Source organism: Vulpes vulpes, chromosome 8 (genome assembly GCF_048418805.1).
Source record: "Vulpes vulpes isolate BD-2025 chromosome 8, VulVul3, whole genome shotgun sequence".
NCBI lineage: Eukaryota > Metazoa > Chordata > Mammalia > Carnivora > Canidae > Vulpes > Vulpes vulpes.
In genome coordinates, this window is record NC_132787.1 from 25737989 (window position 1) to 26617487 (window position 879499).

General features: G+C 36.5%; 6 protein-coding genes, 2 long non-coding RNA genes, 2 other non-coding genes and 5 pseudogenes across 40 annotated transcripts; 7 read left to right on the forward strand and 8 right to left on the reverse strand.

Annotated features, from left to right (window-relative positions):
* Positions 1–7988: 7988 nt before the first annotated feature.
* LOC112917540 (cationic amino acid transporter 3 pseudogene) lies at positions 7989–9767 on the forward strand (annotated as a pseudogene).
* A 10254-nt stretch (positions 9768–20021) lies between these two features.
* On the forward strand, positions 20022–21806 carry LOC112917541 (cationic amino acid transporter 3 pseudogene; annotated as a pseudogene).
* A 32045-nt stretch (positions 21807–53851) lies between these two features.
* Positions 53852–55648, forward strand: LOC112917481 (cationic amino acid transporter 3 pseudogene; annotated as a pseudogene).
* Positions 55649–82452: 26804 nt separating this feature from the next.
* LOC112917228 (pyridine nucleotide-disulfide oxidoreductase domain-containing protein 1) lies at positions 82453–109489 on the reverse strand. 4 transcript variants are annotated; one of them, XM_025995128.2, is made up of 12 exons: positions 108978–109489; positions 104335–104415; positions 98864–98983; positions 96135–96263; positions 93552–93625; positions 90566–90726; positions 88514–88614; positions 87356–87491; positions 86355–86467; positions 85645–85767; positions 83843–83980; positions 82453–83173 (listed from the first exon to the last, which is right to left on the reverse strand). In XM_025995128.2, exons 1-12 carry the CDS (start codon positions 109059–109061, stop codon positions 82925–82927), a joined length of 1509 nt encoding a protein of 502 aa, XP_025850913.1. In that variant the 5' UTR covers positions 109062–109489; the 3' UTR covers positions 82453–82924. The 4 variants fall into 4 exon arrangements, with proteins under 4 accessions (XP_025850913.1, XP_072621964.1, XP_072621963.1 ...); XM_072765863.1 differs by lacking the exon at positions 108978–109489 and adding an exon at positions 107641–107790; XM_072765862.1 differs by lacking the exon at positions 108978–109489 and adding an exon at positions 104539–104665.
* Positions 109490–123255: 13766 nt separating this feature from the next.
* SLCO1A2 (solute carrier organic anion transporter family member 1A2) lies at positions 123256–235772 on the forward strand. Of its 15 annotated transcripts, none has more exons than XM_025995131.2 (19): positions 123406–123531; positions 124210–124514; positions 163842–163945; positions 165940–165984; positions 186580–186770; positions 187116–187237; positions 192283–192424; positions 196801–196933; positions 200761–200867; positions 202939–203085; positions 205975–206073; positions 206691–206912; positions 209924–210088; positions 211055–211250; positions 217815–217980; positions 218958–219130; positions 225607–225671; positions 226241–226358; positions 234512–235772. In XM_025995131.2, the coding sequence occupies exons 6-19, from the start codon at positions 187178–187180 to the stop codon at positions 234729–234731; spliced, it is 2013 nt and encodes a 670-aa protein (XP_025850916.2). In that variant the 5' UTR covers positions 123406–123531; positions 124210–124514; positions 163842–163945; positions 165940–165984; positions 186580–186770; positions 187116–187177; the 3' UTR covers positions 234732–235772. The 15 variants fall into 15 exon arrangements, with proteins under 15 accessions (XP_072621976.1, XP_072621986.1, XP_072621983.1 ...); XM_072765879.1 differs by having other exon boundaries at positions 187121–187237; XM_072765875.1 differs by lacking the exon at positions 124210–124514 and having other exon boundaries at positions 123256–123531.
* Positions 138135–174753, reverse strand: IAPP (islet amyloid polypeptide). Its single transcript, XM_025995132.2, has 8 exons — positions 174655–174753; positions 162533–162601; positions 160986–161057; positions 160807–160883; positions 149097–149168; positions 143406–143600; positions 142983–143077; positions 138135–139501 (listed from the first exon to the last, which is right to left on the reverse strand). The coding sequence occupies exons 7-8, from the start codon at positions 143060–143062 to the stop codon at positions 139312–139314; spliced, it is 270 nt and encodes an 89-aa protein (XP_025850917.1). The 5' UTR covers positions 143063–143077; positions 143406–143600; positions 149097–149168; positions 160807–160883; positions 160986–161057; positions 162533–162601; positions 174655–174753; the 3' UTR covers positions 138135–139311.
* LOC140599900 (uncharacterized) lies at positions 195445–228658 on the reverse strand. Its single transcript, XR_012002931.1, has 5 exons — positions 228551–228658; positions 223864–224028; positions 211070–211262; positions 204254–204373; positions 195445–195653 (listed from the first exon to the last, which is right to left on the reverse strand). It is a non-coding gene; the product is annotated as an uncharacterized lncRNA (long non-coding RNA).
* A 13455-nt stretch (positions 235773–249227) lies between the features above and the next one.
* On the reverse strand, positions 249228–335550 carry SLCO1B3 (solute carrier organic anion transporter family member 1B3). Of its 7 annotated transcripts, none has more exons than XM_072765868.1 (17): positions 335412–335544; positions 311344–311475; positions 310526–310591; positions 306210–306356; positions 280600–280741; positions 276943–277075; positions 273196–273317; positions 271985–272131; positions 271693–271791; positions 271179–271421; positions 269943–270107; positions 268945–269140; positions 265575–265740; positions 263226–263410; positions 257194–257258; positions 254250–254367; positions 249228–250866 (listed from the first exon to the last, which is right to left on the reverse strand). In XM_072765868.1, exons 4-17 carry the CDS (start codon positions 306294–306296, stop codon positions 250653–250655), a joined length of 2082 nt encoding a protein of 693 aa, XP_072621969.1. In that variant the 5' UTR covers positions 306297–306356; positions 310526–310591; positions 311344–311475; positions 335412–335544; the 3' UTR covers positions 249228–250652. The 7 variants fall into 7 exon arrangements, with proteins under 7 accessions (XP_072621969.1, XP_025850921.1, XP_072621967.1 ...); XM_025995136.2 differs by lacking the exon at positions 310526–310591 and adding an exon at positions 322468–322525 and having other exon boundaries at positions 335412–335538; XM_072765866.1 differs by lacking the exon at positions 335412–335544 and adding an exon at positions 309599–309766 and having other exon boundaries at positions 311344–311381.
* Positions 279475–279849, forward strand: LOC112917234 (prefoldin subunit 4 pseudogene; annotated as a pseudogene).
* A 1444-nt stretch (positions 335551–336994) lies between the features above and the next one.
* On the reverse strand, positions 336995–394698 carry SLCO1C1 (solute carrier organic anion transporter family member 1C1). 5 transcript variants are annotated; one of them, XM_072765872.1, is made up of 16 exons: positions 394671–394698; positions 394244–394378; positions 389939–390093; positions 388399–388540; positions 378630–378762; positions 369464–369588; positions 366112–366258; positions 364255–364353; positions 362237–362482; positions 361051–361215; positions 353138–353333; positions 348570–348735; positions 345673–345857; positions 343039–343103; positions 339383–339497; positions 336995–337871 (listed from the first exon to the last, which is right to left on the reverse strand). In XM_072765872.1, the coding sequence occupies exons 3-16, from the start codon at positions 390065–390067 to the stop codon at positions 337649–337651; spliced, it is 2136 nt and encodes a 711-aa protein (XP_072621973.1). In that variant the 5' UTR covers positions 390068–390093; positions 394244–394378; positions 394671–394698; the 3' UTR covers positions 336995–337648. The 5 variants fall into 5 exon arrangements, with proteins under 5 accessions (XP_072621973.1, XP_072621972.1, XP_025850918.1 ...); XM_072765871.1 differs by having other exon boundaries at positions 394244–394314; positions 394438–394682; XM_025995133.2 differs by having other exon boundaries at positions 339383–339500; positions 394244–394314; positions 394438–394682.
* Positions 394699–395728: 1030 nt separating this feature from the next.
* PDE3A (phosphodiesterase 3A) lies at positions 395729–718140 on the reverse strand. 3 transcript variants are annotated; one of them, XM_072765864.1, is made up of 17 exons: positions 717282–718140; positions 527492–527542; positions 466821–467078; positions 464577–464731; positions 458572–458696; positions 445371–445590; positions 441765–441850; positions 438253–438407; positions 436741–436878; positions 429843–429954; positions 424835–424948; positions 424494–424693; positions 422266–422469; positions 421432–421587; positions 418852–419107; positions 396129–396316; positions 395729–395955 (listed from the first exon to the last, which is right to left on the reverse strand). In XM_072765864.1, the coding sequence occupies exons 1-17, from the start codon at positions 718125–718127 to the stop codon at positions 395917–395919; spliced, it is 3303 nt and encodes a 1100-aa protein (XP_072621965.1). In that variant the 5' UTR covers positions 718128–718140; the 3' UTR covers positions 395729–395916. The 3 variants fall into 3 exon arrangements, with proteins under 3 accessions (XP_072621965.1, XP_072621966.1, XP_025851324.2); XM_072765865.1 differs by lacking the exon at positions 395729–395955 and having other exon boundaries at positions 396148–396311; XM_025995539.2 differs by lacking the exons at positions 395729–395955; positions 396129–396316 and adding an exon at positions 406864–410902.
* Positions 718141–757485: 39345 nt separating this feature from the next.
* Positions 757486–790076, reverse strand: LOC140599901 (uncharacterized). 2 transcript variants are annotated; one of them, XR_012002933.1, is made up of 6 exons: positions 789970–790076; positions 786341–786472; positions 783186–783337; positions 758624–758839; positions 758109–758270; positions 757486–757641 (listed from the first exon to the last, which is right to left on the reverse strand). It is a non-coding gene; the product is annotated as an uncharacterized lncRNA (long non-coding RNA). The 2 variants fall into 2 exon arrangements; XR_012002932.1 differs by lacking the exons at positions 757486–757641; positions 758109–758270; positions 789970–790076 and adding an exon at positions 788553–788730 and having other exon boundaries at positions 758329–758839.
* A 44122-nt stretch (positions 790077–834198) lies between these two features.
* On the reverse strand, positions 834199–835453 carry LOC112917236 (RNA-binding motif protein, X chromosome-like; annotated as a pseudogene).
* A 305-nt stretch (positions 835454–835758) lies between these two features.
* LOC112917640 (small Cajal body-specific RNA 11) lies at positions 835759–835865 on the forward strand. Its single transcript, XR_003234502.2, has one exon.
* Positions 835866–856950: 21085 nt separating this feature from the next.
* Positions 856951–857053, forward strand: LOC112917622 (U6 spliceosomal RNA). The gene has a single exon (XR_003234488.1). It is a non-coding gene; the product is annotated as a U6 spliceosomal RNA (small nuclear RNA).
* Positions 857054–879499: the final 22446 nt, after the last annotated feature.

An 879499-nucleotide genomic window follows, 5' to 3' on the forward strand; every position in this document is an offset into this window, starting at 1 on the left:
CAAAGCTTAACTAAAAGCTTTATACTTGTATGCTTGGGAGCCACTGGTTTGATTTGGTCTAGAGTTTTCATTGTCTGGAAATTTTAAGAAGGACAAAAGAATTTATATATAAATTTTTTTTATTTTTTTATTTATTTATGATAGTCACAGAGAGAGAGAGAGAGAGAGAGAGAGGCAGAGACACAGGCAGAGGGAGAAGCAGGCTCCATGCACCGGGAGCCTGATGTGGGATTCGATCCCGGGTCTCCAGGATCGCGCCCTGGGCCAAAGGCAGGCGTCAAACTGCTGCGCCACCCAGGGATCCCCAAAAGAATTTATATAATTTGAAATTGTGAAAGAGCTGTGTGTGAACACAAAGGGATTGCTGTAATCTCTAGAGATGTTGCATTTAAGGTCCACCTTGAGAACTTAAAATAACTTTTAACAGCTTCATTAGCCTTTCTTTCATATCTATAGCAAACTTCTAGCAAAGTAACTGGCATCCAAACTATCTTTGAAACAATTCAGGAGGAGCAACAAGGCTGACTTCCTGATTGGCAGGAGTGTTAACACCCAACTACAGGAACCAATGGAATTTATTGCCTTGGAAAAATATTTTGAAAAGGAAAGGTCCAAAATGAGGGTACCCTTCTCAAGATAGAGGAATGAACACAATGACCACCAGTGCCAAGGAGAGTAGGTTGAGCTGGCTGGGAAAGCAAGACTATCTGCAATTTAGTGGATTTGACAGAAGATCTTCTGGTAGACTTGGTTTGGAACTTTGCTTTAGAATTTGGAAGGATCTCAGAGAAACAGAGGCAAGAGAGGGAGAAAAGTGGTGCCACAAGCATCAGGGAATTCATACAAGCTGGCTACATGTCCCCAGGCCCCCTCTGTATTTCTTTTAGCACCTCGCCTAAGTAGCATCTCCTTTGGAAGAGACTGTTTCCTAATTAACCTGATATTCATAGACCTAGGGTCCACATTGGGAAATGTTTTAAGGAAAGTCTTAAAATAAATAATGGGGCATGTTCTAATCTCCTGTTTTTATCTGGGATTGGCCCTTTCTTTCTTCCAAAGGAAAAAAAAACTAGGAATCTCAAGATATAGAAGTCATTCAATACATCTATATATTCATTTCTCTGTCCTAAATGCCACTTATGGTTGCTTGGTACAATTATGAGCCTATCTCTGTCCTGAGTAGTGAGGGTTAGTGTGGAAGTATGGAAATCAGAAGGAGGAGGTACATGAAGTCTGGTCCTGCTCTCTGGAAGCTTTTAGATTATGAAAGAATTTAAATGATAAACACAGGACACCAGCAGACAGAAAGGGAAAATTATTTCAGCTCAACACCAGGAAGGCTTATAAGTCCAGAAAGGTAGGGGAAGAAGGTTAGAGATAGGGATCAGTCAGAAAGGCTTAGGAAAGTCTTCCTAGATCATGTGAAAAGGTTGTAGAATAGGATTGAGAAAAAGCTAGAGGGTCAAGACTGGACAGAAAGGAGTAAGGAGGGCGTCCCTGGCAGGGCAGGTAACTTATCCAGGCCACAGACTCATCCCAGGAAGGGTGAATCAGGATGTGAGAAGCTGAGTTAGGAAGGAGGTGATGGGCCTGAAGGCAGGGGGAGTTTTGGGGGCAGGGCTCTGATAGCTGGGTCAGAGATCTGGACTGAAGGGAAACCATTGGAAGAATCACATATTACTGCACAGAGAGAGGGCATTTCTGAACGTGGTGTTTGAGGATGATGTTTCTCTGTATGGTTACAAGTTGATTTTGGGATAGCCTCTGTCAGGATTCCCAATTAGGTATTAGGTCTCTCTTCTTTAAGTTTGCTTGTTCATTGTTTGTTCTGCTTGCTTCTGTTGGAGTCATAAAATATGATTATTTAATCCCAAGATATTTTGTTCTTTAAGTGGCTTCTCTGGTATCTTCACACTTTGTGGGCTCATTGTCCCACATCTTCAGTAAAAGTGGGAAAAGCTCAAGGACCACCCTGAACGCAACAGAGGAAATAGAAATTATCAAGCATTACCCATCTCTGACCCTGCCATTCATATGGTCCTCCTCTGAGATTCCTGCTTGGGGTCCATGGATAGAGTTCAGAAGAGTGAATGACATTTTCTTTGGTTGGTCACCTCAGAGGGGCCTGTGATTCAATAAATGTGAAGAACCACTGGTGTGTCTTTGTTGGGAGGTAGGTGGCTGTGGACAGTTTCCCAAAGAGAGAAACATGGTACAAGCATCCTTAGTGCCAACATTAGGAGACTCCAAGGACAGTTGAAGGAGCTGAAGGAGAAAGAGGAATTGGGAAAAGGGAAATGGGTTCAGAGGGAACTAGTAGGGGAATGCCCCGTCTTCCCTGTTCTTCACCCTCTTTCTAGCACATATTCTTTCTTTGTATTCTCCATGTTCTGGTAGTCACAGGATTCCGGTTCCCCTTCTATTTAAATCTACTGAATGTCTGCCATTTATCAGGCCCTTTACCAGGTCCTCTCACAACATTATCTCCTGCAATTCCTGTGTGGAACCTGCCATGCACAGAGTGAGGTCAGTCTCTCTCCCAGTCATGGTGTGTTAGCATCATCACTTCCTGTCAGGCCCATTTCAATGCATTTTATTTTCCCCTTTCATCCTTATTTTTTAAAAAGATTTTCTTTATTTATTCATGAGAGACAGAAAGAAGGCAGAGACAGACTGAGAGAGAAGCAGGCTCCCCACAGGGAGCCCGATGTGAGACTCAATCCTGGAACCCCAGGATCACACCCTGAGCCGAAGGCAGACACTCAACCACTGAGCCACCCAGGCGTCCCTCATCCTTATTTTTATTCTCATTTCCCCTCCTCACTGGAGGTGCTTGCTTTAGTGTATTTAACAAATGCTCTTCCAGTCCATGCTCTACATATGCATTTAGATAAATTAATCAACAAATACAGTGCTGACTCCGTCAGGTACAGATGTAAGTGCAGAGAATACAACCAGGAGAAAAACAGTTTTAAAAATCTGGCTTTCATGGGGCTTACATTCTATTGGAGTGAGACATAGTGAACAAATAAGTAAAACATGTAGTGATCATTGCTACAGAAAAGAGGTCTGTCTGTTGTGGATGCTTAGGAGGGGACTGCAGTTGTATGTGGGGTAATTTAGGAAGGCTGTGCTACAAACGTGCTATTTCACCAAAGGTAGTGAAGGAAGCTGCCATGTGGATATCTGGGCTAGAAGTGGTGCTGTTATAGGGGACAGCCAGTACCAAGGCCCTGAGGTAGGATCTGGACTGGTATATTAGAAGGTCTGAAAGCTTAGAAGGCCAGTGGCTAGAGAGAGATGAGTGGGAAGAGAGAAAGAAAAAGTTGAGAGGTAGCTGAGTCAGTGACTAATACTGTAGAACTCTGTAAGCTATTGCAAATGAAAACTTTGGCTTCTACTCTGACTAAAAAAGGAAACTAGAGGAAGGTTTCCATGAGAGGAATGGTGTGACCTTTTAAACAGATGCATGTGGATCGTTGACAAATATATAGCATTTTTTGGATATTTTTAAATTGTATATGAATGGCATTTTGTGTATACCTCACCTGCTTTTACTTTTGCTCCCTAATGTTGATTCTGAGATATACCCAAATTGGTATCTGTAAATCTATTGTATTATTTCTGACTGCTGTGTCATATTTTATTGTGCATACAGCACATTTTACTTATGTATTTCTCTAGGCACAGACATTGGCACAGTCCCCACTTCCTGCCACAAACAGTCCTCTGATGAACGTGTTCACATGGGCTCCTTATGGACTCAGAAAATTGTTTCCTAGGGGTGTACACCTGGCACCCTATGGGGTGGGAAGGTATGTGCATTCTCAATTCCAATGGGATTGTGCTTCAGGATGGTGACCCAGTGATACTCCCTCCAGCAGTACATGATGGTTTGTATCTTCTCACTGAATTCTCATGCTTACCCAGTGAGGGAGGTCAGGTGAGGGCCCTTGTGGCTAAGGAGACTGAGGCTTAGAGAGAGTGAGGAAATTCCCCAAGTTCATGTGGTCACACAGAAGAGCCAGGGTTCACATGCAGCATTTCTGACATAGTATTCACTGTTCTTAACACTGTAGTACCCGGCACTGCTTTTCCCAGAAATAAGATGAGGCATCCATAGGCCAATTTATCATCATCATCATCATCATCATCATCATTATCATTGAATTTGACTCTTATATTTTTCAGTTTTTGGCCTAACTCACTGAGCCTAGGACCCCCTACATGCTTAGCACCAGCATGGATGAGGATGTCTAATTAGAGACTTAGAATCCTTAGAGTTTCAAGACAAATTATACAGAAAATGAGGGCACACAGGCTGTAGTTTTAGTGAATAATTTTGTAACTAAACACTTATAAAGACTAATTGATTTTCAATTTGGGGATTTGGATATTAAGTCCATATTGTTTGCTAAGCACTGAGTTAAGTAATTTCCAGGCAGGCATCATTTCACTTAGTCCTTACAACTACACTAGGAGGAATTTACTTTTATTCCCATTTGACTATTGTGGAAACTAAAGCCCCAAGAAGTGAACTAATTTGTACAGAGTCAACATCTGTGAAGTTTAATTGTTATTTGAACATGAACCATCTACCTGCAGAACCATACTCTTTACTAATAAATTGTGCTGCCCTTCTGTGAATTTTGCAATTTCTTCTCTTTGAACTTCAGGACAGTTTCTACTCAGGTGAGATGGTTTAGAGCAGTCATGGGAAGTCCAGGGCTAGTGGACAAGAATCTCCAGAGGAAGAGGATCTGAAGTTTGAGTATGTCCCCAGGTGTCTTCACTAGGCCTCCTTTTGTCCCTGAAGTGAGAACCTCTTCTTAAGACATCCTACCTGGATTATGGCACTTGAGCATGATGCCTTCAAAATAGTAGGAATTCTCTAACTGAATGGTTGGTTGCCTATAACCCCAGGAAGCCTCATATTTTTAAACAAGCTTCTTCAGAGGCAAACAATTCTTTATCATCCTATGTGGCTCATAACTGACACACAGTTATGGATAATGTGTGAATAATGGGCAGTCAAGGTTTTATTGCAATTGGTTTTCCCTCCACACTTTTCTTTTGCTTGCCCTCTACAAGGAAGGTGATAGCATTTATATCTTTACTTGATCCAGGTATATAAAGCTTGTCTGGCTAAAAGTATGTATCTCAAAGTCAGGTAGATAGGATTATGTGCTCTCTCAGGTTACTCTTCACAGTGTGGTCATTTGGTTAACAACTACTTACTGAGCACTTAACTTACAGTCTGAAGGAGGAGACAGGCAAGATGACTAGGATTTGGATACATTAGGATAAATGGCACATGGGGGAAGCCCAGGTGCTCTGAGAGCACATAGGAAGGGCAGCATAATGGTCTGAGGAGGCTTCCTGAAGAAGCACTCTTGAGCTGGTAACTGAAAGAGAAGTGGAGATTAGCTAAGTGAAGGGGCTAGGAAGGCATTAGAGGCAAGGGAACAGAATGAGTATAGAATTTAGCAGCTGGAGCAGGAACTGGGCAGGGGATGAGGCTGGAGGAATGAGCACAGTTCAGATGATGAAGGAAGGAAGGACTATGAGGGAAGGGCAGTGGGAACCACAGAAGGGTCTGAAGCCTGGGGGGGGGGGAGCACCTCAGTCACATATATAGTGTAGAAGGTTTCCATGAGCTAAGAAATGTGCCTTCTTATATATCTTGGGTGTTTGTTGGTAAATCATAACATTGGAACTGGTGAGTGGCAAATAAGGAGTCTAGATGGATTTGTAGACATCTTATGGGGCTGACCCATAAACCAAGAGTTCCTTTTAAGGAGACAGAACATGAAAGACTCCTAACTCTGGGAAACGAACTAGGGGTGGTGGAAGGGGAGGTGGGCGGGGGGTGGGGGTGACTGGGTGGCGGGCACTGAGGTGGGCACTTGGGATGAGCCCTGGGTGTTATTCTGCATGTTGACAAATTGAACACCAATAAAAAATAAATTTATTTTTTTAAAAAAATAAGTCAATCAGAGAAGGACAAACATTATATGTTCTCATTCATTTGGGGAATATAAATAATAGTGAAAGGGAATATAAGGGAAGGGAGAAGAAATGTGTGGGAAATATCAGAAAGGGAGACAGAACATAAAGACTCCTAACTCTGGGAAACGAACTAGGAGTGGTGGAAGGGGAGGAGGGCGGGGGGTGGGGGTGAATGGGTGACGGGCACTGAGGGGAGCACTTGATGGGATGAGCGCTGGGTGTTATTCTGTATGTTGGCAATTGAACACCAATAAAAAATAAAGTTATTATTAAAAAAATAAAAAGAGTCCCTTTTAATTATCTATGGAGAAGATCTCTCAATTTCAACTTGATCTTTCAGTCTTTTAAAACCTTTTAATTATCTATGGAGAAGATCTCTCAATTTCAACTTGATCTTTCAGTCTTTTAAAACCTCAGACAACATTCTTGTGATTCTCTCAAAACCAAAGCCTAAGCACAGAGGAGAGTTGGGGTTCTCTGTTCTCCATTTCTGGGGCTTTGCAGTGAATTATTCATCCAAAGCCTTTCTCAAATGGAGGGGACAATTTGAATAGCAGCAGGTGGGGGAGGGAGTAGGAAGAAAAACATGCAGGGTCTCCAGGCCCCTGGCAGCTGACATCACAGATGGCACAGGGTGTGTAGAGAGCACAGTGTGGCCAGTGAGGAGACTGTTTGCGGAAGTGAGCTCACCTTTTCTCCTGGAACCCAGAGAGAGAGGAGACAGAAGGAAGAATTGTTTAGGTTGTGAGCTACTGAATGAGGTGACTCATTTATTTTCTCTCTACACATCACACTCTTATAACTGTGTACATAAAAACTATAACAAACTTTGCCTGGTTGCTTAGGGTGAGATGTATTGAATGCCAGAATTCACAAAACTGTCTTCCTGGCTTTTTTCCCTTCTCAGTCCTGGATCCTGGGGTGGCTGATGCTCCCATTTCTGCAGTATTTACCTCCCAGGCAGCCTGGTCCTCTCCTTCTTGCAGGTGGTTATGAAGGCCCTGCCCCTTTATCCCTTCTCCTTTCTGTTCACAGCAGAGCCTAGGTGGATAAAGGGAAGGGGTGGACTGTACACTCTTGGCCATCAGTAGAGCTGAATGCATGAGGCTGAATGAGGAGAAAGGGGGGGAAGTGCCATTTGACCTTGGATAGCTGATATAGAGGCTAAGGGTTTTTCGGTTTGTTTTTTTAAGATTTTATTTATTTGTTCATGAGAGACAGAGTGAGGCAGAGACACAGGCAGAGAGAGAAGCAGGCTCTCTGCAGAAGCCCAAAGTGGGACTCAATCCTGGACCCCAGGATCACGCCCTGAGTCAAAGGCAGACACTCAAACTCTGAGCCACCCAGGCATCCCAAGGCTAAGAGTTTTAAGATTGAAGGATCAATATTTGTATGTTAAAGCTAGATGATATTTTTAAATGAATTCATAATTGCAAAGAGGCATCTAGCTGATTAATTAATGTGTCATAACTCACACTCAAGCACCATGCATATTCCTATATGTGAACTCCTGCACTATACATTCATTTCATGTTAAGTCTTAAAGTTTAATTAGTACATGAAGCTACAGGAATTAGATGAACGCAACGGGATGATACATGTGTGGTGTGTAAAAATGGCAAATGTTGGAAAGTATTTGGACCTTTTTTCTGGGGGAAAAGCAGTGTTGATATTTCAATGAAGTCTTTGGTGTCCGCTTATATGCTATTTGGGTTGCAACAGGTGACATGGCACTTCTGAGTTTGGTTGGTGAGCCGAATAATGGGCTCAGTAAATATTGATTTGCTACCATGTCTTAGGCATCATGGAGAGGCAGCACAAGAAAAATATGAAGCAGCAGCTTTGAAGCCTGAACAACAGAACTCACCATCCTCAACCCAACTGAGCTTAACTCAGCCTCACTGAACCCAATCTGAGTCTCTCCGAACCCTGCACTTGCTACAACTCTGATCCTACAATCCTCTTCAGTTCCAGCTAGGATGCTGTGTGAGACACTTCGCAGATTGGGTCAAAAGCTGGTACAGAAACGTAAACTGGAGAAGCCGGAGGCTACAAATAAGCACTCCAGAAGCCCGAACACTGTGGAATTAATGGTCCTGGGTTTGGACTACATACTGGATATAAGTGTATATTTCCTGGCTGGTGAGGTAGCTAGAGATATAGCAGGACCATCTACTGTGATCTGCTTTTTGGTGGCCGGCCTAGCTTCAGTGTTGGCTGGACTGTGCTATGCAGAGTTTAGTGCCCAGGTTCCACACTCTGGCTTTTCATATCTCCACACTTATGTCACTGTAGGTGAACTTGGGGCTTTTGTCACTGGTTGGAACCTCATCCTCTCCTTTGTTGCCTATACAGCCCTCGTGATCCAGGCCTGGACCTTAGCTTTGGACAATCTGTTTGGGAAACAAATCTCTCAGGCCCTGACTGAGAGCATTTCATTGCATGTTTACCGTGTTTTTGCAAAAATTCTAGGCTTCTTTGCCATGGGCCTGGTGTTGTTGCTAATAGAATTGCTGACTCTGAACATTAGGCAGCTTTTTTTGGTTTCTAAAGTGGTCACAGTGGTGAACCTTTTGGTTGTCAGTTTTTTCATCATCTCTGGCTTCATGAAGGGGGACCTGCACAACTGGAAGCTCACAGAAGAGGACTACATAAAGGCTGGACTCAATGAGACATCTAGCCTGGGTTCTCTGGGCTCCGGAGGATTCATGCCTTTTGGCTTCCAGGGGATTCTCCGTGGATCAGCTACCTGCTTCTATGTATTTATAGGTTTTGGATATATTGTTGACACAGCAAAAAGAACCCAGAATCCCAAGCGTTCCATCTCCATGGGTATTGTGATTTCATTGCTAATCTGTTTTTTGGTGTATTTTGGTGTCTCTGTGGCACTGACTCTTATGGTGCCTTACTACCAGCTCCGACCTGGAAGCACCTTGCCTGAGGTATTTGTTCATATAGGATGGGCCCCTGCTTACTATGCTGTAGCTTTTGGATTCCTCTGTAGTCTTTCTGCGAGCTTCTTGGGCTATATGTTCCCCATAAGTCAGGCTATATATGTGATGGCACAGGATGGCCTCCTCTTTCCTGTCCTTGCCAGAATCAAAACTGGCACATGTGCCCCCATCATGGGTACCATGATCTTTGGCATTACTGTAGCAATCATGACATTCTTCTTTGGACTCACTGAACTTGTGGACCTCATGTCACTTGGGGCCCTGCTAGATTACTCCCTGGTGGCTTTTTATGTTCTCATCCTCAGATATCAGCCTGAGATGGAGAGTGGAGGAAATGAAGCACTGGTGCAGGAGGAGAATGGATCTGCAACAGAGAAGCCCACTCTACACCGAATATTTTTTCCAGGCAGCCCCACCCCCACTCCACTCTCTGGCCAGGTTGTCTCTGTTTGCTCCTCACTGCTTGCTCTACTGCTGACTCTGCTCTGCCTGGTCCTGGTGCAGACCCAGTGGCCAGGTCTGCTTTCTGGAGACCCAGTGTGGATCACAGTGGTTGTGCTGCTCCTGGTGCTCATCACTGGGATCACTGGGGTCATCTGGAGACAGCCACAGAGCTCCTCTCCCCTTCACTTTAAGGTACCTGGTCTGCCTCTCCTCCCACTCCTGAGCATCTTTGTGAATGTTTGTCTTATGATGCAGATGACAGCTGTCACCTGGGCCCTACTTGGTGTATGGATGCTGATTGGGTTTGCTCTCTACTTTGCCTACGGGATCCAGTATAGCCTGGTCTCTAACCATACTTAAGTTAGGGCCAAAATTGTAGACCTGAACTCAGCAGTACCAGTACATATTTGGTTGGACATTATCATACCTGAATGCAATCTGATTCCCCTGCACAACAATGGGGAGAACTCTTGAGCTGATGGAATGTGGGGCTTCCGATGGATAATTGGTAGGAAAATACTAATAGAGCTCTGCTTGTGTTGTGGAGTGAAGGATTTTTTTTTTTTTTGGTTGCTTTTCTTTTTTTACTAGTCTGCTTTTCAATTGTGTCTGTAGCTTCTTGCTGCCTTTAAAACAATTATTATTAAAAGAAACTAGACAAAGTGTTTTTGTTTTCCTTGGGTAAATACACAAGAGGGGAAATACTGGGTCATATAGTTATTCTATTTTGAATTTGTTAAGGAACAAGCATACTCCTTTCCATAGTTGGTACACAAATTTACATTTCCATTGTGTATATTGTGTATATATATACACACATATATATATATATCTTATATATATAGATGTATCTATATACATCTTCTTTATCTATTCATCTTTCGATGGACACTGAAATGATGAATACCCACCAATTGCTTCAATGTGGATAGAACTGGGGGGCATTATGCTGAGTGAAGTAAGTCAATTGGAGAAGGACAAACATTATATGGTTTCATTCATACAGGGACTATAAAACATAGTGAAAGGGATTATAGGGGAAAGAAGAGCAAATGAGTGGGAAATATCAGAGAGGGTGACAGAACATGAGGGACTCCTAACTCTGGGAAACGAACAAGGGGTAGTGGAAGGGGAGATGGGCCGGGGGATGGGGTGACTGGGTGATGGGCACTGAGGGGGGGCACTTGACAGGATGAGCACTGGGTGTTATACTATATGTTGGCAAATCGAACTCCAATAAAAAATATACAAAAAAAAAGGAAAATTTATCATTGTGACATTGTTCAAATTAGGACATCAAGGAAGAGTCTTTCATGATATTCTTATTAAAAATATTATCTTAAAAAATATTATCTTGATTGTAAAAAAAGTTTTCACTAATCGTGCATCAGCATTGCTTTTTCCTCAGGTGTTCACCAACACTCATTCTTTCTTGTTTTTAGTTTCAATCATTCTGATTGATGTAAAATGGTATCTCATCATGGTTTTAATTTGCATTTCCATGATGTTTAGGAATGCTGACCATCTTTTCATGTGTCTGTTGGCCAGCTGTATGTCTTCTTAGGAACAATATTTATTCAGGTCCTGTGCCCATTTTTAAATTGGATTATTTAGGGATTTTTGGTATTGAGTTGTATAAGTTCTTTATGTATTTTAGATATTAACCCCTTTATCAGACGTATCATTTGCAAGTATTTTATATCATTCAGTAGGTTGCCTTTTTGTTTTGTTGGTTTCCTTTTCTGTGCAAAACCTTAGTCACATGAGTTAGAAAAGATGTGTCAACTCCTATGTTTATTGCAGCATTATTCACAGTAGCCAGGAAATGGAAGCAGCCCAAGTGTTCATCAATAGATTAATGGAAAAAATAGATGAATGGATAAAAAAGATGTGATACACATACAAACACAACCCTTCCCACACACACACTGGAATATTACTGAGACATAAATAAGAATGACATTTTGCTATTTGTAATGAAAAGATTGGACCAAGAAGTTATGATACTAATTTTAAAAAGTCAATCTAAGAAAGGCAAATATCCTATGTTTTCACTCATATATGAGACTTAGGAAATTTTTTAAAATGAGCAAACAAGAAAAAAAAGAGACAATGAAAACCACCTCTGACTCCCAAATATAGGGAATAAATGAGTGACTGTGAAAGATGAGGTGGGTGTGAGGATGAGTGAAATAGAGAAAGGAAATAAAGAGTGCACTTATCATGATGAGCACCGAGAAATGTGTGGAATCGTTGAGTCATTATATTTTACAGCTGAGAATAATTGTATATTAATTATACTGCAATAAAAAATGAAAGAAATTAGAAAAAGGCAAAAAAAGGATGAAATATGAACCCCCCTGCCTTTAAGAAGCTTATATTCTAACACAATGGGTAAAGCATAGCTGTAACACAAAGTAGACAGTGTTTTCATAAGTAATATACAAATAAAGTGTCTTGGGAATTCAGAGTGGAGGATGATTATGGCTGGCACAGTGGTGAGGGTTGATTGGTGAAATCAGAGAAGATTTTGTAGAGGATTGGCATTTGAGTTGGCTCTCTCCAGGGACAGATAGGATTTTCCACATATGGGTGGCAGGAAGCAACTGCAGGCAGTGAGAACACCAGGAGGAAAAGCACAGGAAAACGAAGCAGTGTTCAGAGCACACTGAGCAGGTTGTGTAGTTTGAACCTTGGCTATGTGAAGGGGCAACAGAGCATGCACAGGTGTCTTGCAGCCAGAGCTTTCCTCTGAGCACAAAGCACTCTGGCTTTGAACCTACAGCCCATGCTGAAAATCCCTAAGGCTGGTTCTTCTACTTAGCGACATCAGCATTCTTGGATTTTCAAGTTTCTCTACTGTTGTCTGCTTTGGTCCACCTGCTCAGAAAATGCACATCTGAGAGCCATGTGTTATGGATCCTGATCTTGTTTCCACCGTTAACCAGCAATGTGAGCTTGGACAAGCCACTCAGTGCCTTCCATGATCTTCTTTTTTATCTATAACATGTGAAGTTAGAACCAAGCATTTGTAAAGTTGTGTGTCCTTAAAAAAAAAAATCCTATGATTTCCTCTGGCTCTTCTGACCTGTTATTCTCTCAAGTATGTCCCTTTACTGCACGTGATCTGAACCTGCATCCTGCCCACTTATCACTAGAACTCATTGTTGGAGCTTTAGAGGTACAATAAATAAGATCCTATTTTTCCCTTCTATGTTTGGAATAAACTGATAATCAAGGACATAGAGACAGATAATCAAACTATCAGCTTTAGATCCACAGCTTAAATTGGCTTGCTAATCCTACATCACTCAGACAGACTGACTTACCCCTCATAACAACTGACTTACTCCTCATAACAAGTAGTACTGAGCAACCTCTGCCTCCCAATACAGGAGCCTACTTTTATTAGAATTTCTCCTGTATGATCAAGTTGGAATGCATGTGTTTTTTGGGCAGGTTGGCTCTGGACAAAAAAACAAAAAAACTGGAAAAGGCTAAGCTGGGTATGCTCAGTTCTTTTTTTTTTTTTTTTAAAGATTTTATTTATTTATTCATGATAGACATAGAGAGAGAAAGGCAGAGACACAGGCAGAGGGAGAAGCAGGCACCCTGCAGGGAGCCCGATGTGGGACTTGATCCCGGGTCTCCAGAATCGCGCTCTGGGCCAAAGGCAGACGGAAAACCACTGCGCCACCCAGGGATCCCCTGCTCAGTTCTATTTATACAACTCACTAATCAAAGTTACAGTGAAGAGGGATGGAGAAAGGCCAGGATTAGTACTCTGCTCAGTGATGCTCAAACTTCAGCAGGGGTCACCTCACCTGAAGGGCTTGTGAAAACAGATTACTGGGACTCCATCACCAACATTCAGAATTCAGTAGGTCTGGGTGGAGCCCAGAACTTGTACTTCTAACAAGTTCACAGGTGATGCTGATGCTGCTGGTCCAGGGGCCACACTTTAAAGACTCAAAGCTCCATCTGAAGGCCTTGATGATGTAAAAATTAAGTGAGGGAAACAAAGGTGCACTTTCATTGTCTGGAAATTTTAAGGAGGAGGAGAGTATTTATACATTTTGGGATCAGGATGGAGCTGTGCTTGGATACAAAGGGATTGATAAAATTTCTAGGGATGTTACATTTAAAGTCCACTTCTGTGAAATGTTGAGAACTTAAAAATAATTATTAAACAGTCTCATTAGCCTTCCTCTCCAGTATTTATCAGACTTTTAGTGAAGCAACTGGTATCTAAACTATCTTTGAAGCTACTCAGGAGGAGCCGCAAGGCCAACTTCTTGATTGGCAGGAGTGTTAACACCCAACCAGGAACCAAAGCTTAACTGCCTTGGAAAAATGTTTTGAAAGGAAAGGTCCAGAGTGAGGGCACTACCCATCTCAGAGACAGAAAAGTGAACACCATGACCTCCAGGACAAAAGAGATTGAGTAGAGCTATCTAGGAAAGCAAGACTACCTGCAATTTCATGGGTGGATTGTTGGATTTGACAAGAGTTCTTTTTTAGGAACTTGGGATGGAACTTTTGTTTGGAGTTAGGAAGGAGCTCAGAGACTGAGAGAAACACAGGGAGGAGAAGGGAGGGAAGGGGGAACCAGGGCCATTATGGAATCCATACAAACTGGCTTCATGTACCCTGCCCCTCTCTGCATTTCTTGAAGCACCTCTCCTGGGCCAAGGACATCCTTTGGGAGAAACTATTTCCTACTTAAACTGAGATTCACAGACTCAGGCCTCTCATTAGGAAATATCCTCAGAACACTCTTGAAATAGATGCTGATGTATGTTCTAGTCTCCTGTTTATTGCACCTCTATTTGGACCTTTCACTATTTTTAGAAATAAATAAATAAGTATTCTAAAAAGTCTTCTAGGAATCTCAGGATATAGTGGTCAGTCAATACAGCTCTATTTTAATTGCCTCTGTTCTAAATGCCACTTATGGCTGCTTGGTACAATTACAAGCAGACCCTTGTCCCAAGTAGTGAGGGTTGAAAGTGTAAATATAGAAGTCAGAAAGAGGAGGGCATACAGGGATCCTGATGCTTCCATATGCTCTTAGACTGTAAAGGAACTTAAGGGACACACCCAGGATACCACCAGATTAAATGGGAAAATTAGTTTCAGCTGACCATCAGGACGGGCTATAAGAGCTGGAAGGAAGGGGAGGAAGGTCGGAGATGGAGATCAGTCAGGAATGGATTAAGAAAGGTTCCTCAATGTAGTGGAAAGGCTGTAGAATAGAATTGAGAGGAGGTATAGGATCAAGACTGGACAGAAGGAGTAAGGAAGGCCTCCCTGAAACTGTAAACAACTTACCCAAGCCCAAGGCTCATCCCAGAAAAAGTATGTCATCATGTGAAGAGCTGAAGTGAGGAAGGAGGTGATGGGCCTAAGGGTAGGGGGAGTGTTAGGGTGGAGCTCTGGTAGCTGGATCAGAGTTTCTGGACTGAATAGAAACCATTGGAATAATGCAAGAGTATTGCTCAGAGAAAGGGAATTTATGACCATGGTGTTTCAGGATGATCTTTCTCTTGAGGATGTATGGTTATAAGCTGGATTGGTGGACTCTCTCAGGATTCCCAATCATGGGTTTGCTTTCTCTACTGTAGAGTGGCTTGTTCATTGTTTGTTTTTCCTGCTTCTATTGGAGTCATAAAATGTGATTCTTTAATTCCCAGATATTTTGTTCTTTGGGTTGCTTCTCTGGGATCTTCATACTGTGTCTGGGGGCCCACTTTCCCTCATCGTCAGTAAAAGTGGGAAGAGCACAAGGACCACCCTGAACAACATAGCTGGGGGAAACAGAAATTATCAAAAACACTAGCCCTCTCTGCCCCTGCCATTCAGATGGTCTTCTTTGGGAATCCTGCTCAGGATCCATGAATGGACTTCAGAAGAATGAATGACATTTTTTTGAGGTGACCAACCTGAAAGGTGTCTATGATTCAACAAATGTGAAGAACCACTATTGTGACTTTGTTGAGGGTAGGTGGCTGGGGGCAGTCCCCCAAAGAGAGAAACATGGTACAAGCATCCTTAGTGCTAACTACAGAAGTCTCCAAGGGCAGCTGAAAGAGCTGAAGGAGAAAGAATTGGGAAAAGGGAAATGGATTCAGAGGGAGCTAGTAGGAGGGGTGTCTCATCTTCCCTGTTCTCACCCTCTTTCTAGCAGGTCCTCCTTCTTTGTATTCTGAATATCCTGAAGATTACAGGATTCTGATTCCCCTTCAATTTAAATCTATTGAGTGCCTGTAATTTTTTTATAATAAATTTATTTTTTATTGGTGTTCACTTTGCCAACATACAGAACACCCAGTGCTCATCCCCTCAAGTGCTCCCCTCAGTGCCCGTCACCCATTCACCCCCACCCCCCGCCCTCCTCCCCTTCCACCACCCCTAGTTCGTTTCCCAGAGTTAGGAGTCTCTATGTTCTGTCTCCCTTTCTGATATTTCCCACACATTTCTTCTCCCTTCCCTTATATTCCCTTTCACTATTATTTATATTCCCCAAATGAATGAGAACATATAATGTTTGTCCTTCTCCGATTGACTTACTTCACTCAGCATAATACCCTCCAGTTCCATCCACATCGAAGCAAATGGTGGGTATTTGTCGTTTCTAATGGCTGAGGAATATTCCATTGTATACATAGACCACATCTTCTTTATCCATTCATCTTTCGATGGACACCGAGGCTCCTTCCACAGTTATTGAGTGCCTGTAATTTATTGGGCTCTAGGTCCTCTCACAACATTATCTCTTGCCATTCCCATGTCTAACCTGCTGTGGAGTCAATCCCTCCCTCAGTAATGACATGTTCAGGCCCCTTTCAATGCATTTTATTTTCCCCATTCATTCTTTTTTTTTTAAGATTTTATTGATTTATGCATGAGAGACAGACAGAGAGAGAGAGAGAAAGAGAGGCAGAGACACAGGCAGAGGGAGAAGCAGGCTCCATGCAGGGGGCCTGATGTGGGACTCAATCCTAGGTCTCCAGGATCACGCCCTGGGCTGAAGGCGGCGCTAAACCACTGAGCCACCAGGGCTGCCCTTCCCTGTTCATTCTTACCTCTATTCTCATTTCCCCTCCTCACTGGAAGCACTTGCTGTAGTCTATATAACAAATGCTTTCCAACCCATGCTTTACATGTGTATTTAGATATAGTCAATTATTTACCAAATATAGTCCTGCTTGTGTTAGGCACAGATATAGATGTGGGGAATACAGCCAGGAGCAAAATAACTTTAAAAATGTCCTGCTTTCATGTAGCTTACACTTTTATGGAGTGAGACAAATTATGAAAAAATAAATGAGTAAAACATATACTATCTTAAATAGTGACAAGTACTATGGAAAAATGAAGGGTAGGGAGATGCCATCTGTCTGTGGTTAGGAACAAGCCACAGTTGTATGTGGGGTGATTCAGGAAGGCAGTGTTACAAACTTGCTATTTCACCAAATGCAGTGAATATCTGGGCTAGAAGTGGTGCAGTAATAGTGGACGGCAACAAAGGCCCTGAAGTAGGGTCTTACCTGGTATGTTAGGAGGCCAGTGACTAGAGAAAAATGAGTGGGAAGAGAGAAAAACAGAAGGTGAAAGTAGCTGGGTCAGTGACAAATACTGTAGGACTTTGTAGGTCATTATAAATGCAGACTCTGGATTCTATTCTGAATAAAAAGAGAAACCAGTGGAAGGTTTTGAGCACAAGAATAATATGACATTTGACAATTTTAATAGGCATATTTGTCTTCTTGACAAATATCCAGCAGTTGTTGATTGTTTTTATGCTGACATAAATGGCTTTGTACTATACACATCATCCAGCTTTTACTTTTGCTACCTAATGCTGTTTCTGAGATCTACCCAAGTTGCTGTCTATAAATCTACTTTATTATCTCTGACTTCTGTGTAATATTTTATTGTGCACACATGGCACATTTTACTTATTATATATTCCTCTAGGAACAGACACTGGCACAGGTCCTACTTCCTGCCACAAATAGTCCTGTGATGAACATGCTTAATGGGCTCCTTATGGACTAAGGAGAGAGTTTCCCAGAGGTGTGCACCTGGGAGAGGGGTTGTGGGATGGGAGGGTATATGTGCATCCTTAATTCCACTAGAATTGTGCTTCAGGATGGTGACCCAGTGATGCTCCGCCAGTGGTGTGTGATGGTTTGCATCTTCTCCCTGAATTCTCATGCAGATCCAGTGAGGAAGGTCAGGTGAGGTCCCTTGTGGATGAGGAGACTGAGGCTTAGAGAGAGTGAGGAAATTCCCGGAGTCCATGTGGTCTGTGGAAGGGCCAAGTCTCATAGCCAGCCTTTCCTCCATAATGGTCATTGCTCTTACCTCCATAGTACCCAGCACTACCCCCTCCAGAAATAAAATGAGGCATCCACAGGCAAAGAGGCTATTATTACCATTATTATAAATATTGCATTTTTTGATGTCTGGTCTAACTCAGTAAGCCTAGGACCCCCCAAGTGTTTAGCACCATGGGATGACACGAGAGGGACAAGCACAGGTCAGATGATGAAGGAAGGAAGGAGATGAAGGAAGAGCAGTAGGAACCACAGAAGGGTTTGAAGCCTGGGGGTGGGTGGAGGATATCTCATCAAACTTGTTATGTAGAAAAGGTCCATGAGATAAGAACCAATCCTCCTTGTCTATCTCATGTACTTCTTGGTTAATCATAATACTGGAGCTGGTGAGTGGCAAAAAGGAGTCTAGATGGATTAGTGGACAGAAAATCTGTCCCATAACCCAAAGATTTCTTTTAACAATGTATAGAGAAGAGTTTTCAATTATTTTCTTGTGTTTTTTTTTTTTTTAGATTTTTTATTTAAATTCTACCCAGTTAAAATATATGGTAATATTGATTTCAGGAGTCGAATTTAGTGATTGATTATTTACATTTAATACCCACTTGTCATCAAGTACAATCCTTAATACCCATTACCCTTTTAGCCCATCCCTGTCCATCTCCTTCAATCAACCTTCAGTGTGTTCTATATTAGACTTTTCAAATTTGACTTGATTTTTTTGCCTTTAGAAACCTCTACAAACATTTCCTAAAATTCTCTCAAAATCGAACTCTGAGTAAGGAAGAGAGTGGGGACTGCATCACTTAGTTTTCTCTGTTCTCCAGAGTCCTTTTTGGGGCATTGCTGTGAATTGTCCATCCAAAGCCTTGATCTCCTTGTGGAGCTGATCATTTAAATAGCAGCAGAGTAGGAGAAGGTAGGAGGAACCACATGGAAGGTATGTTCATTAAAAAAAAAAAAAATATATATATATATATATATATATATATATATTCAGACAATGGTTTGAATGAATTAAAAATAATTCTTTTTGAAAAATTAGCATGGAGTTATGATTCAGTATTTTGACACAAGTTCACAGAGCAGAGCAGGGTCTCCAGGCCCCTGACAGCTGACATCACAGATGGCACAGGGTGTGTATAGAGCACAGTGTGGCCAGTAAGGAGACTGTCTGCAGAAGCGAGCTCACCTTCTCTCCTGGAGCCCGGAGAAGGAGGAGACTCTCCCTCACTAGGTTGTGGGTTACTGAGCTAGGTGACTTATTTTTCTCCCTACCCATCACATTCTCATGACTATGGATATGAAAACTGTGAATTTTGCCTGATTGCTTTGGGTGAGGTATATTGAATGTCAGAATTCACAAAACCACCTTCCTGGCTCCTCTCCCTCCTCAGTACTGGACTCTGGAGTGGCTGCTGCCCCCATTTCTGCAGTATTTCCTTCCCAGGCAGCCTGGCCCTCTCCTCCTTGCAGGTGGTTATGAAGGCCCTGCCCCTTTCTCCCTCCTCCTCTCTGTTCACAGCACCCTTGTGGTCCTACGTGGGTAAAGGGAAGGGGTGGTCTGTACATTCTTGGCCACCAGGACAGCTGAATGGATAATGCAAAACGAGGGGAGCCAAAGTCCATCTGACCTTGGCTAGCTGATGTAGGGGCTAAGGGTTTATGAATGGGGAACCAAATTTGTATTTTAACCTCAGATGATATTTTTAGAATGGGTCTATAATTGCAATGAGGCCGTCCAGTCTGTGAATTTTATGTCAGCTCATGCTCAAGCACTGCACATACATCCCATGTGAGAACTACTGTATGATACCTTTATGCCCTGTTGTGTCTCAGAGCTTAATTAGTACATAAGGCTACATGAGTTAGATGAACCTAAGTGGGAATGTATCATGTGATGTGTTATAAAGCAGAATGTTGGGAGCCATTGGCCCTTTTTCTGGGGGGAAAGCAGGGTTGCTTTTTCTATGATGTCTTTTGGTCATCAAAGTGATATTTGTGCTGCAGTAAGTGACATGGTACTTCTGAGCTTTAGCTGGTTGGTTGAACACCATTTTTCAATAAATATGTATTGTTTACTTAGGCACTATGGAGGGATAGCACATAACAGGAAAAATTTGAAGCCGTAGCTTTGAAGCCTGAGCAATGGGCCTTCGCAGCCCCAACCCAACTCAGCTTAACTCAGCCTCATCGAACCTGATCCCAGACTCTCCACTCCTGGACTTGCTCCAGCTCTCTGATCCTAGAATCCTCTTCAATTCCAGCTAGAATGCCGTGTCAGGTACTTCGCAGAATTGGCCAAAAGCTGGTACACAGACGTATACTGGAAGAAGATGTGAATGGGTTGGCCCCTGCCAGAAGACTGAGCACTCTGGATTTAGTGGCACTGGGTGTGGGCTGCACAGTGGGGGTAGGTGTGTATGTCCTGGCTGGTGAAGTGGTTCGAGATCAAACAGGACCATCCATACTGATCTGCATGTTGGTAGCCAGCCTATCTTCAGTGTTGGCTGGTCTGTGCTATGCAGAGTTTGGTGTCCGGGTTCCTTACGCTGGCTCTGCATATCTCTACACCTATATCACTGTAGGTGAACTCTGGGCTTTCATCACTGGCTGGAACCTTATTGTGTTCTTTGCTGCTCATACAGTTACTGTGGCCCAGGCCTGGACCTTAGCTTTTGACAATTTGCTTGGAAACCACATTTCTCAGACCCGGCATGAGAGTATTTCACCGAATGTTCCCCAAGTCCTTGGAGAAATTTTAGGCTTCATTGTTGTGGGCCTTGTGTTGTTGCTCATGGAATTGCTGACTCTGAGGAATAGGTGGATTTTTCTACTTTCCAAAGTGGTCACATTAGTGAAACTTTTGGTTCTCAGTTTTGTCATCATCTCTGGCTTCATGAAGGGGGACCTGCACAACTGGGAGCTCACAGAAGAGGACTACAAAAAGGCCAGACTCAATGACACCTCTAGCTTGGGCCCTCTGGGCTCCGGAGGATTCGTTCCATTTGGCTTCCAGGGGATTCTCCGTGGATCACCTACCTGTTTCTATGCATTTATAGGTTTCAGCATTATTATTTCCAGAGTTGAAGAAGCCCAGAATCCTGAGCGTTCCATCCCCATGGCCATTGTGATTTCATTGCTCATCTGTATTTTGGTGTATTTTGGTGTCTCTGCATCACTTACACTTATGGTGCCTTACTACCAGCTCCGACCTGGGAGCACCTTGCCTGAGGCATTTCTCCATATTGGCTGGGCCCCTGCTTACTATGCTGTAACTTTTGCATTCCTCTGTAGTCTTTCTGTCAGCCTCTTTGGCTTTATGCTTCCCATACGTAATCTGATATACATGATGGCACAGGATGGCCTCCTCTTTCCTGTACTTGCCAGCATCCAAACTGGCACATACACCCCCAATGTGGCCACTGTGATCTTTGGCATTATTGCAGCAATCATGGCATTCTTCTTTGAACTCACTGATCTTCTGGACCTCATGTCAGTTGGGGCCCTACTAGCTTACTCCCTGGTGGCTCTTTGTGTTCTTATCCTCAGATATCAGCCTGAGATGAGGTATGAGAGAAATGGAGTGCAGGTGCAGGATGAGAATGAACCTGCAGCAGAGAAGCTGACTCTACAGGGACTGTTTTTTCCAGGCAGCCCCACCCCTACTCCACTGTCTGGCCAGGTTGTCTCTGTTTGCTCCTCACTGCTTGCTCTACTTCTGACTCTGCTTTGCCTGGTGCTGGCCCGGTGGCCAGGTCTGCTTTCTGGAGACCCAGTGTGGATCACAGTGGTTGTGCTGCTCCTGGTGCTCATCACTGGGATCACTGGAGTCATCTGGAGACAACCACAGAGCTCCTCTCCCCTTCACTTTAAGGTACCTGGTCTGCCTCTCCTCCCACTCCTGAGCATCTTTCTGAATGTTTGTCTTATGATGCAGGTGACAGCTGGCACCTGGGCCCTACTTGGTGTTTGGATGCTGATTGGGCTTGCTATCTACTTCAGCTATGGGATCCAGCACACCTGGTCCCTTAACCCCACTTCGCTTAGGGCCTAAACTGTAGACCTTGAACTCAGCAGTGCCAGTACATATGTGGTTTGATATTATCACACCTGAATGCTGTCTGGTCCCCCTGCACAGTAATGGAGAGTACTTTTGAGCATATGAAAAGCCAGGCCTCCCATGGGTAGTTGGTAAAAGAACACTAATACAGCTCTGTATTTATTGTGAAATGAACGATGTGTTTATGTTCTTTCTCCTTTTTTTTTTTTTTGTTTTGATATACTTTTCAATTGTGCCTGTACTGCATACTGGATTTTATAAGGTTATTATTAAAAGAAACTAGACAAAATATTTTTGTTTTCTTTGGGTTAATATTCAGTAGTGGAAATACTGCATAATATGGTAGTTTTATTTTTAATTTTCTGAAGAACTTCCAGAATGATCTCCATAATGGCAGCAACAATTTACATTCACGCTGACAGTTCATAAGGGCTCCTTTTTCTCCACATCCTTGCCAACACTTGCTATTTCTTGCCTTTTTAATTTTACCTATTCTGTGTAAAGTGATACCTCAGTATAGTTCTAATATACATTCCCCGATGATTAGTGATGCTGAGCATTTTCCATGTGCCTGTTATCCATCTGGTGTGTCTTCTTTGGAAAATGTTTATTCAGGCCCTCTGTCCATTTTCTATTGGATTAGTTGTTGTTTTTTGGTGTTGATCTGTATAAGTTCTTGGATGTTAACATGTTACTGGATATATCATGTGTCCTGTGGGTAAGTTGATTCTGGATAAAAAGAGAAACCCAACAAAAAAGTGAACATGGCTGAGCTGGGCACGTTCAGTGCTCTCTTCAATTCACTAATCAAAGTCACAGTAATAGAAGGGGTAGAGAGAAGCCAGGAATAGTACTCTGTTCAGTGATCCCTAAACTTCAGCAAGTGTCACCTTACCTGGAGGGCTTGTGAAAACAAAAGACTGCTGTGACTAATCCCCAGGCTTGGGAATTCAGTAGGTCTGGGAGAGACCTAGAACTTGTCCTAATAAGTTCCCAGGTAATGCTGATGCTCCTGGTCCAGGGACCACATTTTGAAAACCAGAGCTATAGCTGAAGACTTTCCACATGTAAAGATGAAGGGAGGGAAACAATGGTATACTTTGAACATTTACCATCATTTAATTAAACATTTAGATTAAAATATGATTTTAATCCTTTCACAGTGGGGAAATCAGTGAATCGTTTTACAATGTATATGTATACCAAATCACCACAATGTACTCATAAAATATCTTACAATTTTATGTCAATTATACCACAATAAAGCTGAAATTTTAAAAATGAAATACCACAGTTATCTATGTATCTTTATTTTCTTTATGATTGTAAATGATAGGTAAGGAAGGTATCTTGTTTACTGCTGAGAGCATCCAGCTGGGGGACAGGCACATAATGAGCATTTAATAAGTTCATCTTAAATTTAATTGAGCCTTACACACTTTGGTACAGAGAAGTCTCCTTCCTTTTAGGCTAGCACTGTGCTATTCCTTTAAAGCTATCTTCTGGGAGACTTCCTTGACAAACAGCATTTCCCTCCATCCAGAACTATATCTGGAAGTGCCCCTAGACTTGTACTAAGCATCTAGAACTGTACCCAGGCATTTCTTTTTTTTTTTTTCAGGCATTTCTAATTTTGCCTTTGTGTGGCTGGCCTTGAGTTCTTGTCACTATCTTGTCTGTTCCATCAGAGTGGATCCTTTCTCAAAGCAAGGAATAGGTTCTTGCCTTCCTCTAGATCCAACATTAAGAACAGTGTTGTTTATTCAAAGAGCAACAGGAAAAATATAACCATGGGGCAGGATACCTGACATGACTCCACCTGCTCCTGCTCCATCTGTTCCTATGGAATATGAGGAGGCACTGGAAGCAATGAAATTTATAGAAGCTGTAACCAGCTCTACCTGACTCCAGGGAATCCCTGAAGATGAGACTGGCTCCAGTGTGGGCCAAGAGGCATCTTTCTTCATGCAGAGTTTTATGGTTCACATAGAAGGGCCAGTGTTTTTCTATTGTATTGATATTTGAGGTCTGCCCTGAGAGGGAGGTACTTTCTTACTTGTGGAATTTCTCATTCCACAATTTCTCACTCCCCAACAGGGAGTAGGTGACTCCAGACCTGCTAGAGGTAGGATTACTTATATATTTACTTGCTTATTTAAGATTCTTCTTTGAGGTACTGGTTCTAAAACTTTGTGAGAGCATCTAAGATATCTCAGTGAGAGAGAATGTACACCCCCAATGCGGAATAAAATGGACTGACACAGGAGGAATTAATAACAGGATAGGGATTGAGTCATCATTACTTTGGAGGGGAAGGTATTAGTAGAAACTGAAAGACAGGTTTTGGTCAAGAGTTACTTCCTGGAGGAGGATGCTAATGGGGCAATTTGATAAATAAAAGAGGGATAGATGAGTTGAAAAGGAAATAGGACAGTAATTCTAGGCTACATGGACCTTTAAGAGTAATGAAGGAATGAGAGTCTTGTGAGGGATATGTTTTCACATTTGAAAAGAATTTATAAGCCAGGTTTGTATTGTCTATTGTGCCATGGAGCAAAATTTCTGAATCAGGAAGGGATGAGATATGATTCTCATAGCCACCTAAAGAATAGACAGAAGTATGTGGACAGATAGACTCTTTCTGGGAGACAATTGTAGCAACTGCTACAGTCATGTAGATCCTGCTCTTCTAATGTGGTCCATGAACCAACAGCATGGGTGTCACCTGGGAGCTTGCTAGAAATGCAGCATCTTAGGCCCCAACCCAGACCTACTGAATCAGAAGCTGCATTTTCAAAAGGCTCCCAAGTGATTTGTATGCTCATTTACGTTTGAGAAGCACTGGCCCAAGATGATTGATGATATCTGGGCTCAGATGAGCACTATAGAAGGTCTGACAACTTCAGAATTGGGAGCACAGAGGAGGGTCCTAGGCTGGGGAAATTGAATTTGGGGAAGAGAAAGAAGTGTGGGCCCTGGCTGCCCTCCTGTCTCCAGGCTTCCCACACCAGTCACTATGGCAGGGTTCGGCATTCTGCCCACTTTGGAACAATGCCTGTTGTGCCCTCGCAGGAGTCTACTTGGTCTTCAGGGGCTCTCCTGGGGCAAACATTGCATGAGTCGGGACTGCTGCCCATTCTCTTACCCCTTCTTCATATGATGGCCTGAAAGGGACTGGGGAGGTCATTTTAGTCATGCCCACCTCAGGTTTGTGCTGAGGAGACTATGGAGGTTGTAGGGATGAAATAGGAGTTCTTAACTCCCTGTCCTGGAAATTAATATACTTTCATCTTTCAAAAGCTTTAAGGAGACATCAGATGACTGCATGAGGAATTATATCCTGGTAGGGACAAAAGTAATGCTTTTTAAGGGATTTTTTATTATTCTTAGTGGATTAATAATAAGGTACATGAGACCTATAATTCCAGAGACGTAATGAGAGGCAATGGAACAATGTTACCAAGTGGGCATTTGAGAATTTTCCTAGGCTTTTAAGGGCTTGTTTACTTTATCCCTAATCAGAATGCGTGATTAAAGACAGGCCAATATTGAAGGAAAACAGATTGAGATTGAATATAAGGAAGAATATTCTGAGATTAGCAAGGTGAGGGTGCAGGCTATCTGGCCATGTGCATGGCTGTCTCACTTGGGTTTGGAATGTTTCGGATGAGCTCCTGTCCAGAAACAGCAAAATGTACAAAATGAACTCTCAAAATAGTTTTTTTTTTTATCCCAAGAAATCTCCAGTCAACTTGTCAAGTGAAAGAGTGGGGTGGATGTGTGGTATATATAAAGTGGTAAGGAATGGGGATAATGAATGACAAAAGAGAAAGAACATTAGTGCATTGAAATCTGTCAAAAATTGTGATCAGGTCTTAGATTTAGGAGAATAAGTTGCATGTTAGAGCTCATATAAAAGTTTTAGGTTTCCACATTCTTCCTCTCACCATGTATTTGTATTACCTCATTGATGCGATTTGAAAACCTCCTAAGGGAATCAGAACATCTCTGTTATGTATTACTTCTTTATACCTCCAGAACCCACAGAGTGATGATGATAATAGCTACTATTACTGAGTAGTCTACCCATGCACTTTGCATAATCACCTATTTGATACAAAATCTGTAGGAGTTGAGTATTACTATGTTCACTTTACAAAAGATGAAACTAAAGCTAAGGAGGTGCAAAGTACAGTGAAGTAATTTGTGCAAAATGAGTAATGAAGCTAGGATTTGTACCAAGCTTGAGCAAAGCTCCTGCTGCTAACCCTTGAGCTATACTGTGCAAGGAGTAGTAGCTCAGTAAGGGGCAGATGATACTGAGACCTGATGGCATAGAGGCAATTAAAATACAGGGGATAATTCCAAATAATGAATAATGAAAAATCAATTTCTATTTGTGGCATGTAGTCAGAGACACAATGACACATGCAGCTCATACCCAGATACTCTCTCCTTCACCTTCACTGTGCACCACCCTGCAGTCAGGAGCTTGGAAAGGGCAAGAGCCTATCTAGTATATTGATAATTGAAAGTCCCGTGTGTGTGCTAGGTATATGGGCATATGTTATTGAATTTGAGCGGGAATAAACACCAAGGAACGGGGTACATTTTTCTCGGTAGGCCTAGTATGTTTAGCTGTAGTATGTGTGCCTGTGTGTGGTGTGCATGTGTGTGTGCACATGTGCACAATTCCTGAAGGAGTTCAACCAGCTATAAGGAACTAGCTGCCTTCCCTCCTGTTGCTTCCAAGTCTGGCTTGGAAGGTTCAGGAACTGAAAGCGCAATGTGCGCAAGGAACGAGAGAAGAGACAGACACAAACTACTGTGGGGATCAGGGGACCAACGCAAAGCCCGCCAAAGTTCCAAGCTCATAGAGGCTGCTGCTTTTATTAGGTGCATTGCTGAACACTGCGGGTTTGAAAGAGAGATCTCTACATTAGATAAGTCGGGTAATACAAAGAGGCAGGCTGGAAATAACTTCTAAAAAACATCCCTCCCACAGAGAGTGCACAAGGAAGTTTCAAGAATGATGAACAGTCCAGTCTGGTGTTCCAGTTGGTTGCATCCTGCGTTCAGGATTTACTTTTCTTTTCTAGGTACAAACCTCTCTTTTTCAGGCCATGGGGTGTATTTCTCAGGATTACATATTAAAAGCCTCTTTTCTTGGATCTATTTATGATACAGCAGGCCTGTTTCCCACACCTTCCCTGGCCCTGGTTTGTGTGTTTGTACCAAATCCTGATAGTAACATTTCATCTACTTTCAAGGGAACCTCAATGAGTTTTCTTTCCGGGAAGTTTATGGCTAAGATTCTGGGCTGCTTTGGAGCCTCTATAAGTCAGCTACTATCTGGAGAGGTTTGCAGAGAAAGAGAAACAGCAGCCACAAGTCAATCCCCTCTTGACTTTTCTTTCTAGCCTAATACACAGTCGTCCTTGAATGTTCACCACGCATGTAACCACTTCTCTCCTAGAACCCCTTCATATAAGGTACTAAGAGAAGTTATTTTATTTACATCTTTGCTTCCAAGTGAGACTATTTCATCCATCCCAAAAAGAGGAGAATTAAAAATTATATTAATTAAGGAACCTAGAGTTGAGATTGTGAGAAATTGGTCACTTGTGAAACTAACTGCATAGAAAGCAATGAGCTTTGGCAGAAGCAAGGATGGTAAAAGGAGTTGAATGTCTCTGTTACTTCTTTAGAAAACCTGAAGCCAAGCTCCTGGAAGCGGGAGACAGGATGACCTATATACATGGTTTGAAGGCAGATACAGCACAGGAACCACCTCTCCTCCACCTTCCAATGCCAGTGCTGGGGAGACTGTTTTATGAGGGATTTCTATAACAAACTACTTTACCTCTGACATTTCACAACATTTCTTGTCCAGAGAAAGAGGAAATATAGATATATATTGGTACATTGTCTCTACAGATCAGATAGAGGAAAGTTGACTATGGAGATGGAAGAAGGAGAGGTTTCTCCCTTTTACTCTCTCATGATGAACAGTTCAACATCAAATAATGCCCAAAGTCAAGAAGTCCTTCCCAGTTAGCTAGATCTTTTCCTTTGGAGTTCCATCCTTTCCATCTCTGACTACTGAAACCCTACACAATCATCATAGTCCAATTTAAATGTTACTTCTTGTATACACCTTTCTGGGTAATTCCACATCAGAAGCAATTTATTCCCTTTGATCTCCTTTAGCCCTTTGTGTCAATCTACCATGGCTGTCTCCACACACTGTCTTCAGTTGTAGTCACTCTGTGTCTGTCTTCCCCATGTCCTTTACTCAACTGTAAGCTTTTGGAGTGGGGAGACTATGCCCTGTATATTTTTATATTCTCTCCAAAGGGCTTAACACAGAGCTAAAGAATTGTTAAATAACTTTCATGTGTGGTATATAGTTGTAGGAAAAGAGGCTATGGGTAGAGATGTAGAAATAGAGGCTCATGAATATTGATTAAGGATATTGTTAATATAGGTCTGGACATGATACTTTCAGGTATAGATCAAATTACAAGGAAATTTTAATTCATCCGGTGGATTTATTCCCATATATTTATTCATCATTCTATCTATTATTCAAATATAGAACTTTTCATACTGGGAAATAGACAATAAGGAAAAAAAAGAGTTCAAATAATTACAGAGTATGAGGAGCACCAGAAGAAAATAAACAGAGTCTTGTGATAAAGAATGACAGGGAATTTTCTTTAGATAGGGAGGATAGGAAAGGCTTTTATGGTCACTTTCATATATTTACCCTACTATGATTATGACTTAATTCAATTTCTAATATGAAGAGCAATAATAATAAAATCAGTAACAGAATGAGGAAAACAGCCTTCCCTTCGGGGGGCATGTTTTGTCAACCCAACCTTAGGTTTGGTTCTATCTTTGGTTCAAGTTCCTAACCTCCCCACTGGCTTGGGAAAAGGATAAATCAGGGCCCTCCCTTACCCCAGAAAAGACCCTGCCCCATCTTCTCCAGTTTAGGATTCAAGAAACAAAGCAGGAGTTAAAAGCTTTAATCTTGCTAGGGACTTGGAGACAGATCAAGGCAGAAGCCTCTGAAGTAAAGCCCCAGGATATGAGGAGCTGGGGAAGAGATGGAGACAGAAGTTCACAGAGAGACTAACTGCTGTCACAGAGACTCCCTCTCACCTCCCACTTCAGTCTCAGTCGGCTCTGGGCTCTATATTTCCTGGGGGAGCTGCTCAGGGTTTGGGGCTTTTGTAGGGGAGATATCCCCTGAGTGACTTTAGAGCCCCCCCGCCACCTGCCATCTGCATCATTCCTGGATCCCTGCTCTAAGGCTGAAGACAACCCAAGCTGTGAGGAGCAGGCAGTCTGCCAGTATCCCAGCTGCCTCAGCCAGCTCTGTCATTACCAGGGCCTTCTTTTGACTACTTTCCTGCCTCCTTCTTCTGGCACAAGTTGGTAGCATTAGTTTTTGTCTCTTGCAGAGCAAGGGTCACATTAGAAAAGGCTTGGGAGAGTTTACAGGAATCTAAGACTGGTAACTGGAGCTATTACACCCATAACCCTTTCCTGAGCCCTGCCTCCTGTTGGTATAACATGTTTTGGTCCATAGTTCAAGACAAATGGTTCACCTTCTCACAAGGGCCTTGGCCTCGGTGGAGTTGGGGACAATGTTCTACACATTCACTCCCTCTACTCTTCCTTCTTCAGTCTTTTGATTCTCTGCCTGCAACCTCTCCCTCCCTCCCTTCCTCCCTCCTTGTCACTCCTCTCCACCTCATGCCTGCTCAGCTCTTCCTGCCTTCTATCTGTGTCATACTGCTTCTCTTTTTCCTCTCAACCTTCTTCATCTATAATTCCAATTTTGAAGAGATGGGGAGATGAGTTTTAAGGGCAGTATCTGTGAGTGTGCTTTGGACACAGCAAGAGGCATGGTGGTCAGACATCAGGAAAAACCTGATAGGTACTAACAAAGTGTCCTAAGTGCCTCCTGACCCATCTTCCCTATTATATGGGGCTGAGGTGCAAAGCACAGACTTAAATAAAATTGGTTAGGGATCCCTGGGTGTCTCAGCGGTTTGTCGCCTGCCTTTGGCCCAGGGCGCGATCCTGGAGTCTCGGGATCGAGTCCCGTATCAGGCTCCCGGCATGGAGTCTTCTTCTCCCTCTGCCTGTGTCTCTGCCTCTCTCTCTCTCTCTCTCTTTCTCTCTCTCTCTCTCTCTCTCTGTGTGTGTGTGTGTGTCTATCATGAATAAATAAATAAATCTTTAAAATAAAATAAAATAAAATAAAATAGGTTAGATTAAGGGTCAAGAAGCCCTCTTTGCCTGATGTCTAGCCTTAGCAATATCCTAAGTATGAGAAATCACTGGCAAGTGGGAGAAGATCCATCTGGGGACTGGGTGTCCTCAAGTTCATCCTCTCTTCAGTCATAAGAAAAGTGGAGCCGTCCACTACTTCCACAAGTTCACAGTTAACCTCATGAGTTAACTTGGCTTTTAAGAAGCAATTTCGTTATACCAGCCACATAGAACTATAGAACTGTTAAAGGTGATAGTTAAATTAATGATTACCTACGAGTCCAACTTATTTTTATGTTGTTCAAGTAATCATATGTCCCTAGGCTCCCATTATTATCCCAACTGAGCGAATAAAGATTGTGTACACGTGAGCTATCGTAGCAATTTCTCTGAAATTTACCTCAAGTTGTCCAGCTTAGGCAAACAGCAAATATTCAAAAACAGTTCATTGGAACTACAATTTAACATCCACGAAGGTGTGTTACTGAAGCATAATTTTTCTCTCTAAAATCATCCTCATTTCCAAAGAGAGCCAGATTCAGACTACCTCATTTGAAAAATAGGTCCAGTTTTAACAAAGCTGGCCTAATTATTTACATAAGCTCAGCAAGAATCGTGATTGACCTTATAAATTCTTTCAAACTTGCTTTGCTGGAACCCTTCAGAAGGAATCTCTAGATTGAACCTCTTAAGGCTAGAAGCCAAGCCTGCCATCAGACTTAACTGCAATACTTGTAGATTTGGGTGAATTCCCCTTCCCCAGGTCCCCCCAATATCCTGAGGTTTCCTGTACCTGCCAGCAAGTGACATTCTTTCCTCACGTCATAAGACTTCTGGGAACTCTGTAAGCCAACATTTCCAAGGGGCTTTATTGACTCTGAAAAATAACCTTAGCCCCTTAAAGCTATCTGGTTTTATCTGAATCTATGTATGTCTCTCTCAAACATGACATTCCAGTCAAATCCTTGGTAAAGTAACCAGTGTTTCCAGTGGTGTCCTTTTACAAGAAAAATTCTTATTGAACTTCTGCAAACAACTGTAATTGTCATAAAAGAAAGAATACAAGAGTTTCTGAACTCTGGAGGGTTCAGGTGGAGAGAAATGTTAAAGGTTTCAATTTGTTCACAAAGGAATATTTTTATCATGTTTCTGTAACCCATAGATATCTTAAGAGAAAGTCTCTTTAAATCTGACAGAGCCAGCATAGAAAACCGGCAATGTTTCAGAGTCACAAAAACCATAAGCATCTTCCTCAATTCATTCATCCCCATGTTACTAATTGTTGTTCTGTTTGAATGCAGCTTTTGCATTAGTTGCAGAAAACTTTACCTGGTTTAGTTTTATGATTTTAAAGATAAAAAAAAATTCTGTATTTGTCAAAAGTCCTTTCCGTGAATCTCCTTCAAGAGGAAATTCATTTTGCAAAAGTGTTAGAATAATAAATGTAAGAAACAGAAGACTCAAAAATGGACATGATTCAAGATCTGATGACAGTTCACTATAATGCAGTTGATGAGGAAATCTGGTTATTTCCGTGACATTCAACATTTCATAATTAGAATGTCAAGTGAGGACAGCCCCAGTGGCGCAGCGGTTTGGCGCCGCCTGCAGCCTGGGGTGTGATCCTGGAGACCCGAGATCGAGTCCCACACGGGCTCCCTGCATGGAGCCTGCTTCTCCCTCTGCCTGTGTCTCTGCCTCTCTCTCTCTGTGTCAATGAATAAATAAATAAAATCTTTAAAAAAATAGAATGTCAAGTGATAAACCTATACCAGGACATACCAAAATCCAATTTCAGTTGCCCATTGCTCCAAAGCCAATACTCAAGAGAGAAATTTCGATCGGAAAGGAGTATGAGCTTTATTCAGAAGCCTGGCCTCCTGGGAGGAAGGAGGACTCTTGCCCAAAGGCCAACTCTGAGTTTTCTGTCTGACCCATGGGTTATTAAAGGAGCTGAGGGCAGTTAATCAGTAAAGGGAATACAGTGGTCCATAACATTTATTGATTACATGCACTTGATGGTATCAGCTACAAATATTATCTCAGCACTGGGAGGTTGTACAGGGGGGTCTGGTTCTCAGGTGCATGTGAGGCTGTCAGGTGGGGGTGTTATGCAATAGTCTCTGGGTTCTTTTTCATGAATGCAAAAGGGCTCTGCTATTTTCTGGGAGAGGATGTATGATCTACAAGGATACAGAGAAAGGTTAATTAATCAATCATGGGGGCTCAGGGTGCTGGCTAAAGCTTGAAGAATAGGAGGATGATTGTCTCTGACAGGGCTCCACCAGGGGTAATTAGCACTTCATGTCCTTTTGATGCAAGGGCTCAGTGCTCCATTGTGACCATTTGGGCCGTGGTCAGCTATATTAAATGTTACTATGGAAAACTCAAACTGCAAATAGGTAAGAGACATGATGGACCAGGAAGGGTGGGGGCAGGGTTGAGGCAGAGGATTCGTCTGGAGCCAGCCAAGCCAGATTCAAGTTTCCTGGGGTGTGCACAACTGGAGGCCTGAGGCTGAAGGAGACTGGGTTTCTGTTTCAGCGACAGCAGGACCAGAAGAGTGTTGGGGAGACACTCACCACAGGGGCTGGGTAATGGAATGGAGTAGATTTCCACAGGTGGACATATTGATGATGGAAAGTTTTCCTGCCTTCTAACCCCCACAAAATTACTAGGTAAATTTTATTAAGTTCTCCCTACAGCTGAAAGAATTGAGGCTCAGAGATGTTATATCAAGTGCCCAGGGTAACACAGCATAATAAAAGGCAAAGACAGGACTTGAACTCAGGTCCCTGGCTCCTGAGCTCTTGCTCTTCCCACCTCACCACTGTGCAGAGGTCATTTTTTTGTAATGTGTCTGCCTCACTTCAGGCCTGGGGGTGGAGGGTGAGGTGGGGGTGTGGCATGTAGGTGCTCAAAAATGTGTGTTGTATAAAAAAATGAGTTATCTCTGCAAGTTGTACTTCCATAGTGTGGGCCACAGTCCTAGAGACTCAGGAGGCAGGAAGGGGAGAGAGCAGAGGAGCTCCAGTGTGGGCCTAGAAACTTGAAATAGGTGTTCTGTGGATTTCCCTGCTTCCCCCTGGACTTTCTAGCCCTCTAGACTCTAGAGGTCTGGGCTCTGGGTCCTTAGAAGGAAGGAATAGAGTGATATGTGTGCACAGGTGTGTTTGATGAGTGTATGAGAGTGTGTAAATCTGGGTGTGCAGGACTGCATGTAAATGTGAGAGTTTGTGAGGATGTGTCTTTGTGTTGCACACATGTGAGAATGTGACATATGGGTGTGTATATGTGTGTATTTTGAGGGTATGTGTCTGTGTGCATATATGAGTGTGAGCATCTGTGTGTGTGAATCTGCATGTGTGCATGTATGTGTGTGCTGTCCCAGGGGAGCCTGAAGATTCAGAACTGAAGATGTCTTTGATTTGATTTGTGCCCATTTCCCCCAGGTTTGAGGCTATGTTAGGGTGGGGGGAGGGGGAGCCAGAAGAGGGAGGCTGTGAGTCCTGGGGGTGGGGATGGGAGCCTGAGCAGGGGGTGCCTCTGCCCTGCCAGGCACAGGGGGAGGGCATCAGGGTCCCGGGTCTGAGGCTGGGTGCAGACTGGGGCCTGAGGCCTACACTCAGGGCTGCATGGGAAGGGCTCAGAGGCCCTGCTCTGACCATAAAAAGGGGGGGGGGGGGGGCTAGGGTGGGAAGGAGGCCAGACAGTGGGGGTTCAGGCCTGCTCTCTCCCTGCCCCTACAACCAGGATCTGGGGATGAGGGCACCGGGCTGCAAGTCCTAACTCTAGGCTCCCCTCATTTAGCCTGAGGGCCTCAGGGTCCCCAGAAGTCCTCATGTGCCACCTTCTGAGGCTGGGATGACCTGAATCAGAGTGGAAACTTCTGTCTCAAGTCAGTACTACCCAGACAGGTCCAGAACAAGTCCTTGTTTCCTGGAGGCCTCTGGTGAGGCCATGTATGGATCTTTACTGAATTTCACACAAGCTGAGGCTGTCAGACCTCTTATGCTGGGAAGTTCTTACTGAGTCTAACTCAAATAATCTTGTTGTACTTTGTGCCCATTAAGGCCAGGGTCAGTTTGTGAAGTCAGGACCAGAATCATTAGCCCCCGCATGGGAGTAGTTTCATCTGGATAGGGAAGTGGATCCGAGTATAGGGACCCTGACAGGATGTAGGGGTAAAGCCTGGTGAGTCGCATGGGTCAGACCTTTCCTGGGCAGGAGGGTGGTGATCAGCAGGGCAGATCCAGAGCTCAGAGCTCAGAGACCAGCAGCTTTCCCTCTGTTCCCCTGTCTCCACAGCCAGTGCCAGGGAACAACACAGAGGCTGTGGTGGGAGGGACCCGATTAGAGCAGGGAAAGTGCTTCCCTGTGTGCAGCTTCCAGGAGCCCCTGGGCACACAGGGCACAGAGCAGATGAGGGATGGAGAGAAGCTCCTCTGGCAGCTCAGGAAGGAGGAGCACAGGGCAGGGCTGGGGGAGTCTGAGGAGCAGAGGGTGTGGGTGCTGAGGCCGGGGTGTGCACAGCAGGTGTGTGTGGCCCGCAGGTCTGTGCTGCGGGGTTCTCAGTCCTTGTGCCCAGGTCTGTGTGTGAGCAGGTATCACCCGGGAAGGGGTGGCTGTGACATCAGGTCATTGAAGCCCAGGGCTTCGAGCTGCCTTCCCACTGGGCCTACAGAGTGTGCTTTGCTTTTAGGAGCAGCTGTGGGCACCCAGGGAAGACCCCTGGATTGGGAATGGAGCCCACGTGGGCTCCAGGGCTGGCTCTAGTTGTCAGCTGGGCCCCTGGAGGCCTCACCTCTGGGAGCTGCGCTGCCACCTGCTGCCCAAGCATAAAGGAACAGCCAGGTGGCCTTTGTGTGCCAGCAGCCCCAGGGCTGGGGCCAGGAAGGGAAGGGGCTGCCGCGGGGATCAGGGACGCCGGTGGGGAGGGCGGCAGGAGGCTTCCCTGAGCTCGGAAATTCCCGGGTTCTCGCTGGAGCCCCGACTCCCCAGGCTGGGCGCCCCCCCTCTCTCAGCGCCCAGGGCCCAGGGCGGGCTGTGCGGGGAGCGCCCCTCTCTGCCGCCCTCTGGTGGCCGCGGAGCGCGTCGCAGGCCGCTGCGGAGAAGGTTCCGATCGCGCCCCCAGGGTCTCGTCCCCTCGCCCCCTGGTGGAAGCTCCGTGTATGACAAGAAGCATTCTGTGATCCTCCAACCTCCTTTTCCCCCTGGCTTCTGGAAGCACTCACCACCTCCTTAAGGCTGCGATAGTCTTCCTGAGATTTAATCCTGTTTGCCCTTGCCTGAGGTTTGCTCTTGGGGATGTGTGGTGGAGACCAGGGGCTGAAATAAAGATATTGAGCAGAGAGAGCAATTTGTCTTCCTCCTTGGGTCCCATCTTCAATTTTAGCTTCCAAGAGTCTTTAGGAAGTTTCAAAGAAAGATGGCAGGGCTAGTGACATTCCTGGAGAACATGGGTCTGGAGCCGACCAGGCAGGATGAGTCTGGGCTTCTGTGCATTTGCCCCTAAGCTCAGCCCATCAGCCTCAGCCGGGAGATGGATGGGCAGGAGCCAGGAGGCGGGAGACAGGGATGCTGGAGGAGATGGCAGATGGACAGATGCTGTCAGGACTCCTTATCTCTAGCTCAGGGATCCGCTCTTTGGGGATCATCTTTACAATGTGCAGTGCAACTATCCACATACTTACCAGAGGCACATTTTTGTCCTTTAGGGTGGATCTAATTTTGGAAAATTGCCAAAGTTTTTCTGAGGCTGCTGAGGACGCAAGAGGGAAGGTGTCCTGCCCCCCAGAAAAAAAAGCTCTCTTCCCTGAGAGCTGGGAAGAGCAGGCTGACAGCCAGGGAAGAGAGGCACAGGGCTCTAGGAACTCCTTCAGCAACTATGTGTGAGTGGAGTGAGTCAAGGGCAACTGGACCAGGAAGACACAGAGGTCTAGAAGGTTTCCAAGGAGACAAGGAGATTGATACTCTAGCAAGGAGCAGGAACATGGAGAGGAGAGGATCAGAGAAGTCAGAGCTCTCAGGAAGTGCATGACCTTGGGGGAGGGAATGTGAGCCTTGGAAAGAGTTGAGCAGGAAATGTGTGTGTGTGTGTGTGTGTGTGTGTGTGTGTGTGTTTCTCCTTCTAGTATTTACCAACCCTAGCTCTAAGGAAATCCTTTCCAAATCTATCCTGAATTGCTTTTGCTGTAACTAAGCCCATCTCTCTAGTGGGGGTAGTTTCTGAAGTCTAGGATCTAGTTCAGTGTGTTCCATCAGATGTATGTCCATGGGGAAGGTGGTGGGTAAAGGGTAGAACTTAGAGAAGAAATGTGATTACCCAGTTCCTGGCTTTAATTACATGGAAGCACTGGACATTCAGAACTTTATTATACTTCTAACTGTTCATTGGGTTTTGGATGGATCTGGTGGATTTACTCCCTGGTCTTCTCTGCAGGACTTCTCTAGAAGGTTCCCTCCGCACCCTGCCTCCTGCTGCTACAGAGACTCCCTGGGCTCCAGCTGTAACCACACATCTGGGTCTTGGACCTTCACATGTGGCTGACAGAGCAGAGGGCAGGGAGAACAATTCTCCTTTAGGTTTCTTGGGTTAATATTCTCAGGGTCTCCCCTGGCTCTGAGGGGAGCTGGGGGAGCTGTTCTCTGCAGAGCCCCAAGAAAGCCTGGGTAAGAGGTGGGGGCCAGCTTGCCATGCTGTCTTAGGTCTTCACATACTTGTGTGGTGGTTGCTTCATCACTGGTCCCTTGTAACCTAGATTCAAGCATGTACACTGGCCTCCACGTCTCTAGTCTCTGCCTCAGTTTCTCCTTTTGTGGGTTTCATTAGTGTATTACTGGGGCCTTTAGTGAGGAGCTGCTTGAAGGCATTGATGCCGACTGCTCAGAGGTTGTCTACACTGAATCCAAAATAATGGACAGTAGTAGGTTATTTTGCTCCCACTGTGCAGTGGGCTTCCTTAGCTCTCAATGCAGACAGCCCCAGGCCTTCCCTCCCCTCCCTCTCCGCCATGGGATCCCTAACCAGGCTGTCCCACACCTTCCCCAGAGCTGGTCAGCCTCCCTTGCCTGCCTGCCTCAGTTTCTCTTTCTCCTTATCCCCCACACCCCATCACTGGGTGTGCCAGGCTGCATGAACTCAGACATTAGGGCTGAGTTCAGGCCTCCTTGATGGCAGCATCATCGGGGGGGGGGGAGCGCAGGGGAGGCCGTGTCCATATCCACGTAGGGCCCCTGGGACCCCCAGGTGGGCACAGGAGGGAGCCTGGGGCAGCCCTGGCAGCTGCCTGGCCCTGTCAGCTCTCTGGGCCCATCCAGCAGCAGCAGGTCCTGAGAGGGGCCCGGGCTCAGCAGCAGCCAGGAGGGAGGGCAGAGGCTCCTGGAGCCACTCTGCAGCCCCCTCCCTGGCCTGGCTCCCCCTCCTGCTGCACACCTGCCTCCTCTCTCCCTGTCTGCTCCCCCACCTCCTCCCTGCAGCCCTGGCTTCTTCCTTCCATCGTAGCCTCCTTCACCTTCACCTCTGTCAGCAGATATGTCTGCCTCATGGCCTGTCTGTCTGACTCCAGATGTTCTGTGATCTGAGGTTTCCCAGGACTGGGTCTGCCCTCAGCTCCTCCTTCTGGCTGTCCCCCTACCTGTGTCCCTCCCTCGGGGACTGAGGGTCTCTCTTCCCCTCACACCAGTGTGAGTCTCACCCTGGGAGCCTGTCAGTGTCTCCCCCTACATGTCCTGCTGCCTGTGTCCTGTGCTGCCTCCTTCATTCCTGGTCCCTCTCTGCCCTCCCTTCCATCTCTCTTCCTTGCTTCTCTTATCTCTGTCTCTTTTGGCCTCTTCCCCTGTCTCTGTCCCACACCATTGCCTCCTCTCCTCTTCTTCCTCCCACTCCTCTAGGTTCAGACACTTCATGTGACATCAGCTGGGGGAGGGAATTCTAACTGCCAGTTTCTGTACTCCTCCAGGAGACCCTTATGCCACAACCTTGCATCTTTTCCATTCCCTCAACTCAGGACCAGTTGTCTTCCTTACCTGGTGATAGTCTAGGGGCCCTGGCCTGTCCCCCAGCCTCCCACCCTCTCCCCAGCAGGCAGTAAGTAGCACAGGGAGAAGGGGAAGGGATTGCTCTGGGGACCAGATGCAGGACACACAGACCCTCCCCTGCACCTGCCCTTCTTTCCCTCAAGCAGAGGCACATCTGGGACAATCCAAGCTTGAGGCAGGGAAGACCGCCTAGGACCCTGGGAACAGGCACAGATCACACACCCAGATGCCCTCCCCTACTGTCCTGTCATCACAGCCCTCCTGCCAATCCTGCCAGGCTCCTTTGCCTCTAGGAATCCTGGCTCTGTGGTCTGGGCTGGGCCAATCCTGGCTCCGTGGTCAGGGCCCCTGGTCCCTGCATCCTGGAGATGTGTTAGGGTGGGGGCAGTGGGATCTGTAGGTTTCCTCAGGTGGAGGTTCTCCCTGAGATCTGGGGAACTTCTTTCTGTTCCAAGATCAATGCTATCTCTTTGTATAGTTAATATAGATTCTGTCTCTTTAAGGATCTACTGCTACCCTTCTCTCCCGCCCTCTGCTTCCACCCCAGTCTTAAAGCACATAATTTAGGGTTTAGTAGAATCTCAACCACAGTATCAAGTAGAGGCAGTGGTGCCCCCTTTCCTTGAGACCCATGGCTTCTTGGGCCCATCACATGTGCATTCAGCTCTGGGTGTCTAAGTAGAAACTACCTTCTCCATCTCTGAGAAGTCTTTCCTCTCTTTCAAAATTAATGTTCCAGAAAGGAGCAGCACCTTCTTTTGGTCGCTGTTTCAGGGTCTTGAGAGCCCTACATTTGAATATCTAGAGCAGGATGTTCTCTAGGCAGGGATTATATCTCTTTCATTATTTCCACTAGCACAATGTTCAATGCATATTTAATTAGGGTATACTCCGAACGCTGAATGACTGTCTCAGGAAATCCATCCTGGTGAAGTTTAAGATCTCTTTTGGTTTCATTCCTGGAGTGATAGGAAACATGGGTGAGGAGGCTGGGATGGATGGTGCTGGTAGAGAAACCTGTCTGAGATTCTGGGAGGGGCAACTGGGGTGAGGAGGGTTCTCCTGTCCTTGTTTATAGGACTGCTAAGTGGGCTCTTCAGCTGGATCTGGGACTGGCCTCCCAATCTCCACAGGCTGGGCTCCACCTGGCTCCCTATTTTCTCCTTCTGCCAACCAGGACCTCCTCCATACCCAGGACTCTGGCAAAGCTTGTTTACTCCTAAGATCACATCTTAAATCCAATGTCTCCAGGAAATCCCCATTTAAACCCTCAGTCCACCTCCTCACCCAGCAGGGGCCCACTCGTCTTCCATTCCCACTTCTAGCCTTCCTCCAGGATTCCAACTAAGACACTTCCTTCACCCTTTTCTACCCTTCCCTTGTACCTGCCTCCCAATGTCCCAAACTTCCTAAGATTCTGTCTTGCTAGGGCCCTGCCTTCTAAGGGCCCCGCCTCCCAAAGGGCTCCGCCTCTCAAAGGGCTGGCCTTTGAAGAGCCCCAATTACTTGAGTGCCCAGCTAAGCTTCAGTCCAAGTCCAACACTCTTTGCAAGCTCCCTACCTATCCCTAACTTTCTTCTTAAGTCTTTCTCCTCTGAGACAAGAGAAGCCCATGGGTAAGTCATTTCTTGTGTTTATAGAGTTGGCAAGAACTAAGACAGAGCCAGAGAGGAAAAAGGCTTGGCTGCTACTTGGTGAAGCCCTTGGGGTTTGAGCAGATGGTATTACTTAGAACCAGAGCTAGACTTTAGACTGGGGGGATGCAGAGCAGAAGCCTTGTGAATTTAGGAAGGGCAGATAAACTTATCTGTGGGAGTTAGAGTGATTTGGAGGCCTACACTCCGTTCTCCTCCAGACCAGAAAAGTTCTCAACTCTGCTGGTGAAAATACGATTTAGGGGAGGTTATTCCTTGGTGCTTCTCCTCCGGCATCCTGCCACCTGTTTGCCCTGCCCTCCTTCCTGCCCTTTCCTTTATGACCTGGTGGACAGTTTGCTTTCTTCATCTCTGTCTCTCCCCCAGGGCCCAGCACACAGTGTGCTTAGACATGTTCTTTGAAGGAATGAGGGTTCCCCCACCTGGCTCTGCTGCCTCCTTCATGTTTTGCCTCACTGTCTCACTGGAGATTCTGAAAGTTTCTGTATCATAACTTCTTAGGGAGGACATCGTTGTAGACTTTGCCAAACAGCAGATCCAGTTTAATAACATGGTCCCTCATCACCAGAAAGGATTTGAGGTCATCTTCCTCCATGCTTAAGGAGCTAGCTATCTACTTTTACAGCTGCAAAGCTATCTGCGTATCTTTATTATCTAATTTAAAATACTTGTGTTGGGGATTGATTTTTAGGCCAGGTCAGGCTGTAAGAGGAAGATTACCAAGTTCCCCTGAGGTGTGGCTGCCTAGTGGTCTTTAAAACACTATCTATAAGAAGGCTTCTCAAAAAAAAAAAAAAAAAAAAAAAAAAGGAAGGCTTCTTTGAGGTTCCAAGTATATTATAAATGAGCCAGTACAATAAATAAATAAATGAAAAAAACCCTTGAGTTTTGATGCCTCTGTTCTTTCTCTTATAATCTATCAATTTTATGTATATAATAGGCATATGTATTGATCCAGAAAGTCTTGGAAGAGAAGCTGGAAATAGGACTGGCTTTCTGTGTCTTCTAGAAGCAGTTTGCTGTTACCGCAAAACATATTTGCAACTCTTTCATTTCAAAGGCCCTTAGGGTCTTAAACTGTTCTCCCCCGCCCTTCTTCCCACTGCCATGTACACTATGGGCAGTACCCCAAAACCAGAAGCCCACACCACACTTATCCATATACAACACCTGTTTTATTGATCAGATGTGGCAAACGTTGATGTCTAGGTTGTCTTTCTCTTGCCCTCTAGCAGTCATTGGGCAACTTCTCTCCACTATCAATTGATACCTGTTACGTACTTCCAGAAGGCAGATTCGTTTTAACCTAGTTTAAACAAAATCTGTGGAAAGGTCAATATCCTTCAACAAGTATATTCCAAATTGATACATATGATTTATGCATTATATTCTTTTGGTATACCTTCATCCCCTTTTTATTATCACAGAAATTATAAAGGGGATTAGAAAGATCTAGGGAAGAGGGATAAAGCATCTCCCTGAAAAAGTGGTGGCAGAGGTTATAGATTATGTTGCCTGATCTGGGGTGAGGCAGACAGGTTTTGGTGGAGAAGTCATATGGATCTATATTTGATTAGGAACTCAGGACTTTCTGGATATTTATTTATTCTGTTTAGTTTACATTTTTATTGTGAATATAGTCTTTTACTAATAAATTTCTGTGTATTTCTCAAAAAAAAAAAAAAGAACTCAGGACTTTGAGGCACAATACAACTTTCATATGACTCAAATGATCTTGTGACTTTCCTATAATAAAACAAAGCAAAATGAATTTACTTTCCAAGGAAGCAGATGGCAGTGTGTAGCAGCTACCTAGGCCTAGGAGAGGACCAAGTACGTTGTGATGAGAGAGGTCAGAGAGACAGAGATAGCTGAGTCCCAGAGGACAGAAGGACACATTTAAAGATATTAAAGAAGATAACCAGAGAGATAGTCAGCCTTTCCTAAGCCACACTGTGTGCAGTGTGTTACTGAGCGTATTCATTGGGAGGAGGTACATGGAAGAAGGAGCCATGGATTCACAACTGCTAGTCTAAACGAGGAGACAGAGTACATTGATGGATGAGACCACTGGATGGATTTCTAGATTCTGTGCTTACAAGGAAGGAAGGGTTTTAGAGGATAAAAAACAAAGCTGTTTAAGTAAAAATTCTTAGAGATAGTGGGTACGGATCAGTGCTCATTTTAGATAAAGGCCATCCTACATCATAGTTGTAATTTGGAAAATAAGGTGGGAAGGCAGATGGATTTTCTTCTACTGCTTTATCCTGAGGAGATATATATGAGAGAGAGAGAGAGAGAGAGAGCGCACAGGCAAGTGGGGGAGAGGGGAGAGGCTGAGGGAAAAAGAGAAAATCTTAAGCAAGTTCCATGACTAGTGTGGAGCCTGACTCAGGGCTCCATCTCATGACCCTGAGATTGTGACATGAGCCAAAACCAAGAGTCAGATGCTTAACTAGCTAAGCCATCCAGGCACCCATCTCCTGAGGACTTTTCTTAGGTGTTCTGTAGTGACAGGATTCAGGGTTGAGTAGAGGAGAGAATCATATGGGGAAGTAGAAAAGAAACCACTCTTCAGGGCAGCCCAGGTGGCTCAGCGGTTTAGTGCCGCCTTCAGCCCAGGGCCTGATCCTGGAGACCCGGGATCAAGTCCCACATCGGGCTTCCTGCATGGAGCCTGTTTCTCCCTCTGCCTGTGTCTCTGACTCTCTGTCTCTCTCTGTGTCTCTCATAAATAAAATCTTTAAAAAAAAAACCCACTCTTCACTATTGACATCATTGTATCATATCACTTTCTAATTCCTTACCTGCAAACTTTTCCTGGCTTTTTCAAGCTCTCTTTCTTATTCCTGTTTGGAATATCTTACTCTGATTCTTCCTAGTAGTCTGTCTAATTTCCAAAGACCTCTAAAAGCAGAAGCTCAGGCTTTTCTGATTTGTCAAGTTGATCCTCTTGTTTTGTGTGATAGAAATGTTAAGAATTTCCAAAACTAGAATCTGACTGAAACTAAACCTATAAATGTGTCAAATCATGAACAAGGATCATTGCATTTAACTCTCTTTCTGCAGTTATCCCAGAGGGACTGAGAAAATCTCACCTTGTTCACAAATGTCCCAGTATGACACTAGATAATATGGTTTCTACATAGTCTTTAGAGAAGCTCTGGCTATCTGCTTGTTTACCCAAATAATGGTGCAATTTTACTAGTGTAGTGTGTGCATGTTGCTGGGACTCTATAGATATTGTGGGAAGGAAGCAAAATAGTTTTGGTCTCCATCTACATGATTTTAGTCTGTATTTGACTATTTAAATTTGGTCTACATGCCGTTGGTCTGGGGTGTGTTAGTCTGCACTAGGATGAGTTTTATATATTGACATGGAACTCAGCCTCTGCCAGACTAGGATGGGATTTGAGAGGCATAGCGCCAGGGGTGGTAGGGTAGATAGGTGAGTAGAAAGTGGTGGCTGTGTTTCCTCTGGATCTAACGAGCAAACAGTTCGGGAACTGCCATGCCTTCAAGTTCAAGTCTTAGTTGCACCTAGTAATAGCTACTTACAGAATTAGGGTTTTTAGCTTCATGGAGAAACCACAAAGAAGGTTCTACCTTAAGGAGTTTTTACTTTAGAAGGGAGACAAAAGTTTGTTCCAAGTCACATGCAAACAGAATACAGTACAAAGTAAGATCATAGGTGGAGGTTGCCTGGTAAGTGATCTATTTGGTGAGGTTGTTCTCAGAAGACTTCTGGGAGATAAGTTTGGATATTTATTTTCTTTAGTATCACCTGAATTTGGTTACTTCGGCTTTCTTTCCAACCTTTCAGGAAAGCTATCTGATTTTTACTTCTCTTTCTCTCCAGGGGAGAAGTTACACATTTATTACTTCTGCAGCACTTTCTCTTTTTCTTTCCTGCATGGACCAAGACTGAGAATTATTGTTATTATTATTAATATTATATCTTAATATCTAGGTCTGTATCAATATCTCTAGCATACATTTACCTGGATCTGTGTAGCTGGGCAAACTGGATTTATTGGTTCAAGGCGTGGTGGAATTTGTGTTTTTGATAGGGAGCATGGAAGAAAGGCGTAAAAGAGGCCCAAGCTGAAAATGTAGCTTGAACTTATATTTCCTAGGAATAGCTCCAGGATACAATAGTTCCAGGAACAATTCCAGGATAAGGTTGCTCTTTCATGCAACCTTCTCGGGTTAACCCACAGTGCACAGAAGATACTCACTAGTCTCACCAACACTGGAATATGAGTTGCTTAACTACTCTTAACTTCCATTAACTAGGAAGCCATCTGGGATCTTGACATGCCTTTGCGTTGGCTGTTCATTTCTGATTGAGGAATACCATCCCTGGTTCATAGTTTATGTATCTTTTACTCAGTTTGGCATTTGCAGAGGTGTTCATGAAATGCCCTTAATTCTAAGTTCCACCTAGGATAATTCTCTATTTGCCACCATTCTCTTGCACTGTGTGTAAATGAGTACATGATGATTTTAGGGTAATAGTGGTGATGTTGATAATTTAGGGGAAATCTGAAAGTGTTGCTTTTGGTTGAGTTCTTATGCACAAAGAATCACTATAGTGCCTGAATTTTCTAATTTAGAATTTGTCTTTGTATTCATTTATGCTTAGTTGAAATCTGATTTTTTTTATAGACTGAATCCAGTCTTTCTCACTTAGAAACTTTTATGCCTTCTACTTGAGGGACCATCCAATTTCTCACTTCAGATACAACCCAAAGCACACCGAAGCCATCTATCTAGGTATCTACAGACAGTAAGAAAAAATGGTAACAATTTTTTTTCCTCTGGGAACTTATCATATAAGGACATTTCTCTTCTTTTTTAAGAGTTTGTTAAAAAAAAGAGTTTGTTTATGAAAGAGAGAGAGAGAAAGCATGAGTTGGGAAAGGGGTAGAGGGAGAGGAAGAGAGTCTCAAGCAGACCCCATGCTGAGTGGGGAGCCAACTTGGGGCTCAATTCCATTATCCCAAGATCTGCAGCCAAAATTAAGAGTCAACTGAGTCACACAGGTGCCCATATTAAGAATATTTCATGGACACTTCCTCATCTCCTGAAACAAGTGAAATCCTATTCTATCCACCATCAATCAGTTGACTATTGTACATTCTTGCCTTCTGTAGGCTAGCCTTAAATGTAGTCATGTTGCCTGATGCCAAAACATGAAGTGACTTGTTTTCCAAATAAAGTAAAGCAGAGGAAATAATAAAACTCTGTGTTGTGTGTATGTTCAGTAGTTGCACATCAAGAGGATGACACTGGAACAATCATAAATATCACAGATAATGCGTTTTGTCTAGCTGACTTACTTCCTTTGTACTTCTGCTTTGTTGTGGTGGAAGAGACTTGAACCTCAGTTCTTGTATCAGATCTCTAACCTCACCAAAGAGGGCTGTAGAGTCTGGTGTACTTCCTTGGCTGTGGCCAGTCAACTCTTTCTACCTCAGGCCTTAGCTGGGGTAGGAACAAAGTAAAGGCAAGCTGAAAGCATTGTTAAGCAGAAGCTCTGCTCCTGGGGTCCACCTCACCACCTACTATATCTACCCACTTCCCTAAAAGGGCAAAGCTCTAGGCCAATGAGTTATACCATTGGACATTAATGAGGGGAGAGTAGGGGGCAAGGAGAGCATACTGGACAGATATCTCTATGTAGGTGTGGGCTTAGATGCTTGGGGAAGGAGAGTCAAACAAACTTAGTTGTTTATTGTTTGCTTCCTACTGCAAGAATTTAAGTAACTGGAGTGGAGGGATGTTTGTGTTTTTCCTTGCTTATCTTCAGTGCTGAATAAATGGGCAACAGTATATTTATTGAATAAATAAATGAATGACCATGATTGGACACAGACTTTGAGAGAAGGCACAAACAGGAAGAGAAAATGGGAAGAATTTATTTCTCATTTGCTTTTAACTAATTCTTTTCTACTCTTGTGTATGAGACTTGCCCCATTGTTCATGGTGGTTTCTATTCTGTGTACCTTTTCATATGTAGGCTGACCGGTTTCCACTTTGGAAGTATTGGTGTACACATACTCCACTTACTATAATTAAAATTCTTGGCTTGAACTCAAAGCCCTACTCTTGTATTCCTGACTGCCCTCTACCAGAGTCCAGGGCTGCTGACTTAGAAGTCCAGAAACTCTGGAGAAGCCCAGCTATCCAAAAAAAAAAAAATCATTCTTATTTGTTTGGGAGGCACTGGTTTGATTGGCTCCAGAGTTTTCACTGTTTAGAAATTTTAGAAGAAAGAGAGAATTTGTATACTCTGGGATCAGGAGGACCTGTGCTTGGATACAAAGGGATTGTTTTAATCTATGGACATGTTATGTTTATAGTCTACTTCTCTGAAACTTTAAGAACTTGAAGATCATTATTGAACAGCCTTATTAGCCTTCTTCTCAAGTCTTTATTAAACTTCTAGCAAAGCAACTGGCATCCAAACTATCTTTGAAGCTCTTCAGGAGGAGCTACAAGGCCAAATTCCTGATGGACAGGAGTGTTAACTCCCTACCATGGAAACTGTGAAATTTACTGCCTTGGAAAAATGCTTTGAAAGCTAAGGTCCAGAGTGAGGGCAGTACTCCTCTGAAACAGAGGAGTGAACACAATGACCTCCAGGACAAAAGAGAGTGGGGCGAGGGCTGGCTGGGAGAACAAGACAGCCTGTAATTTGGTGGGTAGAGTGTTGGGTTTGACAGGAGATTTTCTTGGAGACTAGGGACAGAACTTTTGTTTGGAGTTTGAAAGGACCTCAGAGACTGAGAGAAACATAGGGAAGAGGAAGAAAGGTAGGGGGAGCTGAGAGCATTATGGAATTCATACATGTTGGCTTCATGTTCCCAGGCCCTTCTTTGCATTTCTTGAAGTACATCCCCTGAGGAAGCACCTCCTTTGGGAGAGACTGTTTCCTAATAGAACTGAGATTCACAGGCCCAGGGCCCTCATTAGGAAATGTTCTTGGGAATGCTCTTGAAATTCATGATGGTGAATGTTCTCATCTCCTGTTTACATCTGTCTGGTCCTTTCATAAATAAATAAATAAATAAATAAATAAATAAATAAATAAATAAATAAATAACCAACCAACCAACCAACCAACCAACCAACTGATCCTTCTAGGACTTTCAAGACATATTAGTGTATTAATACATATATATATCCATTTTCTCTGTCCTAAATGGGTTGCTTGCTACTGTTATGAGTAGATCCTTGTCCATGGTAGTGAGGGTTGGAGATGGGAGTGTGGAATGCAGAAGGAAGAGGAGGTATATGGATCCTGACCCTGACCTCTGGAAGCTTTTAGACTATAAAGGAATTTAAGTGACACACCCAGGACACCAACAGACAGAAAGGGAAAATTTTTCAACTGAGCATCAATTATGTGCTGTAATTGCTAGAGATGCAGAGCAGTCAGGATGCCTTAGGAAAATCTTCCTAGGTACAGGATGGGGAAAGTTTGTAGAATAGGGCTAAAGAGAGGGTCAGGACTGGACAGAAGGAGTGAGGACGGCATCCCTGGCAGGGCAAGTAACTTACTCAGGACACAGGCTCATCCTAGGAAAGGTAAGTCAGGATGTGAGGAGTTGAGTAAGGAAAGAGGCAATGGGGCTGAAGTTAGGGGGAGATAGGACAGGGCTTTGACAGCTGGGTCAGAAGGTCTGGACTGATTATACGCCATTGGAATAATTGCAGATTATTGCACAAGAGCAGGCATTTCTGAAAATGGCATTTGATGATGATGTTTCTCTGTGTTGTTTTAAGCTGGATTTGTGGTAGGCTCTCTGAAGATTTGCAATCATGGGTTTACTTTCTCTTCTATAAGTTTACTTCGTTTGTTTGTTCTGCTTGCTTTTATTTTGTCATAAAATATGGTTATTTAATTCCCAGATGTTTTGTTCTTTGGATTGTTTCTCTGGGATCTTCATACTGTATCTTTGGCCCACGTTCCCTCATCTTAAGTAAAAGTGAGAAGAACTCAAGGACCACATTGCACAACACAGTGGTAAACAGAAATTATTAAAAACATTACCAGTCTCTCTGACCCACCATTCAGATTGTCCTCCTTTGGGATCCTGCTCAAGGTCCAAGGATGGACTTCAGAAGAGTGTATGATATTTTTTTTTAGGTAACTAACGTCAGTGTATAATTTTTTTTTTTTAGATAACTAACCTCAGAGTAGTCTGTGGATCAACAAGTGTGAAGAACCACTGTTCTTTGTTGAAAAGTAGGTTGCTGGGGACAGTTCCCAGAGAAGGAAAGATGGTACAAGCATCCTTAGTGCCATCCACAGGAGCCTCCAAAGAGAGTTGAAGGAGCTGAAGGAGAAAGAGGAATTGGGAAAAGGGAAATGGGTTCAGAGGGAATTAGCAGGAGGGGTGCCCCATCTTCCCTTATTCTTCACCATCTTTCTAGCAGGTGTTCCTTCTTTGCATCCTCCATATCCTGGTGATTACAGGATTCTGGTTCTCCTTCAATTTAAATCTACTGAGTGCCTGTCATTTATCAGGCTCTGTACCAGATCCTCTCACAACATTATCTCCTGAAATCCCTGTGTGGAACCTGCCATGCACAGAATGGGGTCAGTCCCTCCCTCAATCACGGCATGTTCACACCATCGCTTCCTGTCAGGCCCCTTTTCCATTCATTTTATTTTCCCCTTTCACCCTTATTTCTATTCTCATTTCTCCTCCTCAGTGGGGGCACTTGCTTTAGTGTATGTAACAAGTGCTCTTCTAGTCTATGCTCTGTATGTGTAGTTAGATATATTCAACCATTCATCAAATACAGTGCCAACTCTGTCAGGCACAGTTGTAGATGCAGGGAGTCCAGCCAGAAGCAAAACAATTTTTAAAAGTCCTGCTTTCATGGAGCTTATATTCTAATGGAGTGAGAAAAATCATGAAGAAATAAATAAGTAAAACATTCAGTACCTTAAATAGTGACAAATGCTAAGAGAAAAAAAAGAAGGGATAGGTAGGTTGTGGGTGATTAGGAGCAGATTGCAGTTGTCTCTGTGGTGATTCAGGAAGGCCATGCCAACAATCCTGCTATTTCACCAAATGCAGTTTGGAGAGCAGCCGTATGGATATCTGGGCTAGAAGGGATGCAGGTATAGGGGACAGCAAGTACAAAGGCCTTGAGGTAGGTTCTCACATGGTATGTTAGGAGGCCTGCATGGTTAGGAGGCCAGTAGCTAGAGAAACAAGTGGGAAGAGAGAGAAACAGAAGGCTGAGAGGTAGCTGGGTCAGTGGCAAATACTGTAGGACTTTGTAGGTCAATGTAAATGCAGACTTTGGCTTTACTCTGAATGGAAAGGAAAACCAGTAGAAGATTGTGAGCAGAGGAAGGTTGTGACATTTTAAGCAGATATATTTGCATCCTTGACAAATATACAATGTTTTTTGGCTGTCTTTTAAATGAACATAAAAAGCATTGTGCTAGGAGTACCTGGGTGTCTCAGTCCATTAAGCATCTGCCTTCAAATTAGGTTATGATCCCAGGGCCCTGGGATTGAGCTCTAAGTGTCCACTGGGGTCCCTGCTTAGTGGGGAGTCTACTTCTCCCTCTGCCCCTCCCCACTCTCGTGCTCTCTCAAATAAATAAATAAATAAATAAATAAATAAATAAATAAAGTCTAAAAAATAAAGGCATTGTGCTGTATACCTCATTCTGCTTTTACTTTTGCCACCTAACATTGTTTTTGAGATCTACCCAAGTTGCTGCCTATAAATCTACTTTATTCTTTCTGACTCTGTGTAATATTTCATTGTTCACACAAAGCACATTTTACCTAAATATTCCTCTAGCAACAGATGCTGGCACAACTCCCACTTCCTGTCACCACAAATAGTCCTGTGATTAACATGCTCACATGGGCTCCTTATGGACTTTAGGAGAGAGTTTCCTGGGAGTGCACACCCAGGAGAGAGATTGTGGAGTGGGAAGGGGTATGTGTTCTCAATTCCACTGGGATTGTACTTCAGATAGTGTTCCTAGTGTTGCTCCCACCAGCAGTGTGTGATGGTTTGTATCTTCTCACTGAATTCTCATGCTGATCCAGTGAGGACCCTTGTAGATGAGGAGACTGAGCCTAAAGAGAGTGAGCAAATTCCCTGAGTTCATGTGGTCACAGGGAAGGGCCAGGGCTCACATCCAGTATTTCTGACATAATGATCGTTGCTTTTTCCTCTATAGTACCCAGCACTGCCTCTTCCATAAATAAGATGAGGCAACCATAGGAAAAAAAAAACATTATTATTATTATTATTATTATTATTATTTTCCTGGTCCAACCCAGTGAGCCTAGGATCCTCACATGTTTAGCACCAGCATATTATGAGGGTGTGTAGTTAGAGTCCTTGGAGTTTAAGGGCAAATTATATAGAATAAAACTAATTTCATTGTCTCATGAGGGCTAGCTAACAGGCTTGAGGTTTTAGTGGACGATTTTGAAACTAGATGTTTATAAAGACTAAGTATCAACGTTTGAGGATTTTATTTTATTTTATTAAAGATTTTATTTATTTAATCATGAGAGACAGACAGAGAGAGAGAGAGAGAGAAGCAGAGACACAGGCAGAGGGAGAAGCAGGCTCCATTCAGGGAGCCTGATGTGGGACTTGATCCTGGGACTCCAGGATCACGCCCTGAGCTGAAGGCAGATGCTTAACCACTGAGCCACCCGGGCATCCCACATGTGGGCATTTTAGATCAGATTTCAATATTAAATATTAGGTAGATTACATTAAGTGCAAAAAAAGAGATGATATTAAGTCCATATTGTTAGGCACTGAGCTATGTACTTACAGGCATCATTTCACTTACTCCTCATAACTACACTAGGAGGGATTTACTTTTACTCCCACTTGACTATTGTGGAATCTAAAGTTCTGAGAGGTTAACTAACTTGTCCAGAGTCACCAGCTATAGGTTGAGTTGAGATTTGAACCTGAATCATCTACCTGCAGAGCCTTACTCCTAACTACTCAGCTGTGCTGCCTCTCTGTGAAGGAAGCTTTTAGAAACTCTTCCCTTTGAATTTGAGGACAATGTCTTATCAGTTGGGTGGTTTAGAGCAGCCATGCAAAGTACAAGGTTAATAGACAAGAATCTCCAGAGGGAGAGGATAGGAAGTTTGAAAATGTTCCCCAGGCATCTTTATTATGCCTGACTCTGTTCCCCAAAGTGGGAACCTCTGCATTAGGACATCCTACCTGGATTATAGGGCCTGAGCATGATGCCTTCAAACAGTAGAAATTCTCTAACTGGGCATGAATGATTGATTGCCTATAACCCAAGACATCCTGATATTTTTAAAACAGGTGTCCTCAAAGGCAAACAATTTTTTATCACCTTTGTATGGCTTATAGCTGCCATGAGTGATGTATGTTCAAGGTTTCATCATAGTTGGTTTTTTCCCTTCATATTTTTCATTTTTCTTGCCTTCTAAAGGAAGGAAATACCATCTATATATTTACCTGATCCAGGTTTATAAAGGTTTCCTGGCTACAAAGTATGTATCTCAAATTCAAGTAGATAGAAATTCTGGATTTCTATCCAGAATCCGAAAGAGCTTTCGGGTTTCTCTTCTCGGTTTTGATCATTTATCAACAAATATTTTTGAGCACCTAACTCAGTCTGATGGAGGAGACAGGCAGCTGACCTGGAGTTTGAATACATTAGGATAAACGGCACATGTGGGAGGTGCAGGTGCTATGAGAGCACATAGGAAGGGCAGCCTAAGGGTCAGGGGAGGCTTCCTGAGGAAGCACTCTTGAACTGGGAACTGAAAGAGAAGTGGGGACAGGGTAGGTAAGTAAAGTGGTCAAGAGGGCAGTAGAGGCAAGGGAACAGGGTGAGTGCTGAATTTCACAGCTGGAGCAGGAACTGAGCAGAAGGTGAGGCTGGAAGAATGAGCACAGGTCAGATGATGAAGGAAGGAAGGACTATGAAGGAAAAGCAGTGGGAACCACGGAAGGGTCTGAAGCCTGGGGGTCCGTGGGGGACACTTCAATCACATTTATAGTGTAGAAAGATTCCCTGAGTTAAGAACTGACCCTCCTTATCCATTTCACATTTGTTGGTAAATTGTAATATGAGAACTGGTGAATGGCAAATAAAGAGTCTAGATGGATTTGAATTTGTAGACAGAAGGGCTGATCCATAACCCAAGTCTTCCTTTTGATCATCTATAGAAAATATTTTTCAGTGTTTTTTTTTTTCAGTTTTGACTTGATTTCTGTCTTTAGAAACCTCTGACAGCATTTCCTAAAATTATCTCAAACCAAAGCCTAAGCAGGGAGGTGAGTTGGGGTTACATGACTTTGTTTTCTCTGTTCTCCACTACTCATTTCTGGGGCATCACTCTGATTTGTTCTTCTAGAGCCTTTCTTCCCTGAGGAGGGAACCATTTCAGTAGTAGCAGGGGAGTAGGGAGAAGGTGGAACCTCATGCCAGTTCCTTCACTAAGAAAACATTTGGCATATTGAAAGCATGGTTTGAACGAGTTAAAAATAACTCCACATGAATTTTTTTATTATGTTCCATTTATTATTAGAACCAACAGTCAACAGTGAATGACGGGCTAACTGCTCTCTCTGTTCACCTGGGACATTAAAGACTGGAATAGGAACACAGTACTGCTCTTCCACTATGGGGGTTACACCTGGACTCTGACCCTCCAGCAGCCGGCGGATGCAGGAATTCATGGCAGTGACAGTGGCCATCACAGGACAAGCCTTCCCTTCTCTCCAGGGTTTTCTGCAGGGGAAGGGTGCATCCACGCTGGGCTAATAGGGAGTTACAAGTGCACGTTTTAATATAGGCTCACAGAGCAGGGAAGATTCTCCAGGCCTGTGGTAGCTGACATCACAGATGGCACAGGGTGTGTATAGAGCATAGTGTGGCCAGTAAGGAGACTGTCTGCAGAAGTGAGCTCACCTTCTCTCCTGTAGCCCAGAGAGGGAGGAGACAGAAGGTACTGTTTAGGTTGTGAGCTACTGAGCTAGATCACTTATTTCTTTCTCCCTATGGTTCACATACTCATAACTGTAAACATAACTATGGTGAATTTTTGTCTGGGTGCTTTGGGTGAGGTGTTTTGAATGTCAGAATTCAAAAAACCACCTTCTTGGCACCTCTCTCTTTTCATCCATAGACCCTGGGTCAGCTGCTACCCCCATTTCTCCAGGGTTTCCTTCCCAGGCAGCCCGGTCTTCTCCTTCTTGCAGGTGGTTATGAAGGCCCTGTCCCCTTTTCCCTCCTCCTCTATGTTCACAGCACCCCTATGGGTCTAGGTGAGTAAAGGGAAGGGGTGGTCTGTACATTCTTGGCCATCAGTACAGCTGAATGGCTGAGGCAAAATGCAGAGAAAGGGGGACAAATTTCCATATGACTTTGGCTAACTGATATCATGGCTAAGAGTTTTAAGACCGAGATACCAATATTTGTATTTTTACCCTCAGATGATATTTTGAAAAAGATTCTGCAATTGCAACCATGCCTGTTAGCCCATGAATTAGTGTGTCATTACTCATGCTCAAGCACACCACTGTGCATGTGAATTCTTGCACAATACATTCATGTCCTGTTGTATCTTACAGCTTAATTAGTACATGAAGGTATAGGAGTTGGACGAACTCAAATAGGATTATGTCATGTAGTATGCAAAACAGGAGAATGTAGGAAAGTATCTGACACTTTTCTGGGCGAAAGCCAGTTAATTTCTCTATGATGTCTCTTGGTGTCAGTTTCTGTGATATTTGGGCTGCAACATATGGCTTGTGACTTCTGAGCATTGGTTGACCACAACTGTTCAGTAAATATTTATTGTTTACTTAGGCATTATGGAGAGACAGCACATGCCAGATGGAATATGAAGCAGCAGATGTGAAGCCTGAGCAGTGGAACTCAGCGACCCAACCCAACTCCGCTTAACTCAGCCTCACTGAACCTGATCTGAGACTCTCCACTCCTCCACTTGCTACAGCTCCCTGACCCTGGAATCCTCTTCAATTCCAGCTAGAATGTTGTGTCAGGCCCTTCGCAGATTTGGTCAAAAACTAGTACGCAGACTTACAATGAAGAAAGAGAGGGCTGAGACTGCCCCCGCTGGAAGACTGACCACACTGGATTTAGTGGCCCTTGGTGTGTGCTGCACAATCGGTGTAGTTGCGTATGTCATAGCTAGTGAGGTGGCTCGAGATCAAGCAGGACCATCCATTGTGATCTGCTTTTTGGTGGCAGGCCTATCTTCTATGTTGACTGGGCTGTGCTATGCAGAGTTTGGTGTTCGGGTTCCTCATGCTGGCTCCGCATATCTCTACACCTATATCACTATAGGTGAACTCTGGGCTTTCATCATTGGCTGGATCTTCATCTTCTCCAATGTTGCTGGTACAGCCACTGTGCTCTTTGCCTGGCTCTTAACTTTTGACAACCTCTTTGGGAACCAGATCTCTCAGACCCTGCGTGAAAGCATCTTACTGCATATTCCTCAGGTGCTTGCAGAGATTCTAGGCTTCTTTGTTGTGGGCCTTTTGTTGTTACTTGTCAGATTGCTGACCTTGAGGGCTAGGGAGTTGGTAATGTTTACCAAAGTGGTCACATTGGTGAACCTTTTGGTTCTCGGTTTTTTCATCCTCTCTGGTTTCATTAAGGGGGACCTGCACAACTGGAAGCTCACAGAAGAGGACTACATAAAGGCTGGACTCAATGACACCTCTAGCTCGGGCCCTCTGGGCTCTGGAGGATTCATGCCTTTTGGCTTCCAGGGGATTCTCCTTGGATCAGCTAACTGTTTCTATGCTTTTATAGGTTTTGACAACATTGTTACCAGAGTTAAAGAAGCACAGAATCCCCAGCGTTCTATCCCCATGAGCATTGTGATTTCATTGCTCATCTGCATTTTGGTGTATTTTGGTGTCTCTGCATCACTTACACTTATGGTGCCTTACTACCAGCTCCGACCTGGGAGCACCTTGCCTGAGGCATTTTTCTATATTGGCTGGGCCCCTGCCTACTATGTTGTAGCTTTTGGATTCCTATGTAATCTTTCTGCTAGTCTCTTGGGCTATATGTTTCCCATAAGCCAGCTGATATACACGATGGCACAGGATGGCCTCCTCTTCCCTGTCCTTGCCAGGATCCAAACTGGCACATATGTTCCCATCATGGCCCCTGTGATCTTTGGCATTATTGCAGCAATCATGGCATTCTTTTTGGGACTCACTGATCTTCTACACCTCAAGTCAATCGGGACCCTGCTAGCTTACTCCCTAGTGGCTTTTTGTGTTCTTATAGTCAGGTATCAGCCTGAGAGGAAGAATGGGGGAAGTGAAGATCAGATGAAGGAAGAGCATGATGGAAATGGAGCACAGATGCAGGAGGAGAATGGACCTACAGCAGAGAAGCTGACTCTATACCAATTATTTTCTCCAGGCAGCTCCACCCCCACTGCACTTTCTGGGTGGGTTGTCTCTGTTTGCTCCTCACTGCTTGCTCTACTGCTGACTCTGCTCTGCCTGGTGCTGACCCAGTGGCCAGGTCTGCTTTCTCGAGACCCAATGTGGATCACAGTGGTTGTGCTGCTCCTGGTGCTCATCACTGGGATCACTGGGGTCATCTGGAGACAACCACAGAGCCCCTCTCCCCTTCACTTTAAGGTACCTGGTCTGCCTCTCCTCCCACTCCTGAGCATCTTTCTGAATGTTTACCTTATGATACAGATGAGAGCTAGCACCTGGGCCCTACTTGGTGGCTGGATGCTGATTGGGTTTGTTATCTACTTCACATATGGGATCCATCACAGCCTGGTTGCATAGCCCCGCTGAAATTAGGGCCCAAACTGTAGACCTTGAACTCAGCAGTGTCGGGACATCTTTGGTTTGGCATCATTACTCCTGAAGCACTCTGGTCCCCCTGCACATTAATGGAAAGTACTCTTCAGCAAATGGAAAGCTAAGGCTCTCATGGCATGTTGATGCAGGAACACTAATAGAGCTCTGTATTTATTGTGGAGTGAAGGATGTATTTTAATTTCCTTCTTTTTTTTTCTGTCTCCTTTCAATTCTGTCTGTAGCTGCTTACTGGCTTTACAACATTATTATTCAAATAAATTAGAAAAATTATTTTTGTTTTCTTTGGATAAATAGTAGTGAAAATACTGGATCATATGGTAATCTTATTTTTAATATTTTGTGGAAACTTGATACTCTTTTCACAGTGGCTGCACCAATTCACATTCCCAACAATTGTACATACACAAGGGTTCCTTTTTTATCTTTTTAATTTTAGACATTCTGTCAGGTAATAAGTGGTATCTCATTATAGTTTTAATTTAGATTTTCTTGAAATTTAGTGATGCTGAGCATCTTTTCATGTATCTGTCAGCCATCTGTTTGTCTTTGGAAAAAATGTCTATTTAGGTCTTCTGCCTATTTTTAAATTGGATTTGTTTTTCTCAAGTGTTGTGTAAGTTCTTTATATCTTTTGGATGTTTACCCCTTATTGTATATATTATTTGCCAATATCTTCTCCCATTCTATAGGTTCCCTTTGTGTTTTGTTGATGGTTTCCTTTGCTGTGCTAAAGTACTTACACAAATTCAAAAACATATATGCACTTTATATTTATTGTAGAATTATTTACAATTAGAGCTAGAAGCAACCCAAGTGTCTATTGACAGATGAATGGATAAAGAACACAAACATACACACACACACACACATACAATGGAATACTACCTAGGCATAAAAAAGAATGAAATCTTACCATTTATAACACAGAGAGACATAGACAGTATATGTGAAGTGAAATAGATCATACTGAGAAAGACAAATGCCATATGATTTCACTCTTATATAAAAAATAAACAAAGAAGAGAGACAAACAAATAAAAAAAACCACACCAGACTCCTAAACACAAGGAACAAACTGGTGGTTGCCAAAGTGGAGGTGGGTAAGGGGATGGGTGAAACAGATTAAGAGAAGTAAGAGTAAACTTATCCCAATGAACTCTGAGAAACGCGTGGAATTGTTGAATCATCATATTGTACACATTAACACTATGTTAATTATATCTCAATGAAAAATAAAGACAAAAAAGAGAAAAAGACAAAAAAAAGGTGAAATATGGCCTCTATCATTAAGGGGTTTATATTCTAATACAATGGGTAAAGCATAGAGTAGCAGAAAGTAGAAAGTGCTTTCATAAGTAATATACAAATAAAGTGTCTTGGGAATTCAAAGTGGAGGATGATCATTTGCTGCTGGCACAGTGGTAAGAGTTGGCTGGTGAAATCAGAGAAGACTTTGTAAAGGAACAGCATTTGAGTTGGCAGTCTCCATAGATAGATAGGATTTTGCCACATGTGGGCAGGAGGGAGAGATTATTGGCAGAGAGAAAATCACTACAAAAAGCACAGGAAAAAGAAGCAGTGTTCAGAACATACCTAGCAGGCTGTGTAGACTGAGAAATGGCTGTGTGAGGGGACAACAGAACATGCACATGTAGATTGGAGCAGAACTTTCCTTTGGACACAAAGCACTTTGGCCTTGAACCCACTACCGGTGCTGAAAACCTAGGGTTCTTTCTCCTTCTTAGCCATATTTGCATTTTTGGATTTTCAAATTTCTCTGCGGTTGTCTACTTTGGTCCAACTGCTCAGAAAGTGCACAGCTGAAAGCCAGGTGTCCTGGGTTCTGCTCTGGTTTCCACTGTTAACTAGGATTGTGAACTTGAGCAAGCCCCTCAGTTCCTTCCATACTTCGCTTACTTACCTGTAACATGAGAAGTCAGAATTGATTTCTAAAGTTCCATTTACTTGAAAAATTCTGGGAATTCCTCTGGTTCTTCTGTCCTGTTATTCTCTCAACTAGGTCTCTCTACTGTAAGTGATCTGAACCTACATTGTGTCCATTTTTCCCTACAACCCATTGTCAGAGCTGTAGAGGTACAGTAAATAGCACCCATTCCTCCCTCCTATGTTTGGAACAAATTGATATAACCCAGACGTTGAGACAGATGACTAAACCATCAGCTTTAGATATGCATGCAGCCTAATTGGCTTGCTAATCCCACATCACTAAATTAGACACTTAATCCTCATCACAAGTAGTGCTGACCACCCCTGCCCCCCATCACAGGAGAGTCTGCTTTTATTAGATTTTCTCATAAAATTAGATTTAAAAAGGAATCCAACAATAAACTAGAAGGGGCTGAGCTGGGCATGTCTCTTCAATTCACTAATCAAAGTCACAGAAAGGGGTGGGTGGAAAGAGGCCAGGAATAGTACTCAATCCAGTGGTGCCCACACTTTAGCAAGTGCCACGTCACCTGGAGGACTTGTGAGACCACAGATTGCTGGTCCTCAGCATTTGGAATTCAGTAGGTCTGGGTGGGGCCCAGAACTTGTCCTTCTAACAAGTTGCCAGGTGATGCTAATACCTGGTCATGCTCCCTAAGAGTCCAGGGATCCCACTTTGAAAACCAAAGCTCTAGCTAAAGCCCCTCCACATGTAAAGATGAAGGGAGGGAAACAAAAGGTACCTTTTGTACACTTACCTTCATTTAATGAAACACTTAGATAAAGATATCATCGTTAATCCTTTTACAGTGGGGAAATCATAATGAATCATTTCACAATGTATATGTATATCTTCATGTACACTTCAAATACCTTAAAATTTTATATGTCAAGTGTACCTCAATAAAGCTGAAATTTAAAAAATAAAATACCACAGTTACCTCTGCATCTTTGTTTTCTGTATTTTGTTCCCTGATTGTAGACATTAGGTAAGGAATGTATCTTGTTCACTCTCCCAGAGCATCCAGCTGGGAGCCAGGTACGTAATGAACATTTAATAAATTCATATTTAGTTGAATTGAGCCTTACGCATTTTTTTTTTTTGTACAGAAAATTCTCCTTCTAGCACAGTGCTACTCTTACCTTCTGGGAGACTTTCTTGACAAACAGCATTTCTCTCCACCCAGAACACAGAGTACTGGGTCCTGTCCCCAGGTTCTAGAATTCATCAGGTCTGGTTGGGGCCCAGAGCTTGTCCTTGTAACAAATTCCCAGGTGATGCCAAATACTGCTGGTATCTAGAACTGTATCTAAGTCTGTACCCAGCATCTAGCACTATACCCAAGCACTTCTAGTTTTACCTTTGTGTGGCTACACCTGAATTCTGGTGTGTTCCATCAGACAAGAATCTTGCTCAGGGCAAAGAGTACATTCTCCTCTTCCTCTAGACTCCACAGTAAGAACAGCATTGTTATTCAATGAGCAACAGGGAAAATACAGCCCTGGGGCAGGAGAATGCCTGAAATGACCTCCCCTGGTTCAGCTCCATCTATTCCTATGGGATTTGGGGAGGGGCCAGAAGTATTGAAATTGATAGAAGGCCCAGCCTGTTCTGATTCCAGGGAATCCTTGAAGATGAGACTGACTCCTGTGTGGGCAAAACAGGCATTCTTCTTCTTCTTCTTCTTCTTCTTCTTCTTCTTCTTCTTCTTCTTCTTCTTCTTCTTCTTCTTCTTCTTCTTCTTTCTTCTTCTTTTTAATTTCTCTCTTTAAGACTTTATTTATATATTTATATGAGAGAGAGAGTGCACACTCCTGTGCCCAGGAGCTGGGGGGGGGGGAGGGTCAGAGGGAGAATGAGGGAGGAAGAATCCCAAGCAGACTCCAAAAAAATTCTGGGAATTCCTCTGGTTCCCAGTGAGGAGCCCAATACAGGGCTAAATCTTATGACCCTGAGATCATGACCTGAGCCCAAAACCAAGAGTCAGATGATTAATGAACTGAGCCACCAAGGCACCTTAACCAGCATTTTTCTTGATACACTCAGAGTCTTATGCTTTGGTATAGATCTGCCAGTGTTTTTCTATTTTGTTTATGTAGTCCTCTCTAGGGCAGGCCCCTAGGAGGGAAAGGATAGGAAGCTACTTTTTTACTTTTGGAATTTCTCATCTTCTCAACAGGGAGTGTGTGACTCCAGGGAAGCCTGCTAGAGGTAAGATTACCCATAATGTTCTGACTCCCTTAGACACTCTTTGAGTGACTGGGGCAAAAATTTTGTGAAAGCATCTAAGATTATTTAGGGAGAGAGAATTTATACCCCAAATAGGGAGGAAAATGGATGGACATAGTAGTAATTAATAACTGGATATAGATTGAGGCCTTATTTCTTTGGAAGGGAAGATATGAGTAGAAAGTGAGAAAGAGGTATGGGTTGAGAGACACTTCATGGAGGATGCCTATGGAGCAATTTGGGAAATACAAGAAGGACAGGTGAGTTGGAAAATAAACGAGACAGTAATTTTAGGTTACAGGGACCTTTAAGAGTCATGAAAGACGAGACTCTTGTGAGGGATATGTTTGCACATTTGAAGGGAATTTATAATCCAGGTTTGTATTGTGTATTGTGCCATGAAGTAAGATTCCTAAATCAGGAATATGATTCTCACAGCCATCTGAAGGATAGACAGAAGGATGTGGACAGATAGACTGTTTCTGGGAGACACTTGTAGCAACTGTTACAGTTATGTAGATCCTGCTCTTCAAAGTGTGGTCCATGGATCAGCAGTGTGAGTATCACTTTGGGAGCTTGTTAGAAATGCAGTATCTCATGCTCCAACTTAGACCTGTTGATATAGAATCTGCATTTTTAACAGTCTCCCAAATGATTTGTTTGGTCTTTCAAGTTTAAGAAGCACCAGCCTTAGGTGATCCATGATAGGTGTCTGACCTCAGATAAGCACTATGGAAGGTCTGACAACTTTGGAATTCAGAGCACAAGAGGAAGAGCCCAGGCTGGAAATCTAAATTTGGGAAGAGGGAAAAGTGTGGGCTATGGTTGCCCTCTTGTCTCCAAGCTTCTCATGCCAGTCACTATGCCAGGGTTTGACATCAGCCCACTTTGGGAAAATGCCTGTTGTGCTCACACTGGAGTCTGATTTATCCTCAGGGGCTCTCTTGCTACAAGTATTGCATGGATCATGACTGCTGCCCATTCTCTTACCCCTTCTTCATATGATTGCTTGAAAGGAACTGGGGAGGTCATGTTAGTCATGTTCCACCTCAGGGTTGTACTGTCCCTTAATCAAATGAATGATAATACTAATTGAGGAGACTATAGAAGTTGGGGGGATTGAAATAGGAGTACTTAACTATCTGTCCTGGAAATTAGGATACTTTCATCTTTCAAAAGCTTTAAGGAGAGACCAGATAAGTGCATAAGGGGTTATACTCTAGTAGGGACTAAATTAATGCTCTTAAGGGATCTTTTGATTATTTTCAATGGGTTAATAATGGAATATATGAATCCTGTAATTCCACAGATCTAGAGTGATAGGCAATGAAATAATATTACCAGGTGAGAATTTTGAAATTTTTGAGAATTTTCTTAAGGTTTTGAGGGTTTGGGTACTTCATTCCCAATCAAAATGACTGATGAAGAGAGGCAATACTGAAAGAAAACATATAGACATTAAACAAAAGGAGGAATTTTCTGAGATTAGAGGGAGACAAGGGAGATGGGAGCGTGTGGGATCTCTGGCTATGTGCATGGCTGCATATATCTCTTTCAGGGGAATGCCTTTCAGCATCAAGTCCCTTCCAGAATAGGCTCTGCCACAGCAAAGCAGCGTGTGTTCTGGGGATTTCTCCCTCACACCTGAACTCCTGTTGCTTTCTTACAGAAAAGCTGTCTGCCTCCCTCCCCATTCCTCTCCCTTCTTCCTCTTTTCCCTCCTCACCAGGCCTGTTTCTTTCTATAACCACTTAGTGGAATTGAGGATAATGTTTTATACATTTCACTCTCTCTACTCTTGCTTCTTCAGTCTTTTGATTCTCCCTCTGTGAACTCTCCCTTCCTCCCTCCCATCCTTGTTACTCCTCTCCAAACACAGCCTAGTGAGTTCTTCTTGCTTTCTTTGTGCATCATTTCACTTCTCATTTTTCTCTCAACCTTCTTCATTTATGATTCCAACTTTGAAGAGATGGGAAGAGGGATTTTAAGAGAAGCATCTGGGAGAGAGTGGGCTTTGGACCCAGCAAGAGGCATGGTAGTCAGACATCAGGAAGAACCTGAAAGCACTGATCAAGTGGCCAAAGTGCCACTTGACCTATCTTCCCTAATAGATGGGGCTGAGATGCAAGTGACAGAGACTTCAATAAAATTGGTTAGTTCAAGGGGTAAAGGAAAAGGGAACTCTTTGGTCCTACAGAACATTTTTTTTCCCCTTCATCTATATGTGGAGTTTTTTCATCTATGGATGATTTTGCCTCTTACTATCTTCCTATCTGCACAGTCAACAAATCATTTCTGATATCAAAGTTCACCTCATTCTACTGAAATTAAAACATTTGATTAGTTATTCAATGCTTTATTCCTTAGTGTTTACTGAGCACCAGCTATGTGCCAGACTCAGGAGCACCATCTATTTATGATACAGGGTTTAACTATTATGCACAGAGAGTGGAATAGAAATTAAATAGGGAGTGCTGGTCTCAAATGAGAACAGATATATGAGATATATGAGAGTGCTTTGAAAATTGTGAAGTATGTCATAGTTGTAAGGGCTATTGATAAACAGACTTCAGGACTTGAGATCCTGTATTCCACTAGGGAGAAAAAGGGGTCCTGGAGGGTGGAACCTATTCAAAGCAGGCCATTCCTATTGGGAACAGTGCTCTATTCCAGGGAGCTATGCAGGTCATAGGATTATAGTGGGGACTGGTAGAAGATTGAGATGGGAGCAGAACACCTACCCCTACCGCACTCCACAGCCTCAGGCCTATCTGCTATGCATCTCTTCTATCTGTCTGCTTTCTACTTTCTCTCAAACAGAAGATTTGCTCTTTAGCAAGCCATCTGTCCTATCCTCCAAAGCATTCCTAAGGTTCTTTCATTTCAGGATGTCTTCCAGAATTAGGGGAGAACTAGTGATTTTCTTGGGCTCACTAAGGCAGAATTAGACTCCTGCCTCCAGCCTCATACTACATCCCTCCCCCACTCCATTTTTCAGACTCTGCCCTCCTCTCTCATTTTGCACACATTTTGGTCTCTATTCTCAGTGACACTTCTGATTTCTGTGAGATATTATTTAATATTTCAGTCTTCTGATCTTCTCTTTTTGATTCATTGGGTCATCTTCCCTTCATTTATTATATCATTGTGACCATATTATGAGACTTTAACATGCAGTAAGACCATCTGTGTAATTTCTTTTTGTATAACTTAGCCCAGAAGTATGTGTAGATAGATGATGAAGAAAAGCTTAATGACTATTCTCTTGTGTCAGGTGACTTCTTAGATCTCAATATCCCATATCCCACCTCCATGATCTTCTACCCATTACTGCTTCTCCCTCCCCAGGTTTCCTACTCTGTTTTTTATAACTCTGTAGCTTCAACTCTTTTTATGCTTCATTCTGAACATAAAACTCTCAAAATTTTTTAAGGGGGAGGAGGCATATCAGAATTCTGAGAAAGGAGGAATTGTGATAGGGAAAGCTTCAGGGAATTGGTAGGATTTTAAGGAAAATTTTAAGGGTAGACAGAATATTCTACATAAATGGAATGGCACAAAGTCATGGGAGCAGGAAAGCAAAAAATATATTCTAGGGATACTAAACAGCTTTCTCTTTGCTTCCTAAGCTCAAGGGTGATATATATTCACATTTGCTTTCTCAACATGACAAAAATACAGTAGCTAGATGTTAAATTCATATTTGTCAAATAAACAAATGAATGAATGATCTATTTATCTGGCACAGAACATTCATGTGCAGATCTTTTAAGACCTATGAATAGTACTGTAGGCTGTAGTGGAGGAGATGAAGTGAAATGCAAAGAGGTTTAAATGAGATTATTCTTGAGACAGTAGGAAGTAAATTTTGAGAATAGACAGAGACTGGTAGACCAGTTAGGATGCTTAATGTGGAAGATGAGATGAGAGGGGATCCCTGTGTGGCTCAGTGGTTTAGCGCCTGCCTTCAGCCCAGGGCGTGATCCTGGAGTCCCAGGATGGAGTCCCACATCGGGCTCCCCTGGGGGAGCCTGCTTCTCCCTCTGCATGTGTCTCTGCCTCTCTCTCTGTGTGTGTGTGTGTCTGTGTGTGTGTGTCTCATGAATAAATGAATGAAATTAAAAAAAAATAAAGAAGATGACGAGAGGAGAGATACCACAAGACTAAGACAATGGAATGGGAATAGACACGAAAGGGTGGAGGTCCATCATTGTGAAAGCATGATGAACAGACCCCAGTCACCAAGGGATTTTGATGGGCTAGTGGTGGTGGTGGGGTGGGTAAGATGGGAAAGGAGGGAAAAAGAAAGAAGAGTCAAAGAAGAAGCTGGAGATTCTCATATCTTGTGATTAGTAGAATAGTGGTGCCTCCGAAAGAAAAAGAACAAGTTAGAAGAGGCTGATTTTGGAGGGAATATGAACTACATTTTAGATTAAATTGGTGGTAGAGCCTCCCACCCTCAGGAAAATTCATCATGTATTAGAAGTGGAAGAGTAGAGAAAGTGTGGTCATGTCTGGAAGGACAGATGCAGAATTCACCCATATATAAATAATCATTGAAGCTATGAAAATGGATGACATAATTAAGAACTAAGGAATCCACAGGGAAAACTAGAAGGTTGGAAGTTTCTTTGAAAGGAGAGAGTACATTATAGGGCTACTTCTAATGTATTCTGGTGTTGCCATGAGCTCTTTACTTGTCTTGTTCTTGAGAGGTGAGGTTAAGTAACTCTCCAGAAACAGAAGATCCTATGCTTTCCCTAAGAGATTTTTTCTCCACTGAATTTTGGATCTTGACCAGGATAGCAATAAGCTGGATGTTCCCAGACATTTTTAGCCCACCTGGCTAAAACAGACAAGAGTCTATCCTAAATACATGTGTCTGTTTTCTCGATTTTCAACTCCCTAGAGAAGTAAATCCTTGGGCAATTCTGTTCAGGCTAGCTTGAAGTGCTTATGCTTCAATGCAAAACTCTTTTACATCCATTTATTAAAAGACTAAGCAACTTAGACTGGGAAGTGGCGGGGGGGGAGTAGACAGAGATTTGCTCCTGAGCCCCAGATGCTTCAGCTGAGTTTTTCACAATACCCCACTTTTTTTTTGTTTTGTTTTGATCCAGAGATCTCAAAGCTCTAAACAAGCCTTGATCCTCTCTGACCCCGTGAGTCATTTTCTACTTCCATTTTCCTCGGTGGGGGTAGGGATGGTGGGATGCCATGTTTGGAGATGGGTGCTTGGTGGGTGAGTGGGGGAGGTGTGGGAACAGTAGTGCCAATCGAGGTGCCCTTCTCAAACACACAGTGGGGCTAGGGGCAGGCTTCAAGGAGATTTTATGTAGTTTAGTTTCAGTTTATCCTTCGGAGGTTGCTTTATGACTGAAGAGATTCATATAAAAATCTGAGCTGGAGAAACTGAAGAACAAATGAAGCCATAAAAGATGTCGATCAAATCCCTGACAACTCAGAATAGTCTTTGGAGACTCTCTGAAGAACCTCAGGGCAATCTAGAAGGCTAACTAAGTCTCATAGCCCCCATTGGGGACCAGGGCTGGACCAAGGCAGCACCAAGATTAGAAGGGAGCACCGAGAGAATTCCCTTCTCTCCTTCTTCTCTCAAGGGGTTCTGGTGATCAAACATCCAGGTTGAAGACTGAATGACGACTGAGAGGGAAAAGGGGAATGGATAATGGGAAATATTGATATTTTGTAAGTACCCTTTTCATTAGGGAGTGTTTGAGAACCTGGGGGCAGGATAAGTGATAAAGAATCCGAATTGGAGGACATGAAGAATGGAAGCTCAGGAACATGAAAATAGGGGCTACTACCCATAAGGGTAGTATGAAGAATGGGTCTAGATAGGGGTGAAGGCACCTGGCCTCAGAGGACGGCCACCAGATGGTGAGCAGATCTGCACTGGGGGCTTACAAAGCTAAGGATCTGTATTTGGAAGCAGAACAGGAGTTCTGGATGGGGGAATTGTGTGGGAATAGGGAAAAGGGATCAGAGGGCTAGTGAGGTTGGATGGTGATATGGGACAGTACCTCAACTGAGGCCAGTGGTTAGAAATTCCCTCCCCCCCCCCCCCCCCCGCAAACCAGCAATTCTTCTGTTGCTTTGTTCCAAATGAATTGGTGTATTGGCCGTAAAGAAATCTTATGAGCTGATGTGACTTAAAGGTCAAAGGAAGGGAAGTGATGAGAGGAATGTGAGGGGAAGCTAGAAAGACAGCCGGTTTCCATAGTGATGGCCCAAATCTTCATTTCTGTTCTGATTTGTGCAGCAGGTCAGGAGTAGTTGTAAGGGAGAACTGCTACCTTTTCATCTCCTTAAAAGAATCAAGATCTGGGTTGGGCCGGAGAGGTTGGTGAGAGGCTCCCACCAGGGGTCTTGGGTCGGAGTAGAGTCTCTAGTTCTATGATTAGGTTATTTCTTCTGATATCTCTAATTACATTTAAGAAGTATGTGGATGGAAAGATGCCGCAGAAGCAAGAGACTGTTCTTACCAGTGGAGTGGTCTGGGGTTTCAGGGAGTCCTTCAAGAAGTGCCATCCTGATCTGCATAAAGCCTGATGGGCCTCTCCTCTGACACTAGCAACTACGTTTGGGTAGCTACAGTCCAACGTTCCTTCCTGAAATTGCCCTTGCAGCAGTAGAGACCTATTTCTGAGTCTCTCCAGCTCTTCAGGGAGCCTCACAACAGTCTGGCTGCTGTTGGGCCCTGGGCATTTAATCATGGGAAAAGAAGTTGATGACAGTAGGTGGGTGGGAAAGGCCAGCGAAGAAGCTGTTGCTTCTATGGCTCAAGTTTCATATGTGTAACACCTGGATATCGTAAAACTCCTGGCTGCACAACATTGCTCACTTTCCCTGGAAGATAATGAGATAACTTGAGTGACTTACTGAAAGACACTTAGCATGTCAAGGATTCAAACTTGCCTTCTTTACCAGAATACCTTGACTTTTGTTCCCATCATACCCCTTTATAATCAGCTCTGAGTTGAAGTGGGTGCCCAAGTCCCCAGTATAATGAGATCATGTCTTAGGCACAGAAGCTTCCGTGTGCTCCCCATCCTTCCACTTGCCTGACTTGTTTAGGGACTTCAGAGTAAGGCAGCTGTCAAAGCTGGCTCCTTCATCCTCAGGAATTTGGATTTCAAACATTTTTCAGATGTTTGCTGAATAAACATCTGTCTCCTGCCTGTCCGTCCTGTACTCAGTTTTTCTTAGTCACCATATCCTTAGCACCTAACTTAGCTCCTGACTTACAGGATCCCTGAGAAGGTACCTCCTTCAGTAGTAGGCACCAACTGTGAGGCTATAAGGCAATGCCTCTTGTGCAGAAATTTCCTCATACCTTCTCTACTCCCTACGACCCTGCCCCCATTCTGGTTCTACTGGTATCCTGGTGGCCCAGAGTTCATTCTCTCTCCTATGTCCCCCAATGCCTGTTTCTTCTCTGCAGGTATAGTGTAGCTCCTGCACCTTTTCCTGTGTCTCCTGTACTGTCTCCCTACAATATCCTCAGCCCTGCTTAGGCTCCTTTTCTCTGTCCACCCCCCTTCCATCATCAAATATTGATGGAGTACCTATTATGTCCCATGTCCTCTGGATGGTTCTAAGGGCACAAAGGCTCTAAGTGATTTGAGGAAGCAGGAAGCACTCCACCAATTTTGATATAATGTAACAGGTGAAGCCCCTAGGCTTTCTTCCAGAGTCCTCTTTTGTCAGTTACAAGTTGGATTGACTCACATCCCTTAGTAGTACATTCCAATGCTTCACAATTCCTACAGATGGTAAATTCTTCCCAATGCCCAGCCTCAGTTATTCTGTAGGTAAGATCATTCCCTGGGCTTCCAATTACTCACTTATACATTTTTTTTTAATGAGCATCATAATACCAATGCCTACTTTCCCCATCCCCATACAGATCTTTATAAAGACTGGTTGAAATAAGGGTAGTATAAGTTCTCTAAATAAGTTTTGTGAATGTTAGTGATTCCCTCCTAACTTCTCAGTAGAAAGACAGCCTTTTCTCCCTACAAATAGTATAGCTCAAAGATAATTTTAAATAATTATGAGGTGTATCAAACTTTAATCTTTTCTATTTACTCACTTGCAAATGGCAATTCTTTGACCTTTGTTGCCAGTGAGACCCATGTCTCTTTAAAAAATTTCCTTGAAGAAATCAAATTCTTTTCAATGTAGTAATAGGCATTGAAGGCAGACTTTAAAAAGAAAGTCCACTATCATTACCTTGATCTGAGGACATATATAATAGAAGAATTCCTCCCCAGTCACAACGGAATTCCTTGCATTTCATTGGAGACCAGGGTATTGCTATGATGGCTGGGGAAGAGCCCAAGGAATACATGGGGTGCTATAAAACTTGATCCCAGATGATGGACTTCCAAAAAGAAATTAAGAGCCAGTCTAGGCTGCCCTGAGTCAGAAAATATCATCAAGCTCTGCTCCTATTACTGACTTAAGAACAGCTGCTGGATTCACCATCACCTACAGAGGGTGGAGGCAGACAGCAGGGGCAGAAGCTGATCAGGGGCAGAGAGCTTCCCTGGATCCTAGGATGGGAAGCCAACTTCTTCTCAGCTCATTGGAGCCCTTGCTGTCTGGGCTTATCCTTATGGATAGGTTGCAATGGGGTAATACTCTGGTGCTTTCCCATTGGATGGATTGGTGTAACCTGTTTCAGGCAACTGCCTGACTTCTACAAGATTTCCTTTCTCCTCTATCTGCCTCCAGACTGACCCAAAGAAATGTTTTTGATTTTCCCTCTCCCCCAACACACACCCCATAATCCTGTCAGGAATTTCTTCCATTTGACTAGCTTGAGGCTCATCCTTTATTTACAGGCAAGTCTACTTCATAGCCTACGCCTGGTAGAAATGTTTGCACATTGCACTGGTGTTTTGTTGTGTAGCCCCTTCTCTTAGCCAAAGCTATACGCTTCGCCCCCTCCACCCCGCCCCAACACACACACTTTTGGTCTGTGTCTTCCATGCCTCTGACTTTAGGCAGAGTGGTTTCTTTGCTTCTCCGGCCTCTTTTGATAGCAACCACAATTTTCTTCTTGGGAATGTTTCCAATTTTAATGGCTGGTAGGTTCTTTTCACAGTTGTTTCATTCTCTACTAGTTCAGCTCATCCCTTTTCTCCCCCCCCCCCCCATCCCTTTCCCTTGTGGAAACAAAAAGCACCCCTGTATCCCGTAGGACTCTGAGCCTGGGCATTTTTAGGGCTCTCCTTTCCTCATCGTTGGCCTGGTTCTTTCATGCTAGTTGCAGAGCAAGGGGATCCACATATGGCACCTACAGAGCGGGCCCTGGTGACTCAAGCTGAGTGCTTGAGCTCAAAAGCACAACAGAAATCCATCTGTAATGTGGCTGTTTTTCTTTCAAATCCTTAAGAACATAAGTGACCTATCGTATGGTAGAAAAGTGAAATGTGGGGTAGAGGGTTGGGGCTGACAGGTGGTTCCAAATTTTATTTCTTACTTCGGGAGGCCCATTTTTTCAGCATCTCCTCAGCCTAGAGTGGGCTTGGATCTTAGTCATTTTTAGATAGTAGCACCAGCTTGCTTGTTATGGCCTCCGCCTCCACTGTGATTTTTTGTTGTGGTGGTGGAATATACATGACCATGCTAACCATTTTTAGATATCCAGTTCACTGGCACGGAGTACATTCACACTGTTGTGCAACTGTCCTCACCATCCATCTCCAGAATGTTCTTATCTTCCTAAATTCAAACTCTGTCCCTCTAAAACAGTAACTCCCCATTCCTCCGTTGCCCCCAGCCCTGGCATACTATCACTATAATTTTACTTTGTTTCTTAAAGCACCTTTCTGACGGAGGCTCCATTTCTTCCATGAAATACCAGCAACTCAGACTGAATTTTAAGACCCTTCTCTACTGGCACTGACAGACTCACTCCAATGAGCTCCTATCATTTCTTGTCCCAGAATCCTGCTCTGAGAGGTGAATCTGGGCTTATGCCCTTTTGTGAATATCCTTCTTTCCCACCTGATCCTCCACATGTGTTGACCGTCTTTCCCTCAGTTCAGTGGGCCCTTACCTTCATATTGTTCGTAACGCCCCTGTTTTAAGACACCTGCCTGGATGTCCTAAGATGGCCCAGGCTCCATGATAGGACTCCTCTTTGCAATCTCCATAGTTTTCTGCCTGGTTGCTTTTACCGTGTCTTGGTTCCTTCTGAGACTGGAGGCCACCTCAAGGCAGGAGGTGAAATCCATTCTGGGTTCATATACTCTGTTCTAGGTCTTCAACACTCACAGCGTGGTCTGGGTTCTAGGGCATCAGCCTCACTCCAGAGCTTGCTAAAAATGCAGAATCTCAGGCTCCATCCCAGACCTACTGAGTCAGAATCCTCATTTTAACAAGATCCAAAGATTGCTGACATGCACATAAAGTGAGAGAAGCACTACTGGAGGAGGGGTGATGAACAATTTATATTGTAGCAGCTGGAGGTGAAGCTGCAAGGGCGGGCTCAGCTGCTGGCTTGTGACCACTAACTGCGGGTACTGCCCTGCTGGCTGGACACCCAGCGGGCCTGCTGCCTGCAGCTCTGGGAGCACAGGACTCCCCACACCTGCTGGGAGGAGCAGCTAGCACTGCCGCCACTGGGGGCCCTGCGGGAGCTGAGCCAGAAGGCAGAGCCAGCCCCCAAGGCTGAAGGGCCTTCACGCAGCTGGAGATCCAGCATCATAGGCTCCTGGCCTTCTTGGAGTACCTGCTCACCGGCCACCTACCATGTGCTGGTCACCCACCATGACTCCTTCCGGCAGCAGCGGCAGCTCACGCTGGCCATGCACAACACCTTTATGCTCCACTGGACTCACAAGGTGAGCGGCGACCCTGGGAGGGGGGAGTGTCCACAGGAGTCCAGTCTCCCCAAGCATCTGCTGGCAGAGGCACAGGAGGTCTGAGTAGCGATTGGATGTGAACCCTTGTCTTTCTGCTTGTGACTGTGTTAACGGTTGTCTTAGGCTCATCAAGTGTAAATCACAGGTAGCCCTTCCTCCCAGGCCTTCATCCCTGTTGCCCTGCTTCAGGTCAACAGGTTCCAGGGCCAAGTGTCATTATGGCATCTCTCACTGCATCAACTTCCAGCATTTTTTTTTAAAGATTTTATTTATTTATTCATGAGAGACACAGAGAGGCAGAGACACAGGCAGAGGGAGAAGCAGGCTCCATGCAGGGAGCCCAATGTAGGACTCGATCCCTGGTCTCCTGGATCGCGTCCTGGGCTGAAGGCAGTGCTAAACCACTGAGCCACCGGGGCTGCCCTCAACTTCCAGAGTTGACTGGATAGGAGTCTCTACCTCCCTCTCCCTTTCATGTCTGTCCCACTTATAGCAGATTATTGGAGAAAACAAAAATTGGGAAGTATTTTTCTTTGTTTCTTTGGTTAAAAATGCTTTCTTTGGTTAGACAAGAGCAGTCTTCCCTGTCAAGCTTCCAAACAATCTCCCTTGTTTTTGTTTCTTTGTTTTGCTTTTTAAAATTAATTAATATACTTTAGAGAACAAGCGAGGGAGTAGGCAGAAAGGCAGAGAATCAATCCCAGACTCAACTTGAATCCAAGCCTTAAGACTACACTTTACAATAGGACATTCTAAATGAGCTTGTTTTCCATAGCTGTTTAATTCTTGAAATCTTAAAAATCAAAGTATGTTAAGCAGAGTAAGCATGGCAGATAAAGCGAAGACAAAAAGACTATCACAACCATTAAGAAGGATAGGACCCACATGGTTGGGTGGATACGTAAATACAAAAATTCTTAAGATTGACAGAATGGTAGAAAAGTAGAAGTGTGTGTTGTTGTTTTTATAAGATTTATTTATTTATTCATGAGAGACACACAGAGAGAGGCAGAGACACAGGCAGAGGGAGAAGCAGGCTTCCCCAGGGGAGCCCTATGTGGGACTCGATCCCAGGACTCGGGATCATGACCTGAGCCAAAGGCAGATGCTCAACCGCTGAGCCAGCCACCCAGGGGTCCCAATGTAGAAGATATATTTAGAGTATAAAGCATTGCCAGGTGATTTTATATATATTGTTTTTGCATATTTTAAAATTTTCAAGTAATCATGCAATCTCAAGATTTCTCATACTACAGGTTGAGATAACATGAAAGTGGGCTGTATTTTGTATTGTGGCTTTGGAGATATATCCAGAATAATTTCAGTGGTGGTGATGGAAAATGTGAGACAACAGAAGCTTTACTAGATGGTGTCATACTGTCAAAATATAAGCAAGTAAGCCACATACCTTTTTACACCTTGTCATTTAAATATAAGCACAATATGAAACTCTATGAAATTACTTTGAGTACTTGCTGAGTAAGTAAATACACTTGGTAGAGTATCAAGTACAAACCTGTAAAAGTAAATGTCAGTACATGAACCCTCAGAATCTGCCTAAATTCAAGAAGAGAGATTCTCTCTCTCTCTGATAATCCTCCAAAATTATTTTTATTAGTTTTTTTTATTTAAGTAAAACAAATATATTGAGATGATTTATTTTAATTGAAGAATAACTGACATACAATATTGTATTGGTTTCAGGTGTATGACAGTAAATCAGTATTTATATACATCACCATAATAAGCCAAGTGACCCTCTATCACTCTAGATTTGTTAAAATATGATGGCTCTAATGCCTCTACTGCATATTACATGCCCCAGTCATCTTTATTTTATAACTGGATGATTGTATTTCTAATCCCCTTCAGCTATTTCATCCATCCTCCTTTTATTGAAAGTTTTGATATAAATTGACAGTGAGTCCAAGCCTTTTCTCTCTTGGCACTGACATACAGCTATGCTTTACTAATTTGGGAAGATATGGTAGGAATTTTGAGAGCTGAGCTCAGTAACAGGTACCATTTCATCAGCTCATGGGTTGATGAAATAGTTGAAAGCAGGGTTATGTTTCTCCTTAAGAAATAAATTTAAGGGGATCCCTGGGTGGCTCAGCGGTTTGGCACCTGCGGTTTGGCACCTGCCTTTGGCCCGGGGCGCAATCGTGGGGTCCCGTGATTGAGTCCCACGTCGGGCTCCCGGCGTGGAGCCTGCTTCTCCCTCTGCCTGTGTCTCTGTCTCTCTCTCTCTATCATGAATAGATAAATAAAATCTTTATTTAAAAAAAAAAAGAAATAAATTTAAGGGCACCTGGATGGCTTATTTGGTTAAGTGCCTATCTTTGGCTCAGGTCATGATCCCAGGGTCCTGTGATCGAGATCCGGGTTGGGCTTCCTGCTCAATGGGGAGTCTGCCTCTTTCCTACTCCCTGCTCAAGGTCTCTTTCTCTTTCTCTCTCAAATAAAATCTTAAAAAAAAAATTTTCCATCTGTTTAGGGTGGTTTTAGTTAGACCAATAGGTCCCTGATGGCTTTTCAGTATTAGTCATCTTTATACTCTTACTGCCCATCCTAAAAAGAACTCAAAAATTTTGAACTGATAAGCAATTATTGGACAATGACAGAAATTGTAATTTCTTTTTTATATTTGGTACAACAATCTAGGTAAAGAAATAAGAAAATGAAGATTTAGTTTGATATCGAATAGACTCCAAAGAAGCATATTTTGGGGTTTTGAGTCAAACTGATGCTGTAAAATACAAGAAAATGCTTTGGTATCAGGTATATTTTCTTAATAGTTGCAAAATATTGAATCTCAAAGTGAATCTCAGACAACTTCTAAAAGCAATGTCTATTAGGTACATAGGGAAAAAATTGTATGTGGTAGACAGAAGAATAGTCCCCCCAAAGCTGTCTATATCCAAATTCCTAGAAACTGTAAGTTACCTTCCATGGCAAAAGGGAATTACGACTGCAAATGGAATTAAGGTTTCTAATCAGTTGACCTTAAAATCAGGATATAACCCAGGTTGTTTGGGTGGGTCCAGTTTATATTAGGGTCCTTAAATGTGGAAGGAAGCAGGAAAGGTCAGAATGATACTTCTTGGCTTTGAGGATGGAGGAAAGGGAAGATGAGCCAAGGAATTCAGGCAGTCTCTAGAAACTGAAAAGGACAAGGAAACAGATCTCCCCTTGAGCCTCCAGAAGAAATCCATCCCTGCTGATACCTATTTTAAGCCAGGGAGACCCATGTCAGATTTCTAACCTATAGAAATTTAAGATAATAAATTTGTGTTGTGTTAAACCACTAAGCTTGTGGTGATGTTATGACAGCAATAGAAAATTAATCTGCAACTCTGTTTTTTGAAATAGGGATTCTTAAAACTTATTAGGTCATTTAATGATTTGTATCTCTAAATGTGTTTACAGTTATCACTGCATATTGATCGCTCAACATTTTGATGATGTATGGAATTCAGAAGCATGCAACAGAATGCATGATAATTATAAACACTTTTGTGAGTTTACTTTTCTTCTAATTGAAGTATAATTGACACATATTAGTTTCAGGTATACAACATAGTGATTCCATAAGTCTGTTCACTGTGGTGTGCCCACTATAGGTGTAGCTACCATCTATCACCACGTAGTGCTGTTACAGTACTGTTGACTACATATCCCTGTGCTGTGCCTTTCATCCCCATTACTTTATTCCATAACTTTTTTCCTGTATTCCCACTCTGCTTCATCATTTTACCCTTCCCCCATCACTCTCCCTTCTGGCAAATATCAGTTTGTTTTCTGTATTTATGAGTCAGTTTCTGTTCTTTGTTTATTCCTTTGTTTTTTAGGTTCTACATACAAGTGAAATCCTATGCTGTTTGTCTTTAACTTATTTCACTTAGCATAATACCTTCTAGACCCATTCATATTGTTGTAAATGGCAATATCTGTTTTCTTTATGGCTGAGTAACATTCCATTGTGTATATACCACATCTTCTGTATCTATTCATCTATCAGTGGACACTTGGGTTGCTTCCATATCTTGGCTATAAACATAGGGTTGCATACATCTTTTCAAATTAGTGTTTTTTATTTCTTTGGGTTAATACCCCATTGCAGAATTACTGGATCATATGGTAATTAGATTTTTCATTTTTTGAGGAACATTCATACTGTTTTCCAAAGTTGGCTGTACTAATTACATTCCTACCAATGCTGCATAAAGGTTCCCTTTTCTATCCATTCACATCAACACTTGTTTCTTGTCTTTTTGATTTTAATCTTTCTAACAGGTGTGAAATGGTATCTCATTGTGGTTTTCATTTGCATTTCCCAATGTTTAGTGATGGTAAGCATCTTTTCATGCATCTGTTGGCTATTTGTCTTCTTTGGAAAAATGTCTACTTAGGTACTTTGACCATTTTTTAACTGGATTATTTCGATTTTTTTTTGTGTCGAGTTATATAAGTTCTTTATATATTTTGGATACTAACCCTGTATTGGATATGTGATTTGCAAATATCTTCTCCCATTCAGTAGGTTATCTTTTAGTTTTGTTGATGATTTTCTTCACTGTGCAAAAGCTTTTTATTTTGGTGTGATCCTAATGATTTATTTTTGCTTTTGTTTCTCTTGTGTTAGGAGACATTGAAAAAAATGTTGCTATGGACAATGTCAAAGAAATTACTGTCTATGTTCTTTTCTGGCATTGTGTGGTTTCAGGTCTCACCTTTAGGCCTTTAATCCATTCGGAGTTTGGGCTTGTGCGTGGTGTAAGAAAGTGGTCTAGTTTCATTCTTTTGCATGTAGCTGCCCAGTCTTCCAGTACCATTTATTGAAGAGACTTCTTTATTACATTTTCTTGCATTGTTTGTCATAGATTACTTGACCATATATGTGTGTGGGTTTATTTCTGGGCCCTCTATTCTGTTCCACTGATCTGTGTCTATTTTTGTGCCAGTAACATAGTGTTTTGATTATTACACTAGCACATCTTGAAATCTGGGATTTGGGATTTCAAATCCAATTGTTCTTTCTCACAATTTCTTTGGCTCTTTGAGGTCTTTTCTGGTTCCACAAAAATTTTAGGATTATTTGCCCTAGAACATTCTATGAAAAATGTTGTTGGTATTTTGATAGATATTGCATTGTATCTGTAGATTGCTTTGTGTAGTAGGCATTTTACCAGTATTCTTCCAATCCATGAGCATTGACTATCTTTCCATTTTCTTGTGTATTCTTCAATTTCTTTCATCAGAGTTTTACAGTTTTCAGAGCATAGGTTCTTTTGTCTCCTTGGTTAAGTTTATGGAATTCAGAAGCATGTTTGGCAAAACTGTAAATGAAATTGTTTTTATTTTTCTGCTACTTCATTATTAGTGTATAGAAACATAGCTGACTTTTGTGTATTAACTTTGTATCCTAAAACTTTACTGACTTCATTTATTCTAATACTTTTTGGTGGAGTCTTTAGGGTTTTCTTTGTATAGTATCATATCACCTACCAATATTGGCATTTTAACTTCTTCCTTAGCAATATGGGTTTCTTTCATTTCTTTTTCTTGTCTGATTGCTGTGGCTAATACTTATAGTACTATGCTGAATAAAAGTGGATGACAGTGGATATGCTTATCTTGCTCCTGATTGAAGAGCAAAAGCTCCCAGGTTTTCACCACTGGGTATAAGCTGTGAATTCTTCAGGTATGGCCTTTATTATGTTGAGGCATGTTCCCTCTAAACTCTGGTTTTTATCATGAACAGATATTGAATTTTGTCAAATGCTTTTTCTGCATCTATTGAGATCATATGGTTTTTACCCTATTATAAATGTGTGAGTGATTTGCAAATATTGAACTATTCACGTATCTGCAGAATCAATTCCACTTGATTGTGGTGAATAATCCTTTTAATGTATTGTTGAAAGTGATTTGCTAATATTTTGTTGAGGATTTTTGCATTTATGTGCATCAGGGATATTGGCTTGTAGTTTTCTTTTTGTCTGGCTTTGCTCTCAGGTTAAGTCTGGCTTCGTGGAATGTATTTGGAAGCCTTACTTTCCTGGGTTTTTTTTGTTTTTGTTTTTGTTTTTGTTTTTTTTTTTTTTTGCTAAAGTTTGAGGAGAATAGGTTTTTTTTTTTTTTTTTTTTTTTTTTTTTGAGGAGAATAGGTATTAACTCTTTTTTGAGTGTTTGGTAGCATGTGCCTATGAATCCATCTGGTCTTGGACCTTTGTTTATTGGTAGTTTTTGATTATCAATTTCGTTTTGATACTAGTAATTGGTCTATTCAGACTTCTATTTCTCCCTTAATCAGTTTTGGAAAATTATGTTTCTAGGAATTTGTCCATTCTAGGTTGTCCAGTTTGTTGGCATATGATTTTTCATTAAAACTCTTAAAATCCTTTGTATTTCTGTGATGTCAGTTGTTACTTCTTTTTAATTTCTGATTTTATTTGGTTCCTCTCATTTTTTTCTTGGTGAGTCTGGGTAAAGGTTTATCAATTTCATTCATCTTTTCAAAGATCCAGCTCTTGGTTTCCTTGATCACCTTTTTTCTTTAGTCTCTATTTTATTTTCTCCAGATTTGGTCTTCATTATATCCTTCTTCCTACATTGGGTTTTGTTCTTTTTCTAGTTTCTTTGGGTATAAGGTTAGATTGTTTATTTGAGATTTTTCTTGTTGCTTGAGGTAAGTTTATATTGCCATAAATTTACCTGTTATAGAACTGCTTCTACTGTGTCCCAAGGATTTTGGATCATTGTGTTTTCATTTTCATTTGTCTCCATATACATATTTTTTTATTTCTTTGTTGACCCATTGGTTTTATAGTAGCATGTTGTTTAGCCTCCATGTATTTGTGTTTTTTCCAGTTTTTTTCTTGTGATTGATTTCTAGTTTCATATTGTCGTGGTTGGAAAAGGTACATAATATGATCAGTCTTAAATTTATTGAGACTTCTTTTGTCTCTTAATGTGATCTCTTCTAGAGAATGTTCCATGTGTGCTTGAAAAGAATGTAGATTCTGCTACTTTTGGATGGAATATTCTGTATATCTGTGTTGATGTCCATTTTGTCAAATGTGTCATTCAAAGACAGTTTCCTTTATGACTTTCTGCCTGGTTCATGTATCCACTGATGTAAGTGAGGTATTAGAGTTCCCTATCATTATTGTATTGCCATCAATTTCTCCCTTTATCTGGTTATGTTTACTTTATATATTTTTTCCTTATCATTTTTAAAAGTTTTTATTTAAGTAATCTCAGCACCCAATGTGGTGCTCAAATTCATGACCCTGAGATCAAGATTCACATATTCTTCCTACTGAGCCAGTCCGGCACCTCTGCTTTATGTATTTAGGTGCTCCTGTGTTGGGTGCATAGATGTTTACAATTGTTATATCCTCTTATTGGATTGGTACTTTTATCATTGTTCTTCTTTGATTCTTGTTACAGTCTTTGTTTTAAAGTCTTTTTTGTTGTTGTTTTGATGTATGTACTGTTACATACATCCAGCTTTTCTTTTTGCTTCCATTTGTTTTTCTATCCCTTCACTTTCAGTCTGTAATGTGTCTTTAGGCCTGAAGTAAGTCTCTTACTGGCAGCATATACATGGTCTTGTTTTTTAAATCCATTCTACAACCCTATGTCTTTTGAGTGGAACATTTTAGACCATTTACATTTAAAGTAAATATTGACAGCTACATACTTACTGCCATGTTGTTGACTGTTTTCTAGTTGGTTTTATAGTTCTTCACCATTCCTTACCTTGCTCTTTTTCCGTCTGCTGAAAAATCAGCTGATATAGCCTTATGGAGTTTCTCTTGTACAGAACTTTTTGCTTCATTCTCGCTGTTTTTACAATTATTCTTCTTCAGCCTTTGACGTTTTTAATTATATTTTGTGGTGTGGACCTTCTTGAGTTCATCTTATTAAGGAGTTGGGCTCTATATGCTTCATGAATCTGAATGTCTATTTCCTTCTGTATGTTAAGGAAGTTTCCAGCTGTAATTCTTCAAATAAATTTTCTGCCTCCTTCTCTCTTTATTCTTCTGGGACCCCTATCATATGAATGTTTGTTCATTTGATGTTGTCCAACTGATTCCTTATCTTCATTTTTTTTTTAAGATTTTATTTATTTATTCATGAGAGACACAGAGGTAGAGACGCACAGGCAAAGGGAGAAGCAGGCTCCCTGCAGAGAGCCCAATGTGGGACTCGATCCCAGGACCCTGGGATCATGCCCTGAGCCGAAGGCAGATGTTCAACTGCTGAGCCACCCAGTTGTCCCCTATTTTCATTTTTTTTTTTTTAATTCTTTTATTTTTGGGTGGCGCCTGGCTGGCTCAGTTGATGGAGCATGTAACTCTTGATCTCAGGGTTGTGAGTTCAAGCCTCATGTTGGGCACAACATGGGACTTTAAGAAAAATAAAAATTTAAGAAAAATAAAAATTGAAATAAAATAATCTTTATTTTTACTGTTCAGCTTGGGTCCTTTCCATTACCCCATCTTTCATTCTTCTGTATCCATTAATCTTGTGATTTCAGCTGTATTCTTCAACTCTGGTTCTTTATATTTTCCACGTTTTTGTGAAGTTCTTACTGAGTTCTACTCTTCTCTCCAGCCCATTGCCCATCTTTACAATCATTTAAAATTTTTCATTTAAATAATGAAGAAATGCCTTCATTTAAAGGCAAGTTGCGTATCTCCAGTTCATTAATTTCTTTTTATGTAGTTTTGTATTGTTCTTTTATTTGGGGCACATTCCTGTCTCCCCATTTTGCTTGACACTGTATTTCTATGAATTAGGCAGTTCAGCTACTTCTCCTAAACTTGAAGGAATGGTCTTGGTGTGTGGTTGTCCCCTATGTAAACTATATATACCTGGTGACTTTTACTAGCTGGGTGGAGCTATGGCTGGCATGGGTTGGGGATTGTAGGGTACCCCATGCTGGGGCTGCCCTGGTGAAATGGTTGGAGATTAGGTGGGTATGAGGCCAGGGGTGGGTCCTGAGGTTTTTTGCAGGGGTGCCTTGGCAGGAGAGCTGGAGGTTAACTGTGTTCAAGCTGGCGGCTCTCCACACAGGGGATGCTCTGGCTGGCGGGACAGCTAATGCTGAACTGGGTGCCAGCTAGTGTGATTCCTGGGCTCTATACATATTGGGTACCCTGAAGCTGAAGTAGATGCAAGCAGTGGGTAGTCCCAGGATTCTCTGCAGAGGGTACCCTTGCAGGATGGCTGGAATTCAAGTGAATATAAGCTGGGGTATTCAGGAATGTGTGGAAGGAAGGTACCCTGGTGGAGGCAGCCATAGCCAAGGTGGGTTGTTGGCTGGGTGGGTCCCTGGGTACTTTGTGTTGAGCACAATTGGGAAGAACAGTTATAGCTGAAATGGGCATGGGCTGGGATTGCTCCAGGGCTCTCTGCATAGATGGTGCCCTCAAAGGACAGCTGGAGTGGGTATAAGCCAGGGTTTCCTGGTAGGGCAGCTGGAGCTGAAAAAAGGCGTCAGCTGGGGGTGCCCTAGAAAGCCATCTGAAGCTAAAGCAGTGCAGGTTTGGAGTGTTCTGAGAGGCTTTGTGCCTGCCTCAGTGTGGTGAGAGAGCCGAGGCTGCAGTGAGCACTGACCAGGGGCTGTCCTCACGTGCCCCACGGTGGGGCTACACTGGTGGGACAGTGAGGGCTGGTGTGGTTTGGGGGCCTACAGGGCTCGTCGTGTTGGTAGGCTGGTTAGGGCGCGGACCCGCTCTCCTCTATGCTGTCAAGGTGGTGGGGGAACATAAACTGTGGCACTCACTGGACCCTCCGACCCAGAGCTAGTTGCAGCAGCTCCCCTGCCAATTAGCAGGGTTCAGGAGCTATTTCCTTTAAATTTTGGTTGTTCTTTTAAGCCATAGCTTTTATTTTCTGTGGCCCAGGGTAGACGAATCTGCTCTGGGTACCTCATTACTATCCTTCCCCTGCAGTTTGCAGCATCAGGGGTGGGGGCACCCTTTGTTACCATGGCTCAGTCTCTCCTGCTATTTTCTGTGTGATCTATCTTATACAGAAGCTGTTCAGTCAGCCCTCAGTATCTCTTCAGGAGGAACTGCCTGTAAATAGGTGTAGATTTGGTGTGCCCACGGAGGGGAGGTCAGGATCTTCCTGTGCCACCATCTTGGACTCAAACACTCCCTAGTTGTTTATAAATCTTTATAGGCTAATATATACACAGCTAGGACTACACGGGGCAATATTAGATCCCAAAGTGGATTTAACAAGCTGTGAAGCACATTTTCTAGATTGAAAATTAACTCAAAGTTTTAAAATAAGGTAAGTAAAAGTGATATGTATATGCATCTATTTTATACTGCTATCCTAAGGGCATGTTAGGGAAGGGGTTTAAATTCCTCTGAATGGAAATGCTACTTATTTATATAAGAAAAGGCTAATTTAGAATACTTCAAAGTCACTGATAGGGAAAAGAAATTTAATGCAAAAGATTATAGTCATTTTTGAACCATATAATGGGTAACTACTCATAAGACACTAATTTAGCAGTGTTTTGGTGCTGCATTTTAACTTTTTTCATCCTGTGTCTGTGGTATCCGAAGAGCTGGACTAACCAGTTTCCCCTCAGAGTTCTGATGCCGTGGTGGGTGAGGAAGGTCAGTATAATTTTAACTTCGCAGCTAGAGAAACTTGTATATAAGTTTATTATACTGCATTTTACTGACCACATTAACAAGAATCTGATACATATATATAAATCAGGGTGATAGAATCAATAATTAGGAATATCTGACCAGGACATTCTTGTCTCTAAATCAGAGTACTGAGGAAGCCACAGGTTTCAAAATATTGCTCAATGAGTAAAAATCAGGTAAATATGAAGAATAGACTGATTCTCTTATAAGTCTCTCTCAGTCATGTCTGGCAGACACTCTCTGCCTCCTAGAGTACCCAAAGGCCTTCTGCTAACCAGCTTATTTCCTTTACATCACTATGAATTCAACAATGTCTTACAGAGACCATAATCTTTGTTTTCTGTAGAGGTATTAAGTAACAGAATTTAGCCTACCTTTTTAAAATATAGACTAGGGTTTCCAACTTTCATTTTAATTTGTCTAATTTGTGATGCACCCTGCCCTCACAGCGTTGGTTCTGATGAACACTGGTTGAGAAATTGGCCTGTGTAGCAGAGGTCAAGAAACCAGTGACTCTCACACTAAATACTCTCAAGCCTGTGAAAGCATGCCATCCATATACCGCTGTGTTTCTGACAGTATTCTCTTTTGGGATAGGGCTCATATTTGAGTGAAGATAAAAAAAACCACACCACTAGACACTTAACTAATGAGCTGATATGGAAGGACCAATGGGATTATAATGGAACTCCTGAGTTTTGACCAGAGTGTGTGTTTTTAGTTGTAGACTGAATCATCTCAGACTTATCATTCTGAGAAGGCTGATAAAGAGAGGGAAGAAAAAATTCAGGTAACTTTTAGAGGTCTACAAACATGCTTCAGCAATCTAAGAAATTGATGATGTATGAGATGAGTTTCTATATTTTCCAAGAAAAGTTAATTTTTGTGATTACAGGCTTCAGACAAGTTCAATATGTATGAAATATTAATAAAATTATCTCTGAAGTATTATAGACTTGAAAATTTCAGATCATGATTTATAAAAACAGTATGAAATGAGAAGAATACTTAAGTTCACATAACTTTTTATTTTTTTTTAATATAACCAACTTTTGATAGCAGTGTTTTATCAGACATAGGCCTATTACAGAAAAGGAGTGATTTCAGCTCATAACAGCTGTAGAAACGTAAACAAAGTATTAATACAAATGATATTAGCAAATAAGATATTGCTATATCTCTCTGTAAAACTATAAACCTCTTGAAACCATATCCCTCTGACATACCAGACCAAGTTGTTGGCTAAGTAGATAACAACCTAGCTAAATCTGCTCCAAAGCTAAATCAGAAAGAGTAACTTAAATCTCTACGTTTACATAAGCGGTCAGTTTTGTGTTGTAAAGATCAAACGATTTACGTATCTTTTTCCAATATTCTATTTTAATACTTCCTCCTGAAATCATTATTAAATTAGTGCAGTCATTTACCTTATTGTGACTTTTGGTATTTGGAATTTTATGTTGTTCTAGAAATGCCTTTTTTAATCAAAATAATCTTCTAAATCAATATTTGGATCTAGTAGGTCTTCTCCATATGATGAAAGATCCGTCTGATTTAAAATTAAGTTTTCAAACGTTTCTTCTAAGTCTGTTTCACCAATTAAGACAGCTCCCATCATTTGCCCATTCTGCATGACAACTTTGACATATTCTTGTCCTTTGGTACATCTCAGCATTAATTCATGATCTGAACCTAAACCTTGGGCATTGTATTTTCCCAGCAACACAACCTAAACGTAGGAATAAAAACATAAAGGAAACACTGTATGTAGTTAAACTGTGTTATGCTAGAGTGGCCAGCAGGAAAATCTATTCATGAAAATTGGGGAGTGTCTCAAAGAAAACATTTGAATGGCACTGCATTTATGTATGGATGACACCACCACACAATCTCCATGAACATTAAAAACATCTAGTGAATTAAATATGTAGGATCTGGACTACATCAGCTTAGAATCATGAAGAAAAAACTTGCCTCAGAGTAAAGAGGAGTAAATAGTACGTATGGCAAAGCAGGTGGTTCATAAATAATAAACAAACATATATTTCTTTATTTTTAGAGAACAGGGTAGAGGACCAGAGTCCCAAGCAAACTCCATGCTAAGTACACAGCCTGATGTGGGGCTCAATCTCATATCTCTGAGATCAGGACCTGAGCTGAAACCAAGAGTAAGTCACTTAACTGAGTGAACCACCCGGGCACTCCACACCGGATTCATCCTTGAGTGCTATGGGTACAATAGCTTTTGGTTCCTCTCACAAAGCAAGACTGAATCTCAGAATGTACCAGCAGAGAATAAGCCTGGAAGAGACATCTAATTTTCTCATTTGAGTAAGTATTTACATGGTTTTACTTACAAGACTTAATAAAAAGACACTAATTTGCTTATCTTGCTTACCTTATAGTTAAAAAATTTTGTTACATGAGCAAAAAGTTCAAAGCTGAAGTCCAGGTCAATAGGTTCTCCTAAACTAGCTGCGGCCATGCATTTCGCTGCATACCATCCCATCTGTCTAGCCTGGGTCCACAACCTCATCTGGAAAAAAAACATGAGATAAAATTTTTCATTGACCTTGTTTTAAAAATGCTAGCACCTTAACGAACCCTGACAGTCCTCGAGACTGGCTAGGTCTAGCAAGTTTGATGACTAGTTGGGATTTTCTTTGCCATAGAAGCAGTCATCAATCCACACTAACTGAACGATTTTGCTGTTTCATAATTCTATCCAAATTACTGCCTTTAAAATTAAAGGATGCTACCAAATCTGTATGTTTCAATAAACTATTACAAATAACTAAAACACTTCAGGAAGTATATCAGGTAAGAATACTACTAATTAACCAGTCTCCTTTTTCAGAATAAATTCATCAATGGCATAAGTAGAGATGACGAATTATCACTGGAAATTCATTTCTAATCCTTCGGTAAGCAATATATTAGTTGGCATCCAGCCCTAGGAATTTGTTTTAAATTCTTCCATTATTAATTTCTTCTTTACTGTATGTTTATTTCTACAAAGTTTTAGGAATACATGATAGAACACTGGCCTTGAAACTCAAGAGATTTAAATATCAAATCTTCTATATATTTAACTTTTCATTTTTATTTAACTAATAGCCTTCATTTCTTTACCTGAAATGTGTATTACCTATTCCATGGCTATTGAGAGACTTAAATAAACTAGCCTATGCCCTGGTAACTAAATTTGTCTTAAAACAAGCTGGCACTTTAGAAACAAGCTGAAAGCACTCTTCCTATGATTGTTATCTCTGCTGTATGTAAAAACAAAGAACTGAAGCCGCCTCTTAAAATACATCTAGCTCTTCTGCTACTTCACACTCCGTAGTTAATCTGAGGAACTAAAACCCCCACCTGTGGAGCTGGTCTCTCACCGAGTGTTGTGTAGTTCTTTTATCTGTAATGTCTACCTGTGTGTCTACTCCTAAGACCACCTCACCTATGGTCATAGTCTGAGTATTGTCCTCAAGGACTTCTGCTCTGCCATGGAGAGGCCAGCAGCACTGAGGGCAGGAGGAAGTGGCCACCCAGTTGGACGGAGCTGTTCAGCGGAGGAAGGGTGTTCACTCTGGGAAGTTTTTTCAGTCATAATTCCCACAGGAACAGAACTGGGTCCTCAGGATCCCATAAGGTCATCATCTATACAGTCAGTTATTCATCTAAAGCTGCTCTGTTCGGTCTGGTAGCCACTAAACACATGGAGCTATTGAAACTTACATGTAAATAGAATTCAGTTTCTCAGTCATACTCAGCACATTTTAAGTGCTCAATAGAGATATGTAACTAGTGGCTACCTAACTAGACAGTGCTGATCAAAGTATTTAAAGATGAAAAACAAAGTAATAGCCCATAATTCTTTTTAAATCACAAGACCTTCCAGTCTGTTCCATCACTATAATATCTTACCAAAGCGGAAATTTTTTTTTTTTTAAATGTCACAAAAAACTCTGTGATAGTTTCCTACTTAAAGTAGCAAAGTGGGGGCACCTGGGTGGCTCAGTGGTTGAGTGTCTGCCTTCAGCTCAGCATGTGATCCTGGAGTTCTGGGATCAAGTCCCAAATTGGGATCCCTGCATGGAGCCTGCTTCTCCCTCTGCCTATGTCTCTGCTTCTCTCTGTCTCTCATGAATAAATAAAGTCTTAAAGAAAAATAAAAAGGTATGATCATGGATGCTGGCTCACCTGCTGCCAGAATGGGCTGGGTGGCCAGGACGCGGTACAGATATCACCCGCAGCATAGACATCAGAGACAGACGTGTGCATGTGAGCATCCACTTTCAGGCCACCATCTTCTCCTAGATCAAACTAAACAATGTTCCTGATAAGCATATGTGGGAAGAAAAATGAAAGATGTCGTCTTCATTCTCAAGTAAAAGAACAAGTCAAATTTTTACACCTTGGTATGCTGATGTGTAGGGAGAAAGTAAAAAACAGTTGCAAAGTTAAGACCTCTCAGCTGAATCTTCAGGGAACCAAAATCCTACTAGGACAGATCAAGTCAAAAATTCTTACATTTGCATCAAAAACACTCAGTAACCATGTGACTACCCCACTCATAATAATAATAATCCTCAATTAGGTAAGCTTCAAGTGCTAGATAGTTTCTCTAAAGGAATCATTTGTAAGAAGTCGTAGGTATCTGTCTCATCAACCTTTAGACAAATGAGTTGTGCATTATGTCCCATTAATGAGGACCCTTATGCTGGGATGTTAACTGCTTAAGGACTGTAGGCAATACGAAATACTGCAAATCAAAACATGAATGTAAATAAATTGTTTTCAGCTTCCTTAAAACAGTTTTACACTAAAACAATGAATGGTTATTTAGGCTTGAGAATTAGATATCTCATACTACTTTAAAAATATTCATAGGACAAAAAATTTCACCTTACATTGTTGCCACAGAGAAAAGGTTCTGTATTTGGTATAACTCCTGTAGCACTGACAATGAAATCACAGCCGTATGTCTTTTCATTAGTCAATTCCACATATACAGGCCAGGCTTCTTTAAAAGAAACAAAAAAAAACTTTATTTTCAAATGAAATCACCACCAGCTATCATTAGCATTATGTGTAATGTCTAGAACAAAGAGTGAAAGAAAAAGGCAGGAGAGGACTTTAAAACATACACCTTGATAATTCTTATAAAGTACACATTTGCTTAAGCAATTATAAAGCAATCCACACTGCCTCCATATTTTGGGTGTACTTAACACAATTATGGTATTCTAAACATTTTCCTTCAAATTCAAAGAACTTCTAACAAAATGAATTTTTAAACTGGTAATCACTTTATAAATTATTTCTTTAAAAGTATTGAACTATTTACTTCACTGAGAGTTTAGTCCAAATAGATTACTTACTTTTCAATCTTTTCCTACATTCATATTCAAACTGTTAACACTACTTTTTTCCATGGAAAAATTCAAAGAATTCAAAAACAGTGGACTATCTCATATGCTAGTTCAGCTGAGTGTATTTCTTCAAATGGTGGTAATTCTCACAGGAAGTGTGGAATAGGGATTAGATTGTCTCTAACTCCCAAATTTATAGGTTTTTACTCTGTTTGATTTGGGGAAGTCACTTCACCTCTGAGATCATAAAGGATTTTTTTTAGTTTGTATTTGTTTTGATCTGCAAGATATTCTGATTGACTCACAGAACTGTGGTGGTCATTTGCACCACGAAGTCCCATGTAAAATGTAAAACTAAATACAAATTATCAGGAAACTTGAAGACTAAGCAATAAAAATGAAATGACTTATATTAAGTAATGGCTTCATTTTTACTTTTTATGTTTAAATTTCATATGGAAATTAAAAGTTTTTAATACAGTGAGATTAAGTTTTCTTTTTAAATTAGTGGTTATTATAGTTTTTATTTTATTACTTACCTTTATCAGTTGTGACTGACTGATTACAATGGTCTCTGGGAAAAGGTAAGGACTTTTTCTTAGAAATTCTAAATTCTTCTTGAAGGTAAATATTCTTTACTTCACACATAGTTTCAATGTGGACCTTATGAGAAAACTAAAAGAAATACTGGTCACCATAACAATTCCCCAAAAAATGATATGGGTTACTAATGAAAAAAAAATTACAATACCTGTAGAAACATAAAGAAAAAAAATCTTACAATATAAATGGAAACACACCAGATGTCCCAAAATAAACCTCGATTTCTGTGCGCGAAGGGAGTGAGCAGGAATCCATTCAGAACTCAAAAGAACTAGTTCCATTGGGAAGTGACATCAAGTGCACAATTTTTAATATAAGCCTCAATGATAATTATAAATACAGTTTTTAAAAATTAACAACTGCTAGAGACGATAAGCCCATGCCCAATTACTGTTATATCCCAGAACCTTAGTAAAGTGCCAAGTATGTAGGAGATAATATTTACTGAACCAAACTGCTGAAGTTCTCAGGTTAAAAATACTATTAATCTCAGGATCTGAAGGTGCAGGAAGAAATGATTTTGTATAATTTCTATCACAAAAGTCAGATTTATCATGAAGCCAGCTCCCCTCTAAACTACTCAAGGCTGAAAAGAAATGATACACAGTAATAAGGACTCCATGTATGCTCCCTACATGTAGCATCTCCAATGCTCCTTACAGTATTTAAATATCATAGCCTCTTAACTATTTAAAAACAGAAACATCTAATAAATAAAATGAGTAACAGCAAGTCATCTGCTTATCCAATTAGGGTGTTAAATATATATTTTATTTAGAATTTGTCTAATAACCTTTCAAATATTATATATCAAGTGACCTTTAAGAAAAGATTAATTTAAAACAGGATAGCTATGCTCACTGTAGTCTAGGCCTGGAAATCTCTAGCTGAGGAATTAAAAAGAAGGGCAAGAGTTAGATGAATGAGATACTCACTTATCTTTAATAAGGAATTGGGCCAAGTGCCACTGGTTCTGTCTGTCCTAGAGCTTTGGACCTAGCAGTTGTCTGACTTACTTGTAATCAGTCTTTATGAATGGTTCAAGAATTTGAAATTGTATCTTAGGCATATTTAATTAGTATATGAATACATACCTCTTTTGTACCTTTAAGATGCAAGCCTTCATGCCAATCAGGTCCCAAAGCACTGCCCAAATTACCAGCACCAGATTTGGTTTGTGCTTCCTTTTTCCTTCCTAAAAAGATAAACTCAATTAAAGATTCAAATGATCTAAGAATTGCCAGGCAGAAAAGTATACTTGTGTTCTCAAGCTTTTAGGCAATATTAGGATTCTCATACATACAGCATGACTAAACTAAGTTACCTGAATTGATCATTATTTTAATGTTTTGTGATATAGAGCTATGAAATGAATTATCTTTCAATCAAGTGTTGAGTATAAACACAATGTGTTTGGGGGATGTTATGTACATGGTTAATATGAAGGGTAGGATCTATGTGATAAGAGGTTGATGATATCCAAAATATATAAAGAACTACAACTTGGTAACAAAAATACAACCAAAATAAAAATGGGCAGAGGACCTGAACAGACAGCTGTTTCCAAAGACATACAGCTGGTTAACAGGGACATGAAATGATCCTTAACATCACTAACCATGAGAGAAGTACAAATCAAAACCACAATGAGTTATCACCCTACACTCGTAGAATGGCTAGAATCAAAAAGATAAGAACAAGTAAGTCTTGGTGAGGGTGCGGAGAAACAAGATCCCTCATGCACTGTTGATGGGAATGCAAATTGGTACAGCCATTGTTTAAAAAAAAAAGTGTGGAGGTTCCTCAAAAAATTAAAAATAGAATTACAAATAAATGAATAGATACACAGAATTACCATATGATCCAGGAAATGAAACACTAATTCAAAAAGATGTACCCCTATGTTAACTGCAGCATTATTTGGAAACAAGCTATGGAAGCAATCCAAGTGTCCATCAACTGATGAATGGATAAAGAAGATGTGGGGTATATATGCAATGGAATATTTTTCGGCCATTAAAAAGGAATGAGATCTTGCCATGTACAACATGGATGGAGCTAGAGGGTATTATGCTAAATGAAGTCAGACAGAGAAGACAAGCTCCATGATTTCACTCAGGTGGAATTTAAGAAACAAAAAACAAACTAAGAACCAGCCTCCCGTACAGAAAACTGGTGGTTGTCAGTGGAGAGGTGGGTGGGTGGAAGGGTGAAATAAAGGGGATTAGGAATACGCTTATCATGAGGAGCACTGAATAATGTACAAAATTGCTGAACCATTTTATTGTATACCTGAAACTAACATTTTATGTTAACTAAACTTAAGTAAAATTGTTTTAAATAAATGCATGCAAATTAAACTAGAAAAAATATTGTAAAACAACAAAATAAAGCAGAAACAGGCTCAGGTATAGAGAACTGGTGGTTGCCACAAGGGAGGCACTGGTGCGCAGGCAAAACAGGTGAACAAGAGTAAGAAGTACGAACTTCCAGTTATGAATAAATCACAGGGCTGTAAAGTGCAGCGCAGGAAATACAGTCAAAACTGTAATAACTTTGCACCGTGATGGAGGGTAATAAGTAAGCCTACTGAGGTGACCATATCGTAATGTATAAAAATACTGAATCACTATTCTTGAACACCCGAAACTAATATATTGTAGTTATAATTCAATAAAATATCAGCCAGTTTTTAAACATTTTGTCAACTTTTAGCACCCTCAAAATTTATAAATTCTTTTTGATCTGTATAAACCAAAAGTTAAAAAAAAAAAAAAAGATCTTATAATAAAAAAACTAGGTTTGTATCAATGCTTTTTTAACTCACTGCATTTTTTTGTAAAATTACTTGAGGTGCTATCCAGTTGTACCATCTGTCTGCAAAGATGCAGATGAGCTGGTTCATTTATTTCATTTATATTTCCAGTTTTAATTATATATATTTGTCATTAAAAAAATGCTGGAAAATCTGTCATATAAGATACAGAAATAAATATTACCTATATTTCTATTCCCAACTATAATACTTTGCTCAATATTCTTATAGCCTTTTTCTATATAGCTAAGAAACTAGATAGTTTCATCTGTGAATCAATGAATTATTATTTTTTTTTTTTTTGAATCAATGAATTAGATGCTAGATTTACCTTCAGTTGTATATCTGGCTCTTTTATGTGCAATTCTAGCCTCTGGTTTTTCAGCAATGAGCTTTGAAGTCAAGAATTCAGCTGCTCCTGCATCGAAGAAAGTATTCCCAATAGCTTTATCTTTAATGGCCCAAATGACTTCACAGCCTTCAATTTCATACCTAAACGGAATATTAAAATTATTCGGACCAATTTCAAAAGTCTGAGAAGAAATCTCTGTATTTGCAAATAATAATTATCTCTGAAGACAAAAGAAAGTAATTTAAGGCGAACTGAGCAAGAATGATTATAACTAGGAATGTAATACTCTTTCAGGATAAAAAGAGTTAAAGTAAAATAAAGAAATTTAATCAGTTCATTGAAAGAACATAAAAATAACAAACATATGTAACTGAGTATCAGATAAAATTTCATTGCAATGACCATCACTTCTAGAGTTCCAGTTTCCCCAACACAGTTATTATATGGATATTCCCCAGGGTTCCATGAGTGAGCAGTGCTTTGTTGATATGGTTATAGTGTAATCAATAATGGGTGGATGGATGGCATACAGTTACAATACTGAGAATACCTCACTTTTGTAACAAGTCGTATATTCAACTTGTTGTATACTCAAAGCACAATATTATAGAAGGAGATATAAAAAGGAGAGAATAAGAGTCATTAACTAAAATTTTAACTTTGTTATAAAGGAACCATTACCCTGCAATCCTTTCCCTTTGCCCCAGAAATTTCCAGCCATCCAGCCAAAGAAAGATCAGTTCACAGAAAAATCAAGAAAGAAAGGAATGGCCTTGGTGTACATAGGCCATCAGAACTCATGAGATGGCTAGAGTTCCTGCACATCTGCTTTATCTCTAGTTTTGGTCATAGAGAATGTGGTTTGCCTAGTATTTATTTCACCAAGTCCCTGAAGTCCATTAGATTTTTCTGCTATTAATACTTGTTTTGGTATAACTGATGAACTGGGACAACAGGATACATGGTCATTTTAAATATACTAAGATTTTACTTGAACCCGTAGTGGTACTAAGAGTATCATATGTTAAGAACTTTTAATGCTGACTTCTGGTCAAAGTATTGTCTTCATGTCACAGACGCTATAACATAACACATGGACTTTTCAAGGCTAATCGATAAGCAGATGATACAAAAAAGAAGGTCTGGTACATCTGACTTCAGGTCACCTGACAATCCTGCTTTCTGACAATATGGTAAAGGATCTCCCTGCCACATCTAATGAGTCTTTATTTTTCCTGCTCCCCTATGGCAGAAATAAGTATTTACAGTTACTCAATTTCAGATTCTTTGGAGAATATTCTATTTTATGGTGCCCAGGTCATACAGGATTACTGATGAGCAGAAAACAAAATATACAAATATTCAGTAATATTTTAATTTACATACAGGCACATCATTATTATGAAATACTTTCTTTACCTTTTATAAATTAGAAATTCTACCATTTTCTAAAAATTTTAAAATAATGTAATAGTATAACACATTATCAGTATAGCTTAAAATACCAATGCTTGACTTATAGGCCACAGTAATAAGTAACAAATCCCGTACATGCCCTACCTCACAGGACCTTGTGTACTCCCCTTAGTCTATAAACTATGCCCTCAGAAAGGCATAATCACAGAGATATCACGCAAAACAGAAACAATTTCATTTTTAAAACCAGTCTTAAAAAAATAAAGTGAGGTACAGTTTTGTGAAATTATTTTTTTAAAAAGTCTGTTTGAAATGGGAAGGATTAACCTACACTAGTAAAGAAGAAAACTACACTGAAGAAAGTCAGCATTAGCCTCAGGGGAACACGAGGGCTACTGAAAAACACAACGTGTTTGTGTATGTCATTTGTCGTCATGAGATGACAAACACTTGATCATCACTGGACCTAAGCTGAGACAACAGCACTATATATGGCTTTTCTTTAGGAATTTTATTTAATTATATAGTCTATCTCCAACCTAAAGAAAATGAGGAACAGAAAGTTGTAAGACTTTGAACATTTCTGAATGTAGGAAAATTTGCCAATATAAACAGTAATAGTATTAAGTTATACTTCTGGTCATCACTGATGGGAGAAGTTTGTCATGTGCCTCCCTCCTTTGGCCCTGTTTGGGTTTGACTTAGTTTTCTTCTCTGCAGTTCCCCATACAATGCCACACACTTCACAGTTACAAGAATGACTGACATTGCTAGTATTCAGGCAATTTAGGACTCGTTTACAAGCTTCCACTGGGATTCACCATCCTGTAAAAAAAAGGAGCAAAAACCTAGTCCGAGAATTAGAATGGACAGGGCTTTGGCAAATTCATCATTTTGATACAAATTTGTCCTCTTTGTAGTTGGAGTCAACTTTCTAGTCTGAAAATATCTAGACTATTCCAGGTCAGCCATCCATCAGAAGATAAAATCACAAAGAGAATCAATGCTCTATATATCATAGCAGGATATTTACTCCTCAATGTTCTTTGATCTTGAAATATCATCTTAAAATAGTATTTTATATTAATTTACGTGTTCACATTTTCTAACTTTCAAAAACCCAAGAGCTGGAATACCACGTATCTTGAAATAGGAGTCATGGGCCAGATGGGTAACCATATGAGTGAAGCAGGGTGAGTATAAATAAAAAGTGGTGGGGGCTGTGGCTAGAAATCTCTAAAAGTGAGCACATTTGAACTGTTTTTCAGTACACTACATGCTTACCATCTATGGGTCGTATCTATGTAGTCACCTGTGTGTGACACCTTGAGACATAAAACATTTCCTGAAGTCATGTTTTACAATGACACTTCTGCAACTATAAATTCCATGTAAAACTAAAAAGATAAAGTCGATATTTTCCTTGAAAATATATGAAAAACAATTACATTTATCTTTGAATTTCAAAATACCGAGATGTTTTCCAGTCTGTCAATAATCACATGAATCATCGAACAGTGTTTAAATAGTATTTTAAAATAATACTTACACTAGTTCAAGTGCAATGCCGCCATTCCCTATAATCATTATTCTTTTAGCTTTAGTAAGCTGTTTCTGAAATTCCTGTTTTAAAAACAAAATGAGACAATGTTTCACTAATAGTGGGCAAACCTTGAAGCAAGAGGCTTTGCTGATATTTTTTAAATATAAGAATTTTATCCAATTTACAAAGGAACAGAATAAACCTCACTTTCCAACTCTGCAGGACACATCTTCCCAATATTACAAGTGCTGTTTCACCCAAGCTGCCTTCAGAGCGATGCCTCTGACTTTTCTTGCCTCTTAGGTCATTACATTTAGAATAGTTCCAAATTTCAGCAACAGGCATGACCTCTAGTCCGTCACATTCCCAACTACTTGATCAGATCAATTTACTAACAGGACTGATTTGTATCCTGCATACGGGATTATTCTTTTTCATCTAGTTCTTCAGTTGACACTTTCTGTGGAGTCACTCAACACTAAAAACTTGCAGGAAGAGTCCCTGCTCTAGGAGTTAGTAACTTGGGCAAGTTGCCTTGGATTCTTCAACTATAAATGAAAAAAAAAAAAACGACTCAATCTCATTAGGTCTCTGTAAGCATTAAGATAATATAAATAGGGCAGCCTAGGTGGCTCAGCGGTTTAGTGCCACCTTCTGCCCAGGGCACGATCCTGGGGACTTGGTATCGAGTCCCACATGGGGCTCCCCAGAGGGAGCCTGCCTATGTCTTTGCCTCTCTGTGTCTCTCATGAATACATAAAATCTTTAAAAAAAATTAAGATAATATAAATAAAGCTATTAGAAGAGGGCACAATAATGTCTAACATTTATCAGAAAAAAAATGTTATGTTCTTATAAGACAACTAATTGATGTCTCTCCCACCCTGCTTTTCTGCCCTCTAAAAAAGATCACAATGTGCTTAGGGAAGCCATGGTCATTTTTATGGCACTTCCAAAAGTACAGAATAGTCCCACTGTTTCACGGTGACACCTGAATAGCTAAATTCCTCTTCCTACAATGTCAAGTTACCATTTCTATTAAATTCATCCAAAAACTTACTGTAATAGTCAGTAACCACTGCAACTGACTTGTTTAAAATTCTACAAAAAAAAAAAAAAAAAAGCCTGAAGTTAATTTTAGCTTGTGCTACACTGAGCAAAGTAAATAATTTAAGATCCATTAAAAAAACTGGATGTGGAGATGAATGGCATGAGTTTAAACTGTACTTCTGATAACTTTTACTATACGTAAATAACCTCTCCATCAGAGTTTTCTATTTGTAAAGTGGGAGTAATACTGTTACAGGATTATCATAAGCAGCCAGTGAGTTCATGTATGTGGAGGAACACAGTTATGAACTCAATCTCTGGTAACAGGAACTTGAAATGTCTACAAGAAGATAATAAAGTTTTTCTAGTAGTCTCAAAATCCCTATTTAATTAAGAACAAGCTGAAAGAAAACATCAGTTTTCAAGAATATAAAACATTATTAATAAATGTAAATTATCACCCTGTGAACAGAACACAACAATGAGCTTGAGTTGTAAGATAGAATTTTTTTTAAAAAAGATTTTATTTATTTATTCATGAGAGACACAGAGAGAGAGAGAGAGAGAGAGAGGGGGGCAGAGACACAGGCATAGGGAGAAGCAGGCTCCATGCAGGGAGCCCAATGCAGGACTTGATCCCGGGACCCTGGGATCATGCCCTAAGTCAAAGGCAGACACTCAACCACTGAACCACCCAGGCGTCCCAGTCCCGGTAAGATAGAATATTATGACTGGTGGGGGCAGCCCGGGTGACTCAGCGGTTTGGCACGACCTTCGGCCTGGGGCCTGATCCTGGAGACTCGGGATCGAGTCCCACATTGGGCTCCCTGCATGGAGCCTGCTTCTCCCTCTGCCTGTGTCTCTGCCTCTCTCTCTCTCTCTCTTATGAATAAATAAATGAAATCTTTAAACAAACAAACAAAAAGAATATTATGACTGGCAACCAGAAAGAGCTTCTTGGCAAGAAGGGTCAATGAAGCCAGAAGCCCTGAAATCCGTTACCAGAAGCTGTGGAAGGTTCCACCGAGTTTTACCTTTTTGGGATAATTTATTATGGTTCCTAAGCAGAATAATAACCAAATGAATTTTTCCGTTCTGGGATTCCGTCATGATTCTGTACCTCAAATCTTCTGAGCGTTAACTTCTTTGCTAAGGGATAAGTTCAGTAAGTTTGGGATATGCTTTATGTTTTTGGAAAAAGACCATTATTTAGGTTGCAAATCACATATTCCCAAAGTACAATAATAAACGTATGCATAATGTAAGTTAAAACCTTTAGCTTAGTTTTTATATCTGGGACACATCGGACAATGGAAAGAACAAAGAGCATCAGCATGAACTAAAAAACAGGGAAAATTATCAGCTACAACCTATTTGAAATTGGCAATAATAAAACATTGTAATTATTTTCTGGTTTATGGATCATTAAAAAACTCTTCCAAGATTTAGGAATTTACACTGTGAGTACTTTGATTCAAATACAGAAAAATCTAAGAAATATTCATGTTCCTTTCCTATGACCCAACCCCAGAATGTTACCTGAGCACTGTCTGTATCACGGATTCCTAATACATAAGGATTTCCTTCACATATCAACTTTGGTTTAGCTCCAGCACACAGACAGAGTTTCTTATACACGTGCTGACTGCCATCTCCTGTTAAAATGCACTGTAAAAACACAGAGCAAGGAAGGGGAGGGGAGAAACATTTATCCATGGGTAGGTACAATTTCATTTCAAATAAAAAATTCAAGAAAGCAAAACACACATTAATGTTGCCTCTTGGTGGCACTCAATACTGTGTTACAGTGATTGTTAATCAAAGTAAACTTAAGAATGCAGTCTCCCATCCAGTCAGTGATCTGCCATCATTTTGGGGTCATGAACCATTCTGGGAATCTGGTGAAAACTATTTTTCTCCCTGAAAGGTACATTCACACCAGAATTTTGCATAAAACTTAATCTCATGATATTCGGGGAGGTATGTTGACCTCATGTTAGAAACTAAACATTTAGAATTTTTTAAATTGAACATTCTGATGTTATACCCAGGGCAGGCCTTAATGTACATTTCTGATCTCAGTGGAAATTACTGTAGGAAGATCTAGTAATTCTAATGGTTTTAAGCCTTAAAACTGGTATGGGTACAGGGGAGTACAATGTGGCAGAAAAGGTTACAATGTATGTCTTCTTAATCTAAAAACATCAGAAGTGCTCAAAAAGAAAAAAAAAAAAAAAAGAAAAAGAAACCAGTATAGTCTTCTTAGGTACAAATAACAATCACTTTACCAGCAAATAAATGCTCTTTGGGGATATTTTCATATTAAGTGAAAAATATATTAACCTTAAATCTGAACATGTACTAGCTTTAAAGTTATTTATATTAATTTTTGATTGAGTCTGAATTTGAACCTAAAATATATATTTGAAATCCATTGTTTTTGTTCTGTAATATCAAACAAAAACCTACATATAAGTAAGTAGTAGCCCTTCGTAAGCATACACACACACACACACACACACACACGACTATGAGATACCAGACTTTTTTAGAGTGGTTTAGAGATTAAGATTGTGTCCTGTGTGTGATTTATAAAACATGGCAAATCGTAACTATAGCACTTGATAGCTACTGAGACTTTGTTACCCATTGTAACTCTCCAACTGCATAGCAAATACATAAAGCTAATATTTCAACACAATATAATGGGTATACAAATTCTGTACAAGTCTTCCTGCAGATAATATAGTTAGAATTTTATCCAACAAACAGCAGTTATACACATTGAGCAAATTTAAAAAATAATTTGCACTTAGCTACTGTAAAAACAAACACATAAACTCTTCATTGGCTACTGTTAAATTTTTGGAAGTAGACATGAAGATAAAACACAATCTGTAATTCATTAAAGAATATAAAGGATAAGAGAATACAAACATGATCTCATTTAGGACACTTTCAACAGTAATGGGAAGCACTCTGATTTATTCACATGCCCAAATATAAATTCCCTCACAATTTATTAGTATACCTTTGAGCACACGTCTATTTGCAAATTAACAGACACAGATGTTATATGGGATATATACTACTGTAAATATTAGGATTCATTCTAGTTTTGGGATTCAGATTTCTTATTTTTTTCTCATAAAATTCAGTACTTTTTCTTATTTATTTTTTTCTATTTGTTTTGAATGTGTCATATGTGTATTTTCTCCCTAAGGAAGAACTCACGAATTAGAGCTGCTTTAGAGAAACAACTGCAAACTCTACTGCCCATCTTGCCTGAAGCTCATCTGAGGATACTGCTGATCACCTGGCAACACCCTTTCCTGAGCCTGCTGTCTGCATTCCCACGTGCAGTGGGTTACTGGGTCCTGCTGAGTTTATAGCGGAAATGTCACTCATATCTGGGCTGTTCTTTCCCATTACACTGTCCCTGTCTTAGTTCAGGCCTTCTACCATCCTGGATCACTGCAGCCACCTTCTGATCTGGTTGCTGGCCACAAGCCACTCACACCACCTTATCCTTAATACTGCTATCAGATCTGCCTTTCTAGGACAGTATATCATCACTCTGCCTCCACTGATGATAAGTGAATTTCCTGGCATGATGCAAACAGCTCTTTGCAGCCCTATTTGTTTGGCCTCATCTGCCCATCTCCTTTCCTTGTCCCCACCTAGAGTCCTCTGACAGCGTCACTCTTCCATATGCCCCCTTCCTTTGCTTTCAGCCTATGAATAAGCAACCTCCTTTTCTTTCCTACAATGCCCCTAATTAAGAACTCTTACTTCACTCACCTTTTAAACCTGTTCAAACATTACTCCCTCTGTGAAGTCCTCCCAAATCCCTCATATCAGCCCTTTGATAAGAGTTCAGTGACTGTGCTTTGCACGTCCCTAGCATCATATGCGTGCACGTGTATATTCCCCACAACACTGGGAGCTCCCAGGGCAGGTTCACTGTAATGTTCCTGTCATATCCCAGCACTTAACATGGTGCCCAGAACAAAGTAGACACCATACAAACGTTAATGCTCATGTAAAATGTAAAACCTAAAATGCTAAATCAAACTAATTATATAATCCCAATAAACTCACAAGAAGTATAAGTTTTCCCAGTAATAATACAAATCAATGTTACTAAACTTTATATGCTAGGGCCCTTGGCCATGGTGGGGGTACAGATGGGGTCAAAAGAAAGCAGGCGAAAACTTATCAAGATTGAACAATGGATAGTCATTAAGGGAAAAAAAAAATCCTCTTACGTGTTCTTTACTTTTCAGTTGCTTTACTTCGGATTGTATAACCTTAATGTTGGGAAAGCGATTTTCTAACATGGTTTTCGGTTGCTCTTCAACATCAAACTCCTCTAATACTTTAGAAACCTGTGTTAAATCCGAAAGGTAAAAATGTATGTTTTTAATGTTTCCTTTTAAAAAATTTAAACAATAAAAATACTGTCACTTCTTCTTATACACTACTTACTTCATGTACTTACTTTCATAAAAGAAAGTCGGCCAGTCACATCACATACAGCATAAAGAGGGCCAATTCCGCATTTTAAGACCTGAACTCAAGTATTAGTCCTACCACTCAGGCAGGGCAGCCAGGTCACTGCACCTTAGTCTCCTAGCCTGCAAAATGAGGGCTGACTCTACTTACTTCTGCATACTTTCACCACACAGCTTGTCGATTTCCTTATCCTTACAGTTTTCTCTGTCCACTCATTAGCTAACTTTATTGTGATCTGGCCTTCAGACTCTTTCTTATTGTCCACACCTAGTAGCATCCTCTTGGACTCACTTTTCTTCCAGTGCAGCTGTGACTCCACTGTAGATCATAGCATGTTTTGCCCAAACTCTACTTCCTTGCTCTCTTATCTTTAACCATTACCCTGCAAAGCTGCAACCACAGATCCAACTACTGCTTTCTCCAGTCCTATACCTGGTCTGTCGTGGAAGGACCACACCTTGCAGATAGCATGTGACCTCAGCTGCCCCTTAAATACTACTTGGAAATCCTACTACACAGCCCTAGTAGTTTGCAAAACTTTTAGTCTCAAGACTCCTTTACAACACTCCTACAGATAACTGAGGACTCCAAAGACCTATTGTCCATGTGAGTTAAACCCAGTGATATCTGCTATATTACATAAGAAAACTGAGAAAAATTTAAAATACTTAATTCAATTAGAATAAAAAATCCAAAACATGTTAAACATTTTATAATATCCTTTTAATAAAAAATAACAATTTTTCCAAAAGAAATTAAGAAGAATGGTACTGTTTTATGTTTTTGCAAATTTCTTTAATGTCTGACCTTAATAAAAGATCTGCTTCTGCATTCAAACTATTGCAGTATGTTAATTTGACTGAAGTATATGAAGACGGTTCAGCCTCACAGATATGCAGCCTTTTCAGGCAACTGTTAATTCTTTGATGTTACACTAAAACCCAACAAGCATGGTTTCTTAAAGATTAGTTGCAATGTAGAATTTGAAACCATATCAAAATAATCTTTCATACTCTGTTACCGTGAAGTCCACTGGTCTATCTTGCACTTTGAATGGATCTTGTAACATCACACTCATAATCTGGACAATAGTGGTTTCCTAAGTTATAGAAATCTTCCCAACATTAACACATTTCAAATCACTACAATATCAAAAAATCATTATTATCACCAACAATATCACCAGAGAAGTCTTTAAGTACTATAAGACTCACAGTGAAGACATAAGTTTTCCAAAATTCTAATTCTGGCTTGAAAGCTCTAATTGGCAACAAATACTGTCACTTGTTTTCCTTGAAGGGATAGGCTCACTTCACTCATTTTCCAAATATGAATTACTTTAGTTTGTCAGTTGTTCTTTCAAGTAAAGTTGGTGTTCATAAAAGAGGAATTAGCTCCTCTTGCAACTTGGCAACTGCACAACTGCTTTTCCTTGAGACACTACCACTCCTATGCATAGAACAAGTGCCTATGCCTACATCCCATTCCATCATACATGGTATTAAAAAGATGTGCAGTTAAGAGTCAGGATTTAATAAAGTTAGCATTTTTTTTACTGACTTTAATTCATTTAACTGAGTTTGTGGCAGAGAATAGAGGGACCCCTAGTACACTTTAGCCATGGTTGTTCTTATACAATCGGTGTTTAAGGGTCAATATAGTGAGAAGAGTAACATCTTCCATCCCTCAGTAATTTTTCCAAATGTTCATTGTTCTGTTTCCCAAACACATTCTATCCTCCTCTGCATTCCCAGCAAATAATTTTACTTCTATGTTCAAGGAGACTAAAAACTCTTAGTACTTCTTTCCATCATCTATACATTTCTCCCCTTAGTCTGCCTTCCAATGACCGGTTTTTACCTTTTCAAGGTGAATCCAGCAATCTGTGCTCTATATCCCACTGTCTCTCACCTCCTCAGAACTCTTTCCTTATTCTGTATTCCTTATTTTCCTTTATCTACGGCCTTTCCTACTGATTTCTTAATATCAACAGGTAAACAAACTAAAGTATCTTTCATCTTAAAAGAATAAAACTCAACTTAATGCTAATCCTCATGTCCTCTATTTGTTGCCACCCGTCTTTTCTACCTTTCCAATTAAATTTCAAAAAAGAAAAGTTATGGTGACTTCATGTTAGAGTTACCTTCACTAACTTCTGAAAACAGTGTAAACTGCCTCAAAGTCACCAAGATTTTACTAGATATAGGCACTTTTTTGAGTCATTGTCTGACCTTACTATTCCTGTAGATCTGACACCACTGACCTCTTTTTTTTTTTTTTTAATCAACATGAGACAGATTAAGGGGGCACCTTAATCTTTTTTTTTTTTTTTTAAAGATTTTATTTATTTATTCATGAGAGGCACAGAGAGAAAGAGGCAGAGACACAGGCAGAGGGAGAAGCAGGCTCCATGCAGGGAGCCCAATGTGGGACTCGATCCTGGATCTCCAGGATCGCACCCTGGGCCGAAGGCGGCACTAAATCACTGAGCCACCACGGCTGTCCCTGACCACTTCTCTTAATTAAATTTTTGCCTTCCATGTCTTCAGAGATACTCCTCTTTCATAGTTCTTCTCCTCAATCTAGACTAATAAGAGTGGCTGTTTTCAGGTCTTCCTTTCTCTGTGATCTTCCTTTAAATGTCAGTGTTCCACAGGACCCTGCTGCTGGGCTCTTTCATTGTATAAATTGCATCCCATGCCTATGGCTCAGCTGACACTGAGACAATGATGAATACTAAGTTATCATCTCCAGTGTTCTCACCTACTGAAAATCCTCCAAAAGTTTGGCATCATCTAAATCTGGATAAAATAGAATTCTGTACATAGCATACAAGCCCATAATGGTCTGGTCCCTGCCTACTGGTTCCACCTCACACTTTATACTCTAGCAGCACTGAATTAGTACCTCTTACAGCATATTGCACAGCCACATACTTTCATGCACCTGGCACTTGCCTGCCTCCATTTACCTCTTACAGACATGGGAAAACCTACTACTCTTTCAGTCTCAGTTTCAATGTACCCTTGTAAAGCCTTTCTGGATCCCCAAAAGCAGGCTTTGGCACTCATTCATAATACATTTATAAAAATGATTATGCACATATTGCAATATGACCTCAACTGTTTTTGTTTTTTGCCACAATCAGGACAATTCCCATATTGTATGATAACTATGTCTCACAGATTTGTTGCCCCAATAGAAAGGAATCATTCTGAGAAAGGTCTACTCATTAACCATGAGGGCCATGGAGCCAAAGGACCTGTATTCAAAACCTATCTATATACACCTCAGAAACATTTACCCAACCTCACTATGACTCATTTATCTCATCTGTAAGTAGGGTAATAAAAGAACTTACTTCAGAGAGTTACTTAAGGATTAAACTAATACATTTAAAACATTTAGAAGAGTGTTTGGTGCATAGTATATGTTCTAGAAGTAATGTGAGTTATTATTAATAATCTTTTTTCTCCTTTAGAAGTTACACATGCCATGAAAGCAAACAGTACTTAATATAAAATAAAATGTGCTCTTTATCATTCTCTGAATCTCACACTACCCCACCACTACTGCTGTCCCTTGATTCCAGAGATAATCAGTAGTGACTTTTTGTTGTATGTTCTATACTTTCTATCTCTATATTCTGGGTGCCTAGCACACTGGTTGATACATTGTATAAATGCTCAAAAAAATGAGAAAAAAGGATGCAATTTCCTACTCCTGAATATTAAGACTAGCTGATATTTGCATGTTTGTTATTCCAATGCACTTTCACATGTCAGTATATCTTAAACTCTCAACCTTGTTAAGTAAGCAAGGAAGGTATTATCCTAATATTATAAGTGAAGCAACTGAGATAGAGATTAGCCAAGGCTAACGAAGCAGCCAGTAAATAAGTTAGGCCTAAAACCTAAGATTTTTTCTCCTTCTACTGTACAAAATTTACAAAATTAGCAAAAATTGAACTCAAGTCTTATAACTACGTAAGAGTTACACCAAATTCATTCTGGAAAACACTTGTAAGGCCCAGCAATACATTCTGATCCTTTAAATGAATATATATGCTTTCTCTTTTAAGAGATTGATAGCCATAATTTATTCTCTTGTTCTCTCAATCCTGCCGTAAGTCCTTTGGCCGTACCTAGGTAGTAAGATCTCTTACATACCTCCAAGCAGGTTATAAAGGATCAACATACTGTATTAAATTACCTTTGGTCTTAGGGGTTTACAACATGAGAAAGTTTTATTATCAGAATATAAGGGAAAACTTATATTAAAGACTATGGTAGGATTCTTCCCTGAATCATGGGAGCAAAAGATTTACTTATGTAATTTTTTTGCATAGGCATTATGACACTTCAGTATATGCATAATTTATAAATATGTAAATATACGTATATTAGGACATCAGTCAAAACTTTTTTGATGTGAGGTACACCATATCAAAAATGTTTAGAGATCACTATTCTATGATATCATGATCCAAATGATTTCAGACTCCTAATGTAATGATATGATGCATGCAATGTGAATTCATGGAACTACTAAGTGTTTTGAGATGCTTATTACACATCTGAAACATTATCTGCAAGTGTAAACTTGCCTAGGAAGCACTTTTCTGATTTGCGAAGGCACACATTTATACACATACACTATATACATATGTATATATACAACTGCACATAAATCTGATATCCAAATGTATTTGTATTCATAGGTACATTTGCATAGCATTTTTCCTCAAAATAGCTTTATTTAAAATTTTCTGAAAAGTAATTCTGAGTGGGAGGAAAAGATGGGAAGAAAAAAAAGGACTACAAATCCAAATCATTTGAGTACTTTTCGTATTCAATTTAATTCTAACCTGAGCTTTGATTTTAAAATGACTATTAAAAGAACATTTGTCTTTTTAAACATCTGAAAACTGTAATTACACTACTATCAAAGTCACTGAAACTTAAAAACATTAATACTGAGATGCCTGGGGTGGCTCAGTGGTTGAGTGTCTGCCTTTGTCTCAGGTCCTGATCCCAGAGTCCTGGGATCGAGTCCTGCATCAGGCTCATTGCAGGAGCCTGTTTCTCCTTCTGCTTATGTCTCTGCCTCTCTCTCTCTCTCTCTCTCTCTCTCTCTGTCTCTCATGAATAAATAAATATTTTTAAAATAAAATAAATAAAAACTAAAAACATGAATACTAAGAAAGTTATAAATAGATTCTTACCTGCTTGAAATTTGTAACCGCTTTAATAACAGGGTGAGCTGTTATCAGGAGGATATCTTCTGATGGAAACTGAATAGCCAACTTATAAAAAAAAAATTTTTGGGAGAAAATATATGGTAAATAAGATTAAGTGTTAATATATATATACCATGGGGGATAATGCAACTTTAATAATGTTACTAACCTGGGAAACTATAAACTCACTTTTCAACATCTAATGGTCTCCATTACTCTGGGGCTTGTTCCTATTTATGGGGTGGTGGTGAGTAATGCTCAACTCTGATATTGACAAAACGAAGGATATATTTATACTAAACACAACAAAGACCTGCTGAACAAGAAACATGATGCAAAGAGGTATTCCTTATTTACTTAAACTACTTTACATACCAATTTAAAGTCATGCAGAGGAAAATATTTTCCTAATTAACAGTTAAACCAGCTTCTATTTATTTTAAAATAATATTTTCACTTCCTTGCACAAGTATAATATTACAGCAAATCCTTACTAATAATAAAAATTCAGACTCTTAGCCTGACTTTTCCCAAATGCTTTGGCATCACTATTCTGCCTCTTCCAAATGTCGAACCAGTATACACCCTGGGAAAACAGAACCATTTTAGTATTAGCTTCAACAGAATTGGGCTCAGCGGTTTAGTGCTGCCTTCAGCCCGGGGTGTGATCCTGGAGACCCAGGATCGAGTCCCACGTCGGGCTCCTGGCATGGAGCCTGCTTCTCCCTCTGCCTGTGTCTCTGCTCCTCCCTCCCTCCCTCTCTCTCGAATAAATAAAATCTTAAAAAAAAAAAAAAAAAAAAAAAAGAACAGAATTTAGAGGCTTAACTTGCCATTTTTTCATCATTTTCTTCTGGCTACAACCTCTCTCTTTCCCACTTTAAGCTTCTTGAAAGAATCTTCCTAAACTATACTCCGGTTCCTCAACTCCACCAAGTGGAGAAATAGTTCACTGCAGAAATAGTTCTTTACCTTCTATAACACTGTAACTGAGCATGTTCAACCAAAAAACTATTAGAATAAAATAAATTCAGTAAAATTTCAGGATACAAAATTGATACGCAGAAGTGGTCAAATTTTTATACACTAATAATGATCTATCAGGAAGAGAAATTAAGAAAACAATCCCATTTACAACTGCATCAACAACTGCATCCCATTTGCAACTGCATCAACTAGGAGTAAATTTAAACAAAGAAGTGAAAGACCTATATTTTGAAAAGAAATTTAGGAAGACAAAAATAAATGGAATGATCTACCATGCTCATGGATTAGAAGACTTATGACTTAGTGTTGTTAAAATGTCCATACTACCCAAAGCAATCTACAGATTCAATGCAATTCCCATCAAAATACCAATGGCATTTTTCACAGAACTGGAAAAAGAATCCTAAAATTTGTATGAAACTGCAGAAAATCCCAAATAGCAAGGCAATCTTGAGAAAGCAGAACGAAGCTAGAAGTATTATGCTCCCTGATTGCAAACCATACTACAAAGCTGTATTAACCAAAGTAGAATGGTACTGGCACAAAAATGGACACACAGATCAATGGAATGGAACACATAGCTCAGAAAGAAGCCCATAGATGGTCAATTAATCTCTGATAAAGGAGGCAAGAATGTACAATAGGGGAAAAAGTCTCTTCATAAATAATATTGTGAAAACTGGACAGCTTACATGCCAAAGAATAAAACTGGACCACTACCTTACATCATGTATGAACATACATTCAAAAGGGATTAACGACCTGAATATAAGACTTGAAACCATAACACTAAAAGAAAACACAGGTAATAAGCTCTTTGACACCAGTCTTCGCAATATTTTTTGAACTATTTTCCTCAGGCAAGGTAAAACAAAAAGCTAAAAAGCTAACACAAGCAAATGAAATTAAATCAAATTAAAAAACTTTTGCAAAGAGAAGGAAACCATCAACAAAACAAAAAGACAACCTAATGAATGGGAGAGGATATCATACATCTAATTGAGGTTAATAAAATATTACACAATATTAAATTTCTTTTTAAATGGGGAGAACCTGAATAGACATTTTCCCAAAGAAGACATGCAGATGGTCAACACCCTTGAAAACATGCTCAACATCACTAATCAGGGAAACGCAAATCAAAACCACAGTGAGACATCACCTAATACCTGTCCCTCTGGCTATTATCAAAGAGAAAAGAAATGACAAGAGTTGGTGAGGATACAGAGAAAAGGGAACCATTGTATACTGCTATTGGGAATGTAAACTGGTGCAGCTCCTATGGAAAACAGTATGGAGGCGCCTCAAAAAATTAAAAACAGAACTACCATATGACCCAGCAATTCTACTTCTGGATACTTACCTGAAGAAAACAAAAACAGCAATTCAAAGAGATTACAGGCACTCCTATGCTCACTGCAGCATTATTTACAATAGCCAAGCTAGGGAAGCAACCTAAGCATCCACCGATAGACGAATGGATTAAAAAGATGTGGTATGAAATATTATTATTCAACTATAAGATAAATGAAATCTTGTCATTTGTGACAACATGAATGACCCAGGGAGTATTATGTTGAGTGAAATAAGTCAGAGAAGATAAATACCATATAATTTCACTTATTTGTGGAAACTAAAAAAAACAAACAAAACAGATTCATAGATACGAGAAACAGACTGTTGATTACCAGACTGGAAAGAGGTTGGGGGTGGGGGAGGCAGGCAAATTAGGTTAAAGGGATTAAGAAGAACAAACTTCCAGTTATAAAACAAGCCATAGGGATGTAATGTACAGCATACAGAACATAACCAACAATATCGTAATAACTTTCTATAGTGATAGAGAGTAACTAGACCTACTGAGGTGATCACTTCATAATGTATGAAAATATCCAATCACTATGAGAGACAGACACCTATAGGATACTGTACGTCAATACTTCAATAAAGAAAAAAAAGAGCATCTTCAATTCACCTATACATCCTTAAATTCCACCAATTCTTTTTAATATCACTCTATTTGAACTTTCTATAATAACTTGATAATATTACCACTCTCTTTACCTTTCTTTTCTTTGTATTTCTATGATTTATTTCCCTACTTTGTTTTCATTGCTACACCTGGCCCTCAAAATTTCTTTATACTACTAAATTCGCCTTCCAATTGGCCTACCAGTCTCATTTTAACCAGCTGCCCCTGCCCCAAACACACTGGAACTAATCACCTCTCAAAATTTTTCATTTGACCACATTAGGCCACAGCTCCCACTTGCAAGTTCTTATTAAATTCTTAGCAAGACTTACATGATCTGGTCTCTGCCAACCTTTCTGGCTTCATCTCCGCTTCCCTCCCCTCAACACCATGTACTTTGAACTTTGCTGCTCTCAGGTAGTGCCATGCTTTTCCACCTGACATTATATCCTAGCCTCCCTTCGGACCATCTGATTGTTCATGTCTACTTGGTGAACTTCTGCCCACTGTTCTATACTGAAACGAAAGGATCCCATCAATTCATGCCCTACCAACTACTTCAGGCACCCTAAATTGGAACGATTTATCCACATGTCTCTTCTACTAGACTGTGAGTCCTAAAAAGGAAGTAGCATGCTTTGTTTATAAATAACTAATCAGCTCTTAGTACAGTGTCTAGATCTTAAGTGTTTACTTGGTGGGGGAAAAAAAAAAAAAAGGAAAATACAGACCTGGAGATTAAAAGTTTGCAAACAACTCGAATTTCTTGCACTACTTCTGTGACTTCAAAAATTGCTTATATTTACTTAAAATGTTTACTTAACGACAAAAAAAAAATCTAGTCCTTTTTATTTTTATTTATTTTTTTTTCTAGTCCTTTTTAAACTAAATATCTATCTATCTATCTATCTAGTCTGATTAGTCACTATAATCAGAAAAGCACTCCCCAGCTACATTTAATCCCTTGCTGGTTGTTTTACAAAACATTACTAAAGATGAAATCTCTTTTAATCTTGGGAGTTCAAAGTATAGGAAACAACGTTAAGGGTTTAATCAGTTATTGACGATGAACTAAGGACCTGGAGTTTACTTGGAAGCTGGAATTCAATCAACTAACTAAGAAAGGAGGCTGAATTTTCTGACCAAGTACTTCTTAGTTTTTTTTTTTTTTTAAAGATTCTATTTATTTATTTATGATAGTCATCAGAGAGAGAGAGAGAGGCAGAGACATAGGCAGAGGGAGAAGCAGGCTCCATGCACCGGGAGCCCGACGTGGGATTCGATCCCGGGTCTCCAAGATCGCGCCCTGGGCCAAAGGCAGGCGCCAAACCGCTGCGCCACCCAGGGATCCCTACTTCTTAGTTTTAAGGCCTCGTGCTGCTCTGGCATAACTAGGCCCAGAGTCTGATTCCGACGGCTTCGGGGTCCCCTTCCGAAATACCCGCTCCCCACTCTTCCCTGCGGCTGAGCGAAACGAGAGGTACTAAGAACCTCGTCGAAGGGCCACCTCACAGTCTCTAATACCTGGAGAGCAAGAAGGAGTGGGGGAGGGGGGGAAGGAAGCGGCTAACAGGGACCTAGAAGAAGAACGTTGGGAGAGACGGGAGAGCGCCCTGAGCGCCACCGCCCCCAGGCCGGGAAGAGGCGGAACTCTGAGGGCCCAGCTTACCTGCTCAGCACAGGTGACACCCGCGATGCCTCCGCCGACCACCACGAACCTCCCCGCCGTCGAGGGAGGGCGCGCGGCCTCCATGCTCTCAAACTCCGCGGTGGTTCACTAACACCCAGCACGCGAGTCCCGGGAGCGAGTGCTTTGGAGCGGAAGTCAAGCTGGGCGGCCACTTCCGGTGCCCGCGTAGGAGCCTGGGAATCTGAGCTACGGGTGCCCAGCGGCTCACACTTAGTGTCCTTGCGTTTGCGCTGCGGGTTGATGGGGGATCCCGAGGATGTCTCTTTGACTTCAGGGCTTTGTTGTCCTGTCTCTACCCCTGGATGTGGGTTTTTCCACGCAGATTTGCTAACGAGAAGACACGAAACAAAAGGAAAGGGAATGGGTCTCCACGAGGAACGTGGCAAATTGGCTAAGCCCAGACCAGGGTTCTCACCGGGCGGCGCGTTCTCGGATGCACGAGCTGCCCCGAGCTTTCACTGCTGCTTCTTGCGAGGACTTAGGCGTGGGCTGAGCCTGCAGACTCTGATGCCGCAGACCGCCCCGTCCTCCCTGCCTTTCGCCCGGCAACCCAGGGGTTTATGTTTGGGACGCGCGTTCTTCGTGGTGTATTAAAGCGAAGCAACACTGCTGAATTGTTCTCCAAGAAGTTATTTCCATTTGCAATTTTGACCCCAGCTGAAATTCCTAGTAATAGAGTTGTTCGCCATTTTGTCAAAAATGAATGAACATTCTTCCCAAATTTCTGGTAAATAGCATGTGTGAAGGCTGAATTAAATATCCCCAATCTTAATTTTACTGCTAATATGTTTTTGTGGTATTCATTCTTCTGGGAGGAATGGCTATTTTCTTTTTACTTTTTTTTTTTTTTACTATATTCACGTTATTACAGTATTTACTATTTTCATTTTTTTTTTTTGCTATTTACTATTGTCTCCTATAATATTTTCCTTAAGTGTTGTACTATAATATTAAGAAAGTACAATTTCTCTAAGTGGCTCACTCTAAAACTAGTAATTACAATGCCCCCCCCCCCCTTAATTCTTTAAACTCCGGAAATAATCATTCTGTATAAATAGAAAAACCTACCGTGTAATTACAGCTATTTACTGATATCCGTAGTAATTATTGTGTTTTGATTTAATAAATTAAATGGTAAGGAGTACAACAGTGATTCTAATTCGTGTTACTAGCTTAGACAAGAAAACAAAACATTCTAGGAGGAAATAGTACTTTAAACCCATTGAAATCTAGTCCTGTTTTCTTCTGTAGCCTCTTATTTTCCCATGATCTCACTCACAATGTGCTCCATCTACATTGAAATACACTGGCAGCATCCAGATTACAGCATGCTCTTTCTTTTCTGAACATTTGCACCTAACTTTTTCTATAATGCTCTTCCTCCAACTGATTTTCCATAGTGCAATTCTCACTAATCTTTGGTTTCAGCCAGCCATCACCTTCCTTAAGAAGCTTTATTGGGGGGATCCCTGGGTGGCTCAGGGGCTTAGCGCCTGCCTTCAGCCCAGGGCATGATCCTAGAGTCCTGGGATCGAGTCCCACGTTGGACTCCCTGCATGGAGCTTGCCTCTCCCTCTGCCTGTGTCTCTGCCTCTCTCTCTCCCTGTCTCTCATGAATAAATAAATAAGTAAAATCTTTTTTTAAAAAAAGAAGCTTTATTGAATGTCCTTAAAACTGAGCTAAGTGTCCTCTCTATATGTTTCAATAGCACCTTGTCATTCCCTGAAGTTAGCCTTATATGGCCTTATTTTATTTTATTTTTTAAATTTTTATTTATTTATGATAGTCACAGAAAGAGAGAGAGAGAGGCAGAGACACAGCAGCAGAGGGAGAAGCAGGCTCCATGCAGGGAGCCTGACATGAGGTTTGATCCCCAGCAGGGCTGCCCTCAATGCTCCATTTCAAAAGTAATAGTAATGTCAATTATCAGATAGCTATGACATATGGAATCATAATATAATGATTTAAAAGTAATTTAGTAATGTGTCATAACAGTATACAAACCTAATAATTTTTGCAAAACTTAGATAAGTCTTTCAACAATATTCTATTTTCCTTTTAAATCTCTAGGCCCTTTTGCTCTCTGTCCTATGATGATCCATTTTCTTTCACCTGCCCCTAAATGTACCTGTTTCTCAAAGTTCTATTCTCTGTTAAATTCTCTTCTCTTTCTTTACTGCCTTTATAATACATCCGCTTTTTGTTGGTTACTGAATATGCATTCTTCACCTCTTCCTTACTAAACAGTATCCCAATTTTGACAGTGTGCTACCTAAAAATATTTGTCTTTCCATACCTTTGGCGGCAGAGGTGGCCATGAGACATAGTTCTGGCCACTGAGTAAGTTCAAGTCAGCCAGGAATTTAGGAAACCTTTGTTCTCCTGACACAGGTACTGCTAGTTCCTCCTTTTCTCTTTCTCCTTCTTCCTGTGTGGAATGTGGATCTGAGATTAGGGGTAGAACAACCATCTTGCAACCATGAGATCAGAAGTTTGAAAATGAAGATATATTTGCTAATGATGCGCAGGGGAGAAATGGAAAAACCCCTCTCTAAGGCTTAATTAAGCCTCTTTTAAAACTCTGGATGGCGAATCTCCAGGCGTCTTGTTGCCTGAGATAATCTCTCTATATTTAAACCCTTATGAGTTTTCTTTTTTTTTAAAGATTTTATTTATTTATTTATGATAGAGAGAGAGAGAGAGAGAGAGAGAGAGAGAGAGGTAGAGACACAGGAGGAGGGAGAAGCAGGCTCCATGCACTGGGAGCCCGACGTGGGATTTGATCCCCGGTCTCCAGGATCGTGCCCTGGGCCAAAGGCAGGCGCCAAACCACTGCGCCACCCAGGGATCCCCCTTATGAGTTTTCTATTCTTATTGCTGAGCATAATCCTAACCTAGCACACTTTTATTTAGTTAACTGAAGACAAAAGCATTTGGTTCACTCTTGTTTTATCTTGAAAAGCATGTCTTCAAGTTAGATTTATTCATACTACTCATCTCTGATTTCCCTTCAGTGTGGTATTTGAAAATGTACTGAATTGAAGGCAGTATTTTATATTATTTGCAAAGTCAGACAAATTGCTTTTAGCTCAAAGGAGTTCGATGATTTATTGTGGTATTTCTCGCTATGATTTATCTACAACATTTTGCTGTAGGTATGACATGATTTGGGGACTCTGCTGATGGTTTTATTTCCTATGCTATTCCTGACCACAGCTGATGTCAATTCATGTTAAACATTCCTACAAATCCAGTCCAAATTAATCTGTCTGTAAATTTACTTTGTGAAAAGGCATGTCATATTTTACTAGACACAGTTTTTAATTTCCTACCCTTCCTATATTGAGGTTGCTTAGCAGTGAGCAAGCAGTAGGTCACTGTGCAAATTTATAATTAATAATTGCACATATCTATATGAATGTTCACATCTAGATCTATATTTGCATATATATATTTAAGTTTGCATATATATATTTAAGATTTATTTATTTGAGAGAGAGAGAGAGAAAGAGAGAATGAGTGGGGGAAGACAGAGGGAGAGAATCTCTAGGCAGCCTCCCCATTGAGCATGCAGTGAGGTAGGGGACTCAGTCCCATGACCCATGAGATCATGACCTGAACCCAAATCAAGAGTCAGATGCTTAACTGATTGAGCCACCCAGGCACCCCTGTATATCTATAATTATGTCTAGATCTGAGGTATCAGGTATGTACTTAAATACGTTTTCCAAGGCAATGCCTTTGTTTTCCTCCCAATCATCATGGATTCTATTTAATGTAGTAAATTTCTAAATTTGAATATATTTCTTCAGTTTTGTAAAAGTTTGTATTAATCAAAATTAGACAAATATGCTCAATAAGGTCAATAAATTTCACTTTTGTAATGAAGAAAATAATAAAATGAATTAGCAGGTGAGCATGTGGGTTATGCAAATACAAACCAACACAATCATTCTAATGTTATTTAAAAGATTAAAAATCATTACATTTTTTTACTGATTTATTCATTCAACAAATATTTCCTGAGCATCTGCTATGAGCCAGGCATTGTTCCAGACACTTGGAATATATCTGTGAATTAAGCAGAACTTTCTGCCCTACCAGGGAAAGACATACTAAAATAAATAAAATATGTAGGGTTGTATGTTTGAAAAATGCTAAATGTATGGAAAATAATTAGAAAAAAGTGGGGTCAATAATACATGTGGAGGTGTGCTATTTACAATTTTCATCAAAGTCAATAGTCATTAAAAAGGTGGTGTTTGAGCTAAGATTTGAAGGCAGTGAAAAAGTCATACCAATGTCTGGGAGAAGAGCATTATAAGTGGTGGAGCAAGGACAATATGGTGGGCAGTAAGTGCAAAGGCCCCTACATGGGAACATATCTGTCATGAACAAGGCATTGCTAAGAAGCCAATCTGGCTGGAGCAGAGCTCTGAGGAAGAAAGAGTAAGATATGAGGTGAGAAACGATCAGGAAAGAGGTAGATTAAGTAGAGCTTTGTAGGCCATGTGAGAACTTTGGCACTTGTTTAATGAAATGAGGGGTCATTGCAGGGCTTCGAACATGAGTGACATGCTCTGAAGGCAAGGTCAAAATCAGAGACAAAATGCACCAGATAAGAGGAGATGGTGGTTTGCATCAGAAAGAAGCATTTGGATTCTGGGTATATTTTGAAGGAAGAATTAACAGGATTTGGGGAGGTTAATCATATATTATTTGTTATGTATGCTAGACATTTCTAAAACTGAAAAATAATGCCATGAAGTATTCTCCCAGGACAAGTGACATAAAAGTGTCCTGTTCTGGACAAAACTGGACATAAAATCACTAGTCATTAGTGACCTTGAAAGAGCTTCCTCTCCCCTCATCCCATCCCCACTTTGCTGAACAACTTCTCTTTTTTTTCCTTTCTAGTCAAATTTTGCCCCATAATCCACAAAAATTGATCCATTTTGCAATTGTTTATCCTGGTCAGACCAAATGTCCTCTGCGCAAAATCAGCATTGAATTCTGAAAGATAAAGAAAAGCAAATATTGCTCCAGAGTTTTTGGCGTAAGTGGCCAGAGGATGATGGGATGATATGTCATCTACTGAGATGGAGAAACCTGAAGGTGGACTAGGGTCTTTCTTTTTTAAAGTGACAGAAGGGAGAAGGGGAAGATCTATTCTATTTTGTGCATGTTAAGTTTGATATGTCCATTAGAGATCCAGTAGAAATGATGAGTAGACATATGTTTGAAGTTTGGTAGTAATAGACAGGTTGGATATATCTGTTTGTGAATGATCAGCCTGTAGGGAGTGTTTATAAGCTTTTAAACTAGACAAGATCACTGAGGAAGTAAACATATATGAAATAGTCAAGACAACTAAGAACTGAGCCATGAGGTATTCCAGTGTTAGAAGATCATGCAGAAGGGGGTCCATCAGAGGAGACAGAAGTAAATCACCCATAGGTTAGGAGGAAAACCAACAAATGTGTCCTGAAAGCCAAGTGAAGAGAGTTTTCAGGAGAAAGGAATGCTAGACTTGTCAAATGCCACTGATAAGTTAAATAAAAGAAGACTGAAAAATGTCCATTAGATATTGCAATGGAAGGTCTTCAGTAGGTTAACCATATAAATTATCATTCAGACTTGACTTTTCAAAAACCAAAAACATTGTACTTTTCTAAAATGTGTGTGCTTCCATTATCCTCCCAAACAATTCAGGAAATTTAGCATGATTTAACTTCTCTTTGATATACACCAGTTCCCATCTTTACATATTATTTTTACCCAGTTTTTTTTCTGGCATCATTTCTTTTTTTTGACTAAGTTACTGGCCTTATACTTTTTATCTATTTCTTCCTATGGAAGATGTAACTCTCAAATAATCCATTATACATACAACTACACATACAATACTGCTTTTGATAGCATCCCAGTATCATTAATTATAATGCTGATTAAATACATATTCAATGTTTATATAGTTATGACTGTAGAAATATTATTCACAGCTGCTATTACACTATAATTACACTTCTTGTCTTGTACAACCTTTTTGTTTTTCCTGGAGTTAATAGTTGCCTTGCTTTTTTATTTGTTTAGTTTTCTTTGTTCCTATCTCTACTTTCTTCACAAACTATCCAAAAAAATGAAGATACTACAGGAATATAGCAAATCAGTATACTGACAGAAAACTATAGAACACTGATGAAAGAAACTGAGGAAGACACAAAGAAATGGAAAAATGTTCCATGCTCATGGATTGAAAGGACAAATACTGTTAAAATGTCTATGCTACCTAGAGCAATTTATACATTCAATGAAATCCCTATCAAAATTCTAACAATTTACTTCACAGAATTGGAACAAATAATCCTAAAATTTGTATTGAACCAAAAAAGACCCTGAATAGCCAAAGGAATGTTGGAAAGAAAATCAAAACTGGGGGGATCCCTGGGTGGCGCAGCGGTTTGGCGCCTGCCTTTGGCCCAGGGCGCGATCCTGGAGACCCAGGATCGAATCCCACGTCGGGCTCCCGGTGCATGGAGCCTGCTTCTCCCTCTGCCTGTGTCTCTGCCTCTCTCTCTCTCTCTGTGACTATCATAAATAAGTAAATAAAGTTATTTAAAAAAAAGATATTTAAAAAAAGAAAAAATCAAAACTGGGTTCATCACAATTCTAGACTTTAAGCTCTATTACAAAGCTGTACTCATCAAGACAGTATGGCACTAGCACAAAAACAGACACATAGATTAGTAGAACAGAATAAAGAACCCAGAAATGGACCCTCAACTCTATGGTAATCTTTAACAAGTCAGGAAAGAGTACTCAATGGAAAAAAGACAATCTCTTCAACAAATGCTGTTGGGAAAACTGGACAGCCACATGCAGAAGAATGAAACTGGACCATTTCTCACTCCATACATAAAAATAAACTCAAAATAAATGAAAGACTAAATCTGAGACAGGAATCCATCAAATTCCTAGAGAAGAACACAAGCAGCAGTGAACTTGTGACCTCGGCTGCAACAACTTCTTACTAGACATGTCTCCAAAAACAAAGGAAACAAAAGCAAAAATGAACTATTGGGATTTTATCAATATAAAAACTTTTACATAGCAAAGGAAACAGTCAACAAAATCAAAAGGCAAACTACAGAATAGGAGAAGATATTTGCAAGTGTCTTATCAGATAAAGAGCTAATATCCAAGATTTATAAAGACCTTAACAAACTCAATGCCCCAAAACCAAATGATCCAGTTAAGAAATGGGCAGAAGATATGAACAGATATTTTTCCAAAGAAGATATACAAATGGCCAACAGACACACAAAAAATGATAACATCACTTGACATCAGGTAAATTCAAATCAAAACCACAATGAGAGAGATGCCTAGGTGGCTGAGCAGTTGAGCATCTGCCTTCAGCTCAAGGCATAACCCCAGGATCCCGGGATCAAGTCCCTCATCGGGCTCCCTGCATGGAGCCTGCTTCTCCCTCTTCCTGTGTCAAGCACTTTATTTTTGGATTGGTTTTATCCTTGCCTCTCTCTCTGTGACTCTTATGAATAAATTAATAAAATATTTTTTTAAAAAAACACAATGAGCTACTACCTCACACCAATCAGAATGACTAAAATTAACAAGACAGGAAACAACAAATGGCGAAGATGTGGGGAAAAAAAGAAACTCTTGTACACTGCTGGTGGGAATGCAAGGTGGTACAACCACTCTTGAAAACAGTGTGGGAGTATCTCAGAAAGTTGAAAATAGAGTCACTCTATGACCCAGCAATTGCACTACTAGGTATTTACCCAGAGGATACAAACATAGTGATCTGAAGGGGCACCTGTATCCCTATATTTATAGCAGCAATGTCCACTATAGCCAAACTATGGAAAGAGCCCAGATATCCATTGACAGATTAATGGATAAAGAAGAAGTGATATATATATATATATATATATATATATATATATATATATATATGAATATTACTCAGTCATTGGAAAAATGAACTCTTACTATTTGCAAGAGTAGAACTAGATGGTATTTCGCTAAGTGAAATAATTCAATCAGAGAAAGACAACTATTATGATTTCACTCATATGTGGAATTTAAGAAACAAAACAGAGGATCATAAGGGAAGGGAGGGGAAAATAAAATAAGACAAAATCAGAGAGGGAGACAGTCCATATGAGACCCTTAATCATAGGAAACAAATAGGATTGCTGGAGGGGAAGTGGGTGGGAAGATGGTATATCTGGGTGATGGACATTAAGAAGAGCATGTGATGTAATGAACACTGGGCATTATATGCAACTGATAAATCACTGAACTTTATTTCTGAAACTAATAATACATGTTATGTTAATTAATTAAATTTAAATAAAAAAAGTTTTGGACAGTTTTCTTGTTACAAATAGGCATTGGCAATATATTTTTAAAAATTGAAAAATCTGACTATACTAAGAGTAAGAATTTTTGTTCATCAAAAGCCAACATAAAGAATGAAATGACAAGTATGACGAGTAACAAAGTGAGAGAAAATATTTACAATGCCTACAGCTAACAAATTAGAATCAGTAATATAAGAGAACACTTCCTCATGAATAAAAGCACAAACAGCCAAATAGAAAAATAGACCAGAGAAATGAACAGGCATACCACAGGATAAACTCATAGTGCCAATAAACGTATTAAGAAAATGTCTAATCTTTTTTTAAATCAAGGAATTACACATCATATCAAGGAATTACACATCATTATCATGAAATATAATTTTATATCCATCCTTCTGAGAAAAATGAAAAAGTCTGAAAATACCAAGTCTGTATTTCAATGGCATCTTCCATGCATTGCTGCTGAGTATAAAGTAACATAATTACCAGCAAAGAGTTTGGATATACCTCCTAAAGTTGAACATTCACATCCCCTCAGTTGCATCCTCCCACAGGTAAGTCTATTTTCTTTTTTAAAAAAATTTTATTTATTTATTTGTGATAGTCACACAGAGAGAGAGAGAAAGGCAGAGACATAGGCAGAGGGAAAAGCAGGCTCCATGCACCAGGAGCCTGACATGGGACTCGATCCCGGGTCTCCAGGATCGCGCCCTGGGCCAAAGGCAGGCACCAAACCGCTGTGCCACCCAGGGATCCGGTAAGTCTATTTTCAAAAGAAGTTTTTGCACTTGTACAACAAGAGGTCTTCTTAATAGCAAAATCCAGAGAAGCATTTCTGTGTTTGAAAATTACAGTTCTCCCTTTTGCATAGGGAAAAAAAATCCAATTCTTTCCTCCTATCTTTTTCTTCTGTATATCTTTACTTTGACACCACTACCACATTCATACAGGGCACTTGACTTCTGACACTTGTGATTACCAGATGTGTGTGAGGTTTTCCCCATATCAAGCAATTCTCTGCAACAGTAGCTGGGTGTCCTACAATTGTACTTAATTCCAACACTATCTACTTAGAGAGAGAGTCAGATCTCACAAGGCCTCTGATCCAGAAGACTGCCCCCAACTTCAGATGCCAATTACAAATAGTACATCTCCCAGGTTACCCACAACTTCTATTCAATTTGGCTACAAATCACAGGTTCACATTATCCTTCCTCAGGCTTGATTAATTTGCTGGAGTAGCTCACAGAACTCAAGGAAACAGTTATATTTACCAGTTTGTTAAATATACGATAAAGAACAAAGATGAACAGCCAGGTGGGGATATACATATAGCAAGGTCCAAGAGGGTCTTAAGTTCAGGCCCTTCTGTCTCCATGGAATTGTGGTATGTCACCCTTCTGGTACAGGGTTGTATTCTCCAAACTGGAAGCTCTCTGAACCCCCTACTATTGGGATTGTATAGAGTCTTTCTTACATAGACATGATCAATATTTGAGTCCATTTCCAGCATCTCTCCTCAGATTGTAAGATGGGGGGGGGGGTGAAACTGAAAATTCGAAGCTTTTAATCATAGTTTGGTCTTTCTGTGATCAGCCCACATGCAGGAACCCTCCCAGGATCCCATCTAGAGTTCTCTCAATAGAATATCCAGGAACCCTGTGTCAGGGGTGGGGTCAAAAACAAATATTAGAAGAAGATACCCTTAGTGCTCATATCACTTTAGAAATTAAAAGGGTTTGGGGAGCTCTGTACCAGGAACAAGAAGCAGAGACAAATACATATTTTCTGTAATCTCACAAATCCACATGTCCTCAAAGGCAGAGTGATAACTTAACTGTGGTAAATTTACCCAGTGGAGTTTTATTTGGCAATAAAAATAAATAACTACAATGATATAATATCCACCAAAATAAATGAATCACAGCAATAGGTAAAAAATTTGAGTACCCTCAAATTACACACAGCCTGAAACTTTCTTTATAAAGTTTAAAACAATTAAATACATACATGTATGCATGGGTGCACACACACACACACACACACACACTCCAGGAATATGCATAAATGCAAAGCTACATAAAAATGAAAGCAAAGAAATGATGAACGAAAGATTCACAATGAACACAAGATTCAGGTGGATGGTTACCTTGAGCTGTGTGAGACAGGAGGTGGGTTGAGGAAAATTAGACAGTTAGATGCAGTTTATTGATAAGGTCTAGGCTTTGCAAATAAAAGCATCCATGCATGGACAAAGATGGGAACAAGTAAACCAAGAAGTATGTATGATCAAACTAATTTTGTGTTCCTGAAGCCCCATAAAATATGTTTGTGTCTAAATTAAGGATTTCCTAAAAAGGTAACTTTCCACATTTTAAAAACAGAGTACAGAAAAAAAAATTATGAGGGATGCATGTCTCCCTTTGAATTAGTGAGGTGTTTTTTTGTATTATTTTGAATAATTACTAATAGTGCAATTGCTGTATCATAAGATAGTTCTATTTTTAACTTTTTGAGGAATCTCTATGTTTTTCAGAGTGGTTTCATCAGTTCGCATTGCCAAAAACAGTGCAAGAGGGTTCTCCTTTCTCCATAACCTGGTTGACACCTGTTTTTTTTTGTTTTTGTTTTTGTTTTTTTAACTGCTGATTTTAGCCGTTCTAACAGGTGTGAAGTTATATTTCATTGTGGTTTTTATTTATATTTCCCTGATGATAAATGATATTTAGTATCTTTTCATGTGTCTGTTGGCCATCTGTATATCTTCTTCAGAAAATGTCTATTCATGTGTTCTGCCCTTTTTAAAATTGGATTATTTGGGCTTTGGGTGTTGAATTGTATAAGTCTTTTTAAATATATTTTGGATTCTAACCCTTTATCAGAGAAGTGATTTGCAAATATCTCCTCCCATTCCTAAAACCTTTCAGTTTTATTGATTGTTTTCTTCACTGTGCAGAAAATTTTTATTTTAATGAATCCCCAATAGTTTATTTTTGCCTTTGTTTTCCTTACCTCAGGGAGACATACCTAATAAGTTGCTATGGCCCTGAATGGATAAAGAAGATATAGCATATACATGCAATGGAATATTACTTGGCCATAAGAAAGAATGAAGTCTTGCCATTTGCAATGATGCAGATGGAGCTAGAGAGTATAATGTTAAGTGAAGTAAGTCAGTGAGAGAAAGACAAATACCATGTGATTTCACTTATATGTGGAATTTAAAAAATAAAATAATCATAGAGGAAAAAAAGAAAGAGGCAAACCAAAACAAACAAACAAACAAACAAAAACAAAAAAGATAAAGAAAAGACTCTTAACTATCGAGAACAAACTGATGGTTACCAGAGGGGAGGTGGGTGGGAGGATGGGGTAAATACATGATGATGATTAAGGAGGGCACTTGTGATGAGCACTTGGTGTTGTATATAAGTGTTGAATCACTAAGTTGTATACCTGAAACTAATATTACACTGTTGGTTAACTAACTGGAATTTAAATAAAACTTGAAAAAATAAATACTATAAATATATTTTTAAAAAGTTATGAGGGAACTCCCTAACAAGTGCTGAGAGGAAAGAATGTGTGTAATGGAGTGAAGGGAACACACATAGGTGTTTGAAGTTCAGAGAGAGGTAAGCCGGATGTGCAGACTCGGAACGAAGCTTCTGAACCACACTACTCAGTGATAAAACCACAATTCAAAGATTATGTGAGGCAAGGATGGTAGTGGGTCACTAGCCACACATAGATTCTTTCCAGCACTTCACATTGATGTCTGAATAGCCATAATTCCCAATTTTCATCAGAACTTCAGCTGACATGACTTCACACTGACATTGCTACTACTAAAAGCATTATTCTATACTAGGGGTCAGCAAACTTTTTCTGTAAAGGATTAAATAGTAAAAATTTAGGTTTTGTAGGCTATAAGATCACTGTCACAACTATTCGATGCTTTCATTGATAGCAGCCAGAGACAAAATTTAAATGGTTGAGTGTGGCTGTGTTCCAATAAAACTTTGATTACAAAAGTAAATAGCAGGCCAGATTTAGCCCCAAAGCATAGTTTTCTGAACCCTCTTTAATCTTATCCACCCAATGGTTCATCTGTATATTGTATGGTTTTAGAACGAGCATCAATCCAGCATGCTTGCCAGTGTGGTGAGATGATATTTCGGCCAGAACTTAGGGTTTAATGAGTTATCCCTCAATAGTTGCCACATCTTCCAATGTGGCAAGAAACTCAATCCTATGATCCAGACTATCAGAATCTTTATGGTGGAATTATTACCAAAGAACACTACATCCGGGGTGCAAATTTGAGATGAGGACTTGAGGGAAGCAAACAGTAAAAGGAGTTTAAAGAAGGCTTCTGTTATTTTTGGATGCCTCTTCTTTGAATAAATATATTTTATTGAAAATGTTCAGTACTACATAACCATATTCTGCGTTGTACCTAAAGATCTGTGTGTGTGTTCCTTTGCACTTGGCTGGTGAGTCCACTGGAAAAGCTGTTCACTAAAGGTGTATCCCAGTCCCTTCTTTGCAGATAAAAATCCAGCATGGTCAGTATCAAGTCGAAAATCCTGGTTCTGTAAGTTGCCAAATAAAAGTCCAAGGCAGACAGGCATGTGAGTCAGTAAAGCAGGCTACCCCCTTTTAGTGTGTGTGTGTGTGTGTGTGTGTGTGTGTGTGTGTGTGTGTGATTGGGGCAGGGCTTACAGACAAGATAGAACACAGTCACTCAAAAAGCGAGTTTGTTATTCACTTTAAAAATAAGAATTGAAAAAATATGTTCAAAGATCCCCATGACTATCTTAAAACAATTTCTGAATGGTTGGTAGAATAAAGCTTTCTTTTGTTTCTAAACAGCTTCAAACCTAAAAGTACACAGGAAATGAAATTATAGACAGAGTTGGTAGATTGGCCTCAGGAACACATCTCAGTTCTGAAAACATTAATAAGTCCCATCATAATCCTGCCTCTCTCCCAGCCCCTTAGAGTTTTTAAAATATATTTATTAAATAGGCCTAGTGAGGGGAAGAGATTCCCTCTTAATCTTATTATGTTGACTTGTTTATTGTCTTCCTATTATCAGAACAAAAACATCTATAAAGTAGAGATCTACACTTCTTACCACCCATGATAGTATTTGGCATGAATAGGCATTTGGCAAATATTTGTTGAATGAAAGAAAGATAATCTCTGCTGTTATTTGATGTAGGTGCCATAATTACCCTCTAGCATGGGTTAAAAAACTGAAGCTAATGAGCATGTCCAAGACCACAACTCAGCTCTAGAGCTGGTTTAGCCAGCGCTTGTAAGCATCCCATAGCATTTGTAGCATATTAATCTAACCATCCTTTCATCTTTCATCCATTTTACCTGGATATGACCGCCTGAACACATGACATAGCCCCTAATCTTTCACTCATCCAATCTGTGTAGCAAGTTACCAATAAAATAATTGGTAAACATTGATTTTCTCCCATCAGTCTACTGTTCAGAAATGGTGGTGCCCTATAGAAGTGAACGTTCCTGTCTACAGCAGTGTTCCAAGTTTATTGCTTCCAAGCTTATTCTTATTTTGGCATCATCTTTTCTTAGGTTATCCAGTCACTCAGAAAATTAAACTAATGTTTACTATATTAGCCTTTTGTTTAATAAATGAGAAACCAGTAAGTAATTCCTTGACTTATGAAAGACTTGTTAAGGCACAAAAGAAAAATACTGAAGGCTTTGCAAGTTAAATACTTCTTAATTTACTACTTCCTCACTAACTGATTTTTTTCTTTACTCTTTTAACACGATGTTATAGTCAGAGCCACAGCCATGTAAGGGTTAACAGTTAAGTAAAAACAGCAAGGGAGGAGCCTCTGGTTCCAAGTGACTAATCTTTTCTATAACCTGTTTTACATAACCTTCAAAGCCAAAGAAACTTTATCAAAGGATTAAAACTTATATAAACAAAGATTCCTTTATTTATAACTGATTCTCTGCAGGACAAGAAGCTCCACTTACATTACACATGTGCAGAGATTTATACATATTGGTTACTCAATGTGTAATTTTTAAAAAATCTGATGATCTTACAGTATAGAAGCAGCAGTGAATGAAGAGGATGGTGAATGATAAGGTAAAGGGAGTTCATTTATTTGGGTTGTTGTGAGTTTCAATTCAGTTATTTTTGCTTTTAAAAAATGTAATGAAAATGTCTTACTCAGAAATATGACTCCTTGGGTTTTCTAATTACTTTGTCTATAATTTCCTGGTACTGACAAAAATTCTGTGTAATGCTGGACTACGTAATTGTAATAATATTGCTTGTTCACACACACACACACACACACACACACACGGATATATACTTTGATTTTTTTCAAATACGTAGTTACGAGTGGTTTAGAGCATTTGAAATGAGTTAAAGTGATTCCAGATAGTATTTCTTTTCTCTTGCTTTGCCCATGGTCTTTTAGACTGCTCCTTGTTTATTTAATTCCTCCAAACCCATCCTTCTCATTCTGATCAAGCCCCATGTTCCTCTCTTTCTCCCCTGAAATACTATATATGCACACACACACACACACACACACACACACACACATGCACACACACCATTTATTGCTGTTTTCTTTCAAAGTTCAAAAATAAGAGGGGCACCTTGGTGGCTCAGTTGGTTAAGAATTCAACTCTTGGTTTCAGCTAAAGGTCATGATCTTGCAATCATCAGATCAAGCCCTGCATGGGCTCCCTTTACCCCTTCCCCACTGCTTGTGCAGGTTTGCTCAAAGGGCTTTATATTTGTCCTCTGCAGTTTGGAGGACACAGGGACTGGTGTCTGACTCATGCTAAAAAGTCTAGAAGGCAAAGCTGTGGGTGAAGCCTCCTGCCAGGAGGTGGAAGGAAGCAAGAACTACATTTGAAAAGGAGCAATATCCAGTCAGTGGTGGGTCAACCATCACTAGTTTGGGTCGGTCTTCCACCTGGACTGATTGGATTATATGGAGCAGTGATGAGACCTCAGCAGAGAGGCTCAAAGTGCGTGATGCATGCAAAAATTTGAAGAACTTGTGTGTGACTGCCAGAGGAAGTGCATGTACCCTGCCGAGGACACTGCAGGTTAGTGATCATGAATGAAGGGGGAGCATATCCAAAGACCCATAGAAGGGCCAAGAGAGTCTGTTTTAAATAACTTTCAAGGCCATAGAAAGCAAGGATGACATTTCCTGCCCTGTTAACATCCCTCATATAAGTTTCAACTCTGGAGGACACAGAAACATATTTCTCCAACTGTGAGGGGAGGCCTGAAGTGGGGCTGAGGAAAGAGGCCAGAAGAAGCTGACCCAGAACATAGAGAAACCAGGATCCTTTTCCCAACCGTACAGCTTGGATATGTTGTAGTGGGAGGAAAGAAGCTGCAATTTAAATGAAGTTCAAATACCTTTTTGCAGGACTAATTTAACCAAATGGCTTTTTTTTTTTTCTTTTGAAATTCAACAGAAAGTAGAGTGATTCCTGTCTGTGATTCCATTTAGTATCAGGAAAAGAACTGGCCCCATAAAGTAAATTTTATAGGAAGTGTAGGGAAAAGAGTAAGGCTTTTTCTCTGATATAAAAAATCCCACTTGTTCAAAGGGCCTGTACTGTGATCTATTTCTGTATGTAAATACTGTTCAGGAACACAAAGGTGAATTATTTACACTTTAAAGTCTTTTTTCAATAACTTATCCTTTACAATAAACATGGGACTTCTTAGAAATCCACAGGATTTCTTAGGATTATATATTTGCCTTCCTTCAATCCTCCCTTTACTTCAATATACTGTGGCTGGTTGTTCTACCTAAGTATTTTCTACACATATATAATGTTTTACCATTTAGTCTGAAGACTTCTTTATGAATTATGGTAATAGATTTAGATTTAAAAAAAAAGATTTAGATTTAAAAGCATGTCATCTATGTCAGGATAGAGGTGGGTTAGGACAGTCAAAGCAAGTGAATCAAATTTGAGCTACTTTATAAAGAGAGATTTTTTAAGTAGAATCTATTATTATTTTTTTGAATTTATTTTTCATAATGATGTTAATTTCAATAATTTATATAGTATTTTAAATCTTCAAAATAGCCATTTATTTCTCAAAAGACAAGATATAAATAAGATTACATGTCCCATTGAAATGAGGACAGAAAGTAGAAAATGTCTTAAGAGTTACTTAACACGGGGATGCCTGGCATAGCTTAGTCAGAAGAGCATGGGACTCTTGATTTCAGGATCATGAGTTTGAGCCCCATGTTGGGTGTAGAGATTACTTAAAGAAAAAAAAAAGAATTACTTAATATAGCTATTTAGAGGGAGAACAAGGATAAGATGATGTTCAAGCTTGTCAAATTTTTAATTATTTTGGCTAGCAATAGAGGCAGCAGGAATTACCAATTATTGAAACTTTTGTCAGGTTTTCTCATAGGTATTTTACGTCATTTATCATTTTTCATTACATGCCTGTGGAGTCCAATCTTTTTAGGATCCAGCAAAAAGATTTAGAAATCTCCAATTTGAGTCAATTCTAGAAATCCTGACAAGATCCTTAATCCCTCATGGTCCCTTGGTAGTCCCGAAAAATCAAAGGTATTTGGGCTCCCTGGGTTTGAAAGTTAGAATTAGGGATGCCTGGGTGGCTCAGCGGTTGAGCGTCTGCCTTCGGCTCAGGGTATGACCCTGCGGTCCTGGGATAGAGTCCTGCATCAGGCTCCCCGGAGGGAGCCTTGCTGCTTCTCCCTCTGCCTCTGTGTGTGTGTGTGTGTGTGTGTGTGTGTGTGTGTCTCATAAATAAATTAAATAAATAAATAAATAAATAAATAAATAAATAAATAAAATCTTTAAAAAAATTTAGAATTAATTCATATGTGGCAGCAGGATCCTGGGTGTTTCAAATGTCATCTAAATATATGCTGTAAACTGTATTGTGTTGCTAATGCAGGAAAAGCACGAGAGAATGTAGATTGGGTTTGACATTGGTTTGGTTCACTACGATTTTTGTATTACAAATCAGAAATCTTTCTGGTGGTAATAATCTGTGATTTAATTTACTTTAGGGAAATATAATATGGTCATCCAGTGAAATTGTATAATTTTATTTGCATTCTCAAATGGAAAAACAGCCACTGAGCTAGGACTATGAAAAACCCACTAGAGGCACCTCATTTTGACGGCATCCTGGTTTCTTTTCCTATTCATCTTCTTTTATTTGGATGTGGTTTTTTTTTCCTTCATCTGCTAGTGACACATATCATTTGTGGTTTATGCACTCCTATTCTCCATGCTGTGAAACTTGGTGTTAAAATCCATGGTAAATGGGGCTAATTGGTAGTACTACTCAATATTTTAATATCTAAAGTTGATATGAACTACAATGTCAGAAATATACATTTGAGTGGTGAATATTTTTTGATTTTGCTATATCATCTTTTGCCTTTACCTGAGAGAATAAATTGCTTATATACAGAAGGAAAGGGCAGAAAATAGACTGTATTCCACATTTCTGTTTCCCATTTGGGGCACTGATCATTTGCTAACCCTGTACAAATGGATCTTAACTTATTAATAATCTCATTTGCATCTGGAACTCGTGGATACACTTGAGTATATTTATATAGATTAAATTATTTTTAAATATTTATTTATTTATTTGAGAGAGAGAAAGAACAGGAGCAGGGTGGAGAGGAGCAGAGGGAGAGAGCATTCTCAAGTAGACTCCCTGCTGAGCATGGAACCTGACGTAGGGCTCAATCTAATGACCCTGAGATCATGCCTGGAGCTGAAATCAAGAGTCAGATGTTTAACTGGCTGAGTCACCCAGGTGCCCCAAAGTGGCTAATTAAGTTGTAAATATGCATTCCTAGAACAGGCTGAAAAGAAAGGTGTATAGGTGATAGTAATACTTAAGCTTTGCTGAGGCAAAGTTCCCAATATAAACTTATAGTAAAGGGGATCCCTGGGTGGCTCAGTGGTTTAATGCCTGCCTTTGGCCCAGGGCATGATTCTGGAGGCCTGGGATTGAGTCCCACATTGGGCTCCCTGCATGGAGCCTGCTTCTTTCTCCCTCTGCCTGTGTCTCTGCCTCTCTCTCTCTTCCTCTTCCCCTTCCTCTCCCTCTCTCTCTCTCTCTCTCTCTGTGTCTCTCATGAAAACAAAACAAAACAAAAAAACAAAAACAAAAACAAAAAACTTGTAGTAAAATGTAATTGTATGGTTATTTTTAAGATATGTAAACATTATATCCTGATGCTTTCCTGTATTATAGATGGAAAAAAATTTACTTCAGATTACTGGTCACAGTGACCAAGCTCATTTTTGGTGGTAAAGCAACACATTATCCATTGTAGGTGATTCAGTTCCTAAACTCAAATATACCAAAAGAGCAGCATGTACTAGAGATATGTGAGACTTAGGATAGTGAAGAGCCTCAGCACATTATATCTAAAATAGACACATTTAAGCTTTCATTAGATTGTTATATAAAGGTATTCAGAATCAAGGTGCAGCCAAATGTGAAAGTAGAGAGGTTGTTTAAATTCTTAATACCTCATGCTCTGGTCAAAGCTGCACCCTAGAACTGAGTTAATAATAATTACAGGAGCACCTAGGTGGTTCAGTCAGTTAATCCTCTAACCTTGGCTCAGGTCATTATCTCAGGGTACTGGGATCAAGCCTCATGCCTGGCTCCATGCTCAGTAGAGTGTCTGCTTGAGATTCTCCCCCTCCCCTCTCTCCCTCCCTGCCCCTCCCCTCACTCATGCTCACTCTTTCAAATAAATATAGTCTTAAAAAAATAAAAGTTGCTAAATGTAGTATAGCCAAGTATAATTGCATACTAAATGCTTTTCATGCATTATCTCTATACTTTTATCTCTGCAGAATAGATATTATATTTTGCATATGTAAATGAGGAAATTAAGGCCAAAGAAATTAAGAAATGTTTATAAAGTTTTGAAAAAGAGCTAGATCCTAACAAAAGTTAGCCTGATTCTAAAACCCATCCTTTGGGACGCCTGGATGGCTCAGTGGGTGAGCATCTGCCTTTGGCTCAGGTAGTGAGCCTGGGGTCCTGGGATCGAGTCCCACATCGGGCTCCCTGCATGGAGCCTGCTTCTCCCTCTGCCTGTGTCTCTGCCTCTCTCTGTGTGTCTCTCATGAATAAATAAATAAAATCTTAAAAAATAAAATAAAAAAATAAAAATAAAACCCATCCTTCCCATTACACCAGCAGCCTTACTATAGTAGCTTCCAGTATCCTGTTGATTTTTTGCTCTTCACCCTGACAACAGGACATCCTCAAATTCTTTGATTTTTACTTTTCTATTATGGAAGTTGAGCACACTTAAACAATATCTCCTGGGTATAGACAGATACTAATTATAAACTTAAATTCAAGGAAAGCTCCAGAAACTGACTTTGAATGTCAGGATACACAAAGACTGTGGTTCTGTTTCAGAGTCTCTTTCCAGTTCCATCTCTGTAGGTGGAGGACTCTGAACAAAAGTGTTCCTAAGGATCCAATACTGTCTCAGGAAGCCCGAGGAAGTTTCAGGGAAACAAATGGTTTCCATTGTCCCCTTGTTTTCCCTGTTTTGTCTTGCCGTCCTTCTGTACCCTACTGACCCAGGCTACATTTAGAATCTTTATAACCGGGGATCCTTGGGTGGCTTGGTGGTTTAGCGCCTGCCTTCAGCCAGGGCATGATACTAGAGTCCCAGGATTGAGTCCCGCATCTGGTTCCCTGCATGGAGCCTGCTTCTCCCAGTGCCTGTGTCTCTGCCTCTCTTTCTCTGTGTCTCTTATGAATGAATTAAGTTAAATTAAATTAAATTAAATTAAATATTAAATTAAATTAAAAAAAAATCTTTGTAACCAGGGTAGAACTGGTGCTTTCAACAATGATCATGCCTAACCGTGTGCAACAAATGGTTACAAATGAAGGTAGGCCCCAAAGCCTGATCTGAGAAACTATAAGGTAACCAGGACCTTTTATGTCTTTAACCCCTACCCTTCTCCTTTCTCTTCCTTGCAGCTGGAGTCCTACCCCCACCCACCCACCTCTTTTCTTGTCTTCAGGTACCTATTCCATTCTCCAAGGGTTTGTTCTTAGGTAGCCGTTAACATACTTCAACCAGGGTATTAGTTGATAGTAAAGATTTCCCCATCAAGAGTGAATTGTCTTTTACTGAGGGACTTTTGAACCAAAAAGACTTAAAAGGAAAATTATAGATTTCAAATCATAGAAAGTTATGGGGGTTAATTTGGATTGGAGTTTTGCTCAAGCAAGACTTGTTGGCTTATTCAGATCACTCATATTTCTGGAAGTGGAGGCATGTATTTAATAAAATAAAGTCAATTATTGTAAACAGTTTTATCACAACTATATGTGTGTAGGGCCACAGGATCCTAACCTTCAGGTGGGATCTCACACTAAGTATTTCAGCATGTCAGTTACATAGGCCCCATGTTAACATGTTTAAAGGATAATTAAAAGGAAGATGAAAAAGAGATTTTTTTTAAGTCTACAATTTTTTGATAAAATTACTTTTCCTTTTTATAATGCTTATCCTTGATTTCAATTTTAAAAGTATTAAATTTATTAATATATAGTTTGTTATATATGTAGTAATATTTCTGGCCACTTAAATTCCATCCTTTAAAAATTTTAGAATTTGCTCTTATTCTTCTAATCTACTTCCAACCCAGGTAAACTCAACCGGATTTGCTTTTTCTATAATGTCTCTGATTTCCTTGTAAGGATTTGTGTGCCACTTCTTACTGATCATGACCTTGGTTCTACCTAACTAAAGGAATGTTTTTTTACAGCAAAGAGGGTGGACTTTTAGAACCTACATCTTTTATGGCTCTGTAAAATTTTGTAATTCTAGACATGTTGTGCAGGACAAGTGCCTTTGCATCATTGGTTATTGGAGCAGGAAAAGTGTCTTGTGATACAAATCCTATTTAGGATTTGAGTAGATTATTGTCATTATTCTATTTCCCTTTTGTCTCCTTGAACACTTCTCCTTATTGTTTTGAGCCCACTTTTGTTACCTACCTTTATCTTTTTTCTCTCTCCCTCCCCTTTTTTCTTTTTAAATCTTTTTTGTTTGCTATCAATAACAAAAGCACCTACTTTAATACCATATTGTTCCTTTCTTTGTGTATAGTTACCATGGCTATAATAGCTATCATTCACTGATTGAACACCCAAGATGGGTGAGGTGCATTGCATATTTTATTCCTACTCTTTAATAAAACCCTACAATTATTATCACCTGTTTACAAAAGGTGTAATTTTTCATATTCTATCAAATTTATCACAAATATCATAAATTTATATTATTTTTGCTCATTCATTTGCTCATTTTTCAGAGTACGTTTGTTTAAACAATATATATTGAGTGCCTGCTATATTTGAGTAATGGGCTTAAATACTATGGGGATTACAGAGATGACTCATACATCCTTGTTCCCAGGTAGTTTACAGGCTACATGAAGAAATAACACTTGTGCATATATAACCAAAGTACAAGATAGAAACTATGAACATCATCACAATATTATCAAAATTCTGACTAGTAAGTATTATCAAATACCAAAGTGAGCTGAATAAAAATTTATTGAGTGATTGAGTAAATGTTTGAATAAACTGATATTAGAAGAGTAATACAAGTAAGAGTCTCGGTAAATCCAGAGAAGAGCTAAAAGGATCATGAGAGGTTCCCTGGAAAATGTGGTATTTGAGAAGAACCTGGAGGTAGATTCCTAGAGGATGAAGGGAGAATACTGCAAGATAAGCAAATCATATGACCACAGTTGTGGAGCATAATGTGTGAAGTACATAGAAGTTAACACACAAGAGAAGTGCTATAGCAATGCAGATAAAAATGAGTTCTGAACTCTCATGGGAAAGACCTGAATGGAATAACTCCAAAGAGAGGGCCCATTCACTCAGCAGAGTTTTTGTTAAACCACAAGAGAAAATTTTCTTAGTTGTATACAGAACAAAGAAATCAAAGTCTCAATAGAAAACTCAATATGAAAATGCAAGTTGAATTTGGTGAAGGATAGGAACCAAGATAAGCTACAAGGAATCTTTCAGTATGAAAAATATTCAATAAGTATATTCAATTTTTCAAACTTTCAGTTGAAACTATAAAGAACAAAATAAAACAAGGCAAAACTATCTCATACTGAGTAAAGATTGTTATTCTCAACATCAAACAAGTTCTTCATATTTTGAGAAGATATTTTTGTCCCATTATTCTTTTGCCTGACCTGTTTATCCAGTTCCAAGACAAACTAATTTGGCAGGGTTCTACATAAAATAAACCACAGGACATAGTGGAAGTAGAATAAAAATATTTTTCTTTGAACATGATGTAGAGAAATTGTCTGGACTTTGATAAACCTGAGTTCCACTATTGGAATGATTATATTAACTGTGTGATGTTGGACAAGTTTTCTTTTAAAGATATAATCCCTGTATTTTGAAATATGCAATTGTTTTAAGACAGTAAGGAAATCCCTATCATTATTCTCTACTTTTGCAGAATGAAATTTTTATGTCAGCTCATTGTTTTGCTCCTTAGTTCTTATCAGTAAATGGTTTAAAATACCAGCCTCATAGAGTTTTGTGAAAATCAGCAATAACATATACATAAAATGTACAAATGTATATAAAGTGTATGTAGACAGTACTTTAAAAATAGACTTTTTTCTCCTAATTCCGTCTGATCAGAATTTTGGTTTCCTCAAAATTTTTATGATTTAGTCTATTAAGCTATGAAAGGAAAATGAAAGATTTTACAAATTAGGAAATTAGGGAGAATTGAAGTTGGGGGAAGCAGTATACCATAGTGGCTAAGGGCACAGCTCTTGAACCCGTAACCCCCAAAACTAGGATGCAAATTCCATGCAGATAGAGGTTCTGTATGTCTGGATTATTGATGCATCCCATGCACTTTGAAGAGTGCCTGGAATATAATAGGTGCTCAGCAAACATGAGGAATGGTGAATATTTAGGGTAATATCTTGGCTCTGCCATGGGAGCTGTATTATACTTGGTACAAACTGAAGCAGAAGAAAGTGAAATGACCCTCAAGGTCAAACAGCCTCAGTTTTTTCATTTGCAAAGAGGGATAATAATTATACTTTTATTGGACATTATTGACATATAACATTATTTCAGATGTACACTATAATGATGAACATATGTATATACTGGAAATGATAACCACAATATGTCTAGTTGATAGCTATCACCCACACTTGGTCATGAATGTTTTTTCCTATGATAAGAACTTTTAGGGGATCCCTGGGTGGCTCAGCAGTTTGGCGCCTGCCTTCTGCCCAGGGCGTAATCCTGGAGTCCCAGGATCAAATCCCACATCGGGCTCCCTGCATGGAGCCTGCTTCTCCCTCTGCCTGTGTCTTTGCCTCTCTCTCTCTCTCTCTCTCTGTGTGTGTGTCTCTCAAGAGTAAATAAAATCTTTAAAAAACAAACAAAAAGAATTTTTAAGATCTACTCTCTTAGCACCTTTCAAACATACAAAACAGTATTCTTAACTATAGTCACCATATGGTACAAAAAATATCCAGAAGTTATCTACTTTACAACTGGAAATAACAGTATTTATTTCATAGGATTTATGAGGATTAAATCAGATAATACACCTGAATAAACCTAAAATAGTATCTGGTACATACTGAGCATGCCATAAATGGAGCTCTAAATTGGAAGACAACGAGTGCTTAGCAATTAATGGGTACCAATTAAATTGTACCGAGCACAAGATGAGATGGATAAACAGATATGCATATTCAGATATAGAATAGAGTAAAAGCATGTTATATGCTTCCTCAAGCACCATCCTTAGCTCTACAGTGGTCAGGTACCTCCCCCTTTCAAAGTGTAGCCCAATTCATTCTGCTGTGGAAAGCTTGCTTTTGTGGGAAATGCTTTATTTTTTTTTTTAAAGATTTTATTTATTTATTCATGATAGACACACACAGAGAGGCAGAGACACAGGCAAAGGGAGAAGCAGGCTCCATGCAGGGAGCCCGATGTGGGACTCCATCCCAGGACTCCAGGATCACACCCTGGGCATGAAGGCAGGCGCTGAACCACTGAGCCACCCAGGGATCCAAAGAAATGCTTTAGAGGGAGAGAGGAAAATTCTTCTCCAAAGGGAAAGGGAGAGAACCAGCATTTATTGTAGGACAGATTTATAGTCAAAATCTTAACTATTTTCATCAGTGACTTTTCATCTTCATAGTCAATCTCTGAATTAATTATTATTCTTTTCACGTCACATATGAAGAAAGAGAGGTTCAGAGTAACTTAATCATGGTCACCCGAGTCTAAATGACTCTAGTCTGCATAGCTTTCCTATTGTAAGGTACACATGAGGACATGCACTGATCAGCTCTCCCTTAGTCATTCCAAAGAGTGTTGCTCTGGAACAAATGTAAATCTCCCATCTTCATCTCCATGGCGACCAGAAGCAAAATGGTAGTTCCCTCCTCTGAGAAAGACAAGGCCTTCCTACACCCTGTGGTAAGAGGAATGTGTATTCTTAACTTTTCTGAGACCTACACAAAAGACCTACATTTTCAGGTCAATAATGATACATCAAAATTCAGATATCTGGTCTATACTCTAGTTTATTTTTTCACTTCATAAGCATTTCTACACTATCATTGTGAAGAAATATCAAGTCCAAAATCACCAGGGATGCTACTGATATTTCCTATGTAACTAAGAAAAAGTGAAGAATTTGACAGCAATTTTTAAAGAATCTGCCATTACTTACCCAACATAGGTGTATTTCTCACCATTTGTAGATGACCAAGAGACCTTGGAAACATCATAGACTTTTCCACTGGAACTTGTTACTCAGTGATTTCTTTAGCAATAGAAAGGTGATACTGTATTATATAGCTTTCCTTCCTAGGTATATAAGCCCATTTAAATAATTATCACATAAACAGTATTTTGCAGATGTCCAAAAGCATAAATTGGCTTTTCCCCAAAACTGTGCTATGGAGTTTTAATACTAGATTTGCCTTTTTAGATTATTTCAATTACTTTAACTAAAGAGAATACCTGATCCCACCCACCACAAAAAGCTTGTGATCTACCTTGTGATCTGTAAAGCATGTATTTGTATTCTTATTGTTACAGGATCTTATAGAATCCTAACTGAAAGTGTTTAGGTATTAGAGCATGGCAGCCACTATGCAGAAAAGGTCTCTGAATCCCCAGAAGAAAAATATTAGCTGCAATAGGAGTAACTGCTATGGTATGATTTAGTTTTTAAAGAAATCATTGAGAGTTGCCCTAATCCCTGACAATATAAAGTATGATGATTAATACCCTTAAGGATATTAATTATAGGCCAAATGAATGATATAGCTATTTTACTAATTCATGTGTTGACTCATCCACAAAAACTTGGCTGTTACTATGTAAATTTTTGGTTTCTGTTTGGCTTCTAAATTGATAAATCTTAGCACAAATATTTAATCCATTTCTTCCTGATTGACTAAATTATCAAGGAATGTCTGAGCATCATGGATGGATTTCCAATATGCTTAGTGTCTTAATTTCTTCTGTTGGAAATGCTATAGGACTATGACTCACTGTGTTCTTTGGTATCTCATTATGCACTCTCAAAAAATGTTTCAAAGTAGAGATGTTTCAGCTACAATAAATATTTTCCAAATAACATAGGTTAAAGAGACAAGTGAATAGAAATGACCAATCTACACTATGTTCTGACAAAAGCAATAAAAAATTAAATAATTTTCAAAGTTTAAGCAATAGGCCAAAATTTAAATTTTATGAAATTTGTTTATAAATTTAATGTATAGTCTAAATGAATAGCAATAGGAAAGGTAAAGATGCTAGCATATTTCATCATGTTTCAAATGAAAGGGCATTTTTCTTACAAAGAGTTGTGAAATATGACTATTTGCTTCTGTCTCACTCCACTAGGAAGCCCATTTACTCTGGAAGTTACTTAATCCCACTTAATATGGAAATTTAGGATTGTATTTCAATTATTTTATGGAATTTAAATATTTAATTGTGTTATACTATGTTTATCTTATTGGGTGATGGAATTAATTTCCTAAAGGTTTAGTAACTCAAGGCAAGAAAACCATAATTAATATGTTCTGGCATATGTAAATTACATTCCATACCAAAAGATCCTGGTGGTAAATGTTAAGTCATTTTCAGAAGACAAAAACTGTTAAGCTCTATGCCAGTACAGTATCAAGGACAGAAAATGGAAACTGCTCAAGTAGCTTACTTTTCTCCAGAATGTGTAAATAGGCTTAAGCTCCTTAGTTATAAAAAGAAAATTTGTGGAATGGAGAATAATTAAGTCTGGGTTGCTGCCCTTAGGAACATAGCAGTGTGGGAGAAAAATGTGTCAGTCACACAAATAATACAGAAACAACATAGCAATGCGGTATTTTTAACACAAAGTAGCAATAATATAATTACTCAAATTACATATTTCTTTTGAATCTAAAAGGTATCCTCAAGGTGTGGTGACAGCTCAGTGGGTGGAGAAGTCATATTCAAGAAGGGAATGATGATAGATCTTGACTTTGTCATTAAAATATTTAAAAAGGTTGCACTAGGGAAAGTTGTTCAGCTTAGAGGGAATGGAAGGAAAAGGTAGAGACTGGAAAAGAAGAGGACATGTGATGATAGAACAGAAACAACCAAAACAACCAAAGAATTTAGCAGGGAATAAATGTATAAAGTGAGATGATGTCCAATAAAGCTGGAAAAGATTAGGATTAATTTATAGTGGGACTTGAATGTTAGGATAAAGAATTTGATGAATTTTAGGTTAAGAATAAGTCTTTTAAAAATTCTGTGTAGAAGACTGATGTAGTAAGAAACATGCATTAGGAAACTACAGTAGGTTACTGTAGGGTTCTGGCTTACAATAGATTGGAGTTACACTGGTTGCAACAGAAGAAGAAAGAAGAAACATACCTAATAGCAAAGACGCTTTCAAGTACATGTGTCTTGGTAACTGACTTGAGCATGTGGAATGTGGAATTTGAGCATCTGGTGATAATTCCAAGATATCAAGACTGATATTAGTGACTAGTGACTCCCACTATAGTGGGAGCATAGTATGCTATTATTAAATTCAGTGGAGTTGAATGCAGAAAAGGTCTGCATGCAGCTTTGTTAGGGTGACAGTCTGACTTTGGTTATTATATTATGCTAGGTTGTAGAGAAGAGTCACAAAAGCTTATTTCTTGATCCTACTCCTTGTCCAAGACAGATTAGTGTGAATGTTCACCATGAAGTCACTCAGGGCTCCAGCCTGATAAGAGGCCTCCTCATCAGGAAGTGCTGCAGCGAAAGAAAGAGAAAGATAGGCTTTTCACCTAGTAGACCACCCTGAAAATGACACACATCACTTCTGCTAATATTTCACTTGCCAGAATCAGCCACATGGCCTCACCTGAATGCAAAAGGGCTAAGACTACAATCTCTTATATTCTCAAGAAAGAGGATATTGGTGAGCACTAATAATGCCTCCTGCAAATGCATTGAGTGGAAAATGAATCTTTCCATAGCTTTGAGTAGTGGGTGTGTGAAAAGGAAAATAATTGGTAGAAAAAGAATAATTTCTCCTACTTTATATAGAAAGCCTGTTTTGTACTCAAAGGAGATTTGGACCCACGGACTTTTCTACTCTTGACCAAAAGGTATTCTGCATAATATTGCTAGGTAATGATATTCAGGCTTCAGAGAAGTGAGAGTCTCATTGCATAATGTTCTCTCAACGTGCTCAAGAGAATTTCCAGTTTTAAACATAGCATTACTAAATAAATTCTATGTCTGACTCTGTACTGCAACATGGAAGATAGAGGAATCATTTGTATTTTTAGTTGTCTAGTGAAATATCACTTGTGGCATGCATATTAGTATTTGGAGGATTAACCCACTTCTAGATTATTCAAGAGTACCTGTGAATTCAGGTATCATAGACATAATGAGAAAAGTTGGGACAAACATAAACATCAAAACTTACTGTTGATATCTCCAATTACATCAATTGAATTTTACTAATTATTTCCACAAGTAATTATAAAAAATCTGGAAAAGTATTTGGTAAGCCTCATGCAATAAAGCATTCCCAACTTTTATATATTTAAATTCCTACTGCCTGCCAGCTAAGAAAACACTATGGAATTTGTTCAAATGTTTTACTTTGATAATAAATTTAATGAATAAACTTTAGAGTGTTTACTATTAATATCTCTCATATCAATATAGTGACCTCTTTTCTTCTCCAAAATCTTCCAGCTGGAATAAGTTACATAGCCACCCTAACTACATTTTACTCCTTAGCACCAAAGGTTGTTAGGTCACTATAACTACACATAATTCTTCTCATCATATTCCTGATATTTATCTGCTACTATATACATTGTCCTTGAATATCATATACACTCATTACATTTTTTTAACTCTTCAAAGATAGATTGGAAAGTTGATATAGACGTGATATGCAACAGAGTTTTATTTAAAGCAGACTATTATAGGAAAATTTTAAATAAGGAAGTTTAAGAAATTGTAACTTAATCACACCTTACTCAATTTAAAATGTTGAACTCAAATCTACTTTGAAAGAAAGGCTGACAGTCGAATATCACAAATAGGAATTTATACATTCATTTATTTTAATGTGCAACTTATGACATAAAATCATTATAAATATCATCTGTTGCTATACACTCATACACACACAACTAAAATATGGTAATCTAAGGCACACTTCATAAGGGGAAATTTTAGTGTATAAGTCAAGTTAACAAGTTAGATTCCCATTAAAAATGAGATTTTTTTCTATTTTTTTTAATACAAGTTTAGTGTCTTTAGGAATGGCATAACACAACATGATAGCAGTTTTTCTGGGTTAATGCTACTTCCACAGGTGACTAAATCATGGTCAGGATAAAACAAGAACCCCCGTAAGAATGAGAATTAGAGGAAACATTACATTTCATGTCCAATTCAACAGTTTTCTTCAAGAAAAGTGTATCACACACATGTAACCTCTGCCAGAAATGTCCAATTAGTTTAACAAACAAAATAAGTTACCATAAAATATATAACTCTGTGGTCTTTTAACTGAAGACATACATGATTAAGAGGAACACAAGTTGCCTTTGCAATATCCTGCATCAGAATATGACCGAGGTTTGCTGTAAGCCACTTGAACAGAAAAAAAGGGCATTTATGTTTAATAAAAGGTCATCAAATGACAACACACAATGAAACCCTCATAAACACAAATTGCCTTTATATTCTTAAATAACCTCTAATACCAACAATACAGCAAAGAATATAATTTAAAAAAATATTTTGACCGAGTCAGGAGCAAAAATTAATTATTTTTTAAATAGCATTTTATCTAAACATTTGAGAAATCCAATGCAAAAAAGAATTGCTTAACAAGGGTCCTTATAATTGTTGACTTTTAATGTGCTTAACTTCACTCTCCACTGTTTACAATTTACCAAGTTTCCAAATACTATTTTCTCTTTTGTTCTCAAACTCAGATCATAAAGATATAGGCAAAAGAATGACTTTTTAATATGTTTTCAAAATAAATATCTATAGCAAGAACATTTCATTTTTAAAGACATTGACTTTTTATGATGGGGTCTTAATTAGCATTAAATTTAAAACAATTCTTACCATAACAATTCATATGTACTGCTAACAAACATAGTACATAAAAACTTATGTTCATGCTAATGTTAACTTACACAGGAAATCACTAGAACATTTTAATACATGAAAGTAAGAATGATAGGGGTGCGTTGACCTCTAAAGTGGTAAGTAATTCAATGGTCCCCTGTTTAAAATCTCAATTGTGTTTCTCTTGCCATATGTATTGGATCCCACATTGGTAGGTGAGAGAATGGCACCAAGATTATTGCTAGTACGAACCAAGAAATTTGCCAGGCGTTGAGTCGCACACGTGGCAGTGTTGCATTTCCGCTTTTCCATCTGGTGACTGACAATATAGAACAAATATGGAAGGTTAGAGACTTAGACTCAGGTTTGGGTATATTTATAGGACAACAAATAGCTCATATTGATGAAAATATTTTCATGTAAGTAACTCAACATTTTGTTTTGGAAACATCTAGATGACTGAAATTTTTTGACACCTTGAACATGCAGCAGAAGCAATTTTTGACAAGGAAATCATATAACAAAACTTCCATTATAGTCAATGTTAAATTTCTCAATATAATCCTTTGAAATTTCAGAATATATTCCAGATAGTAATCATAATAAAAAGGGGTATCTTTGTCTTACAGTCCTCTACACTCTTTTTTTTATTCTTCTAAATCTTGGTGAATCTAGTTCTTAATATATAAAAAGGATTTGGAATATAAAATTTATATGTAATCTGGAGTATGTGGTACTAAATATGTATATTCATTTCCCACATCTTTCCAAAGAAAATTAAGCAGTATAAGATATTTTTGTTAAGTTCCCTGAGATCATTAAATCAGGATATTAAGGGAGAAATGTCAGGTATCTGTTGAGTATAAGTGTATGCTGACAAATCTATTATTTAGGCAAAGAAAACCCACTTTGGGACTTAAATACCTAGTCTATATGTTAATGTTAGTCATATTATGTATTTAATTATTTCAATTTGCATGTGTAGTAAGCATGGCCAATGTGCATTTCCAATGAATGATTTAACGCTTTTTAAGAATTAAACCAATGATTCATAACATCAGATGTTTAATTCTAAAAGAGAAGAAAATTGTCTTGAAAAAAGCAGGAATTGTATTTTGATCAAATATTTCAAACTAATAAATTTAAAGCAATAAAGGAAATAATGGGTCAAACTGGAAAGGTTCAAAGTGATATGTGTCCTAAAATGTTTGGCAAATGCCTGGAGCAGAGTGTAAACTAATCTATGTGCTAAATGTCTGAGTGGTACTTTGATGATTGGTCTTAAGGTCTGTAACAGACTTGAAATTACTCCAACTAAAATTTTACCTTATTTGAGTTAGCTATAAGAGCCACCATTCTACTTTAAAGAAATAATAAGACCTTTTAAGTTGATTTGTTTCATTATTACGAAGCTGCTTTTCCAAACAAGACTTTTCATGTAAATATAGCATCAGTATGTATAAGATTCTACCCCAAACTGCCATTAAGATAGAAAAAGATGGCTGAAATGGTTAGAAAAAAAGGCAACACACCCCTACTTTCAGGCATTTTTTTTCTCTTTAACTACTTGGGCAGACTAGGCCTGCCTAGTATCTAGTAACAGACACTAGTTCAAACCTATTGACCATTTACACACTGTGCAAATTCCTAACTTTAAGAATTTATACAGTGATGACTACAGACTGAAGTATCACTCTTATGTTGTTTCTCTTTACAAACCCCTCAGTTTCAAGAGTCTTCAAAGATTCATTTCAGACAGAGAGAAAGAGAGAGAGAAAATGAGTAGAAGGGGCAGAGGGAGAGGGAGAGAGAATCTTAAGCAGACTCTGCACTGAGCACCGAGCCCATTGAGGGGCTTGATCTCATGACACTGAGATCATGACCTGAGCTGAAGAAACCAAGAGTTGGATGCTTAACTGCCTGAAACACCCAAGTACCCCTCAAAGATTTTCAAAACCATTTTAAACTATCCTTGCTCCAGTTCTCAATTTGTAGAAGTAATTATACTGTTGGCTAACCTCTGATTATCTGCTAGGCAGGTACTTATAACTGAGTGTTTAAAAGTTGGTGGGCAAGTGTGTGATCCTTTTCCCTCAGTCAAGAGTATAAAATATCTTTTGGTATGGCTTATGTAATCAGTTTGTTTCCTCTTAATCTCATGTCATACATGTACAAAAGTTAAAAAAGATCTCAAATGAGACTATTAAATTTTATAAGAAAAATGACCTTGATAAATCTACATCAGCTTTGTCTTTTAAAGTTGTATGAGATTTGAGTCATTTTCTACACAGGCTTTCTTAGTATTTTATGAAATGTATAGACTATTACATGGATGAAGAGCTCAGGATGATAAATTCTTCCCCTTTAAAAAAAATGACCAGACATCCTGATTTCTGGAAACTCATTAAAGAGCAATCTGAAGAATGCCTTGGAAGTATTTCTAATAACAATTCAAATTAAGAGATTGTGAGGCTAGCATGAAAATAACTTGGTAATAAATAATGTTATATAGTATTTTATTTGTGAGTGAAGTTCACTTCATAATAAACTCATATCCATAATGACAAACTGGATAAAGGTGCTTATCTAGTGAAAGAAAAGATCAAGATATGAACAGAAATACTGTGTAATGCTGCTAATTTTCCTGTTATTCTATTGTTCTCCTGGTTTACCAGAAACATCATGTCAGTTTCAGTTATTTTTATCTAAAAATCCAATTGAAAATCAGAGCCAATTCTGAGAAGAACATCCTCTAAACTTGGTAAACTTGAAGGGACAAAGGAAATCTGATGATTCCTACTATTTACTACATGTGGGTGCTGTAGAACTCTTTACATATCACCACAGATTGCCACCTCAACAAAAAACAACCCAAAGGAAAATAGACAAGGTGCTAATAATTCTATGAGAAAAGTTTTAATATTACTTCCAAAGCAAACTTTTCAAAAGTAATCTTAGTACTCCTTGGTCTTAAAGAGTGTGTAGTTTCAGTTCTACAAAACTATAAGGAGCCAACTGATTTAGGCACAAATTATCATTGTATTGTTTATGATATATGCATGAATTGGCCTTGAGAATCTTTTAAATAAAGGGAGAATTACAGTTCTTTCCCCCTGAAAGTTATAATTACAGCTAACATTTCACCTTACAGAGTTTTTAGACTTCCTTAATATTACCACTTAAACGACATGACACCTTCCAAAATAAGTCTTCTTAGGAAATCCTGATGCACATATTACCTATTGAAAACATTTTTAAGAGTATTAATTTACATTTAGAGTAGCTCAGAATTAATCTGATGAATAACATATTTTTTATAATTCTATTTCATTAATATGAGTTAACAATATAGAAAGAATCCCCTAAGAGCAAATGGCTTTTTAACTAGTTCTTAACATTTTAATTTGCCCCCTGATTATTTCTATGTATTTCTTTCCAGAAGGAGATGAAAAGTTTTGGACATTGCCAAGAGCCCTCTGAGGAAAAAAAATCTATGTAAATATGCAGTAAAATCCCACCTAATATAAAATATATGTTTCAAGCTTCTCTAGTTTATTTGAGAACCAGGTTAATATAGTGGAAATTACTACCCTTTGGCTTTTCCTGCTTCCTGATTTGGTTTTGCCCCTCTAGGTTTCAACAACATATTTCTTGACAAAACTGGAACTATCCATTCCTGTCTGTCAGAAGTTCTGTCAGAAAGATACATCTTAATGGCATAAGGGCTGTTAGTTATATAGCAGTTTTTAATTCTAATTTTCCCACATTTTACAAAGAAACAGGATTTTTAAAATACTAACCTTTTAATGGGAGTAGCCTTCAGATGGTTTAATGCAACCGAGATTATGATGAGAACTACTGGCAGCTTCAGGAGGCACATTGTTTCTCAAATTTACTGGAAAAGAATAATGCAGCATTGAAATCAAGACATTTTTTATAGCTCTGATTGATGGAATTTGAGACTAGAACTTACTGTAAAAAAATCTCATTTTAAACATAATCTCCAAAGATTATACTGATATAGTCCCTTGATACTGTTCAAACAATTTTTGAATATTTTCAAAACTTTCCCCTTCTGAATTTCCATCTCTGAACAATCTAGAAAGTTGATATTATGGCACATTACCCCTTTAGCTTTTTCTTTGAAACAAGCAATATATTTAATCCCAAATCTGCTCTTCCTTAAACAAATAATATTTTCCCATAAACAAAAAACTCTTTACCTTTTAATGTTTCAGTGTCAGTATATCAGAGAATGCCTCTGATGGTAAGAAAGCTTCATGAACAATCCCAAGCTTGCATCCACTGGAGTATTTGTCCTCCACTTGCCAATGAGTAACCCAGCTTTTATATATACTTCACACCTTTCCCAGCTCTGACATCAGGCAGTTCAAAGAGACTGTCATAAATTTCTATCCCTGTAGATAGAAAGTGCCTCATTAGACAGCAGAAGCAGATGGGTCATAATTACATTAACCCATCAGTAAATACTAACATAGCAGATACAGAGTGTCTTTGTGCAGTTAATGATGTGTCACACACAGCAGAAGTTTGAATTTTCCATTTTTATAAAATACAAGTGTGGTTTTTCAAAGATTAATCAGTATGCTCCAGTCAGGGATTGATAAAAGGAAGTGATTAAGAATAACAAATGTGTTTATATGCAGAGAGTGAAGCTGAGGACACTGAGGAATATAATGAGGAAGCTAAAGCCAAATGACCCCAAAGGCTTACTTCCATGAACATTTAGTAGGAGTTTAAAGTATGAGGGAAGAGTGGATAAAAAGAACACTAAAAAAAAAGAGAAATGAGAAGCCCTTTATAATGAAGTGGGAGGTGGAAGATTAAAGGCAGCAAAAAAATAATTTTCAATCCCCAAATTCATTTGTCAACATTTAAGTAGTGACACGTATCTATGTAGTTAAATTTTTTTTGCTAATTTTCTCTGTTATTGCATAAAAACATTGCAATTATCTTTGAAAGAATAGATTTAATTTGTTACTTTTTATTTTCTCTACATTGTCCTTTTTTCTTATATTTCCAAGTTATATTTAAATTAATATTCCAAGCTATGACAATTTAATATCATATATAGCAAGTAAAACAAATTCCAATTCCAACTGCTAGTGAAAGCATGTATATTTATGTAATTTTAAAAAGACAGAAGTTCTCCAAGTAAAAAAATTAAGTTCACTGAGTCCATATACTTATTTAAAGCTTAGTAATATGGCTGGAGGGTGTTTAGTAAAAATTTCAGAAAGAAAGAAAAAAACCTTTTTTTCCAATCATTTTTCTAATTATCCAATGATTAAAATTATCCAATTTTAATATTTCTGTAAAATTTACTGCTATCCCAAAAGGAAAAAAAATAAAAATCAAATGATTTGGAAGAATGATGGTTTCCTATAAGATAATTAATGTATTTAACTATGTACAATGATTTAGAAAGGATACAGAGGCCCAGAGATATTAAATAACTTGTTCAACATTATACCTCTAATTCATGTTGAAATCTTGAACCAAAGCTTAGTTTTTCTGATTTACAGCCTAGTGTTCATTTAAACCAAAATACCTGCTGTTCACCTACATATTTATTTTATTTTCCTAGTATTATTTGTTTTTTTTCCCCTGTGAGATGTTAAAGGTCTCATTCAAAAAATGATACTCACTTGTCCTCTGGGAAATTGATGTTATAAGGAAAATGTTCTACCTAAGAAAGTAACAGAAGGACTTGATTTTTTTTTTTAAGGGCTACCTTATGCCAGGTACAGTATTTAATTGATATGTGATACCTCACTTATCATGCCTCTAAGTTTTTATCATCATCAGCTGATACGAAAATTCAGAGAATTTAAGTGGCTGCTAAAATTACACACCTACTCAGGGGCAAACTGAAATTCAAATTCTCATCCCTCTGTTCCACGATATTTATTTCTTTGTTAAAAAGGATCTCTGTTCTTCTCTGTTCTCATATACTGAATTGCCAATTGCTTCCTTTAAATTTTGCAACTTATTATAACACTTTAAATGATTTGGTCACAGTCAGATATGGCCTTAGGGGGTCTTGTATAATGTTTGGTAAAGTCAACATCCATCCCAATCTCAAACAGCCTTAAGCTTTTTATGCTTTATACATCAATGAAAGTGAAGGTGATAGGTGATGATTTAGATTGTGTTTATGAGGCAAGTCCATTACCAGATCATAAACTCCTTCCTACAGGACAAACATTACTATCACTCATCTTTGTACCTGCTTTAGCCTTTCTAGTCAAAGTGTAATTAAGGCCCTGGCAGCTTTTGTCTCACAGGAAGCCTGTTAGAATTTCAGTCCCCACCCCAGAGCTACTGAATCAGAATGTGCCTTTAAAAAAGGATCTCCCCTCAGTGATTGTATGCACATGAAAGCTTGAGAAAATCTGGTCTACTGTACATTCCATTTATTCACTGATTCAATAAATATTGATTAAGGACCCACTCTATGACAGGGTATGTTTTAGGTACTAGAGATACAACAATGAGCAAAACAAAATCCTTGCTCTCATGGAGCTTAGAGCTGGTGGAGGAAACAAAGTCAAAGCAAGTAAGTATATATGTAATTACAAGTGGCAAGTGCTGTGGAGAACATTAATATGGTGGTAAGAGAAAGAAAAGTAGTGATATTTAAGTTGAATCTTAGACCATTAGAGATGACCAAGGAAAGAGTGATGGGGATGTGTTTAAGATCTGAGAAACAGCATGTGGAAATTCAGGTGAATGAAGGAGAAAGTGCTGTAAAGATGCTGCTGGAGACATAAGCAGCAGTCTGAGAGTGCAGGGCTCAGAGGCCATGTTAAAAATCTTGGATGTATTCAGAGGATAGTATAGAGCTATTGAAGGGATCTCAGCAGGGGTGTGACATGTTCAGGTTTGCAACTTGAAGACATCAATCTGATAATGCATACCTGAAACTAATACAACATTGCATGTCAACTACAATCAAATGAAAAAAAAAAACAATAAAAATAAGTAAGTAAGAAAACATCAATCTGACTAGTATGCATGGACTGGATCAGAGGGGAGCAAGAGTAAAAACAGGAAATCTGGTAGTAGACTATGGCAGTGTCCAGATGTGAAACATTGATGCCACACCTAAGGTGATGGCAGAGAAGTTAGAAAAGTAGATGAGTTCAAATCATATTCTGGATCCTTACATGATTTGGCAGTAGATTAGGTACAGGGAACAAGTGAGTAGGATACAGAGCATAAAAATGAGAGCCCGGTTAGGATATAGTTAATAATACACATTAATGGGCTTCTTCTGATCAAATTTTTATTTTTGTATTTTATTTTTTATGATCAAATTTTTAAAAGGAAAAGATATTTTATATATCTTTTAGAAAATAATTTCTATTTTTATCAAGTTTGCGTGTGTTTACAATTTTAAAAAATTAAAATGCTATCCCAAGTCTAATAATTAAAACAGCAGTCATCTCTGTCTTCCTTCTGCCTACTTTTTGAATTTTGCTCTCCATTAAGTAATCAATTTTGGCTGTTTTTTCCATATTTCAAAAATAATTGCTTCTCAGGGTGCCTGGGTGGCTCAGTCGGTTAAGGGTCTGTCTTTGGCTCAGGTCATGATCTCAAGGTCCAGGAATTGAGCCCCACATCAGGCTCCCAGCTCAGCAGAGAGTCTGCTTCTCTCTCTCTTTCTTCCCCTCTCTCTCACCTCCACTTGTGTTTTTCTCTCTGTCTCAAATAAGTAAATAAAATCTTTAAAAAATTATTATTTTTGGGCAGCCCCGGTGGCACAGCGGTTTAGCGCCGCCTGCAGCCCAGGGCGTGATCTGGAGACCCTGGATCGAGTCCCACGTCAGGCTTTCTGCGTGGAGCCTGCTTCTCCCTCTGCCTGTGTCTCTGCCTCTCTCTCTCTCTCTCTCTCTCTCTCTCTCTCTCTCTGCATCTCTATGAATAAATAAATAAAATCTTTTAAAAAATTATTATTTTTCTGGACGTTCTTGATTTATCAATTTTAGATGTTTTATGTTGGTATCCTAGTCTGAAAGATAAAGAGATAGCATTTACATTCTTTTGTTTATTTTTAAGTAATCTCTATACCCAAAATAGGGCAGCTTGAACTCACAATCCTGAGATCAAGAGTCATATGCTCTACTGACTGAGTGAGCTAGGCACCCCAAGAGTTGGCATTTAACAACGCATTTACTTTTCTCCTTTACTCCATTCCTAAAATATTTTAATAAAACATTCGGATTATATCAATATTAGATGGATATTTTTGTATTTATATTTTAAACTTTCTGTTATGAAAACTTTTATATGTATATAAAATTTCAGTAACTATCAACACATGATCTATCTTATTTCTTCTACATTCCTCCTTCTTCCTTCCATTCCATACTAAATTGTTAAAAACAAATCCTAGACATTACACAATTTTTTTTTAAAGATTCTATTAATTCATTCATGAGAGACACACACACAAAGAGAGAGAGAGGCAGAGACACAGGCAGAGGGAGAAGCAGGCCCCATGCAGGGAGCCCGACGTGGGACTCGATCTTCGGTCTCCAGGATCATGCCCTGGGCTGAAGGCAGCATTAAACCGCGGAGCCACCCGCGCTGCCATTTTAGTGTTATATTCATAAAAGATAAGGGCACTTTATGCAACATAGCTACAAAATTGTTGTCCTAACTAAAAAAGAAAATTTACAGTAATTTCCTAATATAATTAAACAATCCATTCAGTGTTCACATTTTCCAATTGTCTAGAAAAAAATATTTTTAATTGGCTTGTTTGAATCAATCTAAACAAGATTATATTTGTTTCTCCATCACTCATGACTCTTTTAATATATAATTTTCCCTCCTTTTTCTTACATTAGCTTATTAAAGAAATTAGATTATTTATTGTATAGAATTCCCCACATCCCATATTTTGCTGATGGCATACATGTTGGATCATTTAATGTGTTCCTTTCTCACTTTTATTTCCTCTCTATTGGTTGTTTGGTCCAGAGGCTTGATTCCATTCAGGTAAGAATCCTTTGCATGTGATACTGTTTATTTCCTATTGCATCACAACATCTGGCTGAATTTCTTTTGTGGTGTTAAGATGGATCAGTGAGGTCAGATTTTGTCAGCCACATTGCCCAATTCTCAGTTCTCTGTTAGGTCTTCAGTCACTGATTTTAGCAACTATTGCTGATAATTGGCTAGAAGCATTGTTTTATTATAGGCTGCAAGTGATAGTCTAATTCTATTATTTCCTCTACATTCATTAGCTGAAATTCCCCGATAAAGGAGACCATTCCTCATTAACTATTTGGCTACCTTGAGGCACAATTTTAAAGGAAAGGCAAGATATATGCTTTATTCTTTCCTTTTATTTACCAGTTTTCTGCACATGGTAATGAATTGGTTCTCTAGCTTCCTCCAAAAATGACCAAAGAGTTTTTTGGGGGGTTCTCATTGTGAACCCACATATTTTAGCATATATGTATTTTTATCCCCTTTTTAAAAAGTTTTTAATGATTTTATTTATTCATTTGAGAGAGAAAGAGAGAGAGAGAGAGAGAGAGAGAGAGAATGAGCAGGAGAGAGAGGCAGAGAGAGAAGCAGACTCCCTGCTGAGATGGGACCCCCCCCCGCCCCCACCAATGTGCGGCTTGATCCTCAGATCTGAGATCATGACCTGAGCTGAAGGCAGATGCTTAACCATCTGAGCCATCCAGGTGCCCTGATCCCCCCTTTTTTGCTGCTCAAATTATCCCATGTTGGAACCCTTGCGCAACATTGGAAGAAATGTAAAATTAATTCAGTCACAATGGAAAACAATATTGCTTGAGAAATTAAAAATGGAACTACCATATGATCCAGCAATTCCACTTCTGGTTATATATCCAAGAAAACAAAATCATTACCTTGAAGAGATATCTGCACATGTTCATTGCAGCATAGTCACAATAACCAATGCAGGGAAACACCCTAAATTCCTGTTGACAGATGATTAAAGAAAATAATATTTTTAGAGATAAAATATGATACAAAAATGTCTATTTCTTTTAATTTTTATTTATTTATGATAGTCACAGAGAGAGAGAGAGGCAGAGACACAGGCGGAGGGAGAAGCAGGCTCCATGCACCGGGAGCCTGATGTGGGATTCGATCCCGGGTCTCCAGGATCGCGCCCTGGGCCAAAGGCAGGAGCCAAACTGCTGCGCCACCCAGGGATCCCTACAAAAATGTCTGTATTCAATGCCTAAACTATACAGAACATATACAATATTTTACATATAAAAATAGAAAACATAAAAATAGTGATAGTTTGAAGCTGATTTTTATGTAAACATTTTGTTGTTGTTGTTGCTACATAGTTTTAAAACTATCTTGGGGACTTCTAGGGAAGATGGTGGAGTAGGAGGATCCTAAACTCACCTTATTCCATGGATAAATCTACATAATACCAACATTAGTGTAAATAACCAAAAAATGACCTGAAGACTGGAAGAACAGACTACAACTGAACATGAAGAAGAGACCACATCAAAAATGATAGGAAGGACAGAGACTCAGTTGGGAAATAAGCCCACCCATAGTACTGTCCCCAGGAGGGAGGGACTCTGTAAGCACAGAGAAAGGAGAGGAATAGACCCCATACCAGGCACTGGAGGCAAGGAGAACCCACTCAGGGAAGACAAATACCCATAATTTTTGACTTTGAGAACCAGAGGGGCTTAACATCATTAAATTTTACAGTCAGCAGGGCTTAACACCTGGAACTTTTAAAAATAGATGATTGGCTCTGGGAGAGCTAAAGGATGATAGGAAACTGAGTCCCCACCTTTAAAGAGAAAACATAACTAACAGTCCCTCTGAGATATAGCCTGGAAGTAGCAGTTTGAAAAATGCCTGCAGTATATAGGAAAGAGATTGATTTACTACTTTCAGAGCATATGCAGGAGGGGCAGGGATCTTTTCCAAGAACAAAGGAGCTGGCACGTGCCATTCCCTTCTTCTACCACCCAGACTGGTCACATGGACACCCATGGGAAACAGCTCAGCATGAATATTCTCAACTGGCTTGTTGACAACATGTCCTGCCTCCGTGCTCTTCTGGAGACTCACCTCCTCCAACTTAGCCTCTGTAGCACGGAGGTCTCCTCCCATAGCAGACTTGTGCAAAATTTTCTATTACCTCTTGCCCTCCCCCTTGCTCTTCTGTGGACTCAATCTCTCCAACTTGTCCTCTACAGGAGTCCATCCAAAGTGGATGGACAAGTGTGCAATATGCAAGCAGCCCTAACAGGAGCTAGTATCACCACAAAGTGACCCCTATCTTGGGAAGAAAGGAAGATAACCACACCAGTTTGACTATAGTCTCAGGAGTGGTCTGAGGACATATATCTGGTCTGACCTCAGGTCTTGCCCACCAACAGATTTTCTAATGGGACAGCACAGGGAGAGTACCCTGAACTTTGATGGGACCACACCTCTGTCAAAGGCCTAGTCTGACTGAATTCATGCTCAAGGTGGCCTAAGACTAGGCCACTAACAACACAGGGACCAAACCGTGGTCACTACAGGCAAAGAGAGTCATTGCAGATGACTGGACTAAAAGCAAATGCAGCTCAGCCACAACAGTAGGGTGCACACAACAAATAGGTTCTGATGAGTAGGGAACATTGCACCACAGGGCACTACACGACCTTTTTTTTTTTATTGGAGTTCAATTTGCCAACATATAGCATAACACCCAGTGCTCAGCCCCCTCAGTGCCCATCACCCAGTCACCCCACCCCTACCTCCCTTTCCACCACCCATTGTTCAAGACCTCTTTTTCATAAAACCACTACTTTCAAGAACAGGAGATGTAGCTGACTTTCTTAATACATAGAAACAGACACAGAGAGTTAGACAGAATGAAGAGATAGAGGAATATGTTCCAAATGAAAGGACAGGACAAAATCACAGCAAGAGAGCCAAACAAAACACAGATAAGTAATATGTCTGCTACAGAATTCAAAGTCATGGTCATAAAGGTATTCCCTGGAATTGAGAAAAGAGTGGAGACCTCAGTAATATCCTCGACAAAGAGACAGAATATGAAAAGAAGAGCCAATAAGAGATGAAGAACTCAGTAACTGAAATAAAAATACACTTAGAAATATTAAATAGTAGACAAGATGAAGTAGAATGGATCAATGACCTAGATGGCAGAATAATAGAAAGCAATCAGGCTGAACAGGAGAAGGGAAAAAGATTAATGAAAAAGTTAGACTAGATTAAGGGAACTCAGTGACACCATCAAGCATAGTAACATTTGCATTATAAAGATACCAGAAGAAGACGAGAGAGAAAAGAAGGCAGAATTTTATTTGAAGAAATAATAACTGAAAACTTCCTGAATCTAGGGAAGGAAACAGAAATCTAGAACCAATATGCATAGAGAGCTTCCAACAAAATCAACCCAAGAAAGTCCACACCAAGACACACAGCAATCAAAATGGAAAAAAAAAAAAAGTAGTGATAATAAGAATTTTTAAAGTAGCAAGAGAAAACAGTTACATGCAAGGAAAATCCCATGAGGCTCTCAGTTAATTATTCAGCCAAAACCTCTGTAATCCAAATAGGTTGGCATGATATATTCAAAGTGCTGAAAAGAAAAAACCTGCGGCAAGAATACTCTCTCCAACAAGACCATCAATCAGAATGGAAAGAGAGATAAAGTTTCCCAAACAAAAGTTAAAGGAATTCATCACTGCTAAACCAGACTTACAAGAAATGTTAAAGGGGATTCTTTGAGTGGAAAGGAAAGACCATAAGTAGGAGTAAGAAAAATTGGAAGTACAAAAGCAGCAATATCTATAAAAATTAGTCAAAGGAGTCACAAAATAAAAAGATATAAGGTATGATATTATATACCTAAAACATGGGAAGAAGGAGAGAACGATTAAACTTCAGTGCCTTTAGAATGTGTTTGAACTTAAGTGACCATCAATGCAAAATAGACTATTATATGCCTAAGATGTTATACACCTATATCACTAAAGAAAGCCAGCAAAACATGAGAGAAGAAAGCAAAAGGAGAAAGGAACAGAGAACTACAAACACAACCATAAAACGAGTTATAAAATAGCAATAAATACATAGCTGTCAATAATTACCTTGAATATAAATGGATTAAACTCTCCAATCAAAAGACTAGGGTGACAGAGTGGATACAAAAGCAAGACCTATCTATATGCTGCCTACAAGAGAGTAATTTCAGACCTAAAGACACATGCAGATTGAGAGTGAAGAGATATTAAGATATTTATCATGCAAATGGAAGTGAAAAAAAGCCAGAGGTGCAATACTTATGTAAGACAAAATAGACTTCAAAACAAATATTGTAACGAGAGAAAAAGAAGGACACTATATAATCATAAAGGGTACAATCCAACAAGAAATTATAACAATTGTAAATATTTATGCACCCAACATGAGAATACCAAAATACATAAAGCAGCTATTAGCAAACATAAAGGAAGTAACTGATAGTAATACAGTAATGATAGTGGACTTTAACTCTACTTTCATCAATGAATAGACAATCCAAACAGAAAATCAATAAGTCAATGGGGACTTAAATAACACATTGGACCAGATGTATCTAACCAATATATTCAGAACATTCCAACCTAAAATAGTGAAATACCATTCTTTTCAAGTGAACATGGAACATTCTCTAGGATACATCACATATTAGGTCACAAAACTAATCTCAACAGATTCAAAAAGATTGAAATCATATCATGTATCTTTTCTGACCATAACACTATGAAACTAGAAATCAAGCACTGGAAAAAAATCTGGAAAGAACACAAATATATGGAGGTTAAATAACATGTTAATAAATAATAAGTGGTCAATCAAGAAATTGAAGAGGAAATAAAAAATACATGGAGCCATATGAAAATGAGAGCACAACAGTCCAAAATCTTTGGGTACAGTAAAAGCTATTTTAAAAGGGAAGTTTATAGTAATACAGGCTTACCTCAATAAGCAAGAAAAATCTCAAATAAGAACCCTAGCCTTACATCTGAAGAAGCGAGAAAGAAAAAAGCAAACAAAATACTGAACCAGCAGAAGCAAGGAAATAGTAAAGATTAGAGTAGAGATAAATGATATAGAAACTAAAAAACAATAGAACAGATCAATGAAGCCAGGAGCTAGTTCTTTGAAAGATCAAAAAAATTGATAAACCTCTAGTCAGACTCATTAGAAAGAGAGAGACAGAGAGAAACAGGGAGAATGAGAGAGAGGATTCAAATAAATGAAATCACAAATAAAAGAGGAGAAATCAAAACCAACACCACAGACATGCAAACAGTTGTAAGAGAATATTATGAAAAATTATATGCTAACAAATTGGATACCTAGAAGAAATGGGTAAATTCCTAGAAACATGTTACCAAAACTAAAATAGGAAAAAAATATATATATAACTTGAATAGACTGATAACCAGCAATGAAATTGAATCAGTAATCAAATAACTCCCAACAAACAAAAGTCCAGGACCAGATGGCTTCACTGGTGAATTCCATCAAGAGTTAATATCTGTTCTCAAACTATTCCAAAACATAGAAGAGAAAGGAAAATTTTAAGTTTATTCTATGAGGCCACATTAACCTGACACTAAAACTACATAAAAACACCACCAAAAGGGAACTACATGTCAATATCTCTGATGGAATAGATGCAAACGTCCTCAACAAAATCCTAGACAACTGAATGTAATAATACGTAAAAAAATCATTCACTTAATCAAATGGGCTTTATTTCTGGAATGCAAGGTGGTTTAATATTCACAAATAAAACAACATGATGTATCACATAAGCAATGGAAATAATAAGAACCATATGATCATTTCAGTAGATGCAGAAAAAGCATTTTACAAAGTACAGCATCCATTTATGATACAAACTTTCAGCAAAGTAGGTTTGGAAGGAACACACCTTAACAAAATAAAGGCCATATATGAAAAACCCACAGCTAACATCATGCTCAATGGTGAAAAATTAAAAGCTTTTCACCTAAAATCAGGAACAAGACAAGGATGTCCTCTCTCACCACTTTTATTTAGCATAAAACTGAAGTCCTAGCCATAGCAATCAGATAATAAAAAAAAAAATAGAAGGCATCCAGATTGGTAAGGAATAAGTAATACTCTTGGTACTTGCAAATAACATGAAACTGTATATAGAAAACCGTAAGGACTCCACTAAAAAGCTTCTAGAACTGATAAGTGATTTAGTAAATTCACAGGATACAAAATTAATAAACAGTAATCTATTGCATTTCTATGCACTAATAATGAAGCAGCAGAAAGAAAAGGTAAGAAAACAATGCTATTTACAACTGTACCACAAGGAATAAAACACCTACGAATAAACTAAACCAGAGATGAAAGACCTATACTCTGAAAACTATAAAACATCGATGAAAAGAATTGAAGATAACACAAAGAAATGGAGAGATGCCTGGGTGGCTCAGTGGTTGGGAGCCTGCTTTCGGTTCAGGTCATGATCCCTGGATCCAGGATTGAGTGCCACATCGGGCTCCCTGCAAGGAGCCTGCTTTTCCATTTGCCTATGTCTCTGTCTCTCTCAGTCTGTGTCTCTCATGAATAAATAAATAAATAAATCTTTAAAAAAAGACAAACAAATGAAAAGATATTTCATGGTCATGGATTAGGAGAAAAAATACTGTTAAAATATTGATACTACATAAAGCAATATATACATTAATGCAATCCCTATAAAAACATCAAAGCATTATTCATAGAACTAGAATAATCCTAAAATCTGTATACAACCACAAAAGGCCCCGAATAGCCAAATAAATCTTGAAAAACTGGAGGCATCACAATCCAGATTTCAAGCTATACTACAAAATTATAGTAATCAAAATAGTATGACACTGGCACAAAAAAAAAAGATATATAGATCAGTAGAATAGAATAGAAAGCCCACCTATAAATCTGAATTTATATGGTCAATTAATCTTTAACAAAGGAGGCAAGAGTATACAATATGGAAAAAGTCTCTTCAACAAATGGCACTGGGAAAACTTGACAGCAATATGTGAAAGAATGAAACTAGACCACTTTCTTACACCATACACACACACACACACACACACACACACACACACACACAAACCTCAAAAAGGATTAAAGGTAAATGTGAGACTTGAAACCAAACAAGTCCTAGAAAAGAGCACCGGCAGTAATTTCTATGACACTGGCAATAGCAGCATTTTTTTAAATATTATTTCCCGAGGCAAAGGAAACAAGACAAAAATAAACTATTGGGACTAAATCCAAATAAAAAGCTTCTGCACAGAAAAGGAAACAATGAACAAGACGAACAAAACAATCTACTGATAGGGAAAAGATATTTGCAAATGATATATTTGATAAGAGGTTGGTTCTCAAATATATAAAGAACTTACACAAATCAATACCAAAAAAAAAAAATCACCAAATAATCCGATTAAAAATGGGCAGAAGACATGAACAGACATTTCTCCAAAAAAGATATACAGATGGTCAACAGACACATGAGAAGATGCTCAACATCATTCATCATCATGTAAATGCAAATCAAAACCACCATAAGATATCACCTCACATGTGTCAGAATAGTTAGAATAAAAAATAGAATAAACAACAGGTGTGGATGAAGATGTGTAAAAAATGGAATCCCCATGTACTGTTGCTGGGAATGCAAACTGGTGCAGCTACTCTGGAAAATAGTATGGAAGTTCCTCAAAAAAGTTAAATAGAACTACTCTACAATCCAGCAATTGCTCTACTAGGTATTTACCCAAAGAATGCAAAAACACTAATTTAAAAAGATATATGCACTGCTGTATTTATTGCAGCATCATTTACATAGCCAAAATATGGAAGCAACTCAAGTGTCCATAAATAGATGAATGGATAAAGAAGAGGTGGTATATATAGATATATATACATAATGGAATATTACTCAGCTAAGAAAATGAAATTATACCATTTGCAATAACATGGATGGATCTAGAGGGTATAATGTTAAGTGAAATAAGTCAGAGAAAGACAAATACCATACGATTTCAATCCTATGTGGGATTTGAGAAACAAAACAAATGAACAAAGAAAAACCAAAATCAAACAGAAAAATAGACTCTTAAGTGTAGGGAATAAGTTGTTTATTACCAGAAGGGAGGTCGGTGAGGGTAAGGTGAAATAGATGAAGGGAAATAAGAGTACAATTATGATGATGAGCGCTGAGTAATGTATAGAATTGTTGAATCACTATGTTGTACACCTGAAACTAATATGTATGTTAACTATACCAGAATTAAGAAGATAAATAAATTAATTAAAAGCTATCTTGTTAATGAATTGCCACACATAATGTGAAAGTGGTATCATTGTTCTTTTTTTTTTTGTATCATTGTTCTAAACATTTTCAGAGGAAAAAATATTTTTAAATCTGTGCCACTTGCACTCAAATAATGTTATTTTCTATTCCACTCCACTGTAGTGACTTAAATAAGATTATTTTCTATGCAAAAAGCTACAAATTAACACATACTTTCACTTCTTTGTATCATAGAAACACTTTGCTGGAAAGCAATCCAGACTTGCCATTGCTTTCACTCCACATCTAGTCATTCTTTCCTGCCACCCTTTAAAATGCAGCACAGAAAATTTTAAGTCCCTATATTTGTATGCTCTTGTGGAAAAAGGGAAATATCCTTACTCAGGTATGTAATGGTTTGCATCTTTACATTTTAAAAGTTTCTCAAGAAGTGATTTTAACTGGGACACCTGGATGGTTCAGTGGTTGATGGTTTGCCTTTGGCTCAGGTCGTGATCCCGGTATCCTGGGATCAAGTCCCTCATCAGGCTCCCTGTGGATATCCTGCTTCTCCCTCTGCCTATGTCTCTGCCTCTCTTTCTGTGTCTGTCATGAATAGATAAATAAAATCTTTTTTTTAAAAAAAGAAGTGCTCTTAACACATACATGTTATTTCTATGCCATTTTAGCATTTTGAAAAATAATGTAGAAGCCTTTTCAATGACTTCTAAGATCCTGTTACTTCAGACATACAAATTAGGAGCTTTTGAAAGGCCTACTGTTCCCCTAAAATCAAAACAAAATAAGCACACAAATAAATAGACAACAATCTTTGAGTTAAAAGAGACTGTAAGGAGAATTTAATTTACTCCCTTTAAATGCTTATTTGTTCAATGATAAATACGGTCTAATTGGAGATTTGGGCAACTAAGCAGAAAATAGGAGTAAAGTTTTCAGACTTTTGGACAAAGCACTATCAATTTAGTGACTTAAAAATCGAATGCATGGTCTTTGTTCTGGAGGCTGGAGGTCTGAGATCAAGATGTGAGCAGCATTGCTTCCTTTTGAGGGCTGCTCTATGCCTCTCCACTAGCTTCTGGTGGTTGCCTGGCAATCTCTGTTGTTTGCTAGTTTGAATTAGCATTACCCTCATCTCTGTCTTCATTTCCATGTGGCATTCTGTGTGTGTGTATGTCTCAGTGCCCCATTTCCCCCTTTTTTTTTTCAGACCCCAGACATATTGGATTAGGGGCCCAAACTTCTCCAGTTGGCCACATCTTAACCAATTATATCTGCAATGACTTTATTTACAAATATGGTTACATTCTCAGGTATTGTTAGGACTTCCACATGTGAATTTAGGGGAAGTACAATCAACCTGTAACAGTCATTTTCTAGAAATTCTGCAACTTTTGCTTGTTTTTACCCTCTTCTTTAAATCAACAAGTTTGTTTTTAAATCTTTCTTAGTGGAGGAGTTTTCTTTTATTGTTTTGTGGTCAAGCAATGCTTTCTGTAGTGATTCTACTTTAGACTTCGATAAATCTCTCTTTGTGACCTAATAAATGATCAGTTTTAATAAAGGTTCCATAAGGACTTTTTTTTTTTAAAGCTGTAATTTCCACTTCAGGTACAAAAGTTCAATATATGTGCATATCATCTATTTTATTGAAAATGTTATTTAAGTTTTCTAAATCTTTTCTTATGCTTTTCATCTTGTTACATCTTGCACTGGGATGAGAATTAAGCCTGATTACTGTTTCTGCTGATTTATCTTTGTACTTCTTGCATTTTCTGCTGTATGAAATCACCTTATTGTCACTGGGTGAAAAAAAAATGTATAACACTTACATCTTCACTGTGAATTGCCCCCTTTTGTACCTTTAATCTACCTTTCTATGTCTTTTCTAATACTCTGAATTCTACCTTGTTAGATGCTATCATGACTTGTGTTTTTTCTTTTTCTCTTTTTTCTTTTGGCAGGGCAGTTAAGCCACATGTTTCTTGATATAATATATATTTTGGGATTACTTCTGTCAAATTAATAACATTTATTCTATATGCTTAATATTATCAGCTTTGGTCTAAGCATTCATCCTTACACAAATTCCAATTTTTTTAACGAATGATAAAACTGAAGTACAGAGAGGACAGTAACATGCCCAAGGTCACAGAGCCAATTAGTGATCAAGCTGGAATTCAAAGTTAGTCTGGTTCCTGAATCTTTTCTCTATTATATCATGCAGTCTCTTTATTTTGTGCCATCTATGTTTGCTAATTCTGAGTGTTCTCCTGATATCTCTTCTCCAGTTCATGAATTATCTCTTTCATCTCTATCTGATATGACTCAATGAGTTTTAATATCAATGATTACATTGTTTTAAATACTTCTTGGTCATTTTTAATAGTTTTTGGTTGATTTTAAGATAAGCTATCTTTAAATTTTTATCACTTCACATATATTTACTTAATGTTGTGTTTCTGATAATTTCATCATATGAATTTCCTTAGACATTGAATCTGTATTTTGTTTCTGATAACTCTCTCACAATGACTTAATTTGTATTTATAAGATCATAAGTTCTTAAATTCAATCTGTAGGAATTGTAGGGGCCCTTTCTGGGATGTTCCCTTAGAAAGGATATCTATGGTTACATCTGCCAATATCAGAATTTGCCAATATCTGGGATCACTTCAGCTCCATGGAGGGTCCAGAGTAACATAAGAGATTCACAGTAGCTCTCCAACCCTGAGACAAACCTAAAGGTTAGGACGTTAGGGTTTTAGGATTTCTGTCAGTATTTGCTTCCAGGGCAACCTTCTTTTGCTGTCTGCTTATTTGTGGGTCTTCTCAAATTTTAGTTCATTACTTCCCCCTTAATACTTTGAGATTTCTTTTTCTTCTTATGAGCTTAACCATGCCTTAAAAATATCTTAATTCAAAAAAAAATATCTTAATTCATCTAAGTTCTAGTTGTCTTAATGGGAAGGCCCTTTGGTATAATTTCATATTACAGAAACAGAACTATATATGCATATTCTAAAAAATTCTGAGCTACAGAGCCAAATTCCTCTGTATGAAGGTTGTAACAATCTACTCTTCTTTGGAAATGCATTAGTGTATCTGTTTATCCTTGAATTTTTCATCACGGTATATTTAGAAAAAAAATACCCATGAGTCATATGGTAAAGGAAAGGAACACTTTTATAATAACTTGAATTTCTTTTATTATTAGTGAAGCTTAAAACTTTAGTATACTTCTGGACTTTTGTGAAATTTTTTTTAATCACCTGGAAATATGAATGTGGATATCAGGATAGGTCTGATATAGAGATGTGGGATTTTTTTGGACATGAATTATATAATCCATAAAAAGCATGTACAACAAGAATAAGAGAAAGTGTATGTTGGTAAATATCAAAATTTAGGACTCATATTGATGAGTAGGAAAAGAGAAAGAAATGGGAGTGCACAAACATGACTTATTGGGAGACGAAAGTAATCTCAGAAGTGAAGTGACAAGAAATTTCCAAGAAGAAAAGCTTGGGTTGAACATCATATGATGCTGATAGATTACACAAGATGAAGACTAAAAATAAAAATTAGAATTTGGCAAGTAAAAGTTTACTGATGACAAAAGCTAGAATACTTCAGTACATATTACAGAGAAGAGCAGGTATGAAGGGATAGTGTAACAGTCCTAAAATGTCACTGACTTCGATCAGTGGATCTTAACATACTGAGAATCAGGATTCTTTTAAGAAGATGATGTGGAAAACAGACTTTTGTGTCTATTTAGGTGGCACTCGAACATGCCACCTAAATTTTGTTTTTTTTTCTCTTTTTCTAAAGATTTTATTTATTTATTTATTTATTTATTTATTTATTTATTATTTATTTATTTATTCAGAGAGAGAGAGAGAGAGAGAAAGAGAGGCAGAGACACAGGCAGAGGGAGAAGCAGGCTCCCTGCAGGAAGCCGGACGTGAGACTGGATCCCAGGTCTCCAGGATCTCGCCCGGGGCTGAAGGCTGTGCTAAACTGCTGCACCACCAGGGCTGCCCACCACCTAAATTTTGAGCACAATATCTAGACATCCGTATTTCCTCTGACAGTATTCCTTATACAGATTCTTCTACTGTAGCCTCTTTGAAGAGGTTTCATCATAAAGAGAAGAAGAAAGAAAGACCAATAACTTCAGGAGAGGTTAGCGTTAGGTTAAGATAACATGTGAAAAATACCTGGCACTTAGTAAGTACACATTCAATAAATGCTTGTTGATCTTTCAGGAGCCAGCAGGAAAGCGGAGTTTGGTGAGCTGGGAGAAAGAAAAGATCATTGTTGGCATAGGGTTCCCAAAGAGCTGGAAGGCAATGTCTTATGCAGGGGAGAGAGGTAGACATTATAACTGTTTGCTTACCCAGAATCAGCTCTATGTCCGGCATTTTCTTAGGACGTTTTGTATAATATCTCATTTGATGTTCAAACAACCCTGTGAAGTAGGAAATATAAATTCTACAGATGAGCATTTGAATGCTTTGAGTGACAATATAACTTTTCAAATTCACTTTAGAGAATGGCAAGAAGAGTCTAACCTCCATGTGCCATACATCAAAATTGCCACACAATTGGAACATTATACATAGGTTAAGAGATTAATTCTTATAACTGAGATTGGAGTTCAAAGGAAGGTAAATTTGGGAAATTTGAACCTCTATTTTCACTATCAAATGCCAGAAAATGACCAGCTGAGAATGACTCTTAGCTTAGTCTTCTCCTTTCTAATGAGTGGTCAGTTTCTTAAAGGGACATCTACACCTCATAACTCAGCTTCTTTCCCGTGCTTTATCCTCCACTAGATCTGACAGCAATGGAACCTAGATTTGGGCTAAACCTCTGAGAAAGAGCCAAATTGTCTATAGGAGATTTTCAAATATGAGTTAAATGAAAAGGAAGAAAACAAGAATACAATAGGCCCATAAGAGCAATCATACATTATCTCCTACCACAGCCATTGAGTTTTGACTTTTGTTACTATTGTTGTTTTCTCTGAGCACAATCCAGAAAGTACAGGAAGGGGCTATCAACCTTCCATGTTCTAAGTCTTGGAATTAACTTCTTTTTCCTCTATACAATATTACTGTCCATGAGGTTCAGAAGTTCATTAGCTCTTTGAAACTTCGTTCGTTTTTTGTTTGTTTTATATTTAGAAACACTTTATAAATAATATTACTTCCTGTTGTTTATATTTGAGTTTTACTGCAATTTTATCTAATGCTAAGTAACTTCCAATCTAAATAGATATGCAATGAAATTAACTGGCTCCAAATTCATTTCTTTTAGTTATGAATGCTGTTGTTGAATCTAATTACAGAGATGAATTTTAACTGACATTGCGTATAGTCAAAAGAACTCCGATTAGGATTTGATTATTTAAACAGGTCCTACAATAATTTAAGAGGGATATTCTATGATTATGTTATAACACTGTTCAGAGTAGCATATAATTTAGGTTGAAATCTACCTGTTTTATATCCACTGTTAAGAAGTTTAAATAACTTATGCCAAAAATTGCTTTAAAAATTAGTGGTTTCATTTTAATAATAATTTATTGGGTGACAAAATTGCCAAGCTCACAGATACTTTTGCTTATTGTCACTCATACTCCCTCCATCTCCCACTCCCATAGAAATGGTTAACTAACCAATGAACCAACCAGATTTGTAGAGTAACAGGGAAAGAGTATTTTTATTTCAATGTGTTTCAGATGGATTGATGATATTTGGTGTAACACACTGTTCGCTGTGGGTGGAAAGAGTCAACACCTATGTATTCTGAATGAATATTTTCAGTTCAGAGGCCCACAGTAACAAATTTTATCTATAAACAGATGACAGGCACAAAGGAGTATTTATATGTGGGCAGCCTTAAAGAACTCAAAATGATGACTGGTGTTCTCAGACATACCTACACATAGCTGTTAGCACCCTTACTGAGAGGACCCAATCAATATAGAGATTCCTGCAGTCAGATGACCTGTTGAAATAGGTAAAGGTGGAGAAAGAGCGTCATGACCCAGTTACTGGGAAAATAAAGTAAGATTACTTGTAATTTTACTGACTGTATGGAATTGGAGCTATTGAACTAAAGCCCTCTTAGCTTTTAATAGCTTGAGCCTCTTAGGATCTTAGCTAATTGCTACTATTTACCCATTTTAGTCTTTCCTCTCTTTGCATTTCCAGTGATAAATTCAGTTTTGGGGATGTAGGTCTGCATTAAAGTGATTCAGTAAAGTGCATTTCTAACTGGTCAATCTATTAAATAAAACAGAATACCTTCCTTTTTAAAGGCTATTGTTAAATGCAAAGGGAGGGAAGACCAAGAGAGGTGGTTGGTAGCAATTAAACAAATTCTAAAAGATTTGATCCAGTAAAAACCATAAGAGCTTTAGTTTGTTAGCTCCATAGATGACAATGTGGACGAACCGGAAGACATTATGCTATGTCACAAATACTGTATGATTTTCCTCTTATATGAGGTATCTAAAATAGTTAAACTAATACAAACAGAGTAAATTGTGTTTGCCAGAGGCTGAAAGAAGGGGGAAATAGAGATTTGCTGTTCACCTGATATAAAGTTTCAGTTATATAAGATGAAAACATTCTACAGATCTGCTGCACAATATTGTTCTTATAATTAACAATACTATATTGTGTACTTAGAAATTTAAGAGGGTAAGGCTCATATTAAATGTTCTTACCACAGTAAGAAATAAAAGTGTCATTGAGTAAAAGCAAGACAAGACAAAACAAAACAAAACAAAAAATCCTAGCAGAACTTTTAAGGTAGTAACCAAGAGGCTGATGCAATAGGACTCCTAACATTTTCCATAAGAATATAGGCAAATGGAGGCATTTTGAATCCATTTCAATCTGTACCTCAAACATGTCCCAAGATTTTGTTTGAAACCCAGGAGAAAACTTCCTAGGGCCAATTTCAAATCAGTATAAACTAAGACCCAAAGGCCTAGGGTATGTTGGTGGGCTTACATTGCATTTGTCTGACCTCAGGTATTCGGGGATACAATACAGCCTGGTGTTGGTGCACCTCATATATTCCCTTAATCAATTCCCTTATTCTCAAGATTTTAGATTACATTGTTAGTAATGTTTAGGAGGATTGGAAAGCATTTTAAAAATGCAAGACATAAATGTATGATGCTCATGGAGATAATCTGAATTCTCCCAAATTGAGAGGGATCTTTTTTTCTCTTGAGGTGGGCCCTGATGGACTGAAGGCCACATTTTGAGAAACTGTACTAATTACTACAACGTGAGGTGCTTGTTATTCACAACACATCCTGAATTTTGTGACCTCCAGGTTTGTACCTCTCATGATTCAAAACACGTTTTCCCATGCCATGTAATCATCTACATGTCTTATTTATTGACTTGTAAGCTGCTTGAAAGTAAGGGTGACCTAATTGCTGACTTATTTACCAAATACCTCTTTAGCAGAGTGCCTGGTACACATTAAGGTACCTTGCTATTATAGTATAATGATTAAAAGTTAGAGCTTTGGAGAGGCACCCAGGCAGCTCAGTTGGTTAAGCGTGTGACTTTTGGTTTTGGCTCAGGTCATGATCTTTGGGTCATGAAATTCAGCCCAGCCTAGGACTGTGCGCTGACTCTGCTTGAGATTTTCTTCCTCTCCCTCTTCCTCCCACTCCCTCCTTCCTTCGCTGGCTCTCAGCTCCTTCTCCAGCTTTTGTGCATGCACACATGTTCTCTTAAATAAATAAATAAATAAATAAATAAATAAATAAATAAATAAAGTCTTCATTTAAAAAAAAAAGGAAGAGGGGAACCCCGGGTGGCTCAGCGGTTTAGCGCTGCCTCAGTCCAGGGCTTGATCCTGCAGAACCAGGATCGAGTCCCACATCCGGCTCCTGGTATGGAGCCTGCTTCTCCCTCTGCCTGTGTCTCTGCCTCTCTCTCTCTCTCTCTCTCTTTCTCTGTCTCTCATAAATAAATAAATAAAATCTTTAAAAAAATAATAAAAAAAAAAAGAAGAGCTAGGGCTTTGGAGGTTGACAAATTTGGATTGGAATCCAGTGTGACCTGGAGCAAATTAATATTTCTAAATCTCTAGTTCTTCATTTTTAATACTGAATAACAGAAGCAATTATTTGATAATTAAATGATAATGCATATGAAGCATTTTGCATAGAGCCTGCAAGATTATAAACTCTTCATATATGGTAGCAAATTATGAGAAAAATTTTAAATCATCCAGTATTTGCTCATTAAAGAGATATAGAAAATACAGATAAGCAAAAATATTAAAGTAAAACCAACTTAGTCTCACCTTTGAAAGATAATAAAATATAGCATTTTGGTGAATTTTCTCCCAACATTGATTTGTAATCTCTATATATCTGTGTGTTGACTTAAAGTGACATCATACCATTCATATCATTCTCTAATATGCCTTTTGTTATTTTTTTAAATATTTTATTTTGTTTATTCATTCATGAGAGACACAGAGAGAGAGGTAGAGACACAAGCAGAGGGAGAAGCAGGCTCCATGCAGGGAGCCCGATGCGGGACTGGATCCTGAGACTCGACCCTGGGACTCCAGGATGACACCCTGGGCAGAAGGCAGGCGCTAAACCACTGAGCCACCCAGGGATCCCCTGCCTCTTGTTATTTAAAAACATGTTAGGAATATTTTCCCATGTGAGTAATAACCTTGTAACATTAAATAGCCACATTTTATTCTAGTGTATATGTAGAAAATAAACAATCCCTGTTGTTGGACATTCGGGCTTTTTTTCCCGTAATTTACAATAATTTATTGAAACAAAGCTGTGGTAAATTTCCTTGGCACATTATTTTGCCTAGAATTACGTTCTTCTTAATCTTTTCAGAAGTAAAATTGTCAGGTCAAGGACTACATTTTTATTTTTTTATTTTATCTTTTTAAGATTATTTATTTATTTTTTATTTCACAGAGAGAGAGCACAAGCAGGTGGAGAGGGAGAAGCTGGCTGCCAACTGAGCAGGGAGTCCAATGAGGGGCTAGATCCCAGTACCCTAGGATCATGACCTGAGCGGAAGTCAGATGCTTAACGGACTAAGCCACCCAGGTGTCTAAGGACTGTATTTTTAAATAATTGATACCTACTGCTCAGTTACTATTACAATACCATATCATTAATATTTTCATCATCAGTGAGTGAAAGATCTTTGTCAATGTTGAGTATTATAATAAAAAACCTTTGATGGCAGTTTGATAAAAAAATGGCAGCTCATTTGTATTTTAAAATTAATTCTCAATTCATCAAATACTAATAGGCATTTCTTCTGTTGCAGGCACTGAATTGGGTGATGGTGGGAAGTGGGGGAGATGATTCAGAGGTAAGCAAGACAGATCAGGTTCATACATTGATGGAACTTAAAGTTTAGTAGGTTTAAAGGTATGAATGAAATGACGTCACTCTAAATCTATGTTAAATGTGTAGCAATTAAAGGTGTGATAAAGAAGAACATATCTAAAGGAGTTTTAACTTAGGCCAAGGCCCTTGAAATGTACTTATAGATGAGCAGAAGTTGACCTAGCTGGGAAGGGAAGGAAGTGCAGGGAAATACAGAAGTAAGAGCTTTTCAGACTGATTGATGCTTGAGGAACTGAAGTGAAATATAGTATGGCTAGTACATGGATCACAATAGAATAATTCAAGATGTGATGTGAGAAGTAGTAAGAGATCAGATCACATAAAGGCCTTAGAAGCCATGTTAAGATTGAGGACTCTATTTTAAGGACAGAAATTTTGATTTTCAAACGATAACTTAGTTGCATTTTGGCGATGGATTATCAGCGAGCAAGGGTGCATATGGGGAGATTTGGTAGGAGGTGACTGTGGACTGGAGTGGCTTACCATATCTATTACAATTCTTTGGTTACAAGTGATTCAAATCTAACCCAAACCAAGGGCTAAAGGAAGAATTTGTTGACTCATTATCAAAACATTAAAGTAAAAATTTCATCTGGGTTGGACAAAGGAAACTCAAAATTCCAGCAGTCTCTTCCTCATTCCCTCTCCTTTTCTTTGTCATCCCCCTTGCTGTCATTACCTGTCTTTTTTATATACTTTCTACTTTTCAAACTTATTCTCTCATACTGGCTTCCTCCACATGACTAAAAACAAGGCCACGGGTTGCTTTTGTAATGCAACTATTACTGCTTCACCATCTAGAAAAGGACAGACTCATATTTTCAATAAGTTAAAAATAAATCCAACAGAGGTCTTCTGGCAACAGAAAGAAGTGGAAAGGGTGCTAGAAAGTCAAAACAACAGATGTCCATTACAGAGTAGGGATAAATGGATGGACTCAGCAGATATTTATAAAGCAGAGTCAACAGGACTCAGCAACTCAGAAGTGAGGGAGAGAATGGAATCTAGAAGGACTCCAATATTTGTCCAGTATGGTACCAATAAATTTGAAATGTTTGCAAAACATCCAAGCTGAGATGTTCAACAGGCAACTGTTTAAAAGAGTTTGATGTTTGTATCTTTATAGATAGTAGTGGAGACAATAGGAATGGGTAGACTCCACAGGGTTAAGATAGATAGGTAAGGAAAGAATAATAACAGAGCCTTGAAAATTGCCAGCATTTATGGAGTGGGGAGAAGAGGAGCATCCAAAGAAGACTAAGAAGGAGTACAAAAGAAGGAAATCCATGAAAGAGAGTATCACTACTAATACAAATGCTGAATTAAATTAATATTAATTCAAGTAATAAAATGTGTTCTGGCTTTGACCTCTGGTCATCAGTAATGATTCAAAGTGCATAGGGTGGGGGTAAGAGGTGATACAGAATGTGGTGTCATGAAGCCAAGGAAAGATAATTTTTTAAAAAAGAGAATGGTCTTCAGTGTTCAATATTGTTAAAAGATGAAGAAAAAGACTAAAAGATAGATGTTGAATTTAGCAAGACTAAGTTCACTGGTGAAGGATTTTAGTGCAATGGTTTGGTTGGAAGCCACAGTGGATGAGAAATGAGGTCAAGAAATAAAGATGCTGATTATAGGTGATTCATTAAACAGTGGTTTAATGTGTATGGCTTGCTAGCTCATCTTGTTTCCAGATAAAGTGCACTGGAAAATGTGGGTGTCTCTTTTTCATTGTGAAGTAGAGCACACAGCCTTGATTATATCTTTGCAAATTCAGTATATACAGTATTTGATGATATTGGAGGGTGGGTCACCAAAGAGGCCAAATTCATCACATGACAATAAGCCATTAATAAAAGATAGCTTGTGTTTGCAGTAATTTCCAATGTAAATACACCTATGTAAGGTAAAACATTTGCTTCACTCCTTGCAGGAAGCTCTTAGTAACATGACTGATTACAAGTTCAGACTTGTTTCAAACTACGGAAAAGAAAAAAAAAAAACAGCTATAGATAGCCTGTCAAGACTGTATTATTTTGAAAGATGAGGAATGTTTTTTTAACATATATAGGAGTTGTCATTGTTTTGCTAACCCGAAATGGAAATTGTTGAAAGTGAAACTTGAAAGAAAACTTGCTTAAAACATCGTCAGTGGTGCATAAATGAGCACAAGTTGATCTACTTCCTTAAGTACAATTTATTTGTTATGTAACGGTACAAAGTAGCATACTGGATGTTGGAGTTGAGTGGTCAAGTGGACCACTATAAGTTGTGCTTCTATGAGGCCAAGTACGGGGTACACTGTCAGTTTTAGTGGATAAGGGGAAAGAGAATATTACTTGGATTATATATTCTCCAAGGTTTTTTATAATGCTAAAATTTTATGGATCTCTTATTTAGTAGTTTTGATAGGCAGCACATATACTTATGATAGGCAGCACATATACTTACTTAACCCCTAACATCAATACTACATGCAAATAGTCACTCAGTAAATGAGATTTATCTGATTTTTGAAGATCTATCGATTTGGTTATGAAAGTGCTAGTTTTCACTGTTCCACAGTAATTTTATTGGGGTTAAAGAACATTATCCAGCAGGCAAAAGAAAGTTTGACTCATATTATTCCTTTGCTTTTTTTTTTTCAGCCAATACTCACACCTTATATGTGAGAACTGGTCTATATGTAGATAGAACAAAATATATATTACTAACATATACATTCGCATATGTAAATGGCCACCTAACATATGTGATTTAAAAGCTATTGCAAAATTTTGTGCTATTCTCTCCTGTGTCTCTGCCAATGGAAATGTACAATATTGAAATTTCTCCCTTGCATGACATACTCAAGGTGAGGGCTCTCTTCTTTATTTTACAAACATATGCATTTTTTTTCCTGGTAAGGAGGAAGAGGATGTTACCTTTTAATGAGAAAGATACCTTTAGTTAGCTGGTATCACATTGGAAAGGAACAAAATGAGATCCCTGAGGGTCATACCTGAAAAGTTAAAGGAAAGGGAGAAGAACAAGAGGGACTGAAAAAATATTTTCTCATAGAAGTTAGTCTTTGATTTAGCCTGTCATTTTTCATATAGACTAAGGAGGGAAATAAGTGACATTGATAATTTGACCTTCAAGATGACAGATGTGTATCACTTGGGTGTGTACACGTGTTTGGGTTTCTCACAGTATATACAGGTGTTTTAGCCTGACTGGATACATGTGGCAGACCTTCATATGTGATCAGATATATCTATTGACCACGCATTTCACTGCACACAAGGCAATCTGATAGTGACTGATGTACTATTAGCTGATTTACACATATTGACTGAGCCTCTTTTATACATGGAAGTACATTTTTAACAGGAACTCTGTAATACCTTATTAAGAAGAAGTATAGGAAATTTTTAACTTTTCGAGGTTGATTAGTCTGGAATTAGTTTACTTAAAATCCCATTGGTAGACAACTATTTATTCTGGGCTAACCTTAAGGAAAGAGTTAATGGGCCACCAACAGTATTTAATTAAAATTTCTCTATATTGGTAGGGCCGATGATGTTTTAAACAAAAGTGTTTTAGGAAATTACATCTATTAGCTATTTTGCTAATCAAGAACCTTTTGCCATTGTATGATGAATTCGAAGACAGTCACATTTCCACAGAATCAGAATTATGGCTTGGTGAGTAATGAATGTAAAATGTTATCTAGTTCCATAAGCCAGTGACTGATGAATCATAATTAATGACCTTTTTTTTGAAAAACTTGAGAAAACATGAAGTCTTTGAGCTACAGTAAACTTACATCATATTTCTTTCTTTAGGTTGTATTAATCAAAGCCCTTTGTGAAAGATAGTTAACTTGTAAACAATTAAGATGATTTATATGAACTTTGAAGTATTTCAAGTTATGTTTTTAACATGTCTATCTATCCTAAATGACATCATTAGGGGAACTGCTTAAAAAATTGGTTGGCTAACTTGAGATAATATTTTGACTGCTTGGGATACTGATGTCAATCACATGCAGTTTCAAGTAAACAGCAAAGTTGGCAAGAATCTATTAACTTAAAATGCAGAGAGCCAGTGTGACTATTTCCTAAGTAATTTTTTTTAAATTACTTTTATTCAGCTTTCTCTAGTATTAAGTAATGGTTTTTGTGCTTGCCTTATTCACATCATTTGGGGGGCGGGAGAAGATCAGATTTTCATCAGCTCCACTTTCTCCTTCATGCCCAATAAAGTGAGCTCTAACTGGTTTGCATGAAATTTTTTGTGGTTCTGCTTACTCAGAAATGTCCTAAACAGCAGACTACAGGGCTACTTTCTTCTTCCCCTTTGTCTTGAAACCAGTCACCACTTTGGGTTAACAGAGACAACACTGAAATTATTTCCTCTAAGTGTTCACACTAGAATGTACATTTGTCTACTTGTAGACAGATGGAAAATAAGATGCATGTGTGTGCATGCCTGGGTGTTTGTGTACATGTGTGTGCTCATATGCCTCTCTATTTGCATGTGGGCACACGTGCACATGTGTGTTGGGGGTTTAGGAGGACAGGGTTGGGGAGAGACCAAAGGCCTGCTGATGAGGGACTGCTTTGGGGGCTGGGGAGGTGATGGCTTGCTCCTACAAACAATCTAGTATGTGACTTTCAACCAATCCCATAATGATTTGGGGTTTCCCATTCAGGAAATTAATATAATCATCTAATCCATCCCTGACTATTACACACAGAGAAAACATCACGTTAGAAACAGCAGGAGAGGGAAGGACTGAGAAGAGAAGCAACCATGGGCCATTTTGTCTCACTCATTACCAAAACCCTCTTTCAGGTGGTGGCCCCAGCTCCCATACACTGGTGTATGCAGAAATGCAGAGCTTCTTGGAGAAGTCTGCTTATTTCATGCCAGACTTTGACTCTTTTAGTCTTCTGTCTGGAATGCCTTCTCGCCTCCCTTGATCTGTCTAACCTCTACCTTTCAAGTGCAGTTTGAGTGGTTCCTAATTTATGAAATTTCTTGTGATTCCCTAAGTTAAGAGTGTTCTTTTCCTCCTTAAATAAGTAATAATAATAATAACTAATATTTTTTAGCACTTTCTGTGTTACAGGCATGATGCTCATATCTCTGCACATAGTAACTCATAGTAGCTCACAACAAACCTCTGAGGTAGGTACTCTTATTCAGTAGATTTTACTGATAATGAAACAAGTTGGATACTTTTGCCAAGGCCACATAGCTAGAAAGTTGTGAGTCAGGGCTGGAGTCAATCTGGCTCCAGAATGGACATTCTTGTTCCTTAGCCTATGCATTGGTGGGACATAGCTTGAATTATAGTTGCTGCAATTAGATGTCTTATTTATCAAGCCATAGGCCTTCTATAGAAAGAGACCACATATTTTTTTCTTTTTAAGATTTTTATTTACTTATTTGATAAAGAGAGTGAGAGCACAAGTAGGGAGAGCAGTTCCTCTGCTGAGCAGGGGCTCGATCCCAGGACCCCAGCATCATGATCTGAGCTAAAGGCCGACACTTAACCAACTGAGCTACCCAGGTGCCCCAAAACGACATCTTCTAAAGCTACTCATCCTCCAAGCATCTAGAAGACCATCTGTATATATTAGGTATACATGGTATGTTTATTGACCAAAACTATACAAAGCAGGATAGTGAGAGTTATGTAATCAAATAAAGGAAAAAGAATTATTTTGCCTTACTAAATCAAAGTGCTAACATTGAGAACATATTAGACAAGCTGGCAAATTGGACAAAGGTGTAGCAAAGGAGATAAGAAAACAAAATTGATTCAAGGACACTTAGAAGGGCAACAGGTGGGATTAAATAAAGCTTTAATTATAAAGCTTTTAACAATCTCCTCTGCCACGGTGGCAGATCTCCAAAGGAAGTGCCCAGTTATTTTTATCCACCTCATTTGCATTGGCATAAGTATCAGGAAGATAAAATAGGATGGAGACAGCTCTCTAGTACCAGATACAAAGGACGAGACACAGCCCACCCTTTAGTTTTCATTGTATTTTCTGAGTTCTGGCCATGTAGGAAAGAAAATCAGATCAGCCAAGATTCTGATGTAGATAAAATGGACACACAGAAATTACTTTGTGTCATAACTGACCTTGGCATGTTTTCATTAGCCCAGAAATATAATTTTCTCCTGACCAGAAGAAATGTGCTGAACATTCTTTCTCAGGCAAACTTCTGTTTATTATTATCTGATTGATTCATATTGGTTGGACTTCAGTATACTTGAGAAAGAAAAGACCTAGTTAATGGTGCCTTTATTCAATCATATAGTTTTAATGTAATTTGCACAACCGTATTTTTCTATGTATTAACATCATAATTAAGAAAGTCTATGACAGTTTGATTTCTGCACCCTGAACTTCAAGAAATCATGCGATTCACACTGACCTATAGTATTATGAACTTACAATATTTGCTTCAAGGAGTGTGTAGGTGGTTAAGTGCCTAAGTCTGTTAAGCATCTGCCGTGGGCTCAGGTCATGATCACAGGGTCCTGGGATCAAGCCCTGCGTCAGGCTCCCTGCTCCCTCTTCTTTTGCCTCTCCTCCTGTACATGCTTACTCTCTCTCTCTCTCTCTTTCTCTCTCCTCTCAAATAAATAAATATTCTTTTTTAAAAAGAATATTTGCTTCAAAATACATGATTTGGAAGTGACAATTTATAGAAAGGATTTATAGACTGTTAACTTATTCAGCGGGTATTTATGAGCTATTGATTAACAGAACAACAATTTTCTAGGTGCCTTAGAACTTTTTCTATGGCACACATAAAAAATAACTATATGTGTTGCAGACCAGTGCAAACAAAAGTGTATGCTCCCAGCTGGAGGTGACTAGTCTTAGGGACTCTGGTTGCCCCAAAGCCAGACTGGCCATCTTTTGGCTAAGCTATTAATATCTCACCACACCTTTAACCTGTTAACTATATAAGTGGCACATAGTTTGGGATGCTTTTTTGTAGAAGAAGCTCTTTTTTATGAGTAAAATATCATATTTTCATTTAAAGAGATGATAGTCTATTTGGAGATACAGATACCTATATGTTTATAATGAAGAAGCAGTGATACAATGAAAAATAACACATTGTATGAAGGCAGATTAAGATGGGTTCGGGGAGACCTCAAACGGTGGCACCTCAGTGGGTGTGACCTTGAAGAATAAGTGGAATTAGCAGAGAAAGCAGAAACATTTTCTACTAAAAGGGAAAAGCATAATGGTGGGTGTAATTGAAAATGTAACTAGCACATACAGGTAGTTGGAGCATAGGGTGAGTGTATAAATGAATATGGATCTTATAGTTAGGGCCATGGGATTTTCCAGATCCTCTGGCTCTGAGTGGATATACTCTGCCCTCCCCTCGCATTGGCTTGGTCATTTGGCATGTTCTGGTCAGTAGAAAGCAGCCAGGATGATACTGTGTAAATTCAGCAGGAAGCACTCAGGAGCACTGCAATTGCATCTCTACTTACTTCACTTGCACTCTTGTCATCTGACATGAGAAGAATATGCTTCAGGCAACCTGTGTTTTTAAATGAAAACATGTGGAATGGAAGGAAACCATAATTGAAGTCTAGGATCCAGCCTGACTCAGCTAAGTACATACACCCTGACCCACAGCCAAACAGAGTTGTAAATGTGAAAATACTTGTTTTAATGCCATAGAGGTTTTTGAGGTTGTTCTGCGACATTATTGCACAAAACCTTATAAATCCAGAAATTGGTTCTAGAAATAGAGTTCTTCTGTAACAAAAACATGAAGTATGCAGCACTAGTCTTAGAATCCGATGGCAAAAAGACCTCTAATATGATCTAGGAAAATAGTGACTTATGTTACATGGTGAAACATTTCGTCAAACAGTTTTCTGCAGTAGCCTAGAAAATTTAGATAAGGAAGTTCTGTGGGAGATATGTTAATGGCATGAGCTGGTCATTGCTAAGTACAATAAAAGACACTACAAAAGAGATGTGTTCAGAAAATTAGATGTTCTCAAGAAGAATTGAAAAGGATTATAGAGAACTTAGAAATCCATGATTGCAAAATAAAATTGTTTCCTATCACAATGATGATGTCTCGGCCATTAGGGCATGTCCTCAAGGGCAAAACTTTATCTAATAACTGTTCTTTAGGGACAACTGCATAACACACACATATTGAGATCACCCATCTGTGAACTGAGCTCATAATTTTTTTTATCTCCTATTAGATGATATTAAGGGATAGTGTAGATATGATAGTGAAGATATGATCTGATGGAGAGATGCAATTGCATTACCTGCTGGATGACGCTGAGTCTGGTCTATCTGCTATGCAGCTTACAAAGGCCCTCTAAACTTGCTTGCACCTCATACTGAAGGCATCACTTTTATCTTTTTTTAAAATTGTTTTATTTATTTATTTATTCATGAGAGACACAGAGAGAGAAAGAGAGGTACAGAGACACAGGCAGAGGGAAAAGCAGGGTCCATACAGGGTGTCCGACGTGGGACTTGATCGCGGGTCCTCAGGCTGAAGGCTGCACTAAACCGCTGAGCCACCCAGGCTGCCCACATCACTTTTATCTTATGATTGATTGCTTGGCACCCACCTCACTTTCTGACTTGCTGAGTCTGACCGAATGCAGCTCATTCTGGCAGTTCTGGTCACATGGTCACTTTATCTAGGCAGTCAGTCACTCCATCCTTTCCAGGGCCCAGTAGCTGCAGAGTGCATGGCCTTGATTTGGAAATTTGGGGAGGGGGGTGTCTCTGTCGTGATTCTCACACTGGGGCTTGCCATAACCTCCACATGTTGTCTTCCCCCCTGATAGCTATCTCTGTAAATGTATACCATCTTTTCTCCCACACAAATATAAGCAACTTCTGGTTCTTTTTTCTGATAAAGATAGAAAAGAATATATTTTAGATCAAAGGTTGCATAACATACAGGTATAACGTGTTCCTGAGACCGTGTTAATCTTCCTAGAAAAGAGAACATGTCTTGCATAGCAACTACAAATGGGATCACTGCTAGTTTGAGTTTGTGATAAACTATTGTCATCCTCCAGCATTTTCTAATTATTGCAGGGGCCAGAGTGGTGTGTTAAATGGGGGATAGGAAAGGAATCCTGCATTTTTGATCATTTAGTGTAGCATTAATTTCTGCTGTTCTCCCTACCCAGATCACTGTGAAAGATCTTACCCCACAAGCCAAGGAACAAATATGGGGGTTCCACCATTTACTAAGAATAACCATTCTAATTATTGCTGATAAAAAAAAATGACCATGAGTGTGTCTGTTGACCCTCTGCAAGCTAGACCTGGACTAAGACTCCGTTTATTGTCTGCCCACTAACAGAAGGTCTGTAATGACTATTATTGTCTTTAGATATCAATGTCAACTCAGACCCTACATACTGAAATGTTTGAATATATGCCTTTCCCCAGCATAAGAGTACTCTAGTAAATGGCTATATAGCTCACTGAGGACAGACGGGAGGAAACCATATATACTAGTTGAGATGTCATGGTCCTTTCCTCTTAGGGACCTGGTCTCTACTCAGTCAATTGGTTTTAATCTAAAAATGACTCATATCAGGAAATTGAACAAGATACTGTAACATTTTATTAGGGATGGGTGCTCTCAGTCTTCTTATAATCCATTTTTGATTTCGTATGATTGTCTTTACAGCTTCTTGGGTAATATTCTTGTTGGTTACTCATCTATCTTGTACCTCTGGCTGTCATGTTGTATTAATGATGCCCATAACTTTCTGAAGTTCAGATCCCGCTGATTACTACCCCAACCGTAATACTACTTGGAATAATTATACCCACTTTCCTTCTGATATTTAAATACTATCACCTGGCCTCTATTGTTTTGTGATATTATCATCCTCTTTGCTCTTAGAGAGCTCTATTCTATAACAGCATCTCTTAATGTTATCCCTGGCTTACCACCCTGAAATCTCAAAAAATGCTTACCAATGAATTCCATCTTGCTTGGGCAAATGGAATATCCTTTGGAGTCTTCTGTGAAACACAGATGATTGGTGGTGGGGCTTTGGGCCTTATGTGACATCTACTTTAGCATGCTTCCTTCTTTGAGCTTATTATCCCTTCTCCTACCATCTCCCATGGATATTTTGGAATTTCTATTTCACTTAGTGTGGGCTGTCACTTTTCTAAGCTTCTAAGAGACATTACAGAAGCATGCTAGCTTAACCTTTGCCAAATATTAAAACTTGATAAAACCTTATATGTAAGGGATGATATCAGTAAAGGGGAAAATAGATATAGATTGTTTTTAAATGTTGTCCAGGATAACTTTTTAAAAGATTTTATTCATTTATTTATTTGAGTGAGAGAGAGAAGAGTGAGAGCGCTCCAGTGGAGTGGTGGTGGGGCAGGGGGAGAGAATTTCAAGCAGACTCCCCACTGAATTCAGAGCACCACATGGGGCTTGATCTCATGACCCTAAGATCACGACCTGAGCTGAAATCAAGAATCAGATGCTTAACTGACTGAACCACCCAGGTGCACCCAGGAGTATTTTTTAAAGAAAATATCAGAAGAACTTACAACCTCACCAGATACTAGATATAAATTGTATCAAAATTTTTAGAAACAATGCATTTGAAAACTTCTTTGATGCATTTGAGAACCTGGCACATTTCATATCCTTGTATTTCAACTATTCAGACCTGGGCATTGCTTTTCCGTTTCACTTACTTTCATTTCCACTCTTCAATCAACAGCCCACATGTCTCATTGTCCTGTGATCCTGTGACCTCAAAAAACTGTTCCTCATCTGATATCTTGCACCAGGAAATGCATCTGGATATTTTTTTCTTTAACCATAATGTTTTATTTATCTAACTCTCTCACCTTTTTGGTTAATTAACTTTTCATCTCTCTCATATTACTCATAACAGCCCTCCTTGTGGTTTCAGTCTGCCACTTCCTTAATTCTTCCCTTCCTTCTGCACTCAAATTTGACTTTATGGTCCATAATTCAATTCTATACTTACCGGCTTCTTAGATTCCTTTACTGCCTGAACCCACTGGCAGGTCGAAATTGCCAATTCCAAATTCTAGATGAACATATACTTCTATTTATCTCCTTTTTCTCTATTGAATATTTCTGACACAAATTACACAATGGTATTTATGATCTTCCATAAAATCATATCATCCAATCTGACTCAGTCTAGCAATCAAGGTCTTTTCAACTTTTTTCACTAAGTACCTAAGTCTTTATTATACTTGTTTTGTTGATGTTTTTACTTTATTTGTTTTTAGATTTTTTGTATTTCTCTTATTTTCTAATTTTTTTGAATTTTCCTATTTGCTTTTTGCTAGAAGTTTAAATTCCATATTGAGCCCAAGACAAGCACATCCTCCCTCCATCCTGCAGATGCAGGGAATCTGTTATAATTCTCCCTACCACTATTAAACAGTATTTCCATAGAAGTTACTTATGAATTACAAAGAGAAAATAATAACTATACAGAAAGAAAACTGGCAGATATACTTTCACCACTGTGATCAAAGCTAACACTTGCAAAACTGAACAAACTGACATCATGTGTCTTCAGATCACATGCCCTGAGGAGGACATACTGCTTCAGTAGTATTCCTGTTCAAATGTGTAACTAAAAGTTAATCATGAAGAAACATCAGACAAACTCAAATTGAGAAACATTTTGCAAAGCAACTAACCTACACTCAAAAAATTTTCAAGGTCAAGAAACACCAAAAAGAAAAAGGAAAAAAAAAAAAGGAAAGTAAAAGAAAAAAAAAAGGTTGAATAACTGTTCCTGATCAAAATAAACTAAGATATAACAATGAAATACAGTGCACAGTGCTGAATTGAATCCAGGGTCATTAAAACAGAAAAGCTAGGGGCATCTAGGTACTAATTCAGTTAAACCTCTGAATTCAGCTCAGGTCATGATCTGGGGGGATTGAGTCCGATATGTGGCTCCCTGCTCAGCAGAGAGTCTGCTTGTCTCTCTCCCTCCCCAGCCTTCCCTGCCTTTCCTCCACCACCCAACTTGTACTCCTCTCTCTCTCTCTCTCAAATAAATAAATAAATAAAATCTTAAAAAAAAAAAAAGCAAAATCCAGAAAAGCTGTAACATTATTAGGACAATTGGCACAATTTGAATACAAACCACGGATTAGATAAGAATACTTAACTAATATTAAATTCTCAGGCTTTGAAAATTGTGTTCTGATTATATAAAAGAATGTCCGTTTTTTAAAAAATACACACAGAAATAGTTAGTTAGAAAGGACCACAATATCTCCAGTGCATTCAAATGGCTTAGTAGTGGGGAAGACAGTACATATATGCAAAGAGAATCAGAGAGAAGGAGGGAGGGATGGACAAGGGAGGGAACAGGGAAGCAAACGATGCAAAAGGTAACTAATTGATGAATCTGAGTAAAGAGTATATAGAAATTCTGAACAAATATTACACTGTATGTTAACTAACTAGAATTTAAATAACCTGATACAAAAAATAGAGCATATGGAAATTCTGTATATTCTTGCAACTTTTCTCTATGTTTGAAGCTCTACCAAAATAAACATTGCTAAAACAATACTGCTGCTTAAAGAAGCAGATCCAATAAATGAAACTCTTCATTTATACTCTAATAAGATTCAGTTCTGGTGGGGAGTGTTATATCATAGGAATAGGTAGAAAGATAGGCCAGCAGGCCAACAATTAAAATATATTCTGGCTAAGAATCATGGACTTCAGTGATATTTTAGATATTAGTCAAAACAAAAGTGTATAAAGGTGCTTTACAGTGTTTTGTGTGCATACATATATATTATGGCTGTTTCCATATTTGCCACTGAGAACTCGACTGGACCAGTGTTACCAATTTCTTTGGGCTTGTACAAGAGTCTTATTCTCCCTCATGGTAAAGCACAATCTTTTGAAAATTTTCATAAATTAAAACAAAGTTTATTTAAAAAGTAGTTGATTCTACCTAAGTGTTTGTAGGCAATTATTAGCTTTATTTAATTAAAATATTTGTTAATATTAAGAATGAAAGCAACTTTCTTGTCATGTGTATCATATTATTTAACATAGCTATACACTTCCTTATTTTAAATTAGTGTTGTGAGAAAAATGCGTGACCCGTTAAGAAACAAATTTTAAAATGATGTTATTTTGTATTTGGCTGCAGGGAATAATATATAAAAGTGTAGGTTGGTACTTAATTATAAAGGTGTTAAAAAAGCTGATATGATGTTAGAAATTTTTACATTTAGAGTGTTTAAAAAGTTTTAAAAATCAGTAAGCTGTTTTATAATGTTTGAATTTTTTTCAAATTGAGGAAATAAAAGAATGGCTTTTATGTTATTATTTGCAGATATTTCTCTGAGTATGAAAAGACATCTGCATTCAATTTTCCATGTCTTATTCCTTTTCAAAAATTGTTTAGGAACAATGGGACCATAAAAGAAGGTACTAGGTAAAAATTTTGGTTAGGTAAAAATTTTGGTTACATGAATGAAGCTTAATGATCCAATGAAGATAACCTTGAGGAAAATTTATAAAATTATTATTTTTTAATGTTCCCCCTTAGGTTATATCTTAACATCAATGCCCTTCAAACTTATCATCTTTATTCAGTGGCCCATTAGAGGTAAAATAAAGTAGCTTATGACTGTGAATAGAGACAATTTAAAATTGTCTAATGATCCAAGCTGCCATGCTGACAAATTCATCTGAGGATTAACTTGAAGGAGAGGCCAGTCATGTGCCTAATCATGTGATTAATGCTAGTCCCTGAGCCTCTTGCTTGATATGTATTCATTCAAAACTGTTCCCTTTATATAATTTAAAAAACTGTTTTATGTACTAATCCCAAAGTAAAAATTGGAATGGATACCTTTATGGCCTGTAACCACATCCAATAGAAAGTTCTTCATAGAAACTCCAGGTGCCTTCCAGCTCTTTCAGTGGCTCCAGTAAGGAAAATCATGGGTGCCTTGGGTTGTTTAGCTAAATTAAAGCCCAAGTAATCAAAGAGAAGAGAAAGAAAAAGGAGACAAAGAAAAGTTCTTAGTGATAGCAAGATAGAGTAACAAGAAAAAATAGAAGTAGTTAAGAATATAACATTAACAAGGATTAGAAATGTGATATGGTCTTATTACATTAGAAAATAATCAATTCCAATGGTGGGCATTCTTTTCCTTTATGTTTTTAAAGTTCAATAAAAATAGTATAAGTACTCTTGTGGAAAACAGCAAAAACTTTTTTGGGGTATTCATTTGAATACAGCACCATAGTTCAAGTACTTGGATTTTTAAATGAAACACAACTGGTCTAAAAAAGCTTGTTGTTAAACTAGCTGTGTGGTTTTGTACGAGTCACCTTATTCTATCCACACAATGAAGACAGTCTCTACCTTTGTATCAGCCAACGTCCAGACAGGATAATAGAACTCATGACAAGTAGTTCAGTAAAGGAATTTAATATGGAAAACCAGTTATAAAAGTATAATAAGAGTTTAAAAGCCAAACTAGGCAAATGGTGTGCAATCTAGAGATTTATACCAGTGAGAAGTCACTCCCATGCCTATGACTGTATCAAAAAGGAAAAGACTTGATCTGTAGGAGCAGGAGTCCCCAAGGTTGGGGAGGCACTACTACCTCTGAAGTTGTCAGAGGCACCACCTGTCAGATGTTGGACATGTCCTGGCTTTTCTTCTCTTTACAACCTTGTCAAAACTTCAGAAAGAATCACTGAAGTAGTAATTAGTAAACTTCTACTGTGCACACACCAAAAAAGATACTTTTCAAAACCAGGAGCACTCAAACCCAATCATGGAATGAGGCTCAGGAGTATATTATTAGAAAGAATCTTATGTAGTAAGAGAATAGTGTCTGTTTCATTTTTGCAGTAGTTGGTCAGAATATTAGAATTTTCTCAAATGATAGTGAATTGTTCAGTGGTTACTTCATACCAACCTTGAGAAATAGTTTAAGTTTTGTTTACAATTTCCAGAAGCATAAGCAAGAAATAACCCACGTTTCCAGTTAGTCTTGCAAAAATAAGCTTAGGTAAGCTTTGTATGGGTAAACTAGTTTTGTCTGCTCCAGGAATTTCCAAGATTGATCTTGTCTGTTTTAATTTTAACAACTCCAGTCTCACACCAATACTGCCATCAACAACCTAACAGGAAATCAGATGCTAGACAGCCTGAGAAATTTTTCAGAAGTCAGTGTCCTGGGATACAAAGAGGATGAGAAGATAGGAGGCAGAAAAACAAATACTCAATACAACCACAGTTGCATAGGATTAAGATAATATGTAATAAACGTGTAACATGATGCCAGCACACAGTCAACACTCAGTGAAGGGTAGCTATTTGTATTACTGGATAATATACATTCAATCATTAATGCTCTAAATTCTCGGTAATAGACTCAAGCTATTTGATTGGTCACATAATTGGCCAACTCCTAACATTACATATACAGACATTTCAGTCTCCATATAATACCCAATAAGACGTGAGACTTTGCACCAGATGAACTGATTTTCAACTGATTCACACATTAATAAATTACTTTTACATCATGTAAACACAATTGTAGTCACCAAATCTTCACACAACAAGGCATATCTGGGATTCTTTTTTCAAGTTACATATGGGGAAAATGTCCAAGGAGATCTGAGATACACAGTCTTAGTTACCCCTAAGTGCTTTGTGAGACTGCTTCAACAGCCAAGTTTTTAAAGAACATCACAGTCAGAAGGAAAACCTTCCCATAGTGGGAGAAGAAAAGGGGGAAAAATAAAATTCTTATTCCTTATTCTTACTATTTCCTTTTATATGAATAGCATTCTATTGGCATGACATGCCTTTACTTTCTCTGTAACCTCACTTACTCCATGTGAGATGGCTGATATGACCCCCTGACTTCTTGGAGAAGCCTATGTATTTGGAAGTCAACTGTAAGGAAGCATGCTTGCCAGCAGGAGTAAGCCACATTCCCTCATATCAGCTTGTTAAGTACTAACAGTGATATTTTGGATGTTCCGTGTTATACTTCTCTGTTTTATTTTTCTATGGACTCAGGTAGGATGGGAGCAAAGCTGGTATTAATCGATATCCATTTATTGGACACTGTTAAAGACCCCAAATACAAGGAAAGCACAAATAGCAGATTTTCCTGAAGGGAATTGTCTATCTCTCTCAATAGCTTATGAACAGGCACATATGTTATTATTCATCTTTGTATCCCTAGCACCAACTACTGTGCTTGGACATAGTAAAGTCTTCATAAATATTTGGGGAATGAATGAATAATCATCAATATAATAACTATTAATAGAATTAACCATTAATAAAATAACTACTTTATTCCAACAACCCCACAGGGATATTATGTAAATTTCATAACAATCTTCATTAACAATCTTAAAAGGTAGGCATAAACATATAGCTATCCCACATCATAGGTAAGAAAATATAGGCTAAAAGATTTAAACAACTCACAGCAGGCTAAAAGATTTAAACAACTCACAGCTGAACTAGAATTCACTAACTGGGCTTCAAGTTCTGACATTTTTATTATATCTGGCTGCCTCCAAATGAACAAATAATGGGTTTGGGGGAAATGTAAACATTTTATTGGATTTTCAGTTATTTGGGGAGCTTTATAAACATAAAAGCTTATCTCTATGAGAAAAAGGAGCAATTCAGTATCTATGTGCCATAATTAAATTAAGGAATATGTTTTTCTATCCAAAATTAGGTCTATACAGGCAAAAGGAAGGAAAAAATGGGATAATAATCTGAAGAAATGAAAGAGATTATAAATTGCAAGTGTGGAAGGGGTGCCTCAGTTGATTGAGCCTCTGACTCTTGGTTTCAAGCTCAGGTCATAATCTCAGGGTCATGAGATCAAGCTAGGGCCAGGCTCTGAACTCAGCAGGGAATCTGCTTGAGTTTCTCTCCTTCTGCTCTCCACCCCACTTGTGCTCTTGTCCTCTCTCTCAAAAATAAATAAATCTTTTTTTAAAAATTGCAAATGTGGAAAACAATGGTTATTCCCATAATTATTTGACCATTCTCTAGCATGACTTGGCATGGGATATAATACTGATGATATTTACAGCCAGTTCTCCTAAAGATTTAGAGCAGGTTTCACGTTTACTTTTCCACATTTTGGTCTGTTGTCTGGAGTTAGATGGTATGTTATCCAAAGTAACAGGTTAGGTATTTTTATTACTGGATTGCTGCTGATGGCAGGTTTTCCTTGTGTTATTGTGTGTTCCATACTTTGCTTTCCATGGTAGAATCAGTGTCTGAGTCTATGACCCAGTTAAATTTCACCTCTATTTTTGCCTGGAGTCATGCATTCCTGGTACCTCCTCTGAATGTAGGAACTAAAATAATACTTAATACTTGTAAGGCTGATTTACAGAATCCATTATCTTATTTTTTTAAAGATATTATTTATTTATTCATAGAGACAGAGAGAGAGGCAGAGACACAGGCAGAGGGAAAAGCAGGCTCCACGCAGAGAGCCTGAGGTGGGACTCGATCCAGGGTCTCCAGGATCACGCCCTGGGCTGCAGACCGCGCTAAACCGCTGCGCCACCAGGGCTACCCACATTATCTTATTTTTTGATTTCAGATGAAAATGAACTAATAAAAGACAAATAATGTGGAAGGCACCACACAAAGTATTATTATTGCTTCTATACATGCCTTATTGGCGCTGAACTTGATTTGGTATTGGCTGAAATTATTTCAGCTGGATACCACCAAGAGGTGGTTCTTCTCTTGCAGAACTAGGAGTGACTTGAAGACTCTGGAAATAAACAACTTTCATAAGGTTTTTGCTGGGGCAGCCCTCTCTTTTCTTCCTGGGGGAAGGATGTTCTCTTAAGTCTTCTTTGTGTTATGTACTACCAGTTTTGCCATGATAAAGGAAAATCTTCATTTTATTCATTCAATGGTATAGAGTAATGCAAAATTAAACATACACATTTTCCTCTGGTTATTTATAGTAATAAAGAACAATGTATAGATACTTAACACTGGGGAGAAAGCACAAAGGACCATTTATTTGCTTTGTTAAATGTTGTATTCTTTTGTGATTGAGACATACCATTAAGGGCTGACAACCCAAGGTGCCAACACTCCCTTCCAACCCACTACCCTCCTGTGTTGCTATTCAATGATTACAGAGTTTCAATCATGCAAGATGAAATAGCTCTAAGGTCCAAAGACCTAAAATATGAATTTAGTTAACAATTCTATAATGTGTTTTTACCACAACTAAAAACAAAAACAAAAACAAAGAATCTCAACAGGATTGTGACCAGGAGGCCTGGAAGAAACTCAATCACTTTTGTAGAGAATGCATACTAAAGAATTACTTGCCTTCATTTGAATGCTGAGAAGAGTTAAAGAAAAAAAATGCTTCTCCATTTAATAAAAATTGAGCAAGTTGTTTTCATTAACAGTAATGATTGATGGGGATTCATTGGTGACACTGTGGTTCCAGGAGCAGAAGTCACCGTATAAACAACATTGTGCTAACAAAAGGAGTCTGTTCACATGGCTGGCACTTGCAAGGACACAAGGATATGGAGAAACAACACGTGCATTCCCTGATTTGGAGCCAAAGTGCTCAACAGTGATTGTGACATTAACTATTGGATTTCATGGATTTTATTAAATAAAGAGAATAGATTTTATCCATTCATTCATTCATTTTCCCCCATTAAAAATTTTTAAATGTGTCTGAAAAGCTAAAATGTTTTGGGGGAATGCTCAGTGTTAACTCAATCACATTGAATTCCTTCCAAGTGCTTAGCTTCAAACACAACCTCTTATCCCAGTCAAGACAACTGTTTATAAAACTTCTCTCAAGACAGTAAACACATTTTAAACAAATCTTTGAGGCCAGGTAACAAAAACTGCTCAAGGTGGGTACATCGTATCATAATGCAGGGATGGAACTAGAGAATTCCCCTTTGTAGTGATTTTCTATGTCACTAACTCCACTTCCTGTGGCTGCATGGGAAAAACAGGTATTCAGAATAGTCATGACTTTACCCACTAAAAAGAGTGAAGCCAACTTTGATATGGAAGAGGAAAAAGTTTTCTCCCTCTTATTGTTTGATTGGGTGACCATAATTGGGTTCAGATATTGTCAAGAAGAATAGAAAGAAAAAAAGAGAGAGGAGGAAGACTGGATTCTAAATCAAAGAAAGAAGAATGAGGGCAGTTGAGAGGTTTCTGGTAAAAGCTGATATTACAAACGAGGACCAAAAAATAGCAGTTCCTATTCTTTTAAAAAATTAATTCCATCTGTTGGTCTTTCCAAAACTAGTGCCATGTACTTGATCCATAATTAAGGTGATTTGGCATTTTATGTGGGGGACTTCAGCATGAGTTCATTTGTATGCTATTCAGATTTGCCAAGCTTCTAATCATTTTCATTTATGATCTATGAAACTTTCACCACTTATGTACCAATTTGTATTCGACCATATGCTGTTCAGTTCTATTCTAAAGTGTTTTATTTAAAAGTTTCACCCTTTTCAATAAAAATATAAGTTCCTTGGGATCTGAGTCCAAGTACATTTCACAGAGGCCTACACCTTTCTAACTAGTTTATATTATCTATAAGAGAACTTATCTGTCTTGTTCACTGCTAAAATCCTGTGCTTAGCGCTATAATTGCTACATAGCAGTCTTCCAATAAATGTTTGTTACATCTGTGAGGGAATGAGTAGAGAGATTTAAAATCATATGTAACAGCTCAGTGGCTGTTGCCTTCAGAAAATGTATAGAGGGGGCAGCCCTGGTGGCTCAGCGGTTTAGTGCCGCCTTCAGCCCAGGATGTGATCCTGGAGACCCGGGATCGAGTCCCACATCGGGCTCCCTGCATGGAGCCTGCTTCTCCCTCTGCCTGTGTCTCTGCCTCTCTCTCTCTCTTTCTCTCTCTCTGTTTCTCATGAATAAATAAATAAAATCTTAAAGAAAAAAGAAAATGTATAGAGGTAAAGCAATTAGGTTTTAGAAAGTTAATATCATTGAGGATCACTTGTTAAAATGGATATTGTTCAGAGGATTTTAATAAATTAATGCTGGGGATACTAGTAAAGTATCATTCTGGCAACTTGAAATGGATTTACTAGAATAAGTGTTGCCAGCGTGAAACACTTTGGTTTTGGTACAAAATAATCCCCTTCTTTCAAGACATAGTAGACAAAATCTTTGACAAGGAGTTAGTAGAATGTAATAGAGTTTAAGTCATCCTTTTGTTTTACATATAAAAATGCGTGCCTACATATCATACATACGAAAATGCACATATATCTGTATTTATGAAATGTGTAAGTATAGAGATCTCCACTTATATGTTTGGTCTTCTAAACCTCACATTCTACCTTCAAACTGTAGGATTCTTTTCCAGATCATAGAATTATTTGTTATTTTTACTTAGGCTATTTCCATGATTAAAATTCCATATCTCCCCAGGTTTCTGTGAATCAGCAGTGCCTCAGAAAGCGTTTCCCTTCCTGAGACTCCAGGGAAGTCTTGGAACGCAAAGAACTTGAAGAGGGAGCCTGGCCAAATAGAGATTTTTGAGCCTTGGTAGGCTTGCTGAAGCAGATTTTTAGCACAAACACAAATCAAAGTCTTTGTGTTCTTAAAAGGAGCATTTTTATGTAAGTCCAAAAACCTCACTTTGGTTCTATTTGTTTTGGCTAAAGAAATGAAACATGGTTTGTTTTAACCACGTGGTTATTATTTTGCAAGGAGACCGTAGCAAATTATTCTAATATCTTTAATCTCACTAAAGAGTAACTGAAGTTATTTGATGTAACTTTCTCAATGGAAAATTAGCAACTAAATTTTCTCTAACGTCATTATTTTCTTCTAGATCTGAATCAAAGCTTCTCAGGTATTTTTGTAATACAATGGATTCTGATTGTTACTCAGATTCCATGTTTTCTTCAAAAGAATGACGACTTACGATTTTGCCAATTAATAGGTTTTTGTCTTCTTAAAAGGATAGAAATAAGAAATATCAAGATTTAATACCTAAATATCTTGAAACACTCAGAAGAGCAACATGGCAGAAATTGAGAAAAGACTTGAAACTCATAGAATAAGATGTCTTTCCAAGCTGAAGGTATGGACTTGTGTGTGTGTGTGTGTATGTATATGTACTATTTTTTAACTTAGAGCTTGTAAAGTTTTTCACATGAAATGATTTAGTTTTAATGTCACATTATCTGATAAATTGATAATTTCTTGCTTTGCTGAAGTTAGTTTTATAACTGAGGGTTAAATTAAGGGCTATGGATTCAGACAATTTAATCAGAAATAGTTTTGAGGAACTTAAATGGAAGACAAGGTCTTAAAGTTTTCAGGTACATAATATGTTACAGGAAGAATTGATTTCTTGGATCAAAAGGTCATTTTAATGCTCACACTTGTGGGGGTTATAGTCCAGAAGAGTATGGGGGTCTCTCCTAGAAAATGGTTCATTGGACAGAAATGCTTTGTTGATCTGCATGCAATTATTACTTCACAATGACCCAGTAAAACAAATGTTTACTTCAAGCTTTGGCAACATATCAATCATTCTCTATAAGAATAATGCCCATTTGTTAGCTGTTTCCGGTATTCTTGCCTGTTTCAGAGCAAATTATTTTTGTATAGCTTCAAAGCCATTTGCCTTCAAAGAAAATTTGAATTTGTTTTAAACCAAAGGATCTGGAATTTGTCTCAATTCTGCAGCTAGTGCCTTCAAGTGGTTTTCAGACTAAAACTGTCACCAAAATTCTCCCTATCAAAGTTTGCTATCTCTTCACACACGTAGAGAAAATCTACTCATGTGCATAAAAGTGGTGAATTATGATCTAGAACTAGAACACTACTTTTGCCTAAAATGCCATATTAATTATTTATTTTAAAAATTCCTCTTAAATTGTCCCTCTATTCTCATATCCTTCTCCTAAAATTGAGTGGTTAAAAATAAGAATCTAGGCTTAGGCTCCCTGTATTCATACATGGGCTCAACTGTGTACTTGCCATTTGACCTTGGACAAGTTTCTTTTTTTTTTTCTTTTTTTTCTTTTATTATAAATTTACTTTTTATTGGTGTTCAATTTACCAACATACAGAATAACACCCAGTGCTCATCTGTCAAGTGCTCCCCTCAGTGCCTGTCACCCATTCACCCCCACCCCCCACCTTCCTCCCCTTCCACCACCCCTAGTTTGTTTCCCAGGGACAAGTTTCTTAACCTCTTTCTACTTCAATTTTCTTACTTGAAAAAGCTAATAACAATACTATTTTGTAGGATTTTTTCCTTTTCATATACTTGGAAAAATGACTAAAATATTGTAAACATTTAATAATCATTAACTATTATTATTGATAGCATTAGATGTTAACTAACTGGAATTTAAATAAAAACTTGGAAGAAAAAATTAATATTAAAAGCATTTGTGTATAAAAGTCAAGTCAGTTGTTATTTATAAATAATTGCTCTTAATTTCATATTGCATGCTACTTTGGAGTTTGGCAATATTAAATATCGATGTTCATGCTATGGCAAAATATTGAGAGGACAAATTTATCAGGTAAAATTGGGCACCAACTGCTTAATAGCCAGATTTTTTTTTCTTCTTTGATTCTCTGAATATAGAAATATGCATATTGAGCAAAATTCTTTAGAAAGCATCAGAGGACTGTCCTCAGTAAGTTTGCTTCAAACTGTGGGCTGTTAAAAGCTATTAGGACTAGCTTCATAAATATAAATGTTATTTTGCACCAGACACCAGTCAAAACAGCCACTGGTTGCTTTCACTTTGTGACTAGAACAAAACAGTTTAGGCAGCCTACCTAGGTGTCTTAGAAAAGAATACTGGGGTCATGATTCATCTAGTTTCTACTCTTAAAATGTAAAATAAAATAAATTATTCTCCCAAATATGATTTGTATGTTATTTGGTAGACCTTGCTTTTAAAATAAAACCTGAATTATAAAACCATATGAAAATTTTTTACTCTCAATCAAGTGCTCCGCAAAGATTTATAGTGTAGAGACAGTTTCTACAAATGACATTTACTGTGAAAGAATAAACAACTAGAGATACAGCTATATTATCTTCTCAGCCATATAATGGATTTGACCCATATTAAGCTTGATATTTAAATTTCACATGTCTTTTTCACATACATTTCTATTCAGATTTCTCCAAATGAATTGATACAGGCAGCTTAGCTTAGGAACATTTAATCCTGTTACATTTCCTCTTATATTCAGCTTACTTTCAGCTCTGACCACTTCCTCAGGATGTTTTTGAATACTTATTCTGTCATTAATTCAGCAGACTTGTATTGAGTGCCTACTATTCTTGAGGCATTTACTAGACACCAAAGATACAGAGGTAAATAATATATGGATCCTATATTTTGAATTATTCATAGAATAGTGAGGGAGGAGGTTATAGGCATCCAAGCAAATACATAAAATGAATTATGGTCAGAGCTGTAATAGAGACAGTACACGGTAAGATGGGAAGGTAACAAGTGCGTAGTCAAGGCTACCTGGAGAGCAGAGAGGCAAGGAAGTTTCCACAATAGAAAGGATGGTAGAGCCGACCTTATTATATATAGAGATAGAGGATATATTTATTTGATGCATAAGAGGAAGAAAAGCATTCCAAGAGGAATCCCATCCTATAAAATGCACTGAGATGTAAAAATAGCATGGTGAATTAAGAAACTGTAAGTAGAACATTATGTCCAGGGACAAGTAGCAGGAGATGATACTGAGATATAGATGAGACATTGTTTGCCATCTAAAAAGGTAGAGATTTTTTGTTTTAAGAAGTGAGACTGCTTGCTAGTTATACATTTTATTAATTCATTTCACAGATATTTACTAACCTCCAAATTAGTGGTAGTGGCAAGTGGGGAGAGTTTAAGTATGTACAAGACCAGAGGCAACTAAGGAATGCTGGCAATTGTCTCAGCTACATTGTGTGTCCATTTGAGAGACTTCAGCATATGGGTGATAGGGAAAGTCATTAGTGATATTTCTTAGGGGGAGCACATATAGCACAAAGAGTAGAGGGTACAAGACAAATCCTGAAAGGGTTGGCCAAAGAGAAGACTGAATAGAGTCTAGAAAGTAGGTAACATACAGGTATGCATGGGGGGAGAGAATTTCAAAAAGAAAAGAGAGATTAGCAGAGTTAGATGAATCAGAGACATCAGGTTAGTTGAGGACTGAGAAGTATCTATTGAACTTAGAAATCAGGAAGTTGTTTTTGACCTTCTTTGGAATCACTTCAGGAGAGGCCAGACAGTAGTAAACTAAAAGGTGAATGGAAGGTTAAAAAGTCTAGGCAATAAACCAAGACTGTTCTTATAAACAGCCTGATGGTAGCTGGAGTAGCAACTATCAGGGGTTGGGAGGAAAAAGCAAAGAAACAAACTCTCTCGATATAGATATAGATTATAGATAGATATAGATATAGATATAGATATAGATATAGATATAGATATAGATAGATATACATCATATACACATACAAAAAAACAAACTATATATCTAGATATATATCCATGATATCTATAGATATAAGGTATCTTATATCTATAAGATATTTCTGTCATGTATATAAATATAGACATATCCATATAGATATATGTATATCTGAATATATATGTATATAAATATATATGACATAAATATCTTGAAAATATATATAAATTAGTGGGAAGAGAGGCAGGAAAGAGTATGAGGTTGAAAATAGAAGAGAGAATACTAACTGATAAATCAAAATTTCAAATGGGAAGAATGGATTCAAAGTATGGGTGGAGGGATTTTATTGTACTGGAGAAGGGACACCTATCTTTCAAATGCAGGAGGGAAATTAGAGAGGCAGAGATGGAGGGAAGTTTGAGGGTGGCATTCCTGAGATCATTTGCTGGTCATGAAAAGCACCTGACTGGTTTGAAGACTGAGAAATAGAAAAGACTGTGAATAATTTTGAAGGAAATATATAAGGTGCAATATAAATTGTGGGGTTGGTTGAAAATTGGGAATGTGGAAGGTAGTGGGGTAAGGATTTTAGGGATTTGGGTATGCTGGCTAGAATAGACTTACTAATCTCCCAGGATGGAAGTGCATAAGGAAGCATCTTTAAGTGGGACCAAGGAAAAAGCCTTATGGCATAGGGCTGGAAGTCACCATTCAGGATGACCTAAATCTATCCAATCTAATGGGAAAGATTTTGTTGGTTTTGAAGCAGTGTATAAATTACCTGACTATACTATTACCCAGTATACAGCACTCCTTTGCCAAATCCTTTACTGAAATCTAAGTCTGTTTCTTTCTAACTTAATAAACCTATCAAAATTTTGATTTTTCCACTTTTTTTAGTGAAACCATACTAGCTGTTGGTGATCACAATGGTTCTATTTCTTAAGCTGCCCTTGATTTTTGTTATGGATCACATTAACCTGACTGTCCTCTGAAACTGTATCAGTATACAAGAAATGTGATTCAAGACACAGAAATTTATTATATTCATATTTGTTTCTTATAGTAAGTACTTGTTCAGTTTAGAAACATATTTATAATGGTTTAAAATTACTATACTATATTATAATATGAATAAATATATAACACTGCTTTAAATAAATAAACAGAGTGAGCAGCAATCTAATGTTACCTAATTTTATTACTTTGGAGAGACCTTGAGCGAATTTGCTATAGAAATAACATCTGTGTGATGCTTTGTTCTTTTTTTATTATCATATATGTATTCTTTATACTACAGAGAGCATTATAGTGCTGAGGAGCTATTTAAACTATTAGCTATATCTTATTTAAAATGACTATTTCTGTGTATGTACAGGATGTGCCTACAAAATAATGAGACTCTAACCTACAAAATTCAATATTACTAATCAATCCCACTTTGAGTTTTCAAAGAGCTAACATGACATGACAGACCTGAAGAACAGACCACATTAAAAGTTTCTTCAAACTCAAAAAAAAAAACCCCAAAAAACAAAAAGGTTTCTTCAAATTCAAGGGTTACTGGCATTGGAGACAATCAGTCTTGTGGTAGAAGATATTTTGTCAACAGGTGGCAAATATATGGTAAAAAATAAATTTTTTCTGTGTTTTCTCATATTCCTTTCTCCCTAGATGTTTCTGTTGGCTATAACATGTGCATTTGTATCCAAAACACTCTCTGGATCTTATATGAATTCCATGCTCACACAAATAGAGAGACAATTCAACATCCCTACATCTCTAGTCGGATTTATTAATGGGAGCTTTGAGATTGGTAATGAATTACTACTTCTTTTTATATTGCACTACTTATTTGTATATTTATCTATATAGCTAGTCTGAATTTTTTTCTCCTTATTTGCAATTTTAGGACATCTAATCTGACAGAATAACACGTTTTCCAAAATGGATGAATAGCCTTGCTAACTTTGGAATATTCTTAAAAACAATTCATTTAAATATTATCCCCCAAATAACACTTAAATATTGCCACATATCCCATCATTGGGCTTTTTATGCTAATAGTTTTTTGGCTGTCTAGCATGAGTAGCAGAGTATTTAGAATTTTTGTAATCTATCGTTTGACAATTCTTAAGAGCTCTATCTTCCTATTTAGAAGATATATATCATGGAAAACAAAGGAATCTTATTTCCCAAGGAAAACATGAATATTTTTCTTCTCCTGCTGTTTCTGGGAGACTAACAATTCTTCTTTCTAAGTGCAGAGGGAAGAAGAAACTGTTTTCCCATCTCCCTGAATTTATTTCAGAAACAGACTTTAGGAAAGAATGAAGTCTATTCTTACTGTCTGATTTTTGTGGAAGACTGGGAAGATTTGAAGACAGGGAAAGAATAAGGAAGAGAAAGGTTTCCCCTGTAAACTATGCTACATAGAAATATGAATGCCATTCTTTCACAGTTTTAGAGTAGCTTCTCCTTCCTCCATGGTGAGAGTTGTCTTTAATATACTTAATCAATATCTGGAAGAAAAATTGGGACTGAGGAGACAAAACTGAAACAGGTGATGCTTGATCTTGTCTCCTAGTGTTTAATTCCCTCAGACTCAGCTCTGCACCACTAGTGTGCTGGATCTGGGTGATGGAGCTAAAAATAACTCATTGTATAGTCTTGCCTGGACTCAGCTCACAGTCTAATGGAGGACATCGATGTACAATAGTAATTTTAATAGAAGGTAGTAAATTTGGTGACATAGGCAGATGCAAAGTCCCATAGAAACATACATCAGGGACACAGTCTTACTTAGGGAAGATGTTGAAGGATGAGTAAAGAGTTTTCTAGGTGAATAGACAGGGTCTAATGAGTATGAAGGGAATTCCAATAGAAGAAGAAGCATAGGGTGAGGTAGCATAGTAGTGTGTATGTGCAGAGTAACATTCAGCCCAATATTATTGACTTGCAAAGTTTATGTGGGAATTATTAAGATATAAGTCTGGGGTGAGAAATAGACTATAGAGAACCTTGCATGCTTCCTATGGAACTTGCACAAAGCAAAAATTATAAAAGTAAAAAGAAACCTGGTTTTATATGAATAAAGTTATTATCAAAATATTAAAATGACTTTTCATATAGTAATATTTGTGCTTACCAACACACTAAACATAATATCTACACTAATTTTCAAGTAATAAGTAGGATCAATATTTTGAGGTATCTGCAACAATTATAATATCACATACAAATATCTGTAACTTCTACTGGTGACAATCTGTGTCAAAATCATAAGTACTGTTAATGCCACCATACTTTGTACCTATTCTCACTATCAAAGAAAATGCTAGTATTAATTTTAATTAAAACTTAATGAAAATAAAGATAAAATTTCTTTTCTCATTTAAGTTCATGGAACTCTTGATTTCTATCCATGGATCCTTGAAGGTTTATTTATATACTGCAGGTTAAGATCGCCTATTTAAAATGATAGAGTTATTTTTAAGCAGGGCCATGCTTGTGGCTATGTTGGAAACACATTTGAAGGTGGCCAGCCAACCAGAGAGGATCCTAGCAGGCCAACACAAAAGCACAAGAGAGAGCTATGTGGGTCTAAGTCAAGATTATACTGGTAGAAATACAGAGAAGAGAGTGACCTACAAAATATTAGGAGTTAATCTTCTGAGAACTTAATGGTAGATTAGTTGTGGTGGATGAGAAAAGTAGATGCCCCCAGGTTTACAGCAGTGGAATGGATAGTGGTGCTGAGACAGAGAACAGAGGAAGGAGGACAAGATTGTGGTAGCAGCTATGGGTTGATGATATGCTCTGTTTAGGCAAATTATTTGTGGTAGTAGCAGTGAGACCTTTGAGTAATGATGTCTGAGTGGCAGTTATATGAGCTGGAAGCATTGGAGGAACCATCTAGGCTGGAGCTACTGATTGGTGAATAAACAGGTGGTTGTTAAAATTAAAGGTTATTTAGGGAAAGGGTACCGGGTGATAAGTCCAATGGACAAAGGGTGGATCCCTGAAGTGTACCAATACTTAAGGAACAAGTGGAAGAAAGGAGCCCACAAAAGTGTTAAGGAATCAAGAGGGAAACAGGAGAGAATGTTATGATAGATACCAAGGAGTAGAAGTTTCCAAAATAAAAATTTGTCAGCAGTCTCAAAAGCATTAGTATATACAGTTAGAAAATAGGATAGAAAATTATTCCCTGGGTTTTATAATGCAATAATTGATGATCTTGTCCAGAGCACTTTTAGCTAAAGAGTAGATAGAGAAACTAGAAGGTAGAAAGAGAGCAGTGACTTTGGGAAAGAATGGAAAGGGAAGAAGTGGAATCTCTGACTATAGGTAATTGTCAGTTTGGAGAGAAACTAGAGAATATCTGTAATTAAAATGCAGCTGAGAGGGAGAGACTTAAAATATATGAGGGATATTTTAATTATTAGAGTAAGTATCTGGAGAAAATGGAAGTGCCCAGGTGGGGTGTTAGACCTTGGATGGTCAGATGGGCACCACTACCTCTGTAATTGAAGGAAGGTGGTAAGGCCATAAGGTGGGAAACTTGACTGCCCTAAATTTCATGACAAAGTATAAACTATCAAAAGTGAGTGGCAATAGGTGGCTTGAGAATGATGAAAATCTGAAATAATCGCTGAAGGGAAGGGGAGAGGTAATTTATAGATACCAATCAATGTTTTAGTTTGCTTACCTTTCCTCAGGAATTTTTATAGACTGTTCCTCACACCTTTAATAAAATCTTATCTATCCTTTCCTATTCCCTCTCATGGTGATTGTTTTACTAACAGAGAAAGGCAATTTGAAAGATAAGCTTACCCTTATGTGTAGAGAAGTCTCTTCCTTTCTTCTTTCAAAAATGGAAGTGGATTTCAAACGGTGGCTTTTTAGAGATAATACCTTCAACATGGATGGCTTTGGTGATGGGGATTTTAGAAACCTAGAGAGGCCAGTGTGGTTGTACTTGGTGGGGCACTGTCCATATGAAACAATGTAGGTGCTGACATCTCTTCTACTTACAAGGTAGACTAGAGAGAAACATATAAGGAAAGAAAAGTCTTCAAAATATATACCACCACTTAGAAAATTATTAACAACTTGAGAGAGAGTTTAAAAATTTTTTATAGTTCTCAAGTTCATCATAGAAGTTTTCCTTACGCATAGTAGGATTAGGGAAAATATTGATTACTGAATTTAAAATGTATGATATAAGAACTTCCTCATGTATTTGGTTCTTTCTTTTTGTTAATTTAAATTCAATTAGCCAAAATACAATACATCATTAGATTCAGATGTAGTTTCCAATAATTTATCAGTTGCGTAAAACACCCAGTGCTCATCATATCAGGTGCCCTCCTTAATGCCCATCACCCAATTACCCCCCTCAGTTTGTTTCCCAGTTAAAGAGTCTCTCATGTTTTTTCTCCCGCTCTGATGACTTCTCATTCAGTTTTCCCTCCCTTTCCCTATGATCCTTTTTTCAGCCCTGTATGCCATTCTTGTCAAGGGCTTGTCCGTTGGAATGGGGCCTCCTCAATTACTTTCTTCATCTTGAAACTTCATCCTAAGATGTGGATAAATATTTCACTGAATTATTTACCCCTCAAAGCAAGTCTTCCTTCTAAGATCCAACTGGAAATGTGGGGACCTACTATTTTTTACTTCTAAGGAGAGAAGTAAAAATAAAAATCTCTGGCTTGCTTATATTCACCAACACAAAGTTATATTTAAATCATAAGTTGTACAACATATATCTATCTGAATTTGACTTTGGCTTCCTTTTCAAGCATGAAGCAGGCATGGAAGGAAAGGCCAGAGGTGACATACAGTCTAACACCTACTTTGGCATCCCATTTTCCTAAGGCTACATAATCATACACAGAGTTCTTAACATCTCTCAGAACTATTCCCCAGTCTCTTCTACTGACTTCTCTTCTTCTGCCCTCTTTAAATATTGGTATTCCACAGAGATCTGTTTACATATTTGTCGACATTGTGAAACAAAATTCTTCTTCAAGGCAGTTTTGTCTTATTTATTGTTTCATGTGTCCCTAGTACCAGTCCTAGTATTTGAAATAGTTTTTATACAACAAATATTAAATAGTAAATGATTGGATGAGGATAAGGTATTTATTCTTATTGAAATATTCATTTTTCATCTTAATTTTTTCCTAGGAAATCTTTTGTTGATTATATTTGTGAGTTATTTCGGAACCAAATTACATAGACCTATACTGATTGGTGTTGGATGTGTGGTTATGGGCCTAGGGTGTTTCTTACAATCTCTACCTCATTTCCTCATGGGCCGGTAAGTATTCCATTTCTGATGACTTTTTAGGTTCAACTTTTGACCGCATGAAATTAAACTTGAAATCTCCTTTCTAGGAACAATACTTCCTAAAAGCATAGAGCACTGCAATGGGAGCCAGAAGATGCAGATCCTGTTCCACCAGTCCGGTGTGCTCTGGGCACCTCACTTCACTTACATAGTCACATTTTGTCCATCTATGAAATAGATATTTAGGATTTTATGGAGTGGAGTCTGATGAAAAGATTTTTAGCCCTGGCAAAATGTGGGATTATTCTTTTCCGGGTATTATTTAGAGACTTCTAATTATAATGACATTCAGTTTACTTGTATGGAGGTCACTAAAAGGCCAGTCTGGTTGATTTTTATTTTAATTTTTACCAAAGTAATATGTGCACCAACTTGTAAAAGTAAAATTATAGTGGAAAAAAAAGAGTTGTCCCCTGCCCCTTCAACATTGTCCATATTACAGCTTTCCAGGAATAGCCACTTGCAACTCTTTCAGTTCTTTCTTCTATTTGCCTTGATAGTTCTAAGTAAATATTTATACTTTTAGTTGTTAATGTTACATAATATATATTGATTTCCTGCTATAAAATTATATTCACTATTTCCATGTGTATGACTATGTATCTTTTACTACGGAACCATGCTGCTATTCCTTTCTTATATCATTTTTATTTTCCTTGGATTTAATAATTGTTCCTTTTTTATTTGATTCATTTTCTTTTTATATCTCACTAATCATCACCAAACTCTCCACTGGTAGGGGAACATCTCAAAATACTCATACATATCATAGGCTTCATTTTTGTCTTAGAGATACCTCTATGTCACCATCAATTCTCTGTCTGCATTCTGAACTAGAATCTCCCTTGGCTTGGTGCATGGCTCCTTCCTTGACATTCTCCTTCACTGTTATCCTTGGGAATTAGATTTACCTCTTTTCTCCATTCAGTTAACTTTTATCCTGGATATCATATCTTTTGCTTTCCTTTTTACTCTCATTCCTTTTTGTGGAAAACATGATCTAATAGATTTCTGAAAAAGCGTGTAAGGTAAGTAAAAAAATTTAAGACCTTGAATATCTGAAAATAAACAAATAAAACAAAATAAATAATAAATAAAATTTATTTATTTAAAATTTAATAATAAAATAAAATTCTTGGTTGGAAATATTTTCCTATGGATTTTGAAGACATCATTCCAAAGTTTTCTAGTTTCCAGTGTTACTATTGAGAATCTTATGCCATTCTAATCCCTGTGACTAGTTTCTTTTCTCTGTGAGCTATTGGGATTTTCTTTTAAACTCTTGAGTCTGGATTCATTGTAACTGTCTTGGTATAAATCCCTTTCTTCCTTTGTGCTAGGTATCTGCAATATGGGCATTTGGAGAAGTTACATGTATTACTTCTTTGATGATACACCCCCTCCTTTTTTCTCTTTCTAGAATCTCTATTCATTGAATTCTGTACATCCTGGATTAAGGCTATATATTTCTCATCTTTTTCCTCCAATGTTCTATATCCTTGTCTTCTTGTTACTCTTTGGGAGACATCTTTATCTTCCAAAGCTCTGAATGAACTTCCTACTTTGCTATCACATTTTTAATTTTCAAAAACTCTTTTGTTCTTTGAATATATCTTTTTAAGAAACATTTTGTTCATCTTTCAAAAATTCAATGTCTTTTTTCTATCTAAATTTTCTTCATCTATCTTCATTGTCTCTTTTTCCTCTGAGTACACAGTTTTCATTTGTTTTTTGTCTTTGTCTTTACTGTTACAGGCTTTCTCCATATATCTGGTGGGTTTTTGCTATCTATTCATATTTAAGAGAGAGGAATAACAACAATAAGCTAACTTGAATTTTTTTGTATGTGTATAAGGCTTAATTAAATGGAGGACTTCTTTGTAGGGTGATTGTACAGGAACTGGCTATTTTTAGGTGATTCATAACTGCCCATAAACTGAGTTATATAAGGCAGGGATTCTCTAATGTGTTTCTTGGGAGGTGGAAACTTGGCTACCAGCATGTGGGAGTGGGAATTGCACTTTTCGGCATGTATATTTCTTTTAACCTAATAATATCTGCAATTTTTAATATGCCTCAGTGTCTATTTAGTTCCCTGAGCCAAAGGCCATATTCAATTGCAATGGCAGAGGATATCTATAAGGACTTAACTGCTCCTTACATATGCTTTAAATAAGTCCTCTTCTGGGACCATGCATATTCTCAGTTTAGAAGTATCTTGTTTCTTGCCTGAAGTCTTTCAGCTATGTATGGCATGTGTTTAGTTGCTCCCCTACAGGCACTTAATCAGGATTGTGTTTTTTATATCTATGAATTCAGTGATCACTCTGATTTTCACTTTCAAAATCCTATTAAACTCTCTCTTCTTGGCAAATCTTCCCTTTTCTTTACCCACATGGCATTATGCCTTTCCTTTCTTATTTTAAAATCCATTTACTACCATCTTGCTGATGTGGGGGAATCAATGGACATGGACTGAGTTATTGGGTTTTTAGTAGGTGATTTAAATGAAAAAGATATTTTAATTCTCAGATATTTCTGAAAGGATAAGAGGTTTCAAGGCAAGGAACTTCTACTGTTTTTCTTCTCCTTTCTTTCCCTATCCTATCTTATCCTATTCTATCCTATTCAAGACAATGTCAAGTAACATTCAGCTATTATTGTCATTTCTTTCTACACTCTGCCAAAGGTATTATTCTTTTTTTTTTTCTTTCTGAAGCTTCCATATCTCATGGGATCATGGGTGTGGAGACAGAAGCCTATATCCACGGTTCACAGTCAAATTCTATGGATATGACTGAGAAGTTATTCAAGGGGGAATGTATTTTAATCATTTTTATTATGTCCTATAACATAGTAATTAGGACTGGTGATATCCAAGCATAACACTCTTTAGCTCATTTGAAACTCAAAAGGGCAAGTTTTTTTTTCACTTTCTCTTGCATAATAAAAATATAGAAACCAACCCAATGTAATTCCTCAAAGACAGTTGGACATATTTTCATCCATTGTTGCAGCATATAATATTCTTTCTGAGAAAGGGCATGTGGAGCTTGTGGTAATTTGCCTATGATAAATGGTCACAGTTTATTAACACTTTTGTCTTCATGAGAAAAGAAAAAGTCTTTACATTGTGCTGTCATAATGTTTGATATTCTCCTAAGGTCTTTCATTATGATGGGTACATGTTTTGTTTCTCTGAGGGAGTTAATGAACATGTGAAGGAATTATTGTTTGGATTCTTGGAAAGTGGGAGACTGGAGACTTGTTGTGTTGTTTTTTTCCCCCAAAAAAATATTTAATTATGTTTTGTTGAATCTATTATTGTTCTTGTGTTTTGTTCCTTATTCCACAGTAATTATTTCCAGGAAATGATCACCTAATTCTTGGAAAGTGGGAGACTTGTTGTGTTGTTTTTTTCCCCCAAAAAAATATTTAATTATGTTTTGTTGAATCTATTATTTTTCTTGAGTTTTGTTCCTTATTCCACAGTAATTATTTCCAGGAAATGATCACCTAAAAAACACTGAAGTTTGATGTCAGATGATTTAAAAGGTAGATCATCCACATACAGATAATTGAAAACTAGCTATTAAGGAATTGTACACTGACAGTGAGTGGCAAGTTCTTTTTGATGATACTAATTTATGATGATTAGGTGTCAAGATGAAAAGAAATGTCCTTTCCTGGATTCGGAAGTTAGATCTTAATTGAAGTAGGAGTTAATAATCTACACAATGCTCACGTTGTCTTCACTGGCTCCTTAACATCACCATGTTTTCCCTGTGTTCATACAGATATGAATATGAATCTACAGTTTCAGTTTCAGGCAATTTGTCCTCAAACAGTTTCTTGTGTATGGAAAATGGAACCCAGACATTCAGACCAACAGAAGATCCATCAGGTTGTCTACTTCATTGTATTGCTTTCTGTTCAGTGACTTTGTAAATGAACACTTTTTGCTTGGGGCTTTGAATGTTATTAAGTTTGGTTAAGTGTATAAGGTAAATGAACACAAAAAAATTTTTTTCCAGAGATTTTGGAGGAGATCATGGAGGGAAATAGAAATGGCTTATAATTTAAGTGTTATTCCTCTTATATTTGAATATACTTAATAAGATTGCCTTATCTATTCTTTGAAATGGTTGTTTAAAAATAAGTCAAAGACATCCATCCAAGAACCACTTAGAGTTAATTCCACAGAGGAAAACATCTTAGAAAGATAGATTTATGCTGATGATTTGTAAATAAGATATAAATAGAAACCAAAATATTTGTGTTATAACACTGATCTTCTATAGCAGAGAAAGCAGGAAAGTATGCTGTAACTCTGGTTTACTCTATTCTCTTTCTGCTGAACTAGGAACTGGTCTTTCTGCCTTATTTCTTCCTCTTTACCAGAGACACTAATTTATAGTCTGACACAATAGTAGTGCCTCTTTTGGCTTCCTGCAGTCCCGGCACCAACATGACAGCTTTTGGTCCTTCATATGCTTAAGGGACCTATATAATCTTCTAGTGATGTTTAGTCTGGAAGTGACCCATTGATTTACCTAAGGCCAGAACTTCTCTTCCTCTGAGGGGGACATTTTTATGCTGAATTCGTATCAGTGGGAGTTACACCAGTCCCCAAGGCTAGGAATTTCACTGCTGGCATTGAATCAGAGGAAATCATCAGTTTCAAGGAGTGTAAGAAGAGCTGTCTCAGAAACTTTAAGCCAAAGCAACTTCCTGGGGAAACAAACAAACAAACAAAAAAACCCAGTAACATCAATGGTGGCCTATATTTTCTTCTTGAGCTGACTTTTTCCAAAGACTGACTAAAGGTTTTATTTTCTATTTTCTGTTTAATCTGCATTGTAGTAGATAAATCAAGACTTTCCCAGTCTAGTGATTCTCCTGGATAGTATATTAATTCTTTGATCTCTTGACATTTTAAAGTTTGTTCTGGAATAGGCCTAGAAATTGCCTATGATCTCTTGACACAAATCACTGTGCTCACCATAGAAAAAAAAATGAATACCCAGAAATGGACATTATGATTTTCTAGATGGGAATGACTGAGAGACAGACCTCATAAGATATTCTAGGCCCAGTTGTGCTCAGGAACCTCATATTTGTGGGTACCTGGCAAGATTATGGAGATGAAAATAAGTTGTCACTCACTTTCCTGAAAGCATAACTCCAGAGTGTCTTCCTGGATTGATAGCTATTTAGGCTTAGAACAGAATTGGCTGTTTTCAGACGTCAGCCTATTTTTCACCCTGTCAATTTCCTTTGGCCTAGTCTTTTTTATTCTACTAAGAGTGCTGCTCCAAGGATTGGGGTGGATTTCTCTGTTAAAAATTATTTGGTGGTTATAGTATACAGTATGTTCTATGGAGAAAATATGGTTACTACCCAGTTAAATATTTTTATTTTCTATAAAGTGATTAGAGCTATAGAGAATTCAAACATCTTCAGTGAGATTCTTATTTTAATATTACATTATCAATTCTAAGAAGAGATATTTATGTTTGTTTGTTTTTTTTCTCCTCCCTAAATAAGTATAAAAGTGGGATACCTCTCATAGCAGATAGCTGGGTCCAGTAGTTGCTGGTAAACTATCTCTCTGGAGGGAAAAAGTTCTGGTTTTAGTGTTTGTCAATTTCTGTAGTATAAATACTGCCGTCAAACTACCAATGTGTTGCCATTAAGCACTAAATTGAAAAGAGATGTGTATACTGCACATCTATCCCAACCCAGTATATAAATAGCTCCAGCATACCACTTATATTTGGCCATATCTAAGTACTCTGTCAGAAAATACAAATGAGATGTCTCAATGATTTATTGCTAACATAGTAGTACAAATCATTGACACACACCATGCCACATAAGAACTGTGAAATGTGTACAAAAAAATCTAGAATTAAGTATTACTGATACTTTACTACCAAACCACTAATACAATATCTTTTTTTCTTTTAATACAGAGTGTGTGAAAGAAGTTAAATCATTAATGTGGATATATGTACTAGTAGGAAATATTATACGTGGAATTGGTGAAACTCCCATCATGCCTTTGGGGATTTCCTACATAGAAGATTTTGCCAAATCTGAAAACTCTCCTTTATATATTGGTGAGTTTGAAAATATGCTTTAGCCTCTTTTCAGGAAAGAAAGTTCCCTAAGGATGGATATCAATTATTTGGACTCCATGTTTTCTAGAATGATGAGCAGAGTACCTTGGCACAGATGGCCATCAATAAAAGTTTACTGAATTGAGCTAAATCCAAATAAGCCACTTTGTTAACTCTGCATTTTGCTATTAAAGATACCACCAATATAGCACCTCCAGAGTTCTCATGAGTCATCCATTTCTTTGGCACCACTCTATGTCAAGTCTATTAAATGATTTCCAATGTTTTCTTTAAACTGTCCCTTATAGAATATAAAGGAAGGGAAAAGAACTGTTGGGAAATATCAGGAAGGGAGACAGAACATAAAGACTCCTAACTCTGGGAAACGAACTAGGGGTGGTGGAAGGGGAGGAGGGCGGGTGTTGGAGGGGAATGGGTGACGGGCACTGAGGTGGACACTTGACGGGATGAGCACTGGGTGTTTTTTTGTATGTTGGTAAATTGAACACCAATAAAAATTAATTTAAAAAAACTGTCCCTTATATTCAAAATCTTTCTCATCATTCTCGTTACTTCTATTTTTGTTCATATCTTTATTACTTCATCTGTAGATTATTATGACATCTTCATTGGTCATAATATTACTAGCATTTTCTTTCAATTTCTTATAAACATTCTTGCAGTATAATTTTTCTCAAACATTGTATTAATCATGTCCTCTCTACCATATCAATAAAATATACTAGCTCTTTCTTTACTAAATCTGGTCTCTCCACTTATTACTCAATCTATATAGTTTCTTCACAATCTCTCCATGATAGTCAAGCTTTTCCAGATTCTTCGCTAGTATCTGGTTTGTACTTTATGTTTTTTGAAATTTCCTTTTCTAAAATCCATCATTGTCACATCCCACAATAACTAACTTCAGATTCACCTTCTTATGTTATCTTCCAATCTCCTAAGCATTCTTAATTTATTATGAATAACTTATTTATATTCTTTACTTGTTCCATCTTTTGTTATTTATAAGCATATAACTTTTAGTTCAGGACATTTTGCTATTAATGTAGATATATCTTTTAAGAACCAGAAATGTCAAAGAGAGTGAAAGAAGATCTGAATACAGTTACACATAATCATGATAGATCAAATGTTTAGAGATTCTTACCCCATGTAACCTTTGGCACTTTTGATGACTCAGACTTCGCAATAAGCCTTTTTGGTGTTTTCCTTTTTGGTCCTTTCAAATCCTTTCACATATTTATCTCGAAAGAATACAAATGCTTGCCTGAAATACGTCAGTGAACATCTTGTTATAATCTGTATTTCTTTATTCAATATATACTAAGGTATATAAAATATGGAAATAACAATGTTAATCTCTTTACATACCAAGAGAAATTAGACAGCCCATGTAAGGTTTAGTATATAAATAGCTACATAATTATAAATGAACCAAATTTGATAAATACTTGTTTGTAATTAAATTTGAAAAGAATTAGACTTAAAAAATGAAATAAAAAATTGTAAATGTGTATATAATTAAATAACTATAAATCAATAATCTATACAATGAAAGAAAATAGTTCCATGTATGGCTTTGAAGTTTAGGAGAGAACATAAAACCTAGAAGTGAATTTTGAGAATCACATATAGCGAAAAAAAAAGAAATTTAAAGGGTGAAAGGAGTTTGCGAGGGGAAGCTATGTATATAGTGAGAGATCTTAGGTTAAAATACTAGGGAATACTTTTAGTTATGGAGTAGAATTGGAAGAAGAAAAGTCAAAGGAGTAGTCACAAGGGGAAACTTAAACAATAAATGCATAATTTTGTGAAAGTATTAGAAGAAAATGTCAAAAGAAGAGCTAGCCCGCAATTTCAAAAAACATAGAGTTAGGAGAATGGAGGCTGGAAAAGGACACCAATTAAGTGGCAAAAAGAATACTGGTGTTACTTGCAAATGGTTTGAGAAGAATTGGGTAGATTTGAGTAGATTCAGGAAGTAGTGAGGGTGTAAATGCAGAGTGGAGGGAAAGGAAAGAAAGCAGGGGTAGATGAGAGATATTGTGATCAGTGATTAGGGGAGACTGAACAAGCACAAGAAAAGGCAAGTTAGTAAGATCTCAGAGAAGATAGAAAGGGTTGAGGTCAAGAAGTCAGGTGTGTGTATGGGTGGTGGCTAGCCTATGAAACTGTAGAATACATATTTTGAAGTAAGGAGGAACAAGCTGAAAGAGCTCATGTCTGGGTTTTCAGCAGCGGGGACAGCTCACTTCCAATTCACAGTTGTAGATAAGCCATGAGCTCACTGATAATGAAATTACAGATGAGTAAGAAGCTGTGAGGGCAGAGGGGATTGATGAGGATGGAAGACAAGAATGTGGAGGATAAGAAAGGAAATCATAATGAAAGAAGACAAGTATCAGTAACAGTGAGGACTAAGCCAGAGGAGGTTTTGAGTCAGAGATGTGGGAGTGAAGGCTTTCTGAGGAATGTGCCATGGGAAATTTATCATAACCTAGTGTTGCTTTAGAACTCCTCCAAAAATGTGCCTATGGAAAACAGCAAAAGAATCTTGCTCTGTGTTGTAGTTTTGTCAACAGCATGATCCCTGCCTATGCTGCTACAGCAGATTTTACCTCTGATTCATCATACAAGAGAATTTGAAGGCCCAGAGAAACTGGTTTTATATTTTGAGGTTCTTTTTCCACGTTAACAGAAACAAACTTGCTACTTATATGTATGTCAGCTTAATTTTCTTACAAATTGAAAATTTAAGGCAATGAGATCTGAGGCAAAAACAATGCAGTCTTCAGACTCTTCTGGAATTAGGACACTTTATGTGGGTATATAACTATACTATAACTTTATATCTTCATTTATTTTTAGGGTTTGTAGAAACAGGAGCTATCATTGGTCCTTTGATTGGACTTCTGTTAGCGTCATTCTGTGCAAATGTTTATGTTGATACTGGATCTGTGAACACAGGTAATTCAATAAAATTTATTTACAGTGTCTAGAATACACAAAGTACTTTCATTTATGTTACCACAATTAGTTCTTGCCTTTTTGCCCTTCAGTGGATAGGCTAATTCCAGTTTTCAGGTGTACAAACTGAAGTAAAGAAGTTTAGATAATTTTTCAAATATTTCACACCAGTGAGCAGGAAAACAAGTTAAAATGCTGATCTTTTGACTCAAAATTCAGTGCTCTTTCTTTTTCCTTTTTTTCTTAAGATTTTATTTATTCATGAGAGACACAGGCAGAGGGAGAAGCAGGCTCCATGCAGGGAGCCTGACGTGGGACTCGATTCCGGGTCTCCAGGATCACACCCTGGGCTGAAAGAGGCACTAAACCTCTGAGCCCCCTGGCTGCCCAATAAATATCTATTTATAAATTCATTACAAGATAGGATGGATAACCAAAATAATTTATTGGTAGGCGATATTGTAATATCACATATTGTCAGGCAAATTTTATGAATGTCTAAATTGTATATAAATTTGGTACTTGGATAAAACCTGAGAACTGTAATATTAATAATTTTCTATAGTTAATGCAGGAAATAGTGGCAAGCTAATAAAAATGTGTATATTTCTTTACAGATGATCTGACCATAACTCCCACTGATACTCGTTGGGTTGGTGCATGGTGGTTTGGCTTTTTGATTTGTGCAGGAGTGAATGTGCTCACTGCCATTCCTTTTTTCTTTTTGCCCAAAACGCTTCCAAAGGAAGGACTAAAGAATAATGCAGACATCATTAAAAATGACAAAGAAGAGAAACAAAGAGAAGCGGTCAAGAAGGAAAAGGATGGAATCACTAAAGGCAAATATAAGAATTCTAAATGCTATATAATTTGCCTTTTGTTTTTTATAGATATGTCTATATTTTAGTTAACACTATATCATGCTAGGGTGCATTAAGACAGTCAGTAGTCAATAATGTCAGTAGTCCATAGTGCCTAGCCCAAGTCTTCCTGTGCTACTATTGAAATAAGTGATACAATAGCCAAACTGTGGAAGGAGCCTCTGTGTCCATCGAAAGATGAATGGATAAAGAAGATGTGGTCTATGTATACAATGGAATATTACTCAGCCATTAGAAACGACAAATACCCACCATTTGCTTTGACATGGATGGAACTGGAGGGTATTATGCTGAGTGAAATAAGTCAATCGGAGAAGGACAAACATTATATGGTCTCATTCATTTGGGGAATATAAAAATTAGTGAAAGGGAATAAAGGGAAAGGAGAGAAAATGAGTGAAAATATTAGTGAGGGTGACAAAACATGAGAGACACCCAACTCTGGGAAATGAACAAGGGGTAGTGGAAGGGGAGGTGGGCAGGGGGTTGAGGTGACTGGGTGATGGGCACCGAGGGGGGCACTTGACGGGATGAGCACTGGGTGTTATGCTATATGTTGGCAAATTGAAATCCAGTAAAAATTTTAAAAAAATAAACCCAAACATAAACAAGAAACTAAATAAATAAATAAATAAATAAATAAATAAATAAATAAATAAATATTTAATGCAATGCCTATCAAAAAAAGAAAAAGAAAAGAAGTGATATAATTTGGAAGCCAAATTATCTGTGATCAATGTGTATATAAAGTTTTATGTCAATTCAGACACTAAATAAATAAATTCCCCTTTGCCTTAAAAAAAAATCTGTTTTATAGAGAACATAAATCTAATTTTAAAAAACCCAAACCAAGAACAAAAGAAGGAAAAATATACACTATTTCAAATAAATGGATAGTTCTGAAACAAACAAAAAAAAATGTTAGCTTAACTGTGAGCTTCCTGGAAGTTAAGGCAGAAAAAGAAAACATGATAGGTCACATAAATCTCTATATTTGATAGAGAGAAGAATAATAATTCTTTTTTTAAGAATAATAATTCTTTTTTAAGAATAATAATTCTTTTTTTAAGAATAATAATTCTTAAAGAGAAAATGTTCTCCAAGTAACACATTGTGAAAAAAAGAAAAATTCATCATATGATGTATAATGCAGGCAATATTGAATCACACAGTAGTTTCCCAGCAAGTGCTAGTGAATATTTTCTAGAACAAGGCTGTTTTTTTTTTCTTTTGGATACACCTTCAGTAAAAGCTAAAAGAATAATTTACAGAAAGTGTTTCTGTACTAAGCTAAGAGAGTCTATTTAATGTTCAAGAACACTGATTCTCAAACTTGGCCATATATTGGAGTTCCTGGGAAATTTAAAAAATTACCAATGCCCAGAAACTCTGTAGTATTCGCAGGAGGTCTGATTTAATTAATATGAGGTATGGCCTGGTCCTTGGAATTCTTAAAGAGTATTCATTTACTAGGTGAAGAGGGTTTCAGTCTCCTTATCTGTAAAATGAGGAAATAATAGTAGTAATTGTTATAGAGTTGTTTTGTGAGGATAAAAGGAGTTCCGGCACATATTAACTATTAGTACTGCTATTGGTATTGCTGTTATTATTGTTGATATTGATACTTCTACCATTGTTCATAAATTATAATACCAGTTTGCACAGAATTTTTATAGTGGTTGAAGTGGATGTGTACACGTTCACTTAAACTACTATTAAATATAATAATTCTCAGATCATTAGAAGCTAATTCAGAACCTTTAAAATTCTCAGTAGTTGTGATTATAGTAACAATTCTTTTTGAAAGATTGATATGGACTTATAGAAGATTTTAACATATAATATTGTTTGTGTTCTGCAAGATCAATTTTCAAGACTAGGAAAGAGCAGAGCTTAGTATGAGACATACAGAAAAGAGATTTGAATTACTGAGACTCATCTACTAGAACAGAGATGTCAACAAACATGGACAACCTGAAAAGATCCAAAGTGGTCTAAACAACTTTCTTCCTGCCATGTACTTTATTTGTAAATATGAATTTTATAGCTAAAATAGGTTTCCTTGCATTAAGCTATGCTTCTTTCTCTCTCAATTTGTTCATTTATGATTCTTTGGATTTTAGGCAGTTTATTGAGCAAAAAGTACAAATAAGTAAGGAAATCAAGACACAAAATGTGAAGATAGGAAAAATGAAAAGTAATTATAAATGAGACTTTGACCCCAAAACGGCAGCAGGGTGACCTGGAACATTTGCAAGAGATGGGACACAAATTTGGCTCTGAGCTGTGTCAGTCCACATCAACAGAGGAAAGTTTGCATTATATAATTTATGTAGCCTTTAGTATGTACCAAAAAAATCAAGATCTCAGAGAGTAGAACCTGGGGTTTCATTGTGTATCTAGTGTGAACCATTGACAGGACCTAAACTATTGTTCTAAAGAAGTAAAATATACCCAGTACTTGAGAAAGTTATATACCATGAATTCCCACATATATCTTCATTTTAAATAGTCAAGAATGATAATATCAATATTTGAGTGTGAACTTTATCAAGTAGATCTCCTTCTAAACTTTAAAAAACAGAACAAGCATCTTTCATTCTATTTGATCTCTAGAGAAGAGAGGATGTTAATGGAAGGAAAAAGAGAAGGAAAAAAAGGAACTGGTGTGAATAGACAGACAATATTTTGGTCATATTATAATTTTTCCTTAAAACACAATAACAACTTAGTGATGGTAAGACTATTGTGCTCTGCTCCCTACCCAGTCAGCTGCATTACTGGCTTGCAGAAGGTACAAAAACGGTATAACTTTAGCTTTCAAGAGGTAACACAGCAAAGCAAAGCAAAAACCAGTATGTGTAGGATAAACAGAAAAAATATAATTTGCAGAGGAGGTTGATGTTTTAGAAAAAGTTGATCTTAAAATGCAAAACCAAGCTAGTTTAACACACACTTTTTCATTTCAGATTTTTTACCGTTCATGAAAAGTCTTTTATGCAACCCAATTTACATGCTTTTCATACTAATAAGCATTGTACAGTTTAATGCATTTGTTAATATGTTCACCTTCATGCCTAAGTATCTGGAACAGCAATATGGAAAATCAGCTTCAGAGGCAATCTTTCTAATTGGTATGTTTATTCTTCTCTATATAGTAGTCCACTTTTTTTTAACCATGAAATAGTGAACAGTGTGATGATGGGTCTAGGAAGTTCTTAAATTGAAATATGTGGAGATGTTTCTGTCTCTGGTACATTTCCGCCTTCCATTCTCCAGGGAAATCAGCAAAGGGTAGGGAAGGAAAGAGGCCAGGAAATCCTGGCTTTTTTTTCTCTTCTGCTCTCTCTCTACTCAAAATATTTGTGGAAATCTTGAGGAATGTAAAAATTAGAGATAATTTTCAGATAGGCAACCCGTTAATGTAAAAAGGGAAACAAGGATAACTCATTAGTAGGAGTCTGAGTTTTACTCATTTAACTCCAGTTTATGAATTCAGTGTCTCTCCTAAGTTCCTTGGGCCCCCTGGTGGTTTGAGGTGTCTTTGCAGCCCAAGCATTCTGATTTTCCTGTGAACACATTGACTACAGAGGTGCTCTTCCTCCTTGGGTTTCTACTGAGATCTTTTTACGGCTTTGAAAAGTGAATATCCCAGACTGTCTGCAACCACATCACCTAGAGTGCTTGTTGAAAGTTCAGATACCTGATACTCATTTCAGAATTCTTAATAACTAGAGTGGGTATAAACAACTGCAAAATCATATTAATCATAAACTACTGGTCAACTTTGGCTTGTCACTCCTACCTGAACAATTAGAAAAAGATACATATCACAAATCTCTGCATACAAGAAATTTACGACCTACTACAACTAATTAAATGAAGGATAGTGATAACAGTCTTCAAAATATACTTGACATTGAGAGGCATTTAAAAATCTCTCTGTAGTAATATATAACTCAGCAGAGATAAAATTCACCTTTCTTCACTGTGCGTTAGACCTAAATGATTTCTTATGTAAGACATATTAAATAAAGTTAAGATCATATTTGTTCTTTTGCTAAACCACTTTGTAAACAACATTTCATTTATATTTCTAGGTATTTATAACTTACCTCCAATATGCATTGGATATATAGCTGGTGGTTTAATTATGAAGAAGTTCAAGATTACTGTCAAACAAGCTGCCCACATAGGATGCTGGTTATCTTTAATTGAATATCTTCTCCATTTTTTGTGTTTTCTCATGATCTGTGATAATACTTCAGTTGCTGGCATAACCACCACTTATAAAGGGTAGGTTGTTTCCTAATGAATGTCATACATTTAGAACAGTTAATAACATATCTTATTCAAAGGTTACCCATGACCAGATCATTTGCTAATTGGAATTAATAACAACAATCCATGGTCTTTCTTTATCTTTCCTCCATCTGTCAGTTATAAGCCTATCCCTACCGGCTCTAGGCTTATTAAAGAGATTCGTAACATATCATAGGGTTAGTGAGTTTATGACTGCACGTGTGTGTGTGTGTGTGTGTGTGTGTATTTGTCTTTGTAATATCCTAGTGGATATTAAAATGGACATCAAAGAAACTACTGATAGTTTTAGGTTGTATCGGGATATGTTATCCATATATTTTGGACTCTCATAAATGGGTGAAATTAATTAACTATATAGTCTCAATCATCTTTATATGTTTCCACAATGGGCCTAAGCCCAGCATAACTGAATCCTAGCATACAATATGTTAATTCACATGTAAATTCATACATTTCATTTGTCTAGTTAGGTCTCTATCATTAAATAGTTTTAGATTTGTATTTGAGGGTTATCTGAATTTATAGAAAGATTATGCATAGTAACATTTTCTCTTGACTTGATAATACACATCCTAACAGATGTGAGGTGATATCTCATTGTGGCTTTGATTTTTATTTCTCTGATCGGTGAAATTGAGAAACTTTTAATTTACTTATTGGCCATTTGTATGTCTTCTTTGGAAAATTATCTATTTAGTTCCTCTGCCCATTTTAACACTTGATCTTAGCCAAAAGGCTGAAAAATTATCCTCTGCCCATTTAAAAATCAGATTGTTTGCTTTTTTGTTATTGAGTTTTATTCATTTTTTATTTATTTTGGGTATTAATTCCTTATCATATATATGATTTGTAGATATTTGCTCCCATCCCATAGGGTGTATTTTCATTTTGTTCATGATTTCCATTGCTGTCCAGAAGCTTTTTAGTTCATGTAGTTCCATTTGTTTATGTTTGCTTTTGTTATTTGTGATTTTTGGTGTCCAATCCAAAAAATCCTTGCCAAGACTAATAAGGAACTCACCCGCTATATTTTCTTCTAGGAATTTTGTGGTTTCAGGTCTTTTTTTTTTTAAGATTTATTTATTTATTTATGATAGACATAGAGAGGCAGAGACACAGGCAGAGGGAGAAGCAGGCTCCACGCCGGGAACCTGATGTGGGACTCAATCTCACGACTACAGAATCACGCCTTGGACCAAAGGCAGGCGCTAAACCGCTGAGCCACCCAGGGATCCTGTGGTTTCAGGTCTTAAATTTAAGTCTTTAATCCATCTGACTTTATTTTTTTGTGTAAGATGTAAGATAGGAGTCTAGTTTCATTCTTTTGCATGTGGCTGTCCAATTTCCCAACACCATTTACGAAAAGATATCCTTTCCCCACAGTAAATTCTTAGCTGGTTTATTGTAAATTAATTCACCATACATACATGGTTTATCTGGGTTCTCTATTCTCTTCCATAATCTTGGTGACTCTTTTTTATGCTAATACTATACTGTTTTGATTACTATTGTTTTGTAAAATAGTTTGAAATCAGGAAGAGTGATACCTCCTGCTTTGCTCTTAAGATTGCTTTGCTATTTTTTTGTGGTTCCATGCACATTTTAGACTTGTTTTTCTACGTCTATGAAAAATGCCATTGGAATCTGTTTAGCAAATTCAATAAATCTGTAGATTGCCTTGGGTACCAAGGAAATTTTAGCAATATTAATTCTTCCAATCCTTGAGCATGCAATATCTTTCTATTTATTTGTGACCTCTTCGATTTCTTTCACCAATATCTTACAGTTTTCAGTGTATATATTTGCACATCCTTGGCTAAATTTATTTATTTTTATTCTTTTGATGCAATTATCAAAAATTTCTCTTCTAATAGTTTGTTGTTAGTGTGTAGAAACAGAATTGATTTTTGTATACTGATTTTCTATCCTGCAACTTTACTGGATTATAATTCTAACCATTTTTTGTGGAGTCTTTAGGGTTTTCTATACATATTTATGTCACCTAAAAATAGAGGTAATTTCACTTCTTCATTTCTGCTTCAAATGCCTTTTATTTTTTTGTCTTGCCTAATAGCTCTGGCTAGGACTTCTTGAATAAAAGTGGATAGAGTAGATATTCTTATGCTGTTCCTGATCTTAGAGGAAAGTTTCTCAGCATTGAGAATGATGTTAGCTGTGGGCTTGTCGTAAATGTCCTTTTTATATGTTGTTACATTTTTTCTGTATCTAATTTGTTGAGAGTTTCTTTTTTATCATGAATAGATGTTGAATTTTGTCAAATGCCTTTTTGCATTGATTGAGATGATCATATGATTTTTATCCTTCAATTTGTTAATGTGCTGTATCACATGGATTGGTTTGTATATCTAGAAATGTCCTTGTGTCCCTGGAATAAATCCCACTTGATCTTGACATGTGATTTTTTTGATGTGCTGTTGAATTCATTTCACCAGTATTTCTTTTTTCGGAAGATTTTATTTATTTATTCACGAAAGACACAGAGAAAGAGGCAGAGACATAGGCAGAGGGAGAAGCAGGCTTTTAGCAGGGAGCCCAGTGCGGGACTTGATCCCCAGACCGGGATCATGCCCTGAGCTGAAGGCAGGTGCTCTTTGGCTGAGCTACCCAAGCATCCCATTTGCCAGTATTTTGTTGATAATTTTTGTGTCTATATCCATCAGGGATTTGTCCTGTGGTTTTCTTTTCTTGTAGTTTTCACATCCGACTTTGGTCAGATTATACTGATGTATAATTCTGGCTTCACAAATGAGTTTGGGGACGTTTCCCCCTTCAATTTTTTGGAAGACTTTAGAAGGATTAGTGTTAATTCTTCTTTAAATGTTTGATAGAATTTACTAAGGAAACCATCTGATGCTGGGCTGTTCTTAGTTGGGACATTTGTGATTTTGATGCTCTCCTTACCAGTAATTGATCTGTTCAGATTTTCTATTTCTTCATGTTTTTAGAAATTTATCCACTTTTTCTAAGTTGTCCAATTTATTGGTGTATAATTTATAGTTTTGTCTTATGATCCTTCACATTATGTGGTGTTGGTTGTAATATTTTCTCTTTAAATTATAATTTTATTTATTTAGATTGTCTCTCTTTTTGTTTTTCTATTCCTTGATGTGTAAAGTTAGGTTTTTACTTGAGATTTTTTTTTCTTAATGTATGTTTTCATTGCTATAAACTTTCTTCCTAGAAATTCTTTTGTTGCATCTTATAAATTTTGATATGCTGTGGTTACATTTTTGTTTGTGTCAAAATATTTTTTTTTTCCCTTTTGATTTCTTCTATGATCCAGTGGTCATTTAGGAGTGTGTTGTTTAAATTCCATATATTTGTGAACTTTCCAAATTTTTTCCTGTTAATTGATTTCTATTTTCATATCACTGTGGTCAGAAAAAATACTTAATGTAATTCCTATCTTCCTGAATTTCTTGAGAATGGTTTTGTGGCTTAACACATGATATATCCTAGAAATGTTTTCTGTGCTTTTAAAAGGAATGTATATTCTGCTGCTATTGGATGGAATATGTTGCATTTGTATATGTCTTTTAGGTTGGTCTACAGTCTCGTTCAAGTCTGCTATTTCCTTATTAATTCTCTGTCTAGATTATCTATCCATTGTTAATAGTGGAGTATTAAAGTCTTTATTATTGTATTGCTGTTTATTTCTCCTTTTAGTTATTTGTTTTACATATTTAGGTACTTTAATTTTGGGTGCATAAATATTTACAACTGTTGTATCTTCTTGATGAATGCATTTCATTTGTGATTTGACAACTTTCTCTGGTGTATACTTTGACAAATTTAGCACAATATTTCGTATACTACTATAGCTCTTTCTTTTGTATGAGGCATACATTAAAATATATTTATAGCATCCTATTTTATGTTACCATCTTGACTTTGATAGCATATGGAAATTATATTTGTACTTCTCCTCCCCTGTATCTTAGATTAATGTTAAAATTTACATTTGTTTATACTGTGTATTCAATATGTTACTGTAATTATGGTTATTTATAATACATTTGTTTTTCAACTTTAAACTAGAGCTTTATACATTCACACGTTTTTGTGATGTTAATTACCATCCTTTTATTTCAGCTTCAAGAATTTCCTCTAGCATTTCTTGTAATTCAGGTTTAGTAATGATGTACTTCCTCAGTTTTTGTTTGTTTGGGGAAATCTTTGTTTCTTTCATTTCTGAAGGACAGCTTTGCCAGGTATAGTATTCTTGATTGAGGGGTTTTTTTCTTCCTATATGTTGAATATATTATCCCACTCTCTCCTGACCTGCAAAGTTTTTGTTGAGAAATCTGCTTATAGTCTTATGCAAATACCCTTAAAGTGACAAATCATTTTTGTCTTGTTGATTTCAAAATTTTCTCTTCATCTTTTACTTTTGTCAGTTTAATTATTATGTGTTTTGGTATACTTTCTTTTTGGATTCAACCTATTTGGGATTCTTGGCTGTGTTGCACATTCAAATGGGACTACTGGGTGGGCTTTCTGATTGGGAAGGGCTTCTGGCTGTGCTTCACAGTCAGAAGGGACCACTAGTAGGTTGTAGACTATATTCCCTGTCAGGATGATGCCACTGGTCAGGGATATAGGTTGGGCTCACAATTGTTCCTGATCAGCTAAGGTCTCATGCTGTGCTCTATGATCAGGAAGGTGACAAGCTGTGCCTTGAAGTTAGGTGGGGCCACAGGGCGAGCTTCACAAGGGAGTTACTGGACTTTACTGTTGAACAAGGTTGCCAGCCACGCTCTCTGGAGGAGAGAGGCCTCTAATATCCCAGAGCTAGGTGGTGCTAGAAACTGCATCCTCTGCTTGGGCAGGATCACTGTCCAAATTTTCTCATCAGGTAAGGCTGCAACCTCTGCTCCATTATTGGGCATAGTCACTGACTAGGTTCCCTGCCTAAATAAGGCTTCAGGCTGTATTCAGCAATTGGGTAGGGCCAAAGGCTGGGCTCTGTGCCTGGGTGATGCTGTAGTCTGGGCTCTGAGGCTGCCCAGGGTTATTGTTCAGCCTCCTTGGTTAGGTGGGGCCAGAGGTTATGCTTAGGGCAGGGCTATTAGCTTGACTCCCAAGTGGAGCAGGGCTGTAGGATAGACTCTATGGCTGCCTACATTCTCTGGCCAGGCTTTCCAAATCAGTGAGACTGGAGGCTATACTCACTAGTTAGGCAGGGCTGTGAATTTTCTTCCTTTCCCAGATAAGGGAGTTGAACAAGCTCCAATGCCAGTATGCCCTGTTGACTGGTAACCCAAGTCAAGCAGAATTGCCAACTGAGATTCTTGGTCAATAGGAGCCACCATTCAGCTCTGTAGAATGAGCAGAACTACAGGTTGGGTCTGTACTTGGACAAGGTTGCAAGTGAGAAAACAGTCCACCAAGATCTGAGTGCTGGTTGCTGTAATCCCTGTCTTCCTTCTTCTTCCTTATCTAATTCTTAATAAGGGAGGCCTACAGATTTTCCCAGTGATGCTCATGAGGTGACACCTGAATAGGCCTTCTGGGAAATATCCCACAATGCTGAGGAAACTTAATGTCTACCTTGGGCTCTCTTTTCCCTTTGGAGAAACAGTAGGACCAGGGGGGACTTCTCTGTGTGCCATTGTGCTGACCTGGGGGAGGGGCAATTTGATTACAGTGTAACTATTCCTCTTACTCTTCCAATGTGATCCTTCTAGGTCTCCATGGTCCAGAGGGATGCTTTAGCCTCACCCCAGTGCTGGGATTTTAACAATGGTATCTAGTCTGGATAGCTGTTATTTGGTCTCCTTGGGAGGGAGACTGGTCAACAACAACTTATGCTGCCATTTTTTTAAAAAGATTTTACTTATTTATTCATGAGAGACACAAAGACAGAGGTAGAGACAGGCAGAGGGGGAAGCAAGCTCCCTGGTGGAAGCCTAATGTAGGACTTGATCCCACTACACCAGGATCACAACCTGAGCCAAAGGCAGATGCTCAATCACTGAGCCACCCACACGCCCATATGTTGCCAATTTTATGACTACTGGACATTATACTAGAAGGAGGTATTTTTTACTCTAGTAGTTAGATTTCTGAAGCTAAATATACTGTCTACATTACAAATTGAACTTACATTAAAGAAAACAAATTGAACTTACAGATTTTGAACTTCAAGATTGCTTTCATAACACAAGATCTCTCATTACTAACTACCATATGGATCAACCACAGGGATTAGGTCATCTTCATTTTTGTGTTCTAATAATACCTAGAAAAACCTCTTCTATATGCTAGGCACTTAGTTAATGCCTGTTTATTGGCCACTTGCTTATCTGAAGTAAATCGAAAAGTTGCTATGTGGTCACCAAAGCACATGTTTTTTATGCTAGAGCTACAGTTCTGAGGCCAGACATTGAAGGTGGGAAGATTTCTGCTTCTATTTTGGGGGTCAGAATAAATATAATTTTGGATTAAGATGAAAAAATAATAAGGAAATGTTCTAATAGTCTTTCAATATCCATGCATTATTTTAAAACATTTCAGAATACAACAAGATTTATATGTGGAAAATACCATCCTTGCGGACTGTAACAAGGATTGCAACTGTCCAATTAAAATGTGGGACCCTGTGTGTGGAAACAATGGTGTGTCATATATGTCAGCTTGTCTTGCTGGTTGTGAGACATCCGTTGGAACAGGAATAAACATGGTAACACATTCTGTCGGTCTCTTTTACAAAACTTTGGTTTTATGCATTGCATTGGAACTTTCCAACATGAAATGGGTCCACATTTCATAAAAGTAAAATTAAAGTCTTTCTGTATGTTCATTTGATTTACCTTTTATTTCATAAATCTTATTTTAAACCTGCACAGTGTCTGACCACTGTTCTTTTCCTTTAATTAATTATTTTTATTTGAGTATACTGGACACCAACCACTGATCTTTAATTCCATAGCAGTTGATATTATTATTTAACTCATTTTAAAAATATTCTGGACTGAAATATTTTTATCATTGAGATGGAGTTGGTTGTTTTGATCTCAGCTACCCAGCTAATTGGTTTGCCATTTTTTTTCTCTTTTTTCCCCTTTTCTAAATATATATATGCATGTGCTTTCTGTGTTTTTCACATTCTGACAGCTTTTTGAGAGGATAGAATTAGGCTGCTTTTTTCTCCTGAAAATTTTACAATATTTAAAAATTTGTTGGTAATAAAGTAAAATATAACTTTTGATTCTTATGAAAACCTGAAAAAAAAAAAAAGAAAAAAGAAAACCTGGAAATAGGAGTTTTTAAAGGATTGACTCTACTCCAGTTTTGAAATAAACTATACTTTTTGAAACAAAGCTTTATTCATAAAGCTAAATATTTCAGCTGAATATTTGAAAACAAATTTTGTTTCTCATACTTCATGTTGTAGCAAAACACTATGCGTCTTTAACAGACATGACGTTAGGATAGCTGAGTGATTGCAAATTTACTCCATATTTTAGAAAGAAATACCATTTTTCTAAAACCACACTTCCATGTTTTGTTTAAGCTATAATCCTGAGAAGCACCATAATAGAGATGAGAATAAAGGGAATAAATAGTCTCCATCTTGATCCAGTTGGCTATGTAGAAAATATTTGTGATGTGTGTTCAAAGTTTTACTTTCTTAAATAGGATATTATTTTTTGATAGGTGTTCCAAAATTGTAGCTGCATTCAAACCTCAGGAAATTCATCTGCAGTTCTTGGGCTGTGTGACAAAGGATATGACTGTTCCATGATGCTCCAGTACTTTTTAATCTTGTCAGCAATTGGCAGTTTCATTTATTCTTTATCTGCGATCCCTGGATATATGGTTCTTCTAAGGTACAAAAATTTTCTTTATTTGGATTCCTTCTTGGTCCTTTACTAAGGTACCTTTTTCTAAAAAAGCCACTTAAAGCCTATATTATCTAAGAATTCAGTGCTCTTTTATATCATGTATTAAGAATTTTATATTAGGTATTGTTGAATTTTATAAAATTTTGATGTTTAGGGATATGAATATTCATCTTTTAGCATTTCCCTCTTTATCTTTCCTGCCTTATTTTTTGCAACTAAATTATGTGAACCTCTCATTGTTGACACAAGAAGAATCATTAAATTTTATTGTAACCCATATGAAATGGTCATTTTGATAGATAAAGAGTGGTTACCTAGCAGTCATTTCATACGGTTCAAGCTACAGGACAGCAGAGTGTAAAGCTGTCAGAAACCTTGGTGTCACCACTTACTATCTACAGGGCATAAACAGGTCACTTGATTTTTCTTAGCTTCATTTTTTAAAAAACAAAAATAGGCATAATAATAAATACTCAACTTTTTTTACAAGGCTATCAGGAGATACAAAAGATGAAGGACTTTCTAAAACTAGTAAACTGCAGAGCTAGAATTCAGACTTGGTGTAGTACACATGTGTGCATTCAATTTCAGCATTTTGCATGCCTAGAAAACAATCATAAACATTCCTACTAAGCAAAATGTGCATTTTTATCTCTTCTTCATATTTTATTGGAACTTTGAAGCAGAGTTAAGATAATTGCAATTCTCAGTCCATAGCACATTATCCTTATAGGCAAGGATAAGTTTTCATTCTTGTTTTATTTTTGCTTTTTTCATTCTATTTTTCACTCCCTCTTATCATAGTCACCCACATTAAAATGATAAATATGGATTATCCTCTGTGAAATGCTAATATTTTTTGTGAGTTTGTGTTTTTATATTCACACAAGGAGGTATTGTGCTATAAATCTTGCTTTGGTTCATAAGGTATAGGCATAGATAAACTCACCAAGTACTACTAGTACTTGTGAGCTATCTCACACCTTCACTACATGGGAGTTCCTACCTCCTTACAGCCTCACTAACACTTGGAATTATCTTACTTTCTGATGTTGACTACTCCAACACGTGTAAAATGGTAGCTCACTGATGTTTTAATATGCGATTTCCTAATTCATTATATTTAAGTATCTCTTCAAACTTTTAGTAGCTATTTAGGCTTCTGATTCAAGATGTTTATTGACTTTCTTTGCCCATTTTGTATTATATTTCTTATATTTTTCTTGGTGATTTTGCTGATTGCTGTCTAAATTATAAATATTAAGTTTTTAAATATTTCATTTATTTATTTGAGATAGACCAAAAGAGAGCATGAGCAGGTGGTAGGGGTAGAGGGAGAGGAAGAAGCAGACTCCCCACTGAGTGGGGAGCCAGATGTGGGGCTTGATCCCAAGGCCCTAAGATCATGACCTGAGCAAAGGCAGACACCAAACTAGCGAAGGCACCCAGGCACCACTAAATTATAAATATTAATGTAATATTTGTTTACATGATACAATTATCTCCTCCTCTCTCATCGTTTTAAAATTTCTCCAAAGCATCTTTTATGAACTTAAATCTTAAATTTTATTGTACTGAAATCTAATAATTTTCTTACTTTAGGGTTTATGTATTGGAGAGTCACATTTTAAAAGTGTTTTTATGCTCCTAATTTATAAAAATATTCACCTAAATTTTATCTAATAGCTTTACAGCTTCACCTTTTACATATGGTTCTTTAAACCATCTCAAGTCTATCTTTATGTATGATGCAAGGGAGATAGTTATTCAGTGTTATTTTTTTCCATATAATAAAGCAGTTTTTCCAGCATCAATATAAATAAGAGGTCCCTTCTCTGTTGATTTGTGGTGCTACCTTTACCATAGCTCCAGTTTTAATATTACATGGTCAATTTTCACTTTTATTCTTATTCTACAGTTTTGTTTGTTTTCATACAGTACCATATTGATTTTATTACTTTGACATGGTATCTGTTAATATCTCATATGGTAAACTCTTCTTTACCCACCCACCCCTAACACCTTTACTCTTTCTTTATTCTTTTCTTCACAAATTGATTTAGCTACTGATGTATGGATCTTTATGCTCACATAGGAATTTTGATGGAGTTTGTGTGGATTCCATAGATTATTTGGAGAAAATCTGGCATCAAATATTTGTGAAAATCAAATCTTTCCATTTATTTAACTTTTCTTCTATAGATAATATACACATGTATATACAAATGTATACATACATATAAAATTATGTCATTTATAATAATAAATATATTCATATCCACATATATCAGTCCACACAGAGATATGGATATATTTTTATGGATACATACAGGTATGTAAGTATTTGTGATTATAAGTGGTACTATTTTATATTTTCTAGTTGATTATTGTTGATTTAGAGGAATGTTGTTAATTTTTTAAAGTTTATAATCCAGCAACTTTTCTTATTCTAGTAGTTTGTTTATTTTGTTAGGCTTTTTATATATAAATATGTGCAAATATGGAGAGTTTTATCTCTTCACTTCTAAACCTTACACATCTTAGACTTTTGAAATTTTCTTATAGCATCAACTTAGACCAAAACTCTATTAAACAATAGTGGTGATAGTGAGTATTCTTGTACTTTTCAAATCTTAATGGAAGCCATACAACTTTTTCCATTATGAGACTTGCTATAGATTTTCAGTATATAGTTTTCATCTAGTTTCTAAGTCTTTACTAATGAAATATGTATTAAACTTTATTAAATGTATTTTTCTGCATCTATGATTTTGTAACTTTTCTGCGTAGTGTTTTTAGTGTAGTAAAATTAAGTGGTAGCTTTTTTATTTTGAACTGTTTGCATGGATGAGAAAAACCATAGTTATGGTATATTTTTAAAAGATTTTATTTATTTATTTGAAGAGGAGAGGGGCAGGGAGAGAGGGAGAGAGATAATCTCAAGCAGACTCCCTGCTGAGCATGGAGCCTGATGAGGGGCCCAATCTCACAATCCTGAGACCATGACCCAAGCTAAAATCAGAAGAAGGATGCTTAACCTACTGAGCTACCTCGGTGCCCCAGTTACAGTATGTTTCATATATGATTTGGTTGTTTAAATAATACTTTATTTAAATTGTTATATCTATGTTGATAAGCAATAAAGACCTATGTTTTATTCTTTTTTTTATTTGGAATCATTTGAGGCCCCCAAAAATGAATTGATAAATTTTCTATATTTTAATTTCTGAAACTATTTATATTAAATATCTGGCCATTAAAAGTTATATAAATGCACCTGTAAAAGTGTTTACATGTTGGGCTCATTGGACAGTGATATTTCATTATTATTTCCATTTATTCACTGTTAGTGCCTATTCACACTTTCAATTTCTACTTATACCTGTTGTATGCTGGTTAGTACATAGATAATTATAATATTATTTTATCATTCTGATACTCTGATGTATCTGAAAGGTTTTCCCTGTCTTATTAGGTGTTTTGCTTATTTCCTCTTTTTTATTTTTTCTTGATCATTGTTGCAGAGGCTTGTCTATTTTTCTTCTTTTGAAGAATCAGGTTTTAGGGAAGCCTGGGTGGCTCAATGGTTGAGCATCTGCCTTTGGCTCAAGCTGTGACCCTCGAGTCCTGGGATCGAGTTCCACACTGGGTTTCCTGCATGAAGCCTGCTTCTCCTCTGCCCATGTCTCTGCCTCTCTCTCTTTCTGTGTCTCTCATGAATAAATAAATAAAATATTTTAAATATGATCAGGTTTTAGTTTTGTTAATTTTTATTTCATGTATTTCTGCTCTTCTTATTTTTTTTTTTGCTTTTAGACTTGCTCTGTAGTTCTTTATCCAATGATTTGAGTTTAATACTTAGATCATTATTTTCATTCTGACTACTGTGTATAAGGCTGTACATTTCGTTTCAAGTATTACTTTAGCTATGCCTCAACTAGCATTTTCTGTGAGGTTTATTTCTAACGATTTTGTGGTTTCTTTTATTATTTGCCCCACTAGACCAAAGTTTATTTATTAATGTGTTATATAATATATATTTATATATCACATCTATAAGAACTTTCTATACTTATTCTTTTATTATTGATTTTTATATTCAGAGAACATGATATGAAAGATAACAGGTTGGGGAGGTAGGATATTGAAGCTTTCATTGGGGTCTAGTGCATTTTTTAAGTATTTCATGAGTTTCTGAAAAGAATGGGTTACTTCTGCATTTGGGGTTTACAGTTCCCATATCTCTTGGATTGCAGTAAAGCATTGTGTTACCAAAATTTTGTAAATGTAACTCATCAGTTTTTCAGAGATAGGTGTTAAAATCTTTAAATATTGTTGATGCATTTCCCCCTATAATACTGTCAGTTTTTAAATTTATGTATTTGGAGACTATATTATAGGATGCAAATGTGCTTTTGATCATTATACTTCTGTTATTAGCATCACTTAATTCTCTTATCTTTTAGTTATTTCTTTCAAGGAATTATATTTCATTTCTTAGTTCTGAAACTAGGGATAGTACCAAACCCTACACATATTATATTTTTTCCTATATATACATAGCTATGATATAGTCTAATTTACAAATGTGACACAGCAACAGATTAACAACAATAACTAATAATAAAATGGAACAATTGAAACAATATACTTTAATGAAAGTTAAGTGCATGTGGTCTCTCTCACTCTATAAAAATATCTCATTGCACTATACTTACCCTTTTTCTTCTTGTAATGATATGAGATGATAAAATGCCTACATGATGAGATGAAAGAAGTTGAATGAAGTAGGCATTGTGATACAGGGATTGTAGTATTCAGCTGCTTTTGATCTTCCGATGATATGCCAGCAGATGGACCATCTGCTTCTGGACTCTAGTTGACTGTGGGTTAACGCAAAGCATAGAAAGTGAAACCACAGATAAGGGGGAACTACTGTATATATTGGATGTTCTGCTGCTTTGAAAGCTGTATCTTTCAAATAGTTAACCTGATTATTGAAATTCTTAACCACATTAATGTTTTACTTTCAAAACTTTTCAGTATTAATATCTACCCCCTAATAAAATAAGTATCTAATCAGGCTCTCTTCACATCTCTATTATCTTCCCCCATCTCTTGCCAGGGTCATATGGTAGACGTTAACCACTGGATTTTTATTAGTATTACTTGTGTTTCTATTTTTGCGGAATCTCCCCGGATCTCCTACCATGATGGTAGAGGGTGAAACATCAATGCTATTCTGCCAATCTGAAAAACGATTTCAATTTTTCTCAGCATTTTCTCATGATTTGTATGCTAATTTTTCTGATTCTTGGATTCTAGACATTGACATTATTATCAATGACAATCAATGATAAAGTTCATAGAACAGTTTAAACTGCTTAAACAGTTAAATAATTTCTTCACTATAGTATTTCATGCTTCTGTGAGAGATAAAGGGGAAAGAAAAAAATCTTCAGTAAAATTGAAATGCCCTATTCTCTGTATTAAATGGAAACCATGGGACCAAGAGGATCATGATAGGTCTTTCTGGCTTTTCTTAACTTCTAAGTAAAATCATTGATGTTGTCTAAATAACCTATGCATCAGGAAGATAATGTATAGATCAACTTACGAGATTTTTTCAAATTTTATACTAAAACACTTACATTGAGAAAATGTACTATCATTTTATTGACATGCTAAAAATGTATTGCATGCTTTTGTGAAGAAAGCTACTTTTATTTTCTCAGCTTTGAATTAATCAGGGAAGGGAAGGGAATATAGTGAATCAAAGTGAATCCTTTGGGGAGCTAATCATGCTGATGCTGGAGTGGGACACAAAAAAGTCCAGTGGGGAATTATAGTCTTCATTTCTATAGGAATTTCAAGCAACAGTGCAAAAGTGGGGGAATTTTTGGAGAGAATTGAGATTTCTGTGTGACTCTTGAAATGATACCAAATCATTTAAAATATATTTGCTTTGGATTTCTTGATCACATCCCTTTGAAAATTTTTAGTCTTTCTTTCTGCCTTAAATTTACTTATATACATTCTCAGCTTTTCTGTATTTTGTCAACATAAATAAGCTAAATACAGCTAGGGTTACATCATTTTTGTTTTAAGCTAAAGATTTAATCAAGAACTACCACTTCAATACGTGGATATTGGGGTAAAAATTGATATGACATACTTTCTTCTTTGATAACTCTCTGATAGAAATGAATGAGCAAAAATGATGGGTAAATGCCAAGAACCAGAAGTAGAGGTCCTGTGTAGGCTGTAAGCTGAATAATTAGACCTTGGATAACCAAGACCTGAGCATGCAAAAAAAAAAAAAAAAAAAAAAAGAAAAGAAAAGAAAAGAAAAAGAAAAAAAATCTGGTCCCCAGTGTGTTACTTGCATATAGTTTAAAGAAACTATGACAAAGTTTAAAGCTCTACTTTTATTTTATTTATGAATTTACCTTTTTTTTTAGGTGTATCAAGCCTGAAGAGAAGTCTCTTGGTGTGGGGTTACATACATTTTGCACAAGAGTATTTGGTAAAAATAGTAATTTTTCCAACATCATATCAAAACATTATTAAATGCTAAGAAAATTAAATCATTCTCTTGAAGTAACAGTCTAGCAAATATCCCTTCTGCTTATAGCACTTTGTAATTTGTATGAGAATGAGGTACAAGAAGACATAGAGAACTTCCCCTTTTTATTTAAAAAAGATCTATCTGAACTTAATTCTACTTTTTATCTATTAGAAGGTTTGAAAAGCAAATGAACAACAACAACAAAATGCTTTGTTAAAGTAAAATGTACATGTGATTGGTCCAGAAAATTGCAGGAAAAATATAAAGAATCATTAACTCAATGTTTTTCTATATCAATAATGTTTATGTTGCATTTATCCATCACATTACTTATCCTTTATAATTTGGAAACTTTATAGTAAAAGTAACTTCTGATTTCTAAAAATAAATTTAAATCATTTTATTCATATTTTGTTAAACTTTATTTGTTCTACAAATAGAGAAAATTAAAATGTTTTCAAACAGAATAATGTGCTTTAATTCTTACCTTGTTGATGGATTTTTCTTTCTCCCTTCTTTAATTGTAGCTGGAATTCCTGCACCTATTTATTTTGGAGCTTTAGTGGATTCTACATGTTTACATTGGGGAATGTTGAAATGTGGTGAGTCAGGGGCATGCAGGATATATGATTCTACCAACTTCAGGTAAAGATAATAAATTTTTTAAAGAATTACTTTCTAAGCACAGCCTGTACATAAAGTGGCACTATTCATGTATAGCATTTTCTTTGTCAGGTACACAGACTACCTTTGACTGTGTTTCCAGAATATATGCTAATACTATATATTTATTCCTCATTTATATATAGAATCTTATATTCTCACTATACTCAAAGTACTTGTTAAATATAAGCATGGATGACTTGCCTTTTTAAGTGATCTTTGCTAAATTGGTTGCAATCAATACATTATTGAAAGTAATAGCTGTACATAAACTACCTATCTAAATTAAATTACTCTCTAAAGTATTCCCATTTCATCTTACTTCATTTTTATACCTTACTAGCCTGAATCTTTACTTCCTTTCACATCTGCCTCTATTTTTCAAAATGGTATTTTTCCTCCATTAAATTTTGACACAATAGTCAAAGTCTTCACTAACACAATAGTCTTCATAAAGGCTTATTCTTTTGTTAATATAAGTCTGATTTTAAACAAAACTCAAGATAATGTGTTTTTTAATGAAATGCTTCCATTTTGCTCTATTTTCATATTCTTTTTCATTTGGAAACCTGAATTTTGTTTAAATTTGTATTAATTTCTCTTGAAGCAGTACAAAAATTCATTTACTAAAAACAATTTAGCATTGTTTAAAACATTCTAAGGTCTTATCTTTTTTTTTTAATAAATTAATGTTTTATTGGTGTTCAATTTACCAACATACAGAATAACACCCAGTGCTCATCCCGTCAAGTGCCCCCCTCAGTGCCCGTCACCCATTCACCCCCACGCCCCGCCTTCCTCCCCTTCCACCACCCCTAGTTCGTTTCCCAGAGTTAGGAGTCTTTATGTTGTCTCCCTTTCTGATATTTCCCACACATTTCTTATCTTGATTAGTAAAATGATATATGTGGAGAACAGACAACATGAGATTCATGTTTTCATCAGTTCTCTGTTCCCCTATAGCTCTACAGGGGTAATGTGAAGGTGGGCCCAGGCACATACTGTGTATGCAATGGGTTTGATTCACAGTTGAGAAACCCCGAGGATCACTAGTGTAGATTGGCCTCAACCTGCTGCCAAGATTCATTTTGATAGTAGCCTTAATTAAATGCTATTTCAGACAAAATAATTATATTTGGTACCATCCTCTATCAGTCAGATTAATTGGAGTGGCCGATAAAGTAGTGTACTCATGAGAAAATTCACCACATATTAATATTGTGTAGAAACAGGAGGTGGATATTGTTGGTGGACAGTTCTACATGGGTCTCTTACATTTCTGCATACCTTGTTAGCAGAGGCTTTTTTTGTGAACTATCTTTTCAAGGACGTTTGAAGAGTAAATGACCTTGGAAGATACAGATGATGTTTTCCTATGGAGCAGAGTTTGCTGTCTAGGATGATAAAAATAATAACTCTCACTAGGTCAAAGGTTGGCAGATTTGCTTGTAGACCATTTAAAAGAATGGGATCTCCTAAACTCAGGATTTCTCAGCTGTGACCCAAACCCATTGTGTGCACAAGGTCCACATAGGTCTTTCACCATGGGATTCCTTTGGGACTTGAAGATTAAGGAAAACCAGCCTGAACTCGCAGCTTTTGCTGATTTCTGTACTGTGAGTAAAAAAGTCCTTTGTCTCTGACATGGAAGTCTTGTATCTTGAACCAGTATCCATGCAACTGTGGCAGGCTAGCCTGTTAGCTTACAATCCAGGTAAAATTTAGGAGTCTTTTATAGTTCTTAAGAACAGAAATGCTGATTAACTTTAAATTTTGCCAAAAATGTAAGGCTAAAAGGATGGCCACTTATATTTACTTGACGCCAATAGAAAAGAAGAAAAAGATTAAGGAAAATTAAATGGAAGTAAGAAATAGGAAAATAAAAACACACAAAATAATTTGAAAATATAAGCCTAAGTATACCAAGTTTCACAATAAATGTAAGGCAAATGAATTTGCTTCTTAAAAAGATAATGACTTCACATGAATTTCAATGTTTTCAAAATTCTAGCTATATGCTATTTGTAAGACACTGCCTACAAAATATAATATGAAGAAAGGCTAAAGATGAAGGTCAGAAAAGATATACCAGGCATATATTAAAATCAAATTTCTGTGGTTATATTAGTGACTGTGAGACAAAATAGAATTTAAATTGAAAAGGATTGGGGCACCTGGTTGGCTCAGTCAGTTAAGTTCCAATTCTTGATTTCAGCTCAGGTCTTGTTCTCAGGGTTGTGAGTTCAAACCCTGCATTGGGTTCCATTCTGGGCATGGATCCTACTTTAAAAATAAATAAATAAATAAATAAATAAATAAATAAATAAATAAATAAACAAATAAATAAATAAAGTGAAAAATGATTAATAAAGAAGAATGTAACTTAGTAATCAAAGAAACATTTTATCAATAATATGTAACAGCCATCAACCCATGTATATCTATTAACATAATCTTGAATATATAAAACAAAAAATTTACAAAATTACAAGAAATCTAAATCAGAGTGGAAAATTTCAACACACTTTCCAAACAGGTGAATAGAAAATATAGACAAAAAAAAAATCATTGATGATAGAGAAAATTTTGAACCACCAAATTGTACAAGAGTTATCTAATAAATATATAACAATTTTAAAAAGCCCAACCAAGAGAATATATATTTTTCTCAGGCCTAAAATAAGCATTTATTACAACTAAGTCCAATGCCACAAAGTTAAAAAAAAAAGTGTTGATAATATATAACCACTATTTTCTGTCCATAATGCAATGCAGTTAGAAACCCATGATAAAATTTTGCCAAAGCCTCACATTTGAAATTACTCATAGGTCAAAGAATAAGTTCTAATACAAATAATAAAATGACTAGAACTCTGTGTCGGTGAAAGCACTGAATAGGAAAACTTGTCGGACAAAGCTAAGCCAGTACTCAAATGTGTATTTAGGCCTTTAAATGTATATATGTTTTTAAAAAGACTGAAAATTAGTGAACTCAGAATTAAGAAAAAGGACAATGTAACTTCAAATAAAGTAAATAAAACCCTGATAAATAATTCGATAAGTTATGTACTGATATATTTCCTATTTCAAATAAGAACAGTAGATACAATATATTTTTTATATTCCGAAGGGATATATCTGGGTTCAAAGATAATAAAAACGTTATCTAGCATATCTAGTTTTCCTGAACTAGAAATTGAACAGAAACATAAAGAATAAACATAAAGAAATAAACAGAGCTGAGAGCAAAGCCTAAATGCAAAGCCTTTAAACCTAGAAGTGTGCAGTGGTTTCTAGGTGATCAGCTTCCAAAAAGAAAATAAAATACTTTTAGGAAGTCAAGAGATCAGATCCAGATTGAATGCTTTAATTCATGAGGTGGTATTCATCACTCTTGGACTGAATTGAATGGTGTCCATCAAAATTTCACATCTACCCATGATCTCAGCATATGATTTTATTTGGAAATAAGTCTTTGAATTAGTGAAATTAAGATGAGGTCATACTGGATTATGTGGGCTGTAAATCCAATCACCCGTGTCCTTATAAGAGAAAAAGATGCACAGGGACACATACACAGGAAGATGCTACATAGAGACAGAGGTAGAGATTGCAGTATTGCATCTACAAATCAAGGAATGCTAAGGATTGCTGGCAATTACCAGCAGCTAGGAAGCGTCAAGGAAGGATTCTTTCCTGGAGCCTACAGAAGAAGCCTAGCCATGCTAACATCTTGACTTCAGGTTTCTAGCCTCCAGAATTGTGAGAACAACTTTATTTTGTTTTAAGCCATCAGTTTTGTGGTGCTTTGTTATAGCAGCCCTAGAAAACAAATACAAACGTCATTGTAAAAGAGGTTTTGAAAGAATAAATACAGAGAAAGAAAGCCAGAACAATAAGCAACAACAACAAAATACTCAAAATTGTTTAGTTTTGCAAGCTAAAACTTAAAAACACTTGAATAATTCTACTGGCAAAAAAAGATAAGCACTTAAATTACCAATTGAAACATGACTTAATTCCAGATCAAATTTAATATAATGTAGGAGTTTGACAAAGACTTTAAAATAAGTGTGCTTAATCAGCTCAAAAAGATTAAGAATAATAAGTAAATGGCATAATATCCATTAAAAATGAACCAGAAATTGTAAGAAAAAGCAAGCAGAAATAAGAATATCAAAAAGAACTCTTGTGATCTTGGGAAGATTAGAGATTAAATGTATATCATTGAGATAACAAAAGGAATCTTAAATATGTAATACATTTCAAGTTAATATAGTTAACATGAGAATTAGTGAACTGAGAGCACAGAAGAATTTATCTAGAAAAAATCTAAATCAATAGATTTAAAAATCTATCAATAAATCAATAATCAATAATCTGAAGTGATTAAATCAATAATCTGAAGTGATTCAACAAAAATGAATGCCTAGATAATATTAAAGATCAGTTAACAATTAAAGCATACACTACAAAAAAATTCTAGAAAGAGAATTGAGGAAATGTCAGATGTAAATTAAAGAATTAATGGCATAAAATTTCTTAGAATTTGAGACATAAATTTTCATATCAAAGGTGAACTTTTTATATTTTTTAAGATTTTATTTACTCATGAGAGACAGAGAGAGAAAGTTAGAGACATAAGCAGAGAGAGAAGCAGACTCCATGCAGGGAGCCCAATGTGGGACTCAATCCCAGGACTCCAGGATCACTCCCTGAGCTAAAGGCAGATGCTCAACCTCTGAGCCACCTAGGCATCCCCACAGGTGAACTTAAAATGTATAGTAGAATAGATATAAATGGACATATAAGAGCAAAATTACAAATATTCAAGGTAAAGGAAAAAAAAACCATAAATTACAGAGAAATAAATATGTGGCTTACAAAGAAATGACAATTAGATCAATAGCAGATAGGTCACCAGCAACAATAGAACATAATATCTCTGATCCTTATTGCTTTGTGTTTGAGTTAAAACAAAACCACAGGAGATCCCTGGGTGGCGCAGTGGTTTAGCGCCTGCCTTTGGCCCAGGGCGCGATCCTGGAGACCCGGGATCGAATCCCATATCAGGCTCCCGGTGCATGGAGCCTGCTTCTCCCTCTGCCTGTGTCTCTGCCTCTCTCTCTCTCTCACTGTGTGCCTATCATAAATAAATAAAATAAAATAAAAAGTTTAAAACAAAACCACAAACCATATAGCAAGAAATGAGCAAATGTGGGCAGCCCGGGTGGCTCAGCGGTTTAGCGCCGCCTTCAGCCCAGAGTGTGATCCTGGAGGCCCGGGATCAAGTCCCACGTCTGGCTCCCTGCATGGAGCCTGCTTCTCTCTCTGCCTCTCTCTCTCTCTCTCAAGAGTAAATTTTTTAAAAAATGAGCAAATGTGACTATAAACTTTTAAATTTTCTTGATAACAGAAGACACTGTAAACAATAAAGAATGTTGTTAATATCTAAAAACTAATGAAAACTTTTGGGCAATATCTATTAAGTTGTGTACTCTACAACCCTGAGACATATTTTAGAGAAACTCTTGCTTACATTAAAAGGAGACTTATTGCAGTATTATTGATATTAGAAAATGTTAAAACAAGTGTCCAATAAGGAATTGATTAATAAATTGTGGTATATTCACACGTTGAAGTGTGGTGCAACAGTTAAAAATAAATAAAGTAGGGATGCCTGGGTGGCTCAGCGGTTGAGCATCTGCCTTTGGCTCAGGGCATAATCCTGGGATCTGGAATTGAGTCCAAATCAGGCCCCTTGCAGGGAGCCAACTTCTCCCTTTGCCTATGTCTCTGCCTCTCTCTCTCTGTGTCTGTCATGAATACATAAATGAAATCTTAAAAGAAGAAGAAAGAAAGAGGAAGAAAGAAAGGAAGAAAGAAAGAAAGAAAGAAAGAAAGAAAGAGAGAAAGAAAGAATAAAGGAAGAAAGAGAAAAAGAAGAACTGTATGAGCATAATTTTATTTTTTTTTTGTATGAGCATAGTTATAAAATGAAGGGCTAACAAACACTTTTTCAGAATAAAATATATAGTGCTATTCCAATTATTTTAAATGTAAAAACGTATAAAGTAATTGTATATGTTATGAATATAAACATACACACCTTGTAAAACTATAAAAATAAACTAGGAAAAAAATCCATAACATTCAACATAGTCTTACATCTAGAAAGGGCTAAAAGGTTATATCATAGGGGTATACAGGGAATTTCAATGTATTAGTATTTTCTTTTGAATTGGACTCAAAAATGGCAAAATTTAATCATTTTGAAGTACAAACCTATTAGTTAACTTTTATTCTGTATTTTTTTTTTAATTTTTCTTTATTTATGATAGTCACACAGGGAGAGAGAGAGAGGCAGAGACACAGGCAGAGGGAGAAGCAGGCTCCATGCACCGGGAGCCCGATGTGGGATTCGATCCCGGGTCTCCAGGATCGCGCCCTGGGCCAAAGGCAGGCGCCAAACCGCTGCGCCACCCAGGGATCCCTTATTCTGTATTTTAAAAGTGTTTCATAATAAAATTTTAGAAGTAAAAAATTTAAAAAGATGCAGAAATTAATAAATGGACTATACATCATAGAGGTACAATAAAAATAAAACACGATTTTTTGAAAAGATTATTAATAATAATAACAATAATCTGAAAAGGCAAATAGAGAGGAGGTACAAATAAATACTATTGAGAATAAACAAGGAAATGTAAGTACAAATACTTAGGGATTTTAGGCACACAATTCAGAAACATTAAATAGATGGTTTTCAAGATGAGTGTATATTACCAAATTTTACTATAAATACATAGAAAACATGAATATTTCCATAGCTATTTAAAAATGTGAATCAGTCAAAAGTTCCCATCCCTAAAGGCACCACGTCCAGATTCTTTTTTTTTTTTTTTTTAAGATTTATTTATTCATGAGCAACACAGAGAGACAGAGGCAGACACCGGCAGAGGGAGAAGCAGGCTCCCCATAGGGAGCCAGATACGGACCAATGGAGATCCCGTGATCACACCCTGAGCTGAAGGCAGATGCCCAACCACTGAGCCACCAAGGCATCCCTAAGACAAGTTTTATAAACCTTCAATGAACTAATGATTTCTAGATAATACAAGTCATTCCAAGAAATGGGAAAAAAGGGGAAAATTTCTTGATTTACAAAACTAGTACAATCTTGATATTTGCATTAGACAACTTCAGTAGAAGGAAAAAATACAGGCTGATTTTTACTTATAAATATGCATGCAAAAATTCTAAATAAAAAATTAGCAAATCAAATCTAATATATAAAAACTCACTCATTGAATTTATATTAGGCATGCAAGGATGGTTCAGTATGAGAAAAATTTATCAATCTAATATACCTTATTAGCACAATAAAGGGGGTAAAATCTTGAATATTCTGCTATGCAGAAAAATAATTTGGTGATACTTTACTTATTCATATTTAAACTTCGAGCAAGCTCAGGATAGAAGAAGAGTTTTCTTAAAGTAATTAAGGTTATCAAAAAAAAAAAAAAAAAAAAACCCACAGAGTAGAAATCACAATTGATGGGGATTTCTTTGAAAGTATTTTTATTAGATACTAGAAAAAACCTGCTATCACTATCAATATTATATATATATATTTAAAGATTTTATTTATTTGAGAGCATGAGAGTGTGCATGCTTGAGCATGAGCTGGAGAGGGGCAGAGGGAGAAGCAGGCTCCCCACTGAGCAGGAAGCCAGATGTGGGATGCAATCCCACAACTCCAGAATCCTGACCTGAGCAGAAGGCAGGAAGCAGTCCCTTAACCAACTGAGGCACCCAGATGTCCCTCAGCATTACACTTAGAGGTTTAATTCAATGTAAAAAGATTTTAAAAACCCAAAAGATTAGAAGAAAAGAAAAGAAGAGTGAGTTTTCTCGATGAAAAATTCCAAACAACATTTAACAAACATTAGAATTAATAAGTGAGTTCACTTATATAAAATTGACATGAAAAACAATTATCTGCTATAATCTTCATGGGAATGAAATACTAAAAATTAAAGATATGCAAAACTAGCTTGTACTCACTACACTTTATTATTTAATATATTTTAATTATTATATAGATTTAATATATTTTAACATTTTTTTGATAGATACATCTACCTTGGCTTGCCAGCAGCTCTAAGAGGAACAAGCTATATTCCAGCCTTTTTAATCCTAATTATGTTGAAGAAGCGTCTTCTACCTGGTGAAAATGTCTCTTCAGGAACTGTGCTTATAGAGGCAAAGGTTACAGGAAAGGAAAATGATTGCAAAGATATGCACCAAAATTCCAAAGTTTTGAATGATGGTGAATTAAAAACTAAACTGTAATGCTTTATTATATCATGCTTCCCAGAGTTGGAGAATACACTACAACTTAATTGTTTTTAAAATCAATAGGGATACAGGGGGTAACTTTTTCTTGTTTATGAACCTCAAATTTTGGTGTTGTTTTGTTTTGTTTTTTACTCAAGATAAAGAAATGTTCATTGATGGTATTTCTGAGACATCAATGGCACTTTAGATATTCCTCAGAGGGACATTTATAACAACCTTCAAAACAAGAGATTAGAACCAGCTTTATTTTTATGTGGAAATAACAATTTCTCTTTTAAGTCATGTGAAATGAGGGTATATTTCCCACATTTCCTTTTCCAAATGATTCTAAAAATTTCCTATTATGAAAATCTATTTAATTCCATTGAATTTCTGTTTTGATGTTGGGGTTATTTAGAGAATGAAATTCTTACCTGGCTTACATGAATATTTAAGTATTTTATTCAAATTTATCACTTTTATGTGAGAGAGGCCCACATTTCCTAATTCTAGGAATTGTTCTTTAACTTCTCCTATTCCTTCCAGACATGATTGTTTTAAAATAGATTACTCATTAATATGCCATCACTTTCTCTCATCCTGTTCCCAGCTTTATTACTCAAGTCATATATTTGCTCATTTTGTTCAGAACACTGAGAAACTGAGTCAGGTTATTAAAAATCATGTAGCAAAGATTGTTGGATTTTTTTTTTTTTTAGCAATTCAAACCTGGTGACTAAACTCTCTGTGAAAAACAAGTGTTCAGTCAAAGGATGAAAGGATAATATTAGAAAAATACTAGTCCTTAAGGCTGTAGTGTCAGATATTGTCAAAGGAACATTGTCCCAAATTCAGGAGACCTTCTGAGATCAATGTTTATCTTACTTATGATGTCCAAAGTTAGAACACAAATACTAATTTTCCATAAGTCATCTTAAAGAATGATGCTTTAAAAAAGTAGCTTCTGTTTTGAAACTGGGTTAATAAAATTCAACATACACATTTAAAACTAAATCTACTAAAAAAAAATAAAAAAAATAAAAATAAATCTACTCATATTATTATTTTGTCATTTATGATTACAATAAAAGGATGAAAGAATTTAAAAGACAAGAGACCCTATTGATGATGTGGGGTTTCTGGTTCAAGGGAGCAGAATAAGCAACCATATTTACCTAATCCTTATTTTCTCTCCTTATTCTCCATTCCACTTAAATAATAGTCAATACATAAAACATAATATATTTACATAATGGTGAGGAGATTACAAGGAGGGAGGGTGGAAAAAGTGGATGTCAATATACTATGGTTATATATGTGTAATATAAAGGGAATGTGAATTCCTCCAAGATAAAAGAGCAGAAGAGGTCATAATCTAGAATGCAGTCACAAGGAGCCTGGAATATAGGTAGGAGCCTCTGAGTTGCAAATTCAAATACCACCAAAAAAATTAGTAGCTGCACAGAAAATAAATCAGTTAATTGAAAGACTGCCTAAAGATATTTTGAAGACTAATATGATTTCCTGAATGATTATATGTGTCATATGAGAAGAAAGCAACTGAGATGAGAAGACTGGGTAAGTCAGTCTTTAAGAGTTAAATTTTGGACTTGTGGAGTTTGAAATTTCATTTTTGGTTTTATTAAATATAACCATGATTCAAGACAGGAGTGTTGTTGAAATGTGAGAGAAGAACTACTCATTGGAAATGAGGAATGTAATTCACGGTAGGTATGATTGCAGCAGTGAAGTAAAGTTGAGTGTTTACAGTTGAGGGCTAGGGTCTAATGACAAGAAATTTGGAGTTGGTGGGGAGGATGTGGCAAGAATCACTTGGAAGCTAAAAGGAGGAAAAAGGACTTATTCTAATTCCAGAGATTCATGAGAAAAAGGACACAGCACCACATAAGAAGTTTTTGGGGGGAGGAGAGGAAGATGGTGGCAGAAGAGGAAACCCTTGGTTCATCTCATTCCATGAATCCAACTACTAGATAACTATCAAACATTCTAAATACTCCCCCAAAAATGGCCTGAAGACTAACAGAGCACACTCCACAACTAAAGGGAGAGAAGAGGTCACATCAAAGAAGGAAGAAGTGCAGAGATGGGGTTTAGGGGAGAAAAAGGTCCCAGGTGTTGTGGAGAGGCAGGAGCCATGGTCATGGAGAAAGGCAAGATTGAGAGGAGTGCACAGGGGGGTGTACAAGGAGAATGTTTTCAAGAATGTTTTCTTGAAACCAGTAGTGCTTGAAGACTGAGGTTTAAAGGTCAGCGGGTTTGACTGGGATAGAGCCCTGAGGGCATTGAATTGTTGAGAGAGAGAGAGAGAGAGAGAGAGAGAGAGAGTAGGCAAATGATAACTGGGGCAGTGTGGAATCAGTGACTGACAGAGCACCTGAGGCACACAATGGGGAGATTATTTGCTCTTCTCAGAGGGTGTTCCTGAGAGGCAGCATTCAAGGAGTGAACAAATCGTGCTGGCTGGCACCATTTCCCTCCTCCACCCCTCAGCATAAACACAGAACAACCTGCAGGGAATCAGCTCAGCCCAAACACTGGCTGCCTGACTTGCTTACACCAAGCTCCACTCCCTTGCATTCTGGCAGGACTGTCCTTCTCAGTCAGACTTGCCTCAGTGTAGCAGACCCCTTACTCCCCAGAAGGTAAGCACAACCCCTGCCCACATCGTATCCCCTGACCAGAAAGTTCTGCAGGGCCTCAGTTCTGGTGGAGTTACTGTCAGTTTTTTTTTTTTTGTTTAATAGTTGTTTTTTTTTTTTTAAGATTTTATTTATTTATTCATAGAGAGAGAGACAGAGAGGCAGAGACACAGGCAGAGGAAGAAGCAGGCTCCATGCAGGGAGCCCAATGTGGGGTGGGACTTGATCCCAGGTCTCCAGGATCACACCCTGGGCTGCAGGCAGTGCTAAATGGCTGCGCCACCGGGGCTGCCCTACTATCAGGTTTTATTTCACAAGCAGAACAGAATACACTTAGTTAAAATTTGCCAAATTCTGGCCAGGGACAAAAATTGTCCACAACAGATAAGGAGAGCTTCTGTAGACAACTGGCCTAAAGGATAGAGCAGCCAAAACATAAGAGTAGAGCAGAAGCAACACATACCTAGGACACTCCCCAAAGCATCAGGCTCTGGCACCTCATGATCTCTTCCTTAGGCCATTACTTCTAGAAGCTGGTGACTTAACTGACTTTTTAAATGCAGAAAAGTAGACAGAGACTTAGACAATGCAAAGGTGGAGGAATTTATCTCAAATGAAAGAACAAGATAAGGCCGTGGTGAAAGATCTATGTGAAACAGATATAAGCAACATGTCTGATGGAGAATTTAAAGCAATAATCATAAGTATACTAATTGGGTTTGAGAAAAGAAAACATCAGTAAGACCCCTACAACAGAGATAAAAGAGTTAAAAAAGAATCAGAGATGAAAAATGCAATAAACAAGATTGGAAACAGGCTTGATACAATGAACAGCAGGCTGGCAGAAATGGAGAAACAAATTAGAGACCTAGAAGGCAAAATAATGGGAAATCTGAATCTGAACAAGAGAGAGAAAGAAGTACTATGGAGCACAAGAACACACTTAGGGAACTCAGAGACTCCATCAAACATAAAAACATTCATATTATATGAGTCCCAGAAGAAGCAGAGAAAGAAAAGGCAACAGAAAATTTATTTGAGGAAATAATAGCTGAAAACTTCTGTAACCTTGGGAAGAAAACAGACATCCAGATCCAGGAAGCACAGAGAATTCCTATCCAAATCAACAAAAGCAGGCCAAAACCAAAATGTATCACAATTAAATTTGCTAAATATAATGATAATGAAATAATCTTAAAGACCAGAATTAAAATAAGTAACTTACAAGGGAAATCTATAAAGTTAGCAGGAGATTGCTCAGCAGAAACTTAGCAAGCCAGAAGAAAGTTGCATGACATTCAACATGCTGAATGGGAAAAATCTGCAGCCAAGAATAGTCTATCCAGCAAGGCTATCATCATGAGAAAAGGAGAGATAAAGAATTTCCCAAACAAAAACTAAAGGAGTTCATGACCACTAATCTAGCTCTGCAAGAAATATCAATGGGGACTCTTAGGGTGCAAAGGAGAAATCAAAAGTGACAAAGACAGAAGAGGATCAGAGAAATCTCCAGAAACAATGACAAAACAAGTAATAATATGTTAATGAATATATATTTATCAATAATTACTTTCAATGTAAATGTACTAAATGCTCCAATTAAAAGATACAGGGTGTATTGGGTGATAGGCATTAAGGAGGGTAGTCGATGTAATGAGCACTGGGTGTTATATGCAACTGATGTCACTAAATTCTACCCCTGAAACTAATAATACACTATATGTTAACTAAATTGAATTTAAATAAAGATTTTTTTTTAAAAGATATAGGGTGTCAGAGTGGATAAAAAAAACAAGACTAATCTACATGCTATCTGCAAGAGATTGATTTAAGACCTAAAGACTTCTGTAGACTGAAAGTGAGGGGATAGACAAACATTTATCATGCAAATAGATGTCAAAAGAAAGCTTGAGTGGCAAAATTTATATTGGACAAACTAGACTTTAAAACAAGACTGTAATAAGAGAGAAGAAGGGCACTATATCATAATAAAGGGGCCTATTCAACAAGAAGACCTACTATTGTAAATATTTATGCACCTAATATGGGAACAGGCAGATATAAATAACAATTAATACCAAACATTAAGGAATTAGTTGATAATAATACAATAATAGTAGGGGACTGTAATACACTTACATCAATGGACAGATCATCTAACATCAACAAGGAAACAATGGCTTTGAATGACACCCTGCACCATATGGACTTAACAAACATATTCAGAACATTTGATCCTAAAACAGCAGACTGCACATTCTTTTCAAGTGCACATGGAACACTCTCTAGAATAGATCACATATGGGTCACAGATCAGGTCTCAATCAGTACTAGAAGATTGGGATTATTCCTTGCATATTTTCAGGCCACAGTGCTTTGAAACTTGAACTCAAATACACGAGGAAATTTGGAAAGGACTCAAATACTTGGAGGTTAAAGAGCATCCTACTAAAGAATGAATGGGTCAACCTTCAGGATATTAAAGAAGAATGAAAAAAAAATACAAGGAAACAAAAGAAAATAAAAACAGTGGTTCAAAACCTTTGGGATACGGCAAAAGTGGTCCTAAGAGGGAAGTATATAGCAAGGAAAATCTTAAACTATCCAACCTTATATCCAAAGAAATAGAAAAAGAACAAAGTCTAAAGGCAGAAGAAGGAAGGAAATGATAAAGATTAGAGCAGAAACAATAGATATAGAAACAAAACAAAACAAAAAACAAAACCCAGTAGAATAGATAGATGAAACCAGGAGCTGGTTCTTTGAAAAAATTAATATTATTGATAAACCTATAGCCAAACTTATCCAAAAGAAAAGAGAAAGGACCCAAATAATTAAAATCACAAATGAGAGAGCAGAAATAACAACCAATACCACAGAAATACAAACAATTATAAGAGAATATTATGAAAAACTATATGCCAACAATTTGGACAATCTAGAAAAACAGACATGAATTTGGACCCAGTGCATCAGGCTCACTTTTACCCCCTCCTGGGGCAGATGGCATTTTACTCTGAGAAGATCAGGTTCTCTCTTGACACTTCTTGATGGAGGAAGAAGATTAGAAAAGTTGAATGAATGCTTTGTGGTCTATGACCTCTGTTGTTGGAACCCATGAGGTCTGAGAGGTTAGTTCTTATTCTGAACACACTTTCCATGACAGCATAGAGGTAATGGCATAGCAGATAGAAATGGAAGAGAGAAACAGGAGAAGACCAGAAGTGGGAGGTCTAGGATCACTTACTTTCTTAATTAATATTGTGGGGAAGCTCCATTAATGGTAAAAGAAATAGTGACTTAATGTATTATTTACAGTTCTAACTATAACTGGTATTTACAGGAACCAAAAATAAAGGAATATAAAAATTAGGAAAAGATAGATAAAGGGGAGGAGAGGGAATAATCATTCTTCATATTTTATAACAGAACTAAAATATATTTTAAGCATGATGAATTAAGATAGAACTGACATACACTTAGTAAAACTCTACGGAGAGCCTGGATGGCTCAATTGGTTAAGCCTGTGACTCTTGAGTCTGCCTTAGGTCATGATCTCAGAGTTGTGAGATCAAGCCCCCAGTCAGGCTCTAAATTCAGGGGGAGTCTGAGACTCTCTCTCTCTCTCTGTCTCTCTTTGTGCCCCTCTTCCTGCTTGCTCTCACTCTCTCAAAAATAAATAAATAAATCTTTAAAAAAAAGTGATTGCCTCTGCTGCCCTGGACTATCATGAGAAAAAAAAATAATACGTTTGTCCTTCATTTTAGGTTTATTACACTCTGATTTTTTCCCATACACGAAAAACAAGGTTAAAACATAGTATTTCATAAAGAATAACACATCAGCAAAAACAATAATAACAAAGAAATGAGATCATGCATTTTATAGAAAGGGAAAAACTGAGCCTTCCAGTTTTTAAGAGTTGTTGAGGTCCTCCAATGAGTGCTTATTGAATAATTGCACTTATTCACATTTCTGTGATTGGTCCTAGAGGATATGTGTGTTGGTGTGTGTACCTGATGGGGGTGTTAACTAAGCATAGTCTGTAGAATTTAAGTAGAATTCAAATTGGCATCATTTCATTAGGGTGAATAAATATACACACAGAAACAATTACAGAACAACAAATAATAGCACAGTGTAATTTCCAACACTATGGATATATAATAGGTCACTGAGTAATCAGAGTTTTTACAAAAGCTTCCCATTCAGATCTGGTGGGAAATGATGCCTTCAGATTGATAAAGAGAAAGAAAGAAAAAAAAAACAGTCCTAATTGAGGGAAGAATAGAAGCAAATAATGTGGTAATTTGTCCTTTATTGTTAACTACAGATATATTGGCAGATATAATTGGTAATCTCTTTCCAACAATAACAACAACAACAATAGCAGCAACAACGAAAGAAAAGCTTTCTGAGGATATAATTTGTGCTCTTTTTTTTCTTTTTTCGTCCTTCCTGAATGAGGGATATTAGACCTTGAGGAGCAGCAGCCATCCTACAACCAAAAGGCAAAAGGCAGAAGAATGCGGACACCTGGGTGGCTCAGTGGTTGAGCGTCTGTTTTTGGCTCAGGGCATGGTTCCAGAGTCCTAGAATCGAGTCCCTCATCGGCCCCACCTCGAGGAACCTTCTCCTGTCTCTGCCTCTCTCTGTGTATCTCTCATGAATAAATGAATAAAATCTTTTTTAAAAAGGCAGAGGAATGAAGACATTTGAGGAAGGTGGAACAGGAAGACAGCTAGAACCTGACTACCTGATACAGTGCTGAACACCTGCACTAGCAGAATCAGGGCTAAGTTTTATGGAGTATTAAGCTTCTAAAACAAGAGGATAGCTTATGTAAGAAAAAAATCAAAATTATTAATACAAAACGAGGTCAAAAGGAATATTTTAGAATGAAAACAAATACAACAAATTTGATGTAATATGCTCTAGGCCGTAATCGTGATTAAAAAGAAACCTGCAAACATTATAGTTAAATAATAAATATTAAAAGCTTTCCTGGTAAGGTTGGGAGTGAGGAGATAATGTTTGTTATAATCATTTCTACTTAATGTTATACTCAATGTCCTCATCATTGGATGAGGAGAAACAGGGAAACAGGAGGGGGCAAAAAAGAATCAAAATTTGTAAGGATAAGAAAAGAAAAAGTAGGGACACCTGGGTGGCTCAGTGGTTGAGTGTCTGTCTTTGGCTAAGGGTGTGATCCTGGGATGCTGGGATCAAGTCCTACATTGGGCTCCCCACAGAGAGCCTGCTTCTCCCTCTGCCCATGTCTCTGACTCTGTGTGTGTGTGTGTGTGTGTGTGTGTGTGTGTGTGTCTCATGAATAAATAAATAAAATCCTTAGAAAAAAGAAAGCAAAAAAAAAAAAAAAGTAAAATCACCAGTGACAAGTTGTGTAAGCAGAAAATACAACAGTTACTACAGATAAACTGTCCAAATTAATAAGTGTATTATAACTGATATCTGGATACACAAAATCAAATGTAGTTTTTCATATATCAATTGCAGCTAGGAAATTATGTTAGTAAAACATACCATGTAGGGTAGCATCCCAAAAAACCACACACTGAAATCATAGAAATAAATCTCACAGCAAGTATCCATCCAAGACATCTATCCTCAAAACCACAGGGGAGTACCCAGAGAAATAAAGACCTGTATCATGCTTGTTGACTAAAAGATCTAATATTGTAAGGATGTCAGTTCTTCTGAAATTTATCTACAGATTTAGTGAAATCTCAAACAAAATCCCAGTACTTTTTGAAATGAGAACATTGACAAGATATTTTGTCCTTTACATGGAAATATAAAGGGCCAATGCAATTTTGAAGATAAAGGAAGAAGCCAACCACCGGATATTAAAATCTATACAATTATATTAATTAAGGCAATGTGGCATGGGCCACCTGTCTCCCATTCTAGGTGCCACCCACTCTTCCTGGTGCCTGCTGGTGCCACTCTCTCTCTCTCTCTCTCTCTTGCCATCTTCATACAGAATCCAACACTATGTACTGCATTGCTCTCCTACCTGGAAACCCTTCTGAAGTTCCAACACCTCACATCAGACCTCTGTCCTGCTTCCTCCCCAGGGATATCTTCTCCCTATTCAGGTTCTGACACCCATGCCAGGTTGCCCCGTGTGTTCTTGTCCTCTTTACCCCTGTGATGGCTAATGTTACATGTCAACTTCACTAGGCCAGAGTATCCATCTAGATGTTTCTCTAAAGGTTTTTTTTTTTTTTTTTTTTTTTTTTTTTTTTTTTTTTATGAGATCAACATTTAAACCATAGACTTTGAGTTAAGTAGATTTTCTTCCATGGTGTGGGTGAGCCTCAACCTATCAGTTGAATATAAAAAGACTAACTTCTTTTTAGTCTTAATTTTTAGAAGAGGAAATACTGCCAGCAGACTGTCTCTGGACTTAAACTGCAGCATAAACCCTTTCCTGGGTCTCAAAATTGCTTGCGTAACATCTACGTATATTCTGTTGATTTTGTTCCTTTGGAGAACACTGACCAATAATCTTTCCTTGGATTCCAGCACCCATGCTGATCTATCCCGCTTCTGGATACTCTCTAACACTGCTTGAGCTCTTGGGCTTCCCCATGTCACTCAGTTCCCTGTAGTTCCTCTCAACAGCTAACCTTTTCTCCCATCTACCCACATACCTACTTGCTTGGCCACATCTAACGGCTCAGGATTGAATTATTCAGTTAGAAAAAAGAAAGACAAGACCACAGGAAGAAAAGAGAAGGGAAGGAAAGGGAAAGGGAGAAGGGGAAAGACACAATTGAAAATTTGATAAATCTTGGAAAATGAATATTATATTGGACAACATATATCTATTGTTGTAGAGTAAACGCATATTGCCAATTATATTTTCACACTAAATTTACTTATGTCTAGGGTTAGATTAATAAATGCTATTACAGAACATTTTGGCCTTGAAACTTAAGTTGACTTCATATTATCTGCTCTAGATAGAGACAAAGAGTATTTTATTGACTAAATATCTAAAATGTTTTTTGGTTTGTTCAACCATGTAGTGAATGCAGGAAATCCTGAAAGTGATTTTAAAATGTATGATTTCTGTGTCTAATTTTTAAATTTACTATTCAATTTGTGAATCCAACAAACAACTGTCTGAATTGGTTATTTTCGTTGGTTTTTAAACGACACATTTACTTTACTTTTGCTTTTTCTCAATGTTACAGCCTGGTTAATATATGTATATACACAACTCATACAAGACAAAAATTACAGAAATGGCCCAAGTAGTGCCCAGAGCTCTGTTAGAAATAGTGCTACTGAACTAAAACCTGGTGAGTGATAAAAGCTAGGCAGGAAATCTTTTTGCAATTGGCCCTAAGAAAAATTTAAACAAATATTACTTAAAAACAAAATAAAAAAATCACAAGACTCTTGTAGCACTGAGGTGTTTAATTTCTGTTAAAGTCAACTTCCAGGGATCCCTGGGTGGCACAGCGGTTTGGCGCCTGCCTTTGGCCCAGGGCGCGACCCTGGAGACCCGGGATCGAATCCCACGTCGGGCTCCCGGTGCAAGGAGCTTGTTTCTCCCTCTGCCTGTGTCTCTGCCTCTCTCTCTCTCTCTCTGTGACTATCATAAATAAATTTAAAAAAAAAAAATTAAAGTCAACTTCCACATAAAATTATAATCTAATCCCAATGATATGTCAAGCTTGCTAAATTCAAAAGATATCTTTCACCAATATCATTTTTGAGAAGTAAATGACAATGATATAAGTTACTTGAAGGGGAGGAAAGATGGGGTGGGGAGGAGAAAGTGAGAGAAAGACATCCTTGCCATCAGTAAAGATATACCTTTTTTAGAATAGGCTAATATGTGGAAAAGATACTTATGTGGCTTTCTCATGAGTGGAAAAACACATTGTTTTCATAATTTTGTATGTTTCTTTAGGACATGGAAGAAAAATCACTTGCAGACCTAATGTATTAGACACCTAATAACTTCTAACAAGTTCACTACATTGGATATGTTTATGCGGTCACTCAAAATATCAGGTGTATTTGCAAGGTTACACCTTTTCTTCCACCTTCATCTTTAATGGCATTATTTGTTATTTGCCCAATCAATTGTTGAGAACTCATATCATAAAAGATCATATTAAAAATATGGGAGATATTGCTAGGACAACATCACTAGAACTCTTTATGCAAAGGTGCTAAGGATAAATATTTTATATCAAAGGAATAAAAGTGAGACTTCTAGTGTCAGTTCAGGCATGCACAGAACAGGAAAGGTGTCACACCCACAACCTCACAATTAGAGAATGCAACTTAAAACTTTTCTCAAAGTGATCAATGAACCAATATTAATGGGCAAGCAGCTAACTGGAAACCTGGAGAAGGAAAAGCTCCTTCAGAGAGAAAAAAGAACTTGGATATTTACTCCCATGGGGCAGAAGCCACTCAATGCCATATAAGTTTGTAAAACGATTTAGGTAGAAATATTTAACAGGTAGCTAAAGATCAAGCATGGGTTGGCATGTGAAACTTCTGAAGGTGGCAGACAGAAGGGAGTTTACACTGCTTGCAGCCCCACCAGGCAGTCTTAGGGAAGATTAGAGAGAATCTTGAAAAAGCATGATTGGTGCTGGCTGTAGGAAAACAGAAACCACTGCTCAAATTCTACTCAGATCAGTACCTCTCTCTCCCCCTAAGTAACAACAGCCTTTCTTTTCAGTGGGGAAGGGTAACAAAAACTGTAGCTTAGGGGTATTGATGAAAACTCTTGCAATTGAGAAGGGAAGCAAGAAAGAAAAGCTTCACTCCTGTGGGAGGGGCAGGTCACCCCCAAGACCCAGGTTCAGAGAGCCTATCTCAGTTTCTTGTTACCATGGTAACAAGCATCTGGTAAAAATTAGAGTGGAATATATTTGGGAGAACTGCAAGAGACTGATTGTTTCTGGGTAACAGGCAAAAGGAAGAACCAAATCCATGTAGGGAGTAGACCTCCAAACACAGGTTGTCTAGAGGAATTTGAACCCCTTTGTACATTGAGGGTTAACTATAGCAACAACAAACTTCAAACCTACCTCTACTCTTGATACAAACCCCATGCTACAGTCCTAGCAGAAGGAAAGATGCACTCATCTACAAATGTAGAAAATATTTACCTCAGAGTTGACTGTCCTATAATACATTTATGGCCTTCAATAAAAAATTAGGACACAACAAAACCAATAAAACACACAGTCTGAATAAATAAATCAGTCTCAGAACCAAACTCAATATTACACAGATTATTAGACAAATTATTAGACAGGATTATTAAACAAATGAAGACATTTTTTAGGGGCACCTGGGTTGCTCAGTCAGTTAAGCATCCAACTCTTTATTTGGGCTCAGGTCATGACGTCAGGGTCATGAGATCTAGACCTGCTTCAGGCACTGTGCTCAATGGGGAGTCTGCTAGGGATTCTCTCTCCTTTTTCCCTTTGCCCCATGCTCTCTCTCTTAAAGAAAAAAAAAACATTTTTAAAATAAATGTGACTCAAAGGAAATTTTTTGCAGAAGGTTTAAATGTATAGAACCATTATTAATATCAATCCTCCACATAGACCAAAGATATTTTGGTGTTTATAATCTTGTTTTTCTGTGACCTTTTTCTCTTATTCTCTGAATATCCTTGTTCTTCATTTCCACTATCAAACACTTGCTTTTCAAAAAAAGATTGGGATTTCACTCACACTGTAAAATGAATGATAATATGTGATCTCTTCCAATTGGAAAGAAGATCAATTCTTAACTCAAAAGAATAAGCTTCTGGGATACCTGGGTGGTTCAGCGGTTGAGCGTCTGCCTTTGGCTCAGAGCATGATCCCGAGGTCCAGGGATTGAGTCCCGCATTGGGCCTGCTTCTCCCTCTGCCTATGTCTCTGCCTCTCTTTCTCTGTTTCTCATCAATAAATAAATAAATAAAATCTTTAAAAAAAAAAAGAATAAACTCCTAATGACAGAACTTGGGGCAACCTCAATTTTAACAGTGGAGATTGGTTTAAAGTAAAAGATCTATCCATAGGTTAGTGGTCAGGAATGCTTCACAGTGTTGCGGCTTTCATAATGTCTTCAAATCGTTTGTTTGTTGTAATTAATTCTCAAAAATTTTGTTTTGGTAAAATCTCCAGAAATATGGATGTTGAAATTGAAGCAAAGAGATGAAAATAGTCCCTGTAAATGAGAGACATTCTTATTCTATAGTAGTATTAATTAGAGTGTATGTGTTTAAATGCCTATCTCTCCACCACTTAGGAGGGCTCCCAAAGGGCAAAGACTCTGTTTCATAAATGTTTTTATTTTCTGTGCTTAACACATAGATGGCACTCAAAAGACACTTTTTAACATTTTAAAATGTACTTTTTATTTTAAAATATAAAAAAAAACTTCAAAACATCTGAAGCCCTCACTCCTTATCCAATGACCTTAATGAAGCTTTTAAAAATTTTGCATTCATGTTGTTTTCAGTTCTTATTTATAACTTTCACGTTTTTATGAATGGAATTTTTTGGAGTTCTTTTATTCATTTACTCATTCATTCATTCAAAAATAATTGCTAAAGCACCTACTTTGTGTCAGGCACCAGCCAACTGCTGGGAATAAAATAGATAGGTAAAATGAATTCAATTCCTACTTTCCTAGAGCTTATGACTGGTGGGGGAGACTGATTTTTAACAAGTAATCACAAATAAATGTAAAATTACTCTTTTGCTAAGTGCTATGTTGCTACAAATATAATTGGAGGGTTTTTAAGCAGTGAAGAAGTCGGAGACATTAAAGGAATGGCAATTGAGCCTAGAACTGAATGCGGAGAAGCAGTTAATTTAGTGGGAAAAAGACGATTTTCAGAAGAAGAAAGAACTATCATAGTCCAAGGTTCACTTCATGAAAATGGATGGGAACATGAAGACATGGTGCAAATAAAGAATCTTCAGTCCTTATACTCAAATTTTTCTTCATAGCAGGAAGCCATTCTGCCACTAAATCTCTAATGCTTCTTTTCTAAGTCTGATTTCCTGTTCAAAAATATCAGATTTCCTACATTGGTGCTTTAGTTTGTCTTTCAATCATCTACCTTTTTTCATAATTTGCTTCTTTGTCTTTTTCCTCCACATATTCACAGATTCTAAAATGTAACTTCTTTATTATTGATTTGGTTTTTTTGTCACTGTCCTCCCTTAACCTTATGCAATATATGTTTTAATTATACTCTTGCTTTATTTTGCATCTTTGCAAACTTTCCTTATCTTATTCGTGTATCTGCTGAATTCCCACCCCTTTGCTTCCTCCTAGGATTTATATTCCTGTTTATAAATGCCATTGAATTAAGGATTAATATTTTTTCTGTATTCTTGCATTCTGAAGTAGATCAAATAATCTGAGGCATATTAATGTTCTTTTCCTTCACTATCCATATCACATTTATAAGTATAAATTTGGGACCCCTGGGTGGCGCAGCGGTTTGGCCCCTGCCTTTGGCCCAGGGCGCGATCCTGGAGACCCGGGATCGAATCCCACGTCGGGCTCCCGGTGCATGGAGCCTGCTTCTCCCTCCGCCTGTGTCTCTGCCTCTCTCTCTCTCTCTCTCTCTGTGACTATCATAAATAAATAAAAATTAAAAAAAAATTTATAAGTATAAATTTATTCTTTTATTTTATATTACTTTATAACATTCAATAATTTAATGTAATGCTCTTTTCCTGTAAAGTGTAAGCTCTGTGAGATAATGCCCTTTGTTTTCTTTGCTATATTTCATTTTGCCTGAAAGATATTTGACACCCAATAATTGTTGAAAAAATAAATATTCAAGACATAGCCTTTATTTTTTTACAATGTTTTAAAAATAGCTTTATAATTTTCTCTACTTTTTGAGACAAGATTCCATCAAACTTGTAATATAGTAACCTAGCATGTTGGTGTTTTTTCCAAATATCTGCTCGTGGGAGTAACGAATCCTTTTTCAGGGCTACAGCTTGAGAATAGTTTAATGTATAATGCCTAGGCTAATTTTCAGATTCTCGCAAGCATTCATATTACATGACTTTGCTATACTCAGGAATATCTTCTCCTATCCTGTATGTCTTTAGCAGGGGCTCTATACAGATATTTTTTTAAGATGTCCAGTTTGCACAACAAATGTTTTGAATCATAATCTCTGGGGCGGGTGGACTATTGGTTTCTTTCAAAACAAGAAGTTTCATAGGTTATTCTAATGCCAGAAAGTATCTTTTAGCCTATTGAGTTTAAAAACTACAAGTTTTAGCAGTCAGTATAAAAGCCGTTGTCATTTAACAAATAAAATATTCAAATATTTGTTCTTATCCATTCCCCTCTTGTCCTATTTGTGGGGATGTGAAAGCTGTCTCTTGGTGCACCAAAAACAAACACACACACACACACACACACGCACACAAATATGCAATTGAGAAACAACAGTTGGTAAATTATCTGGTACAGACTCCATGTCTTCCAGGGAGCAGACAAATGGAATAAAGACATATCTTTTAAATAGACTTTGCTTTCTTAAGTTAATGTCAGTTTTCTTAATCCACTTCCATGGGCCTGAAAGAAACTTAACACATTCCTTAATATGTTGTTTGACAATCATAGCCTTGCAAATTCTGAATTATGTCTATTTTTTCACTAGTATTTTAAGGAAAGGTTGGAAGAAGATTCATCATGGATTCCTTGTCAAACACAATTTCAAATTAAAAATTAATAAGGTCTGACTTAATACATGACTTGACTTAATGACTTAATACATGAATAACAGATATCATGTTAGTATAAAGATCCCATCATACTGACTTCATGCTTGGGCCAAACTGGCTTTAAGAAAAGGTATTAGGCTTTTCTCCTTATTTAGGTTATAAATTTCTCTCCTCCCTTTTTTTCCTTCTGTCCATTTTCTAGTCACTGGTTTTATTCAGGTAACTGAGCAAATATTTTTTTCTTTTATTATATAATGACCATACCTCTCACTTTAAATTTGTATGGATCATGTGTCCTAATTTTCACGTCAAAGGCAGAGCCATACCGTAAGCAATGCATACTGTCATTCCTTTTCATTTATAGTCTGTTTCATTACCTCAAATTTATAGTGATTCACTGTACCATCATAAGGGCGGGGGAACTGTTAATGAAGGACCAAGAGCTGCTCAAAATACCATCCTACTAAATTAATATAATGTTGGTTTGAAACATGGCAACCTAATTGTATTTTCTCCCCTTACATATGTGTCTCATTGTCTTCTCTGGCAGAAGGTACAAAATATCCATCGTTATTTAAGGATTCTAAATTTGCTTCATTCGTATCTTTTCTTCCATTTTCTGATGCCTTGGTATCTTTTCCTTGATATATTTTCTTCATAGTGATAATTAATACAGCATGTAAAGTAAGTGAGGCAAATTTTAAGCTACCAATCAAGCTCAAGTAGGTATTTCTGTGAAAAGAGAAAAAAGTCAATTTTCATTTTAAAGTATTTAGAACAATATACACTGTTATTCTCCAGTATGCAGATCTTAAAAGAAAAAAAATGATGTTTGAAATTATACATAAAAATAGTAAGGCAGCAATTCTAGTGATTCTTTTTATTGACACAGATGGAACTTTTGAATTATTTTAAAAGGAATATTAAGCCACAGAAACTAAGGGTAATTAATGATCTACCCTAAAAAGTAAGTAAGTATAAAAAAAAGGTATATTTTTTTTAAAAGTGGGTATATTTGGTAAATATAAAAAAGTAAGTATAAAAGTAAGGTATATTTGGGATGCTTAACTTTCTCAAAGACAGATTAGTTTATGTGTAACGGAAACAGATTATTTTTTTTCTTTTTAAATTTTTTTAATTTAAATTCAATTTGCAACATATAGTTTAACACCTAGTGCTCATCCCATCAAGTGCCCTCCTTATGCCCGTTACCCAGTCACCCCATTCCTCCACTCTCCTCCCCTTCTGCAACCGTTTGTTTGTTTCCCAGAGTTTGGAGTCTTTCATGGTTTGCCTTCCTCTCTATTTTTTCCCCACTCCGTTTTTCTCCTTTTTCTTATAGTCCCTTTCACTATTTCTTATATTCCACATATGAGTGAAACCATATGATTGTCTTTCTCTGATTGACTTATTTCACTCAGCCTAATACCCTCCAGTTCCATGCACGCCAAAGCAAATGGTGGGTATTTATCCCTTCTGATGGTTGAGTAATATTCCATATTCCATATATGGAAATATATATATATATATATATACCACATCTTCTTTACCCATTCATCTGTTGAAGGACATTGTGGCTCCTTCCACAGTATGGCTATTGTAGACATTGCTACTATGAATATTGGGGTGCAGGTGTCCCGGTGTCTCACTACATCATTATTTTTGGAGCAGATACCTAGTATTGCTATTGCTGGGTCATATGGTAGCTCTATTTTTAGCTTCTTGAGGAGCCTCCACACTGCTTTCCGGATTGGTTGTACCAGCTTGCATTCCCATCAACAGTGCAAAAGGATTCCCCTTTCCCCACATCCTCTCCAATATTCGTGGTTAATGGAAACCAATTATAAAGGAAATGAATTGACTGTAAGATCATCAAACTAAATCTATTTAGATAGGAGCCGAAGTTTAGCTTATAGGCTAAATGCAGTCCAAACAACTGCTGCCATGTGATCTACTGGAAGTTTTTAATGAAACTGTATTAAGTTACCTAGCACACATGGTCAATTCTTGTGATTCTCAGCTTTGGTTTCACATTAGAATCATCCAAGGAGATTTTAAAAATCCTGTGCCCAGGCCACCTCTGAACAATTAAATAAAAAATTCTGGGGATCCCTGGGTGGCGCAGCGGTTTGGCGCCTGCCTTTGGCCCAGGGCGCAATCCTGGACACCCAGGATCGAATCCCACATCGGGCTCCCGGTGCATGGAGCCTGCTTCTCCCTCTGCCTGTGTCTCTGCCTCTCTCTCTCTCTCTCTCTCTGCGTGACTATCGTAAAAAAAAAAAAAAAAAATTCTGAAGATGGGATGCAGAAATTTGTATTTTTTAAAGCTCCTCAGATGATTATAATGAGCAAGAAAGATTGATAATCACTGACCTAGGGGCTTAGGAAGCACTTACTCATCTAATGACACAGTTAACTAAATGTTGAAAAGCTTTATGCAAAAAAAAAAAAAAAAAAAAAAAAAAAAACCATGATGTTGTAGTGTAGCAAAAATAATGAAAGAAGTATTTTAAAACTTCAAATATATTGGTCTCATCCTTGAGTTATGTCAAATAGTTCTACCCCAATGTTAAACTTTTCAGAATTTCTATTGAAAATAGGGAAACTACTATGCACTTCGGTTATGTGACTATTGCTTAGAGGTGGTTGGAATGGCACAAACAAAGACAGAAGGTCATCTGGTTGGGATCATATAGCATGTAGCTTTTGCAGACTGCCTTCTTGTACTTAGTAATATACATTTGGATTTTTGTCTTGTCTTTCTGTAGCTTGACAGCTCAATTCTTTTCTTTGCTGGAAAGTATTGTGTTGTGTTAATATACCACAGTTTGTTTACCCACTTACCACGGAAGAACATCTCAGTTGCTTGATTTATCTGACAATTATGAAGAAAGCTGCTATAGACATTTATGGGCAGATTTTTGCGTGGGCATAAGTTTTCAGCTTATTTGGGTAAATACCTAGGAGCGATTACTTGACTATATCATCAGCCTATGTTTAGCTTTATAAAAAACTGTCAGACTCTTCCAAAGTGACTGAATCATTTTGCATGCCCACCAGCAATGAAAATGATTTCCTGTTGTACCACATCTTGCCAGCATTGGTAGTTTTTTTTAAGAGCTCTTTATATATTCAGGACACTTGTGTTTTGTTATAAGTTACAAGTTCTTTTCTAATTTATCTTTTCCCTTTGAACTTGCTTAAGTTTTATGACACAGAGTTTTAAAAATATTTAATCAATTTTTTCTACTGTGGTTTTAGGAGTTTGGGTCGTACTGAGAAACACATTCCCACTTCCTAGATAATTAAATGTATTTCTACCACAATTTTTCCTAATACTTGTAGTTTCATATTGTAAATTTATGTGTTTGATTAATCTTCAATTAAGTTTTTTAAGGTTAAGATACCTTTGCAACTTTTTTTCCCATATAACCATCCAGTTATTTCTCTATGAACAGAAGAATATAGAAACAATGTTTTTTTTTTCCCCATTGGCCTATATCCAGATCCCCAGCATCATTTTGTGTCTTCTTAGAGAAGCCAGAAGCTCTTTGAATATAGTTTGAATATAGTTTTTTTTTTTAGTATTAGAAGAGATTTTAGAAACAACAAAAAAAATTTTAGTACAAATCCCAGATTTTTTTGTTATTCGCTGTATGATTTTCGACAAGTTGAAAGACTCTTTGAGCCTTTGAGTCTTTGTTTCTTCATATTTAAGGAAAAAGGAGAAAACTGTCCATCTCCTGCAGTTCCTAAGACTTTTGAAATGAGATACCATGTTGCCTGGTACAACATTAAATGCAAAGTTCATTAAATGGTGGCTATAATAATTATTATTTTTTTAAAAGATTTTATTTATTTATTCATGAGAGAACAGAGAGAGAGAGAGGCAGAGACACAGGCAGAGGGAGAAGTAGGATCCATGCAGGGAGCCCGACATGGGACTCGATCCCGGGACCCCAGGATCACGCCCTGGGCTGAAGCCAGGCACTTTAACTGCTGAGCCACCTTGGTGTCCCCATAATTATTATTAAACTGAAAATGACATTTCACTTTTTAGGAATTAATATAGTCAAAGGAAAAATCAATTAATAAATATATTTATGACAACTTACCCATATAATGTAGAATTATACATCCTGCAAAACCCTGGCTTCCCACAGCTGCTGGTCGACCACTTCATACATGCTCTATCAATCAGAGCCCCAAAATATATAGGAGCTGGAATTCCTCCTACAACATGAGTTGGAAAAAGGTTGATCCAAGGAAGAGGTTGCAAACATAACTGGGTGATATTCGATATTGATACATTTTAGATTAAGTAAAAGAAAATTTGGAACATGCTTCCATTGTTTCAACCTACATTTACTCCAGAATCAAGTCTGTTAGGAATCTCAAAGGCTCAAATCACATACAATATAGATACCTGCTACCTAACTCAACCTGCCAACACATATAGAAAAGAGAAGAGGGACCATTAAATGCCTATACACTCTGTTCTTATAATTACCAAGCAACTTAAGTGTAACTGGTGAAAAGGAGAATGTTGTCAGGAAAACATGGAAGTTATGTTGGTTCATAAGTAATTTTTCTAGGTGAGGAGAGCTGAAAGAGTGGGAGTAGAATTACTTCACAGAGAAAGGAAAAACCTCTCAGCGCAAATACTGCAAAGTCAGAAGAGTTTCCAACCCCGTTTTAAAGAAAATTAGAAAGTGAATGCCAGCCAACACTAGCACTGCTTCCCTGGAGAAGTACAGGCCCAGCCTCACAGAATACTAGGTTCTTAGCAGGTTGTCCTTCTTTTTTGTCTCAGAGCTCCACTTCCACCTTCTTGGTGTCATCAGAGCCCACAATCCTGCATTTTCTCCCCATGGATTGTGCACATTTTTAAAACTTCCCTAAAGCAGTGTGTGTTAGGGCCTGTGGCTGAATTTTGTTTCTGTTAATATTCTAATCATAATGTTGCCTGGGTGTCTAGTAGTCTGTGCCTAACACAATTTTTATCTGTAGTTTATGATTTTTCAAAATGCAAAACTTTTTAAAAACACGTATATTGCCTTATAGCAGAAGTACATATCTGCTCTTACTGTTATTTTAATAAACTCTTTGATAAACTCCTAGCTCTAAGCATTGGTAATTTGACCAAAATTTCAGAGACATGCTAGTAGAGATCTATATTGCATATGGTAGAACTGAAGTGTCATGATTTTACTTTGTTCTTTTTGCATTTTATTGAATGCCTTTCAATTTTTATTTTGTTACATAAAAAATGGTGGTGTTTCATATTTTGAAATTTTATTGATTCCATTTACTTTTAATTAGTCTTAATTTTTTGAGAGTGAGAAATCTGAAATGACAAAAAAAAAACTGGTGTCTGGGGCCACACATATCTGAGGAAGACTGGTACTGAGAAAATGGGTGAGAAATTTGCAGCTTTCCACCCTTTGAAAAATGAAAAATATATGCCAATAATTTGTTTTCCCCATATAATACCGTTGGTTTGGCCAAACTTAATGCATTAAATGCTATAGGTAACCAACTTGGTCTTAAGTCATTGCTAGAATTTTAAAACTTCAAATACTCTATTTTCCAAATATCCTTTTCGGTTTAATATAGGCTTCCCACAATTTATGCATGTGTTGTATTCAAGACAACTATTTGTAAATTGAAAGTTTGCTAGACAGCATGTATTTTTTCCAAAGAGCAATTAGGTTCTACTGTGGCATATATATTGGACGTATCAAAATAGTAAGCTCACATTTAGGATGGCAAATTCCTTTCTTTCTCTTTTATGTCACTAGGAGAATTTCTTTTAGTCTCAGTTTTATTTCAGCATCTAAGGGGGAGTTCTAGTTCCCCCACATTCTATTTTCATCTGCTAGCTTCTGTGGCCTAGCTTATAGGATACAATCTCCATTGTATCTGGAAGCAAGGAATTGCCAGGACAGACAGAGCTGCCAGGTTAAAGAAGGACAAAAAAGAAAGCTGGTATGAGAACTGGAGTGGAATCGTGCAGCACCTCCATCTTCTTCTCTCCAAATTCTTTATATTTCCTCTTTTTACCTTTGAGGATCTGTGGCCTTCCCCCCAAATATACTTCTTGGACAACTTCTCCATTGCAATAAGCCATAGAGTTATGCTTCTTTCTTTTGCTTCTAAGGATCCCAGGGATTGATCCCTCCCACTTCCTTTTCCTTCTTCCATCAGTGGTTGCCTCCAAACCATGGTCAATCTTCCACCCCAATCCCTAGATGAATGATACTCTTTTCTTACTTCCCAGGAATAAGCATATTATGTGAATATGTCTTACAAAGGAGCATAGGAGTTAGGCTAGAAGTTGTCGAGCTAACAACAGAAATCTCTGTGGTATAAATGGCAAATAACAATGAAAAAAGGATGATTTCCTAAATCTTGTACTAATCACCTCATTTGAATATTTAGAAATAGTACTCTTACCTCTGGAGTCTACAGCCCTACTCTTTAGCAATAAAAAGCACAATTTCCTGAGCTTGCTTTCATTCGGAACACTTCCTTAGTCTAAGATGCTCAGTGCTACACTTTAGTTCTCATTTCCTCTTGCATTTTTAACTTCTCGTAAAGGTTAGCTTCCCCAACCCTAGAGAAGTGGGCAGAGGGAAATAGGGCAGCACAAAGTCCACTTATTTCACACAATCTCAGCCTGACTAGATTCCCAGGCCTTCCAAGCTATTTTGGGCATTACCTTCTTAATCTAGAAGGAAGGCCCTTCACTCTGCCTATGGGAAGTAAAATTCCTAAGTCTGAAAGTAGAAAAACTTTGGATATAACCTATGTTTGTGTTAGAAAGAGAGTAAAACAAATATGATGACTTCTTATTCAAGACTGACTTTAACCAGAATTAATGATCAAATTCTCTTTTTAGTTTTTCTCTCTTATTTTTTTTATTTATCACAAAATAACAATTCTTGTTAATTATACCTTTTAAAAAATTTCTTGTGATTGGAAGTTAATTACATTCAGTCTGTGAGCTTTGATATGAAAATTTATATCTTAAATTTTTAATCTGTATATTTAGCATACCTAATGCTCGTATAGTTAGTGAATGGAAACCCACCGCAAGGGATTTCAGTTCAGGTTGAACATTTCTGAAATAAGATAAAGGTGAAGACACATTAAACATCTCCAAAATCCCAAACCAAGTTCAATATTAAAACACTTCTCAGTGGCATTGTCCTTCATGATCAGATGAAAACCCTCAACTGAATGGCTGACATTATTTCAAGTTATATTTTCAGTTGTTTTAAAAGGCAAATAGCTGAGTGATAAGTTATTCTTCTCTTATTATTCAATATGTTGAAATTTCAAGATGGTTTAACATTTTCACATTTGATACTTTGAAATCCTATGAGTTTGTGGTTGGAACAGACTGTATCATGCCTATCAAGAAACAGATCTCATGTGACCCATTCAGTTGACATAGGCCATATGATACAGCGGATACCTTTATTGACGTCTTGGTATGAGAGCTCTTTTACTGTCTTATTTCTGCCATTGCTGCTAACAACAAAGTTCACTACTATGATTCATAAATTGTCAAAAGATACTTGTATTCTAGTGTCTAGTGTATTTAAATATCATTTTAAAGGAAGTAAGCACATTTGTATACTTTCTTAGAAATTAACTCACTCTTGCATTTAGAAATTTGTCTCCATAATTCCTTTTTTCTTTGTTCAAGAAGACAATGACACTACCACATCCTTCTGTGATATCCCTGTGATAGCCTAATACATATCACGTGAAATGAGTTATCCAGTAGCAGTGGCAGGATGGGGAGGAGGTAACTGAGACTCAATAATTCTATCTTTCTGGAAATATTTGATTAAGTGATACAGAGGTTGTTGTTTTTCTTGAGCTAGTTGAATGACTGTATTTGTTCATATAAATGAGTGGAATTAGTCATTCAACAAACATTTACTAAGTGTCCCTAGGATATTTTATGTTGGATCTTGTTCTTGATAAATGACGTTATTTTTAAAAAAGATTTTATTTATTCATGAGAGACAGAGAGAGGCAGAGACACAGGCAGAGGGAGGAGAAACAGGCAATATAAATGGTGTTTTATATTGACTAAGTGACTTAGAGAAATCATATAACCTCTTTTAGCATTAGTTTCCTGGGTGTTTGGCTATCACTTCCACATGGTTCAGATCATTATAAAAAAAAAAAAAAAAAAAAGATTTTATTTATTTATTTGAGAGAGAGAGAGTACAATCTGGGGGGTGGGGAGCTACAGGCAGAGGGAGAAGGAGAAGCAGGCTCCCCGCTGAGCAGAGAGACCAATGCGGGATTCTATCCCAGGACCCCAGATCCTGATCTGAGCTGAAGGCACATGCTTAACTGATGGAGCCACCTAGGCACCCTGGTTTAGAAAATTCTTTAATCACATCCAGTGTCTTGCTCCTTTTACATCACTCAAACTCTTCCATTGTGTGCCCTATTCCAGCAAAATCCTTAGATCTTATGTTAGGAATCCCTTCACTTTCTTATTTTTAACAAAGCCTCGCTGCTCCCTGATTGTTGTCTTTCCATGCAACTCTTCCAGTGAGGGCTCTTTTCCTCCCACAGCCTGTACTCTTACTGGGCCTCCCTGTAGGTATCCTTCTTCCTCCTTTTTTTTTTAAGCACCTCCAGACCTTAGTGCCTCTGAACAACCTCTAACTCTCCTCAGGACGTGTGCCATCCTAATGTACCATTCTCTAACTTCCTTGCTGCAGTATCTACAGATACTAGTATCTTGATCTCCACCCCACTCATTCCTTGGAGATTTTAGTACTATGCTCTCTGTCATTTTTTTCCCAAAACCATATCTGCCACTTTTTCTTAGTTATTACAGTATAATAATCCATATGGACCACCATTCAATGCTCTGGCCTCCAGGTTTCTTGACCTCTACACTCCTTTTGTCTTACCTCACCCACTCCATGGTCATGCCAATCAGTACATACTTCCCTAATTCTCAATTTGAGTACTCCTTCATCATAAGCACTTCTTAACTTTTAAATTCACCCTCTCCAATAAATCAACTCTATCAAGCCTCAGCCTTGCAGGGCTCTCAAGACCCTTGACACCCTCCACCTTATCCCAGGTCATCTCCAGTTTTATGTTCTCACTTATTTCTCACCATATTCTCTCATTATGATCCCTCCTTTCAAAGACCCTGGGCTTTCTTGTCCTTCTCATTCTTTATTGTCCCAGGTACCAAAAAATGCTTTTATGCAATGCCTGCCTTTTTTGTACCTGTACTTAAAAAAGTGTTGGCTGGAGAAAATCACTCAAATATTCTGACTAATCTCATTTTAAATTAATAAGAACAAACTCTCAGGGCCTGCAATACAATCTGCTCTATTTTACTAGTCCATTTTCCCAGTGTATTTTCCCAGCCTTTGAGTTCCCATTTCTTGATATCACCTCAAACCTCTTCTTTTCCCTCCTCCTTCTTAGGTGATTACCTTGCTTTTTATTGAACAGAAAAAGTAGAAGCAATTAGAATGGAATTTCAATACCCTCATGTATCATTTTTTTACCCACATAAAAGACATTCCCTTCTATTACAGAGTAAATTCTGTGTACTTGTTCATATCACTTTCCATCTTTCCCTTTAATTGTTCCTCCTCTTTCCTGCACTATTAGTTTCCTTCATCTCTACTGAACAATTCTCATCAGCATACAAGTATGCTATAATATGTAGTATAAACAGAAATCATGAAGTCATACCCCTGCTAACTTACTGTACCTTTTCTCTGCCTTTTTTTTTCTAACACTACAGCACTAATATAAAGAACTTTTTCCTACTGGGTATCTGCACTTCCCCTTCTTGCATTTTTTTCTTGATTCTTTGCAAAGTAGCCTTTCTTTCCTCCCATCTTTATGCATTATTTTTGTTAAGACTAGTGGTGACTAGTACATAATGAAATCCAATTCCTAACTTCCTGACTCTTAACTTTAATGACTCACCCTCTTGGTTTTTCTCCAACCTCATGTTTCCTCATTCTCAGTTTTCTTCAATGGATTATCCTCCTATTCTTGGTTTCTGAAGTTATACTGCTAGATCTTGGTTCTATAATCTTATTTCTATCTGTACCCAATCTTCTAAAGATCTCAACAGTACCATGGAATTAAACAACATCTGTATGTTCCTGATTCCAAAATTTATATCTCCAGCTCCAATAGGAGACATCTCAGACTTATAGGGATAGAACAAAGTCTTGCTTCTCCACTTTCTCCAACATACCCTTCCCCAGTCCTCACAGTTTGTTCAACCGTACCACCATCTTCTCAGAGCTGGGCTAGAACCTTGGGATGATCCTTAAATTTTCTTTCCTACATCCCACATTCAATCCATCAGCAAATCCTATTTTGCCTTAAAAGCAGAAGACTGAGGGACACCTGGGTGGCTCAACTGTTAAGCATCTGCCCTTGGCTCAGGGCATGATCCTGGAGTTCCTGGATAGAGTCCCACATCAGGCTCTCTGCATGGAGCCCGCTTCTCCCTCTGCCTATGTCTCTGCCTTCTTTCTGTATCTCTCATGAATAAATAAAATCTTAAAAAAAAAACTCAGAAGACTGAGACTCATATCACTTTCTACTTCCTTTACCATCACCATCCTTAATTAAACTCCCATCCTGTGAAGAACTATCAGAGTCTTCTGCTCTCCCTGATTCCATTCTTGCATCCCAAAAACTTGTTCACCACTCAAAAGCCAGTGATCTTCTAATTGGATAGTCAGTTGTATAATTCTAATGCTCAAATGTCTCTGCCAGCTTCTCAATACAATTAGAATAAACTTCAAAGTTGTGACCGTGACCCACAGGATGTGTATTTTCTGGACCATACTCTTTATCTGTCCCCAAATCAGCATAGCTTGCATACTCATTTTTTTTTTCAGCTTTCTTAGCAAATGACTTTCAATGCACAATATTTGGATTAGTACCGTTTACTTGTCCCCTTTTATATTCTTATGCTGATTTATTTTTATTCCTAATGTTTAACACTTATATTTTATATATTTACTTGCTTATTTATTTATTGTTTCTTCTCTTAGACCCATCCAGTCCCCCATCCCTCACTGCCACTGGAAGCTAGTGAAAGCAGGACCTTTATTGTTTCTGTTCACAGTTTTATCATTAGCACCTATAATTGGGCCTGCCACACAAAATGAATATATTGAATGAGTGCATATCATCACTCCTGCTTAGTCTAGTTTTAATAACAGCCTTATGATGTAAATAACGGAAAATCATTAACAGACTGAGGTTTATATTTTTACTCTACAGTCTGCTTCACAAAAGTTTTCTTTCAACAAAATCAAAGGCTGGTGGTGAAAGATAAGTAAATATTTTTGACAAGTGGTTATGTCTATCTTAACCAGTTAATAAGATAAAATATAGATGTCATTAATGATGAAACAATGATCTCCAAACCCTCTTTCACCCTGCAAAAGATTTAAATTAAAAAGCTAAGACTTATTGAGATAAAGCTAATACAGTTTTGAGAGAGGATTTTTCTGATAGCTAGTGAACCTGTAATCTGGCAATTATAGAAGACCTCTTTTTCAGTAGACATTTTATATTAAGGTGGAGATAAAGCTGTGGAATAAATCAGTAAACATAATTTAACAAGATTTGGGGTCAGAGTAGAATTAAACAACTATATACTCAGTTTACTCATGTATATTCATTTTTAACAAAGTTTAATGCACTTGTTTTCTTTCCCTTCCAAGTCATGCTGTTGGCTGACAGTGAAATTGTGGTCAACTACATAGGTCTTAAAAGTATAATTTAGATATTAACCCAGGCTATCATATTTATACATGTATATCTTTAAGACCTACATGCAAGTTTTTATATATTTTCATTTTTCGGTAACAAAATAATTAATGTCACCAACAGGGCTTGTGTTATCTACTCCCTTCCTAACTCTCTAATCTTATGTTATAGCCCCCTCATTCTGTATGTTCCAACCAACCAGCTTCTTTTCATTTCTCAAACATTCCATCTCTTTCTGGGCCTCTCAAAGCATTGGCACCTAAACCTTTTTTTCTGTACATTTCTTCATTTGGCTACTGTTAACTTATTCTCTAGACTTTTCGATTAAATGTGGCTTTTTTTTTTTTTTTTGAGAAGTCTCTGAGTCATCTTCCTTAAGGATCCTCACCTAAATCCTAAACTAGGCTTTCCTCTTTATTTTTTTGAAGATTTTATTTATTTATTTATTCATGAGAGACACACAGAGAGAGGCAGAGACATAGAGGGAGAAGCAAGCTCCTCATGGGGAGCCTGATGTGGAACTCTGACCCCAGACCAAGATCACACCCTGAGCCAAAGGCAGATGCTCAACTGCTGAGCCACCCAGGCAGATCTCTCTTTACTCTCTTTAATATCATTTTTTCCTCATTGATACTAATGATGTTTGTAATTATGAGTTTACTTTTAAGCTTATTTTTCTTACACTGTCTTTCCTGTCATACTCTAAACTGTATCAGAACAACTACTTTATCTGTTTTATTTACCATGGAATATTCTTCAAGCATGGTCTAAGTATTTGTTCAATGAGTGAAGAAAGGAGTGAATTCTTTTTTTTTTTTTTTTTCTTGTCTATGAGAGTATTTGAAAGACCAGGTCAAAAGCTATTTTGAGAGTATATTACAAGTTTCAGAATATTGTAGACTGGTTATATTATACAGTCTGGTTCCTAAATTTTCTTTCAGTGAAATCAATAGTTGATTCATTCTGACAGGCCCATCCTGGTATAAGGTATCTCAAAATTAAAAGTTCTTTTAGAATCACAAAAAGGGATTTTTTTCACAATTGAAGCAATTGTAAATCAGTCTATGTCACAAAATTCTTAGTAAAAGGAGTGAGCATAAAATCTTTTTATCATTAATTATGGCATTGTGGTATCACAGTAACCCCAAGTAAATGCATTCTTAGAAAATTAAAATGTAAAAAAAATACAAATTTGTGTTCCAAATATATAATGGAAAATATGTACATTATTAGGTATGTTTACAGTCTAATATACATAAAAATGCTTTTTAAAAGATCATACTTACTTAAAAACCAGCATGATAGTTGGGGTGCTTCCCAATGAAGAGAAAAAATAATTCAAGACTTGCACCAGTGCATAAATATAAAATTTTTTTCTACATTGACTATCTCTTGGGCATTCACCTAAGTGCACCGAATTATTTTTGTTCTGGACACCTGTTACTTCCACACAACTACAGTTATGAAACACCTAAAAAATAGTTTTGAAATATTATAGAACATAATTAGAAAAATATGATTCAGTTATAAATACACTTAATTATATTTAAAGAAGTCTCATCTATTCAAGATAAAATATTTACCATGTTTAAAGAAAACATTCTGAAAATACACTTGTTTAATAGTTAAAGGCTAAATAGTTTCCTGGATTACTCTCTAGACCAAAACTATAATTCACGATTAGCATCTAGTTCATTCCTAATTTGAAAAGTATGAAAGGATAGAAAAATTAATGTTTGAAACTCTGTATATAATTTCTCATTAATATAGATTCTTTTTTTCTTATTTAAATTCAATTTGCCAACATGTAGTATAACACCCAGTGCTCATCCCTAATGTAAATTCTTTTTAACATTTTCCTCTCTCATTTTTACTTCCTATAAAATACCTAGTTACTCTCTTTAACAATCCTACTTGCACAGGGATGGAAAAGGAAGGGCTACTCAGAGAATCCAGAAAAAATAGTTTTGTCAGTGGCAAAACCTGGCACTAGAGCCACCCATTAGAATGGGGCAGAGTCTAGGGAAATAGGAGCTAGACAGGGGGTCCTGGAATTCTACTTTGGTCCACAAACATAACATCCAAAAGCATAATGACAGATTATAGAATAGATGATGTTATTACCAGAGAAGTTCAACGCAACAGAATATCCCAATGGGTAGACCACAGGAGAAGACAACTTAGGAACAAGTGATTTTAGAGATTTAATTTGGCAAGTTGTTTATTTAGAGATGTGGTTTTAATAAATTCTGTTTTGCATCTAGGCTAAACTATTAAGAGAATCTTAAAACTATTAGTGCTCTACTGAAGGATGACTTGGAGAAGACTTTGAATCCACACTTATCTGATAATTAAGGTTTGCTTTTCCACTAGGAATAATATGGATGAATCCTTTATGTACCAAGCCTATTGATCAATAGAATCAAGGAGATTATTCTGAGTAATTAAAAAGGGATGATTTATTACTAAGGATTTTGGTAAAAAGAACTCTGCAGTAATCCCCAAATGGTATAGTCATTGCCAGTATTAAGAAAATATCTCCATAGTACACAGATCTCTCTTTAGCATTCTAATATCATGTCTCTTCCAGGCCTTCACTAATAGGCCAAATGGAACCAAGGATTAAATGGAGCACTATCATTGAAAGGCACTAGAGCCATGAATATGAAATATGGGTTTTTAAGTACAGTGCATAAATTTATAAAAATTTATGGCCTGGCATCAATGAATCCAGGTGCTTTATTCATCAAAGTTCTCAGTGCCCTTCAATAAATACAACTAGTAGGATTATGAACAAGAAAAAAATGGAAAAAGTTTAAAAATCAAAGACATTTGTGTGTAGTAGATAGTAATGATCATAGCTGATTATACTGCTAATGTTGGTGAAAGGAAAATGGCTCCCCAACTTTGTGAGATATTCGGTAGATTGAAGTGGAATAGAGAACATTATACCTGATTCTCAATTACTGGAAATGAACTCAGGGAATTAGGGAGAACCCATAGTTTACACGGAAGGGAATATTTTGAATGAAGAAGGAAATGGCATTTCTGTGGAAGATGTTAGAAATAGGTAGGGAAAAGACTTAAGTTATCCTGGATAGAAGTGCCACCCTTGGGGAAATCAAAATCAGAAGCCAAGAATTGGACAAGTGAGTGTGGAGCCTTGATTAATTTTTTTGCAAACTCAAAAGGATAGTCTAAAGATAAACTTGTATTGCATATAGATTGTTGTCTTGTAAAGGAAGAGAGTTCTGGATAGTGGTTGGGTCTGGATTTTCCCCTAACTTCAGAAGGGTAAAATATATCTAATTTAATTGAATTAGTCAACTGAGGTGCTTCCTAGGGATCCTAAATGCATTTAAATTCCAGAGGAGAAAGGGGGAGTAATTTCAAATGAGATTTAAGCAAGAGAAAAAGCTATTTGTGTTTCAAGCAGGATTTTATGTGAGGCTTTCTTTTTCTTTTTTTTTTTTTTTTTTTTTATGTGAGGTTTTCGTTTACACAACCTCACGGACAACACTGGGAGTCTTTTCCTCCCTTTACTAGAGATCCTACTTATAGAAAGATTTGACAAATAATTGTTAAATCTGTGATATTGATCAAGGACAAAAGAGAAAGTAAAGATGAATGCTCACCATAGACTTTTTACTGCCACTTGAAGATTTGCATCCTGCTAGACAAGGTGACATGTAAGTTATCCCACTGTCTCCACAGATTGGTTCCCAGTCATTTTCATCACAATTGCAGTTTGAGTTACAATAAGAAAGTGGTACATTTATGGGAGATGTCACTGGATTATTTCTGGAAATATAAGGTAGACATATATCAAAAAGAGAGAGAGAAAGAAGGAAGGATAGGAGAAGAAGGGGAGAGAAGAGAAAAGAGAAAGGAAGAGGAGGCAGGAAAGGGAGCCAAGAGAAGGGAGGAAGCAGAGGAGAGCATAAGGGGAGAGAAGAGGAAGGGATGAGGGGACGAGAGAGAGCTTTAATTAGCAAAGTTTGTTGAACAATAATGCCAAAAGGGCATTTTTATATAGTGTTTATTAACACTTTCTGTCTTTACCCAGACATAAAGAAGATCCATAAGACTTATATAAGAGGTCTTTGTGATTCTACCAAGAAATTACTCATTAAACACTTCATTTTTCTGAGACTCCATTTTCTCTTCAGTAAGGTAATAGACAAAGGTTGTTTCCCAGATTACTGTAAAGTCCCACAAATCAGTGTTATTTAGTTTGAATTTTTAAATCTATATTTCAGCTACAAAAGAAAAGAACCCGTAAGGATCAACTTTTTAAAAGATTTATTCATTTATCCATGAGAGACACAGAAAGAGGCAGAGATATAGGCAGAGGGAGAAGCAGGCTCCTTATGAGGAGACTGATGTGGGTCTTGATCCCAGGACCCCGGGATCACAACTTGAGCCAAAGTGGACGTTCAACCACTGAGCCACACAGGTGCTCAAGGATCAATTTTTTAAAATTAGGAATAACAAAATCAGTTGAAAAAGACTAGAAAAACTCCATATACCTTTTAAGTGAAATGACAACATACTCTATAATAATTAACTGTAAAGTCTGGTTATATTTATAAATTATAATCTTATGGCTAAAATTACAAAATAGATTATTTGTATAATTAATGTTCTGCTTATAGATTTTAAAATTATTCTCTTGTTTTGAGTACAAGTCTTGATAATAATTGAGAATTGATCAACAAAGGAAGTAATTTACATGAAGAAAGAAGTAAATTTGAAAATTCATAAATTCTATTACCAATAACTTTACTAACATACATCTAATACCTAATTCTGCTTGGGAACATATAACTGGAGGAGGTTAAACATAATGATTAATGACCAAGTCCAGACATTGCCATCAGATACTCTGGTGCTTACACTCGTTCTGCAATTTTAGAGTGTGTTGTGACTACTCTTCCTAAAATCAGATTTGCCATTTGTAAGTCATAGATAATAACATCAACCACATAGGGATTTGGGGGGGATTAATATTGTAGTTATTAATTTTTTTGTTCTCAGTAGCCTTTCATACTCTTAAAAGTTTTGGGGACCCCATAGGTTTTTTGTTCAACTGTGTTATACATATTGCGTTATACATATCTATATAATCATAAATTAATACTAAAAATGTTGAACATATAGAGTGCCTGGGTGGCCCAGTCATTTTAAGTGTTTGACTCCTTATTTAAGCTCAGGTCATGATCTCAGGGTCGTGAGATTGAGCCCCATGTTGCACTGAACTCAGTGGGAGTCTACTTGAGATTCTCTCCCTCTCCTTCTGTCCTTCCCCACTTGACTCATGCTGTCTCTCTAAAAATTTTTTAAAAATTAATACATGAGAATACACAAGCACACATCATTAGCCACCAGACTGATGTTATTGTCACATTATTATAGCTTTAGAAAATAGCACTATATACTCATGAGAAAATGAGGATGAAAAAGGCAAATACCATCCTGGTATTATTATAAAAATAGCTTAGAATGTGCTGAGTCTTCAATAAAATCTCAGGGACCTCAGAATCTCAGATCAGATTCTGAGAAACTCTACTAATTCGTACTTTAAAAACTTACTCCTGTTACTAACACTTCACATATGCTGAATACATCGGTTCTGTTATTTGCTATCATTAAACTACGAGTTTCATGAAGTTAGTGATATAGCCTATATATCTTTTTGACCTTTAAGGAGGCACTCAGTAAAATTTTATGGAATGGAAAGAATCTGATACAACTCTAGTTGATTTCTTTTGAATAGATGGAACAGTTGCTATACTTGTTTTTAGGGAATTGGCTTTAGGCTAAAGCATGTCTGATAACTTGGGAGCCCTTGGAACTACTGCTGTGATGTACAGAAAAGTAACACCTGTGATGTAAAGCATCAGTCTGGAGTCATTGTGTGACTTCAAATAAGTCACAGTTCCTCTGGTTCTCAACTAATAAATTAAGAGGATAGAGGAGGTTTGGACTCCATGATCCTTAAGGTTCTTTTTCCTCAAAAGTTCAATGTTCCAAGTACTCTGTATTTACTGGAGTGGATAATGGTGGATAGGAGTAATTACCAACATTTATGGTTAGGAGGAAGCTGAGAGATAAATCAAGACAAAATTGACATTTCTCTAATAATAGGATGAGGTTTAGATAAAGAAATGTGGGGAAATTTGATAATTTCAAATTGACTTCTCATAAGATCCAGAGTGCAAAACTCAGAGTCAACAATAAGCAGCACTAGGTATCATCGTTACTCATTGTAATCCAAGGATCTTTCCTTGTCTGAATGTGAATCTTCCTAACCTTACATTATTGACTATATTCAAGAGATGATAAGAAATCTGTATCAGGAATATTTGTAGGAATACTTCACAATACTTTATAATACAAAGTAAACATTTTCTATGGTCTAACATACAATTATATGTAGGATATTTATTAATTCTACTGCTAATAATGATAATACCAAAGAAATAGTGTTAGCTTGCAGAAAAGGAAAATTCAATACAATGTAAGGAAATATTTTCTTATAAATATAGTTGTTAACCATTAAAATTAACTGTAGATAAGACTTGTACAGTCACTTGTGGGAAATGTTACTTATATTCCTATTATGATGCATCCAAAATTGTAGTAGTTAAGACTAGAAGTTTTGGAGTCTAAACCCCAGAATCTTAACATTGCTAGTCAGGTAATCTGTGTATCTCTCTAAGACCTACTTTAACTATCTATAAAATAGGGGCATAAGTACTTGCCAGTCTTTGTAGGTACCCAATAAAGGATAACTATTATTATTAAAACTTGTGTAGATTTTCTTTTAGGAATAAAAGGAGAACTTTTTTGAGATCTTAGGAAATGGCCATTTTAAGAATTTGTAAATTGACATTTCTCTCAAAAGAAAGTTTAGTTAAGATTGCTATCTGCCCTGTTTTCCTAATAGTCTTTTACATTGGATAGTTTATATGTTATGCAATTAATATATTGATATATACAAACCCATCATAAGTTAAGGTTAGGCCAGCAACTGGTTTGCTTTCACAAATCAATGCAAAAGTTAATAGTTGAAATAAAAAGGACAATAGACTGGTACAAAATGATAATTTGGCAATTCCAAGCAAGGTAAGTTTGAATTTTTTAATGACATATCCTCCTACAAATATTCCAGTTGCAACAGTTGGTAAGGTTATGGTTCCTAGAAATAAAAGAAAAGAAAAAATTGTGATTATATAAATATGGTTATTCTGAAGTATCTTTATCAATGAAACACAGAGTGCACCAACCAAATTAATCTCATTTTATTACTTAAGTAGAAAGCTGACAGCCGTGGGTGGAGGTAGGAGAACAGTGTATGACATGGGAGAAACAAAAATAATTTCTTGATGCCAATGCTAAGTATTAGGGTTCCCCAACAGCAAAAGTCAGTGACTGAGAATATTTGAATGCCTCAATCCATGGTTTCTATGAGGTACTTTCTTTCTCTGGAAAATAGCAACAAAATATCATCTTCCTGCTTAGAAGACTTGTATCCTACTATCTAAAATCCTTTACACCTAAAATATGATATTTGTTTGAATGAGGTAGATGTAAATGATGTGTTTAGTTGATTTTTCTTTTGTTCTACTTTTTGTAAGTAGCTGAGTCCTGATTCGAAGCCCATGAATTAACGAAATTATAAGGATTACATTACAAAAGGATTTGTCTCAGGATCTCAACATTATAAATTCCAATTATGCAGATACTACATCCTAATGTTCCATTTACATGCAACTTTTCTTTTAGGATTTCATCTTCTCAAAAATAACATGAGATGCAACTTCAAATGCAGAGCAATGATGATATCATGAGACTGAAATTTGATAAGATTTACAAAAGAATAATTGGAAATTATATTTACTAACATATAAAATTGCCTTCACAGCAAAATGTTGTTTGAAACTCAATTACTGGACAGTAGATAGCTTATCAAGCAAATTTAAATAACATGTCTTACTTACCAAGCCAAATGTTAGCCTCAGATGCTGACTGACCATACTGTTGCTCTACATATTTGAAGACGTAAGTAATAGCACCAATATGGCTGCTGGCTAACAGTAATGTCAAAAACTGTAATATAACATATAGGGGATTGGTAAGGATGCTTTTCAAAGACTGGAAAAAACCTATAAAAATATAAAAATATGATATAATTCAGTTTAAATATATGTTAATATCTTAATTTTATAAATGAATAAAAGTTAAATAAGATTGAAAATTGCCTAAATGTGTAACAGAAAGAGTACCCTGCATTCCTACTGTCAACAGCATTTTTAAATATTTTCCCTCATTTCTCCATATGTACATTAATATCCACCCAGTTTATTTTACCCCAAAATGAAACCATATGTACATGCTGTTTTGCACCTTGCTCAGTTCACTTTATATTTGGTTATTCTTAGCACTTTACCATACAACTGCATATATTATTAATTCAATTATTCATTAATTCAACAAATACTTGGTTTTCAACTGGGTCCCAGGCAATATGCTAGGTGCTCCAGAAACCAAAGTGAATAGACATGCAATATCTCTTATTAGTCAGCACTTAAAATTAATTGTTATATTAATAAGACAACCATTAATTTAAAAGTTACTTTAAAGAGAGTATAATGCAAGAAAATAAAGAGAGTGTAATCCAAAGTTCACAGAAATGAGAAGACTAAATTTTAAAAAATTATGAAGTTAAATTTAGTACCAGGACTCAGATCTGTTTCCTGGTAGACAGCTTTTCTACTATAAAATACTGTATCAGCAAATCTGGCAGTATTATAAATCATTTTTCTTATGGTGCAAGGAGAGGAAGAGAATAATAATGTTGTGTCTTAGGTGACATTGACAACAGTACAACTTGTGCCTACAAACAGATGTGTAAAAAATTCATAACTTCTGTTCATGGTAAGAATTTTGTGATCTGGGTCTATAATCAGAAGGTTAACCAACTGTAATGAAAGTTAAAGGTGGAAGGAATTTCTTAGAAAAAATATTAGTATAGTATCAGAGTCTAGCAAGATAGAACCAGATATGATTAGATAGGGATGACATGGACTTTGAAACATCTCCCTCTCTAGATCTCTAACGGTTTCCATTAATATGGTCAGAACTAAGTTTTTTATTCAATGGCAAGTAAGAAATAGTTTCATCTACTTTTACTGAAATTAACAATTCCAAATCAACTATAAATGTGAAATACTTGCCAGTGATATTTCCACTAAGACTTTGTCCATGGTTCGTCACATTAGTCATTTGACTCCTTTCCTCATTTGTTTTGAGCAAATGCAAAGATGTTAAGTTTTTCTTTTCTTGTTGTGGTTTATTCAGATCTCTGGGCAGGAAAAAGAATGGTATGGAAGACATAATAGATAATATTCCAGCCACAAGGAAACCAAGCCACCAAGCACCAACCCAACGGGTGTCCTTAGGAGTTATTCTGATATCGCCTGGAATAAAGAATTAGAAGCAGCCAGTCAAAAAATCATTTTGAAATGCAATATATTCTGTGCAATAATAATAATGATTGCTGTCCTTCATAGATGAAGAAGTAAACTATATTACATCAATTCTGAGATGCTATTTTTTAAAATTTTGTTCACACTTCAACACACAAATAGTGAGCAAAGGACTATTGAAAAAGTGAATTCATTCAATATTTGGAACAATGATGCCCTGTACTTGAAAAACATTATGTTACCTTGTTCTAATTATACTTACTGAGATCTACATAGCCAATATCCACGTACATTTTCGCAAACACAGATCCCTGTATAAAGCCAATGATTGGACCAATCATTGATATTGCATGCAAAGTACCTAAAGATATTATAAAACAATTTTATCAGATGTCAAGAATACATGGTTCTTTTTCAATATGTTTTTTAAAGTAACATTATACATGTCTAAAAATATTTGTTTAATAAACAAAAGAATGAAGTTAACAGCACTATTATTTCAAGGGTAGACCCAGGGAAAGTAGTCATAAAATCTAATATTTTCTGTACATTACCTAAATAAAAAGAAGAATGTCCTTCTTCAGCAAAATCGTCAATGTAAGAAATCCCCAAAGGTACTATGGGGGTTTCCCCAATTCCACGGAGCATATTACCCAGCAGAACATATAACCATATATATGACACAGATTCCTTTTCACAACCTACATAGACAAGATAGTGTGTTATTTAAAATATTAATTTTAGCATTCCTACTAGCAACTCAACTACTTTAACTCCTTTAAGATTTTTGTTTTTTTCTAATTGTAAGAATGATTCATATTCATGTTACAAAATTTGAAAATATAGGAAAGCAAAAATTAGCAAAAATTAAATTATCTATAACCCCACCAAACACAGAGTTGCTCCTCATGTTTATTATATCTTCCACATTTTTAGGTAACAACAAAATATGCACAATCTTTATGTACATTATATACTTAAATAGCCAGCTCAGATTACAACCTACTTTTACACTTGACATCATATTATGTCAATTTCCCCATGTGTTTAAGGTTTCTTTTATAGCAGAATTTTAATGACTGCATCTTGTTGTGCTGAATAAAGGTTTTGTAATTTATTTAATCAACTCATGAGATATTTCTAAGTTTCCATTCTTTTAAACAGGAATGCCTTGGCTATAATTGTAAAATAAGTCCTTGTGCGCATTCCTGGTTATTTTCCTAAGACAAATCAGTAAAAGTAGAATTGCTGATTTAAGCATACATGCATATTTTTGTTCTTTACTATACTGAAAATTAACCTTCAAAAAGAGAAACTTATATACTCCAAGGAATGGATAAAATGCTTCTACATTATTTCTTTTTATTTTTGATAAAATAAGCAGAAAATCTTTTCATTTTTAATATTTTTCTAATAGGTAGAAATATCTAACATTAAAAAACTTATAATTCCTGATTTGAGTCTTAATAGGTAAAAAAATATTTACTTGGTGTAATAATTAGTGTTTTTCATACAATTTTATTTTTTACATATTTATACCACTTCCCTAATTTAAATGCATATATTCTCTACCAATTTCCTGCTGAAATATTTTCTTATTACTTCCTAAAAGCTCTTTATATATATTAACACTGTTTTGTCTTATATACACAAGATGCAAATGATTTTCCTGTTTTTTAATCGCTTTTGGTAATAAATATAATTTTTTTACAGATATAATTAATTCAGTTTTAGAATATTTATTAGTGACACTATGAATTCTTACCTTTTTCTACTATCTCAGACGATGTTCTATTGAGTAACAAATTTTGACCAAGTAAACAGGTTGGGAAGCTTGATGTTAAATTTTCTGATGGATTAATATGAGTTTCTTTAGAATACCTGTAACTGTAACAATATCACTAGATTTAAAATTTAGCTTATCTACTGAATAGTTTCATTTTCCCAGAAATGCAGAGGAATTTTTCTCACTTTAATTGCATGATTTTCTTCTCTAAATTATCAGAATCCTTTTTGTCAATTTCACAGCCTGAATTTCAGGGAAAGTGATGGTAAAAATGAAATGGGAGTGCCCACTAAGAAATATTTATTCAGCACTTCCCAGGAAAGGTGGATTATCATTCTAGGAGTGTACATATTATGCTCAAGATATGTAATATCTTGGTTTCATGTTTTGTTTTTTAAAAAAAGAAACCTGGGCCACCTGGGTGGCTCAGTGTTGAGCATCTGCCTTTGGCTCAGGTCATGATCCTGGGGTCCTGGGATCGAGTCCCTCATCGCTCCCCACAAGAAGTTTGCTTCTCCCTCTGCCTATGTCTCTACCTCTCTGTGTTTCTCATGAATAAATAAATAAATAAAATCTTAAAGAAAAAAAATTCTGCTGTGTTAAATTTTTAATTTAAAAATGTGTTAAATTTTAAAAGGAATCCATTTGAATTATCTTCAAAGGTGGTCACAATCTAAACTTCCTGATTAACTTTCTGGTAAATCTTAATAGATTTTAGAAGAGCACTTTACAAGTCAATCTACAATACATACAAATTCATCCATATTTTTTTTTTATCAATAACCTCTCTGGCTTTCTTTCACAGATACTCATATCCTCCTCCCCACTATATACACTGAAATGTCTGACTCTACAAAACTTAGTTTTAGAAAATTCTAGTCCATTTCAGTTTGATGAGGAAGAACTTAATAACAACAGAGATGGAGCCAGAATAGCGACAAATGCTGATCCGAAGGTATCCTGTGAGCTCCAAGGGCAGCCTATTGCAGGCCAGGCATTATGCTCAGCTCCAGAGAACGAAAAGTAAAACATACAGCTTTTATACTTAAAGTATTTTATACTTTATAACATAAAGATCTATAATAAAGCATGTGACAAGTGAACATAACAGGTCCTGAGTTGTCACAAAGAAAAGGGGATGATCAGTTTTCCTTGGAGGTGGGAGAGGTGGTAGATTAAAGAGTTCACAATGAGGATGACATGTGAGATAAATCTTAAAAATGGATAGGAGCAAAAAAATGAATAGGGGCTTAACAGGTAGACAAAGAAGGAAAATTATTCAAGGCTATAGAAACACCACATGTAAAGATATAACATATTATGGCACATTTGGAAAGCTACAAGGCTAGAGTGTGGTCCTCCAACCTGGAGAGCAGTGTAAGATGAAGCTAGAAAGACAGTGAAGATACATGTAAATGAGTTTAGATATTAATCCATAGGCAAGGGGCACTGGACATTTTCAACTATGACCAACAGTAAGAAATAAATTTTGCAACACTACCAGAACATATACATATGTATACACACACTCATAAATATATGTACAATCAAAATAAAAGTTGTACAGAAAAGTATTTGTTCTCACATTATATATTCTTCTATTTTATTCTGTTCTCTCCTCTAAAAAATTGTTGATTTCAATCATCTGAATTGATTTGTTGATTCACTTGTGATTTGAAACTAAAGCTTGAGAAACCCTTCAATAGGAACTTGGGAGTTTTAAGCAGGGATGAAATAATTATATTTGTGTTTTAAAATAAATTCTCTAGTATAGGATATGAGTTAGGATGGAGTTGAGACTGAGGGCAGAAAGTCCAGGCCAGAGATGTGGGAAGCTTCAACTAGGTTAGAAACAATGGGGATGAAAGGAGGAAGCAACCTTGACAGCAAGAAGATAGTAATAAATAATATTTGGTGACCACTTGTCATGTGTGTTGAAATAGTGAAAGAATCTAGAATAAGCCCCTTGACTTTGGTTTGAATTCCTTTGTGGCTAAATGAATCATCATTGAAAGAGTAAATGTGAAAAATCTGAACTGGTTTTGACACAGTGGTGAATTTAATTTTGAATATATGCATGGGAAATTCTTACCAGATGGTAGGCTGGAGATAGCTATGAGATGACTTGAGTGTAAGAAAAAGTCAATGTATGTTATTGCTATATTTAATGCACAGACTTCATACAAATAATCTAGAATGAAAAGTGAAAGAAGATTGAAGAGGGAGCTTAGCAGATAGTGACATTATGGTGTCAGCAGCAGAATAAAAGGGCAGGCATGATGAAGAAGCCACAAATAGGGCAGCCCGGGTGGCTCAGCGGTTTAGCGCCGCCTTTAGCCCAGGGCCTGATCCTGGAGACCCGGGATCAAGTCCATCCTCAGGCTCCCTGCATGGAGCCTGCTTCTCCCTCTCTCTGCCTCTCTCTGTGTGTCTCTCATGAATAAATAAAATCTTAAAAAAAAAAAAAAAGAAGCCACAAATATAGGGGAAAAAAAATCAAGGAACAGTAATACAACGATAAAGAAGAAGAAGCAGTACCAAGAAGAAGAAAGTACTCATGAGAAAGTACTCTTAAAAGGGGGGAAGGGAATTACTATGGTAACCAAAAGACATAACTGTTGGTTTGGGCAATGAATAAGTAATTAATATCTTTAGCAGAAACTGTTCATTGTCTCTCAATATCCGTTCTTCACTCCTTCCATTGTAATAGAGATGGGATTTTTAGCTAGAAGGATGACAGACTGGAATAAAGTCTAGTTTTGCCAATGTCTTTGTATCTGAATGTCAGATGTAACAAAGTTCTGGCCACTGTGAAGTTAGAAGTATTATACTTCTGAAAATATTTCTTAAGCTCAGCCAGCACACACTTTTTCTTCTTCTTCTTCTTCTTCTTCTTCTTCTTCTTCTTCTTCTTCTTCTTCTTCTTCTTCTTCTCTTCTTTTATCTTGTTGCCTGAGACAACATTGCCACAATTTGGAGTATGAGGTTGAGGCTATGCAAGGCAGCACAATATGATAAAGAGAAGCAGGAACCTATCATGCCAGGTCTGTCTTCACTAATTTTTTATGTGGAAAATTAGCCTCTATCTTATTTAAGCCACTGCTATTTTAGGTTTTCCATCATTAGTATCTGACTCTAATCAGAACTATACCATGACCTTAAGAAAAATACTCTCGGGCAGCCCCGGTGGCTCAGCGGTTTAGCACCACCTTCTGCCCAGAGCATGATCCTGGATACCCAGGACCGAGTCCCACGTGGGGCTCCCTGCATGGAGCCTGTTTCTCCCGCTGCCTGTGTCTCTACCTCTCTCTCTCTCTCTCTCTCTCTCTCTTTCTCTCTCTCTCTCTCATGAATAAATAAATGAAATCTTAAAAAACTCTCAATGGGAATGGTAGTGGGTTAGGTGATGCACATTTATTGACTATAAACAAAATCTTGTAGGCAAAGACACAAAGTATATATTATACCAGAAAGTCATAAAAAGATCATTTATTTCCTATGAAACTATAACCTTATTTAGTGCTATTCCTATTTCAAAATCAGTGAAAGCCATGGCTGATAAAGCAATAAGTAACTTAAAACATAAAAAATATACTTCATTTCTACACATGCTTAGTGGGTATTCTTCTCAAAAAGTGATTGCTTATTTAAAAGAAAAATAATGAAAACTTACCATGAATTTACAATGAAATGATTATTAATGACATAGAGCTGTTTAACACTTACTATCCCATAAAGAAATGTGGTAAAGCAGTCAAAATACTTCCAGTTCCCATAATGAAGCAACCGATTCCAATTATCTTTGGTCTGTGTAGTTTGGATCCAAAGTAACTCACGAATACAATTACAAGCAAATTCCCTACAAAGAGAATAAAATTACCTTTTATGATTTATTATAGCAAATATTGCCAGTCCGATTTTGTGTCCAATAGAATGGAAAGCCTCAGAATAAATACAAATAGAGCATAAGACGTGCCTTTCCCTACAGATCATGTAATTTAATTGAGAAGATGAAACTCACTTACATTAAACAACTCATTGTATAGTTATATGGTGTTAAGAAAAAGAATGAATTTTTAGATAGGAAATAAAACACTTGAATAACTTGGCAATATTAGTGAAGCAAAATTTTATTGAAAAGTATGGCACTGACTGAATTGTTTTTGACTGGAAAAAATGCAGAAATCTTCCTGACCTGAGAGAAAGGTGCTCATTTGAACATTTATTAACTCACTCTTACCATTCCTTAAATTTCTATTAAGTACCTGCCACAGTACTAGGAGCTGAAAATATAAAGAAGAGAATAAACCATAGTATTTGTCCTCCAGGAATTTATATACCAATGATAAAAATAAGTAGATGAACAGTGGTGATATTAGACCACAGAAAGGAAGAGCTTAAATTAAGTAGGGGCTGAAATAAAGTTTTCTGGAGTAGAGGTCACTTGAGATTTAAAGTGGAGTATTAGTTATCTAGAATAAAAAGGAGACGAAGAGCATTCCAAGTGTAGGAAGTCATGACCAACCGGATCCATCTGGAGCTACATGTATAATAACAAATAACAACCAAGAATTAGTGAACATTTGATGGGAGGAAAAAAGCATGAAATAACAGCACCAAAATGAACTGGCAGATAAAGTTACTCATGGAGAAACCCTTAAATAAAGAAACTAAAAAGAGGAGAAACTGAAAAAATCTAGTTAGTCTCTTTAGAGGTAAAGGGTAGGTTGCATCCATAAAATAAGAATTGGTAGACTAGGGCAGCCCGGGTGGCTCAGCGGTTTGGCGCTGCCTTCAGCTCAGGGCCTGATCCAGGAGACCTGGGATCGAGTCCCACATCGGGCTCCCTGCATGGAGCCTGCTTCTCCCTCTGCCTGTGTCTCTCCCTCTTTCTCTCTCTGTGTCTCTCATGAATAAATAAATAAAATCTTTAAAAAAAAGAACTGGTAGACTAAAAATAATAAGAGAACAGTAAAGAATTTTTGTAAATTAAAAATATTATTCAAAAATGTGCATATTGGGACCTGGTAAGATGGAAGATGGTATCAGAGAAGACTGATGGAACATAAAGCAAAAAAAAAAAAAAGGAAAATTTTAGACAGAAAAAGTTAAAGGAACAAAATTGTGAGGAAATTTAACATTCTTCTAGTATATGTTTCAGAAGAAATAACTAAGAAAATAGAAGAGAAGAAACAAACTTAAAAATAGAAAATAAAGGAATGCCTGGGTAGCTCAGTGGTTGAGCATCTGCCTTGGCTCAGGGCGTGGTGATCCTTAGAGTTCCAGGCCCAGAGTTCCAGGATTCTGTCCCACATTGGCTCCCTGCAGGGAGCCTGCTTCTCCCTCTGCCTACGTCTCTGCCTCTCTCTGTATCTCTCATGAATACGTACATAAAATCTTAAAAAAAGAAAAAAAAAGAAACTCCTTCATTTAAAAGAAGACTTAAGCTTTCAGATACAAACTTCTATACTTCTCCAGCATTAAGTAATGTAAAAGAAACAGTTCAGAAATATGTTGGTAAAATTTCTGAAATTCAAGGATAAAGAGGAGATACTTATTGGTGCATGACAATGACATTGATAATGATTTCTTATACGTAACACTGAATATTATAAAACAGATACATGTTTTAAGTGTTTTGAGGAAAAAAGATTTTGAAATTTTAATTCTATAATCAAATTGTTACTTGAGTATAATGGTAGAGTAATGCATTTTCCAACAAACAATGGCTTGGAACATGTTATTTCAATTATTTCCAGGAAAAAATAACTACTTGAATATATACTCCACAAAAACTAAAGATGAGATTTGAAGTCATAGGATTCAATTAACAGCGGTAAGCAAAGAAACCAGTAAAACTTAAAACCATGCACACATAATGGCTGTCAAACAGCTACAAAGTTTAACAAAAATATTAAGAATCTATTCATCAATAAGAAGAAATACACACTGAATCAGAATTTAAAGCTAATTAACAGTCCAAAACTAAAATTTTAGACGGTTTCATTAAATCCCTGAAACAGAAGGGTAAAGGATATGAAGGGTGTAATGGCCTCTTAATCATGAAAATGCCGAATTCATAGTAAGAAGATACATGGGTCTTCCTTTACACAAATATTTTTAAAAATATTCAACAGCTAATATATTTTAAGATAAGTTAAAAATAAACAACAAACTTATAGAAAATATTTGTAATTAATACAACAGACATAATTTTGAGTCCCTTCAAATCATTAAAAGGTCTAAAAAGGGCCCAAGATGACAGCCACCATGAAGGAGACTGAGAAAATGTCAATATTATTTTTGAAGATCAACAAAAGAAAAACAAATTTGCACTGAATACAAGTAGAGCTGAAGGAAAAAAGAAGTGAAAATGAAACAACTCCAAAATTTAGAAGATGCTTGTAAGACATCATGCCTGCACATAAGAACTGCTTATTGATACCTGACCAAATTGGTGATGTTTTCATTAGCCATTCTCAAGAAGAAACACAGGAAATGTTAAAAGAAACAAAGAAATATTTGCAGGAAGAAATTGATGCCTGAAAATACAGAGTGGAATTAATTCAGTGGGTGATTCAGTTCTTTGCAAAATTCAGGAGTAACAGAAACTGTGAAGCTGATGAAAGTTAAACATTTTATAATACTTAAAGTATGATAAAAGTTTTAAAAACTTTTGTTTAATAAATTTGAATATTGTTTAAAAGTTTTTAAAGGCTATAAGGGAGAAGGTAATGAGCTACTGATTCATAATTATAACCCATTATAATTATAATCCAATATTATATAAAACATTACTGTTATTAGAGAAATCCAAATTAAAGACAACAAAGCAATATATTCAATGTTCTAAAAACAAAAATATTTTTCATTTCAAATTTTATATGCAAACAGCACAAACCTAACAGAAGTTGCTTCAAAGCTCTTCCTCTTCCCTCAAATAATCAGAATCATAATTCTCTCTCCAACATTTATTTATTTATGTATGTATGTATTTATCTATTTATTTATTATACAAGGACATCTTGAAAGAGGGAAGGTAAAGCCCTGCAAAATATTAGTTTGTAAGCAATGAGTTTGTATAGATTAAAGTTTCTCAATGTCTGCTTATTGACATTCTGGGCTGAAGAATTCTTTGTCATGGGTTTTGTCCTGTGCATTGTAGGATGTGTAGTGGCACCTTTGGCCCCTACTACAAGATGCCTATAACAATCTCCTTCCCATCAGTTATAATAACCAAAAATAACATCCATTATCATCAAATTGTCCCTGGAGGGCAAATTTACTCCTGACTGAGAATTAGTGGTGTAGGGCTTGTATGAGCAGTTTTTACTTCTGCAAATCTTATTACTAAATAATAATAAAAATAGAAATAAAAATTACCAATTTCAAAGCCTCCATCAATTAAGCCAGAAATAGAAGATGATATGTCAAATCTCCTTTCAATTTGAGTGATGGAACTTTTCATAACAACTCCACCTAGTGCCTTACACGTAAAGCTGAATGACAGGGCTACTAAGAACATCTAGGAAAAAGCAGAAAGAAAGGAGAAAATTATTAACAAAAAGACTATAGGGCTTATATATGTATTGAATTAAAAATAACTTATTTACTTAAGAACATTATTTTTATCATAGAAATCATACCCATCTTCCACTATACCAATTGATCCTTCCTAGTCTTTTTAATGTTATTATCATTATACAGATAAAACATCATTTTCTAACTTGGTTACAATATCAGATAATTAGAGCAGAACAGTCAAAGTTCTTATTTTTCATTTAATATTATTAACTCGTTTTTAAGAAGCTAGATAATGACCTGAGATGGCCACGATGTAAGCTATTCTTTATTCCCCCATGAAAAGTATAGACTAACTGTGAGGGGAGTTGCTACACATTCTCAAAGATGGCATTTCCAGGACATCAGCTGGAAAATGGCTTTTTTTTTTTAATTTATAAAACCTCACTATTATCAGAGATATCCAAATTAAAATGAAAACAACAAAGCAGTATATCCAACAACCTAATAAAATACTTTAATTCTAGTGGTTACAGATGTTTTATTTTCAAATTCACTTTAACAGAATGTGTTGATTCATCCTTCTTATGGTCCACATTTATACCCATAAGTAAATTCCTTTTATATCCAGCATTAAAATATTCTTCTACTATGGACTGTATGTTTGTGTTCCCACCAAATTCATATGTTGAAACCCTAATCCCTAATATTTGGAGATGGGTGATTTGGGACTCAGGTCATAAAACTCTCATGATAAGATTAGTGTCCTAGAAGAGCTTACTTTTCTCCCTCTGCTTTATGAGGACACAAGAAGATAGCCATCTGAAAATGAGGAAGAGCATTCTAAGCAGAACTCAACCATGCTGATACCCAGATTTCAAAACTTCCAGGCTCCAGAACCATGAGAAATAAATTTCTGTTTTCTAAGTCACTACGTGACTTAAAATACATGACTCTAGTATTTTCTTATAGCAATTCAAGCTGATTCAGATGGGTTTTTCTTATTACTTCCTACCACCAGTGGTAGCCACCATCATTTAGCTTGGATCACCACATTAGCCTCCTACCAGATCTTTCTCTTTCTGCTCTCATCCCCCTTTCAGCCTGTTCTCAATACATTAACTACAAAAATTCTTTCAAAATAAAATTAGATTATGCCACCCCTCCATGTTTTCCCACCTCACTCTTAGGAATATCGAATCTTTCCAATGACCTAAAAGGCTCTAAATGATCTGTTCTCCCCCAGTTATCCCTTCCCCACAAATATTCCATTTTATCCTTCTGATCTCACTTCTGTTACTCCAGTACTTGCTCATTCCTCTCCATCCACACGAGCCTTCTTGTCTTACCTTGAGTATTCCAGGTTTATTTTTCTGCCTCAGGGTCTTTGTTCTTGCTTTGCTTCCTGCAAGGAAAACTCTTCCCCATGGTTATATCCCTATCATTTACTCTTTGACATCTTTGAGGGATTTGCTCAATATAACGTTCACAGTGAGCCTTTCCTTAACCAACCTACTTAAAATTATACCACTTTCCCCTCACAATATTTTTATTTACTTATTTGTGTAATATATATTGCCCTCACTTGACTATAACTTACATCAGGGCAAAATGAAATCCAAAAACCATTTAAACATTTCTGCATCCTTTTTTTTTATAATAAATTTATTTTTTATTGGTGTTCAATTTACCAACACACAGAATAACACCCAGTGCTCATCCCGTCAAGTGCCCCCCTCAGTGCCCGTCACTCATTCACCCCCATCCCCCCCTCCTCCCCTTCTTTTTTTTAAATTTTTTTTAATTTATTTATGATAGTCACAGAGAGAGAGAGAGAGAGGCAGAGACACAGACAGAGGGAGAAGCAGGCTCCATGCACCGGGAGCCCGACGTGGGAGCCCGACGTGGGATTCGATCCCGGGGCTCCAGGATCGCGCCCTGGGCCAAAGGCAGGCGCCAAACCGCTGCGCCACCCAGGGATCCCCCCCTCCTCCCCTTCTACCACCCCTAGTTCATTTCCCAGAGTTAGGAGTCTTTATGTTCTGTCTCCCTTTCTGATATTTCCTACCCATTTCTTCTCCCTTCCCTTCTATTCCCTTTCACTATTATTTATATTCCTCAGCAATCAGGCAACAAAAAGACATTAAAGGCATTCAAATTGGCAACGAAGTCAAACTCTCCCTCTTCGCCGATGACGTGATACTCTACATAGAAAACCCAAAAGCCTCCACCCCAAGATTGCTAGAACTCATACAGCAATTTGGTAGCGTGGCAGGATACAAAATCTACCCAGAAATCAGTGGCATTTCTATACACTAACAATGAGACTGAAGAAAGAGAAATTAAGGAGTCAATCCCATTTACAATTGCACCCAAAAGCATAAGACACCTAGGAATAAACCTAACCAAAGAGGTAAAGGATCTATACCCTAAAAATTATAGAACACTTCTGAAAGAAATTGAGGAAGACACAAAGAGATGGAAAAATATTCCATGCTCATGGATTGGCAGAATTAATATTGTGAGCATTTATGCTTCCTATACAGTGTAAAGCCAACCATACAAGTCCCAATAGGAAAATCTGTGACACTCAATTTTCTTGCCAGAGTCTTCCCTCAACAAAGCATCATTAATGCAATTGGGACAAAACCCTCACCTCCCATCTTTTCTCTCCTTCAAGTATCCAGGGGAGAGAAAGGAATGGGACTTATATCCAATGTTATGACTTTGAGGCAGCATGAGGGACCAGCTTGTATTCAAGTACTGACAAGAGTGGATGGCCAGAGTTGAGGATCTCAGATTAAGACAATAAACCCTGAACTAGAATCTGTAGTACCATGGATAGACACTAGGTGGAGTACCAGTATTGCAATTTACTAAACCAGGGAGGGTGCAATATTTCAGACCCCAGGAAGAACTCCTAAGTAGACAGACATCAAACTTCTTCAAATAGCCCAAGGAGGACACATACCCAGAAAAAAACTTGAGAGGTCTAAAGAATCTCTAGCTTAACTAGTAAAACACATCCCTGTACAAAACCACAAAGTTGAAATAATTGGCTGATTCTTCAAATGCCAAAATTCCAACAAAAAAAGATACGACATATAAAGGAAGAGGAAACCGCAGCATATTTGAAGAAATAAGTGATATTATTAATGAAGAAATAGAAATTAGGAAGAAGAACCAAACAGAAATTCTGGAACTGAAGAAGACATTACTTGGATTGAAAACTTCACTAGACTAACTCTAAATTAAACTTGACCAGACAGAAAAAGAATCAACAAACTCAGAGTGGGCCAAGGGAAAAAAAAAGAAAAAAGAATGAATAAAAATGAAAAATGTAAAGGACCTGTGGGACACCACCATCAAGCAGAATAGTATTGCATTATGAAAATACCAGAAGAAGAAAGAGAAAGGGGCAGAAAAATTATTTAACAACTATAGCCTCAAATTTTCCAAATCTAAGTAAAGAAATGTACATGTAAATTTCATAAATTCAAAGAAGCTCATCTAGGACAAAACGTGATGAGACTTACATCATGACACATCATAATCAAATTGTCAAAAGTCACAGACAAAAAGAAAATCTTGAAAGCAGTAAAAGAAAAGCAACTCATCACATACAAGAGAATTCTCCTTAGATTATCATCACATTTTTCAGTAAAAAACCTTATTCTAGAAAGGAATAGAATAAAATATTCAAAGTACTAAAAGAAAAAGACTGTCAACAAGAATATTATATCTGTCAAAACTGTCCTTAAGGAACAAGGAGAAATCAAGATTTTCCCAGTAAGTCAAAACTGAGGGAATTACAACCACTAGATTTTTTCCTCCAAGAAATACTCTAGAGAACTCTAAAGAACTCTAGAGAGTTCTAGAAATTGAAGTGAATGGATGATGAATAGCAGCACAGAACCATACCGAAATATAAAATTCCCTAGTAAAGGAAGTATAAAATCCTGTATTATTGCAATGTAGATGAGTAAATCACTTATAAACTTAACAGACTTTTAAAAGAGTAAAAAGTAATTATAAATCTATGTTAATGCAATTGAAAAGGAGTAATTTGTGTCATTAATAACAAAGTAGGATAGGGGCAAATACATAAAAGAGTAGTTTTCACATGCAATTGAAGTTTAGTTGTTCTTAGTTTAAAACAGATGGTTATAACTATAACTTGTTTTATGTATTGCAATGGTACCCACAAAAACATGTCTATAAAGTACACATAAAGGGAAATGAATACAGAATCAAAACACACCATTACAAAAAATAAATAAATAAATAAATAAATAAATAAATAAATAAATAAATAATAAACACAAAAAATTCAAGGAGGGAAAGAGAACAAAAAATTTTAAGACAGAAACAATTGACAACATGGTAATTGTTCTTTCCTACCCATAATTAATTTAAACATAACTTGATCAAATTGCCTGAATTGATTAAGAAAATAAGATTCAACTATATGCTGTCTATAAAGGATTCACTTTGGTTCTAGGACACCAAAAGGCTAAAAATGAAAGGGTATGTAATAAGCTAATGTTTCTGTGCCTTCAAAATTCATGTTGAAAACCTAGCCACCAAAGAGATGGTATTAAGAAATGCAGCCTTTGGGAAGTTATTATGTCAAGAGGACAGAGCTCCTATGAATAGTATTAGTTCCTTGTAAAATATACCCCAGAGAGTTCTCATGCCCCTTTTCCATCATATGAAGACACAATGAGAAAATAGACATCTATGAATCAGGAAACAAGCCATCACCAGTAGCCTAATCTGCCAAAATCTTTGATTTTGAATTTCTCAACCTCCAAAACTATGAGAAATATTTTTTTTTATTTAAACCACCCAGTCTATGGTATTTTTGTTATAGCTGCCCAAACAGGTGAAAACTAATATTTTATGCAAACAAGAACCTAAAGAGAACAGGAGAGACTGTACTTTTACAGACAAAATAGTCTTTAAGACAAAAACTGTCACAAAAGACAAAGGACATTATATAATGAAAAAGGGTCAATTTATCATGAAAATATAACAATTACAAACATATATATATATATATATGTAATTAACATTAAAACAGTCAAATATATGAAGCAAACAGTGACAAAACTAATAGTAGAAACTATTGGACGACAAATACCCACCATTTGCTTCAACGTGGATGGAACTGGAGGGTATTATGCTGAGTGAAATAAGTCAATCGGAGAAGGACAAACAGTGTATGTTCTCATTCATTTGGGGATTATAAATAATAGTGAAAGGGAATATAAAGGAAGGGAAAAGAAATGTTGGGAAATATAAGGAAGGGAGACAGAACATAAAGACTCCTAACTCTGGGAAACGAACTATGGGTGGGGGAAGGGGAGGAGGGCGGGGGGTGGAGGGGAATGGGTGACGGGCACTGAGGCGGACACTTGATGGGATGAGCACTGGGTGTTTTTCTGTATGTTGGTAAATTGAACACCAATAAAAATTAATAATAAAAAAAAGAAACTATTGGAGTGTAGATCAATGAAAAGGGAATAGAAAAAATCAATGAAACTAAGAGTTTGATTTTTAAAGAGATCAACAAATTTGACAGATTGAGAAAAAGAGGAGACTCAAATAGCTAAAATAAGATATGAAAGAGGAGACATTACAAATAATGCCACAGAAATAAAATAAGTTATGACACAACTATGAAAAATTATATGCCAAAGAATTGGGTAACCAAACATAGCAATCTAAAAATCTGAACAGATCTGTATGTAGTGAGGAGATTAAAGCTGCAATTAGAAACTTCCCAACAAAGAAAGCCCAGGACAAGACAGTTTCACTGGAGAATTCTACCACACATTTAAAAAAGAATTAATGCTAATACTTCTCAAACACTTCCAAAGAATTGAAAAGAAGGAGATACTCCCAAATTCATTAAATGAGGCCACATTACCTGATATTAAAGCTGGACAAAGACATCACAAGGAAATGAACTACAGACTAATATCTCTGATGAGTATTGTAAAATTTCTCAAAAAAATCCTTGCAAACAGTAATTAACAATGCATTAAAAGGATCATACATCATAACCAAGTGGAATTTGTAGCTGGAATGCAAGTTGGATTCAACATATGAAAATTACCCAATCTAATATATCACATTAACAGAATGAAGAATAGAGACGCTTGGGTGGCTCAGTGGTTGAGTGTCTGCCTTCAGCTCTGGGAGCCTGCTTCTCCCTCTGCCTGTGTCTCTGCCTCTCTCTTGTGTGTCTCTCATGAAAAAATAAATAAATTCTTTAAAAAAATAACAAAATGAAGAATAAAACCACATAATCGTCTCAATAGATGCAGAAAAAGCATTTCAGAAAATTCAGCAGTCTTATGATAGTAGCACTCAACAAATTAGGAATAGAAGGAAAGTATCTCATCAGAATAAAGGCTATATATATCTCAGGCCGAATTCGTAGATTTTCAGGACACCTGCACCCCGATGTTTCTATCAGCAATGGCCACAATAGCCAAACTGTGGAAGGAGCCTCGGTGTCCATCGAAAGATGAATGGATAAAGAAGATGTGGTTTATGTATACAATGGAATATTACTCAGCAATTAGAAACGACAAATACCCACCATTTGCTTCAACGTGGATGGAACTGGAGGGTATTATGCTGAGTGAAGTAAGTCAATCGGAGAAGGACAAACAGTGTATGTTCTCATTCATTTGGGGAATATGAATAATAGTGAAAGGGAATATAAAGGAAGGGAAAAGAAATGTTGGGAAATATCAGGAAGGGAGACAGAACATAAAGACTCCTAACTCGGGGAAATGAACTAGGGGTGGTGGAAGGGGAGGAGGGCGGGTGTTGGAGGGGAATGGGTGACGGGCACTGAGGTGGACACTTGACGGGATGAGCACTGGGTGTTTTTCTGTATGTTGGTAAATTGAACACCAATAAAAATTAATTTTAAAAAAAGGCTATATATAAAAAGCCCATATCTAACCTCATCCTTGTGTTCTAGCAGAGTTATTAAGTTGCTTTTAATACTTTTTAAGATTATTTATTAAAATTGTAGGAAGACATGGCTTCTGTCTTATGCTCAGTCTGCTATACAGAACAGAAAGGCTTCCAGTTTTGGTTTCTCTTCTAATAAATAAATAGAAAAAATATTATCAGGCTCTCTATCAAACTCAGATACCTGACACATAATAAGCAAAGACTCAATAAATGTTTTGAGATTGTTGGCTAAATTATGGAGTGGACATGTAGTGAAACCTTTCATTTTTTAGTTTCCTCATTTTTTAGATGGAGATAATCATACAAAAGTTATTATAATGATTAATTGAAATAATATACATAAAGATCTTGGCATAGTACTAGCCACACAGTAAATACTGATGTGTATTTTTATTACCATTGTGAACTACCATCATCCAGCTTTTAGCTTTAAATTCATTCAGATCAAAAAGGACTTACAATCATTTAGCTAAACACAGTTTTATGTCATGTGCTATTAAAGGTATTGCAGAATCAGTAATGAGCGTATTGACAATATGATTTATTGATTATTGAAGAAATAGAAAAATATGCTCATCTAAATGCTGACCATCAAAGCACTCATTTGTGAAATCAAAGAGGAGAAAATTTCAGAAAATAACAGAACATCTCATTAGAGCAGATATAAATATAACCAAATATAAACCCTGTCCTTTACAAGGAAATTTCTAAAAGTTCAGAGAAAGCTTTTAACAATCCATTTCTTCAATTTTGAAAAGAAAATTCGCTCTAGATAAGAGATTCAAAAGGGTAAAAAACTTCACAGCAGAATTCCAAGCTACTTTTTTTTTAGAAAGGAAAAAGGTCACTGAACTCTATCTCTGAAACTAATAATATACTACACGTTAATTAATTGAATTTAAATAAAATAAAATTTAAAAAATAAAAAGGAAATAAAATAAAAAAAAATTTAAAGAAGAAAGGTAATAGATATAAACACATAACCACAGTAGAATCTCACCAGTGAGCTGGGATTTAGAAGGATATGAAATGAGTTAATATAGATAGATTTATAAATGTGCCTTCTTTTAATCTAACTATAACTCTGTGAGATGGGCATTTTAACTCTGTCCCTAATGCAGGACTGAAGTGCAGAGAAAGAATGATATGATGATTTTCTCAGATCTTAAAAAAAAGGAACAAGAAAGCTGAAATCTTTAGTAAAAATCATTAAAATGCCTATGTCATGAGGTAGAGAATTTAAGACTGAAAGATTTCAAAACAGAAATACAAATGTTCACAATTATCAAACGGATATCAAAGTATTACAGGTAGAAAGAAATAGCTGGTATTTAGGTAAGAGATAAAGTCTATGTTTACCTGTAATCAAGCCAGTTTATTATTTTTTTATTTATTATTTTTTTATTTTTTGTCAAGAGTTCTGGAATTGAAGTCAGAAGATGGTTCCAAGTTTCTATTTTGCCAGAGGTACAGCCATGATTAACTCAGTTAACTCACTTGAACCTCAATTCATTTACTCAACAAACATTTATTGAGCAATTCCAATATGGCAATTACTCCACAATATCTTAGAGTTGAGACAGGTGCAGAGTAAGAAGGGAAGAAAAGCTAGACATAATAAATGCCCTAAAAAAAACATAATTTCTGGGGCAAAAACAATAAATAATGCCAGCATAATAATGTAATGAATACTATAAATTTATAATGTCATGAGTACATAGGAAAGATGCTTAATATTGTCTACACTGGTTAAAGTTTCTGTAGATATAGTGACATCTGAACTAAGTCTTTTTTTTTTTTTTAAGATTTATTTACTTGTTTATTCATGAGAGACACGGAGAGAGATGCAGAGACATAGGCAGAGGGAAAAGGAGGTCCCCTGCAGGGAGCCCAATGTGGGACTTGATCCCGGGACCCTTGATGCCCTGAGCCAAAGGCAGACGATCAACTACTGAGCAACCCAGGTATCCCTGAACTAAGTTTTGAAGAAATAATAGAAACTTAGAAATTGAAGAATAAACATTTAAAACAAAATAGGAAACACATTCAAAGCCCATGTATTGAAAGAACACAAGTCATTTGCAAAAAAAAAAAAGAATATCTATGTAGGTGGAATATAAGGATAGAAATATGCCAAACATTGGGGGATGAAATTGTATTTTTAAATGTAATATAAGGAAATTAGATTTTAGATGCTTAATTCCGGTATCTATGTAGAAGATGGACTTATGACAAAGAAATTTGTTAGCTGACTTCAGGAAAAAAAAAAGTCTGTTGGAAAAGAAACAAAAGATCACAAACACACTTTGGAGAGTTTAAGGGGAGAATCAATAAGATTGGGAATAAGGGAAAATAAATTTTCTGATTTTATTTTCCAAGTTTCTAGTTTAGATAATTGTATGTTCTAACATTGTTATTTGATATGAGAAAAAGAGAAGTCTTGGGGTTAAAAACACTGAAATCAGTTTTTCACAGGTTTGAGATTCCTAAGAATAAATGTGCATCAAGTAGACACAACTGGCAGGTTTGTGGCTCAAGAGAGTCTTGTCTGGAGGTTGTTTTGAAATTTGCTAGGAAATAGCTGTATAATTAATCAATTTTCAAGTTTATTCCATTAAAATAACCTCCTGCTGCACTGCACCCTCACTTTTCCATAATTCTCTTTCCTGTCCTTTCCAGTAAAACTGAGTTGTTTACATTTGCATGAATCAAATCCTGTTTTTTGCATCACTCCTCTCAAGTATCCTGAGCAGGCTTATGTTATTCTCACGGTTCAAATTTCTTTTTCAGGGTTGTGTTTCAGACTCTCTTCTTTTTTTACTCCATGTACCCTTTCTGGGAAAGCTCATCAAATATCATTGTTTTTATTACCATCTAAATGCTGATGATTACCAAATCTGTATCTTGAGCCAAGACTGCTTTTGCTGAATTTTAGATTGTTTTTCCAAAATGCCTACTTTAGAACTCCACTCAGGCTTTTCACTATTATCAGATCTCTTTCTTCTTCCTCTTTTTTCACCTCTTTCTGCTGTTCAGGCTAGAAGCTGCTCTCTTCTCGATTACGTCCAATCAATTCTCCAAAGTTAAAAATGTAACCTTATAAATATCTCTCTTTTTGACATGCTTCGCTTCATATTTTTACTTAAATGACCATCATTTTTCACCCAGATTACCTACCACTTTTCTAATCGGCATCTCTCCTCATTGTTATCCTTTTCACACTATAGCCAGGGTGATCTTTAAATATGTATAACCATTTCCATGTCCAAAAGAGCTCAGTAAATTCCCACAAAACTGATCCTCCAGCAAAAACCAATTATAAAGTCTAAAAGAAAAACAAAAACCACCTGGAGAAAGACATGGGAAGGCAAACAAAAGTAGTCAGATTCTGGATTAGAGTTGACAGGAGAAAATGTGTAAGGTTAGTTTTTCATTCTTATGGCTTTGCGGTGAGGCCATAGAACCTTCAAATCTTATTCACTGAGTGACCATATCTTGACTTCTGCTCTCTCTTCCTCTCCCTCTGCTCATGCTCCCTGTACTTGTGCACTTGTTCTTGAACTTGTATTTTTAAATGTAATATAAGGAATTATATTCCTTTCTCTCTCTCTAAAAGCAAAAACAAAAACCCTGTAGTCCATTTTAGCCTGAAAATGTAAAAAAAAAGAAGAGTTTAGATTGACTACAGCCAAATAAAATTAGGGGGAGAATCTTATAAAAGAGAGAGCCATAGAAAGTGGGGTGGGGGGCTGGGATGATAAGAAGTCAGGCAAAATTGGAAAATAGGATGAGTATACATCCATTAAATGTTTGTTGAAATTTAATCCTTCATTATTTCCATTTTTATTTTCAGAGTTCTTATTTTTTAAAGCTTGTCTATTTTCCGCGATGATATGGGGCACTCTTTTAGCTTGTTTTACTGAAATGCAAAATTATCATTGTTGAATACTACAAATTATCATTTACCTTTTTTTTTGCATTCAGTTATCTCTTGAAAACTACATCTAATGTTTTTCATGCCTATTAGATAACAGTTGCTTAGAAGAATTTCTAGTTAGAATGCTTTGTGAATGTCTTTGTTATTAGCTCTATACTTCCATAGGTTTTAGTTTAATTTAGAATTGAAAGTATCATAAATTTAATATACTACTCCACCTAGATTAGAAGACAAATTACTTGTGTGTTTCAGAAAAATTAGGTTCTAGATACATTCTTTCTCTCTTCGCCTGATTTTATTTCATATCTGGATTCTACATCTCATATTTTCCCCCTTCTTTTTCCTTATGTCTCCCACTCTCTGCACTGTTTTTTCTTGGCAAAAGTAGAAACTGTCCATGGAATTGGTGTGCATGTGATGCAAGAAAACAGAATGTACTTTGCAATGAGGAGGTCTAGACCTAGTTGCCCTTTGTTTCACTTAATAACCTAACAAAGATGGAAATGTTACACAATTCATTGAACTTCAGTTTCCTCATCCACACAAGGATAATGTATAATATTTAACTTATTTCATAGAGTCAATCTCAGGTTCAAAGGAAATTATATTCATGAGTTTGTGAATGTGTTTGTGAATGTTTGTCAATGCACCGAACATGTATGGAAATTAGGAAGCCTGTTAATGATTCATCCTTTTTCTCTATTAATATAAGACTTGTTTCTCTAACTTTGCTCCGTTCACACTCTCTATTTACACAAACTGTTCTTAGCACCAGAAGAACAGGAAGAGTGTTGATTGTGAAGGTCCTGCCTACTCTCTGTAAGATATACTGTAACTCAGAAAGATGTGTATTATAGAGTGAAACTTACAAAGCACTTGTCTGATGCATATCTTGCATGGCACCCTTTACCTAAATATTTAAGAGGTATTAAGTTATCAACCTTACACTTTTAAAAAATGGTCTCTGTCTTTTAAAACTATATTTATTTTATTTATTATTGTTTCATATAATTTTAATATCTTAAAACAACTACTTTTTAATTTTTTAAAATTTTTTATTATTATTAACCAGCTATGAGCAATTATGTTCCCATCAGTAGTCTTTTGGCTAAATAAATACCTTAGGGTCATTTCCATTTGTGTTTTTTACAGTTTGTCATTTTTATTTCGGTGTATTTCCATCCTTCTTACTTGATTCATTTCAGCCAGTGTTATGTATTCACTGTCATAATCCCTCACCTTTTGTGATATCCTGGCAGTTGACTATATGGTTAGCTAATTTGCTTACAGATTAAAAAGTGCAAAGTGACATGTGTTTACTAGTGACTGCGGTTCTTCACCCTAAGGCTCATCTCCCTTACTTGTTCCTGAGCTGTTGGGGCTCACATCAACAAGCATCTATTCTAAATTTAGTCTTCCCATGTTCCCATTAACAGAAAGAGTAAACATCAAAAACAGAGAAATATGAACTTAGGACAAAAGAGTGAGAATTTGAGGAAGATAAATCCGTTCAAAAGAGAAAAAAGAAAAAAAAACAGGGTAGACATAAGAAGTAGATGTTTTTAGAAGACACTGAAAAGGAATTCAAAGTAAGTATAATAAGGAGCACCTGGGTGGCTCAGTCAGTTAAGCATCTGCCTTCAGCTCAGGTCATAATCTCAGGGTCCTGGGATTGAGCCCTTTTTGTGCTCCCCACTCAGCAGAGAGTCTGCTTGTCCCTTTCCCTCTCCTCCCACTCATGCTCTCTCTCTCTCTCTTTCTCTCTGTCAAACAAATAAATAAAATATTTTTTAAAATAAAATGTAATAAATAACAAAATAGATAAGAAAGGATATTAGCAAGATAAAGGCAAAATAAAAGAGAATAAGTGGAAAATGTGAGGTACAAAAAATACAACACTTAAAAATAATATACAAGATAAAAATATGAAAGGATATGTTGGAAAACCAAATTAAAGATCTAATTCATAAGGAATTTAACTAAATAATAAATGCCTTACCAGGAGAAAAAAAATAAATTAGAGATGAGAAATATTTAAAGAAATAATTAATGTAACTTTCCCAATACTCAAAAAAGATGAAAAATTTTAGGTTCAAAGTGACAATATCCAACATGAAAGATAATAAGAACCAACTTATGCATGCATATCAGAAAACTAGACAGAGTAGAGTGAAATTTAGGAATATTAAAAACAAAGAAAAATTTGAAGTTTTCTAGGAGAGAGAGCAGATCACTTTTTATTAGCAAGAGTGAGTATAAATATAAACAAACAAGACCGAAAGCCCCAAAACAAATAAAAACAAGGAATATATTTTTAAAGCATTAAAATAAAAGATCATTTAACCTAGAATTTTTATTTATCCAAATGGTCACGACTGTAAGGATATATGTTCTTAAGCGTATACAGCTCCACAAAATTTGACTCATACAGAACAACACTGAAGACACTTTGGGATGACTTACTTAAATAATTTTACTATGTAAACTTGTTCACCTTATTTAACAAATTCATACATCTTTTTTTAAAGATTTTATTTATTTATTCATGAGAGATGCACAGAGAGAGAAGCAGAGACATAGGCAGAGGGGGAAGCAGGTTCCATGCAGGGAGCCCAATGTGGGACTCGATCTCTGTACTCCAGAGTCATGCCTGGAACCGAAGGCGGAGCTCAACTGCTGAGCTACCCAGGTATCCCTAATACCTCTTTTTAAGTAATAGATAGGATTTACAGATGGAAGATCAATAAAGAACTGGAGAACATGAACAATACTGAAAGGCAAATAAACCTAATGACACATTAGAACATTCTACCTAACAGCAAAATACACATTTCTCTTAAGTGTATACATATCTTTCTCCAAGATATATCAGATGTTAGGTCACAAAATAAATCTTAAAAATTTAAGGAAGATTGAAATTATATCAAGTATTTTTTCTCCTCATGATAGACTGAAACTAAAAGTGACAGCTGAAGGAAAACTGGAAAACTCACAAATATGTGAAAATTAAACAACACATTCTTTTTTTTTTTCCTTAAACAACACATTCTTAACAACCAGGGGTCAAAGATGAATTCAAAGAAGTAATTAGAAAAACAAACAAACAAAAACAAAACAAAACAAAGAAGTAATTAGAAAATACCTCAAAACAAAAATAAAACACAATGTACAAACATTTATGGAATACAGCAAAGGTAGTACTGAGGAAAGTTCATAGTGATAAGCATCTACATTAAAAGGAAGAGGAAATAAACCCTCTAACTTTACATGTCAATGAGATAGGAAAAGAACAAACAGCCCAAAGTTAGTCAAAGAAAGGAAATAACAAAAGTTAGAGAAGAAATAACAAATAAAATAGAATAGCAATAGGAAAAGTCAATAAAACTCAAAGTTGGTTTTTTGAAAAGATTAAAAAAATGGACAAAACTTTAGACAAAGAAAAAAAGATAGTACATTCAAACAAATAAATCAGAAATGAAAAAAAGACTTTATAATTGATGCCACAGAAATTTAAAAAATGGGGTTCCGGGGTGGCTCAGTCAGTTAAGCATCTGACTCTTGATTTCAGCTCAGGTCATGATCTCAGGGTTGTGAGATCGAGCCCTGCATTCGGTTCAGCACAGAGTCTGTTTAAAATTCTCTCCCTCTGCCATTCCCCCTCATGTGTACATGCTCTTTCTCTCTTAAAAAAACGAAAAGAAAAAGAAATAAAAAGGATTGTTAGAGATAACTATGAAAAATTATATGCCAATAAATTGGATAACAAAAGAAATGGATAAATTACTGGAAACATACCATGTACCAAAACTGAATATATAAAATATATGAAATATACAATGTGTGTGTGTGTGTGTGTGAATGTAGGTATGTATGCATATATATACAGAGTACATTTTTTCACAGATTTTGGAGGTTAGAACCTGGCCATCTTTTTTTGAGTGCTATTATTCTATTGATGACTTTATTAGGTAACAATGGTAAGGAGGTATTAAGGTTGCAAATAGAGCTGCTAATCAGATGACCTTAAAGGGATTATCCTGAATTATCCTGGTTTACTCAACGTGATCACAAGGGTCCTTCAAATGTAAAAGAGGGGCAGAGAGAGAAGATGGCAGAAGAATAGGGGGCCTGCATTTTATCTGGTCCCTTGAACTCAGCTAGTTATCTATCAAATAATTCTGAACACCTGTGAATTCAACCTGAAATCTAAGAAAAGAATTACTGCAATTCTACAAATAGAAAAGCGACCACCTTTTGCAAGGTAGGAGGTACAGAGTTATGAATCTGAGAGGATGTATTGGAAAACAGACAAGGGTGGGAGGGAGCCTCTATAAGCCAGCTACTGGGAAGTAATATAGCAGCAGAGTGCAAAATCAGAACTTTAGAAGTCTATTCCCAGGATGTCCCTGTCTGAAAGGTGCTCAGGTGGCTAAGTGGGGTAGAATCCCAAGTGGGACAGTATGGCCTCAGGATCCCTGGAGTCACAGAAAGAATGGGGGTGCCTGAGTGCATCAGAGTTCTCAAGCATTGGCATGGGAAAGCCAGGTACAATTAGTGAGCCCGAGTGGCCTCTCAGCTCAAGGATTGCCATAAAGCCCTGCCCCACAGTTAGCTGACTGCTCTCCAAGCAGGAGCCCAGCAAGTGACAACCACAGGGAGACCCTGCTCCTTCCCCCAGGAGGAGGAGTCTGGATGCCCTAATGAATAGGCAAACACTTCACGAGCAGGGGCCCAGCAAGCAGTGGGGCTGTGGTGAAACCCCCCTCCATCTCCTGGGAGGATTGGTGCAGGTGTGCACCACAGGAGTCTGTGGAGTTTGGCACACATGAAAGGGATTGACTGCTTTTCCCTGAGGGTACACTGAAGAGTGGGGGTAGTAATCATTCAGCTCTGGGGTAGGAGACTGGGGCACTGCCATTTCTACTTTTTTTTCATCCTCTAAAGCAGCAAATTATCTATCTATCTATCTATCTATCTATCTATCATCTATCTATCTATCTATCTATCTATCTATCTATCTATCATCTATCTATCTATCTATCTATCTCCCTTTCAGGGAACAAAAGCCACTTAGAGCAAATTCAAGTAGCTTACACTGAGCCAGAGCTCCTGGCAACGGCAGTGAAATTCAGCCCAGGTAAAGACACCTGAGAAACAGTGCAACAGGCTGCTCCCCGAGAAGACCAGCAGGAACATCAGTTGAATATCAAATTCACAGAACACTCAGAACTAAAAACTTCTGCGTTAGGGGAAAATAGTATATATAATTCAAGGGTTTTTTCCTCGTAAGTCTTTAGTCTTTCAGTTTAAATTTTTCTTTTCTTTTTTCCTTTTTTTCCCTTTTCAACTAGGTTCTTATTTTTATCAATTCTTTGGTTTCAAGTCTTTTAAAAAAATTTAGAATTTTTTTTCTTTTTTAGAAGATTTTATTTATTTATTTATTTGACAGAGAGAGAGAGAGAGAACAAGCAGGGAGAGCTGCTGGCAAAGAGAGAGGAAGCAGGCTCCCCACTGAATAGGGAGCCCAATGTGGGGCTCAATTCCAGGACCCCGGGATCATGACCTGAGCCAAAGGCAGATGCTTAACTGACTGAGCCACTCAGACACCTCTTAAGTCTTTATTTATATTTACATTTGTAAAGATTATCTATTTTTTCACGAGAGACACAGAGAGAGAGAGGTAGAGACATAGGCAGAGGGAGAAGCAGGTTCTCCATGGGGAGCCTGATGCGGAACTCAATCCCAAGACCCCAGGAATCCATCCTGAGTCAAAGGCAGATGCTCAACCACTGAGCCACCCAGGTGTCTCCCTTAAGTCTTTTTTTTTTTTCATTTTTATTTTTACATTTATCTTTTATAGACATATTTTTCACTTTTGGCTTCCTTTCACTGTATTCAATTATCTGTATCCCAATTTGGGGATTTACTGTCTTCTAACAAACAGACCCAAATGCACCCAGGACCAAGTATATCACCCTGTTTTCTCCACAGGTGAGATTGTATTATCTTTCTCCCCTCTTTTTTTTTCTTTTCTTTTTTTGGTTTCCGACCTCCTCAGATTTGTCTAATGTGTATTTCGCTGGGGTCATGGTTGATATTTTTTATTTTGTTCTCTCATTCATCTACTCTTCTCTGGACAAAATGACCAGAAGGAGAAAATCACAGCAAAAGAAAGAACCAAAGGTAATACTCTATGCCATAGATTTAATCCATATGGATATAAGTAAAACGTCAGAAACTGAATTCAGAATAATGGTTATATAGTTACTAGCTGGCTTTGAAAAAAGCAGAAGACACTACAGAATCTCTTAGTGCAGAATAAAAACTAATCAGGCCAAAATAAAAAATGCTTTAAGTCAGATACCATCTAAAATGGATTCTCTAACAGCTAGGGTAAATGCGGTCGAAGAGAGAATCAGTGACATAGAAGGCAAAATTATGGAAAGTAAAGAAGCTGAGGAAAAGAGAAAAACAACTAATAGACTATGAGAGGATGCTTCAAGAAATCAGCAATATCATAAAGTAAAAAAATATATATAAGAATTACTGCAATCTCAGAGGAAGAAGAAAGAGAGAGAAGGACAGAAGGCATATTCAAGCAACTCATAGCTGAGAACTTTCCTAATCTGGGGAAGGGAGCAGGCATTCATGTCCAGGAGGTCCAGAGAACCTCCCTCAAAATAAATATAAATAGATAACACTCTGACATATAATAGTGAAACTTGCAACCTTCAGAGATAAAAAATCCTGAAAGCAGCTCAAGACAAGAACTAATTAACCTTCAAGGGTAGAAGTATTAGACTGGCAGCAGACCTATCCAGAGAGACCTGGCAGGCCAGAAAGGGCTGGCAGGATATATTCAGGGTGCTAAATGAGAAAAACATGCAGCCAAGAATACTAACTATATCCAGTACAGCTGTCATTCAGAATGGAAGGAGATATAAAGAGCTTCCAGGACAAACAGAAACTAAAAGAATTTGTGATCACTGAATTAGCTCTGCAGGAAATATTAAAGAGGATCCTGTAAGCAAAGAGAGAGCCCAAAAGTAATATAGACTAGAAAGAAATAGAGGCAACCTACAGAAATAGGGACTTTACAGGTAGTGCAAAGACACTAAATTCATGTCTTTCAATAGTTACTCTGAATGTAAATGGGATAAATGCTCCAATCAAAAGACACAGGATACCAGACTGAATAAAAAAGCAAGACCCATCCATATACTGTCTACAAGATACTGATTTTACACCCAAGACAACTCCAGATTGAAAGTGAGGGGATGGAGAAACACTTATCATGCTAATGGACATTAAAATAAAGCTGGGGTAGCAATCCTTATATCAGACAAATGGGATTTTAAACCAAAGACTGTAGTAAGGAATGAAGAGTGACACAATATAATACTCAAAGGGTCTATCCAACAAGAAGATCTAATAATTATAAATATTTATGCTCCGAACTTGGAAACAGCCAATTATACAAACCACTTAATAACATAATTAAAGAAACTCATTGATAATAGTATAATAATAGTAGAAGATTTTAACACCCCACTCACAGCAATGGACAGATTATCTAAGTAGAACATAGACAAGGAAACAAGGGCTGACCTGACACACCAGACCTGATGGACTTCACAGATATACCCAACCTAAAGCAACAGAATACATGTTCTTTTCAAGTGCACATGGAACATTCATCAGAATAGATCACATACGGGGTCACAAATCAGGTCTCAACCTATACCAAAAGATTGGGATTATCACCTGCATATTTTCAGGCTGCAATGCTTTGAAACTTGAACCCAAACACAAGAGGAAATTTGGAAGGAACAGAAATACTTGGAAGTTAAAGAGCATCCTACAAAAGAATGAAGGGCTTGGGATCCCTGGGTGGCGCAGCGGTTTGGCGCCTGCCTTTGGCCCAGGGCGCGATCCTGGAGACCCGGGATCGAATCCCACGTCGGGTTCCCGGTGCATGGAGCCTGCTTCTCCCTCTGCCTGTGTCTCTGCCTCTCTCTCTCTCTCTGTGACTATCATAAATAAATAAAAATTAAAAAAAAAAAAAAAAGAAAAAAAAAAAAGAATGAAGGGCTTAACCAGAAAATTAAAGAATTTTTTAAAATCATGGAAACAAATGAAAGTGAAAACACAACTATTCAAAACCTTTGGGATGCAGCAAAGCAGTCCTAATAGGGAAGTATATAATAATACAAGCCTTTCTCAAAAAAAAAAAAAAAAAGAAAAAAGAAAAAAAAAAGAAAATTCTCAAATACACAAGCTAACCTTACACCTAAAGGAGCTCGAGAAAGAACAGCAAAAAAAAAAAAAAAAAAAAAGCCTAAACCAAGCAGGAGAAGAGAAATAATAAAGATTAGAACAGAAATCAATGAAATAGAAACCAAAAGAACAGTAGAACAGGTCAATGATACTAGAAACTGGTTCTTTGAAAGAATTAATAAGATCATCAAACCATTAGTCAGACTTATCAAAAAGAAAAGAGAAGTGACCCAAATTAATAAAATCATGAATTAAAGGGGAAAGATCATGACCAACACCAAAGAAATACAAATAATTTTAAGAACATATTATGAAAAACTATCTGCCAACAAATTTGCCAGCTATATGCCAGCAATTTGGAAGAAATTGATTCATTTCTTATAAACTTATAAAATACCAAAACTGAAACAGGAAAAAATAGGGAACCTGAACAGATCCATAACCAACAAGAAAATTGAAGTAGAAATAAAAAATATCCCAACAAACAAGAGTCCAGGGCCCAATGACTTCACCAGGGAAATCTGTCACACATTTAAAGAATAATGAATACCTATTCTTCTGATGCTATTTCAAAAAATAGCAATGGAAAGAAAACTTCCAAACTAATTCTATGAGGCCAGCATTACATTGGTCCCCAAACCAGACAAGGACCTCAACAAAAAGGAGAATTACAGACCAATATCCCTAATGAACATGGATGCCAAAATTATCCCAAGACACTAGCGAAAAGTACATTAAAAGTATTATTCACCATGACCAAGTAGAATTTATTCCTGGGCTGCAAGGTGGTTCAATATTTGCAAATCAATCAATGTGATACATCACATTAATAAAAGAAAGGACAAGAACCATATGATCCTCTCAATTGATGTAGAAAAAAGCATTAGATAAATATAGCATCCTTTCTTGATTAAAACTTTCCACAGCATAGGGATAGAGGGAACATACTTCAATATCATAAAAGCCATTTGTGAAAAGCCCACAGTGAATATCATTCTCAATGAGGAAAAACAGAACCCCTCCCTTAAGGTCAAGAACACAACAGGGATGCCCACTGTCACCACTGTTGTTCCATATCATACTAGAATCCATAGCCTCAGCAATTAAACAACAAAAGGTACTCAAATTGGCAAAGAAGAAGTCAAATTCTCACTCTTTGTAGATGATATAATACTGTATGTGGAAAACCCAAAGGACTCCACTCCAGAATTGCTAGAACTCACACAGGAATTCAGCAATGTGGCAGGATATAAAACCAATGCACAGAAATCAGGTGCATTTCTATTCACTAACAGTGAGATGGAAGAAAGAGAAATTAAGAAATTTATCCATAATTGCACCAAAAACCATATGATACCTATGACTAAACCTAACCAAAGAGATAAAGGATCTGTACTCTAAAAACCACACAACACTTAAAAAAGAAATTGAGGAAGACTCAAAGAAATGGAAATACATTCCATGATCATGGATTGGAAGAATAAATATTGTTAAAATGTCTATGCTACCCAGTGCAACCTATATATTCATGCAGTCCCTATCAAAATGCCATCAACTTTTTTCAAAGAGCTGGAACAAATAATCCTAAAAATTTGTATGGAACCAGAAAAGACCCTGAATAGCCAAAGAAATGCTGAAAAATAAAACCAAAGCTTGTGGTATCACAATGCTGGACTTTAAGATACATTACAAAGCTGTAATCATCAGGTACTGATGGTACTGGCACAAAAACTGACACATAGATAAATGGAACAGAATAGATAACCAGAAATGGACCCTCAACTCTATGGTCAACCAATCTTTGACAAAACAGAAAAGAATATCCAATGGAAGGACAGTCCATTCAACAAATGATGTTGGGAACACTGGACAGCCACATGTAGAAGAATGAAATGGACCATTTTCTTATACAATAAATAAAGATAAATTCAAAATGAGTGAAAGACCTAAATGTGAGACAGGAATCCATCAAAACCCTAGAGAACACAGACAGCAACCTCAGCCACAGCAACTTCTTGTTAGACACAACTCCAAAAGCAAGGGTAACAAAAGCAAAAATTAATTATTAAGACTTCATCAATATAAAAAGCTTCTGCACAGCAAAGGAAATAGTCAGCAAAACTAAAAGGCAACCTACAGAATGGGAGAGGATATTTACAAATGACATGGCAGATAAAGGACTAATATCCAAGACTTCTAAAAAACTTAACAAACACCCAAAAAACAAAGATTCCATTCAAGAAACAGGGAGATGATATGAATAGACATTTCTCCAAAGAAGATACACAAATGGCCAACAGACACATGAAAAAATGTTCCACATCACTTGGCATCAGGGAAATACAGAGCAAAACCACAGTAAGATACCACCTCACACCAGTCAGAATGGCTAAAATTAACAAGTCAGGAAAAAAAATGTTGGTGAAGATGTGGAGGAAGCGGAACCTTCTTACTCTGTTGGTGGGAATGCAAGCTGGTGCAGCCACTCTGGAAAACAGTAGGGAGGTAAGTTAAAAATAGAGTAGAACTGCCCTATAACCAACAATTGCACTACTAGGTGTTTACCCCAAAGATACAGTTGTAGTGAAAAGACAGGACACCTGCACCCTGATGTTTATAGCAGTGATGTCCACAAGAGCCAAACTATGGAAAGAGTCAAGAGGTCCATCGACAGATGAATGGATAAAGAAGATGTGATATATATGTGGTGAAATATTACTCACCCATCAGAAACCATGGATACTTAACATTTACATTGATGTGGATGGAACCGGAGGATATTATTCTGAGCCAAGTAAGTCCATTAGAGAAAGACAATTATCACAGACTTTCACTCATATGTGGAATATGAAAAAAAAAAAACAGCACAGGGGATCATAGGTGAATTGAGGGAAAACTGAATGGAAAGTCATCATAAGGGGAGAAAAGCCATGAGAGACTCTTAACTGCAAGAAACAAACTGAAGGTTGTTGGAGGGGAAGTGGATGAGGAGATAGGGTAATTGGGTGATGGGCATCAATCAAGGAGGGCATCTGATGTGATGAGCACTTAGTGTTATATGCAACTGATGAATTATTGAACTCTACATCTGAAACTAATAATGTATTATATGTTGGCTAATTGAATTTAAATTTTAAAAGAAAGAAAAATATATGTGGAAGAGTGTGGCATAAGAGTCAGTGTTCATGTGATGCAGCGTGAGAATTACCTGACTGACCATCAACTTTGCATTAAAAAGAGCCATAAGCCACAAACTTTGGGCAGCCTCTAGAACCTGGAAAAGGCAAGGAGATGGATTGTGTCCTAGAACCTCTAGAAAGGAACACAGCCCTGCTAACACCTTGATTTTAGTACACTGTGCGCCATTTCAGACTTCTGAATTTCAGGACTATCAGATTATTACAGAACTGTAATAAATTTATTTTTAAGCCATTAACAGCACATATGCGCACACACAAACATACTTGTGCTTTTGTGTGTCAGTGTTAGCTGGTGATAAATACTATGAAAAAATAAATTTGATCAAAGAATTATGAATAGGAAAGTGTATTTTATATGCAGTGGTCAAGGATGAGGTAACGTTTAAACAGAAATGTAAATGAAATGAAGGAGCAAGGTATCTGGGAATAGAACATTCAGAAGGGAAGACAGCAAGTACAAACTTCTCCAAGTCAGAAGTTTGCTCAACACGTCCGACAAATAATAAAAGGCTAATATGGCTAATGGCTAATATGGAAAGTGAGTCAGAGGAGACCAGCAGGATATGAATACTACTGTTGGTTACATAAAGGATAGTTATTCTGATTGCTTTAGAAGGGGGAATGGGAATGAAGGCAGAAAGGGGGAGCTTTTACTTTTGCCTTATTATTTGTCTTTTGTTGATGATGTATCACTACTGCTTATTAAGAATTTTTATTATAACATAAAGGTACAAGAAATCTGAAGCTCAGAAATGACAAGTGTAAAGATGAAGAATATAGCAGGGTTTATATGATGTAGTTGGTTTAGTCCAAAAATTGAGGAAAAGGCATAAGAAAGAATCAAACTATGCTGTTGTTATTTATTTTTTAAACTTTATTTTATTTAAATTCAATTAACATATTATGCTGTTGTTATTTTTTAAAGTCTGTTATCTATTTGCACTTTTATATATTTCTGAGTTTGTATTACATGTCAATAACAATGTGTGTAAATGTGTGTGCCCCTGCATGTAGTAAACAAGTATAAGAATCCTAGGGTTGCTTGATACTGAATTATTTGGTCTGAAGGTGAATTTTTTAATTTATTTTTATTTATTTATTTGAGAGAGAGAGAGCAGAAGGAGAGAGCATGAGTGGTGGGGAGGGGTAGAGGGAGAGGGAGAAGCAGACTTCCTGGGGAACAGGAAGCCTGATGTGGGGCTTGACCACAGGACCCCAAGATCATGACCTGAGCTGAAGCCAGACACTTAACCAACTGAGACACCCAGGCACCCCTGAACGTGAATTTTTTTAAAATACAGAATGAGGAAGATCATTGAATCCCAACCTACCAGAGCATCTTGAAGGTACCAATATTATGGATACCCACAGTTACTTTCAGGATACAGAGTAGAATTGAGAGCATGGGTTTTGGAATCAGACTGCCTAAATTCACATGCGCTCTATCACTTACCAGGTTTGCAATGGAGAAGGACTGATTCATTAGCCCTCTCTGTATCTAAGTTTTATTTCATTTGTAAAAGAGAGATAATAGCATCTGGCAGTGGAATTGTGGTAAGAAACAAATCCACTAATAGAAGTATAACACTGGAACAGTATCTGGCATATAATATGTGCTCAATAAATGTTAGCTTTATTGTTATTCTAACTCTCTGGTCTTAATCATTAGACTGCAATTAACAAACTTTATACACACTAACTTGCAAATATGCTGCAAGGGACCATTCTTGTAATTTTAATTATTTCAGCCAGATTGCTGTCACTTTGCTGCGCATGTGCGAATGAGAGCCATGTTACCCTCAATGTTTAAAAGTGGAAAGAACCCAGAGTACCATATTACCCCTAGACTTGCATCCACCACTACCTTTTACTTGTGACTGCTATTCTGCTTAAACATTACTCAAATATTTCATCAGAATAGACTTTATCAGTAATCTCTGAAAACAAGCAAACATGTTCTGTGGACAAAGTTAAATGAGACCTTATATAATGGGATGCCTGGGTGGCTCAGCGGTGGAGCACCTGCCCCTGGCTCAGGGCATGATCCCACGGTCTTAGGATCCAGTGCCTTATCAGGCTCCCTGCCTGGAGTCCGCTTCTCCCTCTGCCTACCTCTCTGCCTTTCTCTCTCTGTGTCTTTCATGAATAAATAAATAAAATCTTAAAAAAAAAACTTTATTGCAATTGAGTCTAATTCCTGTGATCTTTATTCAGCGATTAAGACTATAACTTTGAGGAAAACATCTAAAGTATTGGTAAAAGACAGCCATGATTAATTTTTTAAATTTCTTCAAAACTTCTCTATGAGGATTTAAAGGCTTTAACTTGGGTTTAAGGGTTTTCAATTTACAAGCTGGATGACTTTAGGCAAACTTCTCAACTTTCTTGAGTCTTGGTTTCTTCAACACTGCTCAGGGAGCATTTTTTTCTGTCAATGAAAATCCCAATACAGTCTATACCCTTAAAGTATCACAATATTAAGATAATATCAATACACAAGAGTTTTACTAACCTGCATATGAAAAATTAAATGGCTTTCCTAGGTCAGTAACTAAGTGTTTGGTTCATGTCTTTTGATTATTATTACAAAACTCTTTTCTACCATCTGCTATTATTTAAATTATTAGAATAAAAAATGCTGTTCTTTATAAGAAAAAAAATTACTTAGGTCAACACCACAAAGTGATTTATAAGACTAATGAATATGCTGTCTTTATAGGTCAATTCCAAGAATTATTTAATATATTATTCATTATACAGTGACTTATTTTATTGAAATTTATAAATATCTTTCAGTCCATGAAGAACCAAAGAGAAGATTTCAAAAGATTTCTAAATTTTTTAATATTAATAAATTCTTAGCCATCAGAAATATCCCCAAAGAAATTCCTTTTTCAGATTTAAAAACGTATTTAAATCAAGACATAGATCATTCTGTTACTATTTCAAGGTATGTTTCAGTTGGAAATTAATTTGAAATGCAATGTTCCTTTTTCAAAATTGGTTGTTTAGAAAAAAAAGTCCCCCTCTACTTGTTTTAGTTTGGAAACACAAAACTCTACCTTGAATCCATTGCAGCATTTAGTTTCCCTTTCCTTTGGAGGTGTCACTTCTGCTGTCTTTTTCAACTGTTGATTTGAGTCCATCATTGAACTACTGATAGCTAATGAGTCAGTTCTAGTTGTTGATGCTTGGCTTGAAGTGATTACCTATCCAAGGAGAAAAAAGGAGAACTTATTTATCAATATATGATTCAGAAAACAAGAAAAGCTGCAAGGTGGACCTCAATCAATCAGTAAATCTACAAATACTCATTCAGGGTCTTTGATGTCCTGAGCACTAAGCTAGGTTAATGCTAGACACAAAAGGGGGAAAAACACATACACACACACACACACACACACACACACACACACATTCAGAGTCTTGGCTTTAGGGATATTATAATTTAATTGGGAAGATAGATTTATGAAGAGAATTTGAAACAACAAATAATTAGTATAGAGTCACACTCTAGATGATATAAAAATTCTAAATCACAAAAATAAAATTTAGGAAGGCAAATATATGTTTAATTCATCTCTATAATTTTACAAAGTGCCAAGGAGTGCCTTGCACATAGTAGATGGTCAAAATAGGTAGAAATATAATGAGTGGCTGAGCTCAGAAGGTTTTGTGGAAGAGATACCTCAAGAACCAGGTTTGAAATGCAGATAGAGTTTGGATTTGTTAAAGAGAGCAAGGCATACTCTAGGTACCTCTCAAATAGACTCTAGCCATGCTTGACTTTACCACCATCACCATTCTACTTTATTATAATTTTGTCCAATTTTATTTTGAGGAGAAAATGTGTGCAGTTGGATATATGTAAAATATATGTAGTTGAAAGCACAAAATACCAAAAAGACATACATTAAAGATTCTTCCCCTTGTCCACTCAGCATCCTGTTTCTTATTTGAGGACTAATATCAGTTTTTGGTAAATATTATCCAGAAATATGATATGTATTTTAATTAAATACATGATAATTTCATTTTTTAACAAAAATGGCAGCATATCATTAACACTTCTAACTTATAATAAATGACTTCCTCAGTTTTCTTATGGTGGCAGGTTATCCTATTATCTACCTAGTTAAATGGTGATAAATATTTAGGTTGTATCTAAATGTTTTATATTAGAACATTTCTTCATAGATCATGTATTTGTGATAATATCTGTAGGATAAAGTCTTAAAAGTGGAGTTTTGAGCTCAAAATGCAAAAGAAATTATAGTTTTGTAAATTATTAAGCCTCTATTTTATTTTTTTATTTTTATATTTTTAAGTTTTTATTTAAATTCTAATTATTTAACATACACTGTGATATTAGTTTCAGGTATGCAATATAGTGATTTAATACTTAGATACAATACCTAGTGCTCATCCTTCATCGCTATCCCCTATTTAACCTGTCTTCCCATCCACCTCGCTTCTTATCAGTTTGTTCTTTATAATTAAGAGTGTTTCTTGGTTTGCTTCTCTCTCTCTCTTATATTCCCTTTGCTCATTTGTTTTGTTTCTTAAATTCCACATATGAGTGAAATCATATTGCATCTGTCTTTCTGTAACTGACTTACTTCATTAGGCCTCTATTTTAAAGACTAGTAAATTTAGCAATTTGTTCCTAAGATTTACTCTTTTATATAGAATAGTGGATTCTTCATTCAGGTTTAGAAAACGTATTCATATTCATATATGTCTACATAATACATATGTATCTAATATATTTACATATAGAAACTACACATAAGCATAGATATATGATAGTTAATAGGGCTATAGTCATGTAATATAATTAATATGTCACATGTGCAGTTGATTCTTATTATTGGCAGTACTTGTGTTTCATAAAGTTGCTGCAAACATTACAATTAGCAAAAACTGAACATTGCTCCTAGGGGAAATATAGGGTAGATTCCTGGGTATCTCTGGTCACATCATTTTCATCAATCAATCAATTTATAACCTTGTTTCGTGTATGCTTCTGTGTAAAGACATCTTATTTAATGTATATTGTTGATCCACTAATTTCAAATTTGTGGCCAACAGCACTGTATACCTCATGCCTGAGGGAAACATATATGTCACATATTCTTTCCATCGTGCACATCACAGCTTTCTTGTACTTAGAAACACTGGCCAGCACTTTACAGTATGCTTGGAGCTGTCTAAATAGCAAATTCACAAAAAAAAGTTCAAAAATGAAAAAAAAATATGGCACTATATAGATTGTGAAGAGATCACTGGTTTACAATATGAGAGCTAAAACAAGGAGGCAGAGCCATGCTTTATCTGATCTCAGCTGAGACCATGTCTGTTGGACAATTAAGATTTTTTTGCCACTCTGTACAGGTATATGAATGAACATGAAAGAACAGCAGTATTGATGTGGGGGCTAAAATTAAATTTTAGTGAGAAGGCAAACTCACAAATATTGAATCCATGAATATTGAGGATCAACTATATATTTTCTGTGTTAATTTATTCAGTAAGGTTTTATTGATTCCTTATATTATAAATATATAAAGACCATGAATATATATAATAGTGGATAATATATAACTATAGAAATTATAAATATATAGATAATTATCACTTGTGTATATAAGTGTATATAAACATATATACATCAGTACAAAAGCCCACATCTATGTACATCTAAATAAATCCTAGTTATTCCATTTTTCCCACGTGGTCCAAACATGCCTGTATCTATTCAGTTACTGAGTGAAGTGAGGACGATGGTCCCAATGTCATAAGTAGTCCTTTGACAAATTTCATGTTATTTTTATCACAAATACCTCTTTCTATGATCTTTCCCCACAATTTAAATGTTACAAAATTATTTTTTACCAGTTAATTATATTATTGCAAATCTCTCTGAATGGTCCACAATAGCCAAACTGTGGAAGGAACCTCGGTGTCCATCGAAAGATGAATGGATAAAGAAGATGTGGTTTATGTATACAATGGAATATTACTCAGCCATTAGGACAAATACCCACCATTTGCTTCAACGTGGATGAAACTGGAGGGTATTATGCTGAGTGAAATAAGTCAGTCGGAGAAGGACAAACATTATATGGTCTCATTCATATGGGGAATATAAATAATAGTGAAATGGAATAGAAGGGAAGGGAGAAGAAATGGGTAGGAAATATCAGAAAGGGAGATAGAACATGAAGACTCCTAACTCTGGGAAACGAACTAGGGGTGGTAGAAGGGGAGGAGGGCGGGGGGTGGCTGTGAATGGGTGACGGGCACTGAGGGGGGCACTTGACAGGATGAGCACTGGGTGTTATTCTTTATGTTGGAAAATTGAACACCAATAAAAAATAAATTTATTATTAAAAAAAATCTCTCTGAATGATCGACAAGCTGTGTATATATACACTTTAGCTTTACTTACGTTTGTTTGATTTGGTTGTTTGGCTACTGAACAAATATTCTTGGAGGCCATTACCTAACCAGTCTGGTCCTGTTTATTGCAATTGATTAAATGCTGATCATCCTGTCTTTCAACATTCTTCCTATTTTATATGTATCATATCCATCTTTGGAATCTTTCAGAGGTCCCCTGTATCATACAGAATAAAATTCACACTTCCTATTTGAGATTCTTTATGAACTAAATCCAGCCATTGTCTTTAGTCTCATTTCCTAACAGATCCATAAGCACTTTCAGGCAATATAGAATCAACTGTCCCTAGAACACTGTCCTCCTGTATGTCACTTTCTTCACCTGTAATGTTCTTCCTCACCTCTTCATTGAAATTCTGCCTAAATCACCCTTCTTAGATATTTCCCCAGTTACTCCCAGTTGAAAAAAAACCTCTCCACACAGCTGGGTCACTATAGAATATAACTTGTAACACAGTCATTACTTTTCTCTATTATTTTCCACTACTTTCCCAGGCAGGTTACTATTCCACATGTCTCACCTAGATATTAAGAAAAAAATATCCAGACAAAAAGTGGGAAATGTAGGCACTTTCCTCCCTCATTTCTGAGAAAGGCCAAATTGCAACAAGTAACTCCAGACCAACGACAAATTTGGAATGTCAATTTAGGTTTGGCTCTAAACACACACTTTCTACTTCATCATGGCATTTTAAGCCTGACTTGGAGAATTTAACTTATTTTTCCCTGTACATATTTTTTTTTTCTCAGAGTCCCAAACAACTGACATTTAAATTTGGGGGACACAGTATGTTTATAAAACAGAACCCTAGGCATTCAGACATAGCACTGCAATTCTTCCTTCAACAGAACAGCCCAGTTCTGCCTAGCTTGATTGGGTTGGAGGGAGGGCAAAATCTCACCAGCTTCTCCTTACCTGTGTCAAACTTTTACTGCTTGAGAGATCATAGAAAAGCAATGCAGGCCAAGTGAATACTTTGTACTATGCATCCATGGAAATGAGGAGGAAAAAAGAGAAAGATTTACTAACTTTTTAGACCTTTTATGGAGTTTGGGGGGGGGCTTTCCCATTTTCTACCTCTCTTTGATAATAACAATAGTCTTATAAGGGTAGTCACCTTCCTGAACTGTAGAAGGGAACTAATATTTACTGAGTTCTTAGTAACCACGCTAAGCAAAATTTTTTTCTCATTTGGTCAAAAACAAAATTATCTAGAAAACTTTTTCCCCCCCTCACTTTGAGTTAGTCACATAAGTTGAAACAGGTAAGTAGAGGTGAGTGAGAGACTTTGAGACTAATCCTATTTCTTGATGTTTGCCAACTAACTCTCCACCCCATATTATCCAGTAAAGATGAAATTTTTAAAAAAGAGAATAAATCTAATTATCCATGTAATTATGAAAATAACTGCCTTGTGAAAATTTTTGAGGTAACTAGAGATCCATTTTTTAACTTGAATTTCCACTTATCTAGAAAGTAATAAGAATGAGGTTTTAAAGGTTATTTTTAAATTATGAATGTCTAAATTTCTGTATTTTATCTTTAAGAGTCTCATACATCTCCAGAAGGAATACTTAATGAGTTTTAAGAGCTTAAACATAAGTGTGTAGAAGATACAAAGCATAAAATGTGTAATATTTATTATATCCATCCAAATAAGTTTTCCCCTTGAAATCTGTGCAGTTTCTCAGATAGAAGAAACTCTGAAATTACAGAATGTCAAAGGTTCTTACCTGGACTTAGAATCCTACAGCAGTAGCAACAAGTCCATCCTTTATCTGTTGTTAAAGCCTTTCTTTAAATAGTTGGCTTTTTTTTTTTTTTATCAGTTCAATGATGATTAACCATCTTATTAGGTCATTGTCCTAGGCAGATAAAAGAAAATTAGCTACTCTAACAGTCTGCTCCAGGCTTCAGAATTTTAAGTTATATATTTTGTGCTGGTCTCAGTCTATTAATAACCAGTGTTATGGCTGGACCCCTCCAGGTGGTTCTTTTTATGATTTCAAGGTGTTCTTCACCAATAACCATCAGGGAACTCTGAAAAAGATTTATTTCTTATAGGACCTGGAGTTTACACAGCACACGTGGGGCCACATAGCAAGGTCATGAGTAGAAGGAGAGAGTGCAAGGCCTGGGGCTCTCCTTTTATTAGGATTGAGGTTAGGGGTCTACAGTTTTACCAGCTCACTCTTATTGGTGAATTTAAAACATAAGAGTGAAACATAAAACTCAGCAAAAGAAAACAAACGTGACCCAAGTGATCAGCTGTTGAAATCAATCAAGATCACTAAAACAAAGATCCCTCCATGCTGGGGGAGGTGGCCTGGCTCTTTATCTAGTCTGGCTGGCAGTATGTTTATTTGAGATAGTGCTCTTTGAAGTGGATGATTCTTTGAAATGAATGCTTTGGCAATCAAAGCTTAAACCAGATACTTGCATTACAAAAAAGAAAAAAAAAACAGACTTTACACCACATTATATTAGTAATCTCTCAGAATTTATAAATTATTTTATGTAAAAGTTTAATTATTAAGCTTTATTTCTGAGAATAATCTATTTGCTTGGGTAGCCCGGGTGGCTCAGCAGTTTAGCACTTTCTTCAGCCCAGGGCATGATCCTGGGTCTCCAGGATCGAGTCCCATATCGGGCTCCCTGCAGGGAGCCTGCTTCTCCCTCTGCCTGTGTCTCTCATGAATAAATAAATAAAGTCTTTTAAAAAAAGATAATCTATTTGCTTGAGTTCATTGCATTATATTTTTTTCTTCAAAACCACAAATACAGCAGGTTATCCAAGATATTTAAAACTTCTCCCTATAGAAAAGAATTCAAAACATTTTTTAAAATTTGTCTATTAGTTCCTTAGCATTTAAGATAAAATATGTTCTTTTTGCTTGATACTTTGGTGCAATTCTAATATGGTGTTGATTAATATTAGCTATCTATAAAGGATACACACACACACACACATATATATATAGACACACACACACACACACATATATATAGCAATGTGAGGATGCATATATGAAAACATCACCTCTTAATCACTTCTTTTTTCTTCTAAGGATTTATTTATTTATTGAGAAAAAGAGAATGTGCAAGTGCATGTATACACGAGTTGGGGGTAGGGGAGAGGGAGAGGAAGAATCTTAAGTAGGTTTCATGCTCAGCACCAAGCCCAATGTGGGGCTCGATCTCATGACCTTGAGATCATGACCTGAGCTGAAATCAAGAGACTGAAGCTTAATTGACTGAGCCACTGAGGCATCACCCCCCCTTTATCACTTCTGTAAGATAATTGTTTGTACAGCTGCAGTGATATCTATTTAAGTTCTATATCTCAAGTTATTTGATACATTCGTTCTGTCCTTGTTTATTGTTGGAAGTACTGGAATCATGGGAAAAATCTGAGATTGCAGAGAGATAGAAGGGTTGGGAAATCCCTAATTTCCCAAGGTAGGGGAACTGAGAAATGTAGACAATGGGGCAAAGACATTTAAGACTTGGGCTCCCTGATAGTCCTTTGCTGAATCAGAATCTACAGTAGGCCAGTATGTATCCTCCCACCCCATGCCTCCAATCTCCCCACAGGAGATTCTGATTCAGCTGACAACAGATTTTGAGTTTGTTTTTTTTTTAATTAGCACTTGGTTAATTTTTATGTAACTCTAGATTTTGAGAACCATTATAACAGAACTAGAGAATACTTACAGGACATTATGGACTTCCCTATTATTTAGAGTGGAAACATAGTTTAGGCACTCCCACATTTAAGCAGAGTGGAAATACAGTTTAGGCACTCTCATGTTAGTGACTTTTTCTTCAAGCCTCCATTGCACCCAAGGTACCTCCCAAAACTTTGTTTTGGGACAATTGTATAAAAGGAATGAAGGTAAAACAGAAGAAATTAACTGAGAACATTTCTAATCCCTAAATGAAAGCCTTCTGATAAAATCCTAGAATGTTTCCAGAGGTCAAAGCATTCTCCGTGTTCTTACTTCTGCATGACAGGTTAAATACTAATTAGACTATTTTTGTGCAAATTGTAGAGAAATAAGGTCATCAGAAGAAAGATGTTACAATAGTTCCTTCAAGTTCTTTCATACCATACTATGGTAACATCCATGGGTCAAGAAAATTATAAAATTTACTAAAAATAATCTAGTGATACCTATTCCAGAGATAATCATTACAGTTCTGATGACATTATCATGGTCCTTGAAATCTGATAAACTTTAATGTGAATTTGTCTCTGCTACTTGCTAACATTACAACTTAAAGTTATTTAAACTTTCTAAGCACTCACATCCTCATCTATAAAGTACAAAGACATTACTTGGGGTAAAAATTAAATAATGTATGTAAAGTGCTTTACACTACCTATCTACTACCTAATAGGACTCACACTGTATGACTTTTGTGTACTATAAATATTTAAAGCAATTAATTCATATCAAATTAGTAAAGATATCTCTAAAATATGTACCTGCCAGTTTTTTTCTAACAATTTTTACTGCCAGAGCTCTCAGGTGTGTGCTATAGGTATGCTTTGAGAAGAAGCATTCAGGCTGAAAGCAAACATGCTGCCATCTGTCTGCCCCACTTCCCTTGACAACAGTCAAGAGGCAGCTGCAGGAGGCTAGATACTACTGAAAGAACCCAATATTTCTCTACTTACTGAAGCTTAAGGCCTGGCATTGTCATGATTAATCTTATCGTAACCTTCATCTCTGTTATGTTAGGCATCACTATAAGAAGAAAGTGATTTCCTGATCACTCTCATCACATGCAGTCTAATCCCCATTTGGCTCTGCTTATCCCTGTTTTTGTCTCTCTCAATCCTGAACTGAGACCCTTCTCTTGAGCCTTTTGGAATTTATGGTTAATCACACGTAGAATTCCCTTTACTTCAGACTCTTTTCCGAATTTGTTGTTGTTGTTCATCTTTTACTCTAAATTAAACCTAGCCCCTTCCTTGAAGCCTGCTTTTCCTGCTGCTCTGATCAATGGGGGCTACACTATTCTCCATATTGCTCCCTACCAGAGGGACTGATTTTCAATTTGCCTTACCTCGTTTATATGTGCTTCCCTCAGAATCTATAGATTTGAAGGTCACACCAATGGAATTATCTACCAATCCTGAGTCACTCCCCCTTATTCTATGACCATTTTAGCTTTGGTTCAAAGCCAATGTCTTTAAATATTAATGTTGTTACAATTATTGGAGATTTCAATGATTGTGAAGATAATCCTTTTAATTCCCTAGCTTCTTGATTGTGGAGGCCGAGAAAATTAAGGCCATTCCACTTTAAGTTCAGTGTTAGCACAAGTACAGCCATCCCAGGCCCCTGTGAATGAGAGCTGAAATTTACATTACTTCAGTTACAGGAAGAAAACAGCTCACAGCTTAACCTACTAGAAAGCCCCATATTAGAATGAGAACAGAGCCCAAGCCAGTGGCAGAAAGTCTCATATTAATAAGAACAGAGCTCAATGCCCTTGAAAGCCCCATATCAGAATGCAAACAGAATTTGAGAAATTCCTCCACCCCTTCTGGAGGTCCCCTAGACCAGCCCATAAAAACTAAGCTGAAACCCACCTCGGGGTCCAAGTCCCTGCTCCGCTGTGTCGGGTGTACTTGGACCCAAGCTCAAGCTTGTAAATAAACCCTCGTGTGTTTGCATCGTTGTAGGCTCCTTAGTGGTTTCTCGGATTCGCAATCTTGGGCACAACATTGATTTTTTAACCTTCTCTTCTCCAGTGGTTTTTTTTAAAATTTATTCCAGTGGATATATCCTAGACCTTGTCACATGAAAAACTGTAACTCCCCATGATTTCAGTTTCAAGGATTGGTTTACCACTGTCTACCTTTCCAGCCTATACTCTGTACTACTTTAGATGGAACAATTCTTTCACTAATCAGGATCTATAATCCTCTGGTTGATTCTACCACAGACGTCACTGCACCTTGTTCCATGTCCTCATTTTCTGCATATCTGGTTTAAATTTAGTCATCATGGTAATCACTTTTTCCCCATATATCTTCAAATCATTAGTGGCTTTTACATCATTTTAATTGCTTAACAAAACTATAACCTTGATGAACTCCAACTCTCAGACTACTTTGTCCATTCATCCATGCTACTGAATGGGATTGAAGAAAAACCCTTAACATGTTGACTTTAAATTTATCATTAAGAAACTCAATGAAGGGAAGCCTGAGTGGCTCAGAGACTTAGCGCTGCCTTCAACCCAGGGTGTGATTCTGGAGATCCGGGATTGAGTCCACATCAGGCTCCCTACATGGAGCCTGCTTCTCCCTCTGCCCGTGTCTGCCTCTCTCTCTCTCACTCTCTCTCTCTCTCTCTCCCCCCACCCCGTGTGTGTGTCTCTCATGAATAAATAAATAAAATCTTTAAAAAAACAACTCAAATGAGGTTTTCATTTTGCATAGGTATTATGCTGTATTTTCCTAATTCATGTTTTCTTGTTTTCTATTTTATAACTTCACCTCTTTTCTCAAAACTCTAACACATCTTCTCCTATCTTTACCTTCAGCTGGTGACTATTTCACTGACAAAAAAATGAAGAACAAAACTTCCAAAAGGTCTTTCCACCACATTTATATAGCATCAGTATCACATATTTTGCCTTGATGAACTGTTTATGTTGGAGTTAAGACCATCCTCCGTTTGTACACCAGATTGTCTCCTTGTGCTCCCAAGGATATCAATTTTCCTTTTCTAAAGTGTCCCCATCAGCAAATAAGCATGCTCCCACTTTCCCATTTTCAAAAATTCTATTTCTATACTATTTTTATTTTACTTTATTTTTTCAAAGATATTATTTATTTATTCATGAGAGACACAGAGAGAGAAGCAGAGGGAGAAGCAGGCTCCCTGCAGGGAGCCTGATGCAGACTCGATCCCAGAACCCTGAGATCAGGACTTGAGCTGAATGCAGATGTTCAACCACTGAGCCACCCAGGTGCCCCACGGTTTTTATTTAAAAAACAAAAACTTCTCTAAAGTCTTATCTATAATATTGTTTTCTATTCATTTTCTTACATTTTTTCTTGAGTACACTCAATCAAATTTATACCTCCAACTTCATCCAAACTACTCTTGCCTAAGTTATAAACGTCCAAAATGCTATAATGAAGTGGTCTTTATCTGACTTGAACTATTTGCCATTTTTCAGAGCTGAATACACCCTTTCCTGGAAATAGTTTTCAGGACACTGTCCTTTGTGCTTTTCCTCTTAATCCATTGGTTATTCTATTCTCATCTCATTCACTAAATATTTTATATATCTTTGGCCTCTTAATGAGAATGTTTCAGGATTTAATTCCCATTTATTCCATGAGAGTTTTATGAGTAACTTCCAGTTTTTCCATGACAATGTCAGGATTTAGTCATTGTATTTTGGTGATCTCATGTATTCTCATACCTGTAATGCTCTCTATATGTTGATAATTCTAAAATTTTTACCTCTGCTTAAGGTGCTACTCCTGAGATTTTTTTCCTCAGGACTTTACTCTGGATTTTTCCATTGCCAGCTCACTGTCTCCTTTTAGACAGACAATAGGCCTCTGATACTCAACATTTTTAAAGACTTGCCCCTCATCTTCCCTTCCCAAACCTCTCCTCCTACAATATTCTCCATTTCAGTCAATTATAATTCTATCCTTCCAGCTGTACACAAGCACACATGTACATGCATGTGCGCACTTGTGCACACACACACACAATATTGGAGTCATTCTGTACTCCTTTCTTACTCAAAATATATCAAGCTTTAATTTCAAAATATGCCCAGAATCTATTTCTCACAACCATCATGGCTATCACTCTGGTCCTGAATTATTGTGACACTCTCTAATTTGCACCTCAGCTATCTCCTTAAACTCAGCAACTCCACTCCCCCATGTAAACTTCACCACAGAAGTCAGAACCATCATGTCAATACAGGTCGTAACATGACACTGTTCTGCTCAAATCTTCCAAAGTCTTCCTACATCACTCAGCATAAAGTCCAAAGAATGGCCTTAAGGCTTATAAGATTTAGCACCATATTCAGAGTATTTATACTTGCTGTTCTTCCTATCTATTTTCTCCAGATATCTGCATAGTTCACACCATCACCATCTTTTAGTACCCACACAAATGATAGCTTTTTTCTGACCTCTTTTATTCAACATAATTATTGTGATATTCAACCATATTATTGTGTATATTATAGTTCATTCCTTTCTATGCTGATTAGCATTCCATTGTATAAATATATTATAATTTCTTTATCTAAACTGTTTAAAGGAATTTGAGTTGTTTCTAGTTTTTGGTTATTATAAATAAAAGTCTTATGAATATCTGTTTATAAGTTTTTGTGTGGACATACACTTTCATTTCTCTTGAAAAATGCCTAGTAGTGGAATGCCTGGGTCATATGAGAGGTGCACATTTCAATTTTTAAGAAATTGCTTACTGTTTTTTTTTTCATTTTATTAATTTTTTTAGAGGTTTATTTATTTATTTATTTATTTATTTATTTATTTATTTATTCATGATAGACACAGAGAGAGACATAGAGGCAGAGACACAGGCAGAGGGAGAAGCAGGCTCCATGCCGGGAGCCGGTCAGGGGACTCGATCCCAGGACTCCAGGATAGTGCCCTGGGCCAAAGGCAGGCGCTAAACCACTAAGCCACCCATGGATCCCTATATAAATAAATAAATAAATAAATAAATAAATAAATAAATAAATAAATAAATAAATATTTATTTATTGGAGTTCGATTTGTCAACATATAGTATAACACCGAGTGCTCATCCCGTCAAGTGCTCTCCTCAGTGCCCGGCACGGTCGCCCCATCCCCCGCCCATTAGAAATGATGAATACCCACCATTTGCTTCAACGTGGATGGAACTGGAGGATATTATGCTGTACTGTTTTCTAACAGAGTTGTATCATTTTACATTCTCAACAGCAGTGCATAAGAGTTTTGTTCCTCAATCTCTTCATCAACAATTAGTATGAATAGTCTTTTTAAATTTTATTCCCTCTAGTAGATATATATTGGTATCTAATTCTGATTTTAAATTTGCATTTACCTGATGACTAATGATGTTGAGTATATCCTCATGTGCTTAATTGCAATCCTCCCTCTCCCTTTCTCTTTCTCCCTTTTGGTCTGCTCAAACTTTTTGCTCAGTATTTACTGGGATATTTGTCTTCTCATCACTGAGTTGTAAGAGTTTTTTTAGAGGTCTTCAAACAAGATCTCTGTTGGATATATGTTTACAAAGATTTTCAAGTCAGAACTTTAAAATTTTGATGAAGTCTAATTCATTAATTTTATTTACCTTTGAGCTTTTGTGTTCTATGTTCGAAATCTTCACCAAAACAAGGCCAATTAGATTTTCTCATCTTGTTCTAGAACATACATATGTTCTATACCATATGTATATGGTATACATATACCACCTGTATATGGTATGAGTCAAGAGTCACAGGATCATTTGTTAGAAAGATTATTATTTCCCTACTAACTTGATTGGAATCTTTGTAAAATATCAGTTAAACACAAATGTGTAGGTCTATTTCTAGACTGTTTATTCTGTTCCATTGATCAATATGTTTATTTTTATATCAATACTATACTTTCTTGTTTGATAGCTTCATAAGTCTTGAAATCAGATAATAAAAGCCTTCCTTCTTTGTTCTTCTTTTTTAAGAATGTTGTGGATATTCTAGGTCTTTGACACTTCCATATACATTTTTTAATATGCTTGTCAATTTCTGAAAAAAGCTCTGCTGAAATTTTGGTAGGGGTTGCAGTGACTCTGTAGATCAGTTTTGGTATAATTGGCATCCTAATAATAACAAATCATACAATTGATACACATGGTCTATCTCCCCTTTGCTTAAGTTTTATTTAAAACTTTAATTTGTCACAACAGAGTTTTGAGTTTTCAAAGATAAGTCTTTCATGTATTTTGTCAAATAGTAAATGTATTTACTATTTTCTACTATTATAAATTATTTTATTTTGATTTCAATTTATGCTTAATGTTAGTATACAAAAATAAAACTTTTCTAAGTATGTATATTGAACTTATATCCTGCAACCATCCTAAACTCATTTGGTAGTTCTAGAGGATTAAAAACTATATATTTCTTAGAATTTTTTTTTTTTTTGAGAGAGAGAGAGCATGAACAGGGGGAGGTGCAGAGGGAGAGAGAATCTTAAGCAGGCTCCACGCTCAGTGCAGAGCCCAATGCAGGGCTTTATTTCATGACCCTGAGATCATGACCTGAGCCAAAATTAAGGCCACACGTTTAATCGACTGAGCCACCAGCCTCCCCTTTTTCTTAGAATTTTTAATGCATATTATCATGTTTTGTACAAAGACAATTGTGCTTCTTCCTTTACAATTTGGATGCTTTTTCTCCTGCCTTATTTTATTGTCTAAGGCCTGCAGTATTATCTCCAGAGTATCATATCATAAAACAGAAATGGTGACAGCAGGGCCTTACCTTGTTCCCAATATTAGGGGGGAGTTTTCAGTCTTTCAGAATTAGAATGAGGCTAGGAGGCACCTCTGTGCCTCAGTTGTTCAAGCATTAAACTCTTGATTTTGGTTCAGGTCATGATTTCAGGGTGGTGATATTGAGCCCTGCTTTGGGCTTCATACTCAGTGTGGAATCTGCTTGAAGTGCTCTCTTTCCCTTTTTCTCTGTCCCTCCCCCTGTTCTATAAATTAATTAATTAATTAATTAATTTTTATTTTAAAAAGAATGATACTAGCTGTAGCCTTCTGTACATATATGCTGAAGAGGTTCTCTTTTATTTCTAGTTTTCTGAGATTTTTAAATCACTAATTGGTTAATATTCAAAAGTCAATAAAGGTAATTCATTCCATCAGTAGAATAAAAAAAAAACCCTAAATTTATATTATCATCTTAAAAGACACAAAATAATGCATTTGATAAAATTCTTCATTCCTCCTGATAAAAACTTAGCAAACCATGACTAGGATTTCCTTAAATAATGGAGAGCATTAATCAGAGTACATACTTCATTATATTTTTATTGGACGTCAATGTACCAATGGATACAAAGAAGATAGACCAATAAATTGAACATCCAATGAGTTAGAAAGAAGGATATACAGGGAATAATTGAGGAAATGAGATGAGGGGGAAAAGTGGAAATCTAAATTTATTATTTTGAAGCAGTTCCAGGTGATGATAAATACCAGAAAGTAGCTAGCTCCAAGATGGGGAGACTGAAGTGAAATGGGGTAGATTTTTCCCATTGCTCAACAAGGCATAGAATTTCTACTCACAGTTATTTATCTGTGTTGAGTCTTCAGGGTAGTGCTATCTGCAAGTACTTTGTACGATGATGAAAATGTTCTATATATGCACTCTCAAATGTAGTAGCAACTAGCTATGTGTGGTTAGTGAGCACTTCAAATGTAGCTTGTGTGGCCAAGAAACTGAATTTCTTATTTTCTTTAATTTAGATATAAGTAGCCACATGTAACTAGTGTCTGCCTTACTGGACAGCATAACTTCAGAGTACCAGTTTGTATCATGCCAGAAGTGGAGCAGAGGGAAAAATGGCCTTTTCCTATGAGTGTCACAGAATCTTAGTTACACCATTCCTAAGGCTTTTACTTTTAATCTACCTCCTTCCAAGTCCTGAAATACCAAATCATTAGGCTGTTAGGAAACATAGGGGATAGGCAATGCTCTACTACTTCTATTATATTATTCCTCTCTTCTCCTTCTCTTTTCTCTCTACTTTCCTGTTGTCTCTCAAGATCAAGGATCAAGCACAGTGTCAGAAACACCATAATCACTGAATATGTGGTAGCTATTACAATAGACTTTTTCTGATTTTAAACAATACTATAATGAATACTTTTATGGAAATATTTAAACACATCTATAATTATTTCTATGGTGTATATCCTAGAATCAAAATTACCAAATCAGAATATAAGCTTTTCAAAGTTCACTTTCCAAATTGCTTTCCCAAAAGAATATATCAGTAACAGTGCCTCTAAATATACTGCACCTCTTAATTCATATCCATCAATCATATATTCCTTCAATCTTTCACAATTAGTTGCAAAATGAAATCTCACTGTTTCATTTTTGCACTTATTTGATTACAGACTACATTCATGCTAATTCTATGAGACTATATGACACAGTCTTTTAGTATATTTCATATGATACAAATCTTCTTTCCCTCAACTCTTTCTAAGTCTCTGGCTCAAATTCAGAATAATATTTTTCATACTCAAATGTCAAGAGTTTGTATTCTCTTGAATAGCTCCAGTATAATATTTGGCTTTATGTAATAGAAATCCTTGTTTTCTGAAAGATTCTTAACATTTCTGACAGCAAAACAAATGAGTTTTTTCTGGAAATTACAACTTTCCTATAGAATTTTCAAGTTGTTTGCTCTCACAATCCCCAAGACTGTCTTTGGAGTGACGGAATTCTCCTGTCCTCAACTACTGCTAACCCCAGGCCCCCTGAAATTCCAGTCATGCCCCTACCTCCTTGGATCACTTTATTCCTTTTCCTTAGGCTTCTCTTAGTGTGTTCTGTATCCCACGGACTTCCTCCTGGCTTTAGATGTCTTCTTAGATACCTTGGCTATCTATAGCTACCTAACAATTTTCATAAGACAACACATTGATTAGTTTAATCAACTACTCTAGAAGGTAGGACCAGAAAGAGTTGGTTAGTTTGGGAGTAAAGAAGGCCTAGGTGGGCAGGAGCAGACATTATGTCTGTAAATCAGAAACAAATACAAAAATCCAAGTAGAAATTACCAGTGTGGTCCTGATGATTGTGAAGTTCTCCAGCCAGTAGGTGGAAGCAGACTCCTATCTGTAAAGATGAATACTATAAACAATTCACACATCAGGTAGTCCTTTAGCGCTTGCAGTAAAACCAGTCCTCATTCTCCAAGGATTAGCTCTTTCTTGGGCAATATTTATACAGCCACTAATCTCTATTCAAAGGAGATTAGGGGCCTTCATGAATTTAACCCATGCCTGGGATATTACATTTCCACATAATTTCAGGTTGGGTGAAGTAAACGTAATAACTGAAGAGGAAAACATCGTCTGAGGTTTCTAATGCTAATACACTAATCGTGTTACATATTTAAATGAATTCTGTTCTTGTCCCATCCTCTAAGAAAGATAGTGCTATCTAGTTTAGGGTCAGAAATGTAGGACTTGACAAAGAAGGGCAAATTCACAGAAGCAAGAAAAGCGGTAAGGGGAAGGGCATATATGCTTTGGTAAAGGAGATAATGTGACCTGTGAACTCCATGAGGGCAGGAATATATCTACAATTTTTGCTTCAAAGGCTAACAGAGTTCGGGATACCTGGTGGATATCTATCAAATACCTGTTCAACAAAACTGTTAGTGATTAAATAGGAGTTCAAATGGGTCTCTTTTCAAGATTTGCTATCTTAGCAGTGTCCCTTGTAAAATTTATGTAATGTATAAAGGAAAGTTGAAGGGCAGTGGAGAATGATGATGTAGGAGGCTGAATAATGACCTCCAAAGATATCCTCATCCTTATCCCTGGGACCTGAAAATGTTCACTTATGTGGCAAAGGGACTGTGCATATGCGATTAAGGATCTTAACATGGGGAGAGTATCCTAGATAATCTGGATTGACCCTGAATGTAATCATAAGATGATGCGGTGATAGAAGCAGAGACAAGCTACACATTTTGAACTTGGAGAAGGAGACCACAAGCCAAGGAATACAGTAAGTCACTAGAAGCTAAGAAAAGCAAGAAAATAGACTCTCCTTTCAGAGTCTCCAAAAGGAATCAGCCCTTCCAACACCTTGACTTTACCCCAGTGGAACTGATTTCAGACTTGAAGTCTCAACACCCAGAAGGGAAAAAATTTGTGCTGGGGCAAGCCACAAAGTTTGTGATACTTTGTATAGTAGCAATAGAGGAAAAGAACACAGGTGGTAACTGGCTTCTCATCCCTCATTTCTCTTCTTCTGTTGTCCTCCATATACCTACTCTTCCAGAGACTGTCAATAGCAAAGTGTTCAATTAAGAGTTCTTGAACGTTGTATACACAAATCTCTTGTGGGTAGGGTTTCTGATAAGTGTTCCTATACAATATCCAGGAATCGAGGCTCATGGGCGGGCTCCAGGTAACATCCAATGCACTGGTATTTCTTTTTTTTTTTTTTTAAATTAATTTTTATTGGTGTTCAATTTACCAACATACAGAAAAACACCCAGTGCTCATCCCGTCAAGTGTCCACCTCAGTGCCCGTCACCCATTCCCCTTCAACACCCGCCCTCCTCCCCTTCCATCACCCCTAGTTCGTTTCCCCGAGTTAGGAGTCTTTATGTTCTGTCTCCCTTCCTGATATTTCCCAACATTTCTTTTCCCTTCCTTTATATTCCCTTTCACTGGTATTTCTACTGTTAACAACTACTCTAATCTCTTTCCGCTTACATTGTGATAGTAAGTTACCATATTTTCTTATGATCTCGGTGCCTAAGAGGATGCACCTCATGTATCTCCAACTATTTGAACATAACTGACCAATAGTCTCGTAAAATTTAATCTTATTTTGTTATTTCCTTCTTGGAGGACAAATAACATGTTATATCCTGAACATAACCTTGTTCCTTATCATGTTCCACTCATCTAGAAATGATCCTAGTTGTCTAGGCCATTGACCATAGTTCCAGTTAGCTTATTCTCTTCCAAAGAAGTTGAATCTGCTTCATTTACTATCACCTCAGATCAAGATCCTACTCCATATTGGTCATGCCAACTTGAACCTAATAGTGTCATTCACTCAGCCATAGATGTTTTATTTTCCTGCAGTATCCAATTGTTATTCTGCCCATTATTGATGATTCTAAAGATAATGATCAAGCTCCTTGAAGTAGAAACATATTATAGTGAGATCACAGACCGAATACAGACTGCCTAAGGCTTAAAGTCCAGCTCTTCCACTTAGGAACTCTGCTACCCAGTTACTCAACCGTATCTCACTTTTTCTCATCTGTTAAAGATAATGCCTGCCTTATCTGTTGTTGGGAAGATCAAATAAGAGAAATTTTGAAGTATTTAAAACAATTATGGCCACAAAAGGTCACATTTTTCATATTTCCAATTGTATGAAAGGTCCAGTATAGACAAATTCATAAAGACAGAAAGTAGATTAGTGGTTGACAGGGGTAGCAGCAGGGTAGGAAAGAGTGGGGAGTGATTGCTCATAAGTAATGAGCAATGAGTTTTGGGGGGCGGGGTAGTGATCTAAAATGAGACAGTCATGATGTTTCAACATATTTAAAAACCCACTGATTCGTACACTTTAAACTATTGAACTTTATGGTATGTAAATTTTATCGCAGTTTAAAAACAATATGGGCACTTTGTATTGGCTGCTACTTTATTTTTTTATTTTTATTTTTATTTATTTTGTTTAAAGATTCTCTTCATTCATGAGAGATACAGAAGAGAGGCAGAGACATAGGCAGAGAGAGAAGCCGGCTCCCCGCAAGGAGCCCGATATGGGACTCAATCCCAGAACTCTGGGATCACGACCTGAGCCAAAGGCAGATGCTCAACCACTGAGCCACCCAGGGGCCCCTGACTGCTACTTTAAATTATTATTGTGGTCAGTGTGTCTGGTTATTCTCTCTTATATTAAAAAAGAGGTGCTATAGCTGAAGAGTGTTGCCCCAAAATGCATATATTAAAGCCCTACTACTCAGTGTAACTGCTTTTGGAGATTAAGTTCTTAGGAAGCAATCAAGGTTAAAAGAGGTCATAAGAATGGTGCCATAATCCAATAGGACTGGTGTTGTATAAGAAAGGAAGATAGGAACGTTCTGTATTTTTAAGAAAGCAATGAGAAGGCAGATTTGAATTCAGGGTTAGCTATGTATACTCTTTGTGACTTTCTGAAAGTTGGTTAACCTCTCTAAGCCTCAGTGTTCCTCTCATCTGTAACACAGGGATCACAATATACACCTCTAGATTGTTCAGATCATTAATTGAAACTATATATTTATAGAAGCACAATGCCTGTACTTAGTGATTGATAACAACTTACTATTAATATTCTACAGTCTATTTTCGGAAACTAGGTAATAATAAAAGAAGAAGGATGAAATCGTAACTAGAGGGAACTGTAAGATGAGGAAGGAGTTGTTCCTCTTTCTCCCATCATTTTTTTTTTCTTCAATAGTGGAAGAAAAAGGAACTTACCATCTAATGGGAAGGCAATAGAAGAAAAAAACGCTGGAAACTGAAGCAGCACTTTATTTCAGACCCAGGGCTTAAATAAGTATCCTGTGTACAGAAGCCAAGCGCTTGAGCTACCTTGTCCTTACAAGTTGGGAGAATAGGAGGCATGGAAATAACAGGTAGTAGGGAGCATTCAGGAGCAGGGCCACACATGAGCAGCAATTAATGTCCCTGGCTATCTGACAAATTCCTAGGGACTGCAGAATATTTTGATGAAGGCAAAGAATCCGGGAGCCCCTACCATGAGAGTGACTGCATTCCTTGAGGTATGGCAAAGTGGACAGGAGAGTAGGTGATGTGATGTCCATGTACAGACGGCATTTTTGCCAGCTCCCAGGCAATCCAGACCCAGATTTATAATGGCAAAGACTCCATTTAAAAATGTACAATAAACACTCATCACAAACAGAATTGCAGTAAACTAAGTACTTTCAAAATGGCCAGGGTTCTGGTAGTTTTTTTTTTTTTTTAATATGCATTTCTGAATAAGGCAAAACAGATGCACTTGTTAGCCTCCTGAATACTTTTCTGTCTTGAAATTGGAATATTTCACTACTTTGGATTTTGCTTATGAAGCATGGAGTATGTTCCAATCACATTGGCCTTAGGCATGAAATAAATCAATGCCTGAATTTTTAAAATATGGATTTAATCCAAGCCAGACCTGGCCTAAAGCACTGTATAATCTAAGATTGAGTCGTACTGATGTTGGAGGCTGAATGTTTGAAAATGCAATCTATTAAAGGGTCTTATGTGTAGATGCACCTGAATAACCTCAGTAGTAAAGCCCCCATTAGTTGTAAATAATACCTTAATAAATAAAGCCTTTCTGTAAAAATTCATCATGTAAAACATTGGGTCAAAAGTTTGTTAGCTTCCAGTATGTGATATCTATTTACACATATTTTTAAAGGACAAACTGGTTTTTTTCTTTTTCTTTTTTCTTTTTTTAATGGAGAAGAAGCCTTCCTCATCTCAGATTTTTACTCAGTTATCCTATTTCTCTCAGATCTGTAATTTTTCATTCTTTCAGTCACTGGGTACCCATTCTGTGCCAAGATCATTTCAGTGGGAGACAACTATTCCTTGACACACTGTGGAACTTGCAGGCAATAGATAAATGAGCAAGAGGAGATATATATGTATATATATGAGCAATATAAAGAGAAATAAGATTAATGGGATAGAAAAGGATAGCACATAGTACTTTAGTTAGGGTTTTTGGATCCTGAGTGGAACAAAGTGAGTGGGGTGGAGAGGAGAAAATGAGAGATGAGAGAGGTAGCTCTGCTTAGTAATAATGTAAGGCCTGGGAAGGCCCCGGTCACATTACATATCTATGATGTCAAAGATTATATGCTGTATTAGTATGGGTGCTCTATTTATAAAGTTATATAGTTTCTCACACCAGTTTTTGTCCCATTAGTCTATCTTGAACTTCAAAGGCCTTGATTCTCAACTCAGGTTGGCCAACGACAGGTACTGGCGATGAGTCAGGTAGCAACCTCACACTGCTAGGAGGTAACTTGACTTTGTGGGCTATAAGAACTTCCACTTCTGTGGTCCGGATCCTCCTATCTGTTAACTAATGACTTTTAAAATCACTTGCAGGGCTGACTCTCTGATTACTAGGGTAGTAGGTATGGTGTCCCTTGATCATTGTGAGGTTCTCTGCAGTATATGAACTACCAAATATATAAATATATATATTTTACAAGTAAAGCCCTTTACCCAGCCTAGAAATCTATACTAGAAAGAAAAGAGAAAAATGAAAACAACACAGGCAAACTACTTTTGTTTAGATACAGCCAAATATTGTAGAATAGAATTGAAAACTTGATTTTGTCAAAATCAAAACTGAACATCCTGGATATATGGTACCTTGTATCATATCACTACGTCTGCTGGTTTGGGGCTTTGAAGAAATTTCAACTACATATGGTGAGTGTCAAGAGCACTAGACTAGGCATCAGAGCTGTGGTTTTAAGTTTCTGCTCTGTGAAAACCTGACACTACAACTTTAGCTAGTCAGTTAAACTCATATAATACTCTTACAGGATCAGATTTTTTTGTATCTATAATGGAAGTAAATATTAATCTTAAGGTTATGTGGAATTAGAAAAAATATATATATACACACTAAAATGCTTTATAGATCCAGAAGAAATATGCATTATATATAAATGCAATATATATATATAAGGATTATACATAAGTGGTCTTTTAGGTTTCCAATGGATATTTTTGGAAGCTGATATAATAGTCTTGAATTTATCCAGAAGAAAAAATGAATATACTTAAGAAACTTTGAGAATGAATCATATGAAGGCAGGCATTAGTGGTCAGAAATTAAAATGTATTTTATACATTTTTATACTATATGTAATTCTCATATAATTACAGAAATAGCATATTAATGAGATTAGAAATTACAGAAATTACAGAAATAGCATATTAATGAGATTAGAAAATCCCACTCATAATTTAATAATTTGTAAAGGTAGAGAATAGGGACTTCTAAACACAGTATTAGAGCAAGTAGATAACAATTTGTCAAAATAATTCAGTACTTCATCTCAAAATACTATATCAAGTGGCACCTGGCTGGCTCAGTCAGAGAGATTTTGGATCTTAGGGTTGTAAGTTCAAGTTCCACATTGGGTGTAGAGATTACTTTAAATAAAAAAATAAAATCTTTAAAAAATACATCAAAATAAATCCAGATATATTAAATATTTTTGGAAACTAAATTATAAAACATAGATAAATGCAGATAATTAGACCATCATAAGGTAAGAAAATTATTTTAAGCATATATATGTAGAATCTATAAAGGAGTATATGATTATAATTTTAAAATATTTAAGTAAAAAATTACATTAAACAAAAAATTAAACTCCTGTCATATATTGGATTATGTTCCCTCAGAATTCATATGTTGAAGCTGTAACCCCAGTCTTCCAGAATGGGACTGTATCTGGAAATAGAACCTTCCAAGAGATGATTAAGTTAAAATGAAGCCATTATGGTGGGCCCAAGTCCAATCTGACTGATATCCTTATAAGAGCAGGATATTAGGACAGAGGAAGAGACACCAGGGATGCATGTGCACAGAAAAAAAGGCCATGTGAAACCATTGAGAAAGCAGCTATCTGCAAGCCAAGAAGGGAGACCTCAGGAGAAAGCAAATCTGCCAACACTTTGATCATGGACTTCTGGTCTCCAGAACCGTTGTTTAGATAAATTTCTGTTGTATAAACCACCCAGTCTGTGGTAATTTATTGTGACAGCTTTAGCAAAATAATACAGCCCTCAAATTAGAAAAATTATTACACATGGAACATACTTATGGCTAATATTATTAATAAAATAATCACCAAATAATGTTTGTGATAGATTGTGAACAAAACCTCTAAGAAATATGACCAGTAGACATATGTTTTAATACACTAACAGGGGATCCCTGGTGGCTCAGCAGTTTGGCGCCTGCCTTAGGCCTGGGGCATGATCCTGGAGCCTTGGGATCGAGTCCCATGTTGGGCTCCTTGCATGGAGCCTGCTCCTCCCTCTGCCTGTATCTTTGCCTCTCTCTCTGTGTCTCTCATGAATAAATAAGTAAAATCTTTAAAAAAAAATACACTAACAAAAAATGAAATTGAAATGCCATTTTCAATTTATCAAATTGATAAATTGGTGAAGTTTGAGGACAGGTCATCTTTCAAATGCTGTTTGTGTGATGTTCTTTTGTCTTTCTCTTTTAGAATGTCACTGGTTAGTATATTTGAAACATTCTATCTCTAGGAATCTATTTTAAAGAAATAAATTAAGATAGGCAAAAGGATGCATGCTTGAAATTTTCCTTGTGATTTGTTTATATAGCAAAGACAAGACACATAAAAATAATTTATTAATAATTTAGCTCTTAAATCTTTGATAACATTACTAAAACAATCTTAGAATTGTGAGTAGGAGAGATTGAAAGTAAAAACAACTTTTTGTAGTTTTATTTTTTATAATTAAACTGCAGGTCTACTGAGGTAAAATTGACATATAAAGCTGTAAGATATCTAAAGTGTACATAGTGGTGACTTGACATACATATATATTGTGAAAGAATCTCCCATCTAGTTAATTAACACATCAATAACCTCACTTTTTGTGTGTGAGAACATTTAAGTTCTACTCTCTTAGCAATTTCAATTCTATAATACAGTGTGGTTTTTTTTAGAGAAGTATTGAAAATCTTTATTTGATAAGCCTGTGAAATATTATGCAGGTATCAAAACAAAATAAGATTATACGAATATATATATATATTCATATATATATGAATAATATTAAGATTATATTATTATAATCTTATTTTGTTTTGATACCTGCATAATATATATATATATATTTACCATAATATAAATAAATAAATATTTACCTACAGGCATTTCCAAGATACATTTTTAAGTAAAATAAAACAAGTTATGAATGATGTATAATGAATAATATGAATTTTTATAAAAATTAAGTGAGCAAAAATCAATACATGGATGTATATGTTGGTACATGCCTTTTATTTTTGGAAGGGGAAGTTGGTGACTGGGTGACTGGCACTGAGAGGGGCACTTGACAGGATGAGCACTGGGTGTTATATGCTGACAAATCAAACTCCAATAAAAAAATATACCAAAAAAAAGCTACAATACAGTGTTAACAAGGATAGTCACCATGTTTTATATTAGATTCTCAGATCTTATTTATCTTATAGCTGAAAGTCTGTACACTTTTACCAACTTCTCCCTACCTTCTCACCTTCTAGCCCCAGGCAACCATTCTATGCTCTGATTCTATGAATTTTATTTCTTTTTCTTTCTTTTTTTTCTTTTTAGATTTCACACATAAGTGATATCATGTAGTATTTGTCTTTTTCTCTCTGGCTTCTTTCACTTAGTGTAATGCCTTCAAGGTCCATCCCATGTATCACAAATGGCAGGATTTCCTCCTTTCTCATGGCTGAATTATATTCCATTGTATATAGAGATATACACCACATCTTCTTTATCCATTCATCCACTGATGGACACTTGGGTTGTTTCCAGATTTTGTCTATATAAATTATGCTGTGATGAACATGGAAGTGCAGATATCTTTTTAATATCCTGTTTCATTTCCTTGGATATATATCTAGAAGTGGAATCCTGGGTCATATGGTAGTTTTGTTTTTAAATTTTTGAGGAGCCTCCATACTGTTTTCTGTCATGGCTGCATGAATTTATATTCTTACCAATAGTTCACAAGGGTTCCCTTTAATCCACATTCCTGTCTATACCTTTTATCTCTTGTCTTCTTAATGATAGCATTCTAACAAGTGTGAAGTGATATCTCATTGTGGTTTTAATTTTCATTTCCCTGATTATTAATGATATTGAACATCTTTTTATTTACTTGTTAGCCATCTGAATGTCTTCTTTACAAAAATGTCTACTCAGTCCTTCTGTCCATTTTTAATAAGATTATTTTATTGCTGTTGAGTTGTATGAATTTTTATATATTTTTACTATTACCTCTTATCAGATATATGATATACAAATATTTTCTCCCATTTTGTAGGTTGCCTTTTCTTTTGTTGCGGGTTTCCCTTGCTCCCTTGCTGTGCAGATGCTTTTTAGTTTGATGTCATCCCACTCATTTATTTTTGTTTGAGTTGCCTTTGCATTTGGTGTCAAATCCAAAAAATTGCTGCCAAGACTAGTGTCAAGGAGCTTACCTCCTATGTTTTCTTCTAGCAGTTTTATGGTTTCAAGTCTTACATTTAAGTCTTTTAAATTTAACATTTTAAATGTTTAGCCTTATAAAAAGAGAGTCAATATATAGCATTTCTTATTTGACTTTTTGTATTTTTAAGAAGAGAAAAATGATATTAATGTATATTTTTATAATTCTTGGATAACTTTCGGATAACCAATTGCAAAATATTGCTAAATAAGTGGATATAATTTCCATATTGTTAGTGCAATCTAAAAGCAAAAATGCAGCACATATAGTACATGGAAGAATAAAGGAAAATGCAAAGAAGGAAATGTAAAACAAAATGGAATAAATAATATAAAAAGGAAAACTAAATATCAAGTGTGATAATTATATTTGCTAATAGAGAAAATTTTAAAGTAAAAAGAAAATCTAATTTTATGCTATTAATAAATTTCTAACCTTAAACAGAATGCAGAAAATCAAAAAAAAGCAGGGCCAAAAATTTATAAAGTAAACATAATTAATAAAGACAAGCAGAAGTGGCATTATTATAACAAAATTCAAAAAATATATTAACTATAACAAATTTTTAAAAATCAAATCTATATATCATAAAGACATAACAGTTAGAAAACACATTAAGTTCTACAAATGAAAACTTGAAAAATTGGAAGCAATTCACAAAACTCATTCAATTACATTGAAAGATCTTAATATGTTTATTTTTAAGTTTTAAAAAAAAGAAAAAATAAAAAGAAAAAAGTATCAAAAGATGTGAATGATATAATTAATTGGTTTGATTTGGTAAATATATATTTAGTATTGTATTATAATCAATGAATATATTTTATTTCCAAAACCTGAACTTACTAATATTCATAACTTGAGTTCTCTAGTTTAAATCCTCAATAAGATTCCAAAAAGATAAACTGAATAGGCTACATTCTCTAATTATAAATGTGATTCATCTGAAAAATAAGACAAATTTATTATTTATTTATTTATTTATTTAATTTATTTATTCATTCATGAAACACACACAGAGAGAGAGAGAGAGAGAGAGAGAGAGAGGCAGAGACACAGGCACAGGGAGAAGCAGGCTCCATGCAGGGAGCCTGACGTGGGACTCGATATTGTGTCTCCAGGATCACGCCCTGTACTGAAGGCGGTGATAAACTGCTAAGCCACCCGGGCTGCCCAAAAGGCAAATTTAAATGAAAATATCCAAACAGAAATTTTAAATAATCTTCCCTCAAGAGCAATTAGGAATTTTGAATCAAATACAAAATGAAGAACGTATCTGTAAACAAGTAGGGAAACATCACTGGTACTGCAGCATGGCAAGCCTTTTAATTATATACAAATTTTTACATTAAGAGATATTAATTAATGTTTTCATTACTAAACTAGAGCATAGTTTAAGCCTACAAGTCAAGAATTTAGGTAAAGTCTTTTTTAAGCATGCCTTAAGAAAGAGAAGGAAAGTAAAAAATAAAAATTAATTAAAAATAAATAAAATTAATTAGGTAGCAGAGAAACAGAATCCAAAAGCCATTTCTTTGAAAATTTCAATAAAATAAGTCCCTGTTAAGCAAAATTCACCAAAAAAGACAAACCTAAGAGTATAATATAAGCTTACTTGCTCTAATTTTACAAAACTAAAAAAATATTTAAAGAATCATGGAGATTTTTCTAGAAAAAAATATATTTTCAAAGTTGAATCAGTAAGCAGATTTTTTTTTAAAGCTTCAATAACCAATCAAAAACTTTTCAAAGTATTATTTCTTTAAAAGGCTAAAAACAGGGCAGCTCGGGTGTTTCAGTGGTTTTGCGCTGCCTATAGCCGGGGGTGTGATCCTGGAGACCTGGGACGGAGTCCCACATTAGGCTCTCTGCATGGAGCCTGCTTCTCCCTCTGCCTGTGTCTCTGCCAGCTCCCCTCTCTCTGTGTCTCTCATGAATAAATAAATAAAATCTTTTAAAAAAATAAAAAAATAAAAGGCTAAAAACATTCTTTCAAAATGTAAAAGGTTCAGATACTTCCTATACTATCTGTTCTAGAACTTTTAAAACAAAATGATTTTCTAGTTAATTTTACAAATTAACTAGAAATTTTATAAATTTTTTAAATTTATAAATTTCATAAAACTGCATAAGCCTAATACTAGACATACAAGATAAGCAAAAAATCTTAAAAGGAGGATGCTAAAATTGTGTTTTCCTAATACACTGCATTGACAATTACCTAGGTCCAAGAGTTTTTAATAAAAAGTGGATTTAGTGCTAAATAATTTTGAAATACACATCCTCTTGAAGAAATTAGCATTACATTATCACATTAAGGATTGTATAGTTGTGTGAGAGTTATCATTAACTCAGCATATCCTAAAATTATTCAAGCATTAAACACTTTTTTACATCATTAATATTTAAATGTGTTAATATGCTTCTAATGTTTGATTCATAATAGGTCTTCAGTAAACATTTTTATTCCTGTTTTTCTCTTTTCTCCTAATTGTGAGATTTTGTGGCTTCATCAGTAGATGCCACAGATCTTGATCATAAACATTCAGGCTTTTCCCGATGGAATGTTGACAGAGCTGAACATATTTCACATTATCATTCTTGACAATGCAGAAGTAAAGGTACAGGGGACAGAAAGGAGATGAAGAGAGTTTGGAGACATCAAAGGAAAGGAGGAAGCTCTAGGGTCGTCATTTTACAAGGTGGGGAAACACAATATGATTTATGTTAGCGGAATGAGAAATGGAGGTATTGATGCGACATTTGAGGAACCCAGAAAAGGGATCTCACTATGTATAATTACATAGGATGAGAGACATCATTCCTAACCTATCAGAGAAGACACTCAATAGACATTGCTTCAAAGCTGATAAGTCAAGGACATGGTATGTGCATATTATCTAAAGATGTGGAAGTAATGGTCAGAGAAATCAATGACCCAAACTTCTGAGAAGTTATTGCCTTTGAGGAATGAATAGAGGTTGAAGTTGGGCTGCAGGACTGGTACTTTCCATTTTAAATCATTCTGCATCATTTGCTTTTTATAAAAACGTTGTACATGTTTTGGTGTGTTAAAACTTTTCTAACAGAGATGTCCAAAATTTATTTTTAGCAAAATTAGCAAGAGATAATAATTTAGAGTATAGGTTAATACAGGCATAACATGACTGTTCAAAACTGATAAAATTCAATTTAAACTTGGTTCCACCAGTTACTGAGACTTGTTAGCTTGAATAAGTCACTAAAAATCTCTAAACTGTGCTTTCTTCTTCTAAAAATATCAGTAATTATACCTAACACATAATGCTATTCTGATATTTGCATTGAAATAACATGTCTCAAGCAAACATAAGGAGAGTGCTTAATATTGTTATACTGAATAGTTGTTATAAAATTATTAAAAATTATTACTATTCTTGAGAATATGTTATAGTCACTGTATTCATTCAATCTCCCTTTATGTGTGACTATATAAATCTGTAGTATTTAAGTGGTGATTTCTTAAATGCTAATGGTGACAAAAGTTCTTCTAGTTGTTTTTAAGAATTTCAGAGGGTTTGTTTTTATTACCTGCTTTAGAGGCATCATGATATAATGGAAAAAATCAGCATTAGTCTACCTGTCTTCACCTTGGGCATGTCAATTAATCCAATTTAAGTCACTCCATTTATAAAATGACATTGCTGGAGATTTACCTGTCTGAAAGTTATATTGAAGCAGATGTTCCTTTAAGGTGCTGGTCACTTCCAGAGGCTATGGCTGTAGAATAAGGAGCAATGTTGGGATCCCACATGTCAGTCAATGTCTTACCTCTAAATGTTTGGCCCTGGCGCTGAGGGAGTTTTTTTGACCTTTGAAATGAAGTTTGGTTTCTTAGTAAAAAATTAATAATGTGCTTTCTGAGGCATAAAAAGCCTGCTTACTTCTGTCAGATGAAGTTACTCATCCAAAATATCAGGGTTCCTCTTAGCAAATTCAATTCCCCACTAAATTATACCCTCATATGCCATATTACTGAGTTTAGTATATTTAATTCCACTGCCAAAGTAATGGTTATGCATTAAAAAAATGCTTCCTTTTCACTGACTTCCAATACTTTTATGAAAAAAGATCATTTAATCAACTTTCATGCCAATTTTGATTTTTCAAATTACTCAAGAGTATATTGGATAGGATTCTGTTTAGAAATTTACTTGCAAAAAAAGTTAGTTTTCAGGATATTGCTACAAAAAGCTTTGAAAAATAAAGAGGACATGGGAGACAGGATAAGGACCTTGAATTTAAATTACAGCTCTACAAAGAAAATTCTTGACAAGTATACTCACTCACCCACCTTATAAATATTTGTTGTGGGTAAGACTGATACCAGGATGACAAAAATAATTCCTGCTCTCAAGTTAGCACAGCAGCAGCAGGTCTGATGTAGGCCTGCTGGAAACAAAGCATGTTGATTTTTCTTTTAAAAAATAGTACAATATGAGATAATGTTGCATCATTAATTCAAATAAAATTACACAATATACATTTAGAGGAAATTTCCTCTGCTCTCCCTCCCCAAACTTTCCATCTCCAGTTTTTTCCACTCATATTTATAGGACTGGTATGTAATGGAAAGATAAAAAGACAGCAAACTATTTTGTTTGTACTAGTTGATCCTTCCACTGTTTAAGGCTATTGCATTTTTGAGCTGGACCCTCTTGTTAGACTTAGACTCCTGGAAACTCCTCAAACAAACCTCTTGTTGGGAGTGTCCTGATTACGTGATCTGTTTGTTGTAAAGGCTGCTAACAATTATGGTACAACTTCAAGACTCCACAGGGGTGGTCTTTATCATTAAGTCTGCCTTTCTAAGGAGGCCCAAGCCCCTCATACAGCCATTGGAGGAAGGAAAATACAATAATTATAAAGCTGATGATGGAAGACTGCTGAACCTACTATATCTCCTCAGAGAAGTGCCAGGAAGCCAGCAGAGAGGAAATGTTCAGAAACAAAGGACTATCTGGCAGGTTGTGGCAGTGTCAGTCCCCTGCCCAGAAGCCCTTAGTCCCTGTGATGAGTGCCAGACAGATCACCCAAGAACTATGCCATCATTAAACCCATCACCTCTGCATTCCTATTATAACACCTAAGCTTACTGCAGACTTTAAATTCAACTTTCAAATGCATTTTATGATCACATCATATGCATCCATCTGGAGAAGCTTACATATATTAAAATATGGGGAGTACTGTATTAACAGTATTTTTTAATCCACTGAATTTATAGAAGGACAATGAAGCATGTTAATATTAATTTTATTACTTTACCATCATGGTCACTTCAAGTGTCACACACAATGCACATACAATGAACGGTAAATGAGCTAATAATCCAAAATTCGAATCTTCCAAAATCATTTGCCACTATACATTTCTGTATCAATTATTATAGTCCAAAACAAAGGAAGAGCTTAAAATGAAATCTTTCTCTACATATTCTGATTCTATCCTAAGATCTTCATTAGGGTCATGTTTGAAGGAAGCCAAGATAAAATTTAATTTTTTAACAGGACTCTCTTCCTCTTGACAAATATCTCAGTTTAGAAATCACTTTATACATAGCCATTAGATTATCAGGACAATTGTTCCACTAAAAATACAGTGAATATATCAAAGGGTACAAGGCAAAATTAAACAGAATGAGTAGATAATATAAGGGATTTGTATAAATAATATAATAATATAAGGAAGAATTAAAATGTTTGGATTAATTATGTACATTTTCTATAATTTGTTTAATGATATTTGCTATTAGGTACATTATTTAATACCTAGGGTCAAACACAAAGACATATTTTGAAAGGAAAAAAAATACACATTTAAAATGCCTTTGATTAAAATCTGTTTACAGAATTTCCAGAAATCAAAAATATTGCTTCAAGTCATCATTTTTCTAGAGCTGTGTTTCCTTGCCTGGCCAGTAGTTGGGTTGTAGCAAATGATCACTTGTAGTACAATTTTCCTTCCTCATTCTTGCAGACACCACTGTTCCTTCTGTCTTGGTTCTGAAGCTTCTATGTTTTGAAACACAATTTTTCTTTAAAGTGAAAAGTACTGCAATACTTAGGAAAATGGACACTGTGCCCAGCATCACAGTTAGTCCCAGATATATGTGTCTAAAAGGAGAGAGAAGCTTGGTCATAATTATTGCAACTATCAAAATGGGAATGGAAGGTAATGATATTCAATACATATCAATATCAAGAAAACTAATCTATCAATGAAACCATCACGAAGATGTTTTTCTTAAGAACAAATTCAGTGGCTATAAAAGACCTTTCTATGAACATCAGACAGACTATTGAAGGCAGTGTGCAAATATAAAGCGATCTCTTAGTGGTGCCATAATTTTTGGTTACTACTAATTGCATAATCAGTTCCATCTTCTCTGTAAATTATTCCCTTAGACTGGGTGACCATATGCCTATTTGCCCAGAACAGTCCTAGCTTATGCTGGTGTTGTCCCAGTATACTTCTTAATAGTGCTCCTTTTCAGTCTCAACAGCATCCAGGTTGAATGATAAATTATGTGGTTACCCTACCCTTGAAACTTGCCCAAATGCACTTCTACAAAAAACTGCAAGAAGCAATGTTAAGGGAGAATCAGAGCTCTTGGTGGAGCAGAATAACTTAAGAATAAACCAGAGGTTTAAATCACTTTCTTCAATAAGCACCCTGTAGTTCCACATTCTATCATAAAAGAGAAAGGTATGGAAGGACAGGTTGAATGATTTATTCTGGTCACCTTGTACACATATTCAGTCTCTGATGAAATACATTGTCTTTACATTAAAATAATGCAGCCTTAGCAAATGTGAGCAAAGCACAAATTCTACTCACAGATCAAGTCCCTTTCACAGACCAAAATAAATTTCTCACATAACATCAAAGCCTATTAAATCAAACAAACTTATTTAAGATGGTTGGCTCAATTCACATCCAATGTCCAACTTACACAGTTCAGTACCAAGTTTATCCCTCCAGAAAATGCTCAGATTGTAAATCTAAAAAAATCCTTCCTGCTTTTAAGCCATTGAAGCACTGCTTTAAGCAATAAGGGGACTAAATGTTTGATGAACTGAACTGAATGATACCATAGTGAAAAAGCCATGCCCCTCAGCCCCATACACACTCATATACACAGAAAAAACCTTTTACTTTTATGCATCTCAAGTACTGGAATAATTGAACATCAGTTTGGCAATAAAAGCTGGACAGATTTAGAGCCAAATCCAACTCTTGCCCAGGGGGATTATATCTGACGTAAATGGGACAGTTTGGCTCAGTTTGAAAAAGAATAGAATTAAACCCAAAATGTGACCTAAATTTAAATGCTTCTGAGCTTCAGAGAATTACCCACTTGTGTGCATAAACTTGAAAAATTCTACTGTATTCTGGAATCTTTTGTGAATTTTTTAAAATGATTACTCATTGAAAATGGGAGTTAAGATTAGGAATGGGGAAAAATGAAAAGTCTAGCCAAATAAATAATAATAAAATTATTCTATAAAAAAGAACATGCTTCTTGGTTAGATCATCCTTTTGCAGTGAGAAATGGTTACTGCTAATTTCATTGTGCAAACTTAGAATGCTGTATTAGTGAGATGCTACGAGTTTGATCCCATACCTGAAAGCATTTGAATCATACAATCTGCAGGAGCCTCTACTTCCACATCTTTTAAATCCCCATTTGAGGCAAGAAGTGTCAATCAAAATTCCAAAATACATGGGAGCTGGGATTCCTGCTGTGAGAAAAACAAATAATTGCTACTGAAAATATATACACATCTTTTTGTTTATCCTATAATGAGTAAGTCTCTGGAACTACTTTCAACCTAAAAAATACTGCTTTGGAGATAATAGGTACCTGCAGGAGATCAGAATATTCTACTTCATATTTCTCTGACTTAAAGGTTATTTTTTGAAACAGAAGGCATAGGAGAAGTTCTGGAGATGGAGCACAAGTATCCTTTTTGTAAGGGAGATTTACATTTATAACAGAGATATCTCCATTTGTAACAGTGCCTATCTTTCTGTACCAAGAAAAGACAGATGATTCTTAATCCCAAGAGGCTTTTATCAAAAGGAGAAGGCACCAACCTAAATCTCCATAACAAATCTAACCCTTGTTTACCCTGCTTTTCCTGGTAATTTTCCCATTACTTAAAAATGGGTTTTACTTATTTTATGCTGTTATCATTTTTCTATTGTGCTGAAAATAATGGTTTCTAATATTAACATAATATCTTATTTGCTTTATCTTAAAATACATAACAGTTACAACATAACAATACCAATGTTAGTGTTAAAGATAAGACTACAGAATGTAGTGAAGTTATGTGGATTTGGTAATGATCCCGTCCTTTTAAATCTAACTGGTTTTCTGTATGGTTATGCCTCCAATATGCTACATGGCTAGTTTCAGTTTAAGAATGTTTTAGTTTCTTTTCAATGTTTTCTTAATTATATAAAAATTTTGCAGGATTTCATCTTTTTAAAGAGATTTATTTATTTATTTATTTATTTATTTATTTATTTATTTGAAAGAGAGAGAAAATGAGCATGTATGTGTGAGAGGCAGGGAAAGGCAGTGAGAGAGGGAGAGAATCTCAAGCAGACTCCCTGCCCAGCTTGAAGCCTGACACAGGGCTCAATGAATGTACCCTGAGATCAAGACCTGAAAAAGCTTTGCATGATTTCAAATTAAAAATTAAATCAGAGTTAAGTTACAAACTCTACTTTCCATACCGTCCTCTCTTACTTTTTACCTTCCAAGTAACCACTACTGCCACCATCACCACCACCATCACTATCACTACCACCACTACCATCATCATCATCAATTTTTAGTTTATAATTCTGTTGTGGTTTTTTTTTAAGATTTTATTTATTTATTAGTGACAGAAACAGAGTGAGAGAGAGAGAGAGGCAGAGACATAGGCAGAGGGAGAAGCAGCCTCCATGCAGGGAGACTGATGTGGGATTCGATCCTGCGACTCCAGGATCATGCCTGAGCAGAAGGCAGATGCTCAACCACTGAGCCACCCAGGCATCCCTCTTTTTTAAAATATCAGCAAATACCTTTGCATGTGTGTGTAATATTTCTACCTCTCCATACTGCTCATATCAAATGCATCATACCATGAATATTGTTCTACATTTTGCTTCATTTCATTTAAGAGTGTATCCTAGAGATCCCTTGGTTTTATAGACTATTGTGTCCTCTCAAAATTTATATGCTGAAGTCCTAACCCTAAAACAACTGCACTTGAGTGATAGAGTTATGAAGGAGATAATAAGGTTATATGAAGTCATAAGGAACTTAATTTACCAGGACTGCTGTCCTAATCAGAAGATGAAAAAAAATGCCAAAGCTCCCTTTCTCTCCCTGTGTACACAGAGGAAATCCTTGTGAGGACACAGTGAAAGGGCAGCTGTCTACAAACCAGGAAAAGAGGTCTTAGAGGTTTCACTAGGTACCAAGCCTGCTGGCACCTTGATCTTGAACTTCCCAGGCTTCAGAATTGAAAAAAAAAAAATTCTGTTAAATCGTTCAGCCTGTAGTATTCTATTACAGCAGCCAGGGCTGACCACATCTGTTAACATTAGATGGATATTTTTTCCCCATTCATTCTTACAGTTGCAAAGGATTCCATTATGTGGGTTTACCATAGTTTATTCAAATATCTCGTATCGATGGACAACTAGACTGCAGTCTTGCTATTATGTATAATGCCACAATAATTAGACACCATAAAATTTGACTAATTCATAGTTTTGTGAGTAAGTTTTTGGTTTCAATTCCTAGAAGTGAGGTCGCTAGATCAAAAGATAAATCCACATGTAGTTTATTAGTTACAATCACATACCCTCCATTGATGGTTGAGACCATGGAGAAATGGTACCATTTTCTCAATAGCAAATGTGTATCTATTGTCCTATACATTGCAAACAAACATTTGGTGATTTGAAAATCTGATAAGCAAAAAACATTATCTCAGTGTAATTTTAATTTGTGCTATCCTTATTTGGGAGAGTTTGACTATCTTCATATATTAAGAGGCATGTACATTTTTTCCAAGAAATGGCTGTTTGTATCTTTTACCCATTTTTCCTTGTGGGTCTTTTTGTTCTCAATGCTTAGGGGCTGTCTTTATGATGGGGATATTATAGATTGTCTGTTACAGAAATTGCAAAAAATAATTGTTCTCAGTTTATCATTTACCTTTTGATTTTTCTTATATTTTTGCCATTTTCAAGTATATTTTTTACTTTTATGGAATCAATTTTATGAATCATTGCTTTTTTAATATTTTTTTTATTTAAGTAGGCTCCGTGCCCAACATGAAGCCTGAACTCAAAACCCTGAGATCGAGTCACATGTTTTACCAACAAGCCAACCAGGTGTCCTGATGAATAATTTCTTTAACTTGAAATCTTCTTTATAGTGTAGGTTACGTCTATATGTCTGAAAGGAGGTAGATTTAGAAACCAATTCCAGCCAGGGATATAGTTCAGGCTCAATAATCTGACATTTTTCTAGATAATCTCTGTTTTTATGTTGTAGAATTAAAGCCAGTCATGATGGCAGAACTTTCCATATTTGCTGCTTCCTCAATTTCATCAGGATTAGGTTGTTTCTTTGTATTAAACCATTTTATATCAAGATCTACTCATTTCAGATTCTTTTTTAAGATATGAGTTTGTTTTCTTTCCTGGCGGTTCTTTTCTAATAAATTACAGAGGAATATTTGTGATTGCTTTGCTTTCTTCCTTAGAATATAAACTTCATATGAACAGAAAATTTATCTGACTCATTAACTCTACTTTCTATGGGTTTTAATTAATGCATATTACAAAATCTATTAGTTACGAAAAAAAATCCAATTACATTTAAAAAATTGTCAGTTGAAAGCCATACTGTTTTGATTGCATGAGTGATCTACCAAATGATCTTTCCCAACATTGAGAGTAGCTTAAAAGAATTCCTTCCATTTTAATAACTGAAAAAATTATATTAGGCTTCAGCCTTTCTTACTGGTTTATTTCTTGTTTTTCTCTCAGGCGAAAAGGCTCTTTCATAACAAGAATAAACTTTAGGCAAGGAAGGAAGGAAGGAAGGAAGGAAGGAAGGAAGGAAGGAAGGAAGGAAGGAAGAAAATAAATAGGGACCTAACCACCTATATTATTTAGTTATGCATGATAATTCTGTAAAAATACTTAGGAAAGTACTCAAAATACATTTGTCATAACTACCATAATTAAAACATATATTATACTTACCAAGAACTCTTATTGCTAAGGTGTAGATACCCAGGGCAAAAGACTTAAGTTGTGGCTTAATGCACCTAAAAACAACAAAAGCATTATAAAGAAAATATAGTCCATTAAAGCAAATACTAATGTTAGTGATAATCTGCTTACCACATATGAAATAAGGCTAGAATTCAAGTAGTATTTATGGAGAACCCATAGTGTCCTAGCATAGTGAGGGCAAATTATGTAAATCCATGTGCCATTACATGCAATGCATCAAAGAGCTGATAGTTAATATTTCCAAAACGTTAATCACCTTTACATGACATATTTAAATGGTATTGGATAAAGTAAAATTATAAGTTTAATGAGAAAAATAGCAAAAGACTCAAAGAAAAAAATTATAAGAAATTTGAGGCAACAATAAGGGATCAATAACCTATAATTAATTTTTGTGGCTTTTGGCCTAAAAGCACAGGACCATATTGATCTGAGTTGATACAATCACAATTGCTGTGGAATGCTAAGTGTTTCTGCTAAATAGTGGGGACCTGAATTACCAGCTAAGTGCAAGAATACCTAAAATAATATTATCTTTAATAAGTATAGCTTTAACTGATTAGCCTGTCAATTTTTATGATAAGAATCATGATGATATTATATTAACTATTGAGTGTTAACCATGCTATTTCTTTCACCTTTTATACTGGGTCAAGTATAAGTTTTAACCATGGTACTAATTTTTTTATATGTATAATATCATTTAATCTCTCCTTTAAAAGAAGCAAAACCCACAACTTTTCTCTTTCAATGTAAAGGACATCTTCTGACATCAAAACACAACATGGTTCATTTGAGGGGCTTGTGGTGAAGAAAACCCTTCCTCTTGGCGTAGGTGACTACTTGACCCAGTATAAGATACGGAAGAAATAGCAACCCATGGAGAACAATCCTGGTCTGAGAACTCTGTGGCAATGCTCTCCAATATCATGTTCCCATTTGAAAAGACAATATCTCATGTTTTCCTTAAGCCCTTTTGAAAGGCTCTAAAACATATTTGTGGAGTTACTCCTACTTTATCGTTCCTAATAAATTTCCATAATATACTGTGGAAAATCATAAATGTATACAACACTTTTGATTAGTTTCATTTTAAAATAACATTATACTCATCCTTCAATATATGAATTAAAAACTACTAATCCATCTCTTAAAGATTGATTTCCAATAAAATTTGACTTTTATGTTTAATAATTTTATCAAAATTGGTCATATTCTTAGGTTATTATTATCAATTATAATAATATTTGCAAGGCTAATCTCATTAGGAAGAAAATTTTATCACTAAAAGTACTAGTTATAAAACTACTATTTTAAAGTTTGAACTTACATCCTTTTTTATAGAGATTTATGATAGATAACAAAAATTGTTCAAACATTATAATAGAGGAGAAGGCTATAGGGAAGTTGAGTGAAGATATAAGCATAAGGAGAAGAAAGAAATATGTAACATATTTACTGTAAAAGATTTTTTTGTGTATAATTTTAAATTAGGTGATATTGGTTATCTAATCTATTTTCGAGATGCTTACTAATTACATTCAAAGGAGTGATCTACATTTAAAATCACTATATTTTTAAATGTAAATACTTATCTGGAAATCAATGCTTACTTACTATTAAGCTTAAGATAAATTTTTAGATGTCCACTTAACAATATGCAAAAAGGGTACACAGTTTAAAAAATTATTTTAGAGTTTTATAAGCAAAACACTTGGAGTCATTAACATATATTCATGGATTAGAGAACTCAATTGATTCAAAATTTATGAACAACCCCCATACACCCCCACATGTAGATAATTCCAGTCAGAACAAGAAAAATAACCTATATATTAAAATAATAAATGTGAAACATTGTGATATTTGATGGGTCTTTATTTTTTTTTAATTTTTATTTATTTATGATAGTCACAGAGAGAGAGAGAGAGAGAGAGAGAGAGAGAGGCAGGCAGAGACACAGGCAGAGGGAGAAGCAAGCTCCATGCACCGGGAACCCGACGTGGGATTCGATCCCGGGTCTCCAGGATCGCGCCCTGGGCCAAAGGCAAGCGCTAAACCGCTGCGCCACCCAGGGATCCCTTGATGGGTCTTTAAACTATCTTAATTTTTATCACCCATAATTCAGTGAAATCATGCTTAATCTAAAACATATTTAGCCTAGGGGCACCTGGCTAGCTCACTTGGTGAGCATGTGACTCTTGATCTCAGGGTTATAAGTTCAAGTTCCCCATTGGGTGTGGAGAATACTTAAAATCTTAAAAAAAAAAATAGCACATTTAGTCTACACTGGTTAATATAATTACCACAATTAGAAATAGGATATTTTTTGAGTGGCTATGGTGATGTTGGCACCAATATTGCTTTCTAGACCAATGATTTACAAAAACTTTTAACTAGAAAAACTTCTATTCAAGCATATTCTTTGCATAAAAACCCAAAGTGGGAAGAGTATAAAACTAGAACTAGGATATGGGTCAAGTTCCCTGAGAAAACTATAAGGAATTGCAATTCTATAGAACAGAATTTGAAATCAATGTTCTAGATTATTATTATAGGACATCATATATTAAAAGTGGGGCAAGGAGAATCAGTGTTCACCTCAGAAGCAGCATGTATCCAGGTATGCCACCTAGAGATAAAGTATAGGATGTGATGACTGAAATGACAAGGAAATACAGAAACATTTTGGGACATCCATTATCTTTTTGACACCTGCCCACCATGCCTGAGGAATTTCCTGACTTTGAGGCTGCAATCTCCACACAGGTGCAATTATAAAATATCTGTAACACAATAGAAAAAAATTCCAAGTATTGAGTTAACATTTAAGCAAAATTGAAAATATTTATTTAAAAGACTTCACAACATAGTATACATGCATTACATAAACAATAAGGTAAGTATTCTCTTATTTCTCTGTATTAGAGTATAGCAAGCAAAGTGAAATGTATATAAATCACATTTTCTTATCCAAACAGCAGATGTTCAAACTACTGACCCTACTGAAAAATCTTCCAGTAAATCCAATCATACCTTATCTCCTTCTCTGCCACTTCCAAGTCTAATCTACCATTATTTCTTGCTTTATTACAGTGATCTCCTTATCCCCAACTTATTTCCACTCTTATCCTGCTATCATTTGTTACCCACATAGTAAGCAAAGTAAGCCTTTAAAAATGGCAGTTACTATTGTCAGCCTTCCAATAGCTTCTTATTACACTTGTATAAAATCCAAAATCCTTATAGCAGCTTACACACTATGATGGAGCTCCTGGATCCCACTCTGATCTCACCACTCAATGATCTTCCTCCCCTCCCTTTGCTTCATCTACACACATGGGTTTCTATTGTGCCCTTGCCAACCCTTGAACATGGTACGTTTACCCATGCCTTATAACCTTTCTGCTTTCTCTGCTGGGCAGCTCTTCTAGATAGCTATAAGGTTGGTGCACACACCCCAGGTCTCTGCTCAGTTCATTAAAGAGGGCTTCCATGATCACTCATTCAAAAAAATACCCCCATCTCTCTATCCTTTACCCTAACCTATCTTTTCCTTACAGTGCTTATCACTACTCATTAGAATACTACAGAATCATTTTTTTAAAACTATATATCCCCACTAGAATGAAACCTCTGGCAGAAATTGTCTTTCTTATCATTGTACACATAGGGCCTAAAGTGGGTCCTCTGTTAGGTACTCACTAAAAATTTCTTAAATAAATGGGCATAATTTGAGAATATGACTTTATAATGGTAGTTAGCAAAGAAAAATCCTGAATAATATACCTCAACTAAATCTTGGACAGAGAGACAACTTTTATAATCCTTTATTTGTTAATTTTTGTAAATTTCATGGACAATTGTATATATAAAATGAGTTGTCACTTTTATCACAAAACAGTTTATGAATTTTTAGATAAACAATGGAATAAAGCTGGCATTTCCTTTACAAGGAAGAGTAGCAATGTTGATTTTTTTTTTAATTCTCAGGTAAAAAGTTTTTGAACCATGACTTTACCTCTTACTAGATATGTGAGTTTAGGCATCTCAATGCCTCAGTTCTCACATGAGGAAAATAAGTAAAGCAATACCCAATTACTTGAAGACCATGATATTTAAATCCATTTTTAAAGCACCTCTTTTAGTTCCTGGCATGAATGGATTTGATAAATAGAAGTTCTAATTAAGGAGAACATTCAAGCAGTTTGGACAAAAGTGTAGTGGCTAAAAGAAAAGAAAGAAAGAGGAGGGGAAGGGGAGATGAAAGAAAGAAAAAAAGAAAAGAAAAGAAAAGAAAAGAAAAGAAAAGAAAAGAAAAGGAAAGGAAAGGAAGGAAGGAAGGAAGAAAAAGTAGAAAGAAAGAAAGAAAGAAAGAAAGAAAAAAAGAAAGAAAGAAAGAAAGAAAGAAAAAGAAAGAAAGAAAGAAAGAAGAAAAAAGAGAAAGGAGGAAGGATGGAGGGATGGAGAGATGAGGAAGGAAGGAAGGAAGGAAGGAAGGAAGGGAGGGAGGGAAAGGGGAATGGAGGTCAAAAACTCAGATTTCAGTTGGGTAGGTTGTCCTATTCACTGCTGCTGGAAGCAAATCCTTTCTACTCTGAATAAAATGTCAAAAATAACAATAAACAGAGAGAAAATCAACATGTTACTCTGCATCTACAGAAGTCTTTGCCTAAGTATTCTTATCTAGTTGATAAGCCTGTGTAAATAGATGTGTGGGTTAATTTTCAGCCCTCTAGGACTGTCAAATACAGGCAGATTTCATCAGCACATGTAGACAGCAGTCTGTTAGCCATATATACAGAGAGTAAAAGAAACAGTCTGTTTGGGACAGAAATGTAAAGGTATGACTGTAGAAATGAGTCTTTTATTGATTTAATAATATCCATATCCTTTACAAATGATTTCTTAGCTTTATTTCCAACCTCATCTCCCTCATCCACCCTATAGAACCCTTTCATTCCAGCCACCTACTCTTTTCATTATTACCCACACAGGCTTGATTGATTTCTCAGGCACAGTGTTTAGAACTATCAATCTCCTCAAAATTGAGTTTGTGATCCCTGGGTATAGACTTCTTGGGCTAGAGTTTTCTAACACTGGCCTCCATATGTCCTGTCTCTAAAACATCCAAAGTACCTGGCCTTGGGGTCAGGAGACATGGATCCCAATGCACATCTTATCAAATGATCTTATGACTGAGACTTTTTCATTTGAGGCTAATATTCCTCACAAGCAAAAGAGAGAACTATACTACATCATTGCAAGGCTCTGCTACCATGTTTCATGATTTTAATTCTTATCCTAATCTTTCAACAACCCTAGCTCCACTAGTGACAGTTATGCTTCCTGTCTCCACACAAAAGAACAAGAGTAGAGTAAGAGTCAGAAATGCTATCAGTATGGTCTGCTTTTGGGTTGGCCTCTGAGCCCCCATAGAGCTGTGTGGTTATGTGTTATAGAAGGCACCACAGGCACACACATTAGGGTTTTCTTACAAGAGTTTTTCCACTCCTGATGGAAGTTTGACAGCCAGCAAGACATGCCGATGCATATGTGATTCCATTTTCACCACACACAGGTTCCCATTTTGTCTCTGAACATTTGCATCTTGAGTTGCAATCTGAAAAGAGAGCTCGTTCATGATAAGAGACAGGTTTGGTTCTGAAAAGAAATGTAACAGTATAAAATATTACCTCTTAGCAGGCAGCACCTTAATATCTTCAAAAATCAGTGTTCTTGATTGATATAAATGGCACTGCCAATGGAGTTTGCCTTTTGGAAACAAAATTGTCATCAGAAATGCCAGTTTCTAATAATTAAATGTGAGTCTAATATTAATTAACTTTCTCTTGAATGTTATCTTTAGAGGTTTACACCTTCACATAATATCCAGTTCTTGGTTTGTGGATTTTACTAAAATCAACAATCTCTAGGATATTCTAATATATTTCTATGAAAAGATGTAGGAAAATGGTTAACAAAACAGAAAAGTAGAATAAACTTTTAGAGCAACTGACGTTTATTAAATGCATTGCAGGTAGTGTGTACATGTGTATGAATGCTTGTGTAAATTTCCTTCACAATTGTCTCAGCATCAGTAAAATGGGCATTGTTGATGGCATGGTTAAAAAAAAAAGTCAAGCCGTCAACATTATGTCAACAGACTTCAGTTTGGAAGAGCTACACATCCTATTTGTGTGTCTTACTAATACTAGTTCATTAACTTTTCTCTCTCTCATAATCTCCCACTCTATGCAGATCTTCCATATCTTATGTCATTCTTTTTACATGCTTTCTGGGTTCAAAAATTTTGTGAAAAAAAAAAAAAATTTTGTGGAAGGCTTAAGTGCTAGCTTTGGGAGGAGAGAAGATAGTTGCAAATATGAATGAGACAATATTTGCCCTTAAGGAGCTGGCTTTTTTTTTTAATTTTTATTTATTTATGATAGTCACAGAGAGAGAGAGAGAGAGAGGCAGAGACACAGGCAGAGGGAGAAGCAGGCTCCATGCACCGGGAGCCCGATGTGGGATTCGATCCCGGGTCTCCAGGATCGCGCCCTGGGCCAAGAGCAGGCGCCAAACCGCTGCGCCACCCAGGGATCCCAAGGAGCTGGCTTTTTGTTCTGACAGTTGACTTTACGTAATTTTGATTGTCTTCTCTCTTTTATCTCCCTCTTTGTCATTCTGTCTTACCTTCCGCCTTTACCTCTCCCAGAATTCCTTCTCTTTCACTTCTATTTCTTCCTCTCCCCTGAATTATTCATTCTTCTACTCTTATTCTCCTAGTTCTTTTCAGATTCCTTTATTCTTCTAAGGAGGTACTTATGCAATGGTATTTCTCTTCACCTGCATCTTATTTTTCATCCCTAAGCACCCCATCATTCCCTTTTATTTTTTTCTCTCTTACTTTGAACTTATTTATTTGCTTAATCTCCTCCTCTCCGGCAGCCGGGGTGGCTCAGCCGTTTAGCACCTCCTTCAGCCCAGGGCCTGATCCTGGAGATCCAGGATTGAGTCCCACATCGGGCTCCCTGCATGGAGCCTGCTTCTCTCTGACTCTCTCTCTCTCTCTGTCTCTCTGTGTCTCATGAATAAATAAATAAAATCTTTAAAAAAAAATCTCCTCCTCTCATTTTTGTTTTTTTTACAAAAGTATTTGAGGGATTTAAAACTGAGGCAACCACCACTCCCCCTCCCCCGCATACACACTGTCATATACATTCAGTGAGGGCAAGAATTGTTTGTTTTATTCACTCCTATATCTCCAGCACCAAGGACAATTTGGGACATGGTAGGTTAAGAAACAAGGTTTCTGGTAAGTCAATAAAAGAAAAATGCTATTCATTTTGGAGGAAAGAAAAGTCATTTTGGCCTCTCCTTGTAATTTCCTATAATGATTGCAATTATAATTTCTTAATTGATGGAATATTTCATCTAGTAGAACTGCTATGCATTTGGTTATATCAAACATAAAACCAAAAGCCACTGAAATGTCTCCAGACAGAGTAAAATGATATAAGTAGGCCTCCTGAGAAGTAATATAGGAATATTTCATCCTGTTCTTTTCTATAAGGCATTAATTGTTAAATTAATTGAGACTGTTTAGTAGTATCTAAAAGTAAAAATAAGTGCCTTTGAAAGCCTACAATCAGGCTACTCAATAGTGTAGGACTAAGATCTCAGAAGGTCAGTGCTGAAAGAATTTGGGGGGAAATCCAGGGCAACTTTTCACTTGGCAGATCAGGAAAGTCAGGTCCAAAGTGAGCAAATTACTGGCTCAAATTCACAATGTTTATTGGTGACAAACTTCAACATGAGAATTCTTCCAGGCCTCTGGATTCTAAATTCTTACATCATATCACACTTACAGAAAATAGGTTTCTTCCATTACCATATCTAAAGCTGTCTACAGGGTTTCTGCTCAATGTCCAGAATCAAAACAGCCGTTGTGGAACAAAGCAACTCAGGATAATCCCTGGGGAACATGCTGTATTCTATAAAGCCAATTATTTTATATTACTAAAAGTATGTTAAATTTATCATTGAGGACAATCTTGATGCAGAAATTAGTTGCATACATGTTTTACAAAGGATGTGTTGACAGAGTAATTTAAAATTTTAAGATAATTTTTATCAAATATGCCAGAATGCTTATACTCAAATGAGATTTTGCTTTCAAAGTAGTCATGTTGGGATCCGAGAGCTTTTTCCAGGGATACTGCCATTTCTTTGGCTGCTTCAAATAGCAAACCTACTCTTTAAGGTTAAACCTTTACCATTGTTGGGAATATTCTGAAAAATATGGAAAGCAAATTCAAAAGAGGAGTTTTAGAATATTTTAGACAATGATAGCATTATTTCAATGCAGTTGTAGTCTTTTAAGGCAACTGCGCTCAAGGGCTAGTACTCACACAATGAATATATTATCTTTCGTTTGTTTAAAAATATTTAATCATTTATTATGTGGATATACTTTCATTGTGAACCTCAAAACTTCCCCATTGTTGTCTTTTTGTGTGCTTGCTTTTGGCTTAAAGATAGCAAGATGTTGTAGAAAGAATATTACATTTTAAAAAGATAAACAGCCTTTCTAAACTCAGTTTCCATTAAATGAGGAACAAAACGTATCTCATAAAGATGCTCTGAGGATACAAGTGAAATAATGAAAGTTATACTCTTTTGTAAATTGCAAAATACAAAGAACTTTACCACTATTTATCTACCATTAGGATCGTATAGACAGTTAAAGACAGCACAAGGCTTCTACTCTTTCCAGAATTTTCTTGCAATTCCTGTTTACAGCTAATGTCCTTATCTGCATTGCTATCGGCAAGGCAACGTTACTACACACTCAGTTAAATCTAACGTTGCTATGGTAACTCCCAGAAGCAAGAGTATATAAACTTTGCAGTCACTAATTTTCTAGGACTTTTTAGATGGTGAAAAGTATAACTGCTATTCACTTAAGAGGAGGAGAAACCAGGTAAATGAAGGTGCTGGAGACTGGAACATGGAGACAAGACAGGTGAGCTGGGAAGGAAACACAGGAAGAAAGCTGGAGAGCAAGCAGTAAGTAAGCAGCAGCTGAACTAGCAGAAGGCAGAAAATTAGAACAGGAGCACTGGCCTTTGAGCCACAGGCAGAGGTTTTTGTCAGTCAGGCAATGCAGTCAGGGTGGTAGGCCTGGCAAACAATAGTGGCTCGATTATTTTTTTAAACAGATAATGCAGAGTTGGGTGAAAGAATAAAGACAGCTGCCATCTGGGAACTCATGCTCAGAGATAGGGTGATGGCAAGGACTCTTGAAAGGAAAAGACAGAGTAGTTCCTTCAAGATCCAACTTTGCATTAAAGTTGACAGACCCTGGAAACTAAGAAAACTAGTCATCCATCCCACACGAGATGGCATAGGTCTGAAAACATCAATAAATATTCTCTTCACCAACTGCAAAGAGCTAAAGAGAGGTGTTATATGGGTCACCAGGCTGAGGGATAGCATTCTCTCCTGAAATGTCACATGATTTGAGTATAACAGAGACTACAGTGGCAAAGAGACCTCCCCAGTTACCCAAGTACACAAAGAAAAAAATACAATTGTTTACAAATGGCACATCTCTTTTGTGCCAGGCAAGTACTAATCACTTCTATGTATATTATCTTGCTTAAATCTTACAACATTTTATAAGGTAGTTATTATTCCTCTTTTTTAATTGGGAAAATTTGAGGTTTGATTAGATTAAATGACCTATGTACAATTTCACTTCACTAATGATGGACAGGGGCAAGATTCACGATCTGAGTGTTTCGTTGTCATGTTGCCCTACAGTAAGATGTAGATTTAATATTTTTAATAATTTCTCTTAGACAATCAAATTCATGGGAAATGATAGATTTTGGTAACAATTACAGTACTGTCAGTTATTCCATAATAAAACCATAATTCTCTTCTCATAGTTATGATGCTTATGATCAAATATCATAAGCATATTTATTTTGTAAATCTACCAATAATTAATTTACTTAAACAAACCAATTTCCTCACATTACTTAATGAGTGAACCTACCCTTGGTAGGAGACAGTTAGTCCTGCCACATCAGAATTTTCACAGCCCAGTGCAAACAGGGAAAGGAATAGGAGGTACCCAAGAACAGATGATCCCAAGTAGAGTTTTGCAGCTCCATACACACTGATTCTGAACTTTTTCATAATTATCCCCCCAGAGAATATTCCAAGGGCCACCGCAGGTATGTTGATGAGCCCTGAGGAACAAGAAAAAATATGTGTCATTCCATGAATCTCTAAAAAAAAATCTGAGTGCACTGACATAAACTTTCTAAGGGATTACACAAAACTACACAACAGTACCTGACAAGTTATTAGACTGGTTGGTCATGTTAAGTTATAGAAATATTCATTAACTATTATCTACTGACATATCAAGAGATTTTGATGAGTGTCTAGATTATAGATTAATGATAGCACAATTGAGAGTCTCAGAGGTCTGCCTAACATAATGTCTAGCATAGAATTTGAAATCAATAAACACTGAATTAATGAATCAATGTCTTTTTTGTCTAATCCCAGGATTAATGGGTACAATCAAGGGGCAACTAGGTGACAGTTAATAATCTTTAAGGTTGTGCATAAGAAAAATAGGCGCATGGAATTCAGGGAACAAAAACACAGTTTTGGTTCATTTTTCTGGCCCAAACAAAATTTATTTTTATTTAGACTGCTGGTTGCTTAGTTTGATATCCTTCCTAACAACCACAACAACAAAACAATAACAAAATAATGTATTATTAAACTATTCTTAAATTTATTATTTGCTTATAATGTACCAGCCACTCAGGTCAGCATTTGATATATCTCACACTTATCTTTCACCACAACTGTAGTAGGTAGCTATATTGCTATTTTCACTTTAGACCACAATTTATTCATGGTCATGGTTAGTAAGTGTTAAAACCAGATTTGACAATATAGAGTCTCATGTCAAATACCGTGCTTTTAATCACTATGATACCCCATCTCTCAAAGGATTTGGGAGACAGGATTCTTGATTAATAGATGTGCAACCTCACTAATAATCAAATAAATGTGATTTTAATCAACACTAAGAAGAGATCCAATAAAATGAATGAGAACTTGGACTCTTGGGACCTAACTGTGTGGTTTGGATCTCAGTACCACATCTTAATAGCTGTGCATCTATAGGTGACTCTCTGAACTTCGATAAACTGTCTCCTTTCCTATTATAGGGGGCAAATAACAGTGCCATGGTGACTAAATAACATGAGAAGTCCTAGCACAATATATGGCACAAAAATTTCATTCAATTAAGTTGTTGTCAGCACTTTAATCTATCAGATTCACAAAGATGAAAATATTGGGATGGGTGGGTGGAGGGGAACATGTCTATATTAGAAAAGTTGGCCAAAGACACTCTTTGGTGACTTCTTGGTTGGATTTGAAATTGGTAAATGTTAATACAAACATTGTCACATTAGAAATCAACCACCTTGAAGGAGGCATGACCACAAGGTTAGTGAAATTTAAAAAAAAAAAAAAAAAGGAAAGAAAAAAAGAGAAGGGGCTAGTTTTTTTCTTTCCCAGCAAAACAGGTTTGTGGCTGTGGAAAGTGGCAGAGATGAATGTATACTGGGCCCCTAAAGAGCCATACATCAGCTAAGAGGAACCTGATTATTATTTATTTTTAAAAATAGAGAATATAATGGAAAGTAATATAGCAAACCTGGTTTCTCATAATCCAAGTTAATAAATGCTAATACCTTCTCCCAGTTTTTCTGATTTTTAAATATGGAGTTGTATATTCTGTTCCAGAATCCATATTCCTTCTCAAGAACTAAGCATTGCCGTAGATTTGATGTGTGTCATCTAAGTCCCTATTTTTACACACACATATTCATGGTACTTGATTTTGAATTCCCACTCTTATAGACCCAAGACTTACACAAAAAGGGTAGGGTCCAATTCTTTTTTTCAATTCTATCTCCCAAAAGCACTTTATAAAAAACACATCTTCTGAAAACTAGACTCTAAATTGAAACCTTCTGAAAATGTGGTTAAAATTTCATTTATTTTGTAAACTACCAATCAAACCTGGAACATAAGCAATCATAGCACAAAGAATATCCTTTGATACTGTTTGTAGTTTAAAGCTGTTTTGGTTTCCACTGTCCTTTTCCCTATTCTGATTTGGCCAAGAAGAGCCTGACAATCAAAATGGGATGATTCTAAAGGCATTGCTCTCTCAATACAGAATGTTAAAAATCAGGAATATCTTCTCCTGACTGACCTCCTCTTTGAGGCCTGTGTCTCTTGAAACTTCCAGAAAGTTTCATGGGTTCTCTTGCCTCCAGTCCTTTTGGTACAGGATATCTGCTTCATCTGATACAAGGTCCTTTAAAACCCCACCCTTGTTCCCAAATTTTCATCTTTTTAACACCTCCCTATCCCTTTTGCTTTTTATTTAGGTATTGACTCCATCTCTTAGGAGATTTTATTCTGACTCCAAGATAAGGTTTTTTCCCCAGAGTTCTCTACGCTTCTCTTACTTAGAGACTTACCACAGCCTCCACCAGCCATACGGTGCCTTCATGAACATCTCTAGCATCAGGGTGCACAAGTTGGTCACCAGAAACCCCCTTCCTCCCTCTGCCGCTGACCCTTGTACAGGGTCCCATAAGCAGCAGTCTTGGTCCTTGTCACAATTACCTGTTAGCTTATCTAGTATGTACCCCTCACCCTCCAATCACACCTTCAAGGCAAAAACTGTGGTCACCATCATATCCTGTGCTCCCTGCAGTTTTTCATAAAAGTGTGCTAAATGACTAAACTTTAGTTTATTCACATATAACATTTCTCCTGGACATTTTACTTTCCTATTTCAAGATAACTGAATTATAACATGATTCCATGAAATAATAGTAGTACTTTTCAAATATACTGTCAGCTTGATTCTCCCTTTCAAATTCCCTAGGATCTGTCAGATATCTATGTTGGGCCGAGTTGATAGCAGAGTTCCTGAACATCAAATGAGATGTGCTGTTTGCCTCTCAAAGCTTCTTTTCTTTCATCTTAGGCATTTTTAAATCCTCTAATGAGGTAGAAATTTCACTCTGATTTCTTCATTATATACTTTTTTTTCCCACTCACCGTAAAATGTGCTGATCTTAAAATATTTACCATCTAAATATTCCAAATGGAAATACTAGTTGTAATTTACACCAGCATCCACAATTTGTTTCAATTTACTTTATGTATTTCTTTTGTTTAAAATATTTACTCAAATAACAGGAAAATTAGGAAAAATTAAGAGTGAATATGTTCTTGTTACTTATGTATACTCATTCAAGATGAAGACCATATTCTTTGTTACTGTTTTAAACAGGACTGGGCAGCCCCGGTGGCGCAGCGGTTTGGTGCCGCCTGTAGCCTGGGGTGTGATCCTGGTGACCCAGGATTGAGTCCCACATCGGGTTCCCTGCATGGAGCCTGCTTCTCCCTCTCCCTCTGCCTGTGTCTCTGCCCCTCTCTCTCTGAGTCTATGAATAAATAAATAAATAAAAATCTTAAAAAAAATAAAAAGGACTTATGAGACTTGTATAAAATATTTTAAGATGGTCAGCACAGTTACAACATAATTTGGAAACTCTGATTCCCATACAAATGTATGATAGCCTTAGCCATTAAGATGAAATAGTAATAAGTTATAATAATAATAGTATCTTAGGATGTTTCAGGGTTTTTCTCCCAGCAAAGTAAAATTCTGTAATATATATAATGGACCTTCACAATATTATGCTAATGTTATATGATATAAATATTAAGATTTGAATTTTACAGAGAGAGAAATGCATGGGAACATTTTTGGGACTTTTCACACTCATAGAGCCAATTGAGTACAGACAAAGAAGAAAAATTAGCCATCTTATTTGGGTATAATATTTTTTTTCCTCATGAACAAAGATTGTTTTCCATTATCTCACAGATTTTTAATATAAGTTGACTTAATTAATGAACACATCATAACACATATTTAATTTGCTATGCTAGCTTAGCCACAAAAAATTGTTTTCTATTATAAGCAACTTTCCCCAAATAATTATCAGAACTTTTCCTTATTTGTCTGTTTAACAACTCTAAGAACTGAGAGTAATAATCATTGTTCTCAATGAGAGTCAATGTCAATGTATCATGTCTACTAGATATGGCCTTATTTGATTAAAAAAAACTCAAAGAAATGAAGAAAAATGACTAAATAATTGCAATCTATATATTAAAAAGGAAAAAAAACAAGGTCATTTCCACATAGCTTAGTAGTGATAGGAAAATCTATAAAAAGGAGAAAAATTAGACCATCTATCTAAACTTCTTCCAGTAGAAACTGCAATGGGGGAAAAAAACCCACACTTGAGACAGCAAAATCATTTTGCCATATGCCTTCTACCCCTGAATTTTAAACATTTTTCTTGCTTATTTTTCTTTAATCTTCTCTGCAAAATTAAAGGAGCTAGCATGAGAAAGTATGGCCAACATATCAAAACATGTACAGCAAGAATAAATCATCATTATGACAACTGGCCCTTGAACATGTAGGAAATTTTCTGTTTATTCTTTTCTCCATGTCATTTCAAATGCCTTCTCTGAGAGCAGAGAGGAAATGTGCTTTGTGTTTCTCTCTTATTTTATCACAGAAATGATCATTCTTTGTAGCCTCCCCCACCCTAACCCTTAAAAACTGATGGAGAAAAGAAAGAGAAGGTAGAAGAGAAAGAAGAAAACAGTATTTATTGAATGACAGCTATATACATTTATAATGCATTTTATAGGTTTATAGGTCTTATTTAATCTCTATTTTAACCTAATGATGCATTTATTTTCACCATTCTAAAGATAATAAAAGTGTTAGAAATGTTGATTCATTTTCCCACTTACCCTTACTCTGCTATTTTCCATACTTAACTAATGTGAAACCAAGATGCATTCAGGAAAGAAACCTAGCTACAATAATTGAAATCATTAGACACTATTACTTTATCTCTCACAAAAGTACTTGAATTATCCATAGACAGGACATAAAAGAAACTATGAGGAATCAGAATTTTAGACGAACTTTGATAGATGAGTCAAAAAATTCTGATGATGAGTTTGGATCCCAGGGACCATCTGAGTGTACAGAGAAAGATTACGGTTAAATCAATCACTCACAACTTAAAAAAGAATTATTAGATTTTTCTTGTAAGTTTTCCAGAAATAATTATATCTAGAGAGGAACTATAACTCAGGGGAAATAATTTTATTCCTGGCTACATCATAATGTATGTTTGCAATTAGGCAGGCCATTGAATCTCTCACAATTTCAAGTTCTTTCATCTGTGCTGATTTTTCTTAAAAATAATTTTACAGGCAAAAGTATTTCATCTATTATCTACCCAATAAAGGAATGAGATTACATTTCATCTTGTTTTATAAATATCCTTCCCCAAACAATGCTTTTAATTTTCTTTCATGAAATAAATGATTTTAATTTGAAATAAAAGATGTATTTTTCATTCCAGTGATAGCAAAATCAAATGCTCTCAAACTCTAAGTGTTATGCACACATTGAATAATAAGAAATAAACATACACTTAAAGATGTGTCACTGTATTGCAATTCATGGGGAAAAGATGGCTTTTTCATTTTGATAAGTGACCTTGATTTTCTCCTTCATATTATATCAAAAAAAATTGAAATGTATTATAACCTAAATGTGAAAGTTAAAACACTTAAGCTACTATTAGAAATATTAGGAGAATATTTTCATAGCCTTATGGTTTGACTAAGATTTCTTAAAACAGGCTTAAAATAGCAATAATGAGAATGAAAAAGACTGGAAATTGGACTTGATTAAAATTAAGAAGCTCACCTTTAGGAAAGTGAAAAGAAGAATTTAAATCTGTGAGAAAATATTTATATATATTCAATAAAGGACTTGAATCAAGAAAAAAAGTATCTACCCCTACAAATCAATAAGAAAAGGAGTGATAACTCAAGAAAAATAGGCAATTTGAATATAATCAACAAAAGAGAATGGTGAAATGACCAACAAAGTGGTCATTGCAAAAAAGTGCTCAACATCATTAGTTATCAGTTAAATGCAAATAAACCACACCCCGTAAGAATGGTTATAATGAAAAAAAAAAGTCAATACTAAGTGTGATAGGAATGTGGAGCAACTGGAACATTTCTAGCGTGAGTATAAATTTGCACAATCCTATGGTAAATGTTTCAGTTACATTTACTAGATCTAAACATACATAATTCCTATGACCCAGCAATTCTGCTCCAAGATACAGCCACAAAAAATGTTGCGAATACACCCACCAAAGTAGATATAGAACTGGTCATGCATTGCTATTTGTAACAGTCAAAAGCAGAAAACAACCCAAATGCCCACCAACAATAAAACGAATAAACTGTGGTATATTCATGTGATAGGATATGACACAGCATTAAAAAAGATCAAACTGTTATACACAACATGAATAAATCTCACAGATTTCACTTTGGTTGAAATAAGCTAGACACAAAAGAGTACACCGCATACTATTCAATTTGTATAAAGTTCAAAAACTAGCAAGATTGCTCTATGACAGAGTTCAGGATACTTGTTAGCTTTGGGAAAGAATATGGGGAGTAGGTGGAGGTGTGAGGGAGCCCTCTGGGGTTCTGCAATGGGCTTCATGTTCTAGCTGACAATAACTACACACATTTTTGTGTAAACATTTATCCAGCTGAGCTTCACATTTAGGAGCTGTAGAATTAACTGTTGCTTTTAAGTCATAGCTCAATAAGCACAAAGGAGATTTTAAAATAAAATAAAATAAAATAAAAAGAATGTCTCCTAACCTTGTATTCCTCTTCTATCGTTAAAGTCAGCATAAAGCATTGATTGTCATGGAGGGGGTGTTGAGGGGAATAAAACCTAAAATGTTTCTTCAGGCCAAAGGCTAAATCATATAAGTAACTTAATTTTAACCAATTAATGTTAAAAGTAAAAGTTGAGTGGTATAGCCTTAATATTTATAATTTAGCAGAATAGTCCAAACAGAGTCAATTAAATTAGCATCTGCCAAGTGACCATTATCCAAGACTGTTACAGGACAATTATGTATTCTGAAATAAACTCAGAGGTCTCTTTCAGAGATAGATACATAGCACAATTCTTTAAATTGTGGGGAAGATATAATTGGAGAAGAAATGTTTTTAAACATTTGGAAGTCTCCTACCATAAAGGAATATGGCCAAAGGAATAAAATATATGTATGTCTCGAAATAGTAGCATTTAATGATCTCGTCATGGGCTAAAGGAACTAATCCAGGCTTTAAAAGTATCCAATGACTTGGAGCATGATGTTCATGTATTTGTAACATTCTGGTTTTTCTTCATTCATTTCTTCATGCTTTTCTTTGCCTTTCAACAGCTTTCTCATTGTTGACTGATCTGCTATGCTAGCAACACAGCCCTTTTAAATAACCTGCATGCCAGGACTCAGCAAAGTCCTTTAAACTCTGAGCAGATACAAAGTGTTTTGCAATGAGTACCTTTTAAGCTTTCTGAATACTTACTTTTTATAATTCTAGAAGCTGTTCAGGTAAAATGGCCACTATTAGGAAGTTTTGGATACACCTGAATGATACATATCTAGTGTCACAATCTCCTAATAAAAATGCATATCTGGTTTATGTGGTATTCTCAAGGTATATCACAGATGATCACAATCACAATATTTTACTGTTTTTTTTTCACTCTGGTAGATCTTTTTCACTCACTTTTTGACTTCATATCTAAAACGCCAAAAATCACCTTCAGTCTAAATCTTAGAACAGCTTTCTTTAAAATGCCCAAGGGTTAACAAGACACAGCTGATAGTGCCTACTGGCAAGCGTGAAGGACAGGGAGCATACCGATAACAAAGTTGGCCTTAGAGGATGACTGCCCATACTGCTGCTCGATGTACTTAGGTTTATAGGTCACCATTCCAAACAAAGAATTGAACTGAACAGTGCTAGCACACAAATATAGTAAGTACAGTGGATTTCCAAAAAGATTCCTTAATGATGGAAGAAAATCTATAAGACAAAAATAACACGGAGCAATTAAAGACAGTGTTACACTTGGCAGAAGACACAGCCTTGGCAACAGGGCAAAGACAGCCACAGTTATCAGGACCATTTATAACATAGTGCACATATACATTATGGAAATGCAGCATTGGCACACGTCAAGGTTGAGATTTGTCAGGTTCATATCTAGACACAGGCACTCACTTCTACAGGCATATAATTTAGATTATAGTTAGAAGTATAAGTCAGACAGGAACAGATTCTTCTCGATTATATGGGTAAAAGGAAAGAGAGACAAGAATACTCCCTCACTACAGAGCTGAACGTTATTGGCAGGACATTAAGAACTTACATCAGTTTTCTGGCCTCTCTTCTTCAAACATGGGTCATGGTCACAGAGAAAGAAATATGAAAGTGATCTCCATTTAATTTAATAAACTTTAGTGTTAAGAAATGAGATTTGGATTCTCCCTTCTTCCTATTAATGCAGCTGGAGAGTTTGAAATGTGAAGATTTACTATAAATGTAAATATTGCTTGCTGGGCTCAACTGAGGGGGATCAGTCTGTCTCACAACCATCCCTTTTCTATGTGGAAGGAATTCACTTTAACATGTCTGGCCTTTTGCCCCACACCATATCCACTCTTTGATCATCAATGGTAGGAAACATGTACCCACACACATTTATCAAATGACTGAATCTCATATGTTAAAAGGCCACAAGCTCTGAAGATTTACTCTTTTCTGTCTAATGCAAAGTGGCAATCCCAGATAGGGGCCATTGCCGGGTCTAACCTGAATCAGGGTAGGACTGCCAGCAAGAAGGTTACCAAAACTTCAGGTCATGTTCTTTAATCCACTCTCTAGTAATAAAGATGACTTTGTAACCTTCAGTTCTGTTTCCTGTATAGTTCCTCAATTTTTCTGAACAAATGATGGGGAAAGAGGGGGTATTATTTATAGATCTCCTACAGAGTTTCAACAGGAAAACGGAAACTGCTTCTAAATCAAGAAGATTATGGCTCACCTCTTGCCATTTCCATTATTTTTGACTTTTCTCCAAGGGGTGTTTGGTAGTCTGTATGATCATCCATAATAAACTTGGATTTCTCAGAGGAGGAATTAGAATCCTCTCTACTTCGGAGTCTTGGTAGACTCTTTGGCAAACACCAGAAAGGCACAGCTGCAAGAAGACTTACAATTCCTGCTATTAGATAACCCAGCCACCAGGCTCCTACCCACTGGGGATCCTTTGGAGTAATGGTTACATGATCTGAAAGAGAGAGAAGATGGCTAAGTAGCATATATAGCAAAGCTAGTGGGTTTAAACAAGCCTCTTAAAAAGAAATCCTAGCAGTAGTTCTATCACATCATAAAAATACCTAATAAAATTCATGCATGATAACTTCCTAGTCTGTACATTATCATCTTGCTTTTTGAAGGAAACATGGTGTGTTTTTTTTTCTGGAACATGATGCTTTTCTTCATTTGTTCCTTAGACTAAACTTAGACTAAACTATATTTTAGAATATAGTTTAAAAGCCAGAAGAGGGGGTCTTACTCTGCCCTGCAGAGGGACCTCTCATCCCATGGCAGGAAGCAAGCCCCATGTGAGGGAGATTTATGGGGGCTCAAAACCTTCTGCTGGCTCCCACACATCAGCACCACTTGCATCTAGTTCATATATTGAACATCTAAGATTTTTTTTCTCAAAGGAAGAGTTAAATCCTAACACCTTATCCAAATCTAGTCTAAACCACACAGAATGTTATTCATTAAATGATGGTTATTAATACTTCAGAGCTATTCTCGGTCTGAAGCAAGATCTGTATACATAAAATGTCAGTATCTTATTTATCATCAAAACTTTATTTTTGACACCATTTCTTATCTGGTGAAAAGGTAAGTAGTGATGAAGTTTTTTGGACCAAATCAAGTGTTTTTTTTTCTTTTCTATATAAGAACCCATAAAGCATATGATAGATCTACCTCCACTGTATTCTGTGAGAATAACAAAATAAACACATGTCCTTTGACAACTAGGCTCAATTGCCACTGCATTATACTTGGTAAAATGTTTACACTGGCTCATCACTGCATCTTCATTGCTTCCCCTTAACAATTTCCCTCTGTACCACCCATCACACCTATGCTTTCTTGTCTGTATCAATCTCCATGACTGGATTTTAAAACCTCAGGAAGTCAAGGCACTCAACTATTTTGTTCACCATTTTGTGGTAGAACAGCACCTGGGATAGAATAGATGCAAAATTAATGAGGTTAATGAATACATAAATGAACAAATAAATACAATTTTTGGAATGTGTCTTGTAGTTTATTTGAGAAAAAAGAAAAATTAGTGCAAGAGTTTTGCAGTTCATCTTAACATACAAGGCCTTTTAAAATGCAATTTCAAAATTTTAAAAACTGAAACTTGTTTTTCTTGTTTCTAACTGCTCTCTTGAACTTCTTTAAAAGAAAGCAATGTCTATATGTAGCAGGGACACCTCACAAGGAAAGGAACACATTAATAGCTGTGGAAAGATGAGGTCCCCCACTTATTCCCCCCACAAGCACTTTCCCAGAGAGTAAGGCATACTTAGTATAATATGCCTCCACCTTTCAGATCTGTACAGATCTGTACAGTAAAGAACATATTTTGGTTGCCGGAAGACTTTCAATTCTTGGTCTTCCTGGCAAGTCTACAAAATACATTATCAGTTGATGTAACTGTCATATTGCTACACCTGAACCAACAGGAAACCACAGTTTTTAGTCTTAACTATGCTAGAATGTGTTTGAACTGGCAAGCCAGAAGTGAAAAAGGATACATCTGAATAACAAACCATGGGTCATCCAGTTCTAGTCATTGCCTATTTCTCATATTCCATTTATTAATGTGTTTGGTGATTATATTAATGACAAATTTTCAGTGGATTATTTTCATATCACTTTATAAAAAGGGAATTTGATATCTTCTACACCATCCCCATCAAAAAAATGTAGGACTAAAATAAATAAATAAATGAAAATAAACTTCCTTACCTAGGTTTACAAAGCCAATGTCAACATACAGTTTGGCACATAATGAGCCTAGCAGGAAGCCAAAGATTGGTCCTATAATTGCAACCGTCTGCACACACCCTGCACACACACACAAAAAAAGTGTCAATTCTCTGCTTTTGTAAATTAATAAATTTTTAAACAAGAAATAGGAGTGAGATTCAGTTCGTAGCTGAAAACATTTCATCAACTTTTCACTTAAGCATGCTTAATTTGTCAATTTTTCAACCTTATTGAATCAGGAAATAAGTCCTCAGGTTTGGAAGAAGAATGGACACCTGAAAGGCATTAATTACCTCTTAGCACAAAAATAACACCAAGGTTCTAAAGAAGTTAATTTCCTCCAAATGGGGCAAACTTCACTCATTAGAATTAGATTTCCCTCATTGATTAAAAAAATCAGAATTATGCTATTTTGACAGTCAAAACCTTATTATAGATGGTTAAGCATAAGAGTCATTTTGAAATTGAAATTGATTTATTCCACCTTATTGCAAGAGTGCATGTGTTTGGAGTCCGTGGGACCATCTGTGAGAGCGGTAACTATGCATATTCCTGACTGCAGCCAGCCAAGGAACTAGACTTGGGAGTGCAGAGAGGTGCTCTTTGGAATAATCATGACTAGGCTGGCAACAGTAATGGCAAGGAAAATGGAGTAGATTGCCTACACAACACCATTTCTGGCTACCAGAAAGGTAGCTCTTCCCTGCAAAGTATGTCCCATCTGCCTTTCATTTCACCACAGAGCTTGACGCACACATATCCCCGGCAGATTAATTTAAATTAAGAGGAAGAGTGAATGGCAGTTACCGGATCCTTTCCAGAAAAGATGAGAGGGTGAAGAGAGAGAGCAGAAAGGGGACATCTTGACACCTGCATGCATCTCTTGGCTTGCAATCTTTCCTCTTGTCCCCAGAGTACTAGCCTAGCATGTGTCATGAAGCTTCTGTTCCAAGTCCTGATTTATGCTGCAGTTTCCCAGTAGAGCAGGTAACCTGTTTTTAATCACAGCCTGCCTGACTGTGAGGGCTCTCTGGAGTTCTGCATGCATGGCCAGGGCAGAATAGACTGGAGCTAGCCTCAGCCTCCTCAGCAAATTTAAATCTTGTCTTTCTGTCCCTTGAAGGCCAGGCCCTCAAAGGATCAGAACCCCAAGAAATCAAGACTGATGTATGAAATGGAGAAAAATTTAGTTTCCAAGATGTAAGAGGCACTCAATAAACGCTGCTTAGATGCATCTGGTCTTGGAGTTTGAGTTCCGCTGTAGTTTGCTTTTTGTGATTTTAGCTGCTGGTCTACCCACTGGCACCTGTTTTAGACACGGGTTAGCATCAGGCCTAGATCTCACCTTTCCCATATTTTTCCTTATCCATTCATACTGCTATTGAGAACTCAGAATTCCTTGCTGCCTATCCCTCATAGGAAGAAAATGCTTTAAATAAGCAGGGCTTAAAAGATGGGAAGTAGCTTAGGGTTCTGGAAACAAAATAGAAAAATAAATATAACTGATCCCTAAATGCTTCAGTAGTACAGTTAACCCAATAAAAGGAACCTATGAAATCTGAAGTCCATGAAGATACTTGTACAAAGTCATACATCAGAGCAGCTGATCTTCCAGTTATTTTCTTCTAATCTGATGTTCTTTCCCCAGTGAAACTGGTCCTTCTAATATTCAGGTTTCTTCATCATCTAAACCCTCAGTGTAGACTCAGAAATGTGTGAACTCAATACAGGAACTGGATCTGAAGGATAAAAGCTTCTACACCCTATTTAGTTTGGAATGGAGTTGAGAAAACCAGGTACCCTGCTTCCCAAGAAGATGAACGAGGTAGGCATTACCAATATAGAAAGCAGAATTGTCTTCACTGGCAAAATCATCAAGGTAGGCGATGCCTAGAGGCTGAATAGGAGTTTCCCCAATTCCACGAAGAAGGTTACCCAGGAAAACATAAACCCACATGGAAGAGCTGGCATCCATTTCACATTCTTGAAAGGAAAGCAAATAAGAGGAATGAAATTAGATGAGTATCAAAGTTAAATATTTATTCTGCTTTCTACAAGCTGTCCTAAAATTGGATTAGGATGTAAAAGTGAAATTTTCAGTAGACATAATTTGATAGGAGTCTGCACAAGATTGGAAAATATTTTGGTTTCAATGTTTTAGGCAATGTAAATCCCACAGAGATTTTGATCAAGGAACTCTTTTGATTCTTCTTTCTGATGTCTTGTTTCTTATTTTCTCTTCTCTTTTTTATTTTATATTTACACTGAGTTCTTTGAGTTCCTACACTCCAATAACATTCAATATCCTGTCTGGGACAAAACACAAAATTTCAATAGAAGTCTTTTCTTCCCTTAATCTTTACATTTTAATATTTTTCAACAGAAATTACTTGTAATTTTATTGCTGACCAAGTTTTATCTGAAATTCAAAATTTTATATGCATGATACTTCAACTTTGGGTAGCATTACAATTGTTTGATAGTGAATAACCATTTTTAGGGCTTAGGTTTAGGAAACAAATTCACATAAAAATTTAAAACTCTATATGCTTTAGTAGTATAATTATTCCAACAAAAAGAATCTTTTGGTAGTATTCTTAGAATGAAATTCAAAGCTAACAATTTTTAAGTGCATTTATAGAAGTCATGTCTTGATATGATCATATGAAGCTGGAGAATTAACTCCCATATCACAAATGAAATACACTTTGACCAGTTTAATCACTTTAATAAGAGTGATAATATTTTCTATCTTTGACAATCACCACTTCTGAGTATTCCCTTCCTGTCAGGCACTGGGCTAAGTGGTTGGCAGGCATTTTTAAAATTAAGTTCTCTTCATAATCTTATGAGGTAGGCATTATTTCTGTTTATTAGTAGCCCTTAAAGTAAATTTTGAAGGTAAAATATGGGTTATTTAAAACTGAGGTGAATCTTTTTGTGTGGATGAGTGAGACTGTGTAACACACAAGATGAATGTGTAGTCTTGTTGCTTCTAACTCTGCCTCTTCTAGAAATACAGTCAAGTGACCAAGCATTTTTAATTTATTTTCTCTGGATTTCCATTCCACTCCCCAAATGTAAATTCCTTTTCTAAAAAAGTGATTTTAATGTCAATTCTACCCCTAACGTTTGTGTGATCTCAAGAAGCCTGTTGGTAGAGAAGTCTTATAGATAAGGGAAGATATCTTAGATCTGTACTTTCCAGTATAGTAACTACACACCACATGTGACTACTTAAATGCAAATTTCTTAAAGTTACAGAAAATTAAAAATTCAGTTTCTCAGTGACACTCACTATATTACAGTACCCAATAGTTACATGTGGCTAATGGCTGCTGTATCAGACAGCATAGATATAGACTATTTCCACCATCACAGAGTTGTTCTGTTGAATAACTCTGCTCTCCAGTGTTGTTGGGGGCCTGAGGGTTGTAGGTGGAGTATTTTTGAGAAGAGTCCTATATTTACCCCATTATCATTTTTAGGATGAACTTTGTGTCCACTATGTCTGATGTCTACATATGTCTCTGACTTTAAGGGAGCAGGACCTCATTTAAAGGAAAGAAGAAGATTGAGTTGTGAGTCTTATATTGTATACCCGTCTAATAACTCATCTCTCTACATTAAAAACATTTTAATGCCCTCTCTCAACCCTATGTTTCTTAACATTAAAGGTTTAAATATTTCCTAATTAGTTGTATTGCCATTTATAGCACATTTTCCTGTCAAAAACAAAACAAAATATTTTCTATTACTGTACGCTGTGTAGAGATGAGAGTCTAAACCCTCCTTTTACACTCTCTTCTTCTTCCAGAGTGATTTTCTGCTCCTTTTCATACAGCAGGATGGGGTGAACTTTTTACCTGATTATGTCTTCCCTACCTCCTCCCCTCATATTTCTAGATCTTTAATTCTCTGGCCCTTCCTTTCATTCAAATAACCAGACCTCAAGTGTTCACACCTTAGGGAAGAGGCATCTCAAAAGAAAGTACTGATGAGGATACTAGGGGAAAGAAAATGTTTTATGCTATAGATAAAATATTTACATGACTAGCAGGTACATAAAAGGGAAGCTTCCATACTGCTGAGACAGAAATGAATTGAGAGGCTAGAAGCAGGGAGTGAGGTGGGAGTGGTAAAGAGGAAGTGGTGAGCACGTCCATGCTGAAGGACAAGGGAGAGAGAGTTTTTGATCTCCTGCCTCTGTAGCATCCTGGAGACATGACAAACATCTGTGGGTAGATTTATGTACTCCATGAGCAGGGATAACCTGTGCCTCCTTGGCCAGTTAGAGCCCAGGGAGGCAGCAAGATCCAAAAGATGAGACAGCTGTACATTGTGGCTAAACATCCCTGCTTTTGGCTCTTCAAAGGGCTTCCAGATGATTCCCATGTTCCCAAGTGTAGCTCATACAATACACTGCTATACAATATGTGTCAGCCATATGGAACTTTAGACATTCTAACAAAATTCACTACATCCTGTCGTGTGTGGAAAATAGAACTATTTCCAAGTTTCCATGACTGTCACCTTTGCATCAGAAAGAGCTGCTTTGTTAAAAAGAACATAAAGGTAGACATAGGATGACCCTAAAGTGACATATATGACCAAACACTGTGACCAGAGGGATTTTAAATATCTAAATTGACCAGGGACCAATAATACCAAGAGGCCCCTCCCACAACCACTTCCTTTGCTATTATGTAATCTCCCTAGAATGTAGGCAACCCCTGGGGAAAGGGTGAAAGTTGGGGGAAAAATTGAGATTAAACTTTTGCCATTCTGATGAAAAGGGACTGGACACAGAAGTTCAATTGAGATCTTGGGGAAAATATATATTTATTTTGTATCTGAGCAATGGCCTGAGATTTGTATGTTCTAAGCTAGTTTTATCTTGATCTAATGGTTCATCTTATTTGGAACCACTGAGAGCTATTCTCAGTCAGCAGCAATTAATGCTCCTTTCGCTAAGAATTGAATCTCTGCATATTTTCTTAGATCTCATCATATACTGCCTTATATTCTAGGAATTTTGATGGCACTATAGTATAGTATCCCAATTTAAGTAAATCTTTTGACAGAAGAAAAAAACACATTTAAATGTTTGTCCATAATAAAGCCCATATAAAGTCTTTGTAAAAAAAAACCCAAAACTTTCTTAATCAAGTAAAAAAAGTCATCTTACCATCATTTCTTTTAGACTGTGATTTTTCTATAATCGACTGAGGTAATTGACTGTCTGATTCCAAGAGACATGGAGAGAGGCTGAGAGTGGAATTAGAGAAAGGAGAATACTTTTCGTATCTGTACCTGTACAAAAAAGAATTTTTTTTTTACTACAGACTCATTTAACATCATGCTAAAAATATTGTATGTATACTACATGATTCATTAGGACACCTGTTTGAGTTTGCAGCTAATGGAGTCTGAATCACTAATACCAAACCAGCATTTAACAGCAGAGTACCCTAAAGAGAGAGCCAGAGAGTCTGCCAGAAAGTCTGGTTCATTGGCATTTCCACCATAGCTGAACCAGTTACCCAGTGTAGTAAAAGAAAATAAAAGTAAGAATCATTCACAAGAGTTCATTTTAATGTAAAAATGAATATAAATCATCTGCTTCCCTAATAAAAAACATATCTCACACTTGATAAAATTATGATTACCCCTAAATTGGTGTAAGAGAAATAATTTTAAAACTATGATATTGTTAAGGGTCTCTTATAGTCTCTTAACTATAGGAAACAAACTGAGGGCTGCTGGAGGGGAGGTGGGGGTGGATAGGGTAACTGGGTGATGGGTATTAAGGAAGGAACGTGATGTGATGAGCACTGGGTGTTATATGCAACTGATGAGTAATTGAACTCCACCTCTGAAACTAATGATACATGTTAATTAATTGAATTTAAATAAAATTAAATTTTAAAAACTATGGTATTGCACACCGTATTTCACCACAGAGTTATTTTTAAAAATATTTTATTTATTCATGAGAGACAGAGAGAGAGAGAGAGAGAGAGAGAGAGGCAGAGACACAGGCAGAGGGAGGAGTGGGCTCCATGCAGGGAGCCCGACATGGGACTCTACCACGGGTCTCCAGGATCACACCTTGGACTGAAGGCGGTGCTAAACCACTGAGCCACTGGGGCTGCCCTGTATTTAGAGTTATAAATTTAGTAGAACTGCATTGCTGATATGTGGGGTTTTTTTTGGTTTCTTAAGTTTTTATTTAAATTCCAGTTAATTAACATATAGTGTAATATTTGTTTCAAATGGAAAATATAGTGATTCCACACTTCCTACAACACCTAGTGGTCATCACATGTACTCCTTACTTCCCTTCACCTATTTAACCCATCCCCCTCCCATTTCCACTCTGGTAACCATAAGTGTGCTCTCTAGAGTTAAGAGTCTATTTTTTGGTTTGCCTTGCTCTCTTCCTCCCTCCCTCTCTCTCCCCTTTGGCCACTTATTTTGCTTCTTAATCTCCACATAAGTGAAATTATATGGTATTTGTCTTTCTCTAATTGACTTATTTCACTTAGCATAATACTCTCTAGCTCCATCCATGTTGTTGCAAATGGTAAAACTTCATTCTTTTTGATGGGAGATTAATATTCTTTCTCTCTCTCTCTCTCTCTCTGTGTGTGTGTGTGTGTGTGTGTGTGTGTGTGTGTTTATACCATCTCTTCCTTATACACTCATCTGTCAATGGACACTTAAGGTGTTTCCATATTTGCCCATTATAGATAGTGCTGCTATAAACACTGAGGTGCATGTATTCCTTTGAATCAGTATTTTTATATCCTTTAGGTAAATACCTAGTAGTGCAATTACTAGATCATGGGATCATTCTCTTTTTAACTTTTTTAACCTCCATACAGTTTTTCACACAGTGGCTGCATCAGTTTGCATTCTCACCAATAGTGCAACAGGGTTCCCCTTTCTCCACATCCTCATCAACACTTGTTTTCTTGTCCTGTTGATTTTAGCCATTCTCACAGCTGTGAGATGATATGTCACTGCAGTTTTGATTTGTATTTCCCTGATGTTCAGTGATGTTGAGCATCCTGGCATGAGTCTGTTGGCCATCTGTAAGCCTTCTTTGGAAAAATGTTTATTCATGTCTTCTTCCTATTTTTAAATTGGATTACTCATTTTTTGAGTGTTGAGTTTTATAAGTTCTTTGTATGTTTTGGATACTAACCTTTATCAGATGTCATTTGCAAATACATTCCATAGATTGCCTTTTAGTTTTGTTGATTGTTTCCTTCACTCTTGAGAAGCTTTCTGTTTTGCTGAAATCCCAGTACCTTATTTTTGCTTTTGTTTCCCTTGCTCCACGAGACATATCTAGTAAAAAGTTGCTATGGCTGATATCAAAGAGGTTACTGCCTGTGTTCTCCTCTAGGATCTTTCTGGTTTTAGGTCTCACATTTGGGTCTTTAATCCATTTTGAGTTTATTTTTGTGTATTGTGTAAGAAAGTGGTCAAGTTTCTTTCTCTTCCATGTTGCTGTCCAGTTTTCCTAATGTTAAAGACACTGTCTTTTTTCCCATTGGATATTCTTTTCTGCTCTGTCAGAGTTTAATTGACCATAGAGTTGTGGGTTAATTTTTGGGTTTTCTATTCTGTTTCACTGTTCCATCTGTATATTTTTGTGCCACCACCATACTGTCTTGATCACTATAGCTTGGTAATATAACTTGAAGACCAAAATTATGATGCCTCCGGCTCTGCTTTTCCTTTTCAAGGTTGCTTTGGCTATTTGGGGGCTTTTGTGATTCTATACAAATTTTAGCATAGTTTATTCTAGTTCTTTGAAAAATGCTAGTGGAAAAAAAAAGAAAAATGCTGGTGGTATTTTGATAGGGATTGCATTAAATGTGTGGATTGCTTTGGGTAGTATAGACATTTAAACAATATTTGTTCTTCCAATCTATAAGGATGCAATGTCTTTTCATTTCTTTGTGTCATCTTCAATTTCTTTCATTAGAGTTTTTAGATTGCAGGTCTTTCACCTTTTCGGTTAGGTTTATTCCTAGGTATCTTAGTATTTTGATGCAATCGTGCATGGGATTGATTCCTTAACTTCTTTCTCTTCTACTTCATTATTAGTGAATAGAAATGCAACAGATTTCTGTATATTGATTTTGGATCCTGCCACTTTACTGAATTTGTTTATCAGTTCTAGCAGTTCTTTGGTCTTTCAGGTTTTCTATATAGAGTACTATGATGTTTGCAAATAGTGAAAGTTTGACTTCTTCCTTGACAATCTGCATGCCTTTTATTTTTGTTGTTGTTGTCTGATTGCTGTAGCTAGGAGTCCCAGTATCATACTGAATAAAAGTGTTAAGAGAGGATATCCCTGTCTTACTCATGATCATACAGGAAAAGCTGTCAGTTTTTCTCCATTGAGGATTCTACTGTGGGTTTTTCATAGATGGCCTTCATTATGTTGAGATAAGTTCCCTCTAAACTCACTTTGTTGAGGATTTTTACCATGAATGGATGTTGTACTTTGACAAATGCTTTTTTTTGCATCTACTGAAATAATCATAATCCTTTTATTAATGCAGTGTATTATACATTGATTTGTTAATATTGAACCAGGAATAAATCACATTTGATTGTGGTGAACAATTTTTATAACATATTGGTTTTGCTAGTATTTTATTAAGAATTTTTGCGTCCATGTTCATTAGAGATATTGGCCAGTAGTTCCCTGTTTTAGATAAGTTTTTGTCTGGTTTTGATATCAGGGGATTCCTGGCCTCATAGAATGAATTTGGAAGTTTTCCTTCCTTTTCTATTTTTTGGAATAGTTTGAGAATAATAGGTATTAACGTTTCTTTAAAAGTTCAGTAGAATTCCCCTGTGAAGCCATCTGGCCCTGGACTTTTGTTTTTGGGAGGTTTGTGATTACTAATTCAGTTTCTTAACTGGTCATAGGCCTATTCAAGTTTTCCATTTCTTCCTGGTTCAGTTTTAGTAATTTGTATATTTCTAGGAATTTATCTACTTTTACGTTGTCCAATTTGTGGTATATAGTTTTTCATAATATTCTCCTATAATTATTTGTATTTCTGTGCTGTTGGTTATTTCCCCTCTCTTGTGATTTTATTTATTTGGGTCCTTTCTCTTTTCTTTTTTGAGAAGTCTAGCTATAGGTTTATTAATATTAATTTTCAACCAGCTCCTGGTTTCACTGATCCATTCTATTGTTTGTTTTTTTTTTTAGTTTCTATATCATTTATTCCTGCTCTTTATTATTTATTTCCCTACTTCTGTTGGCATTAGGTTTCATTTATTGATCTTTTTCTAGCTCCTTTAGGTGTAAGGTTAGGTTGTTTGAAATTTTTCTTGCTTCTTGAGGTAGGCCTTTATTGTTCTATACTTCCCTCTTAGAATAGCTTTTGCTGCATCTTGAAAATTTTGGACCACCGTGTTTTCATTTTCATTTGTTTCCTTGTATTTTTTTTTACACTTCCTTTTTGGTTTCCTAGTTGACTCATCCATTGTTTAGTAGCATGTCATTTAACCTCCATGTATTTGTGGTCCTTCCAGATTTTTTTCTTGTGGTTAACTTTTAGTTTCATAGTATTGTGGTCAGAAAAGGCGCATAGTATGATTTCAGTCTTTTTGTATTTGTTGAGGCCTGATTTGTGACCTAATATGTGATCTATTCTGAAGAATTTTTTTTAAAGAGTTTATTTATTTATTCATGAGAGCTACAGAAAGAAAGGCAAAAACATAGGCAGAGGGAGAAGTAGGTTCCTTATGGGAAATCTGATGTGGGACTTGATCCTAGGACCCTGGGATCACACCCTGAGCTGAAGGCAGATGCTCAACCACTGAGCCACTCAGGTGTCCCTTGGAAGAATGTTCTATGTACACTTGAAAAGAATGTATACTCTGCTGTTTTAGGATAAAATATTCTGAATATACTTGTTAAGTCCATATGGTTCAGGGTGTGATTCAAAGCCATTTTTTCTGAATTTGTTTTCTGTTTAGATGATTTGTCCATTGATGTAAGTGAGGGGTTAAAGTCCCCTACTATTATTACTTTTCTTTTTTTTAAGATTTTATTTATTTAATCATGAGAGACAGAGAGAGAGAGAGAGGCACAGGCACAGGAAGAGGGAGAAGCAGGCTTCATGCAGGGAGCCCGATGTGGGACTCGATCCTGGGTCTCTTGTTTTTGTTATTACTTCTAGATTCTAGAGTGATTTTTCTGTCAACACTTCCAAGTATAAGAAGACAATATGTCTTTGAGTCTCAAGTTTTTAATATTGTTTTAAACATGATTGTTTTTCTCTTTAGCATTAGCATTATGGATGTCTCCCTTTAAATCTTTTAAAGATACATTTAGTGTAGTGATAGTATATTTACTAAGTAATGAATTTGAATGTTCTTGTCCACTTGCTTTATTATGATTGGCCAGAAATAATATAGTGAATCCCTGAAGCAGTAGGCCAAGGATCTTAAAATATCTGTAGTGATTACATAATATTTTGAAAATTTTAAATTATTTGAGGTTTCTCAATTCATTCTATAAAAATACAACTGTGTAGGCATAACAATTGTTTAGATTTTGGGTAATGGACTTCTATGCAAGTGCCTCCTTTGTCACTAATTACTATATATGACACTGTAGAAAAATCAATTAATCTCTTCAGATTTCAATCTTCTTAGTGGTAAGATGGGGGTAACCATGTAGCCTTGCCTATTTAGGCTCTGTTGGATAAGGAGACAGAGAAGTAATTAAATAGGGGACCACCAGTGATTTAAATGCTTTTAAATCTGGGATTTTAGTTCTGACCTGGATTAAAACTCTGACACAATCTTGACTCTGATACAATAGCTTCATAAATAGTCTCCCTACTTCCAAGTTTCCTCCACCAGAGTTATTTTTCCAAGTAGTAGTCTGCATGACCCTTAAACAAATGTAGGTGAGGTCATGTCATTCTGCTCAAAGCACTCCAGTGGCTTTCCATCTCATTCCAAAAAGAAGCTGAGATCATCACAATGGTTTGCAACCTTACCACTCAAGGTGAGGTTTGCAGCATGAACTGAAACCAAATCATATGGGAGGGATACTAACTCAGAATCTACAGTCTACCAAGAGCCTCAGGTGATTCAAATGTCCATCAAAGTTGAGAAACAACCTTGACAGCTTCTCCTTTTCCCTTTAATCTTTCGCCTTGCTCACCCCACTCCAGATCTAGCCTCCCTCCAGTTCACCCACATACTATTCTCCCTCTTGCTCTAGGAACTTTACATTCACCATTCAGTCAGCACAGAATCTTTCTTCCCCGGGTATCTTCAAGGCTCTCCCCTTCATTTCCTTTAGTTTTTTCCAAGTGTTGTCATCTTGGTAAGCCATCCTCTGACAACTCTACTTTAAACTGCAATCTTGGAACTGGAGGGTATTATGCTGAGTGAAATAAGTCAATCGGAGAAGGACAAACAGTGTATGTTCTCATTCATTTGGGGAATATAAATAATAGTGAAAGGGAATATAAAGGAAGGGAAAAGAAATGTTGGGAAATATCAGGAAGGGAGACAGAACATAAAGACTCCTAACTCGGGGAAACGAACTAGGGGTGGTGGAAGGGGAGGAGGGCGGGTGTTGGAGGGGAATGGGTGACGGGTACTGAGGTGGACACTTGACGGGATGAGCACTGGGTGTTTTTCTGTATGTTGGTAAATTGAACACCAATAAAAATTAATTAAAAAAAATAAAAGCTATTAACTGGGCTTAAAAAATAAATAAATAAATAAACTGCAATCTTCCCTCCCCACAACATACTCTTTTTGAGTCTTCAGGTTGTTATTTTTCGCTATAGCACTTAACATTATCTGGCATACTGTATCATTACTTATGTGTTTATTATCTGTGTCCTCATAAAATCCATGAGAGCAGAGATTTTTGTCTCTACTATACTTCCATTACCTAGAACAATGACCAACATATATTTGTTAAATTCATGAGTCAGGTGAGCTAGCACATATAAAGTTAAACACAGGCAGTTGGAGGTAGGCCCTCAATAATTGATACCCATGATAAATACTATGTTTTGTTGGACATCAAAGGTATTTCTTCTAGGCAGACAGAGTATAGTAGTCTTTTAGAGATCAAAAATGATGTTATGGACAAGTACTCAATTCATGCTCTGAAAAGTTGAAAAGAAGTTATTACAATAATCCTTAGTAGACAGTAAACTTCATGGGCAAAGAATTGTGCATATATATATATTTTTGTTTGTTTGTTTGTTTTGTTTCATTTTGTTGTTGTTTTTTTTTTTTTTTTTTTTTTTTTACTGGAGTAGCCCCATTACATGGCACAGTACCAGGTAAATCACAGACACTGAAAAATGATTAACAAATATAACTTTAAACATATATAAACATAGTATATAAAAATCTGTCTTTGACTCTGGTATCCTTAAGCAGCCAGGCTAGGGCTGTTAGCCCTAGCAGCTTGACAGCCCTAGACTGGCTGCCTGGCTGGTCTTCTGATTTTCTTGCACTAGTATTTTATATTTGTCATTAACTTGAAGTAACAAGATTATTATTCTGAATGCAATACCTTTAAAACAAACCATTGCTGGTCTCTGGTTAAAATCAGGTGGCTCAATTATCTAAGGAGGATTGATAGCAATACTTAACAATAATGACACAGCTACTAGTTCCATCAGGAAACTTGGTATTTTAGCTGTGTCTTTTAATATTTCCAATGCTGTTTTAAATTAGATATTATTTTTAATGCCTATAATATCTATTTTAGGATAGATCAAATGGGGCCTAGAAAGGTTAAGTAAGATGGCCAAGGTCATATAGAAAGTTATTCATCCACTGCAGAATGAGTTATGCCAAGAATCAAGGGTTTATTTATTCTCTGCAACTGCTTTCAGATTTTTATTTTTTTTTGTAATGGAAGTCTTTTTATCCCCTTAAGTAAAGTGTTGCATGAGGGCTCAGTGATCAGAACACATAATAGTGGCATGGTTATTGGTCAAGCAGGGATTGGGCAGAGTGAAGACCAATTCCTTATTCACTGGCTCTCGACAGCACTTTTGTAGAACCTCAGTGATCTAAAGGAAACTTTTGTCCTGTGGAAAGGAGGCTGGGTAGGTGTCCAAAGAGTAGGTAGAGGTTCTGAAGCCATAGATCTCTCTCCAACTAAAAATGAAGTGGCCAGGAAAACTATACAAATAAGTAGAAAAGATTCCACACAGAGGATTCTGTGTACTACCTTTATAGATTGCCTATGGAGGCAAAAATCTGACTATATTTATGTATGTAACTTGGGATTCCAAGAAAAAGTTGGGACTATATCATATCTAAGTCTCTCCAGCTCTAAAATGTCATGATATAATGATCTGGAGTGAGCAATAATCAAAGTATGATTTGATATATAATTTTTACAAATGTTATCTTGCTTCAAAACCTGTAGATAGTCACTTCTCTCAGTTAGCAATAGGTAACCACGGACATGGAAGACAACATGGATATGCATAAAGAAGTCAGAATACCTGTTTTAGGATTCTAGTTCTATAATTATAAGACAGCTAACCTTGAGAAAGTCAGCAGACAGTAAAATAAAAAGATAAACTATGCTCTTTTTTAAACATTTTTTAAAAGATTTTATTTATTAATTCATGAGAGACACACAGAGAGAGGCAGAGACACAGGCAGAGGGAGAAGCAGGCTCCATGCAAGGAGCCTGATGTGGGACTTGATCCCAGGACCCCAGGGTCATGCCCTGGGCTGAAGGCAGGCACTACACTGCTGAGCCACCCAGGAATCTCCAAACTATGCTCTTCTACTTCACAGGTAAAGATAGAATGATATAATAATGGTGAAAACCTTTGGAACTACTGAAGTTGTATGCAAATTTTAACAGAATTACCAGCAAAAGTACCCAAAGTAGACGTCAGGGTTAAAGAATACACACACCATACTCCTATTGAGAAAGTTCTGTTAGATAGTATTTGGACACTGAATAGTTATTTGAATTGATAATATATCCTTAAGTCAATGATCTGCCACTGAAATTATCCAGGACATTGTTAGTAGCATTCACTCATTACCCCTTTGACATCCATTTGACATTTACCGCAATATATTAATTTTTTTACTCATTTTACATCCACAGGTAAATTGAATTTTAAGTAAAATTTTAAGTATTCTGAAATTTTGCCCAAAGAGAATATAGCAAAAATAAGATAATATTATTATACTTTAAGCCATGTGTCATTTTCTTAAATTTAAATAATTAATTGCAACTATAAAAAGGGAGGAATACAATTGGTTAAAGCAAGAAAAGATAATTGTTTTAGACTTACCTCTGCATGAAGAACTGTGGCATTGCAATGAGCAATGTTCCAACTCCCATGATTAGGCACCCTATTCCGATTATTTTTGGCCTGTGAAGTTTGGATCCAAAGTAGCTTACAAATGTTATAACTAAGAGATTCCCTTGGGGTGAAGAATAAAATGTTCATCAGTTCAATAACTTAGAAAAAGTCATCAGCATAACTAAATGAATATGACTGAATGAACAAATGTCTATAGCAGGTCTGGCAATGTGTGTTTTAACTAAACTGTCTCCCTACCATCTTTTCCATCCTTTGTCTTTCTTTGCTTTAATCTAAGATGACTCTTGAAATTGTCTGCATACTCATTACTTCAATTATCTCATCCATTTATCAAAATACTTTAATTACCAACACTACTACCTCATTTTCATTCACCCTAATTATTTGTCCTTTTAAAGTGTTTTATCAGTTAATCAAATTGTAGAAGGGCTCTTTTGGTTGCTGTCTTAAATTTTTCTTAGTGATTTTGAAGTGAATTTTATTATTGTTTCCTCATTCATTAATATTTTCTATTAAAACTTTCATCAGTTTCCCATTTGCTCTTGAAACAAACATTATATACTCTAGCTTTAGCAGGCATTCATCACAGAAAAAGTAAAAAAGTACAACTATACTTCATTTTATGAAATAAAATTATGAAATTCATATTAATACTAAGATACTTTACAATTTGTTATATGCTTTTTACAAAAGACTCAAAACAGAGGTAAAAATTACTTCACATAAGCAAACTTTAGGAATATACTAGTTATATAACCTCAATGGTTTTTTTTTTTTTTTTGAAGATTTTATTTATGTATTCAGGAGAGACACAGAAAATGGCAAAGACATAGCAGAAGTAGAAGCAGGCTTCCTGCTTCTGGAATTGATATGGGATTCAATTCCAGAACCCCAGGATCACAGCTTGAGCTGAAGGCAGATTATCAACCACTGAGCCACTCAGGTGTCCCATGAGCCACCCAAGTGCTCCTCAATGTTTACTTATAATCCGAACTGTCTGAAATATAAAATTTCCATTAAAAAAATAATTTATGAATTTTTTAAAGGCAGAAATTATGCTTTTACAAAAAGCCTCTAATGAAGCATATAATAAATTACTTTTTGTTGATGATGGTCATGAGTGATTAAACATGCTTTAGGGAAAATGTCCTCATATTTTTCTGTACACAAAAATACAGGAAAGACGTGGTGAAGGAAACAGAAACCTTAAAAATGCAGAATCTTGGAAGTTCTCAACAGTTTCTCATTCCATGGATCTAGAGGTAGGCCAAGAAATCTGCATTTTTAACACCAGCTCAAATGTGCTGATGGAAATGGTTCTTGGAATATGCTTTGATAAACATTGTTTAGGATCTTAGATTTCAAAGGGCTTTTAAAGTTTCAGCTCTTTGCATTTGGAATAGTCTTGTAAAACTGCAGTGTTAGATAGAGTAAGAACTTAGCAATTTGCCAGCAATTGATTGTGATGGCTTATGGGTAGCATTGCTTTGATGCTCTCTTCAGTGTTTCCAATTTTCTAGCAAGAGTATGTTTGCTTACATCTGTAAGTAATCATCTACTTTACTACTGTTTGTTCACATTGCCAGCTTTAGTCAAGTGCAAAAAGAGCAGCAATTTTTATAGCCTTGAGGACAATAATGACAGTAAGAAAATTAGCTTGCAGGCTAATTTGTGACTCTAGGTTTTATGGCTCCAGAAAGAATTAAGCTTCTTTTAATTTTCACAGGAAAAAAACAACAAAACAAAACAAAACTTTGAATATGAGATTTCTTAATTGATATTTAAGCATTTAGTAGAAGAAATTTTGTATCAAATTACATTGATATTATGTCTATATTTTTGTTAATGTGTCACAGTTAATAAACCAAAGTATATTGAAAGCTGACCTTCAGCTTATAGGTGATGTATCCCTGCAACCAAAATCACCTATCCTCCCAACTCCCAAACCACCAACACCTCGCAATAAGACTCATGTTTAAGGCTGTTTCTGTGCTACATTAGGGGGTATGCCAGACTACATAATACCATTTCAACATCTGTAATATATATAGAGTTTTTGCTTTCTATACTTAGTATCCTTTCTGAGTTTTCAGAAGATACAAATAGAAAATAAATGATGAAAAAAGAAGAAAATAAATGATGATAATCTTTAAACAATTAAATTGGATATCAAAAAATAACATCTATTACCACTAGCCTCTGGAAAAGACAATAGATCCATAGTATTTTAAAATTGTTTTACTAAAACCTTGAGTAACAGATTCTTCCCCCCCCTTCTCTTTCTTCTTCTTCTCTCTTGCCCTCTATATAAAAAAAGTATTTAGATAACAAAAAAGAAAGCCACCCAACTCATAAGACTTATATACTGTTGAAACCAAAACAAGAGAAGGACAATGAAAGAAAAGACTAAATGCAATTTGTTCTGGAAGTGCAAGGGTATCACCAAATAAGAAAAAAAAAAAGTTAACTTAATCATTGTTTTAAATGATAGGAGAAAAAGTCCATTGTTATCTTAAAAGATGTAGTAAAAGCATCCAATATAATTAACCACTCACTTATGAGAAGAAGAATAGTTGAGCAAATTAGCTTTTAAAGCATATCTACCAAACTACAGAGCACACATATTACTTAATGGTGAAATTGTAAAAGCATTTTCATTAAGGTCAGATATGAGAAAAGAATACCCACTGTCATTGTTTCTATTTAACATAGTACTGAGGCCAATACAACATGGCAAGAACAAGAAATAGCAGATCTAGAATTGGAAAGAATAATATAAAACTGACTTCTGTTTCAGACAATCTGATTGCCTATTCGGAAAACTCTATAGCATCTACAAAAAGAAAACTCTACAGTATCTATAATCAATTAAAATTGATAATCAATTAAAATTAACATACATTTATACTATATATATAGAAAATCCTAAAGACTGCACAAAAAACTACTAGAAGTAATAAACAAATTCAGTAAAGTGGCAGGATACAAAATTAATACCCAGAAATCAGTGGCATTTCTATACACTCAAAATGTATTAAAGACCTACATGATCTGAAATCATAAAAATCTTAAAATAGAACATAAGTACTAATTTTTTTGACATAGGCTGTAATAAGATTTTTCTAATGTCTCCTCACATAAGAGAACAAAAAAGCTAAAATAAACTATTGGGATTCTATCAAAATAAAAAGCTTTTGCACAGAAAAGGAAACTACTAATGAAACAAAAAGGAAACCCACTCAATGGGAGAAAATACTTGCAAATGATATATCTGATAAGGGTTAATATCCAAAATATATAAGGAACTTATATAACTCAACACCATAAAAAGAAACTGATTTAAAAATGGGCAGAGGACCGAATAACTTTTCCAAAGAAGACATACAGATTGCCAACAGACATAAGAAAACATGCTCAACATCTCTAGTCAGGGAAACGCAATTCAAAACCACAATGAGGTATCACCTTATGCCAGTCGAATGGCAAAAATCAAAATGGGAAACAGTAACAAATGTTGCAAGGATGTGGAGAAAAAGAAATTGTTAATGGGAAGGAAAATTGGTACAGCCATGGTGGAAAGCAGTATGCAGGTTTCTCAAGAAATTTAAAATAGAAAAGCCATATGATCCAATAGCTTCACTATTGGGTATTTTTACCCAAAGAAAATGAAAACAGTAGTTTAAAAAGATATATGCACCACTATGTTTATTGCAGCATTATTTATAATAGCTAAGATATGGAAGCAACCCAAATGTCAACCTGAATGCCCATTCATAAATGAATGGATAAGAAGAGGAAGTGTGTGTGTGCGCACGCACACACACACACACACACTTGAATATTATGCAGCCATAAAAAGGATGAGGTCATGCCTTTTGGGACAACATGGATAAACCTACAAGTGAAATAAGTTAGACTGAGAAAGACAAATACCATACGATTCCACTTATAAGATGAATAAACAAAAACAGAAGCAGATATTTAAATACAGAGAACAAACTGAAGATTGCCAGAGAGGTGGGATGGTTGGGCAAAATGAGTGAAGGAGAGAAGGAGATATAGGCTTCCAAGTTATGGAATGAATAAGTCATAGGAACAAAAGGCACAGTGTAAGGAATACAGTTAATGATATTATAATAGTGATGTAGTGGAGCAGATGGTAGCTACACTGTGGTGAACATAGCATAAATTATAAACTTGTCAAATCACTAAGTTGTACACCTGAAACTAATGTAACATTGTGGGTCAATTATACTCAAATTTTAAAAAATTAAGAAATTCAACAAGATTGCTACATACAGATAACATTAGATATTAGTACTATTCTAATATTCTAGGAATTACTAAATAGGAATTGCAACAAAATAACTATTGCTGTAAAAACAATGATAGAAGGAAATTCAGCATTGAATGCATATATTAGAAAAGAAGAAAAATCTAAAATTGGTAATGTTTCCACCTAGGAAACTAGAAAAAGAAGAGCCAATTAAATATAAAGTAGGAAAGACATAATAAAATTAGAGCAGATATAAATGAAATTGAAAACAGAAACTCAGAAGAGAAAATCAGCAAAACCAAAAGACAATTCGTTGAAAACATCAATAAAACAATTAAGCTCTAGTCAAGAAAAAAAAAAAAAAAAGAGAGAAGAAACTAATTATCATTACGAAAGGGAGACATTATATAAATTTTGTGGATATTAAAAAAGATAATATAGGAGTACTATGAACAACTCTATGCTTACAAATCTGATAACCTAAATAAAATGGGCCAATTACTTGAAAGGCAAAATCTGCCAAATCCTCCTAAGAATTAATAGACAATATGAACAGGCCTATAGCTTTATAGAAATTGAATCAATAATTAATAACCTCCTAAAATACAAAGCACCAGGCCCAGATTCACTGATGAATTTTACCCAGCAGTTAATATAAATATTATATTAATTCTCCATAATCTCTTTTGAAAGATAGAAGCATAGGGGAAATTTCCTAAATCATTTCTATGAGGCTAGCATTACTGTAATGGCAAAATCAGACAAAATAAAAATCCCTACAAACCAGTATCACTCATGAACACATGTGTAAAAATTCTCAACAAAATATCAGCAAATCATATTCAACAATATATAGAATTAAAGACCATGACCAAGTGGGATTTATCCCAGGCATGCAAGGCTAGTTAAACATTAGACAATAAATTAATATAATCTAATATATCAACAGACTAAAGAAGAATAATCATATGCTCATATCAACAGATGCAGAAAAAGCATTTGACCAAAATCCAACAACCATTTATGATAAAAACTCAGTATACGTGGAAGAGAGACAAATTTCCTCAACTTGATAAAGAATGTTTACAAATACATAAAGTTAACATGATATTTAATGATGAGAAACTTAAAGCTTCCCACTAACATCAGGTACAAAGCAAGACTGTTTCTCTCACCATTACTTTTCACTACTATACTGAAAGCCCTACTCAATATGGTAGGATAAGAAAATAGGAAAGGAAAAACAAGTAAAGGGAAAGAGAACAGACTGGGAAGGAAAAAATAAAACTGTCTTTGCTCCCAGAATATATGATCATCTATGCAGAAAATCCATAAGAACTGACAAAGGAACTCTTGAAACTAATAAACGTTTTTTGTAGTAGGGTTGCAAGATGCAAGGTTAATATACAAAAGTCAACTGCTTTTCTACATGCCAGCAATGAACAAATGGAATTGAAAAATCATTTACTTTATCAACTCCCAAAATGAAATACTTAGATATAAATCTACTAAAATATGTATAAGATCTACATGAGGAAAACTATAAAACTCTGATGAAAGAAATCAAAGAACTAAATAAATGGAGAGACACTCCATGTTCATGGATAGGATGGCTCATTATTGTCAAGATTTCAGTTCTACTCAACTTGATCTATGAATTCAATGCAATCTCAGTCAAAATCATAGGAAGTTATTTTATAGACAAAGTGATTTCTAAGATGACAAAGTGGAGAGGTAAAAGACTCATAATAGCCAACATAATATTGAAGAACAAAGTAAAAGGATTGAACAAAGTAAAAGGATTAACTTTAAGACATACTGTAAAGCCACATTAATCAACAGTGTAACAGTGGTGAAAGAATAGACAAATAGATCAATGGAATAAAATATATAGCCCAGAAACAGAAGTACATAAATATAATTAATTGATCTTTGATGAAGGAGCAAATGTAGTAAGATAGAGCAAATATAATCTTTTCAACAAATGGTGCTGGAACAACTGGACATCCACATTAAAAAAAATGATTTTAGACACAGACCTCACACTCGTCACAAAAGTACAGGTAAAAGAGATCACATACTTAAATGTAAAATTATAACACTTCTAGAAGACAACTTAGGAGAAAACTTAAATGACCTTAGGTTTGGTGATGACTTTTTAGATGCAACACTGAAAGGATAATCCATGACAAAAAAAAAGGATGAGCTGGACTTCATTAAAATTAAAAATTTCTTCTCTATGATAGATAATGTCAAAAGAATGAAAAGAAAGCCACAGACTGAGAAAAAATATTTGCAAAAGTCATATCATATAAAGGACTGTTATCAAAAATATACAAAGAACACTTAAAACTCAACAATAAGAACCCAAGCAATGAGACTTAAAAATAGGCCAAATAACTTAACAGATAGGTCACCAGAAATGATATAGAGGTGGCAAATAAGGATATAAAAAGATATTCATCATACAGCGTGAGGGAACTGCAAATTGAAATGACAATGAGATACCACTACATACTTATTAGAATTGCCAAAATCCAAAATGCTAAACATTGGTTGGAGCATGGACCAAAACCAACTCTTGTTCATTGCTCATGAGAATGCAAAATGGTACAAACACTTTGGGAAAAAATTTGGCAGTTTCTTACAAAACTATACATATTTTTCCCATATGATTCAGCAGGTATGCTCCTTGGTATTTGCCCAGATGAGCTGAAAATTAAAACATGTTCACACAAAAACATAAAAGGGGATGTTTATAGCAGCCTTATTCATAATTGCCAACACTTTGAAACAATCAAGATGTCCTTTTGTAGATGAATGGATAAGTAAACTAAGGCCTAGCTAGAACATGGATTATTATCTGGCACTAAAAAGAAATGAGCTATCCAGCTATGAAAAGGCATGGAGGAACCCTAAGTGCATATTACTAAGTGAAAGAAGCCAGTCTGAAAAGGCTACACACTGTATGATTCCAACTACACGACATTTTGGAAAAGGTAAAACTATAGAGATAGTCAAAACATCAGTGGATGCCAGGGGTAGGGGAAAGGTTGGATGACTAGGCAGAGAAGAGGAATTTTTAGGGCAGTGAAAGTAGTTTGCATGATACTATAATAGTGGATACATACCATTATATATTTGTTGAGTCCCATAGAATGTACTACACAAAGAGGGAGCCTTAATATTAACTATGGACTCTGTATAACAATAATGATATTGTAGGTCCATCAGCTGTAACAAATGTCCTACTCCAATGGGGGATATTGATAATGAGGGAGGCTTTGCATATGTGGGAGTAGGGTGTATATGAAAAATCTTTGTAACTTCCATTTAATTTTGCTGTGAACCCAAAACTACTCTAAAAAACAAAGCTTTTATACAATCTATATGAAGTTGATTAAACACTAAAATGTGAAAAGCAAAACTTTTAAATATAAGACTACATGGGAAAATATTTGAAAGAGAATATCTGGAAATATTAGGAGGTCATGATATAGAAAACATTTTATTTTCTTGACAGCTCTGTTGTTGTTGGAGAAAGACCTTGTTATGAAAAAATATTTGGGAAAAAACTGAGTGTCCAGCATGTAGATATGAGGTAATAATGCCAATTGATGTCAAAGGATAAATTGTTTCGCAAAAAAAATAAGAAATGAGAGCTAGAAACAAAGGTGGTAGTAGGTCCAGAACTCTTGAAGGAAGGAACATGGGGAGAGGCAAAAGGAGTAGATTAAAATTATGGTCAGGAAACCTACATTTTGGAAAAGCTACGGATTGCAAATGACTAAAGCAAACCTAGTGATGTTTGAGTTAAAGGTTTGAAGTAGAAGTTGAGATGCTTTTAAGACATTTCATTGTTATCTAATTCGATAAATAACTTTCATCCTTAGAATGGTATGGAGGAATTGATATGAATTTATTCTCAGGATCTTTTGTCACTTCTTGTGAAACACTAGTACTATCAAATGTAGACTTTCTCAAGTTGCATCAGGACCTGGGGGCCCCAGAAAAAGTTTGGACCATATTGTAAGTCTCTTCAGCTCCAAAATGTTTTTACTATAATCTAGAGTGAGCAATAATTGAAGTGTCACTTGATATATAATTTTCTATCTGTTCATTTCTTCTTCCTGTGTGATTTATTCTTTCAATCTGTAACAGCTGCCTCTTCATACTGATGTCTTCCTGTGATTCAGCGTGTCATCCTTACCTTGACTCCCCATGGCCCTTCATTCAGTTAAGAGCAGTAGATAGGACAGGTATCAAGGAATATATAAACTATCTAGGTAATTTACACAAGGAAGTGATCTGATCAGATGTCATAGAAACTTGCTACATAAAGTATGGCCCCTTGACTTAACAGCATCACATCATATGAGAGCCTATTAGAAAAGCAGTCTTATTCTCCTTCCTACAGAATCAGCACGTACATTTTTACTAGATTGCCTAGTTATTGGCATGTACATTAATATTTGATTAGCACTGAGCTAAGCAATCCCATTTGGCAGGATGATGAAAGATGGATTTGGAAAGAAAACCCTAAAGGTAAAAGTTTCCTATTTATTCTTTCTGTAATATTCAGGGTAGGAACTAAAATATATAGTGTGAACTTAAAAAAGTCACTGTTGCAGAATGGAAAAATATTTCTTCACTTTTCTGAAAGTTTAAGTGAGCTGAATCTGGAGCCATTAGTAAGCTCCATATTTTACTATATATAGTAAAGCATGTATTTGAGTCAACAAATACCCAACAGGTAATAAGGACCCCAGAGACTACCATTCTGTTGACTTCAACAAAGAATTAAAGCCTTGAGTTTATCAACTCAGGAAGCTCTACTTGGGATTACACTCTTTAAAGTACTTCCAAAACAGTAACTAAAATCACTTGGTCTTTTCTAGTGCCATAAGGAAGTCTCTAGTCAACTGCTACCCAAAGACACGTGAGAATAGAATTTTTCTTGGCTGCCTTGTTCTACTGTTCTAATCAATAGGATTTCTTTCTCTTCTTTCTAGACCTCTGGGCAGAAACCCCTTTTATGGTTTCATTTCTTAAATCATTACAATAAATTTTTATAGAGCCCTCTTGAATTCTTTCAAATTTTGAATCACAGGGCTTTTGGGAAATATAACTCTTCTGTAAAAATACTTCCCAAATACTTTTAACTTAAAGTCCCAATAGCATCTCACCCTCTCCTCCAGGAAAGTCTCTCACTCTCACTGGAAACTCTGAATTGTGTGACTTATATGGTAGTGAACACCTGGGGCAGGACATTTATTGTTGCTTGCTTGGAGAGAAAAAAATTCTCTCTACTGTAACATCGGGTCCTAGCAAATTCTGTCTCAACAAGAATTTACAGATAGAGTCTGATCCTAGCAGACAAGAGAATGCATTAAGGATGTCTATAGTCACACCTAGAAGACCTTGTATGTAAAAGTAAAACCAGGCATCTGCAATACCTACCAATTTCAAAACTACCATCAATAACTCCCACCAGTGAAGAAGGGATATCAAACCTTCTCTCTATCTGAGTGATGGTGCTCTTCAGATAGCCTTCTGCCAATGCTTTGGCAAAGTAAACGAAAGACAAGGCACCCAAAAATACCTGGAAAATATGACAAGTCACACTTAGTCTGATTCGAGCTTGACACACAAATTGAAACGTAACTAAATAAAGACAAAAATGCAAACCCAAAACAAGGCAACAAGCTTGTTACCACTGAAGAGTTCTCTCAAGCATGAGTACCAGCTTCATTCAGCCTCAAGCTCAGATTGCTAAAAATACAAATTCTGAAGCAGATTTCATTCAGAACGGATGTTGAACTCTGCCCTTTCCCCTCCTTCCCTTCCCCCAAAGGACATTTGAAGGAGTCTTGGCTTTGGAAGGAAGATCCACTGTTTGGCAAAGCAAAGAGTGGAAGGAACCATTCACAGGTAAGGGGGAAAAAAGAACTGTAATTCAAACATTTAACATCTTACTACAAGTCTACTACTCAGGACTGTGTGTTTCACTGGTGTGATGCATGCACCGGCAGGGTACACAATGGACCAAAAAGGTACAACTACTGTCCTTGTGTTTAAGTTCATATTCAAGTTAAATTCATAATCAAATGAATGCTTTTGTAATAGTGGCTTATGTATTTTGCTAGACCTGAGTATGTGATGGAGTATCCATAGAGGAGGTTGGCATTTCTATGAAAAAACACATATATTTGCTGAGTGAATGTTTGGTACAAAGAAAGAACAGGAATTTGGGAGTCACATTGAGCACCATTTAAAGAGCACGCCTGCCGCTTACTATGTGGCAAGGAAAGTCAAAATTTTCATTTTATAAAATGGGAATAATATGATCTTTTCATAGATTAAATGTTATAACTATACTTAGCATAATTTCTGGTACATAGTAGAAAGTGAATAAATGTTAGTTTCTTCTCTTTCCTGTTTCAGTTTGGGAGGGGCATTCACATGAGCCCAGAAAGTAATATTTACTAATTTAACCTACATGGTAGGGAGAGATTGCTTTCACTGCCTGGTAAAGTGTGGTTTTAATAAATTGCATCTAAGTTTACTATTCACTCATTCATTCATTTATTCATTCATTCATATTTTATTTATTTATTCGACAGAGGGAGAAAGAGCACAAACAGGGGGAGCAGCAGAGGTAGAGGGAGAAGCAGGCTCCCTGCTGAGCAGAGATCTCAGCACTAGGCTGGACCCCAGGACCTGGGATCATGACCTGAGCTGAAGGCAGCCTCTTAACCAACTGAGCCACCCAGACACCCCTAAATTCACTTTTCAAAAAGGAGAAAAAATTCTTGCTTCAGCTACATATGGAAAATGTGTAATTATACAGAAATATGAATTATGAAATTATGTAGCACACATCTGGATGGAGAGTCAACAAGATAGCCTCCACCTAACTCTTTTTTTCCCCCTCATTTAATTCTGTTACTCTTTAGTTCCTTACTTATGGTTGCTTGTTTACCATTTAATTTTTTGTTACCTTCAGTTCACCACAGCACTGTTGCTTCTCCTTTGAGGAAGAATATTCTGTTTTAAAGGAAGGTCGCCTAACAGGTTGCACTGAACTTTTGCAGAATAACTGGATATTTTCTTTGGATGAAGTGTCCATTATGAAAATATTCCTTGACTTTGATCCTGTCAAAGTTGATTGTAAAAGCAAAAAAATGAAAAAATAAAATAAAAATTATTTTGAATTTACCATTTATTAAATAATGTTTTTATTTCACAGTAGATCACAATTCTGGAGACATGATTTGATGTGAAGCTACCTTATTTTACCACAGTAAGTTGGCAAAGTTTTTCAATTAAAATTGACCAGTGTATTTGATTAAATAATCCAGCTATTGGGACTCTCTAGCCAACATTCTTTCTCAATCCCTCCAGTTTAAGCCTCATTATGGCAAAGAATAAATTTAAATGTTGCCTTTGGAATAAATAACAAGGCAGAATTTTGCTAACTTTGTGGTCCTGCCAGCTTAAAGTAGAAGCAAGCAGGAAAGGAAGAGGAATTCAACCATTTGTATATTGATTCAAATAAGTCATTAAAGCCTTCAAATCTATCTTAACAGAATGGGTAGAAAAGATTGATGCCTGTTGTAGCACACTATAATTCCTATAGGTCTGCAGCAAAGAAAGGTATAAAATATGGCAAAAAAAAAAAAGAAGAGGACCGGTTTAAGTATCATTTTAGTTGGACAGATAAGGGAGCAGCACCATTTGTGCTTCAGGCTTACATTTAATTCAGGCAAAAATTACTTTAGCTTGCCTTAAGTAAGAAAGATGGCCTCCCTTCCTATGTTTAATTTCCTATCTGCTAATCCTTACCAAGCCCTGGGCAGGTCCACATACTCTGAATCTATTTTCTCTAATCTAATGTTCTTCTATTTATATCAGTATTTACATGTCCCATGCCCTACTTCTTTAGGATTTTGCATGGCTCAATGCCTGCCTGAAAAAAGTAATGTAAGTGAAGAAATAAGAAAACAAAGTAACTTCTGGATCATCTTAAGGTTTATCAGATGATGTTTTTGCATGTTAATAGAAGCTTCTATATTTTCATCAGAGGAATAAAATTACAAGTAAAATTTAATGTACTATGGTACAAAATTAGGCTTATTCTGCCTATGTGTCTATTACATTGACTTTATGTAATTCTTATTCTGTGTTTACTAAATCTCATCCTTCACTGTTTGAATTCATAGGTAATTTCTCAAAACTGGAAAATCAGGAATTTATTTTGAAATACGGAATGAAATATCAAAAGAAAGACCTGAACAATTAAAAGTGGAGAGGATTCCTCCAGGGACTGGCAAATGAGTTGAGAAGGGCACAACAAGGGTCTGCTTAAAAAATATACATTTTTAGGTTATCTGATGCATAAACTTAACTGAAAAAATGGGCAAAGTTGAGTGAAACAGAAAAAAGTTAAAAATGAAAGAACTAAAGTAAACAAATAACAGAAAATGGTAAGCAAGATTAAAAGACAAAGACACAAGAATATAATATTAGTGAGCTCTAAACATACATGTTTAAAAGTATAAAACATAAAAATTATGTACAAAATAAATAACTTTAAAGTCTTGCAAATAATAATTTTCTGGCAAATATTAATTACCTGTATTAATACAAACTAGAAGAGAAAAACAGCCACAAAGACATTAACAAAAATAACTAAAACTATACCCTAAACAAAAGTATTAAGGATAGATGATGTAACACTCCTGTTATAAAGGGGTATCCTTCAAGGAGAAAATAGTAGGTAACTGAAACAGATGGTAAAAATCTTTATTCATTTTAAGAAGTCATAATTATTTTGATAACAAAAAAAATCTCCTTCAGATAGTACAAAAAAAACCCACTTCAGATGAAATTTAGAGATGCTAAAATTTTAAATAAAATACTAGCAAATCCAAATGAATTTATACTCTTTAATTAAGATCTAGTTTAAAATGTAACAATTAGTACTAGGAGCTTTATTTGCCTAAATAATCACATTAAAAATTCAACATGTTTTGTAGGTATATCAAAACAAAATCATCACATTGTATACCACGAGTTATACAATTTTTATTTGTCAATCATCTCAGTAAAGCTGGGAAAAAAAGAATTCAAAATAAAAAATATTAAACTCTCAGTAGTTATAAAACATCAGGTTATAAAATCCAATATCCATTCTTGATTTTAAAAAAAATTAAGAAACAAAGGACATAGAAATTCTTCTTTACCATCTATCTGATACCAATGGCCAACTTTGTATATTCACTGAGTCACTGAAACTAGCTGTCCAGAACAATGTTTTGTCAAAACAATGAAAAGAGCGCTCAAGAAACACTAGGTTAAGCAATGTTAAATAGGTTTCTCACTAAAAGACTACCGAGTACCTTAAATTAAACTGCTAGAGATCCACTGCTTATTATAATACATAATAATAAAAAGTCAAAACAAGTAAATGAACTAAATGTCCAACAACTTATGGTCTATTCATGCAATGATATCTTTTGAATCCGTTAGAATTTAGTGTAAAGAAGTAAATATAGTTATATAGTATATTTTTATTATAGAGTTGATTCTAAAATCCATGGTAAAAACCACTATATATAATAGTCTATTTTACAAAAGAAGCACACACTTTCAGATATAGAAACATAGAAACAAAGTTTCAGAAAGTCTTTAAAGAAAAGGTTAATACATTAATGCTGGTTGGTGATAATGTAGATAATTTTTTCAAAAATACTTTGTATTTTCTAATTTTTCTATAGTGAACATATAAAAATATTTTAAATATTAAAAGTATAAAAGTATCACCAAGCAAGTAATAAATACTAGAAAAAATTTACATATAACTCAAATTGGCCTATTGCTTCAGGGGTTCACTATATTATTTCTGGCCAATCATAATAAAGCAAGTGGACAAGAACATTCAAATTCATTACTTAATAATTAAATATACTATTACTACACTAAATGTATCTTTAAAAGATTTAAAGGGAGACATCCAGAATGCTAATGCTAAAGAGAAAAACAATCATGTTTAAAACAATATTAAAAACTTGAGACTCAAAGACATATTGTCTTCTTATACTTGGAAGTGTTGACACAAAAATCACTCTAGAATCTAGAAGTAATAACAAAAACAAGAGAACCATCGTCATCCTAGATGGTGTGTTAGGGCAAAATAATATTTGGCTTAAAACAGTGACACTGCATATTTTTACTGAAAATATAATTTCATCTTGATGGCTAATTTTCATATTATCTCAAGTAGAATATGTTTCAAGAAGACTATGTTTATGAGCATTGAGCTTTTCATCCCTCAGTGAAAAAAGGGGAAGGAAAGCTCAAGAACCTGAATGGAAATATCCTCCAGATTCTCTCTCCCTCTCCATTCATTCACAGTTGCAGAAGTAGAGCAGGAGCACACAATTATTTAGAAGGATTTGCATTTGGCAAATCCTTAATTGTTCTCCCACCACTTCAACAGATTCCGCCAGGAAAAGAGTTAGGGCAAAGTTTTCATCCAGCAGCCTGGGTTGCAATCTATCGTATTCTGGAGGCCAAAGAAAAATAAGCCCACCAGTTTTTCTCTATTTCACTTAAAAAAAAAAAGATCTCTCTGTTCATATGGGATTGCAAATCAATCTTCCAGTCTTTAAAGGATACAGACAGCCTAGGAAGGTTGTAATTGAATGCACTGAACCTCTGTGCCCTGATCCTGAGACATCAATTCCATCCATGGTCAAACCACAAAGACAGAAAGCAGCCACCCCATGACTCTCTCCTCTTAGTCATCCCACACAAGGAAAACCTCCAGACTAGCTTGTCTTCTGGGCACCAAGTAATTTCATGGTACTTACTAACCAGGAGTTTGTGTTAAGAAAGCTGATCTCTTCCCTCCAATACAAGTAACTGTATCAGATTCAGACTTAAGAAGTACTACTTATGTGCCAGGTGAATTATATACTTTTTGCTAATCCTTAAAACAACTCAACAAGGTTAGCATCAGAATTCCCACTTTATAGAAAATGATACAACTCAGAACAGTTAAGTGACTTGTCCAGAACTACCTAATAAGTATCAGAGTCAAAATTTGAACCCAGATCTGAGTTGACTTGATTTTAACTAGTGTCCTTTGCTATTTCTAAGAATCTAACAAGGTCTCCAACAGCGCTGATGGTGTGTGTGGCTAAGACACATGTAGTGCAGAATGGGAGGGTGGATGAGCCTCTCTCCTATGAGAATCTGATGTGACGGTCACAAAACCGGAAAGCAGAGAACTAAATCTTACCTGAGGTGGAGATCAGAGACAGTCAATTCCTCTCAATGTGCTCAGCGAGAGGCTGGACCCCACTCCAGAGACTGAAAGAGGAAACTGGGGTAAATTCTACAGCAGCTCTGAGCAGTTTTGCCAGGTGGGGAGAGCCTGGATGGACACAGACAGAGCAAATTAGGGGAAAGAAAAGATGAAGGGCATGGTCTCACCCCTGGGCAATTTCGACTCTTTCCTCTTTCCTCCTGGCCTCTTTTCTCTGGCAGTCTGCAGAGAACAGGCCACGCTGGCAAAGCCACTGACGTGCATCTCAGCTCCCAGGGCACAGAAAGAGCTGAAGCTTTTGAGCCATTTCTTTGCAATTTGCTGCAAGTTTAAGGCCACACGTGATAAAGCTTTCTGTATGAGAGAGAGTGAAAAGAGAAAAGACCACTTGTGATCTTACTTGCTGATTCCCAGAAACACAACTCTGCAGGGGGCAGAGGGGAAGGGAACAAGGGCAGGAGGAGGGGCGGAAGTTTGTAACAAAGATCCCTCCTTCTCTCTCCAAGAAGTTTTTAAGCCAGCCTCTCCTTGAGGACATCACTGAGATCCTTCTGTTAAAAAGAAAAAAAAAAGGCTCGGAGGTTAAATCTCTGCATGATTTCTTTTCCCATTGGGATTCTAGAGTCTTAGGGACCACATACTAGGTCAGGATGAAGAAGGCTCTGCAGAGTTCTCTCTAGAAAGAGTTAATTCTCAGACACATAATCAGTTGCTCGTATTCAATTTTTAAGGTTCTAATAGAAAAAAAGAAAAACACTGAATTTTTGGCATCCAATTGTTTATTCTATCTAAATTCCAAGGAGAGAGAACTCCTTGCACTGAAAAATTCTACAATTATAATAAATTCTTTTTCCAAGAGTACCATTTTAGGAGATTTTGAGCAGTATTAGCTTGCATTTGGTTTATAGTAATAAATGAATTTGCTACCAGTATTATCCAAGATCCACCATATACTGAAACGCCTGTGGCTCTGGCCTGGTCACTAAACTTTATTGAATCTCAACTTCCTCTGCCATAAAGCAGAATTTTTATTAAAACCAAAACAGATCCATAGGGTTCTTTTAAGGATTTAAATGATATGATGTATTCAAAAGTATGTTTCAAATAACAAAGCACTAAATGACTGGAAGCTATCATATTATATGAATAATTTCAGTTCATGCAATGGTAAGGATCATTAACCAAAAATCAAATATGATTATTAGGACATTTTACTACCAAAGGGAAGAAAAGGGATACAAGGAAAATAAAGAAAATGATAAATCTTACAATGAAGAATGGAGCATTCAGACTCTGAAACACCAAATATTTTATTTTACCAATCAAACCAGCCCTTGCTAGTGAGCAAGCATTGCAATAGGTCTTATACTTTTCAAGGCGTCTAACAGGTGACCATTGGTGCATTTGGGGAAACAGTGTTAACTATCCTAAAGCACAAAACGCGGATTTTTTCCTCACCAAGAAATGCAGTTTTCCCTTGAGAGTATAATTTGGCCTATCCCCAATTTGCTCAAGTTCATTCTCTAACATGATTCCTTTTCTGAGCTCTTGAGTCCACAGTTAACGTTACAGTTTTGAATGTACATAATACTTATTTCACATAATATTCAGAGCTTCTCATGTATAGTCTTGCAGTGGGCCGTGCCTTACTTCCATATCGTAGACCAAGGGTCAGCAAACTTTTCCTGCAAAGGGTCAAATAGTAAATATTTTAGGTTTTGCGGGCCATATAATCTCTACCAAAACCACTCAACTCTACCACTGTGGTGTGAAATTAACCATAAATGAAGGAGTTTCCTAGGGCTGCAATAACAAAGTACCACAATGTGGGTGGCTTAAAAGAGCAGAACAGTATTACCTCAGTTCTGGAGGCTAGAAGTTCACCAGCAGAGCCATGCTCACTCTGAAACCTAAAGAGGGAGATCCTTCTTCTACCTTCAGTGCTTGCTGACAATTGCTGGCATTGCTTTGTTTGTTGATTTATCACTTCAATCTCTTTGTTGTCGCATGACCATCTTTTCTTGTGTGTCTCTGTCTTCTCCTGTTCTTAAAGGACACCAGTCATTGTGAATTAAGACCCATTCCAGGGACCTCATCTTAACTTGATCACATCTGCAAAGATTCTAATAAGATCATGTTCACTGATATAGGGGGTTAGGATCGGAATATATGGGGTTTTTTGGGGGTGGGGGGAGGAACACAATATAACACCTAACATTCAAATTGTCATTTCCCTCCTTACCTGAGTTGAGTTTCATGCAACTGTTTTAATCACTCACTTCCATAGGGCTTCCCTTCCTTTGTCCATTGGTCAATTTGTTGTTCTTCCTTGGCAAACAATAGTTGGGTTGAATTCAACTTCCTGTCTACTCTGTGTTTACATCCACACTGTTTTAAATAGTTGGAGAAAAACTCACTAACATGCCCTCAGGGCTCATCTTAAACTTATGACCTCATTGGGTCTTAGAGGCATGGTTAAACATATCTTTTAATAACCTAATAATCACTTTCCCTTTCTTCTGAATGCCTTCACTCAAACTTCTTTTTTCCCTCAACTTTCATTATCAGCTGATGACCTTGCTTAAGGAACTCACTGATGAAATTTTAAAAACCAGGAGAGAAATATTGTACTCTGCCCTCACCACATTTAACCTCCACCTGCATGTATATTCATATTATTTTATATTCACTTCTAGTTCTATGGATGTATGGTCTATGTTTCTAAGACCACACTTTCGTCTATATACCTTAGCTAAAATTCCTCTTCTCTAATTCTTGTCCTACCAGCTGTAGCTTTTTGCCTCCACCACTTCACCACAATTACTTTCACCAATAACAACAAAGAGCTCCACATTAATAAATCCAGTGACCTATTTCCGGGTTTCATTTTGATTGATCTATTAGCAGCATTGTATACCATTGATTGTGCCCTTCTCTTTGATACATTTTTTTTTTACGCAGTTTTTAGAACCCCACACTCCCATAATTTTCCTCCTGGCTCAGTGGTCATTTTCTGTTAATATTCATTGCCACAGCACTCCACGGTTCATTCCCTGGAATATCTTTTTTGCTTTTTGCTCTATCTACACTTACTCCCTTATGACCTCATCTAGGTTCATTGCTAAAGTGTCACTTATAATTTAAGATGAATGAGGTTAAATGAAAAAAAAAAAAAAAAAAGATGAATGAGGTTAAGAAAAATTTTGTAGGAGTTTTCAGTCTGAATAATACATACCATCACTCTCTGCCCTGGAAAGGTATTGAAACAATGATCAATCAGTAGCAAGAGGTATGACTAGTGCTGAATTGGGATGTACAAACACTATAAAAAGACGAATTATGGCTTCATGATATGTGACTCTTACCAGGTCTGAGAATATAAGATGGGCCTAAAATATCTTTTCATACCAAAAAGCAAGGAAGCTTTGAATACCAGATTGTGCCCAAAATCTCAGGCCAATTTGAACAAATTTCTGCTAGTTAAATGTAGGAAAATTTCAGTATCAATAACTGTAACAGTTGAAATATACAGAATGTTTAAATTCATGTATTCATATTAAGACTACATAAAAAGCATTCGGTCAACTTTGGAGGCCTCTAAGGAACCACTTCAATTCATTTAAAACTGGTATGTGGGGGAAAAATTACATTTATCCTGCTTTTCCTATTAATTAGAATTATTAAAATGTAAAGACAAATTTTTCTTCTAGTATTCCAAATAATGAACAAGAAAAGGATGAGAGAATTAGAATATTGTAATTTTCAAACCCCTAATTAATTAATGCATCTAAGTAATGGTCATCAATGATCAATAACATCACAAAAAAGAATCAGCCATTTTGAACATCTATTTTTTTTAATTTTTATTTATTTATTCATGAGAAACAGAGAGAGAGGGAGAAACACAGGCAGAGAGAGACACAGGCTCCATGCAGGGAGCCTAATGTGGGACTCGATCCAATCCTGAGACTACAGGATCACACCATGGACCAAAGGCAGGCACTTAATCACTGAGCCACCCAGGTGTCCCCATTTTGAACATCTTGAAGGTAGAAATTTGAAATATCACCTCTGAAATGATAGTCTCCTCTAGTTCCAAACAGATCTTTTTTAAAAATATTTTTAAGATTTTACTTATTTATTCATGAGACACACAGAGAGAGGCAGAGACATAGGCAGAGGGAGAAGCAGGCTCCATGCAAGGACCTGATCCCTGGACCAGGATCACACCCTGAGTCAAAGGCAGATGCTCAGCTGCTGAGCCACCCAGGTGTCCCAAAACAGATGTTTATCAAGCCTCAGTTTAGAACTAAATATTAGTTCTTAAGAAATGCAGGGAAGAGAAGAACATGTTAAATGAAACTATATAGGTGCAATCAACAAAATCCAAAATGGAGAATTTCACTGGGACAAACAACTAATCTTTTTTTTTTTTCCAACCAAAAAGTGGAAGAAAAAAGGAAATGGGTCCAAGTAAGAGAAGCCAAAGATCTTAACAGACACCTCAGCAAAGAAGATATACAGATGTCAAATAAGCACATGAAAACATGCTCCACATCGTTAGTCATCAGGGAAATGCAAGTTAAAATGGCAGTAGGATACCAATACATACCTATTAGTATGGCCAGATTCCAGAACTCCAACACCAGCAAATGCTGGCAAGGATATGAGGCAACAGGGACTCTCACTCATTGCTAGTGGGATGCCAAATGGTACATATACTTTGGAAGAGCATTTCATGGTTTCTTATAGAACTAAGCATATTCTTCCCAAATGGTCCAGCAATCACACTACTTGGTATTTACCCAAAGGAGTTGAAAACTTATGTCTACTCAAAAACCTAAACACAAATGTTTATAGCAGCTTTATTAAAAAATGCTGCAACTTGGAAGCAATCACAATGTCCTTTGGTAGGTAAATAAATAAACTGTAGTCCACCCAAACAGTGGAATATACTTCTATACTAAAAAGAAATGAGCTTTCTCATTTCTCTTTATGTTTCATGAGACATAAAGACATAAAGGAACTTTATTGTTTTTTAAAGACTTATTTACTTGAGAGAGAGAGAGAGAGAAAGAGACTGAGAGAGAGAGAGAGAGAGAGAGAGAGAGAGAGCAGGAGTGGGAGGGGAAAAGGGAGGGGGAAAGAGAGTCTCAAGCTGACTCCTCACTGAGCATAGAGCCCAATGCAGGGTTTGATTCCAATACCTTGCGATCATGACCTGAGCTGACATCAATAGTTGGAGGCTTAACCAACTACACCATCCAAGCACCCCGACATGGAAGAACTTTAAATGTAATTATGTAGTGAGAGAAGCCAATTTGAAAAGGCTACATACTGCATGATTCCACACTAGGATACTCTGGAAAAGATAAAACAATGGAGATAGTTGGTGATCAGTGGTGGTCAAACATTAGGGCTAGGGATGTTGAATAAGCAGAGCACAAAGGATTTTTAAGGCAGTGAAAATACCCTGTATGATACCATTATGATATATGTCATTATACATTTTTTAAAATCCTTAGAATGTACTCCATCAAGAGTAAACTCTAAGGTAAATAATGGGCTTCAGTGATTTATGTGTTCATAAATAGTTAATAAATAGTAATAACTATACTATTCTGATAGGGATATCAATAATGGGGGAGCCTGAGTCTATGAGAGCTGGAGGTATATGGGAAATCTCTATACCTTCCTCTCAATTTCACTGTAGCCATGAGCTTCCATTATGTAGAAAAATGTGGTCCATATGCCTTCTTTATTTTCACTGTGTTCCTCTATCCTATTCATGATTTGTAGAAGACAGAATTATAACCCTCAAAGATGTCCACCCCATCATCCTCAGAATATTTTAAGTATGTTAAGTTACAAGGCAAAAGAGACTTTCAAATTTAATTCAAGATCTTAAAGTAGGGAGATAATCTTGGATTATTTGTGCCCAATACAATTATATGAACCCTTAAAAGCAGAAACTCTTCTCTAGCTGGAGAGAGAAAGGATGCTGCAGAAGTGAGAAAGTCTTAAAGTGTAAGGAGGGATCATGTGGCATTGCTCGTTTGGAGATATGGCTGGTGAAAGAAATAATTCCTGGAGGGAGAAAGTGGCCTGAAAAAGCTGAGAGAGGTTCCCAGAGGCCAGAGACTTCAGAGAAGAGCCCAGGCTGGCAAACACTTGATCTGTCTTGTGAGAGACCAAAAGCAGAGTTCAGCCAAGTCCATCTGGACTTCCAACTGGCTGAGCTGTGAGCTAATAAGTTTGCATTGTTCAAAGTCACCAAGTTTGTGGTAATTTATTACAGCAGAAATAGAAAACGAATACATAACCGCTAACTACTTTGAAGTCTCTGAAGACCAGACCTTCTATGAATTCACCTTTGGCACCTGGGAGGGAAAAGTCAGCAAATTGACAATAGAGCAAGGGGTCATTGTACCTCCTGAGTGCTAATGACACACTCTGAAGCGATATGCTTCCCGTACACCCACCCAGCTCTGACCAGTCCCAGGAGGCCAAAAGATCCCAGACAACATGGACAGCTGGACAATTCTTCAAATCTGACAGACTTTAGCAGAAGTGGACCTTGGGCTACTTTCTTAAGCCAACAATGATGTCAGAAAGAATGATCAGGACATGAAGTAGCTTCAGGATTAAATAACTATGCTAACAAGCCTAAGATTTTGTAATTTTCTTTTTCTTTTCATTGGTTATGGTATACCTATATCCTATGCTCCACCTTATATGGATCAGCAGGCATAGGGTGATTTGTAGAGCTGACCCTGGACACACTGAACTGATCTCTGAGGTTTTCATTTTTGTTTTAAAGGTTTTATTTATTTATTCATGAGAGACATACACAGAGAGAGAGAGAGGCAGAGATAGAGGCAGAGGGAGAAGCAGGCTCTATGCAGGGAACCTGATGTGGGACTCGATCCCAGGACTCCAGCCAGGATCACACCCTGAGCTGAAGGCAGACACTCAACCATTCTGTCATCCAGGAGCCCCTGAGGTTTTCTATTCCAGGCAGTGGCTGTGACCATCCCTTTGCTCTGCCCTAGATCTCAGAATCCATTAGAAGATACCTATCATCACCTTAGCGTACTATGTAAATTAACTTTTCCTTACCTAAGACAAGTCTGACAGCATCTAATTGCAGGAAGGAGATGAAGGTTCAGAACAGAATAGCCAGATATTGATTGCCTCTTCCACTGAGGACCATTGCATCACTGTAAGAGGAAAGCCCTGAGTGAGGGATAAGATTCATACCTGGACAAGATATTGTCAATCTTGCCCCTCTGTGCTATCTGGTTGGAAGAAGGTGTGTGTACACAAAGGAAGAAAAATATGTGTATATAGTGTGTATAAATACTCCACTGATATAATTTGTCAAAGACATAGAAATATAAATGATAGATCATTAGTTATTTTGGTGGGGGATAGTTTTGAGCCAGGGTAATGAAACCTATGAATATACTAAGCTTAGGAGCTTAGGGATTTTGTCTAATAAGTAATGGGGAAATCTATATGTGTAGCTTAAAGAATTAATTCCTCAAGAACTTTGGGTAGAAATCACATTTTGCTTTTGTTTCTGAGGACTATATATTTGAGTTAATTAAAACACTGTGAGTGTCTTGAATCATTCAAAGTTTTTGAAAGCTTTCAAATACGCAGAACAACAACAAAAAAAGCAAATACACTGAACAAAAATAATTCTGAGTCTTTACAACCAAATATCCTATGTTTTGGGCTTCAACAATCTTTATAGAATAAATTGTAGTATTAGGATAAAGAGCAGAACTGTTTATTTTATAGGACTATGAAACTGAATACCAGAAATCTAAGGATCTTGGTTATAGTGTTGACTATTTGACTAGAGAAAAAACACAGCTTAGCTACAGAGAGATGATGATTAACACAGCTAAGAATTCATCAGTGACAGGGGAGGGAATAGAAGCCCCCAAGAGTCCTTAGGAATTATAGGGAGGCCAATGGATGCCTCACTACATCATGCAGAATCCAGGCACAAGCTACTGTATTTGAAAATAAGAGGAAAGGATGTCTTTAAAACTGGATGGAGGACTTGGATTATACAAATAACTACATCAAACATAATATCATAGAATTATATTTATATTACATGTTATTTTTACATAATAACATTCACACTGATGATTTGTGACACAATTCTAATGATTTTGAGTATATATTTACTATAATATTTTATATATAATATATATGTAATTATATATGTATGTATATATATACATATATATATACATATATATATACATATAAAATCTATAAAATCAAGAGGCACTTCCAGTAATTCTGGCAAAAAAAAAGAGCATCATTATAGTGTCTAAGCTGAAAAATAATAAAAATAAATACAATTTATCTAATATTTTTTCCTGTACAGATTTTACTTTTTACAAAATATTTATCAACCATTAACTAAATCACTTAAACAATTATGATAGGAAGATATGAAGTATTGCTACATATATTAAGTGCAAGGTGCAGGTGAAAGGATAAGATTTATTTCAGTTGCAATTGATCACTTAGGTTCCAATGCTTTACTCTTGGGTTTCTAAAAGTTGATACACTTGGAGAGTTAATAATAAGCATATTCAGTTGAGAGTGGTAAGAATTACCTTGCTAGAACCTGTCATGTGTAAATGACATCCCCTATACTGTTACTTTGGTTGGTACTTCTTAAAAATATTGCTTTTTAGGAATACTAAATTAAGTTAGTACTCTGGTTTGCAAGTACCCTACAAAGGCAAATATTAGGGACATGCTAATTTAAACTTTCTGATGACAGTTTTTTTGCTTTTTGAGTTTTTTGGTCAGGAAAAGGAAGAAATAATGACAATCAGAACTGTTCCATCAGGAATAAGAAACCCATTTTAATACCGAAAACCAAATCAAATTAACCAAATCAACCCAAACTTCAAATAGCCTAGATTCAAATTAAAATTTTTTCAGTTGTATATACTGATAACATTATGGAAAGCCAGGGAGAAGCTTATATTTATTATTTTGCACTGAAAGTTTTAGAATATTTAAAAGCACCAATTTTCATTTTGTGATTTACATGATAAAACTCTTTGGGAAGAAATATCAGGGGGTGGGTGGGTTCAGTAATATTTATTTCCAGTGCTCATCAACTAACAAATCGTCCTTGTTGGAACAAATATGGTATGTGTACTTCTGTGAGAATATGTCAAGAAATAAACTGACACTCATAAATAGAAAGCAAAAACAAAACAAAACCAGCAGTTAAGCAAAAATAATACGGTAAAAATCCCATGCAAATATTTCACAGAGCATTAAAAGTAGTGATTTAAAAAAACCTAATGAACAAAAATACATACTAAAAGTCAAGCCAATAGACCCCACTAACAGGTAATATATAGACATATTGTGGTTATTATTTAAAGATAGCAAGACTATAGTACTGGTTTATGCTTATAACTAGCAGAAACAAAGTATGTGATAAGAGTTATTTGAGCCATAAAAAAATCAGTTAATTTTTAAAAGAAAGTTGATGGAGAATTCTAACAACCAACAAATTATATATACAAATAAAGCATCTTTAAACAATTACTTTTAATTTCACATTAAAACACCCAAAATTTTGCTATAATATAGAGAGTAAAATTACTAGAATAAAAAAAAAAATTCCCTTCAAAAGGTACTTAAGCAGCAGTTTCAAAGCTCCAAGGGCTAATTCACATTCTAAAGCATGTGTAAGTGCTGACTGTAATATAGCAAGTCAGGGTTGAAATATGGATCCATTATGTCCCTTTACTCCAGAGTAACTGATACTAAATTGGCTTTGTCACAAAGATGGAGGGTGTCTCATGGTGATCCTACACATTTTAAGCACTGTTCATTTCCAATCTGTAGCTCTGCTTTTTTTTTTTTTTTTTGCTATTTAGTACCATAGGCTGCATAATGAAATAATGAAACCAGGTGTGAGTTAGAACTTGGGGTGAAAGTCATTCTTTCTCCTTATTACTATAGGGGAAAATTTCTGATTACTTTTGCTTTACTATTTTGAGTTAGAGAAGTAATATTGACGGGAAGTCCCCACTTTTCTCCTGTGAGTTTGACTTCATTTGTTTTTGTTTTTTTATTTAAAAGAAAAAATTTCCGGCTATAATTTGTTTCATTTAAAAGAAGTAATTTTACTAATACTGAAATTTTAGTTAAAACAGTAAGGTTTTAATTTTTTTTAATTATTTTTCTATTAATGAATTCCAAATTTCAACCTACCATTTGATCAGTCTTGGTAGATGTAGTAGTGTGGTTTATTGCCTGGTCTGTGCTTCATCTGTGAAAGTCAAGATTAATGAGATTTAATTTTACTTAATAATGAAGATACGTATTTGGCTTTTTAACTGTATTAGAATTCAGAAGAATATAATCTACATTAATAGACCACTTATTTTAAAACAACTCTAATCCATAATAAACTGCTGAATAATAAATTCCTTTTTCTTGGGAAAAAAAAACAGAAAAACTAAGTCTGTAATTTGTATACTTAATCTAATTAAATTATAGGGACTAAATTTATTTTTATCTATTCATATTTCTTGGGACCTCCATAAAGCATTTTCCTCCCTGAGGCATGACATACATTAGAAAAAGAATTAAATACCCCTTTCAGTTTTCTGTTATACAATGCTGGTTCTGATTATATCAATATATTTAGTATTGCTATACCATGAGTGTCATTTCATGAGTTTTGTTTTAGTTAAGAAAAAAAAACAACAATAGGGCAGCCCGGGTGGCTCAGCGGTTTAGCTCCGCCTTCAGCCCAGGGCATGATCCTGGAGACCCTGGGATCAAGTCCCATGTTGGGCTCCCTGCATGGAGCCTGCTTCTCCCTCTGCCTGTGTTTCTGCCTCTCTCTCTGTCTCTCATGAATAAATAAATAAATTTAAAAAACCAGTATTTTCAACAGCTTTGGTTCAAAAATTAAATTCAAATGTTCTTGATAGTACTTACATATGATGATTTAATATGACTCTCTTTGAAGCATTTTTTATTGAATTATTTGCATGATCAAACAACCACTTATTGATGTGAAGCAATGAGGAAACCTTTCTGAACAGGGACATGTCCAGGATTTCTTATCAGAAATGAGGAGGCTTGGCTTTTCTTCTGTGCTCCACCACTCCTCAGGGAAGCAAAAATTGATGAATACCAATGCCCATCAAGGCAATCAACCATAGAAGTATAATATGGAGAAGAACAAGCTGCCCTTAGATAGGACATTTGGCCTCTTTTTAGAACCTGAAGCATATACAAAAAACTAATTTTATTTTCCATCTATATTTCCATGTAGTTTCTAGTCTTTCTGCACTTAAATAATTTATGCTGGATCAGTATTTTTGAATCTGATCCAAACTCAGTGAATACTGAGTTCCACCAAATAATAAAGCTTTAATGCTCAGTTTTGGATCTTTAGACATATTTAAGAACAAAATGCCCAGTTATGTTTTGTCACCACTTGTAAACCTGCTGTTAGAATAATTTCATGGTATGAACATAAAGATCATTTCTGGTGAGGCAAAAGCACCAAATATTTAGGTAAGGTAAAAGCAGCCTCATTTTAAAAAATGAAATGTGTTGGAGATACACGAATTTCCTGACAGCCATGGTGCACAATGTAGACTGAAACACCTCTACTTATTCTCTGACCATGGATCATCAGTGTTAAACATGATAAATACCATTTAAGTTATTCAATGCACTGTTAATTTCATTAACTCAATGCTATAGTCATTAATTTATCCAAATTTGCAGTATTTAAATATTTTCTAGAGAAACAAACTGACATATCATATAGGACCTAAAACTTGCATAATTTGCTCTGATTAGAAGTCCTAAGAGTAATTTAATTTTGAAATGCTCATCTAAAATGGCTAATTGGCCTCCTGATCTTAATGTAGAATTCTGTTTAACAGATTAGAAACACAGACCAATTCAGGTTTTCTTTCACAGAATTCAGTTTTTTTGCACAGAAAAATCATGAGAGAAATGAATGACCTAGAACAATGATCATAAAGTATTTTGTTGTTTGTCAGGAGGGTAGGCAAATGAAAGAAACTCAATTTGGTTTCAAAGTATACAGATATTTTAGCTCTCAATAGTCTGGAGTTGAGCGATCAGCATTTGAAATTTTATTGATATTTTCTTTGCACTTGCAGGAGGTGATAAACTCTAGAATAAGGAGAATCTTGATTTACCCCAGATTACGAAAGTTTACAAAACTGTTTTACTGGAACTTTCTGTCAGTTTGAAAAGACAGTTTATTTCCAAAGTGGCATGTAAGCCAGCAAAGGCCTCAAGTGGACACAGGGTTAGGATGGAAGAGACGATAGGAAGATCCATACTGTGGTTTTCATTCTGATTTTAGAACTAGTTTAAAAGGCGAGGAGAATGGACATCCCATATTGACAGAGAAGCACCAAAAATACCTGCCAGAGTAGGATAGAAATGAGTTTTTGATTATTCACTTCTCATTAGTCAGGAGTTGTTCATCACACAAATAGTTCACTTTTATAAAGCAGTCATTTCAAACTGTAGACTTTATTTACAATGATAATTTTCATATCTTTATTATTTAGAAAATAATTTATATTTTCCACCATTTAAACAAAGAATAGGCCTGAGTCTCATGCCTTTTGCACAGCTTTTACCTTCAAAGAAAGTTCTCTGGGCACGTGACAGGGGACATCGGAAAACCGCAAATCAAGAGAGGCAGGGGACATGAGGAAACCACAATACATATATGTAATATCAACAGTCTGCATGTCCTACAATCCCTTTTCTTTAGTTTTACTGGGATTGTGACAGTGAGGGTTTGTTCTGGAATTCCATCAAAATGGAAGAGAGAATTGGGTATTCTGTTTTCAGAAAATGAGTATTTTCTTAAACATGAGGACATTTCTTCATTTGCTAGATGAAGACCAACATAGGTCTATCAGAGCTACTGTCTTCATCTTCTACGGAGAGCAAAACCACATCTTATATAATTGACAAAAAATACAATTTTATCACTTAGAAAAAACCTAAAGTGGTCTTTTCACCAAGGAAACAATATTCTAAAAGTTGGCCTAGATGGATAACTGAAAAGACATTCTATTAGTATGCTGGAAACAACGCAGATGATATTTGTAGGATACCTGGACTTTTCCTTAACAGAAAGTAACCCCTAGCATCAAGGTCATCAATTCCAAATTTTCCTCCCATTGATTTATGGCTGTCTATACAAATATCCTTTTTCCTAAATGGGCTAGAAATTCCTTCACTTCAAAGACCTGAGTTTATCCAATGGCACCTATATATAGGCTCATATAAAAACGTAGTAAATTGCAATAAATAAGCTCCAGAGTTGGGAGTGAGCACAGTAATATTGCTGTCACCAAGGCAGGGGAGAACATCACCAGTGGGAAATATCTTTTTATGTCCCTAGGCATCCTTTGGGATGTGATGAACATGTACGAAAGCCTCATACTTGATGTCCATTCCTTTATTGCAATGGACTTTTAGCTTTAATTATACTGGCAATTAATTTTTGAAGAAAAAATTGTTAATTTGCCTGGACTGATGAACACAATTCTGGAATGAAGAGGTTCTGAGTGCCTTGGCCACCACCACTTAAAACAAAATAAACAAAACCAGGCAGTTTGCTAAGACCTCTACTCCGGCAGCCAGGCTGGCCCCTACTTGGGGCCTTCCAGCTTTGAGGAAGCTGCCGGTGTATGGTTATAGACTCTCAACTGTTCGACTGCCATTCTACTTGCCCACACCTATATTTTCCTTGACTTAACATGTGTTGTACATATATATGACATTTGGAGAAAGGAAAAAGATTCATTTTGTTAAGTAATTAAATGTAAGAGGTATGTGAGGATAATATTTTCCTCTCCTCTCTTATTTGCAAGGGCAGAAGAACAGTTAAAGTCACTGGGGAAATAAATGTATTTGACCCACAGTAATTTTTGCAAACATGATACACATAGACAACACTAAGAAAATGGAAAACAACTCAGTACATCCTGAATAATGAAGACCTAGTGTTAAGCCAAAATATATGAAATTATTCTCATTATTTAAGTCAAGTCTGCATCTATTTGAATCTTTCCATATTTTCCTACTTAATGGGAAATTTGTCTTACAATTATTTTTTATTGTATTATCTTTGCCTTGTTAGAAAAATGCTATGGGTTAGCATAAAAATCACTGTTTTGGGAGGGAAGAATTTTCACTTATGAGAAACAAAGGCCTCTTTAAGATGTAAACACTCTTTTCTATGACTTTAGAAGAAATAAACATTAGAAATCACCATTAAGGTCTAATTAGAACCTATGATTGTTTCACTGATGAGCAGTTCCATACATAGTATTGAAGGAGGAATTATGACCAAAAAGTGTTGGCAAAAAATGGACACCAATCGTAGAAATTCAGTATTGTTAGGGAAGTCTTTCTCTTCGGGAGACATGGACCCAAAAGTTACCCAAAAGTTAAGAAATGTTCCTAGTGAAAAAACATTTTTTGTGGCATCCTCATTTAATAGGCAATAAAATAACTGTATCAGATCATTATTTAAATTAGAATAGGTAGATAAGTGGCTGTCCATAGCCCTCCGTGCAAATGATTCATCACTCTCTTAACTGGGCTTGGAGATACATACAATGTATAAAAATGGTGATTAAAATATAACTTTATAAAAATGTTTCCCTTTTCCTTTTTTTTTAAAAAGAGTTTACTATCTACAGAAACAAAAAAAATCTTTATATTTACATCAAGATAACTATTCATGACAAATATAATAATATGAAATAAAATATTGAAAGTGAGTATCAACTTTTTAAATAGAGGTTTGGCTCACAGCATAAACAAGTGTAGATAAACAAACAAATTAAAAAAAAAAAAAGACTTTCAATAATAGGCCCAGTCCCCTAAAATCCCTCTATAATCTTCCCTGCCAAAAGAAACATGACAGTGGGCCAGACTGCAGATAGAAGCTACCCCACCCCACAGCAAGGGGACACCACAACAGGGCGCTCAATGGGACCTTTGCCACCCAAAGCCAATGGTCAACAGTTGCCAAGAATCAGGCTTTCACTATGTCAACAAACACCAAACTCCCAGGTTGAAATTCTTCCCCTTCATCTCTCGCTATATATCCTTCCACAGTGGGTTTCTGTTTTTCTTTCTCTCTCTCTTTTTTTCTTTTTCTGCCACACATTTTGCAGCAAATTGAGACATGGGAGATCCCCGGGTCTTCGCCGGCAACTTTTTAGAATTCTAACCTAATTAAAAGATCTGACTCCAGCTCCTTCTTAGGTGTTTATGTATAAAGAATGTCATCCCCTTGAAAAGCTGATTTGATCTTAGGTGAGTGACATACTCACAAACAGCTCCTATACATTCATTAGGCAAGTAGATTGGAAAATGCCTGTCTTCCAGGTTTAAGGCTGGCGATAGAGCTCCTCCAAGTGGTGCATTAGCAGTAGTACCAATCACGTGGCCCTCTCACCAGCCTGTGAACACCCTCCCTCTACAGAGGGACCTGTCCTGAAGCTACATGGAGGAAGGAATTTGGAATGGCTGCCTCTCAGACACTCCAGAGTGAACTGCCTTCTGCTTGTTCAGATGTTCTGAGTCATCTGCTGCAGCTATTCTATGAACTACTAAAACCATAAAAATCTCTTTACGTACACACAGACATACACACAAGCACCCTTCCACTCTTCTCTCTCTCTCTCTCTCTCTCACTCACACACACACACACACACACACACACACACACACACACACACGATGTTGGCAGGATGTATAAAAATTCAAATAATGCTCTGGAACTTTCATCCATCAGTACTAAGAGCTAAAGCTCCTTAGTTGGTAACCTACATTCACTGCACTGTTTCCCTGCTAAGCCGCCCATTTCCTTTGTGATTTGTTTTCCTTTATAACTTATTATATCACAGTGACCACTATATATCTTAATATGAATGTTACTAAATCGTGGAGCCAGTAACCCTGGCTTTCAGTGTGCATGTGTGTGTGCGTGTATATGTGTGAATATGTTTTACATGTATCTACGTGCGAGCTTATATACACACACACATATATATTTCTTCCTTAAAAAAATCCTTAGAAGCTGGTGTTGCAAATGTGAAAGCTTCTCCGAGCAAGAGTTTTTAACAATGTACCTCACTGTAAAAATAAACACATAAAATGCGAAGAATCCCAAAATGCAATAGCTGTTTGCCCATCTTCTCATATTTCTACAGTGTTGTGTCTAAGTGTTGTGCTGGCTTGAAAAGAGTCTGTGACAAGTCACTCTGTTAGGAAACACAGCTCATTGTATCCATTGTCACTGGTTTTGCTGTGTGGTCGGGATCTCCTCTCCTCTCGGCTTCCCTTTCTCCTCCTCTTCTTCCCTGATGGCCTGGATCTGTTCTGAGGAATGCTGCTGGAGGGACTGGTCCAGAGATTGATTCTCTATGCCCGCCAACCGCTGTTCTTCTTCAATGACTTTCTTCCACATCTTGTGGTTCTGCAGGAGGTGCTGAGTTATTTGGCAGTAGATTTTCCTCCTTTTGAAAGTTTTCTTTCCTGAGAAAACACCAAATCACTTATTTGTGTGCTGAGTTATTTCTTTTTACATTATTAATAGGAGCTAAGGACCAAGTAGATATACATTCCACTTGGCTTATCATAAACATGCTGTTTTCAAGAGTGGGGAAATTAAATGGAAGATGGCAATAACCGTTCATATACCATTGAGATGTACTGTGAACAGGATTTAATATTCAGTAATTCCCAATACAAAGTTCTGTTTGCATCTTGGTATTATTTGCAATACATTCAGATCTTCAAGATTGTTCACCTAGACTACTGGAAAAACTTCTTGTTGTGTCTTCTCCTTTACTTGGTCAACTAATTAAACTCACATAAATCTATAAGACTCATTTCTTTAAAGATGGTCTCAGTGTTATTGTTCTACTTCCCGTAGACCAAGTCATTAATTTCAAACTCCTCTCAAAGTTCTCCCACAAGCTGGCACACACACACTTTGGCAGTCTTCTTTCTTCTACGGCCTGGCTTCTGTCTCTACTTCACCATCTCTTTTCTGTATACAAACTGAACTCTGCTACTTTCAAGCTGGTACTGCCCCTCCTTCTCAAATGTTCTTCTTAGTCACTGAAAGCTCATGCCCATTTATTAAGATTCAATCAGATGTCACTGAATTCCTCCTCTAAGAAATAACCTCTTCCCCACCTTCTTCTAAACTTTCACTTCACTCCATATATACTTCTCAGAGTATACATTGTTTTTATTTTTTTCTTTTCTCATTATCGTTACCTCTTTTTCTGATAACTGTATAGCCAAAAATCATTTAGTGGAAACTCTCATCCCTTCTTTCAATTATGTAGTTCCAGAAAACATTGACAAACTATTTCCCACACCCACCCCTCCCCTTCTGAGAACATAGCCATGTTGCAGTGGTTGGTCAGTGGGTACATATGTGACCCAAATCTGGTCAGTTAGTACCCTTCTCTGGGATTTCTCCCAATGACACAGAATGAGAATGAGTCAGAGAATGGCGATGGGGGATCTTTTCTCCTCTAGCTTGTTTATTTATCTGGAAGGAAGGGAACATATAGCTGGCTATAGTTCCAGTCTCATGAAGAAAACTAGACTGAAGATCAAGCTGTCAGGTAGATGACCCAGAGGCAAGAGCAGGTGACAAGTAAGCAGATGTAAGGCAGGTGACTCAGAGACAAGAGCAGACTCAGAGACAAGGGCAGGTACAAGTAAGATACTAGACAACATTAGGTTTACCTGAACAAATCATTTTCCCTTTTGTATATGTTCACTTGATAAGAGTCTTGTAACTTGTAACAAAAACAATGTCCTCAATAACGTTCATCCTTTAGGCACTTATAATGTTCTCACATATGCTAGGCATTAGCCTCTCTACTAGACTACAGTTTCTTCTAGGGAGCCTTCCAAAGACTTGTACACATCTTATACAGAGTGAAGCTCAACAAATATGCATATTAATAAGTAAATAAATTACACTGTCTTGGTGACCAAAACATTTCATGTTTTCAACACAGAAATACTAAAGCCAGTTTTCACAGAATCACATCTCTTGGTTGGTGAAGTATAATAAAATCAATTTCAACAAAAGAAATAGAGGATATTTTAAAGAATTTGAATTGATACTATTCAATTCACTACTTGGTCTTCCACCTCCTTACCTATTCTCTAAGCACCTAATATGTATCAAATATGCCAGGTTCTGGTCATTTACTGATATACATAAGCATGGAGCTTTTACTCCAGTGGGGAGAGAATAAAAAAGCAGGTGCAGTCACCCTGAGTCTTATAAAATCTTTTAAAGGTGGCAGAAAGAGAGAAAAAGGACTCAGCTGAGAAGGATACAGCATAATGATGGTGGCTTGGACTAGGGCAAAGTTAACAGAAATGAAGAGAAGTAGATAAATTTGAGACACACTTGTGAAGTTTAATCAACAATTTGGCAATCGATTAGATGTGGGGAAAAAAGTTAAAAATAGAGGTACCCTATGACCCAGCAATTGCACTACTAATTATTTATCCAAAAAATACAAACATCGTAATTCAAAGGAGCATATGTACCCCAATGTTTATAGCAGGAATTTCAACACTATTCAAAATGTGGAAAATGTCCAGATGTCAATCAACAGATAAATGGATAAAGAAGGTGTAATACATATATGTACAATGGAATATCAGTCATCAAAATGAATGAAATCTTGCCATTTGAAACAATGTGGATGGAACTAGAGGGTATTATACTAAGCAAAATAAGTCAGTTAGAGAAAGACAAATATATGATTTCACTCATACATGGAATTCAAGAAACAAACAGATGAATATAGGGGAAGGTAAGGAAAAATAAAATAAGATAAAAACAGAGGGAGGCAAACTGTAAGAGATGCTGAACTCTAGTAAACAAAACCGCCAGGTTGCTGGAGGGGAGATAGGTGGGGGGATGGGATAGCTGGGTGACAGGCATGAAGGAGGGCACAGGATGTAATGAGCACTGGGTGTTACACGCAAGTGATGAATCACTAAATTCTACCTCTGAAACTAATTTTTTTTAAAAAAGGAAAAAAAAAACTCACCCAACAACCCTAAGCTCTATAGATGTATGGCCAGAGCCACTGAGTAGCTGATATTAAGACGTACTGAGATGGAAACGTTAAGAGAGGAGATTTGAGAGGGATGCTGAACATGAAATATCTGGGAGACCTTCAAGTGCAGGGGTAAAGTAGGCAGCTGATATTGAGCTTAGAAGAGGGTCTATTTGCAGCCAGATAATAACTCTTAGGATGTTTACTTGAGTGGTCATTATTAGACTCAGGCTAATAATTTAGAATGTAGGCCAACATCACTTAAACTTCCCTATGGAATGATACCTGTTGCTCCTTTTCTGTGTATATTCACAAAGCTCCAGATTTTAGTAAGTATTCAGTAAGAGTTAACTAGACAAATCATGTTCTCTCTAGTTTCTAGTGCCATGGTTCCAAGTTAAGTGATAAAGTGTTGATATGTCATAAAAATGACAATGATGTGAAAAAGTGGTCCACAGGATATTCTGATCTAATTGAGACTACATTAAAGAGTTAATAATACAAGTTACCAGGATGGTCAGCAGGGATATCTGGGTCTACTTAATGAAGTAGCAATGATTAACAATGTATAATGTGGGTGGAAAAAAGAAGAAAAAAAGGTAATAACAGGAAAAAAATCCACTTGCTACGAGATGTGCCAAAGGAACTAGATCTCTTGGAGACCATCGACCAAAGTTTTTATGGAAGTACCAGTGATTTCTTCAACAATTTTATTATATTATACCACAAAAATTTCTTACATTTTACAGGATAAGATCAATTTTAAAACAAGATTCAAAAAAAGAACATTAAATTATCATGAATTACTTTTAAGCCACACAGACACATAACAAAATTATTAAGTTGAACAAATGCCAGGGGGAATGGATACAGGCAGAGTTATAAGCAAAAACTTAAAAAACAACTTACTGTATTCATTATTTTACTTATGAGATAAATCTATCAATCAAACTTATATTAACCATCTATTAATTGACAAGCAATATTCTGGATGGTATGGACACAAAGACCAATTAGTCCAAGAGCTTGCCATAAAGGAGCTTATAGTTTCTTGGGGAGAGAGCAAAGAAGACAAAAAATGAAAAACACATGCTGTGTTTTAGGAGAGATGTACACATGTGATCAAGATGGTCTTAATGTTTCCCATAAATTGACTAAACTTTACTGGTTTCTTTCAGATTATAGGTCTCTGACTTCCCTTTTCTTATAGCATTTACTTTATAAAAGTTGAAAGTACAAATACCTTCTCTGCTTCTTTGTAATATAGATAAATCTTCTCCCAGCTTCTGCCCAGTTTCACAACCCAGGAACATCTTTCTCAAGTGCCTGGGTGTGATTCTTTTGAAACGAAATCATAGAAAGAAAAACAGGGTCCCTAACTTCCCGTTTTTATGGGAGGATAAGTGCCCAACTTCAATAGGTACCAATTAGCAAACACAGGTGGCTCAATCACATAGACCAACTTCCCTCCAAGGTCTTCCAGTACTTTTTTACTAGCTCATGCTAGTACTTAAAAATTCTCCTGTCTTATGGGACGCCTGGGTGACTCAGCGGATGAGTGTCTGTCTTTGGTTCTGGGCATGATCCCAGGGTTCCGGGATCGAGTCCCGCATTGGGCTCCCTGTGAGTAGCCTGCTTCTCCCTCTGCCTATGTCTCTGCCTCTTTATCTGTCTCTTATGAATAAATAAATAAAATATTTTTTTAAAAAAATTCTCCTGCCTTAGTTTCAATGTAGTTTAATCCCTCTCCGTTATTGCAATAATCTTGAATAAAGTCTTCCTTGATGTTCTTAATAAGTGTGCAGTGCAATTTCTCTCTGACACATCAAACCATGGCAACACCTAGGACTCAATCTGCGAGGGAATAGGTAAAATTCTTTTTCAAAGAACAGGACACCTGAGGTGTGATGTAAATTTCAAGAATTAAATGCGCTGGGTGAAGAAGGTATGGGCAGCATTCTAGGCAGAATGAGGGGCATGCATACAAGCAGGTTATGGGGCTCCGGAACTTGACATCTATTTCATTTGAAAGTTTCTTGATAAGGGTACACACACACAGACACACAAACGCATACACTAAATTTAAAGAAATCTGAATTAGTTCTATAAAAATGAATAAATAATAATACTACTACATTAGATTTTTTATTAGAGAGAGGGAAGGAGTGGCAGGAGAGAGATAATTGGGGCTCAATTTCATGACTCTAAGATCACGACCCAAAATCAAGAGTCAGATGCTCAACCAACTGAGCCACCCAGGCACCCCTACAGTAAATTTTTAAAAGCACATTTATAAAATTACTCTTCTACCAAAGCCACCTACTTGTCTATTTCCACTTTGTTTTTATTGTAGTTAAGTACAAATCAGCTTGTTGAGAAATTGTTAAATGTTAATATACTCATTAACCTATTCCTTTGAATCAAGAGTTACAGATGAGCATTGGCTGAAGGACAGATTTGAATGACAGTGACAGAAGAAACCTACTGCTCAAGGTGATTACTCCATCTGAAAGTTATACACATTCATGGCAGTGTATTCATAAGGAAGAGGTAACAAAAGCTCAATTTTTCTCCTGGTCCTTTCAGGGCAGCCCCCATGAGAACAGCTGTTCTCTTATTAATGCTGTTAAACGTTAGCAATAAACCTCTCTGGAATTAAACTGAATAAGGTGACGTAGAAGAAAGTTTGTACCAAATAAATGTGCGTAGATTAGAGTCTGCAGGTGGTCTAAAACATGCCTGTATGGGGAGCCAAATTGTTTAGCTCTGAAACCTTTTGAAATGAGAACAAAGAGCCTTTCATTGCTCAAATTCTAAATGCAGCTTAGTACTTCATTAGAAACCTCTTAGTTCGCTGTAGGAATCTTTCGGATTTAATTATGAGGTTGGGAAAAAGCCTTCTTTCCCTAGGATACCATATTGAAACATTTAATTCTGTGTTTCCTGGGAGATCTCCAAGTTTTGCAAATTGGTGAAATTATCAGTGCATATTTAATCTAAATTTTTTTCCCTGAAATCTAAGTTTCAGGCAAAATCAAGTTAACCATCTCAGTCAATATGATTATGAAATTAAAATTACTAGGATTCTACAGCAGTGGAGTTTGGAGAGCTGGGTTTGGAGAGCAACACATCATAATCTGGAAGTCAGTATGGCGAATGAACCCTACAGAAGGGAAAAGTAATTGAATATCTGGTTGTGGCGTTTGCTACTAAATCCAACGTTGACAAGTTGAGCCTGTTAAATCTCCTGGCCCGTGTTCTTCAATTCTTGATGCCTGTATTATATGTGTGTTTTTTCACTGTGTTTGAGTTCAAATAGCAATCAGTGAGGGCCCATGGGAACAAAGCTTTTCCAAGAGGCTAAGCCGACAACACTTTCTAATGTCACTCAGTGAAAAAACAAAACAAAACAAAACAAAAAACTCTCCTGTCCTTAGACAGCAAACTACTAGCTCTTTGAAATGAAATGAAATGAAATGAAATGAACTGAAATTAAATAAAGAAAACCAATGAATGTTTATTAAATGAACAAGTGAAAAAACAAGCCATGAATCCCAGTCTTGGTTCCAGCCTCTGAATCTCAAGATTAGCCCCAAACTGCTAATGGAAACCTTTTTATAAGCACCAGAGAAACAAAATATAATTACTTCAATAATAGAATATTGAAGGGAAATAATTTTTTGCCTTTCCCCTCATTCTGTACCAAAGTTAATACATAGGATAGAACTTAGGCAAAAATTTGACCTAAAACTAAATTTGCAAAACCCTCATTAGTTTATACTTAATAAAGTTCTCCCTATCTCTGTTTTGTAAGCTTACAATAGAGTACTTATATGAGGGCAAATGGGTCAATACCCATGTTAAACTATATTTACTGGATGGCCGAGATGAACTGAGTCATGAATTTTCCTGACTGTGCTAAATAAAAAATAGGAACAAATAATCAGAATGTGTTTCTTTGGTAATATTTTGGGTAAGCACTTCAAAAAATATTACAACTGTACTTTCTTTGTGAAGGTAGATGTAAACTGCATACTATGTGTTCATGAATACAAAAACAGGATTTATGCAATGTCACTATAAGGGTTATGGATTTTACTAATTTCACTGTTTGACCCTCCTCCCTGTGACCGGAGATATAACAGAGAATATTTCAAAACATGAAGAAAAATAATCTGGTTTTATAGTCAGGTAAATTAAAGTGGATTAGGTTGGCTACATGGTGTGCTCCAAATCAATGACCATATGGAAACAGTTTTCATTGTCACTAATACCACTACTCTGTCTGGTTCAGAGCCACAGTCCTTTCTCACTTGGGTAATTTCAACAGCTTCTTAATTTATTACCCTTGCTCCCACCCCAAACTCAATACAGTAGATGAAGCAATCCATTTAAAATGTAAGCTGACTCAGCTAACTCTTCTGCCCAAAATCTGATGGCTTCTCGCAAGCCAAACTCCACACACTGCAGAGCCCCACCTCCAAAGCCTGTATCATTGGGCTCCCCACCACCTCTCTCCTGCTGCTTCTTCATCCCCTTTTCTCTAACTCAGCCACCTTAGCCCCCCCAATGCTTCTTGAATACCCAGTCAACGCCCACCTCAGGACCTTTACATGGTTTGTTTTTCTCTCTCTTTGGCATGCTTTTTCCACCTGTACTTGCATGGATCACTCCTCCATTTTCAGTCTGTTCTTTTTTAAATCTCTTTTTTATTTAAATAATTTATGGCTACCCGATCTAAAATCTTAACCTTTCTCTGCAATATTTCCTATCCTTCTTCCTTTTTTTTTTTTTTAACTTTAGCATTTATCAGTACCTCACATTTATCAGTAAGTTAGAGACTTACTGATTTGCCCTGCTTAGTGTCCACTGACTCCCCTGGAAAAAAAGCCTAAACGGGCAGGATATATTTATATTTTGTCTGATTTGTTCATGGCTCTATCTTCAGTACCTGGAAGGATGCCTGGCACAAAGTAGAGGCCTAATAAATGTCTGTTACTTAGATGAATAATAACTACCTATTACTCCTTCACAAGGCCTCCCTCAAACTAAGCCAACAAAAGTCTATGGTTGCTATATGGTATCTCCAATTCCTTTCATCTCTAAATCATTAAGAAACTCTGAAGAATGGGCTTCAATTATTTAATTTTTTTTACTTCATAATTGAGGCTCTATCTTTGTTGAACATGGTATTATAAAGGATTCCACAGTCTATAATTTCTTTTATTATGATATTAGGGAAGGTCAGTTATTCACAATCAGATGCAGATTATATGTGGACACAAACTATGTAATTTAGGAGAAGCATAAAATTCATCTGAACTTATGTTTAAAAAATCCTAGGAAAAACACACTAGAAAGAGATTTTATAAAACTTACTTGGAGATTCATTATTTTCACAGGTTTCCTCTTCATTTGGTGCTTCCTCTTCCTCTTCTTCTTCTGGGTCATCAGTATCTCCTGACTCATCACTATCTTCCACCCATTTCCCTGGCATTAGCCCTGCTGAATCATAGGAATTGCACAGAGGACCCACAATGTGAGAGATGAAGGATTCCTGAAGATTGGCCAACTGAGGGGCAGAGCGGTCCATGAAGGGGCTTATTGGTAACCCAAGGCTGGCCTCTTCATCACCCTAGAAATAGGAATTTAGCATGAACAGTCAACCAGAAAAATAAAGGACATGAAAAGTTTAAAATACTAGTAAAGTCAACATTCACTTGGCACATAAAATTTGCAATTATGTAACAACCCAGACATTCATGTGTGAACTCCTTCTTTTACTTGACTGCTAAAAGATTCTAACTAAATTACTAAGATCCCAGTAAAAATGCTTTGTTGTCTTTTATCACTTTTGTGATCTTGAGGTTTTGGCTTTTGATTAAGGGGCAATAGAAGAAATGGTCTAATGTGTTGGGAGATGGTATTTCTTATCATATGTCACTCCTTGTTCTTTTAGAGTATAAAGGCACTTCAAAATGCAATGCTGGGAATAATTATGAAACAAATATATAATCTGTCAGTCATGTTTTCTTTCTTTTGCCTTGGCTGTAAGTAAAGCTTAGAATAATTTATTGCTCAATTAAATGTGCTACCTTATCCTAGCTTTTGGTTGAATTATATGTTCTGTGATTATATGGTTTCTGATACTCCTATTTGTCAATATGTTTAATAATATTACTCTGCAAGTGTTTTTATTTTGAGCTACATCAAATCTTTCCAAAAAAAAAAAAAAAGACTGTATGTAAACCAGCAGTCACCTAGCAAAATTAATAAAGGAAATATAATGAAATACCAACAATGGTTATGCCCATGTAGTAGAATAATTATTATAAATGGGTTATCTTTTTCCTTTATTTTTTTGTATTTTTGTATTTTACTTTGTAATTTATTTTTTTTAAAGATTTTTATTTAGTTGAGAGAGAGACAATGAGCAAGGTAAGGGGAAGAGGGAGAAGTGGCCTCATCCTTGAGCAGGAAGCCCCATGCAAGGCTGGATCCCAGGACCCTGGGATCATGACCTGAGCCAAGAACAGATGTTTAACCAATTGAGCCACCCAGGCACCCCTATTTTTTTGTGTTTCAATATTTGAGGATTAATTATGAATTAATATCATTTCTAGAAAAGGCAATACAGTATTTTCTAGAAAGTACAAACATTTTGTTCTATGTAGGAGTCCTGTCTATAAAACTCACAAGAGCTTTCTAATCCTTCTTCAAATATGTCCAGTGACAAGCAATTTATTACTTAAAAAAGTGCCTCATCTTATTTCTGGATGCCTTTATAATACAAGTTTCTCCCTCATATTGTCTTGAAATCTATCTCCCTATAACTTCTATATTGTGGTTATATTCATAACGTTTTTAGAGAAGCAAAAAGAAATCTAATGTTTCTTATAAATTAGATCCTGTGTTAAGTGATAATTTATTTTCTCTAATCTCTGCAACAATGTATGATACACTTAGTCATAATTTTGTGTATCAGTCTTTCAGGTGTCTGAAGAGAGTTATTATATCACCTCCATTTCCCTGCAGGGTAATTACCTTCACTTTTAATTTTTTTTAATTTAAATTCAATTTAATTAACATATACTGTATTATTAGATTCAGGAGTAGAAGTTAGTGATTCATCAGTTGTATATAACACCCAGTGCTCATTATATCAAGTGCCCTCCTTAATGCCCATTACCCAGTTATCCCATCCCCCCATCTACCTCCCTTCCAGTGACCCTCATCATGTCCTTTTATGCCACTGATCCCTGTCCTTTATCTATGCTCCACTACCTCTGGATTCCTCTTAAGAGAGTAGTTCACAGTACTCAGTTTCATGGATAATCTGATCAGTGTAGGGAATTATGGGGAAGATGAACACATGCTTATGTTTTGTGATAGAGTTTTCAGTGATTTGACATAATGATGTCAAGTAAAATGCCTATTTTTAAAGTTTTTTCATATGCTGCTATTATTGACTATTAGGAGTAAATAATCTGATGTATAGTCATCCATATAAATTTAAATGAGCATCTATTATAATAAATTTATTTTAAAAATATGTCAATGGCCTTCCTAATGTCTACATCATTTCATTATTTCAACATCTTCTCCTGCCCCCACCTCTACCTCCTGCAATACTTGCAAATAACTTTTTCTTTGAATTTTGAGTTTTCTGATGTTAGTGTGAATATAAAGGACCAATCACACTTCCACAGCTTTTGCGAATTTATGAGCAGCCTAAGTATGGATTAAGATAAATAGTTACTGGATGTGTGGGTGGCTCAGCAGTTGAGCACCTGCCTTTGGCCCAGGGCATGATCCTGGAGTCCCGGGATCGAGTCCCACATTGGGCTACCTGCATGGAGCCTGCTTGTCTCTCTGCTTATGTCTCTGCCTCTCTCTGTGTGTGTCTCTCATGAATAAATAAATAAAATCTTTAAAAAAAATTAAAAAAAAAATAGTTACCTGTTCATAAAACTCATTGACAATACCCTCTGTCCACTGAAGATGGAGCTCTTTACATTTAGCTGGCCCATTTATATCAGCCAACTTTATACACATTTGGCAAACCAGTAGACGATCATTTTCATTGGTCCAGTCTATTCCAACATCATCATTCACCTGTTTGAGGGGCAAAGGTAAAATATGTTTTGCCTCAATGAAAGGAAAATTTGAATAAAAGAATAAACAACATATTTATTATCTTCTTAACATGTAGAAATCAGAATACCAAGAAATTAGAAACTTCTTAGCTATTTAAAATGTTATTGGCTTGCATAATAGTAAAATAGCTCATCAGAAAAATAAAATTAAAAATGATAGGTAAAATTATTAATTATAGAACTGAAAATAAATGCTATTTAAAATTGATAATTACCAATTATCCATGAATAAATATAGCTACAAATGATAAGAAATTTTCTTAAGTTAACATTTAGGTATTTATGTTTGATATATGAAATTTTGTTTCCCGGTTTTGACCTATCCAGCAGTAGCCAGATAATTAATGTTAGTATATACCATAGTGAGCAAATTAAATGAAACAAAAAACACAATGACAGTGAGAATTTTATTTCTCTGCAGCACAAACTATAATATATATGTAGACAGAACCTCAACTTCTTAGATTTCTAGATTGGGACCAATGCCCATATATCTGCTTCTGGTTAAACATTTCATTGCATTTCATTTTCACATTTGACATATAAGAGGTGAAAGCAGTAAGTTTTGTTCCATACTCTGGTTCCATGACATCTTTCAATATGGTCATAAAATGAAGACTGGTACAAATCTAGTTACCTTGGCATTAAATTTGGCTACAAAATCAAAGTGTTTCTTCAGGTCAGTGGCCAAAATTGCTTCAATGACAAGGAAACGAAAATGCTTAAATTCCACATGGTCAAGGTTAACTAAGAAGTTGTACTCTGGCCGGGACATGAAAAGATTCCATGCAGCAGCTGCGTGATGATTCTCCAAAACTGAACGATCATTATAGAGCACCGCCTGGGCAAAAAAAGAAAAAACTTGAAGGGCTCAACTTTTAAATTAAAAAAAAATCATAAAAATACATAACAGGTAAAGCTTTCAGGATCCTCTTTTTTATGGAACATACAAATGTAATCTTGTGACTGTTGGTTAAGAAAAATTCCATACTATAATTACACTGGCTGTTGATTACTTTTCTTGGTTAAAATTTCCTTTTTTTGTAAGATGAAGTCCATTTCCCTGAAAGTTTATTCCAAAGTCCTGCAAATGAGGGGTTTAGAGTTAGTTTTTTTTTTTTTTAATTTTTTATTTATTTATGATAGTCACAGAGAGAGAGAGAGAGAGGCAGAGACACAGGCAGAGGGAGAAGCAGGCTCCATGCACCGGGAGCCCGACGTGGGATTCGATCCCGGGTCTCCAGGATCGCGCCCTGGGCCAAAGGCAGGCACTAAACCGCTGCGCCACCCAGGGATCCCTAGAGTTAGCTTTTATCAAATTTCTTTGCACAGGAATTTAACTATTACAAAATGAAAATGTATGAAAATCCCTAGGAGGTAACTCAGTTACTTTCTGCATCTAGAGTAAGACTGATTCTTCAGCATATATAACTAATAAATATGAATGGACTCCCTGAGGAGCTTATCATTTATTTTTATTATGTTTTAAGATTTTATTTATTTATTAATGTGAGACATACACAGAGAATGAGAGAGAGAGAGGCAGAGACACAGGCAGAGGGAGAAGCAGACTCCATGCAGGGAGCCTGATGTGGGACTGGATCCCAGGACTCCAGGATCATGCCCTGGGCCGAAGGCAGGCGCTAAACCACTGAGACACCCAGGGATACCTGGAGCTTATAATTTAAAACATTCTCACCCTACAAGTAGCCATAGAAGATTTCACCCTTCAACTAGTAATTAAAAGTATATAATAAATATATACTTGCTTGGAATTCCCGAACAATGCTGAGGGATACGGCAAAAGAAGAGGAAGTTACCTAAACATCGCTTGAAGACTAGTGTGGTAGATAGACAATACAGGGAAAAAAGAAAGAAGGATAAAAGAGAAAGACAAATTGAACTAAGTAAAAATGCACACAATGTGTAGGAAAATATGAATGATAAATAGTGCTGACAAAATGATTTGCCCATTTTTAGGGAAAATAATTCCGGTATATGAAGGCTATGCTGAAACAAGTTAAAGTAGGTGGTCAGGGAAGAAAAAAAAATCAGGATATTTTTATTGCATATAGATTAGAAGAAAATTCTAGTCTCTACAACAGGTGGAAATGGATGAGAAATGGGTAAAAGACAAAAAATAAGAAAAAAAGTATGAGATTTGACTTCTAGATTACTTAGAAAGAAAAACAGGATCTCAGAATACTTAGCAACACAGAACCAACTAATTAAATCAAGGAGAAACTTACTGAATTTCATTGTATAGATGGAGATCTGAGATACTCAGTGATTAATTTTTGACCTAAATTGAAGTATATAAGGAAATGGACTTCTTAAAAGTTATTGTTTTTGGAATACTTTATTTAGGTAAAAAAAAATTCCCTCAAATGAATGAAATAAATTGATGCTTAAATCCTACTAACCAATAGAAATGTCATAAGAATCACAGTTGTTATGATGAATATACTTCAAAGGAATGGGATTTATATACAAAGACAACTTGCAAAATTAAAAGTTCAAGAAAGATCTGGTTCTTTAATAGTTTCAAAAGGCACTTTTGTATAGGTTGGATTTTCTTTGTTGAGAAGGTTCATTAATATGGATTCAACTAGTTTTTCTTCTTAAGAAGAAAACTGAGAAGGGATTCCCATGGGTAATAAAGTTGCATAGCTGCCATTAATATCCTGGAACAAACACGGTATCTTTTCAAAATTAGCTTGGTCTCTAAGAATTCTGCCCTAGGGCTAAATATAGTTTGGCTCATATTCATTTGGTCCCCATTGTAAGTCAAACTTAGAAAATTAATTTTCTTTGGAAAAATCTCTAAATAGAATTCTTTCTTCTAATCAAAATTGAAAGATTTACCTGAGGAGCACTAGTTGCAACCAGGAAAGCATTAGTCCTTCCTGGGTGATCATAATCATGCATGGCTGCAGCCACATACAGTGCCATTAACTCTAAAGCAGGGATATTTCCAGATAGACATCCATATTTATCATCAGGTACATTATACATTTTTGAGAATACATATCCCATATGTCCATGTGTAAATCCACTGTCAGAATCTGAGAAGAGAAAATTAAATAGAAATTTTTAAAAGTATTAAACTGATACTATTTGTTTTGACCTCCTTTTTTAAAGAAATGCTTCTCCTCCCAACCTTCCCCACCAGTTAACAAGGGAGCACAGATGTACTTAATACGTACCTGAATCACTTGTTGATCCATGATCATTAATCACAGTTGAGTGGCCCGGAATAGGTTGTGTAGTAAGATACCAAACAGCATGTAAAACATCAGTGGCATGAATTCTGTTATGATCTGTAACCAATGCAAAGGAAAAGTCATTAATTTGTGAACTTTGGGGTCCAAGGACTAAGAGTGCCATCTACTGGATAAAGAGTTTAGTCTTAATATTTTAATACCCCAGTGAAAGACAGCCAAACTTTCTGGGACAAATGCTCTTTGATTACTCTTCCATGACTCCATAATATTCATAGTTACCAGGGGTGGGGGGTGGGAAGCACGCATACTGTTCATTACGCATGCAGATGTCTGAAGGGAAAAAAATCTGTCCAGAATCTACCAGAAACCTAACATCCATAGAAAGCTCACTATGGGGCAGCCCTGGTGGCGCAGTGGTTTAGCGCTGCCTGCAGCCAAAGTCGTGATCCTGGAGACCCTAGATCAAGTCCCATGTCAGGCTCTCTGCGTGGAGCCTGCTTCTCCCTCTGCCTGTGTCTCTGCCTCTCTCTCTCTCTGCATCTCCATGAATAAATAAATAAAATCTTTAAAAAAAAAAAAAAAAGAAAGCTCACTATGTGCAATCACTGTGATGTTTATCCTTATACTTATTTCCATGCCCCTGTATAAGATTATGCAGAGGACCAGAATAAAGAAAGACCCATGACATACTTCAACTAGGTCAGACCAATGGTCTATACCACTCAATATTTCATATCTGGTAATAGCAAGCAAATATATTCTGTGAATGAAACATAGTAGTATTCTTTTGTATCCAACTTAAAACACTGGTAAAAAAATAATAATTATATACATATATGTTAAATTCATAAAGCAGAATTGAAAACCACAATCAATGATGTTCTCTGATCTAAAAATTCTAATATGGCAATACAGCTCTAGGAAGTATCTGAAGAGAAAAATAAAAACTTCCTTGCACATTAATGTGGGAGTTGGATCACTTAGAAGAGCAAAATATATGGGAAAACCAAATCTTCTAGTTACAACATCATTATCATGGGAAGAGGGTCTATTTTATACATGCAGTTCAGCTTCTATTGAACTATGACTAAAGGCCTGGTGCGTTCTTGGCTCACCTTTTCCTGGTGCAATTCTTTCAAGCTTTTTTGTTTACTGGACCTTCACAATATTTCATTGATTGCTATACTTAAGCATGCTAACTTTACATACTCTATTTCCAATAACCAACTACATAATACAATCTCTTCCAATATAGTAGATTACATCTCTGAATAATACTGAACAGAGAAAGAGAAAATAGAGAACAGTGATAATGATAATGGGAATTGGAGAGAACATCTGGTCTCTCTGGTCAGGGAAGAAAGAAAAAAATCTAAGATTTTTTTATAAAAAGATTTTATTTGTTTATTTGAGAAAGAGAGAGAGAGAGAGCACGAGTAGGGGCAGGGAGGGGCAGAGGGAGCAGCAGACTCCCCACTGAGAGTCGAGCCAGATCAGGGCTCCTTCCCAGGATCCTTGAATCAAGACCCGAACTGAAGGCAGATGCTTAACCAACCGAGCCACCCAGGTGCCCCAGAAAAAAAGTCAACATTTTTGGTGTTAGTGGCACACAGAAGGAAGGCAGGTGGATGCTGCTTATTTCCCTACACAAAAATATGTTTAAAAATTCCTCTTCTCATAGCCACAGTAGGCAACTGAGAGGGAGAAGGAATGGTATCAGAGCTATCTTTATTATTATCATCCCTCTTCCTTCATCTCTGCATTTTGGACAAACCCCCAACTCTTTTGATAGTTTTTCACCCATCTGGCAAGCCTCTCTGCCCTTCTGCCCCTCTGCCAACACACACACACACACACACACACACGCACACGCACACTAACACATAACATGCCTCATCTCATTCCCACAGTCTACCCATCTCCCTTTTCTGTCTTAATACACTTGTTTTCTCAAACTTCTCCTTTTCCCTCAAGAACAGAGTTGAAGTGAGCTAGCAAGGAAGGAGGGCTGGAGTTAAATGTAAAATTTTTCGCCCCATAGATTTAGATTTTCAATTTAAATTCTGTCTATACTCCTTTGGAAAAGTATTAGAGAGAAGTGACACTTTAAACACTTTTTGCCTTTGGAATATAGTAAATACTAAAATAGTTTTGCCTTTATAGCTTGTCCCATGCCACCTCGGTGTCTAGTTTAAAAACTGGTGGGCACATGATATATAGCTTAATTGAACTGAAGTAAACACGGAACAAAATTATTCTCATCACTGCCATTCTCTTCATTTCTCCAACTTCAATAACAAGAATGAATGATTTTAGGAAGAATATATTTTAGAGATGAAAGTCTCTGAAAATAGAAGAAGCATTCTCAAAACTAACTTTGAATTAATGAATGAACAGGACCTGATGATTTATCTTCTTTACTTGCCAATATGCCCAACTGTGAACGACAACAAACATTATTTATTTCTCTGGGCAACTGGGTATCAATTATACCTTAATTTATCTTAATCTTTATTGAACAAATATATATTCAGTATCATATCTTTATCAGTGAATTGCCTATGTTTATACCTCATCCTACTGCTCTTCCATGAAATATCTACCTACCTACAAATGTGTCTATTTTTAAATCTAGATTCTTCAAATTTTAGTAAGGGTTCTGGGTAAAAATTTAAAAGTTGTTATATTTTCCTCTTCTCTTAAAAATTGTTAAAAGTGTGCTTAAAAGTATAATAAAATTTAGTTTCTAGTATTTTAGGTCATTGTCATATTAAAGTTAATCCCATTTTGGGCTTTTTCATTTAGGTATGGGTTTATTTAGACACAGCTATTAGAAATATAGTTCTCTAGGAGTAGATATTAAAGTACGGATACATACAACAAATTTTTGTATAAGATAACTATAATTGATGATAAACAAAGCTTTTAATAAATATCTAAATTAATCTGAATTTATAACACTACCACATGCAAAAATCACTATTTAAAAAGGGATCACCAGTCAAGCTAAAACTTTTCTGTGAGAAGATATAAATGAATTCCCTATACAAGAAAGTGTCTAGGGTTCCTAAGAGAGCAAGCAGGTTTATTATAACAAATTATTTTCACATGGAATGAAGAACCCACTATTTCAGAAAAAAATATCTATTCGGTTGTAAAATAAGAAAATATAAAAATGAAGAATAAAATTTAGAATCTGGAAACTTCTTTTTACACTTAAATACTGATCAACTTTCCCTATGACTTTATGACATACTAAAGTTAGTAATTATTATATCAGTTGGTACTTAATGGACTTGGCTATAGCTGATCACGTCAGTGAAATATATTTGGAAATATAACAATTTGTAAATTTAGTCTGATGACTAGCTGTTGAAAAATCAGTAACACTTATGTGAATCACTGGCATCCAACCAGGGTGTGCCCTGGGAAAATGGTATTAAGAAAGCAAGGCTTATTTGAGATTCTTTCAAACTACCCCTTTTTCACTTCTCTGTCAATTTCCTTGGCCCTACTGGCCAGACTTTTCTTTTTTCGTTTTTTTTTAAAGATTTTTTATTTATTCATGAGAGACAGAGAGAGAGAGAATGAGAGAGAGAGAGAGAGAGAGGCAGAGACACAGGTAGAGGGAGAAGCAGGCTCCATGCAGGAAGCCTGATGGGGGACTGGATCCAGGGTCTCCACGATCACACCCTAGGCTAGAGGTGGCACTAAACCGCTGAGCCACCCGGGCTGCCCCAGACTTTTCCAAGAGACCCAGTACTCTTAAGCTCCTTTCTCCTCTACACCCACTGTCTTGTCTTGTCTGCATTTTGGTCCCATATTCTCCAACAAATCTCATTTGTAGATCCAATTTTTCATTCTTTTCTCCTATCACACACATCAGCTGTGTATTTTCATTCTCATGTAGCATGTGGATGCCACTTTGAAAAACAATGTTAATAATGGATCATGGTACAACTCCTTTCTGGAAATATCTGTACTTTGCTATCTCCCTCAAGGGAGATACACCTCCCCTAAGGTGTATAAAAGCAAATTTATAACTTAAAACATGATTTTAACGACACATATTTAAGGCATGCTTCAATCAATGTATGACATCTGGCTACTTCTCTTGCTATGCATTTATTTTTTAAAAATACCCCATGATTTCTGCACATTTCCACAACTTCCTTGACTGGATTTTTGCACATTTTCTTCAGTTCTATATATTTTTTAGCATGTACAGTGATTTTACTCTCATATTCAGATGATACCAGAAATGCTCCATATTCAAAATTTAACATCTCTGCTCTGTTCAAACATTGCATTATTATAAATAAAATTATTCTCATAATATTTAAAGTTCATAAACTTGAAGACTTGGTTGTGTCTCTTCCTTTGGTCTTCATATTTATCTGATTTTTAAAATGTTTCCAATAATTTCTTCACAATCACTTTAAGGTGTCTCTTTTGTTCCATTTTATTAATTAGACTATTATGCACCTGTCTCTCTACCCCAGCCAGGTTTTTCTTATATTGAAAACATGTCAAGAGTTCATGATTTAATTCTGCAGTTGCCAGAACAGAAGTTGAATTCACCCAATAAGAAGAGTATATTATAAAATGAGTAAGAAATGTAACATTTCATTATTTATAAAGCACACACTTAAACTGGCTTACTACATGAAGGCACTATTATACCCCTTTAGATTTATTACCACATTTTATCCTCATAGCAATCCTATGAAGCTGATATTATGAGCCCCATTTTACAGATTAAGAAATGAGGCATGCAGAGGTGAAGTAAGACTATGGTCATTGACAGCAGAGAAGTGAAGGATCCGGGATTCTGAAACAGGCTATAACCTTGTAATCACTGTACCATGTGGCCACATCCAGTGTTTACTATATGTAGTCCTCTGCTAGCTGCCAATGATTCAATAATCCATTACCCATTGCAAATTGGGAAAATTTGAAAAGCATTATTTCACAGATAACTTATACTTACAAGGAATTTCCCTGTATCCAATCTCCAAAGCATGAAAATAATTCATAAATTCTCTAACTGGAATTTTGAAAGCTTCGAAGAGACCCATGTCTTCAAAAAGTCTGTATGATACCTATAAAGAGAAAGACAAAGCTTTATAAAACATCCCTGTGTGTATTAGACACAAAAAGAAAAAAAATTAAAACAAAAAATTCCTGGCCAGCAAGGAGACACTTATTGGGAACAAGAAGTCAAGTGAGTTCTATGTGTCTAGACCCTATAGCCCCTGACCATAAGGGGTATTTAATCTGTTTTTAAAGATGGGAACATACAACCAAGGAAACAACCAACCTAAACAACAGTATAATTTAGAGAAACATGTCAAGGCACTTAACTGTGTGTGATATCAATTACTAGAGAATCCTACTTATTAAAGCGTTCATTGTATAGCGCATACTATAAGCACTAACAAATGAGAGAAAGCTTTAATTTGGATTAATTTTTTTTTAATCTTTCCAGAAGATAAGGGATTCGGGGCTGTAACTTAGTGAAGGATAAGGGGAAAGAATGAGAGAGAGAAAAACGGTTACTTGGACTGAATACATAGAAAAAACTGATTTATTCTTATGCAGTATAAATAACAACATCTAAATTATTTCTTCCTTCCCTGTTTTCTCTTTCTCTTCCAAATATTTATTCTCCTTCCAATTGCATTCACAGCTCTAGCGACCCAAATCCAGTGAATATCTATGTACGTAGCTGGTATATTTGACATGCAAATGATGGAGAAAAAAGTGATAAAGGCACCGAAGAAGGTAATGGGAAGGGGAATGGTTATTCACATGGCAGAACCGAGTGCAGCACCATTTCAAGTGGCCTTACTGCAAGTCACAAAGGCACAGTGTTGGTTAGAACTCAGGAGACTTTAAAAAAGAACTACTCATCATTCTTTTAAAAAACATTTTATTTATTTATTCATGAGAGACAGAGGGGGGGGGGCAGAGACATAGGCAGAGGGAGAAGCAGGCTCCATGCAGGGAGCCCAACACGGGACTCGATCCCGGGTTCCCAGGATCAGGCCCTGGGCTGAAGGCGGCGTTAAACTGCTGAGGCACCTGGGCTGCCCTCGTCATTTTTGTTATCTGCATCTCTTCTTAAAGTTGTCTTGAAATATTTCTTCTCAATCTGTTGTATGCTGTTTCTTAGCTAAATTTCTATGTTTTGTTACTGACTTTAAATCTATTTAAATTCAATAATATTCCTTTAATTATGTACTCAGTGTTTATCATATATGTCTATATATGGTATAAAACTATATGTCTATATGTTATGTCTACATATTATGCCTCTCTCTATATAAAACTATAATGGAATTTCAATCTAAAATGAAACTGGAGGAGATGAAACAAAAAAATCTCATGCACGTGCCCTCAGAAAAACAAAATTCAAGGTCCGAGAGACTGATTTCCTATAAATGACCAATTTTTAGAAAAGTAGTAACATTGGAATTTTCTTAAATGGTATGGAGTTGATCAGGAGTTGCTTCGTATCAACCTAAGGAAGTTGTACTTATAGTTTCCAGAGGCATGAACAAGGAATAATCCAGATTGGTCTGGTCTGGCAAAATAAGCTGACTTGAGCTTTGCTTGTATGACTGCACTGGTTTTGTCTACTCAAGCAATTTCAAACCTGGTCTCCATTTGTTTTTGATTTTAATAGACTCTAACTGAACTACCCCTCTATAAAATCCCTGCCCATAATACCCCCAAACCCTCAGGAGACTCACTGTAGTGAGCACAACTACAGTTTGCACATCCTAAATTGTACTTCCTCTGCTATTCCTGAATATACTCATCCTTCTGACAATTTTGAGCTTGCCTCAGTTTACCTATTTAGGCTGAATAACCAAAACATTATTCATTCAGTATACATTTATTGAGTGCCCACCACATGCCAGATACTCTTCTGCATATGAGGCATATATGCAGATGAACAAAACAAAGATCTCTTCCTTCAGGGAGCTCATAGTCTATTTAGCAGGGGAGGGCAGTAAACAACAGATATAATAAGTAAAGTATACACTATGATAGAAAGTAGTAAGTAGGGGCAGCCCGGGTGACTCAGCAGTTTAGCGCCGCCTTCGGCCGAGGACCTGATCCTGGAGACCCAGGATCGAGTCCCACATCAGGCTCCCTGCATGGAACCTGCCTCTCCCTCTGTCTGTGTCTCTGCCTCTCTCTCTCTCTCTCTCTCTCTCTCTCTCTCCACAGTCTCTTATGAGTAAATAAATAAAATCTTTAAAAAAAAAAAAGTAGTAAGTAATATAGAAAAAGAAAAAGGAGAACAAGCATGGAGGACTGGATAGGGAAGCTGTAGAATTTGCTTTTCTAGGTATGGTGGTTAGAGTAGGCATATCCAGGTGACATTTGAGCAAAGAAGTGAAGGAGACATAGACTGAGGTACATGGATATCTAAGAACAAAGTTTTCTATACGGGAAAAAAGGCCTGTGCAAAGGCCCTGAGGTATGCCTGCTGCACTCAAGAAACAGCAAATAAGCCAGCATGACTTTCAGAATGAATGAGGACAGGAGTAGAATTTAAGTCAGCAATGGCAAAGTGGAATGGGGCACCGTGTAATCTTGGGGTTTGATAGCCAGACTGATCATTATAATATTTTTTCTCTGAGGTAGAGAGCCACTGACTGGAGGTAGTGACTGGAGCAGGGAAGTGACTTTATTTGACTTATTTTTTTCTTTTTTTAAGATTTTATTTACTTGAAAGAGAGAGAAGGAATCTGAGCAGGGGGAGGGACAGAGTGAGAGGGAGAAGCAGACTCTCTACTAAGCATGGAGTGGATGCAGCACTCCATTCCAGAACCCTGGGATCATGACCTGAGCCACCCAGGCACCCCGTTTGACTTATATTTTAAAAGGATTACCGTAGTTAAGTTGGGAACAGATTCTATATTATGTACATTAACTTCTCAATGCTTTTCTTCACTCTGAATGGCAAGTACATTTAAATTTTGTCCTTTTTGTGCATAACATATAATGCCTATCTTCTCCCTTTAAAAATGCAACAGGGGCACCTGAGTGATTCGGTTGGTTAAGCATCGGACTCTTGATTTTCTCAGGTCATAATCTAAGGGTTGTGAGATTGAGCCCAGCATTGGGCTTATACTGGGCATGGAGTTTGCTTGAGATTCTTTCCTTTTCTCTTCTTCTCTCCCTTGCCCCACAACCACCACCCCCCCCCACCACCCCCCCCGCCAAAGGCAACAGAAAGTGAAGTTTATGATTTCTGTAATATTTCAAGCTAGGTTTTCTTTTTTGTTTTCGTTGTTGTTGTTGTTATCTCCTATTTACTACTGCTTTGGTCTGTATTTGAGTTGTTTATAAATACCTAATGGATTTAACTACGCATGTTACTTCAGTGACTTGTCCAAGATCACACATCTGACAACATTATCAGAACCATAATTCAAGCCAAGCCTTTTGGCTTCAGATTTTGTACTCTAAACTGCTGCAAATTGTACCACTAGTATTTGAAAAGCAATGTTGTTAGGATTGTAAATAACTAAGGTTTTCTTCTACTATTACCTTAAACACTTAAAAGATTAAGACAACAGGATATTTTAGAGTATGGTTTTAAAATAGGAGAATTTTCACCAACATGCTGTTAAAGAATCAACCACCAATAACTTAAACTCACAAAGATACCATTAATCAGGTAAATATTGGTAATTGGAAGAAGTAAGTACTATTTCCAAACTTGAACCATGTCCTTTAAAATTTGTTAAAATAAACATGATAATCATCAAAAAGGCAGTCAGTATACTGAGACTGAAAAGTCATTTCCATTGCACATATGTCTCTTTAAAAATCTTTTGAAGTAGGACTTTTTCTATGTAGTTTCAGCCAAAAGGTGATTTCTCGGAAAGTTCAAGTTAATTCATTTCAGCTGTCCCACAGTCTTACTAAAGGTGAAAAAAGTATGCCTTTCACACAGTGAAAATGTCATGATTTTGTGCTTATAAACTTAAATCAAAGAGAAAACCCATAAAGTTCTACTCAACAAGACAAATAAAACTGCATTTTCTCAAAGTTCAATGTTTTGTAAATTGGAAAGATAAACAGTGACATACTAAGGTTCATGTAGCTATGTATTTCTTTCTGGAAGGTGACTGGAAGAAAAACACATTAGTGAATTTTATTGCAATCTAATTGTTCATTATATCTCTTCTTTCTGCTCTGTACTCCTATCCAGGACTCTTAAAAATATTTTGTGGCAAAGCTGGTCAAGTGTCACCCCAGCTCCCAGAACTTCAAGGAGAACTAGGTATAGAGGGACTTGTATTAGTATAGCAAATATAGTATTTGCTATTTTGTCACTAGTGCTAAAAAGCTGACTGTTAGAATAACCGCTTTTCTACTGGCTCCAGCTCTCTGTTCAGAGTGTTTGAAGACAGAATAAGTCAATGGGTTTTATGGGGGTGCTGAGAAACTGCTGAAGGTAAATGAAGGCTACAAGTATGGATTTCTGATATGGCTACATCTGCATTCAAATCATATGTCTAAAATCTACCCTATGACTTCAGATAAATGGTATAGGCTCTTTTAAGCTATAGTTTCTTCTTCTGAAGAACGGAGATTAGACACATTATTTGCATCAAAGTTACTGAGGAGATTAAGTCACAGAGTTTGTGGAGGGGAGGTCTGTGATCTACCGATTAAATACAGAACATGTGAAATTTTTCTCTTTATAGGAACCACACTCTGCAGTGAATAAAAAAGAATAAAAAAGAAGTCTTCCTGGCCTACTGCCACCTCTTCTTCCAGGGCACCATTACAGAAATATTTTCATGTAAAATCACTCCCTCAGAGACAAAGTCTACAAGGAGTTTCAGAAAGTGGGATATAAAACCTCCCAGGAGGAACCCTGAGGTGTGAGACTAAGGTGGACTGGATAAAAATAGTTGTCATTATATCTGTCTTCAAGGCCCCTGGGTGGCGCAGTTGGTTAAGTGTCCAACTCTTGGTTTTGGCTCAGGTCCTAATCTCAGGGCTGGGAGATCAAACTCTGAGTCTGGCTCTGTGCACAGCACAATCCACTTGAGTTTCTCTCTCCCTCTGTCTCTCCCCTTCCTTGCTTACTTGCACTCTCTAAAAAAAAAATAAATCTTGAAAAAACCATTTTAGGGGCACCTGGGTGGTTCAGTGGTTAAGCGTCTGCCTTTGGCTCAGGTTGTGATCCCAGGTTCCTGGGATTGAGTTCCACATTAAGCTTCCTTGCAGAGAGCCTGCTTCTCCCTCTGCCTATGTCTCTGCCTCTGTGTGTGTGTCTCTCATGAATAAATAAACAAAATCTTAAAAAATATATTTTAAAAGATGTTGCTTAGAACTGAGAAGTTAAAGGAGGAAAGATGGGACCATTAACTCCTAGTAAAAGTGCAAGGACTATCATTCCAGTCCTCAAGGTGTTTGTGGTCGGAAGAAAATCTAGCAGAGGCAACTATATGCTACATAGACTGTCATCATTTTGAATTTCATTGTCCATCAATCATCTTAGCACATTTCTTTTGTATGTAGCAAGTTGAATTGTCATGACTTTGACCCATATCTAATTTCCCTACTATTCCCTATAAGGCAGGAACATAACTTTTCTTCTGGAACACTAGACTAGTACTTTGTGTTTGTAGAACTGAAAAACAGAGGAAAAGTCCCTTTTATCCTTTACCTTCAAACCTTCACGCATCAGGAATCCTCACCCTGAAGCCCCACACTCCGAGTTGTTGAGATGTCTGAAGAAAGCCTATCTCTCCTGATGCACCGAGTAGAAATAAGTACAATACGTGATTTCTCTTCTGGTGTTCTCCAGGGAGGTGTTTATTGCTCCAATTAATCTGGGTCATGAATTCTCACCTAAGTCTTATGTAAGTTTGGTGGTCTTTAGTATCTCTGCAGTGATATTTATTCCATCTATGAAAACACCCCTGAAACATTTTTAAATAAGCTGACAAGTATTATTACATAATCCTCCTTAATTGAGTATGTATTCTGATAGGTGTTTGATAATAGACCAAATTCAGAGTTTTATTTATTAAGAACAAACATGTTCAACTTCTTAATTTCTGTGTTTTCTTTCTCCCTCAGGGAAACATTTTTTTTTTTTAATGTGGGAAGCATTGAAAGTAAGTCTAGTTTAAGGAAAAAATACAAAAAGTCTTATTAAGTAGCAACAGATCATATTCTATACTTCTTGTGATACTAAAGGTGTTTTCTATATTAAAACACAGATATGTTTCTACAGCAATGGAAGGAAATGTATTTCTGCACGATATCTTACTCTTGATAAGACCTAAGCACTGTAATATTCAGAAGTTTTAAGGGCTCAGTTGGTTAAGTGTTTGGCTCTTTTGGCTCAGGTCATGATCTCAGGTCATGAGATCAAGCCCCACACTGGGCTCTGAATTGGGTGTGGAACCTTCTTAAGATTGTTTTTTCCTCATCCACTGCCCCTCCCTCCCTAAAAAAAAAATTTAAAAAACAGAAAAAATTTTACACAATAAATTACTATTTATAATTAGGCAACTTTCTTCTTTTGAAAGCCTGTATCTACTTTTCTTTTGCTGAATTCTATAAATTTCAGATGTATTTCTCCATCTTGCTTGTGTATCCTTGTTCTCTTCCACTTTGTCTTAAAAACTACATATTTTAATTGCGTAATAACGGTATTCCACTCACTTGAAGTTCCAATTCCTTTTGTTAATCCACCACCAAGGAATCTACAGAATGTTGGGTACTAAAATTTCCTCTCTCCATCCAATATCCACCACCAGTGTCAAGCATGAACAGAGCTTTAACCAACCAAGGAATTTTTTTTCTACATTTAACGTCATATGTATGAATGCATTTCTTACCTGACTTAGAATACGGCCACATTTTCTTCCTATTTTTTCCACCAAATCAAAAATTGGAAAATTCCAAGTATTTAACTGCTCCATAATTGAGTCCAAGTTATCCATGACAAGAGGTTCAGGAGCAAGAATTGGCTTGTCCTAGAAATGAAGATGAAAATATTTTAAGAACATACAGTTTTTCTACAAAGCAATTTGTGCTTTGGTAAGCCCAATTCAACAGCTGAGTTTACAAAAACAAATGACTTAAAACCTCAGGGTAAATGAGAGATCTTAAAAAAAAATCAAGATGAACAAGACATTGATCCCAAAGTAAGGCGAAAATGTCCTAATGGTGCTTCATATAATGAATTTAACTTATTAAGTGCCTACCTATTGTTGGTTCATATATGCTACAGAAAAAAAAAAAAACATGTTTCTTCCATAGGTTAATATAACTGCTTTCGCATACTGTGGGGTTCTTAAAGGTTCAAGGACTTAAGGATATTCTGAAATCGTATGTAAATTTATCTCTTTATATGTTTATGTAAAGTTTTCTGGGAGAGCTCCTGGCTTATACTGGACTCTCAAAAGAAACCCATGAGTGGGGAGGAGTTAATCACTCCCTACTCAGTCAAATTGATATTATTGCTTCAAAATCAGCATTAATCCTGTGAGATGATAATTGCCACATTTTTCATAGATTTTAATTTTGAAACTCATGTGATGTATGGCTTCCAAAGAAACATGTGCCATATTAACATAAAGACATTTTATAATTGGTTCCAAAGAGGACATTCTTAAGAATACATTTACCAAAAAATAAATTAAATAAAATAAATAAAGATAATGAGGATTAGAAACCTACCAATTACTTTATCTGGCAATCTCTTTAAAAGGTAAGTGGTAAATCAGATAAGAGAAAAATGATAATAGCAGCAATTGATAATTACACGACAGCCAACTATTTTCTATTTGCTACCTCCCTGAAATTAACCTGATTCAAATATACACTTTTATTCTCTTTAAATGGATCTCTATAAACACACAAAGTAAGCTCTCATTAAAGGATATTTTAATGGATACTGTCAGTATAAACCTAGTTTAATATAATAAGAAAATAAATATTGGCACATTTTCTAAATGAACGAGGTGGTAGGAAAAAAACCCCAGCAGAAGCCCTATGACAACTAACATATTTCACTTTTATTGATTAATATTTATAAAATATTGCTTCACTGGATGAAATATTCTTTTCCTATGCATACTTACACTTTTAGATTCTAGGATTAAGAAATATCTGTAATCACTTGTGGTGATGAATACTTGTGCTTTTAATCATTAAATAGGAGAATTGTGAAGAGATCAATAAAATCTGGATAAGGAAAAATTATACTGGTACATATGGGTATGGGTATAAGGCATGTGTGACCCAAAAGAGATACATCTGTATATCTAATGATTCAGGGATCGATTTTTTTAAGTCAAGTTAAGAATTTCTGAAGTAAATAAATGAGGAAAGTGATATGGCGCTACCAGGAATATCATGGTCTCAGGCGTGTATGTTCCACAAGTGGAAGCTTTCCGTAGAGGCTCTCTCAGGCACTCTGTCTCATCTTCATTCTGTACAATATCACTGCTATCACTGTTGTTATTGGTTTCATAATCAGAGGTAACTTGAGTAGTGTCATCTGCAATTGAAAGAGAACAGCTTATTATGAAACTTGCAAATGGAAGACGGGGTCCCATTAGAGTGAATATTCCTAAAATGCATATGCCAAATACTGTGCTTAGGGACATACTGCTTTCATGAGCTTATACACCAAGAATGTAAGACTGTAAAGTGGGAAAAAGTAGACTTTTTTTTTTAATCCAATGAAGTGGACATAATTATGTTGATCAGTGATTCATATGACATTGAATAATTCCTCAGTCATAATGCTTAGTTCTGTAGTAGTTATACTTTTTTAAAAATCCTGTAACTTTATGTTTCTTTTTCCTTTATGCATCCCGCAACACACAAAACCACCGAGTAGCTAATTAAAACACTAAATCTAGAATGGGCACATGGGTAGGAGAAGTGGAGTTGACACCCATGCACAAAGTGGTCTATAGGACATGGCACAATAGCACGTGCTTAAGAGCCTGGGAGATCTTATGTATCCAATCCTGATCCCTATGAATCTGTGGTTTTCTTCCTTATCTGCCTCTTCCACCATCTCCCATTTCACTCAGCACTAAACTATGCTAACTAGATGCCCAATCGGGTACTATCAAGTGTCTGTCCAATGTGCCTCTAGGGGCAAAGACCTTAAAAGAAGGTTCTTATCATTGAAATAAGTGCCTGAATGGTTTACTGAATGAGTACCATGTTCTGGATACTATGAAAAGTGTTTCATTTGTGCTAGTCCATATAAACCTGCACAAGTAATGCACATCACTGCATTACTGATATCCTCACTTGCAGAAAGGAAACTGAGGCACAGGAAGGATAAGCAAATTGTTGAAGGTACACACCAGATAAATTTTACCACATGAATTTGAACTCATGAAATTTTACCTAGTTCCTACATTCTTTACTTTTGATAAAGTCTAGGTTTTTGTTGTTGTTATTTATTTTTTATTTTTATCTTTTATTTTTTATTTTTTTTTGCTTTTATGGTTATTGCTAAATTCCTAAGCAATCTTTGCCTTCCCCTAAGTCACAAACATATCTTCTTCTGTTTTCTTCCAGAAGCCTTTACTGTTCTAGCTTCTACATTTAGGTCTATGCTCTATCTCAGAATAATGTTTCATATGGTGTAAAATATGGGGTGAAATTCATTTTTTCCAACCCTACTGGAATGCTCTGGTATCTTTGTTGAAAATTCAATGTAGGGCAGCCTGGGTGGCTCAGCTGTTTAGCACCTCCTTCAGCCCAGGGCCTGATTCTGGAGACCCAGGATCGAATCCCACGTCAGGCTCCTTGCATGGAGCCTGCTTCTCCCTCTGCCTGTGTCTCCACCTCTCTCTCTTTCTCTGGGTCTCTCATGAATAAATAAATAAAATCTTAAAAAAAATAAGAAAGAAAATTCAGTGCAGATGTGGGTCTAATTTGGGGCTTTCCATTCTATTCCATTTGATCTATCTGCTGATCCTCAAACCTATACCATACTATCTTGATTATTGTAGCTTGAGTCTTGAAGTCAGGTAATGTATTGCCCCTAACTGTGTTCTCCTTTCTCAGTTGCTTTGGATATATATTTTTTTTTTTTTGCTTTGGATATTCTCAGACTGTTGTATGTACTCATACATCTGCTGTCTAATTTTCTTACATTGCTAGTGAATGAATGGCTTTTGTTATGTAGCCTATTGTAACCATGTGTATCTTGTAGGACTTTTCCAAAGATCCCTCTTTCTTCAATCTTCCTCATGCAACTTGTTCTATGTAAGAATGAGACACAGTATGAAAATGTAATTGACAAGTTTCAATCCCAGAATTTGTGGAAAAAAATGAAGAACATTCAAAGGCCACAGCTCTATGTGAGACCACAAAGGTGATAAGGAAATACTTCCCATATTCTATCAAACCCAGTAGAGTCATAGAAGATCAGGGACATGAAGAAGGGAATATTAGTCTTCAGAACGCTATAGTATCAAAATTGTCCTTTTGATTTATCCTTGTGTATATCTCTTGACCTTTGTACATTGCCACAGTAACCATTCTCATAGGCAAATAATCAATATTAAGTATATATTAATAAATGCTGAAGTAGATAATTAGGAATCATTCTTACAAAGCTTTATCACCTTAAAGTTGATAGTTCAGACAAGCTAGGCTTTTTCTACCTTGTGAACTTTTAGCACTAACAAAATCAAGTCCTTACAGTTGCATCAACAAAAGTAAAATACTAACTATTATAATAATGGCAGCAAACGTGAGGTATTTACAGTGACCCAGACACTATCAGGGTTTTATGTGATTTTTTAAAAATTGAAATATAGCTGACATACAATATTATATTAGTTTCAGGCATACAACATAGTGATTCAATAATTATGTATATTATGCAATACTTATAAGTGTAGTTAACATACAAAGTCATTACAATATTCTTGACTACATTCCCTATGCTCTACCTTCATCCCCATGACTTACTTATTTTATAACTGAAAGTCTGTACCTCTTAATTCCCTTCACTTGTTTCATCCATTCCCTTCCTCTCCTCCCTTCTACAAATACATTTTTCACAAATTTGTTTGTTTGTTTGTTTTCCTCTCCACATATCGATGAACACATAGGGTATTAGTATTCCTCTGTCTGACTTATTTCACTTAGCATAATACCCTCTAGGTCTATCCATGTTATCACAGCTGGCAAGATTTCATTCTTTTTTATGGCTGAGTAGTATTCTATCATGTATTAGGTGTCTTCCATATCTTGTCTAAAGTAAATTATGCTGCAGTAAACATAGAAGTGAATATATCTTTCCAAATTTGTGTTTTTGATACATGTTAAGTAACTCTTACAACAATCCTGTTTGGTAGGTACTATTATTAACCCCATTTACAGATGCAGGAACTGAGGCACAGAGATTACAAAATAATAGGTAGCCAAGTAAGGATAAAACCAGGCTCCAATGCCTGTGTTCTTAACGTCTCCATAATAGCGCCTCAAGAAAAAGCATTTTTATATGCTTACAGTGATCTAAGCAGGGTCACTTCTCAGGCTGCAATGAATATCTCCAGAGAGCATCCTAAAATGGATGGCCCTTCAGTGTCCAAGATAAAATGACATTTCTATATAGTTTTATACATTAGATAAAATGTATATAAAATATATACATTTTAAAAATTAGGTATTTAAAACCATTTTGGACAGTTTTGCATAAAAACTGTACCCATGATTAACTCTTAGGTAGTAGGATTAGGGATGATTTTGCTGTTCTTCACTGTCTTTTTATAAAATTGTCATCTAAAAAATCAGAAACACGTTACCTTTCTGATCAGAGGGGGGAAAAAGTAAAGTGATTTCCATTTTGAGGAACAGAATACAAACAAAGAATTACCTGTTCTGCTTGGTGTCCGACTGGCTGAACTGCTTCCCTCCAGGGGCCCATCAGCAGGATTCCCTTGGGGACATGGTCTGCCACAGCTGAGAAATATTGGAACAGCTGTAAGTATATTCTCTCTTTTCAAAGAATCACAGGCATACACCATCTATATACACATGAAGATAGATAATAAACATTTCTACCTCCCACTTATTTGCAAAATTCATTTTGCTTTATTCATGGATGCTGATATACTGTTTTCTTTTTAGTGAGAGCGTGATCAACATGAAGGGTCAGAAGCTTCTCTCTCAACTGTCATCTTCTTCCACAGTCCAGACCACATTTGAAATTACTGGCAAAATTTTGTTACATTATTTAGAGAATCATGGGATTATCTGCTACCTGCTTACAGAAGTGATTTTGGAAGTGCTGATGCATATTAGTCAAAAATATCTTCCCTAGGGACACCTGGGTGGCTCAGTGGTTGAGTGTCTGCCTTCCACTCAGGTCATGATCCTGGGTCTGGGAATCCAGTTCCGATTCAGGTTCCCGGGAGGGAGCCTTCTTCTCTATGTCCCTGTCTCTCTCTGTGTGTCTCTTATGAATAAATAAATAAAATCTTAAAAAAAAATCTTTCCCAATGCATTCCCTTTGTACTTGCCTAAAAACCTCATTATTAGATTTATTTCTATGGGTGAAGACATTTTTTTTTTTTTTTTTGCCCAAAGAGCCCATTAGGATTGCATATGTGAGAAGAGAATGGCAATATATTATTTTTTTGCCACAAAATAAAAATTAATTCCTTTTTTAAGGCTGATCAGTCGCCTGCTAAGACCCAAAGGAAATGAACAAAGTAGAGGCACGTTTTGATGGAGAGTGAATAGAAAATTGCATAGAATGAGAAAAACAGGCCAAGAGGGGATACTCTGAGCAATCTAGAAAAATGAAGGTACTGGAGAGTCCTGGCTGGCTCTTTAAAAGAGGGCACTGAAGGATGTAGGATACTTTTGTTTTCTCAACAGTTTTGAATGCTTTATAAATTAAAAAGCAACCCCACAAATGGCCTGGCAAGTTTCTTCTCTCACTTATCTTGTTCAAAAACTCCAGGGTTAGATTTTAATTCTGCCTTTTGCTTCTGGGTTCTTTTCTTCTGCCTAATATTACAAACGGTCTCAGAGGGTTTTTGTTTGTTATTTAACCACAGACTACTCACTCTAAAAAGAGAAGAAATGAAATGGTTTATAATTTAATATATAAACGTCTCATCACTTTCTTTTTTCCTGAATTGTGGCTTATATATATGTTGTAATGATAAGCATTTTCCAGTTATAGAATATTTTCATCCTAAGTAAATTTATTCTCAAGGCTTAAATGTAAGTGGAGAAACATCACATGCAAAATAGTTCTGAGATCCCATCACTTTGATTTAGGGAATCAAAAGAAAATGACAGGACCAAAGGAAAAAGAAAGCAGATGTAAATGATGGGCTTACATTCTTGGGTGACACTTGGTAGATGGAGGGTTTATTAGTTTTAAGAATTTTCATTGCAAGATAATACTTAAAAGGAACACTTAAATTAGTAGTTCAAATATACTACCTCGTATGCCAAAAAAACAGCTTGTTGCATAGACATTACAGCAGCCAAAAGACTGGGATTCAACGCCAAACCCTTCGAGTTCAGCAGGGGAAACCACAATAATTAGTCGTGTGTTTCTGGAGCTCTCTGTGCCTACATGGGTGGCTGCCTTGAAGGCAATAATAGAACATGGTTTGAATTACAGATTTATAAAGCCCAAACAAATAAAAGATACACTACTGGATTTATAAACATTACTGAACAAGTAGGCAGTGAAATTCTCTTGTTTTTCTCCCAAAACCTCTTTTATAAAAAATCCCATTACATTCTTCCTGCTAAGACTACAAAAAATAGACCGTGAGGAGAAAAGCTATGTGAGTGGTAGTTCTTTTTGGAACATCTCTGCTTTCTTTAGGCAACTTATTTCCCACAGTTTGGAGCCCACAGTGGGAGAGTCTCCCTAGAAATGCTGGAAGCAAATGTCCTTGATGTCAATGACTCCACTGAGCTTCAATTTGGCTCAGGATGCATACCACAAAAACATGTTTCCTAAGGACATTCTACCACACGCGAGCTTCCATGGGCAATTACTGTCTGTGTTAACCTAAAGAAATTGGTTCTGTGGTCAGATAAATTCACAAAATGCCACCCGAGACAATAATCAAGAGGTTTTCTTTTTGCAGGACTTCTCAGAGCTTTTAGTAAAGTGATGTGTGTTGTGAATCACCGAGGAAACCTACGACAAGTGTTCATCGCAGATATGATTTTTGTGTGTGATGAGGGGAAAGATGGGCTTAATATTCCAGAAATGATTTCATTAAAAAAGCTTTCATAGAGAGGGAAAAAGAAGAACTTTGGGATGGTAAAATAACTTTTTACTCTGGCACTGGACAAATTCACTAACAAAAGTGATTTTCCCTTTAGAAATATTTGTGAGGAGAAAAGAAGTAAAATTAAGATTAGAAAAAGAAATAGCATTCATTTAGTTTATGACGAAATGATCTAAAAATGAAATCTGTGAAGCTTAAACTGACTATAATGATCAAATCTAAGTCTGTGAACCAACAGGTGATATTAGACGACCAGTATATAACTCATTTACTCAAATGGTTATCTTTATTAACCTTAGAAAAGAAACAGCATTTTGCTCAAAGTACTCTCATGAATACATTTAGCTAAAAAACACTTAACTCTTCTAGTTAAAAGAATACTATCATGCTTCAAAATCAATTCTTCAAGAATTGATTGAAGCTATTATTAGAATTGATGAAGCTATTATTAAAATTGATGAAGCTATTATTAGAGAACAACAATATGGTAATCAGTAAGAGGAGGTATTTCCTTCTTCATGGTAATATTGGCAAAATAACTACTCTTGCCAGGCGAGGCCTTTTTTCTTATCCACTGTAAAAAGACTCATGTCCTATTTCTATTTAAAAATGATAGAGCAGTACAAGCCAATTGCTTAATTGCATTCAGGCATCCATTTGAATCTAACCGTAATATGACACGTGTTATTTAAGCATTTTATTTTATTTATTTAGTTTATTTTAAACTTTTAAACACTGAACCCCAAAATCCAGAGTCACACGCTCTTCTGACTGAAGCAGCCAGGGACCCCTATTATACATTCGTAAACAGGGATTGCAAACTTAAAATACCCTTAAAATTGATATAAAATCCTTCCTGAAGATCAAGTAAAAATTATTCCAATATAATATATTTAAATTACTTGATATGATTTTTTTTAAATTATGTGCTTTATGCATTCTCCACTAGTAAGCAGAGGATATATACAACTACTTATTTTATATCATCTCCAAAGATTAGCTGTATGGACTCTAAGCTTTCCTTCTATTAACAGGAAACCATGAAAAAATAATTTCTATTCAACACAAATCACATTATGCTATACTTACTTTCCTGTCAGTTTCTTTGGCAAACCTACACAGAGCTATGTGGACTGGTAGTGAGTGTTCCAAAGAGGAATACTAATATTAGTTTTTGGACAAGTGAAACTCAGTTAACAATCTAAAATCCTTACCTGCTACATATAACAGGTGGAGGGAGGATCTGAGGAGATAGGTCAGGGGCACTCTGAGTATAAGTTAATGCCCTGTGAGAACCCAGGCTTTGTTTGGCAGTAGTGTTGGCAGATTCTGGAAACCGCACTGCAGAAATTTTGCTGACTGGGCTGCTGGCAGGAGTCCCTTGGGGAGGTGAGGAACAGGGCGATGAAAGTGGTGAAATTTTAGCTAGGGCACCTAGAAAGAAAAAGAGTTATTAAATCACTAAATCAATTTTTGTTTTTGAAATTAAAAACTGTAACTCCTAAACCTCACCTTGGACCCCCTATCGCTCGGGCGATAGGAGCACTCAGGCCATGGAGCTGGCCCTCTCTGCCACCATCTGGAGACAAGGTATACAAGTGGGGTGTCTCCATGGCATGAAAGGCGAAGAATGAATCATCATAAAAAAAAATCAGTGGCAATGTTGGCAAATGCTGTTAAAGCCTTGGTGTCCTGGAGTAACTTCAGGACAGAAGGATATTATTTTCTCCTCCCATTTTTGTTTCTTCTTGTCATTTTGACATAATGATAATAATTAAAGTTTCCTCATGTGTTTGCCTTCTCCTGGCTTGTGAAATTTTTAGCAGTAACAGGATCTGCTATTGTTTTAAACATTAACTTATCTGGAGCAGAGTCTGGCAGGTATCCGATGCTTAAAACGAATAAATAAAGAAGACAGATTTTTTTGAGAGGCAATTAACTTTATTAAACATCAACATTTTTGGTGAAACTATCTTATTTGTGTGGAACAGGACTCTAATTATTAGAGTAATTTCTGAAGAAAACATTTAAAAATGTAGTACGATCCATTTCAGATTAAACAATAGGCCTAATGCCTAAATTTTAAAAGTGCTGGTGGTATCTGTGCCAAATTGTGTTTACTCTTGATTGTGAAAATTTTACAGCAACCTGGCTAGGATTTCAAAGTGCTGATACTTGAGTACAGGGAAGAGATATTTTCAAGTTCTACCCTCCCAAACAGAGAAGGCAGCCCACACTTAAAACCAAAGAGAGAACTATCTTCTGATTGGCCATCTGCTTACTGTTTTTTCAGTACTTTGTGGCTGAACAACCTACTGCAAGGCAGATTAAGTGAAATGATTAGTTGTTTTCTATTTCTTACTACTTGGGGGAAATGTATGATCATCAGCTCTCACATCACTGGATAATATGTGTGGGGAACTGGCAGCTGGCTTAGTTTGTTTCCAATGTCCGTTCTCTCAGAAGTTTTATTTGTTACATCCAAAGATTTTCTGGTCCACTGAAAGGAATATTAAGCCTGCTGAAGGGCTTTTGTAATTTTTACATTTATTGCTGTCACATTTTTTTTTTTTTTTTGGTTTGTTGTACCAGATGAGAAATCCTGCTCTTACTTTGATAGGTGTGGTGGCTGGCAGCCCCTCCTATTCCTTTTCTCATTATTTGTATTATTGACTCCTGATCAAAAGATCAATCCCTTGCCATCATAGGCTAATGAAACCACTCAGACTTAGAGAGGTAAAATAACCTTCCCAGGGTCATAGTGCTAAGAAGTAGGAGAATATGGAGGGAGCCCAGCTGTTTTCAGTGAAGTGTGGTGTTAGCCCATATATCTATCAGAGGCTGTCCAAGGGGGAAGAAAAATCCATGATCTGGTAGGCAGAATTTGCACTACACTTTCCAATGACACAACTAAAGGTATTTATTTTGATTTCTCTTTCTATTGAAAAGATTTAGCTATTTTTTCAAAAATATTGACAAACCTGCTCTGTACGTAATTTCCTAAACCAAAAAAAAAAACCAAAAAACAAAACAAAATCCCACTAATCTTAACTCAGAGTTCCTCCAATGAATCTATCATCATGTGTAATGAGGTGGGTTACAGGTGACCTATGAAGTACTAACAATGATAATTTTTTGAATAAATATTTTATTTGGAAGCTTCAGAATAAATTTAATCCTTAATATTATTTCTAATATTTTATATTAGATTTCATCATAATTTTATAAAATGAAGAAAATAAAATTTCCACGAAGCTCTAAATCCTTTCTCATTTCTCCACTACTGTGTAGCATTATTGTATTCACACATATTATTTCACATTTATACACCATACCATCATATGCTCCGACATGAAAAGGACGGAAAGGGATAGTTTAATTTGGACTATTTGTTAGATTATGGCCAAATGAGTCTTCAGATAATCTTAGAAAAGCAGTGTAAGCATTAAGGAGCTGGTTGGGGGTGTGACGTATAAAAGTATCTGCACAGAGTAATGACCTGTTTGTTCAACAAATATTGCATGCCTTCTTCCAGAGACTAAGGATGCCATAGTGAGAAACAATGACAACAAATTCTCTGCTGTCATGGAGCTTCTACCCTTTTCGAGGAGTCAGAGACTTAAAAAAGAGGTGGAAGAGGAGGAAAAGGAAGAGAAAAGAAGGAGAAGGAAGGACAAAAAGAAAAGAAACTCAGGTAGTCATAAGTGATACAAAGAAAAATAATGCCAAGAATATAAAACAGAGAACAGAAATGCTCTACGAGTAAAATTTCAACAGAAGTGTGATGAAATAAGGAAGACATTTAGACAAGTATTTGGGGGAAGTATGTTCCAGAAAGAAAAACCTACCTGGGGGTTTCAGAAGGTCAGTCCGGAGGTCAATGTGGGTGCAGGTTAGCAAAGGGGAAAGAGAGGAGCAGGGAAGGTGGCCAGAAAAGCAGCTGGTCAAGGCTGGAGAGGGCTGATAGACCAACGCAAGATTTTAATTGTTGTTTATTTTGAAAGAAATAGAGACTTCTGATAGTCATTGCTTTAGGCAATGCTTTAATTATTTTGATAGCTAATTGTGAATTTTTGAAAGTTTTCTACCACTTTTTTATAGATTAAGGTCTATGGGAACAGTGCCCATTTCTGTCTTAACACAACATATTTTCTAAAGGCAATTTATGAGAGGAATGATTTTTGTTGTTGTTGTTGCTAATTCTTCATAGCTGCCAGCTGATATTCTCAGAAAAATGCAATTCACTCCTAAATACAAATTTAAAAATCCCCTCAATGATTAGAGTTGTTTTTTTTTTTTTTTTTAATGATTAGAGTTGTTGGGACACACGGATTAACTAAATTTAAACAAATAGCAGACCTTAAGACTCCAAACACACTGCCTGGGATGAAATTTAAGATAAACCTTGTAAGAGAGAAAAAGCACTTTGCTTCTGTAGTGCTGTTAGTCTACAGCACTTCTAACAAGCAAGAGTCTTGGCAACAGCCACGAAAAGAGGGATATTTGCTCACAGTCACCAAGATGGCAACATAGGATGTGCCTGACTTAGCTCGCCCTCACAAGAACAACCAACAACTACTCAAGAACAAGACACCACTGAGATAGTCCTGGAACACGGGGAGTAAAAGAAGAGACTACAAGTTGACAACATTGTGACACCCCTAGCCAGCATGACCCTGTATGGAGAAGTTTCCCCCAAGCCTCTGGTTTCTCTAGCAGGAAAAGAGAAGCCAAGAGGATAGCGAGCACCACACCCAGCCCCAACCCCAGAACTGTGGGTTGCTTTGTAGGAGGCCCTCTTCTGACCAGCACCATGGGGACTGCAGGGGGATCTGTGAGGCTTAACTACTGGGAATCTGACTAGGCTGGATAAAGAGGTAGGGGTTTGCAACAACCAGGATATGATCTTGGCAGACCAGGTTCATACCTGCAATGTCTAAATAGTAATCTCAACCAGCAGTTTTGCTCATCTGTAGAACTAAGCTGAGGTCACACACTCATCAGTGAGCTTGGTAGGTACAGATCTGCCTGCTTTAGGTTCTTATGAAAGGAGTTCTGTTAGCCTTAAAGCCAAGGATGCCCAGACCCAGGTAAGGGGGTAAATCATAGCCTCACCCACTGTGGAGGGCAGCCCGGGTGGCTCAGCAGTTTAGCACCACCTTTGGCCCAGGGCGTGATCCTGGAGACCCAGGATCAGTCCCACATCAGGGTCCCTGCATGGAGCCTGCTTCTCTCTCTGCCTGAGTCTCTGCCTCTGTGTGTGTGTGTGTGTGTGTCTCTCATGCCCCATATAACTAAGAGGATTGGTGACAATTCCCAGAAGCAGTGAGGTCCAATGGCACTTGAGCCAAGAGGTCGGAGGACAGTGTGGAGCACCCCCAGAACAAAGCCAGTACTGGGTGTGGAGTGTCCCCATGCTATGCACAGGCAGGGGGATTCATTCACACCTAAGGCTTAGGGTAGCTCCCAGCCCCTTTCAACCTGAAAGGATGTTTGGGAAACTCAAAGTAGCTGAAGTGACCCCTCCCTCTCTGGTCCAGGCAAGGAGCTGAGGCATAGCCCCACCCACAGTAGAGTATCTTTTAGCACCAACTGACCAACTCCTGGAAGCTGTCTAGCTGTCCAGTGCTGCTGGTCTAGCAGCACTGGAGCTGAAAGATGGGCAGGCACACCTTTCAGCTTTCAGAACAAAGGCAGTGGTCCCATTTGGTCAGGGAACTTGGGGTGCAGGACAGCTTGAGTTAAGACAACAAACCACGAGCTTTGTTGGCTTTAGAGCTGCTTCTCTTGCCATGCCCAGGCAGGGAATCTAGTTTGGAGCCCTCCTCATTACTGAATACAACCTATAGCCTATCTGAGCAGGGAACCTAACTAGAGTATCTGGGTAGCTGCAGAATCCATCAATAGCCTTGTATATAGTGGCACTTGAACACAGAGCACAGCCTATGGGTTTCCTCATCGTCAGAACAAAACTGAATGGCCTCACAGAACCAGAGAATTCAATGCACACTCTAGCCTGATTCAGGTCCCCAAACAACAAATTGTACAGGTCTTGGGTCCCTGCCAGGGCAGGGAAGCTAATTCATAACCCTGCTATTACTGAATATAGTACCAGTCCTGGCCACCTATCTAGTAAGCTTGATCAGAGAATCAAGGCACTATGGAGCCCATACTACAGCCTCACTTGGGTAGGGAACCAAGCCAGCAGTTCTCAGTCAGTGGCACATCCCCTCATTCCCATCCTCAGAGCTTAAACATTTGCCTCTACCAAAAAATAGACCACAACAGCAGGCCCTACCTGCCTAAGGACACTACCAGGAGGCAACCCAGAAACACACTGAGTTGACTGGTGAATAACTATCTCTGCAAAGCAAGCCTGCAAAATCTGGAAAAGAAGCTTGATTACTCAAATTTGTAGATACCAAATAAATTATCAAAGATCACAAAAAATTTAGGTAAAAATGACATCACTAAGAGGAACAACAGATCTACAGAATAAGCAGAAAGCAATTAACAAAATGGCAATAGTAAGTCCCTACCTATCAATAAATACTTTAAATGTAAACAGATTAAACTCTCCAGTTAAAAGACATAGAATGGATGAATGGATAAAAAAACAAGGTCCAACAAAATGCTGCCTTAAAAAGACTCACGTTAGCCTTAAAGACACAGTAGGCTAAGAGGGAAGGAAAAAACAATTCATGAAAATGTTAACCCACAAAAAATAGGAGTAGCAATATTTTATCAGAAAAAATAGGCTTTAAATTAAAAACAACAAAAAGAACAAAGAATATTATCTATTATGAAAGAAGGGTCATTACAGTAAAAAGATACAGCAATTATAAATATTTACGAACCCAACATTGGAGCACCTAAATACATAAAGCAAAAGCTAACAGAACTATAAGAAGAAATAAACAGTAATACAGTAATAGCTGGGAACTTTAATGCCCTATTTTCCACAACAGATTATCCAGAGAGAGAATCAACAAGGAAACAGCAAATTTGTACAACACTATAGTAGATTAAATGGACCCAACAGACATATATAGAATATTCTATCTAACAGCAGCAGAATACACAATCTTCTCAAGCACACATAGAACTTTCTAGAATATATCACACATTAGGCCACAAAACAAGTCTTAGCAAATCCAAGACGACTGAAATCATACCAAGTATCTTCTCTGACCCCAATGGCATGAACCTACAAATCAATAACAAGAGGGAAACTGGAAAATTCACAACACAGGGAAATTAAACAGTACCTTCCTGAACAATCAGTGGATTAAAGAAGAAATGAAAAAGAAAATAAAAAAGTTTCTTTAGACAAATGGAAACACAACATAAATTGTGGGATACGGCAAAAGCAGTTTTGAGGGGGAAGTTCATAGCACAAATGCCTACATTAAGAAAGAGAGATCCCAAATAAACAAGTTAAATCTACATCTTAGGAACTAGATAAAGAACAAACTGAACTCAAAATTAGCAGAATAAAGGAACTAACAAAGAGCAGAAACAAAGAAAAAGAAAACCATAGGAGAAAATTAATCAAACTAAGAGTTGGTTCTCTGAAAAGATAAACAAAATTGACAAACTCTTAGGTACACCAACCAAAGGAAAAAGAGAAAGGACCCAAATCAATAAAATTTAATTTCATTTATATTCCATTCCCTGCATGGAGCCTGCTTCTCCCTCTGCCTGTGTCTCTGCCTCTCTCCCTCTATGTGTCTCTCATGAATAAATAAAATATTTAAAACAAACAAACAACACAAACAAAAAAAACTTATATAGTGATGTATGTCCATTATCCCTCAGTAAAATGGGGAACAGGTGAGGAACAGGGATATTTTTATACTGTAGGTGAGAAGAAAAAGGGTTTAAGCATATAAATTCCTTTTTTTCCCCTACACCAAACTACTATTTTATACAGTGTATATTATCTTAAAGTTTTGTAAAACAGAAAGGTTAGAAAAATAGGTACATATTTTTAGTCTTCAAATGGAAAGATAGATACAAGTGCTGAAAACAACCAAATACTCTTTATTTCTAGAAAGGATACACTTTCTAAATAAAATTATCTCAGATGCAGGAAAAAGATATTCCAAGGAAATGGGAGAAATGCCCTTTTTTGCAAGTATTCAAGAACAAATTATATTCTAGGTTGTTTTAAATGCAATCATGTATAAAGCTAGAAGGATTAACTTTATGAGCTTTGGAGTCATTGAATTTCATGTTGCACATTCACATATTTACACATGCACACATGTGATAGGGGAAAGACTCAGATAAATATGAATTCTCTCAATTTTATTTATAACTTTATATATGAGTAATTTTAAGAGACCCCAGGAGAAAGACATAGCTTATAAAATATGTCTTTGAATGACTCAAATTGCCCTAATATAAAATACTAAAAATTGAAGCTTTTAAAAACAAAAAGTTTAAATGTAACTTTAGAATTCTAAAATACCAACTCCTTTGAATAATTAAGTCTTTAATCCCTTGTTTCTGAGAGCATGAGAAAATGTATCAAGATACTAGGAACTTTAGGGACGCCTGGGTGGCTCAGTGGTTGAGCATCTGCCTTTGGCTCAGGGCATGATCCTGGAATTCCAGGATCCTGTCCCACATTGGGCTCCGTAAAGGGAGCCTACTTCTCCCTCTGCCTATATCTCTGCCTCTCTGTGTGTCTCTCATGAATAAATAAATAAAATCTTAAAAAAAAAAAGATACTAGGAACTCTGGACAATTAAAGGGAGATAAACACTACTGGAGGAAAATTATTTAAGTGACTCCATTTGTTTTGTTCTGTAAAACTCTCAGTTTAATTTTAATTGAACAAGAAAAGAACCAGCATGTCTAATAAATGCATGTCTCTTTTCTAAGCCCTCAGTAAAATGGACAGCCCTAAAATTTTCCAAAACAAAAAATGTACCTACATTTGCAAAAGGACACAAACAAAACACCCTCACACACAACAGTGCCATAATTAATGTTCTCTTTCATTTCAAACTTTCTGTAGTAAAAACTCAGTCTAACTTATAGGTGTACAGAGATTTGTAATCACTGTAAGAGGATTATAAGAATCTTATAAAAATTAAGATTCTGGAGAGGCTTGACTGCAAATGAATTAAGTATAAACTGGAGGAACTTTAAAAGCAGAATAACAAAGGCAGCTCTGCATTGTCAGTGACTCATAATAAAAAAGGAAGACTAAAAACATAAATTATATTTAAATATCCTGTTTTTATGCTTTAATCAAAGGGCTCACATGATTTTATTCATTTATTTTATATTAGCAGTTGCATAAAAATTGCTTTTGTTTCAACTATTGAAATTAATGCTGAGTTAAAGGATACACTGTATTACTTGTGCAAAGAATAGATTCCATGAGGTCTCCTGGAAACAGGCCATCTACCTTTCAGTGTTTATTCTCTATGCTTGTATCCCTCTACCTCTTTTACCTATTGCTTCTTCCTTTCCTCCCATTCCCTTCACACTTTATTTAGGTTCCTTATACTTTTTGCCACATAAAAGGGCTTTTCCAGGCCCCCTTCCATATAGGCATCACAGTCAACTACATCAAGCACAGTGTGTGCCTACTTAGCCCCATCAACACCAACATGCCATCAATGCAGGAAAACAAAGGTTTCAAAACAGAAAAGCCCAGCTGATCAGGGAAACCTGTACCTGAATTTCAGCTCTCTGATTCTTGATGGACTATTATCCTTTTTGGCAGATTTTCAGGGATTTGTTTAGTTGGATTCAGCATAAATAGTACATAGGTTACTTTATAAACATCTAGCTCTGCTGTGACAACAATCTTAATACGTCACAATGCAAAATGCTCGCCAAAGTAATCACGCCAGGGCTACCCTATGTACTTTATGGCAAGAATGGAGGCTCTCACATGCCTGTTCTTATTTCTATCATCTGTCTTTGGGGTATGTTACACAGATAAATTTCTTTTCTCTTAGAGTTCATTCCTTCTTCTTGGCTACATTTGAATGAATTGAATAATAGGACACAAGAAAATGAGGCTGCTCTTCATGTCTGTTCCATCATTTGCTCTGTTATTTCCAGGGAATGCACTAACTATAATTTTCAGGTTCATCTTTTTTAATTGACATATAATTGACATATAACCTTATTTCCAGGTGGAAGAATTCATTATTTGTTCACCAATTTTAGTATATGTGCTGTCAAGATGTGTATGATTCCAGCTTCTTGACTTTATCATGCTGGTTATTTTAATAATTTTAATTATCTTACCTAAATAAAGAAACTGAGAGACACAAAACCAAATCCTTCCATTATCATGTACTTGGTACAGGACCAAAAAAAAATCCCTCATTTTAAATTACTTCTATTTGTTGTCTTCAATTTTTTTCTAGTATAAAGTCATTAGAACAAAAGAAAGGATTCAGGGCTAATTGTGTGAGCTTGGGCAAGTTACTTAAACATTTCTGTGCCTCAGTTTCCTTAACTGAGTCCTTTTCCCAAGCTACACCAGAACATAGAATATTTAATTCATATTTCATCACTTGAGTTACATATTATTATTGTCTGATATTTTAATTCTGTCCTTAAAAAAAAAATAACAGGCCACCTGGATGGCTGGGTTGGTTAAGCGTCCAACTCTTGATTTTGGCTCAGGTCATGATCCCAGGGTGATGAGATCAAGTCCCATGTTGGGGTCCACCATGCTGGGCATGGAGCCTGTTTATGATTCTCTATCACCCTTTCTCACTGTCCCTCCCCTGCCCACACTCTCTTTCTAAAAAAATAAATATAAGTAAAAAAATTAGTTAAAAAAGATTAAAAAGTAAAAAACAAAAAATACCTACAAATCAAAATACTATTATTTACGCATATAATGTTTGATAAACTCACAGTTTTCAAATTTACTTACCATTTTTATTAGATCTCAGACCTCTATTACTTTTCTTTCTAGAATACATCCATCATAAATTCCTTTAGTTAAGATTTGACAGATGGTAAAGTTTTGATTTTGTGAAAATGTCTTAGTTAATTCCTACATTGTTGCGAGATAGATGTGCCAGATGCACAATTTCAGGCTATTACATTCTCTCAGAACTTTGAAGAAAGTGGTTCTACTGTGTTCTAAAGCCCTTTTGTTTTGGACAGTTTTGCTCTCAGAAATTTCCTTTTACTTTGGCTAAGATTTTTTTTTTTTTTTGTCTTTACTATTGTATAGCTTCACTACTTTGTGCCTATGTGTATTTTTTCTTCCTTTACTCTGCTTTTCCTCAGAGTTTATATCCCCTATTGTCTACTAAAATTGTGATCTTGTTATACTGGACCTTTCTTATATTGTTATATTTCTTAAAATCTTTTACATTCTCCTGTTTCTCATCTATGTCACATTCTGGGTAATTTCCTTACATTCTCTGCTCCCCAGTTTACTATTTCTACCTTTAGGAGTCCATTATTCCATTTAACCTATCCCGTTTCCTTGATTACATTTCCAAAAGTTCTATTTAGCTGCTCTGCTATTACATCTTTTCTCTCATTGCTGTTACTTTTTATCACCTCATATTTTGATTTTAAAATATGTAAATAGAGCAGCCCCGGTGGCTCAGTGGTTTAGCACCGCCTTCAGCTTGCACTGTGATCCTGGAGACCCGGGATCGAGTCCCACGTCAGGCTCCCTGCATGGAGCCTGCTTCTCCCTCTGCCTGTGTCTCTACCTCTCTCTCTCTCTCTCTCTCTCTCTCTCTCTCTCTCTCAGTGTCTGTCATAAATATAAAAAAAAGTAAATATTTTAGCATTTAAATATCTCAACACTTTTAGGTATCTGTAAAGTTGCTTTTGTTGTTTGTTTCTAACCCTTGGTGGTTTCTGTGTTTAGTGATCTTGGTTGTAAGCTACAATTTATTTGAACTTGATATATTAGTCTCATAGCTCTTACTTGGGGATGCTTTCCTCTAAAATTATTTGCATACATTTTGTAAAGAGTCAAGGGTCCTACGGACCATGTTAGTACCACTTTAACATGAAATGCTCAAATTCAATTCCTCCACCTTGATAGAGTCCCAGATGAGTCTCCATATTACTGAGGTAATCTTCATTTGCCCTCAGGGCAACCCAGTTTAAGGATTTGCCCATATTGTCCTGTTCTTGGCCCTCACTGAAACTGCAATCCTATTTCTCAGGTCATTAACAACTTCTAAGCTATAAGACCAAAGAGCAGAGAGGACCAACCTTAGAAACCAGATTAGTTTTAATGGTGTCTGTCAATGATACAGTCCTAAAAAAAATCATACTTTCTGGAGGAAGTGCCTTTCTACACTAAGCAAGATTTAAGCGAAGTTGGCACTTAAATGATTCCAAGAAACAACAGTATAAAGTAGATAGATGATCAAAGGGGAAAGAAAGTACTAAATTTTCTAGAAACAAGAGAAGAGTTGTGTCTTTTTAAAAATGAAAATTTTAAATATAAGGTGTCTTAAAATATAAATGGAATGAATGTGAATATCGTTTCTCTAATCCTCATAAACGCGTTGCCATTTTGAGGACTTCTGCTTCTGGCTATGATGTGGTAGTTTGTAATAAATCCACGCTTCTTTGAGAAGAAAATGAAAAATCGAATTAAAAAAAAAAAAAAACAGCTTTCAAGGCAAGACAATCAATTCAGAAGGACTAGGTTCCCAGAGCAAACAGAGAGAAGGTATACCCAGAAGGGTGAGCCAAAGTCCTATGAACTGTTCTTCCCTTCAGAGCATTATTTACTGAACCATTTGCATGGAGCAAAAGGCTAAGCATCTAGGCAGAAGGATGCAGCTATTAGGGAAGCAAGTCAGGAGAACTTTTAGCAATGTCATGAGGCTAATGACATGAAAATTGGAGTTTGGGACTGCCGCCATGGCAGCCAGAACGTGAATGTCTAACAGCCCAGTAAGAAGGGGTAGTTTTTCCCTGAAGCCATTTGGAAAATTCTTACGCTGCTATAATGGCAGAAGATTAAGAACATAAGCAGGAAGCTACTGAAAATCTCATTAGAGTTTTCTGCAGTGCTGAGAGGTGAAAACTTCCAGTCAGAACATTCCGAGAAGAAGCTGTCATAATATATACCCCAGACTTTCAAATGAGATTCTAGAAGGGGGTAATCTGGCAATGGAATTTGGTGAAAACTGCATTCCAGTTTTAGGTCAGTACAGATTCTAATTAAATGAAGTGTTCTTTATCCAACTCATTCACTTTCCTACCCGAAACTTTACTCCTCTTAATTTTTTTTTTTTTTTACTCCTCTTAATTTTGATATCTAAACTCTTTATCATAGATCTCCAGGTCTCTGCATGTTTCCGTCTCCCCTTGTGCTTGCCAATTTTGCCACTCATCTAGAATCTTAAGTTCCTGAAGTTTTCTCTCAATGTGCTGGATCTTGTTTCTTTTCTTCTCTTTCATTATGTGAGAGTCTTTGCTCTCTTCCTCACCACAGCCTTTAATACAGTATATGGTAATGGCCATCAATCTGTGTGTATTCCCCACTAGCATGTAAGTGAGAATTCTGTGGCAGGAGGAAGTGGGTCTGGCTTTAATCACTGCTATATTCCTGAAACGAGTTCAGGGTCTGAGACAGGGATTGCTTCACAAATATTTGTTGCGTAAAGGAAGCTGGAGGGAAGGTAGAAGCTGATGCTTAAAAATATCTGGGGTACACTGACACCACGGTGGAAAACCCCACACAATAGTTAGACTCCAGATCCCAGATGGGACAAATCACATCGAATTTCATTTTGTTGCAGTGTGAAGGGGAAAGAAAACCCCCTGCCCACTGTGCTGATGAGTCTTTCTGTTGCTGATGTGTAGGCTTTTCCAAAGGGTTCTCAAAGATCCTGAACTGTACTTTGTCCAAACCTAAATGCCTCTTCCTTTGAGTATATGTGTGTGTGTATGTGTATATATGTGTGTGTGTGTGTGTGTGTGTGTGTATATGAGGGTGAGTGACATAAAGAGTTCCTTTGAAAAAAAAATGATGAAACATAGAGTAAATGAAGCATTCCCTTGAATCCTATAAGTGCCATACTCCTGAAAAATAATTTTAACAAATGCTAAAAACAAAACAAAAATTTGACAAGTATATCATTAACTTTTACATTATAAATGATGCCTCTAGAGATTATTATCAGTGGGGACACCAATTTCCTATTCATCCAGTAAGCTCAAGATAGGATATCTAGCATAGCAATCTCAAAAGAATCTGTATCATCACATAAAGTGGAAATGTAAGGAAGTAATTAGTTATTGAGGCTTTTTTCTTTTTAGAACCATCAAACGAAACACATCCGAGTATGCATCCTTAGGATCTTGTTTCAACACTTAAGATTTACTTTATTCCATTACCGCACACTCAGTGAGTATGAATTCTTCTCCCAACAAGTTACTAACCTGGTCGATTTGGCTTTTTTGAGTTTACATGGTTAGCTGCAGAAACAGCATAGGATGAAGTGAAGGATCTGCTTTTGGTGAGGGTCATCATCACCGGGTTATTCCACGAATCGGGACTAACAGAGCTATAAAGACAGAGCATAAAGAAAAATGAAGAAATTAGTCATCACTTATTGGGATAGATATTGCCAGAATACAATCACCATTTCCATAATCGGCTTTCCAATCTGAGTCATGGTCCAGGTTCAGTGGCAGGACCACTTTATTTCCAAATGAAAAAAAATAAGTTACCTGAACTCAGTTGCTGCTGTAAGGAGACAACAGTTACTCATAAAAAATACTGAGTTGATAAATGAGAAAAGAACTCGTCAAAAATACTGGGTTGATAAACGAGAAAAGAATTTACCTATTTATCCAGTTAATAGTAACCAGACACTTCTTACTGTACTACTTAATTATGTTCCTCATAGATCTTCTAAACTTTGACAAATTAATTGGTTAAGATGCAGGGGAACCTCCATTAGTTCTGAATACCATGATGCTCCTTCTATGCTCTTTACTATTTACTATTCCTGGTGTTCTCTAAGTTCAAAAATTAAGTGCTTATAAAATTATTCAAAGACAATATTCATTGCAGTATTTTCTTATGAAGGAAAGGTTAGCAATTGGCTTTTAGCTTGCAATTTCTTTTATTAGTGATACCTAGAAAGAAAGGAGTGATGAGCCAAATCCTCTTGTAAATATGCTAATGAAGGACCTGCTGGAGAAAGGTAATGGATAGTGAGTCTTCATCTAGGGAATGCTTTTGTCAGGACATCCTTGGTTATTATTGTAAGCAAATCTGGAATTAATGGATGTATGGAAGGTTGGGGAAGAGAATGCTACACACTCATTAATTCATGGAAATAAATTTTGGAGCTGTTCCAAACAAAAATTTATCTGCATGCATGGCTCAAAATCTTGTGTTAAATCTAAAACAGAATCTACTGTAATTTGAGAGAGAAAAGAATTCAGGAAGCTGTGTTGACAATCTTGGAATGCTCCACTGGAAAAATGCTCAGTCTGCATTGTGCTAACACGTGTGTGCATTCAAACATTAGTAAATTTCATACTGGGTAAAATCTCTAAGTTGCATGAGTATAATTTGACAATGTGACACTCTGCCAATCTTAGACTGGCACTATAAGCGGGGTCTGTCTGCGTGGCTAGTTGTAAATAAACTTGAAATTGATAAAATTATGGAGTCATGAATGCTGGATATTTGCCATGTAGGATGTATAATTAATAGAATAATTTAGGGCAGCCCAGGTGGCTCAGCAGTTTAGAGCCACCTTTGGCCCAGGGCCGTGATCCTGGAGACCCAGGATCGAGTCCCACATCAGGCTCCCTGCATGGGGCCTGCTTCTCCATCTGCCCGTGTCTCTGCCTCTCTCTCTCTCCCTCTCTCTCTCATGAATAAATAAATAAAATATTTTTGAAAAAATAGAGTAATTTAGAGTTGTTCCATAACCAAAATGGCTTCCTCTGCTCAAGCAACATTATGTATGCATTGCTTAGAATTCTATATGTTAAATCCAAACTAGAACATGTGCTAATGTGGAATAAAAGGATTTTTTTAGGGTGCTGCACTGTCTCATACCTTTTGAAGGAAAGAATGTGGATATGTGTTTTGCTGTCCTATGTCCTCTGATTATTAGTAAATTTAGGAAGGAATTAGATCTATAACTGTGTTGAGTTCCATTTAAAATTCTGACACTATGTTACCTCATTTCTTCTCTTGTTTTCCTTTTCATATTTTTCTCCAACTGTTGACTCAGGCATTTAAAAACTTCATCTTTTCTCCTAATTCCATAATAGTTTACAAAATAAAACATAAGAAAGATATTCGCGATAAAGAATGAACTTCAGCAATGACCAAATACAATGAAGCAAAGCACACTAAATAATATTTGTTTCATATCCCTCTTGAAATCTCATTCTAGGCATTTTAGAAATGCCTAGAATTTGGAAACAATGAAATCAAATAAAAGTTGGAATCTGGATAGATAAATACACAGTTTCCTTACAGCGCTATTCCCTTTCAACTTCTTTTGCTGGATTGAATGACTTACAAGATTTACTGTGAAGAAATTTTATGCAATGTACATGAGGCCCAGGAGTTTTAACTTCTTAGTACATAATACAATGAATAGGTTATTATTTTTCTATGCAGATTCTTAAAAGAAAAGACCCTAATATTAACAGCATTTTATTAGATTTGTATATTTATTAATATCACAAAAAATTATATTATGAAGGCTAGCCTGATAATTGCCTATTCCTTTAATAAAATCATTTAAAATATGTTAATTTTGAAATGTTTTATAAAGTACAATTACATAGTACCTTTTAATACATAGGAAATTAATGAAGATAAAATTCTAATTATATAGTTCTTAATATTAATTTACTAAAACAGTAACTAATAAAACAGTAACTCAATATATTTATGTATATGTAGATATATGTATATGTGTATATGTGCATTATAATTTACTGGCACTTTCAAATATATTGCTTTCTGTGATCCTTGCAACAGTTTTCAGCTTTGTATAGACTCTTACCTTCTTGATTCCTGTTTAGATTCCTTGTGAATGTGTATGTAAAAATTTGGATTTTGGAGAGGAAAGTCACTTAGGGAAACCTTTGCTTGGTCACCTCATTCTGAAAAAGGGAAAATTTTCTACAAGTCTGCTGTAGAAGATCTCAATCTCCTTCCACATGAGAAGACTTGGTCATCTTAGTTCTACCCTAAACAACTTCATCCTAGGTCTGAAAAGCCTTACCAGATTCCAAGTTTGTTGTTGTTTCTTTATTTTTAAATTGAGTTTACAGCCTGCCTTTCTGCCTACCATAAAGAGGCAGGGGTCAGTTCCAAAGCTGACTAAGAATGATTTATTCCAGACGTTTAGATACATCTCAAGTCTACTCTTCTGAAGTACCTACTGATATCCTTCCACCTAGTTTACCTCCCAACTGTGCCACAGTTCCCTTTCTCCTCAGGATTCTTTGTAGTGGGTACTGAGGCTCCTCAGGACACACCTTTTTGAGTGGCAGGGTCAAGATCCTTTGGATCCTCAGTCCAGTGTCCTTTCTGTAGTCCCAGCCGTAGTTAAAACTCACCAGGAGTGAATCATCCAGCTAAATACCAAAGGGCTGCCCCTAATTTTCACTTCTCCTTCTTGTTCTTTTGATCACAGTCCTCAAAGTCCTCAATAGAAAGACACACAAGAAGGAAAGGAAGAAATAAAAGGGCTGATGGAGAAAAAAACTACAAGGACTATATCTCCTATCAGTTTTGAAATCAATCAGTAGTGTTATCAATCGGTCTGCTAAGTGGAGACCAAGGCTGGAGATGATCACTGGCCACCTTTCTACTGTTTTCACCTGTGACAAAGAAAGACTCAACCAAAACCAGTTGAATTTAATGGTGGTACTATTGCCATTCATATATAGTTTTCCCTCCAGTTCTCTTCAGAATGATGGTGAAAATTTGTATCATTTTCAGACTTTATATCAGGACTCTTAATAGGACAGGGAAATGAAGGAATAGTAAAATTAGATGTAGGAAAAAGTACACTTGGGCAAGACAGTTGTTTTTTTTTGTTGTTGTTTTGGTTTGTTTTGGTTTTTTTTTACAAAGAAAATGAATGAGATTGGACGCTCTTCCTTATCTATTTTGAAAATACATGATTATGAGTATTTATTTCATCAAACATGATGACAGGAACCCTGGAAGTTAAGCTCATAAAAGTTCTTGAAACACTCTTCATGATAATATCAACTATAGTCTCTAATATCATTTAAGAAAAAAAAGTTAGAGAAATGAAATTTGATCAGAAGTAACAAAAAATTAGGGGATCCCTGGGTGGCTCAGTGGTTTAGCGCCTGCCTTTGGCCCAGGGTGCAATCCTGGAGTCCTGGGATCGAGTCCCGCATCGGGCTCCCCGCATGGAGCCTGCTTCTCCCTCTGCCTGTGTCTCTGCCTCTCTCTCTATATATATGTCTATCATGAATTTAAAAAAAAGGTAACAAAAAATTATAATTAATTATTATTAAAAGTGCACAAATGGATTTTTGGCAGAGTCGCTGTGTGGTAAGAAAATCATACAGTGGGGCACCTGGGTGGCTCAGTGGGCTAAGTATCTGCCTTCTGCTCAGGTCAGATTCTGGGGTCCTGAAATAGAGGCCCACACTGGGCTCCCTGCTCAGTAGGAAGTCTGTTTCTCTGTCTGCTGCTCCCCCTGCTTGTATCCTCTCTCTCACTCATTCTCTCAAATAAATAAATAAAATCTTTTTAAAAAAATCATGGAGCATTAACTATTCTATGACAGAAGTCTCAGCAAGGTGTGTAGGTAAAACAGCCTCTCTAAAGATATACACTGAGAACAAAATTCATATTCTTAAGGAGCAAATATTTAACTAGGATCCACTATCACTTATCAGTATTTGCTGCTGTACATACTGACAATGGTCAATATTTTCAGAGGAAGATATCACTAATGACCTGTAATTTGACCTTTGGGAAATGTTCATGAGACAGATTAGCTAACCTTCTCCTGTGGTGGCGTTTAAAGTTTTACAAAACTACAGGTAATAAGATGAAGTGGAATTACACTGATCTGTGAAATAAAGAATCATTTGAGTTTGCTTCTAATTCTATAGGTTCATTAGACTCTATGGCATTAAGGAAGAAACAAATTACACATATTTTTAAATGACAAAGAAAAGTTAGTAGTCATTAACTCATGATTTGAAAGGTTTCCATTTCTCTGCCAATCTCAAAATGCAAAATGGAGCTTTATTTATATTCAAGGCCAAGATCAGGAGAAAATTACTTCTAATACTGTCATCATGGAGTTCAACAAAGATGTGGTTATTTTTCAGTGATTAGGGCATTAATAACTACTAATGCAAATGTCTCAAAAACCTGAAATCCTATGGGAAATGTCCTAAAATCACTGAATTCTTATAAAACATGCCATTCTTATTCTAACTAAAAAAGGACAAACACAAATACCTCCTTTCACAATGGTGTTTTCTTCAAAATTCTTTCTAGATCTTAACACTATCTTTTCTTTAGCTTTGGTAATTCTGGCTTTTAAGTCACTTTGTAAAATTATAATTAATATACTATATAAGGTTTGTTCTATTTTAAAATTGAGATATAATTGACATCTTAGTTTCAGGTGTACAATATAGTAATTTGATATTCATATCTACTGTGAAATAATCACTAAAATAGGTCTAGCATCCATCAGCACACAGTTATAAAAATTTTTTTTCTGGTGGTGAGGACTTTTAAGATTTACTCTCAGCCACTTCCAAATGTGCAATACAGCATTATTAACTATAGTCACTATGCTGCATGTTATATCCCCAACACAATTATTTACAACTGGAAGTTTGTACCTTTTGAGCCCCTTCACCCATTTGGCACACTCCACCTCCTATCTCTGGCAATCACCAATTTGTGCTCTGCCTAAATAAACTTTAAATTACCAAATGTTTGAACATATCCACATGCTCTTAGGAACAATCCATTTTTTGATCTGATCTTTTGCCTTTCATATAATGCTAAGATAACTCGTCTGGCTGGGGGAAATCTAACAACAATGTGCAAATGTCAGGTTGGATGCCTTTGATTGAAGAATCTTAATATGAATCTCAGTCTACATAAAATCTAGCTTACCTCTACTCTGGGCTCACCTCTTCCCATCCTGTTACACTGGGAGACATCACCTCAAGTCACTGTTCCCATTTATAAGTAAGACCGTGCAACACAATTCAAGCCTAACTAGCTGATGTTAATTTGTATAGTGTTTTGCATTTAAACCATATATTTTCTTCATTTTCAAAGTGGGCCTCCAATCAAAAATAACTGGTTGCGCCACCTTTCCACTGTAATTTATAATTCCTTTTGGCAAGTAACTTCTCTAAGAGATGTGAAAGGAGCATCGCCTAACCTTGATGAAGGTGCTTCATGAAGTTTGATGCTAGCGCTACGGTCCCTCCGTACTGGGGCAGGCTCCAAAGTGGGTAGGCCCGTGGCTGAGGTGGTGGTTGTCCAAGTTGATGAAACTCGTCTCAATAAACCAGGAGGCAAACTCCTTCTCAGGCGCTAGGAAGAAGGAGTGCTGATTTTATTACCAAGCATATTTTTGATCTCTAACTTCTGTATAATACAAGGGGAGAAAATGGGTTTTTAATTGGAAGTAAATTTATTCAACTGTATTGGCTGAAATAATACCTGTCTGAAATTTGGGTGCTCAGGAATTCAATAAAAGAATGAATATTATAAAATTAACAATTGGGAACTTCATTTAGATGATGATTTAAGGAATTATAGGATCAAGAGTCACTTACCTTTGGGAAAACTTTATATTTACTTAGTTTAATGAAATATACATAATTATATACATATTAGTTATTATGAACAAAAGTTTTTCCTCAAAAGTCAATTTGAAGTTAGGGGCATGGATTAATTTTTATCATCTTGAAAAACAGTCTTGGGATCCCTGGGTGGCACAGCGGTTTGGTGCCTGCCTTTGGCCCAGGGCGCGATCCTGGAGACCCGGGATCGAATCCCATGTCGGGCTCCCGGTGCATGGAGCCTGCTTCTCCCTCTGCCTGTGTCTCTGCCTCTCTCTCTCTCTGTGACTATCATAAATAAATAAAAATTAAAAAAAAAAAAAGAAAAACAGTCTTTACACTAAAGTGTTTATTAATTTAATTTCTTGATTTACACAAGGCAGGAACTGAGTATAAGATGTAACTCACAAAATGCACCACTTTTCTTGTGGCTAGCAGGACTTAGACATCACAAATAAGGGTAATGTCATCAGTACCAACTCATCTTAGCTGAGTCTTCTGTTACAGGGTGACCTGTAGCCCTCTCATGACTATTTCTCCTCCTGGGATACCCTAAACAGGATATATGGCATCAATGGCACGGAGGCAAGACTCTGAACTTATCAGGATGAGCACCAGCAGTTTGAAGACAGTCTTCACCTTAAAAATTAAAATGAAGGCATCCTTCTAATACAACTACAGCAATATAATAGGTCAAAGTTCAACCCATTTGTATTTGTGGCTAGTTACTCCTAGTAAACAAATCACATAGGCATTGTTTACAAAGATGCATTCTGGTCTTCTGAAGATAGCAAAAACTCTTGAGAAGTATATGGCACTTTGAGATTCCAGAACAGCTCTGATCCTAGTTTCCCATATTTCTTAAAGATCTGAATATGCATCTCAGCAGGTAATTAACAGTAAGCACTATAAATACCAGGACTGATACTTGAAAATCTCACTCACTTCATGTCAGTTTTGAGACTGAAAGGAAACAGTAAATCTCTCTCTATTCCTTTACTGTCACATCATGCTTAGCCATACCATTCTCAGAGAAGTGTTCAAAAAAAATTATGTAAATACCTAATGATAAAGTTGTGTGAAACACACATTCCCGAGTCCAGAGACTCACAACAGCTAACTTGTGGGTGTTGCTGACTGACCACTAGGCTCAAGAGGACCGATGCCTACTTACCAAACAGATAACCATACAGGATGTGCCAGAGATGACTTAAATTCTGATTTTCTTTTCAGTCTTTAATATAACCCATTTTCAACTAATGCAAGGTCTAAGCTGGGTGTAGGATCCTATTTCTTACAGCTGACATTTATAAAACTCTTATATCTTACATATAAAAAGAAGGAATTTACAAATCACTAAGGCTATCTTTCACTCAAAGTAATCCAAAATCAATTAAAACTGAGTTCAAAACTTCTCGGATTTGGGGAAGCCAGGAGGGTACCATGAAGGGTATCACACAAAGAAATCATGAGCAGGGGATCTTTGGGTTTCAGAGGGCAAAGGCTTTTAAACAGAGTAGGGCTTTAGCCTGCCCCTGCCTCTCACTGCTATATCCCTTGCCCACAAAACAGAGCCTGGTATATAGAAGTAGAAATTTATTCAAAGTCTGAATTAAAAAAAAAAGCAACCCCAAAAGATAAAACTTTCATTTACAGAAGGCTGTTAGGTACCAGGACACAAGTCTTTACCTCTAAATTTTTACTACTTTGATCACCATGAGGAACACATCCTGAGTCACTGACATGAATCTGCTTCTGGGTTTGGTGGTGACAAGAAACAGAACCAGGAGGCAAAAGAAAAGGTTTAACCTTTCCAGGGATATGTCATTAATACCTACCTTGGGAATAGCCAGCTTGTCTTTTTCAGAGCTTTCCTCAGAATCAGAACAGGTGTAATTTTCACTGAAGGAAACGACAGGATTCACACGAGGCTTGTGAATAGCCTGGAAGGTGAGCTGGGTGCTGAGCAGGTTGCTCACTGCCCTCAAGGAGGTGCACACGTTGGGGGGCAGGGAAGGGTCTGCCAGGAGGTCGGTGATGAGGCCGTGAGCCTCACCCATCACGGCAATATCCACAGTAATACTGGTTCCTGAAGACTGAGACACCAAACAGAGGGACACCCAATGAGAAAAAGGCCTGAAGCTGAAGGTACCGCACTGAAATGGGGCTTTTTCTGAAAACTGGGCTGATTGACTCCTTGAGGTTGCAGTAAAGGAACATCCAAATCCCATTTCTGTTTCAAATTTTGCCACAATGTGCCGTGGCTTTTGTCATTTTTGTGTTTGTGGCACATATCTCAAAGTTAGAACTTGGGGAGGGGTGGGAGATATTTGAAGAAATTAAAAACATAAACACTAGTTTTTCAAAGGGAAGAAGTTGGGGGTCTGGGCGGCTAAGTTGGTTAAGCCTCTGACTCTTGGTTTCAGCTCAGGTGGTGATCTCAGAGTCCTGAGTGGAGCCCTGCGCTGGGCTCCGTACTTAGCTGGGACTCTACTTGAGATTCTCTCTTCCTCTCCCCTGCCCCTCCCCTGCTCATGCTCTCTTGCTCACTTTCTCTTGAAAATAAATAGAAATATATATATTTATTTTAAAAAGGCAAGAAGTTTCAGAGAATTGTAAAAAAACTTCCTATCAGCCACTTCTTATGAAGAGCTCAACATTTTAATGCATCTTATTTAGAAGCATTCTAAAAGTTACTTCATTCTAAAAGTAACATTAATATACCATAAACTTTCAAATTTAGTAATATTGTAATGTTACAGTTAAGCCTGATATACAGTAGTTATTTATGGTTTTTCTTTTTTTGGCAATTTTATTCACCTGAGAGAGAGAGAGAGAGAGAGAGCAAGAGAGAGAGAGAGCAAGAGAGAGAGAAATCACAATGGGGGAGGGGCAGAGGTGAGAAGCAGACTCCTGGCTGAGCTGGGATTCCCAACTCCGGGGCTCAGTTCCCAAGACCCGGAGATCATGACCTTAGCCGAAGGTAGATGCTCAACCAACTGAGTCACCCAGGTCTCCCTATGGTGTTACTTAATTAATATTATAGCTAGGCCCAAAAAGCCTTTGGCTTTTGATCAAATTCACATGTTGTCCCTCCTTTTCTTGTGCTTGGTAAGAATAGCAATTTTGGTTCTGGTTTTCTGTGACACATCTGTCATATTTTCCAAACTGCCTATCAGACTGAGAGTCATTATTATTTGCGAAGAAAGGAAAAGCACAGAAACAGAGGACAGGAATGTATCCAACCCTGTTGCTCAGGCCAAAATGCCAGCAGGAAGGCATGAGAGCAAGGGAGAGCATGGGCAGAGTCAAGTCCAAGAGGGTAGATGAACCTTAAAGACAGTCTATAGAAGACCATTAATATTGGAATATTGCCACAGTATGAGGCACAAGGAATCCACATAACTGTATAACGCACTAAGCCATCAGGATGGAGAATCTGGAATTAGGCTACTTATGTCTCAATCCTGACTCCTAACCCTACCACTTTCTATCTGCATGATCTCTGGCAAGTCATTAAGCTTCTGTGCTGTGATTTCTGCATCTGTAAAGTGGATATGGTAATGGCACCAACCTCAGAAGGTAATGACAAGAATTAAATGGGGAAATATATGTAAAGCACTCAATACTGTGCTGGCAACTGTAAGTGCTCAATACCGATAATGGTATAAATAATAATAATAATAATTCTGGAGTTTTTCAATAAAAGGCTATTACAAGTTTGGTTATGTATTTGGAAGAATAGTTTCATCATTCTCTCACAACACAGTTAAAAATAAACACTTCACTGGTGGGGAAAAACATGTCATCAAAAAAGTGAATATGTATTATTATTATCAGAAAAATATAAGAATTATGAACACACCCAACATACATGATACTAACTATAAGTAATGGATAAATTTTTCTGTAAAAACACAATATAAAATACTTATGTCTTTTACCATGGAATAATATTAGTATCCATAATAATCATAGTGGCAGCTGACATTTGATCACCATAAGTCTTCCAAGTAGCTACTTCATATATTAATTTCATTTTCCCTATATATTTATTATAAAAGATAACTTGCCAGAATCTTGATCAGATAGCTGGAACATGGAAACATGAGGCTGCAAACAAATACTCTGGTTCTACAGCTTAAATACTGAACTAATACACCAAAATACATGTTGAACTTTTTAATCTAATGTTCCTAAATAGATCTGTAATTATTTAATGGTTTATGTAATCACTGTGTTGTGTTCTTCTCTTTCTGGATGCCTAAATATCTATTATGAACCAATATAAAAATCTAAGTGCAATGCTAATAGTTTTATGATAAACAATTATACATACTTCACATATGTACCTACATTATCAACTTCAAAAGTGTTCATGAAAAATGTCACTGAACTAAGTTAACATTCCCTTTTGGAAACATGTATTTTCAAGTGTATTCCTAATTACAATGCTTCTAAAAAACTCACTCAGTGTGACCTTCTAGAAGAGTAATATTTATTCCTATCCATGTTTTTCTAATAAACTTAAAATAATAAGTCATTGTACCGTTTCCCTTAAAAAATGAAAATTTAAGTCAAACTGTTTTTATGACATAACATTTTCAGACTTTCTGACAATGAAATTAACAGTTTATGTTCTAATAATAAATAATTAAAGAAGTTGCCTCAGATTGTTCTCACTACACAAAATTTACATACCTGAAGAAAAAGTAGAGCATGTTCACTAATAATTAAAATTATGATTTTTAATGCATTACTGGTCAGAGAACAAGTCTTTTTTATAATTCTCTAATGTTATGACTTTTTTATAACATTTTATTTTTTTAAGTAATAGACACATTTCTTATTCAGAAAAAAACAGATATTAAAAAATTTTAAAGTAACTTTAAAATATGAACAGAATTGGGCAGCCCTGTTGGCTCAGCGGTTTAGCGCCACCTTCGGTCCGGGTCGTGGAGTCCCAGAATCTAGTCCCACTTCCGGTTCCCTGCATGGAGCCTGCTTCTCCCTCTGCCTGTGTCTCTGCCTCTCTCTCTCTCTCTCTCTCAGTCTCTCATGAATAAATAAATAAAATCTTTTTAAATAAATAAATAAAATATGAACAGAATTGAAAACTCATTCTAAGTCATTGTTATTTTATGTAAGCGTTAAGAGAATAAGCACATTATGTATTTCCATGCTATGTATGCCATCTCATGAATAAATAAATAAAATCTTTTTAAATAAATAAATAAAATATGTACAGAATTGAAAACTCATTCTAAGTCATTGTTATTGTTATGTAAGAGTTAAGAGAATAAGCACATTATGTATTTCCATGCTATGTATGCCATCACTTTTGTTTTGTCTTCAAGCAAAAACAAATATTCATGCCAGTAAGAATTATTCATACAGGAAATAGCAAAAACAAAAAGAAAAACAAAGAAAAAACAAAAACAAAAGCAGACATTTTTACTGTTTAAGAAGGATACTCTAATGAAGTATACTTACTACTGGAATGAAGTCAGGTCTTTGCTACACTGGTTTTCTGCCTCAAGAATAGAACTGTTAACAGTCAAAAGTTGCATCACACATAGAAGTTATCACCACTTATTGGCTCAAATAACTAAAGGCTTCAATGAGGCATAAAATCTGAAACCAACAATCAGATTTTCTTGCCACAAAATTGCCAAGGCTAACCACATGTGATACGCTCAAAGACAGATGGGCCCCTATTTCAATAGGCAGTAGGCAAGTTATAAAGACACAGGCGTGTCCAAGGAGTAGCTAGTAAGGAATTTTAGGAGAGAAGACCTTTGGATGATGATAGAGTTTTTTTTTTAATCAGATGATACAAAATATGAAAAAGAGTGACTCACACATTGCCATACTCTATCCAACTTTAAAAATAATGTAAGTTTCTAGGTAATACCAACAAATGCTCAGAAATATTCTATTTAACTGATGAAATCTTAATGATAATAAATACTAAAGGTTAAGTTTATATGAAAGCTACTTTAAAGGAAAGTCTTAAGCTAACAGCCCAAAATCATCTTTGAGTGCAGTAATGAACTATACTAAAGCATGAAACCACAGTTGGGTCTTTTTAGGGTAGAGATAATAAAACAAATCTTTTGCTTTAAAAAAAGAAAAGGGACCAAGTGATATGAGACATTCTACTCTGCAAGCTCTACTTATAATAGAAATATTTATATTTAACATTTAAGAAGATGCAAGTTTAATTCCCTGGATGTTATTTAAATGACAACCAAATTTGGATTGCTACCTTTAAATAGAAAATCTGGAATTTAAGCCTGATAAACAGTAGAGGAAAGTGTAGTTTTTTGTGTTCAACCAAAAATAAATCTCTTGGTAAAACCACCACTTTTCAAAGCACACAGGACTCAAAATGTTTTCCCTTTTCCCCATTATCTCCAACCAGTCTACTTTACCATCTCTGGGATGTGAATATATAGATGCCTTGCTACAGAATATGATCTAGTTGCTTCCAAGTTACTTTACTCATTGTAAACAAAAGACCAGGAGAATCTGGAGTTATAGATAAGAAGTTAAAGAAACAATAACAAATATACTTAACTTATAAACACCACTAAACGTAACTCCTAGATTAAGCATGTATTAATCAATTCAAGTATAGGACATTTGTTTTCACTCTTAATTACAGCTGTGCTAAAACTTCGAAATTACAGTATTAGTATGATGAAAGGGAAAGCTCTGAATATGTGTAGGGGTCAGAAACGATGTGCATTTTGTGAAAGGCAACTAAGTTTCTAAATTACCCCAAGAGGCAAATTTTGAAAAATTCCAACAAATAAATCCATGTGATCAAATTACTAACAGCATGTATGTAAAATAAAATTATGTATCTTTAAGTAACATGCCAGGTTATTTATTGCAACACCGTGTTGGGGTTACTGTCAAAATATTATTCAGATGGAGGGAATTCCTAAAAGGCATAACTGTTAAGCAGTTTCAGGAAATAACTACAGGAACAAGGTGAATGACAACAAAGAAGTCAACAAATACCATTTCATTTAAAGAATGAAAAGATGCTCAAGGGAAAAATCAGAAAGGGACTGGGAAAATTGAGGTCAATAACAATTTGCTGTTCAAAATGATCAGGGAGGCTATCTGGTGTAAAAAGTGGGGTGAAGGTAATGCATCTGATTCTTGATGAATTCTTCGGAGGCAGTACCAATATAGTCAAGTTATAGCTTTTCATCCTATATATTTTGAAGCAAAGATTAAACTGATAACTTCAACAAATGGGTTACATACATCCCTGCTTAGAAGTGGAAGATATGGGGCAGCCCCGGTGGTGCAGTGGTTTAGCGCCACCTGCAGCCTGGGGTTTGATCCTGGGGACCCTGGATCGAGTCCCACGTCAGGCTTCCTGCATGGAGCCTGCTTCTCCCTCTGCCTGTGCCTCTGCCCCCCTCTCTCTCTCTGTGTCTCTATGAATAAATAAATAAAATCTTTAAAAAAAATTAAAAAGAAGTGGAAGATACGCTATCACTCTCAAGTCTTCTGCCTCAGTGAATTAGTAAATCATCTGATGAGTCATTTGCTTTGGACATTAATTTATTCTAACTGGAAAAAAAAGAATCAGAAGCAGTATAAAAGCCTCTTCAAAATTCTACATGAAACTCCAAGATAGGTTGCAAGTGCCAAAGAACCAGAATTGAGATAATTACCTTCGTAACCTAGTTGAGATGCTGTACATCTTGAATCAGACCCCCATGTTGTTTAACATTTTAACTTAAGATGGATTCCAAAACTAATCACAAGTTTACTCTATGCAATACTGTATCAGCTGCGGGCACACAGGCTCCCCGCCCCCCCCCCCATAAAGTCAGAGAACTGGGTTAGATCTTCCTAAGGTAGCGTGAGATTGCTAATCTCACCCAAGCTCTACCTTAAAACGTATTATTGAGTCAGAGGCAGTTTCCTTTCTATGCTAAAATGCCTGGTGGCATTCAGTGCCCAGGAGGAAGAGGCTATTCCCTGGAACTTCCACAGAATTCTCCCAAGCGTTGAGCTGTACATTTGCCCAGTGTCAGTTTCCTTTGGTCCCTACTGGTCTGTTCAGGCCAGTTGTATTTTGTCACTGTAAATTACCTATGCTAATAAAATATCCATAAACCAGTGATAAAATGAGTAAAAACCAGAAAAGTTGCTTTAAAAACTAAGTTGAACAGCTTTAAAGACTTCATAAATACATTTCACAAAAGTGAGGCCTTGATAGCAATTTCTGTTAAATTAATAGGAGAGGTAAAACTATAAGCATTCAAAAGGAAAATGATAGCCTATCTGAAAGATTTGAACTCAGAATACTTTCAAGTACCCAACTCATTTCCACTGTGAAATAAATTGAAGCTGGCAGTTGTGTACAATGAAGCACTGGTGTATGTGCACATGGAAAAAAGACAACTTTCCAGTCTGATCAATACAGCGGACATGTGCTCAAAGAGAAACATTCTTGGATCTTCACGGAAAAGATTTGTGAAAGCCTGCATATTCCTATGCATTAAGTTAAAGCCTATTACAAGAGGCACAGAGAATAAAGGTCAAATGTTTATAATTCTCTGCTTTAAAACTTTTAAAATGAACAGACCGATTACAGTCCTGATCATATCTGTTAAGAGAGCTCCACACCATTTTAAACCCAACACCTTTCACTTGAAAGACCTCCAGTGAAAGGAACTATTTATTACAGTTCTAGCTACTCGTCATAGCTATTCGTTACCAGCCCTGAAACAAGATGGAGAAAGTAAAGTCTGGTTTATGAATTAGCACATGAGGTGCAAAAAGGAACGAGACTTTTTTTCATCATGTAATATGGAACTTTGTATGTGTAAGAAGTTGGAAAACAAGGTTGTAAAGAACTGGGATAAAAGAGAGGAAGTTTTACCCTTTCATCAATATCCAATTTTTATTTTATGAATTAGTACATGAGGGTTTTAAGAGCAGAGGATCTAGAGTCAGCCTGACTATATCCAAATTTCAGGTCTGCTGAGATTTTCAAAAACTTCAAGTGCCTCCCTTGCTTGTTTTCTCAGCTCTGAGCAGGGCATGGTAATAACATTTACTGTATAGTATTGTTGATGATGAAATGAAATCATGCACACAAAGACTCCAGCAGAGTTGCTTGGCCCACAGGACACGTTAGATAAATATTATATATCCCCACCATTATTATTACTGCACTGAAAGCATCATGTGGTAAATCCTGCACATGGCACGTATGTTTGCCTTCAACATATACTGGGCTAGTAGTCTTTTCCTAAGTGATGGCAGCATGGAGACAGAACTTCTTTATCACACAAACAAAATATCCAAACCAAAAACCTGAATACTTTTGCTTCTTATTCTAGATAAATATAATGACTGTGCTCCCTAGTCCCATATACTCATAATAGTTCTGAGATTAATTTTAGGCTCTCAGAAAGTCCTGGTTTCAGTTAATACGGTTGATTGCACTGGTATAATTTATAACACAGTATGTGAAAGGAATTCTAAGAGCAGGCATCTTAGCTCCATTGTTGGAAGGTTTTTTTTTTTTTTTCTTTTTTTCTATTTAGTCATCCTGGGAGGCACCCTGGGAGGCAAACATAGCATGGGAAGAACATTCTCAGGGTGAAGAGGGAGTTGGGAGAAGAGAGGAGTAAACAGTGTAAGGGATGACACATAAAAGGAAAGAGTCACTGGGACTGTTCTTACCCAACTTTGGTCCTCAATGCTGGGAAAAGATGCCTGGTGGGTTTTTGGGAGCAGTCTCCTCCATCTCTAAAGCACACTTTGCCACCCCAACCCTCCACCTCTTTCTCTGGGAGGCTGTCTGTGGGTACCAGGGAGTAGCATCTTGGTCTTTAATGTACTAAATTCACTTAGAAGGTGAGCTGGATTGATAAATGGTCTTTGGTGTATTACTGGTTCTGACCTCAGAGCCAGCAAAATTGCATATGTGTTTATACTTTCATAGGACCCATTTATAATTTTAGACTTGAAGTTGGTTGGGAAATTTTTGAAAAATGAAATCATGTGAAAATTTTGCAGTAACTCATTGTAGGCTGAACTTTGGCTATATGCCATCCTGAGGAAGCAGATGTTTGCTTATTTTAATTTTCTGGCAGGGAATATGAGTTTACATTTGGATTTTTCTCCTTAAGATAATATATATATACAGTAGGAGGAAAACATATAGGGCCCTTCATCACACTACTTTCTAACATCGCTGTGAACTGACCTCATGTGAGTGGTGAGACACAGCAAAATGCAGTAGTTATCAAAATCCTTAACTTCCTTCTCTTTTGATGTTCAAAGAGCATTCCACGTTACCAGACAGGATGTAGCACGTGGCCTTGTGTCCTTATAGATTTCCCCATAATCTATCTGTCAATAAGCCAAGAATTGTTAAAGCAGCCCCTCTGTTTTCTAAGTATCTTCCAAGACACTAGCAAATTCACTCCACAGCCTCATAAAGAACAATTACACAGAATATTGGTTTTTTTTTTTAAATTTAGGCAATAAAACATACTTATTAAATCATTTACGCTAGTAAGCACTCATAGTGCTAAGATAACCTCAGCTGCCTCTGACTTCCAGGCTGGTTCTGTTTCTTCTAATTAGAAAAATATGGGATGGGGATCCCTGGGTGGCTCAGCGGTTTAGCACCTGCCTTCGGCCCAGGGTGTGATCCTGGAAACCTGGGATGGAGTTCTGCGTTGGGTTCCCTGTATGGAGCCTGCTTCGCCCACTGCCTGTGTCTCTGCCTCTCTGCCTCTCTCTCTCTCTCTCTCTCTCTCTCTCTCTCTCTCTCTTTCTCTGTCTCTATGAGTAAATAAAGAAAATATTTTTTAAAAAAGAAAGAAAAGGGGATGGCTGGTGAAACTACAAGGAATTTGGGTAAGGAGCTCTTCCAGCGACAGCTCATGCAAATGAAGGTGGGAAGGCTTGGAGAGTATAAATTGCAATTTATATAGCAATTTATAAATAAAAAGCACTATTATTTCTGTTAGGGGAAGAAACTGGATTTTCTGACTGAGCATAAGTTTAGAAATACAGAAAAACTAAGAATCTCTGAAATAAAATAATTCATAAAAGTTGATGAGTTTTGATGGTCTTCGATTGGTTAGATTTTGAGAATTGCTATTAAACTTGAACTTGAGGTCTCAGTCGGCTTAGCCTAAAAACAATTTCAGTGAACAACAGATGGCAGTATTCTGCCTTTTTAAAGAACTCTAATTGTTGGAAGATCTTTTTGAATGAGTGCTGCTTCCTCATGACTGGTAGAGTTTAGTTTCTTTTATTGGGGGGGGGGGGGGGGGGAGGGGGGGGGACTTAAAAAAAGAATAACTTACAAAAGACAATTGGTAGAGAGTAATACAAAATTTTAAATTGTGTTCTCTCTCTCAGGACCACTGTTAAAGTGAAACTATAATTACATCATTAATAATTCTTCTCAATTACAAGCATTTCAGTTCTGTCACCCTTCCCCATTTTCATGAGGTAAACTTTGTAACAATGACCCATTTTCACAGACAATCTGATTGAAATTCTTGCCCCACGTGCAATTTTGTATTGTGATTAGAATGTCCATAAGACAAAAAAAGAATCAAAATATGCATTCTAACACAAATAGTTTTGTGAGCTTTCATTGGCATTTATCTGCCCTGTGTTATCTATCACCAGACTCTCCTACCTCATGGGCACCTACTTATCTATGCTACTGATTTGCTCCTAATGTTGCCTAACTGGGAGCTCTTCCCTCCAATTGCTGCCATAAGCACCCAGACTGCTTACCACATGAGTGCCTGGAACTCATACGCTGGAAGTACCCCAAAACAAAAGCAAATAAATGAAAAACCCTGGAAGCTGTAATTCAGAGAAATCTTGCATCTCTCACCAATTCTCACATGAATTCTTAGAATGTCTCTGTCATAAGCACTTGTGATAGTTTTCAATTCAACTTTTGACATGGATCTTGTTAAAGATTCATCTTCCTCTTCTAGGCTAAAAGTGTTACAAGGACAAAGGGAATCCTAGTTTCTACACTAGTTTAACTCCAGACTCCTGGCTAGTATCTGATAATCGTCAGGCATTAAATGATATTAAAAATGAGTTAAGTTGTAAGTAGCATATTCTAAACCTCGAGAGAAGTAAATATCCGCTCTCCCAGTTCTATGCTTTGAACAATATAGAAAGACAAATGACAGTGTCTAAGGTATTTCCTCAAACAAATAACTATTTTCTGAAATCCATCTGAAACATTTAACCTTCTAGCACAATTTCAATGTTCAGATTTTAATTTAAATAAAAATGTTGAGAATTGTTACACTGAAATACTGGAGTGATAAATAAAAATTGAATTTAACAAATTGATTCTGGCCTAACTGCTAGGCAGAAAACAGTGAAGCTGCTGAGAAAAATAGTGCCAACAAAAAAAGTGACTCTACACTTTTTTCTATAATCTGGTACACATCTATGGAGAAGAGCAAGCCAAGGACTCAGGTATATATATGAGTATTTTGGGGGAAAAGATTTAAAAGGCTTGGAAGTAGGGGAAAAAGTGACCTTTTAGTGATAACACTCAGATGAAGTACAGAGTGCTTCAGGTTGAGAAAGATGTGTCTGTGTACAGCACAGTGACTATAGTTAATAATCTTGAAATATATATTTGAGAGTTGGTACGAGAGTAGATCTTCAAAGTTTTTATTACAAGAAAAAAAAATCTGTAATGATGCGTGGTGATAGATGTTAATTAGACTTACTGTGGTGATCATTTTGCAATATACATATATATCAAATCACTGTGTTGTACACTTGCAACTAATATAATGTTGTATGTCAATTATGTTCAAATTTAAAAAGAGAAGAAGAAAAGGATGTGTCTGGAGAGGTTTGAGGGAATACATCATGACAGGAACATGAGCCAAATGCAAGAACTTTGATTAACTACTAAGAGTAATGAGAAACCCCTGCAGGGTAGTGACAGCATCACTACTGTGGAGGAAGGAGTCAGGCTGACTTTTAGGCTGATGGCTTAGATAGACAGAATCACAGGAGAAGGATGTTTTGATGTGGATGCTGAGATATTCAAATTTGAGTAAACATCTGACATTCACAGAATGATTAAAGTTGCACATCTGAGCTGAAAATACACATCCGGGTATCAATGACACAGATATGGTCATTTCAACAACACCCCACATGGAAGTGTATAAAGACAAAAAAAAAGTGGACTGAAGGCAGGGCCATAATCAATATCAATTTGCAAGGGTCAGGGAGAGAAGAAACTCACAAAGGAAAATGAGAAAACAGCTGAAAATTAAGAGTGTAGGGTCAAATAGGTCATGGAAATGCTTTTGTCAAGAAGAGAGGAGTGGCCAGTGGTGACCCATGAAATTTGAGAGATTAATAAATTCTAAAATTATCCATTAGTTTAGTATCTGGCCAGTCACTATTAACACTAAAGAGAGCAATTTTAGTAACATGCTGTGGTTGTAAGTTACACTATAATAAACTAAGCAAAGAAAAGAAGATATGAAAGTGGAGACAATGCATGATCCCAGGGTCCTGGGATTGAGCCCCATATCAGGCTCCCTGCTCTGTGGGGAACCTGCTTCTCCCTCTCCCTCTCCCTGTTTCTCCCCTTGCTTGTGTTCTCTGTTTCTCTTCTCTCAAATAAATAAATAACATCTTTAAAAAAAGAAGAAAATGGAGACGATGTAGACAATTCTTTCCTAAAAACTAGCTATAAAATGGGCGATCAAGGGATGTCTGTATCCAGAGGGAAAAGAGGCTCTAAAGAGCTGGAAAGTAAGTGAGCAAGCACAAATGTTGAAAAGGGAGATCCCACCAGTACGAGGGATTTTAAATGCAATGCAAACAGTGGGAATGATAAAGAGATGGAGGTCCAAGAGAAGGAATGAGTGTGACTAACCCTTCACAATGGAGGATACCTTTCCCAGGGTAACAGTGAGAAAAAAGACTAGATCTGCAGGTGAGATGTGAGAATTCCTCTACTTTGGCTTTTATCTAACTCTGAAGATGAGTCATGAGCCCCTTGTTGAGAAAGTGATGTAGGCAATGTTAGAAGTACAGAGGAGAACGAAGAACATTTGAGAAAGGAGAAGGAAGAGCTGGCTAGATTCTCAGGCAATACTGTAGGTCCAGCTGAGGTTAGAGACTTCAGCTCCAATATGTTGTTTATGTGTTACTTCCAGTGTTACTCAGCACGAAATTTTGCACGAAAAGGCAACAAGGTGGAAATAGGAAGGGTGAGCCAGATTGGGAAGAAAGAAGACTGAATAAGTGGACCAGAGATCCTGGGGAAGTGGAAGAACAGGTGAGAAAGCAGTAAAGCTTGAAGAAGCATGGAGCCAGAATGCAGGGTCAGGTGTTTGTATGAGAAGAACAAATACAGATTCCATTAGTAGACCAGTCTCTCAGGCATAGAAGGTTTCTGCTTCTTATTAGCAGAAAACAAGGTTGGAAAGGAAATATGAAGCCCGATTTCAGATGCCCGTGAATGAAGGACAAAGTTTTCTAATTCGATGAGCCGGTAATTGAGTGAGGAAAGAGGTCTGAGAAGGAAAATGATGTAATCAAACAGTACACAGCGCTTGAGGAAGAGAAAGGTGTGGATAGGGGAGGACAGGTCTGACCATGGTGTTGCTGCAACCAAAAATGTGGGAAACTAGGCTACTTGAAGCATGAATGGCCAGGGAGGGAAGAGGGAAAGTAACATTAAAGAGCATAACTGCACTCGTACAGTGATTCAACACTGAGACATGAGAACAAAAATGTATTTATTCCTGTAGTTGTCTTCTTCTACTCTGTCCACAATATTCTCAGTTCCTGCTCTTGAAAATTTCTTCAAGTGCTCTTGCCTCCACAAAATCAAATGTGGGGAGTTCACTTGTCAGTGTATCCACATTGGGTCTCAGCCACTGTCTAAGAAAATGTTCTCTTTTTGATAGATCATGGTAGTAGCCCTCTACAGTGTAAACAGAGAGGGTGAAGGGATTCTCTTAAAAGCCCCAAGTTGTTTTAACACAACATCCAACACTTCATAAATGTATTTTTAAACTCAGTAAATTCCAGTTTCTACAACTAAGCAAAGATACCATAAATTATGTAACAAGGTTTCCAAACTTATAAATAGATCGAATTTCAAAACGCTTTTACATCAAATTTGTTTTGGAACTTGGAATGAATTTTTCTAGAGAAATAATACTATAAACAGTGATGAAATTTCTAGGCCAGCTTACAAAAACTTATACACCTCTTAATAATAGGTATGAGAGTATTTTTGTTCTACATTGTAAATACACCCTATTTCAATCACACTGCAATATTTTAAGACAAACACATTGTATCAAAACAAAATATGGAGGCACTGGGAAACATCCATTCCTGCATCGTTGACTCAACAAATATTAACTGAACATGTACTGGGTACCTGATACTATCTACACCCCGGGGCCAAGGAGATGAATGAGTTTGGCAGCTGCCCTCGAGGATCCTGCAGTCTAGTCTAGAGGATGATGCTCAGAGGACTAAAAGTGATCAGAGGACTGAAGAGGAAGCTGAGAGAACCCTGTGATGAATCACCACCACCCCTGGTTATGAGGTGAGGAAGAAGTTGTTTCTCACAATGCATGTCTCCAAACACCTACATGTGGCCAACTTTGAAAACGGCTGCCCTGCTATCACTATCCATACTTCTCCTCAAAGTAGGATGAAAATAAAATCCAACTCTCCACAGAAGTAAGAAAAGGGGGAGGGACTGATTACAAAGATACTCATCACTCAAATACAGATACATCTGGTTTCTTGAAGTTTCCCTCAAAATTTTCAGCCCTTAGAACTCTCAAAGCTCCAACACCTGTCTCAATTTGTTTTTTAAGATTTTATTTATTTATTCATAGACACAGAGAGAGAGAGAGAGGCAGAGACACAGGCAGAGGGAGAAGCAGGCTCCATGCAGGGAGCTCGATGTGGGATTCGATCCAGAGTCTCCAGGATCACGCCCTGGGCTGCAGGCGGCGCCAAACTGCTGCACCACTAGGGCTGCCCCAGTTTCAATTTTGAAGCTTGGATTTCAAGACTCCTCAACTTCCCATTCCCCCAGTAAAGAGTAGGGAATTTGAAGCTCCCTCGCTTCTCTGGGCACTTGAGGGTCTGCTTCTTGCTAAAGGGTTTTAAGGGATGCAGTAAGCTTACCTGTGAACCATTTTGCACGCAGAGAAGATTTGAGGAAAATATTAAAAGTTAATAATATCATTTCTTGATTTTCCAGAAGGTAATTCACAGCTCTATAAATTATAACATGAATGACTTTCAACGTTTGAAACTAGGGCAAAAAAGGCTAAGCTACTTGTCCAACATTACATGGATGCTAAGTGGCAGAGGTGGAATTCAACCCAGACAATCTGGGTTAATCACAATACTAAGCTGTCAATATTTTGGGGTCCCTATGTACGGTCACTTACCTTTGATGATATAAAATATCTTTGTCAATTTGTTACACACTGTTAGTTTGCAAACTCTTCCTTCAATTAATCTTCATCAATTTAGGTTTTCTTTATCAAGAGGAACTTATTAACACCCTCTGTATTCTCTGAGAATTCATGTTATACTCCTTTCCTTTACATCTTTTTTTTTTTTTTTAAATCAAATTAGACTCCTCCCAGAACTATGTTTTTAGGGAAGATCCCACTACTGTTTCTCCATCAAGAAAAACGTCATTTACTTTTTTCTCTTATTTCCCATACGTAAGCCAGACCTCATATAATATTTGCTCCTGGATGGAAAAACTGGTGGTTCTTATATAGAGACTTCTGTTGCTAATAGGAAAACATCTGTCTTCATTTTCCTTTTAGGTGGTAATGAAAATAAAATTTTATAATGCATCTGTCTACAAGTCTGGTTTAATTACTTCAGTTTAAGAAACTGGTTTTAGTTATAATCTTATTATATTCATAATGTTTTGAGACACTCAGGTAATAAATATGATTATCTTCGGGTCAACAGACCCCAGTAACTCACCAAGATATTTAATCGGCAGATGTTGAACAGGATTATAAAGGTTCTGTATGAAAGGCATTTCAAAATGATACCCTACCCCTCATGTTTAATGACAAGGTGTCACTGAGTGAAAAGGAAATCAAGCAAGAAAAGAAGTCATCTGGTTACAATGATGAGTCACTCAACATTTATGTCATAGTTTTGTTTTCTTCCTTGTGGACATAACTGTTAGTTTTGTCAATTCTTCCATATGCTGTTAGTATAGCAATAATAGGATATTGACGGAATACAAATGACCAACAATTTGTTGGGATTCAGCACAGATTCCTTATGACAAAGGTCTATACAAAGAAAAGAAAGTGACTTCAGAAATTATTTTCTAAGATTATAATCTTGTAAGATTAATAAAGTGATTAATAAAGTGATTAAAAAAAATGGGTTAATTTTATTTCCTGGGACCAAGAGGAAGGATCTAGGGGGAAGCAGATAGTGAATTCCTCTTTGGCTATTGCTTCAGTGTATTTTCCTTTTGTTTCATCTTAAAATAAGATGACATGAATGGAAGTGTACTACGCAGAAACTGATTAACATATCCCATAGGAAAAAAATAAGCAAAGCATGATAAAAAAAAATACAGAACAGAAGCAGTGAGTGTTTTCACATACTGATTCTGATGGCAAACTAAAGTCTAAAATTAATATAGAGTCATATCTAACTAAAAATAACATCAAATTGTCTTCTTGCTGGCTTCAAGGTTTCTAACAAAAAAAGGTAAAGTTACTCTCACATCTCTATCATTAGCCACACTCTACACTGGCCCAAAGATTTTAAGATGCCCATCAAGCACGTCTTATGGCTGTTGATCAGTCAACAGACTTGAGTGTTGCCCTGGGGACTATTGTAGCATTTTAATATCAAAGCAAATATGTCCAGAGACATGCCCCAGTTCTCAACTCTCTTCAAACTACACACAGTGGCTGTTGTGATTGACTTTCTACACTAATCATGGTGATTCCACCCCTAAGGCCAGAAATTTGGTCAAGGATGGATAGGTTTTTAGTCAATGTGATTCAATGAGACATGAGGGGAACTTTGCTTAGTGCTTCTAAGAAAAAATTCTTCCCCCTCCAGAAAGAAGCCACATTGCTGCCAGCAGCCATCTTTGGATCACAAGTGGAATCAGCTTTAGGATAAAGCCAATAGTGTAGACAGTAGCAAAGTAGAAAGAATTAAAAAACAAAACAAAACAAAACACTACATCTGTTGCAATGTTATTAAGTCATGCATCCACCAACCCTGAAGCCTTCTTTCTTCTGGCCTTCTTACAGTAAGAGTTAACATAGTAAGCATTTCAAATTGTGTGCTGCCACTAATCTGAATAAAGTATTCTTTTTCTAATGGTTATAAATAACTAATATAGCATAAAAATTTACCAAATGTATATGGAAATAGTAGATAAGTAGGTGGTACTGAAAACACAATTTATAATGTATATGTCCACAATTCTGAGTTAATCACTTTATTTTTTTAAGTTTTCATTTAGAATCAAGTTAGTTAACATACAGTGTAATATTAGTTTCAGGTGTACAATATGGTGTTTCAACATGCATATACAACATCACAACAAGTACACTCCTTAATCTACATCATCTATTTCCCCCAACCTCCCCTCTAGTAACTGTCCATTTGTTCTCCACAGTTAAGAATCTGTTTCTTGTTTTGTCTCTCTGTATCTCCCTCCCTCTCTCTCTCTCTCTCTCTCTCTCTTTACTTGTTTTGTTTCTTAAATTACATATATAAGTGAAATCATATACTATTTGTCTTTCTCTGATAGACTTATTTCACTTAGCATTATACTCTCTAGCTCCATCCATGTCATTGCAAATGGCAAGATTTCATTCGTTTTGATGGCCGAGTAATATTCCAGTGTCACGGTGTGTATATGTAATATATTCCACCTTTTTAAAATCCATTTATCAGTTGATGGACACTTGGGCTGCTTCCATAATTTGGCTATTGTAGACAATGCTGCTATAAACATCTGGTGCATAAACATGTTAATAGCATAAACTTGTTATAGTAGCATTATCTACAGAGTTAATAACTTTAATTTAAAAAACTGGTGTCAGTTATATTTAGAATATTGTGAGGCAGGCAGCCCGGGTGGCTCAGCGGTTTAGTGCCGCCTTCAGCCCAGGGCCTGATCCTGGAGACCCAGGATCGAGCCCCACATCAGGCTCCCTGCACGGAGCCTGCTTCTCCCTCTGCCTGTGTCTCTGCCTCTCTATCTCTACTCTCATGAATGAATAAATAAAATCTTAAAAAAAAAAAAAGAATATTATGAGGCAGTAAAAATATGACTATCACAGGGTCTGAAAACCCTTGCAGCCCAATGAGAGCTAGGAGGGCAGAGCAATGACTAATTTCACTTTAGCTAAGTGACTCACTTCTAACACTAGCACCCAGCACACTATCCATATCTATGTCTTAATGGCAAATTGCCACATGCCATGAACCTTCCACATGAGTTGAAATAATCAAAATGCCATTGATAAAATCTTCCTACACAAATGTACTCTACATTCCTACTCTGTGTGGATTTTGTGAGCTTCTTGAAGATAAGAATCGTTTATATTTATTTTCTATTCCCACAGCAACTTTAACCACACTCAGCAAAAAACTGCCTAATTACTTTACATAAATTACCTAACTCCAATTCCTCTGGGCAGAAAGTATACAAAATCTATCCAATCCCTCAATGAAATTTTAAATTTAACTTTCCATTCATTTCTATAGAGAGAGAGAATTTTATAATTCTTAATTTTCTCCCTATTATTTCAATGAAATACTTTTTTTTCTTTCCAATACTGGGCCCCCACCTCTATAATTGTAATCTCTTCTAACATAGACAGCCTATTTCTCCTTTTAATTTGTGTTTCTTATTCATTCTCTTTTTTCTTCCCTTCTCCCTCCTTTCAATCTAGGAACATTGCTAGCATTTCCTTGCTAACAAAATTGTTCTTTGACCCCATCTAAGGTTGTATTTATTCCTTTTAAATTCTTATCTATTAAACTAGAAAGAGAGCTCTGCTCTTTTAATACCATTTTCATTTATTTTTAAAAATATTTTATTTGTTTGACAGAGAGAGTACACAAGTAGGCAGAGCAACAGGCAGAGGGAAAGGGAGAAGCAGCCTCCTCACTGAATAGGGAGCCCGACTCAGGGCTTGATCCCAGGACCCCGGGATCATGACCTGAGCAGAAGGCAGGTCCCTAATCGACTGAGCCACCTAGGTGGCCCATATCCTTTTTAAAGATACTTAATTTTTTATTCATGGCAATCTGATTTACACCTCTGATAAAATAAAATCCTCTATTAAGCGCAATCAATATCTTAATTAAAATATCTAATTATAATATTCCCAGTTTTGTCTTTCTTCACCCAGCTCCACAGCCTCTCTCCTGCCTGGCTTTTCCTAGTCCCTCTGAGAAGGAACTCTGTATCTGCTTTTCTGGATCTTCTTCCCTCCTTAACTATTGACCAATGGTACTATTTTTCCTTGTTCTATCTATGCCCCTCCCTTCCAGCTTTCACCCTGTGTTACAGTGAGTACCTACTAATTTGGAGCTCCAACACTGACCTTTTCTCTGGACTCAGGCTGGTGTGCTCCCTGGACAGCTCCACTCAGATATGCCCACAGTTAGTTCAGACTCTACCTTCTCCATTAAACTACTTGGACCCCCAACTTCTGGACTCTTTTTTTTCCTATTTTTTATCTTGGCTAACAACAAAATTTGTCACCCAAACTAGACATCTTGACTTTTTAAAAAGATTTTATTTATTTATTTGACACAGAGTGAAAGAGAGCACAAGCGGGGGGAAGGGCAGAGGGAGAGGAGAAGCAGGTTTCCCACTGAGCAGGGAGCCCAACATGAGGCTCGATTCCAGGACCCTGGGACCATGACCTGAGCCCAAGGCAGATGCTTAACCAACTGAGACGCCCAGGTGCTCCCATCTTAACTTTTTTAAAGTGATATTTTACTTTCTCATCTCTAACTTCAAACTGATCACTGCAGCTGAAAATTTCTACTGAGGAGTCACTCAACTCCTACTTCCTCTAGGATTCCTTAATCCCTGCCTTAAATCCATCTCATTATTTCACATGAGGATGGCTGCAGGTTTTTTCCTCCCAGTTTTTTTCCCACCACAAACTTGGTTTTTCCCAATACAGAGATACTAATATGCTGCTCTGTTATTTTCTTTGATGGTTTCCCAAAGTCATAGAGTGACATTCAACTTCTTGGCATGACGTTAAGCATTTTAAAATTTAACTCTTAACCTCTTTTACCCCAGTTACATTTTCATATATCCCACTAACATGTCTCCTTAACTGTCCTAGATGATCTCCTCAATATGCTTCCACGACCCCATGCCTTTGCTTATGGTGTTATTTCCGCCTACCACATCATTTCTCTGATATATTAGTATTAATGATTAGGACCCAACTTTAAAACATAAAACATCTCAGCCTCATTCCCAGAGTGACACCTCAGCCTCAAAGCCTCCATTGTATTCTCTGTCCCAAAGTCCATCATATTGTACTATTGCTAATTGTCTGTGAATATATTCCTTGCCAGATTATGAATTTGAGGGCAAGAATGACTTCATTTTTGTAATCCTATCACTCAGCATATTGTAAGAGCTCCCAAAACATAATTTTTAAATGAATTCTGCCTTCCAACACAATATGTTATCCTTACAAATGGTTCTCAAAAGTTTGTAGACTCTTGATCATACTTTTCAATCCAAAAAGTGTGCCTTCGCCTGGTCCTTATAGTCAAACAACATCCCCTTCAAGTTCTCACAACCTCCTATTGAGTATCACGTTACTTAAGGCAACTGCCTGTAATAAACACACTCAACTGACTGGCAAACATAGATTCCCAGGAGCCAGGAACAAAAACGGAGTGTTGAAGAAAGGAGAGGCAGCATGTTCAAATTTCCTTTGGATGCTCTCACTGATTTTCCTTAGTCCTTGACTATGTGACCCATTGCTTATTTTCAGGGCTCCTTTTTATGATTAGCACTACTGCATACATGCACACATGATAGAAAGTAGCTTTCTTTGTAGTAATGACACACGTACATCATTGGAAAATACTAGAACACTGAAGAGAAAAATAAGAATGAAAAGATTTCGAAGCATTGCTGAAAGAGTAATTTGATACTATCTATTGTATATGACTATATACAGTGTTTAAATTTCTTTATTTAGCACAGGCTGACCATCTGTCCCTCCAAAGCAGGTATTCTGGGAATCTACAGTTAATCTATTTGCTTCCTCAAAACCAATACTAACTTTTGAGCTTTCCACTGTAATCAACACATATCATCCCATATGCTCTTTGACACAATATTGGTTCTTCCTTCAGATTTAGGAAGGGTTTTTTTTTTTTTCCTCTTAAATCTTTAAACAGATAAGATTTATCACCTTTCCACAATGTAACCTACCTGAGATTATCAAATGATTGCCTTTCTGCTTGGGAGACATCCTGCTATCTGAGCTGACATTTTAGCCATAAACTGTAATGCTATCCTATGTTTGACATGAAGAATTTATTGTGGTAAATATTTTTTTGCTGATGAGTTATGATACAGAATATTAGAAAGGAGCAGCGGGAAAGGAAGAGCTTATTTCACTGCAACTCAAATATCCCTAACTGGCCAATGAGTATTCAAAAGAAGCTGGCAGAAGAAGGCCTGACATTGAGAAGGACACATTAATCTGATGCAGGATGACAGTAACCATTATCTGTCTCTTTACTGTGAAAGTATACTTCATAAGCACACTTCTGATATCAGTGTGTTCTCAGCCTATATAAACCAGTCTCTCCCTTGCTAGAACACCTCTTAGTCCTCTTTAATCCCATATTCTTCCCCCAATCTCCACACTCCCTGTTAACTACCAATCCATTTTTCTACCAAACTTTTCAAAACAACTGTTAGTATGCACAGCCTTCATTTTCTTACTTTACCTTCAGATCCCAATCCACTGACCTGGGCTTTTAGAACAAAGACTGTTAATTGCTCTTGCTATCCAGTGGGTTTTTTGTGTTTTTCCCCCCAAGGTGAGTTTTAATTGCTGAACTTAAAGGATATTTTTCAGGCCCTGAATTACTGGACTTCTTCACAGAAGTTTACAGTATCAGTGACATGCATTTTCTGAAAACTTCATTTCCTTCCCCTCCCATGATATCATGCCCTTCTAGCTCTTTTCCTATGTCTCTGAACTATCTTCTGTCTCTCTTGGATACTTTTCCACTCACTCTCCATCACTCTGCATTATATTTTATTTTAAGATTTTTATTTATTTATTCATGAGAGACAGAGGCAGAAGGAGAAGCAAGCTCCCGGTGAGAAAAGCGATGTGGAATTCAATCCCAGGACCCAGGGATCACACTCTGAACCAAAGGCAGATGCTCAACCACTGAGCTACCCAGCTGCCCTTTATTTATTTTTTTAGATTGATTATTTATTTTAGAGAGAGGGAAGGGACAAAAGGAGGGAAATCCTCAAGCAGACTCCCCACTGAGCAGGGGAACCTGAGGTGGGGCTCCATCCCAGGACCCAGAGGTCAGGACCTGAGCCATAATCAACCTAACTGACTGAGCCACCCAAGCGTCTCAGATCCCTCAACATGTTAAAAGCTATTTCTGTAGGTCTCACTTCTTTCTATAGGTTCTTCTCATTCCACAGACACTCTCTAAATTTGTTCACATGCTCTCCTGAGATCCATATCATCTTCCCCAGCTCATAACACCTAAATCATCTCTGCCCCAAACTCCTCTGCCCAGTGCGTCCACTGTTACTGGACTCCAGGGAGAAGAACACCATGGCTCCTCAGAGCAGAGTACTCACACCTGACCTTCCTGACTTTGCCAAGTGCTTCTCTAGCACCTTGGTCACTGCTTCAATCCCATCAATTATTCGCCCTCATATAGAAAGCCTCAAGTCTCCTTCCTTACTTTCATTAATCACTGACAGAGTCCTTCTGTTTTTACCTGCTGTATAGCTTGCTACTCTATTTCACTCTTAGTCAATGTATTCTAATGCTCCAAAAAAAAAAAAAAAAAGACTTGTGTTTTCCACATGCTATTTTTTAATCATACATATCTTTGTGAATGCAGTTACTTTCTCAGTTTTCCCTGTCCTCCCCTTCTCACCACCACTTTCCTTCGGTTTATTCTTACTATTCCATTACTACTTAATTCTTCCAGAAACACTTTTTTCTGACTCCCTACTCTACATCAAACTGGAGTAAATACCCATGATCTGTAGTCCTTTAACACTCTGATCAAATCTCAATCACTGCCCTAAAATTGGAATGGTTTGCATATTTGTCTTCACCACTAGACTTTATTTTACTTAACTCTTTTATCTCCAGTGCTTATCCCAGCATATGTAACCCAGTAGTGCATACAAACTGATTACCAAGTTAAGAGATGCATTTATTGTTTCATGAACTTATTTGCCCAAGTAGACCTTCCTAGTCCATAAGCAAAATGCAGAACAGCCACCATGTTATCATGCTTGGCAATGATATTTCTGAAAAGAAGGGGAACACTAGCATTCAGGTTTATTTATTAGCCTCTCATGAGACACTTAAAATTCACAAGTTCTTTGAAATCTGGATTCTCTGGACAAACTTAGTAACATAGAAAAGTAATACCTCTACCAGCCCCTGGGCTAGATTCATGGGACCCCGCCCAGCACAGCCTGTCCTAATCCCTGCCTCTGATTCCCAACAAGGCACAGGTCTTGGCCATTTGCCTCAAGCATGGGAAAGTTCTATCTGTGTGTCTGAATGAAGCTGCTTCTGGGGCAATTCCCTTGTAATATGGAACTGTGTTTTGGATTATGGCATGAGCAATGAGATACCAGGCCCTAAAAATTGTATACTAACTGCCTCTGATTGAGAAATGGTATTATTAAAAGTAAGATTAGATGGTGGTTTGACTCTAAGGGAGCTTGACAATTGGCCATTCAATTCATCATTATTGACACTACATTCAAAGCAGTGACATCCTATGTATGGTTTTATATTGCCTTTGAACTACAGCACTGCCCAATATATGCAATATACCATATTGCTGCCCAATTGAAAAATTTATTTCATGATAAAGGGAGATAAGTTAACAGAACATTGTGTTTCTATAGCTGAGAAATAAATGAATCATAGGCTTGCCATTTCAGGACTATGTCAAGTGCAATATGGCAAAAATGCAGTATCACCTGGAGTGACATTCAGAAACATATTGTTTTAATTCTAGTAATGCTCAAGCAAACTCTAGCATGTTAGATAGGTGATAATGAAGAACAGCCATTGTAGTATCAACAATGGCAATACTTACGCCTGGTACAAGTGCTCTGTACTTTCAGAGTAGATGGGGAGCTAGGACACACAAAGTAGGACACTGTTTTTAACACTACAGCCTTCCTAAGGTTTATTCTCTGGGAAACCTGAACACAGTATGAAATAAATCTACCAGTGCCTATGCACTCTTGAGATTCAAGCCTGAGTATACTCTTCATGAAATATGTATTTATGAATACATTTCTAATCTTGATTATCTCTGCAAAACACCTTGGTGCTGCCTGGAGTATGGCTTGGTAACTTATATTTATATCCTCTCTCTTTTTAATTCCCATCATCCTGCCCATTTTGATTGTGTTTCTTGATGCTATCTTTCTCCTAAGAGGTGTTCTTTGATACTGGTTTTATGTTCCCTGCTCCTGGCTTCATGCCACCGTTCAGATGTGGATCTGCTCGGGAATACAAGACACTGATTATGCCATTACATGGGCCTTCCTCCTGCAGATGAGAGGGGGAAAACGAATCAAAGGAACCTGAAAGATGCTGTGTGAAACCTACAAAATTTCCACCATCATCTCCTAAATCTCCCTAGACCCTAAAGCAGAACCAGAAGGTGAAGTTTAAAGATGAACACACTCCCCACAATTCCACTCCTACTGTTTATACCTGGAAACTATTTCATGTCCGAGCCTTTATATGCATTTGGAGCATGGAATGGTAACAGTGACTGTACTGGTTTCATCGGCAGCATAACAGGGCACGTAGAAAATGGCTCTAGGTTAGTCCATCACTCAAGCCAGTAGTCTTGACATCCCCATCATGTGTTGCCACTGATAGTAGGACAAAAGATTTTTTACCAAATTGAGATGATCAGTCCCATTGTAAGGACTCTATTATCACTGCCAGTGTGGGTGTGAGACTGAAACTAAGTAATATAAAGAGCTATTCTCAAGCTATTCTGGTCCTTCGCCTCCAATGCCCTAGGTATGCTAGATGCTTTTCATGTCAGCACAACACACAGACCTACTTCCATCTAAACAGTTTATCGTATCATTAACTTCAGGTAAGAATGAGGAAGTGACCAGGGTAACACAGCTCAGCCTTAAATATCAAAACATTCTGGTATTTGTGTTAACAAGTAATGTGAGTTCTAGCAGTAATGATAAAGTTTTTCTCTGGTGTAAGTACTTCATCCCTTTTGTCATTCTTGAAGTAGCTGTAAAAATCAATTTGTCCACTTACATGTCCCAGAAATAGGTACATCATTTAAAAATCCACTTACTCACCTAGTGAATTGAAATGTGGAGAAATTCAGGCATTAAAGTAAAACATGAAAATTTCTGGCAGTGGTAAAGATGGAGTATGAAGAGAACAGGACAGCCTGGCTTAAGAGTGTGGTCTGGAGTCAGTTCCTGAGAGCAGCCCCCTGGCATTTCAAAGTTCCTTTCATTCTTCTATGTATGGACCCACAGATTTTCTACAGGTTCATTTTTTTTCTTGTCCCTCCCAATGGTGTAGTGATTATGGGCAGCATAGGGCAAGATGGTAACAGCAAAGCTGTTTGTACGTATGTACAGGTCTGTTACATATTAGGTATTTTTCGGTCCTGGGATAAATTCACAGAACATGTTTTTTTCTACAGCTCACTGGTTTAAATCCTTCAGGTGCTCCTGAGAGTAGCTGTCAGGATCCACAAAAGACCTTCTGCAGAGAAGACTTTTGAATGATCACATTATAGTCCTAATTGGAGCTGAGTAGGTCACAGCCCTCTGAAGCTGACAGTGAAATATGCCATTCTCTGAACATGTGTCCCTTATCAGAGCCACTTAAGGTAACAACGTCCTACAAAAGGCTCTCTGGGTCTCTGAAGGTACAGAGCCCTCATTACTCCTACAGTTAGGGAAAGCTTTGGACCACTTCTGGGAATGCAAATGAATGAAACCCCATGTGACAGCTGTAATAAAAGGCTCCTGTCTTTTTGCAAAACATTCAAATGCCATCTGGCAATTTCGTTGACGTCAGCAGGCACAGAAAAACAACTGCCCCCACTGCCTTCTTCATCATTCCCTTCCACCCCCAACTTTGCTCTCCCCTCCTCCCTAGCAAAAAGCTCCAACTTTTAGTAGCAGAGGATAGGAGCAAAGTAGCCATTTTAAAAGACTTGCTCTACTTCTTAACCATTCTGTTTTATGAACCAGCTTTATCATCACAACAGCAGTGGTATTTGGCCCCAGTTCTCCAAATTCCAGTTAGAGAATCATTTCATTAAAAAGAAATTTTAAAGTCTTTTCTATTTGTGTTTGAGGACTTGAAGTACATTTATTCTGAGACTAGAGGTGTTAAGGAAAACTATTAATCTGACTTCTGATCCCACACATGCTCTCTTTGATCACTGTAAATAAACACCCAGCATCACACTGAGAATATGTCTGCAGCCCTAGGCTGAATACATTGGCTTTAGAGCTTACATACGTGCATACATCTTTTAACAGTTCACTAGAAGCTTAAATGGACAGATTTTTCTTTTGATGTCAAAATCATATGATAGAGCTATCAAGTTATTTTGCCTTAGATATAACTTCATGGAAAATATATTTTTCTAAATTATTGAACAAAAAGCAAGTAAGTCAACTAGAATGTCTGTACCTCGTCAAGGAAACAATTACAGGAGAAACATCAACACACTTTCCAGAAACCCTAATTAAAGCAGAACAAAACAAACAAAAAACCTACTCTAATATTTACACATGGTATCAAAGAGGATAGACATTTTAAGTTATTATTGCCTATTATGGCTTTTTTTGTTTCCAGGGAAGAAGCTGGACACTAATAATACTGAGTGTGTTCCCGGAAATGGGTAAAGCACTATTAACCATAAAGAGTAAACTGGTCTCTTTATAAGCCAATTAATCAGCTCCTTTTCAGGCTCCAAATATGTTACTCTCAAGGTTAAAGCATACACATTTGGGCAGCTGGGTGGCTCAGCAGTTTAGCGCCGCCTTCAGCCCAGGGAGTGATCCTGGAGTCCCAGGATGGAGTCCCACGTCAGGCTCCCTTCATGGAGCCTGCTTCTCCCTCTGCCTGTGTCCCTGCTTCTCTTTCTCTCCCTCTCTGTATGTGTGTGTGTCTCTCATGAATAAATAAATATAATCTTTAAAAAATTAAAAAAAAATAAAGCATACACATTTGACTCATCATTTTATCCATATCACTGGTACATACTACTTATGTAGGCAGGCCTTTATCAAATGTAAAGGATTTTGGAAAAACAATTTTATATATTAAGGATAAGTCTATTAAGTAAGATTAACCAATCTTGGTATTGCTTAGATACACTGCTATTGACTTAAGTCTTTGCCTTTCCTAAAAATTTTACTTTTTCATTTTTAAAAAAATGTTTAACATCTAATATTGAAAAGAACTTTTAACATCAACTTTTTTTTCCAATTACAACTTCTCATGAAAATACATATACACTGTAAGTTAGGTGAGCGATTAGGAAGTACAGATTGGGCTGTGTTTTAGGGTGACTTTTTCAACAGCTCCCTTTTATGTACTCAACTTTTTACCCTGTTTCAACTTACCTGAGGAAGATGAAACAGTCCCATTAGTAGAAAGAGAAAAGTTAGGAATGCATGCATGTCAGCCAGGGTTAGGGGAGAAGAAATAATGGGAAGGATGTAGATACTGAAAACATGCTGCCACTTACTCTAAAAGGGAGTGTGGCATATCCAAACCGAGGTCTTAAGTGATTGAGCTCTTCTCTCCCCATCAGTTCCAACTTGACTCTTGCCATTATTTGCTTTTTATAAAATATATGTGGTTTATTCTTCTCAACAGGCTATTGGTGCCTCTGGATTATGCTGTTTCCTCTACAGAGAAGACCTATCTCCCTGTCAAGTCTTCCTGCTCATCTTTTAAGCTTTTAAAGGCCTTCTGAAGGAAGGCTGCTGCTGACCTGTGTCTGCTTGTGCTTTGCAAATGCCCTGTGAACACATCCTCACTTTATTTTCCACATTTGATGGTGTGGGTCCATTTGTTCATGAAAGTGTGAACTTCATTTACAGTAGGGAGTGCATTACTTTGGTGTCCTCAATGCCTAGCATGGTGTTAAGTGTTCAACAGATGGATATGGGAGGACTAAAAGAAAGGAAAGAAGGCAAAACAAGCACAACAAAGGAAAAAAAAAAAAAAGAATTCCAAAGAAAACTTTTTTATAGGTGGAGAAAAGCATCTAGGATATACTGACCAGGTATTATGTGCCTAGTAACATGCTAGGTATTTTCACACATTATCCCATTTAATAAAAACAAAGCAAAACCCTGCTCAGTGGGAACTGTTAACATTTACAGAAGAAAAATCAGATTCAGAGAGAATTTGTGAACTACTAAAGGCCCCTTAACAGGCCAACAGTGGTGGCCATGGAATGCAGGTACGTTGACGCTGTAGCTTTTACAAGATATTTAATACCTTCTGTTGTTTTGCTTAAGGCAGAAGGGGGAATGGGAAAGAGAAGGCAAGGAAATGAATACCCTATTATTAAAGTGGAAGTGAATCTTGAAAAGTCTAAGAATAAATCCATTAGGGCACAAGATAAAACTCAACAAGGTACATTTGGAAAATACCAACTCGGGGCTAAGCCTAAACTGTCCTTCAGTTCCAAGACTCCATCTGGATTTCTCACAGCTCCCTGGAACAAAAGGTCATTAGCAGCTGCTGATTTAGAGGCAACATCTTCACTGAACGTATAAACTAAGCAAGTTTTTCAAAAACACCTGTCACTTGGTAACTTTTGTTTTTTATGAGCTGTGTGTATTGATTTAAGGGTGGAAAATAAGAAACTCAAGAGGCCCTAGCAGAATCAGGCAAAGGAAAATATCAATTTAGTAAATGGAGAAAGGGTAGAGATAAAGAACAATTAGATTTGTACCCTTAAGCTTTTAATAATGGGCAAAGAGGTCTAATGTGCTTTCTAGAAAGTATTAAATAAAACACAGAAGCAAAGAATATTCTGCATGCCTTAATGATGACTGCCTTTAAGTGAAAATGATATAATCAAATAGCAGAGAAATCAAGAGAACATATAATAAAACTGTCCAGAAAACAGTTAACATATTTTTGGAGAAAGGAAAGCAAGGACACAAAAGATAAAAAAATCACCAGAAAAAGAAGATATTCAAAATTTTAATGGCACACTTGAGACACATCCATTAGACAAAACAAGCTTTGTCTTGTCCAAGACCTAGCCTGAGTTTGAGTCAATGTAAAACATGTTCTATTCATTTGGGAGTTATTCCTCAGTTTGTGATGAAAATAAGGGCAATGGAACTTACACAACAGTCTTATAATCAGTTTTTTTTAAAGAATATTTTAGTGAGGAGTCTGGCATTACTACATCAGTAATACTGATTGCTACCAAGGGACAATCGGTATGGGTAGAGCCCGTCAAAGTGAAGTAGGAGGTCCTGATATTTGGCAATGATGCTGCTACACCTTACGTAGATGGAAACATTCTAGAGATACAAGAAACTTAAAGGCACCACATTCATGTGGCAATAATTTTATGCTCCACTCCCTTTGATCAACAATTTGGGATTCAGAGTTGTATAATGTACATGTACTACTTAATATGGTTTTTTGGGCAACTGACCAAAATCTAGAATTTCCTGACCATACTATCTTGTGATTTACAAGTTGCTAACATTTTATCCCATTCATATGTGAGTCTCTAATGACTTACTATTCCAGAGTTTGATTTCTTTTCTCACAAAAAGAAAAGTTCGGAACCTATAACGTCGAGGATCATACATTTGACAAGGGACACACTGCCCATCTGTGTGATTCTGCTAAATAACAGCAACTGGACTTTCTTGGGATCATCTTTTGTTGAAAGCAACAGGACTTCACCACTTCACAAAGCGGTCTCTTTATATTGGAAGGCTAGAGTCACTAGGAGATTTTCTGAATCTGGGCTGAGACCAGCCTTTTCAAATCAGCTCTCATTCTGTCCTCATCAAACATATTTTGTATTCACAACTCTTCCCGAAATGAAGCAGCTTTCCTATTCTATATTATACTACAATTAATACATATCTCATCACCTGTCTGCATTTTTCTGTTTGGAGACTATAAAAATGAAAATTGATTTTTTATAGGAACATATAGGAGCTTCTTAAAATACTTTCATTGATCAATAAAAAAACGGCAAACAAAAATAATACAGAGAAACTGAATAAAAATTAGCACACACTGAGGGCTTATTTTACACTAGGGACTAATTTAACATTCGATATAAATTATGCCATTTAAGTCTTCCTATCACCCTGGCAAGATGGTACTAACATTATACCTACCTTACAGAGGAAGTTGTAAAATTAAGGTAACCGACTCAAGGACACACCTATAGTGAGTGATAGGGCAAGGGGTGATCTAAGGAAGTCTGATGCATGACACCGGAGCTTAAGTCTATGCTCTCTTCACCATTATCCTCTCTATACAGTTTTCCTTAGTGAACCTGTAGGAATGATGGTAAGGCAAATAACACAACTTCCTGAGGAACAGTCTAGAAATCACTGGAAAAATTATCTATTTATACTTAGTGTTTCATAAAATCACAACTATTTATTGAAACTGCAGAAAGTGTGGAAGATTAAAAAATATTTTCTATATTCAAGAATCTACACCATGCATGAGACAAGGTGGGGATAAGGAGAGGATTTCAGAATCTGACTTCTTTGGGGGAGGGAGAGGTAATTCCAGCATTCCGGTGGAGACTTGATTTGGTAGAATTTGCTTTTACAAGCATAAATTAGTTTCTAGACAATGAGGAGGGAGGGAAAAAGGCGGAAGGAATAGGGAATAGGTCTGTAGTTTTGAAACTGTTCTGCAGAACTCAAGAGTTCCTTAGGGAGTAGTTTCTTAAGAATAGTTTTAGTAATTAATAAAATTGTCTTTTTCCCCCTCTGCATATTAAGATTGTGGGAGGATATTATTTCTAAATGTACTTCCTTTAGTTCTTTCACTTCGATATTCCACCATGTGGAATGCTGTAGAGTGTATGACCTCACTCTACCACAGCATACCTGTTTTCAAGTGCAGATCACGTCAGAGTTAATATTCCCACTTACAGAAAAACAAGAGCAAACCCAAAAATGAAAACAAAAAGTTTACAGTCTCAAATATATTGCTATAACGTCAACATGTGCATTTGCAATGACTACTGTATCAGATTCTAGCTTGTGCCATGGTTCAATGGTGATGAACCATTCTAAGTTTAATAATTTACAATACAAGATATATATATATATATATATGTATGTATCCCTATAATTTCATAACTTGAATATTTTAAAATATTTTAAACATAATTTAACCAACAATATTTCTGATTCTTTATAAAATGACCTTAATTCTTCCCATCAACATAATTTTCTTTTGCATCCATTTTTAAAGCAATAGATCAGAGAACAACATTTCCATTAGGTCTGAATTTGGAGGGCAACGTCTTTGGGTAAAAATATGTCTTTAGAAGTTTCTGAATAGGAGAGCAGAGACTTGCTCTATTATGTTGCTTTGTTTGCAATGGCTATGAATGTGTGTATTTAACTAGTTTAGCAACAAAGTCTAACAGGAGGGGGAAGGCAAAGGGTGAGGTGGTAAGAGACGTATCTGGCTCCAAGCTATTCTCCTTAGTTTCTTCTATCTTTCTCACATAGTGACCTGTACCAATGCTAGTCACCAATTGCTTCATGATTCTTTAATGAAACAAAACAAGATACAACAAAAACTAGAATTTTACCTCCAAGTCCGAAGAGTCTGAAAATACTGGGCAATAAGCATTCCATTTGGCATTATATCTTTTACCTGCTCTTCTAATTAAATTAAATGTGTTTGTCATGGTGATTATTGCTAGTTAATGCCGATGATGAAGTTCAATATGCAGCATGCCTTTCATAATTTTAAAAGGAAATTCAGAAAGAACTGTCTTCTGCTATTTTTCCCCCAAGCCTAAATTAGTTCATGGTAAGGAAAGTTGTTTGAAAATCTCAGTAATGAACAAACCTAGAGGCTATAATTTTCTTGATAGTGGAACCCTCCATTTGCTTCTGAAAGCAGTAGGAGGGCATGCCATTCTTCTTCCTATTTATTATTCATATTTTGCCGCTATCTTTTATGTGCTACAGTACTTTTGAAAACGGCAGAACCAGATTCAGGAGGTTGAGTTATACCATTAGTTGTCACTTTTAGGAAATGCTTGCATAGTTGCATGTGCGTCAGAAAAGCAATGTGGTAGAGGAGCACTATTAATTCTAGGCTATGCTTTTATCCCTCTGACTTAGCACACCTATTGCTCTTGGGGTCACAAAAAATAAATAACAAAATATAATTTGCAGTAATTTGCCTAGTTCCATGATCAACAGAAACAGAAAAGAATTAGAAGGACACTGCTATTAAAATGCACACTAGTTCATTAATTGCTAGGATCCTAGCACAAAATTGACTAAATGCTTTTGACCTTAGAATATTTTTAATATTACCAGTGTGGTTACAGAGTTGAATTTTGAAATGACCCTTTCTTCATTCCCACCCCAATCGTCTTTTATTCATTCTTCAAAGCCAACAGCTTCTGTGAAATTATCCCTGAAGACTTCAGTCTGTACTGATTTTTCTCTTTTCCGACTTTCACCCACCATGGTCAACATTAGATCATTAAAACATTATGCTCTGTTTTCTTAACTTTTATGTGTGCCTCACCGTTAGAATTCAAATTTTAAAACTTGAAGGAGTCATGCTTTTGCACCCCAGGAATTACTTGGAACTCTCTGCTCCTTCCCCAAGTCCCCCACCTCATCATAAACTCATGAAAAGTGGTACAGAAGCCCCCCAAAACTGGCTTATAACATGATAAATATAATGTGGTGTGAACTTAATTTGATTGAAGAGACACCTCTTTAGTACTAACCATGCAATTTTAACTGGCTATATTTTGGTTTTATATTAAATTTTGATCTAATATACATGGTTTCATTTCTCCATCACTAATAGTAAGGTGTTCCTTAAAGCTTTTACAATTTCTTTTATGAATGAATCCACACTAAGCCACACTTTAAAAAAAAAAAAAAAGATTTATTTATTTGAGAGAGAGAGTGCGCATGTGTATGAGTCGGGGAAGGGGCAGAGGGAGAAGGAGAATTTCAAGCCGACTCCACATGGAACCCAAGGCAAGGCTCTATCCCATGACCCTGAGATTATGACCTGAGCAAAAAACAAGAATCAGAGGCTTTTTTTTTTTTTTTTTTTGAATCAGAGGCTTAATCAACTCAGTCACCCAGGCATTCCTCTAAGCCAATCTTTTAAGCATGTATTTTCCCTCCTATCAAAAATGCCTTCAACCACTCTAGTTCTAACTGGCTCTTCAATTCCTTTCTCTGCACCATAGACTGAGTCTAAGATCTTTACTTTGTTTTTTTAACAAAGCATTACCTAAGGTACAACTCTGAATCATTATATATACTGCTTACTGCATAATAAAAAAGTCATTTAGAAACTGGCAAACAAAAGGGGGATGTTGCTTCCTGTGAAAAATCTCTAATATAGGAGGCACAGGTTAGGGACCCGGTGGCAGATGGTGAGAATCCTGCCTTTAGAGGCTGGGAGGAGGCAGTCCTTGTGATGCAGAAAAGAAACACATGGTAACAACTGTTGCTTCCAGTATCTCTGAAGGTAGCTGATGGATCTAAAGGTCTTGTAGCTCCAGCAAAGAGACTGCAAAACAGGATGTAGCATGTGTTGGTTACTGTGAGCTGTATTTGCTAAGACAGGACAAGAAACAGATGAGCTCAGAAAAAACTGAGCTCACAAACTTTCTTATTTGCAAGAAAGAAAAGAGGCAACTGCTTCCCATTCTCAAATGGCAAAAGAATAAAGTGAGGACGCTGAGCTAAAGATGCTTGTAACCACTCAGCTTTGGGAAGGATTAATCAAGAATAACAGCATCACAGCCCTTGTAGAAACCTCTGAATGACAAAAAAAAAAAAAAAAAAAAGAAACAAACAAACCTCTGAATGGACCAGGCTGCCTTAGAACAAAGCCAAATTAAGTTGCAGTACTCAATATATTCTTTCAGTAAGATAACATAACGCAGAGAAAAGAGACTAAACAGGCTTTTCTCATGAAAATCTGGTAGTACGGTCTCCCAGCAAAGTCTGATACTCTCATATTATGGTCATCTAAATTGGGAGTGAGAAACATACAGGAGACAGAGATACAGCACATCTAAGACATATGCAGAAACAAACTATATATATATAATTAGCATACAAGTGGAATGCAACCAATTTAAAAAGGAGCTATGTTTTTGAGGTTATGCTAACAAAAAAAAAAATTTTTTCCAGGACTTAACATACCCCTTCAGTTCCTAACACTCTGCAAGTAGGAAGTGATCAAATAAAGGTACTCAGGCCCAGAAAAGGGTATGCTTCTCAATGCCCAGTTTACAGGTGGTCCCAGAGTATCATCAGACCAGGGAGAACTCTGAGGTTGAAGCCAGGAGACAATGGATAGTGGCCTTTTCCCAGGAAGCAGAACGAAGATCTAATAAAAAATGTAGAACATACCAGCCTAAGTGCTTCCCAATAAGATTTTGGAACTGCTTCAGATTAGTGATGCTGTGTGGCATCCTTTCTTCCCTTTCCAAATGACAGTTTTTACAGGGCTGATCCTTTCCAATCCTCCATATGGGCACAGTATGTGAGTGTGTATCTATACATGTGTGTGTGTATTAGTCAGTGGAGAATAACAAAGCTAGTAAGTAACCTGCCTTTTACATTTAGAGATTTCTGGATCAACAGGAGCCACGTCCACATCTGATACAGATGTTACTGCACTTCACTCCCTGTTATGGGTTAAATTGTATTCCTCAAAACTCCTAAGTTGAAATACTAGCCCCCAGGATCCCAGAGTGTGACACTATTTGGAGATGAGGTCTTTAGGGTGATCCTAATACAATATGACTGCTATCCTTATAAAAGAGGAGAATTTGGAGACAGATAGACACACTGAGAGAATGCCATGTAAAGAGAAAGGCAGAGATTGGAGTGATGTTTCTTCAAGCCAAAGAACACCAAAGATGGCCAGCAAATCACCAGAATCTAGGTAAGAGGCATGGAACAAATTCTCTCTCACAATTCTCAGAAGAAATCAACCCTGTGGACATCTTGATCTTGCACTTCTAGCCTTCAGAACTGTGAGACCATAAATTTCTTTTGTTTAAGCCACTCAGTTTAAGCCACTTTGTCATGTCAGCCTTAGCAAACTAGCACTCCTTAATGAGGAAAAAAACGGATCACATGGGCACTAACTGGAAGAAACTTTTTGGCTGTCTCTCTGGAGAAGGACAAAGTGTTTTTTTTTTTTTTTTAAACTCTGAGGAAAATCATTTTTCTTACCAGTGGATCTAGAAAGGTAAACCAAGGTGGTGTTCATAATATATTCCCAACTTCCTCTCTTCTGGGGACACTTGCGGGGGGGGGGTTTACAACTGCCTGCTTCCTCTGTGTTTAGGTGTAACTATGCCACTAGCTATGGCGAATGAGTTCTAAGGAAAAGTGATGAATGCTACATTCAGAGGGTGGCATTTAAGTGCCCAAGAAAAAAAAAAAGAAAAAAAAAGAAGTGCCCAAGAAAGACCCTCCTTCCCCCTGCCACTAATTGGCAATGCCTTAGATGGCAGCTGCTCCACCACCTGTCTTGAAGCAAGAGTAATACAAACAGAGCTCCAAGCCAAAGCATGACAGGCAATGCATGATAGAGCAAGAAATAAACTTTATGGTCTTGAGAATCGAGTCTGTTTCATACTTCAGTACCAGCCTGTCTCACCTGACTGATACTGTCCTTAGATTAAAAATAAAAATCATAAGAAATATAGCTTATTTATGAAGCCTTCCTTGGCCTCCTTGTAATTCCTTGTACTCCTTTGGAATAGTGTGAAAATGCCAGGAAGGAAGTGAAACCTAATGGACAAATAATCTTCATCAATTTCTTCTGACTCTGTTAACCCTCAGCTATCCAGTTTCTCCCTGGAACAAATAATGAGAGGGGTGTAGTTCTCATAGAAGAGCTCCTTGTTCAGATAAAATTTTCAAAACTAAATCTGTCGCTGGTCTCGAACTTCACATCTCTACTTTTGTTCCATGTTTTGAAAACTACTGCTTGAGTGATCTTTACATTTTCACCAGCTTTCTCATAATTATGAAAGGAACCAGAGACCTTTCTTTGGCAAATCAAATGACTGGACATTTTTAGTAGACGTCAAATTCCATTTCCTTGGCACGTGACACAACCACAAAATTGTAAAGCAAGAAGGGACGTTAAAGGTAATTTAAAAAATCATGAAGTTGGCTGGATTAACAAGGTTGGAACACAAAGAAGTTATTTAAGGTCCCAAATCATGGTACTAGTTAGGGGCTAAGCCAGGTAGAATCCAAGTTCACATTCTGATTCTCAGTCATGTGGAAGTTATGCAAAAATACACATGAACATGAATATGCACTCATCCAAAAAACACAGAACTCAGTGACATCATGGGAAGAGGAGGGACTTAATGTGACAAACTCTCCCTCCTTAAAATCCTTCAGTGATCCTTTATTACCTACTGGTTTAACTCCAAACTCCTGAGTAGGACAAACAAGGTGTGTCACAGTGGTTCCTAGCCCACTTTTTCCACCACTCAAGATCCACAGAGATCACATGCTCTAGAGGACTGCTCCATCACGCTGACCTGGGCTCTCCAAAACACTGTAGTTTTTGCCTCCTATAATTTTGCTCCAGCTGGCTCTTTAGAATTGAAAATCATTTCCATGATTCCTAGTTTCAGTAGTCCTTGGGTAGTGTGGGTGGTCCTTGTTCCAGTTTCTGCTTGATATCTTGGGAAGATTTAATACTTTCCTCCTCTAATGCTATTAGTAATGCCATTGCATTTACTGCAGCCACGTTGTATCACAGAGGGTTTTCTCTTAATTTTTCTCACTCTATTTGGGCAACTTCATCTGGTTTAGTTCATAAATTTCCAAATCTTAAAAAAAAATTCTAAATCTACATCTCCAATCTGGATCTTTCTTGCGAATTTCACAATCTTATATACAATGGCCTCCTAGATGGTGATCACTTCTAAATGAAACCATCCAAATGGGCTCAAATTGAATCCATATTCTCCCTCCTCCAGATGTGCTTCTCCTCTTCCATTTCCTATCTCAATGATTGGTTACACCATATACCTAGTTCCTCAATTAAAAAAAAAAAAAACAAACCATATCCCTTGCTTCTTCTTCACATATATTGATAAATATTTATCAAGTAGCTACTGTGGGTCAAATATTTTGCTCAGGTGTTGAGAACATAACATGCATGGCTTCAGCCCACTTAAAGACTATAGACTAGTAATGAGATAAATGAGTTTTTAAAAAGTATTCCAAATTATAGTAAACGCTAGAAAGGAAACAGAAGGCTGGCTAGTAAATAATAGTGATGAATGGCAAGGAGAGTAGCTAATTTAGAGGGGGTTGTAAAAGAAGGCCTGAGGACAGTACATGACACGTAATATGACATAACCTTCTTCTGACACCCTACAATAACATTATCTAGCTTGTATCTTATCTTTATTACCACCACAGTGTCCTAACTTGTCTCCTGCCTCAAATATCTAGCTTTCAACTCATCTATTATCTGAGTGCTACAAGAATGACTTTGAAAAATGTTGATCAATCCATCTCCTATCTATCTTATCAGAACATCAGAACAACCTTCCTAAATTACTGATTTAATCATGCTACTTCCCAATCCAAGGTCCTTCAAAAGGAAAGTATCATCTAAAAATACAATATTGTTAAAATATCCATACTACTCAAAGCAATCTACAGGTTTAATTCAATCTCTATTTAAATACCAATATTTTTCACAGAACTAAAACCAATAATCCTAAAATTTGTCTGGAACCACAGAAGATCCTGTATAGGCAATGCAAGCTTGAAAAAGAACAAAACTGAAGTATCACAATCCCAGATTTCAATATATACTACACAACTATAGTAATCAAAACAGCATGGTAGTGTCACAAAAACAGACACACAATGGAACAGTATAGAGATGCCAGAAATAAATCTATGCTTATATGGTCAAGTAATCTACAACAAAGGAGGCAAGAATGTACAATGGAGGAAAAGTCTCTTCAACAAATAGTGTTGGGAAAACTGGAGAGCTGCATGAAAAAAACTAAAATGACCCCTTTCTTACACCATACATAAAAATGAACTCAAAATAGGCTGAAGGCCTAAATGTGAGACCTGAAACTATAGTACTCCTAGAAAAAAATGGACAATTTTTCTGACATTGGCTTTGGAAACATTTTTCTAGATATGTCTCCTCTAGCGAGGAAAACAAAAGCAAAATTAAATTGCTGGGGCTACACCAAAACAAAAGCTTTTGCACAGTGAGGGAAATCATCAACAAAACAAAAAGACAAGCTACTGAAGAGGAAAAGATATTTGCAAATGATATATCTCATAAGAGGTTCGAATCCAAAGTACATAAAAAACTCATACAATTCAACACCAATAAATAAATAAACAAATTTAAAAATGGCAGAGGACTTGAATAGACATTTTCCTAAAGATGACACCTAGATGGCCAGCAGTCATATAAAAAGATGCTTGAGACACCTGGGTGGCTCAGTGGTTGAGCATCTGCCTTTGGCTCAGGTCGTGATCCTGGGGTCCTGGGATCGAGTCCCACATCGGGCTCCCCATAGGATTTGTTTGGAAATAAAACCATATGATTTCACTCATACATGGAATTTAAGAACCAATGAAAACAAACAAAAGGAAGGGGGGAAAAAGAGACAAACTTAAAAAAAAAAAAAAAGGAATAAAAACAGACCCTTAACTATAGAGAACAAAGAGATGGTTACCAGAGAGGAGATGGGTGGGAGCATGAGTGAAAGAGGTGATGGGAATTAAGAGTACACTTATCTTTATGAGCACTGAGTCATACATGGAATTGCTGAATCACTAGATTATACACCTGCAACTAACATAACACTGTATGTTAATTATACTTGAATAAAAAAAAATTCAAGGACATGAAAGTTGTAACCACTGTCAGTCTCAAGCTCTGTTTGCCTGAATTGAAATTCTGCTAAGTTTTTATACACCTTGCCTTTGCCTGGAAGTCCTCCACACCCCTTACCTGTCAAACTCCTTATCAACTCTCAAGAGTCAACCTCAGGGTCACCTCCTTTCAAGGTATGCCCTGACTAGTGTATTTGTATCTTTCTTATCAGCTCTATCATTCTCAGAGCACGCTGCCAACACAGTACCAAGCAGACTTCATTGTTTGTATTCCATCCATTAGATAAGAACAGAGCATTTTCATTTTTCTGGTCCTATCTCTAATGCCTAACACAGTGTCTGCCACTCAGACGAGACACAATGTTAAATGAATGATTTAATGAATTGATGAATGATGTGTATGATGTGTAGCTGGGGTTTTCTTTTCAGGTGTGCAAGAATCATACTTGATTATTCTCACATTGATAGCACTTAACACAAAATAGATACTCAAAGAATATTTTCTGAATGAACACTCACCAGAACACTGTATGGTCGTATGCCATAATGATAATGTAAAATATAAGCCTAACAAAAATTACAAGTAAATTTAGGTGTGTGTTACACTTATGTGTAAACTTATGTGTGACTCCAAAACTTCAAGATCTAAAAGTAGAAACTGGAAAACATACTTTTATCCTATTTTTATCAATTTGTCCTTTTCTTTTACTCGGTCGTGTGATTATTCCATGTTACTCTTTCTGAGTTCCTGAATCTTATATTCTACTGGACACATTCCATTTGAAAAATTATAAAGCCTATCTGTGTCTATAATAGCACATGACTTAAAAAGGATATATAATGTTCTCATTATCAACATCTTTTGGTAATTGACAAGAAAATTGCTTTCTACTAGACAAATTATTTCTTAAGCTTCCATAAACTGAACATATTTAAAATGAAGAGTGTCTAATCCTATTACCACTGATAAATTACTGCTTACTGCTCAGAGTCAGCTCCTCTTTTCTCTTTGTTGCTGGTAGAGGATCTAGTCCTTTCATATTATATAAGGCCAAAGTAATCTTTATTTCCTGTTTTCCAGATACCTTAAGCTTCGGCCAAGCTACTCATCTCACTGTTTTTAATTAGTTTGTATACAGTACCATCTTTATTTCAGGATGTTCACATCTTTATTTTCATCAATTTTGTTATTTCCTGTTAATCTAACATTCAGTGGATGACATAAAGATAACATATGAAATAATGTTCATAATTCAATTTATATCTAAGACTAATTTTTGTTCTCAAATTCCTGCCTCAGAATGGTAAGATAATTTACTCCCAAACCACATTTAGAAAACTTAAAGACCAAAAAAAAAAAAAAAAAAGAAAAGAAAACTTAAAGACCAGTAATGCAAAAATTTAGGCAATTCTCTTAGTAACAGACATTCCAAGGAAACAAAAATATTAAAAGTTAAAATCTAAGTTTAATGAGGACAGCATAGCCTTAATTTGCTTTGCAAAATATAGAACATAAAAATAGTCTCATTGAAAATATCTGAGAAATACTTTATGAATGATGATATAATTCATCCTCGTAAATTACTTGAGAAATGGGCTTTCCAAAGACCGATAATTTATCTTACCTCTGTAATCAGAGGTAACACAATAAATAATGTTAAATTACATTTATAGAAACGTGGAAGGAATATAACTCCATTTTGGAACTAGGTTAAAATACCATTTCTCATATACCAAACAAATCCGTCTAATGGTAAGCTCAAGCTGATCATCTTTTCAGTGGAATGGTTCATGAGGTAGTAATCTCTCTTTGAGAGATCCTGCTGTCTTTGGGAATGAAACACAGGAAAATAAAATACTTAATGACATATTCAGGACATTTTGACAAAAGGGACCATGGATAAGTTGGTTCTGTGTAGCCCAAGGAAAAATGAATAGTACATGTTCATTTTTACATGAGGGATCAGATGGGAAGGAAGGCCTGGGTCCTTCATGCCATGCGTAGTGCTTGGACAGTAGCAGATAAAGGTAGTGGTGGTGGTGGCAGATGATGATGAGGCATTTCAAGCTCTCATTTAAATGAGCATGTTTATTCCAGATACTCTTTTTGATTTAATGCTTTACAATGTACTGTATCCACAGAACCCTACAAAGTAGATATTATCTCATTTTCCAGATGAGAAAATTATGACTTCCAGCAGTTAAATATGAAGATGACATACGTGTTTAATGGTGAAGTTGGGATCTTTATTACTTCAAAGATCATTCTCCTTAACCACCACACCAACCTGTTTTTCATTTCAATGAGTGTGGAATTCTGTAGGAATATACTCATAAAATTCCAAGGAAATTTAATTACAACCTTTTGCTTTGACAGATGTGCAGCTTTAAGAAGACAAGGTACAGTAAAATTTACCTCATTGGGTAAATTAAAGGTTGTAGTACTTTGAGAGGTCTTCCAAAGTTCATATTTAGAGGTAATTTCTACTCCATCATAAATAAACTAACCTCTTTAACAGACCTACTGCATATGTGGTAAAATGGGAAGGTCCAAGAACTGCACAGGTTTGGACTAGAACTTCTTCATGAACTGTACATAATAAATCTAATTTATATAAGGCAGGCTTGGCAGCAAAAAATGCAGTGGTGCATTTGTGTTGCTGGAAACTTTTTGGTCAGAAAAGCAACTCTGAAATGTTTATTTCCTGCACATTTACAAGGCTGTTTGGAAAACCCAGTACTCAAAGATTGACCATGTAGTTAATTTAAATTTTTGAAACTCTAAATTTATAACCTCCGTCGCAAGGTAAGGCTTTGTTCCTAGTTAAAATTAAGGTTTCACAATCCATTCAATAAAAATGAGTTTATTGTAAAAGAGAGTAATTAGCAAGGGTACAAAAACCTGATTTCTTTACCTTATCTGGCAAAGTATTTTGATGACTTCATAAATCAGGTATCAAATATATCTTGGTGAAAGGCAATATAGCATAGTCCAGTCAGAAGCAACATTCTATAGAGTCAGACATGGGTATGAACACAACCTTAGCCCTTTCTAGCTCTGGGACTTTTGGCAAGTCATATAAACTGTTTAAGTCTTTCTCTTCATTTGTAAATGTGTAATGTTATCCAGAACTCTCAAACATGAGCTTCCTAAGGGGCAAAATTTGTCCTCCTTGTTTCCATGGAATCGCCTCACCACTAGCACTAAACCCTCCCATGGGAAGTGCTCAGAAAACTTAGCCGAATAAGTAAATTAATTGTGGTCTTCCAGAATTATTTTACGGATTAAAATAAACTATGTGAATTAAATACCCTGCATAATATCTGGGAAAAAAAGGTACATATCCAATGAATGTTAGTTTCTTTTTCCTGTGGTTAACTCAAAATATGTTTTTAATATTTTATTTCAAATCATTTATCTTTTGTCACAGAAAGCAATGAGAAATTACTTACTAAATAGGAAAAGTTCCCATCAATGTCAATGAAAAGAAAAGGCAGGTAGAATCTCCAATCCAGTATGTTAGTCCAAGATAAACCAAAACCCAGGTTTGGAAAGTTTGATAAGGTCAGAGATGCAGGATGAACATTTTGACTAATTAGTACCAACCAGTACAATATGGGTGGAGGGGAGACATTATATATTGATGTTTCTGATTTTGTATTTCATACATCTTACAAAGGCAACCTCTAAGTAAAGCATGAAATATATGTTTGAACTACAGAATTGGAGTTTAGCAGCCACAAAGGTGAATAATCTTGCCAGAAGCACCAAAAGCACTTGCATATCTTATATATGAATGACTTGTCTACTTAAATAATCATTCTTTCAACGGGTATTTATTACTCCCTGCTATGGTGACAGGGTATTATGCATTTATATGTTCTTCCATAAATTTTAACATTAGAACCTTAAAAATTCTAAGAATGTAATCAATGCAGGAATAGGGAAAAAATGGAGAAGGAAAGACATTATCAATCTTAAGATAAACATAGATTTGGTACTGGATAAAGATTACAAAATTTCAAAACACTTCAGTCTTTTACTTTTGGGTGGAGAGACTGGGCTTCTATTTGGGATGTTACTGAAGAGTTTTAAGGTAATATATATTATTTAATATTCTTTTTTTTAAAGATTTTATTTATTTATTCATGGGAGGCATAGAGAGACAGAGGAGCAGAGACATAAACAGAGGGAGAAGCAGGCTCCCTGCAAGGAGCCTGATGAGGGACTTGATCCCAGGACCTGGGATCACTCCCTGAGCTGAAGGCAGATGCTCAATTGCTGAGCCACCCAGGCATCCCTACTGTTTAACATTCTAAGATAGTTTTGCAACAATTTAAAAATCATTCTAAAACTTTGGCTGTGAAGGGATTATTTTTCTTTTTTGGTTACATTTTATATATATGTTTTTTTTTTTTATAAATTTTTTTTTTTAATTTTTTATTTATTTATGATAGTCACAGAGAGAGAGAGAGAGGCAGAGACACAGGCGGAGGGAGAAGCAGGCTCCATGCACCGGGAGCCTGATGTGGGATTCGATCCTGGGTCTCCAGGATCGCGCCCTGGGCCAAAGGCAGGCGCCAAACCGCTGCGCCACCCAGGGATCCCTATATATATGTTTTTAAAAATTTTAACATTAAAAATTAACCTAATAATATACTTAAGAAATAAGTTGAACACATCATAAATCTGGTTTCCATTACTTTCTGGATTCCTTGTTTTTAAGGAATTAAAACTTAAGGATTCCTTGTTTTTCAATTCTTCTCTAATGCAACTTCTATTGAAATCCGTTATAGAATAAAAAAAATTTTGAGACCTTTCATGAGTAGGAACTCTACAATTTAGTAAATATTGTCATCACATATGATCAGTAATAAGATATTTTTTAAAGTTCAGAAACTTTTAGAACAATTCTCATTTCTTCAAAATACACTTTTCCTGACTAACTACAACTCCAGTTATTCTTCAAATCAAAGCAAGGCCACACTGGAGCTAAATCATGAAGCAGGTTAAACGACAAGTCTGAATGCTCAGATTTCATACAATCCCTTCACTCATTCACTGATTCAACATTTCTCGAACAACTTGAGTGGCAGTCACTATGGGAGATTCAAACAAGACATAGTTCCTGAAAATGAGAAGTTATAGTCTGGTGGGAAATTGTGCATAATATTCCAAGTTCTATGACAAATGCCTATGGATGAAAATGTGTTATGGGAGCACAGTTAATGCTTAAATAAGTGTTGGTACTCGATGTGTCAACTGTACTGAAGGATTTAAGAAGGCAATAAAGGGGGAAAAACTATTATTACAGAGAAAATATACTTATAAAAGTATGGAAGAGTGAAATAACACAATTCCATCCAAAGCATAAGAAATCTGATCTATTGTGGAAAGAGAGTGAAGATGTTAGTAGAAAGCTAGGAGTCAGAAAATAACAGGCCATATGGCCTTTTCCTAAGAGTTAATCAGAGGGACACAATCAAGTTTAGGTTTTGGAATAATCATTTTGTTATGAGTGTAGAAATAGATCCAGTGGCCATTAAGGGCCATTTGTGCAGCCGTTCATGTTGTACACTGCACAACTCAGAATGGGGGAAATGCCCATGTAGATTACACCATGAATGATTCTTCTTAGAACTGTGCAAATTATTAACCTGGTGCCTTAAGCTGGGGGAAGAGAAACCAGTATCAGTCATCAGTGTTTTTTCTGTCTTTCAATTCCAATATTCAGTACCTTCATTTCTTTGCCCTTATACCTGCCCTCATCAAACATCCTCACTGTTTCATTCGTACTAATAAATAAATGACTGGTATCACTACAAAATGTAAACTGTCACAATTTACAGATCAACAAGCAGGGAATAATAAGAAATGTAGCTCTAACTTTAGAATTTCAGACAGGAGCGAGACAAAGTTTAGCTTTGGCACTTAAAGCCATTCGCCATCCTCTGCATCTCCTTTAAGTCAATGGTAGAATATATAGGCACTCTTCACATCACTTGGGAAAGTTCTTAAAAGGAAGGTTCCCTAGTTCCATCTAAAACCTCATCAATCAGAGTCTCTGATAGACTCCCTAGGTGATACTGAATGGATATTGCTAATTCGTGGAAATAACTGCTTTTAAAACTGCTTCCCAAAGGGAACTGACCATTGTACTCTGTACAGAATACAATTCAGATATGAATTTGAAACTTACAGTTTGCCTAGATTTGGAAATTTCCATCAAATAAAGAGCATAAAACAGAACTTTTCTCTGAGGCACACTAACTTAGGAGGTTTGAGATTTCAGTATCTTAGACTGTTCATCACTGTTCAGAAACAATCAGGACACATATTCTTAAGAAGTTAGCTCATGTATTCTAATAGAAATCACTTACATAAAAATCATTTAAACAACTTCATATTCAGAGGACACTATTACCTTAATTTATTTCTGAGTCAATTTGAAAAGCCAGAAATGTCCTCCTCATATTCAGTCAAAATCTGACTGCACCTGTGTTCTATCCATTTGTCCAAATAGTATCTTATACAAAGAGAAATATCACAGAGAAAAAACAAAACAAAACAAAACAAACAAAAAGAAAAAAGAAAAAAAAAAAAACCCTCACTTCCCTTCAATATCCTTCTGATGAGTCAGGAAAGCACATTTTGCCCCCACATTGTCTAAACATGATGATCTTCTGTATGAGTGGGTCAGAGTCTCAATATTCTTCCTGAAATCTGGCATTCAAAATTGAATACAACACGCATCTGGCTAGTGCAGATTTTATTAGATTAATGCTGTTCTGCATATCATTGCTAACCATTGCTAATGAAGCCCAAGGTAGTACTTCCTGTTAGAAAAGTTATGGTTTGGGCTTCAAGTTAACCAAGATCTTTGTCTTATTTTCTATTTCTTCATTTATTTATAAAAATATGCAGGTACTTTCCATATTAGAATTTTATCAAAAATCTAAGTGCAAAACTTTACATCCTCCTCTTCAATCTAATCTTATTAGGTTAGTATTTTATTTTATTTACTTATGGGGGGGGGGTGTAGAGGCAGAATGAGAGAGAGAAACTTAAGCAGGGTCCAAGTCCAGCACAGAGCCCAATGTAGGGGTCCATCTCACAACCCTGAGATCATGACTTGAACAGAAATCAGGTTGGATGCTTAACCAACTGAGCCACCCAGGTACCCCTATTAGTTTAGTATTTTAACTGGAGTTTAATGAAAATATACTCTGTCATTCACATATTAGCTACATATCCTCTTTGTAACACCAAATATAAGTATGCATTTTTTGCCTGCATTAACATTGATAAAAATGTTAAATAGGGTGGTGTCTTAATGGCTTTTAATTCTTATTTTATTCTTTGATTCTGTTCTGTAAGAACTATTCACTGTTATACAAATATGACAGCCTTTGTAATGTTTTGAAGAAGATGAATATACTATTTGTAACTCTAACTCCAACAAAAATGAATACACTTTTAAGATAAAAATAAATAAAACATCATCTTTTAAGCCATTAAAATAGTAAATATTTATATACAATGTATAGAAAGTTAACACTTTTAGAAGACATTACAGGGATAGATAAGAACACCCATTTCCAATTTTATGGTTTCTTTACATAAAGTTGATTTTAAGAAATTGATCTGATGACCCATATAGGAATGATCTTCTCAAATATGATTTAAAAAATTTTAAGTCTAGTTAGCATAACTAATCTATTTGGAAAAGAATACTTAATGTTAATAAAATTTCTTATATTCTCTTAATATCTTCAAATATATTATTTTATTTTTAATACAGGGAATGCTTATGAGTATGCTCATGCATTTATTTTAACCTGTTTCTGGATACATCTTTATTAATATGTTGGTCATACACCACCAGCTTGTTTCAAATGGTGTTAAAGTAGATATTGCTTATTTATTTATTTACTCTGTTTACATACAAAAAAACCCACAACCCTGCATCTTGCTTATCTTCTTGAAAAACACATCTTTTCCATTTCCCTTCCATATTCTCTAAATCTTTTCCATATTCTCCAAACTTATTTTTTCCATATTCTGTAAATTCCCACATGGTCAAATACAGTAAAATACATATAATGAAATACATATATATTAATGGGAAAAATGTGCACATTATGAAAAAAAGTTTAATGAGAATATTTCTAAGCAACCATCTATCATTTAATAAAAAATTTCAATCAAATATAACATAATGTTAATATTTATTAATTTTAAATGGTAAGCACTGGGTTTTTGTTCATTGTTCGCTGTGATTTGTAGCATGTTTGAAATATAATAGAAAAAAAGAGAAAGTCTTCAACTTTTTGGTATTCAATGTAACATAGCATTTCCTATGTGCTATGTACAAAATAGGCATAATACACTGTTCATTCTGGGAAAATAGTTTACTACAATTTTCATCTACAGTGCATCTACCAACTAAACTTTTCATGACTACCAGGACATAAAATGATGAAAACAATTTCTTTTAAACATCTGGAAGTCAGAAATTGCTTATATTCTTATTTTGCTCTCTTAGTATTTGGTATAAATTCACTTCAGATAAAAAATAGTTAATGTTTTAAAGTAGTTAATAATGTCCATAAAACACTTATAAGAAAGCTTAACAGTAAGTGTGAGTTATCATTTTTAATAAAAATAAATCTAAATGCTTTTCCTTTTTACTATAAGAATTTATGAAGAGGAAATAACATCCATAAGATGAAATGTTTCCCTTTTTAGCAAGCACAGAAACTATTTGAATTCTAATGAAATACATATAATATAATCTTAGTGATGCATTTAAACCTATAATGTTATTTATTTAAAGAAGATAGTAATATTATTTTTCATCTTGCACTGATTCAGTAACAGTGTGCACTGCAATAATGATAATTTAAAAAAAAACAAATGCTTTTTAAGGAAATTTTAGTTCAGTATGATTATTTATCATGTGAAGTTAAAATAATGCACTTTCCTCTCCTGTCTTTTTCCATAAACAAAAGCTACAGTGCCAAGACCAAAACATAAGAAACAGTAAAATTATATATTTTTCTTCTTTTTGAACAGAAATAGAAATGCCAAGTTCAGTTTGTTCCATTGGTTTTAAGCCAAATAAATGGCAAAAAAATAATGAAAAGCCTGGTCATATCATGTGTCACAAGTTTCTATTAAAGTCCTTATGTAAATTTCAGATCACTGTGCTGCATGAGACATGATCACTCCTGTGCTTAAAAAGTCCATGTCATGAAAGCAAAGGGAGAAGGGGGAAGGGAAGGAGATGCCACACTAGCCTTAATAAGAGGAACCCATGTTCCTACATAAGAAAGTACATACTTAAATTATATCTTCTCCTTAATTAGTATCAACAAGATAAATTTCCCTCAAACCAGAATGGCAGTGTACAATTCAACTAATAAAATATTGCCCTACAATACGGTATCAAAGATAACAAAATGAGAGGACCTCAACTTACGTGTAATGCTTTGAAACAGAGAAACTGGAAGGCAGAGGAACAGCATAAATAAAACAAAAGGATTTTGGGCCTTATGATTTATGCTTTAGAAAGCATTTCAATAAATCCTAGGAAGTTGCTATATTTTATTATGAATTAATAGAAATGTCTTCAAAACAGACTAGTTTAAGAAAATGTACTTGAATAAATTTAACTCTAAGTTCATAAATTCTAATGTGTTTATTGCTTTTAGAAATTTTCATTAAAAATCTATTTGGAGTATTGAGCTGCCATAATCAGTATTAAATAAAATTGACTGCGGGATGACACTACAGTATTCACCAAAACTGAAAGCCATGCTGTATTTGTACACCAAAAAGAAAACAAAATTGTTCTAGGATTAGAGTTCACAAGTTGACTTGATGTGCTAGAATATTTTTTAAAAACCATACAAAGACCTAAAAACACAACAAATATGTATAACACTGCCACATTCTTAAAGTACCAGAGAACTGTCCACAAGTTATTGCAATGAGTCACCACAATCTTGACTAGTGATAACGAGTAGTAAAACTGGGTTTAAGATATGCCAACCCAACGCCCAATCCCTGCCCCAAATCATGATGACCAGGATCAAAAGGCTTTTGTGCATGTTTTTACGCATGTTCATCTTCTCAACATGGCTGCAATGGTCATGTCCTTATCGCAAGTCATGAAGTGGTCTTTACTCTATTTACTAATCCTTCTTCCCTTGGGTCTCTTTTGCATCATTTTTGATAGATAACTTCTTTCCATTACTTTGCTTTCAATCCTTGGAGAACTAGAGCTTTTATATCCATTTATATTTCTTTATCTTCCTGACTGATCACATTGGTTTAAACTTTTGAGATTTCTATTCTTTTTGTCTCACCCACAATTTCTGAGAGTTTTTTTCTCCTAAACTTTTTTCTAATTGCTCATTTAAGTATATATCACTGATGCTGGGTAAACAACTTTCTGTACACCTTAGGTTAAAATGATTTGAACAGAAAAGAAGCATGGTTACAGAATTCTAATATGGAATTCATTGTAGAGATCTGTCACCCAGAAGTATTTAATCATCCAGCCATAAAATTCAGCAAGCAAACTATTTTGATTCAAGTTGACAACCTGCAGATTCCTAGTATGAATAAGCTGTGACTTGTATTACTAAGAGTTCTCCAAAAACAGGTCTTTGCATAAGGCATCGCCACAGAAACAAAACAAAAACAAAATAAATAAACAAGCAAAATAAAACAAAAAACCTTGTGATCTTGAAAATCAAACTTGACAACAAGCTTCATTTTTGTAAATTTTCAGATAATTTTGGTTCACTAATACCTCTAATGTTGTGCCAGGACTTTGCGTTGTCATTATTAGCACCAGTTGCTTGGATTTACTTAATTTTATACAATGGCTGCATTCTACATAAAATGGGACAATCATTTAAACTGAGAACAGAACTGTCAAGCAACCTTCATTCTCCAGTGTAAAATTTTATTTAAAAAAAATCAGTAGCTTTGATGACAATATAAAATCCAAAGAATGCTCTTAAATACTTTTAGTTTAGTAAGGAAAGAAAAATTCCTACACCATGAATAAGATTACTACATATTAGAAATATAAATTTTTACATATAACCTAGACATGCATTGCTAAGAAATTAAATAAAAATATTAACTCTCTCCAAATTTCTATAAACTACCCCTGCATCTTGGTGCCTTCTAACTCTCATAGGACCTTCTGCACTTCACCTCACCTTCACCTACTACTCTCACTGATGGCCTGATTTTTGTCTTCTATGAACAACTAATGATATTCAATTCCATTTTTTTTTTACCAGTTTTATCTATAAGTAGAGTAAAATTTTAAAAGCCCCCCAAACCTTCTTTTTAGAGTGTGTTTCATAATTAATGAAGCATAAGAGCTTACTCTATGCCAGAGATGGCATAAAATAACCCAACATGGAATAAAAAATGACTTCCTTTTGTCAGGTGTTGTGATTCAAAGACAAGATGAACAGTTCTCCAGACAGCATATCTTTCTTCTGTTATTCTAGCAAGTGGAGGGCATTACTATCGTTTATATTTTCTTTGAAGTACACTTTTGTACACTTAGTAACTGTGACTATTGCTTAAGCTATGTACATCTCCTACAGAAAAACACCTGCCATCTATAGCTGCTTATTTCAGCTCTTTATTGTGTTTCATGTAATGTACCAGAAGCTTCTGTGTGGCAAAAACAAGCAGTAGGCAGTACATGTGCCACGGGAATACTGTCCACAGTCCTCACATAAGAGGGTCATTCAATAAGTATCAAACAACAGGTCTACTCATCTATAAACATGGAGGGGGGAGAGCATAAATGCCAGGGGCAATTTTCCCTTCTATTTCTGTGGACTTAATTCCTACTCATCAATACCTTTTTAGAGAGATCAGGGAGTTTAATAAAGAGTGATTTACTCAAGGTCATCCTTTGATTCACCAGAAACATATGTTCTGTGCAACCACTGCATGGACAGAGCCACATTCTGAGTCTGTTCCTTGGAATCTCTTGAATGCTGAAGCATGCCAAGAGTATTTTCTCCTCCTAGTTTCTAGAAATGATTCTACTGCAACTACCGCACAATAAAATAGATACACTCTTTAAAATTGCTTAGTAGACTTAAAGATACAACCTGAAAGCTTATACACACACCTAAGAAGTATTTTTCCATTGTCCTATATGAAGTAAATACTTATTATCTTCTATTATCATGCTATACTCTCATTGGTTCTCAACCAGAAGCAATTTTGCGTCTCAGGGGACACTTGACCACGTCTGAACAAATTTTTCATTATCATATGAACTGTGGATGGGTGAGTGTGCTACTGGCCTCTACTAGGGAAAGACCAGAGATGCTGGAGAAGTAATAAACCACTGGGTTCAGCATCAAAGAGAAACAACATTTCTCCTTTCTCTGAACTAAGGTAAAAAGAAATGGCTATGAATTCTCTTTGGATGCTGTGGACATTTTCAAAAATATCCCTACCAGAGCAAATCTTTAAGACTCTTCCTTCTAAAGTTTGTTGATGCTAATTAAAGACATAACAGTAAAACAATACTAGATAAAAGCAATTTCACAGAATGTTGGGGAGGGATTGGCCAAAAGTTTAGATCTTCTTAATTTGTAAAACTGAAACACCTAGAGGAGGATTTCATCAACAAGATGGGTATGAAATACCTATCTTGGTTTTGTTTTTTAAATGCACCAAGTTCTGATTTAACAAAGACAAGTATAAGGTAGTGTACATCTCATGTAAATGATCTCCATAGCCTCAAGATAAGAGGCTATTCAATAAGTATTAAACAGGTCCTTTCCTGCTGCTATTGTAGGAGATGACAAGGCCACTCCTAAAATGTGGAGGGTTTAGGCAAATATTTGGTATTTTTATCCATATGAACAAAATCCAAACAAATGTACCACATGACAACCAAAATAATAAAAAAAAATTCCCTTGGACAGTTGCCAGAAAAATGATGATAGTTGTTAGATTAATATATGGAAAAGTAAAAAAGAAGAAGGAAGTGCAATTAAAAAACACTGCATTTGCAGAAAAAGTAAAACTGGCAGCCAGCTTCACCTGGGACATGACTTATTCCCTGGTAACACATCGGCAGTTTGGGCAGTGTAATAATGGACTCCCAATCTGCTCACATTAATACTGTTATAAAATCCTGAAAAATCTGGAGGGTTGTCTTAAATATACTAAATGTAATTAACTTTAATAAATTTATATGGCATTCTTCCAGATAAGTCTGGGCCAGCAATTAAATTACTCTTTATGCTCTTATCAAAAAGAAATTATTTAATCCAGAAAAGAATTGATTTGTCACTGAATTAGATCCCTAGGAGGCAAATGCTTAGGTTTATCAACTTTAGTAGTTGTTATAAACAGATCATTCTCTTGAACACCCAAGTGGACAGGATACTGAAATAAAATAACTTGCCATCAAAATTCATCCTTAAGGCTTAAAATAGTGATGCAGAAACTAATTTATCTAGGTACACACTTCTTATTCTTAGAAATCTTATGATTTGAAGCCTTCATAGATGCTTAAAGCTAAGCCACTAAATAAGACACAGAAAACTTACATACTTTTAGCATTTATTTTTAAATTTATATTGAATTTATTTAAACTAAAACAATAAAACAGATAAAAAAAACAAAAAACAGTTCACCTATTTCTCCTACCTCCTACTCCCTACCTCTTGGAACCACTGTGTTCTCTGTATCTACAAGCTTTTTTTTTTTTTTCTTTTTAAGATTCCATGTAGAAGAGAGATCATATGGTACTTTCTCTGACTTATTCCACTTAGATAATGAATGCCCTATAGGTCCACACATGATTTCATTCTTTCTAGCTGAATAATATTCCCATTCTAAGTATGTGTGTATAAAATACATATAACAATTTCTTTATCCATTCATCTATCAGTGAACCCTTAGTTTATTTCCATATATTGGCTCTAGTGAATAATGCTACAGTGAAGATGGGAGTCCATATATCTTTTCAAATTGGTGTCTCAATTTCTTCAGAAAAAATACCCAGAAGGAGACTTATTGAATAATATGGCAGTTTTATCTTTAATTTTTTGAGAAACCTTCCTACTGTTTCCCACAGTGATGAACCAATTTACTCTTAACAACACTGGATAAGAGTTCTCTTTACTCCACACTCTTACCAACACTTGTAATTTCTTGTCTTTTGGATACAGGTGTGAGGTGATAACCCATGTGTATTTCCCTGATGATTACTGATATTGAGCATCTTTTCACATACCTGCTAGCCAGCTGTATGTCTTCTTTGGAAGTATGTCTAGTCAGATCCTCTGTGTCTTTTTTAATCAATTATGTTTTGCTATTGAGTTGTATGAATTCTGTATATGCTTTGGATATTAGCCCTTAGTCAGACCTATGATTTGCTATTATTTTCTCTTATTCATTAGGCTGCCTTTTCAGTTTGTTGGTGCTAAGAAGCTTTCCAGTTTGATGTTTATTTTTGCTTTTATTTCTTCTCTTTGCTTTGGTTGTCAGATTTTTAGAAACTTACTGCCAATACCTATGTCAAGGTGTTTACTGCCTATGTTTTCTCCTAGGAATTCTATAGTTTCAGGTGTTATATTCGAATCTTTAATCCATTTAAAGTTATTTTTGGTTTATGGTGTAAGACAGTAACTCATTTTCATTCATTTGAATGTGGCTGGTCAATTTTCCTAACACCATTTATTGAAGAGAGGCTGTCTGTCCCTTCCCCATTATATACTCTTGGCTCTTGTGTCATAAATTATTGACCATTATGTGTAGGTTTATTTCTGGCCTCTCCATTCTGTTTCGTTGATCCATGTGTCTATTTTTATGCCAAAACCACACTGTTTCAATTACTGTAGCCTTGTAATACAGTTTGAAATCAAGAAAAATGATGCCTCCAACTTTGTTCTTTCTCAAGACTGCTTTGGCTATTGGTGTGTGTGATTCCATGAAATTGTTAGTATTAGTCTATTTCTATGAAAAATGCCATGGGAATTTTGATATGGATTATACTCACTATGTATATTGGTTTGGGCAGTATGAATATTTTAACAATATTAATTCTTTGAATCCATGAGCACAGAGTATCCTTCCATTTATTTGTGTCTTCAAGTTCTTTCATTAATGCCTTGTAGTTTTTAATAGACAGATTTTTGCTTCCTTCATTAAATTGATTCTTATGTATTCTATTATTTTTGGTACAATTGTAAATGGGGGTTTCTTAACTTCTCTTTCTGATAATTCATGATTAGTGTAAAGAAACATACCAGATTTTTGTATGTTGAAATTATATCCTACAACTTTACTGAATCCATTTATTAGTGCTAATAGTTTTTTAATGGAGTCTCTAGGGTTGTCTATATATATAACTTCAAGACATCTGTTAATAGTGATTTAGTTCTTGTATTTTTTTCTTTTCTCTTGTTTAATTGCTCTAAGACTTCCAATACTATGTTGAATAAAAGTGGAAAGAAATGTCCGCTTTTCATTGTTGAATATATTAGCTATGGGCCTGTCGTGTATGGCCTTTATTATGTTGAGATACGTTCCTTCTTTATACACTTTGTTGGGAGATTTTATCATAAATGGATGCTGAATTGTGTCACTTTATCTACATCTACTGAGATGATTAGGATTTTCATCCTTCATTTAGTTAATGTGGTCTATTAAATTAACTAATTTGTGAATGTTGGACCATTCTTGAATCCCTGGAATAAATCCCACTTAATCACAGCGTATGATCCTTTTAATGTATTGTTGATTTTGATTTGCTAATATTGTGTTGAGGATTTTTACATCTATGTTCATTAGATACATTATCCTTTAGTTTTCTTTTTGTATGTCATCCTTGTCTAGATTTGGTATCAGGGTATGCTGGCCTCATAAGATGTGTTTGGAAGAGTTTCCCCTCTTCTATTTTTCAAAAGAGTTTGAGAAGGACTGTTGTTAATTCTTCTTTGAATATTTGGTAGAATTAATCAGTGAAATTGTCTGGTCTCAGACTTTTGTTTGTTGAAACTTTTCTGATTACTTATTCAATCTCTCTACTGGTAATTGGTCTTTTCAGATTTTCGATTTCACTATGAATAATCCTTGATAGGCTGTATGTTTACAGGAATTTAACCATTCCTTTAGGGTTGTCCAATATATTGGCATTTAATTGTTCATAGTAAGTAGTCTCTTCTGATCCTTTGTATTGCTGTGGTATCGATTGTAATATCTCCTCTTTCATCTCTGATTTTACTTATTTGAGTCCTCTCTCTTTTTTTGGTGAATCTAACTAAGGGTTGTTTTATCAATTTTATCTTTTCAAAGAACCAGCTTTTAATTTTCTTCTTAGTCTCTATTTCATATATTTCTTCTGTAATCTTTGTCATTTCCCTCCTTCTACTAATCTTCAGGCTTCATTTCTTCTTTTTTTAGTTCCTTGAAGTATAAAGTTAGACTGTTTGAGACTTTTTTTTTTTTTTTACCTTAGGTAGACTCTATCTTTATGAACTTTCCTCTTAAAACGACTTTTGTGCATTCCATAAATTTTGGTATGTTACATATCCATGTTTGCTTCATTTTTAGGTATGCCAATAGCTTAGTATAAGCTGATAATTTATTTTTCCTATCAGAATATTCAGCTATCTTCTGATATGGTACATATAGTATTTCACTTATTTAGGAACCAGAATTTCCCTGTCTACAAAACTAGATAAATCACACAAAAAGTTGTCTCTTCAATAAATGGTCTTAAGTCTATTTTATAAAGCCTGGCTTGTAGTCCGTAAATCTTCAGTAATACACTAAAAACTAAAGAACCTGATGGTCTCTAAGTATTGGTAAATAAGAGCCTGCTGGTTCCTAGTACATGAAAATCTCAGCAAGTTCACAAATTCACAAACCGAATTAATCTTTTCCCACAAGGCTCTTTGGAATCCACTCCTATCATTTTTAACCTTTTCAAAGGAGAGTGATTTTCTATTGCCCTTCTTCACTTCCCACTGGAAAACTTTTCTTCAAGAATTTAAAGAAAAATAAAAAACTAATTGCCTTCTGAGAATTTCATCCCTGACTTCATTTGGTATTACTGGGAATGCTGCCAGATAAAAAAGAGTTCTGCATGTTGTTGGAAGTCCATCATTTAGCATATTCCCTAATTTGGATGATCTACTATTTGAAAATATATATTTAAAAAACAACAAAGAGGAGGAGGGGAAGCAGAAGGGGAATGAGGAAATGAAGAAGAAGAAGAAGTAGAAGAAACAGCCAGAAAGCTGAGTGAGCTGACAAGTTATGCTAGAATTACTGCAATTAGAGTAAATCAATAAATTTGAATTAAATTATTGTGAGTCTGAAAAGTCTTAAGGGGTGGAATTTACTTATAGCAAGATATGCATTTTTCCATATGATAAATGCTGAAAGGGTACACCTTATTATCTGTGCTAGTATACACATGATTAATTTTGGAGGACCACATCAAATTTGAGAAAATCTCTTACTTAGTAAGCACATGGAGGGAAGGCCAGGAGCTTAACTCTATTTTATAATGATTAATGCTCTCAATACTAGTTGATTATTTTTTATCCTCTAGCTAAAGCTGACTTTAGGTAAAACTGTATGCTTCCTGAAGACCAAAGTTTTCAGTTCATTTTTGACCCCTTGAAGGCTAACAGAAGTGCCTGACATATATTGGCGTTTTTTTGAATCAACATGAAATAAGTTAAAATTCGTCTTGTAGGCTAACCACTCACAGAAAGTGACAGACCTCTGCCTTTATTAGGTATTTCTTGATGTTTGTATGTCAAGTCAGTCCCTATTTTTAGATATCCAAAACAAATTTACTCTTTTTCTACAACTCAACATCTTCTACTATCAATCACCGACTTTTTGTACCTTTTCTCTATCAAGAAAACTGAAGTCATTAGGCTCACAGTAGTTCTTTTATTTTGTACTATCTGTCCCCATATCTTATCCCTTATTCCAGTATAGATGTCTCTACTTTTCTTTCCAAAGCTTCTTTATTTGTGCTTTTTGGTGAATCTATCCAGTAGTTTATTTGAGAACATGGTCAGTTTTCCTGACTAGAGTGGATGGTAAAATTTGGGGCGGGGATTGGTGCCATGTGAAAAAAACCAGATAAACAGGTACCAAAAGGCCCACTTTGGAAGAAAGTACATTCCCTTCCCTGAATTTCATTCCTTAAGTAGGTCAGTGTCAAAAATTTTGGGGATTTCTTCTCTATAATGATTCTTTTTCCTTTGTCATTAATAATTATATTAAGACACACATTTCACTTCAGCATGAAGAGATATTTCACTCACTTCTGCTGCCATGTTTCTTCTAAAACAAAACTCCTCCAAAAGAACATTCTATCTTATAATACTCACTTAATTTCTGTATTCTGCTATCACTTCTTGATCAAAATGGCATTCTCAAAGTTCACTAATGTCTTGCTATCACTATATTTAAACGCATTTCCCAAGTTTTTTGTTTCCTTGAACCTTTCTCTTACTAGTCTAACTTGATAGTACCCTACTTTTGATTCTGTATCATTTCTCTTTCAACTGGTCACCTAGTGAGAACATCCACATGCTTTAATTCTTCCACCAGGCTCCTTCCAGCCCTTCCAATGAGCCTTCCCCAAGAATCAGTCTTTCTTTTGTTTTTCCCTTTTCATATTCATCTTATAGAATCTATGTCTTGAGATACCTCAATTATCATATGCATGATTAGCATTCCCAACTGACTATAGAACTCCAATCTGGCAACAGAGCACCAAAATGGCACCTCAAGTTCTTGTCTCAAATTTCCTTTTAGAATTGTCATTGTCACTTCTCACTGAACACTGTTAACATTGAACTCACTGTCTTCACTATAAACTCGTCTGTATGAATGGCACTAATTCCTCAAGCACTGGATTTCAAAAATCTTGACCGCCTTACTTCTTCCTCATGTCTAATCAATAACATTTGACACTCTCTGATTCATTTTTATGCAGTAGTTCCTGCAGCAATCCTTACCGAGTAAGTGTTGACAAAGCAGTTATAAAGAAAATTCACATATGTCCAAACATGTTCTACACTGTCAGTTTAGACTGTAACTCCAGCTTTTCCCCTTTCCTCCCTTTACACTTCTAAAACCTTACTCAATACTGAAGGCTTACCTCAGATAAGAACGCCAAAAAATAGTTTTACTAGATAAAATAAATAAATACTCTGTTCCACCTAAACTACTATAACATTTTGTTTATATATTTAATTTTACGCTTATCAGACTGCCTTATATGCAGATATCTATTCAAGAATTGCTCTATGAATGCAGCTCTTGGAATGCAGTAGCCTTGTCAACTCAGTTTCTCTTCAAGACTTAGACCTACCACAGTGCGGTACACAGAGTAAGTGGTTAAAAAGTTACTGTCTTCAATTAAACTAAACTGAGATGGGGTTTGAGTATTGGTAAATTATTAAGAAATCTGTATTCAGATGCAGTCAGCCTGAAATTCCTTTGGATGGCTAAAAGACTAGACGTATTATCTAAGGAAATAATAGCAAGATAAGGGATCAATGATCTAAAACATAAATACAGTGTCTTTTCCCCCTCAGTGGGTAATTAAAATTAGATAAGAAGTTATTACCTAATTTGTTTATCTGAAATTTCAACAGTTTTTCTTGTAGTTACTGTTTTTAGTTTTTGGTGTATGTTTTTTCCTTTTTATCTTGACAATTTTTATCTAAGTTGAGGAATCAAAGTGAGACAAAGGTATACATATTGAAAATACTTATTCAGCTAATGAAAAGTCTAAGACAAACTTTGATGTTGATAATGGTATTTCATGCAAGAATGTTCTAATGAATGCAGTTGCTTTTCAGAATCATCTCAGGCTTTCCAATATGATCAAACATTATTTAGCTATATGTGCAATATCTGGAATTTAAAATTTTTTCACTCTGAGTTTATGTTTAAATGTAACACAAGCAATATTGTGTTTTATGATTTTTTTCTAATTTATAATGACAGAGTGACAAATTCAAACCTGAAGATACATTATATTCAAATAGGTCATATGGGTTACAAATGTCAAGATTTCATTCTTTTTATGGCTAATATTCCATTGTGTATATGCATTTATTTATGTGTACATACACATATATATAATATGTATTTTATTATATATATTCACATATATATAATGACATGGATGGAGCTAGAAGATATTATGCTAAGTGAAATGTCTGTAAGGGAAAGACAAATACCGTAAGATTTCATTCATAGGTGGAATTTAAGAAACAAAACAAACAAAGGATGGGGGGAGAGAGAAACAAACTAAGAAACAGACTTGAGAGAATAAACTGATGGTTACAGGGTGTGGGGGTAAGGGTGAAATGATGGGGATTAAGGAGAACATTTGCTGTGGTGAGCACCCACTAGATATTGAATGGAAGTGTTGAATTATAATACTGTTATCCTGAAACTAATATTATACTGTATGATAATTAATTGAAATTTAAATTAAAACTTGAAGGAAACCCAAATGAGTCATATGAGTAAATAATACTTACTTTAAACAAACATATATAGCACTTTTTGCATATCAAAATGTTTTTGGTGGCAACAATCAGGAACTGTTGAATTTCTTGTGCTCATCTTTAGTTTTTAATTGGTTTGGAACCACAAAGCCTTTACCATACATTCACCATTTCATTCCCAATCTTGCAGCAAATTCTGATTTAAAATATTGCAGGTATGTACAGAGAGAGCAGGTGTGACAGAGGAAATGGAGAAAGGGAAGTAAGAGTGAAGGAAGGCAAGACATAAATTCTTTTGGACAATTAACTTAATTGGACTGGTTTATATTATTTACTAATCAAGTTTGTAATGGATGAAAATAAAACCATGGCTATTAAAATCTCAACTAAAAACAACTGATTGATTGGGTTTTATTTTCACAGGGACCTAAATTAAATAACTACCAGGCAAACTTAATGACAGCACTGGTCCACATCAGTTTTGTAAAACACCTAGGAGAATCTCACATTTCACAATGAATTCTCATGTACAATATTGCATATTCAACTTTCTTTCTTTTTGGCCATATTTTTGGGTAGCAAATAGAAAGTGCAAGCAGGAGAGGTAAATAAAAATGTCCCACCCACTTAATTTTTTATTTGGCTGTCTACAGACAAGTAAATAGACAGGCTGCTATTAAAGATTTTCATCTTTCTTCACAAAATACTCCAGGAGGACAGAGAATTTTCTTAGTGTAAAACTCAGCCCTTATTCTGTCAAGCAAAGTAATTATGGAAGCAAAACAAATCCACATTCTCTAATTAGGTCATTAAAAAGCATAAATGCGTCATGGAAGCTTTTCCCCTTGCCTAAGACATAAAGTAAGACAATGAAAACAATCTGGTAATATAGAAAGGTTCAGAATTTGTTTCTTTTCAAAAATAATAGGTCCTTTCATCTTTCTATTTCCCTAAGACGAAGACAGTTAATTTAGAGACAAAATCTGTAATTAGTTCAGGGTTTACTTTGATTATGTTTCAAAATATTTAACCAAAAACAGGAAGATAGAGAAAGAAAGAAAATACATAGAAAAATTATCAAAGGAAGTGAATAAAAGCAAGAGAGTGGGTTGCTGATCAAAATGTATTGTGCAGAGACAAGATGAATATAAAATCTACATTCATATAAACAGAACCAATCTGGGATACCAGAAAGCTCTCAGGAAGAATATACAGGCATCTGCCTTTGGGATTTGAAACCAGACTTTAATCACAGCTAACTTAAATAAAAACAAATGGCATGATTATTTGCCTCTTCCTCTCTCTACTTGTTATTGCTTGAGTTTTAGAAGACTCAAGCATGGCTCAAACTGTTAAGAAACAAAATGCAAAAAAAAAAAAAAAAAAAAAAAAAGGAAAGGAAAACAAACTTACCTGTGATCCTCTTGGCCCTCGTTTCTGGTCCCATTCTGAATGCCCCATGAGCTGTAAATAATGTAATAATTATCGTAAATTCAATGATATTTATTTTATATGGCAAATATTTTTACTCTTTCTTCTAAAGAATTAAGTCTTTGAAATCTATGTTTTAATATGAATGTATTAAATAGCTATCATGAATAAATTAACACACAAAGTAATAATAGCTTCTGGTTTGATAGCTAATTATTTCAACTAGTAGTTGTTTTGAAGGTATTTAATATCACTGTGTGATAAAAAGAGTCTGCTAATATACAGCTTTATGGTTCTTTGTCAGGAACATCCTATAGACATGTTAACTGCAGTTAAGCTTTTACATGCCATTAAGCTTCTATTTTAAGAAAATATGCTAAATAAATCATTAATATAGGTTAATTCACTGTCAGGAATGGTAATGATGAGAAGGCCAAAATATTTCAATCATTTTTAGTTCTGTTTTGATAATATCACAAAAATATGAGAGTTCTAAGGAGTCAAATGATTTAATGTGAAATACTCCCCCCAAGGTCACAAAATGTAGATTTTCAGGAAAAAAGACACATTATCAAGCTAGTCCATATTTGTCATAGCTCTAAGCTACTTTGCTTACAAAGCATGATATTTATTAGTTGAAAATAACATTTAACTAGAATATACAAGATGTTGACCAAGAGAAATAAAATTCCATTCATCTGTCCAGTACACTTAGTACTCGTATGTCCCAATGGAAGAGCTCCCTATCTCTAATAGGCTAGCATACAAACAAGACAGATTATTCAACTTATTAATATACCTTACAGCTTTTCTAGACAACAGCAATGACTCCTTAGTACATATAATAAAAAACTTCATAAAAGCAACAAAAAAGTAATATGTTTTTCCACATTACCAAGAAATGTTTGATAACCATGCACAGAAAATGGCAGGACCTTACTGATGGCCATACAATGTTCCTGATTAAGAAGACTGAATTCGGGGATGCCTGGGTGGCTCAGCGGTTTAGCGCTGCCCTAGGCCCAGGGTGTGATCTTGGAGACCCAGGATCGGGTCTCATCTCCGGCCTCCTGCATGGAGCCTGCTTCTCTCTCTGCCTGTGTCTCTGCCTCTCTGTGTGTCTCTCATGAATAAATAAATAAAATCTTAAAAAAAAAAAAAAGAAGAAGACTGAATTCGATAAAATTAAGTGTTCAGGTCTATCCACACAAATTTATAGGTTTAACCCAATCTCGATCAAAAGTTATTTATATTCGATTAGGAAACTGAAAAAACCAACTACATAAATTTGATCTGAGAGAATAAACTGATTTATAAGAATCAGAAAATATTAGAAGAGAGTAATACCCTACTCAGTTATTAAAACATGCTGTAAAATTTAACTCAAGTTATGGAACAATGATTTAAGACTCAAAATATACTGGGACACCTGGGTGGCTCAGTGGTTGAGCGTCTGCCTTTGGCTCAGGGCCTGATCCCATGTCCAGGGATGGAGTCCCACATCAGGCTCCCTGGGAGGAGCCTGCTTCTCTCTCTGCCTATATCTCTGCCTCTCTCTCATGAATAAATAAATAAATCTTTAAAAATATATATATATATATTATATATAATATATAAATAAGTGAAATGTAGTGGACAGTTGTGAAAAGAACTCAAGTACATACAGCAACAAAATAGTAAAAATAAAGTATAAAAATCAATGAGTATCTGATGAATTAGTCCACAAGTGGAGGGAAAAAAAAAATAGTCTTCAGAAAAAAATTAGAGCTGAATCTTCTAAGACACACAAATATAAATTCTAGACAGATAAAAAGACATTTAAAGATGAAATGGTAAGTATAAAATAAAATCCAGGCAAATATTTAGACTATTTTCAAATATAGAAAAGATTTTCTTTTTTTTTAATTTATGATAGTCACAGAGAGAGAGAGAGAGAGAGAGAGAGAGAGACATAGGCAGAGGGAGAAGTAGGCTCCATGCACCGGGAGCCCAACGTGGAATTTGATCCCGGGTCTCCAGGACCGCACCCTGGGCCAAAGGCAGGCACTAAACCACTGCACCACCCAGGGATCCCTAGAAAAGATTTTCCAAACTAAACAACACACACACACACACACACAGAGGATTATGATCCAGCTACATAAAACTTCAATGTCCATACAAATGTCACACTAGCAAAATATTTCCATGAAATTGCAGGTAAAAACTAGTATCTTCAGTACTCTAAGAGTGCTATAAATTTGAAAGTAGGGCACCTGGGTGGCTCAGTGGGTTAAGCATCTGCCTTCAGCTCAGGTCATGATCCCAGGATCCTGGGATGGACTCCAGATTCAGGCTCCCTGCTCAGCAGGGAGTCTGCTTCTCCCTCCCCCTTCGGCCCCTCTCTACCACTTGTGCTCTCTCAAATAAAGAAACAAAATCTTTTTTAAAAAAGAGGTGAAAAGAATGCAACCCTAGTAAATAATCAGAGTAAAGGATAAAGACAATTTACAAAATTAACATCAATAATCAATATTGGGCAAATGTTTTATTTGAAGTGAAAAAAATTAAATATAAACAATAACAAGACATGATTCTTGCCTATTAGCAATCTGATCATGTTGAATATTTGGTAGAATTTAGAGAACTAAGTATGCATATATATTGCTAGTATGTAGTGTATAGATATATACACACATATATAATTACACACATAAACACACAGACATATATACAATATATAATCAATTTTAATACATACTGCATACTCTTAAAAATTCATACCCTTTGAACTAGAAAATGTAAAAATTCAGTAATTATGTGTCAATCACTGTGTTATCCAACAAAAAGGGAACTATGCTAAATTAGAATACAAAAAGAATATAATATAGCATTTCAACTTTGGCTTTCAAGGCCTTTTTACAAAATTACACATGAAATGCTCATGGTATAATAAGTGAAAAATATAACAAAGTAATTTTAAATTACTCATTTTTAATAAGATGATCAATTATTATAAGCCTTGGAATCGGTGAAATGATTTAATTATAATTTGGCTAGCATACAACTTTGGGTAAATTAGCCCTGATAATCATCATATAAAATTTAATGCTTAGATAATTGATATTTCTTTAATGCTTTAATTTTTTTAAATTTCTGCATTTAATGGCATTACATCTGCTAGTAAATATTCATTAATACTTACTTAAAGTTGATTATATAAAAGTTAAAACACTAATCAACTAATGAAATAGTCTGATTTAGAGACATATAAATTAAGACCATGTAATGGTTTAAATTGGTTGTTCGCTAGAATTATCAAAAATCATCTTGACATTTTTCAATCACCTGTCTTATTTAGACCTTAGGAATACTTTTTGTCAATAATAGGAAGAAAAAGAAAATAACAGTAAGATGGGGTGCTTATTTGTTCTGCTTGTTTAAACAGATGATAAGCTTGAATAGGATGCTGTTAGAGTAAAATAATTTTTAAGCAGAAGGGTTATCTTCTCTCCCTCATTGTTTTATCTAAATCTTCAGAAAATAATAATTTATACAAGACTGTTATGACTATTATTCTCTTACTAATAAGTTTCAACTAATGGAATAACTTAGTAAATTCTACTATTAGGAGTACAGCAGTAAAAACAGTTAAATAAACCATAAACATGATTTATAATCCACAATATATTGACTTGGAATATTTGATGATAATGACAGGTAGTGAATCAAAAGGTAACATTTCTCCAAGATCAGAACTAAAATAAGAAAAGCACAGATTTCACTGTCTTCTACCATTAGCAATGTTAAAAAAAAAAAAAAAAAAAAGAAAGAAAAGATGATTTCTAGTATGAGAACAAAAACTTTCAAAATGTAGATTCATTCGGGGGATCACTTAGTACAGAACAAGAAGATAAACCTGATCATTATAAGCCAGAACTTACAAACCTCCAAAAGTTCACTCTCTAAATCTGATTTTTTGAAACATAACATAGCAAAACTTGCCAAATGTGTTATATATAAATCAGAGAAATTTATTTCCTGGCATTATACAATAGACTAATGAGAGCAATTTAGGATAAAGGCATTCTATTTTATTCTATTATTATATATTTATATATTAATATCATTATTATACTTAAAAGTCTGAGTGACCAGCCATGTGTTAATATTTCAAAATGTATTTTTAAACACCATTACTACTTTTTTCAAAGTAATGAAATTATTGAAATCTACATGCTATGTGAAATAAAATCCAAAAAGCAATAAACTCTGAAATGATAAGCAAGATACCATAATGTTCTATATTCAATAGAAAGAGAGTCAAAGGAAATTCAACAAGATTTTTTTCCCTTTGAACTTGAGGAAATCATACAAAGGCTCCGTTTTTAAATAAAATGATATGAAAATAAATAATCTGAATAAAAATTTAACATTAATAATTTTAGTGTTGAATATATGGGGTTTGTTATAATATTCTCCATAATTTGTTTTTTAAGGGCAGGAAGAGAGATGGTGGGGGCTGCTGGACAGTTTCAGGGCTCCACTCTCTCTGTGATTATTGCGTACCTGGCACAGATGGGGGTGAGGTAGGGAGTAGGGAGTTTGAGCACAGGATAGCACATGAATTTTTATCTTATTTGCACATAGAATTTATCTTACTGTCATAATAGCACTGTCCTTAGATCATGGACCAAAGACTAAAATAACCACAATGTTTTCACTATCCTTTTAAAAACATCATCCATCGTGTGATAAATTGCCTGACTTACTTAATACTATAGAGTGCTTAAATTAAAATGAAGCATTTGGCCACAGGTAAGTATTCGTGTTAAAGCAGAACCACAGGGCTAAATGTTTTAGGAAGTACATAGACACCTCACTAGCCCCACTCTCCTGACTAATGATTATGACAAATAAAAAAAATTGCTTAGTCATAATAAATAATGAAAAGGACACTTGTACAATGAAGTCAGTGAATTTCAGAATTTCAAACTGATGTTGATGAGATATCAATGAGAAAGTCAAAACATCCTATGAATCAAACAGGTAGGATTAGTATAAAGTTACAGATGACAAGAGTAGGTATTTGACACTTTGAAGGGCTTAGATAAAAGACAAAAATGGGTCATGGACCATGAGGAACAGAAGCAGAAATTATAGGTATTTTTTTCTTTTTGCAATTGAATTCATCTGGGCTCAACTTTCAAGACAAATGAATAGCAGCATGATACCCAAATCGTTCTGGGAAAAGAGACAGAAAAAATTCATTAACATGATATGATACCTTTTCTGGAGAAGGAATGCTTATGATTTTATTAGTTATATAAAGTTTCTAGAAATGTAAGAGAAAGAGATACTAAGACTGGAAAATGAAAAAAAAAAAAAACACAGGATATCCAAACATATTCTATTTGATAAAGAATATATGCCTGATAATTCAGGAAGAAAAAAGATTGTCTCTCACCAACAAAAAATATCTTCTGAACTATTTAACTATGATTACTCCTCTAGGAAAAGGCATTTTAATAAGAAGGGGGGATATAGAGGTTACAAAGGTTATGCCTACAAATGTAAAACAAAAAAAAAAAAAAAAGAAAGAAATTCCATCTGATGAAGGAATTCTCTTTTTAAAGAAGAGTATCTTTTTTTTTTTTTTTCCAGCTCTCATTAATCAAATGAAGACCTTTAAATGTATTTCTAGGAAACAAAGTATACTTCCTTTAAAAGAAACACAATCTGTTATTTAAAGCATTTTGAAAATCCTAACTTCCTTGACACAGAGTCATTTTCATCCTTATGGAATCAATTCTTCTTTTATTTTTAATAATACATTTCTACATCACAGCCTTCAGCTAACAGTATGCTACACAGTACTTAGTTCCAAGGAAAACAAAACTGCTGCCAAACACCAAATTTAAAAAGTTCACAGGAGAAAGCAAAGGATAAATCAGCATGGAAACAAAATGGTTCCATCCAAGCAGAGGTATTTTTAATAATAGCATGAGAAATGCAGATAGTCAAAAGTATATATTCTTGTAGGTAAAATACTTTCTTGTTTCTGTATTTATCCCTGAGCTATAGTCTCCCATTATTTTTTGTTTGTTAATGTAAAAAAGAATGCCTTTTAGGGGGTTCATGGGAAGAAAAATTTCACCATAACTATTATTGAAAAGAGATGAAAAAGCTGTAGAAGAACCATGAGAGGTAAAAAGAAAAATCTTTTGCAAGTACTTAAAAGAGGCGAGGGGGTTTTACATAAGATAAAAGGTAACAGTGGAAAGCAAGAGTAACACTGTCATCCTCACCTTCCTCTCCAGAAAACCATTCTTCTATTCCACCTGTTGAAAATTACTACAGCATATTTTTGAAAACATAAAAATAATAGATATACACTGTAATATATACTATTATTATAGGTACACTATATATACTACATATGGTACATGTAAGGATATAAAAGTTAATCCATAACCTCCTTTCCATTGCATCATTTATTCATTAAATAAATCTTTAACATATATTTATTGTATACCTATTATGTTCAAGGAGCTGTTCTAGGCACAACCTACACACCAATGAACAAACCAAGATGCATATCTGATCACCTGGCTCTTACGATTCTAGCAAAAGGAGACATAAAAAACATGAATAAACAAACCAGGTAATGATAAAGCTACACAGAAGCTTACAGTGAAGGATGGAGAATCAGTGGCTAATGGCAGGTAGGGGCTGGGTATAGGGCTGCTTTCATAAAACTAGAGATTGGGGAAGTCCTTTCTGAAGAAGTGACATTTTTATGAGAGAACTGTATAAAGCGAGAGTTGTACACAGATATCTGGGGCAGAGGCTCGGCACACAGATGAAACAGAAGATAAAAAGATCGGGAGACAGGAGCAGAAGTGGTTAATTTGAAGAGAAATAGAGTATCCTTAAGCTAAAATTTTAAAAAGGGTTGGATCTTTTTAACCATAGGTATATATTTGGTATTTACTCCCTTCCTCTGGTATGGAATAATAATCGAAAAGTTAATCATTTGCTCCACTAATTAGAAATGGCAAAGCACATTCTGTAGAGCAACAGGGGACCAGGAATTCTCTCTTCTCCAAACTCTTCTTCAATTTCATTCAAATCAACAAAAAATTATGGAATGGTTCCCACACTCCACAAGGGCGTCCTTAGATTAGCTATATCACATAGCACAAATTTGTCTTCCCTTTATACATTTTTTCAAGAGCCATAAAATACATAAGAGCAGGGCTGCCTTTTAACTCCAATAACTAGGAAAGGCATGAAACATTCAATATGATAAGCAAATTAAAGCTTGTCTTTACCATTAGCATGTTCCCTTTGGATTCTTTCCCTGGCAAACTCATTTTTATCATCTCTTCACTACTTATTTATGCTTTCTCTCTCCAGGATTCTATGTGGGAAGATGGCCTCGACTGCTCACTACCCTGCCCACAAGGTCTCCTAGATGGCAGTGCCCTGGCCTGGGAAGCTCTGTGACAGCCTCCACAACCTCAGTTCCTGTCTAGTCCTATTAAAGGGAACTGCTCTTAACCCTTTATGCTTTTTCATTTTTCCTCTTGTTATTAACAGAGCTAAGAAGTTCAAGATGATATTATACTCTGCAGGAAAGGGACACCGAAATCTTTATTGGATTTGGGCCTTAGGCCAAAGGTGTTAACAGAATCCCTGAGGCTCCCACACACTGTTCCCCAGCCCTGCAGACTCCTTCCCTAGGGTTTGGGGCATATAAAGGCCTAATGCAGGAGATAATGACAAAGATTTAGCCTTCTTTTATAATTAAATTTACAAACTGGGAGACTCCCTTAGCCTCCTTTGGGTAAAACAGATAGGACTTATCAGCAGCCTCAGTTCTTATCCACAGCCTCCTTGCACTGCCACCACTTCATCACATCACCCACACTGCAAATCCATCCCACTCCATGAGGTATGAGCCAGTGATGGAGATACTACCAAAGATTTTAGGGGGAGTCAGACATGGTTACATTACACAAAATATTGCAAAAAGCCACAAAAATATTCATCAGATACATCCAAAGTATTGGGTGAAGGGGAACTGGGGAGGTGAGGACAGTTGTCACCACTGCTTGCCCTTTACTCTTAGGGTGGGGGAAGGGAAGGAAGTCTTTTTCAGCATATTGGCCCCAGCCTTTCATGCCTCAAGGATCCTAAGGATCTTTCTTAGGATCGAAATACGTTTTTTTTTTTTTTCCCTGAATAATTTAGCTTTCTCCTATTCTCCTCATCTTGAATCTTCAGACAAATTAGCAGGAAAAATTTTTTTAAAAAAGATTCTCTAGAAACCTTAGCATTGAGAGCCTGGAAATAGTAAAGCACTGAATGACTGAAATGAAGGGTTTTTTTTCTTCACAGTTGGTAATAACTACCTAAATTCCATCCACTTGGCACAGAATAAATCCCTGATCCTGACTCTTAGCGTTCCAATCTAGTATAAACTTCATAAACACAAGGGAATGAGAAGACTTCAAATAGAAAGAAATCCAAATATTCTGGAGTTTGAAATCTCAGCCTTTACTGCAAATCCTTCATCTATTTCTGATAATTATGATGATGTTCCTACACTCTGATTGTGTTTCCATAATTCTATTTCTGTCTCTGTTATTACAATGACGATCATTACCCTAAACCTATGTGTAGCCACTGATGAATCAAACCTTCCATTATTTTTACGTATTACATTTGACTATCTTGATTACATAAATTTTGGCACTCTTACTAATTTCCATTTTTGGTACTACTAATAATGCAATCACGTCAGTCTTGTGCTTAAAAAGTGCAACATTTCATAAAGAAACAGCAATAAAGTAAAATAAGCTTGTGAAATTCTGCAAAATAGAATTCTACTTAGATAGTCCCAATATATACTAGCATTGTTAAAGTTTGAGGAATTCTTAAACAAAGGAACATAATTCAACTAAACATTTCCAAAAGTATTTGATCATAGAATACTTTTGTTGCAAAAAGGATTAATAGGGGCGCCTGGGTGGCTCAGTCAGTTAACCGTCTGCCTTCAGCTCAGGTCGAGATCCCAGGGTCCTGGGATCAAGCCCCAAATGAGGCTCCCTGCTCAGTGGGAAGTCTCCTCCTCCCTCTCCCTCTGTGTGCTTGCTTGCACTCTCTTTCTCTCTTTCTCTCTCTCTCTCTCAAATAAAGACATAAACATATCTTTAAAAAAATCAAAATATTAACAATTTTCCTTGAAACATTCTGAGAAACTATTTTTTACAGGTTTCTAAATGCTTTTCTTATGCATTATTTTCATGTACTTTATATAATCACATATAATCACACAATTTTTCCTACTGTATTACTTTCAAACAATGAGGAATTACTGAGTCCCATCTGAATATCACATCTTGAGCAATGAAGTATATTTATTATTGGTAAGGATAAAGAAAAGGATGTGGGAGTTGATTTGTCTTCATGGAACTCATGGTAGTAATGAATGTGACAGATTTATTTCTCTAAAATCCATTTTCCACTCTTTAGTCTCCACCTTATTTGAAAACTGTGGGACAGGGGCACCTAGGTGGCTCAGTGGTTGAGCATCTGTGTTTGGTTCAAGTCATGATTTTGGGATCCTGGGATGGCGTCTCATATTGGGCTCCCTGCAGGGAGCCTGCTTCTCCCTCTGCCTAGGTCTCTGCCTATCTGTATCTCTCATGAACAAATAAATAAAATCTTAAAACAAAACTGTGGAACAAGAAAAAAAACTTAATTTTTCAGAAAATCCTATGTAAATACTGTAAATTAATAATACTTTTATTTCCTTTTATTCCAAATTTTTATTTAAATTCTAGTTAGTTAACATATAGTATAATATTGGTTTCAGGAGTAGAATTTAGTGATTCATCGCTTACATATAATACCCAGTGCTCAGTGGGTGATGGGTATTAACCATATTTTTATTTTTTTAAAGAGTTTATGGATTTATTCATGAAAGACACACAGAGAGAGGCAAAGACACAGGCAGAGGGAGAAGTAGGCTCCCTGCGAGGAGCCTGATGTGGGACTCAATCCCAGAACTCCGGGATCATGACCAAGCCAAAGGCAGATGCTCAATCATTGAACCACCCAGGTGCTTCTTAACCATATTTTTAAATTTTGACTATAGAATGACTTCAAAATGTATAGTAAATTATGTCTCAGAGGTTAAGTTATACCAAATTCTACTAGTACGTCTCTTTAGTGCATATTATTCATTGCTATATTCATACCCTCATTCATTTATTCGTACACCTTTTCAACAAATATTTATTGGGTACCCACAATAATCTAGAGCCCCATGCTCTATGTAAACATAACAAATGTTGATATTGCCAAGCCAGAGGCACCACAGGATGCTGAAGTACCTTCGGAACTATTAACAAATTGCAGCACAGTGGTAAACACACGGGTTCTAGGGGGATGCTTGACTGGTTTAAATCTCACATCTGACATGATATTCAGTCTTACTAGACACATGATCTTGGAAAATTTAGTTAAAAGTTTCTGTGCCTCAGTTTCATATCATTAGAATTCATATAATAGCATTTAATTCATGTGGTTTGGGGGAGAATTAAATGAGTCATTACATAAAGAAGGCTTAGTATAGTAGTAGTAAGGACCACTCATTAAATGTTAGCTATTATTTCTATCACCATTAATAATTATATAATATTATTTAGGTGCTATTACATTCTGATTTTTTAAAAGTATAATTCACATGATATATATGGTTACTTTCTATTAAACTAGAATGGAAGAAACCCAGCCCTTGACCCATGCCAACACACAATTTATAAAATCTGATCAAATTCACGAATAAAACAAAACTGTGCATCATGCCTCATGGTAACATAACACACATGCAAGACCATGGAGTCTACAGAGTTAACTGCATCAGATTCAAATTTATTTTCTGTGTAACAACTGGAAAATCCAAACTGTGCCATTACAACATTACTAGGTCCCCTTGGTGGTGCATGCAGTAAGGACAATTCAGATGGTTTACCCTTCCTGAGTCATAAAGAGTAGCAAAAAGCTGAGAACCACAAATAACAAAGGCTTGAAAAGATCTGCTAGGTAAAAGCTATGCTAATGTTTCTTCAACCTGGAAAAAACCTTCAGGTATATCATCTACTAATTGGAAACACAATCAAATTTCCAGTGTGAGTGATAGTTAATGCCCTGAAAAAACAAGCAAACAAAACAAAACAAAAAATCCATGGAAATATCCCTAAAATGATCATAGTAAAAAAGCTTTAACTTTATGAGCAACAAAACAAATGCATTTTTCTTGTAAAATAGTCAATAGGCATTATGGCCTAAAGTGATTAACTTTATCAGTTTTACTTCAAGTGAAACCCGAATCTCTGGGCAACCTTAAATGTGAGTATAAATCTGTATCTTACAGTTTGTTGAACTACCTCTTGGATTATTTTCGCCAAGTTGTGTAACTGAACAAAAATCTTTAAAAACAGGGGTGTTGTTTATTATTTCCAGCTCTTTACATAACATTTTTAGTCTGGATCATGCTAATATGTCTCAATTTCCCCATATACATTCAGATTCCATTTATATAATGCTTCCTGAAAGGACTCATTCAATGTATGTTCCCTCCAAAATTATTTAAAGTCAGTCAAATCCACCCAGGCAACTACATGAAACTAATCTATAAAATTGATCTTTACTTAGAAGAAAAATTTGGAAATCCTAGGGAAAATAGCAAAATCCAGAAATAATCTCAGTTGTAGCAAAAGCTTTAACTCAACATTCATGAGGTCTTGCATTGGTTATTTTCAGGGGCTTTCCCCCCTTTTTTAAAATCAAACATTTTTATGTATTGTGTGTGGTATAAACAACATACACTTTCTTTAATGTAAAAGCAATAAAATTAACAGTGTGTACTGAAAAAGTGGGAAAATTACTTTGATCGCCAAATAGTTTAACAGTTGTGGACCTATAAAAATATAGTTATATTACTACTTAGTTTTTAAGCCCTTATGTAACAACAAAACAAACTAAATCAGAGGAAAATTCTCCACTTACACTATCTTTCTTAGAAATGGTCTTAAAAGTCAAGAGCATGACTTTTAAAAATAAATCTCAATTCATGTTACTTAAAAAATTGAACTCATTTTAAGTCTTATAAATGACATAAAATATTGAATTAATTTTTTTATAACCTCCTCTCAATGTGAAAGTGACATTTTTCCAAAAATGCTTTTGTGAATTTTTAAAAGTCTTATTCAATGCTAAGCCATGTTTCTCATTAGTGCCAAAAAACTTCAGCAAAATGACATAACTCCCAACATTTTCCAAGCTACTTCCTCCTCCTCAAAGAGCTTCACTTTGGGGTTGGCGAGAAAAGGATAGATTCCCTTAAGTGGCAGAGACAATATATGCCAACTCCATTACACGTCCCTTGGGTTTCTTCTTTTTCCTCTGAACTTGGCATAGCCAAAATTACTTTAGTTCTACTTTCTGCAATTAGTAAGTTTTAACAAGACATGTCCATTTTGTCCTCAAATTCTTAAATGTTGTTTGAAAAAAATTATTATAAGGCCAGGAGATATTCTCTTAGCTCAAGTGTAAGGTAGCATAGATATCTACATCCTCAATTTTCACCCACCCCTCAATTCTTCTTCATGCCTCCAAGAGCCATTTGATATGTTGAAAGTAATTTCACGTGTTTGTTTATACCGCAACCAATGTTTTCATTTAAAAAAAAAAAGTTTTCTTGGAAATTTCTTCCCTTTGGGGATATATTATGTGGGTCACTAAGGATAAAAAAAGAAATTGGAATATAAGATGTTGTGGTAAGAAAAAGGGAAGGAGGAGAAAGAAGGAATATAGTATGATCTACAGTTCTTTGATGTAATGAGCTCTTTGCATTTCAATCTTTATGAACTGAATTACGAGTTTACTAAGTTTTTCTATTTTATGGGTTGTAGAGTATTACAGATGCAAAAAGAATGACCACACTCTTCTCTATCTCGATCTTCTTAATTCAAGTACTAGAGCAGAGACTTACTTGCCTTTTTCCTTTCTTTCTTCTTTAATGTTACTATATGCCAGAGCCTGTATTAAAGGCAAAACATAGAAAAAAGCGGAAGGACTAAAAAAAGTCTAAAAAAGTTAATTTGGAGAGGAGAAACACAAGTAAATAGATACACAGCTACCTAACAATGGCTGTTAAAAACAAACAAACAAACATCATTCTGGGTTGTAGAAGACAAAGTCTGATTGATACATCAATTTACCACTGACCTCATCAATTTGGATAATAGACAATGGATGAGATTCCTGCTTTTTAGATTATTTATATAAATTGAAAACTTCCTGGATATTTTTTTTGGGGGGGAGGACATCTTAAAGGAAGTATACAATAAATTCTTGTTTTATTAAACACATTTTCTTTGCTTCCAACCATAACTGGGAGTATGAAAGATTTTACCAAGAAACGTTTCAATATAAATCGTGATTTAGAAACAGGGGAAGGGATGGACTTTGACAAAATATTTGTACATCGTTGTCACGTCATAGCCAGCCTTCTTTAATGAAATTGCCACAGAAAATTCTTTAGCTCTCATCCTTTGTTGAGAAATTTAAGGATTAGAACTGTGGAGTTCAAAAATGAGCAGAAAGTCACATTTGAAAATTGAAAATTATTGTCATTTATGATTTAACAGGATGATTTTCCTGTTAGCCTATGTTTCTTCTTTTTTTGGATGTGGTCCTGAGGGAATGATTGTTATCCTGCTGTTTCTGGCTGCAGGGTGTGTGCAAAATGCCCAAGATTATACCCTTGGAAGGGTAGACTCTGGAGTCAAATTTCTTGAAATCAAATCTCTATGTCACTCTTCATAGATTTATCCATCTGGGTAAGTTATTTTATCATGTCTAAGTTTAGTTTCCTCATTTGTAAAATGAAGATGATAATATTAACAACTTCACGTGATTTTTATGAAGATGGGATAACCAGTATAAAACCATGCAACTGGCAACTTAATTATTTTATAATTAAATCTGAACTCACTGCTATAATCGCAAGGTTTTTAATATGATTTCCTATGCCAAGAATGAATGTTCCCATTTCATTGATCCATTCCTTCCATATCCATTCATCCAATGATAATAAATATATATCGAGCACCTACTCTCAGCCAGGCTTAGTAATGGGCACCGGGGTTAGGGAGTAAACATAGAAAGCCAGACATGCATTCTGTCTTCCTCTGTTACTCTTCAGCATGACCATTTGTTTCCTGTACTTGCTACAATATGAAATTATCTTGCCTATTCATTTCATTACTTGTTTATTGTCTGTCTCCCATTCCAGAAAGTGGGTTTGAGGATCGCAAAAATTTTGGTCCTATTTTCTATGTGTCCTGTGCCTGGTACAAGTTAAGGGACTCAATAAATATTTTTTTACAGAATGACTGACAGATTTTCCCAGAAGAAAATTAAATAAAGGAAGTCAACTAGACAGAAATTTAAATAATGAGTTTAATAAAAAATTCTATAGCTGTGAATACTTTGTCTTCAGTTTCATTCTCCCTAGAGTTCTCTAGCTCTAAAATGGCATCTTGTGAAATACATAAGTTCTCAAATTATTTTTATAGGTAATTTATATTTATTAAAATACCTATTATTTCAGTTTTAAGATTCTGTGGCATCTCTTGATGGAAATGTAGGCATACCGAGTTGCTGTTAAGGTCAAGGGTGCAAACAAAAGTATGTAAGTACCCCTGAAACTAATGTAACATTGTGTGTCAATTATACTCAAAAATAAAAAATAATCAAACGAAAAAGAAAAAAAAGAGTACATAAAATAGTAAAGAACCTTTGTCTCTTCATTCTAACTCAGAATCTTGTCTTTCATTGCTTGCCTTAGGTGACTAAAGACCTCTAGTTGCCCATATCATATACATCTTTTCCCTTCTTCACACAATCCCTATTTTCATAGAGATGGCAATGCACCCAACTTAAAAACTACATTTCCTGACCTCCCCTCCCTTACAAATCAGGCAGCCATGGGACAGTCTTGACCAATGAAATATAAGCAGAAGTTATTGTATGAAGCTTCCAAGAAAATTCTTTAAAAGAGGAAACTTGGCTAGCTCGCCTCTTTTGCCCTCTGCCTTCCAATTCTTCCTGCCTGGAAGGGGTATAGGATTCTGGAGATGAAGCAGTCATCATCTGAAACAAAATGACCATGAGGGAGGGACAATTGCTTCTGCCTCAACATCCTGATGCCATGAAAATGCCATTATTGAGTTTTATTTTATTTTTAAAAGATTTTTATTTATTCATGAGACACACACACACACAGAGAGAGAGAGAGAGAGAGAGAGAGAGAGGCAGAGACACAGGCAGAGGGAGAAGCAGGCTCCATGAAGGAAGCCTGATGTGGGACTCGATCCCCAGTCTCCAAGATCATACCCCGGGCTGAAGGCAGCGCCAAAACCGCTGGGCCATCGGGGCTGCCCTTGAGTTTTATTGTAGCAAACATGTACAAGCACAACCTTCCTCTCCCTCTCTCTCTTCCTCTCTCACTCCCGCTCCAGCTCTCATGGAAGAGCAACAATAATGAAAAGTAATCAATATACACCGGGAAAGGCCTTGGAAATGGAAGAGAAACATCCACACATATTAACTGCCTTTGGATTTACTCCAAAGCAAAATCATAACATGGTAAACTATAAGACTGGTACACAGAGGAATAATTTACGTCATTAGTTTGATTTTCATTATGTATATGACATATCAAATGTAACTTCATGAAACATAGAAGTTAACTTGTGGATGTCTCAGTTCCCTTAGTTGCCATATACCTGGATCTTGAGTTAAAAAAAAAAAAGACTATTACTACTTAACAACAACAACAACAACAACAACAAAAAGACAAATGCCCATAACAATGAGAACTATGTAAAACCAGTTTGGAGAGGAGATTAAAACAATGTTTCTGGAGTATGCTTTGCAGAACCTGTTATTAACGGTTGTTTCAGATTTAAAAAATAATTAAAACATTTTAGAAATGGTAGGCTAGGCACATGTTATTTTTAATATCAAACTTCACATGTCCTTTAATATTACAACCTCTGAGAAATAAAGCAAATGAATTTCTCAATATTCTCAATTTCTCAAATATGTTCTACCTTAGAAATTGAACTCATTTCTCATAGATCATATGTACCTTAGGAGCACTATTTGTGAAACAGTGAAGAATTTTGTTCTTCACACATTTATAGTTTCAGTTTAAAAAACTAAGGATTTCAGAGAAGAACAATCACCAAAGACCAAAAATAGCTGATTCCTTTTATAAGAAAAGTCTAGAACAGGCAAATCAGATCCATAGAGAGAGAAAATAAATTAGTGGTTGACTAGGGCTGGAGGTGGTAGGGAGAGAAGCATAAATGGGAAGCAACTACTGATGGATATGGGGCTTCTTTTGGAGATGATAAAAATGTTCTGGAATTAGACAGTGGTGATAGTTGTATAACTCTGTGAATATGTAAAAATTAATGAATTATATACTTTAAATGAGTACATTTTATGGTATGTGAATTATAGCTCAATAAAACTATTTTTAAATAGGCATGCATATTTCACACTGAAGAAGCTCCTTAAGGCAAAATTATAAGTATTAATCATCTCTATTTAAGTTTGACATTTGCTGCTAAAAATATTGTGGAATACAGTAGAGGATTATGATTAACTTATGTGTAAGATATTTTAGCTGTATTAAACAGTAAACATAATCAAATATAAGTAAATATGTCTAATTCCTAATAGAAATTGGTAAGTACGTGCATGGTATTGTTGTTATTCCTATTACTGGCTACTCTGGAAATATTTAGGAAACTTTCCACTTATACTAGTTCTACCTGCAGAGCTTGAACCAAATGGAGATTTTGTAAGTACTTACAGTGTTTTTATTTCTATATTGGCTCCAGGAGTAATTCTCCACTGAAGAGATACAATATCTGACATTTTGGGATTTGTTATTTTAAACTGTGGTTCACACAGTAGCTTTCGTTTTCCTTTTCTCTGTGAGCAAAACCCTTCTCAAAATATTTGAGTGTCAGTTACAACATTAACATAGATATTTAAAACATTTCAATAATCTTGAAATTCTTCTCCAAATAATTAATGTTTTGACCACTATATGACCTTCCATGTATATTAATATCAATAACCAGTTACAACATTAACATAGATATTTAAAACATTTTAATAATCTTGTAATTCTTCTCCAAATAATTAATGTTTTGACCACTATATGACCTTCCATGTATATTAATATCAATAACCACATTAACTGATATTATATGCCAAGAGCTGTTGGATACTTTGTGTACAATGAAGACGGATGGAATTCTGGCCATTTCATCCCAACAAAGGAGAAAGAAGCACAAGCAATTAAAATAAAACAGAAGCACACATTTGTTTTTCCCACTTGTGGTTGAGTCCTTACTGTGTGCCAGGCATGCATTAAGTATTTTCTATGCATTATTTCAAAAATCCTCCAAATAATCCCCCTGAAGTAGTATCATTTCCCCTCCCATAAATGATAGAACTAGGACATACAGAGAACTCTTTATTATGTGGATTCTGCCAAAGTTCCCACAGCCAGAATATATACACAGGAAGGTCTGCCTTTGAAACACAAGCTCTTACCTCTACATTGTACTCCCCACATATCATGAATTAATCACAAATACAGAAGCAATGAATTCCTCCCTGAGAGATAGGGGGCAACAGTGAGGGATGAACTAAAGATAGGATGTAATGTTTGGACTGGTTTTTAAAGTATGCATAGGAGATTGCCAGGGATGGGAGAGAATTCTAGGTAGTTTGGGGTCAAGATACGGAGATTGTTATAACATAGAGTTAAAGGTTCATAGTATATTTTAAAGGCAAAAGGAAACATAAGACACTTTAAGAATTAGATGAACATATTTGTGCTTACACAGACGTATGATATAGTTGCAGATTGAGTGATGGGGCAATTTGTAGGCAGGAAGATTGATGGCAAGATCTCTTAGAAGACCCTACTAAACATGGAATGAATGTAACATTTTGAGTTTTTTTTTTAAATTTTATTTATTTATGATAGGCACACAGTGAGAGAGAGAGAAGCAGAGACACAGGCAGAGGGAGAAGCAGGCTCCATGCACCGGGAGCCCGACGTGGGACTCGATCCCGGGTCTCCAGGATCGCGCCCCGGGCCAAAGGCAGGCGCCAAACCGCTGCGCCACCCAGGGATCCCTGAATGTAACATTTTGAAATTAAAGTTCATACTCATCCCCTTATTCCCACAAGGAAATGCCTAATCAATTCAAGGTACATTTGTGTTGAAATATGAGCATCTCACCCTTTCACATTCAAAGATTAAGGCCATAAAATATTCATGATCAATGTTTCCATCTGAGATTGTAATTGTATCAACAGGTATAATTAACCAAAGAAAATTAAAGCCTAATCAACTAGAAACCCAACAAAAGGAGACAGAGAATTGACAACTCAGTAGAAAGGAGGGGGGGGGGGGATCTTAAATTACCTACTTAAAGGAAGAAAAGTCTAAGTCAATAGCAGCCTGAGCCCTTTAAGGGTCCTTGAGCTGGAAAGTAGATCTAAAGGTCTAGAATAGTTGACAAGCACTCAGATTTCCATTTTTTTTAAATTACACAGATCATTGTAAGGGCTTGTCCCACTCAGGACATTGCACTTAAATTATAAATGTAAATTTGAACAAGAAGATTCTAAAAAATTAATATGTATTACCCATTCGAAGTAGATTACACGTCATCACTGGAGAGACCAAAAGGGTAGCCCTGGGAAGAGTAAAGCATGGAAGCCTTCAAGAAGTCAAGGATACACATGCTTTGATGAGGAGACCTATAAAACATATGTACTTATTCACTAATTGAACACTTATTGAGCACTTGCTAACTGCAGGATGCTGCATTACAGAAGAGAGAGAAGAAGCTGAGAGTCTGAGTTCTTTAAGTCTAGAGGAAAAGAAAACATGTAAATGAAGAATTAAAATATACTACTACAATCCTTAAAATATCTGTTCCTCAAAGACAAGAAAGGTTGCATAAACCATTTAATACGTGTTTGGAAGGCTGAAGAGGATTTTGATAAAAAGAAAGAAAGAAAGGGAGGTCAAGGGGGTTGGAAGATCATCCCAAAAGGATGAGCCCACTGGTAAATGCTGAGAATTTGAAAGCAAATGGATCATTTGTTCAGGAAAAGACAAATTCATTGATGGCCTGTGCTTTGGATGCACTAAAAAAAGGGGTGGCAAATTCTGGAGAGCCTTATAAGGCAGGCTAAGAACTTGGAATATTTATCCAAGGGTTAAGATAGTCACTGTTTTGTTCAGATTTATTCTTTAGGAAAGTATCATCTAAGACTGTATAATAGACCAGGCAGATGAAGGTGGGAGCCAGCATGAAGACCAGCTAAGAAACAATTCTATAATCTGGGCAAGAGATAAGGAGGATCTGGGATGAGGTAGAGACAACAGGAACAGAGGAGATGAGGAAGAGGGAGAGAGATTCCTGAGGTGGAATTTATTTACTCAAGGAAGACAAATAAGGCAGCTTCAGAAAAAGGCCAATATAATCCATGCACTTTTCCTACCGTACCATAGACATCTATCTTAAGAAAGGTAAATTCCATAATGGCAAACCTATTTGCCAATTGCTGAGTCTTTTTTTTTTACTCAAGATCCAGGTATATGGCAACTAAGGGAACTGAGACATCCACAAGTTAACCTCTGTGTTTAATTCATGAAGTTACATTTGATATGTCATATACATAATGAAAATCAATTGCTGAGCCTAACACCATGTCTATCTGCACTAGAAGTCACTCCAGGAATCCCTGGGTGGCTCAGTGGGTTAGTGCCTGCCTTCGGCCCAGGGTGTGATGGATCGAGTCCCACGTTGGGCTCTCTGCATGGAGCCTGCTTCTCCCTCTGCCTGTGTCTCTGCCTCTCTCTCAGTGTCTCTCATGAATAAATAAATAAAATCTTAAAAAAAAAAAACTTTTTTAATAAATAAGACACTCCAGACCAGTATGAATAGTTTAACTACTTAAATGCTGAAATATTAACATAATAATAGATCATGGACAAAGGGCAGTAATCCAGAAAAAAACAATAGTATAGCTTGAATTCTAATATCCAGGTAATACCGCAATCGTGTTATGTCTGGAAGTTTCCTCTATACAACATGTGACCCTTAATACATTCCTGTAGGCTGATCTGAATAAAGTTTCATAAAGAAACTATTACACAGAAACCTGACACCCGCGTGCCTGTTCAACCCAAATGTTTGTCTCCTGTCACTATTGCTAACATTTACATTAAATGCAAGTCATCTTCCCATCACATCCAACTATTTCAATGTGTCGATCTTAATTTGTAAACTCGAGACTAGAGACTTTGTTTTAGTTCATTTTATACCCAACCAGCACTGTTACCTCTTAATAAATGCTACTGACTATGGCTACTTAAAATAACTTCCGAAATAAAATCCAAAAAAAATTCCAAATATCTATACAGTACACCAAATATGCTGCATTAAATACAAGTGTGACAAATGCCAGCATCCATCTCTTCATCTTCCTAACTACAGATTTTGCCAAAATTTACCCTTTTTATTCAACACATCTATCATTAATTTTATTGATAGCTGTTATCATTACCTCCATACAGCTTTATTAAAGAGGACTCCAGATGTGATAATTAACTTGTATTCAGAGAATAGACTAGTAAATAAGCATAAACTGATTTTTAAAATTCCTTAAAGTTTCCAATATATTCCAATGTAAGTAAGCATAAACTAATTTTTAAAAATTCCTTAAAGTTTCCTTCATATTTGGCCATTTGCTACTTACTGGTATTTTTGAGGGGAAAGGCAGGAACTTAAAGGAATAACTCTAACTCATTTAGCAAGATTTTACGCAGAAATATCAGACTCGAGCACAGGACACAAAACTTTTTTTTATTAACAAAGAAAAGCTCTTATTTCATAGATGCTAAAACAGTATAAAAAATAGAAGGCTAAGACATAGAACAATTTAAAGATCGCAAAGAATTTTCCATGTAAAACAAATCTTATAAGAGTCTAAGTGTTCAATTAACTTATTAGGTATTTTAGAAAGTACTACTCTTGTCAAAATATTGGTATCTTTTATTTAAATAATGGCCTGATAATTGATAAAAATTCCCTAATAAGGCAACACCATTCAGCGTTCAAAATATTCTAGAGCAATTTTTTCCCCAACAGAACAAATTTCACACGAAGGTTTAACCGTAAGCTCTATTATGTAAGTGACCTTCAGAAATGTATTTGACTTCTCTAAGCTTCAGTTTTAGAGTCAATGGAGATGCTACTTGTCTTAACCATCTCACAGGGATTTTATGATGGAACAAATATGAAAATGGACCAAAAGTGTTTTATTTGATGTAATCATTATGAGTAGGAGAAATCTATTTAATATTGCGAAGCTATTCCCAAAACTATTGACTATGAATTTTGTGAATGTAACAAATGGTCAAGCATCTAGAAATAAAGAATTATCTTTAAGATTATTCCTCTTCACATCAAATAAACATTATTTTGCTCTATAACAATGGAACAAAACAAGATAATTGTTTATATTGTGTTATAAACTAACCTGCAAGAATATGCGAAATGAGTTCACATAGATAAAGGTCTTTGTTTTTTCTTTTTTTTTAACACAAGAAGTACAGCTTTTGCTGAGGTTAGTAGAACAAATAATGAAACAACTTTGTTTTGGAATGTCAAAATAAATAGAAACGGGTCTAATAGGATGAAGCTAAGAGGAGAGTTGTGTGGGGATCAGAAATATGTCCTGATAAGGAAAACCCCCATTAGCCTCTGGGAACTTTAGTTTTGGGTGACATTTCGAAGGATTAGGCCTCTAGATTATCATGAGAGTGCTTTTCTTGGCTGAAATCTGAACCAGACAACAATAAATCTCTTCTTATGCTCAGCATACTGATTCTGATTTACTATAAAGTTTTAATTAAACCCAGTCAGAATTTATACTGAATGAGGTATTTAAAAACACACTCACTTTCTAGAGAATGAACAAAGCATTGTGCCAATTAATGTACACAGATGACAAGGCCTGGGGGAGGACTGGATGGATCCATGTTTCATTTTTTAATTTGTCGAGCTTAGTAAGGCATGCACATTTTCTCTTTTTAATTTACTATTTAATTTTAACTTGAAAAGAAAGGGTGCGGTTTTTAAATATGATTTCTCCATGACACTAATTCCTAACAAAATGTATTTTACAGTCATTAATCTTGATTTGTAGACTTATAGTCAATCCTTGAGAAATTATATTTGAATTATTTGGTGCTCACATTGGATTTATCTTATAAAATACATACTCTGAGTCTTATTTCCAGTTTCTGGAGAAAGGTGTGCCCATGAGATGTAGTATGGTCACCTTTAGCTGACTCTAATTTCCTGACTACGACTTGTGACACATTTTATAAACTATCATTTCAGCATTCACACTAAGTAAAAGAAAAGGAATAGTGATTAGGGCGTTCTCCAGATTTCATGATCAGCTGTAAGACATGTAAGAAATGGCTAAAGCACTTTAACCTCCTCAAATTTAATTCTTCAATTTTAGTAAATGAAATCTGAACCCAAAATGAGGTATTAGATTTCAGGAACTTTTTTCTTTTTTTTTTTTTTTAATTTCAGGAACTTATAAAGGAAACAATTCAAGGGCAAAGACAGCTGAAAATGGGTAATAGTAAAATGACAGTCCCTTAGAACAATTCACTAAATATGATGCATTTACCTTTATAGGAAAGAAATGAAACTGTTTATTTCCAGAGGCAGGCACCGAGCACTCAGGACTCAGACAGACTGGGTTGCAGGCTTGATCACCTCATTAATTAATTCCCTATGAGACTATGACCGGTCATCCCTAATGATGTATTTATTTGCCTGGGCCATGGCAACAAGGTACCACAAACTGAGTAGCTTTGAACAACAGAAATGAGCTATCTCAGAGTTCTGATGGCAAGAAGTCTGAAACCAAGGTGTCAGTAGTGCCACCATCCCCCTGAAACCAACAGAAAGAAAAATGCCTCTTCCTAGTTCTGCCAATTTCCTAGCAATTTTTCACGTTCCTTGGCTTACAGATGCATTGTTCCAATATTCTGTTTTTATACAGCTATTTTTCCTCTGTGTATGCCTGTCTCTGTGGCTAAATTCCCAATGTTTTAATAAAGGAATCAGCCAAACTGGATAGGGGGCTCATCTATTAAAGACCCTATTTTAACTTGATTACCCCTATAAAGACCCTACCAAATGAGGGCACATTCTGAGGTACTGCAGGTTAGAATGTCAATATCTTTTTTTGGGCGGGGGGGGGGGGGGGGGAGACACAATTCAACTCATAACATATGAGTCTTAGTTTTCTCAAATATAAAATTAGTAGATTTCCTAAAGAGGCTCTGAACCATTTAAGGATGAAGCAATTTTCATTTTCTCAGAACAAAAAAATATACTTCATGAGTGGTATTGAAAGCACCTGCTGAATGAAAAATGCCAGTGAGTGCCGTGCTACCTTCTGCACTTTCTAGAAAAACCTGAGTCAGATCAGTTATGTGTAGTGTAGTGACTGACCATATCATTCATCTGGTAAATTTGATTTAGATATTAAGGACTCCTGGATTAAATGATCTCCAAGACTTTTCTAGCCAGGATTTTTATAATTCCAGAGCAGTTTTTAAATCTACCTTCTTACTATATAGCTGAAATAAACAAAATAAGAAACCTGTTTTGTCCAAGAATTATTAACATGAAAACCTAAAAATAAGGGGAAAGATCATTCTCATAACTCAGAGCCTTTCCAATATTATTCTTATTGACACTTTTTCTAATGTTCTTCAATATTCTGAAATTGGAGTCCATTCTCTGCATACATTATATTGCTTCTATAAATAAATACTTCTTAACATATGCTCACTTTGAGAAGACAGTGTCAACAAGCCCTATTTCCTAGATGTTACACTCCCAGCTCAGTCTGCCCCTGCAATAATGTGTGCTCTGGAACAATCAGGGACCACTCTCTGCCTCCATTTTCTCAGCTGTCAAATGGGGTTATTAATAAAAAAAAAATACTATCAGGTATGTATGGTGAGCATGTCTTACCTTATTACTAAATTATTATAGATGGAATAAGGACAAGGAGGCTAATGACAACATCAAAGATTATGAGCATTATAAATACCATCAAGTTTACAAAGAATCAGTCATCAAAGGAGATTGATAATCCTAGGAGAAGCAAAAGCTTTCATTCATTTACCTTGGCTAGCTAGATAGAACGTGCCTGCTCCTGTAAATGTAATTCAAAGTGTCATCATTCCTCCTGAGGCAACTGCACATCTGCCACCCTCTGAAAACTTCTCAATATATTATTCAGTGCCAGTGTGCTAGTTTAGATCACAAAACATGGCCAGGCTCTCCATAATACTAGTAGCTGGGTTTTGAGAAAGGTGATGAAATGAGCACAGGGCTGCAAGGAGGAGACTGAAAAGTAGCAAGTTAAATGAAAACCAACGTGACAACCTTCTGGTTTGCAAATCATTCCCAAACTCATTTTTTTAGCAATTGAGAGTAACTACTCTCAACAGTAGTGACCAGAGGAAACTATAGATGTTGTCAGGGCATTCAAAGCCTATGTGCCTTTGGATGGTCTTTTTTTTTTTTTTTTTTTTTTTAAAGTACTCTCTATACCCAATATATAGCTCAAACTCACAACTCTGAGATCAAGAGTTGCATGCTTGGGTGCCTGGGTGGCTCAATAGGTTAAGCATCTGCCTTCAGCTCAGGTGGTCATCCTGGAGTCCCAGGATGGAGCCCCACATTAGGCTCCCTGCTTGGCAGGGAGTCTGCTTGTTTGCTCATGCTCTCCTTTTCTCTCACCAATAAATAAAAAATAAAAAAAAGAGTTGCATGCTCTACCGACTGAGCCAGCCAGGTGACCCTTTAATGGTCATTTTTAACCCTACTCAGAAGACCTGAGTTCTGACAAGCTCCCTCACTTTCCATCAGAGCCTGGGCCTCAGAGAATGGAGCACTCCCAGCTGGGCAGGAAGAGCCTGAGAAAGTTCTGTGGAGTTTGCTTTTATTTTTTTTCTTTTAAAGTTATACAGACACACATAAAATGTCTGCTTCTACATTTCAGCCACCTCAACATATGAAACCATGGGGTTTAAACAGTAAAATAACAATATAATGGGGGGAAAAAGTCTTGCCCCTGGCATCAGGTATTGTAAACATGAAGGAGTGCCAGTGTAAACCTTTATTCAAGAGACTGGGTTCTTTGTCAAGCAATGCCTTTCTTCCAAAACATTCTTGCTGCCATATGTCTGCACACAGCCAGCTGCAGATCTAATAAGAAAGTTCTTATTCATGTTGTATAATGTTTTACAGGTTTGCCACGGGGGTCACTCGCTGTGAGTTCTTTACGTCAGAGTCAGAGCTCTAGCAAACAGGAGCGGAAAGATGCCAAGAAATGTAGGCTGGGAGGGGAGCAGGAGCAAGGAAAAAAGAAAGGAAAAGGCGCATCAAGCTCACGGCCTTTCTATTTATTTTGCACTCACTGGATGTCAGAAGCAATGCTTTTATTATCAGAGAAGCAAAAGAGAGGAAAGGGAGCAACTATCAGGTTGTATAAACATTATCATCAAATATTAGATTAGAAATGTTTAACTAACTCTCTCTCAACCGTCTCATTTAGAAAGCAGAGATGCATTCATCTTTGCAGATGGTCGGTAGCTATTTTATTAAGCTTTACTGCTATATTCTTCATGTTAAAAAAATACAAAGGAAAAAAAACAGATTTCCTAATGGCCCTAAAACATAAAAATCTTATCAGGTTTATAATTTACGTCTATGAGGGACATGGGCATATGCCTGAGTCTCGGTAACACAGTTACAAATACTGTATTATTGATATAAATCCATGTTGATATAAAGTGAGATTCAGCAAGAAAAAAAGTAAGTTTAAAGACTGCCATTAAATGTTTTCAGAAGTAAATGAATGACAGCTTTTACTCATCATCTCTGCTACTCTAAGTAACCTGGTATTTTTTTTTACTTGTAAACATATAATTGTTTTTCACCCTTATATATAAATAGAAGAAAAGCAAAAATCTCCAAGTAGGATATATTTCTTTGGCTCTCAATACTGATAAGACAGAAATTTTTAACAACTCATTTTCTTGTTTTATAGTCTTATTTTGCCAACTCTCCTCTTGTCTCTCTTCTAATCACTTATTCTCTCATGCTTTTAGAAGTATTCTTTAGTAAACTCTACAGAGGGCCCATACCCAAAAAACTCAAAGTAACATTGTACAAAGTCTGTCGAATTTTAATAGCCTCCTTCACTGTATCCAAATGCAATCAGCGCTGTTACACAACAGAATAGCAAGATCCTGTCAAGACTAAATCTTATGGCCAGTGTCTGGTGATATATTCTGAAATAGTGACTCTCAAAGAGTGTTTGCTTAATAAATTTCCATGTTGTTTCAATGGAAGCTTCTTAGAAAAGTATTTTGAAAATGCACAGTAATAAAGTGAAAGATGATATCAAAAAGGCCCAAGAGAAATCAGGATGTTTCCACTCTGAGAGATGTAAAAAAGGGATAATAAAATTATTATTCTTAAAACCAACTTTTAGATCTTTACATTCCATCTCGCTGGCAACATGAAAAGTCTCTCAGATATAAAATTCAACCTAAAAAAATTCAACATAATTATAATACCAAAAATAGTAAACAAATGATATTTGCTACACAACATACTTTTCTAAGCAGGCTCCATGAGTGAACTCATTTAGTCCTCACAACGATCCTGTGAGGCGGGTAATATTATCATTCCCTTTATACAATAAAATGGAGAAATTGAAACAGAGAGAGGTGACTGACTTGGCCAAAGGTCCAAGGCAAGGTCACCTGGCTGGCTCAATCGGTTAAGCGTCCAACTCTTGGATTTAGCTCAGGTCATGATTTTACAGATCATGGGATGAAGCTCTATGTCTGGTTCCACGCTCAGTGGGGAATCTACCTGAAGATTCTCTCCCTCAATCCCTCCCCTTAAGTAAATAAATAAATCTTAAAAAAAAAAAAAAAAAGGTTCAGTACAGCTACATAGCTTCATACTCCTAACCACTAGACTGCACTGAACACAGTTGTCTTAAGAAAAAAGGAAGGGGATGAGAGAGATCAGGAATCCATAGGGATGCTCCAAGATTCTGAAATATTTATTTCTTATGTTCAGTGACTATGTGTGTGTGTTTTATATTTTATAAGTTTCTTATATTAACTATCTGTATATATTTATAATTTTAGACATATAGTTAAAAACAATATATATTTAAATAAAAGATACTAAAATATATGTTATATATGCTTTTTTTAATGATATATTTCACAATTTAAAATCTAAAGAAAGCAGCTATTATAAAAATTTTTACAAGTTCACATAACTGGCATCCTGACTGGGTCTGAGATGTAGACAATGAATTTTATCATCTTTTAGTGAACACATATCATATTTTGGCAATTTGGGGTCACATTCTGAAAGGCACTTGAAGATCTCTCACTCTTCTAAGAAATAAGCTTTGACAAGTAATGATCACCCTAGGCCATGGTTTCCTCACTCAAAAATAAGACAATTAGACAGATTATCATTAAAATACCTTACGGCTTCAGAATTGTTGAGCTGTACAGATTTGAGTGAAGTCACAATTGTTAAGAAAACTTGTCACTCAAATCTAAACACTGTGAGTAGTATACGAATGTGTTAAATCAGGAGTACAGAGGAAGACTCATTTTATAGTATGTTTCCTATGGGTACCCCTCTTATGGGTCCTATAGGACCTACGGGTCCACTCCCCTGGGACTATGATGAGTAGTTCCACAACTACTCCAGCCTGCCACTGGAAGATCCAAGGATGAGACCTTAGGTAAGATCAAAGAACTTTTCTACAATTAAAACATATACTGATTTTCTTTTGTAACTCAGATTTTATTTTTTTTTTAAGATTTTATTTATTCATGAGAAACACAGAAAGAGGCAGAGACATAGGCAGAAGCAGAAGCAGGCTCTCTGTGGGGAGTCCAGTGTGAGACTGGATCCCAGGACCCCGGGATCATGTCCTATGCCAAAGGCAGATAGATGCTCAACCACTGAGCTACCCAGGTGCCTCTGTAACTCCGATTTTATGGACATGTTCCATTTCAAGCAGTATCTGCCCTCTCCACTATAGAGGTATTGCTTTCTGAAGGAAACCCCAAGAATGACAGGCCCAGTTGGAAATTACAAATTTCATTGCTGCTTTTATCAATAATTCAGGGCACTCAAATGATCGATCACATCAGGAAACATGCAGTTCTAGATGCCAAAAATCAACATTTTAATTCAACATTAAGAAAAACCTCTGTCAGGGTGCTAAATCAGCCAATTTCTAAAATGATCTAGGTATTATTAACTTACAGGAGAAAAAAAAAAGGCAAACCCAAAACTTAGTTTTCCCTAGCTGTCTGGACCAAAGAATTTTCCTGGTGAACATCCAGGAAAGGGAAAAAGGGAGAAAGAATATTGAAGACGGCAATTGAGAAAAGGGAAAAGGGGCCCTTTCCTAAGCATGGTTTTATATGCTGTATGTATGATCCCTGAGTTTCAAGGGGAACCTGCAGCAGACAGGTGAGGGAACCAGGAGACTAATCCCATAAGCTGGGAAGGTACACACCACAGGTCCTTAGGACAAGAAGGCTTGGCCTGTGAGAATCAAGAGGAATACTGTGGCACCAAGGACCCACAAGAAAAGTGGCAAATCCAAGGAAAGCATAAAACTTGGGGGGTGAGGCAAGATACTGCCACTTTAAAAAATACATATCAAAATAAGTATAGCAAAATATTATTTTACATTCATTAAATTTTCACTACCTTTTACCTGATCCTCTCCCTCATTGTTGGAATACCCCAGGACCTGGTCATCAATCAGACAACTTTCCTCCTCTATGTATACTCATTCCCTTGATGATCTCATTGTAGCTCATTTCTTTATTTACTATGTATATGATGATGACTCCCCAGTAAATATTTCCAGCCCCACCCTTCCCCTTGAATGGCAGGCTCACATACAGATGAACATAGGCTTTTAAAACTTAACATTTTAAAAATCAATGTGTTACTCTTGGGATGCCTGGGTGGCTCAGCAGTTGACTGTCTGCCTTTGGCTCAGGGCGTGATCCCAGATTCCCAGTTTTGAGTCCCACCATCAGGCTCCTTGCATGGAACCTGCTTCTTCCTCTGCCTGTATCTCTGCCTCTCTTTCTGTGTCTTTCATGAATAAATAAAATATTTTTTAAATGTGTTATTTTTTCCCCTAAACCTGCTTTACCTTTCCCTCCCCATTCTGTTGCCTCTCATCTTACAATAAGGTATTGCCAGCCAAACAACAGAGGCTCTGGTCAATAACTTTAGAGTCATCCTATTAAGCTCATGCCACATTTCCAATTAATTCAACAGCAAATTCTAGAATCTCTATCTTCAAAATACATCACAATCCCAACCACAGATAAATTCAGTAAAATCTCTAACCTAGATTACTACAAAGACTGTCCCCCAAATATTTCAGCTTGCTTCTTCACATCGCTCAATTAAGTACTCAAACAATACTTCACAGAGACCTCTGATCATGCAATGTAAGACCTCACCTTTTGACACCCTCTTTCCTTTCCCTACTTTATGGTCTTCATAGCACTCAGCATTTCTTGGTACATTTAATCATTTATCTGTCTTCTGTAATAGTTGTCAAACCCTTCCAATCACCAGGAAGGCTTATGGAAAGACAGATGTCTGGACCCCACCCTCAGAGTTTCATATTCAGTAGGTTCAAGTGGGGCCTGAGAGTCTGCATGTGTAACAATTCCCAGACAATGCTGACACTACAGGTCTAGGGAATCACATTTTGAAAGACCCTACCTTAGAGTATAAAATCTCCTCAAGAACAGGGCTGTTATCTTTTTTTTTTTAAGAAATTTATTCATTCACAAGTCTTATATAGCTTATTAAGACAAAACAAAAATAGTGAAAAAAAAAAAACCACTTTCAAAGTCCAGGCCTTTCCAGCCTTCCAAATATAAGAGCTCTGGAAGTGCAAGACAAATGGGAAGAATACAAAATTATGACTGGAGCCATAACGTCTCATGAAAGAGATCATCACTGTATCCCCAGCACATGAGAGAGCGCCTGACCTACCACACATGGATGACACTGAATGACTTGGTTAAACAAATGAATGATCAATCTTGGAATAAACTTGATTTCATGTAATAGGAATTTCCATGGGCATCAGATCTAAACAATTTATACCAAGATATTCTTAAAGTGTCATATAAATACACATATACATACATTTTTCAATAGGCTGCTACTCATCAAGTTGGAAATCTGGGTGTTACCAATCATTATCAAATGCATTAAAAATCAAGGTAGGGATACATGTTCAATGAACACTAGTTCACAACTGAATACTCAGTTTATTTAAACTCACTTTTCAAAATAATTAGCTAAAATGCCTGCTCACATCTATGGTTTTCTAGACATTTTTTAACTTCCCTATTACATCATCACTCTTCTTTACTAATATAAATTCTTATCTCATAGCAGCTAGACTGTGCCACAGTTCCTCTCTCCAAAAGTTGTGTACAAATTTAAAACTATGTCTATTTCCTTCCCATACAGCAAGTCTGTTTCTAGACACCCAAAGGTTAATCTGATGTTTAGAAGCCCAAGTGAAAAAGAAAGGTCCTAGAGAGACAGCCAGGAGTTGGGCAAGGAAAGTATTTGAAGCAGAAGGGGAAGGAATACAACAAACAGAAGGGAAAAGAAAAAAACATCACCACTACACTTGGAACAAAGTATGTTTTCATCTGCATGAGGAACAGGGGCCATGCTTTAGTCTAAGTTGTGGGTGGACATGAAGAACGCTTCATCAGAGAGTGGGGAAGAGGACATGTCATGATTCAAAGCCTCGTCTCTGGTTCCATTCCCTCCAGCTCAGATCACTGGCCCTCTTTTCAGCTTAAGTCTCAGGTGGGTTGCCAAGTACAAAGCAAAGACCTCCTCACTACACAAAACATATGCTAAAGCTTCTTAGGACAACACTTGGCTCTGGTTTCTGCTTGCCTGACTCTGACCCCATTTCTCATTTTTGCCACAGGGCCGAGAGCTGATGGTGGGTGCTTCTGAACATATGAAGCCAGAAAACAACAGAGGGATCATCAAACCTGGGGCCAAATCCTAGAAATGATTTGGCAACTCGAACAGATATCTGTTGTCCTATTACTTTACTCCAAAAACACACATTAAGACAAACCAACAATCAAAAACACAATATAGCAAAAGCTTTCCGTTCCATTGGCAGCCATGTGAAAAGCAATTATAATTATTTTTAAGTATCCATATGTGTCTCTTGGCTGACTATCCATGGTAAATTTTTACTTTTCTGTTGGCTGATGGCCAGCACACACCAGAGTAGAACTCAACCACTTCCCAGCAACTGTGCATTCAGGAAATAATAAAGCCTGTTCAAAAAAGAAAAGTCAAGTCAATTAGCCATGTCCGCTGTTGATTTTAGCTCCTGAATTTCCGTAGGAATCATGATGTCATTGCCTAGTCTAAAACTAACCTATCCAAGGCTCCACAAAACTTCAAATGTACTTCCAAGGTACTTACCACAGCACCAATGGTTTTTCATGATCTCATGCCTTTACTCTGGCCCTTAAGTCATTCTTTGTGTCCTGTGTTTCAGTGATACTGTACTACCACATTTCCCCCAAACATGCTGGATTGTTTGTTACTGACACTAGTGATTTATAGTAGGATGAATGGGCTTTGGTGTTGAGACAGACCTAGGTTTAAAGCTTAGCTCCCTCTCTGAATAACAAGTTACCTTGGACAGGTTTAAAACTCTGAGTCTTAGCTGCACTGTCACTAAAATGAGGATAAGAACACCTATGTTGGAGGAGCACTGAGAGAAGTGAAGTGAGATAATGTTTCACAAGTTCTTAGCAAAGACCCTGGACTACCACACAGGTCTTATCTTCCTTGCTCATCCTTATGGCTACTCCTGCTCATCTTTCAAAACCTGCTCCAAAAGTCTTTTTTTTTTTCTTTTGGCGCAGATTTCTCTTTCTATATCCCCTCCATTTTGCTCTTATTCAGACAAAAATCATTTTTCCTTTGCTATTCAAAATTATACCATTCACATACATTAACGATTAGTTTTGTTTTTATGATGCAGCACATTTCCTTCACATCTTAACTAATCAGATTCATAAAGGCATATACTGTGTCTAAATTACCTTTGGAGAAGAAATGGGTAGGAAATATCAGAAAGGGACACAGAACACGAAGACTCCTAACTCTGGGAAACGAACTAGGGGTGGTGGAAGGGGAGGAGGGCGGGGGGTGGGGTGAATGGGTGACAGGCACTGAGGGGGGCACTTGACGGGATGAGCACTGGGTGTTATTCTGTATGTTGGCAAATTGAACACCAATAAAAAATAAATTTATTATTAAAAAAATAAATTACCTTTGAATTTCAAATACTTAGATTAATATTCACTACAAAGTTAGTACTCTATACACATAAGACAAATCAGCAAATACAGAGATCAAAGGGAAAAATCACATAGTGGGTTCTATTAGCACAATTATAGATTATTTTTACATAGCAAAATCAGTATCTGTCATTACTGTAGATATTAAAATTGAGACATACATTGCTATTTTACCTGAACAAAGATTTATCATGAACTGACTTGCACACTAAACACAGTAGATATAAAAAGGAATAAGAATTCCCCCTTTAGCTGTAATTAAATAAATCTTAAAAAAAAAAAAAAGGAATTTCCTTGAGCTTTATAGGCTGCTCAGGGATGCTGCATGCACATTTCCAGTGGCACCATTCATGATTTGGTCACTCCAGCTGTTGAGTCATGGATCTTCTGACTCACTCAGTAACATCTACTTGTTTTAAGGAAGGTTATTCAAACTCCAGGGCCAGAAGCCTTGACAGGGGAATTCTACTGAACATTTACAGAAGAATTAATGCCTATTCTTCTCAAACTGTTCCAAAAAAATAAAAATGGAAGGAAAACTTTCAAACTCCTTCTCTGAGGCATTACCTTGATTCCAAAATCAGACAAAAATCCCACTAAAAAGGAGAATTACAGGGCCAATATCACTGCTGAACATGGATGTAAAAATTCTCAACATGATACTAACAAATCAAATCCAACAGCATACTGGAAGAACCATTTACCACAATCAAGTGGGATTTATTCCTGAGCTGAAGGGTGGTACAATTTTCACAAATCAATGTGATGCACCACATAAATAAAAGAAAGGATAAGAACCATATGGTCCTCTCCATAGTTGCAGAGAAAAACGTTTGACAGAATACAGCATCCTTTCCTGATAAAAACTCTCAACAAAGTAGGGACAGAAGGAACATACCTCAACATCATAAAGGCCATAAAGAAAAGACCCAGAGCTAATATCATCCTCAATGAGGAAAAACAGAGCTTTTCCTCTATGGTCAGGAACAAAACAGTGATGTCCACTCTCACCATTACTGTTTAACATAGTACTGAATGTCTTAGCCCCAGCAATCAGACAGCAAAGAGAAAGAAAAGGCATCCAAACTAGCAAAGAAGTCAAACTTTCACTATTTGCAGACAACATGATACTTTATGTAGAAAACCCAAAAGACTCCACCAAAACTCTGCTTTGCAAATGAATTTAGCGAAGTTCCAGGATATAAAATCAACATACAGAAATCTATTGCATTTCACTACACCAATAATGAAGCAGCAGAAAAAGAAATCAAGGAATCAATTCCATTTACAGTTGCACCAAAAACCATAAGATATCCATCAATAAACCTAAGGAAAGAAGTTAAAGATCTATACTCTGAAACTATAGAGCACTTATGAAAGAAATTCAAGATGACACAAAGAAATGGAAAAACATTCCACATTCACAGACTGGAAGAACAAACATTGTTAAAATGTTTACACTATTCAAAGAAATCTACACATTTAATGTAATCCCCATCAAAATACTACCAGCATTTTTCACGGAGCTAGAACAAACAATCCTAAAACTTGTATAGAACCACAAAACACCCCAAATAGACAAAGCAATCCTGAAAAAGAAAAAGCAAAGCTGAAGACATCACTATTCCATACTTCAAGCTATACTACAAAGCTGTAGTCATCAAGAAAGAATGGTACTGGTACAAAAACAGATACATAGATCAATGGAACAGAATAGAAAACCCAGAAATGGACCCACAAGTATATAGTCAACTTATCTTCAGCAAAACAGGAAAGAATATCCAAAGGAGAAAAGAAAGTTTCAACAAGTGCTTGGGAAAACTGGACAGCAACATGTGGAAGAATAAATTGGACCACCTTCTTACACCATACACAAAACAAAAATTAATTCAAAATGGATAAATGTGTGACAGGAAACCATCAAAATCCTAGAGGAGAACACAGGTAACAATCTCCTTGACCTCGGCCACAGCAACTTCTTACTAGACACATCACCAGCGGAAAGGGAAACAAAAGCAAAAAAGAACTAGTAGGACTTCATCAATATAAAATGCTTCTGCACAATGAAGGAAATAATCAATAAAGCTATCAGTAAAAAGACAATTAATAAAAATGCTTCTGCATAGCAAAGGAAACAATAAAACTAAAAGACACCCTTCAGAATGGGAGAAGATATTTGCAAAGGACATATTCTGATAAAGGGTTAGTATCCAAAATCTATAAATAACTACTCAAACTCAACATCCAAAAAATAATTCATCCAGTCAAGATACGGGCAGAAGACACGAACAGACATTTTTCCAAAGATATGCAGATGAATGACACCTGAAAAGATGCTCAGTAAGTATCATTTGGCATCAGGGAAATACAAATCAAAACCACAATGAGATACCACCTCACACCTGTCAGGATGGCTAAAATTAACAACAGAAAAACAACAGGCATTAGTGAGGATGCAGAAAAAGGGTAACCCTCTTGCACTGTTGGTGGGAATGCAAACTGATGAAGTCACTCTGAAAAACAGTGTAGAGATTTCTCAAAAAGTTATAAATAGAACTACCCATGGGGCATCCTGGTGGTATAGTCAATTGAGTGACTGACTCTTGGTTTCAGCTTGGGTGGTGAGATCAAGCCCCATTTTGGGCTCCACACACAGAATAGAATCTGCTTAAAGGTTCTCTTTCCATCTGGCTCTCTCCCACACTACTCTCATGTGCACACATGTGCTCCCTCCCTTTTTCCCTCTCAAATAAATGAATTTTTTTAAAAAAATAGAATTACCATATAATCTAGCAATTGCACTACGAAGTATTTACCCAAAGCACACAAAAATACAGAATCAAAAGGGTACATGCACCCCAATATTTATAGGAGCATTATCAACAATAGCCAAACTATGAAAAGAGCACAGTATCCATCAATTGATGAACTGATACAGAAGATGTAGTATACACATGCGCGCACACACACACATACACGAATATTACTCAGCCATCAAAAAGAATGAAATCTTGCCATTTGCAACACTAGGGATCGAGCTAGAGTGTATTATGGTAACATAATTATGCTAATTATGAAGTGAGTCAGAGAAAGACAAATACCATATGATTTCACACGTATGTGGAATTTAAGGAACAAAACAGATGAACATATGGAGGGGGAGGAAAAAGAGAGAGGGAAGCAAACCATAAGAGACTCTTAAAGATAGAGAACTGAGGGGGTGATAGAGGGAGGTGGGTGGAAGATGGGCCAAATGGGTTATGGGAACTAAGGAGGGCACTTGTTAGGATGTATGTAAATGATGAATCACTAAATTTTATACCTAAAAATGAGATTACACTGTATGTTAACCAATTAGAATTTAAATTAAAAATTTTAAAGAAAGGAAGGACTTTCAAAATAAAAGCAGAGAGAGAAATAATAACCATCTCTAAGTCTGAGAAAGTCAAAGGACTGCTTCATTAGAAGCTATATCCTAAACATATATATAGCTTTCTATGTTCATGAACAACTCAATTACTACTCCAAGAGCTATCAAAAATTGTATGCTTTCTTCTAGAGTGACACAGTCCAATATAGTAGCTACTTGCTACATGTGGCAATTTACATTAAATTCAGTGTAATTAAATTAAAAATTAATTCCTCAGTTGCACTAGCTACATTTCATGTGTTCAGTAGCCACATGTAGCTATTGGCTTCCATACTAAATAACATAGACATAAAACATCTCAATCATCACAGGAAGTTCTGTTGAACTGTGTTGCACCAGAGAATTAAAATGAAAATCTGTTTTTAAAAAATCTGGCGATGCTATTCTGTTCATGTAATCTATTATTAATTGTATTATTAGTGATTACCAAAAAAGCATTGGTCACCATTATCCTTTATATGGAAAATGGGAAGGGGGAGCTGGAAGAAAAAAACCCTCCAGGTCTGAAACATCTGTTAATCTTGGTTTACAAACATGGAAATAGTCCAATCATTACATTTTTCTTGATCAAAGAACAGTTGCTTAAATTTTAAAAAGCAGTCCTCTATTCAGGCTCTCTATTGCTTTTGATTTTTTAAGTTAGTTAATTTCTTAGGAGTAAGTGAAGAGCTAAAGGTGGTTATACTTCAAGATCTCCCAAAAGGATTCTTCCCCCCCCTCCCCTCCACCCGCCCGCAGTGGTAAACATCCCTGGAAGTTTTAACTCTGAACTTTCTCCAAGTTCAGTAATTGCCATAGCAAGGATTAGAAAGCTTTCAAAAAGTGTCCTACAAAATTAACTGATTCTCAGTCTTTATTCATAAAAATGTCTGTGCCAATAATACATTTGAAAATTGAGAAGATTGGGCAGCCCGGGTGGCTCAGCGATTTAGTGCTGCCTTCAGCCCACGGCCTGATCCTGGAGACCCGAGATCAAGCCCCACGTCAGGCTCCCTGCACGGAGCCTGCTTCTCCCTCTGCCTGTGTCTCTGCCTCTTTCTGTGTCTCTCATGAATAAATAAATAAAATATTTTAAAAAATAAATAAAATAAAATTGAGAAGATTGCTCTTTATAAGCAGTCTTTAATGAACCACCAGTCCTTTATGAGATCTGAAACACTGAAGAATCCTGTCTGCAATTCACCCTTTTTGAGGCAAATTTACTGCCATCTACTAATTCATAGGAAGACAAATATTTAGATGTTCAAATAGTGTATAGGAATTGTCCATGCCAAAGAGGGAGAGATAAGCTCCTGCCTGTCTTCAGAAAGAAACAGAGTCAGAGCTTCTTAAAATAAAATAAGGTCTTGGACCACCCATGTTAGAATCTAGGTTTATTAAGTCATAATCCTAAGGTGGCAGCCTGGAACTCAGTATTTGATAATTGAGCAAGAGACTGGTATACACATTCCAGTTTGACAACCATTGTCACAGTGCAAGGGCCAAGGGCCAAGGGAATAGGACCCTGTACAATATATCCCTGATGGTATTACTCTGCTGCAAGGGAACAGAGCCTGGTATTTCAGACAATTACAAAGGTTTAAACTAGTCCCATGATCACATTCTAGAGAATATTATGTATTATACACACACACACACACATATATATATACACACACATATATGTATAATATGTATACATATATATTATATAGCATAGTATAAAATATATAAGACATATTACATTATGTATAATTAAAATAGGATATAATTGTTATATATAAATTATATATATTATCAAAATATTGATTATACTAACAGTAATGTGATATATAAATACTATAGTATAATTATATTCTATATTAATCATATAGATCATATATTAATTCTATTATATTATACATAAGATATGCTATATTTATACACCTAACATATATAGACACATTTATATGTATACATGTAAAACAAAAAAATATTTTTCCCAAGAATATCAGTACAATTAGGGCATAACCAATACAAGATTTGCTGCATGAAGGAGCTATAAGAAACACAGCAGAAAATCAGTAAAAAAAAAAAAAAAAACGTATATATTATTGTGGTACCTATTATACAACTGAGAAAAGCATTCCAAATATGAGCTCTTGTAGTCATACAATATTTGTAAAATTCAAACAATCCAAACATATTCCCAGTGAAAGCTTACCCTCCACTCCCTACAGTTCAAGAGCCACTGTAACTCCCAGTCTTCAACCCCTTCCTAACAGTACTAATTGGCAAGTAAGTGGAGTCATGTTTTGTTAATCCTGTTTTATTCCTGGATTACTTTATTTTTTTAAAGAAAGACTGCATTTATTTATTCATAAGACACACAGAAAGAGAGGCAGAGACACAGACAGAGGGAGAAGCAGGCTCCCTAAGAGGAGCCTGATGTAGGATTTGATCCCAGGATCACAACTTGAGCCAAAGGCAGATGCTCAAGCACTGAGCCACCCAGGTGCCCCATTCCTGGATTACTTGAGCTAGTAAATTAAACCTTGTTGAATGGATAGATGCATACATGCATCAATGGTAACAAGATGAATAAATGGTACCTGATGCTCTGAAAGACACTGGACAACTGTCAAAATTACTTATTTCCATTAGAAAGTATGAAATAGAAGTAAGAACTCTTGTCATTGCTGTGGTCAAACTCACACCTTTACCATTTACTAAATGTCTCTGAGACACTGAGCAGATCCTGCCTTTTCTCTGGGGTTCTATTTCTCACCTATAAAGAGAGGGGTGGAACGGGATGATCTTCCTCGCTTTGAAATTCTACAATTTGTATTAGGAGTAGAGTTCCCCAACCTAGCTATAGCTTTCAGCTTTACAAAATAAAATAAATTCTCCTTTCAGCTAAATTTATCTTGATGTAATTTGCCTTGGTGATTTTTTTAAATTAGTTTAGCTTAACTATGTGAAGCAGAAGTGACAATTCCAAAAATAAAAAAATATATATGATTTTGTAAACATCTTCACTATTAATCACAGTGAAGAAACTTAAGTTTAAAGAAACCTTATTACAAATAAGTTGAGAGTCTCATATGAAATAACTGATCATTATAAACCAAACACTTGAGGTTTAATTTTTCACATATGTAAAAATAACACTTTGGGTTCATAAAAATTTGACACATATTCTTAGGTTATGCATTCAGAAGCACATGTAACATGTTAGTAAACAGGTATATTATAATTATCATGAACAATTCTTTCCTGGGTATCTACTATATACCAGACAGTGTATTAGGCCCTTAACACAAAAATATTACTGCGTGTCTTCTCAGTGGAATGTTAAGGGATTTCTAATGATTCCTCTAGGGATTAAAAATAAGATTATGTATATGCATCTCTAATTGCTTTTGACTAAACTATTTTACAACTCTAGGGACTGTCCTTAAATTAGAGAAAATAATAACAGCGCAAAGATTTTCTGTTCATTGCAATGCAAATGATTCCTGTTCATGATAATGCAAACTAATTTTATCTGAGAATATAAATTGCTGAAAGTCAAATTCTCATTTGAAGTGGGTTTAACATCTTATTGGTTCCTTCATTAATTAGTTAAATAAAATATTTGCATTATGTTCATTTTATGTTTCTATGAACCATGAATTTACCTTTGTGAATATTATACTTTAACACATGAAAAATGGTCTTAGAGTCTATAATTTGTTATTTATTCCCACTACAACCTAAAAGTATATATATTATGACTATTTGACAATTTACTTTAACTGTAGGATTACTAGAAATATAAAGTCAAATATTATTTCAAATTTTCTTCTAGGTTTCAAGTTGATAGAAATTAAACTACAGGGACGCCTGAGTGGCCCAGCGGTTGAGCTCTTGCCTTCCGCCCAGGGCATGATCCTAGATTCCCAGGATCGAGTCCCACTTCCAGCTCGCTGCATGGAGCCTGCTTCTCCCTCTGCCTTCGTGTCTGCCTCTCTCTCTCAGTCTGTGTCTCTCATGAATAAATAAATAAAATCTTTGAAAGAAATAAAATAATATTCATTTTTAAAAAAGAAATTAAATTACAAAAATCAACTCTGAACATTTTTACTAACTCAGCCAGTGGACCAAAGCAAGTGACTTCACAACAAGGATGGGCTAAAGAAAAACTCCAGAACTCCTCCAAGAAAGTTGATATTATCCTCTACATTTCTAATTATTTTCTAAAGCCAAAAAGATTCCCATCCTCCATTCTGAGCTTCAGATTTGTTGTTGGAGGTCTCCATCCAAATGCCCCTCCTAACCTTGAGCTAAAGTTCAAAATGAATCGACCCATGTCCTCAAACCCCCTAATCACTCCTGTCAAACTTTTCCCTTCTATATTGTTTCTTGCACATCCCTCAACCATCCAATCTCTAAGTACACAGGTCAGGTCCTTTCTGCAGCGCCAACTCCAGTTACCTCATCTGGACTCAGTCACCCTATTACCATTCCATTCCAGTAGCCTATTATTGGTCGCATGTTTTTTGCCAATCACATTCCAACAGAATTTCCTGTCTCCAAACTTTTCTACCTCAAATTTGTGGTCTTCATTGTGAGTGAGCCAGAGTGATCTATTAGACTAGAAATGCAACTTTGACTTTGACATATCCTGGTGCTCTGTGATAGGATAAAGGATCTTGAACATGATAATGAAGATCCTCCACAATCTGGGCTTGTTTTTTTCTGCAGCCTCACTTCCCATCACGTGAGTTCCACAACTGATGCTTCACCAACTAATAGCAGGGAGCAGTTTCCCTGCACTGTCATTATTTCTTGCTTCTAGAGTGCTCACTCTGCCCTGAAGGGAGTTTTTTACTCCTCCCCACTGCCAGTTTCACCTTTCTGGCTACCTTTTTAAAAATAAAGCTCAAAGCATTATCATTTTCCCTTCCTTAAACCGCCTTCTAGGCCCTCCCCTCTATTTCAAGGCTCAAACACCATTTACTCCCTTTTATTATTGTGATAAAAAAAATTATAATGATCTGCTTAGGTACGGTGCCATATATGGAGCTGCAAGTTCCTTGAGGTCATAATTCAAAACCTCTTACAGGGCATGATTTAGTGCCTCCCTCAAGATCTAAAGGATGGTTCTCATTATGTTATCCTTTAATTGAATGGTCCAGCTCCTCCACAAACCAGAAGGATCCTGAGGATGACAGCAACTACAAGCAGTAGCCCAGTTGTCCATGAACTAGCAGCATCCATGCCAGATGTATCTTTGATTAATATGACCTAAAGTACATGACATGGGGCCTTTGGTTTAACAAATCAGTTTTTCCTATCCCTATCAGAAAAGAAAATCAAACAATTTGCATTCACCTATAATGTACAAAAGTACACATTTCTAGCTTTGCCATTGGGACCCATGTTAACTCTCCCTCTGTCACAACATAATCTGCAGTGTCCTGAACTGTCTGGATGTCCTGTCCAGTGCCACACTCATCCACTGTATTATGCTAATCAAGCCAATGTGCAAGAAGTGGCCAACATGCGGGAAGTCTTGTTTAGATACATGGCCTCCAGAGGGTGGGATATAAACCTTACTGAAAAAGAAAAAAAGCTATTATAAATTTTCAACACCTGTTACATATGTTTGCATTCAGTTCAACTAAATAGTTAAGCACAGGAAGGCAAAGATTATGTGGCTATATCTTTTAGACTCCTGCCTAGAAATTCTGCATCAAAAATGAGAAAGAAAAATTATCTATCACTTAACATATAAAATGCTCATGTAAAGTCTGTTCTGTTGTCATTACCAAGTAACTCCTGGAAACAACTAGTAAATTAATACATGGAACAAAAAATGGTAACCTAGAATCGTCCACAATAAGATTCACACCATCAGAGACACACAGTGGCAGTAGAATGAGTTACAAAGAATTTTCATAAACGTTACTCAGATATTCCCTCAGTCCTCATGCTTTGTACTTTCTTTGGCCAATCCTTTCCAATCACATATTAGACTACAATTTTTATTCATGTTATTGGTAGACATTAAATATTTCACTAAATCAAGCTGTTCTCTCCCGTCTCACTCACCTCCTTATTACTAACATCCTGCCTTAATCTAGTTAACTGCTAAAATTGTATTAATTTATGCTATAAATATAAATTAAAATACATAGCATTGGAGGATTTAAACATGGTTTGATTTTATCACAGTGGGATCCAGATTTTTCAACACATTAACTGGTATGATGTAAAACATGAAAGATCAACAATCATTGCCCAGGGGCATCTATCATGTTAAAGGGGAAATCAAAAGGCAGGAGAGGAATAGGCCCTTCAGCAACATCTTTTGGGAAGGTGGAAATGACTCGATGTAGTAAATTCTGCAAAAAGAACAAAGCATTTATTCAAAAAAAGCCCGAAGGACTAAGAATGAATAAGAATCTGGTGCCTCTTACTATGAATAACACTACATTAGTAAATGAATATATTTATATCATGATAGATGCTTCCAAAATAATGATAAACAAATATGCTCCACATGGGTTTTTTTTTCTCCCAGTGAATTGTTTCCTTGGAACATGACACTTCCAAATCTGTCATCACTCTCAGGGTGCCAAGTCACTGCTTAATATGCTGGAGTTAAATTTACCAAGCAAGATTCTGGTGCCCCAATAATGGTAAATGGAGGCTTAACCTGCTCAGAAATTCTTAGTCGGTCATTTTGTTTAGCTTAAAATGTGCTATATTCTTCTGTATAATGCATTCCATAATTAAAAATAAACTCATGGGCAGCCCGGGAGGCTCAGTGGTTTAGCACCGCCTTCAGCCCAGGGCCTGATCCTGGAGACCCGGGGTCAAGTCCCACATCGGGCTCCCGGCATGGAGGCATGGAGCCTGCTTCTCCCTCTGCCTGTGTCTCTGCCTCTCTCTCTCTCTCTCTCTCTCTCTGTGTGTGTCTCATGAATAAATAAATAAAATCTTTAAAAAAATATAAATAAATAAAAATAAAAATAAACTCATTGAACCTTTCTGAGAAATGAAGTTCCATAAACCCAAAAACTAATGTCATATGTCATTAAGTATCAATGACTTCATTTGTTTCTTCTGTTGAAAGATAAGAAACACTAGACTATACTCCATCAGCTTATTGGGGTGTTTACAAAAGAATTACTCAATAAACAAGTTAGCACTAACCGGATCTCTTTAGCTTTTGATCTAAGAATAGCTTCATAATTACCAAAGAGTATATGGTTTATAGTGTGGCTTTAAAGAAAGTTTAATAAAATTTTTATTTTAAAATACTTTTTGATTTACAGATGACAGAGTCAGATGCCACCCCCAGTCCTCCCACAAACATCGTTTCCCATTTTAACATTGTACATAGTATGGTATACTCACTAAATTAATGAGCCAATATCGATATATTATTAATAACTACAGCCAAGGCATCTGGATAGCTCAGTCAGTTAAGCATCTGCATTCAGCTCAGGTCATCCTCCAATCAAGCCCCACATTGGGCTCCCTGCTCAGTGGGGAGTCTGCTTCTCTCTTTCCCACTGCCCCCCCACCACTCATGTGCTTTCTCTCTCTCACTTGCTCTCTAATAAATACATAAAACCTTTAAAATATTCTTCAGATATTTATATATTATTCAAATATATTTAGTTGTCTTTAATGTTTTTTTTTGTCCAGTATTCTATCCAGGACACCATGTACATTTAGTTGTATCTCAGATTCTTCCTGGCTATGACAATTTTTCTGATTTTTTTTTTTTTACAACTGTGACACTTACAGAACTAGTACTATATTTGTAGAATATCCCACAATTGTCATTTGTCTGATGTTTATCTCAAGATTAGACTGGGTTAAAGGTTTTGAGGAGGAAGATCACATAAGTAAATGTATTCTCACCATATCATGGATATATATTATCAGCATGGCATTGCTGTTGATGTTATTTTTTATTTTTTATTTTTTTTTTATTTATGATAGTCACAGAGAGAGAGAGAGAGAGAGAGAGAGAGAGAGAGAGGCAGGCAGAGACACAGGCAGAGGGAGAAGCAAGCTCCATGCACCGGGAACCCGACGTGGGATTCAATCCCAGGTCTCCAGGATCGTGCCCTGGGCCAAAGGCAGGCGCCAAACCACTGCACCACCCAGGGATCCTTGCTGATGTTAAGTTAACCTTGATCATCTGGCTGAGGCAGTTTTGCAAGGCTCCTCCATTGTAGAGTTACTCTTTTCTCTACTTCCCATACTACCCTCTGGAAGGAATCACTTAGTGAAGCCCACACTTAAGGAGAGGGAAGCTTCAAGCTTCTATATTCTTGAAAAAGAAGCATCTACATAAATTATTTGGAATGCTTTTCTACTGGGAGATTTGTCTATTCAGTCTATTTATTTAATCATTTAGATCAGTATGGACTCATGAATGTTTATCTTATGCTTTAGGTTATACTCCAAAACCACATTAACTTGTTTTGTTTCTCAGATTGTTCCAGCTTTGGCCATTAGAGTTCTTTCGGTTGATTCCAATGTCCAACTGACATACCCTATATTTCACTGTGTACGTGGAGGAGCGTGGGCTATATATGCAAGCACTTCTCAACTTATGGTACTAGAAGACACTCCAGGCTTGTCTTGTATATTCTGTACCCCAGTCCTAGAATAAAGCACTTTTCTTCCCCATTGCTTTATTGGAGATGGTATCAGAAACCAGTCTCAGCTGGAGATGCTTAGTGCTAATGGAGTATTGCTGCTTCTAAGCCTCTCAGTAGTCAGAGCAAGGAAGTATTTGTGTACATACTAACCCTTAATTATATACATAATGATAAATACTTCCACATTCATCTATCTTAACTCTATTAAGCTTTTTTTATTTGAGGTCATTAACGAAACTGATTGCACACAGTTACATAGACTCCATTTTGGAACCGATGGTACATCGGATGTTGCACTGCAAAGTTAATACAGTCCTTTTCCCCGTGTGACTTTCCAGTTGACTCATGACTGGAGTAATTTCATAGACTCTACTGTACACTTCATTTTTGGTCACTTTTCCTGGTCTTACCATGGGGTTTGACATACGGTAATGTTCAACAAGTATTTGTTGAATGTATGTATGAAGATCTCAAGCCATAAATAACATCTATGACCTTCCTCTTCCCTTTCAGAGCATGCTTTCCTTCTTGTTTTGTGGAAATGAAAACTGCCTCAACCTCAGGCTCTCCTTCCTACAAATATACATACACCATATGCATCTGTATCATCTACTTCCCACTTAGCAGAAAACAGTTCATCTTCAGTAGATTTTTTTTTTAAGATTTTATTTATTTATTCATGAGAGGCACAGAGAGAGGCAGAGACATAGGCAGAGGGAGAAGCAGGCTCCCTGAGGAGAGCCTGACATAGGACTTGATCCAAAGACCCCGGGATCATGCCCTGAGCCAAAGACAGATGTTCAACCACTGAGCCACCCAGGTGTCCTTCCAGCAGATAAGAGGCCCGTAAAAGGGTTAGCTTCCTTTTCACTGCTTCTCCAGGTACCTAATCCCACCAATCCTTTGCCAGAACCATCCTGCATCTTCAAACTTCTCGTTTCCACTTTCTTTCTCCTAAACAAATGCACTCAAGGCTCGCCCTACTTTTTACAAATATAAATTTTTATCTCCAAACCGCTATTTTTCTCTTTTTATATTACTCTTAATGGCCCAGCACCTTGAAAATATCATCTAAATTAAATTTTCCCATATCTGAGGACATGGGTGGCTCAATTAGGCGACCAACTCTTGATTTTAGGTCATGATCTTGGGGTCATGAGATCAAGTCTCACCTCAGGCTCCGCACTCAGTTCAGAGTGTGCTTGAGATCCCTCCTCCCTTTGCTCCTCCCCCACTACATGTATGTGTATGCATGAAATAAATAGAAATAATAAAATCTTTTTAAAAATGTTTTTCTGGGACACCTGGATGGCTCAGCAGTTGAGCGTCTGCCTTTGGCTCAGGGCGTGATCCTGGGATCCGGGATGGGGTCCCACATCGGGCTCCTTGCATGGAGCCTGCTTCTCCCTCTGCCTGTGTCTCTGTTTCTCTCTCATTGTCTCTCATGAATAAATAAATAAAATATTTTTTAAAAAATGTTTTTCTGTGTCCTCATCTACTTCTCCACCCACTGTTATCTGGCTTCTATCACTAATAAAATATAACTTCTACTTAACTAGCTAATTTCAGTGAATTCTTCTCTATAATTTATTTTAATCGATTTAACATGTAAACCAACAGAAAAATCACATACATTATTCAACTAAACTTGCTGACAAATGTGTGCAGCAACTTAGAAAATAAACACAATCTGCTTATTTACATGCAAACTACCGTTCACATAACTGAATCCCAAAGTATTCAAGAATGAAATTTCAAATCACTTAAAAAGTTGAGAAGAAAATGCTGATTAAATTTGTTGCTGTCTGAATGCAGAAAGGCTACTTAAAAAATTTTAAATGGAAGGAAAAATGTCTAAATATAAAATACATTTTGCGGGATCCCTGGGTGGCACAGCGGTTTGGTGCCTGCCTTTGGCCCAGGGCACCATCCTGGAGACTCGGGATCGAGTCCCAAATCGGGCTCCCAGTGTGGTGCCTGCTTCTCCCTCTGCCTGTGTCTCTGCCTCTCTCTCTCTCTCTGTGTGTGTGTGACTATCATAAATAAATAAAAAATTTTAAAAAAAGTTTAAAAAATAAAAATAAAATACATTTTGCATGTCATATACAAGTAAGTGTGTAACATAAGCAACACATTCAAAATAACATACTTGAAATGCTTTATCATCACATAAAATAAATATTTAAAATGTTAATGAGAAAATTCACGAGAGAAAATACAAATGACTAATAAACAAAATGTTCAGTTTCACAAATAAAAAAGTGAATTAAATAAGTGAATTATTCTTTTCTCATCTATTGTTAGTAATCAAATATATCTCCCAATTCTAGTAAATGTGAGTTAAGACTAGCATTATAGTAATGGTTTGTAGAAAGGGACAGAAATATGCTTGATTTTTCTTTTCCATTCTATTCACTTTTGGATTTTCAAAGCTGCACTAAATAGAACAAAAGACATTTAATAGCCAGAAGGAAAACATTAAATGGCATCGATTAACAAAATAATCAGGAGATATAAAATCATAAGTTCAGGCATTTTAAAGTAATGAAGTGGGCTAAAATATCTGTTGAGATTGTTATAGCGCCAAAAAAGCTCTCTCAAAATACTTTTCCTACCAACTTATTCACACCCATCTTTAATGGAAAAAAGACTTTATTTAGTTGAAAATTAAGCTATAAAAGCAAACACTTCCAGGATAAATAGTTCACACTAAGACATAAAAGATAGATTTCTTCTGGGAAAGAGGTTTTAATGGGAAAAACAGAAGGTAATACAGTATGTACCCCCAAAAAAGACAAAGTGGACACTCTCTCTGTAAGGGGCAAAACAGATGGCAAAGTAGAGGCCCAGAACACTAAAGACAAGCTTTGCCTGATACCTAAAACTATGTTTTGTGTACAAGACTCTTCAAAAGGCCCTTGTCCAGAATACTATGCCATAGCTCTTGCCTAAAAAGCAGCAGCTGTGGACACAGATGTGGTCTTGCTCTGTTATTCAAGCCCCAACTGGATAAAAGCAGGTTAATATAGCTTTAATGGTGGCAGATTAGATATTTGGCCTGTTTGTTAGATGTAATTGAATCTGTGTTTTTGAGAACAGCTCTTGATGACGCACAATGTCACAAATCCAACATAAGAAGGGCTGTTTAAGATCTGGTAACCAAATGCATGAAATGAATGAAAACGCTGGGTATTATGAGAAAAAGATATATATAAATTATGATAGGACTTAATGTTTTGAAGACATGATTCCTTATTTTGAAAGAATGGCCTCTTCAAAAAATAAAATAAATGTGCTCATTTCCAGATTTTGGATGCTTTAAGAAAAACAAGTGCTGGGGTAAAATATTAAAAAAAAAAAAATCAAGATTTTCCTTTTTATTTTTGTTACCAACTCCATTATTATTTTAAAGTACTCACGTTGACAGAAGAATGAGACAATCAGGAAGCTGATGATCCTAATGAGTTTTTTATGTGTCCAAGACAGGACTCAATCCTAGGTAGCCCAAATGCAAACCTCCTACCATATCTTAACTACTGAATCTCTGTTTGCTTCCCAACTACTTCCCAAATCGCAAACTGGCTACTTTAACTGCTACTCTGTCTAAATGGGTTCCTTTTAAATAAATAGGAGGGCATAAAATGTATAATAAAAAAAAAAAAACCTCCAGGAATGTATTTTTCTGATCTGCTTACCTAGTTCATTTTATCAGTATTTATTGAGCATCTACTGTGTGCCAGATACTGTTTTTATATGCTTGGGGAATATAAGTAAACAAAAGAACAACCACCACAAAAGTTGCTCCATCACTGTAAAGCTTAAATTCTAGAGAAGGAGATAGAGAGTAAATAATGAACATAAATAAATGCTACCATGTGTTAGAAGGCAACAAGTGCTCCTGAAGGAAGAGTAAGACAATAAGGACTGGTAGTAGAGGGGGCATGGCTTCAGTCTGAAGTTGTGGTTGGGGGCTGTCAGGCTAAACCCCAATGGAAAGGCAACATCAGATTTAAGACTTGAAGACACAGCCACAGAGGAAATGAGCTATGAGAATATCCAAAGAGAAACTGCTCCAGGCTGAGAGAACAGCCAGGGGTAATGTCCCCAATGAGTATAGCTGACATGCACAAAGAATAGTACAGATAAGTGTAGCTGAAGCAGAGTAAATGAAGGAAAAGGTAGGAAGAGATAAGGTAATGGCAAAGATAAAGCAGCTCAATTACATAGGGCCCTGTAGGGGTTATAAAGTCTTTGACTTGTACTCTGATATGGCGAGTCCATGGATGGTTTCAAGCAGGGGGGTAACATTACTAACTTCTATTCTTAAGTCACTCAGGCTATTCTGCTGTGAACAGACCATAAGTAAGGAAGCAGAGAGAACTGTTGAGAGGTTTCTGTAACACTTAGACTAGGCATTATATTACCTCTACTATAGTTGTAAGAGCAGAAGTGTGACAAGTAGACAGATTCTGGATTATTCAGCAAGTAGAACTAACCAGACTTGCTGGTAAATTGGGTGTGATGGATAAGAGAATGAGGCAAGTCCAAGATGCCCCCAGGATCTTTAACAGATCTTCTGGAAGGCTGCAGTTGCCATTGGCTGAGATTAGGAAGGCTACATTTGGAGCAGGTTTGAAGGTAACTTGGTTGGAGGTTCCACTTGGGACACATGGGGTTTGAGCTGTGTGTTAGATATCTAAATCAAAAGGTCATTTATTGCAGCTGGATATGAGTCTGGATTTCAAAAGAGGGGTTAAAGCAGGAGATATAAATTTAGAAGTTGTGAGTCTGAAAATTAATTTCTAGTTAAAAAGCAAGAGAAGCAAAGCACTCGTTGGTCACTTAACATATGCCATGCCCTACACCATAAACTCTCACATGCCTTGTGTCATTTAATTCTTGTAACTCCCCTGTTTTTCAGACTAGACCATTTTACAGCCTAGTAAATTAAATTGAGAAAGTCTAAGTAATTCCCTGAGGCTAACCAGCTTTCCTTATGGCAATGAATTTTGGAAGAGGCAGACCTTGGACTCATATGTAGGCTTTTCCATTAGTTTATAACCTCTCAAGGGCCCAATACAAATATAAATGTAGCTTATATTCTGGCTGTGATAAATGAAAAAAAAGGAATCCAAAAAGTGGATGCAGAACTATAGACCGAGTATAATAAATGCCCTCAAATTATGTGAATTAAGTTTAGATCTGAGTTTAATAATCCTTTACAACGAATGAAAATTTACAGTCTTTTAAGATTTGAATCAAAAGTTTTAAAACATCTTACTTTTATTACTTGTCTTCTTGAAAAATCACCTGTTTCTCACAAGTCACTTCCTTTATTTTGAGGTACCAATGTAAGTCAAATTGTGTACACATATGTGCAACATTAAGTAACCTAGTTCTCCAAAATAGAACACAAAAATCATGGCTTATTCATTTGATACCATATTTTTCAGAGAAAAGTAGTAAAATTCTCTTTCTTCCCAGTCACTTGGCTTTAGAAGTTTCATATCTGTTACTTGTCTTATATTTTTTAATATTTAAGAATTTACTTATTTAAGAATATTCAGATACAAAAGATACAGATCTTCTCAATCAACTGGGTAAGAGTATCATATACCATTTCTGACAATGTTCACGAGCCAAGTTATAAATTCTACTGTAAGAGTACAACCATAAGAAAACCAAAAAGTTTGAGGAAAAACATAATTTTAAGATTTCTTACTACAAACTAAACATGCTACTTGGACAAAACCAGTTTCCAAATTTCTTCTAATAAAATGATTAAGTAAAAGTTTTCATGTACTAATATATACATGAAAAATCCAAGACTCAGGGCTATAGCATATAACCTCCATTCTCTCTGTTCATGATGGACAGATGCAGAAATAGAATTTTCAAAATTATACAGAAGTTGTATTTTTAATTCTATATATGTATATATACATACATATATATGTATATAATAGAAATAGTTTATATAAATACCCATTTTGTGAATTTAAAATATAACTTCCAAGAAAATAACTGCAAATGCAAATATTCCCATGGATTATAGTTTTATAGGAGGTTAACTCAAAGAACAAACATTGACTTAGCATTAGCATTTACAAAATAAACTTATGGAGAACTTATTTATTTAACCTGTTCTATACATGCATACATACACACGCACACACACACATATTTATAGTCCCCATTGCTTCTTGACCTATACCTCTATTATTCAGTATACTTTAGAGTTTATGGAGTACATTACAAATACATAACCATTGTTCACTGCACCCCACTGAGGATGTCTTAGCAGACACTGGAACACATATTCATGGAGGAAACTAGCCAACCAAAGCAGCTCCACATAGATTTATTTCGTATATGGCAGCTTCGTGTAATATTCTATAGCAAAAGTGGTTTCTGCTGCTAAGAAAATTACTTGGAAAACCACTGTCTTAGAGCTTTCTTTTTTTTTTTAATTTTTATTTACTATTTATGATAGTCACAGAGAGAGAGAGAGAGGCAGAGACAAAGGCAGAGGGAGAAGCAGGCTCCATGCACCGGGAGCCCGACGTGGGATTCGATCCCGGGTCTCCAGGATCGCGCCCTGGGCCAAAGGCAGGCGCCAAACCGCTGCGCCATCCAGGGATCCCCAGAGCTTTCTTAATTAAAAATGTATTTAGAATTATTCAGGCACCAAAGTTTCACATTTATGTAACAGAACTACAGAAAGAAAAGTGTAACCATCAACAGACACTTGGTTTAACATTACTTTTCCCAAAGAAAGCAGGGAAAATAAATCTGTTTTGTATAATTTACCAGAAAGCTTAATATTTGAAGCAGTACTAAGCAGTGGTTTCACAAAACGTTGAGTTATTTTCAGTAATGTGCTAAGATTCACCCTGGTGTATGTTTACATCAAAGTAAATAAAACATTTCAGTACAAAAGAGCCCTTTAATAAAACCTAGAGAAATACTATATATAGGAAAGAGAGCTCTGAGTTCCAAGAACATTTTCACTGAGATCTTATTGGTTCTGGAAGATGAGTAAGAGAGATTTAGTTACCATATGCAGTTTATACGTAAGCAAATGAAGTGGAGTGACAAAAAAAAATGATTCATACAGGGTTGCAAAGTTAGCAGAGAGGATTCTCCTAGATCCTATTCCATGGAAATTGCCATGGACCACATAGAACCCTGTCACTGTGTGATGAACTAATGTGTTCTGATTTTACTGTGAATTTACTGGAACTTAAGTGATAGGCCATAAATATAGGGCTACAGAAAATAATTGCTGACTACACACTTGAAATGAAATTTAAACCTAAAGAATGGAGCCTTCTGAGCTAAAACCTCAGACAGGCTTGGCGAAAGCACTTACACTTGCTAACCAAGAAGCAACTTCCCGTGTAGTTACAAGGAAGGCCTCTGATGCTTCAGCCACTGGCAGACCCTCAACGGCCTGCACAGAAGGGACCCAGAGATGTTCACATCCTGATCTCCAGAAGCTGTGAGGACGTTACCTGTTACATGACAAAAGCAACTTTGCAGATGTGATTAAGGACCTTGAGATAAGGAAATTATCCTGGATTATTGTCACTGTAACCACAGGTCCTCATAAAAGGGAGGCACAAGAGACAGTAGTAGGATATGTGAACATGAAGAGGTCAGGGCAATGTGATATTAGGACTTGACCTTTGCCAGCTTTGGAAAGTGGAAGAAGAGGACTACAAGCCAAGGAAACTGGACAGCTTCTAGAAGTCGAAAAAAACACCAAAATGGATTTTACCCAGACCCTAAAGAAACCAATGCAGCCCTGCCAACACCTTGATTTTTCCCCAGTGTGATCCATGTCAGATATCTAATCTACAGAAGTACAAACTAATAAATATGTGTTAATGCCACTATGTGATCATTGGTTACAGCAGCAATAGAAAATCTGTACACTCAGGTTATGAGGACATGTGTTCTTTATAAATGGAGAAAGAACTTAAAATTCATTCAAGAAACATGTACTGAAAGTCTAAGTTGTGCCAGGCTCATGGACCAGGACTGAAAGAAGACCAAGGTTTACTTTTTGCAGTCAGGAGTGAATCGTTCGTTCTTCCATGTGTATGAATTGGCTTATCTGTACATGGGCCTGTGAGTACATGAGCCTACGAATGTTTATCTGCATAGAAAAGCTCAACAGAAAAAGGAGGGAGGAATTGTAGACATTATCTTAAAAAACCATACAAATGAGGAAACTAGCTCAGTTGAGCCTTCAGAAAGTTTAGTATCTACTTCCTCAGGTCCAGCTTGCACTTCTTTTGCTTAATAAAGTGGAAAGCAATGTGAAGTCCTCTATGATTCTGATATGAGCAGTCTCTAAGTTTCAATTATGAATCAGTTACCCCCAGATCATTCTGAAGACAATCAGCTGCCATGGCATGTTCCTCTTGAACAAAAGTTCTCAAGTTAAGGAACTGCTTCATATTTTCTAATGGTACCAATCAATTATTATAGATTACATTTGAAAAACTGAACTCTAAAGACAGTGGATCTCAGAATGGTCTATTTATTACTCTAGTGAATTTCAAATGTGATACCTATTTTAAAGTTAGAATCCAAAGCAAAAGTACTCCACAGAAATGTATTGATATAATAATTATGACACCTTAAAATATGCATCTAAAAATTAGTTTCTTAATAATAATCAATTATTCTACATGATTCTAGATCAAAAAACCACAAAATTTCAGGGGCATCTGGGTGCTTCATTCAGTTAAGCATCTAACGCTTGGTTTTGGCTCAGGTCATAATGTCAGAGTCATGAGATCCAGTCTGCATCAGGTTCCACCCTCAATGTGGTGTCTGCTTGGGTTTCTCTCTCTCTCCCTCACACTCTTTCTCTCAAATAAATTTTAAAAATATTTTTTAAAATTCCAAATTATTTAACACAGTAAGAGAAAGAATGACCAATATGTATTTATATAACTTCTCTCTGGAATACCCTCTATGCCTTCTCTTAATTGGTTTCTGACACAAATTTTTCTATTTTGAATTGGAAACTGAGGATCAGAAAATCAAAGATCATTTTTTCCCTACAGAGTTTCAACCTATGTAACTAAATTTACATCTAACCTAGGTACTAGATTTACATTCTGCTTATTTCTAAAGTATATTGCTGATAAGAAAATAGTCTTTCTATGGAATACCTGTTACAACCCTGGAAGTCAGAAAAACTAGATTGATAAATATTTAATATTAATCAGTATTATAAACTGTATAGAAACTATACATATTAATGCCACTTATTATTCCAAACCAGAACATCAATCTAGTTCAACCTCAGATGATGATGAACCAACGAGCACTCCATATACTAAGTCCAGAAAAAATACTACAGTAATATTATAGGAAATAACAGAATAATTACCTATGTGATTTAGATGATAATGACCAAATGGTGAGGATGATGAGTTGTCTGCTTCATGACAAATTCTGTGATACACTGTCTCATTTAATCTTCATGATAACGTGATAATCCAAAGAGATATACAGTATCTCCACTTACTGTTGAGGAAAATGACTTAGAGGGATTAACTATCTTTCACAAAGTCACACAGCCAGAGGTGATAGGGTTAGGATTCAAACACTGACCACGGCCAGGTTTGTGTAGCCCCCAAACATCAGTCCCTCCCCTTTCCTATACTGCTTCTCACAGAAAGTCACAAACTGAAGTACTGAATTGGAATGCTGGCATTTACTCAATTCCCATCTGTAAGTTATAGAGGAAATCAATGAACCAATCTTGGACTTCATTCCCATTATATAAATTAGAAAGATCAGAGGATATCAAATGGTCTTCTTAGTTCTATAATTCATTCGTTTCACTCATTTATTCCATAGATATACACCAAATGCCTTCTATTTGCCAGCTCCACTCTAGGTACCGAGCATACCACACAGCAGAAAGATCCTCACCTACCTCACATCCTCTAGTAAGATGAACACTCTTTGGGTATGCAACCTCTGGGAAGGTATTTCTGATAAGGGATATTTGAATTGTGACCTGAACAAAATGCGAACATAAGCCAGAGGCCTATCCTAGGAAAAGGGCTTTGTAGGCAGGAAGACTCATTCCAATGGTTCATTCAAAGTCTAACTGTGTTGGGTAACTTTTTGACCAAATACCTTTTTTTCATACAATTGCTGGAGTCATACTTAAAGTAATGAATTTGAAATGATTTCTTAAAAATTGGAAGTGATTAGAAGCATTCAGCTTTTCCTTACCGTTTCCTAGATCCTTTCCAGCTACGAACTGAAAATCTAGTATCTGAGAATGACGAAAGTCAAGTACCAAACTAGTAACAGTAATTCCTAAAAAAAACACATGGGGAATTTGCCTCATATATATCCTTACATGTTATAACGGGGGATACTCTTTTAGATTATTATTTTATAAAGTATCAGATAAAACGGATAAGTAATTTTTTGCATTGCACTGTGTTTTAAAAGTTCAGCTCATACTAGAAGGAATGTTTAATGAGTACAGAGTTCGTTGAAGTCAGAATAGAGGGTATAATCCTAGAAGAGAATGAGCTGTACCAAGTTAGGTGAATTATTTAGCATAAGACTGGAATGATAGCTTAATGCTAAAATTGACATCTCAAAAGCAATAATGCAGTCATTTGTATTACCATTATGTTCTCAAAATCCAGTATCCTTTTTCAATTTTATTGCCATGGCATCAAATGAACTTGAATCTTGTAAAATAGTCTGGAGTGATGACTTAAAATATTTAAGATCACTACAAAATAGCTTCAATTTTATGTGTTCAATAGAGGAGCAGAACAACTCTTTTGGTATAATTTTCTAGGAAAATAAGAATAATAAAATTTAACTACTTCATTCTATGAATAATTTCAAATCACTTCCACTGAACTAAACAGAAACTCATGCTTCATTTAAACAACTGAAAAAGTTAATGGAAACAGGTTTTAGGAATAATTTTATAACTAGAGTAGTAATATTGTTCATAACTGGTTAAATGCTTAAGAATTTATTCCTTCATTAATTTCAAGGATATTTACTTAGCACTTTCCAGCAATAAACTAACTTGGTGTTGAGGATATACGGATTACAGTATTGTAGACACTGACTTTTGAATAAAGAAAGTATTAACATTGATTCAATGAACAGTTCCTCTTTTCTAAATTATTTTAGCTTACTGCTCCAGAATGTACATAAATCCAAAGGCAGAGAAAAGTAGTACAATTTCTTGCTCAAAAAATTATCAGAACACCGTTTCAAGGAGAGAATTCCTATGCTTGAACCATAATTCCATACTAATATTTCTTTACAATAACACTTGTAAATTCCCTACAGTAAAATGATCAGGATTTTTTTTTCTCCTTCAATCAGTCACTTTTAAAAAGTTATGGAAGGAAAGTGCTCTTAGTAAGATATAATTTACATATTTTTAAGAGAATGTGAAGAAATTTCATTCAAATAACTCATTATATTTTTCTGCTTAGCAAACTGAAGAACAATCCAAATAACAAATAAGAAAAAAAAATTCTGAAAGAAGAGAAAACAAGAATTTTAGACCATACCAAACAGAAAAGATATTTAGAATCTAAATAAATAGGGGGGGTGATGTCTGGGTGGCTCAGCAGTTAAGTGTCTGCCTTCAGCCCAGGGCATGATCCTGGAGTCCCGGGATTAAGTCCCACATCGGGCTCCCTGCATGAAGCCTGCTTCTCCCTCTGCCTATGTCTCTGCCTCTGTGTGTCTCTCATGAATATATAAATAAAATATAAATAAATAAATAAATAAATAAATAAATAAATAAATAACCAACCGACCAAAAACCAACCGACTGACTGACCGACTGACCGACCGACCGACCAAGTATAGATTATGGAACATTTTTCAGTAAAATAGGTAACCACTCTCTTCAAAGCAGAAAGATTAACCATTTTCTTCTTGTAAACAATGTATAAAAGCATTTTCTTGTTGAGTATCAAAATATATTGCCCAAAGGCAACTTGCCATCAGTCAAAAATGACAATACATATTCCAAATCAAAATGCACTAAACTCTAATTAGAATCTTTTGCTTATGATGCTTTTCACCACACACACACACACACACACACACGTGTGTGTATATGTATATATGTGTTATACATACACATATATACATATATACACGTGTATATATATTTAATAATATTTATTTATATTTATTTTTTTTTTAATTTTTATTTATTTATGATAGTCACAGAGAGAGAGAGAGAGAGAGGCAGAGACATAGGCAGAGGGAGAAGCAGGCTCCATGCACCGGGAGCCCGATGTGGGATTCGATCCCGGGTCTCCAGGATCGCGCCCTGGGCCAAAGGCAAGCGCCAAACCACTGCGCCACCCAGGGATCCCTTTATTTATATTTATAATATTTATATCATATATATATAAAATATGGTTTCTATTTTCAAGAAGCCCCTTCATTTTCAGGAAAATTCTTCATTATCTCTTTATATATTGGATCCCATTTTGATTTAGATATGCTCCCAAAATACAATGCCCAACATCTAAGAGAATTGGGATTTTATATTATTTAATCTTAGGATAAATTTTCCTTTGACAGAATATATTTTTTTTTCAATAGAGACAAGAAATACTTCTAGGACTGGCAGGTATAAAATACTCAGCAATTGTATCAGAATCCCATTATTATTTTTTTAATCTTATGAGGATATTTCCTAAATAAGTAAAGCCTTTTTCAGGGAACCACTACTGGCAGTTTTCATTATAGTAACTTGATAGGCCTCTTGAGAAGAAGGATCTAATAACAAAGTTTCTATTACAGAATAAGGGCCCAACTTAATAGCCAGCATAAACCACCATGGTAATACTGAAACTTTCAAATATGGTCAGCAGAATTCTTCATGGAACTTCTTTTATGTACCCTGGGCCCATTCCCTTTTATGTGGCAAGTATGGTTCAGAGGGCATAGCTGGCAACATGAATGATTTTCTTCTGGAACCCTTCTAACCTGTCACTTTCATAATGTGTCCCCTACATTAAAAAAATATCCAGCAGTTATGGCTGAAGATTTTTCTCCTTGAGTATAAATCCAACTCAGTGAACTGACAAGTTCAGAACCAATACCTCTTTAGTTCAGTGTAGCAAACAAATCAAAGCAAAATCCCCCAAAAAGTATCTCCTTAAATACTCAAGTCAGGCACTTAATTTTGGATGAATTCCAACAACCAAAAGTAAACTTCTTATTGAAAAGGACCAAAATAAATTCTTTGTATGGTTCTAGAAGCACCCTGTTCCACAAGATGGTACAGGACTAATCTGGCAAGCACCTAAGGATCTCTGAGGATTTGTCATGCTTGCTTGTTTGGGGTTGGGGGAGTGGCTCCATTACAGTGACCTAGAAGGCCAAGAGGTTTCAACAAGCATAATCCTAACTAGCCAAACATGCCTTCATTTAGAGTAAAGAGGGTTACCCAGCTATACCACAAATGACAAAGGTTGACTTTGGGTTTTGAATGTCAGCAGGTGGGCAGCCCAGGTGGCTTGGCAGTTTAGCACCGCCTTCGGCCCAGGGTATAATCCTGGAGACCCGGGTTCGAGTCCCATGTCGGGCTCCCTGCATGGAGCCTCCTTCTCCCTCTGCCTGTGTCTCTGCCCCTCTCTCTCTCTCTCTCGATCTGTCTCTCATGAATAAATAAATAAAATATTTTTAAAAAATGAATGTCAGCAGGTTGGTGTGTTTATCACTTCATTACTCATTCATTCATCCTTTTATGCATCCCTCTATCCCTTAAACATATTGAGTACTTGGTGTTGGGCAATCGGCTGTTGTTTCTCTTCCCACTGACAGGGCCAGTCACTGTGGGCCAGCCCAGGACATGCTTGTTAGTAACTAACTCAATCACTCCCCACTTCTCACCACTGACTCCAGTCTGAAGAAAAGGGGTCAGAACCCTGGCACAGTGTTCTTTAACCTCTGCTTATTTATATTGACAATAGGAGTGCCAAAGAAGGGGAAATATAAAGCAAATTCAAGGTATTATTGTTGTCAGATGACCTAATGAGGATAAAAAAGATATAATTTAATAGGCAGGATTCCTAATTTAGCACATAGCAGAAATCCAACAGACCAAAGTTTTCATCTTGACAGCAAAATGCCTTTAGAGTTATGCTCTCGTCTTTGTTTTAATGACCAGTTCAATGCTGCCCATTTGGCTTCTTATCAAAGAAATCCAATTAAAAACTTACCAGGCACTCTCCTACATTGCTGGTGAAAGTGCAAATTAGTACAACCTCCTTGGAAAGCAATTTGGCAATATGTACGGGAAGTTCTCAAGTATTCATACCATTTGGCCCACTAATTCCTCTTCTAGGAATATTTCATAAAAAGATCGGCAACTTGAGGGAGTTTTTTTATACAAATTTTTCAATCTCAAAAAAACCCAAAATTTTTAATCTCATTATTTGTAATAAAGAATATTAGGAAACAACCCAAATGTCTAAAAAGAGAGTAAGTCATATCCTAATCAGAGTAAATTGGCAGCAGACCCTAAAAATGTTTTTGAACACTTAATTTTAAAAAGCCTGTAAAATTGACGTTTAAAAGGAATATTCAAGACTAAATACACTGCACTGTTCCATCCAGTTAAAACGTATAAATGATGAAGATACATAAAACACAAAGATCTGCTGATCTTAGAGACATAACATCCTATCTCTTTTTTCCCTCTGTATTATCCTAACTTTCTAAACACTGAGCTTGTGGTTACAAATCTAAGAAATCCAAAATCTTATTTCTGAAAGTATTTCTAATTTGGCTGGCTGTTCTGCTAGGTACTAGAGATAAAGGTTCAAGACTGAGGCTGGAGACACAGATGACCAGAGCATATGTTCAAGATCACAAGGAGAATGGCAAAATGGGCCAGAGATCCAGAGAGAGGACAACAGAATTGCCAGGAGGCACTGAATGAACTAACCTTTCAGATAGGAGAGTTAGGACAAAGGATACCATATGGAAATTCATGAAAATGTCCTCTTTTCTTGCTGTCCACATGGTAAAATTCTCAGAATGAATTCTTTTAGACAAATGTGTTAAAATAAATAAGTAATGTTGTAGAATTTCTTTACAACTGTCTCATTTGCACTAAATCACTTACTTGAGGAAACCAAGAAGTACTGTATCTAGGACATCATTGCCACCAATGCTACCAAAACACAGTTTTATTACAGTATTGTCAAAAATATAATCTGTTCCAATTCTCTTCAGTTTATCTTTAATAAATACTTGATGGAAACTTTTCTTTACTCAGTCTAGATTCTCCATGACAGCAATATTCTTAAGTATTTCAATGCAGAATGATATATATTTTGCTGTCCACCAAACTTCTGACCAGATGAGGAACAAATGTCACTTTTTTTCATACTTGGTCAACTGAATTTTATAAAATTTACTCCATAATAGAGGGAAAATTTATTTCATAATTTGTCACGTGAGGAAAAGAAAGCTCCAGGCCAAAACAATATACATAAATCAAACACACTCACAAGATATAGTTTTGCATTTAAAAATTTTACAAACACAGCACAGGATTCCAGTTGGTTACTCATAATTGTTCTTCTCCAACCTCATTACAATGAAAAGTTTTCAACTAGTTCAAAACTTTATCCCTGAGTTTATTTACATAATTATTAGTATTTTGATAAAATATACAAAACATAAGTGTTCAGAATATTGTATTATCAAGAGAAAATATTTAAAAAGCTATTCTTCAATAAAGTTAAAGGTCATGGAAAAAATCTATAAACCATTTTTTTTCTTTACAAAATTGATGGGTTAGGAACCACAGAAATAAAAAGCTTCAGCCACTTCCTGAACAGTTGTACTAATGTCAGTCATGTACATTCCTTCTCATCAGAGAGTGGCCTGAAGATGATTTAATCTACATGACTCAAAATGTAAAAAATTCACTTATTCTCTCAAGCCCAAAATTAGGGGTTATAAGGTGAAATGTTACTATAACATTGTACATAATATTGAAATATTAAAATCATCCAAATCTCCATCTGAACAGAAAAGTTTAAATATATCATGGTATATCCACACAATGGAATACTCTGAAGCCAATGAAGAGAGAGAGAGAGAGAGAGAGAGAGAGAGAGAGAGAGTGTGTGTGTGTGTGTGTGTGTGTGTAGAGAAGTAGGTGTGCATTTGTTTATGTTTGTGTATGTGTATATATCTATATAAGTGTGTGTGTGTGTGTGTGTAAAGAGAGAGAAAGAGATCAAGATATACAGCTGAAGTAAAAAAATCACACAGTTCTGAGTAATGCATTAAAATTAATTCATAAAGTAATAATGGTACTGTGAATATCTGCTGGCCAATTCCTACACAGGTGGTATTCACCTACACACTTTGTACATAGTAACTCACTTAGTACTCGCAATAACTCTATTACTGGTTCTATTATTCTCTCCATTGAACTGATAAGGAAACTGAAGCATAGAGTAACTTGCAATTACTATTTAGGTCACACAGCTAGTAAGTACTTTTGCTTTTAATCCTCCATTTACCCCTCACCCCCATCTATCCTTCCTCCTCTGCCTCAATTACACTACCTGGATACCTGAGTCCAAGGATTCTGTTTGGATTCAGGCATAGAGGGATCCTCAAAGGATGAGGATGGGTAGAGAAAGGCAGTTTTAGTGAGGGTACTTATGTCCACCCCCAGTTGCCCTCTCCTGCTCACAGCCAGTCACAGCCAACAGCGGCTGCATCTCTCTAGCCATGACCATGGCTTCTGTCTAGTGATTCCTTTTCAACAGCTACTACTCTCACTGGGTGTCAGTTAACAGCTCCCCTCATGCCTTTGGGCCTAGAGGTGAGGCCTGCCTTCCTTTCTTGCTAATGCAGGTTGCCTTACTATACTTTGTTTCCCTTCACATCTCCATAACTATTCCTTTCCTCAAAGTACTCAGTGACTACTTTGGTTGGGTCATTTCTTTCCTGCCAGGACCCTGACTTGTACAGTAGCAAAGACAGGACTTCAACCTAGAGAGTCTTGTTTTACAGTCTATGCAATCTCTCTTCCCACCATGTAATACTGCCTCCTCACTGTGCTAGCATATGTGGAGGGTTTTTTTTTTGTACTGATAGACCATGCACTAAGTTATTGATAGGAATTTTATCTGGGAAGTGAATTATGGGAGGAAATTTAAACTTATATATCTTATAAACTTTATATTTTATAATCTTATATATTCTACAGCATTTAAATTTCATTTTATATTTTTCTAATAAAAAATGTAATGAAGGGGGTATCTTCATTTTTTGTAATGAAGGGGTGACTCAGTCCATCGTTAAGCATCCAACCCTTGGTTTTGGCACAGGTCATGATCTCAGGGCCGTGGGATCAAGCCCTGTGTCAGGATCCATGCTCAGCGGGAAGTCGGCTTGAGATTCTCTCTCTCTCCCTCTCTGTCTCTCCTCCTGCTTGCTCACTCAATCTATCTCTCTAAAATAAGTAAGTCTCTTTAAAAATGCAATTCAACAGTGAGATGGCAACGATGGGAATTAATAGCACTTACAGACTAAATTCCTTTAAAGAAATTTGGTCTACCCTCTTAGGACAGATAACCCATTTTATTTTATTTTAAAATTTGACTATGAGGCTTTCCTATAAATTATGGATAATCATTCTCTACCACAGAGGGCTAGACATTGTACTATATATTGACACTTCTGGTAGACAAAAAAAAAAAATATTTGAATAGATAAATAGTTAACGCCTACTAAATTATTATTCTTTGTACTGTTGATGATGTGCCAAAGAGTTACTGGGTACTAGCTCTTCCAATGGATTGAGAACCAAAAGAAAAACATTTAATACTAAACTTATAACAACATACTCCAGAATTTAATAGAGACAGAATTTTATAATTTCCTTTGGGACAATACTGATGCACAGTAGAGGAAGGATGCTTCAAATTTCAAGTCTGGATGCTCAAACTATATAAGCTATATTTTATGAGGAACAGGGCTGAAGTTACACTCCAAGCTCATTATGCATGCACTGCTCTGCTTAGTCACAATGCAGACAAGCCTTATATTTCCTTTTTCCATATTGCAAACACATTCCCACACTATTTCTCCAGTGTTGTTTCCCATAGTATGATGGACACTAGGAAGGAAATGGAATTCAATATTAACAATTTTCCTTCATCGCTAGATACTTTGGAATGCATCTTTTTCAAACATTCAAGGATAGCTGCTACCATTTTTCTGATAGGTAAAAAAAAAAAATTTCTCAATCTTCACTTCTAAATCATAATTGATAGCAGATATATATCCCCGGCATCCACATAGCCTAGGAAGTGTTTTTATATTAGCACCTAACATCAAATTAACCAATTCCATTCAATGAAAAAAATCATAAAAAAATCATAAAAGACCTATCTTTCTCCTTTGATTCTTTCAATCTTTCAGTCCCTCTCAATGTGAAATGTTAGACTCATTAGTTACACATGTGGTATTTCCTAAAGGCCAAATCTCGCTTACCGGGAGGGGAAAATAACAAAAACAAAAAGCCCCGCAAGCCTCAAATTCCCCCACCTGTAGGTATATAAAGCCTCCAGATGTCACTCATATGCAACTCTCTAACAAGGATTTAGTAATGAATGACTGCCAATACTGAATATACCCACAGCCACAAATCCTTCAGCCTCTGTGACGTCAAGACCTCAAACATGTGGGAAAAATCCAGGTCATTCATTACTGGAGCGTAAATGTTAACAATCAATGTCTCCAAGCCATAGACATTAGCCTGAGCTAAGACCCATCTGTCATCAACATCTGAATCAGTGAACATTATTTTCAGACTTGTTTTTGCTAGAATAAAGCTACCTACTCTATAGGTGAGAGAAGAATTAGAATTAAGTACAAATGTTAAATAAATACTATATTTTATGATGACATATAATTTTACATATAACAGCTGAGTTAAACATTAATATATTTAGGTGCAAATCATTTCCCTTCACCTATAAGGATTGGTAGAGAGCTACATATTGACTTACCAAACTTTCATATAATTATATGGAGTATACATAGGACAAAACAAATGATTGCCGTATTTTCATGTCTATAGTAGTTTACTTGTGCCCCATACAACATTTTTGGATCAAGATGGTGATAAGTCTCTGGCACAAGGATGGCCATCATTTTTCATGCCCACATGGAGGCTTGCTCACACTGTGAGGGGCTGACTGCCAAGCTTGCTCAGACTCGCTAAGTTACAGCTTTAGCTTTTTTTCAGTAAAAATTTTTTATAATTTCTCAAAAGGACAAAAATGAATACATTTTTCTTTTCCCTGGGCACTCAAATGAAAATGATACACAAAAATCCTTAATAAAGGAAAGAAATGACCAAAAGAAATCATCTGTTCTTAGGGCAAACAGAAAATGAGTTCATTTTTAGATAGCCACATTCAGATTCAGAGTATGTAACTGAATTTAGAATACTGTATTTGGAAAAGAATTCTTCAATGGTTCCCAAAGAACTGATTCGTTCTGGAAGAATTAGTAGTTAAAACCATTTACTAAAATATAAACTGTCATATCACCTTGACTTTAGATACTTTGTACAAAATAATGTGATTAAGCACTGGGAATAACCCTTCGCACTCGATGCTAAAGAAGCTATTTCTCTTAAAAGTCTGCTCTTTTAAAAAGAGATATAGCTCATGGAAATAACAATTAGGATGAATTTTTCAAAAGGTGAGCAAAGATCAGACTGCTTTGGCATCGCTCTTTAGTAGTTAAATAGAGGCTTTAAAGGAAAATGTTAAGAATTCTTGTGTGCCAACACTCAATAACATTCTTGCATGCATTACTCAGATGGTATAACTGGCATCACCAACTGAAGCAAGAAAAACTCCAAGCTCCAGAATCAGGAGTGAACTGACCAGGTTGTATGTGTGTATATGTGTGTCGGCAGGGGAAGGGAAGCGGAGTATATGAAAGAGGGAACGGGTGACAGAAGAAGAGTGAAGGAGTAATATTTTTGCCCCCTTCCAGAGTAAAGAGAACAAAAGGTAGGAGTGTTTTTATTTTTGCTTCCCTGTTTTTATGCACTTCATAATGCTCACAGATAACTGTGTGGAGAGTAACAGTGTCAGTTATATTCATTTTGGGTAGAAAAAATGTAAAAGTACAATTACAATTGATGAAAGTAAAATATAAGCATTAACATAAGCTACACAGAAAATTTGTGAAAGACTAAAATGGGCAAAAACAACACAGGCTACATTCGTGGGTGTCCTGACCCGCTCATGCTTTCTAGTTTTCTCTGGTTTTCAAATTCATTGAACCATTTTACAAATCCATAAGTAACCGAAAACTGATAGCAATGCAAATTATTGTCAAAACTCTGATCATCATAAATATATGCCATGTCCACTGGAATGCAATTGATTCTTGCCCTGTGGATACTGAGCAGTTTTGCATCTTCTTAAAATTCATTTTATCATTCCCTGACTATAAATGTGTAATGCTTTGATTTCTCCTTTGAATCAGATGTAACATCTTATCAGTTCCCTTGTTAGTCAGCTAATTAAATATTTATATTCATTTTATTTTTGTATGAGTCATGACTTACTTTCCTAACAAAAATTATCCTTCAGATCTACACATAGGCATGTGCACATACACACACTCATAGACACATAACATAAATCAGTAAGATTTAAAATTACATTGTGGTTGGATTTCAAGTACTTCCTCCCATATACTTTTTGATATTTTCTGAAATTTATTTAATAATAATGAGTTACTTCAGTAATTAGAAAGAATATCATGAAAAAAAAAAAAAAGAAAAAACAGCTAAAGTAATCCTCTGAGAGTTTCTACACACATATTTACTCCCAAACACATGTTTTTAAAAGCTGTCATCAGGTGACCCACTCAAAAGGAACCAGTATTTATTTATTTATTTATTTATTTGTTTGTTTATTTATTTATTTATTTTAGAGAGAGAGAGAGAGAGAGAGAGAGAGAGAGAGAGAACACGAGTGGGGGGGGGGCAGGCAGAAGGAGGAGGAGAGAATCTTAAGCAGATTCCATGCTGAGGACAGAGCCCAACTTGGGACTCAATCTCACTACCTATGACCTGGGCCAAAATCAAGAATTAGATGTTTAACAGTCTGAGCCACCCAGGCACCCCGAAGAGCCAGTTTCTAAAACACTATGCCAATCATTTTTTCATTTATAAATTGATGAATTAACAATGAAATATCAATAAAACTGCCAGTAGTCATACCCGAGCATTAGTGAGGTAGGACTCAATCTGGTCATTAAAGCCACAATCTCCTCAGCTCTTCCAAGGGTTCATCTTAATTTCTTCAAAGTGTTTTTACTAACTTAGAAAAAAATAAATCTTTGCACTCTGTCATCTGCCATAAGGTAACACAACAGTACTGAAATTACTATAGTAATAGGTAATAATACTTAAAGGCAAAGTAAGTGCACAAAGGGAAGTAAATATCATAGGTTTTAAAAACACTCATTCCTTTGCAAATGCAGACAGGTGAGTCCTCACAATTCTTTGGTTTTCATTGCTGATACCAATATCAGCACATAAGGGACAAAAAACTTAGCAATTCCACTATGTATCATTAGGAAATATCTGTCCATTTTCCACTAAATAAATCTACATATTTGAGTGGACTTTTTGTCGCATCCTGTTCAGAATAAAAGTAAAATATACTCTGAAAATTTATTAAAAATTAATCACCAAGGAACAAGCCAATGTTCCTTGTAAGAACTGTCATGGGTTGAATTGTGCGCCCCTCCCCCAAAAGCTATTGAAGTGTTAAACCCCCAGATCCTGTGAATGTGACATTATTTGCAAAAAGGGTCTTTGCAGATGACCAGTTTAAGACATGATCATCAGTATAGGCCCTAATCCAGTATGAATACATATTTATAAGGAAAGGGAAATCTGGACACAGGGACAGACATGTACAGAGTGAAGATGATGTGAAGACACAAGGAGAATGCTATCCTCACACCAAGGAATGTCAGAGACCACCAGAAGTTAGGAGAGCAGCACAGAACAGATGCTTCCTTGAACTGTCAGAAGGGGACCAACCCTGCTGATACCTTCATCTTGGACTTCTACCCTCCAGAACTGTGAGACAGGGGCACTGGGTGGCTCAGACAGTTGGGCAACCAACTCTTTTGGTTTTGACTCCGGTTATGATCTCTGGATCCAGCTCCAGAGATCAAGCCCTGTGTTGGGCTCTGCGCTCAGGGGGGGAATCTGCTGGAATTCCTCTCCTCTGCCCCGCCTCAATAGTGCACACATGAGTGTGCTCTCTAATAAATAAATTATTTAAAGAAGAAAGAAAAGAAGAACTACGAAAGAATACATTTCTGTTCTTTAAGCCATTCAGTCGGTGTTTTGTGACAGCAGTCCCACCAAATTAATCCAAGAATTGACATTTCATTGTCTAACTTCACATGCTACTTATTATCTCAATATAAAATGCTGAATCTTTGCTCTTCCTTAAACCCATTAATAACAATTGACCAAAGGATTTTCTTGACCCATTCCCTTCTCTTCAACTCACCCTCTATTAACACACACACACACACACACACACACACACACACAGCAGGAAAAAGGAAAAATTAAGAACTCTCTGAGGGCAGTTCACAGTCATTTTTAAAATATAAATTGCAATTAACTGTTTTGGTCACTGTACATTAATTATTAACAATGTTCCATTAACATTAGTTGTTTCACATTTTACTGCCTTATGTTTAAATATCAAAAATATTTCAAAATTTATGTTTTATCTTAGACATAAAAAATTAAAATGGGACAATGGAATAAGGAACAAAAGGTTCAAGACAAGGCAAGGAGTTAAAACAAAATTAAATCATAAGGTTTCTGAAATGTTTATTAAACTTAATGGAATTCATTATCCATTAACAGATAATAATATTAAAGTGAGAAAGAACAAGCACATTGAATTATACAGAGAAACCACTTTCTTGCAGAGGTCAGAAGAGGTAAAGCTAAAAAGTTTTCCCTTACCCCAGAAGATTGGAAACTATAAAGAAAACTTTCACTGATTTGGGGGAATGTACAAGGCTCTACCTCAGTTTCTCAAGACCAGGTGATGGTTTAACAAGGAAAACTTAAAATGCTAAACAAAATATTTTATAAAAATTAGAACAGACTCTACTACTGAGTTACATAGTCTGCCACTTGCACTAATCACAGGATACTTCTGAGTTATACAAAGCCTGGAGGTAATCATAGCAACTAGCCAGTCGTTGCTTTAGGTCTGGGCAATAACTAGATAACTATGAGTGTGGGGTGGGGGAGTATAAATTCACATTTATTGCAGAATTCTGGCTGCATTGCTTACTGTATAAAGAAATTAAGAAGCATCTAGGCAACCTTTTACAAGACTCTAACACACAAAAAGATCTTTGAAAATACTCTATAAAGAAAGCATAACTTAGACTCAGAGCTAAACTTGGAGTCAAGTGGGTATGTGAAGAGTAAAGACACAGATACCCAAGGAGGTTTAATTCAGCAGACCTATACATTCAGAGCTCTCTACATAAGACTTGTATGAAAATTCAGTGTCACACATTTTGGAAATCGAGTTATTTTCCTATCTATCCAATATTCTGCACTCAGAGTCCTATTTGGAAGATGAAAGGCCTTGAGAAGTGAATGTTGAAACTCATAATAGACACTGTACCATTAATACCTTTCCTCTGACCTTTTCTCTAAGTTTGAAAAGAAACTGAACTGCAAGGCATGCAAAAGGATGAATTCTCCATAGCAACTGAATCAGAATGATTTTTCAATATTATAGTAGAAACAAAAAAGTAATCGAAGGAAATAGGAGAGGACATATGCTTCCCATTTTAATCCCATCAAACACTTCAAGATGCAAGTATCTTTATATATTGAAAAGTCACATTTCTAATTCAAGCAACGAATACATGATACTGGGTTATTCTCCAAGCAGATAACTTTCAAAATTAATGGGTGTCATTTTCCCCCTCATGTTCAGGTCATTCGCCAGAATCTGTTTTAACTTACAGGGTTTGAGGAGTTTTGAGATAAAGACCAATGACCAGGCATGAAATCTTTGTGAATGTGATCTGAAAAGGATGTCTATGGAAAGCAGCGCTATAAAGATAAGAAATAGCAGTTTCATATTGGGGGGAAAAAAAAAACCTTAAGCAGAAACTCTTACTTGCCTAATTCCTACTTCATACTGTACTTTGCACTTTCTAGGAAAAATAAATCAAGCCTTCCCCTTCCACAGAACATGAAGCATTGCTTTTGAAAGACTGGAAGCAACGGACTAAAAATTAAGCAATTGTTGCCAATTAAATCTGTAGTACAGCTGCACCCATTTAAAAAGAACAGCTGTTGAAGAAATAAAAGTACATTCTCTGCATCAAACTACAAAACATTAAAAAACATAGTGACATTTGATTAAATGGATATTTATTAGCAACAGCTCCATATGGCTTTTACACAGATTCTTTTACATAAACAGCAGCTTCTCCTTTTACACTCAAAGTTGAGAAGCGCTTATCTCTGAAACAGTCAGACACTCTTAGCTCCAATTTTGTCCTTTGAGAAACAACTTTTATTTTAATGTGCATTATATCCAGGCCAGCCTGATTATGTATTACTGGTTCTAGTGCTTTGCATTTATCAACTTGGGGTGCCAGAATGGGCTTTGCTTCTCCTAGAAGTTTTTTTGTCCTCAAGCTGTACTTGGTTACTTCTTTCCCACATGCTCCTGAGTAACTGCTCTTTCAAGAAAATACATTCCTATAGAAATAGAATCTCTCTATGCCACAGCTTTCTGGTTATTTTGGAACAAAAATATTTGTTTCTGTATAAATTAAGAACATTTTTCTACATCAGGTTTTTTTTTTTCTTTTTAGAGTGCAGAGAAAAGATCGTAGGTGTGTAATGTATATTTTTAGTCATGAAATTAACAAAATATTTTTCATCTTCCAGTTAAGTATTCAATTATGTAGCCTTAAGAGTCAAAGCAAAAAAAAAGAAATAACATTGTGCTTTTCATGCTTGCCAGAGAAAAGTCATTTTGAGAGCTTGTTAAAAATATATATTTACCAGGTCACTTCCCTGGAGATTCTGAGTGAATTTTGTAAGCCAAGAAGCTGGGTAGAGTTTGGGTGATTTAAGAAGAGATGCTGCAAGCAGTAAGTGGGATTTATTTTAATGTCTCAATATGATACAAGTAATGATTAAAATGCTTCTTGTATGTATGCATGTATTTGGGGGTGAATGAGGGAGGCTGCTTCATTGTGTTTCTTTACATACAATTCACAGATTAGGTCCCAGGATGTCCCAGATTTGGTGACACTTAGATTTATTATGGCAAAAGTCCCATCCAGGTGATCCAGGTGACCAGGACTGGTAGTGGGTTAACAAAAATTCAGTAAATGCAGTTGAGGCATATAGAGCAGAGAATCATTTAAATAAATTAAATGTACTTATCATAAGCATTTGATTTTAACTTGAAATATTCATCATCCACACATTCATTCACCAATCTACCTGTGAAGGACAAAACCTTACAAGGTATCCTACGTGGTACTCCATGTCAGTTTTAAAGGGAAGATAACCTAAACATCCGTAATATAGCCAAGTTGTTTGATCTTGACAGTTTTCCAAATATTTCATAATTCTATTACCTACAAGTAACAACATATGTTAAATATACTTGGCCTTCATCAAGTCTTCCAAAGAAAGCATTTAACCAAGTTTCCATAAAAACAAAAACAATTGTTTTCTGTTTATGTTTAAATAGCAGATATTTAAATATATCTAAATACGTTTTAACTAATTTATGTAATTACTACACTAGTAAGTAAAAGTGAAAACAAATACAATTGATGGAGCAGTATGTGTAAGTTTGGGATCAAATACAATTGACAAACACGAATTGGTATTTTCAACAGAGCCTGGGCAGCGCTACTCAGTTGGTAAGCTAGTTAAGATGAAGTCAGTGAACATCAGCCATAAAAACTTTTTTCTAGCTATGTCTCCTCTGGCATGGGAAACAAAAGCAAAGATAAACTATTAGGACTATACCCCCAAAAAAACCTTTTTCACAGCAAAAGAAACATCAAAAAAACAAAAAGGCAACCTACTGAATGGGAGAAGTTTGCAAATGATACATCTAATAAGGAGTTGATATCTAAAATTTATAAACCACAAATTCAACACAAAAAAAACCCACAAATAATCTAATTTAAAAATGGGGAGAGCACTTGAATAGACAGTTTTTCAAAGAAGCAAAGAAGACATACATATGGCCAAGAGACACACAAAAATATGATCAATATCACTCATTATCAGGGAAATGCAAATAAACCCTACAGTGAGATACCACCTCACATGTGTCAAAATGTCTAAAATCAAAACCACAAGAAATGACAAATGTGGTGATGATGTAGAGAAGAAGGAACACTCATGCACTGTTAGTAGGAAGGCAAATCGATGCAGCCACTGTGGAAAACACAATGGAGCTCCTCAAAAAAATTAAAAATAGAATTGCCATTATGATCTTCCACTCAGTATTTACCCAAAGAAAATGCAAACACTAATTCAAACACCCCTAGATATTGCACATTATTTTCAATAGCCAAGATACAGAAGCAATCCCAGTATTCATTCTGATGAAGAAGTTTAGTGTGTATATATAAATATTACTCAGCCACCAAAAAAAAAAAAGAAAAAAGAAAAGAAAAGAAAGGAAAAGAAAGGAAAAGAAAAAGAAGTTTCCACTGTACCCAAATGGATGGACCTAGAGGGTATTATGCTAAGTGAAATAAGTTACAGAAAGACAAATGCCAAACGATTTCACTCTCAAGTGGACTTTAAGAAACAAAACAAACAAAAGAAAAAAGACAAAACATAGACTCATAAGTACTGGGAACAAACTGGTGTTGCGAGAAGGGAAGTGGGTGGGGAGATAGGTAAAACAGATAATGGGGATTAAGAGTACACTTATCATGATGAGCAATAAGTAACATATAGAATTGCTGAATCACTATATTGTACATCTTAAATTAATATAACACTTCATGTTAACTATACTTCAATTAAAAAAAATAGAGGAAGTCAGTGAAGAGAATTTCTCCTATGGTTTCATTTCAGAATTTTAATGGTGTTCTGTCTTCATTGTCAGTGCTAGTTTTGTTTGGTTAGTTTTGTTTATTTAGCTTCTCCCTCTATAATTTATCTTTATGAGAACATGGTCGAAATGTTATTCACATATATTTTTCTCTTTACTGTCCTCCTATGGTTTTAAGCTAAATGAAATAGCTTCTGGGCAAATGATTGCTTTAAAAAGGGGGAGGAGGGGGAAGTTATTTAATCCAAAGCAAACATTAAAGGAAAACTTTTTCCATGAAATGAAAATCATCAATAGACCAAGTCAAAGAAATTTATTTCTAATAAACTTGCAATTAATCAAGGTATTTAATAAGATTATCTATTAATTTTGCAAATACTCTTATTTCTTTAAGAAATAACACTTTCAGAAGATGTAACTGATCGTGTTAAGTTGTAAAATGCCTAGTGCATATAGTGGCTCATCCAATAATGAGAATAATTTTTTTTTAAGTCCCGGATGCTATTCTATGTGACTGATTAAGAAGAAAATAATGATAAACACCTTGAAGGCAGATGGCCTCTGTTACAGAGCTAACAAACATCATATAAGCAAGAAGATATTCTATTGCTTTGACTTGGCATTTTACTCTCTAATTTTTTATAATTAACTGTGGCATTTTGTAGCAGTAACACTAATTGCCAAATCCCTCCTATTCCTTGGCATGACACATCCTCATGACGACTCAAACTCTGCACATTCTCCTCAGAGATAGTGGGGAACTTGGCCTCACTGCTGTTAAATGAGGCCAGAAGGAAAGAGCAAAAACTTTATGGGCAGATGAATTCCTCTTCATTGCCATCCTCATAGCAAAAAAGACAGATTTTCCTGAGACATTCGCTTTTGTCAACAGTGATGAAAAGGACTAAGGAAATGATGAAGAAATCTTGACAGACTAAGCCTTGTGATCATTTAGGGACTTCAGGTTTAGATAGTCTACCTTTCTCCATTTTGATCTCTTGTATATCTGCCAGCTTCTTGGCTACATCAGCACTGGTCCACTGGAAATTAACTGAAGATTTTATTATACAATGTCCAACAAGCAAAAAGATTTCAAGCAATGGTGAGAAACTTCTAAGTAATTCCAGCTGCAGAAGTCTCTGATCCAAGTGTCCTCAGTGTAATCTGAATCACTTTCCAACAACAGTTGTTGCCATCCTGGCCCCAGGAAAACACTTTATAAATGTGTTCATGTTTGATCATAAGCTCAAAGGACCAAGATTTGGATAATATTATGAACAACTAAACTATTTTTCTGCAGTGAGACTCTTTTTTCCTTAACTTCCTTTTAACTCCAAACCCAGGGTAACTTTACGATTCTGGCCCTCAGCAGCAGAGATGCAAGATGTGTCATGGTATATATATCACAGGAGAATAAACTGAAAGGAATTTATGTAGAAAGGTATATGAACTTTGGCACTGGTCAATAAGGAAGAGTGGTGAAAAGGTCTCTTGGCGACAGTATGATCACGTTATACCCATAAAAAGAGAGGAGTCCATCAGTACCCATTTGATACACTTCATATAAAGGACAAGCAATTTATTCACTGTTTCTCAACTTCTATTAACTATATCAGTTACCTTTTAAGAGAATGACTAAAAACATTGTGAGAGGCAAGAGTATTTAGAAGTAACAGACACCCTATGTCAGCTGTTACTCCTGAGAAGTATCAAAGCACTACCCGAAAAATCCTAAGTCAGTCCCAACAAAGTGCCACTTTTCTAAGAAAAGGTATAGATACGGGCCATGAGAAATTTGTTTAATAAAGGCTGAAGATGTCACATGTAAACATTTTTAAATTAGGCATAATCACTTCAGTTCTTTTATTAAGATGGGGAGGAAAATGCATGAGAAAATTCAGAAGGCTGGAAGACTTTTCAACTGTCCAAAAACCTAGGCAAAAATGCATATGCCAAAATACTGACTTGAAAATGATTTGAGATTCATAACAAAAGAGGAACTTTTTACATTAGTATTGAAAATCTTGCAATATATTCCATAAAATACTAGCATTTTCCTAATGTTTATAAGGATTTTGAAGTATGTAATTATTCCATTAATATTTGTTGTGATTACAAAGGAGGAATATCATTTAAACCCTATTTCAAAATAGGTAGTATATTTCATGAAAAGTACTACTTCCTGGAAATTATTCAATTACAATAAATATTTACATAATTACATTTACAGACAATTCTTAATTTTGTGGATTACATTCAATGTTTACTGAGCTTGTACTGAATGTCAAGCATCATGCTAGGTACTAAAGACACACACACACAAGTAATAGTCATCGGGGGCTCAATGAAGGCAATATGTATAGTGGGTAGAGTTAGGGGCTCTGTATCCAGCACTTCTTAATTATGTGATACAACTTAGGTATTTCCAGCTTTATCTGATGAAGGTATATAAAACACAAATGGTCGGTCCCTGGGGTGTTGCTATGATCAGTCATAGCTACCACTCTATTTATTTTCAAAGTATCCTCTTTGGAATCCTTGCTTCGTTTAATTTAGCAGGGTGCCTTCCAACATAGCTCCCCTGTTTATTCCACATGGACCAAGCTGTCAATGGGAATAAACCATCCTTATTCCTAAGAGCACTTTAAAATAAAAATTTACATGAACAATTCCTAAAGTTAATCATCCCTCTCTTACAATTATTATTATTAATATTACAATTGTTGACAGACTATTTTAGAAGAGTATGAGTCATCTGCAGAACCCTAAAGCTTTACACATTTTATTTATTTGTTTTTAATTAATTATTTGAGAAACAAGTACTTCCGAGATTTCAAGAAGCCAAATTTGTGGCTTCTGGCAGAAGATCAGATCTGGAGAGAACTGCTTACTCCAGTGACAAAAGAGAAAGGCAAGCTGTTGGAGCCTATGAATCATGAAGAGACTTTTCAAGCTCCATTTTTGGTGGTTATAAAGGAAGGGGGGGGGGGGGCACTAAAGTGTTTTTCAGCAAAGATTCAGTTGCTATTTAAGGGTCTCACTCCCAACACTAACATACCCAATGACAGAGAAAAAGAAATATTACCAGGTTTCTTCCTCTTACATATAATGGTGTTTCTTTAGATCAAGAATATTTTAATTACTTTAAAATATACAAATTTTTCACTCTCTTTACAACTTTAGCTTGCTGAGTTACATATGGAAGGATACATAATTCTCTGCAGGATTATAAATCATGATAAGCACATAGGCTTGAAGGCAGAGAAGGGTTGAGAATGAAGGAATATGTGTTCCCTACAAATGCACTAAAAATATTATACATGTCGGTCTGTTCTTGGCAAAATATTTTTAAATGAGGCTTTTGGGTTACTCAATGGTGTATGGGATCAGTAGGATTTAGTTGCTATTACTCTATTTGGCACCTTAATTCATAACATGCTCAAGAAACATTAGCTCAATAATCATAATTATATATTCATGTGTTAAGAACTAGACAAAAAAAGGGCTACAGTTTCAGAAGCCTCTTTGCTAGAATTCAATGAAACAAAGCTACTTGCTTACATATGAAATGAATTCTCTCAGTGGAAATTACATTGTTCCTCCTCTGCTTTAACCTCAGTGTCAAATAAAGGAAGTGCTGGCAACAAAACTTAATGATCTAAAAAAGAGGCATTATTATTTTTTTCCAGTTTTATGAGTAGTGTTTCCCTTAGGAGTATTTATGGCTAGAAAGGGGGATATTAAATTAATAGTTATGATAATTTAACTCATCAATCCTAACCTCAAATTTTGAATATTTTTTCAAAGCAGTCATAGTATTTTTACTCACTGGTATCTATACCAACTCAAGAGGGAACATTAAGATATTAGAAATTGAGTATAATTCTGAACAATAAATTTTATACTAGAAATAACCCCTCTAAGAGATGATCAAGTTTTAACATTAATACAAGCTTTTACTTAATATCAAATGCTTTAATATCATCTACAAATAAAAGAAATGGATGTGCAACTTGAGAATAGTGCTATTTCTACACATTTTAAAAATACCCACACGTTGGGATGCCTGGGTGGCTCAGCAGTTGAGCATCTGTCTCCAGCTCAGGGCATGCTTCCAGGGTCCTGGGATCGAGTCCCACATCAGGCTCCTTGCAGGGAGCCTGCTTCTCCCTCTGCCTGTGTCTCTGCCTCTGTGTGTCTCTCATTAATAAATAAGTAAAATCTTTAAAAAAAAACACACACACACATTAAAGTTCAACACACATGGATATGAATTCCAGCCTTGCCGTACACCTGAGACAAATGACTTAATCTCTACAAAACTACATTTCCTTATGAGGAGCACGAAGATAGCAACACAAATTTATAGGGTTGTTGCATCAAAATAAATAGTATTCCTAAAGCGCTTAGCATGGTAGGAATAATTGAAAGCTCTGATTGATCCAAGATAAAAACTGCTGCTTTCTGGCCAAACCTCAACTGGTTTTTGTTTTGTTTTGTTTTGTTTTGTTTTTTGACAGCTTCTTCTCCCTTAAGTACTCTTTTAACCAAACAGCTTGGGCACTAGTTAAGACATAACTAGTTAAGACATAACTAGCTGTAAATACACACTGAATCCTACTTAATGATACACATGCTGATAGATTTCAGGGAAATGCACCCCTGTCTGCAAATACTTTGAAATGCATCAAAAAATTTAGATGCCCTGGTAAATTGATAAATTGTTGGAGAGATGGACAAATATGTGATTAAGAAAATAGTATAAAATGTTAATGATAGAATCTAGCTGGTATGCACATGGGTGTTCAATGTAAATTTCTCGCAACTTTTCTGTATGTTTAACATTTTCTGAATACAAAGTTGGGGGAAAAAATACCCAGCATGCCTCACTGAAGCTTCTGAATCTTAATATGCTCAAAAGTTCAATTCCAGATAAGGGAATTGGTGGGGGAAAAACTTAACTGCCTTCTATTCAAGTCAAAAATAATGCTTGGAAGGATACATGAATTTTAACCAAAAGATAGGAGGCCTCTGTTGTCTGGCTAACGTATGAATCACACACATGAAATCAATGATTTTTCTTTTCTTCCTGTTTTACCATAAACTCAGTCATGAGATTTCCTCTGTCTTAAACTTAATTCTGTTGAAGAACATACCAATAAACTGATAGCCCTGGAGAGAATGTGTTATCAAGGGAGTCTCTGTATTTTCTAATTTTTAGGAATCAGGTATGTCTCTGTAATTCTCAAAATCATGCTTCTGCATGCCTTCTGCTCTACTTCTCTAACTCCATGCTCAAGTCAGCAGGAAGACACCCTTGCTTGTTTTACGTTTGAGATTTTAGCAGAAACTCAGAGTTCTTTTCATCTCTCCTTTATCTAGCTAATAAATTCTTCTTTTTGACTTGTAGCCTTCATTTGCACATCAGCTCACAGTGCTGTTCCTTATGACTTGGTAAAAATAAAGCATTTGTTTAACAATGGAGCATGAGTACATTATTTCTGATCAGAAGCTGGAAGATTGTAATAACTTACTTGCAAACTGTGTGATAATCAGGGGCATAAATCTGCTAGCACATAGTTTTGTTGTTTTGCGGGGGTGGGGGGAAGTTGTGTGCTTGGGGATTTTTGCTATTCTTTTTTAAAAAACTGGAGGAAAGAGGTATGTATTGATGGTGAAATATTTAACTTAGAATTTTATTATAGCAGCTCCAGATTTCACAGGCTATCCCTAATCAAAAGTGTAGTGTTTTTTTTTTTTGCTCCAAAAGATTTCCCCTGGACTTTGAAATCCTTGAAAATGTCAAGAGAATGACTTTCCTTTTTTGAATTCTACTGGTGATTAATACTAAGTGTACTACACTGGAGAAAGGAATATCCTCAAAATGTAGCTTAGCAGTGAGTATATGAATGAAGGTCTGACTCACCTGCACTAAATTCTCGGACAGTATTATTTGGAAACAAAGCAATTTTCTTTATTTTTATTTTTATTTTTTTTACTCATAACTAATGATGACCCTGTTACACCAAAAAAAAAAAAAAAAACAGTTCAGCTGTCACTTTATTGCTAATGGCAGAAAGGAATATGTGGGACATTCAGCAATTATAGTCTTGATAATTTTCAGTGTGTAGTTTAATAAGTACTGACAATTTTAGCCCACAGATTCAAAACAATTTGATGGAATTTGCCAAGGGTTATAATCTTGTTGACATATCTTTCTGCTCTTTGGGGAAGGACTTTTCATCTAAACCCCAAGGCATTGGTTTGAATCCCCACAGACCAAGCATATGTTCAAGAGATTCATAGTCTATCCTTCTTGGATAATTTAGATAATCACATAGACTGAATTATCCTTCAATACCAACTATATTCTGCTATAGTAGGTTCATAGGATATATGATGCCACAAGGTGGAACAGCGCAGGCAGTGATCAAGACAGACTAGTGCCAGGAAATCTGCTTTAAGTTCTCATTGTTCTCAGGGCAGAGATATTGAATGACTCCCCACACTCCGTCAAGTTTCTCTGAATGCTTTTTGAAAGTTTCATATGATTATTTGTTTTTTTACCCAAGCCCCTAAAAACACATATAGGGTCAAAAGTAGTTTCTCCTCAGTCATCAGTATGCTTTCATTTAATAAACATTATGAATCAATCATCTGTGGGGTCTTGTTTCTCATAGTTGCTACCAAGAAGTTTAGAGCAAATTTAAGCTACCCACAGAAAATTAAGACTCGGATAGTATTTGTTAATGTTCTTCTTATTGTTACAAGTCTCACTTCTGGCCCCATTTTTATACCTTTTCTTTTCCTTTAACACATATTTTTTAACTTATACATTGCCTCATTATATATATTTTATCTATTTATATAAGCAGTAATATGGTTGCAAATGTTTTAAGCATGGGATCTCCGGAGGGAAGGTGTGTTTGGTATAACACAATATAAGGATTATGGCACATAATTCGTAAGTAATAACATTACTGGTATATATAAATATACAAACTTGGGGCACCTAGGTGGCTCAGTCAGTTAAGCATCTGCCTTTAGCTCAGATCAGGATCCTGGGATCGAGGCCTGCATTGGGCTCCCTGCTCAGTGGGAAGTCTGCTTCTCTTGCCCTCTGCTCTTGTGCTCTCACTCTATTTCCCTCTCAAATAAATAAAATCTTGATTGATAAATAAATAAATAAATAAATAAATAAACAAACAAACAAACTTTGTGTTTTAAATACTGTAGGGCCAGTTGATTCCTAAAGATTATTTTCCCCTAACTTTCATATCCTTAGCCAACTTATGATTGCTTTTCTTTATTTCTTTATATTTTTTATTAACATACATCTTCCCTAGCCCAACACTGTAAGATTTGGCCTTCTTCATTGTTCTTCAATACTGTACAGTGCTTAGCTCACTGCTGGGAACCTCCTAGGTAGATCTTCAAAACTTACAATGAATACAAATAAATAAATACAAACTTTATATAGATACACACATACATGATAAAAAATACAGCTAGATTGCATTTTTTTCCCTTAATTTTATTTGTCCCACTTCTCCACCCCTTGCTTCTGTCAACCAACAATTTGTTCCATGAGTCTCTTTTTTCCCTTTGGATTCCACATATGAGATCATATGGTATTTGTCTTTTTCCTTCACTTGGCATAAACCCTCTAAGTCCACCCATGTTGTCAAAAATAGCAAGATTTAATTCTCTTTATGGCTGAATAATATCCCATTGTACATATACACCACAACTTCTTTATCCATTCATCTACTGATGGACGCTTGAGTTGTTTCCATATCTTGGCTATTATAAATAGTGCTGCTGAACACTGGGTACAGATATCTTTTTGAGTTAGTGTTTTTGTTAACTTCAGATAAATAACCAGAAGTAGAACTGCTCGATCTTGTGGTACTGATAAAATTTTTAGTTTTGTGAGAAAACTCCCTACTATTTTCCATAGTAGTTGTACCAGTCTACATTCCCACCAACAGCACACAAAGGTTTCCTTTTGTCTACATCTTCATCAACACTTATTTCATGCCTTTTCTAGAATAGTCATTCTAAAAGGTGTGAGGTACTATCTCTAGTAGTTTCTTCATTTCCCTGATAATTAATGATGACCATCTTTTCATGTACCTGTTGGCCATCTGTAAATCTTCCTTGGAAAAAAAAATGTCCATCAGATCTTCTGCTCATTTTTTAATTGAATTGTGTTTTTGTTGAGTTATATCAGTTCTTTATATATTATGAATATTAACCCCTTATTAGATTTAGTTTGTAAATATTTTCTGCCCTTCAGTACATTGCCTTTTCATTTTGTTGGCTGTTTCTTTTGCTGTGCAGCTTTTTGGTTTGATGGAGTCCCCATTTATGTTTGCTTTTGTTGCTCTTGTTGCTTTTGTCTTTAGTGTCATATTAAAAATAATCATCACCAAGATTTATATCAAGAAACTTATTTCCTATGTTTTCTTATAGTTTAATGGTTTCAGGTCTTATATTTAAGTCTTTAATCCACTTTGAGTTAATTTTGGTTTATGGTGTAAGATAATGGTTAAGTCTCTTTTTTTGCATGTGGCTGTTCAGTTTTCCCAAAAAAATTTACCAAAGACACTGTCCTTTCCCCATTATATAATCTTTGTTCCTTTATTGTAAATTAATTGATCATATATGCATACGTTTGTTTTGAGCTTTCTATTCTGTTCCATTGATCCATGTTTCTGTTTTCATGCCAATACCATACAGTTTTAATTACGATAGCATTGTAACGTAATCTGAGATCAGAGAGCATGATGGCTCCAGTTTTGTTCTTCTTTCTCAAGGTTACTTTGGCTATTTGCATGTGTCTGTGGTTCCATATATATTTTAGAATTCCTCGTTCTATTTCTTCGAAAAACTCCTTTGGAGTATTTTAGAGAGATCATACTGAATGTATAGATTGCTTTGGGTGTTTGGATATTTTAACAACATTGATTCTTCTAAAATATAAGCAGAGAACATATTTCCATCTGTGTCTTCTTCAATTTCATTAATGTCTGGCAGTTTTCAAAATACAGATCTTTACCTCCTGTGTTAAAATTATTCCTAGGTATTTTATTATTTTTGATGCAACTGTAAATGCATTTTTGAACTATTAATACATAGTTCATTGATAGTGTAAAGATATGCAACAGATTTTTGGGTACTGATTTTGTATCGTGCAACTTTACTGAATTTATTAGTCCTAACAGTTTTTTTAATGGGCTCTTTAGAATTTTCTATATTTAACATGATGCCACCTGCAAATAGTGATGGCTTCAGTTCTTCCTTTCCAATTTGGATGTCTTTTATTTTTTTCTTACCTAATTGCTGTGGCTAACACTTCCAATACTGTGTTAAATAAAAGTGACAAGAGTGGACATCCTTGTCTTATTCCTAATCTTAGAGGAAAGCTTTCAGCTTTTCACCACTCTGTCTAATGTTATCTATGGGCTTGTTATATGTGACTTTGAGTATGTTGAGGTATGTTTCCTCATTTCTACTTTATTAATAGTTTTTATTACAGATATTCAGTTTTGTCAAATGCTTTTTCTGCTCTTCACATATTGAGATGATTATATGATTTTTATTCATTTTAATGTGTTGTGTCATATGGAGGATTTGCAGATGTTGAACCATCCTTGCATGCTTGAATTATTTTTATATTCCAAACACAGATGAGTTGACAATCTCCACTTATTAGGATCACAATATCAAATCCATCTCACAAAACTCAAATACCATTAAATTAAATATTATGTAACATGAAATACATGTACCTTGTTTCCCCTTTACCATGTGACATAGATATTATCAAGGTATTTATCTTTTTCTCAGCCTAAGGACATTATAGATTAATATTAAATTTGTGACATCAGTATTTTACTTGATAATGGCAATGCTGTCCTAGTATTTTTCTAAATATTGCCACAATCCTCAAAATAAGAATAAAAATTAGAAGAACAAAATCTTTATTTTATATCTCAAAGGAAAGAATACATTATATAAAATAAAAGTGATTAAGGCAAAAAGATTTAAGAAAGCCACCTGATTTTAAGCTCTAGGTCATCTACCATAAACTAAAATACAAACCAAAGCATTCAAACAGTTCTTGTGCCTATGGTTTATTGGCTCTGACTCACTCCATTCCTGTTTCTACTTCCATGATTATCTAGCACCAGCCTCTTGTATCCCCAGGAATAGTTCAAAAGCATCTGTTTTTCAGTTTATTCATTAGGAGTTGAGCCTGTATAGCCTGTGTCTTCAGCCCACTGAAATCCCCATTTCCAAATACACAAAAGCAAAGCATTTCTTTTGTTCATTACATACCAAGCATGCAGAAAGAGAATATATTATTTAATTAGGCACAGAGGTTGCAACCTTTTTCTTACTCTTGATATTTTACCATAGAACAGAACTCACTGAGAAAAAATAAGTGTGATCTCACTGAGGATACTGAGCCAAGAATTTGGACATTTACTGATTTCAATGTAGGAGAGAGTAGAGGAGCCCAGGAATTTGAAAAGATATACAGCCATACCTCATTGTACTATGTACTTTGCCTTACTGTGCTACATAGATATTACATTTTTAACAAACTGGAGGTTGGTGGTAGCCCTGCATCAAGCAAGTCTATCTGTACCATGTTTTTTACCAGGATTTGCTCACTTTGAGTCTCTGTATCATGTCTTAGTAATTCTCACAATATTTCAAACTTCTTTACTATTAATATATTTGTTATGGTGATCTGTGATCAGTGATTACAACTCACTGAAAGCTCAGATAACATTTTTTAGCAATAAAATATTTTTAAATTAAGGTATGTACTTTTTTAGACATAATGGTATGTCTATTTAGACACACTTAATGGGCTATACTATAGCATAAACACAACTTTTATATGTACTAGAAATCCAAAAAAAAAAAAAAATCATTGGACTTGCTTTACTGCAGTGGTCTGGAACTGAACCTTCAATACCTCTGAATTAGGCCTGTGTAGTATATATACATTATATATTTTTCCCTATATTTAACATAAAAGGTAGATAGGAAAGGGAAACTTTCATCATTAAAGAACAGACTGCTTTCATCCATTTTTGATCAAAGGGATCTAAAGAGATTGATTAACAAATCATTCAACTATTCTGGTCTGTAAAGATTCAATAATCAGAGCACCCTCCTATCTACACCAAAAAAAAGAAAGGAAGAAAAGGGGAAAGAGAAAGAAAGAGAAAAAGAAAAAAGAGAGAAAGAGAGGGAGGAAGGGAAGGAAGGAAGAAGAGAAGAGGAAAAAAAAAAAAAAACGTTTATCTGCTGTGAATAATGGCCCAAAACTATCACTTCCCAATCGCTGGAACCTGTGAATGCTACCCTATATGGCAATAGGGAACCATGCAGATGTGATTAAGGATGTTGAGAAGGTGAGATTATCTGGATTATCTGGGTAGCCTTAATGTCATCACAAAGATCCTTTATGAGGGAGTCAGAGAAAAATCTAAAAACAACAGAGGCAGAAGGCAATATGAGGACTAAAACAAGACACTAAGCTGCTGGCTTTGTTGAGGGAGGAAGAGGCCAAAAGCCAAGGAATGCAAAGAATGCAACTCTAGACAATAGAAAAGGAAAGAAAAAGAATTTTCCCCTAGAATCTCTGGAGGGATCAAGGCCTGCTGAAACCTTGACTTTCCACCAGTGAAACTGACTTCATACTTCTGACCCCCAGTATAATAGAAGAATAAATATGTGTTGTTTTATGCCTCTGAGTTTGTGGCAATTTGTTTTAGAAGCCACAGGAAATTAGTATACCTATATTAAACTCTAAAAAATTTTGTCACCAAAATAATTGTAAGGAGAATGACAATTCAAGAAAATACTAAGAAAAAAAATAGCTACAACATACAAATTGGCAAAAGATATGTATCCAAAATCTATAAAGAAATCTTATGATATAATCCAAAAACAAACCATTTATAATAAAGTGGGCAAAAAAACACAAAAGGCCACTTCATGGATGCCTCCTAAATATATGAGAAGAGATACAACTTCACTAGTAATGATTAACATGACAATAAAAAAACACCATAAATTTCATTTCATTCCCATCAGATTTGTTAGTGTGCAGAACTAAAATACTTTTAGACAGTAATATTCTAAAAATACTGCAAACAATCCAAAAGCCCATCAACACTACAATGGATAAATATGTTATGTCACCATACCTTCATACAATGAATGAATATACAGTGGGGAAATGAATGAACTATAGAGAAAGAGATCAACATTGTTGAATCAAAGAGATGGGATGAAAAAAGCAAATCAGAAAAATACTGTGTGTTTCTACTGTTATAACATTCAAAAATAGACAAACAAAAACATATTTTTAAAGGATTAATATAATAAAGAAAAGCAAGACAATTATTTTTACAAAACTCACAATATGGATTAACTAAGGAAAAGAGTAATATGGGATCAGGGTTGGGCTTCCAGCGAGCTATAAAGTAATGATCTATTTCTTAAGCTGACCAGTGAAATATGTGTTTATTATTCTTCAAACTGTACTTATAGCACATAGATTCATTCCATATGCACAATATTCGTAATTAAAAGTTTTTAATCTACAAAAGTTCAATGATACAACTCACCAGGACTGTTTAATAACAGATTAGATACCATTTATAAGATCCACCTTCCTATTTGGATTGTTCATTATTGATTGCTGAAAAAGTTATAGATCTCACATGTAAGATCACACATAACAAGCTCGCACTGAGTGTCATTTATAATATGTTAACTGCAACACATTTAAAAGATGTACCATGTTGGTAAGTACTCAATTTATTTAAAATGTAAATCTGAAAATATACACTCTAATATCTTTAGATAGTAAGATGCTTATGTGCCCCTAAACTCTGTTTAATCCAAGCCAAATTTAAAAATTTCCTCAAAAAAGACTAAAAGCTAGACATTCCAAAGATTTCAGAAGAAACCCTGATAAGACTTATACTTTAAACTGTTCTTTATTCTTCTTCGGATGAAGAGTCACTAGCTATTTACTGGTTGGCTTTTTTTTGTTTGGTTTTGGTTTTTTGTTTTTGTTTTTTGTTTTTGTTTTTTTTGAGATCTAGTTCTTAAGAGGAGTTGGAGCTGTGATAATGTGGTCATTTTCATTAATCAAATCCCAGAGAGATGGCTAAATTGAGAGTGAGGTTAAGCAACTGAAGAGTGTAGGATCTTATATCTAAATGAATAGTTAGTTGTGTCTTGAGAAGAAATGAAAAAAAATTGGTGTCTCTCTCTCTCTTCCAGTTTCCAGAATTTCATACTGATTGGGATTGCAGTGGGTATGAAGGGAAGAGCAGAAGTTTCAAGAATCTACAGAAACTATAACCCTCCTTAAAACTGATCCCAAAGAGGTCAACTATCAGGTGGCAGAGATTTTCCACTAAAGACCCTGAAAGACACAGAAGAAAAAAAGAGGGCTGACTGCAGTTTGTTACACACTGAATTACTTAATGCAACAACTGAAGAATCCCTTCCTAGTTGTCTGTTCTTATCCATTCTCCCAGGAAATATGTTAAAAATGCAGAGTCCTAAACCCCGATTCTGGTCAATGAATGAGAATCTCTGGGGTGGTACCCAAACATCACCTAAGTTATACTGGCACACATTCTAATGTAACCCTATAAAAAACAATGCTCTCTTAATGTGGGAGAGATGTATCTTTTCTTTCAGTTTTACATTTGGGTCAATATTCCCCAGTTTGAATATAAATACTGTTTATGGTCCCCATCCTTTCCAACTAACTGTGCCAGTGCCACACTGGTTAATATATATTTAATATATGTATAATGCATATTTAATATATATATTTATTCTAAATATCACCTTTTCCATTTCAAGTACCAAATATAGCAGCTGACAGTCATGTAAAAGATATTCCATGAATATTTTCTGAATAAAAAGATCAGAAAAATGGACTTGAACAAGATCATATAGCAAATATTATTTTGGTATAAAATCTAAAATTCATTCTTTCTTTGAAATATGCACTTTTGGATAAATAATACTAATTTACCCAGAATCCATAAAACTAGAAAATGCATGTGCTTTTTATTTGTTCAGTCCTGATACTGGAATTTTACTTTTTCTTTAAGATTTTATTTATTTGAGAAGGAGCGACCAAGCAAGAGTTTGAGGGAGAGGCAGAGGGGGAAGCAGGCTCCCCAATGAGCAGGGAGCCCGACAAAGGGCTCCATCCCAAGACCCCGGGATCATGACCTGAGCTAAAGGCAGATGCCCAACTGACTGAGCCACCCAGGTGTCCCTGGCTCTGAGATTTTAAGTGGTCAAGAACTTGAGGCAATAGAAAAAAGATGGGTTTTGAAACTGGATATGCCACTTACCAAATAATAGCAATGAAGCTCTGAATGTGGAAAGGCAAAACCCAGTGAGAAGAGACGGTATCATCAGACTCTAGCCCCAGAAACTAGGATTTACAGAACGAAAGCACAGAGGAAAAGGGCATTCATTTAAGCCAATGATTCTCTCCTTTAGCTACACATTTGTTTAAGCTGCCATTATAAAATATTATAGACTGGGTGGCCTACATAATGGAAATTCACTGTCTCATAGTTCTGGAGACTAGAAATCCAACACCAAGGTGTCAGCATGGTTGATTTCCAGTGAGAGGTTTTTCCTTGGGCCGCAGATGGCTGCCTTGTCATTGTGTCCCTACATTGTAGGGGAAGGGAGGTGCCCTCATTGTACTCTCTAACCCTACTTTCTAAAGGCCTCATTTGGGGGTTAGGGCTTCAACATGTGAATTTTGGGGAACACAATTCAGTCTACAGAACTGCATTTCAAAAGTTTCAGAATGATTGTGATGACCAGCTAAGGCTCATGCCTACAAATTCAGGTAACAGAGGTTACTGGTTTGACTTAAGGAGAAGACTCTCCTCTCTACCTCTTCCATGAGAACATACCAACATTGCCCACAACTCCTATCACAAAATACTTTAAGTGAAAAAATCTTGTAAATTATACCATACTTTCCTGCTTACTTATATACTGTTATAAGAGGCAATACATATTAGCTATTTAATAATTTGAGGCTTGTCATCAGATGACTCTAGATTCAAATCACTAATAACAGTGGTCATACCTAATATCAGAGAAAGCATGTATGACACCATTCTCTCCCTAAACGTGTGGCAGGCAACTCATTCTTCATTCATTCTTCCCTCTTTTCCACTGAGCTAAGATACAGCCTCAGAGCCATTCTTAACCTTGCATTCAACTCAAGTAGAAACACTCAGAATGAAACCTGTTTTCTATCTCTAATCTAAAAACTTCCATTTCGTGCCATAAGGTCCATGAACAAACTTATTTCCCTCATTAGACAAAGCTTTGGTATATTTCATTTTCTAAAAAAGGCTAAGCCAAAAGTTAAGAAAAATAATGGAAGATCCTGATTACTACTATGCAAGAAACCTAAGTTTTCTTAACATGCGTAGAACAAATAAAACCAGGAAAGAGATTTTTCTCCAGGGTTGATATATAACTGACAATAAAATATTTTGTGAGTTTAAGATATACATGTTGATTTGATACAGATATATTGTGAAATGATTAACATTATTTAATACCTCCATTACCCCATATAAATACTATTTCCTTTTTGTGTTGAGAACATATAAATCTACCCTCTTAGCAACTTTCAAGTATTTAATATAGTATGCTGTTAACTATAATCACCATGATGTGCATTACATCTCCAGAACTTATTTATCTTATAACTGGAACTTTGTATTATTTGATGGACATCTCCCCATTTCTCCCATTCCCCAGGCACTGGCAACCCCTATGCTATTATCTTTCCATGAGTTTGACTTTTTTAGATTATACATATAAATGATATCACATAGCATTTGTACCTCTCTATATGACTTATTTCACTGACCATAAGACTCTCACATCCAACCATGTTGTCACAAATGGCAGGATGCCCTTCTTTCTCATGGCTGAATAATATTCCATTGTATGTATGTGTACACAAACACACACACACACACACACACACACAGACACCTTCGTTATCCATTCATCTATAGACAGATACACAGGTTGTTTCCATATCTTGGATATTGGGAATAACGCTTCAATTGCAATGAACACAGGAGTACAGATCTCTCTTCAAGATCCTGATTTCATTTCCTTGGGATAGACATAAAAATGTGATTGGTAAATCAGATGGCAGTTCTATTTTTATACTAATCTGAAAAACTTCTGTACCATTTTCCCTGGTAGCTGTACTAATTTAGATTCCCAACAGTAAACTGTGCCCTTTTCCCCACATTTTTGCCAACATTTATTTCTTTCCCTTTGGGGACAGCCATTCTAATAAGTATGAAGTTGCTATCTCATTGTGGTTTTGATTGCATTTCCCTGATGATTAGGTAAGGTTGCATACCTTTTTCATATGTCTGTTCAGCATCTACATGTCTCCTTTGGAAAAAAATGTCTACTCAGTCCCCCTGCCACTTTTTTAAATTGTAATGTTTGGGGGGTTTTCAGCTTTTTTTTTTTTTTTTTTTTGCTATGAAAGCTGTTTATCTATTTTGGATATAACCCCATATCAGATCTATAATTTGCAAACATTTTCTCCAATTCCATACAATGACTTTTCATTTTCTCTCACTGCATAGAAGTGTTTTTTGTTTAATGTAATTCTGCTTTTTTATTTTTGCTTTTGTTTCTTGTGCTTTTGGTGTCATACCCAAAAACTTGCTGCCAAGACTAAGAGTTTAAACTCAAGATAGGATTTCCAAGAAGTGGAAATGGAAGCAAATTTAGAAAAGAACACAACACAACTTTCCAGTCATGTCTAACAGAGAATGCCATTTAGAGTTCCCTGAAAATCCATAGAAGAGCAGTTCCACCATGGGAGTTTCTTTCTTGTCTGCCTTCATTCTCCACACTGCCCTTTAACCTAGAATTTACTTGTTAACTTACAACTACAATTTAACCTGTGTTAAATAATTTACTGTTTTTACTTCCTAAACTTACAATTTCCCTACTTCCCTCATATATTATATTTCAGATGTCATCAAAAATGTGTTGTGCCAAAAAACATTATGCTTCTCTAGATTTTATTCAATATGTAACATCCTATAAAGACATACAGAAGCACCTGTGTTTGCTGAAAGGCAATTGGAGGTGTTTTTAAACTAATGTAGTTCCTAAATAATTATCATCAATGACATAGCACTTGATTTAATTTATCAAATTCAGAAAGAGTCCATCGGTTTCTGTGTTGAGTAAGAACACTGCAGACGTATGCTTCAGGAAAGTGTAAAGGCAATGTGTAAAACAGACTTTCGGTGGGGAGAGGCTAGAAACCGAAGACTGTGACAGACAGTCAGTGGGAGATAATGAAGATTAGCCAAGGTTGCCGGAATGGAGAAGAGTTGGCACTTACAAAATGGACAGGACATTACAATATACTGAAAGTAAGAAATGAAGTTTGGAGGGCAGGCAACAAAATGAAGCCTGGATGCCACACCCAGGCAACTAGAAGGATACTGATTACTAGAGTTGCTAGGAAAATCTGAAAATTTCAGTCACTTCGGGGCTTAAAGAATGGCTTGGAAGCCTCTCAAGGTTAAATATGAACAAACAGATCTCCAAATCTGCCAAAAAAATAAATCAATAACAATGAGAACGGTATGCCGTGATCTCTGCCTTCTCATACTTCATGATTAATCATTTTCAAGGTTGCCATCACCAGGTTCTGAAAGGCAGAGAAGAGCCCAAGAGCTCCAGGGCTTTGGACTTTACTTCCCAGTTCAGTGTGGAATTATGAGGGCTCAAATAATTAGACCACATTAACGATACAGTTAGTGACAAAGTGGCAGCCTAACAGTGTACAAAATAAGCTTAGGTAACCTCTTCCCTAAGGTCATGAAACAAAACAACTCCTGCCAGAAAAGACATCTGAAGCTCTGAAAGAGTACTTGTGGTTAGTCCATCCTTTGTGTAAAGAAGTTCTACAAAATCTAATGACGGTGCTTGCCAATCCACCACTAACATACAGTGAACAAACACTCCTTAAGTGTTAGTTTCTAATTCCTCTCAACAGTAGTAGGGTTAAAAGTCATAACAACAACAGTGAAATAATTATCTTAAATCTGGCATACCTGAAGCTGCATAATGATGCAAGGGGAAAGACAGGACGAGATTATCAATGCAACCTGAAACATCAGGTGACTTTGCTGTTGGTATAGTTGGACTTGGCTCTTGCTCCTTTACATTAACTACTATTAGCACAAATTTACTAAGTTTCTTATGCCACACCAGGCATGTCACTCCATATTTGCAATCAATATTATAGGTCCACACTATCAGGGCAACTTTACAGATGACAAAATTAGATCCAAAAATTAAGTAACTTGCTCAGACCAGAGGTTAATACAGAACTTAAACACCTGCCTTTTTCACCTGCAATCAAAATACTAATGATAATAAGCAACAAATATAAATGCAAAACACATAATATGCAAAATGTCACCAAAATAAAATAAAGCAGGCAGCGCAGGTGGCTCAGAGGTTTAGGGTCACCTTCAGCTCAGGCCCTGATCCTGGAGACTTGGGATCGAGTCCCACATCAGGCTCCCTGCATGGAGCCTGCTTCTCCCTCTGCCTATGTCTCTGCCTCTCTCTGCCTCTCCTGAATAAATAAATAAAATCTTTAAAAATAATAAAAAATAAAATAAAATAAAATAAAGCAACAATTCTGTAACAGCCCAGAGTATAAAGGGGAATACTCACAAAACCACTTGCAAATGGAAAAATAAATACCATAATGAATTTATGAACAGAGTTCCATTCTGGTAGAACAATGCTGCTATTTTAAAATCAAAAACAAGAGAGGAACCTGGGTGGCTCAGTGGTTGAGCATCTGCCTTCGATTTGTGATCCCAGAGTCCTAGGATCGAATCGCACATCAGGCTCCCTGAAAGGAGCCTGATTCTTTCTCCCTTTGCCTATGTCTCTGCCTTGCTCTCTGTGTCTCTCAAAAATAAATAAATAAAATCTTTTTTAAAAATTAAAAAATACTAAGATCTAAATAAAATTTATTTTGCTTGAGCTTAAAGAATAAAATCACAAAGTTGGCCATAAAAGGGAGTCCTGTTATTAATTTAAATGAGTGTTTGAAGAAAAGTTCGTATCTATCAACTAATATTTCATTGTTTAATTGGCTCAAACATTCCAATTAAAGTGGATGCCCTAATAATAATAGGAATAAAGTCCAAAACCTAGTACAAAATGCCAGAAGATGTATTTTCAATGTTCTTTGAAAAATATACACACAGAAAAGATAATTTTAAAGAGAGAGATTTAAATTTTTTTCACATAATCAAGAGTAATAATTCTTTTTTTATAAAATATTTCGTGCTATAGCATCTAGGGTTACAGGGTAATGGAAAAACTACCAGGCAAAAACACATGAAATTATCATGCAAAGCTTTGCGGGCCTGTGTGTCCTCACTGATTTAAAAAGGGACTGGACTAACCTACCTTTATAATGTTTCTTTTTTTTTTTTTTAAGACTTTATTTATTTATTTGAGAAAGAGTGAGAAAGAAAGAGAAAAGGAGCAGAGAGAGGGGCAGAGGGAGAGAGAGGAGTAGAAGCAAACTTCCCACCTACCAGGGAGCCCCTATGTGGGGTTCAATCCCATGACTCCAGGATTATGACCTGCTCCAAAGGCCGACACTTTACCCACTAAGCCGCCCAGGCACCCCTTTATAATTAACTTCAAAATTAAAGACTCCTAGATACACAAACAAGAGTGGCATTACACAAATCTCTTTCCTGAAAGAATCTCCAGATATTTCACATATTTATAATTGACTGTTTTAATTAAGTCTATCCACTATTTCTCAAATCAAATTTTCTAGAAGATGAAAACAACCAATAACTTAGAATTTATGTTTCACAGCTGTCTTCTTTTACTACTAATTAGATAAAAATTGAGTGTACTTATTAAAATAATACACAGATCAAGTAGTTCCACAACAAAGAAAAAACTTTGGAAGGCCTATTTAACAAAGGCCACCCAACAATGAGAAAAACAAAAAAAGTCTCCAAAAAGCTATTAAAATTTGTGCTATTTCTGCAAATTTTGAACTCTAGAGTTCCAGGACTATTTTTTTCCCCCTCATAACCATAAGATGGGAAGCACATGTATAAGATTTCATTTTACCATTCAAACTAAAAACAGGTAATAAAGAAAGACAAGTTCCCTTTAGGAACTCAAGCAGGTAGCAATGGTTAAAAGAAGAAGAAATATCCTATCTTGAAACTCAAACTTCATCAGTCGCACATGCAGCCACAATCAGGCAATTGTTAGTAGATTAAGTAATTTCTATATTCAGATTGGATTTGTCTAGAACATTAACTACACAAAAACAAAGCTAGAAACACAAAAACTGAGTAAATGTCTTACTGTGAGACATTTTAAAATAATGTACCAGTCATAATTTCATCTTAAAATATTTCAAGGCTACCCTGAAATTTTTTAAAAAGCATTCAGATTCCAAGTCTTACCCATGGCCATTTATTATATCACACTATAGTCACATAAATGCAACTCACGGCACCCTAGATGGGTCATCAGTTGGCACCTGTTCCTCTCTTCCACCACCCTGTTCATCTTATTAAACACATGAGAATTTTGCTACCTGTTTATCAAGAATTCTTAATTATTAGAGTTTGCGGGGGCGGGGGGAGAAGGACATTGATATGCTTTATAAAATTTAAATGAAAATAAAAACTCACTTGTTCATCTAATAAAAAATAGTTTCATTCATAGATCCTACACGTCAATGAAAAGTGTTCATGCCTCACAGAGCATCCTGTTTCTTTGCAAACTTCTAAGAGTTTGGCTGTCAGGCATTGGAATGGGAACAACGTCCACGTTGCATAACAAGGTTCAGTGTACTGGACAAAGGGTGGGGCCTCAGGACTCCCAGTGACTATTTCGATAGATCTCTAGGGAGCATGCTTTTCAAGAGACAGAAAAGAGAAAAATAAATGGGCCAGAGGGTCAGGTTTTAACCTGCTGACTTAGTTCATTGGCTCTTCACACTCAGCAATGGCCTCTACACAACTTCCATTTAAACACAATTTCCTATTGATTCAAAACCTCAAAAAGAGAGGCCTAAAATGAGTAATATTTTTGGCACATATTTATGTTATTTATAATACTTTCTTCTTCTGGAACATTCCTTTAGATATAGCCTCTCAAATTCTAAGAAGAACCATTTGTCCCTATCTGCTTTCCCCATTTTATCCATCTCCAGAACTTTCAACTTCTTTTTTTTTTTTTATTTTATGCAGGACATGTTGCCATTTTAAAAAATTATAAATAAAAGTACTTAAAATATTTAACATTCTAGAACCTGTGAGTTACTTCACTTGGAGAGCTCGTTCTATCAGAGAATCAACAACGCAATCACGTGACAGGTGCAAGCATGTGTAATGCTACAACTTAATGACCTTGCATAAGGGCTATTCTGTTCTTGGAACACACTGCAGAAATGGAAAATGTCACACCAATAAAGAGAAGGAACCATGTAGAGCAATTTCCAATTTCACTGACTTTTATCCATAGAAAGGAAGGTTTGATTAAGAAAAATGCCCAGAATTTTAACAAGCTATATGTAACTTCAAATTTCTAAAATATAAAAATAAATAGGGTATCATGAACCTAAAAACACAAAAGTAACAGTTATGCACAACAAACCTGTATGTCGTGGCTATGCTTCTGCTTTCCTTTTAGGGTTGTTTTATATGTCTCATATGTTATTATCTGCTTCTTAATTCATAAAAATGAGATTTGCTTAGTGATATAGAGTACCTAATATGTTCAGAACATGGTGAGAACGTTTTCCCTAAAATATGGTATTTCCTCTCTGTAAGATAAGGTTTGATAGTGATTAGTTAGGCATGTCTGGAAGGCTTTGATAAACCTTTCAGAGACTGGAACTTATTCATACATGAGAAACTAATTTCTCTGTCCATGAGCCTCATTTCATTCAACTGATCATTCATTTCTAGCCCTGCTGTCATTGTTCAAGGAGAAAGAAAATTTGCATCACACACTATCCTGCCATGGCCCTAAGCCTGTACAGGCCCTAAGCCCGGGACAAAAACAAATGAGCTTTGAAAGTAATTATGATTCAACTCAGTGTGAAACATCTTACCAATGTAAACATCCAAAATAAAATCTTACTTATACATAGTATGTCTTACGGGCCCAGAACTATCCTGTCCCTATAATGAAGGACAGAAGGGAAAATTAGTCTAAAAATTAGCTGATTAGTAGATGAAACGATGATATACTCAATATTATACAGATTTAAAAAGCAAAACCTGGAAAAACATTTCATGTATTGGTTTATCAGTTGGCAGTGAACCTCATTAAGTGAATACATTGCTGTCCAAGTACCTATAATCTCTATTTGAAGTATATTACATATAATATACCATATATGTAATATACTATATTACAAATATAATATATATTTGTATATTAAAATATACAAATATATATATATTTGAGGAGCTACCAAAAAACCATTTAAAATATCACAAGCCTTACTTCAACAAATTATTATGCAATTATATTTGTGTATTTTTAATATAGTGCCAAGAAAGTCAATAAAATTTTTCATCATTTACACATAATTAATACAGGGCTGGCTTTTAGGAAATAGTCACTCCAGGACTAGAGCCATCTAGTGGCAAGTACAGAATGATAACAATGACATCAAATAACCAATGAACATAACAATAGCAGGGGTAATACCACTGACATCTAAACTAGGCAGAAACAAATTTAAAATAGTTCTGCTTTTCAGAAAAAAAAAGGAAAACTGATATAAAAATGTGTATACTCTTTATACAGTATGGCCTGCATTTTATAAAATCAAAAGAGCCTCAAATGAAAATTACACATATTCACACATACACAAATAGACATACAACACACAAGATGAAAGAAATTAAGACAGAATATTAACCGTGTCCAGCCTTGAAGAGTGGAATGAAACATGATGCTTTGTCCCCTTCATGATGCCTTTCTGCATTTTCCTCAGTGAATACATATTACTTTTGTAATTAGAAATTACAATATTCCAAAATACTCTGGGTGAGTACCAAAACAACTCTCACGTAAAATCAAGAATAAAGCTAGTAATCTTTCAGAATATGTGATGTTTCCAATTCCCTAATTGTTTATCTTTGTAGTGCAGATATAAGGCATATAGCATTAAGAAAAGATTTGATTGAGCAAGATATATTTACGTAGAGTTTAAAAATATGTACAGATTACTTATCAACATAATTAGTATGACACTGTAAGTAGCACACCAACATAAAAAAGGAAAAAACAATTCTTTTCATTATGCAGATGAAGAAATGGAAACATGGAGATCAGACATGTATCTCCAGTTCCGCCACTGACAATCTAAAATTCTTTCGACTCCTGGTCTATTGTTCTTTGTACTGTAACAATTTAATGCCTGCAACTTAAATTACCTGCAAAATATTTTCATATTTAGTCTCAAAAGGTCTGGCTGAAGACAAGAGCAAGTCGTACTTTATTTCCAGACGCCACCAGCAATGCTACAACAGCTCAGGAAGTGACCTTCGGCATCATCACAGTATAGAATGTATTCTCTTAAAGTGTGTTGATATCTTACTAGGCTTTTTAACTAAATAATACCTAATTGCAAGCTTGAAACTTGGAGTAAATGTTCTAATAATGTAAACTCAAAGTAAAAGGAAATTAGAATACAGAAAGTACTAACAATTTTTAAAAATCCAAAGAAATCAAACTAAATTTAATAATGAACCAGACTGATCAGAGTGTTACGTAGGGCATTCTGGAGGAGAAGGTAAAATTGTGGTTAGAGAGCTAATCAATCCTAACCTCAATCTTCATAAACTACATTGTAATTTAATTTTTAATCTTCCTTATATTCAAAATTGACTTGGAAATTCTGGGGTTAAGTCCTTGTCAAAGATAATACAGCCTATTTTTTACCTAGAATTACAAGTTACAGGTGAGATCCAGGACCAGTAATAACCCTTGTTCAGTAATGGTATGAACTATCTACATATAGGTAGAACCCACTGAAGAGAAAAGCAGCAGTGAAGGGGCAAAAGAAGTACTTCCTCTCTTTTCTTGACTCTGACATTCTTTTTTTTTTTTTTTTTAAGATTTATTTATTTAAGTAAGGGAGAGAGAGAGTGCGCCTGCATGCATGCTTGGGAGCAGGGAGAGAAGCAGGAGAAGGCGCAGGGGGAGAGGGAGGAGAGCCCCACTGAAGGTGGAGCTCCATGCAGGGCTCCATCCCATGACCCTCAGATAATAACCGGGGCCAAAATCAAGACTCAGATGCTTCACTGGCTGAGCCACCCAGGTGCCTCAACTCTACCATTCTTTTTATTCCTATTCTAATTGCTATTTTTAAATTTTTTTCTGATACTATCTATACCTTGATATTTTATACTGTAGGTAGATAAACCCTTTTGGGAATAGGACAGGATATTATAAACTTATAAATTGACATTTTGATATGTATCTGTCTCTTGTTCATCAACTGGTCAAAATATGTTAAAATTTGCTATAAACTTATTTTAATAGAATTGTGTTTTTAAAAAATCCAGTAAGCAATAATCACCATACCTTTTATTTTTTTTAAGATTTTATTTATCTATTCATGAGAGATGCAGAGAGAGAGAGAGAGAGAGAGAGAGAGAGAGGCAGAAACACAGGCAAAGGGAGAAGCAGGCTCCTTGCAGGGAACCTGATGTGGGACTCGATCCTGGGACTACAGGATCACACCAGGGGCTGAAGGCAGGTGCCAAACTGCTGAGCCACCCAGGGATCCCCCACTATCATACCTTTTAATTGCTGGGTTAAACTCAAAGTTTAATACAGATTACTTAGGGAAGAAAGTAGACAAATATGATCATTTTAATCTAACTCTTCTGGATAAATCTATCTCTTATGCTTAATTTCTTTGTTGCCAAAGTAACTAGAAAGAAGGAAAGATGGAAGTTAAGTGTACTTCCATTTATAAAATTTAAATTATTAACAGAGCTATCATCCTTTGTGACTTTACCATATTATGGACCAACCACCCATAATATGGTACACTTAAATTGTAATATTCTTCAATTAAGTTTATTTTTTAAAACTTTATATTGCTACTTAAATAAAAACCCAATAATACTTTATATAAGTGGAAAGTTGCCATAAAATTAAACCCAATGAGAAGCAATGTCATGCCATTACAATCTAACAAGGTACTACTTTCTAACAAACAGTCTGAGACCAAGCCTTTTCTCTCTTTTTCACAAAGGGAGACCAGTTAAGTGTTGGAAGGATGCTGAAGGCATACTACCACCATGCTGAGAGCTGATCCTCTTTCTTTAATCAGAAATATTAGAGCAGAACTGAAAAGCAAATAAATGTATATTACACACATATGATCTACAAGCATTTCTGGTTACATACAAAACAATCTTCACTACTACCACTAAGGAGGACTCCACATTTCAAGAAATACTATGGTATATACTAGGCACACATTAATTAAATGGAATGTTAAAGTTATATTTTATCAAGAATGATGGTGGTTATGGAGCATCTGGATGGCTCAGTCAGTTAAGCATCTGCCTTTGGCTCAGGCTGCGATCTTAGGATCCTGGGGTCAAGCCCAGTATTGGGCTCCCTGCTCAGTGGAGTCTACTTCTCCCTTTGCCTCTGCCCCTCCCCCTGACTCGTGCTCTTTTCTCTCCCCCTCTCAATTAAATAAAATCTAAAGAAGGAAAAGGAAAAGGAGGAGGGGGAGGAAGGAAGGAAGGAAGGGAGGGAGGGAGGGAGGGAGGGAGGGAGGGAGGGAGGGAGGAAGGAAGGAAGGAAGGAAGGAAGGAAGGAAGGAAGATGGTGGTTAAATAAAAACAAAATGTCAGGGGGCATCTGGGTGGCTCAGTGGTTGAGCATCTGCCTTTGGCTCAGGTTGTGATCCCAAGATCTTGAGATCAAGTCCCGCATCAGGCTCCCCACAAGGAGCCTACTTCCCCCTCAGCCTATGTCACTGACTCTCTCTCTCTCTCTCTCTCTCTCTCTCTCTGCCTACGTCTCTGCCTCTGTGTGTTTGTGTGTGTGTCGCTCATGAATAAATAAATAAAATCTTTTTTAAAAACGGCATTCATCTATGACCTACATGACAGGAAGGTAGTGGTGTCTGGCTGCCTACATGAATGGGTGAGCTGAAATAAGGGGTAAAAGGTAAGGAGCACCTCCAAGATCACCTCCCATGTCCCTATTGAAAGTGATTAACAATTCAGCCTTCACAATAATTGGGCCAAAGCCATCTTTTCAAGTAGCAGATGTTTTAAAGAAGTATTGATAATCATCCTAAAAAGGCCATTAAAATTATATACATCCTGATAAAATAGCATTCTTCGTTCTAACAAATCAATTATGTGAATTCTACCACAATATTACCATAAATGATTTTAATGTTACTCCAAAAGCTTAATGATCTCTCTCATTTACCACAATTTAGATTTTTGGTATAGCATTCTTCTTATAAACTATGTATGAGGTGCTTCAGAGAAGTGCATGTACCTTTCTTGCTAGCATCTCATGTCTCCAACTATTCATTTCCTAGCAACATTATGCTTTAATCAATTATTCTGCCCAATGGAGGCACTGGTTAGAAATTTACAGGTGGAAAAAGTTATTATTTTTTTGTTTGCTTCTAACAGAAGCAGCAGTTTCCTGAGAACCATGGCTGGTGACTGGCATCCAGCCTTGCCATTTCAGAAATATTAGCAGCGTTGGCCTCTGGGAGCCAACTACTCAGTATTTACCAGTAGCAACAGAAGCAGCACTCCCTCCCTCTAGCAACTCAGCAGCAAATGCACTTTGCTGGACTCCAACCCTGACTGGTAACAGCTTTCTGATTTGGTGGAAGCAACTCTCTCCCTTTGGCACCTCCAATCCTTCTGTTACCTTCATAATTGCTTCCCTTCATTCAACCTCTTGCTGTTTATATTAAAATTAGTTCTGCCTTTCTGAATGGGTACTGCCACACAATAAAACTAATATAATTCAAAAACCGCTTCCCTTTCTGTCACTACTGGCATTAAATTGAAATTTCTGATGTACATATTTCAGATTAATGCTACAAAATCTTTAAATATATACAAATACAGATATAAACAAATATACATCAACACACACTCAACAGAAATATAAACAAGAGACTTGTAAATGTTAATATCTTGAAGATCAAATTATACCTGTTTTTTCTTTATATATTACTTTACTAAGTAAGAAAACATATGGAAAGCTACACAAGTTTTAAAAGATAGAAATTATTTCAAAATTGTCTTTAAATTTTTTACTCTATGAGCATCTGTTAGTAGTACTGTCTACCTTTGAAACTTTCTATCCAGATGATTTTGTAACAAGGTGTAATGTTAACAGCACACTGTTTGGGGTCAGACACATTGCACTATTACCTTAGTTTGACCATTTTTTTTTTCCTGAGCATTTCTTAATCACATAATGTTGATAAAAGCACACATCACAAGACTGTTGAGAATGTCACATGAAATTACATATGCTAAAAGCGGGACACCCTTATCCTTTCCACCTATTTGTCTTTTGTTTAAACAGCAACTTGGATCACCTGGGTGGTAAAGAACCTTAAGTGGCCGACTCTTGGTTTTGGCTCAGGTCATGATCTCAGGATTGTTGAGACTGAGCCCAGTGTAGGGCTCCACACTCCACAGGGAGTCTGCTTGAGATTCTTTCTCTTCCTCTCCCTCTGCACCTTCCCCTGCTCGTTCATATTCGCCCTCTCTCAAATAAATCTTTAAAAATAAATAAAAATACATCTATTTAGCACTTTGATACATACTCAAAAAATCACAAATAAAAAATGCTTTCTATTAAATTTGATAAGTACAAAGAAACATTAAGTAGTGAAAAGTCACCCCTAATTCCTCCACTTGACGAGGAAGCACTGTTCACATCTGACATTTTTCTTTCACCATTTTAACTATGCACTTTTATTTCACATATTTTTTTATTCCCTTACACACTTGTATAAAAAAAAATCACCCTTTTTCTCTTAATTTCAGCATAAGCATTTTTCATACACTGTGAAACACTGTAAACATCATGCCATTAACTATATAATATAGTGGGAGACATTTTCATGGTCTCAAAAGGCTGCAACCCACACACAAAAATGGATAGCATCCCAACTTCTATCCTTCCTTTCATACTGCACAAATCTTGGGAACGACATGCTTCCTTTTTAAGTGTAGCAAAGCCAGGGGATTGACTCTAAGTTTCATTCCAGTTCTAGCTTCCTTAAAATTAGTAAAAACATCTCCCAGATTCAGCAAGTTGAATGTCAACCCATCCCCTGCACACGTTTCTAAGGGCACATCAGTAGAAAAGTGAGAGAGAGATACTATGTGCACTTGAAACTAAAACCCAGTCCACATATAAATCAATACAAAGAGAGTTTCCCAACATAACCTTATGCATTCCAGGGGTGGCTGAGTGGCCTAGTCGGTTAAGCATCTGACTCTTGGCTTGTGGTCCCAGATTGTGATCTCATGGTTCTGAGATCAAGCACTGGGTCAAGCTCCCCACTTAGCTCAGAGTCTGTTTGGAATTCTCTCTCTCCCTCCTCTTGCTCCACTTACTCCTCCCCCAACTCATGCACTTTTGCTCTCTAATAAATAAATCTTAGAAAAACAAACGCATTCTGAAAAAGGGTTTTGAGTTAATATCTACACAAACTAATGAAATTCAGAATAAATATAAGTGACAAAAAATAAAATAAAAACAGTGACCACAAACTCAATACTACTTTGAACAGAAATGGACATAGCGAGTGGGATCTCTACATAAGAGTAACCAATAGAAGGGCAGTCAGGAAACCTATTAACAACCTCGAAACAAAGGTACAGAGGCACCAGGCACTGCTCTTCCTACTTTTGTGATAGCACAGCTAACTGGTTTATAAATAATGAATCCATGGGAAGATAAGCAGATACAGATGAAAATTTGCTAAAGTATCCAAGTTCCTGAAATCCAGAAGTAAAAAAGAATCTGGAAATATTTTTAAGAAAAAATGTCAAAGATCACATCCACTAGTGAGGAAAGTTAATATCTAATGGAATTATCAGAATAACCACAATAACTAATTAACCAAAGAACATTGTGAAAACTTATACAGAAGCTAGGCTCAAGATGCAGCAATTTTAGGGAAAGGAGAGTAACTTTTCTAAATTGCAGTTTATCTGACATGTTTATTAATTTCATCAGGACACAGTTTACAAGTTTTTTTTTTTTTAATTTTACAACATTGTCATAAACCAACATGACAAATTTAATTATATCGTGAGTTATTTTTTAACATATGTAATCACTCAAATAAGAAATACTCTAACTGGCCAAAAGTGGATTAACCCTTATAATACCTTTGAATAGAGACATTTTATCCTTTTCTAACAACTGACTTCAGAGTTCATGGAACGGTGCTCTGTTCTGGATCTATCACTTATTATAGAGGACAGTATTATATAACAATTTATATGTAAAATATGTATATAGAATTCTTCATATATGGATAAGTAAAACACACATGAATTAAGGTGTATATATACATCCTTGATATGTCTTGTGTGTATTAATATACATATGCACACAAATTCATATTTATCTACATATGTACCCTTACTCATGTATGCCTTCTTTTATCCATAAAAGAATAGAAATATAATATTATTGGGAGTCCTATAAAAATTGAGTATAGCTATACAAATCTAAGGTCCAAATATATATTTATTAAAAACAGAACAAAAGGAATAAATAAAAATGTTCCCTGTCTAGAATTAGAAACCAGAATCCTTTCTTTTTAGGACTCTCCATATTAGGAGGGGGATTCCTTCTCCATTCAGGTCCTTTCTCAGAATTTGCCTGAGATTTTTATCTTCATGCAAATTTCCGGATTTGTTTTTTGTTTTATGTGGGGTTTTTTTTGTTTTGGTTTAGTTTGGGTTTTGTTTTTTGTTTTTGTTTTTTTGGTCTTTTATTGGCAATAGATGCAACCCTGAGGAATGAAGTGATTGGTTAGTCTGGAATAAAAAGGGAATTAAAGGGATGTCCTGGAAAGGAGGCTTTGGCATAACTCAGGCTAAGGGAGGACAAAGCAAAAACGAAGGTAAATGGACAAAAGCATCTCCATGCTTCCTCAGAGTGAGAGTAGTTATTCTCAAAAATGTCCTCAGCTGGAAAATTCACCCCCAAACCCTAAGCCCTTCACTTGATTCTGGTGGCCAAGGTCATAGCCTTTGTTCTTTTCACCAGTGACTACGTGCTACTCTATAAAGAAAAAAGGGAACTATCAAAAGATTATTAAAACTTTATATTAATAAATGGAAATAACCAAATTGCTAGTTATTCAACTACTGTGCAATGCCTGGCAACTCTACTACGAACACATATACGCTTGATGGGATCTCCAACAAAATTTTCTGGTGAGGATTCTTTGTTATCAGTGTATCAACAGTATTGTCCTGAGTCTGTCATGTTTTTAATTTATTTATAAGTTTAGCTTCAGGGACGCCTGGGTGGTTCAGTGGTTGAGCATCTGCCTTTGGCTCAGGGCATGATCCCAGTCCAGAGATCAAATCCCACATCGGGGCTCCCTGTGGGGAGCCTGCTTCTCCTTCTGCCTATGTCTGACTATGTATTTCATGAATCAATAAATTAAAATCTTTAAAAATTAATTGATTAATTAATTTAGCTTCATAGCTATCACTTTAGGTTATATAGGGCTTGGGTTACCAACTAGCACAGAGAGATACATGTTTACATCAACACTTGTGGAAACAATCTTCTAAGAAGTCAACGGTAAAATATAAACATGGTTCAAAGGCGAAATATTTCTACTCATTTTATTAAATCCTCTCCCAGATTTATATACTCCTCTTCTTTAGTGATGTGATGTTTCATGAGCAAACACACTGCCAGAGAACATACTACAAAATTCAGTGTTTTAAGATTCTGTTTCTGTGCTTCAGTAAACTTAAGTTACATTGCTCTCCATCATTTAGCCAATTCTTATGGGCAGAACACAATAAACACCTTCAATTCTCCACAGTAAATGCCTCCAATTCTCCCTGTTCTGGAATGTGGTGTCTGTCTGTCTGTCTGTCTCTCTCTCTCTCGGAGTGCTTTAACAGAGGATAATGATCACTTCACATGGGAACCAAAACAGTCAAGAGGTCCTGGACATAACTGTTTACACAGGCAGTTAATTTTTAACCCATAATTTTCTGTATTTTCCTGCATGTATTTTTCATCATAGGAAAAATACTGTACTTTGTGGTCAAGTGTCAATTTTTTATCATTGAAAATGTTACATCATTAGAAATGTTAGGAGATCTTTGATGCTTTGATTTAGAAAAGCTTTAGATATAGTACCTAAAACGTGGTCAGGCAGATTCAAGAGGTATTATCTAAATGGATTATCCTACTTTCTATTGCATTGACCATTTTCCCAACACTGTCACAATTTTTAAATACCCGCCTGCCCCATATATGCCACAAAAGAAAAAGAGAAAAATAGGAGAGCAACAATCCATAAGATGTTTACCTGTATGTTTATAATTAGAAAACTTACCAATTTTAACATCAACACCCAGGGATGACAGAGATATAATGAAAAGCTTACCATTTCTTGGTCAATGTTGACTGCTACAACACACAAGAAAGCTTGCTCACACATACTTTTACTTTCACATATTTAGCAAGCATCTGTCACATGCCTACTATGTGCTAGGATCTCTGTTACAAGCACTGTTCTTGGCAGTGAACAAGATAAACCAAGTCCTCGAGCTTGCACTCTAACCGGGGCAGATGAACAATAAGGAAACAACACATGTCGTGTGGTAATATAGACAACGCAGAAAAATACAGTCAGGTGAAGATAGAGTAAGGAGTGTTAGTGTATGAAGTGCTTTAATGATGGTAACCTTAAATGACACCATTGATGAGGAAACTGACCAGAGATCATAAGGAAATGAGAGAAGAAACGATGTAGGAATGGAACAAAAGTACATTCCAGCCAGAGGAAACAGTAAGTAGAAAATACTGAACCAAGGACATGCTCAGTAGGTTCACACAAGAGCAATGAGCTGACGTGACCAAAGGAATAATGGCTAAAATGTCAGAATATGAAATCAAAGACATAGCAGGTGGACGGTGATAGCTGAGCTCACTGGTTAAGAATTTTAAATTTTATTCCGAATGAGAGGTGATACAGTCACAAGGTTGCAGAGAACTGACAGGATCTGACTTAACTTTCAAAGGATTAGCTCTAGTGCTGCATGATGAACAAACTATATGGAAGCAAGGACAGATGGAAGCAGAACTCTTCCAGAAGGCTAGTGCAATCATACGGGCAACAGATGATGGTGACAAAGACCAGGACAGGAGCTGTGTAGGCAGGACAGCGGTGAGGTGCTGGATATATTTTGAAGCTGGTGGATAGGATGTGCTGACAGATCAAATGTGGGATGCAAGAGTCATAGATCTGAAAGGATAACCCCAAAATATGTGCCTTGAGCAACTGGAAAAGTATAACAGGATAATCAATATGTCAACAGCATGATTTCCTGAATATAATCTCTATTTAAATTCAAAAGAAGGGCAAAAAGTATCCCACATTTTCCAGGCTTTCTTCTCCAGCCTCTTTAACCAAAAAGTTGAACTTTCTCTTTTATTAGTTCTTGGATACTCTGACAAATCATGATTTTCTCTTTCCATAGTTTTGCCACCAATACAGCTTTACCATTTCACACACACACACACACACACACACACCACACACACACACCCCATCCACAAATGAGGAAAACAAAAGCCCATAAGCCTGCCACCAAATTTCTATGAAGCTGGAAATTAAATCTCTTGAATCTATTGATTCAAACCATGCAGACAGGCATTAAATTAAGAGTACCGTGATATTTTTTCTGAAAGTGCCTGAAGACAGAGGCTATCAACTCTTTAAAATCTTATCTAGACAGCATAAAGGAAAGCAGGCAGTCTGCAGCAAGGTGAGAAGAAATAGTACAGTGTTTCTGGCACTGAATTAGGTGTACATTTCCCCATGACTTCGTCAAAGTAAACTGGTGAAAGCTGCCAAAGGAGTGTAGTCAGAGGACATTCAGTGGCTAGGGTCTAGCATGCTTCCTTTCCACGTGTTGGCTGTCTATATTTTATATCTGTCATTAGGTTAAACCCAAATGGTCTTCAGCCCATGAGGAGAGGGTGGTTGGCCCACAATCTCTGCCAGCATTTCCCCAGGTGAGTTCCATAGATCATTAACCACATCAGCTGCTCTGAGACCAAAAAGATTCTCTGATCAATAAAAGTTCAGAATGTTCTAGCCTATATATCTCCTGTGGCTGTTTACAATTCTCCTTCTCTAAAGGTTTTGTTAAGTCCTATGGTAATCAAACCACTAACTGTTTAACCCGCATTTCCCAAATTTATTTCATGCACAGGCAAAGAAAACAAGGACGTCAATTAAGACAATGAGAAGAAGATGACCATTTGGTGACACACTGTAAAGCAAAATTGTCAAAACCTGGTGAATAATTTAATCAATGGATGAGGGACAGGTAAATGTCAAAAATGACTTCAGTTCTAAAACCAATGACCAGAAGAAAGGGAGGAACTTCTCTTTTAAGATGATTGACTTCCAATTTTTTTTTTTAAAGATTTATTTGAGAGAGAGAGAGCATAAGAGCAGGGAGAGGGGCAGAGGGAGTAGGAGGCAGGGGAGAAAAAGAGAGAGAGAGAGAGAGAGAGAGAATATCCCAAGCAGACTCCAAGCTGAGCTCAGAAGACCAAGAGGGTGCTTGACCTCATGATCGCAAGAGTATGACCTGAGCTGAAACAGTTCGATGTTTAACTGACTGAGCCCCGCAGGCTCCCCTATTTCCCAATTTAAAAAATATATATTTTTTGATTCAATTATACTCAGAGGCATTTATTGACCAGTATGTTCCACAGACTAACGCAGACACCAAGAATAACAAACAACAAAGAAATCGTTCTTGCCTTTGCACAACTTAGCCTAGGTAAGTCACTACAACTCAGTATCAGATATGAGAACAAGTCTGATGTGCACAGAGGGGAGCCACGATTCAGGAGCACCAAAACTTGGAGTTTGGGAAAGTAGAAAGCACTCCAGGAGGAAATGACATTTGAGCTGACGCTTAAAGAAGTGCTTATAAACTGGGTGGATGAGAGAGAAGATTGTTCCCACACAGGAAATGAGGCATATTCAGTAGGCGGTGGTCCAGGTGAGTCAGATCAGGTCAGAACGCTATAACAAAAAGAAATTTAAAAGATGTAAGTATTGGGGCACCTGGGTGGCTCAGTGGTTGAGCATCTGCCTTTGGCTCAGGTCGTGATCCCGGAGTCCTGGGGTCAAGTCCTGCATCATGCTCCCCGCAGGAAGCCTGCTTTTCCCCCTGCCTATGTCTCTGCCTCTCTCTCTGTCTCTCATGAATGAATGAATAAATAAAAAGGTGTAAGTGTCACATACAAGATGAGGGGATGAAACAAACACAAAGTTAACTAGTTAATAAGCAACTGTGCATTATGCTCAACTGTCAATGCATTTTAGGCACAAATATTCCTAAATAAATTTAAAATCTGGCTATTTCCAAAGGAAGTCCCACAGTCCAGTCTCAAACATAAGAAAGTTTTTCTAGACAACAGTGTGCCATGTAATGTGGTGGAATTAAAGAGAGGGCGATAAATCCCCTTTTGTTTGGAGGCCTGCCGACATTCAAAAGGTTACTGGTCCTTCCTTTCAGAAGAACATTAAAAGCCAAATGTGAATTAGAGACCACTGACACATTAATACACTCAGGTATGAGACTTTCCTGGACTGGGGGGTTTGAATCACATTCTTAAATACTTGATATTTTACCATTACCTCAGTCTGCTATAGCCTTCCTCAAGTGATCCAGGTGTATTTCAAATACAAGACATTTTGCTGACATATTCAAAGGGTTTAAAAAAGTAAACACTAGGTTTAAACAGCATGCTTCGTAAAAGTAAAAAGTGACCTTTCTCCAGGGCACTGGGCTTTTCACCTGCTCATCCCTCAGATTCTAATTAAAAACTGTTTACTACCTTGAACATGTTCTCAGATACACACTTCCCACCCCCCATTTGACCTAATGAGCTCAAAATTTTGTCCTCTGAAAGAAAAGGACATTTGATCTATTCATCAAAATATGAGTACTTGCCCACCTGGTCTCTATTCTGCATTACTCTTCTACAGATCAGAGCACATTATGCTACTCTTCTGAAATGTCCTAGTTTGGCCACAAAGGCTTCAGTATGGACCATAAGGGCCTTGTGATATGTCCCGCTGCTTCTTCTATGACCACTTGTCACCCCACTCTTGCCTTTGTTCTTCCACTATGCCTTTATCTGCGAGATTTACACTTGCTCTTTTCTCTGCCTGGAATGTATTTCCCGACCCCTGACAATGCAAGTGGCTTGCTCCCCCAAAAGAAGCAGATGCCCCTTCATCAGTACAATTTTCCTTGATCAACCTATATAAAACACAACACATGGCTCTATAGCTACCTACTGGTAACACTCAGCCTGCTTGATTTCTCCTGATGGCACTTACTGCACCTGAGATATTAGCAATTAGAATAAAATTTAAAGAGAACAAACGTACCTAATTGTTAAACTGGTATTCTAAGTGCTTAAAATAGTCTGGCACATAGTAGGCACTCAAATATTTACTCAGAGGATTAACAGTGCCTAAAAAGTACTGACAGACCAAGAAGAGAACAATGGGATGAATAAACTGGAGTCTGGGACACAGATTCAATGACTGCAAAGGCATTGCCTTACTCACAAACTGTGTTCTAGCCCTACCCGAATAGGAGATTATCTCTGGCCATTAACCCTCCGTGGATTTGAGATCACGGATTCCCAGCAAAGTGAAGAAGCTGGAGGAGAGCAAAGAATAATGTTCCTCCCTCACCCCATCTCAAAACACTTGATCCACTGTTCTCACTCGGTAGGCACTCAATAATAAATGACTTGTCTGGAAGCAGGACCATTTTTATTTTACTAGAGAGGAGAGAGGAAAAAGGGAGATGACATTTTCTCATGATCTGGGCTTATATGATTGGACAAAGGGAGAAGGCAGATATTGTAGCAGGAGCGTCAGGCTCTTCAAATTCTCACAGAGCACAAATTCCTCCTTATGCCTTGGATGGGAAGAGCTTCATTTCAGGCATGTAGGGGAAAAAGGGTGGAGGGAAAAATGCTCAGACTATGCTATTTTTAAACTATTTGGTAAGAATGGCTATTTTTCCCTCTGATATTCTTGAACCACCCAAATGTCATGTTTCCATGCACTGCTGTCTGGATGCTATCAAAAGCACTGCTTCGAGGTGAGAGAAGAGGTCATATGCTCATCTTCTCACATGCCGCTACTGCTGCTGATTTTTTTAAAAGCTTTGTGACCTAGAAAGGAGATGTACGGTATGAATGATGCACAGACTGCAGAGAGCATAGGGCGTCATCAGTCTATTTATACCTCTAGGAAGGAAAAAATGAGCACAGGGCAATGACTCTACACTCCATGGACTAGGTATGCAAAGAGCATCTGGAAGAAACAATAAACAACACAGCAGGGGAATCATTTATGTCGTTAGTGAGAAATAAAAGGTGAGGCCATATTCCCATTTTCCTTCTTCTTTCCAAAATCCTGACTGCTTTTAAAGAATTTCAAGTGGATCCCTGATGTTTCCTACTACTCTGTAAAGCATTCTGAGTTAAAGACACAGCCACCCACGTTTTAAAAACTAGCTTCACTCCATATGTGCATACATACTCACATTTGGCTATAATCTGCAGCCATTTGGACACGCTGTAAATTTGGGGGAAAAGTTTTTTAGGCTTAAAGTATTTGGAAAAGCCTTACAGATACTTGTGTGACTTAACTCTGAAAAGGGGGAAGAAATGAGAAAATTTACACGGCTTTGCACAATATGGTACAGAAACATTTTTCCAAAGGTATGTAGTCAGTTTCTCTTAAATGGTGATATATTTCCAGGAAAAAGCAGGGGAAAGCACCCAGGCACAGCTGTTAACACTTATTCCTGCATCATTGGAGAATTTAATGCCGGGCTTTACCTCTAGACTTCTACTTGTTTCTAATGTAAGCAGTACAGTGTGGAACGCAAAGGAAATGATGTTGTGAAACTTACCCATTCTGCTCTCCTGTCATCCATGTATGTGTGTGATTAGTGCCAGCTTGATTTGTTTTTGAGGTTATTTTGCCAGCCGTGGGAATGGGTTTGCTGACAACTGGTGCAAGTATGAGATGTTTTCTAAGGCTTGAGATTAGGTGTTTCCTAGTGCAAAATCTACTGATCCACATGGACTCCAACCTAGAGCCTTAGATTCCTTCATAGAACACAAATTGACTTACTTTGAATAAAGTATTATAAGGTTCATAATAGAAACACTTCCTGTTTCTTTTGCTATCCAAGTCTTCTCATTATTTCCAAGGCAAATAATTTAACGCACGCTTCACTCTTCACCATCATTTGCTGTAATCACGTTTGGTTTTAATTCACCAAGCATGCATTGTCATGCTTCGTCCCATTCACTTCTTCCACAGCCTGATCTATAAGGGGATGAAGTACATCTGGAATTGTTCACATCAAAAAGAATCAATGTTCTAATTCTTTCATTTTGAAAACTCACAAGTAACTGTCCAGTGAATGGGATCCTTAAACCCACTGCTATATATATGAAACTGACTGATGGACAAGATCCAAGAATTCATACAGAATAATAAACTTGATCCGACTAGATTCGTCAGAATGCAAGTGATAGAAATCAATACAATCAACTGGTTTTCTTGGTTTTGTTTTTACATAAGCTTGTAAGTTTAAGAGGTACTGCAATCTGTTGTTCATGCATATTCAGTGCCAAGGAGGAAAGGTGGGCAGTGTGAAGGACTATTAGAGAACAGACAAAATTAATGCACATGAAAACCCAATATTCGGGATCCCTGGGTGGTGCAGCAGTTTGGCGCCTGCCTTTGGCCCAGGGCACGGTCCTGGAGACCTGGGATTGAATCCCACGTCGGGCTCCCGGTGCATGGAGCCTGCTTCTCCCTCTGCCTGTGTCTCTGCCTCTCTCTCTCTGTGTGTGTGACTATCATAAATAAATAAAAAATTTTTAAAAATTAAAAAAAAAAAAAACAATATTCATGACAGGCTGGGAGGGAGAGGACAGGAAAAGGAGGACAGAAATGAAAACTCAGCCACAATCTAATACCTTAAACTAAGAAAGACTTGGTAAACACCCGCCAGTCAATTATACAATAGAGAGGAAAGGAATAATGGGATGTATCATCTTTAAAACCTCACCTACATGCACCACAGAACTTAATGTTCCTGTGCTCCAAATTTTAAAGTTCTCTTGTCCTTTAACTTTCTGCTACATAAACCAATACTACAAGCTTCTCCCTCCTCCTTTCCCTTCTCCCACACTGCCACAAAAAAGCTAACTGTATGGTCTTGCCTTTAAATGGAAGTAAACCTGGCATATGCAAATCAGCTGGTCTTTGGATAGTTCATGGAAATATAAACACTGGGGGGAGGGGTAGGTTCTGAGTGATTGGGCACTTTTTCTGAGAGGCAGGAGAATAACGTTCCATAAGAAAATACACTAAATTAAAAAAAGACCAGCAATTAATACTTATTTCTCTTTTTTTAAAAAATAATTTTCATGGAATAGTTATTGTATGATTTCCATATTTAATCTTTAATTTATGTTAATACATCTCTAGATGATTTTTAGTACAACTGCTGTGAGGCAAAAGAAAGCTAAGAGATCTATTCAGACACGTTTAACTTACACATAAGAAATGGAAGATGTTCATTGTTGTGCAATAAAAACAAAACAGGAAAAAGCAATTACTGGTTAAGTTTTTTGGATCAAACAGATACTGCTTTTAGACTTCCTCTTTTTGTGTCTGTATACTTGATCAGACTGACAGACAATATTCATTCCAAAAAAATGAGGTGTTTCTTAAGAAGCTTTTATAGGCAAGTAATTCTAGTATAACTATTTTCTTAATTTCTCCTCTCCCCCATATACCCAGACATACCTATGTAGGTAGTCAAGTGTCTATATCCAAGTTAGGGGTGAGGACAATAGTGATATGGTTTAGCAATATCCATACATAGGACGGACTAAGATTTCTCTCCAATGCTACATTTATATTCAATGTCCCTGAAATCAATTTCTATTTAACTTCTTCTTGCAAAAGGCAATAAAAACATCAATTAGCGTTGACAAGTACTAGCTGTTAATCAGTACTGACAAATGAAAATGAACTAATGAATACATATTATGAAAACTATTATGGTTTTATAAAATTCGAAACACCTATAGAGAAGTACTTGAACATGGAATTTTGATTTACTGAAACTCTGCTCATCACTTTGATGAATTCTGAGTGATGACCATGGCCTCTGTTCCTGAAAAAAAAAAAGCATCCTTCAAGTATGATATATATGTAAGAACAACTCAACCAGTTTGCTATGACGCTCTTTTTCTCCTACATTAGTGAACAACATGATTTTAACACGTTTTTGTGTCCCAGCGATTAAGTGCTTAAATTTACTGAGTCAAATTTAAGCATATATTGCAAATTCAGTGTTTTAAACTGAGATGATGATTTCAAAAGGCATGTAATCATGCCTTAAGGACTTTTCATTTTAGTTCCCAAACTGCTGGATTTGACTACATTTTTACAAATGGCTCATAAGCATAAATTTCAAAAGAATTGGCCTACAATTTCCAATCTTTCACACACTGCAGTGCTGTTGACTAAATATTTCCATTTGTCCTCCACTTTCCACCATTCGGTAGAACTGCTCTTCCCCATCTCCTTGACATTTAGTGAGGCCATGTGAAATCAGTGAAATGTATTCACAAGTGACATGCATCACTACCAGGCAGAAGTGCTAAGAGCCAGTGTGTGATTTACTGTGTTCTCTGTCCCTGCCCAGGTGATGAGGAAGCATATGTCAAGTGGAGCTTCCTTTGGAAGTGTGATAAGCACATTCTTCCTGCCAAAGCACATAGAAATAAGAGGGAAACACTTTTTGTTATAAGTCACTAGGATTCTTGTGGTGGTTGTTACTGCAACTAAACTTAGCCTATTCTGACTGTTACACATACCCATTTGTGACTATGTGGCACACACTGGAAACTTAGGGGAGGGGAACCCTACATTAAATGTTAAAGGCCATTTTAATATGAAATATGTAGTGTCAAAGGTTAACTGACATTTCATTTCATGTATATTTCATTTTGATGTAGAACTGCACATATGGAAGTAAGTTTCAAATTCTATATGAGCTAAAGGGAGAAGTGGTTCAATATTTAACAATAAATGAGAACAGTAGAAAGGGATGGGGGAGATCCAGAGATGAGAAAGGGTCCTCTACATTGAGGTACAAATGGAAAATAATCCCAAATGAAGCTACAGAGATTGGTAGGGCACTGTATACGATAGGAAGGATCAGGAAACCTAAGGTACAGATGTAGGAAACACTATAGGATCAGATTTTTAGAATTCTGAAAGCTTTTTATTTGTAGTTCGAATGAAAGGTCGTAGAGAGGAACAGGTGGGATTAGGAGGGTGAGATGAGGCAAAAAGAGAATTGGGAGAAACACATTACTCATCTAGCTCAAACATATCCCAAGAGTGACTGGAGCTTACAGAATGAAATGCACATCATGTTCTGTGGTACCAAAGGTTCTCCAAAGTCAGGGAACAGAAGCTAGTGGTCAAGGCCCTAGTCTCTGACTTTAAATTCAACTCTGCCACATACTAGTTACATGATGTCCTGGTTTCATTATCCATAAATTTATACTTCAGAGGCTTATTGTAAAAATTTAAGTTAAATAAACTATGTAAAATGCTTATTTTAGCAAGTGCCTGGCTCTGAGTAAGAGTTAACTAATCTAGTGCATTTTATCACCCATAACATAAGCAGGCCATTATCCTCAATACCCTTTTTCTTTTTTTTCATTCTTCCTCTACTAATGATGTTGCCTTTGACTATGTCTTTTCTCAGTCTCCACTTGCCCAAATTCCACCCATCCTTCAGGATCCAGATCAAATACCATTTACTCCACAAAGACTGTTCTAAAAGTCCCCAGGAAATAATCTCTTCCCAATTCTGAACTTTAACATATTTTCTAACTGCTTCACATCAATTAATTACAAACTCTCTGCTGGATAAAAGATAAAATAGGGTTTTTTTTTTTTTTTTTTTTCTCAACTATATTAGATTTTCCTTTGGCCAGAATTACTTATCTATCCACATATATTTCCAAAAGTACTTAGTTGTCATGCCTTAAAAGTACTGATCTTCACTGTTGAATAATTTAAGGAATTAGATCTAATTCTAACATATAACCTGATTAAATTTCTTCAGATGATATATACAAGTTTTGTTCATAAAGCTCAGAAACAATAACTATTTCACAAAACTGGTCATTTTCTCCTTGCTTTTATCTACAATCAAGGATTAGACAGGTTAAGCCTATTGCCAATGACAAGTCCTAAAAGAAAATTTATGGTCGCTGATGGAAAACCCCCAGGCTCTTATATTCCAGAGGCAAAAAAGGAAGAAGGCTGAACTTCCACAACTGGTCAGATAGCATTCTTCCCTCCCACAGCCAGCCATAAAGATGTCACCAGGCAGATAGGGATCCTTGTAAACAACCAGCTATTGAAAAACAGTTTTTCTGCCAGATTTCACCAAAAAATAAACCTAGTGTTCCTTGATACCCCTTTGTCTCCTCTGTAATAAACAAGCATTTAAGAAGCCTGTAAACAGTGGGACTTCTTGAGAAATAGATTTGCACTTGAAAAGCAACCAGCCCAGTAATCTCATCATTGCAACCTGAAAAACACATAAAACTCAAAGGGATTTAGGAACAGTTCTTGCTTCCCACCCTGATTACAATTCTCCTGAAACAGACTCTGACCTTTAATCTCTACCCTACGAACTACTGTAGAGATAGCCCAGAGTAACCTGTAGAATTAATGGAGCTATCATACCAATTTCCTTCCCATTATAAATTACTTTGGCATTTAAGTCTTTGGGGGATAAAATTTAAAAACTAAATCCTAATGAATCCTTGTAAAACTTAAAAGACTGGGGAGTATCCTGACTTTCACACCTCACCACAAATATTAACTCTTCCAAATGTTCCTTGAACAGGTTTTCTCTTCTACTCAGAGTCAAAGCTTAATTAGATTTCTTTGGATCTTACACTATACTATGATTATCAATTTTTTTTCTTATTTTTGTTGAGTGCCCAAATAAAAATCAGAAACAACACAGGCCAAAAAAAAATTGTCAATTTTGAAAGTTTATCCAAATAGATAGGAAAATTATAACTTACGTATGGTTTATTTAACAAAGACTGTTGTCACAAAGCAAAGCTCTATTAGATAGTGCTAACTGTCTGTCCCTATTTTTTCCAGACAGACTTATGCAACATCCTGATGTTTCAAACTATTCTGTCATGGAAAATCTGTCTCTAGGGTGGGGGGCAGGAAGAGAGTCCCATTTTCTTTTTAAAGTTATAATTTGAAACAGATAGTTAAACAATACAGTAAACTTGTACTTGTTAGTACTTTGCAAACACTTTGAATTATGTATTGCAAGTCGACAAGGTAAAGACAGAAATGAGCATCTGAAAGGAAACTTAGCAGATCTTTTTGCCCACAGCATTTACAATACTGTAAAGTCAAAATATTTCGCTTTGCAAAATAAGCAGTCAACAATACTGAGTGATCTGAACATTTTCAAGGGCAATACCTCATATATCAAATAGTTTTTATTGGATTTCCTTCCAGTGTTACAATATTTAATAATTAATAAGGGATGATGAAAATAATTTTTCCACTCATGAATGTAATGAATCAATACTTGGGGTATCATAAAACTTCATTCATGTTTCTCTTTTTCAATGGACTAGAAGATAAATTGATACAACCAGATGTAATTCATACTGGATGTCTTATATGTATGTTGACACAAAATAATTTCAGAGTATTTTTCAACTTTGTCTCTCCAACAATTAAATCCCCTTTCCTTCTTAAAAAAGCCTGAGAAAGATGATAGATTTAAAGTCCTATTGTCATTCTATGGACGATTACAGAAAAGCTGTATTTCAAAACTAAGTGAAGATTTCAATTTTTCTAAACTTTTGAAGCTGACTTAAAGACAGGACATATTAAGTGACAAGAGAATTCAAGACTCAGGGGTCTGGCTCAGTGATTAAAAGCAGTTACTCAACTGGAAGCAAGGCATGCCATCTCTGGACGGCGGCTGCATTATAGGAAACACGCTAACTCAGAACACAGCACAGTTCATATCCTCTGTTTTGAAGATACTATGACAGAAAGCTAAATTACTCCAATATTTCTACATGACAGTATGTGCCTGAATGTACAGCATATTTATCTGTACTATATTTTGCATTGTTTTTTAGATGAATGACTTTTGAACCATATTTTCTTACATTACTAAAGCATTAAGTGCAATGTCAACATCTGAAAATAATTATTTCTGTGTATTCACATAACCCTGGAATGCTGAGAAATGTATTTGGCTTAAGACACAGCATAACAGCCATGACAACTCCGCCTTAACATTATATACACAGCAGACTTCTTTAAGGGAGGAATTACTATGTGGTTAAAGCCTTATAGTAAACACTCAAAAGCTGGATATGCTGAAGATAAATTGAAATTTTAGGAGGCTGAACACCTGTGGATAGTTAGGAGGTTCCTTAAAAGAGAAATAGGAGGAACTTGGTGAACTCTGGAGAAAATTGAAGTAATTCTTTCTAGCAACGTTCTCTACATCCAAGAATAGGAAGCCTTCTTTACTAGATGGAATCAGCTGTAGGAGAACTCCATAAAAGTCTTAATGTCAGCAATACCCAGGCATGGGTCTGCTTTGAAAGACAGTTATAAGGAAAAAAGTACCTACTTTGAACAGTAGTCTTACAGCAAAAAGCAATTTCTTATTTCACATAAAAAGCTTAGCTAAAACTGAAGATGAAAGAAAGAAGAGAAGAGAAGAGAAGAGAAGAGAAGAGAAGAGAAGAGAAGAGAAGAGAAGAGAGAAGGAAAGAAAAATAAAAGAAAAAAGAAAAAAAGAGAAAAGAAAAGAAAAGAAGAAAAGAAAAAAAAGAAAAGAAAAGAAAAGAAAAGGAGAAAAGAGAAACGAATTCTAAGATGAGCAACATGGTGCTCATTTCAAACTTTGGAGCTAAGGGCTCCAGAGGGTATCCACCATGACAAACTGTAAACTGTGTGAGTGAGAATCCGGCTCTACTTCCTATTCTAGTCCTACCATCCTAGAATATTATTAGCACAAAATAGAGATTGTTGAATAAATAAATGGAGGCTGAGTCAGGTACAATACTATTGCCCAAATACTGGTATGAAACATTTCACTAATTTGTAGCAAAAATGGAAAAATAAGGCCTGAAATTTTGGCATGAGCCAACTATCAATCTCTAGTATTAAAGCTGATTGACCCCATCTCACTCAACAATTTGTATTTATACATCTGGACTGAGCATGTGGCTCAGAACATATTTTAAATTTTACCAGGACCTCAGGCAGGAGGGAAAGAAAAGAGGGAAGAAGCAAAGTTGCAACTATTACAATTACAGAAGAGGAAAGATTTAAAAACGATTTTATCTATCCTGCAAAGAAAAGCGCTTTTCTAAGGGGGGAATTAGTTCAATTTTATTTAATCCTAAACCTTGTGAAGGCTGAAAGTGAGGGTTAATTTGCAATTATACAGAAAAGGTTTTAGGTATTAGACACAGAGTGTGAAGAAGTCATTCCAATTTTCAAATATGCATGTGGTCTTTATTGAGAATGGAAATGGAAGCCTCCCTTGGTTTTAACTGACTTCATTCTTCCCCTCTACAATAGAATAAGATATTTTTTCCAATATACACTAAGCCCCTGAGAATGTATGCCTCATGAAACTTAGAACAGTCAGAGCAAAACAGCGTTTACTCACCATCCTTAGAGAGCAAAGGTGACTAGAAACCGGAATCCTAGAGATGCAATCATACATACCTCCTGATAAATTCCCAGTTCCTCTAAGCATTTCCCTCCTTAATCCCAGACACTAGAACTGTCAGTCATTTTTTTGGTCTGTTATTCCAATATGAAAAGTCTGACTTAAGCACCATAAAAGTCTTGGGAAAAAGGCATTTTTGAACACTGGTGGGCTCAGGGGACTGATAATGGAATATGAACCTTTCACCCCTAAAACGGCTCCTTGGGAAGAGAAAGCAGCCTATGTTTTAGTACAACCCTCCTAAATCCCCCCATTCTCCCAGGTGGTACTAAAACATCAGGCAGCTGCTATCAGGGTATCTGAAGTATCCTCAAGAGTCTTTTGAATGATGTGGATAGATTTAGAAATCTGTCAACCCCCAGTGCTTAAGAAAATTTGCATATAATCCACCTGGGAATTTGGTGAAATGCAGATTTCAATTCAGTAATCTCTAGTGGGGCCTGAGAGTTTGCATTCTTAGCAGCTCCCAGGAAACACCGATGCTGCAGACCCATGAACCTTACTTAGAGGAATAAGGATCTATTCCCAATTTACCTGTGTCATTTAATTGAGGGGTACAACAAAAATTCCTCTGCATCAAAATCTCAAACTTGCCCAATACCAAACAACACACACACACACACACACACACACACACACACACACACACACAAGGGTAGGAGAAAATTGCCAGTTTCCCTTATTTATTAGCTTGTTTCACAGACCCAACACCAAATTGTACCAAGTGTGGTTAGACCACAGTTGTAGTCTAAAGTCTAACCATTTTAGCTTTGTGCCTATACTACAATATAAAAGCATCTGTGCATTTCTCATATAATCCTTAATAATAACTGTCAGCCGAGCAGAGCAGATATAATTACTACTTTGGAAAAGGAGAAAACAGATTGGTCAAGTTAAACAACTTATGAGGTGTCCAGGTAGCTCAGTCAGTTAAGATTCTGACTCCGAATTTGGCTCAGCTTATGATCTCAGGGTCCTGAGATCCAATCCCTCACTGGGCTCCACCACCTCAGCGGGTAGTCTGCTTCTCTCCCTTTCCATCTGCCCCTCCCCCTGGCTCACACACCTCTCTCTCTCTCTAAAATAAATAAATAAATCTTAAAAAAAAAAAAGTTAAGCAACTTACTCATGGCATCTCATAATTATGGGAATCAGATTCAGGAATCATGCTCACATTTTGGGACATGACCCCCTAATTCCAGGTCTAGAGTCTACCCACTACAAGAGTGCCTTCCACATCCTCCTGTACCTCCTAGACCTGTTTTCTTTGATATTTATTATCCCATTGCCCTCACAGTTGTACAACAAACCAACCAAAAAAAGGAGTGTCAATGTCCTTATGGGGTGGTTTGGGTTTCACTTTCAGATTATGCTACATGCTAACTGAATGTTTTAATCTGGAAGAAAAATGTAAATTCTGCTGAATGATATACAGCTGAATAGAAGAAAAAAATTAGGATCCCCAAGACTTGATTCAACAGTGGAGATAGATTTTTGATCAACCTGAATACAAATGCTAGTCACAGATCATCAATATTAGTAACTGAGGGAAAATGCTCCAGTCAAGAATATCACAGTGATGCCACAATAACAAGGAATGTAACTGGGACTCCCCACGGCAGAACGAGAATTGAGAAATATCACCTGCCTGTCCAAGTTATCCTTGGAGAACAGCTCTTTCTGGAACATAAGTCTAAGAGTCCCAGGCCATTTCTACTTTATTTGCTGTACTTCAGCACCCAGAAAAATGCCTGGTATACAGAAGGTGCTCCCTAAATATTTTTCAACAAATGAAGAATTAAAGCTTTATTATAACAATGTAATAAATGTTAAAACCTGTGATACCAATCATTTTGGTTTAAAAGTGATAACCCTCATTTCTTTTGTTAAAAGTAAACAACGTGCTTGAAATGGAGTCCCTGATGTTAAGCCCCACCAAAGTTCCTAATTTAACTACAGCTCCAGCCTCTCCCAAGAGAGGTATTCTAAACCAGTCAGTCTAGAATTTCCTGATTAACAAGAGTGAGGCAATCTGCTTGAGAAGACCCTCCTGCTTGGTCCCCCTAAGGCAAGATGTCCTTGCCTCAAACCATCCTTTCTTTTCTTTTGCTAATAACTTCCTTGTCCCACCCATATCTGCCTATAAAAACTTTCCATTTTGTACACCTCCACAGAGCACCTTCTCTGTGTTAGATGGGATGCTGCCTGACAGCATTAAATAAATCACTAAATAAAAGCAATTAGATCTTCACATTCATTGGTTGCAACTTTGTTCTTAAACAGCTTTGGTGGCAGCAGCAGGATTGAAGGAGACTTCCCAGCAGCTTCAGGAATGAGAAATATAGATGTGGTGGCTTTAAACCCTCTGAGTTCTCTTTCTTACCATTTCCAAGGACCACAGGTAAGTTCTTCCCAGTTCTGAGCTCTGGTGCTCTCTTTGTGTTGAGCTCTTAGATCTGATTGGCTTTCCACAGCTTCCTCATCTGTTTAGAGACCCCAGCCCTTAGCTCCATACCCAATATTCCACCAGATGAGAACTGCTGGTAGTGGCTGCAGTTCCCCATTTGTTTGGAATCAGTCTGCAGGCCCCATTTTGGGGGTCTGCTGGTTCAAACTTTTCTCCAATCCTCAGATTCCACCGTAAGGTCCAACTTAAAAGCCAGACTGGGTCTGGGATTAGAATGGGCTCTATAGGGTCCTGTGGGAGACCTCAGGTGAATATTAAATAATATTAGCTAGATGCTAATAGGAATGTTGGAAGTCAACAAAGCCACAAACATTGGTGGGTAGGAGTCAGGCATTTAAAGGTGGTTGAGTGCTCCGTATCTCAAGACGACTACTATGTGATAGGCTCTCCTAGGAATCAGTTTGGCTCTGGGAAGCCCAAAGTTCTGGCAGAAAGAAATGAGATCTTTTCTACACAAAGGTTTGGTTGGGCCACCTTCTGGCATACCTGTTTATTTTATGTTCAAGAACCTTAGTCCCAGAAGCTGCAGATATCTGGCCATGTTAAATGGCAAAATTTTACTAAAAATAACCCACAATTACAAAGGACATTACAGAAGAATTTTCCAATTAGACAAATAGCTCATTGAAGAAATGCACTGGAAAGCAAAGGATTCCAAGTTGAACAAACAAAAAGATGCCTATTTTAATTAGTACTCAGAAGCTTCCAAAAAGCTTCAAGATTCCAAAATAGCTCCATTAAAAGCACTGTTACAAAGAGCAAATGAGAAAGACACAAGAGGTACCTAAACAAAAGACCACAGGATTGACGGAACTCCTATTGCTCCCCACAAGCCATCTTTACCTGATGACCCACACCTTACTAATTCTCAGTCTGAATTGCCTTCCCACTCTGAAGAGACTATTAGACAGTCACCTTTTAAAATAAAACTACCCCATGTTGCGGACGAGCCTCCCCAGGTGTCCTTCACCCTTTGGTCAGACTGAAATCAGGGCCAGAGTTAAAAGAATTCCCTAAATCTAAGGAGGAACCAAAAACTGTTTGTGAAGAATTTAGTCATGATTGGGGCCTCTGACCCATGCTGTCAGATCTTTATCAGCTTGTAACACACATGGGCAGGACCTGCGAGAGCCCCAAAATGGAAGCAAGAAGCAAGATGCAGGACCTTAAGGATGGTATTGGAGCTCCTCCGTTTTCAACATTTCAGGGACCAGAAAAAGGAGGCTTGCAAAAAAGCAGCTGAACTTTCATAAACCGTTCCTAGAGTATTTCCTGCTTGGACTGATTAGGGTTAGTTATTGTACAGACTTGCAAACAAACAGAAGATTAATCTGGCAAAATTTAAAGCTTGTTTGGAAGGCTATTTTCTATGGGCATTCGGGATTCTATACAATAAAGGAGGTCACCCAACCCGCTCTAGCTGCCTTCTTTGTAAATGGATTACCTTCAGAGATCAGTGAATTATTAAAAAGGCATAAAATAGGCTGGGAGGTCACCAGCTTGACTGGACTCCTGACTAGAGCTGAGCATTTTGTTTTTTGGGTTTTTTCAGATGTAAATACATCTTTATTTGACAGCAAGCAAGGGCAGAGGGAGAGTGAGAGAATTCTCAAGTAGACTCCACTGAGCATGGAGCCCAGCAAAGGGCTCAATCTCATGACCCTGAGATCATGACCTGAGCCAAAATCAAGAGTCAAGATGCTGGACCAACTGAGCCACTCAGATGCCCCAACAGCAGAGCATTTTAAAAGGAATAAGACTGCAAACAAAAACTTGCCAACCTATTAGCTTTACAGCTACAATGGCTAACGGGCAGAGACTCCTTACACATTGCACCCCCCTAGGAGTCCATCATCAAAATGGTGATCCAAAAATAGATGTCTCAGCTGTAATCAACTGGGACACAGTAAAAAAAAAAAAAAAAAAAGAAAAGAAAAAGAAAAAGAAAAAGAAAAAGAAAGAAAAGAAAAGAAAAGAAAAGAAAAGAAAAGAAAAGAAAAGAAAAGAAAAGAAAAGAAAAGAAAAGAAAAGAAAAGAAAAGAAAAGGCTGTCCTGAAAGGTCCTATGCAAATCCTTCTCAAATGCCCTCATTCCCTGTTCTCCTCCCACACAGAGTGGGCCTCTCTCACAGTTGACAGGACTCTGAGGTGTTCTTCAGTAAAAGGGTACCAATAATTTCTTAAACAGCTATGGGGAAACTAAAATTAAAATTAATGGGGAACCTTGCCAAATTTTACTGGAGCTATGCTTTCTATCTTAAACCTCACCCTCATAGGACAATAAATCCCTTGGAGCAGAAAGGAAGTTTCCATAGTAGGGGTATCTCTTAAGGCTTAGAGAATTTTTATCTTAACCAGTACAAATAACCCTGAGACCTTTGACAAAAACACATTCCTTTTTACTACGTGATTCAGCCCCAACCAGTCAGTTAGGTAAAGGTTGTCTTTCTAAATTAAAAGAGCTAAGACATTTTGCTCCAAAGAACACCTCGTCTTAGTTTCCTGACCAACTCAAATCTGATCCTGTATGTTTTTTATAGTCTATCCTTGACACAGAAGAGGAAAATTTTCAACAAAAGTGCCCTAATTTCATCAAGGTACCCAAAAATCGGTGGGTTCTAAAACTGACATTGGAAGAATGAGAAGTACAGAACCTGTAAAGATTCAAAACAGAGGGATGCCTGGGTGGCTCAATGGTTAGGCATCTGCCTTCAACTCAAGGCATGATCCTGGAGTCCCAGGATCGAGTCCCACATCAGGCTCCCTGCATGGACCCTGCTTCTCCCTCTGCCTATGTCTCTGCTCTGTGTGTCTCTCATGAATAAAATCTTAAAAAAAAAAAAAAAAAAAAAGATTCAGACAGATATAACTAAACCTAAATTATGTCAATATCCATTCAAGCCTGAGGCCATGCAATGCCTCAAGCCCTATGGAAAAGACCTCATTGCCTAGGGCAAATCATTCCCTGTTCTCCTCCCTATGACAAGCCTATCTTGCCAGTCCAGAAACCTAATGGACTAGATAGTGATTTGTCCAGAATTTGAGAGCTATTAAGAAGATAGCTATTCCCTATTTCCCAACTGCTCTGAACCTGAACATGCTTCTATCACAGGTTCCATCCAATTCAAAAATGGTTCACTGTTGAAGACCCTCGTTTGGCTTTTTCAATATCCCTGTAGGTTCCAACAGTCAATATCTATTTAACCTTTACTTGAACAAGTGACACCATACCTGGGGAGTCATGCCTCAGGGGTTCACTGGGGCCCCTTCTTATTTCTCTCCAGTAATTCACTGAGATTTAAAAACCCTCCAGTTTCCTAGCAAAGGACCCTTTTTCAATACATAGATGACCTTTTACTGTGTTCAGTTACCAAAGAGGCGTCCATAAAAGACTGCATTTATTTGCTACAACAGTTAGCTGAAAAGTGACACAAAGTCTCTAAGGAAAAAGTATCATGATCTCTAGACACTGTTAATTACCTAGGTCATGATCTAAGTGCTGATGAAATTCAGCTGTTTCCCAAAAAGAATTAAGCCAATCCAAGAATTTCCTAGACCTATAACTAAGCAATATCCTATGGATTTCTAGGCTTGACCGGTTATTGCAGACTATTGGTTCCCAATTTTTCTCTGTTAGCTGCCTCACTCTATGGACTTACGAAGATTTTAGTCTCTGAAGTCCTTTCTTGGATGACAAGCATACACACACTTTTTATAAGACTAAAACAAACATTGCAAGAACCACCTGCCCTAGAGCTAACAAACTGTTCAAAGCCTCTCACTTTATTGGTGTATGAGAAGGATAATCAAGCCCTGTAATCAAGCTCATGCCAGAACATGGTAATAAGCATAGGCTTATAGCCCAGGATAGCCTACAACTTGATTCAGTTGCTTATGCCTGTCTTAAGGTTACAGGCTCAGATACAAAGTTAGTGGAAGCTTCAGCAGATCTGACCCTAGGAAATGACATTTATTTGCCAACTCCACACACTGTCCAAAGTCTCCTGAACTCTGAACTGACTCAACATTTCTCTGCAAGGAGACTAACTTCCTGTGAGATCCTTCTGCTCCATCACATAATTTTAATGTTGCAATGGCCTTAGTCTTAAATGTCACAATGTCCTTAGTTCTGCTAATTTACTACCCCTGCCCGACAAAGGCAGGCATGACTTCGAGGTAATAATGTTCCATTTTTGTGACACCAGTCCTGATTTACATGACACTCCTTTAACCAATTCTGATCTAATCTTGTTTGCTGATGGGTCATACTGTAGAAATGAAAAACAGAATATTCAAGCTGATTATGCTATTACCACCCCACCGTGACCTACTCAAAAGAAGAGACTTCCCAGAAGGTAAACTCGCCCAACAAGGAGAGTTCCATGCCATTACCTGAACATGCCAGCTTACTCAAAAGACGAATTGTTAATATTTATATCTGAGCATGTGGTTCTCAGAAAGACAAACTGTTGAAGTTTATACTGATAGCCAGCATGCCTTTGGGGTCACCTATGATTCTGAGATGTTATGGAAACCAAAGAATTTTCTGATGTCCTTTGGGACCCCAATCAAAAATAGGCAACAAGTAAACAACCTTCTCGCTGCTATCCTCTTACCTTCTGCAACTATTGTCATCAGAATTGCAGCTCACACTGAAAGGACGGCACAAGGGTATCAGGGAAATTTCCCAGCTGCTGTTCATGCAAGGGTAGCAGCAAGAGAAATCTATAAAGCTTGTGGTGCATGTGTATGAAGTCCATTCAACATCTGCAAAAAATGACCCCTCATTGCCAGAATTCTGCCCTCCAGAGGTCCCTGTAACACTGCCTGCTCCTGAATTGGAGAAATGAAGATGGATAAACAGTGGCTATAAATTAAACAGTTAGGACCACTTGGTTCTTCCTTGCAAACCCCATTTTTTCATTTTTGCATTCCTTCACTAACCATGGCATTTAAGATCACTCAAATTGGGGCTCCTGGGTAGCTCATGGGTCGAGCGTCTGCCTTTGGCTCAGGGCAAGATCCCAGGGTCCAGGGATCAAGTTCTGCATCAGGCTCCCCCCAAGGAAGCCTGCTTCTCCCTCTACCTATGTCTCTGCTTCTCTCTGTGTGTCACTCATGAGTAAATAAATAATTTTTGTAAATCACTCAAATTATGAATTGGCATTGGTGGGGAGACACCTGTAAAACTACGACAATAATCTATCAGACTTGTCTGACTTAAGTCCATAATCCTGGATAAACTACATTTGTCCCCAGAGGGACTCTTACCTCCTGACTCTAGCTGGACTTGACTGAATTGCCATTTCGTATAGGTAATCAATATGCTGTTGTATGTATGTTTTCTGAAGGGATTGAAGCCTTCCCCTGCTGTTAGGCTGATGTCCTCACAGTGGTATACATTGAGCATACCTTCCATAATTGCCAGTGACCAAGGTACCCACTTCATGAGGCTAATTAGATAAGCTTTAATGAAAATCTTGAAATTCTCTTGGAATTTTCTCTGTCCCTATCACACATAGTCATAAGGCATGGTCAAGAGAATCACTGAATAGGATCCTCAAACCTAAAATCTCTAAACTTGCTGAAACTACTGGACTCCCTGGCCCAAGCTATTGCCTTTGGTCTTGCTGACTGTTCACAGTACCCACTTTGGGAAACATACACTCACTCCACATGAAAAAGTCACCAGTAGACCAGTGTCTATTGGTATATAACCTTCTGTTGGTCCCTTGTTTGCTCATGCTAATATGATCAGCTACTATAAGTCCTTAATGTCTTACACTCAAACATATCATTAACAGATTAAATAAAGATGCTTCCTCAGATCCGAATTCAAGGATCCTGTTTGTCACTGTGTAGAGCCTGGGTGACCAGGTATTCTGGAGGCATCATCAGAGAAAGGCACCACAGCCCCACTGGAAGGGATCTACCAAGTGCTCTTGACCTATTGACACTGCTGCTAAAGTAGAAGGTCTTGAGCCTTGGATATACATCTCACTACTCAAGAAGGCTCCACCTGACAGCTGGTGCTCTACAGACACCAGGGACCCCTGAATCACAGTGATGAGGAAGAGAAGAAGTATCTGAATTCAACTATACTGATTCCTCTCAAGATGCCAGATCAAGACTTCATTCTTTAATTCACCATGAAACCCTTTCTCTCCTTTTTCATTTCTTTATTCTCGCACTGGCCTAGAAAGATAAGGCCCTCATCTGTATCTCTCAGGCCATAGCCAAGGGAGATTACCTCTCAGATTGCTGTATCTGTCATATTGTAAGAGATCCCCTGGTCTTGTGACAAATTTCACTTTTTCCAATGTCACTGCAAATTATAATCAGATCCCCCCTCCTTTAGAATTATACACCCAATTAGACCCATTTACCTCTGTGAATCTTAGTACATTTGCACCCTCACATTGCCATGATTATCTAGACCAGATCTGCCCCCGGTCACTATGAGATCTCACCAGCAGCACCCATCTCTGTAAGGCATTTTGAACAACTTTTATTTCAGGCTAGGAGATTCTCTTCCCATATGTGCTAAAAACTTGACTACCCTTGGCTTAGGAGTAAATAAAAATGACAACACGATCAGAAATCTCCCCTTAACTCTTGAAGTCATTAGTGATTCTGTTGCTAAGATGCTGACTGCCCATCAAAGATTCTTAGACATTCTGGATTTTTCACAATGACATAGAAAAAGGGAAGAAGAGAAAAATAATTGAACCTTCTTTTTTTTCCTTAAGGAATTTCCAAGTACCACAAATAATCATAGTGAAATATAGTGAAAATTTGATAGATGTGTGGGAGTAAATTCTTCTTCTTTTTTTTTTTTTTTTTTTTTGTCATAGAAAAGAGTAACCTAAGTATCTGATAAACTGGATAGAACCATGTCAGAGTGACTTTGGGCAAGTTATTTAACCATCTTATATCTTAGCTTGTTCACCTGCAAATGAAAACATCTTTTCGAATTCAAATGTTTCATCAACATTGGCATATTATCACTTTTTGTATAAGATTTTTGAGAAAAAAAGGAAATCATGTTCCTTAACTGACTGTGCATTTCAAAAGTTCTTACAGATTCAAACGTGAAGTCAGATAACCAGGCCAATCAATCTTATTTGTCTTAGAACTTTAACTCTTAGCAAACAAACCCAGGAACTTTACAACAGTTGTATGATGTATTATTGATTTAATATGTAAAATGAACACATTTTCTTTCAAAAGGTTTATAAACAACTGAAAAGATAAGGCACAAAGAAATCATAAAATCAAAAATAATCCATGAGTTTATTTTGTGCTCTTCCACTGAATTTCAAAGAATTGAAATAGAGGTGCCTAGATGGCTCGGTTGGTTAATAAGCACCTGCTTTTGGCTCAGGTCATGATCCCAGGGTCTTCCCCACCAAGTGAGGAACCTGCTTCTCCCTCTGGCTCTGCCTGCTGTTCCTCCTGCTTGTACTTGAGTGCTCTGTCAAATAAAGTAATTAAAAATCTAAAAAAACAACAAAGAATTGAAATATAATCTAATACAGAAAATCCAAACACATTATAGCTACATATATGTCTAAATAGCAGTAAGGTTTTCTTTTTCCCTTACTAGTCACTATCTGACAGGCACAGTGTCACTTAAACCATCTGATTTAAAATAATTCTCACGGTAATTCCAACGTCCTTATCTTAAACATAAAGAAATGGTCTCATAAAAGTTAAGTAAATTATTTTTCCTAAAGATTTATTTATCTGAGGAGAGGGGCAGAGGGAAAGAGAATCCTCAAGCAGATTGCCTACTAAGCATGGAGTCCAATACAAGGCTCAATCCCAGGACCCCAAGATCATAACCTAAGTGAAATCAAGAATCAGTCACTTTACCGACTGAGCCACCCAGGCGCCCCATAAAAGGTAAGTAAATTATTTTAAGGTCATGAACCCAATAAAATCTTTCACCTCTGCATTATATACAGCATTCTCCTCTCAAATGGTGAGAACTTGTTCTTCTTTCACATGAACCAACATGACAGAACAGTTCTTTCAGTGAACAACAAAAAGTCATGTTATAAACCTTTATGAAGAAACTGTTTTCAGAAATGATAATAAAATTTTAGGCTCCCTCATTATTGCTTGTATGGACCTCATGCCATATAGGTGTGTAAAGAGCCAGACTTAGCTGTACAGAGGATTTCCCTCTACAGCCCAATCCCACTCTGCATCGTTTACCTTCAAAACAAAATCACAATCACAGAATGGCAAATGTGCAAACTTTATATCAGGATGGTAATGAGGTTGGGTAGATAATGTTTCCTCCCACTGAGATAATCTGAGGGAGATATTATCACTGAGAACTAAAAGGACAGAATAGAGATGTTAAAAAATTTTTTTTCCATTGAACCCAGAGTATTGAAGTATTGTGGTAGTAACTGCAGCATAGAAAGTGCCTTGCTGGGAGCCACAGAGTAGCTGCCCTCCAGAGCAGTTCTGCACAAGAACACAGATTTCAGGTAATTTCCCCAGTAAACTTAGTCTCGCTCTCCACAGAACAACAGAAAGACCATAAATATTACCCTCACTAAAGCACAATTCTTTTAAAATCAGTGTAAGTTGTGTTTATACGTATTAAAAGTAGGGAATGGAGGTGCCCAGTGACCCAGACAACAGCCAATGCTTATATACATGACAGGGGCCTATTTTATGTTCAAGTACCATACCTTTTTTTTTTTTTTTTTTTAAGATTGTATTTCTTTATTCATGAGGGTTACAGAAAAAGAGGCAGAGATATAGGCAGAGGGAGAAGCAGGCCCCCCATGGGGAGCCTGATGCTGGACTCTATTGCAGGACTCTGGGATCATGACCTAAGCCAAAGGCAGATGCCCAACCACGGAGTCACCCAGGTGCCCCAAGAATAAAACACTAAATCTCTATGCAGTCACCCATTTCAATTTTGCTCACTTCCATAGCTTCACAGATCTTCCTTTCAGTACAGCACCTTGCTTTCAATATAATGTATTAAAGTAATGCAGCCAGACCCCAAAACAATAAAAAAAAACTGGGTAACTGATCCCCCAAACAAAATGGACAAGTTTTCTTCAGACAAAAAAAAAAAAAAACAAAACCTTGTAAAATACAGAAGTTCATCTAAGGTGTGATATTTACTAAGAACTAAGATGACTATGTCAAATTATTGATATTAGCAAAAACTTCCTTGATGAAAAGAAAAATCTTCTGAAGAATATACAGTTTGTGAATTTGCTGCATCAAGAATCCTGAGGACTTCCTTCCTCCCTGGAAGAGGTACCTCCATGGCACAAAAGCATTCATTTGATGCATTCAAAGTTTAATTGAAAACAGACCTCTTTCTAGAGATCTCTGTGTATGTGTGCCAAAACTCTGATGTATTGAGAGGCAGCAAAAAACACAAAACATAAGAGAATATTTTTGCTGTAACACTTAAATTTTAGCCATAAAAGTTTTCAATTGTATTTTCTTTATTCACTAATAGTTGGTATAAACACCATTGTCTAAATCTTCAGCACAATTTTCCTCTTCATATCTTTTAAAGCAGTTTTTCTAAAATTTCTGCTCAAGGTAATAGACTGACCAAATTTTATCGGTATAGGGTTTCCCTTCAGCTTATTTTCACGAGCATTAGGACAGTGAAGAGTCCCAAAACACTCTCGTATTATTTTTTACATTCCCTTAAAATCTAGGTGTATTTTTTTTTAACTCCTTTTCGGATAATTTGCTCTTTTCATAAAGAAGAAACAGAAGCAGGTATGAAAAGTGGCTTGCCAGTTAAGCACCCTTCCAACAGACCCTTAGCGGGCCTAAGAGACTGCAATGTCTGCCAAGCCCATTAGAGGGAGCTCTACAGGGAACACTAGTCTCATGACCAACAGTATTTAGATGAAGCAGTATTTAGATGAATCACTGACCTAAAATTCAAGCAACCTAAGAATATTAATGTAAGATATGGGATGCCTAGAGCTACCAGGATCTTGACTCCAAAGCACCTGCAGATCACCATACCCAAGCATGGTCACGAGCTATTTGTGCCCTTTACTCTGAGAGCTTAGACACAGAGACTGACTATTGGTGCATTTGCTTCTAGGAAAGCAGTGCTGTCAATCACTCACCAGGATTCAGAAGACCTAGGTGTTCACTGACAGACTCCTGGCGGCTTTTGTTGCTTTTCAAACTATGCAGGATGATCCTGCCAAATGCGTGAACTTCTACAAGTATGCACAGAAGAAATCCAGAGTGATGCTGGGGCGGGCAGCATGAATAACCAAAATCTTGACATACAGGAATTACTAATTCTCTCCTCTATTGTTAAGTATAGTCCACCCTGAGCAATGCTTAAGCATCTAGAAAGCAAATCTCCTAAAGCAGCTTTTTAAAAGATTTTCGTATTTGAAATGATTTAACCAGGTTCTAATTCCCAAGCCTCAAAATCAGCCCTTGTGTTAAAGATTAAAGGCTCACACCATCTTCCAAAGCAATCAGTATCTCCCTTTACTGAAGACATTGAACTGGTATTTAAGCAAAATACCATCTTCCTAAACAGCACGTAAACTTTTCCATGTAGGAAAAAAAAAAAAAAAAACCCAGGTTCTTGGTAATAGCTGAGGAATTGTACTAAAAATTTCAAAATGAATCATGCTACCACTTCTCCAAATGTTCTAGTAATCTTTATTTTTCTGTTCCTTTGATTTTCTTGAAGATGAAAGCAGCCCTACTTAATAAATAGCTGGAAGACTAATAAATTATCTATCGAGTTCTATCTTATTTGCCTTTGCTAAAATTATCTCACAATTTTAGAACTAACAAATAAAATATCAAGATGAGTTAAATAGTCACTTACTTTTACCCTTTCAGAAGTTGGCGTGTGTGCGTATAATAAGCACCATGCACGGTGCTTTATGTACAGCATCTCTAACTTATCAAAACATTGCAGTAAGGCTATTTTAACCATTTTACATTCTGTAGATGAAGAAACCAGAGCTTTGGTAGTTTAAATGTCTTACCCAAGGCCACAGTCCTAGTAACTTGTAGAGCCAAAATTGAGTCCAGCCCTGTCTCAATCTAAAACCCACATGAAAACACACACTAGCCATACTACCATTTGCTACTTATCTTGTAAGCACAAATGCAAACATTACCCTTGAGTATTTTAGTCAATAAACTGGAGTCCTAGATACTACTGCGATGACTACTACTACCTCCTTCCTCAAGTTTTGACATTTTAAACATGTAGACTTATTATTGATGAAAAAATCAAAGTTGGGGCATCTGAGTGGCTCAGTCGGTTAAGCATGACTCTTGGTTTCAGCTCAGGTCATAATCCCAGGTCATGAGACACAGCCCTCGTTAGGCTTATCCCTATCACATCAGGCTCCATGTTCAGTATGGAGTCTGCCTCAGATTCTTTCCCCCTCTAGAAAAGCTGGGCTATGATCATGATCCGGCCACTGATTATCTGTATAATGTGGAGCAAGTCTCCAAATTATTCTGTGACGCACATCTCTGATTTACAAATGGCATCAATAATCACCCTGTCGCTGTCTGCAGCTGTGTTTATGATTCAGCTAGCTTGCCTAACACTTGCCACCAGGGCACTCTCAGAAGCCACAATCAGAATAGTGAATGTGCATTCCAATCTTAGTATTGTTGCAGGGCTGACAGAATTGAAAAAGGCTAAAGGCCTTTCTCTGCGAGAATCTGGACAAGGTAAAAAATGGGAAAATTCAGTGAATGATTTTTCAAAGTAAAAAAGGCACTCAGGTCAGAATCTATGGCAAGCAATGTATACTCTATTGGGTCAGAAAATTCCTAATCCTAGCTTCATGTTTGATTATATTTTCAAACTACCTGGGTTTTAAAGTACAGGGTCAATACTAGTTGGCCACAATGTCAACTAATTTGATTCTCTTCTGTTTGGGGCAAATATCTCAGGATGAAATATGAGAGATTATTTTGGCTTCAAAACTTTTAAATGCTTATTCTTTCCCAAAGATCAGATACAGGGAACTTTGAAAGACAATGAAACAGTGTACTAAGCCACATATATTTTCAGTTTTAAACCCATGTTTAAGCAGTGGGGTCACCTTAGAGAAGGTTCTTGTATTAAGTGTACTGCTCTCTTGAAATACTTTTGTACAAATATGTTTATTTGAGAAAGTGACAGTAGCAAACAGTTAAATACCATATCCTACAAGTCATGGAAAAAAGAGTTTAACTGCAGTTCACATAAAACTGAGACCTCAAAGGAAGGTTATTTTGAAAATGTACACAAATAAATTTTAAAAACATTGGGGGCATTCTGGAGTTCAAGCCTACAACTATAGGGCACAATGCATTAAATGTTGGCATTTGGGCACTGGGTGGATGCTCGAAAAACAAAGATTCCACTTCTAGGATAGATGCAACATGAATCAGATGATGCTTCAGTATTTGAAACAAAATGAGACTGAAATGATAGAGATAGACAAAACATCAACAGTAACTATAAAAAAAAAAGTAAATATATTCTAACGGCCAAATCTAAATATATCAACTTTGTCTTTTACAATTCCTGTCTCCCAAAGCGTTTTGCATGTAGTAGGTGCTCAGGGAAGTATTCATCCAGCAACACCTATTTCCTCATTTAAGGTGAGCCCATTACATTACTTAGGATAGTTTTCCCACCCCACATGGTTAGCTGGCTGAAAACTCCTCATAACTTGGGAAAAACTTCACAGACACAGATGTGACCAATACAGTATTTACAACCCAATGGTCTTACACTCCAAACGCTCTTCATCTCAGAAGGCCCAGAGCTGTATCATCTTCCCAAACTTTTAACCATTTAAAAAAAAGGGCTGTGAATTGCAACATTCTACCAGGGAATAATTTCAGACAAGAATTAGAAATAAGGGCAGCCTGGGTGGCTCAGTGGTTTAGTGCCGCCTTCAGCCCAGAGCCTGATCCTGAAGACCCTGGATTGAGTCCCGCGTCGGGCTCCCTGCATGGAGCCTGCTTCTCTCTCTGCCTGTGTCTCTGCCTCTCTATCTCTGTGTGTCTCTCATGAATTAATAAATAAAACCTTTAAAAAAAAGTTAAAAAAAAAAAAGAATTAGAAATAAGATAAAACAGCCCCAAAAAAGTCATAATTTGAAGGAGAAAAGGAAAGAAATCAGAAGTCAAACCCATGTATGCTCTTTTTTCTGGCCTATATTCATCAAAGGCAATATTAAGCAATAGAACTTAGTTATACCCAAAACCATTACTTAATGAAATGCTCACTCATACTATCAACTCAAGTCTTTTTTCTCAGAGGTCCTAAAGGAGGATTTAGATGGCAGAATTATAACAAAAGGATAGAACAGACTAACGCTCATAACATTAGTGTTATTTAGAGTTGACATATACCACAAATCCCAGTTACACATAATTTGCTTCACAGATGACATAATGTTAATATAGGTTTGTTTTTTTTTTTTAAAGAAAATATTCCAGCAATTAAACCCCTTTTGATGGCATTCGTTTGACTACTTTTGAAGTAGAGGAACAATGGAAACAATTTGCAACCTAAACACTTGGATGCTTGGATCCTTTTCCTTGAGACTCAGGAGGGCCGAAGCAACAGCCTTTTGCTTTTTCTCTCTCCCCTACCAAGGGGTGAAGGAAGGGATCCATCCTATTGTTCAGAGGCACCAGCTCCCTCCCCTAAATCAGGCTGAGAAGGAACCAGCCAGCTCTTACCTCCTCCTGGTTTTCTTTCCCATCCCAGTTTATTTTTTGTCTCCTCCCCCACCCCAACCCCAGCCCCTACCTCTGAAGCCATTTTATGAACTGTCATGTGCCACCTGAGCCTCCAGTAAAAACAAAAAACAGGCTTTAAAAAAAAAAACAAAACAAAAACAATAACTTCCCTACTTTTGCACACACCCTGTCCCATGCTCAGGAACTTAAAAAAAAAAAAAAAAAACTCCAAAATTCATGAATTACAATTAACAAATGTTACAATTATATCTACCTTTCATGTTCTCATCTATATTTTTTAATGTATCAAAAATTGAAATATACATTCAAATGAGGTGGTTTAATTTGCAATGTTATTTCACAATTGAACAGGTTATAACAGGAAGCAAAAATTCTACATGGAAGATATGGACTAGATGGTCCTTCACCAAGTTCCAGTCATTCACATTTTAGCTTAAAAATCAATGTGACCAGCACCACCTAAAAGATGTAGCAACAATTCCTCAGGTGTATCCATTTTAGTTTTGAAGGAGAGTTAAATTCTTTATTAATTTGAATAGTTTGGCGAGGATGATAGTATATTCTAGATTATAACAAACTCATGTTATCTAGTGCCACAAAAGGAAAAAATATGAATGTGCCTTTTAATTGTTTATTTAGATAATTTTTATTATTCCATCCTATGTGGAAATGCATACATTATAAAGTTAATTTTATTATACAAAATTTTAAAATGTCTATCTTCTGTGAGAAAAACAAAAAATTACTAAATCTATTTTATTACTTTTTCAAAGAAATTATAAACAAGTCACCAAAACTGAACATAATCTAATATCTGAAAATTGGCACTACTAATACAATAAAGGCAACTATTTTATCGAGATAACTCATCTTGTCTAAGATCTAGCACATACTTAACCCTAGGAAGAGCATATATCTGAAGACACAAGAATGAAATACCAAAAGACAAACATGACTACAAAACATAAAGTCAGTTCCCTAGGCCATATGGTGGATATCCTCTATTAATTTTCGAGGAATGTACTTTCATCATACTCAATCCTTAAACAGAATCTTTAGTGTACTGGTATGAGTCTCAAATACTGTTCATATATGAAATTCAAAGATACACAACGTTTCCACTTTTAACATTTCCACCCAATTAGAGATTAGGGACAAGATCTCTGGTCAGACCCCACATCATACAATACTCAATTAGTCCTTTATCAAACTACTTCTGTTGTCACACATAGGATGAATTCTTAATAATTTATTAAACCAAGTCAGAAAAATTTGTGAAATTTAAGAAAACACTGTATCATCAAGGTTCCTTGATCCAGCCTTAAATAAGGTTTAAAACCAGCCTGAATATAAGTGAACTGATTATATATTTTCCTACCTTCATTATGAGAAATACAGGCAATAGCACCATCAAGTCTGATCTTAATCATCCATGCTGTTATATAACAGCCTTAAAATCTTAATGAATTTTCCAGAGACCTTCACTAGCCAATCCCAGCAAGGATATGAATACATAAATTTGATTTTGGTAAATGTGAGTAATTGAATCTAATCTTTGACCATATACAGGAATTCTTACAGCACCCCTGCAAGATCCAGCATCAGTACCCGTTATTAAGGACAACAAACCACTCCCATTACTGGACTCTCTGATGGTTATAAAAATTTCCCTCTTAATCCTGAGTTAAAATATGCAAGTTACTTTCATTGTGTTGATTCTACTTTTGCTCTCTAGAGCAGAACAAAAGTGTGCCCCCCCCCCCTTGTTTTTTAATGGCAACCTTGTAAATAATTGGAGACAGGTGTTTTAGTTATCATTTGTCTTCTCTGGGCTACAAAGCCCTACTTCCTCTGTTTTCGACATGATTTCCAGACTCCTGGCACTCCAGTTTGTCAATGCCTTGCCTAAAATTATGGTGTCTTGGACATAACACAGTACTCCAACTGTGATCTAGCTAGTGTTAAGTACGTCAAAGATATTACTTCCCATGATGTGAACACTATTTCTATTTCTATGTATACTGCCTAGGGAAGTCTTAAGGGTTTTTTTTTTTTTCTTCTTTTTCTTTTTCTACCCTTCTCTTTAAGCAGCTGCATCATACAGTTGGCTCATATTAAGTTTGTAGTCAAGTAAAACCTCCAGATGTTTTTCACAAATTGAAAATGTTCATATTCAGTTCACACTTGGAGGCAGCAACCACTTACTCCAGGAACAGACAATTCACATCTGTAGCCGCCTAAGGCAGAGATGAATGTCTGGGATAACCCACTATATTTTGTTACAAAATCCCTTCTGGTTCCCATTCTTATTTCTTAAAATTTCAACAACAAAATTAAGAATTTTTCCTTCGGGGAAGTCTTGAATATTCAAATACACATGTATGTATACCATTACTTCTACTTAATATGTGTTGGTCACTGTTCTGAGGGACTTTAAGAATATTAACTTTTTTTTTTCTTTTCTTAGAGAACAGAACAAGTGTGGGGGGTAAGGGGTAGAGAGAAGGAGAGAGAGAGAGAGAGAATCTTAAGAAGGTTCAATGCTCAGTGCAGAGCCCCACACAGGGCTCAATCCCACAACCCCGAGATCATAACCTGAGCTGAAATCAAGAGTCTGACCCTTAATAGACTGAGCCATCCAGGTGCCCCATAATATTAAAATCATTTTATGTCAATAACTATGAAGTAGGTACCATTATTATACCTATTTAACAAATGAAGAAACTAAAGTGCAGACATTCTAAGTAACTTGCCTTAAATCACACAGCCAGTAAGAAGCAGAGCCAGGATTCAAAATCAGGTAGCCTAAGACCAGTTTGGGGCTCATAATCACTGTATTATGTTGTCTCTTGATCTTAACTAAATACAAAGAAAAATAAGCACTGTGCCAGAGACTTGGAAAACAAACAAAATACAACCTCCTCATTATATTTCTATATGCCTGTCTTAGATCTATTAAATAAATAACAGGAAATAAATACAACCATGATAAGCAACACAGAAACAAACAGGTCATAGACATATTAAATTCAAAATATGAAGGTTACTTTTAGGGCCATTGAAGTGATTATATAAATTAGTGTCTGTAAAGTACTTAGATTAATGTGTGGCTCAATGCAGGTGCTAGCTGTATTTAAATATTAATATTATAAATGTATTTATTCATATAAATATGCATATATGTAAACTCATTTATAAATTACACAGTTCCTTAGGGCAAAAAAATAAACTTTTAATTAAATCCCAATGAGGCTTTATTTTAAAAAGTGAAATATTTCCTTAAACATAAAAGAGAAGCACAGTGAGAACTGAAGTGGGTAGGATGATCAGAAACACTGCATGATGAAAAAAAAAAAATCACTCAACTTCATTAGCACTCATCTTCTAATGGAAAGAACTCCATAACTTCATGCATGTCACCAACTTGTTCAGGAGTTAAGAATAAAAACTACTCTCAAAAACACGCATTGTGACCACCCACTATAGGTTACCAAAACAATCCAAGAACTGGCCTCTTTAAGTACTCAAAATTAATATTTTTGGCTACTCATGTGTGGACCTGCTAATACACGGTTATCTAGAACATGTTCTTTTGTTAGTTCTTTCTTTTTTAATAAATTTTTTTTTATTGGTGTTCAATTTGCCAACATACAGAATAACACCCAGTGCTCATCCCGTCAAGTGCCCCCCTCAGTGCCCGTCACCCATTCACCCCCGCCCTCCTCCCTTTCCACCACCCCTAGTTCATTTCCCAGAGTTAGGAGTCTTTATGTTCTGTCTCCCTTTCTGATATTTCCTACCCACTTCTTCTCCCCTTCTTTCAAATGAATGACACAGGGACTTCACAAAGCACCATTTTACCTAAAACAGAGTTCCATTCCAGTAAAACTAGCAACATCTCGTTACTAGAATTTACTGGGCACATTGAGTCCTCATTTGGCTTAGAAGTCTGGTTGTGGTACTTTGCAAGCAGAGCAGAACATGAAGGCCACAATGGATAGAATTCAGTCATTACATACTAATCCACTGTCTTTAGATAGCTGTTCTATTGTTGATACTGGAGGGTTTTTCTTTTTTAATTATAACAATATTTATCAAAGTTTGTGGTTGGCTGTTTTGCTCTACAGTGTGAGTGATGGAAACTTGATTTTTTCTATGATTTTCCAATAGATATTTTGACATGTATGCATAGCAGTTTTAATGTAAGTTATCCATAAGGTAGCTATAAACATTATTCCACACCACTTCCCAATTTTTGTTTTGTATGGACAAAAGCACCTCACTGTTGATGCATGTGTGAATTTATATTAATAATTTGCAGTAAAAGGATTTTTAATAAACTCATAAGCATATGTCCAAATCCCTATCTTAGAGAATCAATTCATATATGCCCCTCTACATCTAGTTGTATTTACTGAATTATTTTTCTACTGAAATAAAAACTTGTAATTCAGGAGAACTAAAAGGGAAAGGAGAAAAGGAGAAAAATTGAGAAGCCTACTGTACTGATATAGAGTCCCCCCCATCCCCAACCCAAATGTAAAAGGGACAAGATGCTTTGTTCCAGCTCATGGCTCTATTAATCACTATCTTCTCCTTTCCCCTCTCTACACTTCCAAACAAGGAACTGACCATCTGATTTTACTGCCATTCTCTAACAGCAATCAAAAACCAATATGATTACTATAAAAGTACTAATAAGAATTTCAAGCAAAAAATTATCCTTTAAAAGTTTTACTTCAGGGTCACCTGGATGCCTCAGCGATTGAGCGGCTGCCTCTGGCTCAGGGTGTGATCCTGGGGTCCTGGGATGGAGTCCTGCATTAGGCCTCCCTGCAGCGAGCCTGCTTCTTCCCTGCCTATGTTTCTGCCTCTGTCTCTCATGAATAAATAAAATTTTTAAAAAATATTTTTTTAAAAGTTTTACTTCAGTTCATACTTCCTTTCTCTTCATTTTGAACTTATTATTATGTTTTTACAAAAGGATGGGAATCCAAAACTTTCTCCTTCCGGTCTTCTTGCCCCGACTTTCACCTCAATGAAGGACACTAGACAGTGACACCACTCACCCTACTGATTCCTCACTTGGTCATTGCTATACGTACTCTGTTCTTTCTACATCTTTAGCACCCAAATGAATAAACACCCCTCCCAACTCCACCTTTAGGGTCACTAGCCTCACATCAGGATGTGTCTAAGTAGTGCTTATTATCTCAGCAAGTGGGCCCCGCATCCCACCCAGAGGCTACAGGAGAGCGGGCTGGGTCTTTGGCCTACCAAGGGAATCAAACTTTGAAGAGGAGACAACAGTGTAGGTAGCATAGGTAAGATGTAAACAAGGGAGAAGCAAAACCCAATCAGCCACTCGCTGGCAATAATGCTTTATGCATGAGAGTCCACTTAACCTTTCTAATTATTTCTAAACCAGAATTAATGATTCTGGAAGTCTGTTTTTGAAGGAACACCTTTGTTTGTCCAGGTGCATGAGGTTGTTTCTCTCGGCCACAGAAAATCATGTTCAAGGTATTATGAAAAGTATGCACTTAAAAAGAACACTTTAATCTTAGTTGTATGTACACTGTAAAACATGTCAGGATTGAAGTCTCAAGAACGAAGTCAACCAAGGCAGATGCGAGCTCAAATGTACAAGCATACATACATGGTTTATGGGAGGGAGAGAGGAAGGGAGGAAGGGATACTTTGGGGAAAAAACTAATTTCCTAACAGGGATGTTTTATCTAATTGCCATTGTTCTTTGTAATTTTCATATCTGTGATGATACCAATATTTACTGTGCTCTATTTTAGAATGTGTATTTCCTCTGTATATTCTGTAAGTACATATACTTTACTATAAATATAACAAAACGTACAAATATATTTTGATAAATGAAAGGCCACATCTTTTTCAGAGACCTGAATATAAATAGAGAGAACGGCACTATAATCTGCTACTATATAAAACCAAACATAACTAGAATCAACCCAGGCTATTCATTCTGGTGATTTCTAGTATTCCAAGTCTAATTATCATGCAACTGAAATGTGAAACTATTACTGTGACATAATTATAACAAATTAGAAAAAGTTATCAGTACTACAAATTTATGTTCTCTAAAAATACATGTGTTATATTTTGACAGTCACAACAAAAAAAAGAAAAATTTTAAAAGGTAAACAATAGAATGCTAAATCAGATTTCCAAAGTCTATGGTAATTGGAACTGAATAATCTTCACAGTTCTAAGAACTATCTCCAAGGCAAGAGATAAATATGCTAATAACTCAGATTGCCTTTTAAAATTAATATATTCCTAAATATATAAAAATATTCATATAGGTCTTCTGATTTAGGACCATTTAGCAAAACCTGCCCGTTTTGATTTTCTCAGAGAGAGGAAGAGACAATATAGTATTCGTAAATAGGATATTCTCTAGTATTTACCTAAGCCTCAATGAAGCCACTGTCATGTCCCTCTGAAAAATGTATATTTTTAGAACATGACTTTGGTGGAAGTAAGTCTTTATTAAATTGCATGAGCTTTTTTCCTGACAGAGAATATTTTCTAAAACAGGACACTGTATATATTATAATTAAAGGTTAACTTTTATTCAAAGCTATTAGTCTAGTATATAACCAAAATTTTATATTAGAATTCCTTCTTCTGATTCTACTTCTAACTACAAAAATAGGCAATTCAGAGGCTAGATTTTCATTTTAATACATGAAACAGCAAGTTAATGCTATCCTAAAATTTAAAAATAAATATACAATAGCTCTATCTAAAAACACAAATGAAGTTGAGACTTTTCAAGTATTGTTATTTGGGAAATTTATACTATTATGTTAGAAAATTTTCATAATATAGTTGGAAGAAGAAAATTATAACTATAATCTAGTCTAAGCCAAATCATCCTAGACTGTCTATTCTCAGAGCTGGGATTCTCCAAATATTTGCCCACTCCTGACTTTATGTTGCTCATTACCAATCTATGTTTTCAGGACTTCAAAGGCCAGCTATTCCAAGGAGCAAGAAGCTAGACAGACATGAAACCTGAATGCCACTCTTAGGAACACACAGTGCTCTGGCCCAGCCACAAAACCAGGCCTCATTTCACCTCTCCCACTTCCTGTTAATAGCAAAGGTTAGAAACAGATTCTGTTCCCAAGCACAAAAGTCAGCATGTCTTTTTTTTTTTTTTTTTATTACCAATAAAACTCAGCAGTGCACACAGGTACAAGTGTTTTACGCTATTTGCTTATTCTATACCAGCATTATAAACCCTTAAGATAGATGGCAGTATAATTGTTAAATTCTACAGATTAACTTGGCTGCAATTAAAGCAAAAAATCTCATAGCCAACAGAATATTCTCACAGTCTTGAGTTGTTATCTAGTGTGAACACAGGATTAAATCTGATAAGACATGCATAAAAACATTAACTAATTTGATCAAAGATCTACTATTATTATGTTTCCTGAAGAGTACAACATTAAAATTGTATTTACACATAGGCAAAATAAATAGAAAAGTCAACTTCTGACAGAAAAATAGAAAAATATACAAATATATGGGCCTAAAAATCAAGGCCAGAATGTTTTAAGGTAGGTAATTCGCCACTTTGACAATCTCTGGTCTAGAAGCACATACAAATTTATCTAAGTATTCTGTTTCATTTTTCATCACTATTATTACTTTACCATTTCAACATCCTCTATTTTATCTCCACCAAACTATATCTCTACTCAAATACCTTTCATGATCAGAAAAAAAAAAAATTTTTTTTTCGCCCTAGTTCTACTATGTGGGACAAAACTGAAGTCTGTCACTCATACCTGCCCTTCTCCTACTCCTGTTAAAGTACAGTCCAAAGGCTTGTCACATTTAGGACATATGAATGAATGGCAAGACATCCCTATTATTGCCTGATAACTTACCTGGAATCTGTCAGCAAAGTGGAATGACCAAACCTTAACCCTGATGTATCCAGAAGTTTATATTTCTATTGATAGACCTGAGGTGTATCCAGTGTGGGGACTTGGTTTAGCATTGTGTAACCAATTTGATGTATGGATTCTGCTCCATACAACATGAAAAGTGGGGCTTATGCTATTTACCTCTGCAGAGCTCTTGAAAACTCCTATAACCAAGCCCTCAACCTCAGGCCTCCTTGACCTTGGAATACAAGAAAAATCGAACCCCCCCAAATTCCACGGTTGGTTAAGGCTCCTAATCCAACCTTTATTCTTGGCCAAGATTCCTGCCACTTGGAATCATCACTGAGTTTTCACTCTTCTTGGATGCTAGTTTATTTCAGGGTTGCCTCAGTCCACATCCTGTCAACCTCAGCATGAAACCCAGACCATTCTCACATGTTAGGAATAATGTAAAACTTGCAAGCAAGCATTCATCAATTGATGAGACTTTAGAGTTTGGAGGATGGAGATATGGAGGATTTACAATCATATTGTAGTTTACTGTCAATAACTGGTGCCCCGGACTTTCTCTTTCCCATTCTCTTCCAAAAGTGGCAAGAAAATTCTAAAATATTCTGTGTTACACAGATATTTTCTCTCCTCTCAAAAGCCCTGGCTCCATCTGCCACCCAAACCCTTGGGAATGGGTAAAATAAGCAGGGTGTTATGTTCTCTTCATACTTGTAACAATATCTAAATATTTTTCCATATTTTTTCTAACAGAAATTTTAGTGATAGCTGTAAAGTCAGTAAAATATTCTTCACCTGACTAAAAAAAAAGTTCCGAAAGCCACCCTCATCCCACTATCTTTGTTCATTAATATTAAATTTTACCAGATGACTGTAATTTAATTTTAAGCAAATTACTTATTAAACATTGTATCTAGTATGAGTGCTCAAAATATAGATATAATAATTATATCTCATTAAATGAAATGAGAACACGTGACTATTTTTTTCAAACATTTTCAAATGCATCCTTGTTATTAAATAACAAATTTCACTTGCTATCAGAAAGATAGGGACATAAAAAAGGTTACCTTCAATGTATAGCTCCTCCCTTTCAATAGCTACCCCAAAGAAGAGGTCAGAGAGCACTTTAAAAACCACTGCTCCAGAATTTTTAAAAGAAATTCTCTTCCAATTTTAATTATTGGATTGTAAACCAACCAAGTACAGAATGCTTAGTTTCTTAATCCATAATCACATATACAGAAATGCATCTGGAAGAAATCATCAGAAATGCAAACAAGGGTTTATATAAATATTTACTTCAGTATTATTTATATTGCCAAAACCCAGAGATAATTGAAAGTCCAACAACAGAGAAATGCTTTAAAAAAAGACACTCATACACAGATTAATATAAAATAATGATCTACAGCAATAAAAGCATATGTGATAAAAGTTTTCATACTTCTAATGTTGTAGAAAATGGTTAGAAAATACTGCTAATTAGAAAAAAAGGAAACAAATCAATATATACACTATGGTTCTAATAGTTTTATAAACTATAAAAGCATTGAAAAAATAATGGGATAAATGGGTAAAATATTATGATGATTATTGCCATTTATTTTTTTCCTTATTGCAGAAGGAATTTAAGCAAATGAATCTTTTTTTTTTTTTTTTTTGCAAATGAATCCTTTTAAAATGTAATTGCATTAAGTAAAATTTAAAGGAAATGGATGGGACAAGCGAATGGTCAGAAAGTAAGAAGAGGAATGCCAAAGTATGACAAGAGATGAGGTTAGTTCTCAAAGCAGACCATCAAAATTTGGGACAAAGGATTGAGTTATATCTGAGTATTAACAGTCAATGCAATCAGTCATATGATGCAGTCCTTAATGCAACAATAACAGTTAACCTTTACTGAGTGCCTGTTATATGCCAAGCTTTGCGCTCAGAAATTAAATGCCATTATATTACTTTATCCTCCCAACAAATCTGGTCTTGGTATTGCCATCATTCCCATTTTAGAGAAGAAATTGAGAAAGTTTGCTGTAAACTCAATGACCAGTGAGAGGAAGTCTGACAGTGGTCATAAGCCAATTTATATTCCAAAGGTCTGTTGTGGGTTTTTTTTTGGGGGGGGGGGGGGGACATGAACAGACATTTCTCTAAAGAAGACAGATGGCCAAGACACATGAAAAGATGCTCAACATTATTGATCATTAGGGAAATGCAAATCAACACTACCATGAAATATGACCTCACACCTGTCAGAACAGCTAAAATCAAAAACTTGAGAAGCAACAAGTGTTAACGAGGATGTGGATGAAAAGGAACTCTTGTGCACTGTTGGTGGGAATGCAAATTAGTCCAGCCACTGTGGAAAATACTATGGAGGTTCCTCAAAAAGTTAAAAATAGAAATATCATATGATACAGTAATTCCACTGCAAGATATTTACCCAAAAGAATACAGAAACACTAATTCGAAAGCATATATGCACCCCTAGGTTTACAGCAGCATTTATTTACAATAGTCAAATTATGGAAGCAGCCCAAGGGCCCATCAATAGATGAATGGATAAAGATGATGTGGTAAGTATACACACACATACACACAACAGAATATTATTCAGCCATAAAAAATGGAATTTTGCCATTTGCAATGACATGGATAGAGCTACAGAGTTTTAATGCTAAGCAAAATAAGTCAGAGAAAGACAAATATCATGCAATTTCACTCATATGTGAAATTTAAGATACAAAACAAATGAACAAAGGAAAAAAAAAAAGACAAACCAAGAAAAAAGACTTACAGAGAACAAACTAGTGATTGCCGGAGGAGAGGCAGGTGATAGGTACATGAAACAGGTGAAGGAGATACGAGTATGATGAGCACTGAGTAAAGTGTAGAACTGTTGAATCACTATATCGGACACCTGAAGCTAATATTCAACACAACTATACTGGAAGTAAAATTTACAACTTTTTTTTTTTTAAGATGTATTTATTTATTTATTTATGATAGACAGACAGAGAGAGAGAGAGGCAGAGACACAGGCAGAGGAATAAGCAGGCTCTATGCCGGGGGTCCGATGTGGGATTCGATCCCGAGACTCCAGGATCGCGCCCTGGGCCAAAGGCAGGCGCTAAACCACTGAGCCACCAGGGATCCCCAAATTTACAACTTTAAAAAGTAAATAAAAATAAAAACCATAAAAAAAGGTCTATTGAGAAAGATCACTTACAGAAAGGCCCTGGGGACCTTTTTGGACTGTCCTGATTCTTTACATGTGAAAACTAGAGAAGCTCAAAAAGCAGAATGGACATAGAGGTCAGGCAGGAATTCAAATTCAAATAGAATTCAACTCAAGGCTCAGCCACCTATTACCTTTTTATAATTTATAATTATTATATTAATAAGTGATAGCATAATTATAGATAACACTTATATTGAAAAGCATGTATGTATTTTCTGTTAAATCATTTAATGTTTATAACAAAAATATAAGATGATATACGTAAATTGCCTGGAATATATAATAAGCATCCTACAAATGTCAGCTTTTATTATCCTACATTTTTCATGTTAAATTGTTTCATAAATCTTTACTATTATTCCTCTTTATAACACCTGTGAGGTAAATGCATACTTCCAGACCTTTAGTAGGGCAATTACAGTGTTTTCATTGCCTAAATGAGCCATAGGACAATCTGAAAGCAGTTCTGGCTGGAACTGGGTGGATGAATGCAGAACCTGCTGGATGTCTCTTCAAATTTAAACAACCCTTGCAAGACAAAGGCCATACTCTTTTAACACTTAATGCCAGAATCTTTATTTATGAATTGCTATCACAGGAAATTAAAAATAAGAGCAGGTTTTTATTTCTCAAACCTAATTATATACCATAATTTTGCTAATATTCTTAAATATATCAGTATCTGAAGATATAATTTGTGGCTTTTTAGTTTCCAAAAAAATCAATTGTAAATATTTAAAGTAAAACAAAAAATAAATATTTTAATATCAGACTTAAAAATGTCCTTTTTATATAACAGTACTTTTGTGTACTGCCAATTTATTTTTTGAAAAAATAAACTGGTTCTAAAAGCTAAAGACTGCCATGTAAATGTCACATAAATAACTGTTAGCTAATGACATATCAAGTACAAAGTTAAATTTAATGTATTTACTCCTAAAGTATCACTGTCCATTTCTGGCATGAATTCTAGTTGCAGAAACAAAGTTTCTCATCTTGTATCCATATTATGTATACTTTGGTTAAGGTTTCCACTATCATTTGTAAAATTTGTATTTGCTTTAATAAAAATAACCAAACTCCTTAATACAGTACATTTATAAGGGAAAAAAATCACAATAGTTTATACTTTGAATATAAAATTAAGAGGGTATATATGTGAATTTAAACATCTCATAGCTATAAAATATATCTATTCCTAAAGGGAGCTTTCCAAAATAAAAGCGCCTACGAATTGCCCACAGTTGTATATTCATACCCATATATGTATGAGGTACTGGAGAAAAGAGTTTTCACATGATCTAAAGAAACTGTCTAAAAAATTTAGATTTAGCTATCAGACATCTCTTCTGATTCTTTCATCATTTCTTAAGGGCTTTAAGAAGCAATGAAGGCATTTGGAGGCTAATAAAGATGCAACTGAAAGACACACCAAGAGAGAATTAAGTTGTTTTATACATTGTGTGCAAGAGGACTCCTAAATTTGGAGGAAAAGCTGTGACTTCAGAAAATTTTATTTATTCTACCATTCCTGGTACACAGTGGCTGCTTAATAAATGTTCTTTTGAATGTTTAATACTGCCCTTAAATTGTGACCACTGAGTCACACATACACATAAGTGCACTCACACATGCAAATAAGGGTTGCTTGCATTTGTGTTTTAAATTTCTGAATTTAATGGAAGTCTGAAGGTCTTTTATTTTTTTTAAGATTTTATTTATTTATTCATGACAGACAGACAGAGACAGAGACATAGGCAGAGGGAGAAGCAGGCTCCCTGCGAGAAGCCAGACACAGGATTCCATCCCAGGACCCCAGGCCCACAACCTGAGCGAAAGGCAGATGCTCAACCACTGAACCACCCAGATGTCCCTATTATTTATTGATGCATTACTTACTCTTCCTTTAACGTTTAAAATGTATTAAATAGCTCTCAGGAACAAGGACCTTAAAGAGAGTTCCTAAAAAAGCAGCTAATTTAGTTGCCAATTATTCAGCATAGAAAAATAGACCCGAAAAGTAGCTTTTTAACATAATTTACACCCCTGATTACCAGATCCTTTAATTCAATGGTGCTAATGTTCACAAGTGAGAATTTTAGTCTAAAAAAAAAAAAGAGAGAGAGAATTTTAGTCTGTTTTAAGTTATTTATTTTTTTTCTGGTCTACCCACGATTTCATGTACACCCACACATCAACTTGGGAAATGTCCCTGCCACTAAAGTTCATAATGCATTATGGATATCACTGAGCCATGGACGCATTCCTTAGAATTAGCAACCTTGTTTTCATTGCTCTGAATAAAACAGCAATAGGGCCCATCATGTGTTAGCTTCAAATCTACCAAACTGACACCATTTGGATCAGAGTTGCCAGAAACAGGTAGATATTACATAATATTATACATGAGGAGGTTAAAACCCACAGAAATTAAATATCACACATGCCAGGTTACAAGCTAGTTGAGTTTGGACTAATACCCCCTTCTGCCTAAACTGACGCCCATATTGCCTTTTTGTGTTCTCAACACTAATATCCCATGAGCTTCACTCACACTGAATTACTAAATCTAAGAGTAATCTGTCAGAATGAGGAATTAAATAAGGAGCCTGAAGACTTTATTCAGAGTAGAATGAGTACTTTATCATAAAATGATCACCCAGTTTTGAAGTAAACTAGGCATAATTACCCCTATGGGAAATTCAATGGATTGTAGTATGGCCATAACTACAATTCAGACACGTTTAATCTGGCAAATTAAGTATCAATGCCAAATGAGAGCCCAAAAAAGAGCGTGGGAAAGCCTGTGGGTTGGGGTAAGGGTTAGGGAAACAGCTGCTATAGGCATGATACAAAAAGAAAGGAAAAAATAGCAAGGGAGAAATTAGCAATAAATAGAACATAACTATCTCTACATTCTGTGGTTTAGAAAGAAGGTCCTTAAATAAAAGATATTTTAGAGTTTTAAAAAATATATATGCTATTAACCTTACCAGCAATACTGTACAATTTGATCTTTAGATCAAAAGGTAATGAATATTTTATAATCAGGATTTTATTAGACTTGACCTACTTTTTACATCTAATAATGGTTCATATTTCTTGTGAGACTCATTTTTTTTTAAATCCACCTTTTACTCTTAAAACTATCAATTACTACCTTCAGTTCAAACCAGAGGAAAAGACAGCTACTAGAAATAGCAATAAGTCAACATAATTGTGTTTCTATTATGTGCAAATATCTGTCCTTGCCTGGAAGAAAAAAGATAAGTGAGTCTCTACCTTTAAAGAATTTATAATCTCAGAAATGTGCACGTTTCATTCATTCAGCAAATATCATCCCTATTTTTTTTCCAGGCACTCAGTTTCTCTGGATTGAATGAATCATTTAACATAAAACAGAAGCTGCCCACAGGTAACCTAGAGTCTAGCCAGAGAGATCAATAAAGACTATGAGATGAAGTACATGATATTCTAAGCACACAGAAATGACAGGTTGAGCAACCAAAGAAAACAATCTAGAGGCAATGTCCAAGGAATTGTCTTATTTGTTAATTTTTTATAAGCAGGGACAATGCAGATATTTAAATTTGATTACATGAGAGAGATTTTAAATTTTGCAAGCACCAAAGGATGCTAAGGATAAACACAGGGGGGAAAAAATCTTACACTCCCACAATTTATAGTTCAATGCAGTTAAAATACTAGTAAAAGGCTGAATTAGATTAAAATAAAACCCAGAGTAGAAAAGTAAACTTTGAGGACTTTCTGTGCCCTGTCTTATTGACTCTAACAGGACCTCATTTGACTCCTCTTTATTCTGACTAAATCAGATTAGATGATATACAGGATATTACTAGTTATATGATTTTATATCTAGTTGTCAGCCCTTAATGCACCTCTGCTCTCTTGCTAGATACTTGTGTTCTCAAGAGTGCTTCTTTTCTACAAACTCCCAAGAAATTGTGTCTACTCCCAAGACCTTATTGGCCTTACTGGCCATCTGTAGACAGAGGATTCCAAAAGGTGTACCTCTACCCCAGGTTTCTGGTCTCATCTACAGTCTCTACCTCAGTTATTTCCTAAACCCTTCCTCGGAGATCTTGTAGACTTCCATGATACATAATAAATACTGTACATACATTAAGGAACACTTTATCAAAGGCTTTCCCCAAACCCATAAGATATAATTCTCTTACTATTCCCTCCCATTACCAATCAATATTCTACATCCCTTTAATCATATTCATATACTTGTAATTACTTAATATAATCCTACTACAGTATAATCCACAAGGGCAGAATGATTCCCTTATTCATCATTTTATGCCTGGCAGAGGATGTTACTGGTGTTTCAATATATTATTACTGTACTAAATTGTATCATAACTGCTTTATACCACATACGTGATATGAACTAATGTATCTACAGATTTTAATCATGTACTCCCCCTCACTCTAATTACAATTTTATTTTTATAGTCAGTATGATATTAGTCAGTGTTACCAGAAAGAAAAGAAATCAGGGCCAAACTGATAAATCCATCCACCTAAGTTGGGGGGAAAAAAGATAGGTAAGAATCATTTCCACCCAGTAATGACCTTGAGCTTAAGCCTCAGAATAGGGCTGGGGGAATTAAGGAAAACCAAGTAGTTCAAAAGAAACAAAAAGCAAAGAGACTGAACAACACCCTTAAAGAGCACCCACATTCCACCTGTGCATGAAGGGTAGCATTCCAAAAGCTATAATAGCAATCTCTGTCCTATTGCCAATATTATGGATTCATGGATGAGGCTTTCTTCCCCTTTTGTGGATATGTATTTAATGACAATTACCTATAGATAATTCAAATACTTCTCATTTTGGAATGATGCTAGGTTAAATACAGATCAAATCAAATAAGATGCCTGTGTGCTTCACAGAAGGTGAAGGAACACCACCAATAATTTTAAGTGTTTTCAAATTTAAAAGCACTTTCAAGTAGATTAAGGGTGGGTGGTTTAGAAATAACAGTGAAATAGAAAATGACAATCAGGGCAGCCCAGGTGGCTCAGCGGTTTAGCGCCGCCTTCAGCCCAGGGCGTGATCCTGGAGACCTGGGATAGAGTCCCATGTCGGGCTCCCTGCATGGAGCCTACTTCTCCCTCTGCGTCTCTCATGAATAAATAAATAAAACATTAAAAAAAAAGAAAAAAGAAAAAAGAAAATGACAATCATGTCATGAAAGCTTTTAAAGCATATCCATAATTCATTCTTTTATTATACTATTAACATAAAAATGTGACTAACACAAGTATTTATTGCCCACTGAATGCATATTTGCTCAACGCTTGCTAACATGGAGCTATAAAAAACAAGCATAAGTTTTCAAAAAACTGAAATCTAATTAGGAAACTACTAACCAGTATGATATAGTCTATTACTATAGGGCTTAAGAGTAAGACTGTAACTAATTGAACCATATATATGTATGTGTGTGTATATACGGATTGTAGTAGTTGTGAAATTTTCATGAAAAAGGTGAGCTACGCTTAATATGTGGTATTTGGACAGATCATGAGAAGTTAAAATTTTCATCTGAGAGGAACTAAAGGCAAAAAGAGGAAGAAACAAGTATAAGCAATACATTTTGCAGAGAAAGTGAAATGACTATCTGATTGAAATGAAACCATTTGGCTAATAATGGGAGTATACAAATAAAAGCACACAGTAATGGGATAATTAAAAGAAAATCTACCTATATTATTAAGAGCTCAAAAATGAGGTAGGAAATCAGGGGGGAATATCAGGTGGGAAAGTGTATTGTTTTTAGCAAGAGGTGGCTATTCAGAGCATCCTGTGGCCCAACCACCCATGGAGCTCCGTGCACAGTAGTCCTCTGGTCTACAGTTAGATGAAAGCTATGTTTTTAAAGATCACTCATGCATTACAGACTATGGTTAGAATCAAGGAGAGAATCTTCAGAGACTTATGAAGACATTATTTCAGGAACTCAGGCACAGTGATAAAGGCTTAGAACCTTGAATATCAAAGAGGGGATAAAGAAAAAAAGTTACAGAATAATGTAAACATAAGAAATGTCAAAATTCTGACACATGCTGCAACACTGATAGACTTGAGGACATTATGCTAAATGAAATATGCCAGTCATAAAAAGTATATGATTCCACTTATATGAGGTACTTAGAGCAGTCAGTTTCATAAATTCAGAAAATAGAATGGTGGCTACCTAGGGCTGGGGCAAGGGGGACTTTGCCCAGGGTGGTGGTGGGAGGTAGGGGGCGTCTTGTTTAATGTGTTTAATGTATCAGTTTCCAAAGTGAAAAGAGTTCTGGAGATGAGATGGTGGTGATGGTTGCCCAACAACATGAATACACTCAATATCACTAAAGTGTGCATCCAAACATGGTTAAGATGATACGTTTTATATTCCACTATACCACAATTGTAAATAATAATTCTTTTTAAATGCCAACACGTCATGTCAAAATGGGATTAAAGGAAGAATGAGAAAAGAATTTCAAACTACTCTTACTTAGACCACTAGCTAAGAAGAGGAAGGAAAGTTGAAATAAAGGAGATCCAGCCTGACAGAGAAGAGTGTCAATTGTCAAATATGTTTGATAGGAACATCTAAATGGAAATGTTTCACAGGCAGCTGGTGACAACAGATAAGGGTTCTATGGATAGAACAGGAAATATGCTGGTTTTTATTTTATTTTAGTGTTACCACTGGCAGGGGGTGGGGGGGGTGGGGATTGGAGTCCACCATCATGCACAATTCTGAGGCCTAGATTTCAACAGAGGTTTTCAAAATATATTGTTATGTTTACCATATTTTTCCCCACATTTTGACATCTCTAAATTGGTTTGGTCAAAAGAGGAGAGCATCTTTTGATGGAAAAAAAAGTGGTTGTAAAAACAGAAACTCACTCAATACAGCTTAGTGCAGGCTTATTCATAGAATGAGGGACAGGAACACAGTGCAGCCCCAGGGAATAAATAGAACCAAAGTCATGTAAGCCCTGAGGCTATTAAGATCCCACCCCCTTTTCCCCCATTCCCCATAGCTGCTTCATTTTTTCTGCAAATTGACTTTCTCTGCTCCTTAGCACCACATAGTTTAGAAAAGTGCTTTACGCCTTTTGGAAAAAAGCTGATTTAAACTCACACTTGGTCCCAATACCAAATTCTGGATCAGAACTGCACTGCTCATCTTGAGTTTAATCTAGAACAGTCAGATAACAGGATTGAGCCAAGCAAGTGTGGCTACAGTAAGTAGAGCCCAATATCCCAAAGGATCACAACTGCATGGTAGGCAAGAGGCAACTTGTTAAGATGTGAAAATCAAGTCAAACAAAGAACAACTAAACTAAAAGGAAATCTTTAACCAGGGAAGAAGACCTAAGAGTCCTAAGAGGCAAATGAGAATGGTCACTATCAGGACGCCTGGGTGGCTCAGTGGTTGAGTGTCTGCCTTCAGCTCAGGTAGTGACCCCAGGGTCCTGGGATCAAGTCCTGCCTCCGGCTCCCCAGAGGGAGTCTGCTTCTCCCTCTGCCTGTGTCTGCCTCTCTTTCTCTCGGTCTCTCATGAATAAATAAATAAATAAATAAATAAAATCTTTTTTAAAAAGAATGTTCACTATCTACCTTCCTTTATTACATAAAGAGAAAATAAATATTAAGAGAAAGGGGTCAGAGTTACAACAGAACACTTTGTGACTCAACCTAACAACCTTCCTGTAGCAATTTTTTTTTTAAGATTTTATTTATTTATTTATGAGAGACAGAGAGAGAGAGAGAGAGAGAGAGAGAGGCAGAGACACAGGCAGAGGGAGAAGCAGGCTCCACACAGGGAGCCCGACCCGGGACTCAATCCAGGGTCTCCAGGATCAGGCCCTGGGCTGAAGCCAGCGCCAAACCACTGAGCCACCGGGGCTGCCCCATAGCAATGTTTTATTAAATATCTTGTAAATGAGATAACCAGTTCATATTATCTCTCAACAAACCTCCAGAGTTGGGGTTTAAATTTTCATTTAATAGAAAACCAAAGCTAAGAAATTCAGTGACTTGTCCCACTTCACACAGTTAATAAGTAGCAGAAGCAGAATTTGCACCAATGTTCATTTGGATCCAAAGCCCTTCTCTTTTTTTCTTCCCTACCTTTACTGATGATTGGCAAATAAAAGTTAAATATATTTAAAATATGCAGCATGTTTTGGTATGTGTATATATTGTGAAATGATTACCATAATCTAATTAATATACCATCTCACACTTGCCATTTCTTTCCCTCCTTCTTTAAAAAAAAAAAAAAATTATTTTAGAGAGAGAACACATGTGACCTGGGGGAGGGAAAGAGGGAAAGCAGAGAGAGAATCTCAAGCAGACTCAGAGCTCAGTGCAGAGCCCAACATGGCACTCCATCTCACAACCCTGAGATCATGACCTGACCCTAACCCAAGAGCTAGACACTCAACCCACTGAGCCACTCAGGTGCCTCTCCCTTCTATTTCTAATACACCACTGTTTTGCATTGGTTTGAATGCGGTGTGCTAGATTTCATTTGAGGTATTCAAGTAGTGGCTAAATAAACATTTGTCATAGAAATAATATAGGAATAATTACTGGGATGGGATGGGAACCTTATCTCACCTCTCTGATGCCCAAATGTAATATTTAACTATATGTTGGTTCAGTAACTTCAGTTTCAAAGTATTCATTACAAGCAAAGATGAATATTCTTCCCATCTATTAAAAATTATTAAAAGTTTTATAATCCTGATAAAGTGTTTTGGGGTTGTTTTCTTGTGGGGTTTGTTTTTGTCTTTGTTTTTGTTTTTTAGAATTTATGTATTTGAGAGAGAGGGAATGAACACAGAGTGGTGGGAGGGGCAGAGGGAGAAGGAGAGAATCTAAACAGACTCCCCACTGAGCACAGAGCCAGACCAGGGCTCCATCCCAGTACCCTCAAGATATCATGACCTGAGCTGAAACCAAGAATCAGACACTTAACTGAGCCACCTAGGCACCCCAATCCTGATGACTTCTAAAAAGAAAATGATGTCTATCACATTAAAATTGTTTGGTTTATTTTTTTAAGGAAAAGAAATCTCTTTATCTTTAAAAAAAATAGAAATAAGAAAAGTAAAGATTTTATTTATTTATTCATGAGAGACACAGAGAGAGAGAGACAGAGACACAGGCAGAGGGAGAAGCAGGCTTCCTGCAAGGAGCCCCACGTGGGACTCAATCCCAGATCCTGGGATCACACCCTGAGCTGAAGGCAGATACTCAACCTCTGAGCCACCCATGCGTCCCTCATTCATCTTTATTATTTAAGATTTTATTTATTTATTTATTCATGATAGACATAGAGAGATAGAGAGGCAGAGATACAGGCAGAGGGAGAAGCAGGCTCCATGCCAGGAGCCCGACGCGGGACTTGATCCCGGGACTCCAGGATCATGCCCTAGGCCAAAGGCAGGCGCTAAACCATTGAGCCACCCAGGGATCCCCCCTCGTTCATCTTTAAAGAAGAAAGCTAGCAATAGTAAATATATTAAAATCTATGAAACATTGTTTTCTAGAAAAAGTTGGAGAAGTGACCACAGTTCGTGAAATAGCTAAAATATTTTTTAAAAGTACAAACTAGGGACACCTGGGTGGCCCAGTATTTTGAGCAACAGACTCTTGATTTCAACTCAGGTCATGACCTTGGGGTCCTAGGATGGAGCCCTGACACGGAGCTCCATGCTCAGCAAACAGTTTCTCTCTTCCTCTCACCCCTGCTCCTGCATGCACTCACTCTCTCTAAAGAAATCTTTTTTAAAAAATTTTTAAAAACTAAAGTACAAACTATTCAAAGAAGAATGTTGCTCGTAGCTTCAAACTGGGTCACTGACTTATAAAACATAACAACCATTAGGACTTCAAATGATGTGGTAAATATTACTTTTAAGCTCTAGATTTCAGGCACATTAGCTGAAGAACCTAGGGAGGGGAGGGGAGGGGAGGAAGAATTCAGGTGGAGATGATGGGGGAAAGGCTGGTGCTCTAGGCTCACCCACATTGCCTTCAAAGCTTCATATTAAGTTGGTTTTCATGTAACCATTCATTAGATTTGCATAGGATTTCACAAGAAACCAATGTTCCATTTGAGAAGGAGGAAAAGGGAGGAATAAGGAAGGGAGAAGGAAGGAAAATATATCCCACTTTTCTAGAACTTTCTAGACCCTTCACTCTCAATGGATTGACATTACACTGAGAAACTATGCAGCAGAAATAATACATATGCACACATAATTAGTGTCATATAGATTTAAATATTTCACGGCATTTAGAGAAGTCTTTTGAAAGACTTGAGAAATGTGTTTAATAAAATGAAAATTATAAGAAAATGGCAATAAATTACATAATAATTCAGAATTATATTTTTTCTTTAAAATTCATTTGTATAGCTTACTGAATACAAACATGGAATATTTGAGAAGAAAAATGTGAATAGGGAAAAATAAGAACAGATGTTACATTAAAATATTTATAAATTCATTTAATCTTTGAAATAAGAAGAATGACCCTTATGAAAAGAAACTCTTTAATGAAAGCTATCTGCAAATTAATGTCAGCTTGAGTCAATTTTCTACAAAGAAAAATGTTGCCCTTAATAATGAGTGTTTTCTCACATCTATAGAGCCAAACAGCAGACCAGAATAACATTATTAAGAATAAAATTTGTTAACCATAATATCAGTTTTTATTTAAGGCAAGTAGGCCCTACACCAATTATTTTATGAAGGGAGACAGACACATGTTTAGATTTTTAAATTTCATCCATACTCTAAGATTCATAAAATATTAAGTTACATATGTGACATTTATAATAAAGTTTTGCTTGTAAGAAAATATGTTTTACGATACCTCAGTACAAGGAGTCTAAAGTATAATGAATTTCCACAAAACAATTAAAATATTTTTTATATACAGTACTTGCTTTTCTTCATACAATTATTTTCAGAGTAAAGATAGTGCTCGACACATGCAAGGCAACAAAGTAATTTTTAAACAGTTATAAGTTTACAAAAACTAAATTGAAACTCTAAACTTAAGCACTCTAAAATCAATTAAATTTTAATTCCAAGAACAGAATCTTTGAATTGTAAGAAACTAGGGAGTACTGCTATATCTTTCTCTACCTATCCAATCTAACAAGTTAGGCTCCATAGTAGAGCACCAATCCTTTCCTTATCTGGGAACCCTGGTAACCAGTGATACTATATAACAATATACCTCATGTTGCTATATTTAGAGCTTTATAGAGGAAGAATACCTTACATGAAGACATGTCAAACTAATTCAATCTCCTGCCTCTACTGCCTTTCTAAAAATTCAACCATTCAAATAGAGTATAACTAGTTAATTGGAACAAAAAGTTTTTAGTGAATACCTACTCTAAAACCAAGTGTGTGTGTGTGTGTGTATGTATATATATATATATATATATATATATGAAAAGGACATAATATTAAGCATCTGCTAAGTGCCTGGCACTTGGTAATGCCATGAACAAAATACCTTAAAATTAAGTAATAACCTTACAAGGTATAAAATGTTATCCCTATTAAACAGATGAAGAAAAAGTCTCAGAGACGCTAAATAACTTCCCATAAGTCACACAGCTGGCAGTCAACATCTGTCTTTTTTTTTTTTTTTAAGATTTTATTTATTTATTCATGAGCGAGAGAGAGAGGCACAGACACAGGCAGAGGGAGAAGCAGGCTCCATGCAGGGAGCCCGACACGAGACTCAATCCAGGATCTCCAGGATCAGGCCCTGGGCTGAAGGTGGTGCTGAACTGTTGAGCCATCGGGGCTGCCTTCAACATCTGTCTTGATGCCAAACTGTGTGTTATATCACTATGATCACTATGACCCCTGATTCAATAGGCCTGAGAAGAAGCGGAGTACCTGGGGGCACTCAGTAGGTTAAGTGTCAGACTCGATTTCAGCTCAGGTCTTGATTTCAGGGTCGTGAGACTGAAGTCCGCGCTGGGTGTGAAGCCTGCTTAAGATTCTCATTCTCTCTCTCCCTCCGGCCCTCCCTCTCCACTGCCCACGTCCCTGGTCTCTCTCTTGCTCTCACCTGCTCTTTAAATAAATAAATTAGGCTGAGAGGAAGCTTAAGATAGGAGGTCTATGATATGGTCATGGGAGTATGACCATACAAAGAGTAAGAAAATGCAAAACTATGAGGTGCTATGTAGGAGGAGTTCAAGTAAATGAGGATAAGTTACACAGGTTCTGAAGGTTTTGCGAAAGAATGGCTCTGGAGACATTCCATGAAAGATGAACAGAATTCTAGGAAGTTGCAGAAGCAAAATTAGGTCATCCCGAGGACTGGAAGAGAAGGAGGTGGGAAGGAACCTGGAGGTTCCCAAGAAATGGGGTGTACCCATCAGAGTACAAATGGGGTGTGCACAAAGAAACCATGAGAGATCTGGATAATCCCTAGAAACAGACTCTCACATATAGAATCACATATAGAATAACAGAATCGACAAAATACATATAACAACAGGAGAGAAAATTGCTGACGGGAACCAGGAAGGATTAATAAGTAGTGCTTTAAGTAGCACGGGTCACACTTCCCACTTCCCTTTCTCCATTTGTTCTTGTCTTTCTTTCACACCAAATTCAAAGCTTTACACAGAAAAGCAGATTCATTCTCTGAATAAAACAGACTGTCAGAGTAAAAACTGGGGAGGAGAAAAAGGAAGCCACCAGAAAACTCTGTATTTGAATCAGCAAGCAGGAGGAAACCGTTAACACTTCTTAGCTATTGCCAGTAGACAAATTCATATTTTAAAAAAGAATTTGCACTAGTTTCTGCCTATCCCCCCCCAAAAAAATTATGAAATACACAGATGCAGATGAACAATGATGTTTAGTAAGTAACCAATAGCAAGAGAAATATGAATCATGGCTCATAAGGAGAAGAATTTGAATATATGCATATAAGGTGACCTGAGGTTGACAGGTCAAAGAGCTAAACCATTAAGGAATGGCTATTTCCATAAAAGAAATGCTGGATTAAAGCCTTTGAGAATAGCTATTTCCAAAATAGAAAGATAAAGCCAAATTATAAAAGCAAAACTAGTAAAAGCTTCTAGGAATGGCTATTTCCATAGGAAAATATTAGATAAAGCCAAATTCAGTTAAATGGTTAGTACTATTCAATATATTTATTTGGTAACCAATAAATCAATTAAAACTTTTTAGTGAGCATCCATCATGTATATAGCACCTTCTTAGGTTCAATTCAGGATAAGGGAAAAATTAAGAGATGTGATTTCTACCTCAAGGAACTTATAGTATTATATTTTTAACTTCAAAATTACCAAAGTTATCTTGTTCCTTATCCATACCTACAATAATATGGCTTTCTATATAAATGTGATTTGATTAAGTCCAGGACCACTAGTTTCTAATAGGATGCAGCTCCAAAACTATAACTAAATCACTTTTGCCAAAACTTAACTCAGTAAAAAAAAGGAAAAGTAATATTTCCCCCTGAAATAATTATAAACCTAATGAACTTATTAAAATAAAGATTAAAATATTGCTGAAGATTAAGAAAATAACACATTCCTATTAATATAGCATATGATTTCTCTATTTCAGTTTCTCCCCAAATTCTAACATTAGAATGTTCAAAAACTGACCTACATTCTTCTGTCTTTTAAATCATTCTTTTTCAGGAATCTGGCCAAATGATGTCACTTTACATATGCAAACTTACCTGCCAAAAACAGAAATTCCTGGAAAAGCCTTTGAAAGGATATAATTCGTTAGGAAGTTCAAGTAGAAAGCTAAAGACTAAACTTTGACTAAATTGTTAAGTTTCAGAGTTAGAAAATTTAAATAAAAATTAGAATGCCTACCACGTATCCAGTCTCCCTTAAAATGATTTATCTAGATATCTAGATACCACTACATATAATTACATATATGTATATATAACAGAGATTAAATTTGATTGTCCTGAAATATTAAAATTGATAATTCTCATACTTATTTATTTTTAAATATTATTTATTTATTTATTCATTAGAGACAGAGAGAGAGAGGCAGAGACATAGGCAGAGGGAGAAGCAGGCTCCCCCCTGGAGAGCCTGATGTGGGACTGGTCCTGGGACTCCAGGATCACACCCTGAGCCAAAGGCAGATGCTCAACCACTGAGCCACCTAGGCATCCATATTTTATCTAAAGCTCAGATTTGAAATAGCTTCAAAACAAAAATGACAAAGTGATATTTTCTGTCTTACAAAAAAAGACAATTTAGGATGTCATGCTTTGAAATCTCCTTCTCCATCACAGATTACTATTTTGAGCATTCTGATGTTAAGTGTCTATTTCCTTTAAGAAGCAATTCCAACAAAACTCTTCTATTTGTAACACAGTTGTAAATTCAACTCCTAAATGATAAACGCAATTGTGGTCACAAATCCTAAACCCTGTCCTATGTAGAAAAGATGTACTGTCACCCTCAGGCCTCCACGTATAGCTCAAAGACTAAAACTGTGAATAAATAGGACTAATAACTAAGCATGTGTGGTTGAGTGCTCTCCCTGCAAGCTAACACTTCTCCGTTGCAGCAGAATCAAAGGTATCTGCTAGACACTTTGGACAGCTCACTATAAAGGAGGGAAAAAAAAAAAAAAGTTTAAAGAGGCACACAGTATAATATAGAAGCCTGGAAGAATGAGCCATTCAGCACCAGGAAAATATCTCTAAACATTTTAATGGTCTCTGAGGATGTTATTGTACTGCTGCATTTTAAAATAATTCAAGTTGATAATGAAGACCTTGAATGAGGAAGAAAAAATTAAAATCAGTGTGCACTATGAATGCATCCACACACTAAAAAAAAGTAAAATAAATTCAGTTACCAACTGAACAGCAACAATAAAAATCCTTCCTTAAGGAGAGAGAAAAAGAAGACATTATATGCAAGTAGGAGTTATACATTATTTCTTTATTCCAGTATGACTTTCTTTCAACAAATAATTCTCATTAAGACTTTCTTTTTTAGTTTTAAATATAATCTTTACTGGCACCCAAGGTTGCATCCCCCAGAAACCAGATACTGACCCAGAGCACCACATTATAAAGTGTTTAACTCTGACACCTCAGTTAGGACCAGATCAACATAAATCAGTGCCTCTGAAGAGTTATTCTCTTATAACTACCACACAGACCTATTTTTCAAACCAGCATCAGAAAGTAATTTTGACAATACTGCAGAAATAAAGAAAAAAATAGAATTTCCATTTTATAAAAAGAAAAAAGCTTGTGAATGATTGGCTCAAAAATTTTTAATGTGTTTATAATAGAAATCATAAATCTCTATTATTAAATTTCTTCCATATATTTAGAACAATAAAATATGTTTCAAAATCACTACATTTAAAAATACCAATGTCTGGAGGCACCTGGGTGGCTCAGTTGGTTAAGTGGCTAACTTTTGGTTTCTGCTCAGGTTATGGTCATAAGATTGAGCCCTTCATGGGGCTCATGCTGGGCAGGAAGTCTGCTTGAGATTTCACCTTTCCTCTGCTTTTCCCTACCCACACCCCCACTCGTTCATTCATGCATTCTTCCCTCCCCCCCTTTCTCTAATAAATAATCTTTAAAAAAATTACCAAAATCTGGGTCTCACTTCAGACCACTGGATCAGAATCTTTGGTGGAGGGTGGGTTAGGCTTAGTAAGTGATTTTGTATTTAATTCCCTGAAAGTGAATCCAAGGCACAAATAGGGTTCAAAACCCTTAATTGCCCCGGAGGTTCTTTTAGCTCCATACTGCTTAACTTGGAAGTTCCATCTTGTGATTCTTCCAGGAGCAGAACTGCCTGTAAAACCCCAGACATTTTCTGAACCTATCTCCATAAACTTGCAATTGCTATCCACAAAATGGAGATAACCACTCAATCCTACACTATTGCTGTCCAGTTTAATGAGGAAATGTACACTTCATATATTCTCTGAATTACCAAGCAGTACCTAAGTTATGATAATACCTCATTTACTCAAAAACATTTGTTGACCATCTCCATGGCACTAAGATAAACAATGTGGGGCACAGGAAAGTTTGGCCAATTATACATAGACCTCGCCCTCACAACCATCAAAGACCTCTCTCTTACTTCTAAAAATATTCACAATCCAAGGTTAAAAAATATATAATTGTTATAAGAGAATAATAGATACAGATGCTAAGGAATTCAGAGGAAGGAGAAAGAACTGCCAGTTTGGATGATCAGAAAATGCATCATGAAGCAGGTGGAAGATGGGTAAATGTCTTGATTCACATTAGCTGGACCTCAGGATATAGAGATGGGCATTAGAGACAGAGGGTAATATATAGAACAGATAGATATAGGAATCTACCTAGCTACCTAATAGGTGATTCCTGGAAGGGCAGAGAGCAGGGAGCACAAATCAGCACAAGCAAGACAGCAAGTATCTATAACCAACTCAAATTAGCTAGACAATTAACGTGAGAAAGGAAGTAGCAGCTTGAAAAGGCTGAGGGTAAGAAGCACAAATAAGAGAGGGTCAAGAATCCCAAATTAAGAGGTATTCACTTGTTTGAAAGGCAACTGAGAAATAGGAAGTATTTTTTATCCAAGGATTGACAAGGTGTTACATTAGCATTCAATGAAATTGTCCTGATTACTCTTGTACAGGAAGATATAACGCAGTAGTTCAGAGGCAGGTGCTCAACCACTGAGCCACCCAGGCATCCCAGGCGAAAAGCTTTTTGTACCAAAAAGCCAAGTTGTGAATGCAAAAGCAAATGTTCTTAAAGGCAATTAAAAGATCAAGAAGTGATTTCAACTTTCAAGCTGTATTACTTTAAAAACATATTTTGTGGGATCCCTGGGTGGCGCAGCGGTTTGGCGCCTGCCTTTGGCCCAGGGCGCGATCTTGGAGACCCGGGATCGAATCCCACATCGGGCTCCCGGTGCATGGAGCCTGCTTCTCCCTCTGCCTGTGTCTCTGCCTGCCTCTCTCTCTCTCTCTCTCTCTCTCTTTCTCTATCATAAATAAATAAATTTAAAAAAAAACATATTTTGTAAGGCTACAGCTGCCATAGACAGTGATTTCTCTGATGGATCTGGGCAAAATAAAAAATTTCTGGAAAGGATTCATCATTCCAGATGCCATTAAAAACATTCGAATACATAGAAAAAGATCGAAATACCAACATGAACAGGAGTTTCAAAGAAGTTGATTCCAACCCTTGTGGATGACTTTGAAGGTTCAAGGCTTGACTGGAGGAAGTAACTATAGAATTGGAAATGGCAAGAGAACTAGAATTAGAAATAAAGCCTGAAGATGGGACTGGGTTACTGCAATCTCTTGTTAGACCTTAAAAAAATGAGAAGTTGCTTCTTATGGATGAGCAAAGACAGTGGTTTCTTGAGATGGAGTCAGTTCCTGGTGAAAATGCCATGAAGACTGTTGAAAAGGATTTAGAATATTACACTGACTCAGTTAATAAAGCAACTACAGACTTTGAGAGGATTGCTTCCAATTTTGAAAGACATTCTTCTGTGGGTAAAACGCTATTAAGCAGCATTGTATTCATCATTCACGAAAGGACAAGTCAATTGATGTGGTAAACTTCACTGTTGTCGTATTCTAAGTAATTGCCACAGATAACCTTCAGTAACCACCACCCTAATTAGTCCGTGGCCATCAGCAAGGAGGCAAGACCCTTCACCAGAAAAAAATAAAATAAAAATAAAAAGATTTTGACGTGCTAAAAGCTCAGATAATGCCTAGCATTTTTTAGCAATAATTTTTAATTAAGGTATGTAGATGGTATTTTTAGACCTAATGCTATTATGCACCTAATAGCCCACAGTATAGTGTAAACATAACTTTCGTGTGCACTAGGAAACCAAAAAACTTATTTGACTCATTTCATTGTGATACTCACTTTATTGCAGTGGTCCGGAACCAAATCTGAAATATCTCTAAGGTATGCCTATAGTCCACTCAAGTATGATGTGACCAGGCCAATAAATTAGGACAGAAGGAGCAGAAAAGGAAGGGAACAGCTTGACATAATGATTATCACTTTGAAAAAGTTATATCCTGTGAATTCTGGCAATGCTTTTGCTGTCTAGTACAATGGAAACAAGCCTTAAGAGCCAGACAGACCTGGACTCAAATCCAGGTTCTGCATCTGATAAACAAAGAAATCTTGGGTAAGTAACTTAACCTCTTGGAGCTTCAGACACTAATAATAATGCATATGTCTAATATTGTTAAGAGAATTGGTTGTGATGGAAAAATGCTGGAAAACGCTTATCATATTGGGGAAAAATTAGTAATAGGGAAAAGAGCAAATTAGCAAGAGAAACAAAATATTAACAATGTGAAGGAGTCCAAATGGACTTTCATATCAGAGAAGCTGCTATTATATTCCACATTCATCAGCTTCTGGCTGTGTTGCCCCTTCAGACAGCAGGGGGTCTCCAGGCTGCACATTCTCCAGTATCTCTGTCTTCAAGTCGCAACTCCTTATTTTAAAAATAGAGCTCAGTCATACAGAAGCAGAACACAGAAACAGACCTCCAGAAAGTAAAAGGACACCTGGAGCCCTGGCTCCTGATCTCAAACATGTTTGGGTTGAAAAGTATCTACTAAGGGACATCTCAAAGTAGAAGTGGACATGATAAGATGGAGGGAGAACTGTGCAGACATTAAGCAGAGGACCTGACAAACTGCTCAACTAGAAAAATTAATGTACCCTTCCTTCTAATTCAATCATTCTTAAGCAAAATGTTGCTTCATTTGGAATGACTAGATTGAAAATTAATATCAACACACAACTGAATGTTTAAAACAATATTCAGAAAAATTTGTAAAAGGGGTGCCTGGGTGGCTCAGTTGGTTAAGCATCTGCCTTTCAGCTCAGGTCATGATCCCAGAGTTCTGGGATGAAGCCCCACCTCAGGCTCCCTGCTCAGCAGAGAGTCTGCTTCTCCCTTGCCTTTTCCTCCTGCTCATGTGCATGCTCTCTCAAATAAATAAAATCTTTAAAAGAATTTAAGATTTTATTTAAAAAATTTTAAAAGATTTTATTTAAGTATTCATGAGAGAGACAGAGACAGAGACAGAGAGACAGAGAGACAGAGAGACAGAGAGAGAGACAGAGGCAGAGACACAGGCAAAGGAAGAAGCAGGCTCCATGCAGGGAGCCCGATATGGGACTAGATCCCGGGACTCCAGGATCACGCCTGGAGCCAAAGGCAGATGCACTTAGCCACCCAGGCGTCCCTTTTTAAAAATTTTCATAAGATATTTGAATATGTTTCAACCATCCTTACAACAATTATGAATTCACAATATTAGTTTACTGGTTTTATGGATGCAGAGATAATTTACTCCTTGTTGAAAAAAATAGTGAAGAAGCATTGAATGTTCTTCAACTTATAGCTGTCCATAGTTTTATTATTTAAGAGAGGTATCTTTGCTAGGTTTTTCTACCAGAATATAACTAAAATCATAGTATTTTCAGCTATTCTAATCAATTCTTTAATAACCTGAATCCTAAATGTAAATGACCAGCCAAGCAATTAAATTTCCATTTTAACTTAAAATTTACAACGGGTCCTAATTAATGTGCTAGAACTGTCTCATATATGACTTTTAATCTCTTCCTATAATCTTTCATCTTCCCATGAGGATATGATTGATTAGAATTAGTTTGGGAAAAGTGTCCTAGTTAAGTAAATGCAGCCAAGCCACCCACATTTGCAGCAGCAAATGGACATCATGGTTTTATACAAAAAGTTTATATTACCACCATTTTTAAGTAATATAAAAGTCTTATCTGTGCATTTGTATTCATAGTACCGGTATTCATAGTAGCCAAAAAGTGAAAGCCACCCAAGTATTCATCAAGATAAGCAAAATGTGATATACACAATTAAATATTATTTAGCTTTAAAGAAGGAATTCTGACATATGCTACAACATGGATAAACCCTGAAGACCAGATGCTAAGTAGTATGTAAAACACAGGACAGTGTCACAACACATGTCACAATGGTTGGCATTGTATATATGTAAAATCTGAAGCTGTGATTTACTAGTAGAATATATGGAGACATTAATGTCACTGTGCCTCAGTTTCCACAGCTTTAAAATGGGAATAATATCAACCTCAAGAGTACCCATAAGCATTAAAAGATGTAAGTCCTGAAACCACAGAACTCCTAGAAGAAAGCATAGGTCCCAGTGATGATTTTTTAATCTGACACCAAAAGTAAAAGCAACAAAAGCAAAAAAACAAGTGGGACTAAACCAAACTAAAAGGCTTCTGCACAGCCAAGGAAGTCATCAACAAAATAAAAAGGAAATTTATTGAATGGAAGAAAATATTTGCAAATTACTGATTTAGAAAGGGTTACTAAAACTCAATAGCAAAAAAAAAAAATTCAATTTAAATATGGCCAGAAGATCTGAATAGACATTTTTCCAAAGATGACACACAGTCAACAGGTCCAGGAAAAGATGCTCAATATTAAACATCAAGGAAATGCAAATCAAAATCAGTGAGATATCCCCTCACACCCATTAGAATGGCTATTATCAAAAAGACAAGAAACTGCCAGCACTGGTAAGGATGTTGAAAAAAAAGGAGCCCTTGTAAACTGCTGGTGAAAATGTAAATTGGTACAGCCACTATGGAAAACAGTATGGAAGTTCCTCAAAAAATTAAAAATGGAACTATATATTTCTGGGTTATCTGAGGAAAACAAAAAACAAGAAAAGACATGCATCCCGTATCTATTGCAGCACTAGTTACAACAGCCAACATATGGAAACAACCTAAACATTCATGTATGGATGCATATATAAAGAAAATGTGGCATATATTTATACACACACACACACACACACACATATATTATTCAGCTATACAAAAGAATGAAATCTTGATGTTTGCTACAACATGGATGGACCTGGAGGGCATTATGCTAAAAGATGTAAGTCCAAGAAAGACAACTACCCTATGATCTCACTTATATGTGGAATTGAAAAGAAAAGAAAAAGAAAAAGCTCATAGATAGAAGAGATTGGTGGTTCTCAGTGGCAGGAAAAGGATGGGGAGTCAGGAGAGAAGGGGTGCAACAGATTTAAAAACAGCACTCATAAATTTAAGTTCTTATAAATTCTGAGAATTTAGCCTGGCTTAGAGTAAGCAATACACAGATTTAATAATAGTTATTAGCATCATCATCTGACCCCTAAAACATCTCTATGGGATAGTTAAAAATATTTATATAACAAAACCTAAATTTTAGATTAATTTCTAAAGCTTAATCACATTATAATTTACTTAAAGCCACATAGTTAGTACATGACAAAGTAGGGATTTGACTAATTCTAGATTTTCTGACCATTTTATAGTGATCATTATTCCCTTTAAAATATGGCAAGCAGAACTGGTCACAAAGCTACAAACCTCAGAGTAGAATTCTGGAAATCATGCTACCAAAACCAACTCTAATAACACAGCTAATAGAAAGGAGTCAACTTATGGAACTTGCCATCCAACCCTTAGTAGTTATTCTTTACTTAAACAGCAATTAGATAAGTCTCCAAATTCTCAAATCATGAAATTATACTATCATTTCTAAAATTAAATTTACAGAATTTACATTTTTTCCCATTAAATATCCTTAGTCTTTGCTCACTGCTCAAATCTACACACATTGTGAAATTTATATCATCCAATTATCTACATCTTCCAGTTTTTGACATGTAGACTTTTTTTTTTTTTTTTTTTTTTTTACAATTTTATGTATTTATTTGTGAGAGGGAACGTGAGTAGGAGGAGGGGCAGAGGGAGAAGCAGACTCCCTGCCAGGCAGGGAGCCTGACGTGAGGCTAGATCCCAAGACCCTGAGATCATGACTGAAGCTGAAGGCAGACGCTTAACCAACTGAGCCACCCAAGTGCCCCTTGACATGCAGACATTTAATAATTATGCTTCCTGTGTTTTTATTCAAGTACTTAATAAACTGAGGAGATTCTAACAAGCAAAGTATCCTGACTTTGGAGATTCAAGTCATAAATTCTCATGTTCTTTACTCCCTACCGAGACCAAATTTTCGGTGGCTTCAGTGACAGTATCACATGCCAACTGGAAAAGGCATTAGTATGACCAGTTTTATCATGTCAGGTCCCACAGCTTATCCAATTTCAGAATAAAGAGGGAACCAACTAACAGAGATAAACTAGCAAAAGGGTAACTATAAATTAGAAGAGAAATGGTTTAATAAGTATCATATTTTTCAATATTCGTACTGAGAAACTACGAGGGTTTGTTGTTGTAGAGTTCTTTCAGTTACAAAAGGAATATTTTTAAAAAAACACTTAAATAGAAGAATGTAAAATTATGGGAAAAGGCCTTTTCTCTTTAACGAACCTCACTGCTTAAGAAAACACTGCCTTCCTTAAATTACAGAAACTCTTATGATTCATTGAAGAAATTCATCTCTACTGATAACATTTCTACCATCTCATTCCCTATGTAACCATATAAATTCTACATTACGAATCCCAAATTGCATGCTGAACAGTGGCTACCATTTACTGAATGTGCAACACTTTCTAGATTGCAAACATCATTTAACTTATCAAAACAAGCCTATAAGGTAGAATTTACTATCCCATTGTATAAGTGGATATATTCAGTCTCAGAGGGATTAATCACTTTACTTGAGGCCAGATGGCTAATAAGCAACTGAGTAAAGATCAGAACCCAACCAAAGCTGATAACAAATGCTATGTCTTAATTACCGCACTATACTTGAATTCCTCCATCAACAGATCCTGCTCTATTTTCACACTTAGAATAAGAAAGAATTCAATTTCCATTGATTTTATCCTCCTGTCCATATACAATAATAAAAATAAATGCACAATCCTCTAAGATGTTTCTCAGTCTTAGCACTATTGACCTTTTGTGTCAGATAGTTCTCTATTTAGGGGGGGAATGCCCTATGCATTATAGGATGTTTACCAGCATTTCAGGCTTCTACCTAGCGATGCACGCGGGGAGCACCCCTCAAATCCGAATAACTAAAAATATCTTCAGATTGTGCCAAATGTTCCCTAGGGGCAAAGTTAGTCACAGTTGATAAACAGTACAAAATTCTAAAACTTTAGAAACACAGAAGAATAACTAACTCAAGTTCTGATCTATTTACCTTGTAAAGTCATATGTTCTTCCATGAAGACTGCAATTATAGAATGTGGCACTTCTAGAAGCTTATGTGGAGTTCTACCCAATTATAATGCTTTTCTGATAGCTAATGCATTATACATACATATATACATATATACATTATAATGTATTTAACTAAATTACATAAAAACATTTGAGGTACAATTCTTTGGTAAACCTTCATTTATTGCCCAAAGTGCTACAAAGAGATTTTTATTTATGCCAGCTCCTGAAAAAGTAATTCATACTATCTTTAAGGAAGAGATACCCTTCTAAAACTTCCAGTGCTCAAGGGGCACCGGGGTGGTTCAGTTGGTTAAGTTCCTGCCTTTGGCTCAGGTCATGATCTCAGGGTCCCCAGATTGGGCTTGCTTTGGGCTCCCTGCTCATTGGTCTGCTTCCCCCCTTCTGTTCTCTCTCTCTCTCTCTCTCTCTCCCTCTCCCCCCCCAAATAAGCAGATAAAACAAATCTTTGAAATAAATAGCTCATCTTTATTTAAAAAACGAAAGAGAGAAAGAAGGAAAGAAAGAAAGAAAGAAAGAAAGAAAGAAAGAAAGAAAGAAAGAATTTGCAGTGCTCAAGCTACTCTCTGTCCCATTTTCTGATTTCCCTGTAAGTTACAAGCATGAACTCATAAGCTATAAAATAAATAAATAATGAAGCATAACTTTATGGGGAAAATATTAAATAGTCTGCCATCCAAAGTTAGAAAAATCAGTAATTAAAATCCAAAGTAAAATCTAAATGACCTGTAAAAATGGAGACAAATATTGCCTCTTGCAAGACTATTTCACCAATGTCAAATGAAACTCCTGAAAAAGGCCCTTCCTCTAAGCTATTTCTTTAAATATCTCCTTACAGGAACTTTGTACGGGAAAGTAAATGTGCACTTGGTCCACAAATTAGGTTCATGCCCTTCTTGGATCAAGTTTATAGAGCTATGATTTGCAAGCGTTTTTCCCCCCTTACTTCGACATACCTGATGGTTATGATACACACATCAGTAACTGTGGCTCACTATGGCATTGATTCAGGAGGTGTGGGGGGGAGGGTCTCCCTAGAGAAGATACCACAATTAAGGGCAGGTTAGAGTTTGAAAAGCCTACTATGTGATAGTCACCTTTGTAGGAGACAAAGAGGCATTGCTATTGCCATCTCAAAGAGCTCACCTAGAATAAAAAGTTCATTTTGCCATTGAAACTGCCATCTTATGTTGATAGTATTTCTAAGGGCACCCATAATGTGATGCATCAAAGCTCATGCCTTCCTTTACCGGCTCTACTTTAGACCTATATAGTATAATAAATTTTTCAAACTTTAAAAAATATTCATATGAAGTACTATGTACAAAATCATGGACAAAATGTCATGATTTCCATACCAATTCTGTACCAATGAGAACCTAAGGCCTAATTAAACTTGCTACAGCTCTCTATTGTGTCAAAGGTCTACTCTGAATGAAGAGAAAGCAGATAAATGGAATTATTTTAAATCCCTAAAACTTGACCAAGTTTCACATACATAGTGTTACTTCCTCTCACTTTTCAATATTCTAACCATACATAAATCACAAGATACTTAATACAGCAGAAACCTTGACTATCTTCCTCTTCCCATCTGAATCCAACAAAACAGAGGGTCCAAAGTACCGAAGACACAATACAGAGTTTAGTGTTAACCCAGGTGAAGGTCTCCAAAGTTTTTTTTTTTTTTTTTTTTTTTTTGGTCTTCAAAATTTTAGCTGACAAAAAATTAGATATATTTCTATCAATTAACCACAAAAAAAAGCAAATGCAGTCTTAGTGTATATTAAGGATCTTACTATCTAGATTAGTGATTTATAAATAAGTACATTACAGGATCACATATCCTCCTACCTATTCACTCATATTTTGATACAGTCTAGGCCTAGGATTGGTGTTTGGGCAAGTATGTATTAAACAAAGGTCTAGATTATGAAAAAGGAGACAGTCACTCACTGCTTTGTTCCAGTTTGACCACTTTTAAACTACTGCACCAGGTTCTGGACTTCTCAATTTCAAAAGACCACGACTTCCAAATAGAGGAGGAGGGGGTGGGGTGAGGGAGGTGGTAATGCTATGGAAGGAAACTAAGTTCCCTACCATGGTGGAAATTAAGCAAAAGCTTCAAGGGAATCACTTGTTAGGAATTTCATAAATTTGCCTCTCCCTTTAATTTCCTCCAACCCGAGGATATAACAGCAGTGATGCTTTCTAGGAAAGGGAACACATACATTAACAAGGAAAAACGATCTCCAAATATCCACTACACTATATAAAGACAAGTTCAGAAGAACATGGAGAGCAATGAAGGGTTTTACCAGGTGGGGAACTTCACCAAGTAGACAAAGCATAGAAGTCGCATTGCACTTAAGGAAACTTGACCTAGACTGCATAGCCTAATATGTAATGTATATACATATATGTAACATGTTTATAAAGACAAACTACTTATATATTTATATAAAGGCAAGTCATTGTAAGCACCTGGAATAACCCAAGAAAAATACCAAAGTGGAACTCAACCTAATAATTTTACAAGGTTAATGGCTCTAAGACTGCCTAGATTAACTCAATTGACAAAGTAATTTTTAGCTAGTTACATGACCCGGCATTTGGGAATAAGAAGCTTGACCATGTACTTTTAAAATGCTTTGCGGGGTTAATGACATAAATCACCCAAGAATCTCAGAGGATCACACAGGAGCTGCAGTCTGTATTGACTCTCGGTGGTCCGTTTCTTTGGTAAAATCAACACCAAGAGTACAAAGTTGTCTCCTCTGCAAGATTTAGGACCAATTTAAAATCTAATCTTAAAAAGGGTGACTGGCTTTGTACTTATTAAAATGGCCAAAGCCTATAACCTTTCCATGTTTGCAGTCACAGACTGGGCACAAGAGGATTCTGGTTCTTTTTAAAAGTGTGTACATACTGGACAAGGGAACATGGTGAGCAAATCTAAATCGGATATTAAAATTTTTTGTGAACAAATGAAACTGGGCACCTGCAAACAAACAAGGGCCTATCTATGAAGTTGCAAAAGTATCAATCAAATATGTCCAACTCAAACACACACACACACACACACACACACACACACACACACATGCCATCTTCCCTTTCTCGCTGTGAATGTAGAAACAGACTGAACTTCTGGTGCTTTCTCCCTCCAAGAAGGGCATGACAATATCTCCAGTTTCCCAGATTCACAAATGGAAGGATTGTTCATGCACTTTGTTAACACTTTCCACCTTTGATCACTGGCTAATCCTGCCAATTTCAGTTCTTTGTTTTTTCTTAAACTATCTTTCCTTTCCAACCACAACTCTTCTAATAAATCCCACTGTGCCTAACCAGGACTTTTACAGTAGCCTCTTCCGTGTTTCTCAAAAACGACCATTTGTCCGTCATCCAATCCACTGCCTATCAAAACTGTGTTTCATCCCCTGGCAGACAAAATAATGTGCATATTCCTTGGTCTGATATTAAAACACTTCATTATTCATTCCCCTATCCCTACTCTTCTCTATCTTATCTATTAAAAATTTTCCACCATCCCACTTCTCCATCTGCAAAGGCTAGACTATTTGTTCCATGTGTTGTTTCCAGAATACAACATCGTTTCACACCTGGCATCCAATCTCACAACGCGTTTTGCCCTTCTCCCTCCATACCTCTGGACCTCATTCCATAGGGGAAATGCAGTAAAACATTTCTGTAATGACATTCCTATAATGATACATTGAGGTTTTTTTCTTCTTTCTTAGCTACGTTCTTTATAGTGTACCAAACTGGACTCTAACCAGCTTACCATTCATATAAACACAAGAAAAGGTGGAAAATAAATCCAAAAGAGAAGTCAGAGAGGAAGAGAAGACAGAATTTTACCAGAAATCCATGTTAAGAAGGTGATGGTATTTGAGCATTAAATTTAGCTCTGACCTTTCTGGAGTGCAATGTTCTCATGACTCTCTGTATTTCAAAGTATGTATCACTTTGCACTGCAATCCTTTATTCTTGCTGTATCTTTACTATCTGCTCAGGGAGGGGTTGCCAGGGTGGCCCACTCCACACCCTCCACCAACAATCCCACCCTCTCGGTCACACCACAGGCACCCTTCAAGCGTTCCGAAATTTAAAAACATGAACAGTTTATGTTTTCCAACGAAAAGTTGCACGAGCCAGAGATCCACAGTTGCAGTCTAGGAGCTAACCATGCTAAAGGGGACTTTCCCACTCGGAGTGAGCAGCTTACTTACTTTACCGGTTTAGTACTGGTATTCTGACCCTCCTTACAATTAAATTCCTCCATATAAATTAATAACCTGACATTCTGATTCACGAGTTCTAATTTTATTAGTGTGCCTTGACAATGAATAACCTCCGGTTCTATAGAAAAAGTGCATCTCTGACCTTCAAGGCTGAGATCTGGATTCTAGCCAAATGTTAACCTCAGTGCCAAAACCAACACCCCTTCCCCCACCCCTAACACATACATATGCACTCGACAGAGAAATGCCTACTAGCCTCTATCACCTTAACTCAGCCATCTCAAATATAATCAGCTAGTGCTCATCTACTTACTCTCTTTGGCTAGAACAGTAAAAAGAGGATGAAATTCGTAAGTTTTTTGCCTTCTTTTCTTTTCTTTTTGTTTAAACACCATCTCCGATTCTATCATATTTATTTATGCAGATTTTTTTTGGAGGTGGGCAGTGGTCTAAGTGAAAGCACACTGTATTTTTTTTTATGTAATTATAGAAACTGGCTTAATATTTGTAAATTTAGTTTCACATAAATTTATAGCTCTTAAAATGAGAAAGCATGGTAATAATCCAAGATGTCAAAAAAAATTTTTAAATATTATATGCACCATTTTCCTCCCATTCATTCACTTAAACAAATAACAAATGAAAATATATAAAGATCCTTTGTCTTATGCAGGAAATGCAACGAATAATCAACAATATCCTGACAAGCAAAATTGAAACTAATCAATATTATACACAGTGTAAACTCAGATGCAGAAAAGCAAAGTAGAGAAATAACATATTTCTGCATACAAGTGATGGATAAAGTTTTTAAATATTATAAAACAAAAAGGCTTATATTTATAGGCTATGCATAAACTTCAGAAAAATTAGTATACAATGTATTGAATGAATACTCTGGTACATGGAATTCATTTAGCCAAAGATTTTTTTTATCTTTATTACTTTGAAAAACAATCGTTATAAAGTTGATTTTTATTTGCAACCTTACAGGCCTGATAATCAGTGAGGCAGGCTCACTACTCTCCTTAGGTATGTATGTCTTACACAGAATTTTTTCTCCTTAGTCAAACATGATTTCTTTTCATGTTCATCTCACCATATCATAGGCACAGAGTTATAGTTTTGTTGCCAACTTTTAACCTAAAATAGGACCAAAAACTTTTGTAAAAAATTAAGTACGCTTCCAAATATGTATTTCAGGGCACATGCATAGTTTTTCATAAAACTATACTTTCGGGCCATTGTGTATATATCAATCTAGAGCTGCAGGGACCCATTGTGGAGGATCATACCAGTTGAATATCCAATCTTCAGTTTCTCCAGCAAAGTTTTACCTCACAATTTTATTAAAGGTCACATTACCATTCATAAAAGCACCTGGAATTGCTATTTCCATGCCTCTGAGTCCAATAACTACTAAGCAAGTGGTCCTAAAAATGCTCTGTGGACATATGGACAGAAACAATGTCAAATGATAACATTCCTTTACAAGGTTTTGCTTTTCTGGCTATAAAATACGTGTTCAGGGTAGAAAACTTAAAAAAAAAAAAAAAGAATAGAAAAGTAAATTAAAAAATCACAATATCTTCTTATAAACAAACATTTTGACAACTATTCTTTGTTATTTATTTTGTTGTTATACATAACATGCCATATCCTCAATTTTGTTTCCCAGTTTCCCTCTCTACTTATCAAAATATTTTCCCATGTGATTAAAAGCTCTTCATTTTGTATGTTTTAAAATTCCTATCTTTTCTTGTTCCTGAGCAATATGGAAAATACTTCATAATCAGATATTAACCACAGGGTAGAGTTAGCAAACTCTGAAAAGTTGCAGGGCAATCAAGCTATCATAATTTAAATATTTATATGGCCCCTATCATTGAAGTGCTCTGTAATTTGACAAATGGTCTGAGTTAATATGAAAACAAAATAGAAGTATTGCCTCTATAGGAAGGTGTGGGATGGATTGGCAACATGCCTTTAGATAAGATGGGATTTGTCTAACTGAAGACTAATAAGAAGAGAAAGGCTTAAATTTTCTTTGAACAGTCTAATGTTTTTGCTATAGCAGAGGTTAAGATGTTAAAGCATCTACAAATAGAGGGAGAATATGAGAATGACTTTTTTTTTAATTTTTTTTTAAATTTATGATAGTCACAGAGAGAGAGAGGCAGAGACACAGGCAGAGGGAGAAGCAGGCTCCATGCAGGGAGCCCGATGTGGGACTCGATCCCGGGTCTCCAGGATCACGCCCCGGGCCAAAGGCAGGCGCCAAATCGCTGCGCCACCCAGGGATCCCGAGAATGACTCTTTATTAAAAGTTTATTTTGAAATAAAGACATTTATATAATAAAATTTCAAAACCAACCTTTATCATACTAAATGTTACAATACCCTAACAAACAACTTTTGACGAGATTAAGACACTTAATTGGAATTTGTTTCAATGTAAGGAGTTTGACGGCTTTCCTGAAAGTTGGATTTACAATTTATACATCCTCTGAAAAGCAAGGACAGAAGGTAAACTGGAAAGGGTAAAAAAAAAAAAAAAAAAAAAGTCAAACCAATCAGATTTTTTTAAAGAAACAAACACACACACACACACACCCTTAATACTAGGCCACTGCATACAAGAGAAAACACTTAAAAAACTCTCTTCCTACCCTCAAAGAGAGTTCAGCCAGTCAATACCAATCTTGGTGGTATTGCCTTCAATATATACTTCCCAATAATACTATCTCTTAGACTAATTCTCAATCCTACCTGGATTACTGCAATAGCCTTCTCCCTTCTTCCATCCTAAAACCTATTCTCACTTAACACAGAAATCCTGAGAGATCCTATTCAACATAGATCTGATTATATCCTTTCTCTTCTTACAACCCTTCAATAGCTTAGACAAACAGCTTTGCAAGGACTCCCATGGCCTACTGATCCACACTGGTCCTCTCCCATCACCTCTGTGACATCTCCTTCTCTATCACAGAAGCGAAAACCAGAGAATGTACAATGACCAAGTTGGGAGGAAAGATGACTACCACAGGAAGAATGTCTAAATTGAAGCCAATGGTGGTACAGTAAGATGATGCAGGATTCTTGCTCCTTCTGAGGTCAAACCAAAATAACCACCTCAGACTAGACTGAAAGATCATTCAATATGTGGGAAAATCTGGAAGAAAAGTGGTCTGAGTACCAGGGCCTACAGTGGGTTCCTGTGGGAGCTAGTAAAAAGAGAGAGCATCTAGAGAATTATTTTTATGTGATAAATAAACAATCACTACCTTCCACTGAGGGCCACTGCTAAGCCTGCACTGTCCTAGCTACTTTGCAGAGATTATAAGCAGGAAGTCCCCATTGAGAATAATGGTACCACTGGTAAATTATGAGAAACAGGAAGGATATGACTGGAATCCTACCATGAAAAAAATGGAGCAAAAAATTCCGAGAAATCTGTTTCTCAAAACAAAATATGATGTATAATGGCAGCTAATACACAAGTTTCTGATGGGATTATAGGACACATGATCACAAATTTGACACTCAACAGCATCATCAGCCATTTCTGCAAACATGTTCAAAGACTCCAATTTTCCTAAATATCTCCCTTCAACCTTTTTTCAATCATATAATTTTCTTCAGAAGCACCTGTCAGCATCTTTGTCAGATTTTTCTCTTTCCACTGTTTCTATATCTGATTCCCCAGGCTCTGCATTTGTCAGTAACTTTGATCATGATGTAAGCAACTCTAATATTTTAATTAGCTTCCTGAAAACCTGCATCATTTGTAAGACTTACAAGTCTGCTTTTTTAATCAAATGTAAATCTGATACTTCCTGAGATAAGCCCACAACCTTCAATGACAGTCCTAATGGGTGGGTAGGAACAGATACCAATCTTGTTCATTTGGAAAGGATGTCTGACAAGAACCAATGTCCATTATTTCCACGAATTTTATCTTCAGACCTTAAAAAATAGGCTGTATTACTCCCATATTATGATTGGATTATTAAAATTCAGAAAGTTGAAGAAACTTGTGCACATTACAAAGCCTTGGCTTGTCTCAGTGCATATACTCCTTCTACTTAACATCTGTATAGCAATTTATTTTTGTTGAGGTTTTATAATAGCCATATGAAATAGGGAGAAAAATTAATATTCCTATCTTACAGAAGAAAAAACTGAAGTTTCTCAATGGGGGAAAACAAAGTGAAAATTTTACTAATGTCATAGGTTCATAAACTATAATCTGTGTGTACGTATAAATGATGTTTTCCCCACAACACTAAGCCAATCACTTTTTAACTGCTTAATCAGACTGCAAAAGTCAGGCCTTTCTGTCTAGTTTTGGACAGAGGTTTGTAGTCTTGTGTTTCTCCACCGAAGTAGCTAGAGTGTACCTTAAAATCTCAGATTTTTGGACTCCACTGTACACAAAACTAAAGTAGAATATCTGACCATGAGACCTAGGAATTTTCATTTTAATAGGCTTCTAAGCTAATTTTTATTCACACTAAAATTTAAGAACTACAGCATGCAGCTAGATTTAGAAAATACCAGATGATGTTTAGTCGGAAGTAGGGGAGGTCACGACATCTCCTCACAGATTTTTAAAGCATCTGTATTAATCAGAAACATGTACTGTTAGAATTCTAAGACAACAGTCTGATTAATATGGCCTTACAATTATATGAGATTAACACCAGGGAAAAAGCAGCAAAGAATCTAGGCTTCTTGAGATACCTAGAAAGTAACAAATAGTCAATGTGAAATAAACAGAGTCCTGGATGTTCAATAAGATATACCCTTACTTGCCCATCTTTTTAATCAACCTGGTCACATAAGAGGTAAAAGTTCACACAGGATTGTCATAACTATACATTTGTAAAGTCACAGTGATAAATGCACTAAAGAAGTAAAGAATCGATGCTTTGGAAAGTAATAATATCAGGAAAATTCATAAATAGCATTAGGACTTCTGCAAAATAATCTAAGTGCTTTTGGTATAAAGACGGATCCCAAGCCAATGCATGGCTGGACTTCCTGCCCAAGGTCCAGGAGTGACTCTCAGGGTCTTCTCTTTCCAAATCATGAGAAGTCCTAGGTTTTCAATGCACCAACATGTTCCCAAAAGACTATATTTTTTTTTTTAACTGAGGAATTACTCCTTTGTTTTTGATCTAGTCTTTTCTCTGCTGAAGCAAATACTAGCCTTAATTTCTCTCACTCACTCACTGTGGGCAGTTTCCATTTCTGAATGCCACTTTATTTTTTAGATAACTTAATCAGTGTACCCGACATTTCCAACCGAATTCTCATACTTTTCATTTAGGACTACTTAATTCTTTACAGAAGTTCCACTGAACACACTTAAAAGTTCAAGTTGTCATTCTCTAAAGGGGATGAAGAGGTGATCCAATTATTACAGTAAAAGGAAATAAAGAGAAACAGACAAAGTGAGGCTACTGCCTTCAAAATTGTGTTATAATTTAGGCCCTGTTTATCTAGCAAAAACAATTCCCATTATAGCAAAAACAAATCATTAGGAGTAAAAACAGACACTACTCAAGATGATACAGACACAAAGCAAGCTTCCTGTCCTAAAATGAAAATATAGTTAAAAGGTTTTGCTTCTAAATTTTTCTTCATATGTTAAAATTAAAATGACTTGCTTACAAAAATATATTTCTATTATTTCAAAATATCAGTTTATAGCTAAATTCTTAGTTTGTCATTTTATGTTTTCAAATGGAAATGTTCAGATTTTTAAAAGATAATATATTCAAAGAAATGTCAAACTGATAATTTTTTTAAAGAAAGGTTGCTGTTACCGAAAACTATCAAAAAAAATTATCAATGACACCATTTGACATCCACAGAGTAAAAGAAACTTGTCTCTATATAATAACTTTTTTCCCTAAACGCTGTACTCATAGTTTATCTAAAGGCATGATAATCTGCTCCCCATACTCAAGAGATGTTTCTGATTTCAGTGAAAGAGTATAACAATATTTTTATATTATTAAGCATTAAAACTACAGCAACAAAACATTCTTGTCTTAAAACTTTTTTTTGCAAGTCAATTTCTATCAAAAACTAGATAGAACAAAACGACTGGATAAAAACTCATTTCAATTAAACCACACAAAGTGCTAATTTTTCAGTTCATCTGGACTCTAAAATTATGCTACCAAACTTCTAGATTATTAGCACAACTGGATGAACACTGCCGTTGGGTGATATTTTAAATAAGCTAATTTCATAAAATCACCTCTGGAAGCAACTGGCTCAAAACAGATTTTCTAATTGCACACAGTTAAAAGAAGAAAGAGAGATAGATTTACTTTATGTTAGACATTTCAGGATATACAGCTATTCAATAAGAAGCTATAACAAAAACACAAAAGTGTAAAGGGGTAGAAAACACCTGTCAACACTTTGCAGAGAGTGACGGGAACAAATACAGTCAACATTTATTCTTTCTCAATTAATTTCTAGGTTGAACATGAAAGAGATTCAATTTTTATTTTTCTAAAAAATGGACCTAATTTCAAAGCTCCTTTTAAAATCTACACTGTAATGATCTTGGTGGTAGCTTTGGTTATTTTCAGTTAGGAATGAGCTAAAAATAAGTATCTAGGACTCATGCTGAAAGTGGGATTTCCTCCCAGTAAGTGCACAGGCAAATTCAGCCCCTTATCTGACACATGCAAGAGAATATTTTTTAAAGTAATAAAAATACAAATACATTAAAAATCTAAGTCTATAGGCAAGCTAATGAACTATTTATTTTCTTCTCTCCATAAAAATTCACTTAAATCAGTTTAATCACCGGCTCAACCTCAGGAGATTAAGGAGATAAGTATTTCAGATTAAAAGTCATTTATTTCTTTTCCATCCATTTAGCCTGCCAGCCAGCACCCACAATGAGCAAGGCTACTGGGCCAGAATTTTTGGAAGGGAATATTTATGGTGGAGAAGAGAGGGCTAAAAAGTTTGACTCTTTTCTAATGAAAACTGTTGTGATCAGAATCTGACTTTACTACCCGAGCCTAGAAAGCAAATTTTGAAGGTAGCCTAGGCAGCTCAATAGGTTCTGGCTTTCCAAACTTCCCAAGAGACTGGTACAGGGTCAGGACCCCAAAATACGAACTACCAAACAAGGGGATGTTTTATATCATAATGCCTCCTGAGGAATATGTCCTAAGTGGACCTGTTAATTTGATCATATGAAACAGTTTAAAAATGAGAATTATCTCCTTTATTTGCATTCAGACTAGTTTAAAATGTCCTAAGAAGGCTGAGTCCACACAGGAGTTGCCACAAAATGGAGCATTCCCCCCAAAATATTTCTAATGACTTCAAACTTCCATTAGGTTTACTTAAGTGGATTATACCTGGAGAGGGGGAAAGACTTGCCACAGACATAGCATAAATATTCAGTTATTTAAACTTACTTCAGAAGATGGAAAACTTTTATTAAAATCCCATTAAATCAAAACCACAAGCTTCTTACACAAAATTATTTCAATATTCTGACATGGTACTGTGGGGTATTGGGGATAAAATGGCATTCCATAAATTTTAAACACATCCTGAGAGAGAAGAATCTATTAGGTTAAAAACATGTGAAATAAAATGTATTTCTTTGAAAAGTTATGTATATACATACAAACACATACACACATTGTCAGAAAAGATGACTGGCAAAAAAATTAATAAGACCAACTTCTATGTTAATTTAAAGCAATTTCAAAATTAGCCAGGGCAAATGACTAGTTGCATTCAAATACAAACTCTTTCAAGTAACAGTTATGATTTTTATGCCATTTATTGTCCAGCTAGCTACTTCAAGAAGTCTAAACTTGGCCAACATCACCAGGAGTGAGCCCAAGTCCACATTATTTCATTTTAGCTAAATGTGCTTCTTTGTATATCAGGATTCTACTGTCTGTTCTTAGTTGATTTCCTAAGTGATACGTGAAAAATCTGTTTCTCACCATTTTTATTCTGGAATGCAAAGATAAAAAATGGGCTTTGCATTAAAGATGGGGGAATTTATAAATGAAAGGTCACCACAAACATCACACACAGATATAAACCATTATACACGAAATAAATGCATTCTCTAAAAAAGATTGTATATATGTATAAAGGAACATGTCTTATAGAAAAAGTAATTTTCTCATTACTTCTCAAAGTAATAATGGAACAATGCTACAGTTAATGAATTTATGGAGTTTGGGGAGAGGAGATAGAAGAAAGGTGAAAAAAAAATCACTGTCCTCAACATCTGTACCTTTTTCTGAGTCCACCCTGAAATCACACAGAGCTCCAAAGCCATCTCATCTCAATTGCTAGTCTTGAAATCCCATACTACCGAAATCCTCAACCCTTTTTACACACAAAATGGAACTCTTTTCATTTCATTTCTTATATCCTTGAAAGTGGTTTTTACATAAGCAATGGTGAGAAGTCATCAGCCCTTTACAGACACTGTTATACTTTTCATCTGTTAAAATTACCAGCAGGTCTGTCACTTTAGTTTCCTAAGTTACCAAGATAACCTGCACTATAAACAAACACTTTCATTTCTAAAGAGACATTAGATAACCCAATTATACACTAATCACCATGAACGTGACTAATCACATGTTCACACTGTACACATAAGCAATCCTGGTTACAAATCAAACTCTGGAAGACGAAATCATAAATAACTGAAAATCTTGATACTGTGTTATAAATCAGGTTAACATAAAGGTTCCTTATTCAAGAAGTCTGTGAAATAACCCCTCTAATTAAAATAGTATTTTTAAATCTGTGCATTAATGTGAAATGAAGAAACGAGGGGAAACTGACTTGCCAACTATTAGTGTAGCAGTTAGTGGTACAAAACAGAGCTACCAAAGTCACATAAAATTTGAACAATTGTATATCAAGTGTCATCATTAAATCTATATGGATTTGCCATTATAATTGAAGGGGTAATATTAATATTCAAGTATTTAATCCCTTTAAAAATTATAGCTGCACTGTCCAAAAAGCACAGAAGCGCAGCACTGTTAGTCACATCTGTCACTTGAGTACTTAAAATGTGGCTACATCAAACTGAGATAGGCTCTAAGTGTAAAACACACACCAAATACTTAAATTTATAACAAAATAACAGAATGCAAAGTATATCTTGATTTTTTGCATTGATTTTATGTTGAGGTGCCATAATGGATTACTTTAAACATTACTATCATGGACCTCACCTGCTTCTTTTTACTTTGCCGGGTGGCTACAAGAAAATGACAAATTATGTGGCTCGTGTTAGATTTCTATTGGACAGCACTTATCTAGCCTGTTTACAGGACTGTTTTCATCAAAGCCACTGGGTGACACTGTTTCTCCACTAAATTAATACAACTAAAGCAATTTCCTGGCAGAGGAAAAAAATCTCACATACACAGGCTCCCACACACGTGCACATGTGTACACGCACCAGTAGACACAATGTGTTCCTTATAACTATGCGCAGATGAAACTTTCTTAGGATGAAAGAACATGAGTACATTCATGTAACTTTATTACTATCTCAGGATGGAAGAACATGAATGCATTTAACTACTTTTATTACTATCTTCCTAGGACCAGCTATATTTAAAAAATTTTTAATGACCATTCGGATTCCCCAATAATAAAGGACAGATCTAATCAAATCAAACAGGTAGAAGTTGTTTAGTTTGTGAATTTTCCCAACTAGCTTCCCACCTTATAAATGGTTATGTTCTTCATGACCTCCTCTAATATTACATCCTATTTACTTACATTTTAATGGATTCCTGAGGAAACCATGCAAAATAACTTAGGTGAACAAAAACCACCAGCTGTTTCTGCTAACAAAGAAATGCTTTGCTGATGTGCAGATTACTTTTTGCCTTGAATTCTGAAACCCTGGACATTTTGAAATAGATTAAAAAACTAAAATGAAAACAAAAATCAATAGTCAAGCCACCAGAGCATGCTCTTCATTGATGAGATACAGACTCCACAAAGTTAGACTCTCCAATGCAATTGATATTCATTCGTGGGACAAAGTCCTGAATGATACATTCCAGAGGCTGCCAGGTACTATTTGATAACCAGAAAACTCATTGTAAGGGCTCAGAAGAGTTTTGTGTTATCTGTCCATTCAACAAGTTTTACTCAGTCTTCTAATTCTCAATGAGAATTCAGAGTTAGTTCCATGTGCAAAATCACAAAAGATATTTAGACTTAAAATTACCAGCCTGATTCCTTTCCTACCCTCTTTCCCCAGAAGCATATTCAGGTCCAAGAGAAAAATGGATAAAAGCCAACATTTTGCCTCTGACTGGGTACATACATTTAGCTGACTCTCCCTCAGTTTCCTTCTCTCTAAAATCAGACTAATTTTAGTCTCTTAACTACAGCCTGCACAGAATTGAGCATTCTGAGATCTCACTGCTACAAATTACTTGAAGCCATAAACTACCTCAGGATGTGAAAACAAACAATCATTGTACTATACTGAAGTATAACTTCCTAACTCCTGCAATATTTTTACCTGTATTTCAGAAGTACTATAAAAGGTATACTAACATTAATTTCCATTTCAAGTAAAAAAATTCTCTGCCTTCAAAATGTAAAGCTGCTCAAAATCTAAAAACGTTTATGTTTAACCAGTAGGTGTTGAGAAAGTTATGAAAGTCTATGAAACTATTGACTTTTACCCCTGAAAAATGAACCGATGAAGCAATGAATGTTCTGGATCTAGGTTTAAAACCTACTCTAAGCTATTATATGCATTCCTTCAACTATTATCTAAGAGGCCATTTAGGTATTTTACTGATTTCCCCTTTCCTTATGTTGACCTCTTATTACCCTAATTAGCTTTCAGCTCTGGAGAGGAGAGTGTTGTTCCATTATCTGTATATAATGTGTACGATTTTTAGCATGAGACCTAATGCATAGACAAAAACGTGTTGATATGACATTTGATAGTTTCACTGACCAAAGACCTTTATGAATAACATGAGCTAAGGGTAGCATCTTCTTTTAAGACCATAGTATACTTTTATGCTGAACACATATGTCCAACTAATATTTTGACTATTGTCATCCAACACATCTTTCTCTGAACAGTTTATGCACATCTTCAAGATATTTTTCTTCTAGAGATCAAAACTATATATTTCATGTTGACAACAGCACAAATAGATTCTCAGATCTAAGATAAGACAACCCCCTAGGAACCTTGGGAGAGGGGGCTGGGGAAAGGGGGCTCTTAAAAAAAAATACCACCAGTAGCAAAAGTATATATATAAGTAATTACTAAGAGGATTTAAATGCTCATGTAAAGGAGATAATGTTCATTTGAATACTAAAAGAAAATAGCTTTCGGTGTAAGAATATGGAGAAGTCTGAACCTTCTGAGATTCATTCTGAATTCTTTAATAGACCTTCATTAAAAGCATGAATGTAGAAGTAAATATAAATTGAGTTGTCAATCTCATGTATCTTGAGGGGTTTTTAGAAGATACGATTCTAAATCTCAAATAGAAGAGGAGGAGGAGGAAGAAGATTGCTTGGGATAGGAGACAGAAAGGCAACTAAATAAACAACTCACCACAAACATGTAACTTTATGCATAATTTCACAAAGCCAAAGAAACTTGCCCTATGCAAAGGCACTGCGTCTGCATGTCAAAATCTCTTAAGATACTACATGATACAACAGTTGCATTGACTACCTTCATATAAAGCCATGAGATTACATCTCACAACAATAATATTTCCTGAAAAATACAACTCCCTCCCTAAATCCAAGATAAACTCATTCTTTCTTTAGATTATGTAACACAAGTTTTCAATGAACTCTACATAGACTCTACTGGGATGTTACTGGCACCAACCATATTAACTAAAATCTTATATACGGAAATATTTCTAATTTTGAGGCTCATAAGCATCCTGCTTCAATCTTACTTAAATGAGAAGTAAAATTAAATTTGGTAAAGCCTTTATTCAACTAGAGTCTTGCAAAGATTATTCTCAGAGTTTTATTTCCTAATAGAATACAACAAATTCACACAAATGTCACTACAGATACAATGAATGCTTTTTCATGCCAGTGTCACTCACCCTAGCCTGCCTGCACCCCCTGCCCAGGCTTTTCAAAATGTATTTCATACACAGAGTCACTGTTCTGGTTGTTTATTTAATTAACATGACAGCCCAGCATACACAGCATTTCTTTCAGTTCTACAGTTTTAACTTTTTACACTTTAGACTCAATACAGAAAGAGTAAAATTACTGTTTGACTCCTTCCAACCTCTGTAAATTTATATAGATTCACTGACTATTTCTGTCAGTTAAAACAGTTTTTCAGTATGCTTTAAATATCTCTATATACAAAGTAAAAAAAAAAATCACAATTTTGTCCACATACAAAAATTATTTTCCCTTACCTTTCCCAAGGGATAAGAAAATCTTTTTCTTTTTAGTGTTTTCAGAAGTTGACATTAATTAATTTTAATTCTGTCAGCAAGTCATAAATAATCAATATTGTTCTTTGTATCACCCTAAGCTGAGCTATACTACTGAAATGTGATAGAATTAAAACCTGTGATTGTTTCTGAAATGTATTCAATTTCACAAATACAGGAGATTACACTAAAATGTACTTAGAAACTTAAAGGACAATATGTTATTTTCAAAAGAAATACTTCTGTATTTTATATCCATAGTATAAGTGTAAGTATGTTATATTTACTCAGAATATGTAACAAGGCCTATCATGTGTCTACCATCAAAAAACATACCCATTTCTTATATTATTTTTTTTCATTTGAAAATATCTCTTATACCAGCAATAAAAAACTCAATCCTACTTTTGATAACCAACCATCAGGCTCCACGACATTGCTACAAAAACCTGTTGTTGTGGGACACCTGGGTGGCTCAGTGGTTGAGCATCTGAGCTCAGGGTGTGATCCCAGAGTCCCGGAGTCCTGGGATCAAATCCTACATTGGGCTCCCCACAGAGAGCCTGCTTCTCCCTCTGCCTGTCTCTGCCTTTCTCTCTGTCTCTCATAAGAATAAATAAAATCTTTTAAAAAATCTATTGATGCTAAAGATATTTAGTTAAGAGCTTTAGGGAAATGCTTATGGAAAATATTTTGATTTTTAATTACACAATATAAAGTATACAGCTGTATGTTTCTGACAGATACTGTATCCATCACAAAGAATTTTGTCAGTAAGAATTTTGTCATTAATGGAGACAGCCCTATACCTTGTGTTTTATTTCATGTGAAACCATAGGCAAAACTATTAAATTCTTAACATGTAACTAAAGTAAAATGGCATTGGTTTGGAATCTTTCAAAGATGAATGTGGGAGAGCTTTGGTGGCTCAGCCAGTTAAGTATATGCCTTCAGCTCAGGTCAAGATACCAGGATCCTCGGATGGAGGCCCATGTCTGGCTCCCTGCTCAGCAGGGAACCTGCTTCTCCCTTTCCATCTGTCCCTCCCCGTCTCATACATGAGCTCTCTCCCTCGCTCAACTAGATAAAAAAAAAAAAAAAAAAAAAGGATGAATGTGCAAGGTGGCTACAGTAATTAGCGAGGAATGACTAGCCAGTGGTGTCCCTTGATGTGCAAACAGAATAAACATCCTTTCAAATACAATATCCAAATGGTTAAAACTGCACAATTTAAATTTTGTGTTGAAAAAGAAACTTATTAGACAATTGGAAAAGGACAAACATTATATGGTCTCATTCATTTGGGGAATATAAAAATTAGTGAAAGGGAGTAAAGGGAAAGGAGAGAAAATGAGTGAAAATATCAGTGAGGGTGACAAAACATGAGACACACCTAACTCTGGGAAATGAACAAGGGATAGTGGAAGGGGAGGTGGGCGGGGGGGTTGGGGTGACTGGGTGATTGGCAGTGTGGGGGGCACTTGGCAGGATGAGCACTGGGTATTATGCTATATGTTGGCAAACTGAACTCCAATAAAAGTTTTTTTTAAAAAAGAAAAGAAAAATAACTTATTAGTCATATAAAATATCTAATAATACAAGAAATTCTAATATCTCTGTATAGTCCAGTGTTTAGATAGTACAATGATAACTTGAGAGAGACATACCTGCCTTAGGATGTGAACATCTACTTAGAAAAGATACATACTCCTTAATGGACATGTCTGCCAACCAAAAAAGTACAGTTTGACACAGTGATCTACAAAATCAGCCTGCATCTTGAGGATATTAGACTGGTACCACTAACCTGAAAGCCATACAAATGTCATGAACTTTTCTTTACTGAGAATAAAGATAACCTTCACTTGCATTCACAGACAGACCAGCGTCAGATGAATTCTGTGACTGAAGACCAGACTTATTTCTTCTTTCTTTGCTTAAAGCCATCTTTATCAACCACACTGCAAAACTCATTCCATATGTAATATCCAATCTATAAACCAAACTGTGGTTTAGGAAGGAAGGCAAAAAGGGGGGGGGGGGGGGGGATATCTCTGTCAGTTGTTTTGTCTTATGAGAATTTTATCTTCTATTCTCCTTGACCTTTTAGAATTGAGCCACTGAAGAGAGGTAGCTCATAAGCAAGTAGCCACTATCATTCACACAAAGAAAAGGCTGAAATTCTCTCACCTTTAAACCTCACAATGAGCAAGGTCCAAATAAATTCTCAAAAGGCCTCTGCCAGACTTTGTGCTTTATGTCCTTACACCTCTACTTAAAATTCACCTGTTGCCTGAGTATTATCTTGAGTTGAGAGTAGACATTCTTTCATAAAAGAACTCCTAATCAGGAGTCAGGGCAGGGTTATATATGTGTTTTACAAGTATTTTGATTCTTGATTCATGAAGTATGCAGATGACAGTGTATACTTTGCACTCTTAACCAGAAGTTTGTTTCCTTATGATAAAACAGATAAGACATTTACTATATAGCTCCTGAACTTTTCACACAGTTAGGCTAACGTATGAGATATTGCCCTATCTTATAAGAGACTATTCCATGTTAGTTCCCATCCACCCCCCACAATTATACTCAGCAACAACTTTAATGGGCCATATATAAAAACTAGTCTTAAGTAACATGCACATACTAACCGGTAGGTACCCTTATTAAAACTTTAAGGATCTAAATTTTTGGTAAATGTAACCCATCAACCATAAGAGATCTAGTCTCCTACTTTAGAACATTCTTCATAAACACAGCCTTTAAAAAATTAGTAACCAAAGAAAATGACCAAAATAGATTATAAATGTGCATTTTCAACAGCGTTAATCAGCAAAATATGTAAAAATGCAATGCTTGGTTATTTTCTTATAAATCTTCAGATTATCTGAATTCTCCATTTATCAATCCAAAGCAAAGAAAGCCAATAAAAATCCGCAGATTAATTAACACTGCTGGTTAATGTAATTTATATTAACTCTACCTTTCATTCCTTGATTTCTAATGTTACGGAATTTCAGAAATTTAGGAGGCTAAACGATATTAATTTGGAGTCGTTACGTATAATTAAAGTACAGATTAGCCTTACAAATTATGGTTCAATTTTGCAATGATCTTATCACATTCCCCTTTAAGTTCAAGAAAAGTGCTTTAAACATAATTAAACTAGCAGTGTTTTCTTTTAAAAGTCATTCTTTCCTGACACTTTGAATAGAAATCAAATTGTTTCCCCCCCACCCTAATTGGTTTACCCTTAAATAGACAGCTTGCTTTATTCTCATGATTTCCAAAATTTCTACCAAAACTAAGTATCAGTCAGCGGCCTGTTTTTAACTTCACTCTTAGAGTGAGCTTATACCCAAGAAATATTTGCTTTATCTAAACAAAAAGCTAAATAAGAACATTAGTTTTAAAATAAACACAGAGACTATGATGTTGTCATCCATTCTGCTAAATAATGTCAAACAACTACATTCTTTGTAATCAATCCCATTTCAAAAACAAACTAGCCACCACACCATATGGTGACTTAGCTAGGTCTTAGAAATACCTAAGTGATTGTCCACAGAACAATCTAAAAAGAATCTAAAAAGAAAAGTCCTACTATATCTTAGGACATTCTCCCAGTCACTAAGGTTGTCCCAATAGGGCCATAGATAGGCATAAATTTAAATGGGAAAAGTGTAAATTTCCACTTGCTGAACATAATCAGCTCTCTACAACTCCCACTTCCAAGTGTCATATCTGTTTGGAGTAGAGAAGCAAACACTTTTAAGTACACCTTTTCAGAAACGATTTGAATTTCAGATTGGGATTTGTTCTTTTATGACAACCATACTCCATGATCTTAAATGCTGAATGATCATGAGATTCATCCCCAAAATTCATTAAACTTTTTCTCTAGGACAACTTCACTCATAATTCTGGATTCCTCTTCTTCTCCCTTTCTGAGCGATTTACACCACCAGCAATCTTAAAATCATTCTCCTGAATGTTTCCTGTATAATCTGTATAAATCCATTCCAACTTCTAAACATCCACTTAAGTACTCAAGAGAAATGAAGGGCTTTTTTTTTTTTTTTCCTATTTAGTTGACACCAACAGTGAAGTTCAAGACTTTGACAAATTCCACAGTACAGACATATTGTTCCCCGCACAGAAGTTTATTATCATCAGGAAACAAAACACATTAGCATGTAACAACATATGTCCCCAAATTACAATTCAAAACAAACTGGGCACCACCAGATGCAGCCTCATCCAGGAAAACTCACTGCAAAACCACAAAGTGTGTATCAACACCTCACCTTCAAGCCTTGCTTGCTTTTACATCAGAATCGTTTTTTACTGACTTCACAGACGTGGACTTGTCACTTTAGAAGAAACTTTAGCAAAAGTATTAAGAAACTTCCAAAGTATTAAGGAAATCTAGTAAAAATCCACGTGTTGAAACATCACCCAGCGCTGCTAAAAATAAATACATATTTAAAAAAAAAAAAAAAAAAAGCTAAACTGGAGGATTTCTGCTAGAGGAGAAAACTCTGGGGGGACCTGAGCGGAGGGAAGCCCTACGCCAGGTGTAGCAGACCTAAAAAGTTGGCCCAGCTGCGGAAGACCCCGCAGATGCCATCCAGTTGTGCTACTTATTATCTATCGTTGCTGTCGTTGAGGTTATAAAGTCCTGAGCGAGACGGGGAGGAAAAAGTCTCTAGTCCCCTACTGGGTCTGAGGTTCACAGCACCTTCCCCGACCACCTTCCCTGGAGCTCCCAGCGCCCGGATTCCCTCCACCTCGTGGCGAGCCCCAAGCGTCCCCAGCGTCCCCGGGAGAGGCGAGGGAGCGGAGCTCGCCTGCGCTTACCTGTTCCCTCGGGATGCAGGGCAGGGAGGTCCTCCGATGGGACTTGCTGCTGCAGCCGGACATCTCCGCGGACACCACGGAGCTGGACCGCCGCCGCCTCTTAAGCACCGGGGTGTCTTCCTTGGCCCCAGCGAGGAGCTGGGACCCGACGTGCTCCCTCGGAGCCGCCCCCGCGGACTGCGGCAAGATCTGCTCCACGTACCTGGCCAGGAGCAGCCCCAGCACGCCGGCCGAGTACGCCAGGTAAGGTCTCCAGGCGACCTTGAACCTCTCTAAGGAGACGAGGGACACGGTCCTGACCGCGCTAGTCACGGCGACCATGAGGACGCCCGGCCTCAGCCTCAGCACCAGCCATGTCGCGGCGGCCACGCAGCTGAGCACCAGCCCCGCGGCCGGGAGCGAGAGCAAGCGGTCCTCCCCGACGCCCAGCCCGAGCTGCACGAGCGCCTCCCCCCCGCAGCAGGCGGCGAGCAGCGCGGCGGCCAGAGGCAGGCGCACCCCGGCGCGCCGGAGGTACAAGCCCATCCAGAAGAAGGCACACAGGAGACTGAAGAGCAGCGCCGAGGGCTGCAGCCAGGGGCCGAGCGGCGCGCCGCCCCCCGGAGCGCCTCCCCGCAGCCCCGCGACGACGCCCCCTTGCGCCGCCGGGGCCGCTCCCTCCGCTGCCTCCGCTGCCTCCGCTCCCTCCGCTCCCTCCGCCGCCGCCGCCCCGCGCGCCGGCCGCAGCAGCAGGGCCAGCAGAAGGGGCAGGGCGCCCGCGCACGGCGCCGGGGAAAGTTTCCGGGAGCGCCCGAGCCGCCGCAGCACCCGGTGCCCCCCGCGGCCGGGCTCGCGGGGCGCTGCCATCGCAGCCTCTCCACGCGGCGCCCCCGGCGCCCCCCACGCCCCCAGCCCGGCACACGCGCATGCACGCGCGCGCCCTCCGCCCGAGCCCACCCCCGGGGCCCCCCCTTCTGCGCGGGCCCCCCGAGCCGCCGCAAGTTTCCGCTTTCCAGTAACTCCTGCAGGATCCTGGATGCTCCCAACAGCCGCCTCCAAGTTAAAAGCTAGCGCGGGCCGGCACCAGCGGCCAGACTTCCTCGCGCTCTCTCTTTGGAGAACTCTTAAGAATTGCGCCCCACCCCCACCCCCACCCCCGACTCCTGCGCCCCGGGGTCCCGTCCCTCCGGCGCGCGGGGGCTGCAGGCGCTGCAGGAGCTGCAGGAGCCGCAGGAGCCGCAGGAGCCGCGGGCACGGGGCGAGCTCGGGGCCAGTCCCGCGGCCGGCGGAGGCGCCCCTTCTCCTCCTCCCTGCGGCTCCGTCCCTATCACTCCTTCGTTCTCCTCCGATCCTCCCCGGCTCGGCCCCAGGCAGCGAACCGCCATTCCCCGGGGCAGAAAGCAGAGCCTCCCCTGCGCCCGTCGGTCCAGCTCATGGCAAAGGGCGCAAGAAAACGGAAACGGGGCTGAGAAATAACCGAGAAGTTGCTAAGTCCCGTCGGAAAAGAGACACAGTCCGAGAGGCGAGCGGCAGCCGCGAGCAGGGGGGACGGAGGGAGGGAGAGCGAGCGCGCGAGCTGGAGAGGGAGGGAGGGCGGGAGACGAGGGAGAATGAGAATTACTCCCCCCCCCTTCTTTTGGTGCGATGTAGGTGCTGATTTGCAGTTTTTGCAAAAGGGAAACGAGTGGAGACGACTGGCTAGGACTGTACAGCGACGAAGCAAGCAACTGGAGGGATCGGCAGTTCCGCTCGCTCCCTGCTTGAAGGCAACTCCCTAGGAAAGAAGCTTTCCCGGCGCTGCTCCCGGCGCCTCCCCCGGAGGAGGCGCTGCGCCCTGCTCTCCGCTCCCTTCCCCCGAGCGGGTCCCGCGCTCCCAGCTGCTGCAGAAGGGGTGGCCGAGGCGGGTCCTCCGTCCAGCCTACCGAAGCCGGGGTGGCCTATGGCTGGCCCTCAGGCTGAGCTCCCCGGGACGCTAGGTAAAAAGGATTGTCTTTGGCTGCAAGGCAGGCACTGGAAACCTACATACTTCCTCCTGTCTTGAAAAGTGACAGTCACTTCTACCGTCAGTGATTCAAAGATGCTCCTCGGCTCCCAGGCCAGTTGCAACAGCAAACCAGTTTCAGGGGGCACTGTGATGCTTCGGCTGCTCCTGCTGGAAGGTCTGTTTTAAACAGCGAACCCAAGCCTTTCCCATTGTTCCAAATGATGGAAAATCTCAACAAGCTACCAAGATTGTAATAGCATCATTCAATAGGGCTGGGGGGTGGGGGTGGGGGTGGGGGTGGGGGTGGGGAGCATTCGCGTTTTACAGAGTGTTACTTAAAAAGTCCGGGGTATGAGAGTATTAGGCAACAGCTGTCGATGGTGGTCGGTAAATACATTGACATTAAGTGACCCTGGCCTCAAGAAGGTTTAGCAAATTAAACCCAAATAGTAATTAGAAAGGAATTAAAAGAAATCTGGGATCCCTGGGGTGGCGCAGCGGTTTGGTGCCTGCCTTTGGCCCAGGGCGCGATCCTGGAGACCCGGGATCGAATCCCACGTCGGGCTCCCGGTGCATGGAGCCTGCTTCTCCCTCTGCCTGTGTCTCTGCCCCCCCCCCCTCTCTCTCTGTGTGTGACTATCATAAATGAAAATTAAAAAAAATAAAAAATAAAAGAAATCTGAAGGGGGATGTGAGGCCAAGTAGGTTAACAACCAGGAAAGCTCTGAGAAGACCTGTCTAGTTGTGAAATAGTGTGTCTACCATAAAGAAAGCTTGTGAGAAAAAATCAGGACCCCAGTTAGGAATGTTTACAAGATGCACCATTCATGTGCTGTAGTCATGTAGTATTTGAGAAACTAAAGAAAAAATTTAAAACTAGCTTTCTTGGCAGAGTATGAAAAGATCATTCAATATCCAACGGGCTTTTAAAAAACCCAACAATGTTGGGAGCTACTTCCTTTTTTTACACTTAGAACATAAGAGTATGATAGTCTGCTCTCGTTCATGTTTACTATGGGTACCTTAGATGTCATTTGCCCTCACTAATAATATTAATAATAATCCAGTTTTGTCTTAATTATCTTGACATTCCAGGTTAAAGTGTGTTTCTAGCCTGGAGTATTTGGATAATTGGTTCAATATGCCACTGTATTTCGTGTGTAGAGATGAAGTAATATAAAGAGAAGCCAAAGGAGATACTTGAGATAAAATTAATTCATGGGGGTTGGGGAAGATGGCTAAAGTCTTAAACTTAGCTTCATGGGAAACAGCCTGCTCTCCTTAGAGACAGGTATTAATATTAATTTATGATATAAATGGATATGAGGAGCTATGATGATACAACTCTCCATCAGATGTCCAGAACTATACTATCACATGGAGAACAAGTTGGGCAGCTAGTCAGTGGCAGTGGGCACCATCTGTTTAATAATTAAGGAAACAGAAGCAGAAATGTCTTTGCCAAAGACAAATGAGCCCCCTAGCATGCACACATACTTCTATGAGTTTCCTTTTTAGATATATGATTCATATGCCAGATCCTACCTGGAATACTTCAGAGTGAAAAACTTTGATTGGAAAATCATGCTAATATCCATTGGCATCAAAAATAGCCTGTTAAATGAAAAATATGTGTATCGAAGTAAGAAAAGCATAGGGGAATTTTATAATATTTCCATTTTTTCTGTCCCTTACCCACATGATACTCTCATTTCTTGAGAAAAAAATAATCCTAAAAACTGAATTTATAAGAGATGGAATGTTGACATTTTTTTAAAAATGTAACTGAAAAAAATAAGAATGACATGTGTTAATGCAGCAAAAACAAAAATACTAGACCTGTATGTTAAACTGACATTCTTGAGGTGTCCAGTGGTATTACAGAGGCAATGTCCTGGCATCTGGGTTTCTCTATATTCTCAAAAAAAATAAATAAATAAAAATCAGAGGTTTATTTGTCCCACACAAAGGAAAGAATGGAGATTCCATCACTCCCCTTACCCCCATTGCCATCCAGAACCATGAAGCAGATGAATGAAAATAACAATTACTCTTACTAGAAGAGAGTTTAAACCCATTGCATATCATTTGCCAAATACAGCTATGCTTAAGGGGATTCTGCTAAATTTTAAAAGTTTATGCACTATAGTAGGGGTTTACTCATTCCCAACTACCTACCTGAACTCTCTGCATATATATCAAATGACTATATAACATATAATAAACCCAAAACAAAATTCTTACCTTTCAAACTCACTCCCTGCCCTTCCACCAAGCCCCACATACCCAGACTTTCTCCTCAGTAGTCCCACCACAGGAAAAAAAACATAACCACCTACCTAGATGCTCAGGCCCCCAAAAGGGCACTGCCCTCAATTCCTTATTTACCTTCTTTACATACAACCTATTATTAAGTTTTTTTGATTCTGTCTCTAAAATACATCTTGAATCCATCTGTTTTTCACCATCTTACTTACAATAACAAACCAAAGACCCATCATTGTCCCTAGCCAGGACAGTTGAAATCACTTTCTAACTGGTCTTGCTCTCCTCCCCTTCATTTTCTTCCACACAGCAGCCTGAGTGAGAATTTTACAATCTTAAGTCAAATGATGTCACTCCTTGCTTAAAACCATCCACAGGCTTCCCACTGAACTTGCGGTTCTCATGGCCACCTACTACGACCTTCGTGATCTTTGCAAACCACTCTAACATGACCTCTCCTAATTCTCCTACTTCACTAAGTGCAACACTAGCCCTCAGAACATTCCTTCAAAGATGAAAATATACTCTGCACTCCCAAATATGGTAGCCACTAGTCATGTGAGGCTTTTGAGGACTTGAAACACACTGCCACTGAGGAACTGAGTTTTTATATTTTATTTTAATTGATTTAAAATTTAATAGCCTCACATGGCTATTAGCTTCTCATGGGGAGGGAATGCATCTCTTGCCCCTCAAGCCATCGTTCTGTCATTCTTATTATGTCAAATTGAAAATCCTGCTCAGGACCTTAATATCTACAGAACTCACATAGCTGCTTCCTTCTGCTCCATCAGTTCTCATTTAAAATATTACCTTTGAAAAAAAATAATAAAAATAAATAAAATATTACCTTTGTAGAAAGGCTTTTTCCCAATCATCTTATCAAAAAGTCTTGAATCTCCATGTGCCCACACATGTTTTGTCCCTCCCTACCACACTACCCAGTTGCATTCTATTTATAGCACATGTCACTATAGAAAATGGTCTTGCTTATTTATTTGTTTTCTTGCTTATCGTACATCTCCCTTCGCTAGGGTATAAGTGCTCTGTGAACAAAGACCATGAACATCTTTAGCTTGTTGCTGTGTACCACCAATGACCAGAATCGTGCCCTGCACATGGCATGGGCTCTGTGAATACTTGCTGAATAAATATTTGGTGAATGAACGAAGTCAACGAATAAATGATGAAAGAAAAAAGACAGAGATATCTTTATCATCTTACAAAGTCCTAAGTTAAACAATCTTCGTATGTTTATACAACTAATTGCACAAGTGTACAGATCCTTCAAAGTCTTGCGTTGAAGATTCTGCTGCCCAGAGTAGACTGATGGGCAAAATCATGCAGCAACATTTTTTACAGAGTGTTGCTTAAAGAAAAATCGATACATAAATTGCTCATTTATAAGAGAAATAGGTAATAATATCTCGAAAACTTTTGTATTGATTCTCAGGTGAAATTTCCATAATCCACAGCCGTTTTCTGGTAGGAACAGGGTGAAAAACAGTTTAACCATATGCATTTGGGTAGCAAGTCAGGTGAGAAGGAGGATTAGGGGATGTCTAAATAAAAATCACTGAATCTCACATCATGATCTGTGACATAGTCCCCAACTATTCCAATTAACAACACCATTCTAGAAATTAAAAAAATTAAATATTTTGCCAAAGTAGACCTTACCAATACTTAATATTCCATATCTAGTCAGGAGGGAAAAAAACATAGAACGCTTGTATTTTTTTTAATGCAACATCCCCCTCCTGTAGAGTGCTGCCCCTGTTTAATTTCCAAAGAATTTAAGTAACAGAGTTGGAAATACAATTGAGAACTTTGAAACATTATAGGAGGGGCATCTGAGTGGCTCAGATTGTTGAGCGTCTGCCTTAGGTCATGATCCCATGGTCCTGGGATGGAACCCTATATCAGGCTCCCTCGTCAGTGGGGAGCCTGCTTCTCTCTCCCCTTCTGCCCCTCTTTGCTTGTGCGCTCTCTCCCTCTCTCTCAAATATATAAATAAAATCTTTTATAAAAAGAAATTTTATAGGAAAAAAGCAAGGTGTGAGACCTGGTTGCTCCCCACAAAACTTACTGACAAAGCATTGGATTGTCTATAGTACAACTCACCAGGACAGTTCACTTTACCTTCCATGCCCTCCATATCCACACTGTCTGAAAGAGTTGGCCTTTCCTACAATACATTTTGGGTGTTGTTAGCTGCTGGCTCTACCTTTTCTAAACAAACTGTCAAGGAAATCAGAGTGCATTAGGTACAGGTCTTCCCAATCTTGTTCACTTTGTGGTTACATGCGGAAAATGATAATATTTATTGTCACAATGGATTTAAGGGACAGAGTCTTTTGCAGACAAAGGCTTCAGGCATGGGGCCGAAGAGATCATAATCTCAGGCACAGCTCTAACTGGTGGCACTTTATCTGGGAATTTTTGAAACAGCAAGTACTTGATTCACTAATAAAATATAATGCCTTTTTCTGAAGGCTGTTATAATAAAAACTGGATGAATCCCAAGGTTTCAGTAGCTTGCTATCATAGTAATCTTTCTTAGCCCTTGCTTCGGTCACTTCTCCATAAATTCCCTCAGTTGGTATCCAGTTACAAATACATGATTTTTTACCTAGTTTTGAAATTTGGAAATGAGACATGTTAGGCATGATTTGTAAAATAGACATGATTATGGCCAGGCCTAGAATCTAGATCTTTCCTACCATACATTGATGTGTTCTACATCACATCAGTTCTTCTCATTGATACCATTAGTAACTCATTTGCAACATCAGTAGTTTCAGTAACTCCTCTAGACCTGTAACTCTTCAAAAAGTGAATTCTAGGTAATGATACAAATCTATATTTTGTTAGTCACCCAAATAATGATAAACTGTTTTGTGTGTGTGAAATCAGCTGGCTTTTCACTTAAGAGTCAGGTATACATAAACATCTAAAGGTGATGTTCTGTATAGAAGTGAAGACTAATAGCTTTCCTTTCTAGAATTCTTGACACCCTCCATGTCTCAACCTCCGGGCACAAGGCTATTAAAGGAGGAAGGAAATCATGGGCCATGAGAGCAGAGTACATAGTACCTGATTCAAACAGAACAGCTGGGAATGCATTTATTGTACATCTATTTTTATACAAATAGCAAAATACTATTAAAAAAGTAGGAGTAGTAAGAACTTTAAAATTGCTTATATTACTATTTTTAAAAGTTTTTTTTTAAAAAAAAAAAAAACAAATTGTTCCACTTCTCTGCTTTAGCACCATCAGCATGACAGGCTTAACTGAATCTTTCTGTGATGAATCAAAATCTTGTAGTATCTCAGACCCATCCATTATGAATAGTAATTTTCAATTGCGTCTGTAGAGGTAAGAGGTAGAAGAAGGATGGGGGTTGGACTGACAATGAACTAGTTTCCATTCAGTAATAATTGCTTTAAAAATAACCCTAATCTCAAAATATATGCAGTATGTTGGCAAAAGCCTGGAAGGAATAAAGAATTACTCCTGTGCCTTATTCTTTAAGACCATTCACTTTAATTTCAAAACAAAACAAAAATTCTCTTCCACTAGACTCTGGATAGAGCCATCAATTAAAGAATAAGACAATTAAAGAAACAAAATATTTTATTGTTGGGCCAAAGGTGGGCAGAGATCATGTAATAGGGGAAGAGTTGCAGGGATTTTCAGTAACATCATCTTCATGAATGAATTACAATCCATATTTACTAATGGATTCGCAATAATGGCCCTATTAAAGGAACACCTCAAGTACTTTTAAAAAGAGGAACAAATTTTACCAAAAATTAGAAGGAACACATAATAGCATGAAAAAAGACTACTTTGGGGGAAGAAGTGGAAGAAAGAAAATACGGTGCCCACCAAATAAATTACTGATAAATTGTCTAAGACTGAGCTCTTACTGACCTCCTGAGAAAATACCTCCATTATACCACTGCTACTGTTGTACAGACCATTTCAAAGTGTTAAAATTTAAAGATCATTCGTGTTTTCAATTAGAGCGTATTTGTAGAGAAAAATTTGATGGTTACTTAATAGAAAAAAATAAGTATAGCCTATTTTGATATTCTGACACCACTGAATTTTAAAGTTAGTTTTTACTTTACCCTTAGAGTTATAATGGCACCCATACTATTTTTGTGTATCATAGCAAGATGCCAGGAAAAAACTGTGGGTAGCCCAGAAACATCTTTGGTTTATAAATTTAATCCTCTTTTATATGAAACCTACTAGTGTTTCTAAAGGTTAATAAAGTGTTTTGAACTTCCTTATCATTTTGGAGGAAATTATAATCAGCCAAATGTCTATACATATTATGTCTCAATAAAACTGGGGTGGGGAGGTAGGGGGGAGCCTCCTCTTACACTGAAGTAAAACCTGTCCCTTCTCAAATATTTTTCCCAGTTCTGCTTTTGGGAAAATACAAAATAAGACTTTGTTGGGTTCCATACATAGCAGCATTCAAAATATTTGAAACCTTTATGAAGCTTTATTTTCCTCATGAGATAAATTCCCAGTTTGTAGAACAATTTATTGGGCAATGTGGATTTTGGCCCTTGGGTGATCTTTGTAGCCTTTCTTTCTACTTATCAGCAGAATTCTGGAATGCTCTAAGTCTGATACTGCTGAAGAAGAAGAGAATAAAACCATTGTATTCCTTCTCATGATCATAAATACATGTTTATATTAATGTAACTTAAAAATATGTCAACTGTGTTTTCCAGCTATATTCATGTTGTTGTTGCTCATAATTCATTTAAACTACCAGAATTTTGAAAGTAGATTGAAGCAAGAAATACCTCCTCTCATTTTATGTTTTCTCTAATTGTGTACTTTACTCAAAAACAAGTGTCCCCTAGGTAAAGCACAATTCCCAGCAAGGTGTGTTTAGAGCTTAAAAACATATTTTTCAGAATCCAGCTCAATAATTAAAAGCATAAAACTGCTGATACATGCAAAAACTTAGATAAATCTCCAGGAACTTGTCCTGAGCCAAAAAAGCTAACCCTTAAATGTTGCATATTGTCTGATACCACTTATATAACATTCTTGAAATTTAAAAAAAGTATTAAAATGGAGAGCACATTAATGGGTGGCAGAGGTCAGATAGGGGTTAAGTGGTTAGGAAATATGTGTGGTTATAGAAGTTCAGCTGGAGGGATCCCGGTGTTACTGAATCTGTTTTGTACCTTTATTGTATCAATGCTAATATCCTGCTTGTAATACTGTTCTATAGTTTTTCAAGATGTTACCATTGGAGGAAACTGGGTAAAGAGTATGTGAATTTCTGAATTTTTTCTCACTACATATTAATCTACAATATAAAGAGAAAAAATATATTTTGCATTATCTCTGATACTCCTAAAAGAAGAAACGCTATTCTTTCTACCTATACTTAGGCATGTCATTTTTTAAAGGATTTATTCACTTAAGAGAGAGAGAGAAAACAACAGAGAGAGAGAGAAATGGCACAAGCAGGAAGGGGCAGAGGAAGAGAAAGAATCTTAAGCCAGCTCCACACCCAGCATAGAGCCTAATGCAGGGCTCAATCTCAGGACTGTGAAATCATGACCTGAACCAAAATCAAGAGTCAGATGACCTAACCGAACCATGGCAGGTTATTTTTTAAAATGTACTGGTTTTCTCTGTACTGTTCACATATTGGAATTCTTTAGATATTTGGTTAATTTGTTACAAAATAATTGCTAAATATCCTGTAAAGTTAAATAAATATATAATTTAAAAAATTAAAAATACAAAGAATTAGTCTCTGGCTATGATAAAGCAGTTTATCCTGAAAAATACTTACAAGCGTGGGTTTCCACTTTAATCTGAAAGGAGAGTATATATATGAGAACTTTTGTAGCCAAAATGGAGTAAAGCAAAGAAGCAATTATCATTAATCTACTGGAAAGTTTTTGAACACTTCCCTGATATCCAAAATAATCTCCCTTAGGCTTTTCTGATACCTTCGGATACATCTTGCTAATGGATGGACAAATAAATCGAAATAAAGTATAGATGCTCACAGACACAGGTCAAAGTTGTGGCGGCTTAATGCTGAGAACTTTGGAGTATACCTGTACTTAAATATAGTTTTAGTCTTTGCTTTCGAAAATGATTTGTTAACATTGTTCACATGAAATATACAAAATGGATGAAGAGGATAATAGCATCCTAATTGCGTAAATATAAATGGAAGCACAGACATTTCAGGTGCCTTGATCAAGGTACCCCACACTTCAGCCTGGATTCCTGGTCTGCGGATGCCGTGATCCAGCAGTTTATGTATTTCACATCTCTAAGTAAATGCAGCTGAAGAACACTGGCGCTTAACCAGTTTTTCTACATTCCTCACATTTACCTCTTATTTGTATTTGTAGCTGCATGGGATCCTACAGAATCTAGAGCTATTTATTATACTATTATACTGTCTCTTATATTCTTGCCTTCCTCAAAGCATTAGCCCCCAAAGGGCAATCTCATTTATGACTGTGGCATGTTTGTTTGGCTTTCACAGAATAAGTACGTTGGTAAAAGCACAGGAAAAGTGTCTAAATATAGCATTTAAAAAAACAAAACTACCTATAGAAACTGTAGAAAAGGGATCATCGATGTGCATAGATAACTATTATTTAGTCATAAAGACTTAAATACAAAAAACAACATGCTAGTCTACTATTTCTTCCATTAATATGGAGTTCAGAAAAAAAGACATCTGGGCTTCTCATTATAATCAATATCTCACATTCAGAGGCCAAGAGAGAAGTGCCATATTAGTTAATCTGAGTTGATGTCTGCCTGAAACGGTGAGGCATTTTTTTCATTCTACTGGAACCACAGCACTATGGTAACTTTCCACAGAAATGGCAAATTACATACGGAGCTTAGGCTCAATGATTTTCTCTAACCAAAATCTAGAAACGGGGTATTTTGAGTTCAGTAAGAATAGTAAGTGATGCGTAGAAGAAAGCAATGTGGTTCTTCTCCCATCCCAAAAGAGGGGTGACTCTAAATAAATCTAGGAATGTACAAGTTTTATCTGATAATCACTCTCCTCTCCTTGATCTAATATTTATATTGATTTTTTCTTTCTTTTTTTAAACTTTGGTCCATTTCTTATTAAGAATAAATTTGACATTCTTGCTCTGATTTTTGTAATCATAATTAATATATTACATGTAAAGTTATGTGACCCATAGCTAAGAGTTCTGGAAGTTATGGGTGACATGTAGCTAAATGGGGTCAGAGAAAGCTTTCAGATTTATTCTATTTCAAAACAATTATTATCATCCATTATGTATCTTTCTCCATTTCCTGTTTCAAATATTAGTTATTCAAGGGACTCAAAAAAAAAAAAAAGCCCAGAAAATACCTTAAAATACAAGTCGTTTCATTACCATATACAAATACTGGAGTGGTTCCTTAAATTAGCCCTTATAATATAAACTTATCAAGAAAGGGGATCTATTTCTCACCTACAAATGCATTTACACCTCAGTAAGAAAGTTATTCAAACAGGTGTTTTGCTATTCTGTAAAATAGAGTTCAGGATAAAATTTTGATATCATCTGTCGTAGATTTTCTCCTATAGGAATGTTAATCAACCTCCTGAAATTTCCATGTACCTTCTTTTTTCTAGACTTCCCTAAGAAGCCAACATTACTACCCAACTGGAACCAGATTGTAGAACACAAGGATACATCCTTAACCTTATAAAAATGCCCTGGAATTTTTAATGAGCAGAAGTGGTCAGAACCTCAGTTTTCTATCTCATCCAATGGATGGTTCTCCTGCAGCCCAGAACTCCATAACCCAGGGCTGGGAGTTGGCTGCGGACCACCCTGGGATGGAAGAGAGCCACCTACTGAATCACCGCCACCACATCCTGCAGCTTCTTCCATCCAAGTCTTCTCTGGGCCCACCCCTGCTGAACTCCCAAGGTCTGAAGAGATCACAGCTTTAGAGCATTTCATTACAAATTTTAAATTTCCAGTCTCTGGTTTTCATATTACATTTCAAGATCAACATCCTTATTAGTAGCAGTATATTTTTTACTTTACAATTTTATAACACCTTTTCCACTGACAAATTCAAAGCAGGCTACTGAACTTCATTACCACACAGGCAGAAATCCTCACAGCACCTCTATGAAAGAGGTGTTAAATGAAAGAGAGAGAGAGAGAGAGGGAGGGGTGTGCAAGGGAGAGGGGGAGAGAGAGAGGTCACCATCACCTCCTCTTACAAAAGCCCAAGCCTTAATAATTAATGAATGAAAAGACATCTTGAATCTAGTGGTCACTGGGAGTAATTGCCATATATTTTCTCAGCTGCCTCTGAATTAAAATGGTAATAATTTAACCAATATATTTGGGCCGACGGCTAAAATAAGTTCACTCTTGCACCCAAGCAGTAGAACTAAGTGGGATCTGAACAGACTACTCTCTGTTAGCACTTGATTGCGGAAAGCTCACACGTTGTACTCAGTAACTGAGTACTTTAAGTCCTGCTCACCTTTACAGTTGTCTTTCTTAGTCCTTACTGAAGAGGTCCTGAAATTTGGGAAGCCATGGGTTATGTCTGTTTTATTTCCTTTTCTCCCAAGGCTTCCTTATGTAAAGATCTTTGATGTCCAAATGATAATGCAAAATAAAGGATAAAATAAAATAAGGGATACTTTGAGTGATAAAAGATAGAGTCCAGGTGTCAAGATGCAATTATGCATATAAATGTCCATAGTATAGACAGCAGTTCTTTACCTCATATCTAATGTCCCTCCAGTATGAGGTTTTTATTCCCTATACTACAGAGAAAGCAGTTCTCAGACACCAGCTGGGTGTCCATAATTCAACTCAATTCTACACTATCTACCCAAAGATAGCATCGGATCCCACAGGTTAAGGGCTCAGTACTATAAGAGCTTCCTCTTCCCCCAGCCTTCAGACGTCAGTTGGAAGCCCAATTTGTCACCTGTGCTGCTGGCCAATTGGCTATAGATTAGAGGTTCCAATGATCTCCTCATTGGGTTCAATTAAGTTTCTGGAGCAGCTCACAGAACTCAGGGTAACGCTACTTAATGAATTACTAGTTCATTATAAAATAATTTAACTCAGGAACAGCCAGATGGAAGAGATGCATAGGGCAAGGTATGGGAAGAGGGTACAGAGCTCCCATGTTTTCTCTGAGCATACCATTCTCCCTGCACCTCCATGTGTTCACCAACCTGGAGGCTCTCCAAATCCTTTTGTGTTTTTGTGGCATCTTTATTACATAGGCATGATTAATTAAATCATTGGGCATTGGTGATTCATTCAACCCCTAGCCCCTCTCTGCTGCCCAGAGGTGGGGGGTGGGGCTGAAAGCAGCAACCCACTAAGGACCTGGTAGGTTCTCCTGGCAACCAGCCCCCAAGCTGAGGGGCTTTCCAAAAGCCCCCTTATTAACATACCAAAAGCCACCTTTATTGCTCTCATCACTTAGGAAATTCCAAGAGTTTTAGGAGCTCTGTGTCAGAAAAATAAATACATCTTTCTTATTATAAACCACAACATTTATTTTTTGGGAAAAAAAATTTACAGTTCATTTATGGCTATTATTTACAATAGCCAAGGTATGGAAACAACCTAAATGTCTACTGACAAGAAGAATAAAGAAATAAAATGTGACACACACACACAAGCACACACACAGAGGAGATTTTTTCTGCCTTAAAAAAAGAAAATCTTAAAAAAAAAATCTTGTCATTTGCAACAATGTGGATGAATCTGGAGGGCATTATACGAAGTGAAATAAGTCAGACAAAGACAAATACTGTGTGGTATCACTTGTACGTGGAATCTGCAGAAAAGAAATACTGAACTCAGAAACAGAGGAGAATGATGCTTGCCAAGGGGCTGGGGTGTGTGAGAAATACGGCTAGATTGGTCAAGGGTATAAACTTCCAGTCATAAGACGAATAGGATTTGAGGATCTCATGTATAACAAAATAACTATAGTTGATACAATACTATACTGCATAATTAAAATTTGCCAAGAGAGTAGAATGTAAATGTTGTGACCAAAATTAATTAAGTAAAGTAAAATAAAATCAAGGGTAAATATGTGAGGTGATACATTGATTAACTTGATGGGGGAATTCTTTCATAATGCATGTATATATCAAATCATCACACCGTACACAATAAATATATTACAAACAATGGGGTGCCTGGATGGCGCAGTTGCTTAAGCGTCTACGTCTTGATTTCAGCTCAGGTGGTGATCGTGGGATTCTGGAATTGAGCCCTGTGTTCGGATCCATGTTCAGTGTGGAGTCTGCTTCAGGTTTTCTCTCCCTCTTCCTGTGTTCCTCCCCGCTACATGCTCTCTCCCTCATATAAATAAAGCTTTAAAATAAACAAACAAATAAATAACTTACTTGTCAATTATACCTCAATAAAACTGGAAGATATATAAGGAGAAAGTTTTGTAATAAATTAATATGTATTTCAATAAGTAAACTATTGGATATCCCTACATAAGGAGAAATCATGGAATTTTGCCTGTAATACCAGATAACAGGAATCCCAAGAGAGATAAATGCAGATAAAGTCAGAGGACATCACTGAGAGGACTGGACAGCCCGGTGGCCTGAGAGCTGGCCCTGGGCAATCGGAAGCTCCCCACCTGTCCCCTGTCTTCGAAGGTATGTTCTGCCCACAGTTCCCACACTAGGAGCAATTTAAGAATGCAGTCTTGAGAGAGAACAATTTGTTCCTGAGACCATCTAGATTGGATGTGTAACAGAACCCGGGTAAGCCCCCTGTATAAACTCCAGATTCTGAGCAGGTAAGTGCGGAGATCTACATGTTTTGTGGTCATCCACCGCAACCTTGCATGTAACCTCCCTTGTGTACTGAAGCTGCCACCTACCAATCTGGAGTGGTCTGCCTCTTTCTTCTGTCCTTCCCTGACCTCTGTTTACAAGGGTCAATTTCCAATTCTACCCAGGAACTCCTGAGGTCATGAACCAACAGCCTGACAAAGGTGTGATTTATTGCCTGCTCAAATACCATGAATCAGTTTCCTGAAATGGTGGAAAATTTGATAGATACGTGAAACAAACCATAATCCTCCCCGACTATGCCCAGTAGTTGCAGTTAAACTGGAATAAAAAGGGAGAAAAAAGTTGTATGATTCCATCAGTTAAGGAAACTTAAAGGTTCGGATCACAGACAACAATACAGCAAATCTGCTGCTTAGTGTATGGTCACTAGACCTCAAGCAGTTATGTGCTGGAGTGGGCTGGTACTGGCTTCTGAGAGCCAGTTACATGTATCACTCCATAACATAATGTTGGTAGCTAGAAATTGGCTGTGTAGGAGCACTTACCCCATGAAAATCTGCGAATGCTACAAATCCATTTTCTTCATGCAAAGTGTTGTTAAACATTTATCAACATACCATTCGCCATTAGGCTTGCTAACCTGGACAGGTTTCTGGCTGAGCTTAAAATGGAGTGAGAATGAATATGAATGTTAGCAATACCATTTTGGGGAAACAGAGAGAGGAATTAAACCTGAAAGCCTGGGCAATGACATAAGGAAGTTCAAACATCAACAATTTATTGTTGAAGCCAGCCATGAAAGGGAGGTCAAATTTGGAAACAATGAATACTCTGCTTTAAATTGAAAGAGACACAAACATCTTCCATTGGTAAATCTACAAAGTCCACACTTTCTGGAGTGTGTGTGTGTCTGTGTGTGTGTGTGTGTGTGTGTGTGTAGTGAGCAGGTATTACATCAGTGCAAACACTGATACAATAAAGAAGCTACATTTTACTTGCATAACCATATTGTAGAGTACATGTTTCTGCAACCTGGCTAAGAAGGGAGAAATTTCTAACAATTAAAAAGCCATTTGAAAATGGAAAGATCAACAACTTTAGGACTTAGTGATGCTCCTTCACTACAGGTGTTTTAGCTGAGGATAGACAATCGCTTAGTAAGATTTACCAGACAGTCAACCACGAAATGAGGGAAAGGTAGAAAGTAGGGGTGAAGTTTGCACATAAATGCAACCCAGAGAGAAGCATCCAGTAGATGAAAGAGGTTAAAATAAAGGAATGAAGGATTGATTCAGTTCTGATCAAAGTTGAATTCAAGGGACAGAGAGGAAGGGCCTAAGTTTACCACAAATTTGGTCATTTCAAGCTTCATTGAGTTGGCTAGGATTGTATTTTTGAAAGGCATAATCATCCTTATGAGATGGGCAATAGCAGAATGCAGTGGGTTCCTAACTTTTTTTTTTAAAAAAGCATTTAGGCAAGCAGCCCAGGTGGCTCAGCGGTTTAGCGCCTGCTTTTGGCCCAGGGTGTGATCCTGGAGACCCGGGATTGAGTCCCACGTGGGGCTCCCTGCATGGAGCCTGCTTCTCCCTCTGCCTGTTTCTGCCTCTCTCTCTCTCTCTCTCTCTCTCTGTGTGTGTGTGTGTGTGTGTCTAATGGATACACAAAATCTTTGAAAAAATAAAAAATAAAAAAAATACAAAGCATTTAGGCAAAAATGGTGCACTCTTTACCTCTCAGGGGCTATGCAAATTTGAAAACAAAAAAACCCCCAAAACTCGTGCCTGTTAGGACTGTTTTTGAATTTGAGTTGGAACACGTTGGGAACAAGAGGAGAGGAGAGAAGCAAAATAATATGTCACACAAATTGTCTTCTGGAACAGCCCTCAGGAAACTGGTGCCAGACTCTTGAGGGAAAGGACGCTGTCAAGAGACTAAATCAGTAAATCTAAAAGGAGGAAAAGTGCTACTGTGGGAAAAGAAGGAATATGTCTATACAGTTGAATCGTGAGGAGGTGCTTCTTTTTATTTTACTCCAGTACCACTGAAACTGAAATGAAGATAAGGCTGTGTCGTCATTTGAGTGATGTCACAAGAGGAATGTGGAAGCCAGAGATGTGATGGCACAGGGGAAGACAGAAATGCCATAAGACACAGCAGTAGCTATGACAATTGCCATGAAATACATTTTAAGGTTATTATTTTGCCCTGTATTCTTTGATTATAGTACCCTATTCATTGAGGCCCCCAGACTGATGTGTCCTGGGAAAACCAGATTATAAATATAAATTATAAGAGGTATCCTTTATCCTTTTTTCCCTTTCATTTTAACCACCAATATATTACCATACCTTTCTGCCTTCCCCCCCCAGTTAGCACCTTCCTCTAAAGGAAGAAATTGTACAAAATATCACAATGACTAAGTAGATATGTCAGGCAAGCAACTAAATATGTAAATCTTAAATACTTCAAAGTAGAAAGCATAAAACTTAGCATAAATTTTCAGTTATAGAAGTCATCCTTTTATTTAAAAAAGTAACATGGTTTCCTAAAATAGACAAATTTTTTAAAGGAAATCTACAAAAATTTCCAAATTAAGAAACGTCAATCAGAATAACAATGATAGGTTCAGTCAGTATGTGTCTGTGCTAAAGTAAAGGACTATACTTTGCTAAAGAGGAATTACCCCAAAATGAGCTGAAGATTTCAAACATGCCAGAAACAAAGCATTATCTAATTATCAATCCCAAATACGAAATTCACTAATTCCCACTAAAGCTTTATTTTTAATCCTATTTCTCTGATCCTAAATCAAGTCTTCTTAGGAAAGATCTTTTAAATATTCCAGAAGAAATGAACAATTCTTCACCTGAGTGTTTATTTCTCTTTTCTTGGACTGTGGCCTGAATTTGGTTTGGGAAAGAGGCACAGTTCAGATTTTTCCACAGGCCTTCTTGACCTACACAAGCCGGCTTGCTATAAACCAAACCCCTGCAGTTTTCCTATCCTGGCAAAGCTGGGAAAGCCATAAATATTTTTGGCAAAGCAGACCCTAAAATAAGACAAGGTTTTTTATTTCAAGATCACATAACATTGGTCAAAATGGCATACTGAGGCAAATAGCTAAAACATATTTTTAAAGCAAATATGTGGTGATATAGAAATATTTCTCACACTAATCCATGTCAGCGATCTAGTTGAAGTTTCAGAACACCAGGCTCTATAGGCTACGTTGTTTCAGGTGGAGACTGAAAATGGCACTAGATTCTGTTAGATGAAAGGAAAGGTGCTAATATGCTATTGGCCACTCAAGAAACAAGCTACCACCTAGTCAGGTTTGAAGTCCTAGAGGCTTAAGAATACTCCCTGACCACTGGTCTCCAAACTCAAGTGAATTTCAGAAACAACTGGACAACTTGGCAGATGTCAGCCCCAGGATTTCTAATTCACTGGGTAGAAAGACAAGCCCCCAAATTTGTATTTCGCACAAATTCCCAGATGCTGCTCACTCTGACATCTCCTGGACCACACTCTGAGAGCTGTTGGATACACTGACTTGGATGTCACAGCAACCCTTCAGAGGAAAGAGAGCCTCACGTCCACAACTGGACGTGAAATATTGCAATTTCATATAACATTTACATGTGCTAAATCCACAAAATCCTGCAGCAATCACTTACCTGGCGAATAGCTGACATTCACTTTGTTGAGAGATAATCATTTGTGTCATCCAACTTCAGATTTTGGAAGGTAATCAGGAGAAGTCAGGGTAAAGATCAAGTCACAAACCTAGGACTCCTATTTACTTTTTCCTCTCCACGGGTTTCATTGTAACCGTAACATCTACTAAACTGCAAAGGACTGCAGCTGATAATGAGTTTGCATTGAAAAGATTTGGTTCTTATTGACATTCTTTTTTCTCTGAGCAGTCCCATATTCTCAGCCTCTCTACTGGGTTTACTGTAAATGTAGCTATAAAATGCTATAATGTATTTTTTAAGGGTCTTATTATTTCACATAAAAATGGGGCAACATTATTTAAGCTTTTAATGTACCTGGGCAGTCAGCACCCTGCTAGATTGTATTGTTTCCTCCAAGTCATCCTTTCTTGTGAGAGAATAATTTATTTCAGACCTTCATCATATGCTTTCCCTTCTGAGACTGGCTCACTTTCTACCACGTTAACATTGCCCTAGTCGTGTGACATGCTTTCATCAAAGGAACAGGAGCAGAAGTGATTTATACAGGGTATGGGTTCTACCAGTATCCTTCCTTTTGCCATAAAACTGACATTTCCTGGATAGAGACTGCTTCTCCAGCCTTGTTCTTGAATGAGGATGACATGGAGCAGAGCCCCAGCTGGCATGTAGCAGATATGAGAAACAAACCTCTCTTTTTCTAAGCTACTAAGATTTGGAGTTGATTTGCTGTAGCATGCTAACTTAGCAAAAGTATAATATGAATATATACAATATGTAAAATAAAAGAAACAATTTAATGATCTCTTATGGTGAGAAAGTGTCATAGATAACATGGAAAGGATGGTTGCTCTTCAGTCTCATTTGTGACTGATAAATTTGAGATCCAGACAGATTAATGATTTGCTTAAGGTTGGATACTTAGTAAATAGACATTATTTTCAAGAAAATGGAAGAGAAATAATAACTGAGTACCATGTTCTAGGCCATGTGCCAGTCTGTGGAATCCACTAACATCTAATAAACCAACAGTAGAGTTCTGTATTAGAGTTCTAAAACGAATCTCTGCTAGAACCTGGCTGCCTCAAATTTAAAACTGAGTTTGCTAAACCAGCTAGAATTTCATCCTATAACAGGTGTGGCACGTAGGGCTGCAGTAAGGCCCCAGCAACTAAGGCCCTAGCTCACTTACCAACATACAATCAATGTGAAGATGAATGCAACAGGTTGCCACCACAAAATGTTTGAATCACATAACTTCCCTCAATCAAATTCTTGGCTTGCAAAAAAAAAAAAAAAAAAAAAAAAAAAAAAAAGTCTGATAATTTGAATCACCATTTTTAGCTTGCTTAAAGAAAAAGAATGTGCCGGTCAGGCTGAGGTGAATATCTAGTTCAGTTGTATTTTTTTTTCTTTCTTTTTTTTTTTTTTTTTTTTGTATAAAGGAGTGGCCTTCCCTCTTCCCCACACCCCCCCACCCCCGCCCCCAGCATCCTTCTTAGTTTCAAATAATACATAGTTTTTCCATTAAGGAATAACTAATCCTTTCTCTCAGGCTGCATAATCAGGGGGAGGACCTCACCCTCAGCTTTAGGACCGGCTAACATAGATTTGCACATCCCATCTCTTTAGTCTGGTCCCATCTCTTTGGTACACAGATAGGCATATGACCTTGTCAACCATGACAACAAGATCTCAGATGGTTGGAAGAGAGATGGTCTCCCTCCCACATTTGAAGTAAAGTTTGAAGCCGCAGCGATTGGTTTTTACTAAAGAGAGATTGTGTCGGCAAATGAATCCAACATGTGCCAAGAAATAAACTCAAGCTAGGGAACCAGATAATTCTGATACTGCTTGAACCTTGACATCAAGCCAACTAAACCTCCAAACTTTTTTTGTTATTTAAATCAATACATTTCTTTTGTGTGTAAGTGACCTTGGCATTGGGGTTTTTGTCACTTGTGACCAAGAATTCTAAGTTGTAACATAGTAACTTAACATGGTATTTTTCAGCCTCTTATAAGTTTAGAAAATGCAAGTTAGCCATCCTGACATTCATAATCTCTGAGTGACTGATAAGATTATTTTGCTGGGATGTCAAACTGAGCCCAGGTAAACTGACCAAGGTAAATGTCACCTCGAAGGCTCATTAACAGCCAGCTGTTTTTCTCTTTTTATTCTCAGGTTATTAAGCACTCAGTGTCACCCTGCCTCTTTCTTCTAAATTTGTATCGATTATTGGGTAGCTTTATCCTGTTTCACTTTTAGAGACAAGCGCACCAGAAGAAATTCCTATATACATAATATTTGGGGCTGTTAAACAAATTCACAAGTATTTAGTGAACAAAAAGTTTGCCCAGCCAGGAGTTAGTGTATTCTATCCTCATAAGAGTAAGTTTCCTTACAGAGATCCTCTGAAGAACTCTGCCCTGCTATATTCTATATAGCCAGAAACATGCCTGCAAGCAAGTAGGTTCAGTTTTCTATCCTTTTTTTTTTTTTAAGATTTTATCTATTTATTTGACAGAGAGAGAGAGAGAGAGAGAGAGAGAGAGAGAGCCAGAGAGCACAAGTGGGATGAATGGTAGAGAGAGAGGGAGAAGAAGACTCCCCACTGAGCAGGGAGCCTCCATCCCAGGACTCTGGGGTCATGACCCAAGCTGAAGGCAGATACTCAACTGACTGAGCCACACAGGCATCCCCAGGTTTCTATCATTAATAATACCTAGAGGGTTTCTTTATCTCAAGGCTCTGGGAAGAGAAGTATTAAATAAGAATAGCATTAGAGTTTACCTACTTTAAAGGATATACCTATAATAGCAAACTACAAATATTGAATAGAGTTCGGAAATTCTTTTCCAATTCTGTATTACTGGCTCAGTGAGATTAGCCAAGTGTCTCCTCTATTCAGGCACAGCACATACGAATTTTCTTTATCTGTTGTCATTTTGTCATCCACATCCTTTTCTTTCCACTCCTAGCTCTTCTATACCAGGTTTATCACCTCATTGTATCAAATTCCTTATTACTACCAGTAGAACACTCTTGGCTTCTATCTTTGCTTGCTTTTCAGATTGCAATATAGAGTCTCTGCAAACTGGATGTAGTTTTCATATGAAGGCGTTTTCCCTCCTTGCTGTCAGCTAACTGGCCCCTGCTCGTGTTTATTATATGGGGCTGGCTTCTGCCTCTAGCTGAGCAGCCCAGCAATTGCTGTGTTCTCTGAGTGCTCCCTGTCTACTCCCTCTGTGCTCTGCAGGCACCGAGCAGCTACAAAAATGGGGTGTATATTCATCTGCTTTGGGCAGGGAGAATAAATTCCAGCTTAGGTCTAAGTTGAAAATGAAGCCCTCACTAGGCAACAATATGGGTTCTGGTATACCTCTCGTGTACCCCATTAAAAGCCCCTTTGGCTGCAGCAGCTTGGAGTTGTACAGTGGAACCATTTCATGCTTAATATTATGTATGACACGGGCACCGTGGGGAGTAAAAGGGCACGAGGCCATGCTTTCCTCATGGAGAAGTGCAAACTCCTGCGGGGGAGTAAAGATTTACAAGCACACAGAGACACACAGGTGTGTGCATGCACACGCACATGCACACACCTTGAAATACAACATTATCAATGTACAAGTGAAAAGTTCATGATGCTAATTCTTTACTGGTGAAGAGAAATCAAGGCAATTTTAATTAGTTGCAAAGACCTCACAGGGAAAGCCAAATGTGAGCAATGCTTTGGAGGCCAGGGTGGACTTGCAAAGTCTGGGCTGGCCGAAAGAAAGATTCTCTGAGTTGAGTCCTCATATCGATTTAGTTGAAAACCATGGTCCAACAATTGCCTATCATAATGTAGGCCACATGTGTATACACTGCATTCTTCCCCCTTGTAATTGCTTATTTTGGCCCTGTAAAGCTCCAGCCTATATCTCTCCAGCTTTTATTTGGTAATGTCTATTTAAACACGTTTCTAAGGTTACGTTTGTTGAAATCTAACAGAACAGTGGCATGTATTTTAAACTCAATTGTCCTTGTGTAAAAAACCACTAATGCTTTTTAAAAGCTTCAAAAAAATATTTCATGTTTAAGAATCAGCAACTGAGCAATTTTATCTATTTTCTAAGTGAATCCATAAGGGTGCAGTTTTCTTGGTTTATTAACGGATCTGTTTGTTAGAGGCATTTATTATAAATCCAGTCATTCTGCAAATATTTCTCTAATGCATTTAAAATAAATAAAACCCAAACTTTGCCTTTAAGCACCAATAAAATCAGGAATGCATCAAAGCAAGAAATTCAAAGTACAGCTCGATGTGGCCCTGAGAGAGCTCCACTCAAAGGCAATGTTCACAGGCATTGGAAAATGATGCTGGAAAGATGTAATATTTATATGTCAAGTCTATCTTACCACAGCTTTAGATATTTGAACAAAAATTTCCACCAAGTTGTCATTGATTTTTTGGAATATGCTTATTCACTTTATTTGTTCCTTGGACTTATTTATAAACATTTTCTGCATCATACTAGGTCACTTTTAAAAGTGAGAATATCTCAAGGGTTTGTTTTATAGTAGTACAAATAAACACAATCTATACAGTTTACTTAAATAGAAGTATTCTACTTATAAGGTCTAAAAGCAGCACTTTATACTTCGTGATTTTAACACAGCCGCTTGAACTCACTTGGCCAAATGCCTATATTAAAAAACAGCACAGTGAGAGGGGTTAAAGGTGAACTTGCTACTCACTGAATCTAGAAATGGCTAATTTATTCATCATGCCGAAGGAAATCTCCCACACGTCCATAATATAAATTTATTTAATACTGATTTCATCTTCGGCCTCTTCCTCCTTTCTCATGGATGCAAAACTGTGAGTCATGATAAGATGCTTCCTATGAGAATTATTTTTTTCTGAGTAAAAATGCAATCCCAGTATAGCCTTATGCTTTCTGTCTGAACTTCATGAAGCTTTTAACTAAGCTACTCTTGCTGAATAAGTTACTGTTCATTGACTCTAATTTAAGACATTTGTTTTTTTAAAACATACTTTCCAGAAAACATCTGGTGTATTACTGCCTGAATCTAATAACAGAATATAAAGTTTCAGAAACAAGGTAAAGCACGTTTAACTATCTCTCTTTCCTTTCCACAGTTAGAGCATCACTCTTATATGTAAAGAGAATTTATAATAATATTATCTATTTAATTAGAGATTATTTTTTAGCAAACTAAAGTTGCTAGTTTTGGGTACTGATTAGATTCAAATACAAAAACTTTTCTACGTTTTATCATTGCAGTTCCTCATAACCTGTGATATTTTGAAACAAATGGAGCAAAGTGTTTAAATTCAGAATGCGGGGCCTCTCACAATTGCTAAGTATAATCCATTGTGTAATAGATCTGGATATCTTTCAGGGATACATAAAAATATACCAGTCAAGTCAATTGATAGTATAAAATAACTTAATTGAGATATAATTGGCATATAACATGTTAGTTTCAGTCATGCAATATAATGATTTCATATTTGTATATATTGTAAAATGATCATCACATAAGTCAAGTTGGCATCCATTACCATATCATTACAACTAATTCTTCTTATGATGAGAATATTTCAGATATACTCCTTTAGCAGCTTTCAAATGTACAATACAGTATTATTAGTTAGAATTGCTATGCTGTACATTATATCCTACATCCCCATGACTTAGGAATCTTGTACCTTTTGACCACCTTCACCCATCCTGCCTCTGGCAACCACCAATCTGTTCTCTGTATTTAGTTAGTTTAGTTTGAAAAAAAAAAAAAGAAGAGTTTGTTTATTGTTTTTGGATTCTGCAGAAAACTGAGAACATGTGGTATTTGTCCTTATTTATCTGAATTTTTTCACTTAGCATAATGCCCTAGAGGTCCATCCATGTTGTGGCAAGTGGCAAGATTTACTTCTTTTTTATGGCTGAATAATATCGCACTGTGTGTGTGTGCACATGCATGTGTGTGCCACATTTTCTTTATCCATTCATCTATGGATGGACACTTAGGTTACATGAAAATCTGTTTAAGATGACTACCTATATTTGCTTTATAAAGTGTAAATCATACTAGTTACCTGATTTATACCAAGGCACTCTAATAAATTAGATACTATAGACAATCCCCAACTTACAAAACTGCAACTTATGATTTTTCTACTTTTTGATGGTGTGAAGTGATATGCACTCAGTAAAAACTGTACCTGACTTTGAATTTGATCTTTTTGTGGGCTAGTGATATGCAGTGGAATACTCTCTCTCAATGCTGGGCAGTGGCAGCAAACTCCAGCTCTTAGCCAGATGTAAAACTACGAAGGTAAATAAATAACTGATACACCCGTTATATACCCATACAAGAGTTGTTTTTCACATTCAGTACAGTATTCAATAAATTACATGAGATACCCAGCACTTTATGATAAAATACTTTGTCTTAGATAATTCTGAACAAATATAGGATAAAGTACTTTATTATGTGGAAGTAGATAAAATAAATTTGTATTATAGACTTGTGGGAGATTTCCTTCACAAGGATGAAAGGTTCTGAGTGTGTATAAAGTAGGTTAAGCTAAGCAATGATATTCAGTAGGTTAGGAATACTAATACATTTTTGATGTAATGATATTTTGAATGATGGCCTTATTGGGATGTAACCTCATTGTAAGTTGAGATGATAAAGTTGATGGCAAACAGCAGTGTTTATGTAATAATTATCAAATCAAATGAAACTATAAGTTTTGCTGTAATGATTCAATATTGGCTACTGATCCCTATAGCAGTAAATTATAAGATGGAGCATAATGAAGGGACAGCTTCAAGAATGATCCCATTCATGTTCTCAGGAACATGGACTGATTAAGATCAATGTTTTTACATCTCTGGACTGTCAGTCAGACAGTTCACCTATTCATGGCATTCCCTCATGGCATTCCTTCCTTGGAGGAAGCTCAAGGAAATCATTCTTGTGTTACTATTACTAAATATACATACTCAATATTATCCCTTTACAAAAAAAGTATTGATAAGATTGTTGAAATTGAGACATATCTTTCCTTATCTCCTATAATGTATTAGCCTAAAGCTTCACTTGAAACAATGCCTTTTCCACTCAACTATATTCCTTCTTTCTAGAAGACGTTTCAATTATTTAAAGACAAAGCTTCTTGTGACCTTATCTAAGATTGTTTCTGTGTACTGATGAACCACCAGAGTAACTTACATATAACAAATATTGTTAAAGGATCATTTTTTTTTCACGTAAAATCATACACATCCAAATATAAAATGAGCACAAGTCAAATAATTTATTTAATTCATTATTTAATGAGGGAACCAGAAAGACGTTACAACTAATTCAAAGGAGAGTGTAAAGAACCATATATATATATATATATATATATATGCAATAGGGAATGCTAAAATGAATTCACAGACATAAAAGCAGTCTATCCATGGAGCAACAATGAGTTGCATTGTAACAGAAACATTTCACTTGTATTTCTATGGACAAGTATCACTTTGCATTGTTATTAGTGTTCTGAAACTTATAGAATTGTAAAGTAATTTGAAAACAATAAAAGGTGGTAATAGCCAGGAAGGGCGATGTACACAGAACACCCACTATAAGTGGCAGAATTCTAAGATGGCCATAATGATTTCTATCCCCCTGGGCTATTCCCATGATCATGCAAGGTTACCTGGCAACAGGGTTTTTGCAGATGTAATTAAGGTTACTAATAAGCTGATTTTGAAATAGGGAGGTTATCTAGACGGGCCTAACCTGATCACATGAAACCTCTTAAGTGCAATTTTTCTCCAGCTGGTAGCAGAAGGGGAAATCCAGAGATTTGAACTATAGGAAGGATCCAACATGCCATTGCTGACTCAAAGATGATTGGGGCCACATGAAGAGGATGTGAACATGTCCTTTGGTTGCCAAAAGTGATCTCCAACCAAAAGCCAAAAAGAAAATGGGACCTTCAGCATGGATCCTGAGGAACTAGATCCTGCCCACAATGTCAAATAGACTTGGAAGATAATTTTTTCCTAGAGCTTTCAGATGAGTACTCAGCCCAACAGGTTTTTAGCTTTATCATGCCTTACCCTGAGGATCTAGTCACACTGTGCTGGACTTCAGATCTACAAACTGTGAGATAATAAATGAATGCTATATTAAGCCACTAAGTCTGTGATAATTTATTTTGCAGCAATAGAAAACTTTGCCCATTTCACCAATACTTACCATAATAAGTATTGCTACATATATAAAAGGAAAACAACTGCCGATGACTTGCAGATTTTCCCCCTTGAAGCCAGTATTAAGTTTTCCTATCAGAAAGCTTAAAAGATCTGGGGCCAGAAGGTCATATGTGAGCAATAAATTGAAAGTGGAAGAGCCTCTGATTTTATGAGATGTATCGTGTATGGAATCCATAAAAGAAGCTGTACCCAGAGTCCTCTTTTCTAACTGTGGTTTAAAACTTAATAAGCATGGCTTTTAAGAGGCGCTGACTACCAGTTTTTCTAAACACTGCCCTGCATTGATAAATACTTTTCCTTTTAAAAGAGAAGCACGTGTGAACATATTGACTGTAGTTGTCTCCTGGAGAGAAGGCAGCTTACTTTCTCTCACCTGCAGAGGTACTGGAATGAAAGCATAATCATTTGTATTGAGATTTTCAATCACACGTGCCAGGTTTGAGGGTTTGCACCCTGGGTTGGCCGGCCTTTGGGAGCAGGAAAACAGAAAGAGGAAATGTCCGTGTTTGAGCTGGCATGTGCCAAGCAATCTCCATCCAGTACTGACAAGTCCCTGCTGTTGGAAACCTGCAGCAGTTGTGCAGTTCGTCTGTGGATATTACCACAGGCCAAATAAGCCCCATGCATGGGGAAATATTACAGACCTAGAGAAAGACAAAAAACTCACAAATCCACAGAGACACATTTTTAAAAATCAATACACCTCATTCTGATGGGACTTTGAAAGCTCTAATACACACTTTTTTAAAAAAAAAATCAGGTAGATATTTTCCATTTATCTTTAGATTTTTGTTATTGTATCATAAAAATCTTGGGAGCATTATGCAGCATCTTTTAAAGAGGGTGGCCTGTTTTATTTTATTTTAGACAAAAAGTTAAAGGCAAAACTCATTTTACTAATAAATAGAACCTACCTTCCTTCCTTCCTTCCTTCCTTCCTTCTTTTTTTTTTCTTTCTTTCCTTGAAATATCACTGTCAATTTCTTCCATGAGTATCAAGCAATGAGCATGAGGCAGAAGTAATTATGAGTAAGCATTTTATACCTCATCACAGCAGTTGTAGCCTTCTGAAACAAAGTAAACCCAAGGAATTGCTCTACTTTTTAAATGGCATGTTTTTAAATTCATGCACCATAGTTGATACATGGAAACATGCCCAGTTACAGACACTGTATACACACAGATGCTCCTTGCTTTGTGCAACAAATGTGCTTAAGAAAAGCTGTGTATATAAATCACACATTTATAAAATTGAAACATTTAGAAATGCACTAAAGGAGGTTTCTATTTCAAGAGTCCCTGTATTGATTTATTTTACAACACATTTTACTTCTTTTTAAAGAACTGTACCTTGAATATAATAAGCATTAAATCAGTAGAGAAAGGCACAAGTTTTAAAAACAGGACTTTAAAAGTAGAGAGAAGTTTTAGAAATGTTTAGAAAAAATTACACTCAATAATATTACTACAATGTAATATATAATCTTATATATTACATATATATTATATTTATACATATAAATATATATGTATTTTATTTTTTTAGTGATCCATCCTTCCATTCCAAAAGTGTCCAATTTAAAATTTGTAATCCTTAACAACTATTAGTCCTTGCCAGCTATAATAGTGCTACATTGAAAGGTAAGCAAGGAAAAGGGTATAATATGTTTATCTAGGCCTAACCTCAGACTTAAAGTAGAAAAATTTCTAAATTGTTCATATGATGAAGACCAACATTAACTGTTTTTTTAAAGTATATGCAACACATATTTATATGTTGAATTCTATTTTTCCATTTTTAATTTTAGCAATTTACTTTGCCTGAAAAAGAAAAAAAAAAAATCAGGCCCATCTGTGTGTATTAGTTACCTATTGCTGCTATAACAAATTACCACAAATTTAGTGGCATAAAACAAATTTATTATCTTACAGTTCTGAATGTCATTCACACTGGGCTAAAGTCAAGATGTCAGCAGGGCTGGCTCCTTCTGAAGTCTCTAGAGAGAATCCCTTTCCCTGTCTTTTCCAGCTTCTGGGAGCTGTCTGCATTCCTTGGTTCATGGCCTTCTTCCAGCAATCATATCTCTCCAACCTCTGCTTCTTCCCTCAACACATGTCCTCTTCACTCTGACCCTTCTGCCTCCCTCTTGCCAGGACCCTTGAGATTACATTGGGCCCATCTGTATAATCCAGGGCAATTTTCCCATCTCAAGATTCTTAATCACATCTGCAAAGTTTCCTTTGTAGTATAAAATAGTATGTTCACAGTTCTAGGAATTAGGACCTGGACATCTTAGAGGGGTAGAAAACATTCTGTCTACCATGCTGTGTTAAGAACCTCATTAAGATACTAATATCAGGGGTACCTGGGTAGCTCAGTCAGTTAAGTGTCTGACTTTGACTCAGGTTATGATCCCAGGGTCCTGAGATGGAGCCCCGCATTGGGCTCCCTGCTCTGCAGGGAGCCTGCCTCTCTCTCTCTCTCTCTGCCTGCTGCTCCTCCTGCTTGTGTGCTCTCTCTCTCTGTCAAATAAATAAAGAAATAAAATCTTTCAAAAAAGATAATCAAATTCATTATTCTGTCTCTCCTTCTCAATGCATAATTAAATGATTTAATTTTCACCTTTGGAATTAAAATTAGTGTATAAGAATGTTAACCTAGTATTTGTTGAATAACTTCTATCTACCAGGTACTATGCCAAGTGTTTTGTGTGTATCTACATATTTAATCCTTACAACAAACCTATACTATTCATTTTATCTCATTGTATATTGTACACATGAAGAGATTGTAACACAGAGTGTTAAATTAGTTGTTCAAGATTCTAAATCTAGTGAATGACAGTGTCAGGTGATTCCAGAGTTTATCCTCCCAACCCTTTTTATTTTTTGCTCTCTCAAGAAATTAGCAAACAATTTATATGATTCTCATATGCAAGTTAAAAATATGCTTAAATACATTAAGCTATACCAACTAAGGTGTGGCCATGGAACAAAGGCACTGGAGTTAAAGTGGTGCTCCTCCTTAGAAAGCTGATGGTGTCTATTTGCAACTGAGACAACACACCAAGAGTTGTTTTTAAATCACCTCTCTGTAGTTTAAGGAGAACATAGGAAAAGTGAAGACCCTTGAAGTCACTTTTGCATTTATGCAGATGTGTGTGCTGAGGGTACATTGGTAGGACTTCAATACCTGAATATTATTTGATCTAATCAGATTGCCTTTTCCCCCTAACAGTACAAATTGAGTAGTGTTTGGGGAGAAGTAAAGAGATTTCCCTTTACCAGTTTGCACCTAAAGGCAGTTGCACTCTTAGAGAATTGACCATAAACTCCCTCTCATCCAAATGCTGCCCACATACTTTAAATCCCTCAGAACCTCATTAGCAAAAATCATTTCTGCTCTTTTTAAATCAGTATTATAATTAATTTAAGTAGATAAATAAGTAATTCTTATTTACTATTTGTCCCTTTGTAAATTCTTAGAGCTCTGTGGAAACCAGAACAGTATCTGTCTTGTTTACCACTTTATGATAGCAACAAATAGTGTATGGTACATAGTATGTACTCAATATTTATTTATAGATAGAAACAAAGAAGGAAGAAAGGGAGGGAAGAAGAAAGAAAGTGGGAAAAAAAAAAAAAGAAGGTCCAGTCACTACTTTAGGCCTAGAGAAGAAATAGTGATGCATAGGTGTGCATGAAAACTAAAAATGAGACAAGCAGTCCAGATGCCTCCCTAGTTCAGAGCCATGGGCAGCTACAGAGCAGGCAAGGTTGAGAAGGCAAACATCCACGGATTTAACTTCCTATATATGGAACCTAGCTCATCCTGTTTAAAGTGGGGGTGACTTCATAAAGAACATCAAAACATTTTGCTGGCCCTGAAGGAAGAGAGAAAAAAATGTTTTTGAAATGGTGCCTTTAGGGGTAAAGAAAGCATGGGGAGGAGGATTGGGACAGGGCAAGAACAACACCCAGTCAGCATTTTAAGAGCCTCCTTTATGATATAATGGTTATGGTAATTGTTCAGCTTCCTCCCACATTGACCAGTATGCAGATTAGGAGCACGAACTGTGTCTTTTATCTTTGAGATTCATTATTTAATAAATATTTAACAAATGAATCATGGTGAAAATGGATGAAGGCCATGGTGGAAATAAACCAGTCAATATGGTCACAGACCTCCGAGGAGGAGCTGCCCCGCTGAGGTCAGGGTCATTGTTACCCGGAATGGATGCCTGGAGCAAGTCTTAAAAAGTCAGAAAAGCTTTTCCAGGACATGAAGTAGGAAGGAATGTTCTTTTCAGATGAAATAGGCTGCGCAAAGGAAGAAAGGTTTGATAGAACATAGGGTACTCTGAGAACCACATGTAATTTAGTGTGGAGGGAGTGAATAGCAGAAGGATGAGGTTGGGCTGGTGATGAGTGACAAGAAAGAGTTTGGGGCAGGGACAGTTTTTGAGTTTTATGCTAAAATCAGGGGAATATTTAAGGTTCTGTAGGCAGCCAACAGGACTGGATCGCTTCTCCTAGCTGTGCATCAATTAAATTGTAATGGGTCTGGGATGGGGATTCTTTTAGATTAAGAGGAAGGTGACTGCAACAGTTTTGGAAAAACATCATGAGCACCTGAACCAATGCACTGCCATCCAGAATTTAGAGCAGAGGATGGTAGTTATGTTGTGATATCTCCCAGCTCACAGGCTACAGTGTCTAAGTGATGCCATTCACCAAGTCAGGTGAGAAAAAACAGAAAGAGATTATAGAAGTGAGGGAATGAGAAGGAGTATAGTTTAGATCTATTGAGTTTGAGGTGCTCCTGGAAATTTATAATAAATAGCATTATTAACTTCTAGCTCTATGCCAGGTACTCTTCTAATATTTCACACATGATCATGGACTTTAAATGACATGATGTATACAAACACTTTTAGAGAAAGCATAAAATACAACATTAATGTGTGGATTCGTTTGTATGGCCTCTTTCCTATTTTTGCCCTATTTAGGAGAATAAGTCACCAGGGTTTGTTGTTTTTTGTTTTTTTCCAAGTCAAGAAAATCACATTGCAAAAAAATGGAGAAGGTAATAAAGCAACAGAAATGCCATTTGTTACTTTTTATAAAATGACTTAATGGGACTATATTTATAAATGCTTCTAAAATAATACATTCCGGTGTATCCAGTCTCATGAATTGAAAATGTGCTGTTTAGGGGTGTCTGGGTGGCTCAGTGGATTCAGTGACTGACTCTTGCTTTCAGCTCAATTCATGATCTCAGGGTTCTGGGATCAAGCCCTGCATCAGGCTCCACATGCTGTTGGGAGTCTGCTTGAGGATACTTTCTCCCTCTCCCCCTGCTTGCATTCTCTCTCTCTCTTTCTCTCTAAATAAATAAATAAATAAATAAATAAATAAATAAATAAATATTTTAAAAAGGGAAAGAAAATGTGTTGTTAGAAATACTTCAATATCTCTATAGGTACAATATTTGAATACAAATTTTAAATTACTGCCTCTTACTTTTACTCAGTTTGTCTAAGTGTGGATGTCTTTTTCTGACACACAGGTGACTAAGCACAGCCTGACCCCATTTGCTGCTCCAGATGTTACACCACTATGAAAATCAGTGTCTTCATGTTTTATGTATTTCAGTCCATACCATAGTACATGTACATGTAGCCTTCATGTATTTCAGTCCATACCATAGTACATACTACATGTAGCCTTCTACGCTTCAGTAGAACATATTGTTCTAGAACTGCTGTGTTTCATATTCTTCTGATATCCTTATTGGAGTTAAACAGGTTTATTGGGTAAATTGTTTACCATTGAAGAAAAGTCTACAGAAGAAAAAAAAACTATTGAATTATAAATGAGATACTGAATATGAGAAATAATAAATTCTACATTTTTCTCATCTGAGGGCAAAGGCCATGAACGTCCACTAATGCCACAAATGAAATTATTGTGCGTGATCTGGTCCTCAGGAATGAAAACAACGGAAGGAAAGGCCAATTATAAGTATTTAAGAATTAAGACATTGCCAATTATAGCCAATTAAATATATTATTATTTGGGAAGGTTAGAGTAGTGGAAGGAATTCTAAATTTAGAATCAAGGATCTGGGTTTGAGTACTGCTCTATTGCTGGTATGAATATGGACATCTCTGTAATCTTCAACTTCCTAATCAGTGCTTGATGGCTTTTATGTTTTGCACATATTAAATACACATTGTAAAGGTATAGTGAATACTAAAAAATTACTATGATGTGTATCATGTTTAAAAGTTATTCATCATAGGATGAATTCTATGTTAATATTTTGTATTGAAAATGACAAAAATATAGCATGTTTTCCAAATGCATCAGTGAGCTATCAAAAAGACACTTGTCACTACTAATTTTTATTAGAATAATAGCAATGGCATACCAAATGCAAACCCTTACTTCATAACAATAAATTTTAAGGAAATAGAATGATAATGGCATTGACACTCTGCATTTGTAAAGTTCTATTTATCATATGAGTTATCTTGGGAAAAAATAATCTCGTCAGACAAGACTTCTTTGCTCATCTTAAATATAATAGGACCTAAACATTTTCTCTTCCAAATTATTTTCATTCTAACCAATTTTTACTATTTTAAACATTATGCTTATTTTTACATTTCCTGTCCCTCTCCACTAGAGTACAAACCCCATGAGAGCAGGGACTTTCATTCAATACTATGTCCCCAGTATCTAGACCAGTGACTGGCACAGAGGAAGTCCTCAATAAATATTAGTTGGATTAATGAATTTCTTTCTGGTATATATTGTTATTTTAATATGTATTTTCTTGCTTAATTCTTATATTCACCCTTTGAATTAGATAATCATAGTAGAAAATTAGTAGAAACACTGATAGTAGAAACACTTTAATATTTTCTAGATGCCAGGCAATATTCTCAGTACCTCACTCAAATATATTCATTTAACTCTCAGAAAATCTATAAAGTATCTTTGTTTTCCAGATACAGCAATGGAGGCCCAGATAAGTTAAATGACTTGCCCAAGGTCATTGATCTAGAGTGGTAGAAACCAGCTTTTCACTTACCCAGTGTGGCTCTAGTTTCCTGCTGACAATCACTTCTTTCTAGGCCTTCTCATTTGTATCTTACATGTGAGACAGCTGAGGCTGGGAGCACTGGATGGAAACTGTACCATTTCCTCAGGTAGGTTTTTTTATTCCTGCTGTTTTTATGTTTATCATAAAAAAGTCTTTGGGGGGCACCTGGGTGACTCAGTTGGTTAAGCCTCCAACTCTTGATTCCACCTCAGGTCATGATCTCAGGGTTGTGAGGTTGAACCCCATGTCAGGCTTCACACTCAGTCAGTCTGCTTAAGATTCTTGCTCTCCCACTGCCCCTCCCCTCACTCATACTCTCTCTATGAATAAGTAAATCTTTTTAAAAAAGTCTTTCAGAATCAGTGACTGCTATGATGTAACAAAAAATGAATGCAGGAAAATATTGCAGGATGTGTTTAAAGCTAACCATATTTAGAGTTCTTTCATTGCAGAGAATTTGAATGAAAGGAGACCTTTGATGTCACTCAGTTTCAAGTTTGTCATCTTACAAATGAGAAACAGGCTCAGGCAGGGACACTGATAGTCTGTGATTGTTTAGGACATTAGTTAGCAATCCAGTTGGAGGATCTTTCTCTTGGGCAGGGTGCCTTCCATTGAGAATTTCAGGGCATAATTTTTCAACTCCAGCCTTTCCTGAGTGCCTTTTACTGAGGCGTAGATGCTATGGTGACAAGCACTAGACAAATAACAAATGGAACAGAAAATAAATCATACAGAATGGAGGAGGACAATGGTCTCTTCCCTTCTTTGTGTTTAATGATTAAGCAGTCCATCCTCGTGGCAGCTTTTCAGAAATGATGATAGAATGTATTTCACTACATATGTCAATATATAATTTCAGATTTTAAGATTGTTGAACTTATTATATTAGCTACTGATGTACTATTTATTTGAATAAATAGACCCATGCAGGAGTGATTTTCTTTTTTTCTTTTTTACTTTTTCTGTGGTTTAGCTTGAACGAGATAACAAAAGTAGACTTAACTCAAATATTTAATATCTACTTGTAAGATTTTATAGTGGCCATGACTGCTGCATTTGTTCATTCCATGGGTATGTACTGTCAATGCTAAATATTGTTCCATGTGCTGGATGTAGAGTGACAAATAAGTTAGACAAAAATATATGTAGCGCACTGTCAGGAAGTGAGAGCTACTGGGAAAAATAAAACAGGATTGAGGGAATAGAGAAACTCCTTTAAAACATTTTAATTGAATATAGTTGACACACAATGTTATATTAGTGTCATATATGTAGCCTAACAATTCAATATCCATGTTATGCTCTACTCACCACAAGTGTAGCTACCATCTGTCACCATACAACACCTTTACAGTATCATTGACTATATTCCCTGTGCTGTACCTTTTATTCCCATGACTTATTCGTCCCATAACCGGAAGCCTTTATTTCCCACTCCCCTTCACCTATTTTTTCTATCCCTCTACCTTCTTCCTTTCTGACAGTCATCAGTTTATTCTCTGTATTTATAGGTCTGATTCTGCTTTTTGTTTGTTTATTCCTCTATTTTTAGATTCTACACATGAGTGAAATCATACAGTATCCGTCTTTATCTGACTTATTTCACTTAATATAATACCTTCTAGGTCCATCTATGTTGTTACAAATGGCAAGAGCTTATCTTTTTATGGCTGCATAGTATTCCATCACACACACACACATCAACACATCAGCACATCTTAGAAAAACTACTTTTGACCGGATGGTCTGAGCTTGAAGACCCTTGAAGAGGTGGCACACAACAGAGAGTTGGATGGATTAAAGGCCTGGCCTATAAGAAAATCTGGCAGAAGAGTATGGAGCATGCTGGAGATGTGAATAAGCTCACCAAGTCTGAGAAATGGCAGGAGGGCCAGTGTGACAGAAGGGGTGAAGGAGAATGAAAAATGAAGGGAGACAGTCACCGAGATCCAGAAGCCAGACCACAGAGATACTTGTAGGCCTTTGCAAGAATTTAGGACTTTGTCTTAAAATGGAACTGGTTTAGGTTGGTCCAATAGCAGGCGGAGTTGGATGAACCCAGCCTCAGATTTTGCAAGCATGCATAATATACAAGAAAGGCTCCCATCAACACAAATGATGAGGAATTCCTGAAGGCAGAAAACAAAAACACTGCTTATTGACAAAGAAACCTGAAAAGGTGAAACTACTGAGATCTCCCAGAAAAGAAAAAAAGTAAAGAAAAGCGTTCAAACATTTGGAACAATAGTAAGCAGTCATGTGGGAGCCCTTATAGAGCAGCCATCTCAGGATCAACAGATACAGAGTAGATCCTAGAAACTAACTGTTTTTAGTACATCTAGGGGAATTGTGTCCCCTACCCTCTTCACCTGCCTCTACATGCAGCATAGCTGCCATTGCTTACTTCTCACTTAGGCTAAAACTTCAAGAACATCTCTCTAAATAAAATGGGATTACAACTCCTAGACTCTGATCTGAGGGAGATGCAAAGGAGAACTGAACTTAGGGCATGTCAGAGCTGCAACAAGAGATACAAGGGAGGGGGGAAGAAAAATACAATTAATTCTGGCATCCTTTGAAAACTCAGAAAGCTTTATAAAGTGGTCTCACTGGCTCCCCCTGGCAACAAGTGACTGAAACCCATAAAGCCAAAACCATTGGTTGGGGATCAGTACCAATATCTTACCTAAGCATTAATCAGAATCACCTGGAGGGTCAATGCTAGGCCGATTGCTGGGCCTCACCCTCAGAGCTGCTGATTCTGTAGGTTTGGGATGGTCAATGAATATATTTCTAAGATCATAGGTGATGCTGATGCTGCAGGTGAGGGGTATCACACTTTGAGTACCACTGGATTAGAGCATACTCCCTAGTTAATACTACCCTTAACCCTCCTGAGGCACTCATGTTATCCAGCCAGCCACTATTTAGGTTTGTGATTCCTGCTTTAAATCTTACTTGAAATAGTTTTTCTAATTAATAGGCAATATTTCTCATTTGAAAAAAGCCTGTCTTTCACAAGTAAGGGAAACCACTAAATATTTGGTCATATTCCAGCGTACAATGTAATAGTAACCTTTGTTTTTTATGGAAGCATTTTCATTAACAAAAAGTTATTTAAAGGAATAAAAGTATTGTATTGACTTTTATTCATATATCCTGGCTAATTTTCATTTACTTAAAACTGTACATGCCAAACACTAACTGCAGATAAGCCTGGATTCATGGCTTTATTCCTCCTCTTACTAACCACTGTGGCTTGAGTGACAAACTACAATTGCCCATGCCTCACCTTCCTTATCCACAAAGAAGAGGATGAAATACTAATGGCACTTCTGTCTTCATGATGGTGGTGAGGATTAACTGGACTGGTGCTCACCAAGCTCCTAGCTTAATGCTCAGGACCTGTCATGGTAATGTGAAATTAATGATTCTAATAAAGGTCATGTTGCCCAATCTCAATTCTTTTGGCTTTGAACATGCTAGCAAATGTGAACTGTTTTTTATAATCACATGGGTGTTATCAAGCACCATTGAATTTGTTTTATACAAAACAACTTCTAAGTTTCTTGGTTTGCCAGAGGCAGATTTAACACAAGTGGAGAATTCCAATAATAGTGAAGAACTCTAGAATTGTGTAATAGAGTACAAATATGTAAAGAACCAGGAAAATAAAAAGTACATAGCAGAAACGGCAACAGAGGTTGGCGCCAAACAATAAAAATAGGGTTGGTGACTGCTATGTTACATAATTGAGACCAAATTTTAGGAACAGCCAAATTTCTCTCCATTTCACCATTGCTGGCAGAGCGATGGTTGAGAGAGCAAACCCGAGAGTACACCTCATGGATATTCAGTAAATGGCTACGATATTTCAATGACATGGTAACAGACATTGGAATCATTAGCCATATCCAGATGTTTGAATTGATTTCCAGACACAGATAGGTTGTGTGAAAGAGATGGAAAAAATAGTGGAAGTGGGCCCGAACACAAAAAAGACAGAGTATCTAAATTATCCAAGTCCAGGGGGGCCTGGGTGGCTCAGTGGTTGAGCATCTGCCTTTGGCTGAGGTTGAGATCCCGGAGTCCTGGGATTGAGTACTGCATCAGGCTCCCCGCAGGGAGCCTGCTTCTCCCTCTGCCTGTCTCTGCCTCTCTCCCTGTGTCTGTCATGAATACATAAAATCTTTTTAAAAAACTATCCAAGTCCCATGCATAAATACTAGTCCATTCTGATATGGAGGTACACGCTTTTGGTTTTACTTTCTCCTTATTTTTGTTGAAATTAACTATTTATAAGATGAAGGGAGGACACTAAATAGTGACATTATTAGAGCACCCTTCTTGAAAACTTCTAAAAATGTTTTAAATCCATCAGGCATGTCTTTGGGTATAGATGCTACATTTGGCTTCCAAATGACATTTTACACAACAAAAGTAATAATAAAAGTCATGCTAGTACTTGCTCATTTTCTACACTGTTGTGTTTTGAGAAAAATATATTTTGAGTTTATTCAGCAAAACGTTAATGTTAGCATTAAGACAATATGGGGCAGCCCAGGGGGCTTACCGGTTTAGTGCCGCCGTCAGCCTGGGGCCTGATCCTGGAAACCCAGGATCGAGTCCCACGTCGGGCTCACTGCATAGAGCCTGCTTATCCCTCTGCCTGTGTCTCTGCCTCTCTCTCTCTCTCTCTCGTGAATAAATACATAAAATCTTTAAAAAAAAAAGACAATATAATTATCTGGGTTGCATGGAATGATGAAAGTGCATCCCAGTCTGGGGCTATTTCTCTCTTTCTGAATCTGAATAGTACTTGAGCAAGGTATAAAGATCATTAGAATCCCTTTGTGAAAAATTTACTCACCCCTTAGAACCATTTTGATGAAGCTAAGTTATTATTTTTACTCAGTGCTAAACATGGATTACAAAGGAGAAGCTCCCTTATTAAACACACTGAAACAAAGGACATTTAAGAATACAGGTGAGGTATCAGCAGATCTGAATTGTAGTTTTGGCTCTAATGTTCAGTACTGTGTAAACGTAGTGAGTTGCTTACTTCTTCAGACCTTAGATCAATGATGTCACATCAATGATGTGAAAGTTTTTTTTAAGTTTTTATTTAAATTCCAGTTAGTTAATATACTGTAATACTAGTTTCAGGTGTACAACATAGTGATTCCACACTTTCACACAATACCAGCGCTCATCACAAGTGCACTCCTTAGCACCCATCACCTATTTAACTCCCCTCACCTCCCATCTGGTACCCATAAGTTTGTTCTCTATAGCTAAGAGTCAGTTTCTTGGTTTGCCTCTCTTTTTCCCCCCTTTGTTCGTTTTGTTTTTTAAATTCCGCATATAAGCAAAATCATTTGGTATTTATCTTTCTCTGACTTGTTTCACTTAGCATAATATTCTTTAGCTCTATCCACATTGTTAAAAATGGCAAGACTTCATTATTTTTTATGGCTAATATGCCTGTATATGTATGGTGTATGGTGTACGATTTCTATCCATCCATCAGTTGGTGGAGACTTGGGCTGTTTCCATAATTTGGCTATTGTAGGTAATGCTGCTATAAACATCAGGATGCATGTATCCCTTCGGATTAGAGTTTTTGTATTCTTTGGGTAAATACCTAGTAGTACAAATGCTGAGTCATATGGTCACTCTATTTTTAACTTTTTGGGGAACCTCCATATTGGTTTCTATAGTGGCTACATCAGTCTGCATTCCCACCAAGAGTGCAAGAGAGTTCCCCTTTCTCCACATCCTAGTCAACACCTGTTGTTTGTATTGTTTTTAGCCATTCTGACTGCTGTGAGATGATAAAGGTTTTACTTGCATTTCCCTGACCATGAGTGATGTGGAGCACCTTTTCATGTGTCTGTTGGCATTTGTATGCCTTCTTTGGAAAAAAGTCTATTTATGTCTTTTGCCCATTCTTAAATTAGATTATTCACTTTTGGGGTATTGAATTGTATAAGTTCTTTATATATTTGAATACTAACCTTTTATCAGGTATGTCATTTGAGAAGATTTTCTCCCATTCCATAGGTTGACTTTTAGTTTTGTTGATTGTTTCCTTCACTGTTCAGAAGCTTTTTATTTTGATGAAGTCCCAACAATTTTTTAAATTTTTGTTTCTCTTACCTCAGGAGACATACCTAGACAGAAGATAGCTGAAATCAAAGAAGTTACCTCTTGTCCTCTCTTTTAGGATTTTTATGGTTTTATGTCTCAGTTAGGTCTTTAATCCATTTTGAGTTTATGTTTGTGTATGGTATAAGAAAGTGATCCAGTTTCATTCTGCTGCATGTTCCTATCCAGTTTTCTCAAAACTATTTGTTGAAGAGACTTTTTTACAATGGATATTCATTCCCGCTTTGTTGAAGATTAATTGACCATATAGTTGTGGGTTTGACATGACAGTTTTTTGATAAAAAGTGATTTTTAAAGAAACTTCCAAGGATAAAATTTTTTATACTAACAGACTGTCAGTTATTTTCAGTATGGTATTACAAATATGTAATGATGTTTATAAAAGAACATAAGCTGATATCCCTAAAACTAGGCTATTTACTTGAAAAAAATTATTATTGTTTGTAATTCTAACTTGAAAGGACACAGTTACCTTGAGGTGACCACAAATGATGACAGTTTTCATCCAGGTATAGAATCTTCACCATTTAAAATAGTGAATTGGGGAGCTGGCTTAGTCAGAGGAGCCTGCAACTCTTGATCTTGGGGCTGTGGGTTTGAGTACCACTTGGGTGAAGAGATTACTAAAAATAAACTTAAAATCAAATAAAATAGTGAAGTTATTAAGTAGGACAAAATAAAACATCACAGTGTTTAGTACACAAAGTATTTTTAATATTGCAGAACTTTTTTTCAAATATGTATGAGTATGTACATGAAGAGAATATTTCTTTCTGTGCATCTCAGTCAAAACAGTTTGAAAAATACTCTTCCAAATGATCAAATGGCACATGGCACATCTGAGTGTGTGGCTAAATAAATATAAGATGTGATAGGTAGGATCTAATTCATTAAGATCAGTTTGAGCCCCACATTCTCAATTCACTCAGTTAACACTTGAACCCAGAAGCAAACCAGAAACTCCTTCTCACAAATACTGTAACTTACCATAAAGAGGCTGGCTTTGTTGACAACTGAAAGGGACATTGAGTCTCCTATGGGTCTTATCATGGACCAGGTAGCATCCTGATTGTCAAAGGCCCATGTGTCATTGTACTTGCTGTTTCATATGGATCCAGTTATCATGTGTATTGCAGGCTGGCTAATGGAGAGAGTCTTCTCTTACTCTGAGCACCACCAAACACTGGCAGAGTTTCAGGCCACCTGGTAAAAGGGTCAAAGCAGGACACCAAATGTGATTGAAATTGCCTCTAGACTCTGAAAGTCCTCACTGATAAAATTGTCTTCTTCCAGTTTTTTTTTTGTGTGTGTGTCCTTGCGTTTTAAGTGTGCCTCTTATAAACAGTGTATCAATGCGATTTTAATAATCTATTCTAATAATTGCTTTCTTCCAAAAGGCAAATGTATGTTTGTATACATGTGCATATTTCAATTACTTTAACCATCTTATTTTATTTATTGATTGATTTTTTTGGGTATTTTTTTATTGGAGTTCGATTTGCCAACATAGTATAACACCCAGTGTTCATCCTTATTTATTGAATTTTTAAAAAAGATTTTGAGAGAGAGTGAGAGAGCAAGAGAGAGCATGAGGAGGGGGAAGGGCAGAGGGAGAAGAAGGCTCCCTGCTGAGCCAGGGAGCCCAACAGGGGGCTTGATCCTGGGACTTTGGGATCATGACCTGAGCCAAAGGCAGACACCGAACCGACCGAGCCACCCAGGTTCCCCCTATATACTGGATTTTATTTTCATTTGCCAATAAATACTGCGTGAAATCTATCTTTAGTCCACCCAGGAAACTATCAGAATCAGGGTTTTCTAGCAAGTGCTTCATTATTGGCAAATTTAACCTAATCTGAAGTTATATTTTTTCATGCTTAACTGAGTACCCTAGAATTTCATTTCCATATATATTCCTGAGATCTTTTCTAATATATATTAAGAGTTCTACAGTTCTTTTGTGTGGGCACTTCTCCTCCAGGGTGCAAACTTGGATTTAATTACTGAGGGCATGTTGAGATACAAATTTATTAGGCTTTGATAAAATAGGAGACAGGAGCTGGCTTCCTTTTGGAAGGTGATCTCAGGTAAGAGAATGACAGTGTCTTTTTTTTTTTAATATTTTATTTATTAATTCACGAGAGACAGAGAGAGAGAGAGAGAGAGAGAGAGAGAGAGAGAGGCAGAGACATAGGCAGAGGGAGTAGCAGGCTTCATGTAGGGAGCCCGATGTGGAATTCAATCCTGGAACTCCAGGATCATGCCCTGAGCTGAAGGCAGATGCTCAACTGCTGAACCATCCAGGTATCCCAAGAATGACAGTGTCTTGATGCTAGAATAGAAATTGGCTAGTGAAGAAAAGGGGAGACAGTAGCAGCAGCAGAAGTTGCCCCTTCTAAGATTGGGAAGACTCAGAAGATAATGAATTTCAGAGTTCTCTAGTGAGTTTTCTGATTTTCTTCTACATCCTCATTTCAATTATCAGGGCCCTTTTTATTCCAGATCAATTGCCTGTTATGTAGGAAGACTCTCCCAGTAAACTCAGCTTGATTTTGAGTTTTAGTTCTTTATTTATAACAGTTAAATTCTTTCACTATAACAGTAGAAATACTCCTAGAAGTGTACCTTCTTTTTCTGGCATTAAGAGGGTTAGCTGCCTGAAGTAACACTTCCAGTATGAAACAGAGTTCCAGAAGCAGGCCCCATGCAGGGAGCCTGATGTGGGACTTGATCCCGGGTCTCCAGGATCAGGCCCTGGGCTGAAGCCGATGCTAAACCGTTGAGCCACCCAGGCTGTCCAAAAACATTTTTTTAATCAATTAATTTTTTTTCCAAAGACATTCTTTTTTTAATTTAATTTTTTGTAGTAATTTTTTTATTGGTGTTCAATTTGCCAACATATAGAACAACACCCAGTGCTCATCCAATCAAGTGCCCCCCTCAGTGCCCGTCATCCAGTCGCCCCCCATCCCTGCCCATCCAAAAACATTCTTGATGAAAAAAATTTTGTCTGCTTCAGCCTTCATTCTGTATGGTGGTGGGTGAAGGTCTGTATGGAGGTGACAGGTTGTTCCTTTTTTTTTTTTTCCAGGTTGTTCCTAATCATAAACCAGACATCACATGGCATTAGGAAGAATATTTGATGGATTAAAAAAGCCTTAAACTGAATGTTTAAAGTTATACAGCTAGTGCCCTCAACTGCCTAAAAACAAAAACAACAACAAAAATGAGTGCGTTGATTAACTTCAACCTCCGACCTCAGAGTTCCAATAGATAAAGGTCCAAGAAACATAAGCCTATGACTAAGAAATCACAAAATAACCAAAGAAGCAAGCTGCTTAGAGAAAATAATCTGAAATGAAAATTTTTGGAATCTCAAACATCAAGAAATTTATAGAATTATTACATAGAAATATAACTACATTTAATATGTTCAAAATGCATATCAAACTATAAAAAAAAAAACCCAAACAACTAAAAAATGACAAGGAGCATTTAAATAACTGCATAGAATTTCTAGAAAATAGTAAATATTATAACACATATAAGGAATTCAGAATGTGTTAAATTCAATATATTTGCTAAGAATTCAATGATGTATCTAATATGCTATTTAACACAGTAAAAATGGAATAAACAGGAAGAGAGTACTGAAGATTACATAGAATGTACCACAGAGAATTGACAAAATAAATAAGATGAGGTAAACTTTTAAATTCCAGTTAGTTAACATAGAGTGTTACATTAGTTTCCAGTATACAATATAGTGATTCAACAATTCCCTACATCATCCTGTGCTCATCATCTATTTTACCCATCCCCCACCCACTTCACTCTGGTAACCATCAGTTTACTCTGTAGAGTTAAGTCTGTTTCTTGGTTTGCTCTCCCACTCTTTTTTCCTCCCCCCTGTGCTCATTTGTTTTGTTTCTTAAATTCCACATATGAGTGAAATCATATGGTCCTTATCCTTCTCTGACTGAGTTATTTTGCTCAACATTATATTCTCTAACTCTCTCCATGAAGGCAAGGTTAACATTTATGGGAATATAGTAAATTGTTCTGGTTTATACTTTATTGTAATTTTAGAATGAGAGATTGGAGAGAACAATAGCCAAATATGCAAAGATGCTAAGGCTGAGAATTTTTAATATTGATGAAAGAGAACAGAATTCCGTCTTAGGAAACCAGGGAATCCCAAGGAGTATAAACAAAAAAATTGTTTGATTATAAAATTTCAAAATACTGAGAATAAAAAGATCTTAAAAGAATCCAGAAAAAATTACAGTAATGACTAACTTCTACATAGCAACAGATAAGACAGAAGATAAAGAAATAATATCTTAAAAGCTAAGAGAACATAACTACCATTCCAGAATTATGGTCCCAGTGAAATACTTTTCCCAGTTTGAGAAAGATATAAAGACAATTTTATACAAATAAAACCTGAGAATTTTAATACTAACATACATTTCTAGGGAAACTTCTAAAGGAAATACATTAGAACTATAGAGAATGATTTAAGAAAAAAGATGAGTTGTAAGAACCGGTGAACAAAGAAAATGGAAACTGACCAAACACTGACTATGGAGAACAGTAATAATATCTAATTTGTGAGTTAAAGAAATAAAATAGAATTTAAAAATACTGTAGGGGGGACGCCTGGGTGGCTCAGTGGTTGAGCATCTGCCTTCAGTGTAGGGTGTGATCTTGGAGTCCCAGGATGAAGCCCCACATCAGGCTCCCTGAATGGAGCCTGCTTCTCCCTCTGCTTATGTCTCTGCCTCTCTGTGTCTCCCATGAATAAATAAATAAAATCTTAAAAAAATAAAAATAAAAATACTGTAGGGTTGTAAATATTATGGGATAAATAGACCAAATAAGAACTACAAATAAACTATCTTGAAATGGAAATAGACTAAAATTTCCAGAAAAAAAAGCAAAGATGAGCAGGGTGGATTTAAATAAATATCAAGCTATTTTATTTCTTTTAATCTAATATGCCACTGAATTAGAGGGGTATTATTATTTTACAGCCTACTAAAAAGAAAAATGAAAAAAATGAAAACACTACCTATTAAATTGTGACACTGTATTTTAATATTAATCCCCTCTGATGGAAGTTCTTTATGCCTCATGAATTAGTCATACCAGCCTCTTTTCTTTGAAATATTTTTCATTTATTCTGAAAGATTTAGGATTGTTTCCACCTTCAGTTGCATTTATTGGTATGATATACAACGCATTCGCATATATCTGAGAAACAGTACATAATAGGTTTATCTACTTGTAAATATCTGTCTGAAGTCACTTCCTACTGATAAAAGATTTGAGGTCTCAAGATGTAATTCTAAATTGGCATGTGGCTAAAAATATTTTTCAAAATACACAAAAAATTAATAAATTTACCGTCATATTAGAAGGTTAAGGTAACTACCTCAATAATTGAAAGACCAATCAAAAAATAAATTAATAAGGATTGAAATGATAAAATATAATAAGGCAACTATAAAGTTTGCTCAAATGGATATAATTGCACCCCCAAACTGCAAATATATTTTCTTTCAAAGACACATGGAATATTTGCAAAAAATGACAAATTACATAGAATAAAGCAAACATCAACAAATTTCAAAGAATCAATTTCTTGGAGAGCATGTTGTTTTTAAAAATGCACTTAGTACAATAACAAGATAACTTTTAGAGTCATTCAGATGCAAATTAAAAATATACCACTTCCTAACTCATAGCCCCCCCCAAAAAAAATCAAACTAAAAGCTAGAATATATTAAATATCAAAGAATAATGATTCTTACCTATCATTACCACATATGTGTCTAACAACAGAGCATGAAACTATGTCGGAAAAAATTGGCAGAATTATAATAATCTATCATAGTTGGAGAATTCAAAATCCTTCTTTCAGAAATGAGCAGTTTCAGCAGGCAGAAAATCATTAAGGACATACCTGAACTTAATGCTATCAACCAACTGGTACAATTGGCATGTATAAATTACCTCATCCAATGACAGCAGGATACACATTCTTCTCAAGCTCACATGGAACATTTACCAAGATAGACCATATTCTGGGCCATTAAACGCAGCTTACCAACTTTGAAAAAATAGAAATCATATAATGTTTGCTCTTAGACCACAGAAATCAGTAACAGAAAGATACTTGGAAAATTCCCAAATACCTGGAGATTGAGCAATGCACTTCTAAATAACCCATGGGTCAAAGAAGAAATATTCAGAGAAATTTTAAGTATTTTTAACTGAATAAAAATAAAAATGCAATTTATCTAAGTTTGTAGGATACAGTTAAAGTAGTGCTTAAAGAGATATTTATGGTAGTAAATGCATATATTCTAAAAGAAGATCTAAAATCAATCATTAAGCTTCTAGGATACTACAAAAAGAAGATAAAATTAATTCCAAAATAATCATAAGAAAAGAAATTATAAAAATTAGAGCAAAAAAAATCAATGAAACTGTAAACAGAAAAATCAATAGAGAAAAATCAACAAAACCAAAAGCTGGTTCTTTGAAAAGGTCAGTGAAATTGATAAGCCTCTCCCCAGGCTAACTAAGGAAAAAGAGAAAAGACACAAATTACTAATATCAGAAATAAGAGAGGGAGCATCATCAGAGATCCCACAGATATTAAAAGGATAATAAAGAAATATTTTGAATAACTCTATGCCCACAACTCTGATAACCTAGATGACATGGACCAATTACTGGAAAGACATAATCTGTCAAAATTCACATGAGAATAAACAGACATCAGAAAAGGCCTACATCTATTAAAGAAATTGAATCGATAATCAATAACCTTCCAAAACAGAAAGTGTGGGCTCACTAGTAAATTATGCCAAAATATAAAGAACAAATTATACCAATCATTAAAATCTCTTCCAGAAGATAGAGCAGAGAATACTTCCTAATTCATTTCATAAGGCCAGAATTACTTTTATACTAAAACCTGATAAAGAAATGCAAGAAAAGAAAAAAAAAAAAAGAAATGCAAGAAAAGAAAATTGCAGACCAATGTCTCTCATGATCATAGAGGCACAGAAAAATGTTAGGTCAATAAACATACTCTACATGATAATATTATGATAGATACATGCCATTTTACATTTGTCCAAACCTTCAGAATGTATAACACGAAGAGTAAACCCTAACGTAAGTGATGGACTTTGGGTGATTATGATGTGTCATTATAGGATCATCAATTGTAACAAATGTACCACTGAGGTGGGGGATATTGATAATGGGAACATTATCAATACATTATGTATGTATGGGAACAGGGAGTATATGGGCAATCTCTGTACCTTCTCTTCAATCTTTCTTTGAGCCTTAAAATGCTAAAAAAAAAAAAATTAGATCTTATAAAAAAAAATCCTATATATCAAAGCTTGAGGGATAGAACTAAAGTAGTATTACAGGGAAATATATATCCTTAAGTATTTACATTAGAAGAAATATGATAATTCATTAATTATCTAATTAAATATATTTTTAAAAAACTATAATTCCATAGAAATCAGAAGTATAAAGATAAAAGCAAACAAAGACAGAAAATATAGGTAGAAAGGATTAACAAAACCCAAAGATAAGTCTTTGAAGAGATAATTGCATATAAGCTTGAAAAGATTGATTAATAAAAAAATTAGGCATAAATAAATACTAGAAGGATAAAAAGAGAATTTAATATATATGAACCGGATATTAGAATGATTAGAAAGATTATTATGGACAATCTTTGCTAATAAAGTTGAAAATTTGGTTAAAATGAAATAATTTTAGAAAAATAAGACCTATCAAAAATTAATTTTCCAATAATGACAAAGAGTCTTCCCAGGAATAAAATATCAATCTTAGATGATTTTATAGGTGAGTTCTATCAAACATTCAAAAAACAAAATCTTTAACAGAAGAGACCACTTGCCAACTCAATTGATGAAGGTAGTATAATGTTGGCATGAAAATCATATAAGGAATATAAAAATAGAGAGTATTTTTTTAAGATTTTATTTATTTATTTGTTCATGAAAGACACAGAGAGAGAGAGAGGCAGAGACATAGGCAGAGAGAGAAGCAGGCTCCATGCAGGGAGCCTGATGCAGAACTGGATCCTGGCTCCAGGATCACGTGGAAGGTAGGAATTCAACCACTGAGTCACCCAGGCGTCCCAAAATAGAGAGTATTAAAGACCAACTTATGCTATCTTTGTAAGCATAGCTGCAAAAATTCTAAATATTAGCAAGCCAACTCTATCATTTTCTTGAAGGTAAACATTTCCTTGAAAAAGAAGAAACCATTGATATATTTCATAATCATTTCCATTCTATTCTACTGGAGATCTTAGTGTAATATAATAAAAATAAAGAATGAGAATTAGAAAAGAAGAAAGAAGGCTTATTATTATTTGTAGATTACATAATTGTCTCTATGGACAAACTCAATTTTCTGCAGATTATTAGAATAAGAGTATAGTAAGATTGACAAATATAAGGATAATATACTAAAATCAGTTGAATTTCTGTATATCTGAAAATAGGACATTTAATTTGACAAGCATACTATTTCCAACAAAACCCCAAAAATATAGTAGCCAGGAATAAATATAAAGAGGATTAAAATAATATTATGATGAAAGAAATAAAAGTCTGTGCAAATGAAAATAAATACCGTATTCATGGATAGAAAGACAAAAAATAGGCCAGTCTTCCTAAATAGATTAAGAAATTAAAGTTTCCATTCAAATCCCAAGAGAATTTGAGGTTGGACAAGCTCAGACGTTGTTTCTTTCTTTTTTTTTTTTTTTTAATTTTTATTTATTTATGATAGTCACAGAGAGAGAGAGAGGCAGAGACACAGACAGAGGGAGAAGCAGGCTCCATGCACCGGGAGCCCGACGTGGGATTCGATCCCGAGTCTCCAGGATCGCGCCCTGGGCCAAAGGCAGGCGCCAAACTGCTGCGCCACCCAGGGATCCCTCAGACGTTGTTTCTAAAATTTATATGTAAGAACTGAGGATTGAGACTAGCTAAATTATTCATGAGGAAGACAATGGAGGAGGATGAAAAAAGAGGAATAGGAAAGTGCCTTACTAAACATAAAACTTATTAAGAAAATTTAACTGACAATGTAGTACTGGCATAGAAGAATAGACCAGTGAAACGAAGTACCGGGTAGGCCTAGAAATAGACCTTTCTGTCTCTCTCTCTCCATATAGATAGATATAGATACAGATACAGATATAGATATAGATATGGCTGAGATATGACAGAGATAGAATTCCCAGTCATTTGGGAAAGGATTAACTATCCACAAATAGTGCTGGGGCAACTTGGTATTCATATTAAATAAATAAAATTTGAACTCTGCTTTTCACCAATACAAAAAAAATTATTTTACATAGACTCAAACTTACTTGTAGTGAGAGACAGAACTTAAAAAAAGACAAAACAAACTTTAATGAAAGCATTGGAGAACACATCACAGTAGTGAAGGATTTCTAAAATAAGGCATTAAAGGATCCTAAGGAAAGGATCAATATATTCAAATGCATTAAAATAAAGAACTTATCAAATCACCATGAAAAAGAGAACAAACTACATGAGGAAAAAAATATTTTCCAAGTATGACCAAGGAAACATTATATCCAGAATATGTAGATAATTCCTGCAACGCAATATGTAAAAGCAAACAATATATTATAAAAATGGGAAAACATGGGATGCCTGGGTGACTCAGTGGTTAAGCATTTTTTTCAGCCCAGGGCATGATCCATCCTGGAGTCCCGGGATGGAGTCCCACATTGGGTTCCCTGCATGGGGCCTGCTTCTCCCTCTGCCTGTGTCTTTGCTTCTCTCTCTTTCTCTCTCTCTCTCTCTCTCTCTCTCTCTCTCTGTGTCTCTCATTAATAATTTTTTTTTTAAAAAAAAGGAAAATAAAGCAGCATTTGACAAAAGAAAAAAAATGAGGGGCCAAACTCACCAAGTTAAGCAAATGCAAAATAAAAACAAAAGGAGCTATTTCCTGATAGTGATAAAAACTTAAAAGATTGAGAATTGAAATATTGGAAAGCATACAGTAGAATACAAACTTTATAAAATACTGGGGGGAGTATACAGTCAGTGGTACAGTTAGTGGAAGTCGGTACAGTCAGTGGAAAACAAATAAGCATTCACTTTTAAAGTTTACATCAAAAAAAAAAAAAAGTTTACATCTATACTACGCCCAGCAATTCTATCCTAAGGAATACAACATAGAGAACTCTTTCTATATGCACACTGGAGATAAATTTTAAAATGTCAAAGTGTGAAATAGACAAAAACCAGAAATAATTCAAATGTATTGATAGGTAAAACATGTTTAAATTCATGGAGTTCTATATCATACACTTTTGAAAATGAGCCAGAGTATCAACATGGATGTAACTCAAAATATAATCTTAAGGGTGGAAAAAAAAATCACTGGAGTACACACAGAAGTGTGATTTATTATCAGCATATAAAGGTACACAATAGACAAAACTATACAGTGTATTTTTTAGGACATACATCTGTTTGCTGCCCTACAGCACTGATTCTAAAGAAGTGTTCCTTCCCTCAGGGCAGGTGCACATACAATTAGCCTGAATCAATTAAAGATAAGAGGAACAGCTTTTGGAAAGGGGACAGAAAAAAAAAAAAAAAAAAAAAAAAAAGGAAAGGGGACAGAAGAAAGAAATAATTGTTGCAAATAAGCGAAGCCTAGTTGAAAGACTAAAGTAAAAATATTCTCAGTCTAAAGTTTATTAGTATTTGTAATTTCAGATTCAGAGTACAGAGCCATGCAAAACTTTAATTTTTAATATTGTAAATAAACAAAAATAAAGTGTTGCCAAAGTAGCTGCTGTAATCATTTCCCATCATTCACTCTTAAGAGCTGAAAACACCTGCTCCCTCAACCACTTGCTGAGGATACTTTCTGAGGAGGTGCTCTTAAGGTACGAATGCATGTTCCTCCCAGTGTCTGACAGTAGTATTTACTTGTCATTTGAGTAGAATAGGCTCTTCTCTTGTACTTTGCATTTTTTTAATTGCACAAATCTAATTTAGCTATGAGTATCGTTATATTAAGTCCTCAGTCTAGTATCTTTATCTCATAGCAATGCACATGGGAAACTCTTGATACTTAAGTAAGCAATTCTTATTCCTGAATGGGTAATGCTGCTTCAAGTTTCCAAGCCTTTTTAATGTCTGTGTAGAGTACAACCTTCTCTTTTATTTCATCCCTCACCTAGGTAAGATTCAACTTCCTGCACGTCAGAAATCTGCTAAATGCTTTATGTCCACTACCTCAGCTAGCCTTGAAGTAACACTAGGAGGTGAGTTTACCCTCCTCTGAATAGCGGAGTAAGCGAAAGCCAAAGCCGAGAAGGGTTAAAACTTGTCACGTGGCTAATAAAGGGCATTGCGCCACAAAGCAGCTTGGATTCGCCTGGACTACAGCTGTGTCTATGGAAATAAAGAGCAAGAGGCTTCGACTTCAAAGACATATCTCTGGTCCAATTGACAGGCTTCAGTAATCATTTGGAGCTGGGATTGAGAGGCAAGGAATTATCAAGGATAATTGGAGACTTCTGACATGATTACACCAATAACTAAGCACAGATAGGGGCTCTTAGAGCCAACCTGGTAAGATAGTCAGTCTGGACAAGCTGAGATCTCAGTATCTCTGGGACATGCAGGTGGTGCCCACTTAAGAGTTCAACAAGATCATACTGGGGTTTTGAAAAAAATATATAATGGAAACATGAAAAAGGTTATTTAAGAGGCAAAAATAAAAAAAAACCAGGGTAAAAAGTATCTTTTTGGCTCTAAGACTAGTGCAACTATGTACATGCATGTATAGTAATAAAAAATTTAGCCCTATAAAATAAACATACCTCCGTTTCTAATCAGAACACAACGTTCACATGATAACAAACAAAACTTAAATTTAGTTAGCTTAATGACTGCTCTCAGGTTTTGTAAAAATCCAATAGCCCAAATACACAAAACTTAATTTGGAAAGCAGGTCCTATATTGATCTAAGACTGGAATGAAATAGAATTTGTCTGGTTAGGAGAGGTTTCCACAATTTGGGTTTGCTTTGCAATTCTCAAGTTACAAGTTTGAGTGAATGCTGCAACCATTATGGGACAAGATAAAAGAAGAATCAAACAGGAATTCAAGAGTTGCTATCAATTTCCATTTCTCAGACTTAAGTGTCTATCATTGAATTTATTTGTGGGTATTTCTTTTTTAGGATGGTATTTTTGTTGTTTTTCGTAGGAGGGATATCCATAAAAGATTATATGACATTTTAGATAAAAGAAATGTTCTACTCTTTTTTTTATCTCATACACACTTGGAGAAAGAAGGAGAATGAAACAGAAAACATAAAAGAATGAGATCTGACCTAATTTAAGCTCTAGCTAAACTTTCAAAATACAAGGCATTAAATATGGTCATTAAATTAAATAAAAATGTTAAAACTTCTTGACTTATGCCACTAGGCCATATGTGCTAATCTCTTTTAATTGTCCCCAGCCAGACATCAATTTTTTTTTAAAGAGTGTCTAAAAAAAAGAATGGAAAATTCGTAACATGGCTAGGTAATAATCTGCTTGCAAATTGTTCATTTATGTCACCAAAGGGAAAGGGGAGCTCACATTAATACTGCATACTAATATGCTTCTTCTAGCTTATTGCCCATACTGCTCCATAGGAATGTCACAGAATGTCTGTGTAAGCTAATTTTTATGGATTTTCATGAAAAGCTTGAGAAACACAGCCAGAAAATAGTCTTCTTATCAGTCTCACTAGATTACTTTCAGTACTCTGGCTATAAAAGAAAAGCCATATCATGAGCTTGGAAAAACCCAATTGCCAGCTAAATTATGGCTGTCTGTTGGCTGGAAGAAAAGGTTTCAGGTGGTCTTGAGCCTCAGATACAGAAGTCATCTAAAAAAGCTTAGCTGCTTTTTGTTGTAAATGGAGTCATTCAAATTTAAAATAACGTTCTCCTAATGACTATTATATTTATATAAGATGTATTCAAAACAACAACTGAAGCCCATAATCTCTCCATTAAATATATGAGTCAGATTCATGTCATCATGTCATGAATTTGTTAGATTATTATAACAAATTCTGGGGTTCACTAGCACTCAGTGAGTTTTTTTCATAGAGAGAAAGTTCCACAGGAGTATTTACTATTTATTTATTTAATTTATTTTTCAGAGAGAAAGGGTGAGAATGCAAGTGGGGGAGGAGGCAGAGGGAGAGGAAGAGAGAATCTTAAGCCCAAACATGAGATCATGACCTGAGCCAAAATCAAGAGTTGGATGCTTAACTGATGGTGCCACCCAGGTGCCCCATCACAAGACTATTTAAAGATCTAGTAGAACCACAATTCACAGATGAGAAAAACTGAACCAATGAAAGGCAGTAACTTACTCAGAAGGTGACCACTTCCACTGCCAGGACCACCATCATGGGAGTCATTCTGGAAGCTGCTCTCTCCCATCTCCGAATATACATTTGTCCCAAGCACAAAAGGTTCTTATTAGGAGGCATTTTAATGGTAATGGCAACACCTGCATGAGTACATGTGCTGGCACAAATAAAGTGTTAAGGAGAGTAAGTGAATTCCTTTAAAATAATGTTTTTCTCTGGAATAACATAGTTTACCTTTATGTGTTTTCAAAAGGAAACTTTCAATAGTGCATTGTTGATTTATTGCCTTTAGTGGATTTTATTTCTAGAGATGCTAGACATGTCAATGATGATAGTGGAGCCTGAATCTGAGCCTTATTGTGTTGTAATTCTTTGAACATAAAGTAATATCCCAGAGAAAATGCATTTTGTCTTAGTTTTACAAAGGCCACGCAGTCTTTTCAGAAGCTGAGTAGTTTGGAAGACTTTTTTGAGCCAGAATTAGTATTTAAATGATGCTAAAAGATTTGAAATTATATTTCTTCTATTATAGACATGTTTCCCCTCCAACTGTAAATCAGTTACCTCTGATGAAAATACATTGTCAAAGTTAACTGCTGAGCTCATCATAATTATTTAGCATATAGATAAAAATACATTTTTTTTAAAGCCCAGTTTGGGCTTGAATTCATGACCCTGAGATCAAGACCTGAGCTGAGATCAAGTCAGATGCTTAACCAGCTGGGCCACCCAGGTGCCCTGAAACAAAAATACTTTTTATATTAAATTCTCCAATAGAATGTTTATCATTTTGATAGCTTCTCTTTGTTTCTGTGCAGTAAGCAATTATTTGTCTAAGAAATCTTTTAAAAAGGGAATATCTAAAAAATTAAATTATTGTGTGTGAAAGTTATTGAGGTGAGTGGGTATTTTGTTGGGCTGTTTTAACCTATAGCATAAAACGTGAAGATTGACTAAGCCAGCAAACATTTTGCAGTCTTAATATCGAGATATTCTGCAGGAGACTAAGCTTCTTATATATTATTTAGTTTTTTTTTTAAATCTTATTTAAATTTTACTTAGTTAACATACGGTGTCATTATATTTTAATATGCAATTAAAATATATCTCAAAGCTAACTAAGATTTTCTAAGCCTACTTTGGAAGAAGACTTTTGGAACTGGTTATTGTCATCATCCACAAGAGACTTTTTCGGATAACTGCCCTGAATGGGACATTCTGTGAAGGGTTGCTTATAAAAACTTATACAAGACCCTAGTTTTCTCAAGAAGTTTCTAACCCTATGAGTAGTCAGTATTTACAAGGTTAAACTTAGTGACCAATATCACTAATCATCAGGGAAATGCAAATCAAAACCACAATGAGATATCACTTTACATTCATCAAAGAATGGCTAATATAACACAAGAAAAAACAAGTGTTAGTGAGGATGTGGAGAAAGAGGAACCCTCGTGCACTGTTGGTGGGAATGCAAACTGGTACAGCCTCTGGGAAAGACAGTATGGCATACCCTAAAAAATTAAAAATAGAATTACCATATGATCCAGTAATTCCACTACTGGGCATTTGCCCCCCTCAAAAACCCAAAAACACTAATTTTAAAAGATTATGCACCCTTCTGTTTATTTCAGCATTATCTATAATAGCCAAGAAATGGAAGCAACCCAAGTGCCCATAGATAGATGAATGGATAAGGAAGACATGGTACACACACACACACACACATATATAATGTAATATTACTTAGCCATGAAAAAGAATAAAATCTTGCCATCTGCAATAATATGGATGGACTTAGAGTGTATAATGCTAAGTGAAATAAGTTGGTCAAAGAAAGACAGATATACCAAATGATTTCACTCATATGTAGAATTTAAGAAACAAAACAAATGAACAAAGAAAAAGACAAAAAAAACCAGATGCTTAAATATAGATAACCAGTAGTTGCCAGGGATTAAGAGTACATTTATCGTGATGAGCACTGAGTAATGCATGGAAATTTAAATCATTATATTGTATATCTCTGACTAACATAACACTGCATATTAATTATACTTGAATAAAAAAATAAAAACTACCAAACTGATTTAAAAAATTGTACAAGACATAATTTGCTCAAAAAGCTCTAATTCTGTCGATAGTATATAAAAATATGGCTAAACTTTACCAACAATGAAAGTGAGATAGTAATTCCAGTGAAAAGACTGGGTTTTGCCTTAGAAGGATCCCTTTTCTTGGTTTTAAGAACTTGCCTGGATTGCTCGATCTCACTTGATCTCTATTTTCTCAACTGTAAAATGGGGTTATTGATACATCCACAGGATTTTTACAGATACAAAAATGTGTTTTTTGTTAAGAAAGTATTTTGTAAATTGCCAGATTCATACAAATGACAAATTTTATTTAAAGATAACATAGGTTAATACCACAAATACAATTTACACAATAAATGATACAGCAGTTCATAGGAGGAAACAAACAGCTTGTACTGGCAAAACATGTTTTCAATGAAGTATACTTAAGGTTCATTTAAACCCCAAATTAAGTTAGGCAAATTATGGAAAAGCATTGCTTTGATTAAGCTTATGAACAAAGTCCCTTTCTCACCAAGTTAACAGTGTAGCTTTTTTTCTTCTTTACATTTGTGCTAACTGAAACCATGTCTAGATTAGAAAACACAGTTTAAAATTCAGCATCATTTAAAACAGATTTTCCTTGCTAGAGATATCTTCACTAATTTCAGCAGGAAATGTGGCGCAAACACGTGATCAGCAGAGTGATGGAGAATGTGACCAGCAACTGATTGGATCTGAGCCCAAGAACAGCAATCAGATATTAACCACTTTGAGTCACAGTCTTCAGTGCATGGAATGCATCTGAAAGGGTCATTTCATTTCCTGTGACATCTAGTCTGCTCTGTTCCCTTACAGGGAAAAACTGTTTAATTTGTCTTCTGTTTTGTAAGATTCTGAAGAATCTAAATTAGAACTGAAATGGTTAAACTGATAGATCCAAAAAGGATTTTTCATTTTCATTTCTCCCTAAAATCCAATCAGCAATCTCATTTAAACTTTTATTGTATACATATTTTAATTTTCTTATGAGAGATTTTTTTTTCTGCGCAATTATTATCCCTTCCAAAATTGGAATGGTATTTTTTTTCCTATTCTGAAAAGCAAGCTTATACTTTTCTTTCATTTTGTAGGTTTACTCCTTGATGAAAAGAAAGAGATATACAGTTGCCTTCACAAATCTGTTACCTTTCCAAAGAGGAACTTTATAGATTATTTTTTCTAAATTTATTATCTTATTTTCTTAATTTGAAGGATAGAGAAAGAGAGTGCACAAGTGCATGGAGGAGAGGGGCAGAGGGAGATGGAAAGAATCTCAAGCAGACTCCGTGCTGAGCGTGGAGCCTGACACGGGGCTCAATATCATGACCTTGAGATCATGAGCTGAGCTGAAATCAAAAGGCAGCTGCTTAACCCACGGAGCCACCCAGGTACCCCTATATTTTAACATGATATTCAAAAGTGGATGTTGAGTCATGCACAATAGAAAGTTAATCAGCATATATCAGATTTGCAGAGTCTCTGTTATATGCAATAGCTTTGGCCAATAACACATGTGACTAGCCTAGTTTTATTTTGGCAGAGGTGCTTTTAGTTTAGATTCTCTCACATAGTCTAAAAAAGCCAAAAGTTCCAGAATCTGACAGACCTGGATTTGAATCCCACTACCACTGTATACTATTTATGTATTCTTGAACAATTACTTAATCCCTGTACTTATTTCCCTTACATAGAAAATGGAGACAGTCAAGAAACCTTGTGAAGATTAAAATGAAATAATAATACATGTAAAGGTCATGGCCAGCCGCCTAGGACATATTATGCAATCAATAGTGATGAGTTGACTCCTTTTTTGAAATAAATCTTTGTCATTACAAGTCATTACAATTGGAAAATTAGGTACTGCAGCATAACCCAGCATATCCTGACTAATAACAGACTATATACCTAGAGATGGGATGATATGTACCAAATAAACTATAATATACAGCTGACAGTGACAGAATTGACATTTCAGCATGGATGCATAGCAATCCATACTATGCACAATTGAAATAGGTAGACAAGGGGTCTGATGAGCTCGAAGCTCTGGGAGAAGCCAGGGAACAAAATGTCAGTGCCAATGTTAGTTGCTACATATGGCAAGATATAAGAAAGACTTTAATTTATAAAAGAGGAGACTGAACTGTGAATAGGAATGAAAGGATATGGAAGCCACAACTTTAAAGTCATATATAAATGGAAGGAACAAACATTTCTCAAGCCTAAACAGTAAAAGAATAAAAATAAGAAATGGTCTGAGGATAAAGACTTCTAAAAACTTGGCTTTGTGTAAGAATCAAAACAAGGGTCCATTTGTCTCAACCATTGTAAAAACCTCTGAAAAGATTAAGGCAGTACTCAAGAAGTTCTTAAAATTCGACAAATGACTCAATGAACAAGCACTAAAGTTGTAGCTCTCCCAGCAGAGTCAGATATTTCCAAGGTGCTAGCAATAAGTCAAGGAGAAAAGCATGAGAAAGAAGAAGCAAAAATTTAAGCAAGTATACATGTATTTATATATATGTGTACATATATATGCACACATATATGCTTCTTGGATTTATTTTATATACCAATATATATGTATACTTCCAAGAAGGATGTCTAGAAAAGAACAAAGAATTATGGTTTGTTAGTACATGGAACTAACTATAATTTAATAGATAAGAAATTCATCATTTTAAGAGAGTTTATAGCTATAGATATAAGGGTCTTGGTAAGAAAGTTTTCTCCAAAATGAAAAATTATCCTTCAGTACCTATGTTTCTACAGGCAGATAATACACTCAAAATGCCTCAAACTGCCAAGAAGGGCATATTTTCCAATGTTCACTTTGCATGGAGCTAAGGAGGATAATGAGAAAAACCAGCCAACCGACAAAAACAAACAGAAGAAACTAAGGCCACCAGAGCCCTTCCCAGAGAACATAACTGGACAAAATTAAGGAATATTCCCATCCTAAGGGGGTAGAGGGATTTCAGATACTACCATTTACAATGATATAAAAAGTTTTCCATTGGGTTTATTTTCTGATTCTAAACCATCATAACATATTTGGCCTATAAACCTGCCTGCATTACATTCACATCACTCTTGTGGATTCTTTTTAAAAATGCAAATTATGATTCATCTTCTGACAGATATTCACCACACAGCTATATAGCAACAAAATGGTGAGCATGATGATGATAAGTGGTCCACAAAATCGTATCATCTAGCCTTATTGCAATTCCGATAACACAGGTTTAATAAATGAATGCTTGCTACACTGATTACCTGGCTTCATAAATGAATAGATGAAACAGGCTCCAATTTATGCTTCATGTAACTTAAATTCAACTTGTTGAAACATCACGAGCTATGCCATTACCTTTACTGCTGATTTTCTTAAAGTTCTACTTCAATCATGTAGCTTCCCTACTCATAATCTTTCCATGGCTCCCCATTACCTTCCAAATCATGGACAAACTCCTCACACTGGCACTCCAGGTCCTTCCTTATGAGTCCCTTTCTAATCTTTCCAGCTTTATTCCTTACCACTAGCACAATGGCACACGACTGCCACAAATGTAGGTGAGTAGGGCAGGTGGTGTTTTCTGCCCCAGAGTAGAGAGCAATTTCATCCACCAAGAACTAGAATGGAGTGTTTATATACCATGAATACTCTCTGGGCTCTTAGAAATAACAACACCCCCTGCCTTACGCTGTCAAAACAATTTGACCCTCGTAGATTCTCTTTTCTGCCTAATCAGTCCTTGTTTTTAATCTTGTCCCTGATGGTGCTCACCCAGAGCTTTCAAACCCAGCTGGGCTACTGGACTTTTGCCTTTGGCAACTTGCCCTGCCCCTGTGTTGACACCATGGCATCCATCCATTTCTGGCTACTGGTCTTTGCTCTCAGATTTCCTTTTGGCAATTGCGTTGTTCCTTCGGCGTGGGCCGACTCTGACATCAGTGTCTTCATGTGACTTTGCCCCATCTGTCATTTGGTCATCCTCTACGCCCTTCTTGGCTTCAGCTGCCACTGATCAGGCTCATGCCTTCAGGTGGGGGTTGGAAACACCCTCCTCTTTGAGTTGGCAGCCAGTCCTCACACTACACCATATGCTGTGGCCAAACTAGCCTAGTCATCCAGTCTGGTGGCTGCCTAGAATTTCCTTCCTCCTGCTAGGGTTTTAAAGGATGGGAAGATGATACGACCTGTCCTTCCAGACCTGCCCTCAATGCCATCTCTTGTGCGAAGCTTTCTTTATCCGACTCCCCTGGACAAAATTAAGCAGTTCTCCCTTTGCATGCCCATAGCACTCTTTGTTTGGTCTAATTTGTATTCATCGCATCACTTCACGATTCCAAACCAAGCAAATGCTTCATCTGCCTTTATGGCCCAGCTCAAATGCCACTCTCTGTATCCCTCTTTGATGTTCTCCACACTCACAGCAGAGGAAAACAATTCCTTTTCCTGTTTCCTTGACATTCAGGACAGATCTAAGTTCCTTAATGGCAGGAATATATTTTATTATTCTTTGTATTCTCTATGCCCAGCTCCGTGACTTGTCAATAGCTTTCTGTTGACATGGACTTTTACCTATGTTATTGCATTTGATCCTCAAATGACAAATAAGAAAAAAAGAACAGTTATTATCCTCATGAGAAGAGGAAACCAAGGCTCCAAGTCATCAATCAATTTAGTCCAATCTCACATAGGTATAACCGGAACCAGTTCTTAAAGAGACTAACTACTATTCATTCAGTATCTGCATGCTAGAATTTCAAGGGTAGATAACATAGGATCTTACCCTAAAAAGACTTACCTCAAGATGACAATGAAAAAAAAATAAGCATATAATACAGTTTGATACATGCTTTGATAGAAGAAAGCCCAGAATTGTATCAGAACACATTCATGGGTATATACTGAGATTAGATGGGGGTGGACAAACGCCTAGATATATATTTTATATGGGATAAATACTACACTGGATCTTAGAGGACAAGTAGCAGTTAATCAAATGAATACACGGGGGAAAGAAAATTCTAGACATGAATAAAGCCTGTACAAAGCCATGGAATTATGAGAGGACACAGCCCTTCCAGGGAGCTGCAAGCATATTAGAGTGACAGCTGTGTCCAGTATGAGAAATGGGCAAGTGGAGAAGTGGCACACTTCTCAGAAGAGAGGGTGGACACATAACAAAGATGGTGTCAAGGTGGAATTACTCAATTCTTAGTTGCCTTCCCTGTGTTCCACCCAAGGGCAATGACTTTTTTTTTTTTTTAAACAAAGCCACCTTGGGCATCATTAAGATTTAAAACGTAAAATAAGCATGGTAGTAGCAGAGAAGATCATGCACACCTATTACTTCACAAGACTTGAATTCCTCCGATCCAGCCAGATGGCTTAGGTGACCAACGAACTCAAGGAGGCCACCGCCTCCCCAGAATTCTCCTCCCACCTCCAACTACTGCATACAATGTGAGGAGTCATCATCATGACCTATTTGGAAAGGAATTACATAGCCTTCATCTCCAATCATTTTAGAGGTTTCTTGTTAAAGACAAATTAACTTAGGAAAGTCTCCTTTGTTACTTTTAGGAATTCTTTCTTAGTATCATGTGGTAGGCAGAATAATGGCCCCTCAAGGACGTCCACATCCTAATCTCCAGAACCTGGGAATATGCTACCTTGGTGGAAGGGATTTTGAATGTATGATCAAATGAAATATTTTTTTTTATTTTTATATTTTTAAAGATTTTATTTATTTATTCATGGGAGGCAGAGAGAGAGAGGCAGAGGCATAGGCAGAGGCATAGGCAGAGGGAGAAGCAGGCTCCCTGTGGGGAGCCTGGTGTGGGACTCCATCCAAGGACCTGAGGATCATGACCTGAGCCAAATGCAGACAGTCAACCACCGAGCCACCCTGGTGACCCAAATGAAAGATTTTATACCGGGGAGATGATCCCGGATTTTCTGGGTGGGCCCAGTGTAATCATAGTAGTGCTCACAGGTGGAAGATGGAGGCAAGAGATTCAGAGTTAGAGAAGGAGATGTGACACTGGAAGCAAGGAAGAGCAGCGCATTTGCCAGCTTTGAAGATGAAAGAAGTCCGTGAACTAAGAAACACAGGCAAGCCTCTAGAAACTGGAAAAGTCAAGGAAAAGGATTTTCCCCTAAAGCCTCCAAAATGATACCACATTGCCGACACCTTGATTTTCAGCTCAGTCAGACATGTTTGATCTCCAAAACTCAGGTAATAGATTTATATTTTGTTTTAAGCAGCTAAGTTTGAGTTATAGCAGCAATAGAAAACTAAAACACCAGCCATCAGGTTTCAAAATGCCCTTCATTTTTCAATGACTCTCTTAATTATTATTATTTCCCCAGTTTCTAGCATAAAGCCATGAACAAAAAAGACACATAATAAAAATTTTTAGATTTAATTAATTGATTAGATAATTAATGCACTCATTTTTGGGAGCTTATATTTCACCCATAAGACACGAGATTGGATCTCTCTGAAGTCTGCCAAATAGTTCTGGTAACATTTTCAACATTATTCTATGTCTCCAATGTGAAATATAATGTATTTTTAGGACAAAAGAGTAACTGGATATTTGGATGTATTTTTAAGCAAAACTTTCAATGAAATACAAAATACATAAAGTGCACAAATCTTGAATGAATAGCTTAAGTAATTTGTAAAAGTGAGCATATCCATGCAACCACTGTCCAGATCAAGAAATAGAATGTTGCTATCCTGTAGTGTCCCTCTTGCCCCATCCAGTTACTGATTCCTTAAAAGTCAGCAATCAGGACTTCTAATACCATAGATTAGTTTTGCTATTTTCCATATGTATTTGGGTGTCATTTTCTCACCTGTTTCTACTCACACTTTTGACACCAAATGTTGTAGGGGTTTTATTCCCCCCCAAACCAATTTTCCCACATTCTGGACATCGATGGGGTGTGCCACAACTTAATTCAGACAGTATCTGAAATTCATGCAGACCACAGTTTCAGGGCTCAATCCCACAAGACTGCCTCTACTTGGGAAGTCAGTCACAATTCCCTGACTTCCTGTACTTCTGACAGACTGGCTACCAGTTGGGGAATTCCCGTGATCCCTGTCAGGGTTCGGTAATTTGCTGGGAGAGCTCACAGAACTCAAGGAAATAGTTTACTTACCATCACTAGTTTATCATAAATTTTATTGCCATCACCAGGAAAACCAAATGGCAGAGAGGCACAGGGAAAGGTACAAGGGAAGTGATGCAGGGCTTCTGTGGTCCCTCTGAATGTACCACTCTTCCATCACCTTGATGTGTTGTTCATCAACTTGGAAACTCTCTGATGTCTGCAGTTTAGAGATTTTCATGGAGGTTTCATGCATAGGTGTGTTGTGTGTTAGTTCAGACTGCTAAACAGACCACCACAGAGTGGGTGTGTGGCAATAAATAACAGAAATGTGTTTCTTATGTTTCTGGAGGCTGGAAAGTTCACAATCAAGATGCTTACAGATGTAGTGTCTGGTGAGAGTCTGCTTCCTGTTTTTTGGACAGCTCTCTTGCTGTGTCTCCACAGGACAGAAGGGCAAGGGAATTCTCTAGGTACTTTTATAGGGGCGTTAATGCCATTCTTGAGGACTCCATCCTTGTGACATAACCACTTCCCAAAGGCTCCCCCACCTAATACCATCATATTGGGGACTGAGATTTCAACATATGATTTTTGCAGGGACAAAAATAAACATTTAGTTCACTGAAGTAAGCATGATTGATTAAATCATTGGCCATTGGTGATTAACTTAATCTCCAACTCTCCTCCGCCTACACTCACCAAAGGTCAGAGAGTGGGGCTGAACGTTCCAACCATCTAATCATAGTTTTTCCTCTGGAAGCCAGTCCCACCCATCTCATTAAAATTTTTGCTAAACAAATATCTAGCTGATCCAACACATTATTTTTAAAAAATTCCCCTTATCTTCTGCAATAGATGAATAGATGTTATTTTTATCATAAAACAAGAGATTGTAGGGGCAATCACCTAATTGATTGAATGTCTGACTTTGATTTCTGCTTAGGTCATGATCTCAGGGTCATGAGATCAAGCCTGGCTATGGGCTCTGCGCTGGGCATGGATCCTGCTTAAGATTCATTCTCTCGCTTGCTCTCCCCCTACTCCTCCCCTGCATTCTGCTGGCATGCGTGCAGGCTTGCACTCTCTATTCTAACAAACAAAACAAAACAAAACAATAAGAGATGTATATGGTAGCTTTATTTCTAAATTTTCCCTTCTGATCTTTTTATGTATCTGTGTATTCTTTAAAGAAATATCACATAGTCTTAATTACCATAGGTTTTTTTTTTTAAAAAAAATAAGTCTTAATATCTGGTTGTATAACCAGCTGAAGTGTTTCAGCTTCATTCCTTGTCCTCAACATTGTTTTGGAAATGATCAATTTTACATTTAGAGCTTTTCATCATATTCCATATTTATCCTGTGTTATTTGTTTTATCTGTTGCTGTTGTTCTCTGTTCTTTTTTTTTTTTTTAAGATTTAATGTATGTATTCGGGGAGTGGGGAGCAGAGGGAGAGGGACAAGCAAACTCCATGCTGAGCATGAAGCCAGACATGGGGCTATATCTCACAACCCTGAGATCACGACCTGAGCTGAAACCAAGAGTTGAACATTTAACTGAGGCCACCCATGTGCCCATGTTCCCTGTGTTTTAGCCAGATACATTTTATGGACTTATACTAGTCTAAAACTCCATTCTATTGTATTAAATCTGATACTAGATTCATCCTTCAAGTTCTGGATGCAATTTTTTAAAATCTACCATTTTCGGGATCCCTGGGTGGCGCAGCGGTTTGGCGCCTGCCTTTGGCCCAGGGCGCGATCCTGGAGACCCGGGATCGAGTCCCACGTCGGGCTCCCGGTGCATGGAGCCTGCTTCTCCCTCCGCCTGTGTCTCTGCCTCTCTCTCTCTCTGTGACTATCATAAATAAATTAAAAAAAAAAAAAAAGAACTTTAAAAAAATAAAATAAAATAAAATAATCTACCATTTTCATACGATACTTTCAAAAATGGGTATCAACTTGTTTAGTAAGATTCTCTATCTTTTCAATTAATTCTTGCATATGCTACCCAAAATTACTTTGTAGTCCATTTATTGATAACTCCAGTAAGTCATGTTATTATGATGATGACATCTTTTGCCAGGGAGAGCTCACTATTATCTGCAGACAGAGAGAGTGGGAACAGGGCACCCCCCCCCCCCAATGTAACTGACCTGATGCACACAGTTAGGTTGTAGTTGGGTTTTTTGTTTGTTTGTTTGTTTGTTTGTTTGAAGATTTTCTTTATTTATTTGAGAGAGAGAGAGAGAGTGAGAGAGAGAGAGAGAGAGAGTGCGAGAGCACAAGCTCTCTTGTGAGGGGCAGAGGGAGAAGTAGACTTCCCACTGAGCAGGAAGCATGATGCGGGGCTCAATCCCAGGATACCAGTATCACGACCTGAGCCAAAGGCAAATGCTTAACTGACTGAGCCACCCAGGTGCCCCTAGGTTATAGTTTTAACAAACTTTTGTCTTCTTCATAGATCCCTACCAAGAGTTTCAACTTGGTATGTCCTAAATAATTTGTTTCTTTACTCATCATTGAAAGACAACTGAAAATTTTCTTCTTTACGAAAACTACCAACTATCATGCCAACTTCTCTGTACTTTCTTTCTTACTATGATCTCTTTCCTTCAATTTCTGCTTTCCCTGGCATCCTAGAATTCCTTTTTTCTTCAACCTCGGAATTTTCCACTGGAAAATTGCAGAAAATTCTGATGGCTTCTCTTTCTTAATGGTGGCCCTCTGTTATAATTCCTGTCATTTTTACCAAGTCAGTAGGTGGCAAATGCCCTGAACAAAGGATACTTACTGCTTAACATCCTTATCTCTTCACCATTTCGTACTTTGTAGTTTCCTTCTCTCTGAGATCACAAAAAATCATATATCTCATGATATATGAGCTGTTTTTTTGAGCTGTTCTTGGCAGGAACACTGTTCTGCTACAAAACAACTCCAGCATAGCTGAAAGTGGAAGTTGTTAACATATTTGATATCAATAAATGAAGTGAATAAACAAAAATAACTTAGATAAATCACATTGTTACATGAAATTATTGGAAAGAATTTATGTTACTTTCTGTCATATCTCTGCAGAATTATAAAAAAGAGGTAATAGTTATTAGAATACAGGAAGTATTCTTCCAGTAGTTAGAAAGAGCATAAAAATTGTTCCCCAGAATAGAGACCATTGAGCTTTCATTTCAGTCCTCTTTAAAATTCTAGTCTGGATTATAAATTGCTTTCCTGCTCTCATAAAAGGTAAGGCCTAGAACTCAGTATAAGTTGACTAAGACAAGCTATGTCATAGAGACTCATTTGCTTTTTAATAGCCTGACCACACAGATAGAAAATAGAAGTTCTACGGTAATGCTGTAGCCTTAGAATATGCAGATTAATTCGAAACAATTCTCATAATGACTTTTTGGACATATGTGATATAATTAACTATAAAATAATTTGTCCTGATTGAATTCTAGCCAGAGTGTGGACTAATAGAGCTGAATATCAACCTATCCTGTCGTGTCCAGAGACATTACTTTGCCCAATCCTGTTCAAGTTTGTCAGTTACTTTATACAGCTTAGGAGACATGTTCACTACATTTTCCAGTGATACAAAACTTAGAAATCTCATTAATTCAGTGTGAGAAAATCAGAATTCTAAAAGTTTTCTAAAGAATGTAAACTGCAAGACATAAATTTCCTAACTATACATAAAAAATGTGAATCTACATTTACAAATTATTGAGAATGTATAAAATAAATATTTTTACAAGAATGAGCATTATGTTTTTATTAGAGAGGTCCAAAAGAATTTGGAACACACTGGTGTAATGGTAACATAAGATTAGGACAATAGGAGTTATATGTCATATTTGGCTATTCTCACCTGCCTTGATTCAGATATTAGATTCTAATAGAAACAAACACTAGCAAAATGTGATACATCTAGAGAAGAATGACTGGGATTGTGGTCAGGAATCACTGAAAAATTTGGGACTTTTTCGTTCAGAAATGATTTGGAATTATAAATTCTATTCTCCCATCTGACAGTACTTCTATGTGAAAATTGAGAGAATATATGGCTGTTATGAGAAGGAAATAGACTTATAAAGAGCCAATTTTGACAAGAAAAAGTTTATAGAATACATATTTTAACTTGCTGTAAAGTACAATGTTTTACTAAATACTGAAGACTGAGCTATCTTGTGATGTGAGCATTTATTCATTCATTGCTAAATCACTTATTTGATAGCTATTGAATGCCTATTCTGTGTCAAGAATTGTGAAAATATCAGAGAAAAAAATAACTAGAAATAGTGCCTGCTTTCCAGGAGCTCATCACTTAGTAGTAATGGAGTGGGTGTGGGAGATAAAATGATAGAAAAAATAAATAATTATAATAGAATGTAAAAGATGCTGCAATAATTGTTTTCAGCAAGCCATACGAGTGGATAGAATTACCAATTCTATTCCAGGAATAAGGAAATATCTAGGAAAGTTTTCTTACAAAAATAAAAAAAATATTAGCTAAGAATAGTTAGCTTTTTTCTTTCTGAAGTTCTACAACAAATGCTTTGCACACATTATCTGATCTAATCATCAAGACCATCCTGTATTCTATTACTTTTCATATTTTATAGATTAGGAAACTGATGCACAGTAAGGCTGTGTAAGTTTGCCAGGGTTACCCGATTACTAAGTGGTAGAGTGGAATTATAAACCAAGGACATTTCATTTCAGGGACAATGTTCTCTTTTTTTCCCATCTATTTTGATGTCTATATATTTGATATGCAGACTTTATAAATCAGGTTGATAATGACCTCACAGATTACTAAAGAATGGTCTGATTTTATACTGCATTTTATTAGTTTGTCATCCCTTTAATAGTGGTATGTGTATCAGTTTATCTCCCCAATTTAAGTATAAATATATTTTTTATTTTATTTTAATTACAATTAGTTAGCATACAGTGTCATATTAGTTTCAGGTGAATAATATAGTGATTCAACACTTTCATACATTACCCAGTGCTCATCACAAGTTCATTCCTTAATCCTCATCACCTATCTAACCCATCCTCCCACCCACCTCCCCTCTGGTAATCAGCAGTTTTTTCTCTAGAGTTAAGAATCTGTTTCTTGATTTGCCTCTCTCACTTTTTCTTCCCCCAGGCTCACTTGTTTTGTTTCTTAAATTCCACATATGAGTGAAATCATATGGTATTTATCTTTCTCTGACTTATTTCTCTTAGCATTATCTGTCTAGATCCATCTATGTTGTTGCAAATGGCAAGATTTCATTCTTTTTATGGCTGAATAATATTCCATTATGTGTCTATAATATTATACATATTCCATTGTGTATATATATATATGTGTGTGTGTATCTTCTTTATCCATTCATTGATTGATGGACACGAGCTGCTTTCATATCTTGGCTAGATAATGCTGCTATAAACATCAGAGTGCATGTATACCTTTGAATTAGTGTTCTTGTATTCTTTGGGTAAATACCAGTAGTGCAACTGGCGATTCGTAAGGTAATTCTATTTTTAACATCTTGATGAATCTCAGGGGCAATATCTCTAGCCAATGTTTTCCAAACTTTGCCACAACCAATTTTTGAGCTATATTATATTAAACATGGTAAGGATAAATATTCTTGAGTAACTCTTGCTTTAGTTGTATAAATGTGTGTACAGGGGTCTGTGTGTGTACATATGCATGCTAAGTTACAATATAAAGTGTTTTTCTTACAGTCATACATTAGGAGTCCCTTGTTATATAACAAACTACTCCAAAATGTAGCGGATTCAAATAGCAATATTTATTTGTTATCTCCCAGTTTCTGTAAGTCAGAAATCCCAGGTATGGCTTAGCTGGGTCCCCCAACTCTGGGTTTCTCATAAGGCTGCTGTTCTCTTAAGTCTTCATTGGAGGTATCTGTGTCCCAGTTTACTCACCTGTTGGCAGGATTTCAGTTTCGTTTAGGCTGTTGAACCAAAGCCTTCGTTCCTTCCATAGGGTTGGCTGGAAGTCTCCAACTTCTTGCCACATGGGCCTCTCCACAGAGCATCTCCCAACATGGCATCTTGCTTCACAGAGCCAGTGACAAAATAAAAGGGCAAGGGAGAGAGAGAGCTTCAGCACAACAGACAGCTTGTAAGATGGAAGTCGTAGTCTTTTGAAAACTAACCACAGAAGTGACATCCTACTACTGTTGTCATCAGCTATTTGCAAGAAGGCAGCTACTGGGTCCAGCCCACACTCAGGGCAGGGGATTCCACACAAATTCCAGGAGGAGGTATCACTGGGAATCTTATCAGAAGCTGACTAACAAAGCAGGCTGTAGTTAGTAAGTATTATACACCTTGCTTCCCTTAGACTTGCATAACTCAAGGAGCTGGGTGGAAGTCATTTGCAGTGGGGTGGGGTAAGGGTGGACGTCAAGAGTTAGCACAGAGAAGCTTCACTATCCTCTTCTTCTAAACACTTAAAATCTGGGCCCTTTTCCCACAGCTTTGGTAATGATCACGGACATTTCTAATATGTAATAATAATTTATACAACATGGCAGGCACTGTTCTAAATGTCCTACAAATATTTGAGCTCAATCTTTTAAAAGTACCCTATGGTTTAGGTAGTATTATGATGATCTTCATCTTGTGGATGAAGAAACTGACACATGGAGCAGGTACAGAGTTGCTGAGTAGTGAGCTGGGACTTAAGAAGCCGCTTGATTCTAGAGAAAAGGCTCATAGTAACTATGTATACTATGAGGTCTTCCACTGAATTTCCTAAAAGCTCCACCCACTGCCCCTCTCCTTTTATCTTTCTGCACTATTTCTTCTGCAGACAACCCAATATTTCTTGGCATTGTCATTTCTCCCAGCTTTCAGAACACTACAAGATCGTGACTATAGATCAGATAATTCCTTGCACTGATATCAAATCATGATCGAATCATGGTGTGTATGTGGTTTGTCTCCTCTATTAGAGTTTACAGGTTGACATCATTTAAAATAATCTGTGGAGTTGGTAAAATGAGTGCATAATAATAATTTGTTGACTATTTTTAGAAACCTTCAATTTATAGTGATTGTAGGAATTATGCTCTCACTATGTGTGTTCACTCAACAAATAGATTAAGTTGAAGCTACTCTGTGTCAGGCACTAAGCGCTATGTAAAGAACAAACTGAAACAAAACTAAGCTCTTGTGGAACTTACATTCTACTCAGATGAGTTTAAGCTAAGTGAATGCAATACAAGAAATGGATTCTGACTAGCTTGCCTCAACATACATGCAAACACCAGGAAGCCATAAACACCTAAATCACCAAAGTTACAGTTGTCAGAGTAAATTGAACTGACTCTTGTCATCTTTACATTTAAAAATCATATAAAATCCTTCGCCAGTAAAGTACTGTGCCCCTGTGGAACATTCAAAAATGTTCTAGACATTGATATAACAGACACCAAAAAGGAAACTGAATGGCCTCCCATTTTATCCTTGGCTAAAAGTCCTTCCAATGCTGACCTTTCCAAGGACTAAAAGATAGAGCTTAATGTAATAACTTCCTTTCCAGAAGAATTCAGAGCCTGTTTTCTTATTCAGCCTCTCGCTTTCTCAGCTTTCCCAACTTTCCCCAATACTATTTTCACATGCAGTACTTAGCATCTGGACAATCCATGTTTTTCCCAGCCAACTCCCTCCCCCACCACAGCCTTGCTTTTTTTTTTTTTATTTCACTAATTCTTATGGCCACCGTATTGCCTCACTCAGCTACTCTCAGTTTCAACTGCCACAGCACATTCTGGAATTATCTCATTATAATAGTCCAGAAATATGCCATAAATTAGAATTCTATTGTGGTCTAATAATTAGCTGCCACCATGGAAAGAATTTCACACCAGATGAGGAAAGGCGTTTTGATCCTGCCAGGGGGCCTACTTCCTTATTCATTTGCAAATTTCCCAGTTCTGTACAGAAAGGTAGTTCTAAAGCCTACAAAGTCTATTCTATACAACTGACTGAGTCATCATGAGGCTGCCATAAACTTTATGTGATTTGTTTCTTATCATAATCTTTGCCAAGTAATACTTCTGGGACATAAGAAGGACCAAATTTACCCAGTTCCTTTTTCAATTAGAAAAGAGTCTATGTTGCCACCCACCAACTGCTTTGTGTGCCTGGTTTTGATGAAGGTTGCAAGTTTTTCCATTGGAATTTAACTCCCGAAGATCCAAAGATCCTGTCCTGTTTTGGATGACAGATGCTTCCTTAGGCATTGGGTTAGGTCAGAGTGGAGACAGCCATGGTTGTTTGGTTGTTGCTGTTGTTGTTTTCAGCCACTCAAACAATTGAATGTATTACCAGGGAGAGAAGAATATTTAAATGAGAGCTGTACTCACTCTAGAGCAATGAACAAAATGCTTGCATTGTGTATGCGTGGGAAAAAAAGCAAATTCTGAGATTTACTTTTGAAGATTTATACACACAAAAAAAGATCTTAAGCATTTGAAATATTAAAAAAGTTGATATTAGACTTATTTTTTCAAGAAATGTCTGCTTTCTTTTTATATTTACATTTGATGACTTTGTCATAGGTGTTCATACAGCACAGAGTTAAGAGAAACCAGGGAAGAGAAAGAATGTTTCTGGATTTTTCAGAAAACTTTTTCTTTGATTTCATTTTTCCTTTTACTTACTGTGGTCTGAACAACATGACCATTGTTTTTTTTTTGTACATTTCAGATTGGAGTTGTTGCTTCCCTAACATTAAAAGTTTTTCTATATGTCAAGAAAACTAAAATAAGAGGCTAAGGAAACAAGAAGCTGAAACAAGAGGTTAAGGAAGCTGTCACAGCTCAAAACTAACCCCAAATGAACTAGCCAGCTGCCTGAGGAGGTACTTCACAATTAGGCAGTACCTGATGTTGTCATCACTACACAAAATCTTGGCCGAAGCTTTAATAGTTACACAAAGTTGATCAGGATTTGGAAGGACAGACTCATAGTAACCAAATCCTAAATAGATTGATTTATAAACAAAAGACCAGTTAACTAATTTAGAGTAGGAATATTGAAAGTCAGTTTTCCCCCTCTCTTTATCTTATCAAAATTAAGTTCCTGTATTTCTCTTTAGGTGTCATATATGGGACAACTGGGTGGCTCAGTGGTTAAGGGTCTGCCTTCAGCCCAGATAGTGATCCCAGGGTCCTGGGATCGAGTGCCGCACTGGGATCCGGGCAGAGAACCTGCTTCTCCCTCTGTCTATGTTTCTGCTTCTCTCTCTGTGTCTCTCATGAATAAATAAATTTTAATTATGAATGAATTTGGGAGGAGGGGAGGGACACAATTCAGCCCATAACAAAGATGTTCATATACGACTTTTTTAAAAAAGATTTTGTGTCCCTCCCCTCCTCCCAAATTCGTATGTTAAAAATTCCAACCCTAGTACTTTGGAATATGAGTGTATAGTATTTGGAGACTGTCTTTAAGAGGTAATTAAATTAAAATGAGATTATTTTGGTGGGTACTAATCCAATATGACTGTTATCCTTATAAGAAGAGAAAATTTGGACACATACCATGTAAAGACAATAGGGAGAAAATAGTCATCTTCAAGCCAGGAAGAAAGGCCTTAAAAAAACCAACTGCCAACACCTTGATCTCAGGCTTCTGATCTCCAGAACTGTTTGAAAACAAATTTCTATTGTTTAAGCCAACCGGTTTGTGATATTTTGTTATAGTAGCCCTAGCAAACGGATTCAATTGTGGGAGGAAAAGAAACCCCAGAAATTAAAAAAATAAATAGACAAAGATAACAGAGAATACATATAATTACCTGAATAAACTGCAATTACTATATTCAAGTATATCCATTTATATATTTTTTGGTGCATACATAATGGCTGTTTTTAAAACAAAAATGTGATTTACTAGATTTAATTTAAAACTTACTTTTCCACTATTTCCATGTTTATAGAATGCCTTTAAGGGTGAGATAATACTGTGTCATATGATTTTTATCTTTTATTATTTAGCCAAGCCTTTGGCATTGAAAAGTTAGGTTGTTTTCAACATATTCACTCTTATATAAACAGTCTCTGGTTGAAAGCCTAGTTCTACAACTTTATGACTATGTGGGTTTAGATAATTACCGATAAATTTGGGGAAAAAGAAGTTCATTAAAAAGCTAGGACTATCAGTTCTGAAATATATGGACAAATCCCATAATTTCATTTAGTGTTTTTCTCTTAGAAATATTTTTTTTGGCTCATTAAAATCTTTAGCACCATATTATGCATCTAGGTCATGTTGCCAAAGCCTGATTGCTTGCACATTATTTTAGGATTTATACCCTACTTTGTATTTCAGAGTCCTCATCACTCAAAAATTTAAAACAGGCAGCTGATAAATTATTAATTCCATTTTTCAGTTTAGGCTTAATCTAAACATTTTCCTTGTAGTCAGCATTCTAATAATATATGAGCACTCATACAACTTAACCTTTACATTTAGGCAGAGATCACAGGCATCTACATTGATATGAATTAAACATGTTTGAGTTCTTTTTCACATTACCAAAAAGAAGATTGGCCAATAAAGGAGGGAATGATAAATAAAGAAAAATTACTTGTATCTGAAATACTCATTAATATTCTTATATTTAATACTGTCATTACATTCTTAAGTAGCTTTAGCTCAGCTATTATAAAATTGAATTTTTTTTATTTTACCTTGTTTAACATTTAGAGATTACTTGAAATTAAATGGCATTTTGTCTTATTCTTTTAGAGCAAAATTATACTTCAGTTATCTTTTTAGTAACTAGAAAAGGGGAAACAACAATATATTTTTGTGGTCTATATAAAAGACATGAATAAATTATTTCTATATTTTTCCCTTTTTTGAGAATAAAATAAGTTTTTTTAATTCCACCATAGTTAACATACAGTGTTATGTTAGTTTTAAGTGTTCACTACAGTGATTCAACAATTCTATACATTCCTCAGTGCTCATCTTGATGAGGGCACTCTTAATCCCCTCTTTAACCTCTCCCCCACCCTCTTTCCTCAGGTGACCATCGATCTCTCCTCTATATAGAATAAAGTAGGTTTTTTTTTTAATAAAGTAGGTTTTAATCAAAATACGTAATAAAAATTTAAATTGTAATACTGTAAAACAAGGCAACTTCAATGCTCCTCACTCTGTACAAACAAAATTAATGCAAATACTATTATTCCAGAGCCACCCTACTTAAAAGAGAAGCATTAGGAAGTATTTTTGACTTAAGGAATTAAACTAGAATTTACAAATATAAATGGAATGTACTCTATACTTTTTCTTTCTTGTCTAATAAAACTCAGCCTTTCGGTATTACCTGAAAGGGACAAAAGGAAGCATTTGAGAGCTCATCTTCTTCGCCTATCTGGAAGAGCATGATGTTTGATGTTATAGTGAGAGCAAGGAACTCCCTAAGAAGGGTGAATGTTTCCTTTCAGAAATTAAGTTTGAATGTTATCAACTGTGAGGTGAAATGTGGTAGGTGCTTATGACTTCAGCACCAGAGCTTTCATCTGGCTGGAAAAATCAGAGAAATAAGTATGGAACACAGAATTCTCCCCCATACATTTTATACATAATAAAATTAGTTAGCAGAACGTATTTTGACTGATTTCTAGTTTCTACATAATAAAACATGCTATGCAAATCAAAGTAAGATTCATATAGTATAATGCAAAAGTTCAAATTAATTACCCTGTCACTTATCATAAAGAGCTTTGTTTTACTCCTTTCTACACAGTTGTCCTAGGACTTTTATTTTGCTCTTTCTAGTCATGATAGATGCTCATTGTTAAAAAAGAAGAAGGAGAAGAAGAAGAAGTAGTAGTAGTAGTAGTAGTAGTAGAAGAAGGCGGCAAACAGTTCAAAACTGGGAAGGAGAAAGTGAAAATCATGAAAATCCCACCACCTAGAGGTAACCTCTATTCACACACTGGGGAAAATCTCTCTATGCATAAATGCAAATACAGAAATAAGCATGCAATCTTATATGAATGGGATATAGTATAGGAGTTAAAAATATGGGCTTTGCAGGAATGGCCACTTCATAGGGTATTACAGGAGATGAAGGAATTAATAAACAAAGAGTTGTGCCTGGAATATAGTAAATGCTCCAAAATATTTGCTGTTATCATAGATACATAGGGGGCTAGGGAGCTAAGGGTCTTGGTATTGGTCTCTCTCTCTCTCTCTCTCTCTCTCTTTCTCCACACACATACAATTTAAATTGATGTGTTGACAAATATGACTATGACTCAAGATACCATTCACCTGAGTTAAAGGAGAAGACTTTGTGAGAAGAATCATCTAGATACACATAGGTCAAGGTATAGCTTTTTTTGGGGAGGATACATTGTTAGGTGCTTATTCCATTAAAAAAAAAATACACATGTTAAATCTAAAAAGGAAACATTGCTGGCATGCTGGCATCAAGGTCTGTGTTTTTAATCTACCATTAAACTGTCAATGGTAATTAAGATGGTAATCAATAAAACAATAATAGTTATAATCATTAATAGGTAGTACTACTTGATACCTTACTGTATAGCAGGCACTGTCCAAATACACTACACGTATTAACTAATTTAATCCTCACAAGAACTCCATGAAATAGAAACTATTGTCTCCATGTGAAAAATGAGGAAACTAGCATGACAGCATAGAAAGCTTTGCAGACCACTTCCGCACTGAAAGTTATATAAACTACAACCATTTAAAGTCTCTGGAAATGGTCCTAAAAGAATATAGCAAATGGATAAACAATGTATTCAAGAATATTTATAAAATTCTATGAGAAAAATAAGAGTCTGTGATATCTGAACCAAGACCAGCTTTCCAGCTAAGCAAAGCAAAGACTCCACTTGACTGGTGCAGCCAAGAACCCAGGGCCCCCTTCTCCCTGCAGCTTCCAGTTGGAGGCCTCTCTTTCACTGAGGAGCAGGATGTCAGCATTTCTCATCCTGCACCCACCTGCTTGCCCCGAGGTTAAGTTCCAGGTGAGTGTTGTGATACAGTGGGAACTGCCTTCTTCCACCTAGTCCCTGCTCACGGAATAGAGGCTCTGCTTTAAGTTCAGTGTCACTGAGAATTTTGGGTCCTTCTCACCTTTGCCTGGGCCCATGAGGTGGTGGTTCCATGACGGAGGAGATAAGCTGGGAAGACCTCAAGCTACTGCCCTTCCTCCACTTATCACTCAGCAACTGAAAGAAGCATGTCAATCAGAAAATTTCACCATTGTCCTCACTCCCAGATTCAGAGCCCTGGCTCAGAGATTTTTGCCTTGGCTAGAAGTAGGTCATAAAACAGACAGCTCCTGATCTCTTCACAAAGAGATTCATTTGCAACAATCCGAAAATAAATTTAAGAAAACAATTCCATTTATAGTAACATCATAAGGAGCAAAATACTTAGACCAAATTAAACAAGAGTAATGCAAATCTTATTCTCTGAAAATGAAAAAACGTTGAAAAATTAAAGAATAAATGAGTGGGAAAAACATCCCATATTCATGAGTTCGAATGTTAAGTATTATTATGATTTGGCAAAAGATTCTTAGATATAATATCAAAAGCATGACCAACAACAGAAAAAAAAATAGATAATTTGGACTTCATCAAAATGTGAAATGTTTGTACTTCAAAGGACACTATCAAGAAAGTGAAAAAACCTGTGAAATGGCAGAAAATATTTGCAAATCACCTATTTGATAAGGGACTTGTATACAGAATATATAAAAAACTCTTATAATTAATATTAAAAAGACAACCCAACTGAAAAATGAGCAAAAGATCTGAATAGACACTTTTCCAAGAAAGATACACAAATGACTAATAAGCACATGAAAAGATGCTCCACATCATTAATCACCAGGGAAATGCAAACCAAAACTATAATGAGAGATACCACTTCACACCCACTGAAATGGCTAGCATCAAAGAGTCAGAAAATAACAAGTGTTAGTAAGGACATGGAGAAACCAGAATCCTCATACACTGCTCATGAGAATATAAAATGGTGTAGCCACTTTATGAAACAGCCTGGCAGTTCCTTGAATGAGTACACACAGAGTTACCCTATGACTTGCAAGTCTCCTGGATATATGTTCAAAAGAACTAAAAACACACAGAAACTTTTTATAGCAGCATTATTCATGGAAGTCAAAAAATGTTAATAACCCAAATGTCCATCGATGAATCAATGGATAAACGAATGTGATCTGTTATTCAGCCATAAGAAAGAATAAATTACTGATACGAATCTTGAAAACATTATGTTAAATGAAAGAAGCCAGTCACAAAAGATCAGATATTAAATGATTCCACTCATATGAAATGCCCAGAATAGACAAATCTATAGAGACATAAGGTAGATTAGTAGTTGCTTGGGGGGTGGGTGGATGATATCTTAAGGGTATGAAGTTTCTGAGGGTGATGAAAATGTTTCAATTGACTAATGATAGTTGCACATATCTGTAAATACACTAAAAACCACTGAATTATACACAAATGGGTGAATTTTATGATGCAATGGTTAATCTTACATATCAACTTGGGTAGGCATGGTACCCAGATATTTGGTCAAGTATTATTCTGGATGTTTCTGTGAAGGTATTTTTTTAGATGAGATTAACTTTAAATCAGTCGACTGAGTGAAGCAGGTTATCCTCTACAGAGTGGGTGGACCTCATCCAATCAGGTGAAGGCCTTAAAAGAAAAAGACTGACCTCTCCAGTCAAGAAGGAATTTTGGCAGCAGACTGCCTTTGGACTTGAACTTCAGCTCTTCCCTGGGTCTCCAGCCTGTTGGCCTACCCTGAAGATTTTGGACTTGCCCTACCTCCACAACCCATGAGCCAATTCCTTGAAACATCTCTCCCTCTTTCTATACCCACACACCCTACTGTTTCTTTTTTTCTGGAGAAACCTAATACTTATGGCACCTGAATTATATCTCAATAAAGCTGTTTTTAAAAATGAGGAAGCTCAGGAAAAAGGAGGCTAATTAACTATCCATTTTCCACAGGACGGAAAGCATTTTTGTTTAATACGGTGTGCCACAAGGGGTGTCACTTGTGTCCTTGCTAACTTTAGGCCAAGAGTGGAGTGCTACTGAGAAGCCTGAGCTAAGTCTAGGATGGAGGTATTGCTAATATGGAATCTGCAAAAGGGACACTGAATGAGAGGAATCAGGTTCTGCAGAAGGGATGATACTCAATATGTGTAGTGACTGGCATGACACCATTAGCCTGTTAGGATGGACTCTGGCCATACCCAGCTGGACTGGAAGAGAAGCTCACAGCGTCTTGATCTTAGCCCTGATCTCTAGAAGGGTTATTATCAGGGGCACTCTGCTCTGGGTGGCATCCTCTTTTCGCATCATGTGGCAGCTTGTTCCCTCACTACTTCCCTCACTGGAGTGACTTGTACAGCTGACTATGGAAAGACACACCTATTCCTATTGCAGTAAGAAAATGTCACTCGAACGTGAGGCACATCCAGTTACTTTATATTTTAATCATTTTGTAGAAATTGCACTTTCTGCTTTTTTGAAACAAGGGAACAGAATGCTCATGCGTCATCAATATGATCAGAAGGATGGTGGAATTCTCCAAGGCAGAGTTGCTCTCAGATGCCACTGGAGGTATTTTAGGCCGGTTGCTTATACATTAAATGGCCCTGATGTCTTTCCAGTTATGATGTCTGATTTCAAAAAAATAATTTTTCAGCATTTTACTCCTTTTCATACAGTTACACTTTCAGCTGTTACACTTTGGTTTTTATTGTGTCCTTCTGCTGCTGGGCACTGAGTGATTAGAAACCTAACAGGCTATGATTTTCAGTAACGGACTTGAGCTTTAATATACAGTTTTTGTGTCACTGACATTGTCCACTCAGGTTCCTTTGCCTTCCTTTTCCTGAAGTCCTCTTGCATTTTTTGGTAGGTGAGCCTTCCAGATAAAATGAATTTGCCTGTAGTCGTGCAGGATTGATCAGCTGATGCTTTCAGGTAGAGGCTCACATGGTAGCAATCCCTTGTCACAGGCACTCCTGACCAAAGACTAGTTCTACACATACCTAGACTCTGTTTTTGGCCTTTATTTTTTAAAGATTTTATTTTTTTCTTCATGAGAGACACACAGAGAGAGATAGAGACATAGGCAGAGGAAGAAGCAGGCTCCCTGCAGGGAGCCCAATGTGGGATGTCCTGAGACAAAGGCAGATGCTCAATCGCTGGGCCACCCAGGCATCCCTGTTTTGGGCCTCTTAAAAGTATTTAGTTTTGGACGCCTGGATGGCTCAGTGCTCAAGCGTTTTCTTCGGCCCAGGGCGTGATCCTGGAGTCCCAGGATCGAGTCCCACATCGGGCTGCCTGCATGGAGCCTGCTTCTCCCTCTGCCTGTGTCTCTGCCTCTCTGTGCCTCTCACGAATAAATAAATAAAATCTTAAAAAAAAAAGTATTTAGTCTTTGGGGAAATTCACTGGTATTAACCAAATTCTTAAATGCCTGATTAAATTATTTCTTACATTTATTTAATACATTTTACAGAGTACAGAAGTACACCAGATAATATGACAGGGGAGATACAATGTCCTCCTGAAATCCACAGAAAAGAGAAAAAGATATTGATGTATGTAGTTATGGTGCATAACCGTATAGCAAATCGGTGCATTTATGCTTTCTTTATAGTGCTCCCAGGATCAGGGTAAGTGAAAACCAAATAATGAATCAGAAAGTTTTCTGACATTCCCTGAATCAAGGAAACATGATCTCTCAGTCTTCTGGGGCTCATTTATCCAGGCCAAAACATCCTCAAATTTCTTCTTTCTAGAAACAAAATGATAGGATGTCTTATATATTTTTTAGCTTATTTATTCATTTTCTCATTAATTTACTCAACTAGGCCACCATATGTTGATGTGCAATTTGTATAACATCCAAAGGTCCTGGGGCAAGGGACAATTGGGGCCTGAAATTTGGCCTGTGCTGTATTCACCATGCTGCTCCCAGTAAGACTGCCACCCCTCAGCCAGGTACCTTATTTCAATCCATCTATCCCGAGAGAATGCCTTTTAAAAAACTGCCTATTCAGAGGTCAGTTTGTACAATCTACAGTCGGGTGCTTGGGCTTAGATATTAAGTATGTCCTACCATTAAATGAGCTTGATATGTAGCAATAGTTGAGAAAGGCTTTCTCTTCTTTATACAGTGTTGAATAAACCCTGATACATCTGCCCTGGTTCAGCTCCCATTTGTTCAACATCCCTTATCAATTATCAAAAGATTGCCATTCCGCAAACTCATTATGCCGATAGATGACAACTTGTTTCATCTGAGTTCCATTCTACACTGTTTTAAGGTGATTATACTCTTAGCTGAGCCTTCTGGGAGAGGTCGTAATCAAGGACATTTCTAAACAATTTAATACTGGGGATCACTTCCCAGAAGGCATAAGTATAATGTGGACTTCAACTTCAGAAGGATGCAGTGTATCCAAATTTTGAAATCTCTTTGAGGCTTCTAGCTTTCTATGTCTTGAAAAATCACCATTCTTCACCCCAAATACCCCATAAGGGGAGAGATTATAGGTTTTTTGCAACATCTCAGTTGAGTGACTGCTTAGCTGCTCTAATAGTTTCTTTTGTGGAAAATTTCATTTTTAGAAGCAAACTGTTCCATCTTTTAAACACTCTTTGGATCTTTTCCCCCTTTAAATATGCCATTATCTACTTATTGTGTCTACCTATGTTGGTCCTGGACCAATTTCATGGGATACGTGCAGGGCAGGTCTATGTGCAAATCATCTTGAAATGCCTCTAAGTAATTGAAGCTTTTGAATATACCCTTTCATATATGCTTCCCCCAAACCTTTCTTTCAATAGATATTAAAATTAATAGGTAATTTAAAAAATATTAGCTTTGCAGAATATTCCATTAAATCTTATGAATTAAATATACACATATTTCCTAAGAATAGGCATGTCAATAATTTGAACTATAAATTAAAAAAAAAAAGTAAAAGGAGGGGCACCTGAGTGGCTCAGCCAGTTAAGCGTCCGACTCTGGATTTCAGTTCAGGTCATGATCTCAGGGTCTGGATATCAAGCCCCATTTGGGGCTTCATGCTGGCTGTGGAGCTTGCATAAGATTCTCTCTCTCTCTCTTTCTCTCTGCTCCTCCTCTAAAAAAATTATTTGTAACATCTTTTTGTGCATGTAATCATTTAACTCTAAAAAAAAAAGGTCAAAGGGGAGTCAATAAGCCTCTCTAAGGCATTGAAATTATGACAATGCCTCTCTTTCTCTCAAAATAAAATCTTTTAACAAAATATAAAATACAAGGCTTGGATAGACAGTAGCATGTTGGAAACTTTGTGTCTTCTCTGTTAGCAAATAATGTACACCCATCAGAAAGAGAAAAAAAGTTCTATTTCTTTTCATTCTCTAATTTAAAAAGCTTTCTCAATTCTCATCACTGGAAAATTTTGTTTCTTTTATCTCTAGAACTCTATTATGTCTGTGCTTCTCATCTTGTGATACTGCTGAGAGAAATATGACCCAAATCACATATTACCCTTCAAAATAATTACACAAAAAGCAATGTTTGTGATTTATATCAAACTACATACTTTTACTTTAATTGGCATAACACATTTAATACCTTGTCTATACTACTGGGAACTTATGTGAACAGTATCCTGGTATATGCAGTAAATCTACATTAAGTCATTCAACTGTATTATCCACAACTCATTGTCAGTTATTAATACGTCACACCAAATGGGATTCACATCAATTCTTCAATCTCATTGCTTCTGTAGATTAGCAGAATTTAGCAGCACACTGGAGCCCCTTAGGAAGAAGAAACTTTTGTGCATGGCTCTATTAGACAAATGAGAAACATGCTGGAAGAGAAAATGCAATTGTACTATTTTTCTTTGTAAAACATTTCTTTTTGTTACAAAGATTGATTATGTATTGCAAAAGCAAGGAGGTAATATATTTTGGTTCTGAATTCCAAAATAAAATATGACTTCTTTAGTTATTTGGTATCATTTGTTAAGACTATTGTTAAATTATTATATGCACAAAAAGATGTTACAAATAAATTTGCCTGTGTAGTCATACTCCCAAGAGGAAAGTTACACTTTTTTTAAAAAAACTAAAACTTGGCTCAATGTGTATAAATATTTGGAAATGTTCTTCTATTGCACCTTTCAAGCCAAAATTGCAATCACCACCATATTAAAATAATTAATCACCAAAGCCTGTAAGGTTGCTAAAACCCTTTTGGATAGCCAAAGCCTTTCTCTGGGATATATTTATCATTTAAATTCCAAAAGTCCTAGTTCTCACTTATAGTGCTCTGAGTATCACAAACCCAATAAGTTAGTTTTCACATGCTATGGGGTCTTGTAGCAGGAGCAAATAAATGGTGCTTCACTAGTGTCACTGTACCTTTGGTCACTTAAAGCCTGTCAGAGATTGCTACCAGATGTGTGATGTTTTAGGGTCTAGTTTTTCTGTCATTGGAAGGAGAAATCAAATATTTCATATTGGATGATGTGACATATTCTAGCAGATGCTGTCTTTTTCCTTCTGCAGATGCTTCTGATTTAATTCGTGTATTAGGATAAGCCTATATTTGCTGCTCTAATGGTGAGGATGTCAGAAATTCTTTCTGAAGTTAGGAGATGAAAGCCTGAAAGAATGGTTTTAATCTTTAGGTTTGTTTACCGGAGGAGGATATTATGAGAAAACACATTCTGCTCATCATCTTCGCACCCTATATATTCTTGGGAAGTGGAATAAGAAAACACTCTCAGTCTTGCTAATACCCTAATTCTATTCTTAGATGTTAACAAGCAAGATGTGGAATATAAATACCATAGCAGAACTGCTAACAAAAACAGGGTCAAGGTCCATAATAGCAGATGAATGACTGGAACAAAGCTCCCTAAACCATGTTTATTCAACTCTGGAATCTTCCAATGAATAGACAGCATCTCCTTGCAGGGTCATCTGCAGTCCAGATGCTGGAGCAATTAACATCTCAGCACATCTGCCCCTGGGATTCTAGTAAACTCTCTGATATATGTGAAGCGTGAATGATGTTGCTGTTCTCCACCTTAACAAATGGGGGTAAAGGGGAGTACATCTTTGGTTGCAAAATAAGACTTTCTATGGGAAGAGAGGATGGTGTCTAGATAGGATGGGGGGAAAGAGGTGAGTCATGTGAGGGACAGGAAAGTGATTGACAGTTGCTTATCCATCTCCCTGTCCAGTTTACAGCTGTGATTTATTATCTTTTTTAAAGATTTTATTTATTTATTCATGAGAGACACGGAGAGATTCAGAGAAATAGGCAGAGGGAGAAGCAGGCTCCCTGTGGGAAGCCTGATGCGGGACTCGATCCCAAGACTCCGGGATCATGACTTGAGCCAAAGGCAGATACTCAACCACTGAGCCACCCAGGTGCCCCTACAGTTATGGTTTAATGGCAGAACTGGGGCACTGGGTGATTCAGTCAGTTAAGTGTCCAGTCTCTTGATCTCAGTTCGGGTCTCAGTCTCAGGGTCATGAGTTCAAGCCCTGTATTGGGCTCCATGCTGGGCATGAAGTTTATTTTAACAGAATAGAAAAAAGAAAAGAAAAGAAAAGAAGAGAAAGAAAAGAAAAAAAAAAGAAGGGAGGGAGGGAGGGAAGAAGGAAGGAAGGAAGGAAGGAAGGAAGGAAGGAAGGGAGGGAGGGGAGGGGAGGGAGGGAGAGGGGAAGGGAGGGGGGAGGGGAGGAGAAGAGAAGAGAAAGAAGAGAAGAGAGAAGAGAAGAGAAGAGAAGAGAAGAAGAGAAAGAAGAGAAGAGAAGAGAAGAGAAGAGAAGAGAAGAGAAGAGAAGAGAAGAGAAGAGAGGGAAGGAGGAAGGAAGAAAATACCTAAAGGCAGAATTGAGCTGAATATGCACAAGTAGATGTAGATTGCCTATGGGGAATTAGGTTCTGGCTCTGCTACTTACTGTCTGTATAATCTTAGGAATGTCGCTCAATTCCACACAGCTTGAGGTTCCCTGTTTCCATTCTTAAAACTTAGAAATACATTTTTTAAAATCAATACATTCTAATTGTAAAAAAAAAAATATGAACACATAAATAAAATAGGAAAGTCCAGGAGAGTTCACAGACACATATCTAACACATTTCCAAGAGGTAGCTGCTGCTAGGTTTGGTTATATCCTTTTGTCTCTTCACATATAAGTTGGAGATAAAATAAATGCACTAGAGTGTTAGAATAAAAAGGAGATAAAATACGTAAAATGCTTCGAACCCTGGAAAGTTTTCTCTTTCTTTTCCTTTGCCATCTGCTTCCTTCTTTCTAACTTTACTTATTTTACTTAATCTGATGCTTTCTCACATTCAGACCAATTGTATGAGTCAGATGATGCTGAAAACAGCCCTGTATTTCTGGGTTCCACTACCACACTTACTTCTAGTTTGTGGATCTGTGGTTGGTTTTTGTTCAATGGTCTGTAGATTGGCTGGGCCTGGCTGTTTCAGACTTCAGCTGGGTCACGTCTCAGACCTCTACATTTCACTCATTGTGGAACCAGGCTAAGTAGTGACTGCTACAGCAACATGGGCATTTCCCCTCACGGGATAGGGCAGAAAATGGGGGGGGGGGGTAAGGGAAAATATGTGTTGCCTAATTTCGAAAAAGAATTTCGAGATTTTAAAAAAGATTTTATTTATTTATTTATGAGAGACACAGAGAGAGAGAGAGGCAGAGACATAGGCAGAGGGAGAAGCAGGCTCCCCACAGGGAGCCTGATGCAAGACTTGAACGCAGGACTGTGGGATCTTGCCCTGAGCCAAAGGGCAAGATGCACACTTAACCACTGAGCCACCCAGCCATCCCTATAACCAGATTTTTAAATAAGTTCTGTTGCATAGTGAAAGGTCCCCTCCCCTCTCCCCCATGCTTCCCAAGAAGTGTGTGCTATCTCACTGGTCTATGATGTTGTGGATCATAGATTTTCTGGATTTTCTTTAAGAGACCAAATAGAAATGCTAAGATCTATTGCTAAGATCTATTCCAAGACTGATGTCAGTGAAGAACAGAAGCTGCTTGGGAAGTCAAAAAGCTACTAAATTAAATATGAAACTGAGTAAGATAATGTCAAGGATAACAGAGATGTTTCTAATATAGGAGGATTATCACTAAGCAAAATCAGAGATAGAGATGGAGTGGGTGTTTGGGGGAAAGAGAGTGATTTAGGGCCAGCAGGAGGGATACAGAGGTCCTCAACAGTGCAGAAATGAAGAGGGCAGAAAGTATTGAACTGCCACTTCCCAATTTTAAGAAATGTACAGTCTGTTACATCATTTTTATCCCATGCTTATAGAGAAATGAGCAAGGGAAAAAAGCATGGCCTTTTCCACTAGCTGACTCCATGGCCACCATTATTAAAAAGGAACTTTCTCAGTTGTGTGACTGAGACAGTAACTATGGCAATCTTTTTTTCCCCCCAAATTGTCAAAATAATGGTAAAAAAATATCTAAGTATCTCCCTTAAAATATGCCTTTCCCCCTATTTGACAACTTTATAATGGCCTGGAAAAGTCAGTTTTATCTTGGAATGTTTTATGTAATAAATAGTCTATGAATAATATTTCAAAAGAGCCTACTTTGAATTGCATTGTTTTCATAAATTCCAGATCTGCATACAGACACACACACACACACACACACACACACACACACACACACACCCTGCCTGTCCTTAAGGAAAAGTAAAATAAACTAACAGATTGGACATTAGTGTTCCCTTCCAGAATAACATTAGGTATACTTAAAAGAAATCCAAAGAGCACCTGGGTGGCTCAGTCAGTTAAGCATCCAACTCTTGATCTCAGCTCAGGTCTCAGTCTCCAGGCTGTGAGTTCAAGTTCTGCATTGGGCTCCCCACTGGCATGGAGTCTACTTCAAAAAAAATCTGAATCATTCCTGGTATTACAATTAAGTTTATTCTAGTTCTGTGGTCAATCTTCCATTGTATTATGAAGGCCTGCCTTATTTAAAATATTTATTCTAAAATTATACATTTGCTAGAGTTTTTTGTGAATTCTTTTCTTTTCATCTCAATTTCTCACATTTAGTCAGGTCATTATAATAATTACAATGAGGGTTATCTTAAAAAAAAGATCGCCAAAAAAAAAAAAAAAAGTTCTCCCACTGAAAATGTAAAATAATCATTTGCTTTCTCTTTGTTTTATATATATATTCATGGAAATCACCATAATGCTCATAAAACTGCCCCCAAACATTTATTTTCTGGTTTGAAAATCTCTAGAGGAGTATTTTAAGTACATAGAATACAGTGTGGGGAAAGTCAAGTGGCTCTCTCTAGGGTAGGAAACCTTAAATCTTATTCATTCTGCTCTTATTGCCACTTAAAACAACTTTGATTGTCAACCTAGTTGAAAGACAAATCTAAGATTCAGCATTATAAAAAAACAATTTTCAAAGGACTTATATCCCATTCCACTTCTTTAGATGAAAGGAATTTCAGAGGAGGCTACATGAAGGGAGGGAAAATCATAAATATTTCTCAGATTTAATTATTTCAAACCCAATTTTGCACTCTTATAAAGAACACCTTTATTTTTATTTTAGTTTTTAAAGATTTTATTTATTTATTCATGAGAGACACACAGAGAGAGAGAGGCACAGACACAGGCAGAGGGAGAAGCAGGCTCCATGCAGGGAGCCTGATGTGGGACTCAATCCCGGGTCTCTAGGATCACACCCTGGGCCGAAGGTGGCACTAAACCGCTGAGCCACCTGGGCTGCCCAAGAACACCTTTAAAACAGAGTTGTATTCCATTTTCACCTAGAACACTTCAAGTTGCAGTTTTTCACCAAATTAGAAGCAACTTACTTTTAGGACTTAGTATGTTTTGTAATCAATCAAGCAACCTTAGGGCTTACTATCTGTAGCGAGTATTCAACAATTATTCAGAAAGATGGTATCTATTATTCCTAACAGCAGGAGGGGAAAATATAATCTATTAGTTCATCTTTAAATTAAGGTAAACTATTAGGCCAAAACTCTAAATAAGTAGGGCCTTGTGAGTATGTATGACTGATGAAAACAAGAAAAAACATTCATCATTTTGATTAGAAAAAGAATAGCATCATTTCAGGAACAAGACTGAGCTATTTCTTTCCATTGGCATTCATCAAAAACATTAAGTAATTTTTCTCCAGGGTATTTACTGTTATATACATTCAGAGTTATGCTCAACAAAAACATCCAGTATTATAAAATAAAGATACAATACTTCCAGGTTTTTAGAGACATTGAAATATCAGAAATAGTAAATGATGTTTTATTTCTATAATCTGCAATATCTTTTAAAAGGTCTCAGATACATTACTTCATTTAACCCTTGAAAGGATCTCTTTCAGGTAGAATAATTATTAATCTCTGCTCAGAAAGGTACTGTTTATCCAGATAATAACTAGCAGATCTATTTGATTCTAGGGCTTTGGATTTCAAGACCTGTGCTGGTTCTGATTTATCACTTTGCATTCCTGATTTTATGAACATGCTTTCCCATCAACCACAATAATGGTTTTAAAAAGACAGCCATAAAACATGATCTTTTATACCTGGTAATTTTTTGTATTCTCATTGCTCAGTTGACACATTATGAAGTCATATTTCTGTGTTTTTTTTTTAAATCATGAAGGTTGTTTTATTTGTATATAATTAACTGCAATTCAAGCTATTAAATATGTATCAATGCAGGGTAACGAAATGTTAAAAGATTTCATTCATTTAACACACATGCATTCCCCACCAGCTATGCAATAATCTCTGTATTAAATGCTGGGGATATAAAGTGCATTAAGAAATACTTGCTTCTCTCCAGGAGCTTATAGTCTCCAGAAACCAAGGCAGGTAAATCAAAGATAGCTGGACTGGTGCTTATAAAGCTTTTCACTGTGTCACTGGTGCACAGAAAAAAACATGATAAATTGTACTACAACTGAGACTTACTCATTAAGAAGGTGATGTGTAGGATAAACATCTTAAGACTGTCCTGTAAAATGTTAGATTGGAGGCACAGTGATGGGTAAGGAAGTCTAAAACAAGATGACTCTTTCCCGGACAAGCTGGGTCACTTGAACCATGTGATCTGATGTTGGGTGGGGCTCCTCCTGGAATCAGCCAATAGAGCCTATAGGGACAATCAGATATTCAGTTAAAAAGAAGGAATACAGAGAAGTGAGTGGGGAGAAGTTGGGAGAGCACTGTTCATGTGGACAGAATTTCCTTCCCTTCCCCTTTGGAGAAGGAAGGAAAAATATTAAACAACTTCCAACAGAAGAAAAGTGTGTTGAAAAGAGGCACTGAGGGATTCTTTGTAAAGATCAGGGCTGCTTGGCAAGAGAATGGTCTCCTACCTGCCTGGACATGCATGTAGGTCATGGAATTACTGATTTTCCCACCTGTGCCTCCTTGAATAGGCAGGCAGGAGGATTGGAGGAAGATGTTCGGGCCTCAGGGAGGGGTGCACGAGAAGAATGGAACAGCCTTTCAGCCAACTATTGACATAAGAACATGTGCTGCTTGCAGACAAATGGATACTGTGGAAGATGGCTTGGGCCAGCTATCCGATGTCAGAACAACAGCAAAATGAGGGCAGGGGTGGCTGAGCAGCAAGAAATGGGTAGAAGCACCAGGAAGTGGGTAGAAGAGGCCCAGGTGGAGTTGGCTGTCTCACAGTTGGAAGTTGTCAAGTTAGATGACACATACCCACCCACCCCCAAAAGGGCTGCTGCTGAACTTAAGCATTTGGATTTCAGCAACAGAAGGGCACCATGACCTGTCACTGATAGCTAGGGAAGCAGCCACCATTAACAGAAAAGTAAAAAGGGTCCATAAGGAAGAGACACTGGATTATCTACCCCCCCCCCCCCCCAGCCTGTCTCCCCCAGCACACTGAGCAGAAGCTGGAGCCAGGAAACAAGAAAGAAAGGAAGGGTCCCAGAGGCATACTTATCTTCTCCTTTCCATTTTAAGGTGAGTGAGGAGTAAAAGAGCAAATTACTGTCCCTAAACCACAGAAGCAATGGGCTTTTTTTTTTTTTTCTACAGTGGAGAGATTTTAAACAGCCAAGAGTAGTAAGGAAGTCAGTAAATCTGTTTTTTGTAATGTACTATCCAGTGGGTTGGGGAAGCTTGACATCATGTAGTTGAGGTGGATGACTGGAAAAAGCAAAATCTCGTTCATGTGATGCCTTCACTAAACTGAACAATAAGCTAATTACAGCTAGATGTATGGAGAAGAGCAGGAGAAGGGCCTAGAGAGATGGACAGAGGTTAGGACAACACAGGCTACCATGTGCTAACTAAAGAGAACTTAGGGATGAAAGCTATGGGAGCCACTGAAAGGTTCTAAACAGGGAAGTCATGTAATGAGTATAAAAAGTACCCTTTGACAGCACTTTGCAGGAAAGCCAGGCTCATCTAGTTTAGGTGGGTTGAAAAATTACAATAAATAAAACACCATTTTTTAAAAAAAATCCAGTATAATCCTAAAATTAGTTTCAGGTGTACATCACAGTGATCTAATAATTCCATACAACACCAGCTCTCACCACAGCAAGCGCCCTCCTTCATCCCTATCACTGATTTCAAACCCCCACCTCCTCCCCTCTGATAACCATCAGTTTGTCCTCTAGAGTTAAGATTCTGTTTTTATGGTTTATCTCTTTTTTCTTTGTTGGTGAGGAATGCCTGTGTCACTCTCAGCAACTGTATCAATGTTTTACAATATTTTATTCTCATTGTACAAAAATCAGCACAAACGTAATGACAATAGTTTCCTCTGTCTTTAAGCACAGATTTGTTCGAAGCTACACACACTACATCAATTTAGAATGCTAAACTGCGTTAATCTCTCTAAATCCCATCTTTTACCCCACCACTGACCTGAAAATATTCAGTAGAATGTAGTGCTTTAGAGAGAAAATTCCCCAAAGGTGCTTCCAAAAATTCATTAACAGTATGGTCATACTAAAAAATGTTCTTGAAAACTGAATGCCAAGTAGAAAACCATTTCTAATCAACATTGCTGAACATGGACATTTTTACCTCATTAGCTAGTCACTGGAAGCTAAAAACTAAACCTTGTTCCAATTTTTTTACTTGGGGGAAAATGGAATATGTTGGTGAAAATTTGAGAAAAATGGGAGATTTTTTTTAACCCTGTACATTTCGGAAAACTATGACCAAGTGTATCATAAGGAATGTGTGTCATTAAAACTGCCTTAAGTTAGGACATAGGAGATGAAGAAGTCAGCTAGGCCAGCAACTGATGGTTTCGCTTCAACTCTCCTATCTTTACTTGGGGTTCTTGTGGTAAAAGAAGGTGAGATAAGTGTTCTTTTCATCTAACTCTAGAATATTATTGTCATTTATTTGTTTTTGCTCATTTCAGTTGAAGAGGCAAAAAAAAAAAAAAAAAAAAGTTCCAAAAGAATAAGTATCTAAAATTTAATCAGAACATGTTTTAGTTATGGAACATAGTAAAAAAATGAAGGTATTTCTTTTTATAAGGTTAAAATATAGTAGAAAGACCAAAATTAAAATAGTTAGGGCCTATAAATTAAATCACTGTTTAAAAAAAAAAAAAAAGCCAAGAGACTTAAAACTCAAAGTGTGGTCTTAGAGCAACAGCATCATCAGAATCACCCGGAAGTTCGTTACAACTATAGGATGTCAGGCCTCCCCCAAGACTTGCTGAATTAGAATTAACATTTTAACAAGACTTCTAACAATTCTTCTGCCAATCCTGAACTTTGAAAAGTTATAGAAAGGCCTGTTGAATGCCTTAGATAATTCTAATGAATGGTTTCTACCACATGCCTTAGGAAGTTAATTTAGCCCAAACCTGTTATTAAGTAGGGACACATTTTTTTTTTTTTTGTATAGCTAAAACATGCCTAAATTTGCTTTGTACATATTTAATTCTTTCTCAAATTTCCAGTATCTTTAATATCTTATTAATATCTATTAATATCTTTATTTATGGGAACAAATTTTGTTTTGCCAAATAAAAGGGGGCCAATCAGCTGATTTGAGAAAAAGGTTTCTAGAAATAAACACCATTGTTTGAAAAGCACCCTCATAAAGTGAGAAGTTCCATTTTCATTATTAAGAGCTAGTCCTGGTGTGTTATAATGAAAGGTTTTCTTTCTGTCAACTGTGCTTTTTTTTGGTTTGTTTTAATTTTCATTTGAGCCGAGTTTGAACAAGAACCATTCACTCACTTCTATTATTCCTTACCCTCTTTCTCTTGTAACAGTGAGAGCACCCCCTTCTTCCGGGCACAGCTCCAAGAGAAGAAAGTCTGGGAGGCGGGGATAGTCCATTTGCATTCTATGATTTCAAAGACTCCAACATTAAGAAAAACCACGGAGGAGGGATATGATCATGAAGATACAGAAGAAAAAAATGGGACAAGAAATAATCACCTGGGAAATGTTGGAGATGGCATATTGTGAACAAACTCAATGCCTAAAGTTGCTTAAAAACAAAGCTGTTTTCCTAGGTGCTATTTCATCATCTTATAAGTTTACTAGGCAACTTTCATCCTGAATGGTAGTTCTGTAGTTATAAAACTACAAAGTAAAACTTGCTTTGTTGTCTTTGTTTATGAAATAGCAATTTTAGCTTTGAAAATGCAAAATGTTATCATTCACTATTGTTTTCTCCTCCAGTAAATCACTGACAAAACTGTGTTCCAGGAACCATTATAGATGCTCAGAACATATCAGTAAATCAAACAAAGACCACTGCCCTCAAGGGGCTTGTATTCTGCTGGAAGAAAGAGGGAAATAAAAGTAACCTATAAATGAAATACATAAATAATTGCTAGAGGATTCCATCATCAACTAAATTGGCAATTCACTTCCTTTCTATTCCATGTTCACTGAGAATAAGTGTGTGGACGCAGGAAAGAGAAGAAGGCAGACAGTACAAAATAACGAAGAAACCAGGAATTGCACTTAAAAGAACAGTAACTCAGTGGAGGGGATACAAGTAAATATTATAAAAGGCAGATTCTATCAAGTGGTAAAAAAAAAAAAGCATTATAAAAGGTTTCAGGGGACTTAGGGGAAGGAATTTTTTATTTAAATAAATGAAACGACAAGAAATGAGGAAATGGAATATTCCATCAGAGAAAGGAAGTGCTAATTTTAAAGAGCTTAAATAATAGATGTGACAAGTTGCGCTTAAAGAAAATATTTCAACTGTGTAATAAAAAAACATTTCCCAAGTTGAAAAATATATTTTAAAAATCTGGCTGATTTCAAACTTCAAAGAATGAAAGCTCTGAGCTTTGGCTAATCCAAAAGGAATATTTATATAAGGTTTTATAAACGGCCAGTATCCTTGTTTTGAGACGATTTCCTTTCCGTTTTGTACCTTCTACGTTCGCTGTTGGTATCACTCGGCAACTTTGTTTTTGTGAAGTGTAAATTCAAACTCAAATTTAATTTTCTTAGTTGGCTTAGAAATTGTTTCATTTGTTAGTGAAATCACTTTTGAAATAAAGGACACTGTTAGGTAAAGGTGGAGATTGTAGCAGTTTTAAGCTGCCAATCAAATAGAAAATGAAGGTCTAAGAGGATAAATCATCTTTAAAACACCCAGCAATAAAGGCCTCCATTGTTAGGTTGATGTTTTCTTCAGGGCTCCAAGAAAAGATGAATTCACTTTGATTCTCTAAAGAAGTGGGGTTTACCTGATTGTTTGTTTTTTCTTTTTCTTCCCCCGCCCCCCCCCCCCCCCCTTAAGCAACAGAGGGAGAAACAAGAAAAGTCAGTGTAGTGACCATGGAGAAAATTAAATGACCACAGGAAAAGTACAGAAAGACTTTCTGAGTTCCAAGAGGCAACAAATGAAGCGATAAATATTAGACTAATATAAAAATGGTATTGAGTAGGGGGCGTCCAGCTGGATTAGTCGGTAGAACATGTGACTCTTAATCTCAGGGTCATGGATTCAATCAAGCCCCACGTTGGGCATGGAGCCTACTTACAATAAAAAATCGTACTGAGTATTAACAGTTAACTTTTATATTGTGCTTCACAGCTTACAAATGTTTTTCACATACCATATGGTATTTAAATCAAAACAACTCTACTTTCCTCAATCATTAATTATCTATTAGTCACTGCTATTCATAAAATAGGCTCAACTTAATTCTGCTGTCACCTGTGGCTAAGCCTTGAACTGTGTTTGTTTTAAGTTCTTGGAATGGAAGGATGGAAAGAAACCTCTAAACTGCCTCATCCATAAAATCTGATACCATGCAATAATCTGGAGGAGCAGTGAAGCAAATGGATATGCAAAAGTTCTTTCAATTGCAGAAAACCTAGCCCAAACTGACTTCAACCAACATGCTGCCTCTCTCTGGCCTATTAAAGCTAAGTCCAGAATTGACTTTGTCTGGTCTCCCAGATTTGGGTCACTGTTTCCCTCACAATCAATAGCTACAGCCAGGCAAAGGACACAAAATGCCCTAAATTGTCTAGGCAATTGCCCAGGACAAATGCTCCATCCCTAGAGCTAAAATAGAAGATATAGGGTAGAATTAGCATTCTGTTGCTCTAAGAATGGAGGCTAATTGGCAAAACCAGAACATATCTACTATAACTAAGGAGCAAAATGTTGCAAAGAAGAGTGTTTCATACCTTTCCAGGGCTAGTATGTTCCTTCTCTAACTCAAAAAGCTCCCTGTGATTTATGAAACAAATTCCATTATTTCTTATCCTGATACTTCAGGCCCTTCCCAACCTGGTCAGGCCAATTTACCTAACCATTCCTGTCTCCGGACTAACAAAAACCACTCTGGGCCTTTGTTTTTGCTGTTCTCTTTATAAAATGCTTTCTCTTTGCATTTCTGTCGGTCTTAAGTATAATGATAGTATAATAATTGAGGCAAATACCATGTGTTTTTTTACAGCTGAAAGTTTGTCCTCCTTTCAACACCCAAAACTGTAAACCACTAACACAGTACCCACCTCCATTCTACCCCAGTCACAGTTATTTATGGATCTATCCATCAGAGTCTATTCCTCACTGAAGGTGCGGTTTAGATCTTCAAACATCTTTGCTACCTGTGAAACAACAAAGTACCTTACACTCAGTAATATGGATTTTTTAAAAAAATTAACACAGAATATTCAGGGGAAAAAGCAACTCATCCTAGGTCTTCTCTATTTAGGCAGAATTTTTTTGTTTTTGCATTGGAAAAAAAGTTTTAGCAAATCAATAATTCATTTGTTCAACCTTTGATCACTGCAAACTGTGCCAGGTACTGTGCAAGGTGATAGAGACATGAAATTAAATGGCTTAATTCTCATCCTCAAGGAACTCATGGTCTACATGAAAAGACACACAAGTAACTACAGTACAATTTAATAAAATGATGTGGGAACACAGAGTAAAAGCTGAATTATGTCACAAAAATTCTTAAAAATATTCACAGAAAAAGAAACATTTGAGATGGAAAGAAAAGAGCAGGAGAATAGCAGGCATAAATAAAATCAAAGAAACAAGTTGTGCTTGGAAACTGGGAGGGTTTAATGTAATCAGGGTTGAGTCAGTTGTGGCGCAGAGGAATATGAGGTTAGGAAAATTTATCAAAGCCAGCTAATAGAAGGCTTTATATTGTATTCCAAGGAGTATACATTTCATCATGTAGGTAATTAAGCATCAGCCAAAATTTGAGGCTGGGGATTGGTATCAGATTTGTACTCTAGAAGGTGATATATAGGATGGACCAGGGGTGGGAAGGAGACACTGGAAGATGGTTAGAAGGTGAGTATAACTGAAGATTCTAGCCTGGGAAACAGTACATTTTAGTGTCACTGTCATTCATTGAGGCAGGGAATATTAAAAATAACAAATTTAGGGGCACCTGGGTGGTTCAGTCAGTTAAGTTTCTGACTCTTGATTTCAGCTCAGATCATGATCTTAGGGTCATGAGATTGAGCCCCAGATCAGGCTCTACATCAGGCTCAGCATGGAATCTGCTTGAGTTTTTCCCTTTCTGCCCTTCCCCTACTCACGTTCTCTATCCTTCTCTCTCTCTCTCTGACATAAACAAATTAATCTTTAAAAAATAGCAGATTTGACAGGAAAAAAATGATTATGTTGAAAATGATTCATGGAATCTTTAGGTGGGGGTATCTAAAAGATGAAATACACAACTAGAAATCATTACCACTTTATTTCACCACTGGTTATGGGATTAATAAAAATGAAATGTTTTAAAGTAAAACAAAAAGTATACATTCTTATATATAGCAACAAATATTGCATAGTGAAAATTATTATTGTACACTGTCAAAGTAGATAAAAATATAATTTGCCATTTGGCTTATATGGTTTACATTTTATAAATGTGAAAGAAGATTAATAAACTGATGACTAAGTGTGTAACTTTTCATGTAAGTCTGACCCAACAATGAAATGTGTAACTTCTCAGTTCAAGCTGTTTAGGATGGTGACTTCAAGTTCCTGGACCGGACTCCCATCCAATTAGTAAAGTTCAGAGGGGCTGATACTTTGCAAAAAATTTCCCAATCCTTTCTGTTGAGACTTTATTGTATTTTTCTTTGCCTTTGTTCTCTGGAATTTCATCCCAACTACTCTCATTTTCTGAGTACCACAAAAATCTACTCAGTAGTTTTGGTGTTTAAAAGTGTTACATTAGCGTTCAGATATTTTCAGTTATTTTGTCAGAAACCATTGAAACCACAAGAAAAGATAAACTGAAAGATTTCTTTTGGTTTTTCTGAAAAAATATATTAATCTCAAACTATACAGTAAAAAAGTTTTATATGCAGGGACACCTGAGTGATTCAGTGGTTGAGCATCTGCCTTTAGCTTAGGGCATGATCCCAGGGTCCTGGGATCGAGCCCACATCAGGCTCCCTGCAGGAAGCCTACTTCTTCCTCTGCCTATATCTCTGCCTCTCTCTCTGTGCCTCTCATGAAAAATAAATAAAATCTTTAAAAAAAAAAGATTTATATGCAGGTTAAATATGAGTCACCTTTCAAGTTAGAATGAGAAGCCCTCATCTGAATGCTTACACACACTTGGGAAAATAATTTTCTTATATGTTAAAATTCACTCTAGAATACTTGAGTCATGGGCAAGCATTGACAACTGAGCTCACAATTGTTCTATCCTTCACTGAGGACATGTGACACAGCCAGAGCTGAAGTCTGATGTGGGTATTATTGGGTTTGCTAGCTAATTAAATTTAAACAAAAAAATCCTAAGATAGAATCCCACCCTACAGGACATTATACTCACTTGTAACATTTAATTAAATATGATATATGTTTAAAAATATGAAAAGACAAGCCACAAATTGGGTGAAAATATTTGTAAAACACATAGTTGAAAAAAACTTCTATGGACATATACAACAATAAGACAACAGTCCAATTAAAAAGTGGGCAAAAGGGATCCCTGGGTGGCGCAGCGGTTTGGCGCCTGCCTTTGGCCCAGGGCATGATCCTGGAGACCCGGGATCGAATCCCACATCGGGCTCCCGGTGCATGGAGCCTGCTTCTCCCTCTGCCTGTGTCTCTGCCTCTCTCTCTCTCTCTCTCTCTCTCTCTATCATAAATAAATAAAAAAAAAATTAAAAAAAAAAAGTGGGCAAAAGATCTGAACAGACACTTCACCAAAGAAGATACAGAGAAGATATACAGATGACAATAAACATGAAAAGATGCTCAATATTGTATGTCATTAGGGAATTGCAAATTAAAACAATGTGATACCACTGCACAATGGCTAAAATCCAAAACACCACCACCAAATGCTAGCAAGGATGTGGAGTAATAGGAACTCTTATTCATTGCTGGTGGGAATGCAAAATGATACAGGCATTTTGGAAGACCTCTTGGTAGGTTCTTACCAAACTAAACATACTCTCACCACATAATCTAGCATCACACTCCTAGGTATTTACCCAAGTGAGTGGAAAGCTTATGTCTACATAACAACCTGTACATGGGTGTTTATAGTAACTTTATTCATAATTGCCCAAACTTGGAAGCAACCAAGATATCCTTCAATAGCTGAATGGATAAACAAACTGGTATGGCCATACAATAAAATATTATTTAGTGATGAAAAGAAATGAGCTATTAAGACACAAAAACGAATCTTAAATGCATATTGCTAAGTGAAAGAAACCAATCTCAAAAGACTATATAGCGGGGATCCCTGGGTGCCTCAGCGATTTAGTGCCTGCCTTCCGCCCAGGGCGAGATCCTGGAGTCCCGGGATCAAGTCCCACGTTGGGCTCCCTGCATGGAGCCTGCTTCTCCCTCTGCCTGTGTCTCTGTCTCTCTCTCTCTGTGTGTGTCTCTCATGAATAAATGAATAAAATATTTTTTAAAAAGGCTATATACTATATGATTTCAACTATATGACATTCTGTATAAAGCAAGAGCGAGCAGGAAGGACTAAGTGAGAGGGAGGGATAAATAGGTGGAACAGAGATAATTTTTAGGGAAGTGAAACTATCTGTATGATACTGTAATAGTGAATACATGACATAATGTATTTGGCGACATCCATAGACCTGTCCAACACAAAAAAATGAACCTTAATGTCAACTATGGATATTAATAATAATGTATCAATATTTGTTTTTCAGTTATAATAAATGTATCACAGCACTACAAGAAGTTAACAATAGGGGGACTACTTTCTCCCTGAGGGTGGCAGAGGGTAAATATTTGGAAACCTCTGTACTTTAATTTTTCTATAAGCCTAAAAATGCTCTAAAAAATAAAGCCTATTAAAAACTATGATACAACTGACTACATTATTTGTCCTCTAAGAAAGATTAACAAATGGTATGTTTATGAAGACGTCATAGAAATAGAACACCAAGAGTCAGACACTCAACCGACTGACCCACCCAGGTGCCCCAAGGTAATGAGCTTTAAATTTTGAATGATAAACTAAATTTAATGAGAACTATTAAAGCAAACAAGAAATATTTATATTTTCTCTCTTCCACTTGCCTATTCTGCTCTGTGTGTCATTCTGCCCCAGGAATACCTCCTCTATGCCTATTCAATCCTAATCTTTTTTTTTTTTTTAAGATTCTATTTATTTATTTGAGAGAGAGAGCACAAGCAGGAGAGGCAGAGGGAGAGGGAGAGAAACAACCTTAAGCAGACCCCTCGCTGAGCTTGGAGCCCCACATGGGACTTGATGCTAGGACCCTGAGATCATGCCCTGACCAAAAGTCAGATGCTTAACCAATTGCACCACCCACACACCCCCAAGTCCTGACCATTTTTATGGTCCAATTGAAGTCAGACTTCTATTTACTTTAACCAGCAACTTCTCAGAGCTCTTAGTGCAAATTAGAGAAGTTTCCTTCTGAGTCAAAGAAGTGTTCCTTTTGACTATTAATATGGTTAGCAGAAAAACCATGCTACCCCAAGTCATTTTACTTGGTGTTATTAACTTTGTTCTTCCAGCCCTAAAGACAAAACACAAAACAGCACAAAAACAAAACAAAACCCAAAGTGGAGAAATTCACATTTTTCTTAAGGACTTTTCTCAATTCCTTTAATGTCTTTCTTTCTTCTTACTTTCTTTCTTTTTTTCTTTTCTTTTCTCTATCTTGCCTTCTATAAAGATTTCTATTATTTATAGTTCTTTTACCACTCCAAGGTCAAACATCTAGTATATACAGAAGAAAAAGCCAGTTTATACATATTCCCTTTTGACTTCCTAAGTTTGATTTGGAAGCTACGCCAAAGTGTGAGTTCCTCCCAGTGATTTCTCCATATTCCACTGCAAACTTCTCAAAGGAATGCTGCTTCCTTCCCACAAACTACAGCTGAAGTATGATTAAGGGATTGGGCATAACTCCTTGTTCTGTTTTTCTCTACTCTCTACAATACCACAACATAAAACTATATATGTATATCAGACTTCTCAAAAGGTGAGATAATTTAATGATAGTTGTGAAAAATAAACATAAAGATATATGCTTTGTGCATATTTCAATGTAAAAGATTCTGAGATATTATACACTTCCCAGGAAATGTCCTGGTAAATACATCTCAATGCATCCTCCTTTCTGGCATGACTTTTCTCTCCTTAGACAAATACTTATTTGATTCAACAACAGATTATGTCACAAAGGCTGAACAATTCCATATAGAACCATAGTGCTACTCTACCTACTAACTATGGGCGGCTACTGAACACTTCCAATGTAGCTAGTCTCAGCTGAGAAGATTTAAGTGAAAAATATCTACCAAATAGCAAAGACTCAGCATGTGCACACAAATATGAACATAAAATAACTGTTTATCCATTTATTGTATATTAAAATGATATTTTTTGATACACTGGATTAAATAAACTATATTGTTAAAAATTGATTTTACCTGTTTCCTTTTACTTATTTTAACGTGGTTATTAGCAACACAAATGTGTTTTGCTATAATGCTATATATAATTCTATTGGACATTGTTGGTTTTGAATACTAGAGAGAGCACTTTTGCTAGATGGGGTTGGGATTAAGTTGGAGAGGAAAAAAAAGCCTCAGTAGGAGAGTCGTGATTTTAAAGTCCTAATTCCAGCAGAAGAATCTAGGCTAGGTATTTTCATATCAGAGTTAAGTTGAAGGCATCAGCACTCTATGGCTCATCCTCCTATAGGTATACCTCACCTATGTCACGGAATTGTTTAAAAGTCTCCCTGTGATTATGATTGAGTCTTAAACACACACATGTTGAGCTCCAAAACACAAATTTTAATTTCTCCAGACAATGTTCTTTAAAGCAGGGACTGTAAACTCATATGCTTGTAGGGATTAGAGTAGAAACTTCAATAAGCCAAGTGGACCAGGTAGGTGAGCTCTGTGATAAACCAGAAAACACATTTTGCATGAAGAGGGGCAGCTGGTGCTCACTCCAGGCAATTGTTACCACGTGGGAAAGTTAGCCCTGTGTTGCCAGACCTTCTGATATTTTTAGAAAAGCTAGAAATCCAGATTTTTACATGACCTTTCCTTACTTAGTCTTTTAAATAATATTGGGTACCATATACAACCCATATTGAAACCATTTATACTTTGGGTTAAAAGTCTGTAATCTGGGGCCTACATTTTGGGAGAAAGAATAATTTTCTAAACAGTTCCATAATTTTACAACTTGCAGCAAGTTACAATGAAGTCAGTATTTAACATAGGGGTGCAGGGCACGTGACTATCCTACACTTTCTTTACTTCCTTTAGGAAATTTCAAGAACAGGAAGGCATCAGAAAGGGGCAGTTTGTTACAATCACATATTCCTTATTAATTTTTATAGATGAACTATTTCAGGCATTCAACAAAATTCAATGAAACAATATAATACATGATCATACTTATCATCTGGTATAAGTCATAAAACTTGACAAATGAGTAAATTGGTACAACCTCTATGGGGGCCATTTGGCAATATTTATGGAAATTAAAATGTGTCTATTCACCCTGTATTCCTCTCAATAATATTGAATTATATGAATTATGGCCTCTACCTTAATCTATTATTATCCTGAATTTAGTGTTTAAAATTCCCAGACTATGCTTTTATACTTTTGAGATGTATTCATTCATGATATAGTATTCTTTATTGATGTTTTAATATTTAACATAGAATCATATGATAAAATATCTCCTAAAACTGTTTCTCCTCTGTGTTAGATGTTCCATTTTTGCATCCACTTTCCCCACTGAGACCAGATGATGGGCCCTATTGTTTTTGGTCCTCAACATTATGTTTCATGAGATTTATGTATTTGATATGTGTGTCTAGTTTATTTTGACAACTATAGAAAATCCCACTGGAGCAATAACACAATGTGCTTAGCCATTCTTTTATGAATAATCTTTAAGGCTTTTCCCATTCTTTTTTTTTTTAGTATATAGGTCATGCACATATGTATGACCTATGTGTGTGTAACCAAAGCAGTGCTAGGAGAAAAGAACACATGGAGAATTCTTGCCCTCAGAGTAAGGAAGACCTTTCTATGACATAAAATTCAGAAGCCATAAAATAAAAATTAATTTAAAAAAACTTATAAATGGGAAAAAAGGAAAGGTGAAAATATTCAAATTACATACCTAGGAAAAATGTAACTCATATTATAGACAATGGGCAATTCACTTTATAGCAGAAAAATGGACAAAGGATATATAAAAAGGTTCTTCTAAAATAAAACACTAATATCTCCCTGACATATGAAAAGATACCCAAATGGGTTTGTACTAAGAGAAACAAATTCTAGCAACAGTGACACAAAATGTGCACGTACTTGATAGGCTAGAATCCAAAATATACTATGTTGATAAAGCTGTTGGAAAATATTAACTCTTGTGAATTTTTGGTAAGAGAGTCAATTGGTACAATTACTAGAGAAGCTATTTAGCAGCATTTATCAAAATTAAAATGTATATCCTCTTTGGCATCACAATTCTACTCCTAGAATTGTATCCTAAACATATATTATTATATGTGTGAAATTACTATGTATATGATTATGTTGTGACATTATTTATAGTAGTAAAAAAGGAAATACCAAAGTTTCATTAGTACAGGTCTGATTACATAAATCATGATGTATTCACACAATGGCATACTTTGCAATTGCTAAAAAATAAAAAAAGGACAAGGAAATACTCTGTAAATGAATTAATATGGATTAACCTGGAAAGAACTTTCAGGTGCAAAAGAATATAGAGTATATGCCACAAAAACAGCATAGAAAATTCATTCCAGGTATATTTTTGTATTTTTATGTTTGAACTATGTGAGTATGTTACCAATTCAAAAATCATATGTATCTGTGTATATTTGAATGGATTTGCTCAGATTCTGTATTTGAGATAAAAACTACATACACATATAATAACATACAGTATGATAATATTTGTTTGTGATGTCTAACAAAAGGATTTTGTGTTGATAGTGTAACTACCATACCCATTTTCCAAAATTCAATTGAGAATTTATTTCCTTTTCTGCATGACATTCTTTTCTTATTACAGTAAAGTTGACATTCAACGTTACATTTTTCAGATGTACTTGCATGACGTTCTTAGTGATATTTTTTCTGCTGCTATATTACATGAAACATATTACAAACTACTATTTGTCTAATGGGAATTTTTTTTATAAAACTTTCCTGCCATCAGTGAAATGATCTACCTTAGAGAATATTTTCAAAAGTTGATTTATTTCAATTTATTCTTAAATATTACTTCTGATTAAAACCAGGGCTTTGACTTGGATCTCCCATTTTCCCCTTCCATGTTCAAAAAAGTCTTCCATATTCCCAAAACATATTTCTCCTGAGACTTCTCCCTTCATGCTCTGGCCCATCCCTTTTCCATTGTTCTTTGCTTCCGGACAGCTATATTTTCCCTTAATATACACTGAAAGACTTCTTGTGATTTCTAAAATTTCTGATGTTGTATTCTGATTATATTAAATTATGAACCAAAGTAAAATGTGTAAACATCTATTTTAAAAACTTGGGATGTTATCCAGGATTCTCAATGACTAACCACAATCACATCTATTTACTTTAAAGCAAGCTCAGGGATGGTTTAGATCTAACAATAGATTTTTAGCCCTTCCATTTTTCATAGGGCTTCCACTTCTCTCAAGGATTGGATGCAGGTACAACAAGAAGTTTTTTTGAAGCTTCCAGGAGTCTACCTATACAGACTAAAAAGCAACTATTAAATGCAACTATTGCTCTAACCCCTTCTGACGCTGTCATGATAGCATTCTGTGACATTTCTTTCACATCTTTGTTCAAACATTAATTTCTCAGGGATATATGCCCCCAGTCATCTGACATTATTTTAAACTGATTTAAATCTGATACTCATTTTCACTCCCAATTCAAGGATCACCAGTATTCTTTATCTTTTGTACAGAGGGGCGTGTGTATGTGTGTCTTCTTTCTTGTGTGAGGTACTTAGAAGTTTCAATTCATAACAGAAATATTTTGATGTAAAAATTTAGATATACCCATTTACTAGATAGAAGCCTCATGGGATCAGGATTTTTTTTTTCATTTTTGTCCATCTCTAAGTATCTAGGACAGTGTCTGGTACAAGGAGGCATTCAATGAATATTTGTTGAATGAAGAAAATGTACTTTTCCATGGAACCCAAGAAGCCTTAATTGTACACTCAATCAGAATACATCTTCAGATGTAATTTAAAATTGAGCTAAAATCTCTAACTTGGAAAATTTCAATTTTATCATTTCTTTGATAACTATTCACTTTTTACAAGAAATGTTAATGAGGAAGTCTGTTCGAAATTGGACCAGCCTGAGAAAAGTACAAAGAAAAGAAGAGCCTTGGAGGAAAAGTAAGAGTAAAAACCAATAACAACAGAAATATAAATGAACATCCAAAGCTTTATAGGGTATCACCAACAACAATAATGCCAATTGTGTGATAAGTACTTTTGTTACCATTTCATTTCACTTTTCTAAATGTCCTCATCTAGATAAAAATATACTCGTGTGCATAATGACTGAATATCACTCATTTTCAGTTTCAGCTGGAGGTATTTGGGGGTGGGGGAAATCCCCAGCATGTTTAAAGACATCATTGCAGGATATCCTCCCCTGGAATCTTGAACCACTCTTTTTATTAAGAGAGTTTCAAACATTTCTGTTCTGGGTTGTAACTGAAGTTAATGAAAGCTAGATTTCCTTATGAGGATTTACTAAATTCCCTCTGGCCAGATGGCTTCTACATCCTGGGTTTCCTTCCTATGCTGATCTTTGATGCTCCTCAGCTGCATGGCTCCCTTGCTATTTAACCTCATCTCATCACGCTGTCATCCTGCTACAAGGGATTCTCCACAGATCAACCCCTACACAAATCTCTTCTACATAATTGCATCCAGAGATAGAACTGAAATACTATATGTGAAAACAATATTAAGCAAAAACTTCATGAAATAGAATCAAAAGACTGTACATATTGTAGGGCTTTTTTTTTTTTTTTAAGATTGTCTCATGAAAATCTTAACCCTTGCGAATAATGTTTACTAGTGTTGAGTGTAGAGTTGTAGCATGCCGGGCAAAATGCTTAGCTATATAGTTCTTATTTTTAATATCATATCTCATTAAAGAAAAAATTTGTTTATAATTGGCATAGTATATATATGTATATATAACTAATGAATATGCAATTTCTAAAAATATGTGCTATTAACACAGTTAATGGATGCTTATTGACTGAGAGAATGAATAGTTATTTTATAAAGTTGGCTTTTTTTCCCCCTATTACAACCCAGTTGTCTCTGCTTCAGCTTTCAGGAGTCACCCTTCCCTTTACCATAAATAGCATCATCCTCAATAACTATCTGGTTTTGGAACACTTTCTCCTCCCTAGGTATTTCTAGAATCACGGAGATATGTTTACAGGTTCCAGAATTATTCCAGTTATCACCGCTACCCAGTGCTCTGTTGCTCATGGCAGACTTTGTCTCCTTTCTCCTCTAGATGATCTCCTGCAGGCTGGAAACATCTTCCCTCAGGCCATCGCTGCTCTTTACTTTGGTCCTTCATTCCAGCATGATCCCAGAATAGTTCCCAACTCCCCACGGCAAAGACTAGCCAACGTGATTTAACAAGATTCTAACTAAAGCTTCGGGTAGAAAAAAAGGAATACAGTGAAACACACACATACACAAAATTGGATTAAACATATAAAATCTCTCAGCATTCTTAGACCAGGCTATGACAGATACTCAGACAATTTTCATCTGAGGAAGCTCCCACTCAACTGTCCTTACAAGGACCACGACTGTATCCACCGGAGAATCCAGACCACCACTCTCAGATGCCCCCAAAGAGGGATTTTGAGCAACTCTTTCCAGAGCAAACAAAACCATTTAAATATTGATTCTTGGAAGAACAGGACTTTATTGTCTTTAACCACCCACCCCCATTCCAGAACAGGGTATTGACTTTACCTTTGCATAAAGGTCAATTAGCAGCAACAAAACTAGGTTCCCTCCAAAATACATCATCCATCTGTGAGAAAAACTACAGTTAGCTTTGAAATAATACTGACCAATTCACACACACTCATACCCACATATATATTAAAGCCATCGATAGGACCAAATAGAAATCTGGTTTATTGTACATTTGGATCAACAATATACTTTCTGGTCATGTGGAGTATACGCTTACATTCTATCAAGCTATATGGGCAGCCCTGGTGGCTCAGCGGTTTAGCACCACCTTCAGCCGGGGGCATGATCCTGGAGACCCAGGATTGAGTCCCACGTGGGGCTCCCTGCATGGAGCCTGCTTCTCCTTCTGCCTCTGTGTGTAAGTGTGTGTGTGTGTGTCTCTAATAAATAAATAAAATATTTAAAAGATATATTTTAGGTATACATTTTCAAATATTAGCAGAAGAACATGTCTATTCTTAAGAAAATGGTAAAATGAGAATTTTATGAGTATATTTTCAAGACTCTTAGTTTTTAAAAGTTATAGTAACAGTTATTTTAAAGTATTTGAAAACCCTAGGAGGAAAGGTCAGAAGCAAACAAGCTGGCAGCTAAGAAGTCCACTGTACCAGTATTTTCAAACATTGAATCATCAGGAGAAGTTCTGAAAAAGACTAACATGTGAGCCCTATCCCCATTGATTCTGATTTGTGTGGGGTGTATCCTAAGCATCAATATTTTTATAAAACACTCTCTAGGTGATTCTACCTGCAGCAAAGATTGGGAATCTGCATTATAAGCATCCAGTGGGAGGAAGGGGGCAGTGGGTCTGTAATCCTGTAATCCTGTAAGGATTGTAATCCTGTATGTCTGTAATCCTGTCCCTCTGAATGGTGTCAGCAACTAATAAATAAGTGCAACAAAAGCACATTCTGCATTTGATCAGGAAGATGCACTCCCCTCCCCCTAATTTGGGCAAAAATTTACTTGTGTTGCTCTTCACAGAAAATTAGAACTTTTAACTATGATTTTTAGAAATTCATGTCTAAATCTATAATTCATCTTCTTCCTTCCAGAAAAAAGAAAACCTCTAAAATTTTACATTTTAAAAGAGTAGTTTAAAAATAAGATATAGTCAGGGTTCCACTCTTGCTCTGGTGGAATTGAACATCTTGGACAAAAGAGGAGAACAACAAAAAAATTGTTTGAATTTGTATGAATGTAACTAGTGGTATTTGTTGAATTGGAGACTCTTCAATGTGGATTTAAATGTTGAATTTCTAACTCATAAACAGGGACCATCTTACAATTTCACAAATGAATACCATTTGTAAAATTTAATGTAACTTAAGCTTTTGGAACAGTAGGGAATTGGGGATAGATGACATAGGAAAATGCTAATTTATTGTAGACCTTTGAGATATTTCACCTAATTTTCCAGAGTCTAAGCTGTAACCTAGAGAGCTGTGTACTATTGATATGCATAGTAATATATGCTCATGGAACTTTCAGAAATATCCAGCTTAAAGTGTACATTGATAATATAACTTGAATATTAAAAAGGAATTATCTTACTGTGGACATTTTTCCTCCATTAGGGACAGTTTGGATCAAACCGAATAAGAAATCAGTTTTTATATTAAAATCTTATCTAATTATCTAGAAGTATCTATCCAGTTTTGTTTTGCCATCTGCTCTTAATTAGGCTATTTTACAGCTCTGTAAAGGTTTTAAACTAACTTGTAGAAATCTGATAACAATGCAGATTTTTCCTGGCTAATAAAAATTAGCAATGAATTTAAAAATGAATTTCTCACGTTAAGAAGCATTATTCCTCTCCATAGAGAGTATTATCACTCAAAAATTTTAGTTGTTTATTGGTTTATTTTTGCCTTGTATGGCATTAATTAGTTGTATTAATCTGAGTTCTGTAGAGAAAGAACCAACATAATGGAGATACAGAGACATACACAGAGAAGCAGAGGGAGAGAGAGAGAGATTTACTATTAAGAATTGGCTCACAACTATGGAGACTGAAATCTAAGATCTGTAGTCAGCAAGCTGGAGACCCAGGAGAGATAATGGTGCAGTTTCAGTCCAAGTCTGAAAGCCTGAGACCCAAGAGAGTGTGTAAGTGCCAGTTGAAGACCAAGTTCAGAGGCAAGAGAAGACCAATGTCCCAGCTCAGAGACACAGGCAGAGAGGAAGAATTGTTTCTTACTCAGTCTTTTATGCTGTCTGGGCCTTCAACTCTTTGGATGATGCCCACCCATACTGGGGAGAGAAACATCCTTTACTCAGTCAACTGATTCAAATGTTAATCTCATCCAGAAACATCCTTACAGACAAACTCAGAAATAATGTTTAACCAAATATCTAGGCACCTAGTCCACCCAAGTTGACACATGAAATCACCATCTTAACATGGTATCCATAAACATCTCCTAAACTACACTTCTTCTCCAAATAAAAACAGGTCCCATACTCCATCTAAGATCATACAACCCTCCTGCATACAACCAGAAATGAATTAGTATTTTCCCCAGAAGAGAAGGTAAAGTCCTTAAGTGATGCTTACTCTTCTCTTCATTATCCCATAATTTCAATATTTTGATGTAAAATTAACAATAAATATTATGATATAAAGTCAATACATCTTACATTACATGATAAGGAAATAAGAGTGAGGAAAGTAAAAAAATATATATGGAAAATACCTTTATATATATGCATATATATATACATATATATGTATACACACAAAAAAACATGTAACAAAACCAGGAGGAAAGCTCATGACTATTACAGTTCTTACTCCTGTAATTGGTCATATGGTCAGAGCTGGTATTTATAACTTTCATTCCTGTAGGGTGCAGGCCATTAGCAATCCTGCTTGGATTGTGTTATTGTGGTTTTCCACTGACTTTAATCACAAGGCAGGGTAATACTAAGAGATGCCCTAAGAGAGCTCCTGTATTCCAGACATTCTTTCTTACATGTATTGTAGAATAGTAATCCAATTTCCCCTTGGTAGTCAGGATCAATTTTTCCAGCTGGCACAGTAACTCCCTTCTTTGCTTGTTGATTCAGAGGCCTGATGAGTCTAAGGTGGCTGGGCTGCAGACTTAATTTCCAGTTCAGCAGAATCATTGTTGTGTCTCCTCGTGGAAGTATTTCTCCCTTTGGAATCAAGACTTCCAAGCCAGCAGAGTAAAAGGTTGCAAGAACAGGAAGCAAGCATTTTATTAGTGGGTCACTAGGATTAATAGTGGTACCACTCCCATTTCTACCCCTTGATTCAGGTCTATGGGAGAAAGAACATACACTGAGCACTGGCTCAGGGTTGTATATACTTCCCAGAGAACCTTGTCTCAGCCCTACAAATTATTGCCACCTACCTGGTCCTGTAATTGAGTCTTTAAGAGGTGATTCCCTGTTCTATCAAGCCAGCTGCTTCAGGATAGTAGGGAATATGGTAAGACCAGGGAATTCCATGAGCATGAGCCTACTGCCACACTCCTTTGGCTATGAAGTGAGTTCCCTGATCAGGAACAATGCTGTATGGAATACCATAATGGTAGATAAGGTATTCTGTAAGCAGATGGATGGTAGTTTTTGGCAGAAGCACTGCATGCAGGGAAGCCAAATCCATCTCCAGGATAAGTGTCTCCTCCGGCAAGAATGAAACACTGCCCCTTCCACAGTTGGTGATGGTAGAGGTCCATGTTGCTGGACCCATGAATAACCTCCATCCCTGCCACCATGGCCACTTTGTTCATGAACACACTGAACAATGACAGGGTAGCTGAGGAAAAAGACTACTATCCACAGAACAAGTTCTTCTATTCACTTGATTATTAAAATCTTCCTCTGCTGAGGTAGTAGCAGATACATATACACACCCTCACACATGCATGCAGAAATAATGTTTAATCAAATATCTGGGTACCTCTTGGTCCAGTCAAGTTGATAAAATTAACCATCACACCAGTTTTGCACATAATTTCACAACTTTTCCCCCATCATTCTTTCATTTAATGACCATGAATACTCCTGTTTTATATATATATATATGTATATATATATTTTTTGAACCCAAGTTCCTTTCGAGTTTGGACACTCGAAATGAATCTTTGATGAATCTTTGATGTGCTCCCTTTATATGAGTTATATTTTGGACTTCTAAAAAACCATGAGAGTTTTGGAGGTTTCACTGAGATGTCCAAGGAAGTAAAGCACATATTTCCTTGCCTCTTAGAAAGAATACCAAGCAGCAATGAATTAACTTTATTGACTCTTGTTTCTTTAGCATTTTAATTTCTTGTTGTATGGTCTTATTTTCTACTTCTTAAATGTGGTTCTGTTTCTGGTTGGCATAGGACAGCAAAAAATGAAAATCTGTTTAAATGATCAGACCATTTAATGACCCGTAATGGGTAAAGACACAGATTTGTTCTCTGATAGCTGAGAGATAACAGATTATCTCAGTTACTGGTCTTTTTTGTTAGTTTATTTGTGAGTTCAAATCAATTAAGAAAATCTTTTATGCTTGTTGGAAAAAAGAACAGTACTTTGGGAACTGAACCAGTGATTCGTGTTTTACTGAATTTTAACCTACATCCTAAATTGTGAAGTAAAGCTGCAAAGTGTGTGTGCATCTGTGTCTATAATTGAGATAAGCGTTTACTTCTCATTGTGTAAGTGTGAAATATTTTCCTGTTTTAGGGGATATTTACTTGTTAGATAAAAATCTTCTAAAAATAAATAAGGTCTGTTCTCATATAGAAAATAGTAAAAAATAGTCATCACAAACATAATTCTAATATTCCCAGAATATAAAGACTCAAAACTTTTGATATTTTAAGATGTGTTTTTTGAAAAACAAACCTTTCTCACCAAACTGTTAGCCTAGAGGCATTTTTTACCTGTAATTAAATTAATGTCAATAAAGTGAATCTTGAACAAATCAGACCAGTGTGCTAATTTTGGATTAAAAAATCCACAGCAATCCATAATTTCCCTATCAGTATACAATAAAACTGTAAAAAGTATTTTTATAATATTTGGGTTTGTTTTCTCTTGAAGAGACTAGTTAATCTGAGCATCCTAAATATCATACATTAGTTTCCTAATTAGAAAAGCTAATATTATTCCCATAAAATCTTTTTAGTTTGTCTTACTAAGAGGTCCATTTGTGCAATCCACAGCCCTAGATAATTTCTAAGATAGAATACTGAAATAGTGGTTATCAATCAGTTAATTTTGTGTGGATAAATTGTTATTAATATATTTTAGAAACTGTACACCCTTCAGGAAGGCTCCACAGATTTACAATGCACTCACTGTGAAGAATATTTTCTCATCTTTATTGGAAGACAATTCTCCAAGGATCTTTTTCATTTCTATATGTCTTACAAGCATGCATACTGGCTGTCTTTGTCTGGATTATCTTTCCAAGGATATTTGTATAATAAATGGACTTGGAAGACTGTGTTTCTATCCACAGTTGGGGACAAGTTAGTCTACAGGCCAGATTAAGAAAGTTAGTGTCACCTTCAAGTAAATTTCACTTCACTTCCTGGGGGCCTATTATAAAAGACTTGGGTTTCCTAAACTCCATGTTCTTCAGCTATAATGCACTCACTGTATGCACAGTATCCACCTGGCCCCTTTACTTTGGTCCCTCTAGAAAGTGGTGGTCAAGGACAGCTGATGTAAACATGATGCTCATGCTGCTTGCATTCCTATGAGTAATAAACAATCCCTTGTCTGTGACCCAAGAGTGTTGTATGTTCTGCCAGCAACCATGAAACTAGGGCAGGCCAGCTTGTTAGCAGTAACATATTATAACTTACAGAAGATGTCACAATTCCTGCTGGCAATCAGGAAACCCACAAAACACCCTCTACACCAGTATCAAAGAGGGAGAGAAAGCAAAATTTATTAGTGAGTAATCATTTCATATTTACATGCATGTGAATGTATCCTGAAAATGTCTACAAAGGATGGATAGAATTTCACACATATTTACACACTTAAATGGAAAAAGAATAATTAAAAGTTCTCAAATCTTCTTGGGAGAGAACATGATACACTTGTGATTACCTCCTGATAATCTAAGAGACAATCCTGAGCTAATTCTGAAGGTTGCTGACAGTTCCAATGGTCAGAAGGACTGAGAATTTGCATTGTCAAATCAAAAGGTTGAGACTTTTATTGAGACAATAATGTTACAAGGAGACATCTTAAGGAGGAGAGGTGAGGAGGCCTGTGTCTCTCTCCTCTCCATTAAAAAAGAAAGCTTGATCATCCTACTCCTACTCAACTCAGGGGAAACACTGATCAAATCCTCATGACATAGTTATACGTGTATCTCGATAGATAATATTACCCTTCTTTAATAATTAACCACACAGAACAGAATGAGTGGATAAAGGAATCTATTTGTATGGTTATATATCTTTTGTATGGGATATTGGTAATTTTGATGGGCATATGAAGAAGCCTCTTAGTCTTTTTCTATCTCTAACACTGTTTTTTAGACTATGCTTTTACAGGCTGAAATGAAATATTAAGTAGTATTTTTTTTTCTATACGAAATCCATAAGACTGGTTCTCATACTTCAGAAACAAATATTAAATCTTTGATTTTAATGCAACATAATTATTTTCATAAGTTCATAGGAATATTTTCATTTTTGAGATGTCATTGCAGAAATCAATTGTACAGCCAAGACCATGTTCTGTTAGAGAATAAATCCACTATAATGAGACCTAAAAGTCCATGAAAGAACAAACGTTGTAGTTTAGGTCTGGGATCTGAGTCCATGGCCTCCAAGACATGGGTCTTGTATCTTCTGTGTACTTCAAGATCACAGCTTCATAGGCAGTATGATAGATCAATTAATTCCTCACTGGTGAGAACACTTTAGCATATTTTGTGAACCTTGAAGAAGTAGAATCCATACACATACAGAGATACTGAAGGTGTAACCTAATGAAGATAAATTTTTTTTCTTTTCTTCTGCAGAACAGAAATAAGAGTTATTTAAAACTAATGTGGAACATGCTATTAGGAAACAATGAGTATTTTTTGCTAAATCTCTGTAATTGGCCAAAACACTGTGACCAACTTTTTGTTTTTTAATCCACAATAATCTCTAGAATTTATTTAGGATCACCAGGAGATACTGTCATACTGAAGCACTGTCTAACAGGCACAGCCAAGGATTTCCTGATTTTGGACCTTTGGATTTGTTACTTACTATTGGTTAGGATAGTTTCCTACTCTCTAAGGGGTAGACATTAACTTTTGTGATACTGATAGCCATTTTAATGAATTTTGCCCTATGGAGATGCAAATGGAGCTGACCAAAGATACTTTTTTTTCTCCACAGAAGACCTAATTCAACTTTGTGTATAATTTCATAGTCCTCTCACACCATTCTTTTACTCAGTCATTACAAATAATTCTGTTTCTTCTAAACTTTTTTTGAAAACTTCACCCCTTGTTTGCTCATTAATATGCTAAATACATTTTGACATGTACTCATTTTCATATGAAAGTTATGTGTTTAACCTTTAAAAACTATAATTTGAAAAAAATTGAAGGGTTGAAATAATGACCATAACCTTTTATATGTGTTATATTTATATATTAATATAATATATATTATATATAATATAATAATATATATATTAAATATAAACATGTATTTAAATTTAAATATAATATTAATATATATTTAATATCAATATATATTTAACAAAATATTAGCACACCAAATTCAACAACATTAAAAACATCATTCACCGTGATCAAGTGGGATTTATTCCTGGGTGGCAAGGTTAGTTCAATATTCACAAATTAATCAATGTGGTACATCAGACCAATAAGAGAAAGGATAAAAACCATATGATCATTTCAAAGACACAGAAAGAGCATTTGACAGCCATTCATGATAAAAAAAAAACTCCCAACAGAACAGGCTTAAAGGGGACATAAAGGCCATCTATGAAAAAATCACAGCTAACATCACCCTTAATGTGGAAAAACTGAGAGATTCCCCCCTACAGTCATGAAAAAGCAAAGATGCTCACTCTTACCACTTGTATTCAACATAGTACTGGAAGTCCTAGCCATAGCATTCAGACAACAACAGCAATAAAAAGTAAAAGGTGTCCACATTGTATGAAAGATGTAAAACTTTACTTGCAGAACACATGTAAAACTTTATTTGCAGAACACAAAGATGTAAAACTTTATTTGCAGAACACACATATATATATAGAAAACCTGAAAGACTCCACCAAAAATCTGCTAGAACTGATAAATGAATTCAGTCACAGGATATAAAATCCATGTACAAGTATCTGTTGCATTTGTATATAACAATAATGAAGTGGAAAATTAAGAAAAAACATTCTATTTAAAATTGAACCCCAAATAATAAGATACCTAGGAATAGGGAATCTCTGGGTGGCTCAGCAGTTTAGCGCCTGCCTTTGGCCCAGGGTGCAATTCTAGAGTCCAGGGATTGAGTCCCACGTCGGGCTCCCGGCATGAAGCCTGCTTCTCCCTCCTCCTGTGTCTCTGCCTTTATGTCTCTCTCTATCTATCTCTATCATAAATAAATCTTAAAAAAAATATACCTAGGAATAAAACTAACTAAAGTGGTAAAAGACTTATACTCTAAAAACTATAAAACACTCAAAGGAAATTGAAGATGACGCAAGGAAATGGAAGACATTCCATGCTCATGGATTGGAAGAACAAATACTGTGACAATGTCTATACTACCCAAAGCAATCTACACATTTAATGCAATCCCTACCAAAACACCAACAGCACTTTTCACAGAGCTAGGACAAATAATCCTAAAATTTGTATGGAACCCAAAAGACCTCAACTATAGCTAAGGCAACCTTGAAAAAACAAAGCAAAGCTAGAGGCATTAGAATTCAGGACTTCAAGTTATATTACAAAGCTATAGTGATCAAAACAGTATGGTTCTGGCACAAAAATGGACACATAGATCAATGGAACAGAATTTTAAAAATCTAGAAATGAACTCACAACTATATGATCAATCAATCTTAGACAAAGCAGGAAAGAATTTCCAATTGAAAAAAAAGTCTCTTCAACAAATGATTTTGGGGAAACTGGACAGTAACATGCAAAAGAATGAAACTGGACCACTTTCTTAAACCATACACAAAAATAAATTCCAAATGGATTAAAAACTTAATTGTGAGACATGAAACCATAAAAATCCTAGAAGAGAATACAGGGAGTAAATTCTTTGACTTTGGCCAGAGCAACTTTTTCTAGATATATCTCTTTAAGCAAGGGAAACTAACTAACTAACTAACTAAACAAACAAACAAACAAACTATTATTGGGACTACATCAAAATAGAAATCTTTTGCGCAGTAAAGGAAACAATCAAGAAAACCAAAAGGCAACCTACAGAATGAGAGAAGATGTTTGTGACATATCTGATAAAGGGTTAGTATACAAAATCTATAAAGAACTTACACAACTCAACACTCGAAAAATGAATAATCCAATTAAAAAATGGACAGAAGACATGAATAAACATTTTTCCGAAGAAGACATACAGATAGCCAATGGACGGATTAAAAGATGCTCTTTACAGATCATCAGGGATATGCCAATCAAAACTACAATGAGGTATCACCACATCACACCTGTCAGAATGGTTAAAATCAGTAACACAAGAAACAACAGGTGTTGACAAGGATGTGGAGAAAGAAGACCCCTCTTGCACTGGTGGTGGGAATGCAAACTGGTGTAGCCACTGTGAAGAATGGTATAAAGATTCCTCTAAAGTTAAAAATAGAATGATCCTATGATCCAATAATTGCAGTCCTAGGTATTTACCCAAAGGATACAAAAACACTAATTTGAAGGGCTACAAGCACCTGATATTTATAGAGCATTACCTACAATAACCAAATTATGGAAATAGCCCAAGTGTCCATCAACTGATGAATAGAGAAAAAAGAGTGGTGTGTGGTATTCCACACACTGGAATATTATTCACCCTTAAAAAAGAATGAAATCTTGCCATTTGCAACAATATGGATGGAGCTAGAGAGTATAATGCTAAGTGAAATAACTGAGAGATAAATACAATATCATTTCACTCAAATGTGGAAGAAACAAAACAAACAAGCAAAGGGAAAAAAAATAAGAGAGACAAATCAAGAAACAAACTCAACTATAGAGAACAAACTGATGTTTATCAGAAGGGAGAGGAGTGGGGGAATGGACTGACTAGGTGATAAGGATTAAGGAAAAGAAAAAATATAAACATATATGTTTTAATACATTTAATAAATATTATACATAGGTTCTTTAATAAGCATAAATAATCTATATGGTGGACTATGTGAATTCTTAGGAGTACTCTAACATTAAATTTTAACCTATTCACAAACTATAAATGAAACAAATTATTCCACTTTGTTTCTAGGACTTGAGTTTGGTATTTCACCTTGCTTCTCATTTAATAACTATAAACATGATATATTTTGCAATGCTGAGATTTAAAGATTCCATAGATATGTAATTCCCTGAACTTATGTAGTTCACTAAAAAATGAGATTTTTTCCCCCTAAACCCTTTCAAAGATTGCTATATTTTTGGTGCTATAAAGAGCATTAGAATAATTACCAGTTATATATCTTATGCAATTAATTGCATATAAAGACCCAGATATCACCATTATAATCCCTGTTATAGCCATTATTAATTTTTTAAATATAATTTATGAAGATCACTTTGGATACTCATAATTATTTTTTAAACTTTTAATTGTCATTTAAATGTTTCATCCATTATTTGATTATGCTCTAATTTCATATGCTTAAACTTAGTAAGGATTTTTTTCTTTTCTTTTTTTTTTTTGATTTTGGCCAAACTTTTTATTTAGTATTCTGTAGTTGCTTAAACACACACTTAAATGGTCTTATTGGAGGAGGGGAAAGGGAGGTTCTTGTAGATTCCCAAGGAAATGTCATTGTAGATTCCCAAGGAAATGTCAGAAAGGCAAAATATGGCTAGAATTATCCATTTGCTTTTTTGGATTTACTGGGTGAATAGTAGCACTTTCCTTACCTAAGCCTCTGATCTCAGGTTTTTCATTACTGAGAACATTGAGATTTCCATTTGAAGACACTCTGGAATCCTAAGAGTAGCATACCCCGACCACCCTCTAGTAGCTAGCTTGTTTGTATAGCAGAAGGATTCACCTCTCCATTTTAGAAGGCTAGATGTTTGTAGAAGGTCTTAGAATTGCTTTGCCTCATTTACTGGGAAAAATCAGATATAGGAAGTGGCCACTTTTAACTTGAAAAATTACAACACTAGTACACAAGTCAAGTCTTAACACATTTAACATTTGCTTATTGAAAGCAATGTCATAAAGTCAAATAAGATTAAACAGGTTTTACTTTTTTCCCTCACAAGAACATAAAAATTATGGAAGGGGAGCTTAACAGGAAATTTTAAAAAGGTAACACAATGTTCCCTTTCAGTGGTCCTTGGGTAGTTGACAGAAATGGTTCCGCTTTTTTGTTTGTTTCTTTGAACGGGGATTTTGATCCAAAGTTTTGTTTTGTTTTTAATATCTGCTTCTGCCTCCCCTTCTATCAGATTGGCTTCCTCCACAGCCACCACCTCTTGGTGCCTGCAACTTGAACTGCTGTAGGAATCACGTGGAGGAGGGTACCCCTTTTTAGAAGCGGGAAGCCCTCTTTCCTGTCTGCCAACCCGATCACAACCACTTGAGTAGAGATCACTCCGGCTGCTTGGGTAACTGTCTCGATTTCCACCAAATCTGTCATGTGAGCTACTGTAATCATCATAGCGACTGCTTCCACCGTAAGATGGCACGGGCCCTCGTGTAGGTGGAGCACTACCTGAGTTACCATAACTCTCATATGAATCTCTGTAGGAACCTCCACTTGGATGATCTGAATAGTCGCGACCACGACCATAGCCACCTCTATCACTATAGCCTCTTGATGGGTAGTCACCAGGTGAACTGGAATGACCATAATCACGGTTAGTGTAATCTCTTGGTGGTGGTGCATAATCTCTTGTATCATGAGAATTTGGGTAATCTCTGCTTGAATAGCCGTTTTTAGTAGAATATCCATCATCCCTTGGGGACAAATACACATCTCTACGAGAGGGCAGGGGTTCCCTTCGAGGTGGGCCTCCATCACTATCTCTTCCGTGTGACACAGGAGCTCTTCCTCCCATTCTACTGCTGCTGCGAACTGGTCCTGAAGGGGCAGATCTTTCAGGAGGAGGACCACCACTTCGTGGTGGTGGTCTTCTTTTTACTAGAAGTGGCCCCCTGGAAAAACTCATGTTAAAACTCATGGAATAGCCACCATCATCCATGTGCCCTCCACGCAAGGGAGGTCCCCTGGTTCCTCCATTTGCTCCTTTTCCACATCTAAGACCTCTTGGAGAGCCTCTGCTTCTTGGAGGTGGAGGTGGTCCATGTCTACCATTTTCAAAGGATGGTTTAGTGGCTTGTCTACCTTGATGGCTTTTCCATATAAGGACTTTTCCATTCATCTCTCTGGCTGAATCCATAGTATCTATCTGCTGGGCTCTCAAAGGTGACAAAAGCAAATCCTCTTGATTTGTTGGTTTCACGATCTTTCATCAATAGAACTTCTACTATTTGTCCTTATTTGCCAAATAGTGCTTCAAGGGCTCTTTCATTTGTTTCTGTATTGAGGCCACCAATGAAAAGCCTTCCTGGGCGATCTGCTTCAACCATTTTTCCCCCTGGTGAGAGTCGGAGGGGTGACGACAGTTCCAAGCTCCTATGAGCTCGCAGGCAGGGGCTTTGTAGCAGCTCAGCATGGGGGGGGGGGGGGGGGGTGCACCGGGTCCGAGAACGGAAGAGGGAAGCTGCTAGTACTACTGCACAACCGGATTTTTTCTTTATAACTTTACAGGTATGATGGTTAGTCACTTTGCAGAATATTTAACTCTTTTAAAATTGCACTTTGGGGTTATATTATCTGAAAAAAAAAACTATCAATAAAAGTAGTAAATTCTCTTAAAGAAAACAAAGTATAGAATGTTGACTGAGGATGGGAATTTCAAGTCCACTCAAATGTCAAGAATTTTAGATTTCACATCTAAATCCAGTTTGGGGGAATTATGATTCATTGCTTTTTGGGAGTCTGGCAAGATACACAGAAATCTCCCTCTCAGTTTAGGGGGATTGTCCTATGAATAGGGCTTACTCTCAGAGAGGACAATTTACAACTTTAAAAAAAAATCATTGACTTTAGAAAAATCTTATTTCTGGGGGAAAAAAAAGTCAAATAGCTTGAAAGTGTGTATGTGTGTGCATGCATGTGTTTTAAATGTAATGCTGATGAGTCAAAAAGCGAATTTATCATAAATATTATGAGTTTTTCAGAAAATCCATTTTAAATATTTTCATATTTAGGTTTTAAGCAATTCTCTTGTTTATTCTATTTAATCAACTATTTTTCCATATATACTCTTATATGTTCACGTATTAAATCTTAATAACATTTTTTAATATAATTTTGGGTCATGGAAACTGTCCTAACCACTCTGGAAGTCAGAGATAGTTTTCAGATTAAAGGATAAAAGTTAGAATAGGAACACTATTTTATGAAACTATAATTAACTTGGATTTTGCTTTTTAGTTTTAGGAGTTACTTTTTTCACCCCTCTTTGTATATAAAAAAGTGAGTTCAAGTTTTCAGATTCTCCATCCTGTTGGAACTTGATTAGAACTTTATATGGTTCCTAAGGTGAAAGGGATGATTTGAGTCTTTTTTCTTCATTACCTTCTCTTAGTGAGAGCTCCAGATCATATGTATAATTGCTTTTTACAAGACACACAGCAAAAACACAGCTAATAACCTCAGAAATCTACAGTCTCCCTCATTATTCAGATCAAAGATTGACAAGCAGACAGATCCTATGTTGAAAGCTATAAATTAAAAAAAATAAGGAAAGCTGTAAATAACAAAACCTACTATTTTTTTCTTCCAAATTTATTATGCTTACTACATTATCTGTATACACTTAATATAGCTTAAAATGATAGTCTTATGAAAATCAAAAGTTTAAAAAACTTTTTTGTAGTATATGCTTTTTGGGATAGTTAAGAACATACAATTTATTTATTAATAATTTTTAGTAAAATGTTATATATATGTTTAGTATTTTTCTTAATCTGCTGAGGGCACCATATCATAGACTGGGTGGCTTAAAAAACAGTAATTTATTTTTCACAATTGCAGAGGCTGGAAAGTCCAAGCAAGATACGTTTTATTCTGAGGCCTGTCCTCTTAGCTTACAGGTGGCCACCATCTCACAGTGGACTCCCATGACCTCTTCCTTATCTACTGAAAGAGAGTGAGCACTCTGGTCTCTCTTTCTTATAAGGAAATGAATTCTATTGGATTAAGGTTAAATGAGGTCATAAGTAGAAGTCCTAACTACTTCTTCTAAAGGCTCCCTCTTAGGGCACCTAGGTGGCTCAGTCAGTTGAGGATCTGTCTTCAGCTCAGGTCATGGTCCTGGGGTCTTGGGATTGAGCCCCATGTCAGGCTCCCTGTTCCTCGGAAAGCCTGCTTCTCCCTCTCCCTCTGCCTGCTGCTCTCCCTGCTTGTGCTCTCTGTCAAATAATAAATAAAATCTCAAAAAAATAATAATATAGGCTCCATCTCCATATACAGCCACACTGAAAGGTTAGGGCTTCAGCATATGAATTTGAGGCAGACACAAACATTCAATCTATAAAAGTATTTTCTAGGTATTTTGTATTCTAATATTCATTAATTAAAAGAGAAATTTGTTTTGCTTGGATACTACTGAGCAGGTTATAAGAGAGTGCTCTGCAGAAAAGTACTGTTTACATAAATCTGTGGAGAATTCTCATGTACACATTTAAGAGCAGCAAAACTTTTCCCTGGTAATTCAAAATTTCTAGATTCAAATTCAGGGGTTTACCCTGAAAAATGTTAAATGTGAAAAATTAAATATGCAATTTTAGACATGACAAGTCATTGAACATGAGACATTTGAATGACAGGAAAATAATTCTTTGTAGAAACTGTGTTTCAACATTAAGGCATAAAGATACAATAATAAAGACTCTAGCTTTGACTCCTCTCTCCCTCCACCCTATTTTTACACTCATTGTTCCCTCCCCACATTTCTATTCTGAATTTGAATAAAGTTCAGGCTGGAGTATTAGATTTGCAGTGAAGGCAAGAGTATTAGTTAAGGTTCAACCAGAGGAGACCAGTGGGAGATAATAACAGATATATGCCTTTTTGTTTATGTATTTGTAGGGACTGGCTATACACTGGAGGGAGCCTATTGGGCAGGAAGTCAGGGAAAGAAGGTCATGAGCCAGCTGGAGCTCCAGGGGCAGGAGTAGAGGCTTATGACCACAAGTGGGGGGCTCTCTAACTCATAGAAGACCTGAGCATATTTTAAGGATTTCCAAAGATTGATTCAGACCCATACAAAATAATCTCCTGTTCAATCAATTTAATTGATTAGCAGCTTTAATCAAATCTGCAAAATTCTTTCACAGAAGAATCTAGATTAGTGTTTGATTGAATAACCAAGTGCTGCTATATGTATGCTCCAAAATGGTTTTAACTCCTGACTCTTCCACTGATAGGCATGTAACCTTAAGCTGGTATTAAACACTGACTTTTAATTTCTACATCTGTGAAATGAGAATAAGATCTATATCACAGAATTGCTGTGAGGATTAAAAACTTATAAGTGATAGTTATTGCTAATAAGAAATCATAATTTTAAAAGAAATTTGACATATGTTAATGAATTTCTCACTGTTATCCTGAAAAATATAATGCTTAATATATACTCTTTCCTGCTGAAAATAGGAAAAGATAGCAATTGTATAGCAATAAAATATCAATCAACAGCTATAAAAGTTGATAAATTGCCAAAAAAATACTTTAAAAAGCATATGGGGCACTTGGATGGCACAAATGGTTAAGCATTCAACTTTTGGTTTCATCTCAGGGTCGTGATCTCAGGGTTGTGAGACTGAGCCCCAATTTGGGCTCTGTGCTCAGCTCAGAGTCTGCTTAAGACTCTCTGTCTCAAAATGGATGAAAGACCTAAGTATGAGACATGAATTCATCAAAATATTAGAGGAGAATGCAGGCAGCAACCTCATTGACCTCGGCCACAGCAAATTTTTGCTAAACACGTCTTCAAAGGCAAGGGAAGCAAAGGCAAAAATGAACTATGGGACTTCATCAAGATAAAAAGCTTTTGCACAGCAAAGGAAACAGACAACAAAATTAAAAGACAACCTACAGAATGGGAGAAGATATTTGAAAATGATATACCAGATAAAGAGCTAGTACCCAAAATCTATAAGGAACTTACCAAACTCAACATCCAAAGAACAAATAACCCAATCAAGAAATGGGCAGAAGACATGAATAGACATGTCTCCAAAGAAGACATGCAAATGGCCAACACATTTCAACGTGTTTCAATGACACATGAAAACGTGCTCAACATCACTTGGCATCAGGGAAATACAACTAAAAACTATAGTGAGATACTACCTTACCCCAGTCAGATTGGCTAAAATTAACCAAGTCAGGAAATGACAGACGTTGGAGAGGATAGAGAGAAAGGGGAATGCTGTTGGTGGGAATGCAAGTTGGTGCAGCCACTCTGGAAAACAGTACAGAAGTTCCTCAAAAAGTTGAAAATAGAGCTAACCTATGACCCAGAAATTGCCCTACTGGGTATTTACCCCAAAGATAAACAAATGTAGTGATCCTAAGGGGCACCTGCACCCCAATGTTTAGAGCAGCAATGTCCACTATGGCCAAACTATGGAAAGAGCCCAGATATCCATCGACAGATGAATGGACAAAGAAGTGATACACACACACATGCACACACGCACACACACACACACACACACACACACTGGAATACTCCTCAGCCATCCAAGAAAAAAAAGAAATATTTCCATTTGCAACAACGTGGATGGAACTAGAGGATATTATGCTAAAGAAAATAAATCAATCAGAGAAAGACAATTACCATTGATCTCACTCATATGTGGAATTTAAGGAGGAAAACAGGATCAGAGGGGAAGAGGGGAAAAAATAAAATACTATAAAATCAGAGACAAACCATAAGAGACTGTTAATCATAGGAAAGAAACTGAGGGTCGCTAGAGGGAGGGGGACAGCATAATTGGGTGATGAACATTAAGGAGGGCATGTGATGTAATGAGCACTGGGTATTATATAAGACCAATAAATCAAGCACCTCTGCCTCTGAATCCAGTAATACATTACATGTTAATTGAATTTAAATAACAATTTTTTAAAAACACCCTTTCTCTTCCTCTCCCTCAGCCCTTCCCCACCATGCATGTGCTCACTTGTGCACTCTTGCTCTCTCCCCTAAGATAAATAAATAAATCTTTAAAAAGGATTATATATATAACATTATAAAAGCATTATATGTATTATATATTTTTAAAGCATTATATTATATATATAATATACAGAACTAGAACACTGGAGAAACTATTTAAGTATCTAAAACACATTCACAGCAAATAATTTTTAACTCCTAAAACTGGAGTTCGGATTTTCAGCAATGCAATGTGATGTTAACTATAATTAGTATGGTTTGCTTTATAAATAATATATTCAAAAGATTTCAAGTATACCCTATCTCTTTGATGCTTTTCTTTTCTAATATATTTGCTAATATAACATTGCCACTTTGCATTCAAGAAAAGGAGTAAGAGAAACAATTAAAATCTTTACCCCCAGGTTTTCCCAGGAAGACCATAGCTAAGGAACCAGCTATCCCTAGAACCCTTCCCCCAGATTCCTTTCCAACATACAAACATGCACATAGTTTTATTAATGTTTTAAAATACTACATCTGATGCCTTGCCTCAAACACAGAAATACCAACAATCATATTTCAAAACTGTCAAAGTCTATCTTATTATAAGATAAAAGAAACAGTATAGCAGGGACATGAGACAATGGTTGCTTGGTTTTCAGAACTGAGACAACTTTCAGGTTTGAAACCTACCTACTGACTGGGTCCAGGAGAGCCAAAGGAGGAGGAACCCTGTAACAGCATGGAAGGGTATACTGTGGCTTGTCCTTTAGTTCTTTCCCAAAGGCACCTCTGGTTATTCGCTCAGGTGACTGTACATCCAAGAAAACGGAAAATCATCAGACATTTCAAGAACTATTGGACATCAAACACCAGTTAGTTTGCTATCTTCAATCCTATGCAGTCCCAGAATCCAGGAATTGTCCTAATTCTCCTAAGGAGAAAATAGACATGACTGGTCCATTCCAAATCTTAGCCACCCAACTCATTACCGCCGATGTTTATTTCCTCAACAGCCTCTGACATCATCAAACAGATCATCATTTTACATGGCTTTTCTAGTTGTTTTTACTAGCAGTCCTAGTCTACCACAAGTTGATGAAATAACTTCATTTCATCTCCTCTAGAATGAAGTCTCATTCAGCACTTTATCATCTTCTGGAATCATGTATTCATTCTTATACTCTTTTTCAACAGATATTTATTTAATGACTCTTATAGCACAGCATAAGATCAGAGTCAGGGAAAAGCCTAAAAATAACCCACCCTTAAAGAGAAGGAAACATTTGGCATTTCGAGATATCACGTAATAGAACACCTAGAGTTCTTAGTACTTTGGGCAATACTCCCATCTCCTCTTCCCTCATATCCTATACCCTTAACAACCTTATCTCTATAATTTGCTTTAAGACTATCCAATTTAATTCTATTAAATTTAAATATATTAATGTTATTTATGCCATTCACAAGAAGCCCTTGACTCCTGGGTTATTACCCATCTCTGAGATCCCAAACCCATATGGCTCTATCTCCTAACCTAACTTCATTTCCCACCATTCTCCAGCCCCTAAAATCACTTACTAAGCCCTCTGTGCTAAAGGGCCTATATCTTCAAAAATGTCATTGAAGTTTCTATTTACCTTTTTTTACTCCAACTGAAAAAATTGCCTCCTTCCTGATGGTATGGATTCCTACTCAACCCCCTAGAGTGATGGCTAGCTTCTCTCCCACATCCTACTACATCTAAGTATGGAGGCTACTAGGGGCTCTTCATGTTGACACTTCCTGTCATTCCTCCTTTTCTCTTCCCTAATCCACCCAGAGTAGAATCTCATGCCATCAGGGTATGCAATTTGATTCCCTCCTTATTCCAATCACCTCTGTCCTCCTTAACTCTCTGCATCTACCGAAATATGAACTGTATATTTATCTTTACCTTCAATTCCTCTTTTTCATTCTCTATTTAATCCAGTTCAGCTTTTTGGAATCATCTCTCCATTGAAACAGCTCTTGCTGAGGTCATGAATAATCTCCCATCATTAAAACTTTTGATCAGTTCTCTATCCTCATCTTCCACGGTTTTCCAGCAACATGCAGCAGCATTAATTAATCCTCCTTTGAACACTTTTATTACTTGGCTTTCAGATATTGAATTCTCCTGTTTTTTCTTCTACTTCATCAGGTACTCTATGTGATGTTTTTTTTTTCCCTTTCTGCCTATTTCCCTCAGCCTTCACCCCGTTTTTCTACTTTGCTTCTATGACTTAGACTGTTTTTTGTTTTGTTTTGTTTTGTTTTGATTTTAAGAGTCTACATATAAGTGATGCCTTGCAGTATTTGTCTTTCCTTGTCTGGCTTATTTCACTTAGCATAATGTCCTCAGGATCTATCCATGTTGTGGTAAATGGCAGGATTTCCTTCCTTCTCATGGCTGAATAATATTACATTGTGCACGTGCATGTGTGTGTATGTGGTATATACACACACATACATGTATGATGCGGTTATATAGATGCAACATATAGATGATGCAATATATTTAATGGCGCATGTGATATATATGATGTGATAATATATCACATCTTCTTTATCCATCTATTCATGGATGGACACTTAGGTTATTTCCATATCTTGGTTATTGTGAATGTTGCAATAAACATGGGAGTGCAGACTCTTGTTTATGCTTAATCATGAAATAAACAGTATTTGCTCCGGTGAGTTCATTCCATCTCAGGATGGCATGAAATGGCATCTATAAGCTATGACCCTCCACTCTCTGCACCATACGGAAATGTCTCCTCGGAGCTCCAGCTTCATATATCCAAAGGCCTCTTTAACATTTGCAGACTGAATTCCTCATCTCCTGAGCCTCCTCACCCTACAATCCTTCCCATCTTAGTAAATGGCAACTCAATCCTTCCTGTTGCTCAGAACCAAAAAACATCGTATGATCCTCGACAGATCTCTTTCCCTTCTACCCCATATCTAGCTCCTTGACGAAGCTTAGCAATTCTGCCTTCAAATATATCTTCAGATTATAGCTGCTTCTTACCATTTCACTGTTAATATCTCAGGAAACCATCATCATCTCTCACCTGGATCACTTTAAGAGCTTCCACCCTTGCCCCTAGTCAATTCATAATACAGTAAGCAGTCAGAGTAATCCTTATACAGCATAAATTGAATCATGTTGCTCTTCTGCTCAAAGCCCACTAATGGTTTCCTGTGCAGAGAAGATTTTGAGCCTTTACAATCATCTATAAGGCCTTTTATTATATCCATCCTCCTCTCTGACTTTATTGTGTGCCATGCTCCCTGTCCTGACACCAGCTTTCTTCCTAACATTACAGGCACACTCCCTCCTTTGGGACTTTGTTACTAGTCCATTTTCAAAAATGCTTTTCACATCCTAAGTACCTTCATCTCTCTCACCTCCTTCATATCTTTGGTCAGATATAGTCTTATGTGTGATGCTCTTACATTGCTATATTTTATTTTATTTTTTTTTAAAGATTTATCTATTTGTTTATTCATGGTAGATATAGAGAGAGAAAGAGAGAGGCAGAGACACAGGAGGAGAGAGAAGCAGGTTCCATGCTGGGAGCCCGACTTGGGACTCGATCCTGGGACTCCAGGATCGCGCCCTGGGCCAAAGGCAGGTGCCAAACCACTGAGCCACCCAGAGATCCCCCACATTACTATATTTTAAACTGCACCTGCACATGTGTGTGCGTGCGTGCGTGCACACACACACACACTAGCACTTCATATCCTGTTTTCTTTTTATTTATTGTTATCCCCATTTGACAGAGTATATATTTAACTTTTTGTTTATTCTCTCTTCCTACCCTAGAATGTATGGTAAATGAGGGAAGAATTTTCTTCGTTTTGTTTACAGCTATATCTCCAGGTTTGAGAACCATGAATTACAGGCACTTAAAACATTTTTATTGATTGGAGGAACTAACAAATTCTTAGGGGCATAAGGCCATTCTGAGTGTATCCAAAAAGAGATATCCACTGGTAAGTTTAGTGAAATTTCTGTGTATAGATGAATTTGGTGTGATATACATATTTAAATTCGAAAACATTTCTCAGACCACATTTTTACCTCTTCTCAAAAGGCTTCACTGGGATTCTCTTTTTTATCAGTGGGCCTCAAAGATAAGCTGAAAAGTTGCCACTTTACAATCCCACCTATAAACAAATGCTGTCTCTTTATTTTTTTAATGTTTGTCCCCACTAGTAAGCTCCCTCTTAATTTGTCAATGTTAAGTTATTCTCCACTCACTCAGCAACTATTTATTGAATACCTCTTATCTGCCACTGTGCCAGTTGTTGGGGATATAGGGTTCTGCTTTCAGGGAACTTACAATTAGATTTTTCTCCACAGTGTATGATAATACCTCTTACCTACAGCTTTCATAACATCATGTAAAATTATGCTGTTATTTGTGGAAATTCTAATATATGTATTATTAATTGTTTTGGGTCTATCCCAAAGTAAACACCCAGAAACAGATGATGTGATCTAATGTAAAGGACAGCATTTCATTCTATCAATGACAGAAGACCTCAATCCTATTTCCTATACTGTGATTAATCTTTTTATCAGGTCAGAGGATTTCCTGTGACCTGAGCTTCACCTCAGTTTCTTCATCTGTAAGAAAAAGTTAATAACCCCTATTAAGCACAAAAGACTTTTGTGAGGATAGGTAATAAAATGCACTACTTAATGTAAATGAATGCTTAATATACTACTTAAATATGTAATTTAAGGACTGGGCACAGAATAGATGCTATCCTCAGCTCTTTTAATTTACTGTAATATTGTGACACCTGACCATTATAATTGCTACTTTCTTCCATTTAAAAAATATGCCTCAGATTTTCAGTCTGTAGAATGGGGAAACTATATCAGATTGGACTCTTTCAAAAGGCCTCCTCAGAAGTATTACACACTAATAATGGGCTGTGATACTTAGGCAAAAGTCACCATTATCACATTCTTGAGGGCAGTGCTTTGACGTGCTTCGTTAGATTTTTGCATGGTCAACTCTGAAGGGAGAGACAGAAAAGTCACATTCAGGAAAAGCTCTTCAAGGCAGCACACCAGAGGAAAATAAGAAAAATGAGGTAACACCAAGTATAAAGTAAACCAGGCAAAGGGCCAAGAATTTTTATGCAAGGGAAGACCAGAGACAATCAGCTCTCCCAAACCTACAGCTCCCAGCTCCTTTCAAATGGCAAGAGACAAAGAACACTCTTCTTAGGCAATTCTTAAAAGTCAAAGCCAAATGAGCCACCTCACCTCCACTGCTGTCATAGGACATCCCCTCAGAGGTCACTGAGGCCCTCAGATTAGTGGCTCTACTGACGTCATTCCAGTCACATGGTGAGATGTTCACAGTGTGTGGACATTTCCACTCTGTTCTACATTAATTTTGCGTTGGGGTTACTCTCTGAAGCAAAATGAAAGTGGAAGAATGAAATGTTCAAGTCATTTGATCACAGTTGGGTGGTACAGACTTTGTGCTTTCACTCAAAGTTCCCAGAACTGGGAGGGTACTCGCTCCTCTCTCATTTCAAGTACTTTTGGTCTTTCAAAATGAAAAAAAAAAGTAAGCCTTATATCATAACAGCTAGAAATTAGCTGATGCTTTGGCACACTCTGAGACTGTCTTCTGACAATATTGCACAACTGCCTCTACCCCGCAGCTCTTGCTCCATTTTAGAAGGCCTGGAACCAACACTGTGTTCCTTGATCTATCACTTAATGCTTTAGAAACAAAGTGCTCTACTTTATGAACCAGTACTTCATGAACCAATTGACAAACTCAGTTGCATTATCTACTGGAACATTTTATTGATTTCATGGCACTTCACTTGAAAACCAATTTGTGGGGATTTAGGTCACACTTTGATTATTCAGCCTCTGAAAGCCTAACCTCCTTTTATTCACTGGTCATATCTGAACACCCAAGAGTATAACAAAGAGTCACATGACTCCATATCACAAGCTGGAAATGTGATTAATTGCTGTAAAATCGAAATTTTGCTACTGCCCTTCAAAGTTATCTGATTAGCATGAAATGGTACCACAAACAGGATCAGGAGAATAGATGCTATTTATGTATACATTTGTATTTCTTTTTAACATTATTGTGAAAAGATAGTCTATCCCTGCTTAAGACATTAAATACTGAGCAGTTTCCTAATCCCAGAATTGAGACCTTTTGATTCCTGATACATGACAGTTGTTATTTACTGTAGTGGTCAATAGGTACATTTTTAAAAGAAAATTTGGCTTTGTTCTTTGCCTGGTTGTTTGGAGGTTTGCCCATATGCTAATCATTTGCTGCCAGTCTGATGCTTGCTCATTTTTGCTGAATGATTCAGAGTCAAACAAACAGGTTTCTTCTCTCTCAACCATCTCTCACCCAGTCTGTCTTAAGCTCATTAATTCTGTGGCCCAGTGACCTTTGAACAGATCAATCTTTCCTTGAGAGTCATCTAGTTACCATATTGAAAAGCTATATTATATATTTTGGGTCAATATAAACTTTTCTAAAAAGTGCTCGTGAACTGTTTTCCCACTAGAATTCCCAAAAGGGCAGTGATTTTCTACACAGCACAGAGAGACACAAGAAGCTAGGGATATTTTCCTCTGCTGGTTCCAGAGTAAAGGGCCGAAGACCTCAGGGTTTCTTCTGTCTCCCTGTGATCACACACATCACTGATGGCCTGAGGCACTCATACATTTCAGGGAGCTCTCCAGCCTTCTCTTGAACTAATTCCCTCCAGAGCCTCTGTTCAAGTGTGACTCATCACTTTACAAAGCCACTGCCTCCCTGTACTCCTCCTGCCAAATGTGGAGGGCATGTCTTTCCCATTGGATTCCTGCCACTGCTTTCATACATTTGACGTAATCTTCTTTTCCATTGTTTTTGTGCATCAGATTGTACAAAACTGTAGACAACCCCCCCTCACCAACACACACACACACACACACACACACACACACACGATGGAGAAAATCTAAAAAACCTGCAAAAATGACTCTGTTTGAGGCCTTCAGTTATCCTGGGGTATTCTTTGGCTGTGAAAATCTCCGCCACTTTGAACAGGGAGTTTTAATTTTGTTCTGTTTGTGTGTTTTTGGTGGGAAAGTGGGGTACTGGAATGCTTCATATGATTGAGGAAAGTCAGAGAGATTAGAGGAGACATAAAAATATAATTAGATGTGAAGACGTTAAAACAATTTTTAAATAAATAAAGAAAAAGAACACGTAGTCAAATTGATCATCCGAGCAGACGCTCGATCTTACTAGAGATTTCATGGCAACAGAAATATTCATCACATCCTGTCTCTGCCTGGACTTTCCTCCATTAATTATCCCCTCTCTTCTCAGTACTGTCAACCTTTTCCTTTCCACTGGCCTCATTTTTGTAGGCTAGAAACACACTCAAGTCTCTCCCCTCTTGGGAATAAATACTTCCTTAACGGTCTCCATTCTAGCCACTGTACCTTCTCCTTTAAGATTTTTTTTTCCTTTTAGTTTAGCTTCTAGAACAAGCAATCTACATGAACCGTCTCATAAAATTTAGTTTTTTCCCTTATTGATTACAAGCCTTCTATCCCTGCATTACTGCTATGCCAAAATGAGTCTCTATGTTACTAATTCCAACTTTATTAGTATTCTTGGATATAAGGGACTGACAGTTTATTTCAATCTGGGCCAAGCCAAAAGGGCAGTTATTTTTATTATTGTGGTTATTGTTGTTTAGCTCTTTTACCAAAAAAGTACATAGCTGGAGCTAACTTTAGGTACAGCTGACCTAGGACTTACTGTCACTTTTCCACTCTGCCTCCTATTTTAGCTTTATTTCTTGGCCATGCTTCATGGTGGCAAACAGTGACAAGATTTACCTCTAGATTTACCTTCCCAGGGCTCCAAATGGGGCAGAGAAAATTTGTTTGACCAGATCTCCATGTAACTCTCAGGGTTAACTTGGTCAGCATGAGTCACATCCCAACTGTTAAGCAAAGCAGTCCAAGGACTATGACATTCTGACTGGTTAAGGCCTGTGGCATGTGCATTCTTTGGAATCAAGCAGGGCCTTGAATTTCAGCTCTCATAGTTTTTAGTCATAGTAACAATATGGCTACACCTACCATATCATATACTTTGCAGTGAATATCAGTTCTTTGTAATGTCCACGTGACCTACGTGTTAAACATTATGAAGATGATAGACGTCTGAACAACTTAATTGGCCCAATTCTAAAACTTAATAAAAAGAATTTGAGGTCTACACTCAAGTTTGTTCAGTTTCAAAACTGCTTTTCCCAGAGCACCATGCCAAAATACTATACTAGGAGCACTCATCACAGAGCCAGGACATGTTAACTAATGATAGTTACTTCTCTTTTCTCTGTCCATGCAATTCCAATAATGTCATAATTCTTGGATATTTCATCTTGAAGACCCCTCCTTAGGCTGGCTCCTGTCTACTTTAAATGGTTTCATCTATCACCATTTTCCCCAGGTTGTTCTGAACCGTTTATTCTTCCCTCGATATCCCAGGTCCCCCCTTACTTGTCTGAAATTTTGAATAGAAAATGCATTCATTCCATCTGGCCCCGTTTCCCCATGGCAAATTATTCATTTTTCAAGTCTGACCTCAAGCATTTACTTTCTTATGTGTTCCCCTGTGTTCATACATGCCTCCATTATGGAAACGAGCAGGGTGTAGTGGGTCCCATATGCTCTTCCCACTGTGCTGTGAAATCTCCAAGTCCAGTCCATGGATCAGGTCATGTTCTTTTCACATTCCCAGGGACACAATGTAGGTACTATATAAATGTTTGTTGAATGAATAAATGTATATACAAAGAAATGAATATTTTTCCCCAAATGGCCCAAACTCTCTTTCCCAGCATAAACTTTGTTAGATACAAGCAATAACCAGACAAAGTAATAGAAAGAGAGAGAGAGACTGCTGAAAAAAACCCTGCCATACAGAGGAACTATAGAGAAAACCTTTTCTTATCTTTTATATAATTAAAGGATCACTAATACATAACCAATTATTATAAGGAAGTAGAGAATTTTGGCTGCTTGCCTCCTAAAACAATTCTCGATAAGCCCCTTGAATTACCTTCATTTTGTGCTCATTCCTCTATCTTTTTTGATGTTGTAACTGCTCTGGTCTCTAGATCTTTATCAGCCTGGACTGTGGAAAAAGTCTCTCCTCACCCCTTTCAATCTGCATAGGCCTCTCTGCAAACCACCTTCCACATGGCTGCATGATTCTATTAATAAAACAGAATAAAACAAGAAATCCTTCTATAGGTTTGTTTTCTGTAAACTCCAGACTGCATGCACCTATCATTTCAAGACTCTTACTTTTCTTGTGCTGCTGCTTTTATATGGAATACTCTTCTCACTTTGCTTGGTGAGTACAAACTCAATCATTGCAACCATCATTTTATCTATGAAGACTGGTCAGATCTCCCCACATATAACCAACTGCTTCTTTTCTTTTCCCTAGAGGTACATGCTTTTATCAAAAAGCCTACGGTACTTTATTTCTTGTATTTATTTATTTTTATCTTTCCCACTAGATGATAAGGCCCATATTAGTAGGGACTGTGTCTTATTTATCTTGTTCCCTGGTACCTAGCCCAGTGCACAGAACATAAATATTTGATGGTTAAGGATGAAAAGAAGGAAGAAAGAAAAGACAGAAATATAGAAAGAATGAAGTTTCTCTTCACTTTTGTTTTAGGCCTTTGAGATTCAAATCCCTAGAGAGAAAAATTTCTAATAGAATAAAGGGGAAAAGAGTTGTCTATATCAAAATTGCTTTTGCCAACAATAGCTTTTGTTGCAATACAGGGAAGTATATATATTCATGGATTCTTTGGTCTGGAGTCTTCACTTGTAAGACTTTAATTCTCCCAGGAATTGCCTTTTTTTCAGTTAGCTTAAAGACCTATCGATAATTATTGGGGAATAAAATCCAAAAAGACTACATTCTTTTTTTAAAATTTTTTTTTAAATTTTTATTTATTTATGATAGTCACAGAGAGAGAGAGAGAGAGGCAGAGACACAGGCAGAGGGAGAAGCAGGCTCCATGCACCGGGAGCCCGATGTGGGATTCGATCCCGGGTCTCCAGGATCGCGCCCTGGGCCAAAGGCAGGCGCCAAACCGCTGTGCCGCCCAGGGATCCCCAAAAAGACTACATTCTTATCTGTGTGCCAAAATAAATAAATATGAATAGGTAGATTATCTCTGTTAACTATATATTTCTTCCCCCAATAAATTGACTTGATTCTTAATGAGAAACAAATTGAAACATAAAAAATATTTTCTGTCTTAAAGTCGATACTAATTATTTTACTATTGCTTCAACGTATATTTTGTTTCTTCATCTAGTAGACACTACTGATTTTTTTTCTATAAAATCCTTTCTCTCTTAGCATCTGTAATGCCGCTTTCCTGATTGATGAAAGTCTGTCCAAGATTGTTGGGGGGAAGCCGGCGAGGACTGACTATTCCTCTTGGCCTGAAGAATTTAATTTGGCTACTGATGCTAGGCTCAGAGTCTCCAGGAGCAGAAAGATGAAGGATGAGGTCAATTCTTTTGGATATTTTCATAAGGAAGTAGAGCCCCCTATTCAGATACTGAAACCCTGAACACAAGTCATCCAGATATTTGGGGACTGAAAACCAGAGCACTGAACAGAAACTTATTCCCTCTATTATTATTATTATTATTATTAGATGACAGATCATGGAGAAACCATATAAATTCACTGTTGTCTCACTTGAGAAATGGATTTAACACATATTCAATAAGTGGAGTGATGGTTTATCATATTATTTTTAATGTTTTAATATATTTTAAAAATATGATGCTCCTTAGAAGCAAATTTGTTAGTTTTATGTATTTGTATATATTTTTAAAAGGAAACCCTCTGAGACAAAGCATATTTACTGCATGTACCTAAACACACATATAAGTACATAAATTATTATTTATGAGCCTATAGTATTCATCAAAGCACATTCAAAAACTAAGTTTTCTGAATTGATTTTCAAAATGATCAAAAGATATGTGATATCTATATGATATACTATATACCTGTGTGTATGCATACACACAAATATCTACGTATGCCCACATAATCTTAGGATAGTTTTAAAATATAGCACCCAAAATATATCAGTTATTATAATTATTTAAAATGTTGATTATGTATAAATGCTTAAAAACAGAAAATTAGAAATATTTATCTTGGAAGCATTCTAATCACTTCCAGTCACTTCCAGTTTGTCACTGCTCCATTCAAGTCAATTTTTGTTTATACTCTTAAAACTTAAAAAAAAAAAAGAAAGAAAGAAATAGCTTTTTGGGAGTTCAAAATGCTAATATATATATTCAATTCAATTTTCTTAATTTCATTTTTAAAAAGGATTTCATTCATATATTCATGAGAGACAGAGAGAGAGAGAAAGAAAGGCAGAGACATAGACAGAGGGAGAATCAGGCTCCATGAAGGGAGTCCGATGTGGGACTCGATCCCGGGTCTCCAGGATCATGCCCTGAGCCGAAGGCAGACGCTCAACTGCTGAGCCATCCAGGCAACCCACAAATTTTCTTAATTTCAAAAGAAATGTTTCTCGTTCACTAGTTTTCTCACCACTGAAACATTGGAAAAATATCATGAAATAATTTGTTAAATAGACTACTTGGTGTTCTGTAGACTGAAAAGTCAGTGAAACTGAACTTAAACATTTTGAAGCCTTATTTATGTCAAACTGAGTTACCACTGAGGCTTTATGTGTTATCTCTCAGATCTGTCTCCTCCAGCAAAACGAGCCCTTTGATTTAGCACTGATAGTTATATATGTAACTGTAAGATTTCTTTTAAAAGTGCTTCCAAACACAGTTAATCTTAAAATTTATTTTTCAGGCAGTTTGTATCAAATGCTGACAAAAGAGACTGCTTAACACTGGAAGCTCTTGACTTGAAACTCTGCTTAGTAACTTTGAGTACAAATAAGTAATTGTGTCTTCAATTTTGCATGCTCAAAGAAAAAGTACAGACAAGAAAGAATTATCTGTGAAATTAGCAATAGATTTCACATTGAAACATTGCTAGTTTCCTGTGAAAATCTACTTTTAAAATGAATATAACAACAGCACATGAATCCACATATTAATATCAATACTCTCAGAAATGAATACCCACCGACGGGACACCTTCCCAATTTAGTTTTAAAGGAGCCATGGGGAACACTTTATAGGCTCACGAGTGAAGGCAACAGATAGGCCACTTTATTATTTTGGAGCAGGTATCACATATTCTGAAATTGCAGTGTTTTCCTGATTTCAGCAAAGACAAAGTATGCCCTATGTGTATCTCATGGTGACTTGGAGTAAAGCCAAAGTACACAGCTCTGGAGTTCTGAGGGTTAAATCATCATATACTATCAATTGGAACAACACAGTGATTCAAGTCATTTGCCCTAAAAACAACTTAGGAATAAACTCAAGTAAAGCTGGTTAGAACAAGTCCATCCCTGTTTTTAGGAAGCTAAAAATGTGGGAATTTAGTTTTTCAGAGACACTCTGAAGTATACATGTAAACAAAAGCAGTGTCTAATTATTAAAAATAAGTTTCTTTAATAATAGGTCATTTAGGTTCCTTTGAGGTAGGTTTTCTGCCATATATTTAAAACACTTATTTCTAACTCGGTAAAAAAGCAACATAACAAATTATCCAAGTTAGTCAATTCTTAACTCCAAAATAAGCTGAATGCTGAAAACATCACTTAGTATTTTTAAAATACTTTATAAATTTGAATTTATATTTAAATAGAAGTCAGTCTTGCTCAGAAAGTCTGAGAAATCTTGGCTTAATAACTATTTTTTTAAGTCAGTTAATGGCGAGCAACTGGAACATACTACAAATGGCTGATGGTAATCAACTAAATGCACCTATTAAAAAATCCATGTACCCATAGCTCTGAGGGATTTTGTTATTCATCAGTGAAAACCCTTGTAACAACTACATTTGATTCCCCACAATCATTCATGCTCAGAAACATCCAAACCAAAAGTGAATAAATATTTTCATCCTGTATTAAGCGATATTATAAAGGCCTGGGCATGATAATGAAGTGAGAAACATTTACTGGCATACCAGAGTGGTGTAAAAATAGTAATAACCTTTGACAACAAAAAGCTTAGTCAACTCATAGGGACAGTCGCTTTCTGCCCTAGAAATGAAATCAATATTACCTGGAAAATCAGAAGACTCTGCGACCTAAAATGGTATTTACCTTGAAATTTATAAAACAAAGCATTTCTGGTGAGAAGAATTGATCTTTTCAAATTGCATGATGGCATCATATTTGCAACTACGGGCACACTGAAATATTCAACTCGGCTTAATTGCTAACACTGTGCTTCTGAAAGAGACAAATGTTAGGAATATTTGTTAAAATCAGTTGAAAGTGTACTATTTAACTAGTTTAAACTAATTAGCCACTAGCCATTTCCATTTATCTTGTTTCTTTGGGAAAAAAACTGACATCGTAATAAAACTAGAAGTATGATACACATAAGTGCCTTTAAAACCAGCTACTAGTCCACAGGACCATAATCATGGGCTTTGCCCTTTGATAAGTAACATGGTAATTCTTATGGGCTTTTTGTGTGATAACTTCTGGGAACCAGTGAGAAGAAAATTTTTACTTTATGCTGCTTGAACTGCAGAGCAGATACAGAAATGCATTTCTGTGCACTATTATATTGTGAATGAAATGCAAATAGAGCCCACTGGGCCTGAGTGCTACAGGCTTTTGACCACAAAGCCACTTATGTTTAGCTCTTGCGCCTTCTGGTGATTACACTTGAAACTAAGTACTGATATGATATTTAGAAATTTCATTATATTTTCTAAAATAATGAATGCTTGTACTTGGAAAATTGCTTGAAGTCCTAGTTCACAGTCCTTTAAAAAAAGAGGAAAAATCAAAGCTTATTTACCAGAATACAATCAAGGGTCCCATAATTCAAAGATAGTTATCCTACTTCTACACGTGCCTTTGTTGACAACTAGCAGTAAAGGTGAACTGAAGAAGTTGTTAAACACTTTAACTGCCAGATTCTTTCTTTTATTTATTTATTTATTTATTTATTTATTTATTTATTTATTTTAGACATGGGGGCGTGGGGCAGAGACAGGAGGAGGGAGAAGCAGGCTCCATGCCGGGAGCCTGACGTGGGACTCGATCCCGGGACTCCAGGATCGCGCCCTGGGACAAAGGCAGGCACCAAACCGCTGAGCCACCCAGGGATCCCAACTGCCAGATTCTTTAACTTCATCAATTATGTGATGTAAAGATAAATTAGAAATACACACACACAGACACACACATATATAATGTGCATAATGCTGTGGGAATGCTGTGGGAATCAAGGATATAGTGTGTATAATGCTGTGGGAATAAAGGATAAGAAAATGTGTACTCTATTTGGGCAAGGACATATTGACAGAAATAGTTTTAAAACAATAGAAATACTCCCCAAAAGATATATTTTTGGAGAAATACAGAAAGAAGTTTAAGGTTTTGATATTGTGTGTCATCACCTTATTTTCTTTAATGGTATGTGGTACAGATAAATAACACAGAAGAATAAATGCCTGAATTCTGAAAATTAAAAAAAAAATTGCTGAGTGAAGCTAAAGAAGCCCTAAATAATTAGAAAGATATACCTTGTTCATGGGTCAGGAAGACTGACATTATTAACATGTCACTTCTTCTCAAATTGATCTATAATTTCATGCAATCATATCAAAATCATAACAGGATTTTCCTTTTGTTTTTTTATTTTTGGCTAGGACTTGACAAACATTGAAAATTCACCTGGAAATATAAACAACATAAAATAGCCAAAAATCTTCAGAAACAACAAAATTGGAAGGCTTACACTACCTGATTTCAAAACACATTATAAAGCTATAAATCTAAGGTAGTGTGGCCTTGGCCTCAAGATAGACAACTATATCAATGGAGTAGAATTAGCTGTTCAGAAATAGGCCCAAGCTTACATAAACAAATCATTTTTGACAAAGCTGCAAAGGCAATTCAATGCAGAAAGAATAGGCTTTCAAAAAAAGGTGCTCAAACATTTGGAAATTCACATGCAAGAAAATGCACTTAGATTCATATTTAGTACCATATAAGAAAAATACTCAAAATGGATCATAGATTTGAATGTAAATTTCTAAAACCATAAAACTTCTTGAAAAAAAAAGAAGAGAAGACCTTAACTACTTTAGGTTGTTAAAGATTTCTCAGGACACCAAAAGCATGATCCATATAAGAAAAAATTAATACCTTAGGCTCAAAATTAGAAACTTCTGTTCTTCAAAAGACACTTTTAGGATAATAGACAAGCCACACTGGAAGAAAGTATTTGCAAAGAAAGAAGAAATAAGAAATGATATGGTAGGTGAATTGTGCACTCCCAAAATTTATGTCCTAATCTCTAGCCATAAAAAAGAAAAAAAGAAAAAAGAAAGAAAGAAAGAAAAGAACTTTGTAGATGTGAGGCAAATTAAGGATTTTGAGATGAGGAGATTGCCCTGGAATATATGGGTGGACCCTAAATGCAATCACATGTTCTTTATAAGAGGAAGACAGAGAAAGCCTTGACCATAGAAGATAAGGCAGCCATGTGAGGGAAGCAGAGTCAGAGAGAGATGTTATGCCACTGGCTTTGAAGATGGAGGAGGGGAAAAGACTGTGAGCCAAAGAATTCAAGAAGTTTAGCTCTAGATGCTGGAAAAGACAAGGAACAGGACTTTCTGATACCACCTTGATTTTAGCTGAGTAAAACTGATTTCTGGCACTTAGCTTCCATAACTGTCTGTGAATGCTCATAGCAACTTTATTTGTAATGGATAACAACTGGCAATGGCCCCAACATCCATAAAGAAGCAAATGGATAAATCAATGGTGGTATATCCATACAATGGAATGAAACTCAGAAATAAGAAAAAAGGAACTTGTGATACATAAGAAACATGGATAAATCTCAAAATAATAATTCTGGGTGAAAAAGGCCAGATCAAATAAAAGAGTGTACATACTGCAAGATTCTATCTCTATAAAACTGTGTAAAATGAAAACTAATCATAATCACTAGTGACAAAAAGCAAGTAAGTGGGTACTTGGGAAGATGATGGCATGGGAAGGACAGAAGGAAAGAATTCTTAACAGGCATGAACAAACTTTGGGGATGACAGATGGTTTTACAGTTGTATACACATGTCAAAACTTACCAAACTGTACCCATAAGCAGTTCATTGTATACAAATGATACCCCATTCAAACTATTAGAAATAAAGTGTATTTTGATGATCTATTTTCACTTCAGAAATGGATCTACATTTCAAAATCACAGACTATTAATCTTGAAGACATTTGTTTTTGCAGGGTATGTGAGACCACCACAATATTTTAGATGCCTCAACTTGTTCACTCATTTGATTTGTAGTCAAATTTTATATTATTTATATATTATATCTCAGTAAACTCTTCTTCTACTATGAAATAATACCCATAGGTAACATCTATTAATTAACAAGTCATATTTAGTTTTCCAATTCAATAAAACTACCTCAAGGAGGAACAAATGTCTCAGTTCAATAGAAAAAGAAAATATGAGTTATATTATCTATAATTTGTCTAGAATATGGACAACTGGTAGAACTACAGTAAAGAAAACAGTAAAGATCTAAGGAAAATTCATATGAAATACAATTATGTAAAATATAATTATTGTGCATACAAAAATTAATAACCTAGTTTCTATTCCACTCTAAATTCTAGTATTTCATGCTTGCTTCTGGAGCACACATACTGAAACAGGAATAATACAGAGAAAATTAGCATGGCCCCTGTGCAAGTATGACACACAGGTTCATGAGGTTCATGAGCATTTCATATTTCTTTAATTTAAAATAAAAATAAATAAATTCTGGTATTTCTATGCTCTCTTCATCTTTTTTTTTTAAGATTTTATTTATTTATTTGAGAGAGAGTCAGCATGAGCGGGTTGGGAGGGGCAGAGGGAGAAGCAGACAACAGGATCATGACCTGTGCTAAAGGCAGACACTTAACCAGCTGATCCACCCAGGTACCCCACTCTCTTCATCTTTTGAGTTATTTATAACTCAAATATTTATAAAACACATTTATAAAATAATTTATAAAACACATTTATGGAGTACCAACTTACATTTAAACACAATGTTTAGCTTCTAAGTACTTACAGAGAAATAAGAAAGTCCCTGCCCTAAAGCAGCTGACAGGTTAGGAGGAGAGCTCAATAATTTAAGAAAAAAGATAAAAAAGAAACTAGACCATAAATTAATCCTATGATGGCTACATGAAAGGACTCGCTGAAGATAAGGGAATCATGGAATGAACAGTAAAAATGAGAATCATGATTAAGGCATACTCCTTGGCTTAATTTAAACAAAACTGAATTTTCTTGATTATATTATATAGGAGTAAAATAAAATATTAAAAGGCCGACTTCTTTATTTCCTCCCTCTATCTTTCAGTTTTATATGTAAGGAATGTTTTGTCTACTATAGATAGAATCTGGATGCCTGATTGATGCAGCCAAGTCATGGCTGCCCATTGTCATAAAAAGCTGCTGGGTTATAAACCAAATCTACACAGTTCAAAAATATTCTTTTCTAACAAATACAGAGCATGCATTTCAAGCTTTTAAGCCATTCATGCAGATCCACTTTTCAAACAGCAAACTCAATAGCAATGTTTACTACACCATGAAAATAAGAGAAAACAAAACCATTCTCATTTTGTATTTCCTTTGTCAAAATATTTCACCAAACACAATTCTAACCATAATTTCAAAACTATTTATAATTTGCAAACCTACTACTGAATTACAGAAATCATTACCAAATTTCCTGCCAAGAATTTAAAAGTCTTTAAGGCACTTTCCTGCATGAACCATGTAAAATAGTGGCTGCCTAAGCTAGGCTGAGTTACTGTGTCTCTTGTCAAAAAATTCCAATAACCCAAAGCCAAAAATTGAGATTAGTTTTAATCTGGTGGCTAAGGCCCCAACATAAAAGTCCTGAACTGCCAGCAGCCATATTTCCCACCTTGAGAATAGGAATCATGACAGGATCCTGATGTGTTGAGAGAGGCAGAGTCATAAGTTGGGAGGAAAGGCATTTCTATTCCTTGTTAATAAGAGAACTGCCTTGCTGCCTTGATGTTTTTCTTTCTTTCTTTTTTTTTTTTTTTAATGTTTTTCTTAAAGCAAAGTTGCCAAAACTTTCTTGGATTCGAAGAGCCCAAAGCTTTTTGCTTAAGATAGTTCAAGTTATAATTTTTAAAAATTACAAAATTTTTGCAAAATCAAGAAGAAACAATATGAAAAACATTAATAACTATTCTTTCTCTAAGGTATAAATTATCATATAGCCATAATAATTAAGGCAGTAGGATTCTAAGGGTGGAATATAGAGATAAATTAATATAAGATTCAAAACCAGAATCATATCAACTATATATCAAAGAGAAAGGATAAATTCTTTTAAAAATGCTAGGGTCAAGTGCTGACCTAACTGGAAATAAATATGTTCAGATACCTTCCTGACAGCTGGCACTAAATCACATTTCAGGTATATTAAAAGTTTTACCTATGAAAAATGAATGTAAAAGTACTAGAAAGAAATTTATTTGGTTACTCATATGAGAATGTGCCAAACCTTTTTAAACAAAGTCACAGCTAGAAGTAAGAAAGGACTTAGACTCGAATTTGAAAAATTCAAATTAAAATGTTGACTTAGAATAGAAACTTTTACATGAAAAAATGGCAAAAAAGGTAACATGACATACATCAATTGAGACAAAGACTAAATGTCCTTGATATATAAAATGCTTTTTTAAAAAAGGACAAAAATGCATATAGAAAAATGGACTAAGAACACAAAGAGGCAATTTTACAAAAAAGAAAAAAAAAAGAAAAGAAATCTGTAATAAAACAAGGCAAAGTAGTCAACCTCATTCTAAAAGGGGATACAATTTTCAACTGTGAGATTGACAGATGAATAAATGACTGAATACAGTATTGGTGAAGGTATAAACCATTCTTACATGGTTTTAACTGTGATATAAATTTATATGGCTTTCTGGGAGAACAATCTGGTAACAAGATATAGACTCTCTGACTCATACTCTGCTTCTAGGAATTTAATATAAAGAAATAATTGTGTAAGTCCATAGCCATAAAGGACTAGGAGATTCACCAAAAACTGATTTTTTTTTGAGGCTGCCGCAAGGGCAAAAAACTGTTTTTTAATACAGAATCAAATAGTATAATAGGTGCTCAAATGCAAAAGACTTGTTAATTATGACAAAAAGCATATAGGGGAATACAAGTAGTCATTAAAAGTGATAATTTAAACATATATTTATTGACATAGGAATAAATTATAGGTTATTAACTAAGAATGGAAATTTATAAAATGCTATACTATTTCTTAGAAGTATATACACACATGTATGTAGAATATTTGATATCCTAACAATTGAAAGGAGCAAGGAAAACCTCTTTTCAGGCTATAAACTATATGCCAAACATCCAAGCGGTCTCAGCTTCTGCTTACAAGTGCATGCTAACACTTTTACTACTAACTTTTTACTACAAAGAAGAGTGCACCTGTTTATTCCTCTTAGTTCTGATGAATTAGTTGCTGACCTAAGAGATGTTAAATTAAACCCTGTGTTAAAATTAAGCTCTGAGAGCTAACTTATGCTATATGTGAGAATGGCAAATGTTTTCTACATTATCTCATCAGCTCTGACCAGCTTTGTTAAGTCTCAGACTTAAGTCTTTCCAAGTTAACTAAGAGGATTAAAATATGGACATAGAAACATTAGCACCCAGGCCTGAGTTTCAAAATCATGCAGGACCAAGAATCATGGACTCATACACAGCTGCTTATTGCTACCATTTTTCCTCTTGATGGGGAGGAAACAGAACATGCTATTCCTCCCTTTAATGTTGACATACCTCCCTTTAATGCTGCAATTAAAATCTGTGAGGCTAGATGGCTTAGACTATGGGCAGTAGACAATATTCCTCGTTCCTATTTTCCTCATCACCTTCCAAACCGTAAATCTCTGTGTATCTATGCTCTCCTGTATTCTAATACCCATAATGCTCTGGACTTCTTTGACCTGACCCAAATTTCTACTCCATTATTTCTCCTAGATCCTTGATTTTATCCTCTTGAACTTTCAATTCATGAAAAAAAAAATTCTATGTTCCCTAAACATTCCCTTCTCTTCCTTTTCTCAACAGAAACCTTTCTCTGCCCACCAACCATGACAGAAGCATGTATGCACCACTGGATTTCCTTCAAAGAAGAGCTTACTGACCAGCTGAAGGGAATGTGTTTTGCCACCATCTACAGCTGTCAGTTCCTTCCTGGTTGGCCACAATGGGAGTCTCTTTGTCTAAAGTCACACTATTCTTGGGAGCAGGTTGCTAACTGAGTAAGGTAAGACTAAAAGGCCAGCCATTTTAATTCTGGTGGACTATACTCACTCAAGTGCTCCCTGCAGGGTTAGTAAGATTACGTCAGCTCTCCCTTGCAATTTACTTTTTCAGTTGCCAAATTTGACTCCTTCCTCCTTCCTTTCACAGCTGTTAATTCCTAGTAAGCAATTTGGCTTTTGAACTCCATTTGGTGTCTATCTCCTTCCAGAAATACAACCAACCTGTGATCACTGGTGTTAGTAGTGGTCCAATAAGCAACTGATAAATTGGGACTTGGGAGCTTATCATTCATCACCTGGCTGACAATGAGGAGCCCTGATGGCAGATGGAACACAGCTTCTGGCACAAAGTGGCCTTTAAATTGTTAAAACTGCCACTGGCTATGAATTGGAAGGGTGCCCATGAAATGGGCAGTGAATCTAGAGAGAATATATATATGCTCATGGCAGTGACGAATATCTTGGCCAGTTGTTCAGGGGCATAGAAGAGAAAAGACAAGACAATCAGGAGAATAAGGTGTCCTGTTTGGCAGGGGTAATTGCTCCTGATCATTAAAAGAAATGTTCCTATAAAAGGCTGCCCATTACAGTGGGAGTGGGGAGGAATATGTGTGGAATCTAGATGATCCTCATTGTGCCTTTTTGTACTTTGCCCAATTTTGAAAGTAAATAAAAATACAGTGAACCCAACCTGAGAAGAACATAGTTAACAAAAGGCTCAGGCCCCTGAGTTTAGTAGGGCTTGGGTCATGCCATCAAGTTAGCCAGCAAGGACAGTTTGAGGATGAGCCATTGTGGTTCCTAAAATTAACAGAAAATCATGGTGGAGGTCTTGCCTCAATCTGAGTCACAATTTCACAATGCCTAGTTCTGAATTGGTTGTTACAGAGGAAAAACAAGACATGTGGCATATAAGGATTTACTAAATTGGGACACCTAGGTGGCTCAGTGGTTGAGCATCTGCCTTTGGCTCAGGGTATGGTCCCGGAGTCCCAGGATTGAGTCCCACATCGGGCTCCTTGCATGGAGCCTGCTCTCCCTCTGCCTACGTCTCTGCTGCTCTCTCTCTGCCTCTCTCTGCCTCTCTCATGAATAAATAAATAAAATTGTTTTAAAAAAGGATTTACTAAATTGAGGAAATATTAAAACATTTCCTCATTACATCATCATTAGAAATTGCTCTACAGTCTAATTGCAAGAACCTCTCAAACTCCTGAGAAAGCATTTTTTTCTTCTACAAGAAGAGTAGTTGATAGTGAATGTGCCGAAACATTTGTCTTTCTCATTTGAGAGTCAGGATCTGTTGGAGTTTTGACTTCTACTGTAGGGTTTTCAATTTAATGCTTTGGAAGATTCAAAATACTAACATTGGAGAAATATATGGATGGTACTGGGCCAGGGTGAGTAGAACAATGATTCTGAGCCATGATTAGGTCATGCTGTTAAAATGGAATAGGGATGTTAAGTCTTCAGCCAAAGATTCCTCTTGGCTATTACGCACAGGGACATTTCTACAAGCTTTCTTGATAACAAATCCATGATTTTATATAGAGAGGCAATGTACTAAGTCCCAAACAATGAATATTGCTCAAAGTCAATCATGACAATCCCATTTGTCTTTCAACTACTGGCTTCCCAGCCTGTCTTGCAGCCAGTGTGGTCATGGGTCTCAGCTACAATCAATGAAATAGAAGGAAATATAAAGCAGGATAAGAACGCATGTAACCAAGTTTGTAGATTATTTGGTAAATATTAAACTGAAGATGTGCTCATATGATGTAGTTCCTATTTATTAAGCCCTAAAAGGAAGTGCCAGTGATGAGTACTCTCAGATATCTGAAAAATCAAGAATAAATTAGTGAATTTTCTCCATGAAGTGGGAGGTAAAAATTCATCTGCTGAACATGAGGTAGAAAGAGAATCATGGATTAAAAGGAAGTAGAGTTTCAATATAGTCATTTTAAAGTTCCTGTGCCATGTTGGTCCAAGTTCAATTTGTTCCAAAGAGTATCAATTTTCTACATTTGCTCTGCATTTCCCACTTGTGTACCGGGCCACTCTGGGAAACCAGATCTCACTTCCAGCATTAATGTACTTTATCTGAATTGGAAAGTGGTGTGAAGAGGTAGTCTCTGTGAGTCCAGTTAGGCGATACTTGGGTGCCAAAGTCACTATGGTTTCCATGTTAGTGGGCATGATGGAAGCTGTGCTAAAAGTTCAGACCTCACCAGAAGGGCTGAGACAGGTGGCACCATTAGTAGATGAGGCAAATAGAAAGCAACTAGAGCTCTCTACTGAGCAAATGATTAGGACTCAGGGTCAAAGCAAATCTGTGGGAATGCAAAAACCAAATCTAAAATATTCTCTTCCGTTTAATTCATCCATCCAGGCAAGTCTGATATAACTGTGCAATTTTGCCTAGTGGTGTTCTGAAAAGAAGTAGATGGGTCCTTATTTCTTAGATATTGTTTTAAGTTATAATCATATTTGCTAGATCTCTTAACCTTAGTCATTAAGACAATAGAAGCTCACCCTATGATCATTCCTGTTCTATACATGTCATGCAAGTAGCAATAAAGAAAAAGTTGTAACTAGGAGCTCTGCTATCCATTACTTTAGGACAAGATTAGGAATAAAATCAACAGTGGTTTGGCCCCACAAAAGTGGGAGTAGGGTGGATGGAACACATAATGCAGAAGAATCGCAATTAAGGGTAGATTTAGACAATCTCCCAAATTCTTCCCAAATGTTAGGTGAAGGGGGGGCAAAGGATAATTCTTGGCTTACAGTTAAGATAACAAAAAGAATACTACAATAAACAATCTCAAGTATACTCAGTTTCCAAAAGGACAATTAAGGCACCAGGGTTTTTTTTTTGGGGGGGGGGGTTGTTTGTTTGTTTTCTTTTTTTCTTTTTATCTATCCTCTGGATCTCACGGGGAATATCTCACTCCTAGATCTGCACAACGTTTCTAGTCCTAACTTATTTTTTTCTCCCGAAACTCTTCTACTTCTCTATAGCTGAGAAAATCTTTTATATAGAAGAGTATAAAAGAAAGGCCCTGCTCTCTAGTTAGTGTTATTTGAACACAGAAGCTAAGTACATGGCACCATTGTTCTCTTCAGTGAACTGTTGGTCTCTAAAGCAGTCGATGATCATCCATTTCTCTGCCAGTTTCGGAGCCCAGCAGATGCCTCAGGTCAAGTAGGACCCAACACATGAGTTAATACTCCAAACATGGCCACAGTACATTCTATCTAGCCACCATCTTTCTTTGCTATACCTTGTTATTTCTCCCCATTCCTATTCTATAGCTTCTACATATGCAATTGAAAATTGAGGGAAAATACAGAATTTCTTTATGTTAATTTCATCTTTCTAATACAGAGAAATCATCCTTATTTCTTAGATATTGTTTTAAGTTATAATCATATTTGCTAGATCTCTCAGTCTTGTGTCACCTGCAAATCTTAACCTAGACACAGACATTTTTCTTTAAAGAAAGATTTGCAAGAAGTCTGCCTAGAGGAAGTGAGATGCTCCAGATGACCTCTGAAAGTCCCTGCCAGGCTTATGTTTTGAATTTTCCATAACATTTCATTATGTAAAACAGACCCATTAGCTGTGTTTACTCAGGCACATGGAAGAAGATTGAGACAATTACCTAAAAATCCACTGTGACTTTTCAGTAAAGGTTATTAAAGAAAAAGTGGGAAATGGGGCTTGAATTATCCAGGGTGTTTATTTCCATTGATCAAAGTCACAAAATAATTACCTCATTTCACTTTGCCTGATTACTTATAAGTTCATGATAGATTTTATCTTAGAACATAAAGAAAGGGAAATAGAGTAACACTACATAAAAACTGGCATAGCAGACAGCTATCTGTTAAGGCTCCCTTACTTAAAGTGAAAGAACACCTCCATAAAGTTAGAATTGTTTCAAGTATAAGTTAGGTTGTGTATTAGTTAGTCAGTGTATTAATTGTTTCAAGTATAAGTTAGGTTGTGTATTAGTTAGTCAGTGTATTAATATATATTCAGTGAATACTGACCAAGAAATGGTAGTCAAAATATAACATTTCACACCAAAATCTTATTAACTTTATACCATAAAATTATGAAATGGCTCTTCTTAGTCTTTAGAATCATAATACTGAGCTTTACTGAAAATCATAAACAAGGGTAAATAATATATGAGATACAATCTTGAGGGTACTACAATGATTAGAAGAGACATTTTAAGACCTTACTTAGAATGATTAAAAACATGCATGTGAAATTAAAATGCACCTAGGAGAACAAGGTAATTCTCATGATGGTAATAAAGAAAATAAAATAACTACTATGAATAATTGAACTGTTATGATTCAAGACAGCAATTTAAAAATGAAACCTAACTTTTCTTTTTCCATGGTTGATGGAGAAGTGTCCAGTCACAAACCATGCTCATCAAAATTTTCTATATATGGTACTGGCGAGGCTATTTACTTTCAGCCAAAGATCAGGAAACATTCCATGGCAATGAGATCTCTTAATTTGTGAGACATTATCTCAGGGGAAATGGTAGACTCCCCTTCACTGGTCACTCACTGTTTACTTAAACAGTATAGTGGACAAAATATGATAAGACATATCATGGGAAGCAAATCCTTTTTAAAGGGAGAGGTAAGAACAAGAGATAAAAAAGGGAACAAGTTCTGCTCAGTGCCCGTTCTGTAAAGAAAGCATTTCCACACACTTCTTTAATATCCATAGCTACTCTGGGAAAGCATGTTATGGACATGTTACCGGTCAGAAAACAAGTTCAGGGGAGCTTGCTGAAGTCAAGAGTATTGAATGACAAAGCGTAGGTCTGTCTTATTCTGTGATTGGTGATTTTAAGCCTCAACTTGGCTAGGGATGGCCAGTAATTTGGTTAAACATTATTCCGGGTGTGTCTATGATGGTGTTCTTAGATGAGATTAACATTTTATTTGGCAGACTGAGTAAGTCAGATTGCCCTCCTAAATGTGGGTGGGCCTCATCCAATCTGTTTGAAGCCTAAATTGAACAAAAGATAGAACAAAAAGTAATTTGTTCTCTCTGCCTGTTTTTAAGTTGGGATATTGGTCTTTTGTACTTGAACTAGAAATTACATCATCAACTTTCCTGGGTTTCTAGCTTGCAGAAAGCGGATCACAGAACTTCTCAGCCTCCATAATCATATGATTCAATTCCTCATAATAAATCATATATATATATAAATATAAATGTTGTACAATATATATTATATCATACATCTCATTTTGGTTCTATTTCTGTGGAGAACCCTAATATGTATCCTTACGCCCATGTTCTCCTGTTCTGAGAAGAAGGTATATTAAATGACCATCACAAAAGTCAAGTGCAGCAATATTTAATTCTCTATCTCATTAGGCACGCAGTCTTTTTATCTTTGCCATGTGTGGTTACATTCTATGTCCAGACATGAACCTGTAAGGACATGAAAAATAAGCATACAATAGCGAAACAAGATTATCTTCTCATCATTATATTTGCAAATTAGGAGATTAATGAAAACTATCAAGAGTCCAGTTGCAATAATGTTATAGAAATGAAAGCCAGATTGCTAGAGACTTAATAATGTGTGACAGAAAACCAAGGCAACTATCGTCAACAACTTATCCAATATGCACATTGATGTCATAATTCTCTTTCAGGGACAGCAGAAAATATAGATCACATTTTCTTTTTCTTTTCTTTTTTTAAGATTTTATTTATTCATTTGAGGGAGAGTGAAAGAAAGCATGAGGAAGGTGGGGAGGCAGAACCAGAGAGACAGAAGCAAACTCCCCACTGAACAGGGAGCCCAATGCAGGGCTAATCCCAGGACCCTGAGATCATGACCCAAGCCAAAAGGTAGATGCTTAACCGACTGAGCCACCCAGGTGCTCCCACATTTTCAAAAAGGGAAAAGAGAGTGTTAAGATAGGAAAGAAAAATTATGATAAGAAGTATTCTTTTCAGATGAAACATACTGTAGTAACAATATGTTTATAGGTTGATAAGAAGAATCAAGAGAAAAAATGTTATTTTTAAAAATTATTATTAAGTAAAATAACTGAGACAATATTCAAAGATATGGGAGTCAGGGAAAATAGAAGCCATTCATACTGGAAAAATATAGAAGAAGGTAAAAATATGAATAAACACACAGCCATACAAAGCATTGTAGTGGTTATCTCAAGAAAATTAGGAAGAGGGGGGATCCCTGGGTGGCGCAGCGGTTTGGCGCCTGCCTTTGGCCCAGGGCGCGATCCTGGAGACCCGGGATCGAATCCCACATCGGGTTCCTGGTGCATGGAGCCTGCTTCTCCCTCTGCCTGTGTCTCTGCCTCTCTCTCTCTCTCTCTCTCTCTCTCTCTGTGACTATCATAAATAAATAAAAATTAAAAAAAAAAAGAAAATTAGGAAGATATCAGCTGTGAAGAAATAGGTCATGATTAGGGAATTGAATAAAGTAGAAAAGACTAGAATATGCAATATGTGCACAAAAAAAGGGGCAGGGACAACAAGTAGGAATTAGACTGGAAAAGAAGAAAAGGATTGTTGAGCATCCCTTAGGGATTTGAGATGTATGGCATCAACCATCATCATGAAAGAGAAAGGAAGTAGTTGTTTTTCCTAGGTTGAGGGCCCAGAGGGCAAGAGATATGATCAAAATAGCAATGGTGCAAGTGAGATTAGAGTTGAAATGGGAAGTCGAGGAGCCCAAGCTAGATGGGGGAAAAGATCAATATAATTGGGACTAACACTTGGAAACGCATGAGAGTCAGGCCCTGGAAACTGATGTGAAATGAAGAGAGTCTCAGTGGAGGTGGTGATAGTACATTAGCTGTTAAAGTCCCTGAGAAGGCAAGAGGGGCAGCACATAGATCACTATGGTAAGGACAAAATTGGTAAGTGGCAGCTATCATCAAATGGTATGATTTTATAGATTAGGGAGAATGGTTATGGAGAATAGCAAGCCATAATGGTATAATCAGGTGAAGTCCAGGTACCAGTTTAATGTAGAGGGTGGAAAGATTATTTAAAGAAAAAAAAGGCTGAGGTGGATAAGAAAATTGATTACCAGCAAAATGAAGGTTTATAAAAGCACTGGGAAAGATGGCTAAAGAGTTTACTTGTGAGGAAACAGCAGAAAAGAAACACAATTGAAGCTAGTTGCAATAAGGCTGTGGAAGAGCAGGGAGTTGGGAGTGGGAGGTGTACTATGGATTGAGAGTGCAGAGACTAGAAAAATGTCAAGGGACAGAAGGTAAAAGATTTGTATCTAGCCCCAAAGCAGAAATGATTAACTAATGCTTAATCATATTGCTGTATTTTATCTGATAATTTGTGATTTCTACCTGAGAGTGGCCAAAAAATGGATACTAAGGTCTGGGAACAATTAAAAAATCATACTTCAGTTTGTAGCCCTAGGTATAATTGAACTTAACTATCATTATGAATACCAACAAAGTCAGTATCTTTAAAACTGTTAAAGATATTTCTTTCCCAAACACCTTCACACACACACACACACAATGGCTTCCTTCTTAATACACCATTGTCAATAAACACATCTACTGCTCTCCAACTCTGAAAATCTCAGTTCTCCTCCATTCCCACCCTCTCTCCTTCCCTCTATCCCTCTTTCTCTTCTTTCCTCTTTCTCTCTTTCTCTCTCTCTCTCCTTTTCTATCCTTCATTCCTTCCTTCATCAGCCTGGGAGACAGTATAGTGATCATGCATTCACTGATTTGTATCCTGACTTATTTCATTTTCAGTTTTGACCTATTTGTTTATTGGTCTCACAGCACCTAATATCAGATTATTTCCCAGTTTTTTTCAGGAACATCTTCATATTTTCTTTAGTCTAATTGATTCTTTGTAGAATACTCCATCTAGCAATAGCAGAATATATTTTTTTTCTTAAGCTTAGATGGAACATTCACCAAGATAGAACACATTTGGGGCCAAAAACACAACAAATTCAAAGAATAAAAACCATACAATGTATATTCTCAGGCCACAATAGAATCAAACTAGAAATCTATAGCCAAAAGAGTTGGAAAAAAACCTCAAATATTGGAAATTAATAAACATAGGTCTATGCAATGTATTAAAGAAATCTCAAGAGAAATTTACCACATTAAAGGTATTGATATTAAAAATGAAGAATGGTCTAAAGTTGATAACCTAAGCTTTCACATTAGGAAACTAAAGAAAAAAGAGCAATGTAAGTCTGAAACAAGTGGAATAAAATAAGTGATAAAAAAATTAGAGCAGAAGTCACTGAAATTGAAAATAGGAAAAATAGAGAATGTCAATAAAATCAAAAGTTGATTTCTTAAAAAGATCAATAAAATTGATAAAACTCTAATCAGGCTAACTAGAAAAGAGGTGGATACATCAAACACAAACACACACACACACACACACACACACACACACACCTTTCACTACCAGACATGAAAGAAGGATCATCCTTACTGATCTTATAGACATTAAAAAGATCATAAAGAAATGCTATGAACAATACAGTGCAAATTAATAACAGTTGAAATGTACCAATTCTTTAAAAGGCAAACTACTAAAGCTCACATAAGATGAAAAAAATAATCTTAATAGCCCCTATGTCTACTAAGCAAATTGAGTCAATAATTAATAGCCTTCCAAAAAATAAGGCCCAAGGACTCAAATGGCTTCACTAGTGAATTCTCCTGAACATTTAAAGAAGAAATAATGCCAATTATCCACAATATCTTCCATAAAATAGATGCAGAGGGAATATTCCTGACGCCTAAGGTCAGCTATTTATCATCAGAACAAAGCCAGTTAAAGATATTTCAAAAAAAAAATTAAAGAATAATAAAATTAAGAGAAAACCCATACAAAAAGTCTAACCAAGATAGTAGCAAATTGAAAACAGTATGGTATGAAAACAATTCTATAGTACAACTGAGTGAGATTTATTCCCAGTATGCAAGGCTGCTTCAACATGATAATACCAACCTATCTGATCTATCATATTAACAAGTTAAAGAAGAAAAATCTCATGTCAACTGACACAGAAAAAGCACTAGACAAAATCCAATTAATTCATGATAAAACTCTCAGCAAACTAAAAATAGAGGAAAACTTCCTGAACTTGATGAACATCTACAAAAAACCTGTGGCTAACATCATATTTAACGGTGACAGACTAGATGTTTTCCTTCTAAGATAAGAAATAAGGCAAGTATACTCTCTCTAACCACTTCTATTTAACAACATACTGGAGGTTAGTAACATACTTAACTCCATTAAGAAAAAAAAAAGGTACACAGATTGAAAAGGAGGAAATAAAACTATTATTTGCAGATGACATGACTAGTTATATAGAAAATACCAAAGAATCTACAAAACAATCTCCTGGAACCAATAAGTGAGTATAAAAGGATGGAAGGCCAATATACAAAAGTCAATTGTTTCTGTATACAACTACAAACAATTAACATTTGAAATTTAAATAAAAACATTTACAATAACCCTCCAAATGTGAGGATTTAATTAATCTAATTAAAATATGTAGGCATTAATTAAATAAAATATATATAGGGTCTGTATGCAGAAAATTAAAAATTTCAATGAAAGAAATAAAATAAGACCTAAAGAAATGGAGAAAGATTCTATCTTGATGGATTGGAAGACACAATGTTGTTAAGATATCAATTTTTCCCATCTTAATCTATAGATTCAACACATTCAAACAAAAATCTCAGCAAATTATTTTGTAGGAATCAATAAGCTGATACTAAAGTGTATCTGGAAAGGAAACACTTGAAGAATTATACAATACTGGAGAAAAACAAAGGAGACTCATACTATTTGATTTCAAGACTTACTATAAAGCTACAATTCTCAAGGTCACATAGTACTGGTAAAAGAATAGATACATAAAACAATAGAAGAGAATAGAGCCTACACATAAACTTGTACAAATATACTCTACTGATTTTTCACAAAGGTGTAAAGGTAATCCTTTGAAAGTAAGAGAGCCTTTCCAACAGAAGGTGCTGGAACAACTGGATGTCCATAAACAAAATAATGAACTTAGACACAGACTTTATATCTTACATTAAATTTAACTCAAAATGGATTATATATCTAAATGTGAAATGCAAAACTATACAATTTCTATAAAAAAAGAGGAGAAAACTATTCAATCTTAGACTTGGTGATAAATTTTTAGACAGAACACTAAAAGCATGATATGTGGGGGAGGAAAGTGCTAAATTGTACTTTATTAAAATTAAAAACTTCATTTTCTACAAAAATGAACAGACAAGCTGCAGACTGAGAGAAAAATATGTTCACAATATATCTGATAAAGGAATGGTATTCAAAATATAAAATGTATCCTTAAAATTAAACAAGAAAACAACTCCATTAAAATAGGCAAAAAAAAAAAAAATCTAATTCAACACACCAGGAAATATAGATGTAAGTAAGCATATGAAAAGATGCTCAGCAATTGTCATTAGAGAAATAATTAAAACAATGCAGTAGCTCTATGTACCTATAAGAATGGATAGAATAAAAATTTTAAAAACCTAACGAAACCAATTTCTGGTGAGGATATGGACTCACAGAAACTCTTATTCACCACTCCTGGAAATGGAAAATGGTATAGCCACTTTGGAAGATAGTTTGGAAGGTTCCTTCAAAGCTAAACATAGTCTTATAACAATCAAACAATTGCAGCCTTAGGTATTTATCTAGCTGATTTGAAGACTTAATGTCTACAAAAAAGTCTGTGTGTACATGTTTATAGGAGCTTTATTCAAAACTAGGAGCACTCAAGAGGTCTTTCAATAGATGAACAGATAAACTGTGGTACATCCATACAATGAATTATCATTCAGTAATTAAAAATAAAAAGCCATTAAGCCATGAAAAGACATGGAGGAATCTTAAATGCATATGCTAAGTGACAGAAGCTAAGCTGGATACAAGAAGTTGGAAAAGGCTACCTGCTGTCTGGTTCCAACTATACAACATTGTGGAAAAGGCAAAACTCTAGAGATGATAAACAGATCAATGGTTGCCAAGGGCTCAGCATTCTGGGGAAAGTTGAATAGGTGAAGTACAGGGATTTTTTTTAGTGTGATGAAACCATTCTGTTGTATATGATACCGTAATTATGGCTACAGACACTATGCATTTGTTAGAACCAACAAAAATTTATAGCAGAAAAAGTGAACGTTAATTAGTGTAAGCTTAAACAAGTCATTTAGGAGGTTGAGGAATATGGACTGAATGTATATTGTGACAAAAAGAATCTAACTGTATTACAATGTATGAAGAAACTTCATTGAAGTCGTTGGGAGGGAAGAGGTGATGAGTACTTTTAGAAATGAATGGAGTCTATAAGACTAAAGGCAAAAGGAACCTACATTAGCACTATCTTCTAGTTAATAAAGTTGTTTCACATAGGGGTGCAGGTTAACTATTCTAAAACCACTATACGTAAATACTAGAATAAACAATTACATAAATGAATGGCAGAGGATAGGAATCAAGTTTCTCTTGTTGGAGTGGGAGGTTATAGACAAGCAAGGAAGACAGGTTAGAATGATTCATGTGGTATTGCATAATTACCCATGTTAACTTAATATAATGATGAATTAGGATATATAGAAATATTTATGGATACATGTATACCCATGGGTTAGTGTGTATACATATTTCCTTGATCTCTTATAAAAGGACCTAGGGCTCCTTGGAAGAAATGGCTGATTCTAGGACAGGGAGAGGAAATAAAATGAGCCTAGAGTATGTTATAGTATTAGAACATAAAGAGGTACTAAAAAAAAAATCTATGTAGGTATGTCAATGGGATATAGGTGAAATAGCTTCCAATGGCCAAAGGTAAAACAATTTGAGCAAAAAAAAAAAAAAAAAGAGTATTGGATTATAAACCAAAATATAAAATAAATATCCAGGGTCTATAATGAAATAAATAAATGAGGAAATAATTAAATACACGGAGAGAAGAAACAAATATGTGGGGCATACAATTCCATATTATTTACATAGATACTCTATCTTCAAAGATATATAGCATAACTTCCTACTCCCTAAATATGGGCTGTGCATAGCAACATTTTTGACAAAGAGTAGAGTATAGAAGGGGTGTGTGGGGGGAAGTAATTTTATAGTGGCCTGTAATGGACTATAACCTGAAAAACACTACTTCACCCAGATGATCAAAGTTAGTAGTAATAGTGATAAGTCATCAAAAGATGTGATATCATGGGAATGGCACTTTACCTGTGTGGTCTTCCCCAAAACTCTTAACCTCAGTGGATTCACGAGAAGAAAAAGACATCAGACAAACCCCAGTAGAGGGATGTTCTACAAAAATACCTAACCAGCACTTCTGCAAAATCTCAAGATCAAAAACAAGAAAAGTCTGAGAAACTGTCACAGCTAGGAATTGCCTAATGAGAAATAATGACTAATCCTAATGACTATCCTGGATAGAATTCCTAAACAGCAAAAAGACATTAAGTAAAAACAAAGGAAATCTGAAAAATGTATGTACTTAATAATGTATCATACTAGTTTATTGTTTGTGACAAATGTACCATATTACTGTAAGATGTTAATAACAGGAAAAACTAGATAGGAGATATATGGGAACTCTCTGTATGATCTTTGTAATTTTTTTCATAAACTTAAAACCTATTATATATATATATAGTATAATATACTATAACATATATACTATATAGAAAATATGTAAAATTAAGTCTATTTAAAATAGACTATTTTAGGGCAGCCCAGGTGGCTCAGTGGTTTAGCGCCGCCTTCAGCCCAGGGCGTGATCCTGGGGACCCAGGATCAAGTCCCATGTCGGGCTCCCTGCATGGAGCCTGCTTCTCCCTCTGCCTGTGTCTCTGCCTCTCTCTCTCTCTCTCTGTGTGTCTCTCATGAATAAATAAATAAAATCTTTAAAAAGTAGACTATTAAAATATACTATAACATATTAAGTTATATATATAAAATCTGTAAAATTAAGTCTATTTAAAATAAAAAACTTATTAACAATATAAAAAAGGCATCATGTCCAACACTTAAACCTTACCTTTCATCAAAAACCTCTCCCTCATCATCAATTGGGTCATCTATGTCAGAAATCCAGACCTATTTTTGACTCTCTCCTTTCATCCTGCTCATTTAAATCATCACTAAGTTTGGTTAATTGTTCTTCCTTAATACTTTACAAATTCATTTCTACTTAATTCCTACTGCCTTACTGCAATAATTTTCACCAAACTCCTTTAATAGACTTATAGTTAAAGCTTCGGTTTTTTCCCTACTTCAGTCCATTGTGTCATGCTGTAACCACAGTAAAATTTCAGAAATAGCAAAATTATTTTTTCCCCTGCTCGAAATCCTTATTGACACCCCTGTGCCTTCAGCATGGAGTCCAAATAGCTTAATCACATCATAGAAGACTCTGTCATAACTACTTTCGCCTACTTTTCCAGGACTATCTCTCTATATCTCCATCCTTCTCTCCTATCATATCGAATTACTTACAGTTTTTTGAGTGGTTTGACACTCTCATATCATTCTACAATATTTTCTTCCTGCAGCTGAAATGTTACCATTTCTGAGAAACCTTCTTCACCTCTTTCAGGTTGTTAGATGCTCCTTTTGCCTAGCCTTCTGGGTATACCTTGGTGAAAATACTTATTACATTGCCTAATAATTTGTCCTTTTTCTTTTTAGTCACATACCCTCAACTTAGGCTTTTTGAGGGAAGGGACATCTTTTCTCTCTGAATTCTAAGGATTTGGCATAGTATCTGAATATAATATTCAGCAAATATCTGTGTAAAAAGTTCTGCAAGTCAACTTTTAATTAAAGATTTTATTTATTTATTCATGAGAGACAGAAAGAAGCAGAGACAGAGGCAGAGAGAGAAGCAGGCTCCCCACAGGGAGCCCGATGCAAATCAACTTCTGAAACCAGAGCTGGGTAAAGAACCTGTCTCAGCTTTTTTAGAGAAAGTGTAGCATATACTTGGGTGAAGAAAATGGGAGCCACTTGTATTTGCTAAGTATCATGTGCTAGGCATTGGGATGGAAAATATAAATATACATAATATATATTTTTGGGGGGGGCAAAAAGAGAGGGAAAAAGACAATCCTTTTTTTCTTTTAAAGATTTATTTATTTATTTATTTATTTATTTATTTATTTATTTATTTATTCATGAAAGACATAGAAAGAAAGAGACATAGGCAGAGGGAGAAGCAGGCTCCCCACATAAAGCCCAATGTGGGACTCTATCCTGGAATCTGGGATCATGCCCTGAGCCAATGGCAGATGCTCAACCACTGAGCCACCCAGGCATCCCAGAAAGAGAATCCTAAGGAGGTTCCAAGGTCAGCATGGAGCCTGACATAGGGCTCAATCTCATGATTGTAAAATCATGACCTTAGTCGAAATTAAGAGTCAGACACTCAACTGACTGAGCCACCCAGGCACCCCTATATATATTTTAAAATCCCCTTTACACTTAATAAAACTGAGGCTTGAATGGAAGAATTTATAGGAGACAGGAGTTTTAAGATCAGAGGTATCATTCTCACCTTGTCTCTCATATCCAAATAAATTCAGAAACAACTGAGAAATAGGAGTCTGACAGATCCAAACACTAGCTTTATTATAGGTAAGCCAGATTGGAAATGAGAGTTTGGATTGATGGTAACAGGATGAGATCTTTGAATTTCATACACAAACAAGAGTTGGATCTGAAAGGCTGAAAGACTTACCAAAACTACTTCAAACACACCCCTACAATCCATAACACCATTACTATCAATACTGGGGAGAGAGAAAGATAAACTTCCAGATCTGCTCTAAGTTTTTGGAAATAAGATCTTTCAACATTGGTAAGTAACTAAGTATTCTGGGATATCAGACACTACTGAGCACTAACTGCTTGTTTCTGGAATCTCAGGTAGTTTTATGTTTTTGCTGAGCTTGACTTAAGAAAAAGAAAGATCCCTAGAACTGTATGCACTTTACCTAAAAATACAGTGCATAGTGTTCCTCTAAGTTCTTCATGAAATACACAATATGGAGCATAGAAAATAGAGATTGAAAACTTAAAAAAAAGTAAAAGTTTTGGAGAGAAATGATAGAAAAAGAAGATAAAGGAGTTCCATCCTATATATAGACATTCCCTAATTTATGATGATTCAACCTAAGCTTTTTTTTTTTTTTTTTAACTTTACGGTGGTGTGAAAGCAATATGCATTCAATAGAAACTTAACTTCAAAAACTTGAATTTCAATCTTTTCACAGGGTAGCATGTGGCATGATTCTCTCTCATGATATTGAGCAGTAGCATCTAGACAAAGCTCCTGGTTAGCCACACAATTATAAAGGTAAACAACCCATATACTTATAGCCATTCAGTACTTGATAATCATTTCCTTTTTCACTTTTAGCATTGTATTCAGTAAATTACATGAGATATTTAATACTTTAATAGTAAATAGGTTTTGTGTTGGATGATTTTGCCCAACTATACACTAATGTAAAGATTGTGAGCACATTTAGGGCAAGCTAGGCTAAGCTAATATGTCTGGTAAACTAGGTGTTTTAAATGAATTTTTGAGTTTTTGATATTTCCAACTTATAGAGGGGTTATCAGGATACAGCCTCATAAGTGGAGGAAGATCTATATACAACTGAGACTCAAAGACATACAAAGTGATGAACCAGAAAACATTTAAATTTATAATTAAATTTCATTAAATAAGCAAAGACATTAATTTACATAATGAAAGAACACCCTGACTACCAGGCAAAAATGAATAGAATGACCAACTGAAGATAGTTTGTCCAAAAAACTAGACTTCAAAAATGAAGGAAGAATCCTTAAGGAAGCCAGACAAAGATACCATATCACTTGTGAAGGGAAAAGTAGGCTAGCCTTACATTTCTCCACCACAATATTTAACAGCAGAAGTCTACATCATAAGTATCTTGAGTACAAGGTACATACATACTCAAGAAAAGAAAGTTCACACAAAGGTTATATGTAACCAAATTATCTTTCAAAAGATGCCTACAAAAACTCAGGAAACACTGTTTCTGGAAGTACTTCTTGAGATGTACTTTGGACAGTGAAGAGATAAATAGGGAAACTGGCAAAGAAAGATCACAAATCCTAAAACAGAGATAGAGATTGGAATGACATAACAAAATGTAATTGTACTCTGAAAATGCAGAAATGATGGAACCAATAAAAATTTGTCAGGAAAGATGGGGAAGGTTGAAAGTAAAGTTGGCTTGCTCATTACCTCATCTGTAATCTCTGGAGTCAAAGGATATTATTTAATACTGACAGATCAATTAATAGATGTTTAAGCATACTTAACAGTACAAAAGTAAATATAAAGAAAGATAGCACTATTGACCAAAGCCTGTTGATGGATAAAAAGAGAGAAAAGTGGAAATATGTTAAATATATTCTCACTTACAGTAGGGAACTAATAGAAACTGGCTAAATAAATATTAGACTAGTGGTTCTGAGAGTAGTCACCTATGGACCTTGAAGGGTTCTGGTAACACTTTGAGAAGGTTCAAGAGATTGAAAATACTTTCATAATAATACTAAAATGTTATTTGCTCTTTTCACTGTGCAGACATTTATAGTGGTGAAGCCAAATAATAATGGGTAAAATGGTTTCCATTTTAGAAACCAAAGCAGTGACATCGAACTATAATAGCAATCATTGCATCCTTCACTGTCAAACACTGTCATGAACAAAAATTTCCAGAATTTACATACTTTAAATAGGTTTTTGTTGAAATGGTAAAAAAAAAAAAATTCTTAATTTTATTATACCTCAACCCTGGAAGACATTTTTTTTTAAAGTCTGTACAACAAAAGATAAAGTACAAAGAACACTTCTTCTATACACCAAAAAGTGATGATTGTCTAGTAAAATTGTCTTAGCTATGAGGGGAACCAGCTGCTTTTATTATGAAACATCATTTTTACTTAAAAGAATAATTGACAATCTATGGCTAATCTGATTTTGGTCTTTATGATTTTACAAAAGCACATATAGGTGAAAGATCCATTTGAAGAACAAAATAGATTTGAATGCAACAGAATACCAAGACTCCATTGATATGGTTTAAAAGTCCACATTGTAGCTAATATCTTAAAAATTAATATGTATCTGTTGAATTTTGATAAAGTATCAAAGAAGGACATTGACAATTTTCTGAGAAACCTATTAAAATCCTTATTGCTTTCCAATTATATATCTGTGTGAAACCAGATTTTCTACATGCACTTCAACCAAAACAATATGCCATAGCAGATTAAATGCAGAAGCATAAGAAACTCCAGCTGTGTTCTATTAAGCCAGATATTGAAATGATTTGCAAAACAATACCAAAATTCTCAAGAGTAATATTCATTTTGAAGATAATTATAAATATATGATACTTATGTTAGCATGTAATGGGTTTATTACTGCTATTCTGAAATAAAATAAATATTTTAACAATATTTCAGCTCTAATTCTAGCGTAGGAAATATTTATAGGTGTAACCCACCTGAACATACCCTTTGAGGTTCTCAATAGTTTTTAAGACTATAAACAGCCCTAAGAGAAAGTTTGAGAATGACAGCATTAAAGTATATTATATAGTTTAACAAATAAAAATCTTGGAAACAATCCTTTAAAATGCAAGATTAAGTGGACTCATTTTAACATGATAAAAGTTTTCTGAAATATATCTAAAACTTTGCATTGTATCTTTGCAGGATATAGAATTCTGAGGAAAACATTGTGCCACCTCCTCTAGCTTTCATGGTTTCTGATAAGAAATTCACCGTCCTTAAAATTTTTTTCTCCTATAGGTAAAGTGTTATTTTGCCTTTTCAAGATTTTTTTATTTTTAGTTTTCATAAATTTGACTGTCTTGGTGTAGACTTCTTTGAGTTTATCCTATTTGGTTTTCATATAGCTTCCTGATTCTGTAGGCTTATGTCCTTTGCCAAATTTGGGACATTTTAAGCTATTATTTCAAAAGTATTTTTCAGTCTTGCCTCCCCACCCCCATTCCAGGCTGATAACATGAATATTAAATCTCTTTTTACTATAGTTTCACAGGTCCCTAGAGGTTCTGTTAATTTTTCCCATCTCTTTTTATCTCTACTGTTCAGATTTAGTAATTTCTGTTGTTCTACATTTAACTCCATATGTTCTTTTTTCCACACTCCTTTCTATTGAACCCATCCAATAAGTTCTTAACTTCATATTTTTTTAATTCTAAAATTTCCATTTAACTCTTCTTTATGTCTTTTTCTTTGTTGAAATGTTCTATTTATTTGCTGAGACTACTTTTAAGACATTTATTTTAGAGAAAGAGAGAGAATGCATCTGAGTATGGGAAAGGGCAGAGGGAGAGAGAGAATCTCAAGCAAACTCCCCGCTGAGCACAGAGCCCAAGGCAGGACTCTATTTCACAACCCTGAGATCATGACTTGAGCTGAAACCAAGATATGGACATTTAACTGACTGAGCCACCCAGATGCTATGACTTTCTACTTTTAAATTTGTTTTAAGCATGTTCATAATTACTTGTTGAAACATTTTTATGATGGTTGCTTTAAAATGTCAGATAATTCTAACATCTCTGTTATCTCAGTGTAGGTGTTTACTAATTGTCTTTTCCATTTGAGTTGAGATTTTCCTAGTTTTTAACATGACAAGTAACGTTCTTTTAAA

Excerpts from the sequence above, each read along its gene's own strand:
- LOC112917228 (XM_025995128.2), bottom strand. The coding sequence starts at position 109,061 with ATGGAGGCCGCGCGCCCTCCCTCGACGGCGGGGAGGTTCGTGGTGGTC. Across the intron at positions 90,727-93,551 it reads GGCATTGCACTTGAACTAGT|GTATGAAATTGAAGGCTGTG; the intron begins GTAAGTATTATT and ends TATTCCGTTTAG. Across the intron at positions 87,492-88,513 it reads ATCTTAAAGGTACAAAAGAG|TTTTCTCATAAGGTCCACAT; the intron begins GTATGTATTCAT and ends TATTTCTTTTAG.
- IAPP (XM_025995132.2), bottom strand. The coding sequence starts at position 143,062 with ATGTGCCTCCTGAAGCTGCCAGTAGTTCTCATCATAATCTCGGTTGCA. Across the intron at positions 139,502-142,982 it reads AAGGCTACTCCCATTAAAAG|TCACCAGATGGAAAAGCGGA; the intron begins GTTAGTATTTTA and ends CTATATTGTCAG.
- SLCO1A2 (XM_072765875.1), top strand. The coding sequence starts at position 187,178 with ATGGCAGAAATTGAGAAAAGACTTGAAACTCATAGAATAAGATGTCTT. Across the intron at positions 196,934-200,760 it reads CCTCATTTCCTCATGGGCCG|ATATGAATATGAATCTACAG; the intron begins GTAAGTATTCCA and ends GTGTTCATACAG. Across the intron at positions 217,981-218,957 it reads TTGGAACAGGAATAAACATG|GTGTTCCAAAATTGTAGCTG; the intron begins GTAACACATTCT and ends ATTTTTTGATAG.
- SLCO1B3 (XM_072765866.1), bottom strand. The coding sequence starts at position 309,649 with ATGGCCTCCAAGAATATTTGTTCAGTAGCCAAACAACCAAATCAAACA. Across the intron at positions 272,132-273,195 it reads GTCTGAGATAGTAGAAAAAG|GTTGTGAAAAGGAATCTGTG; the intron begins GTAAGAATTCAT and ends TTGTCTATGTAG. Across the intron at positions 257,259-263,225 it reads ACTATCATGCTGGTTTTTAA|AAATGTTCAACCTGAACTGA; the intron begins GTAAGTATGATC and ends ATCTTATTTCAG.
- SLCO1C1 (XM_025995133.2), bottom strand. The coding sequence starts at position 390,067 with ATGGACACTTCATCCAAAGAAAATATCCAGTTATTCTGCAAAAGTTCA. Across the intron at positions 369,589-378,629 it reads CCACAGTTCTTCATGCAGAG|GTACAGATACGAAAAGTATT; the intron begins GTAAGTCTAAAA and ends TTTTTTGTACAG. Across the intron at positions 348,736-353,137 it reads CTAACTGTCTCCTACCAAGG|AACCAAACCTGTCTCTTATC; the intron begins GTAGGTTCACTC and ends ATTTCTTTTCAG.
- PDE3A (XM_025995539.2), bottom strand. The coding sequence starts at position 718,127 with ATGGCAGCGCCCCGCGAGCCCGGCCGCGGGGGGCACCGGGTGCTGCGG. Across the intron at positions 527,543-717,281 it reads CCTGCATCCCGAGGGAACAG|CTCATGGGGCATTCAGAATG; the intron begins GTAAGCGCAGGC and ends CATTATTTACAG. Across the intron at positions 441,851-445,370 it reads CCACCTGTTATATGTAGCAG|CTGTGGCAGACCATGTCCCC; the intron begins GTAAGGATTTTA and ends AATATTTCTCAG.